This window comes from Macaca nemestrina, chromosome 6 (genome assembly GCF_043159975.1).
Source record: "Macaca nemestrina isolate mMacNem1 chromosome 6, mMacNem.hap1, whole genome shotgun sequence".
Classification (NCBI taxonomy): domain Eukaryota; kingdom Metazoa; phylum Chordata; class Mammalia; order Primates; family Cercopithecidae; genus Macaca; species Macaca nemestrina.
The window spans coordinates 52624700-53737199 of NC_092130.1; the positions used below are offsets into that span (position 1 = coordinate 52624700).

The 1112500-nt window shown below is 40.1% G+C and overlaps 8 protein-coding genes, 2 long non-coding RNA genes, 3 other non-coding genes and 8 pseudogenes across 29 annotated transcripts in view; 11 read left to right on the top strand and 10 right to left on the bottom strand.

The window, feature by feature from the left end:
* The window catches only part of LOC105467225 (coiled-coil domain containing 192), a 249325-nt gene extending 166104 nt beyond the window's left edge, over positions 1-83221 (bottom strand). The window contains exons 1-3 of the mRNA XM_011716707.2: positions 82712-83221; positions 78012-78063; positions 45867-45974 (exon numbers count right to left, since the gene is read on the bottom strand). Coding sequence (XP_011715009.1) covers positions 45867-45974; positions 78012-78063; positions 82712-82830 — 279 coding nt within the window. The 5' untranslated portion in view covers positions 82831-83221. The remainder of the gene's footprint in view (positions 1-45866; positions 45975-78011; positions 78064-82711) is intronic.
* Positions 7580-9907, top strand: LOC112424114 (cullin-1-like; annotated as a pseudogene).
* A 184-nt stretch (positions 83222-83405) lies between the features above and the next one.
* Positions 83406-103723, top strand: LOC139363779 (uncharacterized). Its single transcript, XR_011624708.1, has 3 exons — positions 83406-83529; positions 102770-102873; positions 103596-103723. It is a non-coding gene; the product is annotated as an uncharacterized lncRNA (long non-coding RNA).
* Positions 103724-128487: 24764 nt separating this feature from the next.
* Positions 128488-139232, bottom strand: LOC105467221 (cortexin 3). The gene is made up of 3 exons (XM_011716706.3): positions 138365-139232; positions 133998-134104; positions 128488-129703 (listed from the first exon to the last, which is right to left on the bottom strand). Exon 3 carries the CDS (start codon positions 129602-129604, stop codon positions 129359-129361), a length of 246 nt encoding a protein of 81 aa, XP_011715008.1. The 5' UTR covers positions 129605-129703; positions 133998-134104; positions 138365-139232; the 3' UTR covers positions 128488-129358.
* Positions 139233-230668: 91436 nt separating this feature from the next.
* Positions 230669-263514, bottom strand: LOC105472455 (proline rich coiled-coil 1). Of its 2 annotated transcripts, XM_071098499.1 has the most exons (10): positions 263361-263514; positions 257538-257660; positions 256194-256583; positions 254337-254497; positions 250724-250826; positions 247214-247377; positions 241478-241581; positions 237860-237962; positions 236818-236886; positions 233889-234024 (listed from the first exon to the last, which is right to left on the bottom strand). In XM_071098499.1, exons 2-9 carry the CDS (start codon positions 257638-257640, stop codon positions 236863-236865), a joined length of 1152 nt encoding a protein of 383 aa, XP_070954600.1. In that variant the 5' UTR covers positions 257641-257660; positions 263361-263514; the 3' UTR covers positions 233889-234024; positions 236818-236862. The 2 variants fall into 2 exon arrangements, with proteins under 2 accessions (XP_011723992.1, XP_070954600.1); XM_011725690.2 differs by lacking the exon at positions 236818-236886 and having other exon boundaries at positions 230669-234024.
* A 1831-nt stretch (positions 263515-265345) lies between these two features.
* LOC105472456 (heterogeneous nuclear ribonucleoprotein K pseudogene) lies at positions 265346-270546 on the top strand (annotated as a pseudogene).
* Positions 270547-295258: 24712 nt separating this feature from the next.
* Positions 295259-295362, bottom strand: LOC112425017 (small nucleolar RNA U13). Its single transcript, XR_003015979.1, has one exon. It is a non-coding gene; the product is annotated as a small nucleolar RNA U13 (small nucleolar RNA).
* Positions 295363-321875: 26513 nt separating this feature from the next.
* LOC105472457 (multiple EGF like domains 10) lies at positions 321876-716635 on the bottom strand. 6 transcript variants are annotated; one of them, XM_071098507.1, is made up of 26 exons: positions 716533-716635; positions 716312-716428; positions 456349-456483; positions 448590-448691; positions 447183-447283; positions 411453-411545; positions 385380-385626; positions 383357-383477; positions 379480-379616; positions 371237-371449; positions 364021-364195; positions 362590-362710; positions 361584-361747; positions 358982-359084; positions 347619-347765; positions 346285-346419; positions 345627-345755; positions 342488-342616; positions 340207-340335; positions 337638-337766; positions 335074-335310; positions 333087-333214; positions 331552-331675; positions 325803-325847; positions 324808-325014; positions 321876-323303 (listed from the first exon to the last, which is right to left on the bottom strand). In XM_071098507.1, the coding sequence occupies exons 3-26, from the start codon at positions 456462-456464 to the stop codon at positions 323122-323124; spliced, it is 3414 nt and encodes a 1137-aa protein (XP_070954608.1). In that variant the 5' UTR covers positions 456465-456483; positions 716312-716428; positions 716533-716635; the 3' UTR covers positions 321876-323121. The 6 variants fall into 6 exon arrangements, with proteins under 6 accessions (XP_070954608.1, XP_070954611.1, XP_070954612.1 ...); XM_071098510.1 differs by lacking the exons at positions 716312-716428; positions 716533-716635 and adding exons at positions 461948-462080; positions 497856-498602; XM_071098511.1 differs by lacking the exons at positions 716312-716428; positions 716533-716635 and adding exons at positions 496649-496875; positions 497461-497724.
* On the bottom strand, positions 437231-437337 carry LOC112423389 (U6 spliceosomal RNA). The gene has a single exon (XR_003013861.1). It is a non-coding gene; the product is annotated as a U6 spliceosomal RNA (small nuclear RNA).
* Positions 472827-487237, bottom strand: LOC139363780 (small ribosomal subunit protein uS5 pseudogene; annotated as a pseudogene).
* On the top strand, positions 622526-626354 carry LOC105463170 (RNA-binding protein 15-like; annotated as a pseudogene).
* Positions 652060-653386, top strand: LOC105463171 (small ribosomal subunit protein uS5m pseudogene; annotated as a pseudogene).
* A 35-nt stretch (positions 716636-716670) lies between the features above and the next one.
* Positions 716671-740401, top strand: C6H5orf63 (chromosome 6 C5orf63 homolog). Of its 4 annotated transcripts, XM_071098520.1 has the most exons (7): positions 716671-716805; positions 718545-718646; positions 721679-721843; positions 731164-731284; positions 737141-737197; positions 737853-737908; positions 738316-740401. In XM_071098520.1, exons 4-7 carry the CDS (start codon positions 731171-731173, stop codon positions 738401-738403), a joined length of 315 nt encoding a protein of 104 aa, XP_070954621.1. In that variant the 5' UTR covers positions 716671-716805; positions 718545-718646; positions 721679-721843; positions 731164-731170; the 3' UTR covers positions 738404-740401. The 4 variants fall into 4 exon arrangements, with proteins under 4 accessions (XP_070954621.1, XP_011708453.2, XP_070954620.1 ...); XM_011710151.3 differs by having other exon boundaries at positions 737853-740401; XM_071098519.1 differs by having other exon boundaries at positions 737865-740401.
* A 2194-nt stretch (positions 740402-742595) lies between these two features.
* Positions 742596-909752, top strand: MARCHF3 (membrane associated ring-CH-type finger 3). Of its 7 annotated transcripts, none has more exons than XM_071098515.1 (6): positions 742596-742664; positions 871366-871609; positions 874479-874683; positions 883338-883418; positions 898751-898960; positions 906674-909752. In XM_071098515.1, the coding sequence occupies exons 2-6, from the start codon at positions 871422-871424 to the stop codon at positions 906830-906832; spliced, it is 843 nt and encodes a 280-aa protein (XP_070954616.1). In that variant the 5' UTR covers positions 742596-742664; positions 871366-871421; the 3' UTR covers positions 906833-909752. The 7 variants fall into 7 exon arrangements, with proteins under 7 accessions (XP_070954616.1, XP_070954613.1, XP_011708455.1 ...); XM_071098512.1 differs by lacking the exon at positions 742596-742664 and adding an exon at positions 759184-759536; XM_071098516.1 differs by lacking the exon at positions 742596-742664 and adding an exon at positions 759584-759963.
* On the bottom strand, positions 824107-830035 carry LOC139363781 (uncharacterized). Its single transcript, XR_011624709.1, has 3 exons — positions 829792-830035; positions 829191-829309; positions 824107-824238 (listed from the first exon to the last, which is right to left on the bottom strand). It is a non-coding gene; the product is annotated as an uncharacterized lncRNA (long non-coding RNA).
* A 24446-nt stretch (positions 909753-934198) lies between the features above and the next one.
* Positions 934199-994157, bottom strand: LOC105463166 (lamin B1). Its single transcript, XM_011710143.2, has 11 exons — positions 993422-994157; positions 967581-967737; positions 966829-966954; positions 961875-962045; positions 960380-960505; positions 953460-953680; positions 951189-951414; positions 949143-949247; positions 945651-945770; positions 938783-938890; positions 934199-934993 (listed from the first exon to the last, which is right to left on the bottom strand). The coding sequence occupies exons 1-11, from the start codon at positions 993778-993780 to the stop codon at positions 934952-934954; spliced, it is 1761 nt and encodes a 586-aa protein (XP_011708445.1). The 5' UTR covers positions 993781-994157; the 3' UTR covers positions 934199-934951.
* A 91-nt stretch (positions 994158-994248) lies between these two features.
* On the top strand, positions 994249-1016024 carry LOC139363782 (uncharacterized). Of its 2 annotated transcripts, XM_071098522.1 has the most exons (4): positions 994249-995002; positions 1006178-1006264; positions 1012600-1012775; positions 1015560-1016024. In XM_071098522.1, exon 1 carries the CDS (start codon positions 994249-994251, stop codon positions 994738-994740), a length of 492 nt encoding a protein of 163 aa, XP_070954623.1. In that variant the 3' UTR covers positions 994741-995002; positions 1006178-1006264; positions 1012600-1012775; positions 1015560-1016024. The 2 variants fall into 2 exon arrangements, with proteins under 2 accessions (XP_070954623.1, XP_070954622.1); XM_071098521.1 differs by lacking the exons at positions 1006178-1006264; positions 1012600-1012775; positions 1015560-1016024 and adding an exon at positions 1007130-1007275.
* Positions 1012896-1012997, top strand: LOC112423379 (U6 spliceosomal RNA). The gene has a single exon (XR_003013853.1). It is a non-coding gene; the product is annotated as a U6 spliceosomal RNA (small nuclear RNA).
* Positions 1016025-1022457: 6433 nt separating the features above from the next.
* Positions 1022458-1022977, bottom strand: LOC139363574 (protein UXT pseudogene; annotated as a pseudogene).
* A 7289-nt stretch (positions 1022978-1030266) lies between these two features.
* On the top strand, positions 1030267-1031334 carry LOC139363943 (10 kDa heat shock protein, mitochondrial pseudogene; annotated as a pseudogene).
* Positions 1031335-1111308: 79974 nt separating this feature from the next.
* On the top strand, positions 1111309-1111785 carry LOC139363575 (bolA-like protein 3 pseudogene; annotated as a pseudogene).
* The last annotated feature ends 715 nt before the right edge of the window (positions 1111786-1112500 follow it).

The following is a 1112500-nucleotide window of genomic DNA, read 5'->3' on the forward strand; positions in this document are numbered from 1 at the left end:
TAAATACAATTGGAAATAAAAAAGGAGGCATTACAAATGATACCACAGAAATACAAAGGATCATTAGGGACTACTAAGAACAATTATTCATCAAAAAATTGGAAAACACTGAAGAAACTGATAAATTCCTGAACATAAAAACCCACCAAGGTTGAACAATGAAGAAATAGAAAATTTGAACAGACCAATAATGAGTAATGAAACCAAAGCAGGATTAAAAAGTCTCCAATCGCGGCCGGGCGCGGTGGCTCAAGCCTGTAATCCCAGCACTTTGGGAGGCCGAGTCGGGCGGATCACGAGGTCAGGAGATCGAGAACATCCTGGCTAACACAGTGAAACCCCGTCTCTACTAAAAATACAAAAAACTAGCCGGGCGAGGTGGCGGGTGCCTGTAGTCCCAGCTACTCGGGAGGCTGAGGCAGGAGAATGGCGTAAACCCGGGGGGCGGAGCTTGCAGTGAGCTGAGATCCGGCCACTGCACTCCAGCCTGGGCGACAGAGCGAGACTCCGTCTCAAAAAAAAAAAAAAAAAAAAAAAAAAAAAAAAAAAAAAAAAAAAAAAAGTCTCCAATCAAAGAAAAGCCTGTTGAGGTCGCTGATGAATTCCACCAAACATTTAAAGAAGAATACCAATGCTACACAAATTCTTCAAAAAAGTTAAAAAGGAAAGAATACTTCCAAACTTATTCTATGAGGCCAGCATTAACCTGATACCAAACCAGAGAGAAACACACACACAGAAAGAAAACTACAGGCCAATATTCCTTATAAGCATAGATGCAAAAATCCTCAAGAAAATACTAGTAAACCAAATTTAACATCAAATTTAAAAGATCATTCATCATAATCAAGTGGGACTCATCCCAGGGATGCAAGGATGGTTTGACATATGCAAATTAATATGTCACATCAACAGAATTAAGGAGAAAAATTATAAGATCCTTTCAATAATGCTTAAAAAAGCATGCAGTAAAATTCAACATCCTCTTATGATTTAAAAAAAAGCCTGCATCGCCGGGCGCAGTGGCTCACTCCTGTAATCACAGCACTTTGGGAGGCCAAGGCGGGAAGATCACGAGGTCAGGAGATCGAGACCATCCTGGCTAACATAGTGAAACCCCGTCTCTACTAAAAAAAAATACAAAAAATTAGCAGGGCATGGTGGTAGTCACCTGTAGTCCCAGCTACTTAGGAGGTGGAGGCAGGAGAATGGTGTGAACCTAGGAGGCGGAGCTTGCAGTGAGCCAAGATTGCGCCACTGCACTCCAACCTGGGTGACAGAGTGAGACTCCATCTCAAAAATAAATAAATAAATAAAGTCTGCATAAACTGAATATAGAAGAAACAAGCCTCAACATGATAAAGGTCATACATGACAAGTCCACAACTAATATCATACTGGGAAGGGAAAAATTGAAAGCCTTTCTGCTAAGATCTGGAACAAGACAAGAATGCTCGCTTACACCACTTTTATTCAACATAGTACTGGAAGTCCTAGCCAGAGCAGTTAGGCAATAAAAAGAAATAAAAGGCACTGAAATTGGAGAGAATATGTCAAATTATTCTTTTTTCCCAAAGACATAAAGTTATATTTAGAAAAACCTAAAGACTCCATCAAAAACTCCTAGAGGCCAGGCGTGGTGGCACATGCCTGTAGTCCCAGCACTTTGGGAGGCCGAGGCAGATAGATCACGAGGTCAAGAGATTGAGACCATCCTGGCCAACATGGTGAAACCTCATCTCTACTAAAAATACAAAAATTAGCTGGGCATGGTGGCACACACCTGTAGTCCCAGCTACTCAGGAGGCTGAGGCAGGAGAATTGCTTGAACCTGGGAGGTGGAGGTTGCAGTGAGCCAAGACGGTGCCATTGCACTCCAGCCTGGGCAACAGAGTGAGACTCTGTCTCAAACAAAACAAAACAAACAAACAAACAAAAAACTGCTAGAACAGATAAATAAATTCAGTAAAGCTGCAGATACAAAATCAACATACAAAAATCAGTAGTGTTTCTATATGCTAAATGCAATCAACCTGAATAACAAATTGAGAAAGCAATCTCATATACAATAGTTGGAAACAAAACATATAAATAAATTTAATGAAAGAAATAAGAGATCTCTGTAAGAAACATTATAAAATCCTGGTTAAAAAAAATTGAAGAGGATATAAGAAAATAGAAAGATATTCCACACTCAAGGATTGGAAGAATTAACATTGTTAAAATGTCTTTACTACCCAAAGTGATCCACAGATTCAAAGCAATCCTTATCAAAATACCAGTAACATCCTTCACAGAAATAAAAAAAAAAGACTTAAAGTTCATACAGAACCATAAAATCCCTGAACAACCAAAGCAATCTTGACCAAAAAGAGCAAAGCTGAAAGCTAATTTCAAACTGCATTACAGAGTTATAGTAACCAAAACAACACAATACTGGCATAAAAACCCCAAAAACAAAACAAAACAAAACAACAACAACAAAAAACCATCCCCAACAAAAATGAAACAGATACACAGACAAATGGAACAAAATAAAGAACCAAAAAAAAAAAAAAAATTCACACACTTACAGTCAGCTCATTTTTAATAAAAATGCCAAGAGCATACAAAGGATAAAGGACAGTCTCTTTAATAAATGGTATGAGGAAATCAGGATATCCATATGTAGAAGGATGAAAATAGAACCCCTTCTTCCACCATGTACAAAAATAAAAAGAATGGGTTAAATACTTAAATGTACAGCCTGAAACTATGAAAATACTAGAAGAGAACATTGGGGAAATGCTTCAGGTAAAAGCACAAAAACCACAGGTAAAAGCACAGGTGACCATAGCAAAAATAGACAAATGGGATTGCATCAAGCTAAAAAGCTTCTGCCCAGAGAAAGAAACACTTAAAAAAGTGAAGAGACCACCTAAAGAATGGGAGAAAATATTTACAAACTATCCAGCTGACAAGGGATTAAAGTCCAGAATATATAAGGGACTCAAACAACTCAACAGCAATAATAATAATCATCATCCAATCTGAAAATTGGTAAAATATTTAAATAGAAATTTTTCAAAAGAAGACATACAAATGGCCAATAGGTACATGAAAAAGTGCTCCACATCACTAATCATTAGAAAAATGCAAATCAAAACCACAATGAGATATCAACTCACCCCAGTTAGAATGGCTATTATCAAAAGAACAAAAGAGGACAAACGCTGGTGAGTATTCAGAGAAAGAGGGATACCCATACACTGTTGGTGGGAATGTAAAGTAATATAGTCATAATGGAAGACATTATATAGGTTCCTCCAAAAACTAAAACTAAAATGACCATATGATTCAGCTATCTCACTGTTTGGTATATATCCAAAAGAAAGAACATACTATATCGGCCGGGCGCGGTGGCTCAAGCCTGTAATCCCAGCACTCTGGGAGGCCGAGGCGGGCGGATCACGAGGTCAGGAGATCAAGACCATCCTGGCTAACACGGTGAAACCCCGTCTCTACTAAAAAAAAAAATACAAAAAACTAGCCGGGCGAGGTGGCGGGCACCTGTAGTCCCAGCTATTCGGGAGGCTGAGGCAGGAGAATGGTGTAACCCGGGAGGCGGAGCTTGCAGTGAGCTGAGATCCGGCCACTGCACTCCAGCCCGGGCGACAGAGCGAGACTCCGTCTCAAAAAAAAAAAAAAAAGAAAAAAAAAAGAAAGAACATACTATATCAAAGAAATATATGTACTTCCATGTTTATTACAGTACTATTCACAATAGCCAAATACAGAATCAACCTAACGGTTCATTAATGGACGAATGGATAAAGAAAATGTGGTATGTATACCCAACAGAATATTATTCATCCATTAAAAAGCATGAAAGCCTATCATTTGCAGCAACAGGAATGGAACTAGAGGTCAGTATGTTAATTGAAATAAGTCAGGCACAGAAAGACAAATATTACACGTTTTCACTTCTATCTGGGGCTAAAAAAGCAGATTTTATGGAAGTAGAGAGTAGAATGGTAGTTACCAGAGGCTGGGAAGAAAAGGGAAGAGGAGAGGATAATGAGAAGTTGGTTAATGGTACAAAAATAAATAGGAGAAATAAGTTCTAGTGTTCATTAGTACAGTAAGAAAATTATGATTAGCAATAATTTATTGTGATCAATATAACTAGAAGAAAAATATTAATGTTCCAATACAAAAAAAATGAGTGTTGGATGTCCCGATTACCTTAATTTGATCATTACACATTGTATATATGTATCAAAATATATGTACCCAAAATATGGATAACTATGATCTGTCAGTACAAAACGTATCCCAAAATGGCCCCCAAACCCCAAAATACAGGATGGTAAAGGCACAAGGTAGATATTTCCATTCCAGAAGGGAGAAAAATGAAAGAAGGAAGAGGTGATGAGTCCCACATACGTCCAGAACCAACCACAGCAAATTCCACTAGACTTTAATGCTCAAGAATAATCTAGAATAATCCTTTTTCATTTGATACTCTGCCCTCCAGGACCACTGGAGTGGAAATGTCACCCCCACAGCTTGGCAGAGATCCACCCATGCTGTGGCTAGGTTGAGCAGGACTTGTGCCCACCCAGCCCTACTGCATGGGGGTTATGCCCAAAGGCTCTCAGAATTGTGGTCTCTCCCCCAGGGTTCTGTCAGAGAGAAACTAAACCCCAAGGGCTCTACCATGTAAGGATCTTACTTTCAAATTTCTTCCAGGTAGGGTTGTGCTACCATGGCTCCAGGTGACCGCACCCTCATGGCTTTAGTTGGAGGATATTTGGCCTGTTGAAGCTGAGATGATGTCCCTGATAATATCTGAACTGCCTTTGGGGCTATTTCCCCCATCTTCTAGAATAGCACAAGACTACTGAATAACTTTAGCATCCTGTCCTGTAGCCTCTAAGAAGTCTGAGAAACTTTTTTCATTCCCCCCAACTTTCATCTCCTTCATTTCAGACTGGCAGTGTTCTTGGTGGAGTACTGATTAGGTCCATGTTTCACACCCATACCAATCTCCTTAACAGACAGTTGCTTGGCCACACCCTTGGTATTCTTAACACTTTGCTTAGAAACGTCTTCAGCTAAATATCCAATTTTATCACTCACAAGTTCTATCTTCTGCAAAACACTAGAACACAAAGATAATTTAGCCAACTTCTTTGCCACATTACAACAAGGATTGCTTTCCTCTGGATTCCAATGGCATGTTCCTCTTTTCCATCTCAAACCTCATCAAAATGGCCTTTACTGTTCATATTTCCACCAACATTCTGCTCATGATTATTTATGTCTTCTCTAAGAAGAAGGAGGATTTCTCTCCAGTTCTCCTATTTTGGTCAGGCCTCACCAGATTGTCTTCAGCAGCCCCTTCATGGAAATATCTACTTTTTAAAGCATGAAGCTCAAAACTCATTTTAAGGTATTTGTTACAGTAGTATCACACTTCTTGTTAACCAATTTATTTTAGTCAGTTCAGACTTCTATAACAAACATCATAGACTTGGTGACTTAAAGAAAAAATATTTCTTACAATTCCAGAGTCTTAGAAGTCCAAGACCAAAGTGACAAAAATTTCAGTGTCTTGTGAGGACCCTCTTTCTGTTTTACAGACAGCCCCTTTTTTTGCTGTATCCTCACATGATGGAGAAAAGTAGAACTCTTATCTCCTCTTCTTATAAGGGCAATAATTGCATCATGAGGATTCCAACCTCATGACCTTAATTCTCTCCTAAATGCACCCCCTCCAAATACCATCACGTTAAAAATTAGGAATTCAACATATGAATTGGAGGAGGTGTAAATATTCAGTCCATAGCAATAGAGCAATTGGAATTACCCAGTCTGAATAGCAGAAAGAAAAAATAATGAAGAGAAATAAACAGAACCTAAGAGGCCTATGGGACACTCTTAAGCATACTAACATACACATTCTAGGAACAAATAACTGCAAAAGATACAGAATCAAAAGGGAACACTAGAAAATATCAATCAAACACAAAAGAAGGTAGTATTGGAGGAACTGAGGAATAAAAAGGATATAAAATATATAGAAAATGAAAAGCAATGTGGCAGAAGTATATTCTTTATTATTAGTAATATTTTAAGTGGCTTAGATCCCCAATTAAAGACAGAAACCAGCAGAATAAATTTTAAAGTGTGATCCAATTATATGCTGATTACAAGAAACCCACTTTAGACTCAAAGAAACAAATAGGTTGGAAGTAAAAGAATGAAAAAAGATGTTGCATGTAAATAGTAGCCAAAAGACAGCGACTGTGACTATAGTCACATAGTCAAATAGATGTTGAATTTTTTTATAAAAAATTTTTATAAAAGTGAAAGAAACACATTGCATATTGATAAAAGTGGCAATTTGTAAAGGAGATATAAATTTATACACATAAATGCACCAAACAGTGGAGTCACAAAATATATGAAGCAACTATTGATAGAATTTACGAGAGAAGTAGACACTTCTGTGAGAATAGGTGGAGACTTCAATATTCCACTTTTTTTTTTATTTTTTTTGAGGTGCAGTCTCGCTCTGTCACCCAGGCTGGAGTGCAGTGGTATGATCTTGGCTCACTGTAACCTCCGCCTCCCAGGTTCAAGAGGTTCTCCTCCTCAGCCTTCCAAGTAGCTGGGATTACAGGCATGCATTATGATGCCCAGCAAATTTTTGTATTTTTAGAAGAGACCAATGCCATGTTGGCCAGGCTGGTCTCAAACTCCTCACCTCAAGTGATCTGCCTGCCTTGACCTCTCAAAGTGCAATATTGCAGTTTCATAATGGATATAATATCTACACAAAAAACAAGAAGAAAATAGACTTGAATTACACTATAAACCAACTAGACATAGCAGACATAGTATGACAGATAGAACAATCCACAAAACAACAAAAAAATATATATACTTTTTCAAGTGCACATGAAACATTCTCCAGGGTAGGCTATAATTTGGTTCATAAAAATAATTCTCAATAAATTTAGAAGGAATAAAATCATTTAAAGTACCTTCTCCCACAACAATAGAGAATAAAGCTAAAAATCAATAACAGAAGGAAAATTGAAAAATTTTCACATACACAAAAATAACACACTCTTAAACAACCAGTGGGTCAAAGAAAAAATCACAAGGCAAATTAAAAAATATTTAGAAACAAATGAAGACAAAACATATCATACAAAAACTTATGGGATGAGGTGGCGGCAGCAGGAGGAGGAGGGCTGGGCTGGCAGGGGAGGAGAAGGTAGGCGCCATGTCACATGCAACTCCAGGCAGGGCAGTCCAGTGGCTAAGGGATGCAGCCAGACCTTGGTGGGATGCGGGTTTTGCCAAGGCCTAGGTCTGGCGACTAGGTGGAGGCATCACGGGAGCCTTTTGGGTACCACGGAGATGTGTGTTTGCCTGCAATATATTTCACTCTCTACATTTAAAGGACATTCTTTCCAAACTGCTGTGAATAAATTTGGAATGGTACTGCATATTTTTATCTAATGGAGAACTAGCTGCACTTTGAATAAGGATTGCTGCACTGCATGACTTTATAACATCCCTCACGATGTCATAAACCCGGAGCCAGAACCCCCAAGGCCTGAAGCAGATTGGCCTGGACCAGATCTGGGACGACCTTAGAGCCACCATCCAGCAGGTGTACATGCCGCACAGCATGACCAGGTCCAGATACATGGAGCTCCACCCTCATGTTTATAACTAGTGTGCTAGGGTACACCAGTCAAACCAAGCATGAGGAGCTGGAGTTTCTAAGTCAAAAAAGGGGCAGACACCTGAAGGTGCTCAGTTCGTTGGCTTGGAATTATACAAACAACTTAAGTAATTTTTGAAGAATTATTTGACAAGTCTTCTTAAGGATGGAGAAGATTTGATGGACAAGAGTGTACTGAAATTCTACACTCAACAATGGGAAGATTACTGATTTTCAAGCGAAGTGCTGAATGGAATTTGTGCCTACCTCAATAGACATTGGGTTCACTGTGAATGTGACAAAGGATGAAAGGAATATGTGAAATCTATTCCCTTGCATTAGTGACTTGTAGAGACTATTTAGGCCACTGAATAAACAGGTAAGAAATTCTGCTTCAAAGCTGATCAAAAAGGAAGGAAATGGTGAAACCATCAATACAAAACTGTGAGTGGAGTTTTAGTTTTACATGGAATTGGAGCTGAATAAAGATGATGCATTTGCAAAGGGCCCTACGTTAACAGTGTATAAGAATCCTTTGAATCTCTCTTTTTTTTTCTGTCACAGAGAGATTTTATGCCAAAGAGAGCACTGAATTCTTGCAGCAGAACCCAGTTACTGAATATATGAATAAGGCAGAAGCTTGTGTGCTTCAGGAACAGCAAAGAGTTCAGGTTTACCTTCATGAAGGCACACAAGATGAATTAGCAAGGAAATGTGAGCATGTCCTCATTGAAAAACACTTGGAAATTTTCCACACAGAACTTCAGAGTTTATTGGATGCTGACAAAAATGAAGATTTGAGACACATGTATAATCTTGTATCTAGAATCCAGAATAACCTAGGAGAATTGAAAAAACTGCTGGAGATGCACATTCATAATCAGGGTCTTTTAGCCATTGAAAAGTGTGGAGAAGCTGCTTTAAATGACCCCAAAATGTATGTACAGACTGTGCTTGATGTTCAAAAAATGCATTGCCTTGGTAATGTCTGCATTTAACAATGACACTGGCTTTGTGGCTGCTCTTGACAAGGCTTGTGGTTGCTTCATAAACAACAATGCGGTTACCAAGATGGCCCAGTCATCCAGTAAAATCCCCTGAGTCACTGGCTCAATACTGTGACTCCTTCTTGAGGAAAAGTTCCAAGAACACAGATGAGGCAGAACTAGAAGATACACTCAATCATGTAATGGTTGTCACAAGTACACAGGTGACAAAGACGTGTTTCAGAAGTTCTATGAAAAATGCTGGCCAAGAGGCTCATCCACGGTGACAATGCGAGTGATGATGCCAGTAACTATGCCAATTTTCAGCCACTGTGATGGCTGGCATAGAAAGCTGTGAATTGCCGATAACTACGTTCTAACCCTAAGGGAAGGCAGGAAGTGACATTGCTGAAGCCAGCATGTTCTCTAAGTTAAAGCAAGCTTGTGGTTTCGAGTATATCTCTAAACTTCAGTGGATGTTTCAAGACACTGGTATGAGCAAAGATCTGAATGAGCAATTCAAAAATCATCTGACAAATTCAGAACACATAGACTGAGATTTCAGCATTTAAGTGCTGAGCTCTGGGTCCTGGTCCTTTGAGCAGTCTTGTATGTTTGCCTTCCCTTAGGGTTGGAATGTAGTTATCGGCAATTCACAGCTTTCTATGCCAGTCATCACAATGGCTGAAAATTGACAAGGTTATATCAGTTGTCTAAAGGAGAATTAGTAACTAACTGCTTCACAAACAGATATACTTTGCAGGCATCCACATTCCAGATAGCAATCCTGCTTCAGTACAACACAGAAGATGCCTTGGTCCTGGAAGATGAAAATGCAAACGCTGATGAGGTGGAATTGAAGCCAGATACCTTAATAAAATTATATCTTGGTTATAAAAATTAGAAATTAAGGGTTAACATCAATGTGCCAATGAAATGGAACAGAAGCAGGAACAAGAAACCACACACAAAAATATTGAGGAAGACTGCAAACTACTGACTCAGACGGCCATCATGAGAATCATGAAGATGAGGAAGGTTCTGAAACACCAGCAGTTAGTTGATGAGGCCCTCACTCAGCTATCCTCCAGGTTCAAACCCCAGGTCCCTGATCAAGAAATGCATTGACATTCTAATTGAGAAAGAACATTTGGAGCAAGTTGATGGTGAAAAAGACACCTACAGTTACTTCACTTAACCCTCTAGGAAGGGTCTCATTGTGTGTCCTGCAGCAAATAGTTCATGTTGGAAAGAATGGAAACAACTCAAGTTTATAGCAGCCAGCCTGCCACCATTGGACCTCCCTTTTTAAAACTGAGACCAAGACTCCTATCAGCTGGTCTCAGATTTACATTGGAACTGCTCAGGATAGATACATTTCAAATCTGTAAATATGGACACCAATGCCATTTACCCTAATTTAAGAACAGAAAAGACTGAACCTCCCATGGTGAAGGCTGCCCGCTACTGCATTTAAATCAAGACATGGGCTCCCCCATTAGCAACTGTTGTATTGGCAGCACTTGTCATGTTGGCAGCACTTTGAGAGCAAGTCTGAATGGACTCATGTGTAATCTGTTATGAAAAACCATTTGTTTAGTGTATTTCATTTTTAATGTGTGAAAATAAAGAAAATTAAAGGATTTCTTATTGAATGGTACCTCACATCTCAACACTAACATTGAATGTAAATGGCCGTATTGCTCCACTTAAAAGACACAGAACAATAGAATGGATAAGAATTCACCAACCAACTATCTTCTGCCTTTAAGAGACTTACCTAATACATAAGGACTCTCATAAACTTAAGGTAAAGGGGTGGAAAAAGGCATTTCATGTGAATGGACACCAAAATGAGCAGGAGTAGCTATTCTTATATCAGATGAAATGAACTTTAAAGCAACAGCAGTTAAAAAAGACAAAGAGGGACATTATATAATGGTAAAAGGCCTGTTCAACAAGAAAGTATCACAATTCTAAATATATATGCACCTAACACTGGAGCTCCCAAATTTATAAAACAATTACTTATAGACCTAAGAAATGAGATAGGCAGCAATACAATAGTAGTGGGGGACTTCAATACTCCACTGACAGCACTAGACAGGTCATCAAGACAGAAAGTCAACAACAACAACAACAAACAATGGATTTAAGCTATACCTTGGAACAAATGGACTTAATAGATATACATACAAAATTTCACCCAACAACCGCAGAATGCACATTCTATTCAACAGCTCATGGAACTTTCTCTAAGATAGACCATATAATAGGCCACAAAATGAGCCCTAATAAATTTAAGAAAATTGAAATCATATTAAGCACTCTCTCAGACCACAGTGGAATAAAACTGAAAATCAACTCCAAAAGAAACCTTCAAAATCATGCAAATATATGGAAATTAAATAATCTGATCCTGAATGATCATTGGATCAAAAATGAAATCAAGATGAAAATTTGAACAATTCTTCAAAGTGAACAACAATAGTGACACAACCTATCAAAACCTCTGGGATGCTGGGTGCAGTGGCTCATGCCTGTAATCCCAGTACTTTGGGAGGCCGAGGAGGGTGGATCATGAGGTCAGGAGTTCAAGACCATCCTGGCCAAGATGGTGAAACACCATCTCTACTAAAAATACAAAAATTAGCTGGGTGTGGCGGCATCTGCCTGTAGTCCCAGCTACTCAGGAGGCTGAGGCAGAAGAACCACTTGAACCTGGGAAGTGGAGGTCGCAGTGAGCCAAGATCATGCCACTGCACTCCAGCCTGGGTGACAGAATGAGACTCTGTCAAAAAAAAAAACCAACAACAACAACAACAACAAAAACTACCTCTCAGATACAGCAAAGGCAATGCTAGGAGGAAAGTTCATAGCCCTAAAAGCCTGCATTGAAAAGACTGACAGAGCACAAACTGACAATCTATGGTCACACCTCAAGGAACTAGAGAAACAAGAACAAACCAAACCCAAACCCAGCAGAAGAAATGAAATAACAAAGATCAGAGCAGAACTAAATGAAATTGAAACAAAAAAAAATACAAAAGAGAAATTAAACAAAAATCTGGTTCTTTGAAAAGATAAATAAAATTGATAGACCATTAGCAAGATTAACCAAGAAAAGAGAAAATCCAAATAACCTCAATGAGAAACGAAATGGGAGATATTACAACCGACACCACAGAAATACAAAAGATCATTCAAGGCTATTGTGTACATCTTTACATGTAGACTAAAAAACCTAGAAGAGATGGATGAATTCCTGGAAAGATACAACCCTCCTAGCTTAAATCAGGAAAAATTAAATATCCTAAACAGACAAATAACAAGCAGCAAGATTGAAATGGTAATTTAAAAATTATTAACAACAAAAAAAATCCAGAACCAGATGGATTCACTGCAGAATTCTACCAGACATTCAAAGAAGAATTGGTACAAATCCTATTGACACTATTCCACAAGATAGAGAAAGAGGGAACCCTCTCTAAGTCATCCTATGATGCCAGCATCACCCTAATACCAAAACCAGGAAAGGGCATAACCAAAAAAGAAAACTACAGACCGATATCCTTGATGAACATAGATGCTAAAATCCTTAACAAAATACTAGCTAACCAAATCCAACAACATTATCCAAAAGCTAATCCACCATGATCAAGTGGACTTCATACCAGGGATGGTTTAATATATGCAAGTCAGTAAATGTGATGCACCACAAAAACAGAATTAAAAACAAAAGTCACATGATTATCTCAACAAATGCAGAAAAAGCATTTGACAAAATCCAGCATCCATTTATGATTAAAACTCTCAGCAAAATCAGCATACAAGGGATATACCTCAATGTAATAAAAGATGACAAACCCACAGCCCACATAATACTGAATGGTGAAAAGTTGAAAACATATTCTCTGAGAACCGGAACCAGATAAGGATGTCCACTCTCACCACTCCCCTTCAGCATCGTACTGGAAGTCTTAGCCAGAGCAATCAGACAAAAGAAAGAAATAAAGGGCATCTAAATCAGTAAAGAGGAAGTCAAACTGTCACTGTTTGCTGATATGATTATTTACCTTGAAAACCCTAATGAGTCCTGCAGAAAGTTACTAGAATTGATAAAATAATTCAGCAAAGTTCCTGGATACAAAATTAAGGTACGTAAATAAGTAGCTCTTCTATACACCAACAGCAACCAAGCAGAGAATCAAATCAAGAACTCAATCCCTTTTACAATAGCTGCAAAAAAAAAAAAAAAAAAAAAAAAAACTTAGGAATATACATAACCAAGGAGGTGAAAGACCTGCACAAGGAAAACCAAAAAACATTGCTGAAAGAAATCATAGACAACACGAACAAATGGAAACACATCCCATGCTCGTGGATGGGTAGAATGAATATTGTGAAAATGACCATATTGCCAAAAGCAATTTACAAATTCAACACAATTCCCATCAAAATACCACCATCATTCTTCACAGAATTAGAAGAAACAATTCTAAAATTCATGTAGAATCAAAGAAGATCCTGCATATCCAAAACAAGACTAAACAAAAAGAACAAATTTGGAGGCATCACATTACCTAATTTCAAACTATACTATAAGGCCATAGTCACCAAAACAGCATGGTACTAGTATAAAAATAGGCACACAGACCAATGTAACAGAATAGAGAGCCCAGAAATAAACCCAAACGCTTACAGACAGCCGATCTTTGACAAAGCAAACAAAAACATAAATTGGGGAAAGGACACCATTTTTAACAAATGGTGCTGGGATAAATGGCTAGCCACATGTAGGAGAATGAAACTAGATCTTCATCTCTTACCTTATACAAATATCAACTCAAGATGGATTAAGGATTTAAATCTTATGTGCTTTCCTGAAACTATAAAAATTTTAGAAGATAACATTGTAAAAACCCTTCTAGACATTGGCTTAGGCAAGGATTTCATGACCAAGAACCCAAAAGCAAATGCAATAAAAACAAAGATAAATAGCTGGGACTTAATTAAACTAAAAAGCCTTTGCATGGCAAAAGGAACAGTCAGCAAAGTAAGCAGGCAATCCACAGAGTGGGAGAAAATCTTCACAATCTATTCATCTGACAGAGAACTAATATCTAGAATCTACAAGAAACTCAAACAAATCAGCAAGAAAAAAACAAGCAATCCCATCAAAAAGTGGGCTAAAGACATGAATAGACAATTCTGAAAATGAGACATACAAATGGCCAACAAATATATGAAAAAATGCTCAACATCACTAATGATCAGGGAAATGCAAATCAAAACCACAATGCAATACCATCTTACTCCTGCAAGAATTGCCATAATCAAAAAATAAAAACACAGTAGATGTTGGCATGGATGCAGTGATCAGGGAACACTTCTACACTGCTGGTGAGAAGTAAATTAGTACAACAACTATGGAAAACAGTGTGAAGACTCTTTAAAGAACTAAAAGTAGAATATTTAATCCTACCATTTGATCCAGCAATCCCACTACTGGATATTTACCCAGAGGAAAATAAGTCATTGTACGAAAAAGATACTTGCACATGCTTGTTTGTAGCAGCACAATTCACAATTGCAAAATTGTGGAACCAACCCAAATGCTCATCAATCAACGAGTGGGTAAAGAAACTGTGATCTATATCTATATCTATATCTATATATCTATATCTATATCTATATATATGATGGACTACTACTCAGCCTTAAAAAGGTATAAATTAATGGCATTCGCAGCAACCTGGATGAGATTGGAGACTATTATTCTAAGAGAAGTAACTCAGAAAAGGAAAACCAAACGTCATATGTTCTCACCGATATGTGGGAGCTAAGCTCTGAGGATGCAAAAGTGTAAGAGTGATACAGTGGACTTTGGGGACTTAGGGGAAAGACTGGTAGGGAAGTGAAGGATAAAAGATTACAAATAGGGTGCAGTGTATACTGCTCGAGTGATGGGTGCACCAAAATCTCAAAAATCACCACTAAAGAACTTACTCATGTACCAAACACCACCTGTACCCCAATAACCTATAGAAAAATTAAAACTTTTTAAAAAAAGGACAAAGGAGATTGAGAAGAAAAAGAAATTACTACTTTAACATCAGTCTCAGGTTGATGACAACTTACTTATTTCATGCATGGGTTCTGCATTGGGTGATGGTATGTAATTTTAAATAGATCCTTATATATGTTTGTTTGTTTATATATGCACATATAAAATCTATATATATAGAAAAAAAAACTTATGCGATGCAGTAAAGGCAGTGCTCAGAGGAAAGTTTATAGCTGAAAATGCTTACATTACAAAATGAAAAAGATGTCACATCAACAACCCAACAAAAGGAAGGATATAATAAAGGTTAAAGCGAGATGATAAGCTAGACAATAAAAAAATAGAGATAATCAATAAAACCAAATATTAGTTCCTTGAAATAATCAACTGAGTTGATAAGTATTCAGCTACATTGCTAAGAAAAACAGACAGTAGATGTAAATAACTAGAATCAGAAATGAAAGTGGAAACAATACTTCCAACTTTACAGAAATAAAAGGATTATAAGATACTAGTATGAACAAATGAGTGCCAACAAATTAGATAATTTAGATGAGCTGAATAAATTCCTAGAAAACATGAATTACTAAAACTGACTCAAGAAGAAATAGAAAATGTCAATTGACCTACAACAATTGAAGAGATTGAATCAGTAGAAAAAAAAAAAAAAAAGAAACAAAACTCCCAACAAAGAAAAGCCCAGAACCAGTTGGCTTCACTGGTATATTATATATTTCAAAAAGGATTAACACTGACACTAATATTACTCAACCTCCTCCAAAATACAGAAGAGAAGGAAATTCTTCCTAATACAATACCCTAATACTACAGTCAGACAAAACAGTACACGAAAACTATAGCCTAATATCCTTTATGAATATAGATACAGAAATCCTCAACAAAATACTAGCAAACTGGATCCAACAGCACAGTAAAAATATTATACTCCATAACCAAGTGGGATTAATCTCAGATGTACAAGAGTGGTTCAATATCTAAAAATGGATTGATGCAATAGATCACATTAATAAAATAGAGGAAAAATACTACATGGTCACTTCAGGTGCAAAAAAAGATGACAAAATCCAACACTCTTCTGTGACAAAAATACTTATCAAAGTAGGAAAAGGAAACTTCTTCAACATGATAAAAGACATTTATGGATATTCCACAGCTAACATTATACTCAATGGTGGAAAACAGAAAGCTTTTCTGGTAAGGTCAGGAACAAGACAGGATGTCTACTTTCACCACTGTTACTCAACCTTGTACTGAAAATCCTAGCTAGAGCTATGAAATGAACAAATAAGATGTTCACATTGGAAACAAAGAAGTTCAACTATCTCTATTTGGAAATGACATAATTCTATTTTAAGAAAAATTCCAAAACACACACACACACACACACACACACACACACACCCACGAGCTAATAAATAAATTTGGTAAAGTTTCAGGGTATAAGATCTTATTAGTCTGTTCTCCTGCTGCTAATAAAGACATACCCAAGACTGGATAATTTGTAAAAAAAGAGGTTTCATGTACTCACAGTTCCACATGGCTGGAGAGGCCTCACAATCACAGCAGAAGATGAAGGAAGAGCAAAGGAATGTCTTACATGGCAGCTGGCAAAAAGAGAGCTTGTGCAAGAGAACTCTTATTTATAAAACCATCAGATCTCTTGTGACTTATTCTGTATCACGAGAACAGTATGGGGGAAATGGCCCCTATGATTCAATTATCTCCCACTGGCTTCCTCCCACAACATGTGGGACTTACAGGAGTTACAATTCAAGATGAGATTTGGATGGGGACACAGCCAAACCATATCATTCCACCCCTGGATCCTCTCACATCTCATGTCCTCACATTTCAAAACCAATCATGCCTTCCCAACTGTCCCCAAAAGCCTTAACTCATTTCAGCATTAACTCAAAAGTCCACCATTCAAACTCTCACTTGAGACAAGGAAAGTCTCTCCTGCCTATGAGCCTGTAAAATCAATAGCAAATTAGTTACTTCCTAGATACAAGGGGTGTACAAGCATTGCATAAGTACACCCATTCCAAATGGGAGAAATTGGCCCAACTGAAAGGGCTAAAAGTCCCATGCAAGTCTGAAATCCAGCAGGGCAATCAAATCTTAAAGCTCCAAAATGATCTCCTTTGACTCCATGTCTCACATCCAGGTCATACTGATGAAAGAGGTGGGTTCCCATGGACTTGGGTAACTTTGCCCCTGTGGGTTTGCAGGATACAACCTCCCTCCTGGCTGCTTTTATAGGCTGGCATTGAGTGTTTGTGGCTTTTCCAGGCACAGAGTGTAAGCTGTCAGTGGATTTACCATTTCGGGGTCTGGAGGACAGTGGCCCTCTTCTCACAGCTCCACTAGGCAGTGCCCCAGTGAAGACTCTGTTTGAGGGCTCCCACCCCACATTTTCCTTCTGTGCTGATCTAGCAGAGGTTCTCCATGAGGGCACTGCCCCTGCAGCAAACTTCTTCCTGGACATCCAGGCATTTCCATACATCCTCTGAAACCTAGGCAGAAGTTTGCAAACCTCAATTCTTGACTTTGGTGCACTTCAGGCTCAACACCATGTGGAAGCTGCCAAGGCTCGGGGCTTGCACCCTCTGAAGCCATGGCCTGAACTGTACCTTGGTCCCTTTTAGCCATGACTGGAGTGGCTGGAATGCAGGGCACCAAGTCCCTAGATTGCACACAGCAGAGGCACCATGGGCCCAATGCATGAAACCATTTTTTCCTCCCAGGCCTCAGTTCCTGTGATGGAAGGAGCTGCTGTGAAGACCTTGGACATGTCCTGGAGACATTTTCCCCATCATCTTGGTGATTAACATTTGGCTCCTCATTAGTTATGCAAATTTCTGCAGCCTGATTGACTTTCTTCTCAGAAAATGGGTTTTTCTTTTCTGTCACATTGTTAGGCTGCAAATTTTTAACAACAACACCCAAACCACCTCTTTAATGCTTTGCTGCTTAGAAATTTCTTCTGCTAGATACCCTAAATTATTTCTCCCAAGTTCAAAATTCCAAAAGTCTCTAGGGCAGGGGCAAAATGCCATGGTCTCCTTGCTAAAGCATAAGAAGAGCAACTTTTGCTTCAGTTCCCAACAAATTTCTCATCTCCATCTGAGACCACCTCAGCCTGGATGTAATTGTTAGCATTTTTGTCAAAGTTATTCAACAAGTCTCTAGGAAGTTCTAAACTTTCTCACATTTTCCTATCTTCTTCTGAGCCCTCCAAACTGTTCCAACCTCTGCCTGTTACCCAGTTCCGAAGTTGCTTTTAAACTTTTGGGTATCTTTACATCAGCAAGTCACTAATGGTAGCAATTTACTGTATTAAGCTGTAGTCATGCTGCTAATAAAGACATACCCCAGACTGGATAATTTATGAAGAAAAGAGGTTTCATGGACTCACAGTTCCACATGGCTGGGGAGGCCTCACAATCCTGGCAGAAGATGAAGGAAGAGCAAAGGAATCTCTTACATGGCAGCAAGCAAAAAGAGAGCTTGTGCAGGGAAACTCCCATTTATAAAACCATCAGATCTCATGAGATTTATTCACTACCACAAGGACAGTATGGGGGAAACTGCCCTCATAATTCAATTATCTCCCACCAGGTCCCTCCCACAATATGTGGGAGTTATGGGAGCTACAACTCAAGATGAGATTCAGGTGGGGACACAGCCAAACCACATCAAAGATAAATACACAAAAATCAGTTCATGTTTCTACACACCGGTGTTTTAAAGTGTAGGTTTTATTATTATTCAGGTGTGGTGAGGCTAAGAAATCAGGAGATGACTGCCATTGAACTGTCACTTACAGTTCCCAAGAGGAGGTAGCATGCTACACCACAGGGGGAACACAGAAAAGCACCGGAGTTGGTCAGGAGGCAGAGGGAGCAAGGGGAAAACATGGGCAAGAGCCCTTGTTGTGGTTTTGTTAAGAAGGGACGAGTAAGTCAAGATAGGCAAGCATTGGATTGGCTAGTTTGAAAAATTTCAGCAAACTCAGGAACATAGGGGCCTATCCCTAGTTGTGTGGTACCAGAACTTAGGGTGATTGTGGCAGGGGAATTGTGGCCCTGAGTTTGAGAACCCAATAGAGGAGGGAATGGGAGTGTGGGCTTTGGGCTGGTTACTTTCCATATGAAAGGAATGCTCCCGGGAAAGTTATTTGCTATTTCTAGGAATTGGCTAGCCCTGGGAAGGAGTGGTAGTGTAACCAGGGTCACCAAGGCCTCATATGTCAACGTATCAGAAATACATGGGAAAAAAGGCATGATTTATACAACCAGAAATGAGCAATCTGAAAAGGAAATAAAATAATTTCATTCACAATCTATCCAGAAGAATAAACTATCTAGGAATAAATTTAATCAAGGAAGGGAAGCACTGGTACAATGCAAACTCAAAATGTTATGGAAATAAAGAAAAACTAAATACATGGAAAGACGTCTCACATTCATGGATTAAAAGTCTTAATATTATGAAGATGGCAATATGCCTCAAAGCAACCTACAGATTTAATTCAATCTGTATTAAAATTACAATGGCTTCTTTTTTTCAGAATAAGAGAGCCAATCCTCAAAATTCATATGAAATCTCAAAGGATCCAGAACAGCCTATGGTATCTTGTAAAAGAAGAAAAGTTGGAAGATTCACACTTCCCAATTTCAAAACTTACTACAAAGCTACAGTAATCCAAAGAGTATCTGAATGGAATAAGGATAGACACATAGACCACTGGAATAGAACTGAGAGTTCAGAAATCAACCCAGAAATCTATGGCTAATTGATTTTTGTCAGTGGCGCCAAGACAGTTTAATAGACAAAGAAGAGGATCTTCAACAAATGGTGCTGGCACAAATGGATAACCAACATGTAAGAGCTTGAAGTTGGACCCCTATATTACTTCATAAACAAAAATGATGTTAAACTAAATCAACAACCTAAATATATAAGCACAAACTGTAAAACTGTTAGCAGAAAACACCGGGGTAAATCTTCACGATCTTGAATTAAGCAATGGATTCTTTGACAGCAAAAACACAAACAAAAACTTTAAAAATAGTCAAATTTGACTTGGTGAAAATTAAGAACTTGTGCAGCAAAGAATATCATCAAGAAAATGAAAAGACTACTTACGAGATGTAAGAAAGTATTTGCAAATAATATATATGATAAAGGTTTATCATATATGTATGTAGAATATATAAAGAACTCATAATTCAGCAACAAAAAGACAAACCACTCATTTGAAAACTAGGCAAAGGACTTGAGTAGACATTTCTCTAAAGAAGACACACAAATGGCCAAGAAGCACATGAAAAGATGTTCAACATCATTAGTCATTAAAGTAGTACAAATCAAAATCACAGTGAGATTCTACTTCATATCTACTATTATGACTAAAATTTTTCAAATGGAAAATAAAAGGTATTGCTGAGGATATGGAGAAATAGAAGCCTTTGCACATTGCTGGTAGGAACGTAATATGTTACAGGCAATGTGGAAAGTAATTGGTGACCGATCAAAAAGTTAAACATAGAATTACCATGTGATCTAGCAATTCTACTTCTACATATATACCAAAAAGAAATGAACACTTACATCCACAAAATATGGCATACTAATATTTATTCATAATAGCTAAAAGTTGGAAACCAAACGTCCATCAACAGAGTGGATAAACAAATTGCATTATGTACACACAATGGAATATTATTCAGGCATAAAAAAGAAGGCAGTACTTATACTTGCTATAACTTGGATAAACCTCAAAAACATTTTGTTAAGTGCAAAAAGCCAGATACAAAAGGTCATATTAGATAAATCCTTTCATCTGAAATATCCAGAATAAATAAATCCATAAAGACAGAAATCAGATTAGTGATTTTCAAGGGATGAGAGGAAGAGGGTTTGAGGAGTGATTACTTAATGGGCATAAAGTGTTCTTCTGGGGTGATGAAAAAGCGTTGAAACTTGAGAACGATGGTTGCACAATATTGGGAACACACTAAATGTGACTGAATTGTATATTTCAAAATGATGAATTACAAGTTCTGTGAATTTTACCCCCATTAAAAATAGAAAATAAATAAAATGATTTTTTAAGGTTTAGAAAATTGTTAGCATTGCATCCACTCATTGAATGTTACCAGAAAAAGCATCACAAAATTGGATTCACTGGTTTCATTTTGAATTAATAAACACAAACCTCAGGTGGGTACTCCACAATATCCTGAAATAAAAATACCACTATATTTTTCTCCTAGTAAATTGACTTTTCTCTTCTGTGAGGTAGCTATTTATTTCCCTCAACTTTCTCCTCAAATATCATTTCATACTTCCCCTCTCTTCAAAAATTCTACCCACCCCAAATGACAATCTCAGTAAGTCCCTGAAAAAAATAGAAGCTGCCAGATAGCTACTCCCTCACCTTCCCACCAGTTAATCTATAAACCTTACTGCAGCAGATACTGATCATCTATTTCCCATGAGTTTTTTACCCTTTTATCTCTTGCTAACCAAAACCCAACTTGGATTAGCTGACATCCATGTGTTCAGGAGAGCTTGGCCTTGTCCAGCCCTGAGACATGAATCATGATTGAACTAAATCAGTCATGTTTGTTTCATTTCCAGGTATAAGAGATCATTTCTGACACAGGCATGCAATATATAGAGGCCCCCAGAGCTTGAGGAGGATTTTTACTAGATTTTTAAGGAGCTGCACAGGAAGAAGCACATCTCTTTTTATCAGGATGTAGTTTTGACTGCTTATTGCTTGGAATTACTGCTGATATCTTGCAAGTATGACACAACCAACAAATAGAGAGGGTAGAGCAAAGGAGGGTAGAGCAAAGGATCTTGGTAACTTTTTTTTTTTTTTTTTTGGGACAGAGTCTCACTCTGTCGCCCAGGCTAGAATGCAGTGATATGACCTTGGCTCACCTCAACGTCCACACCTCCCCCACACAGGTTCAACTGATTCTCCTGCCCCAGCCTCCAGAGTAGCTGGGATTACAGTGCATGCCACCATGCCTGGCTAACTTTGTATTTTAGTAGAGATGGGGTTTCACCATGTAGGTCAGGCTGGTCTTGAACTCCTGACTTCAAGTGATCCACCTGCCTTGGCCTCCTAAAGTGCTAGGATTACAGGCATGAGCCACTGCACCTGGCCCTTGGTGACAGTCCTGAGCCACTGAATTAACCAACTCTGAAACTGGCCCACCTATAGACATATTGTTATATAAGATGATAGCTGGCATTATTGAAACAGCAAGGTAGGAAGGGGTCCCTGGCAAAACTCCAACTGGCCTGCGCACTGGAAGGAATGCACTGGGACTGAGCCACATAGTTCACACCCTTTGCAGAAGGCAGGAGCTTGCCCCTCCTCTTCCTGTGTGGAACCTGGGATTCAAACACAAGGCGGGAAGCACATCAACAGGAACTCTGGCCTCACAGAGAGTCCCTGTTTCCCCTTTTTTTCCTTTTCACCCAATAAAACCCTGCTGTATTCACCCTTCAAACCTGTGAGCCTAAACCTTGCTGGCCGTGGGACAAAGACCCTATCTTTAGCTGAACTAAGGAAAAGTCCCGCAACGTTATTACGTTACTTTAATTGGGATTCTGTTATTTGAAGAGGAAAGCATCCTTACTGAACAAATAGAGATGATATTCTTCGGCTTATCAAAGGCCAGCCACTGCACTTGGCTTTGACTCCTATCACGCCTACCTGTCACAAAGCCTTTACTTTGGTAATTTCTGTACCCTACTCCCCAATCCACTTCTGCATTTTCTAGTTTACTCTTTCTGAAAGATTCCATTCAGCGTATAAACATGACATAGACATTTCCATGAATGAAAGGTGTCCACTGAACTCTCCATTGCCTCCCTCTCCATTATCATCCCATACTTTTACTTCTTTTCCAAAACTTTGTAAAACAATCACCTTCTCTTACTGTTGTCATTTTTTGTAATTGTACTCTTTTAAAAAGGCACATAAAAATTATTGGCTTATATAACTAAGGAGTCAGAAATAGGTATTGTTTCGCATAAACTAGATTCCACAAACTCAAACAAGGTCATAGTATTCTGTCTCTTCCTACCTCCAAATCTTAGTGCTGCTCCTATGTGTCTGCCTTGTTATTTCCCAGTGCAGACAAGCTATCTTCACACACTAGGAAAAATGGCATCTATAGACTTCCAGTTTCATGGCCTTAGTAGTAAGGCACTTCATGTTCCAGTTAAAATTGAAAAAAGACTCTATTAGATCGTATAACTTGTCCTGAATCAACTTTTATGGTCAAGAAAATGAGATATTATAATTGAATGGACCTAGATCTTGTGCTCAAAAGTCATTCCCTCTAGCCAGGAATACTGTGATTTACAGCCATAGAATTGTTAAAAGATTGGAGTGAGAAAGGAGTCATTCTCCAAATAAAGCAGACACAAAAACGGAAGCCAATTACAGTCCACCCTTGACCTCTGGGTGTTCAGCACAATTAAACCCTTATACCTATACATAATATGCATTTCCTAAAATGCTCCTGCATAATATAATGCATCTGTTATATGTTAATCCAAAAATGCATTCACTCCCTCTCAAAAGGAGACAAGCCAAAATTGTATCAAGTTACTGCCTTTAGCTCTACATTCAGATCTCCAAACCATGTGCATTCCCTCCTGAATCAGATCCAGATGAGAATCGTCATGATATAGCATCTAAAATTAAATAAAGAATGTACCATCCCTAATATGCCCAATATACAGAAAAACAGGACAATCAGGAGCAAATGGAAATCACTTACAGTTGTCACCAGCCATTGCAAATTCTATTTGCAGATTCTATTAGTCAGAGATAGAAAGGCCTCACTGTCCTGGCAGTGCAGTGAGTGGAGGTAGCTGAACAATTTGACTGTTTCTGACCTCTGAGAGCTTTTCTTTGTCCTTTACTTCCATGGCCATAGCCAAGAAAAGAGCTACGGAGAATTCCTTTGGGGGGGAGTTGTACTAAATTCCAGTTTCAGGCATGTCACCAATTTATCTATTTGTCAAGGCCACTGCAGTTATATTATAGAAACTCAGTGCAAATATGTTTAGGTTAAAAAGATAACTGAGCTAGGTTTACTGGCTTGCACCTGTAATGTCAGCTACCTGGGAGGCTGTGGTGGGAGGGTCATTTAAGCCCAGGCATTCAAGGCTGCACTGAGCTATGATCATGCCACTGCACTCTAGCCTGGGCAAAAGAGTGGGGCTCCATCTCTAAACAAAGCAAAAAATAAATTGGTTCATTTAACTGGGAAGTAGAGGCTCCCCTAGAACCTGAATCTCAAATTAGAGTTTTAGAAATCTCTCACTCTACCATTAGTCCTTTGCCCATTCTCTCTCAATCTTTCTCTTTTCCTTCCTCCCTCTTTCTGTTTCTATCTCTATCTCTATATCTTTCTCTCACTATGGAAAAAATTTTCCAGTAACTGGGAAGAGGGCTGCCAGCAGCCTAAATCACATTCCTCTCCCAACCATGCTTCCAATCTGGCTTGTACCCTCCACTATGGTATCGAAATGGATCTTGTCAAGGTTTCCTCTGATCCTCATTTTACCAAATGCAATATACAATTTTCTGGGCACCTTATTCAACCTCACAATAAAGTATTACTCATTTGATCACCTCATGCCCCTTGAAACACTCTCCTCTTTCTGTTGCAAGGACAGAATTCTCTGAATTTCTTTCAGATTCTCAGTTTCATTGGCTGGATTTTCCTCTTCTTTAAATCTACATATTGACATCTAAGGATTTTGTCCTGGGCTCTCCTCTCTGCCTTATCTATACTCTTTCTCTAAGTAATCTCATTAGATAGCACAGTTTAAATGCCAGTCACATACTGATGACTCCCAATTTTCAAATGTACAACCACTCAGCTTCAGACACACACACACACACACACACACACACACAATCCAACAACCTATTTGATATTGTCATTTGAATGTATACCAGGCAAATCAGAATTAATGCATTCAAGATGAACTCCTCATAATCTATTCCTTCCCCAGACTTCCTTCTTTCAATACATGGCACCATCCATCCATATGTTTAAGCCACAAAGACAAAAGACTTCTCTTTTTCTCACCATTCACGCAATCCATCACTTGGTGCAATTACTAAAACCACTCCATTAAGTAATGTGAATTTCCTAGTTATCTCCTCTGATTGTCTGTTCTCCAAAATTTTCTCCTCTACAACCCACACATTTACATGCAGCAATTAATATTGCAGAATAGTTCTCCACTGTCACTCAAAAATCACTGAAAAACAAATTAAGTCTTGCCAGACCTTGTAGAGATCATGCTACAGAGAAAGGAGGGACTTAATTTAAAAACAAAGCATTCTCTCATGCCAAATGCTTTGCAAGCTGAACTGGATTAGTAACACAAATTATGAAATTTCCTGGCAGTAAATAACAGAGGCAAGCACTTTAAAAATTACCTATCCTATCTGTGGAATGGGCAGGAAGCCCTATATCTGAATGTAGACTGAGCTCACAGAACGGGTTTAGTCTCATTTCAATTTTAGGAGTTAAACAAACAACAAAATCTTTACCTTAACCCCATCCTAGACAGAAGAGACTTTTATGTTTATTAATATTTTTTGTCTTTAATAGCTTTAGTAGTCATTTCTAGGTTTATGCACATAAAATAGATCTCCAAGGGTCTGCTTAGAAGTATAATTATCTCCTGTATTTGTCTACTATGGTTGCCATAAAAGAGTACCACAAACTGGGTGGCTTAAACAACAAAAATTTATTATCTCACAGTTCCGGAGGCTGCAATTCTGAGATCAAAGTGTCAGCAGCGATGACTCCCTCTGAGGGCTGTGAGGGAGAATATATTCCAGCCCCTCTCCTAGCTTCTGATGGTTTGCTGGCAATCTTTGGTATTCGTTGGCTTGCAGAAGCATCACTTGGGTGTCTGCCTTCAGGTTCACATGGCTTTCTCCCTGTATGAGTGTGTCCAAATTTTCATTTTTTATAAGGACACCAATCAGATTAGATTACAGGCCCATCCTACTCCAGTATGATCTTTTTTTTTTTTTTTTTTTTTTTTTTTGGAGATGGAGTCTCTCTTTGTCACCCAGGCTGGAGTGCAGTGGCAGGCTCTTGGCTCATTGCAACCTCTGCCTCCTGAGTTCAAGCGATTCTCCTGCCTCAGCCTCCTGAGTAGCTGGGATTACAGGTGCGTCCTATCACGCCTGGCTAATTATTGTGTTTTTAGTAGAGAAAGGGTTTCACTATGTTGGTCAGGCTGGTCTCAAACTCCTGACCTCGTGATCTGCCCACCTTGGCCTCCCAAAGTGCTGGGATTACAGGTGTGAGCCACCATGCCCTGCTGACCTTTTAATGAATTGCATCTGCAATGACCCTTTTAAAAGATAAAGTCATGTTCTGGGGTACTGGGAGTTAGAACGTCAACAAATTAATTGGGAGGTTGACATATAATTTAACCCATAACACCCTCACATTATTTTGGGGAAAATGATCCTTAATAAAGGATCATTTAATAAGCCTTAATAAAGGATCATTTAAACTTCAAGTGAAAATAGAAATATTTACCAACAGGTCAATCAATAATTGAAATACAAAGTTAGGGATGCAGGCAAAGAGATTCCTAAGTTTCCTTTAATCTTTGAAGAATTTCTCTAGACCTTAAGAATAGATAAGATTACCAGAGAGAAATGAAAAGATATGGGAAAGGTGAGGCGATTAATCATTGACTTGGATATAAAGGGCAACCGTTAGACGTAAAGGTCAAAAAGCAATAATATTGGGTTCTAAGAAATTAAAGTCAACATGAGATTGGGCATAAAGTAATTACACAGAAATAGAGCTACTGCAAAGCTGACAGTTCTCAATCCACAAATCCAAGTGTACAAAAAATAGCACATTTTTTACTTTCTGTAAATCTTATTTATTTCAACGTTAAGTCCTCACCTCTAGTTACACAACCGTTCTCGAAGATCTTCTCTCCCCAGTGTAGTTTACCCATCTGGGAACCCTATATATCCCCAGGGCACTGGCAATACCTTTCTCATCCCACCAGAAACCCTCGTCTGGAATCCTAAATCCTACATTTCACAGAGGCCTAGGACACACTCCTAGGATACAACAATCCCTCTAACTGGCACATTCTCAAGAGCATTTTCATGGAACAGGGTACAGGCTTCCCATGCTGGTGTGACTCAGAGAGCCGACTGTCTCCAGTTTGGGGAAAAGGCACTCTGCTATCTTTGAGTCTCTCTCAGGAGTCTCCGTTTCTCTCAAGGCCTTATTAGTCTTTTTGATGGGTTTAGGCTTTTGGAAACAAAAATTAGGCAACTTCAGGGAAAGTCCCTGAGGTTAGGAAATACAGAGTCCCCTACTCTGAATGAGGAAGACAACTGTTCCCAGATGAATTTTAAAGCAGGAAGTGATTGTTCCCACCGGAATGGAATCCCAGTTCCACTTACTGCTTCTTTAGAGTGTGTGGATTCCAAAGAAAACACAGAATACTCAAGATGAGAACAGAGGAATAGAGATGGGGAGTGGGGGTGGACAAGGACACCACACATTCAAAGCGGCAGGATGATGCAGCAGTCCATTGTGTTACTAAGGGAAACAATCTGAGATAACATATTTGAGGTAGTTCAGGTAAGTGAAACTTTAGAGTTCATACTTTTTTTTCTGGACACAGGACATAAGCACATACACAGATAATAAGGGACTTTGAAGTAAGAAGTAGACATTTGGATGGGGTAGGACAAGAATAGAATAGAATCCACAGAAGTCCCATGGCCTGAAATTAAAATGTAGAAAAGGTTAGAATTGCTCCCTTATTTATATTAGGTTACAGGTTTTTGTTTTGTTTACCAATTCCTTAGAGAGGAAATTGAATTTGATTGATTGATTTCATAATCCATTATATATCCTCTCTAGAACTTTTTTTTTCTATATGTGCCTGCATATTATACTCTGTGTAATCAGTCATTCTCCACAAATGCCTCTCTGCTGTTCACGACATTAAAGAACACTCCCTGGAGGTATTTTTCCTTCACTGAGCAGATCAGACTCAGACCACTGACACCAAGACTGCTCTCAATCTTAGGCAAAATCAGAGAGAAGCCCTTGCCCTTTCCTCCCTTAAACAATTCTGAAAAAGGCATTTATCTGCCTGTGTGTGCTATAAATTTAAAAATCATCCTGTCAGAATCAGAAATGCAGTGTCAACATAGGCATAAGTGAGTAGGATGGGTCAACATAGGGCATGTTGTGAAAATAGGCTTAAGAAGCTGACAACAGGCAGTGGAGGAAGAATTTCAGTGAGCAGGGAAATACAAAACAGGCTCAGGGAGCTTAGATGCACAAATACTGGGGATCAGGAAGAAAACAAAGAGTCTCTATAATATGGACAATTTCTTTTTCATTCATGGTCTTGTGCAAGTATGAATAAGGAACACGCTCATTTCATTGATATTCTCCTACTAATTGAAGGACATTTAGTAATATTCTTTTCAGTGATAGAGTGACCAACTGTTCCAGTTACCAGCCACTGATAAGGCTCCCCCTTTGGAGGTCTGTTTAGCATTTATTATTTTGGACAATTCTTCTTCCAATGTGACCAAGAGAAACCAAAAGATTAGACACCCCTGGGTTAAAGAATCTGACATAATATCCAAGCATTACAAGATTCAGAAGATCTAAAAAAGGAAATTAAAATCATCCAAAACTTGGATGAAGAATCTATAGCATAAGTGGTAAATTGAGCCTGCATGGAGTTGTCCATAAGAAATGAATCATTTTTAACATCAAATGATTCTAATATAAGACAGTTGGGTAACCACAGGTTACACAGTCACCTGAAACTTGAGATCAGTCTTGAATCCCACTTTCCCCTCAACTTCCACATTTAATTAATCACCAAATCCAACTCATAAATTTATCTTGTCTCTGTCTTCTCTCCACCAATAATTTAGGCCTTTATCATTTCCAAACTGGGTTTTTATAAGATCCTACACATCGATATGCCTGGTTTTGGTCTCTCAAATCTGTCCTTCTCAGTACCCTCTTTGTTTTCTCTCTTGAGCACAGATCTGAATGTGTCTCCTTCAGTGGCCCTCCTTGTGTAGGAGTCAACTCCAAGTGTATAACGGAAAAAACATGGGCTTTGACATAAAAGGGACAAGTAATGAATTCTAATTTGACTTTGGACCTCAGAGGAGTTACTGTCTGAGCTTCTTCCATGGGTTATATGGTATAGTGGGAGGCACAGACAAACAATTATTATCAGTAGGAGGTGGAAGAGAGATTATGAAAGCACCTAAGGACATCTAACCCAAACTTGAAGGAAGAAGAAATGCATTTTGGAGGGAATGGCATCTAACTGATGATCTGAAAAGAAGTCTCATGGGATTCTTTGGATAACGGGGAAGGGGATAAGAGGAAGTGGAGAGAGGCACGCCCAAGATGGCCAAATACGAGCAGCTCCAGGCTCCAGCTCCCAGCATGAGTGACACACAAGACGGGTGATTTCTGCATTTTCAACAGAGGTACCGGGTTCCTCTCACTGGGGCGTGTCGGACAGTTGGTGCTGGTCAGTGGGTGCAGCCCGACCAGCTACAGCTGAAGCAGGGCGAGGCATCACCTCACCTGGGAAGTGCAAGGGGAAGGGAATTCCTTTTCCTAGCCAAGGGAAACTGAGACACACAACACCTGGAAAATCGGGTAACTCCCACCCTAATACTGCGTTTTACCAAGGGTCTTAGCAAACGGCACACTAGGAGATTATATCCCACACCTGGCCCAGAAGGTCCCACACCTACGGAGCTGCCTTCATTGCTAGCACAGCAGTCTGAGATCTAACTGCAAGGCAGCAGTGAGGCTGGGGGAGGGGCGCCCACCATTGCTGAGACTTAAGGAGGTAAACAAAGCCACAGGGAAGCTCGAACTGGGTGGAGCCCACCGCAGCTCAAGGAGGCTGGCCTGCCTCTGTACACTCCACCTCTGGGGACAGGGCATAACTAAACAAAAAGCAGCAGAAACCTCGGCAGATGTAAAAGTCCCTGTCTGACAGCTTTGAAGAGAGCAGTGGTTCTCCCAGCATGGAGGTTGAGATCTGAGAACGGACAGACTGCCTGCTCAAGTGGGTCCCTGACCCCTGAGTAGCCTAACTGGGAGACATCTCCCACTAGGTGCAGACCGACACCTCACACCTCACACGGCTGAGTACACCACTGAGATGAAGCTTCCATAGCAAGAATCAGACAGGTACACTCGCTGTTCAGCAATATTCTATCTTCTGCAGCCTCTGCTGCTGATACCCAGGCACACAGGGTCTGGAGTGGACCTCAAGCAAACTCCAACAGACCTGCAACTGAGGGTCCTGACTGTTAGAAGGAAAACTAACAAACAGAAAGGACATCCACACCAAAACCCCATCAGTATGTCACCATCATCAAAGACCAATGGCAGATAAAACCACAAAGATGGGGAAAAAGCAGTGCAGAAAAGCTGGAAATTCAAAAAATCAGAACGCATCTCCCAAAAAATCAGAGCACATCACCCCCTCCAAAGGAATGCAGTTCATCACCAGCAACAGAACAAAGCTGGACAGAGAATGACTTTGATGAGTTGAGAGAAGAAGGCTTCAGTCGATCAAACTTCTCAGAGCTAAAGGAGGAACTACATAACCAGCGCAAAGAAACTAAAAACCTTGAAAAAAGAATGGATGAATGAATAACTAGAATAATCAATGCAGAGAAGACCTTAAAAGAACGGATAAGATGAAAACCACGACACGAGAACTACATGACAAATGCACAAGCTTCAGTAACCGACTGAAGAACAGAAATTATAACAAACTCTCTCTCAGACCACAGTGCAATCAAACTAGTACTCAGGACTAAGAAACTCAGTCAAAACCACTCAACTACATGGAAACTGAACAACCTGCTCCTGAATGACTACTGGGTACATCACGAAATGAAGGCAGAAATAAAGATGTTCTTTGAAACCAATGAGAACAAAGATACAACATACCAGAATCTCTGGGACACATTTAAAGCAGTGTGTAGAGGAAAATTTATAGCACTAAATGCCCACAAGAGAAAGCAGGAAAGATCTAAAATTGACACTCTAACATCACAATTAAAAGAACTAGAGAAGCAAGAGCAAACACATTCAAAAGTTAGCAGAAGGCAAGAAATAACTAAGATCAGAGCAGAACTGAAGGAGATAGAAACACAAAAACCCTTCAAAAAATCAATAAATCCAGGAGCTGGTTCTTTGAAAAGATCAACAAAATTGATAGACCGCTAGCAAGCCTAATAAAGAAGAGAGAAGAATCAAATAGATGCAACAAAAAATGATAAAGGCGATATCACCACTGATCCCACAGACATACAAACTACCATCAGAGAATACTATAAACACCTCTACATAAATAAACTAGAAAACCTAGAAGAAATGGATAAATTCCTGGACATGTACACCCTCCCAAGACTAAAGCAGGAAGAAGTTGAATCCCTGAATAGACCAATAGCAGGCTCTGAAATTGAGGCAATAATTAATAGCCTACCAACCAAAAAAAGTCCAGGACCAGACGGATTCACAGCCGAATTCTACCAGAGGTACAAGGAGGAGCTGGTACCATTCCTTCTGAAACTATTCCAATCAATACAAAAAGAGGGAATTCTCCCTAACTCATTTTATGAGGCCAGCATCATCCTGATACCAAAGCCTGGCAGAGATACAAGAAAAAAAGAGAATTTTAGACCAATATCCCTGATGAACATCAATGCAAAAATCCTCAATAAAATACTGGCAAACCGAATCCAGCAGCACATCAAAAAGCTTATCCACTATTTGAGGTAGTTCAGGTAAGTGAAACTTTAGAGTTCATACTTTTTTTTCTGGACACAGGACATAAGCACATACACAGATAATAAGATCAAGTGGGCTTCATCCCTGGGATGCAAGCCTAGTTCAACATACGCAAATCAATAAACGTAATCCAGTATATAAACAGAACCAAAGACAAAAACCACATGATTATCTCAATAGATGCAGAAAAGGCCTTTGACAAAATTCAACAGTCCTTCACGCTAAAAACTCTCAATACATTTAGTATTGATGGAACGTATCTCAAAATAATAAGAGCTACTTATGACAAACCCACAGCCAGTATTATACTGAATGGGCAAAAACGGGAAGCATTCCCTTTGAAAACTGGCACAAGACAGGGATGCCCTCTCTCACCATTTCTATTCAACATAGTGTTGGAAGTTCTGGCCAGGGCAATCAGGCAAAAGAAAGAAATAAAGGATATTCAATTAGGAAAAGAAGAAGTCAAATTGTTCCTGTTTCCAGATGAAATTATTGTATATTTAGAAAACCCCATTGTCTCAGCCCAAAATCTCCTTAAGTTGATAAGCAACCTCAGCAAAGTCTCAGGATACAAAATCAATGTGCAAAAATCACAAGCATTCTTATATACCAATAAGAGCCAAATGATGAATGAACTCCCATTCACAATTGCTTCAAAGAGAATAAAATACTTAGGAATCCAATTTACAAGGGATGTGAAGGACCTCTTCAAGGAGAACTACAAACCACTGCTCAGTGAAATAAAAGAGGACACAGACAAATGGAAGAACATACCATGCTCATGGATAGGAAGAATCAATATCGTGAAAATGGCCATACTGCCCAAGGTAATTTATAGATTCAATGCCATCTCCATTAAGCTACCAATGACTTTCTTCACAGAATTGGAAAAAACTGCTTTAAAGTTCATATGGAAACAAAAAAGACCCCACATTGCCAAGACAATCCTAAGCCAAAGGAACAAAGCTGGAGGCATCATGCTACCTGACTTCAAACTATACTACAAGGCTACAGTAACCAAAACAGCATGGTACTGGTACCAAAACAGAGATATAGACCAACGGAACAGAACAGAGCACTCAGAAATAATACCACACATCTACAACCATCTGATCTTTGACAAACCTGACAGAAACAAGAAATGGGGAAAGGATTCCCTATTTAATAAATGGTGCTGGGAAAATTGGCTAGCCATAAGTAGAAAGCTGAAATTGGATCCTTTCCTTACTCCTTATAGGAAAATGAATTCAAGATGGATTAGAGACTTAAATGTTACACCTAAAACCATAAAAACCCTAGACGAGGCAATGCCATTCAGGACATAGGCATGGGCAAGGACTTCATGTCTAAAACACCAAAAGCAACGGCAACAAAAGCCAAAAATGACAAATGGGATCTAATTAAACTAAAGAGCTTCTGCACAGCAAAAGAAACTATCATCAGAGTGAACCGGCAACCTACAGAATGGGAGAAAAGTTTTGCAATCTACTCATCTGACAAAGGGCTAATATCCAGAACCTACAAAGAACTCAAACAAATTTACAAGAAAAAAACCAACAACCCCATCAAAAAGTGAGCAAAGGATATGAATAGACACTTCTCAAAAGAAGACATTCATACAGCCAACAGACACATGAAAAAATGCTCATCATCACTCGCCATCAGAGAAATGTAAATCAAAACCACAATGAGATACCATCTCACACCAGTTAGAATGGCAATCATTAAAGAGTCAGGAAACAACAGGTGCTGGAGATGATGTGGAGAAATAGGAACACTTTTACACTGTTGGTGGGACTGTAAACTAGTTCAACCATTATGGAAAACAGTATGGCAATTCCTCAAGGATCTAGAACTAGAAATACCATTTGACCCAGCCATCCCATTACTGGGTATATACCCAAAGGATTATAAATCATGCTACTATAAAGACACATGCACACGTATGTTTATTGTGGCACTATTCACAATAGCAAAGACTTGGAATCAGCCCAAATGTCCATCAGTGACAGACTGGATTAAGAAAATGTGGCACATATACACCATGGAATACTATGTAGCCATAAAAAAGGATGAGCTCATGTCCTTTGTAGGGACATGGATGCAGCTGGAAACCATCATTCTCAGCAAACTACCACAAGAGCAGAAAACCAAACACTGCATGTTCTCACTCATAGGTGGGAATTGAACAATGAGGACACTTGGACACAGGAAGGGGAACATCACTGGGGCCTATCATGGGGAGGGGGCAGTGGGGAGGGATAGCATTAGGAGATATACCTAATGTAAATGACGAGTTAATGGGTGCAGCACACCAACATGGCACATGTGTACATATATTACAAACCTGCATGTTGTGCACATGTACCCTAGAACTTTAAATATCATTTTAAAAAAAGGAAAAAAAAAAGAGGCAATGGAGAAAGTTAGCAGAGAAATTCTAGGAAGAGGTGTATTAATGAAAATTTGACTCTAAGAAATGAGGCCTTTGTTTTTTCTAGATTAGAAAGGTGAGAGAGGATATAATACCTCTAAAGAACTGAAAGTGGCGTCATAGTGGTATACAGGGAGTGGTATAAGGTAAAGCTGGAGAAACAAGCAGGTGGGTGGATCATAAATGGTATTGTAAGATCTGTTAGAGGATAGATTTGACCCTGACAGTGAAATCAGGCTAATTTAAGATTTAAATTTGAGAGATATGAGGTCTTTGTTACAGAACCTTCATTCCAGTGTAGTGTTGAGGAGTCATTAAACAAAGGCCATAATGACGGTGAAGTCAGGAGAGGCATTGCAGAAGGTGGCCTGGACAAAAATGATGATAGTGGAGATTGAGGAAAAAAGATGGATTCAAGAGTGATTTGGGAGTCATCACCCACAGTACTCAGCAATTGATTGCATATGAGGCATGAGGAAAGAATGAAAGCAGCACAGGGTGGCTGGCAGCACTGATAACTGACCTAGGGAATGTGGGAAAAGGAAGAGGTTTGGGGCAAGAAGCAGGTAAGTTGAAATGTGGAGACTGAGAGCTTGAGTTGTCTGTGAGAACCTTGGTGGAGCTGTTCAGTACACATAATTAGGTCTGGATTCAGGGAAGACCTGGACTAATAGTGAGGACTTAAGACTTTTCAGCAGATTGTGTACCCTAAAGTCAGATCACCAAGGAGAGTGTGTAGAAGGAGCAGACAGGAGGACTGCAAGCCCACAAAAGATCTTTCATCATTTGCAAAATGGCATATACAATTTTCCAGGACTGTTTGGAGAAATACACGAGCTAAAATTCACAGGAGTCCCAAACTAGCTAGAATGTCTAGCTCATAGTATAAACTCAATAAATATTTACTGAATGAATAATTGAACAAAAGCGTATACCTAACTTACTAATTTATTTGTAGACAACAAGCAAAGGGAAAGTTCGTTTACCATCTCAAAGAAAATCTCATGAACAAAGTACAAGTTAAAACCATACACAAAAGACACCTCCTCCTAACAGCAGAGCCATGACTCTTAAGGCATGAGGCTTTTTGCTTTTTCCAAGAGGAGAAAGTCACATTTATTAGCACCGGTCAGCTATTTAAAACTGACCTCTGTTTGATCTTGACATTTACAAGCAAAAGGAAGTCTTTAGTTATGTAACAGGCCAACAATCCACACATCCCGCCTGCAACAACAATACACTACAGAAACCGATTTGTCATTGTGTTTGACTCTATTCAAAACAACACCATCTCTTCACCAGCTTCTAGTTTTTTTCCTTGCATTCTCTGAGACTACCAATTTATGCCAAACAACCCAGTAACAAGATGAAGATGAACATCTGCTTAAATGAGAAGTTGTTGGATTTTGTTTTTTAATACAGAGGGAACTTGTCTGCTGTAAAATCAATCAGAACTCTGGCTAGCCAAATTGTTTAATGAAGTTCCTGATAACTAGGTTTCATGTTGATAAGGAACCCATTCCAGGTCAAACAGACTGCTTGTGATTTTGTGGCATTAAAGTACACTTCAAAATAGTTCTGAAAACAAAAACTCATTCACAAAACTCATGATTTCAGATTGGCATGTCAAGCATAATTTCTGAGCATTTGCAGAAATGAATACTCCTACCAAGGGCACATTGTTTATTTCAAATAAACTTGACATCAAAAGATCCACTGTTGCATATAAACAATGAAAAAAAAAAACAGAACATTTTTTGGACAATCTCAGTATGCATCAGATTACTTTTAGCTACTCAATACACAAATTCAGTATCTAAAAATTTGCTGGTATCTTTGTTCCTTCTATTCCTAAACATAAAGAAAAGATAGACTGGACACTAAGATGTACTAAGAGAGAAATAATGGGAGTTTTGTTAGGGCCTTAGGCATAAAATGATTCATAATTTCTTACTGATTAGAGATAAACATAGCATATTATATTTTTTTTGTGGGGCGTTGTTGGTTTCTAGTCCAAGCTTTATAACAATACACATAAATATACCTGAAGAATTTAGGATAAATATTAGCAAAATGGTTAAAACTCTCAAGAGAAAATAAACTGTTAAAATCCTCCCGTTTCTTTGAAAATACCATCTTGAAGAGAAAAACTGAGTCCCAAGAACCTTGATCTAACCTAGAGCAATAATTTGGCCTTACCTTTTATTGTTTAATATCAAAAACAACAGGAATAACACACACACCCCAACACACACACACATGCACATACACATACACACAGATCTACAGTCACCAGCTTCTCAAGGACAAGGGCCCACAAGGTTATTCTCAGGAACCAGACTTCCCAATGGGATTTAAGGTCAAGCGTAGTCCCACAGATACCCTTTAGCATGGCCCAGCAAAGTGCTTAACACCGTCTGAAGCGCTATGTGTTTTCAATGTTTATTTGTTTTCTGTCTGTGTCCTCCAGTAGAATGTCAGCTCCATGAGTCAGGGATCTTATTAATCTTGTTTACTGCTGTATTCCCACTTCTAGATATAGTACCTGGCATATAGTGAATCCTCAATAAACACTTGTTATATGAACAAATGAGTGCTGGCCAACAAAAACAAACGAACAAAAAAAAAAACAAAGAAAGAAATTAAACTTGGCTTGATCTTGACTTTGAACAGCGTACAAAGCCACAAATGCCCCAAATTAGGTTCTTGCAATAAGCCAGAATGGGCCTGACAGGGAGCACTACGTTGGGGAGCAAGTCAGAATAGATACAAGTCTTTTTCAGAATGGAATGCTTCTTTTGCATTTTTGCCCCCTCTTGAATTTCCTTTAACTTTCTTGTTCATTCTGACAACATACACATAATATTTTCTTTCTTCAAATGCAGATTACAGGTAATTTATGCCCACCTCTTACATTCCAGAAGTCTCATCATACAACTCCAACAAGGAGAGGTATCTTAGAGTTCAGCTCTTGCCATCTTCTGCTAATTTGAGACTTGGTCTTCTGTCTTGCTGAGATTATCTCTGTGAACTATAACACGGGGCTCTTGGAGCAATATTATTTTGTCATTCTTCCTACATCTTTTCTTCCTTTCTTTTTTTTTTTTTTTTTTTTTTTTGAGATGGAATCTCACTCTGTTGCCCAGGCTGGAGTACTTGGCACCATCTCCACTCACTGTAAGCTCCGCCTCCCAGGTTCACGTCATTTTCCTGTCTCAGCCTCCCAGGTAGCTGGGACTACAGGTGCCCGCCACCACGCCCGGCTAATTTTTTGTACTTTTTAGTGGAGACGGGGTTTCACCATGTTAGCCATGCAGCTGGAGAACACAGGACAAGGGAAAAAAAGAAACTCAGCCTGAAGGTCTGGGTTAGCATCTGGTACTGAAGCTAGATGGGAACTTGTTATAAATGCAAAGTTTTGAAACTTACCTCAGATCTATGAATCATAAACTCTAGAGATAAGGCCCAGCAATCTGTTTAACAGGCTCTTGAGGTGCCAGTTTGAAAACCTAGGCAAATTCTTCTTGTTCGATGTTGCTGTGTAAGAAATGTCTGTTAAGTGTCTTTGGTCTATGACTACATGTTAAGAATAGGGGCTTTGAATTTTAAAAATACTTTGGTTCTAATTCTAGATTAACGATTTGTATTAGTCTCTTCTCATGCTGCTAAAAAAGTCATACCCAAGACTGGGTAATTTATAAAGGAAACAGATTTCATGGACTCACAGTTCCACATGGCTGGAGAGGACTCACAATCACGGCAAAAGGCAAAGGAAAAGCAAAGGCACGTCTTCCATGACAGCAGGCAAGAGAGCTTATGCAGGGGAACTCCCACTAGTAAAACCATTAGATCTTGTGAAACTTATTCAATACCAGGAGAACAGTATGGGGAAAAACGTTCCTATTATTCAATTATCTCCACCTGGCCCTGCCCTTGACACGTGGGGATTATTACAATTCCAAGTGAGATTTGGGTGGGGACACAATCAATCCGTATCACAATTTATTGACTATATGACCTTTAGCAAATGAAAATGATTTTTATTCTCATTGTCCTCAATAGCAAATTGGGTTATTGTGTAGCTAAAATGAAATGTTTATAAATCTCAACACAACACGTGGAAAACTGTACATGCTTAATAAATGTTAGTTCTTCCACTCTCTATCATTTATAATGCATTGCCCCAGGGATCTGGTCCTAGGCATGTATTTCTGCAGGATGCAAGATTAGATACCCTCTTCCACCTCCTTTTATGTCTCCATTATTGGTTCAATTATTCTTTAAGATGAGAAAGAACCTAAGGCAGAGACATCCCAGAGGAAAAAAATAAAGAGAAAGAAATTTTCTTTGCATATAACTTAACTGTTCAGGTCAGCCATAGAGTGAGGATACAAGAATGCCCTGTTCCTAGTTTTATTTTGGGCCTTAATAGGCCTTAATAAATGTCTCTCTCATCAGGTCAGGGGAAAAAATGCCCAACTCACACATGAGCTATTACTAAGAATCAGAAAAATACCACACATGCTTTATCCAAAAGTTGAGAAATAAAACTACCGCGTTTTTCTCCATTGAAATTTCTCTCCATTTGGAGTGCAATAAACCTCTCTTAATGGAAGGAAAAGGGGTAAAAGACCAAAAAGGGACCCCTTGCTGTATGCCTCATCCCTACCTGGGAGAAACAATGATAGGAAAAAGAGGTCAAGTTTCCCACCCAGTTTTCCACCTCCTATCCCCTGCATCAAATCATGAAATCTTCTTTCTAGGAAGTTTTTATGGCATGCTTAATATGAAAGTTCTTCAGAGATATCATAGAAGTGCATATTTTGAAAAAATTGTGCATGGATTTCAAAAATAGTTTACACCAAAATAAACTCATACTAACTTGTAACACATGTGAACAGGATCTAGTTTGAGGTATTAAGAAGAAGAAAACAGTTTGAAAAGAGCCTCTACCAGAGGAACATGAATTCTGCTAAAATAGAAGCAAGAACAAACATCAAATTTATGTGAAGCTTGGGTGAAAGAATGGTGAAATAATTGATGCTTTACAAAAAGTTTATATACACAATGCCCCAAAGAAATTGGCAGTTTATTTGTAGATAATTTGTTTTAAAAAGTAATGAGACCATGTTGAAGAAGCAGCTTGTGGCAGCAGGCCATTTACATCAATTTTTGAGGAAAAATGTATCTCATTTATGTCCTAATTGAAGAGGACCAAAATTAATAAGAGTAACAATAACCAACACCATAGCTATCTCAATTGGTTCAGCATACACCATTCTGACTGAAAAATTAAACTTGAGCAAGCTTTCTACTTGATGGGAATGGGTGCCAAAACTGTTGTGCCAAGATCAGCTGAAGACAAAAGTTGATCTTTCAATGGAAATTTAAACAAGTGGGATCAAGATCCTGAAGCATTTCTTCAAAGAATTGTAATAGGAGATGGAACATGGCTGTACCAGCACAATCCTGAAGACAAAGCACAATCAAAGCAACGGCTACCAAGAAGGGGAAGTGGTCCAGTCAAAGCAAAAGTCTGGTCAAGAGCAGAGGTCATGGCAAGAGTTTTTTAAAATTCTCAAAGCATTCTACTTGTTGACTTTCTGCAGGGACAAAGAATGATAGCATCTGCTTATTATGACAGTGTTTTATGAAAGTTAGCCAAACTTTAGAAGAAAAACACCCAGGAAGGCTTCAGGAGAGTCCTTCTCCACCATGACAATGCTTCTGCTCATTCCTCTCATCAAAAAGGGCAACTTTGCAAGAGTTTCCACAGGAAATCATTAGGCATCTTCCTTACAGTACTGATTTGGCTGCTTCTGCCTTATTTTTGTTTCCTAGTCTTAAAAAAAACCTTTAAAGGGCACTCATTTCTCTTTAGTTAATGCTGTAAAGAAAACACTGTATTTAGATGGTTAAATCCCCAGGACCCTTAGTTCTTCAAAGTGGACTAAAGGGCTGGTATCATCACTTCAAAAGTATCTTGAACTTAATGAAGCTCATGTTGAAAAATAAAATTTATGCTTTTTATTTTTATTGTTTAATTCCATTTTTCCATGAACTTTAAAAAGTCTTCTCATATGTGACTATATTTTGTTAGGTATGGTACCTAGAAGATATATGAAATGAATTCTGACTACATAGTTCTTACTGGATTCACCTCCTGACACCCTCCCTGCCCAGCTTGCCAAGGAAAACAACTCCCAATCTGTACAAAATCAGATAATGGGCAGAAACAGACAAAAGTTCCAAGAGATGAAGCAGAAAGGAAAGACAAGGTTAAAGAACTAAAATCCCTTTACCAGATGAAGAGATGAGAAAGAGTAGAAGAGAAACTGGATAGTAGAAAAGCCAGCCAAGTTAGGACAAAGGGAGCTTGGATAGGGGGGCAGTGTGTGTGTGTATGTTTGAGAGAAAGACTTTTGTGGCAGGCTGGGACTTGTTAATTTATGTGGCTCAAGGCATAAAGAGAACTACACAGTTCTATTATGACCACTGGTAGGAGTGAAAATAAACAGATATTTTTGAGAACCTACTGTCTTAGTTCATTTGGGCTGCTATAACAAAATACCATGAACTGGCTAGCATATAAACAATGGGAATTTCTTTCTTTCTTAAAATTCTAGAGGCTGAGCAGTCCAAGATCAAGGCACCAACAGATCTGGTGTTTTATGAGGGTCTGCTTCCTGGTTCACAGATGGCAGCTTCTTACTCTGTCCTCACATGGTGGAAGGGGTGAGGAAGTTCCCTTGAGCCTCTTTTATAAGGACACTAGTCCCATTCCTGAGTCAGTGCTCTCAAGAACTTACCATCTACCAAAGATCCCACCACCACATACTATCATATTGAGGATTAGGTTTCAACATATGAATTTGTTCTTTTTGATGGGGGGACAGAAACATTCAGCCATAATACCTACAAAGGGACAGAAGGACCAATACCTATCCCATTTAATCGTCACTGCCCTATTGACAGCCCTATGAAACTAACATGTTTACACCCTCCTAGATAAGACAACTGTAGCTGGGGAGACAAAGTGAATTGCCCAAGGCCATAAAGCTAGCAAATAGTGGAACAGGAACAAAGCCTGGGCTCTCCCTGATCTGATACCTGGAGCTGGGAACCAGAAGCCATCAATAAATGAGAGAGACTCTAGGCTAACACTACTGCCAAAGGGAATGTTGCCTCATAAACTCTACATTGGCGTGCATCTGGATTCAGGCTTCATTGCAAAAGTATGGGTTTTCTTGACACTTTCTTTTGTCTCGACAAGCTGTGTGGTCTATTTGCTTGTGTATGGTTATAAACAGCAGTCCACCAGAGTCCTTTTCATTGTCCTCCTATATTCACTGGTGATAGAAGCCAGCACACATGAAAAGCCTTTTTTTTATGGGCTTCTCTACAAACCCTTTACTTCTCATCTTTCTTTCACATTCCTAACAGCTTTTCTCCCTTTCTTATTCACCCTTTTTCTTTATCTATTACCCAACATCCAGGCATTTAGTTTTCCTCCCACCTGATCTTAACCTATGGGAAATATAATAAAGTATTTTCTTAAGCAAGACTTGGTAATATGTTGAGTGATTTATCATTATAATCCAGGTTAGAAGTTGGGGCCTAATGACACTTTCTGACTCTGCTTTGGCTGAATTGCTGCAGTCAGTTATTTCTCAAAGTCTTGACTAACCCAGATGATAAGTCTTAATTGCAAATTATTCTAATTTCATGTTTATTTTATTTTGACATTAGTGACTTGACTGCAGAGAAATAAAGAATAATTGTAAGCTAAAGTGAAGCCCAACAAAGAATTCTATTGACTGTGTGACCTCATCGGAGGAAGTGGCCACAACCTTCTTGTTTGTTGCCTATTTCTATTTTTTTCTTTGTAACAGTGGACCTTGCTGAAGGAGTCCTTAGAAATGTCCAGTTTGCATAAACCGAGGCCCCGGATCAACAGATGATTAATGCAGGTAACAACCCTAGGCACCTATACTTTCCATTCTGAGTTAATTCTATGTTCTCAGAGGCAAAGCTAAGAAATAAGGTCTTGAATAACAGTGAGATTAACCATTTTCTCAAAGGCAGGACCCATTGTTTGATAATACTGCAAGCTTCCACTGCTTCCTTCTAGCACAAATCTTGGTTCTTCTTGTTTCTTCCACACTCCTCACCTCATTCTACTCCACTGGGACAGCCCATAATTTGGGTTACCAGTAAAGGCAAGGTAGCATTCCCAACATCCTTGTGACAAATCCTAAATTAACAACATTTAGAAGAAGCCTTAACATGTATAGCAGGCAAAAATATTCCTTCAACACACACACACACACACACACACACACGGAGTGTGTGTGTAATCATTATCTTTAACACTAAAGGCAATCTTTCTGTAATCCCTTAGTGGCACGACCTGGTAAGGAAGACAGTGGCACCCAGTGGACAAATGTTTGATTGTTTGAGACAGGTGTTCCATTCTGAAATATTCTCAAGAACTTTCTTAGGAAATATCAGGTTCTTCCCTTTCCCTATCCTCTCATCCATGTTTTTAATGTCGACTTAAATTTTAAAATAGGGGACAGAGGACTGTTCTTAAAGTTTTTATCTTTTCAAGGAAAAGACTAGACTCAAACACTGGAGAAAGCAAAAATTTTAGGATTAAATCCTGTGACAACAGTGTTGATTGACTCCTCTCAACAGTAACAATGAAGACAGCCAAATCTCATAAAATGCTCAAGTTAATTAAAAATATAATATCGAAAATGCCTGCAATGTGCTTTACATATCATACTCTCCCTTTCCTCAAACCATGGCCAACTTCCAATTAAACTCACTTGGTTATGCAAATTTGGCAACTTCAAGAAAAATGCTTTAGTACAATTAACACATACAGATCCTGCAACTTAATGCTATTGTGCAGTTTATCTTGGAGTCATATAAACACCTATTTTCATTCTTCATATCTTCCAATTTTTCTATTGTCTGTGAGCTACTTGGATAGAGAAGCTCTGACTTATATGTCTTTCCTGCAAAACACCTAACCAGCATCTTACTTATGGTAGGTACAAAAAGGTTGTGAAATCCAGTTTCCATTTTATATATTTAATCTGCTATATTACTGAAAAAATGAATACATCTAATTGTTTGGTGTTATACAAAGAGATCATCCAGCAAAGAATCTTAAATATTAGGAGCTATCTGTGAAACCGCCTTTGTAAATTATAACTGAGGAAATTATGACAGTGAAAGAAATAAGACCTAACCGACTCTATCTTGCTTCTAACCCTTAAGCTGTCCTTGTTCATTCCTAGGCATAGGCCGAACTATCTGTGGGAAGGAATTCAGTTCATGGTTTGACTCTGAAACAAAATTGATAACAGCCTTTTCCCAAAGACCCTGCTCTTGCCTGAGGTCCAATCTGCCCCTGCAGAACTACCAAATTAGCTACAAAATTAGAAATTACAATTGAGGGGTCATGCAGCCTGTGGCTCTGAGAGTCTGAACCTCCCCAAATTGCTCCTGGGGATAACATCACTATTGTAAAGTTTAAGATCAGTGCTTCAGATATTTTGCAGACCCTGCACTTGATGGATCAGCTGACACCACCCAGCCCAACCAGTTCTGCCATCACACCCAGGAACAGAAGGCATTAAGAAAACCTAACTTCCACCCACTATGATTCCATCTCCAACCTGACCAACCAGCACTCCCCACTTTCCGGGTGCCTCCCCGTCAAATTGTCTTTAGAAGCTCTGATCCCTGAATGCTCAGGGAGACTGATTTGAGTAATAATAAAACCCCGGTCTCCTGCACAGCCAGCTCTGTGGCTCTGTGATTTCCTCTTTCTCCACTGTAATTTCCCTGTCTTGATAAATCGATTCTGTCTAGGCAGCGGGCAAGGTGAACCCACTGGGTGGTTACATCTGCATTGGATAAAATAGAAATATTTCATTAAGAACCAAAGGAATGGGTACTTGTTTTTTTCTTTGAGACGGAGTCTCGCTCTGTTGCCCAGGCTGGAGTGCAGTGGCGCGATCTCAGCTCACTGGAAGTTCCGCCTTCCAGGTTTATGCCATTCTCCTGCCTCAGCACCCGCCACCATGCCCTGCTAATTTTTTTGTATTTTTAGTAGAAACGGGGTTTTCACCATGTTAGCCAGGATGGTCTTGATCTCCTGACCTCGTGATCCACCCGCCTCGGCCTCCCAAAGTGCAGGAATCGGTACTTTTATGAGTGAATTGAATCTTACTGATTCAAACGAGATATCATTAAAAGTCATTTGATTACCCAAAAAATCCCATATACCTTCTTAGTGTAACCTAATCCCAGCAGGGGTGCCCCTTTTTAGTTATCCACTGAAAAATCCTTCCCAATTTGGAGACTCTGAAATTCTTAGGTTATTTTGTTGTTTTGTTTGTTTTGCTTTGAAATGGTACCTCATGTTTATCATTATATTCTTGGTAATTCTTAATTTTGCCACAGTTCGAGGCTTGTTTCTGTTTGTTTTAGAAAAAAAAAAAAAAAAACAGTTGGCAGGCTAGAGCTATGGCTTGAGGCTGAGATGGAACTTTTCCAAAAGGGTAGCACATTTTTATTAGCTGACACAACTCCCCTGTGACCCCTTGCATCAATCGCATTTAGTCAGTAAACAATAAATACATGCCAAAGTAAGGGATGCACCTTTTTTGGTGAGCTGAAAAAGAAATGAAGGGCATTTGTGTGTGTATCACTAAATTATATATTAATTATACTTTTTCTCATAACACAAGGTGCCTTTCCTCCTTAGTTTCCGCTAAAATTCTGATGCAATTAGCTTTCACTGTACAGAGAGACTACCTTTATTAAAAGTACCTTAAAATTATTTGTTTCCAAAGTATCTAAAATATACTTTTATCTAAATATATCAATCCAGGAGAAATTAATGAACATTTCTAACATTGCAGGGCCTCCTCCATCCTTTTCCCTTCACTGACTGTCACCAAAAGAGAGCACTGGGGGACCCAGACTCCAAGCAGTTTGTCCTCTGGGGCCAAGTCTCTCTGACCCGGGGAAAGGCAACAATAGTTGCACTATTTGCAAAGTATAATCTTATTGGGAAATGTTCCAGCCCTGGTCTGAGCTTTACTGATACTAGTAAAGCTGGTTTACTGTCTCTGAAATCATGGACCTGCTGTACATGCAAAGCACTCTAAGGTGTCCAGGCCACCTGGTGCAGGCCAGGCTCCACTTATCATCTGCTGTTTTGCTTCTGTAATTTTCAAAAACCTAAGAGGGATGTCAATATTTGAAAAACTCTCTTCTAAGTACAGTTTCCTAAAAATAAAAGAAAATTACTTCTGCATGACTCCAATAGGCTTTATTTTATCTTTGAGCTTATCTATTTATAATGCAAATATGCTTTGCTTATTCAGGAAAACCATTTAGTTAAAGAAGGTTTGCCTAACTCATGGCCTGTGGTGAATGAAAGTCAAATAGAATACAAAGATGAAAAAAGTTTTAAAGACCGAAAAGTTCCATACAGACTAAAGTAGGCACTGTTATGTCTAAAATGAATGGAATGCTGTGTGCGTGTGTGTGTGTGTGCATAACTGCAATGTGTATGTGTGTGTGTGTGTGTGTATCAGTAGAGGCAGAGGTTAAAACATGTGTTTACATTTACACTTGCCATGCTGCACACTGAGGAACATTTGTTTCCAGTTCCCATAACAGGTGTTACCTGTTCAGATAAAGCTTTAGCCTTTTCTTCTGCTTCTTTCAGACAAGTCTCCAATGACTCAAGTTGGGCCAAGGTAAACGCCATCTGTCCAGTATCCAGGGACACTTTCTTTAAAAAAAAAAATCAATTATTACTTTTTGACAGGGATCGTTTGAGCACATCTCAAACAATCTTATGGACTAATGATAGGCTTGATAAACTCACACAAATCCTCCCCTTTTCTTAACAAGGAAATAAAACGGCAAAATGTTTTAACAATAGTTTTATTTAAAACATAGAATGTAAAAAGAGTAAAAAATAAATGATGACAATGAACAGCTTTAGAAAGTTAGATTAAATAACTGTCATTGGAATTTGATTACTTTGAAACTTTTGTTCTTCAAAAGGTTAGGTTTAAAATTTCACATTCCTGATGGAAGATGTCACCTAGAATGCGTATGTTTTTAACATTCACCTAACAGTAGGAACGGAGTCAACTGAACTCAGAGAAACCCTGTTTCCTCTCATCTTCACCTTCTCAGCACATGTCATTAAAGCAAAGATACCACATGTTTTAGAATCAGATCATTCTTCCCCAGAGCCTGGCTAATATGACTCAGCACATGTCATTAAAGCAAAGATACCACATGTTTTAGAATCAGATCATTCTTCCCCAGAGCCTGGCTAATATAACCCTCCACCTCCTGGGTTCAAGCGATTCTCCTGTCTCGGCCTCTGAAGATTACAGGCACGTGCCACCACGTCCAGCTAATTTTTATATTTTTAGTAGAGATGTGGTTTCACCATGTTGGCCAGGCTAGTCTTGAACTCCTGACCTCGTGATCTGCCCACCTCCACCTCCCAAAGTGCTGGGATTACAGGTGTGAGCCACTGTGCCCAGACTCAAAATGTTTCTAAAGTTACTTTTCCTCAGCTACAAGCTGAAGAGTACACAAAATTGGTATGAAAACACCAGGTACAGGCCCTTGTGAGGCTAGAGCACTTCCTTGCTACTCTTTTGCTATTGTAATACTTAATAATTACAAAGCAATACAAAAAGTTGGAAAACCTTGTACATGCTAGGATGATGACCTTCCTATAGTTTCTCTGGGTGCGTCCTGTTTTCTTGCGAATACTCCTGCTGCAGCTGTTTCCAATTAACCCCATAAAGAACGAACTGCATTCCTACATATCTTAAAGGTCTAACTTCTGTTTTATTTTTTTCCCTGTGGCTTATGAGACCACCGATTTTACATGTGTGCATTTCCTGACGATACAATACAGCCATCTGGTGGTAAATGGAACCAGGCATAAAAATACAGCATTCGTTCAGTTTCTGTACTTGTTCATACCATACATCGAACCTTGAGTCTCTGCCACTGGCCTCTGATATAAACAGAATTCTATGAGACGAGAGGCAAAAAAATATTTCTACTTCACCAACAGCCTGGCTCAACAGTCAAGTTCTGCCACTACAGGGGCATACTCACCCTCAAAAGTTTGCCTTTAGGGGAGGAACATCTTAGGCTGGAATGGTGATACTAGGAAGTGAACCAATTGTCCTCGGATCCCTGATGGTTCCAGTAATTTCAAAAATGGGTTCAAAAATTCTCAAAAAAAAAAGCCTTTAAACAATATTCTTGTGCATTTACACTTAGAGATGAATACAGGCTATAAGACATTATATGCAGAAATGGGGAATTGTCATGAGGCCAAACTATTTTTAAAAGATGGGGAATCCCTGATCTAGACTTCTATTTCCAGGGAAAATTTTCTTGTTGAATGGTTGATCTCAAGAGGAACTTTTTAAAATTTGTGTGAGTAGACTCAGCAAGATCATCTAATCCATTTCTCCAGGGCTTCTTCAAACACCCAAAATTTCCCCAGCCGAGAACAACGAACATTTCCATAAGACAAAAACATTATAAGTCAAAGCCAAATGAAACAGGCGTAACTGAGAACTGTTATTAAACACAGGACTTTTTGTACAGACAAATTTAGGGAATTGTCATGTGTTTTAGGACAGGGAAAGACCTGAGCAAACCATGGAGAATGCAAAGTCAGTCTTTTACACCCCCACTCCAGCTGTAGTGAGCACGCCCTGCTCTCTGACCTGTCTTTCAGCTTCTGCCATGCTCTTAAGGGAAAAAGCTTACACAAAAGCAGGCACTTTTTAAATAGGAGGTAACTCCATTAACAGAACAAAGGCAAACAAAAATGAAGTCAAGAACAATTTCAAAAATAAGTAAACACATGAAGATAGAGGTTTGGGAGGTGGATATGTGGTTTCAAAGACTAAAAAAGTTAGATGCACTCAGTCGTTGTCCCAGTTTTGCAAGGTACAATGGCAGAAGGGCAGAAAGATAGGACTTCCATTATTAATTTCATTTTACTTCCAGGTACATGTGGACACATGCAATTTGTATTAATAATGAAAATGAATATTCTCAGTGGTTAAAGTAGTTGCAAGTGAATTATATTAATCAACAGTCTATGACATCAAAATGATGAAAATATAGGCAATATACAGGTGTTTGGGAATTGAACCTGTGTATGGATTTCCAAATGGTAAATTCCAACAATTTAATAATAATCCCCATTGTGAATTTCTACTTTTTGTCTTAAAATTGTCTACCTAAATATTAAGTTATTATCTAAATACAGATACCTAATGTAGCCAAGATGATCAATAGAAGATGATACTAAATAACACTAAAAATTCAATAAACTCTTTGATTAGAGTAAAGACACCTGAGTATTATTATGCATGGATGTTGAGGTTGATAGTTTACTAATTGAACAAATTTTATATGACATTGTAAGAGTAGACTTTGTTCTGGTTGCAAAGGTTTCTCATATGATAATTTAAAGGAAAATTTACATATTATTTTCTAATTTTATATTTCTTGATTTCTTAATCTATTCCAATACCTTCTCATTATCCTCTACCTTGCTGTTAAGGCTTTATTTCTCTGTCCTAAAATGACAGCTATACAAACCCTTTGACCCTTAAGGACTGGCTCAAGGTTTCTGATTGATCCAACTTCATGTGCCATATCTAGAAATGTTCCTGTCTGCAGAAGCCAGACAGGACTTTGCTGAACAGTAAGTAGGAGCCTGATAAATAATTGTTGATTGATTAAAGGCTCGGCAGTCAGTGAAGGTGGTTGTACCAGAACGAGCAGTCCTTCATGCTGAGAGGCTATAACAGTGACTTCTTTGAGCAATACTTTTCATGCATCTGACCTGGGACATTGACAAGGATCAGAGCCACAGAGAAGTTCTGCTTGCCATGGTCAGGGGCCAGACTGTGCAGATGAGGACAAGAATGTGGGCATGAGGCTGAGTGATGGTAGGGTTGTTGTAAGAACTGAATGAGGTAAAGCAGATAAGTGCTTTGACAGATGAAGTGCTCAATACATGTTAATAATTCCATTATCCCAATTCCTTTAAAGAGAATAATTTGGTATTAAGACTCTCTAGCTTATTTTAAAACCCAAGTAAAAGAAAATACCCACGGGGACACTTTCATAACAGCAAGTGATCAAACGGCAGTGGGAAATTCAGTCAAGTTTGTAATTAAGAACAGTTAATGCATTAAATATGGGCACGTACATTTATTTAAGAGAAAGAGTTTTAAATAAAAGTGTGGTTATGGCAAATTTCACCTTTGTGGAAGAGCATTTTGACATAGGTCAGTTTTGGAGAATTCAGTGTCTCTAAAATCTGAAGCTTCTAATATGTCAGGGTTCTAGCAGCAGCCCCTGCTCAGTGGTAGAGTAACTTCCTTCCAGATAAACACATTTTACAATATCCTGTTTGATATCTATTCATTACTGCTGCCCATTCCTCTCTCATTCTGCTTGACAGGCACCTATCACCCTATTCTTCCTTACCCTTCTGCAACCTACTCATTTTCTTATGCAGAGTCAAGTCTTTCCCCAGCTGATCATCTTCTCCCCCACCCACCACCCATGCCTCATCCCCTCACCCTGGGCACATTTATTTCATCTCTCCCCACTGCCCTTTCATGATCGGAATTCACGTCACAGTGATAATTGCATCACTCTCATGTTCTTTTGTGTTTAGCGTTTGCAGCAGTTTCTTACACTAAATTGCCCATTTCTACTTAGGCAAATATTTAAAAACTCAATTTTCCTGGTTCTAATCCATTCTGATGAAAACAGTATTCCTCTGTGTTTGGGTTTGCCCCAATAGTCACCTAAGAAGATATTTAAATTCAAAATGTGAACAAATTACAACTAGTTATCAAAATGCTCATCAATATGGCTGAGCAGGACGTGGCTCTGGGAGGATGATGGCCTGGATTGAGCATAGCCTAAGGAGCACCCTGCTTGTAATCTGGAAGGTATGGTCTATATCTGACTTGATTCTAAGTGATCATGTGACTTCGAGCCAGCTGCTTCATTTGTCTGCGTCTCAACATTTTTGTCTTTAAATGAAGAATGTATTCATAAAGCCCAGGAGGAAATAGATGGCTACTCCAATGCAGAAACTGAGGAGAATTAGACGAAGGGACGATTTAGAAGGTGTGGGTAAGATTAAAGGAACCAACAAGGGTTGGTAAGATATTCCCTGGAAGTACAGGTGCCCTTTGCCTTACCTTGACCTGAAGAGGTAGGGGAAGAGCAAAACTGATAGGTCTAGAAAGAAAGCTTGAGGAGAGGAACACAGCCACGGCCAACTATGTCTAGGCAGTTGTGGTGGTTGGAGAGAAGTAGGGAGGGGAAACGAACCAGCAGAGTCAATAGCCTGACCTTAACTCCTCTCATCCCCTGTTCTCCTGTCTGTGTCTTTCTCGGGCTGAACTCAACAAGCCAGAGGTCAAGAGAACCCGAATAAATGTCCAGAAAGATTAGCGTTCCCTGAAAAGATGAGTTGGAAAGGGTGGAGAGTGGATAGGGAGGAGGAAACAAAGAAACCTCAGCCCAAAGGGGTTTAATTATATTAGTGGTTCCCAAATGCCACCCCATAGATCAGTGTTGGTTTGTGATAACATTTGTGCCAGCCAGTAACAAAAGGACAAGGCAAACTTTTAAAGAGAACATTGTGAATTTTTCATGAAGCCAAATTGATTCCTCTTTAAAGACTGTCATTTATTCTGAGATTATAATCATTCTACTGTCTTTGGTGTTAAGAGGATATTTCTTTAACAAATGATGGCAGTATATGGAAATTATTGTGTTTTAGTGTCTTGAAAAAAAATTGAAAAGTTGGCAATCATATGAGAACTAACCCTAATTATTTTGGGTGTGAAAATTCTTACTGGCTTATGAAATCTAAGTATAGAGACCTCCTATCTAAATGATCCCTGTTAAATTGTGAATTGAATGTTTTATCAGGTGGCCTTTCCAGATCTAGAGTCCCTGAATCACCCTGGACCTCGTTCAAGATGCATCTATATTCTATATCAACTTATCTGCCTTAGCAAGGTTCCAGGATATTATTTTTTAAAGAAATAAACACATTCCTAAAGGTCAACCTTTCACCCTGTGAAAGATTTAACTACTTGTCCATTTCTATAGCCTCACTGATAGACTAAAAGAAAAAGATATTGGAAAGAAATTGTTGACTCAGATTTTAATTTATAAAAAGGTTGTTGGCATGGAAGTTAAAGAGAAATGACCACGTGACGTTTGATAGCTTCATAAATAACTTTAAATAATGGCTAACCCCAAACTCTTAACATGCCAGCTCTTATTCCAGTTCAGCTCAAAGCAATTCAATTCAAGTTCAAAAAATATTTATTGAAGGCTCACTATTTGCCAGGCACTATACTAGGCAACGGGGAAATAAGGAGTAACAAAGCAGACGTGATTAATATGCTCACCAGGAGTCTCAGCCTAGAATTTCTCTCCAATACAGAAATCTTGGAATTGGGTTTATGTAAAAATGAAAAGAATGTCACAAGTTTGGTGGTTAATTTAACATTTTTATGCTCACTCATAATATACTGCTTTATGCTTTAGGGCTTTGTTCCTTCCTCCTTGATGAAGATTCTGGTTAGAATCTGATAGAAGGTGGTAAGAGGCAGTTCTAATCTGTTTTCAAATATTCCAGGTCTTCTCTAGTAATATTGCTTTATAGGCTCTTAGAGACCTTGTATAAACAGCATCAGAGGAGAAAAAGGACCTTGCAAAAGATGGATATCTTCCATGGTTTAAATTAAAGTTAATAGCAAAATAGGATCTGGGCTAGAGGAGTCCTGAATTCGAGTTCATATTATATTACATATGTTACAGAATCTGTTCTGTGACCTAAAATAGCCCTCTATCATTTGATTTATGAGCAACACAGACTCCTTTGAGTACCTGATAACATCTGTGAATTCTCTTATCAAAAAAAGTATGTGCACAGCTTGCACACACATACAGTAAGCACACGTGCACATAATTTTATATATGCTTTCAGGGTGTTTAAGCACCCTTCTCAATGTCATTCATGTAGCCCACATTAAGCAATCCTTGTTTAGAGGGAATGTCACATGTTAGCCACCTTTAATTTTTATTCAAAAATAAATTGCAGGCTGGGTGTGCTGGCTCAAGACTGCAATCCCTGTATTTTGGGAGGCTAAGATGGACAGGTATCTCGAGCCCAGGAGTTCAAGATCAGCCTGGGCAACATGGTGAGACCTCGTCTTTGCAAAAATTAAAAATAATTAGCAGGTGGTGGTGGTGCGTGCCTGCAGTCCCAGCTACTTGGGAAGCTGAGGCTGAACGATTGCTTGAGCCTGGGAGGCGGAGGCTGCAGTGAGCCGAGATTATGCCACTGCACTCCAGCTTGGATGATAGAGCAATAACCTGTCTCAACAACAATAACAACAACAAAATTTTTTAAAAAACTATTTGTTTTTAAATAAAATTTTCAGTTAAGTGGGATATCGTTTGCCATTTGTAAAGATGGTACTTTTTTGTGTGAGAGGATTATTTATTTTCTCACTCATCATGCGTTAAGTTTAGATTTTGAGTACTTTGGCATGTTGACCAATTATGTTTTCATTCTCCAACTGAATTTTAGTGTTTCAGGAAATGCACATGCCTGTAGGACTTTCACGTCAGCTCATGAGTAAAGTGATAGAATTGATGACATTTCATTGCCCAAGTTGATTGTGGCTTTTCAAAGTTAGTTTTGTTATATAAATTTTGCTATACTGTATAAAATCAACAGCAAATGTTTTATGATTGACAGTGTTCAGACTGGAGGTAACATTTTTCTACTAAAGAGTTTTAGATTCTAAATAGGTGAATTTTTTAAAAAATTAAAAAATCAATTACAATGATAAGAACTTCAATATTCCAACAATGCTATTTCCAAAACCTAGCAAGGAAATCCTTCATTGAACTTGAAGTTTCATAGAAACCGTTTTCATGAGAAACCCTTTCATTTCCTCCCAGACTGGCATTTGCAGACTCCCTTCTTTACCAAGATCCGAAGGAGAAATGTGTTATGCATCCTTTCATAACAGATAAAAGTTTAGCAACTATTTCCATAGTGCTTTCCAATATGATAAGGCACAGAAGACAGATGGAAAGGCTCATTGTGCTGTGAATTTCCACTTCTTTTAAGGTCTTGCAGTCAAAATGCTTCTAAGAGGCATGGCAAAAATATTGGAGAAGAAAGCATAGTACAGCCAACTGTAGCTACTCAGTGGGCCTTAGTTTTCCCATCTGTGAAATGAGAAGACCATTGTACGTCATTCAACTTGACCTCTGCACGGGCCATTTGGCGAGCTGTTTTGACTGCCCAGTGTCTTTCTCTCTTTGGAGAATTTCCCATCCCATATACCCTGTATTCCAAAGTTAAAAGCCAGGAGCTCCTTCCCAAGCGTTCTTCACAGCCAAGGTGTAGTCATGTGACTTAGACTCCACCAAGTCAGACACACCAGCATGAAACTTCAATGTGGATGAGACTGAAATGAAAAAGGTGCCAAACAGCGTGGAATCTGGCTTGGTGGACGGGGTCATTCCGTTTTCAGGGGCTACAGTGACAGAAGACTTAGAAGTAATATCTCAGATTCAGGGAAAATGACAGGTTATAGGTCTGGTGGCAGCAGTAACAGGTTTGTCCTCAGAATCTGCAAGGTAATTGGGTGTAGTAATTCTCTGGCTCTCCTAAAGAACCTCTGAAATACCTAATATTTTCCAATAATTCTTTCCCCCGGAATCTGAACTAGTACGGGTTCTGTTGATTTCAAATATGAATCTGATTGATACAAAGTCCTTGACATAATTATACTTATTGTTTGTGTGACTTTAAGTAAGTAATTTAATTATTCTGAGCCCCCATTTCCTCATCTATAAAAATGGAGGAGATGATAACTCCAGGGTTTGCTGTGAGTATTTCATGGGGTAATTCAGAAACTTACTTAGTATAATGACTGGTCCACAGTAGCAAGTAAAAAGAAAATTCTCTCTTCAAGCTGTAGATTTTATGTTCCTATGGTGTAGCTTCTGGGAGTTCCCAGCCTAGGAGAGAGTCTGGGAGTTGACTGTAAGGACCAGAAACTCTTGGCTTTATGTGAATATACCTCTTAGCCTGGTTACCCCTTGTTAGAAAAGGCACATCGTTATGCATAAACTAAGAGCAAAAATTCAAAAATGCAAGTGGGTAGGTCACAATCTTGTATCCTCCCCTGCCAGCAAAGGATAATTTTTACTTGGCCTGCTCCATTTCTTCTCTTCCTTGACCTTCTTTTTAAAAAATTATTTTATTTTAAGTTCCAGGGTACATGTGTGGGATGTGCAGGTTTGTTGCACAGGTAAACGTGTGCCATGATGATTTGCTGCATCTATCAACCTATCACCTAGATATTAAGCCCCACATGCATTAATTATTTACCCTGATGCTCTCCTTCCTCCCGCCACCCTCACCCTGACAGGCCCCAGTGTGTGTTATTGCCCTCCATGTGTTCCTGTGTTCTCATCATTTGGCTCCCACTTATAAGTGAGAACATGTGGTGTTTGGTTTTCTGTTCCTGCATTAGTTTGCTGAAGATAATGGCTAGCAGCTCCATCCACATCCCTGCAAAGGACATGATCTCATTCCTTTTTATGACTGTATAGTACTCCATGGTGTATATGTACCACATTTTCTTTATCCAGTCTATCATTGATGGACATTTGGGTTGATTCCATGTCTTTGCTATTGTGAATAGTGCTGCAATGAACATATGCATGCATGTATCTGTATAATAGAATGATTTATATTCCTCTGGGTATATACCTAATAATGGGGTTGCTGGGTCAAATGGTATTTCTTGTTCTGTGTCTTTGAGGAATCACCACACTGTCTTCCACAATGGTTGAACTAATTGACATTCCTACGAACAGTGTAAAAGTGTTTTTCTCCATAGCATTGCCGGCATCTGTTTTTTCTTGACTTTTTAATAATTGCCATTCTGACTGGTGTGAGATGGTATCTCATTGTGGTTTTGATTTGCATTTCTCTAATGACCAGTGATGTTGAGCTATTTTCCATATGTTTGTTGGCCACATAAATGTCTTCTTTTAAGAAATGTCTGTTTATGTCTTTTGCTCACTTTTTAATGGGGTTGTTTTTCTTTTTCTTCTACATTTCTTTAAGTTCCTTGTAGATTCTGGATATTAGAACTTTGTCAGATGAATAGATTGCAAAAATTTTCTCCCATTCTGTAGGTTGTCTGTTCACTCTAATGATAGTTTCTTTTGGTATGCATAAGCTCTTTAGTTTAATTAGATCCCATTTGTCAATTTTTTATTTTTGTTGCAATTGCTTTTGACATTTTAGTCATTAAATCTTTGCCACAGCCTATGTCCTGAATGGTATTGCCTAGATTTTCTGTTTGGGATGTTATAGTTTTGGGTTTTACATTTAAGTCTTTAATCCATCTTGAGTTAACTTTTGTATACGGTATAAGGAAGGCATCCAGTTTCAATTTTCTGCATATGGCTAGCCAGTTCTCCAGCACCATTTATTAAACAGGGAATCCTTTCCTCATTGCTTATTTTTGTCAGGTTTGTCAAAGATCTGATGGTCGTAGTCTTATTTCTGAGTTCTCTATTCTGTTCCATTGGTCTATGTGTCTGTTTTTGTACCAGAACCATGTTGTTTTGGTCACTGTAGGCTTGTAGTATAGTTTAAAATTGGGTAGCATAATGCCTCCAGTTTTGCTCTGTTTTCTTAGAATTTTCTTGGCTATACAGGCTCTTTTTTGGTTCCATATGAATTCTAAAGTAGTTTTTGCTAGTTCTGTGAAAAATGTCAGTGGTATTTGAATAGGAGTAGCATTGAATCTATAAATTATAAATTTATGATATTGATTCTTCCTATCTGTGAGCATGGAATGTTTTTCCATTTGTGCCCTCTCTGATTTCCCTGAGCAGTGGTTTGTAGTTCTCTTTGAAGAGGTCCTTCACTTCTCTTGTTAACTGTATTCCTAGGTATTTTATTCTATTTCTAGCAATTGTGAACAGGAGTTCATTCATGATTTGGCTCTCTGCTTGTATATCATTGGTGTATAGGAATGCTTGTGATTTTTGCTTATTTATTTTGTATCCTGAGATTTTGCTGAAGTTGCTTATCAGCTTAAGAAGCTTTGAGGCTGACATGACATGATGGAATTTTCTGGATATACGATCATGTCATCTGCAAATAGAGACAGCTTGGCTTCCTCCCTTCCTATTTGAATACCCTTTATTCCTTTTTCTTGCCTGATTGCTCTGGCCAAAACTTCCAATACTATGTTGAATAGGAGCAGTGAAAGAGGGCATCCTCGTCTTGACCTGTTTTCAAGGGAATGCTTCTAGCTTTTGCCCATTCAGTATGATACTGGCTGTGGATTTGTCATAAATGGCTCTTATTATTTTGAGGTATGTTCCATCAGTACCTAGTTTATTGAGAGTTTTTAACATAAAGTGATGTTGAAATTTATTGAAGGCCTTTTCTGCATCTATTGAGGTAATCATGCAGTTTTTGTCTTTAGTTCTGTTTATGTAATGAATTACATTATTGATTTGCATATGTTGAACCAGCCTTCATTCTGGGGATGAAGCTTACTTGATCGTAGTGGATAAGCTTTTTGATGTGCTGCTGGATTTGGTTTGCCAGTATTTTACTGAGGATTTTTGCATCAATGTTCATCAGGGATATTGGCCTGAAGTTTTTTTTTGTTGTATCTCTGCCAGGTTTTGGTGTCAGAATGATGTTAGCCTCATAAAATGAGATAGGGAGGAGTTTCTCCTTTTCAATTGTTTGGAATAGTTTCAGAATAAATGGCACCAGCGCCTCTTTATACCTCTGGTAGAATTCAGCTATAAAACTCTCTAGTGCTAGGCTTCTTTTGGTTGGTAGACCATTTATTACTGCCTCAATTTTAGAACTTGTAATTGGTCTATTCAGATATCAACTTCTTATTGGTTCAGTCTTGGGAGGATGTATGTGTCCAAGAATTTATCCATTTCTTCTACATTTTCTAGTTTATTTGCATAGAGGTGTTTATAGTATTCTCTGATGGTTGTTTGTATTTCTGTGGGGTCAGTGGTAATATCTCCTTTATCATTTTTATGGTGTCTATTTGATTCCTCTCTCTTTTCTTTATTAGTCTAGCTATTGGTCTATCTATTTTATTAATTTTTTCATAAAAGCAGCTCCCAGATTAATCAATTTTTGGAAAGGTTTTTTGTATCTCTATCTTCTTCAGTTCCACTCTGATTTTGGTTATTTCTTGTCTTTTGCTAGCTTTGGGGTTTATTTGCTCTTGGTTCTCTAGTTCTTTTAGTTGTGATATTAGGATGTCGATTTGAGATCTTTCTAATCTTTTTTGATGTGGTCATTTAGTGCTGTAAATTTCCCTCTTAACACTGCTGTAGCTGCATCCCAAAGATTCTGGTACATTGTTTCTTTGTTATCATTGGTTTCAAAGAACTTCTTGATTTCTGCCTTAATTTTATTATTTACCCAGGAGTCATTCAGGAGCAGGTAGTTCAATTTTCATGTAGTTGTGTGGTTTTGAGTGAGTTTCCTAATCTTGAATTCTAATTTGATTGTGCTGTGGTCTGGGAGACTGTTTGTTATGATTTCTGTTCATTGACATTTGCTGAGGAGTGTTTTACTTTCAATTATGTGATTGATTTTAGAGTAAGTGCCATGTGGCACTGAGAAGAATGTATATTCTGTTGTTTTGACATGGAGAGTTCTGTAGATATATATCAGGTCCACTGGATCCAGAGCTGAGTTCAAGTCCTAAATATCTTTGTCAATGCTCTGTTGCTATGATCTGTGATCTGTCTAATATTGACAGTGGAGTCTTAAAGTCTCCCATTATTATTGTGTGGGAGTCTAAGTCTCTTTGAAGGTATATATGAACTTGCTTTATGAATCTAGTTGCTCTGCATTGGGTGCATATATATTTAGGATAGTTAGCTCTTCTTGTTGAATTAAACCCTTTACCATTATGTAATGCCCTTTTTGTCTTTTTCAGTCTTTGTTGGCTTAAGGTCTGTTTTGTCAGAAACTAGGATTGCAGCCAGTTTCAGTGGCTCACACCTGTAATCCCAGCACTTTGGGAGGCTGAGGCAGGCTGATAACCTGAGGTCAGGAGTTTGAGACTAGTCTGACCAACATGGTGAAACCCTGTCTCTACTAAAACTACAAAAATTAGCCAGGTGTGGTGGCATGTGCCTATAGTCCCAGCTACTTGGGAGGCTGAGTCAGGAGAATTGCTTGAACTCAGAAGGTAGAGACTGCAGTGAGCCGAGATCATGCCAGTGCACTCCAGCCTGGGTGACAGAGCCAGACTCCACCTCCAAAAAAATAGAAAAAAAAAGAAACTAGGATTGCAATTTGTGTTTTTTCCTACTTTCCATCTGCTTAGTAAGTTTTTCTCCATCCTTTTATTTTGAGTCTATGTGTGTCTTTGCACATGAGATAGTTCTCTTGAATACAGCACACTGATGGGTCTTGACTCTTTATTCAGCTTGTCATTCTGTGTCTTTTACTTGGGGCACTTAGCCCATTTACATTTAAGGTTAATATTGTTATGTGTGAATTTGATCCTGTAATCATTATGCTAGCTGGTTATTTTGCAGACTTGTTGATGTAGTTGCTTCATAGTGTCATTGGTCTTTGTACTTCTGTGTGTTTTTGTAGTGGCTGGTAATGGGTTTTCCTTTCCATAGTTAATGCTTCCTTCAGGAGCTCCTGCAAAGCCTGATTTGTAGTGACAAATTCTCTCAGCATTTGCTTGTCTGAAAAGGATTTTATTTCTCCTTTGCTTATGAAGTTTAGTTTGGCTGGATATAAAATTCTAGTTTGGAAATTCTTTTCTTTAAGAATGTTGAGTATTGTCACCCCAATCTTTTCTGGCTTGTAAGGTTTTCACTGAGAGGTCAGAGGAGCTGGCAACCACTGTTGTAGGGTCTTACCCAGTAAGGAGGCATGGGATCAAAGACTTGCTTAATGAAGCACTCTGGCAGCCCCTTGGTGGAGGGGGTGCACTGTGTGGGAGGAATCCCACTCATCCAGACTGCCTGGATTCCTCAGAGCCAGCAAGGGGAAAGACTAAGTCTGCTGATCCCCTTACCCCGGGAGATCAGAGTTCTGTCCGTAAACCCCTGGCCAGAATGGCTGAAATTCCCACAAGGAGGCCCTGACCAGTGAGGAAGGATGGGTCCAGGTCTGGCCTCAAGAGGGAGTCTGGTCATGATCTGCCACAGCCGCTGTGCTGTGCTGTGGGGAATTCCTCCTGGGCCCAAACCACCCAGTCTCACCTGCACCCACAGGAGAAAATGGCAGACTGGAGCTGCAGTGATGGCTGCTGTCCCTTCTCTGGGTGACCTTCTTGTTAGACAGGCTCTTTGGAGCTTTTGAGATGAAGAGTGTGTGGACTGGGACTAACAGAAAGTTTTTCAAGACTTTTTGAGGAGAAAACTTGGGAAAAGTCCTATGAGGTGAAAGCTTACAGAGAAGAAAAGGGGGACTAAAAAGTAAATGTGTCTCTGAAGTTTTCCCCCACATGCTGTTTAATTAATGCGATTTAACCCTCCATATACCATCAAAGTTCATTGGACTCAATTATAGTTTTGTTTCTTTTTTCTGAGCAGTTCTATCTGTAAAAGTTGATATTTTGTGAAGTTTATTATTTCTTAATAGTCTTACAAAGAACAAACATAACATATATTTATTTTAAAATAAAATTTATTCTATCTTGCAGTTATCACACAAGCCCATTGAGCCTTGTATAAAGCTAAGATATATTGTGGGATCTTAGTGATCTTCTTTTTCTAACATTTTAAACATTTTGCTATTTTGTTATACTAGGATTTTTTTTTCTTATTCATCAATTGTTTTCGACTATGACAAAAAAAAGACTGAAGAGAAAAACAAAAAATAATGGAACCTACTAGAAAGACAAATACAATAGTGAAATTAATAATCATCTTTGAATTTTATACTGTGTTGCTGAAAGTATTACATCATCTTTCAAGATGGTGCAGAAGAGGGGACACCATGTGTATACTATGTTTTTAGCTTTCATTGAACACAGTTGAGAATACTGATTTTTTCTTTTTCCGTCTATAATGACCAAACAGAAGAAAACTGACAGAGGGAGATATTTCACAATTCTTAGACAAATAAGAAGATGAATATAAAGAGCTACGGCAAGCTCTCTGGACCAGCACTGTCCCATAGAGTAGCTACTAACTACATGTGACATTCAGGTACTGAAAATATGGTTAGTTTGACTTAAGATGTGTTTTAAGTATAAAATACATACTGATTTTGAAGCTTTAGTACAATAAATGGGAATGTCAGATATCTTATTAAATTTTTATATCAATTATATGTTGAAATGATAATACTTTGAATATGTGAGATTAAATAAAATGTATTATTAAAATTTAATTTCACCTGGTTACTTTAAAATTTTCTATTTTACTACTAGAAACTTCTAAATTATATATATAACATGAAATATACTTCTGTTGGACAGTGCTACTTTACACACTAATGTTGATGATGGAATCAATCATGTAAGTGAAATAGACTATGAATCTTTAGATCATGATTTCCTACAAACTTTAAAAAATTTCCTCAAATTCATGAATCAATGAGTAAACAACCTGTCTCTATGGAAAATAAAGAAAATAGGGTACTCTCATACAGGACAGACTGTATCACACCATATTTTGCAACAAGAATTTGGACTTTCCTTTTTTGCTAATTGAATATATGACAATATTCTTTTATCTTTTATAATGTTTGTGTGCCAAATTTTTTATTTGATATAAAGAGTTTTGCTATGTTTAACTTTTATTACAACTTCTAATCAGTTTTTCTATTATGCCTTTATCCTTCTGTAAATTATTTGAAAAATGACTTTAAAAATACAAAAATTTAGATGGATTTCTTTAGTTGAGATGGTGAATGATGATGACTATTTTCGTAGTATACACAAGGGTAAGTACTAGAATATTTGAAACTTATCTTGCAGGTACTAGACTTTCCTTTTTTGGTGGGGGGAGAGACAGAGTCTCACTGTCAGCAGGTTGGAGTGCAGTGGCACTATCTCAGCTCACTGCAACCTCTGCCTCCCAGGTTTAAGCAATTCTGCTGCCTCAGCCTCCCACGTAGCTGGGACTATAGGCGCGTGCCACCACACCCAGCTAATTTTTGTATTTTTAATAGAGACGGGGTTTTCCCATGTTGGCCAGGATGATCTTGATCTCTTGATCTCATGATCCACCCGTCTCAGCCTCCGAAACTGCTGGGATTACAGGCGTGAGCCACCGTGCCCGGCCTAGACTTCTTTTTTAAAACCACAAATCAGTTCCAACCATTTAGTAAATTTAGATTTCAGCATTACGTGATGAGTGGTAACAAAGCAAGTACTATGGAAGTCTTCTTTCTAGATTTTCAATAACATAATTATCAGAAAAGAATGTAAGAACACATTAGGAGACAAAAACTCAATGCTGCTATAATATAATTTGGAAGAAGAAAGATTAATAGGATTCAGAATGCAGTCACCACAGACATAGATGTTTCTATTTTAAGGAAGATTGCAGGTAGAAATAGGCCCTAGAGAAAGCAGGTTGTTCTAGAATTTATAGCATTCTCCTTAGGCATTTGAGGCAATACCTTAATATATGAAGGATATTATATTGTAATAAACATTATAAATATTTTTCCATCACTTACTTTGAGCATTTGGAAATACTTCTTAAATGAGTTGAAAAAATGGTAAGTGATAACTTTTCTTATGAGATACAGAATTTTCAGAATCCAAATTATTTTGTTATCTTTGTGTGTTAATGCATAACCTCATCCAAGGAGACAATCAACTTTGTGAAGAAGCAAGCTCTAATCAAACTTAGAAAAACTCACCATTTCTCTGAACCTAAGTACAGATAGTACACCACATTGATTGAAATATTTAAATGTATTTCAAAATAACCAATGGACTCTGATACCTGATCTAACATAAACGGTTTAGCTATTGATATGAAGACCTGGGGTTATTATATCCAGCAGCAAATTTCAGTTTAACAAAACTATCAAAATAAATTAAACTGATGTTATGAAATCTGCCCGGTGAGACTGAGGGCAGCCAGAGGTCAGACTTTCTTCCTGAGAGGCTGCATCCTTGTGCTATTTACCCTGCTGCCACCTGCACTCTCTGCCAACTTCCCCAAGTATCCAGAGAAAGCCTCTCAAAGGGAAAGGCTAGATTGAGTAATTGTCCTAACCCCTTGGAAGGATAACTTCTCTTAAGGAAATTTTAAAGTTTTGAAAAGTAATTTTCTTCAGATCATAGCAATTGAAGTGTGCTCTCAAAGTCAGACTGATTAATTTTGACAGTCTCTCCACTTTCACCACTGTTATTCAACATAGTACTAGAACTCCTACCTAGAGCAATGAGATGAGAATGAAATAGAGAGCATCCAAATTGAAAAGGAAGAAGTCAAACTATCCTTGTTTGCAGATAATATGATCTTATGTTTGTAAAAACCTAAAGACTTCATAAAAAAACAGCTGTTAGAACTGATAAACAAATTTAGTAAAGTCATAGAATACAAAATCAACATACAAAAATCAGTAACATTTCTATATGCCAACAGCAAACAACCTGAAAAAGAAATCAAGAAAGTAATTCCATTTGCTAGAGATAAAAATAAAATAAAATACCCAGGAATAAACTTAGTCAAATAAATGAAAGATCTCTACAGCGAAAACTATAAAACATTAATGCAAGAAATTGAAGAGGATACCAAAAAAAATTTTTTTTAAAGTCCATATTCATGGTCTGGAAGAATAAATATTTTTAAAATGTCCATACTGCCCAAAGCAATGTACAGATTCAATGCAATCTCTACCAAACTGGCGATGAAATTCTTCACAGAATTAAAAAAAAAAAATCCAAGAATTGTATGGAACCACAAAAGACCCAGAATAGCCAACAATGCCCTGAGCAAAAAGAACAAAACTGGAGGAATCACATTACCTGACTTCAAATTATACCACAGAGATATAGTAACCAAAACAGCATGATACTGGCAGAAAAATGAAAACAGACCAATGGAGCAAAATAGAGAACCCAGAAATAAATTCATCATCTACAGTAAACTCATTTTTGACGAAGGTGCCAAGAACATACATTGGAGAAAGGGCAGTCTCTTCAATAAACGGTGCTGGGAAAACTGGATATGCATATGAAGAAGAATGAAACTAGACATCTATGTTTCACCATATACAAAACTCAAATAAAAATGGATGAAAGACTTAAATCTAAGACCTCAACTACGAAACCACTAAAGAAAACACTGAGGAAACTCTCCAGGACATTGTTCTGGGCAAATATTTCTTGAGTAATACTCCATAAGCACAGGGAACCAAGCAAAAATGGACAAATGGGATCACATCAAGTTAAAAAGCTTCTATATAGCAAAGGAAATAATCAACAAAGTGAAGAAACAACCCACAAATGGGAGAAAATATTTGCAAATGACCCATCTGACAAGGGATTCATAACCAGAATATATAAGGAACTCAAATGATAGTAAAAAAAAAAAAAAAAAAAAAAAAAGCTAATACTCTTTTTAAAAATGAACAAAAGATCTTAATAGATATTCCTCAAAAGAAGACATACAAATGGCAAATAGGCATATGAAGAAGTGCTTGACATCACTGATCATCAGAGAAACGCAAACCAAAACTACAGGAGATATCATCTCTCTCCAGTTACAATGGCCTTTATCCAAAAGATAGGCAATGACAAATGCTGGCAGGGATGTGGAGAAAAGGGAACCCTCATACACTGTTGGTGGAAATGTAAATTAGTACAGCTACTATAAAGAACAGTATGGAGGTGATATGGTTTGAATTTGTGTCCCCACCCAAATCTCATGTTGAATTGTAATTCCCAATGTTGGAGGAGGAGCCTAGTGGGGGATAATTGGACTATTGGAGCAGACTCCCCTTTGCTGTTCTCATGATAGTGAGTGAGTTCTCATGAGATCTGGTTGTTTAAAAGTATGTGGCACCTCCCCCCTTTCTCTCTTCCTTCTGCTCCAGCCATGTGAGACATGTCTCCTTCTCCTTTGCCTTGTACCATGATTGCAAGTTTCCTGAGGCCTCCACAGCCACGTTTCCTGTACAGCTTGTGGAACCTTGAGTCAATCAAACCTCTTTTATCTATAAATAACTCAGTCTCAAGTAGTTCTTTATAGAAATTCGAGAATGGGCTAATATAGAAAATTAATACTGGGAGTGGGTCATTGCTATAAAGATACCTGAAAATGTGGAAGCAGCTTTGGGACTCAGTAATGGGCATAGGTTAGAAGAGTTTGGAGGGCTCAGAAGAAGACAGAAAGATGAGGGAAAGTTTGGAACTCCTAGAGACTAGTTGAATGGTTGTGATCAAAATCCTGATAGTGATATAGACAATGAAGTCCAGGCTGAGTTGGTCTCAGCTGGAGATAAGGAACTTATTGGGAACTGGAGTAGGGTAAGTTTTGTTATGTGTTAGCAAAGAGGCTGGAGGCATTGTGCCTCTGCTCTGGGAATATGTAGAATGGTGAACGTGAGAGAGATGATTTAGGGTATCTGGTAGAAGAAATTTCTAAGCAGCAAAGCATTCAAGATATGCCCTGGCTGGTTCTAACAGCCTATGGTCATATGCATGAGCAAAGAAATGATCTGAGACTTAAACTAATATCTGAAAGGGAAGCAGAATGTAAAAGTTTGGAAAATTTGCAGCCCAGCCATGTGGTAGAAAAGAAAAACCCATTTTCTGGGGAAAAAAATCAAGCCAGCTACAAAAATTTGCATATGGAAAAAGGAGCCAAATGTTGATAGCCAAGATAATGGAGAAAACACCTCGAAGACATTTCAGAGAAATTCATGGCATCCCCTCCCATCATAGGCCTGGAGGCCAAGGAAGGAAGAATGGTTTCGTGGCCAGGCCCAAGGTCCTGCTGCTCTGTACAGCCTCAGGACATGGTGCCATGCATTAGAGCCAATCCAGGTCTAGTCATCTTAAGGTTTGTATCTTAAAGGTCCCAAGATACCTATTGTTTCAGAGAGTACAAATTGTAAGCCTTGGAGGCTTGCATGTGGTGTTAAGCTTGTGGGTGCAGAATGTGAGGGTTGAGGCTTAGGAGCCTCTGCCTAGATTTCAGAGAATGTATGGAAAGGCCTGGATGTCCAGGCAGAAGTCTGCTGCAGGGCCAAAGCCCTCAAGGAGAACCTCTACTAGGGTAGTGTGGGGGAGAAATATGGGGTTGGAGCCTACATACAGAGTTTCCACTGGGACACTGCCTAGTGGAGTTGTGAGAAGAGGGCCACCATCCTCCAGACCCTAGCACAGTAGGTCCACCAACAACTTGCACCATGCACCTGGAAAAACTGCAGGCACACTCAATGCCAGCCCATGAAAGCAGCCATGGGGGCTGTCCCCTGTAGAACCACAGGGGCAGAGCTACCCAAGGCCTTGGGATTCTTCCCATTTCATCAGTGTTGCCAGGATGTGAAACATGGAGTCAAAGGAAATCATTTCAGAGCTTTAAGATTTAATGACTGCCCTGCTGAGTTTTGAACTTGCATGGGGCCTTTAGCCCCTTTGTTTGGACTGATTTTTCCCTTTTGGAATAGGAGTATGTATCCAGTGCCGGTACCCCCCTTGTATCTTGGAAGTAACTAACTGGTTTTGATTTTACATGCTCATAGGTAGAAGGGGCTTATCTTGTCTCAGAAGATACTTTGGACTGTAGACTTTTGAGTTAATGCTGAAATGATTTAAGATTTGGGAGACTGTTGAGAAGGGTTGATTGTAATTTGCAATGTGAGAAGGATGTGAGATTTGGGAGGGTGAGGGTGAAATGCTATGGTCTGAGTTTGTGTCCCAGCACAAATCTCATGTTGAATTTTGTGATCCCCAATGTTGGAGGAAGAGCCTGGTGGGAGATGATTGGCTCAGGGGGGTGGACATCCCCCTTGCTGTTCTCATGATAGTGAGTTCTCATGAGATCTGCTTGTTTAAAAAGCGTGTGTCACCTTCCCCCTCTCTTCCTCCTGATCTGGCCATGCGAAACGTGCCTCCTTCCTCTTCAACTTCCACCATGATTGTAAGTTTTCTGAGGTCTCCCAGCCATGCTTGCTGTACAGCCTGCAGAACCATGAGCCAATTGATCCTCTTTTCTTTATAAATTACCCAGTCTCAGGTAGTTCTTTAGAGCAATGTGAGAGTGGACTAATACAGGAGGTTTTTCAAAAAACCTAAAAATAGAGCTACCACATGATTCAGCAATCCCACTGCTTGGTATATATATAAAAGAAGGAAACAAGCATATTGAAGAGATACCTGCACTCCCATGTTTATTGCAGCACTATTCACAATAGCCAGGATTTGGAAGCAGTCTGTGTCCATCAACAGATGAATAGAAAAAGAAAATGTGGTAGATATACACTTTGGTGTACTGGTCAGCCATATAAAAGAATGAGATCCTGTCATTTTCAACAATATGGATGAAACTGGAGGACATTATGTTAAGTGAAATAAACCTGTCACATAAGGACAAACTTTGCATGTTCTCACTCACTTTTGGGAGCTAAAAATTAAAACAATTGAATCCATGGAGATAAAAAGCAGAAGGATGGATAACAGAAGCTGGAAGGGGGTGGGGAAGTGAGGATGGTTAATGGGTACAAAAATGTAGTTAGAGAAAATGAATAAGATCTAGTATTTGATAGCACAACAGGGTGAGTACAGTCAACAATAACTCATTGTACATTTAAAAATAATTTAAAAAGTATAATTGGATTGTTTGTAACACAAAGAAACTATAAAAGCTTGAGTTGATGGGTACCCATTTATCCTTTTGTGATTATTATATATTTATGCCTGTATCAAAACATTTCATCTCATGTGCCCCATAGATATATACACTGACTGTGTACCCATAACAATTAAAAATTGTAAAATATTTTTAACAAGACGATCCTCAAAACATGCTTCCCCTTGCCCAGTCTTCCCTAATCTAAACACTCAGTTTCCAGAGGATGAGCAAGTTGCACATAAAATTTGATTTTATTCAAAACGTTAGTACAGAGTAACCCTTAAACTCTACGGATATATATTTCTCTCCCCTTTTCACATTACCAAATTCCCTTCCTTCTATACATACGAACTCCTCAACACCCTCACAGAGAATAAAATGTGCCAGCACTACACAGCACAAATTAGTATGCTTGCCTCAAATTATGCCAGTTGTTAGGAACTTTTTGCCATTTGAAGGAGCCAAATGGAGAAAAAAATGTCATGGGTATCTGATGAAACAAATTTGGAGACACTGAAATGCTTCCATTTATAGAGGTTCTTTGCACCACTGGTGCCTCTTGGGGAAATTCTGAAAAACATTCTGTCTGTAAACAATCTGTTTCAGTGCCACATGTTTTCTAAATTTCTTTGCCTGTTGACATTTTACAAAATTAAAAGAACACATTTGCATGAAGACAGGACCTTTTGTTTCTTATACATCTACACTATCATATAAATTAAAAATGAAATAGGTCATCTTGCCCAGTTGTTTGTGAAGGATCATTTTCTAAAGGACACTTCCCAGATATTTGGCCAACCTCATTTTAAATCACTAAGATCTTTTTTATGGCCTCTGCTCTCAAGTTAAATAGCACTTATTATTAAAGTGAGAACTTCTGGAGATAATGCTTCCTTCTTAGGTTTAATTCTGTTTTTTGTTTCTTTTTTTTTTTAAGTCTAACTTTATATTGCTGTGATTTTCTGGTCTCAAGATAGTTCTAAAACTTTTCCCAGGCACATAATATGATTTTACTTCCACAAGCCTGAAGTTGTTTGGGACCATGTGACTTCTTTGGCTGATGAAGGAGTGCAGAAATTATATGTGTAACTTCTGGATAGAGCTCTCACAATGACAATTTTCCCCCTCCTTCCTATTGCTGCCCAGATTGCAGAAGTGCATTCCCAGATGAAGCGTGCATCCAGAAAGTTCTCTAGAGAACTTCTGCTTCCCAACTTTAATGGGTTTTATGAAGGAGAAATAAACTATTAAGGCAAATAAAATATTAAGACTTTAGTCAATTGCAGCAGATAACACTCAAAAAATTAATGATAATCAAATTAAATTAATTGAAATTTTGATCTTTCTTGATATCAGGCAAAAAAAAAAAATCCCAATTACAAGGATACTATTGCTACTACCTTTCTATGCACTGCTTGAGCTGAAATCTTCAGAAGCATTTTTCTGCAGAGAATTTAGGCTACACTATTTAAATTGGGTGAATATAGTTACATAGGGGCAGGGAACAGAATGGGAACAGGAGAGATAATGTGGATAAATAAGATCTGGGAAAACAGCATTACTTACCTTTAGCAGAAGAATCTAGAAATAAAGATTCAATTTACATACTATTTGTGTCCTTTTGTGGCAAAAAGTAAATTCTTAAAATTGAATATATGAACATTGCAATGATTTGTTAAATAAAATATTTTGCTTCCCTAAAGTTTGCAAGCAGATATTCATTTAATTTCTTTTATGTATTAAGAAAGATTTCTCTAAAGGGCTGTCAGTTACAATGACAGTTTCTATTCTTTTTTTTTTTTTGTCTTGCCTTCAGTGATAATACTATAGCTGTTTAATATTTCTTATCAATTTCTATTCACACACCCTCATTCATTAGGTTATGATTTATTCTGATCTTTGTGATTGTATGAGGTTAGGGTTCCAGGAAACAGAGTCTGAAAGAGAGATTTGGCTGCAGAAGGCTTATTGCAGATAGCCCCTATGAAAGAAGGAGAGAAGGAAAAATACAGCAGAGGCTTCAGCCAATTCCAAGGGGAGATATGGAGCTAGGCTAGCCCTTCAAAACTGTTCCCAATCAAAGCAAGGAGGTCACATCTTATGGCCCTGCACCGGAAGTCATTGAATGAAGGTTAATCCTATGAAGAAGGAGGTGGGGCAGGTAATTCTGGTAAATTGCAGCTCCCTCAGCTGAGGGAAATTTCTAGAGACTTAGCTGTGAGTCATCAGCAGCCAAAAGTTAATTCAAAATGGATTATAGACCTAAATATAAAAAGAGAAACTTCCTGGGCACATACAACCTAACAAGAATAAAGCATGAAGAAATAGTAAACATGGACTGACCAATAACAAATAACAAGATTGAATCAGTAATAAAAATCTCCCATCAAAGAAAATCTCAGGACCTGTCAGCTTCACTGCTGAAATCTACCAAACATTTAAAGAAGAACTAATATAAATTCTTCTTAAACTATTTCAAACAATTGAAGTGAAGAAAATTCTTCCTAACTCAGTCTATGAAGTGAGCATTACCCTGATACAAAACCAGGCAAGGACACAACAAACAAGAAAACTACAGGCCAGCATTCCTGATGAACATAAAGGCAAAAATCCTCAACAAAAATGCTAGCAAATCCAATCCAACAGCACATCAAAAAGACTATTCATTATGATTAAGTGGGATTCATACCAGGGATACAAGGAGAGTTCAACATTCACAAATCAATAAACATTACTCATTACATCAACAGAACGAAGGCCAAAAACATATGATCATTTCAACAGATGAAAAAAAAAAGGAAAGCATTTGATGAAATGCAACATCCCTTCATGATAAAAACTCTCAACAAATTTGGTATAGAAGGAATGTGCCTCAGCACAATAAAGACCATATATGATAAGTCATATCTAATATCATGCTGAATGGAGAAAAGTTGAAAACATTTTCACTAAAATCACAAGACAAGGATGTCCACTTTTACCAATTTTATTCAACATAGTACTGGAAGCCCTAGCCAGAGCAATTAGGCAGTAGAAAGAAATACAGGGCCTTCAAACTGTTAAGGAGGAAATCACAGTATGCCTGTTTACAGATGATATGGTCTTTTGTATAGGAAACTTCAAAGACTTCACACAAAAACAGATCTTTACAATAAAAACTACCAAACATTGATGAAAGAAATGGGGACACAAATAAATGGAAAGATTTCTCATGTTCATGCACATATATTAATATTGTTAAAATGTCTTCACTATTCAAAGAAATTTACAGATTAAATGCAATCCCTATCAAAATACCAATGGTATTCTTCGCAGAAATAGATAAAACAATCCTGAAATTTGTATGGAACCACAAAAAAACCCCAAATAGCCAAAGCAATCTTGATCAAATAGAACCAAGCTAGAGGCACACTACCTTACTTCCAAATATACTGCAAAGCAATGATAAACAAAGAGCATGCTACTGGCATAAAATACAGAAATCCACACATTTACAGCCAACTGAGCTTCAGCAAAGTTGCCAATAATACACACTGAGGAAAGGACTGTCTCTTCAATAAATGGTGCTGGAAAAACTGGACATCCACATGCAGAAAAATGAAACGAGTCTCTTATCTCTTCCAACTTACAGAAATCAACTAAAAATGGATTAAAGACTTAAATGTAAACCTGTAACTATGAAACCACTAAAATAAAATATCGGATAAACACTTTGTGAGATTTGTATGGGTGAGCATTTTTTGAATAAGACCTCAAAAACACGTGTAACAAAAGCAAAATTAGACAAATGGGATTACATCAATTTGAAAAGCTTCTGTATTGCAAAGGAAGCAATCAACATAGTGAAGAAACAACCTACAGAATGGGAGAAAATATTCACAAAGTATGCCTCTGACAAGGGGTTAATAACCAGAACATGTAAGGATCCTGAACAACTCCATAGCAAAAAAAAAAAAAAAAAAAAAAAAAAAAAAAAAAAAAAAAAAAAAAACCTAATAATCTGATTACAAATGAGCAAAAGACCTAAACAGACATTTCTCAAAAGACAAATTGCTAACACGTATATTTTTTAAATGCTCAACTTCACTAATTGGGAAAATGAAAATCAAAACCACAATGAGATATAATCTCGCCCTAGTTAGAATGGATATTATTGAAAAGACAAAAAATAATGAATGCCAGTGAGAGTGTGGAGAATGGGAGATTCTTATATATTGTTGGTGGGAATGTAAATTAGTACAACCACTGCGGAAAAGAGTAGGGAGGTGCCTCAAAAATTAAAAATAGAACTACTGGCCAGGCACAGTGGCTCACGCTTGTATTCCCAGCACTTTGGGAAGCCAAGGCAGATGGATCACTTGAGGTCAGGAAATGAAACCCTATCTCTACTTAAAAAAAGTCCAAAAATTATCAAGGCATGGTGGCATGTGCCTGTAGTCCCAGGTACTCAGGAGGTTAAGGCAGGAGAATCACTTGAATCTGGGAGGCAGAGGTTGCAGTGAGCCAAGACTACACCACTGCACTCTAGCCTGGGTGACGGAGTGAGATTCTGTCTATAAATAAATAAATAAAACTACTATATGATCCAATAGCCCCACTACTGGGTATATATCCAAAGGAAACGAAATTAGTATGTCAAAGAGATGTCTACACACTCATGTTTATTGCAACACTATTCACAATAGCAAAGATATGAACTCCAACTAAGTGTCCATCAATGGATGAATGACTAAAGAAAATGTGATTATTTACACAATAGAATACTATTCAGCCACAGAAACAACTGAAATTGTGTCATTTGTAACACAGGTGGATCTGGAGGACATCATGATAAGTGAAATAAGCCAGAAAGACAAATACAGCATAATCTTACTTATATGTGGACTCTAAAAAAATTGATTTCATAGAATAGAGATTAAAATAGGGGTTACCAGAGGCTGAGGAAGGTCGGGGAGATGGTGGTATAGGGGGATAAATACAAAGTTATAGCTAGATAGGAGGAATAAGTTCTAGTGTTCCACTGCAAAGCAGAGTAACTGTAGTTAACAATAATACATTTATATATTTCAAAATAGCTAGAAAAGAGGTTTTTTAATGTTCTTAGCAAAGAAATGATAAATGTCTGAGGTAATAGATATGCTAATTATCCTAATTTGATCACTACACATGACATATGCATATTAAAACATCATACTCTACTCCATAAATATGTACAATTATTATGTGTCAATTACTTTTTAAAAGATGAAAACAACAGGAAAAAATTTCTAAAAGTATAACATTCCTAGAATAAAAATTAGAAAAAATATTTTGTAACCTCGGGCAAAGATTTTTTTAGATCAGATGTCAAAAGCATGGTCCATGAAAATACAAATTGATAAATTAGATATCATCAAAATAAAAAACTTCTGTTCATCTACAGGCATTACTAAGAGAATTACAAAACCAAGTACAGACAGGAGAAAATACTTGCACAATATATATGAGATGGAGTTTTGCTCTTGTTGCCCAGGCTGGAGTCCAATGGTGTGATCTCGGCTCACCGCAACCTCTGTCTCCCGGGTTCAAGTGATTCTCCTGCCTCAGCCTCCTGAGTACCTGGGATTACAGTCATGCACTACCATGCCCAGCTAATTTTGTATTTTTAGTAGAGATGGCCTTTCTCCATGTTGGTCAGGCTGGCCTCGAACTCCCGACCTCAGGTGATCCGCCCACCTCGGCATCCCAAAGTGCTGGGATTACAGGCGTGAGCCACTGCACCCAGCCACAGAATGACTAAAATTTTAAAGGCTGACCTTCGTAGGCTTGCAAAGAATGTAGATGAACTAAAATTTTCATGCATTGCTGGTGGAGATATTAAATGATACAATGACTTTGGAAAACAGTTTAGCAGGTTTTTTAAAAGTTAAAAGTACACCTACCATGTGAATCTACCATTCCACGCTTGTGTATTTTCCCAAGAGAAAAAAAAGCATACGTCTATACAAAGACTCATGCATGAATATTCATAGAAGTCTTATTTTTCAGAGCCTAAACCTGGAAATAATCTAAATGTCAGTCAACAGACAAAGGATTGTCTTAGTCTGTTGTGTGCTGCTCTAAAAGAATATCTGAGGCTGGGTAATTTGAAAAGAAAAGAGGTTTATTTGGCTCATGAATCCGTAGGCTGTACAAGAAGCATGGTGTCAGCATCTGCTTGGTTTCTGGAGGATCTCAGACTGCTTCCACTAATGGTGGAAGGAGCAGGAATGTGCAGATATCACAGGGTGACAGAGGAAGCAAGGAGACAACGCAGGGAGGTGCCAGACTCCTTTTAACAATCAGCTTATTGAGAACTCACCCCCAAGGGAGGAGGATGTTAATCTATGCATGAGGGATCCACCCCCATGACCCAAACACCTCCCATTAGAACTCCTTCTAACACTGGAGATCAAAGTTCAACATGAGATTTGATGGGGACAAACAAACCATATCCAATCTGTAGAAGGGATAGACAAATTGGTACCTCCAATACAATGGGAAATTATTCTGCAATAATAATGAGTTATCGATATACACTACAACATAGATAAATTTCAAAATTATTTTTCTAAGTGAAAGGAACCAGTAAAAAAGGGTACATTCTGTACCCATTCTGTATGTCTCCGTTTATAAAAATCTCCAGGAAATGCTTGAGGGGTGTGGGCAGGTGGGGAGAGGCAGGTGCGGGAATTCCTAAGGCGCATGAGTAACTTTTGAGGATAATGAGCCTGATTGTGGTGGTAGCTTCACATGGTATCAAAACTCATCAACTTGTATACTTTAAATGTGTCAATTATGTCTTAGTAAAGCTGAAAGAGAGAGAAAGAAAGGAGACGCAAAACAAAAAGTTTTGAGATGTAATTTCTTACCTATTAGAGTGGTAAAAAAATTAACCTTTTTCCCAGAACAGCAACAAATGTTTATTTAAATATAGATACACATACAATTCTATATTGTTCTCATTTTAACAATAAAGAGTCATATCTCCTTTAAATCACTTATTTAAAACACAAATGACATATTTATAACCTTGATTCATTAACAATTTGAAAGTTTGTTCATCAAAGGAAAGAATCTTTTGAAAGTCATCTTAGAATGTTAAAATTTATAGATACCAGAAATATGGCCAACTGTATGTTTCCAGCAAAACTAATAGCATATTACACTAAGTATTAAAAGAAGAACAGAATTTATATAATTTGACACAACTAAGACACTGCTTGCTTTCTCCAACTTATCAAATATAACATCTTTTAGGTACTTTAAGGTAACTTTGTAAAACTGACTTTTTATATAGTGGGCTATGATTTGATCTTACCAATTAAAAACCAGAAAGTTCTTTCATTATCTTGGGCACTTAAAATCGTGATTCTTTAATAAAGTCATCACTAAATTACTACTTGAAAGTTAAAGGGCTTATGGGATTTTATAATAAGCCTAGTTTTGCACACTGAGTAAAATACTTCATATATATTCTAGAGCTAATGAAGTCACACCCATAGTCTTTTAGATGTACCACTCCACATAACCAATGACATTATATGTTTTACATTGCTCATTTCTATGCATCTAGATTCTCAGAAATAGTTCAGAGGGAGCGGTCCTGATCCTATTTAGGCCAACCCTTCTTGCAATAGAATTATTATTTCCTAAACAGTTTCAAATAAGATAATTTATATGCACTAGCTATTCTGTCAGAAGATGTTAAAATGCAGCAAAAGCAATAAACAACATTCAAATTCTCCAGCAGGCCCAAGGTATAGATAGGGTTGAGATAAATGGGGACTACCTGGCACCTGAGAGTGAATTTAAGTAAAGTCTTACTAGATTATCCCATCAGGTTCCTGTGACAAAGTAAACACATATTCTTTGATCACTTAACATCCGGAGCTCCTTGAATCTCCCCGAATCTCCCCAAATCTCAATTTCTAAACTGGTAATAATAATAATAGGAAGAAAATTATCAATATAATAATGATGATGCCAGACACCACCCTCATGTGCTGCTCTACAGATTCAGAGGGACAGGGAATTTCAACCACCTGCTACTATGCCTGGAGCTCAGTCTGTTTGTTTTATTTCAAATGATATAGATTGAGAGTCATTTTGATGTCTGAAATTTTGTCCCAGAGATTAGTAGAGCCTAGTCCTTTCTCTAGGAATGCACAATTTACCAACAGAGTTCAAAAGTCAAAGTAGATTCAGAGAATGGTGCAGTAAAGGCAAATAAAGAACCACCAAGACACAAAGGCAGAGAGCGCGGGGTTAGTTCTGCTTGGTGGTCAAGAAATCTTCAAAGACTTGAGAAGATTTTCTCATCTCCGTCTTCTCAACCAAAACTAAAAGCAATTATTTAAAAGAGGCAACTGAGATCCACCACCTGCAATTTGGTTCCTCACGGTTCACAGCAGAATTCATTCTGCTGAGTTCTGTGCTCTGTGAGTTCCATGACTTAAAAGAGACTGTGTTGTGAAGGGAGGCAGCAGTAATCATGGATATCACTACCACCTTGAGGTCTCTAATCCCAACTCCCTCCAGCTAAATGTATTTCTTTAGAAATATTAAAAAAAAAAAATCAGAAACTGAAGAAGAACCAGTTCCTTCAAGCCCCAGGGATCCCAACCTTGCCAAATGTAAATTAGAAGAGGATGGATTTGGAACTCTAGGAAGCTAATTGGAGCCCTGGGTAGAAATCCTAAAGGTAGTAGGTAATTGGCACCTTGTCCTTTTCAGTGTAGATACTGCCCACGAGAGGGTTACCTCTAGGGTGCTGGTTGATTAGCATCCTTAAAAGACAGGGCAGTTAAGTAAAGATTGGTGACCTGAAGAGTCCCATGTACCCAATTCAAGGGTCCCCACCAACCAGAGAAAAACTGTTTTCATATGGTCCAGTGAGGGACACTCTTTGGGCAACAGTATCATAAACAGCTCCATTAAATGAAGCAAAACTTCATTATCAGGTTTTCTTGCTTAAAAAAAGCAACATAAGATTAAATTATCACTAGAGTTAGAAAATACATTTTTAATTGAAACCAAACTAATTTGATTTGCCTTTGGCTAATATTTATTCAAGAGAAACTCTCTTTCTGAAAATTATTATACATTTGAGAGCTATGTCCAGTTTGTTTAGGACCAGGTAAAATGAACTACACTGAGAAGAGAGATGTTAACATTTTATGATCAAAAATAATTGCACAGAAGTGAGATTCTAGATATTTAACTCACAAGAGAATCAATTGTTCTTAACTGGTGATAAAGTTTGGACCTGTGTCCCTGTTCAAATCTCATGTTGAATTATAATTTCCAATGTTGGAGGAAGAGGCCTGGTGGAAGCTGATCATGGAGGCAGTTTCTTGTGAATGGTTTCGTATCATCCCCTTGATGCCTTGGTGCTGTTCTCATGATGGTGAGTTTTCAGGAGATTTGGTTGCTAAAAAGTGTGTAGCATCGGTCCTCTCTCTCTCTCTCTTGCCCCTACTCCCACTGTGTGAGATGCCCCGCTAACCCTTTGCCTTCTGCCATAATTGGAAGCTTCCTAAGGCCTCCCCAGAAGCAGAAGCCACTATGCTTCCTTTATAGCCTGCAAAACCACGAGCCAATTAAATACGTTTTCTTTATAAATCACCCAGTCTCAGGTATTTCTTTAGAGTGGTGCGAGAATGAACTAATACAGCTAGTGATGCTGGGATTGCAAGGGAGCGGTAGGCCAGAACTGCTGAATCCAGAAAGAAATAGAGAAATTAAAGAACAAAGTCCCCTGACCCGCAGGGAAACCCAGTGGAATGCTATCAATTCCAAATAACCATGCTCCTGTACACTCTCAGGCACTTAACCATTTTCACATCCCAAAAATCTTATTTGAAGTAGACTAGTTAAGTCTCACTATCTTCATTCTACAGATGAAAAGTAAAGTTTGGAGAGTTTAAATGACTTGGCTGTCATCACACAGGTTGAAGATGGCAAATTTTGGCCTCATTCCAAGTCTTTTGGTTCCTAGTCTGTAATTTTTCTCCATACTACACTGCCTCTATATTAGAGCTGAAAAGATTATTCCAGAAATATCTCTGGTAGAGTGCAGAGGGTCTTCAACCTGAATCAAAGGAGATTGGGGAAATAGAGACAGCTATTTCTTTTCTTTTTAAAGAGAAATCCTCAAACTTACATGAAAGTAGAGAACTGGTATAATAATCTTCTGTATACCCATCACCCAACTCCAGCACCTCTCAGCAACCCACAGTTTCACTGGAGGCCTAGGGAGGGACCCAGTGGTGCTCAGGTAGAAAGGACCCAGCTTTTCCAAGACATAATGGAGCTCATGGTGGAAGAAGTCTTCAAGGGTCAGAGTGACTTGAAAGAGAAGAAAACTAGATATATCTGGAATAGACTGTGATTTAAACCTAAGTCTAGCTAAACCAAATAGTATGTTGTACCCAATGTGTATCATTCATGTGTGAATTCCAGGATTTCCTCATGCACAAGCTGACACTTCAAAAAATAGCCCACAATGTCTATAGTATTGTAGGGCCACAGAGAGCATTGTGGCATTTATTACATGTCAAAATAAGAAAGGCCATGCCACATCACGCCTAACTTTTCCAAAGCTCCAGTAACATCCCATAGTTACCACTCCACTCCACTTTACCTCAATCTTCTACTTGGAAAACAACTTTCTATGTTTTATTTCTAAAATCTTTACTAGTAAAATGTGAAAACTAAACAATATCAAGAAAATGTCAATATTAATTAAAGAAGTTAGTTTCATTACCTACAATGATTTTTTAAATAAAGAATTTATGCAAACTTCATTTCTTACCGATACTTTGTTTTCTTGTTGTGTATCTGACTCTAAACTTCCAGACGTCATGCTGAAATAAAGTAAAAGTTTAGAATTCCAAAATTTTATTTCAGGCACTCATGTGCGCACACACACCCCCGCACCTACATTGAATAGATCATTACACTGTAACATTTAAAGTAAATTTTCTAAAGTATTTCCTCCAAATGTCAATTTCTGGACATTTCTAAAGGAAATAAAAATAGTGGAATGTAAACTTTACTCGCAGAAGATAAAATAGCCTTTAAAGGTTCTCTTGAGAATAAGTACTCTGAACAGTACAATCTGTTCTGAAAACCTGAAAAATCTGGTATTTCAACTGAAAAAAAAAAAAGTGGAGAGAAGAAAGCATAACCTCATAAGAATCAGCAGACGTGGAGAATTCTTTGTCTCCTACACTGTTCTCTCTCTCTCTTCTCTCTCTCTCTGTCTCCTGGATCATTTCCATTAGCTTATAAACATGTTGTTATTTATCATGCCTAGAGCCTTCTTACTGCTTTAGTTTCCACTTGATTATACTAACCTCTTTTGCTTTTCAGGTTACAGAAAAACGGTATTCTCACTGTCTCCAATCCCTCCCCTTCTATTTTTCTTTCTTTTTTTCTAAAGCCACTGTAGTTAGACTAGTGCCACTACTAGTACCACTCCACAGAAACTGCACTTGTCCAATTCACTAAAGATCTCTGCATTCTTATACCCAGTGATTATTTTTCACAACTCACCTTAACATCTTTTGACATGACTCATTCTCTCTTTGAAATACTTTCTTCACTCAGTTCCCAGTACATCCCAGGGCCCTGGAATATTTTTCTCTAAGTCTATCCACTTGGCTTACTCTTCCTTCCTTCTTGTCTTTTCTCAAATGTCACCACTTCAGTGGGACCTACCATATGTATCTTATTTAAAATTTAACCCCTCACCTCATCACCATACTCTTTTCTCTGTGATACTTATCACATTCTAACATGCTATATAGTTTGCTTATTTATTATATTTTTTATGTCATCTCCCAACTGAAAATGTAAACTCCTTGAAGATAGGAAATTTTTTCTGTTCTTTTTGTTACTCTACCCTCAGCCTCTTGAAGGATAGGATGGTCAACAAATATTTGTTGAATAAATAAATGAATTATCTAATAAATCTCATAGATTTAATAGATTCCTTTCTGTTGTTGCCAATCAATAAAGCCTTACGTTTTTTTTTTTTTTCCCCTGAGATGGAGTCTTGCTCTGTCACTCAGGCTGGAGTGCAATGGCACAATCTTGGCTCACTGTCTCTGCTTCCCGGATTCAAGTGTTCCTCATGCCTCAGCCTCCCGAGTAGCTGAGACTACAGGCACCCACCACCACGCCTAGCTAATTTTTGTATTTTTGGTAGAGACAGGGTTTTACCATGTTGGCCAGGATGGTCTTGATCTCTTGACCTCCTGATCCGCCCACCTTGGCCTCCCAAAGTGCTGAGATTACAGGCGTGAGCCACCGCGCCCAGCCAATAAAGCCTTACTTTTAAATTCCAAGGTACTTTTATTATTCTTATCCCACTATCTTCCTCATGAATATATAGTTTTATTTCCATATGTCTGTGCACATTTCTCTCTTTTACTTACTTTCAAAAAATTTGAAATCATTTACAAATGTTCATAAAGTAATCAGTGACTACTGAATAAAATTAATTAAGTTCTCACTTACTGGAAGGAGACACTGGGGCTCTAAGAGATGTAATTGCTTTTCTCACATGACACCCAGATCAGCAAAAAAAACAGTATTTTGGTACTTTCTACTTGACAACACCTCTTTATCATGAAATGGAAAGCAAACTCTTGGTCATCACAGTTGCTGGACAAACCAACAAATGGCTTTAAAGGATCTTAATAAACTGAGCCCTCTAACAAATTTTATCTTCTATCAGTGAAACTCACGAAACGGATGTTTTCCCTCAACTGAACGGCCTAATAGTCCAGAGTGTGTGTTTATCCTTTTCTTAGTTGTTTCCTCCGGCCAGAACACTCATACTCTATTCTCTGCTTGTTGAAATCTTACATGTCTTCACACCATAACTCAAGTGCTGCCTCTCCCTGAAGGCCCTCTGACCCTACCGGTCAGAAGTATTTCTTGCCTTTATATTGCACAAGCAGGTTTTGGGCATCCACCTCTTGCAGCCCTTATTATGGTTCATGATGTATGTGACTATTTCTCTACCTGTGTTTTGCATTTCTCAGTAACACCCTCATAGGGGACAAAGGCTGTGCTTCGTGTATTTTTTATGCTGGGCAAGAAAGTCATTTTCAGTCACTGAGTGAAACCAAACAAAACAAAATATGTGAGTGCAATATCCTTATGTGCATACTCAGATGTGCCACAAATGCATCACAGAAAGTACAATTTGAGACTACTTTTAAAAAATAATGCCTGAAACAAAACTGGTGATTTAAAAATGAGAGCTTTGGCTGCCTGACAATTATATTTAAAGGTCATGAGTCATGGCCTCAGAGTAACCATGGTAACCCACATACACAGGAGAAGTCATGTTGTACAATAATTAAGGGGGGAAGAAAGCTTTAGAAAGCCTATTAGCTTTGAGATAAAGACAACATATAATTAATAAATGTGTTTATGAAGTTTGTTTTTTATTGCATTGTTTTCTTACTTCAGGGTTTACTGGAAACCTGGAAAAACTTCTTTAAATTTCTACTGGCAGGGAGTAATGAGATGACATAATCAACCTTGCATAGTTTTTTTCTCAGTGTGTTATAAGAACATTGAAATTTCCTCCTTTAAATGAATGTCTTATATCTGGTTTCTCAACTTTTTACTTCATGCTTTTTATGTCAAATTGGAGGATTAATTAGTCACCAATTAGTCTGGGTGAATAAAGGATTTTAATAAAATTGGTGAGGAAATACAGCTATTGAGCACTTAATTTTTATAAGAGAAGATTTCCTGGGAAAATTTTGTTTTGTTCCTTAGATTAATTACATCCAGGGCCTAACTCTCCCTTACTTAGACAAAGTAGGAGCAAGTTTCCATTCATTTTATGTAAACTGTGGAGAAGGTCTGTTTCAAGGGCATGAGAAGAGAAAAGGGGAAGGAAAAGGAGAAGGAAAGGCAAACAAGACACACGAGACCGGTTTGTTCCTGCTTAGAAGTGAAGAAGCTGAACTGAAGTCACCTACAGATCAACAAGAATAGTGTGACACTCCCCTGCCTCCTACCTCAAAAGCCCAGCTTTCTACCTGCACAGAACACTCAACTCCACACACCAGGAGTAAAAAACACTAACAATAATTTACAGAGAGAGCAAAGTCCTGCTTTTCACTTGGTTTTTCTGCTGAATGTATACTGGGCTATTCATTTGAAAGTTGTTCATCACAGGGCATTTTCCCTCCATTTGGTAACTTTATGTTCAACTCTCCAATTGCCTACATATTGATACGTTATCTCTTCAGCTGCTTTGTTCTGGGAAATTAAAAGAAAATGAGTGTTTGCTAAATTTCATTAGCTTTAATAAATGGAAAAAGCCTTACTCCCTCCCATAGATTATTTAATTTTTGAGGCTTATGGAATCCTTTGCACAAATAAACATTTTACGTAAAATCTTAGATTTGTGAGTTTCTCACATCATCCACAGACCATAGACCCAAGGTGAAAAGCAAATAAAAACAAGGCTCGCACATTCACATAAGGAAAACATGTTTTAAAACTTAACAAAGCAGGCCAGGCACAGTGGCTCATGCCTATCATCCCAGCACTTTGGGAGGCCAAGGTGGGCAGATCACCTGAGGTCAGGAGCTCAAGACCAGCCTGGCCAACATGGTGAAACCCTGTCTCTACAAAAATACAAAAATTAGCCAGGTATGATGGCAGATGCCTATAATCCCAGCTACTCGGGAGGCTGAAGTGGGAGAATCGCTTGAACCCGGGAGGCAGAAGTTGCAGCGAGCCAAGATTGCTCCGTTGCACTCCAGCCTGGACAACAGAGTGAGACTCTGTTTCAAAAACAAACGAAAACTTAAAACCAGAACCATGGTTGCATGTGAACATCCCACAAGGATACTGCCTTATAGGATGTAACTCCTGCTACAGAGATGTGGTCAACTCTCACTCAAGATTTAAAAGAAAATTGTAAATGGAAGATATTTCCACATTTGAAAGGGAAATGAGTATGTGTCAACATGCAAAATTTCTAGTAATTAAATGCAGATCAATTAGAGAAGTGAACTGTACTTCCATATTTCTAGCCAGCATTGATCTAGATTTTTATGTGGGGAACCTGTAGAGGAGGAATGACCCAGCTTTTTGTGTGTGCATCTCTTGGCAAGAGGGTAGTGAAGATGACATTTCATTTCAACTGTAAGAAGGCTGGCTTCAAACCCTCCCCCTTCCCACATCAGTAAAATGGCTGTGGTGGGTGAGTGTGTGATTTTTAGAAGACCAAGTAAGGGACAATTTATTTGTTCAACAAATATTTATTGAACTCCTACTGTGTGTCAGGCCATGCCCTATGATCTGGGAAGACGGCAGCTTTCAAAGAAAGGGGTCACTCTCCAGGAAAGGATAAAAAACTGTCTGTTGTTATTCCCCAGACTTTAAAGAAAGATTTTCTTTGAAGTACTAAGTGAAAGCTACTTTATCCAGGAATTCCCATTAATTATTTTGGGATGAGAGGAGCTGGGAACTCACCTGCTTCTCTCTGGGCTGTCAGACTCTGGGACCACAGATTTCTTGCTATAGCATTGTCCCATCTCAAGCCAGGCCCACTGGGATCCCTTATCCCTGGGACAGACGTCAACAGGCATCATTCCTTAGAGTTTTAGAATCCCTGCTATTGCTCTGCTGTCCCTTGTTGCTAGGCTACCACAATGGCTGTGGAAAAGACAGTTAATTTCCCAAAGAAAAAAATCTCGGTTACAAAGCCACAGTAACCTCTCAAAACATCTCACAAATCAGATCCAGGCATGAGAATAGGTGAAGAATCACCACATAGTCATCATTTCTGTAAAACTCATTCAAAGTGGAACAGAAACAGTGGTTTTGTGCTCAAACCAAGGCATGTTTACATCCAGAACCAATGCTAAGGAAACAGCCACACTGCTGTCTGAGAGGTGTGCACACCCAGAAATGCATTTGTTTACAGGCAATCAGTGATTTCATCACAAACCAACCCCTTTTTGTGATGATCTGCTTTCCCTGGGACCCACCGGCCACAGACAGAAGACCCCACCTGGCCATATTCTCATGAAAGCTTCTTTCCTAACACAGGATTGTACAAGTGATTCATTGTGCCTGAGTAGCTGGTATTTTGCTCATTGTTCACCTGCAGCCGCTGCTCCAACTTCCCTGTCCAAAGACACCACCTACTTTCTCCCAGCCAGTTGCTGCATCTCTCCCTGGATGCCTTTGTAGACCAGGTGAACCTGTATCCACTTCACTTTCTGCTCTGACAGGAAGTACATGTAGGATCCCTGCAGTCGACAGCTAAGAATCACTCCTGGATTTTGGTCTGTATGTGCTGGAGTCACCCAACCTAGTCACAGTGTTCATCCTAAAATAAATTGGATTGGCATGACAGCAATGTTTCTAATCACAGAATTTGTTTCTAGGGTTAGAGCATTATAGAGCAAGTAACTACAATAGTAACAGGAATGAATATTAAGACTTATCTATTCAAGAGTATAATTAGCATTTACTTCTTCAACAAAACTTCAAGTGACCCAGCTCCTCAGTAAAACAACCCTATGAATAAAATTAAGAACTATTGAGCAGTTGTTGTGCTGGATAGAAAAGCCAACACTAAATGGGTAGTTGTGGAAAGACAAGGATTGGGCAATTGGCCTAGCATGTAGTTAGCAGCCTGTTGGGGATCAGAAATCATCTTACCTCTCTATGCTTTGGATTTGTTACTTTAAGAAAGAACCAAATTAACCAGGCGTGGTGGTGGGCGCCTGTAGTCCCAGCTACTCGGAAGGCTAAGGCAGGAGAATGGCATGAATCTGGGAGGTGGAACTTGTAATGAGCCGAGATTGCGCCACTGCACTCCAGCCTGGGCAATAGAGCGATACTCTATCTCAAAAAGAAAAAAAAGAAAGAACCACTTGAACTATTTCTGTCATCCCTTCCAACTCTAACATTTTGTTCTGTTTCTTTAGCTCATCTCATTAAAAAAAAGAAAGACAAAAACCACAGACCCACAGAGTAGACTACACTTTAGTGCATTTTAGAGGAAATGTCCAGATGTTCACCGTGTAGTTGCAGTCATAATATTTTATAAAAGAAAAGTCATTTCAATAATGGCTGGTGAAAGGCACTGTAGGCACTAATTATTTGTAATGGTTATTAATCTTATCATGCATCTAGCTGATCAAAAAGGGAGGTGGAGAGATATGGCTAGTACAAAAGCAGACTTTCAAAAAGTCCTTGAAAAACAAAGTGACTCTTCCATTCCCATTTCTCCTTTAAAAAAATACTGCATGGGAGGATTTCAGAAAGTGGTGGTGAGGAAATTGGCTGGGTCGTTAAAGGCATATTGACCTACAGAACTCTAAACATGCTAACTAACAAAATTAATGGTATTGTTCTTTTATAATTAAGGAAAAGTACTTATGAAAGTCACTCATATGATTTTATTTTAAAAAGTTGAGTTGTAGTTTAGAAAAACTACATTTTCTCCCTCTAAATGTAAAGAAAACAAGGAGGTATTATAACAAAACTTCTAGAAATACATATAAATCATTGACACTTCCACCATTAACATTGTTTTAAATCGAAAAAATGCTGTAAGCTCATTGGGGATCTTATAGATTATTATGTACAATTTAAAAACTTACCTTGTAGCCTATCAAAAATATATCTTTTCTTAGAATCAGAAATCATATAATGCTTATATAACAAGGAAGAATCTTAAGAATATGCATATTTTATATGTTCCACAGCTAGTGCTTATCAGGATGTCTTATCTAACTTAGGTGAGTAAATATCAATAGGATCAGAAAGGAGAATGGAAGGGAGAACATTGCAATGAGAAAAGGGCAAGACAGAAGAGATAATAGATTTATAATGAATTGGTGTGACTGAGGAGAGCAGAGAAAGCTGCAGTGGTCTTCGGAGTCTCTGCTTAGAAAATAGCCCTTCAGCTTCATCTGTCCGCTCACTCCTTTGTTTGTGTGTTTATTTGTTTATTCACCAAATATTTATTGAAAACTCACATTGTGCTAGGCAAGGTGCTCAGCACGAATGAAATCGATGCTGTTCCTGCCCTCATGGAGCTCATTATTCTATCACGCTATCATTCTAGTAGCCACTAACGTCTTATTAGAAAAAATTAATGAAGCACGTTTGGGATTCCCAAAAAGCTCTTCTAACTTAACAGATCCCAAGCACTGAAAAAATAAAAAAATAAGTAAATAGAAGCAAACAGGGTCACTTTGTAGGTTTTCCTCCTGAGGAGGTAGAATCTTGTAGAGAAAGATGACCGCCCTTCCCAAAGTTAAGCTGGGAAAGTTCACTGTGTTCTCGTTGTGATGAACACGTGGTGACTGTGCTCATGTCTGCGAGTCTAGGTGAGTGTGTCTGTGCTAGGGGAGGACAAGAGGAAGGGCGAAAGTGACAGAGAAACCAAAGGAACAGCACACAAACAAGTACAGGTCAGGCCATGAGCAACAATAGCCAAAAAGTCTTTCAACTGATTGCAAAGGCTTTCCTCTGTTTCTCTTAAGAATTAGCCAGGTCGCTTGTCATTGTTTTTCTGACCTCTTCCCTGTGTGGCTGATTGCTTGACACAGTGGGTCTAATTATCTCCAGACTCCCAGCCTGTTTTAATGAAGAGGGATGTTTATCTGTATAAGCAGACAGACTTGTCTGTCCCCTTGGTCCTAAAGTTTTTTCTTGGGAAACCGAGGGATGAAACTGACAGCTGTTAATGGATCAGCCAGAATGTAAACTTTTCATTTCTGGCTTGTTTGTGGCAAGAAATAAACATTTCTTCTCCCTCCTTACTGTGCTTTACTGCATTGAGCACTTGTCATTTGGAGATTCCTAGCAGTATTTGATTTTCCTGTAAGAATGGCCTCTCTCCTCTCATAGTTGGTTTTGGACTGACAGTAAATTCAGTTCCCTAGCCCCCGCCAAATAACCTTTGGTGGTGCAGACCCTGTCCAGACAAAGGACTACACAGCGTTGAACGTGGCTCATCAGCAACTGGATCCTGGGTCTTTGAATCTCAAACAGTTAACATAAGAAGGAAAGAAACAGTTGAAGTTCTAGTTATCTGTTTTCTAATTTATCCCACAAATATTTATTAAGGCTCAGTTTTGCCACAGACACTGTTCTGGATGCTTATATGACAGTGATAAGCAGGACAAAGTTGCTGCTCTCATGAATTTCATACCGTAGTTGGTAAAGGGCAATCAAACAAACACAGAAGATAATTACAGACAGACACAAGTGCTATCGAGAAAATAAAACGATGTCATAAGACTAGGACCAGGAGGTGACATAGAGCAGAGATGTGAAAGATGAGAAGAAACCAACTTTGGGGCGCTTGCAGGGAAAAGTGTTGCAGCCAGTGATTCAGTCCTGTCATCACAGAAACATGCTCAAGTAGCACCATTTAAAGACAAACAAACCTCCCTTGACCTCATCTCTTTCTGTGCTCCCTTTCGTGAAAAATTCTTCAGAAGAGTGGCTTATTTTTCCATTCTCTCTTCAATCTCCTCCAATCGAATATTCATAGACTCTTCTGAAACAGCTGTCATTTGGTCACTGCCGACCTCTATCTTGTCCTTAAACAGCAGCATTCTGACCTAAATTTTCCTGTTATAAGTCTTGCTTCTTAGTCCTGGAGTGGTCTTGGTTTCTGCTTATTTCTAAACCTAACTCAGCCTTCTCCTGATTCCATGAGCCCCAGTATGCCAACAATCAATTCCTTTTTTCTCTTCTAGCCAGAATTGCTTCCTATTACTTCCTACGAGTAAATGCCTAGTTCACACACTTAAATTTTTCATATTATTCTTGATTTTTACCCAGGAAACAATTGTTCAACTTACAGCACAATCTCTATTCATTCTTTTACTTATATACACTGTTTTCCTTAAAATGTTACTACTGTGTTGGTGAGTACCGAATTATGGTTTTCCAAGGATTGATTTACTTTTCTTTATAACATTCACTTCTTGAGAGTAGATCACTTATTTGGAAACATTGATCATTGTCTCGTGCCTATCACAATGCAAGCCATTAGAGATAGGCATGGTTCAAAACAGCCATGGTTTCAAGACATATTTGTTAGACTGCTATCCTCACCAAGAAATGTCTTCCAGGTTGTTTCTGCTGTCAGAATGTTTTAAAATATTCTTCATGTCTTTTCTAATGCTTTGCTACTCTAGGTTTTGTGGAATCCAGGTTCTTTATGTCCCTAGTTATGTCTCCAATAACATTTCTTAGAAATTTATTAGCTGTAAAATTAAATATAATTTATCTAAATATTTCATTTAAAAATCATTTTCATGTACTTTCAATAAAGAATCTTGTCTCAAATAAGTAAAAACAAACAAGACAGTAGGGAATCCTAAGAAGACATTTCTCAAAAATCATCTTCCAGGATTTTCTCATGGCTTTTTGTCAAATGGATGAAGATGTTTTGATGGCTATTGTACTGTGAAGGATGTTTTCAGCTACAAGTAACAGAAAAGGTGACTAATGGTAGTTAACTTATAAGGGAATTTGCTGGCTTATGTGACTAGAAAGTCCAGAAGTTAAAGGTACTTCAAGGTTAATCATTGATATTATCAGCGTGTGGTATCTTTCCATAAACAGTGTGGCTTCTTCTGAGGGCTGGCTTTCCTTGTGGGCATGGAGTGGCTGCCAGAAGAACTGGGACTACAGATGACTTTGTTCATGGCCAGAGATAAAGACAGAGTTGCTTTCCATGACCTTAGAACAGAAGTCCTATGTTTTATTCTAATTGACTGATCCTAAATAGGTGATCACTACGACTGAGGACATGTTGACTGGCTTCCATTTGAAATATATACCCACCCCAAACCAATCACTGTGACAATGAGAAAGGATCCATCAGAACTCACCCTTAGAGCTGCCAGTGGGATCAATCCCACTCAAATTCCAGGGCTACTACATAGTGGGGAAGGGTGAAATATATATGGGAGCTCTAGCACTATCCAATGCAGGTATATATTTGCATATAATTTGTATATAATTCACATAAATTTCTCATTTGATTATTCAACCATAGAAATAATAGTGATCATATATTACTAATATAAGGCATTACCATATATACATGTTTTACATCTTTTTGATATTATCTAGACTAGAAAAATATTCAATAAGATTAATTTATTTTGCAACGATTACAGTTGTTTCTCTCTTTCTTTACTTCTATCCTTTCTTAATGAGGTATAATGTACCAGTAAGGAAAACAAAAAGTTAAAGAAAGGGTGAAGAGAACAGTTAAGACTTTAGTCTGAAAAATAATTTCAGGATCATTTTCTTAGACAAAACTATAAATTTAATAAACAGTAACTAACTAGTTGTACATATATAATTTATTTTCACAATGTAATAATTATATTACTTTCAGAAAATTACCAATCACCTTGGAGTTGTAGCTTAGGAATTACTTTGAAATGTTAATGTCTATCAATGAATTTAATTTATAAATGATATCCACATTAATCTATCCCCTCAAATAATGAATCTTTCTTCATATTTACCTTGATAGAATCAGCAACAAAACAAAACATTTTCATCCAACTCCAAAGTTGACTGGAACTTTCCTTCATATTTCAATGTAATTAATTTCATTGGTTATTCTTTCATTTTATCAGCAATTTACCAAACTTTATTAATAGTTTGTGACAGGCACTCCACTAAGCACTGAATATGTATGTATGTGTGTGTGTGTTCATGTGTGTGGTGTTTGCACAAATGAAAAGGAATTTAAGAGGTTTCTGGAACCCTTCCTGAAGCCCATAGAACAAGGAAGGAGAGATTGGAGATTCAGAGCTGAGGTAGAGACTAGAGAGAACAGGGATGCGATAAAGGTACATATCTTGCCTTTACAAAGTGCTAATGCCAGGTCACTGAGCAGCAGGAAAAGAGTTCTCAACTCTGGATGCCAGAGTCTGAAAACCACTGACAAGTCACATCTTTAACCTGGAGGTCACATCTTCATCATTATTCCTCACCAAGAGGATAACGCTTTGGGACTCAATGTGAATGTGAGTTAAAAGCCAATGACAAGTAGGAAAAACAATCAGCACCATCTGTACTTATTCAATGCAGGGAATGTTTCATCATTGTAGAAGTATTAATCATCATGCACTATCCGTGTGGTTAATGCCAAACATGGTGGAGAAACGATTCCTCCTAGAAACTGCCCATTTCAAAACTCAACAGCATTTTACTCATAAAAAACATATGGAAACTATTCGAAATTAAGTTTATCTCTAACAACTAGAAAGTATAGAGGAATGTTGTATTTGTAGTTTTAATTTTGAGGAGAAAATGAGTTGTTAACTGCAATGTAAGCAAAGAACAATTTGATCTTGGAGAGGTTTAATGTGTGGCAGGTTAGAAACAAGAAAAAAATGTATTTTTTTAGTAGACAAGCTCAAAAAGGCAAATAGTTTTGTCACAGTTCTTGGTTTTAATTAGAAACTTTTAATCTATATCACACAGAGAAAAAATGCTCCAAACCTACCTGACACATCTCAACCAGTGAAGCATTGCTTGTCCTTGCAAGATATTGATGATTATTTTATTTTCCTGTGAGTTTTGTGAAATGCTTGCTGAATCTAAAAGCAATTCAGTAGTGTCAAGTCCCAGAAACTAATAAGACAGAGGTACTCGCTTACTTTCAATATATCATTTTTGTCACTTATTGTTTATAAAGTATTATTTTGGCTATCCTGGATAGAATTAGTAAGAGAAGTTACATGAACAGCAAATCCCAAGATACGGTAGAAATTATAGGTAAAGTAAAGAAAACAATTCAAGGGAATGAAAGAGAAAAAGCATGATTTAGCGCCCTAACAAATATCATTCTTAATTTTTAGTCACAATTAATATAGTATTATTTGCTTTTATCTAAATGTTCTAATAAAAACACAAAATAGCATTTGAATTAATTTTTAAATTTTAGTTGCTAAATAATTTTTGGTGAACTATACTACAAGCATAAGGAATAAAAATCTAACATTTTAAACAAACAGCAGATACATTGCCATACATCCTGCTTCAGAAGCCTATTGTTTATATGATAAAAATGTCATATACGTTATTACAAGGATTTACTATTTGTGATTCATCAGATGACTGTGCTCAGCCTTCCAGGAACCATCTTTCATTCTGTGCTACCAAAGCAATTAACAAATATTTAGCAATAAAATATCTTCCTTGCAATAAGAAAAATATTGACAAAAAGACAACTTTTCCAGAGAAAGACCATTCTTTACATAGTATACATCAGTTGCTTCTTTAATCAAGAGACAGTTGGATAAAGAGGAGGCTTTCTGAGGCTTCTCCAAGAACAAATGCATCTTCATGATAGAGTGGTTCCCAAAATAAGCTGACATATTTGGCCTCTGTGTGTGGGTATATTGAATTTCCTGAGTGATCCTGCTGTCATTTTACACATGTCAGATGCACCAGATCAACAACCCAACCAACTGCCAGCGTAGGTTGTTTCTCAGTACCACGATGGGAATTGCTTTTACGTGCCTCTTGATTTACCTAATGCCACTGAAGCAAACAAACGAATGTAAATCTTGCAATAAAACACATTATCAGAATTCCATAGTTAAAAAAAAAAAAGGTGAAGCCAACAATTGGTCTCCTTTAGTTGAATTTTGGAGACATAAAAGAGATCAAATTGCAAATGAGATGGTAACCTAGGTTATCCCCGGTTAATGTTCAACTTCAGAAATGAAATTTTAAAGATTATCTAAGAGCTAAACTACATTTCCTTAAGATCTCATATCTTCTGAAACCGATCTTTAAACTCAGATTCAGAAGGTGTCACTGGGATTTATTCTTATTAAAAGAAATATCAAATTTTGCTGCAGAGAAGTCTTTGGAGTCTGTTAATAATTTGATGTTTTAAATACTAAAACACCATGTTGCATTAACTTTAATACAATATCGAGTGTTGGAGTGAAATTGAGTGTTTAGTTGTAAACTTACCACCTTGTTGACTCATTTTAAGATTCAAATGCCTGTTAGATCTTGATATGCTGGGAGAATAAGTATTTTATAGAAATTTCTAAAAGAAGTTTACTGAAAATACAGAGTTTTAAAAGAAAACTGCTCTAGAAAAAAAAAAAGATGTTTTCTGGCTCTTTGATACAGAAGAAACATAAAAGAAAAGTAATTAATCAGATTGTGTAACTTGATATTTCCACCTGACACTAACATTAATGGTACTCCAGTGACAGTTTATTTACTGGATACGAAACTGCTAGGTACAGCATAGTTAATATGCCTAGGCTAAAAATAATTTTGTTAGCAAACGTTTTGACATATGACATCTTTCAGATGGAATTAGACATTAAATTTAGTGTAAGGTACTTCATTAGAAGTTACCATACATACATTTGATTTTATACAACAGGTAAATAATGGTTGAGCTATTGGCTCAAATGCTTAGCCACTTCATTAAAAATTTCTAAAAAATTGTAGGGAAGATCCATATATCCCTTTAATTATACATACAGTTTGGTGCATATAAGGATTTGTGCATTTCGGTAGAAAACAGATACATAGCTATCATCAGATTTTCAAAAGAATATGTATTTTAATACATTTTGAAAATTATTCCTTTAAAAGAATATATTTCTCTAGTGTAATACTTACCCCTCATTACCAAATATAATTTGGTTTACAAAATATTGATTTAGTTTATCAGGACTACATCTATATTACAAAAGAAAGTATAAGAAAAATGATGCTATAAAATGAGAAATATATGTGTATTGAATATGAGGATGAATGGGCTCAGAAACTTAGGAATATCATTAAAATATATGACTACATCTCCATTTTTATACATAATTTAAGAGCACATGGAAAATAGCAATATATGTAGAGTTCCTATTTATTGAGCTCTCATAAAGTACAAGATTTAGTGTTCTACTTATATTATTCCATTTAATTCTTACAACTCTGGTAACAATTGTTATGATTATTGCTCCATTTCATGTGAAGAAGATGATACTTACAGAAATTTAATAATTTTCTTAAGATCCCACAGTCAGGAACTAGAATGACTGAGTTTCAAATACAGGTCTTTTGGAGCTAAAATTCATACTGTTCATCTCTATGCTATAATCCATTACCTACACACCTCCATCACTCCAAATATATGTTGGCTATCATAGATCATGAAGGAGGGCACTCAAGTTCATCCACTGAATATGTCAGAGAAGCCTAATGATCACAATATATCCTTCTGGGAACTAGAGAAGTGGCTATGATCCCCTCTCCCTTTCATCCCACTGCCTCACATCTTTTCAGGAACAGATAGTAATACTACCTCAAACTTCACCTTTCTCTGCAGTCACTTTCTGTTGACTGCAAGGGACATGGCAACTTAATTCAACAATAACTAATTCAAGGGTTAGTTTCTCTTAAAACTCATATTAATTAAAATGATGTCATTTATATAACAAGACTGGCTGGTGTTTTTCTGTGTGGTAGATGAAAGAAAATATATTTTTAGAAAAAATATTTTAGTTGAATTCTTTTAATATTTAAAATTTACATGATGAACTTCAAAGTCTATTTTAAAATTTTATGTCAGTTGACAAAAGCTTTCCAGGGATCCCTTATGCAGGCATATCTTTGGATGTACCCTGAAGGAATGGAATGAAGATTTAAATTCTTCATGCTGCTTATGAATGGCAGAGTTAAATTTCTGTCACAGCATCTGTGTTTGAATAACTAAATCATGCTGCTTCTCTTAGAATGTTCTGGAATTTACACACACGAAGCAATAAAAATCACAAGGGTAATGTGTACAGCAACACTTTTCACACTTTTCATCAATGAATTTTAAAACAATCCTTCTGAGATTGTTACTAATGAGAAAACTGAGATTCAAATAGATTTAATAGGTACCAGTGCTGGGTAGAATCCCATTGTTCTGATTTCAAACCATCGTTCTTATTCTCCATCACCATGCATGGCATATCTGGTCATTCTGAAAGCCATCAAATGGAGAAGGTAGAAGTGAAACCCCACGTTGTCCATTCTTACATATTAATCACTTCTCAAGGAAAATCCAGGAAGGCAGTTTTCTTATGTTAAACTATCATCTTACTACTTCAGTGTTCTGTAATGAGGACTGGAGATGCTCTAAGTGGGTCAGTCCCCATCTTCTTCCTGAGATGTAGATTCTGTTGAAGTTTGCATTGAAGATAGTACTTTTTCTCTGCACTCAGGAAAAGTAGATTAATTTCTTAACTCCTACATAGGAAACATCATAAGTTTTATTTTTTTTGAATTGCCAAAGCTAATAATTCTCTTGATATTTAGTATGGATTTTTGGACTTCTCTTAACTAATCAAAATAAAGTGCTGAAATTTCATACTAGGAAGAAGAATCTGACTTTGGGCCAGAAGGGAAGCAAATAATCTCTTTCGTTTAGAACAGAATGTGTGGTTACTCAAAAGTGGCTTGATTAGGGTACAATTGCGAATGAGGTGATCTATTTCCTCTTCTCCATCCATCTATTTATTCTTGGTTCTCCCCCTGACCCACTTCAGTCTACCACTAACTTTCACCTTTCAAATTCCTGTGTTGTCAACCTCCTTTATATGAGAATAAAATAGAAATAGCTAAGTGTTTGGTAGATAAAACCATGAATCTGTTTTTTTCACTACTAAATTCAATATTTTGTGAAAATGTGGAAACTTACACTTAGTGAATGTATGAATAAAATCCCAATAAGGTGTTATTAAATTTTAGCTCTATCTCTTGGAATAATGGACATTTAAATGAAAAGAAAATAATGTTACTCTCCCTTTCTCAAAGGAATCTCTTGAGGTGATATTTAATGTGAAGGCAGGAGTCAAGGAGTACAGGAAGTGAAGGTAATGTGGGAAGCAAGAGAGGCTTTCTCTTTTTTCCCTAAATTACAATTTCTAGGTCCCTGACAATGCCTTATAAGCAGAGGGCCAAATGAGACATTCATGGATAATTCCCTTATATTCATAAAATGTCTTAAATCTTTAACTACTTTCACCCACATTAATACAGAACTGCTGAGAGACAGCTGTTATTATTCTAGGCCAGGAAACTGAGGTGATCTCAAATCCTCTCAAGACAAAATGGGGGTGCCTTTATATAATTCCCAACCCTCCCAGGGAACATTTCTCAGGGGAATTACGCATGCCAGAATTTAAAAGTAAGATATTTATCTTTTATTTTTAACAGAATCTAGATGAGTCAGGACACAAAGTAAGCATATTCTCAAATATATATATATAAATACAAGTACATACAAATAAATTGTTATAAAATTTCCCATGTTTATCATGAAATCAAAACAGGAGTGTCCTTAAAAACCTCAGTGTTAGTTGAAGAGTAAAAAGTTGAGTATATATCCAATAAGTTCTTTAACAAAAACAAGACACAAATACATCAAATACATCAAGTAATTAATAAGGCAGACAAAATCTCATTACAGAAGATGTTAAGTAAATATAATTATGTATTCTTCTTCCAACACCATCTTTCAGACTAAGAAACTTACAGCTCATCTACAAGAGCTTTTATCATCTTTCTTTGTCAAAAATAAACAAACGTAAGACCAAAATTTCCATTTAGTTACACTGAAATCACCCAATTGCCATACAATATATAATAACTCATAATATGAAATTTCAACATAAATATTTAATCCATATACTATAAAATAAAAGCTAGAGTCACATTTCTGTACATCAGAAACTTTACATCATAAACATTGGAGATACTGGAATAATAGAATGGGTATGGCAAGAATGGAATGGGTGTGGCAAGAATGACTATGGCAATGGTCATAATCAAGGTGTTAGCCAGACCTAGGGTCTCATCTGAAGACACAACTGGGGAAGGATCCACTTATATGACCACATGGCTGTTGGTAGAAATCATTTCGTAATGGGTTGTTGACCATTGCTTGCTGGCTCTTGGCCAGAGGCTATCTTCAATTCTTTGCCAGGAGGGTCTCTCCAACATGGTAGGGTATTTCATCAGAGCATGCAAACTAAGAAGGCAACAGAGAGAATCTGCTAACAAGATAGAAATCATGAGACTGATCACAGAAGCAATATTCCATTCCCTTTTCCATGTTATGCTGGCTGTACAAAGAAGCAAATCACAGGGCTGGCTGATACTCAAGGGGAGGAGACTACAGAAGGTTGTGAATATCGGGTGCTTAAGATCCTTGGGCACCATTTTAGAGGTTGCCCACCACACTGATGTACTTGAAAATGATGTAGAAAATGACATATAATTTAAAATGGTAAAAACGTAGTTTCTGGCAAAGTAATAAGAAAAAAAAATAATGTCTAAGAGCTATTTAAAAAACCTCACCTTAAAATATTTTTCAAACTCAAAAGAGAAATAAAGATTTAAAATACTATATAAAAAGAAATACAAATTAAAACAATGTATCATTTTCATGTGTCAAACTGGAAAATACTGAACATTTAGCAGGGTGCAGTGGCTCATGCCTGTAATCCCAGCACTTTGGGAGGCTGAGGCGGGTGGATCACGAGGTCAGGAAGTCGAGATCATCCTGGCTAACAAGGTGAAACCCCGTGTCTACTAAAAATACAAAAAAATTAGCCAGGCATGGTGGTGGGCGCCTGTAATCCCAGCTACTCGGGAGGCTGAGGCAGGAGAATGGTGTGAACCTGGGAGGCAGAGGTTGCAGTGAGCCGAGATCACACCACTGCACTCCAGCCCGGGCAACAGTGCGAGACACCGTCTCAAAAAAAAAGAAAAAAAAATTTAGTTGTTAATATCTATTGTTGGCAAGGGTAAACAGGTACTTTACAATCTACTTATGTGGTTAAACATCTCTGAGGGCAATCTGAAAATATCAAGATTTGCATACCCTTTGACTTATCAATAGTACTTTTAGATATTTATTTTACAGAAATAATTAAGCCAGAGTTCAAAGATTGATGTACAAGAATGTTCATTGAAGGCCGGGCGCGGTGGCTCAAGCCTGTAATCCCAGCACTTTGGGAGGCCAAGACGGGCGGATCACGAGGTCAGGAGTTCGAGACCATCCTGGCTAACACGGTGAAACCCCGTCTCTACTAAAAAATACAAAAAACTAGCCGGGCGAGGTGGTGGGCGCCTGTAGTCCCGGCTACTCGGGAGGCTGAGGCAGGAGAATGGCGTAAAAACCCGGGAGGCGGAGCTTGCAGTGAGCTGAGATCCGGCCACTGCACTCCACCCTGGGCGACATAGCGAGACTCTGTCTCAAAAAAAAAAAAAAAAAAAAAAAAAGAATGTTCATTGAAGTGATATGTATACTGCTAGAAAAATTGGAAATTATTTAGTAGTATGTCAGGAAGGACTGGCTAAATAAAATATGTTATGACAACTATAAAATAAAATACCTTGTTGCCATTAAAAATGATCATTCATATTTATTGTCAAGAAAATATATCTTGATATATTTCTAAATGAAAAGAGCAAACTATCTCTATAGAACTGCATTATCTATATAGAACTGCATGTGCATATGCTGGTGTGTTGACACCCATAGGTGCAGAGGAAAATGTGTGAAAAGGATATCTATCAAAATATTGAGAGCAATTATCTTTGACTTGTGGATAACAAATTATCTTTATTTTCTTTATACCTTCTTTATTTTCCAATTTTTTATCTTGAGCATATTTGCATTTCATAATATTAAAAAGCAATAAAGCTATTTCCAAAATAATCTTTAAAAGTGTTTCCTCCTATACCCTTATGTAGGAATGTTTCAAGCTTTCATTATTATATCTGTTAATTGGAACAGTATAGCATCATAAGATCCTTTCACACTAAATGTATTTTCCTCTTCTATTGATAAATGGGTATGTTCCAAGTCTTGGCAAATTACATTTACTTTAAAAAATCCCTCCAGAATTCTATATACACAGAAATATTATCTATCAAAATGGAACTGGAAATTAACTGTCAGATGTCTTCTTAACCTGGCTATTCTGGAAGAATAATTCACTGAGGGACTAGCATTGAAGATTTTGATTTGTCAAATAAGAAAATAAATTTTTGGTTGCCATATATAATTATTCACTTATTATTTATTCTTTATACCCTCACTTTGGAGCATCCACTAGGTTTGGGGCATTGAGCTAAGTGCTAGCAATGGAACAGTAAATCAGAAAGAGTCCGTGCCTGCTCTTACAACCTAATAAAGACAAATCAAATAACTTCACTGCTGATGATGTCTCAGAGACCACAGTCTAGAATTCCTCAACCCCCAATTCATGAATCAGAGAAGCAGAGTTTTATATTCTTTTTTTCTTTACCTGTATTGATTGATAACAGACCCAAATTCATTTTTCTCGACTATTTTGTCATAGGCAGAATTCTATGAGGGCCCCCACAATCTTTCCCATTGCTGTTACTCCTATGATTCTGTTATATAATATGGCAAAAGGGATATTACAGACATAATCAAGGTTACTAATCCATTAAGATGGAAAAATTATCTAGCTGGCCTAACCTAATCATACAAGGCCCTTAAAAGCAGAGAGTTTACGGCAGACAGTTAACAGACGAGAACGAAAATTCAAAATGTGAGAGAGATTTGATGTAAGGGAGGCTCTCTCTTGCTGGGATAGAAGGGGCTATGAGGGAGGGACCTGAGGACATTCCCTAGGAGCTGAGAGCAGTCCCCAGATGACAGCCAGAAAGAAGGTGGGGGCTTCAAGCCGACAACTTGATTTCTGCCTTCACCAGAAAACTCAGGCCATCCCAAACTTCTGTTCTACCAAATTCGGGGTATTCTGTTACATAGCAATAAAAAGGTAACGCACATTTTTCCCCCTTGTATGTCATTCGTGGTGACTAGTTAGCACACTACAGTACAACTGGAGCTGAGATTCATGGATTTCAGCTACCTTCTTTATTGTCCCAATGTGGAAATTGAAGTCCAAGGTTTCTAGCAGTGTTGACCTTTTTTGGTCTTTTTTAATTAATTGATTTATTTTTTACTTTGAAACAATCTCAAACTTCTAGGAAGCTTCGAAGTATAGTACACATAATTTTTTTCAGGAACCATTTGGGTGCACACACTGATGACATGATGTATCATCACCTCTAAATACTTCAATGCATTTTTTTTCCTAAACAAGTGCATTCCCCTACATAATTAAAATTCAACCATCAAAATCAGGAAATTAAGGTCACTTTGTCTCTTGGAACTCAGTCAACTTTCACAAAGTACCCAAATAATTTCCTTTAGAGCCAAAGCTCCATTTTGGAGTCATGTGTCATGTTTGGTTAGTCTCCTTCAACTGGGACCAGTTTTTCATACAATCCCTTGACTTTCAGGACCTTGAAACTTGACGATTACAAGCCAATTATTCTGGAGAATTTCCTTCAATTTAGATTGTTCTGATTTTCCTTCATGATAGTTGTGTACTTTTGTAGGAATGCTAAAGAAATGATCTGTGCTCTTCCCACTGATTACTATAAAATGGCACACGATTTCATTTTGTACCAATACTATTGATGTTAACTTTGTTACAGTGGTGTTTGCCAAGGTTCTCCATTGTGAAGTATTATTTTTTTCTGTGTAATTAACAAGTATTTGTGAGAACGTAATTTGACACTATGTGAATATCCTATTTGTTATCAAATTTTTAATTTATTCTTGCTAGTAATTTGATCAACATAGACTCATGGTTTATTATTTTATGCCATGTTTTATAATCTATTACTATCATCATTTATTTTGGTACTCAAATCATCAGAAATTTGGCCAAAAGGAACCTCCTGGAGTTGCTTCAGTGTTATTTTGACAAGCTCCAAGTCCCTTTATTCTTTCAGCACTTTCTTACTTTCTGATACATCAAGATGTCCTGGAAAATTTGGCCTTTTCTCTGAGGAGTACTGTCTCTTTTTAGTAAAAAGTGATATTTAGGAACCAAGATCTAGACACTTAGCTTACTCATTGCTTTTAGGATGTTGTTGTCCCTAGGAACACTTGCTTTAATGTCTCCAAAACACTGTGCTCTCTGCTTCCTCATGAGTTTTGTATATGCTGTTCCCTCTAGGTGAATGTCCTTCCTTCTTCACATAATGAACTCTTCCTACTCCTCCTTTAGATTAAAACTTAAATCCTGCTTCTTCAAGGAACGCTTCCTATATGCCTAGATTGGTTGAGGTCTACACCCATAACATCATGTTCTTTTTGAATCTATAATACAGTAATTATTTGGAAACATATACCTCCTCTCTCTAGACTAATAAGCTTTGGAGAACAAAATCTGATTTTGATCAACATTGTATCACTAGTGCCTAGCTCAGGTCCTAGCATATAGTAGTTCTCAACAAATATTTATGGAAAGAATAAATGGGTGAGACAGTGAATGAGTAAATGAATGAAACCGGAACTAGATCCCAGTGCTTTCCTAGCTATTCCACAGTGGACACTTAGAATTTTAAATAGTATTCTGTAAATTCTTAGACATATGGCACAATTTTATTCTTTCTGACAGAACCCTGAATTTTTGCACACTGGGTCAGACAATTTTCCACATTATTTTTGAATTTAATTCTTCTTGAAATAGATTCAGACAAAAGTGGAAAACCAAGTACCCTCTGAGAAGGTCATAGCATTTGCCACTATTGAGTTAATCACTTGGGCTTATTCTCCATTAGATTTATTTATATTATGAGAAACTTCGCTAAGTTGTAAGAAAATTAAAAGTTACAGAAGAGTATTTAATTTGATCGCATAATACTAAATCTTCACCACCTCCTGGGTCCCTAATTAAATCTTGTTTTTACATGGTGCCTTGTCCTTGAATATGAGTGGCTCTGAAAGTCTCAGAAAGGGAATTTATGATACAGGAAATCCAGGAACTCACTTTGAAACAATGTGGAAGTCTAATAGTCCTACCATTGTCTGTACAGGAAGGCCAAACATACAATTGTCTTCTTAGCTTGATGCTTTTATGGTTTTTCTCTTGGTTTTGAATCAGACCTAGACTCAACAAAGACCCACCTATGGTTTCTGCCTCTTCCCAGCTGTAACTCCAATAACTGTGCTCGGGCATTATGTCAGACCTTCTGGCATCATTTGAAGCATTTGATTATTGAATTCTGTTGACTTGCTAGAAAGAAAGTGGGGTCAGAAGGGCAGGCCTAAAATAGTTATAGTTCTTTCAGTCCTGAGAGATATATTCGGAGAATTTTTAGAAGGTTTTTTTCTGATTTTACAGTTTCTGAGATGGACTTCTGAGACACTTGGTATTTTCTCTTCCATTCATTGTATGCACTGTTTATTATAAAAACCAGAGAATCTCACAGCAACTTACACAATGAAAAATGATTATTCAAGATTTCTCCTTTTGCCTGACTTGCACTGTGGTTTTCTTCATTCTAAGATATCTGGCAAAAGTGAACCTGTTTGTTTTGTTTTGTTTTTTAACCTGGTTGAAAAGAACTGCTGGTAATTCTAAAAAAAAAACAGCATGAGAAATGAAGAACAACATCACACACGAATTAGGAATCTCTCCTTTGTTCTTGTGAGGCTACAGTGAAACAAAGATTCTTAGCCATACTGAGGTTCTTGTAACTTGTTCAATACGTCACACCAAAGAGTCTATAGCAATTATAAACTCAAGAAAAACTTCTCTACTTTGCAGCTTCTTTTCAGTGGCATATTTTCCTCATTCACTTAGTTATATTTCAGGTGGTTTAGAATTTGATTATGACTCATAGAATGTGATTTTTCTAAAGAACATTTACTATTGCATCATATCTCAAAAATAATTGAAATGGATGCAATTCATGGATGTGACTTAATTAACTAGGACTTTTCCCTACACTGAGAAAATGATAAGGTGGGCTTTACTAAACAAACTAAAACATCCCAACCAAGACAACTCAGTATTCAAAGAATCAAAGGCAAAGAATCAAAGCAAGCTTCCGAAAGTCTCCTCTAATTAGAATACTGTTTGAAAATACAATTTTCAGCTTTTAAGTGAAAAAACGCTGAGCTGCTAGGCTCACCACTTTCTACACAGCAATCCATTTTAATTGTTGTACCACTTCTGAATTTTGGAAGGAAAATTGGCAGTGTGTGTGCCATTTCTAGCAAAGGGGGAAAAAAAAGGTAATTGTGTTTCTGTACACCGTGCCTTCAGTAATGGCCTGGAAGATGGAACTGCAAAAAGACTCTAGGACTATATTTCATTTGTCAAAATGAATGTCGGATATCAGGTCATTCCTAATATTGAGTAATATTCTCCCAGTGGCGCAGAGCACCTCTCTGTACCAGGCATTAGCAGAGCAGAGCATGCTGACTAGAGGAGACTTGCTGGTGATATTTTAGCCTAGTCAAGTGACGGCCTCTGACCACAAAGAACATTGGCTGGGGCTCTGTTAAAATATCCAAGGAATTATCAAGTATCTAGTATATTTGTCTGTACAGAAATCCTCTTTAATATCCCACCAAAAGCTACATAACTTAATATCTTATGAATGCCATATTCCTGGGAGGAAGCTAAAATATCTATTTATCTACTGGGGCAGCTGAGTAGGGGTGATGTTATTATAGCAAATGTGTACATTTCTGGCATAAATATTTACTTAGCTCTGCTAGTCAACAGCTGAGTCGTTTCTCTGTTCTCCCACTTGGAGTCATTTGATACCCAGTGAGGATCACCTCCCTTGGAGGCTGCCGTGTTTATCTTCCAAGCACTAATCTTAACATGTTGCTCTTGATTCAGGCAACAGCGAGCCAGGGGATTTTTGAGCATCGTTCCTTCTCTTATTGAGTCTTCCATATGGACAGTCACTTTTAAAGACTATAAATCATTGAGCTACCTGTTTCACTGTATACCACAAGTATCATCTCTGCCAGATGTGAAAAAGCCAATACATATTTAAAATATAAATTAAATTTAAAAATATTCATATATTTAGAAAATTTCAATTGTTCTTCTAGCTTTTAAACATGTTCATGAAAAAATTATTTTTTCAAACTATATACAAAAATGGAACAATTTATGAAGTCTATGAAATGCCTGAAAAAATTATTTCAGTTAAGGTACTTTCTTACATAGAAAATTACATCACCCTATAGAATTAGGAACTAAAATTTGCTAGCTCTTTTAAGGTGGAAACTATTGTAACCTCAATACCTAGCAATTAGTAAGTGGTTAACAATAATTTATTGAATAAATGAGTAGATGAAATATTAACAAAATCAAGGTTGTATTAGATAAAAAGTATAATCAAATAATAGTACAATTATATAATTCTTTAAGTGCTAGATAACATGATTTTGATTTATCTGGTGGAATTTTTAGTGGTTTTACCTTCACTTACAATAAAGGCATCCTGGGAAATTATTATGATGATTGGCATGAATAATGTATAAAATTGTTCCTGTAATCTCTATATTCATGCTGTACTGGTATTATCTCTCTCTCACGCACACACTCTGTCTCGCTCTCTCTCCCCTCTTTCTCTGCACATACACAGAGGAAAGACCATGTGAGGACACAATGAGGAGGTAGCCATCTGCAAGCCAGGAAGAAAGACCATCTTGCTGATACCTTGATCTTGGACTTCTGGCCTTCAGAGATGTAGGAAAATAAATTTCTGTTGTTTAAGGCATCCAGCTGGTGGTATTTTGATAGCAGCCTGGGTTGACCAGTATAATTCCAGAGGGCAGAGCCAACAGCCATGGAGACTTATTGCTAGGCCTTAAGACCTAATTAAGGAATTTCCAACATTTGCCCAGTTAGACTTCAGAATTGTTATGGATCAGAGACTCCTTCGTGCCCGCCCCTGGCATTTTCCCTGTTTTCGAAGGAATATTTATAGTGTTTATCCTATACCTGTTTCACCATTGTATATTGATGTGTGAGAAGCAGAGAACCTGGATTTTTATTTTCACAGGTCTCTATAGTAAGAGAAACTCCATAAAGGGAGCTGAACTTTGGAACTAACCCTGAGAAATCTCATCCATACCCGGATCTGACTTAGTTGATGAGATCCTGGACTTTGAGCTGATGCTATAATGACAAGAGACTTTGGGGACCTTGGGAGGGAATGAATGTATTTGGAATGTGAGAGAAATGTAAACTATTGGAGCCCAAAGTCCAGACTATGGTAGGCACCCTCTAACATGGCCCCAAATGATACCCTCCTCCTAACTTATTCTAAAAAATAGACATACTGCTATAAAATAGAACATAGAAAAGCAATGGCCTGTCATCTGAAATTAGATTACAAAAAGACTGTGGCTTCTACCTGGAGTTGCTATCTCAATCACTTTTTAAGGGGAATCTCTTCCATGTTGTAGAGTTTCCCTATGGAGAGAACCATGTGGACAAGAAAATGATGTCTTTGGATAACAGCCAGCGAGGATCTGAGACCTGCCAAGAATTACATAAATGTGTTTGTGGAAGTAGATATTCATCTAGCTCAGCCTCGTATGATTGGAGCTCCAGCCAACAACTTCATGGCACCCTTGCAAAGTATCTTGATCCTGAGAAATCCACTTAAACTTTGCCCCAATTCCTGACCCACAACTTTGGGATAATGAATGTCTGATGTTTTCAGCCACTAAGTTTTGGTAATTTTTTGTGCCCTGGAAGGTAACAAATATATTTGTTATCATTGCATCTCTCCTTACAATTTTTTCAATGTACTCTTAAGTTTGCCTCCCTTCCAATATCTGCTTTTACCCTGAGTTTTAGTCTATTAATCTCTTACATTGGCTTAGAGTAATTATCTACTTAATTGTCTATTATAATTTTATAGAACATATACTACATATTGCAATAAATAGTAGAAAAAAATTTTAGCTTGTTATTATAGAGTACTTTAAATATATACAAAAGTAAAGTAAACAAATATAATGGACTCCCATGTACCTATCACCCAGCTTCAGTACTTATGGTCAATACTGATATAACACAACAATATTGACACAACAACCCATAGTCAATATCATTTCATCTCTATGTTTACCCATTCCTCTCCCCCAGATTATTTTCAAGCAAACCCCAGACACATCATTTATTCCATAATATTTTAGTATGTATCATTCTTTAGAAAAACATTTTTAGGTTATGAGTTGACCATGTAAATTATATCAAGGGATATTCTGGCAACAGAGATAAGACCTTCAGAGCAAGTATAGCCAATCTTGTTAATATTCTTCTACTCAAGGATATGAATAAACTATTCTATAGAAGGAATGAACAGGAATTTTGGGTTAGAGATTAGCAAGCTGAAAAGAGAGGGAAAACAGTTGAAGGAAGAAAGGGAAATCCAACAGCATGGCAATAGGCTGAAACCAAAGTCAAATATATAACCAATGATAATTAACTGCAATGAGAATGATTAGATGACTTTTAAGACCAAGGCTGTCTAACATTGAAGGTTAGATTACCTCAAATATGTTGCCTATTTTATATAATTCTCCTTTAGTCCCCAAGTCCTTCAGAAAAGTCTGCTATGCACATATTCTAGACTCAGAGGACTTTAGTAGTAAACAGTTTGGACAGTGTAAAGCAGAGTGAAATATGGCCTTACAGATAGGAAGTGAAAGGTTGAGAAGAACTTTATAATACAATAGAGCAAGAACTAGAAGTCAGAAGCGATCAGAAAAAATGCAAGTGACATCCCCCCACTGATCAAACCCAACAGGAATCAGTGTAGCTATGGGAAAATATGCTAGTTTTCCAATAATATGTGAGAAGATAATTCAAAAAACTTTTTGCTTCAATACTAAAGGAAAAGTGACTCTAGGAATTTGGAGAATATGTAATTACTCCAAGAGGCGGCCATTTTGGTTGCACACACAGACACACAGCCTCACATACAAATGTACCTCCTGTTGACGAAATCAAGAACACCACCACTACTGAAGCCTATTGTAATATCTATAAGATTGTGATGCATTTTGTAAAAGAAAAAAGAAGAGAATCAACTTTACCACCTAGTTCTACTATCAGTGAACTACCAGATATGATGATATCCAGATATAAATGGATGGCCCCGTTGAGTACATCTGCAGAACACAGATATGGTTTTTCCTCCACTAATTGCTCAAAGTGGGTTATTAAGGATACAAAAATAGAACAAGAATATTATACTCAATTGGCATGAAAAAAAAATAGTTTGTTTGTTTTTTTTTTGCCTAGATGGAGTCTCACTCTGTCGCCCAGGCTGGAGTGCAGTGGCTCAATCTCCGTTCACTGCAAGCTCCACCTCCCGGGTTCAGCCATTCTCCTGCCTCAGCCTCCGGAGTAGCTGGGACTGCAGGTGCCTGCCACCACGCCCGGCTAATTTTTCTTTCTTTCTTTTTTTTTTTTTTTTTTTTTTGTATTTTTAGTAGAGACAGGGTTTCACCATGTTAGCCAGGATGGTCTCTATCTCCTGACCTCGTAATCCACCCGACTCAGCCTCCCAAAGTGCTGGGATTACAGGCTTGAGCCACCGCACTCGGACCGAAAAAAGATAGCTTTTAAGTCAAGTCGGTGGATTACAGTTTTGGGGTAAATAAGAATTATATTGAAGAAATTTTTTTATCAGTAAAAAAATCTTGTGGCAAATAAAATCCAATTTACTATGTCTCAAAACTTTTTTTAAAAAAACAAGAATTTTGGTTTCTTTGTTTCATATAATCAAGGCTGCGTGAGACAGAGATAATTTTATGTAAGAATTTCCTATCCTGGTCTTAAAAACGTAGCCTTTTTTTGGTAACAGCACTCATGATTCACAACTCTACCCACCCATAAAACTGGGAATTTTCATCTCAATCACCTAACTCACTATACTGGAGAAAGACTTAATTTTTCTTGTATTTTATTGTCAAACACAGAGGGATATTATGAAGTAATTTCCTCTCTATTGCCTACAGCAATGATAAAACCAAAAATGTGTACAAGAGTAAAATGTGGTGTCAATCAAAAAACAATCAATTTTACCATATATAGAGGGTTTTTTTAAAAAAATAAAAATATCTTTCTGGTATAAGTATCGACTTGTCCTTGATTTCTGAAAGGAGGGTAGTATTACAGGATATGGTTGAAGGATAACTTCTATCTCATTTCTCTCTCACAGATGAGCCATTGCAGATTTAGAAGTTATAAATTGCCATCTCCCAGTAATCCATTGTATTAGTCAGGGTTCTCTTATAGGGACAAAACTAATAGGAGATATATTTTTATATATTTATATATTTATATATATATAGTATCCATGAGATGTATATGAGATATATATATGATATATATATCATATATACACACACACATGTATACACATATATACATGCAATCACAAGGTCCCACAATAGGCTGTCCACAAGCGGAGGAGCAAGGAGAACCAATTCAATTCCACAAACTGAAGAACTTGGAGTCCGATGTTCCAGGGCAGGAAGCATCCAGCACAGAGAAAGATGTAGACTGGCAGGTTAAGCCCATCTCTCTTTTTTACATTTTTTTCTGACTGCTTTATATTCTCTGGAAGCTGATTAGATTGAGCCCACCAGATTAAGGGTGAATCTGCCTTCCCCAGCACACTGACTCAAATGTTAATCTCTTTTGGCAACACCTACACAGACACACCCAGTAATAATACTTTGTATTCTTCAACCAAGTTGACACTCAGTATTTACCGTCACAAGTTCATCCCTTGTCAACTTGAACCCATACACATCTCCTCAGATCATACATAATATTCAAATAAAGACAATAGTAAGGTCATAATTACGCCTAACATATTCCAACCATCCTTTGTGCTACTGGAAACACACCGACCCCCAACCCAAATACTACCATCCATAACATACAGTTAACAATACTTAAATGCTGATATGAGGTCAATAAATCTTATGTTACATGATAAATGACAAGGAAATAAAATAAAGACATTTTCTTAGTACAAGTGTTTACATGCACAAACATGATTTAACAAAAGAAGAAGGAAATACTCATGACAGTTACAGTCCTTGTTTCTGCAGCTGATTCACGTGGTCGTAACTGGTATTGATGACTACCTTCTTCTACTACCCATTCTCTTTTCCCTTTGCCTTCAGCAAGTGCCTCAGCAGGTCACAGTTTTTCTCCTGGTGGAGTGACCCAAACCTTCATTCCTGGGAGCTCTGAACCATTTGTAGTCCTGCCTGGATTGTGCTATTGTAGTTTCCCATTTACCTTAATCGTAGGGTATGGTAACATTAAAAGATGCCTTAATGGATCTCCTGTATTCCATGCATACTCTTCCTTACTTCTGTTGTGGAGTAGTAGACTGATTTATCTTGATAGTCTGGGTCCATCATCCCAGCCAACACTGTAACTCACTTCTTAGCCTGTTGACTTAAAGGTAGGAGGAGTCCAAAATGTCCAGGTGGCAATCTTAACTTCCAGTTTAATGGAATCATTTTTGCATCTCCTGGTGGCAGCATTCCTCCCTCTGGAACTAAGACTGCTAGACCAGCAGAACATAATGTCATGGGAACAGGAAGCAAAAATTTTGCTGGTGGATCACTAGGGGTGATGGTGAGTGGTGCCACTTCCACCTCTTGATTCCTGGACCTGTGAATCCTAGCTACGGGAGAAACAGTACCATATATTGGACAGTGATTCAGACCATACATGGTCTTCTGGAGAACTTTGCTGAAGCCCTGCCAAGTATTGTTACCTAGTTGGCATTGTATTGTGACTTCAAAATGCCATTCCACCATTCTATCAATCCAGTTGCTTCAGGATGATGGATAACATGGTAAGACCAGTGAATTCCATGAGCATGAGACCACTGCCACGCTTCTTTAGCCAAAAAGTGAGTGCCTTCATCAGAGGCAATGTTGTGTGGAATACCGTAATGGTGGATAAGGCATTCTTTGAGTCCATGGATGGTAGTCTTGGCAGAAGTGTTGCATGCAGGATAGGCAAACCCGTATCCAGAGTAAGTGTTTATTCCAGTGAGGTCAAAACTCTGCCTTTTCCATGATGGAGGAGATCCAATATAATCAACCTGCTACCAAGTAGCTGGCTGATCACCCCAAGGAATGGTGCCATATCGGGGGCTCAGTGTTGGTCTCTGCTACTGGCAAATTGGGCACTCAGCAGTGGTCACAGCCAGGTCAGCCTTCATGAGTGGAAATCCATGTTGCTGAGCCCATGAGTAACCTCCATCCCTGCCACCATGGTGACTTTGTTCATGGGCCCATTCAGTGATGACGGGTGGCTGGGGAAAGAGGCTGAGTGGTATCCACACTCAGGGTCATCCTATCCACTTGATTATTAAAATCCTCCTCTGATGAGGTCACCTATTGGTGAGCACTTACATGGGATACAAATATCTTCACAGTTTTTGACCACTCAGAGAAGTACATCCACATACCTCTTCCCCAGACTTTGTCACCAATTTCCAATCATGCTTCTTCCAAGTTCCTGACTATCCAGCCAAACCATTGGCTACAGCCCCTGAATCAGCATATAATCGCACATCTGGCCATTTCTCCTTCCATGCAAAGTGCACAACCAGGTGCACTGCTCAAAGTTCTGCCCATTGGGAAGATTTCCCTTCACTGTTGTCCTTCAGGGAAGTCCTAGAAAGGGGGTATAGTGCTGCAACTGTCCACTTTCGGGTAGTGTGTGCATATCATGCAAAACTATTTGTGAACCAGGCCCTAGTCTTCTCTTCCTATGTTAACTGATTATAGGAAATGCCCCATGAGGCCATTGGTGCAGGCTGGGGGAGAGAAGGCAGGGTAGCCGGAGTAGAGACCGTGGGCATTTGAGTCACTTCCTCATGTAATTTACTTGTGCCTTCAGGACCTGCTCCAGCCTGATCACGTAGATACTACTTCCATTTGACGATGGAATACTGCTGTGCACGGCTCACTTTATGGTTAGATGGGTCAGAAAGCACCCAGTTCATCATAGGCAAGCAGTTCAGGTCGCATGGTGACTTGATGACCTGAGGTCAAACGTTCAGCTTCCACCAAAGTCCAATAACAGGCCAAGAGCTGTCTCTCAAAAGAAGAGTAGTTATCTGCAGAAGATGGCAGAGCCTTACTCCAAAAGCATAGAGGCCTCCACTGTGAAGGAGGCCTCTATGGGGCCTGCCAAAGGATCCAAACAGCATCCCTATTTGCCGCTGACACATCAAGCACCATTGGATCTGCTGGGTCATATGGCCCAAGTGGCAGAGCAGCTTGCACAACAGCCTGGACCTGTTGCAAAGCCTTTGCCTGTTCTGGACACCACTCAAAACTCAAAGCCTTTTGGGTTGCTCAATAAATGGACTGGAGTAACACACCCAAATGAGGAATGTGTTGCCTCCAAAATCCAAATACACCCACTAGGCATTATGCCTCTTTCTTGGTTATAGGAGGGGCCAAATGCAGGAACTTATCCTTTGCCTTAGAAGGAATATCTCAACAGGCTCCACAGCACTGGAACTCTAGACATTTTACTGAGGTAGAAGCTCTCTGAATTTTAGTCGGATTAATTTTCCATCCTCTGGCATGCAAATATCTCACCAATAAGTCCAGTGTGTTTGCTACTTCTTGCTCACCAGATCCAATCAACATAATGTCATCAATGTAATAGACCAGTGTGATATCTTGTGAAAGCAAAAAGCAATCAAGGTCTCTCCGAATAAGATTATGATACAAAGCTGGAAAGTTGATATACCCCTGAGGTAGGACAGTAAAGGTATATTGCTGGCCTTGCGAGTTGAAGGCAAATTGCTTCTGGTGGGCCTTATGGATAGGGATGGAGAAAATGGCACTTGCCAAGCCAGTGGCTGCAAACCAGGTACCAGGAAATGTGTTAATTTGCTCAAGCAATGAAATCACATCTGGTACAACAACTGCAGTTGGAGTCACCTCTTGGTTAAGCTTACAATAATCCACTGTCATTCTCCAATATCTATCTGTCTTCTTCACAGGCCCAATGGGAGAGTTGAAAAGGGATGTGGTGGGAATCACCACCCCTGTGTCTGTCAAACCCTTCATGGTGGTACTAATCTCTGCAATCCCTCCAGGGATGTGATCAATTTCCCATCCTCTTACTGTTTTTGTAGATAGAGGCAGCTCTAATGACTTCCATTTGGCTTTTCCCACCTTAATAGCCCTCACCCTACCAGTCAGGGAGCCAATATGGGGGTTCTGCCAGCTGCTAAATATGTCTATGGCAATTATGCCTTCTGGCACTGCGGAAATTACCACAGGATGGATCCAGGGACCCATTGCACCCATTGTAAGTCAGTCCTGACCTAAAACTCCATTAATTACCTGACCTCTATAAGCCCCTACTTTAACTGGAGGACCACAATGACACTTTGGGTCCCCTGCAATCAATTTCAGCTCAGAGACAGTGTCTAGTAGTCCCCGAAATGTCTGATAATTTCCCTTTTCCCAATGCACAGTTACCCTGGTAAAAGGCCAGAGATCTCCTTGGAGAAGGATGGGAGAAAGATTCACTACATAAATTGTTGGCAATGCAAAGGGGTCCTTACTCAAGGGGACCTGGTCTCCCCTTCATTCAAGGGGTTCTGGGTCTGTAAACTGGCTCAAGTCTGGAAATGAATTGAGGGACTGTGATTCTCTATTTTTGTAATTCAAATAAGTCTTTTGTCCATTCAACCTGGAAGTTTTCTGTTGGTTTAATTTAAGTAGGAATGCAGTAGTCTTCCTATCAATTTCACTTCTAGAAACACTGTGATTAATTATCCAGTGCCAGAGCTCTGCATGAGTCAGACTATTCTGAGTGCTGCTTTGCCTCTGCTGTTCAGTATGGTAGCTACTCCCACCTTACCTTTGATGGTTGAGTGCTGCCCCTTGGACCCTGACACCTCGGGATCCAACTGTTACCATTGTATTTAAATTTTGTAGTTGAGTGACTGAGGTTCCCACTGCTGGATCTGATATACAGAGAAGAGAAATTACAGGGCTCTTCAAAGATGCAGGTGCTGCCCTCACAAACCTATTTTGCAACTCATTGGTCAAGGGTTTATCTTCTGGGCCCTCCCAGCTGGGATGAGTAGGTCTAACATAACTAATCCACTCCACCATCCCAATCTCCCTAAGTCTTTGGATTCCTTCCTCTACATTAAACCAAGGGAGATCAGACATTTCCAGCTCACTCACAGTAGGCCATCTGTTAATCCATACTTTAGCAAACCAAGCAAATAAATGGTTAGAACCTTTTCTAACTCCCCAAGCTTCAACATTAAAAGCAGAGTCCCTACTTAGTGGGCCCAAATGAATAAATTCAGCCTGATCCAACTCTATGTTTCTTCCGCCATTAACCCACATCCTTTATATCCATTCCCATGCTTGTTCTCCATGTTGCTATTTATATAAATCAGAGAACTCAAACAGTTCTTTTTGAGCATAGTGCACCTCCTAATGGGTCACACTCTCAACCTCACCTCTAGGGGACTGCTGGGACTTTAGTCTAGTTATAGGTCTAGAAGTAAACAGCGGTGTTGGGGTGGCTCCTGAGGAGAATCAACATTATCTTGCCTGGCAACTGCCTAATGGGAGGCCATCACTGCTGCCTCAGACAGCTCAGGGTTTATCTCTTCAGACAAATGTGGACAGGCTAATGGCAACATGGGTCAGGGAGAGGATGTTGCCACTACTGGGGATGGAAAAGCTGTTTCTTCTGGCAAAAAATGTTCATCAGAGTTTACAAACTCAGTGTCCTCAGCTTCATAAGGGTCCTCCCACACATCCCCATTCCAAGTTTCAGGGTCCCCTTCTTTTCCAATCAATGCCTCCATTTAACAATAGACACCTCATGAGGCTGTGCGTGCATCTTTTGTTGCAGGTCAACCACTAGCATGATAAGAGCTTGTGTCTGTTTTTACACAATTTCAGCTCTCTTTCTATAGGATATAAGACTCTCAGGGCAATCTTAGCAGATTTGAGGCACAGTATCTGCTTCTGAAGCTGGGAGACAGAATCCCCTAGTTCATCATTTTCTTTCATCACTTTGTCCATTGAATTTAGATGCAACCAACCAGCTTCATTATGTTCCTTGGTTCTCCACGTGTGGTCAAAGATATTATGTATAGAGTCACTAAACTCCTTGCCTCTCACAAGCAGTGAATCAAGAGTGTGAAATGAATTTATTTTGCATAACTCTCTATTCACATCAAAGACTATCAGTGTTTCCATAGTATTAGAAGTAGAGTCCTTAGCATTTTTGGATCTAATCATTAAGCAGCCAACTCCAGAAACTCCAAAACCAATGAAAGAACTCCATCCTTAATATTCTGTCCCTCTAGAACCACTCCTGCTACCAAACTCTGTATTAGTCAGGGTTCTCTTAGAGGGACAGAACAAATAGGAGATAGATAGATAGATAGATAGATAGATAGATAGATAGATAGATAGATAGATAGATAGATACGGGAGGTTACTAAGATTGAGTTTCACATGATCACAAGGTCCCACAATAGGCTGTCTGCAAGCTGAGAAGCAAGGAGAGCCAGTCGGAGTCCCAAAACTGAAAAACTTGGAGTATGATGTTTGAGGGCAGGAAGCAACGAGCATCGGAGAAGGATGTAGGCTGGGAGGCTAGGACTGTCTCTCCATGTCACATTTTTCTGTGTGCTTTATATTCACTGGAAGCTGATTAGATTGTACCCACCAGATTAAGAGTGGATCTGCCTTCCCTAGCCTACTGACTCAAATGTTAATCTCTTTTGGCAAAATCCACACAGACACACCCAGGATTAATATTTTGCATTCTTTAATCCCATCGAGTTGACAGTATTAACCATCACACCCATCACGTTTCTGAGTTTATCGAAGACATTTTAATACTGGTGCAAAAGAAACATTATATATCTGTGATGTGTAGCTACATATATTCTCATATACAGCGCAAATATGCACGCATGTATGTATGTATATACAGAGAGAGAAAAGAGACCAAGGGAATGAAGAATACAGAAACCATATCATGTTCATTCCCCTCTCTGATATTCCAATCACCTTCATCTTGTTCATCTTGCCAGGGTCTCCTTATAGCCTGTCTCCTCACCCTTTTTCTCCCTAACATTTAAGATCCTCTACAAGTCTTTTCCTGACCACACTGTTCTTTTGCATTCTCCTTCTTCTCCATGCTCTTCTAGTACAAGTACATGCTCTTAATATACCACATGACTCAGCATTTAACTACACACTTTTATTGCTCTCTGAATGTTCCATGTGGCAGTTTTGTCTCCCCAACTAGAGGACTCAAGGGCAAGGACTTTGTGTTATTATTATGCATTACCAGCAAGGACTTTGTGTTACTATTATGCATTACCATATCCTCTCTTGCTTTGCTGTGTCATGGATGTTAAATAAATAAACATTAATAGATTGAAATAACTAAGTTTCCAATTAGCTTGTCATTTTGATTAAAAAATTACAATTGGGGCCTACAATTTTTAGAATGTTGCTGTCCATTCTGGCATTCACATCCTCTATTTGAAATATAACATAGCTTAGTACTTAAAGCCACATTGTCTTGAATCCTAGCTCTCCAATTTACTAGTTGTATGATCTTGAGCAAGTAACCTAAATGTCCTCTGCTTAGATTTACTTTCAATAAAATAAGAATAATTATAGTATCTAGCTCACAGAATACTATGAGAATTAAATAAATTAATTCATGAACAGCATATACAAGACCTTGTATTTAGAAAGCACTGTACAAATAATGACTGTTTTGCTATGGTTGAATGAAAATCATAGTTTAGATTTCTAAATTGGCCACTTACACAAAATGTTGGCTGGTATTGGCTTGAAGAAACCAAAGGCATTTTAAGCTCAGTTTCTAGATGATAAATAAATAATCTGTTTAAGAAGATACGGATGGTGGGGTCTGAATTAAATGACAGGAGGTTTATTTCAAACATAAGGCAAGAATGATCAAGGTTAGCCTGTACCAAAAGCCTGAAATGTTATTCTTCCCCAATCTTAATCATTTTTTAGATCCCCACCTAACAATTTAGATCAAATTGAAAAGAAAAAGTTGATATTAGGAGCAAACCTAATATATAATAACCTGGTGCTCTGGGGTTCATAAGCCTCCACAGCCTAAGAACGTATGTGGCTAAGCTGACAGAAATGATGTTGATCTTGGGAGAAATACATATAAACTACATCTGTGTGTGTGTGTGTGTGTGTGTGTGTGTGTGTGTGTGTGTATAATATGTATATATAGTATGTACAGAAAATTTCATATATATAAAATAAATGCAAAATTTCCTGAATTTATGAGGTGTAAAATACATATACAAATATATATTACATTTATCTCACATTTCAAATACATATATATGTATGTGTATGTGTGTGTGTGTGTGTGTGTGTGTGTATGTATTTGAAATGTGAGATAAAATGACTAAAATAAAAACTAGGCCAAGAAGGCAGCTAGGTAATAACATTAGTTCCAAATAACTGTGCAACTTAGAATGTTATTTCCCTTGACACTCTCTGCCTATGTTTTCTCGCATGTCAGTGCAATATAACTAAACTAATTTGCCTTGTAGAAGTGAAGTGAGCAGTAACAAAAAAGACAGTGAAGTGTAATACAAGTAATATGAGTTTAGAAGTCAAAATACATTGGTGAGAATCCTACTTTCTAATAAAATACTTGCAGAAGTGTGTAGTTTGTTCAATTATTAAGAGCCTTAGGAACTAAGCAGGCCTGCTTTTGAATCTGAGTTCTGCCACTCCAAAAGTCAAGTCTCCATGAAGTTCTTTGGGCCTCAGTTTCCTCATTATAAAATAGGGACAGGAAAACTTCTTGGAGACCTCAAAGAAAAGTCAGAGAGTATTTAATTTATCCATCCCTCCACCATCACTCCTCTTTACACCCTCAACTAACCTGGTTGGTTAGAGACCAGGTAATTTATTGAGCCATTTTTACTAGTGGTAGGTCACTGTGCACAAGAAAGATGGATGCATGGGGTTGGGTGTCATAGTTCATGTCTATAAGCTCAGCACTTTGGGAGGCCGAGGTGGGAGGACTGCTTTCACCCAGTTCAAGACCCACCTGAGGAACACAGTAGGACCTCGTCTCTACAAAAAAAAAAAAAAAAAAAAAAAAGTGAGGTGGTATGCAGCTGTGGTCCCAGCTACTCCAGAGACTAAGGCGGGAAGGTCATATGAGCCCTGCCTGGGAGGTCGAGGTTATAGTAAGCTGTGATCATGTGACTGCACTCCAGCCTAAGTGACAGAATGAGACTCTGTCTCATAAAAAGAAAGAAACATGTGCACATTAGTGTGTCTGTCTCTGGCATGTCTCCTTTAAACTGCTGGATGGTAAGCTGAGTCATGGTTTCCCCAAGAGGAATGAAAAGGCTCATGCATTTCAGCCTTTTTATTAGGCTTAAGTTGGGGTTCAAAGCAGAACCCAGAAAATGTAAAGGGTACCACACTCACTATTTTTCATGTCCCTTATGCATCTGTCTACTTCACAAGAGCTTCATTAGGAAGCAAGGTGTCTAAGATAAGTTAAAAACAGGTCCCTTGAGTGGATTATCATCTAATAATATCCTATCTCAGTGTAACTCCTAAAAAACTCCTATGTTTTTTATAAAAATGAAATGAAATAATGGTCTTAAAGCACTTAACAAAGTGTCTGACATATAGGAGAATACGCAAGTAGGATGTATTAGCATCTATTATTTTGTTATTACAATTAGAAAACAAAGATTTAGAAAGATGGAGTCATTTCTCTAAAGTTATTTAGTTAGCTATTGAAATAATGAAATTCAAACTTCAAACACCCCTTTGTTACCATAACTTTCTTCCCATGCTTCCATTTTTCTCCTGCCTTATGTGCCTTCCGAATCCTGGGTAGACTCCAACTCAACAATCCCTCACTCAGGCACTGCCAGAACTGGCTCTCCTCCCAGCCTTCGACTGTGACCCTTTCTCCTTTACCAAATTGCCTTCTTCCTTGAGCCCTCCACTTTCAGGGTTGCTCAAGGCTTTCTCCTCTCTCTGTATCTCTGCACTTGTAACCACATTGAATATCACCATTTCTGATGTTCATGTTCTTAGAACCAGTTCCCAAGGCTGTATCTCCATTTTGAGTTCTGTCTTCCATGCTGAATAACCCTACCTTTACAGTTGCCTGCCACATATCCCCCAACAGGTGTTTTACTGGCCCCTTTAAGTCAAAATAATGGAATCATTACTTGCTCATCCTCTCTCCCCACTCTCTTCCTCAATCATATGCATCTTCTGATATTTCCAGTTTTAATAAAGGAGTCACTGTTCTTCTTTTAGACTCAATCCCTCAGATTCTCCCTCCCTTTCTTCCAGTCCAATTCATACAATTTGTCATCATTCTAGAGCTATGCTGAACAATATGGTAGCAACTAACCACATGTGTCTACTGAGCACTTGCAATGTGGCTAGTCTAAATTGAGACCTGTAAGTGCAAAGCGCACACCAAGTTTTGAAAACTTAGTACAATCAGCAAGAATATAAAATATCTCACTAATATTTTTTAAAAATTGGTTACATGTTGAAATGACTGAGTAGAATAAAATATGTTATTAGAATTAATTTCTTCTATGTCTTTTTATCTTGCTTTAATGTGGTCATCAGAGAGTTTAGATCACATGTGTAGATTGCTTTCTATTTCTACTGGACAGCATTGTTCTACATCATTCTAGTCTTCCTTTTCAACATTTAAAAAATTTCTTTCATTCTAGTCTTACTATTATTATCTATTTCAAGCTTCTTATAATGCATTCTAGCAGGTTTCTCTGCCTGTACAATCTCCCTACTCCAATTTGTCTCATCCAAACTGTGTTCTGTCTCCAAATCAACCTTCCCAATGAAAGGTTCAAATAAAACTACTCTCTACTCAAAAATAAAAAACAAAAACAATTACTCCTCCCTGCCCTTCAAAGAAAGTCCAAACTGTTACAGCCCCTTCTCCTTGCCCTTCACATAGGAGCTATGATGCTTTAAGATGGCAAAGAAATGCACAGCAAGATGAAGCTCTGTTTAGCTGGAAGAACTTTACTTTTCGTGTGTGTGTGTGTGTGTGTGTGTGTGTGTGTGTGTGTGTGTGTGTGTCTGTGTGTGTGGTGAGGGAGTCACACGGCACTTCCCAGCGACTCTGACTTGACTAAACCTAGCTCAGAAAAAGATATCCTTCACAGGGATTTTATAACCTGGAATAGTACATCTTCTTTCATGTATTCCCAAAACCACCAACCTGTTGACAAAAAACAGGAACCTATATAACAAACAGGCTAGAAAGAAAGGTTTCTGATGCTCCCAGAAGGCCTTGGCTCCTCCTCTGAGATGCCAAGATTGATACCATTGTTTCTTAAACATCCAAATATCTAAATTTTACCCACCATTGGGACTGGTTTGTCTCTGAGAAGAGCAAGAGATCACCAAACTTTCCTGAAGCAATTAATTGGAGCAACTGGAAATACACAAGAAGAGCAATAAAACTTCATGCAAATATCTGGGCATTCAGTACTATTTTCTGAGTGTCAGAAGATGGGCAAAGCAGACTCGAAAGGTTTTGCTTTTCCAAACTACAATCAAAATGCTGTTTTAACATTAGATTTTGTTATGATCATTAATATTTTTCCAGGTAATCTCAATCTGATATTCAAAACCAAATCCTACTATTATTTTCTTCATCATGAACCCTACATACCAGCTCATTGTGATTACTGTTCATCCATTACCATGCATACTAAATCTATACCTTTGCTCAGGTTATTCCCCTCGCATGAAGTGCCATATAGAATGGTGGAACTCGAAAAGAAGTTGGAGATCATCTAGCCCAATTCTTCGTTTTATAAATGAGAAGCTTGAGGTACTGGAGCACATGAAGTCAATTTCTGATAGAGGCCAGAACCCAGATGTGCTACTTTCCAGTCCTGTACTTTTTTCACCACATAATTTATTTTTCTTCTTTTCTTCTGATTTTGCATGTTAGAATTCCCCCTGTTCTTCAAGATCTAAGATAAAAGGCACTTCCTCCACGGTGTCCAACCAGCAGTGACCTACCACTCAGCCTGTTTGCTCACACTCAGTCTGTAACCTGCTAGATGTTTGTGATCCTTAGCTCCTGTCTTGGATCTTAAATCAGTTAAGTGAGGGTGATGATGCTATCTGAGACAATGTGTGTCCACCAAGGAGATGCCTTCCACATAGGAAACTCTCTATGCCTTTTTGTCAAATAAATGATTAAACAAAGGAACAAGATGTATCAACTTAGAACCCTGGCTACTAAATCTATAATATTAGAAAATGGATGCATGGAAATGTAAAAACAAACATGCAATGATGCAATCCATTCTGATTCCCTTGAACAAAAAAGCTTCCACATACATTTCGAAGTTTGCTATTGATTTTTTAAAAATAATTTCACTCCTCCTCTTTAAGCCTGTCTTTTAAGAAGAAGAGAATTAGTGAGTTACAGCAGAGACTGAGTATTAGGGATTTAAAGATTAAGTCTGGAAATCCATGTGTCTCCTTAAAACACACAGAGTGCCATTTCAGCTAAGTGAAGAGAGGCTTCCAGCCAAAAAGACCCAGTCTAGTTAAATTGAAAAAGAGTTGGTTAGTGTTTGCCCGTGGATGTTTAAACATAAAATAATCTATCACCTCAATTCTTCTGTTCCAGTATATTTATTAAGTAAATGTTTATTATACTAAACGCTATTTCAAACTGGATGAGGGAGAGGGAATGAATTTTTAAAAGTAGGAATTTTGGCCGGGCGCGGTGGCTCAAGCCTGTAATCCCAGCACTCTGGGAGGCCGAGGCGGGCGGATCACGAGGTCAGGAGATCGAGACCATCCTGGCTAACACGGTGAAACCCCGTCTCTACTAAAAAAAATACAAAAAACTAGCCGGGCGAGGTGGCGGGCGCCTGTAGTCCCAGCTATTCGGGAGGCTGAGGCAGGAGAATGGCGTAAACCCGGGAGGCGGAGCTTGCAGTGAGCTGAGATCCGGCCACTGCACTCCAGCCCGGGCGACAGAGCGAGACTCCGTCTCAAAAAAAAGAAAAAAAAAAAAAAAAAAAAAAAAAAAAAAGTAGGAATTTTACATATCTCATGTATCGGATCATCTTTTAAAAAATCAATACATTTCTATTTTTAAATATATTGTTTATGTAGGACTCAAAGGAGGGTTAGAAGGAAAAGCTCAGCCCCAAATGAAATGAGTCCTAAGGAAAATACACACACACAAACAAAATTCACTCACAGAGGGCCTACTAGTGATTTTTTAAATGAGACACAGAGGGTAGAAAGAAAAAGGCAGGAACAGGCCCTCTGTGTTTTCAAACTTAAGAGTCAAACCAACGAAGTTTATCACAGCCAGTGGTTAGCGACTATGGGGATAAGCAGATATTTAGACACTTGACTTAATTCAATTCACTTCAACACTATGCAGCAAATCATTATTGAGTGTTTATTATATGCAAGGCAGTGTGTTGGCTAGGAAATATAAGGTAATTAAGGATGATTACAAATAATTTCTATCCTCAGAAGTTTTGGGCAGTATGGATACTGTTCATAGATCAATTGATCTGAATATCAACCCCATCCCCCCATACAGAATTTAGCACTGGTTCCTGGGAAAGAAGGAGTCTCAGTTACCCAGACAACTGTTTCTAGTCATCACTTAACATATTTAATTTGTCTTCCTATAACTTAAGATTCTTCATTTGACTTAAATCCAAGCATTTTCTCTAAATCTGCCTTAAAGACATTTTCAGAAATGAAGCTTTGAGTGGTTCTGGAATCTGAAGACCTCATTCAAAACATTAACATATTTCAACAACATTTACTCATATATCGTATTTTACTAAATTCTATGAAATGCTTTAAAATTATATTCACTGAAAAAGTAATGGTAATTTTGTTTCTAGAAGGTAAAATGCAAACCAAACTTAAATGGCACCTTGGGCAAAATTTTATCAAAATGTTAGCTTCTTCAAAAGTTACTAAGTAGTCAATAGGTATCCATAGAAGCAGAACCTTTTCTGCTCCCCAACTAGAATGTACATTCCTTAAGAGTAGGTATTCTGTTTTTTATCTTTGTAAAGCTAATGAGGGTCTTACACAGTGCCTGATACACAATGGGCACTCAGTATTGCATGTTCAGAATGAATGAATTAATTAATAAAACATAAGGCAGTATTCAGAAAACTTCATCTCTTAAATTCTAATTATCCACAAAGGTAAGCAAAGAATGATTCGGTAATATAGAACAAAAGAATTATTTGGTAGTATAGAACAATCCAAGAAACCAGGCAGGTCTTTTCCGGGGCCAAAGAGCAAAGTTACCCTGAGAAGAGGAGCTAGGGCAAGACGGCAGCTGACCACAGGGCCTACTCCACTTGACCTCCCAGAGATGTCCTGTGGGGTGCACAAATTGCAGACATCTCCCCAGAGGTCTTGTTTCCATAGAAATATCATCACCAAAAGCTGTGCCCCATAACCTGATATCCTGTAAATCTGTCCAACATACTGAGCAGAGCTATCCAATTCCAAAGAGTCACTGGGATTTATTGCCAAAGATTTCTTTGTAAATGTTAGAGGACATATCATTCTCATATTTTGCCCTCCTTGGTGAGATATTTAAATAAACACATAGTTTCATTCCTGGACTCACTAGCTGGGTATTCTTTGAAACTTCAGTTACATATCACTCTAAGGAACAGTGTGACCTCTGTGAAAGCTCAGGCTTGGAATTCTGTGAGGAGGGTAATCACAAGATTAATGTTTTCCCTATTTAAATCTAATTTCAAATTAAAAATAGCTGCAAAAGCCTCTACTTATCTTAGAGGGGGAGGCAGGCTGGCAAGGGGCAGGGATTACACTGCTACAGAACATCCACAATAAATCCTCCATGTTTCAGCATTGAATATGTTAATTGGGGACTAGCAAATAGCATTTGTCACATGTGCAATGTGCCTTCCTTTATCAATAAAGTATGTGATTATTTTGTTTTTGAAACGCAAACATAAATTCATTATTTTCAAATAGTCATATTTTGGTATTTAATATTTTTGCAGGATTTTAAGCACTCCGAAATCATTGATTTATGTGCTGAATAGTCTCACTTATTATTTCCATGCTATGAAAAACATGAAATAATTTAATTGACTTTCCCAAGGTCACCAGCAAAGCAATGATGAGAAACCTGAGAATGAATCCTTTCTTCTTCCAAATATTTTGAAAGTTGGCTCATATAAAGAAAAAAAATATGTATGATGAAAGAGCACTTCTGGGAATGAAAAAGAGAAACTTGGTCTCTCAATGCCTAGAGGTCTGTGCTAGTTCCAAAGACAAAGCTTTTATTTTAAGCACAGAGCTCAAATTAATCTTCATTCTAACCAAACATTTTCTTTGTTTTATTCTGAATTTGGAAAAATAAATGAAATAATCATAAAGAAAAATTTTATAAAGTTTGCCCTTATTACTCTAATACTTAATTCCAGAGTTTTGTGCTCTGGCACATATTTAAATAATTTAGGATTTCAGCAAGCTACCCATGTAAAAAATATCTCGTGTAATGTAATATTTATTGAGCCAACATTTATTGTAAGCTTATTAGATACTATTCTCACCTTCCCATTTAGTTCTTGTAAAAAACTATATGGAGCTGATGCTATTCATACCATGCCCATTTTACAGATGAGGAAATGAGGTATAAAAATAGTAATTTTCCCAAGGTCACAGAAATTGTGAGGGTTGGAGACTGAATGCAAGCAGGATGAGTATCTATCCAAAACAAAACAAAACTGTACACTGAACAACTGCACAGCCCTGTCAAAAGCTACTTTTTAGCTAACAAATTCTCTTTTCCTGGAGGTTTCATTAAAATGCCAATAGTAACAAGAACAACTTCAGCAGAATGTTAATGTAATTTAGTGTTTCCTGGAAAACCTTATTTCTATTTCTAGAATTTTCCTTATTCCTGTAGACTTTTTCTATTTTCTTGAAGCCTGGTTCTATTTTGTAGATAGGAAGGCATTCATGGCAAACTGAATTCAAATTCCTACTTTGCTTCACATGGACCATGTGACCTGGGGCTTACTATCCAAGTTCTTCAAGTCTCTTTCATATTGGTATTCAGCAAATTGTCCCCAGAATTCTAGCTATAAATGTTTATTAGGAAGTAAAACAGAATTTAGAGATTAGCCCAAACTTAATTTACAAATGAAAAAAAAAAAATGAGGCCCAGAGAAATTAAATGTTTTGTTTGTTTTTGTTTGTTTGTTCGAGATAGAGTCTGTCTACCTCAGACTCCAGGCTGGGGGACAGTGGTGCTATCTTGGCTCACTGCAACCTCTGCCTCCCGTGTTCAAGCATTTCTCCTGCCTCAGCCTCCTGAGTATCTGGGATTACAGGGATCCACCACCATGCCCAGCTAATTTTTGTGTTTTCAGTGGAGACAGGTCTCACCATTTGGGCTAGACTGGTCTCGAACTTCTGACCTCGGGTATCTGCCCGCCTCAGCTTCCCAAAGTGCTGGGATTACAGGCATGAGCCACCGCACCTGGCCAAAATTAAGTGATTTTCAAAAACCTCTAAGCTAACTCCTTATGGAAACAGTAATGAACCCAGGTTGCCAGAGTCCCAGGCGTGCACTCTTTCACTACCCTGTGCTATCTCTAGCTGGTGAATGAATAACTGATACTCCCTTCCAGGAAAAGTTTTCCTCAGGCAAATAAGGTATGATTATGTATAACCAGTTACAGTGCTGGGCAGAGACGTGGAGGTGTAGTCAAAGTCTTTTCGGTGCTAGTGAATTTTAAGTCCTAGACAACGTGTTCAGAGTCCCTTGTTGCCACTCAGTGTTGACTTCCTCTTGCCCATTTGGATCCATGACATTTTAGCTGAGCTCTGGAAGCTACACAAATATCACTTTGGTGGTTTCCTTTTGAAGCTTTGCTGCATGACTTGTATAAGTTGTCATGCGTCATAGGTTCGCCCTCCCTGAACATCTCCATGGAACACCTCCATGGAGCTTTCCACGGGAGCAGTTGCTGACAGTTACTGCTGCCAACTGACTTCTTATGTGCCCTGAGATCTCTGTGGCAAGGCCCAGGACTCTCTCTCTCCTGGCTCAGATCTGTTCAAAATTTTATCATTAATGTGAATAAATAAATAGAAGGCTTGCTGGGCCAATTTACAGGTGATACAAAGATGGAGACTGCAAGGAATATGATAATGAGGGAGTCAGGTATAAAAAGTCATGCGGTTTTCAAAACAAAGTAAGTGATAATTTGATTCCCCTCATTTTAGTCAGACCACCTATGAACTATTATTTTCCTTTCTAGGTACCAGGGAGATGGTCAAACTGAAGAGCATCCAGAATTTTTGATAAGAATAAGAGATAATTCAAAGCATGTGAAAATTATATAGGGTGGTTGAAGGAGCTGGAATTGTTTATCCTGGGGGAATATGATAACTGTCAAAAACAATGAAGGATCTGAGATTTTACCCTACTTGCCGGATAACTAGTTTGCCACAGTTTCATGGATGCTGGCAGAAGACACAAGACCTCTGGGTCAGAGACAAAGGACAGTTTATCATTTATAGTAATCACAACACTGAGTATCAGCATTTTCCTGTGCCAATTCCTTAAGCTCCAGTTCCCACAGGGCAACACAAAAAAAGCCAGATGGTGCTTGTGCACACAATGGGCTGCATTACAGGAGGGGAACTCTGAGCTTAGGAAAACCCAGTCTTTCATAATGGGCTGCAAGCAAACCTGCCCAGCCAATTTTAGGAAAAGGGAGATACTATCTCTAAACAAATCTCTTTGAAAAGAACAAAACGTTGTCAGTGCCTCTGCCGGAAAAACATGCAGAAACAGCAATGATCCATGGAGTGTGACTTTCAACAATAACTATATTTTGAGAGTTGGCATGTTAACGAGTATTAGAAATCTCTGTCACTCCAGAAGACAAAACAAGACTCAACTGGCAAAAATTACAGAAAGACAAATTTGGGATTGATAAAGAGATATTTTATAAACAACAGAACAAGCTAAAAATGGGATGGTCACTTTAAGACCTTAGACATATTAAGGAAGAAACTAGGCAGCCACTTGTTGTTGACTATTGAGGAAAATATTAATATACCAGAGAATCACTGAATGTAGTGGTTATATCAAACTTCTTCCAGCACTCCAGTTATCAGAAAGTAGAGGGAGAAAAAGAAGTGAAGTAACTAGGAAAAAAGGCAGAACAGAAAAGGATAAAGTATACTTTCAAACTTGAAATACTTAATTGTATATTTTCTGAAGTCATATCTGTGTCCCAAGAGGATCCAGATAACTCTTTGATAAGCCATAGACAGAGCAGTATCCAGAGCCTTTATAAACTTATGTTGTAATATCCCTTGTCAAGCTTCTTCAGCTAAGAAAAACAGCTCAATAATCTACTTGGAAATTTTTAAAAAAGAAAAACAAAAAAAGAAACTAACTTTGATTCTTTTTCCTAGATTGATTATCCTGTGTTTTGAGAAACAGAATTTTTGTTAAGGCATTCTCTACAATCTAACTGGAAATACTTCTCGTTGCCTGGACACTTAAACTGAAGCTTCAGAATATTGCAAAAGAAAATACAACATCCATAGGACTTTTTTCAGAAACAAAATATGTCTTCCCTCATCCCTGCCAAAAGAGACTATTTAAGATTATTATAACTTTCATGTCAATTAACAAATGGATATTTTTATTTATGGTTTTATCAACTGGCTCTTCTGTTTGAACCCATTTGCACACCACATATGTAAGTTGCTACAGCTACAACCAGTGGGTGGAGAAGTGGCCATGGTCATACCATATGACCTCTCTGCTTCTCTGTTTCTTTGTGTGTAAAATGAGGAGGTTGAAATAGATGACAGCAATGTCTCTTTCCAGCTTTTCAAACTCCAAAGAACCCAGGAAGAGCCTCTTTCTTAAAAGCTGGCATAAGTTTGGTGCTCTGGGGCTGGTCATAGGGCCTAGAAGAGAATAAGGGTGGAAATCTCTTTGAAAAGATAGTTTAAAGGGAATTTCTCTTACTCTGAAGCACAGAAAGTAGAGAAACATCAATCAGGATATTGAGAAAGGCTGTGGGATGGAGGGATCTCAGATGATCTTGAGGTGCTTTAGAAAAAGACATGAGTATAGTTTATAGCAGGAAACTGAAGGCAAAATTTCCACTGTACTAAATGCAGCTGGGAACTTTATCATAAAAACATGACCTTGGAAAGGACTAAAGACTGGCTAAAGTACTGGGCTTGGTTCACCTGACCAGAGCAAGATGCCATATGGGGAGGCCTCATGTCCTCAGAGCACACCCCTCTCTGAAAATAATTCATTTATTCTTGTTAGAAACGGGAAGTACAAAGTTTAGAGGGTTCTCCTTTTCCATCTCGAAACAAAACAAAACAAAATCTCTTCTGGAGTAGGCCAGTTGGATCCTGGATCGCATACACACGTATAGTCATTTGGGTACTTTCTGGAGATCACAGCTCAACTCTACAACTTTTTGATTAATCAGTAACTGAGATACACATCTTACATAATTTTTCTTGGTCGACAAACATCTCACAAATCATATCTTAGGTTTTATTCAATGTTTTTGGGCTTAGACTATTTATTGAAAATAACCATGTTTCAATATATTTTACATGTCAATTCTGAAAGTTGACATCTTGAAACTATAAGGTTTTTTTAAAAAAGTAATTTATAGTGAACAAGTAAAATTTCTCATTGTACCAAATTTATCAATATGTTCACATTAAAAAAAGCTTCAGTGTTTCAGTAAAACACTGCAATGAATCCAATATAAAAGGAACTTGAATACATATTTTTTCTGCATACATAAACATCTGCTCTCTCTAAGTTTTGCCTCTCAAAATTGTTTATTTTTCCTCAGCCTTAACCCTTAAAAATAGCAAAAGAATTGCCTGTCTTGAAATGTTTATTAATGTTTATTAATTTAACAGCAGGGTCAAGTTAGGCTCCTTCACACCCAAGTTAAACTTGCTTTTACGCAGTGTTTAAAGTATTTTAAAAGGTCTCTTGGAGGGAGAAATGTTGATCTAGAACTTGGGATCCCTGGGGGAATAAAATACAGGGTTGTGATTTCGAGCTCAGGCTAAGAATGAGGTTGCGCATTTTTCTGAATCAAAAGACAGGTCTATTCTAGAGAGTGACCTTGGGGAAGTCCAGGGTTTCTTTCCCCCATCCTGGGATGCAGATATACTTCATAAAGGCCAGCTGCACTCGTTATAAATATCTTGTGAGATAGGCAAAGTGCTGCACTGTAACTCCTTTAGCCAGAAAGCCAGGAAAGAGAGAGCTTATGTGACCTTTTGAGAATCAGTTGTTCACTCCAAGAAGCCCGGAGTAATTAAAACAGAGAGTTAGCACTTCTTTTGGGGGGATCAATTTACTGTGAATAGCCCAAAGCTTTTTTTCACTTGTGATGGTACTCTTGCTCTGGACAAGGGAGGAGGCAGGAGAGCCAGTGAAGGGAGGTTGAACAAGGAGCAGTAATCTAAGAAGAGAAAACAAAAATAGAGTGGGAAATAAAGGGAGGAGTGAAAGAAGGGCAGGCTTTGGGAGGCCCTGTGGCACTTGTGGGCAATGCCTGTGCTCAAAGTCCTCTTAGGGAGCAGGTGGCTATTTCAGCGTGTTCCCATTATAGAAATGGATCCTAGTGTTGCCCTGAGGAAGGGCACGGAAGCTGGAACTGACACACCACTCCTTAGGTCATTTTTTCCTCATGAATCTACGGTGACTCCCACCCTTGATTTTTCTGTTTAGGACCCTCTGAGGTCTAGCTCTGCCTTTGTCCTTCCCGTAGGAGCTCCAGCTACCTCTCCAACTCTCTACTCCAGCCAGGCTGCACTCCTGCCTTGAGCCCCACACCCATACCTCTGTTTCCTTATTCTATGGTTTTCCCTCTTCCTTTCCTTTGCACATGTCTAAACTACCTCCATCAACTACCTCCATCATAGGTCAAGATTTATTTTATTTCATAATAATAACTTACATTGCATTAAACTTTATGCCAAGCACTTAAACATGCACAATTATACCTGATCCATGGTCTCCTGGACATTTCTTTAATTATTTTGGCTACATTCATATTTCCTCATGTTTTATCTCTTAGAGCATTTGTTCACTAACCCAACTCTACAGAATCAACCCCTAGGGATGAAATGCTGTAATAATGTCCACTGTCAATAAACTCCCCAGGAAAAATTGGAGTTAGGAGTTAGGGTGACCCAAGCTGGTAGAATTTTGACTAGTGCTGTTTATATTTTTCCATATTGTATAATAAATTTTTTGCCATGATGATGTACAACTTTTATAATGAAAATTAGCTATTGTGCCACTGCACTCCAGTGGGCGAAAGAGCAAGATCCCATCTCTTAAAAAAATAAAAATAAAAATAGAATGTAAAAAAAAATACATCTCTTAAAAAAATAAAAATAAAAATAGAATGTAAAAAAATAATACAAATTAGCACACATATTAAGCTCCCCAGTTGATTCTGATGATTTGGGAACCATCAAGTCCATGTTAGTCATTTGAACAATGATTCAGTCATATGCCTTTTTAAATGTATTCTCCATCCGACAAGGTAGAAAAGTATTCAACATTAAGAACTGGCCCTTTCTGTTTTCTCTCTCTCTGGTGCTAGCAATTCCAGGCTCAAAGCAGGAGCTCCATAAATACATGAGTGGGTTTGAACAGACTCTAACAAAAATATGAAAAAAATTAATGAGGACATACACGACACAGTACCTTTGAAAAAAAAAGAAAATCTTACAATTAATAGGTTAAAGAAGTGTGCTTTTTTTAATTAAAAAAGGTAATGACTAGCTGAGGAGAAAATTAGAAGACAGAGATTATAAATACAGCCTAACAGGGTTGGTTTAGGCTGAGTTATCTGCAGAGTTGGTTTAGATACAAGCTTTTCCTTCCAATAAAAGTCGAAATAAGAGGTATTCACATCTCCCTTTTTGGTGGTCTTAAAAACTATCAGTTTTATCTGTGCAGGACAATTTATAGGCGCTCTTCTTGAAATGGGAGAGGGATGAATTAGATGACCTTTCATGCTGTTAGCGCTTTTCTCCTCTCTTGGAAAAATGTTAAGCCTCGGCACTCAGTACCAGGTAGCACCCTCAGTGCATTAGTTCTGGTGAAATAAGAGAGGAAGCATTTCTGTTTCTTGAAAAGTTTTATTTGGTGACTATATACAATCATAAATACACATTCCTCTGAAGACTATAAAAGTCTTCTCCTCTAAACAATTAACTTTTCATTAAAAAAAAAAAACTTGAAGCTGCACTTGCAGCCTATTATTTAAATCATTTGTGTAAAGAGTAAATTCAAGTAATGTATAGCTACCTCTACACATGTTATTAATATGAATACATATAATGTAGTTGGCTTGGTAAATAGTTTTTAAAACTCTGTAGCCTTTGAATTAAATTTTACTTGAAAAACAAAACACAATTCTCACTCACTCACATTTACCAAGGACAGAACCATCTCTTAAGCTTTGCCATTGCTTCCCAATGCTCCCTGCTTTAGGAGAAAACAAGGAACTACTTTGGGTCCATTCAGCGCAATCTTCCTCATTCTGCTCAGGACCCAGATAGATGCTCATGAAATAAAAGAAATATAGACATAATTAGAGCTAGGAAATCTCTTCCTGATCTTGTCACCAGATTCATATGAGATCCTTTCTAGTCTTTTATACGTTAGTCAGATCAGGTGGTGTTTGTTTGATGGCAAATCTATGTCAGTATTGATGCTCTTGGTTTCACAATCACACAAGTTTAAGAGTATTCATTCATTGAGCAAACATAAAAATTTAAACCTTCTTATGTTGGGTTAGTTATATAAATGTCCATTTCCAACATCCTCAAATGCCTTTAATCCAACTGCATATTTATAGAATAATGGATTATGGTCCTGGGACCAAATATTGTTTAAATTTGATGTGTTGAGAACACTACATAAAGGGAATCCTCGCCAAGACACCAAGCACTTCATCTCCTCAGAAGGAGATCCCGCGCCATCCCTTCTAAGCAAGGGCATGATCGAACTGCCCTTTCTCCAGGCCTTCAAGTCCATCAGCCCAGGTAGAGGTTGGCATGCTTCGATATGGATCCAAAAGAATCCGGAAGCACCGGACAATGAGAATGCCCAAAAAGATAAACAACAAAATCACAAAAACAAATGTCGTTTTCTGCTCCAGGGACATGCTAGAATCTGCTGATATGTTCCCAAGGGGCACTAGGGATGAAGGGATGGGCTGTCCTCCATCCATGGTCCAGGGAAGCCAGAGCACAGGATGTCCTGGTTTCCTTTTTTTCCATCATCAATCTGCAGAGGTCATGGTGGCTGCACTCTGGAGAGGCTGAGTTATCTGCAGGGAAAAAGGAAGGGAAGGGAATACCTATAAAATAGCCTTATTTTTTAGGTTCACAGTCCTATTTTTTAGAGAGAAAAAGAAATCTGTAAACCAGCTTTCTTTTTCACGAGAGATACTCAATTCTGGGGAGAGATATTTTACTCTTGCATGAAATTACCAGATTGTTCTCAGAAGAGCCACCTGGGGCCAGGAGGGATGGGCAGGGAATACAACTATAATATAGAAGATAAGAAATGTGCACAGTAATATTGACCTCAGGGTGTGCTGTCGACTTGACATCCGAACCCAGCCTCCCCTGCCAAGTCTCCTTCAGCTCCGCTCCACTAATATTACTCTCACGTTGTTTTTTTTTTTTTTTTTTTTTTTTTTTGTTGTTGTTGTTGTTGTTGTTGAGACAGAGTCTCGCTTTGTCACCCAGGCTGGAGTGCAGTGGCCGGATCTCAGCTCACTGCAAGCTCCGCCTCCCGGGTTTGCGCCATTCTCCTGCCTCAGCCTCCCGAGTAGCTGGGACTACAGGCGCCCGCCACCTCGCCCGGCTAGTTTTTTGTATTTTTTTTTTTTAGTAGAGACGGGGTTTCACTGTTAGCCAGGATGGTCTCGATCTCCTAACCTCGTGATCCGCCCGTCTCGGCCTCCCAAAGTGCTGGGTCTCACGTTGTTCTTATGATAGCACTATTGAGCGAGCCTCAGCCAGCACCGTGGCTAAACTGACACACGTTAGCCACTTTACTGCGAGCTTCATGAAAGCAGGGATCTCTGTAGCCCCAGTGCAAGGAAACTGAGGCTAGAAAAGGTGGCTAAAATAGAAACCTTCTCCAGGAGCGTCAGGTTCTGGGCTCCGGCCTCCAATCTACTGCAAAATAAGTGTGGGACCTTGGAGAGGTCACTAAGCTGTAAAAATGCAAGTAGAAATGCCTGCATCTTTCATGGTGCTGTAATCAGGATGAAGAGCTGTGACAACCCTTTGAAAAGTATACAAAAAAAAGAAAAACAAACAAAGCCAAGTGTTGCTTCGTCTAAGATACAACTAAGGGAGCTATGCTGCTTCTCCTTTCCTTTCTACTGCCTGAGCCAAGGGAGAACGGAGGTATCTCAGACTCCCAAACCATCAAGTTACTGTTGCTTTTTCTTTTTGCCTCAGAAAACAAAGACCAGGTTCAATACTTGACCCTTGGAAGCACCTAGAGAATTAAGCCAAGAGAAAGGAATTGATCGACTCATATTTTCAAAAGGATAGTTTTCCTTACAGTGGTTTCCTACCATTTAAGACTATTTGGTACAGAGGAAAAGAAGGAAAAGGACAAGCTAACACTATTTTAATTTTACTGGTGGAAAAACTTAGATATATAGATATTACTCTATAAATATACAAGTATATATTACCATAGAAATATACAAGTATATACATGACAAGTATACACAGAGGTCATTAAAAGCTTCAGATACTGAAGTAAATCTACTTAAATCACACTGTAAACAAAAGTATATACATTAGACACTACTGTATAGAAAATTAAATAACATTTATTATGAATTTGTTTATAATAAAAATTACACAGCACAGTAACTAACTATGGAAATTAACAAGGACACAAAATAAATTTTGTTCAATGAAAATAAACAACCAAATAAAAATAGAATATGTGACCTAAAGTATCAATACAATGTTTCTTCAGTTAACTTATAATCATTGCCTTCAAGTACAGCATTAGTAATCATAGTATAACAGTCTGCATTATATTGACACTTCAAAGTCTATAAAATCACAGTTTAAAAAACAGTTTATAAGGGGGATCTCAGCCAGGATCTGGGAGGAAGGAGTTACCAGTTGGGTAATGCATCATTTTTGCAGCTCTATCAGTTTGAATTTTTTTAAAGGCTAGAACAGTTGCAAAACTTATTTATAATTCATGTTTGTTTTGAAGTAAGATTGGGATAAAAATTTGACTGCATTTTAAATAAATAAGCTCTTTAGGAATTTAGAGGATGTTAATGCACTGGCTTTTGTTTTGGTTTGCTTGTTTCTAAGCACCCTCCCAGCCTTGGGTATTAATTCCTTGTGGGCCAGGAAAGGAGTGGTAGAAAGGGAGGCCAGAGCCTCCAATGCAGGTCTCCTCAGCATATCAGACAGGGCCTCCTGTGTCCACCAAAAAGATTCAAACTATACTTAATCGTATGAAACATAAAATTCTCCAAGGACTGGGCCAAAGAAAAGCCCACTGATGACAGAGGAGCAGATGCTGAGGCCATCCCTGACCTGCTCCTTCTGCTTTTTCATATCCTACTGAGGATCCTCTCACTGTGATCCCTGCTCTCTTTGCTGGATTATCAGAATCTCATTCCATGTCCTTTTCCCTCCAACCCAAATGAGGCCAGAGTCCTGTTCTTTGCCCATTCTCAACAGAGCTGAGACAGGAAGTTCTTTTTTTTTTTTTTTTTTTTTTTTTTGAGATGGAGTTTTGCTCTTGTTGCCCAAGCTGGAGTGCAATGGTGCGATCTCGGCTCACCGCAACCTCCGCCTCCCAGGTTCAAATGATTCTCCTGCCTCAGCCTCCTGAGTAGCTGGGATTACAGGCATGTGCCGCCATGCCCGGCTAATTTTGTATTTTTAGTAGGCCGGGATTTTTCCATGCTGGTCAGGCTGGTCTTGAACTCCCAACCTCAGGTGATCTGCCCGCCTCAGCCTCCCAAAGTGCTGGGATTACAGGCATGAGCCACTACGCCCAGCCATTTTCAGAAAGTTCTTTAGGAAAACACCACATAACCCAAGAAGGAAATATAAGAAAAAAAAGACCATTAATGGTATAAATTGACATAAGGATTTCTGGATCTGTGAAATCCAAAAAATCAGGCAAGAACTAGATAGAGAACCTTTGGAGTCCTTGAGAATGACCTCCTTTGCACAAGCAGGCTGACTAGTACCACGATACTTTGCTCAGTCCCTCCCTTCCTACCGGGGGTCTCCGCTTGATGAGCAACATTGTGAGCCCAGGAGCAGTCTTCCCCAGCCTTCTCTTCCATACAGGGCAAATGCCAGATCCTTCTCTCCTGGATCAACTGTCATACTTTCTAGGCTTCACCCACAACTCAGGATTTAGAGAGAGCAAACCATTCATTTGGGGGCTGCAGTGACAGGCAACCATTCCAGAAATTCCAGCAAATAACTTATTCATCCTGATTCAGATTATCTGCCAGATCTGCCTCTTCAACCACCCTGGGAATGACTCTGGGACTCAGATTCTGCATGAGGATGCCAAGTATTAGAATGATTTTTAAAATCAGTTTTGTTTTGAAGTTTTACCATCCTCTACTGATTAAAAGGCAAGGTACAAAGGAAGGGTTAGCCCTCTTTGCATTGAGAAGCCTCCTAAAATATAACTATGTGTATTCTCCAACGTCTTCATCACCAAACCCTTCCTAATATACCAAATTATGAGCAAATAGAGGTCAAAGAATTTTTTAAACTCTGTAGCACATTTAGAGTTGTAAACCTCTCATCCCCCAGCACACTGTGGTGCCTAAGTTCCTATAAAAATAACTGCTTTTAGTCAAAGTGTCAACGTCTCCTATTAAATTGCAATATTTTACCTAGGAAAGTGGCACATTAATGTGCTAGCAGGAATTTGTGAGGACTGTTCCCGCCTGAAGGAGGGGGAAATGTGGTAAGTAGAAAGGCGATTGAAGGAAGACCTTGTTGGGAATGAGGGACTCCTGGACAGGACAGGAAGACAGGCATGGTGGTGTGAGCAGGGGGCCCACTGGAGAGCCTTGGGGGAGGGATGAGGGATGGTGGGTAGAGACAATCAGGAGATGGTTGCTAAAGGGATAAAGAGATCCAGAAACCAGTGCTGACTATTTCACAATTTTTCCCAGGACTGATTGAAACCCCCGGAAGAGTCTGCTTGATTTTAAACCTGCAATCAGCTAATCAATAATTTACCAATATAGAAAGCTCCAACAGCATGTATAAGTTGAAGGACGCATCAGCTATTATAAGGTGGAGAAAAAGAAATAAATGTAGTCATTTTGCTACCACAATACAAAAATATCTCAGGACATGTAAATTTTTTAAATGACTGTCTTGCAGTAAAATGTCCCTTTTTGGTAAAAATGATTCTTAGAAAATGTGCAAGGTTGCTTTTCACTGAATAATGACATCTGTCTTTTAGATGACCAGGGAAATCTGTGTAAGTCTATTATTTCAAAGGATTTTGACACTACCATCAGAAATCTTCATAATAACACATGGCAGCTATTTTAAGTATAAAGAAGGACCACAGTTACTCACGGCCGTTTTTTAATCCTGACAGACGTTCCCCATCACACAGTACATCTGTGTCTTCCCTTTGTCAGGTCCATTTGTGGGTGCTCAGGAAATAAAGCCTAATTTTAATACTGAAAAATTAAAGAAAACCTTAATTAAAAGATACCCTTTTCAAAAGTCATATAATACATTCCTTTGCTCGAGTCAAGCTCCCTTGTGATATTGACAAAAACAGAAGACAACCGTAATGACTTATGAAGTCCAGTGAGCACAGTCGTTACAGCCACGGTCATTCGCACTCTCAGCCGCTCGCTTTAGTTTGAGTAATTTTCAAAGTGGCTTTCCTCTTCCCTTGCCCATACTTCCTACACACTGCATCTTGATTCATCTTTCTAAGCCCAGACCTCACCACTTCTTCCCTCAGAAAACCTTTGCACCCCAGTGTCCACGGCCCATTAACCCCCTTGTGGGCCTGATGCCCAGATGTTTTCTGGACCACAAATTAGGACCTACGCTGACAATGGAATTTTTAAGATCGGAGTTTTATTTTTATAAGTTTAGGAAGGAGCCAACACCAAATCACATTTAGTTCTCAGTAAAATGGCCGATGTGTTGATCGGAATAAACCTCCATGTAACTGAGTGTTGGACACCTGTGGAGAATGTCCTCACTTTGTCTATTTTTCAGCTTGATCCAATACCTGCTGTGCCCTGAATGCCTCCAGGTTTCCTACCTCGTAATACTTGCCTCCTCTCCTTCTTTCCGTCTGTGGAGAGAAAGAGAGGAGGCAAGCATAATGAGGCAAGCATCTTTCCTCTCCTTCTTTCCATCTCTCCCTCCCTTAGGGTTCACACCAAATACCCCCTTCTCAGTGGGGCCTTCTTTGTCTGCCTTCACTAAGGATGGGGTGTTTTCCACTCCATCTCCAGAGACATCACCAGTACTCTGCGGCAGCACTGATTACAGTGCAAGTCTTGACGGTGTTTATCTCCACCTTATTATACAATAAGCTCCTTGAGGAATTATTTGCTGTTCTGGGATCACTGCCTTTTTAAATATAGGTTAAATCAAATCTTCAACCCCTTATAGTCCAGGGAACTGAATTCAAAATCCAAGGCGCCAACTAACTGATGCAGAGAGGAAAAACAAAAGCACAAGTCATCCAGCCAGACTGAGGTGCTAGACCAACACATTTGAAGTAAGTCTTGTTTGAAAGAATCACAGTGGCCGGGCGCGGTGGCTCAAGCCTGTAATCCCAGCACTTTGGGAGGCCGAGGCGGGTGGATCACGAGGTCAGGAGATCGAGACCATCCTGGCTAACATGGTGAAACCCCGTCTCTACTAAAAATACAAAAAACTAGCCGGGCGTGGTGGCGGGCGCCTGTAGTCCCAGCTACTCGGAGGCTGAGGCAGGAGAATGGCGTAAACCCGGGAGGTGGAGCTTGCAGTGAGCCGAGATCGCGCCACTGCACTCCAGCCTGGGTGACACAGCGAGACTCTGTCTCAAAAAAAAAAAAAAAAAAAAAGAATCACAGCTAGTTCAAGTCACAATGACACGTTAAAACCACAGATCTTGTAATTTGAAGAGCCATAGTTATTTGGCTCTTTAAATTTTCCTTGGCCTCCGTGTTGATGGGTGGATCTGAAATATAAAAATCAGCCAGAGATAGACAGTTACCCTTTTATTTAAGAAGTCAATTTTTTCTTACCTAATCTACTTTTTGGTGGGGAAGGGCAGCCATTTAAAATATCCTGAATCCAAATGTCTTACACGAAAACTATTAATGTCAACATGTACCCTTCTCAGACTTGGATCCCTTGGACATTTTATTTCATTCGCATCTCATTATACAATTTCACAGTAAGGAAAAAATACTTTCTCTTAAGAAAATTATCTTAAAGCAATGACATGTTTCTTTTCTTTCTTTCTTTCTTTTTTTAGTGACAGAAACAGAATTACTTAAGTGCATTGGACACCTTGTTCTGTGGAGCCACACACAAGGACTTGATTCTACATGTCATCAACTCAAGAGCCCACCCTTTTGCAGTAGGGTGCAATGATCATATTAATAGTTACAGTACCTGTGTAGTCCTGCCAGGCACATAGTGGGGGTTTGATAAATAGGTGGGGATGAATGAGTGTTTTCTCTTTACACCATTTTTGTGCAAAATGATAAATATTTTTCATTTCTATTATGTGATCAAGCACACTAAGGTATGAAAATTATAAATAAACTGCTAAGAATTATAAAAATCAGTTACCAAACAGGTAGCGCCCCCCACACCCACAATCCCACCGCCAAAGGATGTTAGATCCCAAGTTTTTCACTGGCATGTTGGAATGAACTGAAGGTGTTGTCCCTCAGGTGTTAATGGCCTGTAGGGCACAGTGAAGCAATGCTGTCTGTATTTTAAGTACTCCTAAACCACGTAATTGAGGTACCTAATTTTTAAAACTTCTGGGTCAGAAACCTAGTTATGTGACTTGACATGGTTTCAAAAGTAGGTGTCAAAACAGCCCATCCATTGAGCAAGGACACCCATGGGCTTGTCCAGTTTCCATTCACATGTGATGGACAGGACACTTTATCCTACAAAGATATACTATGAACCTTATTTATATTTATCTGGACTATTTATATTTATCTGGACTAGCGAGACCAATCTGTAGACTTTAACAGGAATGGAATTGCCTAGCTAGGCAGGACTGAATTTGCAGTGACTGGCAGAGACAAACTTACTCAAAATGCTGCATTATTCTGCAACAGTTCTGAAGTTAACTGTGGAAATGTTAACATGGCTTTGAATGATTCAAGTAATACACATCCTGATACTGAGCCTAAATAGAATCCCTCTCTACTTTTAGCACTAAAGGAAGCCTGGGCTGCATTCCTGTTTGTATAACTGTAGTCTCTCAAAGTACATTTCATTCTCCAACCCACTCACCCACCCTAGATGTGTAAATCTCCCAAATGATCCTGTTATCCATCTCCACCACAATTGTGAGCCATCTGCATAAGCCACCTCATTATCTAAGCAACGGAATCACCACATAAGCAAATATTATTCCCCTACAAATCTTTTAGAAATTCTGTGTGTTATTCTAGTGAACAGTAAATACAGGATATACACACAAAGATATAAAATATTTCATATACATTCAAATAATTCATGGCCCTCTTGTTTACCAGCAAAGAACTTCAGGTAAAGATTTCCTGGCTCTTTCTAGGTGTTTCATAGATTTTAAATCCTCCCACTCCCCTTGTTTTTGGCTCATATAAACACACGACAATGTCTATACGGTTTTTTTTTTTTTTCCAAGAACAGTCCTCCTGTTCCAATTCAATAGCCCTGATGCTTGAAAATTCACAGGACAACTAAGGGTAAATATTATTTTATACTCTCAAAACATAGACTCAAGTCTACTAGGGGAAAGCCTACGAACAATGATTTTATAAACATGAGTATGTCTTCAGCTACAAATGTCAACAGGCAGTTTCAGAACTGTTGCCAGCCCCCACTGCTGCACTGGAAGTCTGTTCTCTGCTTGTTCCTGCAAAGTCAGCCTGCAGACACGTCTGCTTGGGCTGGGAGTGGACCCTGTTATTCTCAACTCGCTGCTGCTTGTAAGCTCTGGGTCAACAGGAGACCTTTCTCTTCAGCCTCAGCCCCAATCTCAGCTTTACTTCTTCTCCATCTTCATCTTCCTCCTAATATCTGCTTGAGGAATTTTTAAGAGACTGCAGGGCAAGGCTGCTGCCTAGCTGAGAACATCAGAAAATACCATGAGGGTGCTCAGTCAGGAACCAGTGGTGTCAGAAGGCACCCTTAGCAAACTGGAACTTTTAACTTCAAATCATAAGCCCTACTGTTTCACTTGGCTTTCTTTGTCTTTCTTTGTGTGTTTCATAGTGAAAACAGCTACTTGCTGATACCTCAAAAGGCTAGTGCTGCACACAGCTTATCAGCCAAGGACAGTCAATGCTATCAATAAGAGTGGTTGAGTTGTGATCCTTTGTAAACAAATCAGAACATCCTCGTTACATTTTGGAAGGCTGGACGTTTTAGGTGACTGAAAAAAAAATATGATAATGGGCAAACAGCTTTCAGAAATAAATTACTGCAGCTTAGGAAAGAAAAAAAAGCCTGTTTTACTACTTCTTCATCCAGTATCAATAACATTATAAACTTAACCATGCTTTAAAAATAAAGGCATCATTACATTTTACCCCCTCTCTTCTCAACTTTATCTGGCAACTGTTTAATTAGACTTATCTAAATTCAGAACTATGATCCGAAAGGCATGTATGCGATGATTGCTCATGCATCAATTGTAAAGTTAGAGAAAAGCATTTAATTAGCCCGTCAAAGATACAGGTTGGGTCAAGTACCTGGCTCTGGCTGAACAAACACTTGATCCATGTCCTGGTGGAACAGTTACAGGTAGTTACGAGCCTCTTTAGTTTCCATTCTTCCCGACCACGCTGTGTGAAAGCAGTAGACAGTGGTAGCTGCAAGGCAGTTGATGGCACACCCCAGGTCTAAAGCTGTTGTTTCAGGCTTAGAAACTTCCCATTAAAACCCCGAGTTAAAGGAGCACCGTCTTTCTGTATGAGGCATCGTTAACGGCCAATACTGCTGCTTCTTTGAGGTGAGCCATGATTTCAGTTCTGCCTCAGCAACTCTTCAGAGGATTCTGCTTCAGTGAGTAGAGGCAGTATCCTAGCAGTGTGTCTGAAATCATCTTCAAGAAAGCATTAACATTCAAAAGGAGTACCGGGGGGGAGGAAAACATCACTGGGCATTCCCATACCTTTTCAAAATCAAAGCCATAAATCTACCAGTGCTCTGTCCTCTTTATTGATTGTTGACACTATTCCTCTTTGGGAGTGTCAATTAGCACCTCGCAGCAACCCTTCATATTGATTATAGTTGATGACCTTCAGGCCAACTCAATTAATAGGAAGACTTCTGGAGAAGGGCATCAAATTAGCATTTGGGAGAGAAAGAAAAAGCTCATTTTCCTAAAGAAAACGAAAGTGACCTTTCCAAAAAGCAGCACTTATGGGAAAGAAAGAACCATTTAAAAAGAACAAAATCATGGTTTCACCACCTGTCACCTGGTTGTAAATTAGCTGGGCAGTAGGTTGCCAGGTCCAGTGTCTCTCTGAGCAGCCTGCGTAACTGTGGCATTAGCAAAGCCCCCACCCCACACAGGGCACCTGAGACCACTTGATGAATAAAGAAGATTGATTTTTGTTAGAGAAAGTTGTTCTCATTCTACAGATTCTAGTTACCTGCTACAATGCTTAAATTACTTTCCTTGGATAAATAAATTTTCTAAATAAATTTGGAAAATATTTTTGGCTAAAATTCTTCATTAAAAACCCACTTCTCTAAAAAGAATTCAGCATAATGCTTAAGACGGAGCAACCTTGTTTTCTAGCAACCCACCACTTTCTTTGTTGAAGTGGAAGCACAGTGAGCGACAACACTCCCACCCATCAAATGATAGGGTGCGTGATATTTAAAGCTGCCTCTGACTGTGCCTGTCAGCTACGCTGTCTCCTCAGCTCTTGTGAGCAACCGGCCATTACCCAAAGGCTCTAGGAAACTGGAACCAAGCTCATTTTCTAAGAGGGAAACCCCATCTGCTCACGACAGACCACAATCCTGGATAGGATAGGCCTCGGACCCAAAAGGAACCTTTCAAATCAAATGCTAAATGTTAGGATCGAATGCTTGATGTTAGAGTCTAACCTCAAGAGAATATGCAGGTTCTTTCCCCATTTGTTTTCCTAATTTTTAACTGAATTTTCTTTCTAATTCATTTTACTTATCCTATTTTCAGACACACACATACCACACACCGTAAGACAATGGGACACATGAAATCCAACCGAGCCTGATCATCCTGTACTAACTGGCATCCCTCTTGCATTCAGCCAATGCTGGCAGAGGGAACGCCTGTCTTGGCAATGCCAACAGAGTGTGGTTGAGGAATCTTTCCGACCCCACCCTCCTTCCTATACTTATCATTCCATGCAGTGAGAAAATATCATAGATAGACATGAGCCTGGGTGACTGTAGCTTGCCCTGCCAAAGAGGCCTTCTGGGATATTGTTTTAGCCTACAGACTTGTAGAGGTAGAAGGGAACCTGAGAGGGCCTGTGGCTGTCCTTTAGCTACTCTGCAGGCTGAAATCATCCCAGAAAGGTGAGTGCCTTGCCTATTTTAAAAACTCTCCAGGGAAGTAGATTCCATGACTTCCTCTGACAACCCCTGTTTAAATGAACTCCTCCACTGCTTACTTAGTCTGAATGGGTTGGTACGTTTCTTTTCATTCTGTCCTTGCTGCAAAAAGTTAGGCACTAACCACTCCAAAATTTTGTTAGAATGCCCTTTCCCTTCAGGGAGGCCGAACTAGATAAACCAAAGAGTATTTGATGAAGATCTGGTGTTATGCTTGGAGCCAAATTTAAATCTCTCTTCTTAAAGATAATTACAATTGAAATTATTAAAATCAGCCCTTCCCCTTATGCAGCTATATTATGTGAATCATCATGAATTCTAACACAATGAATAAGGGTCTACCAAAGTTCCATTTGAACATTTTATAATAGATCCTATTTCTTTCGTCTTTAATAATCTATATATCTCTTCTCGGAATTCTTAAAATTTCTGCTCTCTGGTGCAACTTTAAATAGGAAGCCTAGAATACTACATCGAGCTGTACACAGCTCAGATACACATGGAATTGTGGTGAAACAGGATGATTTTATGATGTATAAATGGCTATATATGCTGTGCTTCTACTTACCCATTCTGATCCAGGGCCACTCCTGGGTATAGTTTAGTCTTTCTCTTTAGTTACACAACATCATGAGTTAACATTAGTTAGAAATCTACTTTAAGAACTTCTACATTTTTATTTCAAGCCTCACCTTCAATGTTCTTTAATTTACAATTATTTCCTAAATGTCCTATGATGCACTTTTCCATGAAGAAATAGATAATGAATATGAGAAAAAGACTCTATAAGCCATCAGTCTTCATGCTAGTACAAGGCTGTATTATTATTATTACTATGTTTCTTTCTAACTCTGCCTAATTCTCAAAATAAAATTGAACAAAAACTCTATATAACCTTCAAAATATAAACATGGTTCTTATCAATAGACTCTTCGTAAAACTCCTTTCTTCCCTCCTTTGTGTATGTTCTTTCTTTCACTTATCCAGGGACCATTCATTAGCTCTCAATGTCAGATATGTTTTGTGTTAGGTGTTGCAAAGAATAAACAATATGAATACTAGGTCCTGGCTTCTGTTTGTTCAGGTTGTGCACTGAACAACTCTAGGAGGTTCCTTGGTAAACAGGGCCCTGAGGAGCTCCACTTCTAGCGATGGTTGCTGAGTTTCTTGACAGACTGGCCCACTTTCACTAAATTCCAATTCCTAACCTTCCCAGCCTCCCCCTTCACGACTCACCCAGCAGACATCTGAACTGTATCCTTACCTTTCTACAGGACCTGATTTCACAAGGTCACCAGTGGCTTCTGGTTGCCTCAAGCCAAAGAGTCCTTTTAATGTTCATCTTCCTTGCTTTTTGGCAACACTGAACATAGCTGAACACTCACCAAAAGGAAGGTTCAGAAAAACAATACGTGGATTAAAGTGAGTGGCGGGAACAATTATCTCAGCCCTTAGGGTCCCTCTCCCTTGGTGCCTTCTCTCTTCATTGCCTCTCTTTGGTACTCTGGGGTTCAGGCCAAATAAAATTCATGCAACTACCAGCAAATGGGAAATGAAGGTAGAAAGACAAGCAGGCTAGGATACACGTTAATAACCCCACCACTTTTTAATTCATTTAAAAAATAGTGCTAGTCAGTTTATGTGTGGTATTTTAATTTCTGTCTTCTTGTTTTAAAAAAATAAATATACCAGGCAACATAAATCTTTGCATTAAAGAAAAGTCAAGATTAGCTCTATTTCTAAAATCTCTCTGATTTGCCAGGTCTAAGTTTATTTATCCATTTGCTATCTTCACAGATCAGTGAACATTCAAAGCTTAAGGGAACAGTGGGAAAGGTTTAATGATATTCACACCAAGCCTATACATTGGGATCTATATTTAAGAGTTATTAAAAGCAAGCAGGTTAAAGTCCAACTGCAGATAGGCAGCCTCCTGGTTTGATCTTTTCTTGAATGCATTTCCGTATACATCATATCTGTGTTACGCTAAATGCTCAATTAGTAGCTGATACATCTAGAATAGAGAAGCCTCAAAATGAAGATGAGAATGCCGCAACGGAGTGGAAATGTATGCGCAAGAAAAAAAAACACTGACAGAATTTAATACTTGTGAGGATTATAGATTGCCCTACAAAATTTTGTTCATCCTTTCCTGTGTAAGTCAGAACAATAAAGTATATAGCCAGGAAATGAATCACGCTGCCAAAAAAGCTGATCTCCAACCCTAAGAAAGATCAGCTTCACAAAATACACAGCAGTAATTCTATTTAGAAGCAATATTTGCAACATTTAAGTTATTAATTCTAATTACAGTATAAAAGTATAAGGACGTCACTACAGATTATTCACTGTTCAAAGGAAATACTTCGGCTTTAACAGCCTGGTGGGTAAATTTATTCTTTTAAAGTGACTTGTACAATAATAACAATGTTCTTAATGGGTCTGAAATACTTAATGCCTTTAAAATGTCATACAAAGTGCCAATTAGAGTTTTATACAAATCATTCCTCTATATTTTTATGCTGTCATTTTGGAACTGTTCTTTCTCTGTTCAACAGCTATATTTTAGAAAGGAAACTACTGCATGGACAATTTGAAGACTGAGCAGCTTAGAACATTAGGATAATCGAGGAAATGAAATAGAAGGTACGTGGGAATAACTGACCTGTTAGCCCGACTTTAATACCTAACAAAATTCTGGAACTGAAAATCTTTCCACTGATAAATCAATTTTGAAAACACCCAGAGGAGAAAAAAATCATAGGAAGCAGTTAAAAAATGCTTGTTTAAAAAAGATCATGAAAACCCAATTTCCATTTCTGATATTTATACTTGTAGAATGGTGGACAGGAGTTTGAGGAAGTGGTAATAAACAGAAGTTGTGATAGATGGGCATTGAATGAAAATTTCAGCCCCCTCGATGCTACATCTTATAGATGATGTACTTAAATGCTGCTTGCAAAAATATTTAACTTTATAGATATTTCAAAATTTCAGTGGGAGCCATCAAGAGTTTCAGTTATATAATATATGATTAAAATAGGCAGATATTAAGGTTTTATCTATCTCTTCCAAACTTTAATAGGAGGCCTATCATCTATAATTTTGCCTGTAAATAATATATATTTCATATTTATGTATAATAAGTATGTAAATATTATAAATCTCCTGTATTTCTGTTATATATAATATTAAATTATCTTATGAGCTTGTTAAGCATGCATATTTAGCCAGGAGATGGGGGAGGGGAGGGCAGGTAGGCCCAGATAATTTGATTCAGTAAGGCCAAGAACCTGTATTTGGAATAAGAAACCTACATGATTAATGATGTAGGGCATATGAAGTCCACACTTTGAAAAATTATAAAGTTAAATGATTGTTTCCCCTTTTTGATTATTTTGCCATAATAAGCAGTTTAACTGTGTGGGGAGAGAGCCTTTCGAATATCACAGACTTCTGTGAAAAACTGATTATATACATGGACCCGCCATTAGAAAAATGTATATGCCCTGCATTAAGAACCTCTGCCTGGAATTCCCATTCAAAATACATACATCTCTTCTTCCCTTCCTTTCTCCCTCTCCTTGTTTCCTTCCATTAAAGTGGTAGTAAAGAATGACTGGAATAAAGCCCATAGGAGGAAGACAACAGAATAGAACAAGAGGCAGAGAGAAGCTTGGTCTATTTCCGGGAGAGGGAAAGCGAATGGAGGAATGTTGAATGGAGACAGAGCTCAGAAAACATGCCGAGGCAGCTCCAGCTGAAAAGGAGAGTGACTGCCCAGCTGGAAAGACTATGGTCAGGAAGGAGAAATGAAGCTAAATTAGGGAGAGGTGGAAGCCCCATGGACAAATGAATGACCCATCACATTCCAAGGCTGTGGAGGCAGCCAGTGGGTCAGGAATCCTGATATAGCTGCTGGGACAGGTGGTGGCAAGATTGAGCTCAATTACCAGTTATGATAGTAAGAACATCATAGAGAATGTCAGCACTGATAAAAAAGCAGGAATGATGTCAACATCTATTATTAAGAAAACAACAAACGAGAGAATTAAAAAGAGCAACTGTTAAAATTCCTTCGCCCTGGGTTTAGACCTTCAAGATGAGGACAGTGCACAGGTTTGCTGCTTTTCATTATAAACCCTTTCATGCAATTTGATTGTTTAACCATGCACATATTGACTAACTATGTGCAATTTCACTTTGCAAAAATTGTCAATATAATTGGTGTGGGCAAACCGTTAAAAAATAAAACCTCACCTTTAACCAAGGCAACAAATCTCATATAATAGCATCTTACATACCAACACCAAATGAATGGATGATTCTTTGAGGACGGGGACTTCTAGAACATTCAGAGTCTTCCCTCTAGGGTTATGGTCTGCTTTGCATATAAGTAAAGCTAATCTTTCTTGGTTCTCCTCAAACATACTATGTACACTTAAAATGTAATTTATTGTAATCACATGCAGTGCAATAAAATCTAAACTACTGCCCTTGTTTTTCCATAGCAGGCAGACATGATCTGTTTTTATATGTGTTAGCTATTTATTCAGTTATATAGCTAACTTCTATTTAATTATTTATTTTTTCATTTATTTATGTGTGTATGTATTTATACCCCATTACATTTCAGAAATGTTTGAAGAAAGCTATGTAGTAGATTATATGTCATTAGCTGTAGCAGAATGTCATGTTTATTATGTGATATTCTGTAATTATGTATTTATGTAAAAAGTCATGCAATTTTTTTATTGATAACCTAATAAAAGGCTGGATGTACTTGTTTTCAAATTTTGAAGAATAAAATCCTTTTAGAATGATTGTTTGGCTGAAACACTACCCATATTTAATCTAAAAAAACTGTGTCCCTTATTAATTTATTTTTGCAGTAATTGGACATAGACAAATGCAATAGCACATACTTCAATATGTTCAGTGTTTTTTACTAACACAAAGGTGAAAAAGCTGGATGTTAAATTAATACGAACTGGATACAATTCAGAAACAATTTTCAAAGAGCTTGTGAAAAAAGCATCTTCAATCTTCATTTGAACTGCTCAAGAATAACACTTTTAAAACACCTGAGACAGAGTAGATATTAGCCAAGTCTTGCTTCCATTTTTTTTTTTTTTTTTTTTTTCATCCTCATGAGAATGTCCTTCAGCACTGCTTTTAGGAAGGGTCCTTGCTTTTGTTCTCCACATTTTTCTTAATTCAAAAGTGGATATTGGGTCAATTGAGAAAAATGAACATTAGGTATTGCCAATAGCTCTGAGATTCATGCTGCATATTATAAATATGGTTAGGGAATTGGATCAAATGCCAGTATAATATTCAGTGAACTATTGATTACTAATGTGTCATCCAAGAAAAGCTGTTTGCAAATGGGAAAAGGATGAAGAAAAATCTCTCCATGGTTGCCTGTACATGCCTACTCTCCTAGGCCAAGGCAGGATGGCAGACTGGGCCATTCATCATTAAATAGTCACCTTTTCCCTGGCCCTGCCTTCGAGAATTGGCCTCTATGCCCTGAGATGAGCTCTCTCTCTGGCTTCTAGGGCTCTGTTTTGGTTTCCCTCCAGAGATGGAATCTACAACTTGTCTCTCTGTCTGGTATAGTTCCTTGCATCTCTTTTTTAACCTTCCTTATTCTGTAGTCCTATCACTGCCAAAACAATAAATTTCTCCAAGATGTTTTCCTTCAACTATTGTCCATTCAAAGACTATGTGGCTCAGGAAAGTAAATACAACAAAGAATAGAACGTATTTTTGCAATTTCAGTCAACTTCTGTTTTTATGTCTTTCTGATATCTAACACTGGAAAAGCAACAGTAAAATAATATTAATATTAATATTAATACCATAATCACAATAACAAAACTCATCAACCTTGTACCTTTGGTATTCTTAGACACTGAACTCTTATAATGGCAAGAACTGGACCCTCTGATAAGTGATGCTGAGCATTTTTTCATATATCTATTAGCGATTTGTGTATCTTCTTTTAAGAAATATCTGTTTAAGCTGGGCGCAGTGGCTCACGCCTGTAATCCCAGCACTTTGGGAGGCCGAGGCGGGCAGATCACAAGGTCAGGAGATCGAGACCATGGTGAAACCCCGTCTCTACTAAAAACTATCCGGGCGAGGTGGCGGGCGCCTGTAGTCCCAGCTACTCGGGAGGCTGAGGCAGGAGAATGGCGTAAACCCCAGAGGCGGAGCTTGCAGTGAGCCGAAATCGCGCCACTGCACTCCAGCCTGGGAGACAGAGCGAGACTCTGTCTCAAAAAAAAAAAAAAAGAAAAAAGAAGTATCAGTTTAAATTTTTGCCTATTTTAAAATCAGACTGCTTTTTTTTTGTAAATGAGTTGTTCGAGTTTCTTAAATATTCTGGTTATTAATCCCTTGTTTGATGGGTAGTTTGCAAACATTTTCTCTCTTTCTGTGGGTTGTCTCTTCATTTCGTTGATTGTATCCTTTGCTGTGCAGAAGCTTTTTAGCTTGGTGTAATCCCAATTGTCTATTTTTCCTTTGATTGCCTGTACTTTGGGGGCCTTATGCAAAAAAATGTCTTTCTTATTTCCTCAATTTTTTTCATGTCTTTAATCCACTTTGATTTGATTTTTGTGTGTAGTGAGAGGTAGAGGTCGAGTTTCATTCTTATGCATACAATTATCCAGTCTTACTGGCACCATATATTAAAAAGACTATCCTTTCTCCATTGTGTGTTCTTGGAACCTTTGTAGATGAGTTGGTTGTAAATGTATGGATTTATATCTGGGTTCTCAATTCTGTTTCACTGGTCTATGCATCTCTTTTTATGCCAGTACCATGCTCTCTTAGTTACTATAGCTTTGTAGTAAATTTTTAAGTCAGGTAATGTGATAACTTGTTCTTTTTGCTCAGGATTATTTTGGTTATTTGGGTCTTTTCTGGTTCCATATAAGTTTTAGAATTATTTTTATTATTTCTGCAAAGAATGTCATTGGTATTTTGATAGGGATGAAACTTAATCTATAAATTGCTTCAGGTAGTATTGTCATTTTGACATATTAATTTTTCCAATCCATGAGAATGCAGTATCTTTCCATTTTTTTCGGGTGTCCTCTCTTCTATTTCTTTCTTCAGAGGTTTATAGTTTTCCCATTATAGATCTTTTACTCCTTTGGTTAGGTTGATTCCTAGGTATTTTTATAATTTTTGTAGCTATTATAAATGGGGTTGTTTTCTTGATTTCCTTTTCAAATGATTTGCTATTGGCATGTATAAATGCTACTGAGTTTTGTGTGTTGATTTTGTATCCTGCAACTTTATTGGATTTGTTTATCAATTCTAACAGTTCTTTTGGTGGAGTCTTTAGGTTTTTCTAAGTATAAGATCATGTTTTCTGTAAACAATGCTAATTTTACTTCTCCCTTTCCAGTTTGGATGCCCTGTATTTCTCTCTTGCTTAATTGTTCTGGTTACGACTTTCATTCTTACATTGAATAATAGCGGCAAAAGTGGGCATTCTTGTCTTGTTTGAGTCTGGCAATAACAGATGCTGGCTAGGATGTGGAGAAAGGGGAACCCTCATACACTGTTTATGGGAATGTAAATTAGTACAACCACGTTGGAGAACTACATGGAGGTTCCTCAACAAACTAAAAATAGAACTATTGTACAATCCAGCAATTCCCCTGCTGGATATATATTTAAAAGAAAGGAAACCAATATATCAAAGAGATATTTGCATTCTGATGTTTACTGCAGCACTATTCAAAATAGCCAAAATATGGTGTCAACCTAAGTGCCCATCAAAGGTGAACTGATAAAGAAAATACTGTATGTATATACTATGGGATATTATTCAACCATAAAAAAAGATGGAAATCCTATCATTTGCAGCAACTTGAATGGAACTAGAAACCATTATGCTAAGTGAAATAAACCAAGCACAAAAAGACATATATCTTATGTTCTCACTCATATGTGGGAGCTAAAAACATGTATCTCTTTAAGATAGAAAGTAGATTGGTGGTTACCAGAGGCCAAGAAGGAGAGAGGGGAGAGAAGAAGGAAGAAAAAAGAATATAAATGAATTTTTACCACTGAACAATATGCCTAAAAATAGTAAGAGTGGTAAGTTTTATTTTCTATTAATTTATTTTTCACTTGAGTGATTGTGATTTTAGGAGAGGTAACACATCTATCCACAGACTTCACTCTCTGTTACAAATCACTGTAAACAATCAAAGCAATTGGATTTTTTTCCAGTTGTTTTCTCTTGCAACATAATTGCTATACTTTGCCTGTCATAGTAAAATAAGTCTAAACTGGCGTAATCATTAATTACTAGCTTCGAAAGAGCAATCTTCATTTGTGTCAGACAAGATAGGCTAGATAATGCTATGATTTTTAAAAATATTTTGCAGTGGCAAAAAATAACAAAAGTTTATTTTTTGAGACAGAGTCTCGCTCTGTTACCCAGGCTGGAGTGCAATCTTGGCTCACTGCAACTTCCACCTCCAGAGTTCAAGCAATTCTCGTGCCTAAGCCTCCCCAGTAGCGGGGATTACAGGTGTGTGCCACCACACTCAGCTAATTTTTGCGTTTTTGGTAGAGGCAGGATTTTACCATGTTGGCCAGTCTTGTCTCAAACTCCCAACCTCAGGTGATCTGCCTGCCTTGGCTTCCCAAAGTGCTGGGATTACAGGCGTGAGCCACCACACCTAGCCACATAAGTTTATTTCCTGCTACATGTTCATGAAAGGTCATTCAGGGACTCCTCTCCTATGTCACCATCATCTTTATTCCAAGACCCAGACAGAGAGGCTAGATTCTATCAGATAAGGAGGTAGAGAGAAAAGATGGCATGGTAAAGCATATGCTGGCTCTTAAGGACTCTACCAGTGGCTCAAATTGCATTGGACAAAGTAAATCTCATGACCACATCTGGATTTAAAAGGCTAAGAAGTATAATCTTTCCCTAGGAAGGAACATGGAATACTGTCAAGCAATGACATAGTCTACAACTACATTTAACTAGAATGTTACCATTTACAGAATGACTCTTCATAGATTATGTCCCCAAGATAAACTTTCTTTAGCATAACTATCCCCCATTTCAGCATACATGAACTTCATCCTACACCAACACTATCTTCCAGTCTTTGCTCCATTTCCACCTGCACTTGCTTGAACCTCCTGCTTCAGCCTCCTTGCCTTCTCTTTGCTTCTAGCCTCATGTTGCCTTGTGGTGCCTTAGTTTACCTAGTTTCATTAGCCGCTGGTCTACTGGGTCCTGTTTCGGATTACGTCTTGTCTCCTTTCTAGCTCACCACAATACAGCTGTCTGTTTAGCATGTTGCTCTTCTCATGCCACTCCAGAACTCTAGATCTTTCCTAATGAGCAAGGGCACAGTCTGACACTACCAGATGCACTCCCGTGTCTTGGCTCCATCCCTAATGGATCAGTTATTACAGCCAGTACCTCACAGGAGCCATATCATCCTAGGACACAAATATTATCATGGTAATTTTATAGCCACATAGACAAGATGTGAGGAGGTTAAATTATTTACTCAGGAATACAAAGATCACATTGAAAACATTTTTGCCCATTTCTCGCTCTTCTGCAGTGTCTAAAAGAAAGAACCAGGGGTGCATGTCCTCCGGACCTCCGGAGACTGCGTCATGGAAAACAAATAGAAAATGAAAGAACCATGGTAGGTCTCAACGTAACTCAAAGTTTGATAGGGACCTCTGGAAGAGCAATGACATTCTTTTCTCGGTGAGTGGAGATGGTGGATGTGGACCTTGAAAGAGACTGCATCAGATTTGGAGTCTGAGAATTGTCTCTCTGGTCTGCAGAAGCGTTCCAGCAGATGAAGAGTAAGTGTGGCCTGGGTGAGCATGAAACGTGGGTGGTAGGAAGGGAGCTTGATCTCCATAATCAGGCAACCATTCTTTGGGTCTGAGATCCTTAGAGAAAACGTATTTAGGTGGCTCTTTTTCATACTTCTGACCTACTTCAATATTCAAGAATAGATTGCTAATCAGAGACTGTTTCTGTTTGTCTTTTCTGTTTCTCCTGTGCCATCTTTTATTGTTTCATTGCTTTCTTCTGACTGGATAGTGCCTCTGAAATCTTTCTTCTAACCACCCCGATCTCCACTAACCCCTTTGCTGGACACATGTAGAATGAAGACTTTTAAAAAGCAGCAACATTTCTAATGAGGTGTGAGTTTTAGACTACTGGGGACCCCACAAGGTGTAAACATTGCTTAATGTTTCTGCTTCTTCATTCTTCTCTGAGGACAACACAAGCCTGGTGCCTTCCTGAGAGCAGACAGAGAAAGCTCCTCACAAAAAAACAATAGAAAATAAACCAACCCAAAACCCCACACCTAAGGTCAGTGTTCTCCAAAAAAACCAGCCTGTTCACATTCTTGCATGGATTTAAAGAGTTTTCAGGCTAACATGAGTCTCGAATTGGCCACCATGTGGCAAGAGCACTAACTCAACAAGTGGGCAGCTGAGACCCCTCAGGCCCTTGCTATCCACTCCCACCCCTTACATAGTTGAATCTTCTCTTGAGTTAAAACGTTTCATTACTGGTGGCTCCAAATGCAGCATAGCACTGGGTCAGAGACTGGTTGGAGGTTAGGATAAACTGTCTCACTTAAAAGTCTAAAAATCATTACCACTTGATTTAAAGAAGAAATTTTTGTCAATATTTTCCATGTTTATGTTTTCCATTATAAAATCATGTCTCAAAACTGCACTCTAATTAGTATGGAACCAAAAGACAGCTGCACACTCCCTCTCAGTGATGTTACACTGCAGGAGGCATCAACAAATAAGGCAATCAATGCTTTGCTACTTTAAGGATATTGAGTTCCTTTATTTCAGGAAGAATATTTTTGAGTCTCGAGCTGCATTACAACTAGAATGCAAACACACTGCAATTTGCAAAAAAAAAAAAAATCATGCAATTTTGGACATAAGTCGTTCAAGGCACTGCAATCTCCTACTGAGAAAAGAGGATTGAGAGTTGCTTGAAGACTCCTGGGCCCTTTGGTTGTGACCCATGGGATGCAAAGTGGTGCAAGGATCCTAGAGATCTGCATTCTTACACTGGCCATGGGGCAAAGTTACCCTAAGCAAGTCAGCTCATGGGTCTCACTTTCTCCAGTTGTTAAAATAAGAACACCCTAAATAGACCGAAAATTGTATGATTCCATCTATAAAATGTCCACAGGAAAATACGATCACTCCCTTCCCGTGCATGGCTGAGCTTTCCAAAATACTCAGCCTGTCCTTCAGGATGACAGGAGCAAGTGCAAGCCCTTTAAGAACCCCACCTTGTCAGCAAAGAATAGATCCACCAGGGTGTCAAGAGGAATATCAGGAGGGAATTTTCATCTGGAAGATGTGACTGATTTCTTGAGTTCCCATGGACACTTTCTAGTAAAATATCTTGCAATATTGCCTAACAGTCTACTTCTGTCAAAGACAGAAGGAAATGGGGATAGCACCTGCAGAGTTAGAAGTCAGTTGTTGAAACCTGAGGGGTGAAGGCTCTGAAACATGGTGTGAATGGGCGAGGCATATTTTCATTTTGCAGGAACTTCTACTCAGCTCTAATGTTTGCATAGTACCCGCTGGAGGGTAGGGGTCGGGGTGGGAGGTAGAAGAGAGAATCACTTCTGCCGTGGATGAAGCACAATATCAATTTTTATACACAATCCTACCATTTAAATTGAAAATATCAAATATCCAGAAATATTTTCTACAATCATTTGAGTATCAAAATAGCTCAATGTTGTCTGTTGGCCAATCATAGGGAATTATACTGTTACTCTAAAATGCTTGAGCTTTATTCTTACTGATAAATAGTGTGAAAGAAAACTTCAATTCTACAAGCATGTTTTCATAAACACAAAGAGAACTAATTCACATCCACCATGATTTGAGTAATTGGTACAATTCAAATATAGTGGCTGGTGATAGTACTGGCTATTTTCCTTTCGAAGGTTGCTATTTATATAATGAAAACAAATCTGATGCATTGCAAGCAGAAGCATATTTTGTGAGGACCTAAATAAAGAGTCATTTCAGGGTGTAATTAGAAACTGTGAAGCCTTCATCAGTGTTTCCAGTGGAGTTTCTTGGGATGCTTTGCTAGGTGAGTTTTTGCTACTAGGATTTCATCTTAAATGATTGATTAAGTACCTATGTATTCAAGCATCTCTACCACTTTGGATTTGGTCATATTCAACCATAATGTAATTTCAAAAGTACTTCTATTGTTAGCAATTGTCATTTGTGCTGGCTTGTCCGGTTTGCTGATACATCTCTTAATGACCTCCAGAAACCACTCATCCACTGAGGTCTATTCCTCAATCAGCATGGCCCTGTCTCAAAATGACCCTCCCTGGAATATACAATCAGCAAAATCTTAATATAAATAACTCATAGCAGAAATTTTGCTTAAAAAATTAAACAACTAGATTATAGACATATTAAAGAATGAGATTCTAATGGTAGCCCAAGAGTTCATAGGTAGCAGCAACGTAAGACGTAAAGCAATTCGAATCATTGCATTGTTCTTCTCATCTTACCTGTACTCTTGTATATGTAAAATGAGGATAATAATAGTACTTACGTATCCCCAGAGTTGTGGAGATTAAGTACATTAAATGTATATAAAAGAGCTTGAAACAGTTTCTGGTGCACGGAAATCTAGGCTATCGTATAGACTATTATGTAATGATAAATATTACTTTTATCTTTTTTCTTTGGATTGTGCGGATTGTACACATCTTCCCATGATACCTTATAGTTTTTTCATTTCATCATAACTCCAGTAAATTTAAACACAAATATAACGTTAAAAACTATTCCCTATGCTCAAATTGGAACTGGAACACTGCGCAAATATTGAGCTATCTTCTAGATCATGCATGTATATTGTTGTTATTTTTTATTGGATTTTCATTTATATACCAGACACCCTTAAGGTGCTTTAGATGCTATGATTTATTTAGTCCTTATAAATATGTTAGATACTGTTTTTTATAACTTTGCAGCTAAGGAAACTTAGATAAAGACTGACTGTATAACTTTCCCAATATCACACAGGTAGAAAATTATCAACAGAAGATTCAGACGGAGGCAGCTAGATTCTAGAGACCACTTGTTTATCCTCTATTATTTCTTGTTATGAACAGAAAGTTCCTCATTTCAATTCCTGAGTTAACAGCTATCATTGTGCAATAATAAACAAGTCACTATTAAATTATTGTCAACTATATGTCAACAGAATTGCCCAAGTTTAGATTCTTCACAGAGGCACAATTTTGTTTAATGAGCAACGTTTTACGTGTGTCCTAGATCCCTAGTTTAATATCAGTAAGGAGACTTACACTCGCCCAGAAGTCCAGAATGGATTAGGGCATGTAGCAGGCCTTGCATAAATATTCAGACCTATGTGAGCGCTACAGAATTCGTTTGGAATGAGATGATTTTTCTATTCTAATCGAGGACTCGTTTTCCCTGCTGGTACCTCTCCCTATACCTTACATTTGGGCAAGTCTGTACTGAGTTAGCTGGAAAAGTAAAGAATCAGGATCATCATTCTTAAAAGCAAGTGCTTTCTTCCCTCTTTTTTCTCTTTTTTGAGACATTAGCCAGTAGACAGTACATTCAGAAACTTTACAGAGAAGTAGATCATGGAAAATACCCATCCAAAATTCTGTACTCCAGAGCCAGGCTCAGTGGCTCACGCCTCTAATCCCAGCTCTTTGGGAGGCTGAGGTGGGTGGACCACTTGGGGTCAGGAGTTTGAGACTAGCCTGGCCAACATGGCGAAACCCTGTCTCTATTGAAAATACAAAAATTAGCTAGGCATGATGGCGGGCACCTGTAGTCCCAGCTAGTTGAGAGGCTGAGGCAGAAGAATCACTGGAACCCAGGAGACAGATGTTGCAGTGAGCCACTGCCCCCTAGCTTGGGCAACAGAGTGAGACTCTGTCTCAAAATAAATAAATAAATAATAAAATAAAATAAATTCTGTACTCCCACCAAATGATGATCAGATCTCATGAATAAAAACAGCATGCATTGGGATTAAGCATTGAAAGTCTCCTCAGCCTCAAAGATAAGAACCCAAAATGACTAGGCAGGCAAAGGGGAAGACACTGAGAATTTGGGAGTCTGTTATGTGGAGGAATCTTGGGAAGCATTTCCTCCCTCCCCATCATTATTTTATATTTGAAAGCCAAGACACAGACTGTTATTCAGCCAGAAATCTGCCAAGCCCCCACCAGGGACTGTAGAAAATGCTCTAATTCTATTGGCAATGCATACATGTTGATTGAAACTAAGTGGAAGATTTTAGGTATAAAGCAATCTTTTCCTCTTCTATGAATTCCATTTTCTTCTTAAGCCTCATTCACTGTGGGAAAAGCCATTTCCTTCTGACTCACTGTAATTGTGGAGTCACCTTAGCTTGCATTAGTTGTTATAATTAAATACTATTGATGGAAAAGAACTCCACAAGTATGAGATGTCTTCAAAATATTAAGCACTAACAATTGATTGTGGAAAATGTAACTGCAGTTAATTAGGGCAACACTCTCTTCACATCGACATTTAAACTTTTACTGTTTATATTCTAATTCAAGAGCCAGCAAACTTTTCCTGTAAAGCGCTCCGTTGGTCTTGGTACTTACCACTTAACTCTGTTGCAGTATGAAAACAGCCATAGATAGGCATGAACAAGTGAGTATGACTGCGTTCCGATAAAAATTTATTTCTGGACACCGAAATTTGTATTTCATTTAATTTTCCTGTGTCATAAAATATTATTCTTCTTTTAACTTTTTTCCTCCAACATTTAAAAATGTAAAACCTTCCACAGTTTACAGACCATAGAAAAACAGATGATGAATCTATATATTCTTTGAGGACATCAATCATATTTTCCTCATCTAAATGAGTGATAATCAGATGCTTCAAATATCAGTAACTTATAAGAATGCTAAGGAGTCACAGGAACTTGCAAACCAATACAAGGAAGGAGAAAGAATAGGGAAATAAATAATTGAAATGTCATACCCTTAAGAGTTGCTATACTGTACATATACAGTATACTATAGGTTGTACACTATACAACCCTTAAGAGTTGTACTATACTACTTGTAAAAACATTTCTTGATAAGCTATTTGGAAACATTGCCTTTATTTTTTACTTTTAAAATTCGGGTCACAGTTGAACATGGATTGCTCAGCAGTGCTTCAAGAGGCTGCTGGGGCTTTGCTGTGATTAGCATCAGAGCTGAAAAGACGGGATATAAGCCATGATTGTTAATGGAACTAACTGCTTCTCCTATTATCATTCTGCATGGAAAAGAGAGAGAAAATAAATCCAAACAGAAAGAAAAGATCTCATGCTTGTTTGTGGATTTTGATGCTAGCCCTAGTGTTAAACTTTTTCAGAGTAATTCAAATAAAGCTACATCTTTCTGAACCTAGGGAAAACCTTGAGAAAAAGAGATTCTTTCAGAGTTGCAGGGTGCTGCTGGGCCCCAGTTGGACTACTTTAACCACACTGAACTCTACTGATAACTTGTACCGAGTTTCTCTGGTGCCCAGGAGATATATGGGCTCACTGCCAGTTCGGAAAGTTTCCTACTTGCTACTATCCTCATCACTATGGACACATCGTTTCTAAATGGATAGTGAGATCCCTAGTAGAGCTCCAAGGTATAAAAACTAAATTATTTCCCCTTCAGATTTATATACTTAAAACAAATCACATCATAGGAACTAGAATTTATTAACACAGTGAGTGCTTAGCCACAAGTCTCAACGTCTCCAAAACCTGGGCAACACCAAAAAGATATAAACTCTATACTAGTTATGTACCAGTAGAAAAAAATCTTAGAATCACCAGGTTGGAATAAATTTTGAGTAGCATCCCACATTCCCCAAAATGTATCAGAACAATGCTTAGGTCGTTTCAGATGGAGGAGTTTGTAAAAAATGTGTAGAGTTTTTTCCTCCCTTTGCACTGGTGATTAACAAAAGCATAGAGGAAATATGCTGTAGGAAAGGCAAGAAATGGAGATGATTCATAAAAAGCCAATCAATGAAAAAGCTTGGTCCTGGAATTCTCCTCTAGTCTACAAATTGGAGTGAAATATAAATGTAGTACGGTTGATGTCATTCAAGAGCAGTTTTGCACCTGCGGCTTTTTGCGTGGCACAATATAGGCTCAATTCCTGCCCTCTCAACAAAGTGAGCTCTCCTTTCCCCTTCCCTAAGCCAAACCCTTCTATTTTCTCTCTGTAAACAGCTCCTCCAACAACACATCTACCCTAAAGAGTTACTCACTAGCCCTGAAAAAATGTGGGGATTTCTCTTCAAATCTGTCTGCTCTAAGTACGTATTCTTATTATTGTTAGTGTACTTACTACAGGTATCTACCATGTACTCTATCCATCTATCTATCTATCTATCTATCTATCTATCTCTAGCTATAGATACCAGATATGTACTATAGATATCTACCAGAGTAGAGTGTATCCCCTTTAATGATATAACATGAATACTTATTAATTCAACTTAACTGTTAAATGTATAACATGTCAACAACTTTTATGTCTTAGATTGAAATTTGGTGTAGAGCAGGGACTGAATTTAACTTATTTCGTGTCTCAGAGTTGTCCTTAGACATTGTCTTCAGGGCTGAGCCTTTGTATTGTCAGCTCACACGCTAACTTCTGAAAGAGCCTTTTGTATTTCCCTGCATCAGAACTTACCAACTTACATCCTATTCCCCAGGATTCTTCTCCCAACTGCTAAGAAAGAGTTGTGATAAGTACGATGATATTAATGGATATTAGTGACAACATATCACTTTCTCTGAAATTCTGTACTTTAATCAGGATTATATTAAAGAAAATCAGAATGTGAGAAATGAATTTATATCAGAGCTGAAATTTCAGGCCAAAGAGGGAGAAATTTTTCAACTTTGGAGCTTCATCAAAGCTATCATATGTAACCACCTAGACATTCTTCTCCTCGCCAAACCTAAATAGCCCAGCTCAGAGAAGTACTCAATACAGGTTGAGCATTGCTAATCTGAAAATCCAGAATCTAAATGGCTCCAAAATTCAAAAGTTTTTTAGCACAGACATGGCACCATGAAAATTTTACACCTGTCCTCATGTGACAGGTCACAGTCAAAAGGCAGGTGCACAACACACAGCTTATTCAGTGTTCCCAAGGGAAAAATAAAATGATCTTCAGACTGTGTATAAAATGTATATAAAACATAAATGAATTTCGTCTTTAGACTTTGGTCCCATTCCCAAGACATCTCATTATGTATATGCAAATATTCCAAAATCTGAAAAACATCCCAAATTCTGGTGCCACACATTTTAGATAAGGGATATGCAACCTGTATATAATAGTCTTGATAGTAATGACTATCTGTACAGATGGTAAATGAAAAATGTTTATGGCAAATAATATATGCAGCAAAATTTTAAGGTTATGATTATCAAGGGCTTCCACATAATAATTATACATGAGAAATCTCTGGTCTACATTTACATAATAATACTATATGTCTGAATTTCCTCAAGTTGGATATATGCTTGATCTATATACATGGATTTATGAGCGTAATTAGTCAATTTGTGAATTTTTACCCACTTATACTTCCAATATCAAAACTTAAATTTAAAATTTTTTCTTGTGTCAACAGCTTACCATTAATAGGTCACTAGCTACAAAAGTGCATTTCAATTGGCTCATATTACAACTAGTCTTAGTACACATTTCTGTATATGGTCTTTAATAAACGCATAAGCAAATGTTTCTTAAATATGTGCTGCAGCTGAAGACAAAACAATGGGCAACGGCCATATTAAGCAAAAGTAGTTAGCAAATTCATAAATCAGTGTTTAATCTACATTCCCCTGGTTAAAAGAGCAATTTTCAGGGTAAGCAAAGCCATTTGCCTTCATTACAGGTATAAATATTTCAGAGTATTAACTGAACTTTGATCATTGTGTTAAATTCCTCTGAGCATTCAAAATTTTAATGAAGGCAAAATATTTTTCATTAAAAAAAACAAATGATTAGCAGTAAAAATAGACATTTAAATGAATCCTAATTCATAAATGTTTTTAGTTTTCCCTGGATGCAAGTAATAAGAATTCCTCTTTATTTTTGCCAGTGGCATAAACTTGTATTTATGTAGATCTAAGCTTTAAGGAAAGATTTAGAAATGTCTTCAGAAAAAGTGATATCATTACCATAAGTATATTTCATATATATATCCACAATATTTTAAAGGGATGGTTCCTCACATTTTTAATTATAGTCACTGACTTTTCTGATTAGAGTAGCTGTTTCTACTGGATTTCACTACTTATGGTTTACAATGTCTTCATTTATTTTGCAGATTCATTTAGAAGGCAATTATTTTAGTAATCACTTTATAGCTGAAGGTACTAAAACCGAAGGACTTATAAGTCTCTCTCTCTCTAGGGATACAAAACCATTTTGTATCTCTCTCTGAGTAAGGATACAAAACAATTTATTGGCTGCAGAGCAACTAAGAACATTGAGCCTTTCTGCACAATGATGCAATGCTGAAATCTGCCCAGAAACAAATTTTCACTTTGTGCCTAAATCTTAGGAGACTGACTTTATTTATTTATGTATTTATGTATTTATTTATGTATTTATTTATTTATTTTAGTATATGTGTTGCCAAAGTGAGTACTTTTTTTTTTTTTTTTCGGAGATGCAGTCTCGCTCTGTCTCCAGGGCTGGAGTGCAGTGGCGCCATCTCCACTCACTGCAACCTCTGCCTCCCAGGTTCAAGCAATTCTTCTGCCTCAGCTTCCCAAATAGCCGGGACTACAGGCGCCCGCCACCACGCCTGACTAATTTTTTGTATTTTTAGTAGAGACAGGGTTTCACCGTGTTAGCCAGGATGGTCTTGATCTCTTGACCTAGTGATCCGCCCACCTTAGCCTCCCAAAGTGCTGAGATTACCGGCATGAGCCACCGTGCCCAACCGTTCTTAGGATACTTTTATCTGTTCGGGCTTGTTCTCGTCAGTGGATGCATTTGTGGATCAACAGACAAGCTCATGGATATCGAAAAGGAAAAGAGTGAAACCTTTAACATATCCACTTTCATTCCTAGGTCCATCACCAGACTGAGGGGGCAGTGGCAGTGGGATAGGGGCATCCTTTGTTCAGGCTTAGCTCACATTTTCCTGGGGTAAAGGGGCCCAGCCTCCTTATCTATAATTCTATCAGTTACTTCTTACAGAAGCCCTGTTAACTAGTTTTTATTATTACTCTGAATGTGCTATCAAGATTGAAGTGATTAGGTTCACAAGATTGAAAGGATCATTAAACTCCAAAATACACATTCTTTTAGTAACAAATCAACTTTTAGCTTTTTAAGATGGGGCTAGAAAAAGTCTCTATTACACAGAGCACTAATGATTTATATTTTCACATTAGGAAGGCAAAATTGTCATTTGGAAGACGACTTACGTTATTTCCGAAGTGTTTAGATTCCAACAGGATGAGAAGGGGAGATTCTCTGTCACCATAAGGCATCCTTGCAGGCCTGCTGTCTCCCTGATTTTGATCTTTAAAAGGCCCATAAGGGCAGAAAAGTGTTAATAGTGTTTCCTTTCTCCCTTGTGTAAAATCTGAGAAGGAACCCTCAGAACCTGAGGTGTTGGACCACGGGGTAGAGTGTGTCACCTCTTGACACTGGAACGCTGGGCTTAGACTAGAAGATGAGGCGACAGCTCCTCGGGGAATTTTCCACTGCAGCTGACTGCACGTTGGCAATGTGGTGGAGTTATTCAGGGTTTTCTTGTCCTTTTGCTTCTCTTTCTTCATCAGCACTCACACTAAAGTACAGAAAATCACAAAGACGTACTCGTGTATGCGTACGTTAATACTCAATGACCTGAGGTAAGCCCGAGGAGAGGTGGGCTACCAGGGGCAGACGAGGGCCCAAAGCAATGCCATGTACATTACTGCTTCTATCAGAACCAGCTCTGACAGGAGTGGGTGCAGGTGTTCAGACACGCATGAGAAGTGGGAAGAGTATAACACTTCAGTTATGGATTTCATGCCTGTAATTAGGATTTGAAAATAGTATTTGCAGAAATCTCACAAAAGTTTTTTTTAGACAAATTGTATTCCAAAAACATAGTTCACCTAAATGTCTTTGATAAGAGCTAAAATGTTAGAATAGATATTAGTGGCTTTTGTGGGTGTGTGATACATGCACACGCATATATAATCTTACAAAATTTCTAACATATTTAGAGATACAAAGAAAAACAACATGAGTTCAAATAATAGAGATATAATGTGTATTGATATGCAAATATATATATGGCCTGATTATGCAAACCATCTTATCTTGAAATTGATAAGGACATTCAGCTTCCCTACATAACTCACCCAAAATTTCCTGACTAAAGAGTAATCAGGAACTTGAAATCTTCACAACCTCCTGACTTCTTGAGTTTTTTTGTTAGATTTACAATTTGTATTCCAAATATAGCATTTCATCAACTCATTCTTTAAAATCCAGTCCTAGGGGGCACTGCTAACACCAGAGTCACGCAGTAAGCAGCAATGCTTTGCTGCCTGGGTGTGCACACACAGACAGACACGCAAACACTCTCACACACACACACAGAAACACACCTCACACACACAGACACACACCCCACTCACACACACAGACACACACCTCACACACAGACACACACCCCACTCAGACACACACCACACACACAGACACACACCCCACTCACACACACACACCCCACTCACACAGACATACACCCCACTCACACACACACACCCCACTCACACAGACACACATCTCACACACACAGACACACACCCCACTCACACAGACACACACCACACACAGACACACCCCACTCACACAGACACACACCCCACTCACACAGACACACATCTCACACACACACACACCCCACTCACACAGACACACACCCCACTCACACAGACACACATCTCACACACACAAACACACACCCCACTCACACAGACACACATCTCACACACACAGACACACACCCCACTCACACAGACACACATCTCACACACACAGACACACACCCCACTCACACAGACACACATCTCACACACACAGACACACAGACACACACACAGACACACAGCCCACTCACACAGACACACAGCCCACTCACACAGACACACACCCCACTCACACATACAGACACACAGACACACAGCCCACTCACACAGACACACACGCCACTCACACAGACACACACCCCACTCACACAGACACACACGCCACTCACACAGACACACACCCCACTCACACAGACACACAGACACACAGCCCACTCACACAGACACACACGCCACTCACACGGACACATAGACACACACGCCACTCAGACACACACGCCACTCACACAGACACATAGACACACACGCCACTCAGACACACACGCCACTCACACAGACACACAGACACACACGCCACTCACACAGACACACACCCCACTCACACAGACACACACGCCACTCACACAGACACACAGACACACAGCCCACTAACACAGACACACAGCCCACTCACACAGACACACACGCCACTCACACAAACACACAGGCACACAGCCCACTCACACAGACACACAGACACACACGCCACTCAGAGAAATGCTCCTGTGCCTTTCCGGATGGGTTCTGAGTGTATCTGCTCCTCTCAGTCCCACCACTGAACACTGCTTAACCCTGGGGGAGAAGGAGAAGAAAGAGACAAAGAAAAACCCTAGGTTTCACTGAGATTTTACCTAAAACAGACTGAGGATAACTCTATAGGTAACACAGATTACTTAGAAGTAAATAGGTAATTTTCTATTAGGCAGAATGGAAACAGAAGCCATTCTATTCCAAGTTTAGAAGTGAAAAATTTTTTAAGTTGTGCTTACTTTGCACACCTCAGGTTTATGACTACTCATGACATAACTAACCATGTGACTTTTTAAAATTTCTTTTACAATGTAAGACTGAAAACTAATATTCAGAAACTCTGGGAATACAAAATGATGTTAAAATTACTGAGTTGCACATAAAGGAGAAATTTTGTTGAGTGAATGTAAAGCAGGCTGCATTAATAACCCTTAACACCTTTAAAACCAAAGTGAGATATATATTTTAATTCACATGCTTGTAAAGCTCCTGTCTGATACCCGATAGCATCGTAATAGTCTTGTCCACATTGTTTATTTTCAAGTAAATAAAGGATTAGGGGATATGTTTTCTAGACAAACCAAATAGATGATACAGAATCATCCATGACAAATGTTTTCTTCATGATAAACCACAAAAGATATCAGCTAAGAAATGTATCTTTTAAATCTCGTATTAGGATTTGGGACATAAAAGTAAAACGGAATTACTCTGTCATAAGGAAAATGCAAGTTCTCTACAAAAGCAATCAATTCAGATAAAATACAGCTGAAATATTTCTGATCTTTCTCAGTCCTCTGAAAATAAATATGAAACAATTTTCTAATAAAGCAAAAATTGCCTTTGAACTTCATTAGTAACTTTTATGAACATAAGTAAAGGAAATTATTTTCATTGCATAAATTTCCATTACTTATCATTATTTTGTTCATCTAATCCCAATACCAAAACTAAGAACAGAATACTTTAATAAATTGGAAAGATTAAATTTGGCAGTAAGGTTGAAATTGTCTTGAGAGCATGTATTATTAATATTGACTGAGAAGAAAATACACCCACTTGGGATGGGATGGAGGCATGTTCCACTTACTGAGAGTCAGTGACCCTGATGGGGCAACACTTGTCCTCCTGACATGCTAGCACAGGAAGAAATAACAATATCTTGTCTATGATATTCTCAAAGACATTAATCAATACTAATATCATTCCAGATACTTACATATTCTAAACAACTGTCCTTAAACTAAGTCGCATTAATTTATATTTTAAAAAATCTAAAACAATCTAATAACTGCATATTTCTATGACAAAATTGCTAAATCCTAGGTCTTAAGAAGATTTATATATGTAGGGGCATGCTCTTAGAGTAGCCCATGTGAGGAATGGCTCCATCAGGCAATCTCCAGGGATCAAATTGAGAATCACAAATTCATACAGAAATCTCTTAGTTGCTGCATTGTGAAAACAAAAGTTCTGTGTTCTTCAGCACAGTTCTCTTATACAAGAGCAAGGGATTTCTTCAAGGAAAACTGAGCAACAGATCTTGTCTTATATCATAAGAAGCCTATTTTGCCCACTAAGGAAAGCTGAGCAGACCTTGTCTCTACATAACAAGGATCCTGTTCTTGCCCACTACTCCATCTGGGGTGGGGGACCCCAGCCTTCCAGATATCCTGCTGAGAGTGTCCATTTCCACGATGCATAATTATTGTGACCTCTTAAAAAAAAGTAGTGACCAACTCATTGCTAGAAGGATACCCAAACCTCAGTAATACAAAATAGAGAAATAGAAATGTAGAAACCGTACTTTAAATATCTCATCATTCATTCTCAGTCATACACCATTATATGGATCTCATCAATAAATGCAGTGGTTTCTTTGACTTCTACTATACCTGTCTCTTCACTATGAGGCGAAGGCTGGCAAGAGAGAAAGGACCCTGTGCTGTCCTTGGCTGCAAATTTTCCAGCTAACACTGTGCACAGTCTGCCCTTTATGGTTGCAGCAGAGCAGTCTTATTGAAATTCCTGCTTGTTATCATCCTAGGGGTTTTCTTTTTCCGCTTTTCTATGTGTTTGACTTCCTGTTTCCTGTGTTCCATGTTTTCTCCTTCTTGATTTGTTCTCTCAGGTTCAGTGGATCACATCTTCCAATAGTGCTCTGGAAAAGAATGCCTTACATGTTTGATAACAGAATCTGTGTTCTATCCTCCCATTTGGTTGATCTTTTGCCTCTATATTGAATTCTACATGGGAAATAATATTATTCCTGAACTTTAAAGGAATTCTCAATTCCACTAGCTTGCAGAGTTCATTTGATTTTTAGTGCTTTGTATGTGACTTGATTTTCCATCTGGAAGCTTTGAGAATCTCCCCTTTGTACCCAGTTTTGAAATTTCACAATGATGTGCCATAGATAGGCCTATTTCCATTCATTGTCGAGGCTTCCTGCGGACCCTTTCAATCTGGAAACTCATGACCTTTACTCTTGGGAAAATGCCTTCAATTATCTTCTTGATGATTTCCTATCTTCAATTTTCTGTGTTCTTGCTCTTTTTGAACTTCTATTATTATATATTAGATGTTCTATACTGTTTTCTAAATTTATTATTCTCCTTAGACCTGTCTTCTGTCTTTTTCTCGTCTTGTTCTCAGTTCAGGGATGCAGTGTCTTCCGAAACTCTCTGGGATATTCATAATAGGTGTTGGAAGATTTCTTCTTCGTCAGTAGCTTTTATTTTCTTGCCAAGTTGTTTTTTCCTTTCTGTTCTGGTTTTTATCTTCCATCTTGGGGTCTTCCCCGATTAGAAACTCTAAATATGTATATGAGGCTGGTTGACTTTAAGCTTCACTGTAATGTAATCTGGGTAGCCCGTTTACTGGAAAATTGTGATGTCAGTGACTTTAGGTCTTTTTTCTTAGGCTGTTCAGACTCTTCAAAGTAGAATCTTCCTGTCTTCTACATGAGTGACAGAAGCCTATTGGAGTATCTAAGGACTCAGGAATTTATACACATGAATTCTCCTAAGCCTGTTGTTGTCAGTATGGTTAGAATATCTTTCATCTGGGGTCCGGTGGTCTCAACTCTCATCACTGCCCCTTCCCTGGCCTCCTCATTGTGTTGTGGAATACATTTGAAAAGTGCTGCCTTAAAGTACTAAGTATGAATGGCTCACTTCTATCTCATTGGCCAGATATAATCATTGACTTATTAACTGCTCAGATATGATGGAAGGACATATATTATTTCTGCTATGTACAGATGGAAAAGCTGAATCTCATCCATGGCAGAGAGTCTTCTAAGCAGTGAGCTCCCTTATTTACCTGGGATCCCTGATCATCAATTTATTGCTCAATGAGTTGCCCTTTTCAGATTCCAGTATCCAGGAAGTAGAGTCAGCAAACTGAAATTAAGTCAGTGCTTGTAAACAGTAACTATTTGAGATTCATGGCAAATGTTTAAGGTAACTATAACCTAAACTTTCACTTCCTTTTAGTGTTGTTAATTAACAATAGCCCTCTTCTTCTTAAAGAAATTAGCTAAGGGAGACAGGATGAAATATACATGCTGGTGATAGTCATTAGAAATTCTCATAAGCTCTTATCTTTGAGTCACTTATGCACTAATTTTTCACAGCAAACAAATGCTCATTTTCCATATGGCTTGCCTTATTTTCCATATTTTCATTTACTATGCCTTTTATCTTCTATTTGTCATTTTCTATTAGTGTTCTTTATTTTTCTCTATTTGCTACTTCTCCAACTCATTTTCCACAAGTTTCTTTTTCCTGTTTGCTCAGTAAATTCAGGATCAGTAATATTTCTCACCAACTGAGCTTTACAATCACCGGTAAATCAACCAATAAATGATTTTTAAAGTATACTGTGTATGTGTGATGGAAGAATGAACAAGCCCAGGAGATAAAGCATGAGAAATATAGAAGCCACCTTCATGAATATTCTATGTTTGCAAGATTTTTCCATGCAAAACAGTTGCATCATTACATCAAATGTACATAAAATATAACATAAAAATGCAGAAGATGTGTCCTCAATTAGATTTCCTCCAGCTGGTGCTTTGCCCTGACACTGACATTGTTAGGGATGATTAGCATTCCACAACATCCAAGTTCACAATGTCAGTGGGTTGTCTGTGAGCTTGTCTGGATGAATAGAAAGTCATTCTAATCCTGTTAATATCATTAACAAAAAAATAACATGCTGGAAAGATTTGGGTTTGAACTTCTGTCTTTTATCTGCCAAATTTCCATTTTAAATTTAATCAAAACAGACATACTTCTAATGCTGACAGCAGCTCAGTAATAGCTGACATTTATTGAACATTCACTACAAGCCATGCAGTGTACAAAGAACATGCATTATCATACTTCATCCTTTCAAATCCCTGTGAGGTACTTGTGATTACTATGCATATTTTACAAATGAGAAAACCAGGTCTCAGATTATAATGTGCCGAAGGTCATATAACTGGGAGATCGTAGAATCTAGGCTTCATGGCTCCAGTTTCTATGCTCTTAAATATGATGCTTCAGTATTCCCAGTATTGGATAGAATACACTCGTGAAATAAAAATAAAATCCTAAACTTTCTAAGCAACTGAACAAACCCTATTGGCCAAGGAGACCCCAGAAAAACTTACAACTAAGTTTCCTAGGCATGAAGGGATGGGAGGTTGGTCAAGCCTCATTACATACCCCCTTCCTTGATAACTACCATTGGACTTTTTTTTTCTCTTAAAGTTAAACAGAAAGCAGCCCTAGAAAACAAAGAATGGAAGACTCGCTCCTCTTCTAAGTTCAACCACCCACCTGACACCACTACTGAACTCCTTTCCCCTTTCATGGTTTGGACACAGCCACTGACCAGCATTCCTTTCTGATAAGGGACCACCAACCACAGACTGGTTCTGGCCAACCCATAGAGGCCACTCACAAGGTACATCTGTGCCCTCTATTTCACTTTTTGATGTATACAGCCTAATTTTACTACATTTTCATGCTGTCTCCACCCCAAAGTGAACACGGAACATATGTAACATACATGTTTGTTTACTATACATGTGGAACAATCCTCTCATGAATACTCCTGGCCCCTCCTATCGCCTGTTAAATATGTATGTCTAGCTGATCTGCCTAGCATAACATGTCTGTGACACTTTCTCTCCCTCAAAGTGACTGCTTTTGGTTTCTGCGAGAGGATATGCCTGTCAGGCTGCAGGTTGCAACCCTTTATATGATATAAAGTTCTTTCTTTCAAATTTACAGATTTCATGATTTCAAGTTGATATACTTTAAAATATGAATCCATTAGAAACTCAAGATAATAGCTATCTGAATTTCTCAATGTTGCTTTGTTAAGAAAAGATAATCGAAGAAATAAGTCATCCAACACTATAAATATCAAAGCATTTTTCACATCACAAAACGTTGTAAGCATTAGAATCACTGCTTAATTAAGAATTCATTAACTATTCACTGTTGCATAACAACTTACCCCAAAACTTGGTCACTTAAAACAATACTAATCATTTTCCTTCACAGTTTCTGTGAATCAGGTAGAAATGGCTTGGCTGGATAGTCATGGCTCTGGGTCTCTAATGAGTTGCTCTCCAATGTCAGTCAGGATTATAGTGTCTGAAGCTTAACCAGAACTGGAGGATCTGCTTCAAGATAGCTCAGCCACATGGTAGCAATGTGGGTGGCAGTGGCAGCTGTTGGCAGGAGGCCTCAGTTTCTCTCTAAATGGGCCTCTCCACAGAGCTGCTTGAGCATCCTCAAAGCATGGCTTCCCCACAAAGTGAGCAATCCAAGAGACCAAGGTGGAAGCTGCAATGTCTTCCATGACCTATTTTCAGATGTCATGTGCTGTCACTTCTATCATATTCTCTTGGTCACAGAAGTTGGCTATGACTCATTGTAGACGAAGACTCCACAAGACAGTGAATACCAGCAGGCAAGATTCACTGGGGGTCAATCTTGAGGATGGCTACACAAAGGAAAAAAACTTTTTTGTTTGATGAATACTTGGAAAACCACAGTGTGTGGGAGGGGAGGCCCCCAAGGTGTTTTCTGGGTCATCCTAGTCAGTGCTAGAGCAGCTTTCCAAGGGAGTGGGAGTCTACTGTTTATAGGCCTTTGGTTTCACAGAGTAGAATATGCTAACTGAACATGAGAGCAATATTACTCCAGAAAATAGACAGGAATGAAGGTAAAGGAAACCAAAAATATTTTTCTCCAAAATGTACTTCTTTGGCATATTTTGAAATGGCTATTTGGAGGGCCTGCACATAGGAATACCTCTTTGCAAACCCTTTTGTGGAGGAGATTTGCATCTGTAGGAAAATCTGCACTGGTGAAATAAAAAGACAGGCTTTCTCGGGGTCCCACACCTTGTCCTGATCTAGTAAGGATTGGCGCATGGGAGAGGGAGACTAAGAGTCTGACACCTTTGGGGGTCTCACAGAAACTTCTTATCTCTGAGAGCTGCCACCTGTGAGATTTCACCTGCAAAACAAGAACACCTTTGCAAGCCAGGACTATCCTCTATCTTTCTCCCACAACCAATCTTTCCAGGATCCAAGCCCCCATTCTTTCTCTAACCTCAGGATGGTGTAAAACTTTACCCATCTGGCCCGTTCTTTGAGCTTTCCTATTTTATCTGACTCCCATGCACACATGTGCACATTAATAAATTTTGTATGCCTTTTCTCCTATTAGTCAATTGATTTTCAGAGAACTTTCAGAAGGTGAAGGGGAGGTTTTCCCTTTGCCCCTACAAGGAGGAGGGAAGAAAAAGAGTAAAAAGATGAGGCAGACAGGGAGAACGTTTTGGCAAAGTTCTGAAATATTTAATGAGGAATTTTATTTCATTAAGTGTGTGTGTGTGTGTGTGTGTGTGTGTGTGTGTGTGTGTGTGTGTGTTGGGTGATAAGGTTTGGCTATGCCCTCCCGCCACCACCACAAATCTCATCTTGAATTGTAGCTCCCATAATTCCCACATGCTGTGGGTGGGGCCTGGTGGGAGACAAATGAATCATGGAGGCGGTTTCCCCTGTACTGTTCTCATGGTAGTAAGTCAGTCTCATGAGATATGATGGTTTTAGAAGGGGTTTCCCCTTTTGCTTGGCTCTCATTCTCTCTTGCCTGCCACCAAGTAAGATGTGCCTTTTGCCTTCCACCATTATTGTGAGCCCTCCCCAGCCACGTGGAACTGTGAGTCCATTAAACTTCTTTTTCTTTATAAATTATTCAGTCTCGGGTATGTCATTATCAGCAGCATGAAAACGGACTAATGCAGTGGGCAACGCCAATTCATTTCTGTGTATTCTTACTAAGTTTTTACTAACACCTACAATAATTGTAAAGTACTGTGGAACTGCGTTTGTTTTTGATATGCAAGAAATGCTGAATTATGGTTCAAACTGAGCATGGACTGAAAAGGGACATTCCACCCAAGACCCCATCACATCTAGGGAATACAACTCTATCATTGTCCTGTTAAAACTGGACAGAGTGTCTCTCTCTGGAGAAACTACCTCACAATTTATTTTAAAAGAACGATATATTCATTGTTTTCACAGTGTAATCAAGGATACTTTAATGAAGTATTAAGGGAAAAAAAAGCCAGGTCAATGGGATACTTGAATGGCTGATTTTGAAGGCCACAGAATCTCTCTCATTGGAAATTTCTAGCAATTAGCTAGAAAAAAAAAAGATACAAACAAGTGTTCATTCTTGCATTACCACACCTCGATTATCAACTCTCTTCATTAAAACTATAACTTGAATTTACTTTGTACTTTGAGAGGAGCTGAATCAGGTCACCTTGAAATTTCTGTTGGCTTTACATCCCTATAATTTTCTAGGTAATAATTGATAGAGAAATGCCTAAAATAACATGCAGAAACATGTTATGAATATAATAAAAATTTGTCTTTCTGGGGGTGACATATGCATTTTAAAGTTCGCATATGTAGATGTTGACTAGAACCAGAGGCTTTTATTGTATTACTGTCTGTCTTGTTTCATGTTTCCTTATGGTGTTATGTTTTACATCACATTTAGAAACGATTTTCAAGTTTTTCATGAAGTTTTTTGTCCTTTAAAAATAAGAATGTCCTCTTTCTGAGATTGTGCATTCACCATGATCAATTGTTTCCTTATGTTTGAAAACCACAGGTGATGTCTGAGACCCCATCATGGCAGTCTTGACAATGAATTGGTCTGAAATTTCCTGGCGTATTTACCTCCAAATGCCTATAGATTCTTGGTAAGTGTTTTAGATTGGTTTTGCCTCTTTTAATTAATGAACAATTCATTACAAATTCAGATTACCAACGTGACTCTGGAGCATAATATATTCGTGTTACAAAAATTGTCTCCTGGGCCCGGCTCAGTGGCTCATACCTGTAATCCTAGTACTTTCGGAGGCTGAGGTGGGCAGACCGCTTGAGCCCAGGAATTCAAGACCAGCCTGGGCAACCTGGTGAAACACCATCTCTACAAAAGTGATGATGTGTGCCTGTTGTCCCAGCTACTTTGAAGGCTGAGTGGGGAGGATCGCCTGAGCTGCAGTGAGCTGTGATTGTGCCACTCCACTCCAGCCTGGGCAACAGAGAAAGAAAAAAAATTTTTTTTAATTTAAAAAAAAAAAATCGTCTTCTGAAATAGATTTGAAAAAAGAAAAACAGCTTTAAATTTAATGGAAAGTATAGCTTCAAGTTTTATACATGGTATAGGCTCTCTTCCTGCCTTCCTCTATTTTCATCTAAGACCCTTTACCAGGGAAAAGAAAAAAGTATTGTTGGATAAAGTCGCTTAAAACGTTTTGCCACCAGAGGTTTTCAGAATCAGGATGAAATTTACAGTTAATTCTCTATGTGCAAAGAACTGATTGCTCAGTTACCCAAACAAAATTCTCCCTTTTGATAAGCACCTATTAGCCAATTCCTCCACCTATTTGTATCTTACACAGAGATTATAAGAAAGAAAATAAAACTAAATATCTAACAAGAAAAAAAGTCTCCTATTTGGGAAAGAAAAATTAAATTTTATATTAGCAAAATTGTTGCTAAGGGATAGGTTTGCCAGATAAAAAGCAGAATAGTCCATTAAATTTGAATTTCAGATACACAATGAATACTTTTTCAGCATAAGTATGTCCCAAATATTTTACTGAGTGGCCTATATTTTCACTTGCTAAATCTGGTAACCCTGCTAAGGAGTTTTGAGGATCCTTCATTTTCCTCCTCCTAGTTCTAATGATCATGAAATTACCTAAAGAAGAATTAGGACAGCATATTGCTCTGGAGGATGACATGTTTGGCAGAGAGATAAAATGTCTGTTTTCTAACCATTTAGTATGGTTAGAAAGAAATGGCCAAATAAATAGTAGCAGGAATGATTTGTTAGCATGTGATCAGTCTCACACAAAGTATGATAATAATTTTAAAAGACTGGGAGCTCTGACTTGCAGCAAAGCCCTGACCCTGCTGCTCCTAGCTCAGTAACTGCAGGCATGAAATTTCATTGAAATCGCAGTTTTGTCATCTGGAAATGGGTATCTTCATACTCACACTACGTGTCAGTCATGAAGATAAAGTAAATTAAAACACTTGGCAAGTGGCAGTCACTCACTAAATGTAGACTTGCCTTATTTCTCTTAAAAATAGACGGAAGAGCCTGAGACTCCAAGACTCTGAAGGAAGAAATGTCACCTGCTACTAAACTCCTTAAATTACCTGGCCTGCTCTAACTTACAGGGATAAGAAGAGACAACTTGTTCGAAAGGTCAACCTGTTTTAAAAACAAGGTAACTGAGGAAGGGCTAATCACAACAGAGCCATGGTGAGTTGTATTTAACCTGTGGTTTTGTTCTGTTTTTGTTTTTGTGTGTTTTCAAAATGTGACAGTCACCATCCTCACTGACCAAGAGCAGCCATAATCAGGTGAATTAAAAACATCTGGAGACAGAAGTTTCTCCCTCAAAACACAGTGATGAGGACAAGGAGCAGAGCAAGGCCTTACAAGTCAGGGCCTCAGGAGAGAGCAACTAAGGCCAGGGGAATCCAGGCGCCTCCCAGAACCATTTTGTTTGGGGAATGCCATGCATAAATAGAGCAATGAGCCCATAACAGGCTGCTGGGTTTTATTGGTGGCATTTTAAAATAATCAGTATCTACAAAAAATCTCAGAAGGCTACAGAGGCCCAGGCTACTTTTGTTTATTGAAAAGAAAGAAATGCCAAAACAGAAATGAAGTGTTAGGTAAACATTTTAAACGTTCAGTCCTGACTATGTACCTCTGCAACTGCCTGGATATGCCAATTTGGAGGTAATGTTAGTGAAAGGAAGTTTTTGGCCACAGCAGAGAAGAGGGCTGTAGTCCGTTTTCACACTGCTATAAAGATACTACTTGAGACTAGGTAATAGATGAAGGATAGAGATTTAATTGACTCACAATTCTGCATGGCTGGAGAGGCCTCAGGGAACTTACAATCATGGCAGATGGTGAAGGGGAAACAAGGTATGTCTCACATGGTGGCAGGAGAGAGAGAGCATACAGGGGAAACGCCAGACACTTATCAAACAACCAGATCTTGTGAGAACTCCCTCACTATCACAAGAACAGCTTGGGGGAAACTGCACCCATGATTCAATCACCACCTACCAGGTTCCTCCCTTGACATGTAGAGATTACAATTCCAGATGAGATTTGGGTGGGGACACACAGCCAAACCATATCAAGGTCCAGTGGTTCTCAAGGATAAGGGTCCCCCCAATTAAGAGCAGAGCAGGCAATGCAATTCTACTTAGGAGTAATTTCTTTTCAGCATGTTGCTGTAACTTGGATAGATTTTCTTTATTTTTATTTTTTGAGATAGGGTCTCCCTCTTTCACCCAGGCTGAAGTGCAGAGGTGCAATCATAGCTTACTGCTGCCTCGAACTCCAGATGCATGCAATTCTCCCACTTCAGCCTCCCAAGTAGCTGGAACTATAGGTCTATGCCACACTGCCTGGCTGGTTTTTGTTTTTGTTTGTTTGTTTGTTTGTTTGTAGAGATGAGGGCTCCCTGTGTTGACCAGGCTGGTTTCGAACCACGGACCTCAGGCATTCCACCCACCTCGTCCTCCCAAAGCTCTGGGATTACTAGTGTGAGCCACCACACCCAGCGATATTTTCTTGTTTTCAAGGATAAATTAACATTACTTAACTGATGGGGTACTGATGAAATCAACATTGACATTTTTATGATTTTTGTTTGTTTCATTTTGCACTATCTATGCTTTTTTCAGTCCATTATCTACAACCGACATCAGTTTCTAAGCTGCCCTTATTCAGACACACTGGTGCCACCTTGCTAAGCAACCAAGGCAACTAAAATGTTCCATCAGAGTTCCCCCGCTGATCTTACACTTTTAAAAATCTATTAAAACATCAGAGCTGAAATCCAAACTGCTTCAACCTGTATTCCAGCCTATTCAAGCAAATTTTACTTAGTTCAGATCATTTGTTCTGAGAAGCAGAAATGTTAGATAATATATTCTCATTCTGAAAAATTGTCTCAGAAATCAGCGACAAAAGTTGCTAGGAAATGCCATAAATTCTTGGAAGACAAACTCAAAGTAATTTGTTTCCCATAGAATCTCGATGAGTTTCAGTTAGTAATTTATGGAGATGTTTTCCTGCATCAATACACTGTAGTTTAGTGAATAATAACCAGGTAGCAAAAATATTGAAAAACAGATTACAAAATAGTGCCAAGTAGAACTTTTAGAATCTTTCCAAGTAAAGGTGACTTAGAGAAGTGATGGCATCATTCTTAGAGTGATGAATGAAGCTCAGAGAGTTTAATTATTTTTAATGTACTTACAAATATATAAGTAATGAATTAATTACAATAATCTATAAGTTGACTTGATTTTCATATATAACTAAAGACTATATGAAAAGGAGAAATTTTCTTGAAGTTGCTTACTTCTAACCAAAAGCATATTGATAAAGTTTGGGATTTTTTTTTTTTTTTTTTTTTTACTTGACAGGTATTTCTTGTTTATTTTAATCCACACTTCTTAGTGGTCAAAGAATGACTTCTCCAAGATAAACCTTGACACTCGTTTTTAAAAAAATGTTCACCCTTTTTCCCTCCAGCCCAGACAAGGCTCAAATGCACTGCTGCAACTTCTGTGTCGTGGGCCCTTCCTGTCCCATGTTTCCCAAGGAAAGACAAGTCTTCCTTTCCTGGATACAGATCTGAGGATTGTGGTTTCTTATTAAATATCATTTATTTTTATGCCATCCATATAACTATCCTTCAAATAAAGGAGAAATGCTAACCCATAGGCATCAAAGTGTCATCATCATTTTTTTCATTTTATTCTTTTCTTTTCTTTTTTTTTTTTTTTTTTGAGACAGAGTCTTGCTCTATCACCTAGGCTGGAGTGCAGTGGCACAATCTCGGCTCACTGCAACCTCTGCCCCCCCGGTTCAAGCAATTCTCCTACCTCAGCCTCTTGAGTAGCTAGGATTACAGGTGTGCGCCAACAAGCCAAGCTAATTTTTGTACTTTTAGTAGAGACGGGTTTTCACCATGTTGGTGAGACTGGTCTCAAACTCCTGGCCTCAAGTGATCCACCTGCCTCAGCCTCCCAAAATGCTGGGATTACTAGCATGAGTCACCACCGCACCCAGCCCAAAGTAATCATCATTTTAATTCTCTCATGAAACATACGATCTTTCAGGTTCAAAATTCTCATTTCCTCTGTGTGACGGTAAATAGTAAGTGTCAACTTGACTGGCTTGAGGCATGCCTAGATGACTGCTGAAGTATTGTTTCTGGGTGTGTCTGTGAGGGGGTTACCAGAGGAGACTGACCTGTGAGTCAGTGGAATGCTGTCAACGTAGACAGGCACCATCCAACTGGCTGCTGGTGCCATTAGGACAAAGCTGGTGGGACAAATGAGATACTCACTTTGCAGAGCTTCCTCTGTCTCCTTTCCAGGGCAGCCATTTTTCTCCTCCTGCCCTTGGATGTCAGACTTGAAGTTCTTCAGTCTTTGGACTTTGAGACTTGTACCAGCAACCTCCTGGGGCTCTAGGGCCTTTGTCCTCAGACTGCACTGTCAGCTTCCCTGGTTTTGAGGCTTGGACTGAGTCACTACCAGCGTCTCTCTTTCCCCAGCTTGCAGGTGGCCTATTGCGGGACTTCACCTTTGTAATCGTGTGGGCCAGTTCTCCCTAATCAACTCATATATTGGTTCTGTACCTCTGGAGAACTCTGACTACTACAGTCTCAAACACATAGCAAGCTGGTGTCACAAAAACAGAATATTACATGCCAAATTGTGTCCTTCCAGAATTTATATGTTGAAGGCCTAACCCCTAGTAACAGCATGTGATTGTACTTGGAAATAAGGTCTTTACGGGTTAATTAAGCTACAATTAGGTCATTAGGGTAGACCCGAATCCAACAGGACTGATGTTCCTTAAGAAAAGGGGATTAAGACACTTAACAGGTAGCAGAGGGAAGACCATGTGAACACCGGGGAGGAAAGGACAGCTGCCTACAAGCCAAGGAGAGAGGCCTCAGGAGAAACCAGCCCTGCTGACGTCTTGATCCAGGCCTTCAGAATTGAGAGAAAATAAATTCTGCTCTTTAAGCCAGCCTGTCTAGGGTACTTTGTTTCATCAGACATAAAAAACGAATACAGAGAATAAGAACTAGATTCATGGCCCAGCTCTGCAATTTACTTGGACAAGTGACTTAAACCCTCAAAACTGTAGGATGTATATCTCCCAAATGGAGATAATGCTTTCATTTAAAACTCTTAATAGGCTCATGGTTTTAAATTCTGTCTCCACATCACTGACTCTAAATGTCTTTCTCCTGCCTTTCCCCTAAATCTATGCTTATAGCCACATGCCCCTTCACACCTCCACTAGGACATTTAAAGGTCATTGCAGATTGAATATGGCCAACCCAGAATTCCTGGTATTTCACAACAAAAACTCAATTCTCCTCAGTAAGTGGCAGCTCCAACATTCTAGTTACTTAGGTCAACAATCATAGAGTCATACCTGACTCCTCTTTTTACCTCGTGCCTCACATCAAATTCATCACCAACACCTGTTAACTCTACCTTCAAAATATATTCAGGCTTATGAATTGACAGACAAATCAATGGAATTGAATAGAAAACACTGAAATTGGCCTATTTTCTGTATAAATCTAGTATATGTGTGTGTGTGTTGGGTGATATGGTTTGGCTGTTTTCTGTATAAATCTTGTGTGTGTGTGTGTGTGTGTGTGTGTGTGTGTGTGTGTGTGTGTTGGGTGATACGGTTTGGCTATGCCCTCCCATTATAATACCTCATAATACCTATGAGGTATTATCTCAAATCACTGAGGCAAAGATAGTCTTTAAAAAACAAAAATGGTGTTGGGACATCTGGATAGCCATTTGGCAAAGATGAAATTAAATTCATTACTCATTCCATACATGAGCATAAACTCCAAATGGACCCAAGTCTAAACGTAAAAAATAAAGTAATAGAATACTAGATGAAAACATGGATAACTGCCTCTTTAACCTCCATGTAGGTAAAGGTTTTCTAAGTGGGACTTGAAATTTTGAGCAATAAGCACTATTCACAATAGCAAAGACAGAGGATCAACCTGAATACCCAACAATAGTAGACTGGATAAAGAAAATTTGGTACATATGCACCATTGAATACTATGCAGCCATAAAAAAGAATGAGATCATGTCCTTTGTAGGGACATAGATGGAGCTGGAGGTCATTATCCTTAGCAAACTACTGCAGGAACCAAAAACCAAATACTGCATGTTCTCACTTATAAGTGGGAGTGAAATGATGAGAACACATGGACACCTAGAGGGGAACAACAGACACTGGGGTTTTCTGGAGAGTGGAGGTTGGGAGGAAGGAGAGGATCAGGAAAAACATCTAATGGGTACTGGGCTTAACACCCGGGTGATGAAATAATCTGTACCACAAACCCCCATGACACAAGCTTACCCATGTAACAAATCTGCACTTGTACCCCTGAAACTTAATGCAAAAGTTTGAAAAAATCCAAGCAATAAATGAAATTATAAATAAATATAACTATAAGAAAATAAATATTTTGCATGGCAAAAACTTTGTAAATAAAATCAAAAGACAAATGACAAAATGTGAGACAATATTTGCAACATATCTCTGAGGTAAATCCTTCATATACAATGAATTGTTTTAATTGAGAGAAAAAGAAATCTATAGAAAAATAGACAAAAGACACAAACATGATTCACAATAAAAGAATCTAAAATTTATTTTAAATATATGAAAAAATGGTCTATCTCATAATAAGTGGAATGCAAATCAAAACCACACTGAAGTACCATTTCTGACTCCTCAGATTGGCAAAAATTCAAAAGCCTGATAATACAGCCTCTTGGTAAGGCTTAGGAACAACAGGTACTTTCCCATATTTCTGCTGGGAATGTAAAGTGACATTGCTCCTTTGAAGGCAAAGTTAGTAATATTTAACAAAATTACTTGCTGATTTACTATTGTCCCAGTTATCCCACTGCTAGGAATTTATTCTGAAAATACCATCAATCATTACAAAAATACATATGCACAAAGTTATTATTTGTAGTATTACTTGTAAATATAAAACATTGAAAACTTCCTAAATGGTCAAGCATAAGAGATTGGTTGGGTAAATTATTGTTCTACACACAATGGGATGATATACAGCTCTAACGAAAATACTGAGAAAGGACTGGGCACGGTGACTCAGGCCTATAATCCCAGCACATTGAGAGGCTGAGGCAGAGGATTGCTTGAAGCCAGCCCAGGAAAGATAGAAAGTCTTTGTCTCTACATAAAATTTAAAAATTAGGTGAGCATGGTTGGCATGTGCCTGTAGTCCCAGTTACTTGGGAGGCTGAGGTGGAAAGATTGCTTGAGACCCAGAATTTGATGCTGCAGTGAACCATGATCATGCCACTGCACTCCAGCCTTGGTGCCAGAGTGAGACCCTGTCTCTAAGAAAAAAAAAAAAAAAACAGATTGAGAAAGATCTCTATGAACTGATGTGGAATAATTTTCAGGATATTTAGAATGGCAAAATTTGCGTAAGTGAGAACAAGAAAGTACACATCTGTTTTCTTATCATTACAAAAAATCAAACGAAAGAAAACCCACAAGAACAGTAAACCTAGAAAATGGTGAAATTGGCTAGAAAAGGTAGTGGTGCTACAATACAACAGTAGTATTGCAAATTATATACTCAGAGAATTTTGACTTTTAAAAGCATGATAATATCCTACACATTCAAAAATAAAATTACATCAATAAAGGGGCAAAAAGCGAAACAAAGCAAACCAAAACAAGTGAACCTGACTACGTCATGTGAATACCATAGCCACACAGAAGAAAAAAGAAGAGAGGAAGGAAGGGAGGAACAGGGTTGGCAGACACTGCGAGAATTTTTTTTTAAAAAGACAAAAAACAAGACACTTAGTTACATTTTAATTTTAAATAAGTAACACAAAATTTTAAATATAAGTATGTCACCTACAATTTGTTGCCACCCAACACCCCATCTCCTCCCTATCTCTGTGGCCTCATCTGGTATTTCTCACTCAGCTCCCACCACATGGACTTTCCTGTTTCTCGAGGTGCCAAGCAGTCCCCGCCTCGGGGGCTTTGCGCGGGCTGATAAGGCTCTTCTTCTTCACATCTTTAGGATTCCGGTCAGAGGTCACCACAATTGAGAGATCTTGCCTGCCTACTACACTCCTTTTTTCTCTTACTCTGCTATATTGTTGTTTACACCAAAACCTACTAGAAAATGTATAGATACATCTGTGTACCATATGTGTGTGTGTGTGTGTGTTAGCATGTCACATAGTTAGTACTCAATCATCATTTGATGAAGGAAGAAAAGATATTGGTTGTGCCAGTTGAGTGAGTGCAGATGCAAAGCCCTGGACCCTCTGCAAGTGTTACTTCCCATTCTTCACCCACTCATCTTTGCATAAAGGGCCTAGAACCTGAAAACCAGTCAAGAAATTCAGCAAAATAGTGCAAAGGGAGGTTGCTTTGCCTCTAGCGCTCTGTAACTAATCAGCTCTGCTTCAAGGGCCTTGAGGAGCTATTTTTCTTCCAGTCAAAACTCTGCCATTTAAAATGGTAATCCCAGGCCTCATTTTGTATTTTCTCCTGTACAAGGATATGAAGGTCACCCACTTAGCCAACTCTTCAGTCCATGCGAAAATGCATTTAGAAGCAGCAACTAAGGTGATATAAAAGTGAAGATGAATTGAAGTTATTTATATTCAGTAAAAATCTGTTGGAGGAGTAAGGTAAGAAAAATGTGTCTCCACAGCAGGAATGCTTTATACACGGTTAAGGAAAACCCATGAGCCACAAACCACTAAGCAAGATTACAAACTCACTTTATTCCAGAAGCTGCTGAGCCATGTAAGGGGCGGATGAAGAATGGTAAGGATGTGCCTAAGGTGCTTCCAAAACAGAAGCACCAAAGTGACTGAGGGAAAAACTTGAAACAAGTATATAGGTACACTACCTCAAAGTGATAGCCAATGGGAAAAAAAGAATTTGATGAGCTCCTTTTTATGCTTACTCTACAGATTAGTTTTGGTTTAAATTTGCATCACAGAATAAAGAAGCATCTTAATCTTTTCTGGACTGACACTTCGAAAGGTGTTCATTTGGCCCTTTGTTAGATCACATTCCGCTCACCTGCAAATGTACACTTCACCTTTCTTTGGTCAAAACTTCACCTTTCTCAGTAATGTCTTTTCCTGTGACCCAGTGAACTACCTTTAGAACGTCATGAAGCTACCACCAGCTGGACATAATCTTGATATTACTCCAAGATAAAAACTTCAGTCCTTGTAACTTCTTTTTTTTTTCTCCTGAGTCACAAATGACAGAAAAAGTATTAATATTTTACTTCCTTGGATACCTGCATTTAGTTTATGTTGACACCCTTGATGTCGTTCTCTATGTGCTAAAATTTAACCCCTGGTGTTTATAAGCAACACAATGGGTTACAGTGAAATTATGACAGTGTAGGGCTTTAGCATCTTATAAAAGTATTATTCTTACTGATAGCTGGATTACCCAATATCATTATTCCAAAAGTTATTCTACATCTACCAATAATAAGTTTCACAAAAATTTGAACCATATTCTTCGTAATTCAAGGATTGAACTTTTAATCCCTTTATAATTGAAGATGTTCAGGCAATTAACTTGGATTGTACTTGTGTTTTTCTGACTCAAAATAAAATGGGTTTTTGTATCACTTAATAACAGTATTTTTCACACTATTGGTCATGAAATCAATTTAGCGGGTCATAACAAGCATTTTCTTAATGAAATAGAATAAAATAGAAAATATTAGAGTACAGCTATAGGATGGAAATTATTTTTCATAAAACTTTTGTTTCAAAAGTATGTAAATATGTATCTATAATATGTATATGTGTTAGGATGCACTATAAAATGTACTTCTTAATATGATAACAGTAAAAAAAAGCATGAAAATCACTGATTTAATACTTGTACTTTCATAAGCAATTGGCAGGTACCCATTGTAACAGATAAAATCCAATTCTTAGATTAACTAAAAAAGAAACATCACTGTACATGTGAACTAATTTCAAGATATGTGTCCAAAAACGTTTATGTTTATCAAGAAAAATATGTACTTGACTACAAAGAAAATTCTCCTGACGTCTTGAAATCAAATCCGTAACTCACTTTATAAGCTGAGGAGTAAAACCAAGCAAACACATACACAAAAACTCTTAGTTACCTTAAATGAACTTTTAAACTAGGACTTAAGATGACTGTGCTTTGGTGGCATTTGGATGACTAATTTGAAAGATTTTTGTTAAAATGAAATGTAGACATATTTATTAGGATTTTAAAATCCTACAGGAGGCCTTTTCAGGGCTTGCTTCATTATGACAACAACCTTGCTGAGCCACCAGTGAGGGGAATGACATCTCTGGCATCTTAACGGGTGATGTCAAAGACGGGTAGTTGATGGAGGCTGCCCTGGTCTCAACCCTTGTTCCGGAACCTTCAGTGGCTGCCTGTGTGAAAATTCTGCAGAGTCAGACTGTGGAGGGAGAGCAGCACAGAAATGCTGTGGAAGTCCACACCAGCAGAGTGAGATTCTAGCATGGGGGCTGCTCTGGGACTGAATGGAAAATCTAAGAAGTTGCATATGCAGATTTGCCCATAGGTACTCTGGGGGCAGTGATGGCCGAGAGTGCTCCTTGAGACCCACTGAGATGACTCCAGGCTTCTGAAACAAACTTGCATATGGGGGGTCATCACTTGTGCCATTCTGCGATGGTGAGTGGCCTGACTGCAACCAGTCAGTCTGTTTGGCCCTCTGAGAATTAGTGTACCATTCAACGTTCTCTGCTGGAGTTTTAAGAATTCATTTGTGCTTATCTCACTCCCAAGAACTCCTTTGCTGAATGCCCCCTCCTTTTATATATATATATAGAGGATCAGCACAGAATGTGGCATCTGAGTAAGAACTGAACAGTTGACAAAAGCATCTGCATCTTGATTTAATGCTTTTGAAAAAGATGTGCTGTAAAAATTAATCTAGTCCATCCTTAAGAATATTTGAAATTCATTGACCAGCCTCTAGAAACCTTCACAAGTCATTTTAAAAAGACGCAGACTATAAATGGAAAATGTTTTTGCTGGGAAGAAATCCAAAAAAGTAAAGCACTTCTAAAATTTATATCACACCATCTAGATCTTTCTGTCCTCGTTTTCTCTTGCAAACAGTGGGATAAGTTTAAAAGCTAAGTTCCTAAGTCCAAACTCCGTGAATAAACTTTTACCAGAGACCCCTATGAGACAAGGTGGTATAAATATTAGAATTGTACCAGTAGTTCCAGCTTAAACTGTTACACTATCTTTTCATGCCTCTTTCCTCATATATGAAAATAGTCTGCCAACTCTAGGGCATCCTGCTGATATGTTGTTGAAAAGAAAGCCCAACTGGAAAAGTTTTAAGAACTACAGAGCATTTGCTCACTATGGCATACAGAACAATACTTCCCCAAAGATATGCACACATACTAACCTCCAGAACCTGTGAATATGTTTCCTCACAGATCAAAAAGGATTCGCAGATGTCATTAAGGACCTTGAGATGGGGAGATTATCCTAAATTACCTGGGCAGACCCAAGTAATCACCATGGTCCTTACAGGAGGGTTGCAGGAGTTGAAGTCAGAAAGAGAAGATGTAGAAGTCAAAGCCGGGGTTAGAGAAGACAGAAGATGTTACACTACTGGTTCTGAAGATGATGAAAGGGAACATGAGCCATTGAGTAAGGAATGCAGGCAGCCATCAGAGGCTGGGAAAGGCAGGAAACGGATTCTCCCTTTAGAGGCTTCAGTAGGAAATGACATAGCCAGCACCCTGAGGCTAGCCCAGTGAGACTGATTTCCAATTTCCCATCTTTCGAAGAGCACGAGAATAAATTTGTGTTGTTTTAGCCCCTATGTTTGTAGTAATTTGTTACAGCATCAGTAGGAAATGAATACACTTATTAAACTCTTTTTAAAAGAGGAAAATAAAGGATGAAGCCTCTGTCTCACTTTTACTTTGAGGCAAATGTGTTTGATTCTTAGAATAGCCTCAGGGTCTCATCCTCATCCAACCTAAAACTGGCCTTCACCTGAGCACTTTCTCCTCATCATATTCATCCGATTCCACTTATTTAATGGTGAAAAATGGAAGTCAGTAAATTGCCTTACTCTCCCACACAACATGAAAAATTATATGATGGAAAAATTCTTTGACATAACACCTCAGAACACACTGTTAAAGAGGTAAGAATCAGAATATATAACTAGCTAAATAAATACAGATAGTATGCTTACTAGAACATATGTAAAATATGGAAGCTTTATAAATAAATCAGGCTTCTATGAATGCTATCTTAATTTCCAGAACTCCTCATACTCATTTTCACTTCCTTGGTTTGTGCAGAAGTTTCTAAAACAGAAAAAAATAAGAGAGAGGGGGATTTATTTTGCTTATCTCTGTTCCTATTTTTACCACTATTTTATTACCAGGTCATTTTTCACATTGGATATATGTTTTGCCATTTACTTTGGACTAGATCAGGTGACTTAACTGAAGTTCAAATCAATCTCATTTCAGCAATATGGTAATTTAGTTATTTTATTTTAAATTGAAACTTGGTAAAGTATTTTCTCCATCATTAAAACTTCAAGAACAAATCTCTGTAGTCAAACAAAATTTATTCTCCAAACTTTCTTTTTTTTCTTATTTTAGAACTTATCAATAAATAAAGGACTCCTTAGACTCTCATCCACTCATGTCAGTAATCCTTCAAAGTAGGAAGGGTAAAATACGAATGTCCCTTCATTTTGACCCTCTGTTAACATTGTACTTTCATGTAACAACAACAACAATAAAAAACTATTAAGAAGGAAAGTAAAAGTCATATTCTCTGCAGTTTGACTTTCTGCAATAATCTAGGAAGCAGGTATATTTCTTCAGGTTCAGTGAAAGTGCTTACAAAACATAAAGAGAGCTCCTGAAAAGTCAAATTTGCATAAGACTTGAAATGGGAAAATTTGAATCCTAGAATTCAAGAGCTTGCAGGAAAACCTAGGATGTTATTACTTCATCTTATCTTGGCTGTAAGTTACTCTTTTACAAGTGAGACTGAGCCCCAGAGTAAAATACAGCCTGAGGTACAAAGAGTTCACACAAGAAAGTGCTCACCCTAAAAACTTGCAAATAAAAAAGGGCCACACAGCAAGCTGGCAGTGAAATGAGAAACAACCTCTCAGGGAAAGGTCAAGAGAGGATGTGGAGTGAAAAATCTTTAGGGAACTGTCACTGTCTGAAAAGGAAAGTGACAGAAGTGACAAATTTCAGAGAGTCAGAGGAAAACAAAGGATGGGAGTTGAAAAACATAGACTAGAAGCACCTGCCTTCTTTTTTTGAGAGACCACTCAAGGTCATTTCCCAGGAATCCTTAGGAATTCTCCCCCAGATAAAAAAGGGGAAATGTTGGTCTCAGATTGTTGCTAACTGGGAAAAGATGCCTCCAGAAATAAGGTGGAACTGGGAGGACAGAGATCTGGGTTGTCTGAGCTGGCAGCCATGGCCCTAACTTCATCACCCAAGCTTCTTGAGGGTTTTTTTTTTTTTTCAGGATTAAAAATAAAAATGCATAAAGGTGTCATGCCAACCAGTCTCATAATGATCCCCTGTGTGATAATGACCAAGCTTAAATTCACACATTTCAGGCATAGATATAGACACAAACATATACACACACACACAGAGTTCTTAAGCTACTTCCCAGTTGGTGTCAATTTGAACGTACATATAGAGACTTTTAGTTCTTCCTGAGCCAGGGGATCATGGGGACCTTTACCCCTGGGACACCGGGGTGCCCAGGGGCCCACAGTCTGTGGAGCTGAGACTCTGCTTTAGCACTGATGATAGATCATGCAAGGCATATAGTTCATTTTAAATTTTTGAGCAGCTACATTGAGCACTAGGTGAAATTGATAGTAAGAATACATCTTATTTAACTCAATATATCAAAAAAATAATTTCAACATATAATTGTCAATATGTGGTGTATATTTTATGGGCACTTACACTACATCTCAATTCCACTGGCCACATTTCAAGTGCCCAGTGACCACATGGAGCTAATGGCTCCTTTAGGGACAGCACAGCTCTAAGGAGTGAAAGTCATGAAGGTTTGGGGGAGCAGGGATAGGCTCAAGTGTTACTCCAGATGAGCACCCTGGTGGCCTTCAGTAGTGATTACAGAGCAAGAGTGGATGCAGGAAGCTCAAGGAGAGGCTGTTGTCAGAGTCCACATGTGAGATGTCGCGGATGTGGGCTGCAGCAATGGCAGTGAGGACAGACTTGAGATACGTTCAAGAAATGGCAACATTAGGACTTGGTGATTAGATGGGGGTAGGGTAAGATGGAATACTTTAGGATGATTCCCAGATTTCTAGTTACAATGACAAAATCAATTTGTTAAGACAAGGAATCCTGGAGATAACATGTCAGGGACAAGATGAAGTGGGCAGCAGGGAGAATTTATTTCTTGATGTGTTCAATGTGAGTCGCCTGTGTGGCACTCATGGAGATGTCCAGCAAACTTTCAGCTATGGGGTTCTGAACTTCAGGGAAAAGGTTGGGTCTAGAGATTTAGGTATATAGGTTTAGAAGTTTTCCATAGATATCATATGTTCTTATAAGATCCCCCGGAAGAGCCATGAGCCAAGTAATGGATGGAGGAAGAACAGTCCTTGGAGGGACTTACACTTTGGTGATAACCAGGGATGCTGGGATCAGTTGGGTGTGAGTTTATAATGGAACCTGAGTATCACTGGACATCACTAGTAGAGATCCCTTTCTCTCCTCTTTCTTTCTCCCTCCTTCATTTTGTCCCTTTCCATTTTCCCTCCTAATCTTGGCTTTAAGGGTACTAGGGGGAGTATCTAAAACATGTATTAGCACTGCTGATAATATTCAGTGATTTAAAAGGTTCCCAAGACTTACCCATTACAGTGTTTTAAGCATTGTGAGAAACAATGCAACTCTAGTCAGAGAGCTCCAAACTTGCGGTCATATGGAGGCTGAACTGAGAATAGTTCTGAAGGTGCTCAAATAAATATGCAAACCTATCTTCTGACTAGTTCCTCTAGCCTCAATGAGATAAAGAGTTGAAAAGCTTCTCTTTAGAGATTAAAATATGCAGTATTTGTTCAACAATGAAAATGCTTTTAATATCTCCAAACTTGGCACATAGCTTAAAATATACAGATATTCATCATTTACTTTAAGATAACTTTATATCTTTGAGGTTTTAATCACTTCTTTTAAAAGTTATTTTTAAAGATGTTCACTTTTGATGAAAGCACATTACAATGTCATTCTGTAACAACAGTTTTCCATCAAATGCTTTCTTCTTTAAGTTGTGAAACCAACATTGATTATATTGCCAAGCACTGCTAAAAAATGTTCTGCATCATAAAAGCATTTGGAGTCCCATTTTTTATCATCTAAATTGTATATTGTACACTCCATAGCAACATATCGTAAACTAAACAGCCTTTCCTATTTAAACCAAGAGATATTGTAATAAAACAATCCAGAAGACTTTTTGGAAAGCATAATTTGATAGATTTCTAATCTAAAACTAATCTTCTTGTTCCCCCAAGCAAATACTAATGTGTGCTTGCCTTCATAGTTTCATCCACCAGGTTGATAAAGTTGGTCACTTAGCATGGCCATTGAGAGAGATTAGGCTGAATGACAAGGATGCTAAAAGTGTAGAAAATCACTGAGGCATCATGGCTGGTTTTTGTTTCCCACATTTCATTACACAGAGGTAGTTGTGTTTTCCTCCTGGGAGACATCAAATAAACTTCAGAAAGACAAACCTATTAGCATTGACCAAATGAATCCAGAGCTAACATAATTTGCCTACTGAATTATTGCCAGTTTTGAAACTGAACTTAAGGTACAAAATTCCCATGGTGGTGACCATATTTCTTCACGTAAGTAAGAGTAGGGAAAGTATTTCTGTGGCCTAAAATTGAGGTTCAAAGCATCCTTTCCTAATACTGCTGCAAAAAAAGGGATTTACTATTTGCTCTGTGCATTATGATATGAAAAATATAGGCTGAGAAAGAACCAACACTAGTGTAGAATTCGTTCAACTGACTTTTCTAACAGGAATAACTTTTGTTTACCTAGTGTCTCTTAAACTCTCATATAGCATACTTATTAGAAGCTAGTAATGCTGGGTTTGGTAAGGTCTAGTTTCTTACAACTGATGAAATAGTCTGAGCTGAACTTAAACATTGAGTGTGTGTGTGTGTATGTTTGTATGTGTGTGTATATGGTACACATATATATTATACATGGTATTCTTATATATGGTACACATATATACAATGGTATAACTAAAAAGAAGCCAATGATTTTTGTTATACCATTGTTTTTTAGTTCTTTTTCATGGGATTTGTTACTATCAAAAAATATAAGCTTTACAGCCTTTGTATTGTCAAAAATGCCCATGTTCTTACAGATCTTGTCACTTCTCATCAAGAAGTGGTATCTATGTCCCTTCCCCTTGAAACTGGGTGGCCCCGACACAAATAGAATGTGGAAGATGTAATACCACATGACTTCTGAAGCTAGATTAGAAAATGCTGTGTAGTTTCTTCCAGTCTCTCTTGGGATCCTCACCGGTAGAGCCCTAAGCCTCCATGTAAGAAGTGCCAGGCTGCCATACTGTGAGAAAGACCAAACTAGGCCACACAGGAGACCAAATGGAGAGGCCCCAAGACTGCATGAGCAGAGAGAGCTGCCTGGCCAGTCCCCAGCTGCTTCAGCCACCACCTGACTGCACTCACACAAGGCAGTACAAACAAAAACCTTCTCGCCAAGCCATTATGAATTTCTGACCCACGGAAACCAGTGGGTCAGTAATTATTTTAGTTGTTTTAAGCCACTATGTTTTAAGATGAGACGTTACACAGTATTAGATAACAGTAACAAGCTTTCACCACCTACCTTAATTAAGGGGCCTCTTTACTAAGGGGACTTGCTGTAGATCTTTAGTGTACTGCCGTAATGCCCCCTCCACTTCTCTCCATTCCAGTCAGAACTACGGAACTCATTCTACCAGGTGAGAGTAATGTGGGCTGTTAAGGGCTCACAGCTGTGTCCCTTTCCAGGGATTGCCTTCAGCCAAAGGAGCTGCCTTGCCAAGGTACAACCCTCCCTTAGGAGAGCCCTCTTCCAATGTCTGGTTGATAGAGGAGTCAAAGACCCGGCCTCCTTGCCTTAATGCAGGCAACATGGAAAGGTCATCACAGCTCCAGAGCCCCTTGTGGGATAAACTCAAACCTCAACTGCAACTGTATCACACACAACTTCTTCCTCTACTCAGTCTTGCTTCACTTGCTCCCTTACAGGTGTTGCCGTTGAGAGTGGGCCTCAATAACCTCCTACACACAAATCTCCATTTCAAAGGCAGTTTCCAGATAACTGGAACTAAGACAGGCCACAAACCAACATGAACTGCCAATAGAAAAAAATCATAAAGTCAGGCTAAGAGATTCTCTAAGTCTCTGGTTTTCCAGTAAGCAGCAATAACATTGAAACATACATTGATGCTACGAACAAAGCTTCCAACCAACTGATTAGCATCTGTAGACTAAGATGGTTTCCTTAACAGTCTTTACAGCATTTTTTTTTGCTTATTCTTGCACTTGCTGGACATGATCTAATTTGCCTGACCAAAACCTATTTTGACCTTGGGAAGGCCTGACTATGCAATGTTTCAAAAGAGAGTACGTTAAAAATAAAGCCATTTTTTAAATGGATCTGCATTAGCAATCAAACACTCAAAGCAAGACTACAACCCATTTCTAAATCTTGGTCTTGCATATGTGGCAGAATTTAAGAAGATATCTGTCGTAATTATCTAAAGAAGAAAACTTTTAGAACAAAGCTCATGAGACTTGACGGTGCCTAGTTCCCTTTTTCCTGGAGGTGAATGTTTTATTTCATATTTTATCCACCAGTCATCTTCCAGAAGGATTCATTATTTCACAAGGACTTAAAAGAAAGACAGGGTTCAGAGATCACTGCTAGAGGCTGATGGTATGGAGACAGCTCAGTGATTTAAACCACAGGACATTCTTATTTTTCAAACCAAGTCCTATCTTCCACTTCAGGCACTTTATAATTAATTCATAAAGACAAGCTTCAAACTTTTTTCTCTCACTTGTTTATCCTGTGTTTACAAGCTCTTCCATATCTTCACATGACCACAGCCACCAGCAGGAACTACTGATTTCTCGAAATTTTCAAAGTCCTATCAAGACACTAAAGACAGCACTAAAGATAACTGGAAGGTGAATAGGAACACACACTTACTGGTGTCTCAGTAATCTGCACAGTGTCATATGGAATTGTTCTGTCCTTCCTTACCAGCTTGGGAAGCAAAATAAGGCACCATTTTTTAAAATATTCAAATTAAATGAAGCTATCAATCCACCCATGGAAGAAAGTGTTTCTTCCATTCCTGGGGCCTTCCTTCCCAAAAGAAGCTCTAAGACCCAGAGGTACATACTTTGTCAAAGGGGTCAGTTTTGATAGCAGCCCATTCAGGAGAGAAAGTGGGACATCTTCCTTGATCAGTCAAGTAGTTTATGCTCGTCAGTGGTAGTGGCTGTTATCGCTGCTGTGTTGAGGTAGCCCTCCGTGCTGAGTAGACCACAGCAGTCCACCAGTGCTAACCTGGCAGGAGTTGCTCCCCGCTCAGGGGTGAACAGCATTGGTATTTTGTTCATCTAAGATTGCTGTCAGCCACACAGCTCTCTAGAGACATAGCTCCCCACCCTACACGCAAACTCAGTCACCATCCCAAACTACTCATGATGCTAAAGTGGCTAGGTCAGAGGTGTCCAAGCATCCAACACATGTTTTGCCCAGACTGTCATCCCTCTGCCGAAACACCACTGACTGCCATGGCTAAATTAGGGCACTCTCCTTGGAAAATGACTCCACTAGTGTCAAGGGGATAGGCCAGACCTAGAGAATAGTGCTGTTGCTGACAGCCTGGCCTGGCTGTCAGTATGAAGAGATCCAAAGTGGTTATTGACCTTTCCTCTTTCTGTTGACTGAATCACTCCAACTTCCTTTCCCAGCAGGAAGTTGAACAGATACAGTGTAGCTATTGACTTTCACTTGGCTTTGAGGGAAAGTCAATAACCACACTGGATCTCTTCAGCTTCCAGCCTCAGGGCCCCTTGATTTCCTGACCCAGAATGGTTCTCAGTGAGCACTCTGCCTGTCTCATCTCATAGCTTGCCATCAACAATCAAAGTAGAGACCCAACCTCCAAACACACATACGCTTGATTTCCTATAGCATGTAGGGGTAGCAACCAGGGGTAGCAGAAGTTATAAAATAACGTCATTACCCAGGATTTCTCTGATTCTCCATTGGGTCAGGAGGAACTCTAGCACCTCTCCCTTCGGAATGCAGCTTGTTAATAATGGGAATTCTCAGAGAGGTCCTGCCCATGTTTTGTGAAGCCCTTCTCTGTGTTTACAGCTATTAGTGCTGCTCACTGTAGAGTTGTCTCTTGTCACAGTGATCTTCAAAGGCAATTGTAACCCATTGTCAGCCACCATTGACAATGTTCACTAGAGGCACACCACTGTGGGCACACACCAGAATGCTGCCCCTGCAGCTCCTACCTGGCCAGGGCACTAATATATGACAAGGCCACCGGCAGTTTCCAGCAAAGTCACATCAAGGCAAGTACTGTCCACACTGAAGGAGTGGCCATCCATCAAAACCAACTCCAGAAGCCTGGATCACTGGGACTTCATCTTCAGGAACTCTTAAGCTTCATCCACCATCTCACTTCAGCTCCCTCCCTTGGACACAACCCAACACCTCTGGGGGCAATTATGGATCCACACAGTGCTTCCTCAGAACTCACTTTGTGCAATCCATGCAGCATAACTCACTCTGCTTTTAGAGCGTCTTCTTGCCTAGCAGATGCCCTGGTCATCAGTGAAACTGCACCTGGCAGGCTCACCTACTCGTCCCCCAGGCATGCTCATACAAGCCTGTATCTTGGGCAAGTACAGCCCAGCCTCCTGCTGCGACCTCTGCTGCCAGCATTAGGCCCCATTTACTTTATGGATTAAGAGATGGCTGATGGCTGTTGGCTCAGACCTCTGGAGAGAGGTTGAGATCAGGCGGGTTCTGTTCAAGTGGGTGCTGAGATTTCTTCAGCAGGACTAAACCATGCATTAAATTTCAGTGGGGTGAGATGGGAAGCCACCAGGAAGTTTTTTGAGGAAGAGGAGGAGGAGTGTTTAGGGATCACAGCTCAATTATAACATTTCTATTTTTCTCCAGTTTTACCACTGAATACCCCTTTGCTTATCTTTTAGGACCGACATTTTCCTGCAAGGACGAATAACATCGTGTTTGTTGTATGATGAGAAAGACTCTCTAAGAAATCAAGTCATCTGTTTTATGATAGCCTCCTCCACAGGCAGGGGGGATTTAGAGAACAATCAAGTTCTTGGAGGAAAATATTTCAACTTTCTAAAATCCATGAAAGGGAAACTGTCAGCTCTATTCCTAAGGACTCAATTAATTAAAGTTAAGTCTCCACAAACTCTGCCAAATGCCAACTCCAGATTAAAGGGCGTGAATGCGCATTTCTGTTTGACCTCTTATTACCAGTTGAGTACCTGGCAGATTTGTGAAAAGTAGCTTTGTGTGCTGATCTAACAGAAACAGGTATTAACTAGCAAGGAAGGAAAAGAGAGTTCAGGGACAACCTCAAGCTTTTAAAGTTGGTGACTTTTCCTTTCATCTTTTACCTCTCACTGCTTCTCTTTTCAAAGTGTTCATCTTTTACTTTTTCATCTTTTACTTTTCTCCCACATTTGTGTTTCTTGAACATCTTCAATGGTCTCTTCTCACAGGGGTGCGTCTGGGATGATGAACTGCTTTGAAGTTTGCCTGGTTTGGGTCTCTCAGCTAACAATACCCTTCCTTTCAAGATGTTACAAAGACACAATGTGATTCTGTTGTAGAGCTCCCAGTTTAGAGCTGGGCACAGAGGAGCTCGGAGCAGGTGGCCAGTCAAGGTGGCAGATGTCAGCTCACTGTCTGCTCACCGGCTGTCAGAGTTGGATGCCCACATTGGAGAAAAGGTAGTTTTGTCTTCTGTGGAGACCCAGCCTAGTGCAGGTGCTTAATGTGGCTCTGCAGCCCTGGACCTTTCCCAGGTCAACACAATGGGGATGTTCAGAGTCTGAGATTTCTCCTCTGCTTTCCAGCTTCCAAATCCTCTGTTAAAAGGGAATCTTCAGTCTAAGCAATTATCGTTTATTTATATCTTATTAGAAATTGGTTTAGTAGATTACTTTCCCAAGTAAGTAAAGCAAACAGGTCACAGAACAGGGAAGTTTAAGAATGCTAGGCTCCCACAGAGGGGTTTTAAGAAGTAAAAGAAAAGAAACACTGCCAGGTAAGCTGAGAAGAAGAAAGTAAATTAATTGAATTTTCATTATGTAGCACAAGAAGCCAATTAAGTAGGTATTAAACCCCCACAATAAGCACATATTATTTTTGGATTTTTAAATTGGATTTTTAAATCTCCATTGACTGTGGAGACAACATTCAAAGTCAGGACGGTCTGACTGGTCTGCCATGGTACCTCCCTGGAATCCCGCCTGTCACTTACATTGTTTTCCCAAGGAAGCTGCAGCTCATAGAGAGGCCACCACCTCTTAGCCTGGGGAGGGATGGTCTCAGGGTTCACTCTACAGAGGCCTGGGACTGGATGAGAACTGCTGAGAGTCTAACTGGATATGTTTTAAATCAGATGCCTTGCAATAATATTAAAGATAACTAGCATAATAACACTATTATTTCTCGAGGGCTTCTGCTATACCAGACTCTGTGCAAAGCACTTTACAGACATTGTCTCAGATAGAATGCAAGTTAAGCAGAAACCATCATTGGTCACTGGTATTCAACCTCTTCCTTAGAACCCAAAGCCACACAATCTAAATGTGTGTTCAGGTCATAGAACCAGCTTATCAATTGACCTGGAAACCAGTTTTATAAAAATTATTTTTCTCTATTAAATGCTTTCAATTCATCCTAAGGAGTTCTTTGGTTTCTCTCTTTTTTTTTTTTTTTTTTTTTTCTTTCTTTTGAGATGGAGTTTTGGTCTTTTTGCCCAGGCTGGAGCGCAATGGCATGATCTCGGCTTACTGCAAACTCTGCCTCCCAGGTTCAAACGATCCTCCTGCCTCAGCCTCCCAAGTAACTGGGATTACAGGCATGCACCACCATGCCCGGTTAATTTTGTATTTTTAGTAGAGACGGAGTTTACTCCATGTTGGTCAGGCTGGTCTGCAACTCCCAACTTCAGGTGATCCGCCTGCCTTGGCCTCCCAAAGTGCTGGGATTACAGGTGTGAGCCAGAACGCCCAGCCTAGGAGTTCTGTGTTACTAATCATGCATAGAAAACAAAAGCTGTAGTCACCTTCAAACAGTATTGAGCTCAGTTCAGCCAGAAGTTACAGAGTTTGTCTGTTCTGCTAGAGAAACAAAACTTCAAATTCATTCAAAGTCAAAACAAGCGTCTTTCCCCTGCTATCTTGTTGCCTTCCAAGGAAATGCTCTCTCCCTTTGCTCTGTCAACTCAACGCTGATTTAGTCACAGTTTCTAGGCTAGGATGGGGTGTGCAGGCACAAGGTCATGCTGCCTGAGTGGTTCCTTGAAGCTCCTCTCACTTGGCTCATGAGGTAACAGTCTCCACTACCCCATAGCAAGACACGGAGTGAGGGAAACAGGGAGAAGAGAAATGCCACAGCATTCCAAACTGCCTCCAAAGAAAATGTCTAAAAACTCTTCATCAGTTTCACAGAACTATGCCATCTCCTTAGCCTGCCCTGCAGATGGGGGTCTAACATCTTTGACACCTTGTCTTTTACTCTTGGGCTTGGGCTCAAGCGAGACAGCAGAGTCTTTTGAATTCCTGTTATGCTCCAGTGAGGATACACATTCATACTGCTACCCTTTTATTCCACCATTCATACCTTCTGAGAAATGCTGTGCTTTCTGAGAATCAAAGTTTCTCGTGTTGTTTGGCTCTTTTGTAGCAAACAAAAGAGCCAAACATAGAGATGAGGTTAGCACACCCCACTCTGGCTCTCAGGTATCATGACTGGGTGCAAATCCCTGCTCCCTGGACAAAGACTAAGCCACACAGATTTTCACACTTTTGAGGCTATGAAACTTTTTTAGGTTTTTAATAGTTATCCCATCTCCCTTCCACCTTAACAATTTCCGGAACACTATACAGTGGGACTGGAAACAATTCTATAATTGTTTTAAAGTCCTTTGAAAATGTCTTGAAGAACCCAGGATCTCCATTAAACCTGTTTTTAAAAAATCCTCTGTCCTTGTCCAGCCGTCTTCTCCAAACTGTAACTATAACTATCTAAGACTTTTCTTTTTCTCTCTTCAGAGATAAAGTGGGCTGGGCACGGTGGCTCACACCTGTAATCCCAGCACTTTGGGAGGCTGAGGCAGATGGATCACTTGAGGTCAGGAGTTTGAGACCAGCCTGGCCAACATGGTGAAACTGTGTCTCTACTAAAAATGCAAAAATTAGCCTGAAACCACGTCTCTACCAAAAATACAAAAATTAGCCTGGTGTGGTGGCGAGTGCCTGTAGTTCCAGCTGCTCAGGAGACTGAGGCATGAGAATCACTTGAGCCTGGGAGGCAGAGGTTGCAGTGAGCTGAGATCACACCACTGCACTGCATCCTGGGCAACAGAGTGAGATTCTGTCTCAAAAATAAAATTAAAAAAAAAAAGATAAAAGATAAAAGATAATGTGAAGCCCATATAATCTGGGATGAATGTTCTATGAGAACAGATACGAAGATAATATTTTCAACAACATGTGTTTTTCCATTATCAACAATAAATATATATTGATCCATCTTACAGTGGCTCCTGAAACAATGACAGGATAAAGAATAATGATCAAGTTGTAGCTTGAATTCTTGTCATTCAGTCTCAACTAAATGTAGCTAAATTTTATTTTATTTTGTTATTTATTTATTTATTTATTTTGAGACAGCATTTCACTGTTATTGCCCAGGCTGGAGTGCAATGGCACAATCTCAGCTCACTGCAACCTCCGCCTCCCTAGTTCAAGTGATTCTCCTGCCTCAGCCTCCGGAGTAGCTGGGATTACAGGCACGCGCCACCATGCCTGACTAATTTTGTATTTTTGGTAGAGACAGGGTTTCTCCATGTTTGTCAGGCTGGTCTCAAACTCCCAACCTCAGGTGATCCACCAATCTCTGCCTCCCAAAGTGCAGGGATTACAGGCATGAGCCACAGCGCCCAGTTAAATTTTATTTAAAAAAAAAAAAAAATGCTTCACATGTTGCCAACTGCTTGATGAAATTTCACTGACTCTTCTCATTCATCCCTACTATTAAGAAATAATATCAGCCTGAGAGTCAATATTGTGAATATACACATAGACTTTTTTTTTAACTGCGTAATATAATATAAACACCATTATTTGTGGTAGATAAGTTATAAAGCCAAAGACCTGGATATACATGTCTACGAGCTCTTTCTAGAAGACAGCAGGCTCTTGATTAGAATCCTGTTTAAGTCAAATTTGCTGCCTCCCTTACTTCTACTGGTATAGATCACAGAGCAATTGTGAAGGTTGAGGAGGTTGCCTTCCTGAGGAAGAAGCTGTTCATAAAGTTGCAAGCTCATCAAGGGCAGGGCTGCCTGCTACATAAACTTCCTTTTAACAGGCCCTAGAATAGTATGCTATTCCAGTTTTTGATACATGATGCATATTCCAGCTTTTGATACATGATTCTCATTTGCAAAATATCACTAATAAGTGTATATTACAGTTTTTGATACATGATGCCTATTTGCAAAATATCACAACTGTGTGTTCATTTCTCTTTCTGAAATCACGCTAGGAAGATGGTAGAACCTCCACGGAGCAGATGAAGATGCCACAGGTGTTTTGTCTGGAGGCAGTTTGGAGTGCTGCGGCCAGCCACACACATTCAAGCTTAAACCAACTTTGCAGGACTGGTACTTCTCACCACCAAGGCCTCAGTGGCAAGGTCTTCTCTTCAGAACCCCCACTGCACCTCTCAATCACATTCCCCTCTTCATAGCCACCAAGGGACTCACCACTGTTTGAAATGATCTTGTTCATCTGTTCTTTGTTCACTTGTTTATTGTCTGCCTCCCCAACAGATGTTTAAACTCCCAGAAAACAGGGATCTTGATATCATTTGCGGCTTCATATCATGACCTAGACTAAGGTCTGGCACACAGTAGGCACTCCATAAATGAAGTTCTGGCCAGTAACCAGAGGAAATTTGAGTAAGTTGCCCACCTAGGCCTTGGATTTTCATCCACAGAATCAAGGCACCTCTAGGTCATTGTTAAAGTCCCTTCTGACTGTAAAAGACTCTTCAAAGTATTCATATCCTTACACTAATATTAAATATTAATGTTTGTATATTTTGCCTTTGTCACAAATTTAATATATTTATATTTTATAGATTTAATATACTTAAATGTATTAAAGTATGTATATATTTTATATTTTATAAATAATATGAATACAATCAATATTATGATATTAAATATATTTAATATTTTAATTTACCTTAATAAATTAAAATTATTGATGAAAATAGGACTGGGGCATATAGTTATTGATCTCCGCTATGGACCGATTATAATTGGCCCCCATTATAGTTATTGGTCCCCATTGAGGGAGCATATAGTTATTGGTTCCCGTTATGGTCCCCATTATGTAATTGGTCACCAATTGCAATATATATTCTTAGCTTAGTCTCCTTGTTGTCTGGAAATAATTTTAATATCCAATTAACCTCTTCCCATTAGTTGGTTATTTTTCCTTAAATATTTTATCATAAGCTGTTAAATCCCTTCTGCAGAGTTAGATTGCCAGACTCTACAGTCCATCTCTCTATGGCAGAAAAGCAGTGCTCTATTCTGTGCTTGAGGAATCCCTGAAGAAACCATAGAGATGAGGTTAGGCAAAGCTAACAGTAGAAGACACCAGTGCATTTAGCCAGGATTATATACAACCACTGGAGGGACAGAGACAAGGAAAGGCATAAATGAGATCAGATCCACAGACCCAAGCAGCAGTAGGAGAGAAAGACATTCTTACCAATGCCTGGAGACTCCAAGACCCATAGACATTATTAATAGTGAAACTCACAGCCAGCCATCTTTGTCATGACATTAGCACAGGGACCTAGACCGTGCACCTGATATAGTAAGTACTTTGGGATTGATAATAATAACTAAGAAAACATGAGGCTGGAAAGTCATCATTTCAGCTCTGAGATAACACCCAGAAGTTTCTGAAATGTCTTACGTAAAAGTGCAGCCAAGTGAAGAAATGCGGTTCCGCTCAACATTCAGTCTTTTTAGCTTGTCAATCAGCATGTACAAACACTTGCTTTGAAGTGGCAGGAAACATCAACACAGAAGCTCATTTAAAGTAAGAGTTTTATGTGGGCACCTACTATGGTTTAGAACCCATTTATTTACTAGCAATAATCAGCTTTCTACTTTCCAGAGACCATTTTTGCCTAGAGTTAATCTGTAGATAATCTGGATTAAGGAGTTCCAGCCTCTTAATAAGGCTCACCCCCACTTGTTTGTGTGACAGGTGCAATATTAGAAAAATAGAGTGATTCTCTAACTTCTCCCCTCCCCAGATTTCTAAGATTGGAAGTCTAGCTGAACTGCTAGATTCCTCAGCCCTTGTCTCATGGATGAAGTAGTGGGTAGAATAAAGAAGCTGAAAAAACTTGGAGATACTGTATTTATTTACATAAGAAATGGCTTGAGTTCTCCAAAAAGGAAAACTCCCAAAGCAACAGCAAGGAGAGGAAAAAGCAAGCCAGAGAATCAGGAGCTTTTAAGAGAAAGCCAGGGGGTCCTGGAGCATTTAACAGAAAGCCAGTGGGTCCTGGAGCATTTAACAGAAAGCCAGTGGGTCTTGGGAGGAACTGGAGGAGCCGGAGCTGGTGCTGGCAGTTTGGGGCTTCAAAGAGCTGAATCGCAATGGGGTTTCCAGGCTGTTCCATTCTATGTTATATGATGTAACCGCCTTCAAACGACTTCAGTAAAGACTCACATTACATTTCAAGGCTTGTGGAACAAAGCAGAAGTGTTCTTTTCTTATGTGTTATTGTCTTGGCCTGGTTCACAAAGCAGGAGTCTGATAGCCCAAATTATTGGAGTGGTGGACAGAAAGGTCACATACAGCACTGCTGGCATTTAAGGCTCTGCTTTCTTGCTTGAAAAGTGACTGAAATGGCACAAAACTTGGCAAGTGCATTTAACCCTAATCTGCATGTGCTTACAAGCATGGCTGATGGACTCCCACTTGAGTGCTGCTCAAGTCTGCTCCTCACTCCTCAGCACCTCAGGTGGATGCTGAGGCTCCAGCCAGGCATCACCGCAGTGACCAAAGAGCACTGCCATGTCTACCATCCACCTCTCCAAGGCTTCACAACCTCACACAGACCCCACTATACTGCTCTCAGGAAGAAATACCCCCATATATGTATGACTGTCTCTGAAATTGTGCATGATTCATTTTCTTCCTTAAATTTTTTTCTATATTTTCCAAATATGCTGTGTTAAGCAAATCATATATGGTTTTGGTGCAATTTTTAAAAATTGGTTTTTCATCCTCAGTTCCTTGCACAGAGCACCTAAAACACTTGGAATTTCTTGAGTCATAGCTGTATCTTTTGTTATTCATGGTACACCCCTTTGGATCACCCCAGAGTTTATGCTACTGAGATAACTTTGGGTGGGGCCCCTAGATAGTCTCCCATGGGTCTGGTCACCAGAAATATCAAGTGATTACAGGGTTGGAATTTTCATCCCCATTCACAGACCTCCAGGATGCTGGGGAATTGGGGGTGACTGGAGATTAATCTCTATAAAAACTCTTGAACAAACAGATTTGATGAGCTTCTGGGTGGCCGAGCAAGTGAAAGTGCTGGGTGGGAGGGGCACTCTGAAAGGGCTGGAAGCTCTGAGTCCCACCTCCATATCTTGCCCAATACATCTGTTGATTTGGTTGTTCCTAAGTTGTATTCTTTGTAATAAACCAGTAAACGTAAGTAAAATGCTTCCCTAAGTTCTGTGAGACATTGTGGCAAATTATTGAACATGAGGAGGGGGTTGTGGGTACCTCGGATTTACAGTTGGTCAGTCAGAAATATTAGAGACCTGGACTTGTGATTGGCAAGTGGAGGCAGTCTTGTGAGATTGAGCTGACTCCAGATAGTGTCAGAATCTAATTAAGTTGTGGAATACCCAACTGGTGTTTGGAGAGTTGAAGAATTGCTTGGTGTGGAAAACCCTTGCACATCTGGTGTCAGAAGTGTTGTGTGAGGATGTAGAAAAACAGAGTGTATTTTCCCAATGGTTACAGTCCCTTGACATACACATGTGTTACTTTAAAAGAAAGAAAGCAAATCATCTTCTTAATTATAATAGTGGTAAACAACGGGTCTGGCCACTTACAGTTGCTTATACAATCAGTCTCTCTGGATGTTTCTTAGAAAAATCAATGACTTTGACTTTGGTAATTTGGAAGTCAGCTTTCTTGGTAGCATGAAACTGTTAAATAGTCTATACATTTCTCTTCCTACTCTTCTCATCCTGGAGGTCTGTGAGTGGGGATGAAAATTCCAACTCTGTAATCACTTGTTCTTCCTGGTGCTTCTTGTATTCCCTGTAACAAAGGAATTCTATTTACTCTTCTAGCTTTCTCCCTACTGATCCATTTTCATACTGCCGTTCTCTAGATCTATGTCAAACAACACACACTTTGACCATGCTCACAAGCCTGCAATATTTCCTTGTTATCAGCTGAATTAAAACCACACTCCTCGGCCAGGTTATCAAGGTGGTCCATAATCTAGCCCACTTCACCTCTCAGAACTCACCAACCACAGCTGACACCACTGCCTAATCCAGGCCCAGTGTTACCCCCTGCCCTACCACAGAGACTGCTCTCAGCCCTGTGCACATTCAGGCCCTATCTGTTCCTGTTGGTCTGAAACCCTCCACCCTACCCCCCGCAACTTCTCTCCACATCCACTAGACCTCAGAAGGTCCAACTCAGGCATCTCCTCCTCCCGTGCACCCTTTCCTGTTGGCAATAGTCCATACCATGCCCATAACTACAATCTTTAAGTTCCTGTGAATTTATTGCTTACACTATTTGCAGCTATTTATCTGTGCTCTGATACACTTCATAGTTGTTCCATACAATTTAGTCCTTTAGTATATCAGTATGACAATACTATTTTGATGCTGCCATTGTAGTGGGTAAACTTAGGTGGCAGGTCCTCCCAGGAGGGGGCCTTGCCAGCACCCTTTGGCAAGGAAGCTCACCTGGTTCAAATGGCCAGTCCATCTGGCTTCCAGAGATCCATCTGCTTCAGAATTCCAGTTTAATTACCTTGGAAGGGCTCTTATTAAGATTGTAAAAAGACAACAATTAAAAAAAAGTAAAAAGACAACCAAGAAAGATAACTTAAGAAGCAATGGTTTCACACTACGGGCTATGAACTAAATTATACTACTAGGCATTCAAATGATGCATTTAAATTATACAATAAAATGCATGGAAATTTTGTTCTTTGGGACATTTATAGATGTCATACACATTCACAAAGAATGTTCAGTGGTCTTACAAATTCAGTAAATACTAGATTAAGCAAACCAGTTTCTCTAGTCTAGCATTTCTCAGAGTCTCTGACATTTGCACTGGGAATACCCCTGAGTGGGTTAGTGTGTGCACTATTTCTCCAACTAAGCTGGCCACAGGACCAATTTTCTACACAGAAATTTCCAGTACTCATGTTCTAAGGAGCTCATTCTGGCTGACACTGGTATAGGTAAGGTGTTATCTTCCAGCACCCTCCTCATCAGGGTCTTGATCCAGCCCCTTAGCAAGGGACAGCTGGAGGGAAGGTTTATTTTCTTTCTATTTATTTACTTAATTTTTTTTTAGATACAGGGGGTATATATACTTATTTGTTACATGGGTATATTGTACACTGGTGGGGTTTGGGCTTCTAATGTACCCACTACCCAGATAGTGAACATTGTACCCAAAAGGCAATTTTTCAACACTTCCCACACTCTTTTGGAGTCCCCAGTGATAAATGTTGATTTTCTGCTTCTGATTTGATCTGTGTCTTGTCTCCTGGCTGTGTGAAAGTCCTCTGCTCTTTCATTGCGTGTCTCACATTTTTTCATCTTCAGTTTTGAACCACATCACAAACTGCAGATAATTCTTAGCCTCTTTTTGCATTTGCTCAAGCAACCTCTTGTTACTGATTAACAGCGTGGATGCTAGAGTCCCACAATCTGGCTTTCAATTACAGATGCTCCACTTACCAGCTGCGTAAACTGAAGAAATTTCTTAAGCTCTTGGTGCCTCATCTATAAAGTAGGAATAATCACGAAACACCCCTCACATGATTTTGTGAGAGATTAATACATGTAAAGTGTTTATGCAGAATCTGGCCTCTAGTGTGTGCTGTTTGTATGAATTGGCAGTGCAGTCCTCCATTCTATTTCCTTAGCTATAACTAACGATTAGCCATTTAGAAGACCCATGTAAATCCTAAAACATCGGAAGCCTAACTCTTGACTTTTAAAAACTGCTTGCTGTAATTGCCTAAGAAAAATCTTTCTGTGCTTTGGCGGAAAAAAGAAAAAAGAGCCATAGCATGAATTAACTAACTGCTTTTGGTGAGAAGACAATGGCTTCTGGGCTGAGTGTTACCTCAAAGAGTTATTCTCTATTAATCTACTACAGAGTTCAGCAAACTTTTTCTGTCAAGGGCCAGATAGTAAATATTTTGGGCTTTGCATGATGTAAGGTTCGTATTGTGACTGCTCAACTTTGCCATTATAGTGCAAAAGCAGCCATAAGCAATATGCAAATGAATGGACACGACTGAGGTTCAATAATACTTTATTTACAAAAATAGGAAGCTTGCTGGATTTCACCTGCAGGCCCTGGTTTGCAGACTTCTGCTCTAATATCATCAACCCTGACTTTCCTAGCCATGTGATGATTAGAATAGCATTTCCAGGGTGGCCCTGTTTGTCAAATGTGAGCAAGCTGACCCCTCTGGGAGCCAGAAGAAGTGAGAGAAGCCAGTCCAAGAAAAAAGCCAACAAACTTCGGAGAGTAGGAGTGAGAGAACTGCAGAAAACATTTGAATTGTATTGTAAGCATTTGAATTAACTTTGTTGTTGCATTCTAAACATCTGAATCAATTTTGCAGAAACCCCCCCTCTCTTGGGGTTTTATGGTTATGTAAGCCAGTGAATTCCCATTCTTGTTTAAGCCAGGTTGTCAGGGGTTTTTTGTCATGTACAAACCACAGTCTTCTACTGACACATCGTGATTACAGCTATATTAAATACATCAATGAACATTTTATGGCAAAAGCTCTCGGTGTTCAATTTGTATTTTATATCTAGTGAAAACTTTTTCTGGGTTATTTAGAAAAGAAAATTTAACAACTAAAGCCCATTCCAAAATGAATTTAGAGCCATTCATCTAAAAATTTCTAAGATACTTCAGACATTCTAAAGTGCTTGGGGACATTATCTTTCAAGTATCTATTACTCCTATTTTGTTTATAAAACTCTCTTGTATTTTGGTTATATTGCTTCAGGCTCTTCTGTTATTTTACATAATGAACACAAGTAAATTCACCCATCAATCACCCCTCAAAGGTCTGAATCTAGATGAGAAGTTCCCAAATAAAAACAAAAGACGCATTTGCACTGCCTTCATAAATCAATTTCTTCTAGTAAGATTTATTTAATGTCTGAGAGTCAGTTTTAAACATAAAACTCCAGAATGCTGAGGCCACTGTTTTATCTCCTGTCTAGAACAGACAGGGTAGTACAGGGTTCTTAGCCAAAGTATTCAGAAATGTCTTCCAAGTCCGTGTAAAGATTCTCAATCTTGAACACTAGAAATGGGAGAGACGAGCATGGTGCCTTATACCTGTTGTCCTAGCTACTTGGGAGGCTGAAGTGGGAGGATTGCTTGAGCCCAGGAGTTTGAGGCTGCAGTTAGCTGTGATTATACCACTGTGCTCCAGCCTGGGTGACAGAGAGGGACCCTGTCTCTACAAAAACAAAAAATAAGATTAAAAAAACAGTGGAAATGATAACAGCCTTACCTCTTAGCATTTAACCCAAGGATAGGAACAGTGCCTGTGAGGTCTCTGAGTATATGGCAGGAACACTTTACACAACAGACACAATCCCTCACTCACACGTGCTCACACATACCCTGAGACACTCACTGTGCTCACAGACTTGTCCATCACCACTGGAGAAATTTATGAAAAAATAGTCCTTGTGTTACATATGAGTTCCCATACCCGTCAGACCTGAGATCCCACAGGGACATTAGCAATGGGATTTTGTTCATGATATGAATGAGTTTTCTACTGCTGCTGTAACAAATTATCACAAATTTATTACAGGAAAAGCAGGAAAAGAATGTTGTCTTGTGTTGTTTTGCTTAAACAACATAAATGTATCTTCTTACATTTATGTAAAGAAGTCTGACACAGGTCTCACTGGGCTAAAATCAAGGTGTCAGTTGGGCTGTGTTTCTTTTGGAGGCTCTAGGGAAGAATCTGTTTCATGTTTTTCAGCTTCTAGAGGCGGCCCACAGCCTTTGGCTCATGGTTCCCTTCCATCTCCAAAGCCAGCAATGGGAAGTTGAGTTATTCTCACATGGAATCACTCTACTGTATTTTCTGCTTTCTCTCTGCTTTTCAGGTCCCTTGTGATATACTGGGCGTACCACATAATCCAGTATAATCTCCCCATCTCAAGGTCAGCTGATTAACAATATTAATTCCCCTTTGCCATGTATAACATAGTCACCAATGCCAGGCATTAGGACATGAACATCTTTGGGGGCCATTATGCTGCCTTCCACAAGGGAAATAGATAAGGAAAAAATAAGCAAAATACAATGAATGACAGGTGGTGATAAGAGCAATGAAGAAATAAAGCAAGCCAGGGTGTGAGGCATGACAGGACATACTATGTGTGGTTTTATACGGGTCGGTCAGAGAAGGCCTCATGATTAAGGGACATCAGAGTAAAGATATCTAAGAGGTAAGGGAACTAGCCATGAAACTTTCTTCATGGGGAGTTTTCCAGGCAAAAGGAACAGTAACTGCCAAGAGCCCAGAAAAAATCATACCAGGAGTAATGAAAGAACAGGAAGGAGACAGGTAGCCAAAGCCATCTGCAGGAGGGAAGGAACAAGACAAGACAAGGGCAGAGAAGAAATGGTGAGCATCGCATCAGGCTTAGAAGGCAATTAAGAATGACTTTGGATTTTACTCAGCATGAGATTGAGGGGTTTTTCTTCTCCGTATTTTTAGAAACATTTTACTTTAAAGTGATTTTGGAAGAGTTGCAATAACCTAGAGTTCCCATATCCCTTTTACCCAGCTTCTTCTAATGCTGACGTCTTATGTAACCATGGCGCGTTTATCAAAAGTAAGATATAAACACTGGTATAAAACTATACAGACTTTATTCAGGTGCCACTGGTTTTTCCACTGATGTCCTTTCCCTGTCTCAGGATCCAATCCAGGAGATCCCGCTGCACTTAGTTTTCATGTCTCTTTACTCTCCTCCAATCTGTGACAGTTCCTCATTCTTCTCCTGCTTTTCATGACCTTGACACTTTTGAAGAGGACTGAGCAAGTATTTGTAGAATGTCCCTTAATGTCAATGTGGTTGATGTTTTCTCACAATTACACTGAGGAAGTGCCCTTCTCATTACATCTTGTCATGGGGTACATGATATCACCATGGCTTACCACTGGTGATGTTGGCTTTCACCACTAGGTTAAGATGACATCTTGCCAGGTTTCTCCACAGTAGTTACTATTTTTTCTTTTCCATGCTTTGTACATAGAAGTAGGACTCACTTCTAGGAATCCAGCCCACACTCAAAAGGAAGAGAATTAAACTTTATCTTTTAGAGAGAGGAGTATCAAATAATTTGTGAACATCGATTAAAATTGCCACAGTAATTAATGAGTATTTTTAGAAGAGGTACCTTGAAGCTCTGAAAATGTCCTGCTTCCCCTTAAAATTGTTCCCACTAAATTTTAGTATCCATCAAAGGATCCCAACTGTAGCCAGTGGTGTTATACTGGTGATTTTTTATTTCCTTCATTCCTTCTATGTTTAATATTTCTAAGGAAGGTTTACACCTTCCCCCTTATTTGTTGATTTATATCAGTATAGACTCACAGATAATTATTTTTTGAGTTACACTCTAATATTATCATTACTTGTTTTTTTCCCCATTTGTTCTGGTTTTGGATATTGGGAATTGTTTCAGATTAGCTCCTGCATCCATTTGAGATGAACGTTTTGTTAAATCGTGTTTTTAATGTATGCTCCATCTCCTGGTACTATAAGATGCCCCAGGCTCATCTTCTGTGTTCTCTGCCCTCGCCTTGGATTCAGCCATTTCTCCAAGGAGCCCTGGTTCATTTTATTGGAACGTGGTATCAGGGAACCAAGATCTGGAGGCCTGGTGTGGTGGTTCACACCTGTAATCCTAGCACTTTGGGAGGCTGACGTGGGCAGATCGCTTGAGCCCAGGAGTTTAAGACCAGCCAGGGCAACTTGACAAAATCATGTCTCTACCGAAAAAAAAAAAAAAAAAAAAATTAGCTGGGCATGGTGCTGTGCACCCATAGTCCCAGCTACTTGGGAGTACCAGCTACTTAGGAGGCTAAGGTAAGAGGATCAATTGAGCCTGGAGAGGTAGAGGGTACAGTAAGCTATGATCACACCACTGTACTCGAGCCTGGGTGACACAGAAAGAAAAAAAAAAAAGAGAAAGGAAGGGAAGGGAAGGAGATCTGAGTGCAGGTCATTGAAGAGATTTGAGCAAAAGAGAGAAACACTCCAACTTGGGTTTTTGAGACTTTTTTTTTATGCATTGCAGATTTATCGAGGTATATTCGCATACCATAAAATTTGTTCACTTGAAGTGTAATTCAGTGGTTTCTAGTATATTCACAGAGTTTTGCAAATATCACCATAATCAATTTAGAACATTTTCATCACCCATAATAAATTTGTACCACATTTATCAGTTAATGGACATTTGAGTTGTTTCCACTTACTTTGACTTTTTTTTTATTTTGTGCTCTTTGAGATGAAATTCACATGCTATGCAATTCACTCTTTTAGAGTGTGCAGACCAATGGTTTTCTTGTAAATTCCAGAACATATTCATCCCCCTAAAAAGAAATTAGCAATCATTCTTAATTTATCTTTCCTTATATCTTGGCAATTACTGATCTGTGCTCTCTTTTTTTGTGGCCTTGTTTAATTCTGGACATTTTATATAAATGGAATTATATAGTACATAACTTGATTGGCTTTTTTCACTTAACATATTGTTTTCCAAGTTTATCTATATTATTATAGTATGCATCAGTACTTCATTCCTTTTTCCCCCAACTTTATTGAGGTATAATTGACAAATAAAATTGCATATATTTAAGGTGTGCAACATGATGTTTTATGTATACACTGTGAGATGATTACCACAATGAAGCGAATTAGCATTATACATTACCTCACATAGTTACCTTTTTACTTTGTGGTAAGATTTAAGATCTACTCTCTTAGCAAATTTCAAGTATATATTATATTAACTACAGACACCATACTATACACGATACTGAACTTATTCACCCTGTAACTGAAAGTTTGTACCCTTTCACCAACACCTCCTCATTTCCCCACCCTCTCACCTCTGGTAACCATCTTTCTATTCTCTGTTTCTATGAGTTTATCTTTTAAAGATTCCAATTGTAAATGAGATCATGCAATATTTGTCTTTGTGTTCCTGGCTTAGTTCATTTAGCATAATGTCCTCCAGGTACATTATTCATGTTGTCACCAATGCCAGAATTTATTTGTTGTTTAAGGTTGAATAATATTCCTCTGTGTGTGCATGTCACATTTTCTTTATCCATTTATCTGTTAACAGATGCTTAGGTTGGTTCCTTATCTTGGCTATTGTGAAGAATACTGCAATGAACATGAGAGTGCAGACATCTCTTCAGGATAGTTACTTAATTTTCTTGCACTATATATCTAGAAATGGAATTGCTGAATCATATGGTACTTCTATTTTTATTTTTTTGAGGAAATTCCATACTGTTTTTCATAACAGCTATACCAACTTACAGTCCTACCAACAATGTGTAAGACTTCCTTTTCTTCATGTCCTCACCAATCCTCATCATTCTTTGACTTTTTGATCATAGCCATCCTAACAGGTGTGAGGTGATACCTCATTGTGATTTCGATTTGTGTTTATCTGATGATTAGTGATGTTGAGCACCTTTTCACATACCTGTTGGCCATTCATGTATCCTCTTTGGAAAAATGTCTATTCACGTCTTTGCCCATTTTTAAAATTGGGTTATTTGGTTTTTTGCTATTGAGTTGCATGAGTTCCTTATATATTTTGTATATTAACTTTTTACCAGATATATGGTTTGGAAATATTTTCTTTCATTCCATAAGCTGCCTTGTCATTTTGTTGATTATTTCTTCTGCTCTGCAGAAAGTTTTTAGTTTGATGTAGTCTCTCTTGTTTATTTGTGATTGCCTGTGCTCTTGGTGTCACATACAAAAAATCATTGCCAAACTAATGTCATGGAGCTTTTCCTTTATGCTTCCTTTGATGAACATTTAAGTTTTTAATCCACTTTGAACTTTTTTTTGTATATGGTATGAGATAAAATATAATTTCATTCTTCCACATGTGGATATCCAGTTTTACCAACATGATTTATTCAAGAGACTATCCTTTCCCCATTGCACATTATTGGCAGCTTTATCAATGATTAATTGACCTTATATGTGTGGGTTTCTTTTTGAATTTTTGATCTGTTCCATTGCTGTATGTGCCTGTTTTTATGCCAGTACCACATAGTTTATAGTTGTTGTGTTTTTAAGAGACAGGGTCTCACTCTGTCATCCAGTGTAGTGGTATAATCCTAGCTCACTCACTGCAGCTTCAAACTCCCGGGCTCATGCAACCTTCTCACCTTGGCCTCCCAGGTAGCTGGAGACTACAGGCATACACCACCACAGCTAGTTTAGTTTTTTAGGTGTTGGGTTTTTTTTTTTTTCTTTCTTTCTTTTTGGAGAGATGAGGTCTATGTTGCCCAGGCTGGTCTCAAACTCCTGGCCTCAAGCACTATATGGTTTTGATTACTATACCTTTGTATATAATTTGAAATCAAGAAGTATGACGCTTCCAGCTTTGTTGTTACTCAAGATGGCTTTGGCTATTCAGGGTCTTTTGTCGCTCAATATGAATTTCAGGATAGTTTTTTTCTTTCTGTGAAAAGTGCCAGTGGAATTTTGATAGGAATTGCATTGACTCTGCAGAACACTTTGGTATGGACATTTAACAATATTGATTCTTTGGTACATGAATACAGAACACCTTTCTGTTTCTTTGTATCTTCTTTCATTTGTTTTGTCAATGTTTTATAGTTTTTATTGCAGATGTCTTTCACTGCCTTATTACATTTATGCCTAAGTATTCAATTCTTTTTGATGCCATTATAAATGTGATTGTTTTCTTTCTTTTGTCAGATAGTTTATGGTTAGTTTATAGAGAAACAAGCAATTTTTGTACATTGATTCTGTATCTTGCAACTTTACTGAATTCGTCATTAGTTGGTTGTTCTTTATTTTTTTGTTTTTTGGTTTTTTTTTTTTTTTTTTTTTTTTTTTTTTTTTTTTTTTTGTGACAGAGTCTCACTCTGTCACCCAGGCTGGAGAGCAGTGATGTGATCTTGGCTCACTGCAAACTCTGCTTCGCTTCCCAGGTTCAAGTGATCCTCCCACCTCATCCTCCACAGTAGCTAAAACTACAGGTATGCACAACAATGCCCCAGCTAATTTTTGTATTTTAGTAGAGAAAGGGTTTCCCCATATTGGCCAGGCTGATCTTGAGGCCTCCCAAAGTGCTGGGATTATAGGCATGAGCCACTGCACCTGCCCAATTCATCATTAGTTCTAACAGTTTTTGGTGGAGTGTTTAGGATTTTCTGTGTATAAGATCGTATCATCTGTAAACAGAGGCAATTTTACTTCTTCCTTCACATCTGGATATCTTTTATTTCTATTTCTTGCCTAATTACTCTAGAAATTCTATTATGTTGAAGAGAAGTGATGAGAGTGAACAAACTTATCTTGTTCCAGATCTTAAATAAAGTCCTTCAACTTTTCACCATTGAGTATAATGCTACTTAGGGGCTTGTCATATATGGCCTTCATTGTGTTGAGGTACATTCCTTCTATACCACATTTGTTGTTTCTTTAATCATATCATGAAAGGGTGTTTAATTTTGTTGAATGTCTTTTCTGCATATATTGAGATTATCATATGTTTTTTGTCCTTCACTCTGTTAATGTAATGTATAACATTTATTGATTGACATATGTTGAACTATCCTTGCATCCCAGGAATGAATCCCACATGATTATGGTGTATTATCCTTTTAACACTGAATTCAGTTTGCTAGTATTTTATTTTGGATTTTTGCATCTATGTTTATCAGTGACACTCTCCTATAGCTTTCTCTTCTTATAGTGTTCTCGTTTGAGTTTGGTATCAGGGGAAAGCTGGCCTTACAAAATGAATTTGGAAATGTTCCCTCCTCTTCTATTTTTTTCAAGAATTGAGAATTGGTATTAGTTCTTCTGTAAAGGTTGGATAGAATTCACCAGGGAAGCAATAAGGACGTGGGCAGTTTGATGGGAGATTTTTGATTGCTAATTCAGTCTCCTCAGCTGTTATTATTCTGCTTAGATTTTTTTCATGAGTTAGTGTTGATAGGTTGTATGTTTCTACAAATACATGTTTCCTCTAGGTCATCCTGTTTGATGGCTTATAATTTTTCATAGCAGTTTAATAATCCTTTGTATTTCTGTGGTATTAGATGCAAGGTCTCTTTCATTTCTGATTTTCTTTCATTTTTAATTGAGTCATCTCTCTTTTCCTCTTATTCTAGCTGAAAGTCTGTCAATTTTACTTACCTTTTTTAAAAACATCAGCTCTTCATTTCATGGTTCTTTGCTTTGTTTTTCTAGCCTCTATTCTATTTGTTTTATTCCTGATTTTTATTATTTCCTTCCTCCTATTAACTTTAGGTTTAGTTTTTCTTCCTTTCTAGTTATTTGAAGTGTAAGATTAGCTGGTTTATTTGAGATCTTCCTTTTTCATGTAGGTATGCATTACTCTAAACTTTCCTCTTAGGATTAGCTTCTGCTGCACCCCATAAGTTTTGGTCTGTTGTGTTTCTATTTTTGTTTGTCTCAAGATATTTTTTAACTTCTCTTTTGATTTCTTCTTTGACTCATTCATTGTTCAGGAACATATTGTTTAATTTCCACCTATTTGTGAATTTTCCAGTATTTCTTCTGTTGTTAATTTCTAGTTTCATATTTTGTTTAGAAAAGTTGTGTGACATGATTTCAGTCATGTTAAATTTTTTAAGACTTACTTTGTGGCCTAACATATGACCCATCTTGGAAAGTGTTCTGTGTATACTTGAGAAAAATGTATGGCCAGCTGCTGTTGGATGGAACATTCTCTATATGTCTGTTTGATCCATTTGGCTTAAAGCCCAGTTTGACTCTGATGTTTCCTTATTGATTTTCTGTCTGGATTATTTATCCATTGTAAAAGTGGAGTTTTGAATCTACTATTAGATTGCTATCTATTTCTCGATTCAGTTCTGTTAATACTTGCTTTATATATTTAGTTTTTCCAATGTTTAGTGCATATATATTTATAATTGTTATAGCCTCCTGATGAATTGTCATTATATAATGATCTGCTTTGTATCTTGTTACAGTTTTTGACTTAAAGTCTCTTTTGTATGATATAAGTAAAATTACTCGTGCTCACTTTTCGTTTCCACTTGCATGGATACCTTTTTCCATTCCTTCACTTTCTATGTGTGTTCTTAAAGCTAAAGTGAGTTTCTTGTACATGGGATACAGTTGGGTCATGCGTTTTTATACATTTACTCACTCTATGTTTTTTGATTGGAGAATATAATCCATTTATATAAAAGTAATTATTGCAAGGTAAGGACTTACTATTGCCATCTTTTTAATTGTCTGCCGGCTGTTTTGTAAATCCTTTGTTCCTTTCTTCTCTTGCTGTCTTTCTTTGTGATTCGATTATTTTCTGCAGTGGTGTGTTTTGATTTTGCCTCATTATCTTCTGTGTATCTACATAGGGTTTTGCTTTGTGGCTACCATAAGACATCTTACAGTTATAACAGTCTGTTTTAAGCGGAGAACATCTTACCTTCAATTTCATACAAAAACTCTACACTTTTACCCCATCCCCATAATTTGTTTTTGATATCCCAGTTATATCTTTTAATATTGTGTGTTCAGCAACAAATTATTGTAGTTGTAGTTATTTTTAATATTTTGTCTTTTAACCTCTATACTAGAGTTATAAGTGATTTACACATCACTACTATAATTTTACTCTAAATATGACTGTGTACTTAGATTTACCAATTAGTTTTACACTTTCACATGTTCTCATGTTACTAATTAGTATGCTTTTATTTCAGTTTGAAGAACTCCCTAAAGCATTTCTTATAAGACAAGTCTAGTGGTGATGAACTCCCTCAGCTTTTGTTTGTCTGGGAAACTCTCTTTCATTTATGAAAGCGACTTTGTCAGGTTTACATATCCTTGGCTTTTTTTTTTTCTTTTTTTCTCAGCGCTTTGAATATACCCTTCTACTCTCTCCTAGCCTATAAGGTTTCTGCTGAGAAATATTCTGATAGCCTGATGAGAAATCTGATAGCCTTATGTGGATTACCTTGTATGAGATAAGCCTCTTTCTGCTGCTTTTAAGACTCCTTGATTTTGATTTTTGACAGTTGATTATAGTGTGTCTTGGTTATCTCTTTTTCAGGTTAAAACTTATCAGAGACGTTTAAATGCCACATACCTGGATGTCTGTATGTTTCCCCAGATTTGGGGAGCTTTCAGCTGTTTTTAAAAAGCAATCTTCCTGCCTCTTTCTCTTTTCACCTTCTTAAATTCCTATAATGCAACTGTTAGCACTCTTAACTGTGCCACATAAATTTTGCAGACTTTCATCATTCCTCTTCATTCATTTTATGTTTTTTCTCTGACTGGATATTTTCAGATGACCTGTCTTTGTATTTATAGATTCTTCTCCTTGATTGAGTCTGCTGCTGATGCTCTTTATTGCATTTTTCATTTCATTCACTGTATTCTTCAGCTTCATAATGTATGTTTAGTTTTTTATAATTTGTATCTCTTTTAAAATAAATTTTTAAGAAGTAGAGTCTTGCTATGTTGCCCAGGCTTGTCTTGAACTCCTGAGCTCAAGTGGTCTCACCTCAACCTCCTGTGTAGCTAGGACTACAGGAATGTGCCACCATACACAGCTTTATGATTTTTGTGTCTTTATTGAACTTCTGATTTTGTTCATGTATTGTTTTTCTGATTTCACTGAATTGTCTGTCTGTGCTGTCTTATAGCTCACTGAGCTTCCTTAAAATAATCATTTTTGGCTGGATGCAGTGCTTCATGTCTGTAATTCTAGCATTTTGAGAGGTTGAGATGGGGGAATTGCTTGAGGCCAGGATTTAAAGACCAGCCTGGGCAATATAGTGAGATGCTGTCCCTACAATTTATCTGTGAAGGGTGGGACATGCCTATAGTCCTAGCTACTCAGGATGCTGAGGCAAGAGGATTTCTGGAGCCCAGGAGTCCAAGGATGTGATGAATTATGATCATGCCACTGTACTCCAATCTGGGTGACAGAGCAAGATCCTGTCTCTGAAAAACAAAAAATATTTATATATATATATTTTATATATATTATATATATAATATATTATATATTTTATATATATTATATATAATATATATTATATATTTTATATATATTTATATATATTTTATATATATTATATTTTTTTATTCTATATATATTTTTATTTTTTATATATATAATTTCAAATTTTTTGTCAGGCAATCTATAGATCTTTAATTTTTTTGAGTTGGTTAGTGGAATATTTTATTCCTTTGGTGGTGTCATGTTTTCTTGATTTTTCATATTCCTTAAAGTTTTGTGTCATTGTGTTTTCACTTGAAGAAGTAATCATTTCCTCCCATCTTTACTGACTGGCTTTAAGAGAAAAATGCTTTAACCGAACAGCCCAGCTAGAGATTCTGAGGCTCTCTCAGACCTTTTCTATCAATGTGCCTACTCTGTCCACCTTATTTCCTCTTCGTGGGGGGAGAATTCTTAAGATTGTATGGCTTATCATGACCCCATAAAGCCAAAATGGGTGCTAAGAGCCTCCTGTTTGTTTTTGCTATGATGGCACCTTGAATAGCTTGAATTTGTATGCCTCATTCCAATCCTGCAGAGTCAAGTCAGCTGTCCCCATGAGATTTTTGTGCTTGCTATTGCTGTCAGCAGGCATGCACTCAGAGAGCCAGCCTTGTTGTGGTGAGAAGGTGAGGCACATAGAAAATTTGGAGTGCCCATGGGGCAGTGGGTATGGGGTCCATAGCTGAGGTGCCTCAAGTGGTTTATGGGTCTGCTTCCTGATGGAGTAGGCAGAGCGGTTAGTAAGGTCCATGACAGCCTTTCTTCCCTGCTCCCAGCATCTTCCAACCACTTATTTATTCCAATCATCTCAGTGTTCTGGTGGGTTAAGAAAGAAGCAGGCCTCTTGGGCAGCATCCAATGTGACCGGGGAAGCCAGGTACCCCCTCACTAGACTTTCATTTTTCCTCATGGGAGAAATCATGGCCCGATAAGGTCTCTCTTGGCACTGAGCTGTGCCACCTTGTGAAAGGAGTGAGGCAGATAACATGAAACTGTTCTTCCACACTCTTCAATGCACTTATTCTTGGATTTTTGCTTCAGTGGTGTACTGGAACTTCTCAGCTGCACTCCTAGACTCCAACAAAGGTACTCTTAACTGTGGGTATTTGTCAGAATGGATTTTTCTGTAGGGGAATGATGGTGGAATGTTTCTATTCTACCACCTTGTTGACATCATTTCTTACTTATATTTGTAAAGGCTCCATCTTGTGGATGGGTTGAAAACAGCTACATGGAGATGATTGTTATAGTAATTTAGACATCCTTGACTTTAATCTAGGAAAGCTGTTCAGTGATATAATCATGATGCAGTGCCTCAAGTTGCCTTTTCATGAACCACCACACAGATCACAGCTATTCTTCAGTCATCAAACTTTTATTGAGCCCCACTGTGTCCCAGGCACTTGCTGCTCATATGGATATAAAGGGGTTTTTCTTCTCCCTTGTATATCACAGTCTGGTGTAACAGGTGCAACAGTGTGATAAGCACTGAAGTAAAGACTTGTGAAAAAGGAAAACCATGAGCACAAGAGGGAATAGCTATTTTTATTTAAAGACAGAAAGCAGGACACAATGTCAAGAGTATAATTCTAGAGTCATATTTATAGGGTTGAATCTTGTTCTGCCACGTATTAGCTAATGATTTCAAATCTTTGTGCCTCAATTCCCTCACCTGGTGGTGTTGAAAGCCCATCCCGCCCCCCACCCCACCCACCATGGTAGAGGCAATGCTGCATATACCATGTGGTTTCATTTTCATCCTGGACACAAGAGAAAAATACGTTTCCTGGTTACCTTGCAACTAGGAAGGACCGTGTCTCAGATTTACAGTCAATAGAATGTGGGGGAGGTGGCGAGATGTCACTCAGAGACTTGGCCCCTAAAACATCCATGTAATCCTTCACATACTCTCTCCCCTCTCTGCAAAAGACTCCAGGATAATTTAGCCACATCATAAAAGGAGTGCCCACCTGCTTGGAGATGATCTGCCCAAGACAGCTACCCAGCCAGGAGCATGCACATCAGACTCTGCATGAGAAAAACAAATATATGGTCTCATAGCAATACTGATGCTACTTGTTATAACAATGAGCCTGTCCTAATTAACGTACCACCTCTAAGATTGCTAAAACACTTAAATGAGATAAAAAGCTCATGAAAAGCCCTCACTAACCTAGAGGTTATTATTATTATGACTGCCATGACATACAGAGAGGAGCTCACTCTAGAGCAGGAGCTGAGGGGATTTGCTGGGTGGATGGGAGGTGACAGAGGGAGTCAAAAGTTTTGAGCAGAGGGGAACAAAATGAAAAGTACAGAAAGAGTGAGAAAGTGACAGTTTAAAAAATTTTTGAAAAGCAAAAAATCAAACAAACAAACAAAAACTGAAGTGAGACAATGGGAAGCAAGAGCTGTCCAAATAGCGGACAGGGCAGCTGCTCTGGAAATGTGTCCTCGCACCCCTGCAGCATCAGGTGTTTCTAATATTCTCTCTTGTCTGTTCCAGATCTAGATTGGGAAACAGGATGCCAGGCTTTTTCATTTGTTTTAACCTGATGGAAAGCTTCTTCCTGGATGCTTGTTTTTAGTACTTGAAATGTATTTCTTTTATTGCCTTCCGGTCATAGAACAGTCTTGATGTACTATAGGAAATGGAAGGGAACAGAAAGCTCTGCAAAGGAGAGGCCATCTCAACAAAGGACAGAAGCATTCTTTGTCTCTTTGGGTTGTGAAGGAACAAAGGACAAATGTGTAGAATAGGGCTGGAAAAAGTGCAAAGGATGCTGTTTATTAATACCTCCTCTGAACAACACAGTCATTTCCTTAGACTTGGGGTTCAACCTGTGGCCGTGCAATGAGTTTTCTCTGTTCAAAGTCAGCTGGTGGGAACTGAAGCAGCCTCAGCCTTGACCTCCTTACCACTATCATCAAATTGGCTGAGGGGCCTCCTAGAGGAGGAGAGTCCTAGAGCTTGAAAGGGTACTACCTGTTTATCATTAAACTTACTAAAGTTGCCTTAACCAAAAAGTTATTATTCCGGGCCTCCTGTAAATGTCGTTGAGCTTTGGAAATGGCTAAGTTATAGCTTTTGTTTATGATTAAAAGGAACCACCTACACAACTAGAAAATTGACATGAAGCTGACCGAACCAAATCAACCTTATTTATTACGGAAATCTTATCCATCAGAAAAAAAACAGTAGTTAGTGTTTCTAGGCAAAAGGATCACTAGTGCCTGAAACACAGAAAACAGCTAAAACAAAAATAAAAACAAAATATGGAAAAATAAGGGGATGCATGTGAAATTTATTAAACCTTTACAGTGAGATGTTTCAGCTGAAAATTCTCCTGTCCTGGTCTTCCCCTGTCACCTCCTGGCCTTGATATTTTCCCAGATTTACTGTCTACCAGCAAACATTTGGGAGCAGTGCATCCTGCTGAAAGACTGACTTTAACCAAGACCTAACTGCAATGCAAGCTTCTAAAACAGCCTCATGTGTATAAATTAAACTGTATTAGCTCATTGTGCCCTTTTCCTGAGAAGGAAATCACATCTATTTACATGTATCTGTAAATCAAAACCTACTTGTCTATGGTGTTCTTGTGGACATGACAAAACAAAACCCAGGCCGGCTTGGCTTGGATGAGGGCTGAGCACACAAAGAGATCTATTCACATCTTTGGACTCCAAGAGAATCATATGGTCCAACCAAGGTCAACTAGTTGATCACAGCCTGATTTCACAGGTTAGTTTTTAAAGGTACATTGCATAACTATTGTCAAAAGTGTTATTCTCCCCTTTAAAATCAACCCTTAGAGATATGAAACAAGCATAAGAGAAAATGTCAAATCTGATTGGTGGTAGTATCTCTTTAAGATATATAATTTGTATTATCTAGTGAATTGACTGTTACATCTAATCAAAAAAAGCCTCTTATACTATGGGATTTTACTCACTCATAAGACATTGTATGGAGAACTTCTTGCAATGTCCACAAATATCATCAACATTTAAATTGACAAACTTCTCTCATGTCTTAGCTGGCATAAAGTCTTTTGGGGGAAATTTTATTCCTTCTTTTTTTAACTTCTTTTCTTTCGACTTTCTTCCTTTCCCTCATTTTTTTCCTCCCTCCTGTGTGCCTTTGTTTTTTTGTTTTGTTTTTTCCCTGCCTTTTTTATGACAGAAGGGGAACGAAAGAGATCTATTGAGCACCCACTTTGGTGGTAAGTGGTTTCCAAGTATTATTTTATTCATCAGTACAGCAACCATAGGATTCTTTCCATTGGATTAATCTGAAATATTCTGTCATGCTTCCAATCAATCCATTTTCCATTGAGATTTCTCTTTTTAACGTAGCAAAGGCAGTTGATTAAGTGTATTGTTTTAAGATGTCCAAGTCCTTAAACACAATGTATAGACAGCTGCCCTACCTGTGTGATCTAGAGAGCATACAATTTGTCTTTGATATAAAAACACACAAAAAACCTACTCTTTCTTTTGGTTCTGTGATGTGTATGCAAGGTTTTATTGGTTGTCCTGTGTGTGTCTCTCTCTCCTCCTCCTTCCCCTCTTCTTTCACTTTCTCTTTCTCTTATGTCATACCCATCCACGATGACACCCCTGCCCTTCATTGCCTCGTGCCCATGGGCAGCTTATGGTCTTCCAATGGGTGAGATCTGATGTGGCTACACAGACTTACTCATCCAAAGCAGAGGGAGAGGTCTGCATTCTTTTCCAGAGATTTTACTCACTCTTCTCCATATGCTTTTTCATACCTATCAATCTCTTTCTCTATTGCTTTATCATACTTTCTTCCACTTTTTTATCATATTGAGAAGATTAAGCTTCAAATATGCTTTTGGCCAAATAAACTTTAAAGTGAAGACAGTTTTACTCTTTGCCAAAATAGCTTCTAAGATGCAGTTGGGGAAATTAACATTCGGCTGGGAGGCGTACACCCTCATGCTCAACAGGTGTTCTCCACTGGCTTTTTAATGGTAATAACAATCCACAACTGTTGAGTTATTTGCCCTTAATATTCACAAAAAATAAGAGGAAGGTACTATTTTATCCTCATTTTATGATAAGGAAGCACAGAGAGGTAATATAACTCTTTAAGGTTGCACTGGTGGTAAACAGTGGAGCTAGAGCATGGCCCATATCTATCTGATCAAAAATCCATATCTTTCCCTTAAGCCACACTTTTCACATGTGCCAAGCAGACTCCGAAAGGTTGCTCTGTCAATAAACATCTGCACACATGTGCCCCACATCCTTGAATTCAGCCCCACAAGGGCTCCGTAGTGCCTTGTTTACAGGTGGTGATGATAGTAATAATAATTGTTGCTGTCGGAGATGTGACGGCTGGCTGGTGGTGTTCATAATGAAAGTTCACCTTCCCGCCACCTCCCCTAGAGCCCAGAAGATCATGTTCTCAGGCCATTTTTCTTTGGGCTCATTTACAAGACAGTCATAGGTAAAGAAAGGCAGATTTATTAGAGAAAGTATGCAGATATGTTGCAAGGATGCAGCAAGCAGCACAGCAGAGAAGGGCCTACCTGCAAAGATGCAGGGGCTGGAGGGAAGTTTTGTAAGTTGTGCTGGAGAGGGCTGTGTGCAAGTAAGCTTGTGCTATGCTATATGCTAAGACTATGTTGGGGTAATTTTTAACTGTCAGCCCTTTCCTCTCCAGGTGCCCAAGGGAAATGCTATGATGTTCTTAGCCATTTTGCAACCCGTATGCCTTCCGTTTCTGGAGTTGCAAGATATTGGCTGTGGTTTTTCACACAAAAGGGTTGCAAGTGGGGTTAGGTCCCGGGTTAGGTCCAGTCCGTGTTCTACCAGCCTGGCTCCTTCCCAGTTCCTTTTAACTTATTGATTTATTAGGGCCCCATAGTTACTGCTTATACTGAATTTAACTGTAATACACTATTCTAAATGCTTTTACATATATTAACTCATTTTACAGATGAAAATGGGGCTCAAAGTCAAATACTCATAACACAGGTGTTTCTTGCTGTCGGGTGGAGAGAAATCTTCCTCTTTGCCCACTGAAGGATTACTGAAAATGAATGGATGAAAGGCAGATTAATACAAGAAAAAGGCATACAAAATGTATTTAAAGTGTCCAGGGGAAATCACAGTAGAGTGATTACCCAATAACTCAATGAGGCCCAGATGCTTTCATACCCTCCTTCAAAGGGGAAGGGGAGATGGTGATGAAGGAGTAACCGATTTTCTATGGAAATGAATGAGGCCAAAGAAAAATGGTCTGAGACCATGTTCCTCTGGGCTCTGGGCTCTGGGCTCTGGGCTCTGGGGAGGTGGCAGGAAGGTGGACCTTCATTGTGAACAAAGCTTGTCTTATTATACAGATAAAGTCTCCCAGGTAATCTTAGTAGCTGCCTTCAGAAGAATAGATGAAAAGTTTGTCTGGGTATGGTGACAACTCCCAGTCTCTTCTCCTGTTGTTAATCTTTCCTGGTTATCTGATGGGACTCCTAAGGACAGAGTCTTAAGACAATTGCATTTCTTTTGGAAAAAAAGCTTCCTTAGCCAGATAAGGAAATTTGGGACAGAGTCCCTTACGGTGCTTGGGAAAAGAGAGGATAAGAGAAACAGGTGTGAGGAGGAAGGACAAAGAGAGACGTTGGTTCTGAGGCTTATTTCTGAGACCTTTCCATTTTCTTTCCTTCAAAGCATTCAGCATGCAAACTTACCGTATTTTGTGGTACTGTTTTCTGTGCCTCAACAGTGCAAATTAAAGGGGGTGTCCTGGATTAAGAAAGTCTCTTCTGTTTTCCAGAATTTCTCAGAGCCTTTTCCTATGCACTCTAAATTTTCTAGATGTATTTGATGAAGGGATCCTTTGTTTGGATAGAAGCAGAGGGTTATTGTTCTCCCATACATCCTCTGGGAGATGCTGGTCTTGGCAGTCACAATTTTTCCGGGGTATGCAAGTGAATTAGTTTATCAGACTTTTTTTTTTCCTATTCTAGAAGGAAGCAGCAGATCTGGGAACACCGTGTGGAAGGGAAGGGTTGGCACCAAAGGGTGGTGACAATGCTGAGAGAGGGGAGGGGAGGATGGTGGTGCACTTGGGTAGGTGATTTAACCTCTCCCAGCCTCAGGACAAAGTGGGTATGGTGATGCCTCCCTTGTGGTGTTGCATCAGAGATAATGATGGTTCTTGGTACAGGATATGTGCATAATCAGTAGTGACTGATATTTGTTATCCTGTTACCTTTTATAATAAGCAGCATAGCCTTGGGAAAATTTTAAAATCTAGAATAGCCTTCATTTCTTCCTCTATAGGACAGAAATAAGGGTTCTACATCAGATTGTTGAGATGATGGGGCAGACATGTAGGGGCTTGTCAATATGGGATGCTGAATTGTTTTCTTCCAGCCAGCCCCACCTCACATGGGGAGTGCCCCTCCGACTCACTTGCCTCAGTTCTGGAGAAGACGCACAGATTCCAAGAGCAACTGGAATGTATACTTCTTAATCGTCCTTGGACCTTCTATTTGGGCCGATTCCTTTCGCCTGGGGTCAGGAAGCTCATCGTCAGGACTCATAGTTTGTAAGGAGACGTTGGGTTCATTTCCATTTTTAGGGTGTCCATTGCAAAGCCCACTATGACTGAAGATCTTACTGGACAACACACAGCAACTGCCGCCACACAGTCAGGAACGTGCCTTTTTCCCAAGGCCAAAACGTTGTGACCTCTCAACAGGGACAAGTTATACCTGACCTGATATTGGGTATGTCTGAGGTGCACAGAGTCTCTGATTCTATTCAGAACATAGCACCTGTCAGCAATCAACAGAATCAAATGGTCTGGGCTGAATGTTCACTTCCTCCTTTTTTTCCTTTGCCAAAACATAACTATGGGTTGAGGGGAAGCATCACAGATGAGAAACAATGAGCCCGGTCTTCCCGGTGTAAACCCAAGCAAGGGCTGGCACAGCGGGTCAGTCCCCTGAGGCAAAGTCAGTAGATACCAGACTGTTGGCAGCTTCCTTATAACACTTTGTGCAATCCCATGAAGAGAAGAGTAACATAAACTAAATTCCCGGGCAGGTTTTCTTTGTAAAATTTCAAGAGAAAAACTCAACTTGTAGGTTTTCTAGAGACATACCTATACTCTACATTGAATGGGATATTTTAGCTTACGGGGGAGACTTCCTGTTGATAACAACCATTTTCATTTGTTGCAGGATCTGAAATAAAACCATGTGAAAAAATTCCTATAAGGTTTTACATATTACTCAGCACAGGGCAAGAGCCAGATAAATGGTAGCAAAGTTAGTGCCATCATGTAATCTTATGAAAAACAAGATTTATTCTTCCTATCTGCAACTTTAATTAGAGCTCTGAATGGAATGAAAATTCTGAAAGCACTAGAAAGTCAAATTTAGAATGCTCCTTTCAGCAGCAGAAATGGGGTAAATAAGAACAGGGACACTAGGGGAACCACCTTATTACAAGCCATTTCCATTTGACATTTTGCTGTATTTGAAGAATGTTTGTGGGCATTGACGCCTACGTATTAGACATTTGATGCGCAACTGGTGCCCTCTAGTGACAGGGTGAACAGTGTTCAGTCACTGAAGCTAAAGAAATCCATTCTTCCTAACTTAACCAATCCCAGATTTATGAGAGGGGGAGAGAAAGGGGAGAAGCTGGGAGGCCAGAAGTTGTCTGTCTCTCTGTAATTCAGAAGGCAAATCTCAGCAGGCATCCTTTGGTCTCTAAGATAAGGGTTCTTAAATGCTTTTGAAGTTTCACTTTTCTTTTGGAGAAAGGACATTTTCTACCTTGTATCTCTGAGAACTTCCCTAGTATGGGAGCTGAGTTTTTAAAGGCCACCTCAGGTAATACAGCTATACTCCAAAATTCACACAATTCCTCTGCCCTCTGGAAGACCATGGAATAATGAGGCTGTGGATTTTGGTTCCACGGGGAATCCTGGAACCCATATCCCACAAATACTGAGGGATGACTATAAACATACACATACAGTATGGCAGATACAACATGAGTAGATTCCTGCAGGAACCATGGAAACAGACAATCCAGTTCATTTCTCTGATCTCATATTGAATGTATCTCTCCTTTCCACCATGATTTCATCCACATTCACTTGCATATGGCATAAACTGATTTTTTTTAACTAATGGAAGCCTATTCAGGGATCAATTATTACTTCATGGAAATATTTGTCAACCATTCCCTACTTTCCTACTTAAAAGCAGGGGGAAAGTGTGTTTTTACTACTAGGTAATTTAATCATTTTTTCCCCTCTCACCTCCTATATATCCACTGGGGCCAAGTCAGCTGAAAAAATAAAATCATATAACAAACTGCCACTTCATCATCTTGTCTCAGAAACTCCCGCTGGCAGCACACATTTCATATACCCCAAATGGGGTGTTCTGAAACAGACAGGCGAATTCCAGCTTCCCTAATTTACTGCCCTCCTTTCCATAGCATCAGATTCATAAAACATTGCCTGGGTGGCTGGCTGTCTCACTGTCTTGAGGCTGAAGCAAGGCACAGGGGACCAGGAAGGAGACATTAGTTGCCAAGTCTCTGCTGACAAGAATACTTGCCTCCGCCCTTTTAGAGCATTTAACATAAGCAAAAGAAACAGGGGAAAAAGACTTGGCTCGCCAACAAACCATTACGCAAATCTAAAGATTTTAGTATTCAGTTTTGCTGCTGTAAGTGTTCTTTCCATGACTAGTCCTATTAACTGGTGCTTCAGCTTCAAAACTATTTCAGTTTTTATGTCACAGAAGAGACTTGAGAATCCAATTCGCTATGTTTATTAGAAACATTTGAACATTTTTCTACACATCGTTTTCATGTTAAATAACATAGTGATAAGGGGAAATTATAGGAAGAGTTTGAAGCGATTGCATTAGGTTCTAATTTTCCACCAAGTGTTTGCATGTATCCTGGACAAACCAACTCTGCAAACGCAAAAGGAAACTAGTTTGTTTCACTCTTTGGGAGAAAGCACAACTGAAACAGCCCAATTATAGGGAAGCAACAAAAAACGTTGGGTAACCTACTTGACAGACAACTGAATTTAACTCTATTTTCAATATCTAGAATACACATTAAGTAGCCTCCCATGCAATCCCAGCCCTTGAGGCCATGCCACCCACAACCGTCATAATGCTCATGTTTTAAAGCTCCCTGGGGATTGAACAGGTATCCATAAGTTTGTACAGTCTGTTATTTTCTGAAGGTCACAACTGGGAGCCCAAAGTGAATCCCAACCCCCTATCCTACCTTCTTTGGTCAGGGTTTTAAGAATTGGGTGATTTTATCAAAAAATCCAGATATCTGAATTCTCTGGGAAAAAATCAAGTGATCTGGCCATATCCAAGTCCTCCATCCCACATGGCAACAGTTGGCTGAAACGGAGCATGCCTCTCCCCTGTAGATGGGGTATGCCTCTTCAGAGAAATCTGTGTGTCTTCCTGCTCACTCACTTCTATTGCTTGCCTGACCCCTACAGGCCTTTGACTTTTACACGGTGGTTTATAAAGGGCTTCTGTGTATGGTGGTAGTTTCTAATGGTTATGAGTAAGATAAATAGCAAGTTCAGTCTGCTCTGCTACAGCTCACGTTTCTGTAACAATTAGCTTAAATAAAATTGGTAAATGGGTGAATGTTGTTTGCATAACCTAGAAGTCTTTTTGGTTTATGTAACTAAATAGCAGCACCTAAATGCAAAATCACAAACACTCAATGCCCATCAGCCCATGTTTTTCTTTCTGGCTTAGAGGAGCCTCCGGCTTTGTCTGGAAGTGCTCATTGCACCGTTCTCCCTGATCCTTCTGTATTTTGCTCTTTTTCCATAGCTCAGCATGCTCAATCCTTTATCACTGCCTTCCCTGTCCATCAATCTACCTTCACCTTTTTTGTTCATTAGGTAAAGGCCTCTTATTTTGGTGTATTAGAAACATAAAGTGCTGTAAAATTTGTGCTAACATTCTAATTGAGGTCATTACCAGTTTTGTTAGTGCCTGGTTTCAAAGTTATACAGGTTTTTATTGATCTGTCCCTAATCCCATCTTTCCCCAAAACTTCTGTTATCTCTAGCACAAAATTCTACAGGAAGCAAAGGTTTTCAGAAATATGTCTGTCAAATTATAATATGGTTGAAAGTACTATTGAAAAACTAAGACCTTCACGCCATAAGAAGGACCTCGAGTAGAGGTTGGCATGTCTCATGGTAAACCCAAAAGTTAATTATCTAGCATTAAAACAGGCAATTGTAAGCAGTTGGCTAGCATTTAGGGGCTATATTTCATGAAAAATCCCTGTTTTTAAACATCAGAAGCACACTCAGTGTGGGGAGATGTTCATAATAAATAGACTCAGAGGAACTAAGTATATGTATTGCTTCATTTATTTCTCACAACATTCTTGTGCCTGTGGTATCAACACCTCTGTTTTACTGATGAAGAAATTGAGGCTGAAAGGGATGAAAAACTTGCTTGAAATTTTATTCCTGCCAAATGGTGAGCACAAGTTTCACATCCAAGGTTTCTAAACCTTTAGCTCTTCCATCCTTCAGTAGTTTCCTGCCAGAAGTTGAGCAGGTCTATTGGGCTGTCTTCTTTAGATCAATTTCAACCCCTTTCTACAACATTATGTGATTCAAAGTCCTTTAAAGTCAGACTTGCATGTAGTATTTTTAAGTTTTTTTATTAAAAAAATTAAAACATTTATTAACAATTACACTGCATAGTACATGAAGAATATGGCCTATGGGGTCAAAGAGACTTGAGTTCCTTCATTTGAAACATATTAGTTTTTAATTTATTAATATTTATCATTGTGCGAGGCACTGAGGTGTAGTGGTAGACATGACAACATGGTTCCGGTGCTCAGCGGGCTTATATTATAGTGGTACAACCTTTTGTCAAATGTGTGAAACAAAATTATTATTACCTATTTTAAAGGACTACAAAAATAAATTTGGAATACATATATAGTAAGGCGTCACACAGAAACCATTTGACTGTTAGCAGTTGTTATTGAATTGATACAATAATACTAATCACACAGAAGCAGAAGAGGCAAGGAGATTGTAAAGTAAGTAGCTGCTCCAGCACAAAAGCCGCCATCAGCAGTCAACAATTATTCACCCACCTGTGACTCCCTCCTCCCCAATGAAAGCCTCAGAGGTGTGCAGGTACACAGGCTGAGGTGTGACCTGGCTGCATATAAAAGCTAATTCCTCTACAGTCCCACTTGTTCTGACACATTACCTTGTAAATGAACTTCCTTGGAATGTAACAGATTTCTACAAAGAACTATTCATTTCTAAAGTTCTATTAAATCATAAATCCTATACATCCCACCCTCCCAGCCCCTGGTATGTTTAAAAGCCCAACAGCCATCCTTTAAAAAACAAAGTAAGTTTCACTTCTAGCAAGGGCGAACTAGGTTTTTTAGATTCAACTCTCCCACCAGAAACAAATGAAAAAGCCAGATCAATATCATATAAAAAATGTCTGTTTAAAATCATCAAAAAGCTACCAAATAAATGAGAATTTGTGTGACTAAGGTCCAGGAGAAGAGAGACAACAAAGGGCGTACGCATGGCACCATTTTGCCCCCTAGGAATACTGTGAGAAATGAAAACAGTGGCTGAGATGGTAAGAAATCGAGAAGAGATTTTGAGATTCATAGGACTATGGAGATAGAAACTAGAGTGCAGGGCCTGCCCCAGGTTTCAGGGTTTCAGGTACAAACCAAGAGTAAGAGTACACCAAAAACAAAGCAGTCCAGTCCTCAAAAAGACTAAAAACACCTTGTTTTGATGTCTAATGAGATTAAACAAATATACCCCTAACCTAGTTGATTGCCAGAGGCAAAAATGCATGCTCACTGAAGAAAAATAATGTCAGAGCCTCAAATTACCTCAACAGCTGTTCATATACAATGTCTGGCCCTCAACAAAAAATAACCAGCCCAGCCTGGGCAACACAGGGAGACCCTGTCTCTACAAAATTTTTTTTAAAAATTAGCTGGCATGGTGGTATGCACCTGGAGTCCTAGCTACTCAGGAGGCTGAGGTGGGAGGATTGCTTGAGCCCAGGAGTTTGAGGCTGCAGTGAGCTACCATTGTGTCACTGCATTCTAGCCTGGGTGGGCAATAGAGTGAGATCCTGTCTCTAAAAGGAAACAAAAAACCCCAAAATCCTCAGCCATTACCATTACAGGAAGACAAGTTTTCACCAGAAACCAAGAGATGAGAACAAGTAACAGAAACTGGGCCACAAGAGATTCGGAAGATACAGTTATCAAACATGGGCTTTACAATAACTAGAATTAACATTTTCAAGGAATTAAGAAACAAAAATGGAGAATTTCATCAAAGTGTGGAAACTATTAAAAAATCCAGTGGAAATAAATTCTAGAACTGAAAAATAGACCAAGAATTCAACAGATGAGTTTAATGGGAAAGTAGACACAGGTGAAGCTAGAACTTGTGAAGCAGAGGAGAAACTGAAAGAAAATACTCAGACTGAAGTTCAGAACCAAAAGGATAGAAACAGAAGAGAGGCATATGGGAAAAAGGGAAAACGTCTAGCATATGTATAATTACAGTCTCAAGAGAGGTGATACAGAATTTAGCAGTTGAACACTCTAATTACATCACAGCACTACTGATGAAATCCAAAGGCATAGACAGAAAATCTGAAAAGCAGTCAGAGAAAAAAGGTGTATCACCTTCTAAGCAACAATAAGACTGATCATTGGTTCATGAAGAGAAACAATAGAAGACAGATATTGATAGGTGGCCAGGTGCAGTGGCTCACGCCTGTAATCCCAGAACTTTGAGAGGCCAAGGCGGGAAGATTACTTGAGGTCAGGATTTCAAGATCAGCCTGGCCAACATGGTGAACCCCGTCTCTACTAAAAATACAAAAAATTAGCCGGGCGTGGTGGCGGGCACGTGTAATCCCAGCTACTCGGGAGGCTGAGGCAGTAGAATCACCTGAACCCGGGAGGCAGAAGTTGCAGTGAACTGAGATCCCACCACTGCACTCCACCCTGGACAACAAAGGCAAAACTCCATCTCAAAAACAAAAACAGATATTGATAGGCTATAATGAACTAGAACTCTATATCCAGTGAAAATATCATTCAAAAATGAGTGTGAAATAAAAACATTGTCAAATGAAACCAGAAAGCAAGGATGTTCATCACCATAAGATCTACAGTAAAGGACGTTATAAAGAGGTTTTCTTCAGGGTAAAGGGAAAGTAATCACAAGAGGAAGCTGAGAAATACAGGAATAGAGAGCAATGGGAAGCGTAAAATGTAGGGAAATGTAAATCAATGTTGATGTATACTGAGACTTTTAAATACATTTAGAATTGTTTAGAGAAGGGTGAGGAGGGAACACACATGGTAGAAGATTGTCAACTCAGTTAATGTGCCCAATAAATCCAAGGATGGTCCTTTCAATAAATGATGTCAAGACAACAGGATATCCACTTTGGAGGGGAACACTTTTAACTGAACCCTTATTTCACACCACGCACAGGCATACAAAATAATTCCAGGAGACTTCCCATCTCACCTGTGAAAACTAAAACATAATAAAAATTTTTATAAGTCGACATAGAATGTCTTTAAGAACTTGGGGTAAGAAAAGGTGTTTTTAAAACAGGACAAATTGCAGTAACCATAAAAAAAGAGAGCGATACCACCTGTATGTTATGATTTTAAACTTTTGCTCGCTGAACGTTACCACTACAGAAATAAAAAGTGGAGATATCAGCAACTCATAGTACCTAGAGTATACAAAGAACGTCTAAAAATCAGTTAAGAAATAGAGAAAACTCAAGGGAAAAATGGGCAGGAAACCTGATGCCTCACGAAGGACATACAAATGGTAAATGCATGAAAAGCTGCTCAACTTTCTCCCTAATGTCAGTGAAAAGCAAATTAAAACCACAATATAATTAATTTTAAGAGACTTCAAGTCTTTTGACAAGGATACAGTGTTTACAAGGATATACAGTAAGTAGAAATAACATCATAGTAATGATGGGAGGGTAAATTTAGGCATAGTTAGAAAATATTTTGGCCATACTACTAAAATTGACATATGCATACTTTATACCCCAGCAATTCATCTTATCTATATTTCCAACACAAATGTCACATATGTGGATCAAAAGAATTGTACAAGATAACCAGGGCTGTATTCATTACAACCAAAAAAACTGGAAACAACCCAATTGTTCAGCAACAAAAGATAAATACATTGTGGTATATTCAGACAACAGAACACTATAACTTGCATAACACTAAGCAAGACAAATAAGCAAATACCACTATATACAACACAAATGATTTATGCAAACGTAATGCTGAAGAAAATAAGTCAGAGGTAAAAGAATGTATCTGAGGATTCCATTTATATTGAATTCAACAACCAGGAAGACTGTCTCTGTTAGAATTCAAGGTATTGGTTATCTCAGCAGGGAAGGCGGGGACTGTGATTTCAGGAGGTCTAACGGTGCTCTGGGATGCTGGTCTATTTTTTTTTTATTGGAGCAGTTGTTACCTGAGTGTATCCATGTTGTGATAATTGATTTGTGATTTATGTAGTTTCCTACATGTACATGTCAATAACAAAAGTAATTTTTAAATATTTTAAAAGACGTGTTCAGTACCTTGCTTGAAGACTAGTTTAACAAGAAGTTTTCTTCAAATACCTTCCTGATGTCACTAGAAAACATTTGTGGCTTTTATCCTAAAAATGATACTCAAACCTAGTTAATGGTTTCTCAAATTGGGGAGGATATCCAAATGTCAAGAACATAGTTTCATACCAGCAGGAAAGCCCAAAACAGCCCTGTCAAACTCAAAAGAAAAATATGGAGTAGAAATAGTTTTCACTAAACGTAATAGTGTAAGATTAAAAATAAACTAAGGAAAAGTCCTCATGCCATTATTTGAATTCACTTACAATCAACAAATATAGGATTAATTATATACCCATAACTTCCTGAAGTAATCAGGATGGTGGGAAGAGACTGGTTCGGCAAGTCACGTACTGTTTAAATTCTCTGTGATTCATCTGTTTTGTGATATTAGGCAACTAGTTTAATCTAAGTTTCACTTACCTTATCTATAAAAACAGGAGTAAAAATATCTACAGGCTCAATAACATAATGTTGGTTTAAGTTTCTACTCCAGTGCCTAATACAAACTTACGTGTTTGTTCCTCACTCCTTACAGCTTTTTTTAAAGAAAATTAAAAAAAAAAATTATTAAAAACGAGTGTTACCACTATTCTTAAGAAAATGTGAGCTTTTTCTTAAAATAAGCTCACTTTAGCATAATTTATAAGATTTCTTTCCTCTGTAAATTTTTAAACTTCCTTGATATCGTTTTGCCAATTTTGTTTCTATTGCCAACGTATTTTTTTTTCCTCCAGTTAATTCTGAAATTAAATATAAAGAAACAGGGTCTTTCCCAGGTCCTGAACTGGTATTCTTCCGGTCTATTTAAAACAATATTATTGTCTTCCGACAACTAACCAAGAAACCCCACCCAGCAGCCCCTTCCCCCAATCAATATTCTGTTGTTTTCTGGTATCTCCTGCTCCCCTGCCCCAAATTTGGCCAAATCAAGACAAAAATCTCTTGTCCTGAGATCATAAACTCAAAATACCAAATATAGTACAAAATAAACTGGGGGGGTGGGGCGGGGAAACAATACAGCCACTATACAAGACAGTTTGGTGGCTTCTTACAAAACTAAGCATTCTCTTATCATACATCCAGCAACGGCACTCCTTGGTATTTACTAACCAAATGAGCTAAAAATAGTCCATACAAAAACCTGCACACAGACGTTTGTAGCAGCTTTACTCAAAATTGTCGAAACTTGACACAACCAAGACATCCTTCAGTAGGCAAACAGGTAAGTAATCTGTGGAACATCTGGACGATAGAATATTATCCAGCACTAAAAAGAAATAAATTACCAAGCCATGACAAGACGTGGAAGAATCTTAAATATGTATTACTAAATGTAAGAAGCCAATCTGAAAAGGTTACATACTGTATTATTCGACTATATAACATTCTGGAAAAGGCAACACTATAGAGACAGTTAAAAGATTAGTGGTTGCCAGGGGTTTGGGGACAGAAAAACATTTTAGGACAGTGAAAATCTCCTACAATATTATAATGATGGATACATGTCATTATACACTTGACTAAACCCACAAGAATGTACAACACTAAGAGTGAAGCCTAAGGTAAACAATGGATTATAGGAGATGACAGGTCAATACAGATTCATCGATTGTTTATTGTTCATTGATTATGGATCACTCTGGTGGGGTGTGTTGACAATGGGGGAAGAAGCTATGCATATGCAGGGGAAAGGGATATATGGGAAATCTCTGTACTTTCCCTCCTTTTAATTAATTCTGCTGTGCACTGAAACTACTCTAAGAAATAAAACTACTCGAAAACCCAGTAAGAAGTGTCCTCATGACCATAGGCCTTAACTTCTTGCCTATTACGTTTATCTCCAATGTGTCCTCTCCTCTAAATATTTTGAGTTCTTGGACCCTGAAGTTAACAACTCTGGTATATGTGAATGTTACAGTTCCACTAGAAATATGGTGGTTAAGTTGCTGTTGTATAAGAATTCTTGGCAGCCAGTAACAAATTTAGATAAAAAACAAATACGTGTCCTTTCAATATAAACTAGCATTAAAAAAAATCACTATACAACTTGGGAAATAAGTCAAAGCATTATTTATTTATGACATATTTACATACTTACAAAACTGATTTCACCCAATACATCATCCTGTGTAATATCATAAAATGAACACCATATCCAAGGAATAAAAATCCGTATTTCTTAATAATTTATGTATAGCTCAACAACTTTTAGAACATAGAATATTATCAATTTGGCTTCACAAATTACAAAGTCCTATTTATAATTTTTTCTAGCCAAGGAACAGAGTAGATTCAACAGCATATTAAAGTAATTTAGTTAACCCTGAGTAATTACTAACTTGCATAATTTTGAATGGATGTATACAACACACTTTCATCTGCATTTTTACTTATACTATCACACTATCTTTTTGTCTGTATTTATCCACCTCAATTTTCAACTTCATTAATCTTCAGAAAAAAGAGGAACAAAGAACAGGAAAGTAATAACGACAGAATCGGACAAGGAAACTACTAGCACTGCCTAAACATTCAGCAGTCTGTGACACAGTTTAGGTCTAGGGTTGTCTCAAAAACCTAACAAAAGGAAGATCCCGAATTGAATAATCTGAGCACCTTGTCAACTAAGGTTGATATTAAATTACTTTTCCTGCATTCTGTTTCCTTTCACACTAATATATATGTACAAGCTTATAAAATGCAATAATTTGGATTAAAATACAAAATTTTATATACAAAATATGAAATACAAGAGCTCTTCGGAAGAAAAAAAAAATCACAAAACAACCCCAACAGTGGTGAAGAACTATATTAAAGATGGCTTTTCCTAAGACAGAGGGAGAACAAAAGCAAATAGCACTCCTGCTCCGCCAAGGCTAGAGCAGGAGTTACAAGGAAACGGGCAGGAAGAGAACAGAACACTTGGGCTGGATGATGAGTGAAGAAAACTGGCCTCAGATTGATGATCAGCATATCTTATGCCTAAATACCACCACTAAGACTATCTGGCTAAGCTGCCATGGTGTGTTAGAGAAAATGAGTTACTTTTCTTGCCCCTTTTACAACAGGGAAATCTAAGGACAACAAAATAAACAAAAGGCTGAGAAAGCTGAGCATGTGAAGTCAGTCATGCTCTGCTGCTTTTCAAAAACTCTGGGCCACAAACAGAACCAGAGAGGTTCATGTATTTCTCTCTTCCATCTGCCCATCTCTCATCTTCCTCACCCACTCACACTGTTCCGAGCAGAAGGCCTACCAAGCCACCACGGGCAGGAAAATTATCTAGCTTCAATCAAGCCATGGAATAACTCTGCCACTGCTCTTTGGGGATTCTAGGAAAATAATCATCTAATGAAATGTCAATGTTTGTGATTCTATGAGAACAATTCTCAAAACATCAAAAAGACATTTGTGACTTGGTAAAATAAAAATCAAAGAAAAACTAAGATATTTTTAGAATCTGTAAAATTTCCTTACAATAGGAGGGAAAGCAGCAGAACTATTTTAAGTAAGGACATGCTTCCCTTCAGTTTGTAATGAAAGACTGTTTTGTCATCATGCCATTGCCATGATAAAATACTACTAGAAAAGGATAGCATAGAAGCAAATGGTAAAGAAATGTACTTGAAGGAAGGAAAAGAAACTATTCTGTCCCTGTTACTCCTGGACAAAAGTGCACCAAGGCAACCTGTAACCTCTCTCTGCTGTCTCTCATGACTTTTAATGACACAGAAGTCTGATATTCACTGAACAGTCATTATACAGTGCTTGGAAAGTAACATATATTTAATATTCAAATTTAATATTCATTCTTCTTATCCTCAGGTAAAAAAATAGCAGAAACCAAATAATGACTCGAAGTGGCATTAATACAAAGCAAACCTGATACCTAAAAACAGTGCAGGACAAGAACTTCAACAGCTTTTATAAAACTGCCAGAGACTGTGCTAATTCTTTTACATCTAAAGAACTGTATAGAAGAGTAAAAAAATTAAATTACATTTATATAAGAAACTATCTTCAAAAAAGTTATTTGAACTTGTATATACAAAGTTCAACAGTATTAAGAAAAAAAATTAATTATGATTTATATAAGTCCAAAAATGATAAAATATATTATTTGAGGGGAAAAGGCTTCCACTAAATAGAAACACAATAGACCAAATAAACTAGACTGAATATAAAATAAGTTTCTTTGAAAACATCCATAAAAAGTAAAGGCCAAATGGCACAAAGTTAAAAAAGTAATGCTTAAGGCAAACCAAGTAAGTAACCTTAATTAAAGTAAGAGACATACTATCCCATAAGCAATAAAGTAACCCCGTCTCAAAAATTTCTCTATTAAAATGTTTAGAGAGTATGAGTGGAAGCAGAGAACAATGGCTGTTGTCAGAGTTTATTCTTGGAAATACTGAACAGCATTATACAAAAATAACTTGAATACTTCTGATTTAAAATATACTTGAATCATTTGCCCTTTAGCTGTCATACAGCAATGAAAAAATAAAATGTATTACCCCAATGTTCATAGTATAAATCTGGGAATGCCAAAAGTTATGTTTAAAATTGAAAAAGGTATGATTTTCCAGATTATATGTGTACATGATGGCCAAAAAAGAAAATGATCAATTCCATTATTTTGGCCCATATTACTGAAAACATGCATGGAAACGTGGAACATCTCCCTACAAGTAGGTGTCTTATAGTGACTGTTGAGCAGGCTGCTCAGCACCAGCCCTGAGATCGTGTGCACATACAAAAGGCATCAAAGACTGACAGGAAAAGAGATGAAGCCAAAAGAAATCATGCTTTTATAAACATTCAACCAACATGTTCTTTAATAATGTCTTCTTTAAGAACAAAATAATCAAGTACATGGCATTAAGTTAAATGTCTTTGCACATGAATTTCCAACTTATAAATTTGGTATGTTAAATTGTGCTGTAAATATATTTGTATATTTTCTTTTTTGAGAACTACGATAGGTGAAATGATATGACTATAAAAAGGATTTGTTTCTTTTTGTCTACTGGAATGACACAATGCCTTTCTAGAAAAAGAAAAATTGCAGCCTACAGGAAAACGATAAAAACTACTGGACTCATTTAGGCTATTCAATTTAGGAAGGTACAACCGCTTCTTTAACATCAAGCTAAAAGTGGGGGGAAAATCTCAGTCTCCTAAGTAAGTCTCCTCTCACACTGTCCTGGGTGGCAGGCGCTGTTTATACATGCCTGCTATTGCTCTGGCTGCACTGTAGATCATCTGCCGACGAGACATCCCAGTAAATGCCATGTGCCAATCAGTCCGGCTGACATTCAGTAAACTCTTTTCCAGGACTTCACCCACTGTCACCAAAAGGCCTGACCACCTCAGATTGTAGTCCTGGGGAGTTAGACTTTGAGCCTATGGAAAGATGAAATTGATATTACTTATAATACGTTTAAAAATATCATTGGAACTAGCTATAAGTGACATTTCAAAGTATTTCATGTTATTTTAAATATAGATTATGACAAACTCTGAGAAATACAGCTAGGCTGCCAATTATATCAAGTTACAATGCTAGAACACAATCAATATAATATTACACACATCTACTTTTTAAAAAATATCCCCATTAATGGGGCTAACAGTTGGAAGGTCTAAGTTCTTATTCTAAATTAAGTGTCACTTCAGGTTAATAGTAAGATTGGTACTAAAATCAGTGCTAAAGTTATCTTTTATAGTAATGAAATTTCAACCTGAAAGAGGAAAACTGCAAATTAAGGCTTAAATCCATTCAGAAAAGAGTTGCTCAATTATGGAAATTATCTTTGGAAATGTAATTCACTTATTAATATGTATCAAATAATATCCAGTCCAGGACAACATAAACCACTGATGCAACATTCCTAATTGACTCAACTTGTATTTGCTCCTAATCATATCATTTATTCATCTACAAAGGAATGAAAGAAGAATAAACTCATTGCTTGATATCCAAGAATGATGTGGTTTTTCTGTTTTAGGGTGTTAGGTATAGTCCAGAGGAGTACAGCCACATCTAGAACAGATCTATACAGTTATACGACTACCAAATGTGCCATGTATTACAATCACCTGAAGAGCTCTTGTTTCTTGTTTTTCTTTTCTTTCTTTTTTTTTTTTTAACAATATCCAGTTTCTCACATCCCACTAAGATAGATAACTGAGACACCAAGATAACGGAATTGGAAACTCTACAGCTGGTTCCAAGAGAAACAGTACAGTATTACATACATAAAATAGTTTCCAAGTAAATCTTATGCAAACAGTCCAGCACTTGGGAACCCCTGCTCTAAGTACTCTTTTCCAACGTGTATACCACAGTATCAGTATTTCACTATATTTCAAAGAAGATAAACAGCAGATATACTACTAAGGTCCTCAGAGACACCAGTAAAACTGTGCTTCTCAAACTATGGCATGCATATGAATCCCCTGAATATCTTGTTAAAATGCAGCTCCTGATTCACTAGTCCTGTGTTAGGACCCGAGAATTTGCATTTTAACAAATTCCTAGGTGATACTTGTGATGTTAGGCCAAGGACCACATTTTTTAGAAACAAGGTATTTGATATTATTGGCAAAAATCCAGAACAGCTGGGGTTTTCTACGGGGGTGCAGAATCATTTATACTTAAGTTTAACCAAGTACAAATTGTATGAAATTTATTTCCAGATTTTTACTAAAATATACTGATAATTCTAATTACCTGAAGGGCTGATTTCTATTCCCTTAAATTAAAAAATTCCAACAAAAAAGTGTAAAACATTTCAGAATGAATAAAAAGAAACAGGGAGGAGAGTTCAATAGCTGAGGATAAAAAGAAGACATTTCAATGCACACAGTTTTGTATCTTCTAAATTTTAAAACCAAATGACACAAAATAAAACAAACAGAATAAAAAGCAAAGTAAAAAGCAAGTAACACCCTAAAGACCATTATTCAGAATTAACCACTATTAACAGTTTGCTGTGTATCTTTTGAGGCCTTTTTCCCTATTCTTACTAAAATTTTAAAGCACACACACACACCCCCCTGCTAGTAAATGGGATCATACTAGATGTGCTGTTTTTGACTTTTACTCAGCAATATGTAAGAGCTATCTTTTGGTACTGGTACACACAAGTCCACTTCATTCTTTCATGTCTACTTCTTTCCAGTATATATTCCTAAAAACAAGATAAAAATTGTCCTTTGCAATGGTCAGACATCTAACACAGGAGTCAGCAAACTTCTTCTGAAAAGAGCCAGATGGTAAATATTTTAGGCTTTGTGGGCCAGACATTCTCTGTTGTAACTACTCAGTTCTGCTGCTATAGTACAAAAGCAGCTACAAACAATAAGTAAGCAAACTGGCATGGGCGTGTTCCAATAAATTTACTTACAAAAACAGATGGCAGGCCAGATTTGGCTGTGAGCCGCTGTTTGCTGACCCCAGGTCTACAGCAATGTTAATAGTGGCAGTGATGGGAGCATCCTCATAATTATAATGTTTCCAGTGTTTTATTTATTAGATCTGAAGTTTGCTTTGATTTTGCAGTACACACATACCCGTCTAATACTAGTTAGCTAAGAGCTATTAGTATGATTATTTCTAGCAAATACCTTCAACTTTATCAAAATCTTTTTTCTCCTTTCAATGCAGATGCTCACATATTGAATTACATAAATTTACTATTGTTGAACCATTCTGTTGTTCTTGGGACAAATCTTTCATGGTCAGGATACAATGTTCTTATACATTTCTGAATTTTATTTATTAATTTTACCAATGGCTTTGACATTTAGTTCTTCGGACTATAATTTCATTTGAAGTTAAAAGAGGCTAGTCTCACAGAATTAACTGGAAAACTCTCTAACTCTATTTTTGATACCTCATACAGCAAGAGAATCATCTCTGAACATTTTATAGAACTCACTTATAACACCATCGGTACTCAGTGTTTTTTTTTTTAAGTTACATAAAGTTCTTCCATTTTAATGCTTCAATTAAGTGGAATCATATGAAACTGACAATAATATTAACTATTTCTGACCCTCAAAGGCAACAATGTCATCTGGTTCAACCTAATACTCTTAACTACGGCAAAATTTCTATTTTCCTAGAAAATCCACTCTTTCACCTAATTTTTCTAATTTACTGGCATAACAGTATACATAGTATTCACTTACAGTTCTTTAATCACCTTCATAGTGAAATGAGTTTAATGTTAATATCTATAAAAAGGTTTTCTTGAACTTCTGCAATGAAAATATGGAATAAAGGTTTCAGTAAAATTTCAAATTCTAAGCATCAATTCTTAGCCCCCTTTCTAAACTGTAAATGTCTAAGTAGACCAGAGGTTACTTTTAGGGATTATATGAACACATATGTCAAATTTCCATGAAAGTACACACACATGCATTTTTCTTGGGAGACAGCCCAATAGTTTTCTTAGATTCTCAAATGCCTTCATGTCCCAAATAAGTTTGAAAGGCAGTTTTGAAATGATATTTAACAATGTACAAAGTATAACTGTAACAAAAATTTTATGAAATTAATGACAGAAAAAAGTTAATAGAATACCACTTAAGATCACAGAGATTCCAATGCAAGTATATATTTATATTCCATTTTGTTCATGAAAGGATTAGAGAAAACATACCAAAAAAAAAAAAAAAAAAAAAAAAGAGGAATAAGGATTATCATTTATACTTACATTCTCCTGGAAACCGTGTGGATAGGTACACTATTAGGTCCATTTTTCAGCCAAAAACCTAAAGACACGTGCCTATAAGGTTTCCAATGCTGACCTCACTAAAGACACTAAAGATGAACAGGAGGACAATCAAATCAAGGAAAAGGAAATGGAGATAACAGTGGAAATGAAATGTGAGATAAAAGGGAAAGCAAACGAAAGGTGGACATAAAACAACTAGAAAAGGTAAATCTTTTCCTGAACGTAGAGTAAAAACAAAGAAAAAAATGAGAGAAATAATGATTAACCATGTAATGTATTGCCTTTCAAAGACACCTGGAAAACAAAAGGAGGAAGGTACCAAAACAACATGGAAGAACCAGGAAATTAAAAAGCAAAGAAAAATACTCAAGAAAAATGACTGAAACAAAATCAAGAACATATTTCTAACAAAAAAATGAACACGAATTTTTATTTCGAAAACAATATTGCAAGTTTCTCTGGAGCATCATGAAAAAGCAAAGGAGAAAACCAACCTGCTGTACAAATTCCAAAGGCACTGGTGTGGCTTGTGTAAATGTTTCTAGATGAATGCCATGGACAGGATCTTCAACCACCAAACAACCAATGTCAAACCATCTGCAACAGAAATACGAGTTCAGACGGTTTACATGCCAAATAAAACTTATCGTGAATAGACAAAAAGAGAAAACAAGTACTATTATTCAGATAGAACAGATTTCAAAAAGGAAATCTTTTTCTTATCAACTTGCAAAAGGACAACTCATAAAAACAACAGAAAAAATTACTCTGTATTAATTCTAAGAGGAAAAAATAGACAATAACCACAAAGAAAAAATAATTTAAAAACACATCATGGAAAGCTTCCTTTCCATGGGAAGGGAGAATAATCAAAGTAAGGGTACTCAAATATGCAACAGGTAAATTTACATACATTGTATATGCAAACTGCTTATAATGAGTAATATTTTTCAATTGTCACTTGCTAAAATATGGGAAATTTTATAATACCAACTCTGTCATGAATATATACCCAACTAAGTTAATAACAAATTAAAAAATAAGTTCACTCAGAGGAAATACTAACAAATACTCTCTTCATTACTAATAAATCCTTCTAATCACAATTTCTGAATTGTTCACAATGAGTCAGTCTTTGAAAACAGCCTCATGAAATTCAGGACACTTCTCTTCATTTAAAAAGACTTACATATTATACAAAATGATAAATTTTTAAAATGACTTAAGTGAAAACAATTGTAGTACCACCCAAGTTTTAGCTAACCCAAATCATGAAACCACCAGATACCCTCAAAACATGAATTTAAACAATAAAAGGATATAAAGCAGGAAAATGTTTCATATCTATTTTTTATTGTAAATCTAATAAAATGCAATGAAATATAAAATGGATTAGTAGACTTGCATTTACACATTCAAAAAAACAACCAAGTAAACTATAGAGTAACATAAGTAACTTTACTGAATACTAAGATGGCACTTTATAGTGTCTATAGTGTTCGTATCCTAAAACTGTTTAAAATTAAAAACATTAAATAATGACATTTATTTTATCTGGTAGACTAATAGATATTTTGTATTTTACAACAACAACTTTCTCAATGAAGATAATGTATTTGTGAAGCCTCCATAAAGTCAAGCTTAGCTAAATTTTATTTTGCTTTATTTTGCATAATTTGCAGACCGTAATGTCTATGATGAATAACATACTAACCAAGCTTTCAGGTGTGGACATCCTAAAAAGTGTTACTGAAGGTATGAGGAGAGTTTTTTCTGTGATGCCAGTGAATATATCTAAGAACAACGACCTAGCCTTGACTCAGCTCAGACTGTGACTGAAGTACACTACATTACCCTCCCTTCCTCACACCCCTACAATTGTGTTTATTATTATAGAAGAAAGGATGAAACTTCTCAAGATCGCCTAAAGACTCTAGAGTTTTGTTTTGTTTTCTAAACAAGGGTTTTCAAAGATTACTATGCATTCAGAGAGACAGCACCATATATTCAAACCAAAAGGAAAAAGGAGACTAAAACAGACCCACAAGTGACTCTGATATTGGAATTAGTAAATAAGGATTTAAAAGTAACTATGGTTCACATATTCAAGAAAAGAGAGGTAAAGGTAGTCCAACTAGATTAAAAGATATAGGCACTCAAGAGATAAATTGAATCTATGTTTTAAAAGGTAACAACTCTATGTAAGAGTTTAACAACACTCTGGAAACAGCAGAAGGCAGGATTAGTGAACCTGAAGACAGGTGAATAGAAAATGTCAAAACTCAAGAACAGAGAGAAAAAAGAGTGGGAAAAAAAATCTGACAATGTGAGACACTGTCAAAGGTGAATGGGCATGTAATTAAGGTCCTACAAAGAGAAGAGGGAGGAATGGGCCAGAAGCAAGTTTTGAAGACATAATTGTAAAGAATTTCCAAAACCGAAGATACTAATCCACAGAATCAAGAAGCTCAGCGAATCCACAAAAAATAATTATGAGAGCAAGTAAGCAAGCTAATACATATAATCATACCACGCTAAAACTGCAAAAAACAAAACAACAGAGAAAGCCCTAAAAGCAGCCAGAGAAAACAACATATTATCTTCACAGAGATAATACACAAGAAGATGGAGAGAAGACTTTTTAACAGAAATGACAGAAGCCAGAAAACAGTATCATGACATTTTTAAAGTGCTGAAAGAAAATAAACTGCCGACCTAGACTTCTACATCCAGCAAAAATAAAGGTGAATTAAAGCACTTTCAGGTAAACAAAAGCTGAGAGAACTGGTAGTGAGCAGCTCTGAACTGTAATGTATTATCAAAGATTTAAGTACTTTAGGCTTCCTTTAGAAGAAAAATGACCCCAGACAGAAAAACAGAAACACAGGAAAGAATTCAGAGAATAAACAAACAAATACTGACTACAAAGAACACTACCAGTTATGTTTTAAGAGCTTAAAATATATGCAGAATTAAAATACTTAACAATGACACCGCAAAAGGTGAAAAGGGAGTGAATAGTATTAATAGTAGTACTAGTATTGTCACAAGTTAAAATTTTTATTATAATACATCAAAAAGGCATATTGTAATTTCTAATGTTAATTATTAAATGAACAACGACAGGTTAACAGAAAAGGTGACACAATAATCACTGGATGGTTTCTCAGTGCTTACATAGAAAGTTGAAACTTACCAACCTAGAATTCAGAGCTCCATTTGGCCAAGTTTCACCTCTTCTTCAAAATCCGGTTCAAGCCCTAATTATTCATGAATTTCACCTGACACTATCTCCACGGTTACCTCCACTGAAATTTTACATATTTCCTGTCAGCAAAAAATTATGTTTCTCTTTATATAATTACTTAAAACTGCTCATCTGTGTACTACATATATCTTCTCTCCCACTGGCCTATAATATGCCTCAAAGTTGGAGGATATATTTTGCATATTACAAGCCACAAAATGCTATGCCCATTGTTATTCAACACTGAACAAACAAATAAAAAATAAAAACAACAAAACCACAATGCATTTACCAAAGAAGGTAAATTTCAACAAAGGGAAGTTATTTTAACATAAATCAATTAAGCAAATTAAAAATTTTTCCCATAAAAAGCCACCTATTAAAAATGCATAGCCCTCAAAAACGATGATGAATTATGCTGTCTGGAGGTTTTTCTAAACTATTATGAGTACAGGAGAGACAGTGCTCACTAGAAACTCAAACCTAGTGAATGCCATCAGGCCTTCTTGCCCATACATTCCATGACTTTGAATAACTATGTGAATAATTGTGTTTGCTACTCATGGTCAGTTATATCCACACAAACTCTATCATGTTATACTTAGTGCCATTTTAATAAGTAACTATTAGCATGATATCAGAAAGCAGGCATGACCATCTCCATTTTAGAATTAAAAGAGACACAAGGATAGAAATGCCAGCTAAGTCATGCAAGACACACAGCTAGTTAAGTGATATAAGCCAGCATCAAAATAGACTTTTCTCTCTGGTCATAAAACAGGAGACACTTTTTGCTAAGTATTCAGTGTCAACTCCCAGACTCAATTATATTTTGCTTCCAAGAGAAACATAATAACCTTCTTACTTGTCAGGCAGCAATTCTGCAATGAAGTTTTCTACTGACACAGCTGTCTGTTTTTCATGGATCACCCCAGTTCGACGCAAGCTATCTATCCGTTCCTGGGCACCCTAAACAACAATGGCAGAGGTTAGAAACCATTTCAAATTACTAAATATTAAATATACTAATTTATGATTACACAACACATGCATACATTTATAGGCAAACACATATATACTCACTGTAAACATTCAAACAATACAAAAATACAGAGTAAAAAACAACAAAGTACAATTATATTTCCTCAGTATCAACAGTCTGGGGTACACCTTCCAAATTATTCCATATGCATTATGACGTTGGTTGCTATTGTGAAGTGGATTATTTTTATATTATATTTTCTTATTGATTGTTACTATTAAATAATTTAAGAAAACTGTATTTTTTTAATGTTGATCTGGCAAGAGGCCATCTTATTACATACAAAGTTTTTATCAGCTCCAGCAGTTTTGCAGTTAACTCGCTCTTGAAATTTTCAGGTAGACAATCATATCAATAATAAATACGTTTTTCTCTTTCTTCTGATTCCTTTTAAATATACATGCACCAAAATGGCCAGTTACTTAAAATAAAAAGCTGCAAATGTATACACTGTATACATTACACCACAGCTTATTCAACAAAATAATTACCATTAAAGAAGCAAAACTGAATGGTTGAGAACACTGTACAGATAACTCAAAATCATGAACTGATTATATGTAATAGAAAACTAAAAGCTGGATTACTCAGGGAAAAGGTTTCTGTTTTTTGCTTTTATCTGAACCATTTCATAAAAGCTAACCACGAACAATGTGATGAACATGTGTTCAAAACACAAGATAAAAAGTCTGAACAAAAGTAGCCATTGATAATTCTTATAAGGACAGCAGAGTTAAACAGACAATATCAGATTAAATGGTCAATTCTCATGCAAATGAAAATTAAGAAGGCTAGGACACATCTCGAGAAAACTCTATTTCAGAGACAACTGAAATAAAGAAGAGAAAGTGACAACTGAACGAGAATGTGTAAGACAATTTAAGATATTAGCTTGTAAAGATGAAGATGAGGCCGGGCGCGGTGGCTCAAGCCTGTAATCCCAGCACTTTGGGAGGCCGAGACGGGCGGATCACAAGGTCAGGAGATCGAGACCATCCTGGCTAACATGGTGAAACCCCGTCTCTACTAAAAATACAAAAAACTAGCCGGGTGAGGTGGCAGGCGCCTGTAGTCCCAGCTACTCGGGAGGCTGAGGCAGGAGAATGGCGTAAATCCGGGAGGCAGAGCTTGCAGTGAGCTGAGATCCGGCCACTGCACTCCAGCCTGGGCGACAAAGCGAGACTCCGTCTCAAAAAAAAAAAAAAAAAAAGATGAAGATGATAGGATTTAAAGTACAATAAAACCAAGACTGTATATTTTTGCTCACTCTTCTACCTCTAGTTTCCAGCAAAGTGCCTAACTTAATAGGTGTTCTCACTAAGAACTTACCACATAAAAAAACTGAACAAAGAAAAAAATAAAGGCTTCTGAAGGCCTATGTGGTCAATGTTAAGAATACAAATAGTGTAAACATGGCATCACCAAATCTAATAACACTTAAAGAGGCAGCTGTTGATTTTGAAAGCAATGTAACAGATAAGATGTACTTAATTATTTATACTGGATGTTACAAATTTGCTTAATTCACTCCTCCCATGAGGCAGTTATGGCTAAAGTTTGATTTTTAAAAAGCTTAAGTAAACGTTAATTCAGTAAAAACTATTAAGGGATTAGTAAGATGTAAAGAGATTCATCCCCAAACCCTTTGAAAGTGATATCTCAGCTATGCACTAAAACAAAATATTCCTAGATTTTATGCTTCCAGGGAACAGAGACTCAGTTTGTTCATTTTTCACTATCCTACAGCACAGAGCTTTATATTTCACAGGATTCACAAAACAATTAAAATTAATTAGTTCCTGCAAGAAACAGGATAATAAGCTAGGTAGACAAGTTTTTTGTTTTGTTTTTTTTATAAAATCCGTAAGAAAATGAAAACGGGGTTATATCTGGCCTTTCTTTTTCCTCTGACCACTACATTAATTAAATGTGGCCTCTTTTGGAGTTCCAAATACAGACATTTTAATATTAGTCCCTACCAATGTTTTGAGAATGAAATTTTATTTTTTAGCAATATAAGAGATCAAGAATCAGGTAGTTTAGAGACCATATTAAAATAATCATTTCAGAACTGAAGAACAATACTATAAGAGCTTATACTAAGCAACTTGGTTCAGTGAATAGTTAAAATTTTATATATTTTCATAAATGCTTATAGATACTATATTTGTTGAATATAAAACTATATAAAACAGTAGTCATAACTACAACTGGCTTTTCAATAAAGTTAATATTCAGCATAAAAGTTCTAGAAGCTTCCTAACTTTAATTTTAGCTGGACTGATTTACTTCCTTAAATAATTTCCTATTTCTAAAAGGCAACTTAAGTTTAGTTCAGAAAACCCATTTACTTCAAATAAAATCTGATTGGGGAGAAAACAGGTTAAAATTTTATACTCTAAGATTCTACATTATTTTTCTTCTCATTAGCTCCCTCTACTGTTTCTGGGAAAAAAAAAAACGACAAATTTACAAATCACTTTCTTATATATTAGTTTCAATGAATTTCAGTTTTGAGCTTGTACTGAAAATTGTGGGAAAAATTCCTATGTGTAAATTTGAAGGATAAAAATCAGCAGTAAAATAATCTGTCAAATGCTATTATAACAAGATAAATGCAACTACAATAATTTCCATCAAATAAGGTTACCAACTTCCATATCACATTTATATAATGCTTCACAATTTAGAGAAAACCCTCATTTTAGTCTCTAATTTCAGTGAAATGAACTCACCATTTTGTCTAATAACCTATTTCTATTTAGGATTTTTTTCAGTTTACGCTCTGCAACTAAATCTTGAAAAGTCTTCCTTCTTAGACCTATAAACTCTTTCCAACTTGCAAAACCTCCTGGGAAATCTTGAAATACATTCTCAATCTAAGTATGTGACATGTTCTAGTCTTTCAACTAAAACTCACCCATATAAATGCTTATGGTTTGTCATATATATGTCTGTGTATATATGTGTCTGTATATATATATAACTGGTTTAATGTACAATTATTATGTATACATACTTATTTTACCCATTTACTGTACTTTTTTTTTTCATTTCTAGATTAAATTCAAATCCTACAGCCATCAGTTAGTTTTGCTAAATTTTATTAAGTCTAAACACCTATGACCAAAGAAAATCTTATTGGCAATGTACACTAGGGCTCGAATTCAAGAGAAACCTACTACAGAAAAGAAGCATTTCAAAGTGCATGTGCTTTTGGCAGCTCTGCTGTGTGTGTAAGGACAGACCACTGTGAAAGGTGAAAAGGCAGAAAACATGTAATTTAATTCATATTATATACAATGCATTACATTTAGATAGAGTATAACTACTGCCTAATAGCCCCTAATACAGAAAAGTGGTTTGGCAGGGAGTACGCATATGTGTAAAAGGACTTCATATTCTATTTAAATAAAGTACTAAATACAACTCAAAGAGCACCTCAAACTTATGTAGCACTACCTAGTAGAATTAAAAATTAATCTAGTGTCAGTGTGGGTTTGTGTTTAGTGACTAATTATAATTAATGCAACAGACTTTTTCCCCAGTGAAATATGCAATGTCAATTACCTCATTCCAATGCTTTACAGGCATTAAATGAATGCAGGTAAAGGGTCTATGTGCCTGGCTCATGGGATGTTCTCTATAAATGCAGGCTATTATAAGCTCCTTTAAGTAACAGAATGTCATATATGAAAATGCATTTATCCTTAAACATAAATACAGTTGATCCTATTATTTTTGTGGATTCTACGTAATTGTAAAGTTGACTACACACTGAAATTTATTTACAACCTCAAAATCGGACATGCACAGAGCTATGAGAAATTTGAGTTGCCTGATGCATACACTCCTAGCCGAGGTTGAACAAGGCAGTGCCCTGTCTTCTTCTTTCAGCTGACATAATGTAAACAGGTATCCTTTTTGGGGTCTATTTAGCACCTCTTTTTTGCATCTTTGTGTTTGTTGATGTTAACTGCTGTTTTCAAATGGCCCCCAAGTGTAGTGCTGGAGCGCTGTAGTGTTCCTAAGCAGAAGATTATGATATGCCTTACTGAGAAAACAAGTGTGTTAAATAAGCTGCATTCAAGCATGAGTTATAGTACTGCTGATTGTGAGAGTTCAATATTAATGAATCAAAAATATGTGCATGTATGTGTATAAAAATGTATTTAAACAGAAAGAAGCATAAAACAAAGTTACGTATTGACAGGTTGGCCAAAATGTGACCAGAGGCCCACAGGTACCTAACCATCATATTTCCCCTGGGAGCAATGGCTCAGTATTCATGAATTCAGTGTGTAGCAACGTTATAGAACATAATTATGTTGAAAAACAAGAACTGTCTGTCTTACAAATAAGATTTCTTGATGGATGAGAAGTGGGTAATGAGAGAAGTCAGGGCTGACTCCAAGGTTTCTTGCCTGAGAAAACAGAAGGATAGAACTGCCATCAATTAAGTTGGAGAAGGCTAGAAGGAGCAAATGTGGAGGAAAGAAGTAAAGTTCTAGACATATTAAGTTTGAGATATTCAAGAAAAGTTGTCAAAAAGCCAACTTATATATAAATCAAGAATCTACAGAAAGGTCTCAGGTGGAGATTTAAATTTGGTACTGTCAGCACAGAGATGGTATTTAAAGCCATGGGATAGTCTGAGAGTTAACTGATAAGGAGAAGGTGACCATCAGAAGACTGGAAAGAGGAGGAATCAGCAAAGGAAGTACAGAAGGAGCGAGCAATCAATGAAGGAGGGAAAAACTAAAGTGTGGTATCCTGGAAGTCAAGTGAAAAAAGCATTAAAGAGAAGTGCATGATCAACTGTCTCAAAAGCCTCTGATAAGTCAAATAAGATGGAGAACATTAGCATGAGCTTGAGAGCACTATCAGTGGAGTGCTGGACGTGAAAGCCTAACTGAGGCAGAATTAACTGAATGTGAAAAGGATACAAGAAAAGTGCTGGCAACTCTTTGGAGTTTAGCTGCAAAAGGAAGCAAAATAGGTCATTAAGTTACAGAGGAAGGGAGGTCAAAGATTTGTTGGGGTTTCCTTTGGTTTTTTCTTTTTTTTTCAAGGTGGGAAAGATGTTTGTATGCCAATGAACTGTTCATTTGTTCTTGTATGACTGTATGCTGGTAATAATACAAAGAGAGGAAAATAAAGTATGAAAGAGAGGATGGAATTCTTAGAACTTACACATTTTTAAGCATTATCAATAGGGATAACAAAAAGTTTATGGGATTCAAGGGATATTATCATCTCAGTAATTGATTTGAATGTTAATGCTGGATTAAGAAGATCTCGTTTAGGACTAACTACTCTCTTTTTGTGCTCTCTCAATGTTTCTTTCGCTCCCACAATAATCAAAACCTATCTTAGATTTCTTTAAATTAAAACTCCACTACATCTTCATAATACAATAGGGCTGTCCACTAAAACCAAAGTTCATCGCTATTTCAGTATGGAAAAGCCTATTAGCTCCATAGAGACAACAGATTATCTGAATTATGAAAAAATTAAATGCCAGTTTCTATGTCCTGAAAATGGTGTTCTATTACTCACTTTCAATCCAGCTGCATAGCCCACTGGTTGTGGGGCAATATTGGACTGTCCAGCTTCCCCTACAACCACAGCTAAGCCAAAGACCTCCTGGAAGGCATCTCGGACAGCAGCAACTTTTACTTCTTTATTTGAGGTCACAACAATATCCAATTCACCTCCAGATTCTACAAAGACCAGAGGAAAATTTAAATTTCAAATTAATGAAATTTTCATAATTACTATCATACCAGGTGCTGACATCTAATTTACATAATTATTACCAGTTTCATAAAACCATGCAAGCTATAGATCATTATCATTTTTATATGGTTGAGAAAACTGAGACCAACAAAGTTTTGACCAAGGTAACTTATCTACATAGTACTAATGTCAGGACTTAAAACTGACATTACATATCACAAGCCAGAAATTACGTATCTGGCTTGTTAAGTGTAAGTTACACATTTAGTATACTCTATTTATGGAAAATTAAAATAAAGACTTACTGATAGTAAGTGATTTGTCAAAGAGCTGCATAGAAGTTACGCACTAAACAAGGACTACCATGAAATATACTTTTTACCTAGAAAATAGTTTAAATATGGGGTCATCAAGCTTTTTATTAAATATCCCCACAATGTTCTGAGCATATACCACAAATAGAAATCTTAACGTTTCTGATACAATGAATTCAAAGCCCTGGTTCTAAGCACGGCACATTCTGGTATTTGGCATTAATAGCAAAAAAGATTTTTCATGAAAATTGTTTATAATGTAAAACATTGTGCCCTAGAAACCAGGCTGTTTTTCCCTAATAAATATCATGTGGAATAGTGAGAGGTATTTTCAAATATTTGGGTTTTAAAAACAATGGATCTAGGCCGGGCACGGTGGCTCAAGCCTGTAATCCCAGCACTTTGGAAGGCCGAGACGGGCGGATCACGAGGTCAGGAGATCAAGACCATCCTGGCTAACACGGTGAAACCCCGTCTCTACTAAAAAATACAAAAAAACTAGCCGGGCGAAGTGGCGGGCGCCTGTAGTCCCAGCTACTTGGTAGGCTGAGGCAGGAGAATGGCGGGAACCCGGGAGGCGGAGCTTGCAGTGAGCTGAGATCCGGCCACAGCACTCCAGCCTGGGCAACAGAGCGAGACTCCGTCTCAAAAAAAATAAAAATAAAAAAAATAAAAACAATGGATCTCTTTTTCCTGACTGACATGTTTCACAGAACATATCTTTACTGGAAACGTCAGAAGCTACTAGAACACAAAAGAAAGGAAGAATATACTTTTTTTTTCACTTTTTTTCTCCACATGGGACACATCTCTTGATCTTAGCTAAGTACTGCTCCATTAAGCTTCAGCTCAAAATGGCTTTTCAGCTTGTGATGAGTAGTCCTGCCATTTCTAATACTTTCTGCGTTTCTTGACACATTTGAAATTGTTACATCAAGTGATTCCTAGAATATCTGTATAAAAATACCTTAAGATGGCTGGGCACGGTGGCTCACGTCTGTAATCCCAGCACTTTGGGAGGCCGAGGTAGGAGGATCACAAAGTCAAGAAATCGAGACCATCCTGGCCAACATGGTGAAACCCTGTCTCTACTAAAACTACAAAAATTAGCTGGGCGTGGTGGCATGCACCTTTAGTTCCAGCTATTCGGGAGGCTGAGGCAGGAGAATCGCTTGAACCCGGGAGCTGGAGGTTGCAGTGAGCCGAGATCTCGCCACTGCACTCCAGTCTGGCGATAGAGTGAGACTCCATCTCAAAAAAAAAAAAAAAAACAAAAACAAAAACTAAAAAACCTTAAGATTTACTTTGAGTTGTTTTGTTAGATAAGAATGGTGATGCTCTGCTGTCAGTAAAAGTGTCAGCTTTTTTGAATTCAATTTTATTACTTTTTAAAGCTGATTAAGTTATGACATTTGCTAATAATAGAAATTTCATTTCTGTACCTTTCTTTTTTCCCCTCAGTGTTACACATTTTTCTTGGTGTCATGAAGACTAGTGGTCTGAGAAACTTCCTTGGGTATGAGCTCTGCTTTTATCATTTACTAGCTTCTTCACCTTGGGGAAGTCACTGAGCTTGTTTCTTTGTAGAAAAATACTTGCCATCCAGCCTGGCCAACATGGAGAAACCCCATCTTTACTAAAAATACAAAAATTAGCTGGACGTGGTGGCACATGACTGTGGTCCCAGCTACTCAGAAGACTGAGACACACGAATAGCCTGAACCCAGGAGGCAGAGGTTGTAATGAGCTGAGATCTTGCCACTGCACTCCAGTCTGAGTAACAGAGTGAGACCCTTTCTCAAAAAAAAAAGAAAAGAAGAAAAACACCTGGCACCTCATAGGGTTTGCTCTAAGGATTAAATAAGGTAATTGCTTTCACAGTCTAACATAGTACAGCCATTAAAACAGCAAAAGCTCCAAAAATACTGTTTCCTTCATTCAAAACATGTACTTGCAAAGAAAAGAACATATATGGCAGAGTCCAATTTTGAATCCTTTGGACAGTTACAAACACAAAGAACAACTCAGCTGATTTAATGCTCGATTCAATTTTCTACTACAAGGGAAGCAAAGTGGCTAACTGTAAAAAATTTGAACATAAGTTCAATACAGCTTCAGCAAGTTGTGTGATCTAGGGTGATAACTTACATCCCTATAAACCTAGGTTCCTCATGCAAAACTTGAGGAAAATACCTACCTTGCAGAGCTCTTATGAGAAAGTGTCTGGCAGAAGCATTCAATAAAGACACTTAACCATTGCTAGGCCTTCTCCTTTGATATTTACTAGACAGTAAACTACCAACTAGTCAAGACTTGTGAAAGCTATTGGCTTTTTATTGCCACTGAAATCTCTGTTCAGGTACCTGCTGCACAATTTTGACTTAAAAGTTATCTTTTACAGAATTACTAATAATTGGTCACTGAGACTTGTAAGTGGTATTTTTTCACATATTGGACATGCACATAAAAATTAAATAGCAGACAGTATCTATCAACTGTCTGGAAGATTCTGGATGATTAGTGTTCAGAGGTGGTTAAAAATAGCTTTCCCAATATACCCAGTCATCAGGTATTATTAACTAGATTTGCTTACTCCAAAAATATTATTCCTCAATTACATAAACACATTTAATTAAAATAGGTAACAGGAGAAATGTAAAAAAAAAAAGTATGAAACAAGCATTACTTCAAATGTCAGTAGTGAATAAAGTAAAATTCATATAAAGCTATGTTAACCTGTATTTAAAATTAAAATCAGCAAGCGTACTAATAACTCACGGCTTTTACTCCTTCTAAGATCATTCTGTGGGATTTTCAAAAGTTACTTAATGATGACTTTTAAAAAAGATGAATTAGTAACACCAAAAACTAAGACTGACAATCAAATTAATGCAAGAACATAACAGGAATTTCCACTGATTACACAATCAGTGGAAACAGAAAATTACAATTAGTGGCTGACATGTACATACACTTTTAAAAAAATGGCAGACACTGGTCTAACTTAAGTACATACTGATATAGGGAGCCATGCCAGGGTCCAGCGTTGTAATCATGCTTTCTACTGAATGTTTTGTCTTATCAAGCACAGACTTCACCATAGGATTCCCAGCCACACCCTGCATAAAACAAATTAATATGTAAGTATTTACTCTAAGTGAGGAACACCATGACCATGATTGTGAAGAAAACTTTTTTAAGTTTCCAATGCACCCTAAACCAGTACTTCTGTAAGACATATAAGGTCATGACAATATCAAATGGCTATTAAGTTTCTAAATGATACTCTCAATTTTTCTTCCTGACTCATAGCAGTGTGCAGACCAGCAGCAATCTACAGACCACGCTTTGAGTAACACGGGTATGGAAAGGATGCTATACTATATATATACATATATGTGTTTATATACATATATTTATTACATATATATAATTTCATTTCTACCTATTTATATAAAAGATTGGGCAAAACTTGTCCCTTAGGGTCCCAAATAAAGGTCCCAATCAGGTGTCTACATAAGTCCACACTTGTTCCCTAATAAAAAATAAATAAGAGTAAAAACACCTCTCATCTGGGGGCAGAACAGTTACTTATTACCTTAACACACATTTTGCTATCTTCTACTAGTTTCTTCTTTTTCCTACTTTTTGTTTCTCATTTTATACATTCCCAAACTCTCCATTTATAGTCAGATCTATTTCTCTGGATTCTTAGAGCCATTATTACTAGACAGAAGGAACCAAGTCTTGAGTATTCCTTCCTGTGCGATATTTCACAGAGGGTAAAAGACACTCCAGGAAGCAGTGCCTCCTGAGATGGCATCTGACTAACCTGCCATGATTCCCCATCTTCCAATCTGCCATTAAACTAAGGTGACTCAGGAAAAGATTAGTTCATAAAATTGAAATTTAAGACTGCCAACCAACCATATGCTGAAACATCATGACTTACTACTATTTATAAGACCTATAAAGTTGAACTGGGTATTACAATTCATGACAAACACACTGACACATGCTCCTAACAAGAGACAAAATGTTGTAGTCTGTATGCAAAAAAAACTTTTTTAAAGTACAGAGGGGTATTAAAAAAAAAACAAGCTTAGAAAAATGCCACATTCCTGAAACATGAAGCTCAAATACTATAAATCAGTCAACCATCTATCAATTTTAAATCTTTAATATAATAATAAGTTATAATAATAAAATTGCAAACAAACCCTTAGCTGAATATTGGAACTTGGCAGAATGATTTCAAAATTCATTGGAGAAAAAAACTGGGAAAGATGAGTAAAGAAAAATTCAGAAGAAAAGAGAAATCAGCCACTTACACAACTTACACAACTAAATACTGATATACATTTATAAATGCAGACTTGAACTGTCCTTTCTATCTTATCACTGAATGCTCCACATCCCCACGTCAGCAAATATTAGTACAATGAACACAAAGTAAATAATTAAAACAGTGTGCTCTACTACAAGAACAGGGAAACAGCAATGGACTACAATACAGAGGCCAGAAGCTGATTTTAACACACAATTTCCTAAGGAAGATAAAGGAGTCATAAAAAAATCAATGGGGATATGATATCGAAAGACTCCATTGAGTAGCTGGAAGAAAATTAAGTTTGATCTCTCCCTCGTATAGTAAAGAAATATCAACTATATTAAATGCTAAGTGTCTAAAAAATTAAACGTTAAGGGAACTAGAAAGGGATCATAGAAAAACATTTATCACAGTATCATAGTGGGAAAAGGTCTTTTTTTAGCATTAAAAAAGAAAAAAAATGTAAAGAAAAAGAGAGGCCACCTGCGGTGGCTCATGCCTGTAATCCCAGCACTTTGGGAGGCCGAGGCGGGTGGATCTCCTGAGGTCAGGAGTTCGAGACCAGCTGGCCAAAATGGTGAAACCCCATCTCTACTGAAAATACAAAAAAATTAGCCGGGCGTGGTGGCAGGCACCTGTAATCCCAGCTACTTGGGAAGCTGAGGCAGCAGAATCGCTTGAACCCAGGAGGCAAGGTTGCAGTAAGCCAATATCGCGCCATTGCACTCCAGCCTAGGTGACAAGAGCAGGAAGGGGAGGGGAGGGGAGGGAAGGGGAGGGGAGGGAAGGGATTGATATAACTGACTCCTGAAACTGAAGAACTTTTTTGTCAAAAAGGGTAATAACATTAAAATGTAAACTAAAAGTTGAGAAAACTGCAACATATGAGCGCAAACAGGAAAGTACTCTTACTGTATTAGGAACTCTTACAAATTAACAAAGAAAATCATCCCAATTTAAAACTAGGCAAAGAACATAACCAATATTTCACAAAAGAAAAATACAAATGGCTAAAAATCATATAAGAAAATGTTCAAATTCAGTAGCAAAGGAAAGCAAATTAAAATGTGGTATTATTTTTTGCCTGTCAAATCATATAATATCCTAGTCCAAATTAGTAACTACTGCTGGCAAGTGAAAAATGCTATACCAGTGTATTTTGGTATAAACTTCCAAGAGTGGAATATGTATCAATTTTTTCAAATGTTCACTCAAATGTTCATCAGGAATTCAGAGGAAAAAAAAGATGTCCATAAAGATTTACATACAATAGTGCTCATCATAGTTTTTTGGTGTTTTTTTTTTGTTTGTTTGTTTTTTTTGAGACGGGGTCTCACTCTGTCACTCAGACTGGAATGCAGTATCATGATCACAGCTCATGCAGCCTGGACCTCCTGGGCTCAAACAATCCTACCACCTCAGCCTCTGGGTAGATGGGACCACAGGTACACGCTACAATGCCTGGATAATTGTTTTAAGTTTTTGGTAGAGACTGGGTCTCATTATGTTGCTCAGGCTGGTCTCATATAGAACTCCTGGGCTCAAGCAATTCCCCTGCCCGGGCTTCTCAAAGTGTTAAGATTACAGGCATGAGTCACCATGCCAGACCTAATCATTATGATGATTTATTGATAAGAATTACAATTAGAAGAGATCTCTTCTACAACATGGTGACTATAGTTAAGAACAACATATTATATTCTTGAAATATGAAACCTTATATTTAAGGTTTTGTAGGTTTTCTCACCACAAAAAAATGTGAGTATGTGAGGTATTGCATATGTTAATTAGCTCAATTCAGCCATTCCAGAATGTATACACACTTCATATATACATCATGTTGTACATAATAAACACATACAATTTTTGTCAATTAAAATAAATCAACTAATCTAGAAAAATAATTACAATTAGAAAATGCCAATAGGCAGAATAGCAAAATAAAACATGGGAAATAAACGCAACAGCGTGTATAGTGAAGCAGCCATAAGAAAACCCAAAATACATTTCGGAAAAAAATATTTTATGGCCAGGAAGATGTCCATGATATATGCTCAGTAAAAACCAGAAAACACGAAATAGTATCCATCTGACCAGTCACTACTTCAATTTGATTTTAATTCAAAGGAACGTTTACACAGATATGCATAGGCAAGAGACTGATAGCAGCTACAGAAAACTGCTAATAAAAAAGAATTTTATTTTTCCTTGTGCCATTCTATATTTTCAAAATTTTCTCTAACAAAAACTATTAGTTTTAAAATTAGAAAATTAAACATAATTTTTAAATACCTCTTACCTTAATAAAACCCCAGATTCCACCAGCAGACGCTTCATCCTGACCTCTATTAATTCTAGGGTCTTCTTGCTCCTCTGGGAAAGTAATGGCTGATGTGGTTCCAGTTCCCTGTGCCAGAGGTGTCAAACTGGCTTGCTGAGTAATAGGAGCTGGCAAAAGACCTAGTCAAAGGCAAAAATTTTAATATGTATAATTTATTCCATAAACTTTTTCCTATAAAAAGGAGTAGCTCAAACAACTTTAATATTAATATTCAGGCATTTGAAGACTGAGTTATAAACTCAAAGATTAACGCAAACCTTTATAAAATGCAAATTAAACAGAATTTCCAAAGAGAAATGTATTTCCCTTTACATAGTCTTACACCAAGTATCCTGAAAATCGACAAAAAGCATATATCCAAAAGTTCTTCAGGTCTGTCCTATTCAGCACTTGGATATGAACAGCTGTAGTTCAGGTCTCTTTAATCCATAAAATTAATTGAGCACTGAAGTTCATCACAAAAAAGCATGCAATTCTTACACGTACTCTACATACTTCATGTTAACTCAAAAAGAAAATTCACATATACATAGACATAAATATAGTACTTGTACTCTGCAATAAGTTTCATTTGTAAAGGTAGACGGGGAAAGACAGATAATAAAAATCACAGCAAAGTTGCTTCTTTTCCCTAAAATGAGAAACAACAGGCAGAGGATGACAAGGACAAAGTTTTGATAACTCGTTTGCAACAATTATTCCAAAGACACAAAACAAGTAGATGTAACTGACCTAGGAAAGGAAATGACCTGATATCACAACCTTTTGGCATACATGAGGTTTTGTTTGTTTCTGAATTTTTACCTGGCTAAAAAAACACTACTCCCTGGAACAGTCAGTCCTGAAAATTTTTTCAGTAAAACTTAAAAAAACTCAGATTTCACCTTCAAATTTCTCTATAAATGAATAAATATTAGGACAAAATTTTGGAATTTTCTGACATCCCATACTAATCATCTACTGAGTTGTATATCACATAAAGAAATCATATACTAAATTACACCAGCCTTATTTTAATAATTTAAATGGCAAAAACATGAGACAGGTAACTCTGAAAACCAAAGAAATGAATAAAGAGAAGAACGTTAATGCAGAGAAAGTGGGACCCCGCCCAATGCTGATAAAAACGTAAAATGGTACACCTGCTTTAGAAAACAGTTTGGTGTAGAATTATCATGTAAGTCAGCAATTCCATGCCTAGGTAGACACCCAAGAAAAATAAAAACATGTCCATATAAAAATTTGTAAACAAATATTTATAGCAGCATTATCTAAACAGCCACAAAGTGGAAACAACCCAACATTAACTGATTAACTGAATAAACGAAATGTGGTGTACACATTCATACACTGGAATATTATTCCATGAAAAGGAATGAAGTACTGACAAATGCTATAACATGGATGAACCTTGAAAATATTTAAGTGAAATAGTTAAGTGAAAATATTTAAGTGAAAGTTGCCAGTCACAAAAGACCACGTATTATATGATGCCATCTATATGAAATGACCAGGATAAGCAAATCTATATACATAAAAAGTAGATTAGTAGTTGCCTAGAGCTGTGAGGATTTGGGGGACAGTAGGGGCTGATTGCTAAAAAGTATAGGGTTTCTTTTTTAAAGTTATGAAAAGGTTATAAAATTGTGACAAGGGATGCACAATTCTGTATGTAAACTCACAATGGAACTGTATGCTTAAATTGGGTGAACTGTAGAGTACATAAATTACATCTCAATAAAGCTATTATTTTTAAAAAGAATAAAACATTAATTAATAGCCATGTATTTCAAAGTATTAATAAGAGAGAATTACCTGTTCCTGAAGGTGCAGAAAATGATGGCATCAGGGGTGTCTGGGGAGCTCTCCCTGCATGTCCCCTTGTAATGTCGTAAGTTGAACCAACAGAAAATCCTGATATAGGAGGACCCGAAGGGGGTGCAGGTGAAAGAGCGTTTGGAGCAGAAGTTGAAGGTGGGAAGTGGGATACAGGAGGATTACCAAAGGCAGCAGCAGTTGATGGAGAAACAGGAGGTGGCATAGAAGTAACAAGTGGTGGGACAGAAGGAACTGCAGGAGGAGGCACAAAAGGTAATGGCGCTGAAGGCCTCATAGGAGGAAGGGGCGGCTGAGGAGTAGAGTATGCGAGTGGCGGGAAGGACTCCATAGAGGATACATTTGGAGAAGAAAAAGAACTGGTTGCCGCTAGAAAAAAGTGGAGAGGATAAAACCACAGAATTAGAAATGTTTTTTATTTAGTTTACAAACTATCTCATTATTTCCTTGCAAAATTTTTAAACTTACCAGAGCATATCATAAGAATTCTTTTAAAATGTGTAATTTAAAATATACAACAAATGTAATTGAGTGTAAATGACTTTCAACCCCCATAAGTAAAAGAAGCAGCTGTATGAACCTATGGTATTGTTCCCTTTTGCTTTTTGGTTTGTTTTGGTGTATTTTTAATAAAATAAAGCAATTTTTCATCCCTAGTTTGAGCATATAAACGTATGCCCTGAAGCCTCAGATAGGTTAATCACCACAAAGTCATAGATCAGTAGGCCAAGTGCAGTGGCTCACACCTATAATCCCAGGACTTTGGGAGGCCGAGGCAGGTGTATCACCTGAGGTCAGGAGTTTGAGACCAGCCTGGCCAAAATGGTGAAACCCCCTTTCTACCAAAAATACAAAAATTAGCTGAGCATGGTGGCAAGTTTGCCTGTAATCGCAGCTACTCCGGGGGCTGAGGCAGGAGAATCACTTGAACCTGGGAGGCGGAGGTTGCAGTGAGATGAGATCGCACCACTACACTCCAGCCTGGGCGACAAGTGAAACTCCGTCTCAAAAAAAAAAAAAGAAAAAGAACAGTAGACAAAGCTAACACATGATTTTTAGGATACTTTTGTCATAATATAAATGATGTTTTGTAAAATTATAAACATAAAGAACAAAAGTCTACCTAAAGCAAAACACTGATGTTTTCTTACTTTAAATATAAAAGTCTTTCTATTCTTTAAATTAAAAAGGCTATTTCCTTTCATCCTAAAAATTAATAGAGAAGTTTTAATATATGTATTCTTTTCTTAATTGACTCTGAGAAAAGATGATAGTATCTTCACTATTCTCAAAACACATGAGACGTTAGACAACTACGTGTACCTAATGGAACAGGGGTAGAAGACATAGCAGTAGCAGCCAGTCCTGCAGGATTTGGTGGAGGAGTCCCAGGTGGTGTTGTCTCTATTCCACTCTCTTCCATCATTTTTCTTCAATTATGGTATACTGTAAAAATATAAAAATGTAACAAACATTACACAGTAACCACAAGTATATTTTTAAAGCTTGAATAGAGAACAACTAAAAAAAAAATCATCAAGAGATAGACGTCCACCTTTACTATTTACAATACAACTTATTTCCACATGAAGAGTTTGTCCAAACTTCTAAGAAAGCAATCTATGAGAATATTTAATATCAAACAATCTGTAACATTCCCATGTAGATACTTTATAACTGGGAAATAATTTCATAATAACAACACAACTAATTATCTACTACATTTCAAACAGTAAATTACTAATTTGATTTCTGCCACATGAATGCATGTTAGAGATGGTTTTGTCTGAGCCAGGTGCGGTGTCTCATGCCTATAATCCCAGCACTTTGGGAGGTCAAGACGGGAGGATCACTTGAGGCTAGGAGTTAGAGACAAGCCTGGGCAACATAGCAAGATCTCATTTCTAAAAATCAAAAACAAGTAAATAAATATAAATTTCAGTCATTATTAAATTTAAAATAACAATGAGGCTGGACACGGTGGCTCAGGCCTGAAATCCCAGGACTCTGGGAGGCTGTGGTGGCAGGATGGCTTGAACCCAGGAGTTCAAGGCTGCAGTGAGCTATTACTGCACCACTGCACTCCAGCCTGGGTGACACAGCAAGACCTCATCTCTAAAAATAAATAATTATTTAACGTATTTTTGAAGCCCACCCTCTTCTCTCATAAAGGACTGTGTACAAGATATCCCCATTAACATAAAAAAAAAAAAAAAACAAAGCCCAGCACAGTGGCTAACGACTGTAACCCTACACTTTGGGAGGTAGGGGCGGGAGGATCCCTTGAGACCAGAGTTTGAGACCAGCCTGGGCACCATAGGAAGACTCCATCTCTACAAAAAATTAAAAAATTAGCCAGGCAGGGTGACATGTGCCTATGGTTCCAGCAACTCAGAATGCTGAGGTGAGAGGATAACCTGATCCCAGGAGGTTGAGGCTGCAGGGAGCAGTGAGAATGCCACTGTACTCCAGCCTGGGCAACAAAGCAGGACCTTGTCTCAATAAAATAAAATAAAATAAAATGTGCTTCATTTGATAAAAACATTAATTCACAATTTTCCTAGTTCACATTTAAACCATATCCAGTAACAGATAAACTGCATATCTGAGGTTTTAGAAAAATTAACTATAGCAAAAATGCCATCGGATAGCAGGGTCCTAATAGACGACAATGGATTATAAAATATGAGAAAACTTTCTTTAAAATTACAAATCCTGAAGTGTATCTCAAGTACAGAACCAACTTCTAAATATGCTATATTTGTTTTTAATATTTTTATTCATTTAATAAGTTTTTAGCGAAGGTCAACTGCTTGACGAGCACTATACTAGTGCCTCTGGAAATAACAATGATTAGTAAAAACAAATAGGATACTTCAGTCTAGTACAGGAAACAATCAAATAATAAAACCAATTTACAACGAATGGTAGCTGAATTATGTGTTCTGAGGGTAAGAACACAGTTTTGTTTGAACAGGAATATGATTTTTGACTTGGAGGTAAGGAAAGGGTTCCCCAAAGAAGTCAAAGATAAACCGAGATTTGAAGGATAAGAACTTAATTGGGAAAGGGAAGAAAGGCAGAGTCCAGAAAATGTGAACATATAGCAAATATATATACCAACTGAGCTGAGGAGAACAAGATACAGTCAAGAAAATCCATGTGAAGGGAGAGAAAGGAAGAATCAGGACTGGAGGGACAAACAGAAGCCCAGAAGGTGTTCAGCCTTATAAACCAGGTTTAAAAACTTGGATTTTTAAAGAACAGAATGTCATTGTATCAGAAATAAATTTTCAGTGCCGCAAAATAAACAGCACTCCAGCTTGCCTTTCTCAGCAAGGCAATTTTACTTCTATAGACGGGTGCATCTCACAGATGGAGCAATGTCAAGAGCACACCTGAACAATGGAGGGGAAGGGGTTCTTATCCTAATGCAGCTAGTCCGTACTGCTGTGTCTTTCCCCTATGGGCTAGGGTTGGACCACACAGTCTAACCTAATTCCGACTGGCTATTTTAAAGACAGCAAGGGTATGAGCCGGAGCAGCAGAATAAGTAGTTTGGCAAGAAGGATGGTTACAGAACAGGTGACCCAGGATGACTAAGAACAGAGCAGGTGACCAAGGATTACTAAGGTCAGAGCAGGTGACCAAGGATTACTAAGGTCAGAGCAGGTGACCAAGGGTGACTAAGGTCAGAGCAGTTGATAGAGGCTAGAAGGGGGTTGTTTACTGAAACTAGGGTCAAGGAGCCATAAAGAACTAGGAATTTAAACTTTAAAATGAAGAACAAAGAACAGGGGATCTGAACATACTGATACATTGGTTCTTTGGAGAAGATCTCAGAACTCATTGTACTTAACAATTTACAGGCTAAAACCTATGAAGAGAAATTTATTATATTCTACAATTGTAAGGCACTCAAGCTTAGGGTAGCATAACTGTCTTTTGTTTTAACTGTTTTGAAGCAATTTTAGATTCACAAAAATGATGTAAAAACAGCAGAGTTCTTGAGTACCCCAAACCCAGCTTCTCTCAATAACAGCATCTTAAATAACTATAATACAATGATCAAAACCATGAAACTGACATTGGTACATTACTATTAGCTATACACTTTATTTGTATTTCACATTTTTACATTTACCGTGTGTGTATGTGCACAGTTCTATGAAGTTTCACCATATGCACAATCTCATATAACCACCACCTCAACTAGGATATAGAACTATTCCATCACTAAAAAGAAAATTCCTCAGGCTGTTCCTTTATCTACCTTCCCATCAGCCACAAGCCCTGGCAAACACTGCTCTGTTTTCTATCACTTTCTCATTCCATGAATGTTACATAAATCGAATCATACAACGTATAACCTTTTGAAGTTGGCTTTTTTCCACTCAACATAATGTTCTTGAGATTCATCCAAGCTGCTGCAAATATCAAGTTGGTTCCTTTTTATTGCTGAATAGTATTCCATTGTGTAGATGTACCATAGTTTATCCATTTACCTGTTGAAGGACATTTAGGCTGATTCCAGTCATTAGCAATTCATATTTATTTTTTGAAAAGATCTAAACAAAGTATGTAGACTGGGCCACTGGGCAGACACAGTAGATGCAGACAGGCCATTAGGGAAGATATAGAAGTAGTTCCAACGGAAGTATATAACAAGCTAGACTAATGATTTTCATAGTGGGAGGGGCTGATTATGCCCCCAACGGGTCACTTGGCAATGTCCAAGACATTTTTTATTGTTACAACGAGAAGGCTACTACTGGCATATAGCAGGAAGAGGTTAGGAATACTACTAAAAATCCTCCAATGCACAGCCTACATGCAAGAATTAAGTGGCCCCAAAAGTCAATAGTGCCAAAGTTGAAAAACTCTGACCCAGACTCAAGTGATAGTAGAGATGGGGAAAAGTAAATAAGTTCAAGACAAGATTAGGTGGCAAAATTCAGTGACTGACTGGGTATGGAGGCAGGGAAAGGAGGCATGACTTGCACAAGTAGATAGATGGTGGTGCCATGCACAAAGATAGGAAACACTGCAAAAGGCCAATGTGTTTGATGTTCTTTCTGGGGGAGTCCGATGGGGGAAATCATAAAATGTTTAGTCTTTGACATGCTGTTTAAGTTCCTTGAAACAAACATCCAAGTAGAGACACTGACCTGGTCTGGAGCTTAGCAACCATATAAATGTGGGTGTCATCAGTGTACTGATAGTCTAATGTCATGTTTTGAGAGGGATTATGCAAGAAAGAGATAAGAGAAAATGATGTAAAACCAATTATTGGTTTTGTAAGACGGAAGACAAGCTTGCAGAGAATAAGAGATGAGCAAAAAGAAAGGAAGAAAACCAGGAGACTGTGGTGTCCAAAAGCCCGTGTTTCGCAGTATGAATGGGCAACAGTATTAAATGCTGCAGAGAAGCCAAATAGGACACTGTCTGAGAAGTTCAATGGATTTGCCAAACTGGAGACGAATTTAGGGAGAGTGGTCTTCATGTAAAGAGTGAAGAAAGATTCCAGCGTAAACTGAATCGAGTAGTGGCAGGCGAGACTAACACGCGTAACACTTTCAAAAAGTTTGGCTGTGAACATAGGAAATATCTATGGCACTAAGTAGAGAACAGGGATACAGGGAGGCTGAATCCTTTCATTCAGTACCTATACATCGAAGGTTGATAACCTGAGACAGAAATGCCCCTTTGGAGATTTTATCACTCCTCAACCAAGGCTACCTCTTTTCTTCATTTAATTTTTTACTGGTCATTCAACCTTCTACTACAGACGCTCCCCAATCCTTACAATGACTAGTAGAAGTCCTACTGTAAGAGAATCCCTAACATTAACAAATGTGTCTGCAAAAGAAACTGTACAATGACTACAAAGCCATTAAGTGGAATCAATAATTTATTTGTCTTTAATGGCTTAAAATATGAAAACTGGCGTAATGGCAATACTAAGGTAAATTTTACATGCATAAACATAGTGCCTCCTACTAAAAAAACCTATTATGATAAAACACCACTGAAGTGTCAGAGTCAGTAACTGTTTTAGGGCTCAAGTCTTGTCACGAAAAGTACTATTTATGTATCAACAGTAAAGAAAAAGTGAAGAAAACAATTTGGAAAACTGAGCTCTCAGTTTGGCTAGACCCTGTTGTTCCAATTTGCTTGTGCCTTGGTTTTTCTGTTAAAAAAAAAGTGGATGGCTATTTACAAGTTTACAAGAAATGGAATAGTGAAGCTCTGATAAACTTTAAAGCATTAAGAGCAAATATTGCTGACCTACTCGTGCCACAAGATTGCCTCTACTACCACACAATGAGCGTTAGCTAGAGTCTAATCTGACCCCGAAATAAAATTTTATAAATTTTCACTGAATTAAACTGAATGCCAAGATGTGTCACGATCGCACAAATGCACATGTTGTCTCTCAAAATAACTACTTCGAATGACAAAAATACTATTGGCTATAAATTCTGTCAATCCAGGAAACGTGCTATCCTGCAAATTTGCCTGAAGCAGGTCCCAAGACCAAACAAAGAAACTAGAGAATGCAAAACCCCTCCCAAGTGGCGCTGAGCACCGATGGGGTAACCTGAGGGAAAATAAGCTTCCTTTCATTCGCTGTCCTGGTGTGATGACTCTCGAGCCTCCTGGGCCTCTCCAGGGCCAGGGCGGCCGAAATCCTGTTTCAGGAGACAGCTGCCTCCCCTCAGGCTCTGCCACGTCTCCAGGCCAGACAGGGCCGGGCTAAGGTCCGCCGGCGGTCGCCGCCAGTCTCTCCTGAAGTCAGCGCACTGGAACGTGGGGCCTGAGGGCCAAGGCGCTCCAGCCTTGGTCCTTGGAGAGGAGCAAAGTGTCGCGGGGCGAGACCCTAGAAACGCGCCCACCGTGCCACCCCAGCGTTAACTGCTCATCATGCGACGTGCACTCCTGCCTGCTGCACTCCGCACGCCGCCACGGCTGCGCCCGAACCGCGCGACTAGGGGTCTCGGAAACGACATAGGCGTCCAGTGGCGCCGGCCGGCCCGCCCACCTTCCAAGGACACCGTCTCTCGGGGTCTGGCTCTGGCGCCTGCAAGCCATGCCATGCCATGCCACCCGCCTCATACACGCGCGTCGCAGCCACCTGGCGCTCACCTGGGGACCGGGAAAATGCCTGCGTGGTCGCTGAAGAGTGGGGTATGTTAGGCAGGTCGGGACGGAGAACTACAGCTCGAAGCAGACAGCGAAGGTGCGTACTGGAGCTCACCTCGGCGCGTCCCCGCCTACAAGATGGCCACTGGCGGCGCATGCTCCTGCGGCTGCCACGTCGGCCGCGCGCCGCACCGCGCCGCCCCGCCCCGCCCGCGCCGCCCCGCCCCGCCCGCGCCGCCCCGCCCCGCCCCGCCCCGCCCGCGCCCCGTCGCTCCGCCCCTCGTCACCACGCCCCGCCTGTTCCACGCGCTGTGAACCTGGCCCGGCCGCGGCAAGTTAAACTTAGGTACCCAGACTTTTCTAACCACCGAGATGTGGCTCTGCCCACACCCTGTAGAGACATTCTCCAAAGGGCTGACCTCCTTTCTGCTTCGCAGCCCCCTTACACGAGAGTGGCACTCTTGTTACCAGGCGTAGGTCACTCATCCTGTGTCACAGCCGCCCAAGGGATAGAGATGAGTTAGCCAAAAAGGTCATCTAGTTGGTCGTCATCTAACCAAGGTCATCTAGTCCAGTCAGCACCTCCAGGAAGGACCTCGCTGCAGATACAGAGGACTTAGCCTGTATAGCCAAAGATTTCCAGATAACAGTGATTATATCAGGAGAGAGGGATTAGGAGAAGAGGGAGAGGGGAGAAGAGTAGCAGTTACTGTACTGATTTTTCCCCCAAGTACGTGTATGCACTTTTTTTAAATTGTAAAATAGCAGACAGATTATCAACTTTCATATCATTATATGCTGCACCTAACACAGTACCTGAAATAGTTGGTGTTCAATAATGTACATTAAATAAATTAATTAATGGAGTACAATAGAGGAAAATAAGGAACTTCAAATCAGAAGTCTTGATTTGAGTCCGAGACTACTTTAATGCCAGTTGTGCAGTTGTCTGACCTTGTACAGGTCACTTAGTCTCCATAAGTCTCCATATTTCTACCTGAAAAGTAAGAGTAACACTGTCCACCATCCCTGACTCAGGCAGGTGACAGAGTCAAATAAAATAGAACATATGAGAACTTCTTAAACTTTTTTTTTTTTTTTGAGACGGAGTCTCGCCCTGTCGCCCACGCTGGAGTGCAATGGTGCCATCTCAGCTCGATTATCCTGCCTTAGCCTCCCGAGTAGCTGGGATTACAGGTGCACGCCACCACACCCAGTTAATTTTTGTACTTTTAGTAGACACGGTGTTTCACCATGTTGGCCAGGCTGGTCTCGAACTCCTGACCTCATGATCTGCCCGCCTCAGCCTCCCAAAGTGCTGGGAGGCGTGAGCCACCGCACCCGTCGGAAAACATTTTTTAAACTGTTTTTCATTAAAGATATAAACAATTGTTTTTGTTGTTCTCAATTTTTTTTCAGGAACTCATTTATAGATTTAACATTAATCTATCTCTTGAACTTGACAGTTGTAAGCATTCTAAAACACCTCACTGAAAAGTTAATACTGTGTAGCAATACTCTGACTTCCGATCTCACTGTGCAACTACCATGGGTGGTTTTCTTTGGCGGTGACTCCTATCCTCTAAGACTGTGTGTAGGTGGAGATCCAGGTTATTGTCTGGAACGTGCTGTTTGGGGTGGTGCTAAAAACAGATACCATCTTCATCCTCTCCGGTGAACACCCTTAATAGCTATAAGGTATGTTGGTTTCTCCATCTTTTCAGCAAATATTTATTAGTGGCTGCAATGAGCTGAGCATTGGTACTGGAAATGCAGTAATGGACAAGACAGACAAGGTCTTGATACCTAGGGAGTGTTCTTTATAATAGGAGAGAGGGTAGGAACAGGAAAATAAAGTAAGTACTGTTTGTGATGTACACTTTGAGGAGTCAACAAAGAGTGATGTAATATTGACAGTAATTGGAGTAGACCACTTCAGATAGGATGAAGGGGCAAGGCTTCTCTGAAGAGGTGAGATGTGAGCAAAGATGTGTAATGCAGCAGACCTGTGCTTATCCGGACAGAAAGAAGAGCATGCAAAGACTCAAGGAGGGAGTGTGCTCGGCACGTGCGCAGAGCAACAAGGAAGCAGGACTATGAGAGTGATAAAGAAGAGATGACAGGGAGTGGGGCCAGATCATGTCTAGCCTTGTAGGTCATGAGAAAGCCTTTGGTTACATTCTGAGAGAAATGAGAAGCACGTGGAGGGTTTCGAGCAGAGGACTGACAAGATTTGACTTCAATTTCTGATCACACTCTGATTGCTGTGTGACTGCAGGGCATGTGAGGATGAATGCAGGATGACCAGTAACGAGATGATGGTGGCTTAGTGTCCCTAATGGAGGTAGAGGTGGCACACGGTCTGGATGTATTTTGAAGATGGAGCTGTCATGGTTTACTGATGGGTTGGGAGTAAGCTGTATTAGTTTCCTAAGACTATCATAACAAATTACCGCAACTAATGTTTCCGTTGGCTAAAAACAGCAGAAATTGATTCCTTCACAGTTCTGGGGGCTAGAAGTCCAAAATCAAGGTGTCAGCAGAGCCTCTCCAAAGGCTCGAGTGGAGAATTCTTCCTTGCCCCTTCTAGCTTCTGGTGACTCTAGGTGTTCTTTGGCCTGTGCCAGCATACCTCCAATCTCTGCCTCTGTCTCCACATGGCCTTCTCCCCTGTGTCTCTGTGTCTCAAATCTCCTTCTGCTTTTCTCTTATAAGCATACTTCCTTGTAAGTGCATACTCATTCCGCTTAGGGCCCACCCTAAATCCAGAATGATATCATCTCAAGATATTTGTAGGTTTTATGAAGATTCTGTTTCTAAATAAGTTCAAAGTGGCAAGTTCCAGGTGGGCATATCTTTCTTAGGGGGTGGGCACTATTCAACCCACTACATGGACAATGAGGTATAAGATGATCTTTGAAGTTACCCTTGGTTTACAGTTACTATATTTTATGTTTTACTTACCACTTTTCATTTGAACTTCAAAAACACTTTATGTGGCAGGTATTATTATTCCAGTATTAGAAACGTGGAAACTAAGGCTATGAAAATGGTGCATAGAGCTGGAGTTGGAACCTAGAATCCTTAGGCTGTACCTCAGCTGCTTGCCTGCTTTGTGGGTGGTAAGGTAAGAAGATTTCTTCTTAGGTGGCAGACAATGAAGGGAGTCAATGGAAAATTATAGCAGAACGACGAGCTGCTTAGTTTGTTATTTTTTCAGTCATTGCTAACAACTCATCAAATTCTTCCTTACAGGACGTCTCTAACATATGATAGAATTCATTTGTGAGCTATAATGAGTGAGCAAGCGCTATGGTGGAATTTTGCTTTACTTACTCACAAACATAGGCAAACAAAAAACTCTTTCCCATTTGAGTTGAGGCTTTTCTTCTAGCCCAAATCAGGTTTATTAGGTCTATTCTTAAATATTCTTGGTTTTTTGTTTTTTGTTCTTTTCATTTTTGAGATGGAGTCTCGCTCTGTCACCAGGCTGGAGTGCAGTGGTGCAGTCTCAGCTCACTGCAACCCCCGCCTCCCAGGTTCAAGCGATTCTCCTGCCTCAGCCTCCAGAGTAACTGGGACTACAGGCACCCGCCACTACACCCAGCTAATTTTTGTATTTTTAATAGAGATGGGGGTTCACCATGTTGGCCAGGATGGTCTCGATCCCTTGACCTCATGATCCACCCACCTTGGCCTCCAAAAGTGCTGGGATTACAGGCTGAGCCACCGCACCCGGCCTATTCTTAAATATTCTTAAGATAGTCCTTAATGTTCATAATATTCATATGAATATGCAAACATTCAAAAATATTCATATGAATATTTCTAGGCAGATAAGAGATGAGGCTGAGACTAGGCATCTGCAGCATAACCAGGAGTAGAGGCAGAGTTGATTCTGGCTTGAGAAATGATGGGCTCTGCTGGAAGACTAGGCTGTGAGAACAGGCTGTGAGTTATACAACCAAAAAGAACACTTCAGCGCCATGGGTATTGGCTGAGACATAGAGATCAGAAGCCCACACCCACGCTCAGCACTCAACCACGCTGAGGATAAGTAAGCTCCTTTGGCAACCAAGAAGAAGGAGGGGCCTTGTCTCAAACATTGCATAGGACACATTTGTACTAAAAAAAAAAAAAAAAAAAAGATTGTTCATCTGAAATTCAAATTTAGGAGGCAAGTGAGCTGAAGCTTAGAGTGTGAGAGGCAATGTAGCATGGACTAGGACATCAGCTGGCACCAAAAAACCTGCATTGGAATCTTGGCTCTGCTGGGTCACCAGTTAACCTTGGACCTTCCACTAAACACAGTCTCTCCATTTCTTCAGCTATAAAGTGGGGCAAATAGTCATATTAATACCTACCTCATAGTTTTTGTATGAAGATTAAATGACTTAATAGGTGTGGAGTGCTTACCACAGTGCCTAACTCACAGTGTTAGCTCTTATTCTTTGAGTTTAAAATTGCCTGAATATTCATCTCATGATAACTATTTTAAACCAAAAGGACTTTTATTTGGTTGAGTCTGAATTGTAATTTCCAAATCAAGGTCTGTTTGCTTGTTTGCTTTCAACTAAAGGAAATTTAATAAGCTATAGTGGAACCCTACCTCTCAATTTGTCTGGGACACTCCCACTTTAGGATTGTTGTCCCAGCATTATTCTTTAAAGTACCCACCTTTTATTCTAAAAAGTGTTACGATTTGGACAATAGAACTTATGGGTTATCCTATTACAGAGATATCAAGAAGTCACTCATTTTTACACGAGTTTAGTGTGAAAATTTCAATACCTGTCCTTTGCCCCCACACACATAATCATCACTAGAGTCTATTTTAATTTTCCTTAAAGGAGCAAACTCGGCCTGTGTCCCACTTATTCTTGGCCTATAGCTTGGTGTGTCCCTTTAATACAAGTGGAAACTGTACAGCCAGAAGAAACCTTCCCTAACACTGAAACCAATGGTGAATTTGGTAAATGCCCTGCAGAAGATATGGAATAGGAACAAGCATTGAAAGATCTAGAAACACTGATGAGATGGTTGAATTACGCATTCTGCTTCAGAGCAAGATTGCTGGGGCAGTGATTGGAGAAGGAGGCAAGAATATCGAGGCTCTCTGTACGGACTACAATGCTAGTGTTTCAGTCTCAGACAGCAGTGGCCCCGAGTGCATACTGAGTATCAGTGCTGATATTGAAACAATTGGAGAAATTCTGAAGAAAATCATCCCTAACTTGGAAGAGGACATGAAGTTGCCATTACTCACTGCAACCAGCCAGCTCCCGCTGGAATCTGATGCTGTTGAGTGCTTAAATTACCAACACTATAAAGGAAGTGACTTTGACTGCGAGTTGAGGCTGTTGATTCATCAGAGTCTAGCAGGAGGAATGTTGGGGTCAAAGGTGCTAAAATCAAAGAACTTTGAGAGAACACTCAAACAACCATCAAACTTTTCTAGGAATGCTATTCTCATCCCACTGACAGAGTTGTTCTTATTGGAGGAAAACTGAATAGGGTTGTAGAGTGCATAAAGGTCATCCTTGATCTTATATCTGAGTCTCCCATCAAAGGACCTGTGCAGCCTTATGATCCCAATTTTTACAATGAAACCTATGATTATGGTGGTTTTGCAATGATGTTTGATGACCACCCTGGATGCCCAGTGGGATTTCCGATGTGGGGAAGAGGTGGTTTTAACAGAATGCCTCCTGGTCGGGGTGGGCGTCCCATGCCTCCATCTAGAAGAGATATGAGCCCTCGTCGAGGATCACCTCCTCCTCCTCCTGGATGAGATGGCCGGGGTGGTAGCAGAGCTTGGAATCTTCCTTTTCCTCCACCACCACCACCTAGAGTGGGGAGACCTAATGGCCTGTGACAGAAGAGGGAGACCTAAAGACTGTTACGATGGCATGGTTGGTTTCAGTCCTGATGAAACTTGGAACTGTACAATAGATACATGGAGCCCATCAGAATGGCAGATGTTTATGAACCACAGGATGGCTCCAGATATGATTATTCCCATGCAGGGGGTCGTGGCTCATATGGTGATCTTGGTGGACCTATTATTACTATACAAGTAACTATTCCCAAAGATTTGACTGGATCTATTATTGGCAAAAGTGGTCAGCAGATTAAACCTGTCATGAGTTGGGAGCTATGATCAAAACTGATGAGCCTTTAAAAGGATCCGAAAATTGGATCATTACCGTTACAGGAACACAGGACCAGATACAGAATGCACAGTATTAGATGCAGAACAATGTGAAGCAGTATTCCAGAAAGTTTTCTAAGATTAGTGAAGAACTGAAGGAGTCCTGCATCTTTTTTTTTTTTATCTGCTTCTATTTAAAAAGCCAACATTCCTCTGCTTCATCAGTGTTCTGCGTTTGAGGTATAGTGAAATATTTGCTGTTCACCAGATGTAATGTTTTAGTTCCTTACAAATAGGGTTGGGGGCAAGGGCGTGCAAAAACTAACTTTGAAATTTTGAAACAGCAGCAGAGTGAATGGATTTTATTTTTTGTTATTGTTGGTGATTTTTTAAAAATTTCCCCCATGTAATTATTGCGAACACCTTGTTTTGTGGCCACTGTAACATTTGGGAGTGGGACAGGGAGGAAAAGTAACAACAGTCCACATGTCCCTGGCATCTGTTCAGAGCAGTGGGCAGGATGTAATGCTCTTTTTAAAGAAACATTTTATGATTTTTAAAATAAATTTAGTGAACCTATTTTTGGTGGTCATTTTTTTTTAAGACAGTCATTTTAAAATTGTGGCTGAATTTCCCACCTCACCCCGAAACTGAACACTAAGTTTGATTTTCAGCTTCTCTGTTGGATATATAAGTGCATCTCTTCTTGGACATAGGCAAAATAACTTGGCAAACTTAGTTCTGGTGATTTCTTGATGGTTTGAAAGCCTACTGCTGGGAAGAAATTCCATCATACATGTTCATGCTTACAATAAGCTGGCGATTTTTTGTTTGATTTTGCAAATGCTTGCCCCTACTTTTCAACAATTTTCTATGTTAGTGGTTGTGAAGAACTAAAGTGGGGAGCAGTACTACAAGTTGAGTAATGGTATGAGTATATACCAGAATTCTGATTGGCAGCAAGTTTTATTAATCAGAATAACACTTGGTTATGGAAGTGACTGATGCTGAAAAAAATTGATATTTTTATTAGATAATTTCTCAATTATAAACTGTCAACTTGCTCTAGTGTCTTATTACACTTTGTAAAATAGATATATATACTTGTTTTTCCATTGCATGTAAATTGAAAGAAAAAGATGTACCATTTCTCTGTTGTATATTGGATTATGTAGGAAATGTTTGTGTACAATTCAAAAAAAGATGACAAAAGTTCCTGTGGATGTTTTGTGTAGTATATTAACATTTGTAACGATTAAAATTCACTTGCAAATAAATAAAACACTCACGATGCTAGATTTGATATGTGCCCAATTTGAACAAGTGTTGATTGACACCTGTAAAATTTGTTGAAACGTTCCTCTTACAAGGAAATACAGTAATATTAAATTGTAAAAAAAAAAGAAAAAAAAAGAGCAAACTTAATTATTTTTCTCAAATACATATTTATAAAAACATCTATGACTCCTTCTTGCTCACATGGTAAAATCTTAAAAACTCAACTTACTCTTGCTTTCCAGACTCTTCTCCTTTTCCTACATCCTGCTCCGTATTTCCCAGGCACGTATTTCCTTGCAGTGGCAAGAATCTGCCCTACCCAAGCCTGAAGCCATGCACCTTTGCCCCTATCAGTCCTTTTACCTGAAGCATGTTTTTCTCTTTCCACCTTCTACTAATAGGTATTCTTCAGTTTTCAAGGACTTGCTCAAAGTTTTCTTCTACCATAAAATCTTTTTACATTGTAGTATTATTGGCTGTACATGCTTATATTCTCTATTCATTTGAGTTCCTTGATGGTAGTAACTTGGGGTTTAGAATACCACTACATTCAAATTTTTACATGAGTGAATACTACAAACATGTTTTGAATTGAGGTGAATTTTCTATTAAGATTCATGTGCAGTACACACATTGCAAAACATCCTCATAATCATCTTTTTTCTTCTCCAAATATGAGTTCACTAAAAATATTCTTGTAGGAGACAGAACAAATGTTTCTTTTGGAAAATTTGAAATTTCCTTTGAATAAGAAACCATGCCACTAAAATTAGTTCTCTGGCCAAGGAATCCCTGTTAATATGCAATAACATATTACAAAGTATTCTAATTATTTTCTAGAATTTTGTGTTTTTACAAAATTAAAAGTTGGCATAACTTCAAGCAATAACTCTAAATGCATGATAACTCCTAAATATTAATATCTGTAGTAGTGTTTCTCAAGACTTTTAATTTACAGAACATTCCACTTTTCCCTTTTAATTTTTATGATAGTTTAGAAAGGGAAACATAACACAATTGTTCCTACAGGCACCTTCATTTTCAAGCAATATTTAAAGCTCAGGGCCATGTGCTTTTTCTTTTGGCAATTCAGCATTTCTTTAACGCTTAGAAGTGAAATTTTGGCAAGAGAACCTGTGAGGTGAATGAGTCCAATTTATGTAACTCACCAATCAAACCAACTGCATGGGAACAGCCATTTGGTGTCCTTCTGCTTCCTATCTCATAGACCTGCTTCTAAGCAGGTCAGCAGGGTCAGGTGGAAAATATACTAGAATAGGAATCTAGCACAGCTTCTGCCACTAATTAACAAAGCAACTCTTGTCTGAGGGTTACCTTCTCTGAGCTTTAATTTCCTCCCCTGATGAGTGAGGGATAGTTAAATGATTTCTGTAGTGAGCGTTCATTATGGTTAACTTCCTAACTAGACAAAAGAAAATAAGACATTCTTCCTTGTCAACATAGATTAAAAGGCTGACTCTGGGCACACTACCTCAGAGCTAGCCCTGCAAACAAAAAGAAAAGAAAAGAAAAGAAAAATTCTAGATGAAATGTTAGAAAACTGAATTGGGGGATAGATGATAATGGTGATGACAATGATGACTGATGACACACATTGTGACTAAGTAGCGTTGTTTTCCCCCCAAGAATAGAAGGGTGGTCCCACTTCAGAAAAATGTATTGGTGATTTAACAAATTTATAAAGAAAAGGAATCTGATAATACTAGTAGATGCAGGTAAAAAATTTGATAAAATTGAACTCTTATTCATAACTCTTGTTAAACTAGGAATAGAAGCAATCATTAACCTGATAATGGACATGTAAAAAATAACATAGCCAACACACTTAAGTAGTGAGATAGAAACCTTTCATTTGAAGTAACAATGTAAAAAGAGCTAAAAAAAATTTAAACATGGAAAAAACACAACTATCCTTATTTGTAGTAAAAATTCCTGTTGAAATGATCCAGTAGGTAGTACTTGTACTCCTTTTCAAGCTCCCAGTGATCTTCACCAGTCCACAGCCTTAAACAACACCTGTATGCTAATGACTTGCGTCTCTATATGTCCAACCATAACTTCTCTCCTAAACTCTGTAACTGTTTAATAGCTTCACTTTAGTGTCTAAGCAGAAGACTAATTAAAACTCTCAGTGTTTCCCCAAACTATCCTGCCCCTCTTGTACTCTTCCTACTCAGTAAATGGCAACTATACTTTTCCAGTTGCTCTGATAAAAAATACCTTGGCTCAAGTCCAACACCACCAGTAATAAGTCACGTTGAGAGAATGTTTCATTACTTTTGATAAAAAGTAATGAAAATGACACTTTTCCTCGGTGGTCTTCCTCCTTCAAAACCATAATCCCAGTGTAATCATGAGAATAGAGGGATTTTCTATAGTATATCTGACCAGTATTCCTCAAAACTGTCATGGTCATCAAAAACAAGAGAAGCCTGAGAAACTCTCATAGCCAAGAGGAGCCTAAGGAGACAATGACAGCTAAATGTACTGTGCCATGGAAAGAAACAAAGAGTACCCAAATTAGAGCTAGAAGAGGCTACTTGGAGCTTGCTATGGCAGAGGAGTAGCCACCATCACTTGCATTTGGTGGAAACCCAAAGGCAGAGACTTAGAGCAGTGGAAAAGCTTCAGAGTGGGAAAAAGAGAAGCTTCAGATTGGAGGCTTTTATCATGGGGAAGCTGTAGGTGGGCCAAACAGAAGCAGGGTTAGGGATACATTCATTCATTCAACAGAGATTGGTCGACCACTCAAGTGCCTCCTAAGTACCTGAGACTTAAATGACTTTCTTTAGTTTTTCCTCGGTTGGAAGCTGCAGCAAAAATTAGGGAAGCTGTTTATTATTAGGTTCTGGCCATGTGGGGACAATTGCTATAGGGCTTGTTGTTTAGCTTCCTAGACCGGTTGCTACAGGTTTTGGGTAAGAGCTCTGTTTTTATATATGGTCTGTCATTACCCACTGGGTATTCAGTCTCTCTATGGTATCCTGCATGAGATCCTGGAACAGAAAAAGGCATTAGGTAAAAACTAAGGAAACTGAATACAAGTATGGGCTTTAGTTAATAGAAATATAGCAACATTGGCTCATTACTTGTGACAAATGAGCCATACTTATGTAAGATGTTATTAATAATAAGCAAACTGGGTATGGGGTATATGGGAACTCTGTACTATCCTTTCAATTCTTCTGTGAATCTGAAACTGTTCCAAAAACAATTTTATTTTAAACACACACACACACCCACCCCTCGGAGACCTCCTTGACTCCTCACTTTCTCTCTCACTCCACATCCAGTACTTTAATAAATTCTGTCAGTTCTACAGAGGAAACAGTGTTTGACCACTGCCCCCGCCATGCTCCTGCTCCCACCTAGCCCCAACTTCACCCGCTGTCACTTGGAAATCTCACTAGCATTGTAATGGCCCACTTGCTCCATGTCTGCCTGTCTGTGGTGCTTTTCTGCAGAGCTTTACCGTGGCCTGCAAGGCCCACATGACCCAATCCCTGGCCCCCACTCTGCCCTCACTTCCCACTGCCCTTTCCCTCACTCCTTCTATTCCATTGCCCTGGCCTAGTGCCGTTTCCAGCCCCTCACACCTTGGGCTCTTTGCAGTTGCTCCCTCTTGCTGAATTGAGTTCTGTTTCCTCATATCAACCCTGCTTCATTTTTCTTCATAACACTGAGCACTTCCTGATATACAATATAAATCTATTTGTTTACTGTCGATCTTCCATAAATATAAGTTTATTAACTCAAGGGCAAGTTTGTCCGTTTCATTCACCACTGTATCCCCAATGTTAGCCCCAAGTACTTAGTAGGCACTCAGCCAATCTTTGTTAAATGAATAAATAAATGAATGCACCTAGAATCATAAAGTTTCATCAGTGCACTGCAGTTGCTGATGCTGCAGAGTGCTCTTACCATTCTTTTCCAAAAGGCTCATAATTTTGCTCCCATCATATCAAAAATATTATTCCAGAGATAATTTAGTTCTTCGTTTCCTTCACATACATAAAATTCATTTTACTTAGTGTGAGTCAATTAAACTTGACCTCCAAATATGATCTAAGATAGGAGCTAAGATTCCTTCCGTAATTTATATGCATAGGCATGTGGCATTGCCCACAGCTTAAATTTCTAGAAGCTACAGTTCCTGGAAATATTTCTAAGTGTTCACACAACCAACATTTATTGAGTAAAACACTATGCTAGAAGCCATAGACCAGAAATAACAGGACCTAATTCCTTCCCTAAAGGAGATTACAGGCAGCAGGAAATATATGTATCAAAACACAAAAAATGCAAGAATAAAAAATGCCAGATACTATACCAGAAGTACACAGAAAATGATGGGGAGAACACAAACTGTATGGCATAACTATACAGTGTTGTATGAAAAGAGAAGGGTAATTGGGAGAAGAGTCATTGTAGCTGGCAGTCAGGAAACAGATCTGTGTCGGTTTGTTCATACCGACATATATTTGTTCATACACTATTACTTTTTTTTTGAGAAGGAGTCTCACTCTGTTACTCAGGCTGGAGTGCAGTAGCATGATCTCGGCTCACTGCAACCTCCGCCTCCTGGGTTCAAGGGATTCTCCTGCCTCAGCTTCCAGAGTAGCTGGGATTATAGATGCCTGTCACCATGCCTGGCTACTTTTTTGTATTTTTAGTAGAGACGGGGTTTCACCATGTTGGCCAGGCTGGTCTCAAACTCCTGACCTCAGGTGATCCACCCACCTCGGCCTCCCAAAGTGCTAGGATTACAGGGGTGAATCACCGCACCTGGCCTGGCTATTACTTTTATGGAAAAAAAGGCCATTCCTTTTCAAGACTCTCTCTTCCCCTGGGTTCTTGATGCTGCATTAATCTGTTCTCCAACTTCCTTTTAACTTCTGCTTATCTCTTCCAAAATTTATTTTATTTTAGGACTCCCTACTTTCTAATTTGAGAAATACTTATTTCACGTGGGTATCAGGCACTGGAATCATTTAACAAGGGATGGCTGTGTCACATTTTATTTCTGCTGTCCCCAGACGCACACTTATGAGAGCTAACACCAGGGCTTAACCCATGTTCCTCCGCACCAGTCTAGAATGGCAGGAACCAGTACATAGTCAACTAACTTTTAGCATTTGGCTCGCAAGAGATTATCACTAGCCACTACCACACTGCCCCCATCTATCTCCCTTCACCCCACCATTACATTAGACAGAAAGGGTCTGTATTCGTCAGTTTTCATGCCGCTGATAAAGACATACCTGAGACTGGGCAATTTACAAAAGAAAGAGGTTTAATGGACTCACAGTTCCATGTGCCTGGGGAGGCCTCACAGTCATGGCAGAAGGCAAAAGGCACATCTCACATGGCGGCAGACAAGAGAAGAGAATGAGAGCCAAGCAAAAAAAGGTTTCCTCTTATAAAACCATTAGATCTCATAAGACTTTTTCACTACCATGAGAACAGTATGGGGGAAACTGCCCCCCATGATTCAATTATCTCCCACTGGGTCCCTCCCACAACATGAGGGAACTATGGGAGCTACAATTCAAGATGAGATTTAGGTGGGGACACAGCCAAACCATATCACGGTCATACTCCTGGTATATCTCTTTACAAGATGGCAAAGCCAATTGTACATTCTCTGCTTATACACAAGAGAAAGAATCTACATTCAAAGCTTTAACAGAAACACTTGATTCTACATCTCCCTCTCTAATCTTTCTCTAGAATGCCAGTTCCAGTTTCTAACCACATAGAAAGCTCACTATCTTCTCAAATGCAATCAGCTGAAAGATAAATTAATTACCTTATCCATGAAACTATTTTCAGATTTTGCCCTTTTAATTTTATTAATACTGTTATTATTATGCAGTAATTAGAAATAATACTCCACAGCTCTCCCTCCTCCACCAGCTACAGTCATCAAAATTCTGAAACTGTGAAGCTTTCTATGGCCTCGTGCATCCGTGGCTTTACTATCCTTACAGCTCTGGTGCCAATTTAAGGCCTGTGCTGGAACTCTTGACCCCAACTCAGATTTCTGCATACCACCACCAGGCTGACCACATGATGCTTTCTTGAAAACTTTGATTTCCCTCACTTGACTACCGGATAAAGTCCAAATCCTTTAGCTTAGATTTCAGATTGTACTAACATGGTCCCATTCAACTTTCAACTCTACTACCTCTTTACCTAAACCTTCCATGGATAGAGTAGATTGCCAATTATTTAACTTGTATTAATTCTGAATATTTAGTTCATTTTAATCTTTTGCTAATCCCAGAAATGCTATATTGACTCTACTTAGATATGTCTCACTTTACACATGTGCAAGTATTATCTGTAGAATAAGTTCTTAAAAGTAGAGTTGTTTGATCAAATGATATGTGTCTTTGGAATTTCAGTGGATATCGCCAAATCATTCTGCATTCATGTCATACCAGTTTATACTCTCACCAGTGAAGTATGAGTGCCTGCTTCCCTACTTCTTCTCCAACTATAGTTTGTTATCAAAGATTTGAATCTTTGCTAATTTACAGGTGTATTTATCATATTAAGAGTAAAATTATTTGATGTGTTTAAGGTTATTTGTACTTCTTTTTCTGTGATCTCCATCTTACATTATCTTATTGATTTTTAAAAATTAGTTTATGGGAGATCTTCACACCATAAGAAAATTAGACCTATATATGCAATGCATGTTGCAAATATTTTGCCTTCTTTGAGATATGAATTCTGTCTTTGTGTGTATGTGGGCCTTCTTCATTTATGAATATCAGAACCCTTCTACCTGAATATAGGCAAGGTAAAGCTCTATATAACTAGAAACATCTATCAGAAAGAACAATAGACAGGAGTGGTGTGCTCACTGGAACGTATATAGATTAAACATGAATAAGGTGTTAGGACTGATTACCATTCCACTGCAGAGAGGAACAGTGCTTGAGGGAAGTAAAAAACAAATTTCTTACATTACTCACCAACAACTGGTTTTGGCTGGAAAAACACATCAAGCAGCCAAAGATGTAAGAATATGAAACTACAATATTAAGGGTAATTGTTCTGGTTTTCAGACATAAAAAGATCTTGGCAACTGTTGTAACTGCTCCTGCCAGACACTCCAATAGTCTGATTTTGCCATGAGATTTTATTCCTCCTTAAAGAATTAACTAAAAATCAGTAAAAAAAAAAAAAAAAAATTCCTACTTGTACAAAATTCTAACATAAAACCTTGACTGTGTAAGCATTTTTAAAAGTCAAAACAAATTTAAAAAATGAAATTTTGCATCCATGTTATCTTTGGAAGAATAATGATCAAATCAAAACTTCAACTGTACCACCATGTTATTGTGATCATCAAATCCAAATTTGACAAAACGTTAAGCAATGTGAATTTAATTTCAGCAGTAGAAAATAGAAATTTTTTTCCTCAAAATGAAAAAAGTATTGACTGTTTCATGAGACTCCATATGCAGGTTCAATTCCTGTGTGCTTGTATGGTTGAGGGTGAGATTAGGTTGAAGGTTAGTAGGAAATTAACAAGGTGGGATTGGGCTGGCCCAGGGAAACCTGGAAACTTTATTATGAACACATGGTGTTGGGTTTTCTAGGAACCCCAGAAACAAAGCACAACCACTGCTGAAGCTACAGTTTTGTAAATTGTTAGTGCCTGAAGTATTGCTCCTTCCACTTTGCTTGTTCTTTTTTTTTAAATTACAGCTATAAGATGTACAGTTGACATACAACTCATCCATTTAAAGTATACAATCCAATGGCTTTAGTATATTCAGAGTTGTGCATCCATCACCGTAATCAATTTTAGAACATTTTCACCACCCATAAAACAAATCCCTATTCCCCTTAGTCATCATCTGCCCATACTCCTAGCAGACCTCACCCCTAGTTCTAGGCAACTATTAATCTGCTTTCCATTGCTACAGATTTGCCTTTCCAATTTACCTATTTCAAATGAATGGAATCAGACAATACGGGGCCCTTTATGACTGGCATCTATCACTTAACATATTTTCAAAATTTATTCGTGTATCGGTACTTTATTTCTTATTATTGATGAAAAATATCCTATTGTATGAATGACACACATTTTACTCATCCATTCATCAACTGATGGGCATTTGCGTTGTTTCTACTTTTTGGTTATTATGAATAAGGGTGTTGTGAACATTCATATACAAGTTTTTATGTGGACATGTGTTTTCATTTCTCTTGTGTATACACTTCAGAGTCTAATTGCTGGATCATAGAGTAACTCAATGTCAAATCTTTTGAGCAACTGTCAGTCTGTTTTCATAAATGGCTACAACGTTTTATGTTTCCACCAGCAATATGAGAGTTCCAATTACTCCAAATCCTTGTTAACACTTGTTATTATCTGTTCATAGTATTCCTTCATAATCCTTTTTATTTATGTAAGGTAATGTCCTCTGTTTCATTTCTGATTTTAGTAAGTTAAGTCTCCTCTTTTTTTCTTTGGTGAGTTTAGCTAAAGGTTTGTCAATATTGTCTATTCTTTCAAAAAACAAAGTTCTGGTTTTGTTGATTTTCTTCATTGTTTTTCTGGGCCCTGTTTCATTAATTTCTGCTCTAATCCTAATTTTCTTCCATGTTTGCATTGCATTTAGTTTTCTTTTCTACTGTCTTAGGTGAAATGTTAAGTTGTTGATTTGAGGCCTTTCTTCTTTCTTAATATAAGTATTTACAGCTATACATTTCCTTCTAAGCACTGCTTTAGCTACATCCTGTGAGTTTCATTATGTTGTGTCCTCATTTTCTTTCATGTCAAGTTATTTTCTGATTTTCCTTTCTATGTGCTTATCATTTTTTTGAAGACTGTCTAAACTGTCCAGTTTGACAGCTACCAGCCCCATATGACTACTTAAATTTAAATTAAAACATAATACAATAAAATAAATTTGTTATTCAGTCATACTAGCCACATTTCAAGTGCTAATTAGCTACGTTTGGTGAATGCCTGCTACATTGGACAGTGGACAAAAACCTTTCCACCATTTTACAACATTATGTTGGGCAGCACTGCATAAGTATGCTCAGAGAGGGGAATATTCAAAGATGAAGTGTCAGTTCACAATGTACCTGCCTGCTGTTTTTCAAATGCCACATAGTGTATAAATGTCAATGCAGTTCAATGCCTCATTTGCTCAATATATTCTCTTGTTTACAGTAGTCTCTCGACAGGAATGTTTTTTGTGTTATGCAGCCCCAAGAGTTGATCTTGTTAGATCATCTCCGACATCTTCAACTACACTTTTGCTTCTGCTACTGCTCCTGGCGATTTCTTGCTCATCTTCTCCTACATTGTTTAGTAACTATCAAGCACTAATGTTCATAAAGAAAGGGAAAGCTGGAAGAGTTAATAAATGCTGAGTGTCTACCGTGTACCAGACTCTCTCGGGAGCTTCTCATGTATTAGCTCACTCAAATCCAAAATAATTCTAGGAGGTAAATATTTTTATCTTTATTTTTTGATGAGAAAAAAAATCAATGTCTAAAATGTAAGGGCAGAAGCCCACACAAATTATAAATGACAGAATCAGGATTTGAATCTTTGTTAGGCTCCAAAACCCTCTCTCTCTTGCTTATTTAATTAATCAACTTTATTTTTTTCAGACCCGTTTTAGGTTTACAGAAAAAATAGTCAGAAGATACAGAGGGTTTTTGTTTATCACCCCAATCACAGTTTCTCATATTATTAACATCTTGCATTAGTGTAGTAAATTTGTTACAATTAATGAACTAATGTTGATGCATTATTATTAACTAAAATACATAGTTTACATTAAGGTTCCCTCTGTGTGTTGTACAATTCTATGGGTTTTTGCAAAGATATGATTCATATATCCACCATTATAATATGGTACAAAATAGTTTCACTGCCCCCAAATTTCCCTATATTTCAACCCTTCATTCCTCCTTCCCTCACCCTGAATGCCTGGAAACCACTGGTCTTTTTATTGTCTCCATAGTTTCGCCTTTTCCAGAATGTCGTATACTTGGCATTATACACTATGTAGTCTTTTCAGGCTGGTTTCCTTCACTTGGTAATATGCATTTCATGTTCCTCTATGTCTTTTCATGACATGATGGCTCGTTTTTTATATCACTGGAAAATAGTCCATTGCATAACTCTGTAACAGTTTGCTTATGCATTAGCCTATTGAAGGACATCTTGGTTGCTTCCAAGTTTTAACAATTATGAATAAAGCTGCTGTAAACATTAATTTACACGTTTTTGTGTATATATAAGTATTCAGTTCCTCTGGGCAAATATCAAAGAGCATGACTGTTGGATTGAAAGGTAAGAGCATGTTTAGCTTTGGAAGAAACTACCCAACTGTCTTCCAAAGCAGTTGTGCCATTTTGCATTCTCACCAACTTTGAATGAGGGTTCCCGTTGCCCCCACATCCTTGCTGGCATTTGGTGTTGTCAATGTCGTGGATTTTAGCCATTCTGTAGGTGGTAGTGATATCTCAATATTGTTTTAGTTTGCAATTCCCTAATAACATATGATATTGAGCATCTTTTCAGATGTTTATTTGCCATCTATATATTTTCTTTGATGATGTGTCTGTTCAGACCTTTTGCCTATTTTTTAATTTGATTGTGTATTTTCTCATTGTTGAATCCTAAGAGTTACACTTTTAAGAAGTAGACTGTGTCTTTCAAGGAACTGGTCCATTTCATCTAGGTTATCCAATTTGTGGTCATAGAGTTGTTCCTAATATTCCTTTATTATCTTTTAATGCCCATGAAATCAGGAATGATGCCCTATCTTTCATTTCTGTACTAGTAATTTGTATCTTCTCTCATTTTTCCTTAGTTAGCCTGGCTAGAGCTTTATCATTCTATTGATCTTTTCAAAAAACAAGCTTTTAATTTCATCATTTTTCTTTATTGATTTCCCATTTTGAATTCCATTAATTTCTGCTCTTATGTTTATTATTTCTTTTCTTCTGCTTAATTTGGATTAAATTTGCCCTTCTTTTGCTACTTTCTTAAGGTGGAAGCCTTATATTGATTTTAGATCTTTCTTCTTTTCTGATGTTTGCATTCAATGCTACAAATTTCCTTTGAGCACTTCCTTTGCTGCATTCCCCAAATTTTTATAAGTTGTATTTTTATTTTATTTAGTTCAAAATATTTTCAGTATTCCTTAGGACTTCTGTGACCCTCATATTATTTAGAAGTATATTGTTTAATCTCAAGCATTTTGGGATTTTCTCAGTATTTTTCTGTTATTAATTTCTAATTTAATTCTATTGTGGTCTGAGAGTATACTTTTAATAACTTCTATTCTTCTAAATTTGTTAAGGTGTATTTTATGGCCCAGAATGTGGGTTTTCTTGGTAAACGTTCCATGTGAGCTTGAGAAGAATCTGTATTCTGCTGTTGCTGAAATATTCTATAAATGTCAATTTAGATTCAGTTGATTGATGGTGCTGTTCCGTTCAACTATGTCCTTAATGATTTTCTGCTTGCTGGATCTGCCAATTACTAATAGAGGGATGTTGAAGTCTCTAATTGCAATAGTAGACTCATTTATTTCTCCTTGCAGTTCTGTCAGTTTTTGGCTCACACATTTTGATGTTGCGTTGTTAGGTGCATATACATTAAGAATTGTTATGTCTTCTTGGACATATGACCCCTTTATCATTATGTAATATATCTCTTTATCCCTGACAACATTTCTTGCTCTCAAAAATCTGCTTTGAATGACATTAATATAGCTACTTCGGCTTTCTTATGATTAGTATTAGCATGGTTATCTTTCCCGATTTCTTTATTTTTAATCTATCTGTGTCTTTAAGTAGGTTTCTTGTAGACAACGTATAGTTGGGTCTTGTTTTTAATCTGTTGTGATACTCTGTAAATTAAATGGTTATTTATTTATTCATTCATTCATTTTTCCTCCCACATGTTTTATTTGTTATTATTTGTGTGTGTGTGTGTGTGTGTGTGTGTGTGTGTGCGCGCGTGTGCAATAAGAACACTTAACATAATACAGTATTAACTATAGGCACTATATTATACAGTAGAAATCTAGGACTTAGTCATCTTGCATAACTGAAACTTGCATCCTTTAATGAATACCTCGCCAGACCCCAACCCCACCCCAAACCAGCCCCTGGCAACCATCATTCTACTTTTAGCTTCTATGAGTTGGACTATTTTAGATTCCTCATACAAGTAGGACCAAATGGTTTTTGTCTTTCTTCTTTCTTTTTTTTTTTTTTGAGACGGAGTCTTGCTCTGTCGCCCAGGCTGGAGTGCAATGGTGCGATCTCGGCTCACTACAAGCTCCGCCTTCCGGGTTTATGCTATTCTCCTGCCTCAGCCTCCCGAGTAGCTGGTGCTATAGGTGCCTGCCACCGCACCTGACTAATTTTTTGTATTTTTAGTAGAGACGGAGTTTCACCATGGTCTTGATCTCCTGACCTTGTGATTCACCCGCCTCAGCCTCCCAAAATGCTGGGATTACAGGCATGAGCCACCGCTCCCGGCCTGATTTTTGTGTTTCTAGCCAGCATATTTCTAAGTGATATATTTAGACAATGATGTTTCATATGGTTATTGGTATAATTGGATTAATATCTACCATAACTGTTACTGTTTTCTATTTGTTGCTCTTATTTTTTGTTGTGTTCTTATTTTTTGTTTCCTTTTTTTGTCTTCCACTCTTTTTCTGTCTTATGTGATTTTAGATAAACATTTTATACAATTCCATTTCTCTCCTGTCTTTGCAAATAAATTATGCTTTCATTTTTTATTTTTTAGTGGTTGTCCTAGAGTTAACAATTTACAATTACAAGTAACCCATGTACACTTTCAAATAACACTACACCACTTCACAAGTAATGCAAATTCCCAATGTTTTCCTCCCATCCCTTACAACATTACTATTATTCATTTCCCTATCCCCAAACTGAGTACAATATTGCTGTTATTCTTTAGAATAAACTGTTATCTATTAAATCAACTAAGAAAATTAAAATATTTTATTTTGCTTTCATTTATTTCTTCTCTAATGCTCTTCCTTTCTTTATGTAAATTAGAGTTACTGACCTATATGATTTTCCTTCTTTCTGAAAGACTTTCAAAATATTTCGTGCTCAACAGGTCTACTGGATACAAATTCCCCATTTTTTAAATTTGTTGAGAAATTATTTATTTCTACTTCACTTTTGAAAGATAATTTTGCTGGGTACAGAATTCTAGGTTGGTTTTTCTTGTTTCAACACTTTAAATATTATGCACCACTGTCTTCTCACTTATGTGATTTCTCTTTCTTTCTTTCTTTCTTTCTTTCTTTCTTTCTTTCTTTCTTTCTCCCTTCCCCCTCCCCTCCCCTCCCCTTCCCTCCCCCACTTCCTTCCATTCCTTTCCCTCTCCTCCCCTCCCCTCCCCTCCCTTCCCTTCTCCTTCCTTCCTTCCTTTCTTCCTTCCTTCTTCTCTTTCTCTCTCTCTCTTTTTCTCTCTCTTTCTTTCTTTCTTTCCTTCCTTCCTTCCTTCTTTCCTTCCTTCCTTCTTTCTTTCTTTCTTTCTTTCTTTCTTTCTTTCTTTCTTTCTTTCTTTCTTTCTTTCTTTCTTTCTTTCTTTCTTTCTTTCTTTCTTTCTTTCTTTCTTTCTGAAACAAGGTCTCCCTCTGTCACCCAGCTTGAAGTACAGTGACATGATCTCAGCTCGTTGCAACCTCTGCCTCCCAGGTTCAAGTGATTCTTGTGCTTCCCAGCTACCTGAGTAGCTGGGATTAAAGGTGTGTGCCACATCTGGCTAATTTTTGTATTTTCTGTAGAGATGGGGTTTCTCCATGTTGGCCAAGCTGGTCCTGAACTGAACTCAAGTGATCCTCTCATCTCAGCCTCCGAAAATGCTAGGATTACAGATGTGAGCCACCATGCTGGGCCCCACATGGTTTCTACATAAAAGCCTGATGTAATTATCATTGTTCCTCCTCTATAAGTAAGGTGGGTTTCTTTTTCCTCTGGCTTCTTTTCCCTCTGGCTTATTTTTGTCTTTGCTTTTCTGTGGTTTAAATGTGATTTGCCTATGTGGAGATTTTGGGGGGATATTTATCCTGCTTTGTGTTCTCTGGGCTTCCTGAATCTGTGGTTACGTGTCTCTTATTAATTTGGAGAAAATTCTCTGTCATTATTGCTTCAAATGTTGCTTCTGTTTCTTTCTCTTTCTTCTCCTTCTGGTATTCTCATTATATGTATTTATACCTTTGGTAATTGTCCCACAATTTAGGGGTATTCTATTCTGTTTTTATTCATTATTTTTTCTCTTTGCTTTTCAGTTTGAGATGTTTTTACTGATATATTTTTAATTTTGCTGATTCTTTTCTCAGCCATGTCCATCTACTGATAAGTAATCAAAGGCATTCCTCCCTTCTATTGCAGGATTTTTAATTTGTGTAATAGCATTTCCTTTTGAGTCTTTCATAGAGTTTTCATGTTTTTATTTACACTACCCATCAATTTTTGCATGTTGTCCACTTTTTCCATTGGAACCCTTAGCATATCACTCAGAATTCTTTCAAATTCCCAGTCTGATAATTTTAAAATTCCTGCCATATATGAGTCTAGTTGCAAGGTCTGCTCTGTCTCTTCACACTGTGGTTTTCATCTTTTTTCATGCCTTGTAATTTTTTGATGAAAGCTAAGTATGAAGAACTGGGTAAAAAAAAAAAACTGAGATAAACATGTCCTCAGTGTGAGGTTTTACGGTTTATATGTTTTATGTCTTTAGTGTGAGGTTTTATGTCTTTAGTGTGAGGTTTTATATGACTAGGAGTTTCACTGTGTTTCCTCTTTTCAGTAGCTCTAAGTGTCAAAGGCTAAAGTTTCCTGTGGTGTCCTTGTTTTTGTCTCCTCTGTTGTCTTTGGATTTCCCTGGAGACTTCTTAAATCATTGCTGAGGTTTGCAGTTCTTTCCACTGTAATTCCTGTTGTTGTATGGAACCCTATTAAGGAGAAGGTAAGGTGTAGAGTGAAGGAAATTGTTCCATAGTCCTAAAATTTGCTTCAGTATTTTGGTGAGCCTGTGCCCTGGACCGTGACACAGTCATAAGTTTGTTGTATTTCCTCTAGCACAAAATGACAGGTTAGACTAAATCTTATCAGGAGCCTCAACAAGTGCTATCTAAATTCTCTGATTGCAATAATTTAATCTCTTAGTTTGGAAATATCTTTGTGTCATTTTTGTAAACATCCACCAGGTGGAGAGAAAATGAGTCTCTCGTCAGTAACAGGGTAACAGGTAGACAGGAAAGGACATTCCCACAGCAACATTTGGATATGCTCAGTTTTTCCCCACAATGAATGCTCTACTTAAAGTGAAACAGCAATCTCAACATTTCGAAGATGTTCTTAAAACATCTTTATTGGAGATTTATTACTTAATTGAAGTTGTCTTATTGCTTCTGGGAATTTTACCAGAGGCCATTAGAGGGAGCTCAAAGCTTTTAAAATAATATATATTTTTCTTTCTCTGCTTTCAGCACTTGATAGTTATTGCTAGCACTTTATTCTTAAGACCCTGAATTTTCCTCATTTTTTTTAAAGATCAATTGAAATGCAGGAAATTTACCCTAATATGTGTACCTGAGAATAAAAAGAAAATAAATTGCTTTTGATGAATTACTTACTTTAGTAATATAAATACGTCATTGCAGTATCGCAGTATTGGAGAATAGTCTGTTTTCATTTTAACCATGCGAAGAATAAGAAATTACTTTAGAGATCCTCATAAATTAAAATTTTTTAAAAGGAATGAATTGCTTTCTAAAAAGACACAAAGAATATACATGATCTAATACAACAAAATCTATAAGCAACATCTTACTGGCATTTAGGAAAGATTAAATCCTTACTCTATATAGGTAATTTCTTTCCTAACATATGTATTTATATTTTCCTTTAAATTAAATTTTAGGTCACAACTTTTGATCCATAGGGATTTTTTGGTAATTCTGTTCTAATTATTTTCTAATTTCCATTATCTTCTTTGATTTATGACTTATTTAAAACTGTTTTAAACTTCCAATTGCATGAGGATTTTATCTTTTTTTGATTTCTAATTTTGTTACATTGAGATACAAGAATGGGTCTACATTATGTTGGGTTTTTTTAAGGTTAAAATTTTGGGTACAGGGGCGTGTATGTGTGCATGTGTGAGAGAAAGATACAAGATTTTAGCTGTGACTTTTTTGTTATCTTGATGTTTCAGCTAAATTCTCAGCTTGTCAATGTGCATTTTTGCTTGGCATTCTAAGATAATGTGAGACTGGGTTTACAAAACTTAAATCATCCTTCACTTCAAATGCTGTATGAAACCAGCCTAAAGAACTAGTTATGGGATGATAAAGAAGCAGAAAAGAAGTACAGTATTTCTTTAAAGAGAAAGTTGGAGAATCATGATGTTTCTTATCTCCATCTAGATGTGGTGCTAATGCTACTCTCACAGCCAGGGACACATATTGGCAGAAACAATCAAAGAGCAAGACAGATGCTCCCTGGAATTTGAGGACACAGTAATGGGTACGGGGTTCATGAATAAATACATTCTAAAAGTGAGAGCCAAAGTGATCTGCCTAGAAATGGACTGCACTTTCATAGTCTGTTAGGGCAAAAGTGAATGCATATTTCTCTCAAGATTTTATGGCTACTGAGGAGGAATGTACCACCCAAGAGTATTACTTAGGAGAATAGGTAGCCACAACAGTAAGGTGCGCTGCTAGAAGCTAGTATCTAAGCTTAGGATTTGTAAGCCGTATGCATAAGCAATACTACGGGCTCTTTCACAGTTTTTCACAAAACTGCCTTTAAAAGAAAGAGCACTGGAATACAAAGCAAAGCTTCATACCAGATTGTGACCCTGTGAGCCTGGAAAAATTGTTTTCTCCTTAACATCCCTTTTATATCCTTCCTTCTCTCCCCATTGACCAAAAGCACATCCAGGAAGTGAGAAGGGAGTGTACCAAAAAGGAGGAAAGAAGCCAACCACGTCCTGCTTTCTCGTTGTAAGTTTTTGAGCACATATGAACTGAGCTGGGGATGGAGAATCATCTAAAATTGGGTGAGAATGTAGGGTTTATATTTGACTATGCTGTATTTTATTACATGAAAATGATTAGAAGAGCTATAAAACTTGTCAATATTTCATTCAGGAGCAAAGTCTTTAAAAGTTGAAAGATTACTTAGTTTCTCCTTGCACTTTGCAACAAGCTTGATAGTTCAATATACTATGTATAAGGATACAAACAAATAAATCCATATTCTTATCCATATCTATTCCTATATCTATGCTATGTACACACACACACACACACACACACACACACACACATGTCCAAGATGGTTAATTATATTTTTTAAATGTGTTACATGTTTCCCAACATTTGACATTTTCTACTTTTTGTGGAAATCTTCAAATTTTCTTTACATAGTTTGAAGCTATCTTGTTCACATGGATTCAGAATTATGGCTTACAGGTAAACTGTTTATTTAGTCACATGTTAGAATTCAGTTATCCCTCATAAATCTTTTCCCTTATAGTCTATTTTGTTTGAAATTAATGTAATAGCAACAAACTTCTTTTGGTTAGTGTTTGCTTTTCCATCTTTGAAATTTCTATTATTCTGTGCCATTATGTTTAAGTATGTCTTTTTTTTTTTTTTTTTTTTTTTTTTAAGATGGAGTCTTGCTCTGTCACCCAGGCTGGAGTGCAGTGGCACTATCTCAACTCACTGTAACCTCTGTCTCCTGGCATTTAGTAAAGGTTAAATCCTTACTCTATATAGGCAATTTTTTCCCTAACATATGTATTTATATTTTCCTTTCAATTAAATTTTATGTACGCAATTTTTGCATTTTTAGTAGAGACAGGGTTGCGCCTTATTGGCCAGGCTGGTCTCAAACTCCTGGCCTCAGGTGATCTGCCCGCCTCAGCCTCCCAAAGTGCTGGGATTACAGGTGTGAGCCATTGCACCTGGCCCTTTTAAGTACGTCTTTTAAATAGCACAGAGCTGGATTTTATTATTTTATGCAATATAAAGCTCTTTGTCTTTTATCTGGCAAGTTTAATTCATTTTATTATTATTTTTGTTTTAGATTTATTTCTATAATCTTATTTTGTGCTTTTGTCTCTACCAGTTTTCTATGCTTCTTTTTCCTTCTTTCTCATTCTCAATTGAATTAATCAAACTTTCTATATTTTCTTTTTGCACCTTCACTAATTCCACTCCACATTGATTTTATTTCTATATTTTATAGGTATACTTCACTGAATAAGTTAATTTTCATAAAGTCATACAAGAAGCTTAAAAATCAAAGCTTTCATGTGTAGGCTTATGAGGAAAAGAGGCAAGCCTAGCCTTTCTATTCTTAAATCCCACTCCCCAGAAGCAATCAGTTTAAATACCTTAGTTCTTTCTTCTAATAATTATCTTTATTGTCTCTAAATAATATTTTTTTCTGCTGCTTTTTGAATTTTTTATTTTAGACACTGTCTGTCGACTTGCTCCTATGGTTATTGTCCTGGGACTTTCTTTAATATTTTCCTGATATTTCTATATTGGATCCCGTGCTTCCTAGACCCCATGGCTTCTTGTTTCCTAGTCCACCAGCTCGTTTTGGCAAAACACATCCTTCTGTAGATTACTAAAAGTAGATGCCTGGTGGAGAATTCTTCTCAGAACTTACATATCTGAAAATATATTTATCCTACTCTCACACTTGATTATTAGTGAGGTATGAAGACATGAAATTTTAAATCAACAATCATTATCCCTTAGAATCTTGAAAGCATTTTTCTATTGCTTTATCCCTTCCAATATTCTGTTGACAAGCGCAATGTCATTCTCTATCTGGCTTTATTATTTCTCTGGGAAACTTTCAAGTTTATCTTTTAATTGCTCATGTTCTGATATTTCACAGTGATGTGCTTTGATAAGAGGCTTTCTTTTCCTTCATTGATTATGCTTTACACTCAGTGGAGCATCTCCAGTCTATAGTCTCATATCTTTAGGCCCTCAAATGGTTTGTACTGTGTTTTTGATACTTTCCTGTTCTGAGTTTTCTTTTTTTTCTTTCATTTATAAATTACCCAGTCTCGTGTATTTCTTCATAGCACCACAAACAAACACAAAACAAATTAGCAGATGAACAAGAAAGTAATGTAACTCCCCCATCTGTTAGGCCAGGAGTCCCCAATCCCAATCCCTAGATCATAGATCTGTACTGGCCTGTGGCCTGTTAGGAACCAGGCTGCATAGCAAGAGGTAAGCAGTGGGCGGACAAGCCCTACCATCTGGGCTCCACCTCCTGTCAGATCAGCAGGCATTAGATTCTCATAGGAGTCAGAACCCTATTGTGAACTGCACATGGAAGGGATCTAGGCCATGCACTCCTTAAGAGAATCTAATGCCTGATGATCTGAGGTGGAACAGTTTAATCCCCAAACCATCCCCCATCCCCGTCCATGGTAAAATTGTCTTCCCTGAAACCAGTTCCTGGTGCTAAAAGGGTTGGGGACCGCTGTGTTGACTTATTAGATATCACTGGTCAAGCAAGTTTTTTCTTCTCCCCTTCAGCATTTTGGTCACGCTATCTGTGAAAGTACTCAATGAAATCAGTCAGTTGTATAAAATTAATATTTTTGAGAATGCATACCTTAGTGGTTAGGAACACAGGATCTGGAGTCAGACTGCCTGAACGTAAAGGCTGACTTCTCCACTTCCTAGTTTATGACCTTGGACAAATCTTTAGCCTCTGTTTTGTCACTTGTAAAATGAGGATAATAATAGTTCTTACCATTAATTCTCCTTGTTGTGAATATTCAATCAGTGAATCATGTAGAGCTTAGAACATTGACTGGCATGTATGCTGGTAGTTACGCAGCTATGCATAAACTACTGGCAAGGCGCTCGGTGAGGTATGGGGAATACCAAGCTGAACAGGGTTTTTATAGCAGGAAGACAGGAAATTGATCTTGAGCTAAATATTTGTCAGAAAGTATAGATTAATGATTGAGTGGGAACAGAAACCAAATAAACTTGGCAAAAACCTTGATATAAACCACTACCTTTGATTTACTTAAGGAAAAGTAGATTTAGCTCTTATTACCTGTATTAATGGGAAGAGCACTGGTGCCAATAATCATAAACAGAAGATGATCTGAAATTCATTTCCATTTGGCTTTGAAAAGCCTAACATTATTATTCAGGGGCCATTTGTCTTAGTATGTCTTACTGAAGTCAATATTAAAATGATTTTTCATTTTATGAAGACAACAGTCCATGGTAGAAGGAAACAGCACACATCTTGGCAGGGAAAAGCCAATTTGGATCATTAATCGGTTGCAGAGAATTCACAAGTTATATAAATACAGATAGAGAAAAATAAGCATTAGTAAAATCTCTCTAGTGAAACAGTAATTCAATATGAGTGTAAAATCATTTCAGTTGAAAAAGGGATTAAAATCTAAGAATTTATTATATCATTGTATTAAACTAAATTCTTAATGTGAATGAATTTAAAGTTTATCTTTGTTTCACACAGCTTAGATTACAATCTTTGCACTGTCATAATATATGCTCTCAGGAGGTAGTTGAAATTAAGATAAAATAATATTGCAACAATTTGATTTTTTTTAACATCATCTAAACTCTATCTGCTATGGAATACAGAAAAAGGTATAGTTTCATATTGAAATAGCTTTCTAATATTATGATAGGATGAAAGATCAATGACAGAACTAAACTATAGAATTTAAAAATTGTAAGTTATGATTTATCCTTTTCGTAACCTTCATTTAGGTGAAAATATTTTTGGAAATATAGAATGTAATGTTGATATAATTGTGATTTCCACTCAGAAGACTTGTGTATCTCTATTTATCCCAGCTATTTTATTTTAGTTTTGAGATGGAGTCTCACTCTGTCACCCAGGCTGGAGTGCAGTGGCACGATCTTGGCTCACTGAAAACTCTGCCTCCTGGGTTCAAGCAATTCTCTGCCTCAGCCTCCTGAGTAGCTGGGATTACAAGCACCCACCACCACGCCCAGCTAATTTTTGTATTTTTAGTAGAGACGGGGTTTCACCATCTTGGCTAGGCTGGTCTTGAACTCCTGACCTTGTGATCCACCTGCCTCAGCCTCCCAACGTGCTGGGATTACAGGCGTGAGCCACCGCGCCTGGCCATATTTCTTTTTTCTTAGGCTTTTGTTGAAAATAGTGAAACATGATATGAATTTCCTGTTGTAGATATTTTCCACTTTTACCAAATAGAAATTTAAAGGGCCCACTGGAGAACTTGTCTAATAGATTTTTCTAATGGTTTTTTTCCTATTCATTTTGACTATATTAATTCATAGAATTATCTTTAGTAACAATAAACTCTAAATATAGATAGTAAATCCGTTTAAAATATTTATTGGTGATACTAAGTGGTAGACTGCAAGGAAAAAAGAGTAATGAGACATGTAGTGCAAAATTCAATCAAGCATCTGTTTGTGATAGTGCAGGAATGCAATGATGTGGGAGTTGAAATGCATTTTATCATTAAAGGCATCAAATTCAACATGAGAGTTCTGAAACTTTTGAGGGAAATCCTGTCAAATGGGGGCCTGCTAACACAATACTTTCACCCTTAGAATAAGCTATTATGTTTCATACACTTAAACATTCCATTATTTTTTTCTGCCAGAAGCGTGGAATTCTGAACTCTAGCAGACAATGCACAGAAACCCAAAGATCAATGTGTTTCTAAAGGATTATATCGCTGTCAGTGCTTCCCAGGCTGTTTATTTATTGTGAGAAACTTAACTCCTTCAAGCTTTTCAGTAATTCACCCCTTTTGTCCATGTCAAGATGAAGTGATCTCTTGTTTCTAACAATGGACTATTTGATGATCACATCATCAAAGCCACTGGAAGTGCACAAAGCAAGGAGGCATGTCACACTGTGCAAATGGCCTTCAGCTTGACTGCCATGGCACCGCCACCATTGCACCATTGTGTCACCTAAGTGGCAAAGCCAGTGCCACAGAGGACACAGAGCCATCAGGACAGATCATCACCCAGGACAGGAGAATTCACTTAAAATACAGAGTCCATGACCATACTCATGGGACATATTTTACGTTCATTATTGATAGCAGCAAACCATGAACAGAATTTTCAACACTGCCTGAAAGATGACTCAAAATCAAAGGAGAGAATGGGAAAATATAATCAGAGAAGACTGTATTAAAGAACGATTCTTCCCCACAGGGAGAAGGCATATTTCATTTAGTAACAATTCCTCTTGGATTTTGCTTGCATTTGCTTCCTTTGTTCATGAGAATCTAGCAGTTCTAGGCACCATTGAATCCCATGTTTCAAGTTGGTAAATGAGGCCTGTTTTGTTAGAAAGTCGTATGCTAACAGTAAAAAAAGAAGAGTGGGGGGGGGGCATTGTACAATACTTTCCCTCTCTTTTGTAAGAAAATCCCTATTACAATTAGGCATTTCCTCTGCACTTAATCTGTACAAAATCTATTTTATTTCTCATATTGTATTGTCATTTTCATGTAAATGTTTGTATCCTCCATTATCCTGTAAGTGCCTCGTGGGCACATACAGTGTCTCTCTTATTGCTTGTTTACTTAAAAAAAATTTTGCAAATTTAATATTGGGACATGGTTAACAAAAATTAGTACAAAAGTATATACAATAAAGAGCAACTTTCCTTCCAACTACAGAATGACTGTCCTTTCGCCAGGAGCAACTACCATTGGTTTTCATGTGCATGTTCTTTGAGAAATGTTCTGTACATATACAAATGTTTGTAACATGGTGGTATGTTACATGATCTTTCCTGAACATTGTTTATTTCCCTTTAACAGTAATTTTTGCCTAACTTTTCACATGAGCCTATGATCTATGGATATGACATATTTATTTTACAAGTTTCTTGTAATTTGGATGGTTTCCAGTTGCTTTTATTACAAACAAGACCTCAATAAACATACTAATTACATTTTTATGTACATACATGAGTATAACTGGATGTGAAATTTCTAAAATACAATTTCTATGTTAAAAAAGGCTATCACTTAAATTTTGTAAGATATTTCTGAACCTCACTAAATTTTACTTCTATCAACAGTGTATGATAGTCTCTTTTCCCCATGACTTTGACAATGCTGTATATCACCAAACATGATGACCTTTTCCAATCATGTAAGTGAAACATGACATCTTATCTAAATTTGTATGTTTTTTAAAGTAATGAATGAATTTGAGCATTTAAAAACATGTATATGTACTAGTTATATTTTATAAGGTATTTTGCAGTATAATGTGGTTAGTTTTAGAAAACATTACAAGGGTAGAATGCAAGGCGTATCCTCTGCCTTCAGAGTATAAAGTTCAATTCATCTAATTAAATTACTTTAAGTCCTTTCTATTCTCTTCTTTTCTGATCTGTTTGTCTACTTTGTCATGAACTGACTTTAGGAGTTAGAGTCTCTTACTATTATTACGTTTATCTTTTTTTCTTGTATTTCTTATTATTTTGATTTATAAATTCTGATGTTATATTTATTTTGATAAATAGCTTATTGAACCACTTATTGATATAAGTTGTCTTTTTGGTCTTATTTAATATTATCTACCTGAGTTTAGCAGTCTGATATTAACATTAAATTCCTGATTTTTGTAATATTTTCCAGGTATATTTTACTCACACCTTCACTTGTAACATTTCAAACACTTTATTGTTCATATGTATTTTGTATATCCAACATGGTTGTTTTATTTTTTATCTGTATGTTGTTTATATTACTTGTATACTATTTATACTGACATATTAATGTTTAAACTATTTATATTTATATGTGACATATGTATTTGATCATTTTTTTGCCATTTTGTTTTATGCCTTCTGTTTTCAATACTTTTTTAGATTTTAATATTTTGCTCTATGGATGTGTTTTGTTTACTTTTGTGTGTCCATGCTTTTCCTACCAATTTGGAAGTTTGATTTTTTTTCTCAGTGAATTTATAACTCGATGTAATTTACTTAAATTTTTATTCCTTTATCAACTTTAGACAGCATCTATAAGAATGTAAATTTCTACTGTAAAAATGAATAATTAATATACTGTTTCACATTTCCCACTGAGATGAGGAATTCACCAAACTGTACCATTGGAATTTTGGTGGCTATATTATTATTTGTAGTTATTCTCAATTATATCTTTAACTAATATATCATCTTCTCTTTCTTGAGCTATTCCCTTGAATTAATGTTTTATAACACCCACTATGAAAGATGTATCAACCAATAAACTTAAGATTGTTATATTTCACCTTTTCCTCCTCATTCCATCTATCTGTTTTGTTGCTGCTGTTGTTTATTTTTTTCTTGTCAGAAAGGTAATGTGCCAAAGTCATAACAAGGTATGAGGGTGGCACATCTCACACTTGAGCATGAACACCCAATCATCATACTTACAGACTACAAAAGGATTGTGTTGTTGTTGATTTTGAGACAGGGTCTCCCTCTACTGCCCAGACTGAAGTACAGTGCCACAATCGTAGCTCACTGTAGCCTTGACCTTCCTGGGCTCAAGTGATTCTCCCATCTCAGCCTTCCGAGTAGCTGGAACTACAGGTGTGTGCCAACATTCTTGGCTAATATTTGTATTTTTTCTTTTTTTTTTTTGGTAGAGATAGAGTCTCACTATGTTTCCTAGGCTGATCTCGAACTCCTGACTTCAAGTGATCCTCCTGCTTTGGCCTCCCAAAGTGCTGAGATTACAGGCATGAACCACTGCCTCTGATCATTAATCTCTTTTTGTCGGTCATCTAGTTACTTCTGTGTTGTTGTGGTTTATAACATTTATATTCTATTCAAAAACTTTAATTGCAACTTTTATTTAGTCTTTATTTTATTCTGAAGTCATTTTAATAATAATCAACTGTTTTTATCTTCATATTGAGTGGCTATATTTTGTTATTAAGTGCATTTTTCAAAAGAGTTTTTAGATATTATGAAATATCTTCTTAATATCTTCCTGAATTGTTGCATATTTGAGCATGTTTTAATTTTTATGTGATTAATTGATCTAGGTTATCTTCTTCAGAGCTGGAGGCTCACCTGCTTCTTGCAAACATAGCGTGTCTGAATGTGGCCACCTCACCTGCCCTTCAATTGTGTGAGTTGGATCCAGGATGCTCTGGCAGTTTCCATATACATTTAAATTAGTTGTGCTTTTCCAAACAACGGATTATGAATAGACTTCTTAGGAAGTTCAACCTATCTTTGGAGAACTCCAAGTTTTAGAGAACTCACTGCCTGAGATGATTAGAAGAAAAAAATACATCTTCTCATGGCTTCCTCCCTTGACCATGTCCAATTTGCTCTGCCCTCAGCAACACTTCTCCATGGATAGAAGATCTGGGTTATGGCTGCTGTCTAAGTTCATCAAAAGTAATGAAGCACAAGGGATCAAATATAGCTTACCAAGTCAATTTATTTAAACTAGTCAATTTATTTGTCTACTCTTGGTGGCTAAAACAAAGTTAATTCTTAGTTCATATTTGTTAAATTAAGAACAAAAGACTTATCTGTAGAGATTCTGGAGCATATCCATACTGTAATGTATACTTTGCCAGTAAGTAATTCCTATACTTCCTTTTTTATTTTTATAGTAAATGTCAGTTACCTTGTACCCATGCTTCACAATGTTGTTTCTGAAATTATATATCATTCTTATATCTTTAAGATCAGAGTCAAAATTTGTGACAAATGAAATACTGTGGATTTGATAAAGAAGAGGGCTTCTCTTTGGTTAAGAAAGAAAGGAATAGGCTGGGCGCGGTGGTTCACGTCTGTAATCCCAGCACTTTGGGAGGCTGAGGTGGGCGGATCGCGAGATCAGGAGATATGAGACCATCCTGGCTAACACAGTGAAATCCCATCTCTACTAAAAATACAAAAAATTAGCCGGGTGTGGTGGCAGACGCCTGTAGTCCCAGTTACTCAGGAGGCTGAGGCAGGAGAATGGCTTGAACCTGGGAGGCGGAGCTGGCAGTGAACCAAGATAGTGCCACTGCACTCCAGCCTGGGAGACAGAGCGAGACTCTGTCAAAAAAAGAAAAGAGGAAGGAATAAATATAAGGAAATACATTTTTAAAAATAAATTACCTTTCACATTTGACCTTAGTCATCAACTAATATCATGGTTTATAACATCACAGTAATTCATGTTAACAACATTCACTTCTAAAATTGCAATAACATAGTTGCTATGGTTTGAATGTGTCCCCCAAAAAGCGTGTGTTGGAAACCTAATCCCCAGTGCAACAGTGTTGGGAGGTGTTTAGGTTATGAGGGCTCCGCCTTCATGAGGGAATTAATGCTGATTATAAAAAGGCTGGAGGTAGGGGGAACCAGGGGACAGAGAGAGATTTGTTAAAGGATACAATATTATCGGGAGGTAGGAGTAATCAGCTCTAGTGTTCCAGAGCACTATAGGATGACTATAGTTAACAGTAGTATACTTTGGCAAATAGCTAGAATAGAGGATATTGAAAGTTCCCAACCCAAAGAAGTGATACATGTTTGAGATTCTTTATTCCTTGATCAGATCAATACACATTGTATGTATCAAAACATTACTGTGTACCTTATAAATATGTACAATTAGTATGTGTCAATTAAACATTTAAAAAAATCTTTTGGGGGCAGGGATGGGGAGGTAGCTTATTAAAAATGCAGGTACTGGCACCATCCCTAGTGAGTCTGAGAGATTTCGTCGCTGGAGGACAGAGGAAATGGGCTGGAATAGTAGAACTGAGAGCAGAGGTGATTCTGGTTGTGAAAACAGGATTCACAGACTAGTGCCTAGGCCATAAAGGCATTGAAGAAGAAGGCAGGAAACAGAGAGAAGATAGGTTCTACACTCACATTAAGGAAGGAGGAATGTTAAGGAGGGTAGGTTTTTGTTTCTGGAGGAGTTTGCAGAACTAGGCATCCCTAAGTTATGTGAATATTTTTTCTACTCATACCTTTGAGGTAATATTTAATAAACTTAAACATTTCAATCTATAGGGTAGACCTAAGGTGACTTTGATCATGACACTCAAGAAATGAGATAGTTTTCACTCCAGATTTGTGGAGAAGTGATAGTTGTTACCCTCAAGCTCTAGTGCTGCTCCTGCAGCCAGTTATGTGAGCCCCAGGTGTCAGAGCATCCTTCACCATATACTACAGCTTGGCCTCAGTTTTTACAATGAGAAAATGGGTATGTTAATTCGTTCCACTATAGTAACCATATATATGTATTTATGGATATACACATATATATGTAAGATTAATAAGATGAATGCACTCTGATATATATAAACACATATGTATGTATCTTATAATATCATCTTGTATATCTTAAATATACACAATAAAATTTATTTTTAAACAATGTTAATATAAACCAAAAATAAACTTCTAAAGCCCCCCAACCATCTGAATGGACTCCCTTCTTGGCCAGGCACTGTAAAATGCAACCTGAAAGACTGGTTCAGGCCGTGATAAAAAGCAGGGGTCTGATATGCCTCATTATACCCCTCTAGCATTAGCATCAAACAGACTTAAGTCTGATAAGAAACATATACAGTCTATTCTCTCTGAAGCCTCATACCTGGAGGTAGCATGATAAAAGTTTTATCTCAAGGCTAAAACTTTGGTCACCACAACCTATTTCAAATAATTGAAAATAGAAAAATTTTAAATCCACATATAACCTGGAAGTCCTCCCCACCTTTGAGTTGTCCCACCTCTTGGACTGAACCAATGTGTATCTTGTGTATTTTATTGATGTTTCATGTCTCCCTAAGTTGTATAAAATCAAGCTGTGCCTCGACCACCTTGGGCACATGTTCTCCGAGTCTCCTGAAGGCTGTATCATGGGCCAGGGTCACTCATATTTGGCTCAGAATAAATCTCTTAAAATATATTACAGAGTTTTACTCTTTTCATTGACATTAAATAAATTAATCAAATTGAAGGCTTAAGGCTGTGGCTGTGAATTTGATCTCTTGCTCTCTCTCGCCCTCTCTGCTTTTCTGCCAAGTTATGATGCGGCAAGATGGAGATGCCAGTGCCCTGATTTTGGGCTCCCCAGCATCCAGAAGTGCGAGAAATCAAGTTCTATTATTTATGAGTTACCCAGTCTGGTGTGTTCTGTTATAGCAGCACAAAATGGACTAAGGCAACAGGGAACTCATTTAAAATATTTTTATCTGTTTTGTTGTTTTACAATTTAAACACAAAATGTTCACACTTCACACAACAATCTTCCACCCTCACCCTCCTATACACACATGTACATACACACACACACACACACACATTTGTCTCTAATTATTTCTTTTCTTAATGCACTCAGTGTTTTAACCACAGGGATCTTCACAAAAGTAGGCTAGCAAAAGGGTCTGTGAGTCTGAAGGGCTTTATTGTTCTTTTCCCAGTAGTTATTTTTACAATATATTTAACTAATAATCAAATAGAGGAGTCAAAGATAAGCAAAGTAGTCTCTTAAATCCTCTTTTCCAATGTTGGTCTTTCTGCCTGATGAAAGGGCCATATGTGAGTGCCCACTGTAATATGCAACCACTCTAATTTTCCTGCCCTAAACCTTGAATCAAATGCTTTTTTATTATTATTCTCCTTTTTGCCAATTAACACTCTCCCCCATCACGCCCCCATTAATTTCTTATGCTCATAGGCACCAACAAAATGCTTTGCAGGAGATTTTGCCTTAGGTATATTTGTCCCTCTAGTAAGAGAACCTGTCCTTATTCTGGGTACAGAGGATGGAGGGGAGAGACAGAAAAAAAGAAACATAAGAAAGAGAAAGAAACACATGAAAGATAAATTTTAAAAACTTTTTATTAAATGCATTGCCTACATGTTGATGTCTATTACCAGACATTTAAGTCTTCTCCACTCCATCTTGTATCAACTTCTGAAACTTTCAAACAAGAAAACTAGACCTTTGTTCATTGTATGGAATGGGAATCTACTAACAACTTGCTCCTCCTTCTTTTCTTTTTTCTTTTCTTTTCTTTCTTTTTTTTTTTAAGAAGGTATTTCACTCTTGTTACCCAGGCTGGAGTGCAATGGCGCTATCTCGGCTCACTGCCAACTCTACCTCCTGGGTTTCAGTGATTTTTCTGCCTCAGCCTCCTGAGTAGCTGGGATTACAGGCACCCACCACTGTGCCTAGCTAATTTTTATATTTTTAGATGAGAAGGGGTTTCATCATGTTGGCCAGGTTGGTCTCAAACTCCTGATCCCCCCACCTTGGCCTCCCAAAGTGCTGGGATTACAGGCGTGAGCCATCTCACCCGTCCTGCTCTTTTCCTTTAAGATGAAAACATTTATAGATAGATTGGCACTAAATATTTCAGATAATAATTTGGCTACAAGCGTCAGATACTTTAGACTTTTGTGTTTTCCTTGAGCCATAAATGCCACTTTTAAACATTTTTCCTAAGGAGATAATTAAAGCTAAACAAATATGTTATAGTATTGTCTTATTAGTACTGAAAAATTAGAAGCAACATAAACATCCAAAGATACATCACTAAATAAATTATATGGTGAATATATAGAAGAGACTAATAAAAGCTATTACAAATATAGAATAATATTTAATAACATTTAATGATAAAGAAAAATGTTCAATGAGAAAAGATTTCAAGACAGAACACACAGTATGATCTTTGTGTTGTTTCTTTAAGGAGAACAAAATGTTATTTGTTGCTGTCTCTGGAAGGCAATTTTATTTTCCTTTATCTGGATTAAAATAATTCACCATGGACATGTACTCAATTGGTAAATAAAAATAATTATAAATAGTCATTGAAAAAAATAGCAAATAAGATGAATGCATTTGGGTTTATAACATATTCTAAGCACAGGTAAATAATTTTCTCTTATGTTTTAACCAGTTTGTCACCCCCAACAAATGTTTACTAGTCTTACAATTGATTTGACAGTACAGACTATCCCGTACTTACGATGGCTTGACTTAAGATTTTTCAACTTTTACGATGGTGCAAAAGCAACACACATTCAGTAGTAACTGTACTTTGAGTACTAATACAACCATTCTGTTTTTCACTTTCAGTACAATATTCAATGAATTACATGAGATATTCAACATTTTGTTATAAAATCAACTTTGTGTTAGATTATTTTGCCCAACTCTAGGCTAATGTAAGTGTTCTGAGCACATTTAACCTAGGCAAGGCTATGCTATGATGTTTGGTAGGTTAGATGTATTAAAATGCATTTGTAACTTCTTATGATATTTTCAGCTTCCAATGCATTTATCAGGATGTAACTCCACCATAAGTTGGGGAGCATCTTTATGTGCTCTAAATCATGAGTCCTATTAAACCTTATCAGTCATAATGCTATCGGGATACAGAATCACTTTTATATAAATTCTTGGAAGCTGTTACCTCTCTCTCTCAATGACCTAGGGTTCCATGTCCATTCTTGACCCTGTAATTGCCTTCTTGAGCATTTAATTAAAATCTTTGTCAAGTCCATAAAATGAATATCCCTGAAACCCTTTTAGAGAACCTCCATTGAGGCCTACTGGGTTATTTCCCTGATGATGAGAATAGTTTAGTAGGTTTAAAGATAAATGTTAGCTTTTATATTCCCAATGACATACAATAAGATCAAAATTTGCACATCCAAATTTTGACCCTTGCTACTACAAAAGTAAGTATTTGAACCTTTTGATTGCCATTTATTAAGTTTGCAAAGATCACAATGCAAGACATCTAAGAACCTCTTCAAATTCAAGCATTTCTATACAAAGCATTCCACTTTAGGCATACATGCTTATAGCCAAGCCAAAAATCAAACTGTGCTCTTGGTATGAGGGCTAAGGCTCAAGTCAAACTGCTGTTTCCCTCTCTGAGTGTTCTCTAACCTGGACATCCCCCAGATGGATCTCTGCTGGGTCAGAGAGCACTCACCAGATGTTCATGGGATTCCTTTGCAAATAGTTATTAATCTGTACTGTTTTTCCGCTGATTGGACATAAGTCCATGGCAGGAGCTTAGGTTTTTCATTCCAGCCTTGAAGGATGTCTACTTCTTACTGAGTTTGTATTGAGGTAGAATTCCACTTTTGCATAACCCTTTTGGTTTCTGAGTGAAGCTTTGATATAGAAGAATTCAAAGCCCTGCAATGGAAAGTGCCAAGTTATCATGAGATTGGACTTTCTGCATTTCATATTGCTGTTTCACAAAACTTTTGTGATGCTAAGAAAAAAATACCAGATACTTGGGGCATTATATCTGTGTGGACATGATAATGAATTACACTCTAATGTAAGCTTTTAGCTGTGGACTAACTAAAAAAAGTCTAGCCCCAACTGATTGATGCGCTAAAGGATTGTGAAAGAACCTTTAGCTTTCAAAAGTGATAAATGACCATACTCTGTTTTAATTTAAGCCATGGAAATACATTTTTAAAAAACTCAGTATAGATTACATGTGATTCTGAATTTGTCCAACACATTCTTTGATAGCAGAAGCAAAGATGATACCCTGTATTGAAAAGTAATAAGACCATTGAACAAGGTATCTGAAAATAATTGCAAAGAAATAAAAGGTTAACAGAGGTATCCAACCCTTGCTTCTCTTGGGTTTGTCTTACTAATTTAAGCAACTATTCTGATGCCTTGATCAGAGATAAATGAAATCACATTGCTTAAAATAGAAGTGATTTATTGCCCAGCAGTGTCTTGACATAAAAGGATTCAGCCATTATTTCATATGTGTTTGGATGAGAAAAACAAGAAAAAATAGTATAGAATCACGCAGTTTGTATGCGTTTTAGACTCTTTCAAGAAAATAAAGCAGCAGTCTGACTTAAGCAGTATAAGAACATCTACTTACATTTATTTTAATGACAATTTTAATAAATATTGTGAACCTTATTCTTAGGCTGCATATTTTGCATTTTAATATTTTAGAACTTTTATTATATTGTATTCTGAGACCCGCAGGTACTGAGAAAAGATGAAGAACATTAACATTTTTCTCTTGGCTTTGCCGTCATACCCTAGGAAAAATGGCTGCTGTATAAAAGGAAGATAATTCACTTTAGACTGGAAGCTCCCAAAGGGTAAGGATAATTTTTTTACATACAATATGTCATATGGCACCATAAATATATATAATATATAAATATATTTACATATATTTATATATCAATATATTTACATATAATATATTTATATATTTATATATGTTTATATTTTATATATTTATATAAAAATATATTTATATTTATATAAATCATTACATAAAATAATAAAAATTAAACTTTTCGATATGCAAATTTCTTCTATTATTAAAACAAAAGGAACAGCTGAAATGTTAATCACTACAAATTCCCAGTAATACAAAATGAGTTCTTTTAATTCTAGTATTGAACTAAGGAGCAAGGACTTTTGGCATATTCAAGAAAAAAGAGTGAATCCAGCATTTATTCTGCAAGGCAATTTCACATCCATGATTTGAGGAAGGCATAAAAGTCATTAGACATAGAATTTCTACTTTAGGCTCCCAGTTTCTGGTCTGGCACATAAGGAGCTTGTAAATCACCATTCCATCCTTAAAAGGGTAAAAAGCTAAACAAACTGAAAAACAACAACTGTTCTCAGATCTGTCAGAGAAGTGAGGCCACAGGGCAAACCACTGCTCCCAAAACTGGAGAGACAGACGGGGGATGCAGAGAATTACGATTTACTGAAGCAGAAACCCAGGAATAGAAACCTCTACAGGAACCAGTGTCAGGGTGGGAAAGCCTAAACTGTAACTGACAAATTGCTGGCGGCTCAGTGTGGACAAGTTTGAGAGCTGGAAACTCCAGGGCGGGGAGCCAGTCATGGGGATTCTCGGTGCTTCTGAGAGTTTTACCTGCAGGAGTTGGACCTGGTCCTCACAGTGAATATTACAGAAAAAAAAAAAAATCCATTTTTGCCAGAAGGAGAAAATATGGCCATTTTGAAATCTTCCAGAGCATTCTGTTCTGCTTTACAAGTCCTGCCTACAGGACAAACTATTTTATCAGAGCCTAACCTGCTGGAGTTTTATCACAGCTAAACTAATCTGGGGAAAGGAAATATCCAACTCCGGCCCCCTGTAGCCATCCTGTCTCACCTAAGAGGGATGGGTATACTAAATAGCACCTGTGAAGTTCATAGCTCAAGGGTACAGGCTTACCAAAGGATGGAGACTAATACACACCAGGACTATAGAATACTTCCCCTCCCCCCACACCTTACTACCACTTTACTAAAAGTTTATTTATTACATTTTCTTTACCCAGTACATCATGCCCACCTTTCAGTAAAAAATTACAAGGCATTTAAAAAGGAAAAATACAGTTTGAAGAGACTCAACAAGGACCAGAGCCAGAGCCAAATATGTAAGGAATGTTGGAATTATTAGACCAGGAACTTTTGAAAAACCTAATTAATATGCTAAAGCTTTTAGTGGAAAAAGTAGGTAACATGCATGAACAACTGGATGATGTAAGCATTTGCTGCTGTTAACAATGCAAAATGGTGCAGCCGCTTTGGAAGACAGTTTGACAGTTCTTACAAAACTAAACATACTCTTACCATATGATCCAACAATCATCCTAGTTGGTATTTACCCAAATGAGATGAAAACTCATGTCCATACAAAGACCTACACATGGATGTTTACAGCAGCTTTATTTATCATTACCAAAACTTGGAAATAATCAAGATGTCCTTTGCAGGTAAATGGATAAATAAACTGAGTACTTGTAGACAATACAATATTATTCAACACTAAAAAGCAATGAGCTATCAAGTCATGAAAAACTTGGAAAAAACATAAATACACATTAGTAAGTGAATGAAGTCAATCTAAAGTGGATATATACTGTATGATTGCAACTACAAGACATTCTGGAAAAGGCAAAACTATGGAACCAGAGAAATGGTCAGTGGTTATCGGATGTGGGGAGGAGGAAAAATACAGAGAATTTTTAGGCAGTAAAACTAGTCTGTGTGATACTACAGTTGTGGGCACATTTTATTTATACATTTGTCCAAACCTATAGAATGCACAACACCAAGAGTGAACCTTAATATAAATTATGGAATTTGAGTAATGAAGGTGTGTCAATGTAGGTTCATTGATTGTAGCATGTGTACCATTGTGACAGGAAATATGGATAGCGGGGAAAGTTGTGCATGTATAGGGAGAGAAGGTAAATGGGAACTCCCTGTACTTTCCACTCAATTTTGCTGTGATCCTAAAACCTCTCAAAAATAAAGTTTATTATTATATTTAAATATGATATTTCACTTATATAACATCATCTCTGTATGAAAAATAACATTTATTGTTTTTATAGCAACATTTTCCAAAAAAGGTTGGAACCTTTCCAGAAATTATCTGATGGACAGTAAACTTTTCCATCCTTATTTCTTTAATGTGGTCAGCTTCTAGAAATGCCAGATGACACCCATAAGATGGAAGGTAAAGTTATTTAAACAGTGCTCCCCAGAAAGTTCATCTTAGAGCTGCATAGGTTAAATCAGGATTTGGGACTACTAATCTCAGCCTTTCCATGTTTACACCCATGACCCTATTCTGTAAGAATCTATTGCATGACATGTCAGCACAGCAATGTATTTTATTACATTTCGCTATTTCTAGGAAATCACATTTATGTCTCTTCTTTCTTGATCCATCAAGAATGATAAGTTTGGTAAATTCTAGCTTCAACAGATTATCTCAGTTACTCTTAAGCTATTTTATGTTATTTTCCAGCAGGTAGCACATTCACTTGGAGTTTCAAAACATTGTACACTGTACGTGCTATGACAATTCTATGAGGAAAAATCAAGTCAATATCTTTCCTTTTCAGGTCAATAAACTAGACTCACTGAGATGAATTACCTTGATCAAGATCACACAAGGTATCAAAACTGGAAATCTGTCAACAGTCGAGCCACTTTCACATTGCCTCTTGTTTCTATATCGTTCTCAAACTGATTTACCAATTTAGAGTGCATTCCTTTCAATCCTGGAAAGAATTTGAGGTAGCCACAATAAAAGCCACTTCCACAGCACTGCAAACATAGACAATAAAGATAGTAAGGTACAGAGAGAAGGTAAGATAAATAAATATGGAGACTTAAATAATGACTGTGACTAACCATTAAGTTGAGATGAGAGTTCCTTAAACATAATGGCAAAATCTTCTGCGCATTATAAAGCAATGCTACTTGGAAGAGGTAGCATGGTTTGTGCATGGTGGGATGAGAGGAAAAGGAGAGCAGTTCAAGAGAGGATGGAGTGATCCTCTATATCCTAGGAGAGATAAGTCAAATCAACATCTTCAAGTTCTACTTAAGAATGAAGCAGGCTGCCTGTTCTAATCAGCAAAGAAGTGGTGATGTATAAGCATCCTTCTCCACTTCTACATGCTTCAAGTGGCAAGATGCTGAGAACAACTGTGAGTAAAAACATCAAGAAGAAATCCACCACAGCCAGAGGATTTGGATACTGGCTGATCACACTCAAAAGGGCTGGGTTCACCAGCCAGCTCTGTCACTGGGTAAGGGGTCACTACATTTACTGCCTTTCTGAGTAGTTACTGATTGTCTCGGATTCCTCCGAGGTGTCCCTCGAATAACTTGCTTTCCCTCTGCCTCTGAACTGATTTCTAACAATGTAGAGCTCTGACTATAGAAGTGGTGAGTCTGGTTTTTAAAAATGAATAATTCAGGATGTGAACAGCGAAGCAAATGTTTTCCTGGAAGGCATCACCTTGTGTAGTAACACCGTTATTCTAAGAGATGCTGTCTTGGCTTAAATCAGTCTGCCTTTAGAACCAGTAACAGCCACAAAGGAAATTTGTATTGCATTATGTAATATAGTAATACTTCATGTACGTTGCTTTATTGAGCTTCTCAGATACTGCGTTGTTGTCGTTGTTTTATCTAATCGAAGGTCTGTGGCAATTCTGCATTGGGCAAGTCTATTGGTGCCATTTTCCAACAGCATGTACTCACTTTATAACTGTGTCACATTTTGGAAATTCTTGCAATATTTCAAATTTTTTATTATAATTGTATCTATTATGGTGATCTGTGATCAGTGATCTTTGATATTACTATTGCCATTGTTTTGGGGCATCACAAACTATGCGGATAGATGATGAACTTATCAACGAATGTTACATGTGTTCAAACTGCTCTACCAACTGGCAGTTCCCTTGACTTCCTCCCTCTCCCTGAAACAATATCTAAATTAGGCCAATTAATAATCCCACAATGCTTGTAAGTGTTCAAGTGAAAGGAGGAGTTGCATATCTCTTGCTTTAAATTAAAAGCTAGAAATGATTAACCTTAGTGAGGAAGGTGTGTCAAAAGCCAAAATAGGCTGAAAGCTAGGCCTCTTATGACAAACAGTTAGCCAAGTTGGGAATGCAAAGGAAAATTCTTGAAGGAAATTAAACGTGCTACTCCAGTGAACACGAGTGACTGACAAAGTGAAAGAGTCTTATTGCTAGGAGAGAGAAAGTTTGAGTGGTCTGGGTAGAAAATCAAACCAGCTACAACATTCCTTTAAGCCAAAGCCTAATCCAGAGCAAGTCCCTAACTCTCTTCAGTTCTGTGAAGGCTGAGAGAGGCGAGAAAGCTGCAGACCAAAAAATGAAGCTAACAGCGGTCCATTCATGAGGCTTAGAGGAAAGAAGCCTTCTCCATAACATATAAGGGCAGGGTGAAGCAAGAAGTGCTGATGTAGAAACTGCAGCAAGTTATCCAGAAGCTCTAGCTAAGATCACTAATGAAGGTGACCACACTAAACAACAGATTTTCAGGGTCCATGAAACAGACTTGTATTGAAAGAAGATGTAGCTAGGACTTTTATAGCTAGAAAGGGAACATCAGTGTCTGGTTTCAAGTTTTCAAAGGACAGGCTGACTCTCTGGTTAGGGGCTAACGCAGCTGGTGACTTTAAGTTAAAGCCAATGCTCATCTACTGTTCTGCAAACCCTAGTACCTTTAAGAATTCTGCTAAATCTAGCCTTCCTGTGCTCTATAAATGTAACAGCAAAACCTGGATGATGGCATAGCTGTTTATAGTATGGTTTACTGAATATTTTAATTCCACCATTAAGACCTACTGCTCATAAAAAAAATATTCCTTTTAAAATATTACTGCTCACTGACAACGTACGTAGTCACCCAACAGTTCGGACAGAGATGTACAAGGATATTAATGTTGTTTTCATGTCTGCTAGCATAATAACCATTCTGTAGTCTATGGGTCAATGATCAAGTCCAACTTCAAGTCTTTTTATTTAAAAAATACATATTGTAGGGCTATAGCTGCCTGGAAAATATTCATCATTCTAGATGCCATGAAGAACAATTGTGATTCATGGGAGGAGGTCAAAATACTGACATTAATAGGAGTTTGGATGAAGTTGATTTCGGTCCTCATGGATGACTTTGAGAGGTTTCAGACTTCAGTGAAGGAAGTAGCTACAGATGTCACAGATATAGCAAGAGAACTAGAATTAGAACTGAAGATGTCACTGAATTGCTGCAGTCTAATGATATAGCATATAAGGAGTTACTTTTTATGAATGAGCAAAGAATGTGATTTCTTGAGATGAAATGTACTCATAAAGATGCTGTGAACATTGTTGAAATGACAATAAAGGGTTTAGAATATTATATAAACTTATTCATAAAGAAGTGGAAGAGTTAGAGAGGATTGACTCCAATTTTTGAAACAAGTTCTACTATGGGTAAAATGTTATCAGGCAGCATCACATGCTACAGAGAAATCTTTCATGAAAGGAAGAGTTAATCAATGCAACAAATTTCATTGTTGTCTTATATTTAGAAATCACCTCAGCCACTTCAACCTTCAAAAACGAACACCTTGATAAGTCAGCTACCATCCACATTAAGGTAAGATCTTCCACTAGTGAAAAGATCATGATTTGTTGAAGGCTCAGCAGTTTTTAGCAATGAAGTACTTTTAATTATGTTCATTTTTAGATATAATGCTATAATGCACATAATGCACACTTAATAGACTATAGTATTGTATAAACATAACTTTAATATGCACTGGAAAATCAAAACATTTCTGTGACTCACTTTATTGTGATAGTATCTTCATTGCAGTGATCTGGGACCTGCAATATATGTGAAGTATACACATCACATACATTGTTTTTGCATGACAGTTGTTTGCATGACAGTGTTTTGCATGACAGTGTTTTGATAGATTGCATGACAGTGTTTTGATAGACTGCATGACAGTGTTGCATGACAGTGTTTTGATAGATTATGCCTAGTCTTTAAGCTTTCACTTAATGGCAATGTGGCTTCTTTTTTTAATATTTATGATACAAAATATTTATGATATTTAATACTGATTTTTGTCTTAAAAGTATCTACAACATGTAGTGAATTACATTATGTTTTTATATTGGTTCACTCCATCAAAAACATTCAGTGAGAACCTATCTTATATGTACCATGAGCTGATCTCAAAGAAAAATCAGTTTCCTCACCGAAGGAAAAATGCTCTTTTAACAACAAAAAGACGTTTTTCTATTAATTAATATACCTGGTTTCTCACTCTAGGTTTAACGGTATTCATTGGCGATCATCTTATACTTTTCTCTAAGAGGGAAAAGAGCAATATTGTAAGCCTCTGTCTCTTTTTTTTCTTGCACTGTTTTCTCCCTTTCTCCACTTTATAAATAATGCATTGTTTCTGAAGTCCAACATTTCAGAGCCTGTCAAGGGTCTCTCTCAATATCTCAGGCAAGTAAGAAAAATCAAGCCTTCCATTCTGGTGTTTTAAGATTACCTTTTTTGAATGACTTAACTCTAGTTTGTTTTCTGCCAGAAATAAAATCTACCTGCAATACAAATAAAATATTCAGTACACTTTATTTTTACTTAATTTGCAGCTGAAACCAAGGTTAAAGGCCAAGCATTGCTATTTATCAATGCCCAGCTAATTAGTGAGTAAAAAGATGAAAGTGAATCTTTTAAAAACTAGTCTAATATGAAGAAAACAACAGTTCACTAAGCCCTTATAATGTGGTCGTCTATTTTTAATGGCCTCTATTAATTAAGCATGCATCCTGGGAAAAGTCTCCAGTGGGCTCTAATAAATTTAAGGAACACTGTCTGTGTATACTTATAAACAATGATGTGATTAAATAGCTTTGTGCATGAGTGCATTATTTTTCGGAATGGCAATTCATAAATAAATCCTCATGCAAAGAGTTTATATATTAAAGGGAATCTGGGACCTCTTAGTAAAGCATCCTCCAACTCAGTGTTTGACAGGAAAGCCAACAGAGAGGAGAACTCCTCCAGGGCCAAATAACTCATTGGAGGATCTATTCACAAAAGAGGAAACCCAATTTCCATCATCTATTTCTGGTAAAATGAGTATATCTGAAACACATACACTTGAGACCCAGTTCATGGCATTTTCCTTACTTGAATGGATAAACTTTGTGGACATCAATGTTCCTAGACATAAAATGAACAAGTAGGAGAAAATCTGCTCTCAGCTCCCTTCCAGCTCCTTCATTGTATAAAGTTAGTATCAGTGGCTTGGGAAGAGACCATGTTCCCCCTGCTTGGACAATCAGAAATCTGGGCTGTGGTAACCTAGTAATGTGCTGAGGCAGCTCATACAGACTTGTGAGAGCCAATTGTTAAATTTTCCAGAATTTCATGAGCCACTTGTTAAACACAGCCATTATTATTAAAATTATTATAGTTAGGTGTGGTGGCTCACACCTATAATCCTAGCACTTTGGGAGGCTGAGGCTGGTGAATCACTTGAGCCCAGGAGTTTGAGACCAGCGTGGGCAACATAGTGAAACCCTGTCTCTACAAAAAAAAAAAAAAGAAAAAAAAGAAAAATTAGCTGGGCTTCGTGGGGCACACCAGTAATCCCAGCTATGTGGGAGGATCGCTGGAGCCCAGGATGTTCAGGTCACAGTGAGCTGTGATCACACCACTGCACTCCAACCTAGTGACTGAGACCTTGTCTCAAAAAAAAAAAAAAAAAAAAAAAAAAAAAGGAAAAGAAAAAAGAAGTAAAGTATGTAACTTACAATTCAATACATTATATCTTAAAAGGGAAAAAATACTCAAAATTCTTCAATTTTAATTATTTGCTACCTTTTACTATTAGCTATGTCCTTGAGGTTAGTTGCATCTATTGTATCTGTAGTGTGAAAATGCTGTATAATGGTGAGCTACTGAGCATCTCTTCCTTACTCTGCATTCAGGGATGTCACGCTGGAAGTTTGAAATCACCCACAGTGGGAGGCTTTACACTATAGGAACAGTTAGGTGCTACATATCAGTGCCTTCTAATTTAATTTAATTTAATTTTTGAGATGGAGTCTCTCTCTGTCGCCCAGGCTGGAGTGCAGTGGCGCCGTCTCGGCTCACAGCAGCCTCCACCTCCTGGGTTCAAGCAATTCTCCTGTGCCAGCCTCCCGAGTAGCTGGGATTACATGCGCCACCACACCCAGCTAATTTCTGCATTTTTAGTAGAGACAGAGTTTCACCACGTTGGCCAGGCTGGTCTTGAATTTCTGACATCAAGTGATCCACCTGCCTTGGCCTCCCAGAGTGCTGGGATTATAGGCGTGAGCCACCCCACCTGGCTTCTTTACATTTTTTAGAGAGCTGGTTGTTCAACATTTACCAGCATGCCACTGAAGTCACTAGGCTGAGACCAAGGAGAGGGAGCAGTGGATTTACGTAAGGGAATCAGAGTCCCACCATAAAGCAGACTACACAGATGTCTCTATAGGGTGAATTTTGCATGAAATATTTTTGCCTGGGTAGATGGGCTCCTATATTCTCTTTAGCCTGACGCAAGTCTGGCCCTGTAAAGAGAGATAGAAGGAAGGAGAGTTGGATAAGCAGAATCTTAGACTGAAAAAGCAGTTCTAAGGTAGTTTAGGTCAGGCCAATGTGGAGTCTTTTAGCCAAAGTCACCCATCAGAGGGGTCCTGCACCTGACAAAAATAGGCCTTCCTTAATTTTCCCCTGTGCTCAATCATTGCCTGAGAGCAGCCTGTTGAAAGTGTAGTCCCGGTGCAGATTGGTGTAGGGAGCCACAAAGGCAAAGGATGAGATGAGAGAAGTACAGGGAAGAAGATGGTGGGGGCTGGAGGGAGAATGAAGACCAGCAAATAGTCCAACTTGGCTGTGATGGAGGACTCATAGAAGCAAAGAAGGGAAATGTTGAATGTAACATTTCTCATTAAAATGCACTGCTTAGTGTCACCTATTGACACATATAATGAAAATGCTCTTGACACTCAAAACCTCTAAAGCTGGGGCTCTCAGATTTGTGGATAAGCATCAAAGACCTGACTTGGGCCTTGAAGTAAAAGAAAACATTTTGCTAAACAGACAGGCTCTTTTTATCCTATATCCCATTAGGTTACCAGCTTCCTGAATTTGCCACTCTCATTCTGAATTATTGCAATTGTAGGATGTGAAAGGAGCAATATTTCCCAGTCACCTGAGGTGAATGCTGAGGAAGAACAAAGCCAAATTTGGCTTTGACAAAGTAAGAAGAAGCCATTATTCATTTATTCAATCAATCAATATTTATTGAGCCCTTGCCATGTACCAAACAGCAGTGAACCATACAGAAAAGATCTTACCCTCATGGAGCTTACATTCTAGTTAGAAAGGCAAACAATAAATGAATAAACAAAATAATAATACATCTTCAGATACTAAGCCTCACGAAGTCAATCAAGCAGGGTAATAGGATATAGAATGATAGTTCTATACCACACAGGTGATCAAGAAAGGCCTTCCTCCAGAAGTGATGACTAAGCAGCAGGCAACATTAGAGTTTTTCCCTTTCCTGTTGAAAACTATAATTTGACTCTTACTATTCTGGTTTCCTTTGCTAAGAAAAATTTCATATCTCACCTAACACAGCCTCCACTTTATATTGACTCCATTCTCTGTTTACCACCTGCTCGAAAGCTAATATGTATTATAGATACACACATTGAAGCAGAATAGCCTATACTAGTTTCTTAGTTCCAAAAGCCTTTGTTAAAAAGAATCCTCCTAATATTTTTTGGGATGACAAAAAGTAATTTTTAAATGGTAATAACAAGAATCTTACAAATGTGTAAACAAGACCATGCAGATTTTTTTTCAAGTTTTACTTTTTTATTTAAAAACAATAGTGTCTTTTACATTTTCCCCTCAAAGCGTAAGTGTAAAAAATAAACAAGTTCTTATACCTTTAGATATATATGACTTAAGCATTATTTTCTTGAATTGTTAAATTCTATTCAGTTTTGGAAAATTTGTTAATATACAAAATATTGGGGCCAGAAACACTAAAAACTCTTTTCTTTATTGTTACACTGAACATTAGATAACTATCTAATATTTAGATATTTAATTTGAGGCAAAATAAGTATTTTGGCTTGCCTCTACATTCACATGTTGATATACTAATTAAATTATTATTCTCAGTCTTATCGTCAAGCCAGGTTTACCAACCATCCATACAGACTAGGTAATAAGAAAGATGATCTCCTTCCCATTAACTATAAAATCAATCCTATGACATGACTTTAAACATTGGAATGTGATAACAAATGCTAGCTCTGTCATTCATAATCCTTTGTGACATGATGGAAAGAATTCAAGCATTGAAACCAGTGTTGAGCCTCCAGAAGTGCATGTGATATGTAATGGCTGCTGTGTCAGTACAATTTGACTTTCTACAGTCTCTCAATTCCTCACCTTAATTTCAGTATGTATGGAATATGCAGTTCCCTTCCAAACACTTGGGAAGCAATGTCTCAAGCTGCTGATCATGACTGGACCTCTAGAGAAGACTCTTTTTATTTGTTCTTCTAATTGTCCCTAATGTCCAAGATGCAGCTAAAGCAAAGCTGGTCTGTATAGTTAGAAGCCTAGAAAATCGAAAAGCTCAAATGCTATTTCAGCAGTCTATTCTTTGTTTTGTGGCATGTTCAGCAGAGGTTACAAGAAATCAATGGACTTCAAGTTCTGGTCTTAGGTGTTTAAAGATTATCTGTTCCGTAAACCTCTCCATATTATATTCCAATCATCGAATATACTATGGCAAATTGGCCACAGTGTGGCATATTTGGATTTTTCTATTTCTTCATCTTCAGTATAAAAAAGTCCAGGTCATCAACACAGAAGGAAGTACAACATGCCATAGACCAAGGCTTCCAAAATTTTCAGGTTGAATTGTTTTTTTCTGATTCTTTAATAGCAATTCAATTAAACCTGATAAACAGGAACATCTGTCTCACCAGTCCATCCTGGCCAGATTATCCAGTGCCAGTCCATCATGTAGGTTCCTTCTCTTCTTCCTGTTGCCACTCTCTCTGTCTGGTCTAAACTAGTTGGGGTCAGAGATTTGAAGCAGAATGAAATGCGAGCTATTTAACAATCTGCTGTCAAGTAGCCGTTTCTGGCCTGGGAAGAGGGCGAGCTGATGCTACTGCAGGAGAATAGCAGGCAGGTGCACAACCCACTTTGCCAGGCAGTCACCTGCCCTGACCTATGTGGCTTTCTCCCTATTCCTGCTCCCACCTTACACTTTTCCTATTTGATGCAATTATCTTTCCTGTGTAAGCCATACGGTAATTCTGCTTGAACAAATTTAAGTTTGTTTTTCTATCCTTAGAGTTCAGAAATTTGACTAGGATATATTTCCCTCCATAGTTCTTTATTAATTCTGTTTCATTAACCTGGTAAATCCTTTTATATCTGAAATAAAGATCTGAAGATCTGAGATTCATATTATGGAAAGGCATAGTTTATGGAAGATTTTTTCTACTATTTCTTTGATTTCTACTTCTCCATGGTTCCTTATTTCTTCTTCTGGATTAGCAACTACTTAAATATTGGGTCTCTTGGACCAGTCTTTTCTGTTTTCTCAACTATGATTTCATTTTTTGAAAATTTACTCTTCTGAAACATGAATGCAGTCTCAGCAGTTAACATACAAAATCCTTGTGCAGAAATCACTAACTCCTATACACAAACACAGTCAAGCTGACAGCCAAATCAGAAACCCAATCCCATTCACAATTGCCACAAAAAGAATAAAATATTGATGAATACAGCTAACTAGGAAGGTGAAAAATCTCTTCAGGGAGAACTACAGGACACTGCTCAAAGAAATCACAGGTGACACAAACAAATAAAAAAAGTTCCATGCTCATGGATAGGAAGAATCAATATCATGAAAATGGCCGCACTACACAAAGCAACTTATAGATTCAATGCTATTCCTATTAAACTACCATTGACATTCTTCACAGAACTAGAAAAACCTTTTTTAAAATTCATATGGAGCCAAAAAAGGGCCCAAATAGCTAAGGCATTCCTAAGCAGAAAGAACAAAGCTGGAGGCATCATACTACCTGATTTCTAACTATACTACAGGGCTACAGTAACCAAAACAGCATGGTGGTGGTACAAAAACAGACACATAGACCAATGGAGTAGAATAGAGAACCCAGAAATAAGGCCACACACCTACAACTATCTGATCTTCTACATGCCTGACAAAAATAAGCAATGGGGGAGAGATTCCCTATTTAGTAAATGCTGCTGGGATAACTGGCTAGTCATATGCAGGAGATTGGAACTGGACCCCTTCCTTACACCATATTAAAAAATCAACTCAAGATGGATTGAAGACTTAAATGTAAAACCCAAAACTATAAAAACCCTGGAAGACAACCTGGGCAATACCATCCTGGACATAGCAACAGGCAAAGATTTCGTGACAAGGATGCCAAAAGCAATTGCAACAAAAGCAAAAATTGACAAATGGGATCTAATTAAACTGAAGAACTTCTGCACAATAAAGGAAACTATCAACATAGTGAACAGACAACAGAATGAGGGAAAATTTTTGCAAACTGCATCTGACAAATGTCTAATGTCCAGCATCTTTAAGGAACTTAAACTTACAGGAAAAAAAAAAACCATTAAAAAGTGGGCAAAGAACATGAACAGACACTTTTCAAAAGAAGACATATATGCAGCCAACAATCACATGAAAAAAAGCTCAACATCACTGATCATTAGAGAAATGCAAATCAAAACCACAATGAGATACTATCTTACACCAGTCAGAATGGCTATTACTAAAACGTCAAAAGATCCTGGCAAGGCTGCAGAAAAAAAGGATCATTTATACACTGTTGATGGGAGTGTAAATTAGTTCAACAATTGTGGAAGACAGTGTAATAATTCCTCAAAGATCTAAACACAGAAATACCATTTGACCCAGTAATCCCATTACTGGGTATATACCCACAGGAGTATAAATTCTTCTATTATTAAAGACACATGCACACATATGTTCTTTGTAGCACTATTCGCAACAGCAAAGACATAGAATCCACCTAAATGCCCATCAATGGCAGACTGGATAAGGAAAATGTGGTACACATGGAATACTCTGCAGTCATAAAAAAGAACAAAATCATGTCCTTTTCAGGAACATGGATGGAGCTAGAGGCCATTATCCTTAGCAAACTAAGGCAGAAACAGAAAACCAAATACCACATGTTCTCACTTATAAGTGGGAGCTAAATGATGAGAACACGTGGACACTCGGAGGGGAACAACACACACTGGGGCTTATTGGTGGGAGGAGGGAGAGGATCAGGAAAAATAACTAATGGGTACCAGGCTTAATAACTAGGTGACAAAATAATCTATACCAAAAAACCCCATGACACAAGTTTTCCTATGTAACAAACCTGTACATGTACCCCTGAACTTAAAATAAAAGGTAAAAAGAAAAAGAAATAAAACATATTACTTTTGTTTTTACATCCTTCTATTGAATTTTTAAATTAGGAAATCATTATTTCTAGTTCCAGGGGCTTCTCTCTGGTCCTATGATTGTAACCCTTCAAGAGTTTTAATCATATTTTATCTAGGTTTCCTTCTATTTTCTACTTTAGCTCCACCTCCATAGTAGAGGCTTATTGCAGTTTTTCAGTTTAATCTCTTCTAACTGAGCTGCCATGTTCCTGAGTGGGTTGTGATCTTTCTTTGTCTATTTATACTGAGAGGGTGCAGGTTTGCATTGCCTCTGATTTGACAGTTGGGGTAGGCATTTTTCCTTTAGTGACTAGCTGGTGATTAGCGTAGTCCCTTTGTTGTTTATTTCTTTTTCTGAGACAAAGTCTCACTCTGTGGCTTAGGCTGGAGTGCAGCAGTGCAATCATGGTTCACTGCAGCCTTAAACCTTTGGGCTCAAGCAATCCTCCTATCTCAGCCTATAGAGTAGCTGGGACTACAGGTTCATATCACCAGGCCCAGATAATTTTTTGTATTTTTTGTAGATACTGGGTTTTGGCATATTGCCCACGCTGATCTCAAACTCCTGGGCTCAAACAGTCCTCCTGCCTCAGCCTCCCAAAGAGCTGGGATTATAGACATGAGCCACCACACCCAGCCTTATCCCCTTTGTTGATGTAAGTGGCAGAAGGCTTCAGTTCACAAGTCCAAGTAGAGACAGGTTGACCTCAGCCCAATGTGGAAACTGCCTCTCCTAAGTGCCATCACCCGAGGAACAGTGTGCCTCTTTCATTGCTGCATGATGCAAACAGCAGAAACATTTCTCCCTTCCTCTTTGTGTATCCACATAAGACAGCTGACTCTCATCATGCACCCTCTCCACCTCGCATTAACTCTCATTTACATCTTTAGCACCAACTGGCACCTTCTTTCAAGGTCTTGATAGCTCCCTGTATGCGGAACCCCTTCTGGTTGCCAAAACCAGCCCTTGACTTTTTCTGGATGGTTGTATTCTCTAGAATGTTCCCAGGTCACCATTTTCCTCAGAAACTCACATCCAAATGTTTTAAAAGCATTCCTAATTCCAATTAGATAAAATGTTACTTGAAAATATAAACATATTATTGCTTTCCTAAATTACATCTCTAGAAATAAAATATGTATGGAATTTTGTGCTAGTATAAAAATAGATCAGGATATGGTCATTCAAATGTATAGCTTCTATAATATTCATTAAATACTCACTTCTGATCTATTAGCCTCATCATTCATCTGGTTATTGTAAACTGGCTCATATTATTAGCTAATTTTTCATAATAGTAATGTTAGCTAACATTTACTAGGTGCCTAGTGTATGCCAGGCACTGAAGTGTTTTGTATGTATAAAGTTATTAAATTCTCACAAACCCTATGAAATTTATTGTACTCTTACTTCCAATGTATTGCAATATAGAAACCAAGGCCTTAAGAGGCTAACTTAACCCACAGAACCACAGTCACACAGCTAGCCAGATGCTTTATTTCCCTAACTAAATAATAAAGGACTCGAAAACAGCTCATGCCTTACACGTCTCTGCATCCCCAACTGTGCTTGGCATTCAGAGCCCCAGTAAAGAAGCAGCTATTGAAAGAAGAAACAATGTTTTATTCATGTTTGATCCCTACTCTGCAGTGCTATAATACAAATGTTTCAAAGATGTTTTAATCATAAATGAAAGCATGAGATTTAGAAAGCAAATCCACATACTATAACCTAAAGCTAGTTACAGAAGACTTGACTCTCAGCCACTAACCTGAGTTCCAGGGATCCAAATATGAATAAAATGTTGCCTCTGTCTGTCAAGAACAAGTAGTCTGAAAGGACAGCCTATACACATGCAATGAAATATAATAAAATGGTATATATTGCTTTTTAATTGTGTCTGTAAAGTGTTATGGGGCCACATATGAAAAAAATATATTATTTTTTCCATAGGAACACAAGGTTTTTTCTCTCATTAATCAACAGTAGAATCGGATATAGAAAGAAACACTAGAGTTTTTTATTAGAAAGTTTATTGCATTAATCTATAAACTCATTTGGTGATATAAATGACAATGTAGACTAATAATGATGAAAGTTTATCATCTTTGGAAAATAGAGATATTTCAACACCGAAAGCATTGTTTGTTTGTTTGCCACAACCACGTAAATCCTAATGCATTTTGATTTTTTCTTTTTAAAAATATAGATTGCAATTCAGTCATACCAAAATGAAGCCTAGACTACATACTGAACTAGCAGACCCAGTGTTAGGACATCAATATTAACAGGACTCTAAAAGGGCAGTTTGCTGTACATCTTTAGTTAATAAACAAGCAACCATCCATACCATGTGATTCACACTTGCATATGCATGTACACTTTCATGACGTGAAGCCTTGAAGACCAAAATCTCTCTTAAACATTCAGCTTGAATAATAAAGACACGTTGCCCAGAGATAGAAAATTCATTATTTTAAAAAATATAACCTTAAAACTTAATTTTGTATGATTTTGTTTAAGCATAAAGTGGACTACCAATATTGACATTTATTATAAATGATATCATGATACCCTTGTTTAACTTTTGCAATATTTACCATTTAAAAATCTCAGTAATTGACGGCTACTGTGGCTCTGTGGAGGTCAAGATGACCACACTTTCATAAAGTTTTTGCATTTCTCACAACACACAGTCATTATGCTGATGGATTTGGTTCAGTCAGGTTACAGCTGTCCTATTGTAAAGTTCTATGGCTGGTTTTCCTGAAATTGGTGAATATAAATTCCATAAAGATAATGCTAAACATATTAAACTCTCTATTAACATTACTACTATATCATAGGACAGCGATTAATGTCAAACACTGTAAATAATTATAAAATGTTCCTTATTATCATATAATTAACCTCAAATAACATATTCTCCTTATTAAAGCAAACATGAGTTATCATTTGGGCAAGTTCTGATGTACTTATATATAAACACAAATAATTTATAAATTTTCTGATACATCAACTTCTAAGGAAGGAATAATAGTTTGGCTAACAATACTATATGACTGGCATTGGCTAAGTATCTCTAAACTCCTTTACTGCTTTGACCACCATGGGATTTAGAAAGGAAATTAGTTATAGGGTCCAAAATTAACATGGGTTCAAAGGTCATGAGAATAGATTCACTTGGTATGAAGAGTGACATCACTGTAAAATTAAATTCGATACATCTGGAAAAGTTCCTAAAGTTTGTAATTTCAGAGGGAAAATTTTGCCAAAGTTCTTTTGTTTTCTCTTTAATTCTCATTCTAACAAAAGTTTTCCTTTACCCAAATTGATATCAAAATATTTAGAACATTTTGCCTTCTCAACCAGACCTCTCGAAATGTAACACGAAATGTAACACGTAGTTTTACAACATTCAAATTGCTACATGTGTCCTGATGTTTGAAAAGTCCTGAGTAAGCTCTAATAAGAATTGCCTCGGCCGGGCGCAGTGGCTCACGCCTGTAATCCCAGCACTTTGGGAGGCCGAGATGGGCGGATCATGAGGTCAGGAGATCAAGACCATCCCGGCTAACAAGGTGAAACCCCGTCTCTACTAAAAATACAACAACAACAAAAAAATAGCCGGGTGTAGTGGCGGGCGCCTGTAGTCCCAGCTACTCGGGAGGCTGAGGCAGGAGAATGGCGTGAACCCGGGAGGCGGAGCTTGCAGTGAGCAGAGATCGTGCCACTGCACTCCAGCCTGGGCGACTGAGCAAGACTCCGTCTCAAAAACAAAAAAAAAAAGAATTGCCTCAATTCAGAACACAAACGTCATTTCAGGACATCAGCTAACTGGAGTGATTTACTTGTCAAAAAGAGCACACAGGAAGGGATAGCAGTGGCCCTTTGGAGTCCACATCTATTGCCCAGATTTTAAGTTGCTGTTGCCTTTGTACAGCAAGCTTTTAATTTATTAACAGTGGAATGAGAAAAGAAACAGTTGTTTTTTTGACCTATCTCTAGAGAATAATGGGGAAATTCAAATTTACCATGGAGCTCAGAAGAGATGATCTTTAAAAGGGGGAAAATGTCTAATTTTTTCTTACCAATAAGGACCCCTGATGGCTCCTGACTCACACGTGTCTCAATTAGATGCCTATCACCTAGAGTTGGGAGCCAGCCGGTGGCTAACTATTGGAATAAATCAATTGTTTCTAAGGTGTGTTCCAGGTCACTCCCTATTTCCTTGAATTGACTTTGGAGTTCCTCAAAGTGAGCAGCCATGAATGCAGTGAGTCTGTTGTATTATCCATCTGATCAAACTACCATCATATGTGCCGATGTGTGACATGAAATAACTGGATATTCCAACTCCATAACCAGCAGGGACAATGACTTACGTGCACTACTAGCAGAAGGGATGCACATACATATTTGTTAACTGACTCACTGAGACAGAATGCCATGTAGGATTTCATGTCTTTAAAAGATTGAAGACCACTGTTTCTCTTATAAAGTTGCTTCCTTATTCAGTTTTTCAGCCCCTTTGCTTGGTCAAACAGATCAATGGAAGGGAAACTGGCTTTCTTGCATCATGTCAGCATTCTCATATTGCAAGATAAGTCTGGTTTGCCTGGAACAGTCCAGATTTAAGCTCATTACAAGATAATTATTAACAATGCCCTCCATTTACTCTCAAGAGTGTCCCAGTTTGGATGGTCAATTCTATGATCACCATAATGAGAGTTTTTTGTAAGATGAGTCTGTGGTACTCATGCAGTAACGTTTCCTTTCTGCTCCCCTTCTCCCTGGTTTAACCAAGGCTCAGAACCAACAGATCGAAAGGAACTCTATTTTGGAATATTGAAAAGCATCTCTCTTTCAATCATAAGCCAATCACCTGTGGTTACCTATTTTAGTAATGGCCAATTTTAATCAATTCAAATTATATATTTTTATCTTGTGCCTCCAAAAGAAAAAAGAACAATGCATTTTTATCAAGCAAAAGATAAGCGGCAATAATACAAGGAACAATGAACATATAATATAATAATTTTTCATTAACAATCCAAACACTACAAAACATAGAATATGCAACTTAAAAATGGAAATACAAATTAATGAAAAGTGGGGTACATGTCACATTAGCAATGCAAAAGACCAGCTTAAGCATAGTTTCTCTAAACTGACAATTAATAAAAGGAAAGTGCCCTTTCTCAAATATGTATGCACAAAAATATTTCAGTCACTTCTAGGGAAAGATTAATCAAAATGTTCCGCTAATTCTATATTACAGCACGTATTACTAATGGTTTACAAAACGTAGGCATCATCTTGCACTTAAAATTTACAACCTTTATCAATCATTACACACTCATTCCATCCAGTCTGTCAAAAATAAAATTATTTCATTTCTATATTTATGAAATAACTATTGATATGTTATGAATCTCAAGTGGTGAATATGTATGATGGAGCCAGTGATCAGAATAATGTCATAGATCTGAAGCTGGTTGAGGGTCAGAGAGCAAACCACCTCTGCCTGGCATATTTGTGTACTGACTTCTGCAATACTTCCTACTATTTCTAAAATAATTCTAATTGTATGTTTTCTCATTCTAAACAAAACCTAAGATTTTCATATTTAAATTGTCTGTCCACTTTTAGAGTATATTCAAAGTCTATCCAGTTATACCACCTGACAGAATGTTTCCTCCTGCATTCATATTATCCCTACAATTCTGAGTCCAGTTGAATAAAGTTAAGAATAAGGACTTAACAATATGTACCTTTTCTTCTACACGTTCAGTGATTCCCACTTTCATGAAGTAAATTTTATGGTAAACTGTACAATCCTAGGTACAGCTGTATAATGCAAATGAAAAAGAAAATATTCAAAGTTTAATTGTTCAAGCAACAACGCCAATGTCCACTGCAACCTGCGTCTCCGAGGGAGTTCTGCAAGTTCATGCTTTCAGCAAACATCTTACAATAAGTCATGCTTCACGGTTATAGTTCAAAAACTAACAGCAATGGCAAATCACATCTCTAACTCCTTCAAATCCACCTGAACAAAAAGCACCTATAGTCAGTGTCAGCCTCAGCTTTGAGCTTTCCAGTTCATATCCAACAATTGCAGCCTCAGCTTTCAGCTTTCTGGTTCATGTCCAACAATTGCCTACCGAGTTGATTAACATTCACATGAAAGTGGCAAAATTGAGGATGGAGAAGAACCAAACAGCAGTTCTGGAAAGGTTTCCAGTGGCTACCAAGCAGTCCTTTGGTGTCATTCACTGCTGCTGCTGCTGCTACCGCCACTGTCCTCTTGCTTGGGAGAAGATGAACTGTCTCGGACTGGCAGCAGATCATAATGACAAGGGATGTGACTGTTCTTTGGGAGGTCATATGGATCCTGGGTGAGATGCCCATTATTGCTGAATACTCCTTGGACAACACTCACTGTAGGTTCTGTGATAACCAAGGACACATTAATTTATCAGCAATGGAAACATTTTTAAAAAGAATATGGCATTTCTTGCAAATTTCATACATACCAATGGGACTTCTAAGAAAATATAAGGAAACACTGGTTTTAAAAACATGATTTTAAAAATCATCACATACAGGTGGCAACTCTGTATAGCTGGATCAACTGGCAAACACAAATAGTGTTCAGAACAAAAGGATGACCACGTAATCAGGATGAAGACATTAAGGGAATATACAGAATCCTGGATATGAATCATGGTCTGAAAAACCCCTTGGGGATAATGTAGGCCAAGCCCCCTATTCCACAGGTGAGAAGACTGAGGTTCTCAAACGTTAATTCGGTTCATGAAAACACTCAACAAGTTCACAACTTTGGAACTCAAGACTCAGGCTCTCAGTTGAGTTCCCATCCTACTGTGGTGGGTTTGTGGGACAGTTTAAAGGAGAATTGCTACTGACTCTCCAAAACTAAATTTAGTTCACTTTGACTTCCACTTTAAAAAGCTGTCTTAATACTTTAAAAAGAAATTCTTTTGTGTATTTTTTCCTGGGGACATACCTGGCATAAAATAAAATACTAGTAGTAAAGTAGGCACTTCATTTACAAGTAGTAGAGAATATTTTAAAGTTAAAATCACAAATACTCACAGAGATATAGAAATAGAGAGAGAGAAAAAAAATGAAAATCTATAGCCCTATTGTTTAGCCAACGGTAGTGGTGGTATGTTTTATCATTTCCCAAGTGGTATTTGCAAAAGACAATCAAAATAACCTCAATTTTAAACTGAATTCATATTAATTTGCATCACATTCATGTCAGAGAATATCACAACTATATTGGACAAGTTTAAAAGTAAAATGTTTCAATCTTGCTAAATGCATTATATTAATATAATGAACCAGGAAATGGAATCACCTGTTTAATCCACTTGAACTATTTGTTTTGGCTAACTAGATATATTAGCTAATAGGATACATATGCTATCCACATGTGTGCCAAAATATTCACTATGGTTACAAAACAAAAGATGGATGATTAGGTGAAAAATAAAGAAAATTTACCTTAAATTTTTCTAAATGATATTGTCCCTGGAAAATTCCTTTGGCATCAATTAATATGATCACTAAAAACACAGGTTGCATCTATTAATAAAATATGGTGACAAAACCCCGTCTCTACCCAAAATACAAAAAATTAGCTGGGTGTGGTGGTGCTTGCCTGTGGTCCCAGCTACTTGGGAGGCTGAAGTGGGAGGTTGGCTTGAGCCTGGTAGGTGGAGGTTGCAGTGAGCCAAGATTGGGCCACTGCACACCACCTGGGTGACAGAGAGACCCCATCTCAAAAAAATACAAAATAAAATAAAATACGGACCATTATTTTCAAAAAGATTTCTATGACCTGCAACTATTCAATTCATAAAGACTTTAAAATTGTTTTTAAAAACTTATGCACTCGGTTCTTTCTATGGTTAAGAGATCTTACCAACTTCATAGACATTCTTGTTGGCTGAAGTTGAGTTGTTGATCTCTGCATATGGGGAATCTCTTCGTGCCGGCGATTTCATCTCCACATAACCACACTCTGAGCTTTTAGGGGTAAGTACAGGTGGGTCTTTAATAGTGGCATATGGGTTCTCAGAACTGCTTAGGGAGCAGTTACTTGAATTATACTCAGAATTCTTTCCCAGGTCTGTGAAGGGAAATGGGAAGAGAAAGCTAATGCTGTGTCACTGGCAACATCATTTCTTGGTAATCATTTACTTTTTTTCTTTATAGCTAGGTTTCCATAATTCTACACACTGAAAATAATACTACACCTTTTCCACTTGTTTTGGAGAGAATTTGCTATAAAATTACCCATTCGTAAAGCAGCTTTAGTTCCTCTCCAAGATGAGTACTGACATCAATAACATCAATATCATTATCTGATTTCATTTTTATGATCACAGTCAAATATAATCAATTACATTCTATTTTATTAATAGAAGATTTACTGAAGTTCAATCAAGAAACCAGCTGTTGATGGCCCCAGGGGCACCAAGAGTGCTGGGTTATCATGACAAGAAGGCATTGGTGCTGGGAGGATTCCTGGTAAAACTCTGTACTGGGCACCTAATCACTCACACCCATCCTAAAAAGCAGACCTTGGTCAACATGTAACCATGCGGATCTTTTCTTATTGTCTCTGCTATTTCCCCTTATATGTTTCTGTCTCCCCATAAGCCATATTTCTTTCATATGAGTGTTTCCTCAGCAAACTGAATCTTTTGTTCCCCAAAGACTTAAGCTCTACCAAGGTCCACCTCTGGTCAGTTTCTTGATGTCAGTCACACGTTTGTGTGTTTGCTGTAGTAACTGACCACACTAAAAATTCTACATTTTCTCTTGTCACTCTATCTTGTTTAAAAAATATTTCAGTCTTTGAGGTTAAAAAAATTTAATTGTGCTTCTGATTTCTTCTTCAAATTTACACCATACCTTTTAAGGATTTTCCCATATAGCTTCTGTCAAGTCCAAAAGCACCTGTAATAAAGGAAGGATAAAACACCCAGTGAGAATTTAAAGGAAGAAAAACCCCATCCAATATTCCAAGGTCCTGGAAGAGGATCTCCCACTGCAGCAAACAACCAGGCTGCTGCTTTTCAAGTCTTTACACCGGATCAGTTGTCCCAGATGTCCCCAGTGCTTAGAATTAAACACACACACATTTGGTCATTCACCCAGTCATTTACAGTGATTCAGGAAAAGCTAGTCAAAACAGGACAGAAACTGAGGCCTAGAGATAAATCAGTATACTGATTCAAGGTTGCACAGTGAAAAGACACAGCCAAGACCAGAGGTGACATTTCACACCTATGTGCAGCTCTTTCAAGGAAGGCTCTGATGGTTTTCAAATCGTTTTCCCAATAATCATTATTCGGTTCGGTTATATTATTGTCTTCACTATAAGCATGTTTTCTGGAGACTGGAAGCTTCAAACACTGTTGACTAACACTTTACAGGTGATACTAGCTCTTGCCCTTCTTTATTCAGCTTTTATTTTAACAATCTGACTTTTCCAGGTATGGGGACATAATTGTGTATGAGCCTAGATACATACAAAAAAACCACTTTCTTGTTGGAAAATGGCCAGCCTTTATTTCGTGGGTGTGGGGAGGGAAATAGGAGCATTCCTGCTCATGCTGGAAAAAATTGAGCATGTAGGCAAGACAGAACGTGCAACCTCTTGCAGAAATCAATCAGGTCATAAGCATGTTGTATAAAATACAAGCATTTAATCACAAATTCACACTATTAAAAACAAAATAAGAGGATATTACCTAGCCCATTTTATACTATCTGGTGTATACATGCAAAATTGCATTGTTAATACTGCATGGGAATCAAGTATTCTACTGGAGCTGTGACAAAGAGGAAAAAACTATAGATTAGGAGACAAAGGAATTACATATCATCACTTATTGGCCATACGATTTTGGGCAAGATGTTCCACTCTCTGAGTGTCAATTTTCTCATCTCTAAAATGGGGAAAACAAAATTTGCCTTCCTGCCTTCCAGGGTTTTTGTCATCATTAAGTGAAACAGAGCATATGGAAAGGCTTTGTAAACTCTGAAGCAGCATACAAACGAAGTGTGTCAATTACTCTAACACTCAGTGCATTATACTACCCTCTGCTTCAGTCTTTGCTTAAGCACTCCAAGCCTTTTTCAATTGTCTTTTAAAAGACTATTACAGGCCAGGTGTGGTGGCTCATGCCTGTAATCCCAGGACTTTGGGAGGCCAGGGTGGGTGGATTCCTTGAGCTCAGGAGTTTGAGACCAGCCTGGGCAATACGGCAAAACCTCGTCACTATAGCTCAGGAGCTCGAGACCAGCCTGGGCAATACGGCAAAACCTCATCACTAATCTTTTGAAATACAATACAATACAATACAATACAATACGAATGTTACAGACTTAGGTTAAAAGTAGAGAGTAAAGTAACGACTAGCAATGAACATTCCAGGGAAGTATTTGCGAATGTTAAGGAAATGATACCCTTGCCACTGTGCATGCATCTCTTAGAGCGATGTGAAGCTCAAGTTGTGATGTTGGTGCCCTATGGGGATCACTGAGTAAGCACACACTGTTGTGGAGGAGGAAGCAGCCTCTCCTAAAGGGAGAGGGTCTGTCAGATATCCATCATGTGGGACAGGAAACAGGAATATTTTCCTCTCTCAGGCACACTCTCTTGCATCTGGGATGTGAAGAGTCTAACCAAGCCTACAGCTGGAGGGAAAGGCACAGGGTTACGCAGGGAGGCAGCATAAATGGGTGTGTAGTGAAGAATTAACCTTATCAAAGAAAGGGGGGGCCTTTGCCCTCAGTTCCTGGGTGGTGATCTTGAAGTCCTTGGACTGTCCTGCCCAATAGGAGTGCTTTTGTTCACCTGGAGGCCCAGGGCTACACTGGATAGTGTAACCAAGTGATTTATGATGGGGGTTTTGGGCCATATGGTATCGCCTCCACCTCTGGAAGGAGAAAGGCTAAAGGTCAATTATGTCTACATGCTGGGAGTCAATCATGGCCATATGACTGAGTCCCCGCCTAAACTGTAACCATGAGAATGCCCATTCAATGAGTTCAGTGAGTCCTTGTAGCAAAATGTTGATCCTGAGGGTAGTCTTGGTGATCCTCGTACTTGGAGCTGATGTCAGAAGTCAGGGTGGTCTTGGGAATTCCCAGACTTTATAATGAGGACCCATGAAGATGGGGCACAGTCTGTGGCCCCTGAGAACAGCTTTATCAAGGAGCTCTGTCTACACTCCTCTTTGCCAAATACTCTTGGTCATCTCCAGACTGTAGCAAAGTCTTGTTAAATGTCCGTTTTAATCTTAGCTGTGCAGTGGCTAGCCTTCTACCAAGATGTGAAAGACAGAACCAGCATGGAGCAGATAGTAAGTTAGGGAATGAGAGCTGGGGCTGTGAGGCCAGACACCCCTGCCAGATTCTCTCTTCATTGCCTTGGAGGATCAGGGAGCTGTTTTAAGGAGGGAGCAGTCAGGATTCCCTGTAAACTCCTATATATACCAATTCCTGGGGCAGGGCTTTCAAATGCTTGGTTTAATTTAATTCACACAATGATCCAGTACACGGTTATTACTCCCATTTTACAAATGAACAAATCAACTCTGAGAGGGTAAGTGATTGGCCCAGTGCCATATCTCAGGGCCTTTTGTGTGTAATTCAAGGCTCTTTCAGATACCATGAAGACAACTATTCCATCATTTAAAGCACCTGTACACTTTATCATACACTACATGCCTGACTCTGTCGTTTGTGAAGAACTTTTTCTGTGCAACAACTTTAAAGGGATGTTAATGCAGAATTAAATAAACCAAGACGATCTAGAATTTCCAATGAAGATTCTATGTTCCTAACACTCAGTCCCTTGGGTCTCATTGAGCCAGAAAGCAGAGACGTTTACATATGACCAATGTAGTGATGTTGTATCTTCTGGAGTTTTCACAGTGGTCTAAGATAGAACAAGAGGACTTTTCTTTCAGTAGTGCTGGTTGGTATTTTGCTGAATATCAATTCATACATTCCTTTGAGCTAAATTATAAACGTAATTAAGACTCCTAAAAAGTCTCCTTTAATGTTAGATGATGTTACCAATAAGCATATTGTGAGTCTTGTATGTAAATAATTTTATTATGGTTGGAAATACACATTCTATTGATAAAAATGGTATAGAATGCAGATAAAAGTTAGGAATTTGTACAGCAAGCATGATAACCACGACACTAGGGAAACGACTGAGAATTTGTATTCACCACTTAAACATTTTTATTTCCATAGAAACAGGCATTCCCGGAGGGATCAGTTCCTATGACTGGCTCAGAAAACCTGACACTGCTTACAGAAGAAGCAGTGTTTAAGGGGAGCAGTCAGAAGACCAACTTGGAAATCTGGCTTTACCCCTTTCCTCCTTTGAAATTTCAGACAAGAGGGTTAACCTCTCTGTGCCTCCCAGTTTATTCCTCTATTATACAAGATTCACGGGACAGGGTCCACCAAGGAGAATTGTCCAATTTAGCAAATAGGCCAAGTGCGGTAGCTCATGCCTGTAATCCCAGCACTTTGGAAGGCCGAGGCAAGCGGATCACTTGAGGTCAGGAGTTTGAGAATGGCCTGGCCAACATGGAGAAACCCAGTATCTACTGAAAATGCAAAAATTAGCCAGGCATGGTGGTGCACATCTGTAATCCCAGCTGGTTGGGAGGCTAAGGCAGGAGAATCGCTTGAATCCAGAAGGCAGATCTTGCAGTGAGCCGAGATCATGCCACTGTACTACAGCCTAGGCGACAGAGCGAGACTCTATCTCAAAAACAAAAACAAAACAAAACATTAACAAATAAAAATACACAAAAATCAGCTATATTAAAAGTTTAAAGAAACAACAAATAATCTTTAGTGTACATCCCATGTAATACCTGTGATATATTTATACAAAAAATATTTATTGTTCATCTATCTGAAATTCAAATTTAACTGGGATTTCTGGCACCTACCTCCAAATAAATGTACGTGAAAGGACTTGTTATCCATAAGACACTGCGCACCTGTAAGTTACTATATCATCAAACTCCTCCCTGCAAATATGGGGTACAGGCTTGGAAACTGCACTGCATAATTAATGGTATATCACAGAAGTTCTTTAAGTGTGGACCAAGCATTCCTGTCCCCTTTTCAGGAGGCCTATGAGATCAAAACTATATACACACATATATATTTTAAGAGGTGGGGTCTTGCTATGTCATCCAGATCAGATTCAAACTCCTGGGCTCAAGCAATCCTCCTGCCTCAGCCTCCCAAGTAGCTGGGGCTATAGGCCTGTGCCATTGTGCCCAGCTGCAAAACTATTTCCATAACAATACAACATTATTTGCCATTTTCACTCTAATTCTCTTTCAAGCATACAGTGGAGTTTTTCAGAAGCTACAGAAAGTATGAGATCAAAACCAACTGAATGCAAAAGCAAACATGATAATCTAGCTATCTTCCATTAAGCCAGACATTAAAGAGAGTTTTTATAAAAAGGGTGTAAAATAGTGTTGTTCTTCTCACTAATTTTGGGTAGTTTTGGAAAATGTAGTTATTTTTCATAAAAACAAAATTTATGTCCCCGTGAAATGTGATGATTATTGTTAATTTAAATAAATTACTCTTTTTTTAACTTTTATTTACATATCAAATTTCATTACCACATTAAATTTCATTTAATATGGTAAATATAAATAGATATAGCCCCTACCAACAGAAGTTCTTTGGGGTCCTCAATAAATTTTAAGAGTGTAAAGGAGTCCTGATTTCAAAAAGTTGAATCACTGATCCACCACTGTATTCCTGTTGGTATCTCTATTTCCTCACCTGAAAGGGAAAGGGATCTCAAGTACGGATACCCTATATCAAAAGAGAACAAAGAGGAACGCACATCTGGGAGCCAACCTGACAGGGTGCAATACTAGCTCTGACATTTAATAGGCGATGAGGCGCTGTGCAAGTAATTTGTTATGACTCAGTTTTTCAACTGTAACATGGAGATGGTGATAACAATAGTACCTACCTATTAGAGTACTTGTGAGAATTAAGTTAATAGGCATAGAGCTAGAATGTAAGCTATGAGCAGGCAGAGATCCCAAATTCTTTCTTTTTTATTTTATTTTTTTTGAGACAGTATCTTACTCTGTCACCCAGGCTGGCGTGCAGTGGCGTGATCTCAGCTCACTGCAAGCTCTGCCTCCCGGGTTCACGCCATTTTCCTGCCTCAGCCTCCCAAGTAGCTGGGACTACAGGTGCCCGTCACCACGCCCAGCTAATTTTTTGTATTTTTAGTAGAGACGGGGTTTCACTGTGTTAGCCAGGATGGTCTCGATCTCCTTACCTCGTGATCCGCCCGCCTCAGCCTCCCAAAGTGCTGGGATTACAGGCGTGAGGCACCACACCCGGCCTCCAATTTCTTTTGATCAATTCCTGGAACACAGTCGGAACTCAATAAATGTTTGTTGAATAGATAAAGCCCTTAGGACAGTAGTTAGCCCTGTACAGGTGTTAGGCATAATTCTGTAAATGTGCTTTTTGATACAAGTTTTCAATAGAACACCTTGGCACAGACAGAGATTTGTGACTGTTTCAGGGACTCATAGGTCAAGGCGTGCTGGGGACGTGCACTGGGAGAACTCACCAAGCTCGTTGAGGTAGCCACCATGTTTCCAGTCAGCTGGCAATGTCCCAGTGCAGTCCCCCACAGGGCCTCTCTTCCCAGGGTTCACATTTTTAAGATTCACAAACAGTTGATTGTTTTTTGACTGTTAAAAATATAAACAATGAAAGATTAAAAACAAAATACAATGTGGCACAGCACAGCATTATGGACCTGGGGAAAAGTCCAGGGTACATATTGAGGACCAGTCCTTAGAGGGGGCTAAGCTCAGGGGCTGAGGTGACTGCTTGTAACCTGGTGGGACTTGGAAGCTGGCAGGAGTTCATGTCCTTCAGTCCCAGCTATTCCCTCCACCACCTCAAGATCTTCATTTCACTCTGTCATCCTGTGCCAATTAGACCTTATCTGTATTTATACACATGTAACTTTGAATTGAAAAAAAAAAAAAAGAATTCTTGGTCTAAGCCCTCCCATCAAAAATTGTGTTTGTGTAAGTCACAGGTGACTCTTAGCAGTCATCCTAGGCATAAACATGAGGATAAGATTATCTGCTTTGCCCTCTTCCCTGAATTTGTATGAGAACAAATAAATTGATGAATGTGAAAGTCTCTGGAGAACATGGAGTGATATTTAACCATGGGGCACTATAATTAAAATCTATAGCTGCAATAATTAAATTACAACTGGATTAATTTAATTAACTTGATTTTTTTTCTCTAACAGAGCACTGGAATTAGACAATGGAGATTAGAAATATAATTTGGGTATGATTGGAAGAAAGAAATGTTTGAGATTTCAGAGCATTGTGGGGAAGACCCAGGGGTGACTTGGGTGCTATTAGAGGAACAGCTCTGGGTTCCAGACAGCTCTGTCTCCAACCTCTCTGTGACTCACTTTCCTCATCTGTAAAATCGGCATAATAATCGCTCGATTTATAGGTTTGGTGTGAAGATTAAATGAGTTTATATTTTTTAAGTGATTAGAAATGCTTGGCACATAATATTAGGTTGTTGCTATGTGACCATTGTTGACCTACAAAAATAGCAATTTCATGTGGTTCAACCCAAGTCAGTGCATATTACTGTTGTTGTTACTAAAGCGCAGTTGGCCAGGAAAGGGTACCAGAGAATGGGCAGTCAGAAGAGATGCACTTGGAGATTTTGCCCACGGCTGATTCTGCTATAGGTCTTTATGTTTTTGTTAATGTCATTATGAGTTATTATTTTAAAATCTCATGTAAAATTAGAAACATTTTTCTAAAGCAGTGTAATGGAAACAGTAGATGGTAGAGACAGAGACTTTGACTCACACAGCAGCTGCCACACTCATTATTGGGCAGCTACGTCTGCAAGTAACTTAAACTCCCCACTACTCAGGTTTTCATCAGGAAACTTGAGATTCCCAAGGCACACCCAGAGGACTGTTTAGAGGAATAAATTAGATAATGTATGTAAAGTACCTAGAACAGCCTCTGGTAAACAGCGACCCTCAATACATTCTGGTTCCCTTCCTCTCTCCCCGGCCCACTTTCAAAGACTTGAGCCAATTCCTCTCACCTTCGTGACGGTCATCCTATCCCTGTTGTTGACGTGAGGGGATGTGGCACACTGGGTGAGCGTGTGGTAGCTGGGATTGGTAAAGTAGTGGCTATTAGCGTTTCCACCATTGCTGTGAGGAAGGGTTCCTGCAAGAAGGAAGGAAACAGTTAAGGCAGCAGGCTCCCATAAATATGTGTGAAAAAAGGGAATCAAAATAACAACAGGCCGGGCGAGGTGGCTCACGCCTGTAATCCCCGCACTTTGGGAGGCCAAGGCGGACAGATGACGAGGTCAGGAGACCGAGACCATCCTGGCTAACACAGTGAAACTCCATCTCTACTAAAAATACAAAAACAAATTAGCCTGGCATGGTGGCGGGCGCCTGAAGTCCCAGCTACTTGGGAGGCTGAGGCAAGAGAATCGCTTGAACCCCGGAGGCGGATGTTATAGTGAGCCGAGATCGCGCCACTGCACTCCAGCCTGGCGACAGAGCGAGACTCGTCTTTAAATAAATAAATAAATAAATAAATAACAGAACAAACGTCTGGACTGCTTCCATATCACAAGCTGGGCAGAATCTCCTCCTGCCTACCCTACTCAGCAAAGCTTCTTTCTAGAAGCAACAGGCCTCTGCCTTCCTAACTGCCTCCTTGGAAAAGTATGAAAGCTTGTGAACAAATGTGAAACTGAAAAAAACAATCCTTTAAGATCCATAGGAGTGGCTAACTAGGCCTAAATTTAAAATACAGTCAAGCACGCCTTTGCTGACTAAGTGTCACACCTGTATTCTGAGTTCTCGGAAAACCCAGCCCTTTATCTTTGGGTCTTTCAGAGCTCAGCTGAACCAACCAATCAGAGCTTACCTGCCTTGCCAATCAGGGCTCAGCTTTATCAAACGATCAGGGTTCAGCTGTATCAACCAACCAGAACTCAGTTGCACTGACCAATTAGAATTAAACCAGTTTCAATCCTTCACTTGCATAAAAGGGCCTGATTGGAAGCTGGGTGGGGACTTTTGCTATAAAACCCAAGCTTTCTCTTTGTTCTCTGAACTGCACCTTCATTTTACACTGGCTGCGACTCCTGGGTTTGCAGACTGTTCACTGGAATAAAATCTCTTTCCTCCAAATTCCTTTTCAGAGAACTTTTGTTCACAGTATCCACCAACAACTGCTCTTTGCTTTGGGGCTTGTAGAGCTGGGAAGGCATCATTTGAAGCTACTCTGCAACTTTCCTTTTTTTTAAACATTTGAGTTCTTGACACAATAATTCTGCACTGAAAATGCACTACTATGTAAATCAGCTACTTCTCATATTTCCACAGAATTTTGCAGTTTTAAACATGTAACCAACCAGAAAGCCTTCAATGATCACCCAAAAAGTAATAAAGATTTTAAGCTTTTAAATTCCTCCATGTACGTGGTTGCTTCCACTGATGATTGATTATAATTTTTTTTTCTTTTATGAGGCATTGTGACAGAACAGAAAAAATCAAGAATTTTCTTAAAGGGCTGCCTTGGTTCTTGCTAATACCAAAAAGCTGTTTCTCGTATAACTTGGTTCCCTCCAGTTAATGATTCAGGTAGACCTAGGGAGAGGCTGGGAAGCATATAGAAAGTACCCCATTCAGAGACAGGAAAACTGGTCCAGCTCCATAATCTGATCCATGACCTTGGTAAATTCATCATCCTCTCTTCCTCCCCACCCCCCTCACATATGACAAAAGCTTGAGGCTGGATACAAAGCTCCTTATGGATTGAAATTCCATAAATCTAAAGCACAAACAACACAGTGAGCTCAATTTTAAAACCCTCATAGCAAACCACAGAATGACAATTTACTATTGTTGAAATAAAAAACTCATCTCTAGCAATGTATACCTTTTCCACAGAATTATCTCAATGAGAATTGACAGAAACAATGGACTGCACAGCCAAACACCCAGTTTTAAGGAAACAGGGTGAAATTTAACTTTTCAAGAAGCAAAATGCCTCTCCGCTCTTACCTGAAATGGTATAATCTGCATTGATGACCCTCATAGCAGGGGTGTAGGTAACTGCTGGCATGCTTGATTCCTTTCCCTTCTGCTTGTGTCTATAAATAATGAACAATGCCAGTAGGAAGAGAACAACTAGGACAAGAATGATGATGCCCGCAATGGCCCCGATCTGGTAGGAATCAGCAGGGAGAGCAGTACTGGTTCGGCTTAAGCTATTCAGATTTCCAACTATGATAACACCAGCTAGAAAAAGAAAAGAGAGACTTGAGAAAGGATGACAATGTGCTGGATAAATGTTTGATCTCTACTTACAAAAACCTCCTTCTGTGCTAATGCCTCCATATTTTCAGTTCATAAAACATTAATTTGGAAACAGAGCAGGAAGAAAAAGCAAACATTCCTCATTGTCAGATGTTGTCAGCCTATCCATGCCCAGAGAAAGGCTGCTGTAAGCCTCAAAAAGAGACAGAAGCTGGGCACAGTGATGCGTGCCCAGAGTTCCAGCTACTCAGGAGGCTGAGGTGGGAAAACTGATCTAGCCTAGCAGTTAGAGATCAGCCTGGCCAACAAGCAAGACCCTGTCTCTAAAAAAATGTAAAGAAAGAAACAGGATTTTCTAAACCCAAAGAGATTCAACAGTAGGGTTTGAGAGCTTCTTATATATTTCCGATTAAATACTTAGACTGGCAATTAATTTGGGGTAACAATTTATCTAATTTTTATTTTGCTTCATTATTCAATAATAAATAAAGTTTATGCAGAGTTAAATGCTAAATGTCCCAACTGCTTAACCAAATTTTATGTCTATCCTTAGCATTTCTAAGAGTAATCTTCCTTCTAAGCAAGCATAACACCATTATAAATCTAGTCTAAAAACAGGATCTGCCTTTTGCTAATTACAATGGGTCTTTTACCTCAGAAGATATTGTTCTGTTGAAAGTTATTTTCCATGACAGAAAGATTTGTCCTGATAATACCTGATAGCATTACCCTAATACCTTACTCATTAAATTCAAAATTCGGCATTACATAGTTCTTCCTTATGGTCCATCAAGTGAGGACGCTAAAGGCATGGGTTGAGAGTCAAGAAATCTGGCATCTAAAAAAATTGACCTAGATATTCTGAACTTTCCCTTAAGCTTTCAGGCTGCAGTTTTATCATCTATAAATGAGAAAAGAGGCCTCCATGTCACTGCTTCCAGCTCACGTAAACGTTCCTATGATTTTATGATTCTAAATGCTGGAGGACCTTCTTACAAAACAATATGACCTGAAACACAGACCACCAAGGACAATGTAGTGAGATTACAGCGTATTTGTAATTATGATGTGATCATGAAAGATTTCATTCTATTGTTATGACAGTCAAATGTAAATCATAAGCATGTAAAAGTTATTTTACCACAAAAATTAAATGTTGTAAATATTTACATGGTCTGCAGTTTAAGATGACACCATCTACAACAGTGTATCAATTTTCTAAAGGCTTTTATAGCCCATCTGCTTATTGCCTACCAGGGAGTACCACAAGCAGTAAGAGCTGTGGCTGTCTGCAGGGCACGCTTCAGAACCATCAGAAGCACTTTCTCAAAGTCCCCAACCCCAGAATCAGAATTTCCCAAATGGGACCGTGTACATGACAACTATTCCCAGGTCATTATGACACACTCCTCAATTAAAAACCAGGGGCACAAGTTTTACAAAAAGTTAAACATATGCCTACCATATAACCTAGTTATTCTACTCCTAGGTATTTACCCAAGAGAAATGAAAGCACACGTCCGTGCAAAAACTTGATTCACTCTTGTTCATAGCGGCTTTATCTGTAATAGCCCCAAACTGGAAACAATCCACGTGTCCATCAGCACATGAATAGGGAAATAAATTATAGTATATCCATACAATGGAACACTATTCAGCAATGAAAAGAACTGAACTATTGATATGTGCTACAACATGGTTCCATTTCAAAATAATTATGCTGAGTAAACAAAGCCAGACCCAAAAGAGTACAATATGATTTCATTTATATAAAATTCTAGAAAATGAAAACTAATCTATACTGACAGAAAAGACATGAGTGATTACCTGGGGCATAACGGGTGGTAGAAGTAGGGAGGGGCATGAGGAAACACATGGTGATGGATATTTCATTTATTATGGTGATGGTTTCATAGGTATATAGACAGTCCAAATTTTATTAACTTGTACACATTAAATAGGTTTTTTTTTTGTGTGTATCAATTACACCTCAATAAAGCTGAAAAGAAATTATAGACCCAGTAGGAAGTTCACGAGTTTTGGAATAACAAAAATCTGGCACAAAAGCTATGACATATTCTAGACATTAGCTATGTGACCTTGGGAAAATTACTCGGCCTCTCTAAGCTTTTGCTTCCTTATCCACAGGAGAGCAACAATAAGGCATTCATCTGGAAATTAAATAAGTAACCAATTATGCCATTTAGAGTTGTGGTGAAGATTATGCTGGATAACACAAGTGAAAATACTTCGCATAGACGGGTACATGCTGCTCACACAGTACTACAAACATTTGTTAGTATCTTTACCTTGATCACATCTCGCTCCCTTCCATCCGGGGCTGCAGTAACAGGTTCCGGTGATGTGGTCGCAGGTGGAGTTGTTCAGACAGTCACATATCTGGCGACAGCCATAACCATACGTTCCTGCAGGGCACTCTAGAGAAGGAAAGTCAAATGTAGCTTTCCAGCCTTGGGAATTTGGAGCAAGGCTGTCTCTGACTGCAAGCCCTGAACATCTAGAGCAAAATCCTTTCAGGGGATTCCTATTGAGGCTGACTGGTACCCCCAAGAGTGTCCCAGAACTGGACAGCATTCCCGGAATCATGGTGGCACTCACAGTCCAGACTGCACATGGCTAGAGCCAGGGCTGCTCAACATTAGAGCTCCTGACACTTTCAGCTGCTACATACCCACCTCTATGATGCGTGTATGGAGAGTCTGTGGAATTCCCATGGAACAGATGAAGATAATCACTAAGGGCAATTTGAGACAAGTCTACCAGGCAAAACTGTGGGCTGAAAGGGGCCTAGACTGAAGAGCATAAACTAAAGATGCTTTCTTGAGAACACATATATTTTACTGTAGGCTCAGGGATCTTCATAAACACACATTCTCAATTGAATTAGCCAGGAATAGGAGAAGAGGCAGACAACAAGTTTTGTTGATTTTCTAGGTAAGAACTTCATTTGCTATGGAGTGGTTCAAACTCTGGATTTTGCTGAAGTCTCGAAGACAAAAATAATGGGATTCTTACAATGTGGTCGTAGTAAGAGTTAGGCATGAATTTCAAAGGATAGTGTAAGCATGTTAAATCTAAAAATCTTCGTGACAAAATATTGTTGTTTTTCATAAAGTTAACAGCAGGGGGCAATGTGCTAGTATTATTAGAATTCTCTGTCAAACACAGGGTTTCTGTTTACAAATAAGCATTGGGAGAAGTCTCCAAAAATAGGGACACTTTAATTTGCTGTTGAGAGTAATCACGGAAGCACTTAAGAGGCTTTCTTATTTAATAAGCCCTTAACCAGTCATCTGGCATTCAAGTAAAATTTTGAACCTATTCTGGTTTCCATGAATATGTTTAGACATTTATACACAGACATACAATATTTATATGCACAAAAGAGGTGTGCATGCAACTGTGTCACTCAGTCAGGATCTGTTTCATGACTCAATGAAACAGTGATGCAAAACTAAAATTGGGCTGTCTGTCTTGAGCTGATTCCTGGATGTCACTTCTGTATATTTGCTAGAAAGAGGATATGCAAAAATACCCTAGGGTTTAGCACATAAGATTGAGGCAACCAGGTTCAAAGTGGCTCTGTGAGGCGCCAGTGGAGTGGAGTGGGGAGGGATGCTTTATTTCCAGAGTCCTGCTATCCTGATCAACCTTTCCAGGCCACACTGCTCCTATGGCCATAATCTTGGCAGATCCTTCCCAAGAGTACAACCTCTGCTAAACAGGAATTGTTCTTCACCTTTTCCTGCCTAAAAGCTTTTATCATAAGAAAGTGGGTCCGATACAGCTCTAAGCCCTTATTTATTGTGAATACTGAATGAAAGTCACAGAGGAAAGGAATAATAAACTAATTTGCAATATTCAATTTTCTTAAGACTAATTTTTTTTTTTTTTTTTTTTTTGAGACGGAGTCTCGCACTGTCGCCCCGGCTGCTATGCAGTGGTACGATCTCAGCTCGCTGCAACCTCCGCCTCCCGTGTTCAAGCGATTCTCCTGTCTCAGCCTCCTGAGTAGCTAGGATTGCAGGTGACTGCCACCATGTCCAGCTAGTTTTTTGTATTTTTAGTAGAGACGGGGTTTCACTATGTTGGCCAGGCTGTTCTCGAACTCTTGACCTCGTGGTCCACCTGTCTCGGCCTCCCTAAGTGCTGGGATTACAGGCATGAACCACTGTGCCCGGCCAAGACTAATGTTCTTATAACTCCATGAGTGGATGCATAGATAGTGGGATGGAAATAAAAAATAAGGAGGAGTAATTCCAACAGCATATTCCCCCCTAGTGGGACTTAAAAAATTTTTTAAGGCAGTATGTTGTCTTGAAGGTTGTTAAGACTAAGATGAGAAGTTGTTAATGGAAACAGTATAAAAGTACTATCTAGAGAAGGTTGTTGAAAGGGTGGCAATGTTTGCATGGATTTGTTCCCTCACCAGCAACAGGGGTTGGCCCTGGGCCACCAGCCCTCCTCCCCATCGAATGTACTGTCCTCCAATGTGAGACCCGGGTCCCGCCTCTGCCATGAAGAAAGCTCGACTGGCTCTTTTAAAGCTCTGAGCAGCCACATTCCAAAAATAAGAAAGAGAGGAAGGGAGAGCCCGAAAGAACAGAATGGAAAACTTGAATTCTGTCTTCATTCTTGTAGTCGCACCTCCTCCACCCAGAGCACTGAGTAACCAGCAATGATCCCAGGGAGGCCTGACCTCTGGGAGGGGAAGTCAGTCATGCTGAGAAGTAACCAGCCATCAGCTCAAACAACCTAAGAGTGGTGAATTCTGCCTTAATATTTCCCGGCATCTAGGAAATGTGATCCTAGAGGAAAAAAACATACCACCCAGTGATGCCACACTCTCATACTTACTCTGCTCACAGTGCCGTCCCATAAATCCAGTGCGGCAAGTACACTGCCCGGAGATGTGGTCGCAGTCAGCTCCGTTTTGACATTGGCATATCAGTGCACAGTCTTTTCCATAAAACCCTAGAGGACATCCTGTGGGAGGAGGGAGGACAGCAGGAGTCAAGAGGCTGCTGAAGAGAAACATTTGGAGGCTCGTGCCTCCAACATATTTGTGTTTAAATTTGAATGACACTGAGCCATCAGAGAATACAGTGAATAGTACATATCTCAGCTTGCCACAAGAGCTTCTTTGAAGTCCCAAGACAGGGCTCTTGCAAGGAGGTTGTAATTCATAAGCAGGAGGCAGAAGAGTTTCATTCCTGTCAGTGTAACCATCTGAGGCAAGACTAGTGCCTTCTAAAAAAACATCCCTTCGATCCTGGAAGAATAGGACATTTCCTTTCATTCTTTCACATTTCTACTAGAATCCTAGACTCAAATTCCAACGGACTGAGATGGGTACTTTATATTAAAATTATCTGTATGCTTTTACTTGTAGTACAGAACATCTCTCTATTGTTGCTACTAGCCTTGTCCACTGTATCTGTTATTAACTTAGATAATATCAACTTCCCTGAAGAGGTGTACTAGGATGCTTACCTTAAAAAACAATTATACTTCACAGGTGCTTTGTAAAAAGCAATAAGCCTTCACACTGCTGCATAATTTTCAATGCTGAGACTGGCGACTCTCTTGAGCTAAAGACACCCCCAAATTCTGTTGGCTTACGTGCGCTGGCAGCTGCCCTGCAAGAGTGTCTTGGGGATCTCTGGCGTGATGAAAGATTCAATGCAGGCTGATTCAATGGTTGTTTCCAAATATTACATATGCTTTTCATTTTCTCATTTTCTTATGGAACTTTCAAGAAGCAGAGGCAGTGCCCAGATGCCAGGACGCACTGATGACCCCCTGCTGTCATGCATTTATTTAGCACCTACTCTATGCCAGATTCTTTTCATGCATTCTCTTGTTTAATCTTTACAGCAGGCCAGAAATGCAGGGATGGATATTCCCATCCTGTAGACAGGAACTAAGCCCCAAGTACCCTAAGTCACACAGCTGGCAACTGGCAGGGCCATGATTCAAACGCAGGGAGGTCTGGCTCCGGACCCCATGTTGCTCCCACTATATCATGTTACTTGCACTTGAAAAAGGGTTCTCTGTTTGAAGCACGTTCTAATTTTAGAATTATAAATAATATCTTACAAGTACCTTTCTCTAAGAAGTTAAACAATATTTATAGATATACGAGCTCTGAAGAATATGCTTGGGCCAGTCACCTTCCTTGCCAATTATCCTTTTCAAATCTTGGTTCAAGGTCTACATTCTCTTCTAGAAATTTCTAAAGACTTTTTCAGCCTATTCTTTAATTACGTACTCTAATTAGTATTAAATAGGAATTGCTTAATTTCAGACCCATCTTTCCTCCTCAGCTTCTTGCTATTATTTTAAAATATATGCTATTATTAGTACTTAATCATAACACATGCCTTCCTGTCTTGTCTCCTTTATTCAACCGAAGGTAAGAAGGCAGAGAATAATCTTCCTTCCCCACTGATGCTCAGCTTTGGAGTAAGTACTTTGCACATTATATCCTATCATGCTAAAAGCCTTATGGAAGAAAAAATGGTTAGGATGCTATGAAATACAAAATGGGGAAAAGAACTAGAGCAGTGGCTCTCAAAGCATGGTCCCAGGCTGGCATTACTACCAGTTGATAAAAATGGCAATTCTCAGGTGCCAGTCCAGACCCACTGCTCCGGCTCTCTGGGATGGGACCAGCTTCTGTGTTTGTTGTGTACTCCAGGTGATTCTGAAGCTTGCTACAGTATAAAAACCATGGAACTCCACCTTTTCCAGGAGCACACATTAAATCAGGCAGTCAGGCTTGTTGTCTTCACTACCTTTCTAATCTTTATATCCTAACTTTTGTGCTGTTAGAATAAAGAATTGAGAATTTGATCCATGTAAATATGGTTTGGTTAAAGGAGAGAAGAGAAATAACTCGCACACCATCACACAGCATTGCTCCACCTCAGTGTCCTGATAGAACCTAGAGAGAATACTTGGAATGTAGTAGCTCTTAATCACTTAGAGAAATTTAGATGTCTACAGGTCGTTAGGAGAGGGAAGTACTCCAACCTCAGGGACCTTTTTTGAGTTCCAGTTACGCATGAGGAGGGTGAGGCTGTTTCCTCCTCGGACGAGGCTCCCCTTGGTGAGCCTCAGAAGGCTTGTCACTTACTCTGAGTGCAGTAGAGCCCTGTCCAGCCAGGAGTGCATTTACATTCCCCATCGTAGGCACTGCAGAAAGCTCCATTGTGGCAGTTGCAGGTGTGGATGCAGTTTGGGCCCCAGTGGGCAGGTGGACATGCTGAAATTACAGGTGTGGAGAAGTCCATCAGAGCTCTGAGGCCAATACCAAGTAGGGAGAATTCCATCCACCCCTACACATCTCCCTGCATGTGAGAGGTTAGCAGTGTACATTAGGACTAAGAAAGCACGCTGCTCTGAATTCTGCATCAAATCCCAGATGGCCATGCCGACTTCAACAATGACTGTCATTACTGACATATGTATTCATTTACAACTGCAGAGTGAGGTGGCTGGGGCAAAAATCACCTCAAGTTTACAGATTCATTTATTAAACAGACACACATTCAACACCTATTATGTACCCAACACTCTTCCAGGCACAAGGAAGATAGCAGAGGACAAGACAAAGTCCAAACCATCCTCTGGAAGCTTGTATTTTGGTAAGGGAGGCAGGCAAACCAGCCAACCAACCAACCAACCAACCAACCAACCAACCAACCAACCAAGTGAAAAATCAATGGTGGTAAGTATTATGAAAAAAACATAAAGAGGACAAGGAAGACAATAATTTTGGGAGCTAGTTCTCTGAGGAAGGCCTCTGTGAGGAGAGGACATTTGAGCAGAGATAAGGTGTGGAAAATGACTTGACTCAAGAGAGGTTAAAGGACCGAAGGCCATGTAGCTCATGTTCACAATTTCTAAATCCTGTACTCTTCAGTCTACTCTAGAGTTGCCACTTTAGGCTTCTTTTAAATATTGAGGTTCCCAGCGGTATGTAAAAATTGGTTTCCTTGTAAAAACTCTTAATTGGAAGACGCAGAAAATCATACAATTAAATCATTAGGGGTCACTGCCGATTGAAGAGACATCAGAAAGTCAGATAAAGTATCTGTGAAATAATAACATGAGATCAGGGGGTAAAATAATTTCATTGACAAAAATACTTTTTATTCATATTAATACTTCAGGAACATAATTGCATAAAAGGAGGACCGCCTGTAATTTCTATATGCCTACCCCATAGGGAATGTGGACCAATAAAGACAATCAATAATACATATGAAGTAACTTTATAAATGAAAAAAAATTCTTCCATAATTGTGTGCACTGTTTTTGTCCAAGAGCAAGGGGAAAATACTAGCTGACACTTGAGGTCTCGAGTGAGCATTAAAACAAATTTTCTAAGTACAACACCCTCATTTTACAGCTGAAGAAACTGAGGCCACAAAAGGTTAATAGTGACTCGTACAAGGTCACACAGATTAATAACAATATTTGCTATTTGTTAGACAAATACAGCTTCCCTCTTTTAAAGCCACAGTGAGACTCAGTGAAAACTATTGCAGTGTCTAGCCCATCTGATGCTCAGGGAAGCACTCTTTACCTAAAGCAACCTATTCCTTAGATGATATTTAATCAGCTTTTGTAAACCCATTTATGTTCACGATATAGTTTTCTGAAGTAACCCACTGCCATTAGGTTTTTCTCCCTATATTTGTTATGATCAGAGAATGGGAATAAGCATTACTCAACTTCATATTCCCAAAAGGTAAATGTAGAGATAGTGCTTTAAAAAATCATTTTCCCAAAGACACCTGCCCCTTTAAATGTACCCCTTTAAGTTTTCAAAGTCTGTGTTTTCACTGTGAAGGACTTTGCTCTCTTTAGACAGGCTCACAATCAGCCAGAAGAAATATGAAGATGGTTCCATAGAGTCCATAAGGGAATCAATGAAATCAATGATCCCCAGGAGAAGCAAAGGCTTTTGCCAAATAAATCAGCTTCCTGTGGAGTGATTATCGGGGCAGGCAACACTATAGTCTCCATTCATAGTTGTGTTTCTATTTTTGTTCCTTTCAGCACATTCCTCCTCCAAATGAGGAAGGGACGAATTTCCAAAATAAAGACTGCTTTTCAAAGGAGCAATATAAATCAATCATTTTATGACAATGATATTGGACCTTTTACTCTTCCCAAATCCTGTTTTTCAGTATCTATTTATCAATCTGTCCATATCCCCAGCTATCCGTCACAGCCCTTGCAACACATGTAGATTTAAACAGACTGATTTCTTCTGAAGTGATGCCCCCAGAATGCAGTGAAATCACATCGCATAACACTTCCTTCACCAAAGAGCTACACTTCTGAGATTTATTAGCTCTGTTCTCTTATTCCTAAAAAATGGTGTACAGCCTGGACTACTAACGGAAAAAATTAACATTCAGAAAAAAGTCTTCCAGCAAAAAACATATTGCTCATCAATTAGTATTTGCAGGTTGCTTGTAACTGTGAGGTTTGAATTAAATTATCAATAAAGCACCATGTAAAATGACTGCACACAGTAATTCTTTGATTTCTCTTATGTGCATGATGGGGGAATTCAATATAAACTGAGAGTGTTTCATAAAATTTATAATGAATGAAACCAGATTACCCCATACATATGCTATTCCTTGGTCAAAAGTTGAATACTTTTAGACATTGCCCTTACCCTTTCAAAACATTCATGAATGACTTATAGTCAATGTCATTTTTTTCATGACATGGGTGCTCTAAGAGTCATCTATATAGTCCCTCATAGGGTCACACAATTCCTGTCTGAAATCCAATGGTGTGGAAGGCACTTGGGTGATGCCAACGTGAAGGTAAGCATATTAGGTGAGCAGTTCACTCTGGTTCCCAATAGGTTTCTAAGGCTCACATCATTTAATTCCATTTTTTCTTTCTCTGTAATTAACTCTCCAGATAAACACAAAATGAAGAGATAAACTTCTAAATACGGCTGTTTTGCTTTATATCAATGGACGATGAATCACTGAAAAGTGGAAAAGCAAAATGTTACATATTTAGGTTCTTTCCAAGACATTATTTGGATTAAACACAGGACCATTGCATAGAGGTCTTAATGGGGAAAAAAAAAGAATTAAAAAAAAGGAATTTAAAGTAGAATGTGTCTTTTAGTCATATATTCTTTCTTGATTATATAAAAACACCCATACTTCAATCCTAAAGAATCTGAAAACAAACAAATAAGAACAGTTGATTAATTGTTCTCAAACAAGACTTACGTTGAGAGCAGTCACTGCCGATCCAACCGGGATAACACTGACAAGATCTGTCAATGGGGTTACAGGTTCCGTTGTTGGTGCAGGTACAAATGCCTGCACAGTTTTTCCCAAATCTGCCACTGGGACACACTGTGAATAAGCTATAGGTCAGTAACTCACAATCACAACCCCTTTCACAGAACCCTAGAATCTTAGCACCGGAAATGACTTTAAAGGTCACAGGCCCAGCTGCTCATTGGTAGCTATCTCTGCTCAACAGCATCCCTCGTCTTGAGTGGGCTCATTTTTACAAATCCATGAAGCCAAAGATTCTCATTACGGCATCACAAACCAGGGGACATCATTGTCCTTCTAGAAATCTGACTTCACGACTTCTTGTTCTGGGAGTCAAACATCCTTTCTCATATTGATTGTTTATGGGACGATGTGTCCAGCTAAAACTGAAGAGTAGCACAACTCAAGAATAAAAACGTTTTGCTGGAGTGGCAAGCCAGTTTTTCCAAAGCTCAAAGTCCTATCTGAGAAGCTGCAGACACAGCACAGCAGAAGACATTCCCAGCAGACAGCTGAAAACACGGCCTTCAGGAAGGCCAAGGGGAGGCCTGAGGACAGGGCGTGCTCATCACCACCCAGCTGTCCGGGATGCTTCGTGCCTTACCTTCGTTGCAGAGGGCACCTGTGAAGCCAGGCAAGCAGTCACACAGGCCGGTGATGTGGTGGCAGGGCCCGCTGCTATGAACACACTGTGGGCATGTCTGGCTGCAGCGATGCCCGTAAAAACCAGGGGAGCAGACTGAAAATAGAAGGGAAATCAGCAGTTATCCTTCTGAGATGCGTCTCTCTTGCATTCCAGATTGGGATCTAGTTAAAGTTTTAGAGGTTAAAAAGCAAAACCTTAAAAAAAAAGTAAGAACGATACGGAGAATTTTCCAAGTAGAAAACAAGAACAACGAAGGAACAAAGGAACTCTTTAATAAGGAAAAGAAGTCACTAAACTCTGAGTTTCTGGCGAGCAAGCAAATGTCTTAATCTTCTTTATTTTCCCACTTAAGGCCCCAATTAGCTTAAGGTTTGGCATAAAGCAGGGGCTCCAGAAATTTTCATTGAATAAAGAGATTAAAAAATTGTAATACTAATAAGTCTCAAATAAGCACTCTCAAACTATTTATTGATCCTTTATTCTTTAAGAGTCATTACTGGCAATAAAAATAGATCGACAGTCAAAATTTGAAAGTTTTTCCTCCTCAAAATGGTCCAGGTTAATGACTGTAGTCGAAAAGTGATGAAGCAAAATGCTGTATACTTAAGTTGTTGCCAATATATTATTCAGTTTTAAATATAGGATAACTGCATAGAATTCTTATGGGGGAAAAGGCAATTTTAAAAATTAGAATAGTGTAACTTATAATTAGTCACATATTCTTTTTTGATTGCATTCACTAAAAGATTACGTAAACTCTTATGGATCCTTCTCTAACTCAGAAGTCTTAAGGACCAATGTCAACAGTCTCCTTTTTCAACTTTGCAATTCCATTTTCCCCATAGCACTGATTTTAAGACTACTAGCAGGATGAATGATTTGCCTCAAGGTTTGGCTGATGTTGACGTCTGGTAATTGAGGTAAGGCCAATGCCAAATTGCTAAATAAAATATTTACAGGTCAATGAATTTCTAGAACACCATTTGCAAGCTTTCAGGAAGGATGAAGAAATATATCCTGATGGTTGTGCCAATGAGGCAATGAAGTAATTATTGAGAAGAAATGGTTAAATCCCCATCTGTTAGGTTAGTTCTGAAGGCTGGAAAGAATGAAGCTCTTGGGGAAGTGCTCTCAACACAGTTCTGCAAAGGACAAGTGAACCATTACACTCTCTTTTGCCTTCAAGTGCAACAGGATATCACTATAAACTGAGAGGTAGGACAGAGATCATTATTCTGTACATGGTGCCCAGGGAAGGGAAGGTGGAAATTACTGCCTAATGAGACACTTACTCCTCTGACAAGTGGTGCCGCGGAAGCCTGGTGCACACTCGCAGATGCCATCGTCAGGGGAGCACGAAGCCCCATTTTTACAGTAGCAGGGCAGGGAGCAGTTGGGGCCCCAGCGTCCCTCAGCACACACGCTGTCACAGTGGACACCTGTAATAATGCACATGGGGCAAGGCTGAGTGAGAGGCGGTGTGGAACTTCCGCAGATACTAATTCAAAGATGAGGACTAAGCTCACAGTACTAAACCTGAGGATCACGAGCAGCAATGAATGGCGAGTTATCACCTTATACACATCAGTACACAGTATCATCATAACATTAAAATAATACCCAGAACAATTTTCTATGGAATCACGAAGAAGGAATAGCACACTTTTGTTATACTGATTTTTATTCTTCAGGAGGAGGGAGCAAAGTGGAAGCCCAAGGGCTCTGTCTATTGCAAGTAAAATTTATCAACAATACGATATATTTTAGCCTTGGTGACTTCCTCCTCCTCCTTCCATTCTTTGTTTTCATAGAGAAATAAAGTGTAAAAGGATAAGGCAATGCACAGTTCCATAAAATGTTTTACATAAAGAAAACCCTCCCCTGGATTAAACAAACAAACATAATCTTAAAATAACTTGATGGTGCATTGTGCAGAACAGAAAGATGTACTGACACGTGCCACCAAATTCCTCCTTAAAAATCTTATCTGACATTGGAGAGATATTGGCAGAATATCACAACTGACATTATTTGTAGCTGTTGTCTATGCTATCAATTATTATGAAACTGTATGCAGGTGTTTAACTCTCATTTTAAGTATTGAGAAACTTTAGAATTAACAACAACAACAAAAAAATGCCAAAAGGAAACAGAGAGGAAAGCCAAGCTTGCAAAAATATATCTAAAACCAGGTTTTATTTGAGATAAATAAAAGTCTCTTCTGTATATTCATATTGGAAATACAATAGGGGCCTCTTTCTTGCCAGAATTCTTCACAACTCAAAGAAATCCTCTTCACATTGAAAGGCAATAAGTAATAATTAGTAGTGAACTGGCAGTTGCTGGCCTCAGAGCAAATGAAAACACATTAAGAGCAAGCACACACACCCTCCCGGATTCCAGAATACTAACAACCACCCAGCACCACGATGCTGAGACGGTCATGTCTTGTGTTACAGTTCTGACTTCTAAAGTAATCAGGCAAAAAGTCACCACAGTCTGAACCTTAATATGGAAGCAGTCCCAAACTATAACATGAATGTTGCTAATTGGTACGCCATTTCTGGTGAACACCGGAATAGCAGAATAGCAAGAAGATCCACTGTTTACTCTTTCTGTTTTTTCCTTCTGAAAGTCTCCCACACGGTAAAGGCCATTAAGCAGCAAGAAAGCACGCAGACCTCATTGTGTCTAGCTTGACTTTGATTTCATTTGGACCGTGGGCTGAAGAAAGGAAACCAGGTCTGTTCATAAACCAATTGGAGTTTACATATTTCCCACAGAATAAAATATGAAATCTGGGCCTACTACGTTGATTTTTTTCTTGCAATCATGAATATATTATCTTTTTTTTTTTTTTCAAATCTCTTTTGAAAAACTGAGATGAAATTGCAAACTCTACCCTCCCCAAACGTGATACATCAGCCACAGAATCTTACCTGGAATTTATATCCACACCTATACTAGGCAGAAGCATCAAACATATTAAGCAGTAAACTACTTCAAATTAAGTCTGCAAACCTAAACTTTGTTTTGTGAATTTAAAGAAAGTACCAACAAGGGTAACCTGCTAAATGCTTCACTCTCAATTCAAATTCAGGTCCTAGACTCTGACCGTGAGCCAAGACTCCTGCTTAACAACAGCTAAGATGGGGACACCTGTTTATCACAGAGACTTAGACAACCAATCCAGGGCATTTTGGTCTGGAGTCATCAAGGCAAATCCCAGTGAAGATTTCGAAGTGGAAGCTGAGTAATTATCTGGTTAATCTGACTGATCATCATTCTGAAAAATTAGTCCTGATTTTTTATGCTTTTTTGTTAGGGTGGGGACTTGGGGGAGACATAAGATTTAGCCATTTATGATGACTTAGTTTATCAACTATTTGCCAAATCACTACTTCAAATTACACTTAATAAATTCAGTTAAGATGGAATGGAGTACACTTTAAGTCAAAAGTATATGCTGCTTTTTTATAACATAGGTTATCATGATTTACGTATAGCTTAGCCCATTCTCAATCTGAGCATGTTAAGAAAAACGACTACAGGCCAGATAGGCAAATCTGAGTAAAGAGATCCTTTCTTTCATAACTGATTCCTCTTCCCTTAAGAGGTTTGTTTAGCTGATTAGCCTAGCCATCAGTCATAATCAACTATATCCTGGTAATATTTGTATAAGTAACAAGGCCCACCCTATAGCAAGAAGATCAACTGCAGACATAAGCTTGTTTCATATGGTTTACCCATCATTTCATTTCCAGAGAATCATAGCAAAGTCTATAGATCATTGATCAAACCTTCTGTGTCCAATCATACAAGCATCTTTCAACTGTCTCAAGCTTACTTGAAAATAACTTTTATCTTAGAATTGCAAAGAAATGTTTCCTTTGAATATAAATTATAAAAATTCTATTACCAACCCCCTCCTAAAAAATTCAAGTCCTTTTATTTTACTCTATCATCAGTAAAAAATGAGTCAGCATTTTGCAGATACTAATGCCTAATCTATGTGAAGATAAATATCAAATATGTCTCAGTTAGGGGGCAATTCCAGGGAAAGGTGTGGAGTTCTCTTTCCTCCTCTTGCTGCACCCTCTTCTCCTATTGCTGCTTCTGCCCTTCTGGTCCTCTGTGCCCTCCTGGTTATTTTTCCCTTCATCTTACAGTCAGAAAAGGACAAGATACATTTATTATTGGTGAGTAGTACCTTCTCTGGAGAATATTGATATTCTAAGACAGCATGCATTCTAAAAGCCTAAGAAATAAATATCTAATTGTGGAATTTCGGGCAGTAAGTATCACGAAGAGAGTGTTGGGTAACTGTTTCTCTAAGTCGCACCAGGTATATGACTGCTGATGTGACTTCCATGTAAGGATAATCCTGAAATGAAATATTCTCCAGGATGAAGAGTTGTAAATTTTGCTTTAACCATTATTTCTGTCTCTCTGTGTGTACATGTGTATTATTTATATTTATCTCCACTTATTTTCTGCCAACTTTGCTAGAGTCCTACAAAACATCTTTTTGTTTCCTTGTTTATCAAAGGCAGAAAAGGAAACCCAACTCAGCAAACATTCAAGGGATCTGGACAGCTACTGGCTTGCTGGTGAGAAGTTTTCTTAAAAATGTAACTCCAGGGTGATAATGACTACAGAACAGGCACACCCCGCTCTGCCTGGGAAGCATGATCAGGAACAGAGGTAGCTTGTGAAGGGAGAAGAGGACTGTAGGCTAAAGGAACACTGGCTGCAAGGCTCAGAAGCCCAAAGAAGTGTCTGTCCTTTGGGAATTGCAAGTGTTGGGTACAGCTGAAACTCAGGGGCTGGGGAGAGCAGGTGAGGTATCTGGGCAGCCAAGCGGTGGCCACATTGAGTTGAGCCAACAGTGCCATGCTATAGAGTGTGAACCTCCCACTGGTGTTAACAGGGACCAAATGAACAATTTTAAGAAGGAAGGAGCATAACTAAATTTGCGCTTTATAGGAGGACAGAAGATGGCCTGAAGATGTTGAGCCTGGGAAGAAAGAAAACCTGTCAGGTGCTCTTTTACCTGGGGAACCCCAAATGGGGGTAAAAAAATATGATCAAAGTGACAAGGCATGAACCTAAGTCAATGTCAGCACAGATGCAGGGGAAGATGAATTCTGGAGAGATATAGAAGAAAATGCAGATGACGACTCCCCTCCAATTCTCCACCAAAGGTAATTAATTCTGGCAGCTCCCTGAGGGAGAGACAATGCCTGTTTTTGCTCACCATAGCACCTGGCACATGGGAGGTGTTAAATAAATATTTGTTGAATGAATCAATAAGCATAATTCCTCTTTCCTATATGATATTCAGGACCACTTTCCAATGGGATGGAGCAACCACATCATTCTTTGCTTTCCTGAATAAGTCTTCACTCAAACCAGGAAGCCCAACATATTTATAGGTTGTGACCCTTCCCTGCTAAGGAGGTGGAGATGTCTGCCTTGCTTATTTTTGAGCAAATATGCATTTGGGGGCTCAGGTCTGTGTTTTTACATGTAAGCCCAGATTATTAGGCCATAAAAGAATTATATGACATCTTACAGAAATTCCTTCAGAAGTTTTAGCAAAAAACAGATAAAAACTTGAATAGTTCAGGAAACAACTTCCTAAAATATTGGGAAGAAGGGGCAAAATGGGAAGGGGGTAGGTTTAAATCTGCAGCCATCTCTGGTTCAATGGGAGCATTTCTTTTCTGATAAATGTACTAATGCTGATAAGGAGATCTGTAAGGGACTGTTTTTGCCAGGACTGAGGACAAAGAGCTCTTTGATAGCCTTCACAAGTTGCTAGGCAATGGCTGAATGATCGTGATAAACTTCAGCTAAGCAGCTCTAAAGAAATGTTCGTGCAATTAATGCCTGATGCATTATGCCAGCGGCCTCAATGTGAAATCAGCATTCACTGGGCATTTGTGATTGCATGAATGCAGTAAATAAATCATCTGGGGTGTCATTCTTTCCCCTCTCATAGATATAACCCCAAATCCCTGTCTTACTTAATTGCTTATATTCCTTATGCCAGTATTCCAATATTTGGAGCAATAGTGAATGAAGAAAATTATTTTGATTCAATGTCTAACTCCTGGGCAACAAGCTATTAAACGTATATTAGAGCAAAGAGAGATATTTGTTAATAATAATTGGGCTTGGTAATTATAAGATGGAAGAAATACAGTATTTAGTCACAACACATTTTCTGCTTTTCTAATCCTTTGACCAACAAAGCAGTGATGTAGTGTAGTGTAGTGTAGTGTAGTGTAGTGTAGTGTAGTGTAGTGTAGTGCAGTGCAGTGCGGTGTGGTGTAGTATAGAGAAGTTATTCACTGGTATATCCATCTCTGCCGATACAGTGTCTGTCTTGATGCAATGTGAGCTTCTGCAGGATGGGAGTTGGCATCACTTCCTCTCCATGTTTCCAGCACCCAAGCATTGTGGTTGCATAGAACCTGGAGACACTCAACAAATGGTTGTTACACCAAATCTTTCTATTTGGGTACTATGGATTTTAAAGATCCAGTAAAAAAGGAATCTCCTTAATATAGCTCAACAAAGTTGGAAAATGTCTTGATAAGTCATATAAATCAGAGATGTTAGCCTTTGCAGTTACAAGACAAAACAAATTACCAGACACCATGGCCTGCCTGAGTCTGGACCCAGATAAAAGCAAGCAGAAAGGATTGCTAGGCAGATAGTGGAGCTTTGGCTTTTTCTGTGGCCTTTTTTGGGGGGGGGAAATGAGCCCCTCCCTTCACTCTCACAGCAGGGGCCCAGGCTTCTGCTTTTATATGATCCCCTCCCCCAGACAGACAGACATATACATATGAACCTGCAGACACACTCTCCACCCCTCAATACCCAAAAGGGTCAGATAGTGAGTCATTTCTACTTGTGGCTGATTGGGTGCAGGCATGTAAATTAAACTCATTTGACTAAAGTTATTATCTCCAACTTGGATTTGCACTTATATGTCACTGGACAAAGGAAGGTAGGTCTCCCCTTATTTTAACAATTCGGGCATCCCTTAGCTGCATGAGACATCACCTCAGGACAGATTAGTCCCTGAAGTAGCAGCTCACTCACTCAGCTGATCAAACTTGGTGTTTGTTAAAACATGGAGAGGAGAACTTTCCTTGTGGAGAGAGGCTGAGGCCACTGTAGGCCTAGTTCTGCTTGCTGGGAAGAGTGGAAAAGTGGGCTCTTCTCATCAACTTGCCCACAGGACTCCTCCTTCCAATTCCACCCCTCCTGGCTGGGCTCAGATGAGCCCCCAACCTCTCCTTTTATTCTCCTCCCCCTCCCCTTACAATTATACCACACCTTGCTAGTCTCTTCTCTCTTTCTCAAGACGCCTAGAGTTTGATTAGGTGTCCTATTATCCTTTTTATCTGTTTAGCATTTAACTTTTTTATTCTGGTATAAACACATCCTTAAATCTCCTCTTCTCATTTGCCATTGATTATGTGGTTTCTGTCAAAGAAATGCACCCCAGACCCCAAGCTCTTCAATAACTGGAGTAATACAACACAGCAGATGCCAGTATGCAGACCATAATTGCCACTGCCTGCCTGGGTCACCAGGGCAGACAAGGCCACAAGTAAGGTTTTGCAAGTTGTGCACTATGCAAGAGCCCCTGGCCAAGGGGCTAACTTGGGGCAGAAATCCAGCTTGCACTTCATGTGCCAAGGAGTACATCCTGAGGGATTTCCAAATCTTTTCCAAATTTGTATCAAATGTGTCTTATGGATGGGCAGAGGCTCCATAATCTTCCTCCTCCTAAGCCACTTTCCAAATTCTCATTTAGTAGGTGTGAGGTGGGGACTGGGAATATGCAAGTTCGAAGAGTTCCCAGGTGACAGTGATCTTAGCCAGGGCTGGGAATGAGGCCGGACACCGCACATGTTCCCAGTCAGCTGGAATGAAATCTTGATTAGCTGTAATGCTCAGCAAATGGGTGTTCTGGCTGACTGAAGTCAGAGCAGAAAAGAAGACATAAACTTCAGTCTGTTTCTGTAATTTTGGGAAAATACTTTATAAAAGTATATCACTCAACTGCTCTGGAAATATACATACGTAAGTATACACATACACTCATAATTATATTTCATTGACATCTGAAATTTCAGTATAATCATTTTGAAAAGCCAGCCTCATTTTATAGCAGAGAGAGAGAGAAAGAGTGTACCAGAGGTCCAGAGGCATAGGAGAAGCAGCATAGGATACGGCCTAAATCCTGAATGGTATTTCATCTTCCCCATTCTTCTACTGCAATCTGCCTCTTTTTGATAAAATAGTCTATTGGCTAAAAATGACAATAAATTAAGGTTTCAAATAACCACATACTACAATAAAATGGTACTTTATTTGGAAATAGGATCTAAAATGTCAAACGCAACTTTTATTTTGTTTACTTTTCATAGCAGTATATTTTGAGGACTTATTTTATGACTAGGTAAAATAGGACTATCAATTATAATAGAAATAAAAAAGCCTCAGTTCCTCTAAGAGAACAGACAGTCAAATACTAGATATGGGTTGAAATTATAAGGACTGGTGGATGTGAGTACACAGTAAGAGAGCAAGCCAACTTCCTTGGCATCTCACCTTAGGGCGAGACTTCCTCAATTTAGCCATGTTAATTCCTTTGTAAAGAGGAACAAGACCCTTCTGACTCTTATCTCTGGCTCCAAATCCAACTGATCAGCCTCTCCCCACAGTGTCTGCAGTTGACGGAGCACTTAAGACCATCTTGTTGATTTGGTCAGGGGAAGAGCCCTGGCTTCTGTGTCAGATTTCACTGATTTGTTCATAAAAGCCTCACTACACACAAGCCTCCTACCCTACATACTGCTGCCCCGTCCAGGGATACTTAATAGTTCACCTACAGCAATCTCAGCAACAGGGATGAGAGGAAATAGAATTGCTTGCTTCCCTGGGCTTATGGTTTATTTTTTGACCTCAAACCTGGTGTCTTAAATGAAAAGCGAAACCTTCTTTATGTTCACAAAAGTCCTAACAAGGTACTAACCCAAAACACTTTTATGGGTAAAAAATTATCAGTCTGTCCGGTGCAGACAATAAAATGATGTCCTTTGTGAATAATATACAGAAGTTGCTCTTTCCTTTAAAAAAAAATAAGCCAATTCTTGGTCCAATCGTAGGTGTTTTTTGGAACTTCAGTAATTTTCTTTTCCTCTACATGTTTTTTTTTTTATACCAAGTGTATTCTGTAAGTGTGAGGGATGACCTCACAGCAGGCTTAGATACTGACAGATGCTTACAGACAAACAGCCCACACAGAAGACCCAGAAACGAGACACTGAGGCAACTTAGCTGGTCTAGAAGCAATAATGACTGACAGGCCATGAGGCAGAGATAGTGGGCAACAAGCAATAGAGCAGCATGAAGCGGTAGTCTTCCCATTTAGAGAAGCAGGCCGGCCACAGATGGACAGAGGATTACAAGATTACATTGTGTGACAAAGCCACTGCATTCCCGTAGGAGCTTGATAGGTCTAAGGCCAGATGGGATAATTTGTCTTACCCCATGACCCAGACTGTGGAATGCAACTAACACATTTTCCGGCTGGCTTCTTGCTCTTCTCACGTACACTAGAGTGTGCCTTTCATAGGCTGGTTCTAAATCATCAAAGTAGGTGGACACTTGAGCAGTGACTGGTGTGTTCAGGAACACCTCACATTCTTTATATCTTCGCAAGACAAAAGTAGATTTGGTGGAGTGTTGTATAAAACAAATGATGTGGTCTCTCTGTTAGAAAAGTTCTGAATTTGCCAGAAGGTTAAAAATGTTATTTGGCTTCACTGTGGTCATTGAGAAATTAGTATCGATCTCTCCATTTGAGAACTTCAAGAACCCTAGCGAAGTCACAAAATCTGGTTTAATCCCTAGTGTGACGCAGTTTTAACATTTGGGGATAAAGAGCCAAGCCGAAACATTGGAAGGCAGAATTTCCTATTGTGAAGTCAAAGTTATCCCAGGTTTTGCAAGTCAAGATGGAACTACAGGGTTGGGGAGGCCTTGTGTCTGGGGGTAGCTCCTATTGGTAGAAAATAAAGTCCATTGCACCAGCCTTGGCCTGTTTCCCAAGGTAGCTCTCAGATACTAGAAATCAAGCACATGACAGTTCATCTCAGTTTACTCCTTTAAAAACCAAAGAAGCTCTCAACATGTTCCAAGGGGCTGACAGACACAACCTGAAGAGGTTGCTGGTGACATCCCATGTTTATGAATCTGAAGACTTCATATTGTTAAGTGGACAGTATTCCCCAAATTAATCTATAGATTCAATCTCCATTAAATCTCCACCTTGCTTCTTTGTGGAAATTAACATATTGATTTTACCATTCATATGGAAATTCAAGGACCCAGAATAGTCAAAACAATACTGAAAAAGAAAAACCAACTAAGAGGACTCAAATTTCTCAGTTTTAATACTTCCTACAAAGCTGTAATAATTAAAACAGTATGGTGCTGGCATAAGGAGAGACATACAGACTAATGAAATGAAATAGAGAGTCCAGAAATAAATCCTCTCACATTTATGGAACATTGACTTTTAAAAAGAGTATCAAGACAATTTAGTGGGGGAAAGAATAGTCTTTTCACAAATGGTGCTGGGACAACTGGATAGCCACATGCAAAAGAATGAAGTTGGATTGTATTGTATTTATTGTATATACAATATTGCATATAAAAATTACCTCAAAATAGATCAAATATCTAAATACACAGCTAAAACTATAAAATTTTTAGGAGAAACACGGACATAAATCTTGTGACCTTGGATCAGGCAATGTTTTTTTTTAGATTTATTTTTATTTGTATTTTTTTTTTTTTGAGACAGAGTCTCGCTCTGTCGCCCAGGCTGGAGTGCAGTGGCCAGATCTCAGCTCACTGCAAGCTCCGCCTCCCGGGTTTATGCCATTCTCCTGCCTCAGCCTCCCGAGTAGCTGGGACTGCAGGCGCCCGCCACCTCGCCCGGCTAGTTTTTTGTATTTTTTAGTAGAGACGGGGTTTCACGGGGTTAGCCAGGATGGTCTCGATCTCCTGACCTCGTGATCCGCCCGTCTCGGCCTCCCAAAGTGCTGGGATTACAGGCTTGAGCCACCGCGCCCGGCCTTTTTTAGATTTAACACCAAAAGCACAAGCAATGAAATAAAAAAGATAAACTAGACTTCATCAAAATAAAAACTTTTCTGCTGCAAAAGTCATAATGAAGAAAGAAAAAAATAACTCAAAGAATGGAAGAAAATATTTGTAAATTATATATCTGATAAGGGACATACATCTAAAAAATATAAAGAACTATTATAACACCATAATAAAAAGAAAATCCAGTTAAAAAATGAACAAAGAGTCTGAATAGGGATTTATATAAAGAAGATAATACAGATGACCAATAAATGCACAGAAAGATGTTCAATATCATCAGCCATCATGGAAATGGAAAGCAAAACCACCCACAGTGAGATACCACCGCACACTGACTAGGATGGCTAGGATGAAAAAGTCAGATAATAACTAGTGTTGGTGAGGAAATGAAAAAAATGGAACCCTAACACATTACTCATAGGAATGTAAAGTAGTCCTAGAAGAACAATGTTTTTGCTCATGATACTTGGAAGGTGGCATTAAATATCTTAGCAAGTCTGTATACCATGAGCAGAAACTTCTTCTTCTTTCAGGATCACTTTTAGCTTGATAAACTTCTTGGCTGAAACCATGAAGTGATATAAATAAGGAGAAACTCCCACCCTGTGGTTAGATAATTTGTACTCAATCATATTATGAATTTGTCATGACCCGAACGTTATCAAAAAAAAAAAAAAGAAAGTTTTAAAACTTTTACTTCCAGCAATGAACATTCTAATATTTGCATATTAATCATTCAATAATATGCATATGCATATTCGCCATATTAATATCAGTATTTTTTTGCCTCACTAAGGTGGCCCTTGTTATATTTTTAGGGTTTATTTCAATCATTCTTTCCTCAGTGCTCAAAATATACCACAGCGGGCCGGGTGCGGTGGCTCAAGCCTGTAATCCCAGCACTTTGGGAGGCCGAGACGGGCGGATCACGAGGTCAGGAGATCGAGACCATCCTGGCTAACCCCGTGAAACCCCGTCTCTACTAAAAAATACAAAAAACTAGCCGGGCGAGGTGGCGGGCGCCTGTAGTCCCAGCTACTCGGGAGGCTGAGGCAGGAGAATGGCGTAGACCCGGGAGGCGGAGCTTGCAGTGAGCTGAGATCCGGCCACTGCACTCCAGCCTGGGCGACAGAGCGAGACTCCGTCTCCAAAAAAAAAATATACCACATCGGTCTTGCTGGACTCTTCAAAGCAATTCACATTTTCCCCATCTTGCTGGCCTGAATTTTGACAGCTGGACCTTACATGTAGCTCAAGAGAACTGCCCCTGCACAAATCAACAAAAAATCAGCCCTGGATTATAGATTAAAGGTTTCAGTTTTCTGGAAACTTTATCGAATTTTCATTTCTTTTGAAAAGTTGACTTGTGTATGTTTCTGTGAAGTGACAAGGAACAGCGCTAGGTGTGAAGTTGGTGGGTTTCACCTTTCAATTAGTGGTCCTTGGCTCTCACCTGACCATCCAGGGAGGCAGCGGCAATGGCCCGTGGTAGGGTGGCAGCCATCTGCGTGGCTGCAGTCACAGCGCTCAGCACAGTTCAGCCCGTACGTGCCATCCTGCATGGAAAACAGCATCAAAGGCAACAATGAGGGCCTGGGAAATCCCACAACAGGAGAGGAAAAGGCCACTGTCAGCCATTTCACATACAGTCTGCTGTCCCAAACACTTCTTAGAGGGATGCATCTTTTTTTTTTCTTTCTTTTTTTTTTTTTTGAGATGGAGTCTTGCTCTGTTGCCCAGGCTGGAGTGCAGTGGTGTGATCTCAGCTCACCGCAACCTCGGCCTCCTGGGTTAAAGCAATTCTCAGCCTCCCGAGTAGCTGGGACTTCAGGCATCTGCCACCATTCCCAGCTAATTTTTGTATTTTTAGTGGAGACAGGGTTTCACCTTGTTGGTTGGGCTGGTCTCAAACTCCTGACCTCAGGTGACCCACCCGCCTCGGCCTCCCAAAGTGTTGGGATTACAGGTGGGAGCCACTGCACTCAGCCAGAGGGATGCATCTTAATCACCTCTTTCTATGTCTTCTTAGTCCCCAAAATAGATGCTCCAGGAAGTCAGTGTTTTAAAGTCACTCAAACCCTAGTTTATGCCTGACACAATGGCTGGGACATAAAAATGGTGAAGCCAATCATGCCAATACACTGATATCCATATATGCAAATATATGTAAAAATGCCAAGTATTTAAAAGAAGTTTATCCTATAAGCTATAACTCGTAAAAATATTTTCTTTTGTCCCTAAAGATCTTTTACAAAATAGATCAGTGTCCCCTATAATGCATTCTATTATTTAGTGAAAAGAGAGAATGACTCACACAAAAATAACCCTTACCCACACAAAAAGCTCTAAAATTATAGTTTTGAAACTATAATTTTATAATTTAAAAAAATGTTTAATTATAAACTAATTTTTAAAATTATAGTTTTAATTGAATTGAGTTCATTGCCATAAGTGGCCAACGAGATACATGGTACTATAAAGAAAAATGAAGAACTTTTGTTACTTTTCTCTAATTATTATCCTGCTTTTCAGGAGGAAGTCTAAGCCACACAAAATATTCTGACTCACAATCCTAAGCATGAGTCAACACACCTCCTCACCCCCCCTTTCCAGATCTTTTCTATTTTCACATGCATGTCAGTTTGGATGGTCTGATGAAGACAACACTCCTCATGGACATGATCATTTTGTTTGTGGAGAAAGAATGGAAAGTTCAGCTCTTTCACCCCAGATCCTGAGAATTGAGGGCGGCACTACACGCCTTCCCAACACCACCCAAGCACTAAGAGAAACGGGGGTACAGAATTACCACGGAGGAGGAACATGGCAACCAGCATAGACAGGTAGTGGGTGTTAGAGATGAATAATTATTTGTCTAGAACTAGTTAAAATAAGAAAAAGAAAACAATCATTTTGTAGACCCCACCAATGTTTGATAGAGCTACACAGGATTTAGCTTTGTCATGATATGAACCACTAAACTCTCAGCCTTCACTGATTTACTAACTCCTCTAAGGTATGAAAAAGGACGAGATTGTGCTAGGGGCTTTGCTTTGTCTACAATCAGACAGGGAGTAAAACATGATCTTCAAGCTCATCTCCAAGTACTGATAATTTGTTCACTAGTCTGATGAGAGGCAGCAAAGCTGACAACTCTGTCCATGGGATATCCATGAGTGGGATCCTTTCTACTTTGGGAAGTGGGTTGTACTTAACGAGGAGGAAGCCCAGAGAGAGAAGAGCATTGTGGAAGGCCCTTCTTGAGGGGCCCAGTTCAGGGGGTCACATTGTTATCTCGCCATCAGATGATGTCCTGGAGGCAGAGAACACACACCACAGAAAGAATGCCTAATGGCTCAGGAGAAAAGAATTGCTATAGGAAGACAGAGTGATGGAAAAGAAATCAGCAGCTTACTCCAGAATGCACTTCCCATTTGCACTCCCTGACAGCCTGAGCTAGATGCAGTATGAGATTTCTAATGACCTGTATCTCCAAAGTAGGTCAAGGGAATCGAGTGAGCTATAGGGACATCTTAAGATATTCTTGTGGCTCCAGAGATACTTATGCTAAAAGACACTGTTTCCAAACCTTCTTTTAACACTTCCAGGAGCATTTCTGTGACATCAATCACCACCCTCCTTTCAAATCCCAGCCACTTTCCACTTAAAGGCAGGGGGATTTCCATGATAATGGAAACAAAATGTTTGGAGAGTTGACAGGCATACACTGGGTGTTTGACCGGTGCTGTTCACTGGCTACCACCAAGAGATGGGTGTATAAGAAACAGAAAATAAAGGATGGGGGTTGAGGAAACTGAATAAGATGAAGGAAAAGAAGGAAGAAATTCTCACAGAGCCTATCTAACCAGTTTCCATGTTGATCCCTTTTCCAATCCTATGTCCAGTTTGAATCCAAACACCTAGATTCTTCCAATAGTCACCGAAGTTGGGTTCACACTGAGCCACTTGAAGTCAGGAAAACTGCAAAAAGAAGCCCACTCTACGGCATCAGCTCTTCATAGGCACTTTCCGTCAGGGCGCTGATTCGTGCATACCTGGCAGGGAAGTTCGCATTTCTCCCCGCGCCATCCAGGCGCACACGTGCAGGTCCCGTCCAGGGTGTTGCAAGCTCCCCCGTTGAGGCACTGGCATGTTAAGTTACAGCCAAAGCCCCATGTGCCACTGGGACATCTGATGGAGCAGTCCACCCCGTGCCAGCCTGTGCGACAAGAACACCAGAGCATGTGAGTGAACAAAGGCAGCAGGGAGCCTTGCTGTGCCTTTCCAAAACATGTTTCTCTTTAGAAACACCTTGGAGATGCACACAGTGCCTCCCAGCCCCAGCCACAGCAGCAGAGAGCACTGGTTCTGCCAAGTGAGGCCTCCATCACAAATGAACAGAAGGCACCCCTGAGGACCCAAACAGCCATGTGTGCTGTGTGATCTGTCGAGGATGCCAACACTGCAAAATACTAGTGGGCTAATGAGGAAGAGATATAGAGTCAAAGCACCTTCAATGGGCAGTGATGCACACTGTGGAGTGCTGAGTTTTGTTCAGATCAGGAAAGTGAAATAATTTATATGGAAGGGAGACAAAGGATTCTGCTTGAAAACACAACCCCATCTTTAAAGCAGGGCCCCATTAACCAGTAACTGTGTATATACAGGATCCTGGCTGCACCTATGGATGGACATATATCCAGGATCCTGATTGCACCTATGATGCTCATATAAAATTGGTGCTTGGCTGCATTTCTTGTCATAACTCCAAGCCAGTCAATTTAGGGGCATGAACACATGTCTGCTTGTTTACTCTTCGCAAAATGCACAGACACACAGACTTTTGGAGCTGGCAGTGACTTCAGAGATCATCTAATGTGAACCTCTTCCCTTGACTCAGGAAAGCATTCCAGCCCACACTGGATGAGGGACTTGCAGAGGTCAGACACTGAATTTTGGTGCAACTGGAGCTAGAACCCTGGTTAAGGTTTCTTTCTTTTTATGTCTTTAGGAGATAAAGTGACAGGATCAAATTAAAGACTTATTTACCCCCACTCTTACCTGCCTTGCAAGTACAAGACCCGTCCACAGGAGAGCAGACTGCATCATTTTTACAGCCACAGCGAGAGGAACAGTTTATCCCATAGGTTCCCAGACGGCATGGGGTAGAGCAGTCAATTCCCTAGATAGGCACAAGTAGCAAAAATGCACTCAGTTTTGCCAGCTGAAATAAGGCCAACACAAATAAACAAAAATATATCTTGGCAATGCTAATTATACTTCCCCGCTAATTTTAACACACTGTATTTTTAAAATTTTGTCATAATGTCACCACTAAACAAATTTTAGAAATGTAAGGGCAACACTAGCTGGTCTATGTTTAGGATATATTATTAAATGGGATCCAAAAAAGTTTGCACCTACCTTAGCTTCGCCTTCATAGCAGAACCAAAACAAAACAACAATAAAAACCCTATGTCCTTGCTCAGACAAGTAGATGTATAAAAATAAATTGTATCTGTAAAATTACTGTCAATAAATAAACATCAGTATGAACTATACATTAGATCTTAACCCTTCCTAGACATCCTTGTATAATAATATGTAATATTTTTAGTGGGTAAAAGCAAAGCAACAACAGAACACATTCAGCAACATGATTCACTTTATCCGACAGGGAGCATTAAACATAGAATTAAGCTACCAAAGGCAACTGGAGGTCATCTCCTTTCAAAACAGAAGGGACTCTTAAGACAAAGCTAATTCAAGGGCTGAACCAAAGAGTTATGACAGGGTTAGAAAACCCTTTAAAGATCCTCTCAGCTCTGTGACTTTATGATCCACCAGTTCTACATTATGTGCTCTGGAATAATCATCAACATTCTTCATAGTTCAATGTGCTCTTTACAATGGGAAGGAATAATTCAAGAACAACACATTCTCCTTTAAAGCAAAGATTCCTAGCCTATCACGATGAAATCTTAGAAACTGTAAGCAAAATTCTGCTCTATTGCGCGTGGAATATAGACGTATTTATAGGGTCTGGATTTTCAAAGGGACCTAAAAACTTATGTACTACCAACTACAGAATGTAAATCCATTACAAATGCTAACTCGATGTGCCTTCAAATTTCATGGACTTAAAAACAAAAGCTGTCAACAATACAGTAATCTACTTGGAAAAGTAACTTCTTTGTCACCTGTAAAACACAATAAAATAAATTACTTAAGGAATAATTATAATATACTTTCTGACATATGCTTATATTAAAAATTAATGCCACATTTATAGTTTTACAGCTTTCCCAGTCATCATACTAAGGTAATTCCTTATATCTCTATTAGCATTTTTCTCCTCATTTTCTCTCTCATTAATGATATGGATGACTTTAGCACATTCCCTGTATTTCACTGGAGGTCATATAAACCATGGTGTTGAGATGCTTTACACTGCACCCCTCTTCTCCTTCCTCCAGAACCCTAGTCACTCACTTTGAATCCTGGGGCACAGGTGCACTTTCCAGTCACACTGTCACAGTCTGCCCCATTTTGGCAGCTGCAAATCTGCTGGCAAGCTTCCCCGTAGAATCCAGGAGAACATGTCTCATTACAGTAGAGTCCTGACCAGCCCGGCTTGCAGGCACACTCTCCAGACATGGGATGACAGCTGAGAGACACGGATGAAAGGAATAAGTCACTTTGGGGTAAACATGACACCCAACTTCTGTGCAAATGTTGCTTTAGCAATGATCACTAAATGTATGGGTAATTCCATGCCCAATAATTCAAACTTCATTCCCAGGCTGGGTATGATTTAATTAATTGGCTGAAACCTGATGGGTAATACAGAAATGTTGTATGAAATCAGCATCATGTCTAGCAGGATGTATTACAACCACATTCTTTTGTCTGAAATTCTTTTTAATTTTCTTAAATTGAACGCACTAATTTTGTAAGAGGTCAACTCTGTGACAGGAGCTAAAAAAACTCCATCCAATGGACAATACCAAACCAATTAACTAGTATGATGTCCCAGGAACACCAAAGGCAGTGACCTCGTCAGCCTGTTTCTCCCTCAGTTCCCTATACCTGGTAGCAGGCAGCTGTCTCCACCTGAAACAGCAGCCGGATTGACCCACCAGGCAACCAGCTGTTGCTCCATAGCAAATGGACATATCAGCTGCGCTGAGATGCACGCGTGAGTTGACACAATAGGGCCCTCTGTGACATGCTGACTGAAAGCACATATGCTTCTCACCACGAGAAAATCTTAACAATCAAACTAGTTCTGCTGACAACTGGAAGACTGTTTAAAGATGGTCTTCCTTGCCTAATGTAGCTAAAACCCTGCCCTTAATTAGGGCCTACAACAAACACCTCTGTCATATCCAGACATTTGCTAAATGACTTCCCATCAGAGGACTGTTCATAGATTTTCTACTCTTGGAAAGAATGACAACCTGGGAGGGATGAAGACTGAGGATGCAACCCCAGTTCTCCCACTACCTGAGTAGCCTCAGTGAAATCATACAACTTCCCTGGGTCTGATGTCCTAGTCTGTCAAGTGAGGGTCTCAGCCATGTCTCATAATCTCATATCCTATATTTCTCCTCCTCCTTGTTCAGAAAATTCCTGTGGGTTGAATGGTTTGGTGCTCAGTTTTGGAGGTTTATTTAAATATACTTTTCGACCCCTTCTGTACCTTAGTGTTCACAGGCAAAGGCCTAGAAATTCATCGAACACTCAGAAAACATGGCATGAAGAATACCTAAATACAGTTCTACATATGAGGTGGTTTCTTGAGTGTAGGTTTAGATTCACAGGACCAGGGCGTGAGTCTCAGATCTACTCAAGTCTGCTTATCTTCTATTATCCTTGGGCCAATCGCTTATCCTTGAGCAGTCACATGGCATCTCCATGGCATCTCAAACTTAACATGTCAAAAACTGAGCCCTTGGGCCAGGCACGGTGGCTCTAACTTGTAATCCCAGCACTTTGGGATGCTAAGGCGGGCAGATCATGAGGTCAGGAGATCGAGACCATCCTGGCTAACTCCGTGAAACCCCGTCTCTACTAGAAATACCAAAAAAATTAGCCAGGCGTGGTGGCAGGTGCCTGTAGTCCCAGCTACTCAGGAGGCTGAGGAAGGAGAATGGTGTGAATCCAGGAGGCAGAGCTTGCAGTGAGCCGAGATGATGCCACTGCACTCCAGTCTGGGCGACAGAGCGAGACTTTGTCTCAGAAAAATAAAAAAACTGAGCCCTTGTTCTTTCCCTCAGTAAACTGAGCCCTTGTTCTTTCCCTCAGTATCTACCCCTAATTGTCCAAATTTCTGTAAATAGTACAGAAATTTCAGTCACTTAGTTTATCTAGGAGTTTTTTTGTTTTGTTTTGTTTTGTTTTTTTTGTTTTTTTTGAGATGGAGTCTCTCTCTGTCACCCAGGCTGGACTGCAGTGGTGCAATCTCGGCTCACTACAACCTCCACCGCTCAAGTGATTCTTCTGCTTCAGACTCCCGAGTAGCTGGGATTATAGGCATGTGCCCCATGCCCAGTTAATTTTTGTATTTTTAGTAGAGACAGAATTCCACCATTTTGGCCAGGCTGATCTCGAACTCCTGACCTCAAGTGATCTGCCCGCCTTGGCCTCCCAAAGTGCTGGGATTATAAGTGTGAGCCACCATGCCTGGCCTAGGAGTTATTCTTGATAACTCCTTCTGCCTCATCACTAGAATTTAACCATTCTAACTCCAAAATATATTTTGAATCCACCCACATCCCTTCATCTTCCCTGTCCTCATTCTGCTCCAACTGATGCCATCTATCTCCTCACCTTCTGAACAACCTTCCAACTGTGCACCCACATCCACTCATGCCTTATCACCTAAAGAGTAAATCATATCATTCTCCTCCTTAAAACTCTGCAAAGGCTCCCCACTACCCTTGGAACAAAATCCAGACTGTTAAATATAACTACAGAGACTCTACAATTTATTGTCTAAACCAGGGCATTTTTAAGAGTGAAGAGAGAGTTGCTAATAATTATACTAGGACAACAGGCCTAAACCAGACTGTCCTTGTGAAACCTGATACACAGTCACCCTAAATACAGCCCGTGGGGCCTCGTCATCTGGCCACTGCCTACTCCTCAACCTCTTCTTTCATCTTTATTCTCTCTTTATTGCTGTGCTTGACCACCCTGGATTTCTTCTAGTTTGTAAAAGCATCATATTTTTTCAACTTAACGACCTCCACATGGGCTATTCCATATTCTTAGGATGCAGTTCTTACTCTCTGCCTATCTCCCTCCAGATTGTCTTTCCAGTCTCTTCCTCAAAGAGAGCTTCCCTGTCCACCCAAATTGAAGGTAGGTCTCTCCACTTACACTCTTCCTTGGTGCCCTGATCCTTCTTCTCATCTCATTTTCACAGTCTATAATTCAGTTTATTTTTCCAGTCCTTTAATGTCTTCCTCCTCTCCTACACTGTGAGTTCCAGGAGGGCAAGAATTAAATCTGTTTTTCCACCTTTCACTGGCCCATAGTAGGCCCACAGTGAATGTAGATTGAATGAATAAGTGAAAATGCCACAGGTGAAACAGAGTGGATGTGACTCCGGGGACCTAGCTCTCCCACATTAATCTGCTTCTCCCTGACATCTCAGAGTCACTGAACAATGTTAAATTATACTCAGTATATATGTATACAAAGGGGAAGATTTCCTCTAAAATTAGTTTTTAAAATGTCAAAGTCTTGGCTTAAAGGAAATAGCCATTAATCACAGAGAACAACTCATGAATGTCACCATGTTTGTGATGATATTGTAAGTGAATGCGCAGACCAGGAGACAGCATTTACTGGGCCCTGTGTAAGTCTCAGCAATGTGCTGAGCACTATTTAGTTCAATCCTCACAACCATCCTAGATGGTATGATCCCATTTTATAAATGAGAAAATAGAGAACTAGAAAGGGTAAATTATTTATTCAAAGTCTCACACAGGTAGTGGGGCAGAATCAAACTTGAACCCAGGTTTGTTTTTATACCAAAGAAAAAGGAGGCTTGCTAACAGCCTGCTAAGGGGACCAGACATGAAGGAAAATTGCTAAGATTTAGAATTTGGCACATATAAAGGGGTCAACAGGATCAGTAAAAGCAAATATTGTACAAAAAAACAGGGAAAAATTTAAGTCTGCTTCAGTAAGTCCTTACATTTGATAAAGGGAAAAGAAACATTTCAAGTGATAGATTAGTTAAAGTAGCCTACCTTATCTTAACATATTGTAAAAGAAATGATATTTTTGGTAGAAAATATTACTTTACATTGAAAAGTATAGAAAATAGTATTCATGGTATAGACATAGTGTTAAAGAAAATAGACAATTTGGATGACAATGAATTCAACAAAGCAAAAGGCAGGCTGAGAAATTGATATTCAATGCCCCCTAGTGAGTGTTAGTGCTGCACACTGGTTTTCAGATTGATTGACACCAAAATTAGTATTCTGCAATTTGTAATTAGATGTAGGAAGCTAGAGCACTTTGGAGGCATTTGATGGGTTCTCATGCAGGCAGCTTAATTGATAATGAGATTTACGTGTTGTTATAGGAGCAGCAGATTGGAGGTTGAAGGGTAATATACTCATTACCTGTTTTCTGTCTAAAGAACAGATTGCTTTGTGTATATGAAAATAGGATTATACACATATGGGAATAGTTGTCATTTTATAAACACATACAACTATATACATATATTCTAAGAAACTGTTCGACTTAATAGTTGAATTATGACAAAAGTCCAATACTATATAATATTGGCTGAAACAGCATCATTGAACTTCCTTTTATTCATTTCCTTAGATGTTATTAATGCTCAAATGTACTGACAATTATGTGACATTTGCAAATAGGTACATCCGGATTGTCCATAGCTATTAAATATCTTTATTACCAAAACCAGTTAATCTATCTCTCTATGTTGCATGTGGAATATTATTAAATCTCAAATTTTATTTTCTTGTTCAAAATCATTTCCATCATAACAGTTAGTTTTCAGTTGAAAAGTCCAGGTCACAGTGAATGTCTTTAGGCTCAATAATGGTGCTAAAGTTTAAAATACTAGTATTACTTATAAATATATTTAAATTCCTTTCAGCCCTATGATAGACTGCAAAATAAAATGGCTACAAATTCTTTGCAACACCTCCCATCGAGAGGTGGGGTATATTGAATCTGGACTTGGTTAGATGACTTGCCTTATCTAAAGGGATATTAGCAAACTTGACATAACCAAAGGCTTAAAAAGTGTATGTTGGGGGTCTGTACTGTCTTCTGTTACTTTTAGAAGCCAGTCAACATGTGAAAAAGCCCAGGCTAGCCTGCTAGATACTGGAGATGTGTAGCTCAGTCACCCCCATCACCCAGCCAAATGCCAGACACGTGAGTGAGGATATCCAGGACCAATCAGCCTACAGTTGATCTGCCAGCTGAACACAAGGAGACCAGCAGAACCACCACCAAGCTGAGCCTAGCCCACATAGTCAAGGCTCAGTCAAGGCAAAAAATCATCAGTTAGTAAATAATTGTTATTTTATGTCATTAGGTTTGGAATAGTTTTTTTGTTGTTGTTTGTTTTTTAATGCAGCAAAAGCTACCTGATACAAACCTTTACTCAACTATATGGCTACAATATATGTCAATGTGTATATCCATAGAACTCAATATGTACCTAAAGACAATGCACATTATTAATTTACATTGTATTTGTTATCTCATTAATTATAGCGGAAGGTTTTAGTACATCATAAATTATGTAACAGCAAAGCTCCACTTGCTTGATAAATGATAATGTGAACAAACTAGACTTTCAATTAATACAAAGATTCTATGCCTTTTGATTTGAAGGGACCTTGGGCTTCCAGGAATTTTACAAATAGAAGTTTAAGATACAAGAACTAGATAGCTGGCTCCAGTGATGAATTCAACAAGATAGAGTCATATAATCAATATTAAACTTGTTTTAATAGAAATTTGTAAAAGCTAATCTTTAAAAATGCCATCCATGATTTACAAAATCATGAAAAGACTGATTTTTAAAAATATTCGGATTATTCGGTATATATTATTAGACAGATTTTAGTGTTATTGATCTATGTAATTGTCAAAAAATGTCATGTACTGCTTTGTTAACACATACATGCTTAGGTACATATGACCTATGTCAAAATTACCACAGTATTGCCATCAATTAACTAATTCTCCACTCTGCACCTTGCCACTACTAATAGGGCATCCAATTCCAACAAAATCAACATGCTCTTTTTTTCTCCAGTTCTTTTCATAGCAGAGCTCTTTCTTTGCATAGATTTATTATTCTATTTGATTTCAATTGTCTCTACATACAACAAAACAACACACCGGCGTAATGTTCTTAGTTGTCACTACATGAGGCTTACTTTCTGCTGCAACAAGACTTATACTGTAGGAAAGTACCCAAAATCATAACTTGTCCCGAATCCTGCCAGCTCCTTAAATATTAGGGAGTTGAAAAACAAAACCCTGTGGAGATTATTCATTTTTATTCCCCTAAATATTTACGTAAATGTGTCAAGTAAAGAAAGGCAATATTTTCCAATGAAGAAAACCAAAGTTGACTAATGTGGCTTACAAAGTTACTTGAATCATATTTTGAGAATACATTTCTTTCATATGTCCCACTAAAATGTATTCCAGCACACATACACACGTGCACACGCACACACACAGAGTGCAAACTCTATGTTTTTGTTACTAACAATGGTTTACAGAAGAGACCAACCACATGGTTTTGTTTACTTTTAACTTCTGTGCATTTGGGATTTGATGTGGCTACGAATTATCTTTCAGAAGTATAAATGAAGTAACAGCTGTACTGAATGCAAATAAAAGTAATTCTAGTAAGATCTGAACTGCTATATAACGCACTACATTTTTGTCAAACTCAGCTTTTCCAGCAGTCTGCAAAGGAGGCCCAGAATTCTGAGTTATGTGTATCTGGTCCCTGGGGGAGGGAAAGAAGAAACAGGGGTAAGAAGATATTTTCAGGGCAGACGAGGTACAGTAGGGTGGGTGGGATCGGGGTTTCCTGTTCTCAAATTCTTCGAGAGGTTTTTGAGCTAAAAGTCTCTTGTGAGTTCTATGTCAGAGTAATCAGTTCGAAAAAGATATTTCACATGTGACAGCCACATGTGAAGCACTTTCACAAAACTTCCACCAGTACACTTCCTCTCTCTAGCCTTTTTTTTTCTTCCACAGATGTGCTGTCAAATAAAAGATGCTGCAGTAAGAATCATTTTATGATATTTTTGCATACTAAACTTGGCTGAACTCCTTGTCTCTCATTGCATCTTTGCTTCTAAGGGAATGTCACAGAATCCCTTGCTTAAGGGAAAGTTCTACTAACCTCAGCAAATTTTGTTTTTATCAGTGGTCACTAATAGAGAATAGAATTTGCTATCCACCAGTAACCATTGAACAATTTTGGCACCTTGGATGTGGACCATCACACATTAAGTTAAAAAGACTTCCTTTTACTTGGCAATTCCTGCCCAGAGTAGCCTAGAGGCAAGAGGGGGCTTGGGGTGAGAATCACTCTATCAATCCCTCCTTCCAAATCCTGAAAACCGAGGTTAAAATTTTCACAGGACACGTCCTTCCAGGGGAAGCTGACACTCACCTATGAGTGTTGTCCAAGTGGCAGGGGCACTGTTTGTCACATTTGATGCCGTAGAGCCCCTCAGGACACAGGCGTGCTTCGCAGCGCTCACCAGCAAAGCCTGCTTCACAGAGGCACGCACCACTCACATGGTAACACTTCCCTCCATTGACACACTGGCAGGTCTCAGCACAGAGAACGCCATAGGTCCCAACAGGACACTCATCCTGGCACCTACCAAGCAAGAGGCGGGAGCAAGAAGAAAGATTAGTTAGTGCCATGTGAAAATAAATGGTTGATCCAGAATGGCTTCGTTATGCATGAATTGAAGCTGCTTTTTGCTGTTGCAATTATTTAGTGATTGTCCCATTACAGGGATGAAAAGCGTTAAGATACATTACTCTGGCTAAGTATACTCTGGCTACATATTGTAGTAACAGCAGCATGACCTGTAGAAAACAAAAACAAAACAACAACAAAATGAAACCAAAACAAAAATACAAGCTTAGGACATGAGGCATGTTTACACTTAGTGCTTGCCAAAGTTATACAGCACTTTAGTAGATACTAAGAAAACGAGAAAAGAAATTTTCAAATGTTAGTCCATAATGATGAAATTTCAAAACATACTTTCCCAATTCCAAAGAGAAAATTTTGCGTCAAATTTGAAACTAAATTTTAATTCTCTTGGCTTTCATGTGGACATTAATTTTTAATCTTAGCCATGTTTCTACTTTTATTAAAAGCTGAATGGTAATCATTGCTCCTCAGTTAGAAAGTTCTTTAACTAATAAGCCAAGTCCTCTTTAGATCCGGGAAACTCCGAGCTACCAAAATCTGACGTCCTTAATTCCAACATGGGAAGTGCCTGCCAGTAGGAAGGCTTGGAGTTTTCTAACACAAAATGTTTGGCTAGTGGGGTATTGCCCTCTGTTGGGAAGAAGGGCTGCCAAATGGCAAGGAGTAAAGATCAGCCCTCAAACATTCACTTTATTGTCTTTTTAAAAATGGCATTGGAGCTCTGTCCAAGAGAAAGGATATGCTCTAGGTAAGGTGAATGAGGTGGGAAGCCGAGTTGCTAGAGGGAATCATGATAGAAAAGAGAAAATGATCTCTCTTGCTCCATGGAAAGCACAAATAGTTCTCAGACTAGCCAAGTTTCTTTTTGACTAGGCCAGGTGACTGGCTCTCTGCAGCAGAAGGAGAGCTTTCTGCCAAGGGAGGGAGACAGGGCTTTGCCCAGCCGAGCATTCGCCACAAGAAGGGTACACTTTGTCTCGGCAGCCACTTCCCATGTGGCTCTCAAGTCAGGCCAGAACCAGAGTCAAAAATGTAGGTCAGCCTTGCATTTTTTAGATCTGTATAATGTGAGCAGCAAGGCATAATGACAAATTCAAGCACACTTAAAAGAAACAGAAAAGAAACATACTTCAAAGAAACAGTGTTTCCACAACTTTGCATATTTTTAATGATAGGGTACAACAAGTAACAATACCAGGGTGGGAGGAATTCTATTTTAGTGTAGAGGACAAATCTTGATTTTTTTTTTTTTTTTTTTTTTTGAGACAGGGTCTGCCTCTGTCACCCAGACTGGAGTGCAGTGGTGCCATCATAGCTCACTGTAACCTCAAACTCCTGGGCTCAAGTGACCCTCCCACCTCTGCCTCCTGAGTAGCTAGGACCACAGGTACTCACCACCATGTCAGGCTAATTTTTAAATTTTTTGTAAAGATGAGGTCTTGCTATGTTACCCAGGCTGGTTTCAAACTCCTAGACTCAAGTGATCCTCCCGCCTCAGCCTCCCAAAGTGTTGGGATTATAGGAATGAGCCACTTGGACCAGCCCCTTTGATGCTTTTCTGGTTACCTCTGGCTCTAGCATATATTTAATGTGATGGAGACAAGGAAAAGAATCTCATGTAAATTTAGTTTCACAGATTCTAGATGTCTTCAGGTGTATTTGTCAACAGGTAGAACCTTCAATTGCTCAACAAACCATTAGGAAAGTTATGGAGTCATTGAACTAATACTCAGCATAAAATAAAATGTGTGCCTAAAAGTTATACATGGATATACCTATTTTTGGACCGGAGTGTATTTTTAAAAGGTGCTCTTTATTTTTAACCTGTAAGAAGCTTCAATAAGCCAAGTCATCGAGTTTATTCCTTAAAGATGTAAACTTTAAAGAAAGAAATGCTTAGGCACAATAATTTGGCCTCATCATGGCTCCTACTGAAGGCTGTCAAGACAACTTTTCAACCTGTTAGATTTTCTCGCAAGTCAGTATCAAAAGGAAAAAAGGTAAAGATAAATAATATAACTTTCCGTCTCCCAAAAGGATTTGAAAACAAACCCTAACGTTAAATTTTAAACTATCTTCATGATTTCAACTTGGTAAAAAGCACTGCTTAAAAGTGGTTGAAAGTGGTATAGATTGGAAGCCTGGGAAAGTATCTGTTACCAAATTACAGGGAACCAGTGTGTTTATTTTATCATATCTTGGCAGAGACTTCCTTTCTCAGGAAAAATAAAATCTATAATAGCTGGCCTTGACCCACATTTACCTTTTTAACCTACAATTAAACACACTACTAGTTTGTATTATAAAAATAAAACAAAAAGTCCTATTTGAATGTTACTTACTAAAGCAGCCATTATTTAAGCTGGATTCATATTCCCATTTTATTTTTTGTCAGTGTTGTACTTGTAGGACAATCCTGTTAATAATAGTTATGTCTGCTTCTATCCACCAAAGGAAAATGGTAGGATATCTTTCTAGAAGTATATATTTTCCATCTTGAAAATAAACATAATCATGAAATAGCTGATGCCTTTCTGATTGACTGCATTAAAAGTCTTTATCAAGCAGTCTTATCTTCTTTTTGGTCCCTTTACTTCAAGAAGCACCATTTCCCAACAAATTTTATGACCTTAATGCTGTTTCTGTGGTCCCAAATGGAACAGGAAAAGCTCTCAAAAATCGATAAAAGAGAAAACACGTTTTCTTAAGACAGTAGAAAAGTAATAAAGATACAGTAATAAATAGCCATAGTAGAAATATGGAAATTTGGGGTTTCTAACTTTTTTACATTTCAAGTAATGTCCTAGAATTGGTACGAATGGATAAACATTAAGTAAAGTATTAACACATCAATTCCCAAAACCAATGAGGGTCATAGACTTGTTTTAATACCATTTCTATTATTATGTTGCATGTCATTGTGAACTTAAGGAAAGAAGGAAGTGAGTTAACATGTAAAGGGTGACAGGTACCGCTTTCATGCCTGTCCTAAGCATGTCCTTCCCTAGAGTGATTGGAATAGTCAGGCCAAACTATGATTTAGTGTGAAAGAATCGCATTCCTCATTAAACCTGGGATCCATGAATCAGCTGCCTACCTTTCTAACATCTGGAACTGCTGCTCTGGGGGAAATGTAAAAAGCACTGGGAAAGAGCCAAGGTTTCCATGCTCTTAGACCCAGGAAAGAGTTCCTCCATTGATGACCAATGCTGCATTCCCCAATTCCTATCTATAATTTTTGACTTCACCTCCTTTCACCCACATTTATCTTCACCTTCAGGGTACTATCGAACACAGGCTTGGCAGAGCTGTTTTGGGCTTCACCTTAACACAGTTCATCACTGAGTCATGCATCCTTTCATCCAACTAACACTCACTGGCACCAATCATGTGCGTGGGCCCCTACTAGGCTATTGCAGGACCCAGAGTGATCCTATGGCAGCACCATCAGCATGTGAAACTCTTTTAACCCCTTCAGAAGAAATTTTTTGAGGATCTGGAAGCCATCATCTCTTCACTCTTACTTGACTGTGTCATGTTACATTTACTCACCACAATATCCTCTCAACCTTTCCACAAACCTCAAAGCCTTTTATTTGGGCATCCCATGCACTGCTCTGCCAGCCTACGGGGTGCCTGTTTGGATTTTTCTTATTTCCCTCTGGCCGGGAGGACTGTCCCCACATCCTGGGAATGCTGTGCAGGCTCCTAGGACCGGCAGCCCTCTGCCCTAACCTCACTGATCAAATTTCGCTGACTTCTCAACACAAGGGAAATGGCAAGTTAAGACCCCAGCCTGTCAAGGCCTTTCTCCCCACACCTCCCGTCACGGACTGCCTCATAGACGTTCACTGTTGTCTTTTCATAGTGACAAATGTGTTTGCTGTCTTTGTGTGTGTGTGTATGTGTGAACTCCAGAGCCTAGACAGGGATGACAGCTGAAAACAGGAATCATTTCACTGGCTCATCAGAAAAACAATAGTTATAAGAGCAGCAGGTCCAGAAGCAAGTTCTCTCTTTACTTGCTTTCTCTTTCTCTGGCCCCTGGCCTTCCTTGGCTCAAATGTAAAACGTATCTGAAAATTAACTGTTATTCCCTTTCCCTGTATTCCAGATGAAATATGTATAAGCTCATTTGCCTTGTATGTTTATTGTTCTTGTGCTGCCTCTAATTTGAAACTTAAATCCCTAGAGGGCAAGAAAATAATTATATTGCCATTTTAGTGCCCTCAAATATGACAAGAAACTATTATTAAGATTGTGTTTGGTCTTGTGCCTCCCTTATCCCAACTCATTTTTCTATAATAGGATATTAAATGGATCCAGAAATTATCTAACAGCCTAATCTATCCAAAATACAACCTAAAACTAGGATGTCAGTTACAAAATCTGAGTAGTCCAATTACATGTTATAAAAACTGTGTACTAAGAATGTCAACAATTCATTGCATGAAAAATTAAAGGAAAAATATGTAATTATATTAGCAAAAGACAAAAAGTCATTTAATGAAATTAAGCAGCTACTATTAACAAAAGATTTTAATTAAAAAAAGGAATTTAAAAAACTACTTAAGAATGAAGAAAATAATTTACCAAATACCAATAGCAAACATGAAACCATGCTGAAGCCCTTTCCAATAAATTCAGGAATAAGACAGAGATTTTTACTTTTACTGCTGTTTGTCAACATTAATTTGGAGGCTCAAATTTATGCAATAATTCAAGGAAATGAAATAATCATTATACATATTGAAAAGAAAAGACTAACTTATGTTTATTTGTAGATGATATGATGGTACAACTAAATAACTCCAGAGTTTGCTAAAAACAACATTAAAATTACCTTAAAAGTTTGGTATTATGAATAAATTAAAAAGTAACTAGTCAAAAGCAAGTTTTTCTGCAACCTGAAATATCCAATTAGATGCAGAAATGAAATTTTAAAAAATTACATAATACTCAGAAATAAATTTAATAAGAAAGTACAGGGTCTAAGTTGGAGGGAGGAGGGAACAAACCTGACAGTATCTTATTAATAGTCATAAAATTATACCAGGATTTTAGAAAGAGAAAAAATAAGGGGAAAAAAGTTGAAGGAATTCTTAATTCAAAGACATCATAAAAAATAATGATAGCTAATATTTATACAGCTCATAAACATCACTCAAACTGATAATCACTAGTATTTACACAGTTCATAGAAATCGTTCTAGAATAATAATATCTAACATTGATAAGTTCCAGGACTGTTTTAAATGTGTTAACACACTAACTTATTTAATCCTTACAACAACCCTAGAGAAAAGTACAATTATTATTAGGATGTTACAGACAAAGGTGTTTCCAACGCCTATAATCCTAGCACTTAGGGAAGCCGAGGCGGGCAGATTGCCTGAGCTCACGAGTTCGATACCAGCCTGGGCAACACAGTGAAATCCTGTCTCTACTAAAATACAAAAAATTAGCCTGACGTGGCAGCGTGTGCCTGTAATCCCAGCTACTAGGGAGGCTGAGGCAGGAGAATTGCTTGAACCCGGGAGATGGAAGTTGCGGTGAGCCGAGATCGTGCCACAAGACTCCAGCCTGGGGGAAAAACGAGACTCCGTCTCAAAAAAAAAAAAAAAAAAAGGTGTTTCCAGGGACACATTGACCTAAACCTAGATTCCAAATGGTTGTTTTTAATCACTATGCCCTTCTGCCTCTCAAGTCTCTTCTCAAATCCTACACACACATCCAGTGAGCTTGGCTACCTAGTCTTGCAGGACATGAGAGATTCACGAGCATTGAAAGAAGGATGCATACATCAAGTTAAAAAACTTCTGCACAGCAAAGAAATCAATCAACAAAGTGAAGAGACAACCCACAGAATGGGATAAAGTATTTCCAAACTATCCATCTGACAAGGGGTTATAGGTTGGTGCAAAAGTAATTGCAGTCTTCACCATTACTTTCAATGGCAAAAACCGCAATTACTTTTGCACCAACCTAATAACCAGACTATACAAGGAGCTCAAACAATTCTGTAGGAAAAAGTCTAATACTCCAATCAAAAATAGGCGAAAGATTTGAATAGACATTTCTCAAAAGAAGACATACAAATGGCAAACAGGCATATAAAAATGTGCTCAACACCATTGATCATCAGAGAAATGCAAATCGAAACTACAATGAGATATAATCTCAAACCAGTTAAAAATGGCTTATATCCAAAAGACAGGCAACAACAAATGCTGGTGAGGATGCAGAAAAAAGGGAACCCTTATACACTATTAGTGGGAATGTAACTTAGTACAACCACTATGGAGAACAGTTTGGAGGTTCCTCAAAAAACTAAAAATTGAGCTACCTTATGATCCAGCAATCCCACTGCTGGGTGTATACCCAAAGAAAGGAAATCAGTATATGGAAGCATATCTGCACTCCTAGGTTTGTTGCAGCACTGTTTACAATAGCTAAGATTTGGAAGCAACCTACATGTCTATCAACAGACGAATGGATAAAGAAAATGTGGTACATATACACAGTGGAGTACTATTCAGCCATAAGAAGAATGAGATCCAGTAATTTGCAACAACATAGATAGAACTGGAGATCATTATGTTAAATGAAATAAACCAGGCACAGAAAGACAAACATCACATGTTCTCACTTATGTGTGGGATCTAAAAATCAAAACAATGGAATTCATGGACACAGAGAGTAGAAGAATGGTTACCAGAGGCTGGGAAGAATAGTGGGAGGGTGTGGGGGAAATGGGGATGGTTAATGGGTACAAAAAATTAGAAACGGCTGGGTGTGGTGGCTCATGCCTGTAATCCCAGCACTTTGGGAGGCCGAGGTGGGTGGATCACGAGGTCAGGAGATCGAGACCATCCTGGCTAACACAGTGAAACCCCGTCTCTACTAAAAATACAAAAAAAAAAAATTAGCTGGGCGTGGTGGCGGGCACCTGTAGTCCCAGCAACTCGGGAGGCTGAGGAAGGAGAATGGCATGAACCTGGGAGGTGGAGGTTGCAGTGAGCTGAGATCGCACCACTGCACTCCAGCCTGGGTGACAGAGCGAGACTCTGTCTCAAAAAAAAAAAAAAAAAAAAATTAGAAAGAACTATTAAGACCTACTATTTGATAGCATAATAGGGTGACTATGGTCAATAGTAACTTAATTGTACTTTCTGAAATAATTTGAAGAGTGCAATTGAATTGCTTGTAACTCAAAGGATAAATGCTTGAGGGGATGGATACCCCATTCCGCATGATGTGTTTAGTTCACATTGCATGTCTGTATCAAAACATCTCATGTACTCCATAAATAGATACATCTACTATGTCCCACAAAAAAAAAAAAAAGAAAAAAATTGAAGAAAAAGAAGTAGGGTGTGCAAAGCACTCTGAGATAACAGTTTACCATTTAATACAGAGGATGATGAACAGGGGCAGGAAGACCCACACAAGCACAGCCAGTTTTTCCTGTTTCGTGTGGGACCAGAGGGCCCTATAAGTCCCAGCAGATCTGACTCTGTCACCACCACACAATCTAATGATTGACATTCTCAACAGAACACTGAATCATAAGAAAGTCACTTCATACTTTTGAAAGGTACCTAAGTACACATCCCATTTAAAAATAAATCTATCCCCAAGCACTTAAAGTGTAAGTGGCAGTCCTAAACACTCAACTCTCTAGAATGACATTTTCATCATGGGTTCTGAATAGCTGATATTTTATGGTTTTTTTTTTTTTTAGTGCTTTTTCTGTTATTTTCAATTTACCATTGCTATTTATAATTCAGTTTCTATACACTGAATTAGGATAGAATCTGTCAAACACATTGAGGCTGTATAGCTACTTCTGAAATATTATGGAACAGTCATGGACACATGGTATTGAAGATGCTCCCTGGACCCTACAAACTTTCCTTTCACATCATTATGAACAGTCAGAGAAATACAAGGGCATCCCTTACCGTTCCCCTGTGTATCCTGGACTGCAATGACATTGGCCTGTGGCAGCATCACACGTCCCTCCATTATGGCACTGGCATTCTTGGGAACAGTTCTTTCCGAAGCGACCCTCGGGGCAAGGCTGACCACATACTGTGCCCTGCATTCAAAGAGACTTGGAAAATTAGATGGGCCTCCAGCCAGGGAAAGACGACTGATGGATGAAGAAGAAAAGAGAGGAAATAGAAAGGAGGGATAAGGGAACAGGGCTGCAAGAAAATTAGATTGGGGAATTTTAGAGCACATAAACTGTTCATCATCTTTAAAACGTTAGAAACATTAAATTGACTTCATTACTCAGTAAGCCCAAATCTCAAGATACATTCAAAGATGGCTGAATAGTAATATTAAGCAAAATCCATATTAAAAACTGAAGTTTAAGACAAAGTTACATCAAACTATTATGGCAACCTAAGGAATGTATAAATCCTCCTGATGTTTTTCTTTGTGTCTTACATGCACAATAAGTCAACAATACTTATTGAGCATCTGTTACATAAATGGCAACATCTGCCGCACACGGAATATCCAAATGCTTTACCATATGTTCTAGAGAAAATACACATTTTATCATTGACGTTATTTCTTAAAATGTAGCATAACACAAGATTGAAATTTTGTGTACCTGAATTAACAATCACATTGCCAAAGAAAGACTTTTACAGGAATGAACCTAGACATTTATTTCAGAAAAAAAACATTTTATTTTCAGCAGATTCAACAAGCATTGCTGAGCCAAGATCAATAGGAAACTTATTTCCTGGAGAGAAAAACCAAGAGAGTAACTTGGATATTTCTCCTCACCCTAGAGGCTGTCCATCTTGTCAAGCAGTCGTTATATTTACTCCAATCCTGCGTGGATAAGAATAAGATACTGTACCATTAACTCAATGAAATACTCTGTTTTCTTCTTCACTTGGCTGTAACATTTGGGCTCACAGCTTCTCATCTATTTATTGGACTTATAATTAGACAAACAACATATCCCAAATAACAGGGATTTTTCTAATGTTTTTAACTATTGGAAGCTGTTGTTCTGTCCTCCCTCTCTCTAAAAAAAGGCAGACTGTGGGCACTCTGAAATTGGAGGCAAGTGAACACCAGATGGTTTCCTAAATGTTTATTCTGGACAGCATAAGCAAATACATTTCCTCTAACTCCTGGCTACCCACAAAGGCAGTTGGTGTGCTAATTAAGTCTCCTCTGGTGGTTTCTAGCTATCTACAAACGGGAAATTTCTTCCACAGACTCTTGGAATGGAAAAGGCCTTTGAGAGATGATTCGAATCAGCACTTAACTGAGAATCATCTACGTGCCAGGCATTGAGCTAAGCACTGAGAATCAAAGATAAGGTAACAATCCTCAATTAGCTCACAATATGGGGAAGGGGACAGATGTAAAAATCACTCTAGTCTCTCCACTCCAGTCTGACATGGTATACTTAGTGTGAGGTAAAAGCATGACTGCAGAAATAATGTACTGAAGGTCGGTCTGTGGTAAGCAGGGGTGAAAATTCTCCCTCTCTCAGGGCCTGACTTAACTACCCATAATGGTCCCACACAAGCTTCAGAAATGCACTGAAATATTTTCGTGCATAAGGATTAACATTCACAAGCAGCCTTAAAGAGGACATGATTTCTCTTAGTTGAAATACGAAGGTATGTGTGTATAATAGGAATATATATTCAACTTTGAAAAGCACATAGGATGACAGCACAAATAACATGTTATAAAGGAGAAGTATAAGTTGAAAGCTCAGCTACACCGGAGAAAAAAACAAGCTGAAGGATTTTTGAAGCAGAAGTAAGGTAAGGGGCCCAGGACACAGAGAAAGAGGTGAGGGGAGGCTCCATTGGGCCGCTAGAGAGGGGTCCATCTGTCTACATACTGGGACTCATAACCCAAGCCTGCAGTTACCATTTACTCACATCCTGACCACCCCAACTGAGAAGAGCTTCAGCCTCAAGGCAAGGCAAGGCAACTCCACAGACAATATCTACACAGAAGTCCTAGGAGTAAAAGGCCCGCAGTTCCTTATCCAGAGAGCATGGGGTTCTCAACACTCTGCTGCTCCAGCAAAACACTTTCATCGCAGAAGACCAACGCTGGCCAAAGGCTGAGTATAGGAAATGAAAGAATAGAAGGAGTCAAAAATAACCCAGCATCTTTACCTCAGACAACTAAGAGAGAAGTGTTAGTTTTAACCAAGACAAAAAAGGTAGAGGAGGAGTAGCCTTACAAAAGGCTTGGGTATACAAGTTTGGATTTATTAAATTTATTAACATCAACTCTGCCAGGCCTGCTCAAACCTGCTCAGCACTCCTTAAACAGCTTCTCTTTCACCTTGTCCTCATCCTCAGGCACTCAATTAAAGTTCTCCTCTCTCTCAAACTCCGTTGCCTCATGCTGTGTCTCCATGCTTTGCCTCTAAAATGAACTTTGTCTGGGCTACTCATCATTTCTGACCCTCTCAGATCTGATTTTTATTGTATACTTGCCCCAGTGGCCTTGACATCTTAAACTCTCTCTTACTTCCCAAGACCCTCATTGAAAAATGAACTCCAGTTCTCCTTTGTTCCACAGCCACAAGAAAGGGCAATACCAGACCAATTCTCCGCCTAGGTCTGGCTGTAGAGACTCTAGCTTGGACATTGCCCAAACAGATGGTGGCTTTGTGTCTATAGGTTATCAAGGTTGGGGTGACAAATATAAATCTAAGCTCAAGGCAGGTAAGATCAACATCTAGGAAAACCATCAAGTGCTTCTTAAAGCTATGGGTCTGGATGAGATTGCCAGAGTGGATTTATGGTGAGAAAAGAGAAGGACAAAATCCTGTAATGAAGTAGTATGTAGAAGAAGGGGAATTAGAAAAAGAGATCTTTAGTATGAAAGGTAAGAGAGGGGATGATTAGAAAAATAGAAGGCAAAGGAATTAAGGAACGGAGGTTGGTGATCAACAGAAAGAAAAGCTTTGGAGAAGTAAAGCTGAATGAGAACAGAAGAGTCTTGGCAATTCAGTCCCTTGTAACCTCTGAAAGAACAGCTTCAGCACTGCTCATGGAAATAGAAGGTGATAAAAAAAAAAGTCAATTGCTCTGTTAAATAGTTTGCTAATGAAGGAAACAGATATTGGTTGCTCACTCATCTGCCTTCAAGCAGACATAGGCCTACAAACCAACTCAGAGAGATGACATCAATATTATTCTATTTCCTGATTTCAGATGTCTAATTTGAATCTAATTGTTACTGTGTATTCTACGTAACTCTAAGCATGTGAAATTGCTACATGAAGAAAGGGTACCCTGGTCAAAGTTTGGAGAATATGTTGAATAGCCTCTTCTTGGATTATCACACCCAAGGCTCTGAGAAGTCCTGCAATATTTGGTAAATGTGGTTTACCTCAATGTATCCCCAGATTTATATGATTTTTTTTTCACATGACACTTATACTGTTGAGAATAATGTTCCCAAAGAACAACAGCAACTCCTGGAACAAAATTATGAAAATAATTATTAAATAAATTCAGTGTTTATCAGCACTGACTGTCATGTGAGACTAGATATTTGTCTCTCTTTTTGTATCTTTAAGGGAAATGCAGGACAGATGGCCACTATCCTTTACATGACAACCTTTAATGCACTTCAAGTCTAGGACTAAATCACCTTCTTCTGTTTCCTCAGAACTGAAGAGCTTCGGCTTTAAAATGGCTTGAGTCTTTCCAATTTTCAACCATCATGGTAACTTTCTTTTGTGCTAAAGTCTCCTGCATGTGTATTCACTGAGTATCCTGGAATGGGTGACTTTGGGGCGGGGGCAGAGGAGGTGGGAAGGAAGCTTACCATCCAGCCAGAAGGGCAAGAGCATTCTCCAGTGACGTGATGACACACTCCTCCATTTTGACAAGGGCATCTCTGCTCACACTGTGGACCATGTTTACCAGGAGGACAAAGATCCTCACAGCTGAGGGATTAACATGTGACAAAGGACACTGTTATTTCCCAGACACATGATCCTCAGGTTCACAGGCACAACAGCGCCCAGGGTCCCCAAAATAGACAAGCTTTCTGTGTTCAATAATCGCTTCATTTAATTAATTGACATCAAGAACATTAATCATATTGCCTGGAAGTGTCTTTGAGGAGTCAACCAGTCCTTGCCTTTGTTTTGGGGTACTTTCTAATAAAGCCATTTCAGTTGGAAGAGAAGCTGTCCTGTCTGAGAACACTGAGGAAGAAAACTGGCCAAACACTCATTGGTGACAGGAACTTTTCATGTAACTCTTATAAAGCGCTTGTGCTCCAATTTAAGTCTACCTTTGTTTATGTGTTTGTTCTATTCCCAAAGAAAATTGAGATGTTGCACATCACACCCTTTGTGCACATATTCATCATTCATTTTTTTCATTTTTAAAATTGTACTTTAAGTTCCAGGATACATGTGCAGAATGTGCAGGTTTGTTATGCAGGTGTACATGTGCCATGGCGGTTTGCTGCATCTATCAACCTGTCATCTAGGTTTTAAGCCCCGCATGCATTAGGTATTTGTGCTAATGCTCTCCCTCCCCTTTTCCCCCACCCCCAGACAGACTCCGGTGTGTGATGTTCCCCTCCCTGTGTCCATGTGTTCTCATTGTTCAACTCCCATTTATGAGTGAGGACATGCAGTGTTTAGTTTTCTGTTCCTGTGTTAGTTTGCTGAGAATGATGGCTTCCAGTTTCATCCATGTCCCTACAAAAGACATGAACTCCTTCTCATCATCCATTTTTGGCGTTCTCTCCTCCTGACTGACAAGTTTCCCTTCTCTCACCCACCCACGTGTCGCATGGCCCTTCTTCTCTAAGCCTTTGTCTTTCCTGGTCTCCTGGGAATTCGCTCCAAGTTTCCCAGAGCCCAGTTCAATTGTGGCCTTGATGAAAACCCATAAAAGCAATATTAACCATTAAACAGTTTGAGATAATCTTCAATTCTGAAAATCAGGGCTTTCTAGGGTAATGCAATTTTTTTCTTTAGCTCCACTCTACAGACATTTAACACTGTTGGCAGGAAGTGTTTACCTAATCAGCCATATTTTGTTTTTTCAAGTTTTAGTTCTGTGATTTATAAATGTAATTTTCTCGGTAAGAGAATAGCTTTTTCTATCTCTTACTTTTTTTTAGCAACTTCTGCCTCTTAATTCTGTTGGTAAATAGAAGTGAACTGAAGCATGCCCTTCCCACAAAATAAAGACAATGGAGGTTAAGTAGTTGCTTGAATGTTCCTCAGAAAGAATTAAACTGTGTGTGCACATAATCTACATAGATGTAATACATATATCTTTACATTCACAAAGCAATATGTATACATGGGCATTAAATAACGTATGTATCCCTAAGAGTTAATCTTTTATTATGGACTATTTTTAACACCTTCCTCCTTTTCTCTTCTAATGCACTGAACCCACCCAGCTTTCCCCAGCTATTTAATTGCCACAAAGAGCAAAAAGACATGGACCATTAACACCCAGCAGTATAAATGAACGTAATCTCGGGAGATCCAAACAGAACCCCAAATATGCCCCAACAACCCCCAAATAGTGCCATTCAACACAACATCCTGACTGACCCTCTTTCTCTTTGCCTTGCTAAAAGGAAAGCACGGAAGCTGGACCTTAGATTCCGGCTGGGCTCTGATGTCCAAGAGCCAGCAGCAGCAGCACCTAGTGGCCATCACTGCTGACCTCTGCATCTATGCCTGCAGCCTAGACCCATCAGTAACTCTTCAGGCAGCAATGCAAACTGAAGCTCAAGAAATATGATGGCAGCAGCAGCATGAATGGAGAGGGTGGGTGGGCTCCGCTCTGCTGCTGGGCAGCATGTGACTTACAAGGCTCCGGTGTATCCTGGTGGGCAGCGGCATTCCCCCGTGACGTGGTCGCAGGTGGCTCCATTCTGGCACTGGCATCTCTGATGACAGTCGTTACCATAAGTGCCCTGCTCACAGCGGTCCTCACAGCGCCAGCCCCGGAAGCCCGCAGCACAGTGGCAAGCCCCGGTGATGGGGTTGCACAGAGCCCCATTTTTGCACTGGCACCGGCTGGTGCAGTGGGGACCCCAGTGATCACCATCACAGGCTGAGGTTGGGGAGAGAAACAATGGATATCAGAGCATGGGTGTGGGTAAGGGAGAACCAGATTTCTTCTCCTCTTGGGGAGAATGGCTTGGTGCCCTCTCATCGCCATTCATTAGCTGGACATCAGGGTCCTGGCCCCAACCCATGGCAATGCTTCACAAACTGGTGCTCAGCACCAACTGGGCCACCTCCTATCACTCCATTGCTTAACTTCATTGCAATCATGTCAATAAAAAAATAAAAAGTGCCCATGCGTTTACTCAGACTGTGTTCTGAATCCAGAGTGTGGGGTCTGATGTGGCTGGAGAAATGGGCTAGGGGAAGAGCTCAAGGGTTCTACAAGGAGAGCAGGCTGGCTAGGCAGATGGGAATGATCAGCTCATGCAGGGACTTTTTTTTTGCATATGAAGGGGTTTGGATTGCATCTTGTGAACAAGGGATTGGTAGTGAAAGATTTTAAGCAAGAAGGGAGAGCACAGGTTTGCCTCCTCCTAGGTGTGTGGAAGGAGTTGACGATGAGAGGCAGAGAGATGGAGCAGGAAATATGGCAACAGTCCAGATCACCGTCACAGGCAGTGACCATGAAAAGGGAGAGGGGACCCAGAGGCAGAGGTACTGGGGAGTGGACTGACCCTGCTACAGGTCTGGGCCAGAATCCCAAGTCCTCTAAGAAGGAAACTACTGATTTGCTTTTAAGATATCAGTCAAAACATCTGTGATTGGAAGGTAATCAGAATTACCGATCAAAAAAAAATAATAATAATAATGGGCAGAAAAAAATGGAGAAATATGCTTAAATACATTGACATATTTAAAAAAATAAGACATGCCTGAAGCTGAAGAATGCACATTAAATAAAAAGATAATAGAGAAACAAAACTGGGTAAAAGACAAAGGAAGAAAATAGCATTTGAGAGATCTATTTAAAGTGCAGTTCCAAAGAAAAGAAAGAGAGGCTTCAATATAAAAGTCAGTGAGTAGAAAAGGGGAGCAGGGAAGGAAAAAAACTTCAATTCCAAACATTCTAAAAAATTAGAGATGGTGATGATAAACAAAATGTGTACTCTTAATATGTATTGCCAAGCCAGCAGCATATTTATTTATTAGATGCTATAAAAATCACTTGAAGAAGAAGCACCCTGCCTAGAGCTCTTAGAATAAACTGCTTTATGATTAAAAAAACAGTTTCATTTCGTAAAAATTTTGTAACCTCAACAGACCTGGAATAAATTGTTCAAAAGAAAAAAAATCTAGGTACACAGCAAACAACTCATCAGAAGTACTGAAACTGTCTTCCAATATTAGAATCTACCTTTGATTTCATAATATCAAAAGGTTTAAATGAATAATTCTGTTTTTAATCAGTATGACTTTGGTCTCATTAGTACTTTAATAAACACACTTTAATACAATTAAAAACAATGAGAGAGAATTATGGAACCTAAAGCAGATCAAGAAAGCAATTACCTAAGAACTCACAATCTTCTTTCACAAAATAAGATTAGGTGGTAGTTCCAAAATGAGACTGAAGCCTAATTGTTATTCATATGAGTTGTTTCTTTTATTGCCTATGGATATGGACAATGAGTCTTTTTTCCATTGTAATTCTTTTAATCTAGGATCTTAAAAGAAAAAAAAATCTTTAAGAAAATTGCATGGTATGTTCCTTTTGATCCTCTCAGCTACCCCAGGTAGAGAAGACTCCGTCCTGTTTTGAAGGGCCTCCGAAATAAATTACACATGCCTTTGTAACTTGTTACTTGATTCATCAATCCTCAAGAGTAAGAAAAATCATTCCACATGAGCCAAATTCGTTATCTTATCATTGAATCCTTTTCTTCTCCTGACTTTTTCACAGTATAGTAAACCAGTTCACCACTGTCCTCTATATTAAAAATGACCTTATTCACAAACATGAATGCAGCTTGGCCTGCTCTTCTCTAAATACTACAACTCTAATACTTTTACTTAGTTTCAAAAAGTTTATTTGGTTTCATTTATCCTTTTACTGAATGCTCTCCAAAATTTCCATGTCCCTCTTAACTTCTAGGAGCCTCAGATATTGAATTAAATATCTGTCAACTCCTTATGTTCAGTGGAGAATTGTTGACTGACAAAAAATAAATTTTACCTAATAAAATTACCTTGATACAAACAGCAAGATCATGTCAAAAGCACTTTAAAAAATCATGGTGGGTTATTACAGAGTTTTCCCCCATGTGACACTGTGGTCTTGGTGGCCCCAAGCACACATGCTTTACAGAACATGTTTTATAAAACAAGAGAGTGGTAGGGAGAAGTACAGGAACTAAGGGGACAGGACTAATTTCTCCTTTTCTTCACAACCGTGTTCTACACCTCATTCAACAACTTATCTCCCAGTGGAACAGTCAGGCAGACACCAGCTCTGTTTTCTTAGGATTAGAACAGAAAAAGAACAACAACAACAAAAAACTTTGAAGATATCTTATCATGATAGAAATGAGTTTATAGCAGAAATTGATAACTATCAGCATAGAAAAATGGGTTTCAGGCTTTTCAAGAAATATTATCATGTTGACATGGTTAATTTCCTGGCTATATCCAAGCACAGTGACATGTTTTCAAGTGATAACTTCCCCGCTTTGGCCTGTATTTTCCTAAACTGCCACTAATACATGGACCTCACAATATGAATACTGTTCATTAACATGGTCTATTCAGGGAAAAAATTCACATACAGATCTTTACAGACAAATAGGAATTAGAACAAGTAGGACACAGAAACCTGGGTTGAATTCAGACATTACTGTGACTTCCTTTCCTTTCTTCATTTGTCATATTTAACCATTTCAAAGTATCCATTTTTAAATGTATCCCAGTGAGTTATACAGGCTACAGCACATAAGCCAGCTTTCATCCCTGATAACTACAAGGGTAAACTGACTTTGTCTAGACTGGAGGCAGAATTCATTCCTTATGTTTAGTGCAGAATTTGACCAGTTATTCTGAATTGAAGTACCATGTTTGGAGAGACAGCTTGGAGAGAGTCTGAACTCAAACCATCTGACAACTTTTCCTTAACACTTCACTCCAGTCTCACAGGGCAAGAGTTTCTTTCGCTCCACAAGAGAAAGTGACTGGTTGGCTATTCCCACTAACAACTTATAAAATACATAGTTAACATGAAAATAGCTTGAGTATTCTATTTTTAAAAAAGAGGTAAAGGAACAAAATTTTATTTCAGATTAAACTGAAAGTGACCTAAATGCTATGAGCAAGTGCCAACTCATTTTCAGCCTCTGGTTTCAGTTCTTACTGTACTAACCGCCGGAAATGGGCTCTCAGATGCAAGATGCCCAGATTCCTGCAGATATTTCATGGAATGGCTTAATGAGAGTCTCAGACAGGCACAGACAGCTTGCTCTAATAAGCTCTCATAATAAGTTGGAAGTTTAAACTGCTGGTTTAGTACTACTAGGATTACATATAATTGAAGCTCCAATCCTTAAGTAAAAACTAGTAGAGAACTGGATCTTCTCAAAACAACAGACTCACATTGGAACCCTTATGGCTATAACTTTCAATACCCCAGTAACCCCAGGTTACATTCATGGGCTGGGTACTGAAGTTCATTCAAATGATATTTTTTAAGTACCTGCCATGCGTCAGACGTGGTGCTAGACTGGAATTCAAAGGAAAATAAAGAGCACAGGCTTCTACAGCTTACCATTTAATGACAGAGACATCAAGTCTGAGGTATTACAATACTGAATATAAGTAATAAGGTCAGGGGATGGATGAGGTACAATGGAAAACATAAGGAGGTGATACTTAAGCAACCAGTGTTGGTGTATCAGAAAAGGCTTCCCAGCTAAACTGTTGCCTAAACTGAGACCAAAAGGCAGGGTGTGCCACATTTAGGTACGGGGTAGAGGATTGTTAAGTGGGAAGTCTGGGTGTGAGGGGTGCAGGGGCTGCAGGGAATGATACACGCCAACAGCCAAAAGACTATGAACACTAACTTGATTCTCTCTGCTATTGTACTATGGCCATTAACGTTTTTACAGCTCTGTACACAACAAAAAGAAGTAGGAATAACTATGGAGAGATAGTACACCTGTCCTCTCGCTCCCTCAGTACTCCCCAGCCTTCCAAATGCAGCTCAGGAAACTCTGTCCTTAGGCACGCTTTTGAGAACCGATCCAAGATACTCTCTGTAAATAGTATTATCTACTTTCCATGTCATTCACTTTGCACTCAAATGATAATTTTTCTTTATTTTACTTTTTGTAGAGATGGGGTCTCACTATGTTTCCCAGGCTGATCTTGAACCCAAGGCCTCAAGAGATCCTCCATCCTTGGCCTCCCAAAGTTCTAGGATTACAGGTGTGAGCCACTGTGCCCAGCAACTAGTTCATAATCTTTATATTTGCTGGCCTAGTTCTGTAATTTCCAAATGAAACTGAATTTCATAGATGTTAGGATGCAATGACACCCTTTCTTCATTTCAGCAGAGTCAATAGGTTTTGCACAGCCATGTATGACAGTCATCTGTTTGACAATGATGATTAGATGCATTCTGATTTCAGAGGTGAAAATCTGTGCACCCTGAGTCACAATAATAATGATGTTGAGACTGATGCTTACAGTGATAATGGTAACCTCCCCCGTGAGTGCAAATCCACATTTTTTTTTAAGACAGGGTCTCACTCTATCACCCAGGCTGGAGTGCAGTGGTGCGATCTTGGCTCACTGCAGCCTTAACCTGCCCTAGGCTGAAGTGATCCTCTCACCTGAGTAGCTTGGACTACAGACGCCCACCACCACGATCAGCTACTTTTTTGTATTTTTGGTAGAGATGAGATTTCATCATGTTACCCAGGCTGGTCTTGAACTCTTGAGCTCAAGCTATCTGGGCACTTTGGCATCCCAAAGTGCTGGGATTACAGGAAGGAGCTGCTGCAGCCAGCTGGAAACCAGCACTCTTATATAGTACTACAGGACAGTAAATTACCACATCCTTATCAGAAAGTAGTCTGGCAAAGTCTAATAAAGCCCCTTTACCATAAATTCTTCTTTTGGGAGTTTTTCCCAAAGAAATAAGCATGTATATGTGTGTGTGTGTGTGTGTGTGTGTGTGTGTATAGATACACATAAAGACAATAACCATTCATAAAAGATAAATAGCTAACTCATTAATAATAACTTAGCATGCCCACAGACACTGTTCCAAGCACTCACGATAGATTAACTCTCATAGTGACCCTATGAAATAGGTGCTATTGTTGTCCCTATTATGTAGATAAAGAAATTAAGATCCAAGTGACTTGCTCAAAGTTACACAGGTAGCAAGGGGTGAAGCACAGACCTCCTGCCTCCAGAGTCTGTGTTCTAAACCACTATATTTCACTCTCTCCAAAGCTGTAAGGACATTTATCCTAGCACTGATTATAACAATAAATTGAAAACAACCTAGTTTTCCAGGAATAGGCAACTGGTCAAAAAAATTTGGTACAGTCATACAATGGAATACTATCCATTAATTAAATGATTTTATAGAAGATGATTGTATCAACTGGAACAATATTTATGATATCATAATTATAAAAAGTAGATTTTAAAAAGGCCAGACACAGTGGCTCATGCCTATGATCCCAGCACTTGTGAAGCTGAGACAGGAAGATCATTTGAGGTCAGGAGTTAGAGACCAGCCTGGGAAACATAGCAAGACCCCACATCTACGAAAACATACAAAAATTAGCCCAGCGTGGTGGCTTGCACTGGTAGTTTCAGCTACTCAGGAGGCTAAGGTGGCAGGATCACTTGAGCCCAGGAGGTTGAGGCTGCAGCGAGTCATGATTGCTCTACTGAACTCCAACCTGGATGACAGAGTGGGACTCTGTCTCAAAAAAAAAAAAAAAAAAAAATCTCAAAAAACAATGCACCACATAATCCAATTTTAGCAATATATCAGAATGAACCCAATGAAACTGTCATTAATTTAGGTAAAGATAGCCAAATATCAGCAATTGCATATGGTTGAAACTGCTATCTGGGGAAAAGAGGAAAAATGGTGAAAATGAGAAAGAGAGACAGAGAAATGGCATCAATGGGTATCTCTGGGTCTTGAGATTATGTACGATTATTCTTTTACTCCTTTGGTTTAACCAGGTTTTCTAAATGTTTTACAGTAAATGTGTATCCTTTTGGCGGTAAAAGAAAAGCAAGCGGTAAGATTTTTTAAATGGTTCTATCTGCTGAGCATTTACATCATGCCAGGTTCCGTGCTTTATGTTTTACCTATCTCTTTCTTTTTAAAAAGGAAGTACATGTGCAGGTTTGCTACGCAGATAAACTCGTGTCATGGGGGTTTGTTATACGGATTATTTCATCACCCAGGTACTAAGCCTAGCATCTAATAGTTATTTTTTTCTGATCCTCTCCCTCCTCCCACCCTCCACTTGCCAACAGGCCCCAGTGTCCGTTGTTCCTCTTTATGTGTCCATGCGTTCTCAATATTTAGCTCCCACTTATAATTGAGAACATGCAATATTTGGTTTTCTGTTCCCACATTAGTTTGCTAAGGATAATGACCTCCAGTTCCATTCATGCCCCTGCAAAGAACATGATCTCATTCTTTTATATGGCTGCACAGTATTCCATGGTGTATTTGTAGCACCTTTTCTTTATCCAGTCTGCCACTGATGGCCATTTAGGTTGATTCCATGTCTTTGCTATTGTGAACAGGGCTGCAGTGAACATTGACGTGCATGTATCTTTATGTTAGAACAATTTATACACATCTGGATATATACCCAATAATGGGATTGCTGGATCGAATGGTAGTTCTGCTTTCAGCTCTTTGAAGAATCACCACACTGTCTTCCACAATAATTGAACTAATTTACACTCCAACCAACAGGGTATTCCCTTTTCTCCACAACCTCGCCAGCATCTGTTATTTTTTGACTTTTTAATAGTAACCATTCTGACTGGATTATACCTATTTCTACTCCTCATGACAATTATGACAAGCACATAGAGGATATTTAGGATTAGAACATTTAGGTAAAACGTCCCAAAACTAATCAGTGGGGCCATCAGTACTCAAACCCAAGGCTTTCTGCACACAAAAAGTCAAGGGCTTTACATGAGGCCATTCTGCTCCTGAAGTACTGAAATTATGTCTCAGTTAAGTATAATATTCCACCATTATATTTCTCATCTAATATGAAACCAGCACTCTTTCTAAGGCAGAGCAACAAATGATTAATGATTCACTGAGTAAGGCTTTGGGGTCAGCCAATTACTCAGTATTTAGGGACACTGAGAAAGAAATTACCCCAGTAGTGAGAACATAAGACATTTCTCAAAGAGAAAATAAAATTAAAGAGATAGCCAGATTTGAAGAGCTTCTAGAAGTTGATAATAATGCTATGTAGGTTGGGCATGGTGGCTTACACTTGTAATTCCAGCACTTTGGAAGGCTGAGGTGGGCGGATTGCTTGAGCTCAAGAGTTCGAGACCAGCCTGGGTAACCCATGGGTGAAAACCCATCTCTACAAAAGATACAAAAATTAGCTGGATGTGATGGCATGCACCTGTAGTCCCAGCTACTCAGGAGGCTGAGGAGGAAGGATTGTTTGAGTCCAGGAGGTCGAGGCTGCAGTGAACTGAGATGGTGCCACTGCACTCCAGCCTGGGTGACAGAGTGAGAGCCTGTCTCAAAATAATAATTATGATAATTCTATACAAATAAAAAAGCTGGAAAACTTGCTATGAACATAGTATCAATGTCATTAGCTTTAAGAGTATATAGATCTGAAAACCAGACCCATGTAGTACCTGGCACATGGCTGGCACTCAGAAAATATCTGGTGAATAAATGAGAGTGATTGTGAATGTAGAGAGCCATAACTTTCACAAGCAGAGAAATCCATAAAATTATCATCAAAATTCTAGGTAGATTCTTCTCTCCTAACATGCTGCAAACCCTCGGCCCAATTTTCCATGCAAAGGACATGAAATAGAGAGTGGAAGGGGAGGCTTTATAAGATATATTGAGTTTCTAACATGTGCCAGGCATTATTACATTATGAGGGACATTATGTAGCTATTTAATTTAAACCTCACAATAACTCAATGAGTTAGGTATAATTATTCCAATATTTCCATTTGCAAAATGAACTCAGATGGCCATTTGTTCAAAGCCACTTGGCGTTCGAGTGGCAAAAGCAAGGGTTCAACCCAAGTCCATCAATGCAATGTCTCCAAAGCTGCAATCATCCCTTATACCACACTGACCGCCCCAAAGAAGTGATGGTCATCAATTACATACAAAACCGGAATCAGCGCAGATTAACTGCTTCTGCCTGGTTTTCAAAGGGGAACATTCTAGAACAAATGTCTCACAACGGTTTATCTGAGAAATAATAGTTGTTTGCTTAAAATGACAGTTCCCAGGCTTCAAGGTGTAGCAGCAGGTTCATCAGAATAGTTTTGATAAGGAATATCCTATCATGCCCATAATCACACATGTATTGACAAAAAACAAGGCATTAGAAAAAATCTTTGAACACATGTAAAGAATATAGTAAATCTCCTTTTTTCATGTAGGACAAGAAAGGGGACATCATTAGAGATAAACAGAAATGTTAAATGGAGAGGTGCTCTGGAGGAAGGAATAAGGATACATTAATACTCGTCTCATCTAAAGGACTCCATCAGCAACCAACCAAGCAATTGATAAAAATAGATGAACTCATTTTGCCCTTTAAGAAAGAAGTGATGTTTACCATCATGTTCACCTTGTTACAAAATTCCTCAATCACTAGCTGGCTCAAGGAGGGACTGTAGCCTCTTTACATTGGCTAGACCTGGGCCCTAGCTGGCCCACGGCCAATTCAGTGCTACAAAACCTTGGGGTAGTCCCCAACTTTTATTTTTTTGTAAAATGAAGATGGCAGAACACACTAATTACACAAAAAGTACTTTTTGTTATATGTGACACTGCACAGATCTAGTAACAGCAGAAATTTTATTCCATGATTTGCACATTGGGATGTCCCAGCCCAGCAAAAAGAATGTCCTAGAAAAACATCCTCCAGCTATGTATGAAGCTGCGCTAACGTGTCTGACCTTCGTTTGTATTATTTGTTTGTCTTGCGTGAGTCATTCATGCCGGAAAGGACAACTTAGTTCTCACAATGTGAAATTTCAGAAACGAAATTGCCCAGTAACTCTATAAAGAAAAAAAAGAAGCCTCAAACCTTTCATTCTTTTTTACAAAGACAACTGGAGTGAGTTCAGGCCTGCAAGGAAACCCAGAACTACTTTACATTTAGTCTTCATTGCCAATTAAAAACTGGGGTTTAGACATTTCCTACTTGCTGGTGACTGTATGTCAAGAAGTGTAGGCTTGTATATAGGGTTCAGAAACATAAAAGGAGAAATAAACAAAAACATGACTTTCTTAGTAATCCCCACTTTAGCATAAAAAGATGTCATAAATAAAATCTGGAGAATATTGCCAAATTGACAGGTGCCACAGAATCTCACTGCCTTGATTTTTCTTCAGTTTATCTACGCCCATGGTTCACCAACTAAGACAACAGAAGCAACCTTGAAATGCAGTTTGAACTGTAAGATACTTTTTAAAGGAACTGATTCTAAATGACAGATAGCAACAGAAATGCCGAGTTCTGTGTACCTGTACTAGGTATAAACCCTAGATGAACTGAGCAGGTCAGGTGTTTTTTATAGTTTGTTTTGTTTGTTTGTTTTTAGAGACGGTCTCGCTGTGCTACCTAGACTGGAGTGCAGTGGCACAAACATAGCTCACTGTAACCTCTCACTCCTGGGCTTGATTGATCCTCCCACCTCAGCCTCTAGAGTAGCTGGAAATACAAGCACATGCTACCATGCCCAGCTAATTTTTAAAAAATATTTTGTAGAGACAAGGTCTCACTATGATGCCCAGGCTGGTCTTGAATTCCTGGCCTCAAGCAGTGCTCCTGCCTGGGCCTCCCAAAGTGCAGGGATTATAGTCATGAGCCACCACACACAGCAGGTTGTTGTCCCAAAGTGCAGGGATTATAGTCATGAGCCACCACACACAGCAGGTTGTTGTTGCTGTTGTTGTTTTAAAGTCTTGGTTTAATAGCCTTAGGATCTAATTGTTGAATTGCATAGGGGTCAAGAACTTTAAGATACATCTCTACCAGATACTTACAGTGGGATAACATATCAAATCTTAGAACTCAAGCTTATGATAGGGAAAGAGATGTCCGCTTATAATACATAACTAACCCCACTGGTGTTACTGTTTGTAATAACGAACACTACATGTGCCTTCAATATTATAAATGTTGGTCCGGCGCAGGGGCTCACACCTGTAATTCCAGCACTTTGGGAGGTTGAGTCAGGCAGAACACCTCAGGTCAGGAGTTGGAGACCAACCTCGCCAACACAGCGAAACCCCGTCACTACTAAAAATACGAAAATTAGCCATGCATGGTGGTGCACGCCTGTAATCCCAGTACTCAGGAGGCTGAGGCAGGAGAATCACTTAAGCCAAGATCACACCACTGCACTCCAGCCTAGGCAACAGTGAGACTCTGTTTCAAAAACAAAAAAAATGATAAATATCAAGTATTTATTAGGATGCATCAAAATCGGTATACTGACTTGACAATATATATTTACATGAAGTTTGGCTATAATGTTCCCCATGGACTTTAAATATAGGAAAATCCATGACTATGGGATAAATTAATAGAGAAGAAAATTTAATACTTTATAGTCTAAAACATAAAGTACAAATAAGTCACTTTCAAGAAAATCTCTCTACAGAGTGCCTTTTAGAGGAGACCAAAATAATTTTCCACTGTCTCAAAGGATAGAAAAACATGGTTCTTCCTGAAACATACACCCTTTCTTCTTAAGCCTCAGTTCCCTCAGGGTCTTTTATCTCCCTGTGATTTCATTCCTTGTGCTTCAGGCTAACAAGGCTGTGGTGTGTCATTCCCTTTGTTAATGGCAGAAGAAAAGATCCTCATTCAAAACATCAAGCACTTTAAAAATAAAACAACTTTATAAAGCTTTTCCATCCATGAAGAAGAACAATAAAAATGTATTTTCCAGATACTCTGAAAGCATTAAAACCCCATGTCCTTCACATGTCAAAAACCCCTCTGGAGAGCTGACAGAGTGCCAACGATCACCGTGGACAACCACCCAGTGCTGTTTATATTAATTTTATTCAGTGACTGAGACAGAACCTTTATTCTTCTTTTAAAATGTTTGTGAAATGAATTTTCAAAGCATGAACTGTCATTTTATAACTTCAATGTAAGCTTATCTCAAATTATTAACCAGAAAAAGAGGTGTGAAATATTTATTCTCTATTGTGTTGAAGTGTAAATGTTGATGTATCTCTATGACAACATATTGATGATGCTATTCACGGTGCAGAAAAATCTCAAGGATATAACTTGTCAGCTAAAATTACATAATTTGGGAGGATTACATTCATTCACTGACATCAAAAGAATAACAATCTCAGGAGCCCTTATAAGATATCTTGCTGTTAAAAGTCTTGTCATAGTTTTATTCTTTTGATCATTTATTCTTTCGTTAAAATTTTGTTAAGCATCTTCCTTGGCTATGAAGTTCTATTTATTGAGCACTTACTACTTGCTCCTTACCAAGACACGTACCATAGCTAAGATTTATTTATCTATTACAAGAGACTGGCCCACAGTGAGATTTATCACAAAAGAATGTGCTAGGTGTTACAAGACACAGGATTGCGCACATTGCTGAGGAACACAGAGGACTTATGTCCATGCACCTTTGGGCAGAGGAGAGAAAGGAGGGGGAGAGAAGGTTTCCCAGAAGAAGAAGTAGGATTTGAGATGAATATTAAAGGATAAACATTCAGGACCGCCGTTGTGAAAATGTTTATTATCTTCCTTCTGGACATGTGAGGATAAAGGATAGAGGCTTTCAATGACTTCCCTAAAATCTCAGAGTAAGAAAACTAGAATCCTCAATGCTAATTGGATGGTCTGAAAGATTTAATATAGTTTTCTTGAGAAAAAAGTTTAAATGATGGGACTATGAGGGACTACAAATAATGCTATAACAAAGGCTCATGTACCCACAGCAGAGACTTAACTGTTTATGAACATTGTATAACATTTGTTTCATCATTGAATTCAAGAAATGAAACACAGCAGATAAAGTCCTATTTGACTCCTTTGTGCCTGGTTCTCAGCTCTTTCCCTACCCTTTACCCCAAAGGTAAACACTGTGATAGTTTTAATATATGTCCTTCTAGTCTGTGTGTGTGGGGGGGATGTATTTAGGAATAAGATATAGAATTATTTTATGTATTTATTAGTTTTATATAAAATGTTTATGTTGCGGTGAATCTTTTGTTATCACCCAATATTATGATATTGAGATTTACTTTTTATTCTTATTTATTTATTTTTTAGACAGGATCTCACTCTGTCTCTGAGGCTGGAGTGCAGTGGCGTGAGCCTAGCTCACTGCAGCCTTGAACTCCTGGGCTCAAGCAATACCCCCACCTCAGCCTCCTCGATAGCTAGGACTATAAGCTGATTAATAATGATACATCTGCTAATATAATGAAATGCTATATACAAGTTTATAGTAATGGAGTTCATTATTTTACTATAAACTGTTATGTAACATTTCACCATATTAACAGCCTCCAAAAAATTTACCTTTTCCCACATACACAGACATTTTTAGTTGTTTCCAAAATTTCTCTGTTAAAAAGATGCAAATAATATATCTCCTAATACATGTTTCCCCAAAATACATAAACAAATTATAAAGAAGTAGAAATAAAATTGCTGGATTACATGGTCCACACATTAAAATTCTACTCTAGACATAGTCAAATTGATCTCTAAAGTTACTCTACCAATTTACCTTCATGGAAGTGGTATGTGGAAGCTTCCTTTCACATCCTTGGCAAAGCTTAACTTTTGAACCATTGCCAGACTTCTTAACCATTGCCAATCTGATGGTGAGAAATGACATCTTGTTTCTTTATTATGTACTTTCCCATTATTACAAGGATTAGCATATTGTCATGTTTATTGGTCAATCAGCTTTCTCACCTCTGAATTACCTTATCCTACCCTTTGCCTATTTTAAAGTTCAGAGGTTCTTTTACTTATTGATTTGTGGGGGTTCTTTACATATTTTATATAATAATCATTTGTCTAATTGTGTTGCAAAAATATTTTCCTAATCTCTCACTTCTCCTTTAACTTTGCTTATAGTATCTTCTGTCTTAAAAGTGTTTTAAACTCTGATCTGGTCTAAATATTCTAAAAACTAATTTAAAGCATGGATAAATCTGCTTATATAATACTGATTTTACCACATAAGTTTCTTTTTTTAAGTGGCTGCTTTTCTTTAATGTATGAACAAAAATTTCCAATTATATACTAACGTCAAGTTGAAATCAATTCCATTAAAATTTAGACTTTCTTTACAAGCTACCTACCTCCACTAGTTTTATGCAAAAATAGTGAGTAGTAAAACCATTTGGTTTTCACTGAATTTTAAGATGACACCGTTTATTTATGGACCAAGAGCTATGTTCTTATAACCTCTACTATTTATCCTACTGGAATAGTCTATATAACTAGGAAAAATATTATTGTCTTTTTACTTCTGAGTTTTATCCATCTGAAGAACACTTAATTTTCTTCAGACTATAGGCACAAATGTTCAAACTCATTAAAATTAACTAGGTTGTGTATGAATTTTAAAAAGACTTTGATTAAAGAAGGAAAAAGAGTGATTAGCTTTTGGGGGGAAATTCTGACCTTAGGAAATTTTCAAGTGTTTTAAAAAGTTATTTAACACGGTCACAAAAAATAGATATCAGATATAGCCAAGAAAGAAGCTGAATTATAAAAATAAACCAGAACAGGCTGGGCACGGTGGCTCATGCCTGTAATCTCAGCACGTTGGGAGACCGAGGTGGGTGGATCATTTGAGGTCAGGAGTTTGAGACCAGCCTGGCCCACATGGTGAAACCCCTCGTCTACTAAAAATACAAAAATCAGCCGAGCATGGTGGTGGGCTCCTGTAGTCCCAGCTACTCAGGAGGCTGAGGCAGGAGAATCGCTTGAACCCAGGACGTAGAAGTTGCAGTCTGTCAAGATCACGCCACTGCACTCCAGCCTGAGTGACAGAACGAGACTCTTGTCTCAAAAAAATAAATAAACAAATAAATAAAATAAACCAGAACACCTAGTTTCAGCCAATGGACAATGGACAGTATAACCCCCTGAGACAAGATACACGTGGCTCTATTAGGATTGCGCAGTAGTCCAAGACAATAGGAGAGGGAAACAAACAAACAAGGTATGTACAGCACCATCCTGTACATATCATCACTTCACTCTGAGCACAGCAGCCAGCAAGCACATAGGTACAGTCAGAAAATGGTTTGTATATGTTTCATGTATATGTTTATATGAAAGAAATTATAAAGATTTATGATCTAATATTTCTACTCCCTGTACAAACATTCTTTTAAACCGGGCTGTTATTTCCTGCTGTTTATTTGATTAAAGAGGAGTCTAAAAAGATTAATGAAATATGACTCATCACTATGTGATTAGAAATAATTTGTAGTCTACATTTCTTTGCCTAATCTCTTACTGTTCATTTGCACTTTGTATGCATTTGTACACCATTTGGGTACAAATTTAACAACTAAGTTCTACGTCCTCACATAGAGTTTCCACCTTGAGAAGTAATATGAGAAAGTTTAGATAGCAAAATTGTTAAACATTCTCCACTCATACAAGGGCTGATTTTCAAACACCTTGCTTAGTCATGGGGCCACCATTTCAGAAGTCACTCCTCCATCTCAGTAATAACCTTGATGTTTACACTATAATCTATTCTCTCTTGAGGGTGAGGAACTCCCAGATCCACATTTTCCTCAAAGTTCACAGAAACCACACCCAGTACATCTTGCCTGGCTTCTACAATTTCATTGCAGCTACCAGTCTATGGCCAGAGGATCTTCTGCCAAGTCATTAAGAATGAATGTGTCAGCTGGGTACAGTAGCTCACACCTGTAATCCCAGCACTTTGGGAGGCCAAGGTGGGTGAATCATGAGGTCAGGAGTTCGAGACCAGACTGGCCAACATGGTGAAACCCTGCCTCTACTAAAAACATAAAAAATTAGCTGGGCGTGGTGGCAGGCGCCTGTAATCCCAGCTACTTGGGAGGCTGAGGCAGGAGAATCGCTTGAACCCAGGAGGCAGGGGTTGCAGTGAGCCAAGATCGCGCCACTGCACTCCAGCCCGGGTGACAGTGTGAGACTCCATCTCAAAAAAAAAGAATGTGTCTACACTGCACACAGCCAAGGTGCGTCCCGTAGCCTGAGCAACCTTAGGCGACTGAAGGAAAGACTTCGCGTCATGCCCTCTCTGTCGAAGACCTTTGGTCCGTTCCTCCCTGGATGCTCCAGATGCTTTGACGATCTGTTTGTTTATATACTTCAGCTCCTCTATCAACCTAAAAGCCCCCTGAAAGAAGAGGCAGTGTCTTACTCATCTCTCATATCTCATTTTTATATCTGTCACTGCTCCTGGCACATTTATGCCATCATTCCTTCCATCCACAAATACTTGTTAAGCATAACTGTGTGCCCAGGACTGTGCTAGACATTCAGTGACAGCTAGACAGCAGAGATAAAACAGACAAAATCCATGTTTTCATGGGGCTTACATCCTGGAGGGGAGACAGATAAGAAAAAAAAAAAGTAAACAAATCACGTATTTTTAGAAAGTGCCTATTTAAAAACGTTAAAAAGGAGATGTGATACAGAGTAATAGGGTCCTAGTCTTTGCATATGGAGGTCAGAGATAGTGTCTCTATGGTGGTGGCACTCAGGCTGACTAATTGACCTACAGAAGCCAGCCGTGTGGCCAGGCGTGGTACTTCACACTCGTAATTTCAGCACTTTGGAAAGATGCTGAGGTGGGCAGATCTCTTGAGGTCAGGAGTTCGAGACCAGCCTGGCCAATATGGTGAAATCCCATCTCTACTAAAAATACAAAAATTAGCCAGGCATGATGGTAGGCGCCTGTAATCCCAGCTACTCAGGATGCTGAGACAGGAGAATCACTTGAACCCAGGAGGCAGAGGTTGCAGTGAGTCGAGATTGTGCCGCTGCACTCCAGCCTGAGTAACACAGTAAGACTCCGTCTCAAAAAAAAAAAAAAAAAAGAAGCAAGCCATATAAAGAACCAGGGAGAAGAGTATTATTCTGAGCAGAGGAAATAGCGAGTGCAAAGGCAAAAATAAAAATAGTGTGCTCCATAAATGAAAGGCAGAGGCTGAGCACTGTGATGTCCTGAAAGGTAGAAGAATGAGAAGGCATCGGGGAAACAGGAAGAAATAGATCAAGCATGACTGGATGGATCGTGCTCAGAGCTTTGGAGTTTATTCTAACTGCAAGGGGAAATTCCAGCTGGTTTTGGGAAGGAGAGCAGCATGCTTTAAAGTACATTTTTACAAGATCACGCTGGTCTCACTCTGGTCATAGAGAATTGACTTGGTGGCATCTGAGGAAGAAGCAGGAAGACCAGCAAGGAGACTATTGCGATCACCAGTTTAGAGAGAATGTGGCACGGACTGGAGTGGCAGCAGTACAGATAATGAGAAGGGTTATAATTGGGTTATATTTTGGAGTTGAACCAACGAGATTTGCTGAAAAATGAATATTGCACCAAGTATCAAAAAAAAGGAAAATCAATGAATGATATGAAGTGGAGTTAAACAACATGACAGCCCAGTCTTATCTTTAAAGCCACTGCATAAACTCACTAGCACAAGTAATTTAAACATCATCAGTATTCTTACTATGCCAGAAGCAATATACACTGGACTTGATTTCATCTGGTAAGGACATCTGTGATCAGAGGTTGGAAATAATGAACCACATAAATAAATAAATAAATATAAAATAAAACTTTACCAGGTCTTCTGTCTGAGGAATCTCATGGCAAGGAACTGTGGACAAAGAGAGGCTCCATTTAAAGCAGAGTAGGGGGCCAGGCATGGTGGCCCATGCCTGTAATTCCCAACACTTTAGGAGGCTGAGGCAGGAGGATCACTTGAGCCCCAGAGTAGGGACCTGCATGAGAGACATGGGGAGACCCTGCCTTTACAAAATATTGGAAAATTAGCTGGGTTTGCTGGTGTATGCCTGTTGTCCCAGCTACTCGGGAGGCTGAGGTGGGAAGATGGCATGATCCTGGGAGGTCGAGGCTGCAGTGAGCTATGGTCATACCCCTGTACTTCAGCTTGGGTGACAGAGCGAGACCCAGTCTCAAAAATAAATAAGTAAATAAAGAAGGGTGTGGCCTGTGAGACAAGAAGAAACGTCACAAAGGGCTGCCCCCTCCTCTGTTCGGTCAAAAGACTGGGCCATGTGTGAAGAAGTGTGATGTAAGCTATGTTTGTCACACAAGGAATCGTAAGTAGCATTTACTTGTCATTATATACTGCCAGGCACAGCACTGGAGAATACCTGTTAAGTCCTCATTTAATCCCCACAAGCCTATGAGTATAATAGATATTCTTATCTTTGTTCAAAGCATGAGGAAAGGGAGGCACAGAGACATCACAGAAAGAAGAGCAGCTAGGAGGATGGCGATTCCATTCCAGGATGGGTGACGGAGGGTGGTGTTAGTAGTTCTCTGCCCCTCCTGAAAGTGGCAAAGAACAGCCCAAATTTTGGACTCCTTAGGAAAGGCAAAATCAGCAGTTTCTGTCTGTGACCTCTATCAAACTATTTGGATGGTCCATCAGTGAAACTACCTTTGGGACAATTCTGATGAACTGTTCAGAACCCAATCCTTCCCAGTTATCATCATCATCCTGCCCCCAACACCAGTGAACCCAACTGATCTACTCTTATTCTTGCTGCTCCATCAACCTGATTTCTAAAGAAATTCTGACAGCGCGACAGGCCTGTTAAGGACTTGCAGTGAGGACTGGGCTCCCAGCGTCTGCTCTCTGCAGACAGCATCGATCCCACCATTGTTGCCAGTCAATAGATCTTTATGGCAGACTTTGCTAGGAAGTATGTCAGCTTTTTGAGCCTTACGTTTCTGGCTGGTAATATCTTTCAAATGGATTCCCCCATTCGAATATCCTGCAGGCAAAATCTTACTACTTTCTCCATGCTGTACATCATGCCTGCTTTACACAAAAGGTTATCAGTGTTCCTTACACTGCACCTGAAAATGTTTAAGCTAGTCTTGCCTCCTAGGCATATTTTCACTACTGCCAAGTATATTTAACCAAGAATGCTATTAGTGACTCAATAAAACCCAAGTCTGAAGTTTCTAGACCAAAGTTAATTTCTATTTTTGCCTCTATGTGGTACTAATGTCAAAAGCAAAGAGCCCGAGGGACAAGCATTTGAAAACCATATGCTGGCTGATTTAGGACTCTATCATTTGTGCCCTATAGCTGTAGGTGAAATAGATTTCTCTATAGATGTTTGGGAAATTATAAATAGGATTATATGGCTTAAGAAAACAAATGTGTTATTGCTATTCATACAAAAGGTTTAAAGGGCTTCCATCACAAAGAAAGATCTCAGGAGTTGCATATACATATTGATTAAAGTAAGTCGTACATAAAATCACAGACTTGAAAAGGATCGTAAATAGAATCTGCCCCAACATTCACAAAATTATGAGTGAGGAAAGTCTAGATGGGTGCCATTATGAATTCATCATCTCTAATATTAATGGGCCCTCAACATCTCTCAGAGGGTTTGTTTTCATAATAGTCTGGTGTTGTCTGCCCCTGTCTCCTGCTCTCATTCTCCTCACTGTTTTTGACTCTTGCTACTTTCAGTAAACCTGTTTTCCAACTTCCAGAGGCCCCATACCACAGTAATTAAAGTTACTGGCTCTGAATGAGATGCAAGTTTGGCTCCATCACTTACTAGATATATAAATTCAGGCAAGTCACCTAAATGTTCTGCACCTCCGTTTCCTCATCTGTAAATTAGGAACAATAACTGCAACCATTTCGTAGTATGTTGTGGCCATTAAGAGAGCAATTCCTGTAAAGCTCTTATAATGATGCTTGCATACCAAGTGCTCAATAAAGATGAACTATTACTATCATCATCACCAATGTAACCGCCTTTCTGCCCCCTTTTATGTCAGCAGATTCTCTCCTGCCAGTTTATCAAGAGAAGGAAGGTCATCTGATATAGACTTCTTCAGATTCTCCTCCCCATTGCCCACCAGCACCCCTGACACCTAGAAACCTGTTTACACCTATTCTAGCCATGCTTTTCTTCCTAATTCTGTTGGGAATGGGAAGTACTCCTTGCTAATCTCTCAGTCAGTACCCAGGATCCCATCACATCTCCCAGCTGTCTTCTCAGGAGGCTTATTGCCTCTATTCCACAATCCACTCTCTCAACCCGGTCTCTAGCCTCTCCCTCTTTTCTTTCACCATCTTCTCAGGTTCTGAGTCTTTTTCACCTTAAAACATAGACAAAGGCTTAAAAAAAATTTTTTTCTTGACCCTACACTTACTTCTTACTAACTCTCTATTTCTTTGCTTCCTCTCCTTGGCTTCTCAGGGAAGTTTCTGGAAGAGTAGTCTATAGCAATCTGTTTTCTGTTCCCATCTGAAAGTGAAGGGCTGTATACTCTTAGCCCTTCTCTCCCTCGTCCACTCAGAAAATCTCTCACAATCTTATCTGACTCCATCCAGTTTCCCTCAATCTACCTCTTCTACAGAGACAGTTCTCTTTCTTTCACTTTATCTTTCTCCTAAGCTATGAGTTCTGTCAGAGCAGCAACCATTCCTCATTTGTTCCTTTATCCCAAGCATTCAGTGCAGTCCCTTGCACACAGTAATCATTCAATGAAAGTTCACAAAATGAACACATGAATGACCTTCTCAGAATCATATAGAATCATATGATTCCTTCAATCTAATTAAATGGAAGCTTTACTGTGCTCCAACCACATGCCAGGCACAATGGAGGCTTACAGAGATTAATAACACATGGCCTTTGCCCTCCAGGAGTTGTTTATCATCCAGTGAGAGGAGAAGAGCAATGGAGAATTGATGCATGAGCAGATAAATGATGTAGGGAAGAACAGAGCTAGAGCAGGAAAGAGGGGAGGGGAGAAGGAGATGACATAAAATAGATTAATGTCATTCACTCATAAAAGCTAGGATATGCATTAAGATGCCAATAAAGGTAAAACACGTGTGCTTTTTTAAAATAATAATTTTAATCCAATTTAAAAAGAAGGAATATGTCTAGTCAAATAAATCATGATTTCATTCTGGGAGAACAAACTTTTTACAATTCTCTGACATGCCTGGTTTTTTATACAGAGAATACATTGAGACCTAGGAAAGCCAGGAACACTGACTGTTTGTCACAGGCAGGAACCTTTCCCTCAGCTGCCAAGGTAAACAGACATATCAAATCTCAAAGAGAAGCCTCTGTGGAACTGGACATTTGAAGGTATTTGGCAGTCCCCTAATCACCCATGTATTTTAGAAAGGAAAAAAAAAAAGATAGCTATGTATGACGGTTATCAATTGGTTACCATCTGACCATTTTAGACTCCTAATGTCAATAAAAGGAGTTAATATTCTGGTTGGAGTGATTGATCCAGATTGGGAAATCCGGGTTTCAAGGGAAAATTGGGTTGCTGCTGCACAGGGAGGGAAGAACTATGGCTGGAACCCAAGGATCCTGTGGATTACCTCTTAATACTCCCATGCCAGTAATAAACGCTGATGAGAAATGTCAACAATCAAAAAAAGTCAGGACAAGTAGGAATGCAGATCTTTCAGTAATGGAGGTTTGAGCCACTCCACCAGGTAAATAACCCCAAGTAACTGAAGTTTGGGCTGAGAGTGGGGGAAATATGGGATGGGAAGTAGAAGAGAGAAGCCATAAATATCAGTTATCATCTCGTGACCAATTACATGAAAGGAGTTTGTAATAGCTCTTAATGTTTGTTACTTGTTTGTTATATGTATATGCTTATTTTTATTTGCTATTTTCTTTTTTTCCTTTTTGTTTTATATGCTAGTTGTTGCAAGTTAACTTTAGTATCTAGGAAACAGAATATTCAGCAGAACTGTGACTTAATTTGAAAAAAATTTAATATAACCAGCAATGAATCCAGTGAATGTTGGGACTTGCATCTCCTCATTTTAGGAAGAGAGTATGAGCATGTTCACTTCTAAGATGAATTGCTGTGTACTAGGTGGAAATACAGGGTTTTTTAATGTATAGGAATGCAAACGTGTGTGGAGGGTGCATATAGGAGTTGGATAACCAAAGGAGTGTACATCAACAGTTATCAACTTATTGCCTTTCAGCTCTAAATTTATCCTTCATTGCCTGCTCTACATAAACGGATATGTGCCCTCCAAATATTTTTCTATTGCCAGTTGGCCAACTGTTACGTATTTTCAATCAGGGGCGCTAGAAAGACATTGCAAAAGGAGTTTTCCATTCTAGTTCCAGTGCACTCAGAGCACGTAGTGCGCTAGCTCCTAAAGCACCAAGCTTCTGCAATGTAAGCACAGTGCCAATGGCTGCGCCAGTACCTGGCTCCTGGAGCACCTATGGCTTTTCCAATGCCTGGTTTCTGTAGCACAAATTGCTTATCCAGAACCAAGTTCTTGCAGCATGGACAGCTTCTCTAGCATCTAGCTCCCGTAGTACACTGTGGCTAGCAGCACCCATCAGCCAACAACTTCCCCTTTTTTGTAGCAGAGTGCTTCTGGTGAGACTTTTCCATGAAGAATTTTTTTCAAAAGTCCTATAAAAGGTCTAGAGGGCATATTTCCAGCAAGTTCTGCTAGAATAGTACCACAGCAGCCTCTCTGGATCTGACTGAGCTGTGGCTGTGCCCTTTCCAGCAGTTCTGGATCACACCCTTAGTGGTGTTTCTTCTTTGGACATTCTATCTCCACCCTAGGGGTAGTGGTTCCTTCTTATAGCTGCTATTCCTATATTCTCTAGAGATCTATCTACTTCTTACGAGCCCATCCCCCATTACTCCAATCTCCTGTTATAGTTAGTTAATAATTCTTTATATTTAACTTTCTCCTTTGAAGTTACTTTGTGTCCTAGTAGCAATGACCACACCAGCATCTAGATCTTGGTTTATATATACCACTCTACAATAAAAGGTACCAAGGTTCCTTTGAAAAATCGTTCATTTTAGGGCTGCAGCAGGAAAAATAAAAAATGAGCCTGGAATATCTTCTAGCACCAGAAAGTAAGAAAGCACTCAAAATCAAAAACATGAGTCACGTCAAAGGGACACAATGGGTTGGGCGCAGTGGCTCACACCTGTACTTCCAGCATTTTTGGAGGTCGAGGTGGGTGGATCACCTGAGGTCAGGACTTCGAGACCAGCCTGGGCAACACGGTGAAACCCCATCTCTGCTAAAACTACAAAAATTAGCCAGGTATGGCAGCACAGGCCTGTAAGCCCAGCTACTAGGGAGGCTGAAGCATGAGAATTGCTTGAACCCAGGAGGCAGAGGTTGCAGTGAGCCAAAATCGTGCCATTGCACTCCAGCCTAGGCGACAGAGTGAGACTCCGTCTAAAAACAACAAAAAAGCACACAATGGCCAAAGCTGGAATGACCTGGGCAACAAAATACATTATGTAATACTGTTTTATAATCCAAAATGTCAAATCAATACACATGAGTCCTTACTGATATAAATAAATGTTTGAATAAATGCAGGAGAAGAAACAAATCTTCCTTACAGAAAAACTCCAAATAATATAGGCAGATATTCCTTCCTCAAAGACATGGAGCTTGAGTCCTACCCTTCATCCCTAAAGGTAGGATAGACTTAGTTACTTGCTTCTACGGAGTAGAGTACAGAAAGGGGAAAATTGTAGCTTTATGTGGAGAAGCCTAGCACACTACCTCAACCAACTGATGAAGGTTAACCAAGTGATGACATCAGTGATGTCACATGGATATCATGATATGATGTGAAGAGAAAGAGCACTTCAACTCCGGTATTCTCTTCAAAACTCATAACCCATGTCTGATCACGAGAAAAACACCAGACAAACACAGATTGGGGAACATTCTACAGGATACCTGGCCAGTTCTCCTCTAGACTATCAATTTCACGGTCATGAAAACAAGGAAAGACTGAGAAACTGTCACAGATCAGAAAAGACAGGGCAGACATGACAGTGAAATGTAGTGTGTTGGTCTGAGCTGGAATCTGGAAGAGAAAGAGGACATTAGTGCAAAAACTGATAAAATTCAAATAACATCTGCAGTTGATTTAATAGTAATATACTACTGTCAGTTTCCCAGTTTTGACAAACTAATAATAATTTAAGAAGTTAACAATGGGGGAGGCTGGGTTTGAGCACACAGGAGCTCTGTACTATCTTTGCAACTTTTCTATAAGTCTAAAAGTGTTCCAAAATAAAACAAATTTATACTTAAAAAATTTAAAAATTACTGTGGTTTCTGTCTCCTGATTGTACCATAAGTGATACAAGGAGCCAATCTAATTATCAAAGGAATTATTTTATGGATCCAATGTACACCATCAAATTGATACATAACAATAACCAAAGAGGAGGGGAGATGGAAATAGAATCCTTTGAAATTAGGCCATTTAAACTCTGCTAAGTAGCACATTACTAGACAATAGATTTTGGTTCCAGAATTATCTGGTCAAGAATAAACAAAATGATACATTTCCTGATATTAGGCTGATTGCCACAGACAAAACCCAGATAGCAAGACCCATATTCTGGGTTCAGCTCAGAATATCATTTTTTACCTGCTTAAAAAGGCATCAGAAATGTTTTTCTCAGAACACCTTTAAACATTTCAGACATCTGTTCATGTTTATTTATGCTTTTGTTCATCATAAAGTCAAACATGAGTTGTAAAAATAAACTAAAAGTTGCCTCAGTATCATATTTCAGTGTTACAAGAACATCTGTTCTCAGAATTCTAGTCTCCATTAAACTCCAAAATAAAGCAACAGTTTATTTTCTAGAAGGTCCTAATCAGTTCTAGAGAGTCTGAAACCCATGTAGGCTTTTGTTTTGCTTACACAAACACTCTTCAGTCTGAGCCCTCAGCTCAAGGTAGTCTGCAGTTCTTAGGAGACAAAGTATGAATACAACTGAAGTTATTCTGTAGCTTTTTTGTCCTGGAATTAGTGGCAAACCACATAGTTTCAAATGACGAATATGCCCACTCTTCCCTATCCCACTAGTTTATAATAATGTTATTTTTCTTCAAGATGTCTAGGCACAACTGATTTTTAAACTGGAAAAGTTAATGAAAGCAACATCACATTTGAGGTCAGTCGGCCAAAAAAATGGACATGAGCCAAATCCCACATCCCAAACATTTTGCCTCAATGGCGTGTGAACAAAATGCCCACTCTCCTCCTGATTTCCAACAGAAGCAAAACAAAACCCTGCAAGACAGTTTTTCCCTGGAATTGAGAAGCCTGTCAGGGGCAGAAAGACACACACACACACACACACACACACACACACACACACACACACTCCCAGTCACTGTTTAAGGTACAGTAAAAATGCTCTTTCACACCAAGCGTTCTGTGCACAGACGGCACAAGGGCTTCCCCTGGAGATGCTGCTTCAAGGAGAGCCAAGAGATCACAAGTCCGAAACAAGTAGTCCTAGCAAGATAAATAATCTCCCCAATTCCAAAGTAAGCAAGTAAAAATTTTTAAAATCAGCTTATTGAAATAAGTCCATTCAGACTAATTTCAAAAAATTCCTTGATGGCAACGAAGAGAAATTTGTGCTGTCATGCGAACTTGCTAACTTTTTAAAACGATTGTTTCCTTTTTCTAAATGTAATGTTTCACGCATTACAATTTAGTTGCACTTTAATTCCTTCTCACGTTTCTCAAGGCGAAAAAAGAAGTATAAAGGAAAAGGAAGTGGATGCAATTACGTGCACAGCAACAAGTTAGCCAGAAGATTTTGGTTTAAACTGTGAAATTTAGAAAAGCAACTGTATTACATGACATTCCATGATATAATCTTTACGATAATGAATATGAAATGTTAGGTGTAGACTGCTTTGAGTCCAAAATGCCATCATTTTAGAATTATAATTCTAACACAATGGAGACAAATGATACACTACGTTAGGAATTGATTTAACAAGTACCAAAATGTTCATGAATTTTCATTTATTACAGATAAGTCTCCCGAAAGTTATCTGAACAAGTACTCATTATTTGCATCTCAGAATTCAGAGACAAAAAAATATGTTAGCATCAATAATACCAATTTCACTTCTGAGTTAAAAACCAACAGGTGGTAAATTTTAACCACCAAGAAATTTTCTTGGAGAAATCAACAGGTAAAAACAGAAGTTAGGATACAATAGCTATGTTACCACAACTGCCTTACTGAAGTAAGGAGCCTAAATTGTGGACCCTACTCTAGAAAATGCATTCACATCCGCAGAAGTATGAGCTGTTGTATGATTGCGGAAATTTCCTTCTTTCCAAGAACTTTTCGTTATACTTAATTAACAAATAATGTATATGTACATGTACAGATTTAAAAGAAACTGTATGACTGAGATGGACGTGGCATTCACACTACGCTCTGTGTAGGGATGAAGAGGGAAAGCATGACCCAGGGTCATCTGCAGACAAGGAGGCCCCTACAGCAAAAACATCCCGAGACGGACAACAGCAGGTGGAAACTTACCACTGGAGCAGTTGGTCCCTCCCCAGCCAGGCTCACACTGACAGGTGTTTGGAGCAATACAGCGACCGTGGACACATTTATCAGCACAGTGGGCTGTCAGAGAGAAAATCAATCAAATAAAGAAAGTTGGCACAAGAAAAAAAAAGCCAACAACACAGCTGTTGCACATCCAAGTCTCAAGTATCACTTAAAAACAACATGCATGCTTGATAATTTTCTTCAATCCATTCCTCAGCCCTCTTACAGTCTGCTGTAGGACCAAACAATTCCCCTTCTTATTTTAGTATCGCCAAATAAATCCCATCATTTCTACTATTCTATTCTACTTCATGCTAAATTAGAAAAGACGTTTCAAGGAAAATTGCCTAATTCACTCTTTAAAAAATTATCAGTGAGTATCAAATATATCCTTTTTGTGTCAGAAGGAGCCTATGTGGAGAAACAAACCACAAAGCAGGATATCAGGGCCTCAGAGTGACAGAGTGGATGGGGAGTATTATGATTATTATGATTTTTTTTACTAATACATTCACCAGAAACTGTAGTCACACTTCTTTGTGAACACGTTGTTCACAACTATGACACAGCAGAATTGCTTGCTCTTTTTCTGTTGAGGAGGATATTTGAAAAATGCCACCCAGGTCTTTGGAAAACAGTAAATCTCAATGCTCTTTCATTAGTAAATATCTCAGGTGTACTCTACCCTTGCAGACAAAGGGGCATCACTGCAAATGTGAGTGAATGGACAGTCTGATGATTTCCAAAATAGGCATTAAAATATGCTGTGCCAAATCTTAGCATTATCAACAACCTTAGTACCATGCACATTGGTTAAACATTATTTAAAATATCTGGATATATGCATAATTGTGAGAACAACTTAAAGGGTTTGGGGTTCAGATATTCTAAAATTTTATTTAAGGGTGGTATGAGGTGCTATGTACTTTAGAGATGCATTTTATTAGTGCATGTCTTATTACAAAAGACTTACTGCCCAAATATATAAAACACCAATAAGTAAAATAAGTCTTATCTCCAGTAGCTCAAACTGGTAACATTTTTGTGGATGTAGAACCTTCAGGAATTTTTTCCTACATATTTTTCTCCTCAAAAAAATAGAATCATATTTTTCAATATGCTTTTCCACTTAATATAATGACAATAATATTTCCATGTCATTAGTATTAATATATGTGATTCATGCACTAAGGTGTATGTTTAATATGTGTGTGTATATATGTATATATACACATGTGCACACACACACAGTGCATAAATATTGCTGAACCATAAATGACTACTTCTAAGGTCTTGATCATAAGATTGAGACACGAAGATATATAAGGGTGAGCATTTTAGGTGAAGAGAAAGCAGAAGCAACAGGTAAAAAGAAAAACAAATGAAATAAGTTATGTTGGGAGCAGTGTTTGGGGCAATATCTTTGCAAGGTAGAGAGAGAGACTCTGAAAACCAAATTAAGGTATTGGGACTTTATTCTGAGAATTCGCTAGGAATAGTTTAATGAAAAGTATACATTTGTTACAAGAAACCAACAGGGAGATGACACCACAATGAAATAAAGTGGCCATAAATTTTGGAAAATACAAGCTCTCTTGCTCTCATCAGAATAACTCTTTAGCACCTAGGCGATTTAGTGAGGAATACCAGGACTGGTGAGCTTGGGACTCTGGTCGAGGGTAGAATTTTCTGATACTAGAGTTTGAAGGAAGTGCTTAGCAACTTCATAATATTTGAGTCAATTACATATTTCAATGTAATTAAAAGCAGAACTTGCCTGTAACATATGAACACACTGGCCCTGCATTATTTTGATTTTTGCTGCCAAGTTAAGTCAATATGTGCCAACTTCAGGGTTCAGTGTCTCTTTCCACCTCTAGGTTTGTGTTTGAACTTGTAGATGTCATTCATTTGTAAGCACAAGGTACTGTTCTTTTGTTAAAATTTAGGTATGTACATACCTAAAGCCAGCAAACTACGATACTTGAGTGTGCAAAGTTCAACTAAATGCCACAGTAGGCTTGGGTCTAGCAGTGCAGGGTATGCTCTGGATGCTATCTCACACTGTGTTCAATGGCAGCATGGGTACAGGGGACTCTTCCACCAGTGAGAGCTCTGGCACCCACTGTAAATATGTCAAAACAAGAGGGTTTGCCTCCCACTTGTCTTAGGTACTGATGGCATCTATGTTTGCAACTATTACAGTGAACAGCCTTCAGACCCAAGTTTACCAATTATCCTTCTTCAACATAGTAAAGCTACTAAAATTCTGTTTGAATATTTCCAGAAGTTTTAAAAATTAGATACTCTTTGCCTTTAATGTGAAACAAGACTTCTTTGACACTGTGCATTTAAAACAAAACACAGAAATTGAATGTAGTGGCTGATGAAAGGAAGTATTCTCCATATTCTTGAATTTCAAACTTTTGTGTTTAACAGTGTAGTTCCCACGAATTAACTTCATACTAAAGAAATTTTATAAATGTTCATTTATATGGTAGATTTATATTAATACAACTTAAATTGTTTTTTATCTTGGGCATCTATGTAAGATTTTATTGGACAAAATAATTAATATTATCATTTGAGAATTTGAAAACTTCTGGGTACTCAAAAAGCTGGATTCCATCAGAGCAACCTAGAGTTTTGTATTCATCTGGCAAGGAGCTGGCTATGAGGGGAGAATGTTTCCGGTATTCTATGGACAGGTCTCAATTCGCTGCTCTCCCTTTCTCCTCTATCCTTTCATTTTTTTCACCTTTTATCTTCATTTTCACTTTTTACCACTCGACTCATCTTTCTCTCCCACACACTACTTATTTGATATACACCACAGAAGGTGGAAATTAAAATTTGGTTTTAATTGTAGTTGTGTTGACTCTTAACTCCAGGGTGACACCAAATGAGTTCCACCTGAATCAACTGGTAAGAAAGGTAAGATTGAGCAAGCCAGCCTAGCACTTTGCTCTAATATCAAGCTAGCACTTATTAGAATGGGTAAATAAATGCATAAGTTACGCATATGTTCCAGAGAACTAAGAATCAGAATTGCATTTGGTTGGATCCCAATCCATTGTTTTTTTGTTGCTCTTATTTTGTTAACTCCAAAAAAGATAATAAGTAGATTTCTATGTGCAGAATCAAAGGAGACTTGCTTCAGAACACTTTGAGATTGCTCGATAATCACACAATGTTCTCATGTGTGATTCTCGATAGTGCAAACTTTGTGTTTTATGAAATGAATTCCAAGAAGTTCAGTCAATTATAATAATTTTTTTAAAATCCGTGATGGTAATTTTAAAATATGGATTACATTTATGAAAACCTTGAGCTAACATTTGGCCAAAGTCTGAAACAAAATGTGGATGTGTCATTAGCAGAAAACAAATTTGCCTGTAAGTTAATTAGGAATTGGAAGAGGGAATCTGCTTCCCTAATGATTTATTTTTTCTTAATTAAAGCTAAAGCCAATGGAATCACCTCTGCACATTGATGCCTAAAGACAAATAATGATCTAAATGATGAGAAATATTGTTGGGATGGAGTCTAAAAGGAAAGAACACAAAATCCTACTTCTATGATGGAGAATCTTCACACATTAGACTCCATTATACAAGTGCCATCTCTGCTCCATGCCCTTTTCCACCATCTCTGGGCTCTCCACATCCAGCAACAAACCTCATCAAAGATGGAAAAGAGCAAAGGGAAGCAACAGAGGAGGACAGAGTAAGCTATAGACCTCTCTATATTCTCTAATGTGCTAACTCACCAAGGTGCAGAAACACTGACTATGGCACATGCATGACACAGACGCCCACTCCACCACCAAGAGATTAGCTGAGCTCAATTACTACCTTGGTCTTACCTCCCCCATTCAGCTTCAGATGTCACCTACTCTGGGTGTTGCTTCTATAACTAACATGCTCCACATGAAAAACCAATGTAGGCTAAAGACATTAATTGTTCATGTAGAAAACCCCAAAGTGAACTAGAAAAGAAAAAAAGGAACAGAGGTCCACTTAGCAAATGTTCAGTAGCTGAGATACAAAGAATAGGTACAAAGGAACCATTATAAGTGCGGCTGCCCCATGAATGGAAATAGATATTTTATTCCCTACCCATGTCCTTTCTTCTTACTTTTAAAAGGGCAATTAAAACCAGAATAACCCAAGCAAAGATAATCTATCTGATATGATTTCTTTTCTGCCCCCATCTTTAAGAAAATCATTAAATATCATATTCTGAGTCTGAATCTTTTTTAGAGGCCAGACATAAGCTGAATCTCAGCTTGCATTCAGGATGCTCCTTCAGACACAGCAAGCTGCACGGGGCAGCCAAGATATCTTTTCCCTCAAGAACTAGGAGACAAAGACACTGATGAGAAGAACAGGCCATGTCTTTGAAGCAAAAGCTGTGGACACTCTGTCTGCCTGATGGACAGGTGGGCACTGACATGATGACCCTGGAATCTTCTCTAATTAGGCTCCTGTTTCAGTCTTAGTTCCTAAATCCATTTAAATCCCATTACCAATGACATGGACCTCATTCCTTTTACTTGTAAATACTTGGCTTTAATACTGACAACCATTAACTATACTCAATAGTTTTTCTTCTGCCACATACAATTCCCTTTGGATTTTCACCTAGGGATGCCAAAAAAGTAAAAGGAGGAGTAGACAGACTAAAGACTTCTTTATAAACCAATTATATCTCTAAAGACAGTATATACCATTGTCTTAAAGAATATAATATATTTATTTAAATTAATATGGAAAATGTTTCCAGAATCAACATAGTTCTTGAAAACAACTCTCCAATAGAGACACAAACCTTCCAGCTAACCTATCTGTCCCCAGAAATTCCTTTTATGCTGATGTTATGAGCAAAGAGTGGAAGTCATAAATCTTATTTTCTCTCATTTATTCTGTGAGTTGCTACAGAGAAATATAGAGTTTTAGAGTTAAACGTGCCTTTACTGAGCATCATTCCTGCATTTTTCAGATGAGAAAATAGATCAGGAAAATGGGTACTTTCCCCAATATTCATAGTTGGTATTAAACCCAGGTCCCTGACTCCCAGTGGACCAAAATGTAAGATGGATTTTAATGGAAGTGAGAGGGAGCAGGGGTGAAAAGGATGATAGAGGGTGTTCTGGATCAGATACCAGGGCAGGTATACTAGATGGCCTGGAGTCAGAAGTCAAAAGATTCAAAGGAGGAAGAAGGAGAAAGAAGCAGAGAGTTGACTTCCAAGATAAACTTTATCTTCCCCACACTTTTGTCTGAGGACAATTACATGCAAAGTCCTTACAAAATCTAATTGCTACTACAAGCGCACAGGAACCATTTTGCTTTCATATTTCCAAACATTATATTGCAGCCTACCCTATTATGTTTGTTTATAAAAAGGAAAGGTAATTCTCTTTTTCTACTGTTTAGTATTTACTGATGCATTAGGTACATTGATAGGCAGTACTGTGTATACAAAGATGGCAGACTGGGAACTCTTAGTCTTCAAAGGAAATCTGATGTAGATCCATCAAACTCAATAAATGCAGAGTAGAATCCAGGGATAATAAGAGAAGTTTCAGAAAAATACTGTGAGAGCATACTGAATAATTCAATTTATTTGAAATGTCCAAATGGACAGCACCATATGGATAGACAGGGTATCAGTTGTTTGTCTAGGGCTGTGGGTTAATATGGATTGATGGCTAATAGGTATAAGGGTTGTATTGAGATGATAAAAATATTCAAAACTTGATTGTGTGATGGCTGTACAACTTTGTGAATATACTAAAAATGGGTGAATTGTATACTCTAAATGGTTTAATTGTATGGTATGTGAATTACATCTCAATAAAACTGTTATAACAATACTGTGGAGACTGTGGAAGTAGTTAATTCTAACTGGGGTGAGATCAAGAGCATCTCATGAAAGAGAAAACATCTAAGCTGAAAAAGTGGGTATCTTTGAAATAATGTTGCAGGGAGGAGTGCCCCAAAACAGCTGCCTCACACATCTTTTTCCTTGCATCCCATCCCCAAAGTTGCATAACCTTTTGCTTAGGGTCAGGGGTTCTTACCCCACAGCCACCAGTGGTCCATATGTGTGATATCCATAGATGGCTATCAGTGGTGGAAAGAGCTTGAGAACGCTAGGAACCTAGACATTTGCACTTAGTAAATGTAATAATAATAATAATAATACAAAAATTCTGTATCTATAAGTCTTTTCTCTCCATTTCTTATAGGGTTTTCATGTCATTTCAGGGCAAGTACAAAGAGCTACTACTGGCAGTGTCTTTGGCAGACATTGCCAATTGTATACCCAATGTCTACTCTTCCTTCTATCCTTAACAGAATCTTACTTGTACCACAGCCAGCAGTGATGTCAGCAATAAACTACATTTATTGGCCCTCTTTCTAGATTGAAATGCCCATGTGGAAAACAGTGCCAAAAGACAGATTCAGTTGGTAAATGCAACTCCCCTTATCTTTCTTCTTCCTGCTGCCTGGTGTGTGGACATCGCTGAATCTGCAAAGAGCACCAGGCAACTCTGAGGGAAGGACCAAGAGAATCATGGAACACTTCACTCCGAATTCTTGGCATGGATAAATAAGTGCCATAAACCACCCACTTCCAGAATTATCATGACATGATGATCCTTATTATGTATATGTTTCTATTTTTCAGATCTCTATTTATTGCAGCAAAACATTATTTGTAACTAATACACTGCTTTTTTGAATGATCTTTCAGGTGAGTCGGTTACTAAATTAAATAAAAATAAACATTAGCAGAAAAATGGAAGACCCATCTATATAAGGAGGAGATACAAGAACTCAGAACTTGTGTCATACATTTTAAGTAAAGGTGTCACGACCTAGTCCAAGTGGGATGGCCAAAAGATATAAGGGGAATTAGAAATCTGGCCATTAGATACATACCTCATTCTCTCCCTGAAGCATCATTTTGACTCAAATTACAATGTGAGAAGAGTTAACTGTGGATACTATAAACCCCAAAACAACCACAAAAACAATACAACTAAGATTTATAGCTAGTAAGCCAACAAAGAAGATAAAATAGAATTATAAAAAATATTCAACTTAAAATGAAAGTATAAAAGAGAAAAATGAGAACAAAAAACAGATGGGACAAGCAGAAATCAAATCTAACTATATCAATAATCATATTAACCATAAGTGGTCTAATACGTAAATTAAAAGACAGAGATTAACAGATTGGATTAAAAGTGTAAGACCTAACTATATGCTGCTTACAAGTACAAGAAACACACATGATAAAAATGCAAATATTTTTAAAGTAAAGGTATGTTAAAAAACAACAACATACTAATGCTAATCAAAAGAAAGCTGGAGTAGCTATATTAATATCAAATGAAGATTTCAGAACAAAGACTATTTTTAGAGATAATGAATGTCACTTTATAATGACAATATGTTCAATCCATTATTAACGAAATAATAATCCCAACAATAATCCCAAACATTAAACATTATGCAGGCAGTTTCAGAAACTGCAATGAGAAATAGATACAACTAAAGCAGGAGATTTGAATAACTAGTCTTAATAATTGATAGAACAATTAAAAAGAAAATAAGATATAGTAGATTTGAAACTAAAACCAACTTAATCTAATTAATATTTATAGTACACTCCACCCAATAACAGCAGAATATATTTCCTTTTCAAGAACATACAGAACAATAATCAAGTTAGATCATATTCTATGAAATAAAACAAATCTCAGTCAATTTTAAAAGATTCAGCGCATACAAAGCAGTTTTCTAATCATAAGGAAATTTAGTTAGAAATCGGTAACAGCAAGATATCTGGAAAATCCTTCCAAGTATTTGGAACTAAATAACACACTTCTAAATAACTCAAAGTCAATAAAGAAATCAAAAGATATATTAATCAGAAGGTATTTTAAAGTAAATGAAAACAAAATGACAACGTGTCAAAATTATGAAATGCTGTTAATTAGCACATAGAGGAAATTTTGTAGCACCAAATGCCTGCATTATGAAAGAAGAAAAGTCTGAAATTATTTCAGTTTCCACCTTAAGAAACTAGAAAATAAAGATCAAATAAAACCCCCATGAAAGGGAGAATAAAAGAAATAATAAAAATCAAAGCTAAAATCAATAAAATAAAAAACAGAAAAGCAAAAGAGAAAATTAACAAAAGTAAAACCTAATTCTGTGAGAAGATCAGCAAAATGGATCAACTTCTAACCATACTTATCAGGGAAAAAAGAGAAGAGACACAAATTACCAGTATTAGAAATGAGAGAAGTGATACCACTATAAAATCTATAGATTTTTTAAAGGTAAATGTTAATAAAAACTCTATGCCAACAAATTTGATAACCTAGATGAAATGAAGAAACTACTAAAGCTTATTCAAGTAGAAATAAATAACCTGAATGGACTTATATATTTTGAAGCAATTAAATTATAGTTAAAAGCTTTCCTATTTTAAAAACCTCCAATTCCAGATGGTTTCAATGATGAATTATACCAACCATTAAAAGAAGAAAAAATACCAATTCTAAAAAAACTTCTTCCAGAAAATTGAAGGCCAGAGACTACTTCCCAACTTCCCAACTGTGAGGTCAAAATTACCTTAACACTAAAACCAGAGACATTTGCAGTAAAAAAGAAACAAACAAACTACAAACGAATATCATGCACATAGGTGCAAAAATTCTAAACAAAATTTTAGTGAATTAAATGCAACAATATGCAAAAGGATTAAACTTTATGACCAGGTGAGTAGAGGTTTGTTCTTTCATATATACATATATATATAACTTAAGTAGACCTGAATGATAAAATAATCATATATATATATGAGATTATTTCAAAAGATGTCTGCATTTAGCAAACATTTAGAAAAGTATATTTATTCCTAACAAAAAATTTCTGCAAACTAGAAACAGAAGGGAGTTTCCTCAACCTGATAAAGGGCAAATATGAAAAACCTACTACTAACATAGTCAATGGTAAAAGAATGAAATGCTTTCCTCTAAGATTAACAACAGAACAAGGATTCTTGCTCTTACCATTTCTATTCAGCATTATACTGGGGGTTCCAGCAAGTATAATAAGGCAAGGAAAAGAAATAAAGCTTATATAGATTGGGAAGGAAGAATTAAAACTGCCTTAATTTATAGACTATGTAAATATATGTATTTATTTAGAAAATCTAATGGAATCTACAGAAAAACTACTTTAAAAAAGAGCATTAACAAGATTACAGATAAAAGTCAATATGCAAAACCTCAATTATATTTCTATATATTAGCAACAATCAGAAATTGAATAGCCATTTACAATAACATCAAAAAATATGAAATACTTAAGGACAAATCAAGTCAAAGATGTGAAGGACCTGTACACTAAAAACCAACAACATTGTTGAGAGAAAGTAAAGAAGAATTGAACAAAACTGTCAACCAATTTGATCTATTTGACGTTTGTAGAACACTCTACCCAAGAACAGCACAATATACATATTATCTTGAATAGTGAGACAGCACTTGTTTGTGAGTCAGATGACTCTATTAATAAGATATCGATTCTCCTCCAATAGTTGTATAGATTCAAAGCAATACCAGACAAAATTTCCAGATTTTGACTATTTCAAATAAAGTATCTCTGACCACTTGTGTACAACTACCAAGTGGTTCAGCCATTCAACTCCAGGTATTACCCAAGAGAAATGAAAGCATATGTATGCCCATACAAAGATGTGTACATAAGTTTTCAGAGAAGTTTTATGTGTAATTGTCAAAAACTGGAAAAAATCCAAATGTGCTAAGTACATGAAAGTATAAATTGTGGTATAGCCATACAATAGAATCCTACTCAGCAATAAAAAGGAATGAGCTAACAGTTCACAGGGCAATATGATAAATCTCAAAATGATTATGATGAGTGAAATAAATCAGATATAAAATCAAGCATACTCTATGAGTCCACTTATATAAAGCTCTAGAAAATACAAAGTAATCTAGAGTGACAGAAAGCTGATCAATGGTTGCCTGAGCAGGGAGGGATGGATGGGAGAAATTAGAAAAGGGTATGAGGAAACGTTAGTATGTGATGTATAGGTTCACTGTCATGATTGAGGTGAGGGTTTAAGGATTGTGTACATATGTCAATATTTATCAAATTGTACACTTTAAAATGTGTAGCTTATTGTATGTCAATTTTACCTCCATAAAGCTGTTTAAACAACAACAACAAAAACACCCTAGAGTATGAGGAGAACTTTTAGAGAGAGGCAAAGAGCCCTCTCTCCATAGAGAAAAAAAAATCTGAGCTAACACTCAAATCCTCTGTGTACATACTATTCCATTTTACTAAGAGTCTGTCATCACTGGTGGGTAGAGCTCTTTAAATGCCTATGAAGGTATTAGCTTTAGACCCTCCCAATAAATATTTATTTGGGGAACTGCTAATACTAAAAAATGACAATGCGATGTTCTACTAAGCTTTTCCTCTACAAAGTAATTGACTTCTACAGAAAAAAAAATACAGCTTCTGTTGAAATAGTCTATTGTAATGGATCCCACACAAGGGATTGAAATACCATCTGTGGAGCACATAATCCTATTCATTTATTTGAAAACAGAAAGAGTTTTTAGCTTAATTCCACACTTAGATAGGCATTATCTATTCTGGCCACAACTCTCACAGTGTGTCTCTATAGGTTGAATCAGATTTAAGTAACGTAAGTAACATGATCTTAATGGACTATAGCATCAAAATGTTAACCAGCACTGGAATAAATTCTAGTTTTCCTGAGTACAAATTCCTAACAACTGAACCTGCAACAGGTCTGATGATAAACTGCAAAATGATTCAATTTGAGAAGGATTTCAAAATCGTCAGCATATTGTTTAGGGAAGAAACCAGAAGGAAGGTACCTTCATTTGGGACAAATTATTTACCAGCTGGTCCTGCCGTGTCTATGTCTATGAGGAAAGCATGACAATTCTATGCACAGGAAGTGCCACCCCAGGCTCTTCTGTTTTTAGAATGGCATTTCTCTTGGCCTGACCACTCTCTATGGAGCCATGAAATTCTTTTACAAATATTCTTTCCCACAGCATGTTTTCCACCACAGGGCATTTCCCCTGGTCTGCCCTATTTCATCTTGCTGTCACTTTGCTTCCGGTTATCCAATACATCTGAATCACATGTGAATAATAAAGGCCAGCCCTAGAGAAAGTTAAGAGGGCAATGGAAGTCCTAATTAGAGTACCACTTTTCCCACTCAGTTTCTTTTGCCCCTTCTCCCTCCTTGGTGGTAGTCCCTGGACATTTCCTCTAGAACTCTGGTGCCCTCGTGTTCTTCCACTCTCTTTCCCTGTCTACACCAGCTTGAGAATAAAGGAAGTCCTCATGCCCATGGGTCAATGACTAATAACAACAGCGGAGATCATTTCCCTTGTCAGGAACCTTTGCATTTCGGTATGAAAGTCTTAATTCAAATGTATAAATCAAGCAGTTAGAATTTATTCAACAGGAAAAGGGTAGCAGTTTCAAGAGAAAGCTGGCAGCAGAACCTTTGCTATGAGAATGCCCCAAAACCAGGGAACACAAACTCAAATGCCTTCAGAGGCCACACGGATAAATTAGAGAACTATTACAAGTCAGGTCAGACCTGGGGAAACTCAGGGAGCACTTGCTCATCGAAACGGGGAGGCTTCTCTTCAGTTTCCTGTCTGTTGCCACATAGGAATATCAAGCCAGTGTTACCAACTGCCTGATTTTTCCATGGAAGATGAAAGTCTCAAGTTTTAAGTTAAAATTTTTTAAAATATAAAACTGCATGGGCCCTAAAACCCCTACCATTATGCATCAGATCATCCAGCCCCTGCTAAGTGATGGTCCTAAAAGAATACAAAATAAAGGGATTTTAAGTTCTTAGATGGGTCCCTTTTTTTTTTTTTTTTTTTTTTTTTTTTTTTTTTTTTTTTTTTTTTGAGGCAGGGTCTTGCTCTGTCACCTAGCCTGGAGTGCAGTGGCACAATCTCAGCTCACTGTAACCTCTACCTCCCAGGCTGAAGTGATCCTCCCACCTCTGTCTCCCTTTTGTCTTCATTTCACTTTTTTGACTCTGTATCAGCTGCCAAATCTATCATTTATATAGCTATTTTGATTATTTTCTTTCTTTCTACCCTATTAACTGATCATATAGCTATTCTGAATTTCACATCAGGAGCCACTTTTGGTGAACAACTGTTTGCCATAAAATACCTCTGCTGAGTTCAAAATTGGGGGGAGAGGTCCAGAAGAAGTTGTCCCCATCAATGAGGCAGTAAAATACGCATCTCCTCCATGCCATAGCAAAGGTAAGGAAGTATCTATTATAGCCTTACAGACTCAACTAAAACTTTCCCTTTCTTGAGTTGTTAAAACAGATTATATAATTGTCCTTAAAAGAAATTAAAGGTCCAAAGAGTCTCAAACAAATTATAAATATTTAAAATTACCCAGTCTATGTTTACAGAAAACAAAATCCCTCAAAGCAGTGTTTTCCAAGTAAGTAGATTCTGAGAACTATTTCTTCCATCACGTTCTTGGGGAAAGAAAAGGGAAGAGGGCAGAGGGAGTAAGAAATTCCATGGTCAAAGAAGTTTAAGACACGTCTTTACTGCAGGCATTCCCAGAGCCTTTAATAGGCTGAAGCAAATCTTCAAGAAAGGGGATCCAACATACTACATTTCCCAAACTAATTGGATAATGCAGCAGTGAATTCTACAGGATGAGTGTTCCATAGTTCACCCTAGAGGGATTCAACTACAGATAATGCCCAGGATCCAAGTTTCTGGAAACCTATTCTCCTCCCTGGATCAACAAGTAGGTTTCATTCATGGTGGCATGTTTCCTTTTATGTCCCTCAATTTCGTGCTAAGTACAATAAATTAACTTAGCTATTGTTTCTTAGCTTAAATCTCCATTACTTTGATGGCCATATCTTTAAACTTGTCATAACCACTTTTGTTCTTCCAACGTGGCCAGCTGGCCAGAGAGGCCCACCTTGAGCTAATGCTGCCTTCTGACACTTGAATCAAGAAGTCTGAGTTTCTCTGTCTTAACTCTTGGAGCTCTCTGATTTTCCTCTGGCCTTTTTTAGAATTAGTTATCAATTAAAAAAAAAATAGGTCTGGACCTTGGGATATTACTACAACTGAAGGAAAGAAGAATGTCAGTGCAGCATTGATTCTACCAGTGCATCAATCTCTCCCTCCTTTAGCATCTCTGTGTGTGGCCCAGATGGATGCACTAGGTTTACCACTGGATTATCTGTAAAAGCGCTGGCAGTCGCTATCCCACACTAAAAATATGCAAGTTCTGTCACCACCTGGTCATGTCAATGTTTTGTGGTTGGTCACTTAGATCAAACTGTGTTTTTTCCATTATTTTTAAATTACTTCGCCCTGAAAAGATTTGAACTATAGTACAATAAAAATTGCTTCTCAGTTCTTGGCTTTTATTTTAGCCATTTTCTATCCCTGCAAGGCGATTGCATAAATTATTAGGCTTGTAAAAATTCTACTTGTCCTGCAAAGACTGCAATTTCAGGAACTAATTTTCTAGAGATAAGGCAAGGATTTTTTCATTGTTTCCTTTTGACCCTATCTCCATAGGACTCTAAAGTCAGGCTTTCTCAAGCAAAAAAAAAAAAAAAAAAGGCAGCAGACATGATCTCCTTCTGTTTAGATTGAGGCTATCTTGAATTTGTAGTGGGTTTTTAAAAAATTAAATTCTTAGTTTCTATTTATAAAATCCTAAACACTGAGCAAGCATTGTCAATCAGTAAAGCAACAAAGGTTTCTTGTGTTATTTATTAGATTTTCTATCTTCCCTACTAGCAGGGACCAACGACCCAAACTGGAAAGCAGAAGTTTAGGTTCCGATAGATGTGTGGGAAAATTGGAATTTCTGCTGGCACGGTATGTGGACAAAAGGCCTTCCCCTGTATTTACTGGTAGGTTCCTCTGAACCACGTCGGACTCCATAGCAACAGAGTACAGGGTCCCTATGGAAACAGGAAAAAATCCACTGCCAGTAGCAGGGAGGGCATCATGGGTGGGTATATTTGGGCACATACCATCTGATTGTTGTCAGTCAGGCTCTCTTTGACTAGCTTAACAGGATTGTCTCACTTTTATCTCTACTCAAAAGGATCTGCTTAAATGAATCAAAAGACTAAGGTTTTTTTGTTTTGTCTTGTTTTTAATATTTGACAAGATCACAACTTTATCATTAAACAAGCCTGCGAGAATCAAACAAGTCCAAAACCAAAGGGTCTGTCTGCCTCGAACTTCAATAAGAGGTACTCCTCCTTTCCTGAAGCTCTCCTTTTGCTTCCCTAAATCCACCCAAGGAGCCTAGCTCCCCCTAAACAGACCTCTGCCAAAGGCTAACTCTTCCCACCCCAAAACAAGGCATCTTCCCTGCACTGCAGCTCCTCTCAGCCTGAAGAATCTGGGCCCTAAACTTTTCAACAGGAAAAGACCAAAATGATACAAAGCCAGGATAAATAATTAAACGTGTCCTCACATAATTATAAGGTAGGGAAAGAAACTATCTTCAGTTCAGCTCTTCCCAGAAGCCGTGCACAATTTGCTCAAGCCTGCCAATCCCTCTCCTACTCAGACCCCCCTGTGGCTGACACTGAGGTAAAACATAGCCATTGAAAATCCTTTCCCATCCCCAACACAAAACTGTTGACAATATGATCCCGACTTAAGCATGTCAAATATTCCAGCTCACAAAGGAAGCTAATTTTTTTCTGGGGACAATAGCAAGAACAGTAAATATAACTTCCCACTTAAATGACAGAGGTAGGTACAACAGGAGCCTTTGGCCAGGCGTATGATTCAGGAGCCTCAGTTGATATCTCCATGATTCCAGAATGCCACAGGGTACTCTGCAGTCAAATACAGGGATGGCAAATGAGGCGCACTCAGGCCACCCACTGCCACTCCAATCCCGTGGCAGAAATCACTAGTGAGTCACTCTGCTCTTTCTCTCTTAGCCCAGACACAGCCTCAGAATCCTTCTAAACACAATGTTCCAGGCAGCCACTTTCAAGAGATGGCACTCCCTTTCCCAGAAGAAAGCTTTTTGTTAATTCCAGTCTAAAATAACATAATATTCCAATATTTAAAAAGAAGAAATAAAGAAAAACGTATTAAATGGCAAACAGTTAATGTGACCGACTCACAAAGTGCCACCTGTGTGGCATATCTGTCTCCTGGAAGGAAAAGTGTCCTAGGTTAGTGAGCTGCAGGTGTTTTTAAGCCCTCGCCTCAAAATTTGGGCTTAAAACCCATTGTTTTCTGAAGCATGACATTTAAACAAGAGTAAAGTTCATCTACAGAACTATTTTTCATATAAACACCAACTACAGTTCCAGCTCCTTATTTGCCCACAGCCGGTTCAGTTTTACATAAAGTTGGCCAAGTTAAAAATCAGCTGTGAATATTCATTCACTGCTCTGGTAATCAATTGTCACACTCCTTTCTGTTAAGAACAGGAAATCATATACAGTTCAGTGTGTGGGAGTTAAGGCTTCTTATTTACGGTTCCGAAGTTCTCTTAACCAGTGCCAACAACAGGCAGGACACATCCATGGGAACTGATCTCTCACCATCAGAGCTGGTCTGCCAGGCAATAAAGTGGGTTACCCAGTCCCCAGACCTCTTCCTTCTGTCCTTCTTACAAGCCACACTTGCCTGGACGCCCCCATTAGAACTTGAACTTGGAGTTAGCATTTGACCTTCTCCATCTAACAAAAACAGAGCTAGCAGACTTAAGTCTACACCAAAGAAAACAATCATCAGAACAGTCCCTTCCTTTACAGCAGCATCCAGCAAGAGAAGACAAGACATGTGGGGCAAAGAGAATGGGAGCTGGACTGGAGAAGGGACCCCTGGCCATCTCCTTTGTCCATTCATGATTCTGCTGCAAGCGGCCCTGCTTACAATGATCCGCTTTCTCTGCCATCAGTGGAGATGAAGCCAAGAACATCCGATTGAGAATGTATGGCCAGCCTTCTCTCTGGATTAACCAATCCTTCCCACAGAGGGTAGCTGCCAACTTCCCACTCTGCTTCTCTCTTTTGCTGCTTTTCCAAGTCCCATGTCACCAAATCTATAAGCAGTCCCCAATGTGCTAAGAGGTCGGGTTTCAAAGATGTGTTTGGAAACCAGTTGTGTGAATTTTCTTGGAGTTATAATGTTGCAAATAATGGTTAGGACCCTAGGGCAACCTCAACCTCGATAGTTGTTCATTTATTCCAGCATGTTCCTGAATGAACTACAGTACTGTGGGGATCACAAGTCTCTCTCCTTTCCATAGGTCAAGTCATTCGCATATCAGTTTCGGCTGCCAAGAGCCTACCTCACTGCCAGAAATCTGAGATTGTTCCTCTATCCACAATGCTCATGGGAGAAGTAGGTAGTAGAAGAAGACAAGAAACTGCCCTGGCTCTAGATCATCCCCGCAAGTAGCAAACAGTTGAGGTCTTGGGAAAGGAGGCCTAATGGAACTGTGGGATGAGGAGAGAACGAGCATCCGTGATGTTGATGAGGGCAAGAGCTAAGAAGGGCCTGGGTCTCCTGCTGCTGCTGGGCACATCCATGGGAACTGATCTCTCTGGGGCATGTTTTAAAGTCTCTCTCTCAAATTGTCTTCTTTAGCACCCCCAAATCAGTCTGTTTTTCTTTCATTTGCCACTGTCCCCTATTGCTTCTATTCAGTGTTCTTATGGTTCTCTGCAGAACAAGGCAGTCTCACTGTATCTCCCTGGTCCTGGCCCTAAAGCCAAACACAAATGGTAAATAAACACTTTTTTTTTTGAGACAGAGTCTCACTCTGTCACCTAGGCTGGAATGCAATGGCACGATCTCGGCTCCGGCTCACTGCAACCTCCACCTCCTGGGTTCAAGCGATTCTCCTATGTCAGCCTCCCAAATAACTGAGATTACAGATGTGCGGCCCAGCTAATTTTTGTATTTTTAGTAAAGATGAGGTTTCGTCATGTTGGCCAGGCTGGTCTCGAACTCCTGACCTCAGGTGATCTGCCTGCCTTGGCCTCCCAAAATGCTAGGATTACAGGAGTGAGCCACCATGCCCGGCCATAAACATAAGTTTTTAAAGTGAACAGCATTATTAATAATTAGGAAATGCAAAATAAAGCTAGGTACGTTTTTTCACCCAAAAGGTTGAAAGCAATAATAATACCTAGGTCAGCAGAAATGTAAGGAAATGGGCACCTTCACACACTACTGGTGGGCATGTAAGTTGTTACAACCTGTCTGGACAGCAATTTGGCAATGTGCCTCAAACTGCATTACAATGTGGCTTATCCCTGTCTCCCAATATCCATTTTCCCCTTCCCACAGAAATAAATATATATTTACATATATTTTTACTGGGTCTTTGCCCACACAGACTAGAGATGCATTTGCAGCTTGGTGAGACCAAGTGACCAGTGGGATGTAAAAGGAACATGATCACTTCTAGGAATCCTCCTTGGGAAACAGTTGACATTGCCATTTGCCTCTTTCTCCCACCTATTCTGTCTGTTGATGATGTGTGGAGGTCAATAATGGTACATGGAAATGAAGACCATACCTTTGTAAATGTTAAAACAATATCCCACTGCACTTTGCAAGTCTCATGGCTCTGTTTGGAAGTGAAATCACGACCTCTAAGGCATCTTGTTCACTCTCTTCCACCTTGCCTTTGGGCTCATTCCACGAGTAGTTACAGGAGTGGCAGAATAAAGATGCCCTTGTAGCTTGGTGAGAGCATGTGACAAAGAGATGGTGGAGCAGAAAGGTAAAACCTGCTTGGGTCCCCTGCTGGCTTGCCTACTTCTCACCCCATAGCCAAATCTAATTCTAAATGATACAGGATGCATACCTCTCATTCCAGAAATTCCACTTAAAATAATTTATTGTACGAATCACTCACACATGCAAAGGGATAAATAAAATGATGCTCCCTGTAGCTGCAAAATTATGTGTGCCTAACATTAGTATATATTAATATGGTAAAATTCAATTATAACATTATTATTTAGATGTAATTTTATAGACTAGAAAATATGTCTACAATATAATACAAATGAACAATACAGCTTACAAAAAATATGCATGGCATAACCTACAAATTTGTATTGAATTCAAAGTAATGGAAATATATCTGAAAAGACACAAACCAAAAATGGCAGGACTATGAATGATTTATTTTCTCTTTTTGCTTATCTGTTTTCCAGTTTTTTACACAGATTTTAAAAAATAGCTTCACTATGAAAAATAATTTTAGGTAATTAAAAATATATACAACAAAAAACCCAATTTTACTCTTTTAGTTATTTTTTAAAGTACAATTAAATTATTGCTGACTATAATCACCATATTGTGCTATCAAACACTAGATCTTACTCATTCTATTTTTTCTACCCATTAACCATCCCCATTTTCCCCCTACCCCCCACCTCCACTATCCTTCCCAGCCTCTGATAATCGTCATTCTACTCTCTACCTCCATGAGTATAATTGAATTGTTTGTAACACAAAGAATAAGTGCTTGAGGTGATAGATACCCCATTCACCCTGATGTGATTATTACATATTGTATGCCTGTATCAAAATATCCCATACACTCCATAAATATATACACCTACTATGTATCCACAAAAACTACAACTTCAAATTTTTTTTTAAAAATCAATGAAAAAATATATATATACGCAACAAATTTATGTCTTTTCTGAAGTGGCCTAGGTCTTTTACTTCTGATAAACAGAGTAGCACAGTTGAGAAGAGAAGGGCCCAAGGGTCTTTCCCTTCCTTCTGCAGTCTATTTCATTCCTACTCTTTAGCACAGACTGAGCCCTGAAGAACATCAAGAGTGGTTTACTCATCCTTCAGTCTTCGGTGTGCCGATGCTTAGAAAGGAAGGAGAGAAGAAGGGCAAAAAATGGAGGAGAGACAAAAGGAGGAAGAGAACCAAAGGAGGAAGGAAAAAGGAATGGAGGGCAGGAAGAGGCAGGGAGAACAGAAGGAAGAAAGTGAAGTGGCGGAGCAAGATGGCCGAATAGGAACAGCTCCAGTCTCCAACTCCCAGCGCGAGCGACACAGAAGACCAGTGATTTCTGCATTTTCAACTGAGGTACTGGGTTCATCTCACTGGGGAGTGCCGGACGATCAGTGCTGGTCAGCTGCTGCAGCCCGACCAGCAAGAGCTGAAGCAGGGCAAGGCATTGCCTCACCTGAGAAGGGCAAGGGGGAAGGGAATCCCTTTTCCTAGCCAGGGGAACTGAGACACACAACACCTGGAAAATCGGGTAACTCCCACCCCAATACTGCGCTTTAAGCAAACAGGCACACCAGGAGATCATATCCCACACCTGGCCGGGAGGGTCCCACACCCACGGAGCCTCCCTCATTGCTAGCACAGCAGTCTGTGATCTACCGGCAAGGCAGTAGCGAGGCTGGGGGAGGGGCGACCGCCATTGCTGAGGCTTAAGTAGGTAAACAAAGCTGCTGGGAAGCTCAAACTGGGTGGAGCTCACAGCAGCTCAAGGAAACCTGCCTGTCTCTGTAGACTCCACCTCTGGGGAGAGGGCACAGTAAACAATAACAAACTCAGCCGAAAACTCTGCAGACGCAAACGACTCTGTCTGACAGCTTTGAAGAGAGCAGTGGATCTCCCAACACGGAGGTTGAGATCTGAGAAGGGACAGACTCCCTGCTCACATGGGTCCCTGACCCCTGAGTAGCCTAACTGGGAGACATCCCCAACTAGGGGCAGTCTGACACCCCACACCTCACAGGGTGGAGTACACCCCTGAGAGGAAGCTTCCAAAGCAAGAATCAGACAGGTACACTTGCTGTTCAGAAATATTCTATCTTCTGCAGCCTCTGCTGCTGATACCCAGGCAAACAGGGTCTGGAGTGGACCTCAAGCAATCTCCAACAGACCTACAGCTGAGGGTCCTGACTGTTAGAAGGAAAACTATCAAACAGGAAGGACACCTACACCAAAACCCCATCAGTACATCACCGTCATCAAAGACCAGAGGCAGATAAAACCACAAAGATGGGGAAAAAGCAGGGCAGAAGAGCTGGAAATTCAAAAAATAAGAGCGTATCTCCCCCGGCAAAGGAGCGCAGCTCATCGCCAGCAACGGATCAAAGCTGGACGGAGAATGACTTTGACGAGATGAGAGAAGAAGGCTTCAGTCCATCAAATTTCTCAGAGCTGAAGGAGGAATTACGTACCCAGCGCAAAGAAACTAAAAATCTTGAAAAAAAAGTGGAAGAATTGATAGCTAGAGTAATTAATGCAGAGAAGGTCATAAACGAAATGAAAGAGATGAAAACCATGACACGAGAAATACGTGACAAATGCACAAGCTTCACTAACCGACTCGATCAACTGGAAGAAAGAGTATCAGCGATTGAGGATCAAATGAATGAAATGAAGTGAGAAGAGAAACCAAAAGAAAAAAGAACAAAAACAAATGAACAAAGCCTGCAAGAAGTATGGGATTATGTAAAAAGACCAAATCTACGTCCGATTGGGGTGCCTGAAAGTGAGGGGGAAAATGGAACCAAGTTGGAAAACACTCTTCAGGATATCATCCAGGAGAACTTCCCCAACCTAGTAGGGCAGGCCAACATTCAAATCCAGGAAATACAGAGAATGCCACAAAGATACTCCTCGAGAAGAGCAACTCCAAGACACATAATTGCCAGATTCACCAAAGTTGAAATGAAGGAAAAAATCTTAAGGGCAGCCAGAGAGAAAGGTCGGGTTACCCACAAAGGGAAGCCCATCAGACTAACAGCAGATCTCTCGGCAGAAACTCTACAAGCCAGAAGAGAGTGGGGGCCAATATTCAACATTCTTAAAGAAAAGAATTTTAAACCCAGAATTTCATATCCAGCCAAACTAAGTTTCATAAGTGAAGGAGAAATAAAATCCTTTACGGATAAGCAAATGCTTAGAGATTTTGTCACCACTAGGCCTGCCTTACAAGAGACCCTGAAGGAAGCACTCAACATGGAAAGGAACAACCGGTACCAGCCATTGCAAAAACATGCCAAAATGTAAAGACCATCGAGGCTAGGAAGAAACTGCATCAACTAACGAGCAAAATAACCAGTTAATATCATAATGGCAGGATCAAGTTCACACATAACAATCTTAACCTTAAATGTAAATGGACTAAATGTTCCAATTAAAAGACACAGACTGGCAAACTGGATAAAGAGTCAAGACCCATCAGTCTGCTGTATTCAGGAGACCCATCTCACACGCAGAGACATACATAGGCTCAAAATAAAGGGATGGAGGAAGATTTACCAAGCAAATGGAGAACAAAAAAAAGCGGGGGTTGCAATACTAGTCTCTGATAAAACAGACTTTAAACTATCAAAGATCAAAAGAGACAAAGAAGGCCATTACATAATGGTAAAGGGATCAATTCAACAGGAAGAGCTAACTATCCTGAATATATATGCACCCAATACAGGAGCACCCAGATTCATAAAGCAAGTCCTTGGAGACTTACAAAGAGACTTAGACTCCCATACAATAATAATGGGAGACTTCAACACTCCACTGTCAACATTAGACAGATCAACGAGACAGAAAGTTAACAAGGATATCCAGGAATTGAACTCATCTCTGCAGCAAGCAGACCTAATTGACATCTATAGAACTCTCCACCCCAAATCAACAGAATATACATTCTTCTCAGCACCACATCGTACTTACTCCAAAATTGACCACGTAATTGGAAGTAAAGCACTCCTCAGCAAATGTACAAGAACAGAAATTATAACAAACTGTCTCTCAGACCACAGTGCAATCAAACTAGAACTCAGGACTAAGAAACTCAATCAAAACCGCTCAACTACATGGAAACTGAACAACCTGCTCCTGAATGACTACTGGGTACATCACGAAATGAAGGCAGAAATAAAGATGTTCTTTGAAAACAATGAGAACAAAGATACAACATACCAGAATCTCTGGGACACATTTAAAGCAGTGTGTAGAGGGAAATTTATAGCACTAAATGCCCACAAGAGAAAGCAGGAAAGATCTAAAATTGACACTCTAACATCACAATTAAAAGAACTAGAGAAGCAAGAGCAAACACATTCGAAAGCTAGCAGAAGGCAAGAAATAACTAAGATCAGAGCAGAACTGAAGGAGATAGAGACACAAAAAACCCTCCAAAAAATCAATGAATCCAGGAGTTGGTTTTTTGAAAAGAGCAACAAAATTGACAGACCACTAGCAAGACTACTAAAGAAGAAAAGAGAGAAGAATCAAATCGACACAATAAAAAATGATAAAGGAGATATCACCACCGACCCCACAGAAATACAAACTACCATCAGAGAATACTATAAACACCTCTACGCAAATAAACTGGAAAATCTAGAAGAAATGGATAATTTCCTGGACACTTACACTCTTCCAAGACTAAACCAGGAAGAAGTTGAATCCCTGAATAGACCAATAGCAGGCTCTGAAATTGAGGCAATAATTAATAGCCTACCAACCAAAAAAAGTCCAGGACCAGATGGATTCACAGCTGAATTCTACCAGAGGTATAATGAGGAGTTGGTACCATTCCTTTTGAAACTATTCCAATCAATAGAAAAAGAGGGAATCCTCCCTAACTCATTTTATGAGGCCAACATCATCCTGATACCAAAGCCTGGCAGAGACACAACAAAAAAAGAGAATTTTAGACCAATATCCCTGATGAACATCGATGCAAAAATCCTCAATAAAATACTGGCAAACCGGATTCAGCAACACATCAAACAGCTTATCCACCATGATCAAGTGGGCTTCATCCCTGGGATGCAAGGCTGGTTCAACATTCGCAAATCAATAAACATAATCCAGCATATAAATAGAACCAAAGACAAGAACCACATGATTATCTCAATAGATGCAGAAAAGGCTTTTGACAAAATTCAACAGCCCTTCATGCTAAAAACGCTCAATAAATTCGGTATTGATGGAACGTACCTCAAAATAATAAGAGCTATTTATGACAAACCCACAGCCAATATCATACTGAATGGGAAAAAACTGGAAAAATTCCCTTTGAAAACTGGCACAAGACAGGGATGCCCTCTCTCACCACTCCTATTCAACATAGTGTTGGAGGTTCTGGCTAGGGCAATTAGGCAAGAGAAAGAAATCAAGGGTATTCAGTTAGGAAAAGAAGAAGTCAAACTGTCCCTGTTTCCAGATGACATGATTGTATATTTAGAAAACCCCATTGTCTCAGCCCAAAATCTCCTTAAGCTGATAAGCAACTTCAGCAAAGTCTCAGGATACAAAATTAATGTGCAAAAATCACAAGCATTCTTATACACCAGTAACAGACAAACAGAGAGCCAAATCAGGAATGAACTTCCATTCACAATTGCTTCAAAGAGAATAAAATACCTAGGAATCCAACTTACAAGGGATGTAAAGGACCTCTTCAAGGAGAACTACAAACCACTGCTCAGTGAAATAAAAGAGGACACAAACAAATGGAAGAACATTCCATGCTCATGGATAGGAAGAATCAATATCGTGAAAATGGCCATACTGCCCAAGGTAATTTATAGATTCAATGCCATCCCCATCAAGTTACCAATGAGTTTCTTCACAGAATTGGAAAAAACTGCTTTAAAGTTCATATGGAACCAAAAAAGAGCCCGCATCTCCAAGACAATCCTAAGTCAAAAGAACAAAGCTGGAGGCATCACGCTACCTGACTTCAAACTATACTACAAGGCTACAGTAACCAAAACAGCATGGTACTGGTACCAAAACAGAGATATAGACCAATGGAACAGAACAGAGTCCTCAGAAATAATACCACACATCTACAGCCATCTGATCTTTGACAAACCTGAGAGAAACAAGAAATGGGGAAAGGATTCCCTATTTAATAAATGGTGCTGGGAAAATTGGCTAGCCATAAGTAGAAAGCTGAAACTGGATCCTTTCCTTACTCCTTATACGAAAATTAATTCAAGATGGATTAGAGACTTAAATGTTAGACCTAATACCATAAAAATCCTAGAGGAAAACCTAGGTAGTACCATTCAGGACATAGGCATGGGCAAAGACTTCATGTCTAAAACACCAAAAGCAACGGCAGCAAAAGCCAAAATTGACAAATGGGATCTCATTAAACTAAAGAGCTTCTGCACAGCAAAAGAAACTACCATCAGAGTGAACAGGCAACCTACAGAATGGGAGACAATTTTTGCAATCTACTCGTCTGACAAAGGGCTAATATCCAGAACCTACAAAGAACTCAAACAAATTTACAAGAAAAAAACAAACAACCCCATCAAAAAGTGGGCAAAGGATATGAACAGACATTTCTCAAAAGAAGACATTCATACAGCCAACAGACACATGAAAAAATGCTCATCATCACTGGCCATCAGAGAAATGCAAATCAAAACCACAATGAGATACCATCTCACACCAGTTAGAATGGCAATCATTCAAAAGTCAGGAAACAACAGGTGCTGGAGAGGATGTGGAGAAATAGGAACACTTTTACACTGTTGGTGGGATTGTAAACTAGTTCAACCATTATGGAAAACAGTATGGCGATTCCTCAAAGATCTAGAACTAGATGTACCATATGACCCAGCCATCCCATTACTGGGTATATACCCAAAGGATTATAAATTATGCTGCTATAAAGACACATGCACACGTATGTTTATTGCAGCACTATTCACAATAGCAAAGTCTTGGAATCAACCCAAATGTCCATCAGTGACAGACTGGATTAAGAAAATGTGGCACATATACACCATGGAATACTATGCAGCCATAAAAAAGGATGAGTTTGTGTCCTTTGTAGGGACATGGATGCAGCTGGAAACCATCATTCTTAGCAAACTATCACAAGAACAGAAAACCATACACCGCATGTTCTCACTCATAGGTGGGAACTGAACAATGAGATCACTTGGACTCGGGAAGGGGAACATCACACACCGGGGCCTATCATGGGGAGGGGGGAGGAGGGAGGGATTGCATTGGGAGTTATACCTGATGTAAATGACGAGTTGATGGGTGCAGCACACCAACATGGCACAAGTGTACATATGTAACAAACCTGCACGTTATGCACATGTACCCTACAACTTAAAGTATAATAATAATAAATAAATAAATAAATAAATAAAAAAGAAAGTGAAGCAAGACAGGCACAGCAATTGGGAGGGAACAGACGCTAACAGACAAGCTTGGGACACACAATATTCAAGACAATTTGAGTTATACATATTTTCATCTTAGGAACAAGATCAAACTTCTAAATTAGAGAACTACCTGGAGCCTTAGGCAGGCTGAAAGGTGGCGACAAAGAAATGGGAAGTGTCTAGAGATTGCTGATATTGCAGATGAAATTAACACCCTGGAGAAAGAGCTACACCAGTGTCGCCAGAGTAACTTCAGACTATATGTGAGATGAGTCCAACGGCAAAGTGGAAGAGAGCGAACAAGATGACCTTAGAGGTTGTGATTTCACTTCCAAACATAGTCATGAAATTTGGAAAATGCAATGGGATATCATTTTAACATTTACAAGAAATAAAGGACCACACATCTTATAAGATTTTCTTTTCTTTTTTTTTTTTTTTAAATATGGAACGCTTCACGAATTTGCGTGTCATCCTTGCGCAGGGGCCATGCTAATCTTCTCTGTATCGTTCCAATTTTAGTATATGTGCTGCCGAAGCGAGCACAAGATTTTCATATAAGAATTATATGAAAAGAATACATAATTCTGTCAATTATCATGGTAGTTAGGCCAAAAATATTTGCATATCTCAATGACCAAGATATGCACAAAAATTTAATCAACCGGAGTAGCTAACTGGATTGAGTTCTAATCTAATTTGAAACTAGTACTAGGAAATAATATGTGTTACACTGAAGTAATACAGGTACACCATCTGGAACAGGGGGTAGGTTCAGTATGCTCCACTGGGGTAGTAGTCAAGGACCACGTTCTCTGATATTTAAAAACTTCAGAAAAGATATTGTGTAGCCTTAAAAAAAAATAAAGATAAAAATAAAATAATAAAAGGAAGTCCTGTCCCATGCTACTACGATATGGCTGGACCTCAAGGGCATTATGGTTATGGTAAGTGAAATAAGCCAGTCACGAAAGGACAAATACTGTCTGATTCCACTTACATGAAGGATTTAAAGTAGTCAAAATCATAAAAACATAAAGTAGAAAGGTGGCTGCCACGGGCTGGAGGTGGGTAGGGGTAGTTAGGGTTTAATGAGTCTAGAGTTTCTGTTTTGCAAGACAAAAATGTTCTAGAGATATGTTGCACAAAAACGTGACTATATTTAATACTGCTGAAGGGTACACTTAAAAATAGTTAAAATGGTAAATGTAATGTCATGTGTTTTTACCATAATAAAAATAAATATCAAAAAATTAAATGAATTGAAGAGACTACCAAACTTATATTAAAAATTAAACCAAAAATCATGAGATAATGCTTAGAAAGTAATTATCTTTCAACCTGGTGAAGATTTTCAGTTAAGCACAGAATTGTGAGAGAGAATCAAAATCTATAGCGTGCATATTTTTAGTTTTAAGAAGACATTTATAATATTTAAGAGCATGTGGTCCGTAGAATAAAAGGTCAGCTTTCTAATTTTATTCTTTAAATGTGTAATGGAATAATTGATTTTAAAATGTTATTTTAAAGTTGAATCTTACTAATACAAATTTTTTTTTTTCTTTTGAGATGGAGTCTCACTCTTGTCACCTTTCAAAGCACTGGAATTACAGGCGTGAGCCACTGCGTCCAGACTGTATTTTAACGTTTTAAAGTACACAAGATTTCACCCTATTTGTAAGTTGGGCTATTTAGATTTACAAAAATTATTTAAGTATATGGGAAGGTTTGTCAGCCTGGACGCTGAATTATTTAAAATGAAAATCAAATCTATTAAATGTACGAATTCCATTTTAAAAACTTGAAGGTGTTTAAGTTTATAAAACATTAGTCAAAGGCATCTTAATGTGTTTGTTAAATTCGTTAGACTGATGAATGAAACATCTGTAAGCTGAATTTTGCTTAAGAAGCAACTATGTTTTTGGATTTATAACTATAGTAAATCAAATATTAATTATTAAAAACAAAGTAAACCTCTGAATAGGCTTTTTTATATTGCATATACATGTATGCACATACGCACCCACCCACACATACAGAAGAACACACACTTCACATTTAACAAATACTAAATAGCAGTTAGCATACTTGGGGGATCTGGTTTATTGTACGAAAAATTCATTGCTTTTGTAGTTTGAGATAAAAAAATCAAAAAAGTATTTTGATATAAAAATAATTCCACATTTAAATTTGATTGCATTTCCATTTTAAAATAGCTACATGTATTACAAAACTAGAATCAGAAAAAGAAGGCAGGCTTTTTCATTTCAGGGACACTCTTCTGCTGAGAGAAAAGCAAAAGACAATACATTTTATATGACTAGAAAGGAAGATTTGATCCTATTAATTATCTCTAATCACAGTAGTCATAAGCACATGGATATAAGTAAATGGATCATGATGCAGAGTTTAGCAAGTCAGTTTGATATTTGTGATAAAGAACTGCCATGAGAATTACTTTAAACTTCATGAAAATCATATGGTTTAATATCTACTCAACTTTAGAGCTACAGCAGAAGAATTCTTATCTTCTAATTGAAATCCAAACATCACAAATAATACTAAAATCAAGTCCAGAACCATCACTTTCAGTTAGTTAATACTGTACATGCAAGTCTTTTGCATTTTTCGAAACACTTTCATATATCTTATTAGATCCTAACAGCAACCCTACATGATTAATAGGCATTAGAACCCATCTTACAGATTAAGAAGTGAGGTTCACAGAAATCAAGGATGTTGTGGCCCAGGGACATTATACATGCAGGGTAGCTTTGGGATTTGAACCTAGGTTTAATTCATGTGTTTTCTCCATTCTGTGTTAACAATCTGAACTGAACTTTTTTTTTTTCTTGGAAGCCAAAAGGGAGAGATAATAAATATAACAGTTTTCCTTGGAAAACTATACACTGGCCATGTGCACTACACTTAGGATGTCCATATTTGCATTTACAGTCAAATGATGGGTATATGTTGAAAGCAGAGAATAGTATCCAGTGATTTCTCAACCATAAATGTTTAAACTAATCACACTTCTTGCTTCTCTATCTTCCTAACTATAGTTCCTATATATGCATTAGGATTAATGTATATAACAAAAAAGTGTTGGTTAACTCTAAGCTATTCCATGAAGAACCACAGAAATCTCTAGAATACATAAATGTTTATTATAAAAACTGATATGTGTTAATGAAAATATATAGGAATGTGTTTGGATCAATATTTATTTAGGTACAAGAATTGAGATTTAAATCAATAGCAATTTTATAAGAGGTTAGTTATGTGACATTAAAAAACATACTATATATGTATATACACAATACAAATACATCTATACAAGCACACACATATATATGTACACACACATATATTACAAGTATTTCATTCCTCTGGACATTTCTCCATTTCATTTCTCTGAGGATTTCTTTATTAATGCAGGTGGAGCATCCCTAACGCAAAAACCCAAAAGCCAAAGTGCTCCAAAATCTGAAAATATTTTGAGTACTGACATGAAGCCACAAGTGGAAAATTTCCCTCCTGAGCTCCTGTCATAGTCAAAACACAGTCAAAATCTTGTTCCATACACAAAATTATTTAAAATGTTGTATAAAAATATGTTTAAGCTATATGTATAAGATGTATATAAAATATAAATTAATTTCATGTTCAGACTTGAGTTCCATCCACAGAGTATCTCATTATGGATGTGAAAATATTCCTAAACCCAAAAAATCCAAAATCTGAAACACTTCTGCTCCCAAGCGTTTTGGATACTCAGCCTGTACTTAAAATTCGCCAAATTATTATGACCAAGAACCCAAAAGCAAATGCAACAAAAACAAAGATAAATAGATGGGACTTAATTAAACTAAAAAGCTTCTGCACAGCAAAAGAAATAATCATCAGAGTAAACAGACAACCCACAGAGTGGGAGAAAATCTTCACAATCTATACATCTGACAAAGAACTAATATCCAGAATCTACAAAGAACTCAAACAAATCAGCAAGAAAAAAAATCCCATCAAAAAGTGGGCTAAGGACATGAATAGAAAATTCTCAAAAGAAGATATACAAATGGCCAACAAACATATGAAAAAGTGTTCAACAGCACTAATGATCAGGGAAATGCAAACCAAAACCATAATATAACACCACCTTACTCCTGCAAAAATGGCCATAATCAAAAACTTCAAAAATAATAGATGTCGGTGTGGATGTGCTGAAAAGGGAGTGCTTCTACACTGTTGGTAGGAACATAAACTAGTACAACCACTAGGGAAAATGGTGTGGAGATTCCTTAAAAAACTAAAAGTAGATCTACCATTTGATTCAGTAATCTCACTCTTGGGTATCTACCAGAGGAAAAGAAGTCATTGTACGAAAAAGATACTCGCACATGCATGTTTATAGCAACACAATTCACAATTGCAAAAATATGGAACAAGCCCAAATGCCCATCAATCAACAAGTAAAGAAAATGTGACAGATAGATAAAGAATAGATAGATAGATAGATAGATAGATAGATAGATAGATAGATACATACATACATACATATATACATACATAAGTACATACATACATATATACCATGGAATGCTACTCACCCATAAAAAGGAATTAAATAATGACATTTGCAGCAACCTGGACGGAATTGGGGACCATTATTCTAAGTGAAGTAACTCAGGAATGGAAAACCAAACATTGTATATTCTTTCTTACAAGTAGGAGCTAAGCCATGAGGATGCAAAGGCATATGAATGATACAATAGGCTTTGGGGACTTAAGGGAAAGCGTGGGAGGTGGGTAAAGGATAAAAGACTGGACATTGGGTACAGTGTACATTACTTGGGTGATGGGTGCACCAAAATCTCAGAATTCACCACTAAATAACTTATTCATATAACCAAACACTAGGTGTTCCTTAAAAAACACTTGAAATAAAAGAAAAATCTCCAAATTAAAAATAATGAAACGCGTCTAAATTCTTAACACAGATTAGAGGCAAGAATATTAATCTTGAAGGATGAACAAATTTAGAGTTTAATTAAATTTATAAACAAAGTAAAACCACATCAAGGAATCACAGATTTCTTCCTGTCCTAGTAATATTTTAATTAAAAAATGTCCAATCCTTTCTTTTTTTCTAAACACATTCTAAGAAAAGGCTCCTAACCACACTGTTGCCCACACTGTCTACCGTGGTCTTTCCTGCCTGATGACATGCATTGGTCTTTCGGACAGACAGCCTTGTTACTCAAAGTCTGCTCTGTGGACCAGCAGCTTCCACACAGTCTGAGGGTTCAGTAGAAATGTGTACCTTTGGGCCCCACTCTGGACCCATGGAATCAGAATCTGTATTTTAACAGCCTCTCCAAAAGTTTTGTGTGCTCATTCCAATCAGAAGCAGAGCCAGTCTCTTCATCATGCTCTATACACAAGAAAACTAGGGTTTTTTTTCTCCAAGAATCTCCACAGCTGACAGAATGAAGAGCCATTCAGTGACCACCTGCTGCTTCTATTGCACATAAACATGAAATGAGAGCCTCATCCTGGGACAGTTTCCATGTGAATTTACATGAAGGACTAACTCCAGGATGCCACCCATGTATTCATGTGAAACTTAAAATCTTCAGGATCTTTCTGAGCTACTGTCCTTTTCCCTGGAACCTTGACAGTACAGAGAAGGCAGGAGCACCTGACTAGGCTGCCTTGCTATATTTCCCAAAAGTGAAGAAACTGCAGCAGTAACAACAATCTTGAATATCCACCAACGATGCCTGTAAGTTCAGCGATCAGTCCTCTGGTTGATGTAGACAGAATCACCGCATTTGTAAGATCTATTTACTTAATTTCTCCAAAGTTCTTTGTTTTCAAGAACCTTTTAAAAATCCAATTTCAGCCGGGCGCGGTGGCTCACGCCTGTAATCCCAGCACTTTGGGAGGCCGAGGCGGGCGGATCACAAGGTCAGGAGATCGAGACCACGATGAAACCCCGTCTCTACTAAAAATACAAAAAATTAGCCGGGCGCGGTTGTGGGCGCCTGTAGTCCCAGCTACTCGGGAGGCTGAGGCAGGAGAATGGCGTAAACCCGGGAGGCGGAGCTTGCAGTGAGCCGAGATCGCGCCACTGCACACCAGCCTGGGCGACAGAGCGAGACTCCGTCTCAAAAAAAAAAAAAAAAAAAAAAAAAAAAAAAAAAAAAAAAAAAAATCCAATTTCAAAAGAAAAAAGATTGTTATTGATTTTAGTCACCTTAAAAAGAGAGAGAGAGAATTGAACATAGAGAACAGAGAATATTCTTGACTTTTTTTTTCAAGGCAAAATTATTTAACACATTTTTTAAAAATCTTTGAAGTCATGTAATGAGATGCAGCTGAGAATTTCTTGACATGTGGCATGGACAGGAGTTGGATAGTCCTTGGTTCATAAGCTACTCTGCCAATTTCATTTCTTTTATTTAGGTAAAGTATCTTATTCTCTATTTATCAGAAATATCTGCATCATCCTCTACCACCCACCACCAATTGATCAGACTAAAAATGTTATTTAATTTGTCAAAGCCTCATTTTCCTCATCTTTAACAGGGGTATGATTATATCTGCCTCATAATGTTTTAGAAATTTTATAAGATAATGTATGTGCCTGGTACATAGTAAGCACACAATAAAGTTAACTATGACTTTGTTGTTGTCTGAAATCCATTAAAAAAGATACTTAAACTGCAAAACTCTTTGATGGTAGAAAGTATGTCTGGCTCATATATATTATATATATACACACACATAATATATATATTATACACATATATATACACATATACACATATATATACACACATACACATAATCTTTAGAGTCTAGCCCACCGGTTTTTACACTGTAGGTCAATCAATGCATGTTTTATTCAATTGAATTGAATCCACTGTGTTGAGTCTGATTTCTCCTGTGAAAGAGGAAATGACTACGATAAAGGAACAATGACTTCCTTTATATGGACAAGTAGAATAGAAACCTGCTTTCCTCCCAAAACAAGTTAAACTAAGCTGTATGGTCCTACCATCATCCTGGTGACATCTACAAGCTATCCTTATGGTTCTGAGACAGACACTATTCCATGGACTCCTTCACAAGGTGAGCCTGGCTCCTGGAGGCCACTCAGCTCCCCTTCCTCAACCACAGCTGACTCTGAACTGGCAGCCCACTCTCCAGCAAAGTCTCTGGAGCCTAGAGAAGATGACTTTTTTTTTTTTTTTTAAGAGACGGAGTCTCCCTATGTTGCCCATGCTGGTCTCAAATGCCTGGGCTCAACGGATCCTCCCACCTTAGCTTCCCAAAGTGCTAGGATTACAGGCATGAGCCACCATGCCCGGCCCTGAGAAGATGACTCTTTAGCATACATATCCCTGACAATTTTCTAATGAAGAGCTACTTCATTGTGAAGTATTCTGATCTCTGAAAGTGGGAGGGGTGGGTGAGGGGAAGATGAGAACCAAAAGGACATGGCACTAACACATGATAGTGAAGACAGCTGGCCAGGTCCCCACAGGAAACCTCAGAAAGCTGTGGAAAGAGGGTGGGGCAGCTGGCCGTTCCATGTCAAGCCTCCAGAGTGACCGTCTACAGTGGGATCTATCATGGAGGAGAGGGTGAGGCAGGATGAAACAGAGGTGAGGAGGGAGGGGAAGACAGGATTTGCTCTCCTGAAGGTGCTACTTGAGTACATAAAAGAAACTTGTTTCAAATACAGGTATTTGTATTAAATCATCCTGTTTGCCTTCTAGGTAAAGTACCAAGAATTAACTTAAAATTATGACTGATTCCTGTGTTTATTTTGGTAACTGGAAACAGTTAAAAAAGGTGACCGTGTTACCTGCCTGGCAGCAAAACTTGGTAGAAAAAGAGACTATGAAAACACAACCAAGAATATTGTATTCTTTGTTCCCTTATCCACAAGGTTGCCTCACTTGTGCCAGCTGTGAAGAGTACAGAAAAGTCACTGGGAGGCACCCCCAAGAACAAGAAAGCGTTAACAATTGTTAGGCGGGGTGAAGCAATGAAATCAAGACGTCAGAGTGGAGAGACACAAAATATTTTAGAGACCAGAGACCAACAGCTCCCAGGCCAGTGAGACTAGACTGTAAATTGATTAAATATATTAGCATATCTAAAGGAAAAAATGCTGCAGTCTCAGGGGTAGTTGGTCAACAAGAGGCCTAGAAAAAAGGAGAATTTTTGAGGCAAATGCTAGAGGTGTCCATTCCAGCAATTTGGGGAATGCTTTGCAAGCTGTCTAGCAGGAAAGAAAACTTACTTTTACCCATGTAATTTCGGGCGTGATAGTGCTAGTGGAATTGCCTAACTTTCTAAGAAGGACTGTACTACTGAGTTAAGAAACAGAGGTGTTGAATTATGCGGCTGATGCCAGGAAACACTGAAGCTGTCTCTCTAACTGAGCTTGCTTGGATCTACACTCACCCACCAGCTTGCCAGTAAAGTCTAGCATCCCACATGCCAGGTCTTCAAGGAGAGAAGGGATGGCCAGAAGACAGGCACAAGGACCTTTCCAAGTTCTGTATGACTTAGGAAAATAGCATCCTGGCTTCATATACAAATTCTATGACCTGGGTTAATAGAAATGTGTGCTGGGAGACAGAAGTACTCTCTCGGTATGTCGATGGTTGTGCTTGCTTGTAAGGTTGAACCCAGGAAAAGGCATCAAGATAATGTCACTGAAGGCCTCTGGGCAGTGGCCAGCCTGAGTGGCCAGGCCTTCCCAATACCCACCACTGTGTGCACTCCACGCTGCTTTCTTTTGAAAATTTCCTATCAGCCTGGGCCACTGAGATCTGCTCATGATTATTCTCTAAGATGTTTGATTATAAACACATAATTTTTCTTATTCAGCATCATTATTAATCAAAGACATGCAAATTAAGAAAAAATTAGTGAAAGGAAAATTGGCGCAGGGTATAAGCAAAAATACATTCTCGTTTACCGCTGGTGGGTATTTAAATTAGAAACATACCAAAAGTTTTAAAATATGTACACTTCTAATCCAGCAATACTACTGCTAGGAATTTATCTTTACTTAATGAAGGATATGAACAATTATTTAACCACAATGATGTCCTTTAGAGTAGTTTACTATAGGTAAAACTTGGAAATTGTGTGAATATTCAACAGCTGAGATTGATTGAACAAATATTTATGATACAATAATATACTGACATTTGCAATATGTTACAGAAGTATAATTACTGACCAGGAAAGATAATCACAATGTATTTTTATTTTCTTCTTTTTTTCTTAGTTACATATTCTAATTTTTCTTTCTATGAACATGTATTATTAAATATAGCCCTGACTCTGAATCCAAGCTAAGGAGCTGCCCCTGTCTGCATACAGAATAGAATCCAGGGGTTGGAAGGAAGGTGAGACATGTACTATCCCAAGCACTATCTCTGAGACAGCAAAGGAAACTCAAAGAGGTATAAATGGTTTATCTGAGGCCACCCAGCCAAGTGATGGTAGAACCAGTGATATCACTAGGCTCTCCAGATTCTTAAGCTGAGATCTATCCAGTCACTCCTGGTGCCTCCAAATTACAGCAGAACCTTGTCTCTATGCTACTCAACATCAGCGTCTCAACTCAGAAAGCAGAGTTGTCCCTCTAGCCGTGTGTTGAGCCAGAATAGTCGAATAAAATAGTCTTTAATGATCTCTCTTCTAAGTGACCTATACACAATAGTAGGAAATCTCAATTGCAAACTGCATCTCACATGCATCTCATATTCTAGGATTCTCTGAAGTGTGTCATAAGATACCAAACTTCTCTCAAGACATCTCAGAATGAATTGGTGAAGTGAGGAGGGGAGAGAAGAGGGAAAATGACAATGAAAAGAAGTTCTATTTTGTGATGCAGACTTACTGTCATTTTTTAATGTGAAAACTCCTCTACATTTAATAAGACTCATCATTCTATGCACCAGAAAAGAATATGCTGGCCTCTCGGAAGTTGACTTGGGTCAGCTGCAGGAAAGTTAGGTCTCTGTTCTCTTCTGTGACCCAAGTCCAGTGAGTCCTGACCAATTTCCAATGAGACATTCATTGAAGAATTGTAATTTACATCACCACCTCCAGCCTTGAATCAGCTTTCTGTAACAGCTCTTTTCTCCTTAAGCAATATTCATTTGGAGACTTTGGATAGGACAGGAGGACAGAGTTAACGCTTCCTTCATTACACAAGCCAAGGAAAAGTAGCAACCAGAGAAAAAACGAATGTTCCAAGACACCCACCTCCCCAGGCCTCCGTCTCAGCTGCCATTAATGGAACCAAACCAGCACTGGGAAAAACAAGCGAATCTCAAAGGGGTGAAAGTCTTACTTACGGACACACATTTCCCCGCTTTCATAAAATCCAGGACAACATTGAGACTTGCGCCTATACATAGTCTTCTCCCCATGTCGATAGGCTGTCCGATAACTGACTCTATAGAGAGGGAAATATTAGCTATTAAACATAATAAAGATCTGAAAAGCAAAGTCTTTCAAACTAGTTATGAAGAAATATGGAATACACGTCTAGACCAATATAATACTAACTCATCAATTTGCTAAGAAGATATTAAGATGCCCAATTGAAGCTAATCTATGCTTTATTTGAAGGGGTCAGTAGGTTCATGATTTCCCTCTTTCACTTATCCTAAAATATGTTGAAAAGTATTGATTAATTCATATATGATACCCACCTAAGCATCATTCACTTATGTATGTTTTAAAGGAAGAATTCAGAGAATTCTCTTAAAAACCTTAGGGCAGTCTCATCCCACTATAATATGGAAGGCTAAGAGACATAAGATCTCTCCATTTAACTAAAGTGCCATTTATTCACAGATTCATTTACACAGCATGTGTTTGTTGAGCACTTACTATATCCTGGGCACTGTTCTAGACATTGGGAATGAGCAGAGAGCAAAACAATACAAATCCCTTGCTCTCAAGGAACTTACATTTTACTGGGGAAGACAGATCTGGCTGAATTTGTTAAAGTAAGGACATGCATTAAACAAATGATTAGATCATATAATGGCAGGTAATGATTACATGCTGTGAAGAAAAATAAAGCCTCAGTCAGGGAATAGAATGTGACAGGTGGGAAATGCTAATTTACACAGCGTGGCCAAGGCCAGCTTGTGTGAAGAAATGACATTGAGCATAACATCATTTAGTGCAGTACAAATCAGCAGATGCTACACTCAACACATAACTCATACACTATAAATGTTAGTATACTACTAATAAAATTAGGGCATCCGAGTTCCATTCTATATTAACATTAATATTTAATTATATTTTAGTTTTGTTTCTGTGTTCACGTTTATAGAAAAAAAATGTCTTGTTTTACTTAAGGGTCAAATTCAAGTTAGCCTAAATTGAGTCAGATGTTTAATTGGAAACATATGCTAAGATACGAATTGCTTGACATCTGCTGCTGTCCATAGGTAACAGTGTCTCCCCCAGTTATGTGCAACACGGAGGCTAGATGAATTCTTGTTAACAAATGATGATAAACAGCAGACACTTTCTCTTCAGTTAGGCTGTAAGCTCCTTTAGGGCATGGGCTACCTTTCTGCTTTTCTATATCCCCTGTGATTTGGCACAAAGATAAGACAGTAGCAAGCCCTCAATACCTATTCACTGAATTAATGGATGTACTTTCTGCTGTCATTAGTATCTCTGTATTAGAATCTATTCCTAGTTAGCCAAACTCATAAACATGTCTGAGCTTCTATTACCTGTGCCGCGTGCATTTAAACCAGTTTAGAATGTCAGTGCAGCTCGTGTAGTAAATTTGATCAAAGGGATGTGGGTATGACTCTTGCACAGTCACTGAGTAGCTGAAAAGAAATGGAAAAATAAGAAATCAGTATTTCTCTTTTTTAAATTAATAATATACTATGTATTTAAAAGTTTGTAAGCTAAATTATCTCCATTTGCAACTCCATAATGACTTTTAACAGAGAATTTCCATGATTTTATGGGTTTTTATTTAAACTAGAACCCCAAAAGGATCAATTTTAACAATATATTTAAAAGACAATGATTCATGCTGTAAATTTTAAAGAAAATCCTATTTTACTATTCACTATAAACCCTAATATTCCCAAATTTAAAAACACCACTCTGTTTTTCTGCCTTTAATTCCTCCTTTTATCCCAGGGCTCAAAGGATAACAAAGATCATTCACAGAAGGTTATGTTACTCAGCAAAGAAACAATTCAAGTAAAGTAATAAGGTACATTTTGCTACTGATTCTTAAAATATCAGAAAGAACATATTTTTCTCTAGTTGGAACTCAGAATAATTTGCTTTCAGGCAATGGAAGACCATACAGTACATAACAACTGAATAAATACTATAAAGTAGTCTTTAAACTTGGTTCTAAACATATGGCTGAGACAATTAGCCTAAAATAATCATACCAACAGTTTGCTACTACTTAAATAGTCTGTTTTCCAATACATTTTCACTAACAGGTTCCTGTTAGAGTGAAAACATACAAGCCTACGGGCCTAAGAACGTGGGTGGAAAACATCCATGAAATATGAAGAATTCTCACTGTTCAACTGCAGACTTCTTCGTTTTAAACAGTCTATTACATGCTAAAGAGCTTAGCGTCTGCCTATAAGAAAATGTGGATAATCTTCTCCAAACAATTTATTCTCTTAAAGATTTTCACTAAAATCTTTAATTCACACAAACAAACAAAATGGGCCATAATCACCGATTCACTTGCTGCAAATCAACAGCCCAAGTTCACTAATAGGAAGGAGGGAAGTTAAAATGTCAGCATGAAGAATTCAGGTTAGACAGAACCTTCTGATTTGAAAAGCTGTGTGGTGCTAGCCTCACAAACAATGGGTTTTCTTTCTGCAGCTGGTCTCTGGTAGTCATTATATATTAGGCTTCAATAGGACAGTCATGAAGTAATCGTACTATTCATAGTTTTGTATATTTCATTCTTTGCGATATTGCAATTTATTTCTAGGTAAATTTAGTGACCCTCCATAAATGTTGGGCAAATAAAACAGGCTCTATTGAAAAGAGCACTGGACTAGAAGAAGGCAGGGTTATAACTCTGTACTGACACTGAGTACAGAAACTGGGAGATGTTCAGCGGATAGCCTCACTTCCCCGGGTCCTCATGATCACATTTTAAAATAAAAGGAGTCAGAGAAGGTGTTGAAGATCCCCTCTTATTTAGCATCCTGAATTTCTAACATATACTTTCGATGACTGTTTCTTTCTCCCTCCAACAGATGTTACCCATTGCTACCTGCAAAAATAAGTTCAGATGAGGATACAGTGTGGTGTGCAAATGCCTGCATGCTATGATGTAACTCCTTTTGGGTAAAGCAAGAGGCCCCTGCTAAAATATTAATATTCTTGGAATGACATATCACATTAAACTATCAGTATTTTCTTCAGACCCCTAGCAGTGTCCTGAGGTTCTAAGACTTCCTTACCAATATTTCGTCCTCCTGTGAAATTAAATAATTCAAATTTAAAGCTGTTGGAACTTTAAATTTTAATTTTGAGCCTTGAGAGGAATATAACTATGTGGCCTGAGTCATGCAGCAAGTAGCTGCAACTTCTTTTTCCTATAAATGATTAGAAATAACCAAATGGCATCAGAGATAGACCCCCTCAGATCATTACCCTTCCTCATGAAATGTTAAAGCAATCTTCCTTGAAATGTAGCAAACTGTAATCAATCAAATCACTGTAACATATGTACTGGCTTTCTATAGAAAATGTTGAACCTTATTAAACTTCTCTGTTTCTGCCTATATAGGTGAAACTTTAACTTCCCCACTTGGGAAAACTGAGCCCATTCCTTTGAAGTCTGTTTTCTGTATGGCTGTCCTCAAATTGTGTGCTGAATAAACTCAATACTTAATCCTATTTTCTAACTCTCATTGTTTAAAGTTGACACTTTCAATCCAGCTGCTTGTAAAGAGCTGAATCTTAAGGCCTACAGCATTATATCTCTGTTCCATTTCTAGTGGAGAACAAAGTGAATGAATGTCCTCTGTGTATACAGCTGGTGTATAGGTACAGTCCTACATCACCTATGAGCAAAATAGAGCAACTTCCCACATGTGCTGTAAGAACAAAAAAGAAACCACTCTAAATTAATGCCAGTTGGGAGAAAAACACTTATTCAACCAGTCTCTACAGTACTAATTTAGCTGAACTAAATTCATTTGTTGGAACTAGAGCTGATACAGAGTTTCCAGAAAATTTCAAAGGCCATGTTCTGATATTCAAGTCTGTGTGCCTCGGAGTGCAAAAGTTATCAATAAATGCATCCTGGCCAGTTCTATTTGATGTGAAGGGAAGAACCAATTCCATAAGCCAACATGTAAAATGTTTTCACTGATTTCTAGGAACCAAAAAGAGTTTTTAAATGACAGGGAATGTTGGAGTACATGAATTTCCTCTTCTTGTCACTTGCTGCTCACCAATAGCTCTTTCATTAAAAGGACAATCAAAGTATTTAGGGTTCCAATTCAACAAACATTTATTGAGCAATTCCTGCCCTCAAGGAGCTCTCAGCCTAATGAGAGGCCAATATTTAAATGCTGAATGTAATATGATATAGCTTTCCATGGAGAAATATATATAGCTTGGGGGAAATAGGAGTATAAAATTTTGAGTATTTGTCCTCAATCTTGGCTTTACTCATTAAAATTATTTTGACACTCAAACCCAACACAGAACTGACTGCATATAAATTATTTTGAACTATATTAAACTATAGTTCTACTAATTTAACTATTTTAAACTACAGTTCAACTAATTTAACTATAGTTAAATTACTATATAAACTTAAGTGGAAGCTTCTTTCTGACCGGTAATAATTACCTGCCTAATTATCATCGGTCAGAAACTGAAGCTTCCACTTAAGCTTATAGGAGAAAGGTACCAAGCCTTTTCAACATGAATTTCTTTTCTGTTGTTTCTTACACACTATTTTTCCTTCTATATACTTTTTCATTTTTTTCATTTGTAAAGGTATTATAATCACACTATGGAATATGGAAAACACATTTTTAAAAAAGAGAGCAGGAGAGAGAATTCCACAGCTCTCACATAACCACCAATTGCATGTTGTTGTGCTTCTTTACAATTTCCAGGAGGTTTTAGTTTTTGGTTGAAGGTATTTCTAAATTCTTACATTACAATAATCACGCCATGCACATATTTCTAAAACATTCTTTTTTAACTTGAGTATATCATAAGCATTTTTCCATGTTAGTACAGTCTTCAAATTATGACTGCCAAATACTTTTAAGTGACTACACCTAATTTGCTCAACACCCACCAATCATTAGGCAATTAAGTTGTCACTCTTCAAGGGGTCCATTTTCTGGAAGTGATGTGTTTGAATCATGAAGGCAAGTGTCTGCAAGAATGGGCCTGCCTCCTCTGGTCTTTATCACCGCCGCTTTGGCCAGTGCTTAGGCTGCTGCTGGAACTTAATTAGCTTCTCTGCTAACACTCCATACTGCCATATTCACTAGCAGCTGCTCCTGAAGTCACAGAGTATGAGGGTACCTCCTCTATTATCTGGTCCAATCCCACTTTAATTGACAAGGAGCAACACTGAGCTTCCACATAGAGTCAGCAGTAACACCGAGACCCTCAGACACTGTCCTGCCCCATCGTCTCTCAAACATCACTATAGAACATTTAAAGCTTCTAAAACAGACAAAGAGTGGGAAAGTGGAATTTTAACAATCTGATCCTAATTCTACACAACTTTCAGCCTTCAGAAGCAAAACTCTTTATTTCCTGTTTGTTTGTTTAATCTTCTCAAACATACTGAAAACATATCATTGCCGTGATTTTAATCTATTAAGTGTTATCTGGGGAAAACCCCAGCAAGATTTAATTTAAGGTCAAAGAACCAGGGAGTGGGGGAGGAGATGGAGAATAAGGGGAGGAAGCCATTATCACTTGGGCACATTCCAAAGTGGTTAATTACATTTTACCTGCCTAAATTATCTTGTTACTTTAATCAGATATGGTAATAATCTTCATTTCTTATCTCTGCTTGCTTCAGGACTGCTGATTCAATTACTCTCCCTTCTGTGTCAGTAATTGAAGGTTTGGGCAAAGTGTGGTTTCTCTTCACTTGTACCTTCTTTAGAAGAAACCCCACTGAATGGAAAAGCTCAAATTCACAGACTACAGAAAGAAGGTTAGGAGAAGGAATAGATGATTTCTAGAGTAATTCATTTTCCAAAAAGATGCTGTACAGAGTTCCTTTAATCATAAACACCCCTTGAGTATTTAAATGATTTCATTTTCTCTCATTTCATTTTATGTACAATTTCTTAGAATCACAATTGCTGCATTAAAACAAGGCACATCTCTATTTCAAAATATTCAGATATCAATTGGGATGCAGCTAGAAGGCATTGATGGAAGTATTTTTGTTTAATGCTTCTCAAACTTGAATATGCAGAGAAATCTCCCTGGGATCTTGTTAAAATGCAGATTTCGATTTAGTAGGTCTGGGGTGGGACCTGAGAGTCTGCATTTCTAACAAGTTCATGCCTCAGCTCTGCAAACCACACTCAGAGGTAACCTCCAGGTGATTGCATGATTCTGAGCCATTGGGTACAGGTGGTTTTTAGCATAAGAAGAGCTTAAAATGAGCCCTACTACCAGAATTATGCCCTTGGAACTCATCTTCCTCTCCCCATTTCAGTTCAAGCCCATTTCCATTTTTGAAAATACTAGACAAACCTGTCACTTGTGCCTTTATTTGATCATTTTAATTTATCTTCTACACCAGTCCCAATTCTTGCCAAAACAATTCTACTTTCTTTTACCTTTCTTCTAGAAATCATTATCTAGTCTTACAACAGAAAATGTATCAAAAAGAAGATTACAGCTGTCAACCCTTCTTCCTGGTAGTACATTTTTAAAAAACTGGAAAATTTGTTCATCATTTTCCTGTTTGTTCACATTCAATTTCCCTCCCCCTTAGTGAGCATTTTAGAGTTTGCACTAATCACTTGTACAGTTGTTGGGTTCTATTAGGTTTAGAGATTAATGTGCCCCTTGTCTATCTGTCTTTCTCACTCTCCATGCCCCTCCCACATTGTTGTACATATTTAGTCATTTCATTTCCTATCAGAAGATGAACTCACTCATTCAAGAATTATTTATTGAACACATGCCACATGCAAGGCAGTGTTTTAGACAGTGGGAATTATCAGTGGTGAGCCAAACAATGAAATTATGCATTGGCAGCTCTGATCAACTGCTGACCAAGGAAGCAGGACAAAATGTGTATTTATAAGTGGGTGCTGGATTATTTGAAGCCTTGAAATTGTTTTCTCTCTCTCTCTTTTTTTTGGGGGGGGGATGGGGGAGACAGGGTCTTGCTCTGTCACCCAGGCTGGAGTACAGTGGCATGATCTCAGCTCACTACAGCCTCCACCTCCTGAGTTCAAGTGACTCTTGTGCCTCAGCCTCTCTAGTAGCTGGAATTACAGGCATGCACCACCACGCTTGGCTTTTTGTATTTTTAGTAGAGACGGGGCTTTGCCATGTTGGCCAGGCTGGTCTCGAAATCCTGGCCTCAAGTGATCTACCTACCTCGGCCTCCCAAGGTCCTGGGATTACAGGTGTGAGCCACCACACACCCAGCCTTTTTTTCTCTTACAGTATTTCCCTCAGAGAGTTCATCTGTTCACATCTCACATGAGTTCATCTATTCACATCTCCCATCTCATCATGCTGGATAGTCCCAAATCTATATTCCCAAATACTTCTAGGCCCATATTTTACATTGATTTTATAAACCCAACATGGCAAACCCACACTAACCTCTTCCCTTTCAAATCAGCTCTCTCTTTTATTTTTCCATATGCGCAATGACATCTGGATTACTTCACGCAGCAAGTGCTAAATCCTAGTCTTCTCTGCTTCCTTCACTTCCTCAATGTATTATCAAGATCTGTTGATTCTTGTTTCACAGCATCTCACAAATTTGACTTTTCCTCCCATCCCAAATCTATCATCCCTCCAAGAAGTTCAACCACCAATGGTCTCTTCCTTTACTAAATTTGACATGTACCCATTCATGTAGCCGCTGATTCATTTTTATGACTTTAATAAGTATTTATTATATATTTTCTTGATGAAATGGTTTATGGGAAGTGCTGTAAATCTTATAAAGAGAACTAATAGGAAGTCCTTCTGCTTAAATTCTGTATAATGTAGTTAATACCACAAATATATAGAACTTTATTATATACATATATTCTCTGTACAGCTTAAAGTTTCATAATAATATATATCTCCATTGACTAATCAGGTAATTATGTTTTAATTACCCTGCTTGTAACACTACCAATGGAGGTAGGGATAAGCCCTCACCAAAAATAATGCTGAGTGAGAAACCAGCGTGTCCCCAGAATAATACCACTGCTGTGCTTGAGAGGCTCTGGGCTTTGTGCGTCCTAACAGTGGGGGACAAAGGTGATTAGAATGTGTACTCTGTGGTTTGCTAATCATGGTGCTGAAGATCAAGAGTCTGATATAATTGTACTTATAACTATTAAAAATACATATTACCCTCAAGTACTTAACATCTTCTCTTTGTTTAAAACATTTGCATTTACTTTTTGGATAAAGATAATTTCTGGGAAAGTCAAGTAGCACATTAGAGCAGAGCCCACTGGACTTGATTGTACTGCAATATCGTTGGATGGGTTTGTACTATTTTTGTGTTCCAAAAGGGACTATAAGGTCCTGGAGGATGACCTACTGTTTTGTACTTTTTACTGCAAATTGCTCATATCTGGACATTACATCATCTGCCTTCATATAATCATACCCTCCTGAAATACAGTTCTAACTCTGTTCTGGTTGTGCACAGTTCTCGGTGGTCCACATGGCACTGATTTCAAACGGCCTCCCTTTCCGAGATCCCCTTCCAACCACTGCAACCCACTCATCTTATTCAGTTCTTCAAGAGCATCTCAGGGGACACTACCTCTATGCAGCCTTGCCAGTTTACCCCAAAATCAGGTCTCCCTTTTCAAGCCATCTACAGCAAAATTCTTTTAAATCCCATACATTTCAATACTTTAGTATATTATCTCATGCTGCTTTCCACTTCTTACTCATGGGTTCCCATGCATAAGTCCAGCTCCCCCAAATTAATGCAAATTCAAATCAGAAACAAGACCTTAGGAAGATCTTTTAATTGCTCTATTAATGCTTTCCCTGAATCTCACAATTGCACTTGCATTAGAATTAGATATGTCAAGATTTTTTTCACATAATATATACACTGTAAGACTAAGGGGACTAACACTACCTAATTTGCTAGCTATGACTAATGATTTTTACATAAAAGTAATTTCACAATCTCTTCGCAAATTCTAATTTTATACATCTGACTGATAATTATAGTATATAAGGGAACTTCTCAGCAATTTTTTGTCAGGCTCCTTTCAGAACCATTACCTTTCCCAGTGGCTACACACATTAGGGTCTTCGAGATTCAGAGGTGATGCTGTCCCAATCCACTGGCATAATAATAAACAAATAAAGCTCAGGCATGAGTTCAAAGAAATAACCATTTTTTTTCTGCAGAACAACCTACAAGAAAAAAAAATCCGAATTAGAAATGCATTGAAATGACTCACACAGAATTCTTTTCAGTACAGCAACCACCAGGTACCAGTTGTCACTGGGGCTCATAACAAGCCATATATTTCAATAGCCAGGTCACCAAATTCCATGATCCCAGAGAGAGGGGTGTTTCTTATGTTGTGCAGGGTGGCTACTGTTTTGCAAATTACTAAAATATGCAAATCATCATCAATTGCCACAAGAACAAAAGCCCTTCTCATTTATGTCAGCCAATATTAAAGAAATCTACCAGAACAATTCAGAGCAATACAGGCCTCCACATTCTCTCACCCGGCATATTTCCCTTCTAGAAGAGGAGGGCACACAGAGATAGCTGGCCTCATTTGTCCTAGAAAATAAATGATGAAACAGAAGCTCCATCGAATCAAGAGAGAGGTACCTCAGGCTCAAACTGAGATTCATTTGATAAGCCATTCAATGCACTGAATGCCTGCTCCATCCTAGGCACCATGCAAAGGCTGGATATAAAATACAGAGCCAGTCCCTATCACTGCCTGTTAAGACGTTTATAATTTAGTAATCATGACATAAGTTTCTTAAACATAATGCTTCAATTTCTCCATCTGCTGAAAAGAAATGAAACCAACCATCTCACAGCGGTTTCTAAAAACTAGACTATGCCTAGAAAAAAATGTAAGGCTGTTTGCAGGTCAATGTTTGAGAAAATGAACCTAAAAACCGTAAAGTAACATATTTAAAAGCTCGGAAAATAGATAGGCTGGCAAAGGAGATAGAAGAGGGTGAATGTTCCAGGCAGAGGGATCCACAGGTAAGGGATGGCCAGGTGCATTTAGGGAGTTCAAGTTAATTCATGGTAAGAGAAAGGGGACAGCTGGAGAAAGAGACAGAGGGTGAGTCGTGATGGGTTTCATAAGCCATTGTGTAGTAGGGAACTTCATCCAAGGATAACACGGAGCTAGTAAATGATGCAGAGTGGCATTAGAAGAATGACTCTAGCTGCAAGGGGAGGCTCTTGGAGGGAGGCCAGGGGAGACGCGACTGTGAACAGATCAAGGCAGCAGCAATGGGGTTGTAAGAAGTGGAGTGGCTCTGGGAGATTTTTAGGATGTGGAATCAACAGGATTTGGCTATTGAACATGGATTAAGGGAGGGGAGGAGCTTCTGGTTTAGCCCCTTATGGGGATTGTTAGCCCTTCACTGAGATGGGACTCACAGAAGCCCTCCTCTGGGGAGGGGAAGCTTTGAGTTCAGTTTTAGATATGTCAGGTTGAAGGTTCCTCTGATATCATCAAGCGAAGCCACCTACAGGCATTTATTGAACACATGCGATGTGCTAGGACCTGCGCCAGGCCCAGGTGTGTAACACCTGTAATGGTTTGCACCTGAGAATCACATGCACTCCTGCAGCCTCTGGAATTTAGTAAGAAGGAGAAGTTTAATTGTCATACTATGTCATCTAATCATTATAAAAATGGACACAAAATTAGAAATCACTGATCCATTTCTTAATTACAAACAAAATAAGCACCAACCTGCTTGTTGGTAAACTAGTGAAATTAGTAATAATAAGCCAGATTATTTGAGCAAAGCAGTGATTTTCTGGGTGGGAGCTGACATTTTAAGAAGTTATACTCATTTTCCACACCAAGAAATTTTCAATATTTGGGAACCAAATGTATTGAATAATAACTTTATGGTTTGAAAAGACAAATTTATCTTAAAACAAACAAATAAACAATAACAGCAAAAAAACAACTTTAGGAAATAGTTTATCATTCAAATTCAGGACAGATCAAATGAGGAAATATTAAATTCTTCAAAATCAAGATTGTTTAAGTATACTATGACAAGTCACCTATCGCTGACTCAACAAAGGCTAAAAGAAAATGTTTGACTTGGAATAAGGAAAAAAAATCATGAATTTGTAGTATAATTAAAAGATATTGTGTAAGCCATTAAAGAAGCTGTAAAATCTTAAAAAGGATATTTCAATGGTCACTAAATAATTCCAATAGATAAAGCATAAATAGATAGCGAAAATTAATAGATTAATTTAAATTCTTGACATTTCTCACATGCTAACCATCATGAAATTGTAAAATCTGAAGCTTAACATTATATAAAGAAGCTATTTCATTTAACAGGAATGAATAAAAAATGATGGTGATAATAATAATAAACAATAACAGCTAACATTTCCTGACCAATTACTGTATGCCAGACACAGTACTGAGCCATTTATGTGAATTATCTATGTAATCCTTACAGCAACTTAACTAAGAAGTAGTAGTTTTTATTGTCCCTGTTTTACAGCTGAAGCCATGTAATATACAGCTAGTGTTTTCCTGATCCATCAAAAACATCTTTAATATATTTGGCTGTAACAAATAAGCATGGCAATTATTTCCTTGTCTCATTGCTTTGTCTATGTGAGGAGAAGTATTTCCTTTCAATGAAGTGTGAAATGTGTTTAGCTTTCATTCTTTCCTCAAAGACATGAAGGCTGGTAAGCAGTAACCTTCCATCTACTCATAAACAGTTACCCCAAATTGGAAAGTTTATTTCCTGAGTCATCTCAGACTCAAACCATCCATTTACCAATTAGAAATGTTTAGTCTGTAAAGTTAGAAATTGCCACAAGCCATGAATCAAGGTCCAAGAACAAGAAAGAGGTTGTGAGTTTTCTTTTAGTGTAAAAATATTGACACTAATCTTCTGGTTTCTCTTCTTGCTTTGAACCTGATGCATTGCCCTGTGAAGAGGAGGTGACACAGAAAAAGCAGAATTTGGCCACCTTCTCATTGCTTTGGAAGTTCAGTATACAGAAATATCAAACTGCATTGAGAAGTCGCAGGTACCATTTTTGAAAGATAAAATATCAGTCCATTAAAAAATATGTGTGTGTGTGTGTGTATTACTTGGTCTCTTTGTCCCAATGCATTTTCCTCATTAAAATTAGAAAATTAACTGAGCTCTAGAGTAATCTGCAAAACCAAAAAGAATTGTTTGATCAAGAGGCAAGGATCATGCAAATTCACATAAGCTGGTGAGAAAATAACACAGATGTTATAGAGGATGAGGAGAGAAGACATCTCACAAATATGTCAATAAGCTGTAGAGAACTAAGAAACACAGCATTTCTCTAAATTAGGAAACATGGATTGTCCTTTCATTCTATCTTGTTTAGTAAAGGCACTGAGATGCAATCAAAATCAGAAGTTGATAGGACATTTAGGCCAGGCGTGGTGGCTCATGCCTGTAATCCCAGCACTTTGGGAGGCCAAGGTGGGTGGATCATCTGAGGTCAGGAGTTCAAAACCCCCTGGCCAACAGAGTGAAATCCTGTCTCTACTAAAAAATACAAGAAATTAGCCAGGCATGCTGGCAGGTGCCTATAATCCCAGCTACTTGGGAGGCTGAGGCAGAAGAATTGCTTGAACCCGGGAGGCAGAGGCTGCAATGAGCCAAGATCGTGCCACTGTACTCCAGCCTGGGCAACAGGAGCGAAACTCTATCTCAAAAAAAGAAAGAGAGAGAGAGAGAGAGAGAGAGAGAGAGAGAGAGAGAGAGAGAGAGAGAGAGAGAAAGAAAGAAAGAAAGAAAGAAAGAAAGAAAGAAAGAAAGAAAGAAAGAAAGAAAGAAAGAAAGAAAGAAAGAAAGAAAGAAAGAAAGAAGAGAGAGAGAAGAGAGAGGAAGGAAGGAAGGAAGGAAGGAAGGAAGGAAGGAAGGAAGGAAGGAAGGAAGGAAGGAAGGAAGGAAGGAAGGAAGGAAGGAAGGAAGGGAGAAAGGAAGGAAAGAGAGAAAGAGAGAAAGAAGGAAGGAAGATAGGGCATTCATTTACTTTTTCCCTGTCTTGTTTTCTTCTATAGGTTTTGGTGAGTAAACGTGGTGAGTACCCTTTTTCCACTATGTCCACTCTGAAGAAGGAAAGTCCAGTACATTTATTCTTCCTCATTTCTCTCTTCTATGCTGTGGCATCCTGTCTTATAATTTTCCACTTTGGAATGCAAATGAAAACAAAATGAAATTTTTTAAAAATAGTATTATTTCAATTGAAAACAAAGGCAATGCAGTGGTGATTTGCTTCATTAAGACAGACATTTTGAATATATTCAAATCTCTAAATTGGGTGTTGGCTACCCTCACCCACTCAGACTTCCTCTTCAAATAACTTTCCTATGATTCCATTTAACACAATTTAAAATGTAAAAAAATGAAGAGTCATTTGCATGAACCCCCTAGTGCCAAACTTGATTGCATTTCAGATCATTCACTTAATTATTATGGAAAAATCAAAACAAAATCAGCACAACTGATTAGCATTGCTAAAGTGCTCCTATTAGAAAGGGAAACAGCCCACAGAGTTAACTCTTGCTGCCTGTGTTTTGCAGCTCCACTTGGAAGGCAAGCTTTGCTTATTCTACCACAAAAGCCTCAGTAAATGATTAGGATGAATAAAATCCTTACAATGGATGAGACTTAGTTCTGATGATAAGCAGTAGTTTCTTCATCATTGAGTTAAAAGGAAATAAATAATGGGGTATTGACTTATTAATTTATTTTTGAAACAACAGAGGGGGAAATTATTCCAGATGATTCCTTTTGGCTCCAAAATCTATTTTCTTCCTAGAATCAATTAAGTGCACACATAGAAATAACTTGGGTACCCTCAACCAGTTTTTTCTCAAGCTCATTTTCTGCTACTAAGATTCTCTCACATATCTCTAAGTTAAATTAAAACAAATTTCTTGATTAAGAATAGCCACTTTTCAACAAGAGCCATCCATTTCACCTGACCACTCCATCGTGTTATCTGTAAAGGATGTACTCACTCTTCCTCAAACTACTCAGAAAGACCGGCAGAGGCAGTGTGCTAAGTTCTTCCTGGAGCTTTGAGGCCATGAACAGAGAAGCAATGGTCCAGCTTCAGCGCATTAAAGATGTAGAATGAGTAATGCTTGCTGGTTGCCCTGAGAACAATCTCAGATGAGGACTTCCATAGACATATTAGTTTGCTGATGAAAGGAATTCTTAAGGCATTAGCATGACTTCTCTGTTCACTGAGCAAGGTTAGTTATTCTAATAACATATTACATTATCCAGGTATGACTATTCATTTCAAACAGTACAAGTGCTATATTTACTTTGTTTTGAGGGCCTCATGTCATTTTGCTAACATCAAACCCACAACAAACATATTCTAAATCAAATTACATTATGTAATGGCAGGAACAGAGTATTCCTGGGAAGTTTTTAAGTTAAATGAGTGTGTCTACCAGCATTAATAAAAGAAAGGCCAGGTGTGGTGGCTCCCATAATCCCAATACTTTGGGAAACCAAGGTGAGAGGATTACTTGAGCCCAGGAGTTTGCGACTAGCCTCAGCAACATAGCAAGACCCTAGCCCTATTAAAAAAAAAAAAAAAATAGCCAGGCTTGGTGGCATGCACCTGTAGTCCCAGTTACTGAGAGGGGTGGAGTATAGGGTGAGGTAGGAGGATCGCTTGAGCCTCGGAGGTCAAGGCTGCAGTGAGCTGTGATTGTGGCACTGCATTCCAGCTGGGTGGTGGAGCAAGTCTCTGCCTTAAAAAAAAAAAAAAACTCTCAAAATCTATTTTATAATGGCTTTATATAATGGCATTTTATAATGGTTTTATAAACATGCCCCCTCCCGCCCACACACACATACACACAAAATCCCTAAACATTAGCATGAAGTGAATGTTTACTAATGGTTCTAATTCTTTGGGCACTTCACATTAAACAAAAACTGGGCAAGGCACTGACAATGTCCAGTGCTGACTATCCCGAAGGAGCTCATAGCCCCATGTGGAAAATGGCCACAAACTGATCTATTCAGTACAGCATGATGCACACTATGGTTAAGACCAGAATAAGCTACATGGGAACAGAGATGTTGCCCTGCCTACCTAACCAGCCAGCCCCACCGTCATTATATAGGTGGTGTTAAGGGATAATTTGGGGAAGACCCTGGTAACTCACTCATCATCAACTTTGTAAAATCCTCTACAATGTCTCTGTGAAATCATCATCCACAACACATGTGGGAAAATATCTACAAACAATACTCATTAAAGATCTAAGTGCAAGAAACCATGGCAACTACTGTGACTTGTAAAGCACAGTCTCTGCCCATAACAGCTTAAAATCTACTAGGGAAAAATTATAAACAAAATATGATTATTTGCCAATGAGTCCATTTAGAGATGACTTGCCAGAGTTTTAAGAGGAGGGGAAGCCAAAAAGAGCAATGAAGGCACACGAAAAAAGTCAAACTTGAGCAGGGACTTGAAAAAGAAAAGAAACTAGAAATCACTGAGTAGCATGTCACACTAGCAATAAAATCTCACTGAGTCCACGGGACAGGGTCTATTATCCCCATACAGGGAATACTGAGATTAAACGTCTCCCTGGAAGGCAGACAATCAGGTAAGAGCAGATATACGAACAGGCCTGGCTGATGGCTACAATGCCTGTGACCTGCATCACACCTGGATAAAAGGAATCTTCTGAGTAAACAAAAACTCAAGGAGGGGCCACAAGGCAAAGAGAAAGATAAGAGCCACGCCTTAGGGGTGGAAAGCAGAAGGTTTTGTAACAGATTGTGAGAAGTAATGCTAGAAAGGAGGGTGGTGCTTGGTGGTGATAAAGGGCCTTCAGCACCAGGCTAAAGAGTTGAGTCTATCCTGTCTGCAGTAGAATTCACTTGAAGTCTTTGAGCAAGGGCATTATTTGATGAAAGAGGTACTTGGGGAATTAACAGAGAAGGTCTGCAAAAACCAACCAAGGGACCAAATCCTTTGGAGGCAAAGACAGAGTGTGGAGGTTACTGCACTCACGTGTGAAGTGGAACGACCTTCCTAGGGTGGCAGCCTAGGAATCGGAAGTGTGCAAGAAAACCAATGAGAGAAAGAATCAGCAGGCCTGGCAGAAATAATAGAAATTATGGTAGAGATCAAGGAGAGCTGTTTTGGGTTTAAAACATTCTGAATCCCCTGGTTATATCTTCTGGGTTCAATCTATTTATTTCTACTGAGAAAACAAGTTACATCTCTTTTTTATTAGAAAAAGAAACTTCAAACACCACTTCTTGTTCCAAACTTTGATGAATAAAATCATATTTATTTTTCCAAATTTGTCATAATTTGATACACGTCAATAACATTCCTACTCATTCTTCTCAACCTTAAGAGTCTTAATTTTCCTGGCCTGTCAACAAAAATAAAAAGCCCTCTTAGCAAGTTTATAAAGTTCACTCTTTTTTTCTTCTTTTTTTCAATGCTGCTACAGCCAACCATAATGATACCCTATTATTGTAGCTGGCCTCCAGGATGGCCTCCAATGATCCCTGCCTGTGTAAGCCCCTCTCACAATGAATAAGTGGGCTTGTATAACCAATAGAATATTACAAAAATGATAAACTTCCAAACTAGGTCATAAAAGGCACTGAAATTCCCATCTCACTTCTTTGAACACCATTTCACAGGAAGCCAGCTGCTATGATATTCGGATGCTCAAGCAGCCATATGGAGAGACCAACATAGTAAGGAACTGAGGCCTCCTGCTAACAGCCATGTGAGTGATCCATCTTGGAAGTGGATCCTCTAGCTCCTGCTAAACCTTTAGATGACTGCGGCCCTTGCTTACATACTTATTATAAACTCATGAGACCCTGAGCTAGAACCACCAGCTAAGCTACTCTCAAATTCCTAGCCCACGGAAACTGTGAGTAATAAATGTTCGTTGTTTTAGGCTGCTAATTTTTGAGTTCATGTGAAGAAACAATATATAACCAATATGCCTATATTTAAGTATGTCATACCAAAATTACTTTTACTTCCAAAACACCTCCTAATAACGCCCATCATTTCATTGGCATCTTTAGTAGCATTGACATACAGAAGTAACCACCTGCAATGCTTCTGAAATCTTTTCTCTACATTGTAACTCCTGGCAAGAGCCCATCACCTTCTAATAACAGCTTGAGTTATTTTGTGCCTAGAGGCATAACCTCACAATGCCTGTACTTTGAGGTACATCTGCTATTCTTCCACACAGGGCACCGTCCCAGATTATCCGGCCATTTATGCATAGTCATTTAGCATGTGACTTTCCAGAATAATTGACCTACCTCATCATAACTTAGAGAATTCATCATGTGCTGTGTGCAGGTCATTTATAAAATATTAAATAAATGAATTTCAGACTGTTCGCTGGGTTACTTTTTCATCTACAAATAAATGTTTCTTTTATTTTTCCGCATTTGGGCTACTTTTCTATGATTATCCCTGATCAGGTAATATACAACAATTTAATTTTTTAAACTTTTTATTTTAAAATAGTTTCAAATTTACTTGAAAGTTACAAAAATATCACAAGGAATGTCCAGGCATATATATATATATATATGCGCAACATGTGTGTGTGTTTGTGTGTGTATATATGTTTTTTGTAATCATTTAAGAGTAATTTGTGCACATCAGTCTCCTTTACTTCTAAATACTTCAATGTGCATGTCCTAAGGATATTTACTTGTATAATTATCGTACAATGATACACAAAAAATTTAACATTAATGCAATACTACCATCTAATCTGTAGACCTAACTGAAATTTCATCAGCTGTTGTAATCATGTGATTACTTTAAGAATTTTTCACATGGATGCCTTTCAAATGCTTTGCCGATGAACAAACATTTGTTATTTCAATCAGCAAACACTAGTGAAGGCCATGTTTGCCCTCAAAGAATTAACAATCTAATGTGAGAGTAGTACCATGCAGATGGTAATGACAGGGCAATGAAAAACGTGATTACGGTCAAAGGAGGATTACAAAACATGTATGGGCATTCAGAAAGTACTTACAACTGGTGAATGGGGAAAACAGATAGCATTATTGAAGACTCCACAAAAAAAGGTCTTTAAGAAACTTTTTGCTGGGTAGATGGAGCAGTATAGGCAGAGGAATCAGTAAAAACGAAGGCAGGAGAAAGTGAGAGCTCAGAGGAAAGGCAAAGAGGCAGGATTGTTTGAAGCACAGTGTGAAAGTGAGTGGGAAAGGAAGTTTAGGAGCCAGATCAGGAATGACACTGAATATGATGGCTTGAGATTTACTCAAGGTGAAACATCCAAACACCTCATGAGACCTCAGGCAGTCCAACAGTGAAGGAATCTGAGAAAAATGACTCAAAAAATGGAACATGATCAACCCAGGAGGAAAGGGAGACTTAGGGCTTTTTTTCTCTTTCAACCAAAAACACTATTTTTTTTTAATTTTTATTTATTTATTTATTTATTTTACAAAAGTGCTAATTGAAGAAGCTGAAAGATTTCCAGTTTGACCAATCCTCTGATGAGACAAGCAGGGGAAAAAATCCAATCACAACAGAATAAATGACAAAAGAAGGCAATTTCCTTGAGAAAAGACAAGTCAAACTTTAAGGAGAAAGAGGAGCAAATATAATTCTCTGACATGTAGCAGGGTACTTGAGCATCATCAGAATCTTCAGTCTTTCCCTTTTCATGGTACGGGGAGGACAGGGAGGGACACTGAGAGGAAGCCTGAGTACAGGCAAGGTCCCTCTCTCGGGAAGATCCTCTTCAAGGGTGTCTGGAGCAACAGTCAGAAGGATGCTAACAGATATTCTACCCCCATCACTGGCATGACAAGGGGCACCTACATGTCATCTGCTCTCCTATCTCTGGGTCATTAACCTAGCCTTCAATTACTGCGACACTCACTATTAGGGCATAGATGAGCAATCCAAGTTAAGTCTTGCTTTCCTCAAAGGTCAAAAGAAAACCCCATAGAGGAACAAAGACCTTATGAGGAAAAGAATTTCTATAAAACCAAAATCTTAGAAAATGTTCCTGTCAACTGAACCTATTCAGATTCCATTAAGGCAAGCATGAGCACACACATGCATAAACACACACACACACACACACACACACACACACACACACACACACACCCTGAGCATTCCTCTAACAGGATACAGAAATTTGAGTTTTTAACATTTACTTGGCTCCCAAGAGTTTCTAGAGCAATACATATGTCCAGAATCCACAGAGCTCTTGTGTAAGAAATAATAGAACAAAATGTTAGCGTTGAAGGCCTTCATGGCGTCCAATCAAAATCCTTTCATTGTATGGATGAAATAACAGAAGGTCAAGTTAAGATGACTTGGCCATGATCACAGAGCTCATTTGTAAGTGGCCCAACACTGGAACCCAGAACTCAGTTCTCTTAACTTACAGTCAAATCACCTCTTCATCAGGTAAAAACAGTCACAGTCCTTCTAAAATAACACTTCACCTGTGTATTGTAGCAATAAATGCATCTTGAAATGCAAATTCACTAAAAGTTAGATACTGTAAGAGACTAAGCTACTTTCTGGTCAAAACTGAATATGTGAATTGGAAAGTACAAAAGATATTTCCACATTTACACTGTATAGATGTTTTGAATAATCAGTGACATTTGTGACTCAACTGCCATTCTTCCCAGTGGACTCAGTTCTGAACCACTAACCCAGACCAGGAAGCAGAGTGACCACAGGTATCTCACAGCAGGCATTGCCACAAAAGAATCTGAACACATTTATCCTCATGGTTTTAAGCCCACATCGTCAAAAGCTTTGAAGATTTGAGGCAAAATGCGAGGAAACTGCTGAGGAAGTACAAGTAGGTGAAAGAATGTCATTATTCAAAGCTGCATTTGGTCAGGATATTCAGGAGAAAATGCTTGGGCAGCCTCACCTCCCACTTCCACTTCCTCACCAATCGCATATGTATGCAAATATACGAAGCCACAACCCAAACCCCAACTTTATGACTATTAAAGCGGGGCTTTGTTTTAGTAGATAAATTGCCACATGCTGAATTAGCAACACCACTTCCTGTGGTATCTAGACTGATCTTTCACTCAATAAATGACCCTGTCTGACCCTAATGGTTGGAGAACAATCTCATATTGTTAGGAAAATCAAGCGTCATTCTCCATATTACTTCCTTCATTCACATCATCCATAATTATCTCTTCTAATTTCCCTGTGTCTTCTGGTTTGTCCTTCCCTGCCATTTTTAGTGAAATTCAGGACCTGATGCCATGGGGACAGGTGGAGACAGTGACAGGGGTAAATTCTAGTCTAATGCAGCATCAAACTGATCACTGGCAGGACATGGCTCCCTCTCTTATTTCCTTTTCAGAAACATCAGTCAGGAAAGCAGCTTTCATGGCAAGCAAACTTATAATGAGAGTGATTTTTCTCTTTGCTTTTCTTATAAACCTCCAGAATGCCTAAGATTCTTCGACTTTTGTGTGAACATAGCCTTTAGCCGAAAGCTGGTCCAATACTCTAATTTTACAGATGATGATGCTGTGGTCTGGAGAAATTAAAAGTGTGCCCAAGGTCACAAAGCTATTTTCTAAATGGCTTCTCCTTAGGCCACTATTGGGCCAAAATTCAAGATCCTATCAGTTTGTCTTGCCCAATAATATGAATTGCTACACACAAATATAATAAAGATGCAATTACTTTCTTTCTGTGGCTGATGCCACTGTTAATAGAGTACAAATATAGAGATAATTGGCCCTAGGGTGCTTATAAAAGTTTAACAGTAAAAAATTGATTAGTTGGCCAAAGACTTTAATAAGGCAACTTGTGAATGCTCCTTTTCATTCCCAGGAGGAAGAGCTCGCAGTGAATTATGTCTATTCAATCTATGCATCAAAGGAGCAGATCAGATACAAGCATGGTAGAAGCTTTGCCAATGGCCATGTGAAAGAGCTGATGGAAGGTAAACTGATATCTCCTAATTTCCTCAGTGCAATGATGCCTTCTTGGTTGTCTGCAGTATCCTCAGTACCTAAAACAGCATCTGGCACAACAAATGAATGAATGAATCTAAACAACAAAGACATAGAAACGCATCCACTATGCAAATCTGAACAAAACATTTAAGAAAAGAAAAACTAGTTTAAAGAAGAAAAGCAAGGCCAGGCACAGTGGCTCATGCCTGTAATCCTAATACCTTGGGAGGCCTAGGCAGGTGGATCTCTTGAGGTCAGGAGTTCAAGACCAGCCTGGCCAACATGGTAAAACCCTGTCTCTACTAAAAATACAAACATTAGCCAGGCATGGTGGCAGTTGCCTGTAATCCCAGCTATTCGGGAGGCTGAAGCAGGAGAATCACTTGAACCCAGGAAGTGGAGGTTGCAGTGAGCCGAGATCACACCAGTGCACTCCAGCCTGGGCAACAGAGCGAGACTCCATCAAGAAAGAAAGAGAGAAAGGAAGGGAGGGAAGAAGGAAGGAAGGAGGGAAGGAAGGAATGAAAGAAGAAAGGGAGGGAGGGAGGGAGAGAAAGAAAGAAAGAAGGAAAGAAAAGGGTTTGGAACAAGATTTGGAATTGGTGAGTTTGACAAATAAAAGTTTATTGAAAAATGTTTATTTCAAGTCACAGGTTTTTCAGGAATTAGCAATTTTTATATACCATTGGGCAATTGTGCATTGCTTGTGTGTCTTAAAAATATTCTCTTTTGTTATTTTTTAAAAGTTCTGGGAGAAGAGTTTGAGTTTGCTTGTTTGTTTGTTTGCAATCGGGCATACATAGTTTTACAACTTTTATAGGCTTAGCAGCATTTTAGTTTTTCCTCCCCTCATTCTCAGTCAATTATGTTTGATCTGCTTATTGGCAGTGTTTTTCATTAACTTTTTTTTTTTATGTTTAAGTCAATTTTTCAATGGCAAGATGGTTGGAGAGTTCTCATCTCTTACTTCATGCATTTTTAAGCTTTGTATATTCTAGGATGATTTTACAAGTTTTTAAAGCATATCATTTGGCTACTTCATCTGCTTTTCAAAGTTCTTTTAGATTCATTTTCAGCTAATGATGCCAACCATGGCTACTTGGTATGGTCCCATGATTTAAAAGTGTTTATCATTTTTTATCTTAGCAAAAACTTCTATCAGGGATGAGGAAATGGCCACTTTTTTGTTTGGGTATTCTTAAAAACGTCATCAAGTTTTTATCCCTCAGTTTGACTTTTTACTGTAAAGATAAAAAGGTGTGTCAGTCAGGTCACTCTGCTATAACCAAGTGCCATAAACCGGGTGCCTTAAAAACAGCAGAAACTTATTTCTCCCAGTTCTGGAGGCTGGAAGTCCAGAATCAAGGCGCTGGCAGATTCAGTGTCTGGTGAGGGGCCGCTTCCTGATTCACAGATGGTGCCCTCTCCTTGTGTTCTCACATGGTGCAAGGGGCAAGGCAGCACTCTGTGCTCTCTTTTATAAGAGCACTAATCATACTTACTGATCACGTTACTGAGAGCAAAATTTCAAAACCAATGTCAAGAAACGCTAACTTTGACTAGTTTTTCAGTTTGATCAGTTCATCCTTTTTACCAATCAACTCAATTCCTCCTCCACAGTGTCACCAATGCTTTAAAAACACAAGTCAGGACATCACACTCCCCCCCCGCCCCATTTTTTAATTATACTTTAAGTTCTAGGGGGTACATGTGCACAACATGCAGGTTTGTTACACAGGTATACATGTGCCATGTTGGTTTGCTGCAGCCATCAACTCGTCATTTACATTAGGTATTTCTCCTAATGCTATCCCTCCCCCTGCCCCCCACCCCATGACAGGCCCCCATGTTTGATGTTCCCCACCCTGTGTACAAGTGTTCTCATTGTTCAGTTCCCATCTATGAATGAGAACACAGGGTGTTTGGTTTTCTGTTCTTGTCTTAGTTTGCTCAGAATGATGGTTTCCAGCTTCATCCATGTCCATGCAAAGGATGTGAACTCATCCTTTTTATGGCTGCATAGTATTCCGTGGTGTGTATGTGCCACATTTTCTATGTAGAAAGCTGAAACTGGATCCCTTCCTTACACCTTATACAAAAATTAATTCAAGATGGATTAAAGACTTAAATGTTAGACCTAAAACCATAAAAACCCTACAAGAAAACCTAGACAATATCATTCAAGACATAGGCATGGGCAAGGACTTCATGACTAAAACACCAAAAGCAATGAAAACAAAAGCCAAAATAGACAAATGGGATCTAATTAAACTAAAGGGCTTCTGCACAGCAAAAGAAACTACCATCAGAGTAAACAGGCAACCTACAGAATGGGAGAAATTTTTTGCAATCTACCCATCTGACAAAGGGCTAATATCCAGAATCTAAAAAGAACTGAAACAAATTTACAAGAAGAAAACAAACAACCCCATACTCCCCTTCTTAAAAGCTTTTGAGACCTTGCCTTTGAGGTAAAATTCAAACTGGCATTTAAGACTCAAGATATCTGAGTCCAACCTCATCACTCAGCAAACTCATATATATGTCACCTGAACAATTCTCAGGTACTTGAATTTCCCCAAACATTAGAGGTTTTCACTCCTCTGTCTTCGCCCATGCTGTTCCTTCTTGGAATGCCCTTAACTATCTGGTCAGCTTTAATTCTTACTCATTCTTTAAGAATCAACTGTCATTTCCTCTTAGAAGAGTTCCCTGGCTAACTTTGTTATTCTTCTTCCTTGCTCCTGTAACACCCTGAAACATCCCAAGAGTAGCTGATGTGTTCTTTGTCAGAGTAGTAACACAAACCACACCGCTCATCTCTCCACTAGCTACCAAACTCCTTAATGTCAGAATGGTACACTGTTCATCTCTACATGTTCTTGGCATTCTTGAATGAATGCATGGCCCATAGGAAAAATAAAGCTCAGAATATGCAAATCAGTTGTTCTGGAACCCTGAAATCATTATTCTTAATATCTAAAAGGCAGAAATGGAAGGTCAAGATTATCTCATTTAATTGCTAAACTATACAACTGCAGTGGAAAATTCTAGGGTTGAAACAAAATGATTGCAATACTAGTGATTATAAATATGTAAAAAACATTGAAAGTTTTGTTTGGGGGATATTTGTTTTAATTAGAAATAAAAAAAGGATGTAGTCTCTGAAGAGAACGTATGGGAACTTTCAAGGGCTTAATTAATAGTTAATCATTCTGTAAATTCATTTAAAAGCTTAAGGCTTTCTACTCATTAGCCTTCCTGTATTCTCAATAACTGGATCTGGTCAAACATGGCTGTGTTGGTCATGATTCTTGCGGGCCTGGTATTCATCTCAGCTGTGGACAAGGTGAGGCGACTATGAGCATACATTTGAGAGCAGCAAAGGGAGCATCCAGAGGGGGTTAGGAGCCAGGCAGCAGAAGCCAGCAGGAAGTAACAAAGGCAAGATAAGGAGGCAGAGCAAAGGCACAATGGCACCAAACTTATATGGCAGCCTTTCGCTGCACTAAAGCCTCTTTTGAAGTGTTGCATCTCCATTGATAAAAAGCGCAATTCCTGGGGCCTGCCTGTGTGGGCTGGTACAGGGACCCATTTCAGCAAGCTTCACCAGAAAGAACAATGTGTGGGAATACCCTAGAATGAACCTTCAGTAATTAGCAGATTGCTATGGTCTACAGCAACTGAAAGACTGCTCTGCTTCAACATGTTCTTGAAGTGTTAGATTAGTACAGTTTAGAAAAGAAAAAGATTTTTGTTATAAAGTGATTCAAAATATATGCTTGAAATATAGACAGAAAGAAAAAGGGTTATTTTGTTTTGTTTTGTTTTTTTTAAGACAGGGTCTCACTCTGTCGCCCAAGCTGGAGTGCAGTGACACAATCACGGCTCACCGCAGCCTCAACCTCCCAAACTGAATGGATCCTCTCACCTCAGCCTCCTGAGTAGCTGGGACTACACACACATGTCAACGCACCTGGCTAATTTTTGTATTTTTGTAGAGATGGGTCTCATCACATTGCCCATGCTGGTCTTGAACTACTGGGCTCAAGCAATTCACTTCTATCAGCCTCTGAAAGTGCTGGGATTACAGCCATGGGCCACCACCCCCGGCAAGATTCATATATTTTTAAGTTTTAATTTTGAGAGGTAATTAAGGTCTGTGATGGTCTTTGATGAAGGTCACATTGTAACCATAAATTTTAAAATATTTTCATGGGCCCCAAATGTACATAAGTGTTATACATTACCCAAATAAGGCAAAAATTTCCTTTATGCACAGGTGAGCATAAATGCACACCACATATAGTGTTAAGAATATATACATAAATAGGCCGGGCGCGGTGGCTCAAGCCTGTAATCCCAGCACTTTGGGAGGCCGAGACGGGCGGATCACAAGGTCAGGAGATCGAGACCATCCTGGCTAACACGGTGAAACCCCGTCTCTACTAAAAAAAAAAAAAAAAAAAAAAAAAAAAAAAAAAAAAAAGAATATATACATAAATAAACTGGAACATTAATATCAAGATAATTACAGTTTTCTGGGGAAAAAACCTTTAATTTTAAGCAGGTTCTGATAACTCTTTAAGGGCAATTTGAACTAAGGAAGCTAAGGTATTTGAACTAACACTGTGAGTTCTGAACTCAGCAGGGCCACAAGCTTTGCAACCTCTGACATTTTCCTTAATCTTTAATCTCTTCTGCTCTTGTCCTCATCAAATGTCATTCCCCTGTTTCCTTTATTATAAATTCTCTCCCTCAACTCCTATTTTTTTAAGATTCAAAGTCTTTAATAGCAGTACCTTCATGTTACTGCAAATATTAGAAACAACAGCAGCCAAAAGCACTCAAAATTAAGTGCACCCCGTCACAATGAATACAATCATTTCCTTCTTATAAAGAAACAGTTTCCATAAACTATAATACTGTCATTTGTTCAAGATTTTAAACTTCCTAATCATTTAATTTAAACAGGAAAAATAAAATATAATGAATTTAAACTATACATGAAGAATATCTCAATTGAAGAATCTATGAAGGGTAGAAATAGTTCCTGCCTGGAATATATTTTTCCTATCCTGCTAATTTGAAAGAGCCTATGATTCATTTCTAAAATTCCCTTAGTCCAACATGTAAGCCTCCCTAATTGTCTGAAATTCAAACCATTACATAAGCTTTCTGTCAACTTACTTCTCTCTTTGAAATAATTTATTTTCTCATCCAAGATCTACTTAACAGTGTGTTCAGGACATAAGTAAAAATTCTCTAGTCTTTTCACTGGAAATTGCATAGAAATCTCTAATGGAACCAACTCTCCCCATCCTTCATCTGATATTTCTCTGTTGCCTTGGGCTGCTGGTCACCTTTTGATGTAACCAGCCCCACTTCTTCAACTAGACTGTTGGGTCCCTGAAAGCAGAGCCCATGGTTTTATCTTGTCTCCTATTCTACTTCTCCCTGACTTCTACTTCTCTCCCCATCTGCAAGAATATAATAGAGGATCAATATACGGTTGCTAAGTAAGATCAAAACCAGGATCTATAAAGTCATGAAACATTAAAGTATTTTGAGCACCTGAGGAGAGTCAAGGGATCATATCCTGTGAATCCCAGACAACCGATCCAGAGGGGTGAGGTGGGAGAGAAATAACAGAGTGGGATCCATAACTGGGGAGAACAGATGCCTCACCAGGCAGCCTGGGTAACTGAGAAACAATCCCTGGAGTGAACTATTCCGCCAGGAGGTGGCGCTTCAGCTCAGGGCCACCCTTGGTTGGCCAATTTTCCACTTCATCTTCAAGTCATCTCCCCCAACTTACAGAAATATCTCCCTACCAGCAACGGAACCGGAACTAAAAGGCGAGGTGTATCATCCCAGAAAATCTTGCCCTTCTTAGGAAAAGATATAAGGAAATTATTCTGAATCTTATTTAAAGAAAAGCTTTACTTTTCCAGCAACTGCATAATCCTGAGGGAGGTGTCTGCCTGACCACAAGTCTTCCTCAATGTATCTATCTGGGAGTTCTCACTTTTAGATACAAGGTGTATATAGGGGTGGTTTCTTAAAACTATTAACGTGGCAAAATCTGAGTCTGCACATTGCTGATTTTACATTTAGCAAGAAACATGTTTGACATCAACGGAGGAAAAGGTTGTCTGAATGGACAAAGGTAGTAAAAAGTGAATTGTAAATATTAAGTTTCAGACGAGAAAACAAAATGAAGTGCCATAAAGCTTAGTACTGTTTTTATATGTGTCCGTGCATATAAGTGTGTACAAATGTTAAATACACACAAATTACTTTTTTAGGCTAATCGGATGAATAGGTTAAGTTTATGCTTTATTAACACAAGAATTGAAATTATAATTAAATCTTGATTCTTCTCCATAAATCATATGCTTCATGGGTCAGGTTAAGAGAGATAAATTTAAGAATCTAGTCAACTACATATTCTGTTGGAGGTACCCTGAAAACTCAGAAGTAGGCATTTGGAGAGAAGATAATAAAGCAATAATCTTACAAAGTGGATCTATGGCTACATGAAATTAGAAACAAACAAAAATAATAATCTCCAGGATATAAATGTGGCTTCCAAATCTACACTATCCCGTAGAGCCATGTCAGAAAGACAGCCATGCTGTCTTTCCCAAGAGCCCCAGGGTCACAGAGAACCACACAATCCAGGAAGAGCTAAAGAGAAAGTTTTCAGCCATATATTCTTACTGTTGAGAACATATACTTTTTCTACCTGTCCCAAGTCATTAAATTCTTAGATTAATTTCCTTTAATGATGAGCCAGATTCATGTTCATCATTTAAAAAGAAAGAAAAACAACCTTAATGAAGACATTTGCCTTAGAAACTGCCACAATCAAAGACAGACCTTTTCAGATGTAATTAAATTTTTTTCAAGATAATTTACCTTATTAAAATATGGTAATTTACCATGGTTTCAGGTTATCTGAAACCTTTCTAAGATTGAAAGCTATAGTTAATTTCTTGCTATAAGCTGTATAATTGAACCTAAGAGAGTCAGAGAACATTTTATATTTACAAAGGCACATAAAAGCTAAAACTGTTTTATTTATATCCAAGGTACTTATAAGAAACTGGGTGTTCCCCAAGATTCTGCATATGGTTTGGTATTGGAGTGCAAGGGGCAACCCAGAAAGAACATAATTGTCCTGGCTAAAAGGATCCAACCTTCCCTCTGAGGCATCCTGCTGATAAGAACTTCAGAAGGAAGTCCTTACAGAGATGTAAGTTTTTACCACATCAGTATGCCCGATTCAAAATTCTGTGCGATTGGAGGTTTAATGAAGCACTTTGTTATTCTCTGAAATAAAAATGAAAAAATAGAGACAGTTCTTCAGGCTTAATTACCACATCTGTTATTAGGCCCTTTACTGTGATTGACTGGAGTGTATGTTGGACATGGTGCCAAAAAGCTCCCCATAAAAGCAGCTTCCTGCTCACTGCCTGAATGGCATTGGTCTCTGTTACGACCAGGATTTCTATGGCAAACAAGCAAAGCCTGGTGCCCACAAGCCACTGTGCCAGCTGAAGGCAGTTTTTCTTGGTGCCAGTTAAGATAGAAGTGGGGCCTGGGCTGCTTGCTCTGACTTCCGTCCTTCTCTGCCTTCTCTCCTTCCTTCAAATCTGACCATGCTTCCCTGGAGACCATGAAAAGGAGGCACGGTGAGAGAGGAAGGAGTAAGGCGAGTCAAGTTGGGGGCTGAGCTGTGGTTTTGTTAGGATGCCTACTTGCAGACATTAAAATTAGGAGTTGTGATGGGATGCTGCCGATTAAAAGCATTTCCTAGCTCCTGTGGTAAATATGACTTTTTAAAGTGCATGCAACACTGAGAAGCTGGCTTCTCTGGATATCTAGTCCCTTATGATTGAGGCCCTATGAATAAAAATGATTCTTTTTGAAAACCAATACCAAATGAGATTTCAGAAATTTAACGTTGCATTCTGAAACATGCATATTAGAGAAACTTATTGCCAGCCTTCCTTGACATCAGTAAAACTGTTCTCCAACTTCTGCAAGTCTACACATAGGCAAGTGACGGATCTACTAATTAAACTACAGTTCATTTGAAAAGAGTTGTCTTTATGAAGTATGTCATCATTCAACTTCTTAAAACTGCAAATTCCAGACACAGCTCTCTGTATTCCCGAGTCAAGTTACTGTGCAGGCGGCAGCACAGGGACAATTATTGGCACACAAAACCGTTCTTCATACCAGATGTACAAGCATAAAAGCAAACACCTCACATCTGAACACATGCTGGGTAGGAAAATACTCAAATACTCACCTAACTCAAAACTGGCTGTCTAAAGGAAACAGCAGCCCCATGGCTCAGAAGTCCACAGCTGTGACATAAGTAATGAGAAAAGACTAAAACTTACATAACATTTAAATACTTTCTTCTGGAACCACCAAGTGTAAAGAAGAATGTCCTTCAGGCTGTCTCTGTATTTAGTTTGCTCTTCAAGATGAGATTGTATGAATTTATGATGTACTCCCCAGTTGCTTTTTTATACTAAGCAATATCTATAGTGTTTTGGATGTGTAGTTACTATTAAATGGTGATTTTGTACACAGAATATAATCCAGAAATAATAATGTGTAAAGTATGAGAAATTGGCAAGGAGGAAAAGGATTTTCAATTAGAAGGGTTTTACCAACACTTAATAAAAATAAGAGGAATATATTGTTTTCTAAAAAAGAATGAACATTTATAAAAAGTCACTGTCTATACACTTGGAGAAGTTTCAGGTATGGAATATTATGTCCTTGGGAGGGGGACTGAGGTTCCTTAGAGGTTCACCTAGGGGCCAGCTCACTTTTCAGCAATCTTTCCAGCCTGAGGACAAAAGGAGGGTGCTTTAGGAAGTAGATCTCAGCCTTCTTAGACAAAGGGCAGTCCAGTTTGGTGTCACAGACTCCTTGCAAGTCATAATTGCTAAAGAACCCACTCATATGCCCCAGACGTTCTGAAACCTGCCCTTTCTCTCCTTAGCCCCTATAGTACAAATGATTGAGGCTATTTTCACACTAAGCCTTTCCCTCACTCCCTCTTTTCTTTTTATCCATAAATGAGCCTTTGGGATCTCCCTGAGAAGAAGAGAAGAGAATGATGGAGCATGGTGAAAGTGGAATCAACCAATTCCCAAGTAATATAAAGACCACTCTCCAAACAAGTAAAAAAGAGACATCTCAGGGCAAAATCCCTTCAAAGATAAATTTCTACAAGTAATGGTTTTTGTGGTATTACAGAGAAAGGAGCTCTCCTTAGAAATATATATATCTAAAAGCAATTTGGCAATGATTGTTGCATATGATACTAAAAGCACAAGCAATAAAAGAAAAACAGATAAACTGGACTTCATCAAAATTTAAAAATTTTTGCAACAAAGGACACCATCAACAGAGTGAAAACACAACCCACAGAATGAGAGAAAATATTTGTAATACACGATGAAGGATCAATATCAACAATATAAAAGGAACTCCAACAACACAACAATAACAAAACAGACAGGCTAATTAAAATATGGGCAAAGAACTTGCATAGACATTTTTAAAAACAAGATATACCAATGGGCAATATGCACATTTAAAAAAGGTCAATATCACTAATCATTAGGGAAATGCAAATGAAACCATATGAGATAACTTCACACTGATTAGGATTGCTATTATCAACCCCTTCTCCAAAAAAAAAAAAAAAAAAGGAAGAAAAAGAAAGAACAAGTGTTGGCAAGGATGTGGAAAAATTGGAACTTCTGTGCACTGCTAGTGGAAATGCAAAATGGAGCAGCCACTGTAGAAAAACAGTATGGTGATTCCTCAAAAATCATAGAATTACCATATGTTGCAGCAATTCCCCTTCTGGGTATATATACCCAAAAAAGAATTGAGAGCAGAGAATTGAATAGATATTTGTACACCAATGTTCATAGCAGCACTATTCACAATACTCAAAAGGTGAAAATGACACAAATGTCCATTAATGAATGAATGGATAAACAAAATGTGGTATATACTACAATGGAATATTATTTAGCCTCAAAAAGCAATGACCCTGGCACACGCTACAACTTGGATGAACCTTGAGGACATTATTCTAAGTAAAATCAGCCAGTTACAAAAGAACAAATACTGTCCAATTCCATTTATATGAAGTACGTAGAATAGTCAAATTCATAAAGACAGAGAATAGAACGGTTGTTGCCAGGGGCTCTAGTAAGAGGAAAATGGGGAGTTGCTATTTAATGGGTACAGAGTTTCAATTTGGGATCATGAAAAAGTTCTGGAGATGGACGGTGGTAATGGTTTCACAACAGTGTGAACGTACTTAAAATGCCACAGAACCATACATTAAAAATGCTGAATTTTATGGTATGTTATGTGCATTTTACCACAATATTTCACAAAGTCTAAAAGTAAGCTAGTATTAAGGAGTAAGTAACAGATGTCTGCCCAAAAGGGTGAGAACTCTTGTTTACTTCTTTTCACTACTCATCTGCATGATTAAGACAGATATTCATGAATTCTTCCACGGATCACAAGGACCACACATGGACTGATAATAGAGTTGCTAGGACTTGAAAGTGGAAGGAGGAAAAACATAATAACAACAGTGTGATCCTGTGTCAGCCTGGTCTCATCACCCCCTTCTCCTCGGGCCGGTGTCCCAGAATTTTACCTCTCGGTTCTGCAGAGCTCTAAAACAGATGGCAAGCCCTCCAGAACCCACACACAGAAACCAACATCGAGCAATTTAACTTTCTCTTAACTTTAAGTACACGGAAACCAAAAGGGCGTCAAGCATTTTGAAGCCACTGTGCAATGTCAGAACTCCAGCTCTCGACGACAGCCTGCCTGAATTCAAACTTTGATTTGCTTGTTGAACTTGGAATATCTTAGGGATCTGGACCTGTTTGTGTTCCTTACTTTCTCAGAAAAGTTCTAAGGAATTTGAGGTTTTAAAGGAGCTTGTCTTTCTCAATTTCAATTCTTATTTCCCCAATTTGGATTTTCTGGGTCATAACAAAGTCACTTTGCTTTTGGGTTTTATTTTTCTCCTCTCTCGTAATTGCTAATGAAGTTAAGATTACAAAAAACAATGCTTTTTGAGTACAGAATGCAGATCTCAAGCCCTCCTGGCAGGTACTCCCACAGACCAGTTGTTATTTATAATACCTATCGGGAGAAAAGAGCTTAAAAGATCAAGTCATGCTGCACTTTCCAACAAAGCAGGCCACAGCTGTACAACGGACTGTGAGCAACTGCTCCATGAGGAGACAGCGAGGCTTCTGTTTTCCTACAGGGTCTGCTCAGGTCATCGCATGTGGCATGGATTAGAGTCCCGGGCTCTACTACCCCATGGAGAAGGACCGGGGTTTACACACCACACTCCTGAACCGAAGCTCTGTGCCATCAGAGTCTCTTGGCAAACAGAAAACAGACTTTACAAAATTTTTTAAAGCCAACAATTTCCTTTTTTTTCAATTTGTAAGTTCAAAATAAAAGAAGACAGCAACATTAATTTTTATACATGTTCACAAAGATCTATCGTGGTGGGGTGGAAGAAACTATCTCCATCATGGATAGAAGAAGGTTTGGATTTGGTCTGAAGTTAGTGAAATTTTGAGACTATGCTGAAGATGTATTTGAAGAGACATATCTGCAGAGTTCTTGAGGCTGTGCCCTCACCATGAGCCAAGGTAGAGGAAGAGCACCCAGGGAAACAGCTGCCCCACAGATATTAGATATTAGTACTCATCCTCCAAATAAACACTTTCAGTCACACAGTCTTATAACTTCCATTTGGTGTGCAGCTCCGTGACCAGGTGAAACGGCTAGCCCAGGCAAAGCTGGGGCTCTGCTGTAGCTTCTGCCAGTGATGAACCCCTGCCCACTCCATTCCCATTACTCAGCTGCCACCCCAACACCCCAGAGATGCCCCCAGAGGCTCCCTAGTCAAGTTCACAGGGTTGGGAAGGGCCTTTTTGATCTCTTTGTCTTGTGAAGAAAGAAACTGAGGCACATAGGAGTTTTCTCAGGTGTCTAACATCAAATGGTGTGGCAAAGCTACAACTCAAGGCAAGATCTTTAGGTCCCAGAGCCAGTATTTTTTTTTTACAATTCTGGGTTATCTAACAGAACTCTAGGGGAAAAGTGTTCTTCTCTCATCCTGGAAGCATTTTTTTATTGTTGTTTCGTCCAAGGCCATGCCAAAGCAAAACAAAACAAACATTTTCATAGATGAGTGACACTAGCCTTGAAATCTGCATCACTGTCAATGCTTTTCATTTGCTCCAGGATTAGAAAACATTAAAAAAAATTACCTCAAGTTGATGCAATTCTAAAAGCAGGCAGCTAAGCTTGGCTCATGAGTAATGCTGGAATCTCAAACTCGACTGATTCCACCACCCCCCACAACCCAGCATAAAGTATCTTTAAGATAAAACTTGAACTGAGTCAATGAAGCGAAACCTCCTAAAAGCAAGTCTCTCCTTAAGTAGCTCCGCTTCGCCTGGACTTCTTTCCTCTAACCATGGGTTCCCCATTGGGCCTTCAACAAGGAATCTGAGGCCCAGCGCTAACCACCCGCGAGCATCTTCGCTTAGCTGCCAACAATGCTGGGCCACAGTGAATGGATGGGACGGCCACTGCACATGGCTCTTTCTTCTGGGGCACAGCAGTCACAGCCAAGCCGTGAGGCCCAGTCCCCTTCTCATTTCTGTAAGTGCACCATGGAAGAAGGGCAGGGTGGTTCCCAGCATACGCTAAAAGAGTTTTGCTCTACCTGGGGTTTGACTTATGCTGGATCCAAATCCTAGACAGATTGGGAAGCTGCTTGTTTTTTTTTTTAAGAACTGTTCCTTAGAACTCAGTGACAAACCTTCCCTGGCTTCCACAGACCTTTCTTCACTCACTAACACTTTGTTCTGAAAATCTGCCTGTCAGGATTTGGTTGCCATCCTTCTCAGCAGTGACATATTTACCATTAAAGGAAACGGGGCACAGTCAGCCACTAACCCATGAAAACACTGTAGTCTCTCTTCTGTGCCAGTGAGTGAATCCACACACCACCGGGGCCCTAATTACATGGCCTCATTTTCGTAAATAGCACAACCTGGTCAAGAAATGAAAAACCGTCTTCCAAATTCTCCAGCTAAGCAGAAAACCCCTTAGGTTAAGCTATAAGAAACCCTCCTTGGGTGAAGAGTTAATGTCTCAGTTAATGCCTGCCACACCTAAACTCTAGAAAAAGCCAGAAAGATCAAAGTCCTGTCCTTTAGGGACAGAGCTACACGTAAGCACATGCTTGAACTTCCATAAGCAGATTTAGGTGATCACTTTCCGAAGATATTTGGCTTCCATAACAATTCAATATAATTCAATATCTTCAACCAAAGATGATTGTGCAGGGAGATGACAACTGGACCTAGACAGCTTATACGATATTCATAATCATAAAAATCAGATTCTATAGCAGCCATGGACTTCAGTGAGGCACTCTAAACCATCCCCAGTGGCTGCACAAACAAAACTACAAAGCATCATTTACATACTGCCTTGGAAGGAAAGCAAAGGACTTTTTTTTCCAGCCCTAGCTTGGCAGAGCTCCACATCACAAGCTTTTTTGTTTCTGTTTTTGCTTTGTTGTTTTTTTTAATGGCGGAAGAAAAGTGCCTTTGCTTCAGGTTGGCCTTCACCAAAATAAAAGTGGACCATCTGGCTTAGCTATAGTGAGGAACTCTCCACACCTGAATCCTTGGCTGGGCTCAGGCACCGTCGTCATTCTTCTGGAAGCAGGATCTCTTCTCCTGGGTGCAAGGAACCACCTCACATGTCTACTAGCCCAGGTGAAGTGTTTCCTCACTGGCAGGCCTCTGCTGCTCAGCCTCCCCTCACACTTTCACCCCCTCCAATCTGGGTGCGTCCTATGAAAACACAGCTATGAGGCCAATTGTTCAAAAACTAAAAGTCTGAAGTACAAACTGTCCAGGCTCTTTCTTTACCTCATATTCTCCGACAATGGTTCTCCCTAACTTTTGATCTATTTCACTGCTCATTAGCACCTCCTCTAGAGGAAAACTGGGTCTTGGGGGAATTTTAACCAACCAATTTTGTAACCTTTTGGCCTCACTAATATATGGTAGGAGATGAAGTCAACATTATCCATTTAAATGAGTATTAGGACTGTGGGTTAGGTTCAGTTTATCATGTTATTCTTATGTCATCACAATTCTGAATAATCTTGAAATTAGGTCCACAAATACTCTTTTAACGCCTTGGTCTGCTCAGGCTGTTAACAAAATACCATAGACAGGGTGGCTTAGCCAATAGAAATTTATTTCTTACAGTTCTGGAGGCAGGAAGTCCAAGATCAAGTTCCTAGCCAATTTGGTTTCTGGTGAGGGCTCTCTTTCTAAATAGAAGACAGCCGCCTTCTCACTGTGTCATCACATGGCAGAGAGACAGCAATCAGTCTCTTCCTCTTCTTTTAAGGGGACCAACTCCATCAAATTAGGACCTCACCCAACAACTTCATTTCACCTTAATAACCTCCTAAAAGCTCTCCTCACATAGTCACATTGAAGGTGAGGACTTCAATAAATGGATTTAGGGGGTGGGAAAGGACACAATTCAGTCCACAGCTCTATGCTTAACCATTTAGGAGTAGAAAGGAAAATAAAATTGATTCTATCTGCTCAAGGAGCTTACATTCTACAATCAATTTATGGTACAGATTGAAGGGCCCTCAAAGCTTATGCAATCTCTTTACACAAGCTCCAAGGCATCCTTCTTAATACACTCATAAGAACACACCTCCAGGCCAGTTGCAGTGGCTCACCCCTGTAATTCCAGAACTTTGGGAGGCCTAGGCGGGTGGATCACTTGAGGTCATGAGTTCAAGACCAGCTGGGCCAACATGGCAAAACCCCATCTCTACCAAAAAATACAAAAATTAGCAGAGAGCGGTGGCAGGCACCTGTAGTTCCAGCTACCTGGGAGACTGAGGTGGGAGAATCACTTGAACCCAGGAGGCAGAGGTTACAGTGAGCTGAGACCATGCCACTGCCCTCCAGCCTGGGCGACAGAGGGATACTTTGTCTCAAAAAATTAATAATAATAAACAAAAAAAGACATACGTCCTGATAGTTGTTCTAGTTGGTTATTTCATCCCAGCTCATGGAAAGAGGCATAGAGGTACAGGGAGCTGAGGAGGCCCATGGCCCTTATGATGTGGTAACACAAAGAAATTAAATTCAAACTCTGGCTTTCTCCACAGGGAGACTAGATGTGCTAAGGTCTGGTCCCCTGTCAGGTTCTCTCAGGTCAGGATGCTTCAAAAGACTTCTTGATTCAGGGTCTAGAAGGAGCATTATCTAGAAGTTTCTGCCCAAACCAAGACCAGGGCTGTGATCTGTTGGAAAGAATTTTCAGCTTGCCTGAATTAGGAAGGCAGAGTTTGTATGCTAATTAATTCAACAAGTTCAATGTCCCAAATCATACAGCATATTAAAGAGAGCTCAGACCTGAGATACAATAAGCCAAGATTCTGAAATAGACTCACTCCATTAAAAACAGAAGTGACCGAGACCAATCCTTGAGTAGAAATTAAAAACTCAGATACAAAAAACAAGAAAGCCCTACTGAGCATTTGCCACATGCCAGGTACTATCCTAAGTCCTTTTCATTTATTTTCTCAATTAAACTTCATAACAGCTCTGTGAAAGAGCTACCATAATTATCCCCTCTTAAATTATAAGGAAACTGAAGCATAGAGTAAATGGCTCATGGCCATACATTCAGTTAACAACAATCAGAAGCCAGGATTCAAAGCCAAGAAATCTGATTCTAGGACCCATGCCCCACTACATTCTAACACATCCACCCCTTAACTTTTCAACTACATTTGTCCACTGGACATAGAAGTCAATGCTTGAAATGTGTACTAGAATGCAACTCCAGGAGGACAGGAAATGTGTTTGATCTTAGATATTGCCCTGTCCCTAGCATAGAAGATTGCATGGAGTATAATGAGGGCTTAATCAATATTTACCAAATAAATAATGATGGGTTGTGTTACAATTAGTGAAATTACTGCAATAGTCTCCTTATTGTCTTCCCCATTTTATTTCATTTTCTATTCTTATCATCAATGATAAGCCTTTGCTATCTACTGCCTGGTGAATTTAAGCACTGGCAGCCAGCTTTCCACGACTTCCCTGCTTGGCTCCAACCTATACTTCCAACCTTATTACTTTTTTTTTTGAGACGGAGTCTCGCTCTGTTGTCCAGACTGGAGTGCAGTAATGCAATCTTGGCTCACTGCAACCTCTGCCTCCTGGGTTCAAGCAATTCTCTTGTCTCAGCCTCCCGAGTAGATGGGATTATAGGCACACACTACCATGCCCAGTTAATTTTTGAATTTTAGTAGACACTAGGTTTCACCATATTGGCCAGGCTTGTCTCAAACTCTTGACTTCAAGTGATCCACCCACCTTGGCCTCCCAAAGTGCTGGGCTTACAGGCATGAACCACCACGCCCGACCCCAATCTTATCTCTTGATATTCCATTATACAAATCCTTTAGTCTGGCCATCCCTGCTTGTCCTTGCCTATACTCCTCTCCCTCCCCAGGGTTGTTCATTTCTGCCACTGGGCTACTCTCTCCTCTTCTGTGATTACATGAAGCTCACTCATCTTTCAAGGTCCCATCTCTTCCAAGAAGCCTTCTCTGGTCACCAAATCTGGTGCTCTCTCCTTCTGAGATGGATTCACTTGGAACGGATTACCTGCTTCCTCCTCCTTTCCTTTCCTCATAAACAGACTGGCAAGGTGCTGAAGGCTGCATCTTGCCATTTTTGGTATTCTCCTCAGCATGCAACAAAGGCTTGTCTCATAGCACACACATGACTAGGGGTCAACTGATCTATGCAGATACATCTCACCTAAATGCAAACATCTGCTGATTTTTTGAAATAATTTTTTTAACCTTTAAAAAATTCACATAACCAAACATTCATCATTTTAACCCTGTTGTGCAACCATCATCACTACCTAGTTCTGGAACCTGTCCATTGCCCTTAAAGAAAAAGCCATTCCCATCAAACAGTTACTCCTCCTTTCTTCCTTCCCCCAGACCCTGGAAACCACTAATCTACTTTCTGTCTCTGTGGAGTAGCCTCTTCCAGATATTTTATATAAATGAAACCATACAATATATGGTCTTTTGTCTTTTTTCACTTAGTATAATGTTGCTAAGCTTCATCCATGTTGTAGCATGTATACTTCATTTCTTTCCATGACTAAATAATATTCCATTATGTAAATATATCACATTTTGTTTATCCACTTATCAGTTGATGGACATTTGGGTTGTTTCCACCCAAAATAATAGTTTTGGCTGTTGTGAATAATGCTGCTAGGAGCATTTGTACATGAGACATTGTTTGAACACCTGTTTTCAATTCTGCTGACATCTTACCAAGGAAAAACAAATTCATTCACTAGCAGCCTCATCCTAATTCTACAGTTAAGATAAATAACTTTTTGTTTAGTAACATACTATCTTAAAAGACATTTATGCTTATAAGTAAATTTAGCTGTTTTGTATTCCAAAATATCATAAATTCCTTATAGTTTATGCCTTCTATCAGAGACTGCATTTTCTAACATCTGCATTTAATTAATAGAATCTTATTTAAGCATCTGAATGATTCTTTCATAAGAAGCAGACCTGATTCCTAGATGTGTTAATTATTCTTCCCTATTTTAACATTATTTGGTGTTAATAACTAATATATATTGAGCATTTACTATGTGCCTACCACTATGCTAAATGCAACCACCTTTGAAGCATATGCTATTATCTTTTCACATTTGATGAAAAGAGGCTTTAGAGAGCTTGAGTAGCCTGCCCAAAGTCACCAAAATTTCAATGATAGAGAAGGGATCCCAGCGCAGGTTGTCATACCTCATACAGTAAATGACAAGGTCAGCAATAGACCCAGAACATCAGAATCTTGTCTGTGAACCCACAACTTCTTTTTTTTTTTTTCAGGCTTAATTCACTTTATTTTTCTTGTATAAAAACCCTATGTTGTAGCCACTGCTGGAGCCTGGGTCCGCTGCACGGAGACTCTGGTGTGGGTCTTGACAAGGTGGTCAGTGAATTCCTGATAGGGAGACTTGGTAAATACAGTCTCCTTCCAGAGGTCGGGGATCAGGTAGCTGTAGATCTTAGAGACGGCATCAAAGGTGGCCTTGGCGAAGTTGCCCAGGATGGCAGTGCAGCCCCGGGCTGAGGTGTAACAGTCATCGATACCAGCTATCATGAGCAGCTTCTTGGGCACAGGCGCTGAGACGATGCCAGTGCCCCTGGGTGCAGGGATGAGGCTGCACCAGCACAGAGCCGCAGCGGCCTGTCACCTTGCAAGGGACGGTGTGGGGCTTGCCGATCTTGTTCCCCCAGTAGCCTCTGCGCACGGGGACAATAGAGAGTTTGGCCAGGATGATGGCCCCACGGATGGCGGTAGCCACCTCCTTGGAGCACTTAACACCCAGGCCAACGTGGCCATTGTAGTCCCCGATAGCAACGAACGCCTTGAACCTGGTGTGCTGGCCAGCACGGGTCTGCTTCTGCACTGGCATAATCTTCAAAACCTCGTCTTTGAGAGAGGCCCCCAAGAAAAAGTCAATGATCTCAGATTCCTTAATGGGCAGGGAGAAGAGGTAGATCTCCTCCAGGGACTTGATCTTCATGTCCTTGACCAAGCGGCTCAGCTTGGTGACGGGCATCCACTCCTTCTCCTCCGCCTTGCCTCCGCGAGCTCCGCGACCTCGGCCCGGCCCCGTCCACGGCCGCGACCCCGGCACCGGATGCCACTGCCAAAACCTCCGCGGAAGGCACCGCGGTTCCCCACCCCAGGGCCACCAGGGCCTCCGGCCCCCGCCCCCCGCGCCCGCCCCCACCCCACCCCCCGCCACTGCACCAGCGTCATCCGCCATTTGGTGTTTTCTCGGAGAAGAAGCTAACCCACAACTTTAATCACATGAGTTTGTGTAAATCAACATCCAACTTGTAAGTCCAATGACCAAAATGAAGGGTACACATTGAGTACTCAGACCTCTCATAGATGTGCTGCACCCATTTCAAAGCGAAAGGCCCAAATTTTCTTTCGGAGAAAAAAAAAAATGCTCCTATTTTCTCCATATGAGTCTACCAGCTCCATATTATAAAAGCAAGCTGGAATGTTCTATCAGTACAATGACTCATGACTCACTTTGGTGTAATGTATGCAGCGCCACATTGGATGGATGGCACATGGATGGCAAGGGTCTTCTTAAGAGGAAAAGGACAACAGGTTGTTCTGGGACTGGAAGCATGGGCTTGCAGGTATTGCTCCTGTGGCTCACTGAGGAGTCAGGAAGTGTCAGTGGAAATGAGTGACGGAGATAAGCCGAAGACTTCACCCCCCCATATCAACTCATCCCAGTTACAGAAATTGGAGGGAAACAAAGCATTCTACTATTAGACTATAAGAGAGATGTCATCCAAAGGTTCAGGAAAACATCCATAATCTGTAGAGTCTTCTTCTGATTTCTCCTGACAGATTAAAATGAATGGGAGGAGGGTGGAAAGTGGGAATGAAAAGATTTGCTACTTGGCCAACTCAGAGGGGTGCATTTGTTTTAAATTCTAAAGAGTGGGGCTCTGCTAACACTATTGATCTCTTAGGCACTGGATTCGCTGCCTAGAGAAGTAAAGCAATCACCTATGATGGTGCTAATGCATTGCGTTCTGACACACAGCTCTCTGGCTATAGAAGTTAGGGTGAATTGATGGGTATTTAAAGCTCTAGGCCCTCCCAGCTGCACCAGGATTCAAATTATGTGAGAGTTTCCAGTTTCCCATCATGATAGATTCTTAATTCTACATTAAACATGGGGCTTTAATTTTTGAATTTTTTATCGAAGTGTAAAATGCAGTCAGAAAGAAAAGCCATAAATCAAAATGGAACAAGTCAATAAGTTTTCACAAACTGAATATACACATACAACCAGTACTCAGATTAAATGTAATGTCAGCATCCCAGAAGCCCTCGTTGGGCAGGGCCCTTATTCTGACACAAAACTAAGTCCCATTAAGCATATTATGCCTACAAAATCATTTAGTATTATATGTACTACTTGGGACACAAACAAAAACAATAAAAGGGACCATTTAACTTTCCTATTTTTTTCAAAAAGTGCTGCACCTACACAGAACTTCAAGGATAGCACAGTATTCAGGCCTTGAAGCACTGAGGGCAAGCCACTCTATATCACACAAATGGGGAGCCAAATGAAAAGGCCTAATGGCAACAAATTGAAAATTAATGAACTAATCAGGAGAGTGTTTAGCACAATTCTTTTCCCACCCACGAAGTCTCCTCTTCCCATTCTCCACTTCAAAGTCATCTATATCATTGGCAAAACCATTTAGTAAAGAAGAAACAAAATGTAAGGCGGGGGGGAATGAAAACCTAATGAAGAAAATAAAGCCACTTGCCTCTCTGAAATCCACTTGCTCCTCCTTCTTTAATGGATTAGCAATGATAATCTATAATCAAGGTACAATGACAGACTTAATTACTAGGAGCTCTAAGTGACCTCAAGCAAATCACATATTGCCCTCTCCTGGATACAAACCTCTTATCTCAGAGACAAAAGGATTCCTACTGGCCAGTGAACACCAGCTGCCTAACACTTGGCGTAAATGGGCTCTCCAGAACCCATCACATCCAGAAAAGGCTTTCCCTGTTCTGCCTCATTCGTGTCTGTATTCTGTGCCTAACTTAAAAAAAAAAAAGAAAAGAAAAGAAAAGCCACCTACGAGTATCCACAGGAACTAGGAACTAAGTCTCCCTTTGAAAGAAACCCAGAGGCAAAGGCTGAATGAATGACATACTTTTTCATAAAGGGAGTAATCAGGCTAAAAGAACAATCCTGTGGAAAAAGTCTGCGACCTTTGCAAAGGCTGTGACCTTGAATTTGAATCTTCTTCTGACACAAAGAATGTAAGCAATTGTTGGGCTCGGGATTAGATCTTTACAGGAAGTTTGCAACCCTTTCCCTCCAGGGCTAGAATCCAATTTGAAAGTTAGGGATGAGGGAGGGTATCTAAACAGCATCTAGAGAGTCCCCCAGCCTCATAACTGTCCAAACTTACCAATAACTTTCTAATGGTGCTCATTGTATTTCATACTCAAAAAATTCTTAGCTTCAAAACAGCTATCTCGATGTGGAAGGGAATTATTAATATATCATATACACAGTGACCATTTCCAGGAACACAGAATTGTTCTCTGAAGTCATAGACCTTGGTTTAGGCAGGCTTTCAGATCAGGTACCTTTGATGAGCCTGGAGATTCAGGGACCCTTTTTTATTTTTAAAATCAGTAATAAAATCTTGCAATCAGATAAGTTCTGCAATCAGTGTGACGCAGTAGAAAATAATTCTTCCTTGGCCAAAGATCCACTGGCTTTCTGACAGACTTGTGTTCCCCCAACGCCATGTCTGCAGCTCCAAAACCAGAGGATTTATGATGCTTCCTCGGAATTACTTTTTTCCTTCCCAAATCCTACCTCTGACACATTGCTGCAAGTAGTTTAACTGTGGAAGGCCTTGACCTCCTTTCTTTGTCTCTCTGATTTAAGCGTGTCTCTTTCCTTGGGGCTACCAAGCTCAGTTGGACGGCTGGCCGCAGCAGAATGGCACATCAGCCAACCCCTGAACAATGGGTCCCTTTCTCCGGCTGTCACATGAACAGCGTTGTGTTACAGCCATTGTCCCTTCAAGTAGAGAGGAGAGGCACGGGTTCTCACAGACCCACTATTCTCTGTGACCCCCTCTGGCCAAGTCACTAAAATTTAAAAACACACAAAAAAGGCATGCCTTTTGAATGGGGCACTATAAGTCTAACAAGGAGTATCATGCATATATGGGCCACCTGCACCAGTACACCGTGTTAAAAATATACATCCTGGGACCCCACTATGCACCTACTGAATCAAAATCTAGGGAGGAGACAGTATCTGCAGGTGATTCTCGTGCCTCTAAAGTCAGAGCACAGGGTAAACACGCCTCAAGCATTTCTAACTTCACTCATGGTCTGATTTTGCACATCTGTTTAAGGAACCAATTGAAAGCAGGGAGGATACTGGAAGGACAAATAATTTACACTGTCAAATCTTGGTGTTGGGGGAAGAAACACCTGGGAAGAAGACAGGTGAGAATGATGAGGGCTTCAGACGACAATAGGAATGTGGGGGCGGGTCATCAATGAGCAAGAGAGGAGGAATGCAGGGACAGCAGGACAGCGCTGAAGCCACCTGATGGAGGTGGTAGTCTTCAGAAAAAGATGGGCGGTAAGAAAGTGGCAATGGTAGATGAACTGTTAGAAAGCAAGGATGTTTCATGTTTAGTTTTAAGTGTTAAGATATGAACTCTTTCCATAGTCCCAAACCTTAAAATTCTACTACTCAAGTCACACATTTGGTGGCATTTTATGAAGTGAAGGTTATTCATGGTTGGGTGGGTGGCTTCGGATCATCTTTAAACTTTTTAAGGGAAAATATGAATTCAGATCCAGGTGACACTAGAAGAAATATGAGCCTTGTCTCCATCTCTGGCCCCAAGAATCCCATAGTGGTTGAAAGGAAGAACGGTTTTCTCATTTTACACCTTCTCATGGAATAGGAAGGAAGATTTCTAGCCAACTTTTACTTGAATCTCAATAGGTCTCCCTAATCTCATCTAGTTTCTATAAAATAACTGCAGTATAATGGGAAGGGTTCCTTTAACACAGATAGTACTATGGGGATGGGCAGGTCCCGTAAGTGCCTATCATAAAATGATTCTCAAATGTAAGCTCACCACTACTGTGGAATGGTTTAATCACTATTGCTTGACGATGCCTTGTAAATTCCTGCCACCACATGTTTGCTGAGCCCATTCCCCCACCTAAGATGCCCCATCCATTCAAATCTCTCCGTCAAGGTCCCACACTGCCAGGAAGCCTCCAGTGAGCTCTTGTGGCAGGTCTCAAAACTGCCACTTGGCTCTTACTATGCCCAGGCTTACCTGCTTAGTTGTATTTTTTTTTAATTGTTGAAGGTACATAGTAGATGTATATATTTATGGGTTACATGAGATATTTTATACAGGCATGCAATGTGTACTTTTTAAATCTGTTTTTTACTTGAAGGCAAGAGCTTCTTGGTAATTACACATGGTATTTATCCCTATGCCCTACACTGCTAATAAATATCTGATAAACGACCAGGTACAGTGGCTCATGCCTGTAATTCCAGTACTTTGAGAGGCTGAGGCGGGTGGATCAATTGAGGTCAGGAGTTCGAGACCAGCCTGGCCAATATGGTAAAACCTCATCTCTACTAAAAATACAAAACTTAGTCAGGTATGTTGACATGCACCTGTAATCCCAGCTACTTGGGATGCTGAGGCAGGAGGATCGCTTGAACCCCAGAGGCAGAGGTTGCAGTAAGCTGAGATTACGCCATTGCACTCCAGCCTGGGCAACAAGAATGAAACTCCATTTCAAAAAAAAAAAAAAAAAAAACTGGTGGAACAAAAAGTATATCTCCAACCTATTACTTTTTCAAAGAACCAAGTCACATCTTTTTATCAATTCTTCATCCAAACTCAAGCACTTTTCTCAAGATGTCAATAGGGGTGGATCTTTAAATTTTTTTTGTTTTGATTGTACGACTAGTATTCTGTGCCACTAAGCAAAAATTTCATAGTTCTATTTCACTCTGTGAGGAACAAGTTAAATTTGTGTGATTTGGTTTTCAATTTGCCATCAAAAATTATTTCTTAAAAAAAGACAAAATTCTTCAGCAGAAGGTATTCAAAAGATCCATCTTGGGAACCACCACCTGTGGCTATGTTGAGAACCAGCCAAATCTGTATAGCTCATCTGGGTCAGACGAGACGTTAATGACAAGGTACTTAGTCATCCTCTAGGATGTTCCCAAAGATAAGATGTTTTTAACAGATGCTAATATCCTGCACATGTACCTATCAAGATGAAGTTTTCCATACTGAAATACTGTTTTCTTTGTCTTAGAAGTGGGAAGGGGTACAATTTATTGCCCTCTGAGTAGGAAATTGAGGTGGTTAAATGCTGTACATAGTTTCTTTATCTAGGAGGATAAATTACTAGAAATGAAATGAGAGGAAATTGCTAAAAATGAACAACCATAACAACAGGATGCATTATCACATTCACACTTTCCAGATTGGCTAATGCCACAGTTTGTATTATCAAATAACATCCACACAGTGACTTGCCGTTCCACAAATAAAGTTCTGTAAAGTCAAATATAACATTGGTTTGTACCTTCTTTTTTCCCTCATAGTATGAGAAATCCTTTTATTAAATGCTCTAAATTAGTCCTCTGCAATAACTATATTTAAAAAGAGTTAGAATGATCATGGTGAACAATAATCTAAAATGGTAAAGAGAGACAAAAGATAAATTAAAATTTCAGGACATTCAGATATGAAGAATGAATGAATAACTGAATAAAGAGATTAGGAGGCCAGTTAAAAGACTTCCAAAGGTTGGCAGAAAATGATACAGGCTTATACTAAGCTAGAAAAAGTTCATTTCAGAAACAAAATTTTAAAAGAAGACAAATCAACAGAACCCAGTGAATCTTACATTAATTCTTAAAATTAAACTATTGAAACCAGATACTGGGTACAGTACACACGCTTGAGAAAAGTGAGAGCATAGGCAGTCCTCAATATTGCTTCGTTTGAAGTCCATCAATGTGGATATTTGTACTACATCTATTGATGCTACTACCTCCCTGCCCTGTGTTGACACTCAGATGCCAGCCAATGAATGAACTTTCTTTGTTTTTATTTTATGGTGCAGCTGCCCATAAGCCAATAGTTCAATTTTTGCAGAATCATCATCTTTGTCATTACCCGGAGAATTATTCATACACTTATTCAAATGTTATTGCATATTTTCATTATTACAAAAAAGTGAATGGGAAATGGGAAAATTAAAAGCCTAATAGTAATTATGAGAAGTGTTTGTCTCATAAACTCAAGTAAGACAAAGGTAGAAGTTATTAGATATGCCAAAAATGGCAAATCTTTTCATCTGAATCAGACATTTATTGAACTTGAACTGGTCAACTGTTGTTGAAATGAGGAGAAAATAACCAAAATTGTGGAAAGTTTAAAGAAAGAAAAATTAGAAAAAGGAGTATACACTGAATGCTGTGTCTAAATAGCAAGGCATAATTAGAGATTTCATAATATATTTGGCTCTCTAGGGCCAGAATCCCTTATAATATGTAGGCTTTTATACAATCTTCAGACCTATTTTCAGGAATGTGTCCTTTCAGGAAAGAAGGAAAGACAGTATTGAACCAGTCACCATGTTTCTAATCAAAAACAGAGGCAGAAGTGTTTTATAAACGGAAAAGCACAGAGCAAAGTTGGTTATTTTTATTGGCATTGGCACTTCCATTCCAGTGCTCTGACACTGTCATTCCAAAAACCAAACCAAAACCATCCTAAAGGATAAGCTCAGTTCTTCATTATACGTCCTGCAATAATGTTCAACATGTAACATTAATTCAGTTACATTTGGTGTTTCATAAGTCCTCCTTGGATATTTTGTCTTGTCCTTTTCCAATCCAAGTTATTATTTATTATTATTATTATTTGAGACAGAGTCTCACTCTGTCACCCAGACTGGAGTGCAGTGTCATGATCTCAGCTCACTGCAACCTCTGCCTCCCAAGCTCAAGTGATTCTTGTGCCTCAGCCTCCCAAGGAGTTGGGATTACAGACATGTGCTACCACTCCTGGCTAATTTTGGTATTTTTAGTAGAGACAGGGTGTTGCCATGTTGGCCAGGATGGTCTAGGACCCCTGGCCTCAAGTAATCTTCCCACCTCAGCCTCACAAAGTGTTGGGATTACAGGTGTGAGCCACCATGCCCAGCCCCACTCGAAGTTATTAACTCCCTAGTCTATGTCCAGCCAAATTGGAAATTCTCAACTGGCTTTTCCACACCCTTCATATGTATACAATACTGTCCCAACCACTTTATGTGCTAACAAAATGTGCTAAGAAAATGTTGACTATCATTCATCCATTTACTTTTCTCCAACATTCTTTAGGCATTTATTACATAATTATGTAATGGGTCAGTCACTTGTATAAGAGCTTACAATAAGGAATGATGAACTCACCAATCCATTCAGGATAAACATTCAGGTAATAAACATAGCTGATACAATGTGAGAAATGCTATATTAAAGCTATCCACAAGAATGGGAACTCACATGACATATCGCTAAGTTTATGAGAGAATTGAGAGAAGCTTCAGAGGGAAAGTCTTCAAAGGGATTTGAATAGTGTCTTAAACGATGAATGGGTGGTAAGTAGTTGGTTAGACAGGAAAGAGGGTCAAAGGCATTGTCAGCGGAAGGAGCAGCACACACAGCTGGGTCATGGAAGAGTGAGAGTGCACAACGTATTCTTGAGACAGTAACAAGATCAAGATCAGTGCGGGCTGGAGAGCTGGGGACCAGAGAAGCAGAAAATAACCCTAAGAAGTGCTGCAAAGGTGGTCTTGTGTATCATGGTAAGGAGGTGAGACTTACAAGTCAGTGTTTTTCCAAATGTGATCTGAGGTCACCTCTACCAGGTTCACTTGGAGATCTCAAAATGCAGACTACTGGCCCTTACATCTGGGGTGAAGCCCTGGAATTTATATTTTCAACATGCACCCAGGTAACACTGACATTCACCATCCAGAGAGCTGCCAAAGATTTTTAAACAAGGGAGTAACATGATCAGATTTGCATTTTAGAAATACACTATTAGACCAAGCAGACAATCCCAAAGAAGGTAAATTCACTGCTGCTAAATGAGCATGTGACTTGGGTTTTGCATTAGAATCACCTGGGGAACTTGTAAAAATGCAGACTTCTCACAACTCACAGAAGACTTACTACATCTAAATCAAGGCAGAAGGGGTTAAGGTTTATATAGTTTGAACCATACAAAATTGCCATTTATTTAGGTCAAAAATGGTCAAATATCAACAATTCCTCATAGTTCACTCTAATATTTTAACAAATCTCCCCACTTCATGCTTCTGGTATAAACCAAAGTCTGAGAATAGTTAGTGAAATACAGACAGAGATAAATGCTTTTCCCTTTTCATTAATTATCGATGTTATTACTCACTCTGATTAATATGCAAAGATGGAAGTAACATAATTTATGTACCTAAAACAAAAGCTAAAGAGAAAAGAGGGGGTTCAAAAACAGCCAACAATGAAGTAAGGCAGCTAATTTAAGGATTTTGGAGCCAGAAGGAACACTGGAGATTATTCCACTCTTTCCCCACCTCTCAATACAAGTTTCTACATAATAAAACTGATGCCTAAATGGAGAAAAGCAATCTGTTTGAGGTCATAGGGAATATTTTGTTCAATTTCTCAATGATATGCACTTTTAATGTGCTCTTACATGCATTTTAACGGGTATGGAAATTGTGTGGCTAAAAATACTTGGGATTTAATCTATAGAGTGCTAGGTCACACACTGGAAATGGCGGAGGCACATAAAGCCAATACTCATACATAGCCATTTTTAAAATATAAAACCTAAAACAGTGTTTGACATGTAATAGATGTTTAATAAATACTTACTGAACAAGTAAGTGACCCCTAAAAAATAGGTTAAAGAAAGTATACTAATGCAAAGGATTTCCAAGGAGGTATACAGGCTGTGAACTGAGTGTAGAATTCCCACCTCCTCACCTGTTCCAAGTATCCATGACCCACCACCCTATAAATTCCAGCTCTGCCACATGCACCTTTATTTTTCCTACTGAAAGTGCCACAACAAAAGAGCAATACAAAGATCATGTCTGAGCTAAGTTTGACAATAGGTGGTAGTGAAGCTTACAGATGAGCACAGCCTTCAAAGTCCATCCAAATGGGAATAATAGCTAACACTTACTGACAGCTAATAGAAGCCATACTAGAGGGATACAACAATAGTTAATGCTAGCTATACAATAATAATAATAGCTAATTAATGCCTACTATGTGTCAGGCTTGTTAGTCCTTCACATGCATTAACTTATTTAATCCCTTTAACAGTCCTCTGATGTAAGTGTTATTATTATCATTTTGATTTTACATATGTGGATAAACAGGTTAAGTAACTTACCCCAAAAATCACAAAACTGGAAAGTGGCAGAGTTGTGAGCTGAACCCAGGCTGGCGCGTGCCCAGAGTTTACCAACTGAACTCTTTGACCTCTCAGTGGTAAAATTAAAAGTTCCCAGCAAGCTGACCTCTTGGAGCACTCATGTTAGGAAGATGACATTTCTGGATAATATAAGTTGACTCCAGTCTTTTTGTCCATAAGGAATGAAGCATTTTTATTTGGGAAACCTATACACAAAGGGAGTCCCAGGATATAAAGGAGTAAGGCAAGAACCAAGAAGAAATGTCATTCTCTTCTGCCTTGGCACAGCCTGGTTATCACTGACTAAGAACAATAATAATGGCTAATTTTGGCTAATAAAATCTCCAGCTTTGACTTTCTCCTAAAGAATGTGGATCCTTGCACGAGCATATTTTCTAAAGCAGCAGCAAGATATTGCCATCATTCATTTACTCAGTAGTGTCACAAAGGAAAATACTTCCAGAAAGAAATATAAGGACAAAACACTTCCCTAAACCAGGCGTAAAAGTCCTCTAACAAAGGAATTTAAGAGAAAAAGATAACACCGGATTTATCTTTCTTAACTATTACTTGAAAAACCGTCCCTCCCAGCACTCCCTAAGGAGCCAAGCATACTGACAAGGCCCCTTTGGTCTAAGACTGCGACCTCACACCCCAACTGATCGTTGAGAACTCAGGAAGGGGGAGCATCCCGCAAGCCTAGAGCGTTATCTGCACAATCTGAATATCAAGGACTGGAGAAAGAGAAGTTTAGAAAAGAGTGAAGATCCCAGAGAGGAAGTTCAACTGACCTGGAAAAAAGGGCCCAGCTGAAACTGCCTTTCAACCTCAGTCCGATTCCCCACAAATCTCCCTACAACCAGCTATATCCCTCGGCAAAAGGAAACAAACACGGGCAAGGCAATACAAGAGCAGGAATTATGCAAAATAAAATAAGTAATGAGGATGTCTCTCCATCAAAAATACTCCAAGATTTTCCTACACAATCCCATGTAACAAAACCAAATGCAAACAACAATAAACCCTTGAGAAGCCCATGACAAACGCAGACTGAGCCCATCTCGCCCCACCTCACGTCACACCCCGGTACCCTGGCTAAGGAAAATGTGCCCCCCGCCCATGAGAAGCCTTCCGGCGTCCGGCCAAGGTCCAGCAGCCGCCCGGGTTGAGTTTGCCCAACTCTTACCCAAGTCCAGAGATCTTGAGAATCGCAGCGCAGCCTTTTCTCCCCGGTCTTCACCCAAAGCCAGCCAAGACACAAAATCTGTTCCAATCAGCGCGGTTAGCGTCCAAGCAGTGTCCCAGAAGAAAGCGATCTTTGGGAGTCTTCTTTCAGGCGTAAAGGTGGAGATGCGGGAAAGAGGAAGGTCTCAGCGCGTTCCCAGTCCCCCAGTTTTGCGCACGGGGAAAGTACTTGCTGCAAACTTGAACAAGGTTTTCTCTGTCTGGCCCGAGATGCTGGGGGGGCAGGGGGGGCGGGTAACCCGAGCCGGGGCCGGGATTCGAGCAGTTGCCGCTGCTGCAGCTGCTGCTGCCGGGACAGTGGCCGCTGGGGGGTTGTCGCTTGGCGCCGCGCTCTGTCCCTAGCGCAACACGCAGGATCTTCCCGGCCCGACTCCTGCACCTCGATCGTGAGTCGCCCCTGCCTGAGCGGCTTCCACCGCCTGGTGGGCGACCCGGCCAAAGGCCTGGTCGCGAAGTTAGCAAATGTTGGGGTCACCGCAGGAGGTGACCGAAGGGGTGTCAGAGTGGGTGCCCGCCTGATTCCCAACCCACGTTGGATGCGAGTCCCTCGTCAAAGTCCCTGGGAGGTGTTCTAGACCCTCTGTAAGGATTTGTGGGATGGTGGCCGCGCCCGAGCGGCCAACTGGAGCGGACGGCGGGTCCTCAGTGGTGTCAGGGGAGAAAGCGCAAAGGTGGGATCCAGAAAGGATGGTGATTAAGCCGTGCCAGAGAATGTGATGCGGCAGCAAAGTACATGGAAAGGTGGGGCGGGGAGGTGAAGGCAGGGGGTGGAGGGTGGGATAGTCTGCTTTATCAAGGCGGGGCGGAGAGAAAACTCCCGGGACGCGCAGGAAAATCCCCCCAGGTCCTCTGAGGCCTCGTGCGGCGATTTATTGGGGAATGGCTCCCTCTGCCGACTCGCCGAGGAGGCCCCGGGAGGCCCAGTGATGGAATGTTCAAACCATGAACGGGCTCTTCCATTTGTGGGTTGGACAGGACGTGAATTCTGGAATCTGCTTCTCTGTCTGTCCATCTTCCTCTTCCAGACTAAAGAGTTTTCCAGCTTTTACAGGACCCCAAAAGGTACAAATCTGATTGTTGCAAAGTTCTTTCTTATGTCGTTGAATTCTATCCCCCTCTCCCCACAAAAAACAAAAACAGGCTGCGCCCCATAACCACTCCAGATAATCGTCTCCTACCAGGCTTCTCTTCCTCCCATTAATAAGAACTCTTTTTTTTTAGAGAGACTTCAAGAGCATTCGCGTCCCTACTCAATAACCCTCCTGGAAAATAGTACAGACTCCATATTATGTTTGAGTGAATAAATGAATGGAATGAATGAACATAGATATGTTTGAAGCCCCTCACCATCCTCTTTACTCTCCCTGGGAACACGCAGGGGAAGACTATTTTGGTGTTTGTTTGTTTGTTTGTTTAGCAGTCATCATTGCCCCTTCTCTGGTAACAGTACCTCCATTTACCTATGAGATACCACCCCTGCCACAAGGACAGCAGTCTGGGCGGGAAGTTCAGTCAGGATGGTCCACCTTTTCCCTGTCCAGAAGAGAGCACCTGACCTAAGCTAAGCCCCTCAGACCCTCTCTGCCAGGAATTGGAACTTTGATCTGGGCAGCATAGGCACAAATAATTCTAGAGGTGATTAATCCATTTGGCTGTTTTCTAAGGAAATTGGCCGTTAGTTCATGCCACTTATTACCCAAAGACATTTTGCTTTATGAAACTTGGTTGCCCCACTTTCCTTTTAATTTTTAAATCAATTTTATTGGGGCATAAGTTACAAATACATTACACTCATATTAATTGTACAGCTTCATGAGTTTTGAATAATGTACACACATGTAACCACTGCTTCAATCAAGATAATGAACAATTCCATCACCCCAGAGGGTTGTCTTGCACCCCTTTAAAGTCAACCTCTATCCCACCCCATATTTGGCCCACTTAGCTGTTTTCTGTAACTACAGATTAGATTTGTCTTTTCTAGCATTTCATATGAATGGAATCACTTACATATTCCTTTGTGTCTGACTTCCTTCACTCTACACAATGTTTTTGAAACTCATTAATGTTGTGCCTGTATCTGATGTTTGTTCCTTTTTATTGCCGAGTAGTATTCCATTGTATGGATATACCACAATTTGTTTGCCAGTTTACCAAATGATGGACATTGGGGATGTTTTCAGTATGGGGTTATTATGAATAAAGCTGCTAGGAACAATCTTGAACAAGTCCTTTTATGGACATACATTATTATTTTTCTTATCTTACAGTAGTAAAATTATTAATACAGTAACTGTGTGTTTAACTATATATAGAGATGAACTGCTTTCCAAAGTGAAAACATTTTACATTCTCACCAGCAAGATATAATTGTTTCACATCCTCTCAAAACTGGGTAGTTTCTGTCTTCTTATTTTTACCATTCTAGTGAGTATATAGTGGTATCACATCATGGTTTTAATTTGCGTTTCCCTACTGACTAATGATGGTGACAATAAAAGATGTTTACCAGCTTTTCATGTGCTCTCATGCCAGCTGTTCTTTGATAAAGTGTCTGAATTTATTGCCCAATTTTTAATCAAGTATTTGGATTCTTATTATTGAGTTGTAGGAGTTCTTTATATACCAGGCATTTGTCAGATATATATATATAACAAATATACACTCCCGGTCTGTTTCTTGTCTTTCAATTTCTTAATAGTGTCTTTCAAACAGCAGTTTTTAATTTTGATGAAGTCCAATTTATCAAGTGTGGGGGTTTTTTTTGTGGTTATACTTGTTAGGTTTTACATAAGCAATCTTTGCTTACCCCAAGGTCATGAAGATTTTCTATGGTTTCTTATAGAAGCTTATGGTTTTAGCTGTTATATTTAGGTCTATGATCTATTTGCTGTTAACTTTTGTGTATGGTATGAAGTAAGGGCTGAAGTTCATTATTGTCCACATGGATATCCAGTTGTTTTGTCACCATTTGTTGAGAAGATTACCTTTTTTCCCATTGAGTAACTGGATACCTTTATCAAAAATCAATTGGCCATGGATGAGTGAGTCTATTTCAGGATTCACTCATTATTCCTTTCATTTGATCTATATTTCTATTCCTATGCCAAAACTATACTGCTCTGATTACTCTAACTTTACAGTAGGACTCCAACTTAGGTGTAATAAGTCTTCCAGTTGTGCTGCTTTTATTTTTTTTTCAAAATATGTTTAACTCTTCTGCTTTTGTTTTTATTTGGTTTTCATCTTCCATGTAAATTTCAGAATTCGCTTGTCAATGTTATAAAAATTCACTTTTCTAATTAAGAGTGCCTTGAATTCACTGATCAATTTAAGGAGAACTGACATAACAATATTGATTCCTCTAATCTATGAACATGTTATATTTCTCCATTAATTTAGGTATTCTTTAATTCTTCTCAGCAATATTTTGTAGCTTTCAACATAGCAGCATTATACATAATTTTAAAAATGAATCCCGTAGTATTTTATTTTTGATATTTCATAAATTGAATAATTTTTGAGTTCTTGTCTCCAGTTGCTCATTGCTAGTATGGAGAAATACAGTGGAATTTTGTGCAGTACCCTCACATTTTGCAACATGGCTAAATTTACTGATTCGTTCTGGTAGTTTTTCTTTTTCAGTTTCCTTAGGATTTTCTACATGCTCTGCTTCTTTTATTTGTCTTGCCTTATTGCACTGGATAGGATGCCCAGTACAACATTGAATACAAATGCTAAAATTTAGTATCCCATCCTTGTTGTTCATCATAAACCAAAGCAATCAGTCTTGTACCTTTAAGTAGGATGTTAGTTGTTTCATTAAACTCCCTTTATTAATTGAGAAATTCCTTCTATTTTTAGTTCATTCGAAATTATTTATTTTACCATGAGTGACTATTGAATTTTGTCAAATGTTTTTCTGTATCAGTTGAAATTATTATATGGTTTTTCTCCTTTTTTCTGTTAGTTAATTGAACTATTTATTAAACTTGCCTTGCATTCTTGGGTTAAAGCTTACTTGGTCCATGTAGTGTATTATACATTTGATATACTGTTGGATTTGATTTGCCAAAATTTGTTCAGGATATTTGTGTCTATACTCATTAATATTATTGGTCTACATTTTTATTTTCTTGTTATCTCTTTGTCTGGTTAGAGGTTCATCAATTTTTAAAAATCAATTCAAAGGATCAGACTTTAGTTTCACTGATTTTTTTCTATTACTTACACATTTTCTACTTTGTTGATTTTAGCTCTTACCTTTACTATTTCCTTCCTTCTATATACATTAGATTTATTTTTCTCTTCTTTTTTCTTTAATTTCTTAAAGTCAAATTTTTACTCATTGATTTTTAGATTTCTTTTTTCTTATATAAGCATTTAAAATTATAAACTCCTCTCTAATAACTACTGTAACCATGTTCCACAAATTTTGATAACCTGTTTACATAGTTCAAAATATTTTTTCTTTAACCCATAGGTTATATGGAACATTGTTATTTAATTTCCAAATTTCAAGGAATTTTTTAGGTATTTGTTTTATTGATACATAATGTTTTACATATTTGCAGAATACATGTGAATATTTGTTACATGCATAGAGTATGTTACGAAGGGAGCATCTTGGGTATTCATCACCTTGAGCATTTATCATTACTATGTGTTAGGAACATTTCTAGTCCTCTCTTCTAGCTCCTTTGAAATGTACAACACATCACCCTTCTCTGCTAACAACAGTCACCCTTCTCTGCTATTGAACATTAAAAGCTATAACTTCTATCTAACTGAATGTTTACACTTATTAACCAACCTCTCTTCACGTCTCCCTCTCACTCACACACTCTTCCCAACATTTGGTATCCATTATTTCACTTTCTACCTTCAAAAGATCAACTTCCTGAGCTCCCACATATGAGTGAAAACATGTAACATTCCTCTTTCTGTACTTGGCTTATTTCATGTAATGTCCTCCAGTTCCATCCATGTTGCTGCAAATAACACTATTCCATTTTTTTTATGGCCGAATGGTATTCCACTTTGTGTATATACCATATTTTTTAATCCATTCATCAGCTGATGGATGCTTACATGAATTCCATATCTTTTCTATTATGAATAGTGCTGCAATAAGCATGGGGCACAAGTATCCTTCTGATACATTGATTTCACTTCCTTTGATTAAATACCCAGTAATGGGATTCAGATATATTATTATTTGTTTTAATTTTATTGCAGCCAGAGAGAAGGTTCATCTTATTTCAAGGCTTTTAAATGTACTGAGACTTGCTTTATGGCAAAAATATGGTCCTTCTTGGTGAATGGTTCATGTGCACCTGAAAAGAATGCACAACTGCTGCTGCCATTGGGTAGATTGTTCTAAAAATGTCAACTGGGTCTCATTAGTTGACACTGTTGGTCAAGTCTTCTGTTTCCTTACTAATTTTTACTACCTTTATTCTGAACACTATAACATTACCAATACAATCTTAGATTAAGTAGATTTCTTTGTTGGTGGTAACTATATCACTCTGTTGTAACACAGAATTTATAATCTACTAAAATTCCAATTATTTCTCATATTTGTTATTAGTCTTGACTTCTTAAAATATTATTTGTATTTTTAGTTGAGAATTTCATAGTAATTTTATAAGACTGTTCATTTAGCTCTATTGAATTCCATTTTTGTATATGCAGTCCATCTTTAGAACCTGTCAAGGGCTTAGTGGAGCTAATTCTTTTCCTAGTATATTAGCTAGCCAGCTTGAAATCATGATATTTGGAATTGATCAGAAAGCCATGATGCTCTTAGGCAAATAATTATTAGATATGTAGAAGCAGATAGAAATAAAATGCATTTTCTAACAGACTTTCCTCTCCATTTATATTTATTCACATCGTGTAGTGTAGTCATTCAACTGCTGGTAAATTCTACAATTCTATTATTACATCCAGTCTACTTTCTTCATCTGATCCACAAGGATTTCATGGGATATTTTTTCAATTACCTTATAAATCCAGATATATTCTCATTTGTTCCATTTACCTGTCTGCTAATATTTTGAATAAAGAAAACTAAGTCAACCTACCAGTTCTACCTCTTAGCAAACAAGATTGGCTTCTTATACCCATAATTTCCTTCAGTAGTGCTCTCAAATTATGCTTCTAAATCTATGATTTAAAAGCTTGCTTAGTTACAGCAATAGACTAGAGTTCACAGAGTTTACCTTCTTCCCACTTAAAAAAATAGAAGTGGGGGTTTCTGCAGAGTGTAAAGTCATAAGTATGGCAGAAGGTTATCATTTTTTTTACTTCATTCAATTCTAACAACAAGAGGCATGTATAATTACTCCTGCTTTACAGGTAACGAAACAAAGGCTCAGAGAGATCAATTATCTTGCCCATGATCCCATATCTAGTGAGTGGCAGAGGGAGGACTGACCCTGGGTCTGACTTCAAAGCTTATGCTCTACCACTTCACCTGCCTCAGAACTACATCTGTTTATTCTGGTCTTCTGATTGCTCACTGTGGTTCCTCAAATCTCACAATTGTGCTATGTTTAAACACTTTTTCCCCATAGTCACTGAAAATCTGCACCGAAAAAAAAAAAATGCTCAGGAGCCTTAAAGCTCTTGTGTGTACACAACTTTATCTCTCCCCACAACACAAATGCGGGCAAGACTGGAAGAGGTCGTGTCTTTAGCCATAGGTCTCAGCCAAGGGACGTAGAGGATTAGAAAGGTGGGGTTCTTGGCCCATGAGTCTCCTCCCAGATGCTTTCATTTCAGTCTTCTTCTTCTAGTCCTAGACATTTTTTTAAGCTCCCTTCTCCAGTATGACTTTTGTCCAAGTTTTTGAAAAGATCACTGTCTTTTAAAGGTAGTGGAGGAAGAAAGGGAAGAGCAGAACAATGGATGAGGAAATTGTATTTGCAGCCTTGGACCCTGTATCAGGAGTTAGGAGTACTTTTCTGTCTTCTTCATGTAATATGTCTTCACAGATGTAAGGCAATCCTGGTATTCTTAGTTTGAAAAGGGCAACAATGAGATTCCAAATTCATCCGTTTATTTCCCCTAGCTTAGTGTTTTCCCCCAAAAAAGTTTTAATATGATCCACAGTAAGAAGGACATTTTTCATTATGACCAAATTCTTATCTTTGTAAGTATATAATTAGAACAAGTTTCAACACTTACTCTTACCATATATAATGCCCTCTCATGTTTTAACAATGCTTCTCGACCTTTCATGTGCAAGTTCATCAGCTAGAGATTTTGTTAAATGTGAGGTTCTGATTCAGTATCCAGGGTGGAGACTGCATTTTAACAAACTCCTACGTGGATGCTTCCGTTTCTTGGATTGCACTTTAAGTAGCAAAGTTCTATTCTGTATTGTTTTAGTTAAATGTTAAATTACTTTTAGGACTCCCAAATGTGTCTGGACTGGCAGTTTGTAAAAGCTTTGCTGGTGTATTGGGGCAGCATGCCTATCTAGGATATTCTTGTAAACGTAGACTTACTGTGGAGTGGGATCATGCTTGGAAGTAGTTCAGCAAGAAACCGGATTTATCTTCCATATACCAAGACCAGAGAATCACAGAAGTAAAGACATGAATATCTTCCTGAAATTGCTTTGTTTTTTAATTTCAACATTTGATACAGTGAATACATCTATTATAATTTGGAATAAATAAATCTAAGTATTCTGCATAATGATGACTTATGAATGTGTGTGAAAAGAAAGTTGCAAAAGTTGACTGAAGGTGAATATGGCAATGATGTAAGTATCAGGGGGAAAAAAAACATTTCCTGTAGTGTGATCTTCTTTTGTCTGCAGTATGAATGCATACTGTATCAGTCAGGGTTCTTTTTTTCAAGTAACAGAAACCAACTCCAACTAACTTAATAAAAACAACACTGAAGGATTCCAGAAGAGTGGGCAACTGGGAGGACCAAAGTTAAAAACGAGCAAGAACCCCTTTAGAGGACTGGGAAGAAAAGAATCAAAGCCATGGTCTCAGAACTGAACCAATCTGGTCAGGCTGTCCCTGCTGAGATTAATGAACTTGAACCATTTCTTTCCTTAGTTTTCACATCATGCTCTCAAGATCAAAGTCACAGGAGAGAGCATTCATTTGGCTTAACTTAGGTTTTGCACTCCCTCCTGACTATTCTAAGAAAACAGGAAGGATTTGGCCCTTCAAACTTCCACAGTGGGACAGGTGCCTGATACACCATCCTTCCAGGAGCATAGAAAAGTGGGGAGAGGAGATATTGTCCCAAAAAGAAAACAGGATGCCACTGGGAAAAGAAACTATTAGATTGGTGCAAAAGTAATTCCAGGTTTTGCCATTAAAAGTAATTAGAAGTAATGGCAAAGCCTGCAATTACTTTTGCACCAATGTAATAGATTCTAAGTCATCAATAAACTATACTGGACACAGTGTCATGAATTAGTCAGACCCTTATTACAAGTATAGCAGGAAAGTAAATGGGATTTCAATTTTGGGGAACCATGGGTATAGTCTCAGAGAGTAAATCATAATTGGTGCATATTCTAATGTGTATCCAAATCCACTCCTTGAAGGACTTAATAAAAGGCATCAGAAAACCAACTTCAACACCACCAGCAACCACTGCCGCAGCCACCTCAACCCCTATCCCTTTTCCCCTATCGGAAAAAACTAAGAAACTCAAGAGGAGTCATCAGAATTCCTTCCATGTGGGAGTCATCAACCCAACTGGTGACTTTTTATTCTGCTCCACATATAAGAGGTAAGAGGAATATTTCTTCCCTCCTATGACAAGTTAAGTAAAAATGGAGGGGGAAGCAAGAGAAATAATCACAGTGATGAAGAATGCTAGCGAGAGGTAGAAGCCAGTCATCTCCAACCTTGGTCAGACTTCCATGAGGTGGGCCAGGCAGATTTACTCTCCCCACACATTTCAACAGAAGGAAAGGAATTGGCAGCTTCTGTTCCCACTGTTGGGTGAGGCAAGAATGCCTGAGTTTCCTTAGGGCCAAATCAATACCACAAGAGGTATCTGGGCTTAAGCAATCTTGTCCTGACCTTACCTAAGAGGGCTCCCTGCTAGTGGAGGAGCACAGCCAAGGAGTGGGAGCTGAAGGAGGAGGGGGCAGAAGAACTTGGGTTGGGGTCATCACCCACATCAGATGCCTGTGCAACTGGGGCCCCTGCTAGGCCTACTGAAGAGCCTGCCCATGCCCTGCCCTTCAGCAGTGTCCAGACATCTGCCACAGGCATAGTTGGCCATCCTATGTACACCACAGCAGCAGCAGCTAAGCAGATGCCTGTCCTTTCCTTTATCCCTGCTCCAAGACCCCAACACTCCAGGAGATACAGGAAAGATGAAGGAAGAGCAGAAAGTAGAAGAGCAGGAGAGAAACACTGTACACACAATTGCCCCAGGGCAGGGCCACTGGCCCCTGGTCACACCTGGACTGACAGGAAGAGTGAAAAAGTAGATATAAGGTGAGACTTGAGCTATAAACTTAACTTTTTAAACCTGAAAATGTCTGAAATGCTACACACACTTCCTGAGACGTTGTGAAGGGACACAAAAGTCTCATCAAAGCATGCCTGAAAACAATGTAGGAGAAATCAAATAAAAGGGCTTCATGTTAGTATCCCACTGACTCCCCAATAAACTGGTCACACGGCAAAAGAAACTGACTTCCAGTAGTTTAAGCAGAAAAGGAATTTATCGAGAAGCTGCTGGGTGCTGAGTATAACACCCAGAGGGCTGGAAAACTAGGTTAGGAAGATGGTGCAGGGACAGAATGAAGTTCTGCTCCCAGAGTTAAAATCATTCCTCGGAACTGGTCTGGGAAAGCCCTGTCACTGGATGCCAGATGCTGGAGTTCTCACCATCAACGCCTCCAGCCCTGGACACTGACTCTGAGGCAACCACTGCCCCTGGGAATAGGAGGTTGCTGACATCCCTGAGCTGCCAAAAGAATTCTCCATTATCCCAGGTTCCAATTCAAAGCCCAGAACTGATGCACCTGATTGGCTGAGCCCCAGATGCATGCCCAAGGCCCCTTTGGAAAGGAGTCCTAAGAAGCAAGTATATGCCCTTTGTTGTTTCTCTCCTGCGAAGAAAGCTCTTCCTCTCAGCAAGTCTCATAAGCAGGGTTGCTATAAGCCCATACGGTGTTTTCTGCAAAATGAGGAAAATGCATGCCTCTAGTTGGGAAAATAAGCAGGAATCTTTCCTTTCTCTGGTGGCTACAGAACACTGTCAGGAATCAGAGATCACGGCATGCCTGAATTTCAGCCTCACATGCTGTCTCTGCTGGGAGCCTTTGTGCAGTGCACGAACTGCACATGTGTATGTAGTAGCCCTGCTAATAAGGTGAGTGTTTCTCAAATGCAAATGGGAATGCAACTGAGGTAATGAATACATATTACAGGAAGACATCAGACTTAGGGAGAAACACAGTTAACAGACTATGAGCACACAACTTGATGGGGACCACTGGAGAAATGCTATTATGAAACCAAGACAAGTGAACAAAAGCCAGGCAAACATTGGACTTTGCTGAGCACACACTTCATGTATTAATAAAACCGAACCAGCATCATGAAGAGCATCTCTTTGCATCTTGTATGGATTTTGTCCTCCAATGAATGCAGGTACCAAGTAATATTGACAGAGAGAAAGCACATCTGAATCATCATGCAGAATTACTTAGAAGCAGCAAATGTTTAATCAGTGCAAATGTTATGATTTACAACACCACCCCTCCTGAATGACAGGATCATTTTCTCATATTTAACAAAGAAGATTTATAAAAAATTGTGTACGTTTTCATGTTAAAATTAATATTCGTTTGTTCACAAGTACTACAATAATTTAGCCAAGTGTTTTTGAAAGAAAACAGTGGATATTATTTTAATAAAATATAATAATATATAAACTCTTTTGCCCACATATTCATGATCGAATTAAAAGTAAACACTAGTAAGTTATTGCTATTTTCATCCTTAAAGTAATAGAAATAGAAAAGACAAACAGATTGATCAGATCATTTGATATCAACTAGTCAGGAGGGAAAATGCAGATTTGATTCAATTAAGTGATTTGTCTATACCATCATCCTGCATCAGATCAATTGTACTGTGCATGTATTACTCCGTCAAGTTTCTAGGTTGGTTGATTTTATAGATGCTATGTCTGGAGTCTCTTTCTATAGGGGAGTGCTGGGTTGAAAGTCTATTTGGGGAGGGTTCAAATTAGAATGGAAGGAGAAGTATTTGACGCAGAGTATTGTCTTTCAAGTTTTATTCTAAACTGCAGCAAAAAAATGAGGCAGTAATTAGACAGGGATATAAGATCACAGGAGAGTTTTCTGAGGTGGGAGGAATTGCTGTTTTCGCATGCTGTTGGAAATGACCCATGGAGATCCGGTGTGGCTGAGGGGTGGCTCGCTATCACTCCAACACTATTTCTGAGAATTCTTGGCTATTTTAGTATTCTCTGTGGATGACCTTTTCAACAATCCTGGGCTCTCAGTTCCAGGATCACCTTTCCTCCAGTGAACATGTTCTCCATCCTACCTCAGCCACTCACTACTATTGCCATAACTTAGACTTTGTCATGATCAGTAATTGCAGCCTCTCCATAACCCCAATTTCAAGCACCTCACTCATCCATAATTATTTTTCTAACTCTCTTGTTCACTCAGTCTGGACCGTCAACTCAAATAATTCTCCTAATATATCAGTATCCAAATCCATTGATCCTAACCTTTTCGTGTTCCTCAACATTTTAAGTCTTTGCCTCCCTCCTTACTTGGTCTGAATACCATGGTTAGTCATCATGGTAATGTCTTCCATACACTCAACTCATTTGCTCCTCTCTTGCTGCATTGTACTCACTTGGCAAAATCCCAATGCTGGTTCAGTCCAACTCTCCACAAACTCCATGGTGGCACTGGTGCAATTTAATGTGTTGGAGAAAAGTAGAAATTAAAGCATTAGCAAACATTAATGAGCATCACTCTAAATTCATGACTACTAGTACTAAGTGGATTCTTGGCACTACCCAGCAACCTAATTATATCTCCTTAGTTCACTTGCTCTTCCATTCTTCTAGATGGTGACCTTCTCTCTTTTCAAACATCCAATATCTCTTCTTTCATCTTCACTGTCAGTTGAAGACCCTGCTTCTCATTTCCCTATTTCACTGAGAAAACTGAAGCAATTAGAGGAGAATCTCCACAAACTTCTGCAACTACAGCTGGTCATCCACCTTCATGTCTGGTCATGTGCTTTGCCTCCCCTCCTGATGGATTGACCACACTCTTATTTAAGGCCATCCTCCTCACTTATGCACTAAATTCATTCCCTTGGGCCTCCCAAATGACATGGATTTCTCCCTCTCTCTCCTGCATTATTAATTCTCTCCTCTCAACAAGAGTACTCCCATCAGCATTCACAAATATTATTTCTTCCACTTAAAAAAGAACTTTGTTTGGTCCTCCTCCTACAGCTATTCTCTTCACTGTAAACTCCTTGAATTAAATTTCTAAACTTAGTATCTTCACATTTTTTCCTTCTATTCTCTCTTAAATCTCCTCTAATCAGGGTTTTGGCTCCCAACCCTCAAATTAATACTGCTCTCTTATTTTTCAAGGTAATCAAATGAGATCCAAGTTGCTGAAACCAATTGTCAGAAACATTTTCTTCCCTTCATTGAACATCTTGCTTGACTTGACATCCGGGATACCAGACTTTTATAGTTTTCCTTTTTTCTCTCTGGTGGCTCCTTCTGTGTTACCTTTGTTGGTTTCTTCACATCTTTCCAACCTCTAAATTTTGAACCACCCAGGTCTCAGTCATTGGATCACTTTTCTTTTCCAGCTACAATAACTTTGTAGACTATCTCATTCAGGCTCAGAGCCATAAATACCATTCCTTTACTGACCACTGCTAAATATAGATCTTCAGCCTTGACCTCTGCCCAACTGCCTCCTGGACATCACCACTTGGTTCACAGATGGGCATCTCAAAATTAATACGTTCAAAACCTAACTCCTCATTTCCCTCCAAAAGTCTGCTCTTCCCAAATTCATCCCTTTCATCCCCATCTCAGCAAATGGCATCTTTACCCTTTCATTTGCTTATATCAAAAACGTTGGTGTCATCCTTGAGTTGCTCTTTCTCTCACACCCTCCATTCAAACTATAAGCAAATTCTATAGGTTCTACCTTCAAAATACATTCACCAACCTATCCAGACCTTCATCGTTACCCCTGAATTAATGCAGTGGTCTCTTTATTGTTCTCCCTTTTTCTGACCTTAACTCTCCACCAATCACTCCAAGTGCCACAGCTAAAGTTATCTTGTTAAAACATAAGTTAGATCATGTTTCTCTCTTACTGTAGCCCCCATGTTCTCCCATCTTAGAGTCAAAGTGTTCACAATGCCTCTGTTTCAAGTCTTGTTCTCCAGAAAACAGCCTCTGAGATGGAGATTTGTAGGCAGGAGGTTTCTTGGGTTTGCTCTCAGGAGTAACACTTATAAGGAAGTGAGGAAAGCAGAATTGGGCAGAAGGACCAGTGGACTGTGATATAGTTATGACAGGCCCACAGAGCTGGCCTGAATTGAGGCAAGGGCACTCAACTCTTATAATCCCTCAAGGACAGTCTTTGGATGTGGTCTGCTCCTGGGAGACAGCATAACCTTGGGAATGAAATTCTTTTCTGTTGAAGGCAATTCCAGATGAGGAACTGAGCTAGTAGCCATCTACAGCCAACACCTGGGGAAATTAGTGCCTTGGTCCTGAAGTGCACATGGTATCCACTACACTCTCTCGGTGCCTCTTGGTTTTATCTTCTGCTCTCCTCTTGCTCTATACTTCAGGTACTTTGGTCCCCTTGCTTTTCTTCAAATACACCAGACTGACTTCTACCTTAGAGCCCTTGCAGTTCCCTCTCCCTGGAATGTGTGGCTTGCTCCCTGATCTCCTGCACATCTTACTCAAATTTCATCTTCTCAATGAGCCTTCTTATTCAGTATTGTAGCCCACCACCTCTTCCCCAACACACCTGATCCCCTTAACCATGCTTTACCTTTTCTTCTTTAATACCACTTTTCACCTTCTAATATCCTATGTAATTTACTTATTCATTATGTTTATTGTTTGATATGTCTTTCTCCCACTAGAATATGAACTTCTTTCTTTGCCTATTTTGTTTACTGATATATCTCAAGCATGAAGAGGTGTCCTCATGCATAGTAATTCTCAAATATAATGAATATATTTTAAACAAAAGTTTTATAACTCAGTAGAGGATTTTTGTTTTCCACTTGGAAATTATCTTTCCTAAGCAGGAAATTCTTTTTAACATCAGAGTCTTCTGAATATGAATTTAAGTCACTTAATACATTTGCCCAAACCACAGAGTTGCCCAAACACAGCTCTCAGTTGAAGCAGGCTTATCTCTCACATTATAATAATTATCTCACTCCTGCTATAAAAGCAAAGGAAGGGAGGAGAAGCTGCACATAACAAATTAATTAATCAAGGCTTTAATTTTTCTTTAAACCCAGGGAATTCATATCAGCCTGCCCTGTTATTTACCTGACTACCCTCTGGGATATTAATATTATATCCTGCGATTTACAGCCTTAAATGGTCATGACGTGTTTACACAGGTGAAGAGCAAGTGCTCTGGCAGAGCCTTTCCTTACATTTCTTGTACATTAATTTACCTTGGAGTCTTCACACTCTGGAATGTCACTGACATGAAAACAACAGAAGGTTATTTCACTAAGTGCAGTGCTTTGACTACATTAAGAAAAAGATAGTTATGTTTATATGGTATAACACGGTAAACAAGGGAATTGGAGCCCTTGGCAAGACTTTTCTGGTTACCCAGACCTGCTCAGCCACCCCTACTGCTCTTTGGGCTGGCTGACCCATCAGTTGGGGAAGCTCTGCTAGATTAGGTGATGTCATAGGAAGTGAATTCTAACCAATTGGTGAGTGAGACCAATCCTCTACGACAAATATGATTTACAACTTCAAATTGCTTTCTTCACCAAATAGTCTCACAAATATCTTTTCCTATAACAAAAACAGACTACTCTTGGTGTCAAGTCAACAATCCCTTGAATTTTAAATAAACATTTAAATATGTGGGAGAGTTCTTCACCCCTTCTATTGGATTTGTCTATTAACATTCAGCCCACCTTATAAACTTTTCCATCCCTCCTTACAGTGCAGAGACCGGAAGCCTGAGAAATATATTTCTGTGACATCCTAGCCAGCAGTTCTGGATGTATTTTTAGTCTCCGTATTAAAGATAAATTCACATAATCTTTGAAAGGCAGCAGCGAGGCAGAAATCATTTCTCTTCTTTCTCCAGCAGCAGTAGAAGGCATAGCATGGACCTCCTAAATGTGAGTTTCTGTGGTAGTGTCTATGTCCCCTGCCAGTCCACCCATCTTGGGGCTACAAAGTCCCATGAGATAAGCAGGAGCTTCCTGCAAGCTCCTGACTCCGGTAGACAGAGACTCTCTAACTTTCTGTGGTGCTGCACCTAAAAGTTAGTGGCAGACCTCTGACTCACTGTTCTTCAGCCCTTGATTACTTAAGCACCTGATGCATTGTAGTAAATCCTCTACTTGAAACACTTGGAATGCTTTTCATATTATTGTCTGATCCCTTCTTATAAAACATGCATAGAAACTTTCCTTTTTGATGTAAGACAGGCAATAAACATATACTTTAACTTTCATTTTATGGTAACAGATATGTTAGTACTGTCTAAGCTTTTTCCTATCTATTTAACAGGGTGTAATGATGGCTAGCGCAGGGCTTGTCTGCTGGTGCCTCAACAGACTTTCATTCTTTCAATTTCCTATTAAACTACCAATAAGCACTATGATTTTTTCCTTCAGTTATTTCTTAGCCAAGGGTAAATTAAAGAATATGAGGCTTATAATTTTCTATTACTGTTATTACCCAAAACACATGACCAAAAAATGAGAGGGATATGGATCCCCAAAGAAAAAGCAAGGGCTTTTCTAGAAAAAAATGGTAAATAAATTTAGAGAATCAAACAAAATATTCACTACCATCTAGCTACCTGAACATAAAAGTCATCTTTATCTCATATATCACATCAAAACAAATTTCAGAGAGATAAAAGGTTTAAGTATTAAAGTAAATGACCCATAAGAATACTTGAAGACAATCTCAGTGATTAAAGCCCTTGCTTGAGGAAACATTTTCTAAGTGTGAGATCAAAGGCAAAATCCATTTTTTTAAAAAATAGATTTTTAAAATCTTTTCATTGATTTTAGAAGTTTTAAAATATATCAAAATTTAAAATAACATAATAGTTTCACCACCACCTAGATTTCACAATTATGCCGTAGTTGGTTTACCATCTATTTTTACTATATCATTCTAAAGTAAATTTAAAATATGAAAATATTTTACTTCTAAATGCTTCAGTATAGATCTCCAAAAAATTAAAGATACTTTTACAAAACCACGATACCTTTATCACACCTGGCAAAATTGAAAATAACTCTATCGTATTATCTAATATCTATTAGTCCATTTTCAGGTTTCTTCATTGAAACAAAAATTTTTCACAAAATTATTTTGGTTCAGATAAGGATCAATCATTACATTTGGTTGTTAGTTCTTTTAAGTAAGTCTTTTTAAATCTAGGACAATATCCTCTACCCCTACTTTTTTTCCCCATGATACTGACGTTTATAAGATCTCAGATCTGTTTGGGTTTCTTTGTAGAAAATAACACATTCTGGGCTGATTATTTTTTCATGGTGTTATTTAACATGATTTAAGATTGTTAGATTTCATTCTGAAAAAAGAATTGAGATAGACCTCCAGAGCTGTCCAGTGGAATTTTCTACAATGATGGAAATGCTCTATATCTATGCTGTTCCTTACGGTCACGTGGTCATTCAGCACTTGAAGTACAGCTAGGGTGACCAAAGAAATGAATTTTAATTTAATTTAATTTTAATTAATTTAAATTCTAAACTTAAATATCACATGCGGCTAATGCCTGCCGAATCATTTAAAGTACCTATATGCTGCCCGTACATAAGTAGGTATTTGATAAATTTTAGTTCTTCAGCCTTCCAAATATAGTTTAAGAAAAGCATGCTATCAAATATACTATTACATAGATTCAAATGAAGCTGTATGTGTGACCTTATCATGTAATTAACACCTTTTCAAAAGCAGAGAAGTGAAGGCCATCTGTTTGCTTCAGGAATCTTCATGATCAGCACCAATTGCTATGGTTATCTGGTTTCATTATCCCCATGAAAATATCTCATAAGTACTGCAGTTATTCTGCAGTCTGTATCTTTAACATATATACATAAGACTTAAGAGTTAGAATTCAAGGGAGCCAAGATGGCCAATTAGAAGCAGCTGCAGTGCATGACACTCACAGAGAAGAATGAAAACGGGGAGTAAATACAGCACCTTCAACTGAAATATTCAGGTACTCACACTGGGACTGGTGAGGGAAACAACTTGACCCATGGAGAATGAAGAAAAGCAGTGTGGGGCAATGGCCCACCCAGGAGCAATATTGAGTCAAGGGAACCCCCACCCTTGGCCAAGGGAAGCAGTGAGTGAATGTACCACCCTGGGAAACCACACTTCTCCCACAGATCTTTGCCACCCTCAGATCAGAAGATCCCCTTGTGAGTCCATGCCATCAGGGTCTTGGATCCAACATACACTGCTTTGTGGAGTCTCGGCAGAGCAGCTGTTCAGGCATGCACAGAGACCCGGGAGCTTTACATACTCCAGTCCCAGGATCCCCAACAAACGTGGCTGCAACTCAGGCAAGGAGGGAGGTCCATACATACCTCTAGAAAAGGGGCCTAAATATTGCCCTCTCTCAGCACTCCTATTTTGGAAGTTCTGGCCATAGTATTGGAAGTTCTGGCCAGGGCAATCAGGCAACAGAAAGCAATAAAGCGTATTCGAATAGGAAGAGAGGAAGTCAAACTATCTCCGTTTGCAGATGACATGATCCTATATGTAGAACACCCCATCATCTCAACCTAAAACTTCTTAAGCTGATAAGCAACTTCAGCAAAGTCTCAGGATACAAAATTAGTGTGCAAAAGTCACTAGCATTCCTATACACCAACAACAGGCAAGCTGAGAGCTAACTCATGAACGAACTCCCATTCACAATTGCCACAAAAAGAATAAAATACCAAGAAATACAGCTAACAAGGGATATGAAGGACCTCTTCAAGGAGAACTACAAACCACAGCTCAAGGAAATCAGAGAGGCCACAAACAAATGGAAAAATATCCCATGCTCATGGATAGGAAGAATCAATATCGTGAAAATGGCCATATTGTCCAAAGCAATTTACAGATTCAATTCTATTTCCGTTAAACTACCATTGACATTCTTCACAGAACTGGAAAAAATTATTTTAAAACTCATATAGAACCAAAAAAGAGCCTGGAAGCATCATGCTACCTGACTTCAAACTATACTACAGGGCTACAGTAACCAAAACAGCATGATACTGGTACAAGAACAGACACATAGATCAACGGAACAGAATAGAGAACCCAGAAATAAGACGGCACACCTACAACCATCTGAAACCTGCAAAAAACAAGCAATGGGGAAAGGATTCCCTACTTAATAAATGGTGCCACGAGAACTGGCTATCCATATGCAGAAAATTGAAACTGGACCCCTTCATTATACATTATACAAACATCAACTCAAGATGGATTAAAGACTTTAATGTCAAACCCAAAACTATAAAAACCCTAGAAGAAAACCTAGGCAGTACCATTCAGGACATAGGCACAGGCAAAGATTTCATGACAAAGACCCCAAAAGCAACTGCAACAAAAGCAAAAAGTGACAAATGGGATCTAATTAAACTTAAGAACTTCTGCACAGGAAAAGAAACTATCAATAGTGTATTAGTTCATTCTCATGCTACCATAAAGAAATACCTGAGACTGGGTAATTTATAAAGGAAAGAGATTTAATTGGCTCATAGTTCCGCAGGGCTGAGGATGCCTCAGGAAACTTACAATCATGGTGGAAGGGGAAGCAAACACATCCTTTTCACATGGCAGCAGGAAGGAGAAATGCCAAGCAAAGAGGGAAAGGCCCCTTATAAAACCATCAGGTCATATAAGAACTCACTCACTATCAGAACAGCATGGGGGGGTGAGTGCCCCCATGATACAATTACCTCCCACCGGGTCCCTCCCATGACATGTGGGAATTATGGGAACTACAATTCAAGTTGAGATTTTGGTGAGGACACAGCCAAACCATATCAAACAGAGTAAACAAACAATTTACACAATGGGAGAAAATGTTTGCAATCTGTGCACCTGACAAGGGTCTAATATCCAGCATCTGTAAGGAACTAAAACAAATTTATAAGAAAAAAACAACCTCACTAAAAACTAGGCAAAGGACATGAACGGCCAGTTCTCAAAAGAAAACATACATGTGTAAGATGGCCTAATAGGAATAGCTCCAGTCTCCAACTCCCAGCGCCAGCGACACAGAAGACCGGTGATTTCTGCATTTTCAACTGAGGTACTGGGTTCATCTCACTAGGGAGTGCCAGACAATCGGTGCTGGTCAGCTGCTGCAGCCCGACCAGCGAGAGCTGAAGCAGGGCGAGGCATCGCCTCACCTGGGAAGCGCAAGGAGAAAGGGAATCCCTTTACTTAGCCAGGGGAACTGAGACACACAACACCTGGAAAATCTGGTAACTCCCACCCCAATACTGCGCTTTAAGCAAACGGACACACCAGGAGATTATATCCCACACCTGGCTGGGAGGGTCCCACGCCCACGGAGCCTCCCTAATTGCTAGCACAGCAGTCTGCGATCTAACCTCAAGGCAGCAGCGAGGCTGGGGGAGGGGCGCCCGCCATTACTGAGGCTTAAGTAGGTAAACAAAGCCACTGGGAAGCTCGAACTGGGTGGAGCTCACAGCAGCTCAAGGAAACCTGCCTGTCTCTGTAGACTCCGCCTCTGGGGACAGGGCACAGTAAACAACAACAAAAGCAGCAGAAACCTCTGCAGATGCAAACGACTCTGTCTGACAGCTTTGAAGAGAACAGTGGATCTCCCAACACGGAGGTTGAGATCTGAGAAGGGACAGACTGCCTGCTCAAGTGGGTCCCTGACCCCTGAGTAGCCTAACTGGGAGACATCCCCCACTAGGGGCAGTCTGACACCCCACACCTCACAGGGTGGAGTACATCCCTGAGAGGAAGCTCCCAAAGCAAGAATCAGACAGGTACACTCGCTGTTCAGAAATATTCTATCTTCTGCAGCCTCTGCTGATGATACCCAGGCAAACAGGGTCGGGAGTGGACCTCAAGCAATCTCCAACAGACCTACAGCTGAGGGTCCTGACTGTTAGAAGGAAAACTATCAAACAGGAAGGACACCTACACCAAAACCCCATCAGTACGTCACCATCATCAAAGACCAGAGGCAGATAAAACCACAAAGATGGGGGAAAAGCAGGGCAGAAAAGCTGGAAATTCAAAAAATAGGAGCACATCTCCCCCGGCAAAGGAGCGCAGCTCATCGCCATCAACGGATCAAAGCTGGACGGAGAATGACTTTGACGAGATGAGAGAAGAAGGCTTCAGTCCATCAAACTTCTCAGAGCTAAAGGAGGAATTACATACCCAGTGCAAAGAAACTAAAAATCTTGAAAAAAAAGTGGAAGAATTGATAGCTAGAGTAATTAATGCAGAGAAGGTCATAAACGAAATGAAAGAGATGAAAACCATGACACAAGAAATACGTGACAAATGCACAAGCTTCAGTAACCGACTCAATCAACTGGAAGAAAGAGTATCAGCAATTGAGGATCAAATGAATGAAATGAAGCAAGAAGGAGCAAGATGGCCGAATAGGAACAGCTCCAGTCTCCAACTCCCAACGCGAGCGACACAGAAGACCGGTGATTTCTGCATTTTCAACTGAGGTACTGGGTTCATCTCGCTGGGGAGTGCTGGACGATCGGTGCTGGTCAGCTGCTGCAGCCCGACCAGCGAGAGCTGAAGCAGGGTGAGGCATCGCCTCACCTGGGAAACGTAAGGGGGAAGGGAATCCCTTTTCCTAGACAGGGGAACTGAGACACACAACACCTGGAAAATCGGGTAACTCCCACCCCAATACTGCGCTCTAAGCAAACAGGCACACCAGGAGATCATATCCCACACCTGGCCTGGAGGGTCCCACACCCACGGAGCCTCCCTCATTGCTAGCACAGCAGTCTGTGATCTACCGGCAAGGCAGTAGCGAGGCTGGGGGAGGGGCGCCCGCCATTGCTGAGGCTTAAGTAGGTAAACAAAGCTGCTGGGAAGCTCGAACTGGGTGGAGCTCACAGCAGCTCAAGGAAACCTGCCTGTCTCTGTAGACTCCACCTCTGGGGACAGGGCACAGTAAACAATAACAAACGCAAACGAAAATAACAAACGCAAATGACTCTGACAGCTTTGAAGAGAGCAGTGGATCTCCCAACACGGAGGTTGAGATCTGAGAAGGGACAGACTCCCTGCTCAAGTGGGTCCCTGACCCCTGAGTAGCCTAACTGGGAGACATCCCCCACTAGGGGCAGTCTGACACCCCACACCTCACAGGGTGGAGTACACCCCTGAGAGGAAGCTTCCAAAGCAAGAATCAGACAGGTACACTCGCTGTTCAGAAATATTCTATCTTCTACAGCCTCTGCTGATGATACCCAGGCAAACAGGGTCGGGAGTGGACCTCAAGCAATCTCCAACAGACCTACAGCTGAGGGTCCTGACAGTTAGAAGGAAAACTATCAAACAGGAAGGACACCTACACCAAAACTCCATCAGTACGTCACCATCATCAAAGACCAGAGGCAGATAAAACCACAAAGATGGGGAAAAAGCAGGGCAGAAAAGCTGGAAATTCAAAAAATAGGAGCGCATCTCCCCGGCAAAGGAGCGCAGCTCATCGCCAGCAACGGATCAAAGCTGGACGGAGAATGACTTTGACGAGATGAGAGAAGAAGGCTTCAGTCCATCAAATTTCTCAGAGCTGAAGGAGGAATTACGTACCCAGCGCAAAGAAACTAAAAATCTTGAAAAAAAAGTGGAAGAATTGATGGCTAGAGTAATTAATGCAGAGAAGGTCATAAACGAAATGAAAGAGATGAAAACCATGACACGAGAAATACGTGACAAATGCACAAGCTTCACTAACCGACTCGATCAACTGGAAGAAGGAGTATCAGCGATTGAGGATCAAATGAATGAAATGAAGTGAGAAGAGAAACCAAAAGAAAAAAGAAGAAAAAGAAATGAACAAAGCCTGCAAGAAGTATGGGATTATGTAAAAAGACCAAATCTACGTCTGATTGGGGTGCCTGAAAGTGAGGGGGAAAATGGAACCAAGTTGGAAAACACTCTTCAGGATATCATCCAGGAGAACTTCCCCAACCTAGTAGGGCAGGCCAACATTCAAATCCAGGAAATACAGAGAACGCCACAAAGATACTCCTCGAGAAGAGCAACTCCAAGACACATAATTGCCAGATTCACCAAAGTTGAAATGAAGGAAAAAATCTTAAGGGCAGCCAGAGAGAAAGGTCGGGTTACCCACAAAGGGAAGCCCATCAGACTAACAGCAGATCTCTCGGCAGAAACTCTACAAGCCAGAAGAGAGTGGGGGCCAATATTCAACATTCTTAAAGAAAAGAATTTTAAACCCAGAATTTCATATCCAGCCAAACTAAGTTTCATAAGTGAAGGAGAAATAAAATCCTTTACAGATAAGCAAATGCTTAGAGATTTTGTCACCACTAGGCCTGCCTTACAAGAGACCCTGAAGGAAGCACTCAACATGGAAAGGAACAACCGGTACCAGCCATTGCAAAAACATGCCAAAATGTAAAGACCATCGAGGCTAGGAAGAAACTGCATCAACTAACGAGCAAAATAACCAGTTAATATCATAATGGCAGGATCAAGTTCACACATAACAATCTTAACCTTAAATGTAAATGGACTAAATGCTCCGATTAAAAGACACAGACTGGCAAACTGGATAGTCAAGACCCATCAGTCTGCTGTATTCAGGAGACCCATCTCACATGCAGAGACATACATAGGCTCAAAATAAAGGGATGGAGGAAGATTTACCAAGCAAATGGAGAACAAAAAAAAGCGGGGGTTGCAATACTAGTCTCTGATAAAACAGACTTTAAACCATCAAAGATCAAAAGAGACAAAGAAGGCCATTACATAATGGTAAAGGGATCAATTCAACAGGAAGAGCTAACTATACTGAATATATATGCACCCAATACAGGAGCACCCAGATTCATAAAGCAAGTCCTTAGAGACTTACAAAGAGACTTAGACTCCCATACAATAATAATGGGAGACTTCAACACTCCACTGTCAACATTAGACAGATCAACGAGACAGAAAGTTAACAAGGATATCCAGGAATTGAACTCATCTCTGCAGCAAGCAGACCTAATAGACATCTAGAGAACTCTCCACCCCAAATCAACAGAATATACATTCTTCTCAGCACCACATCGTACTTACTCCAAAATTGACCACGTAATTGGAAGTAAAGCACTCCTCAGCAAATGTACAAGAACAGAAATTATAACAAACTGTCTCTCAGACCACAGTGCAATCAAACTAGAACTCAGGACTAAGAAACTCAATCAAAACCGCTCAACTACATGGAAACTGAACAACCTGCTCCTGAATGACTACTGGGTACATAACGAAATGAAGGCAGAAATAAAGATGTTCTTTGAAAACAATGAGAACAAAGATACAACATACCAGAATCTCTGGGACACATTTAAAGCAGTGTGTAGAGGGAAATTTATAGCACTAAATGCCCACAAGAGAAAGCAGGAAAGATCTAAAATTGACACTCTAACATCACAATTAAAAGAACTAGAGAAGCAAGAGCAAACACATTCGAAAGCTAGCAGAAGGCAAGAAATAACTAAGATCAGAGCAGAACTGAAGGAGATAGAGACACAAAAAACCCTCCAAAAAATCAATGAATCCAGGAGTTGGTTTTTTGAAAAGATCAACAAAATTGACAGACCACTAGCAAGACTAATAAAGAAGAAAAGAGAGAAGAATCAAATCGACACAATAAAAAATGATAAAGGGGATATCACCACCAACCCCACAGAAATACAAACTACCATCAGAGAATACTATAAACACCTCTACGCAAATAAACTGGAAAATCTAGAAGAAATGGATAATTTCCTGGACACTTACACTCTTCCAAGACTAAACCAGGAAGAAGTTGAATCCCTGAATAGACCAATAGCAGGCTCTGAAATTGAGGCAATAATTAATAGCCTACCAACCAAAAAAAGTCCAGGACCAGATGGATTCACAGCTGAATTCTACCAGAGGTACAAGGAGGAGTTGCTACCATTCCTTCTGAAGCTATTCCAATCAATAGAAAAAGAGGGAATCCTCCCTAACTCATTTTATGAGGCCAACATCATCCTGATACCAAAGCCTAGCAGAGACACAACAAAAAAAGAGAATTTTAGACCAATATCCCTGATGAACATCGATGCAAAAATCCTCAATAAAATACTGGCAAACCGGATTCAGCAACACATCAAAAAGCTTATCCACCATGATCATCCCAGGCTTCATCCCTGGGATGCAAGGCTGGTTCAACATTCGCAAATCAATAAACATAATCCAGCATATAAACAGAACCAAAGACAAGAACCACATGATTATCTCAATAGATGCAGAAAAGGCTTTTGACAAAATTCAACAGCCCTTCATGCTAAAAACGCTCAATAAATTCGGTATTGATGGAACGTACCTCAAAATAATAAGAGCTATTTATGACAAACCCACAGCCAATATCATACTGAATGGGCAAAAACTGGAAACATTCCCTTTGAAAACTGGCACAAGACAGGGATGCCCTCTCTCACCACTCCTATTCAACATAGTGTTGGAAGTTCTGGCTAGGGCAATCAGGCAAGAGAAAGAAATCAAGGGTATTCAGTTAGGAAAAGAAGAAGTCAAATTGTCCCTGTTTGCAGATGACATGATTGTATATTTAGAAAACCCCATTGTCTCAGCCCAAAATCTCCTTAAGCTGATAAGCAACTTCAGCAAAGTCTCAGGATACAAAATTAATGTGCAAAAATCACAAGCATTCTTATACACCAGTAACAGACAAACAGAGAGCCAAATCAGGAATGAACTTCCATTCACAATTGCTTCAAAGAGAATAAAATACCTAGGAATCCAACTTACAAGGGATGTAAAGGACCTCTTCAAGGACAACTACAAACCACTGCTCAGTGAAATAAAAGAGGACACAAACAAATGGAAGAACATACCATGCTCATGGATAGGAAGAATCAATATCGTGAAAATGGCCATACTGCCCAAGGTAATTTATAGATTCAATGCCATCCCCATCAAGCTACCAATGAGTTTCTTCACAGAATTGGAAAAAACTGCTTTACAGTTCATATGGAACCAAAAAAGAGCCCGCATCTCCAAGACAATCCTAAGTCAAAAGAACAAAGCTGGAGGCATCACGCTACCTGACTTCAAACTATATTACAAGGCTACAGTAACCAAAACAGCATGGTACTGGTACCAAAACAGAGATATAGACCAATGGAACAGAACAGAGTCCTCAGAAATAATATCACACATCTACAGCCATCTGATCTTTGACAAACCTGAGAGAAACAAGAAATGGGGAAAGGATTCCCTATTTAATAAATGGTGCTGGGAAAATTGGCTAGCCATAAGTAGAAAGCTGAAACTGGATCCTTTCCTTACTCCTTATATGAAAATTAATTCAAGATGGATTAGAGACTTAAATGTTAGACCAAATACCATAAAAACCCTAGAGGAAAACCTAGGTAGTACCATTCAGGACATAGGCATGGGCAAAGACTTCATGTCTAAAACACCAAAAGCAACGGCAGCAAAAGCCAAAATTGACAAATGGGATCTCATTAAACTAAAGAGCTTCTGCACAGCAAAAGAAACTACCATCAGAGTGAACAGGCAACCTACAGAATGGGAGAAAATTTTTGCAATCTACTCGTCTGACAAAGGGCTAATATCCAGAACCTACAAAGAACTCAAACAAATTTACAAGAAAAAAACAAACAACCCCATCAAAAAGTGGGCAAAGGATATGAACAGACAGTTCTCACAAGAAGACATTCATACAGCCAACAGACACATGAAAAAATGCTCATCATCACTGGCCATCAGAGAAATGCAAATCAAAACCACAATGAGATACCATCTCACACCAGTTAGAATGGCGATCATTAAAAAGTCAGGAAACAACAGGTGCTGGAGAGGATGTGGAGAAATAGGAACACTTTTACACTGTTGGTGGGATTATAAACTAGTTCAACCATTATGGAAAACAGTATGGCGATTCCTCAAGGATCTAGAACTAGATGTACCATATGACCCAGCCATCCCATTACTGGGTATATACCCAAAGGATTATAAATCATGCTGCTATAAAGACACATGCACACGTATGTTTACTGCGGCACTATTCACAATAGCAAAGACTTGGAATCAACCCAAATGTCCATCAGTTGCAGACTGGATTAAGAAAATGTGGCACATATACACCATGGAATACTATGCAGCCATAAAATAGGATGAGTTTTTGTCCTTTGTAGGGACATGGATGCAGCTGGAAACCATCATTCTTAGCAAACTATCACAAGAACAGAAAACCAAACACCGCATGTTCTCACTCATAGGTGGGAACTGAACAATGAGATCACTTGGACTCGGGAAGGGGAACATCACACACTGGGGCCTATCATGGGGAGGGGGGAGGGGGGAGGGATTTCACTGGGAGTTATACCTGATGTATATGACGAGTTGATGGGTGCTGATGAGTTGATGAGTGTAGCCCACCAACATGGCACAAGTATACATATGTAACAAACCTGCACGTTATGCACATGTACCCTAGAACTTAAAGTATAATAATAAAAATAAATAAATAAATAAATAAATAAATAAAAAGAAAACATACATGTGGACAACAAACATAAAAAAAAGCTCAACATCACTGATCATTAGAGAAATGCAAATCAAAACCACAATGAGATACCATCTCACACCAGTAAGAATGGCTATTACTAAAAAGTTAAGAAACAGGTGCTGGTGAGGTTATGGAGAGAAAGGAATGCTTTCATGCTGTTGGTAGGAGTATAAATTCATTCGACCATTGTGGAAGATAGTGTGGTAATTCCTCAAAGACCTATAGGCAGAAATACCATTTGACCCAGCGATCCCATTACTGGGTATATACCCAAAGGAATATAAATCATCCACTATAAAGACACGTGCACATATATGTTTATTACTGCACTATTCACAAAAGGAAAGACATGGAATCAACCATCAATGATAGACTGGATAAAGAAAATATGTGGTACACATAAACCATGGAATACTACACAGCCATAACAAGAAATGAGATCACGTCCTTTGCAGGGACTTGGATGGAGCTGGAGGCCATTATCCTTAGCAAACTGATGCAGGAACAAATAACCAAATACCACGTGTTCTCACTTATAAGTGGGAGCTAAATTATGAAAACACATGGGCACATGACAGGGGAACAACACAAACTGGGTCCTATCAGAGGGCAGGGGATGGGAGGAGGGAGAGGATCAGGAAGAACAGGTAATGGATGCTGGGCTTAATACCTGGGTAGTGGGATGGTCTGTGCAGCAAACCACCATGGCACACGTTTACCTATGTAACAAACCTGCATGTCCTGCACATATACCCTTGAACTTAAAATAAACGTTGGAAATTTTTTAAGAGTTAGAATTCACATTTTCTGAAGCAGCTACCCCTTTGTCTGTACTTTTCTTTTAAATTGTTTTTAGCATGTATTTGGGATTACTTAGACCAAGCCAGGACAATGAAATTCAATACTGAAACTTTTATTCAAACTTGGAAAGAGGATCTCTTTTCCATGGGTTTGAAGCTGGAGCTCCTGAGAACCTGCCTGATGGAGAGTGCAACACAGAGAAAAGCAGAACTAAGACACAGAAAGGAGTTCCATTTTGACTTCTAGATCCAACTATGCCTACAGCTGAGCTTGTTCACTGAGTAAGATTATCACTATACTTTTCAGTTTTATGAGCCAATAAATCCCTTGCTTTTCTTCAACTAATTTGAATTGGTTTCTGTCTTTCACACCTAAAAGTGTGCTATCAAAATGTAACAACCAAAAGTACATAGAATTTGGAATCAGACAAACTAGATTCTAATATATCTCTGATACAGTTTCCACCTCTAGAGATAATAATTCCCTCTTCCTAGGCCTGTTATGAAGATTAAATGAGATGGTATGTTACAGATACTCTGAATATGCTAGTTTCTTTTTTTAATTTGAGAGTTATATTAATACCACATCCTTGAGTTTTCACATAGCGCTTTCCTTTTCTGTAGTTCATTAAAAAGTACCTTACTTATACCCATATGTAATGTGAGGTCATCTGGGCCTAAATTGAAAAGGGAGAGGGGAATTTATACAACTGGTAATGGAAAGTTTCCCACCTACTTTCATAAGAGAATCAGTTTGGTGAGGAATACTATTTGTCTTTGGGTCTCCAAAACAGTGGCTGTGAATTTGTGTTGCTCTTCCCACAGTCTATTCCTTTTAAATTTCTGTCATAATGTAATGGGAATTACATTGTACAGGCTCTGGCACATGATGCAGTTCCTTTTGCCTTCTGAAATGTAACCATGTGTGGAATCTCCATCATTGTCACTGAAGATAGACTTACCTTTTATGATCATACTGGATTTAAGTTAAGTACCTTGGTAATCGAACAGAATATAATTAACTAATCATTTACAGGATTACTTAGCCTAAAAACCGACACAGTAAAATACAGTAAGCATGTTTATGTCTGTCCAAATCCTGTATTAATAAAGGTGATCAGATTATACAATTCAAATGCATTTTCAAGAAAATATTCCTGGCATGGAGGATTAGAAATATGCTTAAGCTAAATTTAGAATTCAGGAAAAGCAATCCTACAGCTTACTTTCCACTATTTTTTCCCCTTCAACTAAGCTCTTAAGCTGAATAAATTAAAGTCTCCCAAGTGTTTAAACAGTTTAGTCTATATTAGTATGCTATAGTTCATTATAAAATACAACTGTAAAACCATTGCCAAATTACCCTCTAATACCTGCTTAGTCATAACTGGAAATCTATAGCAAAGGCATGAATGTCCTGCTTATCTATTAATTTTAGCTTCTTATCTATAATTATTCACCTCCCCCTGAGAATCCCTCTTCCTTCACCAAATCTTATTCCTGTCTCTGACACATTGCATCACATTCATGAACCCACCTTCCCAATCTGTCAGGCAAAGGGCTGCTTTCTATTGTCTAATACTCAGTCTAAAATAATCTTGTACCTTTAAGATTGTATTTCCTTCTTTTAAAAGCTTACCATAGTATGTTTCAAACTGTTTTTAAATTAAGAAAAGTAAGGCAATATACCTTTAAAGGTAGACAACACTCATATGCTCATACGCATATATTTCTTAAAGAAGTAGGACTTTTTTGTTGTTACTCTTTTATCTTAACATGGCTACTATTGTTACTTTCAGCAAGTACCATAATAATTTGCCCCACCCCACACCCATCTCATCTCTATTTCTACCTGTGTATGGCAGGATAAAACTTCAAAGTATTAATTAATAACAAAATTTTCCTCATCTCTCCCAAGGTCCTCCTTTTTAGGCAGTTTTACTTAAGAATCCAGTCTAAGAGAAGAAAGAGAGATAGAGAACAAAAGTGTGGAAAGCAGAAATATCTGGAAAGATATAGGACAAAGTTTTTCTTAGACTCAATTTTAGAATTCTCTAGACTAGGGAGAAAGAAGAACAGAGATGAGAGAAATAAAATAGAGTGAGCTGGGATCCCACATTCTACATCCATCCCAAGATTTAGGGGTGATAAAGTGATCCTTGATAGGTTTAGGATCTTTGAACAAAAGGAGGCATGTGGCCTGCTTTCTGTCTAGACACCCAAGAGACAGCAACCCCCAAAGAAGTCCAATGTTTATGGTAGTTGTGTGCTAAATACTGTGGTTTGGTCCCCACCCTTGTAAACTCTCTCTTATATCACAGGGGCTAGACGTCCACAAACTACATTTTCCAATTTCCCTTTTTAGCCAAATTTCAGTTCCAGACTTGCCAGTGGAAGGGCCTTGCACAAGATTAAAGGGAAGTGCTGTGACACCTGGATAGCCACATGCAAAAGAAAGAAGTTGGACTCCTTCCTTACATCATACAAAAAAATTAACTCAAAATGAATCTAAGACCTAATTGTACCTACTAAATCTGTAAAATTCTTAGAAGACAATGTAGAGTAAATCTTCATTATTTCAGATTTGGCAATAGATTTTTAGATATGATACCCAAAGCACAAGCAGCAAAAGGAATTACAGATAAATTAGACTTCATCAAAATTAAAAACTCATATACCAAAGGGCATTAAGAAAAAGTGAAAAGACAGACTATGATATAAGAGAAAATATTTGCAAATCACGTATCTGACAAGGTGCTTGTATCTAGAACACATAAAGAACTATTATAACTCAATAATAAAAAGACACATGATCCAATTAAAAACTGGGTAAAGCATCTGAACAGACATTTCTCCAAAGAAGATATACTAATGGTTAATAAGCACAAGAAAAAATGTTCAACATTATTAGACATTAGGGAAATGCAAATCAAAATCACAATGGAATATCACTTCATACCCACTAAGAAGGCAATAATAAAATTTAAAAAAAAATCAGATAATAAGAACTGTCAGTGATAATGTGGAGAAAATTGGAACCTTCGTATATTGCTGGTGGGAATGTAGAATGGGGCAGCTGTTTTCAAATCAGCATAGCAATTCTTCAAAAGGTTAGAGTTAGCATATGAACCAGCAATTCCACTCCTAAGTATACACTCAACATATATAATTCCACACAAAACCTTGTCCACAAATGGTCACAGCAACATTATTTACAATAACCAAAAAGTAGAAATAACACAAATGTTCATTAACTGATGAATGGATCAATAAAATGTGATATATTGATACTACGGAATATATTTAGTAATTAGACCACATGAAATATTGACACATACTACAACAAGAATGAATGAACTCTAACACTGAGAACATTATGCTAAGTGAAAGTATCCATTACAAACGGCCACTTATTGTAAGACTTTATTTATATGAAATGTCCGGATTAGGCAAACCTGTAGAGACCAAAAGCAGATTACTGATTGCCCAGGGCCAGATATTTGGGTATAAGGGGATTGGGATTGAGGGGTGATGTCTAATGAGAAGGGGTTTCTTTTTGGAGGTAATGAAATCTTCTAAAATGTATTGTGGTGATGGATTCACAACTCTGTAAATATACTAAAGGCATTGAATTATGTACTTTAAATGATTGGATTGTATGGTATATAAATTATATCTCAATAAATCTTTTTATTAAAAAATGAAAAGGAAGAAGGAAGGCAGAGGCACATCTTCTCCTGGCTTTGACTTTGGAGCAGAGTGCCCCGTAAAAACAGCACTACAGTTCCTGTACTGTACTGATCTGCACTACCATAGGAACTACAGAAGCAAACAAGCATAGTTTCAGAGGAATGAGGGATTGCGCAGTTGTGGTTTCCCACAGCAGCAGTAGCATCTTCCTAAAGTTCCTGAGCACTGACTAACATCATATTATCCCCCTTCCTTTTGTCTCTTTTATCCCTTCCAATAATTTTGTCACTTAACTCCCTTTGTTAAAATCCACTCTGCTTGAAATGCCTAGAGTGGTTTGTTTTCCTAAATTCTGATTGATAGCATTACCCAGAGAATATCCATCTTTCTTGTTCTCTTCCTAACACATTTTTAAACTTTGTCCAGATACTCATCTCTCCACCACATAGCCAAGTACCACAGGAGACAATGAATGACAGAGTGACCCCAGCTTCAGGGTTCAGCCTGATTTTGGTCTGAGTAATCCCATTTATCTTTCTAAGAATTGATTCAGAAATGGGCATGCAACCTAGTTATGACAATGAGACATGAAGTGGGGTTTACCAGAAACTTCTGAGAACACTCTTTATTTTTAAGTATGAATCATGAGAAACCAACCAGATATAAAAGAGAAATCTCTGTTTTTCTCCTTACATCTATCAACCAACCAAGACAGGAGTCTGCTTAAGAACAAGAGTGACAGGTCAGAGGCAGTGTAGAGAAACACAGAGAACCTGGGTGTTTAATTGCATTATTGAACTGTTGGATCAACACAGCCTGAAACCCATCTTACCTCTTGAATTATTTTTTATTTCTTTTTTTCTTTTTTTCTTTTGAGATCGAGACTCACTCTGTCGCCCAGGCTGGAGTGCAGTGGCACAATCTCAGTTCACTGCAACCTCTGCCTCCCAGGTTCAAGCAATTCTCTTGCCTCAGCCTCCTGAGTAGCTGGGATTATAGGCACGTGCCACCAGGCCTGGCTAATTTTTGTATTTTTAGTAGAGACAGGATTTCGCCGTATTGGCCAGGCTGGTCTCGAACTCCTGACCTCAGGTGATCCGCCCACCTCGGCCTCCCAAAGTGCTGGGATTACAGGCATGAGCCACCATGCCCGGCCACCTCTTGAATTCTTATACAGTATAAGCTAATTTCACTTAGGTAGTTTAAGATAAGTTTCTTGTTATTCACAGCTGGAAATATGTTAACTGATACTGTGAAATATCATGATATGGCAGTCTCTCTAGGCAGAAAGGGCTTGAGACAACTCCCCAGTTTCCCACAGCTCCAGAGTGGCACAAAACATCATCCATAAGTTACCCCTAAAAGCTGAGCAACTTAGCTGAGAGGGGGGTGATAGACCTGGAGGGGCCTTGCAGCCATGATTAGGAGACACAGCAGTATAAGCCACACAAAACCAGAAACATTGTAGGAATGTGGACATTATAGTGGATATCACAACAGCAGGATAATGACAATCAGGAACCAGATAATTCCTAGGTCCCAGCAAATTCTACACAGGACAGATGATATCCTGAGACTACACTCTCCCCATTTGACATTTCGGTGCAACGCAAGGACCCATCATCCCTCAGACCTTGAAAGAATGAAGAATGGACTCTGTTAATTTTCTACCACCAAATAGAATGGAAGCTCAAAATAGAGATTGTTAGTTCATGGAAAAATAAAAAGTTATAGACTGAGAAGATCATAGCCCTAGAAGTGTATATACCAATTATACAGAACTAGTTCTTTGGCCTGGGAGTGGCAGAGGTGGCATGATTATTTTGATCATCTTGAGCATCCCCTCCCCCATTCTGTGTTTATCAATCCTGCATCATGGAGGGTCACAATCAGCCTCATTGTATCCTCCTCTGATGCCTATTCTCATCTCGAATTGTTCAGATTTCAAGCTCAGATCATCTCACAAATGCAAATTATATTGTAAAGGGCTCTTGGACACAGCTAAGATTAGAAGTCTAACTATAAAATTGCGGCCCCCTCAGCCATTCTCCAATGACCCTCACCACCATTGTCACCTTGATCAAAAGGTGGATATGTAACTAGGTGTCTCAGTCTGTTTTGTGTTGCTATAAGAGAATACCATAGACTGGTAGTTTTTAGTGAACAGAAATTTATTTCTCAAAGTTCTGGAGGCTGGGAAGTTCAAGATCAAGGACCTGGAAACTGCAAGCTGCCTTCTTGTTACATCACACATGATGAAATGCATCACATGGCAGAAGGACAAAAAGAAGACAGGAGAGAGCAAGAGACAGCAAATCCACTACTGCAATTACAGCATTAGTCCATTCATTAGGGTGGAACACTCATAACTCAAATACCTATTAGAGACCCCACCTTCCAGTACCATCACAATGGCAATTAAATTTTGACATAAGTTTTGGAGGGAACAAACAAACCTTAGCACTAGGTAAGGGAAACTCAGAGAAATGTCTATAAATTTTGTCCCTTATAAATCCATAAATCCTATTTTTCCTTATGTATCTTTCAAAGTAATATTGTTCCAAATTTGAAACAAAAAAAATCAAATAATTACTAATGGATAATATTCTACTCAAAATTGGCCTAACTTGGAACATGAAAGTACTTACAACTCTGTTCTATAATTAATTTTGTAGAATTTAAGGTACAGTGCTTGAAGCCACTACTACCATTACATAATTCCTTATTTCTTTATTTTCTTCATCCTTATTTGTATTCTAAACTCTTAAAACCAATCTCATTTTCTCAATGTTGTCATAGATTACCCCAAAGAGAGAATGACTGATACTAACAGAAAAGTCACTTGGTCTCAATTCTGAGATTAGAAAAATTATTTCATGCTTTTATTCCAGCAGGAAGAGAATTTTCTATGCAAGCAAGAATACTGAGCACAATTGGAAATTAAAGCTAAGTATCTGACTGATGGGTCTCCATCTGATTCATAAATTGCCTATTTAAACAATTTAAACCCATGGACTTGCAGAAAATAGTTTCATCACTATGTTAAAGATATTCTTTAGTTGAGCATTTGATAGCAAATGTTACTCAAATAGTTGAAACAAATCTTAATTTTTAATAAATGTGAAAAAATAAGTCTGTTTACTCTTTGTGACAGCTCTTACAACTTTACAAATATATAAGTAATATTTAGCAATTATGTACATACCTATTTCTAAGAAATCTAAGTTAGAATTATACTTTTTTGTGTCCAAAAAGTTGAGTTTCTGCCTATGTCAGTTTGCTAAGGACAAAGCTTTCTTATGATATTTGAAAGTGTTGGGGGTGCAGAAAATGATACCCCTAACTATGGCACTCAGGACCCCCTGAGACTGTCACGGGCATGTTCCTAACCTTGGCATAATAAATGTCTAAATTGATTGAGACTTCTCTCAGATACTTTTTGGTTTACAAAAGTAATCCTTTTTATTTGCCCTGTTGAGGCATAAAAAGCAGTACCACAAAATATGGCGCTTGTCATGCTGAGTTCTTTGAATCAAAGAAAATTGAAAAGCCTCCGAAATAAGCCTCAGAACCAGTCTCTCTGACCTTCCCCTCTAAGGCCCTGTCTCTGGTATTGTCTTTCTTTCCCAAAGAACCAGGAGGGATTCTCTCTGGAATTTCCTTATTTGACTAAGAAAGCTTTTTTTCTAATCAAAAGAAATGCAATTGTCTTAAGACTCTCCCCTAGGAATCTCATCAAATATCGAGGAAAGATTAACCACTAGAGAAGAGTCAATTCCCACAGAGAAGGGATTGGGAGTCATTCCCACACACAGACAGACTTTTCATCTATTCTGAGAGCAGCTCCAAGAGATTAACTGGGAAACTCTATCTGCATAAGACAACTTTTGTTCACAATGAAGTTCCGCCTCTCACCTTGCAGCCACTTCCTCCAGAGCTCACAGGAACTTTGCCCAAGGCCATTGTTCTTGAGACTCATTCATTTCCCCTGCAAATCATTTCCTCCTATACCCTACTCCCCGTCTCCCTCTTCCCTATGAAGAAGAGTATATCTCTTCCTGCTGGAATAAAAGCATGAAAGAATTTTCCTAATCTCAGAATTGAGACCAAGTGACTTTTCTGTTAGTATCAGTCATTCTCTCTTTGGGGTAATCTATGACAACATTGAGAAAATGAGATTGGTTTTAAGAGTTTAGAATACAAAGAATATAACCAACTGGACCTCACTGGGCTAGGGTAATCACTGTCCTATGATTCTCCCCAGGGCACATTAAATAAATTTTGTATGCCTTTTTCTCCTATTAATCTTCCTTTCATCAGTTTATTTTCAGTGAGTCTTCAGAGAGTGAAGAGGAAGCTTTCCCTCTTCTACCCTACAAAGGTTTATTTTTAATATTTCTATAAAATGTTGACTTACAAACTTGCAATTAGATCATGTGATATAAGTTACTATGGTTAAAGAAAAAAATATTCATGACACTTGTTAAAGCAGACTTTACTCAAAGCAGGGGAGCCCTTAGCAATAGGTATAGGTACCACAGTAATAGGGTCTCGCAGTAAGGGAGAGAGATCAAACTCAACTCTGACTTCAATAAGAACAAGTGGAGATTTATGACCATGGAGCAGGGTTGGGGGTGTGGTCAGTGGATGGAAAATTACTAAAAGAAAACATCAAGGATAAAGGATATCCTTGAGGAAATATCAAGAATAAACATCAGGGATAATTATTAAGAGGAAACATCAAGGACTATCTCCTTTGGTCAAATGACTGTTGTAAAAAACTGTGTGCGTTAACTTAAAATTATAAACTAAGTTTGTCATCACAGGTTGTTTTTAGTCACCAACTTAGTGAGAATTAATCCAATTGGATACCACCTGATCAAGCTCAAATTATTCCAATCTGTGTAAATAGAATGGAGGAAATTTTTTTTAACATTAACATTTCTTAACATTTAAAAACACAGCTTGTAAAGATGTATTTAAAGAAAAGGGTCTAATAGATTAATTTTAAAACACAATACCAAGTACAGTTTTAACTTTCAGGCACAGATGACTGCAGAGGCTTCCAGGCTTTGGTTAGGGTAGTCATGGGAGCACAGATTTCCCAGAGGATACCAGTGGTTGGTTTGAGCTGGGAGAGGCAGAAGCAAGAGCAGTTTTCTCTAGTGCCTGTTGGGGCAGTGGCAGTAGCATTTCCTCCCTAGGTCAGTTCTGTGGCACAGTTCCCTGGAATTTACTCAATAAAGTGCTCCCCACAAACAAGGCTGTAAACCATGAAGGAGGAAGACACGGAATCCAGCAAAAGGGAGCTCCAACAGGAACTTGTGTTCCCAGGATGACAATGAAAGGAATGTCCTAAAACACAGCAGGACAGTAAGTCTAGAAAGAGACAAATCCATTGTGGAGTGGAAGGATGGATTCAAAATCCATATTTTCAAGAACTAGAGTTCTTAGATTTTCCTTAAGTGCTTGAATGTATTAAGAGGTTCTTATTTTCATTCTTAACTCTCTCCTCCCCTTTAGCTCTGTCCATTGTATTGAAACCACCTTTGAAAAGTTTATGACAGAGAGAGAAATGTAGCATGGCTAAATCCATCTTGCTTCTAGCTTCATAGGCTGGCTGTCCTCACTCATTCCTGGGTGTAGGCCAAGCAAGGATGATAATAGTCCTTCCCTAAAACTGCCCCCCTCCCTGTCTGGAGACTGAAATCGCCTTTGTAATAGGCAACTATTGAAAGGCTATGAGATTAGGATCATAAGAAGGGCCTGAATTTTGCTAAAATGCAGTTAAATGATAACCAGTCATTGTTCCCTAGCTTGCTTTTCTATAATCCCTTGCTGCTTAGTTGTCACATGGCCAGAGGTCACAAGATTTGTGACTTCCTCAATTGCCCCTATAGATAACATCACCACTGTAAAACCTAAGATTAGTCTTTTGAGATGATTTTCAGATTTCTGCATTCTGGCAACCAACTGACTCCACCTGGATCTGGGACTCATGATTCAACCAGTCCTGCAGCCCCCACCCAGAGGCTGACTCAGTGCACAAGGACTGCCTTCCACATTCCTATGATTTCATCCCCAATCAATCAACAGCACTCATTCCTTGGTCCCCTGCCCACCAAATTATCTGTACAAACCATAGCCTCTGAGTTCTCAATGAGGCTGATCTGAGTAATAAATTCCCATCTTCTGCTTGGCTAGTTCTACATTAATTAAACTCTTTCTCTACTGCAATACCACTGTCTCGGTGAATTGGTTTTGTCTGTGCTGGGGGTAAAAAGAACCTGTCAGGTGACAAAGCAACTTTTTTTTTTTTTTTTCGAGATAGAGTCTCACTTTGTCGCCCAGGCTGGAGTACAGTGTCGTGATCTTGGCTCACTACAACCTCCGCCTCCTGGGTTCAAGCGATTCTCCTGCCTCAGCCTCCCAAATAGTGTGGATTACAGGCATGCACCACCACACCCAACTAATATTTGTATTTTTAGTAGAGATGGGGTTTCACTATGTTTGCTAGGTTGGTCTTGAACTCTTGACCTCAGGTGATCCACCTACCTCAACCTCCCAAAGTGCTAGGATTACAAGTGTGAGCCACTGCATCCAGCCACAATGCAACTTTAAAAAAAAAATGAAATAATTATTAGCTTTTCTGGAAAAGCTTTATCTCTTTTAACCCATGAAAAGTATTAATATTTGTCATAAAAAAATCGCTTTTGCATTTTTTAGAAGAAACAGTGCTTCATTTCCATTTTAAAAGGAAATTGTAGAATATTGTGAGACTAACCTATGAATGATATTTAAATAGACATTATAATTTTAACACTGTACATGAACAGAACCAAAGAAGATTAAATTATTGTGCATTTGCGTAGTGTGTATTTGAGTTGGGGGAGGGAGACTGGTTGGGGTTTGAGGAGTGGTTAAGAAAACTAAATCCTATCTTCAATAGTAGGAAGTCAATATATAATATTCAAAACTGAAAAAGAAAAATAAAACTTAAATAGCAGAAAAATCTGCTTATTTGAAAATATGGATGTAAATACCAGTAAAAACTGCTTAAACTGTTGGAAATTTTTTACTTTGGAAATGGGAATCAGTAGTTAGAAAGTGCAAAGCTGTAGATTGCTGTTACAAGCTAGCAGAACTCAGCATATTTAAAGTGAATATGTATGACTTTGACAAAAATAAAAATTAAAATTTTAAATAAGAACTATTTTTCAATTCTTTCTCAAATTACATTATTGTTTTTTATTAGAATTGCATTGAGTTTAAAGAAAGATAACTTAAGGAGAACTGACATCTTTCTAATTCTGAGTATTTTCCTCTAGAAACATGGTTCAGACTTCTTTTCTATTCTCAAAAAAAGTTTATCATTTTCTTGTTATAAGTCCTGTGAATTTTCTGTTATTTATGCCTGGGCCTGCTATATCATTTTTGTTATTATAATGACATCCTTTTCTATTATATACATAGATAACTGGCTGTTTCTAGTGTGCAGGAGAGCTCTATATTTTTCTTGTAACTTGAGACCTTACCAAATGCCTTTCTCTATCTCCTAATACTTTTTCAACTGATTATCTTCAGTTTTCTAGGTAGAGAATCATATAAATGTACAAATAACTATAATTGTGTATTATAATTTTATTTTCCAATATATATGACATTTCTTTTATATAGCCTATTGCATTGGTTAGTACTTATTAAATACAGCTCTAATAATGGTAATATTGATTGTATTGCTTCCAACCTGAATAGTAATACTCCTGGTTTTCACTAACATGAATATTATTTTCTACTGCTAACAGATAGAAGCTTGATTATCTATTTCTTTCATATCTAGGACTTCCCCTATCTAAACACTCCTTCATACTTTATCATATTTGCATTTGCCTTTATACCAGAATTTACAATAATTCCTGTCTCAATAAATTTTTTTAAACAGATCAATAGGTGGAAAAGTCACCTCTAGACAATCACCTGCTTTGTCTCCTTTAACGTATGAAAAGCATTAATATTTGTCAAAGTGTTAAATCACTTTTGCATTTTTAGAAGAAACAGTGCTTCACTATTAACTGGATTTTTCAGCACTTTATTTTAAATGCTTGTACCTGTGTTTATGAGTATGAATTGTGGTGTTGTGTTATCCCTGTTATCTTTGTCAAATTTGGTTTCAGGATTATGCTAGCCATATTAAATGAATTAAAATTCATGACTACATCTCAAAAAAAAATTCATGTCTTTGCGCTGAAACAGTTCTAAAGTCATAGGAATTAGATATATTAAGAGCATTTGTCAAGAAAACAACCTGCCTCCTGGTCTTTCTTTGAGCTCTTCAGTAGCTATTCTTCTATTATGTTTCATTGTCCTTTATCATACAAGACGTGTGTAAGTGGACTTTTATCATAGAAAGGTAAAACTATACCTAATTGAAAAGACTAAAAATGCAGTCTATTTCTCTCACCCTATCCCACCCATCCCCAAAGTTAATCACAATTAACAATTTAGTACTTTTATTTTCATTATTTTTCCTATGCCCTCACATGTTTATATGTAAACACAACATGCAAGTATATGTGCATTAATACATGTGTAAAGAATAAATGGAACTATTCTGAAACTAGTCTTTCACTTATTCCTTGAAAAGCTTTTCACATATATATTATAAATGATACGAAACTATATGCACTTCATCCTTTTTAATAACTGCATAGTATTTAAAATTATGGCTTTACCATACACTCTTTAACTACTCTTCTACTAATGAGTATCTGGATGTTTCCCTCTTTTCACTGTCATGAACAAACCTGCCATGATCATTCTTGTACATAGACCTTTAGGCCCACTGCATGCAAAATATTCTTAAGAATAAGATCATAAATATGGAATAACTAAGTCAAAAAAAGGTAGTTTTAATCTTAATAGATAGTAAAAAAATTTTCTCCAAAAAGATTTTGTCATCTTCTCCTACCAGTAAGGTATCATTACGTTAATCCATCATATCCTTACTAACTCTGGGTATTATAAAGCTTTTATAATTTCATTCATCTGATTAAAATGTATCACATTAATTTACATTTATCTGATTACCAATGAGGTTGAATGTTTTGTAGGGTTTATTGAACATTTGTATTTCTTTTTCTATAAGTTGCTTAATATCCATCATTCATTTTTCTATTGGAGTGATTATTTTCCTATTGATGCTTATTGATATTAATCTTTTGCTAATATAATATAAATATATTTCCAGGTTGAAGTTTGTCTATTATGTTACTACGTCTTTTGTATACAAAACTTTCCTTTTAAATTTTAATGTATTTAAATATTTGATTACTTTCCTTTATGGTTTTAATGTTTTATATCTTACTTCGATAGGCTTTCTTTACCCCAAGCTTATATTTTTTCTGCAGCTTTATCTAGCACTTTTATGTTTAGCTTTTTGGGTATGGTTTAAGGCATATGTCTAAATGTATTTCTTTCAAAATGGATAACCAATCACCCCTAACTGTATTGCTTTGAAAATGGATAACAAAGCTTCACCCTAATTTGTAAAGTGATTCATTTTCCTACTTAATTGTTTGCCATTTTTATTATTAATAGCAGCAAGCACTTACGTAGTTCTGATCATATTTCAGGCACTCTTCTAAGTGCTTTCTGTGTATTAATGTATATTAATGTATTCTGTATATTAATGTGAAGATTAATGTATTAATCTTCACAACAACCATAAGATGTAGGTAGTATAATGATCCCTCTTTTACACATAAGGAAACCAAGGCACAGAGAGTTTAAGTAACTTCTCCAAGAATGCACAGCTGTGTGGCCTGGCTTGAGATCCAGTACTCTACTATAGTAAACCCTGATGTGCATACTGCTCCTTCTAGATTCCATCCAATCTTATTAACCAATATCTCTGCCTATACCTGCGCAAATCCTATACTTTTATGATTATATTTTCAAATTTGTTTTAATTTTTGAAAGACAAGTTTCCCTCATTTTTTCTTCTAGGAGTTTTCCAGGTTACTTGCTATTTCGTCTACCATTTGACCAATAGAATAGCATGTTAAGTTTCATAAATAACGATTAGGATTGCATTACATTTCTAAATTAACTTGAGGAGGATTGATATCTTAAACAAAATTTTCTTCTATTTAGGAAACACCTGCATATCTGCATTATTGGATTTTTTTCTATATTTTACAGTTTTCAACATATGAATCTTACAATTGTCAGGTTTTCTTATTATTATTGTAAATAGGTTTTTTCTCTTTCATTCTTTAGTATATTTTTGATAATACATAGGAAAGCATTGATTTTTTCTATATTAATTTTATATCTGTCATACTGAATTTTACTGATTCTAAGAATTTTTTCAGATAATTTTTTTGGATTTTCATGGCAATCTTTAGTTTCCAAATAATTATATTTGTGTCTTTTCTTTATAATATTTATATTTCATGTTATTCTTTTTTGGCCTGTATATTTGCACTAGAGTTAGAGTTAGGCCCTCTATTACAAAGCTAAATGACAACAGTGCTGGCAGCAAGTTTATATTGTCTCTAACTTTAGTAGGAATGTTTCTAATGATTTACACTACACATGGTGTTTGTTCTTGTTTTATGCTAATCTTTATTAGTTCAATGAAGTCTCCTTCTATTGCTAGCTTACCAGCACTTATTGTTTACTTGTTTTTAATCACAAATGATTATTGAATTTTAGCAAATACATTTTTGCCCATATTGAAATGTCATTATTCTTTTATCTATTTATGAATTATATTAATGGATTTCCTTGTGTTGAGTCATCCTTGTATTAATAATAGCTACATTTAATGTATTCTTCCTATATGCCAGAAATGATGTTAAACATAGTTATTAGGTAAATACACGTTTAAGATTACTGTGTCTTCTTGACAAACTGATCTTTTTTCTGTTATGAAAGTTTTGTTAATCTATGTAATAATCCTCATCTTGAAGTCTATTTTGCCTGATATTAACATAGCCACATAAGTTTTATTCATGGTTACTATTTGTATGGTATATATTTGCTATCATTTAAATCAGCCCCCAAAAAGCATGTGTTGGAAACTTAATTGCCATTTTAATAGTATTAAGAGGTAAAACCATTAAGAGGTAATTAGGCCATGAGGGCTCCTCCCTCATAAATGAATCAACGCTGTTATCGCAGGAGTGGGTTTGTCATAAAGGGGTAAATTTGCATTCCTCCTTTCACCCTTCTGCCAAGTGAACAACAGTGTTGCCTGCTCTGTTGGATGCAGTATTCAAGATGCCATCTTGGAGGTGAGACCAGAACCTCCCAGACACTAAACCTGCTGCTGCCTTGATCTTGGACTTCTCAGCCTCCAGAACTGCAATAAATAAATTTTTATTCTTTATAAATTACCTAGTCTCAGGGATTCTGCAGCACAAAACAGAATGAGCCACAATTTTTTATGTCGTTCCTTTCAACATAGCTGTGTGGTTTTATTTAAAGAGACTTTCTTACAGACAGCTTTTAGTTGCTCCTGTTTTTATATCCAGTCTAATAATCTCTGCCCCATAATTGTAATATTTAGTACATTTACATTCAACGTAATTAAATGGTTGACTTTAATTTTACCATCTTGCAGTTCACATTCTATTTGTTCCATCTCGTGTTTGTATGTTTGTTTCTTTTATTTGTCCTTTTCTACCTTAAATCAATGAAATATGATTTAGTACTCTATTTTATTGCCTCTATCTCTATTGGATATTTCTTTCTTCTCTTCCTCTCCTCCTCCTCCTCCTTCTTCTTCTTCTCTCTCTCTCTTTTCTCTCTCTCTCTCTCTCTCTCTCTCTGTATGTATTAGTGATTGCTCTAGGGATTATAGTATATATTTTTAACATCACAGTCTACTTCTAATTAATACCGTAACATTTCACATAGAATATAAGAATCTTCCAACAGTAGAATCCCATTTACCCCACCCAATTTGTAATGCTATTGTCATATTTCACTATTACATGTATTAGAAATGCCACAACACAGCACCCAGGCCACAACACATTGCTATTATTTTTTCTTGAACCAGTCAATTATGTTTTAAAGAAATTTAAAGGTGAGAAAATAAAATTTATTTATATTTACCCACATTTACCATGTCCAATGACCTGTATTCCTTCCTATAGTTCTAAGTTTTATCTTCAGCTTGAATTTTCTTTAGCATTTCTTTTAGTACCATGGCTACTGTGGACAAATAGTCTCAGCTTACATTAATTTAATTTTTTTTAACTTTTCAATCTTGAAGAATACTTTAAAAGACATACTGTTTTGGTGTTTTTAGATCTGCAGATTGATTTTTTTTCACCAAGTTCACTTTTGGTTATTACTTCTTGAAATAGTTCTGATTCATTCTCCTTTTCCTTTTCTTCTGAGACTTCCCTACATATGGGACAACTGATACTATCCCACAAGATTCCGAGGCTCTATCCATTTTTTAAAATATATTTTCTCTTTTTTTTTCCATTTGTTGTCTTCCATCATTGCTTTTTCCAGTTCTCTGATCTTTTATTCTGCATTATCCCATCTCCTCTTGAGCCACTGAGGGAAATTATTACTTCTAGTATTTTTAGTTAGGTATTTTTTAACCTTGTTTTTCTCTTTTGAGATTTCCTACCTGTACATTCATTACATTCATGTTTTCATTTAAATCTTTGAACATGTGTATAAACATTGTTTTAAAAACTGTGTTCTAACTCTAAAATCAGTCATCTCAGGATCTCTTTCGATTATATTTTTTAAAAATCTTTGTTATGGGTCATATTTTCCTGTTTCTTTGCCTCTATAGTAATTTTCTATTGCATATAAAATGTTGCAGATGATCTATTACATACAGCCTGGATTATATTGCCTCCCTTTTAAAAGTATAATATTTTGTTCTGGCCAGCAACTACACAACTGGCTCATTCTCTTGATCCTTCAGGCTTCATTTTATGCTTTGTTTGGGGTAGGCTATACCCCTTTTGTACTTAAAACCTTAGATATGATCATAGTCCTTGCTTCTAGAGAGTGGTTTCAACTAAATAACTGATGTGTATGGCAAAGTCTCTCCATTATAGCTGGACTAAAACTGCAATATCTCTTAGCAGTGCAGATCTCTGGCATTTCCATTCCGTTTTTAGCTCCTTTGCAGCTTCTACTTTTCAGAATTGTGAGGTCTTGCAGAATCTCGACCTGACATGTAAAGCTCAGACCAGCTCTCCGCCAAAAAGCTAAGAAGAATATCTACACAGACTTCTGGGACTTTTCTTCTTTACTGCTTCCCCCTCTCTGGAATTTCTACCCTGCAAATTCCAGCTTTCTCTAGAGCCCTGTGTTTCCATTTCTGCCCCCTCAGCTCAATCAGACTAATGATCATCACTTGGTCTCCATTTCTGTGTGCCCCACATTCAGGAAAGTGCTCTCAGATATAAAATGTGGTGCTTACCTCATATTACTTCTGTCTCTCTAAGACTCTAATCCTGCACTGCCAATTTTCCAATGCCTAAAATGGTCACTTTATATATTTTGTTTCATTTTAGTGTGAGGGTAAATCCAACAGCAGTTACTCCATGATAGCCTGTAAATAAAGTTGCATAAATAAACTGAATTCATGAACTTTCCATTCCTTCTGTCTTACTTCATAAATCCTTTAAATTATTTCTTCTTCCTCCTTTTCTTCTTCTTCTTCTTTTCTTCTTCTTCTTCTTCTTTTCTCTCTCTTTCTCTCTCTCTCTCTCTCCACATAGAGAGACACACACACACACACACACACTCTTTGCCATCTTTTGGGATAATATTTTCTGTGAGTTTTTTTTCTCTCTAATGGTCTCATTTAAAATTTGTTTTGTCTAAAATTTTGTAAATCATGTGTTAATTTATTCTCCATCAATGTTAAGAACCCAGAAACATATATAGACCCTTCTTTTTCAAGCTGAAAACTATCATGCTTTACTTCCTCTTTCCCTACCTCTCTCTTCATCTCACACTTCTAGGGAAATTTAGGTCACTCATTTATGTATACATAATATATATATATATATTCTTTTTATACATATATTTTATTATATATAATATAATCATATTATTGTATAATATATACTATTATGTATTTTTTAAACATTTATAAATTATATGTAATAGTATATATTATATATTTTAAATATTTATAAATATTATAAATTATATATAAATATATAAATATTATAAATTTATAAATATATATATTATAAATTTATAAATATATAAATACAAAATATGTTTTAAATCTAAATTTTATATATGTATATATTTTCAAAATTTATTTTTATAAATTGCACTTAGTTTCACAACCACATTACAAACTATTCTTTAGATTTAAATCTAAGTTTTAATTGCTCACTGCTTTTTTTTTTTATTATATTTTAAGTTCTGGGATACATGTGCAGGTTTGTTGCATAGGTATACATGTGCTATGGTAGTTTGCTGCACCCATCAACCCATCATCTACATTAGGTATTTCTCCAAATGCTATCCCTCCCCTTGCTCCCCACTCCCCAACAGACCCTGGTGTGTGATGTTCCCCTCCCTGTACCCATATATTATCATTGTTCAACTCCCACTTATGAGTGAGAACATGCAGTGTTTGGTTTTCTGTTCCTGTGTTAGTTTGCTGAGAATGGTGGTTTCCAGCTTCATCCATGTTCTGACAAAGAACATGAACTCATTCTTTTTATGGCTGCATAGTATTCCATGTTGTGTATGTGCCACATTTTCCTTATCCAGTCTATCATTGATGGGCATTTGGGTTGGTTCCAAGTCTTTCCTATTGTTAACAGTGCTGAAATGAACATATGTGTGCATATGTCTTTATAGCAGAATGATTTATAATCCTTTGAGTGTATACCCAGTAACGGGATTGCTGGGTCAAATGGTATTTCTGGTTCTAGATCCTTAAGGAATCGCCACATTGTCTTCCACAATGGTTGAACTAATTTACACTCCCACCAACAGTGTAAAAGCATTCCTATTACTCCACATCCTCTCCAGCATCTGTTGTTTCCTGACTTTTTAATGATCACCATTCTAACTGGCATGAGGATATCTCATTCTGGTTTTGATTTGCATTTCTCTAATGACCAGTGATGATGAGTTTTTTTTCATATATTTGTTGGCCACATAAATATCTTCTTTTGAGAAGTGTCTGTTCATATCCTTCACCCACTTTTTGATGGGGTTTTGTTTTTTTCTTGTAAATTTGTTTAAGTTCCCTACAGATTCTGTATATTAGCCCCTTGTCAGATGGGTAGACTGCAAAAATTTTCTCCCATTCTGTAGGTTGCCTATTCACTCTGATGATAGTTGTTTTTTGTTTGTTTGTTTGTTTGTTTTTTTGTTTTGCTGTGCAGAAGCTCTTTAGTTTAATTAGATCCCATTTGTTAATTTTGGCTTTTGTTGCCATTGCTTTTGGTGTTTTAGTCATTAAGTCTTTGCCCATGCCTATGTCCTGAATGGTAATGCCTAGGTTTTCTTCTATGGTTTTTATGGTTTTGGGTCTTATGTTTAAGTCTTTAATCCATCTTGAGTTCACTTTTGTATAAGGCATAAGGAAGGGGTTTAGTTTCAGTTTTCTGCATATGGCTAGCCAGTTTTCCCAACACCATTTATTAAATAGGGAATCCTTTCCCCATTCCTTGTTTTTATCAGGTTTATCAAAGATAAGTTGGTTGTAGATGTGTGGCATTATTTCTGAGGCCTTTGTTCTGTTCCATTGGTCTATATATCTGTTTTGGTACCAGTAGCATGTTATTTTGGTTATTATAGCTTTGTAGTATAGTTTGAAGTCAGATAGCATGATGCCTCAAGCTTTGTTCTTTTTGCTTAGGATTGTCTTGGCTATACAGGCTCTTTTTTGGTTCCATATGAAATTTAAAATAGTTTTTTTCTAATTCTGTGAAGAAAGTCAATGGTAGCTTGATGGGGATAGCATTGAATCTATACATTACTTTGGGCAGCATGGCCATTTTCATAATATTGATTCTTCCTATCCATGAGTATGGAATGTTTTTCCATTTGTTTGTGTCCTCTCCTATTTCCTTGAGCAGCTCACTGTTATTTTTAAACATGTCTTTACATTTCTAAAATTCTTTATTTTGATTAGCTTTTGCTTAAAGATATACTTTGTTTAAAAAAAAAAACAAGCATAAATGAATCATACAATTTCTGCATTCTTGCAAATCTGAATGAGGCTTTGATTTGCCTTGCATTTTGATAATAGCTTGGTTTAGTATATAATTATTGGAACATAATTTTTCTTCAGAAGTCACACATTTTCTCTCAGGTTTTCTAGTGTTAGTATTGCAAATAAGAAGTCCAATGTCATTTAAACTTGTGGGGTGGGGGGTGACAGTTTTTCCTAGTTGGCTGCTTCAAGCCTTTGTTCTTTATCCAGAACATGGTGAACCACCTGAATATGGCTTTTTTTCATTATGCCTGCCCAGTCTTTGGTAAGCTTTCTCTATGTGAAGACTGAATTCTTCAACTTAGAAAAAATGCCTTCTTGTATTTCTTTGGCTATTGCTTTCATTCACCCTTACGGTTTTCTCCTTTTGGAACTCCTGTGATAATGATACTATTTCTTTCTTTTTTTTTTTTTTTCGGAATCTCACACTGTCACCTAGGCTGGAGACTGGAGTGCAGTGGCATGATAGCCCAAAAATACTATTTCTTATTGCTTTCACCTTTCCTGCCTCTTGACGGTCTTCTAAATTGCCAGTTCTTGAAATTTATGCCCTACATTCTGGAAGAATGGTTTTTGGTTTTTTGTGTGGTTTTTTTTTTTTTTTTTTTTTTTTTGTTGTTGTTGTTGTTGTTGTTTTTGACAGAGTTTCTCTGTTGTTGCCTAGACTGGAATGCAATGGCACAATCTTGGCTCACTGCAACCTCTGCCTCCTGGGTTCAAGCTATTCTCCTGCCTCAGCCTCCAGAGTAGCTGGGATTACAGGCATGCACCACTATGCCCAGCTAATTTTGTATTTTTAGTAGAGATGGGATTTCTCCATGTTAGTCAGGCTGGTCTCGAACCCCCAACCTCAGGTGATCTGCCTGCCTCCACCTCCCAGAAATGCTGGGATTACAGGCATGAGCCACCATGCCCAGCAGAACAATGTTTTATAGTTACTCTTCTCTTTATTTTCAAGACATATTTTTGGTTTCTAGATTTTGACTTCTTGATGGAAATCTTCACTTTAAAAAACTTAGCAGCTCTGCTTTACTAGAGGTCATTTAACCTGAATGCCCACATTTCATCCCCCTCCTTTGAACCACTAAATGCTTTCATTTATCTGGTGATTTTTCTCTTATCTTTACAGTGGAAAAATTCATTTTTCCAGCATGAACAGCCAAAATGTGAACAGTGCCTTATTTACTACCACCTCTAGCATTTCCAACTAAAACTCCTGAGCTTCATCGATATAGGTAAAAAGTTGCTGATGATTATACACAAATGACCTTTTTATAACCCTTTTATATTTCTTGGATTATTTCTTTCTAGAACAGGAAAGAGGAAGTCATCGGATGTAATCAGGATACCATCTTTGTCACAAAATATTCTGTTTATTTTTTCTAGACTGTGATGAAAGAAACTTTGTAGTTGTTTCTCACTTAAGAAAAACAAATTTTTTAAGACAGAAAAATTGGACATACTCAACTTCCTTCCTTACAGAGAAATAGGAAAGTTATTTAAATTTCAACATTCTTATGAAAAGAACCTTTTTGGGAGGGATAAATTTTTTACTTACTTTCCTCCACTAAAAACATTTTGAAATACATTCCTTGAAACTATCTTTTATAGTCTTGAATTTACTACGAACTTCTGTGTCCAACTGCCCGAACAAGGACAGGGAAATATGTCCATGAAAGTTAACCTCTGCTGAAAACAACCATGAGGTAGAAAAAACAATGGGAACATCTGTATTTTATCCTGACAATATGTTCTCTCTTATTCTGGAAGCACAGGATGTCTTTACTCTGTCAGCTGCAAAAATATTATCTCTCTGCATGAATGAAACAAGTGTGGAATATATATTATGCTACCACATTACATGCATACCTAAGCAGAAAACAAAGAAAATAGCCATTTAATATATAACTCAGTTTTGCCTCCAGGGACAGATAAAAATTTTTATTATAATACCCAAATGGTACAGTCCATAAATATACATGGGAAATGTGATAGGGCGAAGTCAGGCTCTTTTGGCTAGATACTTGGGGCTAAAAATTTATCATCTGACCCTCATCCTAATCTTTCCTTCAAATAGACATAAAGTAGGCTATATTTTTTATGAGGTCCAGGAATCTGGGGGCAACGGAGATCAAAACCCATCACCATTTTTCAGTAAACCATTAATTTTTAAATGTCTGTGGAAAATAACTATTGGCTGATATCTTTCAGTTCTATTTCAAATGTTATACCTTGTGCAGTTTACCTAATAAACAATCGTTACTTAAAAAATAAAAAACAGTAACTAGGTTGATAATTTAGTAACTTCAGATGATTCTAAAGGCTTAGTTGCATTTACCCTTTTTGAAATCAATAACTTTTCATTTGAAATTTTAAATCCACTTTAATGAGCATTCTGCTAGCAGCAGTTTAATTTAAGATCTGAACTTATACAAACAAAAGTAATAGAGGATTTTACCTGGACAACAATTTATACTTACCTTTTGCAGACCATGTCACTGATTTGAATGTATAAATCCCTGCAATCTCATTATATACGCCTCTTAAAATTTTTTAATGTTTTTAAGCAGAGAAGGGGTTATATAGGAAGAATATTCCCAATGTAAGACGTCTTAATGTTACTCAGATATTTGTAACATGACTGAAATGGTTCTCCTAGTACTGGTTCTATCTTTGGAAGCATTTACAGAGCAATGACATGTCTTCCTTATAGGCAGTAAATGAGAAACATCCTATGATAATGCCACTGGCTTTCTACATAAGCTGCCTGTTTTATGTCTTACCAAATTGAAGCATTTGTCAACACACAAACCTTGTTTCTTTGTATCTTCAAATTCATTCACTGATTTAATGCTGACAATGTTTTCTGCATTGTTCCTCTCCCTATAAGTAACCTTTTGGGGTCATGTAATCTATCCCTATAAAACTAAGTGGAAGCGTCCTCCATAAACAAGGAGCTACATCTACTGTTTCTAAAATCCACTCTCTGGCTCCATATCACAGGGACTCAAGCAGCTCTGGAGTCTCCAGAGGGTGCTCAAGAGGGAAACTATGGCGCTTGGGCTCCTCAGTGTCTCCCTGTGAGATGCTGTGCTGTCTTGCACTGTTGCTTCCTGGAAGTATTTTATAGCTATCACACCCTAATGTACCAAAACTGTAATTTATGAAATTCTTCATAAAAAGTGATTATTTCACCCTCTGTTATAGCTCTATTTTCCACAGAAGCTCAAAAAAGTATTTTTTAATGGTTAAAACTGCAATTACTTTTGCACCAATCTAATAGTCCTTGAACCGTGGTGGAACACATAGCACCAAGTAATGCCTCCCCATTTTGCCCCTCTCCCAGCAGTCTTGTAACGAATCCTCTCCTTAAGCCCCCCACCAAAAAATCATATCACATAAACTGACATCCAGGCACAATCCAAACCCCAGTTTAGGCTCAGCTAGAGCCTTTTGCCCCATCTGTAAATATCCACAATTCACCCTATATCAATGAATAACTTACTGCGTTGCTTCATGAACATTCCTTTGTTACCTTTAAGAAGAGAGCTTACCTGAGAATGATGGTAGCACAGGGCAAAGCAAGCCAGGAGATGAAAAGATGCCCCTATCAACCTCATCTGAGCCCCTGAAACCAACCTCCACCTTTGTTGTCCACAGTTATATGTGGCAGTAAATTCCCTTTGTTGCTTAAGTTAATTTGAGTTTGGTATATGTCACTTGCAACTGAAACAATCTTGACTAATACACTAATAATTATCAAATTTTATTGGGTTATATAAACATCAGTGCCTCGGGAACTTGAAACAACAAATTCCAGAGATGTGCAACCATAAACACTATAGCCTGATGAGTGATTTAATTAAATATGTACATATAGATCATTCCCCAAGCCACATATATAAAAATAAGGAGAAATAAATCTGAAGGAGAAGGAAAAATCTTTTTCATTTTGACACAATTTATTAAGCAGAAGACATCTGCCCAATATCTAGGTCTGGAAAGATAAATTATTCCATTTTATGTTGTTATTAAATTGTATTACTCTTCATTAAAGTTAAATGCATTTGGAGGAATTAAGCTTATCAAAAATTTGGCAGCGTAATATAAGCGATGATTCTTTGTTTATTTGACAACATCCTCCTGTGAGTTGATTCACAATTTTAATTTTAGAAAACAATATTTCCTTGATAGGGGCTGACAGAATGATGTGAACTGCTGCATCATTTTGCATGAAGTCATATTGATTGTGAAGGGAAACAGAAGCCAAGTGACTTAACCAATTTTTCAAGAAGCATTATGACAATAACTTTCCATATTGTCAGAGGGGATCACATCAATTTAAGAACTAAAATTAAGCTTCAGGAGACAATCACCTGTCCTTTTGAAGATAAGTACAAAGGAACTCTATGAAGACAAAAATTCTAAATAATGTTAGCAAAAAAACAGTTAAAAATGTATGAAATTATATGTCGATATCAAGCACCTTCTATGGATACAATGATGAGCAAAAGAGAGACATCAGAGAGCTTTCAACCTAGAGGAAGGCATTAGCCAATCACAGAGAATTATAATTCCAAGTAGGATGTTACCAGAGAAATGGACCTGCTACCAGGTCCGTGCTGGGGCTTCATGCTGAGCAAACAGACCAGGGAAGGATTTCATGAAGAAGTGATATTGAACTGATATTTAAAGAATGAATAAGCCCTGACTTGATAAAGAGGGAAAACAGCATTCTCGTCTGAGGGACAAGCCTCTACATAGGTGTAGGGAAGACTGGGGCAAGAATAAGAGACCTAAAACTGCCCTGAGGCCAGAACCCAGGGAAAGGAGCCAGTGAGTGTGGAGGGCCCAGGCTGAACAGAGGTAGAAAGTTTCCTCCTAAAATACTTGGTAGACTTTGAATGGTTTCACGCAGGGCTTGTGTGATCAGTTTTGCATTTAAAAAAACATCACTTTGTCTTCAGGCTGGATAATAAATGGGGGATGGGGTCAGGGTCCAGACAAGAGAAAATAGTAGCTGGGGCTGGGTAGAAGTAGGGGTGAGGGTAAGACACAGGTAGATAAGCCATCTGTCATGGCAGCTTATCCTCATCAAACATTTATTGAGAGTCAGCACCAGGAAATCTGACTAAATCATTCTCTTTTTAAAAACTCTTTATTGGGCAAAAATCTCAAACATCTAAAAGAGTAGACAGAATAATCTAATGAACCCCTATATGGTCAACCCTAAGCATCAACAACAATCAATGCTAGACTGATCTTGCCTGATCTATATTCCTAAGCTTTCTCTACTCCCAGATATATTTTAAATTATGAACATTTCGAACCTTCAGAAAAGTCGTGAGAGTACTACAATAATCATCCATTTAACATTTATCTAGATCCATTAATTGTTAACATTTTGTTAACTTTATACATACAGAAAGTATTTATATATGTAATTCTCTGTGTGTGTGTGTGTATATATATATAGTGTATATTCTCTCTCTCCCATGTGTGTGTGTGTGTGTGTGTGTGTGTGTGTGTATGTTCCACCATCTATTCCCTAAGAGCAAAGGCATTCTACAACCAGCATATAATTATTAATCAGGAACTTTAACATTATCTAATATACAGTCCAAATTCAAAATTTCCCATATGTTCCTATAACATCTTGTATAGCTGTTTTTGTCCCCTGATCCAGGATCCAAATAAAGCTCACGCATTTATTTTGTTATCCTGTCTCTTTAGTCTCCATCAATCTCAAGCGCTCCTCAGCGTTTGTGTCTTTCATGACATTGATGCCTGTGAAGGGTCCTGGCCAGTGGCTTTGCAGGATGTCCTTTAATGTGTGTTTGTCTGATTGTTTACTCATGATTAGATTGAGGTGAAACATTTTGGCAGTACTATCGCATAGGTGATGTTTGTCCTTCTCAATATATCACCTCAGGAGCCACATGATGTCAGTTGTACCATTACTGATGATGATTTTTTCACTTTTCTAACCTATTGAGTTCATATCCTATAGACACAATCCATTACTGTGGAAATCAGACAAGGACTGCAAAATATAATTTATATTTCCTCAGAAGCCATCTTAATACCAAGAGACATTTACACAGATCATTTATACAGACAAAACTTTATTGGTTTTATTCACAAAAGGTGGATATAGATCATAAATAGACACAGATGGGGGATGAATATCCTACAACAATTAGAAGAAAGCAGCAAACTTGCAAATTAGAATCCGGAGAGGAAGTGAAGTGTGGAGGTGAAGCACATCACCTCAGGAGCCAGACCACCCTGCCACTTCCCATGCATGTGACTTCGGGCAAGTTACTTAATCTTTCTGTATCTGCATCTGTGCAGTGCCTGGCATACCACAAGCTGTCAATCGGATGAGGAGAAGGAGGAGGAGGAGGAGGAGGATGGTAATGTTTCTAGAGAAGGACCACTAACCTCCCATGTGTTGCCTAAAGGAAGACCCTGGTTTCTTTTTTATAAAAAATAAATATTGTCTGAGGCCGGGCGTGGTGGCTCACGCCTGTAATCCCAGAAATTTAGGAGGCCGAGGCGGGTGGACAACCTGAGTTCAGGAGTTCGAGACCAGCCTGGACAACACAGCAAAACTCCGTCTCTACTAAAAATATAGAAATTAGCTGGGTGTGGTGGTGCACACCAGTAGTTCCAGCTACTCAGGAGGCTGAGGCAGAAATGCTCGAACCTGGGAAGTGGAGGTTGCAGAGAGCCAAGATCGTGCCACTGCACTCCAGCCTGGGTGACAGAGCAAGACTCCATCTCAGTATATATAAGAACTAAGAAGCAAAGTATATATGTGTGTGTGTGTGTGTGTGTGTGTGTGTGTGTGTGTGTGTGTATAGTCTAAAGTTTATACCCTGTTAAAAACATAATATGGTAAAATGTCAACACATTTGTATAAAATCATCAACATCATTTAATGAGAACTACATAGAGTAAAAGAGTTTGACTTTAACAATTAGATGACTAGCATTCACATTTCCCAAATATTCAGTAGAAGACATCATAGGGTAGAAACATCTAGAGGACAGAAATAGAGGAAGGGAGTAGGGAGAAGCAAGGGAAGGGCAAAGAGGTGGAGGGAGAGGGAAAGTCGAACATCCCTGGCCCTGAGTCCTCAAATCTCACTCTGTCCAGGACTTAAAATTACTGCCCTTTCTACCACTCACAGGCTTGCTTCCCTAAACAGTTCCCTCTGGGCGTCTTCCTGGTGTAGGATTTAAAAATCCAGGCCTTCATATTGTCTCCCCCAACTCAGCCTACCTACCTATACCCCAAATACACATAGTATGTTTTCTTTTTCTTCTTCTTTGTCTCTTATTTTTCAGTGAAGTCCCACCATTTATCAAAGTTAAATAGCTTTTTTTTTGTTTTTTTGAGATAGAGTCTAGCTCTGTCGCCCAGGCTGGAGTGCAGTGGCATGATCTCGGCTCACTGCAACCTCTGCCTCCTGGGTTCAAGTGGTTCTCCTTCCTCGGCCTCCCAAGTAGCTGGGATTACAGGCACCCACCACCACACCCAGCTGATTTTTGTATTTTTAGTATAGACAGGGTTTCACTATGTTGGCCAGGCTGGTCTTGAACTCCTGACCTCATGATCTACCCACCTCAGCTTCCCAAAGTGCTGGGAATACAATCTTGAGCCATCACGCCTGGCCGAAGTCAAATAACTTCTATAACAGGCATGAATTTTACAGTCTCAAAACCCAGATGTGCAAACATAAAACCCCCTTTATTTTTTTAAAACTGACTCAGATCACAAGACCCACTTCCATAAATGGAAAAATACCTTACTGCCAATTCAAGGAAAACTCAATTCAAGAAACTTGTTTCTTAGTTTCTTTGGGTAAATAGGAAGTCAATATGGAACTCATACTCTCTCTTATTTCCTTCTGTTCTCTCCATCACTCCCTAAATCTGGGGACAACAGGTACGGCAGCTTGAGCTGCAGAAAAGAAAGAAAGGATTCTCTCAATTCTCTCAAGGAGACTGTCTAGAACAGCAGACTGTCAAATAATCAAGTAAATGCCCAACTGCAATATAGGTAACTTTCCCAAAAATGTTTTGGGAGTACAGAGCAAGTATAAAGAAGCATAAACTCAACTCAAAGGGCCAGAGAAGCTTCCAAGAGGAGACAGTTTTTAAGTTTTATCCTAAAGAGTGAGACAGAGATAGTAAGTTTAAGAAGACAGGGAAGGATATCTCAGGGAGCATTTGCTAAGGCATGGAATAGTGGGAAAGGGTGACATGCTTGGAAAATAGAAGTAGCCTGTCCAGCTGGAGCACATGGCATGTTCAGAATACTGGGTAGGAGAAGAGTCTAGATAGATGAACACACTGTACATCAAGCCAAAGGACTTGGATCGTATTCTCTAGATGAGGGCTTGGCAAACTGTACATGGAGTCCAAATCAAGCCTGGTTTTGTAAACAAAGTTGTACTGAACACAGCCATGCTCATTTGTTTACATACTGTCTTCAGCTGCCTTCACACTTCAACATCAGAGTTGGGTAGTTATGGTAAAGGCTATATGGCCACCAAAGCCTAGTATATTTACTAGCCAGCTCTTTACCTTAAAAGTTTGCTAGCTGGGCCTGGGGGCTCACACCTGTAATCCCAGCACTTTGGGAGGCTGAGGTGGGTGGTTCATGAGGTCAAGAGATGGAGACCATCCTGGCCAACATGGTGAAACCCCGTCTCTACTAAAAATACAAAAATTAGCTGGGCATAGAGGCATGCGCCTATAGTCCCAGCTACTTGGGATGCTGAAGCAGGAGAATCGCTTGAACCCAGGAGGTGGAGGTTGGAGTGAGCCGAGATCGCACCCCTGTACTCCAGCCTGGCAAAAGAGCAAGACTGCATCTCAAAAAAAAAAAAAAAAAAAAAAAAAAAGGTTTGCCGACCCTGGGTTAACCCACTTCAGTAATACATGCACCCTCTTTAAAAGGATAAATTATCCTAGAGCCAAAACTCCACTTAAATACTGTTAGTATATTGTTATTTAGATATATGCAAACTTAAAATTAAGCACAAGCATCTTATAGCTCTTTTGCAACTATAAAAATGTGTATAAACTCACAAAAACAATACCATTCAAATTAATGTATTAATTCAATATAACTGATGACATCACTTTTACGGAGACAGATTTCCACCGCGAACATTGGACTGTCACAGTGCAGGTACTTTTGAATTCAGCAGCTTATACCACCCAGACCCAGGATGGCTTTACTTCTTTGAACTAGGGTAAAACCTTTGTTAATATAACAAAAGACAGTGACTTCATGGAACTTTATCCCAAAAGCCTCATTTTGAGGTACAAATCTCCCCATCTTTTTTTTGCATAAACTATTAATAATTATAGTAATGCCCATTGGTACAACAAAAACAAAGTGAATGTGCAGGCACCAAAATCAATTGTCAGTACTCAGCTCTAAGGAATCCATTGAGGTGATCCACAATCGTTCACGTGTTTTAAAATATCATCCAAATGAAAACACGGTAATTCAAAAACTACCATAGAAAGCTGCAGATTCTGGATGATATGCAGTTACTGAAGAAATCTAACAGAAAGCTATTCATATGGCAACAAATAGCTAAAAACAACTAGTCCAAACTAGGTGAACCCAACAGGTAGCAATGGATTAGAGAGAAGAGGACACATTTAAGAATATTCAGCATACTATCTGTACAAAACTTTAAACATCAAATGGTCATGGGGAGGAAGAAACATAAGGGAAGATTCAGGAATGACTCACAGGTTTCTGGCGTGGCCATGTGTGCTCACCAAGGTGAATAAACACAGAGGAGGTAAAAGTTTGGGAGAGAAAGACACTAAGATCCCATGGGTATGTTGAATTTAAGGCATCTGTGAAACTAGTTCTTATTCTGAATAAAGTTGGATGTATAGGACAATGCAGTTATAAGTGATAACTGGCTCATAAAGATATGGAAGTTGGAGGCCGGGTACAGTAGCTCACGCCTGTAATCCCAGACTTTGGGAGGCTGAGGCGGGCAGATTTCCTGAGGTCAGTGTTCGCAACCAGTCTGGCCAACATGGTAAAACCTTATCGCTACTAAAAATACAAAAAAATGAGCTGGGCATTGTGGCATGCACCTGTAATCCCAGCTACTCGGCAGGCTGAGGCAGGGGAATTGCTTGAACCAGGGAGGTGGAGGTTGCAGTAAGACGAGATTACACCACTGCACTCCAGCCTGGGCAAAAGAGCAAGACTCCATCTAAAAAAAAAAAAAAAAGATATGGAAGTTGGAAATAAGTTGTTATTGAACTACCAATATAGATGAGATGATAGACCACATAGAAAAGTAAAAAGTGAGAGAAGAAGAAAGCACTAAAAGACACTTAATAAAGAACTGGCCATTACGGGGAGCTTTCTAAATAACTACATTTAGGCATCCCTAAATACAGTCAGTTCAGTATGATCTATGTGAATGGAGGGAAAATTTAATATACGTAATATGAGATACCAATACAAAAGTTACTTCTTATATTCATTTTGTTAGATGCACAGAGGAGAGAAGCATTGATAGAAGATTTATTTATGTTTGCTAAAATTTGGTTTGCTCGCCCAGGAGGCACATTAACTTGGATAAGAGGACAAAATGGTATAGAATGTGGCAGTCACTGTTAGCTGTCTATTCAATATCCATTTCTTCTTTACAAACCAACCTGAATTTTTCTCAGTGGCAATGTGCTTAGCTGAAAACTTTATTTGCCTGCCCACTTTGCACTTATGAATGGCCATGTAACACAGTTCTGGCCAATGAAATACAAGTGAAAGTCGAAGGATGAAACTTCTGCAGAAGCTCTTTAAAAGGCACATAGACTCAAGTGACTGGATGCTTTGCGCATACCCTTCTTCCTTCCTAGATACATCGTGTTGGAGGTGGAGCCACAGTATTGTGACCACCAGGCCCCAAAAGCATAGTAAGGATTACTGAGCAGAAATACAGGAGGATCCTGGGGGCTTCACAAATCCTCAGTATGAGCCCTGACTCTGCTTCCAGATGTAAATAATAATCGGATCCCTAATTTTTTAGGTCAGTTTTTTTCTGGGTTTCTGTTACTTGAGGCCTAGTGAACTTCTCCCTACGCAGAAGGCCTATTTGAAAATGGTCTCAGCTAAAACCTCCCCATAGATAGCTTTCAAAGTTAATATAATATCCAGGAACAAATGAAGAGTTGATTCCCACCTAGATGCAACAGGAAACCTCTCAACCCTATTACTAGGGCCACCTCCTTCAGCCTTGATTAAACGAAGTGAAGGAAAAAAGGAAGTGGGCAGCCCAGAGTTTAGCTGGCCATGACAAATGAGTTTCTGGTAAGACTATGTCCTCCCAATCTCCAATTTCTAGCATCCTCCACCGTACTTTCTTTTTGCTTTTCATCTTCCCTTCCATTCTTAATCTAATGGGGAAAAAAGTGAATAATAAAGTATGAATACTATTATTCATTAACCTTCACTGCCTTCTCATTGTCCACCCAGCTAAGCATATGAAGGATAATTTATTGAACTATTAATTTGTGCTTTGTATTGCCAGTGTTTTCCTCTCCTATTCCAAGCAAGTAGCCAGGCAAATTTCTGCCTTACATCAGGGAAGTTTGTGGCAGAAGCTTGAAAGCAAATGACCTACTACCCCTGCTTGTGTCTGGTCTTCAAGAGCTTGGGTTCCTGAAGTGGATTATGTTGGAGGAACACAGGTAGAAGCAGAAGTAACAAAGGAGAGAAGGAGACTGCCCTATACCAGGAAGGTGTGGTGGTTTCCACAATCATCAAGGGGCCTGTGTCCTACTTCTGGCAGAACCTGGGGAAGAAGACAAGGCTTCTGCAGGGCCTGACTGTGGTGAAGCTAGGGAGGCTGTATCCTTGGCAACAGGGTTTCCATTGCAGAGAAAGATGCCTGCAGGCCAACAAGAGCAGAGAAACAGATTCACTGCCATTCAAGGGTTCATGACAACTTCGACAATAGGGCCACCATAATGAGCCAAAAATTAGGAGCAATTATCCTGTGTTTTAAGGAACCACACAGTCTCTGAGATACTGATGAAGAGAGAACACCCAAATGACAGATTAAATTTACCTCCAGCAAGATGGGATTAAGGCTCACAGAAATACCCAGCACACTCTGCTGGCGTCTACTGGGGTCCAAGGCCTCAACAGCACAGTCTCCTCAACCTGCTGCTCCAGACATTTGGTTTTCCTTTCCCTGCTTGAATCCTACACTCATGATGCTTTCCTGCCTCTGTGTTTGCTTGGAATTTTCTGTCTTTTGGCAATTTAATGCATGCATTCACCCATTTAATAATAAGTGCCCATCTTTTCTATCTTCAAATACTTGCCCTGCATATGGTTCTCCCTGACCCCTCTGAAAAGCCATAATTTCCTCCTTTATATCTCCAAGTTTTGCACTTCTCTTGGGACAGTTACCCTGTACTACTTTTTGTTACAATTTCACATCTGCTCCCCTGCTACATCTTAAACATATATTGGACATCTACTATGCACCCTAAAGACAGTGACTGTTTCCCAAGTACCTAGCATAACACCATATGTCCTTGACCTTAGGACACTAAACTGAACAGAGTACAGAGCTTGTCCTCAGAGTTCTCAAAGTCTATGCATCATGCTCAAGGACCACAGGATTGTATGTAGTAACTTCTCAGCCTTTGTTGTTTTTGATTGTCAGCCTTTTAAAGCTCCATTCAGCTACTTACATAAAATTTAAGCAAAATGAGGGAGATAATTTTGTTGGAGAGAAAGCTTCTGGATGCTTCAGAATATGCCACTTCACCTGAATGGTAACCATTACACTTGTAAATAAGACAAAATAGCAAGAAAAATGTAAACATATGCTTTGATTATTTCGTTTTTGAAAATCAATAAGATCATTTTTATTTTCAAAGAAAATGTGCAAATAAAAATATCGTTACTGCTTATTTGAAATCCATGAAAAATGCTGAGATGAAGGAACTGTTGTCCAAAAACTGCTTTCTCTTCCCAGGCTTACTTTCTTTGCCTTCGTTGTTTTCTGCTGCCACTGCTGCTTTGATTTGCTGTTATGTGTAATAAACCCCATCACAGTGTTTGTGGATAAATCAAGAAATATTCACTGGAGATCTTGTCGCAGGGTCACAGGCCATAGTCCAGACTTAATCCCTGCTCTCCCCTCCCATGCTTCTCAGTCTGTTTAGGCTCTCTCTCTTCTTCCAAATTCTCTATTCTCCTGACTCTACTAGCCTTTGGAGGTGACCTTTCTGTTTTCCGTCTCCCAAGTATGTCACACGCCTATATCGTAGTGGGCCAGTGAAGGAAGGGGCACTGACCTGGAATCAAGAAGTCTAAGCTCATTTGGTCATTTATTCAATCAACAAATAATTTTTAGTATTTTCTATGTATCAGGCCTTGGTCTAAGCCTTGGAAAGTAGTCATGAACAAGACAGTAAAATCCCCAGCTTACATTCTAGTGGATAAAGATAAGTACACAGATTATCAAGAAGATTATAGACGGTGATAAATGCTATGAAGAAAATAAAGGGGTTGATGTGATAGAGTAATTTTACAGGGTCACATGGAGTGCAGCTGTCAGGGAAGGCTTTTCTGCCATTTAAGCAGAGACCTGATGGATGGGAAGGTGTTAACCAGATTCCAAGAAAGAGTATTTCCAGCATCACATCCCTAATATGCCCAAGGCACAGAAAGGAGGCCAGTGTGGCAACAGCAGGGAGCAGGAGGAAGAGAGGGACCCTAGCAAGATCAGTAGAAAAGGATGAGATCATGGAGGATCTAGCAGCCATGCTGAGGAGTTTAGATTTTAATCTAAGAGAATAAGATGTATTTGATGTGCTTTAAGCAGAGGAATGAAACCATTTCATTTTTGTAAACATCACTATGACTACAGGGTGGAGAGTGGAATTAGAAGCATCAATTAGGAGACTACTGCATAAACTCAGGAGAGAGAAGGGGGGAGGGTTCAGTTCTTTAGAGCTGAAGCTTATAGGACTTACAAATGGATCCCATGTAAGAGGTAGAGGGTGAGTTACCAAGATGGTGTCCAGATTTGGGCTAAAACGTTTGGGTGGATGGTGGGTGCCCTTCACTGACACAGGACAGCATTCCAAGCCTGCCTTGCCCAACTCTGGGCAATTTTGCCTCTTCAACTTCGAAATAAAGGCATTGAAAGGGACTGAATAAGTGGCCCCACGCACTTTTCCAGCACTAAAATGCCACAGTTCTATTGGGTTATTAGGACACAAATATGTTTTTCTTGCTTCCCATTAAGAAAATAACACAAGATTTAAAATGACAGAGGCTGAGATTCAAATCAAAGATCCACAAACCCATGTGGTGTTGGCAAACAGATTCCGCATGCCTCAGTCTCCCCATCTGCAAAATGGAATTACATAACAGGCCTGTCTCACTGTGCCGCTGGGAGGGATAGGTAATATATGTAAGGCACCTGGAATATAACGGTTCTTGGTCAATCCCACATTCTCCTTTCCTAACAGACCCAACAACTGTTTATTTTCTTTCTTTCATTCATCTCACTTTGTAAGTCTCTTGGCTCTGTGACTTTTCTCCAAGGATCAACTAACTCTAAGATCTGGGATTCCCAGAGCAGATTTCACTGTGTCCCTCCCTCCCTGGGGTGGTCGCTTAGCCCTGGACCTCTCTGCCTTCTCGCTTGGATGTTGACCATTTAAAGGGTGAGCACCATGCAGTTAGCTTCAAGCCTGGGGACATAAGGGTTTTAACATCGGAGCTTAACTTTGACTCATACACTTTTCCCCTGCCTTTCAGCTCCATACCTTTCCCTGATCAATGGGGCTAGGAAGGGGAGAAAGTGAACAGCAAAAACCAGTCCTGAGAAGAAAATGGGATGGAATGGCTGCTGATGGAGAGATCTCATCCCCTGAAACCCCACCAATAAGCTTTTTTGCTGCCGATGGCCATATTATTTGACACTTGGGGAACGACATGGAGAAACTACAAGGGATATTACAATCTAATCTGCTGCCTATACTATGTTTTAGTTACCAAAAACTAAAATTTTAGATGCCATAAAAATTCACTGAGGAACTCGTTCGTTTTTCTTATTGATGCCTCTCTTTTTCGTTTATCTCAATTGTCCATTTTTGCTTTCAGGAATAAAACCAAATAACAGAATTCTCCAAGTGTCAAGCAAAAAGGCCTATTTTGCACACGTTTCTCGAGGTCCAGCCTGAAACCCTGCGCTCCGGACGTCCCTGCTCCGGCCGCCAGAGGGGGGTGCACTGCTTGCTCCCCTCCTTCCGCCTCCCGCGTCGCCTCCCGGCCCCTGGCGGCCCAGGGCATAGGGCAGAGACGCCGCGCCGGCTGATACACACGCCCGGAGGAGCTGAGGGAGAAAGCCACTTGAAAAGAAGCAGGTGCCGTAAAGGGCACAGGTAGTTTGCCCGGGCTTCCTGCTTCCGGGTGCTAGCGCTCGCTCCCCCGCCGCCTCGCGTCCCACTCGAGCAGCCCCCGCACCCCGTGCTTGCACTCCTTCGAAGGCGCGTGAACTACTGGCAGCCTCTCCCTTTCGCACATGACGCGCCTGCCCGGGTCTCCAGCACACAGGCCTCGTTCCTCCCTCCGCCAGGCCTGCCTGCTAGGCCTCGACCCGGCGAGGTGACCCGCCCCAGGGTCCCCGGCGCGAGGACAAGGCTGGTAGTGCAGCCGCGCTGCTTCCTCACAGCCGGCTGCGGCGGGCCCGGGCGGGGACCACGGAGCCCCGTGCACCATCGCCCCCGGTGCTACCGCGGGTCACAGAGGAAACAGGAACAGCTGGTTTCTGTGGGCAGGCTCCGGGCCAGGGTAAAGCAAGCAATAATAACATCTCACATTTGCAAGAGAGCTTTGTGCTTTCCAAAACACACTCACAAATACCCTGGCTTATGTTACTTCCTGTAAGGTGCGCAAGTATTAGGGACCCCTTTTTACAAGTGAGAAAACTGAGCCCACAGAAAGGTTAAGCATTAAGTGACAGAACTGGACTGGACTCCAATGCCAGGGTGAGAGGTTTGCCCAAACATCCCTGACCTGTATAACATCTGTCAGGAGCTTAGCGCGATGAAGGTCAGATGACTCACCGGCTCCAATGCTTGAGAGTCCTTACTGTAGCCCTTTACTGTGTCCAGGTGCTGCCGAAGGGGGACAGGGAAAGAGATCACAGCGAAGACCCAGAAGAAACAAAAGGCAAGCGAATGTAAGAGCTTCACCATCTTCCCACTCCAGGACGATGGACACTGGCCTATCACAAGAGGTTTGAAAGCTGTGATGTCCTCACTCTTCCTTCCCTCTCATGGAATGAAAAGTCCTTTTTGCCAGAATATTATACCTGCAAGATCTCACGGGGAGGAGACTGCAGCCCACCCGCCGGAGATTTTTGCCTACAGAAATCTTCCCCTTTTTTGCAACCCAAAGACAGACTTTGATAGGCTCTCCAACTCCCCTTGAATTTTTAAGAGAGAGAGAAAGAAAAGACCCAAAATGAAAGATAGTGGTCATCTATCTTTCACTTTCCACTGCCTTGGAAAGATAAATGGGTGTTTTAGTTTTGTTTTTAAATGAATTTTCCTTTTCTAAAGAATTTCTTTCAAAAATTAGTGGGAGTTGAGGTGGGGCATGTGTTTTATATTTTTATATCCACTTTAGTAGGTTTTAATATAATGTCTTGAGTCCCTTTTGAATTTCTTTATGACCCAGATCAAGCTGCCCTGTTTCAGATTCCACACTGGTAAAAATTAAATTGTAGCTTCCATCCATGTCACAAATATGTAAGCTGGGGAGGTAACCTACTATCAGGCCATATTTACAGAATGGCTAAAAAACTAAGCTAAACTTCTCAAAGATGTCAATACCTAAGTGTCTTTGGGATACTTCCTGAAACTACCTGTGAGAATCTGTTCATTTTTTCTTTTAATTAGGACTTTATCTTACTGAAAAAAATAGTAATAATAACTTGAATGAAAAGAGCCAAAGTACATGCTGATGTGAGTCATGGAACTTGTTCTTTTTTCTGAAGAATTATTTCACTTAAGAAGACATCCAGATACATCCAGACAATTTGACTATTTGCCAACCTCTTGGATGTACTATAGATTCTTATGAATTTGATCCTTGAAGACTTACGCTTCAGGATGGCACGCCAGGCACACAAATTCACTTCCCCCTTGCAAAGCCATATGATATTTACGGTAAATAAATAAGGCAGAAATAAAGTCATGACACTACTGTGACCAGAAGGAAAGCCATCCGAGAGAAATATACTTTTGTGAAGTTCTTGGCAAGAAGAAAGAGAGGACCATAGTACTGGATAAATCACAGCAAAGGAAGCTGAGGCCCAGAACACGTTTGGAAGAAGGCTACAGCGCAGCTGGGAGCCATTTTTTATGTCAGAGTCCTAGAAGACCCTAAATTTGTAGATAGCAAGAAACCAAAGTAGAAGCAGGAGGCAGAGCAGCAATCAGTGTAATTAATAAAAGGGCTATTTATGAAATAACTGATGCAGGTAGCTCTTCCCATCTCACTCCTATCCCCTTGCATCAAAGCAATTAGAGACTAGAGAATTTACACTGCAGAACTGCTTTCTTCCTGCTCCACACCCATGTCCCCTAAAGGAAAGCATGTCCCCCTCGCAGGGTTCACATCAGGACTTCCCAGCCCTAAGGGTCAGTAGAGAAGCTTATGAGAGAACACAACAGCAGGGAAAACCCCTGACACTGATCTATAGGATTGAGCACTAACCACTTGAAGAAATCCACCCTCAAGATGAGAGATTTGAGAAGGGATCCAAGAGAACTTTGTGGGTTGATGAAACTGTTCTTTATCTTGAGTGTGGCTATAGTAACATGACTGTATACATTTATCAAAACTCATCAAACTGAATACCTTAAACAGGTGAATTTTACTCTCTATAAATTATGCCTCAATAAACCTGAACTTCAAAAGAGAAGCACAAACCACGAAAGGAAAGAAAGCTAAAGCTAAAGTTGTTGACATCTGACTTGGTTTGCAGCTGTGCTAGAGAGGTTGTCTGCTTTTCTAACAGCACAGAGGAGTGACAAACAGAAAGGCCAGCTCCATCTTAACAAAGGCATTAAGCTAACCTGACTAACTCAGAAGCAAGAGGAAGGAAGTCCCATTGTAAACCAAATACACATCAGGTACCAGGCATTCTGAAGGTCCTTATTTAATTCACAACACAGTGGATATATCTGCCTAGGGAGATGCCTCTCGTCTCTCTAAGTAGGACATTTGGGAGTGTCTTACATCAGCTGAGGACACCTAAATAAGCGCTCAATAAATGTAAACTAAATGCCATGCAAAACAAAAAGAAAACAAAAAAGGCCTTTTTTTTTTTTTTTTTTTTTGAGACAAAGTCTCATTCTGTTGCCCAGTCTGGAGTGCAGTGATATGACCATAACTCATTGCAGCCTCAAATTCCTGGGCTCAAGGGATCCTTCTACCTCAGCCTACTATGGAGTAGCTGAGACTACATGCACGTGCCACCATGCTTGGCTAATTTTTTATTTTTAATACTCGTAGAGATGTGTACCTTGCTTTGTTGCCCAGGCTAGTCTTAAACTCCAGGCTTCAAACCATGCTCCACCCCAGCCTCATGAAGCACTAGGATTACAGGCATGAGCCACTGTATCCAGTCCAAAAGAGGCTTCTTATAAAAAAGGAACAACCAAAAACAAGAAAGGGTTACTGGAAATTAAAAATATGGCTAAGGTGCATCGTTAGCTCAGTCGGTAGCACTTCAGTCTCATAAAAATATGGCTGCTACAAAATTTTACCTGTAATACAAACACTGTAAAATGAAATCAAGGAAATCTACCAAAATGAAGAGTAAAAAGAAAGAAATCAAAAATATGAAACAAAATCAGAGAATCAATAGAAGGCCTACACCCACCTAACAGAACTGTCAGAAGAAAGCTAAAAAAAAAATGTGCAGGAGAAAATCACTGAATAAACCACAGGTGAAGAGTGGATAAACAAAATGTGGTATATATATGCAATGAAATATTATCCAGTCACAAAAAGGAAAGGAGCTACATGCTACAACATGGATGAACCTTGACAACATTATGCTGAGTGAAAGAAACAGACACAAAGGCACAAAGGCCACATATTGTATGATTCCATTTATATGTAACGTCCAGAATAGGCAAAGCCATAGAGACAGAGTAAATTAGTGGCTGCCAGGGGCTGGGGAAAAGGGGGAATGAGTAAGTGATTGCTAATGGGTGTGGGATTTCTCTTGGGGGTGATGAAAATGTTCTGAAGCTAGATTGTGGTGATGGTTGCACAGCTTTGTAAATATACAAAAACCATTTCTTTGTATGCTTTAAAAGGGTGAATTTTATGGTGTATGAATTATTTATTTTTAACTAAAATAAATAGTAGAAGAAAATCTCCAGGAACTCAAAATAAAAAGACTGAAGTTTGGATATGAAGCAGAGTAGATATATAGATACTCTCAAATTCACTCTTATGGAATTAAACACTAAAGAAGGGTGGGGAAAATGCTAAAGAGTGTCAAGAAAAAAGTTACAGAAAAATTAAAATTGGCATCGAACTTCTCATTTGAAATACCACCAGAAGAAAATGGAACAAGGCCTTTTTCACAGTTCTGCAGGAATATGTTATTGACCAAATTAGGACAGGAAATCAGACACCTAGGAAAATAAATCTTCTAAGAAAGTTTTTTTCATTCAACAATAGTATAACTAAGAAGCCGATGTCTTCGTGATATAATGAAGAACACGTGTGTTTCTGTTCTCAACAAGAAAAATGGAAGACAATTAGCTATTTTGGCTAAAAAAAAAAAAAAAAAGATTCAAGAACCAGTGTGTAAATATGAACAACTAAAGTGTGGCATGATTTTGAAGAAACTGAGTGTGAAGAAAGAGAACTCATTAGCTCTCAATGCCTAGTACATGCTTCTATGACTAGTTTAGTGAATAGGATTACATTCCGTTTTCTGGGGATTAAACCACTTAATTCTGCATTTAATTATATATAATGTAAAAAATGTGAAAAGTGTCACTTATTGATTTAAAGCTATATATGTAGCTGTAGAGGAAATGTAATAAGTGTGGGGAATATTAGAAGATAAATTCTTTCAGAGTAGGGAAGGAATATATACTGTCTAAATAATGTGTTCAGTATAGAAGAATAAGCAAATTACCCTAAATTACAGTCTAACCATCAGAGGACTGAAGCAGAAGCAATTAAAAGTAGTTGCCTCTGAGGAAGGTACTGGAAGCTAGGAATAATACTTGCGGTTGCGGAGCAAGATGGCCGAATAGGAACAGCTCCAGTCTCCAACTCCCAGCGCCAGCGACACAGAAGACCGGTGATTTCTGCATTTTCAACTGAGGTACTGGGTTCATCTCACTGGGGAGTGCCGGACGATCGGTGCTGCTCAGCTGCTGCAGCCCGACCAGCAAGAGCTGAAGCAGGGCGAGGCATCGCCTCACCTGGGAAGCGCAATGGGGAAGGGAATCCCTTTCCTTGCCAGGGGAACTGAGACACAAAACACCTGGAAAATCGGGTATCTCCCACCCCAATATTGCGCTTAAAAGCAAACAGGCACACCAGGAGATCATATCCCACACCTGGCCGGGAGGGTCCCACACCCACGGAGCCTCCCTCATTGCTAGCACAGCAGTCTGTGATCTACCGGCAAGGCAGCAGCGAGGCTGGGGGAGGGGCGCCCGCCATTGCCGAGGCTTAAGTAGGTAAACAAAGCTGCTGGGAAGCTCGAACTGGGTGGAGCTCACAGCAGCTCAAGGAAACCTGCCTGTCTCTGTAGACTCCACCTCTGGGGACAGGGCACAGTAAACAACAACGAAAGCAGCAGAAAACTCTGCAGACGCAAACGACTCTGTCTGACAGCTTTGAAGAGAGCAGTGGATCTCCCAACACAGAGGTTGAGATCTGAGAAGGGACAGACTGCCTGCTCAAGTGGGTCCCTGACCCCTGAGTAGCCTAACTGGGAGACATCCCCCACTAGGGGCAGTCTGACACCCCACACCTCACAGGGTGGAGTACACCCCTGAGAGGAAGCCTCCAAAGCAAGAATCAGACAGGTACACTCGCTGTTCAGCAATATTCTATCTTCTGCAGCCTCTGCTGCTGACACCCAGGCAAACAGGGTCTGGAGTGGACCTCAAGCAATCTCCAACAGACCTACAGCTAAGGGCCCTGACTGTTAGAAGGAAAACTATCAAACAGGAAGGACACCTACACCAAAACCCCATCAGTACATCACCGTCATCAAAGACCAGAGGCAGATAAAACCACAAAGATGGGGAAAAAGCAGGGCAGAAAAGCTGGAAATTCAAAAAATAAGAGCGCATCTCCCCCAGCAAAGGAGCGCAGCTCATCGCCAGCAACGGATCAAAGCTGGACGGAGAATGACTTTGGCGAGATGAGAGAAGAAGGCTTCAGTCCATCAAATTTCTCAGAGCTGAAGGAGGAATTACGTACCCAGCGCAAAGAAACTAAAAATCTTGAAAAAAAAAGTGGAAGAATTGATGGCTAGAGTAATTAATGCAGAGAAGGTCATAAACGAAATGAAAGAGATGAAAACCATGACACGAGAAATACGTGACAAATGCACAAGCTTCAGTAACCGACTCGATCAACTGGAAGAAAGAGTATCAGCGATTGAGGATCAAATGAATGAAATGAAGTGAGAAGAGAAACCAAAAGAAAAAAGAAGAAAAACAAATGAACAAAGCCTGCAAGAAGTATGGGATTATGTAAAAAGACCAAATCTACGTCTGATTGGGGTGCCTGAAAGTGAGGGGGAAAATGGAACCAAGTTGGAAAACACTCTTCAGGATATCATCCAGGAGAACTTCCCCAACCTAGTAGGGCAGGCCAACATTCAAATCCAGGAAATACAGAGAATGCCACAAAGATACTCCTCGAGAAGAGCAACTCCAAGACACATAATTGCCAGATTCACCAAAGTTGAAATGAAGGAAAAAATCTTAAGGGCAGCCAGAGAGAAAGGTCGGGTTACCCACAAAGGGAAGCCCATCAGACTAACAGCAGATCTCTCGGCAGAAACTCTACAAGCCAGAAGAGAGTGGGGACCAATATTCAACATTCTTAAAGAAAAGAATTTTAAACCCAGAATTTCATATCCAGCCAAACTAAGTTTCATAAGTGAAGGAGAAATAAAATCCTTTACAGATAAGCAAATGCTTAGAGATTTTGTCACCACTAGGCCTGCCTTACAAGAGACCCTGAAGGAAGCACTCAACATGGAAAGGAACAACCGGTACCAGCCATTGCAAAAACATGCCAAAATGTAAAGACCATCGAGGCTAGGAAGAAACTGCATCAACTAACGAGCAAAATAACCAGTTAATATCATAATGGCAGGATCAAGTTCACACATAACAATCTTAACCTTAAATGTAAATGGACTAAATGCTCCAATTAAAAGACACAGACTGGCAAACTGGATAAAGAGTCAAGACCCATCAGTCTGCTGTATTCAGGAGACCCATCTCACACGCAGAGACATATATAGGCTCAAAATACAGGGATGGAGGAAGATTTACCAAGCAAATGGAGAACAAAAAAAAGTGGGGGTTGCAGTACTAGTCTCTGATAAAACAGACTTTAAACCATCAAAGATCAAAAGAGACAAAGAAGGCCATTACATAATGGTAAAGGGATCAATTCAACAGGAAGAGCTAACTATCCTAAATATATATGCACCCAATACAGGAGCACCCAGATTCATAAAGCAAGTCCTTAGAGACTTACAAAGAGACTTAGACTCCCATACAATAATAATGGGAGACTTCAACACTCCACTGTCAACATTAGACAGATCGACGAGACAGAAAGTTAACAAGGATATCCAGGAATTGAACTCATCTCTGCAGCAAGCAGACCTAATAGACATCTATAGAACTCTCCACCCCAAATCAACAGAATATACATTCTTCTCAGCACCACATCATACTTACTCCAAAATTGACCACGTAATTGGAAGTAAAGCACTCCTCCGCAAATGTAGAAGAACAGAAATTATAACAAACTGTCTCTCAGACCACAGTGCAATCCAACTAGAACTCAGGACTAAGAAACTCAATCAAAACCGCTCAACTACATGGAAACTGAACAACCTGCTCCTGAATGACTACTGGGTACATCACGAAATGAAGGCAGAAATAAAGATGTTCTTTGAAACCAATGAGAACAAAGATACAACATACCAGAATCTCTGGGACACATTTAAAGCAGTGTGTAGAGGGAAATTTATAGCACTAAATACCCACAAGAGAAAGCAGGAAAGATCTAAAATTGACACTCTAACATCACAATTAAAAGAACTAGAGAAGCAAGAGCAAACACATTCGAAAGCTAGCAGAAGGCAAGAAATAACTAAGATCAGAGCAGAACTGAAGGAGATAGAGACACAAAAAACCCTCCAAAAAATCAATGAATCCAGGAGTTGGTTTTTTGAAAAGATCAACAAAATTGACAGACCACTAGCAAGACTAATAAAGAAGGAAAGAGAGAAGAATCAAATCGACGCAATTAAAAATGATAAAGGGGATATCACCACCGACCCCACAGAAATACAAACTACCATCAGAGAATACTATAAACACCTCTACGCAAATAAACTAGAAAATCTAGAAGAAATGGATAATTTCCTGGACACTTACACTCTTCCAAGACTAAACCAGGAAGAAGTTGAATCCCTGAATAGACCAATAGCAGGCTCTGAAATTGAGGCAATAATTAATAGCCTACCAACCAAAAAAAGTCCAGGACCAGATGGATTCACAGCTGAATTCTACCAGAGGTACAAGGAGGAGTTGCTACCATTCCTTCTGAAACTATTCCAATCAATAGAAAAAGAGGGAATCCTCCCTAACTCATTTATGAGGCCAACATCATCCTGATACCAAAGCCTGGCAGAGACACAACAAAAAAAGAGAATTTTAGACCAATATCCCTGATGAACATCGATGCAAAAATCCTCAATAAAATACTGGCAAACCGGATTCAGCAACACATCAAAAAGCTTATCCACCATGATCATCCCAGGCTTCATCCCTGGGATGCAAGGCTGGTTCAACATTCGCAAATCAATAAACATAATCCAGCATATAAACAGAACCAAAGACAAGAACCACATGATTATCTCAATAGATGCAGAAAAGGCTTTTGACAAAATTCAACAGCCCTTCATGCTAAAAATGCTCAATAAATTCGGTATTGATGGAACATACCTCAAAATAATAAGAGCTATTTATGACAAACCCACAGCCAATATCATACTGAATGGGCAAAAACTGGAAAAATTCCCTTTGAAAACTGGCACAAGACAGGGATGCCCTCTCTCACCACTCCTATTCAACATAGTGTTGGAAGTTCTGGCTAGGGCAATCAGGCAAGAGAAAGAAATCAAGGGTATTCAGTTAGGAAAAGAAGAAGTCAAATTGTCCCTGTTTGCAGATGACATGATTGTATATTTAGAAAACCCCATTGTCTCAGCCCAAAATCTCCTTAAGCTGATAAGCAACTTCAGCAAAGTCTCAGGATACAAAATTAATGTGCAAAAATCACAAGCATTCTTATACACCAGTAACAGACAGACAGAGAGCCAAATCAGGAATGAACTTCCATTCACAATTGCTTCAAAGAGAATAAAATACCTAGGAATCCAACTTACAAGGGATGTAAAGGACCTCTTCAAGGAGAACTACAAACCACTGCTCAGTGAAATCAAAGAGGACACAAACAAATGGAAGAACACACCATGCTCATGGATAGGAAGAATCAATATCGTGAAAATGGCCATACTGCCCAAGGTAATTTATAGATTCAATGCCATCCCCATCAAGCTACCAATGAGTTTCTTCACAGAATTGGAAAAAACTGCTTTAAAGTTCATATGGAACCAAAAAAGAGCCCGCATCTCCAAGACAATCCTAAGTCAAAAGAACAAAGCTGGAGGCATCACGCTACCTGACTTCAAACTATACTACAAGGCTACAGTAACCAAAACAGCATGGTACTGGTACCAAAACAGAGATATAGACCAATGGAACAGAACAGAGTCCTCAGAAATAATACCACACATCTACAGCCATCTGATCTTTGACAAACCTGAGAGAAACAAGAAATGGGGAAAGGATTCCCTATTTAATAAATGGTGCTGGGAAAATTGGCTAGCCATAAGTAGAAAGCTGAAACTGGATCCTTTCCTTACTCCTTATACGAAAATTAATTCAAGATGGATTAGAGACTTAAATGTTAGACCTAATACCATAAAAATCCTAGAGGAAAACCTAGGTAGTGCCATTCAGGACATAGGCATGGGCAAAGACTTCATGTCTAAAACACCAAAAGCAACGGCAGCAAAAGCCAAAATTGACAAATGGGATCTCATTAAACTAAAGAGCTTCTGCACAGCAAAAGAAACTACCATCAGAGTGAACAGGCGACCTACAGAATGGGAGAAAATTTTTGCAATCTACTCATCTGACAAAGGGCTAATATCCAGAACCTACAAAGAACTCAAACAAATTTACAAGAAAAAAACAAACAACCCCATCAAAAAGTGGGCAAAGGATATGAACAGACATTTCTCAAAAGAAGACATTCATACAGCCAACAGACACATGAAAAAATGCTCATCATCACTGGCCATCAGAGAAATGCAAATCAAAACCGCAATGAGATACCATCTCACACCAGTTAGAATGGCAATCATTAAAAAGTCAGGAAACAACAGGTGCTGGAGAGGATGTGGAGAAATAGGAACACTTTTACACTGTTGATGGGATTGTAAACTAGTTCAACCATTATGGAAAACAGTATGGCGATTCCTCAAGGATCTAGAACTAGATGTACCATATGACCCAGCCATCCCATTACTGGGTATATACCCAAAGGATTATTAATTATGCTGCTATAAAGACACATGCACACGTATGTTTATTGCAGCACTATTCACAATAGCAAAGACTTGGATTCAACCCAAATGTCCATCAGTGACAGATTGGATTAAGAAAATGTGGCACATATACACCATGGAATACTATGCAGCCATAAAAAAGGATGAGTTGTGTCCTTTGTAGGGACATGGATGCAGCTGGAAACCATCATTCTTAGCAAACTATCACAAGAACAGAAAACCAAACACCGCATGTTCTCACTCATAGGTGGGAACTGAACAATGAGATCACTTGGACTCAGGAAGGGGAACATCACACACCGGGGCCTATCATGGGGAGGGGGGAGGGGGGAGGGATTGCATTGGGAGTTATACCTGATGTAAATGACGAGTTGATGGGTGCAGCACAGCAACATGGCACAAGTATACATATGTAACAAACCTGCACGTTATGCACATGTACCCTACAACTTAAAGTATAATAATAATAAATAAATTTAAAAAAAAATACTTGCACTTGCTATTTAATACCATGATATATTTTTCAGCATTTTGCTTTACCATATGAATGTATGACAAAATTTTTTTATTACACTTTAAGTTCTAGGGTACATGTGCACAACGTGCAGGTTTGTTACCTAGGTACATACATGCCATGTTGGTTTGCTGCACCCATCAACTTGTCATTTACATTAGGTATTTCTCCTAATGCTATCTCTCCCCCAGCCCCCCACCCCTTGACAGGCCCCAGTGTGTGATGTTCCCTGCCTTGTGTATGACATTAATTTTTTCAAGAGAGAAGGAACCATTTCCAGGCTTGCAAAATTGGCTGTATCATTAGAAATACTTCCAGCAGCAGCATACAGAAACCTTTACTAACAGTGGCTTGCATCATGACATTTGTTATTTGTTTAAAAAGTGATCTAGAGGTAGGCAGAAGGAACTGACTGCAGTTGGTTTGGTGGTTTGATGACATCAGCAAGGGCTCAGTTTCTTCCTGTCTGTCTGCTCTGCCACCCAAAGTTCTGGCTATGGTCTCCACTCAAGAGCCCAACACAGCTGCTGGCTGCAGGAACCAGTTTTCACACAGCCACATCCACTATCAGGAAGGAAATTACAGAAACAAAAAGGACTAACTTCCACATGATGATCACCTTTTATTTTCTTTTCCAGAAGCCACCATCCCTTCATCCTCCAACCCATTCAGCTCCTTTCCATCCTGCTCTTGCATTTCATTGGCCAGAATTAGGTCACTTCCTCACCTCTGAATCAATCACAGGGAATTTAGTTGACCCATACTGAAGCAGATCTATCATATCTCATCATCTGGAGCTGAGCACATTGCTCCCTGAACAAAATTGGTGTTCTTCATAAATAAGAAGAGGGCATTGACTGTTAGGTAGGCAATAACAGGGTCTACCAAGCTGACTGACTGACCAATTAACCAGCTACCATCCCTTATGAGGAGACAACTGTCAGCCTGTCTGTCAGAATCACAAAGCCTGGAATCTCTGACAACGAAAGGTTAAACAATCCTGAGGCCTTGGTCCTATGTTAATTTAATGTGGATTAATCTTTTGAGATAAAACCATTAGTCATGTGTTGGCATCTGCAAATTAACACTGGCTTCTGGGGAGAAACTCTGGAGGAAAAAAAAATCACATCACTGCGTTTTTCAAAGGTTCAACATCAAAAATTTATCAAGTGTAAAAACCCAGTCTGTTTGATACTGTTAAAATGATTAATATTACAAATAGCTGCTAGAAACAAGGCACATCTGACAACCTGAATGACTGGAAGGAGAGGCAAACATTTTCCTTTCTGAAGTAGGAAAAATTAGTTTCATCATTTGCATTTTCCCTCCCTCATATGATTTTATGTCTCTGGCACATTTCCTAAATCAAAGACTTTCCTGGGGATTCTATTTATCAGACAGGTATTGGCTTGCTTTTCAGCAACCCTATCATAGTTGATTTACTAATATATCCTATAGACTTTCTGCACAATCTATACAGCTAAGGCCCATAGTGCCTCATAATTCCCACCTGTTTTAAGTGAAAGACTTAATGCATAGATGGGATCTGACATATGAGTGCTGCTCACCAGTTCACTGTCAGAGCAGGTCTGAATAATTAGCACCAGCAGCTCTTCTTTGCAGATATTAATACCTTATATCATAAATGTCAAGCATAGCACAAAGATGCAACCAGAAAACCTCCAAAGGGAAGGGAGCCCATAAATCATGAAGGTTTCACTCTATTTTTCTTCCATTTTACTATCAGAAAATAAACCTAGGGTGGTGAGATTTAAAATCCTACCCACCTCTTATTTATTACTTAGCACGGGGCCTTTCCTGAAGCTGGACCCTACAGGAAGGGCTGAAGGGGAGGAGACATCTCAACTGGTGAGGGATAATGATGCATTCAGGAGTGAGGGTAAGTGGAAAACTAAACCTCTCAGCAGCACTCGCGGACAGTTCTGTGCTCTTTACCCATGTCGCCGTGTTGTGTGCATTTGGTACTTAGAGGCTGGGGGGTTGTACAATACAGGCTATTGGAGGGGTTGCTTATAAAAAAATCGTAACCCCTTGCCCAACCCAGTGAAGAAAATAATCTCTTTTATGGTTGGAGAACAAGTGTGAGAATGAATGTTGTAATGTAATGTTCATCAATTTTAATGAACTTGCCGAGGATGCCAGGCCCTAAATAAACACCTCATTCAAACTAGGCCCTAACTCTGCTGTTAGCAAGGCCACATCTAACCTCACCTCCAACAACAGGTATCACTCTTCTAACTGCAATTTAATTTAGAGATGAGGAAGTCTGTACTTCTGAAAAAAACAAAGGCAAAAAAACTATCTTTTCCTAAGAACTTTGGCACTTTGGCTATTAGAAGATTCCCACTATATTTAGCTGAGGTCAGTTTCTCTGAAACTCCTTTTGGTTCATCCTACTTCCTCTTCTAGGGTCCCATGGGGATAATTCTACCTTTTATTTTTATTTTTTATTTTTTATTTTTATTTTTGAGACAGGATCTCACTCTGCCTCCCAGGCTGGAGTGCAATGGCACAATTAGGGCTCACTGCAGCCTCAACCTCGTAGGTTCAATCAATCCTCCCACCTCAGGCTCCTAAGTAGCTGAGACTACAAGTGGGTCCCACCACACCTGGCTAACTTTTTTTTAATTTTGGGTTTGAAGGTATATGTGAAGGTTTGTTACATAGATAAACATGTGTCACAGGGGTTTGTTGTACATGTTATTACATCACCTAGTTATTAAGCTCAGCACCCAATAGTTATCTTTTCTGCTCCTCTCCCTCCTCCCACCCTTCTCCTTCTGATAGGCACCAGTGTCTGTCATTTTCCTTCTTTGTGTGCGTAAGTTCTTATCATTTAGCTCCCACTATTAAGTGAGAACATGCAGTATTTGATTTTCTGTTCCTGTGTTAGTTTGCTAAGGATGATAGCCTCCAGCTCCATCCATGTTTCCACAAAAGATATAATCTCATTCTTTTTTATGCCTGCATAATATTCCATGGTATATATGTACCACATTTTCTTGTCCAGTCTGTCACTGATGGGCATTTATGTTGATTCCATATCTTTGCTATTGTGAATAGTGTTGCAATGAACATTTGCATGCATGTGTCTTTATGGTAAAATGTGTTATATTCCTCTGGGTAAATACCTGGAGGATTTGCTGGGTCAAATGGTAGCTCTGCTTTCAGCTCTTTGAGGAATTGCCATACTACTTTCCACATGGCTGAACTAATTTACACTCCCACTGAAAGTGTGTAAGAGTTCCCTTTTCTCCACAACCTCGCCAGTGCCAGCATCTGTTGTTTTTGGTTTTGTTTTTGACTTTTTATTAATAGCCATTCTGACTAGTGTGAGATGGTATCCCATTATGGTTTTGATTTGCATTTCTCTAATGATCAGTGATATTGAGCTTTTTTTTATATGCTTGTTGGCCACATGTATGTTGTCTTTTGAGAAGTGTCTCTTCATGTCCTTTGCCCAGTTTTTAATGAGGTTGTTTGTTTTTCTCTTGTACACTTGTTTAAGTTCCTTATATATGATTTTAGACCTTTGTCAGATGCATCATTTGCAAATATTTTCTCCCATTCTGTAGGTTGTCTATGCACTCTGATAATAGTTTCTTTTGCTGTGCAGAAGCTCTTTAGTTTAATTAGGTCCCATTTGTCAATTTTTGCTTTTGTCGTGATTGCTTTTAGTGTCTTTGTCATGAAATCTTTGCCTGTTTCTAGGTCCAGGATGGTATTGCCTAGGTTGTCTTCCACGCTTTTATAGTTTTGGGTTTTACATTTAAGTCTTTAATCCTTCTTGAGTTGATTTTTGTATATGGTGTGAAGAAGGGGTCCAGTTTCAATCCTTTGCATATGGAGACCCAGTTATCCCTGTACCATTTATAAAATAGGGTATCTTTTCCCATTGCTTGTTTTTGTCAGTTCTGTCAAAGATCAGATGGTTGTAGATGTGTGGCCTTATTTCTAGGCTCTCTGTTCTGTTGCATTGGTCTGTGTGCCTGTTTTTGTACCAGTACCTTGTTGTTTTGGTCACTGTAGCCTTGTAGTATAGTTTGAAGTTGGGTAATGTGATGCCTCCAGCTTTGTTCTTCTTGCTTAGGATTGTCTTGGCTATTCGGGCTCTTTTTTGGTTCCATATAAATTTTAAAATAATTTTTTCTAGTTCTGTGATGAATGTTTGGTAGTTTGATAGGAATAGCATTGAATCTGTAAATTGTTTTGGACAGTATGGCCATTTTAAATGATACTGATTCTTCCTATCCACCATGATACTGATTCTTCCTATCCATGAGCATGGTATGTTTTTTCCATTCGTTTGTGCCTTCTCTGAGTTTTTTGAGCAGTGTTTTGTTATTCTCATTGTAGAGATCCTTGACCTCCCTGGTTAGGTATATTCCTAGGTATTTTATTTTTTATGTGTGGCAATTGTGAATGGGATTTTGATTTCTGATTTGTCTGTCAGTTTGGTTGTTGGTGGTGTATAGGAATGTTTGTGATTTTTGTACATTGATTTTATATCCTGTAACTTTGCTGAAGTTGCTTATCAGCTGAAGGAGCTTTTGGGTCAACACTATGGGGTTTTCTAGATATAGAATCATGCTGTCTGCAAACAGAGATAGTTTGACTTCCTCTCTTCCTATTTGAATACACTTTATTTCTTTCTCTTGCCTGATTGCTTTGGCTAGGATTTCCAATACTGTGTTGAATAGGAGTAGGGAGAGAAGGCATCCTTGTCTTGTGCCAGTTTTCAAGGGGAATGCTTCCAGCTTTTGCCCATTCATTATAATGTTGGCTGTGGGTTTGTCATAGATGGCTCTTATTATTTTGAGGTATGTTCCTTTAATACCTAGTTTATTGAGAGTTTTTAACATGAAGAGATGTTGAATTTTATCAAAAGCCTTTTTTATATCTATTGAGATAATCATATGGTATTTGTCTTTAGTTCTGTTTATGTGATGAATCACATTAATTGATTTTCATATGTTGAGCCATCCCAGGGATGAAGCCTACTCGATCGTGATGGATTAGCTTTTGATGTGCTGCTGGATTTCATTTGCCAGTGTTTTAGTATATGTGCTGCCAAAGTGAGCACGTTTGCCAGTATTTTTTTTTTTTTTGAGGATTTTTGCATCAATATTCATCAAGGATATTGGTCTGAAGTTTTCTCTTTTCGTTGTGTCTATGCCAGGTTTTGGTATCTAGATGATGCTGGCCTCATAGCATGAGTTGGGGAGAAGTCTCTCCTCCTCAATTTTTTGGAATAGCTTATGTAGGAATGGTATCAGCTCTTATTTGTACATCTGATAGAATTCAGCTGTGAACCCATCGGGTCCTGGGCTTTTGGTGGTGTTGGTGGTTGTAAGCTATTTATTACTGATTCAATTTTAGAGCTTGTTATTGGTCTGTTCAGGGAATCAGTTCTTTCTGGCTCAGTCTTTGGAGGGTTAATTTCTGTGTATCTTCTTTTTCTTCTAGAATTCCTTTGTGTAGTTGAAAAATGCTGCGTCAGACCTCCTGCACAGCAAGCTGACCAGCCCTAGGCTCTTTCAGCATTCATCATGTGACTAAATTTCAGTCCCTCCACTCAATAAAGCACTAACTACCTGGCCCTCTTAAAGTAAATTCACTCAGACAACAAGTAAAATACAATAGCAACAACAACAATAATAATCCTTATTAATTTTTCAGCACTTACTGTGTGCCAGGTACTCTGCTAGGCACTTTATTTTTTATCATCTTATTTCATTCTTACAAAAACACTATGCAGTAGCTGTTTTTGTACCCCCAATTTACAGATGAAGAAACTAAAACTCAAAAACATAAGGTGCTACCTTTACATGGTCCATATGAGGCACAGTCAGGATTGACTAGGGCTGAAGTTCTTAGCCCCTGCTCCATCATCTGGAGCCAGAACTATCACTTCCCTACTTTTACGAATATGATGAAGGACTGAATTTACTCTTTTTATTGGCTGTCAGGGATTTTTTTCCCCAAATCTGTATCTTCAGTCCACACCTCTCTCTCTTGGGTTCTAGATTTTTATGTCCATCTGCCTACTGGACACCAACCACTTGGACAAGCCCTGGTTGCCTCAAACTCAACATGTTCAAAGCTGAATACATCACCTGCTATCCCAAATATGCCTCTCTCCTGCTGTTCCCCAAAATCAGAAAATGGCTTCACAATCCACTCAGTTGTCTCAAGAGCAAATGCTGAGAGTCACCCTTGAATCCTCCTGTTGCCTCCACATTCAAACCATCACCATATCCTTGATTTCTCTACTGTATAATTTTCATGTGTGTCCACTTCTTTCCATCTGCACTCTCACTAGTGAAGACCACCAGCGTCTCTCATCTGAGTGCCTGCAATACCTCCTCACAGGTCACCAGGCATCTAGTTTTGCCCCTGTCCTGCCCTGCCCTCATCTAGAGTGAAGCCAGTAGGAACCTTCCAAAATGAAAATCTGATTAAGTCACTTCTGTGCTTAAAATTTTTTGGGGTTTCCCAGCCCATGAAAATAGTATCCAGTGTCTTTAAGTGCATTGCAAAACTCTTCAAGGCCTCCCTCTCCAATCCTCCTAGTCCTTCCTCCCCAGTTTCATCACTCATTATATATCCCATAACCTTTATGCCAGAGTTGTCGTGAACCTCCTCCCATTCCTTCAGTATTTTATGTCTTTTTGCCTCCAGGTCTTTACACATGCTCTTCCTTCTTATTGAAATATTCTTTCCTCTCCCCATTGCCTGGTAGATTAACTCCTCTTTATCCTTCAGATGTCAGCCTTAATGTCACTCTCTCAAGGTGAACATCCCTGAATTCTCTGATGCATTACATAGGATACCGTTTTTATTCTGCCATTGTATGTGTCGCCCTTTATTGTTAAGAAACAATTAAATAAGAAATATTTAATTAAGAAATATTTAATTGTTAAGAAACAGTTAAATGAAAAATATTTAATTGTTTCCATAAGGAAATGAATTGTGTCTGTCTTACTCATCATTAAATCCCGAAATATCGTTAGAGCACTAAACAAAGATAAGGCTTGAAAAATATTTGTTGACCAATGAATAAAGGAATTAACGAATATTCATAAAAGTAAGGAAGTGATAGTTCTGGCTCCAGGTGATGGAGCAGGGGCTAAGAACTTCAGCCTTAGTCAATCCTGACTGTGCCTTCTATAGACCACGTAAGAGTAGCACCTTATGTTTTTGAGTTTCTGTTTCTTCATCTGTAAATTGGGGGTAAAAAAATGAATGAATGGCAGTTGAAATCCTGGTGAAACAGGTGCACCTAAGCATCTCTTCTTCACCATATATGTGTGAACTTGACGTTTTGGATTCCAGAGAGAATATCACATTTATTCCCTAGTAACCTTCCTGTTGTTGGGTTCAGTACATTTTTTTCAGATTGCTGAGATGTTTTTGGATCCTGATTCTCTTACCTATTCTCTAGCATATTAGCCATCACTGCCAATTTCATGTTATCTGAAAAATTGATTAGCGTATCTTCTATATCTTCATTAAGCAAGGGCAGAGCCTAGTGACCCCCCATTAGATACCCATCTCTATTAATCAGCACCTATTGAGTATGCTAATTCAGTCAGGTTCAAACATGCTACATTTTCTCATCCTCAAGAATATCATGGGTAAACTTGTCAAGAGCCTTGATGAAGCCCAAATCAAGATTACTATAATTCTCCAAGCCCAATTCTCGATTTTCTTGGCCTATCACACTGACAGATAATATTCAAATAGTATCCCCTGAGCATACTCAAGTTGCTGTATAATTCCCAAGAAGCAAAACTAAAACTCTACCTCTCCCTCTGACTCCCACTAAAGAAATGATACTGTGGAGCAAGTGGATGACTGGGGCTGTAATGACAGCCAGCATGAGTCCTGGCCATTCTAGACCTAAGGCTCAGATGTGTGCCTGACAGCTGGCTACCGAGTGGTCACTCCCACCTACACAGCATTTCTGCAATTCATGCTTGGGCAGTCAGCCTTTCTCTCCCCTCCAACGAGAATGCAACATTTCAGCAAGCCTCCCTCTGGCCCTGACTCTGCATTCTTCTTAGATGGCACTTTATTCTTCCTGATTCCATTTCCTGGTGGTCTGCAAACATAGTGGAATGAAAACAGATCTATGTGGTTAAACTGATCCAATTAAAATCAGTAGAGACTAAGAAGTGCAAGGACCTTTTACCTGGAGAACTAGATATTCCACCAAAACAATTGTATTATGAAACACCAATTGGCTATGCAATGCAACACCCCACTGCCCCAGTTGGCAGACTCTGAAGTCCCAGAATTGCATGAGGTGATTAATGCCAGCATAAACTATATCCATGAATGAAGCAGGGATCAGTGAGACATATGTCATCTACTGCACACTGATTGCAGGAGGCATCAAAGCAAGTGAGACAGAAAAAAATATGTTTATTCTTTGACAGTGAAACCACTTTAATTACTGGTGCTGGGTAAGGTCTCTTGGTCAGGGTCCTCAAAGAAAACTAGAAGTTGAATTCCCTAAGAGAGTAGGCACAAAGAATTGTGATATTGTAACATCCCATTTCTAATCTACCATGTTTTGTGTACTAAGATTCTATCTATATACTGGCAATCAGATCAGTAGAAAACAACGGTCGAGAGAAACACAGAGAAACACAGCTAGAGCAGAGATATGTCAGATGTCCAGGCAGTGAGGGAAAGTAAATGTGAGATTGGACCAAGAACTTGTGAAAAAGGCAGACATAAGGATTTCTGGATGTGGCATTTACTGCTCATTGCCTCCTAAGTCCTCTCCCCACTACTTTGTTATAAAAGAATCCTGAATTTTTTAAAGCAGGATACATTGTTATTTACCTAAAAGATGATATTTTCCATCTTCCCTCTCAGTCAGCTTAGGATATAACTAGTTTTGGCCAACAAGCTGTGTGAAAAGGTGTTGCATGCTAAGTTCAGGAAATCTTCTTATAAGGGAGGGGGTACATTCCTTCTCTTACGTTCCTCCATCTTGCCGTGGAATGGTAATATAATGGCTAGACCCAGGTAGAATTCTTGGACTGTGAGGTGACCTTGAGAATAGAAGCCACATACAGAACACAGCAAAACCAGTGCCCATTTCTGGCCCTGTTGCTGCCACACCAGCCTTGGATTGCCTTATCTCCAGGTTTCTTTTGTGTGAGAAGATATAAACTATCTTGTCTAAGATATCATTTTTCAGGGCATTGTTCCTTGCAGCAAAGATCCAAATCATCACTTCTCCCCCTTCTAAGTGTTCACAAAAGACCCAGGCTCAGCTCCACTGTCTGGCTGCCCATGCTGATCACAGGAAGAGCCAGGCCAGTTAGCTCAGGTCTCACTCTTAGAAGGGGCCCCAAATGTAAGCTTTTAAGCTCCTCCTCAAATGAGATTTTACAGAGTCTTTGTGGGATTTCTGATGTTAAAAGCATTGATTTGTCTGTCACATTTGGAATCCTGTTTTGAAATTTTTAATATTTTTTTAATATCCCAAATGTCTTAGTCTGCTTTGTGTCACTATAAAGGAATACCTGAGGTTGGGTGATTTATAAAGAAAGATGATTATTTAGCTCATAGTTCTGCCCGCTGTACAAGAAGCATGGTGCCAGCATCTGCTTGACTTCCAGTGAGAGCTTTTGAGCTGTGTCAAAACATGGTAGAGAAGGTCCAAGGGAAAGCGGGCATGTTCAAACCTATGGGGCATCCTGGCTCTATAATAACCCACTCCTAAGGCAATTAATCCATTCCCCTGAGGACTGAGCCAGTCTTGAAAAAGGTAGAACTTACAACCCTAGAAGGACATTGAGCCACTCATGAGAGATCCACCGCCATGACCCAAACACCTCCTACCAGGCCCCACCTCCCAACACTAGATCAAATTTCAACATGAGATTTGGTGGGGGAAACAAACCATATTCAAACCATAGCATTAAGACCCTCAAATAAATAGAAGCCACCCATAGCCCAAGGGTGACTTTGCTTGCTGACATTGGTCTCCTATCAGTACTGATGCCAGAACCCTGGTCGAAGACTCTTATGGTCCCTCATTTCTCCCAACTGTCCCCAGAACAGAGTCCTAAACAAACAACATAACACCCAAGTTACCAGTGAAGTTAATGTTTGGTCACTTTAAATTCTTTCTTTTTTAGATGGAGTCTCACTCTGTCACCAAGGCTGGAGTGCAGTGGTGCGACCTCAGCTCACTGCAACCTCTGCCTCCCAGGTTCAAGCAATTCTCCTGCCTCAGCCTCCCCCAAGTAGCTGGGACTACAGGCACCCAGCCACCATGCCCAGCTAATTTTTGTATTTTTTGTAGAGATGGGGTTTCACCATGTTGGCCAGGCTGGTCTTGAACTCCTGACCTCAGGTAATCTGCCCACCTTGGCCTCCCGGAGTTCTGGGATTACAGGTGTGAGCCACCATGCCTGGCCCATTTAAAATTCTTGTTTGGTTATTCTAAAATTCACATGGAACTAAAAAAGAGCCCAAATAGCCAAGGCAATCCTAAGCAAAAAAAAACAAAGCTTGGGGCATCACGCTACCTGCCTTCAAACTATACTATAGGGTTACAGTAACCAAAACAGCATAGCACTGTTACCAAAACAGACACATAGGCCAATGGAACAGAATAGAGAATCCAGAAATAAAGCCACACACCTACAATCATTTGATCTTCAACAAAGTCTACCAAAATAAGCAGTGGGGAAAGCACTCCCTATTCAACAAATGGTGCTGGGATAACTGGCTAGCTATGTGCAGAAGAATGAAACTTCACCCTTACCTTTCCCCATATGCAAAAATTAACTCAAGATATATTAAGTATTTAAATATAATACCTCAAACTATAAGAATCCTAGAAGGAAACCTAGGAAACCCTATTCGGGACATTGGCCTTGAAAAATAATTTATGGCTAAGTCCCCAAAAGCAAGCAATGAAACACAAAAATTGATAACTGGAACCTAATTAAACTTCTTAAATTAAAGAGCTTCTGCACAGCAAAATAAATTGTCACAGAGCAAACAGACAACCTACAGAATGTGAGAAAATATTTGCAAACTATGCATCCAACAAAAGCCTAATAACCAGAATCTATAAGGAACTTATAAATCAATAAGCAAAATACAAATAACCCCATTATAAAATGGGCAAAGGACATGAACAGACACTTCTCAAAAGAAGACATACAAGCAGCCAACAAACATATGAGAAAATGCTCATCAGCTGGGTGCAATGGCTCACACCTGTAATCCCAGCACTTTGGGAGGCCAGATCACCTGAGGTCAGGAGTTCAAGACCAGCCTGGCCAACACGTTGAAACTCCTTCTCTATAAAAATACGAAAAAATTAGCTGGGCTGGTGGTGGGCACCTGTAATCCCAGCTACTCAGGAGGCTGAGGCAGGAGAATCACTTGAACCCAGGAGGCAGAGGTTGCAGTGAGCTGAAATCACACCACTACACTCCAGCCTAGGTGACAGATTGAGACTCCATCTCAAAAAAAGAAAAAGAAAAGAAAGCTCATCATCACTAATTATCAGAGAATTGCAAATCAAAACCACAATGAAATGACATACCAGTCAGAATAACTATTATTAAAAGGTCAAAAAACAGCAGATGTTGGCAAGGCTGAGGAGAAAAGGAAAGGAAATGCTTATACACTGTTGGTAAGAATGTAAATTAGTTCAGCCACTGTGAGAAGCAGTTTGGGGGTCTGCCAAAGAACTTAAGACAGAACTATCATTAGACCCAGCAATCCCATTACTGGGTGTATATTCAAAAGAAAATAAATCATTCTACCACAAGACACATGCACTCACATGTTCATTGCAGTACTATTCAGAATAGCAAATACATGGAATCAACCTAGGTGCTTATCAATGGTGGAATGCACAAAGAAAATGTGGTACATCTACAGCATGGAATACTATCAGCCACAAAAAAGAATGAAGCCAATTCCTTTGCAGCAACATGAATGCAGCTGGAGTCCATTATCCTAAGCAAATTAATGCAGGAACAGAAAACCAAATCCCACATGTTCTTACTTATAAGTGAAAGCTTAACACTGGGTACTCATGGAAAAAAAGTGGCAACAATTGACACTGGGGACTACTAGAGGATGGAGGGAGGGAGGGGGAAAAGGCTTGAAAAATTAACTATTGGGTACTATACTCACTCACTACCTGGGTGACAAGATCAGTTGTACCCCAAACCTCAGCATCATACAATATACCCATGTAAAAAATGTGCACATGTAGCCTCTGAATCTAAAATAAAAGTTAAAATTATCTAAATAAATAATTTATAAATTTAAAAATTAGCATTTGAGGAAATAGGAGAACAGATTGTTGTGTTGCAGCTCAGTTCTATACATCTGAACAGGAGAGTAGGGGAGGTAGGCTCCATGCCTCTGATGGAGTTCAAAGTGAACGAGAAGACGCCACCTGAGAAGGGAGTTGGATGACAAACTCAACTTTCACTCAGGACCCTCAGCTCCATCAGCCCTTGCTAGAGATGCTTCTTGTCATACCCGGTGTTAAAGTCTTCTGGGGAGAGGCGGCAGTGACCAAACTCAGGGGCTGTGTATTCTGCAGGGCATCTGCTACATAGAAAGATGCCCCAGAGAAACTACAGCCCAGCTACCATCTATGAAGAAGGGTTGCAGTGGGATCACTGGGGACTGTGGGATGAGAGCCTTCTCTGATCCTCAGGTCTAATTCATTACTTTTCAGGCAGCAACACTGTCAGCCTGATATCAGAGATAGTGGATCAAGTGGCTATTCCTACTCTCCTGCTCAGGGAATAACATGACCCAATGATTGTCACCCTCAATAAAGACCCCATAGAGAGAAAAGATTGGCACCCCCTATGTTAGAGAGGCAAAAGGCATATCCTCAAGTATCTTAGTTCCCCTTACTAACACATTTAGCTCTGTCATTATGAATTTATCTACAGCTTTCTAAAAAGCCTGTATAGTTTCAATTTCTTTTCTCTTGGGATAACAAGTTCCATAGTTTCATTATCCATAATGACAAGGGGCTGGTCATTCCACTGATTTGTTCTAAATTACTCAGCATTTTCAAGTCTGGATAATGCAACCTTTTAAATTAGGTCAACTATTCTGTCACCATGTCCACCAGTTACAGGGTTGTTATTGAACTTGAACAAGAGTCAGTCCCCATCTGTCACTCACAAAACAAGCTAAGCCTGGCTTTCAGGATCAAATGGCATTCATTCCACTCCACTTTCTGGAGAACGTGGGCCTCTGGACTCATCTGGATTACTATCCCTTGAGATGAGACTAGGGATCGGTCTCTAAGGAAATTGTAGGGAAATCATTTGGTAGCAGCTTCAACAAAACAAGATCAGTTGCTTGTGTTCTTCTTGTCACCCCAACACTCCCCTAGACACCTGCCCTGTTCCCATAGCAAAAGTTAAACTCTTCATCTTCACATCAAGAAGTAAAATATCTTTATCCAAATAGAATAAAGCAAATTCATGGACCATAGCTGAGCCTCTCTGACTATCAAGGATAAAACTATCGTCTCTTGCATGAACATCTATTTTTTTTTCTATCCATCTATCCTTTCTTCTCAGGCTCTTGGCTTTTCTATGAACTTGAGCAATCTTATCATTTTTTCAGGAGATAGCTGAATCAAAGTAAGTACATTTCTGAATCCAAAAAAAAAGAGTAATATTAGATCAAAAGGAAGTATTTTAAGGGATTTCTGGATTCTAAGGGTATCTCAGCCCTCCATCTTTGAGCTTCATCCCTATCTTTGATATATATCAATTGGTAAGTTATGAAGTAATTAAAATATTTCTCCCAGGCTCCCTAGTTCTTACCTAACTGCAAATTGGTTTTTCTTCAGCTCTTAAAAATTCTCATCTGATGTACTTTATGACCAGAAACTCAGGCTACCATGGGACTATTTTGACCATTTTGGAAAGAGTCAATATTGTTCTGCTGGAAAAAAACTGATTCTAAAGTATCAAGCGGGCATTGATTGGTCACACATTCGATTCATTCTGACAGTGATGATAATATTCCAAGTCACTGAATGTTATCATTTACTTTCAAGTTATTGGGTCCTTACCATGTGCTGAATGCCTCATTCTGTGATCTGTGGAGGCTTTTGATGGAGTAATTTCTCCTAGTGAGTTTTCTGTTAAAATTTTTCACATATGAACCATCCATATCATTTATCAATTCCATTTGACATTTGCTAAAATATAACCCCAAGATGAGTTCATGAGTTTGGAAATGGTATATAATGCAAGTCTCAAAGAAATCTGAAACACAGGTGATCATTAGAGCTGACTGTCTTTTGGAATTGCTGAACAATGCTTGGTGCAAAAAGCTGTCCTTGATGCTGAGGAGAATAGTACTTGTAAAGTTCCCACCTTCTACTTTGGACACTGAAACCTAAATAGGGGAAAATCTTAAGGCCCACTGTTAACACCATTGTTTGATGAGCTCCACGGTTCAATATAACATAAAGTTATATTGACCCCTGAACATGCTCCCCTCCTTAGGGAAGAATATTCCCTATCTTTATCAGCAGGGTATTTTTATTCAGTACATGTGAAGGTTTTCTCCGATATATTTCTAGTTTGTGGTTAAGTCACCTTATAAGGGACATTTCAGAAGCAGATATCTCTGGAAAATATTGCATATCACACATATTGCCATTTCTAACAAAGTCTTTTAAAGTAAACTTGGGGTTGATTCACAGAAGTATTCATGTTGCATTTTCATTTTGAATATTTAAAAACTCCTCTTACCTGGTTCCTTAAAAACGAAAAAAACCAAAGGAAGCCAGCCCAAGAATAGTCAGAATAGCTTGGTCTGAAAAAGCAAGAAAAAGGCATCTAAGACTATCTAAAAGTTCCAGTCCCTCCAGTGTGCCTCTGCAGCCACTGGGCAAGCATCCATTCAGTAAAATCCAGTTGGTTTTCGGTTTTTGCTTGTCTTTTTACAAGCATAGCCTGCACACTCTGGGCCCACAAGATGAGTGATTAGGGAGGTGTCAAGTGGAGAAATGCTGCCAAGCCTGGCAAATGAGTTTGTAGTTAATGTCAATGTCAGTTTTTCCAGATGCTTTCAAACATTTGAAGGACACTGCTTGAATGATGAGCTTTTAACCTTGCAGCTGGTCATTTGTTTTTCTGATTAGGACATACCACTGTCTCAACTTCCAGGTGGTTGTTCACCGTAGGCAATAATGGCCTCTTGTTTACTAATCTCTAAACTGTGCCACGTGTTCCTGGCTCATCATCGTGTGTAATCCTGCCTCTGAGTGCCAAACAATTGTGGAGAATCACTTTTGATCTTTTTCTCTTTGTTGTGTCAGAGATAATCATAGAATATTTAAAAGTCTAGCATTTACAGAAGGAAACAAATATTGTGTGTGTGTGTGTGTGTGTGTGTGTGTGTGTGTGTGTGTGTGTATGTTTTAAAACAGCAAATGTAGAATCAGGGAGTTCCAAAACACAGAGCAAAACAATCCAACAAAATGCATTTTTCAAAGTAAAATAAGGAAAGATGAAACCCAGGTAAAAACACTGCTCTTCAGAAATGTTTTACATTATCCGATCGCTATGGTTTAAATATCCCCTCCAAAATTCATGTTGAAACTTAATCTCCAATGTGCCAAGTATTGAAAGGCGGGGTCTTTAAGAGGTGAATGGATTGTATGAATTCATTCATTGCTTAATGTATTAATAATGGGTTATAATGGGAGTGATACTGGTGGCTTTACAAGAAGAGGAAGAGAGACCTGAGCCATCACATTCAACTGTCTCACCATGTGATTCCCTGTGCCATCTTGAGACTATCCTGAGTCCCCACCAGCAAGAAGGCCCTTACCAGATGCAGCCCTGGACCTTGGATTAAACCTGCATAACTATCTTTATAAATTACCCAATTTCAGGTATTCTGTTGGAAGCAACAAAAAACAGACTAAGACACCAATCAAGCCCTAGGGGCCACACACTCCCACTTTACAGTTTAGCATTTCATTTGTTGCATTTATAATTTACTTAATTTCTATCCATCCATACCCTCCCCTTGTGAACTTTAATAAAATCAGGGATTTTAGCAAAACCCCAGGGGTATGTACTTTCAGAATTGGGCAAAATCCCATTATTATAGTAGGCTCTGAATGATTGTTTTATTCTCTGGATGAGAGAAAGCCATGATTGCTAAGACTACAGTGGTACATAATATAGTAAATCAGCTTAATGATGTGTGAATAAAACTATATTAAGAAAAAAAGACTTGTTTCCCTGGATTCAAATGGAGAAACAAAAAAACAATTCTGGGTGCTTCAGGGAGACCAGAAAATCTACACCACAGAGTTGTAGGATTTTTTTCAAAGCCTTAAAACAACATGAGAAAACGGAAGTATCTTGGCCAAAAGCAGTCTCATGAATAACCCACTGAGAGTGAGATCTCAGCTTGGTTTTATATTTACACATTGTATCCAGAAGTTAAAAATTTGAAAAGCACCAAAGAACTAATCATGGCTTGAAGGGGTATGCTGGGAAGGTGGTGAGAGTACCCTTTTTTCCGTGTCAACATAAGATCTTAATGTTCACTGCAGTTGTTATAACAACTGTTTTTAAATAAAATTTGTATTATTCATCAAATATTGGCATCCAGAACATGGTGCCATCTAAAATTTATTACCTATTCTTATCTCCATACAACTGGCTTGTGTGGCTAAGGGAGAGAAAAGGCATAATTCTATGTCATGGCAGAGATTCTCAGCTAACAAGGGAAGGCTTCCAAGAATACTCCATTATCCCAATTTGCTCCTCTAATTTCCCATTTTCAGAATCATCACCCACCTGTGCCAGAAAATATTTGGGGGATAGAGCAGAGTGCTATAGCCAACAAGACAATGGTTCAAGTTGCTGTACACTAAATGGGAAACTTCAATAGCTGCAATTAAGAGATTCGATTTCAGAGAAACCCGTATCTTGAAATGACTGAGTTCCAAAACTGCTCTCTCAGAAGCTATTTGATAAGACATTTAAATACATTTTTTTAAATTGCAATTCTTGAACATGGAAAAAAATTCAAATAATACAAAAGGCTACAGTATAAGCCCCTTTCCTATTCCAAGTTCCTGCCCCCTGGCCACAGCTAACCCTCATACTAGTTTCTATGCATATGCAAACATATATTTTTATTTTTTCATTATTTCATTCAACATTTAAAATTGTATACACACTGTTCTGCATCTGACTCTTTTCACTTAACATATCCTGGAGAATACTTAATAACAGTAGTATATAGAGAGCTACTTTATTGTTTTTCACGACGGCATGGCTTCATTTCTATTGGTTGCTATTTAGCTTGTTTCAGTGTTTTGGCCCTGTAAATAACACTGCAATGTGTATGTTGGCCTTTTGTCTTTATTGCCATAGCCTTTCAATGGGCCTCCTCGTCTTCCAAATTAATCCTCTCCAGCTTTCTAATTTTCCACATTCCCACAGAATACCTCCAAATTCCTCAGTAGGTAAAAATTCTCCATTTGTGCTACCTGTCTTTTAGCCTCACCTCCTACCACTACCCACCAAGCACTCATCAGGCTGCCCATGCTGAAGCAACAGCTAAAATACTGCTGCCTTACTCATGCTGCCATACTTTTGGCATCATTTATCTTGAATCCTTCTTGGAGCTTGCTGGATGTGCTAGGAATGATAGTAAGATTGACCTTGAGCTCTGAACCTGAACCCTCCAGGGAAGCCATATTTAACTGCTTGCTGCCCTCTCAGTTTCCACCTGCTGATCCCAGCTAAGACTCAGACACCTGCAGTAAACACACCTGCAGCTTTTTGTATGAGGTAGGAGCTGACTTGTGCCTGCCATTTGCCTCCTAACACCTTGCCTGGACCTCTGACCCTGCTTTGCTGTGGCTGCTCCAACCCATGAGATGCCATAAGCAAACTGCCTAGCATACAAAAAGAATACTCAAATAAAAATTCTTTCCTGAAGGCACTCTAGTTCCTACTTGTGTTAGGCCGTTCTCTGCATTGACATAAAGAAATACCTGAGGCTGGGTAATTTGTAAGAAAAGAAGTTTAATTGGTTCATGGTTCTGCAGGCTGTACAAGCATGGTGCTGGCATCTGCTCAGCTTCTTGACAGCCTCAGGGAGTTTGTACTTATGGCAGAAGGTGAAGAGGGAACAGGCACATTGCATGGCCAGAGCAGGGGCAAGAGAGAGTGTAGAAGGTGCCACACACTTTTAAATAACCAGATCTTGAGAGAACTCACTGTCACGAGGACAGCACCAAGCCACAAGGGATCTGCCCCCATGACCCAATCACCTCCCACCAGGCCCCACCTTCAACATTAGAGATTACATTTCAACATGAGATTTAGATTTATTTATTTATTTAGATTTTTCACTATGCCACTTCCTTGTTTTGATCAAAGATCCAGGTGCATTCCCTGGTTTTCACAGTTAGTCTTCTGGTCCACTTTCAATCGGACAATACCAGGTATTGCCAGTTTCACCAGTCAGCAACTTTTCTTCCTCCAAAATGCCTTTCCTGGCATTAGTTCACCCAAGTTAAACATCAAATTTCCTCAATTCTAAAGTAGGATGATACTGTCCAGCTAGTGAAATGCCATTTTCCCCCCTACAAAGATATTGGCACAGGACAAATATATGTTTGTTCATCAGGGCATATTCAACCAAACAGAAATAACAAAAATATAACAGTAGCATGTCCCTTTGTCCCCTCTCCAAAACTCAACATTACTGCATGCCACAGACAGTTAAATAGAGAAGCCACACACTTCAAAATGTGACTGTGGCTAAATAGTGTACCAGTCATGCATTGGTTCAAGGGTGCAGTTGACATTGATGCAATATGCCAAGCATTAGCAGGAAGATCTTTAATCAATGCCTTTTAAAATAAATATTGAGTCTGATTCCCACCCCACTGCTTTCCCTCTATAAACACTCATGGGAGAGCTAGAGGAAAGATTCTTTTTAGAATGGGGTCAGTCTTATGAGCAAATGGATGAATGTTCTATGTGTCATAATGTAAACAATGAGGGAACTCTGTTTCAAAACATCCCCCATGGGACCAATTGTTAGATTTATTTCCTTGCACTAAGCCATTGTCTACAGAATAGCAATACTAAAATACAAATATCTCTTTTGGCAGGGGCAGCAATACATTAATGCAAGAAGAAAAATCTCTAAACATTTGTATTTAGCAATTGCTACTCTGTTCAAAGATATTTTAAAGTAGATGTTTAAGAAGAAAGAAAAAAAGACAAATCCTTGAAGAAATAGATTGTTCTAGAAAACAGTACTAATCATATACTGTTATGTGAGAAAGGGAGATTATAAATGAATTTATAACAGACCCATTTTTGTAAATGAAAAGAAGTGCAAATACCAGACTGCCATCCTTCCTCTTAAAAAGACTGGAAGAATAGTTTCCACAATGTTCATAGTGCTAATAGCCAAGGGGTAGAATATGGGTGATTTTTTAAATCTTCATTTTATCTACTTCTTTTGCTTCAATTTTTAATAAACATATATTTCTATAAGAAAACATCCTTAAAATTTATATGTATATATTCATGCACTTTTCTGTATGTTTCTAGGTTTAATTAAAGCATATCCTCAATGGAGAAGAGCATTTTATGTGAAGTAGAATGAATAATTGGGATTTGAAAGGGAGAAGGATGCATTGCACAGATACTTTCTCTCCTGAGAGCTGAATCACATAACCTAAGGAAAAAATTTTTTTTTCTCTGAGACAAATGAGATTCAGAGCAGGTAGAATGAACAGAAAAGGCCCTGGGAATGCTTTGGGTACATGGGCACACCTTGCCTTCTTCCTGAGGAGTTCTGTGAAGGTAACAAAAATTGAGACATTTCCTTCCTGGGCTTTGACATTTGAGCAGAAGCTTCCTGAGTTATAGGAGTGGCTGTGTAGGTCCTTTTCTGTTTTTTGTTGTTTGTTTCTTTTGTTTTGTTTTTACTTTATTGTAGTAAGAACACAACATGAGATCTAGTCTCAAATTTTTACATGTACAGTACATGGTTGTTGACTATAAGGTACAGTGTTTTACAGATCTCTAGAGCTTATTTATCTTGCTCAACTGAAACTTTATGCCTATTCATTAGACATAATCAATAAACATTAGGCATAATCAATAGGGAATCATTTAGGGAATCTCACCATTTACCTCTCCCCACAGCAAATATCATTCCACTCTTCAATTCTATGAATTTGATTATTTTCGATATCTCATATAGATGGAATAATTTGTCTTTCCATGACAGGATTATTTCATTTAGCATAATGAAATACGCTCGAAGTTCTTTCATGTTGTTCACATACGGCAGGATTTCCTTTTCTTAAGGCTGAATCATATTTCACTGTTTATATATACCGCATTTTCCTTATGCATGCATCTGCTGATGAACATTTGGGTTGTTTACATATCTTGGTTCTTGTGGCAATGAACATGAGAATGAAAATACCTTTTCAATATTTTTTGAAGTGGGATTGCTGGATCAAAGGCAGTTCTATTTTTAACTTTTTAAATAACTTCCATACTGTTTTCCATAGTGGCTGCATCATTTTACATTCCATAAACAGTGTGCAAGAGTTCCAATCTCTCCACATGCGTGCCAATACTTGCTGCCCTTTGGTTTTTTGATAATAGCTATCCTGACAGGTGTGAAGTAATAGCTCATCGTGGTTTTGATTTGCATTTCCCTAATGATTAGTGACATTTAGGATTTTTTCCTATACCTATTTGCCATGTGTACATCTTCTTTGAAAAAAACAGTTATTCATGGCCTTAGCCCATTTTTTAATTAGGTTCTACAACTATTGAGCTGTAGATGCTCTATATATTTCACAGATTAACCCCTTATCAGATATATGGTTTGCAAATATTTTCTCCCATTCTATAGATCATTTCTTCTCTCTGTTGATTATGTCCTTTGCTGTGCAGAAGCTTTTTATTTGATATAGTCTCACTTGTTCATTTTTGGTTTTCTTACCTGTGCTTTTGGTGTTATGTTCATGAAATCAATATCAAGACCAATGTCAGGAAGCTTTTTCTCTATGTTTTCTTCAATGGGTTCTTCAGTTTCAGGTCTTGTGTTTAAGTCTTTAATCCATTTTGAGTTGATTTTGTGTGTACAGTTTAACATACAGGTCTAATTCATTATTTTGCATGTGGACATCCAGTTTTTCCAATACCATTGGTTGAAGAGACTATTCCTTCCCCATTGTGTATTTCTGGCATCCTTGTCAAAGATCAGTTGACTGTATACATGGATTTATCTCTGGGTATATGTATATGATATACATATACCTGGTAATAGGTATATGGATTTATTTCTAGGCTCTTTATTTTCTTCCACTGATCTATATGTCTGTCTTTATGTCAGTACCATACTGTTTTCATTACTGTGGTTTTCTAAAGTATTGTGAAATGAGGAAGTATGATGCCTGCCCCTTTGTGCTTTCTGAGGATCAATTTAGCTATTCTTGGGCTTTTGTGGTTTCACATGAATCACAGAATTGTTTTTTTCTATTTCTGTACAAAATGCCACTGAGATTTTAATAAGGGTTGCACTGACCCTGTAAATCACTGTGAGTATGGATATTTTAACAATACTAAGTCTTCCATTCTATGAACGTAGGATGTCTTCCATTTGTTTGCATGTTTTTAAATTTCTTTCATCAGTGTTTTGTGATTTTCTGTATACACGTCTTTCACCTATTCAGTATATGCTTAAGTATTTTATTCTTTTTGTTGCTATTATAGATGGAAATGCTTTCCTAATTTCCTTTTCAGAGAGTTTGTTGTAAGTATACAGAAACACAACTGATTTCTGTATATTGATTTTGTATCCTGCAATTTTACTGAATTTGCTTAATAGTTCTAGAGGTTTTTTTTCCTTGAATCTTTAAAATTTTGTAAGTATATAAGATCATGTTGTCTGTAAACAGAGCTGTTTTGTTTTCTCCTTTCTGATTTGCATGTCTCTTGTCTCTTTTTCTTTCTTAATTGCTCTGACTAGGACTTCCAGTACTATATTGTATACATATGTTGCTGTGCTCCTGGTCTTAGAGGAAAGGCTTTCAGGTTTTTGACCTCTGAGTATAATGTTAGCTGTGCGCTTTTCATATACGGCTTCATTATAGTGAGGTAATTCCTATTCCTACTTTGTTGAAGGTTTTTTGTTATGAAAGAGTAGTAAATTTTGTCAAATGCTTTTTCTGTATCTACTGCAAGGATCATGAGATTTTTATCCTTTTTTTCTGTTAATATGGTATATCACATTAATTGATTTTTGTTTATTGAACCATCCTTGCATACTAAGGATAAATTACACTTGGTCATTGTGTATGTTTTTTAATTATTATTATATTTTAAGTTCTAGGTACATGTATACAACATGCAGGTTTTTTATATAGGTACACATGTGCCATGTTGGTTTGCTGCACCCATTAATTGTGCACGTGCACCCATTAATTGTAATGTAAATGCTGCATCATTTACATTAGGTATTTCTCCTAATGCTATCCCTTCCTCTGCTCCCCACCCCATGACAGGCCCCAGGGTGTGATGTTCCCTGCCCTGTGTCCAAGTGTTCTCATTGTTCAATTCCCACCTAAGAGTCAGAACATGTGGTGTTTGATTTTCTGTCCTTGTGATAGTTTGCTGGGAATGATGGTTTCCAGCTTCATCCATGTTTCTGCAAAGGACATGATCTCATCCTTTTTTATGGCTGCATAGTATTCCATGGTATATATGTGCCACATTTTCTTAATCTAGTCTATCGTTGATGGACATTTGGGTTAGTTCCAAGTCTTTGCTATTGTGAATAGTGCCGCAATACACATACGTGTACATGTGTCTTTATAGTAGCATTATTTATAATCCTTTGGGTCAAGGTCAAAGATATTTGGGTCAAATGGTATTTCTAGTTCTAGATCCTTGAGGACTCGCCACACTGTCTTCCACAATGGTTAAACTAGTTTACACTCCCACCAACAGTGTAAAAGCATTCCTATTTCTCCACATCCTCTCCAGCATCTGTTGTTTCCTGACTCTTTAATAATCACCGTTCTAACTGGTGTGAGATGGTATCTCATTGTGGTTTTGATTTGCATTTCTCTGATGACCAGTGATGATGAGCATTTTTTTCATGTGTCTGTTGGCTGCATAGATGTCTTCTTTTGAGAAGTGTCTGTTCATATCCTTTGCCCACTTTTTGATGGGGTTGTTATTTTCTTGTAAATTTGTTTAAGTTCTTTGTAGATTCTGGATATTAGCCCTTTGTCACATGGGTAGATGCAAAAATTGTCTCCCATTCTTTTTTTTTTTTTTTTTTTTTTGAGACAGAGTCTCGCTCTGTCACCCAGGCTGGAGTGCAGTGGCCAGATCTCAGCTCACTGCAAGCTCAGGAAGAAGATTCAACTTCTTCCTGGTTTAGTCTTGGGAGGGTGTATGTATTCAGGAATTTATCCATTTCTTCTAGATTTTCTAGTTTATTTGCATAAAGGTGTTTATAGTATTCTCTGATGGTAGTTAGTATTTCTATGGGATTGGTGGTGATATTCCCTTTGTCCTTTTTTATTGTGTCTATTTGATTCTTCTCTCTTTTCTTCTTTACTGGTCTTGCTAGTGGTCTATCAACTTTGTCCATCTTCTCAAAAAATCAGCTCCTGGATTCATTGATTTTTTGAAGGGTTTTTTGTGTCTCTATCTCCTTCAGTTCTGCTCTGATCTTAGTTATCTCTTGCCTTTTGCCAGCTTTTGAATTTGTTTGCTCCTGCTTCTCTAGTTCTTTTAATTGTGATGTTAGGGTGTCGATTTTAGATCTTTCCTGCTTTCTCTTGTTGGGCATTTAGTGCTATAAATTTCCCGTTACGCACTGCTTTAAATGTGTCTCAGAGATTCTGGTACATTGTGTCTTTGTTCTCACTGGTTTCAAAGAACATCTTTATTTCTGCCTTCATTTCATTATTTACCCAGTAGTCATTCAGGAGCAGGTTGTTCAGTTTCCATAGAGTTGTGAGATTTTGAGTGAGTTTCTTAATCCTGAGTTCTAATTTGATTGCACTGTGGTCTGAGACACAGTTTGTTGTGATTTCTATTCTTTTACATTTGCTGAGGAGTGCTTTACTTCCAACTATGTGGTCAATTTTGGAATAAGTGTGATGTGGTGCTGAGAAGAATGTATATTCTGTTGATTTGGGGTGGAGAGTTCTGTACATGTCTATTAGGTCTGCTTGGTGCAGAGCTGAGTTCAAGTCCTGGATATCCTTGTTAACCTTCTGTCTCGTTGATCTGTCTAATATTGACAGTGGGTTGTTAAAGTCTCCCATCATTATTGTGTGGGAGTCTAAGTCTCTTTGGAGGTCTCTAAGGACTTGTTTTATGGATATGGGTGCTCTTGTATTGGTGCATATATATTTAGGATAGTTAGCTCTTCTTGCTGAATTGATCCCTTTACCATTATGTAATGGTCTTCTTTGTTTCTTTCGATCTTTGTTGGTTTAAAGTCTGTTTTATCAAAGACTAGGGTTGCAACCCCTGCTTTTTTTTTTTTTTTCTTTTTTTTTTTTTGCTTTGCTTTCCATTTGTTTGGTAGGTCTTCCTCCATCCCTTTATTTTGAGCCTATGTGTGTCTCTGCACGTGAGATGGGTCTCCTGAATACAGCACACTGATGGGTCTTAACTCTGTATCCAATTTGCCAGTCTGTGTCTTTTAATTGGGGCATTTAGCCCATTTGTATTTAAGGTTAATATTGTTATGTGTGAATTTGATCCTGTCATTATGTTAGCTGGGTATTTTGCCCATTAGTTGATGCAGTTTCTTCCTAGCATCAATGGCCTTTACAATTCGGTATGTTTTTTCAGTAGTTGGTACCAGTTGATCCTTTCCATGTTCAGTGCTTCCTTCAGGAGCTCTTGTAAGGCAGGCCTGATAGTGACAAAATCTCTCAGCATTTACTTGTCTATAAAGGATTTTATTTCTCCACTTATGAAGCTTAGTTTGGCTGGATATGAAATTCTGAGTTGAAAATTCTTTCCTGCAAGAATGTTGAATATTGGCTCCCACTCTCTTCTGGCTTGTAGAGTTTCTACTGAGAGATCTGCTGTTAGTCTGATGGGCTTCCCTTTGTGGGTAACCTGACCTTTCTCTCTGGCTGCCCTTAACATTTTTTCTTTCATTTCAACCTTGGTGAATCTGACAATTATGTGTCTTGGGGTTGATCTTCTCAAGTAGTATCTTTGTGGTGTTCTCTGTATTTCCTGAATTTGAATGTTGGACTGCCTTGCTAGGTTGGGGAAGTTCTCCTGGATAATATACTGAAGAGTGTTTTCCAAGTTGGTTCCATTCTCCCTGCCACTTTCAGGTACACCAATCAAATGTAGATTTGGTCTTTTCACATAGTCCTGTATTTCTTGGAGGCTTAGTTTGTTTGTTTTTACTCTTTTTCTCTGAGCTTCTCTTCTCACTTTATTTCATTAATTTGATCTTCAATCACTGATACCCTTTCTTCCACTTGATCGAATTGGCTATTGAAGCTTGTGCATGTGTCACATAGTTCTCATGCCATGGTTTTCAGCTCCACCAGATCATTTAAGGTCTTCTCTATACTGTTTATTCTAGTCAGCCATTCATCTAATCTTTTTTCAAGGTTTTTAGCTTCCTTGTGATGGGTTCAAACATCCTCCGTTAGCTTGGAGAAGTTCGTTATTACCAACTTTCTGAAGCCTACTTCTGTCAGCCTGTCAAAGTCATTCTCCATCCAGCTTTGTTCCATTGCTGGCGAAGAGCTGCGATCCTTTGGAGGAGAAGAGGCACTCTGGTTTTTAGAATTTTCAGCTTTTCTGCTCTTGTTTCTCCCCATCTTTGTGGTTTTATCTACCTTTGGTCTTTGATGTTGGTGACCTACAGATGGGTTTGGTGTGGATGTCCTTTTTGTTGATGTTGATGCTATTCCTTTCTGTTTGTTAGTTTTCCTTCTAATAGGTCCCTCAGCTGCAGGTTCGTTGGAGTTTGCTGGAGGTCCACTCCAGACCCTGTTTGCCTGGATATCATCAGCAGAGGCTGCAGAACAGGAAATATTGCAGAATAGCAAATATTGCTGCCTGATCCTTCCTCTGGAAGCTTCATCCCCGAGGGTCACCCACCTTTATGAGGTGTCAGTTGGCCCCTACTGGGAGGTGTCTCCCAGTTAGGCTACACAGGAGGCAGTCTGTCCATTCTCTGAGCTCAAACACCATGCTGGGAGAACCAGTGCTCTCTTCAGAGTTGTCAGACAGGGACGTTTAAGTCTGCAGAAGTTTCTGCTGCCTTTTGTTCAGCTATGCTCTGCCCCCAGAGGTGGAGTCTACAGAGGCAACAGGCCTTGCTGACCTGCAGTGGGCTCCACCCAGTTCAAGCTTCCCCAGATGCTTTGTTTACCTACTTAAGCCTCAGCAATGTCAGACCCGCCTCCCCCTGCCAGGCTGCTTCCTTGCAGGTCGATCTCAGACTGCTACACTAGCAGTGAGCAAGGCTCAGTTATAATCAGATATAATCTCAGATATAATCTCAGATATAATCTCCTGGTGTGCCATTTGCTAAGACCAATGGAAAAGCACAGTATTTGAGTGGGAGTGTCCCATTTTTCCAGGTACAGTCTGTCATGGCTTCCCTTGGCTAGGAAAGGGAAATTCCCCAACCCCTTGCTCTTTCCGGGTGAGGTGATGCCCCACCCTGCTTTGGCTCACCCTCTATGTGCTGCACCCACTGTCCAACCAGTCCCAGTGAGATGAACCAGGTACCTCAGTTGGAAATGCAGAAATCACCCATCTTCTACATCAATCACATTGGGAGCTGCAGACTGGTGCTGTTCCTATTCAGCCATCTTGGAACAGAATCTGTGTATGATTTTTTTAATATGCTGTTGGATTTGGTTTGCTGGTATTTTGTTGAGGGTTTTTTTTTAATCTGTATTATTCAGGAATATTGGCCTATAGTTTTCTTTCCTTGTGGTGGTTTTGTCTGGCTTTGGTATCAGGGTAATGCTGGCCTGATGAAATGAGTTTGGAAGTATTCCTTCCTCTTCAATTTTTTGGAAGAGTTTGAGAAGAATTGACATTAATTCTTTAAATGTTTGGTAGAATTCAACAATGAAATCATCTGGTCCTGAGCTTTTCTTTGTCAGGAGGTTTTTGATTACTGATTCAATCTCCATAGTAGCTATAAGATTGTTCAGATTTCTGTCATGATTTAGCCTTGGTAGGTTGTATGTTTCTATGAATTTATCCATTTATTCTAGGTTATTCAGTTTTTTTGGTGTATAATTTTTCATAGTAGTGTCTTATAAATCTTCTTATTCATGTGGCATCAGTTGTAATATCTTTTTTCATTTCTGATTTTATTTATTTGAGTCTACTCTCTTTTGTTCTTAGCCTAGCTAAAGGTTGTCCATTTTGTTTATCTTTTCAAAAATCCAACTCTTCATTTGCTGATATTTTTCTATTTCATTTATTTCTGCTCTAATCTTTCTTATTTCTTTCCTTCTGCTAACTTTGTGATTAGTTTTTTCTCCTTTTTCTAGTTACTTTAGGTATAAAGTTAGGTTGTTTATTTGAGAACTTTCTTCTTTTATAGTGCAGGTTTCTATTGCTTAAACTTCCCTTGTAGTATTGCTTTTGTTGTATCTCGTAAGTTTTGGCATGTTGTGTTTTCATTTTCATTTGTCCCAAGGTATTTCTAATTTCCTTTTTTCTGTTTCCCCTTTGACCCAGTGATTGTTCAAGAGTGTGTTGATTCATTTTCATATTCCTGTGAATTTTCCCATTTTACTTGTGCTATTGATTTTAAGTTTCATTCCATCAGGGTCAGAAAATGATTTCAATCTTCTTAAACTTGTCAAAACTGTGTTATGACCTGACATATAAGCTATCCTGGAGAATGTTCTATGTACTCTCAGAAGAATAGGTTCTTTTGTTGGGTGGAATGTTCTATATATGTCTATCAGATCCATTTGGCCTATAATGTTGTTCATGTCCTCCATTTCCTTATTGATAGTCTGCCCGGATGTTCTATTATTGAAAATTGGGTAATGAAGTCTTTTACAATTATTGTATTGTTGTCTGCTTCTCCCTTCAGTTCTGACAATGTTTGCCACATATATTTAGGTGTTCTGATGCTAGATGCAAACGTATTTATTCCTGGTGGATTGAATATTTTATCATTATATAATGTCCTCCTTTGTCTCTTGTAATAGTTTTGACTTACAGTTTATTTTGACTGATGTAAGTATTGCCAACCCTGCTCTCCTTTGGTTACCATTTGTATATAATACCCTTTTCCATCTCCTTACTTTCAGCCTATGTGCATCTTTAAATCTAAAATGAGCTTCTTGTAGACAGCATATAGTTGGTCTTATTTTTAATCCATTCAGCTATTTTATGTCTTTTTATTAGAGAGTTTAATTCATTTACATTTAAAATAATTACTAATAAAGAAGAATTTACTATCACAATTTTGTTAATTGTTTTCTACTAGCCTTGTCGTTCTTCTAACCTGTCTTTTCCTTTCTTGCTGCCTTCCTTTATGTTTTACATTTCTTTTTTTTTTTTTTTTTTTTTTTGGTAGTGGTAGGCTTTGGTTCCTGTCTTCTTTTAGGTAACTTCTATTTTTTGTGTATGATTACTTTGGGACTTACATAAAATATCTTTTACGTGTAATATCTTATAACAGTCTGTTTTAAGCCAATAACAACTTAATCGTGTACCAAAACTCCATACTTTAATTTCTCCTCCCCTTACATACATTCAGTTTATGTTATTGTTGTCACATTTTATGTTATTTATATTTTGTATTTTAACATATTTTTAGTTATATTTATTTTTTATACTTTTGCCTTTAACTTTTGTGCTAGAATTAAAAGTGATTTTCCCACCACCATTACAGTAATGCAGTATTTGGTATTTGTCCATATATTTACCTCTACCAATGAGTTTCATACTTTCTTATGCTATCATACTTCTATTTGGCATCCTTTCATTTCAACTTTAGAACTCCCTTTAGCATTTCTTGTAAGGCATGTCTAGTGGTGATAAACTTCCTCAGGTCTTGTTTACCCCTGGAAAAACTGTCTTCACCAGACAAAGAAAAGCTGAGGATTTCCATCACACAGGTAATTTGTCTATGAGTTGTTGCTGAAATGATGTGTTTATAGGGGAAGACAGGTCCACGGCTTCCTACTCCACAATCTTGCTGACATCAGTTACTGTATATAGGTTTCTGAACAGCAGAAATATTGAAGGAAAAATAAATATTCTCTCCAAGAAACAAAAGGGAAAAAATGGAATTAGGTTAAGTAGCGATCGCTTAAAATTAATGTTTATATAATCATTATACCCATGTTAAATTATCATTCATATTGAGAAAATCAATATTTACTTTTCAAAATAAAACAGTATGTTTGAAATGGGGAAAGCATGTTTAGTTGACCACAGATTTTTCTTGATATGCAATGCTATCCAGCTTCTCTTTCTTTTCCTCACTCCCTCTATGATTTTTTCCTCCATAAGGTCAACAAGAAAAACAAAAAAGAAAATAAGAATATGCTACAGCTATACTTTCCCAGTAAGGCTATGCTGGTTTTATTTGCATGGGTTTATAGTGAATCTTCCACTAATCAAATCAGAGTGCAGGCTTTCAAAACCTTTTATTTTTAAACTCTGAGCAGAGTAGTACATCAATTAATAAAAGAAGAGCCTTTTTAAAAATTGCACAGTACATTTTAGTTTATAAAATGCTTTTATATTTTCTCATTTTGTCCTCAAACCAACTCAATTTAAATAGCTACTTCAAGTGTTCATTTCTAGCTTTTTCCTGCATGAAAATCATTCATTTACTTCTTTTGGTAATAGACCTCTCAATTTTCCTTTGATGAGGCACCTCCCTGCCATTTGCAGATAATTCGGGTAAGACTGACTTTATTCCATCCCCACATCTAAGTCTGGATATGTTTCTCAGGCTTGGGCAATCAGCGTAGTCCACTTTCTTGGCCACGGTGATTGTTGAGAGACAAACACATGACTTAAATCAGTCCCATAGACTAAATTATGGGATTTTCCCAAAGTAGATACAAGAGGCAGGTCACAGAAAGAAAGTAAGAAGGTGCTAAAGACTACTGTGATCAAATTTACCATTTTTCAGTCGGGCGCGGTGGCTCAAGCCTGTAATCCCAGCACTTTGGGAGGCCAAGACGGGCGGATCACGAGGTTAGGAGATGGAGACCATCCTGGCGAACACGGTGAAACCCCGTCTCTACTAAAAAAAATACAAAAAACTAGCCGGGCGTGGTGGCGGCGCCTGTAGTCCCAGCTACTCGGGAGGCTGAGTCAGGAGAATGGCGGGAACCCGGGGGGCGGAGCTTGCAGTGAGCTGAGATCCGGCCACTGCACTCCAGCCCGGGCGACAGAGCCAGACTCCATCTCAAAAAAAAAAAAAAAAAAAAAATTTACCATTTTTCCAGGAGCCAGTACTCTGGACTTTGGGCGCATCCAGGGTAACCAGCCAGTTCAGTTGGCCTTGAACTGAGGCATCTCTTAGGAGTGTTTAAACCAGGAAAACCCTGGACAAATTGGGATAAATTGTTTACCCTACCAGTCACCACAGTGCCACATAAAGTAAGAGCTTCACAGCCTGGAAGGGAGATCAAAATGTGTCTTCCTTACCAAGGAAGACCAATGGTTATCACCGTCCCCTACTCCAAGAGAATAAGTATCCAAAGTGCCAGGCAGCAATTTTAGAGAAAATGAATCTAGCAGTGACCAGTTCCCTTATTCTATTAATTCCTTAAATGATTAGCCAAAAAAAAAAAAAAAAAAAAAAAGTCTAAGATCATTTTTTAACAGCCTCATTTTTCAATTATCAAGTGCTAAATTAAAATGGAATGCAAACACTAAAATTTAACACACTGCTAAAAATGAACATGTCTAAAATATTAATAGCAACTCTAAATGATTTATAATGCCCTCTTGGGCATATCTGATGATTTACTGATGTCATTTTAGTGACTCCGTGGGTGACAGAGTCACCTCACTGTGTGTGTGCGCTCCGGTGGGTTTCTGGGCTAGTTATTCAGTAAACTACACACTCAGACCTTTGCTGCATGCACATCAGATGATAGGTGAAGTAGAAAAAGTAAAGATGTTAAATTTTTCCATAAATCAAAGAATCCTAGGGCTAAAAGGCTTTAAAAGTGGTTATTTCTTGTTTTCTCAACTTCATGCAGGGCCACGCCGGGGCTGTCTTCAATGGTTGTGAATTTCACAACCTCCTTTGTTGATTTATAATGTCAGTCTTTGTCGACAAGAAATTCTGCTTTGGAGCTAACCTTTACCCTTTCTGTATCAAGTAAAGCTTGTTTTCTGGAAAACAGCTCATAACATTTTTGGTAGTTAACTTCCTGTCTTTGACCTAATCATGCAGTTTTCAAACCTTTCTGTTCATCCCATAGACATGATTGCTCTGCTTTCCATGCTATGATTTGCTTCTAGTTTCTCTACAAGCTTCCCAGGACTCTCTCAGATTCTGCTACTCAAAATTTGCTCTCACTGAAATTGGATTTGTCTTTTTCTTCTTCCCTGGACACTTTCCTCCATCTCTCAATTGTTTCTCCCTTCCCAGAAACCTAAAGCTCTGATTCTGCCCTCTGGACAAACAGACCTTCTTTCCTTTCACCTTCCTTCCACTGTCAGCCACGCACACCCAAGCAGTAGCCACACAGGCCTATGCTTCTGGGAAACTGCCCATGCTCAAAGTTACTATTCCATGGTGGGTGCAGTGGCGCACATCTGTAGTGCCAGTTACCTGGGAGCCTGAGATGGTAGGATCGCTTGAGCACAGGAGTTCGAGGCTGTAGTGTGCTATGATCACATCTGAGAAGAGCCACTGCACTCCCGCCTGGGTGATATAGCAAGAGATCCTTGCTCAAAACAAATAAATACAAGTTACCATTCTTTTCCCCCAACTGCCTCCCACTTCAAAATTCCAAACCCTTCAATATAGGGATGTATGGATATGGGAAGTTAGGAAGGCGGCTTTCTGAGAGCCCATCAAATTAAATCATGTTGACACTGCCTTTCTCCCTATTTGAAAGTGTAACCAAGACCCAGAACTCTGTGTAGTATTCATAAACTAGCAAAAACAAAAAATCTCATAGTCTTTTTGTCTATTTTTTTTACATATAATAAACTGAAGTTGTGGAGATAAATAACTTTCTTAAGGTCACAGAACTTGAAGGAATAGTACTAGGACTTGGATCAGTTGTCTCATTCCAGGGCCTACCTCCTTATCCATCATACCAGACCTATACATGTCTATGTAACAGTGGTATCTATGCCATTTGGCCTCTGCCACTGAGCAGCAGAGCATACAGCAAATGTTATATGTCCCCAAAGTTTTAAAGTCATGTCCCTGCTTAGAGCAGAGATAGCTATTGAATGCTTTATATATTTTTAATTGTATATCACACCCCTGGCCCTTAAAGTCAGTGACCCCTCCATGCCTTGTGCCTTCTCTTGCCCATCAAAGAAAGTCTTAAATTCTTGCCGGTGTCAAGCCAAAGGTTCAGATCATTCCCGAGTTGTAACACTCCCTCCCATCTTTTTTAATCCTGACCTTATTTGAGTTGAACCCATTTCACTGAGCTTAGAATCCTTGGTTCCTTATATTTTAGTTTGATCTTCAGCTTTCCTGGTTGTTTTCTGTGGTAGCCCATGTTGCAGGCCCCCCTTCAAGAAAGAACATGTTGCGCAGGAGTGGAGTTAGCAGACAGTTCTAGCTGTTAACTCATTCAGGCCTGCTTCAGCTTTTGAGCCCACGTCAAACTCTTTTTGGGTGGCCCCTAGGCATAACCATCCACTAATGCTGACTCCTCTAATCAACAATCTGTGCTCAGAGCTCCCCAGTGGACTTGCAGAGACTTTGTCAGGTCAGTATCATGGTCTGATACAGAATCAAGATTGAGAATGTGCAGGAAGATAGGTGAACAAGCCATTTTTCTGTATTCAGTATGTGGTAAGTTAAACTTCTTTTAAAAGTAATTGAAAGGAATCTGGAATTAGGAAGGAGGAAGAAAGGAAGCAAGGAGTTTAACAAGAGAAGGAGAGGGAGAGGGAGAGGTTGGTTTGTCATGGAAGTATGAGCAATTCTCCCTAACTCCTGCAACACATCCTTGTGTCTAAACGCGTTTCCTGCACCTGGCGTAGATGGGAATTGCACATCTCCTGAGCCTTTGTTGCTTGGGAGTGATGAATGGCATGGTCTGACAGTGCCTCACGTCCAATCCTTACCTTCCCCTTTTCTCTTCACAAATGTTACTCTTCAGTGCAATAAATCTATTGCATTCCTCATTCTGTCTCAGCACCTGGTCCCCAGAGGTCCCAACCAACACCTCCTACTACTCAAGTGAGAGCTCCCACTAACCCTAGTTCAAGTTACTTATCCTAACTGGTGCCTGGCTAGGCCTGGCTAGTACTCCCTAGACATCTATGACTAGCAAGGTGCTTAATTATACACCAGCACTCAAAAAACAGGTGCTTATTGAGTAACCATAGTATTTTCATGTCTTCATAAGCAGAATCATCTCTTCTAAATGTCCGAGATAAAGAAGAAATGTGGCAAATTTTAACATCATGCTTCTGTGTCTCCTATAGTTCCTATGGTGAGTTGTTTGTCAGAGTTTAAACTTCAGCAATTACATATAATGTCTTAGGATCATTGGGTGCTGCCTGTGTAATTATAGTGTTGTAACATAGTAAGGAAAAGCAAATGTTACCAAAAGAAGACCAGAAGTCACTACCCATGTCTGATGAAAAACATCTGTGACCCTGAGTCAGTGATATTAAACTGGAGTTCCAAAAGTAAGTCAAATACTGGATAAAGAAAAATAGTTGGACAAAAAATAGTACCTATCAGATAGGGTCGTTGTTAAGATTAAACCCTGCTACTCAAAGGGTGGATACTGGACTAGCAGCAGGACCGTCATCTGGAAGCTTGTTAGAGGTGTGGAATCTTGAGCCCCATCTAAGACCTGGGGAATCAGAATCTACATTTTAACAAGATCTCCAGGTGATTTGTGTGCTCATAAAGGTTGAAAACCATGGAGTTGAGGATATAATGTACATCAAACACTTAATACAGTGGTTGGCATGTAGCAACCCACTCAATAGATACTACTTGTTATTGTTTTTGTTATTGTAATTGTTAATTTCATTCTGAATCATCTTGGGAAGGCATATACTTAGGAACCTGAGCTTTCCAATCTGTAAAATGAAGATCATAATAATATTCAACTACCTGAGGACCAGATGAACTTCTAAAGCCCTTTCAAACTCTAGGAGACCTCTGTGATTTGCTCATGATGATATAATGGTGATGGTTAACATTTCAGCAGCATTAACTATGTGTCAAGCACGTGTTCTTAGTGCTTTACATGTATCATCTTTAATCATCCAATGATGCTATGAGATGAGTACTATTTTAATGCTTATTTTATAGATGAATAAAGTGAAGCATGGAGAAATTAAATAACTTGCTCAATAAAACACACAAGGATAGAGTCAGGATTTGAACTTTGGCAGTCTGGCATGACAAACCACTTTCTTAATGCTTTCCCTCTAGTCTGGCCATGAAAAAGAGACTTAAACTAAACTGACTCCAATACAACCAGTGCATTTAAGTGTAGCATTTAACACATCATGGCCACAGAAGTCAACATTCAGTCTATAGGTTCTCAAATCTGGCTGCACATTGCATGTTAGAGTACTTTTTAAAGAGTGGAGATTTTTAAAAATACAGACTTCTCAACTGTCATTCCCAGAAATTCTGTTTCAGTGGAAGAATGGCTCAAGCTTCTTATTTCTAAAAATTGAAGATAAATCTGATACAGAATCAAGACTGAGAATGTGCAGGAAGATAGGTGAAGAAGCCATTTTTCTGTATTCAGTATGTGGTAAGTTAAACTTCTTTTCAAAGCAATTGGAAGGAATCTGGAGGGGAGGGAGGGAGGGAAGGAGGAAGAAAGGAAGGAAGGAATTTAAAAAGAGAAGGAGAGGGAGAGATTGGTTTGTTATAGAAGTATGAGCAATTCTCCCTAATTCCTGCAACACATTCTTGTGTCTAAGTAGGTTTCCTGCACATGGCGTAGATGGGAATTGCACATCTCCTGAGCCTTTGTTGCCTGGGAGTGATGAATGGCATTGAGTAGGAACTGTCTTGGTACCACTCAGTGGAATCCATTTTCACTTGGACTCCACGAGGGACATATTTTTTCAGCAAAAAAGGAGGTGAATAGAACCCTTCACATCACCTAAGACAATAGTGAGAGGACTACACCACCTCTGGAAGAAAGAATGTGGATGCAAGACCGTGCTTAGATGAGAAGTATGGAGTGGAGGGGCTTCATGGATTCCGTAGTTAGTGCCCAAGTGCACAGGGAAAGTAGACCATCCGCATTTTCCAGAGCATTCCAGACACAAGTAGGTCTATAGAAACAGTCGATAAAGGCTATACTCAAAGCAAACTTTAGCCCTCAAATACATAGAGCCAGAGAAATGTCTGAAAATAGCAATATGGGCTCATCTCAGCACAAATAGCCTGGGACATTGAAGAGCATGGACTATTGACAAGAAAAAGGGGAAGCCAGGAGAACAGATATCCTAAGAGACAATGTTCCCTGAACCACTCATACAGAGGAGGAAACACTGAAAAAGGGTATCAAATTCCAGTTTATGATAGCTCATAGGTTGTTATCTACATTCATGCTGAAGTTGGGAACTAGTTTTAATTGCAGGGTTTGGATTCAATCATTCTCAACAAATCATTCTATTATCTTTGTAAAGCCTTTAGTTAAAGAGACCCTTGAGATTATCATACAGAGATACCTGGACCAAAGAGACCCATGCTGAACATTACAGTTAGGTTTGGGTGCCCAACTTGAGTAAACAGAAAAGCCTAGAAAGCACAACCTCAAACTTACTTTTGCTCTCAGTGTATAACCCATACATCACCATCCCTCAAAGCCTGTGGAAAGATAACTGGTTAGCAAATACGAAGAAAAATCACTCCTTCTGTGAATAGGGTATTTTGAATTGAAAAAGATGGCATAATGCACTAGACTACAACATACATTCATCCTAGATTTGAATGGAGTGAAATCAATAGCTGAAATTGAGGAGGCTTTTAGATTAAAAACAAGTGGATAATCTTTTATAAATAAAGTTTTAATTAACATTTATTCTTAAATAAAATATTATAAATTTCACTTTCATCGTTATTTAACATCCCAAAATTCCTCACGGATGCCCGAGTACAAGGGAGTAAGCACAGAGGTGAATAATTCACGCAGAATATAGAGCCATACATAAAAAGAGAAGAGCAGTTGATTGGTTTTTTTCCCAAGAAATTGTTAATGTTACATTATATTTTATTGAACCAGCCTCAAAAAATAACAGAGCCTGAACATTATTATTGCAGTTATTACCTTTCCTTTCCAAGTGCCATATCTTGTTCTCTCTTGAGTTGATACATTCTGATTACTTTTGCTTACTTTAGAGATTTCCTTTTTTTAGTGAAAAATGCTCCTCTAGAACCTCTCATATTTGAATTTCTTCAAGTTATAACCACTTGCTATCAAATTTAAATAATCTCCCATATCTTATTGGAATCAGTGTGTTCATTTCCAACCTACACCTTCTATTTAATACATGGAACTGTTCTGTAGTGCCCTTTTTCCTCCACTACAAAGGACAAATGTGTCTTTCATTAGTCACAGTCGTAGCTCCAGCCCCACATCGCCCAAGGAATCAGGACAGCTGACACAACGTCTGTGCAAATATGACTATGGCAGAATTGAGTGTGACTGAAAGATTCCGTGGGTCCAATTCACCTTGGATTAAGCTAGGGAACCAATTTCCAGGACCTTGAAAACAGCTGTCATGGAGCAGACAGGCCATTTAGCAACAGGCACAGATGTGGGGCCTGGCTTGGGCCATTTGCTTCTTTTCATTTCCAGAAAAGCTCCAGCAGCCCACCCTGCTCCACATTTCCTATCAGACTTATCATTGTTTGTTGAAACTGTGTTGCTCACCCTGGTGTGTGGATGTGATGATGCATCAAGTGTTTCTGTTTGCATGGGGTTTTTTTTTGTGGTATTTTATGATTTGGGTTTTCTTGTTTTTGTTTGTTGTTGTTGTTGTTGTTGTTGTCATTTTATTTCTTGGTTGCTGTTCAGAGAAGCTAAGATCAGAGTTCTTTATGTTCGGCTTTAAGCTATTAGGCTCGTCTTTCCTGTCTTTTATCAAGAGTATAATTTTGCATGGAAGAAATATACAAATTGGATTAAAATGTATCTTTGTGAGTTGTAGAAACCAGCTTGGGTTCAACAGGGGCAACTTGAGGGGTGTGCTTTGGACATAGAAAAATCATGTCAAATCTAGGCTTCCCTGTTTGCCTCCTTTCTCTCCCATCCCCTCATCTTCAGCTGCTCGAAAAAATATTAAATTACAGGTAACCAGAGTTGCCAGTGTCAAGAGAAATTGAGAGAGAACATCAGTAAAATATGTGTAACCATTACATCTTATTTCACAGGCTGTATCTTGAGTAACAGCCAACCTCATTCCAGGAGAGTCCCCAGTGTAGTGTTCCAGCCCCCAGTGTCCATATTAACAGGAAATCAGTGTATCTCTTAGACCCCTTACACCTTTCATACATCTAATACTTCACGGATGCTCAGTAGTCTGAGAAGGGAGTCCTGCTAGTTCCTATCTCACTGTTTTGCTACTTTCGAGCCAACGTTCTCCCTTAAGGCTGGAGATTTTAGCAAGCATTAGAAAAGCTGACTGAGTTATGATGCACAGTCACACTAAAGGCATCTGAAGCCTAAGCAGCTTGGAAGTGACTTCTTCTGCACCAATCCTGCTGTTTCTCCTGGTGCTTAGATATAGTCCTAAGTGATCAGCTGAGGCGAGGCATCCACCCATTCACACCCTGCCCAGGCTACAGTGGGCAGGTTCCATGCCTCAGAATTCCAATCCCTTAATGCTGAGCTCAGCCAAGAAGTTCCACATCAACCTTACTGGGCTTCTAGTTGCAGCTCTTTAGATTCACTCCACAGCCTCTTCGCCAGATCAGGAGTCCCACCCTGGAATCCTGGAATGTTGGTGTCAGGAACCTCGTGGTCCCAAAATTACCTGCCCACCCCTTCTTTCTTTTTTTATTTATTTCTTTTTTTTTTTTTTAGACAGAGTCTCCCTCTGTTGGCCAGGCTGGAGTGCAGTGGCATGATTTCGGCTCACTGTGACCTCTGCCTCCCGGGTTCAAGTGATTCTCCTGCCTCACCCTCCCAACTAATAGGGATTACAGGCATGCGCCACCACACCTCCTTCTTTCTATTTTCAGGCCCAAGCCTAGGGTCACATCCTACCACCTAATAAGTGAAATACTCTTCAGAGGAAGAAAACCCACTAACAACTGCTATTTGAGGATCTCTAACTCCTACACCCCACGGTCTGTTTAGATACAAGGCAGTCATCTGCTTTCATATATAATGTTTTCTTAAAAACATGTATAACAGTCAAATGTGATAATATTGAAAGATTTACTGGGATCAATGTCATATGCACAAAAATACATTTAATTATGTTGTTAATATACATTGTGGTGAAAGTGGTTGTTTCTGATGATAAGGAAATGGAGAGGGGTGCAGTGAGGAAACACAAGCTGGTTTTCATAAGACAACAGAACTCTTTGACTCTTTAAAATATGACCTTTTGCCAGGCACAGTGGTTTACACTTGTCATCCCAGCACTTTGGGAGGCCAAGGCAGGGGGATCACTTGAAGCCAGGAGTTCAAGACCAGCCTGGCCAACAAAGCGAGACTCCATCTCTATCAGAAATTTTTAAAATTAGCTGGGCACAGAGTCCCAGCTACTCAGGAGGCTGAAGTGGGAGGATCTCTTGCATACAGGAATCTGAGGCTGCAGTGAGCTATGATTGTGCTACTGCACACCAGCCTGGGCAACAGAGTGAAGCCCTGTCTGTAAAAACTAATAACACGTAAATAAAACATGATTATATAAAAACAAAAAAAATTAAGAATAAATACTACTTTGCAATAAAACAGAAAAGCTTTAGAGAGAAGAAGCAAATCATGTACATGGTCTCAAAATGGAATGGCTTTGGACTTCTCAGCAACAACGCTAGAAGCCAGAGACATTGGAGAAATGCTTTCTAATTTTTGAAGAAAATGGTTTCCAAATTAGAATTATATACCTGACCAAACTTATGTCTTACAGAAGGACAAGGACATCTTTAGGCATACAAGGGATATATTGGCCAAGTTAGTTTAGCAAGGCAGAAATTACTGTAGCCAGTTTAAGCCAAAAGGACTAGTTATGACATAGTGAGAGCTCAAGACTGAGGGAAGGAAACAGACTGTGCTTCCAGTTGTGACACCCAGCTCCACAGCACAACGCTGCTCAAACAAGCCATCAAACCAGGAGGCTACTGCCACCAGTGCCAGTTCCAACCTATGGCCTCTGCCATCACCAGGAGGTTGACAAATCAGGTGCTATGGTCGCACATTTAGACTCCAGAGTCTTGCTGTACTGTCGGGCCCAGAACTGCACCAGTGAAGTAAGAACCTCAGACCCTGCCTTTTTCCCAAATAATTCAGTTCTGGACCCAGATTTTGAATCTGGCACAGATGCAGTTGACTGGTGGAATCAAAACCACATGTCTGCAATCTCACAACTGGAAAATGACCTGAAAAACTTCTTTGCTGAGAATGCAGAATTTATAATGTGGGAAGCTGCTAAAACAATGTTCAGAAACTGGAGTCAGCCTGAATAACAACTGACCACTATGCATAGACATAAATTTTACCTCTTATGGACTCTCTTAGGACCCTATTACAAGATACTAGTTTCTTCACCAAACATGAGAATGAATCAAGAAAGAGGGAGATACAAAATTATGTAATTGGAAATCTAACATAAGGAGGCAGGCAAAGGAAATTTCCAAGATCCTGATGAAGAGAAGGTGTGAACAGAATGCAGCATGGAGCAGGAAGTTAGAGCCCGCATGGCGGTTGAGGAGGAATCGGAGAGATTGCCTGATGTGTTCAATTCTATTGAAAGTATCCTACAACTGTCAGAGAATTAAGATAGGCACATGATACACTGAACAACTTGGGGAACTGGGGGAAGGCAAGTATTAATCCTAAGAAAATCAAATGTTATATAAGAAAAGGAATATAATCTTAGTGTACTACATGTCTAAGGTGTGAATTGTATTCACGTGGACACAACGGTACAAACATGAAGTGCTAATAATGAAAACAACTATATTGAAACTATATTGGAAGAATGAAGAACATATATTGTTCAACTATATTGGAACTGAAGAAATGAAGAAAGGAGGGAAAGAGAATGTGTGGGAAGGCCAACATAGTGATCACCTGGGCTAGCTCCTCATTCTCCATGCGAGGAAGCCAAAGAAAATAGCCAACATTTTAAAATCAAGAAATAATAATAAAAGCATTTATTTAGAATGTGCAAGCAAATACCAGAAAAAAAAAAGTAAAAATAAAAGTTGAAAAATTTTGCCTTAAGGGAGCAGAACTGTGGAGTAGAGACGGATTAGGGCTGTTATTTTTATTATAAGCCTGACAGTATTATTTCACTTTTAAAGTATATGTACACACATGCATGTGTGCACGCACACGTGCACACACACACATTAATTAAAATAAAAAGTAAATGTAGAGAACAGTATCTCTTGCTGTACCTTCATAGCCTTTCCCTCCCTAACACTCATCCATCTCCTGTCTGTTTCTTTCCTTTCTATGATATACCTGCTCATTCTATAAACCACTCTCTCATCCTGTCAAGATGAAAAACTACATTGGCCACTGGCTGCTTCTGAAAATCAACCCTAGAGAAACTATAGAAGCCAGAGGGAAACAGATATGAGAAACTAATAACAAACCATAAAATAAAATAAAACACTGTGAGAAGGCCCCAGGGGAGTCTGAAGACTTGGGATTGTTATACGTTGGGGGAGGGAAAAGAGAGAATTGCTTCAGCCTGGGGGAAAGGCAGCCAGAGGTAGGTACTAGAAGGAGGTCAAAGGGGAACAGCGTTTCTGTTTCTGTTTCTGTTCTGCCACGTGGACCATCACGGCCTGCCCAGTCACCACAGAGATTGGGACCAGCAGCCTAAGCTACAGGTGTCAGGACGGTACTACAAGTGTGGTACCAAAGCCCTGCAGGAAGACGAGGGAATGAAAAGCAGGTGTTTGCCAACCAGTATCCTGGGCATTCACTGCTGTACTACTCTCATTTCAAACTCCCAGGGAACGTGAATGAAATCTATGCAGACTGCTTGTAGAGTTTAAATGTGAAACATGGACGAGAGACATTGTGCCCGGAATTGGTTCCTTCCGGTGGGTTCTTGGTCTCGCTGGCTTCAAGAATGAAGCTGTGGACCCTCGCGGTAAGTATTACAGTTCTTAAAGATGGTGTGTCCGGAGTTTGTTCCTTCAGATGTTCAGATATGTCCAGAGTTTCTTCCTTCTGGTGGGTTCGTGGTCTCGGTAACCTGAGGAGGGAAGCTGCAGACCTTCCCCCTGAGTGTTACAGCTCTTAAAGGTGGCGCGTCCGGAGTTGTCCGTTCTTCCTGGTGGGTTTGTGGTCTCACTGATTTCAGGAGTGAAGCCACAGACCTTTGCAGTGAGTGTTAGAGCTCTTAAAGGTGGTGCGTCCAGAGTCCTTCCTTCCTCTGGGTAGGTTCGTGGTCTCGCTGGCTTCAGGAGTGAAGGTGTAGACCTCAGTGGTGGGTGTTACAGCTCATAAAGGTAGTGCAGACCCAAAGAGTGAGCAGCAGCAAGATTTATTGGGAAGGCCAAAAGAACAAGGCTTCCACAGCTGGAAGGGGACCCGGGTTGCACCGCTGGCTCGGGTTGCCAGCTTTTATTCCCTTATTTGGCCCTTTCCGCGTCCTGCTGATTGGTCCATTTTACAGAGTGCTGATTGGTATGCTTTTACGTTTACAAACCTTTAGCTACACACAGAGCATTGATTGGTGCATTTACAATCCTTTAGCTAGACAGAAAAGTTCTCCAAGTCCCCACCTGACCCAGAAGCCCAGCCGGCTTCACCTCTCAACATGATTTGGTGGTGGTGGGAAAATTGGGATAATCACCATCAGTTCTGCAGACCCCGAGGTTCCATCCCCTGGGCAGTTTCCAAAGCTTTAATTCATCTGGAGGTACATAAACTGCAGGCTGGGATTTAGCCCTTTTCCAACACATAGCCATGGCTAGTAACGGATATTCCAAGAGGAAGAGTTTTCAAGACAACATAATCAAAAAGCCATATAAAGAATACAGCTATCACATAAGAAAGACAACAAACTCAACAACATAAGCCATCTAAATTAGCATTACGAGAAGAGGTGGACCAAGAAATTAATATAGCGATGATAAATATATTAAGAGGTTAAGGCTGATAATCAGCAATATGAAGCAAGAATAAGAAAACATAAAAAAGGGCCAAGTTGAATATTAAGGATGGGATATATAACAGTTGAAGTAAATAAAACAATGAATAAGGTATATAGCAAGATGGATAAAGGTGATGAATAAAGCAGTGAGTTGGAAGAACAGATAGAGAAGCTCTCTCAGTGGTCAGCAAGAAAGTGTGAAGAAACAGGAAATGTGAAAGAAAGCTAGGAGATGTGGAGGGTGGAAGGAGGGTGCAAATACTTGTGAGCAGTGGCTTTGTAATGTGTCAACGTGACTAGACTGAACTGTGCTTCCTAAAATTCCCTTTCCTGTATATTTCTAATTAGGGTGGGCCACAAGAGAGAACCCTGTGAAAGGTTTGCTGGGCATTAGCCCTTGTCTGCCAGCTCTCCTTCTTTGTGGGAAGCATCAGTGGAGCCTCCAGTTGCTCTACCTTCCCCACTAAGCTTCTCTGACTCCTGGGCCAGGTGTGTGCTTGGCAATTGTGATGCAGGACTGTGGTTTCTGCAATAAACAAACATGCACAATCAAGGTTAAAGGCAATAATCACTAATACAAATTGTAGTGTGTCCTCACGGGCTTCAGTTTGTGGGTTCCAGCTTGTTCTTACTCACCTCCACTTTACTTCATCTCCTCTTCCCAACTGCCAGTTCTGTAGTTTCGAAGCTCTAGCATTGGGAAGTACAGATAATCTTCTTACAGAGGTTGCTTGACCAGTTCTTACAATTTCATTAGGTCAAATCCCTGCGATGTATATATTCCCATTCACCATTCCTATCATATTGTCTCAAATTTTAATTATAAGTTGTTCTGGATAAATAGTAAGTTTCGTTTTTTTTTTCTCACTTTACTGAGGATATACAAACTTTTCCAAGGAATTTTATCACCTTTACCATATTTCCTAAATATTGAGGATTGCTTCAAACATGTTTTTAGTATGTATCTTTGTGTGGCGAAACTTCATTCTTGGTCTTATCTAAAGTATATATATTAGGCCATCACATTTGAAAGACAATTTGTCTGGATATACACTTTTAGGTTCAAATTTATTTTCCTTTGAGACAGGATCCCACTCTGTTACTCAGGCTGGAGTGCAGTCACACGATCACGGCTCACTGCAGCCTCTACCTCATCGGGTTAAGGTGATCCTCCCACCTCAGCTTCCCAAGTAGCTGGTACTACAGGAATGCACCACCATGCCTGGCTACTTTTTATATTTTTTGTAGAGACAGGGTTTTGCCATGTTGCCCAGGCTGGTCTGGAACTCCTGGGCTCAAGCGATTCACTTGCCTCCACCTCCCAATGTGCTGGGATTACAGGCATGAGCCACTGCGCCTGACCTTTCCTTTGATATCTAAAAAACATTTTTTCCCTTTTGTCATCTTCTGTGTACTGTTCAAATCTTATTTTTGTTCTAATTGCTGATCTCTTCACTATCTCTGGAAGTTTTTTTAATTATTTCCTTGATTAACTTTGATGTTCTTAAATTCTATTCTGATGTTTCCAGGTTTAGGCTTTTTCCTATCTCTTATTTTTCTCTCTTTCTGAATCTGGGTATAACAGGGTTCATTCAGAGAAGCAGATCCATTAGGATATATTTCTGTGAGTTCATATATATGCATTCATATATATAAATATGAACAATAACTAATATATATACATGAGTCCACTAAATTGTCCAGTTAGGAGGAATATACAGATATTGATAAATTTAAGAAATTAACAGGAATAAATAAACATGAGTAAGGGCCTTCAGGCTAGCCATAATGAAACAAAAATAGAATATTTAATATTCAAGCCAGTAGAAAACAAAAGAAAGTGGAGTAAATTGAAAATATAAAATATGGAATAAATAATTCTTAATATAATAAAAATTACAACAAATATAAATCGTTTTAATTCACAATTAAAAAGACAAATACTCTCTATGGTATTAAGAAATAAAAACGAAATCCAAAAATATGTTTTCTATGAGAAACATTCTTAAAACCAAAAGACATAACAAGTTTGAAAATGAAAGAGTGAAAGACAAAAAAAAATAAACAGAAACCTAAAGAAACCCAGAATCTCAATCATGATAGCTGACAAAACAGAATTTAAGGTTGGGGGGTAAATAAAACAACAGTGAGAAGATATAACCATTGCAAATATACATATGCACCTAATAATAGGTTACACTAACTGACAAAGTACAGAAACAGATAAATCATCGGGAGCTTTTTTTAACACCCGACTATCAGAAATGTCCTAAGCAGTATGTTGAGAGCCTCTCAGACTATCCACCTCTGCACTGCTTTGCTGTACATGACACAAGACAGACAGTTGTCATGGGTGTCATCAAAGCAGTGCACAAGGAGGCTGCTGGAGCTGGCAAGGTGACCAAGTCTGCCCAGAAAGCCCAAATGAATAATACCCCTAATACCTGCAACCTCAGTCTTAATCAGTGGTGAAAGACTGGTCTCAGAACTATTTGTTTCAATTGGCCATTTAAGTTTAATAGTAAAAGACTGGTTAATGAAAGCAATGCATCATAAAACCTTCAGAAGGAAAGGAGAATGTTTTGTGGACCCCTTTGGGGTGTGTGTGTGTGTGTGTGTGTGTGTGTGGCAGTTTTAAGTTACTAGTTTTTAAAATTAGTACTTTTTAATGGAAACAACTTGACCACAGATCTCTCATAGAATTTTAGGACACATTAAAACAAAGTTTAATGAGAAAAAAAGTACTAAGCAAAAATTAAACAGATTTTTATCTAAAAATTATAATTAATAGACTCATACTATTAATTATATTGTTCAGATCTTTAATATGTATGTTCCAATGGTATGATTTTATATATATATACAAATATATGCTACAATAGTTTATGCAACAAATAGCACGTATGTATTTTTAGAATCATGCACATATTTTCACTAGTAGACTAGGCTTACAGAAAGTTCCAATAAACCCAGGGACAATATTATGCAGATTTTTTTACTGAAACAAGATCTAACTCTGTCACCCAGGCTGGAGTGCAGGGACATGATCATAGATCATTGCAACCTCTAACTCCTGGGCTCAAGCCATCCCTCCCACCTCAGTCTTCTGAATAGCTGGAACTACTACAGGTGCACAGCATCCCCAACCCCTGCAACTATTTTTCAAAAATTTTTTTGTAGAGACAGGGCCTTGCTATGTGCCCAGTCTGTTCTCCAACTCCTAGGCTCAAGGGATCCTCCCTACTCTGCTTCCCAAAATTCTGGGATTACAGGCATGAGCCACTGCACCCAGCCTTCATGCAGATTTTATCTTCTAAACATGAGATAACACAAGAAATTAATAATATAAAACTTTTACAAATGTCTCAAATTTTGAAGGTAACATATTGCTAAATAACTCACAGGTTAAAAATGAAATTATAATCAAACTGAGTACCTAGAATTGAATGAACTTGGAAATACAAAATATATGGTACATAACTAAAATATTATTTAGAAAGAACATTTATACTTTTAAATATGTTTATGAAGAAACAATAAAAGTTGAAACAAAGTATGCTAAGCATCCAACTCAAGAAGTTATAAAAAAGAACATCAAAGCAAAACCAAAGAAGAAAAAAGATATAATAAAGGAAACAATATAATACATGTTTTAAGTAGAAGAGATTTACAAAACTAAAAAGCTCTATTTTTGAAAAGAGTACTAAGATAAACTTTTGATAAAAGTGAATAAGGATAAAAGGAGACAACAAAGGTAAATAAAACACTGATCAAAAAATAAAGATAGGAAAATAATTACAGGTTTTCAAAGAGATAAAATAGATAAATTCCTGGAATATATATAAAATGCTAAACTAACCCAAGAAGAAAAAGGAAACTTAAAATAGACTCACAGGGATTAAAGAAATTTAACTGGTAGTTAAATTTCCAAACCAAAGATCTCTAGGCCTGCCTGCATGCTTTTAAAGTAAACTCTATCAAACTTGGTTTTTGTTATTGTTGTTGTTGTTTTGAGACAGGGTCTCACTCTGTCACCCAGGCATGGAGTCTGTCACCGTGACTGTAGCTCACTGCAATCTTGAACTTCTGGGCTCAAAGGATCTTCCTGCCATAGCCTCTGGAGTAGCTGGGACTACATACAGGCATGAGCCACCTTGCCTGGCCTCTATCAAACTTTCAAAAACTAATTCCTGTTTTATAAATTATTCCAGAAAATGCAAAAGAAAAAAAAGAATTTTCAATTCATTTTATAAAGCTAATATAATCTCCTTTTCCTTATTGCTTCTGGATTTTAGCCATAGTTTAGAAACTTCTCCCCACGCACAGATTATAGAAGGCTTCATCCTACCTTCTCTAGAACTTGAGTGATTTCATTTTATTTTTACATTTATCTCTTAGAGTCATTTGAAATTTATTCCAGTACGTGCTATAAATAATAGGTCTGATATTCTCTATTCCCATGTGACTACACACAGCTCACAAGCGCCAATTGTTAAATTCTCAGGGATTTTGTGAGCTGATTGTTAAACACAGCCATTACTACAAAATAAATCATATCAACTTAAAATGAAATAAATCATGTTAAAAATGAAGCTAATAAATATTCACAACTTATCATTCCTATTACTTTGATACATTTTACTACTATCAAGACTTCTGAGGTTATTTATATCTATCATGTCCATACAATGGAAATACTATAAGCATGGAATGCCGCTATGCATCTTTTCCCAAGTCTTTACATCATGACGCCCTACTATAGCATGAAATTGGCTATGGTGGGAGCATTTACATCACAAAGTTAGTGATGCTAAAATCAGGGCCTAATTTTTTATTTTGTTGATTGTGTAGAATAAGGATCACAATGGCCAGTAGGCCAAATCCAGTCTGCCAGCTGTTTGTGTAAATAAAGTTTTATTGGAAGACAGCCACAGCTCTTTGTTCACTATCATCCATAGCTACTTTTATGCTTTCATGGCAGTTGAAGAGTTGCACAGATACCATATGGACCAAAAAGCATAAAATATTTCCTATCTGGCCCTTACAGAAAACCCTGGTCTAGACTTTAAAAAATAATGGAGAAAATGTTAGCAGCGTAGATTGATTTTTAAAATGTATCATAGGCAGTCTCAGTATAAGGGCAGCTGAAGCAGCCGGCTCAATTAAGATGAGGTTTCTGCTGCTTCTCCTGGTGGTGGTGTCAGCAGTGGTGACCAATCTAGGCAGTGTGCCCAGCAAGAGATTAAACATGCAATACACCACAAGGCCACTGCTCAAGTTCCAGATTTGTGTTTCCTAAAGTTATAGGTGGGTGTTTGAGGAGCACATGTGGGTTATTAGTCAGCGGTACCCAGACATCACACTGAAGGAGAGAATTACCTCCCTCAACCAATATATAGACACATAGCATCTTTCCTGACAGCCTTCAATCTAGTACTAATAGGATTAATAATTGTTGTCAAGGATCCTTTTGCTTTCTTTGGCATACAAGCTCTAGCCTTCGGTGAAATACATAGCATAGATAAAAAACAATCACAACTTCTGGAAGTCAAGGACACACTTAGAGAAATGCAAAATGCACTGAAAAGTCTCAGCAATAGAATCAGACAAGCAGAAGAAAGAACTTCAGAGCTCAAAGACAAGGTTTTCAAATTAACCCAATCCAACAAAGACAAAGAAAAAACAATTTTTTAAAAAAATGGACAAACCCTCCAAGAAATTTGGGATTATGTTAAATGACCAAACCTAAGATTAATTGGTGTTCCTGAGGAAGAAGAGAAATCTAAGTTTGGAAAACATATTTAAGGGAACAATCAAGGAAAACTTTCCCGACCTTGCTAGAAACCTACATATCCAAATACAAGAAGCTCAAAGAACACCTGAGAAATTTATTGCAAAAAGATAATCATGTAGGCACATAGTCATCAGGTTACCTAAAGTCAAGACGAAGGAAAGAATCTTAAGAGGTGTGAGGCAAAGCACCAGGCAACCTCTAAAGGAAAACCTAGCAGATTAACAGCAGATTTCTCAGCAGAAATCCTACAAGCTAGAAGAGATTGGGGCCCTATCTTCAGACTCCTTAAACAAAGCCATTATCAGCCAAGAGTTTTGTATCCAGCAGAACTAAGCTTCGTAAGTGAAGGAAAGATGCAATCTTTTTCTGACAAACAAATGCTGAGAGAATTCACCAGTACCAAGCCAACACTATAAGAATGGCTAAAGGAACTCTAAATCTTGAAACAAAGCCTCGAAATACACTAAAATAGAACATCCTTCAAGCATAACTCTCACAAGGCCTATAAAACAAAAACATAATAAAAAAAAAAAGTATTCAGGCAACAAACAATCAATAGCACCACGAATAATAGAACAGTACCTCACATCTCAATACTAACGTTGAATGAAAATGGCCTAAATGCTCCAGTTAAAAAACACAGAATGGCAGAACAGATAAAAATTCACCAACCAAGTAACTGCTGTCTTTAAGAGACTCATCTAACACATAAGGACTCACATAAAGTTAAGGTAAAGGGATGGAAATAGACATTTCATGCAAATGGACATCAAAAGCAAGCAGGAGTAGCTATTCTTATATTAGGCAAAATGAACTTTAAAGCAATGGCAGTTAAAAAAATAAAGAGGGACATTATATAATGATGAAAGGATTTATCCAACAGGAAGGTATCACAATTCTAAATATATATCCACCTAACACTGGAGCTCCCAACTTTATAAAACAATTACTACTAGGCCTAAGAAATTAGATAGACAGCAACACAATATTAGTGGGGGACTTCGATACTCCACTGACAGCACTAGACAGGGCATCAAGACAGAAAGTCAACAAGGAAAAAATGGATTTAAACTATACCCTAAAACAAATGAACTTAACAGATATTTACAGAACATTCTGCCCAACAATTGTAGAATATACATTATATTCATCAGCACATGGAACATTCTCCATGTTAGACCATATGATAGGCCATAAAACAAATCTTAATACATTTAAGAAAATTGAAATTATATCAAGTACTCTCTCAGACCACAGTGGAACAAAATTGGAAATCAACTCCAAAAGGGACCCTCAAAACCATGCAAATACATGGATATTAAATAACCTGCTCCTGAATGATCACTGGGTCAACAATAAAATCAAGAGGAAAATTTAAAAATTATTTGAACTGAATGATAATAGTTTCACAACCTGTCAAAACCTCTGGAATACAGCAAAAACCTTGCTAAGAGGAAAATTCATAGCATTAAATGTCTATATCAAAAAGTCTGAAAGAGCACAAATAGACAATCTAAGGTCACACCTCAAGGAACTAGAGAAACAAGAACGAACCAAACCCAAATCCTGCATAAGAAAATAAATAACAAAGGTCAGAGCAGAATTAAATGAAATTGAAACCAAAAAATACATAAGATAAATGAAACAAAAACCTGGTTCTTTGAAAAGATACATAAAATTGATAGACCACTAGTGAGATTAACCAAGAAAAGAAGAGAGAAGATTCAAATAAACTCAACTAGAAATGAAACAGGAGATATTACTACTGATACCAAAGAAAAGCAAAAGATTATGCAAGGCTACTATGAACACCTTTACACACATAAACTAGAAAACCTAGAAGAGATGGATAAATTCCTGGAAATATACAATCCCCCTAGATTAAAACAGGAAGAAATAGAGACTCTGAACAGACCAATAACAAGCAGCAAGATTGAAATGGTAATTTAAAAAATCGCCAACAAAAAAAGCCCAGCATCAAACGGATTTACAGCTGAATTATTTCAGATATTCAAAGAATTTTTACCAATCCTATTGACTTTATTCTACAAGATAGAGAAACAGGGAATCCTCCTTAAGTCATTCTATGAAGCCAGTATCAACCTAATACCAAAACCAGGAAAGGACATAGCAAAAAAAGAAAACTACAGACCAATATTCCTGATGAATATAAATGGAAAAATCCTTAACAAACTATTAGCTAACGAAATCCATCAGCATATTAAAAAGATAATCCACCATGATCAAGTGGGTTTCATACCAGGAATGGTTTGACATTTGCAAGTCAATAAATGTGATACACTACATAAACAGAATTAAAACCAAAAATCACATTATCATCTCAATCAATGCAGTAAAAGCATTTGACAAAATCTAGCATTCCTTTATGATTAAAACCCTCAGCAAAATCAGCAAGGAAGGGACATACCTTAATGTAATAAAAGCTATCTATGACAAACCCACAGCCGACATAATACTGAATGGGGAAAAGTTGACAGCATTCCCCCTGAGAACTGGAATAAGACAAGGATGTCCACTATCACCATTTCTATTCAACATAGTACTGGAAGTCCTAGCCAGAGCAATCAGACAAGAGAAAGAAATAAAGGGCATCCAAACTGGTGAAGAGGAAGTCAAACTGTTGCTGTTTGCTGATGATATGATAGTATACCTAGAAAACCCTAAAGACTCTAACAGAAAGCTCCTAGAACTGATAAATGAATTCAGCAGTTTCAGGATACAAAATTAATGTACACAAATCAGTGGCTCTGCTATACACCAACAACAACCAAACTGAGAATCAAATCAAGAACTCAACCCCTTTTACAATAGCTGCAAAAAATAAAAAAATAATAATAAATAACACTTTGGAATATACTTAACAAAGGAGATGAAAGACCTCTACAAGGAAAACTACAAAACACTGCTGAAAGAAACAAATCTGGAGGCATCACATTATCTGACTTCAAACTATACTATAAAGCCATAGTCACCAAAACAGCATGGTACTGGTATAAAAATAGGCACATAGGCCAATGAGAGCAGCAGTGGAAAGACCAATAGTGGCAGCAGAGTCTCCACCTGGACAAGTCCAGCAGCCGAGGCAGCAGTCGCGAGTATGACACTGGTGGGGGCAGCTACAGTGGCCACTTGCATAGTTACAGCTTCTCAGCACCAAAAATTACTCGGGCGGGGGCGAGTTGGTCAGCAGCTCCCCGGGTGGAGGAGTGGAGTCACTTTCCTCCAGGGCCGCCTCCTCAGCTCCTGTCCCAGCTGAGTGAGGAAACAGTGGAGGATGGCCTGTTTCATGAGTTCAAAGGCTTCAGGGATGTAAGGGTCAAAATCAATCATCTATCAGTTTCTGGCAGCGGAGATGAGCTGGTAGCCTTTGCAAACTTCCCACACCCAGAGGACGCATGGGCGGCCAAGCACTCAGAGGCGGCCTGGTGCTCTCTGACCCGCCTCTGAAGACAGAAGCAGTGCATGTGAACCGGAGCAGCAACTGCTCCCCTTTAGACAAAGATTTATCCTCCATCAGCCAGCGTGGTGGGAGCCTCTGTAGGTGGTCACCCGCACTCCCTTGGAGTTGGTGGGGGCCAGAGATCACCTTCCCCTGGTGGTGCAGCTTTGGGATACAGAGACTAGGCTGCAGCAGATGGCTCATGGCCACCTAACCCCTCCACCTCCACCACCATTGCCTGGAGACTGGAGACAAAACGAGACTATTCATTCTATGAGAGAGTGCACCCAGCATACAGTCTTAAACCAAGGGAGGGAGCTGGAGCAGATGCTGCTCCTTTCAGAAAACTGGATGAGATGTCACCCGAGGATCATCACAGAACTAACCAGACATTTTTCTTGGGCAACCTAGACACCACTGTAACAGAGTGACCTAAGAAGGGTGTTTGATTGCTTTGGAGTCATCACAGAAGTAGATATCAAGAGCCCTTCTCTTGGCCAGACTAGTAATTATGGCTTTCTCAAATTTGAGAACCTAGATATGTCCCAAATTAGCAATGTTCAGCAAAATTATAATTTGGAATCCTATCAAAATTGGTTATGGTAAAGCTACACACACCACCCGCCTCTGAGTGGGTGGCCGGAAACCTTGGATGCCTCTTGCTGCCCTGGCAAGAAAGTTTGACCAACTTGGCACCATACACCCCACAGACTACAGAAAGGTGATAGTTGGGTGTATATCCAGTATGAAAGCCTGGATGCAGTGCACGCTGCCTGGACCCATATGCGGGGCTTCCCACTTGGTGGCCCAGATCACCACCTTAGACTTTGCAGACACCAAATGTTGTTACCAGCAGCAGTATATGCAGCCTCTGCCCTTGACTCATTATAAGCTGATGACAGATGCTTTTGGACATCAGTCCCTTGACCTTTTGAGGGGTGCTTAGGATAGGACACCACCCTTATTATACAGAGATTGTGATAGAGACCTTTATCCTGACTCCAATTGGGTGCCACCTCCAACCCCAATTGGAGAAGGCAGCACTGGGACTGCAGCTACTGCTGTGCCTGCTTACGAGCCACTGGATAGCCTGGATCACAGGCGGGATGGTTGGTCGTTGGACAGGGACAGAGGTGATTAACATCTGCCCAGCAATAGAAACCAGCCTGGTAAGCGAAAGCTGCCTGGGGAGAGCAGAGGACAGCATCTGGCTAGGTCTCCTGAGAGTGACTGCCCACGAAAACGTCACTGCGCTCCTTCTCCTGACCACAGTCCAGAATTGAGCAGTAGCCAGGATCCTTACAACAGTGACAATGATCCATCTTCCCATCTTCTCTTGGAAAGGTCCTCTCCAATCAGAGACAGATGAAGTAGTTTGGAGAAGAGCCAGAGTGACAAGTGAGACCATAAAAATTCTGGCTCAGCTGAATGGATAGGAAGCACCATACAACTGCTCCCACTGACGGGAAAGCCCTCTGAAAAAAAGAAGACCACACTGATGGGAGTGCATCTAGCACCAACACTGCTTCCTGGAAGCTGAAGTCCCCTTTCCAGAAACAGGATGCGGGGACAGCCCCCGTGGCATAACCCCTTCCAAACTCTGTTTGACCTGGGAGGGCATGCTACTACTGAAGAACAGCAACTTTCCTTCCAACATTCCAACATGCAGCTGTTGCAGAGTGACCTCCAAGTGGCTAGCAGTCTTCTTGTGGAGGACCAAACTGGCCCAGCTCAGGATCACTCAGTGTCTCCATTTGGACCAGCCCAAGTTGGATGAAGTAACTCGATACATCAAAGTAGCAGGACCTAATGGTTTTGCCATTCTTCTGGTTGTGCCTGGAAGTTCTGACAGCCGGTCCTCCTCTTCCTCGGACACTGCCACTTCTACTCAGAGACTGCTTAGGTGCCTTGTGTCCTATTTAAAGCAAAAGCAGGTACCCAAGGTGATCAGCCTTGGGAGGGGGGCACAACAAAGACAAGGAAAACACCGGGGTCCTTCATGCCTTCACACCTTGTGAGCTCTCCCAACAATTCCTGGATTCGCTGCCAAGGCACTGGCTACATCTAAAGAAGATTACCTGGTCATGATTATTGTCCATGCAAAACTGGTTGAACAGCGGATGAAGATGTGGAATTCAAAGCTCTAGTGGACCTTTTTGAAGAGAAATTGTGGCTTTGGAATTTACGTGGGCCTCTGATGGAAGAAAGGTAATCTGTTTAGTATTTGTGCATTTTACTAAAATGGCAGCTTAAAGTTTTGTATCAGGTGTTTGAAGTGGGGGGGAAAATGACCTCTTTGCTTTATGCTATGTACGTAAGATTTCTAGAAGAGTAAAAAAAAAAAAAAAAAAAAAAAAAAAAAAACCTTTTTTTATGGCTCACACAGCTTCAGAGTAGCTGTCTCTCAAACATGTACTCACACTTGAGCTGCTTTTGTTTTATTCTAAATAGTTTCTTTTGAAGAAAAAAAAGTAGGCACATAGACCAATGGAACAGACTAGAGAACCCAAAATGAAGCCAAATACTCACAGCCAACTGATCTTTGACAAAGCAAACAAAAACATAAAATGGGGAAAGGACACCCGACTCAACAAATGGTGCTGGGATAATTGGCAAGCTACATGTAAGAGAATGAAACAGGTTCCTCATCTCTCACCCTATACAAAAATCAACTCAAGATGGATCAAGAACTTAAATCTGAGACCTGAAACCATAAAAATTCTAGACAATAACATCAGAAGAACACTTCTAAACGTTGGCTTAGGCAAAGATTTCATGACCAATAACCCAAATGCAAATGCAACAAAAACAAAGATAAATAGGTGGGACTTAATTAAACTAAAGAGCTTTTGTATGGCAAAAGAAACAGTCAGCAGAATAAACAGACAACCTACAGAGTGGTAGAAAATCTTCACAATCTATACATCTGACAAAGGACTAATATCCAGAATCTACAAGGAACTCAAACAAATTAGCAAGAAAAAAATAATCCCATCAAAAAGTAGGCTAAGGACATGAATAGACAGTTCTCAAAACAAGATATACAAATGGCCAACAAACATAAGAAAAAGTGCTCAACGTCACTAATGATCAGGGAAATGCAAATCAAAACCACAATGCACTATCACCTTACTCCCACAAGAATGGCCATAAAAAAAAAAAAAAATAGATGCTGGCGTGGATGCGGTGAAAAGGGAACACTTCTACACTGCTAGTGGGAATGAAAACTAGTACAACCACTACAGGAAACAGTGTGGAGAACAGTGTGGAGACCTTGTAGAACTACCATTTGATCCAGCAATCCCACTACTGGTTACCTACCCAGAGGAAAAAAAGTCATTATTTGAAAAAGATACTTGCACACACATGTTTATAGCAGCACAATTCATAATTGCAAAAATATAGAACCAGCCCAAATGCCTATCAATCAACAAGTGGATAAAGAAACTGTGGTGTGTGTGTATGTATGTGTATGTATGTGTGTGTGTGTGTGTGTGTGTGTGTGTGTGTGTGTGTATATATATATAAAAAAAATGGAATACTACTCAGCCATAAAAAGGAATGAATTAATGGCATTCACAGCAACCTGGATGAGATTGGAGACTATTATTCTAAGTGAAGTAACTCAGGAATGGAAAATCAAACATCATGTGCTCCCACTCATAAGTGGGAGCTAAGCTAAGAGGATGCAAAGGCATAAGAATGACACAATGGACTTTGGGGACTCAGGGGGAAAAGGGTGGGAGGGAGTGAGGGATAAAAGACTACAAATATGGTGCAGTGTATACTGCTCGAATGATGAGTAATGGGTGCACCAAAATCTCAGAAATCACCACTAAATGACTTATTCATGTAACCAAACACTACCTGTTCCCCAAAAACATATTGAAATAAAAAATAAAGTATACTATTAACATTTTTAATTGTATCATATTTGTAGCTGTTACATTGTGAATAGCACAAAAAAATGGCAAATAATCTCCCAATATTTAAAAAGTATTATCCAATGCAGCAAGGAAGTCACATCATTGATAAATAAGTCAAGATTCAATGTCTTTGTCATTTTACTCTATCTGATATGTTAAATGAAAATATCAGCTGACATTCATGTGACAATTTATGTGACATTCATGTAACTTATCAATTACAACCATAAATTGGTTATGGATAGAAAAGTTCAGCAAAAATCAAGAAAAGCATTCTGTGAGAATTTATGAATCATTTAGAATTTGTAATAGAAAGAATTGTATATTTTATTATTATTTTTAAACTGCTTGCTAAACATCCTTTACATCAGTAAAATTTATACTATACATACATATGCACATATATGTATGCACATACATGTGTATTAAACATTTACCAGGCCAACGCCAGCTATACAACATCCCAATTCCACTTATTAAAAAACTTTATCACTCTAGTTTAAAGTGAACAACACAATAGAATGATTACCTACCCCAAGGAATAATATTTTAAGTTTGATCAGCTGAATTCCATTGATACATATTGTGTGGAATTTTTCCTAACTGTACTAATCTTTCTAAAGTAACCACAATCCTTCCTATGTTTTTGAAAATACTTATTTTTTAAAGTGTATCTTTTTTTTTACTGATTTGAGAAGCTGTCTTTATTGTATACTAAATTTCCAAATGCACTTCTACTTTATTTCTCATTTTTCTATTTTTTGTACCATTAGTCTGTCTGCCTATTTGTGTGTCAATACCAAATTATGTTAATTATAAAGAGTTTATGGTATATTTTAATTTTTGGTAAAAGAAACTCCTCCCACTTAGGCTGAGGCAGGCGGATCACGAGGTCAGGAGTTGGAGAGCATCCTGGCTAACACGGTGAAACCCCGTCTCTACTAAAAATACAAAAACTTAGCCAGGTGTGGTGGCGGGCCCCTGTAGTCCCAGCTATTCGGGAGGCTGAGGCAGGAGAATGGTATGAACCTGGGAGGCGGAGCTTGCAGTGAGAGGAGATCACGCCACTGCACTTCAACCTGGGTGACAGAGCGAGACTCCGTCTCAAAAAACAAACAAAAAATTTGATAAAATGATAGGATGAGTACTAGCTATAAATGAATACAATTATGATGAAAAGATTACAATGATGCTACGAATATTCTGTCAAAGCTTTCAACCAGATTCATTTACTTTATTTAGCAATGTTTTTAAACTTTTATTTTATATGTCTTTTATTTTTAAAGACAATTGATTAGACACTTGGATGAAAAATAAACTCTCAAAATAACTGGAAAAAAAAAAAAAGAAACTCCTCCCTCCTCCCACTCTCACTTGATTGCTCTTCTTTTTCAGAGTGTTTGATTATTCTTGCTTGATGTCCTTTCAGGTAAATTTTATAATCAGCTTGTCTATTTGGGGGTTGTGGGGACGAAATCTGATTATATTCTTATTGGGTATTTCACAAGTTTATAAATTAAAACAGGGAGAATGTTATTTTTTATGATGTTGAGTTTTTCTGTCCAAGAACAAGGTACATTTTTTCATTTGTGGCAATCAACTTTTGTAATTTTCAAGTGTATTTTTCTCATATAGGATTAGGATATTTATAATTGAGCTTATAACTTGGCACTTACTTTCTTTGTTATATGATAAATGAGAGGATCCTCTTCCATTACATTTTGTAATGGCTTTTGTTCACATTATGAAAGCAATTGATTTTTAAATATTAATTTTGTAAGCTGCTACATTACTATTTGTTTTATTTGAGATAAGTTTTTATCAATTGTTTTGGATTTTCCAGATATTTAATCATGCCATCTGAAAATATCTCTTCACTTCCAATTACTGTATCCTCCAGTTGCTTTCTCTTATCTAATTACAACAGTCAATAGCTTCAAAATAATGTCATATAAGAGTAGAAATTGGTCCCTTTCTAGTACCTGACTTTAGTGGGAACGTTTTCAGTGTCTCCTTATTAAGGATGCTAGGTTTGGGGCTGAATTATATCTATCATAGAGGAAGTGTAGTAGGCCAAACAATGGCCTCCAATATCAGGTCCTATTTCCTAAAACCTGTAAATGTTACCTCATATGTCAAAGGCTTTGCAGACATGATTAAATTAAGGATTTTGAGATGGAAAGATTATCCTCAATTATGTGAAAGAGCCCTAAATGCAATCACATGAGAGGAAGACAGAGGGAGATTTTACATATGCAAAGAAGAAAAAGACAATGTGTCCATGGTAGCATAGACTGGGTAGATGCAGCCACAAGCCAAGGAATGCCAAAAGGTGGAAGAGGCGAGAAACAGATTCTGCCCTGGAGCCTCCAGAGGCACTGCAGACTGGCCAACACCTTTGTTTTGGCCCAGTGAGACCCATTTTGAACTACTTTTTATAAAGAAAAAAAAACCTCTGGTCTCCAAAACTATGAAAAACTAGATTTGTTATTTTAAGCCACCAATTTTATGATAATTTGTTCCAGCAGCCTCAGGAAACTATGAGAGGAAATATCCAATAAGTCTCTTTTTTTTAAGTCTTTTCAACATAACTGATGACATTATTAAAGGTCTCTTCTCCATCTATGGATACAATAGTAACTTTTTTCTCATCTTTATTAATATGATGAATTACATTGACTTATTTCCTTGGATTAAATCACCTTTATATTCCCCTAAGGGGAATACAATTCCCCTAAGTAATGAGTAAGGTTTTTTTTAACATTCTGTTGGGTTTTCTTTGCTGATCTTTTAAGATGTTTGCATCAATGCCCATAAGTGAGATTGGTGTGGGATTTGTTTTTTGTTTTCTTGGTGCAAACTGTCTCAAGTTTTGAGATCAATGTCATACTCAATTCATAAAGCAAATTCAGAAGTTTTATTTTCTGTTCTCAGCAATAATGTAAGTAGTATTATGATGAGACGATTTTCAAGGTTTGACAGAATTCTCCTATGCAAACATCTGAGAGTGGTGCTTTTTATTGTGGGGAAACTCATTAATTACTTTTTGATATTTATATTTCTTCTATGATATTGATCAGTATAGACTTTCTGTCTCTGTCAATTTTGAAAACATATTTATCTTTAAAAATTATCCACTTCACTTTGATATTTATATAATATTTAATTTATATATATAATATATATAACATGCATTTACATATTATATATGTGTTATTTTAGAGACAGGGTCTTGCTCTGTCACCCAGGCTAGAGTGCAGTGGCAAGGTCATGGCTCACTGTACCTTAAATCTTTAGGTTCAAGTGATCCTCCCATCTCTGCCTCCTATGTGGCTAGGGCCACAGGCATGTGCCACCACACTCAGCTAATTTTTTTTTACTTTTTTTAGAAACAGGGTCTCGTTATGTTGCCCAGGCTGGTCTCAAACTCTTGGCCTCAAGTGGTTCTCCCACTTGGTGTTACACGCATGAGCCACTGTGCTCAGCCTAGTATTTGTCTTTGTTTTGCAAAGATTTGGGCAAAATGGCCTTATGATTATAAAAACTTCCCTTTTCATCCTTATTGCTCTCTTGTCATTTCTAATTTTATGTATTTGTCCTTTCTCTTTTTTTCCCTTCATTACATTAACTAATGAGTATCTACTCTCTGATTTTTTTAATGGCAACTTTGGGGTATTTGTTAATTCCACTGCTTTAATTTTATCTCATTAATTTCTGCTTTGGTCTTTATTAATTTTCCCGCTGCTTTATTATGAAATACATTGTTCTTTTTCTAGCTGTTTGCATTTGGTATTTAACTCGTATTCTCATTTTTTAATTATTACTGCAATAGACACTTAATGCTATAAATATTTTCCTGATAATTGCTTTAATCATATCCCATAGCTCTAATATGTTTTCATTTTCATGATTTTCAAAACTTTGAATTTTATATTACATTTTCCTTTAAAACCCCAAATTCTTTAAGAACATGTTTTAAATTTTCAAATTTAAGAGCTCTTTTAATATTTTGTTATTAATTTATATTATAGCAAGCTCAGAAAATGTGTTTTATTTCTTTCCTTTAGAATTTATTAAGGTTTTTTTGTAATTTAAGATAAGGTCAATTTTTATGAATGTTTCACAAATACTTAAAGAGATTATGAAGTCTCTGCTTTCGGTGTTCAGGGTTCAATGCATCTATAGAATTATAGTCATGCACCACATGCATAACATTTAGGTCATAATGACATTTAGGTCAACAGTGGACAGTCTATTTGATAGTGGTCCCATAAGATTATAATACTGTATTTTTATGGTGTCTTTTCTATGTTTAGATACACAAATACTTACCATTATAATTGCCTACAGTATTCAGTACAATAACATGAACATGAACATGTTTGTAGCCTAGGAGCAATAGGCTATACCATATATCCTGAGTAAGTAGTAAGCTATACCATCTAGGTTTGTGTAAGTATACTCTATGATGCTTGCAACATGACAAAATTGCCTAATGATGTGTTTCTCAAACTAGATCCCTGTCATTAAATGGTGCATGGCTATGTATTATTTGTTGTTGTTTAGGTCTTCTATATTCTAATTTTTTTCCACTTGACTTCTCTTGTATGCTGATAGCACTTAGCAGCCTTTACTTTTGATCAGTTTGCTTTTATTTGAAGTTCATGGTTCACCTTTTCCCCCATGAAATTATTACATTTATTATTCTCATATCTCCTGGCATAAAACATTACTATCATAAAGTCTGGTGACAATCTGGCTTTCCCCTTATTAATGACTTTTTTTTTGTCTTAGATGCCCAAAGGATGTATTTTCTCTCTTTTTAAAAAGAAAGTCCAATCGTTTTACTAGACTATATCTTGGTTTTAACTTTTCCCAGGAACACAGTGGATCTTTTCAATATATGCTTTCAAATTGTTTTTTAGTTTGGAAAAGTTTTCTTCAGTCATAGTGTTTAGTATATATTCTCTTTCATTGGCTTCTCCAGGGGCTCCTTTTGTTTGTATTGTGGATCTCCTTTGCCTACATTCTATGCTTATCTCTTTCTCTTATATCATTATTCTCTCCCTTTTCATGTCTTTTTTATTTACAAAACTTTCATCCTTTCCACCTTTTACTTAAGACATTATCAGTTGTATCCAGTTGCCTTCTTTATTTCTATAATGATTTTTAAATTTTATATTTCTAACTCTTTACTGAGTCATCCCTCTTTTCAAGGCATTTTTTCTCAATGACCACATCTTTAGTGTCTCTCATTCTGCTTTATGTTGTTGTTTAAGTCTTGTAATTTTTTAAATTTCTATATCTTCATTTTAAATATTAGGTAGAAATTTTAATTTATTTTCATCTTTATTGGCATTCTTTCACTGTCTGTAGAGAGGTTATTCTGCTCCTTATTATTTTCTTTTTATAATTTTGTATAAGATGTGACTATACCTCTAGCTAGCACTACATCTGTGCTTTGTGCTCTAACTAGAATGAACTTTGTATCTTTGTGGCTACATGTTCTGAGATTTACCTTCTTTGCTTCCTTCACTTTTATCTGGACCCTTTCTTTTTGTCCCTACTGTTTTTGTTCAGCTTGATTTATATTATACTTGCTTCAGTTTCTTCTAAGAGTGGAGTTTTGTTTTTAAAGGAAACTTCTATTTATTAATTTCAAGAGTTTATAAACCCAGGTAGCTCCAGAATAGTCAGACTTTATTGCAATTATAGCACGCTTGCATTCTCTTACAAACTGAACCTTGTAGAACATTACCCTCTCCCACCCCCAGTTTTAGCTTCTCTTCCCTTCTTGCCTCACTATGCTTTCCAATGAGTACATCATGGCAATTTGAGGCTTTTCCTATTCATAGTACCATTAGAAACTCAGTTGCCTTTCCTCCACTTTGTCCTACTCAGATTCTGATACACAGGGCTGGGATACGACAGTGGTTTCTCCCCACTATTTAGAGGGTTATCACAATACCTTGTCATCTAGTTGTATTTTAGATATCGTCATGAGTCCTTAGTTTAGATGTTACTGTTCCTCTATCTATTTTTATGAGGCAATATGGAGAGAGTCAAAGTTATATGGCCATCTTCCCAGAATATCATCCACAATTCTTACTGGAGGAACTTTAGGTGTATTCCTTTTAAGATTGGGAACACAACAGGAAAGTGCCTGGTTACCACTACCGCTTATTGTAACTCTAGAGGTCATGACCAATATATAAAGAAAATAAGTACAAAGTGTACAAATTGAAAGAAATAATACAAGATTTCGGGTAAACGTGATCATCTACCTATAAAAATCTACAAGAATGAATAAAATAATTACTGTAACTATTCAGATAGTTCAGCATGGATGCCAGATAAACACTTAATGTAAAAATTTAAAACCTACAAAATCACAAAAGACATGTTAGAAAATTTGAAAGATAAACTACCACTCACAATTTAAAACTATATAGTATCTAGGAATTAATTTAACCAGGACAACGCAAGACTACTATGGAGAAAAAATAAAACTACAATGAAGAATATAAAGATAACCTAACAAATAAAAAGACAATTCATATTATTGGATGAGATGACTAAATATTATAAAGATGATAATTATCTCCAAATTGATCTACAAATTCAATGCAATACCAATCAAAATGCCAGTTGCATTTTTTGAGGAATTGATAAATATAATTTTAAAATGTTATAGGAGAACAAATGTCCACAAATATTTAGATAAATGATGAAAAAGAAGACTTAAGAAAAAAACTTGCCATACAAGTATTTTTCTACAAGTACATCATCAGATATACAATGAAGCCATTGTTATAAAAGAAAAGTGTGGTATGGACTTCAAGAACAGGCATATAGGCCAAAGCAACCAGATGGAATGCTCAGCATCAGACACAGATCTGCGCAGAGTCAGATCTAGAGAGACTCTTATTTTATTTCCAATTTAGGTGGCACCATAAATCAAATGGGAAAGAATTCATTATTTTGGAGTCAGTACTGGAAAACTGAATCAGTACGTGAAGAAAAATACAGTGATTTTTCGACCAAAAGTGGTCACCAGGGGTATTAAAACTCTAAATGTAAAAATAAAACTATCAGGCTAATAGGAGAAAATGTAGGAAAATATCTTTGTAACTTATAAGAAAAAAAGAACTTTTTAAACAAAACCCAAAGATACAAACCATAAAGTAAAAAATTTATCAATTTGATTAAAGTAAAACTAAGAATCTCTAGTCAATGAACAAAATGATGAATAGAGTTAACAGACTAAAATTGGTGGAAGATATTTGCAAAATGTGAAATTAATGAGGGACTAATATACAGAATAGAAATCCTGCAAAGCAACTAGAAAAAGATAGGCTCTCCAGAATAAAATGGGCAAAGGACATGGCTAAGTAATTTACAAGAAAGAAAACCAAAAGACTAAGAAGCACATGAAAAGGTATTCTACTTAATGAGTACTCATAGAAATGCAAATTAAACAAAAATGAAGTCAGATCTTCCCAACTTGATCTATAGATTCAATGCAATACCAATCAAAATCCCAGCAAGTTTGACAATCTGATTTTAAAGTTTATATAGAGAGGCAAAAGACCTAGAATAGCCAACACAATATTGAAGAGAACAAAGTTGCTAGACTGGCATTACCCAACTTTAAGACTAAATCTAACAGTAATCAAGACACTGTGGTACTGAAGAAAGAACAGACGGATCAATGAAACAGAATAGAGAGCCCAGAAATAGAACCGCATGAATATAGATAGTCAACTGATTTTTGACAAAGGAGTAAGGCATTCACTGGAGAAGAGATATTATCTTTCCACAAATGGTGCTGGAACAACTGGACATCACACGCAAAAAAAAAAAAAAAAAAATGAATCTAGACACAGATTTCTACACCCTTCACAAAAGTTAACACAAAATGGATCACAAACCTATATGTGAATGCAACACTACAAAAACTCCTGAAATACAGGAGATACAACACCAAAGGCACAATTCATGAAATAAATAATTACTAAACTGGACTTCATTAAAATTAAAAACTGCTCTGGGAAAGACACTGTCAAGAGAATACAAAGAAAAGCCACAGACTAGGAGGAAGTATTTGCAAGACATATTTGATAAGGACCTGTTATCCAAAATATACAAAGAACTCTTAAAACTAAAATGAACTAAACAATAAAAAAATGAGAAAATAAGTGGGAGATAAGGCCAAGATGGCCGATTAGAAGCAGCTGAGGTCCATGGCACTCATGGAGAGGAACGAAAGGGCCAAGTGAATACGGCACCTTCAACCCCTTCAACCAAAATATCCAGGTACCCACATTGGGACTAATCAGGGAAACAACCCACGAAGAATGAAGTAAAGCAGGGTGGGGCTATGGCACCAAGGGAACCCCCACCCCCAGCCAAGGGAAGTGGTGAGTGATTATGTGACCCCCAGAAACCATGCTTCTCCCACGATCTTTGCAACCCACGGATCAGGACCCCTCATGTGCCCACCCCACTAGGGCCTTGAGTCCCGCACACAGAGCCATATGAAGTCTCGGCATAGCAGCTTCTCAAGCATGCACAGAGAGACCCAGGAGCTTTACATACTCCAGCCCTGGGATCGCTAGCAAGGGTATCTGCAGCTCAGACAAGGTGGGAGGTCATGCATACCCTTAGGAAGGGGGCTGAATCCAGGGAGCCAAGCAACATCAGTCTGCAGGCCCCATTTCCACGGCACCTCACAAGATAAAGACTCACTGGCTTGGAATTACAGCCAGTGACCAGCAACATGGTAGAGCCTGCCTGAGAAGGGATGGAGCCCCCAGCAGGAGGGGTGGGCTGCCATCTTTGCTGTTTGGCCAACTCAGCTGTTCCAGACTAAGGTCTTTGGAAAATCCAAACAGTCCAGTCGAGAAAGGGTCCCCACAAGCACAGTACAGCTGCTTTACCAGAATGTGGCCAGACTGCTTCTTGAAGCAGGACCCTGATCCATTCTTCCTTACTGGGCCCAACCTCCTAGCCAGGGACTCCAGCCACCCCGCCTGTATTCCATGAACAGAGCTCTGATCTCTAACTGAGATGCTGTGTGTGCGTGTGTGTGCGTGCATGCGCATATTTGGGAGGGGAGTGGGGACGGGCGGCCACCTTGGTTGTTTGAAGGACTCAGCCATTCCAGCCTGCATGCTTTGGAGAGTCCAAGCCAAAGGGAGCAGATGCTGTTCCCTGGCACAGCATGGCTATTTTGTCCAGGCATGGCCAGACTACTTCTTTAAGCAGGACCCTAACCTATTCCTCCTCATAGGGCAGCTCCTCCCAGCCAGGGCCTCCAGCCACCACCACCTGTGTTCTATACAGTTCTAATGTCTCCCTGGATTGGAGTGCCCAGGGGAATAGGGCAGGTTGCCACCTTGGCTATTCAGGCATCTCAGCTTGTCCAGCCTGTGGGTCTTGGAGAGCCCAAACTGATCAGGGACTGAAGGGATCCCCAACACAGCACAGCTGCTCTACCCTGAAGTAGCCATACTGCTTCTTTAAGTGGGTCCTTGATCCTGTTCCTCCTGAAAAGGTGAGACCTCCCAACTGGGGTCCCCAGCCACCTCCTACAGGTGCCCTTCCAGCTGGCAACAGGTCAGTATTCCCCTGGGATGGAGCTTCCAGGGAAAAGGGCAACCCACCATCTCTACTGTTTCACAGCCTTCACTGGTGATACCTCCTGGTATGGGAAAAACTAAGATGACCAGGGTCTGGAGCAGACTCCCAGCAAACTGCAGCAGCCCTATGGAAGAGTAGCCAGACCGTTAAAAGAAAAAACAAACAGAAAACAACAACAACAGAACACACACAAAAACCCCATCTAAAGGTCAGCAACTTCAAAGATCTAAGGTAGATAAGCCCACAAAGATGAGAAAGAATCAGTGCAAAAACAATGAAAACTCAAAACACCAGTGCCCTTCTTTTCCCCCAAATGACCACAATACCTCTCCAGCAAGGACTCAGAACTGGGTTGAGGCTGAGATGACTAAAATGACAGCATTAGGCTTCAGAATGTGGATAAAAACAAACTTTGCTGAGCTAAAGGAACACATTGCAACCCAGTGCAAAGAAGCTATGAATCATGGTAAAACAATGCAGGAGCTGACAGTCAAAATAGCCAGTTTAGGGAGGAATACAACCAACCTGATAGAGCTGAAAAACATACTACAAGAACTTCACAATGCAATCACAAGTATTAACAGCAGAATACAACAAGCAGAAGAAAGAATCTCAGAGTTTGAAGACTATCTTTCTGAAATAAGACAAGCAGACAAGGATAGAGAAAAAAGAATGAAAAGGAATGAACAAAACCTCCAATAAATATGGGATTATGTTAAAAGACCAAATCTACGACTAATTTGGGTACCTGAAAGAGACAGGGAAAATGGAACCAGTTTGGAAAACATACTTCGTGATATCATCCAGGACAAATTCCCCAACCTAGAAGACAGGCCAACATTTAAATTCAGGAAATGCAGAGAACCCCAGTAAGATACTCCATGAGAAGACTATCCCCAAGACACATAATTATCAGATTCTTCAATGTCAAAATGAAAGAAAAAATATTAAGGGCAGCCAGAGTCAGAGGCCAGGTCACCTACAAAGGGAAGCCCATCAGACTAACAGCAGACCTCTCCACGGAAACCCTACAAGCCAGAAGAGATCGGAGGCTAATATTCAACACTCTTAAAGAAAAGAATTTCCAACCAAGAATTTCGTATCTGGCCAAACTAAGTTTCATAAGGAAGGAGCAATAAGATTCTTTTCAAACAAGGAAATGTTGAGGGAATTCTTTACCACCTGACCTGCATTACAAGAGCTCCGGAAGGAAGCACTAAATACAGAAAGGAAAGACCATTACCAGCCACTACAAAAACACACTGAAGCACACAGACCAGTGACACTATGAAGCAACCACATAAACAAATCTGCAAAATAATCAGCTAACATCATGACAGCATCAAATCCACACATAACAATACTAGCCTTAAATGGACTAAATGCCCCAATTAAAAGACACAGAGTGGCAAGTTGGATAAAGAACCAAGACCCATTGGCATGCTGTCTTCAAGAGACCCATTTCACATGCAAAGACACACATAGGTTCAAAATAAAGTGGTGGAGAAAAGTGTACCAAGCAAATGCAAAACAGAAAAAGGCAGGAGTTGCAATCCTAGTTTCTGACAAAACAGACTTTAAACCAACAAAGATCAAAAAAGACAAAGAAGGGCATTACATAGTGGTGAACAGTTCAATTCAACAACAGCTAACTATCCTAAATATGTATGCACCCAATACAGGAGCACAAAGATTCATAAAGCAAGTTCTTACAGACCTTCAAAGAGACAGACTCCAGTGCAAAAACAGTGGGAGGCTTTATCACCCACTGACTATATGAGACAGATCATCAAGACAGAAAATTAACAAAGATATTCAGGGTCTGAACTCAGCTTGGGATCAAGTGGACCTGATAGATATCTACACAACTCTCCACCCCAAAACAACACAATATACATTCTTCTTATTGCCACATAACACTTACTCTAAAATTGATCACATAATCAGAAGTAAAATGCTCCTCAGCAAATGCAAAATAACTAAAAGTATAACAAACAGCCTCTTGGATCACAGCACAATCAAATTAGAACTCAAGATTAAGAAATTCACTAAAAGCCATACAAGTACATGGAAATTGAACAACCTGCTCCTGAATAACTTTTAGGTAAATAACAAAATTAGGGCAGAAATCAAGAAGTTCTTTGAAACTAATGAGAACAAAGATACAACATACCAGAATCTCAGATGCAGCTAAAGCAGTGTTAAGAGGAAAATTTATAGCACTAAAATGCCCACATTGAAGAGCTAGAAAGACCTCAAGTTAAGCTAACACCACAACTACAAGAACTAGAGAATCAGCTGGATGCAGTGGCTCACACCTGTAATCCCAGCACTTTGGGAGGTCAAAGCAGGTGGATCACAAGGTCAGGAGATCGAGATCATCCTGGTCAACATGGTGAAACTCCATCTTTACTAAAAATACAAAAATTAGCTGGGTGTGGTGTTCCACACCTGTAATCCCAGCTACTCAGGAGGTTGAGGCAGGAGAATGACTTGAACCCAGGAAGCAGAGATTGCAGTGAACTGAGATCATGCCACTGCACTCCAACCTGGCAACAGAGCAAGACTCCATTTCAGAGGACAAGGTGGGCAAATCACCTGAGGTGAGGAGTTCAAGACCAGCCTGACTAACATGGAGAAACACCATCTCTACTAAAAATACAAAAAAAAAAAAAAAAAAAAATAGCAGGTGTGGTGGCACATGCCTCTAATCCCAGCTACTCGGGAGGCTGAGGAAGGAGAATCACTTGAACCCAGGGGGCAGAGGTTGCAATGAGCTGAGATTGTGCCATTGCACTCCACCCTGGGCAACAAGAGTGAAACTCCATCTCAAAAAAAAAAAAAAAAAAAACTAGAGATTCAAGAGCAAATAAACCCCAAAGCTAGCAGAAGACAAGATCAGAGCTAAACTGAAGGAGATAGAGATATGAAAAACACTTCAAAAAATCAACAAATCTAGGAGCTGGTTTTTTGAAAAAATTAATAAAATAGAAAGACCAGTAGCTAGACTAATAAAGAAAAAAACAGAGAAGATTCAAATAAATATATTCAGAAATGATAAGGGGGATATCACCACTGATCCCACAGAAATACACACAACCATCAATACTATAAGCACCTCTATGCACAGAAACTAGAAAATACAGAAGAAATGGATACATTCCTGGACACATACACTCTCCCAAGACTGAAAGAGGAAGAAATTGAATCCCTGAATAGACCAATAATGAGTTCTGAAATTGAGTCAGTAAAAAATAGCCTACCAGCCAACCAAAAACAAAGCCCAAGACCAGAAGGATTCACAGCTAAATTCTACTCAAGGTACAAAGAAGAGCTGGTACCATTCCTACTGAAACTATTCTAAAAAATTTAAAAGGAGGGACTCCTCCCTAACATATTCCATGACACCAGCATCATCCTGATACCAAAACCTGGTATAGATACAACAAAAAAAGAATACTTCTGGCCAATATCCTTGATGAATATTAATGCAAAAATCCTCAAAAAATATTGGCTAACAGCACATCAAAAAGCTTATCCACCACGATCAAGTAGACTTCATCCCTGGGATGCAAGGCTGGTTCAACATATGCAAATCAATAAATATGATTCATCACATAAACAGAACTAAAGATAAAAACCACATGATTATCTCAATAGAAGCAGAAAAGGCCTTTGATAAAATCCAACATTGCTTCAAATTAAAAACTCTCAATAATCTAGGTATTGAAGGAACATACTTCAAAGTAACAAGGGTCATCTGTAACAAACCCACAGCCAATATCATACTGAATGGGCAAAATCTGGAAGCATTCTCCTTGAGAACTGGCACAAGACAAGGTTGCCCTCTTTCACCCCTCCTATTCAACATAGTTTGGAAGTTCTGGCCATAGCAATCAGGCAAGAGAAAGAAATAAAGGGTATTCAAATAGGAAGAGAGAAAGTCAAACTATGGTTTTGAAGATGACATGATTCTTTATCTAGAAAACCCCACTGTCTCAACCCAAAAGATTCTTTTTTTTTTTTTTTTTTTGAGATGGACTCTTGCTATGTCGCCCAGGCTGAAGTACAGTGGCACTATCTTATCTCACTGCAACCTCCATCTCCCATGTTTAAGTGATTCTCCTGCCTCAGCCTCCCAAGTAGCTGGGATTACAGGCACACACCATCATGCCTGGCTAATTTTTGTATTTTTAGTAGACACAGGGTTTCACTATGTTAGCCAGACTGGTCTCAAACTCCGGACCCCAGATGATCTGCCCACCTCGGCCTCCCAAAGTGCTGGGATTATAGGCATGAGCCACCATGCCTGGCCTCAGCCCAAAAGCTTCTTAAGCTGATAAGCAACTTCAGCAAAGTCTCAGGATACAAAATCAATATACGAAAATCGCTAGCATTCCTACACACCAACAATGGGCAAGCAGAGAGTCAAATCATGAATAAAGTCCAACGTACAACTGCCACAAAAAGAATAAAATATATATGAATACAGCTAACAAGGGAAATGAAGAACCTCTTCAAGGAGAACTACAAAACACTGCTCAAAGAAATCAGGGATGACACAAACAAATGGGAAAACATTCAATGCTCATGGATAGGAAGAACTAAAAAAGTGCAAATCTGGAGGCATCATGCTCACCGAATTCAACCTATGCTACATAGCTACAGTAACCAAAACAGCATGGTACTAGTACAAGACCAGACACATTGAGCAATGGAACAGAATAGAGAGCCCAGAAATAAGACCACATACCTACAACCATCTGATCTTTGACAAACCTGACAAAAGTGATGGGAAAGGATTCCCTCTTTAATAAATGATGCTGGGAGAACTGGCTAGCCATATGCAGAAAATTGAAACTGGACCCCTTCCTTACACCACATACAAAAATAAACTCAAGATGGATTAAAGACTTAAATGTAAAACCCAAAACCATAAAAACCCTACAAGAAAACCTAGGCAATACCATTTAGGACATAAGCACAGGCAAAGATTTCATGACAAAGACACCAAAAGCAATTGCAACAAAAGCAAAAATTGACAAATGTGATTTAATTAAATTTAAGAGCTTCTGCACAGCAAAAGAAACTACCAACAGACTAAACAGACTACCTACAGAATGGGAGAAAATGTTTACAATCTGTGCATCTGACAAAGGTCTAATATCCAGCATCTATAGGGAAGTTAAACAAATTTACAAGAAAAAACAAGACTTCATTAAAAAGTGAACAAAGGATATGAACAGGCACTTCTCAAAAGAAGACATACATGTGGCCAACAAACATATGTAAAAAAGCTCACTATCACTGATCATTGGAGAAATGCAAATGGAAACCACAATGAGATACCATCTCACACCAGTCAGAATGGCTACTATTAAAAAGTCAAAAAACAACAGATGCTGGCAAGGTTATGGAGAAAAAGGAACACCTTTACACTGTTGGTATGAGTATAAATTAGTTCAACCATTGTGGAAGACAGTGTGGCAATTCCTTAAAGACATAGAGGCAGAAATATCACTCGACCACACAATCCCATTACTGGTTATATACCCAAATGAATATAAATCATTTTATTTTAAAGATATGTGCACATGTATATTCATTGCAGCACTATTCGCAATAGCAAAGACATGGAATCAACCTAAAAGGCCATCAATGATAGACTGAATAAACAAAATGTAGTACGTATACACCATGGAATACTATGCAGCCATAAAAAGGAATGAGATCATGTCCTTTGCAGGGACATGGATGGAGCTGAAGGCCATTATCCTTAGCAAACTAACACGGGAGCAGTAAAACAAATACCATGTGTTCTCACTTATAAGTGGGAACTGAATCACGAAAACACATAGAGAACAATACACACTGGAGCCAGTGGGCAGTGGGAGGAGGGAGAGGATCAGGAAGAATAACTAATGGATGCTGTGCTTAATACCTGGGTGATGGGATGATCTATACGGCAAACCACCATGGCATACATTTACCTATGTAACAAACCTGCACATGCTACACATGTACCCCTGAACTTAAAATAAAAGTTGGAAATTTTAAAAAAAGAAAGAAGATAAGCAATAAGAAGCAATAAGAAAGCTAAACAATAAGAAAATAACCAGCCAGGCACAGTGGCTCACACCTGTAATCCCACCACTTTGGAAGGCCAAAGTGGGAGGACCGCTTAAGTCCAGAAGGTCAAGGCTGCAGTGACCTATGATCATGCCACTGCACTCCAGCCTGCATGACAGAGCAAGTTCCTGTCTCAAAACACAAAAAAGAAAGAAAGAAAATAACCAACTCGATTTAAAAATGAGGTTGGGTGTGGTGGCTCATGCCTGTAATCCCAGCACTTTGGGAAGCTAAGGTGGGCAGATCACTTGAGGTCTGGAGTTTGATACCAGCCTGGCCAACATGGTGAAACCCTAAAAATACAAAAATGAGCAGGACATGGTGGATTGCACCTGTAGTCCCAGCTACTCTTGAGGCTGAGTTGGGACAATCACCTGAACCCAGAAGACAGAGGTTGCAATGAGCCATGACTACACCACTGCACTTCAGCCTAGGCAACAGAGTGAGACCCTGTCTCAAAAATAAATTAATTAATTAATTAAAAATAAAAATGGGCAAAAGACCTGCACAGACACCTCACCAAAGAACATATACAGATGGCAAATGATCATAGGAAAATATATTTCACATCATACTTCATTAAGGAAACACAAATTCAAACAATATTGAGATACTACTATGCTCCCATAAAAATGGCCAAAATTCAGAAGACTGACAATATCAAATGCTGGTGAAGATGGAAGAACAGGAACTGCCATTGAGAACGCAAAATAGTACAGCCACTTTGGATGACAATTTGGCTGTTTCTTAAGAAACTAAATATATTCTTATCATACAATGCAGCAATCATGTTCCTTGTTATTTATCCAAATGAATTGAAAATTTATATCCACAAAAAAACCCATACACATATATTTATACTGTATAATTATTCATAATTGCCAAATATTGTTCATAATTGCCAAAACTTAGAAGCAAACATGACATCCTTCAGTAGGTAAATGGATAAATAAACTGTGATAGATCTGTTATGGTTTGGATATTATTTGTTTGTTCCCATCAAAATTCACATTGAAATTTGATCCCCAATGTGGTGGTTTTGGGAGGTGGGGCCTAGTGGGAGGTGTTTGGGTCATGGGGAAAATTCCTCATCAGTGACTTAGTGCCATTCCCACAGTAGGGAGTGAGTTCTCATTCTGGTGAGACTGGGCTACTTCTCCAGGAATATATTAGTTCCCTCAAGAGTGGGTTGTTATAAAATTAGGAAGCCCCTTGATTCTCTCTCTTTGCATGTGCCCCCTTCCTCTTTGAACTTTTCCACCATGTTATGATGTGACATGGAAGTCCTCACCAGAGGCCAGGTTAGTGCCCTTGAACTTCTCAGCCCGAAGAACTGTGAGCTAAATAAACCTCTTTTCTTTATAGATTCTCAGTTATTCTGTTTTACCAACACAAAGTGGATGAAGACAACATCTAATAAAGGAATATAATTCAACACTAAAAAGAAATTAGCTATCAAGCCATGAAAGTTAATGGAGGAACCTCAAACGCATATTACTGAATGAAAGAAGCCAATGTGAAAAGGCTATGTACTCTATGATTCCAACCATACAATATTTTGGAAAAAATAAAACTATGAAAACAGCAAAAAGATCAGTGGTTGCTAGAGGACAAGGAGGAAGAAAGGGGTGAACTGGCCAACCACAGAGAATTTTTTTTTTTCTTTCTGAGATGGAGTTCTGCTCTTGTTGCCCAGGCTAGAGTGCAAAGACGTAATCTCTGCATCAGTTCACTGCAACCTCCACCTCCCAGGTTCAAGCGATTCTCCTGCCTCGGCCTCCCGAGTAGCTGGGATTACAGGCATGCGCCATCACACCCAGCTAATTTTGTGTTTTTAGTAGAGACAGGGTTTCTCCATGTTGGTCAGGTTGGTCTCAAACTCCTGACCTCAGGTGACCCACCAGCCTCAACCTCCCAAAGTGCTGGGATTACAGGTGTAAGCCACCGTGCCTGTCTCCACAGAGAATTTTTAAAGCAGTGAAACTATTGTGTATGATACTATAATGGTGAATACCGGTCATCATACATTTGTCAAAACTTATGCAACATGCAACACCAAGAGAAAACCCTAATGAAAACTGCTGTCTTTAGGTAATAATGATGTGTAGATGTAGGTTCATCAGTTGTAATAAATGTACTACTCTGGTGCCAGATGTTGATTATGGAAGAGAGTGGTGAAGCATGGGGGAAAGCTATGAGAACTTTCTGTACCTTCTGCTCCATTTTACTGTGAATCTAAAACTGCTCTAAAAATTAAGTCTACTTAAAAAAACAAAAACAAAACAAATGAGGCATCACTTTACTCCTGTAATATGTGCAGATATTAGGAAGCAGGGAAATGCCAAGTGTTGGTGGAGAGGTGGGGATATCATGCACTTCTGGAGGGCATGGAAATCGGCCCACATTCTGTATCACAATTTGGTACCTCTATAGCACCATTTGGTCAGATTGGGTGTGCACATAACTAGGACCCATTCCTTAGTACCTGTCCCAAATATAGTCTCTCACATTTCAAAAGGGACATCTGAGAAAATATACATTTCAATGTTGCTTGTAGGGACAGAGAGTTGGGGTCCATCTGAGTGTTCATTACCTGGCATAGAGGAAGTGAAGGTGGATAGCTGAAGTATGATTGTTGCAGAAGTTAAAAAGCCACAGATCTGATGTACATATAGCAACATGTATGATATTAAAAACAGTAAAAAAGAAATATATAGGAGATATAGAACACAGTACTGTTAAAAGAAATGTTAAAATATATGGACACCAAAGAATACATACAAATAAAAAGATCCTCATTAAATACATTGGAATAGTTTCTTATGTGGGAGGAGAAAAATAGGAGTGAGGAATGTCCATAGAAGTTTTAATAGAGTTTAAAAAAAAAACTAAATAGCAGCTTTGTGTGGACTAGCAGTAATAACATACCATAAACTGCGGAGTGTGACTAATCTAAATCTCTATATGTGAGATACAACTATTAGTTGATTGGTAGCTAGATATACATGACAGACAGATATAATACATAGAGACGATAGATTAGATAGATATGATTGATTGATAGATAGAGATAAAGAAATCATTCTCTCTTCCATTATGGCCATTGAAATACCAACACTACCACCACCAAACCCAGAGAGTTCTATTCTCAATCCATTTGACCTTGTTCTTGTTATGTAACTGTGAAACTCTTATTCAAAAAACAAAATACTAAGGCTTCTTTTTCAGGACATAAGTACCGTGCACCCAATCTTCTAGATTCTAAAACATCCTAGAGGGAAAGAACAGCATGTGCAAATGTATGGTGGCATAGAGGACACATTTGGAGAACTACATTGAGCACGTTTAGAATCCCGTTATAACTGCAATTTAGAGTGAGAAAGGAGAGCTCTAGGAGATGAAGCCACAGAGGCAGACAAGGTTAGATCAGTTCACAGATCGTAGGTGAGGCTAAGGAGTTTAAATTTGGACCTGAGGTAAATGGGGAGTCATCAAAGAATATTAAGCAAAGAAGAGAGTGACCTGATTAGATTTGTATTTAGAAAGATTACTCTGATTGTAACACGGAGAAAGGGGGGATAGGAGGACGAAACCAGTTAGAAGGATGTTGCAGTTGTCCATGCTAGGGCATTCATGAATTTAACAAGGGACCTTGGTAGCCTGACTGTGTTAGTAGATTAGACATACAATTGTAAGGGCAAAGAACTAGACAAAATGATTTCCACAGGTCTCCCACAGCTCCACGATTTTCAAATTCCATTTATGTTATACTCAATCAAAGACAGGAGTGATGAGGCATAAGCAGAGAAATTTTCAAATTTGTGATCAATATGCAGAACCCATGCTCAGCAGACAGAGGCATTAAAGGCTACGCATGATGCTGATTGCCTAGATAATTCTGTGTGATCAAGCACACTTTAAAATTAATGATAAACTTTTGCGAATCAGGTGAGATCTGCTGTTTTTAAAAGTTTTGGTATTCGAAATTTCATGGCAAAACTCTGTCAAATTTAATGCTGAATATTCTAAATAGGGGCAGAAGTACTTTAATTTCACAAGAGTCACTCCTGTGTCTCCCACCCTAAATAAGATTGGATTTGATAGGAAAATCTAGGGCATTGCCATGACAATTACCAGGCTTAGTCTTAGTTCCACTTGGGCTTTACATAACTGCAATCCGACAAAAAGCAGAAGGCTGTGAGGAGCAGAGCGGGTGCTCACCTCTGCTTCTCGTTATTAGGGCATTCGGGCTCCAACAGTAACCCAACATGACAGTAAGCCACTGGTTCTCAACCCTGGCTGTATGTTAGAATCACCTGAAGATCTTTAAAAAAAAAAAAAAAAAATCACTGGTGCCTAGGCCCTGTCCCTAGAATTTTGTATTTAATTGGTCTAGAGTGAGAAGGCTTTCAAAGCTTCCCAGGTGATTTTTAATGTGCAACCAGAATTAAGAACCACGACTAGGTAATTATCACAGCAATTCTTAAGGTGCTGCCCAGAAAGAGTTGGAGGCACATTCTCCAAGTGGCTGCCAGTCTGGATTCCTGCATGTTTTAATTATTTCAAAGGTTGGGCAAAACTATGGATTTATCACATTAAAAACCAATCTGTTGTTGGGAGAAAATACTTGCAAACCATACAGCTGATATGGGGTTAATATCCAAAATATTTAAGGAATTCATGCAGCTTGATAGCAAAAAAAACTTAAATACTCAGTTTAAAAATGGTCAAAGGACCTAAACAGATACTTTTCAAAAGAAGATATACAAATGAACAACAGGTATATTTTTTAAAATCCTCAACATCACTAATCACTCAGGAAATGCAGATCAAAACCATAATGAGATATAATCTCACTCCAGTTAGAATGGCTATTATCAAACAGACGAAAATAACAAGTGTTGGCAAGAATGTAGATAAAAGGGAACACTTGTACACCGTTGGTGGCAATATAAATTGGTACCACCATTATGGAAAACAGCATGGAGTCTCCTCCAAAACTCTAATTTATGGAGTTTCCTCCAAAAATTAAAAATAAAACTACCATATAGATCCAGCAATCCAACTTCTGGTCATTGTATCCAAAAGAAATGAAATCATGATCTTGAAGAGATATGTGCACTTCCATGTTCGCTGCAGCATCATTCACAATAGCCAAGACATGGAAACAATCTGAATGTCTATCAACAAGTTAATAAAGAAGATGTGGTGCAGCCCGGGTGCAGTGGCTCATGCCTGTAATCCCAGCACTTCACAAGGCTGACGCAGGTGGATCATGAGGTCAGGAGATCGAGACCATCCTGGCTAACACGATTAAACCCTGTCTCTACTAAAAATACAAAAAATTAGCCAGGCATGGTGGCAGGCACCTGTAGTCCCAACTACATGGGAGGCTGAGGCAGGAGAATGGCGTGAACCCAGGAGGCAGAGTGTGCAGTGAGCCAAGATCGCACCACTGCCCTCCAGCCTGGGTGACAGAGCAAGACTGCATCTCAAAAAAAAAAAAAAAAAGAAAAAGAAAAAGAAAATGTGGTGCAATAGAATAGAATATTCAGCCATGAAAAAGAAAATTCTGCCATTTGTGACAACATAAATGAACCTAGAGGACATTATGCTAAGCAAAATAAACCAGACGCAGAAAGATATATACAGCATAGACTCACTTATATGTTTGATATGGTTTGGATCTCTGTCCCTGCCCAAATCTGATGTTGAACTGTAATCCCCAATGTTGGCGGTGGAGCCTGGTGGGAGGTGACTGGATCTTGGGTGTAGATCCTTCAAGAATAGCTTAGCACCATCCCCTTGGTGCTGTTCTAATAGTGAGTTCTTGTGAGATCTGGTTGTTTAAAAGTGTGTAGCACCTCCCCACTCTCTGTCCTGTGTCTGCACCTGCTTTGCCTTCTGCCATGAGTAAAAGTTTCCTGAGGCCTCCCCGAAAGCAGAAGCTGCTATGCTTCCTGTACAGCCTGCAGAACCATGAGCCAATTAAACCACTTTTCTTTATAAATTACCTAGTCTCAGGTATTTCTTTATAGCAGTGTGAGATCAGCCTAATACAATGTGGAATCTAAACTAGTTAAACTCATAGAAACAGAGAGTAGAATGGTAGTTGCCCAGGGAGATGTTTGTCAAAGGGTACAATCTTTCAGCTATAAGCTGAATAAGTTCTGGGGATCTCACATACAGTCTGGTGACTACAGTTAGTAATACTATGTTGTTTACTGGAAATTTGCTAAGAGATTGCAAGTATTCTTACCACAAATACACACACACAGTCATAACTGTTAGGGTGATGGATGTGTTAATTAACTCCATTATAGTAATCATTTCACAATGTGTATGTATCTCAAGTTATCACATTCACATCTTGTAATATATGTAGATAAATTTTATTTTTTATTTTATCTCAATAAAGCTGGGGGGGTGGATAAAATAGATGAAATAAGACAACAAATCAGTTATATCATTGGTGACCCATCTACATCCTGGTTGGGTTTTGTTGTTGTTATTTTTACTGTTGTTGTTGTTTTAATGAGGCAAGGGAAAGTAGGAAGAAAAGGAAGGTAGATAGGAAATGCAGAGATCCCACTGAGATGGGGTTTCTATACATGAGTTTGAGGACCTCTGGGCTCAAGAAGCAACTGGGTCCAGGGCAAAAATACAGCAGTTGTGCAGGATACCACATTCTTCCCATCATGTGTTAAGGATACTTGGAGCTCTATCCAAACCATAGTCTTCTACATTATAACACAAAATTGTCAGATTTTTTTTAAAAGATCATGGGTCACAGCATTGCCAAGTGACTTTCTGAGGTCTCCTGATATTTACATAAGTAGGATCTCATTTATGGTATATTTTCTTTTTCTAAGATTATAAAAAATGATGATTATTATTAGAAGCTGTATTAGTTTCCTAGGACTTTGATAACAAAATACTACAAACTGGGTGGCTTAGAACAACAGAAAGGTATCACCTCACAGTTCTCGACATCAAAAGTCTGAAATAAAGATGTCAGCAGGTCCAAGCTCCTTCTGAAAGCTGCAGGGAAGTCCTTCACAGCTGGCAATCTTTGATGTTCTTGGCTTGTAGCAGCATAATTCCATCCTCTGCCTTCATTATCACATTGCATTCTCAATGTGTGTCTCCGTGTCTTCATATGGCTGTCTTCTCATAAAGACACCAGTCATATTGGATTAAGGGCCTGCCCTACTCCAGTATGACCTCATCCTAATTATATTTGCAACAGCCTTATTGCCAAATACGTTCACATTCTGAGGTGTTATGGGTTAGGTCTTCAACATATCTTTTGGGAGGGCACAGTTCAACCCATCACAACATCTGACCAGATTATTTAGGGTTTTTAAAATATACAAAATCTAAATTTTTTACAGAATAAGTTCATTAACCTCTGTAGGCTAAGGTAACTTTTTATAAAGCTATTTCACTTCCAATGCTGTTTGCAAAAGATTCAAAGGCAAAGTGAATCCCTATGTTAATAAAAGAAATCCTTAGCTAAAATACTATATCCTTGAGACTACTTTTCTATAATTTATATTCTTTTCATTTAAAGCAAAAGAGAAAATGGGGGGATTTTTCTTTCATCCAGTCCAAAATGTCAGAAACTTCTTTTCTGGTTACTTTTCACTAAATTGTAGTTGAGAGTTCATCTTAAAACTTTGAGTCTTGTTGTTAGAGAGGAGAATGTCTTTAGGGAATAGGAAAAGTCTCCATCTGAATTAGTGTGAAACATTAGAACCTAAAAAGACAGATCCCGAAAAACTGTAATTTTTTAAAGTTTTTTTGTTTTTGTAACTCTTATGACAATGTGAGCCAGAAAGACCTTGAGGACATAAAATATTATTCCTCAAGGTTTTTTATTAGTAAAATGACCCACATTGTTTTCTATGCTAACGAATGAAATTCTATCCTTCAATCTATTGAACTAAAAAGAGTATTCCTATCAAGGATCTAAGGTCACAAAACCAAAGAGAAAGAAGTTTAGAGTTGTTTCTCCTTTCGTATACATTTATACTAAAAATATTTAAGATTAAAGATATAAATAAGTAGGTAAATATCAAAAGTCCAAATGTTATTTTACTTTGCCACAACTACTCTAACAGAATAATAGGTTTAAAGCACAACGGAAGCGCTGCTCGGGCTCCAGCATGGTGACGGCGGTGCGCACTGTGGGCTGCCTCCCTGTGCTGTGCAGTGGGACAGCGGGTCATTTACTGGGGAGGTAGCTTTCCCTAAACACCTTACCAACAGCTTCCATTTTGGCATGGAAGACCTCTCTCAGCAACGGCCCTTTGTCATCAATGGGAACCAGAGACACCCCTCCTTAGGCCAGCTTAAGCCATGTGCTGCAGACACAATGCTGTTATTTCTTCCCCCAGTCACCTGATGCGCCCAGTATACAGCGTACAGTTTCTTCACTAAATTGACGGCAGTTGAGCTGTGGAAAGGTACTTTGGCAGGGACTGGTACTGGAGCAAGAAAAGGAAGAGGCAAAAGAACTAAAAAGAAGAAAGGAAAGGATCTGAACTGGGGTCTGATCATTGGTGAAGGGCGTTACTGTTTTCTGTGGCCTGATCTGAATGTCCCTCTTATGAAAAATGGAGCAGTGCAAACCATTGCCCAAAGACGCAAGGAAGAGCGGGAGAAGGTGGAGGAGGACATGATCCAGCAGAGAGAAGAGTGGGGCCTAAAGAGGAAGATGAAGGTTAAACGGGAGCCAGGATGGAGTGGAAACTCATGGAGAGGCATCAGTCTTGGCCTGCCTGACCCTGGTCCCAGTGGAGAAACATATGAGGATTTTGATACCAGGATACTTGAGGTAAGAAATGTTTTCAATATGACAGCGGAAAGAGGGAAGAAAGAAATCGGTCCATGTCCTGGTGGCTGTGGGGAACAGAAAAGGAGCTGCAGGTTTTGCTGTTGCGAAAACCATTGAACGGGTGGACACTTTTAGGAAAGCAAAGAACAGAGCAGTTCACTATCTGCATTATATAGAACAATATGAAGACCCTACAATATTCCATGATATTTCATTAAGATGTAAAAGGACACGTATCAAGATGAAGAAACAACCCAAAGGTTATGGCCTCTACTGCCACAGGGCCATCATTACCATCTGCAGGCTCACTGGCATCAACGACATGTATGCCAAGGTCTCTGGGTCTGTCAGTAGGCTCAGCCTTACCTGGGGCCTCTTCCGTGGGCTCTCCAGACAGAAAACCCATCAACAGCTGGCTGTTAAGAAGGGCCTCCATGTTGTGGAAATCCAGGAATGTGGCCCTCTGCCCATCCTGGTTGCCTTCTCCCAGGGGGCCTTGAGTAAGGATCCGGAGACAAATGATAAGGTTCCAGACATCAAACTGGACTGGGAAGACATGAAGACTGCGCAGGGAGAGAAGCGCTCTGTGCGGCCTGGTTTAAAGAGAGCCGCCACGTAACCTCCCTGGCCTTGTGCAGCCAGTGCCTGTGCTGCCCCGCACCTAGGAAAGACTCAGCCCCTCACAGCTTGGGGTGTTGCCTTGGTTTTTTTGTTTTGTTTTTAGGAAAGTTTAATCTTTAAACTGTTTAGAAATGAATAATTATAGCTTTCGTTTACTGAGCACATGGTATATGCCAATGTGATAGGACCTTTACATAAGTAGTCAGTTCAAGACTACTTTAAATATTCATCCAAAATAGCAAAAGCAAATGAATTAGGGAGACAGGGCTAATAGTCTGACCCAATCAGTAATAATATGCACAATAATAATTGCTGTAATTATTATAGCTAATATATATTAACTCATTTGTCCAAAGTGAATGTGATTAACTTCATTTTACAGAGCAGTTAAGTAACTTGACTACCTTGAGCAACTGCCAAACTGTTTTCCACAGTGGAAACAGAAGCTTGTAGGCTACTATTGGGAATGTTAAATGGTGACTAATTTTACACCATTGTAATTTTGACTTGTATTTCCCTGATGGATGATGATGTTGAACATCTTTTCATATGCTTATTGGCTATTTATATATGTTTTTTGTAGAAATGTCTATTCAGAGCTTTTGCCCATTTAAAAAGTTTGTGGGTTTTTTTTGGTCATTATTGAGTTCCTTATAGTTTCTAGGTATAAGCCCCCTATCAGATACGTGCTTTACAAAAGTTTTTACTCATTCTGTGGAATATATATGCTTTTTAAATTTCTTTGCATACTTTTTCTGCCCAACCCACGTCCTCTTTCTGGGACACTGATGACAAATGTTAAATCTTTTATTATCATACCGTGAGTCTCTGAGGCTCTGTTTATTTTTTTTTCAGTCTGTTTTCTCTCTGTTGCTCAGTTTAGGTAATTTCTGTTGTTTTATCTTCAGGATAACCGGTTATTTTCTCTTTTGTTTCCATTCTGCTCTTGAACCATCCATGCAGTACTTTAACTTTGGCTATCATCGTATATTTCAGTTAAAATTTCCATTTGATTTCTTTTTTATGTCTCCTGTTTCTTTGCTGAGGTTTCCTATTTGCTGAGACTTTTTTTTTAATGGCTTCAAGAGTGTTCACAATTACTCACTGAAGCATTTTTATGGTGGCTGCTTTAAAATCCTTGTCATCAGTTGGGTGTGGTGGCTCATGCCTGTAATCCCAGCATTTTGCATGACTGAGGCAGGAGGATTGCTTCAGCCCAGAAGTTTGAGACCAGCCTGGGCAACAAAGTGAGACCTCATCTCTACAAAAAATAAAAATAAATTTAAAAGTTAGCCAGGTATGGTGGTGTGCACCTGTAGTCCCAGCTACATAGGTGGCTGAAGTGGGAGGATCATTTGATCACAGGAGGTTGAGGCTACAGTAAGCCTTGTTCACACCACTCCAGCCTGGGCGGCAGAGTAAGACCTTGTCTCCAAAAAAAAAAAAAAAAAAAAATTCTTGTTATAAAGTTTCAGTATCTGTATCATCTTAGTGTTGACATCCCTTGATGTTTTTTCTCATTCAAGTTTACAATTGCCTGGTTCTTGTTATGATGAGTGACTTTGGTTGTATCCTGGACATCTTCACTGTTATGTTATGAAACTCTGGGAGTTATTTAAATCTCTCAGCATGCTTCCTTTGACAGTGCTGGTGTGGGGCACTGCCTCATTATTGCCTAGTGAGGATGAAGATCCAGGATCCCTAATGTGGCTCTACCCGAGACCTCCACTGATGCCTTTCTGCTGGAAGTAGGCAGAGCACCCTAATGACACCATGGGATAGGGAGAAGGCCATGTTAGGCTGGATGATGAAGAAAGTTCTCAGCCTGTGACATTATCTGGTGAGAGTGGGACTCCTTTTTTTTTTTTTTTTTTTTTTTTAAACCCCCTGTGGTATTTTGCTAGGGTAAGATAGTTATTTCCTGAAAGTTACCTGTCTTGTTAGTTTACCTTCTTTCCTTAAATATCTAACAAATATCAAGACAATGAACTTTAAGCAACAAAGGACAATGATCCTTTGGAGAGGAGAAGCAAAATTATCTGTACTTACTATCTGGAGAAAGTCTGTGGCTCCAGGAAGTGTTACCCCATCAGGACCTGGTGATCTCCTGGAGTTGAGGTGCAGTTGGGCAGTCGAGGTGGCTAGAGTTCACAAGGGAGAATGCCTTTGAGGAGAGAGCTGCACAGCAGGAGAACTAAGATCTGCAGAGAGTTTTCATCAAATATTCAGTTCCACACTAACAGTGCCTGTCTGTGAAGAAACTCACCCACAAGAATTAGAGGGAACAGTGTTTGGAGCTGAAAATAGTGCCTGTTTTCAATAGTCACAGTGGAAAACCTTGTAATCTAGGTGGCATTGGAAGAGAATTAAGATTCCCTACTAATAGAAAAATTAACTCTATATAAAAACTACCCTGGTCCCAACTCACAAAGCTTAAAAACAAGACCAAATTGGAACACAACTATTTCCAAGTAATTTAATTGTGTTCCAGAACGCTTAAGAATACAGAAATACAAAAAGTATACCCAATAAAGTAAAATATACAACACTTGGCATCTAATAAATCACTAGGTATGCAAAGAAGCATGAAAATAAAGCTCATAATGAAGGGAAAAATCAGTTAATCAAAACTGACCCAGGAATGGCACAATGACAATCAGTAGACAAGGACATTAAAGCAAGTATTATGACTGTATTCCATATGTTCAAAAAGCTAGAGAGAAAAACATACTAAGTAGAGGCATGGAAGATACAAAACACCAACTGCACCTCTAGAGATGAAAACTACAGTATCTGATGAAAAACACTGGATGGGGTTAACAGCAGATTGGGCATCTCAGAAGACTATATGAAAGAATTTGAAGACAGCAACTTAAAAATAAACAGGAAAAAGATTGAAGAAGAGATGGTAGGAGAAATTAGGCATTAGAGAACTATGGGACAACTTCGGGAGTCAAATATATAGTAACTGGAGTCCCTGGAGAAAGGAGGTATAAAAAAAATTTGAAGAAATACTAGCTGAATTGATGACAACTACTGAGACCCAAGAGATACAATGAACTGTATCAATCAAATTACAACTAGCAATAAAGAGGAAATTCTAGAAGTGAGGAAGAGAGAGAAAGAGAAGACAGATTAGGTACAGAGGAACAAAGGCAAAGAGGATAGCAGCTTTCTTGCTGGAAACAATGCAAGGTAAGAGACAGGGAACCACATCTTTAAAGTATGGAAAGAGAGACATTACCAACCTGGAATTCTTTGCCTAATGAAAATATCTTTCAAAAATGAAGGCAAAATGGAGAGTTTTCCAGACGTACAATCTGAAAGAATTAATCAGCAAACGTGCCTTACAAGAGTTGTTAAAGGACGTTCTTCAAGCAGAAAAAAGATAGTAACAGATGAAAACCTGCTTCTATGCAAAGAAATGAACACTAGAAATGATAACTAAGTAGGTTATCATTATATGCATAAAGAATTTCATATATCCTTTTATTTAGATATATTTAAAACCTAATTGACTATTTAAAGCAAAAATAATAATAACATATTGTGGTTTTCAACATGTAGAAGTAAAATATATGATAATAGCCCAAAGGTGGAGAGGGGAGAAATGGAAATATGTAGTCATGTGGTTCTTACATATTTGAAGTCATGTAGTATCATATGAAGGTAGATTGGTTTAGATGTGCACTAAAAATTCACTCTAAAGGAATCACTGAAGTAACACAGTTACAGCTATTAAGCCAACAAAGAGGATAAAAATGCAATCTTAAAACTTTTTATTATTAAGTTTTAAGATTGCATTCTAAAAGAAGGCAGAAAAAGGAAAAATAGAACAAGGAACAGGTAAAATAAATAGAAAACAAGACACAAGATAGTAGATTTAAACCCAGCCATATTCATAATCACCTAAAGTGTAAATGGTCTAAATGTGTCCATTATAACCAGTTGGTTGATGGTGGTGTTGCTTTCAACTGTGTCCTTACTGATGTTCCTGCTGCTAGATCTATCCATTTCTGAGAGGGGTACTGGTGTCTCTAACCTATAATAGTGCATTCATCTATTTCTCCTTGCAGTTTTTGCCTCACGTATTTTTTGACGCTCTATTGTTCATTAAAGATTGTTATCCAACTAGGCAAAAATAAATAAATAAATAAATACAACCAGACAAACCAGAAAAATATAGAGTATCAGAGTCCTCACTTCCAGGGAAGAGCTCTAAGGCATTTCCTGGGCACCAGGAGACAATGTCCTCCTTATTCACATTGCCTCAGCCCTAGGTGAGTATGGTCATGTTTGTACCTTACAGTGACAGGTTGCAAATGATAGAAATTCAACTCAAACTGTCACAAGAAAAGAAGGAAAGGCTTGTAACTCTTTAAACATATTGCTAATTAAATATGTCTGGACAAAATGACTAAATAATGTCCCAGGATTCAATGCTGTCATGCCTTCTTTTCCCTCCGTTTTCTTTGCTGTTGGCTTGGCTCTCCACATGGAGACCCCTGGCAGGCTTACACCATTCAGCTTCAGATCCAAAAGGAAGGGAGCACATTTCTGTAGTTCTAAGAGGAACCTCTGCAACTGGTGTATGTTCCATTCTTGAATGTGGCCGAACAGATGGAAGCCCTTATTGGACAGATCTAAAGTCAGTACCTACCCATTGAAGAAGTGAGGAAGTCAGGTCAGCATCACCTGAATTCCAAAAGCTGAGTGAGAGAGGAGCTGTGACCCACATAAATCATGAGCTATTACCAGGGACTTGGAAACTGGACAGGCAAAACAACCAATGTCCACTTCAAATGAGGATAAAGAATCTAGGAGAAGAGGTCTGTGTGGGGAAATGAACTGGACCCTAGGTCTCCTCTTCCTAAAGCTGTGATTAAAATATATAGTTAAGTTTTACTTTTTCTGTGTCCCTCCAAAGTAGTGTATCAAATGAGAACTACTCAAATGCTACGACGTGGGTGAAACTTGAAAACATTATATAAATGAAAGAAGCCAGACAAATGGTCACATATTGCATGAATACATTTATATGACTACCCAGAAAAAAAGTCAATCTATAGAGACAGAAAGCAGATTGGTGGCTGTCAGGAACCAGGATGAGAGGAGACTGGAAGAATAACCACTTAATGGGTACAGGGTTTTCTTTTGGGGTGATGAAAATGCTTTGAAACCTGACATAGGTGGTGGTTACACAACATCATGAATGTACTAAATGCCACTGAATTGTACATTTTTAAATGGTTAATTTTATGTTACGTTAGTTTTACTTCAATTTTCAAAAAATGACTCTAGTCAGTAGGCAAGACTTTAACTGGGGTAGAAACGCTCATCTTTCTTTCCAAATACCTGTTTAAATGCTGATGGAGGCTCAATCACCTCTTTAACTTGTGTTACCTGGCCTGTGAAGCATTTAATCTGCACTCTCGAGGAAGTGGCCTTCCCCTCCCTGTCAGCCTTCTAGAAGCCCCCTGACCATAAAGTTGTAGGTGATTTTATAGTACGTGGCCTCTGATCACTCACTCCCGCCTCACCCTCCTGCCTCCACCAAATAGGCTGCTGGTGTGCTTTGGCTTAGGGCATCTTCTACTTCCTCATTTTCTGCATTCTGCTAAGATGGTTCTGTTTTCAGTACATAAGAGTGTAGCTAACACCACATTGATCAATTCCAGTTTTGCATTTTGTAAATTCCAGCTGAGTCCCAACATATAAGCCTCGCAAAAACCTGTCCAGAAATATTTCCAGCAGAAAGGCCAAGCCATTTGAAGGATGGCCCTGGTGGGTTTTGCTAAAGGTTGTATTTCTTCCAAGTGTCAGATCAGATTTTTAGACTGAATTTTCTAAAGTCTGCACAGATACCGGAAAAATTGGTTTGGAACCACAGGAAGCCACAGAGTTTTAGGAAGATTGTATAAATTTGTATCTGAATCCTGCCTATGAAACTTCAACAGTTCAAACAAAGACAAGAGTAATTGTTTAAGATATATTTTAGGGAGGAAAATAAATTGGTATAGTGCATATGAATCCCAATGAATGAATTCAGGGGTGCTGAAAATAAAATTTCATTATTCTTTAGCAAAACTCTTCTTCTATTCAGAAGGCCTATTCCTCCCAGATGGCAAGAAGCTCTTCTCTTCCTAGTTAAAGACTTTCACCCTTTCAAAGTCAATGTCATGCCAAGTTTTGGGAAGGGAGGTATCTGGTTTTCGCATGCAGCCCATGCAGGCATGGCTAAGACATTCCCCAATCACATCAGCTAACCCCATCTCCTACTTCCATGCAGGCATCATAATCACTTTGCTGGTTCTCTGCTCAATTAAGACATGGGAACTTATGGGAGCCTACAAAGCTGTCCACACTCTGTAAGTCTTGACTCTGTGCAGACATTCTCTCTTTGCAGTCTTTCAACCTCCCCAGGACTCTGCTTTCTAAGTTATAGGACCCCTTTGGTCTCAAACCACTCCCTTTCTTAGGAGTTTCTACCACCTACCCAGGACTCTGCTCCAAAAGCAGTGCTCATTCCTCTCTCTGGAATGCACCAAGCACTATTCTCACATCAACTTCCCTTATCTCTACCCTGTGACCCTGCAGGCACACACATATACCCCCAGCTGTGAGAATCTTATAGTGGGGAGACCAGAATCACCTAGAGGCTTGAATGGGTGAAAGGACAAGGAAGGGAATAAGGGGAAGGAAGTGAACATTTTAAAATTATTCTGATTGCATTGTCACTTTGAAGATTGCAGACTAGAATGCTAATTAACACCTCCCAACACACACTCGCACATACCCATAAAAGCAGGGGTGAATTCTGGACAAAAGAATGCAGCTGGTTTGGGCCGGGCACAGTGGCTCATGCCTGTAATCCCAGGACTTTGGGAGGCCAAGACGGGCGGATCACGAGGTCAGAAGATCGAGACCATCCTGACAAACACGGTGAAACCCTGTCTCTACTGAAAATACAAAAAATTAGCCGGGCATGTTGGCAAGCACCTGTAGTCCCAGCTACTCGGAAGGCTGAGGCAGGAGAATGGCGTGAACCTGGGAGGCGGAGCTTGCAGTGAGCTGAGATCTCACCACTGCACTCCAGCCTGGGGGACAGAGCGAGACTCTGTCTCAAAACAAACAAACAAACAAACAAAAAAGAAAGCAATTAGTTTCAAGATATTTATACCGATTCCTTTCATTCAGTGCTGGGGCATTGGTGTCCTCCTGAGCCATCTCCTTGAGTTAGCTTCCCTGTTTGCAGGCCCTATCTAATCAAGGAGATGCTTTGGAAAGGAAACCTAACATGATTGAGATGGGGAGTGTGCCCTATCTCAGAAAGCACTCAGAATAATGGCTATGACTTGTAATTATCTGTAAGACAATCCAGTACACATCTCTATTTAAAGAGCTCTGGTCCAATGAACATTTTTGCCCACACAGATGGAAAGGTGTTCAACTCTCTGTATCATCATTTTGAGAAGTAATCTATATTGCTATGTACATATTATTAATTATGTGTGTGTTTATATATGGGGGAGGGCAGCATTTGCTCCCCAACTGGATATTAAGCTCCCAGGGCTTGGACCCTGTTTTACATTCTGTTGTTTGTCCCATTATTTTATTCTGTGTGCATAACATAGCGTTCTGCTTATAGAAGGCGCCTTAAGAAATACTTGCAAAAGAAGATGGATGAATGAAAATCATATACTCTTAAGGCTAAAGAGATTTTGAAGATCTATAGTCTTTTTTGAAAACCAAATGGGCAATACTAAAGCCAACACAAATAAATGAGAACTTATTCAATTTTTTTAAACCTCCAGCAAAAAGTTTCTAAATCTATTTTCATAAAATAGTATTATATGGCATTTGACAACTCTATCTAAAACTTCATCAACAAATCCTACCTGAATATATCAGAGAAAATAACATACTGGACCGCAGTCTAAAAGATCTGGATGGGCCTGGTTCTGTGGTTCACAGGATTTGACCTTGGCAACATCATTTACCCCCTATGGATTTCACTTACTTCATCTATAAAAGTATTGGGGTTGACTATAGCACCTCTAAGCTCACTTCCATCTCCAATTTTTTTTTTAATCCTTGTTATTTGTGTGTCAGGATATGAATGAGTGAGGCTGTTTCAATATAGCAACTGTGGCATTTCTTCTCTTGCTTTACTGCTTTAAAAGCACTTAGAATGTAAGCATTTCTCTTATTCTTCTGGGAGGACTTGAAGATTAACAGCCTCTCTTGCCACCCCAGGAAGGAAGGATTAGATAATTGACCTGATAAATAATCCAGGGTCTATTTTTAAAGAGTAAGAGAAAAGATGTTCAGAAGAGAAGGAGCATCTGTGATGAATACGCAAAGAAAGAGGGGGATTTCCTCCAGACCAAGAACAAATCAGGGTCTTTGACCTGGGTTAGGGAGAGAGGGGTTGGTAAAGGAGCCTCTAACCCTACCCTGTGGAATTTACCCAAGAACTAAAAGCTAACTACGAGTTCAAAGAAGCTCATGGCTCATTACCCACCAAGTGCCCAGCCTTGAGTTAGGCATGAACCTCCCAGACCTTTGCCAGAACCCTCTCCGCTAGCTCCTGTTGGTTGTCCCAAGAGGACTCCACTTTGACTGCAGCCAGCACCTCTGACGGAGTGCCCAGTGGAATGATGCCTATCAGTGCTAGACTTTGTTCAGTCCCAGCCTAAGTACCCCATGGGAAAAGCCCACACACAATGCACAGGACACACATAAACAAGAAATTTGGGGCACCAGGGCATCTAGTGGGATGGAGGTGAAGAAAACTGAGATCTCCTGAGCCAAGGCAACTGAGGCTCCTCCCCAAAGGGGAGGATCCAGATTTTGTGGGCCCAAAACATACATAATTTGGGTCCCTCTTTAAGAAATCAATACAACATTACACATACAGAAATAGGTAAGAATGGAAATATACCTTCAGCATAAGAAGCCATAACAAATTGCACGTTTTTAAAAGCTAACAAAGACTACAAACACCACAAAATCCAGAAAAATAACAGAATATGTTTTGTGCATTAACTGCTTGACACTACTGTCTCATACTTGTTTTCCACATTCAATGGTGACATATTATTTGATCGCCTCTTCTTATGAATGATTTTATAACATTTTCTATAGAGAAAATAGAAAGATAAGTCAGTCTTTCCTCTAGTATAGTTGATCAAAATATTTTTTGACAGTTGGGATGAATAAAACATGACTTCACACATGGACATCATTACTGTTTTGTAGCATTGCCATAGGTTTGTGCCTCCAAATACAGAAAGTCTAATAAATTCTATTTTGTGTAAGTCCCGCGAAAAAAAGGAAAAAAAACTATATATGTGGTGTGTTTATAATTGCACATACTGCGTCATAAAAGATACTCCTAAGACTCAAGAACTTCCATTTTAACTAGGCATCAATGAGAAACTTATCCTTCACTTAAAATTTTAAACATAAAGTACATCAAAAAACCGAAAGCAGTGACTCAAAGAGATATATGGACACACCCATGTCTGTAGAAGCATCTTTGTAATAGCCAGGAAGTGGAAGCAAGCCAAAGTGTCCATCAACAGATGAATGAATAAAGAAAATGTGGGATATACATATAATAGAATATTATTCAGCCTTAAAAAGGAAGGCAATGCTGGCACTTGAGACACCATGGCTGAACCTTTATGCCAAATTTATGCCAAATTAAATATGCTTGTCACAAAAAAAGACACATATTATATGATTCCATTTATGTGAGGTTCCTAGAGTAATCAAATTCATAGAGACAAAAAGTAAAATGGTGGTTGCCATGGACAAGAAGAAAGGGGAACGGAAAATCTCCATTCTACTCCTTGTCTCTATAAATCTGATTACTGTAGGAATCTCACATAAATGCAATCATATAAATATCTGTCTTTTTGTGGCAAGCATATTTAATAGGTACAGAGTATCAGTTTCACAAGATGAAAAGAGTTCTGTGGATCGATGGTAATGATGGTTGCACAATAGTGTAAATGCAATTAATGCCACTAAACTGTACACTTAAAATTGGTTAAGATGACAAATTTTAATGTGTGTTTTACCGCATTTTTAAAATAAAAAATATTGCACATCAGATCATTGAAAGAACATTTCAGAGTAACATCTGGATCTGTACATTTCAAACCTCGTCCACTGTTACTGCTCAGATACTTCAGGCATGAGATGCTGTAGGGCAGTGCTTCCGGACCCACACCTTCAGGTCATGATGCCACAGTGGACAAAAGAAGCTTCCGAGAATACATTTCCTCACCAAATGACTGGGAACAGTTTTACTAAAGAAGCAGTTGTGATGCTCATAACTATAGTCCACTAAATGCAAACTGAACGCATTCTTAGCTCAATTTCCTCTTACTTGGATCCCAGAGATGCCCCTGCTTGTTCTGCCCCCACCCAACACAAGGGAAGTATGACACAGATAAAGTCGGGCTGGACAGAAGCAGTGATCAAAACTGATAATGATGAAAATGTGTTAATTATAATACGAATTTTACAAAAATAGAAGAACCTGTGAACATATGTCTAGCATGTTTCCTGGGATGTTGGAAGGGGCCATGCAGATGTAGGGCCCTGAAGGGTCAGCTGCATTGATTTCTCAGTAAATCCTACTCTGAAAGTCCATTCCACTGTAAAATCCTTTCTATTTCAGAAGCACTCCCACTTGTTTTGTTCTCACATGATATGTGAACTACCAGGTCAAAATTCTTTGTACAATAATCTTTTTGGATAGACATTCTATATCACTTTTTATATTCTATCAAAATATTCCTAGTCTTTTTAACTTGTGTTTGTAGTTACTGTTTTTCAAATATTTTATTGTGCCTGCATCTGCGTGATCTATCATGCATTGTGAGCTACTTAAAAACAAGAAATATTCCTATCATGAAACTCAGTAGAATACTACAGGCAATCACGTGTTTCATAAATGTATTTGGCTTGTGTGTGGTGTGTGAGGAGTGTGTGTGTAGCAGGGATCTGCTCACAAAGCTTAACAAGTTGTCCAAATCCAGTTTGGGTTTTTATTTTATTTTGCTTTTGTGTTTACTACACAAGTGTATATACATCTGTATCAGTTAGAAATTGAGTTCAACTATGAGTAGTAGAGACCTAAAAAAAGAGTGACTTAACTAAGATCGATTTCTTTCTTTGTCATGTGGTAAATCCAATGGTGAGCAGTTCAGGGCTGGCATAAGAGCTCCATACCGTCACCAGGAATCCAGGCTCCTTTCAGCTCTCTGTTTCAAAGTACTGGCCCTTATCCTCACACTTACAAGATGGTCGCTGGAGCATCAGCCCTTTGCAGGCCATCACATCTGCATTCTTGGCAGAAAGAAGGAGAAAAGAGGTGGGGAGGCAAGGAACATGCCTCTTGGGGGCCTGTTTCCTTTTTAGGAGTATTCCTGGAAGTTCTGCTAAACTACTTCTGCCTATATTTTATTAGCCACCCCTAGTTGTAAGAAGCGAGAGGGGGGAAAATTTGGAAATGTGGTCCTTCACTGGATACATGTCTACCTAGAATGAAAATTGAGACTTTGACACCACAGAGAAGGATGGGTACTGCTGCAACATCCCGGGCTGCTCTGGCCCTAAGCAGACTATAGAGAGAACACGGGCTGCCTCTTGCATCTCCATTTTCCCTCCACTCCACTTAGAAGCCATCCTCCTGCTTCAAAATAGAGCCAGACACTGAGCAATGAAGCAATAAATGATGAGAAATTTTCAATGTTCCCTTTCTGTATTAGGCCATTCTCACATTGCTACAAAGATATACCTGGCCGGGCATGGTGGCTCACGCCTATAATCCCAGCACTTTGGGAAGCCGAGGCCAAGGGAGGCGAATCACCTGAGGTCAGGAGTTCGAGACCAACCTGGCCAACATGGTGAAACCCCACCTCTACTAAATACAAAAATTAGCTGGGCGTGATGGCAGACGCCTGTAATCCCAGCTACTCGGGAGGCTTAGGCATGAGAATCACTTGAATCTGGGAGGTGGAGGTTGCATTGAGCTGACATGGCGCCACTGCACTCCAGCCTGGGTGACAAGTGCAAGACTCTGTCTCAAAAAAATAAAAATAAAAATAAAAATAAAAATAAAAAAAAAGATATACCTGAGACTGGGTAATTTATAAAGAAAAAAGGTTTAATTGACTTTTGGTTCCATAGGGTATATGGGAAGCATGATACCAGCATCTACCCAGCTTCTGGGGAGGCCTTAGGAAACATAATCATGGCAGAAGGTGAAGGGAGAGCAGGCACATCATATGGCTAGAGCAACAACAAAGAGAGAGAGAGAGAGAGAGAAGGTGCTATACACTTATAAAACAATCAGATCTTGTGAGAACTCTATCACAATCATGACGACAGTACCAACAGGGTACCACTCATGAGAAATCCACCATTCGACATGAAATTTGGTGGGGACACCACAGATTCAAACCATAATACTTTCCCAGGAATTTGTGTTTTAACCAGGAGCAAAGCCTTGAACTAGAGAAATAAAAGTCATCTTCATATATATTCAAGTATCAATAAGTAAGATATGTGTGATTGGGTCTGGTGGGAGGGAAAGGTTTTCTCTTGTCAGATCCTACAGATGATGTTTCTGTTTTGCTGCTTCTTTTTTTTTTTTAATGTGCCTGTTTTCATTTCCGTGTGCCTCTGAGCACTAATGGTGAATGTTACCCACTATGAATCCTACCGTTTTTTCTTTTTATTTGCACATGGCTAGTCATTCTCCTGGTTATAACTATGTAGTGCATATTTTCTCCCCCAAATGGGTGAAAGTCTTTCTAACATTAATACTAATTGTTTCTTAGTGCTCACAGGTTTTATTGGAGGTTTAGCATTCACACAGCAGTTGAGGAGGCATGGTGACAAAGTGCTTTTCATTTTGTGTTGTGGTTACTCAATAACAAGCCTGCTTCAGCACATACTTACACAGTACATGAGATGGTGGGTGACTTTTTATTCCACTAAGTCTGTCAAGTGGGCATTAAGCAGAAAATGAGGTTTAGTTTCCCATGCTGCAGTAAAACATACACTTTAAAAAAGAATACAATTGCCTTTGAATTACTGTTGCTTCATTTTGTGTACTATGGGGTCTTCAGGCAAATATTTCTGCAAACAGTCTTTTAGAAAGGATGGAAATAACTGACATTTGTAGAGCCTGTTTTGGTTTATAAGCCATTTTTACATTTATTGCCAGAGCCTAATTTCTTTACTCTCAGATGCTAGCAAGCAGGGAACTGAGTTTCACAGTTTTGAGATGGCCTCTGGGACATGGCTTTTGATCTCCCTTACCTCTAGAATGGCTACTGGCAGTTTTAATAATGTCCTAAATCACAGGTTTCCAGAAGTAATAGCAAACTTACCATTACCTGATCTTTTTCTACCCAAAAATAATGCTATTCCCTTTGAAGCGAATAGCTCTCTACCAGGGCAAGTCAGCAAGGAAATGCTCATTACAGAATGGAGAGGGATGTCAGAGGGTAAGGATAATTCTTTTCCACCATATTTCATTCTTTCCTCTGTTCTTATTCCATGGCAGCGCGACTCAATATACTACCCTAGACCAACAAATGCACTTATGTTTCTTTGGGCCATCAATAAATCAATCACCGAACCTCACAGTAGACAGAAAATATAAAAGATTATTAAGACCAACAAGCCAGATCTGTACTAGTGGCCTTAGAAAGGGGTAAATTTAATCTTCTAGAAGGAGCAAAAGGATCAGGAGTTCAGGTTCCCAGGAACAACAGGCAACCAGGGTCGTAGTTAATAGGACCTGGCTGCAGCCCACCTCCCATCCTACCTTCTGAACATTTAAACACTCAGGCTATTACAATGCTCAAACATCTCCCACCTTAAAAAAAAAAAAAAAGAAAAAGAAAAAGAAATGAAATGATCTCTTAGATTCCAATCACTCAAGCCCAATAGCTTTCAAACCTTTCTCACCGAAAAATTTCCTTACAGCATCCCATAGTCATTGTCACCACTTCCTCACCTTCCATATAATCCTCAACCTATTGATACCCAGTCTATTCCCATCAGTGCTCTCCAAGTACCCTCATCCTCATCTCCAATTAAATCCTATTGACAAACCCAATGAACATTTTTCAGTCATTTAATTATAAGCTGTAGCATTTGGCATGTTGAATCCTTTTACTCTTTTGAGTGCTGTGACACTGGACTCCCCTGGTTCCTCACGCCTCCCTCTGGTTTGCTCTGATGCCTTCCCAAGCTCCTTTTCCAGGTGTCCATCTTGGTTCCTGCACTCCTTTCTCTCTATACCTCCCTGAGTTAGCTTACTCCTCTCCTGGTTTCCAACTACTACTTTTGTGCTGATGCTTCTGTAATGTGCACCTCTCACCCAGATTTCTACCCCAGCTTGACTCAGATATCACTTCTCTAAAAAAAAACGTACTTCCATTGAGTTGCTTAAATATATGGTCTTCTCTCAAACCATCTTCCTTCCCTGACCCATTTTTCATCTAATGTTTCTACCATCCACTCTTTCACCCAAGCTAGAAAGCCTAGAGGATCCTCTCTACTCTTCATCAACCTGACATTTAATCTACATATTTCTTGATTCATGTCTTCTCTTTATTCCTGAGATTATGTCTTTAGTTCATAACTCCGTCACCTCTTGCCTAAACAACTGCCACATCTCTGAACTGATTGCCATACTTGCATATTTTCCTGCCAGAGTGCTTGATCTGAGATGAACATTTAAGCAACAGGGTAACATCCAAGATGCTTATTGTAGCACAAAGACTCTCAGTGCTTTAATCCCAACTGTTTTAATCCAGTCTCACCATTCCTTTCTATCTGTTATGTCCTTTATGCTCCAGGAAAATGGAGCTGCTGGCAGTATCCAGGACTTACTGTTGTGGTCTTCATTTATGTGCCGGGTGCTCTGCTTGGAACACTCTACCCACCTCCTCCTTTCCTTTCTTTTTCATCTAGTTTGATAGCACTCAGGCTTTAGAAATGATCAGGGGAAAGCTCCTCCAGGAAACCATTGCTGACACTCAAGGTGGGTTAGTTGCATTTCCTGGGTGTCCTCATAATGTCTGCCTATTTCTACCCCAGAACTATCTCCATTCTACCTGTTATTTCCTTTTAAAAATTTGTTTGTGCACACAGGTGAATTCACTGTGAAACTAATGAAGATTTGGGGTCTTCACTTGCATAGTCCCTTTCCAAGGCTCTTAGCTAAATATACATAATTTTGCATTCTTTTTCTAATGAGGGCCCCAAATTTGTACAAGCCACAGGTCCCTCAAAATTTGAATCCATCCCTTTTGGGGGTCTATTTATCTTCTAGTCAGTAAATTCTATAAAGGCAGAGCCTATGTCTTATTTATCTTTGTATCAACTACACACATGAGGCACTTAATAGTTGGTTGATGAATGAATGAAGGACCCAAAAGTCTAATGCAAGATTGGAAATGAAGGAAAAAACCAACAATGGGTGCAAGCTGTGGCCAATGTGGAAGCAGAAGTCCACAGCATGTGGTAACCCGAGAACCACCAAGAGGAGGACATTATGCAGGATGCCAGGGTCAGAGCAAGGCAGTGAATAAGACCTCACACAGGGAGCAAGGGTCAGAAGCCAGGCAGGCAAACACAGGCCTGGAATGTGCAGATACTGGTGGGCAGCACAGAGGAGTAGGTCGAAGTCCATGCCAATGGCCAGGAACCAGAGGAGCAAGACAAAGCTAGCAGGAACACGGAAACAAAACAGCAACGACAAGCAAGCACTTCCTGCATCGTTCATGGTTCTTCTATAGTTCTTCAGCTACACAAACCATCCTGGGATAGCCAGGGCGAAGGCAGGGCAGGGATTCATAACACCCAGCCAAGTGATGGGGCATGAAGGGGACAAAGGATTCTCACTACCAATGTGTTTCCCACTTAGAGTGCTGTCCAGGGAATATCTACGTCCAAACCTGAGCACCTACTTAAAATTAAATTATGAAAACACCGCTGAGTTCACAAAGCCCTTTAAAAAAAAAAAAAGAATAAATAAAAATTCCGTTATCTATTCTGTTTTGAAGTATTCCTTTAAAGATTTGCTTTCAATGATGTGACAATAAATGGTTATGTTGTAGTAAGAAATCAGGACAGCAGTTATGTAAAAGAGGCAAAAATTGTTTCATTAAAATGCATGGAGAGAGAAGCAATGGATTATAGTATAGATCATGCTAGAGATGAGCAGATTACTGAGCACCAGGCACACAAGGGAGACAGATTAATGAAAAATAAATAAAGGAGCTTCAGAAAAACAGCATGAAGCTGAACACTGGTCTGCTGCATATCATAAAATATAAGCCCAAAGGTGAGTGGAAAATCATTTCATTTGGAATGCTGAGTTGAAAGTTAACGTGATTTGCTTCTTTTCCTGTTCTCCATTGCATTTGTTTATCTTTTAGATAATTAAACATAATTTTTAATAATAGGAAACATCAACATAGTGGAACATCTAATGCAAGCTGCTTACCCTGGAAAAATGTCAAGGGCATGGTACAGTTTTCTGAATGGTATGGATAGTCACTGAAACTTGTAAATTAAAAAACCAACCCTTCTTGTCATGACTTCATTATGTGTTTTTCCTGAAGGTCTTCATGGTTGTTACTTTGAAGGGGAGGCCACTTAAAGTATTAGGAGGAGAACAAAATTTGGAGTCAGATGATGCAGGGTTCAGAAGCCAGTGCTATTTAACATTCATAGTGTGTGATTAAAACAAATTACCAAGTGTCTTCGAGCTTCAATTTTTGGCAGGGAAAAAAATGACACCTGTCTTAATTAACTCAGAGTTTTCATTGCATCTCAAATGATATAAGGAAAAATAGTTTTTAAGAAGCTGTACAAACATAAATTGTAAACTATATGTAACAAATTCTATCCGGTTTCAGCTGAGTGTGAGTTTCACGCTAATTGAAGAATAAGAAAGCACACGGCAACCACTATTAGTGGGTGAAAATTACACCCACTATTTATGTGCTGATACTGACAGTGTAAGATAGTGACTATTTTTTAAAATGGTATTAATTTCTGATTATTTACTTAATCATTTTTAAATTAGGCTTATAATTTCTATAATGTGTAAGGTTAAACAAGTCATCGCTTTTGGATTTAATAAGTTACATTATTTGTGATAATTATATATGCTTCTGAACATTTATATGCTTAATCAGAGGCTTAAAAGTTTTAAGGCAGATAAAAATAGCTGAATTATATGTAAAAGCGCTGAAAAAAATGTAAGAAAACTGCTAGCAACTATTAGACAGAAATAAAACTCTGTGAAAACAAACAATGAAAAATAAGAATGATGCTGTGACAATTCCCTATATTGGAACAGCCCTCTATGGTTCATGGACCTCTTTCCCTGAGGTGAAACTTACAAGAAGGAGGTTAATGGGAAGAACTACCCCTGTCGTTGCTGCATTTGTCCTTGGGGCCACAGCTAGTAATCACCATGTCCCTTCTCCACTCTCATTCTAACTTTCCCTCACTCTCAGCTATCACCTCTATAGGTCTAGGTGGCTTATCTGAAGGTAAGACCCAACTATTTATTCCTGAGGGGTCTGAGCCACTGGTAATCATACTCTTCTCAGGCCAGAGCAGTTGCACGTATTTGTTTACATTTATAATTGGGTAAGGAAGTACCAAGAGGTGTCTAAGTATATAGTCTGGGTTCCACATGTTTTCCTCCCTTCCCCCACTGTATAAAAGCAGCCCTACCTCCACCTGTTGGTTAGGGACAATTACTGCTGCCAAAATAGTAACTTCTGCTTTGCCTCCTGGTTCCTAAACACAGAGAGTCCAAAGGGCCAAGAACAATGATAGCTTGTAGTTCAATGGGATCCTTGCTGTGTCCCCTGGCAAGAGTATGCCCCCTTTGTGGACCACGACCTCTAACCTTGCAAAGTCCAGAGTTGTAGGGATGAAAAGCAATGTTTCCCAAGGCAAGTACTGAGTGTGATGGTAACTGGGAAGATCTCTGCTTCAACTTCTTGTGATATGGTTTGGCTATGTCCCCACTCAAATCTCATCCTGAATTGTAGCCTCCATAATCCTCACATGTTGTGGGTGTCGTGGGAAGGACCTGGTGGGAGGTAATTGAATCATGGAGGTGGGTTCTCATGATAGTGAATAAGTCTATGAGATCTGATGGTTTTCTAAAGGGCAGTTCCTCTGCACACACACTCTTGCCTGCTGCCATATAAGACATGCCTTTGCTCCTCCTTCACCTTCCACCATGATTGTGAGTCCTCCCCAGTCATGTGGAACTGTGAGTCCATTAAACCTCTTTTTCTTTATAAATTACCCAGTCTCTGGTTTTTCTTCATAACAGTATGAGAATGGACTAATACAGTAAATTGGTACCAGGTGCTGCTATAAGGATACCTGAAAATGTGGAAGCAACTTTGGAACTGAGTAACAGATAGAGGTTGGAACAGTTTGAAGGGCTCAGAATAAGACAGGAAAATGTGGGAACATTTGGAACTTCTGAGCTTGGACAGTTCAGAAGACAAGAAGATGTGGGGAAGTTTGGAACCTCTTGGAGACTTGTTGAATGGCTTTAGCTTTGGCCAAATCTGATATGATACAGATAATAAAGTCCAGGTTGAGGTGGTCTCAGATGGAGATGAGTAACTTGTTGGGAACTGGAGTAAAGGTCACTCTTGCTATGCAAAGAAACTGGTGGCATTTTGCCACTGCCCTAGAGATCTGTGGAAATTTGAACTCCGGAGAGATGATTTACGGTGTCTGGCAGAAGAAATTTCTAGTGGCAAAGCATTCAAGAGGAAGCAGAGCATAAAAGTTTGAAAAATTTGGAGGCTGACGATGCTACAGAAAAGAAAACCCCATTTTCTGTAGAGAAATTCAAGCCAGCTGCAGAAATTTGCATAAGTAACAAGGAGCCAAAGGTTAATCACCAAGACAATGGGGAAAATATCTCCAGGACATGTCAGAGACCTTCACAGCAGTCCTTCCATCACAGGCCCCAAGGCCTAGGAGGGAAAAATGGTTTCCTGCACCAGGTGCAGGTCCCCACTGCTGTGTACAGCTTCAGGACTTGGTACCCTGCAACCCAGCTGCTCCAGCTGTGACGTAAAGGGGTCAAGTTACAGCTCAGGCCATTGTTACAGAGGATGCAAGCTCCAAGCCTTGGCAGCTTTCACATGGTATTGGTCCTGTGGGTGCACAGAAGACAAGAATTGAGGTTTGGGAACCTCTGCCTAGATTTCAGATCATATATGGAAATGCCTGTATGTCCAAGCAGAAGTTTGCTGCAGGGGCAGAGTCCTCATGGAGAACTTCTGCTAGGGCAGTGCAGAAGGGAAATGTGGGTTTGGAGACCTCACACAGAGTCCCCACTGGGTCACTGCCTAGTGGAGCTATAAGAAACTGGCCACCATCCTCCAGACCACAGCATGGTAGATCCACCGACAGCTTGCACTGTGCACCTGGAAAAGCCACAGACACTCAATGCCAGTCATGAAAGCAGCCAGAAGGGAAGCTATACCCTTCAAAGCCACAGGGGCAGAGCTGCCCGAGACCATGGGAGCCGACCTCTTGCATCAGCATGACCAGGATGTGAGACATGAAGTCAAAGGAGATCATTTTGGAACTTTAAGGTTTAATGACTGCTCTATTAGATTTCGGATTTACATGGGGCCTGTAACCTTGGCCAATTTATTCCATTTGGAAAGGGTGTATTTACCCAATGCCTGTATCTCCATTGTATCTAGGAAGTAATTAACTTGCTTTTTGATTTTACAGTCTCATAAGTGGAAGAGATTTGCCTTGTCTCAGATGAGACTTTGGACTTGGACTTTTGAGTTAATGCTGGAATTAGCTAATACGTTGGGAGACTGTTGGAAGGGCATGATTGTGTTTTGAAAAGTGAAGACATGAGATTTGGGAGGGGTCAGAGGCAGAATGATATGGTTTGGCTGTGTTCCCATCCAAATCTCATCTTGAATTGTAGCTCCCATAATCTCCACGTGTCATGAGAGGGACATGTTGGGAGGTAACTGAATCACTAGGGTGGCTTTTTCCCATGCTGTTCCCATGATAGGGAATAAGTCTCAAGAGATATGACAGTTTTATAAAGGGCAGTTCTCCTGCACACACATTCTTGCCTGCCACCATGTAAGTCATGCCTTTGCTCCTCCTTCACCTTCCACCATGATTGTAAGGCCTCCTCAGCCAGGTGGAACTGTGAGTCCACTAAGCCTCTTTTTCTTCATAAATTACCTAGTTTTGAGTACTTCTTCACAGCAGTATGAGAATGGACTAATACACCTTGGTTTCAGGATCCACGTATTCCTGCTATTGGGAACATGGCCTCATATGAAGTTGTCTAATTTGGTGCAAGTAATACTTCTGGAACTCTGACATTTCTTCCTCGCAAAATATTGCCTCCAAAGCAGCACTTCATGTGGCCCTTCAGTTTCTAAGCTCTACAAAACCAATTCCTTCTACATAGTGCAATTTTTGATATTTTCTTTGGATCCCAGTGTCATAGGCCCATACCTTCAATTCCTTTACTGTGAGGGTGGTCCCTGGACAGATGCTATGTTGTGTAGAATTCCATGCCTGTGGAGCAGGCATTGTAGAAGCCCCTGGATAGTGTTGCTGGCTAAGACCCTGAGGGAAGGAAAAGCAAACCCATACCAGGAACAGGCAGAATAAATATCTGATCCGGAGAAGACAAACCACTAATAGTTCCAGGATAGAAGGGGTCCAGTGTAGCAAATTTGCCCCAACTAGCTGGTCTTCTTGAGAAATGGTGTCATATCGGGTGTTCAGCATTCATCTATGTTCTGGCACTTTGGGCATTCAAATAATGTAGTGGCTAGGTAAGCCTTGGTAACTGGAAGCCCTACTTCTGGGCCCATGTGTAGCCTATTTCTCTGCCACCATAGTCATTCCACTCATGTGCCCATTGAGCCACTTCCATGATGGCCAATGATGGCATTAATTGGTTGAGTAATTTTGTCTATTTGGTTGTTCAGGACTTTTCTGTGGTGAGTGCTTTCTGGTATGCATTAATGTGTGATATAAAGTCTTCACATTTGAGGGCCATCCCATATGTCCACCCACATGCCTCTACCCCAGGCTGCTTTGTCTCTAATCTCCCAGTTGTTTGTCTTTTATGCCCCTGACTAGCTGTGGCCACTCTTCTTCCACATGTAGTGAATGACTGGATGTGGAGGATGTCCATTTATTGCTGTCTTTCAAAGCCACCCTTTTGAGTGGATATAATGCAGGCACTGTTTGTTTGTTTGTTTTTTGCTTGCACTAATTTAATTTATTGAGCTGGCCCATTTGTAAACCAAGTTTAAGACCCTCTCATATGACCATAAATGTGAGCTGGGACAGGGATGCTGGTGCAATTATGATAGGTAACAGCAGATCTGGGCCACCTGCTCATACAGCTGATTCTTACCCTTTTAGTTCTGCATGGGCTGAATCTTAGGTGCACAATTTCCATCTTAAGATGCATTGTTGCTGGTTCCCTGTGACTTCATAATGCATGGCCACTTGGTATCATATAGTCAAGCATCCTATTTCAATCAGGACACTGTAATACGCCAATGTCTTAGTTCATTTCATGCTGCTATAACAGAATATCTGAGATTGGGTAATTTATAAAGAACAGAGATTTATATCTTACAGTTTGAGAGGCTGGGAAGTCCAAGGTTGAGGGGACTACAACTGGCAAGGACCTTCTTGCTGCATCCCATGGTGGAAAGTGGAAGGGCAAAAGAGCAAAGATTTGTGCAAGAGAGCGAAAGGTGCTGAACTCATCCTTTTGTAAAAACCCACTCCTGCAAAGTAAACCCATTCCTGATATAATGACATTATGAGGGCATAGCCCTCATGACCATCACCTCATAAAGGCTCCACCTCTCAATGCTGTTGCACTGGGGACTAGGTTTCTAATGCGTAAACTTTAGAGATACATTCAAACCATAGAAGCCAGAAACATTCTCAAAATAACTATGTAAGTTCCTACTGAGATGGCATAGCCTTGCTACAGAATTCCAGGGCCCCTTCATCGTGATTCTCCCTCTGGGTCTTGCCATAAATTCCATGCTGAATATTTTCCTACCACCAACACCTCTAACTCCAGTGGCCATATCATATGGCCCTAGCAGTAGAGCTGCCTGTATCACAGCCTGGATCCACTAGCCCAATACATGGGCCAGAGCAGGAGTCCTATGAAATGTGCTGCCTCTGGAACACATTTGGATGCTATGCTTCTTTCTTTATTGTAGAGGATATACAATGCAATCACTTGTCTTTTACTTTAGAGGGCATATCCTGGCATACCCCTGACCATCAGACTTCCAAAAACCTTTACTGAAATTGTAGGTCCCTGAATCTTCATAAGGTTTACTTTCCTATCTCTGAAAAACATGTTCTTAACAAAGGCTTCCAACATACTAGCAACCTATTGCTTGTCCTACCAAATCAACATGATGTCAACAATATAGGGTCAATGTAACAATCTGCAGGATGGTCAGGTGGTCCAGATGTCTTCAGATTATACTAAGATAAAGAGTAGGAGACTTAACATAGCCCTGGGGCAAAACTCTAGATAAATAATGTCCATTCCACAATCTGAACTATTTCTGATCCCTTTTTCTGGTTGCAATGGACAATATTTCACCAAGTCAATGGCCATATGCCATGTAGCTGAGGATTTATTAATCTCCTCCAGTCATAAAAGCATGACCAAAACAACAGCAGTAATTGGGACCACTATTTGATTGAATCTGTGCTAGTCTGCAGTCTTTCTGCAGGATCCATCCAGGTTGAGCAGGACCCAGATTGGTGAATTAAATAGAGATGACTGAGATTATCACTCCTGCAGTATTTAGGTCTATAATGGTGGTACTAATCTCCAGCCTTCCCCAGGATGTGAAATCAGTTTTGCTTTACACTCTTGGCCATGGAGGGGTGGGAGTTTTAAAGGCTTCTACTTAACCTTTCCCAGCATGATAGTGCTTATCCCATAGCCAAGGATCTGATGTGGGAGTTACTCCAGTGGTAAGTATATCAGTTCCAGTAATGTACTCAGACACCAGAGAAATAACCACTGAGCATGACTGCAGACCCATAAGCCAGCTGGAAGCCAGACATTAACCAGGAGTATATTTTCTGTCTCACTTGCCCCCACTCTAACGAAGGGGACTACGATGATGCTTTGGAGCTCCAGGTGTCAATTTACACCTTGTATACATAGACCTCAAAATGTCTATGTATTCCTCTTTCCCCAGTGTACAGTCACCCAAGTAAATGGTCATGGCTCTTTTTGAAGAAGGACTAGAAGAGACATCACAGCATATTCTGGCTGCAGTATTGCAAGGTCCTTCTTCCTGGAGGTCCAGTCACTCTTCAGTCAGTGAGCTCTAGTTTTGAAAACTGGCTAAGATCCAAGAACAGAGTAAGAACTTTTTTATTGGAGAATCACCTTCATGCTCCTGCTGTTCTATTCTTATCTTCTGATTAAAGATGTTCAGCAGTACCTTTATTGGCTGCCTGTCCATACTGTCCCTAAAGATGCCCTGCTTTATTAACTGTCTTCATAACTGAATGCACGTCAAGCCCCCTCAACTGTGCCTCTAACCTTGCTAATCATTTTAGTTATTATGACCTCCCAGCTTCAGGCAGTTAGATACCAACATCTGACCTCTCTTGAGGTCGAAGAAGGGATTATTCTCATGGTTGTTAATGAGCCCAGCCCTGGGACCCACCTGCCCTACCATCTACCCTGACCCACAGTGGAGGCTCTCCACTGGGTTTAGCAAAGCTGGTGCCATCTCACTGGCACATTCCTGATGGCCATGGTGAGTGGTGTGCCCTCTAGACCCTCCCATGGAACATAATTCTCCAGTAGGTCTTATGGTCTCACGTAATATATTCATTTCATCTAGCCCATTTTCCTAAGGCTTTTTATTTCTTCCTCTACTAGCTGTCAGAAAAACTCAGCTATTCTCACTTTTCTTCTCACAGGCCATTGCTTCCTTCAGATTTCAGGAGTCACCGCAGCAGCAATTCCGCCCCATCTGCTAGGATCCTTGCCAGGGTGTTAAATTTCATGTCCTGAGAAAGTGCCCCCAAGTCAATGAATTCTGGTTTAAACAATCTTTTGCCTGGTCCCCTTAATGAAGGCCCCTCAGAATCCAATCCCAGTGATGTTCCTCTGAATCCTGCTGGTACAGGACAGGCAATATTTGCAGTTCCTTCAGGGTATAATCTCTTTCCTCCCTTATCAGGCCTCGTATATCTCCAGCCAGGTTATGCTTGGATTTAACCCAAGCTGTGAATCTAACAGCCAGGAGAGGAGAGGGGGGCAAGTGCTAGAGAGGGGTGGGCTACCCCTGTAGGCTCTGAAGATTCAAGGTTTCTGCACAGCCACAATTCTTAGGGACATCCATGCAGATGTCTCTATACCATATTTCAGGGTCCCAGATTTTTCCTAGTCAAAGACCTGAAATTAATATAACAGACATGACTTTGCTGAGCATTTAAATGCATCCCAAACTCTGAAATTTCATTGCATTCTGAGTCTGCCTCCTAGCTGTGCCCAATCTCCCACTGCAGGGGAAAAGGACCTCTTTGTAAACTACCAAGTCTTCTGGCACTAAGATTTAGCCTTTAGCTGTTTGTTAACTACCTCAGTTTCTCTTCAATTGTCCCTCACTCCCAAAGGCATCATTACCACCAGCTAACCTCACTGTTCTTGTAGACATCATTCCCTCATATCTTTCAAATACCTGAATCATCACACTGATAAAAGTGTTTCTCTCCACCAGCATATTTTCCCCAAATAATCACAGGAGAAATCTTCAGCAATTGGACCACCTTGTGCCAAGGATTATCTATGCCCCACGTTCCATTCAGGGTGAGATCCTTCTTACCAATCAGGCAGTAAGTGAGCCAGTCTCCACTTAGACTACTATTTTCTTAGACCACTTCTGCGACTATTTTCTCGGACCAAGTCTGATACTACCTGTGTCAATTCAGGTGCTCCAAGAAACAGACACCAAGACAGGATGAGATATGCAAGAGATTTATTAGAGACATGCCTGTGAAGGAGCAGGAACACCTTGGCAGATCTGAAGGTACAGCCACAGCTTCTAGAAGCTGCAAGCCAATTCTGCTCCCACAGCAAGTTCTCTCAAAGGGAGATCTGAGCAGCGCTTCTCCATGGCACCACACACATGCAACAAAACACACATATAATGGCATATTTGAGCAGGAGACTCAGCTATGAATGAGTCCTATTAATGCCTATTATGCACTAATGTATATTAATGGACATCAGAACTAATCACTACCTTGGAATAATTCATATTGTGTTCATGCAGGGCTAGATAAATAAAATATGCAAATATTAATAAAAATTATGGACTTCTCAGAATGGCATATACTACACCAAGTTATAGCTATTAAGAGTCAATAAGGTTGGCAATAGTGAGAGTTGCCTTTTCTGATGAAGGAATTCTAGATTAGTTGGCAATAAATGTGCAAGAAATGCTTTAATCAAATATAGAAGAATCTCAGATCTGTACATTTTTTCTCATGTCCTCAAACATTGTTTACCATGCCTAGGTTAGAGGTATGTCATATTTATTCCAAGATACTTATTGTGAGAGGGTCATAAAATAGCAATTTACTAAAGATACACACACACAATGCTTTATCCTGTCTTTTAAATTTCTAATAGATCTTTTTCTTTCCCATTTAATACCTTCTTTTTCTGCCCCTGAAAGAATCTGAAAGCAGTTATAATATGGTTCTGGAAGAAGGTAATTACAGATGTGATGTGAAGATTGTATCCTCATAGCAATAACCTGAAATGAGATGAGTTATCCATGTTATCTGATCAATATAGGCAGACACTATGGCTAATTCAAGCTCCAATGAGTTTGGGTGTTATTCTTTTTTAAGCAAAAATATCTGGATTAGGAGCCTTTTATTGTGTCTAATAAACCAGATAATCTACCTTAATTGTGTTGCTTTTACCTAATCCACATTGATCTCTACTTTTTCCAAAGTCCTTGAGAATTTAATATCCACAACTTTCTTTCAACACACATTTATTTGTTCTAATAATGATTTATAATAGCAATACTACCTTTTACTACCAACTTATATGTCCCAGAGACTATGTTCAGATTTGAATGTAAAAAAATTAAGAGGAACCTTGTTCTTGAGGATTCACAAACTAAACAGTAAGACAAATGTGTAAAGCCATAACTAAGGGTTTTATAGAGATATGAACAAAGTACTCTGAGGATACACAATAGGCACATGAATGAATACTCTCCCATATGTTCTTTTCTTGAATAGCATATTGTCAGATATTCAAAAAGAAATCTCATATTTTTTTCCAATACCTGTAGTAAACACACTATCTAACATATGTTGAACATTTATAGTAGGCATTATAATATATTTTCTCTTTTTCAGTCATTCCACCAATATTGTCAGGTTTAATCTTTGTTGATCATCTCTATCAGTAATATATATAATGATCTAGGGAAAGAATGAAAAGGCCAGGTTTGGTGGTTCATGCCTGTAATCCCAGCACTTTGGGAAGCCAAGGCAAGAGGACTGCTTGAGCCCAGGCATTCAAGACCAGTCTAGGCAACATAGTGAGATCCCATCTCTACAAAAAATAAAAAATTAGCCATACGTGGTGGTGCACATCTGTAGTCCCAGCTACTCAGGAGGCTGAGGCAGGAGGATTGCTTGAGGAGGGAGGTTGAAGCTGCAGTGAGCCATGATCGTGCCACTGCACTCCAGCCTGGATGACAGAGCAAGACCCCATCTCAAAAAAAAAAAAAAAGGAAAAAGAAAAGAAAAAAGAAAAAAGAATCCAAGAGTATATTTACTTCTTAGAGAAAAGATACAAAAGAGCATTCAGTATGACTGAAATCTATGCAGTGTAGGATCTGAGAGTCAAAGCGGAATGCCTCAGGGAGAGTTGGCCCTATCTTCTTCCAAATACTGATTCATTCATTCTTTAAAAAAAAATCAAGTTTTATTTTACATATGAGAGTTAAAGGTGCAAGTTTGTTACATGGGTATATTGCACCCAGGTGGTGAACACAGTACCCAACTGGGAGTTTTTTAACCCATGCCTCCTCCTTTCTCCCTCTTGCCTCCAGTAGTCTGCAGTGTGTATTGTTCCAATGTTTAAGTCCATGTGTGCTCAGTGTTTAGCTCCTACATATAAGTGAGAACATGGAGTATTTGGTTTTCTCTTCCTACATTAGTTCACTTAGGATTATGGCTTCCAACTGCCTCCATGTTGCAGCAAAGGACATGATTTCATTCTTCTTGTGGCTTCATAGTATTCCACAGTGTATATATATCACATTTTCTTTAACCAATCCACCGTTATGAGGCACCTAGTTTGATCCCATGTCTTTGCTATTGTGAATAGCGCAGCAATGAGTATACAAGTACATTATGTCTTTTTGGTAGAATTATTTATTTTCTTTTGTATATATATTCAGTCATGGGATTGCAGTGTTAAATGGTAGTTCTAAGTTCTTTGAGAAACTTCCAAATTGCTTTCCACAGTGGCTGAACAATTTACATTCCCACCAACAGTTTATAAGCGGTTCCTTTTCTCCTCAGTCTCTGTTGTTTTTTGACTTTTTAATAATAGTCATTCTGACTGGTATGAGATGGTATCTCGATGTGGCTTTGAGATGCAATCCTTTGATGATTAGCAATGTGGAGCATTTTTACATACGTTTGTTGGCCCACTTATAGGTCTTCTTTTGAGGCGTGTCTGTTCATGTCCTTTGCCCATTTTTAATGAGGTTATTTGTGTTTTGTTTGTTGATTTAAGTCCCTTATAGATTTCTGGATATTAGACCTTTGTTGGATGTATAGTTTGGAAATATTTTCTCACATTCTGTAGGTTGTCTGTTTACTCTGTTGATAGTTTTTTGTTTGTTTGTTTTCTGTACAGAAGCTCTTTAGTTTAATTAGGTCCCATTTGTCAATTTTGGGTTTTTGTTGCAATTGCTTTTAGGGACTTAGCCATAAATTCTTTGTGAAGGTTGATGTCAAGAAGGGTATTTCCTCCGGTATCTTCTAGAATTTTTATAGTTTGAGGTCTTACACTTAAATTACTGTGCGTTCTGAGTTAATTTTTGTATATAATGAAAGGTAAGAGTATAGTTTCATCCTTCTGCATATAGCTAGCTGGTTATTCCAGCACCATTTATTGAATAGGGAGTCCTTTCCCCACTGCTTGTTTTGGTCAGCCTTGTTGAAGATTAGATGGTTGTAAGCATGTGGCTTTATTTCTGGGTTCTCTATTCTGTTCCATTGGTCTGTGTGTTTACTTTTGTACCAGTACCATGCTGTTTTGCTTGCTATAGCCTTATTGCATAGTTTGAAATCAGGCAGTGTGATACCTCCAGCTTTGCTCTTTTTGCTTAGGATTGCTTTAGCTATGTGGGCTCTTTTTTGGTTCCATATGAATTTTAGAATTGTTTTTTCTAATTCTGTGAAGAATGATGTTGGTAATTAAACAATAGTAGCGTTGAATCTGTTCTGGGCAGTATATTTTGGGCAGTATGGCCATTTTAATGATATTGATTCTTCCAATCCATGAGCATGGAATGTTTTGTCATTTATTTGTGTCATCTCTTATTTCTTTCAGCAGTGTTTTGTAGAGATTTTTCATCTCCTTGGTTAGCTGTATTCCTAAGTATTTCATTTTCTTTGTGGCTACTATAAATGAGTTTACGTTCTTGATTTGATTATTAGCCCGGACATTATTGGTATACAGAAATGTTACTAATTTTTATATATTAATTTTGTATCCTGAAACCTTACTAAAATAGCTTACGGTTCTAGTAGCTTTTTGGTGGAGTCTTTAAAGTTTTCTAGGTGTAGAATTATATTGTGAGAGAAGAAAGATAGTTTCACTTATTCTTTTCCTATTTGGATGCCTTTTATTTCTTTATCTTACCTGATTGTTCTGGCTAGGACTTCCCAATCAGTCATTTTTTAAAAAACATTGATTGAGTGCTTCATCTGTGTCAGGCACTGACAGGCACTGAGGACACAACCTGAGTGAACAAAGCTGACAAAGACCCCTCCCTCAAGAGGCTTTTATTTTGGTATGGCAGATAGGTAATAAACAAGTAAATAAATTAAATATATACTATGTCAGAGGGCAACAAATATTGCAGAGAAAAAGAAAGCAGAGATAGAAGACAGAGAGTGCTGGGGGCTAGAAGGATTAGACTTTTAACTAGGTTGGTGGGGGCAAGCCTCCCTAAAAAGATGACAGTAGCCAAAGGCATGGTCAAAGGAATGAGCTAGACAAGTATCTCAGACAAGAGTGTTCCAGGCAGATGGAATAAAAGGCCCTTAGAAGGGACAGTACCCGGGGTATTGGGGGAACAATGAGGGGGTCCATGTGGCAGGAGCAGAACATTGGAGGAGGTTAGGGAGAGATGCAACCAAAGGAGTAATGGGAATCCAGGATGTGCTGGGACCCAGAAACCCTTGTAAAAATGTCGGCTTTTACAATGAGAGAGATGGGGACAAGCAGAGGATTTGAAGTGGAGGAGTGACATCATTCGACTCACTTTTAAAAGGTTAACTGTGGCTACTGTGTGAAGAGAACGACAGAAGAATAGGGCAGAAGCATGGTAATGGGGAGGAAGAGTAAAACATGGTCAGTTCCACATAGATTTTGAAGGTGAAACCAACTGGATATAAGATGGGAACAAAAAAATAAAAAGGAGCCAATTATGTTATTTGTGATTTTAGCCTGCCCAGTTAGAAGACTGAAGTTGCCATTTACTGACCTGGAAAAGTCTACAGAAGGAGCAGTTTCAGGGAGGAGGATTAAGAGCTGTGCTTTGGGCTGGGCGTGGTGGCTCATGCCTGTGATCCCAGCACTTTGAGAGGCCAAGGTGGGCAGATTGCTTGAGTCCAGGAATTAGAGACCAGCCTGGGCAACATGGCGAAACCCCCATCTCTACTAAAAGTACAAAAATTAGCCGGGTATGGTGGAACATGCCTGTAATCCCAGCTACTTGGGAGGCTGAGGCATGAGAATCGCTTAAACCTAGGAGTCAGAGTTTGCAGTAAGCTGAGATCATGCCACTGTACTCCAGCCTGAGCAACAGACTCTGTCTGAGAAAGAAAGAAAGAAAGAAAGAAAGAAAGAAAGAAAGAAAGAAAGAAAGAAAGAAAGAAAGAAAGAAAGAAAGAAAGAAAGAAAGAAGGAAGGAAGGAAGGAAGGAAGGAAGGAAGGAAGGAAGGAAGGAAGGAAGGAAGGAAGGAAGGAAGGAAGGAAGGAAGGAAGGAAGGAAGGAAGTTGTGCTTTGTACATAATATTTGATAGTATATTAGGATCCAAATGGAGATGTCAGGTGGTCAGTTGCCTATACAAGTCAGTAGTTTGGAGACATGATGGAGCTGGAGACATATTTTGGAATCATCAGTCTGTAGATGTGTTTGAGTCATGGAAATGGAAGTAAGCATAAAGGGAGAAAAGGTCTAGGCCACGAAGAAGAGATCCAGCAAAGGATATTGAGGAAGATCAGTCAAGTTAGGTAGTAGAAAAAAAAACAAGTAAGTGCCCTGAAAGACATATGGAAAACAGTTCAAGAAGGAGATAATGTCAGTTGTGTCAAATACTGCTGAGAAGTCATGTCAGATATGGAACAAATAGAAAACTCAAATGGATCTAGCAACCTGGAGATCATGGTGACCTTGACAAGAACAATTTCAGCAGATCTGGCATCAGCTGACAGTTGAGATGAAGAGGAGATGTTGGGGATCCTTCGATAAGCATGTTGACTTTTTATATTATCTTCCCCTGATCTTTTGATTTCCTTTTTAACCTGAGCCCAAGAATTTAATAAGCAGGAAGGACACAAAATTGAAGGATTCCCTAAAATTAAATTAGCCCATAGTTTACAAAGTATCTCTGTAAGAAAATAAAATCTGTTTTGATACAATCAATTCCCCAAACAGCATAGACCTCAATAGACCACAATCTATATTTTCTGATCCAAAAGTCTCATAAAAATTTTTTCTGAGTAGTGAACTTGGTCACAGAACTTTAGATTTACATTTACATGTGTATTGAAAATAGTAAACTTACTTAAAGTCATAGATGTTCTGGAAAATGTGACACATCCTCTTGCTTTTAGGCAAGATTATATCTGAACCTTTGTTAATATTTAACAATTAATACTGGTCTTAACAGCATTTAACCTAATAGCTACTCGAGACCATGGTGAAACCCCGTCTCTACTAAAAATAGAAAAAATTAGCCGGGCGCAGGGGCGGGCGCCTGTAGTCCCAGCTACTCGGGAGGCTGAGGCAGGAGAATGGCGTGAACCCGGGAGGCGGAGCTTGCAGTGAGCCGAGATTGCGCCACTGCACTCCAGCCTGGGCGACAGAGCGAGACTCCGTCTCAAAAAAAAAAAAACAAAAATAATAATAATAATAATAATAATAATACATTCAACACTGTTTTTTCATCAATATATCGAGGAAAACTCACTCACCCATCACATTATACTATCAGAAAGCTCTAATCAATTCTCTCGGAGGGATCTTAGTATGGGACATTTTGATGACTTTGGGCTGTTTTGGTGAACCTAAAAATAAACTTTTAAATATTTAACTTATTGTATTACTATGAAATGTATCCATATGAAATCCTGCCTGTATTCTTGAGTTTTAACCATCCCTGTCTCTATCTTTTGCATCAAAATGCATTGCTTCGATTTGCTCTTTTTGTCTTTCAATGCACTGGGTAGATGGGGAGGGACAAGAAAAGTTCCCATCTGTAGGATATGATGGCCTTTTAAACACATTCATCTATCTTTGGGGTGAAACCATGATCATACCTATAATTTGTCTCCATTAGTCCTTTTCTTTAGTCCAACCATCATTTTTACCTCTCTTGTCTAATCTTGTCAAATCCAATGGGCTACAGAATTCTGGGGAAAGTCTGGCCCAATTTCACAAAATTTAACTATTCTACAGTTCTTACAAGTTCAGTTTCTCCTTTTAGAAAAATACATTGCTTTTTCTTCTATTCCTCTTAAAATTAGCACTGCCCTGGAGGAATGCTGCCTTTCAAGATGTCCTTCTTTGCAAATATACTATTTTCCATTTATACTTAGAATTTTCATGTTTGTGTTCCTCTTCTGTAATCTACTTTCCAGAATTTCCTTTCCTCCCTCCTATAATTAGTGCCACAAACCACTGGTAAAAGACCAACCTTATCAGAGAGAAGAAGGCCACAGGAGCATATTGCGCGTCCTTGAAGGAAAATATTTCACCACATGAGTTTACATAGTCAAATAAGAAGTTGCATCCCACATTAGAAGATAAGAAAAAAATATGATTAGAAGCATGCTTTCTTTACAAGCATTCATTTATTCAACAGTTATTTAAAGAATAGCTACTATATGCAGGATATGTGGACCCTGGGGAATACAGAGACGACTCTGGCACAAATCCTGCCTTAAAGGAATTTATAGTCTAAAGGGGAGAAAGTAGGGCAGATCTTGTTAAAGTGCAGCGGAGTACAGATTAGGGAGAGAGTCTTTCCAACCAGAAACCTAAAGGAGTGCAGTGGGGAGGTGGCATTTGAATGGTTGTTGAAGAATAAGTGGGGCCTGGAGTGGGGTTTGAAGGCTATAATGAGGAGGAGGGAATTTCCAGAGGAGGGAGATGTGTGAACATAGGACAGCATCCAAAAGGGAAATGAATCGGTGCAGGAAACCAAGAGTTAGTAGTGTACATGAAGGGGAGTGGGAGAAGAAAAAGTGGAAAAGACAGGTTAGAGCCAGGCCTTGCAATGCTGAGAACACCAGGAGGAAGAATTCAGGCTTTGTTTCTTAGACAGTGAGAATCCCCCAGGGGATTTTTTTTTTTTTTTTTTTGAGACGGAGTCTCTCGCTCTGTAGCCCAGGCTGGAGTGCAGTGGCCGGATCTCAGCTCACTGCAAGCTCCGCCTCCCGGGTTCACGCCATTCTCCGGCCTCAGCCTCCCGAGTAGCTGGGACTACAGGCGCCCGCCACCTCGCCCGGCTATTTTTTTTTTGTATTTCTTAGTAGAGACGGGGTTTCACCGTGTTAGCCAGGATGGTCTCGATCTCCTGACCTCGTGATCCGCCCATCTCAGCCTCCCAAAGTGCTGGGATTACAGGCTTGAGCCACCGCGCCCGGCCCCCCAGGGGATTTTTGAGCAGAGAAAAAGCAGGATGAGAGCATTAATGTATAGGCTGCGTTGGAATGAGGCAATACTGGAAAAGGAAGGCCAATGACAGGGTTTTTGTAATAATAGGCTGGGCCTTGATGAAGTAGTAGGATAGTAGGGCAGTAGAATTAGAGAGGAGAAGGAAGATTTCAAAGGTGTTTCATAGATAGAATTGATAGAACTTGGCAGCTGATTGACTAGGGAAGGTGTAGGGAAGAAAGGAGTCAGAGTTAACCCTGAGAGTTTGAGACTGACTGACTGGGATAAAGAAATGCAGATCCCAGGAAGGAATAATGGGGAGGGAAAATGCATGAGGGAAAATGGCTGGTGACTGTTGGGAAAATAATGTAGTCTTTTCAGAAAGAATTCAAAGCTGGAGGTACAAACAAATGTGGAAATCATCTGCACAGATGTGACAACCAAAGTCACGACTTTGGATGAGATTTTTAATTGAGAAAGAGCCACAATTACTGTCTTTACATCACAAAGTCAAATGGTGTTTTGCTAATTATCCACTTAATTTGATGAATGTAGACAGCCAATATCAGATCATTACAGCCTAGATACTTTGCAGACTGAATGGCCCATTTTTGCAGTTCACATCAATCAAATTAAACAAATCATTGTCAAATGTGCCCTTGGCTTTGTGCTGTGTCAATACAGCGGGTGGGTACATGCATAAATTGAAATTGAAAGCCTGCTTCAAGACCCTCAAGTGCCGGTGCCAGATCTCTATACCTCGGGGAATCTAAACTCACACCTGAACATAATACCTTACACCAAGGTCCCAGTGTCCAGTTCACAGAGCAATTTCATGAACACTATATTCTTTAAAGGCAAGGATAACACAATAGTTAGGCCTATCTCCATTTTATAGATGCAGAAACCTGAGGCTCAGAGAGGTTTCCGATTACCTAGGATCATATGACTAGTAACAGATAGAGGCAGAACTAGCAACCAAGGCTTCAGACTATTAGTAAATGGCAGGGAGGAGTATTTGTTTATTTTACTAAATGACACCGTCTGGCCTTTAAAAAAAATGAATGCTATGCTCATTACTAATTAGCACAGCTGAATGGAAGAGGAGGTCTTCTGTGCCCATAGTCCACTTATTTTCCTTAATGGCCACTTCTTTTGTCTTCTCTGTGTTATTTCACTGTAATTGATTGAGTGAATGGTATGTGTGTACACACACACACCTTCCTCATTAATCTCAACTTAGTATGCCAACTTAGAAGGAAAGCTATATCGCTAATGACACTTACTGTCAAAACCATAGGCCCTCTTCCTAGGTGTACTTTTTATAGTTCTCTGGCTGCAAGCAACCAATACCAGCGACCGCATGTCCATGTATCACATTACACAAGACAAATCTGAACTTTGATGTAACTTTCACACCCTCAAGAACATAACTTCTAAACCCAAAACCAACATGTTGAATTGTAGGCTTTAAAATGAAGGCCACTGCACTATATAGGAAAAAAAATCAGTCCAAATAAGAATGGGAGTATATTTGCCAGGTAGGATGGTAAGAGGAGCAAGAGAATGATGAAAATCACTTTCTACCTTGCTCTGTGTTTACAGGGGTTTACAATAATTCTTCAAATTCTGCTAGATCCTAACATGTGAAGTTCATGATACCATATTCAGGATCAAATTTAAAAAAAAAAAAAAAAACAATCAGAGAAAACCATTCTCATACACCTTCACTTCAGTATGTTCTGTCCTTCCACTAAAGGTTGAAAAGAAGAACCCGTAAGACATGTCTGAATTATAACAAGGGGTCTTGGCAAGGCAGACACTGAGCCTTAAGTGCTTCTGGGAAGTAGATGGAGGAAAGAGCCTGTCTCTCCTTCACCATTTAGACCCACTTATTGTCACTGGAATTGAAGAACGTCCCAAAGGAAAAGAAAATCTTGTAACGTTATACTATTGGAATTCAGACACGGACCACCAGGTCTGACAGCTGGGGTGGCCATAATGGAAGTCAGACCACAAAAAGGAGCAACCTGGCTTCTGAGAGAACATTTCAGCTAAAGCATAAGTTGATAGATGTCACAGTCCAAGTTGTTTCAGATTTCCATGCAGGAACTTCAGAGTTGGTGACAAGAATTGGTGAGACATCTCTTAAACTGTTCATGTATATGGAGGGTACAAAATCACCCGAAAGCACAGGACTTAAAGAAAGGGGTTTTAGTTGGAGAGAACCATGCTATGCATCCCAGGCTTCTTCCCTGTTCCCTCCTCCCTGCAGTATGGCAGGTGGGCAGTACCTGCCCCTCGTCTCAAGCCTAGCAGTGGTCAGGATTTCAACAGACTGCAGTTTAGGGAGCATATAGGGTAGTGTCTCACTCTCGCTTGAAAATTTAAATGAGCTAATGAATATGTCAAAGAATGAGTGGCTGTACTACCAGCCAATACTCTCAGAGTTTGTCAGGGAGAAAAATGGGTGAGGGTTTCCTATGGGCAGATGTGAGCCACATAACAAAGATTAATGTGGGTCTCCATCAGTCCTGTCCAAAGAGGCTTCCCAGAGGGGCAAACAGGCCCCCATGGAAAGAAGCTAAAGGTATCGCCAGATATCTGGAGGCTGCAGAAGCAATCAGCCATAGCAGAGGCTTTACCTGAATCAAGAGAGTTTCGGGCAATTGCCCTCAGTGATCTTCAAAGGACCAAAGTTCTGATGAGATGATCAAACCTAAACACCTGCCAGGCCTACCGACCACAAACTCATCTCAAGAGTTTCAGTCAAGTGAGAACTTTTCTGCTCCCCTTTTAACTCTCTTCCTTCGCCTCTCCTATTCCAACCCTTGGGGGTGGGGGCTAGTAAGGGAGGAAGGAGAGAGGCAACCACTGACTCTACCTCCCCTCCTCTACTTCTAGGGCCCCCCTTCCTGTGGCAGGGCTTAACTGGAGAAGGGGAGATTTTATTTTAAATCAAGTTTGGAGTATTGATATTTTATGATTGGACTTGCTGAATAAAGATTGTGCTTGGCAACCTAAAATTTTTACCCAGGGGTTGGGAAGGCAAAATAAAATTGCTTCATGATTATACCCATGAGCCCTGCTTTTTCCCCATGTCTATTACACACACTTGTCTTCCTATTTATCCATTTGCCTCCAGTGATTTGCGTGGGTCTGAGGAGCCTCCTTAGACTGGGAAAAAGAAAACCTAGAAATTTACTGAGATTCAGACATATGCAGCCACATGGGACATATACAGCAGGTGGGTGAAAGTCAGATTGCAAGGGGGTAGACTGTCATCCAGACATCAGTTGAGGTACTCTGGCCTTCTGAGAATTACATGAAATTGGCTGACACCCTCCCATTCTATGGTTAATAAAAACCCAGTCTCCTCCTAAGTATTTCTCTGAATCCCCCCAAAGGCCCCTACCCATCCCATGGCTGCTCCATTTGCTCTGTATTCTAGCTACTCAGATTTGGAACGAAGAGTCTTTCCATTGATTTTCCAGAAACACCACTCACCACTCACACCAGGCCTCACTGCAGGCGATTACCTTTCAACACAGAGCAAGCAGCCTGAAAAGGCAATGCAAACATCCTTGTCTTTGAACATTCCCTGGCCACCGGTGATGTCCAACTTGTGGTGTTCCCCACTGACTGACAGTCTTCCACTATGTGGCTTAACCCCTCATTCCTCCCACGCCCTTGTCTGCTCTTCTCTGCTTTTCTCCCTTGGAAAATCCTTGTTTACTTTTTATGCTGATTGGTTTAGCTATCTCTTTGTTTCAATGCCTCCTTCCAAATCATGCCCTGGGGGCCTCATCTTTGCTAAATAAAAGGCTACTTACTCCAGAAAGAAATTATGCTATTTCCTTACAGGCTGAAGCTGCCGCAGTCAGTCGTGGTTTTAAATAGTAATTGCTTTATCTCTGCCATAAGATCCTGCAACAGGGCTTGAAGTTGTAGGGGGGAGGTAATTATGGTTACAGGATGTGGCAGGTTCCAGAATTCACTGCCACCCAAGGAGATTGACAGCTTGTGTTTGTCCTGAGGAAAAGGAGGTTCTGTGCGTTACCTGAAAATATATTAAAATGCTGTAACTCTTTGGGCTCTGGTAAACTCATTATGCGTCCTTTGGCTTTTCCTGCATCCCACCCTTCCACCTGTACCACACTCACACACACACACACACTCACACACGCACACGCACACGCACACGCACACACCCTCTCTCTCTCTCAAGAACTCTCTCTCTCTAAGAACTCGAGAGAACTTGAGAGAGAGAGAGAGAGAGAGAGAGAGAGAGAGAGAGAAAAGAAACTTTCTCTTCATTTCACAGCATCAGATGTGGTAGTCATCAGGTGCCCTGACCTTGAGGCACAACAGAGATATTTCTGATTCTTTAGGAGTGCTTTACCAGCACCTGTGCATACATAACAAAGACAAGGAGAGAACGTTCTAGCACTTCATTGTCTCTTGGAATTACTGGACCTGGCTACTGTAGAGCTCTGGCCCTGCCATCTGTAGCTGAGAGAGCTCTGTCAGCAATCACTGTGGGCTCAGACAACTTTGCTGTCACTTTCCCAACTGAGTGCAAAAAAACATAGAAAAGAAAAATCCTCCATCTTCACAAAAACAACAATGGGCATAGTAAGGCTTGAGGTGCAGCGTTTTGACTCCATTTTAAAATGACATGTGTGGGAATCTCCATCTTCCTTAGAAGCAGCGGCGGCACCAGCAGCTGTGCTGATAGGAGCAGCGTGGCAGGCTGCATGCAAAAGGATGTAAAGCTACACATCTGGGCTCAGCAAACTGATGAGGAATAATTGTGGACCTAAGTGAGCACTCGTCGGAAGGGGCTCTATAAAAGATTAGGCTTCCTTGAATCAACAAGAAGCCAGTCAAAAGGGGGTTTGCTCACTGCTATTGACTTTCGGGGTTTCATATCTGACTGCATTTGCAATCAGCAGCTGCTAAATCCGGAGACACTTGGATTACATGAGTATAAACAGCTTTTGTCTCTAAGTCTATGAAATTCACAGAAATACAAGGCTGCACTGCTGTAGAATTATTCTGTGACTTTAACCCATTCTATTGGCAATGTTTCCAGAATGCTACTAGATAAATTTCCACACAAACTATTGGAAGAAGAACAGGCAATAATATCTGAACACCACCTATAAGTAATATGTTAAGTGCTTTACCTGTCTTATCTCATTAAATCCCTATCATTGCCCTAAGAGGCAAATGTTATTTATCCCCATCTTAGGGATATGAAAAGAGGCTCAGAAACTTAAATAATTTAAGGTCAGGCAACTAATTAACATTATAACTACTTAATTGGAGATATGAAAATAAATACAAAACTAGGACAACCCAAAGACTCTGGGACACACCTCTGATGCCCTTTATCTTAAGGTGAGCTCCTCACCACTGGCTCCCGGTCCCTACTACTCACCCTGGCAAGGGAGCATGGGTCACAGTGCTTTGCTTCAGAGTTCTCATGCACCCACTCCTGTGGGCAAATTCCCTAGAAGCAGAATTTGAGATGAGGATTCATGAACAAGTGATTTAGTGAGAAAGTCCTCCCAGACATCACTGATGAGGGAGTGAGGGAAGCAGAACTGGGGAGGGCAGGGAATCAAGCGAAGTTGTGACCTCAGGTAAAGACCCACTCAGTGACTTCACCTGATCCCACAGGGGAGCTCCGGGATAGGGCATAAGTGACACCTCAGAGTTGCCCAACCAGAGGCTCTCTAGGAAACAAAGCCATAGGCACTGGCCACTGAAAGCAAATTTCAGCAAACCCACTGACACACACAGTCCAAAGGGATCTGAGGAGCCTGGCCAGAACAACGACATTATCCACTGCACCCATTCAACAGCAGAGCTGGCTTACAACCAGCTGCAATCCTTGAAAGCCATCCCATGAGAGCAGAATTAGAGGGAGTGTTTCCATAATTTGGGCTTCAGACTGACTGTGTATACCCAGGAAGAACAGAAAGACTTAGGTCCACCTTTTTGTTTATTGAAGCGAGTCTGTGATTGGGGAGCCCAGCATTTTCAGGTTTCTGGAAGGTGAATGAGTATGTAGTCAAAAAAGCAGCTTGATGCCGCCAAAGGAGCTCTGGTTTTTTAACCCAAACATGAGGTGTGCTTCCCCACACATCCCCCACTGCCTTGCTCTGTGATCCTGAGCAAATCCTTTAATTCACGTGAGCCTCAAGTCCCTTAGCAGGAAAAGGAAGAAAATTGTCTTCCCTAAAGTTTACTGGAATAACCAAATGAGGTGATGTCTACAAAAGTTCTTTGTAAATGGTCAGCATTATATAAATATAAGTTAGTAGTAAGATTAGGTTGTAGTTGGATTAAACAGAAAGAACTGTATTTCCATTCAAATGGGTTGCATGTGGTTAGATATGAATGAACACGGTTTAGATATCAATTTGAGGGAAATGCAGTGTTTTATCATTCACATGCCCTTTCCTTAACATCTCTATCCAAGCCATCGTCCAGCTGAGGATTAGATGGATTTGAAAAGACAGCAGCCTTGAGCTTCAGGAAATCCAGCTCCCAATGACACAATCCTGCTACTCCCTCTGAAGGCTTGGGCCTCACTGTCTGCTCCACCCTGGAGGGTTCCACACCTCACACCTCTCACACATTCTATAGCCCTCACTCTCCAGCTTTCTCTACACAATCTGCACTGAACTCTGCAGCACCCCAAGAGAATACAACATGATAAGCACATTCTCATGAAGGCCAAATGACATAATGGAATAAATGTTCCCTGCTACAGGGCACAGCTTTAACCCAAAGGAATAGCTCTCAAATATCAGTGGAAAGGTGGCTGCTGAGTGTGGTGGGCAGATTAGAGCAGCCAGGGCAATACTCTAGAAATCACACCAGAGACATCTTTTGGGTGAAATAAAGCTAGCATTGTTTGTGAGAAGAATGTTCCTCTTCAGAGCAATTTCCAAGTGTAGAACACAAAAGGCCTCAATTAACACAGAATATTTCTTTCTCAACTATCTCTTGGGCAAGTGAATAAAGAAAGAATAGACTTTGGGATCAAAACAACCTGAGTTTTACTCATGGCTTCAGCATTTACTAGTTTTGTGACCTTGAGCTATCTGAACCTCAGTGTTCTCATCTGTGAAATGGAGGTACCTCCTCATGAGGTTACTATAAAAATAAAGTGCATGTAAACTGCTTAACAGACATACAATTGCATAGCAGATATTTGAGAAATGTTATCAATAAAGTCAGTAATAATATGTAAAGGAATTAATCCAGTGCCTATGACATCATCAGACATTTTTATCATTATTATGCTCCTCATGGAGGATTTCAGTGGTTTGTACTTGGTGGGCGTGCAGTAAATACTTGTTAAATTAATGAACACACTAATGGTTGAGGCCAGCAAGCTTGCTAACCCATAAGGGAAAGAGAACACCTCTGAACTTTCTTTCTGAAGAATTTCTTTCATCCTAAACATCTTGAAAACAGCCCCTGTGCCTCTGCTCTGGTTCCATGTGCCGCACCATCATCATGGCAGGTCCTCTCTCCTCAGCCAGAGATGAGGAGGGCCCCTGAACAATTGCCAGTACACACAGCCCTCACAGGCAGGGGCTGGACTTGAGGCCATCAGCATCAGCAGGGCTGCACATCACCAACCGCTTCATTTGGGATCAGGACAGAAAGTGTTCTGATGTGGGTTTGTGCTGATTTACCTAGCTCCACAGTTAAACATCAGAAGTGGGAAGCTGGGCACAGTGGCTCACGCCTGTCATCTCAGCACTTTGGGAGGCTGAGACAGGCAGATCACCTGAGGTCAGGAGTTTGAGACCAACCTGGCCAACATGGTGAAAACCCATCTCTACTAAAAATATAAAAATTAGGCAGGTATGGTGGTGCACACCTGTCTTCCCAACTGCTTGGGAGGATGAGGCAGGAGAATCGCTTCAACCTGGGAGACTGAGGTTGCAGTGAGCCAAGATTGTGCCACTGCACTCCTGCCTGGGTGACACAGCGAGACTTCATTTCAAAGAAAGAAAGAAAGATGTGGGCATATCACAGGTATTGGTGTTTATGTCTGGGACGACACCTACATTGACTTTATGCAAAACATGGAGCCATTAGATATCCAGACACCTCTCCATGTCAATGGAAAAAGCACAGAAATACAGGACATCAGCAGTAGAACAGTGAGACATTCTCACTCTTTTTACAGCCACCTCCACAGCTGGTGGACATTCCTTTCTTTGCAGATTTTGAAGGGAAAGAAGAAGGTGGGGCAGCCAATCTCAGAGAAACCACTGTCTCCTTAAGTCAGGCCTGAAAATAATCAGAGAGAATAATCCAGACAGGAATAAGGGGTGTTAAGGCAGGGCTGGCTGGCTGCTCATAAGGAGACTGGGTTGGCAGCATCCTATAGGACACAGAGTCATACTGCCTGGAGTCAGTTTTCAAATAGATATCATGGAATAGGGCTAAGAAGTCCTGGAAATGACAGCCTCTTCAGGGAGAAAGGGAAGAGATCATATTTACTGATTACCTACATGACAATAACAACTGTTATTAATTGAGGACATATGCCAGGCTCTATGCAAAAATCATCCCCTTTATCTGCATAATAAGCATGTAAAAGGTACTACTTAAGTTTGCTAAGGCTGCCATAACAAAACACCACAGACTGGGTGTCATAAACAACAGATGTGTGCTTTCTCACAGTTCTGGAGACAGGAAGTCCACGACCAGGGTGCCGGCAGGATTGGTTTTTTTCTCTCCTCTCTCCTTGGCCTCTCTCCTTGGCTTGTAGATGGCTGCCCTTTTTCTGCCTCTTCACTTGGTGATCCCACTGTGAACATGCATCCCTGATGTCGCTTGTGTGTCCAAATTTCCTCTTCTTATAAGGACAGCAGTCAGATTGGATTAGGGCCCAACTTAAAGGCCTCACTGCAACTTAATACACTTCTGTAAAAGGCCCTATCTCCAACTGCAGTCATTCTGAGGTACAGGGATTAAGGCTTCAATATATGAATTTTGGAGGGACGCAATTCACCCCTAGCAGGTAATATGATTCTCTTTTTGCTGATAAGGGTTTTAAGGTCTGTGGTGTGTAAATGCGAGTAAATGGTGAAGGCAGGATTTGAATTCAGGACTCCTGTCTCCACCAAGTGACACTGCCTCTAAAAGCTGATGAGCAGTACAAAGAAATGAAGCTAAGGGTGACGTACATATCAGTATTTATAAGCTACTGACATGTCTAGGTTTTGGTATGCGGTTTACTTGGAAGCCAGCTTTGAAATGCATACTAAGTATGAGTCCTGCAGTTGTGAATTAATTTACGTTTTATTCCTTTGTTACTATAGAAAATTTCTCTAAGCAACAGAAAAATCTGTAAGCCACCCCTGCACGGGCACATATCCGCCCTGGCTAATTATTTTAGACATTGTTCAAATCTATGATCCTAATTAACAGTGTGCACGGCCTATCCAAAACATGAGCCCAGCATCTCTCACAGTTTGTAATCCATCTGGTTCTCCAGGTCCACGTGCCAGATTTGGGTATGGCTGCCGTCCATACCATCACCTCTCCTTCTGCATGGGGTGGGAGGAGGGGTCGTGGTGGGTAATGAATCAATAACGCTCAGCCAATTCCCTGGACTCAGTTGACATGCATGGCCAGTTTTCTCTCGTGATTAATTACACTTGCTTTTGCAAGAGGATTAATTCACTTTTCTAGAGAGCTTTTCTGATTTTCTGCTATTAAAAAGCCAATCTCAACAATCCCTCTAGCTCAGACGGAATGGTGTCCGGTTCAGTGTGGGTGATCAAAATTGTCGAAATTCATGGCTTAAAAGAGAGTGTGGTTACAAATAGAAGGAAGAATGTATGTGGTGGTGTGGAGGGTTGCGTGTGCATGTGTATGTGGATTCATGTAATACGCATATACATGAGCATAAGTAAAATCTCACACAATTATGATTTTTCTCATTAAGGTGACTATATGTCCCTTTTTTTCATGGTTGCCACCTATTTCAAAAGCCTACCAAATTAAATGTACAAGCAAATCAGATACTGCACATTTTAGATAATAATACAGTCAAAAAGAGGAACAGATAATTGGAGACATATTCACAATTAGATATAACTCTCTTCAAACAAAGAACGACCCCCAGTTAATTAATGTTTGTCAAGCACTTTAAAATCATATAATTCAACATTCTAGACATTCCCACCTAAAGATAGGAAGACAAAGGGGGTGGGGAAGCAGCTTAGGCTGGTTCTGGGTCTTGTCTTGCTCAGTTATTCATCAGATTTACCAAAGAGGGAGGGGAAAAACCACGCACACAAAGTAGCTGGAACTAAATTTCCTTAAAAGCTATTGCTCCGTCTCTTCCTCTCATTTTTCTTTATGAGTGAATGGGGAATAATTCTTCTGAGAAGCATTTCACAGGAGCACAGACATCAATTCTTAATTATTAATAACACGATTTGTTATTTATCGAACATCAACAGTGCATTAGATGTTGTACAAAACACAAATAGCTTCAAATCTTAAATCAAGTTGGTTCACTTGGAAATGCGGGTCTTCAGCTGTTTTTCTCTTTCTGTTTTTGCTTTCTTGGATAGGTTCTTGGGCAGTGAGCTGGATAATGAGGTGGTGCCTGCCTTGGAGGGAAGCATCTTCCTGGTACTTAGGCTTTATCACCCACCGCTCAGGTAAGAGCAGATCACTTACCAGAGGCTCAAAGACTCCAAGCTAAGGAGTGGACACTGAAGGATGTGACATCTAGCAGTCTCCAGACTCAGCTGACCATGTTCCATCTTAGTAAAATATTTGAGTAGGCACCCTGTTATTTTTATATACCCACTTATAAGTTATGTACACACACTATGGTACTGACACATTACGAGCATTATAACACATGCACAATAATTTAAAAGATCACGTGAAGATAAAATGTTTTAAAACAATTTTTGTTTTATTGTATATTATACAAAGAATTTTTGCTCTCACTAAAAAGCTGCCACCACTGATAACATTTCTTTACTGAGAATAATCCACTTGAATATGCTTCATTACAAAAAAATAAAATCTTGGTTTAGTTCCTTGTGATAGAGGAATCTGAAAGTTTGGTGCAGCCTTAGTGGCTGTCATTGCTGAGAAAGATGCTTCTCGAAAATATGTTGATCCAAATGTAGGAAAGATGCATTGTTGGCTGGGATTACTAAATCATGAAACTTATTTTTACTTGCATCCACCAATTATAAGAAAGTTCTTTTTTTAAGTTTGCTAGTGAATTTCATTTTTTCCTGCTCTATCATTTGTTCTTGCCAGCAAATTAAAACTTAATGTATTTTTATATGTTTAATAAATGGATCCTTCAAAATATCCTGAAACTCTTCATTTTAAAATTGACTTTAAAATTTTATTACTAGGTTTTCTAAGTTTACAATGTTCTGATTGTTAAAGGTTACACTTACACAGCTTTGGCAACAAAAATAACATTAACGATGGAAACATTTTCAGCCATTATTTTCAAAATGCTTTTATCATAGCACAGGTTTTTGGTTTTCTTTTTTCAAAAAGCAACTGATTTCTCACCTTAGAGATGTAAATTAGTTTGTTTGACTGAGAAAGACTCTTCCTTTAAACCCCACTCTCACTGACTGACTAAGTGATCTTGGGGAAGTCACTTTTTGCCTTTCTGAGCCTTGGTTTCCTCATCTGTAAAATGGAGTTAAAGGTCCCTACTTTTCAAGGGTGTGTCATGAGTCAATGACTTAACCCACTTAAAGCAGAACATGCCTGGTTCGTGTATTTAAATGGAACCAGTAATTGTGTTTATTTGTTCAAAACTGTCTAAGAAGTCTACTACCATCTGCCACTTGTCACAGGAGGACAACGTACTTGCATGGATTGCACACGTCTTTTTGTAAAAAAAAAAAAAAAAAAAAAATGCACAACCTTAAGTTAGACTATGCTTGATTTCACCCCTAGATAAGCCACAAACCTCTTTGTGACACAACAATGGTCATGTTTATTTCCCATTTCATTTAAGCTAGTGTAAAGATAATACTAGTAGCAATTCTGCAATGTAAGATACATTTCTTTAACACGGAACAGTTAAACTACAGGTGTTTGGAAACATGTGAATATAAACTAACAAAGGAAGGTCCTGCTGCAGCCTTCCTTGTTGGAGGACTTCTACTCTTGCTTCAGTGTCCTGTGTGACCTCTCAGATGTGGCACGAGACTGCCTGATTCACCAGACATCAAATGTTAGTAGGCCTACTTTCTTTTTTTTTTTTTTTTACTCTTATATAGAATGTAAATATTAAGGGGGTTTCATGTACCTTGTGCCCTCCACTGTGGAGTCCACTGCTCTGGTCTAGTGGTTTCCTAACAAAGATTCTCTAGATACTACCACAGCTACTAAATCAGACTCCTTGGGTGAGGTCTGCTTCTCCACTAGCTCCCAGCCTGCTGGCGTCTGACAACTTGATGACACTAACCTCCCCACGTGGGCGGCTCCTTTACAGCAGCCTTGACGGTGTTCATCTTCTTGAACATTTCTGATGATGAAGAGCTTATTACCCTTCAGTGTGGTCCAGCTCATTTTTGGACTCCTGTAATTGTCAGAAAACACGTTCTTCTGCCTCCCTGTAGCTCTACCCACTGGTATAAGTATATTGCTCTCTGGTGTCACACAGAAAATGATTCACCATCTCCTCCCCTGTTCTCCCTCTCTCCTCCCTAGACCCTTAAATCAATTCCCAATTGACTTGGTTTTTAGAACATTTCTCCCATCTCGATTCCCCTCCCCTGGCTGGTCTCCTACTTGGAAATATTGCCCAATATCCTGTGTGTCATCAGGCCAGGGCAGAGCACTGTGGGTGTGTGGCCTCCTCTGATTGCTGCTGCAATAGGACTGTTAATGCCAAAGAGATTCATCATCACCAGCTGAGATTTGCCTGCTCTCTCCAATTGGGTGCTACATATAGATGCAGCACATACATTCATGAATGGTAGAAATATTTTGCATAATTGAGTTGAAGGATTTTCAAACTCTCTTCAAGATATTCCCTCTGTGGCTACATGTGCATAATATACTGGTTCATGGTGCAAAGTCCTAAAGATATGATACTCTAAATTTTGTGTTTCTATCTTCATCTTGTTTCTTACCATTAAAAATATGGCATCAGGCTGGGTGCGGTAGCTCACACCTGTAATCCCAGCACTCTGGAAGGCTGAGCCAGGGAGATCACTTGAGATCAGGAGCTCAAGACCAGCCTGGCCAACATGGTGAAATCCCATCTCCACTAAAAATACAAAAATTAGGCAGGTGCGGTGGCTGGCGTCTGTAATCCCAGCTACTCAGGAGGCTAAGGCAGGAAAATCGCTTAAACTCGGGAGGTGGAGGTTGCAGTGAGCCAAGACTGCGCCACTGCACTCCAGCCTGGGCAACAGAGCGAGACTCCATCTCAAAAGAAAAAATGGCATCAGGACAAACACTGAACCTAGGATCATGTCAGTTGGTACCATGTAGGCCCACCTCTACTGTGTGACTTTCAGCAGGACACTTATTCTTTTTGTACCTCTCAACCCTCAATAAATAAAACGAGAATATCAGTGCCTACCCTCCTGACCTCAGAAAGTTTTCGCAAGAATTAAATGAGTTACAGATTGTGAAAAATTTTTACAATGGCTTTTAAAAATAGAATGTAGATATTACTACCATTATTATTACTAGGTAAGCTGTAGGCATTTAATAAATATTAATGGAGAAATGAAACAGATAAATGATAGAGAAAGGACTGAATAATGACAAGAAGGAAGATCAGAATAAGATAACACATAACATCAATTTAAGCTCTTGGCACCTTAAGCCATTGTCTGTTGCTGATGGCAACACAGAAAGAATCACAGTACTTTAAGTCCAAGACAGTGTTTAAAGAATTCAGGGCTTACTTTCTGGCAAGGGATCATCTCACCCACGATTTCTGAAGTTCCATGCAGTTAATGAGGCATCTAGTAGCACCTGTTCAGAATCTACCCAGGAAGAAATGTAATGGGGAAGAGGCAGAAGCTAAGAGGCAAGGCTCACATTCATCAATGCACATTGCTAGTCTTCAGAGGATAGCAAAATATTTAACTGCCGGGCAGCAAATCCCATTTGACTGTTTAAGTAAGAGGTAATGATTAATATCAAGCTAAAAGTATGTGCCTTTCTACATTTTATTATATAAAATACACTAATGGCATATATATGAAATAAAATTGCATTTTCAACAAGTTTTTCATTCTCCCGTGAACTAAGCATCACAGGATATTTGTTCCTGTGCATTTAGTCATCCATCCATTTATTCAAACAAACATCTCTTAAGTGAATATTATGTGCTCGGCTTTGCCCAGGTATAGCAGGACTAAAAGATGAATAACCTTGCAGTTGGGCATAGGAGACACACACACATACAGAGAGAGAGAGATTTAAATGCACTATGATGTGATTGAACACGGACAGATGACTCAGGCTGCAGAGGGCCTTACAGGTGACCTTTGAGCAGCAGATCAGTCAGGACTCAGTTGTAGATCAGAGAAACCATTCTAGCAAGTTTAAGTAGAACAGGATTTAATGCAGGAAATCAGGTGCTAACAAAATCTTTGAAAGGTCAGGAAAAGAGGTCTCTGCAAAACCTGGAGAAATATATCCTAGAACAGTACTGCAGAAGCAGACTCCCAAGTGGAGCTGCCTTCTCTGCCATATTCAGGAAGCTTGGAAATCAAAAGGCTGACACTGCAACCATTGGCTCCAGGAATATACGTCTTTTGCAATTTTCATAGATACAATTGTTGGCTCCTGTTAGACCCTTGCTGGGGGAAAAAATAAAGGCTAACAGACCACACAGCTCTTGCCATTTAACTCAATTCTGATTTTAAGTCTTGTGCAAATGCATCTGACTAAAAGAGCCCTAAATCATATTTGGAACCTCTGCAGTACAGAAACCCCAAGAAGAGGGTTTGAATAGCTACCAGTGAGCCTGTTTAGCTCACCCAGCTCAGCAAAAAATGTAAAGATGAAACATTAGGGTGGAGAAGGGGAAAGGACTGAAGCTAAGAGGAACAGCATGTGCATGATACTACCCAGTATTGGACCTCTGCCCTTGATGAGCCACAAACACAACCACGTAGAGCACTCGAAATGTCAAAATCTTTTTGGTCATCCTTGTTACTGACATTGTAATACTAACATCAAATCCCTATGAGCACTCTGGTACAGTAAATATGAACTCAGAGTCAAGAGACAGCAATGCAATGCTCTTCCCAGCTCTGACAGTGACAACGTCCCTTGGGAGGTCACTTAACATGTCTGGCTTCATTTTTCCTATCTGTAAGGCAGAAAGAGTTTCCACGATTCTCTTCTAACAGGAAGTAATAAGAAACAGAAACATCAAAACTCTTATCTTGGTGTGAGTGGTTATACACATACTAGACATCCTCTTTAATGGAGGAAAGGGGGACAGTTACAGTGCGTGCAGACTCGCTTTTGACTAGTAAATTCCTTTCCTAATAGTACAGTATTGCAGTTTTGTTAGGATAATGTTAGAACAGTGGCCACTCAATAAATGCTCATTGGCATGAGATTAAAATGTAATAATTCTGGAATTCAGTTTTCTTTGGAAATGCAGAACTCTTCCCAGCTTTCCTCTCACGACTTGAAGAAACCTGTCATAGAACAGCACATGTTGACTGGCAAGGTAAATAAGTGAGAGAGCCAGAGCTTTGCATTGTTTGCTGGGCCTTGTGCTCAGCCAACGTGAGGGCTTGGCAAGTAGAGTTGTCTTTCATTTCACAGTTTTCATGAATATGTAATTCATCTATTCACAATAGATGTATTTCATGCAGTTTGGAAAGCCACATGTTATTTCCTTGCTCTAATGGCCTCTTCTGCCCCTTTTCAGAAACAGAGAGGCTCAGCAGCTGTTGAAGGTCAAGCTACCACTGGGTTACTGAGTTACAGCACACAGCAATAGTGGAGACCACGTGGCGTGTAAACTACCTGCAGGAGTACAGGCGGTATGCCATGGCGAACTACCTTTAAACACCTCTCCCTCTCTCTTTTTTCCCAAGACCAAGAGGAAAGAGGAGTCCAAGCAAGCTATGAGAGATAATATACAATCGGATAAGCTTTTAAGACAGGCACTGGGCAGAGAAAATATGACACATGTAGTAAGGATTCCATTTAGTTAGATTTTTTCCCTCATCATCTGCACTTATGTGAGAATCAGTGATGATCAGAAAAGAATAGCGCAAAACCGAAAAGCCACAAATAACCCTAGAACAAGACGTAGTGGCAAAGAAACTGTGTCTTCAAAGTGACCATCTACCTCACGATAGCAGAAGGGAACAGTAAGTCTGAGGTTTCGGCCTTCCCCAGATCCAGATGGAGGCAGCTAGTAGCACATGTCTCTGCTGTTTCTCCATTTCCTCATTTTTGTATACATACACACACACACACACACATGCTTGGGAAGAAAGAGACAAGAATTTCACAGAAATGCTCTATGCCTTAACCGATTAACAATTACAAAATAAGAAATATGACTATATGATAATTGAATTGCCACCAGCAGTACAAGAGGACACAGCCAGTTTCATTGCACTTATGTGTTTCTTAGATTAACTTTCTTTTATTCCACCAAACTTATGCCTTACTCCTGTCTTGTCTCTTTGACTAATGAGAATAACTGATCCCCACTTGCTAACATTCAGACCTGTCAAAGTATTGGTATCCTTCAGTCTTCCTGCTTTTTCCACTCTTGGAAGCTACTAAGAAAGTAGCTACGACTCCTGATTTTATAAAGAACCTTCTTAAATGTATTACCATTTCAAGAGATTTCTTCTGAATCCTGGCCAACTTTGACTTGCTCTTATTAAAAAATGGAAATGTTTAAAATGTAAGAATGCTTTATATCTGCAAGGTAATGAGCAACAATGTGGCTAGTTCAAGCTGAGATTTTTTCCCCCTCTGTTTTAATCTTTCTTACATGTGGTAACCATTTAGAGTTTACACAGAGCTTTGAAAAGACGGTCTTGGGCTTGGGGTATGGTAAAAGCCAGGGTGCCATAGAAGACTGGCACCTTTTATACTGGCAGAATAACTGTCTTTAAAGGGTTATTGTGAGGAGTAATAGGGGCAGAGCAGGAATTATGGAAAAGAACCAACCATATACAGAACTAGAGAGCCTGGCACATGGCATAGGCCTTGGGTCAGAGGGAACTTCAGAGCCCATTCCTCTAGCATTCTCTGGGTCATCTCAGGACTGTTGAGACATGAGGGCCTCTATTGAGGATATCTTCCCTCAGCATGCAGGATTCAGGCAGACATGACTTGGTTTAAACAAGAAACCAGGTGGTTCTCAGAGGCTTAAGAGGATGACTGTGAAGGTCACCAAAACGATCCATCTTTTCTCAGCAGCCAGAGGACACAAATTTCCCGACATAATTCAGGAGAATGGATGGGTTACCCAATTCCTTCAGGGTAAAGTAGAGTACCATCCAGCCATTCTCACCAACAATCCATGCAGGACTCACAAAGCGGGAGAAGACCCTAAAAGTTTCTTGCCTAAATATCCAAGTCAGCCTCGTATTATATTCACAGTCTCTGGGTAATTGCCTGCTTTTCACTTTATTGTGCCTGGGCAGCTTCAGTGCTCATGACACAACCCAGATGTGAAAGTTTCTACAGAGTAGTTTTTTCCAATTCTGTGAAGAAAGTCACTGGTAGCTTAATGGGGATGGTATTGAATCTATAAATTACCTTGGGCAGTAGGGCCATTTTCACGATATTGATTCCTCGTATCCATGAGCATGGAATGTTCTTCCATTTGTTTATGTCCTCTTTTATTTCATTGAGCAGTGGTTTGTAGTTCTCCTTGAAGAGGTCCTTCACATCCCTTGTAAATTGGATTCCTAGGTATTTTATTCTCTTTGAAGCAATTGTGAATGGGAATTCATTCATGGTTTGGCTCTCTGTTTGTCTGTTATTGGTGTATAAGAATGCTTGTGATTTTTGCACATCGATTTTGTATCCTGAGACTTTGCTGAGGTTGCTTATCAGCTTGAGGAGATTTTGGGCTGAGACGATGGGGTTTTCTAAATATACAATCATGTCATCTGCAAACAGAGACAATTTGACTTCTTCTTTTCCTAAGTGAATACCCTTTATTTCTTTCTCTTACCTGACTTCCCTGGCCAGAACTTCCAACACTATGTTGAATAGGAGTGGTGAGAGAGGGCATCCCTGTCTTGTGCCAAAGAGCCTGCATTGCCAAGACAATCCTAAGTCAAAAGAACAAAGCTGGAGGCATCACGCTACCTGACTTCAAACAATACTACAAGGCTACAGTAACCAAAACAGCATGGTACTGGTACCAAAACAGAGATATAGACCAATGGAACAGAACAGAGCCCTCAGAAATAGTACCACACATCTACAACCATCTGATCTTTGACAAACCTGACAAAAACAAGAAATGGTGAAAGGATTCCCTATTTAATAAATGGTGCTGGGAAAATTGGTTAGCCATAAGTAGAAAGCTGACACTGGATCCCTTCCTTACTCCTTATAGAAAAAATAATTCAAGATGGATTAGAGACTTAAGTGTTAGACCTAAAACCATAAAAACCCTAGAAGAAAACCTAGGCAATATTCAGGACATAGGCATGGGCAAGGACTTCATGTCTAAAACACCAAAAGCAATGGCAACAGAAGCCAAAATTGACAAACGGGATCTAATTAAACTAAAAAGCTTCTGCACAGCAAAAGAAACTACCATCAGAGTGAACAGACAACCTACAGAATGGGAGAACATTTTTGCAATCTACTCATCTGACAAAGGGCTAGTATCCAGAACCTATAAAGAACTCAAACAAATTTACAAGAAAAAAACTAACAACTCCATCAAAAAGTCGGCAAAGGATATGAACAGACTCTTCTCAAAAGAAGACATCTATGCAGCCAACAGACACATGAAAAAAATGCTCATCATCACTGGCCATCAGAGAAATGCAAATCAAAACCACAATGAGATGCCATCTCACACCAGTTAGAATGGCGATCATTAAAAAGTCAGGAAACAACAGGTGCTGGAGAGGCTGTGGAGAAACAGGAACGCTTTTACACTGTTGGTGTGAGTGTAAACTAGGTCAACCATTGTGGAAGAGAGTGTGGCAATTCCTCAAGGATCTGGAACTAGAAATACCATTTGACCCAGCCATCTCATTACTAGGTATATACCCAAAGGATTATAAATCATGCTGCTATAAAGACACATGCACACGTATGTTTATTGCAGCACTATTCACAATAGCAAAGACTTGGAACCAACCCAAATGTTCATCAATGACAGACTGGATTAAGAAAATGTGGCACATATACACCATGGAATACTATGCAGCCATAAAAAAGGATGAGTTCGTGTCCTTTGTAGGGACATGGATGCAGCTGGAAACCATCATTCTGAGCAAACTATCACAAGGACAGAAAACCAAACACCCCATGTTCTCACTCATAAGTGGGAACTGAACAATGAGATAACTTGGATGCAGGAAGGGGAACATCACACACCAGGGCCTGTTGTGGGGTGGGGGGAGAGGGAGGGATAGCATTAGGAGAAATACCTAATGTAAATGATGAGTTAATGGGTGCAGCACACACACCAACATGGTACATGTATACATATGTAACAAACCTGCACATTGTGTACATGTACCCTAGAACATAAAGTATTAAAAAAAAAAAAAAAAGTTTCTACAGAGGTGCAACGTATTAGCCACCAATAATACCTTTGCCAACTGCAAATTTTCTCAATTTCTTTGAGCTGCTTACAGAACAAACAAAAACCGGCTTTATTAATTATTCTAACCATTTGCCAGTTACTTAGGTTTTAAGGAGGCTTTGATGTGCTTTAAAACCACATTTGTGTTAAATATCAACGTAAATGAAGCACGGAAATGAAGAAAAAGGCTGCAGTGTAGGACTGTAGTTCATGGAGATGGTAGTTCTTCCCCCACTTCAGGATATTTCACTCTGAGGACATTAAACTATTATTAAGATTGTCTTCCCTTCTAGGCCTCAAGGATGGATTTAATTTTGTATAATTCTCAGACTTGATGGCTAATAGCAGTAATGCCGAACACAAACATCTGGACACACTGCAGGAAATCATCACCTGAGTGAATGGCATGGAAGAGCTTCAGTGCCTCAGCCAGCGATCCAGAAATAAAGCATTAAGTCTTACCGAAGTAAGAAGGGAAACTGACAAGACCTAAAAACTGAACTTCAGGGAACATTCTCCCGCCATCAAAGTGATCATCTATTCAGAATTTTGATATTTGGAAAAGAGTAAGGCAAGAGATGTAGACTACAGGATTTGGGGTGTGTTTTTCTTAACTAACTCATAAGCACTGTAAATATAGCTAAAACCCTGCACTGTACCCTCAAAGGATTGACAGCACCAAATGAAGAGGGAGATTTTTTCATAACTATATTTGAAACCCTGGTCCTTGCCCAACAAGAAGTAGATAACGTTTCCAAATCCGCATGCTGGAGATTGTGGAAATTCAATATTTCTCTGAATATCTGGGAGACCAGGACACAAGAACAGTGGTTTACAATCACAGAATTACTTTTTCCTGCCCCCCTCCCCCAGCAATTAATGGGATTACTGGATCTAATGGTAGTTCTAAGTCCTTTGAGAAATCTCCAACATCTATTGAATTGTTCTCTGGAGGTTTCGTATGATTGCATCCCTTATGTCAGCGACCCTAACAAGGGACCCAAGTCCTTCTTGGTGACCCCGCTTGTCTTTTGCCCCCTGATCTCCTCCACCAAAGCATCAATAAACACACTGAAAAGGTGGGAGTCATCACCCTGGGCACAGTGAGGAGACATTTTGTAGGCTGTCACGTCTTACCTGGGAAGAGAGATACTTTACTTACTTATTTTTGGATCAGATCTTTATTTATTTTTATAATTTCAACTTTTATTTTAGATTCAGGGGGTACATGTGCAGGTTTTTTTACATGAGTATATTGTGTGACACTAAGGTTTGCAGTACAAATGATCCCATCACACAGGTAGTAAGCATAGTACCCAATAGGTAGTTTCTTAACTCTTATCCATTCCTTCTCTCCCCACTCTAATAGTCCCCAGAGTCTATGATTCCCATCTTTATGTTCATGTGTACCCAGTGTTTAGCTCCCATTTATAAATAAGAACATACAGTATTTGGTTTTCTGTTCCCGCGTTAGTTCACTTGGGATAATGGCCTCTGGCTGCATCCATGTTGCTACAAAGGAAATAATTTCATTCTCCTTTATGGCTGCGTGGTATTCCATGGTATATATGTACCACATTTTCTTTATCCAGTCCACCATTGATGAACACCTAGGTTGATTCCATGTATTTGCTATTGTGAATAGTGCTATGATAAATATATGAGTAGACGTGTCTTTTTGATATACTGATTTATTTTCCTTTGAGTATATACTCATTAATGGGATTACTGGATCTAATGGTAGTTCTAAGTCCTTTGAGAAATCTCCAAACTGCTTTCCACAGTGGCTAAACTAATTTACATTCCCACCAGCAGTGTATACATATTCCCTGTTCTCCACAGCCTTGCTGCCCTTATTATTATTATTATTATTTTGACATTTTAATAGCCATTTTGACTGGTGGTGTGAGGTGATATCTCATTGTGGTTTTGATTTTCACATCTTTGATGATTAGTGACGTTGAGCATTTTTTCACGTTTGTTGGCTACTTCTATATCTTCAAAAAGCACTTTAAAATGCATTATTAGTCCTCTCAGCCATTCCACCATCAGCAATTTCTTAACGGTTGTAGCCACCCTAAGCCCTTAACATCTCATGATTTTTCTGATCCTTCTCACCTCTCCCTGTTTACACCAGTTATGGATTGAATTGTGTCCCCCAAAAAGATACATTCAAGTCCTAACCTCCAGTGCGTGTGAATGGGACCTTATTTAGAAACAGGGTCTTTGCAGATGCAGCAAGTTAAGATGAAGTAATTTAGGTGGACCCTAATCCAATATGACTGGCATCTTTATAAGAAAAGGAGAAGATGCACAGACAGAGACACACAAGGAGGATGCCATGTGACAACAGAGGCAGAGCTGGAGAGATGCAGTCGCAAACCAAGCAACCAGGGATTGCACAGGCACCAGGAGTAACCAAGAAGAGGCAAGGAAAAATTCTATCCAGAGCTTTATAGAGGGAGCATGGCCCTGCTGACACCTTGATTTCAGACTTCTAACCTCCAAAGTGGAGAGAATAAATGTCTGTTATTTTAAGCCACTCAGTTTGTGGTACTTTGTTAAGGCAGGCCTAGAAAACTAATACAAAACTCCCCTTCCTTCTGTCTCACTCCCTTTTATTTTCTCAGCAGAGATATTTAGTATCTCTTTATTATCTCAACACCTATCCTCAGATCTTCATCTCTGGCCCACAAGCTGCCAATGAATGCATTCTCCTGAATAAGGACAGTTCCCTCCCCAAGAGAAATTCTGATGCCAGAGGTCAAGAAAATAAAATTTTTCTCCATTACCTACAGTGTATTTAGATTAGGAAAACATATAATCCAAGTACCCAAATTAGATTTGGTGGTCTAAACTCTACAAATCGGCTGTTGCTCTTGAACAAATAAGCACACTCCCGCTTCACATGCATTGGCAGCTTCCCGCTGTCAATAGAGATGAAGACCCCCTGCTTGCAAGAGCCCAGAAAGCTTGCATAAGGTGGCCTCTACCTCCCTCTGCCTCATCTAGTACTGCTACCCAGCTGCCACTCTTGGCTCCACCCACACTGCCTTCTTTCAGTTCCTCATTTTCAACACATCCTCCCTCCACCCTCACACCACTGACCCTGCTACTCCTGCTGCCTGGAACGCTTTCTCCAGATTCCTGCCCCAGCCTGTCTCTGAGGTAACTCTACTCGTTGTCTGATTTTAGGTCAACAGTCAAGTCCTTTCCTAAAGCCCCAGGACTGTGATGCATATATCGCATCTCCCAATCACAGACTTTTATGGCACCCACCGCTTTTCTTTAGTAATATTTATTTGTTGTTAATTACAACAGAAGCTCTCTTAATTCAGCACCACAGGGAATTAAGTGATACTTTCAAATCCCTTTGTAAAACGTATTGATGGATTGCCCAGATCACGATCAACACTTGTGGCTTCTGCCACCTGGTAACCTCAACGCCTCTACTCCCACCAGCTGAGCTTATGCTTACTAAGAGTGGGTTGTTTTTGTTCCCAAACCTGTTTATGGCAGTTGTACTTGATTACTATAATTATGTAGTTTAATTAAATATCACATAAACTGATCAAATATGAGCATAAAAAGAGAGTTACTGTTTCTATGAAAGCTCAGTTAAATGCTTTGGAAAGACTTGAAAAGCTGGGGGAAAATAATTGCTCTTAAATTAGTTGTAGGCAAGACAAGTGTAAAAGATTGGGGAAAAAATAAAAATATAAGTGAATTCACTTAGTGAAGACACTTCACAAGTGTCTTTAAGTTTTCCCTCCACTTTAGAGTATCTGAAACTGGAAATTGTAGATGATATGTATATCCCACCATTTTGAGTGGGTTTTATGCAAGAAAGATAACGTAAACGTTCAATGACTGGATAGAGTCTAAAAGAAACCATCTTGACTCTAACAAATTTAGCAAATGAATGTTCATTTATGTATTTTAAGTAAGAAAATAAAATATTTATTATATATATAACCATATCTATATGATTAAATATATACATATATCAAATAATATACATACTTCCCACTTTAACTGCATTTGCCAATTAACTAGTTACTGGTCTTACTCCCATTGGAAAATGGGTTTTCTACAGTAAATATCGACATGATCATTCATTAAGATTTGACTGTGAGCTCTATTACAAGGAGTACGTGTATGTGGTTCAACACTAACATTCCAAGCTGGGTGCGGTGGCTCACGCCAGTAATCCCAACACTTTGGGAGGCCCAGGCAGGTGGATCACTTGCAGTTAGGAGTTCAAGACCAGCCTTTCTGACATGGTGAAAACCCATTTCTACTAAAAATACAAAAATTAGCCAGAGGCAGTGGCGTGTGCCTATAATCCCAGCTACTCAGGCGGCTGAGGCAGGAGAATCTCTTGAACCCAGGAGGTGGAGGTTGCAGTGAGCCAAGATCCCACCACTACCCTCCAGCCTGGGTGACAGAGCAAGACTCTGTCTCAAAAAAAAAAGAAAACAAAAACAAAAAACACTAGCAGTCCAGTCCAGGCACAGCGGCTCAGGCCTGTAATCCCAGAACTTTGGGAGGCCGACGTGGGCAAATCACATGAAGTCAGGAGTTGAAGACCAGCCTGACCAACATGGTGAAACCCTGTCTCTACTAAAAATACAAAATTATCCGGGTATGGTGGTGCATGCCTGTAATCCCAGCTACTCGGGAGGCTGAGGCTGGAGAATTGCTTGAACCCAGGAGGCGGAGGTTGCAGTGAGCTGAGACTGTGCCATTGCACTCTAGCCTGGGCAACAAGAGTGAAACTCTGTTTCAGAAAAAAAAAAAAAAACAACAATAAACACTAGCATTCCAGTGCTTGACTATGGCACATAGTAAGTACTCAGTCAGCATTATTCTGAATAAATGGGAAAATTTCCTTTATTTTTGTCCTGTGCACACACAGCAGATAATATTCAAATATGTGCAAAAAAATTACTCCTCAGAATTCTTCTGAGCAATAAGTGTTAACTTCAACTTTGTGGAAGACTGCTCAGTATGCTGGGGCATGTTTGAGGGCCACAGTATCTTTTCTTTCTTAATGATAGGCTGACTGCCCTGTTTTGTCTGAACAGGACTCCCTGGATGGGGGTGAATCTGAACCAGGGAATAAAGGAGGTGCATTTTACTCTCCTCTCTTTATGCTGTGAGAAATCTATCCTCCTCCATGATCTAGCCTTAGTGAACATAACAGATGGGTTTAATCCATAAAAATGAAAAACTTTTCCCATTTCAATTCCATTTCCTGCCTGTCCAGGTAAAACAAAACCTTCCCTGAGGAAATGATGTAAATGCACTTAACATTCTTAAAAAATCCTACATAGCACAAAATATTGCTAGGAACTGAACCATGTTTCTTTTCATTTACATTTAAAAAGAATTATGAATGGGGTAGTGAAAAAAATATAGATAGGAGTTAGGAAAGGCTTTCCAATTCCAGCTTCATTGTGATTTCCTTCACGAAGCTTCAATTACCTTGTCTGTAAAATGGGACTGATAAAAATGCATGCCCTGTCTATCTTACAGAATTATTATGAAGAATCAAATTAAATGATATCTATAAAGACTCTTGCAATACTACAAAGGGTGACATAAATGTGCCCTGGTATTGTTACTACAAGGTCCCCTATGCCATCTTTCCTCAACAGTGTCAGTTTCTGCCCTTCTTCTTTGTGCCTGGCAGGCTGCACTCGATTCATTTCCTTTAGCACAGACACAAGTAATCTTCTGTTATTACAAGTGAAAGGAGGTTGGAAGCTACTGATTTTGGAGTAGACAACAATGGTCTTGCTCCAACAAACCTTCTGGGGAAATCCACAGGACACTCATCTCCTATCTTGCCCCACAATCTTTTTAAGACAGATAAAGAAAGAAGTGTGAGTCAAGGTCCCTGCAAAAACTGTAATTTCATCACCAGCATGGGTTTAAACTTTAACAGCTTTGGTATCCATCTGTCAAATGTCATTTGTTGGTTCCTAGTAGCTCAAACAAAAGAAAAAACACACATCCACTTCCTTCAATAAAATGTAAAAGTCTACAGTTTATATTTGTGCACTCAAGCCATACTAATTTATTCTACAATTACTTTTATTTTTTAGCATTTTTATTTGGCTCTTATACTACATAATTAATGGTGTTTACGTGGAAAGGTTGTTTATGTAAATGGTCTAAGTGGATCACTGAGCAAGCTTTAAAACAAATAAACATTTTTCTCCTTTTAAAATTTACTTCACTGTTCTCTGAATGTCTGGCAGAAGAGCAGAGTTTTTAAAATGTCAAAGGGGACATAGGAATCAGACTTTTGAGATCCATTCTCCCCTGGTGAGTTGGGCTTATAATTCTGTTTCCTGTAATGGTTGGCCTGGGGGGAGTCAACAGCGACCCCACTGACCCAGCACATCCCAGACTCAGAAGCCTGTCTTTTCTTTGGGAGGTTGCCACTGTTTTTCTCCATGACCTTAAACATAACACAATATCTGGCCCTTACAGATCGTTTCCTGCAGAGTTTGCAGACCTGAGGATGGGACACTCATGAGATAAACATATATGCTCACTATAAAGACCAGAAATACACCAGGAAAGAAAACCTACCAAGTTTCTGAACACCTCCACCAAAACAATTGCATCACCTAATTGTGGCAATTACTGAGATTGTCCCTCCTAGTCAAAGTTCAAATTGCATGTTGTTTGAGTGGCAACACAGAGCCAAGTTACTGTAAAACAGAGCTGGCATGACAGTCACTACTTGCCAAGACATACATTATTTTTCTAAGGCATTCTGAAGGGAACATATTGACATCAAAGGCCATTTCTTTATTCCTGCTCTTCCAGAGGCAAAGCTAAGAGGGCAGGAGTGAAGATACCTTCCTCCACACCCACACAGGCCACCTTTCAGAGGCCTTAAGAGGGAAGCCTGGCTCCAGGACATCTCTGGAAGAATAGGTCATGTGTTCCCTAAAGTACCTTTGGAGTTATGTCAGAAGTTACAGATCAGACTGTGGCAGCAGGCTTTCTCTACACCAGGCTTCTGCCTCAGAGATGACCATTGAAAAACTCAACCCAGGTGAGTTCTGAACATTCTAGCACACAGAGATCCCTGCACCAGTCCTATCCAGATTGGTAGAGCATAGCCTAGAATTGCAGTCCAGACCTAGAGGAGGACATGTAAGTCAAATGCCTAATGACAAGCATGTTTTTTTCTTTCTTTGTTCATTTTTTGGGTTTTTTTTTTTTTTTTTTTTGGAGACATAGTTTCACTCTTGTTGCCCAGGATGGAGTCTCAGCTCACTGCAACCTCCGCCTCCTGGGTTCAAGCAATTCTTCTGCCTCAACCTCCTGAGCAGCTGGGACTACAGGCACCCATCACCACGCCCAGTTAATTTTTGTATTTTTAGTAGAGACAGGGTTTCACCACGTTGGGCAGGATGGTCTCGAACTCCTGACCTCAGGTGATCCGCTCACCTTGGCCTCCCAAAATGGTGGGATTACAAGTGTAAGCCATCGCGCCTGGCAACAAGCATGTTTTGAATGAACAAAATTGTACGAGACCCATAACTGTCTTAAGACCTTCACATTCTTTTTTTTTTTTTTTTTGAGACGGAGTCTCGCTCTGTCGCCCAGGCTGGAGTGCAGTGGCCGGATCTCAGCTCACTGCAAGCTCCGCCTCCCGGGTTTACGCCATTCTCCCGCCTCAGCCTCCCCAGTAGCTGGGACTACAGGCGCCCGCCACCTCACCCGGCTAGTTTTTTGTATTTTTAGTAGAGACAGGGTTTCACCGTGTTAGCCAGGATGGTCTCGATCTCCTGACCTCGTGATCCGCCCATCTCAGCCTCCCAAAGTGCTGGGATTACAGGCTTGAGCCACCGCGCCCGGCAAGACCTTCACATTCTTAAAACATTCTTTCACATCATTTGAAACATATTAAAAAGTATATACATTTCACATTTAATAATTTTTCTATAAAAGGACTTTTCAAATTTTGCTTGTGAAATTATTTGGCTAAAAGTTAAAATATAATTTCTCTACATTCATCACATATACTCAGGAACTCTCACTTGGTGAGAGCATCTCATCTAAAAACTGTTTTCCAATGTAATGAAGTTGTTATGAATGCTAAATCCAGCCATTAATGAAGCTGACACAGTGTTCGATTTTGTGATCATTTAATAAATGCTTATTAATTTTGCTATGACTGCCTTTTTTTTTTTTTTGGTTTTGTAGACAATCATTTTTCCTGGCCAGACTCCAGATATTTTCCCAAGCAGAGCTCCTTTCCCCAGCACTGTAGGCCCTGGATCTAGAGGCTAAACTGGTCCTCTGAGCTCATGGCAGTCAGCCAGGCACTCCCAAAGAGGGTATCAACCATAGTGAGTTCTCAGGGATTCCCAGACATTCCACAGGACTCCCTCTAACCAAAACAATAATGGGGAGGCTCCGGGTCTTGTATTATCACTTACAAACCCAAGAAATTCTTACTGATGAAACTCAAATTCTGAAAATTTGTGAACTTTTGGCTCCTTAGAGAAATTTACTCACAACCAGTGCTAAAAGCCTTCATTGTTGGCCTTGGTGAATCCATTCTTTTCCTTCAGTGGGTGAAATCAGGTTTCATAAGTCCAAGTGATTTTATAAACCTTTGTCTTCCAACAATAAACGAGATTTGGAAGCTGATCTGGAGTTACATTTCTAGTAAGCTTTTCTGTCACTCCACAATATCTAAGATACTCATGCTCCACCAAGGTGTTTATAACTGGACCCCAGATCCCTTCTTTAAAGACATCCTATCAGCAACTGTTAGGTGGAGTGTGCTTTACCACTTGACTTTTTTTTTTTCCAGAAAAACTAAGTCTTATCAGAGTGCATTAATTCAAAAATAATCATAGGTAGTCTGTTGACAGTCACAAAATTCCTTCTTTAGCCTATCAGAAAATGCTGAAGTGACAAAGAACTTGTAAATTCTACTATCTTAATGCAGCTTCCAGCAACATCACATAATCAGTGTGGTTTAAGGAATTCATTCCTGACCTTGGTTTTCTTTGTATCTTTTTTAAAATCACTGAGTACACACTGAATTTATAGTGGGAAGCTTAAGACATCAGACAGAACGAGATGGAATTCCAAATCTACCATTTTGTAGCTGTGAGAACTTCAGCAAGTTATTAAACCTTCATTTCTTCATCTGTAAAATGGTACTAATACTTAATTGCATTGTTCTCAGGATTAAACAGACTAATGAGTATAAAGCTTTTTGTGAGCAATCAACAAATGTTAGCTTTGAGTATTACTACAATTATTATCCATCATTTTCTCATTATTTACTATACCACCATTCAAGCCACCACACCTACAATCTGGACTGCTCAGTAGCTTCCTCACCTCCCTGCTTGTTCTACTCTTGCCTATCCTCAACCCTTCTCATCTACTTCCCAAAGCTGAGGGATCCTTTCAGAATGGAAAAGCAATCAAATCACCCCCTTCCCACATAAAACAGAAATGCCCCCAGCTACCCTTAGCACAAACCTGAAAGGCCCTGCATGGCCAGACTCTTGCTTACCCTCTCTAGCCTGTTGCCACCTCTCTCCCCCATTCCCTCTAAGCCTCAGTCATACTCATCAGTCTTCTGCATACAACCCATACCGCACACCCTCCACCGGACGCTTCCCACAGCCTGCAGAGCTCTGTCCTCAACCTACGCCCTTCAAATCCCAGCCCCAAAGCTACCTCTTCAACGAGATCCCACTCAGATCTTTTCTCATATTCCTTCCCTGCAAAGCACTTAGCTGAATAAACGCATTACCTATTTAATCAGGGATGATTTCCTAATGTCTGCTTTCCCACACGATTTTCAGTTTGCGGGAGGGTACGGCTGCCAGTTTTGCTCATCGCATTCCCCATAACCTAGTTCAGCCAAGACCTAGTGGGGGAGGAGAGTAAATATTAAATTAACGAGAGAATGCACGCAAGCAGAGGGGTTAAAATGGCTCGGACTCCGCAGCCTCCAAGAGTTGGCTCCCGCACCTGAGGCTCGTTATTAAATGGTTCCTAAACATGCGGGGTCACTTTTCCGTGTTTTGTTTTTTAGTTTGGCCTTGGCTTGTGTGTTACTCTTCATGAGTAAAGGTTCAGGCGCCGCCATCCTCGAGAGCGTAGGCGGGACCCCATCTGAGAGCCCAGCCGGCAGTGTTGCAGGCGTGGAGCGGAAGTGCGGGGAGCGGGGCCGGCGCCTGGCGGGTGAGGGCGGAAGTGCCCGGCGCAGGGCGGAAGCAGAGACGTTGGCGGCGTGAGGCTCAGGTGGGTGCCTTTAGCCCCACGCCGAGGGTGGGCGTTCGCAGGTCTCGGGCTCTCAGCCTACGCGCAGGCTGGCGGGGGTTCGCTGTGCCGCATGCTGCCAATTTAGATTGTCGTTAGAGGGAATTTAATTAAACCGGGAGCCATAAATCCATGAACCACCCGAGGGGAGATTATAAACGCGTGTGCGTGTGTCTGTGATGGCGCTCTGGGAAGTAAAGAAATGACGGGCGGGAAAAGGAAGCTTTTTTTTTTTTTAAGAGAAAGCCGAAAACATCTCAACTTCATACTCTTCCGGTGATTCACAGATGCCCCGTCCTGGGTTTAATTGAATTCTATGAAGTGGTAGTGTAATCACACTTGGGAGCCCGCTGAGCAGACTGCCTTTTTAAATAAATATTTTTGAGCAGCCATGTTGACCTTTAATTGGGGTGAAAAGGTTGAAAGGTGCAGCAGGGAACATTGTGAGTGCCGGGGCTCTCTGCATCAGCTGTCTGGATCTCCTCTCAGCCTTATTGGGCAAAAGCAACCCTCTGGGTACTGAACAGTGAGAGAATAAATCATAGACTGTACATTCTCAACAAATATTCACTTCCGACAAATAGCAGCTCATACAGTTTCTTAAGTCCAAGGGTAGAAAAGTCCCCACTAAAATGTCATTGTCAGTTAAGACTTGTGACTGTCTCTAACGCTGTCTTTAACAAGGAGTGTTTGGCTTGGGTGATCTTTATTCTTGTTTATTAATAAATAGTGTGTATGTGGTACTTTACATTTTAGTGCCCTTAAAAAATCCATAGTATGGCCTTAGCTTGACCCCAAGATTCTCAATTCCTCAAGGACAGGGATAGTGTCTAAGATCTGTTATATCCCAATACTTTGTAGCGCATTTCCCAGCATTAGTATACATTGCCTTGTTTAAGCAGCCACTAGAGCTGTGCCTTGGTGCACAACGCTGAACAAGCTGAGGTGCCTATTAGAGGCCACAGTCTTCTCATTTGGTCATATTCTGAGGACTAGCTTATAAAAATGCATGTGAAGCGCTCTACCAATATTTGGAGCTGTATACATTGAGGTACATTATAGGTAAATAGCAGAAAGATTTAAAACACTGGGAAAAAAGATACACCCTGGAAATACTGGATAATTATAATACTGGGGCAAAGCAGAACTAATCATGGTTCTATGTGAAATATTGTAGCCCAGAAACCTGGGTCCTGCTCTACTGAGGAATTGCCTGGAACCAGAAAGGCCCTGTTGTGAAAATTAAAATTGGTGGGGCTGGTGCTTTAAACAGGCAGGATCCTCAGATTGTCTTTCTTCCCTGCTGCTGTGGCAGCAATAGCCACATGCCAAGGAAGGATCAATATTTTTTTGTCTCCTTCATCAGAGGAATATGTGACTGTGTGGTTTTATTTAGATGGACTGTTGGCAGGTAAGTAATAGAAACGAGGATTTTTCCAACTTCGGAATTGATTGGACTGTGTTTCTATTTTGTTCCAGATGCCTGGCTCTAAAGTACCCAGAGGCACTGTGAGAAATCCCTTTAAAATAGGTTATTTTTTATTATTAAAGTTTTTTATTTCATAACTTGTGTATACTCTAGCTGGCTGATGTATTCAGTTACTCTAATGCTAGGGTTTCGGGTTTCCCACATAGCAGGACCTTGAGGTGATCTGGTACAAGTAGTGAGGTGATTTTATGTTCCTTATTTAAATCTAATTTTTGCTACTGCTTTATTCAAGGAGTATACATCAGAGGAAGCCAAAAGCCAGCTGGAATAGTTCCTGAATACAGTTTTAATCTTGTTTGCAATTATTTCAAAGAGGAGAAATCATCTGGATCAGGTATGTGTAACTACACAGCCGGGACTAGGTGAGCTTCCTCTATCCTTCCCCTAGTATTGCATAACTAATTCTAGGGACAAAATCATTTGGGGAAGAAAATTCAAGTGAAAAGTTTTGGCTAAGTTTAGCATAGATATGATTCCACATCCCTAACTTCCCATCCCAGTACAGCCACGGAGAACAGGAAACATGAAAATGTTACTCTCTTTTTATTCCAATCCTTACCAAAGTTAAAGTTTCTAGAGATGGAGGCAAACTGAAAGTACCTACCTACTATTTTTAGAAAGTATCCATCTCCAAGCATATCAGACCATTTCACCAGTAATATCCAGTAACAGCCTTTTTACTGTTATAGCCTTCATCACTGTGGTATTGTGTTGTTTGTGAGTCTTTCTCCTGCTCAAGGTGTGAGTTCCTTAAGGGCAGGGACAATATCTTAATCACTCTTATATTTCCAATACATGGCACAGCACCTGGCACATTGCAAATGCTCAGTACAAGCTGTAGAAATGAAAATATAGTGTCCCTGAAGGGAGGTTGGATCTATAAAAAGTATAAAACACTGGGAATGTAACAAGATAGAGAAAAGAATATAAAGCAGTAACCTCCTTTCAGATTGTTACTAGAGACAGAAGTAATGCTTTAATAAACAGCTTGGAGCAGGGAAGAGTGTATTTGGGAATCCATTAGATGCTCCTCAAACTGCCTTCCAAGGAGATCTGACCTGGTCAGTTGTGGGTCCTTTGTTGTTTAGAATATGCAAGCTGAAAGCTTCCGCCAATCCTGTCTCCACACTCTCTCCAGGTCTGCCATGCAATGCCTCACCCAAACACCTGTTTGGCAAATATTTGAAGGGTATCTGCTTGAAAGTGTGCCAAATTATTAGCTTACGTAGGGCACCAGTATCTTGGTTTGGTCTTGCCTTAAGCATAGAGAACCTCTGTAGAGTCACTATCCTAAGTCTGGTCACTATTTTAAGTCTAGGTTGCCCAAATAATATTGAAGGAAATCCACGCTTGTCTTGTCTACTTTACTAACAACATTTCAGAGCAGTTCAAAGTTGACAGCTTTTTGTGTTGTAATAGGACAGTGGTGGTATATGCTGATGCCTTCTGTTGCCAATGGGATTGCAGCAGAAACCACATTGTTACAACTGGAAACAAATGAATTTACTCTCGTTGTTCCAGTGCTTTTTCATGTTAATCATGAAATAATGGGGAAATGATTTTTAGTCAGGAGGGAAGGACATGACGTTGAATTATTTGATTTTTTTAAAACTCATTGTTTCTTAAAACACATAGTCCTTCTATCCAGTGAAGAAAAACTCAGTAAATTCAGCCATTTTTCCAGGTTCAAAAATGAAATGAATGTGAATCTTTTTCAATTTAGAGAACAGAGCCTAATTCTTATGGTAAAAGAATTCTGTCTGAAACTGAGACTTTCCTCATTCTCTCCATCCTTAAATTAAGCCTTATACAAAATGAAGTATCTGTTAATTGGTATACCCTGAGGATTAATATGAAAAGTGTTTTGAGATTTTTTTGGAAGAAAGACGGTTGAACTTGGAGATCCCTTCTAGTTCTGAAATTCTGTGTTGATCTCATTATATATAAAAATATGCCATTGTTCCAGGAGAAAATATAGAGAAATGAACTAAAAAATGTAGTATTTTTTAAGCATTAGTTTGCTTATACATAAAGCAAGAGGAATCTCCAAAGTCACTTCCAGTTCCAAAACATTAAAAAATTCTATCAATGATAGCTATTAAAAAACAGAATAGACTCAAAAGATTGTAGAATCCCGCATAACTGAGGGATGCCACAGCCTAACATCAAGCAGGAGTGGATGGCTCCCAACATTCAGATTGAACACTATTTCTACAGGCCTGGGTCTTAACTGTTATCACAAGTCCAGGGAAATGCTGGATTTAGCAATTCAATGTCCAAAGTCACTTGCTACAAAATGGCTAGCAATGAATGAAACGTCTTTTAGGTTTTGTGGGGGCACAAAGATAACTTCACCTCTTTGACAAGATAAATTGAAAGTGGTTGGAATTTTAGGGACAAAGAGAAGACATTGCCTGGGTGGATGGTTTTTGAATTGCAAACAGTTGTTTTTGGAAATGGGATTATGTGCTTTTTAAATAGCAGGGAAACTTGCATTACTAGCTGGGTACAGTAAGACTAAGATGTTTAATGGAATTGTCTTCTTTCTAGGTCAGTACTAAGTATAAGAGATATCTTCAAAGGGAATGGGTCATGTTGGTTAAGAAGGATAACGTGGAAAGGAGTCTGCATAATTCCTTATATACTTTGTTCCCATCCCTTGAACTAGAATGATTTTGCCCTCATCTTAATGCTATCTTTATGGAATGAAGGAATTTTCAAATTGGTTTTTAAACTCTATTAAGTCCTCATGTATGATATAACCCAACCACATTATTCAGGTTTTCTTGGCTTTCAGGAACAGCTTTGCAGCCATTATGTCATAATTGAACCGAACGTTGTTGCACATTCTGAATTTGGAATATGCTGCTCTGGCTCCAGGCCAGTTGCTGAGTCAGTATCTTTGGAGTTGAGGATGGAGGGGAGGGGTGTAGTGTGTACAAACCCATTGTGTTAACAGGAATTAGTCCAGAATTCTCTTTGGACTCTTGGGAACTAGAGGGGGTATATGGTGAGTGTACATTACTGTTCTTGATTAGCATCATTATTTTATTTTCTTAGCTGAGTGTTTGGAAACTCTTCCCTGATATTGTCATGTGCACCAACCCCATTACTGAGTAGACTCCTCTGAAACAATGATCTGGAAAGTGTGACTGCTAAGATCTAAAGATTCTAAAACAAAATCTTGCTTATACTGAAGACTCCTCTTCCCCTCCACTTTACATTTGTCAGCTTGCCACCGCGGAGGCAAAGATAGCAGTGCTTCTGGATGGGAAAGAGAATGCCAAGATGAAGAGGATCTTTCATTTAAAATCATCTTTAAAATGTGTTTAATAGAAAGAGAAATTCATTATTTTCTCTTTGTAGGGGGAGTTCCATCTTGGATACTTAGACAGTTGCAAGATGAGTGCCCTAGTGTCACCTTCCCCATTTTCCAACTTGGTTCCTTCTGACACCAGCACTTACCAGTTATGATTGAGGAGTGAGAAAAGAGAGTCTGCAATGAACAACTTTAAACTTCTGCCTGGACCTGTAAGTGAATTTGAGTCCTCTTTAAGGGTCTATTTTAGGCTCTTACGGGTAAAAACTACTTTGGATTTTTTTATTCCAGGCCTTATTTAGTCATAGCCTATTCCCATGGCATTTGTTTAGCATGGGATTTCCCCTTCTCTGATCAGGAGAATGCTTGAGGCCCAAAGCCCCAGGCACAGTTCCTTTGGGTTTCTAAAATGAGAGAATGGGACAAGTGGTAGCATTTCCATTTAATTGTGGATGAAACTGAGGCTTTAGGAGATGAGGATTTACCTCTCTCTTTGGGGCTTATGTTTATGAAATCCTCACCTAAAAATGAACACAGGGAATTCAAACATGCTGAATTTCAACAGAAACTCTATATGAAGAATAACTTCAAAGCTCAAAATGAAGAATGATACCATTTATGCTTAATTCCCCTGACTGATTAGTTAGTAGGAGCTGTGTTGGTTTAAATTTATTTTGACCTCTCTAGACAATTTACTCAGAACCACTTGGAACAAGTTTTGTCTTTAAAGATTGTGAATAAAATCCACCTTTACAATTACTTAGGCGGCTTCTTTTTTGATGTACATGAATTGAGGATATCCTTGGTAAAACAATAATAGTACTGAATTTTTCCCTGTTTGAGAAATAAAAACAAATATTGGGGAAAAGCAACTGGAAGGGAACTGGCCTGTGCTTAAAACCCATCAAGGGGAAACCTTGATTTCTCAAAATCTAAATTTCAGTACCTTCATAATTTTGTGAAGGCTGAGTAAGTTTAAGCCGATACCTGGTGCCAAGGTATTTGCTAGTCAGTCTTACCTAGATTAGTGGCATACTTAGGTGCAGATAAATATGTTGAATCTTTAAACAGTCTTATCTTAGAAATTCCTGTTTAAATAGTATTTGTGAGAAAACTTTCAGTTATTTCTATTTGAAATTTTTTTCAGTTTTGCAATTCCCTATTTCTGAGACTGCTGTTAATAGAGATTTAAATCTTTCATTTGAGGCCAGTAAAAGCACATTTCAGTCAATAGAATCATTATTATTAATAGTGATCTCTTAGTATTATTTAGTAATCAGTACTTAAGCTTTACTTTTCTATTCTGCTTTATAACTTACACGGAGATTTTTACCTTGATCATCTCTTTTTGAGATACCCAGTCAACATTTGCTTTCACTCTTCCCACCCTCCCCACTCCATCCTCTCCAGAAAGATCTCCTTTTAGTTAAGATGTTAAATTGGGTAAGAACCACTTAAGGTATTTCATTTTACGGGTAGCATTGGTTGAAAGATTTCATTCCTTTGAAGCAATCATTAGATGCATCTCTTCTGATTTGTGGTAGATTGTTTCACTGTCCCTATTCTAGTCAAGCCCTCATCAGTCTCCTTGACAATGGACAATTCTTTCATTCTGTAAACGCTTTCTCATTGACTTCTGTAATGACACACTTTTCAGGTTTTCCTCCTACCTCACCAGCTGTTCTGTCTGCCTCCTTTGCTGGTTCCTCTCGATCCAACCTCTAAATGTTGAATTGCTTCAGAGATCTATCCTCGGCCCTCATTTTTTTTCTGTACAATTTTAGATGATTTCACCCAGTTTCGTAGCTGTAAATATAATCCTTAAACTGATGGAGACTCAAGTCTTTATCTTTAGACCTGGACTTTTTTCCTGAGTATCAAACCTGTGTATGTCATTCTCTATGTGAGTTCTAACATGTCCCTAACCAAGCTCTTGGTCTGACATATTCTTCAATCTGTTCTTGCCTCAGTTTTTCTTATTTTGGTAACAGGCCCTGCCACCCACTTAGAGGCTTGGGACCAAAACTGAGATTGTCCTTAATGCCCTCTTTTCTTTAATTCCTCATGTCCAATTCATTGGCAAGTCCTGTTGACTCTATTTCTGCCCTAGTCCATACCATCCCGTCTCATCCAAACTATTGCAGTAGCCTTCTACCTGCATCCCTGCTCCACTCTTGCCCTGCAACAATCTGTTCTTCAAACATATGAGATCATGTCACTTCCCTCCTGTAAATCTAATTGTACTTAGAATAAAATCTCAATTCTTTAACATAACCCGCAAGGCCTACATGATCTGACCCCTGCTTACTGTGGGTTAACCTCATCTCCTGATTGTATCCCCTTTTCCTTGTTGTACTCTGCTTAAGCCGTATGATCTTTTCTGTTTCTTTCAATAAATCATTTGTCCTCACTTACAGGCTTTTGCATATACTCCTTCCTCTCCAGCGCAAACAACACCTGCTCAGAGAATACCTTAATTAAAGAACCTGCCTCAGTCAGCATCACATCACTCTGCTATTATCTCTCCCCTGTACGTATCACCATCTCAAGTGGCCTGACATTAAAGAGTCTCTTCACTAGCACACGGACCCCATGACGGCAACGTACCTTACTTTCTTGTTCATCACCATACCCCAGCACCTATAATAGTATCTGATACATGAAAAATATTGGATAATTTTTGAATAAATAAATGCATCCCACACCTAGATTTTCATAACTGACTTCTCTTTCCCACCTCCATTCTCCTTTTCTTGACAGTCTTTTCTGCCTGCTGCTGCCAGATTAATCTTTCAAAACACTGATTTTATCACATCACTCATTCAGAACCCTTCAGTGGTTCCCAAGACATACACAACACAGCACACATACCACCATTAAAATCCTCCACAGGCTCATCCTAGTCCACCTTCAAAGCTTATTTTCCACTATTATTCAGCAGAAGTCTCTTTACCCTACTCAAGGTTTCCCCCATCAAATAGCCATGGCATTCCTACGTACATTACCTTTGTGTCTAACCCTGGATTTGGAAAGCTTTCTCTTTTTTCTACATATCCAAATCCTAAATGAAATGATTTAAGATACTTCTCTTATGAAACCACCTCCAATTTTAGCCTATAATACTCTTCTTTCCCAATCTCTTACAACATTTGAATTATATGGCCCTGTTACAGTATTTCCTGTATTTCTAATTTACCTGCACATACACATGTCTTAACTTCTGACCAGATTTTTCATGGGTTGGGATCAACTCTTATTCATTTTTAACCCATTTTCCATCCCCACTGTGGAACTAATGAGTGAATGATATCATTGGTTCACTAATCACTGTGAAACCTGACATAAAACTTATTGTTTTAGTTAAGAATTCAACACCTTTCTCCTGAATCTGTATGACTGAAATACATCTTGTTAGTCTTGTTACTTGTATCAAACATGTGGAGTTGATTACTCCATCTGAGAGCTTTATTTAGAGGTGAAAAAATGAGCTAAACACCAGGCAGGATAAAATAAAAAATTAATGGCTTAATGTTACTGAGAACTAGAAGGGTGAAGGGGATGCGCATCTACTAAGTGAAGGATATGTAAATGCTGTATACCTTCAGTGAAATTGCAATCTTAGGCAAGGCCCACACTTCAAATAGCTAAAGAATGTTTTCACTGAGCACTGTGTTGAATACAAATTAATGTAGCACCCATTGAGTCCAAACAGTGGAATAGCGACATCTAGATACTTAGAAATTGTCATGGTCATAATTTGAAGGGAAATAAAGAGTTTCTGTCCCAGGCACTCATGTGACCAATCCTTTCTGGAGACTGATTCTCTGCTGGCTTCTCTCATCCCCTGTGTGGTAAACCTGTTGACACTGAAATCTGGAAGTAGAAGCTGCATAGAGGGAGTGGTATGAGGAGCTGCGTCTCAGTCCCCAGGGCTGGGCCATAATGTAGGCCTATTCATAGTTTAATGTGTTGTGTGGAAGCAAATCTGCAGTCCAAACTGTGTAGTCAGAATGAAGCTGAGCGTGACACCACGTACAGTCGGGCCCACAGGAGGGTGGTTAGCTCAGTATCTCTGTTGCAATATTTTGTTTGAGTTGGCTGTGCCTCCTTAATACTTCCCCCTGGCCAGGTACCCTGGCCGCTAAGGCTGAGACACTAGAAAAGCACCTCTGATCTCATGGATGCCAGTGAGTTAGAGCCGCACTCCAGATTGGGCCTTCTACTCCCCACTCCCTGTTTCCGTTCAAAAGCCTCATTTTCCCTCTGTGTAGCCCCTTGGAATTGACACATCAAAGTATTTACTCAATTTTCAGTTTTGGTTTTGTCCCTATGTGGTGCCTCTTCTTGTCACTCTTGGCTCCACAAGAGTCATTTTCTCCCTTGCCCTTGCACCCAAGATCCCAGGCTAGGTTCCCACTTGTTTGGGAGAGTGGGAGGTTTGGACACAGATGACTGACCAAAAGCACACAGGCACACTGGGGAGGCATCAATTGTCCTTGTTTTGCTGGACTGGTAGAGCCCAGTGACCCAGATGTGTCCCCTAAGAGCAACCTCACCTCATTTCATAAACTTCCAGTAATCTAAAATAATGTTTTTGTTCCCAGAAGAGGTGTGTGTGTGTCTGTACATGTTTCTAGTCATTTGGGTAAAAATAGGAATGTTACACTTAGATGGTAATAAATGTGAAATAGAGCACTTAACTTCTCACATGGCACAAATGACTGAACAGAAGCCCTGAGTCTTCTTTAGGGAACATAGGTTCAGTGAGAGCTACAGTAATAGTGTTTAGTTAATGTCAGCTCAGCATTAAATTTACATTATACTCTTGTGAAGAAGCTCCAACATTATCTGTTGAATAACCAAGGCGGTACCTGGGCTGATGCAGACTTTTTGATTTTGCACATGAACTAACACTGCAGCTTGCTGATGAGGGATCACATGAGCTTGAAAATTTGGTGTGCCAAAAGATTCTTTGTATGAATAAAAATTCTGGTCAGTGAAGGTCAGTTTCTCTCCTCAAGCAAGAATAATGTTGTTTCCCTTCTAATCAGACACACACAGTGTTTGAAGAATCCAGGAGCTCCATGCAAGCGATGTGCAGCCATAGCCTGGGCAGCTCCTCATGCACGAAACGAATAATCTTTAATAAAGACTCAAATGACCCTGGCTTCTTTTTGTACTATAATCAGTTGCCTTAATGGTGTGCCCTTCAGTGCCTTGCAGGGAAAATACTATAAAGTTATTTTTCTTATCTTGCTTCAAGGAGGGCTGAATTGGTCCAGTCAGTCCTCCTCCCATGTTGTATTTGACTCTGCCATAAAGACCACTGAAATCAACCTCAGTTTTATTGAAAGGCCAGCATTCCCTTTCTCTTTCAGGGTGATCCGTGCCTCTGAGGGGCACTGGACTTGAAACAGCAGGAGTCACCATCTTTATTGTTAGGCTGTGGAATTTGTTTTAAGCACATTCTAAATCCAGTCTTATGTCTTTTGCTTTTTTTTTTTAGTCTGTGACAAAGGTGACCCAATTGTGCTTCTTTGATATTGTGAACACAGCTCTTTTTGCTCATATCATAGAGGCATATAACAAAATACGAAGGATAAAATCGTGTCTCTGTGTGTAGTAAGGACACATATTTCATGACTAAATTCAATGACATAATCAAAAAAGTGTTGTCCTCTGACAGTCATGAGCTAACAGGCAGAGACCACGTTTCAGGATATTTTTTATAGTGCTGAGATACTGTTCAAAAATAATAGAACTAATGAAAATGTCACATTGACAGAGTAGCCCATATTAAGATTTTACTTCAAGAAGGCATGATTTGGTGAATGTGACATTGACAGCAATGGTGTTAGGGTTTACAGAGTTAGTAAAATATTCTAAGAATATTATAGAGTTCCCATTGAAGTATATCATTTTTCATTTTTTCTTTTCTAGGATTAAGTAAATGCCAGAAATTAAGGAATTTTAGCGTACTATCTGCCTAGAAGAGGTTTAGTGAGCTTTTTCTTTCTGTCAGACTCTAATTTTATAATACAGTGCTTCTAAAGATATAAGTTAATTTAACAATACGATAAAATGCATATACCTTAAGAGTATTTGAAGAATATGCAGGTAGTAAAATTGCATAATATGGATGCATTTCTCAGTAAAAAGATGTGCCATGTTTAAACAATTTAAAATGTGTAAAAAAGTAGAAATGGAGAGTAACAGTGGAAAAAAGAACTAGTTACAGACAGAATGTTTGTAGCATCACTGAAAACTTTACTTAGCTGTGTAGATTGGTTGAACAAATACTCCAGCAAATCTGGAATGAATAGCAACTCTGCTTACTATGACAGGTTTTATTTGTCTTGGGTGCAACCAAGACCACATGCTGTGTTTTGTCATGTTGGAAAAACTGAAGCAGATTTCCGTTGTGAATTTGAAGTTTTTAAAGAAGCCTTAATACCTCAGTCTCAACTCAGCCAGGTAAAAGCAGTGTTTTCCATTTCTTTTCAGCTAGACATCAATAAATCTTAAATCCCTTCACCAAAAGCATGTAGCTGCAGTTCACTGCCCTGGTCGTAGTCAGGTCACCACCACAGATGGCCTAATCCTTCTCATTTCCAGGGACCTTTAATAAAACTATTTTTTCTTAAATAAAGTTAATTCTTCTGCCTTTAATAAAGCTAATTTTTAATTTTCTTTCTTCTAGAAGGGCGTGCCACCATTAGCATAGAGACTTTCCAAATCCCATGATGTATAAGTTTCTACCTAGAGTAAATATAGCTAACAATTCTGTACCTCCTCTCCACTTTTATAGCCTGTGTAGACAAAGCTGTGTTTAGAAGATATGTCTCCAACTACATTTACCTATTGGAAAATTGTTTATTCTGCTGAATCTATAGAAAAATGTATATACCAGTAATTAACACTTCATTGAGAGTAGCACAGAATGTTATGAAATTGTTTAGATCCACTTTTTACCTTGGAACAACTGGTAAGCAGATCCTTGCAAAATTCTCATCATATTCCTTTTTTATGCATTTATCAGGATCATTTAGATGGCAGAGAGATCCAAGTAGAAGTGGAAGAGTAAGGGCTGAAGAATAAGAGAATGATCATTGTTTTCATGGATCAGTATCCGGTCTTTTTGTTCTGTGGTCTTTATTCTAGCGTGATATGGGTTGGTGGTTTTCTCTAAAGTTATATCATTCTGTTTGAAATGAGTTTAAGGCTAATCTTACACTGAGGAGCCTGGTCTCCAGTGAAGATTAACATTTAATTAATATAGTCATGCTCTGTGGAGCAGAGGAGGGCAAGGTTTGAGGTGGTGGTGAAGGGGTTAGAACCAGCAGCAGTACCTCAGCTCAAAATTTTGTGGGTACCCTGAGGAGCACTGATCTTTATTATTTAGAATAGGCCCAAATAGTGACTGCTGTACATACTGAGTATCTAATCAGGGTTAGAGGTAAGATTAAAGAAGGTGAGAAAAGCTCACTTTAATACTTTTAACATCCAAATAAATATTTGAGCACCAATTATGTGCCAGGTTAATTGTGGGTACTTAGAGATACGGGGGTGAACAAGTACCTGTTCTTATAGAACTTGCATTGTAGTGGAGGGGATATAAATAATTTTAGATAGTAAAGGGCAAAAGAAAACTACAGCAAGGTGTGAGGGTGGGGAGTGATGGGCTAACATTGGTAAGTTAGTCACTAAGACCTCCAAGGCAATGACATGAGTCCCAGGCCAAATGAGGAGAAGCTACTTCAGAGCCTTTCATGCATAAGTAAAGCAAGTGCAAAACGAGGAAGAAATTATATTGGGTATTCAAGGAACAGAAAGAGAAACTTTACAGTTGCAACTTGCCAAGGCAAGGGAGGGGAAAGTGATAGATGGAGTTGCAGAGATACAGTAAAGCAAAGTTTAAAAGTTATGATCTCAGGAATTAGTTCATCCTGGGAATACTGATGAATGACAATGCCAACAGTGCACATGTGTTTTTAAAGTGAAATTATAATATTTACAGTTTTAAGGACAAAGCTGGAGACAGTAGAATAACTAGGAATAAACAGAATGATTGTAGCATCACAGAGGACTTATGTCTTATGTTGAGCAAAGTAGCAGGATGAGGAAGCTTCAAAGCCTAGTGTTTGGGATGCTGCGATCACCAAGCTGTTCTTACTGGAATACCTCCAGTAGAAACACAAGTACATTTGTGTATAAGGTTTCCAAAAGTTATGATAATCTCCTTTTAAAACACTTCTTAAGGAGTTGAGTAGATTTTTTTTTTCTGACAAGGTAACTCAGCCTGATTCTCTCCTATAGTTCCTGTAAGTATAGCTTTGTGTTTTTTGTTTTTGTTTTTGGTTTTTTGAGATGGAGTTTTGCTCTTGTTGCCCAGGCTGGAGTGCAATGGCGCAATCTTGGCTCATCGCAATCTCCGCCGCCCAGGTTCAAGTGATTCTCCTGCCTCAGGTCCCGAGTAGCTGGGATTACAGGCTCCCGCCACCATGCCCAGCTAGTTTGTATTTTTAGTAGAAATAGGGTTTCTCCATATTGGTCAGGCTGGTCTCAAACTCCTGACCTCAGGTGATGCCTCGGCCTCCCAAAGTGCTGCTATTACAGGCGTGAGCCACCACGCCCAGCCACCTTTGTGTTTTCTTATGTCTCACAGTGGAGAAGCATAGGTCTCATAAGGGATAGTCTGAACCTTTGCCTGGGTACTTATGCTGCCTACCCATTGTTTCTTTTTCTTTTTCTTTTCTTTTCTTTTTTCTTTTTCTTTTTCTTTTTTTTTTTTTTTTTTTTTTTTTTTGAGATAAGATATCATGCCCATCGCCCAGACTGGAGTGCAGTGGTGCAATCATGGCTCACTACAGCCCCAACTTCCCAGGCTCAGGTGATTTTCCCACCTCAGCCTCCTGAGTAGCTGGGACTACAGGTGTACACCACAACACCCAGCTAATTTTTTGTATTTTTAGTAGAGATAGGGTTTTGCCATGTTGCCCAGGCTGGTCTCAAACTCCTGGGCTCAAGTCATCTGCCCATTTTGGCCTCCCAAAGTGCTGGGATTACAGGTGTAAGCCATGGCACCTGGCCCTCATTGTTTTCTTTACCATGACAGTGGCTAGGTGTTATTGAATGCTTGCCAGTATAATAAGGTATCCATGAGAATAAAAACCATCTCAGGAAACGTCCTCATTTTAGGGGATCATCAAGATGCTGGCAAAATCTGCAGATGAAATTTTGTATTCAAATTAACAAACCCGTGCAGTTTACTTACAGAAACCAAGTGATTAGGCACACAGCTAATTCATAACAAGGGGTTTTTTTCTATTCTAAATTCTGTTTTGTTTGGAATACAATGAACGTTGAGACGTCAGAGAGACTTGCCAAATTTCTAGGTCTTTCCAGCACTCCTGGACTTGAAGAAACACTTCTAAAGCCTGCAGATTCCATCATAAGCTGGCAAATTACTGTTCATATTGTAAGGAACAATTCTAGGGCACATAAGTTTACTGCTTTATTTTTCTTTTGGCAGAATTAAGATGCTCTGGTTTCAAGGAAATAGCATGCCGCTTGCCAGATCCGCCTTTGGACTCTTCCTGAGAAATTGCTCTGCCTCTAAGACAACTCTGCCTGTGCTGACCTTATTCACAAAGGTACAAAGTGAAAAAGTAAAATTGTTGGGTGAAGAAAGTTGTACATTTAAGAAAAGGGGACAAAGTTGAAAGGAAAGGCAATGGAATAAACGTTCTTCAGACCTGCTCTTCAATTTCTTTATCAGCACAACAGCAGCAACTCAGTTTTCTACCCAGATGCCTTATTATCTCCCAATTATCAGAGGGTAAATTCATGTATTTAATGGTCATCTGGCCCCTACATTGAAAAAAATGACGTATAGGTTATAATATGATGTTTAAAAATGTATCATTTAGAAATGCAATCAATTATCTTTATTTGTGGTAATTATGTTCTATAAAGTCACCTTGAACCCTGAATTAGTGAATATTGAACCATTGCTCCTAGGGGAAATACACAGGTTCCTATGAGTCTCTGGTCATATTTTCATCAGCCTACCAAATACAGAACCTTATTTTATGTGTGGTTCTGTTTAAAGATACTTTATTTTTACATATGCACCATGGAATACTATGCAGCCATAAAATAGATGAAATCATGTCTTTGCAGCAACATGGATGCAGTTAGAGGCCATTATCCTAAGCAAATTAACACAGGAACAGAAAACCAAATACCGCATGTTCTCACTTATAAGTGGGAGCTAAACATTGAGTACACATGGACACAAAGAGGGGAATGATAGACACCGGGGCCTACTTGAGGGTGGAGGGTGAGGATCGAAAAACTACCTATCAGGTGTATGCTTACTACCTGGGTGACGAAATCATTTATACACCAAACCCCAGTGGCATGCAATTTACCTATGTGACAAACCTGCACATGTACCCCCAAACCTAAAATAAAAGTTGAGAAAAAATTTGTTTTAATAAAGATACCTTATTTAATATATATTGTTGATTCATTAACACTCAACTCACAGCCAATAGCAACTGTGTATAACTCATGCCTAAATGAAGCATATCGAACACATGTATTTTCTCCATAAGGCACATCACAGTCTTCTTGTGCTTAGGAACACTCGCCAGCACTTCAGCACTATGTCTGGGGGCTTATTTAAACAGTGAAATCATCAATGAAAAGCACAAAAATGCAAAAATCCTGGCACTATTCAGACGATGAAAAGGACACTAGCTTCCATTTGCAGTATGAGAGCTAAAACAAGAAGGCAGAGCATCACCTTGTTTGACCTCAGCATAGAATGAGTGCTTCGGGTGACTGAAATCTCTCACCACTCTATGCATGTGCATGTCTGTGAATACCTGCAAAAGCACTTCAAGTATTGATTTGGGGGTTGCAAAGAAGTTTTAGCAATTAGGCAAATTCATAAATATGGAATCCATAAATAATGAGGACTGATTGTACTTGTTTTCTTATCCCTAATACTAGTTTTAAGCCATAAAGCTAGTTTTAAAATGTTTAACAGCTTTGTCTCCCTGAAATTATAATACAGATATTACTGATTTCCTTTTTTGCTAATTAACATCACTTTGTGTGACTTAACAAAAAAGAAATAAAGTGCAGATTAATAGAAGTAACTTTGGTGAATAATACTGCAGTTCAAACAAAGATCTCTTTTCAATAGGTTTTTGAGATTTCAGGCATTTTAGCAATTTGGATATATATGACAGTTACCTAATAATGAAGTTTAATGAGTTTTAAAAATGAATTTATTGATGAAAATATTTAATCTAAACTACTTTTTATATCTGTAAGCATATATTGCACTGTTGGAAATTATGGAACCAAAAATATTTCATCATCTGAGAGTCTATGATGGGAAACCCATGTGCAAACCACAGAAGTTAAATAATCCCTTAAGGCTGGTGTTGCTCACTCAGCCTAACAGTTCTGTACTGTTCTTCAGTTTGGGCAGCAGCTGATATAGCCAAAAACATTTATTAAAAACAAAACAAAAAAACACACCAATTTCCATTCAACTTAGTATTTATACTTAATGCTTATTCTGTACCATTAGGCACATAAGAAGATGGCACTCCCACCTTTGGCAGCTTATAATCCAGTGAAGTAAATGCTTAAAAGTATAGTATCAGATTGCTATCGGTTATGAAAAATAGAACGTACTTCCTAGAGTGAGTTAAACAAAAAGATTTTGGAGTTGGTCTGGTTTCAGGAACATCTTGATTTAGGAACTAAACATGTTAACAATCTCTTCAGCTTTGCATCCTCGGAGTTAAATCCCTCTTTGGTTCCTCTCATGTGATATGGTTTGGCTCTGTGTCCCCACCCAAATCTCATCTTATGATCCCATAATTCCCACATGTTGTGGGAGGGACCTGGTGGGAAGTGATTGAATTATGGGGGCGAGTCTTTCCTGTGCTGTTCTTGTGATAGTGAATGGGTCTCATGAGATCTGATGGTTTTGAAAACGGCAGTTTCTCAGCACAAGCTCTATCTTTGCCTGCTGCCATCCATGTAAGATGTGACTTGCTCCTCCTTGCCTTCCGCCATCATTGTGAGGCCTCCCCCGCCATGTGGAACTGTAAGTCCAATAAACCTCTTTCTTTCATAAATTGCCCAGTCTTGGGCATATATTTATCAACAGCATGAAAATGGACTAATACATCATTGATGACTGCAACCATCCCAAGCCTCAGATCTCACATCTCAGACATCTACAGAAACTCCAGCAAAACTCTGATTGGCCCATTCTTGAGGGATAGGATGTACTGATTGCCTGAGCCTAAGTCAGGTTTCTCACCTTTCTTGTTCTGGGATGGAATCAGCCACATGCTGAGAGTAGTTCCTGTGAATCAATATTATAGCATGCTTGCTACAAGAAAGGGGAGTGGGTGGTGGGCAGCCAACCCAACAATGTCCACTATGGTTTAGGGACAGAGTAAATAACAAGTGTCATGGAAAATCCTAGAGAAGGATATTTGAATGGTCCATCCCATTGGTATCTTTTTTTGGTTCTTTATCCTTTTAAAATTTGATGAGCCTTTCTTCATAAAAATATATACACATATTTTCAGGTATAATTTGCATAGACTTCTGTGGACCCCAGGTCTAAAAAACAAAACAAAACAAAAAACCCAATGTAGATTCTTCTAAAGTTTTTAATATAAAAGCAAAAGTTTAGCACATTTGGTACTTCTGAATTTAGTATGTTTTTTTGCTTTTAAGATCCTGTGTTGACTTTTTGAAACTTTCTCTGAAAATTTTAGGATGATTATCTTAAAACATTACAAACTATCCATAATCTATGTATTGCTAATGCTAATAATAACATGATAAGCCAATTCTCTGTTCTAGGAAATTAGGGCCAGAAAGAACCTTTAATAGTCTAAGTTCTTATTTCAAAACAAGCTATGAGTTAAGCTGGAGGAAAGGCCTCTCTTTTACATAATAGCTTATCTCTTCCTGTCCTGTTAAAAAGAAGGTTTTATATAAGCATAAGTAATTTGGGGTCTGTTTTGAGCTCATGCAAGAGAACCTATAGCAGGTCCCTGTTCAGTCAAGGGCCGAGAAGCCTTTAAAATCTGCCAGTGTAGCCTTGTAATATAGTTTGAAGTCAGGGAGCGTGATGTCTCCAGCTTTGTTCTTTTTGCTTAGGATTGTCTTGGCAATGCGGGCTCTTTTTTGATTCCATATGAAATTTAATGTAGTTTTTTCCAATTCTGTGAAGAAAGTCATTGGTAGCTTGATGGAAATGGCATTGAATCTATAAATTACCTTGGGCAGTATGGCCATTTTCACGACATTGATTCTTCCTCCAAGGCTACAGTAACCAAAACAGCATGGTACTGGTACCAAAACAGAGATATAGACCAATGAAACAGAACAGAGCCCTCAGAAATAACAGAGCCCTCAGAAATAACACCACACATCTACAACCATCTTTGACAAACCTGACAAAAACAAGAAATGGGGAAAGGATTCCCTATTTAATAAATGGTGCTGGGAAAACTGGCTAGCCATATGTAGAAAGCTGAAATTGGATCCCTTCCTTATACCTTATATAAAAATTAATTCAAGATGGATTAAAGACTTAAATGTTAGACCTAAAACCATAAAAACCCTAGAAGAAAACCTAGGCAATACCATTCAGGACATAGGCATGGGCAAGGACTTCATGACTAAAACACCAAAAGCAATGGCAACAAAAGCCAAAATAGACAAATGGGATCTAATTAAACTAAAGAGGTTCTGCACAGCAAAAGAAACTACCATCAGAGTGAACAGCCAACCTACTGAATGGGAGAAAGTTTTTGCAATCTACTCATCTGACAAAGGGCTAATACCCAGAATCTACAAAGAACTTAAACAAATTTACAAGAAAATAACAACTCCATCAAAAAGTGGGCAAAGGATATGAACAGACACTTCTCAAAAGAAGACATCTATGCAGCCAACAGACACATGAAAAAATGCTCATCATCACTGGTCATCAGAGAAATGCAAATCAAAACCACAATGAGATACCATCTCACACCAGTTAGAATGGCAATCATTAAAAAGTCAGGAAACAACAGGTGCTGGAGAGGATGTGGAGAAATAGGAACGCTTTTACACTGTTGGTGGGAGTGTAAACTAGGTCAACCATTGTGGAAGACAGTGTGGTGACTCCTCAAGGATCTAGAACTAGAAATACCATTTGACCCAGCAATCCTATTACTGGGTATATACCCAAAGGATTATAAATCATGCTACTCTAAAGACACATGCACACATGTATGTTTATTGTGGCACTATTCACAATAGCAAAGACTTGGAACCAACCCAAATGTCCATCAGTGATAGACTGGATTAAGAAAATATGGCATATATACACCATGGAATACTATACAGCCATAAAAAGGATGAGTTCATGTCCTTTGTAGGGACGTGGATGAAGCTGGAAACCATCATTCTGAGCAAACTATCACATGGACAGAAAACCAAACACCGCATGTTCTCACTCATAGGTGGGAATTGAACCATGAGAACACTTGAACACAGGGTGGGGAACATCACACACTGGGGCCTGTCGTCGGGTGGAGGGAGGCGGGAGGGATAGCATTAGGAGAAATACCTAATGTAAATGACAAGTTAATGGGTGCAGCAAACATACATATGTAACAAAACTGCACGTTGTGCACATGTGCCCTAGAACTTAAAGTATAATAAAAAAATATAGTCTCATATATATAATATATATAATAAATGTATAATAAAAATATAGGAGAAAGTAGAAAAAAATAAAATCTGCCGATCCATAGTATTCTCATCAGACTTCTCTGCTAGATGGTTTATGAGTGCAAACAATGGACACTAAAAGTTGTTTGCTCTTCAGGTGGAGAATTTGTCCAGGAAACTTATTGTTGACACTTGTAATGAGAAAACAGGCAGTGCAATAATCATTGAAGTGAATAGAGATTTGTTTTCCTTTTTAAAGATGAGGCAATTACTATCTAACTCCATTCTAATGGGTTTGTTCCTGTGGACTGATTAGGAAAAACAGGCTGGCAAGGCTCAGCGCTTTTCAGTCAGAACAGACTTTAAGCCATCCTCATGGTGTCAGCCAGGCCAACTGTATGAGGCCACAAGGGTGCACCTGACCTAGTAAGGACAAAGTCCTTAGATCAGTGAAAAAGAGAAACATCTATGTGTATGTATAATACACATACACATAGCTTCATTTATGGAGAAAAATCAGAACAAAACAACCAAAAAAATGCAGAGAGTCTATGAAATATTATTTATAAGATTCTGTGGTAGTGTTTTACTTTGGAAAAGCTGTGTAACTAACGTGACAGAAAACTATTCTTTAAAATAAGTATAATCTGCCTCTTAGGGGTTTTTTGTTTTGTTTTGTTTTTGTAAGGGCAAATGCCATTCTTTGGGTTTAATCGCTTGATTTTTTTTTCTTCCTGTAGGACCCATGCCCCCTTTGTGATGAAGCCAAGGAAGTACTCAAGCCGTATAAAAACAGGGTAATATAATACAGTGTGGCTTTTATGTATGTGGAATGAATATTAGATGTGGTATAAAGTATCTGCCTGGATCCTTTCTTTAGGAAAAGAGATTAAATGATTTTTCATTTAAATTTTCTTTCTATTCTTCAGAGAGAGTTTAGTGCTTATTACCATAAAACTCATTACACCTAAGTACTTTTCTCTGAGCAGTACTGGTTTTCTTACTCTGGCTCTTAATGAGTCAAAGTTAACTAGCAGGTGCAGTATTCGTGTTTTCTTTAAACTTTTGCCTCATTCCTTTTATCTTGTTTTGCAGTTTGCACCAATGTGTTTTCATGTAACATACACCTTTCCAGTTCCTATAACCAAAACATTTCTGTCCTAATTCTCAGTCAGCTTCCCGACTGAGACATGTTTTATTTCATTGGAACTGAGTACTGTCCTGATGCGGAATGTAACAAGGGTAACAGAAAAGCAGCAAGATCAGGAAGTAGAAAATCTAATGAAACCAGTCAAGTTTTGGAAATCAGGGATGTTAGATGACTGTGGACCTAAAAAAGCAACTATAAGGAAAACAGCATAAGAAATGGTCTGGGGATCCGTTTATCACTGCAGTTGTTACATCACCCCATGGTCTCTAAACTACAGAGCTTTTAGTCTGTCTCTGTTTCAGTTCATTTTACAGGAGGTAAACATCACACTTCCAGAAAACTCTGTCTGGTATGAAAGGTATAAATTTGACATTCCTGTCTTTCACTTGAATGGCCAGTTTCTGATGATGCATCGAGTAAACACCTCAAAACTTGAAAAACAGCTCCTGAAACTTGAGCAGCAAAGTACTGGAGGCTGACTTATGTCCTCATGATTTTCCACCCTCTCCTCCCATAAAGCATCTTCCTAAGGAAATGACCATGGCCTGATACTCATTTTGTCACTTGTACAAAACCCTAAGGATGTTCTGAATTCAGTGGTGCCAAATAAATGTTGACATTCCTCTTTTGGTTGATGGACATATCAGTGTGGGAACTATTTGCCTAATGGCATTTTATGAAATAAGAAGAGCATACTGGCAGGGAGGGAGATGATGGAGGGAGAGAGAAGTCCATTTGTCTTATTTATCCTTTTTGTATTAATAGAGAAGCACTTCACATTCACTGGGCAATGCCATTTATAGGAAGAAGGTTCTGCATTCCTGCTGCTGCCCCGGAGGGCTTAACTTTTTAATGAAAGAATAAATGCTCTTCCACTCAGTAGATAAAGTGAAATGTGAATTGTTAATAACTGTGCACAGTCAATAAAGGGATGTTTTAAGGAATACATCTGCATGAAGCCTATTCAGTGGGATTTAATAATACCTGTTTAAAATTAGAGTTCATTTTTGTTGAGTAGAAGAGAATTATTATCCTAGCCAAAAAGGCATCATTTGAGAAAAACAAAAGAAAGACTTAAACCCCTAAAATTTATATAAAAATCTCAACATTCTCTACACAGTTATTAAATTGATTTGTAATATTTGAGGACTGCCTTTCGTAGTTATTCAGTTACTATCCATTGAGTTAATTTAACTTTTTTTTTTTTTTTTTTTTTTTTTTTTGAGACGGAGTCTCGCTCTGTCGCCCAGGCTGGAGTGCAGTGGCGCAATCTCGGCTCACTGCAAGCTCCGCTTCCCGGGTTCACGCCATTCTCCTGCCTCAGCCTCCCGAGTAGCTGGGACTACAGGCGCCCACCCCTGCGCCTGGCTAATTTTTTCTATTTTTAGTAGAGACGGGGTTTCACCATGGTCTCGATCTACTGACCTTGTGATCCGCCCACCTCGGCCTCCCAAAGTGCTGGGATTACAGGCGTGAGCCACCACGCCCGGCCAATTTAACTTATTTTAAGACAGTAGGTTTTTTAAAATCAAATTTTAATATCTTGGAAAAAATCACTCATAAATATGTCATCTAAAGATAAAATACTCTTTGCCATTCTATGTAAAGAGTAGAAATGTATTTGCATACCCTTATTTATATTTAGTCAGATTAAGCCAGTGTAGAAATGGATTCACTTGAAAACAAAACTGCCTTTCCTCTTAAAATCTTACCACTGCAATTCCATGTGTAATGAAATTATTTTTTAAACTATTTGAATGAATTTGGATACTGTGAGTCACTAGATTTTAATTTGATCAGGATGATTCAGTCTTAATATAGAATATTAGAGCTAGCTGACCTTAGACATTATCTAGTCCCACTCTCCCATTTTATATATGAGGAGGAATCTGAATTCAGAGAATATCAGGGACTTAACCCAAGGTCACACAGCCAGTCAGTTGGCAGGCCAGGTCCTGCCCCACAGCCCCAGATTTCCAGTACTCCGTGGACTCATTGCAGGGGGCTCCTGTTACCTCACATACAGTATCCCCAACCATTCTGGATTCAACACAAATCTGGAAGCAACTGAAAAGGCCTTTTAAGCTGAGTACAGTGGTACATGCCTGTAGTCCCAGCTACTTGAGAGGCTGAGGCAGAAGAGCCCGGAAGTTTGAGTCACTATGGGCAACATAGTGAGACCATGTCTCTTAAAAAAAAAAAAAAGAAAGAAAAAGAAAAGAACAAAATCTTAGCAATTGAATAGCAGTGTTTATAATTTACAAATTTCTAGAACATTTATTTGACACAAATATTGAACCCTGGGGTAGACAGAATTCTAGGATGACCCCAGTGATCCCCACTCTTGGATAATTCCCTGTCCCTTTGAGTGTGGGTGGAAATATCACTGCTGTGATGATGTTACATTATATGGCAAAAGGCAAATTATCCTGGGTGGGCCTGACCTAACTGGGTGAGCCCTTTAAAAGCAGAGAATTCTCTCTGCTTAGTTATAAAGAGGAAAGTAGAGAGATGTACTCTAGCAAGCCGGGAAGAAAGCAAGCATTCTGTGAATTGCCTAGTGGAACCACATGGCAAGAAACTGGGTAGCCTCTGGGAACTGAGTAGTTCTCAGCCAAAAACTAGCAGAAAGATGGGGACATCAGTCCTATAGCTTCAAGGAAATGAATTCTGCCAATAATCAGTAAGCTTAGAAGAGGATCCACAACGACAGATGAGAACTGCAGCCTTGACCAACATCTTGATTTCAGCTCAGTGAGACTCTAATCCAAGAATCCAGCCACACCAAGTCTAGACTTCTGGTTTACAGAAACTGAAAGACAATAAATATGTATTGTTTTAAACTGCTAAATGTATGATAATTTGTTACATAGCAGTAGAGAATACAAGTCCTTACAGCATTGAAGCACAGTAGTAGGTAGTGGGAGTACAGAAATGAATAAATCATAGTCCTTGTCTTTGAGATACTATCTGTTAAGGAGCAAGGAGAGACAAGTGAATAAATCATAGCATAGTGCAATGAGGGCTGGAACTGACATGTGTCAAATGGTACCAGGTGGGGAAAGTAGCAGGAATGATTCACAGAAAATTAGACTTAAGCTAGGTCTTGATGGCTGAATAGAAGCAATGGATGGGGATTGGGAGTGAGGAGGGTATTCTATAAGGAAACAGTATATGTAAAAATATGAGGGTGTGGAAGGACACAGCATATTCAGGAAATGCCAGGTGGCTTTGTGTGGCTGGAGTAAAGGGGAGGAGAGTGAAGGAGATGAGACTGGCAAGGTAGATTGGGATCCATATTGTGAAGGCCTTAGCTAATGTGCTTTTGCCCCAGCAGCAGTAGCCTCCCATGCTTTCTGCCTTTATCCATAGTCAGTCCTTCTGGCTCCTGACTACTCAGGGATGTCTGACCTCCCTGCCCCAGCCTGTTGCAGTCCTTCTTCCTGTCCTTAAGCCTGCTGAGCTCAACAGTCCCTTCTAGTAGTCCTGCAGGACAATCCCACTCTCAATACAACCAGGGATGCCACAGACAAGGTCCTCCACTTGTGTGTCTGGGTGTTCTGTGTACATTCCTGCCTTCTCCAGGCAGGGTGAGATTTGTGTAGCCCCTAGGTCCTAGGTTGCTGATCCTTCTCCTAGACCACCAGTTGGAAAGGTTCCAAGAGTTTCTTTCAGTGTCTGCTCAACTAAGATGGAGACAATCCATTGGTTTCCTTCAGAAAGCATGGCTGGCCAGAAAGCCTAGAGACATTTGTTCTCTTGGAGCCCTTCTTACCTGAGTATAACCACGTGGTTATGGTTTGCAGGAAGTGCAGAGACTAAAGGTGAAACAGGTTTTCAACAACAAATTTCTGATACTAGAATTTCAAACAAGAATCCCATGATATAGGATGCTCAAACTAAAGTATTGGCTGAGGCACGAAGAAATAATAGATGCTACATTTCAAGGAAATACTAGATCACGTGGAGGATTATTATGAACCTGGGAGAGAGGATCTTTGGAGGAGTTTTTTAAAAATAAGATGTCCTCTCACTTATTTTCTACCAAAGTAGAAAGGTTGGGAGTCACTTCATATCAAGAGGGAGGGGCATAAGTTGGACTCACTGGAAAGCGAATGTATGTCCTTGGGTAAGAAGAACATAGTGGTCTAATTCTCCTGGGAAATCAGGCAAGAGATAGTTTAGCAAGCAGCTTTGGCTGTACAGTGAAGGCAGCTGATGCTGTTTTTCTGAGTTTGTCCCAGGGAAGTAAGTGTGTGTGTGTGTGTGTGTGTCTGTGTGTGTGTGTGTGTGTGTCTGTGTGTGTGTGTCCTCGTGGACCAAATATGAACCAAATGTGAGAGGGGACTGGTATGAGGGCACCTTCGTTGCAGGCACACCTCAGAAGGGGAGACCCAGAGGGGAACACTGGGTTCCTAGGGGCTGAGGGGTCTGCTTGAATGGAGAGCCCGTTTGCCCGAATCAGGGAACTGCAGGCAAGACATCACCAGTAATGGGTACAGTCTCCCAAGAAACCACAACAGCCTATGCCAAGTGTGGTCTGCTTTAACTATTTATCGGGTCCAGAAAGTAGGCCAGTGTACAACTCCACCACTGAAATAAGAACATTCTCACCCGTCTCCACTTTTTCCTTCTCCCATAGCAACTCTAGAAGGATCAGAAGCTGCCAAGAACAAGGAGAGGAAGACGCTCCCCTTCCTCAGCTTCCCACCCCGACATGGCTTCTCAGTCAGGGAAAAGATACAACTTAACTTTAAACCACATCTTAAGTTTTGATTATGACATTAGGTGCACCAAAAACAATTTCAAGTGACTATGGGGCATTCTATTGCCTGAGAATGTTCAAGAGTCCCGAAATGACCTGTTGTTTTTATCCTAAACAGCGAAAAATTCATCCACCAAATATATAGGGATAGAGGGAGACAGAAAGATGCTTTCTGAAGGTATCTCATATTTAGAGTATTAGTTACATATACCTAATGTTGGTTTTAACCTATAGATCTTCAATAAACTTACTCATCAATTCTTATTTCAGAGTGGAATATGGTCATGTGACTAAGTATCCTGGAGATCTTCAGCAAACCCATGGGTCCCAACAGTTGGCAAAATGAAAGGTAGATATCTAGAAATATGGCATCTAAAAGGTGGTTTGATTATCCCACTGGCGAGTATCAGTTTTATGTCACCTATTACTGTGATTTTCATGTGATGTTTGTAGCAGCAATTACTTTTCCTTTCCGAAATTATGTTTGCAAGGATCAATTTGTTCCTTTTATATGAAGATTAATTTTGATATAAGAAGCTCCTCATTCACCTCCAAAGGAAAAAGTGATACAACCTTCCTTTTTTTCCCCCCGCTTCAACCTAATGCCTTATGAAGAAGTGGAATAGTTTGGAACTTCATATTTCTGCTCTAGAATAGTGCCTCTTTCTTCCACATGTCTCCTCATAACATTATGAGCTTACTGGAACACATAGCTCTTTGGCCAGTTTATTGCAGGAAACAAGGGCATACTCAGACTGGGGTTTTTTAAATAATGCAGCAATCTCATGGACATCTGACAGTAGGAATCACAATACAGCCAGGCTTCAGAAGTCCAATTAAAGAACCACCCAAAACTGAAACATTACCCTTCTCACAGTGCCTTGGCTTATTTTCTTCCCTGGTTTCTCCTGGCTCACAGCTCCCCTGCTTACACACAGTATCTGCTTCCTCATAGCTGCAGCCTGCTCATGCCCATCATTACTGCTGACCTTTCTGTTCAGCAATATAGCACCCTGAGCCTCTCAGGCTTCTCTATTCTGAAATCCTAAAAGAGGAATTTTTCTCAGCTTATATTTTACAACCAGGCACCCATGACCTAAGTTGGCTGACCAAATCTATATAAGGAGCCACCTTTAGGACAGAAGCCCATCCCTGGGCCAATTGGCTATGGAAGCAGTATGCAAATCACAGTCACTGCCCACTGGCAGAGACCAGAAGCAGGACAGGCAATGACCAGCAACTCTGGCACACCTCCAAAAAGCTTGAGAGTGTGACATTCTACCATACTCAAGAGAAGTCAGGAGGAACACATTGGCGAGTTCATTTATATCCTACTCCACAGGAGTAATGAGGACATGAACCAAGGCAATGGGAGTCAGATAGAAAGAGATATCAGGAGATATTTAGGAGTGAGGTTGACAGAACTTAATGACTGACTAGATGGGTGGGTAGTGATGTGGAGAGGGGAGTAGAGAGAAAGCATGGATTCTGGGATAACTCCTAGTTTTCTTGCTTACACTATGGGATGAATTCTGATACTTTTTATTCCCTGAGGCAGAGAATATAAGAGGAAGGAAAAGTTGGTTTTTGGCTGTGCTTGGTGGATGGGAAAGACGAGACATGGTGAATTCTCCATGCTTGTGGGATATCAAGGTAAAGATTAAAGTTAGAAGTGCAAAACAAAGGTCTGGGGTTAAGGTATACATTTGAGAACCCACTGAGTATGGTTGGAACTGTGGCCACCTGGCATATAAGGAGAAAAGCAAGCTATTCCCAAACCCTGGAGAATACTAATCTTGACCCATGAGAACAGACAAAGTTGCCCGTGAAGGAAAATAAGAGAGTGGTGGTGGAAATAGGAATGGGAGAAGTTCATCCAATTTACATTACATGATGCCTTTTGTGATTTGATAGTGGCAGGTATTATTCCAAGCACTGGGGATAAAACAACAAACAAGATAGCCAGGATTCCTACTCTCAGAGTCTTGCATTCTAGGGGAGAGACAGACAATAAAGAAATCATATCAGTGGAAAATAATCATGAAAGTCAGGGAGGAGCTTTTCCCTGAGTAACTGACAGTATCAAATAGCAAGAGAGTCAGGATGAGGACTGAACAGAAGACATCAGATTTGAAAATCAGAAAATCAATGCTGCTATAGGAAGAATAGTCCCCAAAGATATCCAGGTCCTAATTCCTGGAACCTGTTACTTACGTGCATAAAGGACTTTGTAGATGCAATTAAGGATCTTGAGATGGGAAAATTATCTTGGATTATCCAGGCAGGTCCTAATGTAATCACAGGTATTTCTATAAGAGGGAGTCAGAAGGAGATTTGACTAGGGAAAAGGGAGTAGGAGATTCAACAATGGAAGCAAAAGGTTGGAGTGATACAAGAAAGCGGCCTTGAGCCAAGGAATGTGAATGGCCTCCAAAAGCTAAGAAAAGAAAAAGAAAACAGATTCTCCCCTACAGCCTCCTGAAGGAGCAAACCCTGCTGACACATTGAGTTTAGTTCTATGAAACTGATTTCTGACTTCTGGCCTATAGAACCATGAGAGTATAAATTTGTGTTGTTTTAGGTCAGGAGATCGAGACCACAGTGAAACCCCGTCTCTACTAAAAATACAAAAAATTAGCCGGGCGCGGTGGTGGGCGCCTGTAGTCCCAGCTACTCAGGAGGCTGAGGCAGGAGAATGGCGTGAACCCAGGAGGCAGAGCTTGCAGTGAGCCGAGATCGCGCCACTGCACTCCAGCCTGGGCAACAGCGTGAGACTCCGTCTCAAAAAAAAAAAAAAAAAAAAAAAAAAAAAAAAAAAAAAAAAAAAAATTTGTGTTGTTTTAAGCCAAGTTTGTGGTAATTTGGTACAGCAGCAATAGAAAATGAAAACAAATGTTTCCTTGACTTTATTGAGAACAATTTTGGTGAAGAGGGAAGAAGTAATTAAAAGAAAATTGTGGTGGGATGATGACTGAAAGATACAGAAAAGACAGTATAGTATCCATTTTTTAGTAAGTTATTATATATCTCATTTGACCCTCTAAGAAAAGACATCCAGAAAGGAGCTAAAGACCAGAGGTAATTGATTAGCTCAGCACCCGAAAATGGCAGGCAGTGTTGGGACAGTACCAGAATGAGGTAGCCATAACCTTCTACCTGTCTTTTGGCTGAATTGTGGGCAGGAGAGTTCAGAAGCCTCAAAGGTGACCCTGACACTGGAGAGTAAACCATAGTAACCCATTGTAGTCCACAGATATGCACACCAGACCCATGACTCTTGTTCACCATAGAGACAGGATACTTTGATGCTGTGACCCAAAATCCTGTACCTGGAACAAATCTGGTATCTCTACTGATACAAATTCATGTTGAACATGGAGACGTAATCAAGAGAGAATGGCCTTATTCGGTCAGGCTTCAGTTTAGGCACTGACGTTTTGCATTTTACCTCCTCTCTCAAGTTCAAAGATGACTACCAAAGCTAAAGCTCTGAATTCTAAAGCCTACAAAGACATAATGCTTCAGGGAAAGGGGAAATATTAATATTAATGTCATACAAAAGAGGGAGAAGCAGCATATAGGAGGAGTGCCAGCTAATGGACTAGTAGTAATAAGAAGAATCCAGCCATAGGCCTATATTGAGAGTCATGCATATCCCTTCTTTATGCTGAAATGGTATATTTGAACTGAATTCCTGATGGAAAACTTTCTATCCTTAGAAATTCTGTAGGCCAAATATTAATTGGAACTTTTGTTAATGATTTGAGATCACCAAAAAGTTTAGATGATACAAGTTAAAGGCAAATTGAGCCCATGGCCTCATTGTGCTACTTAGAATACACTGTGACCCAGCTCGCCTCAGAAACCCTGATGGCTTTGTTGCAGCATTGCATTGCACAGAAGACCTCAGTGGTGATCCTGAGTCCTCACAACAAAGTCAACCTGTGGCCTGGCCACTAAGGCAAAAGAGAGGGAAATAAATTTTAGAAAATACTTCCCTTAAAAATGAGTTAAAACGTACATTTGCATCATGAGACTAGGTTAACTGTCACCTAAGAAAGTCCTGTATTCAGAAAGACTTAAGCCTAGACCAGGTAAGTGAGTCAATTGCTGTATGTTCTTTGTTATGAATTTAATGCTACAAAGAGAAAATGGGCGTTGATTCACAATCTGGGTAATAAAGAGATGTCAGAAGTTGGAAAGAACTGCCAGAAGTTCTTTTTAGGATTTCACTCCACCTTACCGTGTGTTTTCTTGTAAAGATATTCTCGAGATTAAGCCAGTTTCACTCTTTTAAGGTCAGAGGAGATTAAGATATTTAGAAATCATAGATCGTGGGATTTATTCCCATCGTGATTGCTGACTTCTAGTATCAGCCTTTGGTTCTGCATGGATTCTCTCGTCTTGCAAACTAGCAAGATTCCTGAATTTGGCCATGATCCTGCTCTGTGAAACATTCTCAAATTAGGGTTCTTATCAATGTCAGATTTCACTAAGCCAGTAATAAAGGAAACGTTGAGAGACCAAAGGATGTCACTGAGTTGACACCTAACAGCACAAAACAACCTGTCAGCTGGCAGGCACAAGCCAGCATGTTCAGGGTGGTCACAGCCTTTGAGTTGGAAAGATAGTCTTTTAAACCTCCTTACCTCACCAAATAACTTTAATAGATAAAATTTAGTTACTCCCTCCCACTTTTGTTCTATTAATTTAAAGCATTTTTTTTAATTATGTATATGTGACTACCTAAAAAATACATTACTGTGTTTCTTGATGTTTTATGACCTGTACACAAAATGAGACAAGCAGATGCCTTCAAGAGAAATAAAGGACACTGCTGTCATTCTAACTAAATTGTCCAAAGGAGGAAAGAAGAGTACTAAATGATTATGAATACTTAAGAAGAGGCATCACATTGTCATTGGTGTGGAGCCTATAATTATGTGCAATTCCCTACTTAAGACTTTTTAGTTATGCTGAACATTGAAAAAAAAACTAAACAGCAGAGAGGAGAAAAGAAAAAGGGGGAAATTTAAACATTGAACGGAACACATTCATTAAATGGAGACATTGCCTCCATTAGTCGTTCAGAAAGTTTTCCATAAGGGGGCAGTTAAGGGTTTGGTAGTCCTGCTCACTTGCTATTGTCAAATCATTTGTTTTATCATGGATTTGGGATCCTTATAAGTCTTCATTATTTTGAAGTCAAGAACGGTTCCTTCTGCTCACAAAACATGATCACTTTTCATTGATTTTGTTTTAAATATTCTGACTGGTTTTGCATATCTGGAAAAGATAAATCTTCAAAACTTGGAAATAAATCTTTTTCCTCCTGCCAAATCCATAATATGATCCCTTTCTATCACTGACAGCACCATCAGATAAGTGGACATGCCTTGCTTGGTTAGAAGGATGCTGCGATTTTCAGCAGGAACAAGAATGTAGTTACAGACCCAGCCTAAGACATGTTTAGGGCACGTCGTTACAGATTCTTTTGGGTTCTTTTCTAGAGGTGTCTTCTTAAGTCCCAATTTGACGTTAGAAATTCTCATTCAGGGCCAACGTCCCCCACAAACCAGGTGTCCCACAGGTGGGATACACCTTCAGGACTTGGGAGGAGGCCTTCAAGACTTGGGCTGCAGCAGGAGACACAAAGACAAGAGACTAAATAAATACAGGGGCTTGGTCTCTTCAGATTCTTGGGATCTTCCTCTGCTCCTCAAACTGGAAATGAGTTTACCCCAGAACTGATGCTGAGAACAAACTGGGGAGGGACAGGCAAATCTGAAGATGTGCAAACCCCAAAAAACTGGAGGCATGAGAAAATGAAATCTGGGATTCTGTAATAGCACCAATATTTGTTGTTGTTCCCTTCCATCATTTATAAGTAAAATGTGAAATAAGACAAAGGGAATCAGTTACACTACCTAAAGTTCTATTTTCTAGTTTTCCCCAGCTTTTATTTTAAAATATATATATTTTATTCTTTCAGCAATCCCATGATATAAATAGGGCAGGTATTACTATCCTTATTTTTGAGATGAGAACAGTGAGGCCCAGAAAGTGGAAATGACTTTATAAGGTTATGCAGTGAGTCAGACAGCCCAAGGAATAATAAATACCCAGTTCTGCTCTTATTTAATTCAGAACATTTCCCTTCCTGGCTTTAAGCATCCCTTTCCTCCTTCTCCCTTTGGTGGTTCTCCTTTGAACATGATCTCTCACCAACTGTGGATGAGTCCATGTTCAGAGTTGCAGAGAACTGTTGTTTAAAGATCCCCAAGGGGCTATTTTCATTGCTTACCTGTGAAGCCCCTGTGATGGAAGTCTCTTAGAGGCAGCTGCTGGGATTCTTCTCACCTGAGACTGCTGTAATTAGCTCTGCTAACAACTGTGATCTGTGATTGAACATGGCTTGTCATAGTCATTGTTCACTGACAGGCACAGATAAGAGCTGCATCTCGGTGAGTGGTGTTCTAAATGGTGTTCTCCACTTGATAAACTCCTGTAAGGCACTTATCAGGGTCACTGTTCTCAAACTCAGCTAGCAGCAGGCAGTGTAACTGTAACACCTTCCAAAACACACAAAACAGGCTTTAACAGATCCCCAGGGAGTGCACCGCCATGTACTGGGAGAGACTGTTTCTATTTTGACCTTGCCCAGGATTTGCCTGCCCCTCCTTCTAATGGAAAACATAGGTGTGGCCTTGCATGAGAAAAGGCAGTCTTTGTCTTCCTGATCCTTGAGACTCCAAGGTTTCAAATCTCCCCATAAGAACACTTGTAAGTGAAAGTATAATGGGTGATACATTCAGCCTCTGCTTTTCAAAGCCTACACTCTTATTAGAAGCAAAACAAAAATACTGCTTATGAACACCTGCTGGTGAGGACCGAGCCAAGAGGCAGTGTGGGCGTTGGATGGGAGGTGTTGCCCTGGCAGTAAATCCAAGTTGCTCACACCAAAGGAAGTGTTTCTAGGGAAGCTATCTGAGCAAGAGGTAAATACTTAGTCATTCAGAATAGTCGATAAATGACGACTGCTTCATCTTCAACAAGGGGAGGTCTGATTGGAAAGTGCTCATAGAATGGTTGGATTGCATTGCTGTCTTCAATCCACCTTTGATTCACAATACACATTCCTTTGTTAAGAAATTTAAGAGTGTCTGTAATCAAACCCTTGTTAACAGATGTAAAGAGCTACAATTTGCTTGCTGGACATTATTTCAACAAAAGTTTTTACATTCAAAATAATTTGTCATAAAAGGACCCATGTCCTTATGTGGTTTCAGATAGTGTGCTGTCCAATTTCTATGCTTTTCCACCTACTCCCCCAGGGCCATCAGGGAGTAGGTGAGTTTAATGATTCTACTTCTTAACCATCTCTTAAATCTGTCTCCTTAGTCGGGGCGCAGTGGCTCACAGCTGTAGTCCTAATACTTTGGGAGGCTGAGGCAGGAGGATTGCCTGAGCCCAGGAGTTCAAGACCACCCTGCCCTGACTCTATTTTAAAAAAAAAAAAAAAAAACAACTGTCTCCTTGTTTCAGTCCTCACTACTGTTGCAGTAGTCAAAGGCTTCTTCATCTCTCACCTACACATTGCAATGCCTTTGCCTCCTAAATGGCCTCCCTTACTCACTGCCTTCCCACACCATCTTCCATCTACCTTATCACCACTTCTAATTATCCTTCCAAATCACAGTTCTGATCATCCACTCACAGACCTATCGTGGCTTTCCATTGCCTACAAAAATGAAAACCAAACTACAGAACTTAGCATGACAGTAAAAGCCATGCATCTAGCCTCTGTCTACTGTATCTTCATACATCTTGTCTGTTCCAGATAACTTGCCCTTGCATGAAAGCACCCTCACTTTGAGTGTCTCTTTGAGCATACCTTCCCTCCTTTCATCCACAGCATCTTACAAAAATCATCCTTTTTGAGTCAGCTCAAATGTCATTTCCTCCAGGAAATTTCCCACCACTTTCTTCCAATCCAAATTAATTAATCACTCTTTCCTCCAAGTTCATACAGCTCTATCTATCTATCATCTATTGTCTTTATTAAGAGATACAATTTTCATATCATACAATTCACCCATTTACAATTGAATGGTTTTTAGTACAGTCAACAAAGTTGTGCAGCTGTCACCACAATCAATTTTAGGACATTTCGTCACTCCAAAAAGAAACCCTGTACCCACTAGCAGTCCCCCATTTCCTCCATCCTTCCCCACCCCCAGCCCTAGGCAACCATCTGTTTTCTGTCTCTACAGATTTGCCTATTCAAGACATTTCATATAAATGGAATCATACAATATGTGGTCCTTCGTGACTGGTGCCTCTCACTTAACATAGCATTTTTAAGATCCATCCATGTTGTAGTATGTATCAGTACTATATTCCACTTCATTGTTTAATAAATAATAATAATAATAATAATAGTTCATTGTATGGGAATACCACGTTTGTGACTGGCTTCTCTCACTTAGCATAGTGTTTTTAAGATCCATCCATGTTGTAGCATTAGCAGTCCCCCTTTTTAGCAATTATGAATAATGCCTCATCTAACGCTTTGATTATACTTTTTATTATCATATGTGTGGCTTCGGGTTTTTGTTTGGTTGGTTGGTTTTGCCTGTGTCTGTTTTTATCACTTGATTATAAACTTCTGGAAAAAGATCATTATTTTCACTCTGAAATCTTCATACAGCAAGTATTCAATAAGTGTTTGGCAGATGGATGAATGGGCAGATATTATAGGTTCTTACCATGTTCATTATGAAGAAGTACAAAGTATTCAGAATAAAAGCATTAAACGCAGTAATAACCCAAGGTGCACCAGTAAATTTACCCAGTAAATTATAACTTTCAAAAACTGGTGGTTCTTAAATAAACTTTAATCTCTGCACTATTTCCTGGAATTTCACACATGGTTATTACAGTTGATTATTTCAGGGAGGCAGTTCCTCTGCTAATAATAGTTGTGAACTGGCTGGACAGAGGCCTGGAAGACACCAGACTTTCTCTTCTGAATTAGCTCCACAGTGTTTCGTTGTTGCTCTTGGCCTGACCAGTGTTACTCTTCTAGTCTAGAGTAGTGATTCTCAACTCTGACTGAGCATCCAAATCCCCCGTGGAGGTTTTTCAAGGCATAATTATCTAAATCCCACTGCCCAGATTCTGATTCTATCGGCTGAGTAGGAGCCTATGTGCTCACATATTCTAAAAACTCTAGAGATGTTTTTGATGCATAGCCAGGTTCAAGAATAACTATTTCAAAAGTCACCCAGAGGTTAAAAAAGAGAGAGAGAGAGAGAGAGAGAGAGAGAATTAATCTTATATATCATGTATGAGCACTTTACTCCTGAAGAGTATTTTACTCATTCTGGGATCATACCCATTAATACTACCTAACACTTACAAGGTACTTTTTATTTGGAAAGAGCTTTGCAGTTGCCTTTTATTAGCTAGGTTTGCATGCTGGGTGACCTTGTACAAATCACATAATCCCTTTGTATCTTAAATTTCCTCATATGTAAACTGTAGGCGGTAATACTGACCTACCCTCAAGGGGTATCGTGGGGACTAATGGAGGACTATAAAGCACTCAGCAAATATAAAAATGTTACATGCATGCTTATTAGACAGGTATGACATCCTAGTCACAGCCTTTAAAAATGAAACAAATACCAAAATAAAACACTTCAACAGTCCTTCCTGCAACCTTCATCATCATCTGTAAGATCCTTTCCTAACACAAAACTACCGTACAGCAATTCCCCCTTACCACCAAGACTAATAAACACAGTCTGCAGTCACAAAGGAAGACAGGGCCAATGATGGCAGCAGATAAGTACAGCAAACAGCCCTGAAATATAGTTTGCTAACCTTCTCTTATTTATCATTTATAATGCAATTAGAGATTATACCTATAATTACACTCTTCTGAAAAATATTCTTAGGAAAATTGTGTGCATTCACAGTCTTTAAACTGATGCTAACTACCCACTGTTGATAGTAAGCCTGAAGTTGTTTTCCAGTTTGCTGATGAGTTTTGCTAGTCTTGCATAGCTACATTTAACCCCTTCTCATCTCCCATATGTGACTGAAAGAACATGTGGTCAAAATGGGACCTGGAGACCTATTTCAAGTTGGGTGTGGGTGAGAATGGGGAGGCAGAGGAGAAATCTCTAACCTGAGAACGAGGGGCAGGTCTTGTAAAGATGTTGACCCATGACTGAGAGTTCATTTGCACTGTATTTTCAGCTTTTTGGAAAAGGGAGGCAGAAAACAAATGTGGTTTTTCCTTGTTTCCATTTTGCTTCGAAAGAGTCACATAATTTAAAGGACCATGTTCATTTTCTGTATTCTTGAAATCAAGGAAAATGTCATGGTGTTTTTAAGACAGGGCAGAAATCAGGTACAATATTCTGGTACGGTGCTTGTTTTCCACATCTTTTGGATGGAGCTTTAAAATCTTAGGTGAAACTTAATCATCTCGGCATATTTTTCTTTCTCTCAAACTTCCTAAAAAACAAAAGAAAAAAACGAGCAAATAAACAAACATGGAGAAACATTCTACCTTTTATTCACAAATCTCCATGATTTCAGTCGTAAAGGACAGTCTGTTGTGTAGTAGATTTGGGATTTTAAAATGTTCCATTTTGGCCAGGCACAGTGACTCACGCCTATAATCCCAGCACTTTGGGAGGCTGAGGCAGGTGGATCACTTGAGGTCAGGAGTTTGAGACCAGCCTGGCCAACATGGTGAAACCCTATCTCTACTAAAAACACAAAAATTAGGCCAGGCACCATGGTTCACGCCTATAATCCCAACACTTTGGAAGGCCAAGGCAGGTGGATTACCTGAGGTCAGGAGTTCAAGACCAGCCTGGCCAACATGGTGAACCCTGTCTCTCCTAAAAATACAAAAAATTAGCCATGCATGGTGGCAGGCGCCTGTAATCCCAACTACTTGGGAAGCTGAGGCAGGAGAATCTCTTGAACCAGGGAGGCGGAGGTTGCAGTGAGCCAAGATCGCACCACTGTACTCCAGCCTGGGCAACAAGAACAAAACTCCATCTCAAAAAACTAAAGAAATAAAGAAATAAATAAAAATAAAAATACAAAAGTTAGGTGTGGTGGCATGTGCCTGTCATCCCAGCTGTTTGGGCGGCTGAGGCAGAAGAATCTTGAACCAGTGAGCCAAGATCATGCCACTGCACTCCAACCTGGGCAACAGAGTGAGACCCTGTCTCAAAAGAAAAAAAAAAATTTCACTCCTATATACTTATTTTTTCTGGAACAACACTGAACTAAGGTGAGGGACATGTTATTAGATGGGCATCCTAAGTACACTCTCCAGAATCTACACTTGTTCTTTCCATTTGTCTCCATGTAGAAGTCAGGGATCCTACTTTCAAATCTTAAATATGTCAGTTATTAGCTACATGATCGTAGGGAAGTCTCAACCTCTAAGTGCATCAATTTTTTAATCCATTAAAGGAGGAATAATATGTATCTCAGAGTGACGCAAAGGTTAGAAAAGCTGATGTGTGGAAAAATACCTGTAGACTAAGCATGTATTAGCACTAGGTACAGCACATGTTATAATAATGAGTGAATACGAGAAGTCAGAGATAAGTCCAACCCCCATTGCCCATTAGGCTGAAATCCGTGGATTCATGGATTCATCCATGTATTTGGGCTGGGCATTCAGGATCTTGGGAAACCCGCTCCTTTCCACTCTCCTGCCCTTTCCCCACGATGGCCCTGCTGTAGTCAGATACTCTCCAAAACATCTTAAATTTGCCCACTTTCACGTCTGTCATTCCCACTAGCCACACTTCCATTTTCCAAAATTCTACCCATCCCTCACGGTCCCTGAATCCAACTCTCTCCAGGAATCCTAGGGAACTCTCACCCTCTTCTCTGAACCCTGGTCCTTGCTGTCTGAGCACTCTGGGAGGCATAATTCATGAACCACTTATTGTCTCAGCATACTGCAGGCTCTTGCAAGGTAGAGGCCACATAGACAATATCTATCTCCATGCACCATCACCACACAGACTTTGGTGCCTTGCCAAGAATAGATGCATGATTGAATGAATGAACAATTTCTCACCCTGCCCATGGCTTTGCTCTTGGACAAACCACTTTGCCTGTTTCAGTCACAGTTGCCTCAGCTGTGAACAGAGGATAAATGCACAGATGTACTCCCCAGGTGTGCTGTGAAGAATAAACCAATGACTGAAAAGCAATTTGAAAATGTAAAATGAAATGCTATATATAAATGTTACATAATCAAAATCATTTCCCTCTGTATTATGTTTTATTTGGCTTTATATTTCAAATCCTTCATGGGTTTCAGAATTTCACAGATGTAGTACCATCCGTATTAGCACCTAGATTCTCTTGGGTAATAAACAATTTTGTATAATATAGCTCACGGCTACTTTTCCCTGGCATCCTTACATGTGAATCTGTCATAATTTGGGGTATTCATAATCAGTAATGATACAATTCATTTCTAAGGGATAATCCAGCTTTTTCACTCATTGGCTGGCCGGTTATTGTTCCCATACTGCTGTGTCAAGGGAGCTAACTCCCATTAAGTCTAAAATCTAAGTGCCTATCATTAGTTATTGCTGTCATCTCTGCAAAATTGGTCATAAGTACCACTGCAGCTTCCCAGATAGGAAACTAAGATATGGAAGGTTGATGACATGCCCAAGGTCTCAGAATAAATGCATTGCAAAGCTAATATTAGAATCTGCAGCTTCTGGGCCAGGCACAGTGGCTCATACCTGTAATCCCAGCATTTTGGGAGGCCAAGGCAGGTGGATCACTTGAGCTCAGGAGCTCAAGACCAGCCTGGCCAACACGGCGAAACCCTGGCCTTACTGAAAATACAAAAATTAGCTGGGTGTGGCAGCACATGCCTGTAGTCCCAGCTACTCAGGAGGCTGAGACAGGAGAATCGCTTGAACTCGGGAGGCAGAGGTTGCAGTGAGCTGAGATCGCACCACTGCACTCCAGCCTGAGTGATGGAGCGAGACTCTGTCTCAAAAAAAAAAAAAAAAAAAAAAAAAAATCTGCAGCTTCTGACTGCATTTCTTTGCTAAGATCTTTGGCTCAACCTCTTTAAATTGTGAACAACTTTCTCAGTAAGTATGTGTTGAGAGAGGTGGCAGGAGCCAGGGAGAGGAAAAAAATACTATCCATGTAAGTAAAATTTTCCCCAACTCTAGGTCTGCTTCTACAACTCTTCCTGTTTTGGTAACTCATTCCCTATTACACCTTCAAAAACTTTAGGTAACCAAAACTTTTAGAAGCTGTATTCCTCCTTAAAGAATAAAGATGGTTTCCTCTCATTTCCACTTACATACTGAAAGGACAATATCTAATGAGATTAAAATAAATGGGCTGGGCGTGATGGCTCACGCCTATAATTCCAGCACTTTAGGAGGTTGCGGTGGGCAGATCACTTGAGGCCAGGAGTTGGAAACCAGCTTGACCAACATAGCAAAACCCCGTCTCTACTATAAATACAAAAATGAGTCAGGTGTGGTGGCCCACGCCTGTAATCCCAGGTACTCGGATGGCAGAGGCAAGGGAATCACTTGAACTAGGGAGGTGGAGGTTGCAAGTGAGCCAAGATTACACCACTGCACTCCAGCCTGGGTGACAGAGTGTGCGTCTGAGAAAGAAAGAGGGAAAGAGAGAAAGAGAGGGAGAGCAGGAGAGAGAGAAAGAGAGGGAGGGAGGGGGAGAGAGGAAGGGAGGAAAGGGAAGGGAAGGAAGGAGGAAATTGCACATGTAAATAGAAAAATGTAAATTGCACATATAAATAGTAATTGTTCATACCACACTATTTTCCCATCTCAACATCATTTTCATCTCCTTTTTAGCAGTCAGTACTACTATAAATGCAACGCATTTGCAGTGCTTCATAACCACTGTCATGATGTCCCCTTTACGCAGCTACACATAGTGGGCCAATTCTACCACTACTGTTTTATGGTCAAAGCAGCAAGAGTATAACAAAGGATGAGTGACTGCAAGGAGCACCCACCCCAGCAGCTGTTAAGATTAGAACCCATGACTCCCAATCACATCCTATTGAAATTTAGGAGATTCCAAAATACTGTCTTAGTGTCAGAAAGGAGTGACAGTGCCTGAAAACAATCTTACCATCCACTAAAGAACAAGCCTTGCTTGATCCCACCTGAATCTTCTCATTCCAAAGCCATTCCGTAAATTTCTTCATCTCTTTGAGTAAAAGAAATTTCCTTTCGCAAAATAGATTGGAACTAAACAAGTGACTTCTGCATCCAGATTTTCATGGTTCTCTGTTCCATACAGATAGTGTGAGCATGGGTTACTGGAGTAGTAACAGATCTCATTTTCCCTTGTAGAATATGGGGATGGCCCAAACTCAAGAGATTGTTAGGGACTCTTGTTGAAAATCAATTACAACAAAAGATGGTATGGAAACACGAATATAGTCTGAATATGCTGTCTTTTCAATGTCTTCTGTTCTACAAGGGAAAATGAGACCTGTTACTTGTCCAGGAACCCATGGATGATCTTATCTGTCTGAAACAAACAGAAAACTTTGGAAATCGGGACATGAAAGTCACCTGCTTAATTCTAACTTGTTTCATGCCAGGAAATTTCCTTTATTTCCATTTTTCATCATGTAATGTAAATACTAAAGTAATTTACAGTCACGACCTAGTGTTTGGCTCCTATTCCCAAAATGATTTTAAAAATAGTAATCAGCATCTATGAAAAGCTTCAGAGGGTACTAATATGATAAGCACTGTTGGCAAACGTTTTCTCTAGTTATATCCTGAAGTGTGGTAGGAAAAAAAATCCAAGGAAGTATATTTCTTCCATGAGCATTTCCTGGTAATTCTAGTCAAAGATGATGTTTCATGGCAGCCTCCGTGAAAGCAAACAGAAGAGCACAATTTTAAAAACACATCAAAGTGGAGTTCTGCTAGAATCAGGTTGGGAGTCAAGTCTTCTCTCCAGCTCTCCTGTGTGGCACCTCCAGCCATGTCCCTACCCAATCCAGACCTGGGCAGAAACCTGGTGAATATTCCATTCATGTGGTCTACATCTAATACTTTATGGGCAAAGGCCATTCTCGTAGGCCAATCAGCAGCATGCTAAGGAACCCCTGGAACTGAGTCAGATGGTCTTCCTTGCCTGTAGCAGTCCTTTGGTTCACGAGATAGAAAAGAAATAACTTAAATATGGACAATTTTTGCATTACTGAGCAATTTTTCAGGGTCTGCAAAGGGCTGTCCATGGCCTAGTCTCCTGCCTTTCTGACAACCTTCCTATGAACCTTTTCCCATTGAGAAATGGAGCTGAGGAGACAGAGTTGAAACTCAAACCAAGCCAGAGCTCACCTAAGAGGGGCCATTTCACTCCTTTTCAGCCACCAGCCCTTTACATTCCTTCTCCCTGGTGACCTCATCAGAACCTTCTCATGAGAGGTCAGCTATGATGCAAGACCTTATAGAGGCCAGATGGCATTGAAATAACACCTGCAGCTCCCTTACATGTGAATAGTTGCCCATACTGAGAGACTAAAACCCTTAGGACTCCTGGGACCTGAATGAGGCAATGGTCTGAAGTGCGCTTGGGCTGGAAGCAAGAGGTAAGTGGTGAAGGTCAGTATCCGGGCAGCAGGTTATTTGACCCTTTACTAATAAGGGTTAGGTGCCTACCCATGGCAAGTGCAGTTCTAGGCAGGGAGAGGCCCCTACCCACCCAGAGCTGACGGTCTAGGGCTTGCTTACATTCTAGGCTTCAGCGGGAAAGCAAGAACACCCAACCCCCTGCTTTTGATTCTATGTTAGTAGCTCAGCGCGCCTGTGCAAGCGCGTGCTGCAGCCAGGGTAGGGGCTCAGAAACTGGTTGACAAGATTAGCAGCGGGGTCCTAGGGGGTTGGGCTGGAAGGGCCCACAAGGCCATATTCCAGGCTGTTCGGCTGCGAGTGACCCCTGAGAGGTCGGGATCTCCGAGCTCGCCCGATGTCTCCATCCCAGCCAGGAGCTCGCGACGGGGAAGGAGGGCGGAAGCAGAGTGGGACAGATGTGGTTCGTTCTGGGGCTTCCTGTCCACGAAGATGGATAATTCCAGCCACCCGCCCTGCATTTTGGAATCCTGGCGGACCCCAAAAACAGCAGCAGAAGTCACCGCAGAGGATGCCACCCCGCAGGGCAGTCCGTCCAGAGGGAGGGTCTCACAGCTTCCGGCGCCGTCGAGCGCCCAAGACTTCTGTTGGCCGCCAGCAGTGCCCGCGATGCCCTGGGTCTGGAGAAGGAGACCCGAGGCGCCGGCAAGTCCCCCGCTGCCGGTGGCCCGGAGGGCAGGAGTGAGGACGGGGACGTGTACTGAACTTTGGGGGGTTTGCGGGGCTGGAGTTTTGTTTCAGAGATAGCCAGATCGAGATCAGAACCTTTTCCAGAGGAGCCCAGGTTTCCACCTGCGACTGGGTGACCCAGTCCGGAACTCATCCTTTCTGGGCCCTCAGCTTCCTCCGGGCGGGGCTCCTATGGGACAGCTAAGTTCCGCGCCTGCTGCGGGCGCTAGGTACTGGCGTGTCGACCCGCGCTGAGGTTGGCTTCTTGCTCCACAGCGCTATGCGCGCGGCAGCTCGGAAAGCTCCTGGTCTCTCTCAGCCAACTGCCTTCTGGGGCCGCTGCCTCCCTCCAGAGCCGTTCGGGTCCGGATACAGAGAGCCCCGCAGCGCCCGCCGGCAGCCACGGCCCTTCGCAATAACCAACTTCCCAGCCACCGGCGCGTCTCCCTAGCCGGCCCTCGGCCGCAGGCGACTGGACGGCGGCTACGGGGAGGCCCCAACGCCACCACGATTGGCTGCCGGCTCCGCCAGTCATGGGCTGATGACGCCCCGGGGCTGGCTCCGCCCCTCCCGCCGCGCGGCCCCGCCTCCCCCCCAGAGCCTGGTCCGCTCAGCCCGGCGTTCCGCCTCATTCGTTGAGCAGGTCCGTGAATTGTCAGCGCGCTCCGGGCGACTGTGTAGCCGCGGCGGCCGCCAGGCTTGCCGTACTCCCGCTGAGGTGCCCGCCGGAGCCAATGTGCCTGGTCCACTGGGCCGTGAGCAGCCACCGAGTGGGGGCAACTTGGCACTTAGAACCCGCAGCAGGGACGTCGGTTTGCGATCGGGACTCGGCGAGGAGGGTGAGTGGCCGCGCGCCGGGCTAGCGTCTCCTCTCGGCACGGTTCGGCGCCGGCGAGAGGGGACAGGACGCGTCCTGGCGCTCGGCGGTCCGTTCGTCCGAGCGTGACCGCTGTGGGGAGGTCAGGGCTGGGCGGGATTTACTCCGTGCCAATATCCCCACTCCCGAACTTCTTGTTGTCAAAAGCATCCCAACTCCGCCCGGGACCGGGCTCCCGTCCGCACCAACTTAGCATAATTGACATGGGTAGGTGGGGCCGGGACGCGTCCCCTGCCCCTCTACGGCGACTACACGGAGCGCTGGGGCGGCCTCCGCGCCCGCGGCGGGTGGACCGCGGTTCCTGAGAAATTACCCGCGCTGTGCCGCACGATAAGACCCAGCGTCGGCGTCTGGATCCCCAGGCTGAGCGAGCGCTCATCGGGCTCAAGGTGGGGTCTCAGCGCCAGAGAACTGGAGTACCAGCCGGGTTCTGTAGCGGGTGCTTCAGTGCTCTGCAGCTACTGAGAGGAATTGGGAGCACTGCTGGGCTTTGAACTTTCTAAAGTAATTGCTTTCTATTAGCACTTGAATCCATGCCCCTCCTGAGGTGCTCGGACCTCCACATCCACCCGCAAGGGGTGTCCGAAGGACTTCGTTAGGACCAGGCGGGAGCTGTTGTCGGTTCTGGTGCCCGGAGCCCTGGAGAATCCTAGAGGCTGCGAAAGGGATCGCCAGCCTGGTCGGTTGGTGTTTGAGCACCTGCGTGTTTAGGTAATGAAGTTGAGTCAGGAATTGACAGCAGAGAACTCAAGGTTAAACCTGACACTCCGTTTGTGACTCGGTCTGGGTTAGATTGTTTTTTCCGCCTTAATGGTAAGGGGGTAAAAGCAGCTTGTTTTTCTGAGGCCAACTACATGCATGTACTTTATATTATGTGTGGACTAAATAGAATTCACTACGATGTTTTCTTATAATTCATATTTGACATGAATGAGAGCTTTTGAAAATACTAGACAGAAACAGGTCCAGAATTTGGGAATATTTAGACCTTTGAAAATACATGAAAATGTTGATATATAGAGTTCTGTATGTGTATATGTAGATGTAGATGCGCATATACACACGTATATACGTGTACATGTGTGAGTGTGTGTATATATAAAATTAAAAGGTGAATGAGGTAAATATATGAAGGGGTAATTCAGCCTTGAACTTCCCTTGGGTCACAGAGATGGATCCTCTGAGCTGTGGGGTGTTAGTAAGTGTGTATGCGTAAGCATGTCTGCATCTGCCTGGTCTGTCTGGGTCAGAGTATGTCCATGAACTTTACGAGCGTTCAGTTCAATACCACTCGGTGCAGATTACGCGTTCCTGTTTTACAGCCCAGCAGCCGCCAGCCGGCCCATCTGTTAAAACATAACATGTACACTTCAGTCTGACCACTGGGGTGGAGCCGGGGTAGGGGGCAACTCTTAGCAGAAACAACATGCTACAAACAAAGGCTGCCTCTCAAGTTCATTTTCATTCAATATTTGGCCTGAACTTGCAGTTAGGTGAGGGAGAAGGAAATGTTTGTCTCTGGAAATGGCAAACTGCATTTTGTGAAATAATTATAGCCACGGCTTGGGGAGGGGGAGCTTGGAGAAAAAAAAAATCCCTCTAGAAATGTGGTGCTTGTCACATCACCATGCAACACTGGTTTACAGCCTCGCAGTATGGCATGTATATCAGAAACCGTTTGCTTTTGCTTGTTAAAAGAATGCATTAAAACTGAATCATTTTGCACTAAAAAAACCCAAAAAAACAAAAAAACCCCACCTTAATAGAAGTAAACAGAGCTTTATCACAGAAGCTATAGTTAAGACTGCCTTGGTAATTCTAATGAAACATGCTTTTAGGAATTTATAACCTGGACATATATTCACAGTCAGTCTAATCACTAGTTGCAATGGTTCACAATTTATAGTTTTAAAATAATAAAAAGGCTTTATCACAAAAATTCTGATGACTAAAAGGGTATGGGAGGAGTATAATAGCTTAATAAATTCTTGCAGCCAAGTGACTGATACTTTAAAAAACAATAAATTCCTTTAATAGCATAATTACTTTGGTGGCAAAATAAAGGCAGTATTCTTGAGAAGCATAGTTCATATTTTTCCCAATAATCTTATGCTCATAATTACATTTTAATAATGGTGTTCATTAAATATGGGCAGAATAAGCTGGAATGGTTTTTAAGAACTCATCACAAGAAGTATTGTTTTCAATTTTATGGTATATAAGCATTTTGGGGAAAACATACAAAACACTAATCTGTGAATGTCTTTAAATTTCTAATGGACTATATAGACATAATAATTTTCCCGCCTTGATATGAATCATCCAAATTAACTAGGCTGTTTCTTAGAAATTCAGTTCTTGGACTGGACCTCAGTCCCGGGGTTTCAATTTAGGAGTCTGGGGTGGAACTTAGGAATCTGCATTTTCACAGGCACCGCCAAGTGATGTTAATGCCAGGGATCCCTTCACTGTACTTTGAGAAACACTGGAATGGTGTTAATGACATAAAAGAAAAGTTATAGTCTGTGAGTTGATTTAACAAATAATTGTTCAGAAATGTCCAGGTGGCATTTACTGGCCATGTGACATTTATAGGTAATGCATTAACTCTCTGTCTTCAACAATGGACCCCTTTTGTCTTATGTCTGAAAGTGTTTTGGAATCCTCAACTATCCCTATTCCAGGTTGGCCCTGATTCTAAGGAAGTCTGCCTGATTAAACAAGACCTGATGAATTTAAGACCCAACCCCAAACCCCAGTCTTAGTTCCTTCACCCCCCACTCTGAGTTCGGTGGAGTCCTGGGATGCTCTGGGGTGACTGCTAGTCCTAATTCACATGGTTGAGCATTTCCTCCTGCAAGGTAGAATCCTTATCTTCATGAGGCACCCTTTTTCTCTTTAAAAGCTGTTCTAGAACAAAGCCCAGCACCACAGCTGGGCTACTACAGACTATATGAGGTCAATAATCTCCTTGGGAAGCTGTGGCTATTTTGCTTGTGGCCAGGAAGAGTGTCCCAGGCCACCCACCCAGAGGCCCAGAGATTCTTACTTTCTGAAAGTCACCTTAGGAGTATTTTGAGCTGCCCAATTAATTGAGTAAATAGATTTTCTCATTGTCACAGAGATGTGGGTTGAGAATTGTTTGCTACCTCTCCTTTCACTGAGAACACTGTGAATTTTTATTATTGTCAATTAGTTTTTTATTTATCATTTGATACTGACATTTGGATTCTGTTCTCCCATTTCAGACTGGCATAATTCTCCATTTAAGACTACTAAATAAGGTTTGAAAGAGAAAGGATCTATCAGAAGTTACCCTTCCCTCTTTCTACCATCCAAGTAGCTAAAAAAACAAATGACTTCTTTCAGAGGTGAGAAGTAGCCTCATAACAAAAGGATGTGGATAGGCCAGGGTATTGAACTTGGATTGTTCCAGAACACTGGATCGTCACTGGGACGTTTACAGAGTAATTTCTGTTTAAAGAAGCACTTGGCAGGCATGTTGATAGGTCACTTATCTTAACAATCCTTTGAGGACAATGATTTTTTTCCCACTTTCTTACAGATGAGCAAACAGCAGCTACAAAAGGATAATATTTAGATCTTGTCTTTCATTTTCAAAGTTGACACCAATAACTGAGAAGCTGGCCTTGCAACTTAAATTGTTTTGATTTAGCATTGTGGTGCTATGATAGGGTTATGCTTAGTAATTCATATTATCTACAATTTTTTTAACCTTTTTCTTCAAATTGTTTCTTATATTGAATGTGACCTTGTAATAGTTTTCTTTATAAAGTTAACTACCGTATGTAATAATTAGTTCAATGACCCTGACCTTAACCAGGCAGGCTTGACCCAGAGAGGAAAATAATTTGCTAAAAGTCCCAGATTACAAAAGCAGCAAAGCCTACGTGTAGAATCCTTTAGACCAGTGTTTTAGCCCTGTGCTGTTTTGTCTATTGTCATGTTAAGCTGCTAATGTTTTTACTCTGGCAAAATAGGGTTGCTTTTGTTTTATTTGCCTAGCTACTGTGTGATTGGACAGACTTAGAAAAATGGAAAAGCCTAAAATATACTATCCACAGCCCCTGCTCATACAATGGGACTGATTTCTGCCCAGTTAAAAAAACTATAGTAGAATGCTGCTTTTCTTGAAACTGGGCCGTAGGTCATTGCAAGCTTCTAAGCAACAATTCTATTATAACTTTTTTTTTTTAAGCTATGGCATTCTTCTGGCATCTAACTTTCCTTTGACAAATTCTTTTCAAGTTTTTATGCTTCTTTTCTTACCCTTATCCCCATAGCAAAATCTACTTGTAAAAAATTCACTTTTTAAGTCAATCTGCCCTCTTAACATCTCCTAGTTCTTCCATTTTAGCCATTTTACCATTTGTCCTCCAAAATGCCACCTTAAGTTCCCAACCTTCACTTTAACTTTTTGGTTCTAGTAATATCCTCTAATATAGGACAGTCGTTGAGCTACAAAAGTTTCACAACAGCTTAAGCTTGTGGATTTAATGATAACGGTAGTAAGAAAAAAGAAAAAGATGAAGGATAATACTGAAGTCATGTTGATATGTGTATCATATTAGATATTCCAAGCTTACAGTGTCAGTGGGAAATTCAAGATCCAGATGAATGAAGTGACAGATGCACTCATCTGTGGCCTCACAGACACTCTCCTGATACAAGCTGAAAAATATAACTGAAGACAGCATCCTGGGTTACAGAAGGAAAACAAATGTTAAGCTCTGAGAAAAGAACTGGGCAAAAAGTGAAGGGTCAGGGGTGGGATGGGTAGCATGATGGAAAAGAAATACCTCCAGTAAAATGCCAGACAGGGTGGTAAGAAATTTATAGAGGTGCAGACGGTTTAGAGTTTCTTGGAGGCATTGATTCTGTTTTATATTGTCTTCACAACCTGCTCACCCTGCTTGCTTTAAATAATTTATTATAGCAGCAGGCCTTCCCCTGGTTAGTTTCTTTATATATATATATATATATATATAACTTTTTCCTTCTCATCTCTGGGTCTAATCAGAGGCATATATAATAGTGTGGCTGCTCTGGAGTACTTAGGAAAATCTGTGATCAATATCACTATATAATAAACCTATGGCTGTTCTGTTCTATTTTGCAGTGTTTTCTTCCCTGTTGTATTAACTTAGTATCTGTGTTTTAAACAGTATTTTATTAATCTCTGCACAGTGTTACTTCTGGGTTTATTCCTTTTGGCTGGAACTATCTTTTGAGTAATCCATCATTGGACCACCATTGATCTAATGATGTATTTATTGCTCACTATTGCAGTACTGGCAAGAAACCCAGTATGGTTCTAAAAATTTGATTAAAAAGAAATCAAGTTTTTGCAATGTGTAGCCATCCAATTATGTTAGGAGCTGCTGAGTGTATTTTATGCTAAAATATAAACATCTTTCAAGTGAGCAAAATGTGCTGTTTTTTAAGGCTTTTAAAACTTTTTGCTATGAAATAATAGAACAAGAAGAGACCTCATAATTGGGAAAATTATGAGTACACTCCCCCACCCCTGCCAAAGGTAAGATATAATACTTTTTCAGATTATACCCTTGAACACTAAAATAGATAGACTTATCTTTTTAATTGACAATAATGAAAAAGTGGTGATAAGAACTAGCTCCCAGTCCTTAAACGATATTTCAGGTAATCATTACAAATGAAAGTAAGCTAAAATTAATTAACAAATACTAACTGAGTACCTATCATGGGTAGTACTTCTCTACTTAGCCAATTCAGGATTCAGTTCAAATATTAGTGCCTTTGGGAAGCTTTTCTCTGTCCCTGTTTGACCTGATGTCTTCTTCAGACAGAACCTTATCTCCTGTATTCTCCCTCTTGGAGACCCTTGAGGGGAGGGACCACACTTTTCATCTTGTAGCTTCTCAAGCAAGGTTACTCAAGAAACGGTTGCTGGGTGCACTAGAGGCTACCGCAAATTACAAGTGAACATTTACAAGGCCTTAAAAGGATATGCATAAAGATAGTTCACCAAAAGTTTGAATGGTAGCAATAGCTGAATCCTGGTGTTCAACGGTCAACTTTAGCAGTGATCTCAACACTTCATAGAACTATTATATCATCCATTCCTACTCCATCCATCTCCAAAGTCCCTCCATTTCATTTCTACCTTGCCTCCTCCTCTCACTACCTTCCTGTGTGTCTTCTTCAAGGATGTCTCCAACTCCCACCCTAGGCTAGGTCATCTCCCCTGATTTCTCTTTTGTTCCCATACCCCTTGTCATATCTTGAAAAGGCAGCTGACGCATGAGTCCTACTTTGAAACTTGGGACAGCTTCACTCTAATGTCATTTGAAGTTGAAGATGACTTGGTTCCTTTTGTCATCCAATGCAGGTGACTAAGCTTTGGCCGTGGGAGGTTTAGGGGTCTTTGAAGAGCAAAATGGTGCTTGGCCTAGAGGTTGCTAATGTCTGAAGTTCAGCACGAAGGGGAAGTTTGACATTTGTTGAGGTCACCTTTTTTTATTTTTTATTTTTATGTATTTATTTATTTTTGAGATGGATTTTCGCTATGTCGCCCAGGCTAGAGTGCAACAGCACGATCTCGGCTCACTGCAACCTCCACCTCCTAGTTCAAGTGATTCTCCTGCCTTGGCCTTCCAAGTAGCTGGGATTACAGGCATGCACCACCACACCTGGCTAATTTTTGTATTTTTTAGTAGAAATGGGGTTTCGCCATGTTGGCCAGGCTAGTCTTGAACTCCTGACCTCAAGTGATCTGCCCACCTCAGCCTACCAAAGTGCTGGGCTTACAGGTGTGAGCCACCATGCCCACCCTGAGGGAAACTTTTTTTAAAAAAAGACAATTCCAGCAAATTTTTATTTTATAAACTAATTTTTATAATACAGTTGACGCTTGAACAACACAGGTTTGAACTGTACAGGTCCACTTATATAAGCAGATCAAAAATACAGTATTGGCAGGATTTGAAAGCCACATATAGGGAGGACAGAGTTTTTGTATGTACATGGATTCCTCAGGACCAAATGGGGGACTTATATTGGTGGATTTCAGTATATGTGGATGTCCTGGAACCAGTCCCTCGTGTATACTGAGGGAAGACTGTCGTTTTCATTTATAAATCTCCTTTTCTTTACAAAGCACCCTCTACATAGTCATGTTTAACACATGGTCTGATGGCTTAGGTAAACACTAGTCCTGGGCAGTGGGTTGCTGAGGTCATGTACAGACCATGTGTCCGTGTGTACAGACCAAGGATCAGTTGAATTAAGCCAACTACCTGAAGGGGACATTAGGATAGCCTTTTTGTATTGGATCTTATGGGACTTTAAATGATTGCAAGAGATCAAGGTCCCCTGTTTTCTGTCTCATCTGGGAGATTGAGCCTCACTTAATGTAGGTGCTTTCTTCTCATACCTGCCTGCCAAGAAGAAAATAGAGAATTGAATGGTTAAGCCTAGAAGGTACTTATATGTTTGAGGCCACAGAAAAGATGAGCAATCCCAGATTAGGTCATGAACTCAAATGCTGGTTTCTCTTGGGTCTTGGAAATCAGGAGCACCTGTTTCTGCGTATCCTAGGGCTTGTGCTTTTGCCTTTGGATCCGGGGGTTGGGAGGACTCAAGGGATGTTGTAGAACCAATTATGTGCAGACCCTTTCTGGCAACTAGTAGATGTTCTCCCTGTGGAAATTTGCATTTTCCCATATCTGCTTTTCAGTATCCTAACTATTAAATCTTATTCCTCTTACACTTTGCACATACTGAGGTTCTCAACCAGAAAGTTCTTACCTTTTGTTTCCCTAATTTCAACTTACTCCTTAATTCAGCCTCCACCTTCCATTAATGTTTTCCTTTCTGTGATATTCTCTTTCCCCATCTTTTCAGGTAAGAGCTCCACTTTATAAAAGCTCTGTTACCATCAGTGTCACCATTAATCTTTTCCCTTTGAGAGTAATGCATTTTTGCCCATTCTCAAAGGACTTGCTTAGAGCATTCCAGTGTGATTTTCTGATGGGATATTACATGCTCTGACAGCCTACACAGCAAAAAAGTGATTAACCTCACAAAACCTTAGTTCTCACCAACCTTACCCATCCTTGCCAGTGATACCTCCCCCTTATTTGTCTAATTACTCTTACCACTTCCCACTCACTTATCTATCATTGAGAAACAAGATCATATGACTCAAATAGCAACACACATATTCATTACAACCAAGAAGATGAGGTTTTCTATAAAACCAAAACAAGTATACACAGAATATGGAGAAGAAGGACAGGCCTACCCTGCTTTCTTTAAAAACAGGACATGTGGACTGATGTATCTTTTGGTGATAGATTCTTAATTTGTTGTTTTCACTAGCTGTGGTCTGTTTCTCTTTTGAGGCTAAGTTATTACTTTTATAGCTAATATCAACAGTTGTCATTTTTTTCATTTCCCTTCAGAATTATTGCCAGTGAATTTCAGGTTTTTCTTCATTTATTTTACTCTATTTTTTGTGCTTTGGGTGATCTACCTAATTAAGTTGTATTGTTTCTAACCTCTTCATTTATTTTTCTACACTTTCCTGCCCCTGGCAACATCTCACAGTTAGATACTCTCCTTACATTGAATGAATTTCCACTTTCACTGCAAATTAGCAATGAAGACATTAAATGGAATCTCGATAGTGACCCTTTCAAGAGCTAAGGCACCATTTACTATTCCGTTTTAATTATGGTCTCTTAGCAAATTTCCACCAGTTATAATGTTCACCCCATTTTCCAAGTAATGTTTCTCAAATACTGTATGAAATTATGAAATCGGTGTGTATTATAATTTCTGCTTTCTATTACATGCAAAATTTATAATTCTATAATTTTCTTGTAGGAAAACTGCTTATTAGACTGGAATAGTTAATTTGCTTTCATGCCATCCTGCTTTTTGCTTGTTGTGAACCACTAGACATTTATGTAAATCTTTTATTTCTGACCCCCACCATCAGTTCCCCAAGCAATAATCCTACTCCATCCTTTCCCTCCATAGTCAGTTATCATCTATGCTTTGTGTGTGTAGGGGGCGAGGTGGGGGACTCGGAGGGGTAGTAAATGGATATTTTTTCTGGTCCCTAATATTTTCACTTTTTAAAACTCTACATGGCTGAAAAAAATAGCCAATGTCGTTTGATGATATCTTAGTCTGTTTGGGTTGCTGTAACAAATAGACTGAGTAACTTATAAACAATAGAAATTTATTACTTACAGATTTGGATGCTGGGAAGTTCAAGATCGAGGTGCCAGCAGATTTGATGTCTGGGAAGGGCCTTCTTCTCCACAGATGGTGCCTTTTTACTGTAACTTCACATGGCAGAAAGGGCTAGCTAGCTCTCTAGGGTCTCTTTTTATTTTTATTTTATTATTATTTATTTGTTTGTTTGTTTTTGGTTTTTTGGTTGTTTTTTTTGTTTTGTTTTTTGTTTTTGAGACAAGGTCTTGCTGTGTTACCCAGGCTGGAGTGGAGTGGCAATCTCAGCTCACTGCAGCCTTAACCTCCTGAGCTCAAGCAGTTCTCCTGCCACAGCTTCCCGAGTAGCTGCAATCACAGATGCATGCCACCATGCCCAGCTAATTTCTGCATTTTTTGTAGAGACGTGGTTTCACCATATTGCTCAGTCTGATCATGAACTCCTGAGCTCAAGCGATCTGCCCAACTTGGCCTCCCAAAGTGCTGGGATTACAGGCGTGAGCCACCACACCCGGCTTAGGGTCTCTTTTTATAAGGGCACTAATACCATTCAGGAGGGCTCATAATCAATTTTCAAAGACCCCACGTACTAATACTATCACACTGGGGATTCGGATTCAATGTCTTTTTGGGGAGATATAAATATTTAGACCATAACAGATGGTCAAGATTTTTTCCTCTTTTCTGTTCAGGTAAGTCTACCTTCTTAAAATATTGCACCCCTTCTCTGGAGTGCCCCTCCACTTTAACCTCTTGTACCTATACAGTGTGAAGCTACTTTTGCTTCCTTAACATCTGGCCTGTGCCTGGGATCTATGATAGCTCTATGTGATCTCTGTTGAAACTCTTGTAATTGGATAAGAGCTGAGTTGGCTGCTTTATAGCAACAGAAGACCAATGAAAATTGTGCTTTGTTTAGGTCATGGGAGAAGAACAGATGTCTCAGACAGGTAGGAGGTAAAAGTCAAAGTTATTAAACAGGTAGGGAAAGCCACAGAGAGATTATTTGGTACTGGCTACTCATGCTAAAGTACCATCTTTCTGTTGTGATTTCTAGGGCATTTCCCTTTGGGCTTTTCTGGGTGACTATGCCAGTGTTGTAAATTAAAAAGCTGTCTCGTCTCCTATCCCAGGATTCTTGAGATCACTGGGCTAGAATCAGAGTCCTAGTTCCTGTCCTAGACCTGCTAAGAAATAAAGAAATTGTGATGTTTCCAAATGGAAATGTCCACATGGAAGTAATGTGATACACTTGGTAGTATATCTCCTGCATACAAAACAAAAGACTCCAACTCAAATTGACATAAACAGTAAGGAAGTGTATTATCTCATGTGAGAAGTAAGGCAGGTGGGAGGATTGGTTGATTCAGTGGCACAATAACATCATCAAGGAAACGGGGTCCTTTCATCTCTCTGCCTCTCTTGTTCTCAGGGACCATTCCAGTCTAAGTGGTTCTTTTCTTATTTGCAAAATGGCTTCAGCAGTTTAGATGTTACTTGCAGACAAGACAATATCTACAGCACATAAAATGGGTCTGCTGCCCCCGTTCCAAGGTCTCCTTTTGAAGCATATGAAATTATTGCTAAGAAGAATCCCAGAGGATTTCTCAGCTCTCTGATCAGAACTGCTTTGCATGTCCATCTGTCAGTGTCACTAGCAAAGGACTGCCATCATTGCCTGAGGGAGGGAGGGAGTGAACTTGAACAAAATTAGGATTCTGTTAGCAAGAAAGAAGTATGTATAGGTATGTGGGGGATGGGGTAGGGTGGTAGATGTTGGCAGGCAGTGTGTCTACTACTTGTCCTGACTTGGAAAATAACTATGAAATTCCCTTCATGACTATCTGGATACAAAATGGCAAGGCCTAGGCAAGAGAAAAGGCACAATGTGGACTAATTAAGGACAGAGAAATGTGCCAAAATCAGTAATTATTCTGATTAGGACCACAATAAACCCTAATGAACTTGAATGTACTAATTTATATCTATTTGTACTAAATAAGTGAATGATCTTTACTGAATGAAAAAGATTTAAATAATTTGCTTATTTCTCAGTAATTCTATGTTTCTCTCATATTATTTTGCAGTATAGGCTATTTAAATATAAAATTTTTTATTAACTTTATATTTCATAGCATTAACAATACTGATAATTACTGATGAATGTAAATGGCCATTATTTATTGAGTACCCTTTTGTAAATTAGGATTTTAGCATCCAAGAGGAGCTAGTAATTTGCTTAGGTCACATAGCTAAGCTAGGATTGGACTTAGGTTCAGCTTGCTCTCCATGGTTTCCCTTTGCTTGGAAGACAATCCCAAGACTACCATGGCTTACAGGGCGTTGGGTGATCGGCTTGCTTATCTTTGTGACCTCATTACATACCCTCTGGCCCTCACTCAATTTTCCAACCATACTGGCTTCCATGTTGTTAGTCTAATGAGCCAGTCCCATTTCCACCTCTGATCCTTTGCATTTGCTGTTCCCTCCACTTGGCTTGTACATCTTCACTTTGTATGTCGACATCCTTTCCATTCAGGCCTTTGAATGTCTCCTCTTCATAGGTGCCTCCCAGGACTACCCCATCTCATCTGTTAGGATCCCCTGCACTACCACCAATTTTCTGTTTCTGCCCCATTTTTGTTTCCTTCATGGTACTTGTCATAATCTTTTTTTATTTTTATTTTATTTGTTTTTTTATTTGTATTTATTTATTTATTTTTGAGATGAAGTCTCGCTATGTCACCCAGGCTAGAGTGCACTGTCATGATCTTGGCTCACTGCAACCTCCACCTCCCGGGTTCTAGTGATTCTCCTGCCTCAGCCTCTCTAGCAGCCAGGATTACAGGCGCCCACCACCACACCCAGCTAATTTTTGTATTTTTAGTAGAGATGGGGTTTCACCATGCTGGCTAGGCTGGTCTTATACTCCTGACCTCAGATGATCTGCCCGCCTTGGCCTCCGAAAGTGCTGGGATTGCAGGCATGAGCCGCCGCACCTGGCTTCACAATCTTATGTAATTTACTCATTTGTCTACTTGTTTTTATCTGCCTCCTCTACTAGAATATAAACTCAATGAAGGTAGAGACCCTAGCTGTTTTGTAAAGCAAACGAACAGACGAGTTAATAAGTTAATGAAGGAATGAATATTTATAAGTTTTGGCCTCTAATAATCCAGTATTTATCTTCTACACTAGGAATAAAGTAGGATGCCAGTTGTCATTTGAGCTGAATATATCCCTCTCAGATTTTTTTCCTATAAAATTTAAAAACTAAAAAAAATTCTTCATTTTGTTTGAGGATGAAAAAAGATACAGATATCAAAGTTCTTTGATACAGGGGTATTATGTAAAGTTTCAAGAGAGCTTAATGCAGATAGTCCTCGACTTAATGATGGTTTGACTTTTCTCAACTTTGTGATGGTACCCATACAACCATTCCGTTTTTCACTTTCAACATAGTATGCACTAAGTTACATGAGATATTCAACACTTTATTATAAATAGGCTTTGTATTAGATGAGTTTGCCCCATGGTAGGCTAATATAAGTGTTCTGAGCATGTTTGAGATAGGCTAAGCTAAACTATGATGTTCTAGGTGTATTAAAGCATTTTGGTATACAATATTTTCAACTTATGTTCAGTTCATAAAGATATATAAACCCCTTGTAAGTTGAGAAGCATCTGTACAAGAGGGAAATTTGAGTAATACTCAACTTTAGTTTTTTTAATTGATTGCAGTTTTAAGGACACCATTTTTAATTTGACATATCTTTTAAAAATGAAGGTACTTACAAGACTAAATTGCGGACTGGGATAATTCATAATTTTAATTTATGCCCAGCTAATTTTGGTATTTTTTCTGTTATTATTATACTTTAAGTTCTAGGGTACATGTGCACAACATGCAGGTTTGTTTCATAGGTATACATGTGCCATGTTGGTTTGCTGCACCCATCAACTCGTCATTTACATTAGGTATTTCTCCTAATGCTATCCCTCCCCTAGATCCCCACCCCCCAACAGTCCCTGGTGTGTGATGTTCCCCTCCCTGTGTCCAAGTGATCTCACTGTTCAATTCCCAACTAAGAGTGAGAACATACAGTGTTTGGTTTTCTGTCCTTGTGATAGTTTGGTGAGAATGGTGGTTTCCAGCTTCATCCATGTCCCTGTGAAGGACATGAACTCATCTTTTGTTATGGCTGCATAGTATTCCACGGTGTATATGTGCCACATTTTCTTAATCCAGTCTATCATTGATGGACATTTGAGTTGGTTCCAAGTCTTTGCTATTGTGAATAGTGCCGCAGTAAACATACATGTACGTGTAGTCTTTATAGTAGCATGATTTATAATCTTTTGGGTATATACCCAATAATGGGATCACTGGGTCAAATGGTATTTCTAGTTCTAGATCCTTGAGAAATCACCACAATGTCTTCCATGGTGGTTGAACTAATTTACCCTCCCACCAACAGGGTAAAAACGTTCCTGTTTCTCCACATCCTCCCCAGCATCTGTTGTTTCCTGCCTTTTTAATGATTGCCATTCTAACTAGCATGAGATGGTGTCTTGTTGTGGTTTTGATTTGCATTTCTCTGATGACCAGTGATGATGAGCATTTTTTCATGTGTCTGTTGGCTACTTAAATGTCTTCTTTTGAGAAGTGTCTGTTCATATCCTTTGCCCACTTTTTGATGAGGTTGTCTTTTTCTTGTAAATTTGTTTAAGTTCTTTGTAGATTCTGGATATTAGCCCTTTGTCAGATGGGTAGATTGCAAAACTTTTCTCCCAGTCTGCAGATTGTGCAGTGACAAATTCATTTAAAAAATAAAATTTTTTGTGTACAATACACATAGTTTTTCATTTGAACTCACAACAGTAGTTTCCCCTTGTCTGCAGGGAATGTGTTCTAAGTCCCACAGTGGATACCTGGAATTATGGTTAGTACTAAAACCTATATGTACTATGTTTTTTTCCTACACGTATATGCCTATGATAAAGTTTAATATATAAATTAGGCACAGTAGAGATTAACAACAATAACTAATAATAAAAGTAGAACAATTATAGCAATATGCTAGCATCACTACTCTTAGGGCCATTATTAAGTAAAGTAAGGGTTCCTTAGAATCTGCCAACAGTTGATCTGATAATGCAGAGAGCTACTAAGTGACTGACAGGCAGGGAGTGTAGACAGCATAGACACGCTGGACAAGCAGAGGATGCATGTCCAAGCAGGATGGAGTGGGACAGCATGAGATTTCATCATGCTACTCAGAATGTTGCACAGTTTAAAACTTATGAATTCTATGTTTCTGGAATTTTCCATTTTATATTTTCGGGCCATGGTTGACCAAGGGTAACTGTAACTGCAGAAAGTGAACCCACAGATAAGGGGGGAGTGCTACTGTATCCACTAGAATGATTTATTCTTAGAACTATGTTCTTAGTGATTCTAGGTAATCATGAAGGTACAAGTTGGAAAATAGCTTTACCTCAAATATTAGTTTGGAAGGGGTTGACAGAAATGAAGCAGAGTGCTTTCCTTCGAAGTCCTTTTCTGTGGCTTTCAGCTCAGGACCTTCTCCACTAAAGTGTGTGCTTTTTTTGTTTTTTTCTTTCCCTGTCATTCTGTGGGTTGTGTCATTTGCCAACTACATTGTGAGGCATTATTTTCTGGGGCTTGCAGTGTGACTTTCGCATTCAACTGAATAAATCATCATTTAATGTTGACAAGAACTTCACTTTCCCCTCCTCCCTGCTCATCTTCCCTCGACCTTTCCCCAGCTGATCTCAAAAGCTCTGTTGTCTCTGCACATGGTGTCAGTCTAAACCTACTTGACATTGTTTTCTAGTCCTCTGGTGTTCCCTCTACAGAAAAACTTGTTAGAGTAGCTTACTATGAAATATACTTCTGAGCTAAACTTCCCATATCATATTTTCAAAAACATATCTGAATTTTATGGTGAGTAAAATACATTTGTATTTGAAAGTAATTTCTCAAATTTATTTATTTTTAACATATAATTGTACATATTTATGGGGTATGTAGTGATGTTTCAGTGTAGTTATCAGATCGGGGTAATTATCATATCTATCATTTCAAACATTTATCATTTCTTTGTGTTGGGAACATTTAATATATCTTTTCTAGCTATCTGAAAGTATATAATATATCATTGTTAACTATAGTCATTCTACAGTGCTATAAAACACTACAGTGCTATAAAACTGGAACTTGTTCCTCCTACATAGCTGGAATTTTATATCCTTTAAGCAATTTCTCCCTATCCCCAACTTCCTCCTACCCTTTCTAACCTCTAGCAATTGCTGTTCTGCTTTTTACTTCTGTGAGATCAACTTTTTTAGTTTCTGCTTATGAGTGAGAACATATGGTGTTTAGCTTTCTGTTCCTGGCTTATTTTACTTAACATAATGTCCTCCATTTCCATTCATGTTGCTGTAAAATGACAAAATTTCGTTCTTTTTTATGGCTGGATAGTATTCCATTGTGTATATATACCACATTTTTTAATCCATTCATCCATTGATGGACACTTAGGTTGATTCCATATTTTGGCTATTGTGAATAGTGCTGTAATAAACATGGGGCTGCAGATATCTCCTCAGTATATTAACTTCCTTTCCTTTGGATAAATTCCCAGTTGTGGGATTGCTGGATCATATGGTAGTTCTGTTTTTAGTTTTTTGAGGAATCTCTATACTGCTCTCAATAATGGCTGTACTAGTTTACATTCCCACCAGCAGTGTATAAGATTGTCTTTTTGATAGTAGCCATCCTATCTGGGGTGAGTTATCTCATTGTGGTTTTTATTTGCATTTCTCTATTAGCGACGCTGAACATTTTTCCATATACCTGTTGGCTCATTTTTAAATTGGATTATTTGGTTTTTTGCTATTGAGTTGTTGGAGTTCTCTGTATATTCTGGATATTAATCCCTTATTAGATGAATAGTTTGCAAATATTCTACTCTTCAGGTTATTGGTTCACTCAGTTTTTTTTCTTTGCTGTGCAGAGGAATTTTAGTTTTATGTAATCCCATTTACTTATTTTTGCATTAGTTGCCTGTGTTTTTGAGTTCTTAGTCATAAAATCTTTTCTCAGACCAATGTCCTGAAGCATTTCCTCTATGTTTTCTTCCAGTTGTTTTGTAGCTTCAGGTCTTACAATTAGGCCTTTAATCCATTTTGAGTTGATTTTTGTATAGGGGGAAAGATAGGATCTAGTTTCATTCTTCTGCATATGGATATCCATTTCTTTTAGCACCATTTATTGAAGAAACTGTTTTTTCCCCAGTGGATGTTGTTGGCACCTTTGTCAAAAATCAGTTGACCTTATATACATGAATTAATTAATTTCTGGGTTTTCTGTTCTGTTACATTGGTCTCTATGTGAGAGTAATTTTTAATCTAATTCATCCAGATTGTGTTTATGTTATGCATCAGAGACAAGTCAGAAAAAGAAAGGAAGAGGATGTTATGGTGTTGTCTGCATCGTATTTCCTTCTTACGGATCCTGGCAAGGATTCCCTTTCCTCCTCACTTAATAACCTGGATAGATTTGGGTGTATAATTGTGAGAACTCATCAGGATCCAGGTGAAAATGAGACCAGTAATTAAAAGGCTGGGTCAACGTATCATTATTAAGTTAAATGGGTACATGGTCTGTGTAAGCTCTTGAGAGCCTGCCTTTGACAGCAGTTTTCATATACAGTAAATTTAGCCCTGGCTTAACAGAAGCTTTTCTTTTCCTTTCTTTTGAATTACTTTGTTGTTGTTGTTGTTGTTGTTGTTGCTTTCTAAGCTATGTGGGTGAAAAATAGCATGAGGTTATAACAAAATGTATAGCAAAAGCAGTAGCAGTGAGAAAGAGTCCATAATGGATACACACACATTGCTGGAATATTTCTCAAGTATTTCGGGGGATGGCTGTGAAGCTTCTTTGGCAGAGGCAAAGTGGAACATGTGCTTTTCCATGTGTGAACACTGTGATTTGAAAGGTCCATTATGATTCACTTCAACTAGAAAGCAATTGCTTTCTAGTTGGTATAGCCACAGAGTTTTGAAAATTCACTTAAATAGGTGTATTGCAGACTCCTGACATCTGTTTTGGAGATTCAGTTGAGTGTTGGGTATTTGCTTTTTCACAAGTGACATCGAATGAGTTATTCTTTATGAGAGTGTTGGACTCTATTCATTTCTTTAAGGTTGTAAATTAAGTCTAACAAGAAAAGACTTAAAAATTTGAACAGTCATTTGCTGTGTTACACACACACATAAATTTGCACGGATTGCCTTCTTCTTAATTTCGAAAACTATGAATGAAAATTTTACTTTGCCTAATAAACCAGCTTTACTGAGGTGCCCTCAGGCATATTTTGTTGTGTTGTAAAGCTTTCTTGCTAGGTATTTGCAATCTTATTGTGCACTGTTTTTCAGTGAGCTTTTAGTTTTTGCCCATAGTTTTACCTAACATATCCTGGGTCTCTGTCTTTTTGTACATTTCTGTTCCATCTCTGAGTATTAGTTTTTATCTACTCTTTTTTTATCATTATTAATAAGTTATTTTCACTTCTCTAATGATTTCAAACCTCAGTGATACTAGAAGTATTGTTTCTTATCACTTTCAACAAAGGTCATTTGTAGCCAGTTCTTCAAACAAGATAAGTAACTAGGACATGATTCTTTCACTTTTTGCTGGTTAGTTTTCTGTTTACTAGATACTGACATAATGTGGCATTTTCACAGGTTACTTTTTTAAAAAGGTGAAAGCTTTGTTTTAATGGTTCATAACTATTATAATGTTTCTAAATGACAGAGCAAAAAAAGGTTTACCACAAAATAAGATTAGTGTGGATATCTTGAACTGGAAATCATTTGAAACATTTCATGGCTACATTTTGTGCTAAATATAAAAATAATTGTGTTTCCCATGTGTGAGCATCAAAAGCCCCAGTTGGAAAATCACATGGTATAGCAAGTGGGTCACTATTGATGGTAGAACATGAGACAGGAAATGTCACAGCTAAGATTAGAGGCCCAAGCACTATGTCTCACCATGCTTGCTGCATTGGTTGTCCAAAGAAGTGGAAGGACTCAACAGGGCTGAACTAACTGTAGGCCAACTGGAAAATATTAGCCAGGACAACCTTTTAATCTACCATTCCATTTGTTTCTAGATAACTCACTCTCCCAGTTGGGCAAAATAATTGAGCTGCTTGGGTTTGCACATTGGCAGACCTCCGAATGCCAATTAAAATGGCAGCTTTTACATTCTAAAAGTGTCCATGGGAAGCAGTAATCAACTATATACAGTCATAACTATAGATTCACCTGGTGTTTGAAATTGTTAACAAGGAATAACCAACCAGTTAAAAATGAATTACCTTAAAATCCGATTTATCTCTGTATTTGAAGATGTGATAATATAGGAATGGGGGGAAAACTACACTTTTAGGGAATCAGTTTCCTTTTCCTTTTCTTTCCAGGCAACATGAGGAAGATGTGTTGTTTATATGTAGGAATTTTTACCACAGAAGATACCTAATTTTTTAAACATACATGCATAGTCTAGTTTTTAAGCAATAGACTAGGGATAAAAAGCAGTGCTCTGCTGCATACCCAAATGAGAGACAATACCTCATTTTTTGGGCCCAGACCAAAATAGAGCCTTGGATTGTGAGCATAGCCATCCCCTCATGCTAGATTGAGCAGTTGAACACATGCCCAAAGAGCTTGAGGTTATTTGGATGAGTAGATAGAGGCATGCCGCGATGATTGCATTTGGATCAGTCATCAGAGCCTTATTCATTCACTTCCAGCATAGAGTCCTTCACAGAAGTACCCTGGCTTATGGACTCAGTATACTGAGTAGATAGTTTCATTGCTTAAATCTCAGAGATCTTCCTAGGCTCACATTTTCAAAAGTCTTTAATGCAGATTAAAACATTCTATTTTGAACTAGGATTATTTCATGCAGGTTATCACTTTTAAGAGAGGAAGTGAGTAGTATGAAGGCTCCATGGAAAAAGTATTTTTTATAATTTATATTATTTTTGTGTAGTAAAATTTGCATAACATAAAATTTAACATCTTAAATCATTTTTAAGTGTACAGTTCAGTGGTAGTAAATACATTCATAATATTGTACAACCATCACCACCATCCATCAACAGAACTCTTTTCCTCTTACAAAACTCCCTTCCCCAAGCTCCTGGCAACCGCCATTCTCTTGTTGTCTCTGTGATTTTGACTACTCTACCTCATTTTGGTGGAATCATACAGTATTTGTCTTTTGTAGCCGACATTACAGTTGGTATAATGTCCTGAAGGTTTACTCATATTGTAGTGTATGTCAGAATTTCCTTCCTTTTTAAGGCTGAATAATATTCCTCAGTGGAAAAAGTATTTTGACAGTATTTTTAGTCTTTATTCCATCTCCAGCTTAAATACAGAGCCTAGATTTTCCTGCTTAATCCAGGGATAGTGTGTTGGGAAAGGGATTGGAAGCTCGGCTCTCACAGACATTCCTCCAGAATGAACATTCTGGAGGTTGTTGGCAGTAAGAGGCTTGTTGGCTTCCGATTGGAGAAAATGCAAAAGATGTGACAGTTGGACCTGGATGTGCCACTGTGGCCTGGTTCTCGACCCTCACAAAAGTGAGCTGGTTGTGGGCTATATAGGGTTAGCTCATTTTCTAGCTTCTGTCAGGGAATGTGAGTTGACAGAGGTTAGTGGAAACTTGCTGGAAAATATCTAGGAGTGTACAAAATACTTTTTTGCTTTGAAATGAAACATGTTGATTTTGGTTGTCCTTTCTAGTTTCCTAAATGTATGAATAACTAATAAATATCTAAACCTTTATGTGCCTTGTGTAACCCCTTACCACCTTATGAAATCAGTTACCTAATTTTAGTTACTGAAGAGTTCTTGGACCTTCAAAGATTTCTCTATGAAGTCAGTGTAAATGACCGAATGGCCAGGTTTTCCATTTTGCTTCAACCCCACTCAGAACCCTGAGTGGTCCAGGCTCTGTCTCTGACTGGAGATGGATATAGAAAGTCACCAGGAGTCACCAGGTTCCTCTTCTGAGAAAGGAACAGAAAACTGGATCATTTGTATGGACTTGTTCCACTGTTAACACTATATGCTTCTATTCATCTTTCAAGTCTGTTTGTTTATTATTCCTTCTTGTAGGTAGGGAAATGTAAAGTTGGCATCCAGTTGGTAACTTTTCATTGTAAGGGTAATACTCACCAGGTTACTAGTTGGCTGCCTAAGTTGCAATTTTGGCTGTTTCTTTTACCTGTGTTGCATGGAAGAGACCAACTAAATGTGTCTGATCACAAACTCTAAGTTAAAGTCACCGATAGGTTTCATATTTTAATACAAGAAGAAACAAGATTTTGGGGGGCAAAGTGTTGACCGGTTGGGGTTGGTAGGGTGTGGAGAATCCAGTTTCATGGAAAAATAAAGAGGGGAAATCCCATATGCAAACATGTAGCAGGAACCCAGTTGGGATTCACACAGTTAACTCTGTCCCTTTATATAAGAAGTACAATACAGGTGCTTATAAACCTGTGTGTAAAGAAGTAGCACAAATAAAAATGTCATTTATAAGAGCCATTTCTCATTTTTGAAAAGGACAAGTGGAAAGGGCATTATAACTTTAAATGAGACACAAATAATCCCTTATTATCTTTAGTTCTCTCTGATAATAGAGAATATGGGCAGAATCTCTAACATACAGAAAAACAACCCAGATTGGATATTTTTTCTTGTTTTTGTCAACAAAACTTTTTTCTGAAGAAATAAATACTGAATGACATCTATATTCTGTACACCTACATTTTCTCAAACATAGACATAGGCAATCAATTTAATTTCCCAAGGGTTTATTATCCTTGCTTTTGGAAAGGATTCTGGTTACGAGAATGCTTAACCCCTGAAAGGAATTGGGCTTTGGAATCTCAGGGAATTCCTTATAAGAACAGGAGAGAAGCAGTTTGCGTGGAGGAAATTTGGACAGATTCTGGAGATCATCTTTTGGTCTTGTCTTCTCTTATTTGAAATCCTACCTGTGTTATTGTAACTTAGTACCTTAAAAAGATTTTGCTTATAGGTAACCAGATCCTGCTGCTATAAAAATAATGCCTCCTCTCTCATCCTTTAAGCTGAAGCTGCAAGGTTAAATTTAATTAATTAATTAATTAATTTTTTAAAGAAATAACGTCTCCTAAATGTTTGTGACTGTCCTTTCAGACTCTTAAAATAGGGTTTGCTCACTGGACCAGGTTGTCTGGCCCGTTGCCTGCCATATGACTTAGTTACCACTGACTGCAGTGGTACACACTGGACTTCCTGAGCTCCTGCCCCTCAGGGAACTATGTTCAAAGCAAATAATCCAGGTGATAAAGACTCTAAATTTAGAAAACTTCTACTTTCCACATAATAGAACACAGTTTATTTCTTCTTCCCACACAAAATAGAGCTGTCCAGAACAACAACTATGAAAACACATGACCCCGTCGTATCCCTCCCACTTGCAGCTGTTAAGGCCAAATGCAATTTTTGTGTGCTGAATAATTTTGTTCTGAGACAGACTTATTGACATTACCCAGTTCTTCTCCCAACTCTGAGTGGATTCACCCAGACTCTCTTCTAAGTGACTGCAAGAGAAAACTCACCCCAGTAACCTCACTTGATTCGTCTCTCAGTGAACTTTTGGTTGGAGGGTTTCTCTGGAGCCACTAGGAAAGAAATAGGAATTTGGGGATTATCCAGGAGTTCTTTGAACAATCAAACAATGAGGGCCAGTGTCCTTCTAGCAGAACATTCATTAATTTTTCATTTTCAGTTGGAAACGTCACTAGAGATTATCTAGACCAAGGTTTCCAGAGTGGAGTTTGCAAGATAAACCATTGGGGTATGGGAAGAAAATACTAGAACTTCAATGCATTTTTTTTAATACCCAAAGAATTTTTTTAAAAAATTACTAATATTAAATACATGGATTGACATTTGCACCTCTTCTGTTCTTTAGACTAGAAGGCCATGTGTTGATACATGATGTGTTCTGAAGGAGGACTAGGTTTTCCTCAGCATGCCAAGCTCAATTGTGATTCCCTCATGTCTGTAGCATGTTGCATGTATTTATGTGTGTCCACTTAAATGTTGATTTGCAGAATATTGATTAGTTTTAAATATTCTAGCCCTCAGCTACAAAAAGGTCAAGTAGCTTAAAAAGAATGCTGACAAAAGTAGAATAAAAACAAAAACAAAGCATGATTGAAGATGTCATCACTATTTGTGCAAGCTAGCACAAATGAACAATATGAAAATGGAGTTGCTACTTTATCATAAAATAAGCTCTTTGTTAGCCAAATGAGGAATTAAAAACAACAACAATCCAATCAGATCTTATAAGTTAGCCAGATCTCAAAACTGTAGAGATAACTAATTGAAATACAGATTTATACCTACTATCATTAAGGATATATTGGAATGAAGTGTATACTTGGCCTTGAGAAATTTCCTAATAATATGAAGATACCATGATTAGAAAAACATGAAGAATAACTTCTATACTTTTTCATCAATGTTTAAATTTACATAAGAATCTTTATAAAACTTTACTAAATATGTATTTTTAAACCTTTTAAGTTTTTTTTTTTTACTTGTATGCAAGTTAAAAAAAATCCACGTATCTTTAGGAAACACTTGTTCTTCCTCCTAAAGCAAGACAAGATAATATGTTGAAATAACATCTATGTAAAATGAGTTTCTTTGTCAGAAAAATGCTGTTGGAGGAATTATAGAAAATGTTGCCAAAATCTTGTTGAAGAAACAAGTATTATATTAGATCAAAACATGGAGACAAAAGGCTTGTTTTATGTTTGGAAGATGTTAGATCTGTCTTGCTTGTTACTTTGTTTCACTGATGAAATATACTAAGAGCTTTTTGGTGAGCCACCACCAGAGATCTGTTCACAATCTTTATGAAAAATTTTTTAAAAACGAAGTAGTTTTCTCTTAAGAAGCAGCTGTTTCCTTGAGAAGGATTCCAGGGTAATGTTACAAAACATAAATTCATTCACTGCATCATTCATAAGCAAGCTAGTGCAGCCAGGATGTTAAAACCAGAAGTACACAAAAGGCTGCAGGACGTTACTAATGTTAATTTTATAAAAACAAACTGTTAATATCTTGTACAGCAGAAGCCATATAATACTATGTAGTAAATTGTGAAAGGACCATGAAAGTCTTTTGTAACTCACAGAAGTTTGTTGGTTATCTTGTTGAAAAATACTTAATGAAGAATTGTCAAGCTTACAGTTAGTTATATTCATCTTTCTCTTTATGAAAAGGAAAGTATTTCATATTTCGTTAACTACTTCTGTGATTAGCAATTTCAGTAGTATGCTACCTAGCACTCATTTTTTAAAAAACTAAATGTAATGAATTTTTTCTTTCAAGATAAAGGTGTCATTTTAAGAATAAGAAAGAAAATAACAACGATTTTAAAGAGAACGTTGTGAAAAAGTGTTTGTAAATGTTTACAGTGTGTTTGAATTTATGGCCTAAAACAATGACAGCCCTTAAAACTCAGCTATGTAAAATAAATTGAACTTAGAACTAGACTTCAAAATTAACATATCACAAATAAAGCTAGATTTTTAAACATAATGAAGCACATTCTTTTTTTTTTTTTAGACAGAGCCTCACTGTGTCTCCCAGGCTGGAGTCCAGTGGCGCAATCTCAGCTCACCGCAACCTCCACCTCCTGGGTTCAAGTGATTCTCATGCCTCAACATCCCGAGTAGCTGGTAGCTGGGATTACAAGTGCATGCCACCATGCCTAGCTAATTTTTGTATTTCTTAGTAGAGATGGGGTTTCACCATGTTGACCAGGCTGCTCTCAAACTCCTGACCTTAAGTGATCTGCCCGCCTCGGCCTCCCAAAGTGGTGGGATTACAGGCATGTGCCACCACGCCTGGCCAAAAATCTGTTAAAGTATGGTTTATTTTATATTTATTTCATGCTTTTGTAATGTCAATGTTTGTTTATAGTACATATATACATATCTAGTGCATGAACATGACATGCATACTTAAAAGCTTTTTAGTGTTGGGATTCATGATCTAACAGTTTTGAAGATTTCTACTCTAGGCTAAAGATTTTTAAACTTTTTGGGACAGGGACAGTCACAGACCCCTTTGAGACAATAAAAGATATATACTCACTTCTCGGAAAAAAATGATGCACACATTCTGCCAAATAAAATTGTGCCCAGAATTTCAGGACAGTCACATGCCTATTGATGGCTGTTGTTATGGACTCAGGTAAAACCCCCTGGATGAGGATGTGAATGCCCTAAGGAGTTGTGTGACTTACCCAGGGTCATGTGGTAACATAATCTGATCTTTCGATCAGGACTTCCTGGCCGGGTGCGTTGGCTCACACCTCTAATCCCAGCACTTTGGGAGGTCAAGGCGGGTGGATCACTTGAGGCCAGGAGTTCAAGACCAGCCTGGCCAACATGGTGAAACACTGTCTCTACTAAAAATATAAAAATTAGCCAGACGTGGAGGCAGGTGCCTGTAATCCCAGCTACTCGGAGGCTGAGGCAGGAGAATTGCTTGAACCCGGGTGGTGGAGGTTGGAGTGAGCTGAGATCGCGCCACTGTATTCCAGCCTAAGTGACAGAGTGAGATTCCATCTAAAAAAAAAAAAAAAAAAAAAAAACTTTCTGAGCATGTATGTCATTCCAGGCTTTGGTCTAGTTACTGAGGATGCAAACATGAGGATGGAACTCTTTTCTGGACTTTCAAGGAGTTTACAAGTCCACTGGGAACTTTAGTATTCAACAAATAATCACAATATGATTTGTGTTTAGGAAAAACTTTTTTTTTTTTTCTAACTCCAGCATCAGCTGACACCAGCTGTGTGAGGGAATTGTGCTAGACTCCAAGGGAAAAACAGAGATGGTAAGACAACTCGTGTAGTAAATTGGGTCTCAGTTACTTGCTTTTGTGCCTAGTGCTTTTTCTAATATGCCTTTTATATTGCCAAAGAGCACCAATGAAGGCACTCTTCGCTGGGGTTTTGCAGCTGTTTCCTTCCTGTACTAAGTGATGATGTGCATGAAAAGGAAGTTGAGAGAGGGGTCATACTCCTTCCTATGTCTGAGCAAAGTTCTCTCTTTGAGTTTATGTGCATTTACATGTACTTCTTTGCCCATGGGATAAAGACCTGAACTCTTAGCTAAATTGGCAAATAGAAGAAAACAGGGAATAATAAAGGGGGTATGGAATTTCATAAGCTTCATGATCTCCTTCCCCAAAGGCCTGAACCTATGTAATGAGGTAGCAGAACAAATTCTTGCCAAGTCTGAATTTATTTCTATTAAAAAAGAAATGATAGGAATGAAGTAAATTTAAATTCCATTTCTGCCTTCATCATTAATTGGTAATATTCCTGAAGGTGATACAGAGTTTTTTCCTACAAATATCAGGCTCTGCATAAGGGCTAAAAATAAACAGAGCAGCACACGGAAATGGGCAAGCATTATTGATCTGTGTCAGGGCCATTTCCACTTTAATGTTTGCAAAAGGCACAGCCCCATTTTGCAGCCTATTTATAGGGAGCAGATCATTTCTATATATAGATAATAAAAACAAGGTGAATTGTCAGGTAAATTTTGGTTTCTATTAGGAAATAGGACTAGACAGGCTCTCCTTTGGAATTTGTGAAAGGGCTCATTTGTTCCTGTGGAACAAAGAAACAACCATACAGATGGGTGTCTGGAGCTGCCTTGCCCAGGACATGCCTCCACCCTGTGTGCCACCTGCAGCTGGTGTCTGCCCTCGCTGGCTACCCCCAGCCTCCCTCAGCCACTCCCCATGCTGCAGGCAGGGGCCAAAGCCAACAGGGCCCCTCCCAGAACCCTCCACCCTTCATTCTTCTGTCAAGTTCTAGTTCCCCATTAGTATATGCCATGTTTGTGTGCACATGTGTGTGCAAATGTGTCCACATTACATTTGTGCACACCTGTGTATGACAAATGTAATGTTTTTGTGGGATCCTCTCATGACACGTAATTCTCTATCCATTTTTTGTAAATTTTCATCTTCACTCCACAGCTACCAGGTTTGTTTACTCTTCTAATACCCTATAAGCTTTATTTTTCTAGTCTCACACCCCACTTATCAAGCTTCCACCTCTGGGCTTTTTTTTTTTTTTTTTTTTTTTCCCTTTCTTCTCTCTTACAACTGTCAGTTCAACAAGCGTTTTGTGAATGCTGGGCACCTGCTAGGATCTGGGGCTAAGGAAATAAATAAGACAGAATCTCTGTCCCCCGGTTGCTCAGTCCACTGGGACTTGTGATTGTTGCTTTGCTGTCCTCTCCACTCTGGTTATCGATTGCTCCCTCCAGGCAGTTTCCTGCCAGCGTACACCATTGTAGTAACAGCTAAGCTTTGGCCCAGTAGAAATTCATTTAGTCTTAACCCCTCAATTTTGTCTGATTTATGAAAGGAGCTGTGTTCGTAGAAAGGGGGCTCACCCGACCTGAAAAATGTTCCAAGAAGGTTGGAATCTGGGTACGTTAAACAGGTCAAAGGGATGCTAATGGCCAGCCACCTTCTGAGAGTTCTGCAGTGATGTTTCACCAGAGGACAAAGTTGTCCCAACTCTGGAAAATGGCTTGTTGACAGTTTTTCCTCTGATGTGGTGATCTTAGTGCCAATGCAGCACTGGAATGCTAACATAACTAAGCATTTTTAAATCAGTGTAGAAAACAAACCAACCCTAAGTAACCATAGTAACTGTTTACTCCAGTTTTGGGCTGGTGAAATTGCTTTCCATCTCTATGCCCATCCCTTCCTTGTAGATATTTTATATGTGTAAGTTTCTCTGTCCATCCAAATACAACAGACATCAGTTTTTTTTCAATGAAGGAGTCACCAAGAATAGTGACAGGCTGGTACATCTTTCACAGTCACAAAACTATGCTGGTTATATATAAGCCAGACTTAAAACAAGTGGTAGGAAAGGAACTTGAAAACTAATAAACATTTTTTAAAAAACCCTCATCTCTACTGCTTAGTGTTCTGATAATCACCAGACAAATGGTGTCAGGCCTGAGATAATATGAGATCTTTTCCCTTCAAGGCCTTGCCATTTGGCTGGAATTCTTAACTGGTTTCATCACTCGCGATAGGGCTAATGTCTTCCTGGTGGCTGGATATTGTTGGTTTACCAGCTTCATTCTTTAAATCCTTTTGCGCCATGTCATTCTTCACTAAGTCTACTCAATCCATCCTTGGTCTTACTCTGTTTCTCATTCCATATCCTCCAGAATGTGTCACTATGTGTAGTGTCCATTCTGTAGTGTTCTAAGTGGCATGCATCCAAATGATTACAGCTGTCTTCCTTGAGTCTTCTATAAAGTAATTCATGCTTGCCTTTTCAGAGTGTAGTGATGCCGTGAGATCACTGACACTACAAATCCAAATTATTCCTCATCCTCCTGCATGTTGTATCACTACCCAGCACTCAAGGACTTATTGGCAAGGACCAAATTCACTGTGACTTACTTGCATCATTTGGGAGCCCTGATCACTGGCTGCTATGTGGAGAATAGATTGTACAGGGACAAAAGTGGAAGCAAGGCAACCAATTAGGAGGTTACCACAGTAATTCAGGGAAGATCTGATGATGGCTTAGGTAGGGTAACAGTGGAGAGGCAAAGAAGTATATGATTTCAAGGTGGCAGTAAAACAGGACTTGATAATAAATTGCACTTATGGGGTGAGGAATGGAAAGGAAGCAAATATGACTCCTGAATTTTTGGCCTGAGCAACTGAGTGCACACTGGTACCATGGGGGAGAGGCAGGTTTTGTAGTTTGAATCAAGAATTATGTATTGACCATGTTATGTTGTATCGTTTTACAGATGACAGTAAAGTTCCGTTCCATATAGAATTTAGATCAGAAGCTTTAGACTAAGATATTTGAACAAAATAAGAATCTTTCTGACCCATTATTATAAGATGGCAAGAGTAAGACTGAATTACAAAATTCCTACCTTCCTTGTCAAATGGCATTGGAAATCTTCTGTAGTTCTACCACTAGAACCTTTTTTTTTTTTTTGAAGACAAAGTCTCGCTCTGTCACCCAGGCTGGATTGCAGTGGCACAATCTCAGCTCACTGCAACCTCAGCCTCCCAGGTTCAAGAAATCCTCCTGCCTCAGCCTCCCGAGTAGCAGGGACTACAGACATGCATCACCACGCCTGGCTAATTTTTGTATTTTTAGTAGAGATGGAGTCTCACCATGTTGACCAGACTGGTCTCAAACTTCTGACCTCATGATCTGCCCACCTCAACCTCCCAAAGTGCTGGGGTTACAGGCGTGAGCCACCACACCCAGCCCTAGAACTTTTTAAAAGGGCAAACTCAAGAGTCATGAATGATCACTACCTTTGCTCAAAGGTGGTTGCAATTCCTTTCATTCTGCCATGTTGATAATGTAAAGCTGGATGGGTTATCAGGTGTTCTTTGCTAGCTTTAGTGAGTCTATGGAGTGAAGATTGTTTCAGCAGTATCTGGTTCTCCCTGGTCCTACTTGTTACTCCTTCCATTGGGTGACTTGGTACTGTTGGGTTTATCTGGGGATATAAGGGATCATAGAGGGACCTTGAGCCCCCTTGGCTCTGCTGCCATCTAACCCAGTGACCAAATAACTTAGCCACGCTAGGCCCATTGAACTGTCCACATAGATCTGATCTGTCATATCACTTTGTGCCTTAAAATTCTATGTCTTCTAGCATCAAGAGGCAGAGCATGAGAACAGGCATTTTTTTTTTTTCAAAAAGTTCTGAGAAACATGTTTCCAAAAGATTTTTATTGAGACTACAGGGAGAGGGAGGTTGATTAGGAGGGAGGTATGCTAAAAGGGAGGGGGCTAGAGATAGCAAACAAAGGTTGGTTAAATGATATGAAGGATCTCTTTCAATCCCCTAGTGAGACTCTGACTTAAGATCATTAGTATAATATACTTTATAGAATAATATATATTCTATATAATATATATTCTAATATTAATTATATATATTCTAATGTACTTTATAGAATAATATATATTCTATATAATATATATTCTAATATTAATAATCTTAAGTCAGAGTCTCACTAATGGAAAAGCTACTGGAAAGCTATAAAGTTTAGAATGACTCTGAAGTATTAGTATGATTTTGCTTTGATTCCATAATATGGATTCAATGGGGTAGCTGATTTCTATCCAATGTGGTACATTAGTAATGGCTGAGTGCTCTGAGGATGACAGTATCTTATTTGATGTATCTTCAGCACTAACAATCTTATAATAATCAGTGTTCATTGTTTGTTGAACAAATAAATGATGTGTATTTGATTGGTAGCAGAGTTGACCATCTGGTAACAAATAGCATGTTTTGAAAATGTATCTCTCTGCCCCCCTGAAGTGGCCAGATGCCAGAATACCAGCGACCAAGTCAGCTGAGAGACATTACTGCAATGCAACTGGATTGACTGGTGAAGCTGTAATGGAGGGAAGGTAAATTTATGCCTAGAAATAGAACAACGAGGGTCAAATCTGAAGGTCAGGGAGAGAGTAGCCTGAGAGAACAACAATGAAGTCTAGAGCCTGGAGGAACGGGAGCTGGGTCAAGCCATCCAGGACTTTGCCCTGTAAACAGAATCCATGTCCCCAAGGGACAGGCTGTGCAGGAAGTTGTGCTAGACTGGCTGGCTCTAATGGACTCACTGAAAGCTGGTCTGGGCATAATTGCCATACAAATGGGTATTGTATAAGAAAAAAAAGTCTGCCATCTGGAAAAAGGAAGAAAATTAACACATTTTCTACATCATCTACATTAGATAAAAACTTATGCAGGTTGGCAATTTTTTATGTGTTTGCCCCGACTGAGCCCTACAGCTCACCAACCTGCCAGTATTATAGGATCAATATAAAAATTCCTGTTGTTTTGCTGACTTAGGTATTCACCAAGGAATTATTTGGGAGGCAGACCTGAAAAGCAATTATGTGTAAAGTACAATAAGCTGGTTCTCCTTGAGAGGGGTTGCTGAGAGGGAACTTTCTGGGAGCCTCTCTGGATTTTTGGCACTTTCTTCCTAATGTCTTGTGGCATGTAGTAATATTTTTTCCAATTCTTAGTCACAGTTTTTTACTTTGGTCCGTGACTTCAGGGCTTCTTTAGGTGACATCCACAGATATTTTGGAGCTTTTTCTTTTTACCACAGATCTTTACAGCTTCTCAACTTATTGTGGCATGTCCTGGGGATTGACAGGGAAAGAGTGGGACAGGGAAATGAGTGAGATTTCTGTTGTTTAAAAGATGACTTTTCTCAGGTTGGTAGCCACAGAAACATCTGTGGGCTGTCCTTCTCCTGGGATGGATTTTAAAGCATTCATGAGGTGGCCTCCTTCTCACCCTGTTCCTGACCTTCCCTTACCCCACCTCCTTCCCCGTTCTCCCCAGCATGACTGTGAGAAAGTACATTTGCAGCCATCTCCACCTGATGGCTTCTGTGTGTGGCCTCAGCCGTGAAATGCTGAATGTTTGCATGGGGTTTGCCGAGAGCCAAGTCAAGGAACAAGCATGTTGGTGAGAGGCCAAATACCCATCTTGTGTAGCTTCTCCAGTTTCACTCTTGATCCAAACCGGAGCATATTCTCCAACTTGAAGAAAGCCAATGAGTGCTTTGAAAAGGGACCAAGAACTTGGTGTTTATTCTTAGCTACTAGAGCAGAATTCTGGTCCACCATAAGTCAGCACTTTCTGTTTACTGATCAGCAGATGGGCCTGGCTGATTCCTGGTTGTACAGCTCACAGACTGCCACATGGGCCACTTGGACACTGCCTTTGTATTTTCATAATCCTCTCTTCCCTTTGCACATGGAGTTTTCTGATTTACTTGTGACAAAATAAAAGATAAAATTTCTCCAAGACCCAAAATTTCCCATGTTGTGAGATATATTATTTCCTGCCATTGAACAGATTGTTTTATGATTCCAGGCAGGAGAGTTTTTAGTGATAGGGTAATATTCTCTTTTTTCTCTTAATATTTCCTCAGTTATTCTTAGACTGCCTATAGCCTCCAATGGACTTCTGTAATAAAAGTGCTTCATTATTTTCTTTCTAGTGATAAACAATCAATGGGCTTAATATGGTCATTCTCCAAAACAACTGGCTGTGTTTCTTTGCTATATTAATACTATAGCTCAAATGGCTAATTCCCCAATAGTGGTAGCAGGCAAGCCTAGATTGACCAGGTATACCAAATGGACAATGAGAATTATTGTTTATCTAATGTAATTTTAAGGGGGAAAGAGATTGGCAAAAAAAAACATAACCTTATCAAAAAAATTAAGTATGCAGTCATTTTGAATAAACTAGAATGTAGAAAAATAACTGAATAGATGATTCTACTGTTTCTATTCGAAACAGGATCTGAATCTACAGGACAGACTGCCCTGAGGACCCAGTCCTTTCTACCTTGGGGTATCAGTGATAGGGAGAGATCGAAAGCCTGTTGATTAGAGAGGAAGTTCTCCCTGGTAGGGGGGTCCAGCCTCCCTCAGGCAGCATTCTGCCATCCCTTTTGAGACAAGTCCTCACCAAATTGACTTCCCTTCCATGTCTGTTGAAAAGCCCACCATGTTTTTTCTTGTCTTCTCATTCTGTTGCTCTTTCTGTGTTTTCTTCACCCATCCAAACCCTAATCCCCGCCTCCACCAGGAAGTCTCCTTTGACTGCCTGGCTTTCCCATGCATTCACATCATGTCTGTTACTGTTCTCTTTGTATTAACTTGTCCATTGTACTCTGTTGTCAGCTGCTTAAGGATTGGATAATAACCTACTCAGTAACCGCTTAATAAATTAAATGTTTTAATAGTTGCTAAATTTAACATCTGGTATCTATTGGTCCTTTTACAACAGTAGTTGCTAGTCCTCATACTAAATTTCAGGTCAGCCCTGGGAAGTACTGTAAGTATTCTTTAATGCTTACTCATCGTCATCATCATATGAGTTGCTTTTAACTATTTGTTAAGGGTATAAATTCAAAAGTAAAATTTTTGCTTTCTCTTATCCTCATTTTTCACTCCCCGGATATAACAAATGTTAACAGTTTGTACGCACCCTCCTAGAAGTTTGTATATATATGCGAACATAAATGAGAGCCTATTACATATACTCTTCTGCACTCTGATTTTTAAATAATTTATCCTAGAGATCTTTCTTTCTCTTCACACTTATTTTTTTTCTTACTTGCGTTGTTGTACCCCATTATATAAATAATCAATTATTGATTTAATCAGTTCCCTGTTGATGAACATTTAGGTGTTTTCCAGTTTTCTTGGTAATGATAATATTACACTGACAGTTCTCCTGCGTTCCTTATTAGTGCTTTTTGCTAATACCACTCCTCAAGGGGATTAAAGATCCTAGATCCATATCCCCACTGGAGAAGAGCTGCAACCCCTCTTAAAGCCTGCCACCAGTGTGCCTTCTCCCTTTCTTTTTCTTTTTTTCTTTTTTTTTTTTTTTCCTTCCTTGCAGTCAACTCTTCCTAACCCTATCATTGCCCACAAGCAATACATTTAAACCAGGGACCCAGCTGAAATGCTTTAATGGACAACACAAAGTGGGAGACTAAATATGTGAAGCTACAGCAAGTGCGAGTGACTCACCAACATATTTGCATCTGGATCTCTTGCCCACTATCTACTAACATTTTTCCTATCAAAGCTGCTTAATGATTCCTTAATTGCCAAATCAGATAACTGGTTCTGTTCTCCATGCATCTTGACTGTGCTGCGACATTTGGAGCTATTTATTATCACCTCCCCTCTCCTGCTCTTTCCTCTATAACTTTAGAGGTGCAGTGGGGCTCGTGGAGAAATGGAGAGACCTGAGACCTGAAGACATTGAAATTCAAAAATATTTTCAAATACTCATGGCTTTCAGGCTCCAGGATGCTAGCTGATGTTCACTGATTTTAACAAATCTGCATTCAAAAGTGTGCAAAATAGTCCCTAAGCCTGGAATGTTTGGAGTCTCACTTCTTATTCATCTTTCAAGGGCGCAGCTTAAATTCCACCTTCCCAGATTTTTCCAATTTCCTCTCCCTCTTGCTGCCTTAGCAGTGTATTTATGCCTATATTTATAACACATCGCACATTGCCTTCCATTTTAGTTATCTGAGTAGGTCTAGTAGAATGCCAAAAGGCTGGGTTTGAGTTTCTCATTCTTCCTGCTCTTAGCATTCATTTCCATTTAGTGAATTCTTAATAAATGTTTGGCTGATTTGTTTACTGGGAGAAAAACAGGGAAAAATAAAACCTAGTTGCAAGTCACAGACATTCAAAGTGGAGACAGTATATAATGGTCACATCAAATGAAAGTTAAACAAAAATCTTTGAATACCCAGGATGTGAATATTGTTCAGCCAAAAATAAATCTGTAAAAGGAATCAATGAGAATATCCCAGAATTAGGGAAGTCTCTTTTTTCTGTATTATGTTCAGTCAGAACAGATTACTTTGCTTCATCATAGAAAACACACAGGGCAGGCTTTAATAATCAGTCTGAAATAATTTCTTGACTCCAAGGATTATGCAAGCAGTGGCACCCAGGCAGTTGGAACTCTAGGAAAAGCAAGATAGGAACATGTGCAACAACCTGCAAAGTAAACAGCACCTTAATGTCAGAATGCCAGAAGCCCTCATGAAGAACAGGCTTGAAAACATCCAGTTGCATGCTGGTACATTGGCTCAATTGATTTATGTATTAGTGCTTTTTTAAACTGTGTGTCCAAGAGTAACAGGGTGCTGTCTCCAGAGTGCTACCAGACCAAGAGTGATGGTTAATATTGAGTGTCAACTTGATTGGGTTGAAGGATGCAAAGTATTGTTCCTGAGTGTGTCTGTGAGGGTGTTGCCAAAAGAGATTCACATTTGAGTCAGTAGACTGGGAAAGGCAAACCCACCCTCAATCTGGGTGGGCACCATCTAATCAGCTGCCAGTGCAGCCAGAATAAAGCAGGCAGAAGAATGTGGAAGGACTTGACTTGCTGAGTCTTCCGGTCTTCATCTTTCTCCCGTGCTGGATGCTTTCTGCCCTCAAACATCAGACTCCAGTTTCTTCAGCTTTTGGACTCTTGGACTCAAACCAGCAGCTCTTGGGCCTTGGGCCACAGACTGAAGGCTGCACTGTTGGCTTCCCTACTTTTGAGGTTTGGGGACTCAGACTGGGCCACCACTGGCTTCCTTGCTTCTCAACTTGGCAGACAGCCTATCATGGGACTTCACCTTGTGGTCATGTGAGTCAATTCTCCTTAATAAACTCCCTTTCATATTTACATATATCTTATTAGTTCTTTACCTCTAGAGAAACCTGACTAAATACACCAAGCTTGGGAGAAAGCCTGCAGATCTTGTTGATGTAAGTGGGAGGTTAATCAGTTGTTTTGAAGTCTGCCTTTCTTACATTGAACATTTTACACTGAGATTATGTTTTTCATTGCGTTTACTGAGATAGAACTTACATGCCATAAAATTCATTATTTTTTAGCATACACTACTATACATTTTTAGAAATGCATAGAGTTTTGTTAACTACTAGTACAATCAAGATATAGAACAGTGCCATCACTCCCCTACTCCCTAGGTGCTCTCATCCCCTTTTACAGTCAACCCTTTCACCACCTCCAGCCTCTGGCCACTACTGACCTGTTTTCTCACCCTATAGTTTTACCTTTTCCAGGGTGTCATATAAATGGAATCATATGTAGCCTTTTGAGTCTAGCTCCTATGACATAGCATAATGAATTTGAGGTCTGTCCACATTGTTGTATCAGTAGTTAGTTCCTTTTTACTGCTGAGTAGTCTTCTGCTGTGCGGCTGTGCAGTTTACCCATTCACCAGCTGAAGGACATTTGGGTTGTTTCCAGGTATTGGTCATTATAAATAAAGTCACTATAAGCATGCATATACCATCTTTTGTGTGTATATATGTTTTTATTTCTCTTACCTAAATATCTAGGTATGAGGTTACTAGGTAGAATGACAGGTGTATATTCAACTCTCTAAGATGCTACTGAACCATTTTCCAAAGTAGTTGAATTATTTTACATTCCTATAGTATTCACAAGAAATTAAAGGTCTAAGACTAAGGTTAAATCTATACCGTTGTAGATCATTTCAATAGGATTACTTGTTTCAAGTAGATCAAAAGTCACTTAAAGGTGTTGATTGGGTTGTTCTGGCTCAGCTGCAGGTGTATTGAGAAGAAAGGAGAGAAGTGGAATGGAGATGTATGTAGACCCCATCTCAAAGAATTAAATTTTTTATTTATATACAGAACACTTTTTTTTTCCTGCCTGAAAATGATTAAAGTGAGTGTTTGGCTGCTTGGCAAGAGTCTTCCCTGATATTCAGGGGAGATTAGAGCAGCTTTGTAGATAAGCTCAGAAAATCTACTGAGCCATATAGTGATTTCCCAGGTCCTCCAGGCACAGTGGTGGGGTATTGATGGCATCTGATAATGTTGCCTATCTGGAACCTGAAGATGGGTACATCTTTTAGAGGATAATATTTCCATAAATTGTAACACATGTAGAAGAAGGGAGTAGTATCAACATGTATATTCTCAATTGCCTAATAACTGATTACTTTTAGCTCCTCATCTGAATGTTTTCAGATTCTGACCACTGGAGATACTTTGCTTGTACTTATGGCTTGTTATCATCTACATTTCATATGGTTGAAATAGGAGGCTACTGAGTTGGCCTCTACACCTCGCCTTGGAACTTTGGCCCTAACTCAGGAGGGATGTATCTGTGTGCTGTCTGCCTGTTGCTGTAGTCAGCACCTTTTATACTCAACGGAGAAATCAGTGCAAGGACTATTTGAGTTGGAGGCCTCATCTTTCTGTAGCCTATGGTGGATCATGGTGATCTGCTTTAAAATCACGTGGATGTCGGCCAGACTCGGTGGCTCACACCTGTAATCCCAGCACTTTGGGAGGCCGAGGTGGGTGGATCATGAGGTCAGGAGATCGAGACCATCCTGGCTAACATGGTGAAATCCCGTCGCTACTAAAAATACAAAGAAATCAGCCAGGGGTGGTGGCTGGCGCCTGTAGTCCTAGCTACTTGGGAGGCTGAGGCAGAAGAATGGCGTGAACCCGGGAGGCAGAGCTTGCAGTGATCCAAGACTGCGCCACTACACTCCAGCCTGGACAACAGAGCAAGACTGCATCTCAAAAAAAAAAAAAAAAAAAAAAAATCACGTGGATGTCAAAAAGAGGAAGAAAAAAATTGGTGACTTGTAGACTTCTGATGTAACAGAGTTCTGTGGTAACTATATCAGCACCCTGACCTAAAACTCAAGCCAGTAACCTCCAGGAACCCATAATGTGTAGTAGTTAAGTAGAAATTAACTGGAAGATCCTGACTAAGGGAGACATTCAGCCACGGCACAAAACTCAATGGAGTTTTTGTATTTTACTCACGACACCACTTTAACAAAATAGAAAGGAGGTGAGAAAGCAAATGGAAAATGATTATTTTCTGTCTGATTTTGCTTCAGGGGAATGTCCATTCAGATGCCTGCCTATAAGTCACAGGGCTATAAATTCTCCTGCCCTGAGCCTGTCTCCTCTGAGGTGCGGTGGAAAAGAGCTTGCAGCATCATTAGGGAGGTGCTTGTGTTTTGGGCTGATTTGACATTCTTCTTATGAATGTCAGTTTGGACAGAGTGATAAAGACTAATAAATATGGTATCCTGTGGTATCGAGAAGAAGTTTGTTTTGTTTCGAGCTACAGATTTGTCTGCAGGTAACTTTTTAGAGCTAAGCTAACAGAACGTGAGAGCAAAGAGAAGCTGGGGGAAAAACAATCACAAGTTTTGATTGTACTGAATATCCTGGGGCGACTGTTCACTCAGCATTAACTAAGCCCACAGGACACCTTTCTCTTTTATCATCAGGTAAATTGTTTTCCCAGAGCTGCTAGTGTTTGTGGTCCAAGTGAATTGTTCAGCTTTGTGTATTTCACATGGCCTGAAGAAGACCCAGTTGACAGACCCTGTTGATCAATTAAGAAAGGCAGAAAGTCAATGGAATATCTTTGAGAATCTAACTTGCTAGGCATATGGAGAGTTGACAAAACGAGATGTTTTAGCAGGTCGAGGCGTACATTTGCCAAGGAAAAGAATACAGTGAGAATGGATGTGGGGGCAAGAAAATGCAGTAATGGAAGAAGCTGTCATGCCACTAGGTTTCTTTTTTTTTTTTTTTTTTTTTTTTTTTTTTTTTTTTTTTTTGAGACTTAATCTTGCCCTGTCGCCCAGGCTGAAGTGCAGTGGTGCTATCTGAGCTCACTGCAACCTCTGCCTCCTGGGTTCAAGCAATTCTCCTGCCTCAGCCTCCCTGAGTAGCTGGGACTACAGATGTGCACCACTATGCCCAGCTAATTTTGGTATTTTTTCTGTTATTATTATACTTTAAGTTCTAGGGTACATGTGCACAACATGCAGGTTTGTTTCATAGGTATACATGTGCCATGTTGGTTTGCTGCACCCATCAACTCGTCATTTACATTAGGTATTTCTCCTAATGCTATCCCTCCCCTAGATCCCCACCCCGCAACAGTCCCTGATGTGTGATGTTCCCCTCCCTGTGTCCAAGTGATCTCACTGTTCAATTCCCAACTAAGAGTGAGAACATACAGTGTTTGGTTTTCTGTCCTTGTGATAGTTTGGTGAGAATGTTGGTTTCCAGCTTCATCCATGTCCCTGCAAAGGACATGAACTCATCTTTTGTTATGGCTGCATAGTATTCCATGGTATATATGTGCCACATTTTCTTAATCCAGTCTATCATTGATGGACATTTGGGTTGGTTCCAAGTCTTTGCTATTGTGAATAGTGCTGCAATAAACATACATGTACATGTGTCTTTATAGTAGCATGATTTATAATCCTTTGGGTATATATCCAGTAATGGGATCACTAGGTCAAATGGTATTTCTAGGTCTAGATCCTTGAGGAATCGCCACATTGTCTTCCACAGTGGTTGAATTAATTTACACTCCCACCAAGAGTGTAAAAGCGTTCCTATTTCTCCACATCCTCTCCAGCATCTGTTGTTTCCTGCCTTTTTAATGATCGCCCTTCTGGCTGGTGTGAGATGGTATCTCATTGTGTTTTTTATTTGCATTTCTCTGATGACCAGTAATGATGAGCATTCTTTCATGTGTCTATTGATTGCATAGATGTCTTCTTTTGAGAAGTGTCTGTTCATATCCTTTGACCACTTTTTGATGGGGTTTCTTTTTCTTGTTAATTTGTGTAAGTTCTTTGTAGATTCTGGATATTAGCCCTTTGTCAGACGGGTAGATTGCAAAATTTTTCTCCCATTCTGTAGGTTGCCTGTTCACTCTGATGGTAGTTTCTTTTGCTGTGCAGAACCTCTTTAGTTTAATTAGATCCCATTTGTCTATTTTGGCTTTTGTTGCCATTGCTTTTGGTGTTTTAGTCATGAAGCCCTTGCCCATGCCTATGTCCTGAATGGTATTGCCTAGATTTTCTTCTAGGGGCTTTTATGGTTTTAGGTCTGACATTTAAGTCTGTAATCCATCTTGAATTAATTTTTGTATAAGGCATAAGGAAGGGATCCAGTTTCAGCTTTCTACATATGGCTGGCCAGTTTTCCCAGCACCATTTATTAAATAGGGAATCCTTTCCCCTTTTCTTGTTTTTGTCAAGTTTGTCAAAGATCAGATGGTTGTAGATGTGTGGTGTTATTTCTGAGGCCTCTGTTCTGTTCCATTGGTCTATATATCTGTTTTGGTACCAGTACCATGCTGTTTTGGTTACTGTAGCCTTGTAGTATAGTTTGAAGTCTGGTAACAGGATGCCTCCAGTGTTGTCCTTTTTGCTTAGGATTGTCTTGGCAATGCGGGCTCTTTTTTGGTTCCATATGAACTTCAAAGTAGTTTTTTCTAATTCTGTGAAGAAAATCATTTGTAGCTTGATGGGGGTGACATTGAATCTATAAATTAATTTTTGTATTTTTAGTAGAGATGAGGTTTTGCCATATTGGCCAGGCTGGTCTCAAACTCCTGACTTCAGGTGATTCGTCCACCTCGGCCTCCCAAAGTGCTGGGATTACAGGCGTGAGCCACCGCACCCATCCAGATTTCATTTTTAATAAAAGCAACTTGATATTGCTGCAAGAGACACTGAGGATCAGAGTGTAATATAAAAGGAAGCTGTTCATAATTATAATTGATGTGCTGTAAGTATTGTGGTTTATATATACATGTTGATACTACTCCTTTCTTCTACATGTATTACAATTTATGGTTCACCAGATCACAGTAGTGCTGAACACTCTACAAATCTCGCTCCCCAGCTGAGGGAAGGTGTTCAGATGAATCTGTGCCCCTGCTTGTGGAGCTATTATCCATTTTTCCACTTAGATTTACATTGCACTGGCATTTATACACGAACAAGATTCATGGCATCTGGGGAAGGGAGGGGAAACTAAATTGTGGCTTAATTTTCTTCTTTAAAAAAAACTTCCTTTACTTTCTAACAAAGTGGTTAGTGTAGAAATTTCCAAATTGTCTTACTGCTTTAGCCTCTAAACCTGCATTTGAAATGGTTCTCTTTAGTCCTAGTAGTAGTTGTTGTTGTAGTTGTAGTAGTAGTAGTAGTAGTAGTAGTAGTAGTAGTAGTAGTAGTACTAGTAGTAGTACTAGTAGTAGTAGTATTTTAGAGATAGTGTCTGTCTCTGTCACCCAGGCTGAAGTGCAGTGGTACCATCATAGCCAACTGCAGACTTAAACACCTAGGCTCAAGCAATCATCCCACCTCAGCTTCCTGAGTAGCTAGGAGTATAGGTGTACACCACCACACTCTGCTAATTTTTTAATTTTTGTTGAGATGGGGTCTCACTATGTTTCTCAGGCTGGTCTCAAACTCCTGGCTTCAAGTGATCCTCCCACCTCAGCCTAGTCCTATTGTAGACTTTTTTTCTTCAATGAAGTGTGTTGATGTCAGTGGGAGTTACCTACATTTTAAAATCTCCTGTTTCATCCCTGAGAGAATATTTTTGAAGAAACATCTTTTCTTTATTCCCTTTTAAAGTTTTTGTGAAAATAGTATATGCATAGGTTAGGAAATAAAATCGCACAGAAATGCTTATAATGAAAAGCCATGGTTCCCTTCCAAGGACAACATTTCTCTGTGGTAATAGATGCTCACTGACATAATAGTAGTTTACTTGCCTGATGTAATAGTAGTAATAGTAATAATAATAAGCTTATACTCTTGCCTTTTTGCTATTTGTTCATTTTCCTTCTCCCTCCATCAATAGATAGTTATTATTTTAACTTTTCTAGTGATTATCTTTGTACCTTAAAATCATAGTTTTAAACCTCAATTTCTTGTCCCAATTTATGTAGTAAATCTTGAGTCTCCTGCCTGTTAGATCAAGATGTTAATAATCCGTGTGAAAACAGAGCATGAGTTCTCTTTAAACTTCTCTTCTGTGGTCTGAATTGTCTGTATCTTCAGGAGTCAGAGGCCATGTTTAATTATTTGGCTTTTCTTTTTGGTGTTTCTGTTTTGTTTTTAGATATGAGTGGTGAACTTTGGTTATCCATCTGTATTTAAGAGCAAGGGGCTGAGTTTTATTTTTCTTCACAGATGGTGTGGGTTTCCCCTGCTCTTATATATGTAGATCTGGTTTCCTGTTATTGCTGCCTATGAATAGGAAGTCTGCATGGAACCTTGATGTTGGGTTGGGGGCTTGTCTCCTGGAAGTTTCACTTTAAGATCAAGACTGAGAATGGGCTGGATTTTAATCAGGAGTTTATGTGTATGTGGTAAGGGGATTCAAAGGATTCAAATACCTGGGGATTTGGCCGGGACGGGGTGTGGTTTGCTCTAGAGTGTTTGCATATAATCTGGCCCTCCTAGTTCTTTCTAGACAGTTTTTTTTTTAACTTTTTATTTTGAACTAATTTTAGACTTAGAGACAAGTTACTAAAATAATACAGAGTTTCTGTATGTCCCTCATGTGGCTTCCCATAATGTTAATGTGTTATCTACTATATACGTTCCAGGTAGTTTTTCAATTTCTTTATAGATCAAGAGTCCTCTGATATTTGGCCCCCGAGTAAAATCATGGGTTTCTAGTGCAGTGCATAGACCTAAGGCAGGGAGTAGCGGAGGAGAGTGAGGGGTACCCACAGTGTCCCTTAGGCAGACTTCAGTTCACTTCTCTCTTCTCCACCTGGACTTGAAATCCCAGTCTCTGTTGCAGCTTCTCGGTGGGCCTGGGGTTTTGTTGGCATGTTGCCAGGCATCTCACGCCCACCCTCTGACTCTTCTGAAGTTTTCTCCTGTATATTCTAGACTCTTCCATTCTTGCTTTGTATCAGGTAGCGTTCTCCATGGTGGGGATTGGGGGTTGGGGAAGTGGCAGAGGGGTGAAAGAAAGACAGAGAAATATTTGTTTTAAGGAATTGGCTCACGCAGTCGTGGGGGCTGGGAAGTCCAAAACCCATGGGGGCAGGTAGACATGCCAGAAATTCAGGTAAGAGTTGATGTTGCAGTCTTGAGTCCCAAATCCATAGCACCGGCCAGCAGACTGGAAACTCAGGCAGGAATTCTGTTACAGTCTTTTCTTTTTCTTTCTTTTTTTTGTGATAAGAACAGAACATGAGATTTACCCTCTTATCAAATGTTTAAGTACACCCTATATTATTCTTGATATTGTCAAGACGAGAATGACAGTGGATCTCTAGGGCATATTCATCTTGTTTGACTGAAACTTTATACCCACTAATGAATAACTCCTCACTTTCTATGTTACAGTCTTAAGGCAGAATTCCTTCTTCTCCAAGAAAGCTCAGTTTTTGCCCTTATGGCCTTCACCTGATTAGATGAGGCCCACCCATATGATGGCAGGTAATCTGATTGACTTTAATTCAGATGATTGTAAGGGTTCATCACATCCACAAATCCCCTCACAGCAACATATAGACTAGTGTTTGACCAAACAACTGGCCACCATAGCCTAGCCATGTTGACACATAAAACTAACTGTCATACATTCTATTCTATTTGCCATTTTCTTCCTGGCCTCCAGAAATTTATTGAAATCTTTTCATGATGTACGTCTCCCAATTGCATCACTCTCATGTGTTTTTCCTTTTAGTATTATTCTCTTAGAGTCCAGGGAACCAAAGTTCATTTGTTAAAGAGAACCCAGTTTTTCATACAGGTGCCTCTCCCAAACATTGGCATGTCAACCGAGGTCAGCAGTCTTTTTGAGGTTAAAAAAGAAAAAAAGTCATCACATGATTTAGCTCAAATTTATTTGCCTTACATATTACTCTAGACATTTTCATCAGTGTTCATTTTGGGGTATCTATCTCACTGTACTTCTTTAGAATTTTTTATATATTCATGTTATTTACTCTGACGTATTTAAATGAAACTGTTTGTTTTCCTATTTATTTGGAAGTAAGTCCATCCAATTTGAAATATTTTTTAAAATCTTCATACTGTGAGTTTAATTTTAAAATAATAAACTAAGATTTTTAAAGGGTTTATTCACATTACCTTAACAATACTTTGTCCAAATTAGGTGCTCAAAAAATTGCTTACATTTTCAAAAAATTATTTAGCTTTGTATAATAAAGGCATAAGTTAATATGATACTTAAAGATTTTGAATGGTTTAATTGTGGGTATTTAATTCCCTGCCCACATTTGATGCTACTTATAAGGTAGGGAGGTGGCAGGCATTTTTAGTTTCTTGGGTAGCACACTTGGGCAGTGTCTGAAATGTTTAATAATTTGCCTGAGGTCATTTTCCTTACAGTTTCAAGCCTGCTACAAACTCCAGGTCTTTTAACTCCTACTTCTGTGCTCTTTATTTTACATATGTTACACTATGCTGTACATATCCTTGGGGAATATTTGACAATGAGCATATTTCTGTAAATCCTGGTACTGTTAGATATGGTTGCAATGGATTCACATGCAGAGCATGTTCTGCTAATGATTTTAGCTCTTTTGTAAGAGGTGAGTTTCCTTGGATGATCAACCACCCCACTGTGTTCCTTGTGTGTTCTATAACCAGGGACCAAATTGAGTCATGCATGAAAAATACTCTCAAGGTCAAGTTCTCTCCCTGCAAACATGTATTTAAGAATCGAAAACAACTTTGTGTTTTCAGAACCCAAGTATCCCCACTACCTCTAAAAATTAATCCAGGTAGGCCGGGCGCAGTGGCTCACGCCTGTAATCCCAGCATTTTGGAAGGCCAAGGCGGGTGGATCACAAGGTCAAGAGATCGAGACCATCCTGGCCAACATGGCGAAACCCCGTCTCTACTAAAAAATACCAAAAAAAAAAAAATAGCCGGGCGTGGTAGCGGGTGCCTGTAGTCCCAGCTATTTGGGAGGCTGAGGCAGGGGAATCGCTTGAACCCGGGACGGGAAGGTTGCAGTGAGCCAAGATCATGCCACTTCACTCCAGCCTGGGCGACGGAGTGAGACTTCATCCCCAAAAATAAAACAAAAAAAATCATCCAGATTAAAAAAAAGACATGCTCTAGTATTAATGCAAAAACATCAAATTAAACCCATCATATGATTCACTAAGAGCACACAGAACTGTAACCCTGTCCGTCTCATTCTTCCCAAGATATATCTTTTCAAAAATCAGACTGTGGTTTAATTAAATGACCAGATGAAAAATAACAACGTCTCTGTTTAAGAAATGGAAAAAGAGCAGCATTTCAATGTAAGTCCTGGCTCACTGTCACAAATATAATTTTTTATTTTCCTTTTTTTGTAGACATACCATATGCCTTAATTTAGTATGAAACGCATGTTACAAAAGCCAAGAGTAGTCCCCCAAAGGAAATCCCCATCATCCAGGGCCATTCACCATTGTTCTGAATTAACTTTCTCCCACTACCACCTGGGGGAGAGTAGGAAGACAGTTTCCTCACCACTCACCCCCACCTTTGACTTCTCAATTTTTCTTTATTCCTCTTATTTCCAGGGCTGCCTCAGAGGCCTCCCACCCAGCTTTCCAGCCCCCGCCTTTCCACTAGAGTCATGCATTCACTGACAGCTTAAGTGCCTAACTAATCTTTGCAGCAAATTATGTATTATTCAGACCAGTTTCAGGCCAGGCCTTATATTATTCCACTTAGTTTTCCAGAGGTTTAAAGAATTAAATAATCCTCCAAGTATTTCCTGTTATCACTCCTCTTTCTTCAGTGCATAGGAGTATCCTCTGGACCTGGGGTTCATAACCTCCAGTCTGTGGCTTGGCTTTCAGGGACCTGTGAATTCCCAGAAGTGAAAAGTAGAATTATGTGGGCATCAGTGCATTTTCTTGGCCAGGGGTGACTCTGTAGCTTTTCTTGTATCCTAGAAGAGACCCATGACCCAAGAATGTTTAAAGAGAGTGGCTGGCTCTCAGAGGCCCCACCCTGGAAGCCCAGCTCTCGCCAGCTCCTTCTGTTTTTGAGGCCTAGGCTGGATTCTGTGCTGATCCTGTTTCCCACTGGTTCCCCTGTGGGCCTCAACCTGTGGGGTGTTACCTCCTGTACTCTTTCTCCAGTATACTACCCCCTTAGCTGGACCTACCTTGCTTGGCTTTCCTTACTCCCTTCCGCATCCGCCTGTCCCGCTGTAGAAGGGGTTCCTGTCCTGCTTGTTTCCCAAGCACCTTTATGCTGGTTTGGTTTGTTCTAGAGTTTCTCTGAATATAGAGTATCTCCAGGAGTTTTCCTCAATCCCTTTCCCCCTCATCAGTCCATCTGACCTGTCCTAGAGCCACTGTCCTCTTAAAGGGTGGCACATTGCCTTCTCAGGGAATGGCATGGCTCAAAAGACAGTAGCACCCCCATGCCCTCGGAAATCCTGGCATTGTCTTTTCCCCCAGCCCCCTAAAATTGCAAGATCCCACATTAGCATTGCAGAATATCCCCCACCCCAGTCCTATCCAGTTAGCTGTAGATCACAAGCAGGTTTTAATCTTTTACTACAACCTGGCTTAATAACTTTTCTCTCTTAGTTGTATGATAGTGTTTTCTGTATTTTCCAGTTAATTTCTCAATGTTGGAGTTGGGAAAAAATAGCCAACACTAAACATGAAAAAGATCAAGGAAGCTGGGGATAAGAAAAAGATAGAGAAACACAGACTTCCAATGCTCTGCTTTGGTTGCACGTTTGCTTTGGTATAGGCATCTTCTGAGAGAACGCTTTGCATCCTGTACTCCTTCTGATTTGGCTCCCGTTAAGTGTCAGGGATGTGGGAAGGGACAAGTTGGAAAGTGAGGGACCTGGCTCCTCAGCCCTCTGAGCCCCAGTGGACTGAATTCAGCATCATAAATCATAAATTGGTAGCAAGGGTGGATTCAAGGCCCTGAGTAAACTGCTGTTCTAGTCCAAAGTTAGCTCTTCATGAGGTCTGCATTCTGAGCCTGCTGACAGTTCCGAGAGCCTTTGCTGATATCCAAAAGAGAGAATTCGAGCCCTGCCATATTTAGATCCCTGCGCTAAGTCAAAGTTCTGAGCTGCTCTGTCACTGTTTCTGATACATGATCTTAGGCTGAGGAAGTGACCAGCCTGTGGCCTCACAGACACAGGAAAGTCTGGTCATAGGCAGAGGTCTAGTTCCTGTCCCCTGATAGGGACGGAGGCACCAAGGCCCACCAGATTGCCTGCCTACCCCTTCCCTGCCCTCCTGGAGCTGATTTTTAAGAGGGATCATCTGTCCCTTCATTAACTGAAAAACAGGCAGCATTCTTGTGAAGCCAAAGCCAACCCCCTTCTGGGACCTGTGGGGGCTGCTGAAGCAGTGTCCGGTGGCATCCAGCAATGTGATTCCTCTGCATGGTTAAGCCACCTCTTCTCTTGCAGAGGGAAGGTAGAAGCACAGCAGAGGAGTGGACAGCTGGCCCCACACTCCCTCCATGCGCCACTGCTCCTCCTATCTTTTAAGAAATGAAAACAACATAAAATGCTGGGGCCCGGCTGTGCACCTATGTCAGGATTAGCTGTAAGGTCCCCAGTATGCTCAGCCAGCTCAGCCATTTTGCCTTTCATCAAAGGAGTCACCCTAACGTGGACCTTGTGGGAGACAACCATATTAGTGGTATGACAAAAACAATTCAGAACAAGGCATATATACCCCAATTCAACTCTCATCTCTGAACTTTGTACTCTACTTTATACTTCACATTTGATCTAATTAGTGCTCAGAGTATTTCTGTGAAGGTGCATTTATCCCATGTTACAAATGTGAAAATGTAGAGTAGAGAGTTGATGTGCCCCAGATGTTACAGCTAGCCGTTAGTAGACCAAGGTTTGAACCCAGGTCATCTGACGTGAAAGCCCTTGCTTGTCCTACTACCCCTTGCTACTGTGGCCGTCTAGTAGATCCTAGGACTGCTCATTAGGTCATCTGGGGGACTCTGAAAATAATTAAGTCAGACTCTCTGCAGATGGGGCCCAGATTGCCTTGGGAAGAGCTGCAGAGCAGGTCAGCTTCCTCTCCAGTAGTACTGGGACAGCCTCTCACTGTCAGTCATCCCGGGGACCACTGTGGGTCTAAGCAGAATCACCAGCTCCTTTGCTGTTCCTTCCCCATCCCTGCCCTCAAGACGGAGTCATTTGCTGCCGTACATCCATGTTATGGCTCAAGGGCTCAGACATGGTATAGGGAAGATGGGAGCAGGGAAAGACATGAACTGCTGCGCTGTATGACAAGGCCAGGGGGTGTCGCTGAGGATGCACCAGGAGGCAGGCAGGCAGGTGAGAGAAGCTGGGGAGGCAGGAGAGAGTTATTCTAGCACAGCAATGAATGAATTTGATTTGAATGAAGCACAGAAGCAAATGTTTGGACAGCGGAACCAGGTTTCATGGTCTTTGGGTTGTCCTCATAACATGTTGGAACTAGGTATTGAAAAGTCTGAGGTAATCTGAAGCTTAGAAAGGCACCATCTATCAAGTTAACTTAAAAGGAAAGGAAGGTGTTAACAAAATTAGAAAGTGCTGTTTTGGAAACAGCCCTAGATATTTTCCAAAAAAGCCTTGGGAATATTCCAGTATAGGGATTCTAAATACCATAGTAGTCAAGTAATGTGTTCTTCTGGTAAAATTAAAGGAGCATGCCTGGCAGCATATGAAGAACTAAATTTCACTCCGAACATAATATTTGATATTATCCCACTTCAGTACACTCTGTTACTGTTGGCTTAGGTATTTGATGTAATATTTTCCTTTGTTGTTTAAGAAAAAAGGTTGGACAGTTCTCAATTTGCTGGTATAGTGAGAGGGAAATTTTGTGCATGCACAAGCATAAATCTCTCTTCAAACTAAACGTGTATGTAACACCTTCACTTTGAAGAGAACACTGTGTTTAGTATTTCCTAAAGCCTTGCAAAGTATGTTAATATCCTACAACCATTTCTCTAATGTATTTAAAGAAAGTAAGGCTCAAGGAAGTTGTCTCCAAACACACTTATGTCTGGAGTGGGAACAAATTCTTGAAGGTCTCCAAAGTCTCGTCTTGCTAAGTTAGGCTTTTCATAGCTTCCTCCACCAAAGCCTCTGAGGTTGTGTGGTCCAAGAAGCAGGCCAAGAGCACAAGGTGCTCATGGGCTGGATTAGTTGATCCCTGAATGGATGCAAGTTTAGTCAATGTTTTGCACAGCCTTGCTTGAGTAAAAGGTAGAGTCCCCCTACTAGGAGAGGTTCCATTATTCTGAGAAGCTTTACTTCGTCACTGGACGGTGACTATCCAGAGATGCCTGGGAAGCAGTCATTCATTGTTTATTGCTGGAGGCCAGTTTGCTGCCCATCAGAAGTATATGCAATGTAAGAGAGCAAAGTTAGGCTGTGGATTTTTCTGCAAATTCAACAGAGTGCTGCACACTAACAATCAGTTTGAAGAGGCTGAAGTTGTATGTCAGTGCTCACCAGGCTGATTCTTTGTGTGGCACAAAGATTGAATGGTGGCTTAAGGGAGGTAGCCACATACAACTGCCTTGAATTTCAGTCTGGGGCCATGGATGGAATAGTTGAAATCCACAGATAGTCTAAAAACAATTTTAACATCTCTGTCCACCACTTCCCTCACTAAACCTTGTTGTAGAGATGCTAACAAACAAAAACTTAAAATACTAATCTTACCTCTCCTCCATGCCTATAATATGCCACAGTGGGCAGAAGATGGTTCTGGATGTTCCCCAGATGAAACTAAGTTTGTAAACTGGTGGCCCACAGGCCCACCCAACCATAGATGTGTTTTATTTGACCTGCACTGGGGTTTTAAAAAATATGTGAGGCCAGGTGCTATGGCTCATGCCTGTAATCCCAGCACTTTGGAAGGCCGAGGCGGGCAGATCATGAGATCAGGAGATTGACACCATCCTGGCCAACATGGTGAAATCGTGTCTCTACTAAAATACAAAAAATTAGCCAAGTGTGGTGGTGTACGCCTGTAGTCCCAGCTATTCGGGAGGCTGAGACAGGGGAATCACTTGAACCCGGGAGGCAGAGATTGCAGTGAACCAAGGTCGCGCCACTGCACTCCAGCCTGGCAACAGAGTGAGACTCCATCTCAAAAAACAATTTTTTTTGAATGAATCATCAACATCTAAAACTCTAGAGATTCTACATAAAATCTGTATTTCTGGCTTCTCTTAAAATTCTAAAGATCTAGTCACCCTGGGCCCACATTCTCAAGTGATAATGATGAAGTAAGGCCAAGGAGTGGCTATACCCTTCATAATGGATTAGGGCTCCCGTCTGGCTGCCCCAGTTCACACCCAGCCCACTTGTCACTTCCAGTATCTACTAGTCCCTGCAGGCATTTGAGTTTGGCATCTCCAACAAAAGAAGGTGCACAGAAGAGGAAAGATTTTGCTTTCCTTATAGATGTTCCTGGTGACATCTCTGTGTCAATAAGAAATTTGATCCACTAATGAATAAGATGATTATACACAAGAGTTCTGGAATCAGAGACAGGTGAAATAAGCTCAATTAGTATACAGGATTTCACTTTAATTTGTTTTTTTTTTTGTTTTGCTTTGTTTTGGTTTGTTTTTTTGTTTGTTTGTTTTTGAGATGGAGTTTCTCTCTTGTTGTCCAGGCTGGAGAGCAATGGTGCAATCTCGGCTCACTGCAACCTCCGCCTCCCCCCTTCAAGAGTTCTACTGCCTAGCTGAGATTACAGGCATGTACCACCAAGCCTGGCTAATTTTGTATTTTTAGTAGAGACAAGATTTCTCCATGTTGGTCAGGCTGATCTTGAACTCCTGACCTCAGGTGATCTGCCCGCCTCAGCCTCCCAAAGTGCTGGGATTACAGGCGTGAGCCACCGCGCCCCGCCTCACTTGCATTTCTAGTAAGGAATGAAGACCATTTCAAAATTAGAAAAGTCTAAGGAAAAACACACTTAAATGGAAGACAAGTAACCTGAGTTCCTGATGCAGCTGCCCTGCCCCCATGCTGATACCTAGTGTCTTTACCTACATAATGGAAAGTGTTAACCGTCACTCAGCATTCATTCCCTTAACAAGATTTATAGAGTGGTTGACATCAAGGGTTTAGAGTCTTCCCAAAATGGATCTGCGTTTAAGACTTCATTTTCCTCACCTATCAAGTAAGGAATGAAATCACAAACACCTCAGTGTGTGACATACTCTGAATACCCGGTTATTGTGAGCTCTTATTATTTATTAAGTACCAGCTGTTTGCCAAACTTTGTGCTAGGTCTTGGAAATACAAAAACACAGAAACACATGGTCCATGTCCTAAAGAGCTACAGTCTGGTTGAGGAAGTAAATTCTGGGCTAACAAGTGGAGTCAGTAACCTAAAGAAAAGCCCCTCAGAATGACTGTACTGTTGAAACATAAATAGGGTTGATAAAGCCCCAGGTTGTTACAACATCATATTAAATTAAGGAAAGTTCATCTGCAACACCTACATTGAGAAATAAACATGTATATACATATCTAAATATGACAGAGGTAACAAAAGTTTTCAATAATAGGATTTTTCTTAGAGGAGTTCCACATCAGACTTCTAAATCCGAGGTTCTTGACATCTGGAGTGGAGTCTTCCCTTTGATAGTTTAGCCAGAGCCCTCACTCCAGAAAATGTATGCACACAATAATTTGCATAACATTCCAGGGATCTGAGAGCCCTGGAAGCCCATCCATGGGGCCTGCTCCATGTAGTTCCTCACTGGGCTGGTCACACAAGACATAAAAGCAGTGGCTCCAAAAGAGGTGCTCAGTTACAGAAGAAAGAGGCGCTCATAGAAACAGTCAGGGCAGTTCTGTGTGAGAGCAAAAAGCTGAGTTGCATAGAGGTCAAGTGGGCAGTGAGGGGAATGTTGAATGAAGAAAACATCTATTTTCTTTTCTTAGATAATGATGATATTGCTATAACAACTAATGTAGTCAGAACGAGTACTTCATATATCTGTTACATGTTTACTTGTGGCCACTCTGACACATTATCTTCTCTCCTGTAATCCTTTCACCTTTTTCATAAATCTCTGTTATCTAGGTGTGAAAAGAAGCCTTAATATCTACTAAGCCAGAGCATCCTTTCACATAGGGTTGATTTGGCTTTTTGTTCTTTTCCCCCCACTCTTTTCCTCCTCTTCAACGTTCTGTTCCCAGTATTTCCAGAACTGATTCTGCCTGGGACCTAATTATCTGTTGGTGACCTGAATGGGGTGGTCACTCTGGGCAGTCTCTGTCCTTGGCTCTTTCTGGCCTTTAGGTCACATGTAGCACTTTATCAGTTCCCTCCAAAACAAATCCAGCTGCAAAAGTATTGGAAAATAAGGTAGGTTTTACTGAGGGTTTTGGGGGTGGAGTGAAAAGAAAACTCGCCACATGAAGACAAAACATCACAAGACTCCCATTATACAATCCTCAACTGCCAAAGCCTTTCTCTTGGGGGCCAGCCCCCCATCTTTCCTCGGCTCTACCTGCCTTCCCCATACTCTTGCTCTGTACTTGTGCTAATTCAGAGAATATAGCTCTCTCAGCTTCTGCAATTTTGCTTTCTCGTATCTGTTAGTTACTTAATACTGCCTTGAATTATGAGATATCTTCTGCGCTAAGGATGACAATTTTTGTTTGTACCCCTAATCACAAATGTCTTTGTTTTTTACTTAATACATTGAAGGCATCCTTGATGTTAGGACATGTATATCAGTCTGTCATTTCTGAATGGCTGAATAGTGTTGCTTTGTATACATGCAATATGCTGTGTTTAGCCATTGCTGGACATTTACCTTACTTCTTTTTCTTTTTTCTATTATAAACAATGCTGCAATCAAACATATATTGCACACTTATATGAGTATGACTGTAGGATAAATTTCTGGAATTAGTATTTCTGTGTCGTGAATATATACATTGTAACATTTAGTAGTTATTGCTCTCTAGAAATTTATCTTCCAAGCAATGGTGTGAAAGAGATCCTGTTTCAATTTTCCATAAAACCTCATTTTTATGTTTGTTTACCTTATTTTATGTTTGTTGATTCCTTGATTTAGGAAGGGCTTAAGGTGGCTGGCAAGGAAATATACGTTAGAGGTAGATGGGTTGGGGGGAGAAGTGAAAAATGAAAGGTATGAATATAAAATGGACCACTGATTAAGATTATTAAAAAATTCAGGCCGGGCGCGGTGGCTCAAGCCTGTAATCCCAGCACTTTGGGAGGCCGAGACGGGTGGATCACGAGGTCAGGAGATCGAGACCATCCTGGCTAACACGGTGAAACCCCATCTCTACTAAAAAATACAAAAAACTAGCCGGGCAAGGTGGCGGGCGCCTGTAGTCCCAGCTACTCGGGAGGCTGAGGCAGGAGAATGGCGTAAACCCGGGAGGTGGAGCTTGCAGTGAGCTGAGATCCGGCCACTGCACCCCAGCCTGGGCGACAGAGCAAGACTCCGTCTCAAAAAAAAAATAAATAAATAAATAAAAATGCATTCGGTTTATTCTATGCCCTAGGTGACCTTCAGGTTTGGTGCTAAGCTTTCCAGCAGCCAAGGCAAAGAGAGGAATCAATTATATAAGCCACTACTAAAACAAAGCTGTGCCTTGGGGTCCTTATAAAAAGGAAAAAACGACTTTGTACAGGGCACCAGTAACCTCAGCAGCGTGACTTCATGTGATCCCCACAGCACCTCTGTATCTTCTATTTGCCTCGGACCCAAAACATGTTGCCCTAGAGCAGAGCTCTGCTTTCAGTCATGTACGTGCTGATTATGTTGGGTGGACAGCAGTCTGGCCAAAACTGATAAAACCTGTGCCTCCAAATGTGGCCAGATAGCAGGGCATTCAGAGCAGGCATCACCTCTCATATACATAGACCTTCCTTTCTCTTCAAAGCTCCTAGGAATTGTCTTAGAGGATGGGACCAAGAAGCAAACCCAGGATCAGTGGATGTAAACTAGATCAGGAAAGCACCACTGTGGGGGCATTCCCAGGCAGGATGTGTGGGCTGCCTGCCAGGTGAGCAGGTGGAGGGCCCAATGGGGCTCTCCCTGCTGCCGGGATCGGGACGAGGATTCCCAGAGGGAGAGAGAGCCAGGCGCCATGTGTGCAACTGCAGATGCCAGAGTGGGCTCCTGAAGGAGATTGGGTCATTTCAGCTCTTGACCTCAGGGACAGGAAATAGGAGGAAGCCATGGTAACCTCAGCTGAGTGGGGAGACAACTAATCAGCCACCCCAGGTCTGAGGTGGCCCCAAGGCAGGTCAAGGATGTGAAGAGGTCTCAATAGATAGAAAGGAAATACAGAGGCTCAGCTTTGTGGAAATCACAAAGGGGCTGAGTGCCCCAGCAGAGGGTCAGATAGTTCTGCAAGGAAGCCAGGGTGGCCCAAAGCAGAGGCAATGAACCTGGAGACCAAGTAGCAGAGGAGCTGAAAGAGCGTTTGACTTGGACCTATATTTGAAACCAGAGTAAGCTAACAAGAAGATAGAATGATTCCCAGGTTCAGGGCTGGCAAAATGCAGAGTGAAATTGATTGAGTCATGTAAGATTTTGTGTCCAAACTCCACTGGGCCATGGGTAATTTTACCCTCAAGGTCCTCCACACTGTAGTATGGACACCCAGATGTGTCCCATAGAGAACATAACAAAAATGTATCTTAACTGGGAAAAAAAGATTAACAAAAAGAATGAACATGTGTCTCAGCCCCATGAATATAGAAGGAGAAATATCCCTCTATGTCATTCCCTGGGTGATAGCAGGAGAACATTATCCTAAGGAGGAAAAAAAGACAGTGGAAACCTGATTGAAGGAGCTTTTTTGCACATCACCCTGGGGAGCCACAAAAGAGAGACAGGAACAAAAGAACAGCTGCAAAGGGAGTAAAAGAAACCCAAAGAGGCATTGGCACAGGCCTACTGGGAATATGATATGCAAAGGGAGAAAATGAGGTATGTTTTCTAGTTAGAGAAGATTGATCTATTCAAAGGACTTTAAATTTTGTTGATTCTCTTTGGGTGCATCCATGTGAAGGTTTAAATTTTGAATCATCATGATTTTTAGCCAGTAAAAGTGTTCTGGATTTTAGCTTCACCCACATGGACCCCGACCCACTATTTAGAAGTCTATTGCCCTTCATGTGGGTTGCTAACAGACTCTGCCTTTGCTGTACCTGGGAGAATGGCTTCCTCATCACCACATTCTACATCCTTCCAGGATGGCAGTGAAGAGCTTCCCAGGGCATCTGGCATTAGCAGAATGTGGCTGATGAGGAAATATGACCCCAGTTTAGGCTATTTTACCAGAATATTACACAAATTACAAAATAATTTGATAGCTAGAAGAGAGGATTTTGAATGTTTTTACTACAAAGAAATGATTAATGGTTGAGGTGATGGATTTATTAATTACCTTGATTTGATCATTGCACAATATATACATGTATCAAAACATCTCATTATACACCAAAAATATGTATAATTTTGTGTCAATTAAAAAGAAAACTTAAAAAAATTTGAACTATATATGTGAACACATGAAAATGTAATAGTAAAATTTCATTGTTACAATATTATATCCCACTTTAGCCAGGCACAGTGGCTCACACCTGTAATCCCAGCATTTTGGGAGCCCAAGGTAGGCAGATCACAAGGTCAAGAGATTGAGACCATCCTGGCCAACATGGTGAAACCCCATCTCTACTACAAATACAAAAATTAGCTGGGTGTGGTGGCACATGCCTATAGTCCCAGCTACTCAGGAGGCTGAGGCAGGAGAATCACTTGAATCTGGGAGGTGGAGGTTGCAGTGAGCTGAGATCGTGCCACTGCACTCCAGTCTGGTGACAGAGCGAGACTCTGTCTCAATAAATAAAAAATAAATAATTTTTTTAAAAAAAGAATGTTGTATCCCACTTTAAAAATAGATTTCAGAATGAATGGTGGCCAGATTACTTCAGCTGTCACATATAACTTACATAGCTTTTCGTTAAGACTGTTAAGTCACAGACAAAATTAATTTTTTGGAATAAAGTAATGCTCAAAGCATGATTGAACATGTAAAAACTTAGTAAGAAGCAGAGTTTAGGTTACAAAAAGAGACGTACTTTCTTATTGTCTGAGTAACCACAGTCTACGTAACTTGTATGTGGTGATCTGAAATCTTGGTCAAGATTCCCTGAAATCCACTTTTAAATGAGTTCATCTGACAAACTCAGTGCAATGATTTTGATTTCAGAACCTCCAACTGAAGTTCCTAATCATTCCTTTGGTAACAGAGAGTTTTGAACAAAATACAAGGGCAAGAGTATCAGGAAAGGTTACTTATTTTTCCCTCTGCCTCTGATTACCTGGAGAGCAACAGTGAAAAATATGGAGGAGGAGAGCAGAGGGCTCTTTTGGTCCAGTAACAGCATTCAGAAGTAGGACACACTGGGGAGGCTTCTCCCTCCTGCCGTGGTTTTCTCTAGGATTTTTTTCACCCTCACTTAGGTGTAGCCTTGACAGGAAAGGATGGGGGCCAGGAGCCTGGACCATCATTCCCAGCAATCTGACCCACTTGAGGGAGGGAAGGGTCCCCATCCATCTTTTCTTCATTCTGGGCACTCACTTTAAAAAATAGATTTTGCTTAATATTCTGCATAGAAAGTATTTATTCCTCTTACAGATGCTTCAGTCTCCAACTTATATTTATGCCTGAAAATAATGTTCTTTATGGCCATCACCTTAGGCAATTTGGATGGTGATGAACTACAAAAATATATATATGTTCTTACTAATACAGATAACTTACTGCTTTATCATTGCACAGAAGCAGGAATCCACATGTCTCTCCTAGCACTACTGAACTAGGTGGAGTCATTACAATGCATTTTAGGCAAAAGGAATGTGAGAGTTGAGGATCATTGCCCCCAAATGCTCTCTGCCACCTTCTGCACTTCTGCAATTGTCTGCTTTAGCATCTAGCTGGGTGAGCTCAGATGTGGCCTGAATCAAGAGCAGTGTGACTTCAGAGCTGCCAGGTTTGCAGGCGCCTCCCCTACAGGTGAAAACTATACTTCTGGATTGCTCCACCTGGCGGGAGCCCCGGAGAAGTGGAATTTCATGCATTGTGCTTGGACCACCACAAGCTACAGGCTGCTACAGAATGTGTTTACTGGGTTACTGCGACCTAGCATGTAAACATGTGTACACAGGATGGTCACAACTCCCACGGCAGCCTAAAGGTACTATGCAGGTCACGTTGTGAAATGGCACCCAGAGTTATTTAGAAGGGCGTTTGGAATTCATAACGAGGTTGGTTTTGTTTTAAACCCTGCTGTTGCCCTGGTAGAAAACAATGAGTGTTGATTACATTTTATTCTACTTAACATCAGTGCTTCTCAAGGGAGATATTGGTGACATGGAATTAGGTCCTATATTCAGGCATATAGCAAAAATAACTGAAGAACCTGGGGAGAAGATATTAAAATTATAAGTGAAAGTGAAAATGAGACCAGGAACAAAGGCAAAGAGAAAGAATATCTTAAACTGATATATCATGTGATATAGAGACATGAGCACACACTTCTGTTGGGTACAGGGAGAAATGTGGTATATAAATTATGCCAAAATCAAGTTTTTCTCCATTGCTGGAGTATATTTTGGATGGGTGTCAAAACTCTCTCAAATATACAGGGCGGGGGTTGGTGTTTTTTTTTTACATCCTGTTTCAACATCCAGGGTCTAGACATTGGACTTCCTTCAAACAAGAGACCAGTGAGAATAAATTTGAGCATGCAGTTGTTAAAACCTCTTTCTTCCTACACGTAGCTCTTGACAGCAGCTGCAGAAAATGAAACCTGCTGGGGATGGAAGTGGATGGAGGTAAGGCAGTCTCAGATGGGAGGAATATGCTGATGGAGGAATCTGACCCTCAATTAATGAATGGCATCAACACCTTTCGTGTTGAATGGCACACCCGAGGCCTGGGTGAGACAAGCAGGAAGAGAAGAGAAAGATCATATCTGGTTAAGTGACCTCATCTCACCTCCTCCCCCATAACAGCACATGACTGGCAACACAGAACTTCCTTTAATTTCATCACACTGCCTCGCCCAGAAACGAAGCACAGTAGTGATTATGAATGAACAGATACTTTGCCCCTACTTCTTGCCATTATCTCTTCCATAAACACATAGGGAAAGCTAACATGAATCTCACTTCCTGATTTTTAGTGGGTGATTTCAGGGTCTAGGGATTTTTTTGTTATTGTTGTTGTTCTTTAATTTTAAGCAGTCAAACACTCTGTTCCAAACAGAGTGCAAATCCCACTCGAACTTCTAACTTCGTATTATAAATGTTGGGCTCTGTGAAAGCAGCAAGAGTAATGGTGTAACTGGTGTGGACAATGACAGCTTTTGGTCTTGGAAAAGAAAAAAATGAAAAGATTTGTTCAGAATTGCACAACCGGGGAGTCTGGCAGTTTTTTCTCATATTTCTAGGTGATAGACAAATTGTTAGTTACCACATGTATAATTTATTAGTAATTGCTCTAATTTGCCTCCTAGGTTTCTAAGTTGCCAGTTCACTGAGATCAACTATTTTGTACCCATAAAATAAGAATCATATGGTAATTTAATGAAGTAGCTAGCCAGTTAGCATGATTTCTGTGCAAATGCGGTTATTACCCTTGCAATTTAGAAAAGGGGGAGAGGAATAACAGTGTCAAACTTCTTAGCAGCCTAGTGACTAATTATCACTCACTGGGATTAAAATGCTACACACACATTTTCCTCTTGTGGACATATGGACACTAAGATAACTGGCTTTCCTTTGGGTTGTGTTGCAGTCTCTTTAAAACAAGATGCTTCCTTCCTCCTGGGATCAGTGTAAGAGCTGCTGAGTGAAGGAAGCTGGATCTCTCCCATGGATAATCTGGGGGACAGAGGCCTGGAGCCTGCCAATGAAGTTAGAGCACAACTTAGAGTACAATAGACCTGCTGCAAGGATGTTGGGGATAGGGTCAGCATAGAACATTGTTTTTTTCTTCTTAAAGCAAGTGTTCTACTTCTCTCCAAACATAATTAGTTGACTTCAGGTATGGCTATAAGAACATAAATGCAAAAAATGTCTTCTTATGGCCAGACTGTCAGATTTCTCTCTGTTCTTGAATTTTCTCAACCTACCAACAATAAATTGTCTGCTTATCTTCTAAACTCAGTAGCCAAATAAGCAGAGGCCTCATTCTGCCTCATGTGACATCAGCAAGACTGAACTCTTCTCTGCTTGCTGTGCTGTGTTCTTGCTGGTTTGTAAGAGGCAGGAACACAGCTTCCCATTTGTTTTTCAGGTTTAAGCTGTGGTTTTGGAAATGACAGGAAGTAGGAAAATGAAGCTTTTGGCTGGCCTTTGAAGAAACTGGAAGTAGAGGTGACAGAATACATGTGGATTGCTCTGGACTTTTTTGGAAAATCACTCTTTTGCCCAGCGCAGTTGGCAACCATCCCGGGACTGATAAAATTCCTTTGCGCTTCATCAGAATTTAACTTTGGCTCAATCTGTCAAAGTCACAACCACATCTCTCAAGAGTACCATTTGGCCACAAGTCAAATACATGGTCACAAACACAGTAGATGTTCCTGAGTAGCATTCCTAACCCATAGCTGATGTCCACATTCATCAAGCAAGATCAAATACCAAAAAACAGAAAAAAAGTAATTTAATCGATGCTAATTTTATTGAAATCAAGACACTTTCCTAAGTGAACAAATTATGTTTAGAAAAAGCGCATAAGCCAGCTGGGCATGGTGGCTCACACCTGTAATCCCAGCACGTTGGGAGGCTGAGATGGGTGGATCACCTGAGGTCAGGAGTTCGAGACCAGCCTGGCTAACATGGCGAAACTCTGTCTCTACTAAAAATACAAAAGTTAGCCAGGTGTGGTGGCATGTACCTGTAATCCTAGCTATCTGGGAGGCTGAGGCAGGAGAATCATTTGAACCCAGGAGGCAGAGGATGCAGTGAGCTGATATCGTCCCACTGCACACCGCACCCAGGAGGCAGAGGATGCAGTGAACTGATATCACCCCACCGCACTTGCTCTGGGTGACAGAGCAACACTCTGTCTCAAAAATTAAAAAAAAAAAAAAGAAAAAAAAAGAAAAAGAATGTAAGCCTAACACCTGAAATGACACCACCAGTGGTTAGAAATTTTAATGAAATTGGGATACTTATAGCCTCTTGAATTTCTCAGTAGATTGTTATCATATTCATCCCCAAGGAGAGTCACCTAGCTTAATGTTTGCTTGGTCAATGTTTGGTAAGCACCAGGGCAAAATGGTCGGTCCCTGTATCTAAAGTAGTGCTACTCAAAGTGTGGTCTTGGGGCCAGCATCATCTGGAAGCCTATTCGAAATGCAAAGTAATGGCCCCACCTCAGCCTCCTGTAGCAGAATCTCTGCAGATGGGGCTCAGGAAGCTGGGTTTTTCTAAACTCTCCAGGTGATTCTAATGCTCGCTCAAGTTTGAGAACCACTGGCCTCAGCATCTCCAGAACAAACTATCAACCAGCAACTGATGCTTTGTGGTTGTGCCTGCAAATGAAAGAAGTGCAGCCATCCATGCCATCCTCCCTTGGTTGGAAACTAAGTCCCAGCTGCTGATTTTTGCTTCCTTTTCTCTACATTTCCAAATACCCGTGTTAGAACTATGGGGCTCTATACATAGAAAATGTCTTAAGATAACAGTCTGTGTTTTTAAACTTGGGACTGTAAGGGGCTCCTCCTAAACATGTTTGGAGTATCTTATTTTGCTGATACTAAAAGCTGACCATTTACCTAAATAGTAATATACACCTTTCCAGAATCAGCTCTCTGGACAACTCAGCTGTCTGCTGCAAAAGAGCAAAAACCCCTATAGTAGACAAAGAAAAGTTCCAATCATCCAACATACATGTGTTGGGTAAAATTGTGCATCAAAGCTCATAGCTTTTTCTAAACTCTTGGAGGCTATCAAAATCTACTCACTCTTACTTTCTAAAATTAGTTGTACATTAGAAGTACATGATAAGGTTTTTAAAAATGCAGATATTTAAGAACTAAATGTAAGAGCTAAAACTATAAAACTCTTATAAAAAAATACGTGTAAATCTTCATGATCTTGGATTAGGCAATGGTTTCTTAGATATGCCACCAGAAGCACAAGCAATGAAAGAAAAAATAATTAAAATTTGAAACTTTGTGCTTTAAAGGACTATTTCAAGATAGAAAGTGAAAATACAGCCCACAGGATGAAAGGAAATATTTGCATATCACTTATCTGAAAAGAGTCTAGTATCCAGAACATATAAAGAATTCTTACAACTTAATAGTAAAAAAATAGGCCAGGCACGGTAGCTCACGCTGGTAATCCCAGCACTTCGGGAGGCCCTGGGTGGAGTTCAAGACCGGCCTGGCCAACGTGGCGAAACCGTGTATCTACTAAAAATGCAAAAATTAGCTGGGCGTGCTGGGGTACACCTGTAATCCCAGCTGCTCTGGAGATGGAGGTTGCAGTGAACCAAGAACCCACCACTGCACTCCAGCATGGGCAAAAGAGTGAGACTCTGTCTCAAAAATAATAATAACCCAATTAAAAACTGGACAAAAGATTTGAATGGGCATTTCTCCAAAGAAGGTATATATATGGCCAATAAGAACATGAAAAGATGCTCAACATCTTTAGTCATTAGGGAAATGCAAATAAACACAATGAGATGCTATTTCACACCCACTAAGATTGATAGAATCAAAAAGATAAACAATAACAAATATTGACAGGAATCTGGAAAAACCGGAACCCTTATACATTGCTGGGGGAAATGTAAAATGGTGTGGCCACTTTGGGAAATAGTTTGGCAGTTCCTCAAAAAGCTGAACAATAGTCACCATATGACCTAGCAATTCCACTGCTAGGTGCATACCCAATAGAATTGAAAATGTATGTGGAAACAACCCAACTGTCCAACTGATGAATGGATAAACAAAATGTGAAATGGTCAACCATGAAAAGGAACAAAGTACTGGTGCATTCTACAACATAGACGAACCTTGAAAACATTAAGCTAAGTGAAAGAAGCCAGACACCAAAAGCCACATATTGTATAATTCCATTTACATGAAATATCTAAAGTAGGTAAAGCCAGAGAGATAAAGTTGATTAGTGGTTGCCAGGGGCTGGTGGAAGGGGAGAATGAGTGACCGCTAATGGGTGCGGGGTTTCTTCTGGGGTGATGATAATGCCCTGGAATTAGATAATGGTGACAGTTGCACAATGTTGTAAAATGCTAAAAACCACTGAATTGTATATTTTAAAAGAGTGAAATTTACGATGTGTTATATTAATTGTATCTCCATTTTTAAAACACAGGCAGCAGGTTGGATGTGGCCTATGGGGTTACAATTTGCCAATCCCAGCTCTAGTGCAAAAAAAGAGGAGGGGGCAGATAGATGAAAAAAGGCTGACAAAATGTTTGAGACAGAGTCTTGCTCTTGTCACCCAGGCTGGAATACAATGGCAGGATCTCGGCTCGCTGCAACCTGTGCCTCCTGGGTTCAAGCAATTCTCCTACCTCAGCCTCCCAAGTAGCTGGGATTACAGGTGCTGGCCACCATGCCTGGCTAGTTTTTGTATTTTTAGTAGAGATGGGGTTTCACCATGTTGGCCAGACTTGTCTCGAGCTCTTGACCTCAGGTGATGCGCCTGCCTCGGCCTCCCGAAGTGCTGGGATTACAGGCGTGAGCCACCGCACCCGGCCTAATGTTGAGTTTTTGAAGCAGGGTGATGAATATGTAGTGGTTCATTACATTATTTTCTCTACTTTTATGTTTCTTCAGACACGCACATATTTTTATAAGAATCACGTATCATGTATGCCAAATTAGATAATAGAATCACCAAGGATGGGGTCTGGGCATCTGTAAGTTTTAACCATTTTCCAGTTGATATTTTGAAACCAATCAATTGCCGGATTGAAAATCAATAGTTGGGGATCACTGCTCTGTATATAGTTCTGTTAACTTGATTATCTTAGCAGATTAAAAGAGAGGAAAACAACTCCAATAAAAAAACAAATAGGAGTGTATACTCCTAGGGTGAGGGGTGCACCAAAATCTCACAGATCACCACTGAAGAACTTATTCATGTAACCAAATCACCTGTTCCCCAAAAATGTATGAAAATAAAAAAAATTAAAGAAAAATAAAAATAGGTAATAGCAAAAAAAAAGGCTCTCAGAGCCCAACGAGAGAGAAACAGAAAAGAAGCAAATACAAGAACTTAAAGAGCTCAGTATTCTAAGGCCACTGTTAGCGTAAAAGCAAACAGCCTCTGTGCCGTAATAAACTTTGAAATCATCACTGTATTACAGCACAATTTTTGATATTCCTAATGATGACCTGGAGGCATTCAGAGAAGATTAAATATGTTCAGTTAATGGTATTTAAGGTATATGGAAGTAAATATTTATTTTAGAAAATAGCATTTTAAATATGCTCCTTTCTTAAAACCTCAAATATCTAGGAAATCTGATTCACCCAAAAGATGGTTTAAAAATCCTTAATAACTTTATTTTAAAGTCTTCTAATTTTTCCACTTGACATTTATAAACAAAATTCTACCTTGCAACTAAGGAAAAATAACAGGATATAAACATCCTTTCTGAAACAAGCATTGGATACAGAAAACACTTGGGGGATGGTGGGAACTGAGATGGATGCGATTGTTTTTGTTTCTTAATGTATACTGCCTTCTAATCCCATATCTTTTTTTAAAATCAACTTGAGATATAATTTACATGTAATAAAAAATTTTAAGGCTATAAGTTGAATGCTTTTGACAAATGTATACTCCTGCATAACCACCATCCCAATAAATATATAAAACATTTCCACCTCCCCAGAATTCTGTATCCTTTTGCAGTCAGTCCCCCACCCAACACCCACTTTGAGTCCAGGAAACCACTGATGTGATTTCTGTCACTATTGATTAATTTTGCCTTTAGACTTTCATATAAGCAGACTCATGCTGTAAACTTTCTTGTGTCCAGCTTCTTTGTGTCAGCATGATATCTATGAGATGCATCCATGTTAGTACATGTTGTTAGTAGTTCATTCCATTTTATTACTGAGTAGTAATTCGTTACATGAATATACCATGAATTACCATTCACCTGTTGTTTCTGCTTGCATGAATAAAAATGCAGAAGTCTTTTTTATACACCTAAGTTTTTATTTCCCTTGAGCAAATACCAGTGTTGGGTCATATGTTAAATATATGTTTAACTTTTTAAGAGACTACCAAACTCCTTTCCCAGGTAGTTGCACCATTTTATACTTCCACTAGCAATGCACAACAGTACCACTTAAAACCCATGACCTTGACTTACAAATTAGCAGAGAGAAAATCCTCTCTTTTTCTCTCTCAACGGTTTTTATCTCTCACTGACTCACTATTTTGTGTGCTGTTTTAGGCACTTCACCTTGTACTTACGTAAACCTTCTCCCATATGTTTCCAAACTCATTTTAAGCTTCAATCAGCATTAATATTAATATGCTGTTAATAGTGCAGCTAAAGTTTTAAGCCTAAAAGAATTTACCCAAACACTGATAGCTAAAAACTGTCTCTAAAGCAGCATTTGTTTATGTTTCTAGTAAGTAGGCAATGAAAGTGATTGAGTACTTGACCATTCAATATCTTGGCAGTTTTTGTGGTTTACTCTTTTGAATGTCAGCTTTCTGTGGAAGTCAGTGCCACTGTTCATGAAAGAGGAACAATACAGTTCAGTGATAAAGAGCTCTAGCTTGAAGAAGTGGTCAGACCAGTGTGAGAGCCTTGGCTTCCTTCCATGGGCCCATTCTTTACTTTAATAGAGCATTGGTTTCCTCATCTGTAATCTGGAGAGTAGGGGTCATTATTATCCATGTCTCATATGATTGTTATGAAGATGATGATCTCATTTATGTAAAGCCTTTGGCAATGTTCCTGGTCCATATTTATTGCTCAAGAAATGGAAGCCTTAAGAGAGGAGTCGTCATTAGAAACACATCCTAGAACACTTGTTTCTAGGATATAAATTCCCTCCTAGAACACATGTGTTCTAAGATCTAAATTCCCTCTTTTTTTTGTTTTTTACCAAGAGCATGTTTCTTCTCTCCTTTCAGAAGTCAAGAAGGCTTCCATTTCATTAGCTTCTAATAAGCCCTATCTTTCTCAAGGTTGTTCCCTCCTCCCTACCTGCAGGGCTGGCTATTAGGAGGGAGGAATGTGATTCTTCCCTCACCAGGGTCTAGTCTTGCTCACTTGCCCAGATGCCTGTACCCAAAACTGGCTCACCATGTTGTTGTCTGCCTCAGCTGGTTCATCTGGTCTCACGCTGAAATATCCTGCTTCTTTCCAGAACTTAGCTTGCCCTCCCATATGCTCAGAGACTTACCTCTGGGTTGAGGGATTAAGATGTATCTGCAATGTGGACCCCAGCCTAGGCTGTGAAATTTCCCTGACCTCTTTTCTCTTGAAAAACAACCATAGCAGGACAACAAGAAAAAAACTCACTGGACTCATATCTTAAAATTTCAGAATATTGTTTTTAATTTTCCAAAGCATGTACCGTAAGAAAGGGAAATTGCCAAGGCTTAGGCCTTCCATTTAAAGACCATTTTGTAAATGTGTCTCTTTGCACTTGCTCTTAGGGCCTTTATGAAGTTGCTAGTATTGTATCTTCCCGAAGTACTGAATCTGGAGAAATTGAAGTCTGTCAGCAGGTGAAAGAATCAAACCAATAAATAAGCTAATTAAGAAATGTAATGTGTTTATGTATATCCAGCAAATAGAGTTACCAGGGAAACTCAGGATGAACCAGCCTTGTGACATCAGACCACTCATTTGAACATCCTCTTGAGGCATATTTTGTTATCCTCACCTTTGTGTGTGTTGTGTTTTTTAATCTGTGAATTTAGTTCCACCTTCAGGCCAAGGACAGATGAGGCATAGCAAGGAGGGGGAAGAGAAAAAGAATGCAGAGGTTATGGTCTGGCAGTGTTGGGGTGAAGTAAAGCTAACCTTAGCTCAAGATCTTTCTGACTTTGTCAAATACCCTACAAAGTATCAACTGAAGACAGGCTGTCAACTCTGACCACATGACCCAAGCAAGCGGCTAGCTCACTCAGTCCCCTTAGCCAGAACTGGTGAACATGTGAGACAGTCCAAGTTTTTATTAATACTGAAAATATGGCCCACGGTAGGAGTGCTTATGACTCTCTCAGCCCCTGATGCTGCCCCTTAGGTGGGTTCTCTGTTACATGGAGACTAAGAAACAATGACAGAGATTTCAGTGAATTATGTGAATAGGCTTTAAGAGTTTAACATCAGTACTCTTGATATTGTGGCATCCTAATCTTTTTGTTTGTTTTTCTAACAGAATAGTGTATACCAATTAAAGAAGAGTCACAATCCTCTACTTGCTCTTTTTCAGCTGCTTAAAAACTCACCAGATTTTTTCTTAATTTAGCAGTTATAAAACTAAGTTTAAATTTTTGTCAGCTTCTATTTCTAAAAAATGCTTAGTATCTTAGATCCAATTAATCCTGTCTTAGCTCAAAGTATAAATAAACCTCTGTAGCAAATATCTCTTATGTCATGCACAAGATGTGAGTGCTTGGTTTTTTTGTTTTTTTAAATTTTCTTCTTGAATGTAGCATTTTTTTGATAGCACTAACTTTTTAATGATTTTTTTCTCCTTGAAAACGTTGACTGTTTAAGTTGGTCAAATCTTCTATTTTGGTTTATATGGGTATTACATTTAATATTGTCTGAATTTTTACTACAAAAATATCAAACATGATGTATAATTACTCTATCTTTTAAAGAAGAATTGCATTATTTTAGGGTCTCTTCTTATAATTCATCAAAAATATTTTTGTAACAATTAATAAAAATGGCTTATCTTCCAAGGAGACAAACTGTAAGACTGGTCATTCTTTGCTCACTTGTTTCATAAGCTAAATAAAGAGGGTTAGAAAATAATAGAAAAACTCTATTGAGTGCCTACTGAGTGCGGCATACTAGGCTAAACATTACATACATTATCTGTTAAGGCTTACAACATGCTATAAGCAGTGATAGGTGTTGTTATCATCTTAATTTTGTATATAAGGAAAATAAAGCTTAGAGAACATCAAGTTGCCCACAGTTACATAGGCAGAAAGAAAACACTTTCTCATGAAAAAAATCATTATAAAATGGAGTCAATAACAGGTTACAGCATCACAAGTGCATATTTGTTTTATTACTGTTGCTACTCTTAAAAACATATAGTTACACACACACATACACACACACACACACACAGACTCTCACAGGTTGAGTATTCCATATTCAAAATGCTGGGACCAGAAATGTTTTGGATTTCAGATTTTTTTCAGTTTCTGGAATATTTGCATATACATAATGAGATATCTTGGGGATGAGATCTAAGTCTAAACATGAAATTCACTCATGTTTCATATATACTTTATACACATAGCCTGATGTTAACTTCACATAATATTTTAAATAATTTTGTACATGAAACAAAGTTCTGTATATTGAACTATCAGAATACAAAATGTCACGTATGACATTTCCCACCTGTGGCATCATGTCAACATTCAAAAAGTTTGCTATTTTGGAACATTTTATATTTTGTATTTTCAGATTAGGAAAGCTCAACCTGTATATAAATAAGTATATCTAAACACACACACATACACCCACCCACCCACCGCCCCCCCCCCACACACACACACATATGATTATTGTTAATAGAACATTAGACTGGAAGGGAATGACCATAGCACGTTAATCCCCTCATTTTCCAAATGAAGAAATTAAGGGCCACAGAAGTGAAATGACTAGCCCACAGGGACACAGCCAGTTAACTGAATTTCAAAAATCAATCTACAGATGTATATATCTCTCTATATATATATATCTATATAGAGAGAGAGAAAGAAAGAGAGATAGTGTGTGTGTGTGTGCCTCCTGAGTTCCATGAACGTTGACCAAAAATTTCTTCCCTAAGTTCTCACATTGTAAAACTGTCATGTTAATGTCATAGACCCATATACTTGTTTCTTCACTTGATGCTGCCTCCCTAACTCTGTAGGACAAAGAAACATACTACATATTTATGTTAAGTTTTGCAGGTGCCTGTTTGTTTACACTGTGAATGGGTAACCATGGTTGCTTCAGCATTGTCACTCTCAAGCTTGTCTGTATAATTGTATAGTGTTATCACGGGGGTTGTGAAACAACCAGTAATATTCTTCTTTGTGTTTATATTTAGTAGTGACTGTTAATGGTGTGATTATAGGATGTAAACAAGCTCCACCTAGAGCGAGCTCAAATGACTCAGTGACTGCCTGGGGGCCAGTTGCCCCATGCATATTGCACTCGGAAATGAAAATATCCAGCGTAGACAACTTTATTATGACTATAAATTTGACTTCATACTATTATTACTTCAAGCCAAATTATATATGTTTGATGAGGCACGATTTCTTATTAGATCCAAAGAATACCAGGGCAGACTACATTGCAATGGAATTATAATTTGAATTTTAATCATTTGTTCATTTCCAAATTCTGACTGATGAAATAAATTCAATACTGTAGTTACACAAATGAATAGGGGACAGCATAGGACAAAAAAGGAACAAATTGTATTGCTTATCGTTAATATTTTTTATAAGCATAAGCGTAACTGTTGGTATTTATTCCTGCCCTTTCCATGAGCCCTCTTTCATCAGCCTTATGGTGGTTGCTTCTGAAAGACAGATGTCTAAGTTTGGGCATCTCTGATTAGGGATTGAACACCCCAAATTCTGCCCTCTCACGATTCTCTAAAATTTTATTTTGATAACCTCTATGCAAATCCTGCATGTAGATCAATGTTCCTCATTTTTGACAAAGAGAATGGGTTGAAACCTTTTCAACAAAATATCTTTTGTGAAGAAGGAAGGGAATTGTAGGAAGGACCTGTGTTTGCTTGTGCTTGTTGCATTTCTCTCTTTTCTTCAGTATTTCTGGGATTCAGACATATAAATGTTTACAATAGAAGATGCCATTGAATACATGAAGTCATAGCTGGAATTGCCTCTAACACCTCATCTTATCATCTGTACTAAGTACACCATAGCTGCATTTGTATAATATAAATAATAGAAACATGGAGTTACCTGAATAATGAGCAATTTCTCTTTAATTCTAGCTACTTTTAATTCATTCTGGTGAGTACTTAGCTTCTAATCAGAATACTTATTGTCTGATCATTTTTCTAAATCACAGTTACATATTTGTGTATGTGAACAATCAGAGTTTCATAAGGGTTAAGAAGTCAGGTGAGATAAGCCAGTGGAAACAAGATGATATATAATTTTGAATATTAAAAGTGTGGTATTTGCCACACTGCCAGACAGTTCTCTCTTTTTTAATGCATAAAAATGGCAAAATATCATTGCTGTGAATGTCTTGAGGTTCTGGTATCTGGCTATATATTGTTTTTCTAAAGTATTTAAGTCATCAGAACAGTAGCAGGAGGTCATTGTCTAATGTTACTTCATAGCTGGAGGCAGGCAGATCAGGAAGATCTTAGATTCATTTTACAGAAAATGTTCACATGGGAAAATATTAATAAGCATTAGTTAAAAATTAAAAAGAAAAGTTTTAGGGTTTGCATTAAATAAACAGGAATAAGATTTATACTCTGCTTCTGTAAGGGTATTGAATATCATTTCAATTTGCAAATATTGATACAACTATCATTTTCACATTGGGACAATTTTGAGTTTTCTTCACTTGAAACATTGTCCCAAGGGGCATTATGACTATTAAACTAATCTTTATTCATTATTTATACAGCCTGAACTCAAATCTCTGGAACAAAATTAATAAATCATGTGTCAGTGGAGAGAATAGCAGAAACCGTAAACAATTTGATGAACAATTTCTAGGTGAATGGCACCACTTATGCCAACTTTTAGTTTACGGAAATTTTCTATGTAAGATATAAAAACTCTTAGGACCTCCTGGAAACAGTAGAAATTCATGTTCTTACTAGATTTACTCCAAGATGAGTTGAAACCAGGCTGGATCAAACCGTTGTATGAACCCTTGGAAAGATAATTAGCAGGGAATATCACGCAGCTTGACTCCATAGCATTCCAAAACTCTAACTCAAACCCCTCCTGCTGCAATTTATGTCTATTTGTTCCTGCAGTTTTCTCAGAGGAACTCTTAGAGCATAACTGAGTGCCTTCTGTGGAACTATAACTAACTAATAACCTAGGAGACAAAGGTACATTGGTAATTAGTACAGGAAGTGCTGCTGGTCGGAATACCAAGCAATGCTCACTGTCTGTTAGTTACTGAGTTGTTTTCCATGAAGGTATAGTAATTACAGCTTTAAGAACATTCAAGAATTATTGGCCATGATCACTTAAGATGTGATTATTTTCTAAATAAACTCTTTTTTAGAACAGTTTTGTAGTGACAGGAAAAAATTGCTAAGATAGTACAGGGATTTTCCCTATACCTTGCACCTTCTTTCCCCTATTATTAATGTCTTACATTAGTATGGTATATTTGTTAGAACAAAGGACCAAGATTGATGCATTATTATGATATTAGCTAAAGTCCATACATCATTCATATTTACTTAGATTTTACCTAACATTCTTTTTCTGTTCCAGGATTCCATCCAAGAGCCTATGATACATTTAGTTTTCATTGTCCTTAGGCTCCTCTTGCCTGGGATAGTTTCTCAGATTTTCTTTGTTCTTGATGACCTAGATAGTTTTGATAAATGCTGGTCAGCTATTTTATAAAAAGTCCCTGAATTGGGATTTGTTTGCTGTTTTTCACATAAATAGACTGGGGTTACGGATTTGGTAGGGGAAGCCCACAGAAGTAAAGGGCTATTTTCATCACATCATATCAAGGAAACATACTACCAACATGCCCTATCACTGTTGATGTTGACCTTGATCACCTGGCTGAGGTAGTGTTTGTCAGCTTTCTCCATAGTAAAGTTATTCCTTCCCCCTTTCCATACCATAGCCTTTGGAAGAGATGGCCAGCCTATACTCAAGGAATAGGGAGTTACGCTCCACTTCCTTATGGTCAATGTCCACATAAATTATTTGGATTTCATCTGCACAAGAGATTTGCCTTTTCTTCCCTTTCCCCTTTATTTATGCAATCATTTATTTAAAGCAGTGTGGACTAATGGATGTTCGTTTTATACTTTGGCAATAATATAATACTTCACTTATTTCGTTACTTAGTTGTTCCACTGTTGGTCATTAGTGGTAGCTCGTTCACTTGGATCCTGTGTTGCTTTAAAATAGCCCCATCATTGTGGAGTTAGGTTTGTTTTAATTGTACATTACACACAAAAATCAGTCAAATGGCAGTTGTCAACTTGTCTTCTCTGTGTACCAGGAATCAATATCTATTCAAGTAAACAAGAGGCATTAAAAAAAAAAAAAAGTCACATTTGATTATTAACTAGAAGATTATTTGGTACCCTTGATCTGTCTTCTATATACTTCCCAGTCCTGACACCCTTTTTGGATTCAAAGATTAATTAATTTAAAGGCAGTGATGAGCAGATTAAATCAGAAGTAACTAGGGACCTAGAATGGAATATGAAGAATTAGATCATGAAAAGGAAAAAGTACAGAATACAAAAGCAGTGGGCTTTTAGAAGTTTAAGAAAATTGAGCTCTGTAAAGAAAAAGCTGGTAATTCAAGAGAAAGTAAGCAAGCTAGACCATTTATTAAACTAATACATCTTAATATAATCACTTGTCTTGGCCAGAGAAACAACATAGAGGAAGGTTAATGGTAAACTGGAAGCACCTTATTAAAATCAGAAATAAGACAAAGATTTTCCCTGTCATCATGATCATTCAGTATTATTCTGGAAGCTACTGCCCATCTAAGAAACAGAAAGCAGAGAAAAGGAGGAGAAAGATAGCCATGATTCGTATGTTATATTTCTGTTTACCTAGAAACTTAAAAGAATCAACAAAAGTAATATAATCAATAAAAATTTGATGAACAGTAAAAGTCTGTATACAAAATAAAACTGAAATCAATAGCTTTCCTGTGTATGGGCAATAAGTAGTTACAACATGTAATGGGAAATGTCCCATTTACAAGAGTATAAAATATTCAGTAATAAATCTATATTTGGAAAACTAAAATATTTTACTGAGCAAAATAAAATAAAATTTGAATAAACACTGTGTTCCTAGATGAGAAGACTAAATATTTTCATGATACAATTCTTTCTATATTATTGTTCAGCTTAAATACATTTTTATCAAGGTAACAATTTTAGATGATGGTTTAAAAAATATCAGGAAGGATAAACAAAAGAAATGATCAGTAAAGTCTGAGCACAATAATGTTGGGAATCTTCTTCTACCAGTTACTAAAATGAATTATAAGCCTATAATAATTTTTAAATGTGATGTTTTACAAAAATAGATTAATGAAGCAGAATCTAGGAACAGATTCAAGTATGTATAAGACTTTTCTACAGATAAAGTTGACCTATAAATAAAGAAGTTATCAATAAATAAGACTGATCCAATTGAGAAACCATTGGGAGAACATGAAAGTTACCTTTTAACATCATGCAATACACCAAAATAAATTACAAATGGATTGAAGGGTTTATGAAATCATAAAGCCATAGAAAAATCTAGGATGAGTATTTATCTGCCCTTGGAAGTACAGGAATAATGGAAGAGACTGCAGAAAAATGATTGGTAGGTTTAACTTCTAAAACTTGTGTGTCAAATAGCCTGTAAACAAAATTAGGAGACAAATAACTGAATGTTTTTAAAGTTAAACATATGTGACAAAAGATTACTGTCTTTAATATATATATGGAATTCTTAAGCACCACTAATAAAAAGGCAAAAAATATAACCCAATAGGAAGGAGGGAAAAGACATGAATAGACAAATAAAAAAAGACTAAATACTATGGCCAAGAAACATGATAAAGTTTTAAAGGAATATTTATTACTTAATATATATTTACTAAAATGTTTATGTCAAAAAAACTCTAATGAAAGAACACCATTCTTAGCTGGGCACAGTGGCACCATGGCATGTGCCTGTAGTCCCAGCTACTCAGGAGGCTGAGGTGAGAGGATCACCTGAACCCAGCAGTTTGAGGCCAGCCTGGGCAACATAGTGAGACCCCATATTTTAAAAAGAAAGAAACACCATTCTTAACCTGCCAATTCAAAGAGATGTTTTAAATGATAAAACCTAGTCTTGACAAAGATTTGGTGAAATGGGCAATTTCATTCAACTACTGGTGAAGTAAAATTTTCACAGAAAATGGAAACTTTCTGTGAGGAGGGCATTAGTGGAAAGTGGATTGGAATGCAGTTTAAGATCTGAGTTCAAGCTTTCTGGGTTTTCTTTGTTGTTGTTATTGTTTGTTTGTTTTTTTTAGGTGGGGGGAGGTGGTGGTTGTTGTTGTTGTTATTTGGTTTTATTTTTTTGAGACAGAGCCTTACTCTTTTGCCCAGGCTGGGGTGCAGTGGCGCAATCTTGGCTCACTGCAACCTCCACCTGCCAGGTTCAAGCGATTCCCCTGCCTCAACCTCCCAAGTAGCTAGGATTACAGGTACTCGCCACCATACCTGGCTAATTTTTTTGTATTTTTAGTAGAGACAGAGTTTCACTATATTTCCAGGCTGGTCTTGAACTCCTGGGCTCAAACTATCCGCACTCCTTGGCCTCCCAAAGTGCTGGGATTACAGGCGTGAGCCACCACGGCCAGACCTAGTTGAAGCTTTCTAATTGTCTTGCTGCGTAAACCTGAATGGGAAATATAAGATCTCTGCATCTTTGTTTCTTCATTTATAAACAAAGAGGCTTGGTTTAAAAATATCTTCAGGGTAATTGAAGACAAAAGAAATCCTAATTTTGGGTTACAGATGGACAATTTGGGGACCAGAAGAAAACTGTTTAAAAACAGGTTCTGAAAAAAATCTGAGACCTATTCATTGTAACAGTGTAGAAACTCCAAAAACAATCTCCAAAATATATGTGGGAATTTGTCATAGAGTAGACAAGACATTAAAAATAAGTGGGAAAAGAAAGGATTATTCAATGAGTGATTTAGTTCTCTTCATGAAAAAGAAAGGTAATGTCTCATCCCATACAAACGGATAATTTCAGATGTGTTAAGGGACTGAGTGAAAAATAAAACTTTGAAACTATTAGAAAGAAATGCAGGCAAGTATCTTTACAACTGTGGGAAAGAGATTATTTCTCAGTCAGTACACAAAAAGGACAATTCATAAAGGAACGATTACGCTAAGTAAAACTCTTTTATGCAAAAGCCTCTATGAGTAAAGCTAAAAGGCAAACTCTGGACTGGAAAAATATTTTTTCAACATATAAAGCAGAAAAAATGTTTCAGACCATATAGATGGAGAATCCTTACAAATCAGTATGAAAGAGACAGACAACTTACTACAGAAATGGGTGCAAAGGATACCCTCAGGCAATACACAGCAGAGCGGATTTAAAGAACCAATAAACATAAGAGATGCTGACCTTACTAACAATTAGGAGAAATGCTGGCTAAAACAAAAACTAGCCTTTCTCGCCCTTCATAATGACAAAAATAAAGAAACATGACTGTCCAAATATTGGGCCGGATGAACGAAACTGGGTGTGTAGTGTGGTACACCACTTTGGAAAGCAAGTTGGCAATACCTGGTAAAATTTGAAATGTGGTCCATAACCAAGCAGTTTTACCACAACAAATATTTCCCAAAGAAGCACTTGCAACAGAAGGATGTTCATTGAAGCCTTTTTTTTTTTTTTTGTCATGATGAGACCTAATGTCTCTTAATGGAGTGATGAAAATAAATTAGAGAATGTTCATATTTTGTTTCCTTCATTGCTGTGCTCCCAGCCACCAGAACATTTCTTGGAACATTGTTGATGCACATAAATATTTGTTGAATGAATGAATATGGTGGAACCCACATAGCATTGAAAATGAATAAATTAGATCCATATGTATCAACATGGACAGATTTCAGAAACAGCGCTGGGCGAACAAAGGGACTTTGGAGTATGGATGTTATGGTACAATTTCAATATGCATAAAATTATACTATATGCTGTTTATAGATGCCTATGTGTAGTAAAAATATTAAAATATACTGAAAAAATACACAATTTATATAATGCCAGTTGCCTCTGGGAAGGGAAAGGAAGGAAAGATTTCTCTAGGAAAGAGAAAGAGGGAAGGAGAAGAATGAGGGTAGGCATTGGGAAACAGGAGACTTAAGTTTACCTCTGTGGCCTTATTTTTTTTAATAAGAAAATTCATCTGAAGTATAAATGACAAAATGTAAACTTTTTTTTTAAATTCTGAGTCATAAATGCATGAGTGTGCTCTATTTATTAAACCTTAAAAACAAAACAAAACAAAATAAAACTGGGGCCAGGCATGGCCAGGCATGGTGGGTCACTCCTGTAATCCCAGCAATTCAGGAGGCTGAAGTGGGAGAATCACTTGAGTGCTGAAGTTTGAGACCAGCCTGGGCAACAATAGGGAGACCGCCTCTCTACAAACAAATTTTAAAATTAGCTGGGCATGGTGGTGCATACCTGCAGTCCTACCTATCCAGGAAGCTGAGGCAGAGGGATTGCTTGAACGCAGGAGTTGGAGGCTGCAGTGACCTATGGCCATGCCGCTGCACTCCAGTCTCAGAGACAGAATGAGACCCTGTCTCAAAAAAAAAAAATTATATCCATAAAATTAGAAGAAATTACTACATAAATGGGACTAAGTAATAAAAGAGTGGAAATTAAAAATATGATGGATTATATTAAAAATTCATTTACTAGGTTTAAAATAAAGTCAAGTAAATCTCCTAGACTGTAGAGCAAAAAGATAGAATATACAAGAGAAGATTTAATGGGCATAGATACCCAATCCTAGAAGTCCAACATCTGATTAATGAGAGTTTCAGAAAGAGCAGACAAAGACAAGGGGGAGGAACAAGCAATTAAAGAGATAATAGACCATTTCCCAGAGTGGAGGAAAGGCAAGAGCCTTCAGATTAAAAGGAAAATCCTTATGAAATTTTGAACACAAAAGATAAAGAGAAGATGCTAATGGTGTTCAGAGAGAGAAAAAGTTACTTACAAAGAAATAAGAATCAGAGTGGCATTTTACTTCCATATTGTGTAGCAATATGACATTGAAAGAATTACTTCAAATTTCTGAGGGAAATTTTTTGAACCTGGATATATACCATTGAGCCATTCATCAATATAAAAGCAGAATAAACATTTTTGGAAATCTTTGGAATCAAAGATTGTGATTTTTTTTTTTTGGAAGAATGTTCTCTAACAAAGAAAACAGGGAACCCAAAAGAGAGAAAGAACGTTATTCAAGCAAACATTCATCCTAATCTCACAGAATACAATTTTTAAAAAATCCTAGGGTAGTGGCAGGTTTAGAAAACAGTATGTGTGAATTACAACATGAAGTTTGGAAGCAATAGGAAGCATGTCTTCAAGAAGAACATGGATTTTCTGTCATGATTTGATTAAACAGTTCAATGAAATTAAAGTGAAATAATATGCTGTTTTTGTCAACAAGAAAAAAAGGCAATTAGAACTGCCTGAAAAAAACAAAAACCTTCATAAGAAATCTGTAGTCCAACTATGAAACAAATGAAAATATTTTGATATTGAGCAGCTGGTGGAATATACTAAAATAAAAACAGACTTGACCCTGAGATTTGGAACATTTTCCCTCAAGCAACACCATTAAGGGACTTAGCATCTCCTTCTCCCAGGGTGCAATTACACTATTTGGTTCTGAAGCAAATAATATCTATACAATCATGATATTGAAATGCTCCTTGTTTTCATTTTCTGGAATTTATTTCTAGAGAATCTGTGGAAGACAATTAAGATTATAGGCAATTCACGTTATAAACCTTAAGAATGCAAAATTAATTATATGGCTAAGAGGATTTGGGTAATGGAAGAAGGAGGAACAATGGAGGGAAGTGAAATAGGGCCAATTTCCCAAACTGAAGTAATTGAGAGTGGTTAAGATACTGTCCTAAATTGATGGATTAAGAAATGAACATTTAGGCATATTATTTAAAGTTATAAAGATAGCAAAGACCTTAAAAGTAAAAAAATAATAATAATAACAAAACGTGGGGAAAGGAGGGAACAAGGGTAAAAAGCTAAGTTTCTATTAATTTTAAGTTTTATAAAGGACAGGAAGTTAATAGATAAAACTGATAAATCAAGAGAGGAGATAAAAGCATCACCAAAAGAACTAAAATCAAGAATTGTTACAAGAGGTTACTGGGACTAGGGATGGTATATAAAATGGAAATCTTAAGCCTCCATTTATACCATCCTTTAATGAGTGAATTTGCATTATTATGAGAATATACTACTTTTATAAATTTTGAAAGAGAGATTTTTAAAATGTAAGGTTTCCTCTGCCTTGCTCATTCTCCCTCCCCTCTCCCCAGTAAAAAGAGTCTGGCTAGAAAAAAATGCAAGAGTTTGCTGTTGAAGCTGGTTGTTTTGTAACTTGTGTATCCTTCTTACAGGGTGGTGGGCCTAGATTACAGCTGTACCAAAACTCAAAAACCTACTGAGGGCTGGGCGCGATGGCTCACATCTGTAGCCCCAGCACTTTGGGAGGCCAAGGTGGGCAGATCACTTGAGGTCAGGAGTTCGAGACCAGCCTGACCAACATGGTGAAACCCCCGTCTTTACTAAAATACAAAAATTAGCTGGGCGTGGTGGCGGGCACCTGTAATCCCAGCTACTTGGAAGGCTGAGACAGGATAATCGCTTGAACCAGGGAGGTGGAGGTTGCACTGAGCCGAGATAGTGCCATTGCACTCCAGCCTGGGCAATAAAAGTGAAACTCCATCTCAAAAAAAAATAAACACCTACAGAGGAAACACTGAACAATGGAGAAAAATGTCCAAAGAACTCAAATGGAAACATTAAAGGTCAATGCCTTACAGACAGAGCTGTTGTGTACATCTAATCTACTCTTGGCTGGTTGCATGAAACATCACCCAAAAGCAACAGGGAAAAGATGAGTCCCATGAACTTAGCCAGCAGAGAAATAAATTGACTCAAAATGATTTGAGGGTGGGTACAGAGATATAATAACAAAGATGAGACTGTACACTCAAGTTCATTCCTCACTTAAGGAAATTACCATAGTCAACATATGACTCAAAATATTTCCTGAAAAAAATTCTGCAAGTAGTACAACATATATTCCACCATTTTGAACTCCATAATTATTGTAAAGGAATAATAATAATAATAACTAACACTTTATTTAGTGCCTACTATATGCCAAATACTGTGCTGAGTATTGTTTCATTTAATCTCTAAGAGAGTCCAATGAGGTTAGTACTATTATTAATGTTATTCCAATTTAAAGATGAAGCTGAGTCACCAGGGGTTGAATAACTTGCTTAGACTTGCATAGCCATAAGAAATGGAGCATAGATTATATCTCAAATTTGCCTAATTCCAGCCTATGAGCTTAGAAAACATGAACACATTTTTAAGAAATAAATTAATAACTAACTGCAAGCTGAACATCCAGAGATTTTGATGTATTTTGATATATCTCATCCTCCCAATGTGTTTCCTATATGTAATACATTTTCTATTTCTTACCAATTTGGGGATTATGCTATGTTACTATATGTTGTTTGGTAATCCACTTTTAAAATTTATGAATAAATGAATATTATTTCATGTGATTCAATATTCTTCTGCAATATCAATTTTAACATCTGCTTGGTATTAATTCGTTCAACCAATATTTATTAATGCATAAGGCACTATTCTAGATACCTGTATAAGTGACCAAGCAGACAAAAATCCTTGAATTGATAGAGCTTATATTTCAGTGGGGAGAAATAACAATAAAAATCATAAGCAAAGTATATATTATGTTGGAAACTGATATATATTACATGGATTAAAAGATGCAGCAGGCCGGGCGCGGTGGCTCAAGCCTGTAATCCCAGCACTTTGGGAGGCCGAGACGGGTGGATCACGAGGTCAGGAGATCGAGACCATCCTGGCTAACACGGTGAAACCCCGTCTCTACTAAAAAATACAAAAAACTAGCCGGGCGATGTGGCGAACGCCTGTAGTCCCAGCTACTCGGGAGGCTGAGGCAGGAGAATGGCGTGAACCCGGGAGGCGGAGCTTGCAGTGAGCTGAGATCCGGCCACTGCACTCCAGCCTGGGCGACAGAGCGAGACTCCATCTCAAAAAAAAAAAAAAAAAAAAAAAAGATGCAGCAAGATAAGAGGAATCAGGAGAGTTAGAGGGAATGGTGAGGTAACTGCAGTTTTCATTGAGAAAATGACATTTGAGCAAAGCCTTGAGAGAGGTAAAGGAGTAATCCAAGCAGATATCTAGGGAGAAACTCTTATAAAATTGAGATATAATTCACATATCACAAAATTAGTTATCTTGGAGTGTACAATTTAGTGGTTTTTAGTATATTTATACCACTAATTCCAAAACATTATCATCCCTCTCCCCAAAAAACAAACCCCTGTACCCCTTACCAATCACACCCTATTCCCCCTTCCCTCCCTGGAGACCATTAATCAACTTTCTGTTTCTATAGCTTTGCCTATTCTAGACATTTCATGGAAGTAGAATCATACAACATGTGGCCTTTTTTGTCTACCTTCTTTTTTAATGCCTTCAGAGCTCATCTATGTTGTAGCATGTATCAGTACTTCACTCATTTATGGCTAAATAATAGTCCATTGTGTGGATACACTACTTTTTATTTATCCACTCATCAGTTGATGATTTGGGTCATTTCCACTTTTTGGCTATTATGAACAATGTTGCCATGAACATTCGTATACAAGCTTTATATATATTTTCACTTATCTTGGGCATATACCTAGGAGTAGAATTACTAGGTCATGTGGTACCTCCATATTCAGCCTGTTAAGGAACTGTCAGATTGTTTTCCCAAGTGGCTGCACCAGGGAGAAAGCATTTGACTGAGGAGGAACAGCCAGAGCAATGGCATATCAAAGACGAAGCAGGGTGGCCAGTGTGGGTGGAGTGGTGCAAGTGAGTCAGAGATGGGTTCAGAGAGATAATCGGGGAAGGGCTAGAATATTTAGGGCCCTTTAGGCCATTATAAAGACCTCGGCTTTTATGCCAACGGGAAACCATTGGATGGTTTTTAGCAGAGGGATGAAGTGACCTGACTTCATGTGCAAAAGAATCAATATGGCTGCCATGTGGAGAACAGACTATAGGAGAAAGGTGGGAAGGAAGACCATTATGATCCAAGCAAAAGAGAACAATGAGCCCTTAGTGCTGCCTAGCAACTATTCCTCACTTCATTCATTTATACATTTTCACTCTTCTCAAAAACAATTTCACATTGACATTTCTCCCCTCAAATTTCCAACACCTTCTTCCCTATCCTCACACTCCAGGGTAGAAGCAATAGAGGTAGTGAAAGTGGTTAGTTTCTGGGTATGTTTTGAAAGAAGAGCCAACTAGATTTCTGTTGAATTTGGTGGCAGTGGTGAGAGAAAGAAAAGAATCAAGAATAATTTCAGGCCTTTGGCAGCCTGAGCTTTTGGAAGGATGGAGATGCCGTCGACTGAGATGAAGATGACTGCAGGTGGAACAGTTTTGTTGGGGATGGTGGATTCAGGAGTTCAGCTTTTAACATGTTAAATTTGAAAGTCTCCACTCGGCTACATGGAGATGTTAAATAGACAGTTGGACATACAAGTATGGAGTAGAGAAGTCTGGGATGGAGATATGAATTTGGGACTAGCCATGTCACTAATTATGGATCATGAAGGGAGTGAGTCTAGATTGAGAGGAAAAGAAGACCATGGACTGGACCCTGGAGCCCTGTAGCATAAGATGATAGTGAGAATGGGAGAAACTAGTAAAGAGCATCAATGAGGTAGAAGGAAAATTAATCAAGTGTGATGTTCTGGAAGCCAAGTGAAGAAAGTATATCGCAATAGAAAGAGAAAACAATGAGGTCACATGCTGTGGCAAGGTCAAGTAAGATGAGGACCATTGGATTTAGCAACATGGAATAACTAGCAGACTTAACAAAAACAGTTTTGTTGAAGTGGTGGTGGCAGAAGCCTCATTGGAATGGGAGTAATAGAGAAGGGAAAGGTATAGAAGGAAACTGGAGGGGGATGGATAAGTTCATTGTCTTGATTGTGGTAATGGTCTGATGGTGTGTACATATGTCAAAACTGATCAAATTTTACACTTTATATTTGTGCAATTTAGGATATTTTAGTTATACCTCAATAAAGCTGAAAAAGGTAATAGGAGACAAAAATGAAAACACCCTCTATTTCAGAGAGATTTGCTGTAAGGGGAGAAGAAAAATGAGGTGGCCATTATAGAAAATCTGGAGTAAAAGAGGGGCTTTTTTGAGATGGAAGAAATAACCAGATATTCGTGTGCTGTTGAGAATGGTCTAATAAGGAGAAATTGATGATGTTGAAGACAGGCAGTTACCAGAGTTAATCCTTAGAGTAGATAAGTGTGTAGAGGGATGGAATCTAGTGCACAAATGGGAAAAGAAGAACCCAGTGGTTCATTTGTGATAGCAGCTGGAGAGGCAGAGTCAATAGAGACAGACACCAGTAGGTGAGGAGGTGGGATGGCGAGAGTCTGTGGAAGTTCTCTGTGGATTCTTCCACTTTTCTTCATGAAATGGAAAGCAAGCTCATCATCTGAGAGTGTGAGGATAGGGAAGAAGGTGTTGGAGATTTGAGGGGAGAAATGTCAACATGAAATTGTTGTCAAGAAGAGTGAAAATGTGTAAATGAATAAAGTGAAGAATGATTGCTGGGCAGCATCAAGGGCTCACTGAGTCTGTGGTCATGAATTTAAAGTAAGACCATTCAGTACAGTCATATATGTTTCTCCAGCCATGATCAGCAGCAGGAGTTGACAAAGAGTTGGATCCTGGTTTTGCCAGGAAACTAGACAAGAAGTTGTGGGTGCATACAAGAGATCAATTAGAATGATGGGCCATGTCCTCCTGACCCAGTTTAAACTGGGTCAGGAGGACATGAAGGGGCTGAGGAAAAGCGAAAAATGGGTAGGATCAATATATTAGAGGTCCTGGGGGAGTCAAAGGATTATTGGAGTTGGGGTACTGGAGGGAGTGAGCTGGAAAGGTAAGTAGTAGACAAAGAGTGGGGCATATGATATAGTATACCATTATATCGGTATACAGATTTCATCTCACAGCTAGGACCCCTTTCTAAGATAAGCTGATAGGATCACAGAACCTATCTCTTTTACTTCTGCCACCCCTTATTTTTTGGTCATTGATATTTCTCCCTGAGTTCCCAGGAATTCCTGCAGGGTTCAATTCCTTCCTTCTCAGATCACCTAATGCCAGCCTACCTTTGTGAACACTTTTCCCTCTCTGATCCCAACTCCCTAGCAACATCTGCTTTTGAATTATGCTGGGAATTCTGCAGTTCCTTTGACAACCAGGAAGGAAGTAAGGGGAAACCAGTTCACTAGCTACATGTCTCTCCAGGGCCTCCTAGGATGTATTCCACTTTGTCAAGGTCTAGGTCTCAGATGAAGGATTGCTGAAAGGGAGAGAGATGGAGTATTTTCCTTTTACAGTGAGGATTCTAGCTCCCTCGTCCGGGAATGCGAAGATAAAAGGTTTAGGTTTTTCAGAATGTATTAATAGCTCGACATTTTGAGGCCTCTTGCTGTATGGAATGTGATCTGTCACTTTGCCTTAGAAGATATATTCCACATCAGAACTGTTAGAAATGTTATTTGTAGGTATACCAGCCATTTGGTGTCCTCATATTTTTCTTGGTTTAAATGATCTGTGTGTTATGATCTTTAATGCGAAATCAGTTTAACAGGATAATTAAATCCATTGAGGAGGATTAATTTGAGATTTCATATCATTTATTAGCTTGCTAGTACCTTGTTTTCTTTAGCATATGTTCATGTAGGAGTTGGCGTTTAGCCTTGAATGCATTTATAACTGTGTTTGCCTCCTAAGCAATGTCTTTTAAGGTGTTTCCTCCATTGGGATTTCCTTTTAATGAAGTTAAAATTCTAATCAAAAGAATCTTTATGCATATGTCATAAGCTTTATTGATTACCAAGGAAGATGTTTTTTCATGATGGTAAATATCCTCCCTCCTCTCCACATGCCCAAATTGTTCATCCTCCCACCTCCACCACTGCAGGCCGACAAAAGCACACTCACAAAGACACACAGGACAAATGCTATCTATCCAAGGAGGCTGCTTTCACCTTCCTTAGCTCGTGCCTGCTAGATGCGGATATTGAAGTCATCCTTTCCAGCATCACGGTAGCACCATCATACAGGGGTTTCATCCACAGTTATTAGTTCCCTGTTGTTCTTATATCCTCTTTGTACACCAGAATCTTTCTGTAACTGTCACCAAGTTCCCTGCCACTAATCTGTGTCACCTGTGACACAGATGTGATGAAATCCCCAAGTACTTAAGAAATAGGCCCCTAAGACATAGCCCAAGGATCACTATACAGAACTCCATGTAACAGACTCCAGTGCCCTGACTTCACACCGCTTTCAGCTTTTGGTTCTCCCATTCATTCTTTTATCAGCATATTGCTTCTCCATGGAGTGTGGAAGTTATCAACACTAAAGTTTTCCCTGTACCTTTGTGTGTTTCTGAACAAGCCCTGGTGTGGTGCACACAGTAGATGTTCTTTAGAAATTACAGTTGACCATTGAAGAACGTGAGTTTGAACTGGGAGGGTCTACGTATTTGCAGATTTTTTTCAACCAACTGCGAATTGAAGATACAGTATTGGCAGGATGCAAAACCTATACAGGGAGGGCAAACTGCAGGACTTGAGTATGCAGATTTGGGCACACTCGGGGTTTCTGGAACCAATCCCCATGGGTACTGATGGATGACTGTCTTAGCAGACTGGTTAAGAAAACTGGGCAGGTACATTGAAGATACCCAACAGAGCCTGACAGTGGCCCACCCAGGGTTGGGGTGGGAGAGGCTCCCAGTAATGTCTAGGAAATGGAAGTAGGCATTTCCTGGCTCCTACTTGATTAATGTAGGAAGTGTATATTGCCTTTTCCTTCCAACAGAAGATGATTTTGATGAGTTGAGAGGCATGGTAGGAAAAGACACAGGAGTTAGGTACCTGCAGATCATTAATGAGAATGTCCTCTTTGACCGAGTACAGTTGTCATGGTTAGGACAACAGTTCTCACACTGCTGCCCCACCTCCAACCCTTCCCAAACCCACATGGGAGGCAGTCTCATAACAGTTGCAGTTTCAGTGACTGCCTGGACTGATCATATGACATCCTGCACCAAGAAAAAGATTGGCCAGGGTGAGGTAGGAAGGGGAGGGGATATTTTTCTATGAATATGTATTCAATTTGTTTGAGTTAATTTTTTAAAAGACTTTTGTTTTTTAGAGCAGTTTTAGGTTCACAGCAAAATTGAGGGGAAGGTACAGAGACTTCCCCTCTTCCCCATGCCCCTGTGCACACGTACAGCCTTCTCCATTATCACCATCCCCCACCAGAGGGTACATCTGTTGCAATTCATGAACCTCTAAGTTCACATAAGGGTTTGCTCTTGGTGTTCTATAATCTAAGGTTTTGGACAAATGTATAATGACACATATCTACTACATAGTATCATCCAGAGCATTTCCACTGTCCTGAAAACCCTCTGTGCTCCTCTTGTTCATCCTCCTCCCCTCAAGATGTTCTTTTATTCTTTTGCTCTTGCACCTTCCTCAGTGGAATCAAGGGTTTAAGAGGTTATTTTTAGCCACTTTTATCAGGAGGAAAGGGGGAAAGTGAAGGAGCCCTGATGTCTGTCACAGCTTGCTGTAAAGAATGGGCTTTAAAAAACATCATTGGTGAAGATTAATTCCTTTGTCAATAAATGTCGGCAGCTAATCTAGTGCCAATTGCATATGCAGGGGAATGGGCCCTGTGGAAACTCCAGGAAACTAAATCATCATGGGGTGCTTGTTTTTTCTGCCAAACACTGACCAGGCCTCTGTCATTACTTTCCATTTTTTAAATTGAAAAGGAAAAAGAAATGCCAAACGGCGTTTGCAACTCCAAAGGGCAAATTGGATATGTTTTGACATATGTTGAAAAGAAATTATTCTAAAATCTATTCACATACAGAATTATCTTTCTGGGATACACCAAACTAAAAGTCAGTTTCACATACTCATTTCCTTCATGTGCCAAGTGGTTGGGCAGCAACTTGTCTTAGATAGTTCCAATTACTGAGTTAATAAAAACAGGGGTGTTGGAGGTCCTCAGTGCCCCTTCCCCTCCACCACACACACATATACACACACACACACACATACACACACACCCCTACTTACACGAGTCCCTCTCCCTCTCTGACCTCTGAGGCCACTTCTGTGGTTCTTCTCTTTCCTGACTTTGGGAGGGCAGATAAGCCTATAGTCCTACCTGGCCCAAGGAGCATCCATTTTTACTGGAAACCCAAAGGACTAACTGCCTGAGACATTCCCAATTCCTGGTGGGGTAGGACCCCTTCTCCCAGTCCCCAGGACTTACCCACAATGTCCTGTTAAATTAAGGGCTTTCACGCTTCTTAAATGCAGGAATAAGTTTTACATGGTGACTTCATAAAACTCCATTGTGTTCACACAAACACGAAACTTAACTTTGCAACATGTGATGCACCCTGACATTTTTTTAAATTTAAATCTATTCCATTTATTTATTTATTTATTTATTTATTTATTTATTTATTTATTTTTGACAGAATCTCACTCTATGGCCCAGGCTGGAGTGCAATGATGCAATCACAGCTCACTGCAGCCTCTGCCTCCCGGGTTCAAGCAATTCTCCTGCCTCAGCCTCCTGAGTAGCTGGGGTGACAAGCATTTGCCACCACGCCTGGCTAATTTTTGTATTTGCAGTAGAGATGGGGTTTCACCATGTTGGCCAGGCTGGTCTCCAACTCCTGACCTCAAGTGATCCACCCGCCTCAGCCTCCCAAAGTGCTGGGATTGCAGGTGTGAGCCACCGTGCTCGGCCCCTATTCTATTTTTTTAAGTGCCACTCAAGACTCACTAAATTGATTTCACCACTCACAAATGGGTCACCACCCAGAGTGACCTAGCCTACCAGAAGACTAATGTTTAAGCCAGGAAAGGGCTGCCAACACCACCCCTCCAGTACAGAATGTGTACGTCTGCTCTGTGGTTAGCTGGTCTGTGCTTGGACACCTCTGAAGCAACTCTGGTGAGCCAAACATGGTGCTATATGTGCCCAGATTCCTCTGTGCTATCATTCCTAGCACCTGTGACAAATTATATTTTGCTTCTCTATCCAGAGGAGTTCTGGTAAATGTTCAACAGCCTGCTCTCTGGGGGAAAGGAGGGGGGTGATTTGTAGCATTTGCCAATCCCATGGTGTAAATACTCCCACTATTGCCAATTTCAAGCCATCAATATGGCTTCATTGAATGTGAAGCTGAGAAGAGATCTGTGAGACAGTACGAGCTGGCCACAGCACACCACTGTATGCCTCTCTTGTCGTCTCTGATGACAGCGGTGGGAGGGGATTATCTTTGTCTTATTGACCATTGTGTATCTCCTCAGCAAATAAAAAGAAGGGATGGATGAGGGAGGAAGGGGCAGGCAAAAAGAGTGGCTGGTATACTGCAAAATACTAAGATTGTCAATGTATTGCTTCTTCAGAATGAGTAAGGAAGGAATGGAAGAGGCAAGGATAAGGGCTGTATGTAATAAAAATAATTACCAACAATTACTTATTCCTCACAGGATATAAAATACCTCCTCATACCTTGTGTCATTTGATCATGTTAGCAGAAAGATTACAAGGACACATGTTATTTTGTAGATTAAGAAACTGGATGTCCTAGAGGTGCAGTGATTTACAGAGTCATACAGTTTATACCTGACCTAGAACCAAGGTCTTCTGAGTTCTAGTCCCACATTCCTTTACTCTCCAAGGTGGCTTCCCATGTCAACATACCTCTTCCGGGTGTGAAAGCAGGTGATGATGATACATCATGATTTATCATTGAGACACATGCAGAAATTAGAGGAAGGAGTGCAGTGGTTCAGAGAAGTGTGAATACTGTACAGATATGATGTTATATGCACCCCTGACAGTATCTTGGGAAAGGAATGCCTAGTGAGTGACAGAGCTGTTGTTATTGGTGAAATCCCTTAGTGTTGAGAGGCGGGATTATGAGTGGCTAAGATTAGCGGTTCATGGCCGGGAGGGGTGGCTCATGCTTGTAATCCCAGCACTTTGGGAGTCCGAGGCGGGTGGATCACGAGGTCAGAAGTTAAAGACCAGCCTGGCCAAGATGGTGAAACCCCATCTCTACTAAAAATACAAAAAAAAATAGCTGGGCATGGTGGCGGGCGCCTATAATCCCAGCTGCTCAGGAGGCTGAGGCAGAGAATTGCTTGAACCCAGGAGGCAGAGGTTGCAGTGAGCCGAGATTGCACCACTGGCACTCCAGCCTGGGTGACAGAGTGAGACTCCGTATCCAAAAAAAAAAAAAGAGTAGGGGTTCATGAATCTGATGCCAGGGTTCAAATAATTCTGGTTCTGCCGGTTTGCTTTGCTCCTTTACAAGTAGCTCTACTTGCCCACGTGAGATAGTTTTCTACTAATAACAGTTTTTTTAAATAGTCCTTACTTGAGAGGATCATTATAAGGTTTCAATAAGATAATACAGGCTAAATGCTTAGAGAAGTGCTCATCATATATTTTGAGGGTTTTTTTTTTTTTTTTTTTGGAGACGAGATCTGTCACCCAGGATGGAGTACAGTGGCACACTCACAGCACACTACAGCCTCGACCTCATGGGCTCAAGTGATCCTCCCACCTCAGCCTCCCAAGTAGCTGAGACCACAGGCCTGTGCCACCACACTCAGCTAATATTTGTTTTAATTGTTTTGTGTAGACAGGATCTCCCTATGTTTCCCAAGCTGGTCTCAATCTCCTGGGCTCAAACAGTCCTCCCACCTTGGCCTCCCAAAGTGCTGGGATTACAAGTGTGAGCCACCATGCACAGCTCAATATTATTATTGAGCTCTGTTGCCCAGGCTGGAGTGCAGTGGCACAGTCTCGGCTCACTGCAGCCTCTGCCTCCTGGGTTCAAGTGATTCTTCTGACTCAGCCTTACGAATAACTGGGATTACAGGCGCCTGCCACCAGGCCAGGCTAATATTTGTATTTTTAGTAGAGATGGGGTTTCACTGTGTTGGCCAGAATGGTCCCGAACTCCTGACCTAACTGATCAGCCCACCTCGGCCTCCCAAAGTGTCGGGATTACAGGCATGAGCCACTGCACCTGGCCTTAATATTATTTTTATATCCTTTATTACTTTCTCTTTTTGTCAGTGTTTGACACTGAGGAATTTTAGCATCCTTTATTGGTGTAAATCATAGAAAAAGAAAACCTTGCTCACAGTGTAGTGCTGTTAATATGGTAGTGATACAGGACTATCTAGCATTTGAGTTGGGGAATGTTTTAGTAAGTGGCGTTACTGAGAAAGTTTCAAAACACATGTCAGAGAACTGTCCCAAGATAGTCATAGAGTTAGAATAAAAGCCAATAACCACTCAGATTTTTCTCATGGAATGCTCTGATGATTTCCCTTCTTCATGTAAATTAACTGGTGGCTTTAAATGACCTAAGATAGTCATCAGTAAAACTTACAGAGATGTCGAACATCTAATATAAATGGCTTATCCTAAACTGCTATCATATTGTGTCTGGTGTATAGTTATTTCTCTGTATTTTATTTATATGTCTGTATCAATATTTATTGCTTTAGATGGTCAACTCCTATAGGGCAGGGATTATATCTGCTTTTTCAAACTAAGAGAGTGGTTTTTGCATTCTTAATTTTTTTTTTACAAATCTAAAACAAAGAATTACTTGAAATTTGAATTTTAATATCCAAAATTTAAGTTTTATTAAAATATAGCCATACTTGTTTAATGTTTGTAGCTATTTTCATGCTACCATGGCAGAACTGAGTATTTGTGACAGACTGGTCTGCCAAGCCTAAAGTATTTACTATCTGGCCCTTTACAGAAAAGGTTTGCTGACTCCTGACCTAGAATAACTAATAGATTCTCTAAAAAGTTAAGATTTAATAAGTAAATGCTATGATGGCCATAGTGGGGCTTTCAAGGTTTTTATTGCTTCTTAAGCCACATGAGAAACAGTGTGGTAATGCCATTTTTTTAAAAAGTTACAATGTGATTAAATAGCTCAAAGTGCTCAAGAAGGCTTCTTTTCAGTCTCTCAAGATAGCTGTGATGGGATTGTGAAGTTAATTTAGGTAAGATGCACTGAGCAGGAAGATTGCAACTTGAGCCTCAGCACCGTGATTCTGTAAACCAGGAATGAACATACTGCCCAGAACTGCTTAGATTAACTGAGATGAACCATTCATTCCTATTAGGTATGAGATACCCACACTGTATGCTTACACCTTACAGGACCTGACTCTCATTTCCTTCCAAGACCTCTTCCACATGCCAAGTATTTGGATGGAAACAACAGTGGCAATGGGGTCAGGGTACCTGCTGGCAGCTCCACCAGCAGAAGGCCTCCAGATGCTTTCCTGGTGCTCTCACCAGCAAACCAAGAAATGAATGAATATGCTTTCCCGGGGTCAGACCCAAATGTAATCACTTACTCTGCTAGAATCTTACTTTAATGCAGTCCTAGACCTAGATTCAAGTCAGTTCTGCCTTATTCAGATTCTACTCCACAAGGCACCATTAACACGTATAACACATACTTTGACTTCAGTTTTGAAAACCCAAGCATAATTCTGAAAACTGTTTTTAACAAGTGTAAATTTTCCCACCTTTTTTTTTTTTTTTCTATTTATCACACCTCATTGTTGGATGGATGGTGTCAAGATTTTCCTCCACAGTTTTAGAGAATACAATAACTTTTAAAAAATAGGCTTGAACTTCTAATCCTACTGCAGGGTTAGAAAGCCCCTAAAATGCAGGTCAGCACGAAAGTGTTTAAGAGGACAGAGGCCTCGTTTTTTATGTGTTCAGTTCAGCAGCTCTCCTTTTCTAGAATGTGTATAATTGTTTGTCATTCTTCTACCAAATTCTAAACATACCTTCTTTGAACCAGAATAAATTGTAATACATTATAACAAATAACTCTTGTATCTGTTCAAATGATAACTCAGGCTCAACACTTTGCCTATTTCTTTCTAAAACAGGTAAATGGAGAAAATTTTGTAAACTTGTGGTTTTATATTTTCTACCATCCATGTCACATTCATTAATTTTTGAAAATTAAAGTTTCTGACTTCCATTTACTTAAAAAACAAAAAGCATTAAATAATATACAGTTGCAAAAGTATAAGTGGGTTGTTTATAACACAAAAGATAAATGCTTGAGGGGATGGATAACCCATTGTCCGTGATGTGGTTATTTCACATTGCATGCTTGTATCAAAACATCTCATGCACTCCACAAATATATACAGCTATATACAGCTGTATATACATAGACAGCTGTATATATGCATATACAGCTATGTATATATTTGTGGAGGACAGTAATTTTAACAAAGATTAAAAATTAAAAAAAATATTGCAGGCCGGGCACAGTGGCTCACACCTGTGATCCCCCAGCACTTTGGGAGGCCGAGGTGGGTGGATCGCTTGAGGTCAGAAGTTCGAGACCAGCCTGGCCAACATGGCGAAACCCCATCTCTACTAAAATACAAAAATTATCTGGGTGTGGTGGCAGGTGCGTGTAATCCCAGCAACTTGGGAGGCTGAGGCAGGAGAATTGCTTGAATCTGTGAGGTGGAGGTTGCAGTGAGCTGGGATCACACCACTACACCCCAGCCTGGGCAACAGAGCAAGACTCTGTCTTAAAAATCAAACAGAAAAAAAAATTTAAAAACATATATACAGTTGCACTGCAACTGTAATGGCCATCTAGCATAAAAATATTTCCCATTGTTTAGCATGAAAGATTAATTGAGGCTATTAGGAGAAAAGGAGATAAACAAGCATGATCTGCTATTGGATAAGAGGTAGAATTTATAGTCAATCCTCATTATTCACGGATTCCATATTTGTGAGTTCACCTACTCACTAAAGTTTATTTGTAACCCCAAAATCAATACTTGAAGCAGTTTCACAGTCATTCATGGACACACAGCCTTGTGGTGAAAAATTCGAGTCACCCTACATGCAACTGAGGTCAAACAAGGCAGTGATCTGCTTTCTTGTTTTAACTCTCACACATTAAAAAGTGCCCTTTCTGTAGTCCACTTAGTGCCACATTTTCCACATTTTTGTGCATTTTGTTTGTGATCTCACTGTTTAGACCCTAAAGGCAGTGCTGAAGTGCTGGCTAGTGTTCCTAAGCACAAGAAACTTGTGATACCTTATAGAAAAAATACGTGTGTTAGGTAAGCTTTGTTCATGCACGAGTTACGGTGCTGTTGGTCATGAGTTCGATGTTAATGAATCAACAATATATATTAAATAAGGTGTCTTCAAACAGAGACCCGCATAAACAAGGTTATGTATTGATTGGTAGATGAAAATGTTGTGGCCAGTGGTCTGCATCTTCTAATCCTGCATCTTCTCTAAGAGCAATGGTTCAGTATTCACTAATTCAGTGCTGTCAGCAATGTATAGAACATAACTACTGTAAATAACAAGTATTCACTGCATTTACATTTCCTTTCTATTCAAGTCTTAGATTCAGGGTTTAAGTACCTTTAATCCTGATGAATCTCTGGTGTTAAAATTACAACTGAACATTTACAAAGTGCTGGTAATAATTTCTTCTAGTCCTTCTCAGATACTACAGTTCTGTGTTTTATGTACTAATACTGTACTGTGTTCCAAAAGGAATCATAGTGAAGGTTGATCACCCAGGACAGACCACATAAGAAGGTGTAAGGGATAAGAAAGAAATGAAGAACGGGTAGTAGCCAGGGTATTAGTAAGTGTTCTCCCAGCCCAGCCACTCCTGAACCTTTTTCAACCCTCGTCAAACAACTTATAACACTTTAGGGACCCTTTCCTTTCCAATGAAAGGGCATGAAGAGGGGAATTATGTAGGTGAGATGTTGATCCTAACCTTTTCATATCTAGGGAATGTATACTCAAGGGGGTGGGGTTGTCAATGAATAAATAATGCTAGCATTTAAGTTGAGGTCACCTGTTATAATCAACCCTAGCATAAGGTTATGTTTGTTACAGTCATTGCTAACAGTAATCTGTACGTGTACTGTTATTACACAGTATCCAAGAAGGGAGAAACCTCTGGCAATCTTTCTAAGCTTTTCTAAGGAAAAGAACCATTTGCAACTTTAGTGACTAATGTATCCACAGAATTCATTTTCATTTAGTGACAGGACAAGCTTAGACCTCTTCCTCCACTCCCCAAATACCTGATTTTAATAGCAAAAGGAAATCATTATATGGTTTTTCTTGTTATGTATAAGAAATAAGGAAAATTATTTATTTTGGCTTCTGCAAAACAGAGGAAACATTATATTTTCTTCATTGTAATGCACATGTGAAGTGATTTTCTTCAAACCAGATTCTAATTTTCTGTAATTCAGTAGCACAGCTCCCAGAACTTTCTTGCCTACAAATGCTATGGGGGGAAAATTAAATCATTGCACAAGATAGGAAGTGAATGAGTTGTGATGCCTAGAAAAATGCATGATGACTCACAAATATGAAGAGAAATTGAATCCACAGTGTGAGACTTGGGAAATACTAAGGAAAGTGATTTGGCTTTAAGGTATTTTTGTAATTCATTTTTGGCTTTTTTTTGCCCTATATGTTAACTCCTAGCTTTTAAAAACAAACAACTACAGAGTTCTCTAGACTCAGATCAACAGGCCAGGCACAGTGACTCACACTTGTAATCCCAGCACTTTGGGAGGCCGAGGTGGGCAGATCACATGAGGCCAGGAGTTTGAGACCAGCTTGGCCAACATGGTGAAACTCCATCTCTACTAAAATTACAAAAATTAGCCAGGTGTGGTGGCACACACCTGTAATCCCAGCTACTTGGGAGGCTGAGGCATCAGAATCACTTGAACCTGGGAGGCAGAGATTGCAATGAGCCAAGATAGAGCCACTGCACTCCAGCCTGGGCAGCACAGCAAGACTCTGTCTCAAAAAAAAAAAAAAAAGAATCAGATCAACAGAGCTGAGAATTATGTTCTATTCTCCCCTAAGTTAATAAAATATGAATTGAAAAAATCTGAGGTGCTCATCAATGTCAGTGATAGCTGCTACAACTGTGTATTGTAAAATTTAGTCATGAAATTCTGCAGCTACTACCCATGGTCTTACCCAAGCATTAAATACCAGAATTCTCCTTGTTTCAAAATTTGAGTCTTATCAAAAGAACAGATACCTTCCCTACGGCTTCAGTCCTACTCAGTGTTATTAGGAAACTCAGGAAATTTTTTGTGGAATATGCTTGTCATAACTGCAGAAATCACCTACTTTGTTAACTCTAATCTTGGGGGAAGAAAGCTTTTTGATTCTGTAAAAGAATTAAAAAGAATTGCCCTACTCTTTCTTCTCACCCCATTCTCACCCCAAAAACAACAACCAAGGTCACCTTGCATAGTACATCCATTTAGTCAGTATTAAATAATAATAGTGGTAGCAATTCATAGAAATTTGGGTCAGAAATCGAGTTAATCAGGTTCTTCCACTAACTTTGTGGTGCTGAGAAAATCATAAAATCCCTTTGTTTTAGTTTCCTCATTTATAAAACAGGTGACAACACCCACCAATTCTCATAAGGCCACATGGTTTAAATATACAATTGCTATCTGCACAATTTGGATATATAAATTCCAAAGAGGAATGATAAATGATGCTTTATAAAATTTGGCAGATTATTGCTGCTGGCTCCTGTTTATAATTTGTCTTCTCTAGCAAGAATATGACTTCTGTAAAGTATATGGATTTTTAATTTCAATTGGCATCTTTCTGGTTAAAAAGGAAAAAAAAAAAAAGCTAACCAGATGTTAATTTAGACACATTGTAGATGTATGAGGAAAAAAGAGTATATCCTGTCTGGGTCGTTGTCTGTCTACTGTTGACATCTGTGACTGCTCCCAAGTGGGGCAAAGGACCACTGGAAGGTTCAGGCATGAACTTGGTGGTGGTGACCACTGATGACCGTTTGTTACATTGCTGCAGTGCTCTTTAGCTGGGGGCATTTGTGAATTTGTCCCTTCATTTTATTCTGACAAAGTCTGGTGTAGCTCACAGAAGCTGATTTAGTTCTTATGTATTACTATTGAGAGACCCAAAGCTGAGGGAAAGCAAATGACACACTAGTGGCCCCAATGCCAGTCTGCAGCACGGCGAAGAGCCTGGGGCCTCTGGGACCTGACCCAGGGGTCTTCCCACTAAACCAGCTGTTTCTAGGAGCAGGCTGCTGGGGAGAAACATTGTTGAATTTCTTTCCCTGGAGATCTGTAATGTCCTCTCTGCACCTACGATATAAAGGAAATTCTGTGGTTGCCTTTGGATTATTTATGGCGAGGGCGTATGCTTTTTGGAGTTTTGGTTGCTTGCTCTAGTTTCACTTGTGTTTATTGTTTGTTTTCTCAGGAGGCAGTTTAATATGCATTCTCTCCTAGGGGTTATAAAATGCTATTTGTTCAACTGTTTTTCTAAATATAATAAAAATTTATTTTAGAAAATTTCAAAAATACAAAAAGCAGAAACAATAAAAGTAAAATAAGAATCACTTGTTACCCAGAAAGAACCACTATTAAAATATTGATATACCATCTTTCTCTCTTTGAATTATACTTGAAATTACAAGTATAAATATTTATCCAGTTTTTTTCACCTAGCCTTATATTGTGTTTTCCAGTACTATTAAACATTTGTTATAAATTCATGTTAGTGCCCTCACTGGTAGTCTAAGATATGGATACACTATGTATTTATTTAAACTTTCCCTGGCTGTTGGATGATTATCTCATGTTGTGCTACTAGAAAGGAGTGTAGAAGAGTATTAAAAAGTACTGCAGATCGTGCATAAGTCCTTGTTTGCATTTCTGATTATCTCCCTAAGATAAATTCCTTTTCTAAAAAGGCTCAAACATTATATCCTAAAAATCAGTTTCTAAAAGGAAAAGCACAACCATCTTAAGGCTATTGATACATACTGCCAAATTGTTCTTCCCGAGGTGTGAAGGCTCATCACCCGTGCTCAGAAGAGCCTATGTCATCTCTGCCCAGCATACCCCAGCAAACACTCTTTTGGTGTGTAGCAGGGATTACAGATTACTTTCTATGTAGCCTGAGCATCACCAAGAAGGTGACTGAGAATTTGCTTAAATTTTACTTTATGACTCTTAAAGACATATGTACATGTATAAATATATATACACACCTGTATATACATATATTAAAGCCATATAGGCCAGGCATGGTGGCTCATGCCTGTAATCCCAGCACTTTGAGAGGCCGAGGTGGGTGGATCACCTGAGGTCAGGAATTCTAGACTAGCCTGCCCCACATGGTGAAACCCCATCCCTACTAAAAATACAAAAATTAGCCTGGCATGGTGGCGGGTGCCTGTAATCCCAGCTACTTGGAAGGCTGAGGCAGGAGAATCGCTTGAACCCAGGAGAAGGAGGTTGCAGTGAGCCAAGATCACGCCATTGCACTCCAGCCTGGACAACAAGAGCAAAACTCCGTCTCAGAAAAAAAAAAAAAAAAGCCATATATACATTTGTACTTTTTAGATTGGCTCTTTGGTGTTTTCTGCTCTGTTAGTTAGGGTTCTCCAGAGAAACAGAACCAATAGGAACATATATATCTGTTTCTATAGCAAGCTAGAGACCCAAGAGAGCCATTGATGTGGTTCTAGTCCAAATTCTGGCAGGCAGGAAAAACTGATGTCCCAGCTGAAAGGCAGTCAGTCAGGAGGAATTCCTTCTTATTTGGGGGAGGATCAGCATTTTTGTTCTATTCAGACCTTCACTTGATTGGAGGAGGCCTACCCATTTTAGGGAGGGCAAACTGTTTACTCAGCCTATCAGTTTAAATGTTAAATGTTAAACTTATCCAAAAACACCCTCACAGAAACTCCCAGAATAATGTTTGACCAAATATCTGGACATCTTATGGCCCAGTCAAGAAGACACATAAAATTAGCCATCACACCTATACCACTGTGCCGCCTTTGCCTGCCTGTCTGTCCCAACCAACAGCTACACGTGACTATTTGAACCACCTCATAAAAGCTCAATCACCTAATAATATTTCTGAATATGGAAGTAATGATACCATTCCAACTATAACCAGCCATTTTATTCCCAGTGGGAAAATATATACATGAGTTTCATATTGGGGTGAGGGGGCCAGAAACACAGCTCCTACCATGCTCACACTCTGCCTCACACAGCAAATCAGAACCTGGGCCTGGTAGACAGGATGAGAAGATTTTTGAGCCTGAGATCCTCCTTTTCTACACTTTCAACGTGTCCTGAATTGATGGAAAAATGGGACTGTTTTGGCTCTGTGTCCACTCATTTCGTCATTTATTTTTTTCTTTTTCTTTCTTCCCCTCTTCCTGCCTTTCTTCCTTCATTCTTTCTTCCTCTCAATCTCCTTTTTCAACAATACTCTCCATACCAACTTAAAGAGACTTATGTGAAAGTAGGGAAGGGAATTAGAGATGCTTTGTTTTAGAGATGCCTGCAAGCCATTACTAAGTTAAGAGTTCAGATTCATGGCCTGCTTCTTAATTTTCCTAAATAACCCCTAGATCAGAGTGCCTGATTTCAAATTTGGTAATGAACGTAAGGATTATCCAGAATTCGTGCAAAAAAAAAAAAAAAAAAGAGGCTATCATCAAATAGCAGAGTGAATACTAGACTGCATAGAAGTTAAGTCAGATAGAAGATATTGTATTTCTAAGTAGGAGGTCTATGTTAGCCCTGTGATTGTGTCACTTAACCTGGACATAAATTTTGATATCAAGATAGTGAATTTATTTATTCATTTGGTGAGTCAGCAAATATGTTTAAGTGCCCATTATATGCCAAGCACTTGTGAAAAAGCAATGGGTCCTAATAATATTGTTAAAAAAAAAAAATGGAAAGGAAAAAGTAGAGAGGGGCTATCAGGTGGAGGGAAGTTCTGTAAACTATGCCCATGAATGCAGTCTTCCCAATCACTGCATTGCCATTAAAGAAGATTGCTCATGTAAAGAAATCGCATATGTTTTTGTAGTTTAAAAAATAATGCAGTTTACTGAAGCAGATTGGAGCTTCATTCCTTGAAGCTAATAAAAGAGGCTTACGGGAGTTGGAAAGAAATAAAGAGAATGACTTTACAATCATTTGTAGATACACAAGTATCTTTAGATGGTCTTTTTACTCTTTTTAATGAAAATATCCAAAAACCTCCACAGTAATGGGTAATTCACCTAGGAACTCATCTTCATTATTTGTGTAATTTTTAATTCTCCCAGCTTTTAGTTTTATGTAAATCAAAACATTTAAGGGCTTTAAAAAGATACTGAAGAGAATGCCAGGCATACAGCAGAAAATTCTGTTATTGAACTTACCATAGTGATCATCGTTTGTAAATCTAAGAAATGAGTCCAGTTTATGAACAGACCAGGTTAGAGACATCAGCATGCTTTGTGTATGTATGCGCTATCATCATGGATTAGCTTTCGTTGCATTTTCTCCCCTCCTGAACAGGATGCATATTTTATGTCACCTTGAAAGTAGAACTTAATAAAAATCATGATAAAGTATATTCTGGCCTCTTTCAAATGTCCGGATCCTTATTACCCAGATATCCAAAAGTAGTAAATTTCCCCTTTACTATGTCCCTGTTTTGTGTTATTTTATTTTTTCAGAAACCATACATTTCCCACTATGTACCCAGTAAACATCTAAGTGGGTCCTGTGCTGAGCTCTGTGTAAACAAGATGAAGAGTCCCTGGTTTCTAGAAGTGTGGGGATCAGCAGATGAAAGTGGAAGTAAAAATTTAGTTTGATTCTTTCCTTCGTTGTTAGGAAAGGGGGGAAAAGATATCTCCTCCCCAGAAAAAAATAGGACCATTCATTCCTCTGTATCTGTACAAAATGCTTCAGAGTAGCTACCTCATTCTGGAGCCAAAATGGTACCTGGCTCTTGGGAAAACTCAGGGAGGATAAATGGAAAGCTCCTAGAGCTATAGTGGCCCACCTAGCTCCCCAGAGCCCCATATTTTACGCCTTGAAGCCAAAAACAAAGGGAGACAAGTTTGTACTCTGTATTGTACTGTTGCTGTATTTTAAGATAATATTCTCTGCATACTTCACCTTCCAGTAACATCTACTTTCCTTAGGTTCCCACTGTGCCTTGGTATGTGTCCTCAGTCTTACTTACCCCATTGTTCCTCTGACCATCTCTGGCCCATCCTCCCCAGCCCAGGATCATGCCATCCAGTGGCAAGATTCATGAGGCCCACCTCTGTCCCTTTCCTGAGCCTTCTATTATACTCTAATAATGATGAGAGCTACCACTCAGCAAGCACCCACTGGGTAAGACACTTTAAAGGCTCTGTGGACTTTAGAACCACAATTTAAAGCCTTACAATGACTGCAAGGAAGTCACCTTCTTTTTCACAGATGGGCAAATTGACATACAGAAAAGTTAAACAACTTATCCAAGGTTGAACCTTTAGTAACTGGTGGCAAAAGCCAGTACTCAAAGCCGTGTGTCTGATTCCTGAGCTTATGTTTCTGCTTCTCCACTCTGCCTCTCAAAGTACCGTGTTGCCTTCATATTAATGTCAGTATAGTGATAAATGTTTGTTGGCTTGAACAGAAATGCCAAAAGCAAGAGGGCACCCTGGAAACATTTGAGGCTGCTGTGGCCCTAACACAATCCTTGCAGCCAGTGGTGTTTGCTATGTGCTAAGCTCTGTGCTAGGCGCTTTATGTACATTATTTCATTTAATCCTCAAATGTTCTGAGATGAGCACTATTTTATCCCTGGCTTAAGGAGGCATAACTGATAGATGGAAAATTGATGGGATTCAAACCCAAGGTATCTAACTCCAACGCTCATATACTGAATTATTACACCAAATAGACTTCCCCCACTTTGTTTTTTAAAAAGGAAATTGTAAGAGATTTTACTGGTGAGGCTAGTGATTTCTGGCTTCCATTCTAGTCCAGTTGACTATCCCCACCCAATATAATGGCAGCTATTTTCCTTCTGTTATCCTCATGTTACAACTTTGTGGTAGAGATTATACTTTAGTAGTCCCTAGGCTCTGTGGTCAAGTCTAGGATGATAAGATTTTACAGTGAATTGCTGGCATAAAGATGGCCTTCTGTAGAGCCTATAAGCGTGTGTGTGTGTATTCATGTGTGTATTGGAGGATATGCTTTTATTTACACTAGCCAAGAAGTCAGGACCTAAGCATATGACTAGAGATCCAAATATCGAGTAATAATATTACTTTCTAGCACAGAACCATTTACTAGAAAGATCTTTGGGAACCAAATTGCTTGTATTCATTTATTTACAGTGTGCACTTCCCTTTCACCTTGGCTGTATAAGAAAGTATTTGCTCTTTTTCAAAATGTGTGAAAGTCCTCCACTTACAGAGTCATGGAAGCTGTTTCCTGCCAGTTCATTGGTTCAGCAGCTCTCAATGAGTTCCGGGGAAGCCAAAGAACAAAAAACAACAACAACAACAAAAAAAAAAACCACTTCCATCCTGGCCAGCCTCCTTGGCATGCATTTCCTAACCCATTCCCCTCCTTCTTAGAGCAGCAAGTCCCACACTGGTGTCTGCAGAACCATTTAGGAATCTCCTCAGAGTCCACCCCTACGTTATTTGTTCTTTCACCACTTTGCTATTCAACACTCAATTTCAAACTAAATAGAAATGCAGATGGGCACATGACCATCTAGATTTCCCAAAATACACATTTTTCATGAATGCTTCCCTCTCAAAGTATGTGGACAGAGCCAGCATATTATCTTCCCATTATTACTCTGTTTTAATATCTAACTGACAGATGCATGTCACTAAAACAAAGCAATCGTGGGCAGAAAATACCCCTGCTCTTAGAGAACAAGAAAGACAGACCCTGGATTGCTGTCAGTCTCAGAGACACTTGTCAGCCAGTGTTCAAGAAGGCTTATAAATGCCTCTGTGGGGAATACCTATGAACTGCCTAAATGTTTTCACCCTTATTAGTGAGAAGAAGGAAGGTGAGATGTTTCTCATGCATGCACAGATCCTTCCCACAGTGGAAGCTTGTGCTGAGTGTTAATGTGCCACCAGCATGGTGCTGGAGCAGGGTGTGGTTCTGCCACCTGGCACCTGCAGGCTTTTCTGGATGGGAATGGCTTCCTGCTGGATCACAAAGCCCAAGCTGTACAGGCATGATGACCTTAAGTAGTCAGTCTACAGAGGCATTAGTTCTCCTCCTGTGGAGGCATTTTCCCTCCACAGCCTTGGGCCACCTTCACATGTATCCCATAAATAAAATACAGTGGAGGTCTGCAGGGGCAAGTGGCACCAAGTGATCTGTGCAGCAGTAAGCAAAAGAAGATAATGGTTTAGAATTGTTCTCATTTTTCCTAAGGGATGGATAAATGTAGAAAGCTGTTGAGGAGTGTTGGACCTAAGGAAAGACTGTATCTACCATAAGGACAAAAGTCTTAGATACCAATGCAGGCAAGGAAAACAGCAGCTGGCCTTCCTTCCAAGAGTGCTGCAAAATGGCAGGGATGATGCCCTTGACTTGCTTTGTGTCCCTTTAAATCACAAATCCAGATCTTCTCTATACTTAAGAAGGGTTTCTCATGGAGTAGTCGTCTGTTTTGTTTCGTTTTTTAATTTTGATAAAGACAGGTAGATCTTTAAGAATAGTGTATTAGTCTGTTCTTATGCTGCTAATAAAGACATACCTGAGGCTGGGTAATTTATAAAGGAAAGACGTTTAATTGACTCACAGTTTCACATAGCTGGGGAGGCCTCACAATCATGGCAGAAGGCAAAGGAGGAGCACAGTCACCACTTGCAGGGCAGCAAACAAAAAAGGGCATGTGCAGGGGAACTCTCCTTTATAAAACCATCAGATCTTGTGAGACTTATTCACTATCATGAGAACAGCATGGGAAAGACCTGCCCCCATGATTCAATTACCTCCCACCAGGTCCCTCCCACAATACATGGGAATTGTGGGAGCTACAATTCAAGATGAGATTTGGGTGAGGACACAGCCAAACCATATCAAATAGTATAAACAACAACAAATACAACTCGGTTATTATAAAACATAACAAAGGTACCAATTCCATACTCTGAAGACTGGCTATCATAGGAAAGAATTAAGTAGTGCTTATGACTTTTTTGTGTAAATCATATTTAACCAGATTGTACTGGTTGATCAAGGAAAGTTCTTTGTTCCAAAAGAATTCCAGCTATTAAATGTAGAAGGGAAGTTAGAACTGGAAAAGCATAATTGGATAGCCCCCAAATGAAATAACTGATGCAGGCAACTGTCATCAGTGGGTGCAATCATTAGACCTTTAGAAATGTCTACCTGGGGACTTCTCTGAGCCCACTAAAAGTGGGACTGCCATACATTACTTGCCATCTGATGTGATGCACCAAGAGTAGACAGTATCACCTATGAGCTAGTATTGCCTGAGAGTTGAACCTGAAATGAATCAAGCCAATCCTGGGGTTCCAGAAAATACAGGAGAGAGAGGAACAAGTGAAATGGTAACACAAGAAGACAGACAAATTTAAAAAGTGGAGATTAGGATGGGGCTCTAGAGGGCCTCCACATGAATTTCGTCAACAGACAATGGCTTGGGAAGAAAGGGAGAGGCCATGCGTGAGCGAGAGGGACATACGATGAATAACATCCAAATGTGATGTGTTCAACTTGTTTGGGCCATTTAAACAAACCAACCAAAAGATTTTTCAAGACAGTTGGGGAAATTTAAATACAGTCTGGGTAGTAGATGATATCAAGGAAATATTAAGTTTGTTAGGTAAAATAATGGCTTTGTGGTTATATGAGAAATGTTCATATTTTTAGAAATTCATACTGAAGTATATAGGGGTAAAATGACTGATTTCTGGAATTTACTTTAAAATCACATTAAAAAGGAAGGAAGAAAGGACAGGTGAAACAAATGTGATAAAATCTTGATTAATTTTTAGATTGGCATATATACATTCTCTTGTAATCATGTAAATAATTTTTATGAACAAAGGGAAAGAAATGCAAAAAGTGAAATAAAAATATTGGCATAAAAAAATTTTAGATTGGGATGATAAAAATCTCTCTCAGGGATAATAGTGGGGGGGGGGTCCATGGCCTAGAAGCAAGATAGGAGCTCTGACTAGAAAAAGGTCAATATCTGAGAATTCAACATTTAAAAAAAATTTTTTTTTTTACAATCTCCTTTACTTAAATTAAACCTATTTATGTTGGATTTTTTGGTTGGTCACTAGAAACCAAGTTCCTTGCCTTGTAACAGGCAATTGGAGGAGAATTTGGGAAACAACAGTCTCTGGTGTTGAAGTTAATGCTGATCTTAGCTGGAATAACTTGCTTTCTTCAGCATCTGCAGTGGCTAGTCTCCTGGGACTTATCTGGCTACATGTATTTTTCACATTTATTAGTGAAATTGGAGATTCAAGAATAAAACACAGTCCTCGGGAACACTGTGTTAATTTGTGACACACTAGAGATTTTTTTAGCCCGTAAAACAAATGAATGAGCTCCGTGGGGGCATAAGTGTTATTTTCACCCTAGAAGGCAGTAAAGGCCCACTGTATTTATTAAGTACTTAGAAGATGGAAAATGAATAGTGCTATGAAAATAGAAAAATACACTCACACTATTGCTATTAATAGTGTAATTTTTTTGTCTGTCCTGAAGGAAAAGTATCATCAGATGAAAATGTATAAGTGTAGACCTCTGTATATTATTTAGTTATTTTGCCTTGGATAATAATTTAATTCAGTCTCAATATAGTTGTTTTTGTTTCTATCAAACAGGCTGAATCCAGGTAAGAAATCTCACCCATTGTTTTTGGCAGGGCAGGGCCTACCAAAAAAAAGAAAAAACCAACAGAACAACACAGATATTTGATTCAGGACCTTCCTTCTGAGTGTCTCAGTGACTTAAGGGGATGTTCTGTGTAAGCTGACACACTGCGGGCGTTTCTAATAGGCCTTACACACTTGGCTTCCCAGGAGGATTGTGGAGACAGCACGCCGGTCCTCCCACTGAAAAAGTCCAGATGGAGCCAGTACTTCAAAAGGTGGGGGTGTGGAAGAGAGGCCACCCTGTACCAAGATGCAGGGGACTGATGCAGCCACCCAGGCCATGATGCATGCTGTGCCCATACAGGCAGGCAGGTCCCAGCCAGGGAGCAAGTGCAGGGAGGGGCATGTGTTCCAGTTAGTAAAAAATAGCACCTCAGAGGTTCCCTAAAGAGGTTCGTAAGTGCTTTGCATTGAGGTACTTAGAAAATAAGTATCATCACCAAGAGAGAGACCCTATTCTCCATCCATTTAATGGTCCACAAGAATCCAGGATACAGACTGTGCAGAGAGCAAGTGATAAAGTGATCTCGGGTAACTCGGTCCTTCGCTATGTGTTACTTTGTTCTTGTGCTTGTTTGATATCTTGATTATTTAAAAGACTGGACCCATTTTATTGAGCTAATCAAAAAGAATCTACCTTTTTTTGTGTATATATGTGAGTATGTGTGCTGAGGTTTAGAGGAGGGAAGCCATGTCTAAGGCCAAGGAAAGTAATTCCAGGGGGAGTTTCTGTGATTTTTTTTTACCTGTGTACGAGACTGTCAAAGCAGATGTCAGTAATTGTGTCTTCATGAGCTATTGGCTTGGGAAGATGGGGGCAGGGATGAGAACTGTAGAGGAGGGTGGGCTGAGTGAGGAGCCTAGAGGTGGGATCTGGAAGGGGCCTCTTGTACCCCTACCCCGGCCCCATTATTGTGAGCTCATCCTGATGTGCTACAGACTTAAGTACTTCCCATTATCAAGAGTCCTCTACGTGGCAGGCCCACACCTACCTCTGGTGCTCAGTCTCAGGGGGGAAACTGAGGCTCAGCATCAAGTAACTCTCCTGTTGACAAGCAGCTGGGTGGTGGTTCAAAGCCAGGACTCCCTGACCCAAAACCAGAGCTCAGTCTCCTCAACCCCAAGGGTCCCAGACAGCTCCTTACTCAAAAGCTAAATGTGTGAAAAGGCCATGAAGGAACACTCAAGACAGGTTTGTTTCTGTAGAACATACATGAAAGAACAATAGGTGTTTTGAGGATGTTTGATATTATGTAGCATATGATAGAGAGTTCATCTATCATGCCTAGGAGGGGGATGAAATGCAAAGTCCAAGGAGGTTTAGTCTTTCATCTGCACTTGCCTTCGTATTCCTTGGCAAGCTGAGTGACTTTGCTTATCCTTGTGTGTAAATGGAAAGTAATGCAGTCAAATGTGTTGGGGGTCCTTGTGGGCCTGAAAGTGCTGCAGGGAACGCACAGGGAGGCCCAGCCTACCTGAGGCTGTTGGAATGCAGAGTTTAGACTGCCCTGCCGAAGGACGAGACTGCAGCCTCCCTGTGGTCTGGGTGAAATGGGGAAGAGGAAAGTTCCAAGGAATCCTGATTTAAAATACGCTCACAAGTGGCTTTATTCTAGGCTTCTGGAGGCTTGGGTTAAGAATTAGCACATCTATCTAGCTAATACTGGGTTGCTTATGCAGAGAAAGGTGAGGTACAACTTGGAAATGAATCCCAAATCAGCTTCCTTCATGGTAGGCTTTCACTTGGATGCTGATTTTTAAAAAATGTGTGTGAGCCCAAAAACAAATTGGGAACCTTCAGTCCTTAGAATATATTTAGCTTTCATTGTGACTGAGATGTTTTCTCTCGTATTATCAGATATCCTGGCCAGCATGCTGTACCTTTCATGCCTTTCCTTATGCATGCTGGACAGGTAGCTATTTGCTGCTGGTCACACTGAATGTCATTTGAATAGTACATTTTAAATTTTCATCCCTGAGTAATGTCCCATGAATGTCTCATTATGTTTTTCCTGCTCCTTCCAATTTTTGAACTTGATGTTTAAACTTTTCTGATGTGCCCTCATTGTTCCTGAGCGCCCAGAACTCATCTGTGCAACTCCCTCCCTCAGCTCAGTGGGGCTCCGTGTGTAGGAGCCAGTTGTTATTTACAAGTGCAATTCAGCTGTCGCTGTGTCTTTGAACACATAGGGCTGTTGTGGGATTTTTAATTGCCATTTTCATCTATATAATTAAAATTAAATGAAAAATGTATAGCCTCCAAAATCAGAATTAATTTCATAAGTACTTCTTCAGGGAAAAATATGTCTAAATATGATAATTGTTACTTGATTTGCCTTCAACAGAACTAGAGGATTTTACCTGGCTGAAGAGAAAATACAGTAATTTTAAATGAAAAAAAAAAATCTGTCTGATACCTTGGATACTTCTTGTGACTGAGAATCAGAATTAATCATGTGGATGAGAAATGATAAGTAACTCTGAATATAACTTTAAGGTAGTACACTAGGAACATATTATGGTAACTCTCTCTGGATCCAGCTTGTCTTATGCTGGTCAGGTTTTTCTTCTCCCTCTAATTCATCATTGGGGTTTATACATTTCTCAGGAATATGCCTTTACCCCCAAATCAAAACCTCCCTCTTGCTCAAGAAACAGACATTTCACCTGCTTACTGCTTAACTGTGCCCTGTAAGTGTGACAGTGAGCACCTAGCAGAAAGTAATGAGGCAACAAAAAGAGAAGTATTTTTAAACTTCATTGGGCTGGCCAGTGTTTCACTCTGCAGACTCATCAAGCGCCTGATGGACATGTTTGTAAAGACTTGGATGGTCACTTTATTTGGAATGACAAATTCTGTGCTCCACATAATGAGGTCAGTGAAGCATCCAGAAAAGAAATGTATAATTTGGTAGCGCAGTCTGTAAGCACAGCCCTGCCGTGGCTATTTAAGTTTAATGAAGCAGCTACTTTGCTGCTACACATTCTTAGTGAATAGCCTCCTTGGCGTGTTTTTGAAAACTTAAATGTTGCTGGTAATCATGTCCCAGCAATCTCCTTGGAGAGCCTTTGTGTCCTGTTCTCAGAAGAAATATGCCGCTTTTCCATGTTAATGGTTTTGAAATTAGTCATTTGCCCTATTTTCATTGGAAAGGAAGGTCACTGTGTGATTTCCTACCTTCCCTCATTTTCTCTGAACATTCAAGATACTCTTAAGTCAGTTCATCAGCCATGCAGTGCACTGTCTGGTTATAACATGCCTGAAAAGCCAGGGGAATGTTCTATCAAAGAGCAGCATCCCTATTCTCAGAGACTGTTCTTAGAATTCAAAGTGTAAAAATCTAACTCACAGAGGAAAGTTCCTGGACAGACCATTATTGCTATTTTTTTTCCCATTTCAGTCACTGACCGCCTTGTATTGTCCATTTATTGGTCTCATTAGAGAAGGCTGTGCTCCCCACGTATGCAACCTCTCACAGAGGACATTTAAACATCCTTTCTGAGGCAGATTCACTCATGTAAAACTAAGGTCCGACTTATGGATCCTGGACCAGCATTAATGACGCAGAACTCTGTGGGAGCAGAAAACCATCTAGCCATTCTCAGTTGTGCGGTGTCGGTCCCCAAACTTAGGGCTTCAGGTGGTTTCCCCTGAATGAGCAAGGACACAATTGATTGTGGAAAAGTGCTAGGTCCTCATGGCTCTGCCACCCCAGTGAAGGTCTGGGGAATTCTCCAGACTATTTGGTGGCCTCCACATTTCCTTGGGAAATGTAAAGTAGGATTTGAGAAGGCTGGACCCTGCACCACCAGAAACTTCCTAGGAATACCTAATAAGTTCTCAAAAAAAAAAAAATAGTGAATGGATGGAAGGAAGAATAAATGAATTTGCTTCTTTGATTTGCTTTGTTAGCCAACTCTGGTTGTAGAGGTAACACAGGATCCTTCCAGGACATATTGAGACCTGAGGAGCCTACCTCTTCTTCTTTTCAAAAGTTGTATTTTATTGCAGTAAGAATGAGATGTACCCTCTTAACCAAGTTTTAAGTGTCCAATATGTTATTTCTGACTACAGGTATAGCAGATCTCTAGAGATTATTCATCTTGCTGGACTGAAACTTTATTCCTGTTACTAAACTCATTACTTTTGGGGATCATTTCTATAGTATGTTATTACTTCTTGAAATCTCTGGAATTGGGTATGAAGGTTGAATGTGGAGGTCCGGACTTGCTCCAGACTGCCTCCAAGTTAGGGCCTGCTTAGACCACTGTCCAGGCAGCTCACATGACCACGTCAGTGCCAGCCAGCACTCACATTCTCCTGCTCTCATTTTCACCTTTAAACCTTTTGAGTCATTTTCCTACCTAAACAGAGGTGCCAATATAACAGATTTCTCTCACTTCTTGACCTCCATCTAAGAGACTAATGTTGACTTGGCACTGAAAATGTAGTTCTGATACAAGTAGGCCTGAAAAGGGCCTTGGAATTGGCCTGTGTTTTATTTTCTAGTGTATTTATCACATGCTAGATTAGTTAAGGTTAAGATAATGGTAGCTGCTCTAACAAATAGACCCACGTATCTCCAACATCATAGCAGGTTTTCCTCATGTATCTTTGTTTTTCTTTTTTCAACTTTTATTTTAAGTTCGGGGGTACATGTGTGGGATGTGCATGTTTATTACATAGGTAAATGTGTGCCATGGTGGTTTGCTGTACAGATCATCCCATCACCTGTCATATATCTTTGTTAAGCATTTTCACAGAGGAATGAAACCTGTCTTCCAGATCTGAAGGCGATAGGGCCAGGGAAAATGAGAAGTGGGCATGCAAGGATGAGGCTCCCTCTGTTCTCCCTAGCCAAGAGAGATGGCATGGTCAATGTCAGAGTTCAAGTGTGATGCAAAAGGTAAATCAGAGGTTGACCAGACATGAGGAAAGACAGTTTTAAAAGACAGAAATGAGATGTATCCCAGGCTAGAAACAGAGCAGAAATGAAGGTTAACATAATAATAAAGTTCAAACTTCTCTGTACATGGCATGTTCCTACTTACAAAGTGAATTCATATGTATTATCTTGTTTTAGACCTCACAAACAACCAGATGAGGTGGCTCAGGATATCTTAGTACCCTAATTTCAAATATTCAGGAAATCTCAGGAAAAGTCTGAGAGGCTGAGTGATTTACTTTGGTGAGTAGAAAGTCAGAGTGTAGGCTTTGATGTTGTGCCTCCAACAACAGAGCTTTTTCCCTAACTCATGATTCTCCTGGAGGTTTGGGGCTGCTGAGGCAGAGGGGCTGCAGAGGTGAGCAGAACCTGCTTTCCTTCCTTTCCCCCACGACCTATGGCCGCATCCTCAGGATGCCAGCCATGTTCCCATGGAAATCACTTACCAGTGGCAACCTATTCAGAAATGCAGCAATGAATCACTGCCACATGGTTAGGTCTCCTGCTTTTGTGAAACCTGTATCCTGTCCTTTTCAGGGGTCACAGTTTAACAGACAAGACGTTTTATTTTAACAATTCCCTAATCAGACTTTCATTTATTTGCCCACCCGCTCTGTTTTCACTGTCTCCCTCTCTTCCACCTACTCCTACTCCTCCCACTGTGTGCAGCTGAGTTCGGCCAGTGCCCAATCATGTTTTATTCTCAGCCTGAGAAAGAAATTATGCCAGGTGTCAAGCCTGGCCAGCAAAGACCCATCCCACCAGTGCCATTTGATGTTTTAAGTTTACACGTACACCACTCCCTCCCAGAGAGAATTCTTGGATAGACTGGGAAGTACTTTACCACAGGAGCAGGGCACTGGCATTGATAAGAAAGCAGTCAGATAGTGCTTGAAATTTTGCAGAAAGCTCAGTAGAAGACCAGTGCTCGACTGCAAACCAACAGCTCAGCTCTTTCTAGCATCCTCGGCAACAGCCTGCTGTTTTCCCAGGTGGCTCTGAACTAGACAGGAAAATGCAGTGGGCCATTTGTCACTGCCCCAGGTGCAACATATGCATGCCAATTGGTGCATGCAGCTTGTGAGGCCCGCTCCTGCCTGCCCCATGCTGCATCTAGGCCTCTGGGCTTCCCTTTCACTGAGATCAGGGCAGAGTGTGCTTCCTTTCTTCCTCTTCCTTCTGAGTAGGTGATTAGATCCACTCTTCTGAGATTAGAACCAACTCAGCCATCCCCACCATGATCAAGAGTGCTAATGCTCTGTGTAATCCCTCTTACCCCATTTTTAATTCAAGTCCACGGTCTTTCAGGGCTGATGGGACTCATTGCTGGCATGCCAGTCTTAGAATCTTAAGGTTATTCTGATGTGTGGTATACATAAGACATGCTGGTATATTTTTCAGGGAATGCTGAACTGCACTATCATTTTAGTTAGGTCCTAAATTGAACTAGGGCTTAGAGGATCTTGAATGCAGGGTTCTGCAGACACGGCACAAGAGAAAGAGCCAGGGCTTGCTTGTAGAAGAAGGCAAGGTGAGGTTCCTTTTGTTCTTTTATGCTAAACTCAGTGCCCAGCACCCACTATGAATGGAATAAACTGATCAGGTGGTAGATAATATCCCTTTTACCTGTGAAAGAAGAAATGAAATCATCCAGAAGTGAAATTACATATATAAAATGAATTTAAGGGAAGCTCTGCTTCTAGAATATTTTTAAGGGCATTTTATTGTGGATTTAGGTCACACATTTAGAACTACTTCCTTTGACGAGGACTTAATCTAGGTTACAAGTGTGTGAACTTGGGGCTATTATGTGCCTGGGTGACAGGCAATTCACTGAGGGTAGCTTAACTACTGGCAGCCCTGGGTCCCATTATTTACTCTGTGCACCCCCTCCTTACCATCTTCCAGTTCCATCAAGTATAGGGAGGGAGTATTTGGCCCTCTGAGCTGGAGTTATGCAAAACCCGAGAATAGACTCTCAGAGTTCTTCTAGACATAATGATTCCATGCGGCAAGAAGGTCACTGTGTCTGCTTTTCCTGCCAACACACCCCTGGCTCTTAATCTATGGCTGCCTTGTGAAGCAAGAGAGTTGTGCCAGGAAGTTACACTTTGTGACTGTGAAGCATTATGAGAATTTAAAATTATGTCAATGGAGTTTTGTAAGGGCAGGCCAGAGGAGAGGAGTTATGCACAGTTTTAGAAGAGGACGGTCTTTTAACATCTCTTTGTTTTTCGATCTGAAAGCTACCATAACTCAGTTTTTAAAAACAAAATAAAACAACTGTCTGGCCCCAGTCACAAATCAACTCCACCCTGCCAACCCTTTCAAAAATATAAAAAGATATCTACCCAAAAACTTCACTGGGGTTATCCGAATGGTGGGATTATGAGTGACTTTTACTGTCTTCTTTGTGTTCTTCCATAGTTTTTATAACATACCGTATACTAATTGCACTGTGATTTTTTTTAAAAAAGCAAAAAATCCTATTTAAGAAGCAAAACTATACCCTATACCAACTAACTGACTGTGCTGAATGTTCAGTATTGCTGCTCATGAAAATGGCATGAGTGGGGCAGCCCCTGCCTGTGCCCCCACATCAGGTCTCAGACAAGGACTGGAGTCCACAGCCGTCTCCCCACTGTGGATTCAGAAGGGCTGCTGGGCAAGGGCAGACGCAGACCATGAGAGGACTCCAGGCAGCCAATGAGGGTAGGAAAGGGAGGCTGCTGGTGCAAGGTCAGCCAGACACCTCGGCAGCAAGGAAGGGATGACGGTCATGTCCGATTGTTTTGGACAGTCGAGCCTGCTTGACATGTGCTTGTCGGGAGGGAAACTGTCAGTTTCATCAGGAAACACTGCATTCTTGCCCTGAGAACATACAGTTGATGCACATTGTTCTGAAGTTGGGAAGATCCTGTTTTCCAGAACCACAGGGATCAAGGAAAATGTAAGAAGTAGAGACAAATATCTGGGAGAAAACAACCCCTTGCGGAATTACAGGAATGCTCTTGGGGTTTGGGGTTGTGCAAATGACAAGATATTTCATTTATTTAAGTCTGAGCCTTGACCACCTAAATGGGTTATTGATGTGAGCTCAGTCCATCAACTAATTCTGCTGCTGTCTACTGAGCCCAGGCCATGTCGAGCCCAGGAGCTTGAGGTGAGCAGGCTAGCACTCCTAGCCATGAAACTGTGTCATATCACCTTTGGACAGAATTCTTCCTTCAAGTTTCTGTAAAAACCTGTATTTCTTTTTTTTTTTTTTTTTTTTGAGACGGAGTCTCAATTTGTCGCCCAGGCTGGAGTGCAGTGGCACCATCTCGGCTCACTGAAAGCTCCGCCTCTTGGGTTCACGCCATTCTCCTGCCTCAGCCTCCGAGTAGCTGGGACTACAGGCACGCACCACCACGCCTGGCTAATTTTTTGTATTTTTAGTAGAGACGGGGTTTCACCGTGTTAGCCAGGATGGTCTCGATCTCCTGACCTCGTGATCCGCCCGCCTTGGCCTCCCAAAGTGCTGGGATTACAGGCGTGAGCCACCGCGCCCGGCAAAAACCTGTATTTCTTATGTGTCATTTGCGAACCTATTATTGAATCCAGTGGGGTTCCTCACTCAAGTGGGTCTGACTGCTTTGAACTTGAGGTCATGACCCAAGCCTGCACCACACAGATGGCGAGCAGAATTCCTTGCGGTTTATATGATAAACCATGTGCCTAGGAGGTAAGGCCCTTATTAGTAATGGATTATGTTTAATTGGTGATAGAGATCTCATTCATTACTTTCTTACATTCTCCTATGTGTTTCTCTATAATGATGCATGTACGTCTGCATTTTAGGTAGTACACAAACAAGACATGGTGCTAATGTATTTATTGTCACGTTCATTAGAAAATAAAAGCTCATTAAACTCATTTTATGAATAACTGGAAGACAAAGCTAAAATAGATTCCATTTTTAAAGGAAGTTAATTTCAAGATGTATTGAGTAGAAAATTTTATGGTGCAACAGATATGACAAAAGTCAAAAGGTGGTACAGTCATTGCATGATTCGTGTTTGGCAAATATTGTCCTAGAACATGCTATTAATACTTGGCCAAATTCACTTTTATTTTTCTTCCTTCTTTCTATCTCTTTTTATCTTAGTATCTCAGAATGAAACTGCATGGAGAATAAATTGCTTACCAGAAAAAATAGTTGTGAATATTTTTAGTAATGATTTTAGTAACTTTTAGAGACTGTCAACAAAGACTTATTGCTTCTCTGGCACACAGCAGGGAACTGCTTATCTTCTCTTCAGATCTGGGCCTCAGAATCATCATTCTGTCCCCTCGTGGAAAGCAGGGCTCCTAAATGTTTATATACACCAACATGCTTGCTGTCTTGTTCATACCATATCCGCTGTTTCTTGTGGGCTCTGTGTGTGTGTGTGTATGTGTGTGCACACTTGTATTAAATGGTAACAAGATAATGTGCCACATCTAGGCTACCCCTGTTATTTATATTAAATAATGACATGATGATGATGTTGGTGGCCCATAATTCTCCATTTTCTATTAACCACCCTGCCAAAGTAAACTGTTTTCTGATCTCTCTTAGATGGAAATCCTGTATGAATGTGGAAGCCATTAGCAGAGTAATTGCTGTCTGTTACCATGACAACCAGCCGCTGCAGTCACCTGCCCGAAGTCCTGCCAGACTGCACCAGCTCAGCTGCGCCCGTGGTGAAGACGGTGGAGGATTGTGGCAGCCTAGTGAATGGGCAGCCGCAGTATGTCATGCAAGTTTCAGCCAAGGACGGGCAGCTGCTGTCAACAGTAGTGCGGACTCTTGCCACCCAGAGGTAGTACCACAATTAAAATAAATGAATCTGTAATTGATCCAGAGAACTCTTTGTCAGATGGAAAATGCTAACGGGAATGTAATTAGTGCTCAGGTCTTTGTGTCAGGTGAGAGGAGGTGCTGGGAAAAAAAAAAGACTACACGAGTTCTGTCATTGCCGTTTCTATAGCAATAGAATATAAAGCTAAAATTCACCTTATCGAGATTTCCCCTTAAAGTCATACTTACAAAGAGCCAGGAGGGGAAGGAGCCCACAAGATATGGGGTTTTTATTTTGACATTGTTATGTAATAGCTCTCTTGTTGTCTCCAGTAGGTAACAAAGGTAGTCCTATTGGAACAGGATTAAGAAGGTATCTGATTTCAGGCAACTGAGTCAAAGTGATTGGATTTGTGAGCAAAACTTTTGAAGTGACATTCTTGGTGTGCATGTGGACTGGCATTGCCTGATGGAAGCGCTGTCCAGGGCTACTTCCTGGGCATGTATCTTCTCATCACTTGGAGGTCTCTTCTGCTGTCCCCTCCTTCAGCCTCAATGGTCCCCCATCCCTGACCCTTCGCACACACTCTGCCCTATGAAGTGCTATTGTGAAAACCTCCTGAGCCTTCCCAAGTGATGAACTAAAGCCAAAGAGCAGACTCTGAGCAGCTTGGAGACCACTTATCCTGACCAGCACTTTGTCTCCTCTTGTGCTCTTGTTGGATAGGGAGCTATGGGCTTCCAGGCTAATAGGAACTCCTTGGCTTCTCCAGCTTTTTCTCAGAATGGGTAAGTGGAACTTCTAACCTGTGCACTTAGAAGGTGGGTCAACATTGAACTTGCCCCCTGGTGTCAGTGCTGACACTTCTGACCTCTAACACAGGACCAGTCATTCATACCTTATTCTCTTACCTCTGTCTGAGTGATCAGTCAACCCCTCTGGTGTAGACACAGGCCCACAGATCCATGTGCCCACAGCAGGACTACCAGTGGCATCCCACCCTGGGCATGGTGGCTCCCAGACATGGAATCACACTCTGATGCATGTTGTGAACATTGCCCATATGCCCTCCATTTAAAATCTGTGCTGCTAGTGCAAAGGGAAAAATAGAAAAGCATTTAATATGTAATTTTCTGACTCTTGGAGAACTTTTAACAATTGGTTAGGACTCAGGATGAGGCAGTGACTATCTTTGGTCCTCTGTGAACTGAGATTGTGTGACTGATGTGCCCCACTCACCCTTGCAGGCATCAAACAGCTCACTTGATCAGGAAGAGCAGGCTATGGTTGACGTGGCTGAGACCTGTGAGCCTCCGTTTGTGTGTGTATGTGTCTGTCTGTCTGTCTGTCAGGTATTTTTACCTGCTCTCCCACCATGCAGTACTGTAAACCAGGTTTCAGAGTTTTATAGGCTCAATGTAAATGAAGAAAGCCCAGAATCATGAGTTGAAAAAAACCTGTCAACTTTCTTTTCCCACTCCTGGGCACAAGTAGGCCTTTCAGGCTAGTGGGAGGAAGATCCTTTCCTTTTTCAATCTCCTTTTGGCCTTCACTCATTCCCAGGATCATTCTCGGAAAGGCCTTTGGGAAATAGCAGTTCTTCCGTGGCTGTTTCCATTTGGACCAAAGATAGTGTTCAGGAGAATGAAGGGGCATGTGCCTGGTCACTGTCATCTTTGGGGGGCATACAGAGAGGTAAGGGAGGGCAGGTAAAGAGGCTGGTCCTAGGATTGTCACATATCATGAGGACACATTTTAAAATCTATTGCCCAATGAAGAACAGCAGAAGCAACATAAGACATTCATCAGAGAGGCATGGTCCTCTCCCAGGGCAGGGTACCTCCCAAGAAGTGAGGCCATCTTAGTGTGATCTTTCCATTGGCCACTGACTTACATGATAAGGGCCAAGTTATTTGATTTTCTCTGGCCCGAGATTTTCCTTGAGAGACAGTAGCTAGCATTAAGTAAGCATTTGCTGTGTGCTGGTCCCTATTCTAAGTTTCCAGTCTGGGCTATCTTTTCACATGCTCACTGTCACCATATGAGGAAGGCACCATTTTTGTTTCCGTTTTAGAGATAAGGAGACTAAAATACGGGGAGGTGAAGTTACTTGCCCAAAGTTATCCAGGTGATAGACAGCAGAGTTAAGGTTTGAACCCAGCCACCCAGCCCTGCACCATGAACCGCTAACTACACTAAGCTGCCTTCATGAAATGTGTAGGAGTGGTTTTTCCAAATTAAAGGCAGAACTCTAGACTGAGGCTATCTCAGTAGGACATACTTATTACTAGCTTTCAGTTTGGTGTCTTTGGCATCCCATAGAGCATTCTGTGAAAGCTCAAAGGACAATCCACCACTCAGCTTTGTGCTGTGGCTCAGACTGCAGTTCTGTGTAGTGGCTGCAGGGTTGGTTGCTGGCTAACTTCCCTCCTCTCATTTTCCCACCCTATTGAAAAGAGAAATGAAAAGAACCTCAGGGTATACAAACGTGTCCTGGTTTGGTCCAAAAGATTCCATTTGTCATTTCAAACAATTTCTCTTCTTAATGATGAAGGATGGTTCTGATTTTTGGATTAGTAGTTGACCTGAACTACATCTATATTCAAGGCAAAAATATCCATTGCTTGTTTTCACTCACTTTTGATCCTGGGCCACACCCAGCTACTTTGATATTGACAATCCCCTATTTCTTTGTGTTGTCACAAGTAGATGACCCAAGTGCTCTAGAGTACCCAGAACCATTTGCCCCACTGCCAAGGTCAAGTGTAGATCTAAGAGGTCCTAAAACAGCTGCCTCTGCAGAGGGCCCAAAGGACAAGAGCTAGAAGGCCATCCACTTGGTGGAGGTTTCCAGCCCTGTGACCAGCAGGTGCCCCTCCTTCTCTTGCAGCCCCTTCAATGACCGGCCGATGTGCAGGATCTGCCATGAGGGCAGCAGCCAAGAGGACTTGCTCTCTCCATGTGAATGTACAGGGACCTTGGGGACAATTCATCGGAGCTGCCTGGAGCACTGGCTGTCATCCTCAAACACCAGCTACTGTGAACTCTGCCACTTCAGGTTTGCAGTCGAGCGCAAACCCAGGCCGTTAGTGGAGGTCAGTAAGTGGGGCACGTCCTGAAAACTTAGCTCTAATGAGCAAATGATGTCTGTTTTTATGCCTGGATCACAAGCCCTGTACAGCTTTACAGCTTTACTGAAGCACGGTAATAGCTATGTGAGTGTGTGTGCGTGTGTGTGTGTGTGTCTGAGAAAGAGAGATGTAAGCAGACACGGAGAAGGGAGAGCTTGCTAGCTCACTTGGGATCCATCAGTAGAAGGAAAGTAGAAGAAATCAGTATAAGGAGAAACAGCCAGTTTAGAGACTTGATCTCCATTTTTCAATCCCTGTGAAATGGAACAAACAGATCAAACATCTTTCTGTTTGCACACCATCTGCCCAACTTGAAGCAGCAGATAAATGGGCATTTGGGTTGCATATCCTGAGAAGTCTTCATGAAAAAGTATAGCTCTGTAGTTTAATGGATATAGACCTAGACGTCCTGGGTTCTGTGATCTCGGGTTTGTTACTTTACCTCTTGGAATTACTATAAGGATTAAAGGAATTAATATTATAAAACACTTAAAAGAATACAGGGCACATATGCAAGTGTTTCAATAAAAATATCTCACTTGGGAAATTACACACAAATTTCCTTCAGCCAATAACCTAATATTGTTGAACTCTTGGCCAGGTGTGGTGGCTCACGCCTGTAATTCCACCACTTTGGGAGGCTGAGGCAGGCGTATCATGAGGTTAGGAGATCAAGACCATCCTGGCTAACATGGTGAAACTCTGTCTCTACTAAAAATACAAAAAACTTAGCCGGGCGTGGTGGTGGGTGCCTGTAGTCCCAGCTACTCAGGAGGCTGAGGCAGGAGAATGACATGAACCCAGGTGGTGGGGCTTGCAGTGAGCCCAGATCATGCCACTGCACTCCAGCCTGGGCGACAGAGCAATACTCCACCTCAAAAAAAAAAAAAAAAAAGTTGGATATTGGCAACAGTAAATATTTTAATATATTATGAGCCAGAAATAGCTAAAGGGAGCCAAGACATTGTGTCTATGATTCAGACCTTCTCCTAACTTCCTTGTTTCAACAGCTAATTCAGTGAAGCCCTGGAATGAAAACTAGTGCTGGAAATCAAGAAGTGCTTCTTGTGGACTATTTAATAAGTGTATTAGTGCCCAGGCTTAAGATGCTAGAGAGCTCTGTAGCTCTGTATATACATTCTCTTGGGTTTGACCTTGAAAATTAAATCAAGACCTATAACCGGGGCCTGTTTTAGCTATTATGACTTACTTGGCAAATGGCACAAAACTTATTTGACTTTCCCCAGTACACTCCATGCTTTGCTTAAGAGTCGGGATCTAGTGACCTCTTAATTTAGCCATCTTGCCACTTGACATCCACTTTCAGAAATTCATATTCAGAAAGGGCCTGTGGGGAATTTGGCCTTGTGCCAGATTCATTGGGATTTAACATTTTAGAACTTATCTGCAGAGGGGGAAATATAATTAAATAATAAACAAAGGAGTTGAAGATTTCTCAAGCCTAATGGCAAAAGTAAAAAGAAGCTTATTTCTCCTTTCCAGAAACTTTGTGGAACCTCCCCAGTTTGATATTGCAGGGAAGCTGGTTTCCCAGAGTGAGAAAGCCCTGCTTTGAAATAGACTCCATCCAGCAATCTTTTTAACTAGCACTTCCCCGGTAAAAATCCCAGTGTATATGCACATAATATATAACAAAGTAGGGTGTGTGTGTATTTGTGTGTGCACACATGCATGTACATACCCTAATTTTTCTCAGATGAAATCCATGTGGCAAATCACCCAGTGATCTCTCTCAGTCTCAGAGAGGGTAACATGTACCCACACACAGGGGTCTTCAGAGTTGCTGATGTCAGGTCACAGACTCATTCCTGGATCTTAGGCAACTGTCATTAAACAAGGAAACAAGGCAAATGACCTTGAGAATGTGTGAGGTGCTCTACAAGATTTAGGGCCTCGCCTACAAAAACTTCACCCAAACGGTCACCAGTGATGAAATTTTCATTGCACAAATGGAATGTGACAATTTTCAGAGTTAATGATGATTGAACAAGTTGAAAGTGAAAGGCAAACCTTCCCAAGCTGGGGGAGGCTGGCCGTTTGATCATCCCATGGCGAAATGAACTTGCTGTTTGACCACAAGCAATAAAAAGAAGTTGTCTTTGGTTTCTCAGCTGGAGGACAAATGAGAACCAGGTGCAGGCAGGGTTTTAAACAAATGACATTACTAATTGACTTTTCCCCTCTTATCAGAGGACAGTTTATTCCTAGTGAGCATCTCTTCTCAATACTTTCACCTCAAGATAAACATGCATCTTTTTTTTAAGCGAATCAGCAAAACCTGCCTATTTGGGTTAAGGATTAGGAGTAGTGTTTCTTTATTTCTCAGTTTTACTGTTTTAATTGCTTAATCATTACTTTGTTTACCAGTTGGATCTGCCTTCTCATTAAAGCAAGGAAATTCCATAACATTTAATTTCAAAATCGATGTGACAATAACAGCTCTTGTTGCTCGAGGAGGCAGTTTAAAAAGTCATTTATAAATTGTATTTGTCAGCATCTAAACGCTAACGTTGGTTGGAATTACTTTTAACACCTCAGACTTCCAGTTGTCAATAAACCCTCTCAGTCCTTCGTTCTGCATAACTGTTCATCCCCCTTCATGCCACCATTCCTAAGACATTTCTTCACTTCCTTTTCTTATCTCTGCAGCCCACAGTTGGATGTTCATTTTTAACTGGGCAGGAACCCAGGGCTGTTGTATATACACTGGCTGCTATGTGAAGTCTTTTTTTCTGCCCGTAAGGGTGAGTTTCTACTCATGATGACAAATCAATGGGCTGATTTTCATTGGAACCTCCAAACTGGGCATGCCCTCCTCACTTAGCCACTGGCCATCTGTGTGGGTTGGTTCAACTTCTCTGAGCTTCCCTGTGAAAGAGGGTGAGCAAAGAGCTCTCCATGACATCTTCTGGTCTCTATTTAAGACTAAAAGTTATTGTTCAAAAAATGTGTATTCTACACTTGAAATGGATATATTGTATGACGTATAATTAGACCTCAGTGAGTTGACTGTGTGTGTCTACTTACCTCTCTACCTACTTTACCTACCTTACCTACCTACCTACATGGCCAGTCTAAATCTTTTAGTCTCTTTTACCCTAAATATTGGTGAATCCTTTCATGGTTAGTAGATATCTATTTACTACATTCTACTGGATCATTATTCATATTTTCTTGGTGCAAGGTAAGCCAGTATAACAAGACCTAGTTTCAACCCAAGAGCACTACATTGCAATCATCTATATTAGTCAGATGTGGATGAATTTCTGATAAAGTCCAACTAATGCAAATCTCATAAGGTCTGTGTCCAATCACACAAAGCTTGAAAGAAAAGCATTCAAAATGTAGATAGCAAAAAGATAGCAAAAAGGAAGAGCAAATGTAACACACATAAACATACCATGACTTGTTCCCCTGAAATATGTGCTTTGACTCCAGCCTCTTGCCATTAATGCATTTCTGATTGACCAGTTTGCCAAGGAAGCCCATCTTACGACGAGCAAATAGCATGCTTATAACATCAGTTTCTAGTGATGGAATATTTGCCACTAGGCTTTCCTAAGACATGTATTCATAACATCCACCCTTGCCTGGAAAACTCATGAAGTTATAGATCAGCTCAACAATGTTGTGATTTAAATGAAACAGCCAGGAAATAGTGGGAATCTGGAGAAAAGGCCTTCTAGGATCTGATTTTCCTCTGATCAGGGAGACACAGTGATTTTTCACAGTGGAAGTGATTAAGTTTCCATATTCCTATTTCCTTTACACACAACCAGTTGATTGTTAAGAATTGTATGAACAATTTAAAAGCTGTTCCCTGTGAGTCAGAGGTCTAGCTAAATTGAAACTGAGCATGTTTTCACACATAGCAGTTACCCAGAATAATGAGATATAAAGCTAGGGAGATGAGGATTAAGGATTTTTTTTCAAACTTATTTACTTATTAATCTTTTTTATGAAGTCACTGGAGGACAATGGTTTTAAAGTGTGCCCAGGATTCAGCGTAATCTCCAGGTATACCATGGGGAGCAGAGTTGAAGGGATATGAAGAAACTACTTTGTACCTTGGCACTTGCTATTTAATAGATTCAAGAATTCACTTAGCTCCTAATATATACAGATAGATTATATAGAGATTTTATATATATATACACATGCACATATATGTACACACATGAGACTTAGGTGGGGACATTGCCGGACTCTTATTATAGTTAGTTTGGTTTGGTTTTAATATTCATTGAAGTAAAAATACGAGTTTTGGTTTCAGAGTATTCACTTTCATCAGCAAACACTTGTGGCATTGGGGTAATTAGGCAATTATGTCATAAGGGATATAAAGTGCTTCAAGAAGATTTATAGGCATGAGGACCCCACTCCATTCTTTACATGAAGGCAGACAAGCCCCTTTGTTCATTCTAACCCATTAACGCAGCCTAGTGAGTAATTTAGTTGGACCAGTATCATAGCATGTCATAAGTGCATTGTATTGGATCAGTACTTTTATTGAGGAATTTGAATGCCTTTGGGTGGGACATGCTCTCTCCAGTTCCCCAGGCCTTGCCTTTTGCTTGCACACACCCAGCCCTCCACCATCTTGCATTCCTTCCTGCATTTACAGTTGAGGTTCCAGGACTGGGTGACTTTTCTCACCTTTAAAAGAGTTCTCTAATACCCTGTGCATTTCTTTCTACCAACACTTCATCTTCCTTTCAGGGTATTATAGACCAAACCTAATGATCTCCTTCCCATTGTGCCCACATTATAAGTGAGCTGAAATGATTGTTTCAAAATCACAAGGGAAATGAACCTCTAAGAGGCGGTGTACCAGCATGTACGGTGGTGAGAGTACAATTATAACATCTTGCACCTGAGTATGCTTTAGTGTCAGCTAAGCACTTTCTTGACCTCTGACAAGGTCGCTGAGCAGGCCATCCCTCGGGCCACCTGCCTCCACGTGTACTCGTGGAACCATACATTGTGCCAGCAGTGGAGATGACATGTCTGATGACCACGCCCCAGCAATCCTTGACCCTGCAGTCGTCCAGTCTCGAATTTGTTTTTTGTTTTGGTGGCTAATTTGGCAGTTGCTTTGTTACTTAAAGCTTAGATACAAAGAAGCTGTTTGAAGGTATCCATTAAATTCACAGCTTGCTTCATTAAAAATCACTTCATTAAAAAAGCAAGCCAACCGAAGTGTTCACATGGCCGTGCCAGATGGAAGTGAGCTAACTGTTCAGTGTCTGTGTTTTCAGCCCATCCACTGCTGGTAAAGGATTAATTTGGAGGGAAAATCCAGTTCTGTGTATAAAAAGAATTACATGACCTGATTCTATTAGTTTCAATGATTCTGATCCTTGCCGTGAACTTGGGTTGGATACAAATGAGAACCCACATTCTCAAGAGGACCTCTGTCCACCTTGATAGCAGCCCTCTTCGTCTTTGCGAGGACTTCTATGAGCAGAGACACAAAGATGCAAAACACCAAGAATTGCTTCATATAACATGTTCATTTTAATCTATGTTTTAAAAAATACAGAAGAGGACAAAGAATAATATAACAAACAGGTGTGTATTCACTATGCAGAATTAACAAACATTAGCATTTTGTGAATGACATACCCTTCAAAGGAATAGCCTGTTGGGGCCAGGAAGAAAACTGTGGTCTTCACCGATTCATCCCTGGGTGTTCTCAAATAGGAGAGGAAATTCAGCCAGGTTTTCCTTAAGCACATCTGGGCCAAGAATAAGAGGATGTTAACAAAAGAGACAGATCATCTTGCAAGATTCCGGACCCTTTCAGCTAACTCCAAATGTACAAACAATTAGTACAGCAAACGTTGACAGCTATGGAGTTCACTTCTTTGAAAGGCAGACAATTAGAAGTTATTCCACGGGAGTTGGGGTGGTGGAGGTGAAGGTGTCATGGGCTGCTGGCAGAAAGCTTTGTAAAGGAGAGTCTGAGAGAGGAGAAGTGAAATGTCGCTGAATAACTACAGCTGGTAATCACCTTTATCCTAAGTCCTGCTGAAATAACAAGGCACAATTAGCTCTCAGGAATTGCCCTGTGTTGGGTACAAGGCACCTGGTTGAGCCGAAGGGAAACAGAAATTGCAGAAGCCCTGGTGCAGATTTCAGAAGCAGAGTTACAGAATATGCATAATGCTCCCTGCTGGGGGCCTGCCAGCCCTCCACAAGCATCTTCAGTTTTAGGTGTCGACAACTGACTTTTAACTCCAAAGAAAGAATACATAGTTTTAAATGAATAATGTGTGAAATATTGTGAACAATACATGATTATAGCTAATCCCTCACACCGCCTAATGATCAGTTGTAAACAACTGAGCAGAGAGAAGTATCTTCAGTTAGGCACAGGGAGATCAGTGGCTGTTTATTCACTGAATGAGACCTGCTATGCCTGTTTGTGCAAATAATTTTACTTTCCAGAATAGGCACAGATTTTGATTCCAGTCCAGTGGCATTAATTCATGTGAGTCCATCTATGTTTATCAAGATGTTCACACCCTGGAGTTTTCTTCTTCTTAAATTTTGTTTACCCATTTCTGAGGCAAAGGAAAAATATTACATGCAATATTCTTTGCAATCTAGTTTTATAGAGTTAGGGGGATAGATTTACACTGTGATGGATATGTGAGAAGGAAGTTATGTTGTGCTTGTATACACTTTATATAATCATCTTATTTCAATGTCTCAGGTATCCTTCTCATAGCAGATATTATCCTATTCTATAGATAAGGAAGCTGCAACTCAGACCTAAGTCACTCTTCATTGATCTTAAATACTTTCAGCCTCAGGACTAGTAAGCGGAGAAGGCAAAAGAATAATCCAGGTGGTCCAGGCACAGTGGCTCACCCCTGTTATCCCAGCACTTTGGAAGTCTGAGGCGGGTGGATCACCTGAGGTCAGAAGTTTGAGACCAGTCTGACCAATATGGTGAAACCCCGTCTCTACTGAAAACACAAAAGTTAGCTGGGCGTGGTGGTGTGTGCCTGTTATCCCAGGTATTTGAGATGCTAAGGCAGGAGAATCACTTGAAAACAGGAGGCTGAGGTTGCAGTGAGCCAAGATCGTGCCATTGCACTCCAGCCTGGGCAACAGAGTGAGACTCCATCTCAAAAAAAAAAAAAATTAAAGAAGAATCCAGGTCTGTCTCCAAAGCCCACATTCTTTCCACCACACCTGGTGTCCTAGTCCATTCTGGCTACTATAACGAAATACCATAAACTGAGTGGTATAGAAACAACAGAAATGTATTTCTCACAGTCCTGGAGGCTGGAAGTCCGAGGTCAGGGTGCCGACATAGTTGGGTTCTATTGAGGGTCCTCTTCCTTGGTTGCAGACTGCCAACTTCTGACTATGTCCTCATGTGGTAGATGGGAAGAGCTAGTTCTCTGGAGTCTCTTTTGTAAGGGCACAACTGTCAGTCATGGGTGTTCCATCCTCCTGACCTGATCACCTCCCAAAGGCCCCACTTCCTAATACCATCACCTTGAGGGTTAGGATTTCAATGTATGAATTTTGGGAGACACAAACATTCAGACCATTGCACCTGGCTTCCTTCCTGCCTCTGAAGTACTTTCTTTCATTTGCTCATTGGTATGAACCTATGCACACACAGAGCTGAGGGTTTCTTTGCCAATACCCAGCCTTTCCAAGAAACTAGATGTGCTTCAGAAGGGGGAAGATGGAAAAAAAAATTATGAGTAAAGCCCTTGTTTCCTCTTGACACCAGATTTGTCTATTAAGTCAGAGAGTTAGCAGGGAGGGAAGGATGAAAAGGTGGAGCACAGAGGATTTTTAGGGCAGTGAAACCAGTCTGCACTATAATAGTGGATTCATGTCATTATACGTTTATCAAAACCCATAGAATGTTCAACACAAGAGTTAGCTCTAATGTAAGCTATGAACTTTGGTGACGATGTGTCAAGGTAGGTTCATTGCTAGTGACACATGTACCACTCTGGTGTGGGCTGCTGACAGTAGAGGGGACTGTGGGGGCAGGGGGAGACAGGGATATATGAGAACCCTCTGTACTTTCCATTCAATTTTTCTGTGAACCAAAAACTGCTCTGAAAAATAAAGTCTGTTTTAAAAAACACCCTGAGCTGTGCCAGATCAAGTGCTGGAAGAGTAGAGTGGCACTTCTTTCCTGTGCCTCTTTGTACTCTAGTTGGAAAGCAAAGCTTTTGGCTACAGCACCCTATCAGAAGCCAGAAAAATCATTCTTCATTTCCAAGTGACTTTACATAGCCTTTCTTTTTTTCTTCTCATTTAGTTACTCTTCCTCTGCGTCTGAGTCTTCATTTTACTGAGTCATTATGTCACCAATTCCTTAGGAGGAATCTTTTAACCCAAAATTATCAGAAACCTTTCCCTCTTTTCACGAATGGTTGTGAAGGTTAATCAGTCCTCATGTGGCTGTACACACTTGTGAGACAAATTTCTTTAAAAACTACCATCAAGATAATTCAGATTGGTAAACCTTATTTTGCAACCCATAAAGGAAAACATTGATGTTTCTCTTCAATTATTTGTGGCTTTCCCTCAATTCTTTGCTTCACTTTTTTTGACAGGTGCAGCAGATTTGGGGGAAGATAAGAAAAGACCCCTGTCAAGTCTTCAGGCTTTGCCTTCCTCCTCATTCTTCACGGAATGTGTGTTTCTGTGGCGTGCCTCATCACTGCCCGCCTCCTTTCTTGAAGAGATAGGAACCCTGTGAGATTGTTTGGGATAAAACGGTTTCTTTGCAACCCATTATTACAGAGTTAGAGGGATAGATTTACACTGTGATGGATATATGAGAAGAAAGTTATGTTGTGCTTGTATAACACGAAAGAGAAAAAATATGCTTTTGAAGCTTTTAGTTTGGAATACTAAAAAAAAAAAAAAAGTTTAATTCTTAGATGTGCCACTTATGAAGATGTATAAAGATCTGTTTGTGAAGATTGAGGTCAGATTACAAGAAAAAAATGAAATGTTTTCTACTCATTATTTCATCATTGCTTCACCTCTAGCGATGCTATTATAAATAGAAAGTTGGAATAAGTAGTGAGGTTCAAAGTCTTTTAGGGCTCTGAGGGAAAATGGCTAATATAGCTTATATGAAATGCTGGCACATAGGAGCAGCAGGAAAGTTGTAAAATAGAATTTATAGGCATTTAAGGACTTATATCTGGGAAGAGTCAGTAAAGCAGAAATTGGGAGATGAAGGGAAAATATGCACCATCCTAGAAAATAAGGTGGCCCTTCCTCACAATTCCCCACTTCCAAAGGCTTTCCTCTTTGCATTATATAGCTGGTAGGTGATGGGAGAATAGGCATGAGAGATGGAGGTAATAAATGGCTCCAATGTTTTTCTAAACACTGATTTATCTGCTAAAAATCTATGACTTTAATGTTGAATTCATTTATCAAAATATACCTACTTCAGCTGTTTCTAAGACATGCCTTATATGTATCTGAAAAATCACTCTATTAGATGAAGATGTGGCAAGATAAAGGAAATACCTACATAAGGGAATGTATGCAAGATGGAGGGTTTCTTTAGAGAAATCTATAGGATACTTCAGATTTTCCTTAACTAAAGGGTCTTCCAGTCTCAGCTTTATCGAGATATAAAAATTCACATACCGTACAATTCACCATTTAAAGTGTACAATTTCATGGTATTTTGTATTTTCACGGTTGTATAGTCATCACCACAGTTGATTTCAGAACATTTTCATCACCCAAAAAGAAACCTCATACACTGCAGCCTTCACTCTCCAGCCGTCCCTTCTATGTCCCCCACCCCCAGCCTAGGCAGCCACTAATCTATCTTCAGTCTCTATGGATTTGCGTGTTCTGGACATTTCCTGTGAATGGAATCCTACAGTATGTGGACCTTTGTGGTTGACTTCCTTCACTTAACATAATGTTTACAAGGTCCAGTCTCAGATTTTATAGAAAAGGTATACCTTCCTTGCTATATTTTTTATTTCTGATTTTATTTTCCTCAACATCCTGGTTACCTTAATATACTCCTCCTACTACTATTACTAGTAATTATTTCCTGAGGCCTTACCCTGTGCACTGTTCTGGGTGCTCTAATGGTCTCCTATTTGTGGATATAAATGAGGAAGCTCACCCAGAGGTGTCAATGGTTCCTTCCCCTCTTAAACTTTGGCTTTCTCCCTATCACTGTTCATCTTTTACTTTCTTCTTTTATGGATATCATTTGCACATTGAACTTTTTATGTTATCTGAATTTTTGCCATTCTTGCTCAGTAAGAGCCCTCTCCTTCCTTTAAGCCCATTAATTTAATTTGGATGCTTTCTTGATTCTGCTGTCCTGTGTTATCTAAAACTATACAGTTAATTTTTTAATCTCACATTTTGCACCCAAGGTTGATTTTTTTATTTTTATTTGAGGAATAAGGAGAAGGTCAGGGTCTAAGGATAAATGATGATTCTCAGAAGGCAACCATGTCTGTATTCTTAAATTTCTTGGCCAGGTGCAGTGGCTCACGCCTGTAATCCCAGCACTTTGGGAGGCTGAGGCAGGCAGATCACCTGAGTTTGGGAGTTCGAGACCAACCTGACCAACCTGGAGAAACCCCGTCTTTACTAAAAATACAAAATTAGCCGGGCATGGTGGTGCATGCCTGTAATCCCAGCTACTCGGGAGGCTGAGGCAGGAGAATCGCTTGAACCTGGGGGGCAGAGGTTGCGTTGAGCCGAGATTGCACCATTGCGCACTCCAGTCCAGGCAACAAAAGCGAAACTCAAAAAAAAAAAAAATTCTCAAACTTCAGAAATTCGATTGAACCAAGGATTGTCTCAAGGTAGTTTAGGGAAATGCTCCAGAATAGTGCCTCTTACCCTTTCCTGTATCTCAGATATGTGTGAGAATCTGATAAAAGCTTGAACCATCTCCCCCAAAATATACACACATCCATTGTCCAAATACAGGTTCAAAGGGATTTTGATTCACAGATTTTCTGAAGGCCTATACCCTAAGTCGAGTACCCCTAACCTAGAAAGGTAATTATGTAAACTATAAAACAGAGATTTTTCTAAAAGTGTCTCTTGCACTCTTAAAATGCCTTAAGTATGAAAAGTGAGAGAAGGTCTCAACACTTCACTGCATTTTCCCTCTTCCATGAGAAGGCCATAGTGTACTTCTGTGGGTACCATGACAGTGGATATGATTTGTTAGTCTTAAAGGGAGAGCTGGTGATTCAGTTATACACATATACAGACACTGGGCTAGTTATTAACTTGGGTTCCTTAATGGTTGGCTTGGTACTGCCATAGGGACACCTAGGGGTTGCATGTCTCAGGATCACTCAAGCTAAAACTGTATATGTGTTTCCCAGTTGGAGTAGAGCTTTCCCACAGACCGCAACTCTATTCATCCAGCTGGTTTCCTTCCTGCCCTTCTATAAATGCCAGTCCCTGATGTCATGAATCATGTCATTTGAGCCGTTGCCCCTTACCCCTTAAGAATGTCTTTTCTGAAGACAAGTCTGTTTTATAGCAAAGTGATCTGCAAACATTAAACATAATCAAAGGAAGTAAGGCCAGCAAAATAGAGACCATTGCCGTCTGCTCAGATAACACAGCGAGGTGTCTTCACCTGGTAATCTGGTATTCTGGGCCCCATACCCAGTGAAAGATATCCAAAATGTCCAGGGGAGTGGTAAGCACAGATGACTGGACAGAAAGTGAGAGATATGAGGATGCTACTAATCTAGATGTGAGGATGCTACTGAGGGGCATGTCTGAAATCTTGAAAATCATGAACAGCTTAGACAATGTGAACAGGGAGTGCCTCGCACATTCCAAATTACTTAAATGGTGGTGGGCTCCCTTTGAAATTCAAAGACAGAGTTTAGAACGAAAATGAGGAGATTTTTCTTCTAATCTCCTCCATCGTGGTGCATGAACTTAAGCCACTGCCTCAAGTGGAGCCTTGAGTGATTCCTATTCCATTAGTTGCTAGGATGTATCTAATGTCAGCCAAGTCAGCCAGGCCCTCCTAAATATGTAGGCCCCTTTTAGGCAGCAAAACATTGGACTACAGGGACTGCAAATCCAATAGTTCCTCTGTTTTCATGGTCCTTCTGTTTAGAAGAAATGTCCCCTTTTTCAAAGTGTTCCCATTCTTGCTTACTTTGGAAGCATGTGGTGACATTGTCTGCTCTGTCATCTATTTTACATGTGCATTGTATTTCCTTGAAATCCCTCCACCATACTCTGCTTGGATAGTTTTCTTACTCACATTCTCACTACACCTGAAGGACACAGATATGTAAGTGTAGTACCATTTTGAAAACCTGGTTTTGAATGTTATTTCTTCTTCTCTATTCCTTCAAACATCCATATTATCAAAATAGAAATTTATTGTTCATATTCCTGTTATTTATCATATTCTCATCTTTTGTCTAGTGCTGCAGCGGGAGCTCTTATTTGGTACACTGTCCTGGTACAGTGTATCCCATGATCATGTACTTCTGCTGGAAGTAATTATTCAAATGTTCAGAAACCCAGACTCCAACAGCAGTCTGACAGAGTGGTCATTAGACAACAGTAACCTTCCAGTCTGGAGGCCAGTGAGAATTAAAATGAAGCAAAATCAGGGGAATGAGAGCTATTTGTGTTTATAAAAGACTATACAGGGCCAGCCACAGTGGCTCACACCTGTAATCCCAGCACTTTGGGAGGCCAAGGCAGGTGGATCACTTGAAGTCAGGAATTCAAGAACAGCCTGGCCAACATGGCAAACCCCATCTCTACTAAAAGTACAAAAATTACCCGGGCGTGGTGGTGCATGTGTGTAATCTCAGATACTCAGGAGGCTGAGGCACGAGAATAGCTTGAACCTGGGAGGTGGAGGTTGCAGTGAGCCAAGATTGTGCCACTGCACTCCAGCCTGGGTGACAGAGTGAGACTCCATCTCAAAAAAAGAAAAACCACACAGTATGAATTTATTGTTCCCAAAATAAATAATATCCACTTTTGGTACTATGCATTTTATCAATTTCTTCTTAAAACTTCTGTTTCCTTACTCTCCATTCTATCTTGGTTATCTCATGTTTCTTGCTTTACATGATCAGATATGCCACATAATTCTGAAGTATCTTCTCATATTTCAGATAAGCAATCTCCATTTGGCTGTTGATCACTCCTATGCTGTAATGATCTAAAATAATTAGAGAGAGATTATTTTTATTTTGTGTATGTCTGAAGTTACAAGTGAATATATAAAATTATTTGCCATCTAATCCTGTTGTGCCACTGATTTAATCTTTGGAAAAATAAACCGTTGGTGTGAGTGTGTGTAGCATTGTTTAAATAATGTCAGAGCCAAATTATAATGTCCCAGGCATAAGCATAGTATTTATGGAGCATTATAGCCCATTAATTGGCTTATTGGCCTAAGTCCTCCAGGGAGCATCACAAATCTCTAAGGTGTCCTTGAATATGACTTTATGCTTCAGCCAGATCACAGCTGTGAGTGCCAAAGTAACTGCTATGCACATGTGTGTGGCAAAAATTACTGTGTTTAATGGGAAGAGTCCAAGCAAATGGTCTTATATATGCATTTCAGTTATATTCATTTGATGTCTACCCAAAGTGATCCTCTGGCTTAGAAGGATTTGTGTATTTCTTCAGCTAATATTTATCAAGCACAAATCAGATATTTAAGAAATAGGAATGTAGCTGTGGACAGGCCAGAAGAATCTCATGTACTAACAGAGCTTCCCTGCTAGGGAGGAAGGAACAGAATTAACAAGTAAATAAATAAACAAGATTGTCTCTGGTAGTGGTGGTAAAAGTGATAAAGGAATAATCGAGGCCAATTTGTGGCAAAGAAGAACTGGGGTGAGGGTTTGTGTGTGCTGGTTTGTGAAGGCCCATCTGAAGAGGTGTCATTCAAGCAAAGGTACAGCTGATAAGAAGGAACCTGCCATGGGTAAAGGAGTTCCAGGCAGAGGAATGGCCACTGTAAAGGCTCTGAGGTAGGAGCTAGTCTGGTGTTTCTGAGGCAGAAAGAAACACTGCAGGAGAGCATTGCATGAGAGCACAGAGGAGCTAGGCACCAGGTGCTTAAACTTTTCTGGACCCTTCGGCAATGTGTTGAAGTGCATGGATCCCTTCTCAGAATCATGTTCTTAATTGCATAAGATAAAATACACAGGAATGCAAAGGAAGCCATTTACACTAAAATACGGGTATCAAAATATGTAAAAGACACAGTTGTAATATAAAATGTAAATGATGCTTTAGCATGTTTTGTAGCAGATCTAATAACTAACATTAAAATAATGCTATTTTTTTTTTTTTTTTTTTTTTTTGAGACGGAGTCTCGCTCTGTCGCCCAGGCTGGAGTGCAGTGGCGCAATCTCGGCTCACTGCAAGCTCCGCCTCCTGGGTTCACGCCATTCTCCTGCCTCAGCCTCCCGAGTAGCTGGGACTACAGGCGCCCGCCCCTGCGCCCGGCTAATTTTTTCTATTTTTAGTAGAGACGGGGTTTCACCATGGTCTCGATCTCCTGACCTTGTGATCCGCCCACCTCGGCCTCCCAAAGTGCTGGGATTACAGGCGTAAAATAATGCTATTTCAAGATATCTGCAACAATTGTAATGTGATACGAAATATGCATATTTCTATTTCTACCAGTGACAAAGTCGCAGGTACTGCTGATGCCACCTAGATTTTCTGCATCGCTCGGTGGAATGTTCTATTTCAATTAGAGTTTGTGAAAATAAAGACGTGATTCTTATTTCCCATTCAAAACCATAGATCCTGTGAATCCTATCTGTGGATAGGACTCCAGGGTACAAACACCTGGGCTAAACTACGCAGGGCTCTGTAGGCCATGGTGAGGTGTTAGGTAAGGGTGATGGGGAGCCATTGGGAAATTTTAAACTAGACAAGTGTCATGATTTACTGCTTTATAGAAACTGGATTCTAGGATAACAGGAGTGGAAGGGTGAGAAAGTAAGGAGACTATTACATGGTACCATCTTTTAGGTAAAAAATGAGGAGGGTTTGGAAGGGAATAGTGGTGACCAGGGAGAGCAATGCAAACATACTCAAGATGTATTCTGGAAGAATTGACAGCATTTGCTGATAGACTGGATATAGGGGGAAGGGGAATGAAGAAAGGGAGAAATAAGGATGGGACTGAGGTTGTTTATGAGAGCCACCAGGTGTTGGTGTTCCCACATGCTGGTATGGGCCACCCTGAGAGAGGAATCTGTTTGTGGGGGAGTTGGAATGGTGGATGGTGAATCTCATGTTCTGCGGTGGATCTTGTAAAGCTTGTCACGTTCACTGCACAAATGGAGACACATCAAGTAAGCAGCTGGGCACACAAACTTGAAGCCTAGAAAAGGATTGGCCTGAAATCCTTTAGTTAAGCCTGATGTTTTGAACTCAAATGAGACCTTAAGAATTCTATAGCATTGCTCTGACAACAGGAGAGGCTGCTTCACCACTCCATCAAAGCCACCGCATCCTTACTCTGTTGAGGTAGACTCCCATTTTTGACTCCACAACAGAGCTAAAGAACTTCATAAAGCTCATAAAGCCACACAGCATTTGGGGGAACCAGAATGTGGGGCAACTGGAAGTGATGTCCTGTCCCCTGCCTCCGAGCCCATATCTTATCCCCAGCAAGGTGCTGCTTCTTGAACTTTATCCGTTGCAGGAGGGAACAAAAATTGGGATCAAGATTTTATGTAGTGTGAAAGTAAGTGAAAAGAAAGAATTGAAAGAGCATTAGGCTAGAGGTTTCAAATACTGGCTCCTCACCATGTAACCTTGAACAAGGAACTTAACCTCACTGAGCCTTCATATCCTAATCCAAAATGGGAACAATAACAACACCTGGTGTTACCAAATTCAGTACAAATATCTGGTACATCATAGGCACTCAGTACATATTTTTGGTTGAATTGGAGTTGTATAACTTTTAAGAGGACATGTGGTATGTACACTTCTCAATTATTTCAAGGTAGGTTTCTTCTAGGAAAAAAAAAAAATATATATATATATATATATATTAATTGTGACTAAAACAGCACAAGGGATCTTGAATAATTTATTGGGTTTCTCATACGACTTCATGACCTATGGAAAAATAGATGTTCCATGGTTACTTACATCTTAGGAAAAAAAGCTTGCATCGAAACTACAGGTTTTTCATCTTGTAGCAACAAAACAGTGAATAGATATTTCTCTTGGAAACCTAAGAAGAGCAATATGTAAGAAATGCTATCTCTAGTCTAGAAGGCTAAAAGCAATTAACTGGACAATTTGATGTTTATATGCCAACAAAGTTTCTTCTTTCCAATCAGTTTAACTAGTCTAACTAATACTGTAAGATCATTTCTGGTCAGGCCTAGTAGCATCTCAGATGTTTGTTCATTCATTTTTCTTTTTTTAATCAAGACTTATTTTTTAAATCAAGATTTTTTTTAGGCCGGGCACGGTGGCTCAAGCCTGTAATCCCAGCACTTTGGGAGGCCGAGATGGGCGGATCACGAGGTCAGGAGATCGAGACCAGCCTGGCTAACACGGTGAAACCCCGTCTCTACTAAAAATACAAAAAACTAGCCGGGCGAGGTGGCGGGCGCCTGTAGTCCCAGCTATTTGGGAGGCTGAGGCAGGAGAATGGCGTAAACCTGGGAGGCAGAGCTTGTAGTGAGCTGAGATCCGGCCACTGCACTCCAGCCTGGGTGACAGAGCGAGACTCTGTCTCAAAAAAAAAAAAAAAAAAAAAGATTTTTTTTAAATCAATACTCTTGTTGCCCAGGCTGGAGTGCAATGGAGCAATCTCAGCTCACTGCAACCTCCGCCTCCTGGGTTCAAGCAATTCTCCTGCCTCAACCTCCCAAGTAGCTGGGATTACAGGCATGTACCACCATATCTGGTTCATTTTGTATTTTTAGTAGAGATGGGGTTTTACCATGTTGGTTAGACTGGTCTCAAACTCCTGACCTCAGGCAATCCACCTGCCTCAGCCTCCCAAAATGCTGGGATTACAGGCATAAACCACCACACCCGGCCTATTCATTCATTTTTGTTAAACATCTCCTATGTTCCAGTGCTGTTCTTAGAACAAGGCATATTAAAATAAACAAAATTGAAGTGGGTAGCAATACATGGGCAACCAAATAGACAACTAAAGAAATAGCATCGTTTCGGAGAGCGTTCTGTGCTCTTGAAAATATAGCTGAGTAATATTCACAGGTACTGGGAGTGTTTTCCATGAGAAGGTGCCGTTTGAGCTGAGACCTAAATAACGAGAAGCTGAAAAAGAATATGCACAAAGGCTGAAAATGAAGGGAGAGATAGCAGGAGACATGGGAACGGGTAGGAAGGGATGAAGTCAGGGCTTATAGCACCAGGTAGACAGTTTGGATTTTATTATGACCATTGGAGAGTTTTGAGCAAGGAAGCAACCTAATTTGATTTATATTTCTAGAAGCTCACCCTGACTGTTGTTTTGGGACTGGACAGTAGGGTGGCCAGAGTGGAAGCAGGGAGGCTATTGCCTCCCAAGTAGGAGATGGTGACCTAGCCTGGGATGTCAGTAGTGGGGCAGAGAGAAGCAGCCAGATTCCAGGTATATGTTGTAGGCAGTAGCAATAGGACTTACCATGTCCTGGGCAAGTCCCTTAGCCCAGGAGGAAAGACACAGAATGGAACAGGATGACTAAGCGACGGGGGTGGATGGTCATTTACTGATATGGAGGAGACTTAGGGGAAAGGAGTTACGAGGTACGTGCTAATCAGGAGTTCTGTTTTGGACAGATTGTTTGAGTTGTCTATTAGTCATCTAAGCAGAGATGTTGACTGGGTCATTGAATGTGCACGTCTAGAGGTGTGGAGAGAGGCCAAGGCATGAGCAAATACTCTGTAAAGTTCTCCTTTGAGATGCATTGTTACAAGCCTGGTTTGATGGATATCTGAAGCATGCATCTCCTAAGGTCCCCTGGAGTCAGAATTTCCTTCTGTGCGTCTTCAGCTGTCCTGGAAACTCATTGACAGACTGTGGAGTTCAGGGATTTAAAACACTAGTAGGAGTTTGTTTTTATTCTCTACTTTGTTTCAAGTTAACTGTAAAGCATGATTTTCAACTTTCATCTTGAATTTTAAATCATGCAAGAGACCTATCACTTACCTTCTGATCATTACACTGCCACCCTCACATTCCGGCTCCCCAGATAAGCGAGAATTTAGTGTAGAATGTGTTGGGCTTGCAGAATAAGACCCATCTCAAGAAAGGCAAGGTTAATAACTCTGCCAAGTGTCAGCTTAACAGGAGACTCGGGCAGATAAACCCAAGTGAGTAAACATTGTGAGACCATGCCTTCTCTTTTTTTTCTTCCAGCTCCATAAATTTATTATGGTTTCCTTTCTATCAGTTTCTTTCATTCTTGTGGTGGTTTCTCATTAAGGAGATTCATGGGGAAGGTTGTAATCGATCAGAGCTATTAGCCACCAGAGTGTAATCTGGTTCTAGTACAAACTGACCTGCACAGTGTCCTGTCTACCTTTGGGATTTAAGCTGATTAACTCAGAGCCTGGGAGGCAGAGTCTAAAGTTCTATAACACAGAACCTCCAGCACCCCCTCTTCCCCACCAACCAGTAGGGGATTTAACATATTGACACTGTAATTAAATCCAAATCCACACTTAACCCACCTTGAAAGTAGCCACTGGTACCTGGCTTACCTTAGATGTACATTCACAGCCAGTGAATGATGCTGTGACAAGGTAGTAGAGTGCTGCTTTAATCCCCTCTTCTGTCTCAGGCCCTTCAGTGTTGATTATGATGGGGCTTTCTGGTTTATTTGTTGTACTTATTTCCAAGAAGTGATCAACCTCATGGTTCAGAAACAAGTTAAATGATTAGAATGAGATTTCTACAGAAAAATAGGCAGCTGCTGGGGCTTTCAACAGCATGATCTCTGTACTGCATGTTTTTGATAGAACCAGAGAACAAGATGCCAGAAGGGTGCCCTTGGCTGCCCACAGAACCCCTGGCAGCCGTATGGGTGGGTCCACCAGGAGAAAAATGCCACAAAAATTACTAGTCTCAATCATTGACCTTGCCTTTTAAAATATAGTTAACCACCAAGTATAAGCCAAGGACTAAGACCAAACTTAAGACCCTTCAAGAACGGCATTTGAGCTGCAAAAGCTGTCCACAAGTGGGCAGGATAAGTTAATTGGTATCTTACACCAGAGGAACTTCGGTAAGTAAATATTCCTTCTTGTACTGATAAGTACAGTTAAGGTGTAACCTTTTTCCTCCCCTTCCATCCAGCTACTTCCTGAGCCCATGCTTTACTAAGAACTATGATATAGAATAGTTAGGGGCACAGTCTTTGGAGCTAGACTTCATGAACCAAAGCCACGACCAATCTTGTGTAAGTTATTTAAATTCTCTGTGTCTCATTTTCCCTATCTATAAAATGGCAATGATAATGATTCTAAGATTATTGAGGAGTAAATGAATTATTAGATGTAGCATATAAGATAGTACTTGGCATATAGTAGGGGCTGAAGAAACATAAGCTCTTCTCATTCATTTAGCATGAGGTGCCTGCTATGAGGCAGGCCCTGTGCTAGACACCAGTGATATAAAGGTAAATTTGAATAGGAAGACAGACACACGAACAAGCCTGCCTTCTGCCTCTTCCTGTTCTTTATTAATGCTCAGGAGACGAGGATACTACTACAGAACAGGTATAATAGTCAATGTATATACCCCATAACTGATAAGAAAGGTAGAAGGTATAAGAGCCAAAAATGTAATAGAATAATAATCGAGGAGGTCAACCCCTTGTCTATTATGAATTAGGTCACAATGCATGATAACGTAGCTGAGATTAAACACCCAGAAATTAGACCTCATCGTGGTTTGGCAAAAGAATTGACACAGACCAGAACAAGAGCCTAAGAAAATTTTCTAAAAGTACCATGATCACATCCTGGCCAGCCAACTAAACATTCAGTTACCAGATGTACCCAATAAAACAGCAGGACTTAAATATGTCCCACCTAGCTGAAAAGTTAAAAAACCTTGCACACACAAGCATACACACACAAATGCCATTTGGTACAAAAAGAAAATGTTACTAGGAAAACAAGGAAGAGACATGTGAGGTTCTTCCTCACATGTCTTTAAATCTCACCTCTGATACCCACTTGCTATCTCTCCTTAGGTGAGTTATTAAACTTTCTCCTCCCTGGTGTTTATATCTATGGACTGGGGATACTGTTATCACCTACTACATAGGACTGTTGTGAGGACTCAGTGAGATATTGCATAATAAACTCCAAGCTGTAGCACTGAGCCTGCCCCAGCCTTCTCTCAGTAATAGCTGTTTTGCTGTTTTAGTTTGCTGTTCGCTAGCTAGACATCTACCTCCCCTGACAGCCTTGTCTGTCCCTCTCTCTCACTCTGTGTGTGTGTGTCTCTCTCCCTGTTTTGTACACAAGTAATATATACACATATATTTATACAAGGAATCCATGTTCATTTTACAAAAACAAGAAAATAATGTACAAAAAAAATTTTAAACCACTCACAGTGCCACCACCAAGAATAGCTATTATTTTGCTAGGTGTCCCCCTGTTCTTTATGTGAATACACTATGTGTGTGTAAATGTAAATGTCTGTCTCTGTGTAAATATGTCTTACATATATAGGATCATACTATACATTCTGTCCACTAGAATTTTTTCCTGCTCAGCAATATGTCATGCCAGTAAATATAAAATGTACATTAGCATTTGAAATTGCTATTAATATATAGTATTCTATGTTAAGTAAATTCCATAATTTATTTAGACAATTCCATATTGCTAGAAACATAAACTGTAATCAAATTTTTATCTGTTATAAACTTTGCTTATATTAATATTCTATGTTGATTTATGGATATATCTGAATCCTTAGTGGCTCTTACCATAGCCAAGGGTAGTTTTCTCTTTTCCTCAATGAGGATGGATGATTGCTACTGATCTTGCTCACAAACCTGCCTTTGTATAATAGATAACATTTGGAGCTCTGCAGAAGATACATAATTTAACATAATAGTACCATGTAAAGTACTCCATACCTAAATACAACCAGCAGCAAACAACACAAAGAGTAAGCTGAACTCCCCAAAACTAGAGTTAACAAGGTGCAGAATTCATCTTATTGGGTGATCATGGGCACATAAATACGGAAGATCAAAGAACAATTAGAAAACAGGAACTGGGAACAAGCAATTATAATCTCTAGTTTGTCTTTGCACATTTATTTTGCATCAGGCAGAGGTAAACATTGATTCATAATTACCTCCTCCCCTCCTTCCATATCTAAGTCATTTCATTGGGTAATGTCAAGGGCCACATAAATAAGTAAAGTACTGAATTAGTTTTAATAAAATGCATCCAGAATTCCCAAGCCAAAGAAAGGAAGGGAAGTCTTAGCTAATGAGGTCAGCATTTCTGTGTACATAGGTAGCATAGGTATTCAGGGCCTACTGTTCCAAAATGGAGGTACAGAGAAGAGTACACCAGATGTCTATCTGCTTCCAGGGAAAACCCAAACCATGAGGAGAATTGGGTTGGTTTGCTATAATTTGGTCACCATTGTTTAAGAATCTGGATGTCTGAATGTCTTGCAATTTTAATTTTTGAATATTCACTAACATCTAAATAAGAGTAGAGATCTCGATCCTCTTCTCAGTTCAGCTTCTCAATCACCTGGCACCAACATTTAACTTTACTGAGCCTCTGTAAAATTAAGATACAATAATGCCCTATTTCTACTCTCCACTTGATAGTGATATTCCCAGTACTTAGGCAAGAACATGTTAATTAATAAGAGCTCTTTGAACTTCTTTGAAGCTGCTGAGATGTCTGAGGTGGCATGACAACACATGCAGGATTAATAATATCATTTGCACTTATTTTGGTATTTACATTAAATATTTATAATGCAGTATTTAAATTCACAGACAAGTCAGCTCCCCATTATCTATGTTTTAATACTTATTTCTGTCCACTTTTGAGGTGAAACTGACTGTATTCACCATCTCAGCCCATGTTTAAGGTGGATTGTCTCTGAAATGTGGAATGTTGGGGATTCATGCAAACATTTGAGGAAGGGCACCTCCCAGAAAACTTTCTTTGGTGCCTTTTACCACCTGCCTCTTTTACTCAGTCATTGGGGTTTTGCCAGGTCTTACACTGCTCTTTCCTCAACTTGTTTCCCTCTGTGCAGCTTTTCTATTTTGTCCTTCCATCCTGGAACATGGCCTTCCCCTCCCTCTCCTGTCAGCCCCACCCACTCTTGTCTCACCCATCATGGCCCTTCCCTTCCTCCCGGTGGTTTTGTAGGATTTGCTGCCCTGGCCGCTTGGGCTGTCTCCTCGGTGGCCAGTGCTCCTGTTTGGCAAGCCAGATGTGTGGCACTGCTGGGCACACATCAGCAGACAGTCAATGCTAGGTCCCTGTTTGTTGGTAGGGACGAAATGGAAGACAGAGTGTGCTAGTGTCTCTCCTCATCATCTGTGTTTGACCCCACTCCTTCTCTGGACAACTTGGATTCTGTCGTTACTACATGGAACAGTGAGATGGGAATGTCAAATTATCTGTAGAGTGTTTCAATGCTAATCTGAAGAAAAGCTATTAGGCCTCATTACCCATGTGAATTGACACCATTATGTAAGCACTGAATTAAATATATTGTTGAATGGATTTTGGAAAGCATTATAGCAAGCATTAAGCAGGTACCCAAATGGGAGGACAGCCATCCTATTTTCCTAACTGTAGAAATTGTCTTTAGTCTTTCAACAAGCGTGAGGTTTTCCCCATCCTTTTGGGGATTGGTTCAGTCAAGATGGTAGCATAATCAAGATGTCAGAGATGTTCCTAAGTGAGGAGGTTCAGAATCCAAAAGCCAAGAGAGGGCATTAATGAGTTCATGGCATCAGGTGAGTCTTATTCTATGTTGGCTCTCCCCAAGACCATCTTCAGGCTCAGTTATTCACTAAAAGGACTCACAGGACTCAGAAAAAAACTGTTATACTCATGGTTATGGTTTATTACAGCAAAGGGATACAGATTAAAAGCAGAAAAGGGTGAAGGTGCATGGGGCGAAGTCCAGGATAAACAAGACACAGGCTTCCAGGTGTCCTTTCCTAGTGGAGTCAAACAAATATGCTTAATTTTTCCAGCAATGATTTGTGACAACATGTGCGAAGTATTTGCCAATCTGGGAAGCTCACCTGAGCCTTAGTATTCAGGATTTTGACTGGGATCAGTCACACAGACATGCAATATCTGCACGACTGACCTCAGCTACTCAAACTCCAGCCTCCCAGGGCAAAAAGAGGTGTTCACCATAAATCACATTGTTGACATAAAGTATCTGATCATACTAGTATTGTGGCCCAAGGCCTCTGGCATGCAAAATAGTCTTATGAGGCAAACTATTACTAGGACTCAAAGCTCATCTCTCAGGAGCTGGTCAAGAGCCAGTCCTAAAAATAGGCCTGTCTTGGGAATGTGCAGGGGTTGAGCAACCCAACCCTTTCCTGCACACATTCCCAGGGTCAAGACACTGGAAGGCTTTGGACACATGACTGAGCTTATCCTACCTCAGCTGTTACCTTCCAACAGTAACATTCTCTCTTCCTTCCACATGGGATCATTGTGATTCAGAATAGTAACGACTATTTTCAAAAAAAGTAGGTCATCTACAGCAAGGAGACTATAAATTATTATTGTTATTTGTATCATATCATTATTATTCAGGGGGTGGGGCATAGGAATGAGCCCTGAACGCTTCCTTGTTATCTCATAACAAGACAGAAATGCCTTTTCCCAAGGTTCTGAAGGCAAAGATAACTTCAGAGCAGCATTTCTCCACTCCACACTGGCATTTAACCTTCTCCCTTGCTCTTCTCTGTCTCCCTTTACCTGGCAGTGGCTGAGAAATCCTGGCCCCCAGCATGAGAAGCGGACTCTGTTTGGCGACATGGTGTGCTTCTTGTTTATAACTCCCCTGGCCACCATCTCGGGCTGGCTGTGCCTGCGGGGCGCCGTGGACCACCTGCACTTTAGTAGTCGGCTAGAAGCCGTCGGGCTGATTGCACTCACTGTCGCACTCTTCACTATTTACCTCTTTTGGACACTAGTAAGTATGGGCCGTGGCTGGGGTTCAGGCCATTTGGAGCTGGCACCCTCACCGCTGGCACAGGCCTTTCTTCTTGTCTGTAACACACTCACCTGCCTGGTAGAAAGCAGACCTTCAGATGCTGGCGGGAGCGTGAGATTTGGTTTATGACTATGTGTGTGTGTGCCTTTGTGTGTGTGTCTGTGATGCTAAGGCAGATCACATAAAGAAAAAGCTCAGCTTCTGGGTGTCCATCAGTCAAAGACACAGACACACCTTGGACGTTTCCCTCCTCTAGTACTCTAGGACTCCATCTGTTACGAGGCATGGCATTTTCTTTCTCTTGTTTATATTTCTCACTTTTGCTGGGATTGTAGTATATTATGAATGATGTACTTGGCCGCTGTTGCTGTCACTGCCTGCACAGACCATGAATCCTCCCTGCTGGTTATTTTCTTCTTACGTCCTGACACAGCCTAAAGTCTTTGTTGGACGTGGAGGCGCACTTTGCCTGATGATTATTCTGTGTGTTGGGATATTGACTCTGCTGCCCATAAAAGCACTAATTTATCTAGCTGAGAAGCTGCCACCAAAGAAAGGCCATTTCCCAATAAGTGTTCTCGCTGTATATGAGGAAGAATTTTTAAATATCCCTTTTTACATCCTTTTAACTTTTAACTTCATGCAGTAGGTTGATTGCTTGAGTACTAGTTGACAGCACCCACAAAATGCAACATTTGATCTCTCTCTTTATGCTTACCTCTGGGAGCTGTAGAGAAGGACATCACTGTCTCCTAGAATATTTTCAGAAGCTAGGCCCCCTGCTTCCTGGCATTACTCTCCTGTGCCTGCTTGTTTCTAATCTGAGCACGTTCCATTGTTATTCAATATGTATTTCCTGTCTAAAATGTACCATTCCCATATCCCATAGCACAGTGTCAGCATGTGGAAGCTGCTTCTAGCATACACTTCCTCCCTTTCTCTGTCTCCCAGACCCTGTTCCTCCAGCTGCCACTCCCAAGACCCTATTCATTTCCCTCTTCTTCATCATATGGCTCTTCCAGCTCTGCGCCTCCCCTCCAGTGAGAGTGTTCAAACAGTAAGGAGATACATTTCAGTTTCAGTAAAGAGGGAGTGTTCTAATGCTAAGAACTTACCTGAGTCTTATGGTTGATTTAGACATTCTGTTCCCAGGCTAATGAAGCCCCAAGCAAAACTATTATTGCCTCCTTTAGAAGTCTACACTTCGGCCAGGCGCAGTGGCTCATGCCTATAATCCCAGCATTTTGGGAGGCTGAGGTGGGAGGATCACTTGAGGTCAGAAGTTTGAGACCAGCCTGGCCAACATGGGGAAACCCTGTCTCTACTAAAAATATAAAAATTAGCCGGGCATGGTGGTGCATGTCTGTAATATCAGCTATTTGGGAGGCCGAGGCAGGAGAATTGCTTGAACCCAGAAGGCAGAGGTTGCAGTGAGCCGAGATCATGCCACTGTACTCCAGCCTTGGCGACAGAGTGAGACTTCACCTCAAAAAAAAAAAAAAAAAATAGTCTATGCTTCCAAAGTACGTCCTGGTTCATTTTTAATCAGGCAATGAAGCTGTTCCAGAAGCTTCCATTGTGATGGGAGGAGGGTTAGAAATAAGAAATGAAGGAGTCCTAGCAGCACCATCTAACTCTTGGTCCACAGCACCACTCTGGGAAAGTCATCTGACCTCTGTGAGGCTCAGTGTCCTCATCTGTCAAGTGGAAATACTGGTAATGCCCATCCTGCCAAATTCCCCTGGTGTTATGAGATTTAAGTCAACATGTATATGGGAAAGTACTTTGGAGAATAATATAAGTTCTTGCCATGTTTAGAGGTTTTCTAGTCTACAATTTTTTTTTAGAAGAGTGCCTATGATGAAGGATGGATGAAGTGAACTTAAATGCTGGGCTTTCAAAACCAATGTAAGGCCTTTCTGAAATCCTGCTTTGTGAAGCATACACTTATCTAACAAGAAAGAAACAGGGTGATAGGTGGCTGGAAAGGAAGGAAGAAAGAAAGAAAAGAAAGAAGGTTATCTTGAGAAAAAATGGATGTGACCTTGTTTCATCTCCCATCCCAGGTGAAAGAAAGGTTTGGGTGGAAAAGGTACCTAGACTAGGCTCTTTCAGGAAAATGGTAACATACTTCATTCCAGAAATATTTCTCACGGGCGGTGCTAGGCATGCATTTAGAATCCAAGGGCCCTGTGTTTAAACCCAAGATTTAGCATCCTAATAACAGTGTAAATTCAAATAGGATACTTAACCTCTCTGTTCATCCTTCCTCTTATACAAAAAAAAAAAAATACAGGAAATAATTGATAACCACTGAGTCAATGGGTTATTGCAAAGAGTGAGATAACGTCTGAGAACATACGTGCAAGCACCTAGCAGAGTGTTGGCCCCAGGCTCCTTCCTGCGGCTTCCCTGCTCTGCCAGCTTCCACCCTCCCCCTGCCTTTATAGAATGCAAAGTTAGGGCAGGGAAAGAAGGCATCTCTCCCCTTTGACTGGTGTGAAAAACGTGCTGTGGAGTCAGCTCAGCAATAGGTTACTGAACATAGAATAACTCCATCCCAGATAAATGCTGTACTGAGCAGCCCTGGCAAGAGCCGTAATTCAGAAGCTGACAGCACTTGGAAACTGCCCTGCAGCAGAAACCCATTGTAAACAAGCTGTCAAGCTTAAGGAGAATATGCTGTGAAAATGTCTTAGATAAACAAACACGGTGTCAGTCCAAGCCTGGGTCCTCAGAGGAGCCGTTCCTGGAAGGGCCTCCCTGGTACTGTGAAGAAGGACAAGCGCTCATGCTGCACGCCTCAGAGTGCCTTGGAGTTTCTCGCAGGCACACATGGTGATGCGGGTCCAGCCCTGACACACCCTCAGGGAGTCCCACCTTCTGGAACCTGCTGTGTTCCAGGAGCACACCTGGGCCCCAGGAGGCCAGGGCCTTGGCCAGCTCCACCCTAAGAGCTCAGGTAGAGGTGTCCCAGAAACATCACTATCCATGTCACAAGTGATTTGAAGCCCGTGGACAGACACAAAGACAGCTGGCTGAGAACTGAGTCCACATTAAACATGAAGAAATTGTCGGTAATGGACTTGGTATTAGCCCCAGTTTGGAGTTTGGAGGAGAATTGAGGCACCGTGTATAGGAAGTCTTTCCACTCACTACATCACTGGTGCAACCAGTGTCCAGCACAGAAGGGAATGAATGAGCAACCGGGTTCCTCAAAGGCTGATTCCTGGTCCCATGGTTTGATTGTTTAAATTCTTCTTATAAAAGGGGAACCGCCAATGGAATGCTGTCCCAACAAGGCTCACTGTGGGGCTGCTTTAGACACATCCCCCACAAGGCCTACGAGCAGCCTGAGGGTATTCAGCGGTATTTCCCCATGACCAATTCACTCCTATACTCCTTTCCCCGGTGCAGTGAGAGATAGATAGGTGAGCTGGGCACATTGCTGCGGAGGCCGTTTGCCAAGGCCTCGTCCCATTGATATCCCTATATCCCTAAGTCACACCATCACTTCCAGAGAGAAAGGGCAAAATCAAAATATGTAATCAGATATCCCAAAGCCTTCTGTGGCTTTTTTTTGTTTTTTGTTTTTTTTTTTTTTTTTTTGAGAGGGAGTTTTGCTCTTGTTGCCCAGGCTGCAGCGCAGTGGTGTGATCTCGGCTCACCGCAACCTCCACCTCCCGAGTTCCAGCGATTATCCTGCCACAGCTTCCCGAGTAGCTGGGATTACAGGCATAGACCACCACACCCAGCTAATTTTGTATTTTTAGTAGAGACAGGGTTTCTCCATGTTGGTCAGGCTGGTCTTGAACTCCTGACCTCAGTTGATCCGTGCGCCTCGGCCTCCCAAAGTGCTGGAATTACAGGCGTGAGCCATGCGCCTGGCCACCTGCTGTGACTTTATAGCACACCTTTGCCCCAGCCACAGTCACCTCCCTTATGGGAAGAGTAGATGCTAACATTTTCTAACCCTTCTCCTAATATTCATGTGATCACAGCTCTTTGTATAGCAGACTTGCCCATGATAGGAGGTTAGTTAGATGAATAAACTAAGAAACTTCAGGAAGCCCATCCCATAAGGAGTAGTATTTTTAGAATAGTGGCTCTATACTCTCTTCCTCCTCTCTCCTAAACTCAAAACTTTAAGAAATATCTAAGTGGGCCGGGCGCGGTGGCTCAAGCCTGTAATCCCAGCACTTTGGGAGGCCGAGACGGGCGGATCACTAGGTCAGGAGATCGAGACCATCCTGGCTAACATGGTGAAACCCCGTCTCTACTAAAAATACAAAAAATTAGCCGGGCGAGGTGGCGGGCGCCTGTAGTTCCAGCTACTCGGGAGGCTGAGGCAGGAGAATGGCGTAAACCCAGGAGGCGGAGCTTGCAGTGAGCTGAGATCCGGCCACTGCACTCCAGCCTGGGCGACAGAGCGAGACTCCGTCTCAAAAAAAAAAAAAAAAAAAAAAAAAAGAAATATCTAAGTGAAATTCCTGACATTATTGTTTTAGCATCTTTTTATTTTATGTTTTCTTTTTCCTCACTGCCTTATTCTTCTTCTAAACTAGACCTCCTTTCTTTCCAATTATATTGCATTGCAGGGATGCAGTGTCTTGGAGCATCTAGAGAAGTAGCATTAACCCAGGGCAATGCAAACCTGTGGTCTCCTTGGCGTTGTGCTCAACTGCCTTTATTTTCCCTGACAAAGAAGCGTCTTCTTATGATGCTGGCTTTTTATTGATTGAATTTGCCTGCAGACTGTGGTGATTAACCACAATTAAAATAGATTAATGTATAATAAGATCTCATCTGTTTGTCTACACAAGTGGGCTGAATTTTTAAATTTCCTGGCCAAAGAACCAGGAGACCTGCTAAGTTGTTGACTCCCCGTGTTCCTTGAAGCAGTGCGTCTCAGGCTTGAATGCACATGCGGATCACCTGGGGATCTTGTTAAAATGCACTCTCTAATTCCTTAGGTCTGGGTGGGGCCTGAAATTCTGATATTCTAACAAGCTCCCAGGTGATGCAGCCTGCTGCTGGTCCAGGACCACGCTGAGAGCAGAGCCTTAAAGAAAATAGCCCAATCCCTCTCTGTCTCTCTTTTTCTTCTTCTTCTTTTTTTTTTTTTTTTTTCTGTTATCCTGTATCTAAAGGGTGTCACAAAATTCTTTCTTATATTTAAGACACACAAAATAACAGCCCAAGAACACTAAAATGTATGCTCTGTGCCCTGTGCTAGGTGTTTTATATGCATTACATCAAGTATCATTATTCACACCTTACAAACAAGGAAACTGAAGCTTGTTGACAGCAAATAACTTCCCCAAGTCATGCAACCACTAAGTAGAGGATGCAGATTCCAGGCCCGTGTGCCTGGCTCTAGAGCCTGCGGCCTGCACTCATAGCTACTTCTCCAATTACTAATGCCAGTGTGCACAGCTCTCAGCATCATGGAAAAGGGGACTCTTTATTTGAAATCCAGCTTTCCTGTAATGTTCACAGATTCCAGACTTCTTATATTGCCAGAGTTCCTTATTAGTATAATACTTGTTTGCATTCCACCTCTTTCCTGCTGTTGGCCCTGAACAGCTGGCTTCCCAGCCTGCCTCTCCTACATTCGTGAGTGACACCAAGCAGCAGCAGGACAGAATAGATACAAGAGAATCAAGCTTGAAAAAAAACCCAAAATGATCCACTTTGGCATGTTTAGGGACTTTTGAAGAAAAGCACATCTGTGTGAGTTTAAAAGCGTATATTTTCATACTCAACTCTCTCTGGCACTCAGCCCATGACATCTGCTTTCTAGCCTCAGAAATTTGAATAAGTGGCCTTGAATTTCATGACCCTGCCGTGAAGACTAAAAAGCCCATTCTGATCAAGGGCCTGCACTTTCATCTACTTCCAGAAACTCGAGCCCAAGTCATCAGGCCAGCCTATTTTCTGACCACCACAGACCTTTAGTGGGATCAACACAACCCATCCACTCCCAGATAATTAAACAGCCCAGACCTGATTTGTCACTCCAAGCTCATGAGCTCCTTCCTTTCCAGCACTTACCTACACATCAGACTCTGAATTTCTTGGACAGTCCATCAATGTTTTTTTTTTTTTTTTTTTTGAGACGGAGTCTCGCTCTGTCGCCCAGGCTAGAGTGCAGTGGCCGGATCTCAGCTCACTGCAAGCTCCGCCTCCCGGGTTTACGCCATTCTCCTGCCTCAGCCTCCCGAGTAGCTGGGACTACGGGCGCCCGCCACCTCGCCCGGCTAGTTTTTTTTGTATTTTTTTAGTAGAGACGGGGTTTCACCGTGTTAGCCAGGATGGTCTCGATCTCCTGACCTCGTGATCCGCCCGTCTCGGCCTCCCAAAGTGCTGGGATTACAGGCTTGAGCCACCGCGCCCGGCCTAATGTTTTATGCCGGCCTTCTCCAAAACAGACTACAGGTTTAAGCATCTCATTCCAATGTATGTACATAAAAAGCGAGCACCTCGGCCAGGCACGGTGGTTCACACCTGTAATCCCAGCACTTTGGGAGGCCGAGGTGGGTGGATCACCTGAGGTCAGGAGTTCGAGACCATCCTGACCAACATGATGAAACCCCGTCTCCACTAAAAATACAAAAATTTGCCAGGCATGGTGGCGCATGCCTGTAATCTCAACTTCTCAGGAGGCTGAGGCACAAGAATCACTTGAACCTGTGAGGCAGAGGTCGCAGTGAGCTGAGATCATGTCACCGCACTCGAGCCTGGGTGACAGAGCAAGACTCCATCTAAGAAAAAGAAAAAAGGAGAGGCTTAAGTTTGAAGCAGTGTTGCAATCAGAAAATATAGGATGCTTATTCACTCATTCATTTACTCAGCAAACTCTTTTGAGCAACTTCCTAAGTGCCAGGCACTGTAACAGGTGCTGGGCATGCAAAGATGAACATAACACAACCCCTGCTCTCAAGATGCTTCTAGTGCAGGGGGAGAGAAAAACATGCACAGTGCTGTTCAGGACACTCAGTGCCATGTGGGTAAGCCTGAGGCACAGTGGGCACCCAAGGGAGTCATGCCTCACCCCCTCAAGAAGATTTATTAGGGGAGTTAGTGCCCATGCTGCAATTTCCTTACTGGAAGCTGTAGAATGCTAGAGCTGGATGCAATCGGGAATCACCCATTGGGGCCATCAAGCTGTTGTGCAGGTTGTCCACAGGACAGTACAAAGGGTGTCCTTCATATCATAGTATGAATGGGATCCTTTGAGTTATGCAGAGTCTAACTTGCAGGAAGGTACGTGAAGCCCTAGCATCCCACTCATTTAATGGAGAAGAACCTAGGCACCTGATAGGCGCATTGCCGAGGTCACACAGCTGGGCAAGGGCTGGCATTGTATCCACCACTAGTCCAAAAATAAATCCAAACTCAGAAAGAACCTCATTTTCCCATTTATATCCTGAATTTACCCAGTATGAGGAGGAACAAAGGAAGCCACCATGCAAGCCCTGCCCATGTGTCCACACATAGGGTGCTCTTTGGCTGCTGCCCAATCTTTCAACACTCACTGCATGCCAGAGCCATTTTGCCCAGGGTTCTTGCCCTGCTTTAGTGCTGCCAGCTCTTTGAAGCTCTTTCAAATGACGTATTTGTTTCTTGTATTGATTATCCACTTCTGCTCACCTGAATTCTTTTCTCTTCCTTTTCCTCTCCCACCCCCAGGTGTCATTTAGGTACCACTGTCGATTGTACAATGAGTGGCGTCGGACCAATCAGAGGGTGATTCTCCTCATTCCAAAGTCTGTCAATGTACCTTCTAACCAGCAGTCCTTGCTGGGCCTCCATTCCGTCAAGAGGAACTCGAAGGAGACAGTTGTTTGACGTTTGTGTGGTTGGTTGGTTGATTCATTGTTTGGGGTTTGGAAGTGTCTGCCCTGGGGTCATGCACTGAGCCACCCCCAAGCCCTTCCTTAAGCCTGTGGGTCTAAGAACATCCAGAGCGCGTTAGCACATTACCCCGAGCAACGACCTCCGCCAGAAGAAAGCAAATGCTGTTTTACTTCAAATCATGGATGCTGCAATCATATGATATTTGCTAAGCTGCCAAACATGTTTATTTAGCAGATACTGTATGGAATTTTCTGAACACCTCTTTAACGTATGAGGAAGGTTGTCCTGCTACGGATGCAATTCAATTCTTCCTTTTTTATTACTATTTCAAACATACATATATATATATATATATATATATATTAAACTTAGATGATAATCAAAATCAAAAAGCCAACATAAAAACTGGTTTCTTGGTTTGGTTGGGTCTTATTTGAGTTAGTTTATTTGTTTCTCAGTTTCTCTTATGGATTCTTTGGAGTACTTTGGTAGCCTGAGTGGTCTTTGTCATCTTTTTCCGTCCGTTACCCAAGGAGACAGCATAACAGATGCAGAACAAGTCATATTTGAAGAATGTTTTCTACTAAACTTCATTTAATTATTCAGTTTTTAAAGGGAAAAAGGGCATGGCAACTCTCCACATAGTGAGCTGTTTATTTAAATATCATTAAGGAGAAAAAAAATATGGTGAAACGCTCACTCCTTTCAACTTGTTTGGTACTGACAGCTGATAGAAGCTATTTTCTAATAATAAATAATCCAGTGTGTGAAAGACAAAACCCACTGATTGCAATACTCTTTTTTAAATCGTAAAACCTGTGAAGTTTCTCAAAGCAGGTTTTAAAAGGAAAAGCAAAAAGGTTGGTGTTCTCACTCCCATCTCATTTAGTGCATGTCTTAATTCTGCATTCATAATGAATTGGAGGATCATTAGACATTTCTAGGAACCCTAGACCTGTTTTGCATATCAATTAGCATTCCCATTGCTCTATTGAATTTCTAGCTTGACAGGTAGATGTGGCAAAAAAAAAAAAAAAAAAAAAAGCCTGTCCTAGCAGCCCTGCACTTATTCTAAGACCCCTTTGTCTGATTCTTTAAAAAGAGCCCCACACAGTGCCTTCCCCCAACCATGAGCCAATTCTGTCACAGTCCGAAATAGACTTTTTCTAAGGGTTTCGCGTCCCTCTTTTATCCGTCGCAGGGGTAAAGGGTCTGATCCGCAGCCTGCATTGTGCGCGCGCCGAGGCAGGAGCGGATGTCTTCTGAGGAGAGCGCTGGCCCGGGTTGACTCTCAGGCTCCCGGCTGTCCGCCCGCCCACACGCAGCGAGGAGGGGCGGAGCCCTGCTTCGGGAATGCTTAAAATATGGAATTCTAGAACATGACCCACATTCTGAGTATCACTCCAGCATCTGCCTTGTGCTCCCCACGTGGGAAAACGAGAAGTGCAAAGGAGCAGGCAGCGAGGAGGGTAGCGATTTTTGTCTGCAAATTGATGGAGCTGATGCAGGTGTCCCCTTTGTCGGGGAGCCCTCCATTCACTGGCTGCCCCCAGCGCTGCCTGGGGAGGGAAACAGCTGTACTGCTCTCCGCTGCAAAACTCAGATGTGCTTTATGGCTTGTGACAATAGATTTCCTCCCCACCACGCTTCACTTGGACACTTCAATTCCAGTAATATACGTCTCAGCCCTTCTGTTTACTCCGCCCTGCTCACCCCTCTGGGCTGTCATTAGCTGCACCACCACCAACAGTTTCTTAATTGACCTTTTTAAAATGCTGGACACCACCGGCTGCACACAGCTGCCACACATTAAATTTCCAGAGCAAAGAGTCCAGCTTGGTAGCTGGTGAATTGCAGCCCTGTAATATACTTGATAAATGATGTCCACCCAGCCTTAGTCCCTGAACTGTCAGGTGAACGAACCGTGACGCCTCTCAACTGAATGGCACAACATTCATGAGAGGACCATCTCCCTTCTCCTCCCTGCTTCTTCCATGAATTAAGGAAGCAGCAGATTTCCAGGATGATTTCCTGTCAAGGTTGGTTGCAGAGAATTCCTGCCATCTTGGTTCATGAGATGAGACATGACACCATCAAAGGCAGCCAGGTCCCAGGCAGTCAATGGGGATCCTGCGTTAGGAAGGGTTTGCACATTAATACTGTGCCTGTGCCACACCTCTTTCCTTCGTGTTTGCATCCCTGCCCTATGAAGTAAAGCAGAGTCCAAGATGCAAGGAGTAGATTGCATGTGGGATGGTGGCAGGACACCCCTGGCAGCCAGGCAGAGCATCAGTGCCTCCCTTCCCAGGTCACCAGCTTGGGACCTCCTTGCGAGAGGCTCTGATCTCCATCGGCATCAGGGCCCATAGGGGATTCTGAACTCTTGGAGGATATTTCATCCCCTCCAAGCCATGCCCCATGGAAAGGGCTACACCTCCTACAGGAAGGGGTGCCTTTTGTTCATGGGTACAGAGGCACGGTGCAGCTTACCAGCACCCTTGCTAGCCTAGACCTCTTCCTGTACTTCTTTTTGAAAGATCAAGAATGAAGAGGAAGAGATGAGGAGTGGGGGTCCTTTACCTAAAGGACCCTGGTGGTTCATTGCTTCTCTTCCACAGACTTTTTTAAAAACTCCCTCTCTTCCATACTCCTTGCTGTGATTCTGTCCTAATCATTTTTCTTGAGAATATCATGTAGAGATAAATGTGTGTCACAGTGAAGCCAGAAGGTGAATTAACAACTAAGACAAATCCAGCATGCTCTTGCCTGCCCTGCATGTGTGCTCATTTGGGGAAGGACGGAGGACACAGGGCATCGACACAAATTCTACAGCTCCTCAGAGAACAGAGCAGAGACTCAGATGAGCTGTAAAATCCATTAAGGAAAAATAAATGGCATGATTTGGAAGTTACTTTGATTTGTCTTTCATTGTCCTAGTCTCCCCTGCCCCAAGTGCCTGGGCCCTGCCATGGATTGACACTTTCAGTGGGGCTGTAGCCATAGGCATTTCATTTTCAGTGAAAATAATTCATCTGGGGCATGGAGGAGCCAAAGGAGAAAACGGAATTGAAATCGCAGCCCAAATGACCCCACACTTGGGGAAGCAGCCAGCTTCTGGTTCCACTTCCTCCTAGGTCCTTATCGTTCCCCTCGGGACACTGACCCTGGCTGGGCTCTGGGTCTGCGCCTGCACCGTGCATCTTTCTCCCATATTTGAATCCCCTCAGCCTTGCCTGACACTCCCCACAGCTTATGCAGCTGCCCACACTAGGAAATGCCCCATGGCCCAAAGAACCTGAGAAGGAAAGACAGCTAGGAAATGAAATCAGGAAATGCTTCCTTTCCACTTCAATCCAGAGTGTTCCTAGAAGCTGCCTGAAGGTCTGCCACACAACTTGTAGTCCCTAGTGCTAGATGAGAAATGTAGAGTTGTGATTCTGATGCCTGAAGTAGAATGGGAGTTGAGCCAGGCATGGGGACAAGGTTCAGGCTTATTTTAGGACAAGAAGTTAGGGACCATGATGGACTTGGCTTGACATCATTCTTCCCAGCCAAGCATATGAGGACCTGCTTTCTGCAGATGGACCACATGAAGTCTGGTGCTGCTGAGGTTGGAGTCATGAGAAGTTGGTCCTATGGCTTGTGATATCTGGACAACTGCTAACTCTTTCGAAATGTCAGTTCTGCAGAAATACATGGGCTACGACCCACCGATTTTGTTATTTTCTTTTTTTGTTTGTTTGTTTTTGAGACAAAGCCTTGCTCTGTCGCCCAGGCTGGAGTGCAATGGCACGATATCTTGGCTCACTGCAACCTCCGGGTCCTGGGTTCAAGCGATTCTCCTGCCCCAGCCTCCCAAGTAGCTGGGATTACAGGTGTGTGCCACTACGCCCAGCTAATTTTTGTATTTTTTAGTAGAGACAGGGTTTCACCATGTTGGTCAGGCTGATCTCGGACTCCTGACCTCATGATCCTCCCGCCTCAGCCTCCCAAAGTGCTGGGATTTTTCTTTTTTTATTGATGCCTTCAGATGATACACTCTTTTTTTTTTTTTTTTTTTTTTTTTTTATGGTTTCACAAAAGTCTCAGTGTCTAGGAATTGGCTTTAGGACATTTTGCCTTCCTCTTGCTATTTCAGTCATTCTGGGGTGATCCTGGCTCCTCTTCCCAACATGATAGAGTAGAAGAGAACCAGCTAGGGAGTAAGGCTACATGAAGGTTTTTTGTGTGGCTTCTTTTTGAGACAGGGTCTCGCTCTGTCACCCAGGCCGAAGTGCAGGGGCGCAATCTCAGCTCACTGCAACCTCCGCCTCCCAGGTTCAAGAGATTCTCCCACCTCCACCTCCCAAGTAGCTGGGATTACAAGTGCCCACCAACATGCCTGGCTAATTTTTGTATTTTTACTAGAGACAGGGTATCACCATGTTGGCCAGGCTGGTCTCAAACTCCTGACCTCAAGCAATCCATCTGCCTCAGCTTCCCAAAGTGCTGGGATTACAGGCATGAGTCACCATGCGCAGCCAAGACTACATGAGTTTGAATCCTGGCTCCACAGCGTCCCAGCTGCAGATTGTGTACAAGTGACCCCATCTATCTAAGCCTCAGTTTTTGCTTCTGTAAAATGGGGATAGTATCTACCTCATATAGTCCTTGTAAGATTCACAAGGCTTAGCTCCCCCTTCACAAATGAACAGTGGTGCCATTCCCTTTCTATCCTTCCACTCACTATTGCTACCGTCTAGGTTATTTTGCCCCAGCCAGGATTTCAAAGAACAATTTCAATAATCAATTTGAAAGACCATAAACAAATTGTTTTAACTCTTATTCAAAAGGAAGTGGGATTAATGTAAAATAATCAACCGATACTTATTGTGCACTGTGCTTGGGAATAAAAAGAACTATTAAGATAACTTTCTGGAGATTGAAATTACTGACTTGATTGAGATCTTTGAATTATGGGTAGATTTTTGTTTTCCTTGTATTTCCTGATACCCAGACCTAGAGTTAATTGAGAATTCATTACAGATAAAAATGTACTAGTTCTGGGTCTAGTGCTACAGAGGAAAACGAATATAGCCCATCAGTTGTCTGTGTTCCCAGAAATGAGACATTCGTGAGTCACTGAGCTCATACATCCAGTGCTTTCTTGAGGCTCTGAATTCTCTGCACAAAGACAACAGAAGGAGAGTTGGCTCAGGGAGCCCTGCTTCGTTATGAGACACTCTCTTTTTTGGAATACACTTTTCATCTATCAGTCAGGGCCATAGTTTTCCCATCAAGGAAATGAATATATGAGTCTTTATCAGAGGTTTTAGCTTATCTGTGAACATCATGTGCAAAGAATTAAGTTAATCTTACATTCTTGGTCATGACACTATTTCTGTGACCATTAGGTCCTTGTTTTTTATTCCACAAATACGTATATAGTGCCAGGCCCTTCCCATGAGCCATGCACTAACCAGCACTTTGATTTTTTTTTTTTTTTTTTTTTTTTTTTTAAAGACCCAATCTTGCTCTGTCGTCCAGGCTGGAGTGCAGTGGGGGGATCTTGGCTCACTGCAATCTCCACCTCTGGGGTTCAGTCTGTGGCATCTGTTTCTAGGGCCCCTTGAAACAGCTGTGGGGGCCCAAGGCTCCTTCCTTAGCCTCCTGAGTAGCTGGGATTACAGGCGCGTGACCATCGTACCTGGCTAATTTTTGTATTTTTTTTAAGTAGAGGCGGGGTTTCGCCATGTTGATCAGGCTGGTCTCGAACTCCTGACCTCGTGAACCGCCCGCCTTGGCCTCCCAAAGTGCTGGGATTACAGGCGCAAGCCAACGAGCCCAGCCCTATCCAACACTTTAAAAATTACCTTCTGGCCAGGCGCTGTGGCTCACGCCTGTAGTCCCAGCACTTTGGAAGCCTGAGGTAGGCAGATGGCTTGACCCCAAGAGTTCAAGGCCACCCTGGGCAACATGATGAGACCCCGGCTCTCCACAAAATACAAATATTAGCCAGGTGTGTCTGTGCGCGCCTATGGTCCCAGCTACTCAAGAGGCTGAGGTGGGAGGATCACTTCAGCCCCGGAGGTCGAGGCTGCATGAGCCGAGATCGCGCCACTGAACTTCCTGCCTGGTCGACAGAGCGAGACCCTGTGTCAAAAGAGAAAAAAATAAAATTATCTTATTTAATCCTCATAACCTTATCTAGTGCCACGTAACAGAACTTAGTGGTCCAAAACAACCACTTTATTGTCTCATTATTCCACGGGTTGATCTGGCCACAGCTGGGCAGTGCCTCTGCCAGGTGTCTTACACAGTCCGATGGCACAGTGCTGCTCCACGTGGCCTGCCTCTCCACGTGGCATCTGTTCCTAGGATCCCTTGAAACTGCTGTGGCGGCCCAGGGCTCCTGCTTAAACACGGGACTAGGCAGTCCCAGGGCAGCACTTACTCTGTATCCTATTGGTCAAAGCGGTCACAGGCCCGCCTCTTGTGGGAGGAACTACATGCAGACAGGGCGGGACAGAATTTTTTGGAGACCGTCTTTGTCTGTCAGTTACCAGCCCATTTTAGGGACGGGGACACTTAACTAAAGAGGTTGTTAATTGCCCAAGGTAACAGAGCTAGTAAGAGGCACAGCTGGGATTCAGACCCATGCAATCAGAGCACGGACTCAGCCACTAGTTTTAAAAATTTTTCTCTTTCACTTCTAATCTCCACTCCTATCTCCTTCCTCCTCCATTAGGCACCCACTCTCTAATATGTTTGATATTATAAATTGAATATGTATGCATCTTTGCAAAACATATTGTTTTGTGAGTATATGTCTTAATTTACATCAACGATATTACAACTACTTTTTTCACTGAACAGTGTTTCTAAGATGTCTCCATGTTGCTGCGTGTACTACCTCATTACTAATGGCTGCTTGGGATTCCATTTTACTTTTCCATTCCCTTAATGTTACCTGCAGCTCCCTGACCCAGCCAACAGTGCTGTGATGAACATCCTCGTACTCATCCGCATATGAGCCTGTCAGAGAGTTTCAGTGCATCAGTATCCATCAGTGGGAGTGCTGGGTTATTGGACGCAGACATATTTAACTTCACTATTTTGGTATTGTTCTCCAGGAGTATTTCACTTTAGACACCCCTCCCTGCAGTAGTAGCTGAGTTTTCCCATGTCTCCATATCCTTTCCAACACAAGCTATTATTTATTTGTTCATTGTCCCCAATCTGATAGTATAAATCTGTGTTTTAGTGTTATATTGCTTATTTGTTCAAACTTACATTTCTGATTTTTTTCCTGTTGGGTTCCCTATCTTTTCCTTTTTAGTCTCCCTAGTCAGTTTGATGTCAGACAAAGTCATCTCTCATTTGTTCAACCCTCTCTTAATTTTGTCTATGGTATTCTTCGTTGAACAGAAATCCTTAATTTTGACATAGTCAATTGTGAGTTTTGCTATGTAGTTTGTACTATGGGTAGTCTTATTTAAATTTAAGAAGTCTTTTCTCATTCCTGAAGCACGAAGTTATTCTCTCATATTTTCTTCCTTTAGCTTTAGTCTTATCTTTCACCCTTAGGCCTCTAATCTGTCTGGAGTTCACCTTTGTATATGGTATAAGATAGGGATCCATTGTTATCTCCCTAAAGCAGGCAGTTTTTTCATTATCATCCACTAAACAATCTACCCTTTGCTCATTCATTTGTAGTGTCACCTGTATCATATATCCAGTTCCATATAAACATGGGTCTCTTTTTGAGCACTCAGTTATGGCTTCAGTCTTTTTTGTCTGTTCCTGCATTATCTCACCATTTATCTTACTCTGTGTGTGTGTGTGTGTGTGTGTTTTGTTTTTTTTTTCCTAAGACGGAGTCTCCCTCTGTCTTGCCCAGGCTGGAGTGCAGTGGTGTGATCTTGGCTCACTGCAGCCTCTGCCTCCCAGATTCGAGCGATTCTCCTACCTCAGCCTCCGGAGTAGCTGGGACTACAGGCATCCACCACCACACCCAGCTAATTTTTGTATTTTTAGTAGAGACGGGGTTTCCCTATGTTGGCCAGACTGGTCTCGAACTCCCAACCTCAGTTGGGATCCACCCGCCTCGGCCTCCCAAAGTGCTGGGATTACAGGCGTGAGCCACTGCGCCCGGCCTTTACTGTGGCTTTACAGCATGTCTCAGTACCTAGTGGAGTGACCAACTCCCCCCAACCCCGTTACAACTTCACTCTTCTTTTTTTCAGAATTGACTTAGTTATTTATGATCAAACTTTTTATTCTTGTGTATAAATTTTAGAATTGTTAAGTAGTTGAAAAGGTCTTAATGGAATTTTTATTGGTGTTGTAGTGAATTTATAATTCATTTCATTAAAATTGACATCTTTACAATTTTTAGTAATCCCATATAATGATCATAGCATATCATCACATATTCAGCTGCTTTCTGTGTCCTGTAATAGCGTTTTAATATTTTCCAATAAAATTATTGTGTGTTCTTTGTTAACTTGATTCCCAAATTTTATAGTTGGTGCTGCTATTATAAATGATATTGGCCGGGCGCGGTGGCTCACACCTGTAATCCCAGCACTTTGTGAGGCCGAGGCGGGCAGACCACGAGGTCAGGAGTTCCAGACCAGCATGGCCAATATGATGAAACTTCACCTCTACTAAAAGTACAAAAATTAGTCGGGTGTTTTGGCATGCGCCTGTAGTCCCAGCTACTTGGGAGGCTGAGACAGAAGAATTGCTTGAACCGGGAGGTGGAGGTTGCAGTGAGCTGAGATCACACCACTGCACTCCAGCCTGGCAACAAAGCGAGTCTCCATCTCTAAATAAATTAATAAATAATATCTATCTTCCATTATATTTTCTAGTTAGTTAGTGCTGTTGTAGATGTACACTAGTTATGCTGTATCTTTGTTGAACTCTGCAGGAGTTTCATAGTTTGTTGATCCTGACAGTTTGTTTACACCCGGCTAGGTCTGCTCTCTCCTGTGTTAACGTAGTGACCAGGCTCTCCACAACTCTCCCATTGCTGTCTAGTTAGCAGTTGTATTTGCTGGTTTTCCAGTCTTAAAGGGTGTGTCTCTGCCAGTGTGATTTTTTTTACATTTTTCCTATATTCTATTTCCTTTGTATTCTAATACACTGTGTTTTAAAAATTCTTTTCAAGAACATTCAATAATAATTATTATGTATAATCAATAGCTGTTTATAAAACTGTATAATTATAATCAATTACATATAATTCACAAAACATTGAGAAAGTTGTGTGACTCTCTACTTTTCATTTGCCAGTGTAGCATGATACATTAACATTGCACCATCCTTTCATTCCTGGATAAATCTTACTTAATAAAATTTTCTACATCTATCTATATTCATATATGGAAAACCAAGAGTTCACAGTGACACCATCAATTCCAATTCAATACCACAAAACTGAATTTTTTTGCCATTTCCGTATTTCTATCCCCTTTTCCTAACAGTGAGAAAACTTGACTTTCATTGTCTTTGATTTACTTGCCTATTTAATCAATTCCTCTGTGTGTAAACCATTGCCTGGCTTCATAGCCATCCCCTCCCCAGCACAGAAGGCCTCCTCACTGCTCTCGAGCTCTGACACCCTGACCAGGCTACCCCAACCCACTGTGAGGACACCCTCCTCATCCCAGTCCAACTCTGGAGCACCCAGTGGGTGTTCCTCACCTTCATTCAGCCTGCAGTTATTCTCTTCTTCATCTGATGTCTTATTTCCATCCTCTCTTTTACTTTTTGTCTAGGAGGGGAGGATTGATGGTGTAGGCACTAATCTTTTTGAAGAGTAAATTTAGAACTTTCTTAATCTTCTCTTTCTCTCACCCTCTTTTGTCCTCTATCTCATTGATTTTAGCTTTATCTTTATGTTTTCCTCCTTTCTTCTTTTAATTCACTCTTGTTTCAGTCTTTCTTTTTTCTAACCTTTGGATGAGTGATTTAAAGCTATAAATTTTCTTTTAAGTACTACTTTATCTCACACAATTTTTTAAAGTTTTCATTGTTTAAATTTTAGTTCAAAGTATGTTTTTTAAGTTTGTCTTTCTTCCTTCTTTAACCCAAGAATGCTTTAGTAGCGAGTTTTTTAGCTTCCAGCAAATGAACAGAAGGGAGGATGTTATTCTTTCGTGCTTTAATTATTTTAATTATTACACTATGATCAAAGAACTATGATCTCTATGATGTAGATTCTTTGAAAGTATGGCATTTTTGTGGCTTAATACAGGATTGATTGTTGCAAATATATATGCATATATATGCTATATATGCTACATATATGTGTCTATAAATAAATAAACTACAGTTTATTGGGTAGTTTACATCTTCACTTTTTTCATGCTTTATCTATCAAACTCTGAAAGGCGCATATAACATTTTCTGATTACAATTGCTGATTTATTTATTTCTCCCTTTAGTCCTGTTAGTAGCTACTTTATGTATTTGAAGCTATATTGATATGTTTATCTTTATTATTATATCTTCTTGACATATTGTTCCTCTTACCAAAATATAATATCCTAATATTCTGCTTGTCCACTTTGATGTTTTAAAATTCTGTTTTGTCTGATACTAATATTAAATATTTCTATAACCTTTCTAACTCAGGAATAGAAAACCAAACGTCGTATATTCTCACTGATATGTGAGAGCTAAGCTATGAAGATTCAAAGGCGTAAGAATGATACAATGGACTTTGGGGATTTGCAGGGAAGGGTGAGGGGGCGAGGAATAAAAGACTACAAATACACTGCTCGGGCGATGGGTGCACCAAAATCGCACAAATCACCACTAAAGAACTTAATCATGTAACCAAATACCGCCTGTACCCTAAGAACCTATGGAAAAATAAAAAATAAAAAAAAGGAATACTAGGAAAAAAATTAATAAACATTTCTATAACCTCTTAAATCTCCTATAGACAACATACTGTTAAATATTATTTTAAAAATTTAATTGGAAATATTTGTCTTGGGATTGATGAGTTTAATCCACTTACATTTATTTTACTATCATGTTGGTATTAATTCTACCACCTTTTTTCTTTCTTTCTTTTTTTCTTTTTTCTGAGATAGAGCCTCACTCTGTTTCCCAGGCTGGAGTGCAATGGTACAATCGACTCACTGCAACCTCCGCCTCCCGGATTCCAGCGATTCTTCTGCCTCAGCCTCCCAAGTAGCTGGGATTACAGGCAGCCGCCACCACACCCTGCTGATTTTTGTATTTTTAGTAGAGGCGGGGTTTCACCGCGTTAGCCAGGCTAGTCTCGAACCCCTGACTTCAAGTGATCCTCCCATCTTGGTCTCCCAAATTGCTGGGATTACAAGAGTGAGCCACCGCGCCCCGCCCACTACCACCTTTTTCCATGTCTCGTATTTTCCCTGTGATCTCATATTCTTCTGGGGATTTTGACTACCTTGGCTAGTGATGAGTATTCACCGTGAGAACAGCTGAATCCCTGGTGGATCAGCAGGGAGGGCGGAGCACACACCGAGGGTGGGAGATCCTCTGGTGTTGCCATTTGGACTCAGCCACTCCCCATTTGCCACAGGTTAGCATGTGACCCTGCCCTCAGGGAACCTCCACATACCGCCATCCTGGCGGAAGTTCCATCTCCTTGAATCGCAGTCAGCTCGCCTTTGAAGAGGAGAAGGCTGGGGAAGAGGAAATTCCGTGCGGCTGGCAGATCTGCCTGCACGTATTTTGTATGCACCTACCCGAGTGTGCGCGGAATGCAGCCCTAATCTTACCCCGCTGCCCGGGAGCCACCGGGCTGCTGTTGCTATCCGTTGTTTTCTGGGGTGTGATGCCTCCACGGAGAAGCATTTCACAGGAGGGAGACAAGGACGCTGCTCTCTGCCCATACCGTGCCCTGGCTGTGGTGTCCTGTTCTCCACCCGCACCTTCTGTAGCCCCCGGGTTCCCTCTTTGGTTTGGTTTGGTTTTTTTTTTCTCAGACTCATCCACCATTATCTCACTTATTCAGCGCTTGCACGAGTGACTGGGGAAGGGGGCCAAAAGTCAGGATAAGTTTGCCATACTATCTGCCATCAGCACTTCTCCAAAAGTCCTTCTTGGAATCCTGCAGTTGCTATGGGGACAGGCCATGGGAAAGAGACCAATAACCTTGGCTCTGGTGCCTCAGCCCCATTCAGCCAGTTTCTCTCTGCTTTATAGAGTGGGGATCTGGGCTAGAGTTCATTGGGAGGAAAAGGATTGCGCTCTTAAAAATGATAATGTTGAAATTTGTTAAGTCCTTTTTTATTCTAAAATTCTAGGTAGCCTCATCTGGCTCCCTGGTCCATGGGAACTCTGTGTTTACCAAAAGGCAGTGAAGTGCTTGGTAGGAAAAAGCCTGCGCCGCACGGGTCTGTCTTACATAAAAATGACACCCACACAGCTCTCCTGGCTCGCATCCCTTCCCCGGTGCCAGAAAGGAGGCAGCCTTGACTTTCACCCAGCTGCAAATAAGTAACGCTCAGTAGACATCTGAACTGTGTTTTACTCTCAGATAGGGCTTAAAGACTGCTGATGTTAGGCATTTTTTTTAAGTCAGTCTTGAGATTTGTGAGAGAGAATGTCTGGAAGCCACCGTGAGGGCAGCTCTGCAGAACACCGGTCCCAGCGCAGCCGGTGCCAGGGAGGCCAGGCAGGCGGCAAGAAGGCCTGCGGTGGGGCTGTCCCCAGCAAAGGGTCAGCTGCATTACTTTTACAATGTAAGAACTGGGACTGTGTTTTCCTGGCCGTTGAACAGTACACTCAGACAGGCTTTTGGGCACTTCGCAATTAACTTTGCTAACGTATAAAATGTCACTGGGTTTTCTCCATCATTGACCTTCTTTGTCACTCCCTCTGTCTGGTAACTGCAGGGATGAAACTTTGTTAGATGCCTCTGGTTTGGCAGCTGAGGGTGCCCACGGCTCAGCCATGTCCATAAGATGTCACATAGTAGGGGCCCTGCTCACTCAAGGCTTGCCTCTATAAGGACCTCTCAGCCACTAGGGCCCCAGAGAGACCAGGCTGAGCTGGCCCAGAGATGGAGACGAGATAAGGAGAGTCTAGGGAAGCCACCTAAGTCTCTATCATCTAGGTATTGGTAGCTCTATTCCAGAGTCTGTGTGAGGGCCCAGGACTCAGTCCTCGTGGGCAACATCTTACAGCAAAATTAGCAGTCCTGAGTTAGGAGGTCTGCTGTGTGAGGACAGATTCCCCAAAGGCATGCACCATTCTGGACAGTAGGCCAGGGTCACGGGGCAGCTCTGGCCGGGTCAACCTTTGCAGCTCCACAGACTCTTGGCATTAGAAGGAAAAGGAAAAAAATCTAACATTTGTTAGTAAATCTGCTTCATCCCAGATGAGAAGGACTAAGAATCAGTCTTAGCCATGGTCTGCAAAAGACAAGGGACTTCAGTTTTCTTGTTTTCGGTTTTTTTGTTTTTGTTTTTGTTTTTTTAAAGACAGGGTCTTGCTCTGTTGCCCAGGCTGGAGTGCAGTGGTGAGATCACAGCTCACTGCAGCCTCAACCTCCTGGGCTCAGGTGATCCTCCTACCTCAGCCTCCTGAGTAGCTGGGACTACAGGTGTGTAACACCAAGCTTGACTAATTTTGTGTGTATATGTGTGTAGAGAGTGAGTTTTGCCATGTTGCTCAGGTTGGTCTCAAAGTGGAGATCTCACCACTGCACACCAGCAGTAGATCAAGACTCTGTCTCAAGCATAAAATAAAATAAAATAAAAAATGTACTGTGTCCTTGAAAATTGCTTTAAAAAGTAGATGTTAAATGTTTTCACCACAAGAAAGCTAGCTTGATGTAATCATTTCACAATGTATACACAGGTCAAAACATCACGTTTCATATCATAAATACATCTAATTTTTGTCCGTTATACCTCAATAAAGTGAATGGGAGAAAAAAGAATATTATGTGACATACACCGCATATGTAAAGATTATCTTAGTATATTCTGAAGAGTAAAATTGTATTACAAACTAAAAAAAAAAAGTCATGCTATAATGCTATGTCTGGGATTCACTTTAAAATAATCCAGTGGATGACAGAGTAGAGGGTGGAAGTATGGATGAAATAAGATTGGCCATATGTAGGTAATTGTTGAATTCCGGTGATAAGTATATGGTGTTCATTATACTACTCTCCAGTTACACATAGGCTTAGGTTTTCCATTTGTGAAGTCACTTGTATTAAAAAAAGAGAGAGAGAGTTGGGCACCACTGCCTGATACACGTTCTCTCTAAAAGAACTCACTGCTCTGCAGGGACAGGGAGCTGAGCAGAGCGGAGCCTGTAGCTCACAGGCTGTAGGCTCAAGGCTGGTCATTTTACATAGAGATGTTAAGTATATGAAGTCAAACATGATCAGAGTAGTACAGTAAGGCAGTGGGCTGACCGTGCAGTAACTGTAGGTAGGGGAAGGGAAGCAGAGGTCAGAGAAGGGGCCTCAGGCTCAGTGCCAAGAATGATGCTTTTGGTCATGGACAGAAGGGCTTCAGAGCATCCCATTAAAAAAGAAAACTCACATCCTGCTGAGATTGGAGGATGCCGATGAGGCTGTCACCCATCTGACAGTGCTATAGTGATGGAGGCTTCCCACCACACTCTAGAAACAAAAAGAAGACAAATGTCAACAAGATCCTCTGAAGCCTCGATTCTGCTGTTATCAAGTGTGTGTGCGCACATGGCTTAGTTTGAGGCAGGGGATGCAGGTTCCGTGATGAGAGGGATGATTCTCATTAGCTTGTTCTCGAGGCTCTCTTTGTGCACCACAAGGTTAATACAGGAAATAGGAAAGGAGTTCAGACTGCCAGGAGCAGCTGCTTGTGGGCAGGTCAGCCCTGAGCAAAGCTTCCCCAGGTCCACACCATGACTGTCCTGCCAATTGTTCATAGCACCCAAGCATCTACTTCACTCTGGTGGCTGATGGGGGCCACTAGGAGGGCACATGCTCTGCAACCCATCCCAACGTGGGATGTGGAGGGTGGACCCTGTGTCACAGGGCGGAGCAGAGTCCTTTGCCACCCAAACGATGAAAAAGGAGAAAAGCTTGTGAAACAAAGCCCTCCGTGGCCCAGGTGAAGAAAAACATCTAGACAGATGAGCAAAATGTGGTTCCTCTCCTAGCGAAAAACTTATCATTTTAAAGGTTATTCTGACCCAGAAAATAACCCTCTTGCCCTCCCCCACCCCCACCCCACACACATACATCATGCATGCATCCACACTGAAAAACTCCTGTGGCACAGACACACAGTCACACGCAGCATTAGAAGAATCCTGGGCCAGGTCAACTCTGTTGTCAGTCTCAGCAAGTCTCTAAGTGAGCCCTCTGAAACCCCTGTGATCCCCTCTCTTCCCTCTCCCACACCCCTGATGACAGCTCCTTGTGGCTAAGTTCAGCACCACGTAAAGAAGTGCCTGCAACAAGCTTGCTTGAGGAGGAAAAACAATAAGGCGGCAGGTATCAGAAGCAAGTCACCCCCGGGAGAAGTCGGGGAGAAGTGGCCACATGCCCCTCTGGGGTCAGGAGTAGAGCTGAGAAAAAGACTCATTTGTCTCTACAACCCACCAGTAGCTCTTCTGAACATAAGGGGGTCACAAGCCCAGACAGGGTCAATTTGTTATGAAACAAATCAATGGAGGGCAGGCAGCACATATGCTCACATTTCCTGCCTCTCCCATCTCTTCTTGGAACTGAATGAGCCCCTTCAAACAGCAGCCTTCTGGAATCCTGTCAGTTTCCTCGTTTTCCCCAGAGACAGTATCCACGCACTAACTTATTTCCCAACTGTAACCATCCAAAATCAGGCCGGGCACCGTGGCTCACGCCTGTCATCCCAGCACTTTGCGAGGCCGAGGCAGGCGGATCACTTCAGGTCAGAGTTCAAGGCCAGCCTGGCCAACATGGTGAAACCCCCTCTCTACTGAAAATACAAACTAGCCAGGCGTGGTGGCATGCACCTGTAATCCCGGGATTACAGGAGGCTGAGGCAGGAGAATCTCTTGAACCCAGGAGGTGAAGGTTGCAGTGAGCTGAGATCATGCCACTGCACTCCAGCCTGGGCAAGAGTGAGACTCTGTCTCAAATAAAACAAAACCAAAAAGTCATTTGCATCAGGTCATCCATTTCCTACAGAGTCTGTTGAAGAGCGCACACAGAAAAACAAATTGCCTAAGAGCAAGGTGCCCTGGAGTCCACCGTTAAGGGGCTGATCTCATTACCGTAGTTTAGGATTCGGGTGCCAAGGATGACAAAAGGAACCTCCTTCCTTTATTTCATAATTCAGTGTTTCCCAGCCTTCCACTGTGCATTTTGGGAAAGAGTTGCCAAAAACCCATAGTTATTTCTGCCAGCAACCTGGGTGGGGAAGGGAGGAAAGTCAACCCGGGCTGGGTCACATGTTGCTCTGGCGTGCCAGAGGCTTTGTCTGCTGGGGATACTTCAGTCCCCTTTCCCAGCTGAGGTCTTAAACTATTTGTTTAAATGAAAATCTGAAATAAAACTACAGCTATCATCAAGAACAGGCAGGAGATCCTGTCATCTTGGTTCCATGGATCACGCAGAGGGTCAGTGTTCAGTGTTTGTGCAGAGAACAGGCGTGATTTTCCAGCAGCAGAGGACAGCCCCGTGCAGCCCTGTGAGCTGGGGAAGGTGGACAGAGGTTGGCCAACTGGCAGGAGCCAGAAGATTTTCTTCATGTTTGGTTCTCAATGGAAAACTCAGAAGTGACAGCCAAACACGTTCCGAGAATCTTCTCCACTTCCCACTTGAGTGCTGAGCACACGGGGCACCTCCACAGTCACAGTTTAACAACAGGGGCAAAGGTTCCAATGTGACCGACCTGTCTCAAGTACTGACAGTATTCACAAATGCTTCCTTCCTGCCAGAAATGCAGAGGGACCCAACAGGCACCCGGCACCTCCACACGGTGGAGACAAGCCACATGACTGAGTGTTTAAAGCAAAAAGAAGGGAAATCACAGCATTGAAAAATGATTTGGAACAAACAAGCACGATGGAGGCTACTTCGGGGGAAAGCTGACATTTGTCTAAAATGGAAAAATCCAAATGCACTTTCCAAAGCATCAAGCTGGGAATAGTCATTGTCCCTCATATAATATTCAATTTTCAAAAGGAAAAAAAGCAGATCTTGCCATTTATTTAACTTAGGTGTTGCTTTTACTTGTCCAAACCAGGTATATGGTGGAAGAGGATGTGAATTATGATTCCCTCGGGTGGGGATCTCTCTTTGAAAGCACTAGGCCCTCAAACTCCAAATTAACCAGGCACTCCCACGTTCTATCCCAAACCCCATCAGAGCAGGGAGAGCCAAGTCTCAGGGAACCTCAGGGGAACTCTGAATTCCACGCAGTTGGCTGAGCGATGTTCTCGGCACACATCAGCATGCCGTTTCCACGAAAGCACCCTGGACTGACCTGGACTCTCGAGTTTGGGTGCCTGTAAGTAACCAGGACCACTCAGGGAGACCAGGGAAACAGACTGAGGTTGTAGGACTGTGGCCCCTCTTCCCCCACTGTTCTATCTGAAATCAAGTTCCGGCTGGAGTCTGGACGGATTCTTCCAAGGTCAGAGCAAAATGGCCTATCAGGACCACCAGCTGTATCCCTTAGCTAATGCTCTGATTGATGATGGCCAGTTTTTAATAAGCTCAAATCGTCTTAATGGGAAGTCAAATAATTAATTTGGACCTCCCCCTTAACATCCACAATGCTGGAGCTGTTGTCATGACTGCAAAGGTGAGAACTTCACCTTTGAAACTCAGCCTCCTACCAGACAATTCTTTCCTAAGGACCGTTTCCCGTAAGAGACCAGTGCTCCTGAAGCCTGCTGTGTGGTGCCTTCCTTTTACAACAGCACTTGACCACAGTTGTTGCTCTGCACATCTGTGTGAATATTTGATTGATGCCCTTGCCACCCCAACCAGGGTCAGGCGGAGATTTCTTTTCACTCATCATTGTGTTGCCAGTGCACAGCATGGCACTTAAGAAGTCATTTCTAATGATCGCCATTCTAACTGGTGTGAGATGGTATCTCATTGTGGTTTTGATTTGCATTTCTCTGATGGCCAGTGATGATGAGCATTTTTTCATGTGTCTGTTGGCTGTATGAATGTCTTCTTTTGAGAAATGTCTGTTCATATCCTTTGCCCACTTTTTGATGGGGTTGTTTGTTTTTTTCTTGTAAATTTGTTTGAGTTCTTTGTAGGTTCTGGATATTAGCCCTTTGTCAGATGAGTAGATTGCAAAAATTGTCTCCCATTCTGTAGGTTGCCTGTTCACTCTGATGGTAGTTTCTTTTGCTGTGCAGAAGCTCTTTAGTTTAATTAGATCCCATTTGTCAATTTTGGCTTTTGCTGCTGTTGCTTTTGGTGTTTTAGACATGAAGTCTTTGCCCATGCCTATGTCCTGAATGGTACTACCTAGGTTTTCCTCTAGGGTTTTTATGGTATTAGGTCTAACATTTAAGTCTCTAATCCATCTTGAATTAATTTTCGTATAAGGAGTAAGGAAAGGATCCAGTTTCAGCTTTCTACTTATGGCTAGCCAATTTTCCCAGCACCATTTATTAAATAGGGAATCCTTTCCCCATTTCTTGTTTCTCTCAGGTTTGTCAAAGATCAGATGGCTGTAGATGTGTGGTATTATTTCTGAGGACTCTGTTCTGTTCCATTGGTCTATATCTCTGTTTTGGTACCAGTACCATGCTGTTTTGGTTACTGTAGCCTTGTAGTATAGTTTGAAGTCAGGTAGCGTGATGCCTCCAGCTTTGTTCTTTTGACTTAGGATTGTCTTGGAGATGCGGGCTCTTTTTTGGTTCCATATGAACTTTAAAGCAGTTTTTTCCAATTCTGTGAAGAAACACATTGGTAGCTTGATGGGGATGGCATTGAATCTATAAATTACCTTGGGCAGTATGGCCATTTTCACGATATTGATTATTCCTATCCATGAGCATGGTATGTTCTTCCATTTGTTTGTGTCCTCTTTTATTTCACTGAGCAGTGGTTTGTAGTTCTCCTTGAAGAGGTCCTTTACATCCCTTGTAAGTTGGATTCCTAGGTATTTTATTCTCTTTGAAGCAATTGTGAATGGAAGTTCATTCCTGATTTGGCTCTCTGTTTGTCTGTTACTGGTGTATAAGAATGCTTGTACAACAGGTGTTGGAGAGGATGTGGAGAAATAGGAACACTTTTACACTGTTGGTGGGATTGTAAACTAGTTCAACCATTATGGAAAACAGTATGGCGATTCCTCAAGGATCTAGAACTAGATGTACCATATGACCCAGCCATCCCATTACTGGGTATATACCCAAAGGATTATAAATTATGCTGCTATAAAGACACATGTACACGTATGTTTATTGCAGCACTATTCACAATAGCAAAGACTTGGAATCAACCCAAATGTCCATCAGTGACAGATTGGATTAAGAAAATGTGGCACATATACACCATGGAATACTATGCAGCCATAAAAAAGGATGAGTTTGTGTCCTTTGTAGGGACATGGATGCAGCTGGAAACCATCATTCTTAGCAAACTATCACAAGAACAGAAAACCAAACACAGCATGTTCTCACTCATAGGTGGGAACTGAACAATGAGATCACTTGGACTCGGGAAGGGGAACATCACACACCGGGGCCTATCATGGGGAGGGGGGAGGGGGGAGGGATTGCATTGGGAGTTATACCTGATGTAAATGACGAGTTGATGGGTGCAGCACAGCAACATGGCACAAGTATACATATGTAACAAACCTGCACGTTATGCACATGTACCCTACAACTTAAAGTATAATAATAATAAATAAATTTAAAAAAAAAAAAAAAAGAAGTCATTTCTAAATGTTTGTTGTGCGCCAGGCAAAATGGCTCACGCCTGGAATCCCAGCACTTCGGGAGGCCAAGGTGGGCGGATCACCTGAGGTCAGGAGTTAGAGACCAGCCTGGCCAATATGGTGAAACTCCATCTCTACTAAAAATACAAAAATTAGCTGGGCATGGGGGCGCACACCTGTAATCCCAGCTACTTGGGAGGCTGAGGCAGGAGAATCACTTGAAACTAGAAGGCAGAGGTTGCACTGCACTCTAGCCTGGGTGACAGTGAGACTCCGTCTCAAAAAAAAAAAAACAAAAAAAGTTTAATTAATATTACTATTTATTGGCCGGGCGCGGTGGCTCAAGCCTGTAATCCCAGCACTTTGGGAGGCCGAGGCGGGTGGATCACGAGGTCAGGAGATCAAGACCATCCTGGCTGACATAGTGAAACCCCGTCTCTACTAAAAATATATTTTAAAAAAAAATTAGCCAGGCATGGTGGCAGGCGCCTGTAGTCCCAGCTACTTGGGAGGCTGAGGCAGGAGAATGGCGTGAACCCGGGAGGCGGAGCTTGCAGCGAGCCGAGATCACGCCACTGCACTCCAGCCTGGGCGACAGAGCGAGACTCCGTCTCAAAAAAAAAAAAAAAAAATTACTATTTATTAATAAAATGAGTAAAATGTGGTGTTTCCAGTATTCTCAATGGCCTTCCTTGTTTAACCACTCAGTTGACTAAACCCAGGAAAAATGTGAATTCTGACTGGCACTATTTTTGCTGGTAGACTTACAGAAACCAGCAATAATTAACAGCCCTGCCATTCTACAACAGGAGAGCCTCACCTGACTTCCCATCTTAATTCCCCTGATCAAAAAATTTTAAGTTAATCAGTTTTAAATTCCTGTTTCTTTACAACCTACTATGTCGGTATGACCGTCTTACATGGTCTCATTTATTCCACCATCTACTCTTTGTAATAGGATCTTTAGTTCCAATGTACAGATAAGGAAACTGAGATGCAGGAATGTTAGCTTTTTTAGGCTCACTAAGTGACAGCAACTTAGTGTCATTAACTACTTCTCTTATCAGGCATTTTCCATTCACAGAACTAGTTCAAAGGCAAAAACAATGCGCGGTTTATTCTTTCTACGTGAAGTCTCCCTATGCAGAAGGTCCATCTATGTGGGAAAGTACAAATTTGGGACATAACCCATGACTATAATTGAATTCTCTATCATTAAAAAATCATTTATTTTATCTCCTTTCCAATCAAAGCTAAATCACCAGTTCCAATAATTCCTGTTATTCACAGCCTCCCCACCCTCCCCCCACCAGGATAACTTGGATGTACTTGCATACCCTCTGGGTCATTTTCAACACTTCCTAGACACAGTAACATATTGCATCACTGGGGTCCAAACTGCTTTCACCTACTTGCTGGGGCTGTGTCAGCTTACCTAATGGTGACTAGCCCCCCAGAGGAGACTTTCAAATCAGAACACTTAACTACCTCCCTGATGTCAGGGAAAGTGCATCCTCAAACAGCCAGTTTAGGAAAGGTCTACCAGGGCTGTGGCTTTCCGCCTTATCTGAGAGCTTACGACGCAATAGTGGGAGGAAGGCAGATTGAGCAAGAGCTGGAGCTGTGGAAAATGGAATCTTTTTCCTGCTCCTAAGTCCATCTTCATACGCTGAGAGGTGCAAATCAGCTAATATACAAGAAAGCATTTTCTAAACCTCACCATGAAAACAATATTTATTACATTTGCCATTAATTTGAAGAACATTAGAAACAACAGAGATTTTAAATAGGGATTTGGGGATTATCCGACAGTTGGAATTGTTCCCATTCATTTCGACAATGAATAGCACCGTTTTCATTAGTAAACTGGCTATGTAAATTATTTTCTGACAGCTGCCTGGAATAGCAGAATAGGCATAGTCATCAAGGATAATAGAACTGTGATCAGACTGAGTTCCTCAAGAAAAGAACTGGCTGTCGTCTCATCTTGGTATTCTTGATGCCTTGCTCGGCAGTGCCTGGCAAAACTAAATCTCCCAGTGAATGGTTGGTGAAGGAATGAACAAGTGAGTAAATGACAACCTGTAGGCCTGTAATCCCATCTACAAAACAAGGGCAATACTAATAACGCAGTACTGTGAGCTGTAAGGTAACGTGTGATGTGACAACTCAGGCAGAGTGAACATTCAATAAACGTTTGCCCCCTTTGCTTCCACCCCGCTTCCTCTCGATGGGTCTTATGCTGCTTTTCTGCCCTCCTATGTGAAAGTGTCCCATGTGTCAGAGACCAGCACGGGCCGGTGTGTACTCCTCACATGTCAGAGCAGCACTGCGTTTCCAGACCCTGCCCCTGTTGGTTTCTCCCAGTGGGGTCCCCAGTGTTCCCCAGCTGTAAAGTCCGGTAAGGGCCCAGCTTCAGGTCCCCTCTGGGATTTCTGGTATAAGGTCAGCCTGAGTGACCCAATGCATTCACCTCTAGCACCCACGCCCTTCTTTCTCCAGGGAAGGACCCCACCTAGTAGGATTGTGATAATGCGCATTACTTTTCCTGGTAATGAAATGCAACATGTCTCGGGGTGGAACCCGGGCCCACTATTTCTTTTATGACACAGTATGAATGTTTTCAGCTCTTGAATTTTTTTTTTTTTTGCAGAGTTCAAATTTCATAACAATTTTCCTCTTAGCAAGACAAAAATTTTTTAAAGAGAAATGATCTGATTCAGTAGCCGGGAAAACAGTTCATAGGAAAATTCTGTGAAAATTCTATGATCCCAGAAAGAGCTTGGGTTGAGTCCCTTCCTGGCGTCTGCTGGTTGGAAGAGGCAGCGTAACAAGGGAGTGAAAGCTGGCAGTGAAGAGGAAGGCTGGGTCATGACCCCAGTCCTGGGAAGAGAATGAACTAGCTGCCAGGGTCATAGTCACACTGCTTGCTAAAGGGCAGGGTGAGAGGGAGGCTCCTTGGCCTAAATGTGGACAATGGAGAGAAAATCAGAAGAGAAAAACAAGTGATCTGGGACTGTTTGTGAAACTAGATAAAAAACAGGTCATCTGAAGATCACTCTCAACCACTGCGTTAGGAAGCCAGAGAAACACATTCAGACATTTGTGTCCCTCTGGTCACAGTGGACACTTTAACTAGCACTTGTGGCTAAACTTAAGTCATGGGACACGGGACTAGAGAAGGGGCTGTGGAAACATCCGCATGTATTCAACAGACCAAACCAGACAATTTGAGAGTCATTATCCAGACTGAGTCACAAAACACTGAAGAAAACCTCGCACTAGCAAAGGGACCTCCACCCTATCACAGTGACACAGTGAGGTCTGCCCCCAAAGACAGATCCACGCAGAAAAGCAGCAGATGCTGCAGTGGGAGGATTAGGGCCACCAGCTGGAAGCCAAGTGGGTCACAAGATAAGTCTTAAAAGGCAAGTGGGAATTTATTTTTCATCAAAAAAAAAAAAAAAATCAACACTAGTATTTAAGAAAATGACATATAAATGCAGAGAAATCTTCCGGTTTCACAGACTGCAGCTCATTTGGAGTAATACACAGCCAAAGTAAGTATTTAAAAACCCAAAATGGAACAGAAGCGGCATTTCTCTAAAAGCAAACTTGGCTGGCATTTCAACTGAGAATTCCAATTCAGATTGGTGGAGGAAGCACTCACATCATAAATCTGGGTGAATGTGTTTTATTGTTATTAAGTAATTAAGCTACTGAGCAGGCTGTCTCCCTAAATTGAGAGGTGTACTTTGTCTCTGGAGAAACGTCAGGAGAGAGGACAGGATTTACGTGCTGTTAAAAGTGAAAGAAAATGCATTATTGTGGAAGTGAGGGGTAGGAGGTAGGCAGTGAGGAGATTCTACATCGGACCCAGAGTATAGATCCGATGTGTGGCTCCAGGGCAAACTGGCTACCGATCTGCCTCTAAGATTGTTCTCTGTCCTCACTCTGACCCTCCAGGACAGCAAAGCAGCATCCACTTCCAGCACCGCTCCCCGTTAATTCCTCTTCCCATTCAATACTGCTAATGTGAAGCTCTCTCCCTGAGAACTTGAAATATGACTTCTGTGAGTTTTGCATGTATTCTGCCACGTATATTCCTCATTTTCATCAATCTGGCTCTGAATGTCCCCTCCAGTGAGGCAGCCAAATAGAAGAAACACACAATTCTAAAAACTACCTCCTTCAGTACCTTTTTTTCCATGGAATTTTTTTCCCCTAATTTGGTAGACAGGGAAGGACAGTCAGTCCCAACTTCAGAATTCTGGGTTTTCCTGTATACACACCGCAGATCCAAGAACCTTGCTTCAGGGACTCACAAGTTTGAACCCTAAGAAACATTCCCCTCTGGCGGCACCTCCTAAGATTCCATGTTGTTACTTCATGCAATGGAATTAAAAAGAAACAATCTGCATTTTGTTTAGAAGCCAATGATCCAGAAGGTATGGATTATTTAAAGAGTCTGTTCAATTTCTCTCATTTTATCATGTGTTTTGGCAAGAAGGGGCATCCAAATAAATGTCTTTGTAATTTAGGATATGATGAAAAGGATGCCGGGTAAGATTGAAACTCAGGAGGAACATGATTTAGAATAATCCTCTCTCTTAATATACACAGACACAGACACACTCATGTATGATAGCAGATTAAAATGACATGGACAACCCCTCCTCCCATGACAAGATTGAGAAAATGGAACGAAATTTTTGTTTTAATAGAGCCAAGCTTTGAAGAAAGAACAAGAAATGTCCAGGTGCCACAAAGAACTCAAAATCTGGAATATAAGCCTTAAGGGCTGGTAGTTGCGAATAGGAAACGGCTTTGGGTTCTTGCAAGGGAGTGAACCTAGAAACCCAGAAGTAAGATTGTTGAACAAAGCACAGAACCTTACATTGCTCCCTGCAGCCTCACACTACCAGAATACTGCCTGTCAGCCCAGAGCAAAGACAAACTACCGGCGGGGTAGGGGCGCGGCACTTTTCGGCAGGATGAGGAACCTACGAGAAAAATAGAAGAACCATGCATGTAAGTGTCACCGTAGATCTGTATTACCATGAGGTGCGAAAGCGACCCAAAAATGGTCCTGGGACTCTGGCACAGGAAACCCCCAAATTCCTCTGCAGCAATACCATCAAAACCCTGGGACACAGATCACTCACAAAATAGCCCTTGCTAGAGATGTGTTCACAACCCTGAAAACTCCATGAGGAAGCCAACTATCATTAGGAGAGTCAACGGACACAGCTAACAGAAAAATTAGCATTCCCCAAAACTCAAGAAAATAGAATTGAGACTATAAAATAAATATGGTTAAAATGATTCATAAAAGAATATAAAAACTATAATAAAAAAGTATGAAAAAGATAAATTTGAGAAAGAATCAAAGACAACTTCGGAAACAAAAATAAAGTCTAAAACGCTCAATGACTGAAATAAACAGATGAGACAGGGCTGAGAACAGAATCAGTGAGATAAACACAAAGGAGTTAACTGAGAATATAGCATGGAGAAACCTAAAATATATGAAACAGGACAGGTTCAACATAGGTATAAAAGAAACCCCAGAAGAAAAGAATAGACAGTGGGGATGAAATAATACTCCACAAAATAAGAACATCCAAAATTTTCTTAATGAAGAACACAGAGATGAGACCTGAACAAAGGGAATAAAAATAAATTCGTATCTAGGCATGGCAGCGGGCGCCTGTAATCCCAGCTACTCAGGAGGCTGAGGCAGGAGAATCGCTTGAACCTGGGAGACGGAGGTTGCGGTGAGCCAAGATTGCGCCATTGCACTCCAGACTGGGCAACAAGAGCGAGACTCTCTCAAAAAAAGAAAAAACCAAATAAATAAAATAAAATAAATCCATACCTCAACAGAGGTGAAAACAAACACTGAAGACAAAACGAGGGGAAAATGTGAATCATGCCTGTTATCAAATAGTTAAATAATCCAAAAATGTGTATATATGCTGTGTGCCTAACATCAATTTCATGCAGAGATGCTGATTTTAATATACGGAATGGCAGCGTGCCCTCTGGCTCGCTCATGTTCTGCGGGAATGGGCTTAGGTGCAGCTCAATTTCAGAAAACCTCAATTTAGTCCAAAGTTTGTCAGTCTAAACAGACTCAGGAATCTACTACTGCCACACATCCAGGGGCACTAAACTATGTTGAGCCCTGCATTTGTACTCTCAATTTCTGAAGCATACACACTATTCTACTATGTTACAATTGCCAATTTTTCTTAATGCCCAAATTAATTAAAGTGTTGGCTTTTATAACCTAATTTATCCAGCAATAAAAGCACCTAGAATGTATTTTGATGACAAGAACCCCATCTTGTGGCAAAATGTTTCACAGCTGAGTCTGGCTGTGTACTGTATTCTCATTCTCACTCTGAAGATAAATCTGCATTGAGAAGTTATCATTTTATCTGCTTTACCAGACAGAATTTCTAACCCAGCATTTATCTTGTGTCTGCGACGGCACCAAAGTATGCAGTAAATCTGTGCAACACAGTAATTCTGGGGCTTTGTGAGTTATTTTCAAGTGAAAGCTGGTCGTCTTTGTGCAGCTTACTGCAGGAATATTTTAAGAGAAAAACAAACACTGACTAGGGTTAGCTTCTGAAATATAATCTGCCCATTCTAGGAAGGGTTCAGGTATCTGCACTTCCTATAAGATGAATTCACTTAACTAAAGCAATCAAAACAAAACCTCCTCAAATCCACACAAAATGACACCATAATGAGCACCATACATAATAAAGCTACTGTACACACAGCACACTTGTATTTCATAGCATTCATGTTATTCCTCTAAAAGGTGGCTTTTAATCAATTTCTCTGCCCTTCCTATTTTAAAAGACAGAATTATATTCTAAAATATTCTCCCCATCTTTTCTTTTACTAGGAATGTCCAGCACGGGAAACCATGACAAAATGCTCTCTAAGAATACAAAAACATTAGCTGGATGTGGTGGTGTGTGCCTATAGTCCCAGCTACTTGGGAGGCAGAGCCCAGGAGAGGCCAAGGCTGCAGTGAGCTAAGACCATGCCACTGCACTACAGCCTGGCCAACAGAGTGAGACTCTGTCTTTTAAAAAAAAAAAAAAAAAAAAGGAATGTCTTCCTCAATGTTTTCTACTGTCCCTATTTGGTTTTCCTGAAGAAATTTTACAAGGCCTTATTGTTAATAAGTTAAAAAATGTAATAAAGCATTGAGCATGATATCTGACTCAAAAACATTAGTTATGATTATTGCTTTCGTTATTGTTGTTATTGACAATCAAATAGAGAAAGACGCCCAAAATAGCTTATCTTCCTCAACTGGCAAAGACTTAAAGAAAAATCCAGTCCAAAAAGTCAAATTATATTTTTATCAAAAGCAAAACTGAAACAATACTTTTCTCCCCTCAAAATCTGTTTTTAAAGGGTTAAAAAGGACAGTACATCAATATTAAAAGAGCTTTTTTTATTTGTTAATGTCACATAAGAAATTTAAGCAAGTTACACTATCTTAAAAAACACAATGGATGCATTTTAATAGAGAAACCCTTCCCTCCCTCCACCTCCCTCCCCCACCCTTCTCATGAATTAAGAATCTAAGAGAAGAAGTAACCATAAAACCAAGTTTTGCGGAATCCATCATCCAGAGTGCTTACATGGTGATTAGGTTAATATTGCCTTCTTACAAAATTTCTATTTAAAAAAAAATTGTAACCTTGATTGCTTATTACAAAAAAATTCGGTACAAAAGTTCAGTATATTGAAAAATGCGTTCCCCCTCCCTCACAGCACCGTTATATATAGCAGAGAATAATGAAGAGCAGATTGCTGGTCTAGATGGAGCAATCTTCAAATTATACCGAGACTCACAGTGGTTTATTCACCCTCCCCTCCTCATCAGAACTTAAAAAAAAAGAAAAAACACATACCAAAAAAGTCAAAAAATGTGAGGAACCCCTTCCAAACAGTACACAGTTATTAAGTTCAGTGTCAATAATTCACATCTTGCAACAAAGTGTATGGACATGATTTCTTTTACAAAACTTTCAGTGTCAAAAAGGAAATTAAGGCCATCAGATTTGCAGCTTAAAAATTCACATAAAGGAAATATAAAAATATTCTGTGCTTCTGAGAAGGCTCTGCACTGTATACAGGTAAGGATTACCATACTTCTTTATTTTGAGGAAGACAGTTGATGAGAATTTTACATAATTGCACAGCTTCTATTGGATGTTCTTGGGGTTCCCTGATGAGGAAAACAGAAGGAAAAATTAATACTAAAGAAACAGATGACAGTATTCTAAAATAAGACAAAAACTTTTAACTGCAGGGATGCTACAAAACCATATTACCTAACCTCAAAAGGGCCCTTTATCATCTCTCATCTTTTCTAACCTTTTTTTTCTTTTTGTTTGTTTGTTTGTTTGAGACACAGTCTCACTCTGTTGCCCAGGCTGGAGTGCAGTGGTGCAATCTTGGCTCACTGCAACCTCCACCTCCTGGGTTCAAGCGATTCTCCTGCCTCAGCCTCCCGAGCAGCTGGGACTACAGGTGTGCATCGCCACCACACCCAGCTAATTTTTATAATTTTAGTAGAGGCGAGGTTTCACTGTGTTAGCCAAATTGGTTTGGAACTCCTGGCCTCAAGTGATCCACCTGCCCTTGGCCTCCCAAAGTGCTGGGATTACAGGCAGGAGCCACCGTATCTGGCCTCTAACCTTCTTTTTGGACTTTTTTCTAGAATACTCACCCTTCCTCCAACAAATTCCAGAACAGTAATTGTCAACTCTGGCTACACATTCAGATCCTGAGGAGTTTAACAAAAAATTCTGATCTAGGTCCCTTGATCAATCAAATGAGAATTTCTCATTTTAGTGGGAAAGGGTAGCTATCTATATATAATTTTAAAGTAATTCTAATATGCAGCTCAATTTGAAAACCATTGTTCAATAACTTCCTTTGATAACTTAAGAAACAGGAGATCAGTGGATCAGCTTTAACAAGCACATTCGCAGACTACAGCTTGCTTGATCCTGAACTTACACACCCCAAGCCATCTGCAGTGGATTTGTCCTCCAAGGTGAAGTCAACGTGGCTCCTCTATCCATTTCTTTATCACTCATTAATTTCATACAACCTCACAGTATGACTTGTGACTCACCACTGATTGAACTAAAACTAGTTTTTTGAAGGTCACCAAAATACTTCTAATCAATTCAAAACGCGATTGGATTCATTCTCAAATATGAAGTTCAAACACCTGTTCTGCCCTTCCATCTTCCCTCTTATGAACCTCGGTATCATTATTTTCTGTGATCACACAAGCTAAAAACCTCATACATCTTTATTTTTATTTTTTTTTTGAGACGGAGTCTTGCTCTGTCGCCCGGGCTGGAGTGCAGTGGCCAGATCTCAGCTCACTGCAAGCTCCGCCTCCCAGGTTTACACCATTCTCCTGCCTCAGCCTCCCGTGTAGCTGGGACTACAGGCGCTCGCCACCTCGCCCGACTAGTTTTTTGTATTTTTTAGTAGAGACGGGGTTTCACCGTGTCAGCCAGGATGGTCTCGATCTCCTGACCTCGTGATCCGCCCATCTCGGCCTCCCAAAGTGCTGGGATTACAGGCTTGAGCCACCGCGCCCGGCCGGACATCTTTATTTTTTTTCTTCTCTCACGTTCAAGTTTAGTCACTAAGCCTTAATAAATCTCCATTATATATTCCCTCAGTGCCTCTGGAATCTCCCCTCTGAGTTAGTCCCTCTGATTCAGCTTGGCCAGTGATATTTTTAAATGCAGTCTTAATTTCTCCTTTGTTCCAAATTGTACAGAAGCCACATCCCTAAGCATTCCACACTATGCCAGTTTAATCCCAATCTTTCAACTTCATTTCTCTCTCACATAAACCCTACAAAATACCTGAATGAACAGATATACTTGGTGCATTAAGTCTTTTTTTTTTGAGACGGAGTCTCGCTCTGTAGCCCAGGCTGGAGTGCAGTAGCGCGATCTTGGCTCACTGCAAGCTTCACCTCCCAGGTTCATGCCATTCTCCTGCCTCAGCCTCCCGAGTAGCTGGGACTACAGGCACCCGCCACGGTGCCCAGTTAACTTTTTGTATTTTTAGTAGAGACGGGGTTTCACCATGGTCTCGATCTCCTGACCTCGTGATCCGCCCGCCTCGGCCTCCCAAAGTGCTGGGATTACAGGCATTGAGCCACCACCCGGCCGCGTTAAGTCTTTACACATCCTCTGTAGTGAGTTCAAGATCACCATGAATTCTTTGCCATTCCTCCCACCAACAGGGGGAGACTATTTACCCCCACTTTGAATCTGGACTGGCCTCATAACTTTGACTAAGAGAATGTTGTAGAAGGGACAAAGGGCCCAACCTTTAAGAAACGCAGTACTCTCTGAGATCGAGACTGTCGTGGCCAACATGGTGAAACCCCATCACTACTAAAATATAAAAAATTAGCCATGCGTGGTGGCACATGCTTGTAATTCCAGCAACTTGGGAGACTAAGGCAGGGGTATCTCTAGAACCTGGAAGGCGGAGGTTGCAGTGAGCTGAGATTGTGCCACTGCACTCCAGCCTGGCAACAGAGCAAGACTCTGCCTCAAAAAAAAAAAAAAAAAGAAAGCTGGTACTCTCCACTTACTCTGTTAGACAATTGCCATGCTGTAAAGCTTTGGCTGAACTCTTAAATCGTAGAAATCCACACAGAAAGAGACCTAAAAGATATTCCAGCCCAGGTCAACCTCTGAGCTGAACGCAGCCTGCTTGATTGAGTTCAGTGTGCAGCGTGTGGAACAGAAACACTGCCCAGCTGAGCCCAGTCAAACCACAGAATTATGGGAAGTAAGAAATCAACTGTTTCAAGCCACTACTAAGCTTTAGGGTGGTCTGTTAATGAAGCAACAGATAATTCCAACATCCTCACAACACCATCATCTGCCTTCTCTCCAATACTCAAATAATTACCCATCCTTCAATTAGTGGACAAGCATCACCTCCCAGAGTTCTTCTCAACTACTCTGCTGGCCTGGAGTACCTCCTCTAGCATCTGACATGCTATAACTCATGCTGAGCCACTTGTCTGGCGCTGTGAGTTATCTCTTACATAATTACTTCTAGTAATTACGATGTTTCCTATTTAAGCACAGAAAATGGAACTTGTGCTTGTTTCTTGTAAGCTAAGTGTAATGTATATGTTTTAAAATATTCCTCCTAAATGTACGAGTAGGCATCCAGGTAAAAAATTCATGCTACCTCATGCAACCCACCTCAAGTGGTTCTCAACCCTGGGGATTAAATACATGAGACAGTGTTTATTTAGATCAGGACTAAGGCTAATGAAGCAAAGCAGACTTAAGACTAAAAATCTGGAGCCATGGAAACAAAGTCTTCTCAGGATAAGGGTAGACACTTTGATTAATGATCAGACTCAAACAGCTTGAGAATATAAACTGAAGGCTCATTAGTTATTAATAATTCCAATTTAATTACAATTAAAACCAAGTTTGGAGTTTCTTTATTTCAAGGGCTCTCAAAAGCCCAACCATCAGCTAAAATCTATCTTGCAATTAGACAATGATTAGGAACTTAATAGAGCAAGAATTGTGTTTCACACTGAAGTTGAATATTCCTTTGTTTTTTTAAAGTTTATATGCAGATGCTTGCTCTAAATTAGTGATCTGAACTTTTTAATCATAGAACCCCACAGAGTAAACAAGTTTGGGGGCAAAACATCCAATCCATAGACATGTTTTACTATAACACATAATGCACATGAGAAAACAAAAGACAAAACTGAAATTTGGTAGTATGAGAAAAAATAAAAATAAAAGTGTCAACATATTCTTCCAGTACCCTAAAGTATCACCTTGAATATCCCTTTGGGGAATACAAACCCCACTTGGTAGATAACTGCTCTGGTTCATCAACTGATAGGGGAAAAACCCAACCACACTCTTGGTCTTCATGCAATTCTGTTAATAAAATTTAAAATAAATATATTAAATAAATAAAGTAATACCTGCTGGTGGAAAAGTTCTTCCTCAACAACCACTCCAGCTGCTTCTTCCTCCTCCTCCTCTTCTTCAGGTATGGTTGTTTTAAAGACTGTACTTCTTTGAGCAACCTCCTAAAAACAATAGTAGTTTACTTTTAAGTTAAAAAACACACTTAGAATCACCAAGTGCGGGGGAGAGGGACCTTTTCTTTGCTTAAGAGACAGCATTTCTTGCCAGGCACAGTGGCTCACACCTGTAATCCCAGCACTTTGGGAGGCCGAGGCGGGCAGATCACCCGAGGTCAGGAGTTTGAGACCAGCCTGGCCAACATGGTGAAACCCTGTCTCTAGTAAAAATACAAAAATTAACTGGGCATGATGGCACGTGCCTGTAATCCCAGCTACTCAGGAGGCTGCGGCAGAAGAATGGCTTGAATCCAGAAGGCAGAGATTGCAATGAGCTGAGATCGCGCCACTGCACTCCAGCCTGGGCGTTGCAGCAAGACTGTCTCAAAAAAGAAAACAAAAAGAGACAGCATTTCTGTTTATTATTATTACTATTATTTATCCCTTTTTTTGGAGACAGAGTCACTCTGTCACCCAGGCTGCAGTGCAATGGCATGACCTCGGCTCATTGAAACCTTCACTTCCCAGGTTGAAGAGATTCTCATGCCTCAGCCACCCCAGTGGCTGAGATTACAGGCATGCACCACCACGTGCAGCTAATTTTTATGTATTTTTAGTAGAGATGGGGTTTTGCCACGTTGGCCAGGCTGGTCTTGAACTCCTGGCCTCAAGTGATCCACCCACCTCAGTCTCCCAAAGTGCTGGGATTACAGGCATGAGCCTCCACACTCAGCCCCTGTTTATTATTTTTAAAGGGGTGGGGTCGGGGGAGCAGTATTTCAGTAACTTTCTGGTTAATGAACTGAAATTTCTGCATAACTAGTAGCAGTTCTTATACCTTCCATATTTCCTATAGGGGAGGAAGTGTCATCCAATTTGAAATACCTGCTGAGAAGTTTCCACTGCTTTTTATACTATTCTGTTACTAAGAATTCTACAAATTATTTGACATACTAAATTCTTTATACAACTCAACATTAATTCAGCTTAAAGATTTTAGATCCTGGCAAAGAGAAGGTGCTAAATAAATGCTGACCAAGGAAGATGGACCATTCTGAGTCTCTCAATTAGCCAATAACTTCAATTCTGTGACACTGGTCTATCTTTACAAACAGAAATAGCCATTTCACAAATATTAGTGTTTTAACCAAATTAGTAATAAAAAGAAATGTGATTCCTTAGATCAACCACCATTCAAGATATCAACTAGGAGAAGCTGGAAGCCAACTGTGATCTCAGGGACCATCAGCAACAGGACCACCTGATGAGTGAGAAGAAAGGACAAGCTCCTTTCATTCCTTTCAGCAACTGACACCTCTTGAATGAAACAAAATCAAGACAGATGAACACTGTACACTATTTACCAGTAACGGACTAGTGAGGTTCCAATGTATTTCTGTACAGAAATAGGTCTCCTATCATTCACTAAAGGTATGACAGAAAGCAATTATTTCCATTTTCTACTAAAAAGGTCAAATACAGATTACGTTCCTGTGGAAAATGCTGACTTGGCACAAATGCAGCAGTGTTTTTGCTTAAGTACAAGGCTAACCTGATGATCTGGCAGCAAGTAAATGAGTGTGTCCTCAAGAGTGCTGCAGAGCATATAATTTTATTCTGTCCCATGTCCTAAGGTCATTCAAGAAAGAGAATGCTACAGGGGAAGACACAATATTACTTCAGTAAAAGCTTATCTAACACAGACCAGCTAGTTTACAATGGCAGAGAAAGAAAACCAAAACCCAGTGTCACAGAAATGAGACTTCGATTTGAAATATGCCCAAGAATGTGTTTTGTAAATAAAGTAAGGTGGCAGAGTAGTATTTTGTGGATTTTTTATTACTCTTGCAGGACCAAGGAAGATGGACCATTCTGAGTCTCTCAATTAGCCAGTAAGTTCAGTTCTGTGAAACTGGTCTATCTTTACAAACAGAAATAGCCATTTCAAAAATATCAGTGTTTTAACCAAATTAGTAATAAAAAATAAATGTGATTCCCTAGATCAACCACCATTCAAGATATCAACTAGGAGACAGCAGCATATAAAGCAGAAAATAAATTCTTAAAAAACTTTGAGAGTACCCAGCTTTTCTCAACTCATCTTAAAATGAGGAATGAGTCAAATAAAATCTTCTATAACAAAATTACCAAATTCCAGCTTCTAGAAGCTCGTGGTATACATCCCATATGCAAACACTGGCTCTTAAGGCTCATGATGTAACTTAGACTATTAGCCTCAATGAGAAGCTCAAAAAACAGCAACTTGCCCATCTTCATTATTATGAATTACCTTAACATAACTACTTTAAGTGTAACTCTGCTATTAAGCACTTTTCATTTGAAAACATGCAAAAACCAACTAATCTAATACAGAAAGTCTGTATAAAAAATGCGTGAGCTAATGTCTAAAAATCTAGGTAGAAAAACAATAATAATTTAGAACCAAAAAGCTGTTGGGAGGTTTAGACCAAGGAAATTGTTATTAGTCAAGATGTTACTAAATAAATGTGTTTACCCCACGTGTCCTGAAAAGTCCACATAAATGGTCTTACATGACAGGCTTTACTCTCTCTATAAAACGTAGCATTGGTCTGCCCCTGCTCAGAGCCTTGGGCACCTGAAGGTGCACTGATCTGTGCAGTGGTGCCCGGAGCCAGCTGCACCTGCTGATGCTGCTCATCCCTGCACAGCTCTGTGCTCAGTCATATAATGCTGGAAGCCTGGCATCAGCCATGGTAGGAGTATTTACACCACAGAAATCAGGAAATGCTACAAATCAGGCGATCTTATGTGGATGAAAGATGATTTTTATATTTTATATATTACATCCCTGCATATATAAGTAATCATTTGCATATACAAAAGTTTCCATTATATCTATATTCTGGAAAGTTTGGAAGGACTGCTTAACTTTTTATTTCTCTCATAAAAAACATCTTTTCTTTTTTTGCCATGGTGACATCTGCTGTTTTTAACCACCCAGTGCCCCTTCCCTCCTGGGTAAGTGCCCCTTCAACTCCTGGGTAAGAGCCCCTCGGTTTATCTGGGTGCACCCCCCCCATGGAGCACACGCGTGTTACAAGCAGCCCAGTGCGATGTGGCTGTAAAGGGGAGGAAGAAGGCTTCAGCTCTAATTCCACCCTCCCAACTCCAGAAACTGGTTTACAGGCAGGCACGTGACCCACCCTAGTCCAGTGTGAGTGAAGCCCAGGATGGGTGCCTCACAGGGGATGAAGTTTAGCTTCCCTCCATAATCCAAACACTCAATATTAGATTATTTGGTGGGCTGGATTGCCCATTCTTTTAACAAACTTCTACTGCCTTCTGCTTGCTAGGCTGTTCTGAGAGTTCTGTCAGGAACGAGGAGAAAAAGTGGTATGAATACAGGTCTTATTTCATTAGACAGTCACTTTTGGTATGGATTAATTGGGTAAGACCATGTTTATCTGTCAGTAGTACCGGACCACATTAGCAACAATCTGTAAACTCCACCATAAAGACCATTTTTTTGAAACAGCACCTTCCCACAAAAAGTAAATAGAAAAGACGTACCTCTGGGAGCAGCTGGCAGCTATCCTGCGTCCCCAAGGGAGGCAACCAGAAGAGAGACAACAGACAGATCCCTGGGGACACGCTGTGAGCCACTGGATCAGGTCCACTATTTAAATTTTTTATTATGTGAGCCCCAAAAATTCCCATTATTTCTAAGCCAGTTTAATTGGGTTTTCTGATATTTCCAATGCCCCAGCAAGAGGAAAAAATACATAAAAAACAAAACTGACTAAGCCAGTTACCAACAATCTTACTGCAAACTAGTCTTTATGGCGGGGATTGTTTATAGATTGTTGCTAATGTGGTCTGGTCCCTACTGACAAATATGGTCTTACTGAATTAAATGAATAATGTCTAATGAAATAAGACCTATATTCATAATACTTTCTCTCCTCAATTCTGACAGAACTCACTTAAAACAGAGCCTCGCAAGCCAAAGGTAGTAGAAGTTTGTTAAAAGAATGGACCAACCTTGGCCGGGCGCAGTGGCTCACGCCTGTAATCCCAGCACTTTGGGAGGCCAAGGCAGGTGGATCACAAAGTCAAGAGATTGAGACCGTCCTGACCAAGATGGTGAAACCCCGTCTCTACTAAAAATACAAAAATTAGCCAGGCGTGGTGGTGCGCGCCTGTAGTCCCAGCTACTCAGGAGGCTGAGGCAGGAGAATCACTTGAACCTGGGAGGTGGAGGTTGCAGTGAGTCGAGATCGCGCCACTGCACTCCAGCCTGGGCAACAGAGTGAGACTCCTTCTCAAAAAAAAAAGAATAGACCAAGCAACCAATCAAATAATCTAATATTCAATGTTTGAGTTATGAAGTGGAGCTAAGCTTCAGTTAGCTTTACTAATATGTCATCAGTAATACTAGTAATACTGTCTGAAGATGCATCTCATGTCATAATATCTGGTACTTGGTTCATGTCACTGTATCTATTTTTTGGGGTATTTAATCCTATTGCTCTATTCCAAATACCCTCCTATAACATTGTCTCTAACTTGGAACACACTTTTACACAGGAAAAAAAAAAAAAAAGAAAGAAATAATGACTAGATTCCATGGGTCACGAAAGTTCATTTAATCTGCCATGTACCCCTTATAACAGTGCTTTTCAGTCTTATCTGAGCAAATTACTACTCTTAACAATGTTTCGCAAGAGACATGTTTACAGTAAGGCATAGACGGGAAGATGGCCATGAACAGAACTTTTTATGCAGGCACCTCAGACTGCTATAATGAATGCTGCTATTGCTTTATTTCTCGGAATGGAAGTCATGGTCCATGTCTGATTTTTTTTTTTAAATGCATCCAGTAAATGCTTCCTGAATTCCTGTTATGTGCCAGGCATGATGCCAGGATGTACCAGAACAGGCCCTTGCCCTCAGTGTGCTTCCTCCAGTGAGCGAGAACAATGTGATGAGCACCACGCAGGTTAGAGGCCCGCCTGTGCACTATGGGAGCAGACAAAAAACCCCTAAGGGGACGCTGTGATTTGACCCACTGACCACTCCATCTTTCGCAGACACTTTCCTCCCTTGGTTTTCCTGACATCACATACCATTTTCCTCTGACTTCACTGGCTTCATCTACTACCTCCTTTGCTCTTATTCCTAATGTCACTATTTTCTAGGGCTCAATTCTGGACCCTCTTCTGAGGAACTTTATTCAGCAAGTCCTGTAATTTACTTTATTTATTTGAGACAGTCTTGCTCTGTCGCCCAGGCTGGAGTGCAGTGGCGCAATCTCAGCTGGTCACAACCTGAGCCTCCTGGGTTTAAGCAATTCTCCTGCCTCAGCCTCCTGAGTAGCCTGGACTATAGGCACACTCCACCGTGCCTGGCTAATTCTTGTGTTTTTAGTAGAGACGGGGTTTCACCAAGTTGGCCAGGTTGGTGTCTAACTCCTGACCTCAGGTGATCCACCCACCTTCGGCCTCCCAACGTGCTGGGAATACAGGCATGAGCCACCGTACCGGGCCTGATACCACAGTTTATCTTTGTTACATTTATCAGAAAGTCACTTTATCTTATTCCCTGGCTCCCTTACTCTCTTTAGAATGTGGGCTCCATGATGCCAGAAACCACGTGTGGCTTTTTTCCTGCTTATTCCTAACACAAAGTGGCTGGCATATAGCAGACACTCAGGATTTTCCAAATAAATGAATAACCCTGCACTTGTAAATATGCTTAGCTTTCCCGACCAGGTTTGCCAGCCTAACATTCCCACTACGTATCTCCTTTCAGCACCACTCAGACTGAAATGCATACCCAGTCAGGTTGTAAGGTACAAAACAGCAGAGCCTACCAGCCTGGAAACTGGGTGAAAAGGTCAGAACCAGTAAACATGTCAGAACAAGATTATGACCAATGGCTCCCTTGCAAGGCAACTTACAGGTCTCATGGTAGGCAAGATGAAAAAGCAGTATTACAACTAAAAGGAAAATGAGAAGTACAAACCATCCTGAACTCACAACACAAGCTCCATTAACTTGTTTATGGCAATCGCAACAAATTCTAAACAGAGGCTCAGTGATGCTTTGTACAGCACCTGGATAAGGTGATTCGCTAGGGAAAGACAAGGAGGAAGCCAAGTTTTACTAGCTTCAAAGCACACTTTAGCTGCTTTAGACTACTATTGGTAGGGGTATATGCAGTGTCTTTACATGGCAGTGGGGAAGGTAAGGTACTTTGACAAGGATTCTAAGACTGACACACTGAAAACACACACTCCAAGCAGATGTACATTCCACAGTCTTCAAACTCACAGTTTCATGAACATTCTGAGAGCTAGTAACAAGATTAATAATGTAAGCATTTACTAGATAAATGTACTATGCCAGACACTATTCCAAGCATTTCCCAAGTACTGTCTCATTCTTATTATTAGCTCATTGATATTGTGTCATTAATATCCACTTTTAAATGAGAAATCTAAGAGAGGTGAAGTAACTTGCCCAAAGTCAGAAAGCTAATGTGCAGTGAAAACAGAAACTGGACACAGACAATCTATTCTGGAGCTTTTACTAATAATCCGTACTCTATAATACACTCCTATTTATTCCTAAAATTTAAAGACAGCTTCAGTTCAATTTACTTAGCAGCTTTGGTCTGTTTATGCAATCAGTTACTGCACGTTTCAATCTGATCTTGATTATACTTGCACAGTGAACTTTCAAGTGAAATTAACATTGTGGTGGTCCTGATAAACTGGTCATACCTCTCCCTGAGAATTTTTCAGTATAACCTTCACATCTTCGCCAGTGCCCCATGAGTTCTGGTTCTTCCAGATGAGGTCAGTCGGGGGGCTGGCTGTGACACCAGCGTTTGCAGCCCAAATCTGTAAAAATCAAAGGATATCAGCACACCCAGAACCCAGCTCTCCCACATGCCAATGACAGCAATGCAATGAGACTCAAACACTTGATTCTAAAAGTCTGAGAACTATGCCCCCGCTACAGAGTGCTATACATAGCTATGTGGCCAGAACTCACAGTTTCTCAAGGCCTCAGCTTCCCCATCTGATAAGTGAAGACGATGATACATAAGGCCCTGAAGTAAAACTGCCTACACTCACGTCCTAGTTCCTTTACACACCAGCTGACCCTGAGCAAGTTACCTTCCTTTAGTCATCCATAAAACAGGGCAGAAATGGCACCTGTAACAGGTGGAATTATTGAAAAGAGCAAGTGATAACCCACACTCAGTGGCTGGCTAACTCAGTGAATGGTAGCCTCAGCATTCTATTACTCTGTGGGTTTTATGGGCCATCCTTCCACGTTAGACAGCCTTCTGTGACTCCCTCTAATAATGTTCTCTGGCTGCCTACAGCAAGAAATAAAGAGACCTTCTGCAGCAGACAGCCTATCTAGAATAATCTTATGGAAACTGGTACATCTCCAAACAGAGACAGTGTCACAATACCCTAGAGTATCTGAGACTGCACTCCAAAAAGAATGCTGGAAATGGATAAATCACTCGCTGTTCAAGGGAAAATACAATTGCTGTTGAAATAGGCCAAAGAAATTATATTCTCCTTCTCGTGAGCATGAAAATACTTTTTATATATCTACTGGCAAAAAAGAATGGATACAGTAAAGAACACCTGGCAGTCAGAAAGCCTAGGTTTGAATTATGGACAAATCACTACACCTCTAGGAAGCTCAATGCCTCTAGCTACAGGGATACTACTAGCCCTGATCTTTTAGAAAGATCATTTAAAAACAAACAGAAAAGTTTGTAATTCATACATTGTTATATAACATAAAAGACTTTATGACTGCAAAAGGAAAGCTGAAGATGGCAAAGACAAGTATATTTCAATGGGGGCCAGGTGTAGTGGCTCCAGCCTGTAATCCCAGCACTTTGGGAGGCCGAGGCAGGCAGATGACTAGAACAAAGGAGTTTAAAACCAGCCTGGGCAACATGGTGAAACCCTGTCTCTATCAAAAAAAAGAAAGGGTGGGGAGTGGGGGTGGTAACAGGAGAAAAATCTACGAATTACTGATTAGGAGACAGCCCTTACTTCTTAAGATGTTCACCTGAAGAATCCAGATCTTTCATCAGCATTACAAATGGACAGGGGCACAAGATATTAACTGGGATGAAACTGAAAAAAAGAACTGAATCTGGTCCAACATTTAGATGATGTGGAATGTTAGTGTTTTCCTACTTGTAAGCATTATTTCTCACTAGCCTATATGTAATCAAATAGTTGGTTTATGTTAATAATCATCATAAAATGTCAATATCCTTGCTAATTTAACCTAAAACTAATATGTCCTATAGCCATGTCATTTAATACGGCAGCAAAATGTGGCTTGTTAGCACTTAAAATGTGGCTAGCCTGGAATGAATGTGTTGTAAGGGTAAAACACACAGAAGATTTTGAAGACTTAGCTAAATTTTAAAAAAAAAAGAACGTGGGCCGGGCGCGGTGGCTCACGCCTGTAATCCCAGCACTTTGGGAGGCCGAGACGGGCGGATCACAAGGTCAGGAGATCGAGACCATCCTGGCTAACACGGTGAAACCCCGTCTCTACTAAAAGTACAAAAAAAAAACTAGCCGGGCGAGGTGGCGGGCGCCTGTAGTCCCAGCTACTCGGGAGGCTGAGGTTGGAGAATGGCGTAAACCCAGGAGGCGGAGCTTGTAGTGAGCCGAGTTCGCGCCACTGCACCCCAGCCTGGGTGACAGAGCAAAGACTCCGTCTCAAAAAAAAAAAAAAAAAAAAAAAAAAGAACGTAAAAATATCTGACTTTTTAGACTGATTACATGTTAAAGCAATATTTTGGATATATTGGGTTTAATAAAATATAGTTCTAAAATTCATGTCTTTATTATAATGTGGCTATAAGAAAATTTAAAATTACACATGTGGTTCTCATATTTCTATTCTAGAATTTTAAACTGATCTTTGCTTTTGCCTCTGCAATTTTACAGAAAGACCACTTAGCACTACCATGTTCCAAAGAGCTGCTTATCACATTTAATGCCAGTTGCTGAAGAAAAAAAGTATCACATTATTTTATATGATAATTGAGTTCTCCACTAGACCTCTAGAATCCATGTATTTAGTCCCTGAGGTAGTATACCCAGTAGAAAAAGTAGATGATTGGCATAAGGCTTCCATATTATTACTTTTGAGATAGAGAGCACACTCAATTCTGAATCCTCTGAACTAAAATGTCAGATTCTTTTTACCACAGTATACAACTTCTGTAAGATATATAATAGGACTGAGCAATTTTCTCTCACTATAGTGATTACTAAAGAGATGAAAGGATATTGTAGTTAGGACAGTTGATCCTATTTTTACCCATTATTAACAAATTAGCATCTGATATTTTCACAAAGTGGCATCATGCTCTCCGAACATACCTTTTGAAAGAGAAGTCTGAGCCTTTGATCGTCAATAGTAAGGTATGTATCAACATAAAATTTTAAACACATTTAAAATACATGTTTAATATTTTTTAAAGAAGAATATATAAAAAGAGACAGTCACCTCTCCATTCTTTTAGGACGAAAAGAGTGACTTCTTTGAAATCTATATCAAAGTTAACATATTTTATCATTAGCTAAATCTATCTACTAAGTAAAAGCAAAAGAATCTTTTGTTTACTCAATGAAACATACTTCTCTAAAAAGTAAGCTAATTAACATTTCAGTAACTATTAAAGATGCAGTATTTCAGAACACACCAATTAGAAATCAAGACTCAGAATGCCACTTAGTGATAATTTACAAGGGTGCCTATAATCTAAGGACTTTTATTCAAAACCTACGTTCCTACCCCAACCCCAAAGATAGCTAAGGGTGAAGTAGGGCCTGAACACCAAAATACTACCCAGATGATTTTGAAGCTCACCCAAGGCTGGAGACTGCTGTTATAGACATACGTTAATGCTAGATTCTTAACAGTTCTTTATGCCAAGCAGTGTCTCCTGAATGACACTGGGCTACAACTATCAGTCAAGAGATAGCTTTTATATCTCCTGGAACAGACAAGATAAAAATAATTCAAAGGTCAATTCTTCACTACTCTCAGTAAGACAGAATTTTAAAAATATTTTATAGCACTTGTAATGACCTAATAATATAAAAAGTGCTTTAATGGCCATTTCTAAAATGTTTCTCTTTTAGCCAAAAAACTTTTTGAGTTACTTTGTTAACACAATGAAGTTAAATTAAATGATAACTAGATTCACTTACTGTAACAGTCTGGCCTGCCTTCAGCACATATCTTGAGGTATATTTGTAACTGACTGATGTGTCTCCAATTTTTCTGATCATCTCCCAGCCTCCCATTGGTTGATCCTACACACAGAAAGGAGGGAGGGAGGGTGTTACTTCAGAGATACAGAAAGTTGTGGAATAATCAAATAAATTAATCTATACAGGCAGTTAAACTAAGACCGCTTTACGGTCATCTTCCCACGTTTCAGGTTTTCCTACTATAAAAAGAAAACATGATTTTGTCATTTTGTCAAACAGTAACCTCAACAACGAGTTAATTAGTAAGGTACTTAACTTTAAAGAGGACAAAACTGGAAAAAAAGGGTATGAACCAAATTGTCAAATTCACTGCTAGATAAGGTGGGTCTTTCAAATTTACAATACTATCTAGCTGTCATAATCACAATTTTAAACATCGAGCATTGGATTACTTCAAGCTTTTAAAATAGACACATAAGCTTAGAAACAGAAGAAAATCTGTCATTTTCCTTCTGCATCTGTCCCACTTCTGCCCGCATTCAACTCTCATACATGAAAGCATAAGGGGCTCAAAAAAAGGGTCAATGGGCCTGGGCGTGGTGGTTCATGCCTGTAATCCCAGCACTTCAGAAGGCTGAAGCGGGTGGATCACCTGAGGTCAGGAGTTGGAGGCCAGCCTGGCCAACATGGTGAAACCCTGTGTAAAAATACAAAAATTAGCAGGCGTGCTTGCATGCACCCGTAATCCCAGCTACTGAGGAGGCTGAGGCAGGAGAATCACTTGAACCCAAGAGATGGAGAAGCCAAGATCATGCCACTGCACTCCGATCTGGGCAACAGAGCGAGACTCAAAAAAACAAACAAACAAAAGGCTACAAAGAGACCTTAGAGCTTATTCTCTTTAGCATCAAAACTGTTAGTGCTTGTTAGTGCTACTTCACTCATCCAAATTATGTATTCATCCACATGAAAGATAGTTTTAGTAACTGTGATGAGAAAAGATTAATTTTTTCAGGAACATATGTTTCAAGAAGTGACATCCATCCCACTGCCGCCTGCAAGCTCCTAGACCATGCCTTCCTCTAATATCATCTCATAATCCATCGTGGCCTCCAGTTCCTTGATGCGGAGCTAAGGAAGGCCTACACTACTGAGCTCCCGAAAGCCCCAGCCCTAAATTTCAGAAATCTCTGCTATGAATACTTCATGTTTACTTTTAAACATTTCGGAATAAGGCTTCATGCTATTTTTCATATTAAGTATTAGCATTTGTTCATTTATTTATTTGCAGGGAAAAATACTCCCTTAATATCTGAGTCCAGGCTCTTATCTCCTTCTTTCAGTAAGCTTTTTATTAAGTTAATAACTGAAAGAGGCCGGGCGCGGTGGCTCAAGCCTGTAATCCCAGCACTTTGGGAGGCCGAGATGGGCGGATCACGAGGTCAGGAGATCGAGACCATCCTGGCGAACACGGTGAAACCCCGTCTCTACTAAAAAATACAAAAAACTAGCCGGGCGAGGTGGCGGGCGCCTGTAGTCCCAGCTACTCGGGAGGCTGAGGCAGTAGAATGCCATAAACCTGGGAGGCGGAGCTTGCAGTGAGCTGAGATCCGGCCACTGCACTCCAGCCAGGGCTACAGAGCGAGACTCCGCCTCAAAAAAAAAAATAAATAAATAAATAACTGAAAGAATATCCACCATTTTCATCCAGTTGCTCCAACTTCTTCACAAATCTGGCTAGGGCAGAGAATAATAATAATTCATCCTCAGAACCACTGTGATAAAAGGAACATGCTTTTCAAAAAAGCCCTGACCCTCTAAAGAAGGGTTAATGAAGCAAATCTTTAAACCACTAGGGTACCCACCTCTTCCTCCTATTTCAATTTTTATTTTATTTTATGAATTTAAGTAAAAAAGACATAAACGCTTATTTCATGAAGACTTAAATGAATCCAAACAAAAACTAAGGGGCTATCACAATTGCAAGAGAACCTAGCAATCCGCAAAGCCTTGCTAGAAAAAAAAAAGGGTCTATTTTATTACCTGTTCAGAAGTGTTCTTCAAGCGGATAAATTTTCCATCAACATCAATTTCTTCAATGCAAACATTCCCAGTGGCTGAGGCGGAATGAGAGATGCTAACACTACTACTCGCCTCTGATTCTTCCACATCAACCCTCTTCCGCTTTCCTCTAGTTGTACGTACACTGCGACTTGAGGATGCTCGGGATACTGTCACACGGGAAGAAGGGCTTGGAGACAGCTTCAACCTATATGGGAAAAATAAAACAATTCATTTTTAAAACACATATGCCCTTCTTGCCTTAAAAAAAAAAAAAACAGGCCGGGCGCGGTGGCTCAAGCCTGTAATCCCAGCACTTTGGGAGGCCGAGACGGGCGGATCACGAGGTCAGGAGATCGAGACCATCCTGGCTAACACCGTGAAACCCCGTCTCTACTAAAAATACAAAAAACTAGCCGGGCGAGGTGGCGGGCGCCTGTAGTCCCAGCTACTCCGGAGGCTGAGGCAGGAGAATGGCGTAAACCCGGGAGGCGGAGCTTGCAGTGAGCTGAGATCCGGCCACTGCACTCCAGCCCGGGCTACAGAGCAAGACTCCGTCTCAAAAAAAAAAAAAACAAAAAAAAACAAAAAACAAAAAACAAGGGCTGGGCACAGAAGTTCATGCCTGTAATTCCACAACACTTTGAGAGGCCAAGGCAGGTGGATTGCTTGAGGTCAGGAGTTCAAAATCAGCCTGACCAACATGGTGAAACCCCACCTCTACTAAAAATACAAAAATTAGTCAGGCTTGATGGCGGGCACCTGTAATACTAGCTACTCGGGAGGCTGAGGCAGGAGAATGGCTTGAACCCCAGAGGCGGAGGTTGCAATGAGCCGAGATCACACCACTGCACTCCAGCCTGGGTGACAGAGTGAAAACTTGTCTCAAAATAATAATAATAATAATAATAATAATAATATCCCATCCATGCATTTCTAAAGTAAAATATTACTTACAATCTGTTAGCCAAAGCCAAAGTTTACCTTAACTAATGTAAGCTTCTTCATAAGGTGCCCATCATCAATTTTCCTTTTAAAAAAATAACAATCTGAATGTTTTCTCTAGGGACAGAAGTAATATAACCATAATGCAAGAAGTCTGGTAAATGGGTAGAAAGTCATCTGATCTACTGCCACCCACCACAGCCAGTTATAGTTGGTGTACGTTTTTCTCTTTTCATACCTGTATTTTCTTATTATCACAATGGATATATATTAAAATTATCTGGCTTTTTATCCTAAATCAGCCACTTTCCTTTTGGAACTTTTTTTTTTCTTTTATTGAGACAGAGTTTTCACTCTTGTCACCCAAGCTGGAGTGCAATGGCACAATCTTGGCTCACTGCAACCTCCACCTCCCGGGTTCAAGCAATTCTGTCTCAGCCTCCCAAGTAGCTGGAATTACAGGAGCCCACCACCATGCCCAGCTAATTTTTGTATTTTTAGAATAGACGGAGTTTCACCATGTTGACCAGGCTGGTCTTGAACTCCTGACCTCAGGTGATCCACCTGCCTTGGCCTTCCAAAGTGCTGGCAGGAGCCACCACACCTGGCCCTTTTGGAACTCTTTTCTGAGAACAGGCGTCAAAAAGATTTATACATTGACCAGATTTAAAATATATATAAAGCCAGCCGGGCGAGGTGGCTCATGCCTGTAATCCTAGCACTCTGGGAGGCTGAGGCGGGTGGATCACGAAGTCAGGGGTTTGAGACCAGCCTGGCCAACATGGTGAAACCTCGTCTCTACTAAAAACAAAATTAGCCAGGTGTGGTGACACACGTCTGTAATCCCAGTTACTTAGGAGGCTGAGGTAGGAAAATCACTTGAATCCAGGAGGTGGAGGTTGCAGTGAGGCGAGATCACACCACTGCACTCTAGCCTGGGCGACAGGGTAAGACCCTGTCTCAAAAATAAATAAATAAATACATAAATAAATAAATAAAATGTAAAGTCTCTTTCAGCCAATTTGGTATTTTATAATACAATAAATCACCAAAACACTTAAAATCTCAAAGGAAATCCATCCTGACGCAGTTCAGCATTTAAAGTAATAACAATAAACTAAGAGTACTTGAGCAACATTTTCTGTGTTGCAGTAGAAGTATGATCTATTACCACCTCTATACTTAGGTGTTAAAAGAAAGGACCAAGAAAATAAAGTTCTTTTAAAAATGCTATTTATTTTTATTTAAATAAAAAGGGTGAGGGGCAAAAAGTGGACCATAAGGTAGGGTGACCCTTAAGTTCCTTACCTCTCTTCTTCGCCTTCTAAGAGTTTCCTGTAAGCACTGATTTCCATGTCCAAGGCTAACTTTACATCAAGAAGCTGCTCATAGTCATTCAGCTGTTGCTGCATTTGATCCCTTATTTCCGCCATCTCTCTCTCTTTGTCTGTCAGCATGCGACGAGAGTTGTCTTTTTCTTTAGCAAGCATGTCCTCTAATTCTTGAATCCTTTCCAAACATGCTCTAGACTTAAGATACAAGGAAACATACTTTCTAGGAACATTCCAACATTAGCACCAGGCAGCTATTTTAAACCATTTCCTAGACTGGAAAACAAGTACGACCCTATGGAATCTGTAACTCACTAGAATTCAAGAGATTTTAAGAAATTAAAACCCAAAATTCCTCAAATACAAAACACAGACCTCAGGAGAGTTTTGGCTGATAAAAGAATAAAAGACTATTACATAAATGTAAGTTCTGTAAATACACATATAATTTTTCTGTACTTAGCCAAAAAAATTTTAAGCTGTGGTTTTGGTAAAAGTCAAGTCTGGCTCCCTTATAAAGCCTTTACTTCCTAAAGTAAAAATTAAATAAAGAACTTAAAAAGATATAAACACTGACTGACAAAATAAACCTAAGAGTGGGTAAAAGTATGTTTTAGCAGACTGCTGAGGAATATTCAGAAACCAGGGCAAAGGGACTCCGGTTGCTATGTGGAAGGCACTACCTACTGTCCCGTTAGGATTGCTGGGCTATCTCATGTTCAGTTAGCACACAAAGGACTTACAATATAGGGTGATTTGTAAAGTATTACTGTGAATATAGAAGTTGTATATTTGGCATAAAAAAATTAAAAATCACACATCCTACACCAGAAAATTCATCTTAGAAATCTTGTGGCTCGCTGGTAATTACTCTTCTGTGTTTCTCCATGACAGAATTCATCTCAGTAGCCTCAGAAAGTGACAACTCAAAAGGACTGATGGATAGCGTAGGCCCTCAGAATCACAAGTACCTGCAACAGAGCAGGAGAGAAAGGGCATCTAATGCGCAAAAACTAAATCTAGAAGGTTAGAGATAAAAAGGAACTACCCAATACATAAAAACTACACTCTTGCTGGTAAATTTACTTTTCACAGTAGTACGGGTTCAAAATTTTGAAACTGCTTTAACATATACTGGGGCTGAACAATTAAGTAAACGGATGATAAAAACCAGGTTTCTCACTCTCAGAGAGTAAAGATATAGGTACGTCAGAAAGGAAGCCAAAAATGAATCCTGTGGTACTAGATGCAAGTCAGAGACATCTGTATGAATTCATGTTTATCTTAATACAAATGATTAGACAGAAAAAGTTATAAATATGTGCATACACATGGGTTAGCATACATAAAATGTTACCCACTTTTATCAGTGAGAGGGCCAAGAAGCAGTAAGCACACTCAGTGCCCAGATCTTAATTTCTATATACCATTCTCCAATAACAAGAAACAGGGCTCCTTGGAGAATGGATAATTCTAGGACGGGAGCAGGGAAAATGCAAGACAAGCCTAGAGCATGTTATAGTACCAGAAAGCAACAAAGTGCTCCCTCTAGAATGTGGCGCTTAAGTCCTGCCCTTCACCCTTGAGGGTAGGCTGGACTTAGTGACCTATTTCCCATGAACAGTGTATGGAAATGGAAAAATAGTAGCGCTGTTGACAGTGGAGAAACCTGACAAACACTATCTTAAACCAAACACCACCAGTGATGTCATGTGGTTATCACATATGTGCAATCCCTGATACAATGTGACAAAACGGGCACTTAAAACCCAAAACCCCAGTCCAATCACATGAAAAGCACCAGACAAATCCAAATTGGGGGAACAGTCTACAGGATACCTGGACAATCCTATTCAAGACTCAAGCTCATAAAAAACAAGGAAAGCACAAGAAACTGTCACAGACCCGAGGAGGCATGTGGAACCTGGAACAGAAAGAGGATAACAGAAAAACTGGTGAAATCCAAATAGTCTGGAGTCGAGTTCACAGTAATATACCAGTGTCAGTTTCTTAGTTTTGATAAATATGCTACGGTAACATAAGATGCTAACAACAGGGGAAAATGGGTGCGAGAAAAACAATAACTGCCTATAGTACTTTGCCAACTTTTCTGTAAATCTAAAATTATGCCAAAATAACAAGGTTATTTTAAAAATAATCAAGAGTCACTCTAAACCTATTTGGGGGCAGAGGGGTGCCCTGGTTCACATGCACACACAAAAGTATATTTTTAAAGAAAAAAAATGGACCAATCAATTAATTAAATTCCAGAGTAGTAGTATATAACTTGACATTCTATTTAGACAGGCACTCAAGATGGATATTACAAAGGTAGTCCCTGAACCTCAGAGAACTTGCATTTAACTGCATTTGCAAAAATCATGCTATAAATGGAGAAATCCATTTCCCCGCTACCATGTTCCTTGTATTTTCTCTTTTTTTTTTTTTTTTTTTTTTTTTTTTTTGGAGACGGAGTCTCGCTGTGTCTCCCAGGCTGGAGTGCAGTAGCGTGATCTCGGCTCACTGCAAGCTCCGCCTCCCGGGTTCACGCCATTCTCCCGCCTCAGCCTCCCAAGTAGCTGAGACTACAGGCGCCCGCCACCATGCCCGGCTAGTTTTTTGTATTTTTAGTAGAGACGGGGTTTCACCATGTTAGCCAGGATAGTCTCGATCTCCTGACCTTGTGATCCACCCGCCTTGGCCTCCCAAAGTGCTGGGATTACAGGCTTGAGCCACCGCGCCCGGCCTGTATTTTCTTTTTCTCCAAAAGAAAATTTTAAAAGTCATGTAAGTTCAAAATGCCTCCCTTCAATCTCTTTGCTTTATTTCATATATCAGAAGTAGAAGACAGAATGGGCAAAAAGGTAGAATCTAAAGGAGAGTTGATGAGAGAGATAAACTACCCAAGATTCACAGATAACCTGAGCTGAGATTTACAAACCCAAGGATGTCTCTGTTTGACTGCCTTTGATGTTGTAGAGCTCTTTAAGACGGAAAAATCAAAATCTAGGTATACAAGTTTTAAAGTTATTCTAAATCATTCTGTATTTTAAATAGAAATATTTAAATTCTATTTTCAGTAGCTGCACTTACGCTTGTAGAGTAAGATATAAGGAACACAGTATGAGAAGTTAGACCTAGATTCTCCTTTCGAATTCTGCCATTAACTACCTATGAGCAAGCTGTAACTAACCTCACTAAACCAGTTTCCACATAAGGAAAATGAAGAGATCTAACTAACTAGATTATCTCTCAGATCTTGCCACTAACCCTGAATTTTATGACTTCTGATGATCTTGGGGTTAACTTTTTTTGTAGTATGTAATATCATTGTACTGGTTTACTAAGGTCTAGCTGCAACCAAAGTCTCCAGAATCTGGGTGTTAGAAAAACAAAAGTTAGAGGTGTTTTTAAGTACCATGCTGTACTTTTCTCTAAGGCAAGCAGACTCTAAACAACCAATTCATTTGGCCCCAAGTCAAAAATATAGAAATGCAATAAACAATGTAAAATTTTTAATTCCAAAACCTAACACTGGTACCATCTATATATTATTTAAATATATCTTGTAAAACCAGTATTTTAAAAGCCATGTCAATTTTAAGTAAAATTTAAGAAGTACTTTACTAACCTGAGTTATTTAACCAAAAGGAAATTCTTTTGGCCTAATAGGCAGCATGATGAAACTGATATGACCCAGCAACAAACATGATTAAACAATAGGAAAATATTCAAAAAGATGACATTTTTCTTTTTGATTATTTTTCTAAGGCTAAAATTTACCAACTAATAAAAATATTCCTCAAAATATACTGTTTACCATAAAGTCTGTTACCAATAATGAACAGAGGAAAAGATTCACCCCCAGAGAGAGAAATTAAAAACTATTTTGGCTGAACTATCTGCTAAGGAGTTAGCTCCTGGAAACCCCCAGTGCACTGCCTAACATTACTTAAAAACCACTAAGCTAAGGTTTAAAAAAAAACTTGCAGCCAGCACAGTGGCTTACGCCTGTAATCCCAGCATTTAAGGCAGTAGCTCACACCTGTAATCCCTTCCATTTTGGGAGGCCAAGGTGGGCAGATTACCTGAGGTCAGGAGTTGGAAACCAGCCTGGCTAACATGGTGCACCCCGTTTCTACTAAAAATACAAAGAATTAGCTAGGCGTGGTGGCGCGCGCCTGTAATCCCAGCTACTCAGGAGGCCGAGGCAGGAGAATCACGAATCACTTGAACCTGGGAAGCGGAAGTTGCAGAGAGCTGAGATCATGCCATAGAACTCCAGCTTGGGCAACAAGAGCAAAATTCTGTCTCAAAAAAAAAAAACACTTGCAAAATGGGAATTCAATTAACAGGCAAACAGGGAAACAGCCTTGAACCTGGGTCAGAACACACAGCTACCAAGTTTCAGAGCCCACTACTACTTATTAATAACACTAGACTACTCTCAGTCTCCTCATCCAAAGTACAGTGAAGATCAACCTCAAGACAAGATCTGTACTAAGTAAATCAAATGGATTAAGCAGCAGCCAAAAAAAATATATAGTAGGAAAAAATAAAATCGAGGGAGAGACAGTAACCAGTAGACAACTTACTATTAGTAAATGGAAAAGAGTAGTAAATGCCAACTCAGTATAAGAACAGAGAGGCCCATTTTTGGAAAAGTACCTGTGAAGACAGTGATATAGGCCGGGTGCAGTGGCTCACACCTGTAATCCCAACACTTTGGGAGGCCGAGGCGGGAGGATCACCTGAGGTCAGGAGTTCGAGACTGCCCTGACCAACATGGAGAAATCCCATCTCTGCTAAAAATACAAAATTAGCAGGGTGTGCTGGCGCATGCCGGTAATCCTAGCTACTAGGGAGGCTAAGGCAGGGGAATTGCTTGAACCCAGGAGGTGAAGGTAGCAATGAGCTGAGATTGCGCCATTACACTCCAGCCTGGGCAACAAAAGTGAAATTCCGTCTCAAAAAAAAAAAAAAAAAAAATACAGTGATACAGTCTGTGTGTTTGTGTTCCCATATATTTCATGTTTAAATCCTAACCCTCGAGGTGATGACATTAAGAGGTGGGGCCTTTGAGTGGTGATTAGATCATGAGAGGAAAGCCCTAGTGACTGGGATTGGGTGCTTCTTCAACCATGTGAGGACAGAGCAAGAAGGCACCATCTATAAATCAGGGAACAGCCCTCACCAGGCAGATACCCAATCTGCCAGTGCCTTGATCTTGGACTTCCAGCCTCCAAAACTGTGAAAAATAATTTCTGACATTTCTGTTGTTTATAAGCTACCAAGAGTAGTTTGTTATAGCAGCCCAAAAGGACTGAGACAGATGGTGCAATGGAAAAAAAGATTATCTGTTAAATTTCTAAAAGTAAATCTTCTTCGAAGAGAATGAGGTATAAAAGGAAAAACTGGGAACCAGCAGAGAAACCCATCTATCAGTCTGCAGCCTCTGGGCAAGTCATTAAACTCACCTAGATCTGTGGTTATATGGAATGAACTCAGAGGTGCTCCCAGCTCTGCTATTATATGAAAATTTTCAAAACACTATCAGCACAAAATAGGTTTAAAATAATTTAAAAATGTGTGCTGTAAGTAACAAAGCACATGATAGGCAATGTAAAAGCCCCTATGTTAACTACATTATTTTATATCACCCCATTTTATATGACTCATTTTCGGATTTCTTTTTTTTTTGAGACGGAGTCTTGCTGTGTCGCCCAGGCTGCAGTGCAGTGGTGCAATCTCATCTCACTGCAAGCTCCGCCTCCCAGGTTCATGCTATTCTCCTGCCTCAGCCTCCCGAGTAGCTAGGACTACAGGCGCCCGCCACCACGCCCAGCTAATTGTTTGTATTTTTAGTAGAGTCAGAGTTTCACCGTGTTAGCCAGGATGGTCTTGATCTCCTGACCTCATGATCTGCCTGCCTCAGCCTCCCAAAGTGCTGGGATCACAGGCGTGAGCCACTGCGCTCAGCCATTTTCTGCTTTATTTCTAAGTTCCTGCAATAGATGTCATCAGTTTTATAATTAGAAAAATATTTTACTAAAAATGGTAAAAAGAAAAAGGAAGGAAGAAAAGCCTAATCAAGAGTAAAATAAAGTTGATTCTCATGTGGAAAATTCAAAACAAGATTTTCTCCCTTGATGAAAACAGAAGCTGAAGTTATTTCCAAAACAATTAAGGTGACGAGTTAATTGCTGAATCATTCTGAATGCAGTATATGGAGTATATGTACTTTGTGTCCACACTGACATCACCCTAGGCTAAAATTGATCTGAAGTAGTGTCCATGCCTGCTTAAGCAGCACCTGAAGCACACCATCACACCCTGGTAGGCAGCCAGTCAACACAGTCAGCAATAATCCCATTTGTCACTTAGGCATACCAACGAATGAATGAGTTACTAAATTCTTATTGGAATATGCAAATTAAAGCTACTTTCCTGGATCCTAATTATTATATACTTTAAGCACTACAGAATTTGTCTAGAAACACAAAGAATTTTTACATGTTTTTCTTCATTTTGGTTTTCAAATGATATAAAAAAGGAATGTGTTGAGAATAACTCTGTAGAGATGAAGCTATTAGACAGGTCAGAAGATCCGGGTCCTAGGGTAAGTCCAGTGAATAAACTAATAGGCTCCTTCCTCAAGGGCAAGTCCCTTAGCTCTGTGTAATCTACTAATTAGGAGCAACAGTATCTACTCAAAGGATGTTTATGCAATGCAAAATGAACACATCTAGAAAAGTACTGTGAAGACCAAAGCGCAGGATGACACTATCCTCTGTGACAAACACAGGGAGGAGTGACATCAGCCCGAACAAAGCAGGTAGGTGCCCATGGTGAAGGTAGCCTTCAAGTCTAACTTCTTACATCAAGATGCTTATTTACCTCTTTCTGTAGATTAGAAAGCTGGGATGAAAGACTCTCAATTCTCATGCGGCTTTCCATCAGCTCTTCCCTGGCACTGTTGACAGTAGAAGTATTCATCTCTGATGACAGTCTGGCATTCTCAAGCTAAAAGAAGAAGCAAAGCATAGTCAGTCTTATCTAGAACTGAAACAAATAAGGAAGCATGATTCACCTCAAGGCATTTCAAACCTAACTCCTGCTGGTAACTGGTTGATGAAACACAGGAAAAGCATCATGCAGTTTGCTAACATGGTGTGAATGATGGTAATTCTGTGTGACTTCTAGAGTCACTTCCTAAATAACGAGCTTTAAGAATGCTAATATACCTAGGCCTTTACCCAAAGCTTATTACTTCAATATTTCATCTGTTAAACCTTTAATGTCTAAGATAACACTGATAATAAGGAGACTGGGTAGTAGCAACTCGACTGTGGTGATGTTTGTAAAGAAAAGAAACATCACATATCCCTAACCCACCAAATCCAATACAGTATATAAACCAACAAGCAGAAAATACTAGTTTATAGATTCATTCAAACCAGATAGAAATGCTTCCTTTCAGAAGCAAAAAAAATAGCTCCTTGAGTAAAATACAAATCCCATAACACTATTGTGTATGTGCGTCTCCTCCCTGGCTCCCTGTGAGGCCACAGTCTGTGACTGATCCTTACTTTAGCTCCTTCACTGTTTAGCTCAATGTGTGATACTGGATAAATGTTATATAACTGAAGTTACTGCTTATAATAAGATCTTTCACTTTCACTAATTACTACTTCATACAACAGATAAAAAGCAACATGAACAGTTTAAGGCCATGCAATGAAAATTTTCAATAACTCTGTGACTCTACTATTCTAAGTCAGCCACGAAAAAGTCTTTTTAATCAAATCATATAAAATTTAAAACATGAGGCAAAATCATTTACCAGGGAAAGCCTGTACTTGTTGGTGATTTTTATGAATTCTTTCATGGTTAGCTAATGTAAGTGGGAAGTTTCTACAATATTTTTTTAAGTGAATAATAGTGACAGAGGAAGAAATAGCAGAGACTTTTCCATTTGGCCCTTATGTAAAAAGGCCCAAAGTGTGGTAGTCTCAATCTACGCACAACGATGATACGAAAATAAGATCTAATGCAGTCTGACATTCATTCACTACTACATGGATGTGTATGTAGGACAGCATGATCAGTACTTGTTATTAGAGGGAAGTTATTTCACATGGCTTGGGACAAAAAGACAAAACCTTACCTCTAATAAAATTGGAACAACTCTACATTCTTCTAGTAATTTTTAGTAACATTTGGTTTATAGAAACTGTACTTTTTAGAAGAAGCCAATTTTCTATATATTTCATGGAGACTAGGGGAATCATTTTTAAAAACTAGAAAAAAATAAACATCAAGCGATGTTCGTCATGGGAATTGTGAAGTAACGATTTTAAGTGTTCAAAAGAATCTTCTGAAAAGTGCTCACTTTGGCATGGTAAGTCTGCTCCAGCTCTTCCTTATACAGCCTCACTTGGGCATCATGTTGCTCTCTCATCTCATGAAGGGCCTGAGCCAGCTTGTACTCATACTCAATTTGACGCCCAGAATCCACCTCTACCAAGCGCGTTTCATGCTTCCTTCTGGTCTCATTAATCTCCTGAGGAAAAAAGAAACAAAAAACATAAAGCCAAGTTACTTACCATGGCTGCACTGGTACACATCTGAGTGACATCACAGCCATCTGAAGTTTTACACATGAACCTCCTCCTGTTTGTCCTCAGGCAGTCATCTGAATAAACACTTTTTTGCCTCTTAGTTTTCAGTTGAGAAGATTTTTGAAATGGAACTAATGACAGAAGTGGTAGCATCTCAAGCCTTAGGAACTTTCTATTCCTTTTGAGGAGCAGAGCTATTTATTTTTCTGAAGCCAAGGAAAGGCCTGGGTGGCCTACTGAAACTACCATGCAATCAAGGATTTATAGACAGTAAACAATACTAAACACTAAGCAAAAATTATTTTTCTAAATTGTTTCACCGATAATCTTAAGAACATCTCTGAAAAAACGGCACATGGAAAGTTAAACTTAACAGTCATGATAAATTCAAATAAAGATTTATGTGTAATGAAACTATTTTCTTTTTTCTCTTCTTTTTTGAGATGGAGTATCATTCTGTCACCCAGCGGTGTGATCTCAGCTCACTACAACCTCCGCCTCCCGGGTTCAAGCAATTCTCCTGCCTCAGCCTCCCTAGTAACTGGCATTACAGGTGTGTACCACCATGCCCGGCTAATTTTTGTATTTTTAGTAGAGATGAGATTTCCCCATGTTGGCCAGACTGGTCTCAAACTCCTGACCTCAGGTGATCCATCTGTCTCAGCCCCTCAGAGTGCTGGGATTACACGTGTGAGCCACCGTGCCCAGCCATAAAACTATTTTCTTAGACATAATAATAGGCAGGACAAGCTAATTTACATGATTTCTTTAAAAGCTGGTATTAAGCTATCATTATCAAGCGACACAGGATCTTATTAACAATATTAGTTGACTAACTATATATGAAAAATTTACCGTTAAAGAAGTAGTTGTCATGATCCTTTACTCTGTTTTAAGGAAGTGTCTAAATAAAATCAGAATGGAAGGCTGAGTGTGGTGGCTCACGCCTGTAATCCTAGCACTTTGGGAGGCCGAGGCAGTCAGATCACCTGAGGTCAGGAGTTCGAGACCAGCCTGGCCAATATGGTAAAACCCCGTCTCTACAATAATACAAAAACTAGCCAGGCATGATGGAGAGTGCCTGTAATCCCAGCTACTAGGGAGGCTGAGATGGGAGAATCACTTGAATCCAGGAGACAGTGGTTGCAGTACGCCAAGATCGCATCATTGCACTCCAGCCTGGGGAGCTGAGCTAGACTCTGTCTCCAAAAAAAAAAAAGAATGGCATTATCTGAAGAAGCCATAAGAGGGAAGTATAACCCACAAAAGTTGCTGTTTGTGTATGTTAGTGCAGGTATTTTCCTGTGCATTTCTTCGTCTTTCTCTTAACTACTACACAGAAGCATGCACTTGACAAAATCAGAAAAATCAGGAAGGTTCTACTGTCACCCTCCCAGAGATCACATCTATTTCATGAAGCAAATAATACCTAAATCATGAAAACATTGAAGAGAGCAACTGCTAATAGTTGCTCTTTGTCTACCTCCTCCTTCCTCTTTGTCTTTCTCCTTCCTTTTTCCCCCAACTGTTCATAATAAGGAAGTTAGATATTATTACTGAATATATATCAGGAAGGAAAAAAAAAAAGTTAAGGCCAGCGTAGTGGCTCACACCTGTAATCCCAGCACTTGGGGAGGCTGAGGCAAGTGGATCACCTGAGGCCAGGAGTTTGAGACCAGCCTGGCCAACATGGTGCAACTTACTAAAAAACAAGAGGAAAAAAAAACCAGTTGTGAGGGTGTGCACCTGTAATCCCAGCTACTCATGAGGCTGAGGCACAAGAATCACTTGAATCCGGGAGGCACAGGTTGCAGGGAGCCAAGATCGTACCACTGCACTCCAGCCTGGGCAACAGAGTGAGACTCTGTCTCAAAAAAATTATTTTACATTTTTTGTTTAAAGTAAAAAAGGCCAGGCGTGGTGGCTCCCACCTATATTCCCAGCACTTTGGGAGGCCGAGGCAGGCAGATCACTTGAGTTCAGCTGTTCGAGACCAACCTGGTCAACGTGGTGAAACCCTGTCTCTACTAAAAATATAAAACTTAGCCGGTCATGGTGGTGCGTGCCTGTAGACCCAGCTACTCCAGAGACTGAGGCAGGAGAATCGCTAGAACCCAGGAGGTGGAGGTTGCTGTGAGCCAAGATCACACCACTGCACTCCAGCCTGGGCAAGAGAGCAGGACTCTGTCTCCAAAAGCAGTAAAAAAAAAAAAAAAAAAAAAAAATTTAAGAGGTCTTAGCATCCATTCTCAAAAAGGCAAAAGCCAAACATTCAAAGATGCTATGCAAACACTCTAAAAATATTAAATTACTTTTTACTGATGCTATTTTTTATATAGAACCAGCGACCTTACAAAGAAAAAAAATACCCTACTTCTGGTTGTCTACACACAACACAAATAATGGTAAATCACAATTTTTACAAAACAAAACAAAAATGCAAGTCAATCTGAACTAAATATAAAAATATCTGCTTTCACAAAGCAACACTAGTAACAATTACATGACAGCACTTGCTACAGTATCCAAAGAGTTTTCACACACAGTATTCCACTTTGATCCTCACCACTCCTTGAAGAAAAAAATAGCAGTATGAGTATTTCATTTTAAATAAGAAACTGATGCTAAGAGTTGTCCAAGGTCTGACTGCTTGTCTGGTGCACCTTGCACTAATACCTATTTTGTTTAAAGCTTGTCATTTTAAAAAATAATCAGATTTCTATTATTTTTGCTCCAAATAAAAAAATGGTTTGCTAACTGCTACAATGAATTCCTATTTTATTATTAGTGACTGTTCTCAAAATTATACTACTTCTAAAAACATTAAGCCTAGCAGATTAACAGCATGTTTTCCCCCATGAGTTGATTCCAACCCTCTCCAATTTTCATGAAATATACATTCCCCTTTCTTCAATTTTATTACTTCCTTTGTTTGACAACAGTTCTGCCCCTGTCCCTTGACCACAGCAGTTAAGGCTTGTAAGTGATATTTTAAGATTTCCACATGAGTGGGCCGGGCACGGTGGCTCAAGTCTGTAATCCCAGAACTGTGGGAGGCCGAGATGGGCCGATCACAAGGTCAGGAGATCGACACCATCCTGGCTAACACGTTGAAACCTAGTCTCTATTAAAAATACAAAAAATTAGCAGGGAGTGGTGGCATGCGCCTGTAGTCCCAGTTACTGGGGGTCTAAGGCAGGAGAATGGCTTGAACCTGGGAGGCAGAGGCTGCAGTGAGCTGAGATCACGCCACTGCACTCCAGCCTGGGCGACAGAGCGGGACTCCGTCTCAAAAAAAAAAAAAAAAAAAAATTTTTTTACACACCTATAAATGCTGTGAGTAGCCGCATTTCCAGATGTAAGCCATAGGAGAAGGCAAAAGTGATGGTATATAACCTCTGTGATTAGCTTATAGAAGATAATGTGGCTTCTGCCTTGGTAGCTGGTAGCATATATTGATTTTCTCGTGTTTCTCTCTCTCTCACACTCGCTCCATCTCTCCCTCCCTCCCTCCCTCTCTCTCTCTTTCTTATCACTGACCCTTAGGGGGGCCATATCATGAGCAACCCTATGGAGAAGACCATGAGGTGAGGAACTAACACTTCCTGCCCAGAGCCCTGTGAATGAGCTCAGATGCCATTCCTCCAGGCCAGGTTAAAAGCTGTACTGCAACTTCATGGGACCCAGAAACAGAACCACCCAGTTTAGCAGCTCTGATTTCTGACCTTCAGGAACTGAGAAATTAATACAAGTCTCTGGTTTTAGGTTGATGAACTTTGGAAGTAATTTGTTAGGCAGGAATAGATAACTAATGCTTAAACATGTTGACAGTAATTAGCTGCTGTGACCAAGCCTTTATAAGTTAAGATGAGGTGAGGCTGGACGCGGTGGCTCACGCCTGTAATCCCAGCACTTTGGAAGGTCGAGACCATCCTGATCAACATGGTGAAACCCTCGTCTCTACTAAAAATACAAAAATTAGCTGGGCGTGGTGGCGCATGCCTGTAGTCCCAGCTACTCGGGAGGCTGAGGCAGGAGAACCGCTTGAACCCGGGAGGCAGAAGTTGAAATGTGCCGAGATCCTACGACTGTACTCCAGCCTGGCGGCAGAGCGAGACTCCGTCTCAAAAAAAAAAAAAAACAAAACAAAAACAAAAAAACAAAAATAAGATGAAGTGAAATCACACCTGTTTACAGTAACAGCTTGAGTTCTTAAATGTGGTCTTTTAGCAGCAGTAGCTTGAATAATCTACCTGCAAAATTTCTCTCCATCCCCAAACCTTATTATCTCTTTTCTTTCTTTTTTTTTTTTTTGAGACGGAGTCTGGTTCTGTTGCCCAGGCTGGAGTGCAGTGGCACAATCTCAGCTCACTGCAAGCTCTGCCTCGCAGGTTCACACCATTCTCCTGCCTCAGCCTCCTGAGTAGCTGGGACTACAGGCGCATGCCAACATACCCGGGCTAATTTCTTTTTATTTTTAGTAGGGACGGGGTTTCACTGTGTTAGCCAGGATGGTCTCGATCTCCCGACCTTGTGATCCGCCCGCCTCAGCCTCCCAAAGTGCTGGGATTACAGGCATGAGCCACTGCACCCGGCCTTATTTCTTTATTTGATATATTTTTGTGGCAAAGAAATCATAAAGAAAATATAATTACATGTTTAGCTATGACAATGTCATTCTAAAACCCCTCCATTCCTTTACAAAGTAAAATTATATATAGTTACCTCTTCATACATGTTTTTGCGAAACTCCAAGTCCTCAGTAAGGCTCTGACAACGATTCTCCAAATCCACTTTAAGTAAAGTTTCATCTGCTAACTGTTTTTTGGCAGCAGCTAAGGAGGCTTCCAACTATTACGAGGAAAAAGAATTGTGATAAAAATTACATGGCAATCATTTAATAATGAACTTAAGATATCTATGGATCAAATCAAGTGTTAAAATTCCTATAAATTTATCAATGTATAATTACTTCATTTGAACATTTATCACAGAACTGAGTGTTCATTTGCTGGCCCCACCCACAGAGTATCATACCAAATCACCTGTCAAATTGTTAATTGGCAACAGGGAACAGAACAGAGACATATGACTCACTCACATTTCAAAAATCAAACTAGTTATTTTAGCTAACCACTTTCACTTTTTCCTGTGTGGAGAGCAGCATTATGGCATCTCTTTTCTTACTTATTTCCTAACAAAATAGGCTTTGACAGCAGAGACAGAACGAGTGTGCATACAATAGGGAAGAAGGGAACCACAAGATCTGGACAATCCAGATGTAACGCCTGAGAGGTGACAATGTTTTGCATGTTAGCTACCTCAAGACTTTTCTTCAAGTAAACCATCAGAAAAGAAATAAATAAAAATTCAAAAAGAAAATACATTTGAAAATCAATCAATCAAATAAACTATGGCTTAAGGCAGACGAGGCAATTAACCTGCCACATAAGGCTCAAGAGTAGGCTTGACCTCACCTGGGCAATCTGATCCTTCAGATCCTCCAAATCTCCCTCTAAACTTTTTTTGTCACCAAGTGCAGTAGCAAGAGCTGCATCTTTAGAATTCAGTGCTGCTTCATATTCTCGAAGTTTGATCTGGGCGCCATTAAGATCAGATTCTTTCTTAGCATAGCTGGAATAGATTTAAAAAGCATAAGATATCAAACCATACTGATGACTTGAGGTCTTCTCCCTCTCTGCTGAAGGGACAAACAAAATAAGTAGTTTAAATAAAGGCTCCCATCACCTATCAAAATTAGAGAAGCAACTCACAGGCACTGGATGTAGAGTTTTTGTTGGCTAACATTCTCTTTCAATGTCACATGACTACTAATGACTATGGGTCAAAGACATCCATATAAAGACCAACGTACCAGAATCCTGCTTGTCCCTGAGTGAGACTACACATCCCTCTTGTTCTATAAAGAGGCACACTAACACAGAATATTTCTGAAGAAATGAAAATTCATTATTTTTTAATACAAAGCATATTATAAGCCAAAACGTACAGGAACTATAAGTCAGGATATCATGCTAGGCACAGTGGCTTACATCTGTAATCACAACACTTTGAGAGGCCGATGTGGGAAGATCGCTTGAGAGCAGGAATTCAAGACCAGACTAGGCAACACAGCAAGACCCTGACTCTACAAAAAAATAAAAAATAAAAACAGCCCGGCACAGTGGCACACACCTGTAGTCCCAGCTACTCGGGAGGCTTAGGTGGGAACATCGCTTGAGCCCAGGAGGTTGAGGCTGCAGTGAGTCATGATTGCACAACTGTACTGCAGCCTGGGCAGTAGACCAAGACCCAGTCTCAAAAAAAAAAAAAGAAAGAAAATTAAATTACACTAAATGAGAAAAAAATGTTATTCTAAAAAGTAATTTTATAACTCAATGCATGATACTGAAACTTCCCTGATATTAATAAGAACTAATTGACCCCAAGCTTTGCAAGTACCTCCCATTTTGTTAGATAGAGGTAACAATAAATAATGGCCTCCCTAATATTTTGCATAAAAATTATTTCAGTTTATACAACTAACTACCAAAAAACTGAGGTTCAGGGCTGGGAGCGGTGGCTCATGCCTGTAATCCCAGCACTTTGGAAGGCCAAGGCTGGCGGATCACTCGAGGTCAGGAGTTCAAGACCAGCCTCACTAACGTAGTAAAACCTCGACTCTAGAAAAAATACAAAAATTTAAGCTGGGCATGGTGGCGCCTGTAGTCCCACCTACTCGGGAGGTTCAGGCAGGAGAATCACTTGAACTTAGCAGGTGGTGGTTGCAGTGAGCCGAGATCATGCCACTGCACTGCAGCCTGTCTCAAAAAAACCAACAAACAGGTCGGGCACGGTGGCTCACGCCTATAATCCCAGCACTTTGGGAGGCCGAGGCGGGTGATCACCTGAGGTTGGGAGTTCAAGACCAGCCTGACCAACATGGAGAAACTCCGTCTCTACTAAAAATACAAAAAAGGCATGCAGGCGTGGTGGCGCATGCCTATAATCCCAGCTACTAGGGGGGCTGAGGAAGGAAAATCACTTGAACCCAAGAGGAGGTGGTTGCAGTGAGCCGAGATTGTGCCCATTGCACTCCAGTCTGGGCAACAAGAGCAAAACTCAGTCTCAAAAACAAAAAACAAGCTGAGGTTCAAATTGAAGTTTCTTTTTCTCTAAATATCACTTTTTTTTTGAGACGGTGTCTCACTGTCACCTAGGCTGGAGTGCAGTGGGGCTGATCTCCGCTCATTGCAACCTCCGCCTCCTGGGTTCAAGTGATTCTCATGCCTCGGCCTCCCAAGTAGCTGGGATTACAGGCGTGTGGTACTAGGCTGAGCTAATTTTTTGTATTTGTAGTAGAGATGGGGTTTGTCTATTTTGGCCAGGCTGGTCTCCAACCCCTGACCTCAAGTGATCCACGGGCCTCAGCTTCCCAAGATGCTGGGATTACAGGCATGAGCCACTCTACCTAGCCTCTAAATATCACTTTTTTTTTTAATGGAGTTCTACATTATAAAATTATAGTTCATTTGGATATAGTTTGCCCAATAATTATATTTTAAAGTATTTCTCTCATTCAAATAATTGTTAACAGTAGTTACACAGAGAAGCCTTAATAATATCAAAATTATTGCCAGGCATGGTGGCCCATGCCTGTAATCCCAGTACTTTGGAAGGCCGAGGCGAGTGGATCACCTGAGGTCAGGAGTTCAAGACAAGCCTGGCCAAAATGGTGAAGCCCCGTCTCTACAAAAAACACAAAAATTAGCAGGGCATAGTGGGGCGTGCCTGGAATCCCTGCTACTTGGGAGGCTGAGGCAGGAGAACTGCTTGAACCCGGTAGGTAGAGGTTGCAGTGAGCCGAGATCGTACCACTGCATTCCAGTCTGGGTGACAGAGACTCTGTCTCAAAAAAATAATAATAATATCAAAATTATTAATACCTGTTCTTAAAACCGCTATTGTATTTTCCTTGGAGAAATAGGATTTAACTAAAAAAACTGCTATCGTAGAAGAATACTTTTACTTACTGATGTTTGAGGACTGGCTAAAGGAGGAATCTTTAATAAAAATCTCAAAATAATATTGTAATATTAAAATAAAGTGAAGAAATAAACTGGCCAAATGACGATCACATATGAAAAGATTTAATAGCATTCACTTTTTACTCATCATAAAAGCTCAGCAGTCATGTCACATGCTTAAATCTCATGCTTTAAAACACCACAAGATGGCAGGCTTTAACTGAAGACTAGTCTAGAAGAGGGAAACATTAACTGTTAAAAAAAAATCCCATACTGTAATAATTTACAATCAAAATGCCTAGTTCACACTACTGCTGGGTCTCCACAGGAATGAACTGACACTTGTGAAGGAGCCTCTATTTTGTCCCACTATAAAATTACCAGAAGGGCTAGGATATATGTCATAATACATATGCTTGAAAATGAAACCATATTTTAAATGCAGTATTACACAATACTTACAAAAGCTACTGACTCAAAATTAATTACTTAACAATTACAAACAGTAATTTTTAAAGCTCAGGTCATAAATGTGGTACTTCTCAAGGTGATGCTGCCTCATGGCAGAAGAATGACCTGTGCCTTCCAGGGACCGAAATGGTCCAGCAAGAATGATACTGCATAAAACAGCATGTCAACTTTACAAGTTATTGTATGCAGCAACCTGTTAAATTGGCATATTTTATGCAATATCGTTCTTGTTTATTTGACTTCACAGATTTAATAGGTAATATAAGCAAATAGCTCAAAACTTAGGATGTCATACTACCAAGTGAAAGATACTGTGGGCAACATCTTGTGAAGTGTAGAAAACACAAGAAGTCAAAAATTAATCCAAGGCAGTACACCCAGATGACTAGAATATGGTGATTTCTTCCATAAAAATAAAAACCAAAGAAGATAAGGAGGACAGGGGATGAAGAGAGTATTTACTTGTGGTACCCCGAGGGCCACCCAATGATGCCAGTGGAAATTTCATAGGAGCTTTAATTTCAGTCAAGACTAAAGCTTCCACTGTTCATTTTATGTCAAGTTCTTAATCAAGTAAAACACTGTTCCATGAAAATATAAATTGTTCTGTTATAAATTATTTCCTGGCAAAGTGCCGTGGCTCACGTCTATAATCCCAGCACTTTGGAAGGGAGACTAGCCTGGGCAACATGGTGAGACCCCATCTATACTAAAAATAAAAAAAAATAGCCAGACATGGTAGCACATGTCTGTAGTCCCAGCTACTAGAGGGGCTGAGGCGGGAGAATCACTTGATCCCAGGAGGTCGAGGCTGCAGTGAGCCCTGATTGTGCCACTGCACTCCAGCCTTGGTGAGAGAGTGAGGCTCTATCTCCAAAAAAAAAAAATGTATATATATATAAAAAATATATATATATATTATATATATAGGCTAGCTGCAGTGGCTCACACCTGTAATCCCAACACTTTGGGAGGCTGAGGCGGGCAGATCACCTGAGGTCAGGAGTTTGAGACCAGCCTGACCAACACGGAGAAATCCTGTCTCTACTAAAAATAAAAAATTAGCCAGGCATGATGGCACATGCCTGTAATCCCGGCTACTCCGGAGGCTGAGGCAGGAGAATTGCTTGAACCTGGGAGGCAGAGGTTGTGGTGAACCGAGATTGTGCCATTGCACTCCAGCTTGGGCAACAAGAGTGAAACTCCATCTCAAAAAAAAAAAAAAAAAAAAAGAAGAAGATACAGTGTAGGGTCCAGTATCCCATCAATCCCCATCCCAACAGTCCTAGTTTTCTGCAACAGTTTGAAAACTCCTGACCATCAAGCAATATTCAAGCTCCTTGGCATGGCATGTCCCCCTACAAAGCCCTTCAGGTCTAAGTGCTAAAGACCTTCTGAGCCTGGGACTTCACTCTCCCCTGCTCCATGCCATCTATTCCCACTCCTAACTCCATCTAATTCCTAAGCAACTGCCATTCAAAACTAAGACCAAGGATGCAACAAATGTCATCCTTCCTCTGTAATGCTCCCCTGCTTTACCTCTCCTAGCAGAAAAAAGTCATTTACCTTTCTGGGCTCCACAGCACTTTGTGCGTCATTCTCATATGGTGCATGGTACATACATCTTTTTAAGATTTAAGATTCCAAGTCTGTCTCCTACACTGGAATGTGGGTAAAATGAGATTACCTTCAGATCCTCAGTGCTTGACAATGTCTGGTATAGGGTGGGGATACTCAATAAAATTTCTGTGTTAAAAAATGAAGGCAGCAAACCACAGAAAAGCAGTACTTACAATTTTACTTTAGTGTAACAACTCATGAAAAGATAAGTACTCAGCCTCTGTTATAGAGGACCAAGGTTATTCTGAGACCCAAACAGTCAATCTAGATCTGCCCTGCAATGCCTGTACAAGCCACCACAGCCTTCACAAGCAGGTGGGCGGCAGGCATTGTACCAGGCACTGAAGAGAACTCAAGAGTCAGCTACCGTCCTTGGTGCAAAGTAATTTATAGTCTCTTCTCATAGGAGGTTATGAACACACTTTTGCTTTTTCTAACCCACACAAACGTACAGTGGCATTTATATGCACTCTTATACACAAGTGCACAGGAGTTTAGGGATGGGGGGAGAGGCTCAGCCCAGGTCCTTAATTTTGAGATATATTTACTTAATTCAGCAGACATTACTGAGTATCTACTATGTACTACCAGGAACAGAAAGATAAATAAATAAGACAGGGTCCCAGCTAAGTGCATTGTTCGTTTTTCCCTTCCTTCTTCTGGACCCTCAGTATCTTTACTGCTCAGGGTTAGGCACTAGGCCATGTCACCACACATGTGTGCAGCTGTCTAGGTGGCATAAAGGCTTATCTTGCAGATGCTGAAGTAAACTGATGAAAAGGGACTTGTGAGGCTACCTGCACTGGGAGCTCAGGGCAGACAGTTCTTGCAGCTGTCCTTACACTGTGAGCCCTTTAACTCCACAAACGAATTATTCTGCATTCATATGTTTTTCCTCTTCCTCCTTAGGCCACAATATTAACAGTGAAAAAATCAACACTTCATAAAGTGGCTAATAAAGAGAGAAGAATTGACTACTATCTCTACCTCTTGCATATATAGCACTTACAGTGTATTGATCATACAAATCCCTTACTTGAGGACGTGCTGAGCTACCTCAAGAGATTGAAAACCCTTTCAGGGCAAGGCCCATGACTTATTATTCCTACATCTTCTACACAGAAAATTCAGATAATGATTTTTTTGGTAAATGTCACAAGTGCACGCGCACACACACACACAACTTCTCTTTTTTCATCCTATGTAAAATGTATCATGTCTTTCCCAGGAAGGAAAAAAAATCACACACACAGACACACATAACTTCTCTTTTTTCATCCTATATAAAATATCATGTCTCTTCCAAGAAGAAAAAAATATTAATAACAGATGCTTCTATAATCTCTAAAACTCATACCATACACATAACATGCAGAAAGTCATTCCAGGCCTGCAGTAACAATAACTACTTGAAAATGAAATAGGGGACCAGGCCCGGTGGTTCATGTCTGTAATCCTAGCACTTTTGGAGGCCAAAATGGACAGAATGCTTGAGTCCAGGACTTCGAGGCCACCCCGGGCAACATGGTGAAACACCACTTTTACAAAGAATACAAAAATTAGCTGGGTGTAGTGGCCTGCGGCTGTAGTCCCAGCTACTAGAGAGATTGAGATGGGAAGATTGCTTGGGCCAGGGAGGTTAAGGCTGCAGTGAGCTATGGTCGTGCCACTGCACTCCAGCCACTATCGCTCTGGGCAACAGAGCAAGATCCTTATCTTTAAAAAAAAAAAAAAAAAAAAGGAAAGGGAATTAGTAAGCATATTCCAATCATAAACACTTGAACAAATAAGACTGTACACTTAAACAGGGAACAAAGAATTAGTGTGAAACAAATCAATAAGTAAACTTGCAGGGACAAATACAACATAATCTGAAGCTCATTACAGAATAGTTTTAATTAATTTGGGTAATGGCAAATTATTGCCCACCTGTTGACATTCTCTCGGTCAGTGTGCATCAGTACCTATCCCTAACATTTCACTTCAGGCCCACGCTTATTCAGAAAAACAAATATATTATAGGAGATGAAAGAGAAAAGCCATTTAGTTTCTTAAGTGTAATCAGCTAGCAGAAATCATTCTATACAAAACTGTTATTTCTAATCAAAGCCACAAAACAAGGATTTTTAAATCCCTTAAAACAGACCCACTGTATATAGAGAGCCAAGCCAATTAGCCCAGCTGGCTAGGCTCTGTTCCTGCTTTCACATACTGTAAGGTTCTTCTGAACAGCTGTCTGGTAGCAACTCAACACCACTATAGTGCAGTATTCAAGTGACTATCACACAAATCCGTGTCTGGGGATCTCTTCACACCCAGAGCTCAGCATCGATATGCCATGTCTTTTATTATCTAGCCATGCTCCAGACCTTTAGAGAAAAAATAAACCTTATTTTCAATTTAAAGTAAAATATGCCCACATAAAAACCTTGTCCTAAAACTTGGTAATTTTATTTCATAACAGGCTCAAACTACATGTCAAGCACGCATTTGCTCCAACAGTCACTCATCAGCTTCAACACTGTCCTCATGTTAACTTCCCTTCCAAAGGGAAAAAGGATGTGATCTACAGTATTTTTCCTAAGGAAAAGTAATGAACTTCCCCAAAATTAAAACAAATATAACTTAATATACAAAAACTCGGCCAGGTACGGTGGTTCTTTCCTGTAATCCCAGCACTTTAGGGGGCCAAGGCGGGCAGATCACCTAAGGTCAGGAGTTAGAGACCAGCCTGGTCAACATGGTGAAACCCCGTCTCTACTAAAAACACAAAAATTAGCTGGGCATTACAGGCGGCTCATGCCTGTAATCCCAGCTACTAGGGAGGCTGAGGCAGAAGAATCGCTTGAACCCGGGAGATAGAGGTAGCAGTGAGTCAAGATCACTCCATTGCGCTCCAGCCTGGGCAACAAAGCGAGATTCCATCTCAAAAAATAAAAATTAAAAATTAAAAAATTACACAAAAACTAGAAGGTCTTATGATCACAATTTCTTTCTCTTTTCTTCTTTTTTTTTTTTTTGTTTGTTTGTTTGTTGAGACAGAGTCTCGCTCTGCCGCCCAGGCTGGAGTGCAGTGGCCGGATCTCAGCTCACTGCAAGCTCCGCCTCCCGGGTTCACGCCATTCTCCTGCCTCAGCCTCCCGTGTAGCTGGGACTATAGGCACCTGCCACCTCGCCCGGCTAGTTTTTTGTATTTTTAAAGTAGAGACGGGGTTTCACCATGTCAGCCAGGATGGTCTCGATCTCCTGACCTCATGATCCGCCCGTCTCGGCCTCCCAAAGTGCTGGGATTACAGGCTTGAGCCACCGCGCCCGGCCTCTTTTCTTCTTTTCTCTTTCCTTTTCCCTCCCTCCCTTCCTCCTTCCCTTCCTCTCTTTCTCTCTCTCGAGATGGAGTTTCACTCCTGTTGCCCAGGCCACAGTGCAATGGTGCGATCTCAGCTAACTGCAACCTCCGCCTCCTGGGTTCCAGTGATTCTGCTGTCTCAGCCTCCTGAGTAACTGGGATTACAGGCGCCCGCCACTACACCTGGCTAATTTTTGGTATTTTAGTAGAGATGGGGTTTCACCATGGTGGCCAGGCTGGTCTTGAACCCCTGACTTCAGGTGATCTGCCCGTCTCAGCCTCCCAAAGTGCTAGGATTATAGGCGTGAGTCACCATGCCCGGTCTTGTGATGACAATTTCTATCAACAAGGGTCTCCTCTGGCATATGCAAAAAGACTAAGATGCTTTTGCATAAACTCAAAGCTGCAAAGGATAGTTTCCAGTGTCAATGACATTCTGCTACTCACTGAATAAACTAATCTGTCAATGAATTAGCAACAACCTAATCAGACTCAGGCAAACCCTAGCTGAAACGCAGGTAAAATTAGGAAAAATGCTAAATGAGATTGAAACTGGACCACAAAATCACTTCTTTGAAACAAACAAACAAAAAATTCACTGTAACATAAACAGGCACAGGAGTGTGGAGCAGACTCTTACAGATTAAGTCTTAATTAAAATGACTGATTCATTTAAAAAGAAAAAGAAAAACCAATAACCACTACCTTTGTCACTCATCTACAATGTGCTAGGCACTGACCTGGGTGTAAAATATTTCTGAAACAGTGTTCCAATATCCATTCTCCAGTTTGCTGGGTGTTATAAGGCAGCTACTCCTAAAGCAATAGAAGTGGCAGCTTCCTGGTCCTGAATAGTAGCTATATACTGTTTTTAAAACAGTTCAGGCCAGGCGCGGTGGCTCAAGCCTGTAATCCCAGCACTTTGGGAGGCCGAGACAGGCGGATCACAAGGTCAGGAGATCGAGACCATCCTGGCTAACATGGTGAAACCCCGTCTCTACTAAAAATACAAAAAACTAGCCGGGCGAGGTGGCGGGCGCCTGTAGTCCCAGCTACTCCGGAGGCTGAGGCAGGAGAATGGCGTGAACCCGGGAGGCGGAGCTTGCAGTGAGCTGAGACCCGGCCACTGCACTCCAGCCTGGGCGACAGAGCGAGACTCCGTCTCAAAAAAAATAAAAATAAAAATAAAAAAATAAAACAGTTCAGTGGTTCCATTGGTGGCCTCACACATAAAAGCTCCCAAAGAAGGTCAGTTCTACAACAATGTTCTGAGCATCATTACTGCTCCCCTAGCCTCTCTAAAAATCGTTTCTAAGCACCTAAATCTCACATTGTTTCCCTTTCCGCTTAAAATTCCCAAGTGTTGCCAGGCGCAGTGGCTCATGCCTGTAATCTCAGCACTTTGGGAGGCCAAGGCGGGTGCATCACCTGAGGTCAGGAGTTTGAGACCTGCCTGACCAACATGGAGAAACCCCATCTCTATCAAAAATACAAAATTGGCTGGGTATGGTGACACATGCCTGTAATTCCAGCTACCAGGGAGGCTGAGACAGGAGAATCGCTTGAACCTGGGAAGTGGAGGTTACGGTGAGCTGAGATTGCGCTGTTGCACTCCAGCCTGGGCAACAAGAGTGAAACTCCAACTTAAAAAAAAACAAAAAAAAACCCTAGTGCTTTCTGTTCCCTGCACTGAGTGATGACACAAAGACCTGAACAGAAAAAGAAATTAACTTAGCAAAGAGGGGCTATGAAGGACAATGAAGACTTCTGCAAGAATAAGAGAAAGTATCAAATTCACCAGGCACAGTGGCTCATGCCTGTAATCCCAGCACTTTGGAAGGCAGGCGAATCACCTGAGGTCAGGAGTTCAAGACCAGCCTGGTCAACATGGCAAAACCCCATCTCTACTAAAAATACAAAAGTTAGCCAGGCGTTAATGGCATGTGTCTGTAATCCCAGCTACTCAGGAGGCTGAGGCAGGAGAATCGCTTAAACACAGGAGGTGGAGGTTGCAGTGAGCTGGGATCATGCCACTGTACTCCAGTTTGGGCGACAGAGTAAGACTCCATCTCAAAAAAAAAAAAAAGTACCAAATCTATCAAATTTAGACAAAAACAATGCTATAGAGCTATCAAGAGAATAGGCTAGATGCAGTGGCTCACACCTGTTAACCCAGCACTTTGGGAGGCAGCGATAGGCGGATCACTTGAGGTCAGGAGTTCGAGACCAGCCTGACCAACATGGCGAAACCCCGTGTCTACTAAAAATACGAAAATCCGCCTGGTGTCATGGCGGGCACCTGTAATCCCAGCTGCTTGGGAGGCTGGGGGGCATGAGAATCACCTGAACGCAGAGGCAGAGGTTGCAGTGAGCCGAGATCGCGCCACTGCACTCCAGCCCGGGCAACAGAGCAAGACCCAGACTCAAAAACAAAAAAAGAGACATCAAGGGAATAAAAAAGGCTAGGCACGATGGTTCACACCTGTAATCCCAACACTTTGGGAGGCTGAGGCAGAAGGACTACTTGAGCTCAGGAGTTTGAGACCAGCAACATAGTAAGACCTTGTCTCTGTGAAAAAAATCAAAAAATTAGCTGGGTGTAGTGGCACACACCTTTAGTCCCAACTACTCCAGAGGCTGAGGTGAGAGGATCACTTGAGCCTAGGAGGTTGAGGCTGCAGTGAGCCAAGATCATGCCACTGCACTCCAGCCTGGGCAAGGGTAACACCCTACCTTTAAATAAAGAGAGAGAGAGAAAGAGAATAAAAAGAAGCTATTAGAAATTTAAAATACAATAGCAAAAATTGGAAAACAAAATTGAGAACATCTCTTAGTAGAGAAAAAATATTTTTTAAAAAAGGGAAAACCAAAGGATTTGGTAAGAGATCCAACATTTGAGTAACAGGAGTTTCATATGGTAATAAAAAAGAAGGAAATAATTAAAGAAAATTTCCAACAACTGAAGGACATAAATTTCAAGATCAAAAGAATTCAATCAGATGATCAACACAATGGATGAAAAGAGATCTACAAGGAACATCCCTGTGAAATTTTATTTTATTTTATTTTATTTTTTTATTTTATTTTTTTTTTTTTGAGACGGAGTCTCGCTCTGTCGCCCAGGCTGGAGTGCAGTGGCGCGATCTCGGCTCACTGCAAGCTCCACCTCCCGGGTTCACGCCATTCTCCTGCCTCAGCCTCCCGAGTAGCTGGGACTACAGGCGCCCACAACCGCGCCCGGCTAATTTTTTGTATTTTTAGTAGAGATGGGGTTTCACCGTGGTCTCGATCTCCTGACCTTGTGATCCGCCCGCCTCGGCCTCCCAGAGTGCTGGGATTACAGGCGTGAGCCACCGCACCCGGCCATCCCTGTGAAATTTTAGCACTGGACCAAAAGAAGATCCTACAAGCTTTTAAATTTTTCACTCATCATTACTTCTGTAGCCAATGAGAGCTAGAAAACTAAAGAACATGGCTTCATTTTCTTTCTCTCTTCTCTCTCTCTCTCTCTCTCTCTCTCTCTCTTTCACCATGAACTCCTGACCTCAGGTGATTCACCCGCCTTGGCCAAAACATGCCTTCAAAAGTCTAAGAAAATAGCATTTATCACCTAGAATTCTATACCCAAACTATCAATGCTTATACAATACAACTAGACTGGAAAAAAACACAAGGTATCCAAAGGTAATTCTTTATTTAATGAGATAAAATTAATTTAAAAAATGATCCTAAATGATTTGATGTTTTAACAACTGTCATAGACGCTATATAATTATACAAAAAAAATAAGTGGGAAAAAACACTACTTTTACAGGTGATCAAAAGGTGTGATAGAGAAGGAAAACTAATCACAGTATATGACTGAGTTTTGCTGGGGACTGTATTTATTTCTGCTATAACATATGTGCTTCTGACAACTCTTGCATTCTGTACAGATTAAAAATAACACAGCAGACCAGATGTGATGGCTCACATCTGTAATCCCAACACTTTGGGAGGCTGAGGCAGGCAGATCATGTGAGGTCAGGAGTTCGAGATCAGCCTGGCCAACATGGCAAAACCCACCTCTACTAAAAATACAAAAATTTGCAGGGCGTGGTGGCACATGCCTGTAATCCCAGCTACTCGGGAGGCTGAGGCAGGGAGAATCGCTTGAACCCAGAAGGTAGAGGTTGCGGTAAGCCAAGATTGCGCCATTGCACTCCAGCCTGGGCAACAAGGGCGAAACTCCGTTTCAAAAATAAATAAAATAAAATAAAAATAAAAATAACAGAGCAAGTAGAAAAAATAATGTTGGAATAAATACACCACTCAAAACCTATGCACTCTGAAACAGAGCACCAGCAATAACATAAAGAATTAGTATCTCGGCCGGGCGCGGTGGCTCACGCCTGTAATCCCAGCACTTTGGGGGACCAAGGTGGGTGGATCACCTGAGGTCAGGAGTTCGAGACCAGCCTGACCAACACGGAGAAACCCCATCTCTGCTAAAAAAAAAAAAAAAAAAAGAATTAGTATCCCAGGAGGTAATCTGGACAGCCCAGGCAGTCAGTTTAGTGTGGCTAGAGCTGCATCAAAAGATGTTTTTAAATGCACAAAAAAAGGCTGGGCACGGTGCCTCACACCTGTAATCCCAGCACTTTGGGAGGCCGAGCCAGGTGGATCCCTTGAGGTCAGGAGTTCCAGACCAGCCTGGCCAACATGGTGAAACCCCGTCTCTACTAAAAATACAAAATTAGCCGGGCATGGTGGCGCATGCCTGTAATCCCAGTTACTCAGGAAGCTGAGGCCAGAGAATCGCTTGAACCCGGGAGGTGGAAGTTGCAGTAAGCCAAGATCACGCCACTGCACTCCAGCCTGGGTGACAGAGCAAGACTCCGGCTCAAAATAAAATAAAATAAAAAATAAAACGCACAAAAACAACAGAGTGGAAATGATGGTTTGGAAAAATTTAGACAATAGAGAAACAGAGCTCTGAACACAAGAATAAGACTGGCTACAAAAGCAAAGCTAGAGGTGCACCTCTCTGGGGGAGAGAACCCTGGGCACGGGCACTCACTTTTAATTTTCTTAAAACAGAGGTGAAAGCAGAGCTGAGGATCGTCTTTCCTTCTGAAGATTAATACTATACTCTAGCTATTCTGGCTCACCTTTACTAGGATTTACTAGGACAAGGCACATATAATGCAATACAACTTCCAATTACAATAATATCATCTATTTACCTGTCACATATGAGCTAATTATAGAAATATTTGTGTCAGAATACACTGAATCAATACTTTAGATACCAAACACTGACCTAAACTAAAATATGATATATGACTATTGGGAGGATAAGAAAAATGTGTTATGAAGACAATAGAATAAAAGAGCTCAATTCCTTGTTGTCCATAGTACAAAGTCAACACTGTCGCACTATCATCTAGATACAAGAATAAATAGCAAAGGAGCACTGAAAATAGCTGAAAGTAATTCTTCTCATGAGCAGTCTTGGAGAACTCTTTTGAGTCCTTAAATTATGTGTACACACACACACACACACACACACACACACACACCACTGCTAGAAAGTTATAGGTTTTGGTTTTTTTCCCAAGGTACATACATATTAGAAAACTCTGAATCAGGGAAGTCAGGGAAGACATCTCTAAAGAAATGAATATTGAGAGGAAACCTGAGGGATAAGTAACCCAATGATGACGGAAATCCAAACAAAGGAGGCCGGATGCGATGGCTCATGCCTGTAATCCCAGCACTTTGGGAGGCCAAGGCAGGTGGATTACTTGAGGTCAAGAGTTCAAGACCAGTCCTGGCCAGCATGGTGAAACCCCATCTCTACTAAAAATACAAAAAAAAATTAGCTGGGTGTAGTACAGGTGCCTGCAATCCCAGCGACTCAGGAGGTTGAGGCAGGAGAATCACTTGAACCTGGAAGGCGGAGGTTACAGTGAGCCAAGGTCACACCACTGAACACCAGCCAAGGAGACACAGCCAATACTCACTCTCAAAAAAAAAAAAAATATCCAAAGGAAACCCCAAATGCAAAGGCCCTATTTTAAGAGGAGCACAGTTAAAGGGACTGAATAAAGGATTTCATGGCTAAAGAGGTGTAAACAAGTTCAACTGTGGTATGAGATGAAGCTGGAGGGTCAGACTGGGGCCAGCCCATGCAGGGAAAGAACTTTTAGGTAGGATAACCTGGGCAAATATGTCCCAGATTGCCCAGGACAAGTTCCGTTTATGCGAGCTGTTACTGCATAATTATTAACAGCTCCCTCTTTCACACACAAAAGTATCCCAATTTAGATACTAAATTGTATGGTCACCCTACTATTAGTAGGGTCTTAGTCTTTACCCTAGAAGCTACTGTTTTAACCAAAGGGGGTGAAATGATCACATTTTAGTACAGAATCTTAGAGGGATAAGAGTTCTGGTCCCCTGTCCAGTGTTTTGTTACATAAACACTGAGTAAGAATCTAGTTTAAATTGACCCTTAAGAATGCCTCCTTCCTGCCAGACATGGTGGCTCACACCTGTAATCCCAACACTTTGAGAGGCCAAGGCAGGCGGATTGCTTGAGCTCAAAGTTCAAGACCAGCCTGGGAAACATGGCAAAACCCTCTCCCCACAAAAAATTAGCCAGGCGTGGTGGCGTGTGCCTGTAGTCCCAGCAACTCCAGAGGCTGAGGTGGGAGGATCACTTGAGCCTGGGAAGTCCAGGTTATAGTGAACCATGCACCGCTGCAATCCAGCACGGGCCACAGAACGAGACCTTGTCTCAAAAAGCAAACAAACAAACAAAAAAACCCATGTATCCTTCCCTTCACTGCCAACATTCTTGAATAAGTGTTCTAAACTCATAATCTTTTTCCTCTCACTCTCCCTTTAATTATGGCCAGGGGTTTCCTCTATTAACCAAAGGCTCTCCTCTCAGTCAACAATCACCTACGGCACCAAAGACACCAATGACAACGGATGATTTTTAGGCTTCATCAAACAAAAAACTCTTGTTCCATGACTCAACTCTCTTTTCTCACCTTTTAAGACGAAGTGTCCCTCTGTCACCCAGGCTGGAGTACAGAGGCACAATCTCAGCTCACTGCAACCTCCTCCCACTGCAACCTCTGCCTCCCAGGTTCAAGTGATTCTCCTACCTCAGCCTCCACAATAGTTGAGATTAAAGGCATGTGCTACGACGCCTGGCTAATTTATGTATTTTTAGTAGAGACAGGGTTTCCCCATGTTGCCCAGGCTGGTCTCAAACTCCTGGCCTCAAGTGATCCAAACGCTCAACCTCCCAAAGTGCTGGGATTACAGACATGAGCCACCATGCCCGGCCTCACCTCTCTATTACTTATCATCCCCACTGTGGGTTTTCCTTTCTCTACCCAGTCCTCATATGCACGTGTTTTCCATATCTCTTGAGTACTTCAAATTGCCAACTGACATTGCTACCTAAAGTCTGGCAAACACCACTAATTCACTGATTTAGAGTCCTCCAAACCTGTTCCTTCTCCACCAATTTCGGTTAAGAGCAATATTGTCTACCCAGGCACCCAAGCATGGAAGCAGTCGCCCTAGACTCTTCTCCCTAGTCCCTTATGTTCAGTATCTCTTAAATCCACCTTCTCTCCTTTCTTCCACCTGCCTCAGTTCAAGGGCTGCCTTGTTACTCCCCAAGTGTTCTTACTACTGTTTGTACCTCTCCTCTTTTTTTCCCTCCACAGCATAGCCAGAATGATCATGTCACAATTCTGCCTTAAAATCTTGGGTCTACTCATTACTTAAAATGCAATCCCCTTCCCCACCCCATATATTACATATATATATGGCTCCAGTAGGCCAGGTGCAGTGGCTCACACCTGTAATCCCAGCACTTTGGGATTAGTGGCTGGGCGTAGTGGCGGGTGCCTGTAGTCCCAGCTACTCGGGAGGCTGAGGCAGGAGAATGGCATGAACCCGGGAGGCAGAGCTTGCAGTGAGCTGAGACTGCGCCACTGCATTCCAGCACTCCAGCACTCCGAAGTGGGTGGATCACCTGAGGTCAGGAGTTCACGACCAGTCTGGCAAACATACTGAAACCCCGTCTCTACTAAAAATACAAAAATTAGCCAGGTGTGGTGGCGGGCGCCTGTAATCCCAGTTACTTGGGAGGCTGAGGCAAAACAATCACTTGAACCCAGGAGGTAGAGGTTGCAGTGAGCCGAGACCATACCATTGCACTCCAGCCTGGGCAACAGGAGTGAAACTCCGTCTCAAAAAAAAAAAAAAAAAAATCTATACCTATATAGATATCTGTATATGTATATATACATACACACACATATATATGGCTCCAGTTATATGAATTATTTGACATTCAGGACAACTCACTCTCCTAAAATTTTCCATTTAGAAGCAAACGCCTACTTACCTCCCAATACTTAGCTCAGATTCCCCTGGTATGTCTTTCAAAATTTCACAAGGCTCCTAGCCTGCCTTAGGTAGCAGTTCTTGTTTCTCCACAGCAACACCTGGATACTGGTGTCATAGAACTTGATATATTTTATTAGTATACCGCACTTACAGTAGCACAATCCTGTAGTGTTGGTTTTCTGTCTTCCCCACTAGACTGTAAGTAACTTGATAATGGGGACTGAGTATCCCATCTATTCCCAGCATCTGATTCAAGACCTGGCATATAGTACCTGTTCCACAAAAATGTGTCTTGAATAAAAAATGAAAGAACACTCTGTCATGAGTATTAAATATTTATTTAGAGGTTTTAATTTCTTTTAAATTATTAAGGCATGGAATAAAGTGGGAAAGTAGCTTTTTAAGAAGAGAAAAAAGATAAAAGCGATCTCTTTCAGTAATTCATCTTCACCTTTCTTTAGCAAATGAAGCCCTCAGTATTTCAAACAGCTGTTTCAACTACTGACAACTACCCTTCTGACAAATCCAAAATTACCTTCCTTGAAGGCTACTATCAACGTGAAAAACATGCAACTAATAGCATTTCCAAAAGTAGCACCCAAAGGGATCTGAAAACCAACTATCCTATCTGAGACTTCAAGTACCAACCATAGATAATGATGCTCTGTGAGCCTGCTTCACGTCGGTAAACTAGAGTAATACCTGTAGAACACTGTTGTACGGATGAAATAAGGTTATGTATGTGAAAACCCTATCACAATGCTAGAAGTCAGGCTACCATCCTTTCCAGCTTCCATTACTCTACTAAGTAATCCCAGGCAAAATATTTAACCTCTCTGAGCCTGAAGTTTCCTCACTCATCAGCAGTTATCATAAGCTTAAAAGATAATGTCTGGCCGGGTGCAGTGGCTCACGCCTGTAATCCCAGCACTCTGGGAGGCTGAGGCAGGCGGGATCACGAGGTCAGGAGATCGAGACCATCCTGGCTAACACAGTGAAACCCCGTCTCTACTGAAAATTACAAAAACTTAGCTGGGCATAGTGGCGGGTGCCTGTAGTCCCAGCTACTCGGGAGGCTAAGGCAGGAGAATGGCGTGAACCCAGGAAGCAGAGCTTGCAGTGAGCCCAGATCGCGCCACTGCACTCCAGCACTCCAGGCTGGGTGACAGAGGGAGACTCCGTCTCAAAAAAAAAAAAAAAGACAATGTCTATAAAGCATCTACTGTAATGCCTGGCAAACAGAATTGGCACAAAATAAATATCAGCTTTTCTTCCTGCATCTTTTCCCCCACACCCCAAAAGGGAGTCTTGCTTTGTCACTCAGGCTGGAGTACAGTGTAGCAATCTTGGCTCACTGCAACCTCTGCCTCCCGGGTTCAAGCAGTTCTCCTGCCTCAGCCTCCTGAGTAGCCGGGATTACAGATGCCCACCACCATGCCTGGTTAATTTTTTTATTTTTAGTAGATATAGGGTTTCGCCATGTTGGCCAGGCTGGTCTTGAACTCCTGACCTCAGGTGATCCGCCCACCTCGGCCTCCCAAAGTGCTGGGATTACAAGCATGAGCCACCCGGCCCAACCTAAGGGTGATTTTTAATTTTCTTCTTGGTGTTTGTGTTTTCTCCTTTCCTATAATAAATATACATTTCCTGTGTAAAAATTTTGATTTTTGGCCTGGCGCCCTGGCTCACGCCTGTAATCCTAGCACTTTGGGAGACCAAGGTGGGCAGATTGCCTGAGCTCAGGAGTTCTAGACAAGCCTAGGCAACATGGTGAAACCTCGTCTCTACTAAAATACAAAAAAAAAAAAAAAAAAAAACACAAGAAAAAAAAATTAGCCAGCATGGTGGCATGTGTCTGTAGTCCCAGCTAATCAGGAGGCTGAGGCAGGAGAATTGTTTGAACACGGGAGGCGGAGGCTGTAGTGAGCTGAGATTGTGCCACTGCACTCCAGCCTGGCGACACAGCAAGACTCAGTCTATTAAAAATAATAATAATAATAATTTTTAGGCCGGGCACGGTGGCTCACACCTGTAATCCCAGCACTTTGGGAAGCCAATGTGGGCGGATCACAAGGTCAGGAGATAGAGATGACCCTGGTCAACACGGTGAAACCCCGTTTCTACTAAAAATAAAAATTAAAAAATTAGCTGGGCATGGTGGCAGGTGCCTATAATTCCAGATATTTGGGAGGCTGAGGCAGGAGAATTGCTTGAACCCGGGAGACAGAGGTTGCAGTGAGCCAAGATCGCACCATTGCACTCCAGCCTGGGCAACGAGAGCGAAACTCCGTCTCAAAAAAAAAAAAAAAAAAGAAATTCAAATGACAGCCAAAGCACAATCTCCTTATCAAAGAGTTACACTGTAAAAAGGGTTTAAAACTGATTTTAAAAACTTCTCTGATCCTAAAAATAATTGGGAACTTCAGCTATACAGGGTCCCATTACTCAACTGATACCTGAGGCTCATTCTCAACATTTGTACATGAAAGAGACTTACACTAATGGTATAAAAAAAAAAGTCTAAAGAATTTCTAACTCAGACATATCAGAGGTGACACCATCTATACAAATGAAAGAATAAATATAACCAGCAACTGTGTAAAGACAGGAAAAAGAAAAGACCCATCATATTTTAATAGTGCTTTATCTTTCATTCCGCCTGTTTACTTCCTTGAATCTGGGTATGCAAAATATTACCTAGTCTCATCCCCTAACTTAAATAAACAACTCCAAAAGATCTTGCTTTATCAAACATCTTTTGAAAGCATGGGAAGGAAATGTCATGACAGTTTAATTATTTGGAACCTGCTTCATAGACTTTTAAATCAGTTTTAGGGGTTTGGTCCTTCCAAGTGTTCCCTTGAAAATTAAAGTAACATTTAACATAACTCTGTTATAAAAGAACTATAAAAAGCAGTTTAACTAGTTTTATAACTCTTATATTTTAAGAGTTATAAAAATATAAAAGTTTGATAACTCATATTAAGACTAGGGTGTATACTGTCAATCTGCTTCAAACAGGGCAAAATCAGTACATTAAAAAAAGATATGGTAATACACAGGATGATGAAGGTTTGTTTTTTGTGGTTTTTTTGTTTGTTTGTTTTTGTTTTTGAGACAGAGTCTCACTCTGTCACCCAGGCTAGAGTGCAGTGGTGCAATCTCGGCTCACTACAACCTCCGCCTGCTGGGTTCAAGAGATTCTCCCGCCTCAGCCTCCTGAGTAGCTGGGATTACAGGCGTGCACCACCACGCCCAGCGGATTTTTGTATTTTTAGTAGAGATGGAGTTTCACTGTGTTGGTCAGGCTGGTCTCGAACTCCTGACCTTGTGATCTGCCCGCCTCAGCCTCCCAAAGTACTGGGATTACAGGTGTGAGCCAAGGCACCCGGCAAAGGTCCTTGTTTTTCAATTAATCATCCTATGTACAAAGAAAACGCTCCTAAAAAAGATTAGCATGTTTTTGACTGGGCACAGTGGCTCGCGCCTGTAATCCCAGCACTTTGGGAGGCAGAGGCGGGCAGATGACAAGGTCAAGAGATGGAGACCTTCCTGGACAACATGGTGAAACCCTGTCTCTACTAAAAATACAAAAATTAGCTGGGCATGGTGGCAGGTGCCTGTAATCCCAGCTACTTGCAGGCTCAGGCAGAAGAATTGCCTGAACCCAAGAGGCGGAGGTTGCAGTGAGCTGAGATTGTGCCACTGCACTCCAGCCTGGTTGACAGAGTGAGACTCCATCTCAAAAAAAAAAAAAAAAAAATTAGCATTTTTTATTATTTTAGGTATGAAAACCAAAGTACATGAGTGTTAAAACAACCCTGAAGATTTTGTTTCACCTACGGGCATTTCCTAAAGTTCCTTCTATGAATGACCAAAATATGTAGAAAGCCAACAGAGTAAATATATAAAATATAGGATAAACTCCCAACCCCTTCTTCATTAAAAAATATTAAAAAATAGTTTATCAGATTTACATCAGTATGCTGCATAATTTGAACTAATAACAAGCCAGAAAAAGGCCTAAATTTCTTAACTCTCCCTGAGATTCAGAAAACTACTATTTATATCATAATTACACAGATGAGGAAATACAGGCTAAAGGACTTAAAAGTACTGGTGGGGTAAGGTGGTTCATGCCTGTAATCTCAGCATGGTGGAAGACCGAGATGGGTGGATCACCTGATCTCTGGAGTTCGAAACCAGCCTTGTCAACATGGCGAAACTTCATCTCTCCTAAACATACAAAAATTAGCCAGGCGTGGTGGCGGGTGCCTGTAATCCCAGCTAACCATGAGGCTGAGGCAGGCAAATTGCTTAAACCAGGGAGATGGAGGTTGCAGTGAGCTGAGATCGTGAGCTGCACTCCAGCCTGGACAAGAGAGCAAGACTCTGTCTCAATAAATAAATAAATAAATAAATACATACATACATACATACATACATACAAACAAACAAAAATCCACAGTCTTTTATCTGTACTTTCAGAGTTTGAAAACCTAAAATTTTGTTAGCACATTTAGTGGCAAAACCTGACCTGAAACCAGGTCTATTTTCAATCTGTCTTTCTCCACCTGCCGTGACAATATCTCTCCCTCAGAAATGTTTCATGATAGAGTGCTAACTCTTATCTACCCTAACTCTATAAACTCCACTGGGGGTGTCATATTCAGTATGCGCATCATATTACCGTCTTAAATTGGAATTGCTTTTACTTCCAAAGCACATCTGGCCCCCAGGGTTTTACAGAGAAGATAGGGGACCTGTATCACTGAAGGAAAATAAATGTCTGAATCCATAAAACCAGTTATTGAAGATTGATATAAACACAACTTTCTGTTACATCTGTTTTTCCCATATAGTTAACAGTGAAATTCTGAAACAAGTCAATTTCTCTGTACTTTTTGTTTAAAGTTTTGAGTGATGGCATTCATCATCATTCTTGGAAACTGTTCTCCCAAAAAAGCTTTCAGCAAAATATAACTAGGCTTGGACTGAATCAGAGTAACTGTACCTTGCATATGAGATCTGTATTCCTATGGATTCAAACACCACATGCATGGAAACTATTGCCAAATTCTCTTCAGACCAAGCATTTCCATGCTCTGCCTCTAAGGTATTTTGTGTGCTGAGGAACCAAAAAGAAACTAAGCAACTTGGAATCTATAATTCTCTCAAGGCTGTTTTCTTAATCTAAATCTACCTAAATGATGATTATACTTAATTACAAACACTCTGGTTCCAAATAAAAAATTAAATATAGGCCAGGCATGGTGGCTCACACCTGTAATCTCAGCACCTTGGGAAGCTGAGGTGGGTGGATCACCTGAGGTCAGGAGTTTGAGACCAGTCTGGCAAACACGGTGAAATCCCGTCTCTACTAAAAATACAAAATGAGTTGGGTGTGGTGGTGCACACCTATAATCCCAGCTACTTGGGAGGCTGGGTCAGGAGCATCACTTGAACCTGGGAGGCGGAGGTTGCAGTGAGCCAAGCTCAGTCTCAAACAAAAAAAAAAGAAATAAAAGAAAGAAACACATTAACAACCCTGGATGCCAGAAGACAACAGGGCAAAATAATACTTTCCAAGTCCTGGAAAAATGTTAACCTAGTATTCTATACCTAGCCCAACAGCCAATCAAGCATGAGACTAAACAAAGCTATTTTCAGACATACAGGACTCAGAAAGTTTACCTCCTGCCATCCTTTCCGAATAAATTACTTAAGGATGTTCTTCAACAAAATATGAAGAAACCAAGGAAAAGCAAAATACACCCAGGGTGGAGTGCAGTGGTGTGATCTCAGCTCACTGCAACCTCCGCCTTCCTGGTTCAAGCGAAGCCTCCTGCCTCAGCCTCCAGAGTAACTGGGATTGCAGGCGTCCACCACCACACCCGGCTAATTTGTGTATTTTTAGTAGAGACGGGGTCTTGCCATGTTGGCCAGGCTAGTCTCAAACTCCTGACTTCAGGTGATCTACCTGTCTGGGTCTCTCAAAGTGCTTTATAGGCATAAGCCACCGTGCCCAGCCAGGAAGCTGTCTTTAATAAGTTACAGGACGGCCAGGCGCGGTGGCTCACGCCTGTAATCCCAGCACTTTAGGAGGCCGAGGCGGGCAGATTACGAGGTCAGGAGATCCAGACCATCCTGGCTAACACGGTGAAACCCCGTCTCTACTAAAGAATACAAAAAATTAACCGGGCGTAGTGGCGAGCACCTACAGTCCCAGCTACTCGGGAGGTTGAGGCAGGAGAATGGTGTGCACCCAGGAGGCGGAGGTTGCAGTGAGCCGAGATTGCGCCACTGCACTCCAGCCTGGGCGACAGAGCAAGACTCCAGCTCAAAAAAAAAAAAACAAAAAAAAAGTTACAGGACATCAGTACACAGCATACCTTAAGCAAAGAGAACTCTAGGGAAGAAAGTAGATTCATGTGATATATATTATGATTAGATATCTTCAAAAAGTCTGCAAACACACTGAGGGCAAATTTTTCTTAATCAACAAGAAAAACGAAAGGCTACTGAGGAATAAATCCATATTAAAAAAGTCATAATTCAAATGAGGAGCAAACTAAAACGTGGCATGTTTTGAGCAAATGATGGTATGCTGAGGGGGAAAGAAGAGTACACCTAATCCTGGCAATAGGAATATACATACAGTAGCAGAGACCTAAGAAAAATATAATCCCAGAACACTACTTACCCTGGGAGAATAGATACTGTCAACCCCTCAGACAGGCCTTCCTTAATCACACTAACCCTTCACTCTGCTTCGTTTTTATTCCCTTAGCATCTGCTATTACCTAAACTGTATCACATACATTATTTCATTGATTCTAATACACATTATTCTCATTTTTTAACCCCACTGAAACCAGCATGCATTTTAGAATCCATACATTTACAACTAGTGTCAGCCAGGTGGCAGCCTTGTTACTGTGTGAAAAACCTGTGGATAACTCCTGGAAAGATTACAAAAGCGCCAGCATCAAAATGCTTCACATCACACAAAAGACAATCTTTATTTGCTTGCTGGGATACAGCTCCCCCACTACACTCTCAGCAACAAAGAATAGTAATTCATTTTTTAAAAAAATCTTCGGGCCGGGTGCGGTGGCTCAAGCCTGTAATCCCAGCACTTTGGGAGGCCGAGACGGGTGGATCACGAGGTCAGGAGATCGAGACCATCCTGGCTAACACAGTGAAACCCCGTCTCTACTAAAAAATACAAAAAACTAGCCGGGCGAGGTGGCGGGTGCCTGTAGTCCCAGCTACTCGGGAGGCTGAGGCAGGAGAATGGCGTAGACCCGGGAGGCGGAGCTTGCAGTGAGCTGAGATCCGGCCACTGCACTCCAGCCTGGGCAACAGAGCGAGACTCCGTCTCCAAAAAAAAAAAAAAAAAAATCTTCGTACCCTCTAACATAGAACGGTGACTGGTTCACAACAGATAATTGATCTGTGTGAATTTTTTTTTTAGACAGAGTCTCACTCTGTCACCCAGGCTGGAGTGCAGTGGACCATCTGGCTCACTGCAGCCTCTGCCTCCTGGATATCAAGCAATTCTCCTGCCTCAGCCTCCCCAGTAGCTGGGATTACAGGCGCCCACCACGACGCCCAGATATATATATACACATACATACATACATACATATATATATATATATATTTTTTTTTTTTGAGACAGGGTCTCACTCTGTCGCCAGGCTGGGGTGCAACGCGCAATCCCGGCTCACTGCAACATCCGTCTCCTGGGTTCAAGCGATTCTCCTGCCTCAGCCTCCCGAGTAGCTGGGACTACAGATGCGTGCTACCACGCCTGGCTAATTTTTTGTATTTTTAGTAGAGACGGGGTTCCACCAATTAGGCTGGTCTCGAACTCCTGATTTCAAGTGATTCGCTCACCTCGCCTCCCAAAGTGCTGGGATTACAGGTGTGAGCCACCATGCCCGGCCCTGTGTGACATTTTAATATCTATGAAATCATGATGGGTCCAACAGGATGGTTCCTACACAGTTGGTCCTGGTGTTTTTATCTTCTTAGTGGTACAAATCTAATGGCAAGTCTTACAAGCAACGATATCTAAGACTTGAAGGAATTCAGTGGCAAAAAGTTGGAGAAACATGGAAACAACAGTGTGAGTGAGCTTACCGCTCATTTCAAAAGATGAAACCAAGGCTTAGTAAATCCAAGAAGCAGGGACAAAGAGTGTCAAAGTGAGAATAAGGTACCTCCAGAAATTTCAGTTGGCCGTGCTAATGGCGAGCACGAATTCCAGACCCAAATTTTGCAAATCTCTAAAGCATGACATCAACACTTGTTGCCTACTGATGACAGGCCATTTTGCTTATCAGAAAATCAAAATAAGGCCTGCAAAGGTCTGCAAGTGTATCCTTGTGCACTGGAATGAAAACTCACACTCGCTTAGGTGAATAATTACAAACTCTCCTTCGCTCAAACACTCAGCATTTACACAGCACCCTGTCACCTGCCCTGGTCTACTATCTGCACAATGGCCGACTAAGGGGTACTAAGCACGGTCCCTACCCGAAAGCCCGACTATACTATGAGGCGGCAAAAGCTGGGGAGAGGGGGCCGCTGCCTGAGGGGTAGGCGAACTGCAACTCGAAGAACAGTGGCAGTAACATGCACAAACCCGGCTTTCCTTCCCTGCGCAGAACCACCTGAGGGCTCGCACCATCCCCGCTGAGACAGGACACCTTTCCCCTGAGAAAGCTAACCAGCTAGCAAACCTAACTTGCCTGAGGCGGGCTGGAGGCGCGCGGATCAAGCCCCGCCTCTCTCTCCCGCCCAAAGCAGGCGTAGAACCTTCGCAAAATGTCACAGGGCCAAGACTGAGCGCGCCAAAGTGGGACCCACCCCCAGGAGACGCGGATGCTCCGGGAAGGTCCCTCCCCTTCCTCCCTCTGCCCGCGCGAAGCTCATTCATTCTAGAGGCGGGCTGCCTGTCCTCCCCGGCCGGCCATCCCGGCACTGCAAATCCGCTAGACGCTTTGTCTCGCGCCGGCCGGAAACCCGGGCGCGCACTCGAGCGCGCGTCCGCGCTCCAGCTCCCTGCACCTGGGGCCTGCGGGCCGCCTCTCCGCGCCGGCTCCCCGGGTTCGAGGTGCGAAAGCTGGCGCTCGTTCTCAGCAGTCCCAGGCGCGCACTTATCACGTCCCAGCGGGTATCCAAAACCTAGAAATGGGCATCACGGCCCCCATCGCTACAGTTCGAGCCCCCTCCGCGACCCCTGCCCCGCTATGAACTCTAGATTCTTTTTCCTTTTCTTTCCGGAGACCGAGACCCTGTTCCTTCCGAAGGACGCGTGCATCCTGGCCTCTGCACTCTCTCCCCAGGGCACAACCCGGTGAGCTGGCCGCCGCGACTGCGCCCCCGACCCTCCTTGGTGCTAACGCGGCAGCCAGCTAGCACTCACTTGAGGAGCAGCTGGTCGTGTTCCGCCTTGCACTTGCCCAGCTCGATCTGCAGCTTGGCGCGCTCGCGGGCCGTGTCGTCGAGCGCGCGTCGCGCGTCGGCCAGCTCGGTCTCGTAGAGCGCCTTGAGGCCAGTGAGCTCGCGGCCGCGCACCTCCTCGCGCTCCGTCACCTGCAGCTGCAGCGCGCTGTTTTCCGTCTCCAGGCTGCGCACCTTGTCGATGTACACCGCCAGCCGGTCATTGAGCTCGCGCAGCTCCTCCTTCTCCTGGAGCCGCGACAGCCGCGTGGGGCTCAGCGGCGTGGTGGGGCCGCCAGCGCGGCTGCCCGTCCGCGGCGGCACGGGGGTCGCGGTCGCCATGGCGGGCGGCGGAGACAGCGGGGAGGCGAGGCCGCGAGCAGGACCGTGACAAGAAGGGGACGGCAGGGGGCGAAGCGGGGACCGAAGGCACAAACCGGCGACCTGCGCTCGCGTCCAGACGCCGGCGTTTAGAGGAACGGAGAAGCACCTGGGATGGCGGGAGCTCGATTACAGCACAAAGGGCAAAGGCGCGGGGGGGTGTGGGACTACGAATCAATCGATCGATCGCGAAATGTCCTTTGTAAGAAAACACACACACCCACTCACACACGCACGCGGGAAAATGCAAGACGAGGGTGACTGGAGGCCAAGCAGGGTCCGCGCCGCCGCCGTCTCCTGCTCGCAGCACTTTGTTTCCTCTCAGGCTGCACGGAGCGGCGGGCGGGGGGAGGAGGGCCGGGAGGGGCGGGCTGGAGGCAAGCCGCGGGGGGCGGAGGTGGCGCGGGCCGCGGCGCCGCACACCCCAACATGGCCGGCGCGCCCTGGCGCCTCCACGTGACCGTCATCGGCCAATGGGGAACGGGCAGCGTGCTTCGGCGGCCCGGAGGCCGGGCCTGTAAATTTAAAATCTGGCACTCGGGCAACCGTCCGCTCGGCACGCCCGCCTGGGCGGTGCCCGGACGGGACTCAGGGCGGCAAGGAAGGACGCCCGGGACTGCCCACCCGCGCGGCCCTGGGCCCAGCGCCCTCCGGGCCCTCCCGCCGCCCCGCGGGGACCCCTTGGAGGGGCCGGGCCTGCGAAAGGCGGGAAGGAGCCCGGAGGTTTCCGGGGCGGATCTGCGCCACCGCCCACACTCGGCGGTTCAGGGAAATTCAAATATAAACGTTCCTAAAAGCCACACGCGAAACTCAGAGTCCCCGGCCACCGCGGGCGTGGTAACCTTAACCCCTGTTCCTGTGGAGGGCTCGGGAAACGGCTTGGAGGCTGGGACGCTGTGGAATTACGTAATAGGCACTTGAGTCCGGAGTTCCAAACGCACTGCTTGCAGGTTCCAAGTACCAGCCTTTATTTTTCTCTCGGGTGGAAAATTATATCAGGCAACTTCTTTCCATGAAATTGAGATCTGTGCGTCTTGAAGCCGACAGATTATCACAGAAAAACCAGCAACCCTGATTTTAAATCATTTGCTACCAGTGTTAATGGGCGATTCCTAATCCGTTTGTTTCTTAAGGGTTTGTAAAATCAAAAACAGCTCAGAAATGATACGATTAACATATGACGGTGAGTAAATATGAGCGCAAGCTGTTTCATACTCTTAAAATCAGATGCATAAAAATCTGAACATGTGGAAATTTAAGATGAAATAATTTTTTGCTTTTAAAAAGAGGCTCCCAAGATGTCACTGGCAGCTACTTCTAATAGAAAGCACATTTCATCCCTTTGAAAAGTTCCTAATTTTTAGGCTAACGTTTATTGGGACTGAGTGCCAGCACTAGGCTTTTCATGGATTACCCATCCACACAACCGCCGTGTGATATAGGAAACTGGATTGTATCTATTTGAAAATTCATCCGGACGGGCGCGGTGGCTCACGCCTGTAATCTCGACACTTTGGGAGGCGGAGAGGTGGGAGGATCACCTGAGGTCAGGAGTTCAAGACCAGCCTGACCAAGATGGTGAAACCCCATCTCTACAAAAATACAAAAATTAGCCGGGCATGATGGCGGGTGCCTGTAATCCCAGCTACTTGGGAGACTGAGGTGGGCGATTCCCTGGAACCCGGGAAGGGGAAGTTGCAGTGAGCCGAGATGGCACCATTGCACTCCAGCTTGGTGACAGAGACACCGTATTCCAGCTTGGGTGACAGAGACACCGTCTGAAAAAAACAAAAAAAAACCATCCATTTTATAGCTGCCCAGCAGGCGACAGACGGGACTGCTTTTGACAGGTCCCAGGATTCTAATTGACTCGAGTCTGGCCCTTAACTATACCCTAGATGGCCACCTTACCAACTGTTAGGAACGCTTCTGTAATTAATGGTTACTTACTTTAAAAATGGCAGAAATGAAGACCAGGATATTCTTTTAACTATTAATCAAGTCATGTACATAAGAATTAGTGAAGAACACTGGGAGCTGCATATTCGTCACAGATGAATTTCTGGCACTCTGTGAATTATGACCATTCTCCTTATTAATGGTTCTATTTCCTGTCCGGTTTCCTGAAATATCTTCTTTCTTTTTTTGCGGGGTGGGGGAAGGGTGGCAGGGAGACGGAGTCTCGCTTTGTCGCCCAGGCTGGAGTGCAATGGTACAATCTCGGCTCACTGCAACTTCCACCTCCTGGGTTCAAGCGATTCTCCTGCCTGGTGGGACCAGCGCCACCACAGTCGGCTAATTTTTTGTATTTTAGTAGAGACGATGTTTCAACGTGTTGCCCAGGCTGGTCTCGAACTCCTGAGCTCAGGCAATCCGTCCACCTTGGCCTCCCAAAGTGCTAGAATTACAGGCGTGAGCCACCGCGCCCGGCCATGAAATACCTCCTTTCTTAACCTCGTTGAGAATTTAAGAACCGAAAAGTTTCGACTTTAAGTATTCAAGTAATCTTAAAAGGAACTTTAAAATCTAAATTACTGATGAGAAAACCAGCCGGGCGTGGTGGCTCAGCCTGTAATCCCAGCATTTTGGGAGGCAGAGGCCGGCGGATCACCTGAGGTCAGGAGTTTGAGACCAGCCTGACCAACATGGAGAAACCCCGTCTCTACTAAGACTATAAAATTAGCCGGGACTGGTGGCACATGCCTCTAATCCCAGCTACTCGGGAGACTGAGGCAGAAGAATCGCTTTAACCTGGGAGGTGGAGGTCGCCGTGAGCCGAGATCGTGCCATTGCACTCCAGAAGCGAAACTCATCTCGAAACAAAAAAAAAGAAAGAAAAGAAAATGGGGATGATTTCTACTTGCACAGGATTTGTGTAGATTTAATAAAACAATTTATGCAGTGCGTTAGACATATAACACGTGAAGGCTAAATAGTAACTCTTACTAATAGTAATCATGTGTTTCCAGTCAAAACCAAGAAAAAAGAATGGAAAATCTTGAAGCCTTAGCATTAGGTAATTGTGGCCGGGCATAGTGGCTCACATTTGTAATCCCAGCACTTTGGGAGGATGAGGCAGGTGGATCACTTGAGGCCAGGAGTTTGAGACCAACCTGGCCAATATAGTGAAACTCCATTTCTACTAAAAATACAAAAAATTAGCTGGGCGTGGTGGCAGGCACCTGTAATCGCAGCGACTTGGGAGGCTGAGGCAGGAGAATCATTTGCTCCCAGGAGCTGGAGGTCGCAGTGGGCCCAGGTAGCGCCATTGTATTCCAGCGTGGCAACAAGAGCAAAACTCTGTAGCAAAAAAAAAAAAAAAAAAACACAAACACACACACACAAGAATTAGACAATCGTGCACATTTTTAGTCAGGTACTTTACAAAATATACACTTTCCTTATTCTCTAGGTGTTTCCCATACCTAATGCTAAACCTGGAATATGGCCTTCTGTACTCTCATACTAAGTGAGTCAAGCTCCCTTTATTCAAGTAATTCCTGAAATCTTATCCCTCCAAAGTTTCCCCAATGAATTGGAAGTAACAAGTTGTAAGTTTGTAAGTGACAACCCTTCTGCATTTATTAGGATAGTGGTGATTTCAAATCTCCTGCCTTTGTTTTCACTACACACCTCCATTTACTTGTCAGGGCACATGTCCTCATTATTGGTTAGACCATATATAACCCCACCAAGTCTCAACATGCCATGCCATCATTTCCCTCGCCCATACTCCTCCCACAACTACCTCACTACATATAAAGAACTCAATTGACATTTGTCCTACTTTATGTATGTCATTTGGATCTGGGACAGAAAAATATAGGATACATAAGACATCTGGGGAGAAGGGGCCATACTAGGATTGGGTGAGAAGAAACGGGGAGGAGAGACTGAAAGCTTAGCAATAACCCACTTTTGTCTCCGGAGAGGGGAGCGACAGCTGGCAGATAACTGAGTATACATTGCAAACAAATAGGATAGCTAGGACTGTGACACAAAATGAAACAAAAAATTGCTAAATGATATCTCTTCAATATATGTTTGCTGAATGGATGAATGAAAAAATAACTGAATACATGATGTCCTGGAACAGGTTGTTTGACTACATATATTTTACAAACTTGATACTTTTTCCAGTTATTATAAAAGTGTAGGCATTATGTTTTAGAAGGTTGAGTGATTATCCAGAATGTCTTCCAAGTCTGATTTTGATTTTCGTGTTTAAAAAAAAAAAGCTTAGGAGTTTTAAAGTATATTTACCACCTTTAAGAGGATTGTTCTTATAGCACAGCCACCTGAAGGTTTTATACTGCTCAAAATTGTTATTTTTTTATGTGTATATATATATAGGTAGGGGTTTTAAATTTTGAAAATAAGAACAAAAATTTTAAAATTAAAAAAAATAGGGGTGAATGGCTGGGAGCGGTGGCTCACGCTTGTAATCTCACGACTTTTGGAGGCTGAGGCGTGCGGATCACCTGAGGTGAGGAGTTCAAGACCAGCCTGGCCAACATGGCGAATCCCCATCTCTACTAAAAATACAAAAATTAGCTGGGTGCGGTGGTGGGCGTGGCACCTGTAATCCCAGACACTCAGGAGGCTGAGGCAGGAGAATCACTTGAACCCAGGAGGCAGAGGTTGCAGTAAGCTGAGATCATGCCATTGTACTCCAGCCTGGGCAATGAAGCAAGACTCCGTCTCAAAGAAAAAAAAAAATATATGGGTGAAGGAGAGTCGAGTGACAGTAAACCAGATGGGATTCCCACAAGAATGAGGAATTCATCCTAAAAAGGGATAAGGAGAGGCTGAACAAACAAAAACAACATGGCATATGTATATGTACTTCACGGAGCTTGAGTAAGAAACGAGTCTCCTTCAGGCCTAAATGCCCAGAGATTCACATATTTTAGAAAAACCAGCTGGATGCGGTGGTTCACACCTGTAATCGCAGCACTTTGGGAGGCCGAGGTGGGCAGATCACCCGAGGTCAGGAGCTCAAGACCAGCCTGGCCAACATGGTGAAACCCCGTCTCTACTAAAAATATAAAAATTAGCCGGGGCTAAAATTAGTGGGACGAGATCATGCCACTGCACTCCAGCCTGGGCAACAAGAGCTCTGTCTCAAAAAAAAAGAGTCTTATTTATTTGCTCACTCATTAATCCGTGCATTTATTCAACAAACATTTGTTGAACACTTACTACATGCCAAGCAAGGAATGTCTAAGGTACATGATCCCTGCTTGGAGAAGCTCAAAGGCCCAGCTACAGGCAGGCAAACATGTATATAATAAATTATGCCTCGAAGTGTCAAGTACTAAACAGGCATGAACAAAGCGGTGTAGGCATGTCAAGGATGGAGCAAGTTTCTGTGTGCAGGAGGAGGGAGCAGACAAGATGATCTCTGAGCTGGGCTTCTAAGAATGTCAGCCTCCAGGGACTGGCAAAAGGACTCAGAACCTTGTGGAGGGCTGTAAATGGCAACCCACAGCCCCCAGGGAGAATTAGAGGGAAACTCAGACAGAATCTCTAATTCCCCATGGTTTTATTTCAAACCACACCAAGCAGGAGGTGCTTTAAACTAGGGATTTGTAAAGTGGTAAGATAAGTGTATTTTAGTCAATAATCTTAATTTAGGCCTGGCTTACATTAGTCAAGAAAAATGGAAAATTGATAAAATTACCATATAATTTTTAAAAAGTAAATTACTTAAGCTATCATAACAGTTATGCCTTGCCTAAAGCAAAACAAAAACAGAAAAACCAATGAAGCAGGAAATGCTAGAGTACCTCCTATGTGCAAGGCACTCCACTGGATGATTGAGTTTTGTTTTGTTTTGTTTTGTTTCAAATTTAAAAAGAAACGAGGTCTTGCCATGTTGCCCAGGCTGGTCTCCAACTCCTGGGCTCAGGCAGTCCTCTGCCTTAGGCTCCCAAAGTGCTGAGATTATAGGCGTGAGCCACCATGCCTGGCCTAGGAGTTTTTTGTTTTGTTTGTTTGTTTGTTTGTTTGTTTTTAAGTATAAGATAGTTCCTTCCCTCAGTGAAGGCACTGAATTTTTTTTTTTTTCTGTGTGTGTGTGGAAATAAAATGTTTACATGTGATTAAATAGGGTAAGCAATGATGCCATAAATTATGAAGCCCCAAGGGATTGACATTGATGACAAGTGTCAAATCACTGAAACTGCTAAAATTTAAAGAAGGACTCACTTCAGTTAAGGACAACATGATAGAACATCCTGCAAGAGGACCATTTGAACTGGACATGGAAGTAGGGGAAAATGTATTCAGTTAATGATTTGAATTACACAAATTAGCTGTATAAGTTTTTCAGGAATAAAACTATAATGTAAAATGAGATGACTATATTTTGTATGAAATATTTGTATTTGTGTACGTTGAGAATTTTTTTTTTTTTTTTTTTTTGAGATGGAGTCTTGCTCTGTCACCCAGGCTGGAGTGCAGTGACGCGATCTCGGCTCACTGCAAGCTCCGCCTCTGAGGTTCATGCCATTCTCCTGCTTCAGCCTCCCCAACAGCTGGGACTACAGGCGCACGCTGCCACGCCCAGCTAATTTTATTTATTTATGTATTTATTTATTGTATTTTTAGTAGCGACGGGGTTTCACCGTGTTAGCCAGGATGGTCTATATCTCCTGACCTATGATCCGCCCGCCTCGGCCTCCCAAAGTGCTGGGATTACAGCCATGAGCCGCCGCGCCCAGCCATGTTGAGAATTTATATTGGTAACTGGGCAAGAATTATCCAGGATTTGGTTGCCCACATACTTGGAATTTAATGCTACAAAATATATTCTGTTAAAGTCTCTGAAAAGAGATGACACTGAAAAGTAAATAGGGACTTCTCCAATTTACATACAGAGTATAGGAGCAACTGAAACTTTTATATACTATTGATGGGAGTGTAAAATAGTACAACCACTTCAGAAATTGTTTGACAGTTCTCCAGCCTGACCAACATGGTGAAAGCCCATCTCTACTTTAAAAAAAAAAAAAAAAATTAGCCAAGCATGGTGGTGGGCGCCTGTAATCTCAGCTACTGTGGAGGCTGAGGTAGGAGAATCTCTTGAACCCAGGAGGCAGAAGTTGCAGTGAGCCGAGATCACGCCACTGCACTCCAGCCTAGGCAATACAGCCAGACTCCCTATGAAAGAAAGAAAGAGAGAGAGAAGGAAAGGAAGGAAGGAGGGAGGGAGGGAGGGAGGGGAAGGAAGGAAGGAGGGAGGGAGGGAGGGAGGGAGGGAGGGAGGGATTGTTCGACAGTTCTTTATAAAGGTAAAAATGGGTCCTGTAGTCCAGCAGTTCCACTCCCAAGACAAATGAAAGCATAAGTACGGCCGGGCGCGGTGGCTCAAGCCTGTAATCCCAGCACTTTGGGAGGCCGAGACGGGCGGATCACGAGGTCAGGAGATCGAGACCATCCTGGTTGACACGGTGAAACCCTGTCTCTACTAAAAAATACAAAAAAAAAAAAAACTAGCCGGGCGAGGTGGCGGGCGCCTGTAGTCCCAGCTACTCGGGAGGCTGAGGCAGGAGAATGGCGTGAACCCGGGAGGCGGAGCTTGCAGTGAGCCAAGATCACGCCACTGCACTCTAGCCTGGGCGGCAGAGCGAGACTCTGTCTCAAAAAAAAAAAAAAAAAAAAAAAAAAGAAAGCATAAGTACACTAAAAGACTTGAACAAGAAGTTTATAGTAGCTTTGCTCATAAGAGCTGAAGGGGTTCAGAACATGCCACCCCAGAATATGTCGCTTTGGCATATTGATTATTTTGAGCTGAAGCCAATTGGGAATTACAGCAGATGTAGAAAAGACTCTCGGCCGGGCGCAGTGGCTCACGCCTGTAATCCTAGCACTTCGGGAGGCCAAGGCGGGTGCATCACGAGGTCAGGAGTTCGAGACCAACCTGGTCAACATGGCGAAACCCCATCTCTACTAAAAATACAAAAATTCGCTGGGCATGGTAGCGGGCACCTGTAATCCCAGCTACTCAGTAGGCTGAGGCAGGAGAACTGCTTAAACCCAGGAGATGGAGGTTGCAATGTGAGATCACACCACTGCACTCCTGCCTGGGCAACAGAGTGCAACTCCATCTCAAAAAAAAGAAAAGAAAAGAAATGTATATAAACTCTCAGTCCTAACCACTTCTTCAGTCTTCGTTTTTTCTTATGAAGCCTCTGGTACACTAAAAAAAATTAAGTAAAATTTGTATACTTTTATCCTATTGAAATGTCTCAGGTTGGGTGGGCGCAGTGGCTCACGCCTGTAATCCCAATACTTTGGGAGGCTGAGGCGGGTGGATCACAAGGTCAGGAGTTGAAGACCAGCCTGGTCAACATGGTGAAACCCCATCTCTACTAAAAATATAAAAATTAGCCAGGTGTGGGGACAGGTGCCTGTAATCCCAGCTACTCAGGAGGCTGAGGCAGAGAATTGCTTGAACCCGGGAGGCAGAAGTTGCAGTGAGCTGAGATTGCGCCACAAAGAAATGTATCAGGTCAGTTTAATTCTCAGGCCCAGCCACAGAAGCTAAGAGTAGGGGAAAGTTTTTACCCCCTACATAGCCAAAACTGAAAAAGATTCAAATGTTCCTCAACAGGAGAATAGAAAAATGGATTGTGGTATAAGTACTATTTAGCAATTTAAAAAAAGGAATGGCAGGTACACCAACCACATGGTTGAATCTCATAAACATTATAATGAGCCATAGAAGCCAGGTAATAAAGGGTACATCTTGTAAGATTTACTTATTTAAGTTTAAGAACAAATAAATCTAATTTATGGTGAAAGAAATCAGAACAGTGATTTCCTACAGGGTTGAGAATTGACTGGAAGGGGTCATTAGGAAACTCTCTGGGCCCAACGTGGTAGCTCACACCTATAATCCCAGCACTTCGGGAGGCTGAGGTGGGAGGATGGCTTGAGCTCAGGAGTTCAAAACCAGCCTGGGCAATATGGTGAGACCTCCCATCTCTATTTAAAAAAAAAAAAAAAAAAAAAAAGGCCAGGAGTGGTGGCTTCCAGCACTTTGGGAGGCTGAGGTGGGTGGATCACCTGAGGTCATGAGTTGGAGCCCAGCCTGGCCAACATGGTGAAACCCCATCTCTACTGAAAATACAAAAATTAGCTGGGCTTGGTGAGGCATTGGTAGCCCTAGCGACTCAGGAGGCTGAGACTGGAGAATCGCTTGAACCCAGGAGGTGGAGGTTGTTGTGAGCTGAGATCAGGCCATAGCACTCCAGTTTTGCCGACAACAGCAAAACACCGTCTAAAAAAAAAAAAAGTCCTGGGTGTGGTGGCTCACGCCTGTAATCCCAGCACTTTGAGAGGCCGAGGCGGGCTGATAACCTGAGGTGGGGAGGATAACCTGAGGGTCGGGAGTTTAAGGCCAGCGTGACCAACATGGAGAAACCCGGTCTCTACTGATAAAGTACAAAATTAGCCTGGCCTGGTGGTGCATGCCTGTAATCCCAGCTACTGGGGAGGCTGGGGCAGGAGAATCGCTTGAACCCGCGGGGTGGAGATTGCACTGAGCCACGATCGCGTCACTGCACTCCAACCTGGGCAACAAGAGGGTAACTCCGTCTCAAAAATAAAAATAAAAATAAAGGCCCTGTGCGGTGGCTCACTCCTGTAATCCCAGCACTTTGGGAGGGCGAGGCGGCCAACATGGTGAAACCCCGTCTCTACTAAAAATACAAAAATTAGCTGGGCGAGGTGGCACGCGTCTGTAGTCCCAGCTACTCCAGAGGCTGAGGCAGGAGAATAGCTTGAACCCGGGAGGCAGAGGTTGCAGTGAGCGCACGGAGATCGTGCCATTGCACTCCAGCCTGGGCAACAAGAGCGAGACTCGGTCTCGGAAAAAAATAAATAAATAAAAAAATAAAAACAAATAAAATGGTTGGTGCAGTAGCTCATGCCTATAATCCCAGCACTTTGGTAGGCTGAGGTGGGCGTATCATTTGACATCAGGAGTTTGAGACCAGACTGGCCAACATGGTAAAACCCCGTTCCTACTAAAAAAAATTGACCAGGTACGGTGGTTCACGCCTGTAATCTTAGCACTTCGGGAGGCCAAAGTGGGCGGATAACTTGAAATCAGTAGTTCGAGAACAGCCTAACCAACATGGTGAAACTCCGTTTCTACTAAAAATAACAAAAATTAGCCAGGCGTGCTTGCGCATGCCTGTAATCCCAGCTACTTGGAAAGCTGAGGCAGGAGAATCGCTTGAGCCCCGGAAGTAGAGGTTTCAGTGAGCTGACATCGTGCCACTCCACTCCAGCCTGGGTAATGGAGTGAGTGAGACTCCTCAAAAAAATAAAAATAAAAATAAATTTAAAAAAATTAAAAAGAGCCGGGCGCGGTGGCTCACGCCTGTAATCCCAGCACTTTGGGAGGCCGAGGCGGGCGGATCACAAGGTCAGGAGATCGAGACCACGGTGAAACCCCGTCTCTACTAAAAATTACAAAAAATTAGCCGGGCGCGGTTGTGGGCGCCTGTAGTCCCAGCTACTGGGGAGGCTGAGGCAGGAGAATGGCGTGAACCCGGGAGGCGGAGCTTGCAGTGAGCCGAGATCGCGCCACTGCACTCCAGCCTGGGCTGGGTGACAGAGCGAGACTCCGTCTCAAAAAAAAAAAAAAAAAAAAAAATTAAAAAGAAGGCCGGGCGCGGTGGCTCAAGCCTGTAATCCCAGCACTTTGGGAGGCCGAGACGGGTGGATCACGAGGTCAGGAGATCGAGACCATCCTGGCTAACACAGTGAAACCCCGTCTCTACTAAAAAATACAAAAAAACTAGCCGGGCGAGGTGGCGGGCGCCTGTAGTCCCAGCTACTCGGGAGGCTGAGGCAGGAGAATGGCCTGAACCCGGGAGGCGGAGCTTGCAGTAAGCTGAGATCAGGCCACTGCACTCCAGCAAGGGGGACAGAGTGAGACTCCGTCTCAAAAAAAAAAAAAAAAAAAAAAAAAAAAAAAAATTAAAAAGAAAATAAAAAAAAAACCTTCTGGAACCACAGGAATGTTCTATACCTTGAATAAAGTCATGGGTACATGGGTACATACAATTACCAAGACATTAAATTGTACACTTAAGATCTGTGGATTTTACTATATGTACAATACATTCCACCATGATAAAAAATGAAAATATTGGGAGGCTGAGGCGGGCAGATCACAAGGTCAGGAGTGCAAGACCAGCCTGACCAATATGCTGAAACCCCGTCTCTACTAAAAATAAAAAATTAACCGGGCATAGTGGAGCACGCCTGTAGTCCCAGCTACTCGGGAGGCTGAGGCAGGAGAATGGGGTGAACCCAGGAGGCACAGCTTGCAGTGAGCCGAGATCGCACCACTGCACTCCAGCCTGGGCTGCAGAGTGAGACTCTGTCTCGAAAAAGAAAAAAAAGAAGAAGAAAGAGTGAAACAAGTGACTTGAAGAGGGTTGTTGTCATTTTTGTCTTGGAAAGATTGGAATATGAATAAAGTATTATGAAACAGATCTTTAAAAAGAAAAACATCGGCTGGGTGCATTGGCTTATGCCTGTAATCCCAGCACTTTTGCAGACTGAGGCGGGTGGATCACCTGAGGTCTGGAGTTCGAGACTAGCCTGGCCAACATAATGAAACCCTGTCTCTTTTTTTTTTTTTTTTTTTTTTTGAGGCAGAATCTTGCTCTGTTGCCCAGGCTGGAGTGGAGTGGTGTGATCTAACTCACTGCAACTTCTGTCTCCTGGGTTCAAGCAACTCTCCTATCTCAGCCTTCCGAGTAGCTGGGATTACAGGTGCCCGCCACCACACCCAGCTAATTTTTACATTTTTAGTAAGGCTGGGATTTCACCACGTTGGCCAGGCTGGTCTTGAACTACTGACCTCAGGCTATTCACCCGCCTCAGCCTCCCAAAGTTTTAGATTTACAGGCATGAGCCACCGTACTTGGTCGAAACCCTGTCTCTGCTAACAATACAAAAAGTATCCAGGCTTGCTTGCACGCACCTCTAATCCCAGCTACTCAGGAGGCTGAGGCAGGAGAACCGCTTGAACCCAGGAGGTGGACGTTGCAGTGAGCCAACATAGCACCACTGCACTCCAGCCTGGGCAACAGAGCAAGACTTGGAAAAAAAAGAAAAGAAAAGAAAAAAGAAGAGAAGAGAAGAGAAAATAAAAGAAAAGAAAAGTTCAGTAGTCACTGTGGCATTCATTTGGGAAAATCACCCTGTGGTAACCTGAATCAACTTCTTCATAAGATTTTCAGGAACCTGGTGTCATTTATAAGAAATTGGTTTCATTTCTCCAATAGTAACTTCTTAGTTACTTTCATTCACTATTTACTTCCTTCAACAGATTTAAGTTGGGTTGATCTCAAAGTGAAGGATGGAGAAATGAATTCTCTATTGTCATAAGGAAAAGGGAAGTCATGAAGTTAGAAGTGTCAGTCCACCATTTTTATTTTTTAAATTACAGTGAATCAAAATATCTGCTTCACTGCAGATGAATTAAGATGCTATTCTTGGCCGGGCGCGGTGGCTCACGCCTGTAATCCCAGCACTTTGGGAGGCCGAGACGGGTGGATCACGAGGTCAGGAGATCGAGACCATCCTGGCTAACACGGTGAAACCCCGTCTCTACTAAAAAATAGAAAAAACTAGCCGGGCGAGGTGGTGGGCGCCTATAGTCCCAGCTACTCGGGAGGCTGAGGCAGGAGAATGGCGTGAACCCGGGAGGCGGAGCTTGCAGTGAGCTGAGATCCGGCCACTACACTCCAGCCTGGGCGACAGAGCGAGACTCCGTCTCAAAAAAAAAAAAAAAAAAAAAAAAAAAAAAGATGCTATTCTTGCCGGGCGCTGTGGCTCACGCCTGTAATCCCAGCACTTTGGGAGGCCGAGACGGGCGGATCATGAGGTCAGGAGATCAAGACCATCCTGGCTAACCCGGTGAAACCCCATCTCTACTAAAAAAAATACAAAAAACTAGCCAGGCAAGGTTGCGGGCGCCTGTAGTCCCAGCTACTCGGGAGGCTGAGGCAGGAGAATGGCGTGAACCCGGGAGGCGGAGCTTGCAGTGAGCTGAGATCCGGCCACTGCACTCCAGCCTGGGCGACAGAGCGAGACTCCATCTCAAAAAAAAAAAAAAAAAAAAGATGCTATTCTTCCTATGAACTACTATAGCGGTCATTTGGAACCCAACATATTGCTTTTTTTTCTACCTTTTCAACTAAATCTTGACTCTAAGGCAGCAGAATGTCTCCCCGGGGGACAATGCAATGGTGCAATGATGTCATCTTTCTGTCTGCCAGGGCCCATATGCAAGTAGAACCAACACAGGACAATGGAAGATCTAAGTACCCTGATCTTTCACCAGACTCTTATTCCTCATAATGAATCTACCATATCAAAGAGATACTTGTGCATACTTCCTTTGAGTAAAGCACCCTAATGAACACAAATCAAGAGACACATACTTTTGAAACTTTTCAAAACATAAACATTTTCAAAACAAAAAATAATTACATGTGGAATGTATCTTATTTCCTGTTATTTTTGTCTAAAAATAAGAAATTGATCTGTAATGTTTATTTTAGTGAACATGTATCTATTCGTGCTCAGATAGTACCAAATATAGTAAATAACATGTAATGTAAGACTTACTGTCTCTAAATACCACCAGACTATTTCAGTTTCAAGTTTACTGTGTCATGTCAAATGCTTCATCAACTGGTCATGACAATTGATGGAGAAACTGGAGGAAATCAACCACTTAATTAAAATGCATACTTTAAATACTGTGTAGTGTGCTAAGCAATGAGAGAACGAGCCATGGATGTAGCAGCTGCCTCAAATATAATCTAGTTAACATTAGACATGTTACTAGAGCTAAAAGATGTTCAGCTAATAAGATACCTGCATCACATATTAACAGGCACAAGATGAATGTGAAGGTTTGGGAATTTGGTAAAATGAGATTACAGAATTGCACATTAGGAACAGAACTATTGCTCTGTGATAGATCACGGGCAATACACCATTAAAGTCCAAAAATGATCTGAATGTAGGAAAGTTAAGCCTTCAAACATCTGGTTGGGAGGCCAAGGCAAGTGGCTCACGAAGTCAGGAGTTCAAGACCAGCCTGGCCAAGATGGTGAAACCCCGTCTCTACTAAAAGTACAAAACTTAGTGGGGCACGGTGGTGGGTGCCTGTAATCCCAGCTACTGGGGAGGCTGAGGCAGAGAATTGCTTGAACCTGGGAGGCGGAGGTTGCAGTGAGCCAAGATCGTGCCACTGCACTCCAGCCTCGGCGACAGAGGGAGACTCTGTCTCAGAAAAAAAAAGAAAAAAGAAAATCTGGGCCAGGCGCGGTGGCTCATGCCTGTAATCCCAGCATTTGGGGAGGCCAAGGTGGGTGAATCACTTGAGGTCAGGAGATCGAGACCAGCGTGACCAACGTGGTGAAACCCCATCTCTACTAAACGTACAAAAATTAGCTGGTAGTGGCGGCACACGCCTGTAATCCTAGCTACTCAGGAGGCTGAGGCAGGAGAATTGCTTGAACCCAGGAGGCAGAGGTTGCAGTGAGCTGAGACCGTGCCACTGCACCCAGCCTGGGGGACAGAAAAAAAAAGAAAATCTGGCTACAGATCTCATTCTGGCCTTTGGACTGGGAGCAACAAGAAGTGTGGAGAATGCTTTGGAGATACAGTGGGCTAATTTTACCAATCACTAGACAGATAAAACTGGGAGCATTTGAGGGAATAATGAGGTTTTGAGGATCAGGTAAATAAAAGCAAGACAGCACAGGACAGCAGGACAGTCAGGCATACCCACGTGTAAATCCTACTCAGTCAGTCCCTTTGTGACCCCTAGCAAGTTACTTAACATCTGCAAACCGTCATTTTTTCATCTGTAAAAAGCAGAGGAAGAACTACCATATAGGGATGTTGAAAGACTTGAATATGTTAGCATATGCCAAGGGTATCTGACACAAGGGTAGTACTCAGTACATATTTATTCCTTTGTCTTCCCCTACAAAAATAGATATTAGGATCCTTGCTTCCCAATTCTGAAAGGAACTATTTAATTTAGCCCATAAGGCATTATACTAAAAATCACTGCTTGTTACACATTGCATTTTCAAAATGTTAACTGTTTTACCTTGCCATACTCACTAATGTTTATATTGGCATGGAGTCAATATTTACACAAATATTGAATAGTGTGTGTAGTGATTGACTTACTATAACTTGATTCAATTTAACAAACTTTCAGTTACTGTTACTATAGTCGGCTCTAGAGAAATTATGAAATGATCAAGACGCAGAAACTAACAGGGTGTGCCAGGAAAGACCTGCATTGTTAGTAACCCAACCTCTCTCCAAACACAAGACGCTATGGCTTGAGTTTGGATTTCATAGCCAGTTGTATTGTTTTAGTAATTATTTCTTACATATCCTGGAACAGTTTGATTAATTTAAATTGACTTTTGTAATAGAAAGAATAAATCACTTTCAGTTGATGTTGTGAAACTATAAACAGGCATCTAGTTATTGCAAAAAATGGAAGGAGATAAGATCTATTTTTCTTAGATACACATAATATTATAATCTAGATTTTCCCTTTGTGTGTCCCCACACCACATCCACATTTTGAAGAGAAAAAAAACAAAACAAAACAATGCGTGCTCTCTACATGACCACAAGACCAACCACTACTGCCTGCTAGACAGAAAAAGGGTGGCATTAAGTGTGCAGCCATCTGCTTGTCACTGGCTCCTGGCGAGGCAAGAAAAGCTAATTAGCACCCTCACTCCACCCCCACTCTCGCCTCCATGCCCCACCATCTGGCTGGTCACCCCTTGCCGCCAACGTCAGTTTCTTCCTGCACCCTCTAGCTTGAGGAGGCCAGAGACATTTGCCTTCTTAGGAAGCGGCAAGAACAGGCTTCAGCAGCACCTTAAGCCATGAATTTCTAAAACTGAAAAGAGATTACATAAATTACCTCCTCTCTCCGTCAGCAATGCTCTCTCCTTCGCTGATCCCTGTTATCTTACCTAAAACATCTTTTCCTCTTTATCCAGGAAAATAGGTCTGGAATCCAGTCTGTTTTGTAATTGACAGTTGACTAATGATCAACAGGTACCTAATTCCTCTCTCATCAATTTTATTTAAGGATTTGGGGGCAGAAAATGGGATGCCAAATTATTCAGTAAATGTAGAGTATTTCACCATAAAGCCACAGGAAATGGTGAAAGGGGACATTTAATTGAAACAGTAGTGACAGCTCAAATCCCTTACTCATTAAAGAGATATAGAATAAATAGGACATCAGCTAAGCAGACTAAGATTTTAAGATTTCACAGAATAATCAGTGAACTTTCTAATGAGTAAACAAATACAGACTAGCTATCAGACTAGCTATCACCAGACATATGATTATCCTATTTGCCTGAGAAATAATGCTATCTGGATAAACTGGTGTTTGTTTCACTAAAAAAAAAAGAAAAGAAAAGAAAGAAAAAGAGAAAGAAAAAAAATCTTGCTAACCTAGGATGCAATTTTTTTTAAAAAAACACGTTATTTTTTCCCTATACTTCTTTCTTGTTCTGACTTCTTTCTTCTCTTTTTCTAACTCGTAGTAATACAAGCCATATACTTTAAAAAACTTAACAGTGCCAGCTTAAAAAAGGAAAGGCAATAGGAAAATAGAAAATAAACTCTGGAAATTTCAAAACTGTAAATATTGGCTTAGAATATGAATCCGATTAGAATCTGAGAGATAAGCTGTAGCTAAGCTTACTATGAAAAGACTTGCTCCTTAGTTATATTTCAAAAGCAACAATGTAAACTTGGAAAAGAAGACAAACTATAAAAAACTATGGAGTTTTGATGCCAGAATTTTTACCTCGCTATAATAACTTGGTAGAAGAAATTGTCCAAGTGTATCTTTTTTAATTTTAATAACAGAAGGAAAGGTAGGCCAACTGACTTTAGTTTAGAATAGTTTTCTAAGGCCGGGCGCGGTGGCTCAAGCCTGTAATCCCAGCACTTTGGGAGGCCGAGACGGGTGGATCACGAGGTCAGGAGATCGAGACCATCCTGGCTAACACGGTGAAACCCCATCTCTACTAAAAAATACAAAAAACTAGCCGGGCGAGGTGGCGGGCACCTGTAGTCCCAGCTACTCAGGAGGCTGAGGCAGGAGAATGGCGTAAACCCGGGAGGTGGAGCTTGCAGTGAGCTGAGATCCGGCCACTGCACCCCAGCCTGGGCGACAGAGCAAGACTCCGTCTCAAAAAAAAAAAAAGAATAGTTTTCTAAGTTAGATGAAATAATGCTGTGACCCAGATCTGAACAGAATACCAGATGCTTCCTACCTACAGGAGACATTTGCAATTTTTTTGACTGCTCACCCTCTGAACTGTCTTCCTATGTTTGAGGAATTCCTCACCATTTGAGTCTTAGTAAGAAACAGGGTCCTGCTCCCACTCTAGATGCTAAAAATCCATCCACCCATGTCAGCCGCCTATTTCTTTTGCAGGCCTAGGTTTCGCCAATCAGGTGTACCAGCTCCAGATTTTTTTTTTTTTTTTTTAAATATAGGATCTCACTCTGTCACCCAGGCAGGAAAGTGCAGTGGCACGATCTCGGCTCACTGTAATTTCCGCATCACCACATCCAGCTATTTTTTCGTATTTTTCACAGAGACAAAAAATGTTGCCCAGGCTGGCCTCAAACTCCTGAGTTCAAGCAATTCAGCTGCCTCGGCCTCCCAGAGTGCTGGGATTACAGGTGTGAGCCACCACCCCTAGCTCCAGAATTTTGACTCTGGAGTCAGTCACTCAAAGCAATGGAAGAGAGGCACGTCCATTCTGGTAGCTACACCCAGTTTCAAAAGTCAGTCAGGGCCGGACGCTGTGGCTCACGCCTGTAATCCGAACACTTTGGGGGCCAAGGTGGGCGGGTCACTTGAGGTCAGGAGTTCGAGACCAGCCCAGCCAATATGGTGAAACCATGTCTCTACTAAAAATACAAAAATTAGCTAGGCATGGTGGTGCACGCCTGTAATCCCAGCTAGTCAGGAGGCTAAATCACGAGAATTGCTTGAACCTGTGAGGCACAAGTTGCAGCGAGTGGAGATCACACCACTGTACTCCAGCCTGGGTGACAGAGCAAGACTCCATCTCTGAAAAAAAAAGGAGTGGGGATGACAGCACCATCCTACGTGCTGGTGAGTGTGGCAGCTGTAGAGTCTCCTCCTCCTTGGCAGCAGCAATGACCTGCTCAGACACAATCTGGGACCCCAGTATGTAGCCTCCTTTGACCTTGGACTTCTTGCCCTCCCATGATTCTGTGAGCTACCCAAAATGTTTTCAATACTGTCCTTTTCTGCTTATGCCAGAATCAGTTTCTGTTACTGATTCTAAAGAACCCTAAGGGACACAGAGCCTCTGGAATAGTGACTTATAATTAAAAAGAGAGAGGAACCAGGACATGAAGTATAGTTTCTTATAAGCTGTGTAGTACTCACAAAAGACATCTAATTGAAGATAAGATCATTAATTTAAGTGTGTATTTTTCCTTAATGTGAGCCAGGGAGGTGTTTCCAGGAGGACACATGGGGGAGGAGGGAGGCTGCGGAGGACAGGTGGGAGGGGCAGCGGGAGAAGGGGGCTCCGGGCTGGGGGAGGCGGGTTTCACTGACAGTTGGGAAATAGTGAAGGGAAACCTCATCCCTTTATCGAGGTCTAGGCCCAAAACTCTTGCAAAATGCAGGGTTTGTATCTGAAGGCCTCTGGCCCGTGTGCCCGCTGCCATTCCCTCTGTCCCTGAGATCTCCAGAAGAGAAAGGAGCTCCAGCAGCGCGTTCTTTGGGTGTGGAGAGGAGCAGAGCAGGATGGAGCCTGCAGGTCATGCCAGGAGTCACCACAAGGCTGTGGCTGTCAGCTCAGGTACCAACCTCAGGCAGCGGGATTGTAAGAACACCTGGGATGGAAAGCCATGTGCAGAGGATGAGGATATTAGACTACCTCTTTTACAAACAAAACTCTTTTAGTCTAAGCCTGATTATAGTGCTCCCTTTGGCTGTACATATACTAAAATTGGAATGATACAGAGAAGATTAGCATGGTCCCTGTGCAAGTAAAATGCAAATTTGTGAAGCCTCCATTTAAAAAAAAAAAAAAAAATTGGAGGCCGGCACAGTGGTTCATGTTTGTAATCCCAGCACTTTGAGAGGCTGAAGCGGGGGGATCATGAAGTCAAGAGATCAAGACCATCCTGGCCAACATGGTGAAGCCCCATCTCTACTAAAAATACAAAAATTAGCTGGGCGTGGTGGTGCACACCTGTAGTCCCAGCTACTCAGGAGCCCAACGCAGGATAATGGATTATCACTTGAACCCGGGAGGCAGAGATTGCAGTGAGCTGAGATGGCAGCCATTGCATTCCAGCCTGGTGACAGAGCGAGACTCTGTCTCAAAAAAGTAAAAAAATAAAGGAAAGAAAATACAGCCTAGACATATATTGAGGCCTTCTGTCTAGAAAAATAAAAATAAAAATAAAAATTAGCCAGGCCTGTTGACTTTCACCTGTAGTTCCAGCTGAGGCTGAGGTAGGTTGGAGGATTCCTTGACCCTGGGAGGGTCGAGGGTGCAGCGAGCCTTGAAGCCATGATTACACCATTGCACTCCAGCCTGAGTGACACAGCGAGATCCTATCTCAAAAAAAAAAAAAAAAAAAAAAGCCTAGTTATAATAGAGCAATATTCTAAGTGTTTTGTTTGGGGTGATGAAAAAGTTTGGAAATAGTGCTAATGGTTGCACAACATCATAAATGTAAGTAGTGGCACCGAACTGTACACTTAAAAAATGGTGAAGATGGCAAGTTTTGTTGCACATGTTTTACCATAATTTTTATTTTTCTTTCTTTATTTATTTTTTTTGTTGAGACGGAGTCTTGCTCTGTCGCCCAGGCTGGAGTGCTGTGGCTGGATCTCAGCTCACTGCAAGCTCCCCCTCCCGGGTTTACACCATTCTCCTGCCTCAGCCTCCCAAGTACCTGGGACTACAGGCGCCCGCCACCTCGCCCGGCTAGTTTTTTGTATTTTTTTAGTAGAGACAGGGTTTCACTGTGTTCGCCAGGATGGTCTCGATCTCCTGACCTCGTGATCCGCCCGTCTTGGCCTCCCAAAGTGCTGGGATTACAGGCTTGAGCCACCGCGCCTGTCCAATTTTTATTTTTCACAATTTTTATAAATTAATAATTTTATATACCAAAACCCATTGAACTGTACACTTTAAGTAGATGAATTTTATAATATGTGAGTTATGTCTCAACAAAGCTGTTTTTGCTTTTCTTTTTTTGAGATGGAGTCTGGCTCTGTTACCCAGGCTGGAATGCAGTGGAGCCATCTTGGCTCACTGCAACCTCCGCCCCACAGGTTCAAGAGATTCTCCTGCCTCAGCCTCCCAAGTGGCTGCTATAGCAGGCGTGCACCACAATGCCTGGCTAATTTATGTTTTTATTATTAGTAGTAGTATTATTATTAAATTTTTGAGACGGAGTTTTGCTCTTGTTGCCCTGGCTGGAATGCAATGGCGCCATCTCTGCTCACCGTAACTTCCGCCTCCCGGGTTCAAGCGATTCTCCTGCCTTAGCCTTCCCAGTGGCTGGGATTACAAGCATGAGCCACCGCACATGGCTAATTTTGTATTTTTAGCAGAGATGGGGTTTCTCCATGTAAGTCAGGCTGGTCTCCAACTCCCGACCTCAGGTGATCCGCCCACCTCAGCCTCCCAAAGTGCTGGGATTAGAGGTATGAGCCACCGCTCCTGGCCTTAATTAATTTTTTTTTTTTTTTAAGGCTGGATAATAGAATGTTAGGAAGGAGCATGTCATTTAATGTGATGATCACTGTAGTACAGAAAATAAGCAAAACTTGCCTTTAGCTGTAATACGTGATTATAACATTAAAGTCTATGTGTGGTTGGCAATGGACTGCCCCCAGTTCTCTCTGAGAATTTCCTGATGTGTCCTCAGGAGTGGATGCTTCTCAGCCTTGTTTCTGCTGTGTAGTTCTATCCTATCACATCATCATGGCTCACTGGTCCAGAGGTGATCTCTGAGTAAAGAAGGAACAATTAGCTTCTCTTTTCCAGGAAGTAGACATTTTGAAGAAGCCCTTGAAGCAGCACTCTAAGGAGAAGGTCTCTGCACGTGTGCATGCTCACAGAGTTCTCCAGATGTGCCCTGGCTTCTGTCCCCTTGAGGCATGGTCTCCCACTCTTCCCTGGATTCAGAGTTGCTCTGGTATTCTAGTAGCGCCTCCACCCCTTGGTTTTTTGTTTTTTGCTTAAGCTGTTTTAGTTTTTAGTTCCTTGTGACCAGAGAATATTTAATTTAATATAATACAGCACAAATCTTTAATATGGTATTATTTCACTGCTAACACAGAATTTCTGGTTTATGGTAAAATAAAGATCATATGATCATCTGCCACTTCCCACTGTCCTTTCTGAAGTACAAGAACTCCAAACAGCTACAACTGATGTGTTTTAAATTATTTGAAGGTAAGTTAACGCAGTGTTTTAGAAAATAATTTAAGGAATCTGGGGAAGAAATATGAAGTCTCTTAACTTATACGCTTTTTTTTTTTTTGTCCTGGGTAGTGTGTGTGTGTGTGTGTGTGTGTGTGTGTGTGTGTTTAAGTAAAATGACGTTATACTTCCTTTCAGAATTCCATCATCACTTGGGAGATTTCTGTGAATCATCACTAAAGCCATTCACTTTCTTATAACTAAACAAGAATCTTCTTCTGGAGTTAAGTATCAGATATGAATGTTCTCACTGACCTCCTCAGGAAGCAAAAGTCCTAAATCATTATATGGCAGTGAAGGTACAAAAAAAAAAAAAAAAAAAAAAACAGGAAATAAAGCAGAACTGTTGCCAACACATACAAGCTGCAGTAGCACCCACAAAATGTGTAGTATCCATTCTAACACATTCATTGGACTGGATTACATTGTGTTATAGACTCAGTTAACTCTGGAAGAACGTAATAGGTGTTTATTGTTTAACCTATAATGCAAAACATAATTAAGTCTATAGTCTCCAATTCTTCTCAAGTTCAAATGAAACCAACAATTTTGGTTTTGTCTAACATTCAGGATGTGTTTCTAATTGAACTGAAATCACAGTAATCACCTCCACTTTCTCTCTTGGGATCTCTATCATAAAAATTAATTGTATGATTTTGCCCCTCCCACCCAACCCCCCGTCTCCTGGAAGAAGCAATACTTGTACTTGCTGTACCTGAAAATCCCCATTCAGGGCAGAGGTAGGTATTATTGGCATTTGTCTGATCTCTGGTGTGCCCCAAAAGAAATGGCCTGAAACTGGGGGCATATTGAATAAGATTGCAAATGGTGATTTGGGTTAGAGTTCCAACCTGTAACTCACTAGAACATCCTTTCATTGACCTCTACTCCAATTAATTAGTGTTTTGTTTTGTTTTTTTGAGATGGAGTCTCACTCTATTGCCCAGGCTGGAGTGCAGTGGCTCAATCTCGGCTCACTGCAACCTCCAACTCCCGGGTTCAAGCAATTCTCTTGCCTCGGCCTCCCAAGTAGCTGGGATTACATGCACCTGCCACGACAGCTGGCTAATTGTTTTATTTTTAGTAGAGACAGGGTTTCATCATGTTGGACCAGGTTCCTCTCAAACTCCTGGCCTCAGATTATCTGTCCGCCTTGGCCCCCCAAAGTGCTGGGATTACAGGCATGAGTCACTGGGCCTGGCCTAGTGTTCTTTATTACTCAAATAATTGTTATAAGAGAAGATCTTAAGAGAACTCCTAGTCCTACATTTTTGTGAGGATGTCTTATAAGACCACACATTTCCTGTTCTAAATGCAAATTTCAAACATTTCTTAGAGGTTTTTTGGTTAAGTTCAGTGAATGAGTCTTATTGTTACGTACAGGTAGTTGGATAGGCAGGAGCCAGACAGGAGAGGGCTCTCCCCAACCCACTAAGCATATCAGCAATTGCGGCATTGCCTCTCTGAGTGCGATACTTTGGCAGCGCCAGGGAAAGGGCATTTCCTGATGGTCCACACCTGTTAATATCAAAATATTAATTGAATGCAAGCCCCAGGGAAAAGAAACTTCCTTCCTAGGCATGCATATTAAGAGGCAAAAATGGCGAAGTGTGATCTTCCAGGTAAACTCCACCGGAAAAAGGAAGAAAGCCTCAGATGGACATGCTTATAACTCCCTAAACACACTGCGCTGTGCTCAGTTCCAAAGGGTAAGGAGGGCACTGCGCATGCGGGCAGCCCACCCTGAGGGAAGAATCATGGGAAAGAGGTGAGCTTATACAAGTCCTAGTATCGCCGGCGCGGTGGGCTCATGCCTGTAATCACACCGCTGCACTGCAGCCTGTGACAGAGGGAGACTCTATCTCAAAAAAAAATGTCCTAGTATCACAGTTAAATGGGGGCACTTGACTCTCCCTTTTTGTTCTTTGGGTCTCTTCCAAGTGTGCTTTCCTTCTTTCCTATTCTAAAGCCGTTTTAAATAAACTTCTACTCCTGCTCTGAAACTTGTCTCACTCCTTATGCCCTTCAGTAGAATTCTTTCTTCTGAGGAGGCAAGAACCAAAGTTACTGAGTACCTATACAGATCTAAGGCTGGACAGGCGGCTGGTAACTCAGGGTGACTCCGATCTCTTCCGCTGGTAACATTATTGTCAACTGAAACTGACAATTCCCATCACACCCAGTGAGTCCTGGAGCACCAGAACCCTGACCAATTCACCTTTGCATGCCTAGTGCCTAGCATCATTCCTGCTATTAGGAAGTTTAATAAATATTTATCAAATAAGCATATCATTTATCCTTCCTACTAGGCTTTTCTTCTCAGAGAGATTAAGAGCCACGTGGACTTAAACTTTAGATTGGACACAGATCTGACAAATTTGATGCACAGGGAAAGGACTTAAAACATTTATTTAACATATATTTGTCGAATTGAATAAAAAGTAGTATGTTAAGAAAAAACAAAGATATTTCAAATATAGAGTCTTCAGTGAAGTTGTAGAGACTGAAAAAGGAATATATTTTTTAAAACAACCAGGGTGGGCATGGTGGCTTATGCCTGTAATCCCGACACTTTGGTAGGCTGAGGTGGGTGGATTGCTTGAGCCCAATAATTTTGGCAATATAGAAAGACCGCATATCTACAAAAAAATCAAAATAAATTTTAAAAAAGCAAAAAACCAGGCGCAGTGGCTCACACCTGTAATCCCAACACTTTGGGGGGCCAAGGCGGGCAGATCATGAGGTCAAGAGTTCGAGACCAGCATAGCCAACATGGTGAAACCCCATCTCTACTAAAGATACAAAAAATTAGCGGGACGTGGTGGTGCGTGCCTGTAATCCCAGCTACTCGGGAGACTGAGGCACAGTTGCTTGAACCCAGGAGGCGGAGGTTGCAGTGAGCCAAGACTATGCCATTGCACTCCAGCCTGGGCCACAGGGCGAGACTCCATCTCAAAAAGAAAGAAAAAAAGAAGGAATGAAAAGAGCCGGGCGCGGTGGCTCAAGCCTGTAATCCCAGCACTTTGGGAGGCCGAGACGGGCGGATCACGAGGTCAGGAGATCGAGACCATCCTGGCTAACACAGTGAAACCCCGTCTCTACTAAAAAATACAAAAAACTAGCCGGGCGAGGTGGCGGGCGCCTGTAGTCCCAGCTACTCGGGAGGCTGAGGCAGGAGAATGGCGTGAACCCGGGAGGCGGAGCTTGCAGTGAGCTGAGATCCGGCCACTGCACTCCAGCCTGGGTGACAGAGCGAGACTCCGTCTCAAAAAAAAAAAAAAAAAAAAAAAAAAAAAAAAAAAGAAGGAATGAAAAGAAAGAATGAAAGAGAAAGAAAGAAAAAGAGAGAGAGAGAAAAGAAAGAAAGAAAGAAAGAAAGAAAGAAAGAAAGAAAGAAAGAAAGAAAGAAAGAAAGAAAGAAAGAAAGAAAGAAAGAAAGAAAGAAAGAAAGAAAGAAAGAAAGAAAGAAAGAAAGAAAGAAAGAAAGAAAGAAAGAAAGAAAGAAAGAAAGAAAGAAAGAAAGAAAGAAAGAAAGAAAAGAAAGAAAGAAAGAAAGAGGGAAAGAAAGAGGGAAAGAAAGAAAGGAGGGAGGGAGGGAAGGAAAGAAGGAGGGAGGGAAAGAAAGAAAGAGAAAGACAGGGAGGGAAAGAAAGAAACAGAAAGAAAGAAAGAAAAAAGGAAGGAAGGAGAAAGAAAGAGAAAGAAAAGAAAAGAAAACCACAACCCACTAAAAATCCCTGGGTTTTGTGCTTGGAGCCAAAGAAGTAGGCTTCAAAGCAAGCGCCACTGAAGGGAAATCCTGGTGGGCTGGGGATCTGGGGGCGGGCCTCAAGTGAGAGGTAGTCACCGACTGTGAAGCCTGAGCAAGAGTCAGACACAACGACAAACCAACCACTTCCACCTACACAGGGTTCCTAAATAGTCACCACCCCCACTCTTTTCAGTTGGATGATGAGTCAACTAAAACTCTCATCAAAGCTGCCAGGCTTTTAGCCCCCTGCTGTTTTTAGACCCAAGACAAAATCCTCAAGGCATTGAAGGAGATCAGAATCTGCCACCCCTAAATATGCCACTTCCGCATAAAGATGAGTTTGAGCTGATGGCAATTAGGAAGCAGCACATGAAAGAAGAACTCCATGTCCTCCCACTTTCTGCCTATAAGCAGGGCATAAAAGCCTCCTTGTAAAGGTGTTTTCTTTTTCCATATCAGAGAGGGGAAAATGACTCTTATTTGCATAACAAGGCTTACTAAGCAACACTTATCTGCTATACATTTCCTGGTCACCTTCCTGCCATTTACCACTTTTAGAAGCCCAAACCCTTTTTCCTCTGTCTGGTCACTTCTCTACCACTTATTGCTTTTCATTAAAATGGTATATAGCCGGCACGGTGGCTCACGCGTGTAATCCCAGCATTTTGGGAGGCAGAGGTGGGCGGTTCATGAGGTCAGGAGATCGAGACCATCCTGGCTAACACGGTGAAACCCCATCTCTACTAAAAATACAAAAAATTAGCCAGGCATGGTGGTAGGCGCCTGTAGTCCCAGCTACATGGGAGGCTGAGGCAGGAGAACTTGGGAGGCGGAGCTTGCAGTGAGCCAAGATCACGCCATTGCACTCCAGCCTGGGTTGACAGAGCAAGACTACGTCTCAAAACAAATAACATAAAATAAAATGGTATATAAGCCCTTAGGTCTAACTACCTCTCTGGATTTGCACTTTATTTCTGTAAAGTCCCTGTGCACATAAAAATATTAACATTAATAAATGCTATGATTTGAATATTTATCCCATCCAAAACTCATGTTGAAATTTAATTTTCAGGCTGAGTGTGGTGGCTGACGCCTGTAAACCCAGCACTTTGGGAGGCTGAGGCAGATGGATCACCTGAGGTCAGGAGTTCAATACCAACCTGGCCAACATGGTGAAACCCAATCTCTAGTAAAAATACAAAAATTAGCTGGGCATGATGGTGCACACCTATAATCCCAGTTACTCTGGAGGCCAAGGCAGGAGAATCTCTTGAACCTGGGAGGCAGAGGTTGCAGTGAGCCAAGACTGCACCACTGCACTCCAGCCCAGATGACAGAGGGAGACTCCATCTCAAAAAAATTTTTAAAAAGAAAAGAAATTTAATTTTCAATGTGATAATGTTACCGGGGAGGGGAGGCTTTTAAGAGGTGAATAATGAATTAATGGGTAGTGTGGGACTGGTGGCTTTATAAGAAAAGGAAGAAAGATCTGACCTAGCATACCTAGCCCCATCACCATGCAATGTCCTACACTGCCTTGTCACACTGTAGAGAGTCTCCATCAGCAAGAAGGCCCTCACCAAGTGCAGCCCTCTGACCTTGGACTTCTCAGCTTTTATAACTTTTTTGTCAGCCGAGCATGGTGGCTCACGGCTGTAACCACAGCACTTTGGGAGCCCGAGGTAGGTGGATCACCCTGATCATGAGGTCAGGAATTCGAGACCAGCCTGGCCAACATGGCGAAACCCCGTCTCTACTAAAAATACAAAAATTACCTGGGCATGGTGGCACACACCTGTAGTTCCAGCTGCTCAGGAGGCTGAGGCAGGAGAATCGCTTGAACCCGGGAGGCGGAGGTTGCAGTGAGCCAAGATCGTGCCACTGCACTCCAGCCTGGGCAACAAAATGAGACTCCATCTCAAAAAGAAAAACAAAAAATATTTTTTGTCTATATGTTATCCAGTTTCCAATATTCTGCTCTAAGCAACAGAAAACAAAGAGAAGTAACATATACCTTTGCTACTGTTAATGTCTTTTGTGAGTTTAATTTGCAGGCCTCACTTACTAAACCATCGAGGAAAGGTTTTGTTTTGTTTTGTTTTGTTTTTCTCCCTTACAGCCTAACAGAAAACAAAACAAAACAAAACAAAAAACTTCTCCAATAAAATAGTGCACTTGAAGAAAGAGTTACTGTTTTTGGCAAGTGTTCGCTAAAGGGTTAACTCAGCATCTCCCCTTCCCAAGAGTCTTGTGTGGGATGAGAGAGGAGAGGACTGATTACATTCTTTCTCCACATAAACTTTCACCCACCCTCCTTCTGAAAATAACTCTTTATCTAGAACTTAAGTGGGATGGGGTCTAATGGAATTTCATGTGTGAAATTTTTATATTTTTAATATGAGAACAAGAAACAACAAACTAGTGCAGCAAATGCCACTAAATTGTACACTTAAAAATGGTTAATGGTTCATTTTATTTCTGTGCATTTTACCTCAATACAAAAAAATGAGTAAAACTACCTTAATTTGGGATCTCTGAAAATCTTTCCTGGTCATGAAATTTGTCCATCCTATTTTGGGTTTGTAAAGGGCTGGATCAAAACTGAAAAGAATTTAGCCCTGTGAAGATGCCTTGGACACAAAGTTTGAGGTGTGGTCCCAGCTCTGCTTCATCTTGGGGATCCTTTACTCTTTACTCTCACTACGCCTCCAATTCTTTTCTTTTTTGTTTTTGTTTTTGTTTTTGTTTTTGAGACAGAGTCTCACTCTGTCACCCAGGCTGGAGTGCAGTGGCACGATCTCTGCTCACTGCAAGCACCGCCTCCTGTGTTCACGCCATTCTCCTGCCTCAGCCTCCTGAGTAGCTGGGACTACAGGCGCCTGCCACCAGGCCTGGCTAATTTTTTGTATTTTTAGTAGAGATGGGGTTTCACCGTGTTAGCCAGGATGGTCTCGATCTCCTGACCTCATGATCCGCCTGCCTCGGCCTCCCGAAGTGCTGGGATTACAGGCGTGAGCCACCGCGCCTGGCACTGCACCTCCATTTCTATTATGAAATAGCAGATTTGAATATTGGATCTCTTCCAGATGTAAACTGTTTGATTTAGAATCAAGAGATGATTTACATCTTTATTGTTATCTTTCAGTAGGGTTCCTTCTACGTTGCATTATTCCGTAAGGCTAGAGACTGTGATCTGATATAAGCATTGAAACCCAAGCAAATAATTTTCACTGGTGTCTCTTCTTATTTATTTATTTATTTATTTATTTATTTATTTATTTTGGCATTCAGGCTCTTTAATGTCTGAGGATGGGGGGAAGAAGTCAATGGTGAGGCTTCTCTGGGAAATTCTGCAGGCCTTGTAGTTCTCTAAGTCCCTCTAGCAACATGTGGATATGGGCTTTCATATTCATGGAGTCCTTGGTGAGGCTGTTGCTGAGCTCTGTGAGGAGAGAGCTCTTACGATCAATGAACTTGAGAGCTTCTGCCAGTGTCAACTCCAGGAAAAAACCATATCCCAGGGCCACATAGATGCATGAAGTATCTGGGACCACCGTGTCAGTGAAGAAGTTACAGCCAAATCTACCTGCATATATAACTCCGAGTGCTTAGCTTCCTGGAGTCGCTCAATGACGTTTCTCAGTTGAAGGTATTTGGCCAGCTGTTCATGTATCTTGTCTTGATGGTCCAGCACCTTTCGCAAGTCCCGCTGCAGCGTGTCACTGATGAAAGTCTTGTGGCGCAGCACTCTCTCCCTCGTGGCCTCCACTGCCCACCACTTAGGGGGCGTTGCCATGATGGGCTCCTCAGGGCTGCCAGCAATAAGCTGGTGTCTCCTTACCTAGGTACTCATTCATCCAGAAAATCCAAACAAACAAACACGAAACAAAAAGGCCAGACACTGTGGCTCACATCTATAATCCCAGCCCTTTGGGAAGCAGAAATGGGTGGACGGATCACCTGAGCTCCAGACCAAACTGGGCAACATGGCGAAACCCTGTCTCTACAAAATAAACAAAAATTAGCCAAATGTGGTGGTGCACGCCTGTAGTCCCAGGTACAGGGGAGGCTGAGAAGCAAGGATCCCTTGAGCCGAGGGGTCTGAGGCTGCAGTGAGCTATGACTGCACCACTGGATTCTAGCGAGGGTGACAGAGTAAGACCCTGTCTCAAAAAACAAACAAACAAACAAACACAACACAAAATGAAAACAGTAACAATTTAACATATTCCAAGATGCAAAACTAAATAAAACCCAATTCTATCCCCAAGAAGTTTGCAGTCCACTGATCATTACATAACTACAGTTGGCCCTTCCTCTCTGTGAGTTCAGCATTTGTGAATTCAACCAACTACGGATTGACAATATTTAGAAAATGCTTTGGCATGGTGGCTCACAGCTGTAATCTCAGCATTTTGGGAGGCTGAGATGGGTGGATGACTTGAGCCCAGGAGTTCAAGACCAGCCTGGGCAACGTGGCAAAAGCCCATGTCTACAAAAAATACAATAATTAGCTAGGAATGGTGGTGCATGCCTGTAGCTCCAGCTACTCAGCTACTGGGAGGCTGAGGTGAATCCCTTGAGCCTGGTAGGTTGAGGCTGCAGTGAGCTGAGATCATGTTACTGCACTCCAGCCCAACAGAGCCAGATTCTGTTTCAAAAAAAAAAAAAAAAGAAAGAAAACAATATTCATCTGTTTTGAACATGTACAGATTTCTTTCTTATTATTCTGTAAACAATACAGCATAACAACCATTTGTATAGTATTTACATTGTATTAGGTATTATATGTAATCCAGAGGTGATTTAAAGTATATGGGACGACATGGATAGGTTATAAATATGTCACCATTTTGTATCAGGGACTTCAGCAGCCTTGGATTTTGGTATCTACAGGGCTCCTAGAACCAATCCCCCAGGAATGCCAAGGAAAAACTATATTTACACAAACACAAATCACCAGTGCCCAGGAACGGCTTGGTTAGCAGTAAGGGCAAAGCACTATAGGTCTCCAATAGTTCGTGCAAATCAACTTCGCCCAGGGAGCTGGGAAAGCGGGTGAATCTGAGGATGGAGAGGCTGGGGAAGCACCAGCCAGGCAGAGAACACAGGTAAAGGTGGGGTTAGGGCAGATGAGAATGTGAGCTGAAGTCATGGCCTGAAAAGCCTCATATACACTATTATTCCTACCACGAAGATGAAGAACTCAGGCCTGGCATCTGAAACATGTGGCTCCCTATAGAGTCTTACTTATAGAGAGAAAAATAGAATTATCTTACAGTGGAGAAAACTGGCAAACACATCCTTATCCTGAGATCAAAGTTAGAAATCACCAGATGAGAAGAAATTGACGTCATGTGCTTACTGGATATAATGCACTGAGAAATCTGTGAAGTTTCTGCCAAAAATACCTCCTCTGAATTTAGTCATAAGGCTTCAGCCAAACCCAAACTTGAAGGACACTCTACAAAATAAATGACCAGTATTTTTCAAAAATATTAATGTCAGCCAGGTGTAGCGGCTTATGCCGTAATCCCAGCACTTTGGGAAGCTAAGGTGGGAGAATTGTTTAAGGCCAGGAGTTGGAGACCAGCCTGGGCAACATAGCAAGACCCCATATCTATTTAAAAAATTAATGTCATGGCCGGGCGCGGTGGCTCAAGCCTGTAATCCCAGCACTTTGGGAGGCCGAGACAGGCGGATCACGAGGTCAGGAGATCGAGACCATCCTGGCTAACATGGTGAAACCCTGTTTCTACTAAAAAATACAAAAAAAAAAAAACTAGCTGGGCGCAGTGGCAGGCGCCTGTAGTCCCAGCTACTCAGGAGGCTGAGGCAGGAGAATGGCGTAAACCGGGGAGGTGGAGCTTGCAGTGAGCTGAGATCTGGCCACTGCACTCCAGCCTGGGTGACAGAGTGAGACTCAGTCTCAAAAAAAAAAAAAAATTAATGTCACGAAAGAAAAAAAAGAAATTGATTGTTTCCAATTAAAGACAACTAAAGAGACATATTCACTGAACACAATACATGATGCAGGATTTTTTTTGCCGTAAAGAACATTATTTGGACAACTGGAAAGATCTGAATAAGATCTATTATTATCGGGGGAAACCCCACCCCCGATATTCAATGTGGGTTCTTTTCGATTTCCCTAAGTGTTGGCTGGTCTGAGAAATAAAGGGAAAGAATACAAGAGAGAGAAATTTTAAAGCTGGGTATCCAGGGGAGACATCACATGTTGGCAGGTTCCGTGATGCCCCTGAGCCATAAAACCAGCAAGTGTTTATTAGTGATTTTCAAAAGGGGAGGGAGGGCCGGGCGCGGTGGCTCAAGCCTGTAATCCCAGCACTTTGGGAGACCGAGACGGGTGGATCACGAGGTCAGGAGATCGAGACCATCCTGGTGAACACAGTGAAACCCCGTCTCTACTAAAACTACAAAAAAACTAGCCGGGCGAGGTGGCGGGCGCCTGTAGTCCCAGCTACTCGGGAGGCTGAGGCAGGAGAATGGCGTGAACCCGGGAGGCGGAGCTTGCAGTGAGCTGAGATCCGGCCACTGCACTCCAGCCTGGGCGACAGAGCGAGACTCCGTCTCAAAAAAAAAAAAAAAAAAAAAAAAAGGGGAGGGAGGGCACAAATAGGGTGTGGGTCACAGAGATCACATGCTTCACAAGGTAATAAAATATCACAAAGCAAATGGAGGCAGGGCGAGATCACAGGACCACAGGACAGGGCGAAATAAAAATTGCTAATGAAGTTTTGGGCACACATTGTCATTGATAACATCTTATCAGGAGACAGGGTTTGAGAGCAGACAACCTGTCTGACCAAAATTTATTAGGCGGGAATTTCCTCATCCTAATAAGCCTGGGAGCGCTACAGGAAACCCGGGGCTTATTTCATCCCTTTGGCTTCGACCATAAACGACAGCCACCCCCAAAGAGGCCATTTCAGAGGCCTACCCTCAGGGGCCATTCTCTTTCTCAGGGATGTTCCTTGCTGAGAAAAATAATTCAGTGATAGTTCTCCTATTTGCTTTTGAAAGAAGAGAAATATGGCTCTTTTCCGCCCGGCTCACTGGCAGTCATAGTTTAAGGTTAGCTCCCTTGTTCCCTGAACATTGCTGTTATCCTGTTCTTTTTTCAAGGTGCCCAGATTTCATATTGTTCAAACACACATGCTCTACAAACAATTTGTGCAGTTAACGCAATCATCACAGGGTCCTGAGGTGACATACATCCTCCTCAGCTTATGAAGATGATAGGATTAAGAGATTAAAGACAGACATAGGAAATCACAAGGGTATTGATTGGGGAAGTGATAAGTGTCCATGAAATCTTCGCAATTTATGTTATTCTGCCAGTGGCTTCAGCTGGTCCCTCCATTCAGGGTCCCTGACTTCCCACAACATCTTATCAATAATAATATTGTATCAATGATCATTTCCTGACTTTCTGGTTATGTAAGAGAATGCCCTTATCTTTAGGAAATAGTAACTGAAGTATTAAGAGGTAAAGCCTAAAAAATTTAAAAGGTTGGACATGGTGGCTTACACCTGTATTGGAGCACTTTGGGGGTCCAAGGAGGGAGGATTGCTTGAGGCCAGTTCAAGATTAGCTTAGTCAACATAGTAAGACCCCTTCTTAAAACAAAATAAAACAAAACAAAACAAAATTTTTTTTTGAGATGAAGTCTCACTCTGTGGCCCAGGCTGGAGTGCGGTGGCGTGATCTCGGCAAGCTCCGCCTCCTGGGTTCACGCCATTCTCCTGCCTCAGTCTCCCAAGTAGCTGGAGCTACAGGTGCCTGCCACCATACCCAGCTAATTTTTTTGTATTTTTAGTAGAGATGGGGTTTCACCATGTTAGCCAGGATGGTCTCAATCTCCTGACATCATGATCTGCCTACCTTGGCCTCCCAAAAAGCTGGGATTACAGGTGTGAGCCACTGTGCCCAGCCTTTTTTTTTTTTTTTTTTTTTTTTGAGACAGAGTCTCGCTCTGTCGCCAGGCTGGAATGCAGTGGCATGATCTCAGCTCACTGCAACCTCCACCTTCCAGGTTCAAGCGATTCTCCTGCCTCAGCCTCCCAAATAGCTGGGACTACAGGCGTGTGCCACCATGCCTAGCTAATTTTTGTATTTTTAGTAGAGACAGGGTTTCACCATGTTGGTCAGGCTGGTCTTGAACTCCAGACCTCAAATGATCTGCCCACCTTGGCCTCCCAAAGTGCTGGGATTACAGGCGTGAGCCACCAAGCTCAGCCTAATTGTTTTTTTTAAGGAGAAAAAAAATTTCCTTCATCACAGAACATTCTGTTTTAGAAAATACTCCAGCACTGATTCCATTCCTATGGCTTTTGTGCCTTGTCCCCTGGATTCCTTCTGCCAGAGCAGACTGCACAGCAGGTGTGCCCACTCTAGGCCCAAGGTGTGGCCAAAGCACAACTGGGTTTCTCTTGGGAGCAGTTAGGCATGTGGACTTGAGTGCACCTGTGTGTATGCAAGGCCCTTCATAGTGCCTGACAAATCCAGTGGTGGGGAGAAAAAAGAGCCAGCAGTGAGCTGAGGCATTGGGGCCAGGGTCCAGCTCTCCAACACTGTCACATTAAGATGCAGAATTCTGACCTCCCAAGTACTTGGGAGGTATAACCGTTAAGGCGAGAAGACATATATATATATATATATATATATATATATATATATGTCATAAACATATATATATATAGAGAGAGACTGAGTTTCACTCTTGTGGCCCAGGCTGGAGTACAATGGTGCAATCTTGGCTCACTGCAACTTCCGCCTCCCGGGTTCAAGCAATTCTCCTGCCTCAGCCTCCTGAGTAGCTGGGATTACAGGTGCATGACATCTTGCCTGGCTAATTTTTCTATTTTTAGTAGAGGTAGGGTTTCATCATATTGGTCAGGCTGGTCTCAAACTCCTGACTTCAGGTGATCAGTCTACCTTGGCCTCCCAAATCGCTGGGATTACAGGTATGAGCCACTGTGCCTGTTCTTTTTCTTTTTCTTTTTTTTTTTTTTTTGAGACAGAGTTTCGCTTTTGTTGCCCAGGCTGAAGTGCAATGGCGTGATCTCGGCTCACTGCAACCTCTGTCTCCCAGGTTCAAGAGATTCTCCTGCCTCAGCCTCTCAAGTAGCTGGGATTACAGACATGCGCCACCATGCCCAGCTAATTTTGTATTTTTAGTAGAGACAGGGTTTCTCCATGTTGGTCAGGCTGGTCTCAAACTCCTGACCTCAGGAGATCCACCCTCCTCGGCCTCCCAAATTGCTGGGATTACAGGCATGAGCCACGGCATCTGGCCTGACAGACATATTTTATTTAACAGTTTGTTGGCTTAACTGGTAACTTTTAAATATTTTGACATATGGTATGTGGGATCTCCATTTATCCTTCAGTTCCAAGCCCACTATTGTTATGGGTGGGTGCTTCACAGCCTGTGAAAGAGTGTAATAACAATTCTCTACTGGAAAGCAACCAATCTTTTTGCTGGTTGAACCTGAAAACACTTATACTATGTAAAACATTTCTTTTGCCATTGGGTTGCCTTTAGTACTCACAGGTACGTCATGAGTGGTCACAGTATACCATGAGAGAGACACTCTCCCTGGTCTGTTTTCTTTTCCCAGTTTTTACCCATTTCTTCTCCCTTATAAACCCCAGGCTCCAACCTGTTGACATACACCACACAATAAGGGTCCTTGACACAGTGGCCCCTGGTTCCATTCTGGAAGGACGTCAGGCCTGAACATTCAGGTTTATCTGCAGCATCTACAAGCAGAAAACAAAACTTTCTCTTGCTAAAATTGTTTGCCTTTGATGGCATAAATTCTGGGGCCTTATGTTAAAAATTTGGGGGTGGAGGGTGTTACATAGGAAAGAAAAAAAATCCCTTTCTTTCACATTTGGTTATTAAAACTTAAAAACTTTTCATTATCTTTATGCAATTGACGTTTTATAAGTACCTGGTATCAAAAGAGTGAACAGATAACCTGCGGATTGGGAGAAAACATTTGCAAGCTGTGACTCCAACAGGGGACTAATATCCAGAATTTACAAAGGACTCAACAGAAAACCACAAACAATTTATTTAAAAAGTGTATAAATAGGCTGGGCGTGGTGGCTCACGCCTGTAATCCCAGCACTTTGGGAGGCCGAGGTGGGCAGATCACAAGGTCAGGAGTTCGAGACCAGCCTGGCCAATATGGTGAAACCCCCGTCTCTATTAAATGGGGGTGAAACCCCTGTCTCTATACAAAAATTAGCTGAGCATGGTGGTGGGCGCCTGTAGTCCCAGCTACTCGGGAGGCTAAGGCAGGAGAATAGCTTGAACCCAGGAGCTGGAGGTTGCATTGAGCTGAGATGGCGCCACTGCACTCCAGCCTGGGCAACAGAACAAGACAAGACTCCATCTCTAAATAAAAAAATAGATAAATAAATAAATAAATATCAGGGCCCTTTCCTCTCAGATATCCCTCTCCCTACATAGAGAGAGCTGTTTCTCTTTCTCTTCCCTTCCGCCTACTAAACCCCTGCTCCTAAACTCCTTGTGTGTGTCTGTGTCCTAAACTTTCCTAGTGGAAGACGATGAACCCCAGGGTATATGTCCCAGACAACTAGCCACTTCTCACTTATAAGTGGGAGCTAATCCCAGCTACTCTGGAGGCTGAGGCAGAAGAATCGTTTGAACCTGGGAAGCGGAGGTTGCAGTGAGCCGAGATCATGCCACTGCACTCCAGCCTGGGCTACAGAGCGAGACTCCATCTCAAAAACAAAAAACAAAAAAACAAAACAAGTGGCGGCTAAATAATGTGTATACATGGACATAGAGTGTGGGATACTACACATGGGAGAGTTGGAAGACTGTGAGGATGGGAGGGGGAGGAATGATGAGAAGTTACTTAATGGGTACAAGTGACACTATTCGGGTGATGGTTACATTAAAAGTCCAGAAAATATATCCATGTAGCAAAACTTCACTTGTATCCCTTGAGTTGGAAAGTTGGAAGACTGGGAGGGTGGGAGAGGCAGGAAGGATGAGAAGTTACTTAATGGGTATAAGTTACACTATTCAGGTGATGGTTATATTAAAAGGCCAGACAATATACCCATGTAGCAAAACCTCACTTGTATCCCTTGAGTTTATACAAAAAAAGGAAAGGGGTCTCTCCTTGCGGCGCTGCACGAGAGCAGAGTACGAGGCTGCGGCGCAGGGAGTCACGGCGGGACAAACCTTTAGAAAGTTTCTTCCACTCTGACCGAGTATTGGTTGAAAGGAGTACTGCCGAAACTGTAACCAATGGAGGCATCATGCTTCCAGAGAAATCTCAAGGAAAGGTACTGCAAGCAACAGTAGTCGCTATTGGACCGGGTTCTAAAGGAAAGGGGAGAGATTCAACCAGTTAGCATGAAAGTTGAAGATAAAGTTCTTTTCCCAGAATATGGAGGCATCAAAGTAGGTGTAGGTGACAAGGCTTTTTTTTTTTTTTTGAGGCAATCTCGCTCTGTCACCCAGGCTGGAGCGCAGTGGCGCGATCTCGACTCACTGCCACTTCCGTCTCCCGGTTTCAAGCGATTCTCCTGCCTCAGCCTCACGAATAGCTGGGATTACAGGCACCTGCCACCACGCCCAGTTAATTGTTTTTGTATTTTTAGTAGAGACAAGGTTTCACCATGTTTGTCGGCCAGGCTGGTCTTGAATTCCTGACCTCAGGTGATTCGCCTGCCTCAGCCTCCCGAAGTACTAGGATTACAGGCGTGAGCCACTGTGCCCAGCCGGATTATTTCTTATTTAGAGATGGTGACATTTTTTTTTTTTTTTTTTTTTTTTGAGGTGGAGTCTCGCTCTGTCGCCCGGGCTGGAGTGCAGTGGCGCTATCTCGGCTCACTGCAAGCTCCTCCTCCCGGGTTCACGCCATTCTCCTGCCTCAGCCTCCTGAGTAGCTGGGACTACAGGCGCCTACCACCACGCCTGGCTAATTTTTTGTATTTTTAGTAGAGATGGGGTTTCACCGTGTTAGCCAGGATGGTCTTGATCTCCTGATCTCATGACCCACCTGCCTCGTCCTCCCAAAGTGCTGGGATTACAGGCGTGAGCCACCATACCTGGCCGAGATGGTGACATTCTTGGAAAACATGTAGACTGAAATAGGTCACTACTGAAATGGCATCAATGTGAAGCTGCTTATTCCACTGAAGTTCTGAAATCTTTCATCATGTAAATACTTTCTATATCTCTTATAATAAACTAATGATAACTAATGGAAAAAAAAGGAAAAAATGTGGTGGAAAATAATTGAAAACATACAGAGATTGCAAATTTTCTTTTTTTTAAGAGATAGGGTTTTGCTCTGTCGCCCAGGCTGGAGTGTAGTGGTGATCATGACTCACTGCAGCCTTGACCTCCTGAACTCAAGTAACCTCCCAACTCAGCCTCCCAAGTACCTGGGATCACACAGGTGTGCACCATCATGCCCAGCTAAGTTGCTTTTATTTTTTGTAGAGATGGGGGGCAGGTCTCTCTATGTTGCCCAGGCTGGTCTTGAACCCCTGGGCCTCCTCCCACCTCAGTCTCCCAAAGTGCTGGAATTACAGGCATTAGCCACCATGCCCAACTGTAAGCTTTGCGTATGTGTGTGTGTGTGTGGAGGAGGAGGGTGAGGTGGGGTGGTAGGTGGGACAGAGTCTTGCTCTGTAGCCCGGGCTGGAGTGCAGTGGCATGATCTCAGCTCACTGCAACCTCCGCCTCCTGGGTTCAAGCAATTCTCCTGCTTCAGCCTCCCAAGTAGCTGGGATTACAGGCTCACATGCCCCATTTTTTTTTTTTTTTTTTTTTTGTAGTTTTACTAGAGACGGGGTTTCACTATTTTGGCCAGGCTGGTCTCGAACTCCTGACCTCAGGTGATCCACCTGTCCTCCAACTGTAAGGTTTTTTTTTTGTTGTTGTTGTTGTTTGTTTGTTTTTTTTTTGAGATGGAGCAACCTCAGGATCTGGGCTCATCACAACCTTCACCTCCCAGATTCAAGCGAGTCTCCTGCCCCACCCTCCTCAGTAGCTGGGATTATAGGCATGTACCAGCACTCCTGGCTAATTTTGTATTTTTAGAAGAGACGGAGTTTCTCCATGTTGGTCAGGCTGGTCTCAAACTCCTGACCTCAGGTGATCTGCCCGCCTCGGCCTCCCAAAGTGCTGAGATTACAGACGTGAGCCACCGCACCTGGTCAATAAAAGGTATTTTAAAGAAATCTAGGCTCGGTGGCTCACGTCTGTAATCCCAGCACTTTGGGAGGCCGAGGCGGGCAGATCACCAGTTCAAGAGATACAGCCCATGCTGGCCAACATGGTGAAATCCCGTCCCTACTGAAAATATGAAAATTAGCCGGGCATCATGGTGGGTGCCTGTAGTCCCAGCTACTAGGGAGGCTGAGGCAGGAGAATCGCTTGAACCCAGGAGGCAGAGGTTGCACTGAGCCAAGATCGCGCCACTGCACTCCAGCCTGGGTGACAGAGTGAGACTCTAAAAAAAAAAAAAAGCTATGTTTGTTAGTTTCATTATTAACTGTAATTTTTGGGGGCTTTTTAAAAAGGTAAGGCCTGAGTTAGTCATTCACAGAGAGTCTGAAAAGGTTAGTTAGAAACAGCTGGAGGCAGGTAATGACCTTAAAACCCTAAACAGCACCCAGAGCAGAAGGTGAGCACCCTCTGGATCACCCCTGGGCATGCAGCAGGCAATGGTCCTCGTGTCAGCTTGGGACTACAGATTCCTTCACCAGCAACTACAGCTACTGTGTGTGGATCCATACCACCCAAGACAGCACCATCCCAGAGACATGTGACCAAAATGGTCAGAGTAAGTGCCCCGAGGCAGGTATTAGGAGAAAGTGTGGAGGTGAGGGAGTCAGACGCCAAGGAAGATAAGAATGAGGACTATACAATTAGGGCAGAGGAAAAGGGTTTTGGATCAACTTCAGAGGTTTTAGTCATTGCCTAAAGGTGAGCTTTACATTCTGCTTATAGAATGTTGCTTGGCCAAACTAGATGCTTTGGAATGTTTCAGAATGGAACACATCAGAGAGGATAAAGAGTTTAAAGGGGGTTGATGTCAATGTCACAAAACAAGATAGAACTGAACAGAGACAGGTGTCTGACCAACCCCCAACCCCCTCAAAAAAATTAGATTCAATGATTTGAGAGAACAGATTGATTCAGTAACACCTAATAAGTCTTAACAATTGGTGTTTATGGCTGGGCGTGGTAGCTCACGCCTGTAATCTCAACACTTCAAGAGGCCAAAGTGGGCGGATCACCTGAGGTCGCGAGTTTGAAACCAGCCTGACCAACATGGAGAAACCCCGTCTCTACTAAAAATACAAAATTAGCTGGGTGTGGTGGCACATGCCTGTAATCCCAGCTACTGGGGAGGTGAAGCAGAATTGCTTGAACCTGGGAGGTGGAGGTTGCAGTGAGCCAAGATTGCGCCATTGCACTCCAGCCTGGGCAACAAGAGCAAAACTCCATCTCAAACAAAACAAAACAACAACAACAATAAAACAAACAAAAAAATTGGTGTTATATAGTTTAAAACTCCTAAACTCAGCTTGGCAGCTGATATACAGGATCAAAGCAGTGGAGACACTGGATGTCTGAAATTTTTTTTTTTTTTTTTTTTTTTTTGAGACGGGGTTTTGCTCTGTCGCCCAGGCTGGACTACAGTGGTGCTGATCCTGCAATCTCCCTGAAACCTCTGCCTCCCGGTTTTAAGTGATTCTCGTGCCTCAGCCTCCCAAGTAGCTGGGACTACAGGTGCCTGCTACCACGCCTGTCTAATTTTTGTATTTTTAGTAGAGACGGAGTTTCACCATGTTGGCCAGACTGGCCTTGAACTTTTTTTTTTTTTTTTTTTTTGAGACGGAGTCTCACTCTGTCCCCCTTGCTGGAGTGCAGTGGCCGGATCTCAGCTCACTGCAAGCTCCGCCTCCCGGGTTCAGGCCATTCTCCTGCCTCAGCCTCCCGAGTAGCTGGGACTACAGGCACCCGCCACCTCGCCCGGCTAGTTTTTTTGTATTTTTTTTAGTAGAGACGGGGTTTCACTGTGTTAGCCAGGATGGTCTCGATCTCCTGACCTCGTGATCCACCCGTCTCGGCCTCCCAAAGTGCTGGGATTACAGGCTTGAGCCACCGCGTCCGGCCGGCCTTGAACTTCTAACCTCAGGTGATCCACCCGCCTCGGTCTCCCAAAGTGCTGGGATTACAGGCATGAGCCACCACGCTCAGCCTGGATATCTGCATTTAAAGGTAACTAATATAATGCTTTTTGGCCTGTAATCCCAGCACTTTGGGAGGCTGACGCTGGAGGACTGCTTGAGCTCAGGAGTTGGAGAGCAGCCTGAGCAACATAGCAAGGCCTCATCTCTACTAAAAATAATAAAATAAATTCAAATAAATTTAGCCGAGCGTGGTGGTGCACACCTGTAGTTCCAGCTACTCAGGACACTGAGGTAGGAGAATCGCTTGAACCCGGGAGATGGAGGTTCTAGTGAGCCTCCCCAAAGTGCTGGGATTACCTGTAATCCTGGCTACTTTGGAGGCTGAGGCACGAGAATCGCTTGAACCGGGAGGTGGAGGTTGCAGCGAGCCAAGATTGTGCCCCTGTACTCCAGCCTGGGTATTGGAGTGAAACTCTGTCTCTATAATAATAATAATAATAATCGGCCGGGCGCGGGGGCTCGCGCCTGTATTCCCAGCACTTGGAGAAGCCGAGGCAGGCGGATTACCTGGGATCGGCAGTTTGAGACCTACCTGGCCAACGTGGTGAAACCCCATCTCTACCAAAAATACAAAAATTAGCCGTTCGTGGTGGTGGGCGCCTGTAATCCCAGGTACTCAGAAGGCTGAGGCAGGAGAACTCCATCTCAAAATAAATAAATAAATAGATAAAGGCAGAGCTAATTTATCTTTTGTAATAGTACATACCTATGTAAAATACTCTGTAGGAAGAGGTGTCCTTTTTGTGTCTTAGTTTACATTCCAAAAGCTTTTCACATTCAAATGGATGTGCTACACTATTCAAAAGATACACATCTCATTTGGTAAATGCATAGGGAAAGCAAACAGCATCTTTAGGGCATGCCAAAACCTCCCAGGTATGTATCAGCTCCATCACTGACTGCTTTGACACTTTATTTTGGCAATTGGAACTTGTATATTTTCATAATAAACAATTTAACTGTTTGTTTCTCAACCACTTAAAGCAAGGTGAAATGGTCTCCTCCCAAAGCTCAAAAATCTAATCGGCAGAAACAAATTCACAGAATTGTCTTTTGTTCTGAAACAAAAGGAAGCAGGGCCAACTCTGCAAATAGTGAGGATCTACTATATAAACTATTACAGTTGTGATATCCAGCGAAAATTCTAGAAGAATATTGGATAGGTTTCACATTGCTAAACAGTTGGAATCCTTTTAGTTCCTTAATCAAATCCACTTAGCATCAGATCCTTAGGATATTCAAGGGAATTACCCAAAGGGAACAGAACAACAAAAGTAGGCTATTTAAGGTGATACTTAGTGACAGTATCAATTCCTCTAAACTCTTCAAAAATGGATTATTGATTTAAAACATCAGAGATGTATTCTTTTCTGTTCTAGGAATGTCCAGAAGAGATGAGCAATCTACAACTGGAATAGATAAAAGTTGCTTTTGACAGCAGGTGAACTTGTTAAAAAAAAAAAGATAAAAGTTGCAGTTTTATGAATTTTTTCAAAGGATTTGTGTGTTAAGGTGTATACTTTTCAGACTCCAGTAGCCAAAAGATACTTGTATCTGACAGTTAAATGAATTTGCTTTAGAAAAAAAAAGTAATAGATCTTCCAGGAAACCTTTCTTTCCTTTCTTTCTTTCTTTTCTCTTTTTTTTTTTTTTTTTTTTTTTTTGAGGCAAAGTCTTGCTCTGTCGCCCGGGCTGGAGTGCAGTGGCACGATCGATCTCGGCTCACTACAAGCTCTGCCCCCCACGTTCATGCCATTCTTCTGCCTCAGCAGCTGGGACTACAGGCGCTGGCCACCACGCACAGCTATTTTTTTTTTTTTTTTTTTTTTTTTTGTACTTTTAGTAGAGACGGGGTTTCACTGTGTTAGCCAGGATGGTCTCGATCTCCTGACCTCGTGATCCGCCCGCCTCGGCCTCCCAAAGTGCTGGGATTATAGGCGTGAGCCACCGCGCCCAGCCTGTTCTTTTCTTAACAAGGTCAATTTTTTAAAATACTGGAAACAGAGAAAACCACAGCAATGTGCAGGGAATCTTTGAGGTACTGCAAGTGGAACGAATGGCTCTCCCAGAGGTTACTTTTCATCGGAATGTATATCCCATTAGGGGTGATACCTCAGCAGAGTAATGTGCTTAGCATCACTCAGGCAGGAATCTCGTTGGCCATAAACATTTCAGAAATACACATCTAAGCCAGCCTTGACCAGAAGCCAAGACAATACACTAATCCACTTGGACAGCTGAGAGGTTGAAGTTGGGTCAGAGATAAGCAGCACCGGCTGAATACTCATAGCTCACCTACAACCTGACAAGCCCAGGCATGGGGGTGTGCAGTTGGTACAGGTGTTCTTGTTGAGCTGGCTGAAGGCTTAACAACCCCATAATCCAAACTCTGTTACTGTAACTACACTTATCCCTGACACTTCATATTTGTCAAAAAGAATAAATTTTCTAAATTCATGCAAAATGGCAGAAATAAAATCCTCAGTGCTTTAAAATAATGTTAAGTTTCTTCTGGGTTTTCTTTTCTATTTATATATTTATTGCCATGATCTTCATTAACATATGGGTTTTCTTTCTTTGGTTCGTTCGTTCGTTCTTTCTTTCTCTTTTCTTTCTTTTTTTTTTTTTTTTCCTTTTTTTTTGAGACAGAGTCTCGCTCTGTCACCCAGCCTGGAGTGCAGTGGTGCAATCTTGGCTCACTGCAACCTCTGCCTCTGATGTTCAAGCAATTCTCCTGTCTCCGCCTCCTGAGTTGCTGGAAATACAGACACACGCCACCACATCTGGCTAATTTTTGTATTTTTAGTAGAGATGGAGTTTCACGATATTGGCTAGGCTGGTCTCGAACTCTTGACCTCAGGTGATCCACCTGCCTCGGCCTCCCAAAGTGCTGGAATTACAGGCATGAGCCACTGCACCTGGCCGACATGGGTTTTCATTTCATTTATTCAGTAAGTATTTATTTAGTGCCTCCTATGTGTCAGGGTTTTCCTTATGGGTTAAGCCAAACAGGGAAGAGAGCTGCTAACACTGGCCGTAACATGAAATTATAATTTAGATAGAACACTTTTGTGCCGTCAAAATAGTAATGCAGCTGGGCATAGTGGCTCACGCCTGTAATCCCAGCACTTTGAGAGGCTGAGGTGAGCAGATCACTTGAGGTCAGGAGTTTGAGACCAACCTGGCCAACATGGTAAAACCCTGTCTCTACTAAAAATACAAAAAAATTAGCTGGGCATGGTGGTGCGTGCCTGTAATCCCAGCTACTTGGGAGGCTGAGGCAGGAGGATCGCTTGAACCCAGGAGGCACAGTTTGTAGTGAGCCAGGATCGTGCCATTGCACTCCAGCCAGGGCAACAAGAGTGAAACTCCATCTCAAAACACACACACACACACACACACACACACACACACACAATAGTAATGGATTTGAAAATTCAAATATTATGATTATTAAATAGTTTAATATCTTCTATTTACTCTTTATCTCTAGTGTAGCAGCCAGTATGCTTTCTGTTAGAAATGACAGAAACTCAAAATAGTCTGAGCATAAAAGAGTTTATTGGCTCGTGTAACTGGTAAATTCAGGGTGTGACTGGTTTCAGGATGACAGATACAGGTTCTCAAATGAGCTTCTTAGGTCTTTCAGCTTAGTTTTTTTCATTGTTCTGGACTTCCTCTCTTCTCTGTAGGTGGGCTTTTTCCACCTGGCAGGGGAATTATCAGATAATATTCCTCAGCTAACATCTGTCCCACCTCTGTAATGCAAAAAGCAAAGCACTTTCTCATCCATATCCAAATGTAAATCCTGGGCAAAACTCTAATTGCCCTGACTTGGGATGCATGCCCTTGTCTGGAACACTCGCTAAAGCCAGATAAATAAGACATTAGAATGTCTGGAATACCATGTGCCCACTACAGAGCAGGGTCCTGATTTAGAAAACCCATCAGAACCACATGATTGCATTGCTGTGAGACAGAAGCAGCTCCTCAAAGAAAGAAGAACTTTGTGAACAAAGGCAAAAGACACTGCCCTTACTTTATTTTTATTTTTATTTTTTTGAGACAGAGTCTCACTCTGTCGCCCAGGCTGGAGTGCAGTGGCATGATCTCAGCTCACTGCAACCTCCAGCTCCTGGGTTCAAGCAATTCTCCTGTCTTAGCCTCCCGAGTAGCTGGGACTACAGGCACATGCCACCATGCCCAGCTAATTTTTGTATTTTTGGTAGAAACGGGGTTTCACCATATTGTTTAGGCTGGTGGTCTCAAACTCCTCACCTCTGGTAATCCACTTGCCTTAGCCTCCTAAAGTGCTGGGATTACAGGTGTGAGTCACTGCGCCCAGTCTGCCCTTAGTTTTTGGTTCAGCCATGTTCCCCCGAGTTTTTTTTTTTTCTTTTTTTGAGAGGGAGTCTCACTCTGTTGCCCAGGCTGGAGGGCAGTGGCGCAGTCTCGGCTCACTGCAACCTCTGCCTCCCGAGTTTAAGTGATTCTCTTGCCTCAGCCTGCCGAATAGCTGGGACTACAGGCGCCCGCCACCAAACTTGGCTAATATTTTGTATTTTAGTAGAGACGGGGTTTCACTGTGTTGCCCACGCTGGTCTCAAACTCCTGAGCTCAGACAATCCACCCTCCTCAGCCTCCCAAAGTGCTAGGATTACATGCGTGAGCCACCGCCTCCAGCCTGTTCCCCCAAGTTTTTGAGTAATCTGATTATATTTCTAGCTCAGTGGTTCTTAAACATGAACACATATTAGAATCATCTAGGCTGTTAAAATGCCAATTGCTGGGACCCACCACAGAGTTTCTGATTCAGTAGGACTGTTTCCAGGTGGTGCCAAGGCTGCTGGTCTGCGGACTATACTTTGAAAACTACTGTTGTAGGATTTTATTTTTAAAATTACCAAAGAACTTCTTATTCAAATGAACAACAGTCCTGGATAAATTTCACAGGTAAATGCTTTCAAATCTTCAAGGAACACGTCATGTTGATTAACTTTGTGGTCTTGGGCAAGTTACTTAACCGCCCTGTCAGTGTTTTTTTTCTTGTGTAGATGGAAATAATGATACTTACATAGTTGTTGCAGATATTAGATGAATCAATGTATATAACATACCTAGAAGGGTTCCTGGTACATAGTATTTACAAATATTTGCAAGTATTTATTTATCTTATTTATTTTTTGAGACAGGGTCTGGCTTTGTTGCCCAGGCTGGAGTGCAGTGGTGCAATCTCAGCTCACTGCATCCTCCACCTCCTGGGCTCAAGCCATCCTCCCACCTCAGCCCCCTGAGTAGCTGGGACTACGGCACGCGCCATCACGCCCAGCTAGTTTTTTTGTATTTTTTATAGAGACAAGGTTTTGCCATGTTGCGCAGACTAGTCTTAAACTCCTGAGTCCAAGCAATCTGCCAGCCTCATCCTCCCAAAAGGCTGGGATGATGCGCATGAACCACCACGCCCAGACTCCAAGTATTTAAACTGCTCCAGAGAACAGAGAGGGAAGAAAATCATCCAAACTATTTACAATGGAATCAAAATTTAGATACTAAATCCTGAAAAGGATTATACACGCCAATCTCACTTATAAATTATTCATGAAAAATTCTAAATATTGGCAAATAGAATGCGGCTGTATATTAAAAGAATATAGTAACACCACCAAATGAATTTTATTCCAAGAATGGGAGGATGGCTGAACGTTAGGAAATCTATAAATGTAGTTACTTTAGTAATCAATCTGATGCAAAAAATAATATTATCATTTCAAATACTGAAAAGGCAATCAACATTGACTCCCGGTGAAATTTTTAAGGAAAAGTAGAATAGATGGGGAGTAGACATTTGTGGTTTCTATTCTTGCCTACTTAGCATCAGCACGCTATTCTGGAGTAGAGAGTTTGTATGAATCTTCGTAGAATGGGCTCCCACTGGAAAGCCAGGCACTTACTTTTCCTGACCCTGGGTGCCACAGTGCTGGTTCTGGCCCAAACTTGGCTAAGCAGAGACCCTTCCCTGGGACTCTGAGTCAGGAGCAGGTAATGCACAGAAGTAGGGTGGGTTAGAATCCAGTCTGGTGGTGGCAGCAGTACCAGTGTTCAGGGTCTGCAGGGGCAGCAAGAGGCATCTCAACTTGACTCCTCCTGAGGCATAGTTTTGGCTGAAGTCTGCTTTTTTTCTTTTGGAAGAGATCAAATTTTATTTTATTTTAAAAAGATTAGTATGGGCCAGGCATGGTGGCTCACGCCTGTAATCCCAGCACTTTGGGAGGGTGAGGTATGTGGATCTCTTGAGGCCAGGAGTTGGAGACCAGTCTGGCCACCAAGACGAAACCCCATCTCTACTAAAAACACAAATATTAGCCAGGCATGGTAGCACAGGCCTGTAAGCCCAGCTACTCGGGAGGCTGAGGCAGGAGAATTGCTTGAACCCAGGAGATGGAGTTTGGAGGTTGCAGTGGGTTGAGATAGCACCACTGCACCCCAGACTGGGCTACAGAGTGAGACTCTGTCTCAAAATAAATAAATAAATAAATAAATAAATAATAAATTAGTATGAATGTATCTTGTTAAGGTGGAAAAAAGCATTCTACGCAGAGGAAATAGAATGCATTAGGTTTATTGTGATCACCTAAGGGATAAAACTAGAAACAGTGTACAGATGCTATAGGAGGTCAAAGAAAATTGGCAACACCATTACTGACATTTAGACAGACAGAGGTTGGATAGGTGGTCACTTGGAAGAAACGTTAAAGCGCAGACTTCCATATCAGATAGGTACTTGGACAGGATGAATTCATGCTATTTGCAAATATCTGAGAGTCTTACTGGATGCTTCCCAGTCCAGGGAACACACAAAACTCCCAAATGCCAACAAAGTCTTAATCTGTTGCCCAGGCTGGAGTGCAATGGCGTGATCTTGGCTCACTGCAACCTCTGCCTCCCGGGTTCAAGCTGTTCTCCCACCTCAGCCTCCCAAGTAGCTGGGATTACAGGTGCATACCACCACGCCCAGCTAATTTTTGTACTTTTCATAGTGACGGGGTTTCTTCATATTGGCCTGGCTGGTCTCAAACTCCTGGCCTTAGGTGATCCACCCACCTCAGCCTCCCAAAGTGCTGGGATTACAGGTATGAGCCACTGTGCCCAGCCTGAAATCATTAATTTTTATTAGAATAAGATGAATCTCTTCTTGACCTGATTTTATTTTATTATTATTATTATTTTAAGAGATGAGGCTTTACCATGTTGGCTAACCTGGTCTAGAACTCCTGGCCTCAGGTGATCTACCTGCCTTGGCCTCCCAAAATGCTGGAATTACAGGTGTAAGCCACCACACCCGGCCCTGACCTGATTTTAAAAGTGTGTTTCTGGGCTGGGCATGGTGGCTCACACCTTAGGACTTTGGGAGACCAAGGTGGGTGGATCACCTGAGGTCAAGAGTTTGAGACCAGCCTGACCAACATGGCAAAACCTGGTCTCCACTAAAAATATAAAATTAACAGGGTGTGGTGGTGCACACCTGTAATCCCAGCCACTTGAGAGGCTGAGGCAGGAGAATCACTTGAACCCAGGAGGCAGAGGTTGCAGTGAGCTGAGATGGCACCATTGCACTCCAGCCTAGGCAACAAGAGTAAAATTCCATGTCAAGAAAAAAAAAAAAAGGGTGTGTCTCAGCCAGGTGTGGTGGCTCACACCTATAATCCTAGCACTTTGGGAGGTTGAGGCAGGCAGATTGCTTGAGCTGAGGAGTTTGAGAGCAGCCTGGGCAACATGGCAAAGCCCCATCTCCACCAAAAAAAAAAAAAAAATTAGCCAGGCATGGTGGTACATGCCCATAATCCTAGCTGCTCAGGAGGCTGAGGCAGGAGGATTGATTGAGTCCAGGAGATCAAGGCTGCAGTGAGTTGTGATCATGCCACTGCACTCCGGCCGGGGTGACAGAGCAAGACACTGGGAAAAAAAAAAAAAGAAGTGTGTATCTCAAACCAACCAAGGGGCAACATTATATTTAACGGGTAAATGCCAGAAACATTCCCCAGAAACATTCCCATTATTACCAGCAAACAAGACAAGGGTGAGCTCCATGATCATCTCCCACAGGAGTCTATAGATCTTTTTCTTTTTTGTTGGGGGAGAATGTGGCAGGGAACAACTTTTATTTCACTAAAACCTTGTGAATACAAACATGAGCAAAGTAAGTTGAGTGGCCAGTAAAATGCCTGAATCAAGTCAAGGAGAATTTACCATAAACCTAGTCAAAGGAGCTGCAGCAGAACTTGATAATATATCTGAAAGAGATGAACACATGATCATACCCTTTTCTCAGTGGTTTATTTCTGGGGATCCAGTCTAAGAAAACAATCAGGCTGGGAACAAAGACTTGTATGTAAAGGGAAGAAAATTTGCACCTGGCCTCAATAGAGGACAAGCAGTCTCTTAAGTAGGAAGCTGTTTTATTTTTCTTCTTCTCCTACTTCCCTCCTCATTCTCTCCTATTCCCTTCTTTCTTCTTCCTCCTCTTCCTCTTTTTCTTTTTCTTTCTTTCTTTTTTTTTTTTTTTTGAGACGGAGTCTCGCTCTGTCCCTGGGCTGGAGTGCAGTGGCCGGATCTCAGCTCACTGCAAGCTCCGCCTCCCGGGTTCACGCCATTCTCCTGCCTCAGCCTCCCGAGTAGCTGGGACTACAGGCGCCCGCCACGTCGCCCGGCTAGCTTTTTGTATTTTTTAGTAGAGACGGGGTTTCACCCTGTTAGCCAGGATGGTCTCCATCTCCTGACCTAGTGATCCGCCCGTCTCGGCCTCCCAAAGTGCTGGGATTACAGGCTTGAGCCACCGCGCCCGGCCCTCTTCCTCTTTTTCTTCCTCCTCCTCCTTTCTCTCCCATTCCCCAATATCTGCTTTTATTTTATTTTATTTTTTTAAGACAGAATCTCTCTCTGTCACCCAGGCTGGTGTACAGGGCACGATCTTGGCTTACTGCAACCTCTGCCTTCCAGGTTCAAACAATTCTCCTGGCTCAGCCTCCCAAGTAGCTGGGATTACAGGTACGCACCACCATGCCCGGCTAATTTTTGTATTTTTAGTAAAGACAGGTTTCTCCATGTTGGCCAGGCTGCTCTCGAACTCCAGACCTCAGGTGATCCGCCTGCCTCGACCTCCCAAAGTGCTGGGATTACAGGCATGAACCATTGCACCTGGCCCCCTGCTTTTAATTTTGTCATACCTTAATATGCCCTTTGATTATAAGAAAGAAGGTCCTGGGCCAGCCCTGGGATAGATTGGGAAAAAGTTAGGTAAGTGCCTCTGAATAACAAATGGGGGCCAGGCTCGGTGGCTCATGCCTGTAATTCCAACACTTTGGGAGGCTGAGGCGGGTGGATCACGAGGTCAGGAGACCGAGACCATCCTGGCTAACACGGTGAAACCCCGTCTCTACTAAAAATACAAAAAATTAGCCGGGTGTGGTGGCAGGCGCTGTAGTCCCAGCTACTCGGGAGGTTGAGGCAGGAGAATGGCATGAACCTGGGAGGCAGAGCTTGCAGTGAGCCAAGATAGCACCACTGCACTCCAGCCTGGGCGACAGAGCGAGACTCCGTCTCAACAACTACAACAAAAAACAAAAACCAAAACCAACAAACACAAATGGGAATTTTCAGATTCTGCTTTGACGCGTCAAGTGGTGGAGGCCCTTGAACTAAGAATCAAGAGAAGATTGGAGAAAACCTCTCAGGATAAGAAGGTGGACCCCAGTATCATGGAAGCAACTGGGAGCTTTGGCAAGGGATAAAAAATAGCAAGTTCCCTGTGGCCGAGAAAGATTCATGAACTGGAGGGCCAGCGATGATTGATCAGCCCAATTTTTTTTTTTTTTTTTTTTTTTGCAAGCAATTAAATTCTAGTTTCCCCAGAATTTCCATGAAAATCTATAGCACATAAAAGCCTAAAGATGGTGATGTCTGGAGCTTGTGCTCATGTTGGAAGTGAAAGGTGGGGGAAATAGGCACACATAAAGACCATCTGGAGAAGACCTGAAAACATGAGTAGAAGAAATTGGTGCTGAGGTGACAGAGACCATCCTGGAGAACTTCTGGATGAGTGCTGGACTTTCTGCACTTACGTGGGGTCACAATATATGTATTTTCTTAGGATGGTGAAGGAAAAGGGTAAATCAGAAGGCCAGGGAATTTAGGAACAATCCAATTACTTTTATGCGAGAGTGCTTAGGGCCGCATTATTTATATCCAGAATAATCTACCCTCAGAAGGACCTGAAACTCTATTATCCAATTCAGAATTCTCAAACTCACTGTCTGCCCCAGCTGGGGGAGGCAGAAAGAGCTGGTCCAGTCCCAGCTCCAGGCCCCTTCTGGCCTACCCACTTTCTTCTCCAACTCTCAGCTCTTTCCTGGCCATGGGACAGACAAGTGTGCATCTGTGGGAACTTCTCATCCATGTGTCCAAACTCCACCTAAATTCCTGCCCACCCCTTGGACCCAGAAGCAAGCTCATCAGCGGTGTGGTCCGTTCTCAGGAGAATGGACTAGGGAGGGGCTCCATGAAGGTCCAGAAAGTGAGCTTCTTATGGCAATTTGGTAGAAAATTCCAGGGTATCCAGAACACCCTTGAAGGGGAAACTGGACTACAGGGCCTTGAAAATGCTTTGCTCAGCTGGGCATGGTGGCTCATGCCTGTAATCCAAGCACTTTGGGAGGTTGAGGTGGGCGGATTGCCTGAGCTCATGAGTTCAAGACCAGCCTGGGCAACATGGCAAAACCCCATCTCAATTTAAAAAAATACAAAAAATTAGCCAGGTGTGGTGGTGCATGCCTGTAATCCCAGCTACTCAGGAGGCCGAGGCACGAGAATCGCTTGAACCCGGGTGGCAGAGGCTGCAATGAGCTGAGATTGCACCACTGCACTCCAGCCTGGGCAACAGAAGGAGACACACACACACGCGCACGTGCACACACACATGCACACACACACACACACAAAGAAAGAAAGAAAATGCTTTCCTCTTTGGGACGGGGCATGGACTTTGGGAGGAAGTCTCATTCAAGAAGTGGATGAAATCCAAAAGAGCTTTATAAAGATAACCTTAGCCTTGTTTTCCCTGTGATTTCAGAAGTCTTGTTAAGGTACAAGGATATTTGAATACATGTCCCCCCATATACCTTAGGGACATACATACTAGAATTTAGCTTGCTGTGTGGGGGACTGGCTGTGTGATTGGGTCTGTAAAAGCAAATAAGGAGGGCATTAGCCTAAGGGTATCTGGAACTGGAACATTTCTTGTAGCTAACAAAACAAAATAAAAACCAAAGTGAGGCTTCGCCAGTCACAAACAGTTAACCAGCTGATTGGTCATACAACTCGGGACTTCCCATGGGAGCATACCCAAATAAGGCAAATGCTCCATCACACCATGCCCAAATATGGCAAACATCTAGCTGAAATCAATCAGGTAATTTCTTCACTTTGTTTCAGTGTTAGTTGCTCATACTGCTGGAACAGACCTCTTCTGGTTTTGAGTGATGCCCAATTCATAAATCTTTCTTTGATCAAGTAAACTCTATTAAATTTAATGTGTCTAAAGGTTTTCTTTTTTCTTTCTTCTTTTTTTTTTTTTTTTTGGAGACAGAGTCTTGCTCTGTTGCCCAGGTTGGAGTGTAGTGGCACAATCTCGGACTCACTGCAATTCCTCTGCCTCCTGGGTTCAAACAATTCTCCTGCCTTAGCCTCCTGAGTAGCTGGGACTATAGGCATGTGCCACCACACTTGGCTAATTTTTTGTATTTTTAGTAGAGACGGGGTTTCACCATGTTGGTCAGGCTGGTCTTCAACTCCTGACCTTGTGATGCGCCTGCCTCAGCCTCCCAAAGTGCTGGGATTACAGGTGTGAGCCACCACACCCAGCTGGTTTTCTTTTGACAAATCTAAAAGACTCTCCAATTAGAAGTTCAAGCCATGTGACTGACCAGACCATAGTGGGCATTTCTCCTCCCTCTGGCTGCAGGGACAGCAGCATGGGGGGTTCCTTCTTTAGCGCAACCATCTCTGGATGTGGATGTCCCCAGGGCAAGAGCAAGGGGCATGATGGGAATGAGGTACACAGAGGCTGAGCATCTGAGTTTGGGCTCTGGCATAAGCAAGCAGGAATTCCCCTGAAATGAAGAAGTGCTTTGGGTGATTCCTAACATATTAGGGGAGATGGCCCAAGGGATATACACTGAACTTGCTGATAATCTCAGGATATTCCAGCGGAAGGCATTGCTTGCACCTCAAATTATCATACGAGACACTTCCATTATTATTATTATTATTATTATTATTATTATTTTATTTTATTTTATTATTATTATTTTTCTAGATGGAGTCTCACTCTGTTGCCCAGGCTAGAGTGCAGTGGTGTGATCTCAGCTCACTACAACCTCCGCCTCCAGGGTTCAAGTGATTCTTGTGTCTCAGCCTTCTGAGTAGCTGGGATTGCAGATGTGTGCCACCATACCCAGTTAATTTTTGTATTTTTAGTAGAGATGGGGTTTCACCATGTTGGCCAGGCTGGTCTTCAACTCCTGACCTCAGGTGATCTGCCCTCCTCGGCCTCCCAAAGTGCTGGGATTACAGGTGTGAAGCACCGCATCCAGCCACTTCCATTACATTTTGAGGAGACTAGAACATTTACACTATTGCCCTGAAATCCTAAAATCTTCACATTGGACATTAGGAATAACCTTAAAAATCATCTCATTAAAGTCACACCTTATGTTTAAATTTCCTTGCCAAGGGTCATCCAGCCTGTTTCAACAGATTTGGAGACTGGGATTCACTATATTCTGTAGCATCTCATTTTATGTTTGGAAAACATTAATGAAATGATATTTTGAAAATTAAACCTGGCCGGGCACCGTGGCTCATGCTTTAATCCCAGCACTTTGGGAGGCCGATGAGGGTGGATCACCTGAGGTCAGGAGTTTGAGACCAGCCTGGCCAATGTGGCCAAACCTTGTCTCTACTAAAAATTACAAAAATTAGCTGGATGTGGTGGCATGTGCCTGTAATCCCAGCTACTTGGGAAGCTGAGGCATGAGAACTGCTTGAACCCAGGAGGCAGAAGTTGCAGTGAGCTGAGATCCCACCACTGTACTCCAGCCTGAGCAACAGAGCAGACTCCATCTCCAAAAAACAAGAAAAAAGAAAAAAAAAAAAAAAAGAAAGAAAATTAAACCTAAATTTGTCCCTGTAATGTGCCCCCTTTGGTCTAGGTTCTAGATCCCGAGGCAATGCAGGCTAAGTCTAGTCTGTTTCCCACAAAATACCCTTCACAAATGGAAAGACAGCCAGCATAACTGAGATGTCTCTTTTCAAAGCTCTTCAGGTTAGTTTTTTCAACTGTTCCTTGCTTGACATGTGTCAAGGCCCTTCCATCTCCTGATTTCTCTCCGTGAGCATTTTGAAGTTGTGTTTTTTGGGAGGTTTTTTTTTCTTTTCTTTTTTTTTTTTTTTTTTTTTTTGAGACGGAGTCTCGCTTTGTCACCCAGGCTGGAGTGCAGTGGCCGGATCTCAGCTCACTGCAAGCTCCGCCTCCCGGGTTTACGCCATTCTCCTGCCTCAGCCTCCCGAGTAGCTGGGACTACAGTCGCCCACCACCTCGCCCGGCTAGTTTTTTTGTATTTTTAGTAGAGACGGGGTTTCACCATATTAGCCAGGATGGTCTCGATCTCCTGACCTCGTGATCCGCCCGTCTCGGCCTCCCAAAGTGCTGGGATTACAGGCTTGAGCCACCGCGCCCGGCCTTTTTTTTCTTTTCTTTTCTTTTTTTTTTTTTTTTTTTTTTTGAGTTAGGGTCTCACCGTGTCACCTAGGCTAGAGTGTGGTGGCGCAATCTTGGTTCACTGCAACCTCCGCTTCCCAGGCTCCAGTGTTTCTCAGGCCTCAGCATCCTGAGTAGCTGGGACTAGAGGTGCGAGCCACCAATGCCAGCTAATTTTTTGTATTTTTGTAGACAAGGTTTCACCATGTTGCCCAGGCTGGTCTCAAACTCTTGGGCTCAAAGCAATCTACACACCTCAGCCTCCCAAAGTGCTGGGGTTACAGACATGAGCCACTGTGTCTGGCCTGAAGTTATATCTTTTTAAAAATAGTTATCTGGGTCAGACACGATGGCTCACACCTGTAATCCCAGCACTTTGGGAGGCTGAGATGGACGGATCACCTGAGGTTGGGAGTTCCAGACCAGCCTGACCAACATGGAGAAACCCTGTCTCTACTAAAAATACAAAAATTCGCCAGGCGTGGTGGTGCATGCCTGTAATCCCAGCTACTCCGGAGGCTGAGCAGGAGAATCGCTTGAACCCAGGAGGTGGAGGTTCCAGTGAACCAAGCACTGCACTCCAGCCTGGGCAACAAGAGCAAAACTCTGTCTCCAAAAAATAAAAAAATAAAAAAAATAAAAATAGTTATCTATATCTAGAATTGAATATCATGCTTCTCAGTAGGGAGAGAGTGACTATCATGTATATTTTTCTATTAATACTGACTAATACCATATTGGCCTTTTTTTTCTTTCTCTCTTTTTTGGTGGAGACCTCAAAATGGGCGTAGACAGATAGAACTGCTGGCTACATTCCCTAAATTATTTTCGCATGAGGTATTGCTAAGCCTGACTTGCTTTGCTCAGGGCAGCTGCTATGCTGTAGTGAGACTCAGATGCCCTTAAGGGGCATTTGTCCATTCAATATTATTAAATCCATGTTTTGATTCAAGACAATTTAATGTTTTCAGTCACACATTGTATCTTTTCATAAAGGAATGATTAAGTATCTTAAAATGTCAGAGGGTGTGCCTGATTCTCTAAAGTGTTTTTTGTTTTGTTTTGTTTTTGTTTTTTTTTTTTTTTTTTTGAGACGGAGTCTCACGCTGTTGCCCAGGCTGGAGTGCAGTGGCGCGATCTCGGCTCACTGCAAGCTCCGCCTCCCGGGTTCCCGCCATTCTCCTGCCTCAGCCTCCTGAGTAGCTGGGACTACAGGCGCCCGCCACCGCGCCCGGCTAATTTTTTTTTTGTATTTTTAGTAGAGACGGGGTTTCACTGTGGTCTCGATCTCCTGACCTTGTGATCCGCCCGCCTCGGCCTCCCAAAGTGCTGGGATTACAGGCTTGAGCCACCGCGCCCGGCCTGTTTGTTTTTTTTGAGATGGAGTCTTGCTCTTGTCACCCAGACTGGAGTGCAATGGCACAATCTCAGCCCACTGCAACCTCTGCCTCCTGGGTTCCAGTGATTCTCCTGACTCAGCCTCCTGAGTAGCTGGGATTATAGGCATGTGCCACCATGCCCAGCTAATTTTTTGTATTTTTAGTAGAGATGGGATTTCACCCTGTTGACCAGGCTGGTCTTGAACTGCTGACTTCAGGTGATTCACCCACCTTGGCTTCCCAAAGTTCTGGGATTACAGGCATGAGCCACCACACCCAGCTTAAAGTTTTAATAAATATGCTTTGTTCTGCAAATGTGGAAGGAGCATAAAGATAATAGGCATTTTTAAATTTTCACTTAAAACTTAGATTCTATTTCCAGGTATCTTTACTCTTTGAATTCTGAAGACTTAATGGATTCTTAGGAAAATACAGTATTAAGTCTAAAGACTAATTTTTGAAGACTGTCAGGAAAATTACTTATTTTTTTGAGACGGAGTTTCTCTCTTGTTGTCCAGGCTGGAGTGCAATGGCGCAATCTCAGCTCACTCCAACCTCCTGTAATAGCTGAGATTACAGGCATGCGCCACCACACCCAGCTAATTTTTGTAGTTTTAGTAGAATTGGGGTTTCACCATGTTGACCAGGTTGGTCTCAAACTCCTGACCTCAGGTGATCTACCTGCCTTGGCCTCCCAAAGTGCTGGGATTACAGGCATGAGCCACCACGCCAGGCCAGGAAATTACTTTTATCATCACAAAGACTAAGCCTTAAAATATAAAATTACAGGCTGGGCACGGTGGCTCAAGCCTGTAATCCCAGCACTTTGGGAGGCCGAGACGGGCGGATCACTAGGTCAGGAGATCGAGACCAGCCTGGCTAACACGGTGAAACCCCGTCTCTACTAAAAATACAAAAAACTAGCCGGGTGAGGTGGCGGGCGCCTGTAGTCCCAGCTATTTGGGAGGGTGAGGCAGGAGAATGGCGTAAACCTGGGAGGCAGAGCTTGTAGTGAGCTGAGATCCGGCCACTGCACTCCAGCCTGGGTGACAGAGCGAGACTCTGTCTCAAAAAAAAAAAATAAATAAATAAAATAAAATTACAATTCACTTTTTAGTCTTTAAGAGTTCCAAAAAAAGATTAACACTAAAGCAAATGTTAGCGATGTTTAGAAAAATTTATAGGATGTTTCAAAGCACTAAATTGTGGCCCTGTTGTCTAAGTTTGGCTTAGGTAAGCACTTGCAACCTCAGAAATCAATGCTATGCACGAAAAGCATTAGATCTAAGATTACAGTGCTTGGAATTGCCAGTGCTTGGGTATCTAGCATGGGATGCGGAATTTGTCAAGTTCTTACAAATACGTGAGTTTCTACAGTTTGGTTTGTTTTTTTTTTTTAAAAAACATATTTGAGTAATTAAAAAAAAAACTTACAATTAATTCAGCTGAAATTAGTTTGTTAGCCCAAAACAAATTACTTCATACTTCATCATTCTTTGGAATTGAAAATATTCTAAATCACATTTGGGCTTGAGCTGGTTGTAACCTTATCCAACAAGTAATGCTAAAAAGGGAAGAATAAGACATATTTTCAGCCAACTTTGGTGGTTACATACCTGAAATGTTTCTTTTTTTTTTTTTTTTTTTAGATAATGAAATGAGTTTTTAAAAAAACTGAATAATAAGCCTAAAACTAATGGTATAAAGTAGTCACCTTGTAAAAAGACACTGTTTCACTCACCAGTGTACACATGGGCAAGTCAGTATCTCGGACTGGCCCTTCCTATCCTCCTTCACTGGAGGCCAGGGTCCTGGGTGGAATTTCTGAAGGTAGGATTTGCAGAGATTGGCAGTGTTTTGTGCAATGTGAACTGAGAAGTGAATGTGGCCCTCCTCCATCCTTTCCTGCCCTTACGTTCTGCTTTCCACTGATGGCCCAACCCTAGCTGTGATGGCAATGGAAGGCGTCTTCCCCCATAGCCCTGCTCAGTGGGAGATGGCACCCAGCTTCTGTCTGGCCCAGTCTTGCTCTGGTGAGAGCTGTCAGGCGAGGGAAGGGCCAGTTGAGTATGAAGAGCTGGCGGGTAGGGAGGTGGAAAAAGCTTTGCTGGGAAAGGGGGTTGCCGTTTCTGATAGACAAGCAGTGTGTGGTATGCTAACTGCTCTGTGAGTGGGATAGGGGAGTCGCCAGACAAGGACAATTAGCAAGGCACCTCAGCAGAGCAATGAACGGCCCTTTCATACATGGAGACTGAACAGCCTCTGGGAGTTGACCTCCACTGACATGAGGCTTCCTTGTTCTTGACAAACACCGATGCTCTGTTTCTGCTCATGTCTTCCTGTGTGGTCTCTCCTCTCTTTCTCTTCTTAGCGCCAGTGGAATGTTAATTTGGTCTGGGGTACCAGGAAATACTGTAAATTTGTATCTGAATATTCCTGTCTTCATCTAGACCAGTGCCTTTCTACATACCAATAATGGAATCCTTCCCCTAAGTAAAGAATAGCTCACCTCTAGCTTACTTTGAAGCTTTCTATAACCAATTAATTGACTTTAGAGAGAATGGCCGTGAATAACCTGTAATTAATAACAAACCAGACTGGGCGCGGTGGCTCATGCCTGTAATCCCAACACTTTGGGAGGCAGAGGCAGGCGGATCACCTGAGGTTAGAAGTTCGAGACCATCCTGGCCAACATGGTGAAACCCTGTCTCTACTAAAAATACAAAATTAGCTGGGCATGGTGGTGGGCACCTGTAATCCCAGCTACTTGGGAGCCTGAGGCAGGAGAATTGCTTGAACCCAAGGAGGCCAAGGTTGCAGTGAGCCAAGATTGTGCCACTGCACTCCAGCCTGAGCAACAGAGCTGTCTCAAAAACAAAACAAATGAAAACCAACAAATTAAAATTATTTACCATGAAAGGGAAATAAGCTGGGCACGGTGGTCCACGCCTGTAGTCTCAGCACTTTGGGAGGCTGAGGCAGGCAGATCATGAGGTCAGGAGATCCAGACCATCCTGGCCAACATGGTGAAACCCCGTCTCTACTAAAAATACAAAAATTGGCCAAGTGCAGTGGCTTATGCCTGTAATCCCAGCACTTTGGGAGGCCGCGGTGGACAGATCACCTGAGGTCAGGAGTTCGAGACCAGCCTGACCAACATGGAGAAACCCCTTCTCTGCTAAAAACACAAAATTAGCCCGGCGTGGTGGCACATGCCTGTAATCCCAGCACTCAGGGGGCTGAGGCAGGAGAATTGCTTTAACCCAGGAGGCAGAGGTTGTGGTGAGCCGAGATCATGTCATTGCACTCCAGCCTGGGCGACAAGAGTGAAACTCTGTCTCAAAAATACATACATACATACATACATACATACATACATACATACATACAAATACAAATACAAATACAAATACAAAAATTAGCTGGGCATGGTGGTGCATGCCTGTAGTCCCAGCTACTTGAGAGGCTGAGGCAGGAGAATCGCTTGAACCCAGGAGGCAGAGGTTGCAGTGAGCAGAGATTGCGCCATTGCATTCCAGCCTGGCGACAAAGTGAGACTTCTGCCTCAAAAACAAAAAATAATAAGAAGAAAGGGAGATAAAAAACAAACCAAAACCAAAACAAAAAACTAAAATTATTTATTAATTAAAATATGTGCAATACTTGGAGAAAATGTTAGTTAAGTGGGATTAATGTTCGTCACTATCTGTTTTAATGCCTGTTAGTGGAATGAAGTTGTTCTTTTCAAGTGTCACCAATGGGCCCCTGCTAACAAATGTAATAATGGCTTCTTTCCTGTTTCCTTGGCACTATTCAACTAGTTGGCTATACATTCTCTCTTTTTTTCTATAACCTCATATTAGAAGTGATCACTCTCATTTTGTTTCTTTTTTTCCAAAAATTATATACACACACAGTGTAGAGTCAAAAAATTCTATAGTTTGTTATAAAGAAAAATCCCAGCTGCTCCTCACCGTCCCAACAAGTCACCCCACACACATTCCACTTCAATTTCCCATTTCCCAGATCAATGCTTTTAACTACTTTTCCTCATTCTTTTGATACTTACCATGTTTCTAAATAATATGCTTGTAATACCACTTCTTGAATTTCCCTTTTTAGGTGTTATCTAGTGATTTCACAATATGGGAGATGAAGAATTAATATGGGCTCTTACACACACACACACACACACACACACACACATTGCCCTTGGTATACAAATCTGTTTTTCATTCCCTTTATCTCAAAATAAAGTTACCCGTAAAAGTACTTACAAAAATATTTGGCAGCCAGGCGCTGTGGCTCATGCCCGTAATCCCAGCACTTTGGGAAGCCAAGGTAGGTGGATCACTTGAGGTCAGGAGTTCAAGGCCATCCTGGCCAACATGTTAAAACCCCGTATCTACCAAAAATGTAACAATTAGCTGGGCTTGGTGGTGTGTGCCTGTAATCCCAGTTACTTGGAAGGCTGAGGCAAGAGAATTGCCTGAACCTAGGAGGCAGAGGTTGCAGTGAGCCGAGATCACACCACTGCATTTCAGCCTGGGTGACAGAGCAAGATTCTGTCTCAAAGAAAAAGAAAAATAATTGGCATTTCAGTGTTATGACTATGTAAACATTATCCACTGCTAGGCCAAGCGGTATCCTGTGAATATTCTCCCTCTTCTATGGAACATTCCTCCCTGCCCCACCTTCATTTCCCTACCCCAGACTTAATACTTTTTCCTCTATTTGCATAATTTTCTCTGAACAGTACTTTTTACCAGCTTTATCCTAAACTTTTCCCTAGTTTTGAAATTCTCATTTCAGTAAGGTCATTAGGCACTCAGTCAGTTCCTTCTCCGTAAATAAATCGTTCCTGCAGCTTCCCGATGGGTTCCAGTCAGGATAGGTGACCCTCAGCTATGCTGAGCAGCTCTTGTCCTGAGAATCTTCCAACATCATCTTTCTGGAGAATTATTTTTCTTCCTATTGTGTTGGATCCTTGTTTTCCAGATCCTGTATCTTCCTCAGTCTTAATTTAGTCCTTTTTTTGGTTTTGTTTTGTTTTGAGACAGAGTCTCGCTCTGTCGCCCACGCTGGAGTGCAATGGTATGATCTCAGCTCACTGCAACCTCCACCTCTGGGTTCAAGTGATTCTCCTGCCTCAACCTCCCGAGTAGCTGAGACTACAGGTGTGTGCCACAATGCCCATTAATTTTTTTTTTTTTTTTTCTTTTTTGAGACGGAGTCTCACTCTGTCACCCAGGCTGGAGTGCAGTGGCAAGATCTCGGCTCACTGCAACTTCGGCCTCCCTGGTTCAAGTGATTCTCCTGCCTCAGCCTCCTGAGTAGCTGGGATAACAGGCACGCATCACCACGCCCAGCTAAGTTTTGCATTTTTAGTAGAGACGGGGTTTCATCATGTTGGTCAGGCTGATCTTGAACTCCTGACCTCGTGATCTGCCCGCCTCGGCCTCCCAAAGTGCTGGGATTACAGGTGTGAGCCACCGCAGCCGGCCTCTGCCCAGATAATTTTTGTATTTTTAGTAGAGATGGGGTTTCACCATGTTGGCCAGGCTGGTCTCAAACTCCTGACCTCAAGTGATCTGCCCACCTCATCCTCCCAAAGTGCTGGGATTACAGGCATGAGCCACCAGGCCCAGCCTACTCTTTTAATTTAGTAAAGCCACATCCTCTCATACACTCTTGAGAATGAGTAGGTCAGTAGTTCCCTTTTTTTACTGCTGTACGTTGCTCCATTGTGTAACTATATCACATTTTGGTTTTCTTTTATTGTTAATGGACTTTTGGATTGTTTCCAGTTTGGGGCTATTACAAATAGTGCTACATGGCTGGGTGCGGTGGCTCATGCCTGTAATCCCAGCACTTTGGGAGGCCAAGGTGGGGAGGTCAGGAGATCGAGACCATCCTGGCCAACATGGTGAAACCCCATCTCTACTAAAATGCAAAAATTAGCCGGGTGTGGTGGCACATGCCTGTAGTCCCAGTTACTTGGGATACTGAGACAGGGGAATCGCTTGAACCTGGGAGGCGGAGGTTGCAGTGAGCCAAGATCGTGCCACTGCGCTCCAGCTTGGTGACAGAGTGAGACTTTGTCTCAAGAAAAAAAAAAAAAGGGGAGTACTACCATGAAAATTTTAGCACGTCTTTTGTTATCTAATTATATAACAATTTTTGTTGGTATATACTTAGGGGTGAAATTTCTGGTATAAGATATATATATATATATACATATCTTCTGATTTAGTAGATATTGCCAGAAAGTTTTCCTAAGTTGTTGGACTAAGTTATGCTCCCACCAGGAATGCATGAGAATCCAAATTCCTCTACTGCTTCGCCAACACTTCATATTTTTTGCCTTGCTTCCATGTTTGAAGGTTGTAGAAGTTTATGGGTTTTTTTTAATTTTTAAAAAGCATATATTATCTCTTCTTTTTCATTTTTAACATTTTTATTGAGATATAATTTACAAATTGTAAAGGTACCCATGTATGTATGTATGTATGTATTTATTTATTTGAGACAGGGTCTGGGTCTGTTGCCCAGGCTAGAGTGAAGTGGTGCTATCTCAGCTCACCACAACCTCCGGCTCCTCCCACCTCAACCTCCCAAGTAGTTGGGACTACAGGCGTGTGCCACCACCCCAGCTAATTTTTGCATTTTTTTTTTTTTTTGGTAGAGATGGTGTTTGGCCATGTTGCTCAGGTTGGTCTTGCATTCCTAGGTTCAAGTGATCCATCCACATCAGCCTCCCAAAGTGCTGAGATTATAGGTGTGAGTCACCATGCCCGGTCCAAAAGTAACCATTTAAAATGTATAATACAAATTCAATTTAGTATATTCACAGAGTTGTGCCATCATCACCACAATGTGATTTTAGAACATTTTTGTCACTCCAAAAGACCATACCCATTAGCAGTCACTCTATTTCCCTTCACTCACAGCTCCTCATAACCATTATTCTGCTTTCTCCATCTATGAATTAGACTATTCTGGGTGTCTCCTATAATTGGCCTCACACAATATTTGCCCTTTTGTGTCTGGCTAATTTCAGTTAGCATAATGTTTCCAAGGTTAATTCATGTCATAAGCATGTATTGGTACTTCATTCTTTTTCATCAGTAAATGATATTTTATTGTATGGATATTTCACATTTTGTATATGTATCAATTGATGGACATTTGGGTTATTTCTACTTTTTGGCTATTATGAATAGTGCTTCTATGAACATTCATGTACAAGTTTTTGTGTGTACATATGTTTTCCACATATTTCTCTTGGATAGATGCCTAGGAGTAGAGTTGCCGGGTCATATAGGAAGCCTATGTTTAACATTTTGAGGAACTGAAAACCCATTTTCTAAAGTGCTTGCAACATTGTACAGTCCCACTAGCAATGTCTGAGGGTTTCAATTTCTCCACATCTTCAACAACATCTGTTATTATCGATCTTTTTCATTACAGCGATTCCAGGATGTATTAGCTTGAGCTGCAGTAACAAAATACCATAGATTGGCTGGGCATGGTGGTTTACACCAGTAATCCCAGCACTTTGGGAGACCGAAGTGGGTGGATCACCTGAGGTCAGGAGTTCAAGACCAGCCTGGCTAACCTGGAGAAACCCTGTCTCTACTAAAAATACAAAAAAAATTAGCCAGGTGTGGTGGCACACACCTGTAATCCCAGCCACTCAGGAGGCTGAGGCAGGAGAATTGGTTGAACCCGGGAGACGAGACGGAGGTTGCAGTGAGCTAAGATCACACCACTGAACTCCAGCCTGGGTGACACAGCAAGACTCCACCTTAAAAAAACCAAAACGAAACAAAAAAACAAAAACAAAAAAACACCATAGACTGGGTGGCTTAGACAGGAATTTCTCACTTCACTGTTCTGGAGGTTAGGACGTCCAAGATCAAGGTGCCAGACGGTTTGACTCCAGATGAGGGCTCTCTTCTTGCAGGACCCTATCCTTATGACCTCATTTACCCTAATTACTTTCATAAAGGCTCTATCTCCAAATACTATCTCATTGGGGGTTCAACACATGAATTTTATGGGGCCACAATATGTAGACCATAACATAGAAAGCCATTCATATATCTTCTTAGGAGAAATGTCTATTCAAATCATTTATGGGCCAGGCACGGTGGCTCATGCCTGTAATCCCAGCACTTTGGGAGGCCAGGGCGGGCAGATCATCTGAGGTTGGGAGTTCGAGACCAGCCTGACCAATATGAAGAAACCCAGGCATGGTGGCACATGCCTGTAATCCCAGCTACTAGGGAGGCTGAGGCAGGAGAATTGCTTGAACCTGGGAGGCAGAGGTTGCAGTGAGCCAAGATCACACCACTGCATTCCAGCCTGGGCAACAAGAGCGAAACTCCATCTCAAAAAAAAAAAAAAAAAAATTGTTACCTTTAGTTTTCATATTTTTATTATTTGAATAGTAAGTCCTTTGTATATTCTGGATACAATTCCCTTAACAGATACATGATTTGCAGAAAGTATATATATATATAATATATATATAAAATATACAAAATATATATTATATATATATTTGCAAATCATTGTATCTTTCTATCTATATGTATTTGTTTGCTTTTTTGTTTTTTTGAGACAGAGTCTCCCTCTGTCACCCAGGCTGGAGTGCAGTGGTGCGATCTCGGCTCACTGCAGCCTCCGCCTCCTGGGTTCACGCCATTCTCCTGCCTCATCCTCCGGAGCAGTTGGGACTACGGCGCCCGCCACCACGCCTGGCTCATTTTTTTGTATTTTTAGTAGAGACGGGGTTTCACCGTGTTAGCCAAGATGGTCTTGATCTCCTGACCTTGTGATCCGCCTGCCTTGGCCTCCGAAAATGCTGGGATTACAGGCGTGAGCCACCGCGCACAGCCTTTTTTTAAGAGGAAGTCTGGCTCTGCCACCCAGGCTGGAGTGCAATGTCGCGGTCTCGGCTCACTGCAACCTCCACTCCCCGGGTTCAAGCGATTCTCCTGCTTCAGCTTCCCGAATAGCTGGGATTACAGGCACTGGCCACCATGCCTGGCTAATTTTTGTATTTTTAGTAGAGACGGGGTTTTGCCATATTGGCCAGGCTGGTCTCAAATGCCTGACCTCAGGTGATCCAGGCTCCTTGGCCTCCCAAAGTGATGGAATTACAGGCTGAGCCACCGTGCCTTGCTAAAACACATATTTTCTAAAGTAATCATTTTTAATTATAAAATGTCACAAAAACACAAACTTCTGCAAATATTGGAATCACCAAAAAAGGAAAGAAAACAAATTACATTGTGAAAGAATTAAATTATGAAAACAGAAAACATAAAAGAAAATAATAGAACCAAGACTAGATATGTCTATTATATCAAACAATTGGGCCGGGTGTAGCAGTCACACCTGTAATCCCAGCACTTTGGAAGGCCCAGATGGACAGATCACTTGAGCCCAGGAGTTTGAGACCAGCCTGGGCAATAGGGAGATCCTATCTCTGTAAAAAAATGAAAAAAATTGTTGGCTGGGCGCGGTGGCTCAAGCCTGTAATCCCAGCACTTTGGGAGGCCGAGGCGGGCGGATCACAAGGTCAGGAGATCGAGACCACAGTGAAACCCCGTCTCTACTAAAAATACAAAAAATTAGCCGGGCGCGGTGGCGGGCGCCTGTAGTCCCAGCTACTCAGGAGGCTGAGGCAGGAGAATGGCGGGAACCCGGGAGGCGGAGCTTGCAGTGAGCCGAGATCGCGCCACTGCACTCCAGCCTGGGCAAGAGCATGAGACTCCGTCTCAAAAAAAAAAAAAAAAAAAAAAAAATTGTTAAGCATGGTGGTGTACACCTGTAGCCCCAGCTACTCAGGAGGCTGATGTGGGAGGATCACTTGAGCCTGGGAGCCAAGATAGCCTTACTGTACTCCAGCCTGGGTGATAGAGTGAGACCCTATCTCAAAACAAAAAACAAAAACCCTGAACAAAATTTACACGGTAGAAATAACATATGTCACATTTTCTAATTGCAATGTGGTAATACTAGACTTACAATATCACAAAATAACAAGGCTCTTCTACCCAAATGTGTAAAGAAGACAAATACTCTCTTATATAACTCTTGGTTCAAGAGGGATATACTATACTAGGTAACCATAACTTGTAAATGAAAATGATGCACTAAAAATTAGGCCGGGCGCGGTGGCTCAAGCCTGTAATCCCAGCACTTTGGGAGGCCGAGACGGGCGGATCACGAGGTCAGGAGATCGAGACCATCCTGGCTAACACAGTGAAACCCCGTCTCTACTAAAAAATACAAAAAACTAGCCGGGCGAGGTGGCGGGCGCCTGTAGTCCCAGCTACTCGGGAGGCTGAGGCAGGAGAATGGCGTAAACCCGGGAGGCGGAGCTTGCAGTGAGCCGAGATCGCGCCACTGCACTCCAGCCTGGGTGACAGAGCCAGACTCCGTCTCAAAAAAAAAAAAAAAAAAAAAAAAAAAAATTAAAGCACACCGAAGTTCTTGAATTGTTCAGGTGAACAGAATAATCAACTTTTGACTTTGTCAAATAACATGTGAATATCTAAAATTTGGGGGATTGCCAGTGAGAAAGATAAATAGCATGTATAATTTCTAAACTAGTAGAAGCAAATGGAGCCCTAAAGAAAAATTTAGCAGTATGGCAGAAAGGCAGAAGGCAGAAAAATTTAACAGAAAGCAGAAAGGAGTGGGGAGAAAAGCAAAGAAAGTAAACAGAAACTATAGAAATTACAGAAATAAGTACAAATATATCAAGAATAACGATACATTTGGCCGGGCATGGTAGCTCAGGGCTGTAATCCTCAGTGCTTTGGGAGGCCAAGGCAGGCAGATCACTTGAGGTCAGGAGTTCGAGACCAGCCTAGCCAACATGGTGAACCCTGTCTCTACTAAAACTACAAAAATTAGCTGGGCATGGTGGTATGTGCCTGTAATCCCAGCTACTAGGGAGGCTGAGGCAGGATAATCGCTTGAACCCAGGAGATGGAGGTTGCAGTGAGCTGAAATTGCACCACTACACTCCAGCCTGGGCAACAGAACGAGACTCCATCTCAAAAAAAAAAAAAAAAAAAAAAAAAAAAAAGGCTGGGCGCAGTGGCTCACGCCTGTAATCCCAGCACTTTGGGAGGCCGAGGCAGGTGGATCATAAGGTCAGGAGATCAAGACCATCCTGGCTAATATGGTGAAACCCTGTCTCCACTAAAAATACAAAAAAAAATTAGCCGGGAGTGGTGGTGGGCGCCTGTAGTCCCAGCTACTCGGGAGGCTGAGGCAGGAGAATGGCCTGAACCCGGGAGGCGGAGCTTGCAGTGAGCCAAGATCACGCCACTGCACTGAAGCCTGGGCAACAGAGCAAGACTCCGTCTCTTAAAAAAAAAAAAAAAAAGTTTACTAAGGTTTAAACTACTTTATTAACAAGCTAGATTAAATGGACATGTATGGAACCCTGCACCAACAGTTAGAGAACTCACATTCTTTTCAGGCACATGGAACATTTTCAAAATTGACATAGTAGGCCATGGAGCAAATCTCAACAAAGTTTGAGGAATCTATTTCAAATAACCAAATAGTTTGAACAAATATAATGAAATTAGAAAATAATAAAGTGGCAGCCAATTACCTTATACATTTGGAATATTAAAATACCTTTTAAAGTAAGCAATGAGAGGTGGGAGGATCACTTGAGGCCAGGAGTTTGAGACTATCTTGGGCAACATAGCAAGACCCCGTCTCTACAAAAATAAAAAACAAACAAAGAATGAAAGAATAAATAGATGTGTAAGTCGGAATGTATTTTGAACTTAACCAACAATGAGAACACTACATACTAAAACTTGTCAAATGCAGTTGAGAAAGGATTTGGGAAGAACCAATAGTCTTAAGATGCATACATTAGAAAATAGAAAATATTAACAAATAAATAAACTAAATATCCAATACAAGTTAGAAAACAAAACAAAACAGAGTCATCCCAAATAAAGTAGAAGGCTGGAAATAAGATAGCAGTTCAAGTTAATGAATAGAAAGCAAAGAAGCAAGGCCAGACGCAATGGCTCATGCCTGTAATCCCAGCACTTTGGGAGGCTGAGACAGGCCAATCACTTGAGGCCAGGAGTTCAAGACCAGCCTGACCAACATGGTGAAACCTCATCTCTACTAAAAATACAAAAATTATCTGGGTGTGGTGGCGTGCGTCTGTAATCCCAGCTACTGGGGAGGCTGAGGCAGGAGAATTGCTTGAGCCTGGGAGGCGGAGGGAACAGTGAGCCGAGATTGTGCCATTGCACTCCAGCCTAGGCGACAAAGTGAGACTCTGTCTCAAACAAACAAACAGACAAACAAAAAAAGAAAGCAAGGAAGCAATAGGAAGTATAAACAAAATTGAAGCGGAATCTCTACAAACACCAGTAATGTAGACTATCATCTGGTAAAGCTGGGCACAGTGGCTCACACCTGTAATTCCAGCACTTCGGGAGGCTGAGGGAGGTGAATCATCTGAGGTCAGGAGTTTGAGACCAGCTTGCCCAACATGGTGAAATCCTGTCTCTACTAAAAACACAAAAATTAGCTGGGCGTGGTGGTGCGCACCTGTAATCCCAGCTACTTGGGAGGCTGAGGACAGCAAATCACTTGAATCCAGGTGGAAGGGGTTGTAGTGAGCCGAGATTTCACCACTGCCCTCCAGCCTGGGCAACGGAAGGAGACTCTCTCTAAAAAAACCCAAAAAAACCCAAAACAACAACAACAACAAAAAAACTAATCTGGTGAAATTTTTCAAGGAAAATAAGAGTTGAGGCAGAAGTAAATAATATTAGGAAAGAAAAACAGGATATAACATAGACAGTATAAAAAGTTCAAAAGATAAAACTATGGACAACTGATGCCATTACATTCAATTACTTAGGCCAAATGATTAACTTTCTAAAATAATACAAGTTAATAAACTCACTCAAGCTGATTAAACAAACTTGTAATTGTTAAAGTAGCAGAATCAACATTTAAGAATATACTCAGGGAAAGCATCAAGGTCAGAAAATTTTACAGATGAGTTTTATCAAGCTTCAAAGATCTGATTTTTTTTTTTTTTTTTTTTTTGAGACAGAGTCTCACTCTGTCGCCCAGGCTGGAGTGCAGTGGTGCAATCTCGGCTTACTGCAAGCTCCGCCTCCTGGGTTCACGCTATTCTCCTGCCTCAGCCTCCCAAGCAGTTGGGACTACAGGCGCCCACCACCACACCCGGCTAATTTTTTTGTATTTTTAATGGAGGCACGGTTTCACCATGTTAGCCAGGATGGTCTTGATCTCATAACCTTGTGATCCACCTGCCTCAGCCTCCCAAAGTATTGGGATTAAAGGCGTGAGCCACCACACCCAGCCTGATAATTCTTATTATCTACAAATGTTTCCAAATACTAGAGAAACAGAAAACTTACTCATTATGATGCTTAATGTGTAATTTTCATATCAAAACTTGAGAAGAAAGTCAAGAAAAAAGAAGATTATAGCTCATTATTGGTTATACACATAGAAGAAAACATCCTAAATAAAACATCTGTAAATAGAATCCAGCAATATGTCACTAAGCAGACATTATCCCAGGGATGTAAAGATGGATTAAGGTGAGAGAATCTATTAATATAATATACCACACGGACAAATTAAAGGACAAAAATAGAAAGGGCATTGACAAATTTTGATACTTCTTTAAGATTAACAAAACAAAACAAAAAAACAAAACAACAACAACAAAAAAACAGCTAAAAATCTGTTTCTTAACCTGGTAGTAGTAATCTCCAAGAACATACAGCAACCATCATACTTAAGAGTGAAGTAGTAGAAATATTCTTATTAATGCCTGGAATGAGAAAAGGATGTTTGTTGTCACTGCTTCTATTCAACATGGAACTTAAGATCCTAGACTATGCAAGAAGTCAAGAAAAACAGTGTAAGGATTTAGAAGGTTAAAACAAATTCATCATTATATATAGAAAGTATAACTCTCCACATAGAATATTAAGAATATATATGGGAAAACTATTAAAAATAGTAGGAGAATTTGACAAGGTTGCTGTATAACAGACCAAAGCAAAAAACAAAATAAAGGGGACAGAGGGGAGTTTCTGTATATCATTGTAAACAAAAATAAAATGCAACTTTTGATCACAACCAACTACAGATTTCTTGGTTCATTCTCTTCTCCCACTGCTTCACTTGACTAGCCTAAAAACAAAAAAAGAAAAAGAAAAGCCGGGCATGGTGGCTCAAGCCTGTAATCCCAGCACTTTGGGAGGCCGAGATGGGCGGATCACGAGGTCAGGAGATCGAGACCATCCTGGCTGACACGGTGAAACCCCGTCTCTACTTTAAAAATACAAAAAACTAGCCGGGCAAGGTGGCGGGCGCCTGTAGTCCCAGCTACTCGGGAGGCTGAGGCAGGAGAATGGTGTGAACCCGGGAGGCGGAGCTTGCAGTGAGCTGAGATCCGGCCACTGCACTCCAGCCTGGGCGGCAGAGCGAGACTCCGTCTCAAAAAAAAAAAAAAAAAAAAGAAAAAAGGAGAGAATGCAACCTTTTTTTTTTTTTTTTTTTTTGAGAGGTAGTCTTGCTCTGTTGCCCAGACTGGAGTGCAATGGCACCATCTCAGCTCACTGCAACCTCTGCCTCCTAGGTTCTAGCAATTCTCCTGCCTTAGCCTCCCAAGTAGTTTGGATTACAGGTGCCCACCACCATGCCCAGCTAATTACTTTTTTTAAGTAGAGATGGGGTTTTGCCATGTTGGCCAGGCTGGTCTTGAACTCCTGACCTCAGGTGATCTGCATACCTCAGCCTCCCAAAGTGCTGAGATTACAGATGTGAGCCACTGCACCTGGCCTGTTTCTCTATTTTATTTTATTTTATTTTATTTTTTTACCTATAAGCAAGGATAATGTTATTATTTCCTCATTAAGTTGTGAGAATGTAATGGGTTAAAAAAGGTAAATCATTTTAAACAGTGCACTCACACAGTACACAAAATAAATATTCACTATCTTTATTAGCTCTCTGTATCTCTACGTGAGATCCCTATCTCAAACCCTATATAAAATATATTTCAGGTAGTTACTAGAGCTAAATAAGCAGTTTATACTTTAAAATTTTTAGAAGAAAATTGGCTGGGCATGGTGGCTCATGCCTGTAATCCCAGCACTTTGGGAGGCCAAGGAGGGCATATGTCTTAGGTCAGGAGTTTGAGACCAGCCTAGCCAACATGGTGAAACACCGTCTCTACTGAAAATACAAAAATTAGCCAGGCATGGTTGCACACGCCAGTAGTCCCAGCTACCCTACTTGGGAGGCTGAGGCAGGAGGACCACTTGAACCTGGGAGGTGGAGGTTGCAGTGAGCTGAGATTGCGCCGCTGTACTTCAGTCTGAACAACAGAGCGAGACACCATCTGAAAGAAAGAAAGAAAAAAAGAAAGAAAGAAAGAAAGAAAGAAAGAAAGAAAGAAAGAAAGAAAAGAAAGAAAGAAAGAAAAAAATATAGAAGCAAATCTTGGGCTGGGCGGGGTGGCTCATGCCTGTAATCCCAACACTTTGAGAGGCGGAGGCGGGTGGATCACCTGAGGTCCGGAGTTCAAGACTAGCCTGGCCAACACGGTGAAACCCCATCTCTACTAAAAATACAAAAATTAGCCAGGCATAGTGGCCTATGCCTGTAATCCCAGCTACTTGGGAGGCTGAGACAGGAGAACTGCTTGAACTCAGGAAGTGAAGGTTGCAGTGAACCCAGATTTTGCCATTGCACTCCAGTCTGAACCACAAGAGCGAACTCCGTCTCAAAAAAAAAAAAAAAAAAGCGTATCTTTATGACATGTAGGCAGGAAAAGATCTTAAAACCTTAAAGAAGGCACAAAATACAAAGAAAAATAATGAAAAAGTTGACTTAGTTTTATAATTCGGCTCAATAGAAAGAATCAAATACAAACTTAAAAGACAAACCACGGACTTGAAGAAAGTGTTGCAATACACCTTTTATTTTATTTTATTTTATTTTTGAGTTTCGCTCTTGTTGTCCAGGCTGGAGTATCTTGGCTCACCGCAACCTCCGCCTCCCGGGTTCAAGCATTTCTCCTGCCTCAGCCTCCCGAGTGGCTGGGATTACAGGCATGTGCCACCACACCTGGCTAATTTTGCATTTTTAGTAGAGACAGGGTTTCTCCATGTTGATCAGGCTGGTCTTGAACTCCCGACCTCAGGTGATCCGCCCGCCTCGGCCTCCCAAAGTGCTGGGATTGTAGCCGTGAGCCACCATGCCCGGCCAATACATTTTATGAAGGATTAATATCCAGAATATTTATATTGATAAACAGTGACAAAAAAGACAAAAGATGAGCAAATAATGAGAACAGGCAATTGTCAGGAGGGAAAACTTGAATGGCCAGTACAGATGTGAAAAATGCTCACCCTCATTAGCATTTGGGGAAGCATTTTTTGTTTGTTTGTTTGTTTGTTTGTTTGTTTGTTTTGAGATGGAGTCTCACTCTATCGCCCAGGCTGGAGTGCAGTGGCACTATCTCGGCTCACTGCAAGCTCCGCCTCCTGGGTTCATGCCATTCTCCTGCCTCAGCCTCCCGAGTAGCTGGGACTACAGGTGCCCTCCACCACGGCCGGCTAATTTTTTGTATTTTTAGTAGAGACGGGGTTTCACCCTGTTAGCCAGGATGGTCTAGATCTCCTGACCTCATGATTCACCTGCCTCGGCCTCCTAAAGTGCTGGGATTACAAGCGTGAGCCACCTCACCCGGCCAGGGAAGTGTATTTTAAACCCACAAAAATTCTGCAACTTAATGACAAACCACTGCTACAGCGTGCAAGTTTGTGTGGTCCTTGCAAAAAAAACTACTTATTTAAAACAACAACAACAACAAAACACACATACACAAGTATACCATTCCACATCAATCAGATGGGCATGTGTTATATAACACTAAGTGTTGGTGGAGATGTGGGACATGGAAATTCTAGGCAAAACTTTGCACAATGTGGGCTAGGCGCGGTGGCTCATGCCTGTAATTCCAGCACTTTGGGAGGCCAAGGTGCGGATCACGAGGTCAGGAGTTTGAGACCAGCCTGGCCACTATAGTGAAACCACATCTCTACTAAAAATACAAAAATTAGCCAGGCGTAGTGGCAGGGGCCTGTAATCCCAGCTACTCAGGAGGCTGAGGCATGAGAATTGCTTGAACCTGGGAGGCGGATGCTGCAGTGAGCCAAGATTGCACCACTGTACTCCAGCCTGGGTGACAGAGCAAGACTTGGTCTGAAAACAAAACAAAACAAAAAAAACTTTCCAGAATGCTTTCCCAGCTGAGCATGGTAGCTCACACCTGTAATCCCAGCACTTTGGGAGGCTGAAGCAGGAGGATGACTTGAGCCCAGGAGTTTGAGAGCAGCCTGGGCAACATAGTGAGACCCTATCTCTACAAAAACAACCAAACAAAACAAACCCCCAAATCACCCAGAATGCTACCCCATCGATAAATGTCAATTTAAATAATGTCCCTAGTTTAGTTTTAAGACTGCATACAGGAAAAATCTCAATTTCTCAAATGGTGCCTTACAGCTACTAAACCATTTTCATCATTTCCAACAAAGCCCAATGACCTATCTCATAAATCAACATATTTTTCCAAAAGAACCACAATATTATGCTCTCCGGTAGAAAATGACCTTTTTATCTTTCATCAGAGAACAGACGGAAACTTCAGAGTCACCATTCAAAGTTGTTTTCCTTATATCAAACAAACCAAAAAAAAAAAAAAAAGGTGAAAGAGGTGTAAGTCTCGGTATTGCAGAAGAGCACATAATAATAAGTAAAACATATTAATTGCTACATGAGATGAATAAGAGAAATTGCTCTTGGTTGCCCATCCAAACAACACTTTATTCACAGAGCCCAGGTGGTTGCTATGATTTTAATGTATGTGTCCCTCCAAAATTCATACGTTGGAACCTAATACCCAATGTGATAGAATTAAGAGGTGGCACCCTTTTGGGAAGTGATTAAGTCATGAACTCTCCACCATCATGAATGGGATTAGTGCTGTGATAAAAGAGGTTGAAGGGAGCTCCCTAGTTCCTTCTTTTTTTCTTTTTCTTTTCTTTTTTTTTTTTTGAGATGGGATCTCTGGCTGTTGCCCAAGCTGGAGGGCACTGGCATGATCTCAGCTCACTTCAACCTCCGCCTGCCAGGTTAAGGCGATTGTCCTGCCTCAGCCTCCCGAGTAGCTGGGATTACATGTGCTCGACACCATGCCCAGCTAATTTTTGTATTTTTAGTAGAGATGGGGTGTCGCCCTGTTGACCAGGCTGGTCTTGAACTCCTGACCTCAGGTGATCCGCCTGCCTCGGCCTCCCGAAGTGCTGGGATTACAGGCATGAGCCACCATGCCCGGCCCCTAGATCCTTTTGCCCTTCTGCCATGTGGACATAGCAACCAGGTGCCATGTTGGAGGCAGAAACCAGATCCTCACCAGACATCAAATCTGCTAGCACCTTAATCTTAGACCTTCTAGTTCACAGAACTGTGAGCAATACATGTCTGTTCTTTATAAATTACCCAGTTCCAAGTATTTTGTTATGGCAGCACAAATGGACTAAGACAGTGGTCAACAGTACACCTTTAGGAATTGATTCAGAAATGAATGTGAAAGTTGTAAACATAACAAAGTTGAAACTACTAAATATATCTAAAACATGCTTCATAAAGTTGTAAATATAACAAAGTAAAACTACTAAATATATCTTTTTTTTTTTTTTTTGAGACAGAGTTTCGCTCTTTTTGCCCAGGCTGGAGTGCAATGGCGCGATCTCGGCTCACCGCAACCTCCGCCTCCCGGGTTCAAGTGATTCTCCTGCCTCAGCCTCCCGAGTAGCTGGGATTACAGGCATATGCTACCACCCCGGCTAATTTTGTATTTTTAGTAGACACGGGGTTTCTCCATGTTGGCCAGGCTGGTCTTGAACTCCCGACCTCAGGTGATCCACCTGCCTCGGCCTCCCAAAGTGCTGGGATTACAAGCGTGAGCCACCGCGCCCGGCTAAAACTACTAAATATATCTAAAAACATGCTTCATAAACAGGCACATCCTGCTCTTCCATGCTGAATCGTGCTGGCCGTTGAGGGAAAAGGCATTCATGTGCAGTTTTGAAATGAGGAACAAGATCAAACCATTTCTATGACTTCCATGGGTTGGTCTATTAGAGTATCTCAATGATATATTTAACTCATGTACATCCTCAGTTAACCACTTCAGGTTAAAAATGCCAGAATATCTAGTGCTGAGGTGATCACATATCATAACTCATTGTGAAGAAAATCTGTGGGCTGGGCACGGTGGCTCACGCCTGTAATCCCAGCACTTTGGGAGGCTGAGGCGGGCAGATCATCTGAGGTCAGGAGTTCGAGACCAGCCTGACCAATATGATAAAACTCCGTCTCTACTAAAAATATAAAAATTAGCCAGGTGTGATGGCATGTGCCTGTAATCCCAGCTACTCGGGAGGCTGAGACAGTAGAATCGCTTGAACCCAGGAGGCAGAGGTTGCAGTGAGCTGAGATCGCGCCATTGCACTCCAGCCTGGGCAACAAGAGTGAAACTCCTTCTCAAAAAAAAAAAAAAAAAAAGGGAGGAAAATCTGTAATGGAAATAATTTGGTCATCAAAATTTATCTCTTTCCCCACACTTAATTTTCTTCACCAGTCAGAGAAAGAAATCAAGGAGGTATTACTCTCTGCATTTTAAGACGACGTTATCATGCTCTAACTGACCATGAAAAATTATTTTTTGCAGCTAATTCTCTCAGGTTGTATATATAGAGTCTGAAATTCAAAATATGGAATCCATGTTTATTTAGCATATCAGCATTGGAGGTGTCTTTCAATGAAAAAAAACTTTATAATTTTGGTGTCTGTGCCTTATATCAGTGTGGTCCCAAAATGTGATCTCTCTGAGGCTTTGTGAGAAATGCAGATTCTTGGGCCTCACCCACACCTACTGGATCAGGAATTCTGGGAGTGAATCCTGGCAATCTGTGTTTATGAAGCCTTTCAGGTGATTCTTTGAAAATATCTAGAATTAGCATAGCTGTCCACCGCTAGCTTTTTCACAATGAGCTACAATTGTGCAATACAGATATTTTCTTTAGTAGAAATAGAGTTTTGTTGTTGTTTTGAGACGAAGTCTTGTTTCTGTCACCCAGGCCTGGAGTACAATGGCGTAATCTCGGCTCACTGCAACCTCTACCTCCCAGGTTCAAGCAATTCTCCTGCCTTAGCCTCCCAAGTAGCTGGGATTACAAGTGCCCACCGCCATGCCTGCCTAATTTTTGTATTTTTAGTAGAGATGGGATTTCACCATATTGGCCATGTTGGTCTTGAACTCCTGACCTCAGGTTGTCCACCCACTTCAGCCTCCCAAAATGCTAGGATTACAAGCATGAGCCACCACGCCAACCAATTTTTCAATATTTTAATATGTAAATCAGTGGTCATGGCTGCATTGTAACAGTGCACCTGCATATGAATCTCTGGGAAACTTGTCAAAAATGCAGATCCTGATCTAGTATTTGTGGAAAGGGTGGAGATTCTGCAGGTCTAACAAGCTTCCAGGTGGAGCAGATACTGCTGGTCCTTGGGCCACACTTTGAGTAGCAGTGAGGCACTAACATATGTAAAGAAGGAGTCAGATCCTTGAAGCTACTTGTAATCCATAGGATTGGATTTAAGAGAAGAAGATCAGAGGATATTCCATCCAAGAAAAATGAAGTAGCGGGGATGAATGTGATTTATGTTTGTAGATGGTAAAAGAAAAGAAAGTAGGGATAATATGCTAAGACGGTGCACTGGAGGAAATGAGAAGGTGTGATGTTGTTACAGATGAGCAATGGAATTGTGTTAATTCAGCCCATTAGGGCTGTCAGATTTCCAAAAGTACTTTGCAGAACACTTTCATGCCATTACATAACTTCAACATTACAACAACCGACACAATGGGATGCCTATGATATGTCATCAGTGATAAAATGTGTTCTAAGAGGGAAATAATGAATCACTACTAATAGTTCCTTTTCCAGTTTTTAAATTATTTTATTTTATTTATTTATTTATTTTGAGATGGAGTCTTGCTCTTGTTGCCCAGGCTGGAGTGCAATGGTATGATCTCGGCTCACCACAACCTCCACCTCCCAAGTTCAAGCGAATCTCCTGCCTCAGTCTCCCTAGTAGCTGGGAGTACAGGCATGTGCTACCATGCCCGGATAATTTTGTATTTTTAGTAGAGACAGGGTTTCTCCATGTTGATCAGGATGGTCTCGAACTCCCGACCTCAGGTGATCTGCCCGCCTTGGCCTCCCAAAGTGCTGGAATTACAGGCATGAGCCACCATGTCTGGCGACCTCCTGGGTTTCAAGCAATTCTTCTGCCTCAGCCTCCTGAGTAGCTAGGATTACAGGCATGTGCCACCATGCCTGGCTAATTTTTGTATTTTTAGTAAAAACAGGGTTTTACCATCTTGGCCACGCTGGTCTGGACCTCCTGACCTCAAGTGATCTTCCAGCCTTGGCCTCCAAAAGTGCTGGGATTGCAGGCATGAACCACTGTGCCTGGCCTCCAGTTGATTTACTATCAATTTTTTAGAACTGTACTTTGGGAGGCCGAGACGGGCGGATCACAAGGTCAGGAGATCGAGACCATCCTGGCTAACATGGTGAAACCCCGTCTCTACTAAAAATACAAAAAAACTAGCCGGGCGAGGTGGCGGGTGCCTGTAGTCCCAGCTACTTGGGAGGCTGAGGCAGGAGAATGGCGTAAACCCGGGAGGCGGAGCTTGCAGTGAGCTGAGATCCGGCCACTGCACTCCAGCCTGGGCGACAGAGCGAGACTCCGTCTCAAAAAAAAAAACAAAAAACGAAAAACAAAAAACAAAAAAAAAAAAAAACAGGACTGTAACCATATTCACATAGGAAGTTCAGAGTTAGTAAATCAATTATTTAGAGACAAGTCTTCAATTCATTTCCTTATTCATAACCACCTTTTCCTAAATTACAGAGGTTTGGGGAGTAACTTGTGAAAAACAACAACAAAATGCTTTTTATTACTTAAATCTACCAAATTATCATTGATTTATATCTGAAGTGGGTTCATTATGGCGGATCACTGGAAAGTTACGCAACATGAGGCTAATTCTTTGTCGTGTGAGAATTTCCACACACTGAGGGAGATCCAGCATTCTTGGTTCCCATTCATTAAATGCTAGTGTTGCATTCTCCAATCACTGTGAGGGGTAAAAAGATCTCTACAAATTTCCAAAACACACTTCAGGATGGGGTAGAACCCTGCTGACCATCACTGTATAAATCATCAACTACACTAAACTCTAGATTTTAAAAGATTTGATGCAATTTCCAAACCTCTGACTTGAAAGTAGACATTTAATATATCAAAGCAATAAATGCTTCACAACTGTCTCATAATCCAAACTTTCATGCCGAAAGGTCAGGCCCTGGAAAATTTTGATGCATTCACTTGGGGTTTATCACTAAAAACCTCAGGTACTTGGGTCACCAATGAACTCTGTAATTTCTTCCCTTACCAACTGGAAATACAGCAGCAACCACCTCTATTCTTGTAACTTGTTTTATCCAAGCATGGGCTTCTCTTATTCTCTTTTCAAAGCACAACCTGAGAACACTTTGTTCAAATCTACTTCATTTGCAGGATTTGGTAGCATTTCTTATGGAAGATGGAACCATATTTTGTATCATAATTTTCATGCTTAATTAACCTATCCTGAATGAGGTAATTTCAGGGGACCATCTGTTCAGAGAATACTGGATGAACACTTCAGAGAAAATACACGAAAAGGGTTATTGATGTGGTAATCAAAACAATAAGATGTACAAGAACATATTTGGTTAATTTGGAAGTTCTCATTCACACACTTCTTTTACCATAACATCTGTATAAAATTATGTGATGTGTGTGTATCGGGCCTTGTAATTTGCAAAAATACAGTTTTGTCAACAACTCAATAAACTCTGGCTTATTTGTCCATGACAATAAATTTGATCCTGAAACCAATATCTAGATGGATTAGTAGCATCAATAAATTAACTCTTCACAGTTTTAGTAAATTATGAAAAAAATATTCTGATACTACGTTTCTAGGCTCACAAGATGCTCTTTTAACATAAGCTAAAGCCGTGTATTTTTGCAATGCCTGTCATGATCATGCTTCAGTTTATTCCAAACATTAAGGCAAAGGGGTCAAATGTTACTTGTTTGCTGAATCTGATTTTAAGACTTCTACCTGTGTACTGTGATATGTAGAATACAATTTGGAAAACGACTACAAAATATTAACAGTGATTGTCTCTGGAAGCTGGTTACATATAATCTTTATTTTGTTCTTTATATTTTTCTGGATTTTTTCTAAAAATTTTTCAATGACTATGTCTTACTTTTATAATCATAATCAGAAAAAAAAAAAAAAAAAGTAATGGGCCAGGCACAGTGGCTCATGCCTGCAATTCCAGCACTTTGGAAGGCCAAAGCAGGTGGATCACTTCAGGTCAGGAGTTCCAGATCATCCTTGCCAACATGGCACAACCTGTCTCTACTAAAAATACAAAAAATTAGCTGGGCATGGTGATGCCTGCCTCTAATTCCAGCTATTCAGGGGGAGGCTGAGGCACAAGAATTGCTTGAACCTGGGAGGCAGAGGTTGCAGTGATTCTATATCGCCCTACCGCACTCCAGCCTGGGCAACAGAGCAAGACTCTGCCTCCAAAAATACATATTAAAAAAAAAAAAATTAGCCACGCATTGTGGCCAACATAGCAAAACCCCGTCTCTACTAAAAATACAAAAAATTAGCTGGGCATGGTGGTGGTTGCCTGTAGTCCCAGCTACTTGGGGCTGAGGTGGGAGGATGGCTTGAGCCCAAGAGGCCGCAGTGAACTTTTATTGCGCCTCTGCACTCCAGCCAGGGTGACAGAACCAGACCTTGTTTCAAAAATAATTTTTTAAAAATAAAAGTTATTTTTAAAAAAGTAATGCAACCTGGCAACATGGTGAAACCCCATCTCTACAAAAAAAATCCAAAAATTAGCTGAGCATGGTGGTAAGCGCCTGTAATCCCAGTTGCTCAGCAGGCTGAGGTAGGAGAATTGCTTGAATTGGGAGGCGGAGGTTGTGGTGAGCTGGGATTGCACTGTTGCACTGCAGCCTGGGTGACAGATCGAGACTCCATCTCAAGAAAAAAAAAAAGAGTAATGCCTCACTAGTAGAATGTTGACCAAAGCTTGTTGTTTAAACATGTTTTACTGAATGGAAATAAATACCAATCTGTAACAAGAAATACTGAGAAAATAATGCATTGGAAAAACTAAAATCACAACTATGCCAAGCATTACCTGGGAAACTGGAAATTTCAGATGTTGGGAAAATAAAATATCTTGTAATAAAAACCATACTGCAGTCTTTAAACAAATATTTTGCTATTAATAATTAAGTTTAGGCCGGGTGTGGTGGCTCACGCCTGTAATCCCAGCACTTTGGGAGGCTGAGGCAGACAGATCACGAGGTCAGGAGATCATCTTGGCCAACATAGTAAAACCTTATCTCTACTAAAATACAAAAAATTAGACGGGCGTGGTGGCAGGTGCCTGTAATCCCAGCTACTTGGGAGGCTGAGGCAGGGGAATCACTTGAACCCGGGTGGCAGAGCTTGCAGTGAGCCGAGATCACACCACTGCACTCCAGCCTGGTGACAGAGCAAGACTCCGTCTCAAAAAAAAAAAAAAAAAAAGAATTAAGTTTAAAATTAATTTCCTTTTTTTCAAAAGACTTTGTGTCATGAAAGCACTTTAAATCTCTGTTTAAAAACCTTATTTAACGTTGGTTAGATTATCTTTTAGGTAAGGGTACAATTTTTCTCTTTGGAGCTGTTTCTGAGGAATTCTTTTTGAGATAGTTGTAAAAATTGTGGGTGAGTGATTGACAATAACCAGATACCTCCAGGTCTCCATGGGTCTCAGAGGCCAGTAGGTTCACTCTGTGATTTTCACATGTGGATGAACTTTCCTACACACATACGTTATATAGCAGCAGTTCTCAACGTGTGATCCTGGGAAGCCTAAGCATTCCTGAGAACTTTTGGGGAGGATATATGAGGTCAAAATTATTTGTGTAATAATGTTAAGGCATTATTTGCCTCGTTTTACTCTCATTCTTAGACTAGTGCACCGTGGAGTTTTCTGAAGGCTGCATTGTGGGTGATATTGCAAGAGAGAGAACGCAGAAGCAGGTGTGAGACTCCAGCTGCCTTCAGTTAAACTAAATATTAAAGAGCTTGTAAATCTGGCCACTTTTCTCCTTTTTTTTTTTTTTTTTTTTTTTTTGAGACGGAGTCTCGCTCTGTCACCCAGGCTGGAGTGCAGTGGCCGGATCTCAGCTCACTACAAGCTCTGCCTCCCAGGTTTACGCCATTCTCCTGCCTCAGCCTCCCAAATAGCTGGGACTACAGGCGCCCGCCACCTCGCCCGGCTAGTTTTTTGTATTTTTAGTAGAGACGGGGTTTCACTGTGTTAGCCAGGCTGGTCTCGATCTCCTGACCTCGTGATCCGCCCATCTCGGCCTCCCAAAGTGCTGGGATTACAGGCTTGAGCCACCGTGCCCGGCCACTTTTCTCCTTAAATTGTTTTTTGTTTTGATAAATTTAATAATTTTTAATTTTGGTTTTAATTTCTTTCTCTCTCTCTCTCTCTCTTTTGAAAGCGTCTAACTCTGTCACCCAGGCTGGAGTGCAGTGGTGCAATCACAGCTTACTGCAACCTCAAATTCCTGGGATCAAGCAATCCTCCTGCCTCAGCCTCCCAAGTAATTGAGACTACAGGCGAGAGCAACTGTGCTCAGCTAATTTTTTTTTTTTTTTTTTGAATCAGAGTCTCGCTCTGTTACTCGGGCTGGAGTTTAATGGCGCAATTTTGGCTCACTTCAACCTCTGCCTCCCAGGTTCAAGTGATTCTCCCTGCCTCAGCCTCCTGAGTAGCTGGGATTACAGATGCCCACCACCACGCCTGGCTAATTTTTGTATTTTTAGTACAGACAGGGTTTTATCATGTTGGTCAGGCTGGTCTCGAACTCCTGACCTCAGGTGATCCATCCACCTCAGCCTCCCAAAGTGCTGGGGTTACAGGTGTGAGCCACCGCGCCTGGCCACTCGGCTAATTTTTTTTTTTTTTTTGAGATGGAGTCTTGCTCTATTGCCCAGGCTGGAGTGCAGTGGCGCAATGTTGGTTCACTGCAAGCTCCGGTTCTCAGGTTCACACCATTCTCCTGCCTCAGCCTCCCAAGTAGCTGGGACTACAGGCGCCTGCCACCACGCCCAGCTAATTTGTTGTGCTTTTTAGTATTTTTTGTATTTTTTAGGGTTTCACGGCATGTTAGCCAGGATGGTCTTGATATCCTGATCTCGTGATCCGCCCGCCTCGGCCTCCGGAAATGCTGGGATTACAGGCGTTAGCCACTGCGCCCTGCCTTCCGCTGAGTTTTTACGGGGGAGACAAGGACTCAATATTTTGCCCGGGTTGGTCTTGAACTCCTAGGCTCAAGTGATCCTAATGCCTTGGCCTATCAAAGTGCTGGGATCACAGGCATGAGCCACCACACCCAGTTGGTTCTAATTTCTAATGTAGTAGATATCAATAGATACAAGTCACTTGAACATAAACTCCTTTGAGGTCCTCAATAAACATTTTTTTTTTTTTTTTTTTTTGAGACGGAGTCTTACTCCGTCACCCAGGCTGGAGTGCAGTGGCGCAATCTTGGCTTACTGCAACCTCTGCCTCCTGAATTCAAGCAATTCTGTCTCAGCCTCCTGAGTAACTGGGATTACAGGCCCACACCACCACACCCAGCTAATTTTTGTATGTTTAATAGAGACGGGGTTTTGCCTTGTTGGCCAGGCTGGTCTCAAACCTCTGACCTCAGGTGATCTGCCCATCTCAGCCTCCCAAAGTGGTAGGATTACAGGTGTGAGCCACCACACCCTGCCCTCAATAATTTTTAAGAAGGTAAATTGTTCCAAAGAGCAAAGCATTTGAGAAGCACTGTTTGTTAGTATAATCTCTCTGAACTCAGCACAGAGGGCTTAGTATGTGAATGTCATTGTTAGAAATGATTTAGAATGATCTTCAAGCAGTGTTTTGTTCATTGAAGAAACAGACCAGTGTAGAATGGGTACATATTCCTATACCTCTAACCCACCCCAGGTGCACACATGAATGCATAAATTATTTTAGTGGGGGAAATTTACATGCCAGTACATGGAACTCCGCCATGGAAAGAGTGTGTCTTCACTCTCACAGGTGCTGAGAAGCACTAAGCTTTCTTTTGTCATGTTTTTCATGGCTACAGTTATTAGCCTAGACTGTTATCAATGAAATGCTTTGTGCAGGAAATTGCAGTGGTAGAAATAGCAAATTATGAACCAACACAGACACTAATGTGTGAACAAATTGAGGCTTGATGCTCCCACAAATTGTATCAATACAAAAGAGAGTCTTCATTTGAACTTCATTTTTTCTTCAATGATACAATTCAGGGAGATGACAGAGTAAGTATGTGTACTTAGATACATGAATTTCTTTCTTTTTTTTTTTTTTTGAGAGGGAGTCTCGCTGGTCGATCTCCGCTCACTGCAAGCTCCGCCTCCCGGGTTCACGCCATTCTCCTGCCTCAGCCTCCCGAGGAGCTGGGACTACAGGCGCCCGCCACCACGCCCAGCTAATTTTTTGTGTTTTTAGTAGAGACGGGGTTTCACCGTGTTAGCCAGGATGGTCACGATCTCCTGACCTCGTGATCCGCCCGTCTTGGCCTCCCAAAGTGCTGGGATTACAGGCATGAGCCACTGCGCCTGGCCAGATACATGAATTTCTTACATTTTCATTATGGAAATTTTAAAATATGTATAAAAGTAGAGAGTGTAGCACCTTAAACTCCATGTGTTTGTTGTCAACTTCAACCAGTTACTATTATGTCACCAATATTGTTTCATCTATCCCTCCCACCACCCCTCTTTTTAGATGAAATTTGAAAAATGAATTTCAGACATTATATTATTTCACTCATAAATGCTTTAACATGGATTGCTAATAGATAAGGACGTCAAAATTATATGTAGTACGATGGATGATAATTTATTGGTATCATCTAATACCCAGTCCGTGTTTGAATTTCCCTGATTGCCTCAAAAATATTCATTTGCAGTGGGGATTTTTATTATTTATTTATTTATCTTTGTTTTGTTTTTCTGAGAGACAGGGTCTTACTCTATTGCCCAGGCTGGAGTCCAATGGCACCATCTTGGCTCACTGCAACCTCCACCTCCCAGGTTCAGGTAATTCTCTGCCTCAGCCTCCCAAGTAGCTGGGACCACAGGTGTGTTCCATTATGCCTATAAAATTTAAATTTTTTTGTAGAGATGGGGGTCTCCCTCTGTTGTCCAGGCTGGTCTCAAACTCCTGGGCTCAAGCGATCTTCCTGCCTTAGCCTCCCAAAAGTGCTGGGATCACAGGCATAAGCCAGGTCACCAGACTTGCAGTGGGTTTTTGGTGGGGTTTTTTGGTTTCTTCTTTTGCCCTAGGATTAAATAAGTTTCACGATTTCCTTTGTCTCTTAAATCTCATTTGTGACCAGGTGTGGTGGCTCATGCCTGTAATCCCAGCACTTTGGGAGGCCAAGGCGGGTGGATCACGAGGTCAGGAGTTCAAGACCAGCTTGGCCAACATGGTGAAACCCCGTCTCTACTAAAAGTAAAAAAAATAGTCCAGCATGGTGGTGCGCACCTGTAATCCCAGCTACTTGAGAACCTGAGGCAGAGAATCATTGGAACTGGGGAGGAGGAGGTTGCAGTGAGCTGAAATCGCACCACTGCACGCCAGCCTGGGCGACAGAGCAAGACTCCATCTCAAAAAAAAAAAAAAAACTCATTTGTTTGTTGAAAAATCTAGGTAACATGTGAATTATTATTATTATTATTTTTTTCAATTTTATTTTTTTGAGACGGAGTCTCGCTCTGTCGCCCAGGCTGGGGTGCAGTGGCCAGATCTCAGCTCACTGCAAGCTCCGCCTCCTGGGTTTACGTCATTCTCCTGCCTCAGCCTCCAGAGTAGCTGGGACTACAGGCGCCCGCCACCTCGCCCGGCTAGTTTTTTGTATTTTTTTAGTAGAGACAGGGTTTCACTGTGTTAGCCAGGATGGTCTCGATCTCCTGACCTCGTGATCCACCCGTCTCGGCCTCCCAAAGTGCTGGGATTACAGGCTTGAGCCACCGCGCCCGGCCACATGTGAATTATTAAACTTTATAAATAAGGAAGTAAAAGAGCACAAAGAAAAAGATACCAAACTCCTTTTGAAACATAATAAGGCCAGGTGTGGTGGCTCACACCTGCAGTCCCAGCACTTTGGGAGGCCAAGGGAGGAGGATCACTTGAGATCAGGAGTTGGAGACCAGCCTGGCCAACATGGCGAAACCCTGTCTCTAGTAACACGCAAAAATTAGCTGGGCGTGGTGGCATACACCTGTAGTCCCAGCTACTCGGGAGGGTGAGGCATGAAAATCACTTCAACTCGGGAGGCAAAGGTTGCAGTGAGCCAAGATTGGGCCACTGTACTCCAGTCTGGGCAACAGAGTAAACTGTGTCTCAAAACGAACAAACAAACAAAAATAACGGATTCAAGTTAGATAGTTAGATGTACCTAAGAATCTCTAGCTAAAATTAGACTGAGAGATAAAATATGGCATTTAAAACAAAGTGGTAAACTGCTTTCTCAAGGCACAATCACTTTGGTTATTTTTCTTTCCTCTTCTGTCACCTGAGGGAGAATGGGAGCCTTAAAGGAATAGAAAGATCCTGTTGGATGAGACAGGGCTAGGAGGTTGAATCAATGTCAGAGTAATCTATTTAAATAAAAGAAGATTACCAGCCCCCAAAGACAATTTCAAAGGAGGGCTTTCAGTGCCAGCCTTCTATAATTTCAGAGTAGAGTACTGGCTCCTTGCCCACCACACACAAGCTATTCTATTTTATTTTTCTTTTTTTATTGAAATAGAATTTGGCTCTTGTCTCCCAGGCTGGAGTGCAATGGGGCGATCTTGGCTCACTGCAACCTCTGCCTCTTGGTTTCAAGTGATTCTCCTGCCTCAGCCTCCCAAGTAGCTGGGATTGCAGGTATGTGCCAACCTCTGCCTCCTGGTTTCAAGTGATTCTCCTGCCTCAGCCTCCCAAGTAGCTGGGATTGCAGGTATGTGCTGCCATGCCTGGTTAATTTTTGTATTTTTAGTAAAGACAGGGTTTCACCATGTTAGCCAGGCGGGTCTCCAACTCCTGACCTCAAGTGATCCGCCCACCTTGACCTTCCAAAGTGCTAGGATTGCAGGTGTGAGCCACCTCGCCCGGCCTCTATTTTATTTTTCAACAAACTTGAAGGTACTCTGCCCGGATCTTCTTCTGGGCTCAGAAACCCCTATCCCTGCGGTGGGGAATGTCAGTGCGTGAACTGTGTGAAGCTACCTTTCCCAAGGCCTTTCTAGATGTCAGCCCTAGGCCAATGATGGGCTGCAGGGGTTGGGGGCACAAAGTCCTGCTGTTTTTCTTTTCTTTTTTTTTTTTTTGAGACAAAGTCTCACTCTGTCCCCAGGCTGGAGTGCAGTGGCGCAATCTTGGCTCACTGCAACCTCTGCCTCTCAGGTTCAAGTGATTCTTCTGCCTCAGTCTCCCGAGTAGCTGGGACCACAGGCGTGCGCCACCACGCCCGGCTAATTTTTTGTATTTTTGGTAGAGACGGGGTTTCACCATGTTGACCAGGATAGTCTTGATCTCTTGACCTCGTGATCCGCCCGTCTCGGCCTCCCAAAGTGCTGGGATTACAGGCTTGAGCCACCGCGCCCGGCCCAGTCCTGTTTTTCTTACCTCAATTTGCCATGATGCTGAAGGACCATCCCAACTCTAGAGCTCATCACAGAGCTATAGAACAGGCTGAGGCCTCAGCTGCAACTGCATTGTGGGTTTCTAAGGCCTCTGGTCTCAGCCAGGCCCAGGAAGGGAGCCCAGCTGGATAGGCAGCAAGACCCATGACTCCCAGTGCCCAAGAACCAAGGGCAACAGGTGGACAGCCTTGACCAAGACATTTCCTGAAAGATGGTCAGACCAGGTTACTCCAAGGGTATATAGCTCTTCCCTCAATCCACCCCCCAGTAAATAAGCACAAAACCTGGCCACTGCAATCTTAGGCCCCAGGGATTCCCTGACAGGCCATAGAGAACTCCCAGAGCCCTGGGGACAGCTGCACTGGCCCCACATTAAAAAAAGAAAAAGTGCTGCCTTCCTCACTTCCTGCAGGTGTTATCTCCAGAGAGCACTCCCCAACAAATCTGCACTCATTTCTATCTCAGAGTTTGATTCCCACAAACTCAAGCTAAAATACTTGGTTTAAAAAAAGAAACAAGTCTCCTTCCACTCTTATTCTCCAGCCACCCAGTTTCTTTCCAGAATCAATGATATTTATCAGTTTGCCATATATACTTGCAGAGATATTCCATGCAGTTACAAACACATATGCATGGATTCTGTCTCTCTCATTTTTATACAAATGATAGGTTACTACACAAATCATTCTGCACTTTGCCTTTTTCTTTTAATCATGCATCTTGCAAAGCTGCCTCATTATTTTTAATGGACGTTTATAATATATGTCTCACAAGTTATTTGGGCGTTACTCTATTATTATTGTGCATTAAGTTGTTTCCAATCTTTTGCTATTAATACTATACTATTTACATACTATAATCTTGTGAATGTGTCATTTTAGAAGTATGTGATCACATCTCTAACCTACATAGCTAGAAGTAGAACTGCTTGGTCCAAGAATATGTGTCTTTGTTTTTTTATAATTTATTATTTTTTATTTTTTTGAGATGGAGTCTTGCTCTGTCGCCCAGGCTGGAGTGGAGTGGCGCGATCTCGGCTCACTGCAAGCTCCGCCTCCCGGGTTCACTCCATTCTCCTGCCTCAGCCTCCTGAGTAGCTGGGACTACAGGCACCCACCACCAGGCCCGGCTAATTTTTTTGTATTTTTAGTAGAGACAGGGTTTCACTGTGTTAGCCAGGATGGTCTCGATCTCCTGACCTCGTAATCTGCCCTCCTCGGCCTCCCAAAGTGCTGGGATTACAGGCTTGAGCCACCCCACCCGGCCAGAATCTGTGTCTTTAAAACAGTAATAGGTGTTGTTGCTAAATTACCCTCCCTGGAGGCTATTTCCCTATACCCTAGCCAACGCCCTGAGTTATTTATCGTTTTTTTCCCTAAGGGTCAAAGCATGATAATCTTTTTTATCTTTATCAGAGAAAAGATATTGTCTAATTGTAGCTTTAACTTGCTATTTTGAATGATATTGAATATCATGTTTAAAAGGCATTCATAGTTGTTTTGTGTGTGTGCATGCATATGTAAACTGTTTATTCAAATCCATTGTTCATTTCTCCATGTGATTGTTGCTGTTGCTTCTTACTGATTTGTAGGAACTCTTTATACATTAGGAAACCTAGTATTATAATACGAACTGCAACAGTTTTTTCAGTTTGTCATCTTTATTTATTTTTTTAAATTTATTTTTTTGAGATGGAGTTTCACCCTTGTTGCCCAGGCTGGAGTGCAATGGTGCAGTCTTGGCTCACCACAATCTCTGCCTCCCAGGTTCAAGCCATTCTCCTGCCTCAGCCTCCTGAATGTCTGGGATTACAGACATGCACCACCACGCCCAGCTAATTTTGTATTTTTAGTAGAGACAGGGTTTCTCCATGTTGGTCAGGCTGGTCTCCAACTCCCAACCTCAGGTGATCCGCCCACCTCAGCTTCTCAAAGTGCTGGGATTACAGGCATGAGCCACCATGACCGACTGTCATCTTTATTTAGACTTTGCTTATGGTAGTTTTTGCCAGGGTAATATTTATTTATTTATTTATTTATTTATTTATTTATTTATTTTGAGACAGAATCTCGTTCTATTGCCCAGGCTGGAGTGCAGTGGTGTTATCTCGGGTCACTGCAAGCTCCGCCTCCTGGGTTCATGCCATTGTCCTGCCTCATCTCCCAAGTAGCTGGGACTACAGGCACCTGCCAACCACGCCCGGCTAACTTTTTTGTTGTTGTTGTATTTTTAGTAGAGACGAGGTTTCACTCTGTTAGCCAGGATGGTCTTGATCTCCTGACCTCATGATCCACCTGCCTTGGCCTCCCAAAGTGCTGGGATTACAGGTAATTTAATATATCAATCTTCTACAGTTTCTAGGATTTGCATTATAAGAGTACCAAGGGAAAAGGGCTTTGAGGTTAAATCTAAAATGTGCTAGAAAGAATTGTTCTTTTTTTTTTTTTTTCCTGCAAGACAGGATCTTACTCTGTTGCTCAGGCTGGAGTGTAGTGGCACGATCTCGGCTCACTGCAACCTCCACCTCCCAGGTTCAAGAGATTCTCCTGTCTCAGCCTCCCAAGTAGCTGTGATTACAGGTGCACACTAGCACACCCAGCTAATTTTTGTATTTTTAGTAGAGACATGGTTTCACCATGTTGGCCAGGCTGGTCTCGAACTCCTGACCTTAAGTGATCCTCCTGCCTCGGCCTCCCAAAGTGCTGGGATTACAGGCGTGAGCCACCACCCCTGTCGTAGAAAGGACTATTTTAATGAAAATGTTGAATAAGATTAGGACTATTTTAAGTTATCACTGATAATGTAATAAAAATCTGTCTTCCTTCCACCCCACCTTCCAACACTTGCTCCTCTTACAGTCTACCACATTGTGGTAAATGCCGACTTCATCCTTCTGGTTGATAAAGGACAACTAAAATTATCCTTGGCTCTTCCCTTTCTCTCACATCCTGTATTTGATCCATCAGTGGATCTTGTCAGCTCTACCTTTAAAATATCTCTGGAGTCTGACTTTTTTTCACAACCTTGCCCACCACCCTGGTCTGAGCCACCATCACGGATTATTTAGAGGCTTTTAAATGATTTTTCCTCTTTCTATCCTGGTGTTTCCACAGTTTACTCTCAGGAAGTCAGAGAGAATCTTTGTTTTGTTTTGTTTTTTTCTTTTTCTGAGATGGAGTCTCACTCTGTTACCCAGGCTGTAGTGCAGTGACACGATCTTGGCTCACTGTAACCCCCGCCTCCTGGGTTTCACTCATGTCGCTGTAAAGAGACCACCAAACAGGCTTTGTGTGAGCAGTAAAGCTTTTTAATCACCTGGGTGCAGGCCTGCTGAGTCCGAAAAGAGAGTCAGCGAAGGGAGACAGGGGTGGGGCTGTTTTATAGGATTTGGGTAGGTAAAGGAAAATTACAGTCAAAGGGGGTTGTTCTCCGGCGGGCAGGGGTGGGGGTCACATGGTGCTCACTGGGGGAGCTTTTGAGCCAGGAAAAGGAATTTCACAAGGTAACATCATCAGTTAAGGCAGTAACAGGCCATTTTCACTTCTTTTGTGGTGGAGTGTCATCACTTAAGGCAGGAACCCCGGCCATCTGGATGTGTACGCGGAGGTCACAGGGGATATGATGGCTTAGCTTTGGCTCAGAGGCCTGACATTCCTGTCTTCTTACATTAATAAGAAAAATAAAACAAAATAGTGTTGAAGTATTGGGGCAGCGAAAATTTTTGGGGCTGGTATGGAGCGATAATGGGCGATGTTTCTCAGGGCTGCTTCAAGTGGGATTAGGGGCAGCGAGGAAACCTAGAGTGGGAGAGATTAAGCTGAAGGAAAATTTTGTGGTAAGAGGCGATACTGTGGGGTTGTTAGAAGGAGCAGTTGTCATATAGAATGATTGGTGATGACCTGGATGCGGTTTTGTATGAATTGAAAAACTAAATGGAAGACACAAGGTCTGAATAGGAGAATGAGAAAAAACAGGTATTAAAGGACTAAGAATTTGGAGGACCTAAGACATCTGATTAGAGAGGGCCTAAGGGGGTTCAGCGTAATCACTTGCTTGGTTGGTGAGTTTTTAGGCTCTAAGTTTTTGGGGTGCAGTTCAAGTTGGGCTGGTATCTGGAATGAGACTGGGACCTAATAAAAAGGAGTGTCCACACAGGAGCTCAAATGGGCTGTAACCTGTAGCATTCCGAGGACAGGCCTGAATTCTGAGAAAGTATTGTCTAGTCCTTTTTAAGTTGGTGACTGAGCTTGGTGAGGTGTGTTTTTAAAAGACCATTAGTTCATTCTACCTTTCCTGAAGATTGAGGATGGTAAAGGATATAAAGGTTTCACTGAATACCAAGAGCCTGAAAAATTGCTTGGATGATTTGACTAGTAAACGCCAGTCTGCTATTGGACTGTATAGAGGTAGGAAGGAACCAAGGAATGATTTCTGACAGAAGGGAAGAAATGACCGAAGTGGCCTTCTCAGACCCTGTAGGAAAGGCCTCTACCCATCCAGTGAAAGTGTCTACGCAGACCAAGAGGTATTTTAGTTTCCTGACTCGAGTCATGTGAGTAAAGTCAATTTACCCATCCTGGGCGGGGGCAAAATCCTCGAGCTTGATGTGTAGGGAAGGGAGGGGGCCTGAGAAATTCCTAAGGAGTAGTAGAATAGCAGATGGAACACTGAAAAGTGATTTCCTTGAGGATGGATTTCTAGGATGGAAAGGAAATGAGAGGTTCTAAGAGACAGGCTAGCAGCTTGTAAGCTACATGGAAGAGGTTATGAAATGACGACGGAATAGAATGGGCCTGTGAGGCTGGAAGGAGATATTTTCCTTGGTCTAAGAACCATTTGCCTTGTGTGGGAAGAGATTGGTAGGTGGAAGTTTCAGTGGGGGAGTAGGTGGGGGTGACCGATGTGAAGTAGGAAAACAGCCGTGAGGGATAGAAGTCGGGAAGTTAGCTGCTTTTTTAGCTAACTTATCAGCATAAGCATTGTCCTGAGCGATGGGATATGATGTCTTTTGATGGCTACTTTTTTAGTTACCTTATCAGCATAAGCATTGTCTTGAGCGATGTTGGGGGGAAGAAAATAGATTTTGGAAGTTATGAGAACTGTAGAGAGTGAGTTGAGCATAGTTTGTGATTTTTAGGGCCTCTGACAGTATTAAAGCAGTGGCAGCCACTGCACGCAGACATGAGGGCTAGGCTAAAACAGTAAGGTCAAGTTGTTTGGACAGAAAGGCTACGGGACATGGTCCCGGCTCTTGTGTAAGAATTCTGACTGCACTAACCATGCCTAGGAAGGAAAGAAGTTGTTGTTTTGTAGAAGGGATTGGGGTTTGTGAGATTAGCTGGACACGATCAGCAGGAAGAGCACGTGTGTTTTTATGAGAATTATGCCAAGATAGGTAACAGATGAGGAAGAAATTTGGGCTTGACTGAAGTAATGGGGGCTGTCTGTGAAGCCTTGTGGCAGCACAGCCCAGGTAATTTGCTGCGCCTGATGGGTGTCAGGGTCAGTCCAAGTGAAAGCGAAGAGAGGCTGGGATGAAGGGTGCAAAGGAATAGTAAAGAAGGCATATCTGAGATCCAGAACAGAATAATGGGTTGTGGGGGGAGGTACTGAGGATAGGAGAGTATATGGGTTTGGCACCACGGGGTGGATAGGCAAATCAATTTGGTTGATAAGGCGCAGATTCCTGAACTAACCTGTAAGGCTTGTCTGGTTTTAGGACAGGTAAAATGGGGGAATTGTAAGGGGAGTTTGCAGGCTTTAAAAGGCCATGCTCTAACAGATGAGTGATAACAGGATTTAATCCCTTTAAATCGTGCTGCGGGATGGGATATTGGCATTGAGCAGGGTAAGGGTGATTAAGTTTTAATGAGACGGTAAGGGGTGAATGATCAGTCGCCAAGGAGGGAGAAGAGGTATCCTATACTTGTGGGTTAAGGTGCGGGGGTACGAGGGGAGGATGTGAAGGAGACTTTGAACTGGGGGAGAAGGCAGCAATGAGGTGTGGCTGTAGCCTAGGAATAGTCATCGAAGCAGATAATTTAATTAAAATGTCTTGGCCTAATAAGGGGACTGGGCAGGTGGGGATAACTAAAAAGGAGTGCATTAAAGAATGTTGTCAAAGTTGGCACCAGAGTTGGGGAGTTTTAAGAGGTTTAGAAATACCTCTTAAATGTGCCATCAATACCCACAACAGTTATGGAGGCAAGGGAAACAGGCCTTTGAAAAGAAGGTAATGTGAACTGGGTAGCCTCTGTATTGATTAAGAAGGGGACAGACTTACCTTCCACTGTGAGAGTTACCTAGAGCGTCTGTGATGGTCCTGTAGGCTTCCGAGGTGTCAGTCTTCAGCGCTAAGCTGAGAAGATCTGGGAAGGAGTCAGTCAGAGAGCCTTGGGCCAGAGTTCCAGGGCTCTGGCAGTGGCTGTCAGGTGAGTTGGAACAGTCCGATTTTCACTGGGGTCCTGCACAGATGGGACGCGGCTTAGGAAGAATCCTGGGCTGCGGACATTCCTCGGCCTAGTGGCCAGATTTCTGGCACTTACAGCAAGCTCCTGGGGGAGGCAGTCTTGTAGGAATGCTTGACTGCTGTGGCTTAGGCGTGTGCGGCTTAGGCATTTTGAAGTTCTTGTATGCTGGAGGTATGGCTGGGTTTTGTCTCACAGCAGAGGCAAGTAATTGTAACTTAGAAATGCGTTGCTGTCTGGCTGCCTCCTCTCTATTATTGTACACCTTGAAGGCGAGGTTGATTAATTCCTGTTGTGGGGTTTGAGGGCCAGATTCTAATTTTTGAAGTTTTTTCTTAATGTCAGGAGTGGATTGGGTGATAAAATGCATATTAAGAATAAGGCAGCCTTCTGGCCCTTCTGGGTCTAGGGCGATAAAGCGTCTAAGGGTTGCTGCTAAGCGGCCATGAACTGGGCTGGGTTTTTGTCTTTACCTTGGGTAGTTTCTTTAAGCTTGTCATAATTAACAGCTTTGTAAGTTGCCTTTTTAAGCCCTTCAGCTAGGCAGGAAATCATGTAATCTCGCCCAGCTATACCTGGGGAATTAGCCTGATCGTTCCATTGGGGATCCTCTCAGGGAACTGCTCTAATGCCTTCCTGGAGGTCTGACTTGTGAAGCCGATGGTTATCAGCATGAGATTGGGCTAGAGAAAAAACTCTTTCCCGTTCATCTGGGGAGAGGGTGGAAGTCAGGATGACATTTAAGTCACTCCAGGTTAAATTGTAGGACAGAGTTAGATATTGGAATTCGTGTATATATTTAGTGGAGTCTGATGAGAAAGAGCCTAAACGCTGACTGATCTGAGAGAGGTCTGATAGAGAAAAAGGTACGTGTACCCTGACTATGCCTTCAGCTCCAGCCACTTCTCTAAGAGGAAATTGTTGGGCAGGTGGGGGAGAGCTAATTGCGGAACTAAATTGTAAGCCGGACCGGGTGTGAGGAGGGGAGGTGATAGAAGGATTATAGGGTGGAGGAGTGGAGGCTGAGGAAGAATTGGGACTTAGCTCGGCCTGGCGATGAGCAGCCTGGGGAGGAGGGGAAAGGTCAGATGGGTCTGTAGAAAAGGGAGACTGGAAAGACTCAGCAATGGTTGGGGTTGGGACTGAGGGCACAGGTGGGAGGGAAAGAAGGAGAATTTGGGAGGAATTGCATTGGGAACAAGACTAGGGAGGGAACGAAGTGTGAAAAATGCCTGGATGTAAGGCACCTCAGACCATTTGCCCATTTTTCAACAAAAATTATTTAGGTCGTATAGGATGGAGAAATCGAAAGTGCCGTTTTCTGGCCATTAAGAACTATTGTCAAATTTGTATTGGGGCCAAGGGTGTTGCAGAAGAACATAAGGCATTTAGGTTTCTGGTCAGGTGTGAGTCGAAGAGGTTTTAAGTTCTTGCGAACACAGGCTAAGGGAGAAGAAGGAGGAATGGAGGGTGGAAGGTTGTCCATAGTGAAAGAGGCAAGCCCAGAGAAAAGAGAGAGTAGAGACATGGAGAGAAGGCGCTGGGGGGTTCTTGCCCTCCAGAAAAGTGGGAAAGGGGTCGGGGGTTCTTGCTCCCCCGCACAGAAAAGCAGAGAAGGGGCAGAGACAGGGAGAGAAGGGGTCGGGGGTTCTTGCCCCCCACCCCAGAAAAGCGGTACTTGCCACTAAGGGTGAAGGACCAAGGCAGGCGTCCCTGCGTGGTCAGACACCTCTGAAACGTGGATGAATAATCAGGCAGGTGTCCCCGCATGATTAAACACCAAGGGAAGACTGTCTTCCCAAGTCTGTGACCGGCGCCGGAGTTTTGGGTCCACGGATAAAATGTGTCTCCTGTGTCTCTACCAGAAAATGAAAGGAACTGAAATTAAGAGAAGGGAAAGATTGAAGTGTGGCGTCAAGATTGAAAGGAGAAAGAGGTTGAGGGATACTGAGAGAGGTTGGAGAAGAGAGTAAAAAGAAGCTGCTTACCCGATTTAAAATTGGTGAGATGTTCCTTGGGCTGGTCAGTTTGAGGACCCGAGGTCGTAGGTGGATCTTTCTCATGGAGCAAAGAGCAGGAGTACAGGGGATTGATCGCCCAAGGGAGGTCCCCCGATCCGAGTCACGGCACCAAAATGTCATGCGCGTCCATGTGAAGAGACCACCAAACAGGTTTAATGTGAGCAATAAAGCTTTTTAATCCCCTAGGTGCAGGCCGACTGAGAGTCAGCGAAGGGAGATAGGGGTGGGGCTGTTTTATAGGATTTGGGTAGGTAAAGGAAAATTACAGTCAAAGGGGGTTGTCTCTGGTGGGCAGGGGTGGGGGTCACAAGGCGCTCACTGGGGGAGCTTTTGAGCCAGGATGAGCCAGGAAAAGGAATTTCACAAGGTAATGTCATCACTTAAGGCAGGAACCAGCCATCTGGATGTGTACGTGGAGGTCACAGGGGATATGATGGCTTAGCTTTGGCTCAGAGGCCTGACAGTGAGCAATAAAGCTTTCTAATCACCTGAGTGCAGGCAGGCTGAGTCCGAAGAGAGAGTCAGTGAAGGGAGACAAGGGTGGGGCCCTTTTATAAGATTTGGGTGGGTCAAAGGGGGTTGTTCTCTGGCGGGCAGGGTTGGGGGTCACAAGGTGCTCAGTGGGGGAGCTTTTGAGCCTGGATCAGCCAGGAGAAGGATTTCACAAGGTAATGTCATCAGTTAAGGCAGGAACCGGCCATTTTCACTTCTTTTGTGATTCTTCACTTGCTTCAGGCCATTTGGACGTATATGTGCAGGTCACAGGGGATATAATGGCTTAGCTTGGGCTCAGAGGCCTGTCACCGGTTCAAGCGATTCTCCTGCCCCAGCCTCCTGAGTAGCTGGGATTACAGGCACGTGCCACCATGTCTGGCTAATTTTTGTATTTTTAGTAGAGACGGGGTTTTACCATGTTGGTCAGGCTGGTCTCAAACTCCTGACCTCAGGTGATCTGCCTGCCTCGGCCTCTCACAGTTCGGGGATTATAGGCATGAGCCAGCTGTCCTGGCTAAGAGCTCCCTTTAAAATACAATTCAGGCCGGTGAGGTGGCTTACACACATAATCCCAACACCTTGTGAGGCCGAGTTGGGTGGATCACCTGAGGGCAACCTGGCCAACACGGTGAAACCCTGTCTCTACTAAAAAAATACCAAAAATGATTAGCCAGCGTGGTGGCACCCGCCTGTAATCCTAACTACTCGGGAGGTTGAGGCAGGAGAATAGCTTGAACCTGGGAGGTGGAGGTTGCAGTGAGCTGAGATTGCACCACTGCACTCCAGCCTGGGCAAGAGAGCGAGAATCCATATCAAAAAGAAAAAAGAAATAAAATTAATATTGGAAAATGAAGCAAGTTAAAGCTTATAATTTTAAGATATGCCAGGGTAAGGTTATATTTAATTACGTATGCAGTAGGGAACACTGAGAAGAAATGAGCAGAAATAAATAGGATGGAAAATGGGTTTAAAATGAATAGTCTAGCATGTCAAGATGCCTTGGGGCTATAGAGGCTGTTCAGAGTCTAAAGCTATGGTATCATTGAGAGAGCTGAAATAAGGGGTGGCAATTTTAGAAAGGAATGATATGAAAAACCCTGTGTACATTGACTAGACGTAAGTTGGCAAGTGAATGGTTATAGAAGGTAAAAGAGGAAATATAAAGACCATGGAGATTTTAAGTCCAGGCGATACCAGAAGCATGTGTTAGATGCTGTTGGTTCCTAATGGAACAGGTCTTAGATTCTCCAACACCTCTGTCTTAGTCTATTTACAGTGCTATGAAGAAATACCTGAGACTGGGTAATTTATAAGAAAGAGATTATATTTGGCTCACAGTTCTGCAGGCAATACAAGACGCATGGTACCAGCATCTGCTTCTAAAGAGGGCCTCAGGAAGCTTCCACTCACAGCGGAAGGCAGAAGGGATCAGGCATCGCATGACAAGAGGAAGGAGGAAAGAGAGAGAGGGGAAGGTACCAAGCTCTTTTTAAGAACCAATTCTTGAGGGAACCTAGCAGAGCAAGAGAGAACTCACTCATTACTGTGAGGACGGCACTAAGCCATTCATGAGGGATCTCCCCCATGACCCAAACACTAGGACACACTCCGATATTGGGGATCAAATTTCAACATGAGATTTGGAGAGGAAAAATATCCAAACTATATTAACCTCCTCTAGGGGTTTGATGCATTTTTCTGTAAGGAGATTTTGAAATCATTCCCCAGATCCTCAGCAGAGAAAGCCAGCAACACCTTAGGTCTCAGTTCTTAAGGAAATCACTGTTCCTTTTATACTGGTAATAGGAGTACACAGATTAAACACCGAAGAGCCAGGTTTGTGGTAAATTGAATAGAGCAAAATGCTTGACAAAGAGGGGGAAGAGATCATCTGTCTTTTTTGTCCCTTTAAAAGCCTTACAGGATGTCGTTGCTCAAACTGCAGCTGAGCACTAGAATTTGACAAAAACTTGCATGGCTGTTCATCAAGGCATCATCCAACAGCTGAAACTGAATATAGTAGCCGCTCCAGCCTCTGAGGATTGCTCATTGTCCTCACTTGTGGGAAAGTCAGCCCAATGGAAACATGCGTATTACACAATGGGTGAAACGTAGGCAGCCCAGAAAAAGTCAGAGACCCGGATGCTTTCCAGTCCCTTCCTTGTCTACACTTGGCCTAGATTTTTTTTCTTTTCTTTTCTATTTTTTTTTTTTTTTTTTTTTGGAGACTGAGTCTCACTCTGTTGCCCAGGCTGGAGTGCAGTGGCAAGATCTCTGCTCACTGTAAGCTCCGCCTCCTGGGTTCACGCCATTCTCCTGTCTCAGCCTCCCGAGTTGCTGGGATTACAGGCGCCCGCCACCACTCCCGGCTAATTGTATTTTTAGTAGAGACGGGGTTTCACCATGTTAGCCATGATGGTCTTGATCTCCTGACCTCGTGATCTGCCCACCTCAGACTCCCAAAGTGCTGGGATTACAGGCGTGAGCCACCGCACCCAGCCTACTTGGCCTAGATTTCTTACACAAGCATCAAGAGATCAGTTAAATGCCCTGTCAGGTACAAAAAAAACCCAAAAAACAAAAACCAAAAAACAAACAAAAAAAAACTATGTGATTCAGAGAAACAGAATGTCAGAAGACTTACATTTACGAGGAAAACAGATTTATCTGTGGTAGCTTTTGGAAATCTTTCTTTAATAATTTTGTGCCTTCCGGCCGGACGCAGTGGCTCAAGCCTGTAATCCCAGCACTTTGGGAGGCCGAGACGGGCGGATCACGAGGTCAGGAGATCGAGACCATCCTGGCTAACACGGTGAAACCCCGTCTCTACTAAAAAATACAAAAAACTAGCCGGGCGCGGTGGCGGGCGCCTGTAGTCCCAGCTACTTGGGAGGCTGAGGCAGGAGAATGGCGTGAACCCGGGAGGCGGAGCTTGCAGTGAGCTGAGATCCGGCCACTGCACTCCAGCCTGGGCGGCAGAGCCAGACTCCATCTCAAAAAAAAAAAAAAAAAAAAAAATTTGTGCCTTCCAAATGACTTTCTTTTTAAAAATGATTACTGCAACCAGAAAATAAGATGTTATTGGAACACAGCCATACCTGTTCGTTTCTAAAGGAATTAAAACTTCAGTAGCTTATAGCTTAATGTTGAATTCATTCTTGGCTTGGGCTATGCATCACTGATGTGGTGGTGGCCAGGTGCCCTGGAGTGTTTCTTGGTATTGCCAAACACAGCCATTTCCCACTGGACTTCCTTGGCTCCAACTTCCACTCCTCTGAAAGATAAGTCACCACCAATTACTGCCTTAATTGAATGGAATATTTGAGTCGACGTGATTATATCTAGCGCCAGAAGCAAAGAACCTAGTGTCTTTGACTCATCTCCAAATGTTGAATTCCAAAAATAAAAGATACTCAGTGATTAGTTTATTGTAAGTTGACTGCAAAATTTAATGCACTGAAGTTCTGTGCTCCCACTCCTCCCAGCCTATAAAGAACTGTTGCTGTATATTTCTTGAAGAAATATACTATAGATAATCATTAAATATCAGAGCTAGAAAGGCTCTTAGAAGTCCCATTGTCCTCTCTCACATTTCATCTTACAGTTGATAAAACTCAGTCTCAGAGAGGTAAAGTTACATTTTACCACCAGGTGCAATGGCTCACGCCTGTAATCCCAGCACTTTGGGAGGCTGAGGTGGCCAGATCACCTGAGGTCAGGAGTTTGAGACTAGTCTGGTCAATATGGTGAAACCTTGTCTCTACCAAAAATACAAAAATTAGCCTGGTGTGGTGGCAGGTGCCTGTAATCCCAGCTACTCAGGAGGCTGAGACACGAGAATTGCTTGAACCCAGGAGGCGGAGGTTGCAGTGAGCCGAGACTGCACCACTGCACTCCAGCCTGGGTGACAGAGCAAGCAAGATTCTGTCTCAAAAAAAAAAAGTTACATTTTTACCAGACCCTATAACACACTGGTAGAGGAGGCAGAACTGGAATCTAGTTCTTCTCGGCCGTGGGCTTTTGCGCTTTATCATGTTTACAGTAGAATAGGTAAGTGACACTGTTAGCAATATCATCTTTATGCAGAATAACTCCAACCACTCAGTCATTTTTCAGAGGAAATGTACCGGAGAATCTGGATGAGAAGAAACCTTTGGAAACACACAGTTCAACTTTCTAGTACATCAGAAATTCCATTAGAGTTCCTAGGTAGAGGGTGTACTAGTTAGATTAGTATCCCTCTTGGGATATTTTTAAAAAACATCTCCCGGTCAGGCACGGTGGCTCACGCCTGTAACCCCAGCACTCTGGAAGGCCTAGGCAGGCGGATCACCTGAGGTCGGGAGTTCAAGATCAGCCTGACCAACATGGAGAAACCCTGTCTCTACTAAAAATACCAAAAATTAGCTGGGTTTGGTGGCACATGCCTGTAATCCCAGCTACTCGGGAAGCTGAGATAGGAGAATTGCTTGAACCTGGGAGGCGGAGGTTGTGGTCAGCCAAGATCGCACCATTGCACTTGGTGGCTAAACACAGTAGAAGTTTACTTCTCACTCACTTAACAGTACAGGTGTTCCTGACTGGTGGCAGCCTTCCATGTGGTGATTCAGGAACCCAGGCTCCTTTAATCTGGTGGCTGCCCCAGCTGTAGGGTTTCCATGTCCTCTGCAGGCAGGACAAAGGATGGAGAAAGAACAAGTAGAGAAGGCTTCTTAATCTTCTTGGTCTTGAGAGAATACATCTCATTTCCTCTCACATTCCATTGATGAGAACTATCCACACGGCCCTGGCTAGTTGCAAACAGGCTGAAAAATGAAGTCTATGGCTGGACAGTGCCACAGGGCACTGTGGAAGGGGGAGCACAAATGTTTGGTGAACCTTCCGGAAGCAAGGGGCTGGGCCTATCCCCCTGCATCCATCAGTCATTGACCCCAGATTATCTGTGGAGAGGGAAGTATGTTAATCTTTCAGTCATCTGTGGCTTAGGCAGCTCCCTTCAGCCAAATGCAAGTCTCCGGGGAGGAGCACATGTGTAAACCATTAGCAGCCAACACTGGCACACCAGCCTGTCTAGGGGGATTTACGAGGGCACCAACAGCATCTGCTACAGTCTACCCTTTGTACTCTTCAGCCCCAAATGTTTCTCATGTTAATGTCAGTCCATCTGGCTGCAGGTTTTCTGGGATTCTGGCTGGTGCAATTTCTGGGACCTTGTAAGAGGAGGGCTAGTGGAACAAACTTAACAACCCTGACTGGTGCAGCTGGTCCTGAGACTATAATAAATACAATGTTGCCCAGGATGAATTGTTGCTCTTTGCAGAATGAAAGGGGTCTGATATAATCATTTTGCCACTAAGTAGTGGTTGGTTTTCTCAAGGGGCTGTACTGCCCGGAGGGCTCAGTTTTGCTCTTTGTTCCTATGGCTGGACACTCAGCAGCAACAGTAACTAGATCAGCATTGTTGAGAGGGAACCCATGCTGCTGAACTCATGCATAACCCACATTGCTGCTACCACGGCTACTCTGCTCATAAACCACTGTGCAAGTGCTGGTGTGGCTGAGGATAGAAGCTAGCCGGCATCCACTAGGTGACTGCTTGTTAGAGCCTCATATGCAGTGCATGCTCTCTAGTGGACATTAGCTGGCATTTCTTGCCCACTCCCATCAACCTACTCACATGCTTCTTCTCCAAGCATTCTTTTTTTCTGTTTGTTTTTGAGATGGAGTCTCGCTCTGCTGCCCAGGTTGGAGTGCAGTGGTGCAATCTTGGCTTGCTGTGACCTCTGCCTCCCGTGTTCAACCAATTCTCCTGCCTCAGCTTCCAAGGGGCTGGAATTACAGGCGTGTGCCACCATGTCCAGCTAATTATATATTTTTAGTAAAGACAGGGTTTCACCATGTTGGCCAGGCTAGTCTCAAACTCCTGACCTCAGGTGATCCACCTGCCTCGGCTTCCCAAAGTGCTGGAATTACAGGCATGAGCCACCATGTCCAGCCTCTCCAGGCATTCTTTATAATTTTTTTCAGTCCTGTTCCTTCCAAGCCAGCAGACCACTTGCCACTGACCATGAACCAAGTATCCCCACCTTTTGCTGGGTGATGTTCCTCTCCACACATAATAGATAACCAGGAACCCCCCACCCCCTGAATTTCTGGCCATTGAGAGAATTTGCCTCCACCATTATCTTTCAACCCAAATGGGCGGTAGAGCAGCAACAGTCTCTTTTCTGCCTATAGCAACATACCAAGAGATTTTTCTTTCTCTATCAGGTGGTCTTAGTGAAGCCTCATGAAACTATAGGTATGAGCCAAAGGAAAAATGTTTGTGTAAGATTAGTGGGTGATATGTCAGCCTGGACTACTGACATCAGTTTGTACAGATTATCTGTGCTTTCCGGACCTACCTGATCCCAGTTTCAGAGGTACCATTTCCACCTTATGATGGAATGCACTGGCGTCCTCGAGTTTATGACTTGGTAGGTCATAATAGGCAGCTCATTCTAATTGCATGATCATTGGATGTCTCATAATCAGTCTCTTCCAGGTCCCAATAGTGTGTGAGAAGCTGGGGTTTTTTGTTTGTTTGTGAGGCAGGGTCTCACTCTGTTGCCTGAGCTGGAGTGGCCTGATCTTGGCTCACTGCAACCTCTACCTCCCCAGGCTCAAGCAATTCTTATGCCTCAGCCACTCAAGTAGCTGAGACTACAGGCTCATGCCACCCGGCTAATTTTTTTTTTTTTTTTTTTTTTTTTTTTGAGATGGAATCTTGCTCTGTTACCCAGGCTGGAGTGCAGTGGCGCGATCTTGGCTCACTGCAAGCTCTGGCTCCTGGGTTCACACCATTCTCCTGCCTCAGCCTCCCAAGTTACTGGGACTACAGGTGCCCGCCACAATGCCCAGCTAATTTTTTGTATTTTTAGTAGAGACGGGGTTTCACCATGTTAGCCAGGATGGTCTTGATCTCCTGACCTTCTGATCTGCTGGCCTCGGCCTCCCAAAGTGCTGGGATTACAGGCATGAGCCACCGCGCCCGGCCACACCCAGCTAATTTTTTGTATTTTTAGTATAGATGAGGTTTTGCTATGTTGGCTAGGCTGGTCTTGAACCCCTGAGCTCAAGCGACCAAAGTGCTGGGATTACAGGCATGAGAAACCATGCCAGAGCTAGTTTTTGTTGTAGTTGTTGCTTTTTTGTTGTTGATTGTTTGTTTGTTTGTTTGAGATGGAACCTCACTGTGTCACACAGGCTGGAGTGCAGTGGCATAATCTTGGTTCACTGCAAGATCTGTCTCCTGGGATCAAGTGATTCTCCTACCTCAGCCTCCAGAGTAGATGGGGATTACAGGTGTGTACCACCATGCCCAACTAATTTTTGTATTTTTAGTGGAAATGGGGTTTTGCCACGTTGGTGAGGCTGGTCTCAACCTCCTGACCTCAAGTGATCTGCCTGCCTCAGCCTCTTAAAGTGCTGGGATTACAGGCATGAGCCACCGTGCCTGGCCCAGAAGCTGTTTTTTGAATGGTATATAGTTTTGTTACCAGTGGCTTGGCCTTGCCCCAGAACCCTTCTCGTCTGCCCTGAGATTCTCATATTTGAGCTTTTACACTGCATCTTTATCTACCACAGACACATCTAGTACCTTAGAATCTCCTTGGTCATATGGCCCAAGTGGCAATGTTTCTTGCAGTGCAAACTGGATCTACTATAGAGCCTCTTTCTGCTCTGGGTTTCACTTAAACTGGTCACTTTAAGGCTGGATGTGGTGGCTCACTCCTGTAATCCCAGCACTTTGGGAGGCCGAGGCAAGCAGATCACCTGAGGTCAGGAGTTTGAGACGAACCTGGCCAACGTGGTAAAACCCCGTCTCTACTAAAAATACAAAAATTAGGTGGGTGTGGTGGTGGACACCTGTAATCCCAGCTACTTGGGAGGCTGAGGCAGGAGAATTGCTTGAACCCAGGAGGTGGAGGTTGCAGTGAGCCAAGATTGCATCATTGCACTCCAGCCCGAGCGACAAGAGTGAGACTCCATCTCAAAATAAATATAAAAATAAAAATAAATAAATAAACTGGTAACCTTCATCATCATCTAATAAATGAATCAAAGCAGTGATGTATACCCAAATGTGATGTATACCTCCAATATGCATAGTGGTCTACCATGCTCTGTGCTTTTTTCTTAGTGGTAGGAGTTGGAAGGTACAATAGCTTGTTCCTTACCATAGAGGACATTTCCTGGCATGCCTCAGAACACTGGACCCCTGTCAACTTCACCACTGCATGTGGCAGACTCCTTTAAGGGCTTATCTTCTACCTTCTGAAGTGCATGTCTTATCAGCAACCCAGGGTACTTCTTATGTTCACTTACCATATCAACATAACTGCTGAATATGAAATTCGGTGGAATAGCCACATGATCTGGGTCCCTTTGGACTGCATTGTGATGGAGAATAGGAGCGTTAACATAGTCCTGACACAAAGTCATTAATATATTCAATTACATTAATTTATATTTATATAGTTGCCAGTCCAATAGCTACACACCACACATCAAAATCTGTGTTAATCTGTTCTAGTAAAAATATTACTTTCAATCCAAGAGCTTTAATTGGGGCTACTATCTGTTGAGTTTCTGGTAGTCCATGTCATCTGGCACAATTCTTTTGATTTTTGCAGAAACCAAGTTATTGAATTAAATGGGGATATGTGAGAATCATTGTCTCTGCATCCCTTAATCCTTGAGGATGGCACTAATGTTTGCTAGTCCACCTAGGATACAATATTGTTTTCATGATATCGCCATTTATTTACTTCAGTGTTTTGTTTTGTTTTGAGACAGGGTCTCCTGTCACCCAGGCAGGAGTGCAGGGGGACAATCACGGCTCACTGCAGCTTTGATCTCCCTGGCTCAAGTGATCCTCCCACCTCAGGCTCCTGACTAGCTGGGACTGTAGGCGTGCACCACCACATCCAGCAAATTCTTGTATTTTTTTTGTGGAGATGGGGTTTTACCATGTTGCCTAGACTGGTCTCAAACTCTTGGGCTCAAGCAATCTTCCCGCCTTGGCCTCACAAAAGGCTGGGATTACAAGGCATGAACCATCTCGTCCAGCCTATCTTCAGTTTTTAAGTTTTTTATTTTGAAAGAATTACAGACTCACAAGAAGTTGAAAAAATAGTACAGTGGTCCTGCATGCCCAGGTTTCCCCTGCTTTCTCCATACACTCAAATGCCAGGGCCATTCCACAGTTTAACACAATTCTAACTACACTTCGTCCCCAGTGAACTACAGGTGAACATGTTAGCAACTGCCGTCACCACAGTCATTCCCACCACCGATGATGGGGTTCTCACTGCCACCTAGTGGACGAGTGATCCAATGTACCAAACTAGATCTAGTCAGTTTCCTAGGCCCACTTCTATCACTACCTTTAGATTATGTTCCCCGGTGGGCAGAAACTGAGGCAGGAATTCTTGCTTCAGTGATTTTAAGAAAAAACCTGGGAGGCCGGGCGCGGTGGCTCAAGCCTGTAATCCCAGCACTTTCGGAGGCCGAGACGGGCGGATCACGAGGTCAGAAGATCGAGACCATCCTGGCGAACACGGTGAAACCCCGTCTCTACTAAAAAATACAAAAAACTAGCCGGGCGCGGTGGCGGGCGCCTGTTGTCTCAGCTACTCGGGAGGCTGAGGCAGGAGAATGGCGTGAACCCGGGAGGCGGAGCTTGCAGTGAGCTGAGATCCGGCCACTGCACTCCAGCCTGGGCGACAGAGCGAGACTCCGTCTCAAAAAAAAAAAAAAAAAAAAAAAAAAGAAAAAACCTGGGAGTAAAAAAGTAGAAGACACCAGGGAAAAAGTTAGGCAAAATGACTTCAGAAGTTTAGCCTCCCGGCCGGGCACAATGACTCAACACATGTAATCCCAGCACTTTAGGAGCCAAAAGCAGGTGGATCACTTGAGATCAGGAGTTCAAGACAGCCTGGACAGCATGGTAAAACCCCGTCTCTACTACAAATACAAAAATTAGCCGGGCATGGTGCTGTGTGCCTGTAATCTCAGCTACTTGGGACGCTGAGGCAGGAGAATCTTTTGAACCCGGGAGGCAGGCGGAGGTTGCATTGAGCTGATATCATACCACTACACTCCAACCTGGGCAACAGAATGGTGAGACTCTGCCTTAAAAAAAAATAATAATAATAATAAAGGAAGTTTAGCCTCCACCTGATCCCACAGCAAGCTCTCAGCTGTTAATTGTACCACAGAAGTTGTCCCACCCAGAGGTGAGAAGGCTGCTATATCCCTTCATCAGTGAGTCTTTGGCTCTGGCTCCTCCAAGAGGAGGACGTAACCTCTCAGCCATCATCTCCAGGACCACTTCTAGGGGAGGAGGCTCCTCTCAGCCAACAACAATCCTCTGTGAAAGGACAATGGCCTGAGCCATTAGCAGCCAAGGCCCATAACAGCTAGAGGATGAATGCACAGCCTGGTGAGGGGGTATGGGCAGGGCGCCCAGCAGCATCTGCTCTACCTCCCCGAGGAGATGGCATTCAATTTTAAAACTGAATAATGTGGCTGGGCAAGGTGGCTCACACCTGTAATCCCAGCACTTTGGGAGGCTGAGATAGGCAGATCACTTGAGACCAGGAGTTTGAGACTAGCTTGGCCAACATGGTGAAACGCTGTCTCTACTAAAAATGCAAAAATTAGCCAGGCGTGGTGGTACACACCTGTAATCCCAGCTACTCCAGAGGCTGAGGCACGAGGATTGTTTGAATCTGGGAGGCAGAGGTTGCAGTGAACCGAGATTGCACCACTGCCCTCCAGCCTGGGTGACAGAGTGAGACTCCATCTCAAAAAAAAAAAGAAAGAAAGAAAGAAAAAACTGGGCTGACTCTCTCTTTGGACTCAGCCTGCCTGCACCCAGGTGATTAAAAAGTTTTATTGGTCACACAAAGCCTGTTGGATGAGCATGACATTTGGTGCTGAAAACCCGGGACAGGAGGACTACTTCAGGAGACCAGCCCACTGTCCTTGCCCTCACTCTGTGAGGAGATCCACCTATGACCTCGGGTCCTCAGACCCACTAGCCCAAGGAACATCTCCCCAATTTCAAATCGGGTAAGCGGTCTTTTCACTAAGCTTCCACCCTCCATTCCCCCTTCCTTTCTCAAGAACTTAAACTTAAATGCCTTATTTTCTTCTGCAGTACCGCTTGGCCCCAATACAAACTTGACAGTAGTTCCAAGTGGCCAGAGAATGGCACTTTCGACTTGTCTATCCTACAAGATCTAGATAATTTTTGTTGAAAAATGGGCAAATGGTCTGAGGTGCCTGACGTCCAGGCATTCTTTTACACATTGGTCCCTCCCTAGTCTCTGCTCCCAATGTGACTCATCCCAAGTCTTTCTTCTTTCTCTCCTGTCTGTTCCTTCAGTCTCCACCCCGAGCTCTGAGTCCTTTGAATCCTCCTTTTCTACGGACTCGTCTGACCTCTCCCCTCCTCCCCAGGCTGCTCCTCACCAGGCCAAGCCAGGTCCCAATTCTTCCTTGGTCTCTGCTCCTCCACACTATAATCCTTCTATCACCTCCCCTCCTCACACCTGGTCTGGCTTACAGCTTCGTTCCAGGACTAGCTCTCCTTCAACAATTTCCTCTTGGAAAGGTGGCTGGAGCTGAAGGCATAGTCAAGGTTAATGCTCCTTTTTCTTTAGCCGACCTCTCCCAGATCAGTTAGCGTTTAGGCTCTTTTTCATAAAAAAAAAAAATCCCAGCCCAGTTCATGGCCCATTTGGCAACAACCCTTAAACGCTTTACCGCCCTAGACCCAGAGAGGCCAGAAGGCCATTTTATTCTCAATATGCATTTTATTACCCAATCCCCTCCCAACATTAGAAAAAACTCCAAAAATTGGATTCTGGCCCTCAAACCCCACAACAGGACTTAATTAACCTTGCCTTCATGATGTACAATAATAGAGAAGAGGCAGCCAAGCGACAGTGCATCTCTGAGTTACAGCTACTGGCCTCCGCTGTAAGACAATCCACAACCACATCTCTAGCATACAAAAACTTCAGAACATCCAAGCACAGCTCCCAGGGGCTCCTTCAAAACCTCCTCATGGACCTTGCTTCAAATGCCAAAAGCCTGGCCACTGGGCCTCAGAATGCCCACAGCCTGGTATTCCTCCTAAGCCGTGCCCTGTCTGTGTGGGCCCCTACCGGAGGTCGGACTGTCTGACTCACATTGCCGCCACTCCTAAAGCTCCTGGAGCCCAAACCCAACGTTCCTTGGCCGACGCTTTCCCATATCTCTTCGGCTTAGTGGCTGAAGACTGACACTGCCTGATTGCCTCTGAGGTCCCCTGGACCATCATGGATGCTGAGCTTCGGGTAACTCTTACAGTGGAGGGCAAGTCCATCCCTGTTTAATTGATATGGGGGCTATCCACTCCAGATTACCTTCTTTTCAAGGGCCTGTTTCCCTTGCCTCCATAACTGTTGTGGGTATTGACAGCCAGGCTGCTAGACCACTTAAAACTCCCCAACTCTGGTGCCAACTTGGACAACATTCTTTAATGCACTCCTTTTTAGTTATCCCCACCTGCCCAGTCCCCTTATTAGGTCGAGACATTTTAACTAAATTATCTGCTTCCCTGACTATTCCTAGGCTACAGCCACACCTCATTGCCACCTTTTTGCCCAGTTCAAAACCTCCTTCACATCCTCCCCTTGTATCTCCCCACCTTAATCCACAAATATAGGATACCTCTACTCCTTCCTTGGTGACCAATCATGCACCCCTTACCATCCCATTAAAACCTAATCGCCCTTACCCTGCTCAATGCCAATATTTCATCCCACAGCACCCTTTAAAGGATTAAAGCCTGTTATCACTTGCCTGTTACAGCATGGCCTTTAAAAGCCTATAAACTCTCCTTATGACTCCTCCATTTTACCTGTCCAAAAACCAGACAAGCCTTACAGGTTAGTTCAGGATCTGCACCTTATCAACCAACTTGTCTTGCCTATCCACCCCATGGTGCCAAACCCATATACTCTCCTATCCTCAATACCTCCCTCCACAACCCATTATTCTGTTCCAGATAAACCTAACTGACCCTGTAAATCCTAAATCATTTCCTCACTCCCCTTTCCATTCCTTAAAAAACAGCCCTAAAAGCTGCTCCCACACTAGCTCTCCATAACTCATCCCAACCTTTTTCATTACACACAGCCAAAGTGCAGGGCTGTGTGGTGAGAATTCTTACACAAGAGCCAGGATCACGCCCTGTAGCCTTTCTGTCCAAACAACTTGACCTTACTCTTTTAGCCTAGCCCTCATGTCTGCATGTGGCGGCTGCTGCTGCTTTAATACTTTTAGAGGCCCTCAAAATCACAAACTATGCTCAACTCTCTCTGAACAGTTCTCATAACTTCCAAAATCTATTTTCTTCCTCACATCTGATGCATATACTTTCTGCCCTCCAGTTCCTTCAGCTATAGTCACTCTATGTTGAATCTCTCACAGTTACCATTGTTCCTGGCCCAGACTTCAGTCTGGCCTCCTGCATCATTCCTGATAGATACCACACCTGACCCCCATGACTGTATCTCTCTGATCCACCTGACATTCACTCCATTTCCCCATATTTCCTTCTTTCCTGTTCCTCACCCTGATCACACTTGGTTTATTGATGGCAGTTCCACCAGGCCTAATCGCCACTCACCAGCAAAGGCAGTCTATGCTATAATATCTTCCTCATCTATCATTGAGGCTGCTGCTCTGTGCCACTTCACTACCTCTCAGCAAGCCGAACTCATTGCCTTAACTCGGGCCTTCATTCTTGCAAAGGAACTATGCATCACTATTTATACTGACTCTAAATATGCCTTCCATATCCTGCACCATCATGCTGTTATATGGGCAGAAAGAGGTTTCCTCACTATGCAAGGGTCCTCCATCATAAATGCCTCTTTAATAAAAACTCTTCTCAAGGCCACTTTACTTCCAAAGGAAGCTGGAGTCATTCACTGCAAGGGCCACCAAAAGGCATCAGATCCCATCACTTAGGGCAACACTTATGCTGATAAGGTGGTTAGACAAGCAGCTAGCGTTCCAACTTCTATCTCCCATGGCCAGTTTTTCTCCTTCTCATCGGTCACTCCCACCTACTTCCCCACTGAAACTTCCACCTATCAATCTCTTCCCACACAAGGCAAATGGTTCTTAGACCAAGGAGACTATCTCCTTCCAGCCTCACAGGCCCATTCTATTCTGTCATCATTTCATAACCTCTTCCATGTAGGTTACAAGCCATTAGCCTGCCTCTTAGAACCTCTCATTTCCTTTCCATTGTGGAAATCTATCCTCAAGGACATCACTTCTCAGTGTTCCATCTACTATTCTACTACTCCTCAGGGATTGTTCAGGCCCCCTCCCTTCCCTATGCATCAAGCTTGGGGATTTGCCCCTGCCCAGGACTGACAAACTGACTTTACTCACATGCCCCAAGTTAGGAAACTAAAATACCTCTTGGTCTGGGTAGACACTTTCACTGGATAGGTAGAGGCCTTTCCTACAGGGTCTGAGAAGGCCACCAGGATCATTTCTTCCCTTCTGTCAGACAATTCCTCGGTTTGGCCTTCCCACCTCTATACAGTCCGATAGCAGACCGGCCTTTATTAGTCAAGTCACTCAGGTAGTCTCCCAGGCCCTGGACATTCAATGGAAACTTCACGCTCCTTATCACCCTCAATCCTCAGGAAAGGTAGAAAGAACTAATGGTCTTTTAAAGACACACCTCACCAAGCTCAGCCTCCAACTTAAAAAGGACTACACAGTACTTTTACCTTCTCAGAATTCAGGCCTGTCCTTGGGATGCTACAGGGCATAGCCCATTTGAGCTCCTGTATGGATGCTCCTTTTTATTAGGCCCCAGTCTCATTCCAGACACCAGCCCTCTAGGTGATTATATTCCAGTCCTCCAGCAAGCTAGACAGGAAATTTGCTGAGCTGCTAATCTTCTTTTGCCTACCCCAGATTCCCAGCCATATGAAGACACCCTAGCTGGTCAATCAGTTCTTGTTAAGAATCTGACCCCTCAGGCCGGGCGCGGTGGCTCAAGCCTGTAATCCCAGCACTTTGGGAGGCCGAGATGGGCGGATCACGAGGTCAGGAGATCAAGACCATCCTGGCTAACACAGTGAAACCCCGTCTCTACTAAGAAATACAAAAAATAGCTGGGCGAGGGGGCAGCGCCTGTAGTCCCAGCTACTCGGGAGGCTGAGGCAGGAGAATGGCGTGAACCTGGGAGGCGGAGCTTGCAGTGAGCTGAGATCCGGCCACTGCACTCCAGCCTGGGCTACAGAGCGAGACTCCGTCTCAAAAAAAAAAAGAATCTGACCCCTCAAACTCTACAACCTCGGTGGACCGGACCCCACTTAGTCATCTATAGTACCCCAATGGTTGTTCGTCTGCAGAAGCCCCCCCCCGCCATTAGGTTCATCGTTCCAGAGTAAAGCTGTGCCCATCAGACAGACAATCTGATTTCTCCTCTTCCTCCTGGACGTCACAAGTACTCTCTCCTACTTCTCTTAAATTCACCTTCATTCCTAAAGGATAATAGTAACACTTATAAGCCTAATACATCCTTTCATTTTTATTAGGTCTCTTCTTCCTTACCCTACTCTTTACAACAGGGCTTTACACAGTCACCCCCACTACTTGGACTGCACCCCAAAAACTTGTCATCCCTACTATCTTCTGTCTAGTCATACTCCTATTCACCATTCTCAACTACTTGTATATGCCCTGCCCTTGTTTACACTGCCAGTTTACACTTTTCCTCCAAACCACCATAGTGGATATCTCCTGGTACTATCCCCAATCTGCCACTCTTGACTCCCTCTTGGAGTGGATGGATGATCTGTGCTGACAGGGCACCCTCCAATACTTTCACCCTGATGAAGTCCTATTCTTTACTTTTATACTCACTCTTATTCTCATTCCCGTTCTTATGCTGCCCTCTACCTCTCCCCAGCTATCTCCACCACACTATCAATCTCACTCTCTCCTAGCCACTTCTAATCCTTCTTTAACAAACAGTTGCTGGCTTTGCATTTCTCTTTCCACCAAAATTACTGAGGCCCTGACTTACTCACTGCTTAAAAAAAAGGGGACTCTGTATAATTTTAAATGAAGAGTGTTGTTTTTACCTAAACCAATCTGGTCTGGTATATGACAACATAAAAAAAAACTCAAGGATAAAGCCCAAAAACTCGCCAGCCAGGCCGGGCGCGGTGGCTCAAGCCTGTAATCCCAGCACTTTGGGAGGCCGAGACGGGCGGATCACGAGGTCAGGAGATCGAGACCATCCTGGCTAACACGGTGAAACCCCGTCTCTACTAAAAAATACAAAAAACTAGCTGGGCGCGGTGGCGGGCGCCTGTAGTCCCAACTACTCGGGAGGCTGAGGCAGGAGAATGGCGTGAACCCGGGAGGCGGAGCTTGCAGTGAGCTGAGATCCGGCCACTGCACTCCAGCCTGGGCGGCAGAGCGAGACTCCGTCTCAAAAAAAAAAAAAACTCGCCAGCCAAGCAAATAATTATGCTGAACACCCTTGGACACTCTCTAATTGGATGTCCTGGGTACTCCCAATTCTTAGTCCTTTAATACCTATTTTTCTCCTTCTTTTATTTGGACCTTGTGTCTTTCATTTAGTTTCTCAGTTCATAAAAAACCACATCTAGGCCATCACCATTTATTCTACATGACAAATGCTCCTTCAGACAACTCCACAATATCACCCTTTACCCCCAAATCTTTCTTCAGTTTAATCTCTCCCACTCTAGGGTCCCATGTTGCCCCTAATCTCACTTGAAGCAGCCCTGAGAAACACTGCCCATTATCTCTCCATACCACTGCCAAAGATGTTTGCTGCCCCAACACTTCAACACCATTTTGTTTTGTTTTTCTTATTAATATAAGAAGACAGGAATGTCAGGCCTCTGAGCCCAAGCTAAGCCATCATATCCCCTGTGACCTGCACGTATACATCCAGATGGCCTGAAGCAACTGAAGAACCACAAAAGATGACATTCCACCATTGTGATCTGTTCCTGCCACACCCTAACTGATCAATTGACCTTATGACAATTGTGATAATGCACTTTGTGATATTCCCCCACCCTTAAGAAGGTCCTTTATAATATTCTCCCCACCCTTGAGAATGTACTTTGTGAGATCCACCCCCTGCCCGCAAAAAATTGCTCCTAACTCCACCGCCTATCCCAAGCCTGTAAGAACTAATGATAATCCCACCACCCTTTGCTGACTCTCTTTTCGGACTCAGCCCACCTGCACCCAGGTGATTAAAAAGCTTTATTGCTCCAAAAAAAAGAAAAAAAAAGAAAAAAAGAGAAAAAACTGAATGATGCCAGGCATGGTGGCTTACACTTGTAATCCCAGAACATTGGGAGGTTGAGGTGGGAGGATCACTTGAGCCTGGGAGGTTGAGGCTGCAGTGACAGCCTGGGTGACAGAGTGAGACCCTGCCTCAGAGAAAGAAAGAAAAGAAAGAAAGAAAAAGAAAGAAAGAAAGAAAGAAAGAAAGAAAGAAAGAAAGAAAGAAAGAAAGAAAGAAAGAAAGAAAGAAAGAGCCATGTGAAAATCTCAGGAAGAACTTTCCAGGTCATTCTGAGATGGAGACAAACTCACTATACTTGAAGTACAGGAGGAAGGCCAACACATCAGTGGAATGTGGTGAAGGAGAGGAAATAGGGAGAAACTAGGCTTATGAATCTTCTTTTTTTTTGAGACAGGAGTCTCACTACATTGTCCAAGCTGGTCTCAAACTCCTGGGCTCAAGCAATCGAATCACCTCAGGCTCCCAAGTAGCTGGGATGACAGGTGCATGCCCAGCTGTGAGTTTTTGAATCCAAGAGGGCGGCAGGAGATAATTGCAGTAGCTGGCTTTTATTCTGACTACTCCTTCCTCAGGGCAGTTTATATCTCCAAAGCAGGTTGATAAAGTTATTTACTTTCTAAATAAATAAGTAATACATGTTGGGAATTGCTTTTTTAATAAGATAAATAAGAGTCATGGTATTAATTTGATTTGCACTAAGACACAAGAAATTTGAGTTAGTGACATGATTAGATATGTCATTCCTGCTTTGATTAAAAATGCACACCCACACATCAGTTCATGGCTCATTCTAAATGTATCAATTCGTAAATATTGCCACTCTCATGAGTCTTTAGAAGGTAACAAAGCAAGTCCCATCTTGACCTTGGGTGCATTGTCTATTCCCTCCTAATTAGGCTGTACTTAAGTGAACCATTTCCAAAGGGGAAAACAGATTAGTCATGCTAAATGCTTCCTTAAACAATTTCACCATAAAAGAAAGCTCCCGCCAGTAGTGGCTCATGCCTGTAATCCAGCATTTTGGGATACTGGGGCAGGCGGATCACCTGAGGTCGGGAGTTTGAAACCAGCCTGACCAACATGGAGAAACCCCGTCTCAACTAAAAATACAAAAATTAGCTGGGTGTGGTGGCACATGCCTGTAATCCCAGCTACTAGGGAGGCTGAGGTAGGAGAATTGCTTGAACCCAGGAGGTGGAGGTTGCGGTGAGCCAAGATCGCGCCATTGCACTCCAGCCTGGGCACCAAGAGCTAAACTCAGTCTCAAAAAGAAAAGAAAAGAAAAGAAAGCTCCCTACATCTTCCTACTTCCGACACCACACCTTGATTTCTTTCTTACTTTTTTTTATTTCTTTTTTTTTTTTTTGGAGACAGACTTTTGGTCTTGTTGCCCAGGCTGGAGTGCAGTGGTGCAACCTTGGCTCACTGCAACCTCTGCCTCCCAGGATCAAGCAATTCTCATACCTCAGCCTCCAGAGTAGCTGGGATTACAGGCACATGCCACCACACCCGGCTACTTTTTTGTATTTTTAGTAGAGATGGGGTTTCACCATGTTGGCTAGGCTGGTCTCGAAGTCTTGACCTCAGGTAATCCACCTGCCTCAGCCTCCCAAAGTGCTGGGATTGCAGGTGTGAGCCACTGTGCCTGGCCAATTTTTTTTTTTCCTTTCTGTATCACCATCTGTCTTTCTAGAAAACTGTTTTATTCCTTTTTTTTTTTTTTGGAGGTTAAAATAACTCTCTTTAATACTGCCTTCCTGATCTCCTTTATAAAGATAACTCCCAAGTGCAATTCACCTCTTCCACTGTGGGTCAAAGCTGTGTCCATGTGCCCAGTTCTCCACTGTGCACTTCATTCACTCCAACATAAAATGTCGCGAGCAGCCCCTTTTTCTCCATTAACGCAGCTTTGATGTGAATCTGGCACTTCTCACCTGGATATGTTTCCAAACAAATGTCGCTGTCTCTTTGTCTCCAATTCATCCTTTGAGGTATTGCCAGATTAATTTTTGTCAAATCCTGTTCTGATCATGAACGTCCCCTCTAATCCACAGTAATCTGTGTCAATCACTTGTTTGGGGATTTAAAGTTTTTTACAGGATAGATCACATTTCTTTTTTTTTTTTTTTTTTTTTTTTTTTTTGAGATGGAGTCTCGCTCTGTCACCCAGGCTGGAGTGCAGTGGCGCGATCTCAGCTCACTGCAAGCTCTGCCTCCTGGGTTTACGCCATTCTCCTGCCTCAGCCTCCCGAGTAGCTGGGACTACAGGCGCCCGCCACCTCGCCCGGCTAGTTTTTTGTATTTCTTAGTAGAGACGGGGTTTCACTGTGTTCGCCAGGATGGTCTCGATCTCCTGACCTCGTGATCCGCCCGTCTCGGCCTCCCAAAGTGCTGGGATTACAGGCGCGAGCCACCGCGCCCGGCCAACCCAGGAGGTTTTCACCTTCCCATAAATACAGTGGGTTTTTTTTTTACTTCCTCATTGCCTCTATTCGTAATTTTTCCTCGTGTAGAAAGTCCACTGCAGTTTTAATTTCCTCAAATCCTTTTCTTTTTAACAGAGATGGGTTTTCACTATGTTGCCCAGGTTGGCCTTGAACACCTGGACTCAAGCGATCCTCCCGCTTTGGCCTTCTGAGTAGCTGGAACTACAGGCCTATGCCACCATGCCCAGCTCTCATCTCCTCAAATCCTGTGCCCTCTTGGAACCCACTCTGACCCTTGGCTCACAAAAACCTCTCTCTCCTCTGACAGCACCAATCAAAGACTTCTTGCCTGTAAATACTTAGGATAAAATGCACAAGCGATTGCTTGAAAACACTATGACACAAGCATCATCTTTGTCTTCCAGTACCAGAATGACAACGAACCTTCCTGTACTTGAAAATAATTCTTCAACTCCCCAGAAAGATCAAAGGATGAACACCTTTATAATCCTGACCCAAAAGGAAAGAAAGAAAGAAAGAAAGAAAGAAAGAAAGAAAGAAAGAAAGAAAGAAAGAAAGAGAGAGATAGAAAGAAAGAAAGAAAGAAAAAGAAAGGAAGAAGGAAGGAAGGAAGGAAAAAGAAAGAAAGAAAGAGAGAAAGAGAGAAAGAAAACAAAGGAAGAAAGAAAGAAAGAAGGCCGGGCACAGTGGCTCATGCCTGTAATCCTAGCACTTTGGGAGGCTGAGGCGGGCCAAGACCATCCTGGCCAACATGGTGAAACCCCGTCTCTACTAAAAATACAAAAATTCGCTGGGCATGGTGGCGGGTGCCTATAGTTCCAGTTACTTGGGAGGCTGAGGCAGGAGTATTGCTAGAACCCAGGAGGCAGAGGTTGCAGTGAGTCAAGATGGCACCACTGCATTCCAGCCTGGGTAACAGAGCGAGACTTCGGAAAAAAAAAAAAAAAAAAAAGAAAGAGAGAGAGAGAGAGAAAGGCCAGGTGCGCTGGCTCATGCCTGTAATCCCAGCACTTTGGTAGGCCGAGGCGAGTGGATTGCCTGAGGTTGGGAGTTCGAGACCAGCCTGGCCAGCATGGTGAAACCCCATCTCTATTAAAAATATAAAAAATTAGCTGGGCATGGTGGCAGATGCCTGTTATCTCAGCTACTTGGGAAGCTGAGGCAGGAGAATCACTTGAACCCAGAAGGCAGAGGTTGCAGTGAGCTGAGGTCCTGCCATTGTACTCCAGCCTGGGCAACAGAGTGACACTGTGTCTCAAAAAGAAAGGAAGGAAGAAAGGAAGGAAGGAAGGAAGGAAGGAAGGAAGGAAGGAAGGAAGGAAGGAAGGATGGAAGGAAGGAAGGAAGGAAGGAAGGAAGGAAGGAAGGAAGGAAGGAAGAAAGGAAGGAGGGAGGGAGGGAGGGAGGGAGGGAGGGAGGGAAGGAAGGAAGGAAGGAAGGAAGGAGGTTATCATTTTGAAGATATAAGGCCCCAAATCTTTAGGAAAATGACTCATAAATATAGAAAAGAGAAACGATTTAATGAAAACAAACTCACAGGGTTACAATGTGGCAAAGGGCTGCTGGTCTGGCCGGGAACGGTGGCTCACACTTGTAATCCCAGCACTTTGGGAGGCCGAGGTGGGTGGATTACCTGAGGCCGGGAGTTTGAGAGCAGCCTGGCCAACATGGTGAAACCCCGTCTCTACTACAAATACAAAAAATTAGGGGCATACAGTGACCTCGGGCAGCAGGTCCCGTCGGCCAGGCATGGCGGCCCGGAGCCTGGCCGCAGCAGCGCCTCTGCTCCGCTGGATCCGCGGGCTTCCACTTCACCACCGGATGTTTGCCACCCAGACTGAGGGGGAGCTCAGAGTGACCCAAATTCTCAAAGTTTCCGTGAGCTACAGCTGTCAAAGTCACTGACATTTCAGGAGTTGTGGGACGATGGATGAAATTAAAATTGAATCAGAAGAATTAAGGAGAAGAGAACTGCCCAGCAACACCAGATGGTTAATCAGGCACTAAAAGAAGAAATCAAAAGGATGCATGAATTGCGGATATTTACCTCTGTCCCCAAACTCTGACCACGCCCTGGCTGCATAGATGCTGCTGCTTAAGACCTTGGGTGAACTTGACTGACCTCATTCTTCCCTAAGCATTCACCAAAAAATTTATATATTTTGCTCATATACATTTCCATATTATAATTATAAAAGATGTATAACCTATTTAGATGTTAATTAAAGGAAACAAACAACTGAAAAAAATACAAAAAATTAGCTGAGTGTTGTAGCACATACCTGTAGTCCCCGCTACTTGAGAGGTGAGGCAGGACAATTGCTTGAGCCAGGATGCAGAGGTTGCAGTGAGCTGAGATTGTGCCACTGCACTCCAGCCTGGTTAATGGAGCAAGACTCTGTCTCAAAAAATTAATTAATTAATTAATTAAAAGTACATTATGCTGAGTGAGAAAACCCAGTCTCAAAGGTTATATGCCTTATGATTTCATATTACATTTCTGAAGTGGCAAAATTACAGTAACTAAGAACAGATCAGAAGTGGCCAGAGAGGCCAGGCATGGTGGCTCATGCCTGTAATCCCAGCACTTTGGGAGGCCAAGGTGGGCAGATCACCTGAGGTCAGGAATTCGAGACCAGCTTGACCAACATGGCAAAACCCCATTTCTACTAAAAGTACAAAATTAGCTGGGTATGGTGGTACGCACCTGTAGTCCCAGCTATTCAGAAGGCTAAGGCAGGAAAATCGCTTGAGCTGGGGAGATGGAGGTTGCAGTGAGCCGAGGTCGTGCCATTGCACTCCAGCCTGGGTGACAGAGGGAGACTCCATCTCAAAAAAAAAAGACAGGGTGCAGTGGCTCATGCCTATAATCCCAGCACTTTGGGAGGCCGAGGCGGGTGGATCACCTGAGGTTGGGAGTTCAAGACCATCCTTGCTAACA

What these genes read in the sequence shown, in the direction of transcription:
- LOC105467221 (XM_011716706.3), bottom strand. Translation starts at nt 129,604, where the DNA reads ATGGATGGAGGACAGCCCATCCCTTCATCCCTAGTGCCCCTTGGGAAC.
- LOC105472455 (XM_011725690.2), bottom strand. Translation starts at nt 257,640, where the DNA reads ATGATGGAAGAGAGTGGAATAGAGACAACACCACCTGGGACTCCTCCA. An exon ending in TTCTACCCCTGTTCCATTAG is followed by an intron (nt 256,584 to 257,537) that starts GTACACGTAGTT and finishes ACTTTTTTCTAG; the next exon opens with CGGCAACCAGTTCTTTTTCT. An exon ending in GAATCTGGGGTTTTATTAAG is followed by an intron (nt 250,827 to 254,336) that starts GTAAGAGGTATT and finishes TGTTTTATGCAG; the next exon opens with GGTGTGGCTGGGAATCCTAT.
- LOC105472457 (XM_071098507.1), bottom strand. Translation starts at nt 456,464, where the DNA reads ATGGTTATTTCTTTGAACTCATGCCTGAGCTTTATTTGTTTATTATTA. An exon ending in CGGCAGTGACTGCTCTCAAC is followed by an intron (nt 342,617 to 345,626) that starts GTAAGTCTTGTT and finishes CTGTAATTTCAG; the next exon opens with CATGTCCACCTGCCCACTGG. An exon ending in TGGCTACCTCAACGAGCTTG is followed by an intron (nt 325,848 to 331,551) that starts GTGAGTTCTCCC and finishes CCTTTATTACAG; the next exon opens with GTGCTTTTGGACTTGACAGA.
- C6H5orf63 (XM_011710151.3), top strand. Translation starts at nt 731,171, where the DNA reads ATGCTCTGGTTTCAAGGAAATAGCATGCCGCTTGCCAGATCCGCCTTT. An exon ending in TGCTGACCTTATTCACAAAG is followed by an intron (nt 731,285 to 737,140) that starts GTACAAAGTGAA and finishes TTCTTCCTGTAG; the next exon opens with GACCCATGCCCCCTTTGTGA. An exon ending in TCAAGCCGTATAAAAACAGG is followed by an intron (nt 737,198 to 737,852) that starts GTAATATAATAC and finishes TCTCTGTTTCAG; the next exon opens with TTCATTTTACAGGAGGTAAA.
- MARCHF3 (XM_071098515.1), top strand. Translation starts at nt 871,422, where the DNA reads ATGACAACCAGCCGCTGCAGTCACCTGCCCGAAGTCCTGCCAGACTGC. An exon ending in AACCCAGGCCGTTAGTGGAG is followed by an intron (nt 874,684 to 883,337) that starts GTCAGTAAGTGG and finishes TTTTTTTGACAG; the next exon opens with GTGCAGCAGATTTGGGGGAA. An exon ending in TTTACCTCTTTTGGACACTA is followed by an intron (nt 898,961 to 906,673) that starts GTAAGTATGGGC and finishes TCCCACCCCCAG; the next exon opens with GTGTCATTTAGGTACCACTG.
- LOC105463166 (XM_011710143.2), bottom strand. Translation starts at nt 993,780, where the DNA reads ATGGCGACCGCGACCCCCGTGCCGCCGCGGACGGGCAGCCGCGCTGGC. An exon ending in AGGCAGGCCAGACTGTTACA is followed by an intron (nt 945,771 to 949,142) that starts GTAAGTGAATCT and finishes TGATTTTTACAG; the next exon opens with ATTTGGGCTGCAAACGCTGG. An exon ending in TGAAAAATTCTCAGGGAGAG is followed by an intron (nt 938,891 to 945,650) that starts GTATGACCAGTT and finishes TATTGTTTTTAG; the next exon opens with GAGGTTGCTCAAAGAAGTAC.
- LOC139363782 (XM_071098522.1), top strand. Translation starts at nt 994,249, where the DNA reads ATGGCCGGCGCGCCCTGGCGCCTCCACGTGACCGTCATCGGCCAATGG.